Consider the following 1,153,433-nt stretch of genomic DNA (forward strand, 5'->3'; position numbering starts at 1 on the left):
CTGCGTAAAAAACAACAACAAAAATATCAAATCAAGGTATCAGACAACCAAAGACTGTGATTTCCGGGGGTGGAACACAAATGAGGTGAGTTGTGTAAATGTCTTAGCTTACTACAGTGAGAGAATTTCAAGCTACCGTTCAGGGAAGAGGAACATAGGGAGAGCCTGGCCTAAGGAGATGGAAGCTAAGAGTTCAGAGAGAACAAGCTAACTAGAGTTCATAGGACAGACTATCAGAAACGAGAAAACTTCACAGAGAAATAACCTTAGAGTCATGCAGAAAGTACCCACTAAGTATTCATCATAGTACAGATCACTGTATTCATTTGAGGAAACTGCCAGAAGCTGTGAAAGAACCATCCAAAAGAATTAAAGAGAACAGTGCTTAACATTCACACAAGGCCAGACAAAGTACCTCTTCCCTACAGCCAGACTGGAGGATTGGATAGAGTACTCAAAAAGGTCTTGTCTCAGTAGTTGAAAGTAATTTGCTCCAGACTGGGTAATATTCTGAACCCACCAAACAAATCTTAAAGAAAGTCCCTAAAGGACCTGATTCCATGTAACTTAACTGCATATAAGTTACAAAGTTTAAGAATATTTGTTGAAATATAAAATATCTACTCAACAAATAAAATCCACAAGGCATGGCATTTAATCAAAGATTTACAGACCTACAATTAAACAGGAAGATATAACTCACATTGAGGAGAGTCAATTAAAAATGACAGAGGTGTAAGAATTAGCAGATCCAAAGACGTAATTATTATACCTGGTTTCCATATGTTTAAAAAGTTAAGTAGAAATATTGAAGACAGGAAAAAAATCAAACTTTTAGAGATGAATGCTATAATATCTGAAATAAAAATTCAGCGTAGTGAAGAAATAGCAGTAGATAATTATGAGATATTATCAATGTCTCATAAGTTTTATTGATGATGTTTGTCAGATTGGATGAAACAGGAAGACCCAGCTCAATGCTACTTAAAATGAATTTACTTTAAATATAAAGATACAAAAATGATGCTATACTAACACTATTCAAAAGGAAGATAGTTTTTAAGAGCATGGGTTCTGGCCAGGGGCAGTGGCTCACGCCTGTTATCCCAGCACTTTGGGAGGCCGAGGCAGGTGGATCACGAGGTCAGGAGTTTGAGACCAGCCTGGCCAACATAGTGAAACCCAGTCTCTACTAAAAATACAAAAATTAGCTGGGTGCGGTAGCACATGCCTGTAGTCCCTGCTACTCAAGAGGCTGAAGCAGGAGAATTGCTTGAACCCGGGAGGCAAAGTTTGCAGAAAACTGAGATAGCGCCACTGCACTCCAGCCTGGGTGACAGAGCAAGACTCCATCTCAAAAAAAAAAAAAAAAAAAAAAAAAGAAAAGAATGGGTTCTGAAATCAGATTGTCCCGGTTTGAATACTGGTTTCATCTTTTAAAACCCTGGCAACTGTGGGCAAATTTTTAAATCTTTCTGTCCTAATCAAATGGGGATGGTATAATAACAACTGCATCATGAGTTCTTGTAAAGACAAATTAAAAGGTTATCATGTTGTAAGAGTTGAATAAATATTAGCTATTATTAAAATCCGTACATCTGCTTGAGAAATTTGGCCCTGAAAGGCAGGAGAAAAATAGATATATTTCTCCTTTTTTCTGGGTCACACAGTTACGGAGAAATTAAAGGACTTATGATGTTATAGTAACAGATATCACACCCTAATTAGAATTTTTTAGAATTGAGATTAGTACTTCACCAGACTCCTTCCTTTCTGTCCCTGACTTCTGAATCAGGAGGAGAAATTTGTCTGTAGCCCAGGTGCCTCACCAAGTTGCTATCCCTGCTGTTCCCAACCCTACACATGGGTGCCCATGATTCTCATAATTGCTGACCACCAAGATAAGGGCATGCAGAATGAAAGGTATGAGAAGGCTGTACTAGTAAGAGCTTAATTTTGAATATAAATATTCCTATTTATATATCATTTTCAATAAGAATCAAGAATATATTCTTTGTTACTATATGTATTAAAATATATTCATAAGAGAAATATATTTACAAAAGAATACATTTATTCTTTTGATTATACCATTTTTGGCCCCTCAATCTTTCTTTGTATTTCAGTCTCCCACTGCAGCAATAGAGATAAGAACAGAGATAAAAAATAAACATCCTTGAAAATACTTTGTGTAATTAAAGTAACATCTGGCGAACTAAAACGAGAGTTAAACAAGCACATTTGGTAAGTTAATCAGTGAATTGGATTCTGGCCAATTGTGACCTCTGACCTTGGGTTTGTTGAGATTCCTTTGCATACTGTTGAGAAATTTCTTCTTTTTACCTAGACTAGTTTGAAGTGATCCTTTACTACTTGCTTTCAAAAAAAGCTAGACTGACACACACTCTCCTCCATCTGGCTCCTTTCCATATGCGTGTAAACATGTTTCACATCTTCCCTTTCACTGTAAAGCTTCTTAAATGAATTTATAGTCTATAGTTTCATTCCAACTCATTCTCAGTGGTTTTTGCCTAAAATCACTGCCAAAACTGGCAAGTGAGTTCCCCATGAAACCCCCATGAGGTCCACGACAATAGCTGTAGTAATACAATCCCAGTTTTCATCTAGCTTAAATTTTTTTTCAGCAGTATATGACAACACTGACCCTCACCCCAAAAACTCTGCCCTTAGTTTCTTTAATAAAAAGTTTTCTGGATTTTCCTTTTCCTGATTTGACTGTACCTTCTTGTTCATCTCTTCTGTCACCTCTTTCTTTCCTAACTTATCCTTAAATGTCAGAGATCTGGAATTTCTTCCCTTTTTTCTTTGTTTTTCCTGCTTTTAATTTTTTTTCAGATGGTATACCACTGTATTAGTCTGTTCTCACACTGCTACAAAGAACTGCCTGAAACTGGGTAATTTATAAAGGAAAGAGGTTTAATTGACTTACAGTTCAGCATGGCTGGAGAGGCCTTAGGAAAGTTACAATCATGGCAGAAGGGGAAGCAAACACATCCTTCTTCACATGGTGGCAAGAAGGAGAAGGGCCAAGCAAAGAGGGAAATGCCCCTCATAAAGCCATCAGATCTCGTGAGAACTCACTCACTATCATGAAATCAGCATGAGGTAACTGCACCCATTATTAAATTACCTCCCACCGAGTCCCTCCCACAACACATGGGGATTATGGGAACTATAATTCAATATGAGATTTGGGTGGGGACACAGCCAAATCATATCATGCCATCCTTGGCCCCTCCCAAATATCAAGTCCTCACATTTCTTTTTTTTTTTCGAGATGGAGTCTCACTCTGTTGCCCAGGACAGAGTGCAATGGCGTGATCTCTGCTCACCGCAACCACTGCCTCCCGGGTTCAAGTGATTCTCCTGCCTCAGCCTCCTGAGTAGCAGAGATTACAGGCACCTGCCACCACATCCAGCTAATTTTTGTATTTTTAGTAGAGACAAGGTTTCACCATGTTGGCCGGGCTGATCTTGAACTCCTGACCTCTGGTGATCCACCCACCTCGGCCTCCCAAAGTGCTGGAATCACAGGCATGAGCCACCACACCCAGCCATGTCCTCACATTTCAAAACATAATCATGCCTTTCCAACAGTCCCCCAGATTCTTAGCTCATTCCAGCATTAACCAAAAAGTCCAAGTCCAAAGTCTCATCTAAGAGAAGGCAAGTCCCTTCCACTTATGAGTCTGTAAAATCAAAAGCAAGTTAGTTACTTCCTAGATACAATGGGGGTACAGGCATTGGGTAAATACCCCCATTCCAAGTGGGAGAAATTGGCCAAAGCAAAGGGGCTACAGACCCCATGAAAGTCCAAAATCCAATAGGGCAGCCATTAAACTTTAAAGTACCAAAATGATCTCCTTTGACTCCATGTCTCACAGCCAGGTCATGGTGATGCAAGAGGTGGGCTTTCATGGCTTTGGGAAGCTCTACCACTGTGGCTTTGCAGGGTACAGCCTCCCTCCTGGGCTGCTTTCATGGGCTGGCATTGAGTGTCTGTGGCTTTTCCAGGCACACAGTGCAAGCTGTCATTGTATCTACCATTCTGGGGTCTGGAGGACGGTGCCCTCTTCTCACAGCTCCACTAGAGAGTGCCCCAGTGGGGACTCTGTGTGGGGACTCCAACTCCACATTTCCCTTCTGCACTGCCCTAGCAAAGGTTCTCCATGAGGGCTCTGCCCCTGCAGCACACCTCTGCCTGGACATCCAGGCATTTCCATACATCCTCTGAAATGTAGGTGGAGGTTCCCAAACCTCAATTCTTGTCTTCTGCATAGCTGTAGGACACATGTAGTCATGTGGAAGCTGCCAAGGCTGGGGGCTCATATCCTCTGAAGCAATGGCCTGAGCTGTACTTTGGCCCCTTTTAGCCATTGCTAGAGTGGCTGGGATGCAGAGCATCAAATCCAAGGCTGCGCACAGCATGGGGGTCCTGGACACAGCCTGTGGAAACAGTTTTTCCTCCTAGATATCTGGGCCTGTGGTAGGAGGGGTTGCCTGGAAGGTTGGAGACATTTTTCCCATTGTCTTGGCAATTAACATTTGGTTCCTCATTACTTATGCAAATTTCTGCAGCCAGCTTGAATTTCTCCTCAGAAAACGGGTTTTTCCTTTCCATTGCATCTTCAGGCTGCAAATTTTTCAAACTTTTATGCTCTGCTTCCTCTTGAATACTTTGCTACTTAGAAATTTCTTCCACTAGATATCCTAAATCATCTCTCTCAAGTTCAAAGCTCCACAGATCTCTGGGGCAGGGGCAAAATACTGTCAGTCTTTTGTTAAAGCAGAGTAAGAGTGACCTTTACTCCAGTTCCCAACAAGTTCCTCATCTCCCTCTGAGACCACCTCCACCTGGAGAGTGACCTTTACTCCAGTTTCCAACAAGTTCCTCGTCTCCCTCTGAGACCACCTCCACCTGGAGAGTGACCTTTACTCCAGTTCCCAACAAGTTCCTCATCTCCCTCTGAGACCACCTCCACCTGGTCTTCATTGTCCATATCACTATCAGCATTTTGCTCAAAGCCATTCAACAAGTCTTTAGGAAGTTCCAAACTTTCTCACATCTTCCTGTCTTCTGAGCCCTTCAAACCTCTAGGAAGTTCCAAACTTTCCCACATTTTTCTGTCTTCTTCTGAGCCCTCCAAACTGTTTCAGCCTCTTCCTGTTACCCAGTTCTAAAGTTGCTTTCACATTTTTGGCTATCCTTACAGTAGCATCCCACTCCCAGTACCAATTTACTGTATTAGTCTGTTCTCATGCTGTTATAAACAACTGCCCCAAACTGGGTAATTTATAAAGGAAAGAGGTTTAATTGACTCACAGTTCAGCGTGGCTGGAGAGGCCTCAGGAAACTGAGAGAAAGGACTAGCTGGATTTTCTAGGCCGACTAAGAATTCCTAAGCCTAGCTGAGAAGATGACTGCACCCACCTTTATACATGGGACTTGTAACTCAGCTCACACCCGACCAATCAGGTAGTAAAGAGGGCTCACTAAAATACAAATTAGGCTAAAAGCAGGAGGTAAAGAAATAGTCAAATCATCTATCATCTGAGAGCACAGGGGGAGGGACAATGATTGGGATATGAACCCCAGGCATTTGAGCCGGGAGTGGGCAACCCCCTTTGGGTCCCCTCCCATTGTATGGGAGCTCTGTTTTCACTCTATTAAATCTTGCAACTACACACTCTTCTGGTCTGTGTCTGTTCCGGCTCAAGCTGAGCTTTTGCTCACCATCCACCATTGTTGTTTGCTGCGTGGCAGACCCACTGCTGACTTCCACCCCTCTGGATCCAGCAGAGGATCATAGGCGCTCCTGATCCAGTGAGGTGCCCATTGCCGCTCCCGATTGGGCTAAAGGCTTGCCATTGTTCCTGCATGGCTAAGTGCCTGGGTTCATCCTAAGCAAGCTGAATACTATTCGCTGGATTCCACGATTCTCTTTCATGACCCACAGCTTCTAATAGAGCTAGAACACTGACCGCATGGCCCAAGGTTCCATTCCTTGGAATCTGTGAGGCCAAGAACCCCAGGTCAGAGAACAAAAGGCTTGCTGCCATCTTGGAAGCAGCCACCACCATCTTGGGAGTTCTAAGGACAAAGACCCACCCTTAACACTATAATCATGGCAGAAGGGGAAGCCAACACGTCCTTTTTCACATGGTGGCAAGAAGGAGAAGTGACAAGCAAAGAGGGAAATCCCCTTGTAAAACCATCAGATCTCATGAGAACTCATGCACTATCATGAGAACAGCATGGAGATAACTGCCCCCATGATTAAATTACCTCCTACTGGGTTCTTCCCACGACATGTGGGGATTACAGAAATTGCAATTCAAGGTAAGATTTGGGGGGGAACACACCAAATCGTATCAGCCATGTACTCAGTTGCTCAAGAGAGAAAAAGCATCCATGACTCCTTTTTTAATAGCCCACATAAATCTTAATAATTCTACTTCCAAATAACTCTCAGGCTTATCCACTTTTCCCAGCTCTACTGCCAGCCACCCTGCTCTGATTCCCATCATCATTATCTCACCTGGACTACTGCAATGGCCGTCTAGTAGCCTACTGTATACAACTCATCTCTTTTCTAATCAATTCTATACTCTCCAGGTAGACCATTATAAAAAATAAAACCTAAATGAAAAACATGTGTTTAATCACATTAATAGCTTTCCATTTCTCTTAGAATTAAGTCCACATTTCTTTTTTTTTTTTAATTATACTTTAAGTTTTAGGGTACATGTGCACAACGTGCAGGTTTGTTACATATGTATACATGTGCCATGTTGTTGTGCTGCACCCATTAACTCATCATTTAACATTAGGTATATCTCCTAATGCTATCCCTCCCCCCTACCCCCACCTCACAACAGGCCCCGGTGTGTGATGTTCCCCTTCCTGTGTCCATGTGTTCTCATTGTTCAATTCCCACCTATGAGTGAGAACATGCAGTGTTTGGTTTTTTTGTCCTTGCGATAGTTTGCTGAGAATTATGGTTTCCAGCTTCATCCATGTCCCTACAAAGGACATGAACTCATCATTTTTTATGGCTGCATAGTATTCCATGGTGTATATGTGCCACATTTTCTTAATCCAGTCTATCATTGTTGGACATTTGGGTTGATTCCAAGTCTTAAATGGCTTAGGAAGAAATGGTTTCCCACAGCGTGGACAGTCCCCACCAGTATCTTCAAGCTTACCCCTTATGCATTTCCCTCTCTGTGTTTTATTCATGTTTAATCTTTTTCAGCTTTAGCCCATAGGCTAGAGAGCTAGTAGTAGTAGTATGGGACCTCCAATGGACTGATTCTTTCCTGAGCTTGGAAACTCTAAACCATTCCCTACTTTTCCCTAGCTAATATGTACCCATCTTTCAGGTCTTAAATAAGATGTCATCTCCTTGACCACTGCCAAACACTAGGCAAGGTTCTACAGCATCTTTTGCATACCCTTTATAATACCTATAACACATAAGTATCTACTTAATGTCTGTATTCTCTGCTATATTATAAACTCCATGAGGGCAGAAATCAAATCTATTTTATTTCTATATTCCTAACTGATCACAGGCCAGGTTGATATTAAATGCTAAAAAGTATTAAATGAATGAATAAACAATAAATGACTTTTTCCCCATCATCTACTGTATGACTATTATAAACATTTTGAGATTAAGCAAATGCATTCCCCAAATCTGGGCTGGTTCTTGGCATTACTGGATTAGAGTTCTAACTATATACTGTGGACAGATATAAGGCCCACCTTTCCCCAAATATCTTACCTGGTAACCTGTCATAACTTCTTTTTCTTGCTATTTGTTCTAAAACTGCCCTGCCTCTACCCACACTCACCTGGCTTCCATAATTAAAGATTAAAAATATTAATTGCCTTCCAAAAAACCAGTGTTAAGTGCATGTCATTTTTTTTTCCTGGGGACAGAGTACTACTTCCCTTTCTTTGGCCAATTGGAAGGATTATATTATCAGATTTGCTAATTGCTGAACTACTATCCCTCAGAAGATGAGAGAAAGAACACACAGCTATTAGTAAGGGCTGTGGTCTTCACCTAGAATAATAGGGCACCCTCTAATCTTTGCTACTTTGGAATATGAAGAAAATTGTTCATCAGAAAGAGAGATGACACTGAAGAATTTTCCTCCTCCACAATTTTGTGGAAGTAGTCCAAATGTGTTTAAAATTGATAGGTATTTTTGGGATAATCCTTTTAACCTGGAAAAACAGAGTGGTTCCAAGATATTGAACCCATATGCTAGCTTCGCTGATATCTGTTGTTCCGTGTCACTGGCCAAGTAAATGCAGAATGAATGAGATTAACTCCGCAGGTGTAAATGGTGCCCAATTCTATGACATAGGTTGGAGGGAACCCAAACACAGGCCTTAAGCTACATACTAAAATCAAGGCAGAATTAGCAGAGTTACTTGCACATATATTTGACTTGAAAAAAAGTAGAGAGGAAAAAAAGGCAGTAAATTAAATATAATGATCTTGATAGTTACACTAAAAGTAATAGAAGGGGAAAAGGCACATAAATGTATATAAGCTAACCACATTATATCAGTTCTGCGGTGCTCCCCTTCTCCACATTTTTCATCCGTGAAATTGGAATGCGTGGTACAATTCATGTTTTGTCCAATTTAATTAGAAACACGTTTTCTTTCTTAGTAGTACACATAATGGTGTGCCTTTTAATCAACGACATCTTAGATTGATGAAATAGAGTATTTGCTTATAAATATACGCTGATAGCATGGGCTCATTACCACATTTTCAAATCGCGTTACAATTGGCCAACTTTTGTATTTGGCAGACTTTCTGCATAAGTTATAGCCTGAGAAAGAGATGAGAAATTTACATAATAGGTATGTCTGATGGAGAATTATAAAATGCCAAAAACCTCCATGGATAGCAACAACCTAGAAAAGGATAATAAACTTTGCAGCATCAATTATCATTGCATAGGTTAGTAAAGACCCTGTATGCTACAGAAACAAGTCATTGAAGAGACAGAGATAGAGACAGAGACAGATGGAAGTTGAGATATGGGTTTGGGTTGGAAGGAAGAGAGGTGGGAGGGGAGAGACATGCAAAGAGTGAAGGAGAAAGAGAGTGAAGAAGAGAGAAAAAACACATGATTTGCAGATATGTAAAAGCACAAATATACTTTTCTTCTATTTAAAGATGATAGGAATATCTATGTCGTTAGGCAGAAGAAATTCAACACTTTTTTTTAACTGAGAACTTTCTTTTTAAAGTTTACATTGAGTGATAATGTAATTAGTTGAGTGGGAAAATGCCAAATGAAAATGAAAATTCTAAGACATGCTATATATGAATGTCTTGGGAAATTCTTGCAGATTCCTTTTTCGTCTCAAGCCGTGTATGTCAGTGAATTGTGCCTAAAGAAAAAACTATCAAACTGGTGGCACCAAAAATAATCAAAATATGTCCAGTGGTGCTTGAGAATTTCAGAGGAAGGAAGAAGAGCTTTTTGTTTAAAAAAATAAGTTTTGAAAAAAACTAATCTTTTGATGAACACAAAACAAGAACTATTCACCAAAAAAATCCTTCTATACTGCGATACCACAAATGTTCCTTACAATGCAGTGTAACATTACAAGTTACTATTATTCAAAAGTCACTTTCAGTAAGGTATACTATAGCTGACAAATGGCTTACCCTAGTAGATTCTTGGTTATTTGTGTATATTTTTTTCTGAAAAACAATGGCGAGTTTCTTAAAATATTTGTTTCACATACTGCAGAAAGCTCCAGAATCGGGCAGAGGAATTGAGTCCAGGGGAAAACAACTTGCTTTTTTCCAGTCAGATTAGATTAAACACTGATTATAAGCCTTAAAAAAAATAAAGACTCTGTTCGGGATGCAGAACACCAAGAAGAGAATGGTGGCACCTGCTGTCCATTATCCCTAATGTCCTCCCTTTGGTTGCAATGCATGATACTCCAATGCATGAGGCATGGTCTTTGCCTCACTGTGCATGTGGCTGGTGACTGCTTTGCTGGCCATAACTCCTGTTGGACCATGGATCAGCTGCTTGCTTGCAGTTCATTTACTTTTTTCTGTTTTTCAAATTAGCAACATCACCCTGTATGGATATCACTTCCTGACCAGGAGAGCAGGATTCCATTTTTGTATATACTTGTAACCCTAATTTTTCTCACTGGAAGAATGGGCTTCTCGTCATATCACATATTCATCTCCCAGAATGTTTTAGGTAGGAAATGAGGGGTCAGGTGTGATGGCTCATGCCTATAATCCCAGGACTTTGGGAGGCCGAGGTGGGAGCTTTGCTTGAGCCCAGGAGTTCAAGACCAGCCTGGGCAACATGGTGAAACCCTGTCTCTATAAAATATACAAAAGTTAGCCAGGTGTGGTGGCACACGCCTGTAGTCCCACCTACTCGGGAGGTTGAGTTGAGAGGATCACCTGAGCCTGTGAGGTCAAGGCTGCAGTCAGCCATGATTGTATCACTACACTTCAGCCTAGGGAAGATGGGAGGATTACTTCTCATTGGCTTCTTCACTACTAAGTGTTATATAAGTACTAAGTATACTTATATAAGTGTGCTAAGTATTATAATAACATTTTTTAGAAGTGAAGCCCTTAATTTTATTTGTTGTTTCAATTGATTTATCTCGCCCAGTGAAACAAAGTTTAGGAATATTAGCAAATAAAATATTCTTTGTAATCAGCCTTTGTCAACCAATATAAGGTTGTTACTTTGTTTTTTTTTTAATCAAAATGCTTGTTATCCATAATAGTTTGGTATATATGTTCTCTTTTTCTCATGTTTATCAAAGACATAACACCAAAAAAAGTTTTAAAATCCCCTATACAGATGCAAACTTTAAATTTCAAATGTGTTAGCATCAATAAAGGAATAAATACCATCATTAAATTTTGTAATTTAAGTTTTTTATTCCAACAAGATGCTTAGTACAAATGTTAAAGAAAAAAACAATTTAATATGGTGGCTACTTTTGTTTTGTTTTGTTTTGTTTTGTTTTTTGAGACAGAGTCTCGCTCTGTTGCCCAGGCTGGAGTGCAGTGGCGCAATCTCGGCTCACTGCAAGCTCTGCCTCCCGGGTTCATGCCATTCTCCTGCCTCAGCCTCCCGAGTAGCTGGGACTACAGGTGCCTGCCACCACGCCCGGCTAATTTTTTATGTATTTTTAGTAGAGACGGGGTTTCACCGTGTTTGCCAGGATGGTCTCCATCTCCTGACCTCGTGATCCACCCTCCTCGGCCTCCCAAAGTGCTGGGATTACAGGCGTGAGCCACCGCGCCCGGCCCATGCGTGGCTACTTCTTATAAGAAGGAAGAAAGATCACACAGAGCTTTTTAGAAAAATTAATTTTAATGGCAATTAGCCCCAAATAGTAGTTAATTCAGATGAAATTGTTTTGACATCACTTTTCAACTTGCTAGGCTAACATAATAGGGGCCAGCTTACCGTCAGTCAACTTTTGGAATTTTACTGGAAAACTCTGGAAACTAACCTAGCCCTTGGATTGTAACATCACCTGTATATTAGCCTCCAGGATTTGCTGAGCTAATGTCTCAGCAGACCTACTCTGTAAACTGTTACTTTTCCATTGCTGAAGACTAATGTTCTTGGCCAGCACCATATGATATAGATTAATGATTAGACTCAGCATCCTCTAACTACCGTATATGTAACACAGCCCTTAGTTGGCAAATCCTGCTTTTGACAATTGAAAACATAAACATAACAAATAGGATAATAATACACACAAATCAATTAAATTGATTTGAGCTTGCAAAGTTGATGCATCATTTAGTTTTTCATACAGATATCCTTAATCAGACAGTGCAAGAGCATCTTCTGGTTCCCAGTGAACTTTTTCTTAGAGCACTGAATCTCAAATATACTTTAGCACTACATTCATTTTAATAGTCATTGATGATGCTTGGATTTAAAGAGTGCGAGCATTCAGTTGTAATGTTCTCAGTAATTTAAAAGGGATTTGCGATTTTTGCTTTTGAAAGGAGGAAAGGAATTTATCAGAGCTGTCACAAATCTTTCATACCCTGATACCCTACCCACTTCCCTTCTCCAATCCACAGATCTGTTATTAAATTCTACTACATAGGAAATATGAATAGTCATTGAAACTGTTTCACTGCCAAGATTTGAAAGCTGATGCTCTGAGAAATGTTCCCAGTGTATATTAAATGAACACCAAACTCCCTGGCAATAAGAGGACTGATATGAGACTATGACACAGTTAAATTTAGAAACAGGGTTAAAAATAGTGCCACGGTTTTCATTTCGAGGTCACTCACAGACACATTCTCAGAGTCCTGTGGATTCTATCACAGTCAGATTTCATTTCACTTATGGGGTTGTCTCTTATCTATTCAGACTATTATGAATTTTGAAGATAAATTTTTAAAAACTAATATTTATTAAGCATCTACTGTATTCCTGAGATTGTGCTAAATGTTTTCTTTGTATCTAATAATAACAATAACAATATAAGAATAATAAAATTTGCTGATATGTTTTGGACACTGGAGAAAGACAATATGCAAAGTGATTTCCATTCCTAGTTATACTTTCTCTCACCAAAAGCTTGTGAGTTTTGCAAATAAAGAAATTCATGTTTACAGAGGTTCAGTAACTTGTTGAAAGTGGCTGACACTTTTACTAAATGGCAGAGCAAGATTTGAATATCAGTTTCTTTGTCTCCAAAGCCCATATCCTCAAAAGAATGTCAGTACAAACATTTTGGAACCAGATTGTGTCTCAATGCCTTCATTTGTGAAATGCTGATAGCAATAATACCTACACCAATAGATTGTTGTCAAAATATAATTCTGGAATACACTTAAATTTCATAGTGCTAGTGTCTGGCACATGGTAAACATCCAAGAAGCATTAGCTGTTAGTATTTTTGTTTAATGACAAAAATAATTATTAGGTTATTGTATTTCAAAAGATAGTGATATTTTCTTTAAGTTCTTATTTTATGATTACATAGCACTAAAAAAAATTATAAAAATATTTTATGTCATTCTAACTTCCAAATACTACTTTAAAGTAGTAATATTTGCTACTTCCAATTAGCAAAGTTTGGAATATTTCTGCAAATATTATTTAATTTAATATTTCTTGGATCTATGGCCTGTTGTCTAAGATCAACATGTCATAGATAAGAACATATCAAAAGCAACATCCACTAAAAGCTTTGCCATTTGATCCTCAAAACACTATTTCATTTTCAAAATTTATTCTCATTCTAAAGAAAAGGGGAAGTTAACTTAAGGCATCCTGCCAAACTCTGCTGTTAGTTCCTTCCATGCAGATAATATTCTTGAAGTTAACACAATACTGTATTTTTAAAGTTATCCCTAAAATCCATTTCTTTCATAACCTTAAGGGGAAATTATTTCAATCTTTAAGACTTCAGTCTGTTTATTTGTTATTTATACATTTTCTAGTAGCAGCCAGACAAAAGGCATTCTAGCAGAATGGCTGACATTAACATGGCTAAGTTTTCAACAACGTCTTGGTAAAACATCTTTTAAGGCTGAGATCATTCTCAATTTAAAACAACGATAACAATATATAATACTTGCTATTCCCTTCTCCAGACTTTTGTTTCCCAGTAGAGCTGACTGCTTAGCAATAGCTGACTACTCTTGCTGAAGTGTTTTTGTCACTGACATCACTTAGCCACTTAAAATACCAGTTTTAATCCAACCTTACAATTAGTAGAAGGCTTTTGAAGTGCACCGCAATGTTAGCAAGACATTCCAGCAGGAGGTGGTTTCTTTTACTCTGCTAAGTCAGGAAAAGTGACCTGTTAATACTACTTTTTAGTGATGGATGTGTTTCAAAGAGGTCAACACTAAATGAATTATTCAATCAACACTAGTTGTCTTTAAAATAGTAAGGTTGGTGCTATAGTACAGTGTAGAAATCCTCAGTGCTGTTCAGCAAATATTTCTGGTCTTTGGCTACCTACTAGAATTTTTCTCTCCTGGTTTATTTTTTTGTTTGTTTGGTTTACGTAGGTGAGTCGATATAACTAGTTCTGACCCATGGAGTCATGAACAAAAGTAACATGGGTCACTCCTGGGCCTTAGCATTAAACTGTCGGAGTAAGATCCCTCATGAACTGCCTTTCCGGCTTCCACAGTGATTGACAATACTCTAGATTGTGCGTATACTATCCATCAGCCTGGTTTCTCAAAAACACTGAACAGCAAGACCCTCAAGCGATCTGCACTGGAAATATAGAGTGAACAAAACAACAAACGTTTGTGCTATCCACTGAGACTTTCAGGGTTGTTTGTTACCACAGCATAACCAACCCTATCCTGGATGACGCACACAACAAGAATTACAAATGAAAAATTTGTGACAATTCAAAAAATAAATTGGAAAATGTAAACTGACACTTAAAAATTACTTTTATAGTCTTGAATGGCATATCTATCCTTGTCGGGAATGGGCTATCAATTTTGTTTCATAGAAATTTAGATTCTAAAATTGGATCCATGATTTACGAAGTCAATACTTGAGTAGTCACTACGAAGCAAGCACTCACAATGAATGCAATATCTTAAACTTTATTTTTAAAACGTGTTTAACTTCATTTTAAATATACATGTAATTATAACTAAATTTCTGAGAGTGAAGAACTAGAATGAATTGTTTTGTAAATGAGTTATAACTTATGTGCACTGAAATTAGTATTTCTTTAGATTATTCATTTTCATCTTGTAATTCAAGATGGATTAAAGACTTAAATGTTAGACCTAAAACCATAAAAACCCTAGAAGAAAACCTAGGCATTACCATTCAGGACATAGGCATGGGGGTGAGAACTGTTATATTGTCATAATTTAAAAAGAAACAATAGAGAAAAATTACTCTTCATCTGTGCAAAATTCTTTCTCTGACAGGGACACCAAGTTATGGTTGCTCTCCTTGCTTTAATCAGAAATGTACTTCCTTCAAACTTCTTCATTTTGTGCAATAATCCATTTGTGTACTATCATTCATCACATAACTAAATATTGCATGAATTCTTTTGTATTTTTACTATGTGGTACCTCCCAAGGATGATGAGTTACCTATGTTTGAACTTTACTATGAAAAGCAGTACTTAAAAATGTTTCTTAATATTTTCTAATTGTCATCTGATTCTACAAGTGGAGAAGACCCAGATGAGCCTATTACTACTTGCCAAATTTTAGTGTATTTCAAACTACTTCCCATTTATTTTCTACTTTCCACACCTAAGGACACAAATATTCATAGCCACTCAATAGTGATGTCGTAGTCATTTTGAGCTGCTATAACTAATACCGTAGGCTGGGTGGCTTGAACAGCAAACATTTATTTCTCACAGTTCTGGAGACTGAGAAGTGCAAGATCAAGATGCAGGCTGATTCAGATCCTGGTGAGAACCCTTTTTCTGCTGTATTTCCACATGGCAGAGAGAAAGGGATCATCTCTCTCTTGCCTTTTTTTTTTTTGTAAATATGTGTAAGGACACCAATCCCATTATGAGGTCTCCACCCTCATGATCTAATTACCTCCCAAAGCCTCACCTCTTAATGCCATGACAATGAGGATTACAGCTTCAACATGAAAATTTGCTGAGGATTGGGGGGAGGTAGTATAACATAAGGCTTTCACTTCTAATCCTGCATCATTTTCATTAAAACATTCAAAAAGTAAACAATGACCAACTTTCAAAACCTGTAGCTCATAATGATGCACAATCATGTTATGTACAGAAAAGAACCTATGATTGTTAATTCTAAAAGAACTCATAATCATTAATTTTATAGTTTTATAAGTCCTATTGATTTAGGCAGTATTTTCATAATGACCTTTACTAATACTTGCCCTCAGAAAATATTTTTTAAATATTTAATTTTTCTCTCTCATCCAAGTAATACATGATTTTTTTTGTCTGCAAAGTGGCATAACATAAAATGTATTAATGGATTTTGCAAATTACTATAACCCATAGTAAGGTACACACTATGAAGCAAACAATCTTTTGGTTGTTAAGAAATGTGCTGGGCACAGTCACTCATGCCTGTAATCCCAGCACTTTGGGAGGCCAAGGTGGGCAGATTACCTGACCTCAGGATTTCGAGACCAGTCTGGGCAACAGGGTGAAAACCTGTCTCTGCTAAAAAAATACAAAAAAAAATTATCTGGGCATGGCAGTGTGTGCCTATAATCCCAGCTGCTGGGGAGGCTGAGGCAGGAGAATCACTGGAACCCAGGAAGGTGGAGGGTGCTGTATGCTGAGATCGCGCCACTGAGACTCGGTCTTCAAAAAAAAAGAAAAAAAAAAGAAATGTAGTGACTTCATCTTGGATGACTTAACCTAAGTTGTGTGAAATTTATTTATTTAACAACTGAGGCCGGGCGCAGTGGCTCACGCCTGTAATTCCAACACTTTGAGAGGCCAAGGTGGGTGGATCATCTGAGGTTGGGAGTAGGAGACCAGCCTGGCCAACATGGTGAAACCCCATCTCTACTAAAAATACAAAAATTAGCTGGTTGTGGTGGCGGGTGCCTGTAATCCCAGCTATTTGGGAGGCTGAGGCAGGAGAATTGCTTGAACCCGGGAGGTGGAGGTTGCAGTGAGCCGAGATCATCCCACTGCACTCCACCCTGGGCAACAGAGAGACTCTGTCTCAAAACAAAAAACAAACAAACAAACAAAAAACAACTGAAATTTGAAGTAAGGTATCAAAATTTAGTTTTTTCATGGAAGGGTAAACAGTGATTTCTTTCAGAGTATGTGTCTTACTTTGATTAAAATTCTTCTGTTATGCTGCACAGATGAAAGTAACAACTGTTTTTGTTTTAAATGATAACACTTGATGCTAAAACTGAGCCTAGAAGATTAGATACAGATTTCAAAGGATAGTACACATCTGTGCACTAATGTTGGTTCTTAAACCTCCATACCCCAAGGTCATATGGAAGTACCAGTTTCTATATTCTGTTCATTGTTGTGTGAAAAAACAGATTGGCAGTGGCTATTAATATTTCTACAGTTTGTTCCTATGCAAATTTAAAAGCATATGCTAACTACAACACAAATGTTATGTTGGAATATTGACTCATTTCTGCTTTTACCTGATTATTTAAAAAAACCCACCCACCTATCCACCTTTATTAGTTTTTAGTATACTAAAATAATCTGTGTGTATAAGAAATGATACCTTATACATATTCAGTTATCACCTATTTAGGATTTTAGAAAGTTGAAGCAATGTAGACAGTCCACAATTATTTAAAATAAAAATCTTGTCATATGTTTTAAGTAGGGTGAAGTTAAATTTTATTTATATAGCATATGCCAAATATGACAAAATGAAGCAATTCAGAAAGGTCCAAGATAATCAGCCATGCATTCCAACATTTTCCTCAGTAATCTTCAAAATAGAGAATCTATGTATAAATAGTCATAAGGTGGTCATTAAGCCATGTATTTTAAATAATTTTGAGGTGGCTTATAGTAAAAGCATAGGGAGGGAATGCAAGACCATTAGTCCAAAATTAAGAAAGAAAAATCAAATTGTAAAAGATTAAAAGGGGAAATTAAGCAGAAAAATATCTATGAAATAACTTCCAATTAATTTCCTATCTGAAGAAAAAAGGCTTGAATATCAACTAAAAGACTGACAAATAAATGTATATTTATGTTTGAAGTTTAAAGGATATTCTTGTTTATGTATATATAATATTTTGTAATTTCCATGTTTTTCAAAAATTTCAGTCAACCAACCAATAAGATCCCAATTGTGTAAGAACAAGAGGGTAACCGATGCATTGAGAAGTGGTGAGGGGGGAAAATAGTAGCATAAAACTTAGTTCTAAGCAGAAGTGAATACACCATGTAGCTCATAAAGCTTACGCTTCAAAGCCCTGAACTTTGATGAGGCTCTTCCACAGCCTTGTAACTAATTTTGTATTCATAATTTTGAAGTTTTATTTTCCTAAACACAGCTCCCCAAATTATAAAGACTTGAGGTTTCATTAAGCTAAGACTGGCTTCTGGCCTGTCAAGAAAAAATGTGGTTGATCATAGAACTCTCAGTGCTTAATAATAGGAAAATCCCCAGTTCATAATAATGAACATTTTTCTAGTTGATGTTCTCATAGAGAAATTTAATATTAGATGCTTTATGTGAAAAAGATTGAGCATTATAACAAAGTATAGACCCTTGTCAATGATGTTACAATATGACAATATATCACAGAAAAATGCAGCATTATTTTCCATACAGCGTGTCTTTATATAAGCAGCAAGGGCATGCTATTAAACCATATTTCACAAAGTGTTTTTTTTCTTTTTCAGGATGTCACAAAGGGACTCTGGAATCGGGTTTACCAGGAAAGTTGGTTATGGGGCAGAGGGTGGAAAAAAGTAATAGCAAATGTCAGGGGGACAAGAGGATACAGTAGAAGGAGATGAGCTAAATGAACAATCCAGCCACAGTAGAGTAGAGAGATGAACCACCTTGTGGAACTGCAAGATTCAACAATTTGTGTAGAATTTTCCATTGTCATCATGCATAAAATTAGAGCAATAAAATTAAAGCATTATTAGTAATGAGGAAACTGGATTTTCGATGCGGCTAACTGACAAGATGATATGAAGGTAATTGGTCATGAGAATGTTTAGCATTAGTAATGGAGTGTCTATTTTCAAAATTGCCTTATCATAATTAAACAACAAAAAGTCACTGTGTTTCACTGCAGAACATTTTTACATAGCATATTAAAGAAAAAATAACCATTTCCAATGAAGTATGGATATTATTTCTCAGTAATAAGCGTTAAAACCAGGATTTGTTCATTGCCTTATCACTGGCACCAGCATATACCAGACTCTGAGTAAATATTTTTTAGTGAATAAAAAATTCACATCTAACAGCCATGAAACTCTAGAAAAATGTATGATATTGCAATTTTGTTGTGAAGGGTACAATATAGGTATAGATATACTTATTAATCACAGTAATTATTAGAAAGAACCCAATATGCAATAAGCTATATATACATAGTAAAGAATCACAACTTCATATTATAAATTTAATACATTGCAAACTATTAGCTAATCAAAATAACCATGAATTATACAATGCAAATGTAAATTACAAAATCAATAGTTTTTTTAAAGATTACTTGTGGGGGGGGATTTTTTTTTTTTTTTTTTAGATGGAGTTTCGCTCTTTTTGCCCAGGCTGGAGTCCAATGGTGCAATCTTGGCCCACTGCAACCTCCACCTCCTGGGTTTAAGCGATTCTCCTGCCTCAGCCTCCCAAGTAGCTGGGATTACAGGCATGCGCCACTATGCCCGGCTAATTTTGTATTTTTAATAGAGACGGGGTTTCACCATGTTTGTCAGGCTGGTCTCGAACTCCTGACCTCAGTTGATCTGCCTGCCTTGGCCTCCCGAAGTGCTGGGATAACAGGCATGAGCCACCGCACCCCGCTGGGAATGATTTTGACTATTTATATCACTTTCAAAAGCTGTCCAAGAAAGTTTATCTGCCTTTACTTTCTCATATAGCAAGTAGAAATATTTAGATATCCACTAGACTCTATAAAAACACTAAAATTTGGGACAACTTTTTTTTTATTATTCTTATACTTTAAGTTTTAGGGTACATGTGCACAATGTGCAGGTTTGTTACATATGTATACATGTGCCATGTTGGTGTGCTGCACCCATTAACTCGTCATTTAGCATTAAGTATATCTCCTAATGCTATCCCTCCCCCCTCCCCCCTCCCCCCACCCCACAACAGTCCCCGGAGTGTGATGTTCCCCTTCCTGTGTCCATGTGTTCTCATTGTTCAATTCCCACCTATAAGTGAGAACATTCAGTGTTTGTTTTTTTTGTCCTTGCGATAGTTTGCAGAGAATGATTGTTTCCAGTTTCAACCATGTCCCTACAAAGGACATGAACTCATCTTTTATGGCTGCATAGTATTCCATGGTGTATATGTGCCACATTTTCTTAATCCAGTCTATCGTTGTTGGACATTTGGTTTGGTTCCAAGTCTTTGCTATTGTGAATAGTGATGCAATAAACATACGTGTGCATGTGTCTTTATAGCAGCATGATTTACAATCCTTTGGGTATATACCCAGTAATGGGATGGCTGGGTCAAATGGTATTTCTAGTTCTAGATCCCTGAGGAATCGCCACACTGACTTCCACAATGGTTGAACTAGTTACAGTCCCACCAACAGTGTAAAAGTGTTCCTATTTCTCCACAGCCTCTCTAGCACCTGTTGTTTCCTGACTTTTTAATGATCGCCATTCTAACTGGTGTGAGATGGTATCTCATTGTGGTTTTGATTTGCATTTCTCTGATGGCCAGTGATGATGAACATTTTTTCATGTGTTTTTTTTGGCTGCATAAATGTCTTCTTTTGAGAAGTGTCTGTTCATGTTCTTCGCCCACTTTTTGATGGGGTTGTTTGTTTTTTTCTTGTAAATTTGTTTGAGTTCATTGTAGATTCTGGATATTAGCCCTTTGTCAGATGAGTAGGTTGCAAAAATTTTCTCCCATTTTGTAGGTTGCCTATTCACTCTGATGGTAGTTTCTTTTGCTGTGCAGAAGCTTTTTAGTTTAATTAGATCCCATTTGACAATTTTGGCTTTTGTTGCCATTGCTTTTGGTGTTTTAGACATGAAGTCCTTGCCCATGCCTATGTCCTGAATAGTATTGCCTAGGTTTTCTTCTAGGGTTTTTATGGTTTTAGGTTTAACATGTAAGTCTTTAATCCATCTTGAATTAATTTTGGTATAAGGTGCAAGGAAGGGATCCAGTTTTGGCTTTCTGCATATGGCTAGCCAGTTTTCCCAGCACCATTTATTAAATAGGGAATCCTTTCCCCATTGTTTGTTTTTGTCAGGTTTGTCAAAGGATCAAATGGTTGTAGATACGTGGCATTATTTCTGAGGGCTCTGTTCTGTTCCATTGATCTATATCTCTGTTTTGGTACCAATACCATGCTGTTTTGGTTACTGTAGCCTTGTAGTATAGTTTGAAGTCAGGTAGCATGATGCCTCTGGCTTTGTTCTTTTGGCTTAGGATTGACTTGGTGATGTGGGCTCTTTTTTGGTTCCATATGAACTTTAAAGTAGTTTTTTCCAATTCTGTGAAGAAAGTCATTGGTAGCTTGATGGGGATGGCATTGAATCTATAAATTACCTTGGGCAGTATGGCCATTTTCATGATATTGATTCTTCCTACCTATGAGCATGGAATGTTCTTCCATTTGTTTGTATCCTCTTTTATTCCATTGAGCAGTGGTTTGTAGTTCTCCTTGAAGAGGTCCTTCACATACCTTGTAAGTTGGATTCCTAAGTATTTTATTCTCTTTGAAGCAATTTTGAATGGGAGTTCACTCATGATTTGGCTCTCTGTTTGTCTGTTATTGGTGTATAAGAATGCTTGTGATTTTTGTACATTGATTTTGTATCCTGAGACTGCTGAAGTTGCCTATCAGTTTAAGGAGATTTTGGGCTGAGACAATGGGGTTTTCTAAAGATACAATCATGTCATCTGCAAACAGGGACACGTTTTATGGACTTAACTATTGATGTATTTAAGCCTTCATGATGTATTCATTTGGGAGACTGGAGAAATCTTTCTTGAGGATGTTAATGTTCCTTTTACTTTGTACCTCTAGACTCCCGAAGAAAAGCCTCGAAGGGTAAAAGAACTTAGAAAAGAACTAAAATGACTTCTTCTGAAGTGTGTGTGGAAAGTAGAAACATAATGGCACAATCATATTGTGGCAATAATTGCTATGTCTGTGCTCATTGTATGGTTTTGTTAATTTAAGCATTCCCTGAAACAGAGCTAGTTTCTTATCCTCTATTCTCTTGCTGGGTCCTTGTTTAGTGTCAGCAGCTTGGAACTCTATTTTAGACATTATGAAATAAATTAAATGTAGAGTTATTTAGAATGAATCAGTGGAGAAATCAGAGACTTTTAGTTATGATAATTAGTTCCTATTTAAAACTTTTATACTCTAAGGACTTACTCTTCCAGCCACCCCTTTTCTTTCAGGGCTGGAGAAAACCTCTAGATGATATACCGAAAAAAAGAAAAAATATATAAAGTATTTTTACTCATTTATATATTCCTTTTACCGATTAAAACATTTAAGATACAAACATTTTTTTTAAGTGTGAAAAACAGATTCATTAATTACCACCTGGGTCAGCCATTTGAACCTTTGAATTTAGTCACCTTACAACTGAATTTACATTTTACCTAAAGGACTTGTACATCTGCAGCAGTTATCTGACTATACTTTTCTAATTTTGAGTTATAGCAAATGACATATCTTTAAGTTAAATAAGTAGAGCCTGTCTATTCTTGTTCATCTTGAAAATTAAAACTTTGGAACATATTTTATAATGGAATTCTAATTCACATTATTTTAGGGAAAATTATAGATGTTTGGAAACAAGTATATGCAATAACAAGAGGATTTGCTATATTTGACACAAAATGTTTCTAGCCTGAATCAGAAATAGAGCTACAAGTGCATCATTCTGTATATTATTGGGAGAGAATTGGTGAATTTTGAAGTGCAAGATCAGACAAAGAAAATTAAAGAAAATTATCAGCTAAAGTAAAGTACTACTTAGGTGCAAGGAAAGGACATAAAAACACAAGAAAAAGCATAGATAGGGCAGGAAGTGCACATGTTAGAAATAATCTAGGGGCTAAGAATAGGTACTTTCCTCAAGCAAATACAGAATTAATCAAAAGAATGACATCTAATTACAAGAAAGTCCTGGGCTAACAAATATAGAGGCCTAAGAAAAATAAGAAAATTAACATTAATCTGAAAGGGTTAACCTCGGCCATGATTATCTTAGAAATTGAAATGGAAGTGTTTCTTCCTGGCCATAATGAATCAGCCCCAAAGTCCGAAGCTGTTCAGGACCAAGGACAAAGGCAATTCAATACAGCCACGTAGATTTTCTCATCCCAGTTGTTGGAGAATCATGTGTAATTATACAGCTGGAAATGACTGCAGAAGCCATCCAGGCCAACTCCTTTATTTTATAGATAAGAAAACTGAGGCACAGGAGTATCACTAACTTCTCCAGTCATCCTCTTAGTAAGTAGTAAATTTGAGCTTCGAATCAAAGGCCGCGGATACCTAGCACAGCATTCTCCAAGTTACACAAATATATAGAATCACATGCACAGAAGATTTTGAGTGATTGTTTTCATATTAAAAAGGTGATTCGTATTTGACATTTGTATATGTATTTCTGTGTGTGTGTGTGTGTTCATGTTAATAACTTAAAGGCAAAGCAGGACATTTTTCTAAATAGTATGCTCTAATCACAGTTGATCAGATTGTTTCACACCAAATGGACTCTTCCTAATTTTGGTATGTGTATTTAGAAATGGTCAGAAGAAAGCTGTCCGAGTTCAAAATGTCTGCTCAGACCTGTTTTGCATTTGTGTAGTAATATTTAGCCTAGTATCATGGTCTTTTGAAAATGTTTTAATAATTGCTTATTATTTAAATTTTTATTCTGCAGTTGTCTTGTCTAATGTCTGAGGACTTTTCCATATTTGTCTTTGTGTGTGTCTGATTTTGTGTTTTTGTATTATTGTCAATTTCAAAATGTAAATAGTTTGCTAAATTGATTTTTTTCTTTTGAAGACTTGGTCAAGGAGGATTAGAATTTATACTAATTAACTGACTGCTGAGATTTTATGGGAAAGAATCACTCAGGGAAAAGTTGTATTGCTATTAAAACTATTTTGTCTACTTTTAGGCAGAGATATCAAGAGGAACTAAAATAAAGTTTAAGTGATAGCAGAAAATCAGAGGCTAATTTTATGATGTATATAGTCACCCCAAGAGTAAACCAAATTAGAAATTTAAAGATGAATCCTAATATGAAAACATTTTCTTAAAAAAATCTTTGACCTGCCTAGGGAATATCACAACTTCTTGATATAGTGAAAAGATTATGAACTCTGGAGTCTGAACGCAAGATTGCATTGGGAAGATTTCTTAGACTCTGTCAGCCTCAGTTTCTCCCATTCAAAAATAGGGATATTCTGTTGGACAGCATTTATCTCACATGTAGACATATCAGTCTTTCCTGATGCAGACCATGACACTTACTGAAAATGGTAAGTTTCTGTCCTGCCCTCTATATGTCCTCCCAGAGCCAGCTGGCAACATTAGATCCAGTCCTTCAAGGTCTTTGGCCTTGATCCTATGTACTATGAACTCTGGTGCAAGGTAAGAGAGATCTATGAAGATGTAAGATCCAGAATTCCCAATCACCCATCTGCCCAGCCTGAGCTGTTGTGGTGATAAACTTCAGGAGCCAGGTGAATAAGTCTTACTTTAGACATAGGTTTCCTCAGAAAACAATCTGGTGAACTCTTAGGGAGTTTAAGATCTATTCTTGGACCGAATGTTGGCCAAAGGTTTCTACCTGTTTCTCCATGAATCTCTAATTTCTTTTCTTTTCTTTTTCTTTTTTTTTCTTTTTTTTTTTTTTTTTTTTGAGACAGAGTCTCACTCTGTTGCCCAGGCTGGAGTGCAGTGGTGGTCTCGGCTCACTGCAATCTCCCCCTCCCACGTTAAAGTGATTCTCGTAGCTCAGCCTCCTGAGTAGCTGGGACTACAGGTGTCCACCATCATGCCCGCTTAATTTTTGTATGTTTTTAGTAGAGATGGGGTTTCACCATGTTGGCCAGGCTGGTCTTGAACTCCTGATCTCAGGTGATCCACCTGCCTCGGCCTCCCAAAGTGCTGGGATTTAGAGTGTGAGCCACTGTGCCCAACCCTCTAATTTATTTCTTAATCCTTCAAATCTTGCTACTTCCTCCCATCTTGTTGTGGATTTTTGCAAGGGCGCTAGCTATTGAAAAGCACTTGGTTATTGACCAAAATACTTTCTTTCATTTTGCACTGGATACCCTTTGTATATTGTACTAAGTTGTTTCTATATTTCAAGCTATCACAATTTGGACCTGATCTACATACAGTTAATGAACACCATGTGGAAATCATACCCACTTTGCATAATATTTTTCCATACATAATAATAAAATTAAATGAACATTAATTCTTTTATAAAACCCCACCCACCCTTTCACTGATGAAAGGAAAATCAAGTAAACAACTTTAACGAGAAGGCAATAGTAGAATTTCTTTGTGGATTTTGTTATTTTCCTTTTTTTGTTTTGTCCAGATTTTAGCAGGACCATTGGATCGTTTGTACTCAGGTTAGTCTGCCTATTTGTGAGAGAGTATTCTTCACAAATGGGATGTAGTTATGCAAAAAGATGAGACCTGAATTTATACTTTGGCTTTAAAGTTGAAATGTTAGTTTACATTATATTTCGTAACTAGCTCAGAGAGAATTGGTGCATGCAAGTACAATGGAGCTTGGTTTCCTAATGTCAAAAAAACCTTCACTTTTCACATTCTTGTTCTTGACAGAACATATTTTCGTTTATTCATTCCACTAATAATCTATGAAATTAAGATATCTCCATCTCAAAAAAAAGAAAGAAATTAGAGATTCATGGAGAAACAGGTAGAAATCTTTGACAAAGAAATTATTTTCTGAAATCTTCATTAGAAGTTAATTCCTGAATTGATAATTGCTTTTGCATTTAAGAAAAACATAGTTTTAACTACAACAGATGCTCCCACATATATACATGAAATTCAAACAAAATTGTGAAAAAAAAATCTAGTTGAGTCTGAAAAAAAGCAAAAAGCAGCTGTTTAAAAACTGTACACCAGCACGAAGAAGAAGAAAAAGCTGTAGTATTTACGTTTGCTTCTACATATCATTGTCACCTATCAGTTGTTATCTTGAGATAATTCAGGATGAAAACTTTTGTGATTTTCTTTGCTTACAGATTGCATACCTTCTTAAGCACATTAAAGCTTCCCTGTCTCAGTTCTTTTCCTGAATTTCACAGCTGAAATTGTTAAAAGTTATTTTTTCCCTTCTACTTAGCTAAAATCTGCTTCTCCGAGCCTCTACCAATTGATGGAAGGTTAAAAAAAAAAAAAAGCCTCTACTCATTGATAGAAGGTAAAAAAAAAAAAAAAAAGTCTCTACCCATTGATAGAAGGTAAAAAAAAAAGTTCATAAATTCAGAAGTCAGTAAGACTGGGGACACAATGTTATTATCTCCAGTAATGTGATATTTTTAAGTTTTAGCTTCCTTATCTGTAAAACGGAAATAGTAGCAATTGTACTGTGCCTGAATGTGGAATGTAATAGGAGTTTTCTACATCCCAACTCATTCCCCTACTCCTTTTTTTTCCCTCCCTCCAGAAGTATCTGGTATCATTGAGGCGTCAAGATGGAAATAGTTGAATTAATGTATGTCAGCGTGTAAGTAAGCATTAAATTGCTACTATATCTAAATATACATGTTGAGGCCAGGCCCAGTGGCTCATGCCTGTGATTCCAGCAGTTTGGGAGGCTGAGGCAGGGGAATTGCTTGAGGCCAGGAGTTTGAGTCCAGCTTGGGCAACATAGCAAGACCCTGTCTCTACAAAAAAATTAAAAATGGCCAGGTGTGGTCCTTCACGCCTGTAATCCCACCACTTTTGGAGAATGAGGTAGGTGGATCACTTGAGGTCAGCAGTTCGACACCAGCCTGGCCAACATGGTGAAACCCTGTCTCCTAAAAATACAAAAATTAGCCAGGCATGGTGGCACATGCCTGTAATCCCAGCTACTCGGGAGGCTGACGCATGAGAATCGCTTGAACCTGGGAGGTGGAGGTTGCAGTGAGCCAAGATCTTAACTCTGTACTCCAGCCTGGGCAGCAGAGTGAGACTCTGTCTCAAAAATTAAAAATTAAAAAAATTTAAAAATAGCCATGCATGGTGGCATGTGCCTGTAGTTCCAGCTACTCAGGAGGCTGAGGCTGGAGGATCACTTGAGCCCAGGAAGTCAAGGCTGCAGTGAGCCATGATCATGCCACTGGACTCCAGCATAGGTGACAGAGTGAAACCTTATCTCAAAAATAAATAAATAAATAAATATGCATGTTGATTTGTGGTACATATTATAGTACATATGTTGTGAATTTAATTTAGAACTCAGTATGCTTCAAAAAGATCGTAAGAATTTTCCCTTAAATACTTCCTTGTCCTTCTGTTTCTTCTTTCTTTTTTTATAGCTACCCCTCTTAACTGTTTCTCCACTCTCTGTTCCCCATATCCAATCAGGTATCAATTCCTACTGACTCTATTCTAGTTTTGGTGCACATTTGAACCCATATTTTATTTTCCACTTCCAACTCTACCCCAGGCCCGCATTAACTCTTCCTTCCACTATAGCATTCCTTTCCCAACTAGTCTATTTGGCATGAGCTATGTCCTTTTTCATTCATTCTATAGACTCCATCTGGCTTATTCTTCCAAAGCGGAACTCTGATCAGAAAATTGCCTTGCTCAAATACTCTCAACAAGTTCACATTTCTTAGAAAATGAAGCCCAAACATCTTCTCTTGGAAATTAATACTTTTTATGACAAAGTCTACCACACTGCTTAACAAACTCTAATGCGCTGCCAATTTTGATACTTGCTGCTTTCCATCTGCACTTTCCCACTCTTGCCTCTGTGCAATGTTTTTGTCTTCGATTGTCTTTCCTTCTTTCTAGAATTTTTACCATCTTTAAATACAGATACCACCTACATATTAAGCCTCACTTGATGTCCTTAACTAAAATTGATCTTTCTCTTCTTTGTGATTCTACTGTCCATTGTGTCCATCTTGCAACATTCGTAATCTTTTGCCTAATTTATGTGAACATGTTTAATCTCCCCAACTCTATTTTAAACTTCTTGAGAACAGTCTTTCCATCTAGCACCTTAGCTATCAGAGTTTTGTACATGTAATACAGAATACTTTTTTAAAAAACTGGAAATACCATTGTGAGTTGGCAAAACAGAGTCTATTTCACAAAGGAGGACAGTCTTTGAGTTTGGGTGGAAGGAATTTAAGGAAATAATTTTCATGACAAGAGTAGGTATGATAGAAGGTAGTCATCCTGAGTGAAGATTTGTTTTGGGAGGAGAGTTAGGAAGTAAGTTTAAGTAACTTTAATAATGAAGTGTCATCGTAGAGATCTTGAAAAACAAAGAGTTTAAAAATGTATAAGATGGTGAAGCAGGAAGAACATTATGTCAGGAGACCTGGATTCCAGTCACAGTTTAATTTCTGATAGGTTATGAGACTTCAGTAATGACTTCTATGGGCCTCAGTTGATTCTGAGTAAAATTAGCAGATAAAACTCAATGATTTCCAGTCTATTCTAGCTTTAGACTCTCATGCCTATAAAGAAATAATGGGCTACTTTATGTTTTTGAGCAATTAATGGCATATAAAAGTTGTACTTAAGGAAGATAGAAAAAGATCAAAGAGGATAAAAACATTAAAAATACAAAATTTTAGCAGCTTTATTATTTTATGCAACTAAAATTAGTTGATTAATTTGGAGATGTCTAATTATATAAATAAAGTGTTACAGGTTAGAGTATCTATATCTTTTTTTCAGTTTATTGTTTACTGTTTGAATATTGAAAATTCTTACTATAGAACTGTAATAGTCTTGAGAAGTTGCAGCTGTTATGCATACCCACACTCAAGCTATTTCATACAAATAAGGTTCTAGCTTTAATTTTAAATGCCTCGAGGCAAACAGCACAGTCTTTTTCTGGCTCAAATAGATCCAATTACCTCTAATGACCCTGCTACAGTTTATTGAGTGTCTATGATCCAGGTGCTTTTGCTGAAGTCTAAAGTCATATTTTATATCATTTTGTGAGAAGTCATCGACCAAATGAATAAAAATTACTGAGACTTTCCTCCACATTACTATTTCTTCATGTAAATATTTATTGAGCTCCTACTGTGTGTAAGTGAATATGCTAGCCCCTCACAGAGAAGAGAAAAATGAACAAGACAGTCTGATCTCAGGGAGCTTATGCTTTGTTACAATAGAGCAAACATGCAAAATAGACTGAGCTTATAAAGAGCAAGAACAATCTCCTGACACACAGCAGGTACTTAATAAATGACTATTGACAAATTACACAAAAGGTAGACTATTTTAAGTACCACCAGAAGTAGGGATGGGGTGAGACAATGGGAACTCATAGTCTTGGGGTTATGAGAAAAAGTTTGTGAGGAAAGTTCTGAGTTCTTAATAGAAGTAAATGTTTGGAGGTCAGCAGGGCTGTGGATAATTGGGAAGGAAGTGTCTTATAGAGGAAACAGCCAGAAAAAAATTAAAAAGGTGGGCTAGCCTTGGACAAGTTTTAGAAACAGGGAATGGCTTAATTTGGCTGGAGGATAAGAGAATAGGGTTGATAAAGTTAGAAAGCTAAATGGCTGAAAACTACTTTCTGTAGGTAACTTGGGAGTCATTGAAGATTTTTAAGTAGAGAAGTACTAAAAAAGATCTTTGGTTTTTCTTTTAGCCATTATACTTTAATATGACTTAGGGTGATTCTTAAATAACACATTTCAACATTTAAAAATTCATGCAATAAAAACAGGCACCAAAAACAAAGACAAAATCAGAATAAAAAAACATGTCACAGCCTTTTCATTTCTCACCACTCTGGGCAGTAATGTCAAGAATCAAATGGATTATTTATAGTTCTCAGTTAGCCCTGGAGGTGGGTGCTCAGAGAAGTAGCCACACTTGGTGAGGGTGCTGAAATAGTTATAGACTTTACATTCCAGCGTATTTGAGTTTCTATTGACATTAGATCTACTATGTAACACAATTTTCTGGTAGAACATCATATAATCATGTTAGAAAATATTTTTTGTTAACATGTAAGAAAAATGTTAGATTTCTATTACTGTCTGCTCTTTGCCCTAAAGTTATGCTAGGAAAAATGTTATTTCCAATCATCAAGAGGAAAAGGTACACTATTCAAACAGTGCCGTCATTAAATAATTTTTCAAATGATGTTATCATATTCATTTGGTTTGTTCTGGGAGATATAATTTAAATGCACTCATATGTTAAGAATCCAATTAATTTTTAAATGTATGTTTAACCTAAACTGGCATAATATAAACTGGCATAAATTCTGGCTAAATTTTCAACTTTAAATTATTATTACAAGTAGATTATTTTACCTTAATTATCATGAGCTTATTCCTCAAAGTGTGCAAGTATATTTATGAAATTAAAAGTAATAAATGTCTACTATGATGTATTGCAAAAAATATTGTAGAATATTATTGTCCCCAATTCTTCATTCTTTTCTTGTTCTAGAATTGCACACCCTTTTGCAAAGTGATTTGGTATTATCTCCTTCTTACTAGGGTAGATGAAATATATTTCCGCACTTTATTGATGTTGGGCTTGGCCATGTGACCAATGTGAATGGCCAGAGAATGAGCAGGAGTTTCAATGTGCCAATGTGGTTAGGCTTGAGTTCTTGTGTTTCTGCTCCGTGAGAAAAATATGCTTGAGTAGCCTCTAGTCCCAGAGTGATGAAGACAGGTGGAACAGGTTTGAACCCAGTCCCAGGCCTGGAGTTTAGTCGAGCCTAGCCGAGTCCTGCCTGGTAAGCCCAGCTGAAATTAGAGGATCTGCAGCCACCCTACATATTTATAAATGGAAAAACAATAATGTTTGTTTTTGTAAGCCATTGATATGTTAGTGGTTGCTTATTATCCGTCATAATTGTAGCTAGAATTTATTATTACATATATTATTTTATAATATTTTGATAGCTATAGTTACCCAAATAATGGTAAGAAATAAATGAATAAAGCATTAAGACTATGGGATTTGTTATACTACATTGAATGTTAATTACATGTCCCAATATAAATGTCTCAGTAATGATGATAACATTTTGATGACTAAAAATATAGTCCTCTTGGGAAACCATTTTTTGTCTTTTGAGGCCTACAGGAAAGTTCAAAATGAAAAGATTGGGCTACATAGTTTTTATATAGAAAAACTTCAATTCATCTGAAAATTCCTACTTCTCAAACTAACATTTTTATAAATTTTCCTTTGTTATCTTAAAGCATAGCATTAAAAATTGCTTATCAAATTACATCATTTATCAGCCGTACATTGTAATCTCTTTATAATTGAGTTTTTAGTGAACATGATGCAGAGTATAAGTTACCTTTGTTCTACTGGAGACTTGTTTAAATTAGTGGCCAGAAGAAAAAATTTTGTAACTTTAAAACTATATGCCAATACGTGGCAGGAAACAGTTCCAATGTCATATGAGGATATGTTTAGGAATAACAAATCCAACTGAATAAGTTTCTCAATTTTAATGGATGGCCTACACTATTCAAATAAGCTCATCTAAAATTTTTAGCATGAATATATATATATATACATGTTAAAGTTGTGTAATTATACAGTGAATATTTCCATTTCAGATGTCAGAGACTTCTTGTCAAAAGCCAAGAACTATGAGTGAGTGGATTAAAATACTTTGTTCATAAACAAGTTGGCCTATTTTATTTGGCCTACTTTTTTAAAAAAGCAATTTCCTTTCACAGATAAGATAGCAGTTGTTGAACAATTAGCCTCATAAAATATTATTTCACAATAAGATGGGAAGAAATAAGGGATACCAAGACCATTTTCTTTCTATGAGATTAAAAACATTTTCTACATATTTGTCTATCGATGGCATAATAGACTCATTAAGTTAACGTTTCATTGTTACATAGCATCTCTAATTCAAATTTCTCAGTTTCAGAAAGAAAATCTTTTGTCAATATTTTGAATAGGTTCTAAGTGGAAGATTTTTGTTTGGTAAGATTTTCACATTAAAGTTTATGTATGATGTAGAATTGATTTAGTAAAAGCTATATTTAGTTAGCTGGTTAATTCTTGGATGGAAAAGAAAATAATTATAGCTAGATACTTCGCTTTTTAAGCATGTATTATTTTCTTGGATATTTGAACATCATAGTTACTTTGGTTTTTCTTTTTACAGGATCATAATAAGCCACTTCTCTCCATCCTCCAGTTAAGCACAAATATTTAATTTTGTAATTAATTATATATGTTTTTAAAATATAAAGCTTGCAGCACATAAGACAACATAATTAAGGACAAAGAAGACAAACTCAACTAATGAACACAGAGTTGAAAAATAGAATTCTGAAAAATTAAATGAACTCTTGCTTTGCATGTCAGTGAAAACCTTTTGTTATTTTCTGGCAGGATCTGGATAGACAGAAGCTTTCCCGTGTATTGACAGAACTGCAGAAAGCCCAATTAATTCTTCAACTTCACTAAAGTCTGTTTTTTTTTCCTTAGGAGTAATTCCAAACAATTCTAAAGCAAAAAGAAAGTATTCACAGTATAAAAAGTTTGGGAGTACTTTGGCTTAGTTTTATTTTGGACTTTGTAAAGGCAGTCAGAGAATGTCACAAACGCCAGCTTTAGACAAAATCTGCAGCACATTAGGCTTGGCAATTTACTCACATTAAAAAGATCAATTGTTAAGGTCATGGGAAGGAATTGCATGTCCAGAGAGTCAAAAGAGGAAGGTAGATGAAAATAAAATACTACAAATGTATAAAAGTGTGTATATTTTAGATTGCATGCAATTTTAGCATTTAAATTATATGGTATCTGCATTTGTGCCCTACTGATTTAAGTATAATAGTCATCTTCTCAACAATAGTGTAAACTCCTTGAAATAGGCTTTGCATTTTATAGTCTCTTTAACCCTTAACACAGAATCAAGGCTAATGCTGAACATTCAATAAATAAATATTGATTAATTGATTAAGATCATAATTCAAATTTGCTAGGACAATGCAATGTTAGAATGTTCATTGCAAACAATACAGTCATTAGGGGTTCAAACTGACACGACATGGATAGGTTTAGGTCACCTCAACATTGTTTGTTTATTTCTCATTTTAAGGTTGCTTTACTTGCCATTGAAGACAATTTTCACTGCAATTAAAAATATTTCTTTTCTATTTAGGTGTGTTCTGAGTACTTCTCTTTATTGTCTTTTTTTCCTTTGGTTTTGTGCAAAAAGAAAAAAAAACAACATTATAAGCTCTTTAAGAATTGCTTTCTTCACTTTCAGACACACAATTAAACCCTGTGTAGTGAGAAGACTCTGCCTTTTTGGAATCCTTTGATCCTCACTCTCCAACTAAAGTTTAGGAAGAAAGACACTATTGAAATTCAACACAGAGTTTTAAGGATTCCAGCCTTCACTCCTCTTGGCTCCATCTAGGAAAAGCGGTAAGTCAAAGAAAATCCTAATGACACGTGGTTAGTATTACTCCATGACATTTCAAAGCTAGAGGAGAGAGAAAATTTAGCATGCAGTTTGTTAATGTGTTTTGTATCCATTAAAGTCTCACCTTTGCAGCCCAGGGGAGAGAGGACATGAACTCTCTCAGACCAAGATCTTGTCATAAAGTTCTAAACAGCAGTATGGTTTTAGAAGGGCCACCCTCTCTTCCATGGACCACTGTATTCCTAGAAAAAGTTTTAGTAGACCTTTGACTTTGACGTTCTATGTGTTGAAATGTCGCAGCTTTGTTGCTGACGTATAGAATTGAGTTTGGCTATAACCTTGCCTCTGTCTGACTGCTTCACTGGAATTGGGTTGGTATTGGAACACAGGTCTCTTCTATAGGTCTATAACAGGAGTTGCCAAATCTTGTTGAGACAAAGGAATTGACTTACGGTATGTTTTCGAAGCCATGAATTATTTTTGTATAACCTTGTGATAAGGAGTAGAATTTTTACAAAAGGAGTAATAATTTTTATTAAACAGAACCTCTGGGCTTATTACTGGAGAAGAGGATCCTTGGTGATTGTACTGTTGGTTGTACTTGGCTCTAATTCAGGGGATATTGCTTTGGAAAAAACTACTGCTAACAGTCCCTGGACAAATATTTTCTGTGTCACTAACCGTTGAAAACCTGCCGTGATTTCAATGTATAGTAGGTGGTATATTAACTAACGTTCTCATTTGTATGAGAATTCCACATGGGTTCTCTTTTGGTTCGTTGGACATAGGTCAATGAAAAATGGGTATTGCTAGCACTAGGGAGCTTTCTATGCTTTATGTCTTTAAGCTCAATGAATCACTCTAACATCCAAATAGCATTGCACAATTTATACTTTCTAATCAGGAATATAATTTCACAACATTACGTTTGCAGCACGACCATAGCATTGTAATTTAGCATGCGTTTTGTTAATGTGTTTTGTATCCCATTACAGTCTCATCTTTGCAGCCCAGTGCCATATGTTACCAGTCTACAGCGAACCTCTTAAGCAAAAGGAAATAAAAACTGGTAAAATTACACTAAGACATATGCTATTTGTTACCTACCGACAACCAACCTCCTCTTCTTATTTCCTTACTGAACCCTAATTTTGTTCAAGTTTGGGGAAAATGTTCTAAGCAAAGATGTGCCCTACTCCCCGTGTGTCCGGAATTGGTGGGTTCTTGGTCTCACTGACTTCAAGAATGAAGCTGCAGACCCTCGCGGTGAGTGTTACAGCTCTTAAGGTGGCGCGTCTGGACTTTTGTTCCTTCTGATGTTCGGATGTGTTCGGAGTTTCTTCCTTCTGGTGGGTTCGTGGTCTCGCTGGCTCAGGAGTGAAGTCGCGGACCCTGGAGGTGAGTGTTACAGCTCTTAAGGCGGCGCGTCTGGAATTGGTAGTTCCTCCCGGTGGGTTCGTGGTCTTGTTGGCTTCAGGAGTGAAGCTGCAGACCTTCGCTGTCAGTGTCACAGCTCATAAAGACAGTGTGGACCCAAAAAGTTAGCAGCAGCAAGATTTATTGCAAAGAGTGAAAAAACAAAGCTTCCACAGCGTGGAGTGGGGACCACGGCGGGTTGCCACTGCTGGCTTGGGCAGCCTGCTTTTATTCTCTTATCTGGCCCCACCCACATCCTGCTGATTGGTAGAGCCCAGCGGTCTGTTTTGACAGGACGCTGATTGGTGCGTTTACAATCCCTGAGCTAGACACAAAGGTTCTCCACCTCCCCACCATATTAGCTAGATACAGAGTGAAGACATAAAGGTTCTCCAAAGCCCCACCAGAGTAGCTAGATACAGAGTGTCGATTGGTGCGTTCACAAACCCTGAGCTAGACACAGAGTGCTGATTGGTGTGTTTACAAACCCTGAGCTAGACACAGGGTGCTGATTGGTGTATTTACAATCCCCGAGCTAGACATAAAGGTTCTCCACTTCCCCACCAGACTCAGGAGCCCAGCTGGCTTTACCCAGTGGATCCCGCACCGGGGCTGCAGGTGGAGCTGCCTGCCAGTCCCACGCCCTGCACCCACACTCCTCAGCCCTTGGGTGGTCGATAGGGCTGGGTGCCGTGGAGCAGGGGGTGGCGCTCGTCAGGGAGGCTGGGGCCGCACAGGAGCTCACGGAGTGGGTGGGAGGCTCAGGCATGGCGGGCTGCAGGTCCCGAGCCCTGCCCCGCGGGAAGGCAGCTAAGGCCAGGCGAGAAATCGAGCGCAGCGCCGGTGGGCTGGCACTGCTAGGGGACCCAATACACCCTCTGCAGCCGCTGGCCCAGGTGCTAAGCCCCTCATTGCCCGGGCCGGCAGGGTGGGCCGGCTGCTCCCAGTGCCGGGCCTGCCGGGAACTCCAGCTGGCCTGCAAGCGCCCCAGTTCCTGCTCGCGCCTCTCCCTCCACACCTCCCTGCAAGCTGAGGGAGCCGTCTCCGGCCTCGGCCAGCCCAGAAAGGGGCTCCCACAGTGCAGCGGTGGGCTGAGGGGCTCCTCAAGTGCCGCCAAATTGGGAGCCCAGGCAGAGGAGGCGCCGAGAGCGAGCGAGGGCTGTGAGGACTGCCAGCACGCTGTCACCTCTCACCAGCACAGGGTATGAAACATGAAGGATATATGTCACAACCTCATTCTGTTTTCATCAGGGATTCAGTTGGGGTTTGCCTTTGACTGAGGTCTGGCCAATAGGAGCTGAGAGAAAGTCTGTTGCAGGACTCCTGGGAAAGGTTTCTTCCTAATAAAAGAAATATGCATGAGGAGAAAATACCTCCATCTCTTTCGTTTCCTGCCTTTGGATGCTGTTATGAGGATGTGATGCATAGAGTTTCTACTGCCTAGGGGTCGAGGATGAGGAAGACTGAAGACGTGCAGAGCCTGGCAAAGCAGGGAGGTTAGAAAGAGCTTAGATACTTTAAGGCATTGTTAGGCTACTGAGCCAATTCTTAGATCTACTTCTCCCTGGACTTCTTGGTGAATGTCATAATAAATGCCCTTATTGTTTAAGCCGCATTTAGCAGGGTCTTCTGTTACTTACAGACAAAAGCATTCTGACTGATAAAAGAAGTTAGTTAAAAGAATGCAGCTCGTTCCAGTGTGGCTGCTCCTCTCACGGGCAAATGCAAGGCTAAAAAAATAAAAAAATGGCCGGGCGCAGTGGCTCACGCCTGTAATCCCAGCACTTTGGGAGGCCGAGGCGGGCGGATCACGAGGTCAGGAGATCGAGACCATCCCGGCTAAAACGGTGAAACCCCGTCTCTACTAAAAATACAAAAAATTAGCCGGGCGTAGTGGCGGGCGCCTGTAGTCCCAGCTACTTGGGAGGCTGAGGCAGGAGAATGGCGTGAACCCGGGAGGCGGAGCTTGCAGTGAGCCGAGATCCCGCCACTGCACTCCAGCCTGGGCGACAGAGCGAGACTCCGTCTCAAAAAAAATAAATAAATAAATAAATAAATAAATAAATAAATAAATAAATAAAAATTAAGAAGGTATAACTGGTTTACTCATGAGCTTTTTGTGGAGCTGGTAGTTTAGAACTCGAAATGAATTTTCCCCACAGAAATGTTATAAATGGTGTCTGGGTTCCCAAGGTAAGCCCATAAGGCCTATTTAATCCAATAATGCCATAAAATCTGTACAGTCTAGTAGAACTGAATCACCTTGAAAAACAATGTTTCCTTTGGGACAAAAATTAATTGAGAACAAAATGCAAAGATCCAGCTTGGAAAAACATAAAATCATCATGCTAATAACAATAAAATTGAGGACTTCTCACCCCTCAAGGATTGGGCAGTACGTACAGTTATTAACCCAAAGGCAATGTTTATACCTGTTGCTTGGGAGTCAGTGTGAGAGGTCAAAGGCTAGACAGTAATACAGGAGAAAGGTAGAAACTTGGTAAAGGGGTGGGGAGGTGGGCACTAAATGTTTTCTTTCCCTATTACTTCTCAGTGCCAAGAGTTTATCTGCCTGTTTCTGTAGGTTTCTAATAAAACAATCGTCTTCATCTCTTTTCCCTGAAGTATTCCTAACTTGTGACACTTTTAGGGAGAACTAACAGTATTATGTTGGCGTCATTGCTTACCTGGTTTTGTCAGTCTGAATACCAGATCCTTGATGTTGATGGTGAGGTATCGGCCACCACTTAAGGTATCTATATATAAAGGCTATTTAACCTGGTATGAAGTGGCAAGATATTTTGCTGATATTAATTTGTCCTATGTTCTCACCACATGAACCTGGAAGATGTGAGAAGTCTTGCTCATCACTTCTTCCAAAAACTTGAGAAGGTTGTCAGGTATTGTGCTCTGAGTTCTGAACTCTTTGCCTTGTGAAGGTCTTGACTCATTTTTGTGGCAGGAATAAATGCTAAACTGGTCAGAGTCCCAAAAGAACACTGCGTCTACTCTTTGTTGGATTGTTTTGTCTTTAAAGCCTAAACTTGTGGAGGGGGAAGGTAGACAAACTGGGGAGAAAAAGGGCTTTTATGGGCTTTTCTGGGGTTTCCTCAGAAGCTTAAGGAGTCAATGAGGATGTGGGGTGCCTTTTGTTGAATGACAGAGATCTGAGGCCTTTGCCTACTCAGAGGCCTTGAGATGTGAAAAGATCTTTGATAAAGTAAACATTGGGATAACAGGAGAAAAAAATGAATTCTTGTGATAGACAACAAAAATTATTAAAATGTTGATAAAACTGTACATAGTTGCTCAAATGTAAATTATATATAAAGGATATATATCCAGTATGTCCCTAAAAACTTCTATGATATTTCCAGTGAATTCCTGAGCCCTTGTTAATATGAGGATGATTTCTACCACATCACACTTAAAGTCTCCTTCATACGCAACCCAGTATTATGAGGGTTGCTGCTAGAAATTTTTTAACTGAAAATAACCATAAGAAGTAGCAATGTGGATTAGGTGAATGGTTCCTCCTTTGCTATTTCAACATCTTTTCTTTTACTTAAACCTTCATTTCTATCCTCTATAATTGCAGGAGCTATGTGTCCCCTGCCTCTAAAGGAAGGGACAAGAATGAGCTCCTTGGAGACTTGAGGGCTGATGAAAAAGAGCACTCAGACACATTATGTCTTATACAATTACATTTCATGCAGTAAGCTCAAAGTACTTTCTCAGCCAAACATCTGAGAAAATATTATGCTGATGGAAGCTCCTTCTCCAGGATCCTAGTTTCTTTATAGGAAATGTATTTGGATCCCAGCAAGGGTCATCTGCCTGTCTGAGGTACAGCCTCCCAGGTCAGGGCCATTCTTGGTGGGGTTCATCAAGAGTAACATAGTAAAAATTTTCTATTGCTGTGTAACAAATTACTTCAAATTAAGTGGCTTAAAACAACACATATTTCTTGTCTCACATCTGTGGGTCAGGAGTCTGACCATAGTTTAACTAGGTCCTGTTTAGGGTTTTATAAAATTGCAATCAAGATGTTCAAAGAGTTGTTTTCCCATTTGAAGGCTTGGCTGGGGAAGAATCTGTTTGGAAGCTCTTTCAGCTTGTTGGCAGCATTCATCTTCTTGAAGCTGTATGACTGTTGCGGGTTTTGCTGGGTGTCATCTGGAGACCACCCTTAGGTTCTAGAGGGCACTTGCAGTTCCTACAAGTCACCTCCAGTTTCTTGCTGTGTAGGCTTCCTTACCCATGGCTGCTTACTTATTAAGCCAGCAAGGAGAATCTCTTTCTCTATCCTGCTAACACTGAGTCTCATGTAACATAACATAATCATGAGAATGGCATCCTATCACCTTTCCCTCATCTTATTGATCAGAAGCAAGTCATAGGTCCCACATACACTCAAGATGGGAGATTACATAAAGGCATGGACACAAAGAGACACCAGGAGGTGCAAATCATTGGAGTTTTCCTTAAGTTCTGTTCATCACACCAACTTTATTAAATCCTAACCACACTCCACATCTCTGAAATAATTACCTGATATAAGAGCAAAAGTTGCCTTTAGCATTTCTTCCAGATCCAGGTTCTGTATTACAATTTTTACTTTGTCATTTGCATTATCTTGTACCATAACATTTCAACAATGTAATACTAAGAAGTCTGTACACAAGTACAAATAAGGCCAAGAAGACATTGGATCTTCAAGGCTTGGGCTTGGCCTACCACATGTCAGCCCTGCTTCTGAAAGCCAAGTGGAAGAAGTATACCAGAAAGGTACAACCAGTTCATTGCATCTTTGCTACCATAGGTTACTATTGAACATTATTGGTTCTCTAGTGATGATACATTAAATGGTTCAGATCCTTGGGCAGATTATGCTGGTATTCCATATTTGAGCCCCAAATCATAGCTTTCTGTCACTGTTTCTGCAGTTATAAATTAGAACAATAAGGAATTTCTCTCCTTAGGAAATTCCACTGAGCCCAAGTCAACCATATATACTCTCTCTCTTCCCTGACAGCGAACTCTCCTTAGGGATCTTATGTGTCAGCAGAATTTAGTCAGGGCTATCTTCTCCTGGGTTTTTCCTAATTTAAATGGCTTTTCCTAATTTCTCATCTCAGGAAAGTGGTTGAAATTTTGCTTTCTTTATTTACCAAGAGTTTCTTATGCAAACTGGTGCACCCATGTTGGGGGCTCTGATTACCAAGAGTTAGGTGAAACCTGCTAAATCTAGTGGAAGATTTGTTCACTTAGGAGTGACTTTATGCCTTACATTTGCATAAGTGTGTAACCGCACAGAGTAGAGAAGATCAGCTCCAAGACAGCTTTCTTTCTTTCTTTTTTTTTTCTTTTTTTAACCTCTGCTTAAACAGAGAAGCAGCTGGTACTCTGCTCAGTAAAACAAATTAAAGCCCTGCCTCACCAGGCATTCCAGGCTCCCTGTTCCACTGGTATTTTATTATACGCAGCCTCAAAGCAGTCTTTAAGTACTGAGTCTTTATCAATTGAATTCTATGGGAGGTTTTACTCTTCTCCATTATGCTCTGCCAAATGCTGGCTGGAGCTGTGTGACGCTACAATTCTCTGTCATTCTATCCCCGGAAATCTTTGTCTGTGTTCTTTATGCATGTTGTGGCTATGGGAGCAGTGTTTTAAAGTCGCTTTGGTGGAAAAAACCCAAACTGAAAACAGCTACTCGACTGGGCAGAAACAAGGAGGCCATGACCTTTCTTCTTGGCACGTTAAACAGTCATTCTGGGAGGCAGTGGACCAGGTGTTACTGTTTAACTCTTTCACACAGTCTGATACCCTGTGGGTTACACAAGCACGTGGGACTTTTGAGATTTTTTTCCAGGGCCTTTAGTGGCTAATAAGTATGAGTAGGATGGGGAAGTTGGGTAAAAATGGTCCTGCTATGTTATTTATTCTCCCTACTCACCCCTCTCTCCAAGAATGCATGGACACCTAAATTTTAGATCTATTATTTTCTATTTAGATCTATCTGTGAACACATAAATAAATGCTAATGATGGCTTTTGAGTACTGAAGTTAGATGAATTTATATTTTAGAATGAAACTTGACTGAGACTTACCTGGGAATTTGATTACTTCAGAGTCAAAGATCTTGTTTGTGAAAAAATAAGAATGGGGAGGTAGAACAAGTGTCTGAGTTTGGAATGTCACCCCTTCCCTGATAAGAACCATGCACTAGAACTAGGGGACTGGGCTATGTGGAATGAACATAGTTGTTCATCATAATCTTCTTGATTCTGTTTACTCAGCTATTATTGGGTAAATTCAAGAGAAAATTGGGGATAAGAGATAGTCACAGGAAGGATTAGTTGACTGGAAAAGAAAAGAAAATTGCAAAGGAAATCCAAAAGCCACAACAGAGGAGAGTGAAGGGGATGAGAGTTTCTGTAGGCACTACTCTTCAAAGATGTAGCTGTTGCCTTATAGCCTTTTATATATAAGATGAGCTAGCTTGTGTGGAGCTAGCTCACCACCTGCACACACACACACACACACACACACACACACACACACACGTAGCTCACGTGAAACTGCCTTGGGTATTATTTTGGCTAATATAGCTGATGCAGCTCATAATGGTCCAAGTTTTTAGTTACAGACAACAGAATCCTCTCTAGTTAATGAAAGCAGAAAGTGATTTATTAAAAGATAATGGTAGCTCATAAATCACTGGGATAGTTGAAAATAAGTTTGAAGCTGAATGCTGAAACACCTCTCCAAACCATTTCACAGAAATGGAGTACCCAGGGAGCTGTTGCCTCTGCTGTGATCAGGAACTTGCTGAATCAGGGAGCTGCTCTTATAACTGGGTGCTCTAGAATAGGTACCTCTGCCAGTAACTATATCAGTAATACGGTGTATCAGTAAGATGGATTTTATATTGCCTGCCTTTTCATGTGACTAAGTTCTAAATTAAATACTTATGCCACTGTGCAAAACCTAAGTCATATCTTGAACCTTAGCTGCAAGGGAATCTGGAAAGTGTCATTTTTTTTTCTTATTCTTCTAGTCTCTGCATGCTAGGAATTAAAAATAAGTGTTGATTAAGACACACTACTGTATTCTGCCACTCTATGGAACTTAATAGTCTACAAAAAGATCCTTATTCAAAATGAAAGAAAGGATGACCAAATTTAAGTAAAAGAACAACAAATAAGGCAGAACAAAGCCAAAACAAGAAAGATGGGGAATATAACCTAGATCTGAATTCCTGACTTATGTAGATCCACCCATCAATAAGAAACAGCTATTTTGGACTTTCTGTGAGAAAAAAAGAAACTTCTGTTGTGATGAAACAATGAGGTCTGGGGTTATCTGTACAGCATTTAACATTACCCTAGCTAAGGCATCCTAGTCATTGATGTTTCTCCTACTAAGCCTACAGTTCACTAACCTGTCTTCTACAATCTAGCCAGAATGATGTTTCTGATCATTGTTAGCGTGGTACATAAACTCCTTTGAGACCTTTTCCCAGCCTCTCTCTCCAGTATCATTTCTTGAAAATTCCCTCCAGATTTACTCCATGTTTCAAAGGATACAATTACTGACTGTTCTTACTGGTTATTGCTCCTATAGCTTTGTAAATGGTGTATCCTCTTCCCAGATGCTTTCCTTATCGATATATTTTTCCCTTCAATGACATTAATTTTCCATCCTCTACAGTAGAACTTTTTCTGAGCATTTATTATATTGTGATTTTATTACTTCTTTACTTATCCTTCTCCTCTATTATAAAATGATCTCCTGGAAGACAGATCTATCTTATTCAACATGTTATCTCAGTACTTAATGTAGTGCTAGGTAAATGATTGATTCTTATTAAATTCATTAACTCATTAAACATGTTTGGATTATATATTATATGAAAAGACAGGCAATAAACATGCAGATAAATACATATGCAACAATTTTAAAATATAGGTGTTATAAAAATAAAAACTCATGGGACAGAGAGAGGCTGAAGTTGAGGTTGGGAATTGCTCCATAAGCTTAACAAAGTTTGAATCCTTTAAACTCTGTGCTTTAATTTCCTCATCTATTAAATGGGGATGATGATAGAACATATATCATCAGTTCTTGAAATAATTAAATGAGTGTATACATCTAAAATGCTTAGTGAAGAGCCTGGCACATAATAAGTGCTATATAATTGATTGCTATTAATTATTGTAAATTTATCTTCTTCATATAAATTAGAAAAATGTGTCTTCTTCCTGTAAACTAAAGAAATTCAACGTCTTCATATAAATTTTGGTTTTAACTTAAACCAGACATAATTAAGATGCTAAATGTTCTCATAAAAACTCTTTCCCTCTCACACAATTAGATAATGATTTCTAAAGCAGGTTTATGTGCATATGTGTATAGTATGTGTATGCCAGTGTAATAGGGTGCCTGCAAGTGTGTATATATTTGTACATGCCATGGCTTCTGTGTTAGTCTGTTTGCATTACTATAAAGGAACACCTGAAACTGAATACTTTATGAAGAAAAGAGGTTTATTTTGGCTTATGGCTTGGCAGGATATCCAGGAAGCATGTGTTGGCATCTGCTTCTGGGGGCGCTCAGGCAGCTTACAATCATGGCACAAGGGAGAAGGGAAGCTGATACAATGTATTACATGGCAAGAGGGGAATCAAGAGAGAGAGGGAAGAGGTGCTAGGCTCTTTTAAACAACCAAGTCTCACATGAACTCATAGTGTGATAACTCAGTCATTACTGCAAGATAACCTTTATGTTCTGCTTCCTTTTTATTCATAAGCTCCAACTTTAAGTCATTTCTTTGCTCCCATATCTTATCATTGGCTGTTAGAAGTAGCCAGGCTACTTCTTTAACACTTGGCTGCTTAGAGATTTCTTCTGCCAGGTATCCTAAATCATCATTCTTAAATTCAAACTTCCACAGATACGTAGGGTAGGGACACAATGCACCCAAGTTCTTTGCTACAGAGTGACAAGGATAATTTTTGCTTTTGTTCCAAATAAGTTCATCATTTCAATCTGAGACCTCTTCAGTTTGGCCTTCACTGTCCATATTTCTATTAGCATTTTGGTTATAACCATTTAACCAGTCCCTCAGAAGTTCCAAAATTTCCCTCATCTTCCCATCATCTTCTGAGGCCTCCAAACTCTTCCAGCCTCTTGCTGTTACCCAGTTCCAAAGTACTTCCACATCTTCAGATATCTTTATAGCAATGCCTTACTTCTCAGTACCAATTTTCTATGTTAGTCCATTTTGTGTTACTATAAAGAAATACCTAAGACTGGGTTATTTATGAAGAAAAGACATTTATTTTGGCCCATGGTTCTGCAGGCTATACAGGAAGCATGGTGCTGGCATCTGCTTCTGGTGAAGGCCTCTGGGAGCTTACAGTCATGGTGGAAGGTGAAGGGGGAGCTGGTGTATCATACGGCAAGAGATGAAGCAAGAGAGAGAGGGAGGAGGTGTCAGGCTCTTTTAAACAAGCAGATCTCATATGAACTCATAGAGTGAGAACTCACTGATTACCACTAGGACAGCATCAAACCATTCCTGAAGGATCCATCCGCATGACCCAGACACCTCCCAGGAGACTCACCTCCAACTTTGGAGGTCACATTTCAGGTGGAAAAAACATCCAAACTATATCAGCTCCTGTGGAAATAATATGGTTTGAGGAGGAATCAGACACTTATTATTACATTATTTTTGTACTAAGTTTATTTTCATATAATTTTAGAAGTCTATTTTACAACTTAATACTAAAATTTGAGTTAATTATAGCTAAAATTTAATACTAAAATTTGTTAGTGAATTAAAAATGTCAAATCAAAATCAACCCTTACAATCAACCATTGAATAATTTAATGTATATATTGTTCTTCAAAAGTAAATCACATGAACAGCGGGAAGTCTCCCTTTTAACATCATCCTTCCAATTATAATACATGCTTCTGTCATATTCATGCATTTATAATCTTCCCCCACCATGTTGAATAGGTGTAAGTTGTTTCCATTTAAACTTATACAGATCTATTATTTTGTCTTTTGCAGGTTTCTTTTAAACACAATTACCTTGAAGGAAAAGATTAGTTTATGAAAGGAATTTATGCAAAAATGAAAAAAAAATGATGCTCGAGTTGCTTTTCAGTTTTAGAGGGTTTTTTCTCCATATTTAAAGACTGCATTACATAGTCATTCATTCTGTAAATTAAACCTTTGATTCCTAGTAGCATTATGCAAAGCTAGTATATTGTACCTATTTGCAAATACATTATATTAGTGAATGGTGTCTTTTTCTTTGCCTAAATTGCCAAAATGTTTCCACAATATAAAAAGGACATCTTAAATGTTACCAAAATAGAAAGTTTTTGTATGAGCTATACAATATAGAGTGTAGTCACTCCAGGTGCCCAAAGATATGTGGAACTATGGAAGAAAAGAAGCAAAAGCCCTCTGAAAAAGTTAAAGGCACACTATATAAATATCATGGAAAAGTCACCCAGGGACACCTAATCACTGAAGCACCGCTACTGAACATAAACATAAAGTGTAGTTTCATAAAACTAGGCTTTGGAAAAATTTTCCCAATCCTACCCTTTTCTTGCTCCAAAAGTAACTGTTGACACTTCAGATTCATCTCTTTATGATGGAAAAAATCATCAAAAACAGAGCAGTGGAAATGGGGCAAAGCTGCAGTTGCTTACAAATTCCAGACCATTTTGTCACTGTATTTTGAACAGCAACTGACATAGAGTGTTAACACTCTTGTATTCTCCTCATTCTATAGATTGTATTTTCATGGGACAGCACACAATCCCAGGGATGGAACAGAACCTGAAAAGACGTGGCATTTAAACAGCTAAGATGTTTCTCTATCTCTTTATCTAGTCTTAACCACTGTCTTTAGTAAACAGAGAATTAAAAAGAAAAAGAAGGGCTTGAAAAGGCCTTTATACTATTTGTGAATAGACAATGGAGTTTTTCAAGGCGACAAGCAATCCGAAAGGAGAAGAGGGATACTCTTTCCCCTAAGAATTTAAGAAGAAAGTGGACTTGGATGTGTTATTTCTTCTAAAGTGTTGTGCAACTGAAGGTGTGTTCATAGGGTAAACATCCTGTCAAACACACCTACATACACATACACAAACAGACAACAGAAACTGTTTATGAAAAAATGCTTAAGTATTAGCAGACAGCTACTATTAAAATGAAACTGCATATCTTCCTAAGTATTTATTATAATATTTGTATGTGTAAGTGTTGTAAATTAACTAGTAAGAGAAAAAAAGAATGATGAACAATCTAATATTCAATATTATTTTTACAACGTGTATGTATATAAAAATAAAGCTTACCCTCCTGGGTGATTTGACCATTTGCTGTACAAGACCCTTTCTCACATATTCTCTTGGAATTCTCACAGCAGTTTTAATCCACATAATTTACCTCCTTTATCTCTCGGAGACACTGATGAGGTCCACTTTGTTTGTTTGTTTTTGAGACAGGGTATCATTCTATTGCTCAGACTGGGGCAGTGGTGTTATCATGGCTCGCTGCAGCCTCGACCTTCTCGGCTCAAGGGATTCTCCTACCTTAGCCTGCCAAGTAGTTGGGACTACAGGTGCAAGCCACCAAACTCAGATTTTAATTTTTATGTATTTATTTGTTTTGTAGAGATGGGGTCTCACTATGTTGCCCAGGTTGGTCTCAAACTCCTGGGCTCAAGCCATCCTCCTGCCTCAACCTCCCAAAGCGCTGCAGGGGAGGTCACACCAAAAAATCTGTTTTCAATGAGTTCTATACATGTGACAGAAGACAAATGAAAGAATACTTTAGTCTCTTGGGCAGACATTGATCACCACAGGCCTGGGTATGACCTTGCAAGCCCTTGAGTGGCGAAAGGCCCTGGCAGGTCTACTCTGGTGTTGAGCAGTGTCTGTTTACCCCAGAGTGCAGTATAAAAATTATCATTTTAAGATAGGAAAACATTGCCCTAAGGAAGCCCTGATTTTCTAGGCTTCAGAGTTCCTTTGAATTTCTTTATTTTGCGCAGATAGTCTTTGATTATACTCTGTTGTATCTACCTCTATCTCTATTTTTATCTATATCTGTTCCACAAATATTTCTTGAGCATATACAATACACCATGCACAGTACAAATAAACAAAATATGATTTTGATGAATACTGTGCAGATAAGCAAAGCCTAAAGTGAAAACATAGTTTGTGACAAGTAATGACTAGAAACTTTGTTTAATTTATACAGTATTTCTATGTTATGAAATAAGCCTTTTGCTTTTTCCAAAACTGCAACCATTCTTTCTTTAGGTCAGTTTAATTTCCTTGCTCTTCTTCTAAGTATGAAATGCTGTTATTTGTTTTCGTCTATAAACTAGAGTACACCAACTGGATTATCTGTTACTCTCAATATTATTGATTTGAAAGATCCTCCTCTTGGTATTTCTAATGAAACAGCCAAAATATCCTAGTATTTCTGTTTGTGATGATTCAAAATCAATGAAGCAAGCTATTTCCCTTGAATGCTGTTATCCATGACAAAGGAGCTAACTGCTTAATTCCAGGGGTCTGTTATTATTTGTAAACTGGTTCTTAAATAAGGATACTTAGAGATGCCTCTTGCTCCAGATGGTACCATTTAACTGCCTGTGTTACTCATGAGTGATTTTCTGCTTTAGCTTTAAACAAATACTTAACGCAGCAATTCTGTTATCAAGAATTCTCTCTCAAAATTGGAACAAAATCCTGAAGTGCTGCATGAAGTGGCAGCACAAGCAATTTCCTCATGGGTTAAAAATAAACGGAGCATGACTGTGCTGGTAGGTAAAAAAGGGAACTGTAGCCAACTAGAAAGAGAAAAGACCTCTGGTCTGTCTGAAGACCTGAGTGCAAATCTTTGCTTGACAACTCATTACCCTGTGACCTGGGTAGATCACAGAAAAGTAGGGATTAGGTCATTCTTTTCATATGATTTGTTTATGAACTAAATAAAATAATATTTTTCCATCACTATTTCTGATGAATGTTAATAGATGTTACCAGAAAAAAAAGCTTCCATGGTTGTAATCATTTGAGAAACACTAAGTTAAACCAGGAATTAAGTTTTTAAATGTGAAACACTTCTCAGTCTTTACAATGCTCATATGTTTTGTGACTTTTAGAAAAGACATAGGTGATATGTTTTCTAAATATATTTGGCTCACAGCCAGCAATATCCTATGGAATACACTTTGGGAAATGCTATCCTAATCTCGAAAGTGCTGTTCAAAGGTAAGCTGTTAAAAATTTAGATGTTAACAATATTTACCTGGAGCCTATGTTTTACTCATTTGTGTTTTGAAAGATCTTATTTTTTAAAAAATGATTCCTTTTTTTCTTGAGCTGCCATAGGTAAGTTTAACTTCCTTTTTCTCTTTTTTCTAACTACGAAACTTTGTTTCTTGCCCATATCCGTGAACCCAGAGTTAAAAAAAATGTAATTCCTACCTGATTATCAAAATAAACCCATTATATATAATATTTTAAAATAAATTTGTTAGCATTTATGATAGGTAGTACATCAAGTACTTAAAAATAAACAAATGAAAAGGAAAGCAAAACAAAACAAATTTGTGTCTACAGTTCGGAGAACCCTAGCTGTACTTCTCAGCTTTGTGCTTAAAATGTAACCAGACATTATTTTTGCCTTCATGGAATTTCTACTCTAGAATTTTATCATAATGTAAGCTGAAACTCTGTATAAATTTTAATGCTATTTTTGCATTCCTCTTGGTAATGCATTCAAAATGTTAGAATATTTGAAAAACAGCTCAAGTACTGGATAAAAATCTTGGATTCAAATTCTAAAGGGTCACTTACTTGCTCTATGATTGCTACAATTTACTCAGCCTCAGTTTTCTCATATATTAAATGGTTATAGTGATACCTACCTTCTAGAATAGTTGTGAAGCACAAGTAAGGAAATTATTAGATGACACTTACTGACATGCATTTGTTACTCTTGAGGGATAATAGAAGAGAAAGTAATATATGTACCTACTAAAATAAAAATGACTTTTGGTTATTTCCTGAATTAGGAAAAAAATACATACATTTCTGAATTAGGAAATGACCACAAGTGCCCAGTTTCTAAAAATTAGAAACAAATATATTTTTATTAAAGTAACTCTAAATGACAGTGCAGTGAATTTCAGTTTATATTTCAAAGAACAATACAAAATAGCTAATCTATGCTGCATATCTGTGTCTATGGAAGTCTTTCTTTTAATCTTTCATATTTCTTTTCCATGCCCTTTTACATGTTCATTGTTACTTAGCTCACATAATAGGGTTTGAATTTTGGTACCCCTCCTTTAAAAATGCTAAACTATCTTTGTTTTTTTTAATTGATATATAATAGTTGTACATGTTTTGGGAATACATGTGATATTTTACATGTATACATGTAAAATGTGTAATAATCTAATCAGGGTAATTGGAATATTAATTGTCTCAAACATTTACCTTTTCTTTGTGTTGGAAACATTACAATTCTTCCCTTCTAGTTATTTTAAAACATACAGTAAATTACTGTTAACTACAATCTCTCTACTGCACTATTGAATTCTGTAACCTATTTCTTCTTTTTAAATGGAATGTTGTATCCACTTACCAACTTCTCCATCTCCTCCCTTTCCTCCCTACCCTCCCCAGCCTCTGTTAACTATAATTCTACTCTCTACCTCCATGAAATGTACTTTTTTAACTTCCACATGTGAGTAAGAATATGTGGAAATTGTCTTTCTGTGCCTTGCTTAACATAATGACCTCCAGTTCCAACCATGTTGCTTCAAATGACAGGATTTTATTCTTTTTTATTACTGAATAATATTCCATCGTGTATATACACTGCATTTGCTTTATCCATTCACTCACTGATGGTTGATTCCATATCTTGGGTATTGCGAATAGTGCTGCAATAAACATTGGAGTACAGGATCTTCTTGATGTACTGATTTCCTTTATTTTGGATATATACTCAGCAGTGCGATTGCCGGATCTCATGTGATACGGTTTCGCTCTGGGTCCCCACCCAAACCTCGTCTTGAGTTGTAATCCCCATGTGTTGAGGAAGGGACCTGGTGGGAGGTGATTGGATCATGGGGTGGTTTCTCCCATGCCATTCTCGTGATAGTTTATGAGTCCTCATAACAGCTGATGGTTTTAATGTGTGACATTTCCTCACTCTCTTTCCTGCCACATTGTGAAGAAGGTGTTTGTTTCTCCTTTGCTTTCGCCATGATTTTAAGTTTCCTAAGGCCTCTTCAGCCATGCAGACCTCTTTTTGTTTATAAATTCACAAAAGTCAATTAAACTTTTTTGTTTATAAATTACCCAGTCTCAGCTAGTATTTTTATAGCAGTGTGAAAACGGACTAATGCAACATGGTAGTTATATTTTTAGTTGTTTTGTGTTTCCATAGTGGCTGTGCTAATTTACATTCTCACCAACAGTGCACAAGCAGCATCCCCTTTCTCTGCAACTTTGCCAGAACCCATTATTTTTTGTCTTTTAGATTATTGCCATTTTAACAGATGTGAGATTATATTTCATTGTGGTTTTAATTTGCAGTTCTCTGATGATTAGTGATAATGAACATTTCTTTCATATACCTGTTGGCCATTTAATTTTTATGTTTTGTTTTTGAGAAATGTCAATTTTGGTCTTTTGCCCATTTTTTAATGATTATTTTTGTTATGGAGTTATTTGAGTTCCTTTTGTATTATGGTTATTAATCTCTTGTTGGATAGATAGTTTGCAAATATTTTCTCTCATCCTGTAGGTTGTCTCTGTATTTTATTGATTGTTTCTTTTGCCATGCAGAAGCTTTTTAGCTTGATGTAATTTAATTTGTCTATTTTTCCCTTTGAGGCCTATGCTTTCAAGCTCTTACTCAAAACACCTTTGCCCAGAACAATGTCTTGTAGCATCTTCCCAGTGTTTTCTTCTAGTAGTTTCACAGTATCAGGTCTTCCATTTAGGTTTTTAATCCATTTTGAGGTGGCTTCTGTATATGGTACCTGATAGGGCTCTAGTTTCATTCTTTTGCATATGGAAATACATTTTTTTTCCAGCACCATTTATTTATTAAAGAGACTGTTCTTTCCCCAGTGTATGTTCTCAGCACTTTTGTCAAGAGTCAGTTGGCTGTAAGTGCATGGATTTATTTCTGGGTTCTCTATTCTGTCCCATTGGTCTATGTGTATGTTTTTAGGCACACACATAGACTAATGTTGTTTTGGATATTATAGCTTTGTTGCATAATTTGAAGTTTAGGTATTGTGATGCTTCCAGCTTTGTTCTTTTTCCTCAGGATTGCTTTAGCTATTTGGAATATTTTGTGGTTCCACATAAACTTTAGGATAGTTTTTTCTATTTCTATGAAGAATGTCATTAGTATTTTGATTGGTATTGCATTGAATTTGTAGACCACTTCGGGTAGTATGAACGTTTTAACAAAATTAGTTCTTCCAATCCATGAGCATAGGATACCTTTCCATTTTGTAGGGCCCTCTTTAATTTATTTCATCAGTGTTTTATAGTTTTCCTTGTAGAGATCTTTCACTTTTTAGTTAAATGTATACCTAAGTATTTTTATTAAATCCTAGTCTATCTTACAGCCTCTTTTAATTTTATGTTTCTGATGGTCTCAGGAATAATAATGGCTATATTAATTATTTTTATTTTAAAATTATTGTCTTCATCTTGAATTGATACTTTCTTCCAATTTCAGTGTCTGCTTCATCAGTACAGTGATCATTTGCACATATGAAAATCATTGTGAGCATTGGTGCAGATTATAGGGGCAAGCACTGAGCACGGGGAGATTTATAGCTAACTGTTGTGTTTTAAGATGTGATGGGAGGTTGTTCTCAGAGATCAAGTGTTTGTTTATTAGTAAGTGGAGGTCAGCTAGAATATGACAGCACCACCTCTGGTTTCTCCAGCAGTGATGGCTGGCAGATTTGAGAGTAAGGGGTTGGCATGGCTGTTCTCTTGCCCTTAACAAATTTAAACCACCTATTTCCTTCGTTTTTCTGCCTCTTAGACTAGATTTTTCTGGAGTTCTGATGGCAATACTCACTTCATAGCAAATCTCTCTTTTTCCTATATGGCACTAATGGTTATTTAGATCTGTTAAATTTTCCCATTGGTTTCCAACTCTTTGGTATATTCAGAAATTCTTTTGCTTTCTGGTTGGTACTTCTACGAATTTTTTCTAATTTTCTAACGCTTATTCTTTCTTTCCAGTGGGAATTTTTATGGGGAGAGGGAGAGGTAAAGTCTTGTGCTAGTCATCTGTCTTGAGCTGGAACACTTTAAAATGATTTTCTTTCTATTATATTGTCCTTTAAAAACCATACATTGTTACAATGGAACTTTCTTTTTACTCCCCTTAAAGCATATTTGACTACAGCCACCAAAGAAATTTATTTCCAAACTTTTGGTTGATTTAATCCCTCAACAGAAGAAATTCGTTTTTGTAGTTGAATATGCATTGTTCATTCATTCATACATTCATCAAATACTTGCTCAGCCCCTCTTAGATATTGGATTATGAAGAAATATAGACACAGTCTGGCCAGCGGCAGAACTATACTCCAATGTGCAAATAAGGTTTTCTTTATTGTTTTCTTTATTCTTCCAGAAGAAGAGTGAATCTGTTTTTACCTTTCTGCTAATTTAACTTATTAGCATAGCATATGTTTACTTTATGTTTAAAAAATTGCTTACTATTTGTACAGTAAAAATCTTCATTTTAACTTTGCAACCACTAAAAAAGAATACCAAAAGAAGTGTGAAGCCAGGTGCAGTGGCTCACACCTGTAATCCCAGCACTTGAGGAGGCCGAGGCAGGTGGATCATTTGAGGCCAGGAGTTAGAGACCAGCCTAGCCAACATGGTGAAAGACCATTTCTACTAAATATACAAAAACTAGCCAAGCGTGGTGGTGCTTGCCTGTAATCCCAGCTACCTGGGAGTCTGAGGCATGAGAATTACTTGGACTAGGGAGGCAGAGGTTGCAGTGAGCCGAGATTGCGCCACTGCACTTCCGTCTAGGAAATAGAGTGAGACTCTCTCAAAAAAAAAAAAAAGGATAGAGGAAGCATTTTGGAATACAGATATGTTCATGATCTTGATTGTGGTGATGATTTAATGGGTGCAAAAATTATCTAATTGTACATTTTAAATATATGCAGTTTATTGTATGTCCATTATACCTCAATTAAAATTGTTTTTTAAAAAACAAACAAAAAAACAAAACAAAACAAAACAAAAAGAATACCTAAGGTGAAATATGAAGCTTCGAATACAACAGAAAATTAAACTGATGTTTTAATTTCACTGTCAATAATACCATGCATCTTCTAGATATTCTCACAGGATTGTTGCCTTCATGTAGGATACAACTGATGGGCCTTTAATACAAGTGGCTGTTTTAGATTAAATGATCTGAATTTATCCCTTACAGGTCTCTCAGGACATTTAGAGTTAAAATGCATATTGCCTGTATTGAAAACAGATCTTCATGATATTAGACTAGGAAGAAATTCCAAAATAGTTTATGAAATTCCTCTTCTGCAGAGACTATGGAGTCATCTTTGTTCTTATATGTCTGCTGTAATTTAAATGTGGTTGTCCTTGAGGGTCAAAGACAAGACAAAGTACCCTGCCAAGCTTCCATTTAACTTTATGACCTGTGGACAGCTAAGCTTAGTCATCCCCAGTAAGTGAAGTGTTTGTGAAAATGACACAATACACAGGAAGCTGCATGTGCAATATGGAATTGGAAATGGAACATGGAAACCAGGTGAGGAGATGGCTTATTGATCCTGGAAATCTGTGCTTTTCAGACTAGGACATGCATGACCACAGAGGTACAGAATGTTATGCCAGGGAACATTTGAAGTTGTAGAATACACATAATCCATCTTCCTACCATGTTGATAGTCATAAAATAATTAGAGAAAAATATTTTGTATTTAATTTTCTTTCTATTATAACATATAGTTGTATTGTAGAGTAAAACCCACAAATTTTTGCATTAATTAAAAAAATAAGACATTAGATTTCAAAATAAGTTTGGGCTAATTTGGACTAATTTTCTCTAATGATGCTCCCGGGGCACCTGTTACCTCTCCTCTGCTATAATTTGTTGGAGATGGTCATAGAGCTCATCTGTAGGTGAAAACGTATGATCTAAAATGCTGGCTTCATTATGCAGATTATTGTCACAGTTTGAGTAACAATAGTTTTTAATGCTAGTGGTTAATTTATCTAGCTATTTAATAAAAAAAATTTGCTTTGAGACTAGCCTATTAAAAGCTGATCTTTTAGATCTTCGAAAAAATTGAGCCATAAACTAGCCTCATTACTATATATTTATTGGGTATTTGTTTTGATGGATTAAATAATAACATCTGTTTAAAAGGTAATTGCCAAAGTACATCAAGCATGCAAAATTGTCCTTCGCACCTTTATTAGATTACACTACGGGTAGTAAGTCACCAGCCTAGCATCTGCAGCTTTTCTTCTCCACACTGATTGTAACCAATCACTCTTTTTTCAAGTGTGAGCCTCCAAGTTATCATCTCAAGGCTGTGAAAGCTGAATCTCTACATGTTACTAAAATATTCTGAAACTCACAAAGAAGTTGGAGATAAAGTGCATGCATATTAAAATTACTCAAATGACAGCTTTATTTTTAGCTAATTTTCATTTATGGATGTCTCTCAATTTTCTGTCTGAACAAAGATAGACAAAGGCACAAATTCAGGTGATCTTTTTCCATTTCTGACATTTATTTTAGAGATCTCTGCAAATAGAGAAATCTATCAATATGGCTCCACCTTGTTAACCTCACACCTTTTCCCACCGAGAGTATCTAACATTTAAGCCCAGGGCCAAGGCCAGCACGGGGTCTGAAGGGAGAGCAGGCACATTCTTTTTCTCACTTCTCCTGTTTCTTCTTTGTCTTCGCCTTAGAAGACCACTGAGAAATAAATGTTTATTTACTTTCCAGTTTTCCTTTTATTCCTGTGGGGGACATCAGACAGATGAATCTATTGTAGTTCTGGTATTTCTAAGCTTTTGACAGCAAATGAAAGTACAGAGATGTTTACTGTTCCACCTAGTTCATATTTAAGCAGCCCTGCAATCATGGGCTCAATAAAAATAACTTCAAGTATGAATTTTGGAATACTTGACTTGAAATCATGAATCAAAAACCTGTAAGTACTTGCTCAAGGTCTGAGAAAAATAAAAAAGTACTGTAAAAGTGACTATTATTCAAACCTTAGAGTCGGAAGACAATGTACACGTCAACCCTTCTCAGCAGTTCTGAATTCCTTTTACAAAACCCGTATCTAAGGTCATTCCACCTCTTCTGGAACATTTTTATGGAAAAACTATCTATTTGGATACTTTCAGTGAAAACTCATTGCCCCAAATAGCTGCCACATTAATCATTTTCACTGTTAAAAAGTCTGGGCTTAAAATTGATCCTAAATTTGCCATCATATGTTTATATCTACTGGTCCTGGTGATGCCCTCTGGAATAAAATACTAAAGTCTTATCCTCCCCCTTGATGTATCTTTGAATATTTGAAGGAATCATGTCTTCCATTAATCTAGTTACTTGTTGGAGCTGGCTTATACCAGGTTACAAGAGCCAATTTTTAAATTTTCCAGAAATTTGCAAGCGGTTGTTAAACTGGTCATTATTAAAAAATAAATTATGTAAATTTCCTGTTAATTAAATTATATTAAAAACAAAGATGATAAATATAGCTCATTATACGCTAACTATTTTACCACTATCTAAGACTAAGGTTATTTATACCTATATCTGAATGGTAGTAATAGAAACATTATATATTGATTGCTACATGCTATAGACTGAATATTTATGTCCTTCCCAAATATATAAGTTTAAAACCTAATCTCCAAAATGATGACATTAGGAGGTGGGGCCTTTGAGAGGTGGTTAGGCCTTGAGGGCAGAGCCCACATTAATGGAGTTGGTGCCCTTATGAATAAGACCCCAGACCGGGCGCAGTGGCTCACACCTGTAATCCCAGCACTTTGGGAGGCCAAGGCAGGCAGATCATCAGAGGTCAGGGGTTCAAGACCAGCCTGGCCAACTTGGTGAAAACCCATCTCTACTAAGAGTACAAAAATTAGCTGGGTGTGATGTTGCGCATCTGTAATTCTAGCTACTTGGGAAGCTGTGGCTGGAGAATCACTTGAACCCGGGAGGTGGAGGTTATAGTGAGCTGAGATCGTGCCACTGCACTCCAGCCTGGGCGACAGAGTAAAACTTTGTCCCCAAAAATAATAAAATAAAATAAAATGAATAAGACCCCAGATAGTTCATTTGCTCCTTCACCATGTGAAGAAAAAATAAGATGGCCACCTATGAAGCAGAAAGTAGGCTCTCACCCAACACTGTATCTGCCAGTGCCTTTATCTTGGGCTTGCTTGCTTGCTTGCTTGCTTGCTTTCCTTCTTTCCTTCCTTTCTTTCTTTTTTCTTTCTTTCCTTTTCTTCTTTCCTTCTTTCTTTTCTTATCTTCCTTTTCCTTCCTTCCTTCCTTCCTTCCTTCCTTCCTTCCTTCCTTCGCCCTTTCTCTCTCTCTATTGCTTGCTTGCTTGAGATGGAGTCTTGCTCTGTCACCCAGGCTAGAGTGCGGTGGCACAATCTTGGCTCACTGCAACCTCTGCCTCCCGGGCTCAAGCAATCCTCCTGTCTCAGCCTTCTGAGTACCTGGGACTATAGGCACACACCACCATGCTCAGCTAATTTTTTGTAATTTTCATAGAGAAGGGTTTTTGTCATGTTGCCCAGGCTGGTCTCAAACTCCTGAGCTCAAGTGACCCGCCCACCTAGGCCTCCCAGAGTGCTGGGCCTAAAAATAAATATCTTTTCTTTAAAAGCCACCCAATCTATGGTACTTTGTTATAGCAGCCTGGAAGGACTAAGACACTGTAGTACTGATTATTTCTTCCCAACCCTGTGATCAGCGATGTCATCCTGATGGTTGGAAAGTGGCTATGGTTGGAGAATTTATACCATGGAAATTAACAAACACTAAAAATTAGTACTTCTACTTTTCTCTTTTTTTTTTGTTTTGGAGAGCTAGTTGTTGAACATTTCTCAGCACACTACTTTCCAATCTCTTATCTAGCCTAAAAATCTTATGCAGTTTCTTTTATTATCTGATAATCTCTCAAAATTCATTTCTCTGTGATTTTATGAGCAGCTCCACTCTCCAACATACCCTCCTCCAGAGGTCTGTCAGTTTCTCTTAGTATCTAGAACCTAAAACAAAATTCTCAACACTCAGTAGAAGAATTCCTACTGATGATTAGGACATTATTATTTTTTACAAGACCTAAGGAAACAGTTATTGTTTTTAAATAGTGTGTAGGTGTTATACATACATAAAAGACTAAAAATATAGATTTCTACACCTACCACCAAGATCTTTGAGAGACTCTAATGACATGCATAAAAAAGTACCATGAAAAACATAATGTTACAGAAATATAAATGATTATTAGAATTTATTGTTATTATAGCAACTGTGTGCAGGTCACAGAAAATAGTATTTCCACTATGTGTTTCAATAATCAGAACAAATGTCAAATATTGTTCTCAGTCTTGGTGTTTTGTTTTCATAACAACATGGATAAATGAGGGGAAGTCTTCAGAAGTGTGTCCAGAATGGCAAGGTGTCTTGTTTTGATTCTGTTATTCTATCACAGGCATAGCTTTCTAACTATGTTTTAGTTAAATTAATACTAAAATTTGTTTACATTATCTGTAAAAATATTATTTCATAATTAGGTAACATACACATGAATATCTGAGAGTGATTCTGTAATAAGCCTGCTTTCTACCAATTTTTTAAATTTAGCTAAGTAACCCATTATTAAAATTAGTTTCATTTTCCACCTTCATATTTTAAAAATAATCTTCCATATTTTCAAGGAAAAGAGAAAACCCCAAATCTTTTTTTTTCTTTTATACTTTAAGTTCTAGGGTACATGTGCACAACGTGCAGGTTTGTTACATATGTATACATGTGCCATGTTGGTGTGCTGCACCCATTAACTCGTCATTTACATTAGGTGTATCTCCTAATGCTATCCACGCCCCTCCCCCCACCCCATGACAGGCCCCAGTGTGTGATGTTCCCCACCCTGTGTCCAAGTGTTCTCATTGTTCAGTTCCCACCTATGAGTGAGAACGTGCGGTGTTTGGTTTTCTGTCCCTGTGATGGTTTGCTGAGAATGATGGTTTCCAGCTTCATCCATGTCCCTACAAAGGACATAAACTCATCCTTTTTTATGGCTGCATAGTATTCTATGGTGTATATGTGCCACATTTTCTTAATCCAGTCTATCACTGATGGACATTTGGGTTGGTTCCAAGTCTTTGCTATTGTGAATAGCGCTGCAATAAACATACGTGTGCATGTGTCTACAGCAGCACGATTTATAATCCTTTCGGTATATACCCAGTAATGGGATGGCTGAGTCAAATGGTATTTCTAGTTCCAGATCCTTGAGGAATTGCCACACTGTCTTCCACAATGGTTGAACTTCCACTGTTGGTTGCAGTCCCACCAACAGTGTAAAAGTGTTCCTATTTCTCCACATCCTCTCCAGCACCTGTTGTTTCCTGACTTTTTAATGATCACCATTCTAACTGGTGGGAGATGGTATCTCATTGTGAAAAACCCCAAATCTTTTACAAATATGGACACCTAGACCTTTTGTAGCAGAATAAGAAATATCAAAACATATTCTTTCAAGTGCTATTATAGTTAATGAATACAATCAGGAATAATTAAGATGAAACAATATCCACAGAAGAGATTGTGTAATATAGAAAACAACTCATAGTACTATATACTACAGAAAGATAGGGACATGAGCTCTTTGGCAGAAATGAAATGAAGAAGACAGGGCAAAGGGTATTGAGAGTTGGGAGATGAGGCCACAAAGATATCATAAATGCTATGAAGGAATAGGCAACATACTTTGTCAGCAGGAGGAGCCACTCAAATTTTTTGTTTGTTTGTTTGTTTGTTTTTAGCAATTGAATAATCTGAAACAATTGTTTTACAAGATCACACTGGCAATATTGTGGGCTGAAGGCAAGGTTGCAGAGTAATTACAATGTAATAGCCAGACCAAATCATATGGCAGTTTTTAAGAGTGCCAGTGGAAGTTGAAAACAATTCAGACTTAGCAATCTACATAAAGATGGTAGCTAAAGCTATAAAACATAAGCATACAAACAAAATCACCAAGGGAATAAGTATAGAGAACATATAAAGTACAATGATCATAATCTTAGGAAGAAGGTAAAACAAATTTTAAAAGAGGCATTACAATGTCAAATGTCAAGAATGAGAAGCGAAATAGCATATATGTTTTATTTGAGCAGTATTCTCTATATACTTCTTCATAAATATTGCCATATTTTAATTAATATTTTGACTTGATTCTTTTCTTTGGATTTACTTAACCTATGTATTACTATTATAAATAGAAAAATCATAAATAGAAGATAACTATAAAATAAATAGAAAACTACTAATAACAAATTAGAGAATATTGTATGTCACTGAAAATTGACTTCTATACAATCAGTGGTTCATGTACTACATTTTGGGAAATTCGAGACTAGGAGAAGCCACTCTTGATATATAGAGAATACTTAATGGAGTTGAGATTTAGGGAAAGAAATTAAATTGTTTGGGAGCTGGTTTGCTCTTGAAGTGAAATGTAGGACCAAGAATGTGGGGGGTACCTTTGAGAAACAAGAACTGAGGGCCTCCTGATGCTGAAGCATAGAGTTTGGACATTTGCATCAGAACCTCTGAGAGAGGGAACTTTTTTTTTCAAGCATGTTGTAAAAATTTTGCATTTCATATAGTGGTATGTCTGATACAACTAATAATAATAATTTTCCACCACCACTGGGAGATATGTCTTCTTGAAAAGTGTCTTTTGCTGAACAAAAACAAAAAAAAGCTGTTCCAATAGAAGACTAAACAAGTCAATCTATAGTGTAAAGCAGTAGTTCAAAATTTAATTTAATCGCATTGCATGAAATTGGTTTTCTTTATGTAATATCAAAGAATGCAATTAGAAATAAGGAAATTTTTCCAAATCACCATTTTTTTTTCATTTTAAACACAATTTGCTTTCCATGGGAAAATAACCTCTCCTTTCATGGTTGTTTGTAAAGTTGAAAGAAGAAGAATCTTTCATGGCAAGAAGATATGCTGGAATGTACATGTCCTCCCAAATGTTAAAAACTTACTTTGACTTGCAAAGAAATTGTCTTCATACAATGAAAACCTCTCAGGAAGTCCAACTGCTTATTTGTTTGTTCTTTCAAGCGAAACAAATCATCATTAAAAAGGTTCAGCTTCAAATTAAGACCTTTTAGAAGCTTAGAGGAACTTGCTCACAAAGGTTCAAATCCCTTAGAAAATGGCTCATTGCTGTCTCAGAAAGAGAGAAAAATAGTTACTGATGAGATTCAAATTATTCTCTATCTTCTCTTTCATTAATTTTAAACATAATTCATAGGCCATTATGCTTTGGAAATCAAAAGAATTATTCCTCATTGTAGCCCACCATTTTTCATCATTATACACATACAATGTCCAATTTCACCTCACTCATTCAAAATGGTGCTTAAAGCAGGCAGAAAAGATTAACTCCAATACTTATATTTGGCTTTAATTCATAGTTTTATAAAGAGTTTTACTGGTCTAAATATGTATTTACACAATAGAATATGATGAGTCATTTATAAAATGTAAACATACTAGTTTTAAAAATTGCTTAAATGTGTATTCTGCCTGAGATTTCCTCAGGATATTCCTATGAGATTCATAGCAACAAACTCCCTTGTGTTTGAATAACGCTACTTCTCCACACATTACAAATAATAAGTGTGAGCAAAGGGTAGAGATACCTCTCAAAGCAGTCAAAATATTTTAATCCTTCATCTTTCTTCATGTTGAACAGTCACGGAAGCACCGCCTCTCATTTCACATAGAATCGCCGTCAGTCTGTTCTGACTATGCTTTTAATAGTGTCAGCGGGTTGCTGTTTAAAGCCTCTAATAATCAAACACCTGGGCAGCTGTTTCAGAGAATAATAGTGTTCTCTTTCTATAAAGACAAATACAGCTCAGCACAGTGGATTTTTTTCTTGGCTAGACAAGCATTTCACTATTTCATAAGTCTCTCTTTGCTTTTAAATGGTCTGTTGCACATTAAAAAACACTTGAAATATTATTTCCTGTTGCTAGTGAGGATGATGATGAATATCATTTTGGGGCCAGTGTCAATGTCATCATATGTCTGAGGTTGGTATCTCTGTATTAACATGCCACTGCCAGTTCTGATTCCTGTCCAAGATGAGGTATAATAAAACTCTAGTCTCCCGCACAGCCTGCTCTGAGTGAATTACTCTTTCTCTATTGCAATTCACCTATCCTGATGAATTGGCTTTGTCTAGGCAGAAGGCAAGATGAACCCCTTGGGTGATTACAGTTCTTCTGATTATCCAACTTTCCCTTTTGGATCTCCACTACCTTCGCTTTTCTCACAAATGTGTGAAGTCTGATTCCCATGATAACTCCCTTATTCCATCTCTATAAAGGTTTCACTTCTCTTATTGAATATTGAGTGATAAGAAATCAGTACCTGAACCTGGATGCTACCAAAACAGAAACTAAACCATGAGACTTTGGAGCAAGGAGTGAGCATCAATAATATTTATAGAAAACTCACAAAGTTTTAAAGGGAACTTTACTACAAAACATACCATGTAGTTGAACCCAAAAGGACAGAGACAGTTCAAGTTAAAAAGAAGGTTTTGGGCCCCAACTTTACAGAAGCAGGAAGCAGGTTGACGTAGTTTCTCAAATGAAAAGATGGGTCATTTTTTAAGGAAAAGGAAAGATATCTCAGAAGGAGGTGCTAAGACTCCAGAGCTGAGAACAATGGATTAAGGAATTACTCCTAGAGAGCAGAATTAGTGTCTAATCAAGAAACAGTTTTTGCTTCTGATGGATTTGGGGAAACCAAAACATGTTCCCAGCTGTATTTTGTTTTATTTTCTTTGTCCTTTTCTCTTTTCTTTTTCCTTCCTCCTTTGTTTGCCTGCCTGCTGTTTTGGAATTGCTATGAACTCATGACTGTGATTCCCAGTTCCCCTTTTCTTTGCACAGAAGTATCTCTTGCAGTTATTATGTTCCCGTCTTGCTATTCAATGTTGCTTATTTAAAGGTTAGATAACTTATATTTTTAAGTTCAAAGTTCTTTAGGCTAAAAGGAGGTCCATCTGATGAGCCTCATCCATATCTGTGCCTAGCTTAAATCATAAGATCTTGCATTTTGAGTCAGAGTCAAATGATAATAATGTGATTAGATAAAACTTTGGGGATCTTTTCAGAGCAGTATTATGCCCATTATTATATTTTGAACACTTCATTTCTAAAAAATATTGAAGTAATTAAAAAAAATAAGGTAGGGAAACCTAAAGCCTTAAAAGAAAAGACATGGAAAGTATAACTTTTATACTGTGGGAGAAAAGGACTTGTTAAACAACAGCTAAAACAAATTAAAAGGATCCAATACAGTAAAACTACCAAAGTGTCATCGATGGTTTTCATGTCAGTGCTAAGTGAATAAACTTTTTAAAAAGCATGGAATAGAAGCAAAGTGATAAAGTTTACTTCAGAATAGAAGATCAGCTATACTCTAGCTGAGGATTTTACATTTGAAACTGGTTGTTTGGTGTCTTAGTACCTCAGTGACTCTGGAGTATGTAAATGATAGACATAAGGAAATAGGAGGGGAAGAGATAGACTTTATAGATACCACTAAAAAAGCAATAATGAGGAATGACTTAACAAAATTCAAAGGTTTCAGATCATTTGAGAGCCTGAAACAGCAGATGGCAAATATAGTTCAATTCAGACAAACATTAAAAAAGATGCGTAGCAATAGAGAACTACAAACGAGGGCTGTGGAAACACATTTCAATGGACTAATCATCCAGCACACCAACCAGAAAATATTTGAAAACTTTTAAGTATCAGCTTAGTGCAAAGAAACTGTCTTCTAAGATGAAGGGCAGAATAAAAATAGTGTTTTAAGTTTCTAGTCTTAACTCATGGGGGAGGGGAAGGAGTAGGGATAAGAAAAAAATACTTAGATGTAGGAAAAGATAATGATACTTTGTGAAGCATGAGACTCTTAGTCACAAACTGCAGGAGATTTAATTTCCTCTACGGAAATAAAAAAGCATTTTGGTAGGTGTGTTAACTTATTTAATAGGGTACAAATTTTTAGTACCTTATGTAAGATGGCATCTAAAAATAGCCAGGGGAATTTTTCCCAAGTGGAAATAGATTGTGTAGTCTGTAAACTACCAGTTGTTTATGCTGATAGTCTTAGGGACAAAGGAGGATTCCTACACATTTATATGGCTGAGTCGGCTGCAGTGTTTCCCCCTTAATATAAGTATCCTGTTACATGTGATTTTGTATTGAGGTAGTCACTTCTCATAGAAAAAGCTCAAGGGGAATCTTGAAGCCTTCGTCGCTACTCTGTTAACAAAAATCTCATTAGGCTGTTCTTCCACAATTTACCCAGGACAACCAAGTTTGTCCCTCTAACTAGAGCATCTTTAATATGTGGTTAAGTTGACAGTCCAAAAAAGATGATGCAGGCATTCAGGGGAAGCTAAGTACTCAATTTGGTTGGGAAACCCTATGTATTTGGAGTTAAGTGCAGAGTTCCTGGAGAACAAAGAAATAATCTTTATTCTCCACATCACTCAGGGTTCTTTTGCAATTTCAGCAATATATGGCTAAAAATTATTTTTACTCTCAACAAATATTTTGGAAGAAAATGGGACAAGTTTATACTCTTATCCTTCTTTAGAGAGAATTTTGACACTGGTAAGAATATTAGTTATGTGTTCCTGAATTAACCTATGATGTCATAGTGCATTTGGGTGTGGTGTTTTGGTACTTAATCTAAAACTATCCTATCAGGAGTATCTAGAATTAAGACACTGAGTGGGAAGAGAGATACAAATATGTCCATAGAAATATGGAAGGTTTTAAGCCAGAAAATCCTTAAATGAAGGTCTGTAGCAGTATCTCTCCAGATATTTAAAAATACAATGATCACCAAAATATGCTATAAATGTTTAAAATGGACTCCTATCGAAAGTTCAGAGGTTAAAGATGATGTTGTTTATGGTACTCCTAGAAATTGATTCTTCTTTATTTTTTCTTTTCGTTGAGTTTAATTGCCACTAGAATTATTTTCAAGTTAAGAAGATAAGAGGATTGACTTTTTAAACTTCAAAATGAACTTCCCTGCTGTGACTGACTATATTCCCCAGTATGGAGAATTGTAAGTTTTCACAATGAAATCATAAACTTTTAGTGTACTTTTACTCTCTGCTTTATGCTTCATTCATCTGCCATATAGGAGCATTCTAGTTAGTGTACTGATAATAGCTTGCGTGCTTACCACGTACAGTTTTAAACTTATTACTTATCATATAGAAACTGAAATGCTATATATGCTTTAAAATATATTCTTATCTAAAAAATAATAAAAATAATTGATGACAAAAAATCTAATTTTAGGATCTTTAAATAAGATATATTTGGGATTACTATACAGAGATTATCTATTTAATTTAAAAAATAAAGTTAGCTAAAAATTTTTTTAGTAAATTTCTCTTTCCTTCAGTTGGCATATAGGTTCATGTAAACATTGCTTCCCCAATTGAAAAAGACCGTGTTTTTGACCTCACTAAACTTTTCCCCATTATAAAAGACCATGATTTTTATTTTCCTAAAAGCAGGTTTCCTGTCATTTATTTTTAAATTCTCTGTACCCAGCACAGTGCTTACAAATGGTAAGCTAGCAAATATTTTTAGAAGAAATACATGAATCATAATGTAGTACTTCCTAATGGTTTCAACTAATGGCATCAAATTTAAAATACATACCACCTAGAAATTAAACTCACTAAAATTTTTATTTTACTAAAGTATCATGTATATTCCACTCATATGAAAAGAGATAGAGGGTCACAAAAAATCAGAAAATACTAGGCAGCTACATTTTTGACAAGATCAAGAGTCACTGAACTCGTAGAGTAACAGGAAGTTATATTTAGAAGCAGACTTAAAATATGACAGTTCATGACATGATATTTATTAAGGAACACACTTCACATATGGGAGTTGGCTTTTTGCCCTAGTATGGCTTGCCTTACACCTCTTTTATATAGAACAAACAAAAGTGCTTTTGTACATGACATTGTGGCAGGGATTCTCAATTCGATTCTCTGATCTATTTATAAGAAAGGTTTTCTACTGCATAAGTTACCATGTCAATATTCATAAAAACTAAATATAAAATTGGTATCTGCAATGTATTGTTTCTAAAATCTTCTTCTTGATTTTTTTTTTCTTCTTTGATCATATCCCTAGCACTTACTTAATACTGTTTTCACGGACCACTGTCTTAATCAGTTCAGGCTGCTATAGTAAAATATTATAGACTGGGTGGTTTACAAACAATAGAAATTTATTTCTCACAGTTCTGGAGGTGATAGTTCAATATCATGGTCTCAGCATGGTCAGGTTCTGGTGAGTGCTCTCTTCTCAATTGTAGACTGATGACTTCTTGTTGTATTCTCACATGTTGTAAAGAGTGAAGAGCACTCTCTAGGGTCTCTTTCATAAGGGACCTAATCTAATCTCATTCATGAGGGCTCCATCCTCATGACTTAATTACCTCCCCAAGGCTCCACCTCCATATACCATCACATGGGATTAGGGTGAATTCTGTAGGGATACAAACATTCAGTTCAATGGAACCAACATCCTCATGCTCTCCTTGCCTGAGGGTAGAAATAGAAAAATGTCCAACAAAATATTTTCTCCTATTCTTTCATAGTAAATTTGTTGTTGGGCATGTAGCTGCCTAGCTAGAGACATTTCTCAGACTCTCTTCCAGCTAGATGTGGTCCTTTGGCTACATTTTCACTAATGGAATGCGACTAAAAGTGAAAATGACACTTCCAGCTATAGGTCTTAAAAATATTAGTCAAGCAAGTGTTTTTATACTTTCCCTTTCCTGTGAGCTGCAACATGGCCATTTCTGGGACTTAGCTACGGCCATACGGATGAGAACAACAGCCTTGTTGATGGCAGAATCACAATGTAAGGAACTTGAATCTCTGAATGACCTCATGGGGCAGAGCTGTCTGCTTACCTGGACTGCTACTTACATCTGTGACACAAGAAAGAATTAGAGTTATATTTTTTAACCTCTATACTTTGGACAGTTTTATTATAGCGGCTTAGTCTTCATCTTAACTAATCAGTTGGACCCAGCAAAAGTTTTAACTCATCTTAGTCCAGGATGAAATCAAACTCATTATTTTACATGCTGGCACTTTTCCGTCCAAAATAAAAACAGATTTACTTTTATCTGTTGATTAGTGCATCATATTAAAGGTGATATGTTCATTTAAGCAGTGTTCATATGAAAACAATATTTAGTTTGTAGTGACTACTGAATAGAATTTCAGCCTATGTTGAGGTGAAAATGTTTAGGTTATTTAACAATAATCAGATGTATATAAACAGATTCCATCTTGTAAGATACTGAGAGTTCCAACATTACACAGTGCAGATGTCCAACTGAGTGCTGCTCTCCAACAGTGATACTAAAAGGTAAAAGCCAAAGAAAGACTTGGTACTTTTCATGGCCTTTACTTCATTTGTCCTAGAAGCTCCAGATGGTTGATGGTCTTCTCAACCTTGACATTATCCATCAGTTCTATTTTGCTTTGGGCAGTTGTATGAGTTATCATCTGCCTGACTTTAAGCAGAGAGGTATGAAGTTCAGTTAATAATATATGCATTCATTCAACAGATGGGTGATAGAGGAATGAATGAACATGTATTTACTTATTGAGTTTATCATGAGTTAGGCATTATTCTGTTAACCAGAGATTCAGCAATGAATCAAAGAGACAAGTTTTCTTCCCTGGTAGAACTTGTCTTTCAGTTGGCATAGAGAAGAGCACGTACAAGTAAACAAACAAGTCAATAAATAAGAAATATTTAGGTATTGATAAATAATATAAAGAAAATAATAGCAGGATGATAAATTAGAGAGCGACTCAATGGAGAGAAACAATCTTAGAAAGTGTGCCCCCAAATTTCCTCTCTGAGAAAGTCATACGGAGCCACATCCTGAATAACAAAGAGAGAGCAGACATTGGAAAGCTAAGGGAAGAGTGTTTTAGGCAGAGAGACCTCTGGCAATGTAGTCAAGTCCTTAGAAATCTTTACGTTCATTTTTGGTTGCCACATATATGCTATTTACCTAATGATCATCTAATAACAAATAACATGCTAGTGATATGAAATAAGAATCAAGGGAATTGATATTTCTATAGAGAGCAAAAACTGAAATATTCAGCCCTCTGTCTTCACTTGGTTTAGTATTAGATGCTATGTGAATGAGGTATGCCAGTTTCCTAACTGCTGGAAAAGGGTTATCATCTAAAATTGATTCAAACAAGGGATCTTGTTTATTATAATAGTTTATTTTACTTATACTATTTTCAGTGGGAAAATGTAGGCCCCATTAACTGTAATGTTGTGCTTGGCAGGTACCATTAGGAAGTAATTGGCTTTGACTAGTAAAATTTCATGAATTGTCGTGACTTTACTTTTAATTGAGTCCAAGAAAGAGGCTGGAATGATTGAACAATAAAAAGTTGAAGAGGTCTGTTGTTTTGATGTATCATCTAATAGATATAAATATAATTAAATAATATAGACAGTAACTTAGCAGAAGGAGGAAAATCGGAAGTTCCTCTTGAGCCATGCTTATTAGGAATCACTGAAAAAATACTGGAAATACATACACTGTTACTCTGTAAAAATTTCCAAAAACCTGAACTTTAGCTCTTCTGAGGATAAACCTATTAAAACATCACAAGAAATGTAATCAGTATCTTGTAGAAGCTAGTAAGGACAATTTCACTGCTGAGTAGAGTATCTGTGACCTGGAAAACAATATAAGGATTAAAACAATGACTCTCAAGAGTTATTTTAATAGGTTCAGGTAAATTGGAAATCAAGTATGCAATATGGCACTTACTTTACCTCTATATCCTGTCTGCAGTGCATGAAAATATCAAAATGATATTTGCAATAACACAACATGAGCCAATCTATGAAATGTAATGTCCCAAAAAAAGATTCAGCATGTCTGAACAAGAATACAATGAAGAAAAAGTTACTATAATTATGAAACTTGCGACCATCAAGCATCAAGTTACTTATGTTGTATACATTTGCTGCATCTTTTCTGTAAACCTTTAAATAAGCAATCTAAGAAAATAATTTTCTGGGAGATGACTGAGATAACCAGAGATAAGAAATTAAAATGAATTATTTGGCAGCCACTGTATAGTAACATCAGATTCAATCCTACTGTTGAAATTGCCTCTGTATTGTGAGCAGTTAGAAAACACTTTCTCAAATGATCAACATCTATTTCCAAAATTGTAGTTATGGATAATATGCATAGCTACAAATGATCATGGACTTCCTTCCAAGAATCAATTCAAGGAGAGGAATTCAGACAAATAGGTGCCTTTTAATAAGTCAAGTTCCAGCTGTGAACTTCAAGGCAATTATAAGAGAGAAACATAAAGAGTCCAGGCATAATACAAAATAAATAAGTCCTATAAAATTGGAAATTTGCAGGGTTCTAAATCTTTAGGAATCCACGGGATGTTCGCAAATGCATTTGGAGGGCAGGACTTTCAGAGCTAACATAAAATCGGACTCATTATCTTTCTGTAATTTAGTATTTCCTCTTATAAGAATTCTAAATAGAGGGTAGCTAGAATAGCTGAATTAATCAAAACTTCTTTTCCATCAAAAGTTCGTTACCAGCGCCCTTGGCTCTGTTCTCATCTCCTTCATGCCTGCACATCTCTCCTGCATGACTTCAAAGGCAAATCTCCACACAGGAGATAGGAATGAGAGGCTGGGGGATGAGAACCGGGCCACCTCTGTTAAAAGAGAGGCTTAATTAAGTACATATTTGAAGAGTGCCTTTCACATGAAAAAGCAGTAAGAAAACTCAGTACTATTAACACTGAACAAGAAGTGCCTGGTCCTGGGAGCAAAGCCTTACTGAGATTAAGGAAAAAGTTTATATTCTCCTCCTCCAGGCAAGCATTTTTCAATGGGGTTCTTTATTGATCTGTCATCCTAAGAGAGTCTGTAAATCTAGCATCTGCATATTGATTCCTAGTTGGTTTGGAAGAAGAGGAAGCAGAGAACAAAAGACACATCTTTCTTAAGTCAGAGTAAAACTGCATGCTTGCAAATGTGCACTCATTTCTCTGCAAAAGGACTTATAGTACATGTAAAATTTGGAGGCAAACACTTTTTGTGTGTGTAATGAGAAGATCTTAATTTTCATTTGTTACTTAGAAACTTAACTGGCATGATTTATTATTAAAATGACCAACGTTATTGTAACAGCATGTTAAGGCCAAACTGTTATTTAATGTCATACCCATAATTTAAAGATAAATCAAAGCATGGATAAATATTAACTGTGATTTATGCAATGTATTAAGAATGTTAGACAAAAGTTTTCATCAGAAATGAAAACTTGGCAGGTATATTCTAATGGTTCAAGTAGATGTACAGTCATTGGAAGTTTAGAGTGAGGCACCATATTTCCACAGATACAAAGTCCTGAAGTGAGATGCCAGGTCGAAAAACAAATCCTCTGAGAAAAATAACTGGCTAGAAGGCTCTAATTCCGATGATAAAAGGACTGAGTAAGAAAGTAAAGTAAAAATATATTTGCGAGAGATTTCCTTGAAAGGAGCTGGTGCTAGGCTCTAAATCTCACCACCCCTCTCAAAGGTGAGGACTGGGAATCCATCCTCCTCAACCTGAAACTTAGAAAGAGGAGCTTCATTGGGAGTATTTGGAAAGCTTGAGAAATGGCTCCGGAATTTAGGGAACTGACCTAATGTCTGACACATGTCCTGACATTCTTCAGGGGAAGGCCATGACTTCTGAGGTAGCATGTTCAAAAGAAAGAAGAGTCTGTTTGTATAATAATCACATTCCCACTAGTAACAGAGCAAAAGCTCATTTGCATTTCCTGTACACCAGATGTAGATGACAAGAGTGGGAGCACATTCTAGCAATCATGCTTGGCGGGACTTCCAGGATAGGCAATAGTACTCTAACTGCTAGTCTGTGTTGAAGACGACACTGTGGAAGTTAGAACTAAGGGAGAAGTAGACATCTGAAGGAAAGGTACTGAACAAGCAGTCACAGATGTTGTAGCCAGGGAAGGTTAGCTTCCAAGGTCTGAAAAAGCTTTGAACATCTGCCAGGCCAAGTTCCTATAATACCATCTTGTGATAATACCTGCCTAAGTGAAAGCTCCCTGTCTGCCTTTGGCCTCCAATCCTTTTAATTTACATGAACAGGTGAGTAGAGGAGGAGATGAGTTAGACAGAATGACCCATTCCCTCCATCCTCTACCACTGCAATGGCTACACTACAGTCAGGCTCTGATTGAAGAGGGGAAAAGTTCAAGGTTGTATTTTTGATTACTGTGGACCGAACAGTGTCATTTCTGAAACAAGACTATGCTTGTGACAGGAATGGAATGAGGAAACTTCAATTACCTAAAACCAACAAAAGGATCATGAAACCTTCAAATGTTTCATACAGTATTGGAAAACTACCTGCAATAGACACAATAAGAAAAAGTGGGTAAAAAAAATTAGTTTTGTCTTCAGTTTACCTTTGAATTGTGCTTATTAAAGGCAATAATAAGCCTAAAACCAATTGTTTTTTCAAAGAAACTGCAGCTAAGAAGCAGCTGGTTAAAATGGGACATATCTGTCATTTTGCTAGCTAATCAAAGTAATCACCATTGAACACAAACATTGTTATAAGTAAAAATACAAATTTCAAACTGAAGGGGATCGTAGTTGAATAAAAAATTCACCAAGGCCTTCAGCCATATCTTCAAAGATATTGAAGCAAGAATTAGTCTATTTATAATTGTACCTGTAAAGCCAAACTGTTATTTAATGTCATACCAATAATTTAAAGATAAATCAAAGCATGGATAAATATTAACTGTGATTTATGAAATTTATTAAGAATGTTAGACAAAAGTTTTCATCAGAAATGAAAACTTGGCAGGTATATTCTAATGGTTCAAGCAGATGTACAATCATTATTTGAAAGGTTGATTAGATGTGTCACCTAAAAAAAGACTCAGTGTTTCTATTTCCTTGTCTGAGTCTTCAATGGAGACATTAATAAGAAGGAAATATCTATTCAAGGAAATCTAAATATTTATTAGTTCCGCCATGCTGTTTGGGTTGTGAACTCAAGTTAGGTAAAATCTCTTTGCCATGATTTGTCAAAAGCAGATTTTTTGATGACTTGAGTGGATTTTGTTTTCTGAAATCAATTTGGGCAATAGCGCTTCAATTCTCCTAATTAGCTGCCTTGGCCCATTAGAAAACTGAGTTTCTGTCCTCCATTTTAGAAAGCAAAGACTAGGACAAAATAGCACATTACTGTAGTGGTAGCGAAGAGACAGATAAGGTTTGAGCTACAAAGAACAGTTTCAAAAAAGTGGTTCTGAGCAACCTTCAGTTAGTAAATAAAATCTGTGCAAATAGCTATTTGTGAAACTTGTATTATTTTCTCTTTTTTGAAGTTATTTGCAGGATTGATCCAGTGCTTAGAAAAATGACTGACAGATGAATCAGTTTTGAATCTCTCAGTTTCTATTCACACTGTCTAGATCAAACCTTCATCTTTCAACTAGGTTTTGACAATACCTTCTTTTTTCCTAACTTCCCTTACTTCAATGTTGCTCTCCTCTAATGAACCCTTCATTATACTGACAGATTATTTTTAAATGCAAATCAGTTAACATTTGTTGTCGTTGTTTAAAATAAATTGTTAGACTCCCATTTCCTAAAGGAGTGTTTCTCTACAATTTTTCTTCTGCCTTAACATGCAAGATAGCTGGTATTCATACAAAGGACAAACAGCGTGGACATACATAGCTTTAGTGTCATTAGCTATTTACTCCACTTTTTTCTTCCTACTCACTCAAAAAAGCATACTGAAATGCAAGAAACTGAAAGGCATGTAAGACTAGAACTCATTTATTAGAAACAGTAATCAAATTTTTACTGACTGCTATTATTAACAAATTATTGGTATAATCGTGTATCAAGATACTATAGTTAAAAACCCATTGGACTACAAGATAAACCCAAACTACTCAATTTGATATCCGTAGTACTAGCCTAACTCATTTTTTGCTCCTTCTTCAATTATATTTGCCTCCGAAGGGAAAGAATACAAATCACGCAGGAGGGGAGAATTTCTTAGCAGGGAAGAACACGTAGAGATATGGGAAACCAGAGAGCAACAGACCTCTGGACTCCACAGTTCATCTAAGGCTGGTTTGGATCCATGAGTCTTCTCATACATTCAACGGACTATCTTAACTAGGCTTTCTTACATTATTGACAGTGTTTCAGTTTATTACTTTGATAAAATAATAGAATTTAAAATATGGATCTGTGACATAGTTAAGTCACTATACTTGTTAGTAACTCAGGAGATTATAGGTTTATAATTTAAATTTCATAGTCATGTACATTTTTTACTACCATGTGAACTTTCGGAGGGGCAGAAAGTCGCAATCAAATAAGTAGATTTCAGTTATTAATATTAGATTTGATTACCTTATGTATTTTTAATAAAAATATAAAGAATTCTACACCTATGAGATTTATAAAAATAAGATTAATTACTATATCTGCAGGTAGAGTAATTCATCAGAGCAGAGAACTGATGAATTACTGTCTCTAAGATAATTTATCTTTGAAAATTCTGTTCTAAGCTGAATGTGTAAAATTTCCCATCCATTTTTATAGCAGAGCACTTTTCTTAGCCACGGATTTAGTAAAACTAGAATATCTTGTGCACAAATGTCTAAGTTCTGATAAAGAAAATCTCACATTCTTAAATTCCACATACATCTTTTTAATATAGGTTTTTCTTTCTAGGTTTAATTTTCTTTCTAAGCCCCCATTTGATAATTATATGTCACCTTGAGTATGCTTTTTGATGAAGTTTTCTGTCTTCCTAGCTAAATTATGGTTTCTTTAGAGGAGCAAATATGTATTCTATTCTTTGTCTCCTGAATATATAGCACAGTGCTTTGAGGATAGTAAGGCAAATTTAGTTTAGAGGAAACTCATTTTGAGAGGAAAATTTATTAGCTATTTTTTCAAAGTGACAAAACCATTATCAACCAACAAATATTCAGATGCAAACACTCTCCTAGGTATAGCATATGTTTTGCGACACTTGCCCTCAAAGTCCTTTTACAGAGACAAGCCACATACCCAAGGCGGATTTATAAAATACCTAAATGAGTGAAATATATATATATAATATATATTAATATTTAATACAAAAGACCTAAATGAGTGAAATATATGTGTACAGTTATATATTATATAATTTTAATTATATTTAATTATATACAATTAAATTATATATTAAATTATATATTTAATTATATATTTAATATATATAATTAACTATATATTTCACTCATTTAGGTCTTTTGCATTAAATGATATTTTCTATAATTTTAGTATATAGAATAAGTAGAGATTTTTTAAAGATGACTTTACAAAAAGATTATCCTTGAACTTGTACATTAGGTAAAGAGACAGTTTGAGCTCATTGATCCTGTGAGAAAAGGCTTCCCCAGGCACAGGTTTACATGTATTTAAATGTATCACTAATATTACTTTGAGAACTAGACTCCTCTTTTTTTTTCTAATGAACAACTATACTTAATAAGAAATCATGCACATTTTGTAATGTAGTTTCATATTTACAAAAAACTCAAATTAGAATCATGGAAGTACGGTAACAAATTTACTGCTACTTTTGCTTTGTCAAGTAGAGAAGTTCAAAGGCCAGAAATTGAAGAAAAATAGTGGTAAAGGCCACTATTTACAAAAATAAATGAAAATAAATTGTATCCATGATAATGTACAATATTTCAATAGTCTTGCACTGTCATGGCTAAGTCTTGTGAGATAAGAACAAAGGCCTCTGATTTGCAATTTTAGTTTTACTAAATTACAAAGGGAAACTAAAGTTCTGGGAGCTCTAACCCTAGATCTTATATCATTTGGATGCCAGTTCTAGTCTATTTGAATTCCAAACCCATATTCTTTCCACTTCACTGTATTAAAGTTTACCTGGCCACCTATGCATACATGCATATGTATGTGCACACACACACAGGTTTAATTTTCTTTCAGGTTCGGGGAACAATTTTGGCATCAGAGATTTCTCTCGGTTGATCAATACTATGTTAAAAATTACATAATAAAAATTCCTGCTTTTCCTGTTGCATCTTTGCATTTCTACAGTCATAAATATTATTTACGCATTTATATATTCTGCTAGGTACTGAGGATAAAGAAGACAGTCCCTATATTCTAGGAACTTACTGACCGATTGAGAAAAACAAGTATGTGAACAAATATATACTACAGATAATTAAGATGAAATTAGTTTTCAGGTTCAAGGAAGAAATAACAAGGATGAGTGGACAATTCATTATATGGGAGCTCCAGTAAACTGGAGCCTCTGCCTTCTGAAATCTGTTCTTTGTTTGCTGTAGAGATAAGACAGTCTTATTACAGGGTCCTTTTCATAACTACAGTTTACCAAGTTCTTGGAAGGTGTCCAGCAGTGACCTCTCAAATGATGAATTTAGCTCTTTTTCTTGTGCCTTTCTTTAGCCTATACATAATTCTGTCATAGATGTTGAAACATTTTAGTCTTTATTACTTATTTCTTTATATGTTCTAACTTATCTAGACTTGCACCCTAAAGCCAGTGTCTTTATTCTCTGTTTAGCTAAATCCTAACACAAAATCAGGCTTATATAAGGCATCCAATAAATACTCGATAAAGTAAATGAAATAAATATGCAGCATTTGACAGTTTATAGTTTATAAATCCTTCTACAAAGTATGTGACATATTTAATTCATATATATGAATACATATGTATATACACACATATATGTAGGTATATGTATATGCGTGTATGTGTACATATATATACACAATATATATTTATCATTATTATTTTAGTACAAGGAAGAAGTTGCATAAATAAGCAATATTTCATCTGAATTACTGAATTTTTAAAAATTCTAATAGTAATAAGCAAGATAGATCAAAGACTAATACATTTATTTTCATCTATTAGGAAAGTGATGCTTAGAGAGTTTGTTATTAAGGCAAGTTTGGGTGGAAAGCCAGAACTAGGGCATAGGTTTACTGACTCCCAGATCAATGCCCCTCCATTTTACTACACTAGTAAATGCACTAACACAGGAAATAAGAATAATAACACCTATTTGTTCCTTTCACCCAAGGTTCTCAGCATGCCTTGCTAATTGTATCTACAGTCAGAGAAAATAAAGCTCTTACCCCTTCAGGATTTTGTCTAATTCATTCTGCAGACAGTGGCTGAGCCCAAAATACAGCCCTTCTTTCATTTTGATCAAAAGATCATATTGGTTATACCAACCTATTAGTGTCTAGAGAAGCTGTGAGTTAAATTTCTGTGCTTCAAAGGATAAAAAGCATTATTTCTGTTTTGAGATGGTATTAAAAAAAAAAGATTCTGCATGTAGGAGGTTCATTCAGCACACACACTTCTAACATACTTTTAAATCTATCTTAAAATAGAAATCTGTCTAGTTCCTCTGGATCTCTTATAAATTGCTAATGTCAATGCTAAGAATATGTTATTTAGTTTGAACTTTTAAAAGCAGTATGGTTTATAAGTTAAGAATTATTACATAGGATCTCAATTAGATAATGCAAATGTTAGCGTTTAAGTGCTTATATTTTTCATCCTTATATCAGTTTTGGGAGATCATATTTATAAAAGATTGTTGTCATACTGCAGCCGTTCTTTAATTCAGTTCTTTGGAGTAAGTGATGAATATGATCAAGCATTTATAGATAATATTTCTGGAAATAAATATGTGTAATAAGGTTACATAATGAATCAGATTAGAAATAACAATTATAGCTAAAATGGTGGAGAAAGGTTTACATACTTGAAACTTGTGGGGTTAAACATACTATAAAATATACATATTTTATAAATTTTAAATCTTACTCTTTGAGCCTTTGACTCAAAGCCTCTATCTCATCTATATTTATTCAACTATTGCTTCTTTATTATATAGGTACTTTGGTTTCTGCAGATCTAAGATAATTCTCCTTTTCAGAAATTATTACATAATAATCTAATATTTAATTGGATTCCCAAATAGCCCGATTGGTTATAGCGGCAAAAATAATGAAATTGTTGTTTTCTGGTTTAAGTACTGACACTGTTACATTATCTAATTTATTAATCTATAAAACTCTTTGGGAGTCTCTAGTTGGTAAGTTGGGACTTACTGCTCGATCTTTAATGACACCTGTTAACTTTCAGAGCTGGTTGCTCCCCATAATGTGATCCTTTCTGTCAAGAACATCCATTCCAACACCAGTCCTCGGTCTGCAGCATTTTCTAAGATGAGCACAATTGGCCAATCAATTTAATAATTATAATTATTAAGTACCTTAAATATGACAATAGTATTGTGTTAATTGCAAGAATATAAACATTACATGCCATGTTCTCAAAGAACTTATTAACAGAAGACAGAGCATGTTTAGCACAGCTACTGTACAGGAAAGTTCATGGCAAACAAATTAAAGGGTATATAAATTGAACAGGAATACATTTTAAAAAGCTAGATGTAAGATTCAGAGACAGTACAACGTATTAGTTTTGAATATTGTTTCTCTATCCAGACTACATCCGTTTAAATTACAACTTAGCTAATTAGTTGTTGAGTGATTTTGGGCAAGTTACTTGAACGTGCTAACAGATATTTATTATGTGTTACTTCTTTATTTATAAACTAGTGATAATAGTATATATGTACTTCAAAGATTTATTGTTAGAATTAAATAAGTAAATATATGTAATAGTGTCTGGCACATGGAAAGACTGTATGAGTGTTAGCTTTTATTAGTAGTAGCACTATATCTAAGAATAAGTAAGATAATAATGTATTGTACATGAAGTGTTTAACAGAATGCTGTTTTATAGTAACCAGTCAAAAATGTTACTTTATTATCAGCATTATTTTATGTGCTGGATTGCTGTGCTGTTTTGAGAAAAGTAAACCAAACCAAATCAAACCAAATGAAAAAATATATGCACAGAATGAGTAAGGACTGATAGATTCATACAACTCTTCATCTAATTAAAAAACAAATAATATGTTTTGATGTGTTTAAGAGATAGATTTTGAAAGTTATATGGAAAAGGGGATGAGGGATGGTCTAGGAAATTAATACCAGAGTACGTCTCAGGGTGAGACACACAAAAGTAAATAAAAACCACCAGATCTGGTATTGCTTCTGTATTCTGGCTGTGCTGAAAGTCAACTCCCAATATTAAACCTTAATCAGTTGCCATATGCTGGCAAAATAACTATTTTTATTCCCTGAAAAATGGCATAAGGTCTATAAATGGTAAGATGAGTGCTAAAAAAGAAAAACAAAGCCACTACAACCTAGAACTTCCCCTCCCTCCCAAAATAGCAAACAAAAATGAATATAACATTCTAAGTAAGATTGCATGTATTTATGCCTCCAACAAAGACTTGTAAGATACATCTCTGTTAACTTGACTATTTGGAAGAGAAGTCAAATGAATTTTGGAGAATGACAATGGGTTATCATAAACATAACCACTAGCAATTCCAATTTCTGTTACTATTCTAGATCTGTTCTCTTTATTGGAACAAATCAGTGCAGCATCTGGTAACTGGTATGCAACTACTGAGTTAGTGAATGCTTTATTTTCTATGCTTAAAGACTACCAAAAGAGTTTTGAATTCATTTGGCAGAGTTAGCAGTACTCCTACTGTCTTAGTCCATTTGGGCTGCTATAACAAAATACCATAAAGTGGATAGCCTATAAACAACAGAGATTTATTTCTTACAGTTCTGCCCACTGGGAAGTCCAAGATCAAGACACTAGCATGTTCAAAGTCTGGTGAGAGCCTGTTCCTTTTTGCATAGATGACATATTTTTTGCTACAGCCTCATATGGTGGAAAAGGAGGAAAATTTCCCTTAGGCCCCTTTTTATTTTTTTGCAGATAGGGGTCTCACTGCTTTGCCCTGAGCGGGCTTAAATTTATGATCCTCCCACCTCAGTCTCCCAAGTAGCTGGGACTACAGGAGTGTGCCACCATGCCTCACTATCTTTAGCCTCTTTTATAAGGGCACGAATCTCATTACAAAGTCTCTGTCTTCATGACCTGATCCACCTTCCAAAAGGCCCCACCTCCTAATATCATCACCTTGAGGGCTAGGATTTCAACATAGGAATTTGGGAACACACAAACATTCAGATTATACAAAGCACCTACTCTTTCTAAATTCTAACTTGTCAGGTTTTCTGTCATAAGCTAATCTCCAGGGATTTTGCTTAGTCTGCCATTTCTTAGAACATCATGCTGATCTGCTACACCTAAACGTATCATACATATTAGATTTGGTGAGTAGGACTTAGTAAATAACCCATGCACATGGTGACTGATATGGTTTGGCTGTGTCCCTACCCAAATCTCATCTTGAATTGTAGTTCCCATAATCCCCACCTGTCCTGGGAGGGACCCAGTGGGAGGTAATTGAATCATGGGGATGGTTTCCCCCATGCTATTCTCATGATGTGAGTAAGTTCTCACGAGATCTCATGGTTTTATAAGGGACTTCCCCCTTTGCTCTGTTCTTATTCTTTTTTCTGCCACCCTGTAAAAAGGACATGTTTGCTTCTCTTCCTACCATGATTGTTAGTTTCTTGAGGCCTCCCAAGCCATGCTGAACTGTGAGTCAATTAAGCCACTTTATAAATTACCCAGTCTTGGGCAGGTGCAGTGGCTCACACCTGTAATCCCAGCACTTTGGGAGGCCAAGGCGGGTGGATCACCTGAGGTCAGAAGTTCCAGAGCAGCCTGGCCAACATGGTGAAACCCGGTCTCTACTAAAAATACAAAAATTAGCCAAGTATGGTGGCGGGTGGCTGTAATCCCAGCTACTTGGGAGGCTGAGGCAGGAGAATCACTTGAACCCAGGATGTGGAGGTTGGAGTGAGCCGAGATCATGCCATTGCACTCCAGCTGGGCAACAAGAGAGAAACTCCATCTCAAAAAAAAAAAAAAAATTACCCTGTCTTGGGTATGTCCTTATAGCAGCATGAGAATGGACTAATACAGTGAGTTACATGCATGCCAGAGAGTAGGAGATAAACACATTAGAAATTTAGGGGATGGGACCTCAGTGGTGGAAGAAATGGTGCACATTACGGTGGCAAGAGGAAGAGTAGGTCACAGCAGGCATTATGGAAATTTGAGTGGGGCCTTAAAGAGTGGATGAGTCTTTTGTTGTTAGAGATGGGGGAAAGTGATGCATTTCTAGTAGAGAGAAAAATATGGGGGAAAAACATGGAAATGAGAGAGTGGAGCAGCACCAAAGCTGTTTTGCAAATGCACAGTAAAAACTGGAAAATAATGTAACTGGAAATGAAGCTGAAAAGGCAAGCTGGGTCTTGAATTGCCAAGCTAAGAGTTTGAGTGTTATTTTTGATAATGAGGTGTGCATTTGAGCTAGAGGAAATGTTTCCATAGACCTGTTATCCTGCAAGAAAATGCAGGAACTGACAGGAGGAAGTGGGTATGAGGGGAACATCCTATCATTTTTTCCCTTCCCCAACTCACTGACCTCAGGAGTCTGGTAGATTTTTATTGACTCCAAGGTAAGAGCTGCACCTTTAATTGAACACTTACAAAAATCGGGTAGGTTCCTTTACCTAGACTTCTAAAATCTCAAGTTGTAGAAAAAAAGACATAATTCCAAATCACACTTTCATGAATGATAATATCCACTGCTATGGCAGTTGCTCTGTCTGTTAGTTTTTAACTCTTTGAATAGCCAATCCCTTAAAAGGAGAAATTATTATAGCAAATTACAATAGCAAATTATTGATTGGATTTCTTACATAGAAATGGCCTGAAAGAAAAGGAATTGTTGATATTTGTGCTTTGTAATGAAATGTTTTCCTTAGTGGGCTATATAGAAAGATGTCACTGGTCCACTCTCAAGGATATTTGCAGTTTAATAGACTTCTCTTGGTTGCAGAAGGAGTAATAGCGATAGTGACAGTGGTAGTAATAGTAGTGGTAATATTATAGGTCATATTTATTTTGAATTTCCATGTCAGAAATAGTCCTCTCAATCCTGCCAACTACAGCCCTATGAAGTACTTGCTATTATTATTCCTATTTTACAGATGAGGAACCTGTTGAACAGAAAAGTCTCTGACCATAATCAAGGTCACACAGTCAGAAGGCATCCCAGCAGACACTCCACACTAGCCAATGTGGATTCAGAGACTGCACCCTTGATTACTGTGTTGTTTGATGATACTAGTGGTATGATTCATCATTCATAGAAATATAATAAGTCTTAGACATAATTACTGGAAACAGATTAGAGTTGTTTGTGTTTGTTTGTTTTTGATGGGTGAAAATAATTAGCCTATATTTAAATATGTGATCTCTGCCCTATTTGAATGTTTCTCTAATGCCAGCCATAATGAATCATAAAGGTGAATATGAATTATTATCATTCCTTCTTTTTAATCAAGTCACAACAGTTGTTAGTCATTTTTTAAAGTTTATGGCATTATTTTGAAAAGTATAGTTAATGTACAATTTCACGATTATTCTGAAGTCTTGACTTTTTGGTCAATTTACTTCCAATATAGACTTCCTTGCATTACACAAAGGACTTTACTTTAGATTAAAGTGTTTGGCCTTGTGACCAGTTATGTTAACACTTTGTTCTCTGTACTTCACGTTAATGCTATTGCATTTGTTACAGACATGTGATTGTGTGGCTTTTGATTTTTATTTTTCTGTGTTCAAATATTTAAACCTCATTTGTGAATCCTGTTTTTAGTTCCATCATATAAGATAGCTCAGGGCTGGGCCCAGTCAATCCCTCTAAATTCTAATCATCATAATTCTTATCTTGTTTGATAAAGGTATAAATTATGCCTAAAGGACAGTGTTCCTATGCCAGAAATAGGGAGGACCAATTAGTAAATGAATGACTCATCTTTTTGTGTATAATTTCCACAGTCTAATTTTGCTTAACAATGCCTCATGCTTTAATCATGAGGTTAGTGTATTAAAGCAATGGTTGATTTTTGGCTCCTCCCATATACTGTATGACATGATATGCTAATATATTCAGAAACCTAGGAATAGTTTCATTTATTGCTAGTGGTAATGGCCAATAATCAAGGCATAACTTCATAATAAGAAATTCACTTTCAGAATGAAAACACATCTAAAATAAGAAGTTTTAAATTTTCTAATTGTTGTCCTCTCCTGCAGATGATAGTTAAACTATTTTGTCAGCTATGATTTATAAGTACAGTACTCATTATGTTCCTATTCCTTTATATTTTACTATATTCTTTTTACCTTTCTCAAATGGGACATTTCCTCAAGATAATGTATATAATTATTCTCATTAAAAACTGGTAAACCGGCCGGGCGCGGTGGCTCACGCCTGTAATCCCAGCACTTTGGGAGGCCGAGGCGGGCGGATCACGAGGTCAGGAGATCGAGGCCATCCCGGCTAAAACGGTGAAACCCCGTCTCTACTAAAAATACAAAAAAATTAGCCGGGCGTAGTGGCGGGCGCCTGTAGTCCCAGCTACTTGGGAGGCTGAGGCAGGAGAATGGCGTGAACCCGGGAGGCGGAGCTTGCAGTGAGCCGAGATCCCGCCACTGCACTCCAGCCTGGGCGACAGAGCGAGACTCCGTCTCAAAAAAAAAAAAAAAAAAAAAAAAAAAACTGGTAAACCTAGAGAAAATACTCTGTATTTTATTACTTAGCAAGTCTTTACCAAACAGGTGATTTTTGAAAACATTTAATACTCTTGTAATAATTAAAGCCTTTTTGTTTCATTCCAATAACATTTCTTAACATTTCTCTCCAGGTGAGTACATTTTGTGTTTTTAAGCTAAAAAAATGCAACACGGCCTGCCATATATCATATTTGTTATTAAATGGCTCAAAATTTTAATTATATTTTTATGTTGGAATGCAAGCATGTATTGCAGAAATCTGAGGTCACTTTTAAAGTTCAAGAGACTTTTCAGAATGGTAAAATGAATATAAACTTTAAAAGAAATGTCAATGTTATTCGATACAATTACTGTTAAAAATGAAATAGTTAAGGATAACATGTTTTGAAAATTAAAAAGGAAAAGGGAAAACAAAATTATATTGCTTTTCTGGTGTTGTTATGTTGATATTGTTGTAATTTTACAAGGTTTGCTATATGTTAATTTTTTTCCTTTCTTTATTTTCTCTTCTTTTTACGTAAAAAATGTTGCTGTATTCCACTATGTAATGGACAATTAAGTATTAGAACCAGCTGTTTCATCTCTGAATCTTTTGCTTATCATTGCTGGGCAAGAAGCAATCTTCAGTGGGACAAAATGAGAGTTAATGTTATAAAATAAAAACAAATCAGAGAAAGTGAAAGGCTTTTTGGGCAGACAAGCCTTACGGATTAAGAACGAAAAGGGCCAAGTTTAGGTCCCAAGTTCATGAAAAAATTTATTCTGATTACATGGACATCTTATGGCTTCTGAAATAATTATTTAAGCATGTAACATATATAGTTTGGCTTCTCATTAAGGAGTAAAGAATTGAAAAGTTCTTTAGCGGAGAGTTGAATAGAGTACATGAATCTGGCATTTTAATAGAAAAATATTGCTAGCACCTATGAGGTTTTCCATTTTATGTTGATTGGCTTGCCTCAACTCATTTTTGGTTGTTTGCTTTTTGGCTAGCACCTTCATGAATCAGAACTTTCCATATATGGAGGTTATTCAGCATGTCCTTTGTGAGTAATGGTTACAGGTATAAGGTGCATACAGGTAGATGTGAAGAAGGCAGTGGAGGATAACAGGAAAATGGAAGAGAATGAGGAAATGTATGGTCCTGTGGAAGAAACACTGGAATTAAGGTCAGAGTTCTCAGCTTTAAATTCATTCTGCACCCTTCTAAGAGTAACTGTGGACAATTTCTTTAATCTTCTTTTGAGGTTCACTTTCTCCATCAGCCTGTAGGAGAATACAGGGTCTGAAAAAAAAATCCTTGAGATGCTTGCCTCATAGGCTCCTACATCAGATGATGTGTGATGGTGGCTTGTAAGTGGGGACACATTATTTAGATATTAGGGGGTATTTGCAAACGAGTGCTGCAAAATTTGGAGCTCCTAATACATATTCCAAAATGTCTAATAGTTTCTCTGAAACATAAATATTTATGGTGAAAAAAAACTTATGAAATCCTAGGTACAGTTTGGATGACTCAGTTTTAACAAAACATCAACTATTTCCTATGTACTTCCCCAAACATAAGAGTTAACTACAAAATAAAATAACCTGTCTTTCTTCTTAGATTTCTATAAGAAACTTTCAATGCTGTTGATTTGTTCATTGGCTGATTTTACATGTTCTCGTTTTCTTTTTATAAAGCATATGTAGGAAGAAAAATCTGAATTAAGATTTATGCTTTCTTGTATTATTTTTGTTTAAGCCGGCATCAATTGCGGGCAAGGCTGAATCCAGGTTTTGGGGGCCTGAAGCTTAATCAATGTGGAGGACCTCTTTGAGGAAAAGCATGCAAAATTACAAATACAAAATTAGGTATGAAAGTGGAATTTCATGTAGAATGAGAGAACAAATTAAAATAAATCACATCCCTTTTTCTCGGATCTTTTTTGGCTATTTATTGGAAATGCTTACATAAAAATGCTTCATGATTACAAGCTGACTTTCCCTCCTCATGTGGAATTTTACAAACCCCAGCAACTCCTAGCAGCCACATGGGCTGGTACAAGGTTTATCTGACCCTGGCTGTGAAGAAAATCTGTTAAGCTCCCTTTGCTCTCGTTTCTCTTCATTGGGGCTACCAAAGCACCCCACACAACTCTTTAAAAAGCAAGAGAAGACACTTTTTGAAGGATTACAATCTTTTACCCCTTCAGTGTAACCGCTAAGTGTTACCAGGCAACGATCACCCAAGGGTTCTTCATATAGTTTTTTGTTTGTTTTTACCTATGAATTTTAATAAAATTTCCTAGAGGTTAGACAAGGAGGCTTTGAATGATCAATTGCTTTCTACCTCAAGGAGATTTGTATTTTGTTTTGTTTTCCAACTACCCTTCTTCCTTCCTCCTCAAGGCTGGTGCAGGCTTCATTTACTTATTTATTTTTAGTCTCTTTAATTTCATGGCATATAGTAGTCATTCTCAAACTTGGCTGCACATCATCTGGAGAGCTTTCAAAACTGCTCACGTGCAGTTACACTCCCAGAGATTATTATTTAATTAGTCTGGGGTGATTTTACCATGCAGCTAAAGTTGATAACCATTGTCTAAGATCCCAACAATCTATATTTCCTTAAGATCGATCTTTATTTTTTTTAAAGGGGCAGAAATGGCTGAAAAGTCTAGTGGTAAATATGCATATAAGGCCCATTAATTTGACACTGTTTTGTTTAAAAATAAGATGGCTGCTGGGTTATTTCCAAATAGTGAAGATAATTGTTATCTTACTGAATAATTCTTAAAATCAATTTGGACATTGCAATATCCTCTTAACCACTGAAAACAGGCAGAATTTAGAGATTAACTTCACTCTGGTCTTTAGATTTACTAACTTTTCAAACTTTATTGAAACTAGATGGCTCCATTTATCAGGCTAGAAGTTTTTGGTTTTTTAAGATTTCTTAAAACTTTATACTTGATGATCCCTTTACTTGAGGAGAGTCAGTGGCAGATCAGAGAGTACAGAGCAGGGTAAACATAAAAGAGAGGGCTGAAAGCTGTGCTATACAGTAGAATGGCTCTAGGATGGGGAAGGACAAATGGGAAAGTTGGTGCGAGGTACTGATTCTAAAGTCCAGTCAGACATTCTGCCAAGTTAGAGGATGTGAGCAAGTTTCTCTGTCATTCTGTGCAGGGAATGACAGTGTAAAGATTTACCTTCTGAAATAAATCTGTTATTTCAGTGATGGGACTAAGGTGAAGAGATACCTTTTTAGGTGTTCTCAACAACCCAGCAACTGAGGTGTGATGCTGAGTGTTTTTATTAGACTTTTTGATGTGAGTAGATGTGTACAACCAGAGGGCATGTTTTTTTCCAGAATGAGGCAGGATTCTGTAGTGGCCGGGACTGAAGCAAAGGACACATCCTTTTGTGAGTAACACAATCAATTTAGGATGTTGTGACCAGCACTTAAAAATAAATGAAATTTAATAGAACTGGTAGAAAGTGCTGTGGGGTAACTGCTGCTTCACAGAACTTAAATGGATCAACCTAGACTCAGAGTGTGTGGAATGAACTTCCAACTAAGCGTACTTAAGAGAGAAGAAACATAGAACAAAGGGAATCCTCACAGTAGCTTGGTACTTTTAGTTCTAGAATATCTGAACAAAAGCTAAGAGTTGTGAGTAGGGTAGTGGAAGGCTGGGGATTATTTCAAGTGCCTCCTCTGGGACTTAGGAAGAAAATGGGCGAAGTATGGTATTTTGATAGGGTACTGTGGAAATAGGATGTCTTGGTAGAGAAAACAGTGCATCTTGGTATAAGAAAAAGTTTTACTGTTTCGAATATTAGTGAAGAATGAAGGTAGCCACTAAAGGAGGAAAAAAAATATACCAGGATGTCCACATTTCTAAGAGGAAAAAGAAGAATATATAGCAGCTTGATTAAACCAACCACACTAAGAAAATAGGTAACAATGTATGATAAATGATAAACATAAAATAAGATTTAAAAAGTAAAATAAATTATTTAAATCATTGAAAAAATGTTTAAGGCAATTCTTCTGTCAACCTAAAGAAAAGAACTGAGGCAAAATTAATATAAGTTGAGAGTTTATTTGGGCCACGTTTGAGGACTGCAGCCTGGGAGCATCGTTTCAAGTTGCCCTGAATATACACCCTAATTAACCACAGCTATAAGAAGGTTTTTAAAGGAAAAGAGGAGACAGTTCCTAAGTGGTTTACCAAAAATTTATATTAAAATAACATAAGCTATTATTGGCTATACATTGTTCTTTGTATCACAAATTTCAGGAACATGAAGATAATGGGTGAGGCAGCTGCTGAGGACCAAAATTACTTTAAACAATGACCCCTGAACATGGGGAGAATGTGACTGAAGTACCTACTCTTGTCTCTCTGGACCTGATACATTTTGAATACCTCACATAGCTCAGAACACTCTGAGCTATTTTCCTTTTCTCACTTCTGTTGAAAGGAAAAGGGACAATAAGCTAAATAAAAACAGAAACAAAAATTCCAGTTAAATACAGCTTATAAAAATAATTGAACAAAGTAATAAATTATGCCAGTAAAAAAGACATATCTGGCCGGGCGCAGTGGCTCACGCCTATAATCCCAGCACTTTGGGAGGCCGAGGAGGGCAGATCACGAGGTCAAGAGATCGAGACCATCCTGGCCAACATGGTAAAATCCCGTCTCTATTAAAAATACAAAAATTAGCTGGGTGTGGTGGTGTGCACCTGTAGTCCCAGCTACTTGGGAGGCTGAGGCAAGAGAATCACTTGAACTAGGGAGGCGGAGGTTGCAGTGAGCTGAGACCGTGCCACTGCACTCCAGCCTGACAAAAGATGGAGACTCCATCTTAAAAAGAAAAAAAAAAAAAAGAAAACATATCTCACTGTGAGTTATGGTCCAAAAAATTAATAGCCACTATTTTAGGTAGTTGGATGATTTCAACCTGAGTGTTATGTACTTAGTTGGTTGATTCACTTATTCTTTCATTTATTCAACAAATATTTATTAAAATCCTTAATGTTTTTCAAGTACTGGGGAAAATGTGTGCATTACAAAGAAAATAAGAAAAACAATTCCTGATTTCATGGTGTCTACATTCTAATGGAGTAGATAAGTAATAAACTATTTAGTAAGCCAAAAATAACTTCCTGCTATAATAAGAGTTCTGCGGGAAAGAGACGGGGTGCTTGCTATAGAATAACAGGAGGTGACATAATGTAGAAGGTGTGATCAGGGAAGGTTACTGAGAAAGTGACATTTAGTTGAATTCACTTCAACTTCTGTTGGATACAAGGTTTGAATTTTCACATCTGATATTTTACCGCTAGTTTCCTGTTTCTCAACCTCAAACCTCACATAACATTTATAAAGGGAGTTATTTCATTTCCCTCTATAAAATGAGGATCTAATTTCCACAGAATTACAATGGGCTCATCCACTTAATTAAATTATTTGGAATCGAATTAGACTTATTGTATTTGCCTTTAAGTTTAAAAAGACATCTGAATTTGAAGGGAAGGAAAAGAACCTCTAAAACAAATCTCTAAACCAGTCTTCTAAAAATAACATCAAAAACCCAAGTAATTAGCTAAATAGGCTTCATATTCAAAGAGAAATTACCAATTAACCTTCCCCTGGCCCCCTATGAGGAAAGACAGCGAGAGCGTTGAAGAGTGAGGAATTCCTGCAGTGGGAGGATCTGATCCATTTTGCGGGACGCCCTTGCTGAAGGCAATACTCACTTGAAAGAAAATCCCAGCCACTGATTCCACTTAAGTTTAGAACCTCTTAAGGGCTGAAAGGGCGAGCTTTGTTTGCTGAGAGAAAAACAATCAAGATGCGGAAGGAGTTGGCTAAGGAAAGTCTGCCCAGAGTCAGGTCTGTTTTCTGTCAGTAAGTTTGGGTTTGGCAATAGATACAACCAAGACAGTTGTTTTATTTTGAGCTCAACGCTGGTGAGATGCAATATACAAATATTGTCTAAGCTGTATAACCTTAATTTGCTGATAAAAATTGGATGTTATGTTTGTGTTAGAACCTAATGCCTTTCTGGAATTCAGACACTATGTGCCATACTGACTGCTTCTCCTTGGTAGGTTAGGCTGTCCTTACGTGACTTACAGAAGCAGCATATTTTAAAAAAATCCTTACCTGAAAATTGAAAATAGAAAATCAAAAGCTGAGTATTCTCTTTTCATTGCTCCCATAACACTATCTGTCCCTCTATTTTTGTATTTAGTGAATAGTTTTAACACTGCTTATAAATGTTTTCCTTTAGATTATGAACTCGAGGGATCTTGTATTTTTCTTTCCTTTTTTTCTCTTTCTTTCTTTCTTTTTCTTTCTTTTTCTTTCTTTCCTTCCTTTCTTCCGCCCCCTCCCTCCCCCTTCCCCTTCCTCACCCCCTCCCCTCCCCTCCCCTCCCCTTCCCTTTCTGTCTCATTCTATCACCCAGGCTGGATTGCAGTGGCACAATCTCACTGCATCCTATGCCTCCTGGGTTCAAGCAATTCTCATGCCTCAGCCCCCGAGTAGCTGGGATTACAGGCACATGCTACCATGCCCGGCTAATTTTTGTATTTTTAGTAGAGGTGGGATTTTGCTATGTTGGCCATGCTGGTCTTGAACTCCTGGGCTCAGGGGTGATCCGCTTACCTCAGCCTCCCAAAGTGCTGGGATTATAAGCATGAGCCACCGCACCCAGCCAGATCTTGTTTATCTTTGTAATATCAGTGCCAAACCATTTCTGACCTACTTAGACAATGCTGAATTTAAAACAAAATTGGGAATGCTTTATCAACCTTACTTAAAACGTATAAACTCACTCCAACTTGGGCTTTTGTCCCTTTCCCTATGATAAAATTATGTTTGCCACTGACGTCCATGGCCTTCAGTGGCCGATACTGTACCTATTGTCAGCGTTGGGCATGATTAGCTTTGCTTTCCTTCTGGGACAACATAATTTTTTGTTTTTCTCCCCTCCTCAACCACCGGAGTGCCTCAGGGCTCAGGTCAAGGATCCGTTCTTCATCAGCACAGTCCACATGATCTTATTTACTCTCTTTGAATGTGGCATCCACATTTGTATTGAAACCCCAAGATCTCCCCGTTAAACAGCAGTATCATCCTGCTAGTAGCTTTCTCTTGGTTACATAACTGGGATCTCAATAGTACCTGGTCAACATCAAGTCCTGATTTTTCTCCCTCAAGCCAGTTTCTCTGCAAATCTTTTCCTTCTTTATAAATGGCAAGTCCACCCTTCCAGGGACTCAGGACCCCAAATTTGGAATGTCCTTAACTCCTTTTTCTGCTACCCCACACAATGAATTTACTAGAACAATCCCATTGTTTCCTCCTTCAATATGTATTCAGAAACTTACCACTTTCCCCCACTGCTATTACTATTGTCCAAGCCAATGTAATCTCTCATTTGGACTAAGATTTGAAGCATGAGCATTTAATTACAAAGTTCATGCTCCTTTCACCTTTTCTAGGTGGTTTTCAAACCTGGCTGTACCTTAGAATCACCTGGGAAACTTTAAAAACAACTAATATCCAGGCATCAAATCACCTCAGATCCCCTGATGTAATTTGTCTGGTGTGGAGCCCAGGCATGGGTATTTTTCTTATTTTGATAATCTATGGGTGATTCAAAGGTATAGTTGGGATTGCGAACCACTGCTATATCATGTTGAAGGTGTGGGTGGGGGTTGAAGTATATCATAATGTAATGTTTTAAAAGTGTGGTCTGCGAACCCCAACTATCTGAGACAGGTCTCAGTCAGTTTAGGAAGTTTATTTTGCCAGAGTTAAGTATGTGCACCTGTGACACAGCCTCAGGAGGTCCTGATAAGATGTGCCCAAGGCAGTAGGGGCACATGGTTTTATACATGATTTTAGGGAGATAGGAGACATCCATTAATATATGTAAAATGTACATTGGTTCCATCCAGGGGGCTTCCAGGTCATAGGTAGGTAAGAGACAAATGGTTGCATTCTTTTGAGTTTCCGATTAGCCTTTCCAAAGGCAGCAGTCAGATATGCATTTATCTCAGTGAGCAGAGGGATGATTTTGAATTCTGTCTGTCCTTTGTCCACTAGGAAATTCCTTGTGAGGGAGGTGTGTATCTTTTTTATTTAGTAGCTATCCTTTTTTTTTTTTTTTTTTTTTGAGATGGAGTTTCACTCTTGTTGCCCAGGCTAGAGTGCAATGGCGCAATCTCGGCTCACTGCAACCTCCGCCTCCCAAGTTCAAGCGATTCTCCTGCCTCAGCCTCCTGAGTAGCTACAATTACAGGCACCTGCCACCATGCCTAGCTAGTTTTTTTGTATTTTTAGTAGAGACAGGGCTTCCCTATGTTGGTCAGGCGGGTCTCGAATTCCTGATCTCATGATCCACCCACCTCGGCCTCCCAAAGTTCTGGGATTACAGATGTGAGCCACCGTGCTTGGCCGCTAGCTTTTTAAAGAAGAAAATGGGAGGCAGATTTGCCCTAAGCAGTTCCCAGCTTGACTTTTCCCTTTAGCTTAGTAATTTTGGGGTCCCAAGATTGATTTTCCTTTCACAGGTCCAAGATCAACAGCATCAGTCTTCTCTGAGGACTTGTCACAATTGCAAAACCCTGAATTAGAGACTCGAGGCTTACGGTTTAACAACCCACATTTTAACAAGCCATCTAATGCACAGCCAAGTTTGAGAACCCTTAACATAGAGATTAAGGGCCTTGACTTTGGGTTGAAAAAGATCTAGGTTTTAAATGGACTTTCAACACTTGATAGCCATGCACACTAAATCAAGTAACTCAACGCCTCTAAGCCTAAATTTACCTAGATGTGAACAAAGGTAATGTTATTTACTGCTCTGAAAAATAATGAGTTAGTTAATGTAAATCACTTGGCCCATACCAATTGTTCAACAAATAGTAACTAATACTAAGGGGTATTTTGGAAAGAGTAATGAGTCAGAAACTGAGCCTATAAATAAGCCTATTTTTAAAGATCTGGGGAAGACAGTTATGGGAATGTGAAGCAGGTAATCTGAGAATTGTATGAGTAGATTATGCTTTAGAAGACATCAACAGCTAATATTGAAAAATGGACAAAAATGTCCAGCCTATGGAATATTTAAAGAGTTGATTTCCTCAACAGAATTGGAACTAACTCATGCACATTGTTGGACATATAGTAGTTATATAACTAATAGTTATACTAACATTTCCTACTTTTTCATTTTGTTAGATAAAGATATTGCTGACTTGCTTTTAGGGTCATCTGTTTAAATACTCTTTGGATGTTTAGATAATAGATTTGGTCATGCAAAGTACTGATGGCAAATGGGTTAGATTTGAACTTCGGGCTTATGTAAACTTCCTTTTTGAGCCAGGCCTCACTCCCTCCTATTCTCCCTTAGAGATCCAGAGTCTAAAAGCATTTGTACGTGGCCAACAGGAGGAAGGCATGTGTTGAGAGAATGAAAGGATTCCTGAGATTTTAAATCAGATTCACCTGTTTATTCTAGAATTTTTCTTTTGTGGTTTAGTGGCAAAGGACTTTGTATGTGTATGTATGTGTGTGCACATGTGTGCCTCTTTAAGATATCCTTACAAGGTTACCAAATATTATTATCTGTTTTAAATTACTTAGAATGACTGCATGTTATATCTATCTATCTATCTATCTATCTATCTATCTATCTATCATCTATCTATCATCTATCTCTCTCAATCAATCATCTATTAGTCTGTCTGTCTATCTATCTGGATGTGTGTGTGTGTGTGTGTAAATTGTAAAATAGTAATGCCAGAAAATGGCCTTATAGTCTTTTAGGGTGTTTGTAATTGGATTTACTATTACCACTGAAATTGTCATAAATTTGAGGAATGTGAGATGTTGTACAAAAGAATTGAACTCAAGCTTGATTCCTTTGCTTCAGAAGATGCTTCAGGTAGATTAGATAAAATTCTGGAGGTGCTTGAAAAGTTTTGAAAAACAATGAGAATTTAAACTTGGAGATAGGTAGATAGAAAGAAAAATCATTGAGCAAGATGGAAGTATTGATTTGAGAACATTTGCTGAAAAATGTGAGTGCAGGGGATATTGCATAATACACTGGCACATACACATGAAGAGAGTTCTCAGAAATATGCCATGGTGTTGGAGAGAAAATGCCAAGAATAATTTTCCCATTGATCTAAAAGTTCAGTTTTTGGTTTAATATTTCTCATGAATTTAGGATAAAAATAATTGATCTAACTAACTGGTTTATGTTTAAATATGACTTTAACACGTATTCTATCAGGAGGTAAAATTTTTATTCATGGAGTTTAGAATATGATCATGTCACTTATGTGAAAAAATAACAATCAGTGAATCAAAAGATATACTATAGTATAGCAAATTTTGAATTGTGGTTCTGGCATTGATTTCATTAAAATTTCTTTTATTGAAATGAAAAAATAACATAAGCAGATATACATTTGGATGGTCAAAAAGGGAGAGAATCTCAGTTTATGCATTTAAGCAGTTTTCAGTAATACATTACTGCAAAATTTATAATACCGTGAATTCTAGATCAGTACTCTAAATGAGGCAATTAAACCTTTGTGTAAGTACTTGTGTCTTTCTTCTGAAAAAAATACTGGTCACTAATTTTCTGTTTTATATTTGTTAAAAAGAAAGCTTTATAGTTTAATTTTACCCTGGTTAACCTTAACTTGTCAACAGATTATTGAAGATTTGTAAGACTATTTACTCTACTAATCCATAAAAAATGAGGTTACCATAGTAACTAGAATGTCTTTAATACTCTGCTTATGTAACCTCTGAGATTCAGAATAGTTTTTCATCTGAACTCTGCTATTAGCTACACTGATTTCAGATGCTCTATTGAACTTCGTACTATAGAGGGAAGTGCTTTCTTTACTGATTATGCAAGCCTGAGTATTTTTAGACAATTTGTTCATAATATAGTCCAAGTGCCTTGGATGTTTGGGAAATTTTAAAGGTGGAAATAATTTAAAACCACTTTCAAAAGACTTTGGGAATAGCAAAGAGGTGGTGTTGGAATATTTGTTTAAGAAACTGTGGACTTAAGAGTTTCAATTTTCAGAAATGCCTTGAAGTAAAAAGGATCAGTCGTTTGATGCATATGTTATTCTGAGAAATTCTTCTATAGGGAGATTACATCTTGTTATTGGGAGACTATCTTATTAACTCAGATCATGTAAAGAAACACAAATCTTGCTTCTTCCTAATAAGTTCTACTACAAATAATATATACATGATTTTTGCAAGGAGTGAGTGGAATTGAGGTTCCGGAAATTTAACACACTCTTCGTATGGCTCATTTTCATGCTGTTGCCTCTATTTGGAATGATTTCATCATTTCTGCACACCTCCATCCCTAGCATGCCCCTAATATTTCTTGGTTTACTCTTATTTATTCTTTACATCTTATCTGAGATGTCATATTCTCTAGGAATATTGCTACGTTAAGACTTTTTATACATGCTTGTATAATATCTCTTGAAGATAGTTTCATGACCAATTATAATGGTTGGTTCACTTCTCTGTCATTCACTTGCTCAGGTGTCCTGAAGGAAAAGGCCAAGGTATTATGGCTTGGCCTTGGTGCTGTGGGCTTGAAGACCCATTTAGTGCCTTCATTCATAGTAGGTTTCCAATAAATATTACGTCCATTAGCTGTATTAGTTTCCTATGGCTGCCATAACAAAATACCACAAACTGGGAAGCTTAAAACAACAGAAACTTATTTTCTCCAGCTCTGGAGGCTAGGTGTCTGAAAACAAGGTGTTAGAGTTCGTTCCCACTGGAGGCTTTCAGGGAGGATCTGTTCCATGCTTTTCTCCTAGCATCCTTGCAATTACTGGCAATCCTTGGTATCCCTTGGTTTGCAGTCATCACATCACTCTAATCAATCTCTGACTCTTATCTTCACATAATATTCTCCCTTGTGTCTTTGTCTGTCTCTTCTCTTCTCATAAGGACACCAATTATGTTGGATTAGGTCCACCCTATGACCTTATCTTAACTATGTCTCCAAAGGCCCTATTTCCAAATAAGGTTACATTTACAGGTATCAGAGTTTAGGATTTCAAGATATCTTTTAGGGGACACAACGCAGCCTGCAACAGTAACCATCTAATGCATTTTGCCTTTAGGACTGGATTGATATACAATCTTAACCAGGGGCAGGTTAGTCACTAAGTTGCTAACTAGTTCATTGCTTAGTCATTTTACTTAACAGGATGACATTCACAGAATGAAAAGTACTTGGTCTGATTATTTGAATTGTCTTGACATCCAGACCTGATAACTCCTTAGAGAATTTTACATACTGATAGTGGTCTCTGTGATTCAGTCAGCAAATATATGAACTAGTTTGCTATATGGATACAACTTCAGCAGTTCTAAAAAGGATAAATTTATTTGCAGCAATTTCAGAAAGAATTAGACCCCAGGAACTGTGTCGTATTCAGGGTTGTTAATTCTTATGTGTAACTCAAATTCTCACATTTTTAATTTGGGTCATCTTTATTTGGCACCCACTGCAAGGCAGGGGGAGAGGAGGCAACAGAAAAGTTATTTCTTGGCATTTAGAAACTAGTTGATTAACATGCAAATTTTATTCAAAGTAATACAAAATATGCATCTATTATTTTTGGTTCATCAGATTGAGTTATTTTTAATTTTAATAAGATGCAACAATAATTAAGTGATTTAAAATATATAATTTAATAGTGAACTAGTTTTGTAGTAGCAATGATTGCCAGGTTGCACATGAAGCTCCAGGTACAGTATCAGCTACAAGATCCAACAGGCAGTAGGCAGAGAATGGGACCTGGAAACCAGCCCACATTGGTGACAACTAGAGAAGTTTTTAGAGTTCCAGGGAGAGGATAGCAAATAAATTTGAATTGGCACTAGGCAAGAGAGGGATTTTTACATGTGTGTGTGTGTGTTTGTGTATGTGTGTGTGTCTGTTTCCTTTTTAAATATTGTTTTAGGTTAAAAGGTTGATGTGGTTTTGGATCTAATTGGGTGTGAATGTGGACAGGTGGAAATATACATGAATGTTGATGGGTCTGTATATTTAGTACATAAATGGATATTGCAGCTACTGGTAGATGCTTTGCAACTTCCGAAAGATATGTGTCCTAGTTCTCTAAATTAATAAGACGTTAGTGTTTTAGAATATAAAAAATTATCACAACGGGTTTTCTTGTTTTTATTATTCTACTAAGCCAGCAGGGGGAAGTCACACATTACTTTTTGGTGGGCTTCAGAAATATTTTTTCAGACTTTTTCTTAAAAAGGTCCATGCTCTTAGTAAAAAAAAGTAAATAATTTAAAATAGAGAGCTTGTAGTTATGATTCTCATAAGCATGCTAGCATCAATTCTAAAAAAGCAGCCTGAAACTTTAACTTCTTTACCTTTTCTAAATAAAAAATATACACCTCAATATTCCTGGCAGAAAATATTAAATAATTACCTTGTTGTTGAGATATGAATAATGTTTCCAAATGGTTAATTTTATTTGTAACATCAGAAATGTAATCACTGAATTTAAATGGCGCTGCAAAAAGTAAAGGAGAATCTCTTTGTCAATATTTAGTGCTAGAAGTAAATTATTTTGATATATGCCACTGTATTCTTCATCTTTTTTTTTATTTTTTGCAGTTTAAAAACATCTGAGGAAGATAGAAAACATTTTATCTTTCAAGATAAAAAAAGAAAAGCTCTTTGCCAACAGAAAACATAATATGCGGACTCTATGGCTATTGTTTCTGAAAAATATAAGAGATGATTACATCACATTGTGTATTCTGTAGGAAAAACACTGTAATGCTTATATGGCTAATAATGGAATGATCTAAGTCAATATATTGTGCAGTTTTGAGTGACAGAAGAATTACACCATTATTCTTTGTATTTTGGTTTCTGCACTAAGTTAGTCATGTTCACTGTTTCATCATCAATTATCATTCACTCATTTTATAAAATTTTAGCATCTGCATTTAATGTTACTGTATGGTTTCTGTTTACTACAGCTGGTTGCAATAGACACAGATGACAATTTCAGAGCTGTGTATAAAAGGTCACAAAAAGTAAACATTCAAAACAGAAACATCTTACTTCCAGAAAGTATAAAATTGACGTATGAGTAAGATGTCAAAAGTTATGAAAACTGGAATGTGTTCATCTCATTACATGTAAATGCATCTATTTGAAAAATGTGTTTTTTAAAGTAGATCATTAGGTAACATTAGTCTTAAAAATCATAAATTCTCCATCATTATGATTGTTCTATGTTACCAATTACATATAAATGTTAAATTACAGAGAAAACAAATAGAAAATAATCATCACATGTTTAAAAATTTGCAAAAATATAAAAAGTTATAAAAAAATTCAGTTCAAGAAGTAGAACAAAGGGCATAAAAATAGTACTTACTGTAAAGACAAAACCACATAATTTATATAATACATATTTTATAGAATTTTAGTTATACTACACACACACATGCACACACACACACACACACACACACACACACACTAAATGCTAAAATGTGGAATAAAAAATTTACAGTGGGAGGGCAGGCAGAACAAGGTGACAAGATAGCTATACCTCCAAATCTATATCCTCCATCACCAAGACTTATCTTGAAGTGTTAAACCTAGAAGTGTATCCAGTAACCAGCCTTCAGAAGAATATTTTTTCCAAAGTGCTGTTGAATTAAAATCATAAACAGCTAATGGAATAGGAATGAAATAATTATTTTCTTTCATTTGCTGGAGAAAATACTGAGCTATGAGCTTTTCTTTTCACTACTGGGGTTAAAATTTTAAGCATTCTATTCTTAAAGGAGTGTCTTTTTTCTAAAGATTTACGTTCAGCAGCTGAATTTTAAAGCTCTGAGAACACAGCAGTTATATGTTAAGCCTAGTGCAAACCTGACCTAGATTATTTTCACTGGCTAAAAATTATGAAAAATATCAATAATTTTATTGGCAAAAAGATACATAGAATAAGTAGTAATCTTAAGAACTGAACAAGGCATCCAGACATACTGAAAAATATGGGGCAAAGCAATTAGAGAAAAATTAGTCATTTTCTTCTAGATAGATTATATATTCTTTAACAGTAAGGTTTATGACTATTATCTTTATTTCCCCACCTGCTCTTCCAGGAATAGCTGCATATAATAGTTACTAAATACATATTTTTAAATTATCAGGTTTCCTTTTAATTCATGTAACGTTTTAATCTGTAAATGTAATCACAGAAAGTCACCTCATTTTTAGCTTTACTGATTGGAGATGAGGATTGATATTACGATAAGAGTGATATAACATATGGTAGACCTAAGTGCATGAATTTTGTATTCCCAGGTATCATTTAAATTTCCTGTCATTTTATGTTGTTATTTGTAATATCTTTGTGTTAACATGCCTCATGGTAATTTAGGAGCAGTGACACAGTCTTACTAAAAAAATGCTAGGGCTCTTGGCTTAAAATGTTCACTTGCATTTAATATTACAGAAATTTACATGTTGGGATTAAGTGGCCTGAAAATGTAAGATAAAATGGAAGTAATGCAACCTACTGCAATAATATTGTGCCAATATTCAGGCAGGGCACAGAGGAAAAACACAACAGGTTTTGAAACCAGTCAAATTAATCACAGCCTAAGCTGGACAAGAGAGAGGGAACAATTGCTATTCATCAGATCATGCTGTGATGATGAAGGAAACAGATCTGATAATTTGATTACTGGGCTATAGATACAGAATTTTGGAAATCTTTCTCAAGTAACTAACTTCTGGGAATGTGTGCAAGTATTTCTATGGCTTGGAAGTAGGAGTTGAATCGCTCTTATAACTCGTATGTTTTAAGGTGAGCAACCCAGACACAACAAAAACTGTTCAAATATGAGATCAAGCAATAATTCATGATTCACAGACAACAATCAGGGAAAGGGAGCTAATAGTATGAAACTGATGAACAGAATATCAGAGTAGTAGCCCTTGAGGTATTATGAGCCAGAGATCTATACATGCAATTATAGGCTTCCACTTTTCATTTTAATGTCATGTTAACCCCTTAAAACCTTTTATTTGTGTCCAATAGAATCAATGTACCTAATAGTCATTCACCTCATAGACTCTACCTCAGGGTGGTAATTTGAGAGCCTGGAATGCCAGCTGAGGGAAGACATGGGAAGACAGCCAAGATCAGCACTGCCTTTCTGTCAGCCCCTACTTGATTTTCCTTGCATCAGTGGTGCTATCTAAAGGAATTGCTAAATGGACTGATGGATGTATTTGTTAATAATGACTTTATCTATATAATGAAGTGATGGTTGGTATTCCTGGCCTCTGAGAATTTTTGAATCCAGATTTTATAAAATATATAAGTCTTGCATTACTCTGAGGCAGCAAGACAGTGTATCTCTTTGAAATGAAGGTGAACTTGACTAAAATTTCAGGTCTAACATTTTCTAGCTGTATGACTTTGGACACCTCGGTTATTCTCTTTTCCTCACTTTCTTCTTTTATAAAATGGAGATGTTACATGTCCATTTATATGGTTCATATAGCAAACACTTCATATGGTTGCTGTAAAGAGAAAATGAAATCATCTATGTGAACTGCTTACTGGAATACTGACAGGTAGAAGATGCTTACTTGTTAATAGCTATTTCTATGGCCACAAGATGCTCTTAACTATTTAAAAGCTTCATCATTTGAAAGTGAATACTATTATTTAAACTTGAGAGCTATCAAATGCATTTCATATTTTCTGTTTGAAAAATATGATGTAAAATAAATTAATACCAAGGAAATATTGGTAGTTCACAAAGTCATTTGCAATAGTCTCCCAAGACTGAATACTTTGGGGCACCAAATTATGGAAGGCTAGATAAGTGCTTCTGCATTTTAATAAGTGAAGCTGATACTACAACTTTTTAAAGTAATGATGTATTTTCATGGCTCCTGTCTCTGTAAAAGCCAAGTGTTCAAAGAAATGCATTAAAAAATTAATGGATATACGAATGCTTTTGGTCTCCACTCTCTTCTTGCTATGACAGACAAAACAATGGGTGAAAGGAGAGCTTATTATTTCAAAGAGATAATTCCTTAAGTTAAAATGGCAGTGTTTTCTTTCTTTCTTAGGATTTCCTTTTACAGGAAGAGTTAAACACCTATTACAGGTTGAATTTTGTCCTCTTCAAATTCATATGATGAAGTCCTAACTCTCAGCATCTCAGAATGTGAACTTACTTAGAAGTATGGTTGTTGCAGATGTAATTAGTTAACATAAGGTCATATTGGAATACAGTGGGCCGCTAATCCGATAAGACTAGTGTTCTTTTTTTTTTTTTTTTTTTTTTTTAGACAGAGCCTTTCTCTCTCGCCCAGGCTAGAGTGCAGTGGCGCAATCTCAGCTCACTGCAACCTCCGCCTCCCAGATTCACACCATTCGCCTGCCTCCGCCTCCCTAGTAGCTGGGACTACAGGTGCCCGCCACCACGCCTGAGTAATTTTTTGTATTTTTAGTGGAGACGGGGTTTCACCGTGTTAGCCAGGGTGGTCTTGATTTCCTGACCTTGTGATCCACCTGCCTCGGCCTCCCAAAATGCTGGGATTACAGACATGAGCCACTGCGCCCAGCCAAAGACTAGCGTTCTTTTAAAAAGGGGAAATTTAGACACAGACATGCACAAAGAGAGAATACCATGTGACCACGAAGGCAGAGATTAGGGTGATGCATCCAAAGGCCAAGGAATGCCGGTGGTCGCCAGCAAACCACCAGAAGCCAGGAGAGAGGCATAGAATGGATTCTCTCTCACAGCTCTGAGAAAGAATCAACCGTGCTGAAACCTTATCTTGAACTTCTATCCTCCAGAAGTGTGAGACAATAAAATTCTGTAGTTTAAACCAGCAGTTTGTGGTACTGTGTTACAGTACCCCAATGAACTAACACCAGATAATTAATTAGAATATGAATTCTGGGGAACTGTGTATAAACTTGTATTCATCTTCACAGAGTTATTGCTATGAAATAAGTTACCATGATTAAGTAGCTTAAAAGAACACACATTTATTATCTGACAGTTTCTGTAGGTCAAGAGTCCAGGCACAGGTTAGCTGGATTCTCTGTTCAGTTTCTCACAAGGCTGTGATCAAAGTATTAGCCAGGCTACATTCTTGTTTGAAGGCTTGGAATAGGGAAGAATCTACTTCCATGCCCATTCAGGTTGTTGACAGAATTCTTTTCCTTGTGGTTGCATGACAGCTTCCTGTTTTTTCCCCTAATTGTTGCCTGGGGACTAGTCTCTGCTCCTAAAGGCTATTTGCTGTTCCTTACTTGGCACCCGCTTCACAGTCAGTTCACAACACTGACTGTTCACTTTTTCAGGGTTCTCTTACTCCATTCTACTAAGTGTAGGTGTCCAGTGGAGCAGTGGAGCCTTATGTAATGTAAGGTAATGTTAGTAGCATCTCATCACCTTTGCCATATTTTATTGCTGAAATAAATTCACAGGATTTTTTTTTTTTTAGACTGAAACTCGCTCTGTCGCCCAGGCTGGAGTGCAGTGGCATGATCTCGGCTCACTGCAAACTCTGCCTCCCAGGTTCAGGCCATTCTCCTGCCTCAGCCTCCCAGGCTGGAGTGCAGTGGCATGATCTCGGCTCACTGCAAACTCTGCCTCCCAGGTTCAGGCCATTCTCCTGCCTCAGCCTCCTGTAGCTAGGACTACAGGCGCCCACCACCATACTTAGCTAATTTTTTGTATTTTTTTAGTAGAGACGAGGTTTCACCATATTAGCCAGGATGGTCTCAAATCTCCTGACCTCGTGATCCACCTGCCTCAGCCTGCCAAAGTGCTGGGATTACAGGCGTGAGCCACCGTGCCCAGCCAATTCACAGGTTTTATGCACACTCAAAGGGAGATTAACTACACAAGGATGTAACTCATTAGGAGTCACTCTAGGGTGGGCTGATAAAAAATGGTGTTTTTGTTTGTTTGTTTTGTAACAAAAAAGCACCATCAGCATTCACATGTGCACATGAGCAGGAACACACACAGACACACACACACACACACACAAAGCAGATCAGCTGTTCAATTAGAAAATCATCATAGCATAACAAAGCCTGCAACTCCATCAAAATCAAGTTCTAAGGACAGGGCTATAGAGTTCTATTTACCTGAGGAAGATTAACCACTACAGACCAAGCCAAGATACTCTGGGATGTCCATTGCCATTCTTCAAAAGGCTCTTTAGTTTTTCAATATTTCCCAAGCTATGATTAAACGTATTACCATCTTTTATATACATAGAAAAGATATATTTAAACACCTCTGGTCTACACCTGAAATAAGAATGAAATGTTGGGAGGGTGGAGCCAAGATAGCTGAATAGGAACAGCTCCAGTCTACAGCTCCCAGCGTGAGCGATGCAGAAGATGGGTGATTTCTGCATTTCCAACTGAGGTACTGGGTTCATCTCACTGGGGAGTGTCAGACAGTGGGTGCAGGACAGTGGGTGCAGCGCACTGAGCGTAAGCCGAAGCAGGACGAGGTATTGCCTCACCCGGGAAGTGCAAGGGGTCAGGGAATTCGCTTTCCTAGTCAAAGAAAGGGATGACAGATGGCACCTGGAAAAATCTGGTCACTCCCACCCTAATACTGTGCTTTTCCAATGGCCTTAGCAAATGGCACACCAGGAGATTATATCCTGCGCCTGGCTTGGAGGGTCATACGCCCACGGATCCTCGCTCACTGCTAGCACAGCAGTCCAAGATCAAACTGCAAGGTGGCAGTGAGGTTGGGGGAGGGGCGCCCACCATTGCCGAGGCTTGAGTAGGTAAACAAAGCAGCTGGGAAGCTCAAACTGGGTGGAGCCCACCGCAGCTCAAGAAGGCCTGCCTGCCTCTGTAGACTCCACCTCTGGGGGCAGGGCACAGACAAACAAAAAGACAGCAGTAACCTCTGCAGACTTAAATGTCCCTGTCTGACAGTTTTGAAGAGAGTAGTGGTTCTCCCAGCATGCAGCTGGAGATCTGAGAACAGACAGACTGCCTTCTCAAGTGGGTCCCTGACCCCCGAGTAGCCTAACTGGGAGGCACCCCCTAGTAGTGGCAGACTGACACCTTACATGGCCGGGTACTCCTCTGAGACAAAACTTCCAGAGGAACGATCAGGAAGCAACATTTGCTGTTCACCAATATCCGCTGTTCTGCAGCCTCCGCTGCTGATACCCAGGCAAACAGGGTGTGGAGTGAACCTCCAGCAAACTCCAACAGATATGCAACTGAGGGTCCTGACTGTTAGAAGGAAAACTAACAAGCAGAAAGGACATCCACACCAAAACCCCATCTGTACATCACCATCATCAAAGACCAAAGGTAGATAAAACCACAAAGATGGGGAAAAAACAGAGCAGAAAAACTGGAAACTCTAAAAATCAGAGCACCTCTCCTCCTCCAAAGGAGTGCAGTTCCTCACCAGCAACGGAACAAAGCTGGATGGAGAATGACTTTGACAAGTTGAGAGAAGAAGGCTTCAGATGATCAAACTACTCCAAGCTAAAGGAGGAAGTTCGAACCCATGGCAAAGAAGTTAAAAACCTTGAAAAAAAATTAGATGAATGGCTAACTAGAATAACCAATGCAGAGAAGTCCTTAAAGGACCTGAAGGAGCTGAAAACCAAGGCACGAGAACCACGTGACAAATGCACAAGCCTCAGTAGCCAATTCGATCAACTGGAAGAAAGGGTATCAGTGATGGAAGATCAAATGAATGAAATGAAGTGAGAAGAGAAGTTTAGAGAAAAAAGAATAAAAAGAAATGAACAAAGCCTCCAAGAAATATGGGACTATGTGAAAAGACCAAATCTACATCTGATTGGTGTACCTGAAAGTGACAGGGAGAATGGAACCAAGTTGGAAAACACTCTGCAGGATATTATCCAGGAGAACTTCTCCAATCTAGCAAGGCAGGCCAATATTCAAATTCAGGAAATACAGAGAATGCCGTAAAGACACTCCCTGAGAAAAGCAACTCCAAGACACGTAATTATCATATTCACCAAAGTTGAAATGAAGGAAAAAATGTTAAGGGCAGCCATAGAGAAAGGTCGGGTTACCCACAAAGGGAAGCCCATCAGAGTAACAGCTGATCTCTTGGCAGAAACTCTGCAAGCCAGAAGAGAGTAGGGGCCAATATTCAACATTCTTAAAGAAAATAATTTTCAACTCAGAATTTCACGTCCAGCCAAACTAAGCTTCATAAGTGAAGGAGAAATAAAATACTTTACAGACAAGCAAATGCTGAGAGATTTTGTCACCACCAGGCCTGCTCTAAAAGAGCTCCTGAAGGAAGTACTAAACATGGAAAGGAACAACCAGTACCAGCCATTGCAAAAACATGCCAAATTGTAAAGACCATTGAGGCTAGGACGAAACTGCATCAACTAACGAGCAAACTAACCAGCTAACATCATAATGACAGGATCAAATTCACACATAACAATATTAACCTTAAATGTAAATGGGCTAAATTCTCCACTTAAGAGACACAGACTGGCAAATTGGATAAAGAGTCAAGACCCATCAGTGTGCTGTATTCAGGAAACCCATCTCAAGTGCAGAGACACATATAGGCTGAAAATAAAGGGATGGAGGAAGATCTACCAAGCAAATGGAAAACAAAAAAAGGCAGAGGTTGCAATCCTAGTCTCTGATAAAACAGACTTTAAACCAACAAAGATCAAAAGAGACAAAGAAGGCCATTATGTAATGGTAAAGGGATCAATTCAACAAGAAGAGCTAACTATCCTAAATATATATGCACCCAATACAGGAGCACCCAGATTCATAAAGCAAGTCCTTAGTGACCTACAAAGAGACTTCGACTCCCACACAATAATAATGGGAGACTTTAACACCCCACTGTCAACATTAGACAGATCAACGAGACAGAAAGTTAACAAGGATATCCAGGAATTGAACTGAGCTCTGCACCAAGCAGACCTAATAGACATCTACAGAACTCTCCACCCCAAATCAACAGAATATACATTCTTCTCAGCACCACACCACACCTATTCCAAAATTGAGCACATAGTTGGAAGTAAAGCACTCCTCAGCAAATGTAAAAGAACAGAAATTATAACAAACTGTCTCTCAGACCATAGTGCAATCAAACTAGAACTCAGGATTAAGAATCTCACTCAAAACCGCTCAACTACATGGAAACTGAACAACCTGCTCCTGAATGACTACTGGGTACATAATGAAATGAAGGCAGAAATAAAGAAGTTCTTTGAAACCAACGAGAACAAAGACACAACATAACAGGATCTCTGGAACACATTCAAAGCAGTGTGTAGAGGGAAATTTATAGCACTAAATGCCCGCAAGAGAAAGCAGGAAAGATCTAAAATTGACGCCCTAACATCACAATTAAAAGAACTAGAGAAGCAAGAGCAAACACATTCAAAAGCTAGCAGAAGGCAAGAAATAACTAAAATCAGAGCAGAACTGAAGGAAATAGAGACACAAAATACCCTTCAAAAAATCAATGAATCCAGGAGCTGGGTTTTTGAAAAGACCAACAAAATTGATAGACCGCTAGCAAGACTAATAAAGAAGAAAAGAGAGAAGAATCAAATAGATGCAATAAAAAATGCTAAAGGGGATATCACCACCAATCCCACAGAAATACAAACTACCATCAGAGAATACTATAAACATCTCTATGCAAATAAACTAGAAAATCTAGAAGAAATGGATAAATTCCTTGACACATACACCCTCCCAAGACTAAACCAGGAAGAAGTTGAATCTCTGAATAGACCAATAACAGGCTCTGAAACTGAGGCAATAATTAATAGCTTACCAACCAAAAAAAGTCCAGGACCAGATGGATTCACAGCCGAATTCTACCAGAGGTACAAAGAGGAGCTGGTACCATCCCTTCGGAAACTATTCCAATCAATAGAAAAAGAGGGAATCCTCTCTAACTCATTTTGTGAGGCCAGCATCATCCTGACACCAAAGCCTGGCAGAGACACAACAAAAAAAAGAGAATTTTAGACCAATATTCCTGATGAACATCAATGCAAAAATCCTCAATAAAATACTAGCAAACAAAATCCAGCAGCACATCAAAAAGCTTATCCACCATGATCAAGTGGGCTTCATCCCTGGGATGCAAGGCGGGTTCAACATATGCAAATAAATAAACGTAATCCAGCATATAAACAGAACCAAAGACAAAAACCAGATGATTATCTCAATAGATGCAGAAAAGGCCTTTGACAAAATTCAACAACGCTTCATGCTAAAAACTCTCAGTAAATTAGGTATTGATGGGACATATCTCAAAATAATGAGAGCTATCTATGACAAACCCACAGCCCATATCATACTGACTGGGCAAAAACTGGAAGCATTCCCTTTGAAAACAGGCACAAGACAGGGATGCCCTCTCTCACCACTCCTATTCAACACAGTGTTGGAAGTTCTGGCCAGGGCAATCAGGCAGGAGAAGGAAATAAAGGGTATTCAATTAGGAAAAGAGGAAGTCAAATTGTCCCTGTTTGCAGATGACATGATTGTGTATCTAGAAAACCCCATCGTCTCAGCCCCAAATCTCCTTAAGCTGATAGGCAACTTCAGCAAAGTCTCAGGATACAAAATCAATGTACAAAAATCACAAGCATGCTTATAAACCAATAACAGACAAACAGAGAGCCAAATCATGAGTGAACTCCCATTCACAATTGCTTCAAAGAGAATCAAATACCTAGGAATCCAGCTTACAAGGGACATGAAGGACCTCTTCAAGGAGAACTACAAACCATTGCTCAATGAAATAAAAGAGGATACAAACAAATGGAAGAACATTCCATGCTCATGGGTAGGAAGAATCAATATTGTGAAAATGGCCATACTGCCCAAGGTGATTTATAGATTCAATGCCATCCCCATGAAGCTACCAATGACTTTCTTCACAGAATTGGAAAAAACTACTTTAAAGTTCACATGGAACCAAAAGAGAGCCCGCATCGCCAAGTCAATCCTAAGCCAAAAGAACAAAGCTGGAGGCATCACGCTACCTGACTTCAAACTATACTACAAGGTGACAGTAACCAAAACAGCATGGTACTGGTACCAAAACAGAGATATAGACCAATGGAACAGAACAGAGCCCTCAGAAATAATGCCGCATATCTACAACCGTCTGATCTTTGACAAACCTGAGAAAAACAAGCAATGGGGAAAGGATTCCCTATTTAATAAATGGTGCTGGGAAAACTGGCTAGCCATATGTAGAAAGCTGAAACTGGATCCCTTCCTTACACCTTATACAATAATTAATTCAAGGTGGATTAAAGACTTAAATGTTAGACCTAAAACCATAAAAACCCTAGAAGAAAACCTAGGCAATACCATTCAGGACATAGACATGGGCAAGGGCTTCATGTCTAAAACACCAACAGCAATGGCAACAAAAGCCAAAATTGACAAATGGGATCTAATTAAACTAAAGAGCTTCTGCACAGCAAAAGAAACTACCATCAGAGTGAACAGGCAACCTACAGAATGGGAAAAAAATTTTGTAGTCTACTCATCTGACAAAGGGCTAATATGCAGAATCTACAATGAACTCAAACAAATTTACAAGAAAAAAACAAACCACCCCATCAAAAAGTGGGTGAAGGATATGAACAGACACTTCTCAAAAGAAGACATTTATGCAGTGAAAAGACACATGAAAAAATGCTCATCATCACTGGCCATCAGAGAAATGCAAATCAAAACCACTATGGGATACCATCTCACACCAGTTAGAATGGCGATCATTAAAAAGTCAGGAAACAACAGGTGCTGGAGAGAATGTGGAGAAATAGGAACACTTTTACACTGTTGGTGGTACTGTAAACTAGTTCAACCACTGTGGAAGTCAGTGTGGCGATTCCTCAGGGATCTAGAAGTAGAAATACCATTTGACCCAGCGATCCCATTACTAGGTATATACCCAAAGGATTATAAAACACACTGCTATAAAGACACATGCACACGTATGTTTATTGTGGTAGTATTCACAATAGCAAAGACTTGGAACCAACCCAAATGTCCAACATTTGGATAGACTGGATTAAGAAAATGTGGCACATATACACCATGGAATACTATGCAGCCATAAAAAGGATGATTTCATGTCCTTTGCAGGGACATGGATGAAGCTGGAAACCATCATTCTCAGCAAACTATCGCAAGGACAAAAAACCAAACACCGCATGTTCTCACTCATAGGTGGGAATTGAACAATGAGAACACATGGACACAGGAAGGGGAACATCACACACTGGGGCCTGTTTTGGGGTGGGGGGAGTGGGGAGGGATAGCATTAGGAGATATACCTAATGTTAAATGATGAGTTAATGGGTGCAGCACACCAACATGGCACATGTATACATATGTAACAAACCTGCACTTTGTGCATATGTATGCTAAAACTTAAAGTATAATAAAAAAAGAATGAAATGTTTAGAATTATATAGAAAAAAATAAGAGTATGTTTGAATTATAAGAATCAAAAGAAGAAAAAATAAAATTGACCAAAATTATTGGTGTATTTTGATTAACTACTTATTTCAATGAGATATATAACTAAATATAGTTAGTAAAGGGCTAAAATACTAATATTGTAGATAAATTTTGGAAATTTTAATTAAACATAATTGGAAAAGTATTTTCCAAGTCCTAGGTCTATTTATTCTGAAAAAGTTTAGACATTGTGATTCAGTTATAATTTAGACATATACTACAAGGTAAATTGCATTTCTGTTAATACTATATTTTTCTAGGTATACAGTTTATAGATAAAAGGGAAAACGTTTCAAAATTTAACTCAAACTTGTATATTATCTGAGTTTATATTAAAATCATGGAGTGTAGTCTCTTACTTGTATCTTTACATTTAAAAAGATTTTTTTGAAGTGATATATTGATTAAACAGACATTCTGCAGAGTTGAAATTAAAATGTACATACCATATAAAAGGGTCAGTCAGCAAGGATTGCTTTTGAAATTTTACGTCCCAGACAGCCATCAGGCAGCCAGCAGAAAAATGCCTTTCGTAGCCATGGAATCTCCAGTTTATATCTCTGACATTATGTTGAGATTTGACAGATGGAAGCCCAGCAGTAGACACACAAAGTGGATGCCAAATGAGGCACATATACATAGCAGAGTGGTGCCCCAACCAGGTGGTCATCTTCTCCTTTCCAGAACCTTTCACATGGCTCAGTCCAAACTTGACTATGCTGTAGCGATATTGACATGTTCTTCAGTCAGTGGTGAATGTCAGTGGGCTCTTGGATCTGTGCATAAGAAACTTTAGCATGCTTTCTGCTCTGTACATATGTCCAAGTTGGCAGTGAGTTGGCATGGTTGCTGAAGTGTCTCTATCTGTCAGAAATCCTCCTCACCTTTGGGACAGAGATAGACAATATGAGTGTGTCAGCAAGAATGCTATCATTGGCTGAGAAAGGATGTCCTTGGAAATAAAAATTTGGGGATATTTTAGAAGCAATTTTATAAGTTATCTCTATAATTTAAATCAAGGATCTATTAATCTTCTCTAATACAGGAAAAATCCAATTAAAACAGAAAAAAAATTATGGCAAGTTTAGCTAAGATTTCCATAATCTTTCATAGTTCATTATCATACCTTGAGCAATTGAGCCATGAGTAGAGATCAAGCTTGTGGAGGACTAGAACAGATTTCTAACATAACATTATGCAAGGTATTAAAAACAAACGAATAGCCAATATTTTTAATAAATTAAAATTACATGAACAGTTGACAAGAAACAGAATTATGCAAGTACTCTAAATCAAGCTCGTCTAACCTGCGGCCCCAGATGGCTTTGAATGTGGCCCGATATGAATTTGTAAACTTTGTGAAAACATTATGAGATTTTTTTGTTTTTTTTTATTTATTTAAGCTCATCAGCTGTCGTTAATGATAGGGTATTTTATTTCAGATCTAACATTTTCTAGCTGTATGGCTGAAGACAATTCTTCCGATGTGGCTCAGGGAAGCCAAAGATTGGACACCCCTGCCTAATGTTCACTAATAAGTTTCCAAATATTTTCAGCAGGATGTGTAAGTTTCTGCTCTCATATGCACATATGTCTATACTTCCCATTTATTCTCCTCATCACCCAGCTAATGGAAGACATCCAAATCATTTTTGCTTCAAATTTGTCAGGTAACCTTGAAATAATTGGTTGAACTGGCTCCATTTTAAATGAACTTCTCTATTATCTTTTCATGTCCGTAATGTTATTTTTAATTGTTATATTCATTCATTCATCTATTCATACCAACAACTATTTACTGAACTCATGACCTCCTCCTGTTCAACACTTAAAGAAGTCCCTCCAACTCTGCTTCCTAACTAATTGCATGAATCACTATCTGCTCACTCAAGACAAAAACTTGAGAAACATCCTTGACTTTTTCCTTTTACTCATGTTTCACATGCAACCAGTTCTTAGTCTTCTAATTCTATTTCCTAAATGTCACAGATCAGTCATCCTGTTTCCAAAGCCAACAGCAGTATTTTTTGCTATGTATTCAAATAACCATGAATAAAACTGTTCAACCTAAACGTTGGGAAATATATCAATGTCATTCTCTTTTATGATAGTAAGGACACATTTTTCACAAAAGGATAAATATTACCACTTTTAGTCATCCTTGGAAGAATAATTGTGAAATAGTATGAGTAGGGATTAGAGCAAATTATGGAAATAAATTTTTCCTCTTGCATAGGAGTGGAGGTGAAGGACAATTGAATCTCATTTTTAGATGTGGAAAAGTTGTTAAAATGCTCTTTAAAAAATTAAACTTATTATTTCACTGACACGCCTATATCAGGAATGGAAACCTTAAACTTTTGCTTTTTTTTTTTGGTGGTATTGATAGGATAGAAACAGCAGACAAGAGATTGTTAAGTCCCTATGCAGCCTGAATCCAGGACATTTCTGGTCTACTACAGGCCGAGGGGGCTTACCTGAGTTCTAGTTCGATGGGTGAGTAAGCTGCCCAATGCCCTCCAAGAAAAAATGAATAATAATATCTAGAACATTCTAGGGCAAAATAAAGAAAGAGAGGACTTGAGATAAGACTGGAAATACTGGCTGGAATCCTGACATCAGTCATCATTGGTTAAGTCCTATGTAGTTGCAATGGAAATTAGTGGCTACAAACATGAGATCTGGCAGTAGATTCGGCCCATGAGCTTGAATTTGGATCCTCCTGGGATCTTTAGCAAATAATTTACCTTCTCTGTGTCTCAGTATCCTCATATAAAAAGAGACATAATAATAATAACACCCATCTTGTAATTGTGTGATGAGGTTTAAATGAGATAATACACATAAACATTTAGTACCCCATTGGCCATGGAATAAGTGAAAAATAAATGGATGATATATACTAACTCTGATTGCAATTCAGACCATATAGCTGAAAGTGCAATTTATACTGACTTCACTTCCACATTCTACCTGCCTCCAGGTTGCCCTCTCTAACTCATCCTCCACCATTGCTCACATAATTGCCAGAATGTTCCCTAAAACTAAAATTAATCATGTCATTTCCCCAGCCTCACTTTTTCTGGGAACTCTTCATAGCTTTCAGGTTAGATCAAAACTTCCCAAATTGAAATGTTAGTAGGGTGACCATGATTATTCTGGAAGGTTAAGAGTGAGAATTTGCACTTTTAATTACTTTGGACAGCAGGCATAACTCTGGCCTATCCCAGGCAAACAGAAACATGAATACAAAGTCCTTCTGGGGTCTGTTCTCCAACCTCACCAGTCAGTTTCCTGGTCCTTTGCTGCAGCCACACAGAGCCAACAACTGTCCTTGAACTATCATATTTTTCTGTGCCTTTGTACATATCACCTTCTTTGCCTGATAACCATTACAACCCTCACTCTCTCCTCCTCATTCATTCACAAAATTATTTGTGTTCTTTTAAGCCATTGCCAAGTTTTGGAAATCTCCCTAGATTCATGAAATCTGAATCATTTATGTTTCTATGTGTAATGCAATCTGGGCTTTCTTTATCACTGTAGAAATAAAATGATAATAGTTGCCAGATATATAATGTCTTCAATGCCAATTACCCTGATATCAGGATGATTTTTTTATTTGTGTTTTCTCTAAACAACTCTGCAAAGTGTACTTATAATTTTTGAATTTTTAAAATTCAAAAGTAAGTGGTGGAGACAATGTTCAAGTTCAGATAGATCTGTAACTAAGCACATCTTTTCGCCAAATTGGCCTCTCAATTCATCAAAACACTTATTACAAAGAATTGTGATAAGCTATTTATTATCTCTCTGCCTACATTATAGATTTCTTGAAGGTTAATATTATTCTTTATTCATTTTTGCTTTTAAATTTTCTGTACCTTAGTCCAGTGTTTGGCACATGATAAGAGTACTATAAGTGTTTGATGAATGAATACATCACTAAGTCTTGACCAATTCAATGACTTCGTGAAAAATAGCCAGTGTCTTTCAGTTCAAAGGCATGCTTCCTGAGTTCTGTACCATTGGACATATTTCTTCACCATGAATGGGGCTCTGATTCTTATATCTCAGTTGACTACCTAAGAAGGTCCTGGAATCCTAAAACCAGCACTGGGTTAAAGCATTTATAAAAAGGTCAAGGTAATCTACACATATGGGAAGGCACAAAGGGAGTACTTTATAGAAGGATAGTGGATCAGGAAAACAAAACATTTACTATATGATGCATCAGGAATTTTAAATAAAGACTGCCTCCATTATTTTGTTTTAGAATTAACCAGAAATGCTATTTTTCAACAACTGGCTGAGAGCATTAGCGAAATGAAAGTTTTGATAAGGTTAGGAAAAGGAAGAATGAGAGGTAATTTTGGAGCATAAGGGTACTGTGGAGGAGGCCAGGTCTTAATGGGATTTTGAAGCAGGGGACTTTGGATAGCTAGATGACAATATGGCGAGAGTGACAGTATGGTGGCTCTGAGATTCTGGTGATTTGGGGAAGGGAGGGTCAGCTCATGAAAGAAGGGCAGTGGCACAGAAAATAGTTTAGTGCTGGGAACACCGAAAGGCAAAGCGAATCTGCTGTTTGACTCTCATATTCCTGTCGACCGCAGGCTGACTGCTGCAGGCACAGATGGAATACCTCATAAACATGATTCCTTGTACTACGGAAAGAAAAAGTGTCTGAGCATACTTTATGACATGAGCAGCTGAGCATGCAAACCTTTGGAAGGATCTGTGGAAATCAGTGACCTTTAATGCTTTGGATCTAAAATGTTAAACTCTTGCTATGCTATCTCAACACAATACAGAAATCCTCCCAGTTTTTATTTCTACTTTGGTTTTACTTGAATTACAGTGGGTGTGATTATGCAATATCCATAACATAGGGAGAAACTTAGACTATCAGAGCTAGAAGAGGACTTATGAATCCCCTAATTCAATGACCTAATTTCATAAATGAGAACATGGAAGCAAAGAGACGTTATATGATTCGCCTGTAGTTACTCAGCTAGATTGTAGTAAGCTAAGCTGGTCCAGGTTTCTGGTTTCTAGATTCAAGCTTCAGGTTTTCTTTCCAGTAGTGCACAGTTCCAGTGATAATTATGTTATCAACTTACTGCTCTCTCTACATTGATAAATGTCTGATAAACAGTTGTTACATATATGCATATGTGTGTGTGTGTGTGTGTGTGTGTGTATAGAGACAGAGAGAGAGAGAGGGAGACAGACTCTCACTATTTTGCTGGACTCAAACTGCTGGGTTCAAGCTATTCTTCTGTCTCATCCTCTCAAGTAGCTGGGATTACAGGAGAGTGCCATTATGCCTGGCTTGTTCATATATATTTGAATATTTTAGAGCTTCATATAGTTAGGGAAGTCAGGATATTTCTGATGAGAAGGGGTAGATGCTGCTAAAGTCGATGTATAACACTGAAATATGAAGTATTGCTAAATTTATTACTAGTAGATAGAAGTATGGAGGACAATAGCAACTTATAGGAAAATGTACTTCAATTAAGAGGAATTGCACAATGACACAATTGTCTCTTATATTACACTCCTTTTTTTTTTTTTTTAAAAAAAAACTTGTTTCTTAATATGTAGTCTATAGGGCAACACTGTTGGCATCACTTAGGAGCTTGTTCTAAATACAGTTTCGAGTCTCATCCCTGACCTACTGGACAAGAATTTGCATTTGGAACAATCCTCAAGAGATTTATATGCACATCGGATTTTTGAGAAGCACACTTCCAGAGCACTGACTTTTTTTCATTTTTTCTCACCTTGAAATAAACCCTAGAAACTGATTTTCTTTTTAAAAGCACCTATGTCTGTATGAAAACTCAGATCAGGCTTTTATGAGGCTACAAGTACAAGAGAGTTAAGGTTGGGGTAAGAGACCTTTATGTTTTCTTCCAAAAATAAAAACTGTTGATCTGTAAAGGAACTAAAGTTGAAGCAAATATAAACTGGAATTAGATCACGATTTTGGTCTTTTCTGGTTATTTTGGACACAATACCAAAAGAGTTTCTTTATTTGTTACAGGTGAGAGTAATTATTCCTCAGGGCCAGACTCCTCAGTGAGGTGCCTCATGGCCCTGAGAGTGGGAATCACGCACCCTGGCCACCTTACTTGCCTCCTCCCAGTTCCAGCCTGTTATTCCTACACCACAGCATTTTTGTGGGAAGTGCAAGAGGAAGGTATTGGAAGGTGCCATTTATTCTTCATTTATTCAACAACCACTCATTGCACATCCTTTATAGCACAATAAATGAGACATTGTCCAACACTGAGAACATCACGGTTTGGATAGTTCAGAGGTGGCCTTCAGCAAATCAGTGCTGCAATAGGATCCTGAAACCAGAATTCTCTCTCACCTCTGCCAGTATTGAACACACGATCTCAAGCAAATCTCTTGGTCTTCTTGTGTCTTGATTTCCTCACGCTTAAACTGAGGGTGCTATGCAGGATAACCCTCAAGGTACTTTGCATCTTTAGAAGCTTATATTATTCTTAACTATGCTAGAAATGCTGAAAAAGCGTGGAATTTTGGAGTAGCCAGATCTAAGATAAAATCTTCAAATCACCACTGGGTAAGCTTGGGAAAGTTATGTAGCCTATCTGTAGCTCATTTCCCGTCTGTAAAATGGAGTCATATTGCCAGCCTTGCAGGCTTGCATGCGACCGTCAAATAAAATCAAATGTGTAGCTGGCATCGTATCCATAGAAGGTATCAAAAATGGGAGCTATTATCAGGACATTTTTACAGGCTGAGGAAAGTCTCATTTCCTATGAGAGGCATGGCAAATGGAAGGCTCAAGTTACTGTTTGCATTCTTCACCTGTGAAGGTGTCCATGAATTGAAATTAGCACTGTGTGTGAGCCTCATGGGATTTGAGTGTTGCTAAGGCAACCACTAATTTCCAAATCAGGGTAAACAGTTTCACAGAATGTACAGTTTCCTTTAACAAATTGGATTCCAGTGAGGGGTGTACCTTTCCTTCCCTTGCTGCTCTGCACCCCAGTTAGGGTTGTGCACCTGCAGATCTGTGTGCCAGGGGCTACTTTGATCTTCTGCCAACCACACTCTAAAGGTAACAGTCAGTAACAGAGATCCCTGAGGTCTGTCAGCTTTACCCAGTATTTACCTTTTGTATGTTGTCAAGTTGGAGTCACTTTCTTGACTCACACAGTAGGGCACTGAAACAGCTCCTTGGCACATTCGTGTGATAGACTTCTAAGCAAAGAGGCCATGCGGTTCGCAGTCATGTCGTTCTGCCTTCCTTTCCCTGCCTCGCAACAATCCTTATTTCCCTTACTCACTCAGGAATTCCTGCAGAGAATGAACCTATTATTAAGCCAGCATTGCCTCTCTGCTACATTCTTGTGTTAAATTAGTCCTCTTCATTGTTGCAAATAATAGGCAACCACTTATATATCAATGAAAATTCACTGCACTGCTGTGGGATTATTTCAGCTCTCGATAAACTACACATTCCTGCCATTGTTTATGGGTAGCGATTTTAAGTCCCTCTTGCTTCCTTTTAAATCTTTTCTTGTGGGAGGTATGGCCAATCTTCCTCATGTACTTAGCTTATTTACTCCTTGAACCCCTCTCAACAATGGATACTGTAATAGTGGCATCTTTTTGCGATAATTCCTAGTATTGGCTCCTGCTTTTGAATATGCCAGGAGCAAAGCATGGATACAATACTAAAAACACATAGAAGCATGCTAATTACCTTCTTTAGAATATTTATGATTTTTTTTCTTTTCTGGTCAAGTTCTGAAATCAGAAATAGCTCTACTAGCTTTTTCACAGCTACATTAGGAAAAGAGCTTGGTCATTCACTTTTGCTGAGGTTCCACCTTGTGCCAGGCACAACATTACGCCTCTTATGCATGCTATCTCGCTTAGAATTTAATATAACTCTGCAAAGTAGGTATTGGTTCTGTCCATTTTACTAATGTGGAAACTGATTGGAATTTTTAAAGATTTAACATAAAAAAATTTAATCTGGAAAACTCGTGTATCTCTGTGGTGCACCAAAATTACTGATATCATTCACTAAGCCAGACATTTTTCCCCATGCTAAAAAAGGGCAAATATATGTATATCACACATAAAAGGGAGCATATACAATGTATATATTTACTGTAAAGAATAAATAGTAAAACAGACACTTATGTGCTCACCACTCACATAAGGAAAAGAATTTACCTTCCTACTGTGCTTGTCCTGGGCCTGTTGGCACTCAGATCCCTTGTTCTCTATCACGAGAGGGATGGCTCTTGCAGGTTACATTACCCCAGTTCACTTGTACCTGTGTTAGGTCAGTGTGATTCATGGCAGGAAACTGGAAGTCAAGGAGGAAGTGAGAAACTATGGTGTCTCCTTTCCCCAGCCCATCCTGAGTAGCTTCCTTGACTGTGGCTGTGTGTTCTCCAAAGCTCCAGACAGGCCCATGTGGTTCTAGTCTGGACTCTGTTAATATGACCTCCTCCCTTTTTCTCTTTGACCCAGAGATGATAGTGAATTTCTGCTTTTGCTAATTGCTGCATTACCTTACTCTCCTATTTGGTTCCTTAGCTCTTCCATCACCTAAGTCAGTAATTCCTGATTAAATTGTCTGTGATGCAAATACTTGAAAGTTGCTTCTTTCTTTCATGTTTAGATCCTAACTAATAAATCTTAGAAGCCCTTGTGTGCTCCTCCTTGATTACACCTCTTACTCAACCCCAGAAGCAACCATTTTTAATCTTCACATTCTCTTGATTTTCTTTATTGGTTTTTACAAGGTGTGTGTCCTTAAACACTGTATTTACTGTTGCCAGTTTTGCATTTTATATAAATGGAATCACGCACTGGTTTCTCTTCTGTGACTTGCTTTCTTTTTGCAACAATATGTTTTTGAAATTCATGCATATTGACATAGGCAGTGGTTCATTCATTTTCACTGCTATGTAGTATTCCACTGTATAAAATATCACAATTTATTTATGTGTTCTACTGTTGATGGACTTTTGCCTGTTTCCAGTTTTCACTTTTATGGATATGCTACCATGAACACTTCAGTGTGTGTCTCCTGGTACATACGTGAAAAGAGTCTCTCTGTGACATAGGCCTATGAATGTAGAGCTTCACGGTTGTAGACCACATAGATGTTCAGGGTTACATGAAAATGCCAAATTCTTTCTCAAAGTAATTGTACCAATTTACAATCCCAACAGCAGTAAACCAGTGTTCCATTTATTCCAAATTTTAGCCTGCACTTGGTTTTATTAAGGAGTATTAAAGACTTATATGTAGACAAATCTATAAAATATATTTAAATAAGTTATAAGGTAGTCTTGTGTTGATACTATTTGTGTATTATGCAAGCAAATACAAACATTTCCACAGTTTCTATGTAAGAAACTCTTGCTTTTTTGTAGATAAGACTCCCATAGCTCATTATGGTCAATCTTTTCATTTTATGGAGATTAAGTGTTTTGTTAAAAGTGGCTAGTTAGAGTGTAAGAGGCTGAAAAAATTGTGGCTTTTTGTAGTTCATGTTTGAATGAGGCTTCAAGATGAAGAGAAAGAAAGAAGAGAGAGCAAATCATTCCAGAATGAGGTTCTAGACCACTTACTCCTAACTTGCTGAGGAGATGCCCCAAACAGGTTTTATAATTTTTAGCCCAACGCCTACTTGAGTAAATAAAGCATTGAGATTGAAGGGACTAAGAAAAATATTTCTTTGAAGAAATTTGTTGCATTCTCATAGTATCCTCACCACCCACGGGAGAAGGAATAACGTGCTTTTCTCTCACCTTATGCTGAATCTGAGGCTCGTTAAGGGAACACCTTAAGAGCTTGACTTCGGTTGACTGCCTATTTAGGCACATAAGATGGTGTCAGGTCCATTTCTAGAAAATCCTAAAGGTAAAGGCTGAGACTGGGCAGTTGCACTGATGGGACAGTAAGGAGACCAGGCTGTCCTGGAAGCCACTTGTACTCTAAATGTTTGTCAAGTCAAAGGATCTACAGACTGCAATGGCCTTGAGAGATAGCTTTGTGCTAGAAAATTTGGCTGGAAGGACTGTAGGATCCAGAGAGTCTGAGCAGGGTGGGTTGCCAGAGGTTGAAGAGTGAGCTGTAAGCAACCACGCAGAGGAGAGTCTTCACTGTGTCAGCTGAGCTACATTTGGATGTTCCCAGGGTGTGTGGATAAACATGAGCGTGATGTCTTCCAAATATGTGCAAAGGATGTCAAGGGAAAGATTCACTTTTGAATGCACAAGTTTAGAGAGCACCAACCCCAGATCACTGACGTACCAGTAAGCCAGTAAAGTAAGACCTTTCTTGCTCTCTACCTGTCTTTCTCACTCCCTCTTCCCAGTCCCTACAGAACCTGAGTTACGAATGACAGGAAGAAGAAAAGAAGCACGTGGTGGGGAAATAGAAAGCTTCACTCACCATGAGGTCCAGCGTTACAAATGCCAAAGCTGAGAGAGAGGACAACTGAAAATTCACAGGAATTTCTGAGTTTTGCTATTACCTGTACTGGACAACTTATTTACCTGAATGAAAATGTTTTGTGGATAAGAGTGACAGGAGAACATTTGAATGATGACAGAAATCATAGGAAAAAAAAGGCAGTTTGAATATAAACCGTTGCCTCTTTGCTATGTGAAATGCCAATTAAAAGTTATATATATAATATTTTTAAAGATGTAAACCCTTTTGGAAAAAGACAATAGGAGAGGAGGCAATAGGAGATCCAGCAGCCAAAGTTTCCAAGCCTGTACACCAGCAGGGCTACTGGTACCGACAAAGCAGAAGCAAGAAAGCTCAATCCTACAGATTGGGAAGGCCAACAATCTGTTTGATTTAATTAGAGACTTACTAAAAGACTCAGAAGTTGGCTAACACTAGACACCTGTGGTGAAGGTGAAGGTGGGTAAAGCAGGATTATTAAATGTCTGTTTAAATAGCATTAGGCTGCTTAGGTAACCTCCAGATTGTTTGATGTCTATATAGCCCTTGTATATATCCCTCTATATTCCCAAATAATATGCTTACATTCTCCTTTCTCACTTTTCACTTTCAGATATTATCTTCTAAGTCCCAGCTATTTACTTCCTCATACCTTTTTCTATCCCTGCTAGTTTTACTGTCATTTTGGATGTTTAATATATGTTATTTACATTATTACGACTGTGTAAATGCCACTTACTACTGAGCCATTTAGGTTAGTTAATGATTTTTCCTAAAAATGTGTTTGTTTTCCACTGTATTAATACATTTTTCCTTTTGAAATATTGATTAATTGTATATAAACACATGCACTCAGTGGAATAAAATGGTGAGTCATGTGGCTGATCAGTGGGATAAGAACACCCGCATTCACAAGATAAAGGAAGAACTTTAAGAAAAAACTGAATCTTGATATCAGCAAAAATGTCTGGAATTAGAACCACCAGGCAAGTCATATTAATTGGGGGGTTTGGTGTCACTTCTGTTCAATTAATTTAATATATTATACTCTGCATAAGGTACTTAGAACACAAGCATACTCATTTTTATATATGATTCATGCCTCGGCTGTAATATTATAGTGTTGACAGAGAGACAAATGACCAAAAGTTATATCACAATGTATTTGAAGAAGTGTTGTGGGGGTGACGATAAATCAGGGAAAGCTTCTCAGAGTTGTGAGACTTGTTAATTCTTATGAAACTGGTAGCAATTAACTAAAGGAGATTGAGGAGAGTGGAGTTTCAAACAGAGTAAATATTTACAGAGTTGTTTAGTATAGTATGCTATAGAAAATATTGTTTAGTGTTGTCAAGGATGAATAGAGAGAGGGCAAATCTGGAAGGAGTTAGATCAGTTTGGAGCTATTGCAGTAGTCTAAGCAGGGAAGGATGAGGGGAGAAACGAGCACTCTGTTTTGCAAGAGGAAGAAAACAAGAAGCTGATTAGAGATTGCATTAATCTGTTCTCGTGCTGCTAATAAAGAGGTACCTGAGAATGGGTAGTTTATAAAAGAAAGAGGTTTGATGGACTCATGGTTCCATATGGCTGGGGAGGCCTCACAATCATGGTAGAAGGCAAAGGAGGAGCAAAGTCATGTCTTAAATGGCAGCAGGCAAGAGAGAGTGTGCAGGGAAACTGCCATTTATAAAACCATCAGATCTGGTGAGACTTATTCACTACCATGAGAACAGTATGGAGGAAACTGCCCCATGATTCAATTATCTCCACCTGGCCCTGCCCTTGACACATGGGGATTATTACAATTCAAGGTGAGATTTGGGTGGGGACATAGCCAAACCATATCAGAGATCTAGTGTAAAATTTGAATGAATAGGACAGTGTTATTACCTGCACACTGGGGATACAGAGGACTCGGTTACTTAGATATTTTTGTTTGGGCTTATTAGACGAACAGTCACATTATTCACTGAGATATTCACACAGAAAGCTGATAGGTTTGGGTGGAAGATGATGAGTTTTAGATCTATTGAGTGTATATTATCTATGGGACATGTATATGAAGAGAATGATGAAGTAGGGTAACATTTTGAGATGTAAATGATGTTTAAAATATTTTCTCCTGGAATCAGTAGATCTCCTAGTCCAAGCAGCAAGGATATTTCATCCTCACTGCCCCAAGAGAAGAGATGACCAACACAGAGCAGATAAAAAGAGTTAATTCTTAAGTTTGTTTCCATAAGCTTAAGCTCTGACATAAAGATTTTTTTAGAAATGCATCATGAAAAAAGATAAAATATTCCTTTTCTGTAACTCTCTTCCCCTCCTTAGACTAGAGAAAAGTTTTATGGGTTTCAGAGAAGAAAGAAAGGGACCACTCTCATTTAACTTGAGTCTGGAGACTTGGCAAATTATGATGTTCTCGTACAACAAGCAAAGGCAAGAATAGGAACAAGTCATCTTTTGCTATGTCTAGGTAGACTGGCCACACTGGGCTTCACAGATTTTCCCACAGCCATTAGTGGTTTGGGATCAGAAAAGGATTTTCCACATCCCTTAGGATGTCTCCTACATGGATGAAAGAGGGCTGAACTTAGCGCAGTCAGCAAAGAGGTTGCAGCACTGGTTTTTATGGATTGATGAACAGAGTACCAACCAGGAACAGGGACATCTTAGCAGATGACAGAATGAGTATGTAAACAGATTGCTCTCCAACTCTCCCATGATCCCAGAACTTAAAAGCAAGTCTGGGGAGAAGGCAGATTGTTCCTTCAACTTATTAAAATTAAGCTTTAATTATCAGGTGAAATGGGTTCTTAAAATGGAAATAAAGTTCAATTATTGAAAAGTAAAGAAAACTTATTTTTGGGGCCTGTGATTTTGTGGCCTGGGATTCATACTTGCTGTATACAATGGGTGTTTGAATATGCTCTTCTGAGTTTCAAATGATTAAGCTCATCTGGAGGTATTGACTTGGAAGTCAACAATGCACAAGAATCGGATTACCTTGGTAACATGTGGAGCAAGAGAGAAAAAAGTTGAGGGTCAAATGTCTAAAGAACACCAAAATTCAAAAAGATGGAAGAAGAGGGTTCCTTAAAGAATACCAAGGAAGCATTAATTTTTTAAGAAGGCCTGTGTCTGAAGGTCTTACGTTGTTGCCTTTGTCCATTTCAATTAAAAAGAGCTAGCACCTATGTGTCTAGGTATTATAAGAAATATTATGTATTGCTAAAACAAAATGTCTTTCCTGCCTTCTTTCATTCACACAATTAAGCTAAATGACTTCTGAAATTACTTGTTTAATATTAACTTCAACTCAGGCAGCAAGGAAAATTTGAGCATTGCTATGTATAAACAGTTTCATGAACTTCTATTGAAAAAATCAGTGTCTATCTCCCTCAAACAAGGAAGAAACACTAAAAACAGTCTTCAAATAACATGCATTAGATTATGGGAAACTATGATTCCTCATAAACATCTGTATTAGAGAGTATCCTGAAAATTCAGAGGTTTAATAGTTTGGTAATTCTTGAGTCTTTATTAGAGTTTCAATTGCCTTCAAGTAAACCCATAGTAATGAATTTCCTCTGGCATGCATGCAGTATGCTCAAAGACTTTAGAGATGAAGGCTCTTACATAGGATGAAGCTGAAGAGGCTGCTGATGCTTTATGTGTCAGCCTTGGTAAAAACTGACGTTCATCTGTTTCTGTCAGTTGTCATCTGGGATGGATTTCAGTTGCCATTGTGAATACAAAAAGCTCACTATCCCATTACTAATTCCCATGAGTTATTTAGTCCTGTCTTTCTTTTTCTAAAGGTTAAACTCTTATCTTTTTGCTAAAAAGTTAGATAATTAACATTCTCACTTACAATGCTTCCATAACATCTGTAGATTATGCACCATTAATCAAGTTCCTCTGCAGGCATGATTGACTTTTGCAAAGCAACTTGGGGAATAAATCCTTTCTCTTTAGTAATAACTTTGTTGTTGTTATGGTTTTAAAAAAATCTCTTTCTGAGAAACTCAATTTAGAGTAACAGTCTCTAGCTACTTAAAATGGTTATCATAAAACCATGTAACAGAAATAAGAGCAAATGACGTATTTTAAAACCTTTAAGAGTGCTGACATCTCTTTGCATTCAAAAACTTTAGAATTTGTGATTTCCAAAGCACTGCATATTTATAAAATCATTTGTATTGACATTTAAATTCTCCATTTTCAAATGACAGAAGCTAAAATTAAGGACATACGCTTTATCAGCATTTTAACTTGAATTTACAATAGACTTGTATGGAAAAGATATATCAAAACTCAGATTTTTAACATTCTAGAATTTCTGTGCCTGAATTATTTGTCGAGAACACCTGCACAAGGCAAGTGCTGGACATTTATAGAAAATATGTCCTAGAAACGATTTGCTCATGAAAAAAATCTATTTTATATCTGTGATGTTTCCTTGACATTTTCTTTCTGCTGTAGGTTTCTCATAACGCTTCCTTGATCTGTCTGAGGAGATAAATTGTGAGAATTTTTTGGAAGCTTTAGAGATCTATTAAACATAGAAATGAAAACTTTTCTATCATAAGACCCTTTTTTCAATTTTCTTTCTCATGTTACTTTCTCCTTTCTTTTTACTTCCCCTATGTAGGTGGTAGAAAATATTTTTTGAAGAAAATGAACTAATATAAGGGTTTCTTTTGTTGTTGGATAACAGAAAACGAAAATGAATTAAGTCAGTAAAACTAATTGTAAATGTTTTATGCCCAAAATCATAAATGTCTTGGCCCAAATGACTCTTCCTCTAAATTTGGAATATAATCAAGATTTTCACAGAAAACAGATTGTCAACCTTGACACAGGGGCATCTTTTTTTTTTTTGTTTCCTCAGTAGTAGCCATAGAGATAATATTTTAGGTAGAAGACAGAGTTATGGAAAGGGGAGTAACAATGAAAAGAAAACCAGGCGGTATCAGTAGATCATGATTAGTTGTACTGATAACATTATAGAGTTTAGGTATGTTCTAAAGGTTTTCCACATAATCAAGATCTTTGTATAAGACTTAGGTCTCAAAAAGATGAGATATACTGTGCTACATATACTTGTCAGTCATGAGTAACTTGTCTTCTATTTATTAAGAAATTTGCTTGTGAGAATCATTACATTTAGTGTTCAATTAAAGCTTGATCTCTAACCATTCTGAATTATTCACAATTACCTATACGTTTTAAAATCTTTAAAAATTGGCTTATATTAACCTCTACTTCTTTCCTACTTGGTGAGCCTCTACTCATTCTTTAAAGGGCAATGAAATATCTTCTTTTTGAAGGTTTTGGAAACTCTTTATTCAGAAACAGTTTCCTCACTATGTGTATTAGTCTGTTTTCATGCTGCTAATAAAGACATACCCCAGACTAGGTAATTTACAAAAAAATGTGGTTTATTGGACTTACATTTCCACATGGCTGGGGAGGCCTCACAATCATGGTGGAAGGCAAGGAGGGGCAAGTCACATCCTACATGGATGGCTGCAGGCCAAGAAAGAGCTTGTGGAGGGAGACTCCTGTTTTAAAAACCATCAGATCTTGTGAGACTTACTCACTACCATGAGAACAGCATTGGAAAGCCCTGCCTTCATGATTCAATTATGTCCCACCAGGTCCCTCCCACAACACGTGCAAATTATGGGAGCTACAAGATGAGATTTGGGTGGGGACACAGAGCCAAACCATATCATTATGATTCTATATTACCTGGAGCACAGCTTAATTAATCAGTTTGGATCTTACCTTCTTGCTTAGGTCTTTTGTTTCTCAATGTTAAATGTGATCTTGACAAGGACAAGGGGCATATCTCAGCCATCATATACACAGCAGTGAGCTCAGTGCAGACACAAGCAGTCATAGTTCAAAAATATATGTAAAAGTAAAGAAATTTATATTAGAGTTAGGAATGAGAAGGGCACAGTCAATATCTTGAGCACAGGAAATGCTTCTTTCTTCAGCTATATACAGCCTTCATGATTTATTATTACCTTCCATTGGGAACTAAATTAAGAGTAAAAAGAGCTAAGAACTGAGGTTTAAGTTGTAGATTGATGACACTGTAAAATTTAACATTTTGAGGAATGAGCCTTGTGACAAATATTTTGGAAACTTGCACTTCAATAAACTATTATTTAGGAAAAAAATGGGGAAACACTAAGCATTTGGAAAATGAGAATGTATTTCTAGATTGATCTTACTTGAACTTTAGCAAATAAGCAAGCACAGTGATGTCAGAGTGTCTAGGATATCAATTATCAATTTTTACATAGAACTAATGACCAAGTAACCTTAAAAGTATATTGTACAAAGAATTCAGTACATATAGACACAAGTTAATTCTACTTGCATGTTTGTTCTCACAACTTTGAATTTTAAATGTATATTTTCCTTTTTACTCTTAGGTATTCTGAGAACAAATTTGACAAAGGAGATGGAAATTGTTCTAATGATGCTTCTAATTTAAGCATGTGCAACTTTTCTGTCTTTTTTTTTCTCTCTCTTTCTCTCTGTCTTTCTCTCTCTCTGTCTCTCTCTCAAAAATCCTTGTTTAGACAAAGATTGGTTTTGGGGGTTGGATGTATTTTTTTCACTACTTAATATATACGACTGACACACAGTAGGAACTTGATAAATATTTGTGGACAGATGTACATTTCTATTCCACCAAGGTAGGTCATGCATAGAAACAGAAGACATGGTTCTTATTTTGTAACTCATGATACCTGCATAACTAGAAAACCTCTAATACATACGCTCTAATCAGCTTCAGTAACATGCTTTCTGATAAAATTTGAAATATCTTCATTCTGTTTTCAGTCTAGCATTTAATAAAGATAAACTAATTACAAGGCCCTGTAAGTAAGCCAGCGTTGGTCTCTGTCCCTTAAGTCCAGAGACCAAACTGATATTATCATTGGCCACTCTGTTTCCTCTAATAGATCAGTTTGGACTTTGATTGTAATATAATAAAACATATTTTCTAGAAGACGTAATAATAAATATTGTCAACAAGAGAGAAATCAAGTATTTATCGAGCTGTTTGCAGAGTTTCCATTGAAAAAAGAATACTTAGCTGTAACAGCAATGTGTAAAATTTATGGGCATCCAATAATCTTAACATTTTAGAGTTGAACTTTTTAGAGTTTAAAGAGTCATTATTTCCAGGACCTTACATTTTTAAATAAGGAAATAAAATGTAGAGTGTTTGAGTGAGCAAGGACTCTTAGGTGGTTAGTCTCCAGAAGAGAATTCGTAACTCCTGGCTCCCCATTTAGCACCCATTTCAGTGCACCCCTACTGTGAGAGTACCCCATAATTTAATGAAATCCACATTCACACAAAATGTTAAACTAATTTGGCCATTAATGTAATGGAGAAAGAAATGTCTTAACATAAGTAACAATAATACAAGCAAATTGGTTCAAGAGACTGTGTTTTTCTTAATTGATAGAAAACCACAGCCTCTGTATAATGCATATATTGTGAAGCACGCGATAATGTAGAAATTTTCAGAACTTCAATGTAGATGATTCCATATTTCACAAGCCCTTGGCATTATGATAGGCCATATCTTTCTTGAGGTTGTGAATTTTATTTATCCCCATTTCTCTGCCTCTTCAATAGAATTTTTGTTTGTTCATTTGTTGTTGTTGTTTTTTCAAATCTAATGCAAATCCCTGTTTATGAAGGCTCTTTTGTGCCACCACCAACAAAATGGAAGGCTCTATGTTTGGGAGGCTGGTGTGCAATGTTATTATTGGATGTTGTGAATAATTTTTTAAAGCACTCCAGCATTTGAAAAGCAGTATATGAATCAATAAATAATTAAAATAATGATGATGATGACACAGGAAATCCTATGGGGAAAGTATTTCAAATCGAATCATTGAATTAGTCTTTCAGCATTTCAAGGTATCAACCAGAAAGGCAGACAATAGAACATATACAAATTAATATCTTGGTCAGGTAGAGGAGTTAAAAAAGTCCTTTAATAGAACTGAAAGTGTAGCTATTGATTTCTTAGGAGATAGGATTGCTAAAGGCTGAATTGCTTCTATGATTAAATCACAAGCTTCAGCTCTGGCATCAGTGTTTCCTTCAGTCAAAATCACAGAGGATATCTGCAGATCCCTAGAGCTGTTTCTCTGAGTAAACTAGTAAAACATAAATATTTCCCTGAGGGGTTTTAATCCAGTGCTAGATTAGCTGCCTGAAGTTCATCATTTCAGTTTTTCTTGGAGAGATCTATAGAAGCTAGTTACCCTCTTGACTTGCCCTTCTGTATCTGAGAATTAAAACGGATAACCGTTGAAACCTCTGCATTTATTTAGTGCACTGCAGGGCAAGATGGAAATGCAGGTTCCTAATGTATAAGCCTTTTACGCTTCCACCTTCTGGGTTAGATATTACTGCTTTTGGTGTTTGAAGATATTATATCCTAGAAAGGGAATGTATATATTTAGAGTTCAGAGTTCATTACCAAGCACCTTTTAAATCTTGTGAGTAAAATAAACCACCATTAAAAAAATGTTATGTAACAAATTGTACATACATCAAATCCCCAAAACCCAAAATGCAGCTTGCAATAATGAAATGATTAAAGTTAGTGGGGTGAAAGAGCAGCAGCTAAGGTTGTTAATCAAATACATTTACTGGGCAATCTCAACTGGTGGTATACAAACCCTGAGATAGTGTTATTTTCCTCCAATCATTGCCTTCAACCATGCTTCATTGATTGTTCTTTTCCTGATCCTTAATGACATCCTGGGAGATCCCATAGCTCTCCCATCACTTTCAGTTATTAAAAAGTGCAGTCTAGTCTTGTCCAATTTAAAACTTCAATTTCATCACCTTTTCTCCTCCCAGTGCTGACCAAGGACCATTGCATTTTCACTACTTTGCTCCTTACTGGATCAGACCACTCCATTGCTAATGTGGGAGGAGGCATTGCAGAAACAGCCAATACTCTTTTAATCTTGCTGGTGCTGTAAATAATGCTGTACAAAACAATGGCCAGCTATGGATGTCCTCTGGCAGGTAGCAAAGGCTGCTTTTCCAGAGCACAAGTGTAATTCTTTGGGGGCCATAAGGTCTTCTTTCCATCTCATAATCCCAGAGGCAGCAGATTCACTGGCTCTATTTCCTCTAACCTCCTTTCCTGACATTCCTCCTCCTCCATCCCCAAGGCTTCACCCCTAGTCTTATAACCTCTCTTCTCCTTGTGGCCATACATTCTTGAGAGGGGACCAGTAAGATGGCTCAAATCTGGGTACTGTTTGTACTATCTGCTGACTTATTAAAATCTGCTGTATTCTCACCACATTAAACTGTGGAAATTCAGCCTGCTCCATTGTTCTTATCTCTTTACTCTGTCTTTTCTAGGTAATTCTCTTTTCTGCCTGCTAAAATAGGCCCTAGAAGAAGATTGGTGGGTTCGTGACATAAACCAACTTTCATCCAAAAAACGAGATGCCAATCTTTCCTTCTGGAAAGGGTTGCCCCCTACTTGCCTACTGGGTTAGGGTGATTATATGTTTCAGTGTCCAAACCAGGTCACTTTTGAGAATAAGATATGGCTGTAGGCATAAAAACCTGTTTATTTTGGGGGAGAGGATAGGGCGGTAGGGATGGTTGGTGTGTGTAACACAGTGGGTTTGGCCACAATCAAGGTGTCTGTCACTCAATTACTTCTGCTTTAGTTTAGAATATTAGATGTTTGATGCCCCTTTTTCTTGGATTTCAACTTTTCATATCATTTATCGAGTAAGAGGAAAAAAACATATTCAACATCAACTTAAATATAGACATTTAACTGTACAAAATCAGATGTTTCAGGAGTCATGATTTACTATAAATTTAATGTAACCCAATTATTTTCAAGTAGCCACATGGCAAGAAGTGTGGTTTCCAGGACAAAGACCCTGACACTCCAAGACTATTGCCTTCTCAATAACTTTCATTCTATGAATATCTATTTTATCTCTCATGTTATTCATTATTTCCTCTCTACTGGCCAATTCTCCTCAACTTATGTAAATACTATAAAATACATTTTACCTTACTGAAAAGGCGATTCCACTCTTTGTGTCAACTACTGCACTATTTCTCTGCTCCTTTTCATTTCAGAACTTCTCAAAATAATTGTTTATGCACATTGTCAAACTTAACCTTCATTTTCTTTTCAGCCTTCCAAGATATCTCCCCTCTTCTCCACTCACATTGCTGTGTCATGATTACTAGTGGCCAAATCCAGTGGTTACCTCCATGTTTTCTTCTTGACTTCAGCAGAACTCAGGGAAGTCGGCCTTCCTTTCTTAATGTATTTCTTTATTTGTTCTCTGAAACATACATACTCTTGTTTTTCTTCTTACTTCAGTAGTAGTCCAGTTTGAATTTCTTTGGGGAGTTCTCCTTTTCCAAATCTTCAAATTATACAGTGATTCAGGGCTCATTTCTGGACCCTCTACTTTCCTTCTGTATACTCTTTTATTAGGTGATCCAGTCCTGTAGCTTAATATTTGATCTCTATATAGGTGATTTTCAACTGTACATTTCTAGCCCTGATCCCTCTAGTTTCATAGCCAATGGTGTTCTCCATACCTCCACTCTTGATTATCTTAAACCTTCTGTTCAAGAGAGAGTTCTTGGACAGTTTCTTCTGTATTCCTCAGATCAAGTAAATGAGTCCACAAGCAGCCCAGAAAATATCTTAGGAGTTAGTCCAAATTTTTCTCTTTCTCCTTCCTCCCGTGTCTAATCCATCAGTTGAGTCCAATAACTTTTATTCCAAAGTTTATTCATAACCTGTCCACATAATCTCTATCTTAAATGCTAACACCTTAGCCCAGATATTATAGGCTATCTTTAGCCAGGTTATATCTTGGTATTTCTGGTCATTTTAGTAGACAAGTAATCATTTCTATAAGTAAAAACTTCTACACAACTCATTTTCCCTGATATAAAAATATGGATATTTAATGCTCTTTAGGATGACTTTTATTTTAACTTTTTATTTTCCACATATTCCCATAACTTATTTCTTCTTTAGTGGGTAAAGCAAACAAAGACTATAAGCAAAAACCCCAAACTCCCTAGATCCAGGTTTGAGACTTAAAATCATTTAATAAATAAGTTAGCTCTCATTTATTATTTATTATAACAGTCATACTTTAGGTTATTTATACCATTAAAAATCTCTTGCATGTTAAAAACACTATGTGCTTACCTTGTCCTTTGATGACATAATGATGCCTTTATACTTTTACCCTGACTGTAATGGAGAGGAGTGGAATAGGATATCAAGGCTTTTAAAACACAAGCATATGCACAATGTGAGCCAAAGTAGAATACATATGATGGACATTGTGGTTCTTTCCCCAGATCTATTATTTTATTTCTTGGTAACTCCCCATACAACTTCTAAGAAGTGTTTTGGAGGAAATTGGCTTTATGTTTGGATCTGGGGTTGGGTCTAGTTGCCTAAAATCTAAGGCCATCAACAGAAACCTGTCCTTAGAAAGGCACAGATTCAAGAGTGGTTATTTGATTCCATTTGGGTTAATGGGACATGAGAAGAGGTTTTCCTGAGAACTTTGGGGAGACGAATTGACTATACTTCTGAGATAATTTCCAAGAGTGACTATCTTGTTGCATTGGAGTTAGATTCAGAATCAGGTAGTCCTGGCAGTTGATTGTAGTCATCTTGTGTTGGATAAATCAACCTTAGAATGAAGCAGAAATTCTGGGAGATGAATCCATGACAGAAAGAAAATGGATTCTTGGTAAGATCATCCTATCATCCTGCTGTAGAATTAAGTCACCTCTGAGGCATACCTTCCAAGCAAGAAAACCAATGTATCTCTTTTTATTAAACAAGTTTCAGCTGTGTTTTCCATTGGTTCCACTTGATTACCTCCTAAAAGGTAGAGTGAATTAGAGGAAAGGGTAAACAACTCTGTTCATTTTAGTGTGTCCAATAACCTGAGAGATAAAAACATTTTGCTTTTGAAAGAAACCAGAGCAGGAAAGAAATGAAGAAATTTGATAACTTTATGACTTCAATTCACTTGTAATGTTTTCACCATAGCCTCAATATTGTGTGAAGAATAAGCATCAGAAATTCGTGTTCATATGTTAATACAGGAATCATTATACAACATTGAAACTGTTTTCCCATTAATGAATTACTTCCCATTAATTAATTTCCAAGTAATGAGTTACTTTTGTTTGACCACAGTGTAAGCTATCCAGAAAACTGATTGATATGGTTTGGCTCTGTGTCTCCGCCAAAATCTCATCTTGAATTGTACTCCCATAATTCCCACATGTTATAGGAGGGACCTGGTGGGAAATAATTGAATCCTGGGGGCGGTTTCCCCATATTGTTCTCATGGTAGTGAATAAGTCTCATGAGATCTGATGGTTTTATAAGGGGTTTCTGCTTTCGCTTCCCTCTCATTCTCTCTTGCCGCCACCATGTAAAAAGTACCTTTCACCTTCCGCCATGATTGTGAGGCCTCCCCAGCCAGGTGGAACTGTGAGTCCATTAAAACTATTTTTCTTCCCAGTCTCGGGTATGTCTTTGTCAGCAGAGTGAACATGGACTAATACACTGATCAAAACTAGAAAGAAAGCACTGCCAAAATATGCTATTACCAAAGAAATAAAAAATTGTAAACTGAAGTTAAAAGTATATTTTAACAATATGATAAAAATAATGAGATCACTGAAAGCACACCATAATCAACCTCTATGCTTTACTGGCTTTGTTTAGGGGTGAGATGTCTCAAGAGCTATAAAGGCAAGCCTCTTAACCCAACATTTCTCCTCCTCCAATCTATTTGAACCTTATGTCCTTTTGAATGGGAAAGCCAAGTCATATTAATATCCACTTTTCTCCATTAATAGTATAAATTTAAATTTTTGAGGCGTACAGGGCTCAAAAAAATTCTTCAGTTAGAAAACTGATTCATTCAATCAAATTTGGGGGCTTTGAAAACTATTATCTCTATTTTGGTTTTAAGAATCCATTTGTCAGTCAAGATCTAGAATATGATACTTTTCTTTTTTTTTTTTTTTTTTTTTTTTTGAGATGCTCTGTTGTCCAGGCTGGAGTGCAGTGGAACCATCTCAGCTCACTGCAACCTGCCCCTCATGGATTCAAATGGTTCTCCCACCTCAGACTCCCAAGTAGCTGGGATTACAAGCATGCACCACCATGCCCGGCTAATTTTTATATTTTTAGTAGAGACGGTGTTTCACCATGGCAAGGCTGGTCTTGAACTCCTGACCTCAAGTGATCCTCCCACCTCGGCCTCCCAAAGCGCTGGGATTACAGGTGTGAGCCACTGTGCCTGGCCAGAGTACAACTCTTCCTAGTTTATCTCTCCTTGAAGTTAATACATCTCAGCGTTAAGGTCTAATTTTAGCTATGGAAGGACAAACCAAACAAACAAAACACTAAAAAAACCTTTGGGTTACTATTTCAAAATGCTAGCCTACTGTGGATACTTAGTTTATGTAAATCAGAGGTTTTATGGGTCCTCCCTTCTCTTCTTGGGTGGGAGTGGATTCTCATAATTCACTAGGTAGTTAGCAGTGTAAACTTAAATGTCTCTTCATTTATCCTCCACAAATGTTCCTCTGGGGTATGGGTTTCTCCACAGATGCTCTTTGGGACTGCTTTTTGGTGCTGTTGATTAACATTTGGATTTGCAAGTCATCATAGACCTAGTGGCTTTTCTTTCGTGGGCATTTTGGAGTGCATGGATGGAGCAGAGCTTCTCCATTTTTGCACCTTGTCATGCAGCCTCTGAAAGGCTAATGCACAAAACTGCAAGTATGTACGGTGGGAGAAGTTGCATGAGGATATTACAACATAGAAGGGAAAGAAAGCTCCAGACAGTTTGAACTCTCTTTTGAACTGGCTCTCCGAGGTCTTTACAGATGCGTCTTGATAAGAGGGGCACTCCCATGGTTACTTCCTCCTTTCCCGACCTGTTTTGTTGTTTATATACTTCATCCACCCCTTCAAGTTTCCCTGTCTGAAATTGGCCCCATCTGCCTCTTGAAAGATGCTGACCTTCCTGACAGGTGGAGCTATTAAATGTGTCTGGCTGGGCACAGTGGCTCACGCCTGTAATCCCAGCATTTTGGGAGGCCAAGGCAGGCAGATCACCTGAGGTCAGGAGTTCGAGACCAACCTGGCCAATATGGTGAAACCCCATCTCTACTAAAATACAAAAAATTAGCCAGGCATGGTGGCGTGTGCCTGTAGTCCCAGCTAGTCGGCTGAGGCATGAGTATCACTTGAAGCCAGGAGGCAGAGGTTGCAGTGAGCCAAGATCGTGCCACTGCACTCCAGCCTGAGCAACAGAGTGAGACTCCGTCTCAAAAAAACAAAACAAAACAAAACAAAAAAAGCAAAGCAAAACAAAACAAAAAGTCTGTATCTTTCCTGAGTCCCACAGTCTCAATGGTGCTCCCAGCATTGGGTAAGTCATCCTATATGTTTGCAAATTTGCAGTCTCCAGGCTCCAGTTCCCTGAAGGAAAGTTAAAGTGAATCCTTCAATTTTATGATCCTTCCCCCACCCCCCACCTCCCACTGGTGTTTTCACTGTTACACAAACTCCTAAGAAAGCTCATCTTAGAAATACAAACATTTTAAAATAATAAATGTAATTGTGTATATTTAAGGTATACAATATGATGTTATGGAATACATATACCATAGATAGTAAAATGGCTGCTATAGTGACTCAATTTAACATGTCCATTTTCTCATATAGTTACCTAATTTTTTTTGTTTTTGTGTCAAGAGCAGCTAAAATCTATTCATTTAGCAAGAATACCAAATACAGTATAATGTTATTAACAATAGCCCTCAAGTTGTATATTAGATCTGTAGACTTGTTCATCCTACGTATCTAAACTGTTTTTCCTATTTTACAGGTAGCATCATTTAAATCTAAATTGAGGAAAGAACATTCCTTCTGTTAGTAAAGCTAAGTGCTGCCAGTGAGTCGACAGCATTGTACACTGGAGCCCTTGGGGTCTGGCATCAGCCCAGAGACCTTAGTAGCTTTTAATGGTTGCATTCTCTGTTGAATGGGGAATGGCATGAGTCTTAATTCCTGGGATTCAGATTTTCCTCTGATGCAAAGGAAAGGGGTTGAAATTCCTGTCACCACATCTATATGGGAGTTCCTTTAAAGTCAAGCCAAAAGCTCATTTAATTAAAAAAAATTGCTTTTATTTCAACATAAAAGGTTTTTGACCTTAGGCAATTTATATTACTCCAAACGTAGTTTTGTTATTTAGCAACTGGCAATTATATAAGCTAGTCATTCTCCAAATATTGGGAAGCATTTAATATACAGCATTTTGTTTGTACCTCTAACTTAATCTTCACCTCATTCTACCTTGTGCTGTAATTACATAATTAGTCATGTATTAAGGATCTTTAATGAGACAATTTCTGCTAAGCATGGTGAGGGAAATATGTGATCTTCCCACCGTCCGGGAAGCATGTGCATACGGATGTATTTTTCTCTCTTCCACTAGGTGGCGACATCCTTGAAATGGGGGCCTTACTAATTATTGTATCTCCTATAACATGTAGCACAAAACCTTGTTCATCATCAATATCCAAAATAATTCAGAGATTAGCCACAAGAACGGAGGATGAAAAAATCATTTTCACAAAATTTGCAAGCCTATTACTGAAGTACATATCATCATACACTGACCTTTCTCTCAAAATGATCAGAGAATAGTTCAGATCTTTGACTCCTCTAGTCCAATCATAGACCTTGACATTTTAACCAGGAACAAAAATTAGTGTGGCTTTTTTATCATGGCTTGTTGCTTGTAATCAAGTTTCAGTCATTGCTTCTGGTCAATCAGAATTATCACCTCCCAGGACCTATAGGTGAGGGTTATTTTTTTTCAAAAGAAGTTCTCATAATTTCTTCAGTGTGTTTGTCTGCTTTTCTTTGTCTGGTATGATACTTTCCAGGCTGTGGATGCTTAACAAATGTTAAATGATAATTCTTTATTGACCTGACTGGGTTTTGGGAGCTCACAAAATTTTCAGGGAAGTGTTTTAAATGTTTTGTAATCTTTAGGATTTTAAAATAGAATTATGATGACCTTTCCAAAGCAAGAAAGCAGGAAGTTGCTGTAAGCTTAAGGCCAAGCAGTTAAAACTAATATGATTGGTCTCTTTTGGCTCATTAATTGCATCTAAGTGGATACAGAGAGCGGAAGCTTTTGTTAAATAACTGACACAGTTAATTCCAATTCGTAATATGTTCTGGGAATGGTATTATAATAAAACACAAAATGGCCTCCATGGTTTAAAATGGAGTGCAAAGTCAAGCAAATGCTGCATGGAGAGCCAAACTAATAACTCAGATTCTCCCCATATCCTCAGTGTCAGTGTAGATGCCAATTATGACGCTTATAAGCTTACGGTGGCTTCATTACTGCCAAGACCATAGGAAAGGAGATCCTGTCAGTAGCCCTATACCACAGGTATTTTCTATTGCTGCTGTAAAACAAAATGCCAAAAATGTAGTGACTTAAAACAACACAAATTTGTTATCCTACAGTTCTGGAAGTCAGAAGTCCCAAAGGGATCTTACTGGGCTAAAGTCAAAGTGTCAGTAGAGCTGTATTTCTTCTGGAGGCTCTAGGAAAGAATCTGTTTCCTTGCCTTTTCCAGTTTTTAGAGGCTTCTTACACTCTTCGGCTAATGGTATGATTCCTCCATCTCTAAGGTCAGCAGTATAGTATTTTCAAATCTGTCTCCTACTCTGACATCCCTGCCTCCTTCTTGTAGGGACCCTTATGACTGCCTTTGGCCCGACTGGATAATCTTCTGCTCTCAATATTCCTAACTTAAATTACATCTGCAGAGGCAAGGTTTCTTTTGCCATGTAAAGCAACATATTCACAGGTTTCAAGGATTAGAGCTTGGACATCTTTGATGGTGGGTGGGGGAAGAGGTCATTATTTTGCTTGTCATGTATTAAAAATAAAATTTCAAAGTATTTTAAAGAATAATTTTATATTATGATAATTTTCCAAGATGTAAGAGCAGATTATTGTTTCAATATAAAAATGATGAAATTAAAAATTGAGCAAACATGATGATCTGTGTTGTGGAAAAACAGGGTTTCCAATTGTCCTGGATTTTAATCATCTCAGTGCTGTGTATTTACTGTGTATATTTTCTGAGATAATGAGCTATAATGCCTGCCTCATAAGATTCTTTGGAAAGCCTTATGCTGTTTTTTGCATTGACACCTAGCATGGTAATTCTTCATTAACATTAAGGGAGAACTGAAGTTTTAACCATTAATTCTCAGTCAATATATTGTCTGATAAGTACTTGAGTTGGTCAGTAAGTGACATCCATACTAGCATTTGGGATGGCCTTGGTGTGGCCCTGAGAAGTAGGATGCACAAATGTTCTATGCATACTATCTCTTATTTACTAGGATAAGATAGGCCAGTGAAAAAACAATATTCCATTTGACTAACTCCACTACTTGCTGGAAAGCTGTAGTTTCAAAGCCTTGATCAGAAAGAAATGCAAAGCTGAATGTTTAATATCAGAGAGTATCAGGTCTATGATCTCACAGGTTAGTGACTGAACATTAATCATGTTAATATCTTCAATTAAATAGATTCTGTTGAAAAAGTAGAATGAATGAGAGCCAATATGGTGTTTTAGTCAGTTAATAAATAGATTGTTGTTATATCCAGGACAAAATGGATGAAAATTGAATTCCACATGATAAAATATTATTAGTTTTAACCTTAAGATAGATTATCAAGTACTTGCTGTCAAAAATTCTTTTACATCTAATTTTTCCTCTCTTGGTTTTGCCTGTATAAATAAATAGATTCCATTTCCTCTGTATTCCATTAGAATTTATCTAAAGTCTGAAGTCCTGATCTAATACTGTAATTTTATCTGTCATTTGATGTCGAGTTATTAAAATTTGTTTGAAAATACAGTATGCACACTTTGGATGGCATCCTTATGTATCCTTTTAATCTAGAAATGTATTTTTTAATATTTTGGTTGGTCATAATTTGTCAAGATAAAATGGGCTATGATTAGAGAAACTATATGTACTACTACATTTCTAATTTTAATAATGCATAAAATCATATGTATTAATGTATTAGGAATTTGATTGAGTGCTTCAGGTAAAGGCTCATCTTATATAATACATTTTGATTTTGTTACTCCATCAGTTATATACAATTATTAATTTTTTACCATTGCATACATTTGTGTAACTGTGCCATCTAATAGCTAATAAGGTAATAAAGAAATCATTAGCCTTTCTTTGGAAAGATATCTAAGCTGGTGAACTATAAAACTCTGAGTTCGTCTAAGTGTCACTTGGAGTTCTGGGGGTTGTCTCTCTTTTGAATTCAGAAATCATAAATTGAATATCTTGATATAGTCGAGTAAGCGGGAAATGAGCACTGCTTTTGCAATTGACTCGTAGATATGATCCTAAGCAGGAGGACAAGGATGAAGAGGGTAAGAACGAATAATAAATGTGTTTGAAAATGAGATTTAACATTTAGAGTACCAAAATTTTTCTAGTACTTTAAAGAATCAGTTTCTTTTTATTTTACCCTGTTTCCTAAAGAATAGACTATATGACTAATAGATTATTTCATTCTAATCAATTATTATTCTATCTTGAAATAAAACATAAAGTCTTTAGAAATATTTCCTGCTGTAATAATATGCCCAAATAGGCTACAGTTTCCACGGATAAACCCATATTTTTCCTCAATACTTTCTTCCAATAATATTTAGTCAATATATTTTTTAAAATATTTTCAAAAATTTACATTGTTATCTTGACATTGGAGCTTAGTGATTTCAATTACAAACAAATGAAAATGGAACCAGAAGTATGTTTTACAGGGTGAAAAATTTCTTTACGACTTCAGCTATTTTTCAGGCTTAAACTTTCCTTTCATTTTTTTTCTTTAAGGATTCTGAAGAATTCCAGCTTCCCTACTGTTGTGTCTTACATAGATTCATGTTGAATATGTATTTCCCAGCATCTAGAGATGCTGATTCAGTGTAGTTGGTGACAGGTGTCTCAATGACAAAGGCAGGAGGCCTTTAAAATCTTCAGTTTGGGAGTGTCAGGATGGGTATGACATAGGCCCATGCTGACAATCTGAAATGAAGGCTCTTGGCATAATTGCTTTTCATTCAAAAGTTAAGAAAATGCAGCTGCGTCCTCTTCACCTCCAATTCCTGCAATCTCTATGCATAGAATGAAGAACTGCCTGCTTCACTGCTGAATTCTCTTCCTTCCTTCTTTAAAGAACTAAAGATCAATGAACTTAGTGCTATTCTGGTCCTTACTAAACTTGGCCTGGCTAAAATAATCAATTTAGCTAAAAAAAATTCTAATATACAGAGAAAGACTTTGTGTTCTTATTTATAAGAGACCAAATATCTCTTTCCTTCCAGTGACAGGGGCACACAGGCACTGCAGCACAACCTCAGGCAAAATAGAAAAAGAAAGGAGAAAGAAAGCACTGCCTTTCTCCAGAAATGACTCATGATATTTATTCAGATGACAGGAAGAATAAATTAGTTGAAGATTTATAGGAGCCTATTAACTCTTGTGCATGAGTTGTAGGTTAATTGAACTATAACAGTATGTTAATTCAAGAATTACTTAGAAATGCATGACCCCCACCCCCCAAAAAAATGTATGGGTAAGCACACATGTTAATCATTAAAAAAAATCCTAATTTAAGAAAAACAATAGTAGTCTGCAAGGGGTTAAAAATCAGGGTATAATCAAAATAGCGCTGTATTTCTTCCCATGGATTAATTACTTACATATTTTCTCTCCGAATTTAACTGTACACATATACAACACTTCATAATTTGGTAAGAAAGCTTTTATCATAATGACTTCCTGCACAGAACTTTGAATTGTTGAATAAAAGCTCTCTATACATGAACATCATTATAACCTTCGGGCTTCTGGATAATTTGAATTGGTTTTACAATCCACAGTTGGGTAGTGTAAAAGGAGCCTCTGACGGCCGTAGGAGCAGCCTTGACAACTGTCAGCCTACCACACACCCAGAGCAATATCTCTGAATTTTATCGCTGTCAAGAACAAATCATAGGTAAATGGATACCAATTCTGATAACGAAGCAGGCTGAAATGGTCCAAGACCTTCTTACTAAATTTAAAGGAAGGCAACATCAGAGCCAAATAACTATTGCCCAACCAACATTTTTCTTTTTGATTACACTGTGGTAAGGCAGACAGACAGGTAGGTTTACAAGTGCATTGAAGTTAGTGGTGAGCTTTCCATACAAATATATAACAAAATAAGTATCCTCATGTGGGCATTTGCAGGGTAAAACATGGGGTAATTTGAGGTATATAACTCTTTAAGTCACTGCTATTATCAACTACCTGTGGTTGGGTTAAATAACTAGCTTCTACTGAAAGAAAAGCTCTTACCTTTTGAGCGGCACATTATGTTTTGTGATACATAAATCAAAAACTCCAGTGTAATCCTTGAATGTTATTTTCAGGTGGTTCATTTCTTTCTCCCTTCTACTCTCTTTTATTTCTATTTGTGGCAAGTGGATATGATAGCTCGAGTATTAAGACCTGTGATTATGAAAAACTTGCAGATGGGACTGTTTATTTAAGTGGCATTTACAGATTTCGACTTAGTAGATCCGGAGAAGTAATATTGCACTGACCTCTGTGATTGTGAACTAAACGGCCTTTGAAAGTCCTTGAAGATTTAGTATCAGCTTTCCACTTGACAAATGTACTGTCCTGTTTATAGATGACCAAACTCTGAGTAGCTTTCATTAAAATATAATAACATCATCCAAAATGAACTAAGCCATAGGTTTAATCAGGGTTTCTGTTATGTAATTTCAGAGGGCAAGTCAACAGCTCTACATTCTCTTCAAAGTGTGGATTCCAATGGACTATGACATTTGAGGAATGCTTTTGTACCCTGTATTTTCTCAGCATACCAGCTGCAGAGTGATTAGTGAATCATTTTAGGATATTACATACTAATTGCTAAAATGATTAAGGCTCTTTCCTCTCCTATACTCAATCCCTTAACCCATCATTTTCCACTTTCACAATTTAAACACAGATTATCCAAATTTTGGTTTACTAACATGCTCATTTAGCTGAAGATCAATTTTGTTTCTGAAAGATTCGTATGGGTTTTCTTGATCTTTTGCAACTAGGATTGCAAACCACCATTCTTGGCTAAATGGATAGAGGGAGAGAGAGAAAGGAGATAGAGAGTGAGAGAGAGAGAGAGAGAGAATAACTTTGCCTTCTTGGGGCTCAGACTTGGAGCTAAACTATCTCATCAAGAACTGCACAGCGAGTGCGGTGGCTCACGCTTGTAATCCCAGCACTTTGGGAGGCCGAGGCAGGCAGATGACCTGAGGTTGGGAGTTCGAGACCAGCCTGACCAACATGGAGAAACCTCATCTCTACTAAAAATACAAAATTAGGCGGGCGTGGTGGCGCATGCTTATAATCCTAGCTACTTGAGAGGCTGAGGCAGGAAAATCCCTTGAACCTAGGAGGCAGAGGTTATGGTGAACTGAGATCATGCCATTGCACTTCTGCCTGGGCAACAAGAGTGAAAGTCCATTTCAAAAACAAAACAAAACAAAACAAAACAAAACAAAAACAGAAAAAACAAAGAAAAGAATGACACTGAAGCCTAAACCTGAAGAGATTACTGGTTTTCTCTTCCAAGGATAAACTTTATAACATCTTTACACTAAGTAACATTCCAGACAGACGGAGAGAGCAAGACAATTACATTTTTTAAAAACTATTTGAGAATCTCTTTTTTTTTTTCAAACAGTGGTTTTTACACAAAACATTCTCAGAATCTGAATATCAGTGTGTTCATACAACCCTGATAATATACTCATCTCCAGAGATAAGAAAATGCTACTGCATTCTTGAGAGCCAAGAAAAAATTCTGACTGATAAAATGGTCAAACAGGGCTTGATAACAATTTATTTCTGACCTTTTAATGCCTTCTCTTCTTAATGATTTTCTGTCATTTCTGTCTAGTCTAGACTTGAAACTCAGTCTCAGAGGTGCTTAGCTTTATGTTGCCACTTAACTTTCAACTTCCATTTTCAGCACAGAAAGGTAAATCAGTAATTGTCACTCTGGCTTCTCAAGGTTTGTCAGGCACCCGAATGGGATTATGACATAGATCTGAAGGGTATTTCATGTGACTTTTACTTTAATTTTCACAAAATCATGGAAATGCCTTAGGACTTCAGGAACTCAATTATCCTGATAGCCTCACTTCTTTTATTTGTATTTTTGTTTGACTACTTTGGTTCTTTCTGTCCCCTGACCTGTCAAAAAGTGATTAAAAAAAAGAAGAAGAAATTAAGGGACATCTTCACTGAGTTGCTTTCTTGGCTGACGGTTGTCTCTTTCTCAATGCTATCCTTTTTTTTTTTCTTTTGTTTTATTTCCAAGAAGATGATGTGTGCATTTCTTTAGTTTGGGCCTCGTGGCACATACATAAAACTGAAGGAACCACCCTCGGAGAAAGTGTATTGTCCTGTATTTCAGAATGTTTTAAAATCTGATTTGTACATTATCAAATGGAGCCCTGTGAGACAAAAACCCACCTAGAGATCTTCTTTGGAAGAGAGAAATAAGAAAAATGAGTCTCAAAGAAATCACCAATGGAGAGTTAAAACTTATGCTTTCCAATACATTTATCCACATTGATTTGTCTACAGATCTATGTATATAGATTGTTGAGTGTCAGTCAAAACTTCTTCCTTTATAAGTGAAAGCAGCTGAACTCGAACCAGCTTAAGCCAGAGCATCTCTATGTATGGCTGGATTCAGGACCTCAAGCAGCTTGCCAATTCTCTCCTGTTCTTTTTTGCCCACTCTTTCCTCTTTCGTTCTCCTCTTCTTGCCTGTGGGCTTTCTGTGTGTTGCCCTTATTCTCTTCTGCTAATGATTGGCTCTGTTTATATGATGGGAAAGATAGCTGCTGGCAGCTCTAGTGCAAAAACAAGAGACCTTCTTCTCCAGGATTCCTATTGCCTCTTAGAGGGAAGTAGTCAAACTGGTCCAAAAAGGGTTCCATGGCCACCCCTTGGCTCAGTCGTATTAGATAAGGGGTTGACAGCCTGGATCAAGTGCTCATCTCTGCTGACAGGTGATGGACTATACCTGTGATTGATTGTCCTACGATATAAGATGGGGGAATGGTAGCTCATCAAAGAAAGATTGGTGTGCTGCTTCCAGCATGAGCAGTGCAAGAAAGCATGTTGGGAAAGCCATGATTACAAAACACAGATCTCTGTTTATTGCTACATGTATAACCAACCAATCACATTCCTGGGGGGGGGGGGAGTATTTGATTTTTTTTTTCCTTTGAAAACCTTTTCAAAGGCAGGACACGGTGGCTCACACCTGTAATACCAGCACCTTGGGAGGCTGAGGCGGGCAGATCACTTGAGCTCAGGAGTTTGAGACCAGCCTGGCCAACATGGTGAAACCTGTTTCCACTAAAAATACAAAAATTAGCAAGCCCTGGTGGTGCACGCCTGTATTCCTAGCTACCTGAGAGGGTGAGAATCGCTTGAACCCAGGATGTGTAGGTTACAGTCAGTCAAGATCACACCACTGCACTCCAGCCTGGGCAACAGAGTAAGACTCTGTCTCAAAAAAAAAAAAAAAAAAAAAAGGAAATGTTTTCATAGAATGCATATATGATTATCTGGTTTTTTGCCTATAATGTATTTGATGGCTATATTCTGTGGCATAGACATGGGAAAATTGAACTACTACTTATTCTCATCTTTACTCAAATATAGACAACATTTACTGAATACCTTTTATAGACGGACAATGACTCCAGGCGCTACTATTTACTTTTTATCATAACAAGCAACAAGGACACTTTGCATTTTCATGGTGGTTTCATTTACTTTTCATCACAACAAGTAATAAGAACAGTTTACATTTTCATTGCGGTTTCATATCTGTTGTCTTAAGAATTCTCCAGTAAATGTATTTATTCTGCTAAAAATAAAAGTCATGAAGTTATAAGGTAACTTGTTTATGATTACCTGTGCTAAGTTTTACCATAGTTAAAAATAGCTATTTATAACAAAAATCATATGAGATCTAAAAAGTATATATATTATATATATATTTAAGCTTAGTATTATGAATAATAGAAAAGGACCTTAAGATCATCCTCCTGAACAGTTATTGTCCTTGAGTCTTGTTTCAAGACCTCATTGATACATTGTTAACACTTAGATCAATAAACAATTATTGTTCTTTGTGAGATGCTGAGAGTAGATTTGGAGAGTTTACAGATAAGAGGAATCCTTTACTAGGAGCTGTCAAATGTCAAAATAACAACTAACATGTATTCTATCTATCTATCTATCTATCTATCTATCTATCTATCTATCTATCTATCTAACATCTATCTATCTATCTATCTATCATTTTCATCTACCTAATCTGTATCTGTAAGTCCTGAAATACCTGTATACATCTATTAACGGAAGTTATATAAAAAATATTTGAATTTTTTTCTTTCTGCAGATTTCCACGGGGGGCAGAGATGATTTTCCTGGCTCTGGGCCTCATGGTGAGTTACAGTTATGATGGGGACAGCAGGCGCCTGTACCTCTGTTTAATAGAAAGCACAGTACCAGCAGAGATTTTCTAACTCTGCATTTAAAATCCCCCAATAGTTATTATTACCTCTTAAAACCATTTGAGCATTAGTGCCAAATCAAGTGGAATAGTTTCATTTAAATAATTTAAGGTGCTGACTGATGTTCTCACATTGGTCGTAATAAATAATATTATTAATTTTGCGAAAGAGAGGAGAATCAGAATATTGTGAATTTGGTTCTCTGTCAACTGAAAAGTAATTTGAAACGGATTAAAGGAGCAGGTTTTCCTCCTCCAGGTTTGACTCCCCATGTATCCCACCTCTAGTCCTTTCATAGAAACCCCACCCTTTGTGCATGGCTCCGTGTACCTGCCCCTGCAGTGTGGCATCCTGTGGTGGGAAGGTTTAGTCTTCTGTGGAACAGGCTTATTGACCAGCAGGGTTTGCTCACTCAAGTGTAAAGACATTCTGATTCTTTCCCTTGGGCTTCCTTTTCCTTCCTGAGAAAACACTTATGAAGAATTCTTTTGCCCCTCTTATTGTGCTTCCAATCAATCTTTCATTTGATATGATATGAAAAAAAAGGAAAAAGAATCTTAAGACAATTCCAAGGAAAGAACTCTCTATATACAGTAGCTACTCTTCCCTGTTTACATGATCTGTATTTAATCTGTGCAGCATGAGACAGCCATCTCAACTCTATGTTTGAGAATAAAAGTTTGAGGTTATTTTGCTCTTTTCTGTACTGCCAATGAACATTAAAATATCACTATGTTTCTCAAAATTCTAATCACAAAAATTACTTGAAAATATAGATTTCCAGTGTCCTCTTTGAAATTTGGGATTAGTAAATCCAGAGTGGGGCTTGGAGACAGTATTTAATAATATCCCAGGAAAATCTTGTATTTTTAAAAATATCCCCAGGTGACTTTAGTTTGGAAAATATTGAATTACATTCAATAATTTGACAAGTTATTGACAGTTACACTAGCTGATGTTCTGAGGTGAATATCAGCACTTATTATTCTGTTTTTCCTTCTCATATTTTAGGTTTCACACTACCTTTGTAATTTCTCTTGGAGCCTTTCATTACAGAACTAAAGTTGCCTCTGCTCAGCTGTATTCTTCTTTGAGGTGAAGTTTGAGGGTCTTTGATTACTCATGACAGCCTAGAAGAGAGGAGAGGACAACCAGAATTAAAGGGCAGTTGCTACAATATGGCTGATCTAGTGCTAAGGATGAGGACCAACAGGAAGTAACATGCTTTGATAAATGTATAATGAAAAATTTACTTGCAGAGGAAACAATGCTGGAAATGGCTAGAAGCCAAGAACATCTGTGTTCCTGGTATCCTAAATGTGTAGAAGGAGCAGATGTAACTGGATATATAACAGAGAGCCTGGCACAATTCCTAACCATGTGGAGGAGGGCTGTGGATGTGCACAGACGGCTTTCTGAAGCCCAGAAAAAAAATTTTAAAAATGCTGGGGAACTCCCAAATAATATTATTAGCTATCTTGAGGACAGACAGATATTATTAGAGCAGTTTAATACAATAAAGACAGCTTATTCAAATAAGAGAAAGGGAAGTTATTTATTGCACACAACTGAGAAGACTACTCAGGAAATACTTTGTATATAAATACAACAATACAATTACAAGTAAGCATAAATATGAGATATAAAGTAAAAGACTTGCTTCTTATACCCCCTAAGAACTATAAGCTCTTTCAAGCCTAGCACATAATCTTAGCTTTACTAAGTAGTTAATACTTTTTATGAGCTCAGCTAGTAGTTCTAAGAATGACTGGGCAGAAGTACCTAGAAAATAGAATAAAATGTAAAATACAATCTAGGAAGAGCCAGATGATATCAGCTGCTATTTTTCTTAATCCATTATATCAAGAAAAATTCTTTTAATGCTTTTTATAGGTGAGGATCTGGGTAGGCCACAGTAGTTGGCAGAATTTTAATATTGTATATGTAGTTAGGGTGGACACACAAGACTCCTTCCCTGACTACCTTCCAGCTAGGATTGGACTGGCCGTGTGACACAATTCTGACCAATGAGATGTAGGTGGAATTCTGTCAGGTTAGTTTTTGTTTTCCTGATAAAAATGGATAGACTAGGTTGGCATGTCCCTTAGCCCCTCCTTCTTGCCTATGATGTGGACATGATACTGAAGGTGCAGCAGTTATGCTATGAGGTGATAATCAAAAGGATGAGACAGATAATCTAAACACGGCAACCTGAGCATGACAGAGTGGAAGGCTCTGCTGAGTCCTTAATGACCACTGCACTGGCATTGGACTACTATCTCTGAACTTTTGTTTATGTGAGAAAAAAACTCACTAATTTATTTAAGCTACTCTTCGTCATTATTTCGTAACTACTCTGTGCTAAACATTTTAAAATTCTGGGTTGGGGAAATACTGCCGTATTCTTGTTTGCAAGAATTTTTAGTGTTGAAAGACACAGTGTGAACCCAAATATAATAAAACTATTCAAAAGCTAATGCTCTATTTTACATAGAAGAAATGCAATGGTGGCAACCAAATGTAAGATAGTGGTGCTACTTTGGCACTAGAATATACTTGGAATGCTGCTTTCACATTTGGATAACCTGCCAAAAGGATACTGAAAAATCAGAAAGCATCCAGAGGTGTGATCAGGGTTGGTGAGGGGCTTGAATAGCATTTCAAAATGAAAATAATTACTGCAAATTGGGAAAGTTAAGTGTTAAACAATGAAAACAGAAAAAAATAAAATTAAAAAAAAAACTTATAATTCCCAAATCCTTGAAATGGTTTCAAATAGAGGAAGTAAACTTCTTATAGTCTTCACTAAAGAGTAATATTAGGATCGATAAAAATAATGGGAAAGAAGATTTCTGCTAGATGATAAACAAATACTTCCTGAGAGTTATACCCTCTAACAAGGAATGTGCTGTGTCATCTTTTGAGATAAACACTCCACTGGATAAACCTTTGCTGTAGGAAGAGTGTGAATCTCATTGATTTTTGAAGATCAGGAATCCAAAGCATAAAAGTTCCTTGATAATATCTATGTAATGAATGAATGAATTCTATTCATTTATTTAAGCTCAAATATCATTAGGATCTAAATTTCTGTACAATCAGAATATATGCATACTAACTGTTAGTTTCCTACCTCCACTATCTAGTTACGTTGCCTCACGTGGATATATAAGATAAAGCATCCAGCCAAGTGAGGGAATAATGCATACTGACTACTCAGGAAGTAGCACTGCAGATGCCACACTCTTGGTAAGACTAGCCTTGGGGCTAAAGACAGTATAAGCTCAGAATGCTTAAAGCAAGTCTGGAAGACATCTTGTCTCTTAAAGTCCTACTCCCATATATCCATTATGGAGATTATGGCTCATGAAAGGGTATAAAAATGATTATTATTTTTTTCCCTCTAGTCTCTACTGGATGTGAAGCACAAGCTTCGGTTGCTGCATCTAGTCTCAGAAATTGATTCAAAGAGTTACTTACGCTTTCAGGACATAATCCTCTGAAACAGTTCTAGCATCAGTTTTTGCTATTGTGTGCTGTCTATTATTTGGGTTTCTGTCAAACAGACAAGATGTCATGTTTCTTTGCTTCAAATTGCTGCATATTATCTATCCCCTGGTGAACTTCTTTTCCACATGTTCATATTTAAGTAGGAATAGAGGTGAATACATAAAGTTGAATGCTTGAATTGTTTTTAAAAGGCCAATTCAGAATATTTTTAAAAGTATTTTAGTGTGTCAAATGTGAACTGACACACAGTATGTTGCTCACAGCAAGCTGAAAAATCTTTAGTATATGAACTTTTTATATGACTTAGTAACTAACAATTCAAAAATGTAAACCTGACTGTTTTATAATGAATGTTTTTGGAAACACATTTGCAATCTATTCTTTACCCAACAAGCTTGGAAATGAATGTCTTGGGCATTATCTTTTCTTCACTTGGCAAGCGTAGCTGCAGACAACATTTCCACTTGTCCAAAGAGTTTCTTTGTTGATATAACGTCCCTCAATTTTTAGTGAGGATTTTCTTTCTTTTTGGAAGAAACCCTAAAAGGGGTTTAAGCTGCTTTGTTACAGTGCTGGAGTTTATCATTAGTCCTCATTATCCATATATTTGTCAAGAATGTTGCTTACATAGGGGTAAATAATTTCATTTTATTCCAATATAGTTTTGACATTTATTTAAGAATAGCCAATTCTCAATTTCCCAGAGTAATGTAGAAAAGCCCAGTCACAGATTAGCCAAGAAATGTATTAGAATATGCAAAATATGTTATTTAGTAATTAACATATTCATCATTCAAGTAGAAACTAGCATTCTGCAGTTTTGTTCAGCTATAACTGGAAAGTGCTGAAATTTCAAGTATAGTTATAACAATCAGTGGTATAGATACAGCAAAATGTATTTTTAGTCAAAAGAATACAAAAGCAATGATAAACATAACCCAAAAATGCTTTAAAAAACAATTGCTATCTATCTACTTTTTTTGTTTGGTTTGCACACAGCTGCTGGTGGGTTTTCATGGGTGAGGAAGTGGGAGGACAGGTGGTATTACTATTATTGGGGCACTGACATGGTTGTCAGTGAGGGATGAGGGAAGAGGGAACCAGGAAATAAGACAGCTCCATAAGATAGGGATAGGGAAACAGAATGATCTGGCAGTGAATGAAAGCTATGGGAGAGAATAAGAAGGAAGAAAAGAAATTGAGAGTCACTGAGTACATACCAATGCCTACACAGTACTTGATGTTTTACAATTGTGACCTCATTTCATAGCAATATCAACTCTTTGAAGTAGGTAGTCCCTCCCCAATTTGTAGATAAGAAAATAAAAACTCAGAGAGATGAGGAAATCCACAGATTTACAAAGCCAAGTGGAAAATTAAGATTAGTTTTGATTCCTATGAGACACCTAAACAGATATGATAAGTAGACAATTAAGTGTATAGTTGGGAAATAGGGGGAGATGAAAAGGATGGAGGTAGAAATTTGGGAGATATCAGAGGAAAGATCATGATTATGTCATGTGTCTTGAGATCATCTAAGGTAGGAATAGAAATAGAGAGGAAACCATGAACTGTAGCTCTCTCAGCCTGGTTCCAAAGATGATTAAGCAATTCCACATAAACTCTAATATTATCTTGACCACTTGAGGATTTTTATTATGAATATGTGGAAGATTTCATTTTTCAATGCATCTACTCCTCCTCCCCTGTCTTTATTTTCCTATTAAAGAGAGAAGTACAGGCGGGGCACAGTGGCTCATGCCTGTAATCCCAGCACTTTGGGAGGCTGAGGCGGGTGGATTACCTGAAGTCAGGAGTTCGAGACCAGCCTGGCCAGTATGGTGAAACCCCGTCTCTACTAAAAATACAAAACATTAGCTGGGCATGGTGGTGGGTTACTGTAATCCCAGCTACTCAGGAGGCTGAGGCAGGATAATCGCTTGAACCCAGGAGGCAGAGGTTGCAGTGAGCCGAGATCATGTACTGCACTCCAGTCTGGGTGATAGAGACAGACCCCGTCTGAAAAAAAAAAAAACAAAAAAACAAAAAAAGACAGAAGTACAAAAAATTCCGTTCTAGCCCAGTCTGTGTCCAGAAGGTGTGAAGGTTCGTGGGGCTGGTGGTGGTGGGCATAGGACTCAGATTTAGTGTCAAAAACTTGTTTTCACTGTAACATATGTAGGAATTAAAATTATAAAGGCAAAATTAAGGGATAAACCAAAAGATGAAGGACAATAAAAGTGACACAAAACAAAGTGTTATGACCAATGCATAAATATGACCAAAGGAAAAAAAAAGACCCACTGGACAAAAATTGATGATAAATGAATAACACACTAGAACAAACATTTTCTAGCATGTTGCATGACTCTTAGTAAGACAAAGACAAATAAGGAGGTAAACCAGCTCTTCTCAGTATATATGAGATCATATTACAACATCTTCTAGCCTGGTCTCTCCACTTGATGAAACAAGTTGGAAAATCATGGAGGAAATAGAGAAAGCAAAAAAACTCTGTATCTTCTAAGGCAAGGATAAACAAATTATCATAATACCATCAGGAATAAGAATAATAAGAACATAATTTATAAGAATTTAATAATATATTTGAAAGGATAAATTAAGGAGGATAGTAAATAATTATTCTCCATATTATCAGGAAAATAGATTTACATTGCTTGAAGTCAGAGTCAGATTTAAAGAAAAAATACTTTCTAGCAGTAGCCATTAGTTGACAAAGTTGTGAGGCACAATTTTGGATAAGCAGGTCCTGAAATGTCCAAAAGTGATTAATTGAATAGAGTTAAATGTGTCTAATTTCCCTTGCCCTTGTCCATGTTCAGGTACCTGCATCCTTAGGCATTTCTCTTTTCCCAGATTCTTTATTTTGTGTCTAGTTTTTGCTCATATTGGCTGCCAATGAATTTTCTCCTAAGAAGTTGACTGCTAGGTTATTAGAGACAGGGATAGTGAATGGAAAGATTACTAGAACAGAAAACAGTGGTTGTGTTTCCAGTCCTGGTTCTTACTAATTTCCTGTGTGTTGGTTTTAACAATTATAAAATAAGGGAGCTTCATGGAATACTATGCAGCCATAAAAAACAGTGAGATCATAGCTTTTGTGGGAACATAGTTGGAGCTGGAGGCCATTATCCTTAGCAAACTAATGCAGAAATAGAAAACCAAATACCACATGTTCTCACTTTTAAGTGGGAGCTAAATGACTTGATTGACAAGTGCTATGTGATGTTAGTGATCCTGGAGAAAGTAAAATGCAGTCAACATTTGGCACAAGGGGTTTCAAGAACGCAATAGCCTATGTAGAAATGAGGGAAAGTGAGATGAGCAGAGAAATGTCCCAACTTGTTTAGGAAACAGCCAGGGTATGACCCTAGGATCCACCGGAGGTGAAAGAAGACAGGCAAAACTTCCGTCATGGGACAAGAGGACATAACTACTTTTTCTGTACAAAGAAGCTTGTCAGCTATGTAGGGAAGACTCTTATTTTAAGTGGAAGCTAGTGCTGAGACATTTTCAGTTTCCAAATATGTTAAAGGAGGTCTCCTTCTGAAGAAGAGAATGAGATGAGATTAAGTGGGGCTTCAGGAGAAAATGGGCTAGTAGTAAAGAGATGATGTCTTTTCAATGGTAGAAGAAAAGAAAAATGCTGGGGAAACTGAGATGTCCTTCTACAAGATTTGAGAGGAAAATAGTGTGCCCCAGCGAGGGTGCTCATGTTTGAGGCTTTCCATGCTGCTGATAACATGTAGACTGGAAGTGTGGTGTATGTCTTCTAAGCCTCAAAACTCATCGCCATTATGCTCTGTGGATTCTTCATGCTCAATGAGTGTTTAGAAGGTTAGAATTCCAGGACAATTTACTCTTATCTTATACCATGTTGATGGTATGCTGGTTTCTGAGTAGCAGATAGCCTTGTTATTCATTCAAGAACTAGTGAGTATCTATCACTTGTTAGATTCTCTGTTAGGTAAGTAAAATCAGATATGCCCATACTTTGAGGAAGTGTAGACTAGGAATAGAGGCACACATTAGTTTCATGTTTTAAAACTAAATGTACAATTACAAAGTGTTATAAGTGTCAAGGGACATAGTGTCATGAGAATCTTCTGACATTATCTGATAATGATTGACTGGCTGACTATTCAGGAACAGCCAGCTGTTGACTTGTAGCTGGCAGGCTATTCAGTAACTTCATTGGCTAGTTTTGTTCCTGGGCAATTTACCACATGTTGCTTCAGTTTCCTCTTTGGCAAAATGGGATAAATAAGATGATCTACTTCATAGGGTGTTAAAATGGTATCTAGCATATGCTAAACATTCAATGTATTTTAGCTATTGTTTCAGTTCATTGGGGCTGCTATGAAAAAATATCATCTACTGGGTAGTTCATAAGCAACAGAGATTTAATTCTCATAGTACTGGAGGCTGGGAAGTCCACGATCAAAATGGTGGCAGATTTGGTGTCTGGCGAGGGCCCACTTTTCTGGTTCGTATAAAACACCTGATTGCTGTGTCCTCACATAGTAGAAGAAGCCAGGAGATTCTCTCAGGCCTCTTTCATAAGAACCCTAATCCCATTCACGAGGGCACCACTCTTATAATTTACTGCCCCAAAGCCCTGTGAACTAATACCTTCACTTTGGGGGTTTAGACTTCAACATATGGATTTCGAAGGGACTTAAACATTCAGACCATAGCAGCTGTTATATTGTTATTATTATTTTAGTGAACCAGAGTCCTACTCCTTGCAGTTATTCTCTTAAGAAGATCCATTCTCTCATGCTTCTTTTGAGCATTTTCTTTGGTTTGCTGTCACATAAAAATCTGGAATAAAGAGCACAAAGATAGTGGAACTTGAAACATTAATTATATTGTGATTATTTCTTAGCATAATAAAAAAACAAGAGAATGATCCTTTTGTTATCTATTCTCATTCTCTCATTCATGCTTTCCTTCATCCATATATCAAACATTCCCTGAGAAAATAAAGCTAGGTGCTTGGGGGATGAAACGATAAATTAGCATCAATTCCTAATCTGTCTTTCAGTCTAGTAAGGCTGACAGACAAGTACAAAAACAGCTGCTGTGTAGTGAGAAAAGTTATATACTTGAGAACTGTACCAAGTACAGCTGAGGCACAGCGGACCACTTCTGCTCAAATCGAGGAAATAAGAGAAGGCAAATGACAGGCAAAAGAGAGAGCCCTCTTGTCCTTGTTCTTCACTTATACATGTAATTAAAGGACACAAACCTTCTCATTAGCATTTTCATCCACAGGATATATGCTAGAGAGAGCTATGAAGATTTCTAATGGTGCTTATTAATCATAATGCAATTTTATTCAGGAAATAAACATAACAATGGTCAGGCTTTCAGCTTATGATTGACTATAGCAATCATATATAGTGTTTTCTGGCAACTTTACATTATACCATTCATTCAGTTTACCCACATTTCTCTTCTGTCCCAGGTCTTATCAAAAGAGCTAATAATACTCTCATGACCTCGGTTGGTAGTTTTACACATTTCTCTTAAACTATCCCCTCTTGCTCCTTATTTTATTCTTATTTTCCCCTCTTACCCTTTATGGACAGTTTCACTGCTAGTCTTCCTATCCTTCTGTCCTTTCCATTTTAAAAACACTCCAGAATTATAAATTATAGGAATTGGAGGAAAAAAGAGCAAGAAATAGTGTGCTATAATAAAGTATGCTGGTGACAATTTTTAATGCACATTATAGGAGGGAAGACAAAGAAAGAAAAGTTGAACAGAGAAGCTTTTGATAGCAGAGCAAGAATGATTTAAGCAGTTTCTGATGCATATTTCCCTTTACATGTATTTTGTAAAATTTCTGCATGCTGAAGGTGAATTGACAATAGAAAGCTAATATTTGTCAGTTGATAAAGAAGAACTAGGTTTCACCAATGCAGATTTATTTCATAAGCAAATATTTTTGTATTTAAAAGGTGGTTGAGCAGAGCAATATAATGACTGCGTTTAAAAGTTTCATTACCTAGTGTGAAAGGATAGAAATACTTATTATTCAAAAAATGGGGAAGGAAAAGGTAACATAGAAAAGAAAGGGAAAAGTTTCTGAAGAAAAATATAGAGTTAAAAGCAATAAATTATGACGAGTAGTCTATGGTTTATTAGACTTGAATAGATGGGAAGGATGGCTATGTTAATATCTTTTATTTCAAGAGGGTGAATAAAATGAAAAGCAGACAAAAAATGATGGCAGGTGCCTTGCTATGCAATAAGAAGCTACTAAAACTACTGTAACTGCCTGTGGCAGAAATAAATACCTTTTCAAAAAATGTTTGCAGAAGAGGTGGCACAGCACTGTCTATTTGTTGAAAGAATCATGGAAAAAGACTTCTGGAAGAGATGACAATGCTTGGGGGAAAATGTATGAATCATCGATAGTTAAAAAACAATCAAATCAAAAAAAGAGAAAGAATGGAGATAAATGGAAAGGGAAAGAGAAAAAGGAAAATATACCTGCAGATGCAGAAAATCTTTAGGTTTTAAGCAAGTAATTTCCAGATGGATAAAAGATTATAAAAAAGGAAGCAACAAAGTCAGAAATTGTGGATAAATACTTATATCACAATGTTCTTGATTACCAGTTCAGCCCATAATCATTTCTTCCTGAGGCACTAGCTATGGACCAGCAAAAGCTGGCTCAGAGCCAGCATTGCTGCTTAATGAGTTTTGATACACAATTCATCTAGCATTTGGGGAAAATGTAAATATGGAAAGTGTAGGAAGACCTTATAAAGTGAAATAGTCATAGGAAATTCTTGGAAATTAAAAGAAAAAGGATTCTGCAAGGATGCACTTTAAAGTATCCCTTAGGAAATGGAAATGGGAGATTTAAGGAAAGGAGAGTTTTCCATAATTCCTTTCATCAGTTTTTGTTTGGATTTTTATAGGAATAAGTCATAATTTTTAAATTTAAAAATTAATAAAGATTTTTCAAAGCTAAAAATAGACTAAACTCTCATTTGCATATTGTTTAGTCAATAACTTTGTCAAGGCTATAGGACTAATTAGTTGGTCAGGTAATGAATAGTCCCCTATCCTGACTTTCTTTTGTAAAAAGAGATTGAAGACAGTTAAGCATGAGAATAAATCAGATAGGCCATAAATTTTCTCAAATTGCTACTATTTTTTTGTGAAGACAGGGTAGGACATTTGAGTTTTGCATTCTCCACTTCTCTTGCCTCCTTCCCAGTTACAACTTGCAGTTCTCTGTTAAAAATTTCGTGCAACACTTGTTGAAATGCAGCTAACCAGGATCTATTTACAGATCCTTTTTTTTTTTTTTTTTGAGATGGAGTCTGGCTCTGACTCCCAGCTTGGAGTGCAGTGGCCCGATCTCGGCTCACTGCAAGCTCCACCTCCCTGGTTCACGCTATTCTCCTGCCTCAGCCTTCCGAGTAGCTGGGACTACAGGCGCCCGCCACCACGCCCAGCTAATTTTTTGTATTTTTAGTAGAGACGGGGTTTCACCGTGTTGGCTAGGATGGTCTCCATCTCCTGACCTCGTGATCCGCCCACCTTGGCCTCCCAAAGTGCTGGGATTACACGCGTGAGCCACCGCACCAGGCTCAGATACTCTTTTTCTGTAACATGGAGTTGAGCCCACAGATCTACATTTTAAATAAATGTCCTTTAGGGCAGGCATTAACGAATTTTTTCTGTATAGGGCCAGATAATAGATATTTTAGGCTTTGTGTGTCAGAAGGACTCTATTTCAGCTCCTCAACTCTGTAGCTGTAGCACAAAAGCAGCTATAGATAACATAAAATGGGCATGGCTGTGTTCCAATAAAACTTTAAAAACAAAACAAAACAAATAGAGCCATCAGAGTAGATTTGGTCTATGGACAGTAGTTTTCCTACCCTTGCTATAGAAGATTCTTTTCAAATGGGCTTAGAAGATATTTTGAGGATGTGCAATTTTATATATAATAGTTTTGTTAAGTGCAACTCACAGGATTGTTTCTGAGCATGGAGATGTAAGAGGTGTCTTCTCTCCTTTCACAAGGATGGTTTTACATCAGGACCTGGAAAACTTAATTGCATGTGTAATCACGTAATTAAGGAGTTTAGTATACTAACTGTCAGCAATAAGCGATTACTACCATGGCCTGCTGTTTTGATGAAATGTCAATGGTGGAGTATTGCATGATTAAATGTCCCTGACAATGCTGATGATAATATGTCAGTGATAAGATGCTGTATGGAGAAATGTCCCTACAATAAAATGTTGCATAACAAGATTTCCCTATGATGAAATGGTCAACAGAATGTCACCAGAACAAATGAACGCAAATGAACACACACACACACACACCCAGAAATGACATGGCAGCTTTGCTGCCTAACTACTTTCAATATAATTTATATTGATAGAAAGGCTTTTTACTTTTAAAATCAGGGAGTTAGTACATCTAAATGCTGAAAAGTTTTTTTTTTTTTTTTTTTTTTTGGGACACTGCCGGTGGCCCCTTTCATCTCTGTGGCTTCGTATCCTGCAGAATGTGTTGTGGAGCAGGCGATCCTGGCATCTCTGAGTCAAGAGAGCTAGTTCAATCGCCTGCTTTGCGTTCCCCACCTCTCCCACCTCCTTCCCAGTTGGAACAGTAAGTTCTCTATGAAAGCTTCTGCAAATGATGACAAGAAGGAGAGTTCTCAGGGAAAGCAGCTGAGCTTTAATGCGAGTAAAATGGTTCCAAATGTAAAACACATTTGAAAATCTAAATGTGTGCCCCCAAAACCACATCAATAGAACCTTTAATGATCTTCAGAACCAGCCTTTTCTCTTCCTGTCGGTAGGAAGATTGTTTCAAATCTGTTTGTGCCTGAAGCACTTTTGATTGTGACAGTCTTCTCATTCATGGGCTAAACATGGCGTCCCACTGGAAGTGCCATCTAGGTTCACAGCAATACAGTATGATATGAAAGTATAAACAGAAGTCGGAAGTGCATTTCTCCTCTGAGATAACAAGTGAAACTAGATTTTCAGACCACCTATTATGCCATGAAAAATAAAAGAGAAAGAAAAATAAGACCTACTCTATGTCAGCTGCCTGGTTCATAGGAATGAAACATACCAGGTCAATGTGGAGCCCTTTAAGTGACTCCTGTATGTATGGGCAGAATATCGATCCTTGCTCTGGGACCGTCATTAAAATTTTTCACAAGATAAATGCAAAGATATTAACATCAGCCTGAACTTCTTTCTGCTTTTTTGTGGGTTGGCTGATCATAATTGATTAAAAAATGGATTGGTTCTTAACCTGGCTTCATTTTCCTCTTTTGCTTTGAGTTCCTGCCTAAAAATAAGGGCTCAGCCATAGCTAATGATTGGGCTCCCCAACATATACATTAAGACTTACAATTCTTATAACTCTGTTACTCATAGTAATGAGCTGACTGGATAAAATAACAGTAGTTTTCTTATAGATAGACATGCTCCACCCTCATTATAGAACTATTTTCAAAAGCCAAGGATATTGAAAGTTATAACAGTAATGTCAGCCCTTATGATTAAATCATGAGGCACATGAGTTTTTCGTTTAAATTTGATGTTCTCATGATCTCAATATTTTTCATGCAAATCTTGTTATTTCTGCATCCTTTCACACTCCAGCTTAAATTGCTTGTCAATCGCCGTGCTTTTCTTGAGTGCAGCACTTCTGAGATTCTCCAATACGATTTTATACATCTATTTATATCTACTTCTTTAGTATATTTTCCCTTAAAGAAGACATTGGTACAGCATTCCAAATCACATTTAATGAAGTCTTTTGAATTGGGAACAGTAACTTTGGAGGCCAAATGAGATGAGGCAAGAGGATTGGTTTGGCCAGAAGACAGGTGTGGGGAAGAACTGTAGGTTAAGACAGGAAGAAGCCATTTTATACTTTAATTTATAGAATTTTAAAAAACATTTTAACTAGAGTGCTTACATTAGGGTTGATTAGAGCAAGGGCAAAGCTGCAGTCTAGCAAAGGGAAACACCATAAATAGGAAGATCATTAAAAGGTTAGTTAACGAAAAAAGACATTTAAAAGCACCCTCACAAAATAACCCTTGAAATCTCACGTTGTTAAAGGGATTTCAGTTTTTCAGAATCTATAAGCCCACAATTTAAACTTTTCAAACCAAATGTTCTTTCTGTGTGTGTGTGTGTGTGTGTGTGTGTGTGTGTGTGTGTGAATACTACTTCTGATAATCATAATATTTTCAAATACCATCATCTGCTTTGACCTTGGAAATCTAAGGGAAAAAGACCAGAGACAAATATGCTTCAGTCATGTCACTCTCCTTTTCCCAAATTTTACTAGACTTGTACCATGAAGATCTACTATTGTACAAGCAAGTTTTAGTCCCCTGTCGCCCATCTGCCCCCAGCACTCCATCTTGTTCACTCATACAGAGTAACATTTCGCCATGTATCTTGTAAAATCAGCTACCGTGCTTGCACAGGGCTGGAATGTCCTTGGTATAACAAGACATGCAATAATGTGCACTCATGTAGTTGAAGACATTTCTAATTGATTATACATTTATTTGCCACACCACTGTTCTCCTGGGAATATTGCTTAAGAAAAAAGTGTTTGAATAATCACATACTGTTTTAGGGATTCCTGATGTTTGCTAATGAATACACTACAAAGCTTTATTTTTCAAATGTGCTCTCAAATGTGTAACCTACTTGCTTTTTCCATGCATTTTTATATTCCAGAGGATCCTCTAGTGACAGAACATTTTCAATCATTACTTCTCTTTGGTGGAATCAATTACCTCCTGATAGATTCTCTTTACAAGTTTAAAATTGCATTTAAAAACTCATCTCTTTCTGAATTCTAATTGGACATCCTTTGAACTCTACATTTTTTTACTGAATATTTGTTTATGAATCTTTCTATGATTTAAAGGGCTCCCTATCACATTTCTGGACTGACTGCAATATTTAACTTACAAAATGTGATTCCTTTGTGAAACTACATTATGAAACAAAGATTTTATTTACTCTCAAAGGAAAGAACAGAAGCATAATCTTGACAAAGTAAAAAAGTTGAGAAGTAATCATGTACTTAAAACATATATTATTCTGCCTATGTGATTTGTTTAAAGTCACATTTGAGGATATCAAAAATAGAATTCCCTATGACTATCTCCTCACATGCAGAATCATATATAGGAGGTCATTTATATTTTTTATGTACATAGTAGCCCATTAGCTTTACAATAGTCATTATTTATCAAATTCATCAATCTGCAATATAATCAAGAGGTGAGAAGGTTAGACATATATCTAAACAATTATACTATGTGCTAACATTGACTACTGTCATATTTAAACCACTTTATATTGTTATTTGATTTTTTTTCCAATAACCCAATTAGATGGAAAATTTTAGTCCCTTTTTCCAGATGAGGAATATAAAAAAATGAGTTAAAGTTACCTGTTTGAACTTACATAATTAACAGAAGAACTGAGGTTTAAACTTAGATACTACTCATTCCAAAGCTATTCTTATTTTTTTAAGCGGCACCCTATCTCTCAAAGTAGATGGTAAAAAGAGTCTTGATTTTAAACATGTGTAGTTTTACCCATAAAAGAATTTGGGGGCCCTATACTTAGAGCCACTTCTTTCATTTAAAAATAAATCTTACTGCTAGCTTAACTGATTTCTTTAGTCTGCATTACAAGAAACTGAATAGAAAATGGATAGAGGGAAGGCATTGATGTTAAATACAGATCTGGCAACTTCTCTTCTCTCAAGATCACATAGAAGACACACAGGCAATGGTCATAATGCAAGTTTTTATTCCCTCCTCCAGCACTTTGGAGAATTTAGTACTTTTACCAACACTGGCAAAATCCAACTGCAGAAACCAGACAGTAAAAAATCTAAACCCAGATCCGTCTGATTTTAGGCAAATGCGAGACCAATCTTTGAAGCCAGTGTCACAAAATTTTAGCCTTTGTTTTTTTCTTTCTTTCTTTCCTCCTTTTTTTTTTTGACAAGTTCTCGCTCTGTCACTCAGGCTGGAGTGCAGCAGCATGATCTCGGCTCACTGCAACCTCTGCCTCCCATGTTCAAGTGATTCTCGTGCCTCAGCATCTCTAATAGCTGGGATTACAGGTGAATGCCACCATGCCCATCTAATTTTTATATTTTCAGTAGAGACAGGGTTTAGCCATGTTGGCCAGGCTGGTCCTGAACTCCTGGCATCAAATGATCCACGCCTCAGCTTCCAAAAGTCCTGGGATTACAGGTGTAAACCACTGCACCCTGGCCACGTAGTCTTATTTTATTTTCTGGCCAGCATCTTTAAAAATCTGAATTTGAATGCCGTTAGAATTTGAAATGTTTGCTTCAATCATAGGCTCCATCACACACTGCTGTCTTACTCTAAACTTGCTTAGTTCATTTATATCAACTTCTCAGCCCACAGAGATATTTGAGTTTGCAACTCTTGCTCTAACATGTCATGTAAAGAAAGGCTCTTTTTGCTATTTACTCTGGTTCTACTCGTGGTTCTCACTATAATATCCAACAGTGTGGGGGTTAGGGTGAGATGATTTAACGCTGGGTATTAAATTTAAGTAATTAAGATAAATACTACTTTAATGCAATATTTAAAACAATTAATGCCAAAAATTTATGATGACTGAAATAAAGGCATTATCTACTCCTGGCTCTAGTATCCAAACTGCCCTTTGGAGACTGTATTTTTATGCTAAAAGCCTTGAATCCAAGGCCTTCCTTCTTACTTGATTAGTTTCTACTCCATCTGCCTTACCTCCTCCTCTGAAAAATGTAGGGAGTAGCAACCAATCCTGATTAAAAGAGAGGAACTCAAACAGCAGATCCACATGGCTTTATTCAGAGGAGGGGCCTACATTCAGTATGCCTCGAAGAAGCCCTTTGTATAGTTGATAATTTTAAAACAACAATAGCTAACATTTATTGAACACTATATTTAGTTTCTGTGGTAGGCACTTATTTATTTTACTAATTCCTAACAACAATCTTATGTGATATAGCCATTATCTCCAGTTTCCACATGAGCCTAAGTCACTTGTCTAAGCTAAAGCCTGGTAGAGTAAGGGATTACATTAGGACATTATAATGATAGAACACATAATTTTAGAGATTACTAAAACTGATCTGTAGTCATAAATAGAAGGCTAATTGATTTTAGCTTAAGAAGCAGGAAAGCGATATGCTAAAAGAATTTGTTATGCACAACTGGTTGTTTCCATGAGATAATATTTGGAGATTTTTAGCCAATGCTTTTATTTATTTTACATTATTATTATTTGGAAAATTACATTATAAATCTGCACTGGAACTATAGAAATTCATTGCCTAAGGTGGACAAAATGTGCAGTCCAGGACAAAACAAAGTCATTTTTTGTTTTAAATTTGAAGATTGATTTATAAAATTTTCAGCACAGACTATAAGCTTGAAAATGCCCCAATTTTTAATTGTTACAGTGAAATATTTGATTAAAAAAAGCAGTCATTTTTATTTCCAAAAGTTTGGCTTTATCAAGAACCACAGAACCTAGAAGACTCAGATCAGGTACAGCATAAATCAGAGCAAGGAGAACTCCAGTATGACCTAAGAGCTCCCAAGGAGATAAAAGTCTGATCAGCAAGAGTAAGAGGGAAACTGAAAAGCATGGAATTAGAGTTAGATTTGCTGGTTTTCTGTGTGTAGACAAACAGGAAGCCTCGCAGAGGAGCCCCACATCCCACATGGTGTCTGAGAAGTAGAGCAGCACTTCCTCAGAGCCTGAGAGAAGTGTCATGTGGTATTGGTATTGCATGTCTCAGCATGGTGCAGGGAAAGTAGCTAAGATTAAGTGGATGTGTTTGGAATGAAGAGGACAGAGAGTAAGTGTACCTGAAAAGCAGAGGTCATGACAGGACCTCAGACACCCTCAGTGGATGAATAGGGATCAACCATAGTCAGCAGAGGCCATAAAAGATGGAGATGACCACAACTTGCTCCACTCTTCCATTTCTTCTCCCCGCCTGGCTTTTGCTCCATGTCATGAAGCTATGTCCAACTTCCTGGAGCCAGGGCCATCCAGGGAGAAGGGAAGACCAAGAGGGAGGGAGAAAATACTGAACTGTGACTGTGATTGCATAGTGAACTCAGAGATTGACATGTAAATTGGAAGTAATTGTGTTTAATCTTGAATTTGCAAGACTGAAATTTCCTTTATCTTCCCAAATGAGAAACACTTAAATTAAGTTTACTCATGGAAGAATAATGGAAGCTCCACCTCTGCGTAGCTGAGTTTTGTAATTGTAAAATTTATAACAGCTATAGGAAAATATCTTAACTATATTATGGTACTATAAGCTTCAGTTATCTGGAAAATTAACAGGTGGAACACTGTTCTGTCACTATAGTAGAAAGCTAGAGCATCATTTCATGTACAAAATATAAGTTAAATTTAGTTACCCATCCAAGAGTAGAATAAGAGGTATAAGTTTTAACATTCTAAAGATTTTAATATGACTATCGTATATTTTATGACTGTTACATGTTCGTATTTAGAGACACTAGATTCTACCAAAACCAGTAAGAAAAGAGTAATATCTTTTTAGGCTCAGACATTAGTACGGACCTACTATTTTTCCCAGTATTTTTAAGGCTATCGAATGAAGTTTGATGATTTTTGCTGCTACATCTATATTCATTTTCTATATTTAATCCAAAAAAAGACCTCCTATGGTACATTTTACTAGGGTTTAATATATTTCTCATTCTAGAATCAGCCCATATTTTAACTGTAAGTAGCACACTGAAAATCAGCAGTAAGAGAATGAAGAAACTGGAGTCAAGACAGGGTCCAGTAGAGAGAGAGAAAAAAAACCCACTGTTTTGGATTGTTCTTTCACATCCTAAGCAATCATGAATGTTACAGAACTAGAATCTGGACTTCTTTTAGCTACATGCTCAAGGTAAAATTGGTTTCATGTATATAAGGGTGCATGCTTCTGGAATTCATGATAACGGCTAGAGAAACATCAAACATTCTGATAAATCAAAGGGAGAAATTTGAAAATTTTAAGAAGCCTTAAAAATAAAAGTTCAAGAAAATGCTATGCCTTGGCAAAGATATTTCAGACGTTAAGATTTTTTTGTCTATTGGGATAATTTTTTCCCAGTATGTTAAAGAAAAGCTAAGCCTAGGGTGGTATGATAGGAAATCTACAAATATTAGAATTCAGCAAAATCTTTCTTTTTTCTCAAATCAAGATAAGCTACTTTAGCAAACTTTAGCTACCATAAACTAAGGATCCTCCTAAACCATACATTTCTTTTAATAATAATTTGATAATTATAAAAGTTAAATTGTATAATTTCTTAGTTTGAATTAATCAACATATTATTTTGACTCAGAGTAGTAAAGAAAAACATCCCTCTTCTCCATATTTGGAAACATCACCTGTTATCTGATAGAATAATTATTGTTGTTTTGGTTTCTAGATTAAAAGCAAATGACAGGGAGAATGCAAGAAGGGATTGCTGGGAAGAAGGCCAGAGGAAATTGGAGTGAGAAATTCAAAATGTATGCAAGAGTTTGTCTAAGGAGAATCAAAACTACTATGTTTAGAAAAGGTTGAAATTTCATTATTTTGCAAGAGTTACATCAACAACTGCAAAAGCTTCAGGAATTCCAGGTAATCAAGTCTTAGAAGCTCACTGAGCCAGCATGCTTCTTCCCATGAGTGCTGCCTCTATAAAGCAAATTTTTCATTTTCACATTAATAGCATGGTTGAGAAGCTCTTGATAGAGTAGCTTCTGGGGGAATGGAATTTGTCTGAAGAAGAAATAAGCCTGGAAAAGCTACAGTAGCCATAACTAAAGGCTGAAATTTACTTCCCTACCAGGACTTTTTTTTGAGTGAGGAAGCTCTGTTTTTGAAATCTTGGTGTGTTTTTGCCAATTCTAGGATTGCTTAAAACTATTGGGGATCAGAAAGAAAAGGATTTGAAAACATATCTTGTCAGCAGATTTTATTTTTTTAATTAAATAAGATTTTTAAAGAGACAGAAAAAAAAGATGACTTTTTTCTCTGGATTTCCCTGAGCAGTTGCATTCATGATAAATCTGTAGCCCACATACATTCTGTCTTCTATTACTCTGCTGGTTACTGACTGAAGCCCAATATAAAGTGATTGCTGCTCGCTCTCTCTCTCCATTTCCACCTCTTAACTCTGTCCCTTGTTTGCTGTTCTCCTACCTTCATACATTTTCTCCCTGATGTCTTTTCTCATATACTGTTTCAAGTATAGATTTCCCTAGTGGAGTAATATAGCATGGTCTAAAAACAAAACAGAGCAGAATTCTATATTGATGTAGATGGCCCAAGTGATGTAGTGAGATTTTTAAAAAGAAAATCCAAAATCCAAAAAGAAAGAAAAGAAAAGTAAGCAAATGGGAAATAAAGCAAAGAAGATTTAAAACCAAAATGCAGACTTGCAGCTCATTATACCTCTGACCACTTTACTCCAGAAATATGCAGAGGAAGGTTTATATTCAGAAGAGTATTTAGTTTTACAAAGCTAATAACATTTCCCTGGAGGATTGGAAGGTTATTAAATTTGATCACATTCCATTTTCTCACCTGATATGTTATACTATGTTGATCTGTATCAACACATCTATGTATCTGAAGGCATATGTAAAGTATAATATATTGCATTAAATTTTCTGAAGTTTGTGTAAGTTAATACACTATACTATTTTGTAGCTTACTTCTTTTTAAGACATTTAAATCAATGTAAACAGTCACAGTTAATAAACAAAAAAATTGTATTGAAATCTGATTTCAGAAAAATGGCATTAAATCTCAAAATTAGAATTTTATATTCCTGCCCTGCCCCTTCTTAATCTCTGCTGTGCTCCCTAGTTCCATCACTTTCAAATCTTTTCAATTTTTTTGTCTGTTTATTGTGTTCATCATGATTTCATAGACATATACCTCGTAAGGTGATTAACACAATCAAGTTAGTTAACACATTCACCACCTCACAGTTATCACCCTTGTGTATGTGGTAAGAGCACTTAAGATCTACTCTCTCAGCAAATTTCAAGTATATGATACACTATTGTTGACTACAGTCACCATGCTTCAGGTTACAGGATAATGATTCCCCAGAACTTATTCATCCTATAACCAGAAGTTATAAGTTTGACCAACAGCTCCTCATTTACCCCATCCCTCAGCCCATGGAAACCAGTATCATACTTTGTTTCTATTAGTTTGGCTTTTTAGATTCCATATATAAGTGAGATTATATAGTATTTGTCTTTCTCTGTCTGGCTTGTTTCACTTAATATAATGTACTTCAGGTTCATCCATGTTATCACAAAGATTTCCTTCTTCTTTATGGCTGAATGTTATTTTATCTATAATTCAGCCATAATATATATATGTATATGTGGGGACACACATACATAACACATTTATCTGTTCATTCATCAATGGACAGAGGTTGTATCTATGTCTTAGCTATTGTAAATAATGCTGCAGTGAATATGGGAGTAAAGATAACTCTTTGAGATACTGATTTTGTTTTCTTTGGATATACACCTAGAAGTGGGATGGTGGCTGGACCATATTGTAGTTCTGTTTTTAATTTTTTGAGGAAGCTCCATACTGTTTTGCATAACGGGTGTACCAATTTACATGGCCATTTGCATGTCTTCTTTGGAAAAATATCTATTGAGGTTCTTTTTCCATGTTTTAATTAGGCTACTACTATTATTATTTTTTGCTATTAAGTTGTAAGACTTTCTTATATATTTTGGATATTAACTCATTATCAGATAAATAGCTTGCAAATATTTTCTCCCATTTTGTAGCTTGCCTCATTTTTATTGCCTTATTTCCTTTCCTGTGCAGAAGCTTTTATGCCTGTCGTAGTTCCACTTGTTTATTTTTGCTTTTGTTGCCTGGGCTTTTAGTGTCATCTCCAAAACATCATTGCCAAGGCCAATATCAAGGGACTTTCCGCCTACAGTTTCTTCTAGTAGTTTTCCCATTTCAGGTCCTATATTTAAGTCTTTAATTCATTTCAAGTTTATTTTTTGGGACTTAGATGTAAGATAGGGGTTCAAGTTCATACTTTTGCAAGAAAATACAGTCTTCTATATGTCATTTATTAAAAAGACTATTCTTTCTGTATTGTGTATTCTTGGCACCTTTGTTGGAGATTAGTTGGCATTATTTCTGGGCTCTCTATCCTGTTGCATTGGTCTATATGTTTGTTTTTATGCCAGTGCCATACCGCTTTGATTACTATAGCTTTGAAATAAAGTTTGAAACTAGGAAGCATGGTGCCTCCAGATTGGTTCTTCTATCTTAAGATTGCTTTGGCTATTCAGGGTCTTTTGTGGTTTCACCCAAATCTTAGAATTGTTTTTTCTATTTCTGTAAAAATGCCATTGAAATTCTGATAGGAATTGCATTGAATCTATAGATTGCTTTGGGTAGTATGGGCATTTTAATTGTATTAATTCTTTTGATCCATAAACATGGGATATCTTTCCATTTACTTGTGACTTCAATTTATTTCATCATCTTATTTCATCATCATTAGTTTTCAGAATACAGATCTTTCATCTCATTTGCTAAATTTGTTCCTAAATATTTTATTGTTTTTATAATATTTTAAATGACATTTTATCGTATACTTTTTCAAACAGTTCATTGACAATGTACAGAAACAACTGCATTTGCATGTTGTTTTTGTATGATAAAACTTTAATGAATTATTTTTAACAGTTTTTTTTTGGTGGAATACTTAAGGTTTCCTAAATATACAATCATGTACCTATAAACAGAGACAATTTTATTTCCTTTTTTCTGATTTGGGTGCTTTTTATTTCTTTTTCTTGCCTAATTGCTCTGGTTAGGGTTTCCAGTACTTTGTTGAATAGAAGTGGTGAGAATGGACATCCTTGTCTTGTTTCTGATCTTAGGGGGAAAGTTTTCAGCTTTTCATCATTGAGTATGATATATCATGGAGAACGTTCACTGAGTGTTTGAGAAGAAGGTGTTGTCTGCTGCTGTTGGATGGGATGCTCTATATATGCGTTAGGTCCATTTAGTCTGTAGTGTTATTCAAATCCACTGCTTCCTGATTTAATTTCTGTTATGAGTGAAATATTAAAGTTCCTTACTATTATTTTATTGCTATTTATTTTTCCCTTCAGTTTTGTTAACATTTGCTTTATATATTTAGTTGCTCCAATGTTGAGTATGTAAACATTTGTAATTCTTATATCTCCTTGATACATTTGACCTTTTATTATTATGTAATGACTTGCTTTGGTTCTTGTGACCATATTTGACTTATTTTGTCTGATATAAATATAGCCACCCATTCTGTCTTTTGGTTACCATTTGCATAAAATATCTTTCTATATCCTTCAATTTTAGCTTATGTTGTCCTTAAAGCCAAAGTGAGTCTCTTGTACACAGTATATAATTGGAGCTTTTTTCTTCAATCTATTCAGTCACTCGATGTCTTTTAGTTAGTGAATTTAATCCATCTATGTTTAAAGTAATTTTGATAGATAAGGACTTACTATTGCCATTTTCTTGTTTTCTGATGGTTTCGTAGTTCCCCTGTTCCTCTTCTCTCTTTTGCTGTCTCCACTGAAATTTTTTTGTTTTTTGTTTTTTGAGACAGAGTCTTACCCTGTTGCCAGGCTGGAGTGCAATGGCGCAATCTCAGCTCACTGCTCCTGGTTCAAGCGATTCCCCTGCCACAGCCTCCCAAGTAGCTGGGACTACAGGAGAGCACCACCAGGCCTGGCTAATTTTTTGTATTTTAGTAGAGATGGGGTTTCACCATGGTGGCCAGGATGGTCTCAATCTCCTGACCTCATGATCTACCAGCTTCGGCCTCCCAAAGTGCTAAGATTGCAGGCATGAGCCACCGCGCGTGGACCTCCATTGAAACTTGATGTCTTTTTTTGGCGATACACTTTTATCCCTTTCTTTCATTCTTTTTTGTATCTACTTTAGGTTTTTTGCTTTTGGTCACCATGAGGCTTATATAAAAAAATCTTTTTATAACTGTTTTAGGCTGATAACAACTTTAATTTTAAAAACTCCATATTTACCTCTTACATTTAGGTTATTGATGTTACAATTTACATTTTTTTGTATTGTGTATTCATTATCATATTATGATAATTGTAGGTTTCTTAATTCTTTTGTCTTTTAACTTTTATACTAGAGTTGAAAGTGTTTATGTACCATTATTACAGTATTAGAGAATTTTGAATTTGACTAGGTATTTAACTTTACCAGTGAATTTTATACATTAATACGGTGTTATAATGTAAATTAGCATCCTTTCAGCTTGAAGAACTCACTTTACCATTTCTTGTAAGGCAGATCTAATATTGATGATCTCCCTCAGCTTTTGTTTGTTTGGGAAAGTATTTTTCCTTGATTTCTGAAGGGCAACTTTGCTGAGTATAGTATTATTGGTTAGCAGTTTTGTTTTATTTCTTTTTTCTTTTTCTGTTTTGAGTATATCATCCCACTCTCTTCTGACTTACAAGGTTTCTGCTGAAGAATTTATTTATAGTATTATGGAGGCTCTCTAGTATGTGACAAATCTCTTTTCTCTTGCTGTTTTCAAAATTGTCTTTGTCTAGACTTTGGACAATTTAATTATAATTTATTTTGGTGTAAACCTTTTCAAGTTCATCCTGTTGGAGGTCTTTAGTTCTCATGAATCTGGATATCTATTTCTTTCTTCCAATTTGGGAAGTTTTTAGTCATCATTATTTTAGTAAGGCTTCTGCCCATTTTTCTTTTTCTTTTTCTTCTAGAACTCCCATAATGTGTTTATTGTTTCACTTGATGATATTCCGTGAGTCCTGTAGCTTTTCTTAACTACTTTTTATTCTTTTTGCTCCTTTGACTGAATAATTTAAAAGGAGCTATCTTGAAGTTCATTTATGATTTATTTTGCTTAATGGAGTCTGCTGTTGATGCTTTCTATTTAATATTTTAGTTCAGTAATTACATTATTCAGCTCTAAGATTCTGTATTTTTTTAATATTGTTTGTATTTCTTTGAACTTCTCTCTCTCTCTCTTTTTGACAGTCGTGCTCTGTCATCCAGGCTGAAGTACAGTGACATGATTGTAGCTTGTTGCAACGTTAAACTCTTAGGCTCAAGGGATCCTCCTGCATCAGCCTCCTAAGTAGCTGGGACTATAAACAGATGCCACCATGACCACCTAATTTTTAGGGTTTTTTTTTTTTCTTTTCTTTTTTGTAGAGACAGGATCTCCCTTTGTTTCCCAGGGTGGTCTAAAACTCATCGGCTCAAGTGATCCTTTTGCCTTGGCCTCCCAAAGTGCTGGAATTTCAGGCATGAGCCACCATGCCCGGTTGGACTTCTCATTTTGGTCATATATTGTTTTCCTAATATCACTTAATGATCTGTTTTCTTATAGTTCACTGAATTTCTTTAAGATGACTATTCTGAATTCCCTGTCAGTTAGTTCATGTGTCTCTATTTCTTTAGGGTAAATTATTGTAGCTTTATTAGTTTTCTTTGTCATGTTTATTTGTCATGTGATGTCATGTTTCTCTGATCCTTCATGATCCTTGTATCCTTGAAATCATGTCTATGCATTGGGAAAACGGTCACCTTCTTCAGCCTTTACACGCTTGCCTCTGTAGTAAAAGAACTTCACCAGTCAACCCATCCTGGGGTTCTGAACAAGCCAATTGGTATCATCCTTAGGCAGGTTTCTTTGCCTCTGTCTTTGGTTGGACAAGAATACTACTCATGCTCTGCAGTTGGGTAGGGCCACTGGGTAGGCTCCATGGTTGGGTGGGTCTACTGGCTGGAGTTTCTGGTGGCCCAGGGCTTCTGGCTGTGTCTGTAGTTAGATTGGGCCTCAGACTGGGCTCTGCACTTGGGCAGGGTCTTTGGCTGAGCTTCCTTCCCAGAAAAGCCCTCAGACTATGCCTGAAAATTGGGCAGTGTTGCTGGCTATGCTCCCTGACTGGCTGGGAATTCCAATTCAGTAGAACTGCTCTCTGTGGTCTCTGGTCATACAAGGCTACCAGTTAAGCTCTGTGAATGGATAGATCCACTGCCTAGGCACTCCAGCTAGACAAAGTCAGTGACAGGGATGTGGTGCCACCACCAAGTTGCATGTACTGGTCACCGTGAACTCTACTCCCTTCTTTGTCCTTAGCTGATCCTAGGTGATCTAGTCCTGCTAATACCCTCAGAGTTCTCCAGAAATTGCTTCTATGACCTTTGTAATTCAGCTTTTGTTAGTTCTTTTGTTGTTCTTGTTGTTGTTGTTTTGTTTTCTCAGGGGGTGCTTCAGCCTCACCTCTGGTTTCTGGGATTTTCTCAAAGGTGTTTTTGTTTGTGGATAGTTGTTAATTGGCATTTCTGTGAGTGAGAATAGAGCCAGGGACCTCCTGTTCCATCATGTTATTGATGTTACTATTGATTTATATGGTTTAGACCTTATCTGTTTACTTCTTATTGTGGCAGATAAGAATTTGGCTCTCATATAGCTTCTTCTGTTTCCCTTCCATTATTCTAATATCATCATATCTCAATCTGAATATACTACGTTTTCAAAGGCATCATTTGCATATGCAAAGGCAACACATAAAGAGGAAAACATGGAATCAAGAAATCAAGGTCTGGCATAGGAGTGAAGAGAGTAAAATTTCCAGATTCATAGTCGCATAGTAGGCTAGGACAGTTAGAGGTTACATTGGAACATTAAGAAGCTGTTCTGGGGTTGGGGAAGGTGCATCAGTTTGAGAGAAAAATGTAATGGAAAACTAATCTGATATATTTGATCAAGTAGAAAACTGTACTGAAAGGCTGTTGGAAGGTCTGGGAAAAACTGGTACACAGAAAACCAGACAAATGAGAACAATTAGAAAATACTGGACTCTAGGCCGGGCACGGTGGCTCATGCCTGTAATCCCAGCACTTGGGGAGGCTGAGGTGGGTAGATCACCTGAGGTTAGGAGTTCAAGACCAGCCTGGCCAACACGGTGAAAGCCTGTCTCTACTAAACATACAAAAAAATTAGCTGGCTGTGGTGGTGCATGCCTGTACCAGATAATCTGGGGACTGAGGCAAGAGAATGGCTTGAACCTGGGAGATGGAGGTTGCCGTGAGCCAAGATTGCGCCACTGCACTCCAGTGTGGGTGACACAGCAAGACTCCATCTCAAAAAATAAAAAATAAAAAATGTTGGACTCTAGAAAAAAGAAAAAAATTCAAGAATGGAAGCTTAGTATGTTCCTTGACTCCGCAATGAATAGTATTATTTAGGAACTATAAGAACCAAATATAAGTTTAACTTCAAATTGGAATTCAGAGGCACTTAAATTATTAAATTTATTTTATTATATTTTATTGTGGTAAGCACACTTAATAAGAGACCTGCCCTTTTAGGGGGAATTTACATAAAAAATATATGTGTGTGTACTGTCAACTGAAGAATGATAAGTTTCATAAATCTGGAAAGGAGAGCTTTATTTCTCATAAAGGGCTATAGCCTGCAGAGTGGCTATTATGATAGGCTGGGAAGTATAGCCTACAGCCAGAAGACAGAAACATACACTTTGAGAGTTGGAAGAATATGACAGGGATTTATGCTAAAAAGGATGGCCAGATATACATATTCTGTAAGTTATAGGAGGAGTCAAGAATATTTATAAGAGAATAAACATGTGCATGTGCAATTGAGCTTCATTCCCCTCCAGGGGACCCATGTTAAAAAAATGGTGGTACTAGGCCCGGTGTGGTGGCTCATGCCTGTAATCCTAACACTTTAGGAGGGCGAGGTGGATGGATCACTTGAGCCCACGAGTTTAAAACCAGCCTAGCCAGCATGGTGAAACACCACCTCTAATAAAAATACAAAAGTTGACCAGGTGTGGTGGTGCACACCTATATTCCCAGCTACTTGGGAGGCTGAGGCACAAAAATGGCTTGAACCTAGGAGGCAGAGATTACAGTGAGCTGTGATGGTACCACTGCACTCCAGAGTCAGACTCTGTCTCCAAAAAAAAAAAAAAAAAAAAGGAAAATGATGTTAGCATAATCTGAGGGTGGAGCTTTCTGCTCTCTGACATCAAAAGGTGAAGCAGAGGACACAAAAACACCTAAGGCACATTCTCCATTGACTGGTCAGAACCACCCTGTGGTTGGTGATCTCTTTTCAGGAAGAAATGCTGGTCAGTTTCTTTGTCAAAATGACATAAGGGAGGGGCAGTGTCAGGCAGTTGGTTGATATCAATGGTGGAGTCTTTCAAAAGGGCTGGTTTCTGTTTAGCCCTTAGGGGGAAAGCCTAATGATGGTTAGTGACGGAGGGGATATAATGAGTCATGGCCAACCTCCCACCATGTCATGGCTGGGAATTCAGCTTCCAAGATTTCTCTGGAGTCCCCTTGACCAATCAGGGGTCCCTTCAGTTGATGGGCGGTGCTTACAATTTTATTTTTATTTCTAAGCACATTTGTATACATTTATACATAAATGCAAATATCACGTAAAATAGTAGTGAAGGGGCTAACAGTAATTGAATGTTTACTATTTTTGCACTAAATACTCTTACAAACACTGTTGCATTTAGGGAAGCTTCTCAGTGTACTTGATGAAATATGGGCTTTGAAGTTAACAGCCATGGTTCTGCGTCCCAGCACTGTCAACTATGAGCTGTGTGATCTTGAAAAAATTACTCAACCCCTCAAATTAAATCCTCCCCAGTTTCCTTACTTTTACAGTGACGATTACAATACTTATCTTGCAACGGGCTGTTGAAGATATTACATGAGATAATATGGGCAAAGTGATTACTACATACTACTCCTTCCACTAACATTAATACTATACAGAAGGAGTTCAGAACATACCACCTCAAAATACGGTGCTCTGGTGTCTTGATTGTTTTTGAGTTAAAAAACTGAAAACCAACAACAGATGCAGGAAAGGGCGCTGTGACCTAACTTAAAGCAGGAGATGAGATTCCCATGTGGAAGATGGTCTCCCTGCAACTGGAGGCAGAAAGGCGAAAGGCCTTCTTCTTACCAGAGATGACAAATTGAAGCCAAGAGAAGTCTGTACAAGCAAACCCTGTTAAACAAACCCTTATGTTTCTAGTCACTTCTACACGATTAACTATCCTAGTCCAACTCCCCTTGCATTGTCATGTTTTCACAATTTTGTACTCTTTGTTCAACTCAGTATACAAGTGTTCAATTCTAAGTGGTCCTCCATCTCTTTAAGAGGGCTCTTGTGTCATGGAAAATGTATAGTAAATAAATATACATGTTTTTTCTCCTGTTAATCTGTCTTATGTTAGTTTAATCCTCAGTCCCAGGTAAGAGAGTATAGGTAGAATTTTGCTTCCTCTAGAATACTACTGTCATTCTATTGCTATTGTTACTATAATACCTACTACTAGTAGTATATTTTATAAGCAAAGAAACTAATGGCTTGGACAGGTTAACACATTTAATGAAGATCGTATTTCTGCTAAGTGGAGGAACAGAGATTTAAAAATGGATCTGAGTGACTCTAAAACCTTCCCAGTATATCATACACTCCCTATGAGAAGCAAACAAAGTCACCCATAACATTTTAGACCTTTTGATTTGTAACATTATATCAACCATCCACTGACCTCAGTAAGTTGTCTCAAAATGGGCAGGCTTACACTGTGTTTAAGAAACCAATCACAGTAAGATTTGGACCACAAGGTTAGAAAATTTCTTGTTGAAACCTTTACCAGAACATTTGTCTCTGCTTTTCCAGTGACCAAGTGTAGGACCAATTAACAATAAAAAAAATTTTTTTATTATGTCCTAGATATAATATTTTGGGTCTTACTTAAATCTTCTGTTTGAGCAGGCCTCCTGTGACACCATGCTGGTGTGCAAAGCGGGGCACCACACCACCTCATTACTGCCAGGTGGGGAAGGAAGTCCAGATCCTTTTCTGTTGCACTCTTGGAGGTAGTGACTTTTTACTACTGGATGGGGATAAGTACAGCCTGCTCAGTAGTCTATGCTGACACCACTGAGGCTGATAAGGGGAGGATCTCCTTGTTATGAATCCCCACGTAGCCTGCACTGAGACTAAGGTGGTGGGAGAGACTTGTTACTGCTGGGAAGTGGTGAAAGTCTAGGCTTTGCACTCAGCTTCCTCTGATACCGCTTTAGGGAGAGGAGGAGGAGGCCCCTCACTATCTCAGATTGGAGGTGGGAGTCCATATTCCTGTATGCTCTCCGTTGACAACATGAAGTGAAGAGGATGTTTAACATCCAGGCAGAGATGTAGGTCCCAGCTCTGACACCAGCCTGACCAGGGTGGGTGCTCCATTGCAGCTGACTGAGGATCTAAGTTTCAGCTTTTCATTTGGCCTTTGCTGATCTGAGTGGGAGTGGGACTGTGGTTTTTTTTCATAGGGGTTGGCTGGAGTCAGTTAATGTCTAAACGTTTTATCTTGTTATGCTTCCCTTATCTAGTGCATTGTCTGGAGAAGACAGGCTTTTGTTGGGTTTTGTTGTATGTTTTTAAGTACGCATCCATTGATATTTCTGGATGCTTTCTTTTCTAGCATCCAGCCTGAGATATATGAGGCTAAAAGGAAATATGATGAGCTCCCTGCCATGTCATTCCTCAGGTCCTGAGATCCCCAACTGATCTGCCTTTTTCTCTCCTTCCTCAAAGTATTATGTTTTCTTTCTTTATTTTTTAATTTTTATTTATTTATTTATTTTTGAGACAGAGTCTTACTCTGTCATCCAGGCTGGACTGCAGTGGCGCGATCTCGGCTCACTGCAACCTCCACCTCCCGGGTTCAAGCGATTCTCCTGCCTCAGCCTCCTGAGTAGCTGGGACTATAGGCATACCTCACCATGCCCAGTCAATTTTTGTATTTTTAGTAGAGATGGGGTTTCACCATGTTGTTCAGACTGGTATCGAACTCCTGACCTCATCATCTGCCTGCCTCAGCCTCTCAAAGTGCTGGTTTCTTTTTTTTAATACTGTGAACTCTGAAAATTTGAGACAGGTCTCAGTTAATTTAGAAAGTTTATTTTGCCAAGGTTGAGGACACACACCCATGACACAGCCTCAGGAAGTCCTGATGACATGTGCACATGCTGTTTGGGACACAGCTTGCTTTTACATGTTCGGGAGACATGAGACATCGATCAATATATGTAAGACATGCATTGGTTCTATCCAGAAAGGCGGCGACAACTTGAAGCAGGGAGGGGCCTTCTAGGTCACAGGTAGGTGAGAGACAAATGGTCACACTCTTTTGAGTTTCTGATAAACCTTTCCAAAGGAGGCAATCAGACTATGCCTCTATCTCAGTGAGCAGAGGGATGGCTTTGAAAAGAATGGGAGGCAGGTTTGCCTTGAGCAGTTCTCAGCTTGACTTTTCCCTTCGGCATAGCAATTTTGGGCCCTAAGATTTACCTTTTACAATACATAATGTTCAGGGTTTAGTATTTCTTAATAAGACCAACATAGAGATGTGCATCTACTGTATCTCATTTGGAACTGGAAGTCCTGAACTGACTTTCAAGTGTTCTGTTTTTCACTGAACCCAATAAAGAAATTGAGATATTTTATTCAAAGAATTGTGTAAAAACATGAACACAGAATTTGTTCATGGACGTGTATTGCTACTTCTGAACCTCACACAGAACGCATCATTTCTAGATGATCTTGTATTGTGGGGTTGGACAATACAATAGTTATATGGATGGTAGTTTGAGCTATGGGGTGGCCCCTGGATCAGCAGCATTAACATCAACAGGAAATGTGCTAGAAATGCAAAGATCCACCCCCAACTAAAACCTACTGATTAAAGAACTCTGGGGGCTGGAAACCAGCAATCTGTTCTTAAACAAGCCCTCAGATAATTTAGATGTGGGCTAAAGTTTGAGAACCACTGAGCTATGGGAAAACGGGGTCGGCGGGTTGGGGACTCTGCAGTTTAGTATGGCCCTGCTGGTAGGAGAGTGCCCTACAGCCCGGGTATTCATATACTGTGCTATACCTGTGTGGCCTTGTCCTGGAGGGATCTCATGCAGCGCTTTCTTTCTCTTCCTTAATTTTGTGAATAAACCAGAGAAAAGAAAGTAACCATACACAGCGCTGAAGTTACAAGTTACCTGCAAATTCTTGGAGTGAATGAACAATTCAAATCTTCTACTTATTCTATGTGAGAATTAATATAGTCTGAGCCTGCCTAACATTTAAGTTGCAGAAAAAGAATGTTTAAGGACCCCTTGTGTAAAAAAAAATGCTTAAAAGTCCATTACTGAAAATATTATATTTTGGAATTATGCTTAAAGTTTCACTGCTGAAATTACTTTGAAGGAAATGGCGTCTTCCAAAATAAAGTAACACGTAAAGCTGCCTTTTTCTTTGCACTATGAGAGGAATAAACTGAAAATGAATAGAGATCTAAGCCTCTGTTTGAAGAAGATCCAAGATCTGCGAAGAGGCCATAAGGAGAGGGGAAGTTGATAGGGACTTAAGAGGGAGTTGGCCAAAACAAACTTGGCTGCTTTGCAAGTTTCTCTGACTTGGTGATGCTGTGGGTGCCCGTCAATACAAAACTAATTCTGACCCAGTTGGTTATTTTCATCCTTTATTATTGGCAGCATTTATGGCATTTAACAATAATCCTATGCTAAATTTGTAGGCAGAGGAGCATCTAGCTTTTAAGTAAGATTGTTTTCTCAGTGTTTTGGCAGAGCACAAACTACACACCATAAGGGACATTCTCTAACTCCGTTGAGCGTTATCCTTATTATTATTATTATTTCTTAAGGATATCACAAGTCTAGATTGTCTTTTTGACACTGTGATTCATCGTCATCTACCTTAAGGATCCCATAATGTTAAAAAATCTCTTGGCCCTCAGGGGCAGATAGACTCATATCTCACTTGCTCCCCTAAAAGGCACAAAATCAAATTACACCAAAAGCCTCCTTAGAGTACAGCTCTTTGCCAATTACTTGAATTATTTTCAGCCACTTTGGCACATTTCCTCTCCAGCTGAAATGAAAATCTTTTACTCTGCCCCAGTGAAGGATTTCATATTTCTTAGTGCTTCCACATATACTGTATAATGAGAATAAAAGCTTCTCTGCCTCACAGATCTTTTCGTACAGTGCCATAATGCAGGGAAAATAACATCCATTTCTAACACATGAAGCCCACGTATTTTCTAAAGAAGAAGAGAAAGGCATTAACATTACACAAGAAAACTATTTGCTCTTTGCTTTAAATTTCCAAATTTGAGGACACCGGAGATTTCAGACTTCAAAACTACATACATCTGTGCTGAGACATAGACCCTCTAAGGTGCTTCATTATTGGCACTTAAAGCTGGTTTCATGAAACACCTGGTCTGAGTAAGCAATATGATCAGAGAGTGTCAGCAGGGCAGACAGATTTTAAATGGAAGATTGTTACTTACCCAGAAGCCATTTTGAAGCGAAAAACAGCATTATCAGCAAACCAGTAACAATAACTTAAACATCCCCAAGTGCATTATTAACACTTCTAGCCCTCTAAAGATTAGATGACTTCTTTATAAAAGTTTTTATGTCTCGAGAGAACATATTGTTCTCTGCATTTATCATTTTACAAAAATATTATTTTTCACCAATAGTCTTACTTTTATTATTCCGTCATCTTTTATTTTTGCTTCTGATAAGTGTTATTTCCTCTCTACCAGTGCCTGCAGCAGCCTGCACTGCAATCACTACCCATTGCTCAGTATTTGTCCGTTTTCTCAACAGCCCTTTGGATTGAAACTCTTGCCTGGAGCATTAAGAACTTGGGGGAGAAATCACTACTCACTGCTTTGCTCGCAATTCTCATTTGGACTAGCGCTTGCAGAAACTGAGCTGAACTTTCCGCACTGTTATTGCATCTGTAAGGTAATTGCCTAAACTTGTTGAGCCAATCGGAATTGCTGTTGTTGACTTTTGCAAATGTGAAGAATCCGATGAAGCAATTTGTAAGCCATATGTGGTACATCCCTCTTTCCCCACTCAAAGTCATATTGCTCTCTATAGGATTTTGTGTGATCCTTATGAAACATCACACTCCAGAATTCTATTTTAAAAGCTTCAAACATTAGTGTTTAAAAAGTCATTCATATTTATGGGACCATTTTGTTGCCAAATTCTTGTATTAAAAGAGGGTTAAAATTCTTTAGTAGTACTTTAATGTCTTGGAAAACTTACAGAAAAAAATTATTTAAAAAGAGAGAGAACAGATACACACACATTCATACAGTCTGTAAAATAGGGGAAATATTGTGTCATATGACTGTGTTACATTTTTTTCATCATAAAATTTGTGTTGAGTGCAGGGGCATTCAGAAATGTCTCATTACTATTGCTTCCTGAGTTGAAAAAATCGATTTTTTTTTTTTTTTGAGACGGAGTTTTGCTCTTGTTACCCAGGCTGGAGTGCAATGGCGTGATCTCGGCTCACTGCAACCTCCACCTCCTGGGTTTCATTGATTCTCCTGCCTCAGTCTCCTGAGTAGCTGGGATTACAGGCACCCGCCACCACACCCAGCTGATTTTTATAGTTTTGGTAGAGATGGGGTTTCACCATGTTGGCCAGGCTGGTCTCAAATTCCTGACCTCAAGTGATCCACCTGCCTTGGCCTCCCAAAGTGCTGGGATTACAGGTGTGAGCCACCGCACCCGGCTAGAATGTTTGCTGTGTACATAAACACACACACACACACACACACACACAGAGAGAGAGAGAGAGAGAGAGAGTGAGGGATTTATACCTTCAGTAAAAGCACAGGGAATGTAAAAGCCTTATGTGTTCTCTCATTTAGAGAAATACTGAATGAAGAAATTATAAATTTACTAGACCACATTCCTATCCTCACTTGTTACAAAATTTGAAGTACTTTCCTACATGAAAGAAGATATTGCTCTGACCCAGTTGAATCCTCACTGAATGCTTAACTAGCTAAATTATCCCCTTCATATTTGATGTCATGCAGGTCAGTATCTCTTCAAACAGAGAATTACTAAAAACTAGTCCAATTTCAAAAAATTTTAAAACATTTTTCTCTCTTGCAGATCAGTGGTTAAAAAGATAAAATAATCACCTAAAGTAACCATAATTCCACAGATCCTGTTACACATATTTACCTTGCTGTCTCAATCTTTTTCTTAAAAAGCCACATTATTCACAAATCCAAGAATAATGTACTGACTTGGCCAAGAAAAGTACTATATTGGGACTCAAAGCAGAGGCCTAAGAAATTTAAGTTAACTTAAGACTATGCAAGTGATTACATTTACAAGACAGCACAGGTTATGCTGTTAAGTGAAGGCTGTAAGTTTAAGAAACTTGAGAGTTCACCAGAATCAAAGTGGGGTGGAGGACAGACAGAGCTGACTGCAGCACTATCCATGGCAAGCAGCTGAGGCATTTCAGTGCAATGCGGTAATTATAATGATTAATGAAAATCATAAATGGTTGTGCGATACTGTACTTCTGCAATGTGCTACATAATCATGACTGATACGATAATTATTCCTGAGCCATGTGAAGGGAATCAAAATCTGGGATTTCAACAGGAACCATGTTCTTATAGGAGGTAATAAAGGTTGTAAGAAAAATAGGAGGAAAATAACAATGGAAGTATATATCTTAGATTGAGCACAATGATAATTAATAACCTCTTAATAACAACTTATTCTAAGTGCTAAAAGGAGTTACACAACACCAAGATTATATAATATAGTCCTATTTCAAATAGAATTGTAATGTAATAAATTGAACCAGAGTAACAAAGCTGTATTCCATTGATCCATGAATAAAATATATGTATGTGGACAGATGTTGTATATAGTTAATGAAAATATTCGCACGCAAGCAGAGGTACTGGTGAAGCAGATAACTATTAAGATACGGAATGAGTTTTAAAAGACAGTAAAGATTTACAGTAGGAGGTAAAAATTGTTTTCAAATATGATGAATGGAACAGAGGCTACTGTGAGAATATGGAACATTCTGAGAAAAATCTTAAAAGTACTCAACAGAAAAAATTGGATGGGAAACTCATATAAGAACTGAGTTAGGGAGGGTGGAACAAGTTGATAGGCAATTTGGAAATCTGGCCAGGAATTCTGATATAAAAATTCAGGAAATTAAAGGCTTTTCAGAGATTTGAGGAAAGAGGCATGCAGGCATGCTTACAGAGGATAAAGCTGGCCATCAGAATGCTCTGAATATGAGGGCACAAAATAAAAAGTAATTAAGAATGTAAAAAAATTGATATAGATTTCTGCTGCAAAATCACTTTATCTATAATTGGAAGATTCTCAGTCCTGGCTAACTAAGGAGATTTTAATGCTAATTAGATTGTTGCAGTGAAAAGATCTTATTTTTTCACATAAACATCCTTCCCCCCCTCCCATTGACTACAAAAATATTTTCGTTTCACTTTATCGCAGCAGCTCATTTTGATTACACTCAGACCTCAGTGCATCACCTACACCTACCCAGCTAATCTGAGTAATTAAAGAAAAATGGTGCATGATGCATTTATAGTTAAGTAAAATGAATATAAATCTTGCACAACAGCTGGATTCCTATACTTGGCAACACGGCACAGTTAGAGAAAAGCAATCATCTTCCTTTCCTGTTGGCAAAACACTTCACTGGTCTCTCCAATTTCAGCCCTCTTCAGGATTTAGTGCCTTCTCACTTTATAATGCATAGAACGCTACTTCCAGATGGACAGCCTTGTCATACGCTATTTTTATGCTGCACTTTAGAATTTTAAAGTGGGAGCAGTTATTCACCACACATGAAATGTATCACTTATTGTATACATTGGAGCAGCTTTTCAAATCAGCATGCTCAACCAGCTGCTGATGAGCTTTATACACTCAAATGAAAGAACGGAGGCTTAAGTTAGACAGTCAGCATACATTTGAATGTGCTTGTGTGAAGCTGACAGAGTTTGAGGACAACACAAAAGAAGAGAAGGTAAGACTCCTGCCCTTGAGGGGCTTCCAATCCTACATGGAGATTAAAACAAAACTTATACCCTTGACAAGAATTTGAAGGCAGAAAGCATCCTAGTACCTGTGTTATGCATACCCAGGTGCTGAAGAAATGAGAGAGAGAGAGAGAGAGGGAGAGAGATCAAAATTGGGCTGGCGTGTTGGAGAAGGGTTCCAGAAGCAGTTCACTAAGTCTTAAAGGAAATTATTTACATTTCAATGCAAAAGCCTTTATTGGTAGTATATTTTCTTTTTAACAGGAGAAAAACTTCACAAATATCATTTAAAGCATCTACGTAATTGTTTTGGTTGGATTGTAAAAGATATATAAAGGCTTGAGGTATGACATTAGAAAATGAATAAAAAATTAGGTACTTGGATTTGAGATATACAGAAAATAGAGAACCATTAGAGATAATAGAAAGCATGAAAATAGTATTTTTAAAAGAAAATTTATTTTATTTTAGATTCAGGGGGTACATAATGCAGGTTTATTAAATGAGTGTATTACATGATGGCGAGGTTTGGGCTTCTGATGATCCTGTCGCCCAAGTAGTGAACATCGTCCCCAATAGGAAGTTTTTCAACCCTTGCTCCCCTCACCCCTCCTCCCTTTTGGAATACCCAGTATATAATGTTCCCATCTTTATGTGTACCCAGTGCTTAGCTCTCACCTATAAGTGAGAACATGTGGTATTTGGTTTTCTGTTTCTGCATTAATTCACTTAGGATAATGGCCCCTAGCTCCATCTATGTTGTTGCAAAGGACATGATTTTGTTCTTTTTTTATGGCTGTGTAGTATTCCATGGTGTATATGTCCCACATTTTCTTTATCCATTCCACCATTGATGGGCATCTGGGTTGATTCCATGTCTTTGCTGTTGTGAATAGTGCTGCAATAAACATACAAGTGCATGTGCCTTTTTGGTAGAAGGATTTATTTTCCTTTGAGTATATACCTGGTAAGGGGATTGCTAGGTCAAATGGTAATTCGATTTTTGGTTATTTGAGAAATCTCCAAACTGCTTTCCATAGGGGCTGAACTAATTTGCATTCCCACCGGAAGTGTATAAGTCTTCCCTTTTCTCTGCAACCTTGCCAACATCTATTATTTTTTGACTTTTTAATAATAACTACTCTGACTGGCATGAGGTGGTATCTCATTTTTTTTTATTTTTTATTTTTTTGAGACAGAGTCTCACTCTGTTGCCCAGGCTGGAGTGCAGTGGCCTGATCTCGGCTCACTGCAACCTCTGCCTCCTGGGTTCAAGCAATTCTCCTGCCTCAGCCTCCCGAGTAGCTGGGACTACAGGCACGTGCCACCATGCCTGGCTAATTTTTTGCATTTTTAGTAGAGACGGGGTTCACTGTGTTAGCCAGGATGGTCTCGATCTCCTGACTTTGTGATCTGCCTGCCTCAGCCTCCAAAAGTGCTGGGATTACAGGCGTGAGCCACTGCGCCCAGCTGGCCCTCATGGGTTTGATTTGTATTTCCCTGATGATTAGTGATGCTGAGAATTGTTTACATTTGTTGGCTGCTTGTATGTTTCCTTTTGAGAAGTATCTGTTCATATCTTTTGCCCACTTTTTAATGGGGTTGTTTTTTTCCTATTGATTAGTTCAAGTTCTTTGTAGATTCTGGAAATTAGTCCTTCATCAGATGCATAGTTTGCAAATGTTTTCTCTCATTTGGTAGGTTGTCTGTTTACTCTGTTGATAGTTTTTTTGTTTGTTTGCTTTGTTTTGTTTTGTCTGTGCAGAAGCACTTTAGTTTATTTAGGTCCTAATCAGCAATTTTTGTTTTTGTCATATTTGCTTTAGCAGACTTAGTCTTAAATTCTTTGCTTAGACCAATGTCTAGAAGAGTATTTTCTAGGTTTTCTTCTAAGATTTTTATAATTCGAAGTCTTACATGTAAGTATTTAATCCATCATGAGTTAAATTTTGTATATGGTGAGAGGTAGAGGTCCAGTTTTATTTTTCTGCATGTGGCTAGCCAGTTTTCCTGGCACCATTTATTAAGGAGTCCTTTCTTCATTGTTTATTTTTATTAACTTTGTCAAAGATCAGTTGATTATAAGTGTGTGGCTTTATTTCAGAGGTCTTTATTCTGTTCCATTAGTCTATGTGTCTATTTTTGTATCAGTACCATACTGTTTTGGTTACTGTCGCCTTGTAGTATAATGTGAAGTTTAGTGACATGGTATCTCCAGCTTTATTCCTTTTGCTTAGGATTGCCTTGGCTAGTCAGGTTCTTTTTCTGTTCCATATAAATTTGGGAATAGCTTTTTATAATTCTGTGAAAAATGATGTTGCTAATTTTATAACAATAGCGTTAAATATGTAGATTGCTTTGGGCAGTGGGGACAGCTTAATGATATCGATTCTTCCAATCTGTGAGCATGGAATGCTTTTTGATTTGTTTGTGTCATCTCTGATTTCTTTCAGCAGTACTTTGGAGTTCCCCTTGTAAAGATTTTTTTTACCTCCTTGGTTAAATGTATTCATAGGTTTGTGTGTGTGTGTGTGTTTGTGTGTCTCTACTGTAAATAGGATTGTGTTCTTGATTTGGTTGTCAGCTTGCACGTTATTGGTGTTTAGAAATGCTAGTGATTTTTGTAGGTTGATGTTGTATGCTGAGACTTTGCTGAAGTCATTTATAAGGTCTAGGAGTCTTTTAGTGGAATCTTTAGGGTTTTATAGGTACAGAATTATACCATCAACAAGAGACATTAGGTCATTTGACTTCCTCTTTTTCTATTTGGATGCCTTACAAACGGCATTTAAAGAAGACTGGTTTCTTAACTGTTTGTAGAAACATGGGGCAAAGATCCAAAATCAGCTGAGTAACTCAAGCATTAAAGGGATAAGGGCCTGATCTTGAGAGCTGGCTATAGAAATGGATAAGGAGTGGTATGTTCTCTATTAAATCTTAATTCTGTATATAAATTACTTTTATCTTTTTCAAATAAGTTTGGGATTTTAGTGGCTTGTCAGGGTAGTCTTATGAGGTCAAGCCAATGAGAGACATTGCTACCATTTTTAGCAGGGCGATGGTGTGTGGAAATGCTTGCTGAATAAAGTGGGGTTACAGGAAATGTCAACTTTTGGGAAGCATCTTAATTAAAAAGGAATGTTTCTTTTTGTTTCTTTCCATGCACCATACACTCTGAATCATCATCATATGGTATTAACTTATAAATCAGATAATTGTTCACATCTTGGGCATTGAGTCATTTCTTTTCTGAGAGTAGTTTGCACTGAGTTTGAGAGACACTTCATCTTTCAGCTAAAGATGGTGTTTAATGATTCTATGGAATTCTGCTCTGTAGACCAGAGGGATATGATAAATCACTATTAATACTGGGCTGACTATAGATGTGATTCTGTGAGTCTGGGGGTGGATGGTGAATGGGGTGATAACTGTATGATTTCTGAAAGCTCTACAGGTACTAATTTGGAATCCTGACTTTCTCTCTAAAACCAGTCATGAAAAAAATTGACTTACGAAGTTTTGGAAGTGGAGAGTTGGGGTAGAGGGCATTTCTTTATATAATACTTTGTTGTTATTGATATTTCCCCTCTAGAGACCTTTTCTGTCACTGCATAATGCTTTCTGTCTCTCAACCTACATGCAAATACGTGCAGTAAAATGTGTACAGATAGCTAGATGGCCTTCTCTTAACATTTGCATTTAAAATTTTGCTAGTTTACGTTGTTCAGTGAAAGTGCCTGTGTTTTATCAACTGTTAAATTTAAAAATCTTTGGCCTTTACATAAACATTGTTGCCATTCACTAGGGATGTCAATTTGTTTTGGTAACAAATCCACTCTTTTTTCAAAATTTACCACTCTGCTTCATCACATCTCATAACTGAACACTGGATTGTCATAGTTGATATCTGTCTTAACAGCTTACCAACCTAACTACCTTAATCTCTGTGGCTCTGTGCATTACTGGCCCTGACTACTGTCATTAAAGCTTTCACCTCTTCTTTTCTACCTGCTTCCAAGTACCAGTATTGCTTCAATCACCTTCTTTTTTGAATCAAAGAAAATACTGTAATCCCTAATAAGTATGACAGTGCTTATGTGGACAGTGAAATAGAGTATCAACATTGCTCAGGAAAATACAAGCTCTGTGGTATGTAATTTATGATGCTTTGGTTGCAAGCAACAAAGAACAATGTGCAAAATTTCTTAAGTGATATTAGAATTTATTATCTCAGATAAGAACCCAGAGATGTCATTTTAGGGTTTGTTAACTCAGTGGGTCAACATTATCCTCAGTAACTTAGGTTTGTACCATCTCTCCATTTGTGTCCTGTCATCCTCAGTGTATTGTCCCATGTCCTCAGGCTACACCCCTTAGAAATATAGGTGTGCTGCAGCAACCTTGTATTAGTTTACTAGGTCTGCTAACAAAGTACCACAAACTAGGTAGCTAAGACAAGAGAAATTTGTTGTTTCACAGTTCTGGAGACTGGAAGTCTGAAATCAAGGTGTGGGCTGAGTTGGTTCCTTCTGTGATATATGTGAAGAATCTGTTTCCTGCTTCCCTCCGAGCTTCTAGTTGTTTACTGGCATTCCATGGCTTGTAGATGCATCATTTCAATTTCTGCCTTCATCCTCCTATGACGTTCTCCTTGTGTCTGTCTTTACATGACCATTTTCTTATAAGGTCACTAGTCATATTGGATCAGGGGCCAATCTTACTCCAATATGGTCTCATCTTAACTAATTACATGTGCAGTGATCCTGTTTCCAAATAAAGTTATATTCTGAGGTATGAGAGTTAATGTTTCAACATTTTTTTAGGAGAACACAGTTTAATCCATGACAAAGCCCTTGTATCATATCTTCATATAGCAATGTTCAAAGGCTGAAAGAGCAAACATTTCCTTATTTTCCTTTTCCCCCAGTCCCCCCAGCCCCAACAGACACAATAGACTTTCCCAGGTGTCTCATTGGCATGGAAAATATTGCCTGTCTTTATTTAAACCAATCAGAGTAAGTGGAATCACTGTGATAGGTTTATACTAGAGTCTGGGAAACTTTATCTGTAAAGAACCGAAAGGTGATAGTTTAGGCTTTGTGTGGCAGATACTTTATACTGCAACTACTCATTGTAGCATACATACATTCACAGACTATAATAAATGGATATGGCTGTATCTCTGTAATTTTTTTTACAAAAACAAGCAGTGGCTGTATTTGACCTGAGGGCCAGAGTTTGTCAGCCCTTGCTTTAGATTAATACAAATGTACTATCTAAAGTTGGTGACTGACCCCATCTTCTTGGAAGTATAGAACTAATTTTTCACTTTATTTTTAAAGAAAGGAAGAAGTTTAATATTTTTTGGGAGGCAACATATGGTCAATGTAAGTATAGCATACAGCCTTTCTAATTTTGGGTCTCTTTTGGTACATCTTGCCATAACTACTCATTTGAAAATGCTTCCTTGCAAAAAAGGTGTTGAGTATAGGAGTCACGATGTCTTGGGAAGCTAGATGACTATTAGCAACTTGCTAGTAACATCTGTTAAACCCTCTGTGCCTAAATTTTTCATTAGTGAATTGGAGGTGATAATAATAGTACTACCTTATATCTAGAGTCTTATATCATTTTTATGTAGATTAAATGATAACCTAGAAATGATCCTCCATTTACTTGAATGATTGTAAATGATTTTATTTTGAGTATATGGCCTATTTCCACATTGTGGAGGCACCAGAACTTGAGGTAAAATTTTATACAAACTTGCTTTCCCAAATAGTATTCTTTCTGCTAATAGCCCCTTCAGGATGAATGAATTAATTCATGTAATTATATATATGAATGAGCCATAGATACAAGGATGATCTACAATACAAGAAATAATAAGACACCAAGTTTAATTAATGGTACTCATGATCACAGCTGGAGAAAAATGGACCACAGCACAATAGATTGAGCCTGTGGATTTGGATTCTGTTGGCCTCTACAATCAATATGGATCACCCTAGGATGGAAAGAGCAGTAGAGATCCATATTGATGACAACAGGCAGAGGCAGCCCTTGAGATCTGTGCCTGCATTGCTCTTGTTGGTTTTTATCGCTTATTCGTAAATGCAGTGTAACTGATTCTGTGTTGTATTCTGTTATTGCTACTTGCTCCATAGGTACTGGATTCACAGCACTATTGTTTACTCAGGAAGAGAGAAATCTTAGAATGGCAAACTTGTCTTTTACTTCTTTTCTTCTCTCTATGACTCACATTGGTGATGTCATTCTACAGAACACTAATTCAACTACTACACATTTCTTTTTTTTCAGAAGGCCCTTAAAACCTGCATAAGATGGCATTATTGAATAAGCCCTCCCATCATCTTTCCATATTTATTTCTAATCAAAGTTGGACTTGAATTTCCTTATTGTTGAATTTCAGAATTTTAGAAAGTGAAGAGACCTTTGCCATCATATGGAGCCAATCAAATCAATACAAAAAAGGATTGGATTGACGTTATATAGCCATTAATGACAAATAATCAATGTTCTTTACGCTACAGAATTTGTATTGTGAAAAATTTCCAAACACATGCAAATTTAAGACAACAGTATAATGAGTCCCCTATGGGCCTATTAGATTGGTAATATGGGAAAGGCTCTACAATTTTCAATTCTTGCCTTATTTCCAGTACGCTTACGCTGACCACATTTCCTGGTTTAAACCAAGCCATGACTGTTAATGATCTTAACTCTCCATTTATTTTTCAAATGTGTTCTATTTTGGATAATGAATTACATGGTCACCCTCTCAGCATACCTTACTAACCTCTGCCCACTGTCTAGCTCCATACACACTGACACTGGATTATTTTGAAACGAATCCCAGACCTTGTATCAGTTCATCTTTGAATATTTTTTGCACAAATAGATTTCTTGTTAAGAATCTTTAGCTTGCCATATGTCCATTTTCTCTAAAACCATATTAAAATACTAATCAAAAATAAAATATTTGGAGGTACACAATGCCAGAGTCATGCAGGATAATATGTTCTTCCTCTTTTTCCTCCTCTTTCTTTATTTTTGAGTTGTGTTTTTATGTTCCAGATGGACTATTTTGACTAAATTGACTAATCAATGTCGACCTGTGTGACTCATTATTTGACTTGAGGGACTGATTATTTAATGGTTTAGACAAATCCATTGGTAGTTTTGGCACCTGCAGACGTACTTCAGTTGCTAAAAATATGATATATGGGATGTAGTTTAGGGCTGTGGTAAGAAAAAATAAGTTAGTTCTTATAATTATTCCTCCTGTATGACTTAGTAATTATAAAATTAAACACATAGAAAAAAACTCCTCAGTTTTAAACACGCTTCAAAAAGATCTAGAAATTGTCAATTTTTTTTCTACCACTATATAAAATATCTACTGGAATAACCTGCATGGATTCGAAGAATAGTTGAAACATGTGAGAGGTTTCTATCAGTCAATATGAGGCTTTCACATAATGTGCTATTTTGGAGCTGGGGGAGGGCTTTGTTTATATGTAACACAATCTTGTGTGTAACGTGGTGATTTAATTACCAGTTGTTGCCTTTTCCTTTCTAAATTTTAAGAAGGCTAAGACAGTAGTGATGTTGAAAGAGAGGACCAACATGGTTAACTCCTACTAAATAATTATTTTTAGATAAAGCAGACAGTATCTTTATTCCTCTCAATATCATCATACAAAGCTTTCTCTGCTCTTGGAATTTACTTCCTAAGATTCCAGATTGAGCCATTGCAAAGATTACAACCACTTGGGAATATTCTATTCAATACAAACCAATAGAGTCCAAGTAAATTTCCAGCTGAGACATTTTGAGCAAATTGTATGTCAGGTTTTTTGTGTAGTAGCAAAAGTCCCAAGACCTTTTGACAAGATCTGAATCTTTTAGTTCATTTGAAAAGGACAAAATCAAGACAGTCTTGTGTATGTGTATGTGTGTGTGTGCGTGTGTGTGTGTGGTGTATAATGTACTTATATATTGCTATATAGAGACATTTTGTCTTTAGATTTTTTTCTATAGCAAGATAAAAATCAAAAAATCAATTTCTTCTGAATGCATTAAATCAAGAGAACAGTGGTTAGACTGAAGTTTTTTTTTTTTTTAACATTAAAACCCTAAAATTCCTATTTATTATCTTCTGTCACTTAAAATCCAATCCAATCTGGTTCAAGCACAAATATCATTTGTCATAGAATTGAAGATACTGGGATTCATATCCAATCTTGATCCATTTCTTGATTAGTTTCTCTCTCCCTCTCTCTCTTTCTCTCCCTTGCTTTCTTTTAAGATTTTTGGTTTCTCTTGAGGTCTCTTTACCTTTGGGGCATAACAGCTCAAAAAACCTCTGTGTTAGAAGTTACAGCATAATTCGCTTTACTTGGCCCTGTGTTTATGACATGATTGGTATCTGTGAGCAGGTAGGGAATTGGAAAAAATGTTCCATCTGACTCTGAATGTGGCATAGTCTGATTACAGCAGACACTATGAGACAGATCTCTTTACTCTGATCCTAGGAATATCCTATTGCTCTTTTACTGACACCAGGAATAGTTCTGTCTTTTTAACCTTCTCCAGAGATAAGATTATTCCTGGTTCTGGGCCTTGACTATAACTCTAGCGTTATCAGTTGTCAAGGCATGCTCTCTACAACCTTAATACATCCTGGCAATCACTATACTGAATGATTCTGTGTCCTAACCTCGAACAAATTCTCATCTTGGCCACGTTTTGCAAAAATTTTCAAGTACACATGAAGCTAATGAAAAGAGGTTAAACCCAAAGCTTTTAGCTTAATTGTGCATGCAGTCAAGGTAGAAGAGTCAGAATGCTGCATCTTCCTGCTGCAGTGACTTGTATTTTCTTGTCGTTAAGCCCTAAACCTTTCTAGGCTGGTATGCATAAATAAGAAGATAAGAGAAATGAACTTGTGTCCTGAATATGGAACTCTAAACACTTAGAAAAGAACCTTCCTTAAGAGTGGGCAGAAATCTGTTCATCTTCACAAACCCAAGGAACAAGGCACAGGTCTACTAACTATAGAAAGATGGAGATAAGAACAGCTGGAAAAAGCTTAAATGGCACATTTTTTTCTCATTTACATCTTCTTCATGGTTCTGATTTTCCTCCAAGGAACCATTTCAGAAAGCAAATGAAGAAATGTACCTGGGAATTCATAATCTACTGAAAGAACTACACAATGAAGACGTTTTAAAGTGAGGAAAAATTTTTGTAGATGCTACTTAATTTTTTAATGGTCACCAGCCTTAACTGATATTCTATAGATAGGCCTAATGTAAATTTTGGATGAAATTTTGAAATATCTGAACATTTGTTTTGGCAAATGTCAGGGTGTCTTTTGGACTGAAAATACCTTTGTTAGTTTCAGACGATCAGACAGTTTTATATGCAAAATGACTTTCTGGAGAAACAAGCATTTCATTAGGCAGCTGCCTGGAAATGTTAAGAGATGCTAATTGCTTGGCAGACTTGGAGGAGCAGGGAGCACAGAGGGATGCTCTTGTTACCCCAATTCATGGAAAGCAGAAAGTGACACTAAGCCGAAGCTAAGAAATCTGTTTTCTGGTTGTGATGCTACTTTCTTGATTCTTAAAGGAAGCTTTATATGTTTTCTGGTAAAACAGGTAAAAATTCAAGACAGAGCAGAACAATTTAAATTCTCAAATTCTGGAGAATCTCAAACCAAGTAATTGTCCTTGAAGGACCAGATGTCTCTCCCAAGAAATCATCATTCTTACAATTAAAAAATCCTCCAATATTATTAATAAGTACTAAACAAATAATATCACACTTTGAGATAGTTAATTGCTGCTCGTCAGTTTGAGTCCTAAGAAGCAATAATACGATAAGTACCTACCTACACATTATAGCTAATAAGCTGCTATCAGATCTTTACTAAAAAAAAATTATTGATTTTTTGGCCATATTACTGCACATTTATACCTTAAACACTCAAGTCTTTAGTTAAGAAATTGCATCATTCATTGCTTAAAAAATGAAACAGCCTGCTGAATAAATGTCTTCTAATTATTAAATAACTACATTTTAGGTTTTTCAGAGTATTTGAATAGTTTCAAGAGTTATTTGGGTCTTAAACAAAACATGGTATTCTCAACAGTTATTTATGCCTCATAACAAAACCAAAGCACATTTACTGAGTGTTTTTCAATGTGTCAGGTACTGTTCTAGTGATTAGCATCTATTAGCTAATTTAATCCTTATGATGATCATATCAGGGTGGTGCTATCATTATCATCCTCCTCAATTTACAGAAAAGAAAACAGACACATGGAATTCAAGTAACGTGCCTAGAGTCCTACAGTCAGGAGATTGGTAGAGCAAGAGTTGAACCCAATTAGTCTGAATCCAGCACCTATACCTTACACACTACATCAATGTTTCTCAAACTTCGGTTTGCATCAGAATTACTCAAAGCTTGTTAAAATACAGGTTACTGGGTCCCAGTCCCAAAGTTCTTGGTTCAATATCTATAAAGTAGGGCCAGAAATTTGCATTTTAATAAGTTCCTAGATAATGCTGATGCTACTGGTCTGGAGTCTACATTCGAGAACTTTGCACTGTGCTATAGTAGCATTTAATTTACTTAGAATCACCATTTCTTCCACTGAGATAGACTGTAGTCTCTTTGAGGGCAGAGAGAGTATGTGTTGTATTCAGTTTTCAACTTCCTATAGCTAATGTTTGCAAGTAGCAAGTACCCAGTGTCTGTTCGAAGTATGAATGAATGAAAGACTCTCCAGAGTTTCTCTTTAAAATGCGAAGACCCTGGCAGTAGTATTTAACTAAGTTGTCATTTTATAAATAATTTAGCATGAATTCCTTTATTATAAATTAACAAATTAACCACCTGAAAACCCTGGAAGCAGAAGAGAGACACTGAGAAGAGAGAAGATTCTTCCTTTTTCCAGGAATAACCCTGCTGGGAAAATGTGAATGAGTTTATAAAATCCTTAGAAAAGGTTGAAGGTGACAGAAGGAGCCAAAGCTTTAGAGACAGGTAAATAAGGGTTCAAATAAGGGTTTAAAATGCTGGTCCTGGTGCTTACTAGCTGTATGACACTGTGCAAAAATAGAGTGTGACCTTTATTTTCTCAACAGTAAAATCTCCTGACTCATCAGATTACTATGAAAATCAAGTAACTTAACTTATATAAATCATACACCAGCAGTGACTGGTACTCACCAAAAGTTAGTTTTCTTTCTTCTCTAACACTTCTGATTCATGCTATACATTAACACCAGATTTTCCACTTTGGCAAGAAAGTAGAAAAGATAGTAAAAGAATGAAGGAAGCAATATGTGCCTTTCTCTATCATTATATAACATATAGAATACACTTAGGCTACCTATTAAGATGGTTTACATTATAGTTGTACCTTTCATATTTGATGGAGTTGAAAATCAAAGATTAATTTCATTAATTATTAGATTTTTTATTATTCTCTTGCACCACATATCCAGGTTAAATTATATTGGCTGTGGCTATGTAATCAAGATCAATAATACTTAAAATATCAGAGGTGCAACCTTTCTCATTTTAGTGTATTCCCAGATTATTCTTAGAAGAGGTTTATCTTCTCTACCTTTAAAAAAGAGATGCTAAAACGCAAACATGTGAAATGATTAAAAGAAAAGTCATATGTTGTTAGAATTCAGCTATTCAACGCCCACTACAGTGCTTTCTATCTGTTAGGTGTTGCTTCTTCATTGAATTACAAATAATAGAACTGACATATTCCTGTTCATTTGTATTAACCACACTACAAGTTTTGTTATTATAATAGTATAGAAAAATGTTCGTGTCTTAGAAATTACCTGCTCATCATATGTTTTAAGAAGATCATTTGATGCAACCTCTAATTTAGAACCGTATTCCTTTTTTAAACCATTGTGTTTAGCACTTCCCTTTTCCTCAGCCCATGGTACCTGGTTTTGGCAGGAAGTAAGTGACATGGTAATGTAGAGGAGGCTTCTAGATGCCAGTCCAGCTCAGCAAGTGTATTTAGTTGACTAGGATTAGTATACGTGTTATAGTAGTCCCTTTGCACTTTCATGTTTTTAGAAACAATTTTCCAAGCACATTTCTAAGATTTAGAGTCAGTTTTAAACAAAAGCATCTTTTGCTTTAAATCTCTAGTTTGTGTGCTTTCTCTGAATAAACAAAACAAAACAAAACTGACAATAATGATCAAAATGAATTGTTTAAAACATTTGCTGCTTTCTGCCCAATTATGCAGATAACACCTTCCATGCATAAAATGTCTCATTTTTCTTGAAAACATCCCCTTCCCTCTGGCCGTTGTGGTCCCTGTTTTCTTGTTGTACTCTATGGACCATTGCAGAGAACGGGGCTGGGAGGTATTCTAAGAATGCTGTAAAGCATTTCAATGATTGCTGCCACAATTGTGTTTGGCACATCCCTGTAGTCACAGATTCGTGAGGAATTCATATGCTCACACTTTTTTACTGTAAATGATTAAAAAACCCTCCCTGTGGCTTTATATTTTTAATGGTGCTCACTTCAAAACCTTGCAGCCTTATGAAATGTCCTTTATAATGAGACCTCATTTTTTTTAGATGTCAACACCTAAAGATGTAAATACGCTAAGGTACTTGATAATAGGCAATGAACATTTTCACCTTTAAGTCGTTAGCTACAAGCTAGCCTAAATTAAGAGCAATAGATTATTTATTATCGATAAAATAATTGTATCTCTAAAGTGCAGTGGAGCTTACTGATTGCCAAGAAGAATCTAAATAAATATTCCTTTGTCTTCAGTGACAGCAGGCCTCAATCATTGCTTCTAAACCTTCATTCAGTCCCAATAGGCCTGTGGCCTATGATATGGTCCCATTTGTAACACAGGCTCCCTATATGATGTGGTGAAGAACTAGGTAGTATCTGAAACTGAGACTAATTAATTGCTTGAGCTTATCATTTAACATATATTTATTGAGTATTTACAATGGCCTAGGAATGGTTCTAGGTGCTGGGGAAAAATCAGTGAATGAAACAAGGTCTCCACACTCGTGGAGCTTATATTCTAGTGCAGGAAGTTGGACAATACAAAAATAAATGTGAGATATAATTTCTTTCTTTTTTTTTTTTTTTTGAGACAGAGTCTCACTCTGTTGTCCAGGCTGGAGTACAATGGCACGGGCTCGGCTCACTGTAACCTCTGCCTCCTGGGTTCAAATGATTCTTGTGCCTCAGCCTTCCCAGTAGCTGGGATTATGGGTGTATGCCTACACATCCAACTAATTTTTGTATTTTTAGTAGAGATGGGTTTCACCATGTTGGCCAGACTGCTCTCGGACTCCTGAGCTCAGGTGATCCACCTGCCTCAGCCTCCCAAAGTCTGGGATTACAGGTGTGAGCCACCATACCCAGCCGTGTGATATAATTTCAAGTGGTGATAAATACTATAGAGGAAAAATAAAACAGGGTAAAGGAATAGAGATTCATTGGGGAGAAGGCCTAGTTTATATAGAAAAAATGAATAGTATTAGAACCTTCAATAGGTAATATTTCTTAAAAAGAGCCTTGGCCGGGCTGGTGGCTCATGCCTGTAATCCCAGCACTTTGGGAGGCTGAGGCAGGTAGACCACCTGAGGTCAGGAGTTCGAGACCAGCCTGGCCAACATGGTGAAACCCCGTCTCTACTAAAAATACAAAAATTAGCTGGGTGTGGTGGCACACGCCTGTAATCCCAGCTACTCAGGAGGCTGAGGCAGGAAAACTGCTTGAACCTGGGAGGCAGAGGTTGCGGTGAGCTGAGATTGTGCCCCTGTACTCCAGCCTGGGTGACAAGAGTGAGACTGTCAAAAAAAAAAAAAAAAAAAAAAAAAGCCTTGGTAATTCTAATGTAAAAATAGTAGCACAAAAATTCTTTGTTGAATTTAATGAAGGAAACACTGTTTCCTCTATATTCCACAAGAATTATTGTCCTAAAAGGCCTCCCATGGGCTTTGATTAAGAGGTAAGAATTTCAAACTCAGGAGAGAGGATAGTGGTAATGGTGGTGGATGCTCTGTATAGCGAAATCTTTAGTAGGAAGCCCTCTCAAGCACAGGGATCACTAATGTAAAAAGTGTAAATTAAGCTTTTATGTCATGTTCAGGGACAATGTGACCTAAGTAACAGTGATAGTCATTTCACTGCAAGCACTTGAAGTCCATGAGATCTGATATCAGTATGTGTGATCATAAAGAATAGAAAAATATTGATACAGGCATACCTCATTTTATTGTAGTTCATTTGATTGTACTTCACAAATACTGCATTTTTTAGAAATTGAAGATTTGTGGTAATCCTGAATTAAGAAAGTCTATTGGCACCATTTTCCCAACAGTATGTGGTCACTTTTTTTCCATGTGTCATGTGTTGGTAATTCTTATAATGCTTCAAACTTTTCATTATTATGATATCTGTTATGATAATCTGTGGTCAGTGATCTTCGACGTGACTTTTAAAATTCTTTTAGGGCTTCATGAACCATACTTGTGTAAGATGGCACACTTAATCAACAATTGCTTTATGTGTTCTGACTGCTCCACCGGCTGGCTGTTCCCCCATCTCCCATCCTCTTCTCAGGCCTCTGTATTCTCTGAGACACAATAGTTTTGAAATCAGAATAATTAACAATCTAACAATAGCCCCGAAAAGTGCTCAAGTGAAAGAAAGTGTCACACATCTCTCACTTTAAATAAAAAGGTAGAAATGAATAAGCTTAGTGAGGAAGGCATGCCAAAAACTGAGATGGGCCAAAAGCTGAGCTCCTTGTGTCAAACAGTTACATACGTTGTGAATGCAAAGGAAAAGTTCTTGAAGGAAGTCAAAAGTGCTACTCCAGTGAACATACAAATGATAAGAAAGACAAACAGCCTTATTGCTAATATGGAGAAAGTTTTAGCAGTCTGGAAGATAGAAGATCAAGCTAGCCACAGTATTCTCTTAAAGTAACCTTTAATCCAAGCAAAGCCCTAAATCTCTTTAATTTTGTGAAGGCTGAGAGATGTGAGGAGGCTGCAGAAAAGTTTGAAGCTAGCAGAAGCTGGTTCACGGGGTTTAAGGAAATAAGTTGTCTCCATAACATTAAAGTGCAAGGTGAAGGGCTGATGGAGAAGCTGCAGCAAGTTATGCCGAAGATCTGGCTAAGATATTGATGAAGGTGGCTAGACTAAGTAGCAAATTTTCAATGCAGAGGAAAGAGGCTTCTATTGGAAGAAGATGCCAACTAGGACTTTCATAGCTAGAGAGAAGTTAGTGCCTGGCTCCTTATCTTCAAAGGACAGGTTGACTCTAGTTAGGGGCTAATGCAGCTTTTGATTTTAAGTTGAAGCCAGTTCTCATTTCCCATTTGGAAAATCCTAGAGCCCTTAAGAATTATGCTAAATCCACTCTGCCTGTGCTCTATAAATGGAAAAACAAAGCCTTGGATGACAGCACATCTGTTTACAGCATGGTTTGCTGAATCTTTTAAGCCTACTCTTGAGACCTACTGCTCAGAAAAGAAAAGACTCTTTAAAATATTACTGTTCATTGATAATGCACCTGGACACTCAAGAGCTCTGATGGAGATGGACAAGGAAATTAATGTTGTTTTCGTGTTCACTAACACAATATTCTTTCTGCAGCCCATGGATCATGAAGTAATTTAGACTTTCAACTCTTATTTAAGAAATACATTGGTAAGGCCATTTCTGCCATTCATAGTGATTCCTCAGATGGATCTGGACAAAGTAAATTTAAAACCTCTGGAAAGTATTCACCGTTCTAGGTGCTATTAACAGCATTTGTAATTCATGGGAGGAGGTCAAAATATCCACATCAGCCTTTTGCAAGAAGAGTTTGGAAGAAGTTGATTCCAATCTTCATGAATGGCTTTGAGAGGCTCAAGACTTTAGTGGGGGAAGTAACTGCAGATGTGGTGGAAATAGTAAGATAACTAGGATTAGAAGTAAGCCTCAGAGAGTTAGCTCTTTATTGCTGAAAAATGTACTTCAGAAAAAAAATATGCTAAATGACTGGATTACTGTCATCTCATTATAAAACTAATTGATGAGCAAAGAAAGTGGCTTCTCAAGATGGAATATTCTCTGGGTGAAGATGCTATAAACATTATTGAAAGGGCAACAACAGATTTAGAATATAACATAAACTTACTTGATTAGGCAGTGGCAGGATTTGAGAGAACTGACTCCAATTTTGAAAGATGTTCTACTAAGTGGGTAAAATGCTATCAAACAGCATATCATACAACAGAGAATCTTTCACGAAAGAAAGAGTTAATCAATTCAGAAAACTTTATTGTTGCCTTATTTTTTTAAAAATTACCATAGCCAGCCCAGCCTTCAGCAACCACCACCCTGATTATTCAGCAGCCATCAACATGAGGGTGAGACTCTTCACCAGCAAAAAGATTACAACTTGCTGAATGGTCTGATGATCATTGCCATTTTTTAGCAATAACGTATTTTTAAATTAAGATGTGTACATTTTTTAGACATCATGTTATTAAACACTTATAGACTATAGTGTGAACATAACTTTTATATGTACAGGAAGTCAAAAATTGTGTCATTTGCCTTATTGCAATATTCACTTTATTGCAGTGGTCTGGAGCCAGAATCACAATATCCTTGAGATATGCCTGTACACAGAAAAATTTTCAAATACATAAATCAAGGCTTTTTAAGTGGTTATGGGCAGCACTAAATAAGATAAGGAATAAATGGGTCTCAAATAATTAGTTCTTCATTGCGGAAAAATGTACTTTGGGAAAAAGCATATTCTCCATCACATTAGTATATAAACTACAGTATATAAAGAGCCCAAAGCCTACTGTAATTTCTCATCGCATGCTCTCTAATGAATGTAATATGCTTCTACATCAAGAATATTTGATGGATTGAACATCTCTGTTTTTCAACTCGAGTCCCCATTACTATATGAAAGGTTCTCGAAGCATTCTATGAGTTGACCTCCTTGGAAACATGAATATTGAATGGGAAATGCCTTACAACTTAATATTCTATCCCTCTCAGAGGATATCTTTATTTATATAAGAACTAAAGCTTTAAAGGAAAGGCAGAAAGTTTTTTATGAGATTTCAAGACATCAGGGAGGTAAAGGAGATCTTTTGAGGAGGTCCTTAACATTTTACCAGCTTGTAATTTTACTTAAGAGTAGTGAGAGGTATTCTAATTGCAGGAATGGGAAGAAAACTTCGCCTTTTTGTTAACTTTATTGAAGGTCAGATTTTCTTTTTAAACTTGTCTATATTTATCTGTTATACACTCACTACTCACAGTTAAAGCTTACTGCTTCACTTACTGAACTAATTCGGAAACACACATGCATGCACATACGCACATAGGAAGAGAAAGAAAGAATACCACAAATAAAGCCCAAATCATTCCTGTTCAACCTTCACTGCATCTTTTACACTTAATTGTATTAAACTGTCAGCATTTCACTAGTTTCTTCTTTTTTGTAATGCTTCACTGAGAGTACTACAGCTTACAAAAAGGAACTTTTATCCATAAAAGAGCTTTTCTATTGAATGAATCAGAAGATAAAACCAATGCACTTTAAAAATATCTCTCTATCATTTTTTCTCAGCTTGTTGCTCCAGACCTCGAGTTTAAACTAGTTCGAAATCAATCAACTCACTCAGAAGTAGAATGAAAGACTTCTCAGAAGAAAGTGAGAACACAGGAAAATATATATTTTTAAATTGCCGATCGTCCCTTACATCTCAGACAGAATTTTTCACTGTCTCGCACAGAATCAGGGCACGTGGTGAAGCATTTGGAAAGCGGATGCTGAGGTCAAGCAGCAAGCATTGGCACATAAATTGCAAGGCAGATTGAGAATTATTAGAGAGGAGAGTAAAACAAAGGGAAAAATAAGTGGCTACTCCATGAAAATAAAATCTATCTTTCATTAGTTCTCATCTAGGATGTAGTGTTAATTGAGAGTAAATATGGATTGATCTCAGAAAAGCAGTCAATTTACAATTTTACAACTCATAGAAACACTATAAAATAAGAATATAAACTCCTTGAGGTAACAAAGTATGTTTTCTACTTTCTTTTCAGACACTCAGAGAGTTGTCTTTACATAGGTGCATAATGAATTCCTTAGGAATGACCTATTAGATTAATTTTGGGGAAATTCATTCGATTAAGAATTATAAAACTATAGAATCCCAAGCTTAATGTTTCTCACAGTTAGTAATATTTCTAATGGCGACTTAGTGACAATCTAGAAACATGTTGAGGATGCCCAATAGGAGTAAATCCTTCTAACATTGAATATGAATATGAAATAGAAGAAATTAGAAGTGCTCCCAGGTGACCAAACCTCACTGTTCACTGTGTGCACTGGTGAAGGCTTTAGGAGTAAAGGATTAACAGTGCTTGTGTGTGTGCTGTGTCAGAATCATCAGTTAACCAGGAGACTATCATGCACTTAGTAATCACAATGACAAAAGGAGAGCCTTGGCTTAGAGGGAAGGGAATTCGTTGGAGACATATATTACCATTAACTGAGGTAGAACAGAACTCGTTTTCTTTCAGTTTCTCTTTTCTGACTGGCCATCCTTATTTTTTTTTCTCTTTTGTTAACCTCATTTTTATGAGTGCTCTGAAAATACTGGTTATTGATTTTACAGTTATGAAGTTGATAAATGCTGAAGTTTCTGCCCTAGGACAACCTTTTAAAATAAAATTGTGAAAAGATGGAACGTTACTAAAAGAAAGTAGCAACATCCATTAATGTCTGTTTCTGTTATATATTTGTATATCATAATAATATTATTAGTAATTGAAGCTTCCTAACTCATTCATTAATTAGCCTGTTCATAAACTTGAGCTGTGTATCCACTCTGTGCCAGGCACTGCGCTTGGGACCAAGAATTAAAAGATGCATATCTTACTCCATTCTCCAGGAGCTTTTATTTTCTGGGATACTAGTCCAGGACCAGTTGATGATGAAACTATCTTAAGTGGCATGCTACGATTTTGTAAAGAATATTACAGGGGAGTAGAGAAGGGTGAGCCATGCTTTCAAGGAAAAGGTAAAATATAAGTTAAGTCTTGAATTCAAACTGGAATTAGGTTGGGAGAGGAGGGTGTTAACTGAAGTTAGCTAAAATGTGGGTGCCAAGCATGGGCCTAAGTGAGTCACTGTACTGTCTCTAACTGCCCGTCCATCTCAGTGTTCTGCCTGCTAGGCCCTCAGTAAATAGAAGTTCAAGGAAGAAATCTACGTACATGGAATGGTAATGTTACAAATATAACTCTAAAATATTTGAGTAAAATAAGATTATTTTTACAGAGCCAACATAGTAGCTTCTTAGAGTCTTTGTCATTGTTTCTGGTGTTTTCTCCTCTTTTAGGTCTCTTCAGGAGTAACAGTAGTGTTCTCTTACATCAAGGAGTAAGAAAATTACAGAGCTAAAGAATAGGAGGAAATGAGATAGAAGTAATTCTAAAATCACAAATACTAGAAAAAAATTGCTAATGATTCATAAGGCATATTTTAGAGACTTCAATAGTAGTAGGCAGTCGTTCTGTAATTAATTCATGCAACTCAATTGAAGGTAGATGCATGTTCAATCCATGCTATTGTTTATATGAAATAAGTCCTTCAAACTAAAATTAAATACCTTTATGTATGAGGCTAGTTGAATTTCATAATATTATATTTTATGGTAAAAGTTACAGGGGTAGGCAAATATTACCGTAAATAGTTAATAATACTTAATATCTGCTAAGCATTGCAAAGGTGGTTTTTTAAAGGGAGATCAGGCAACAGTTCGAGTATGGGAAATCCTTTGTAGAATTTAAAAAATGGGTATCTTCTTTTGGCAAGAAGTAAAATGTATCCTCTATGTTTTGGTTTAGAATTTTGAGAATTTTTTTTTCCTGCTGAAACAGAACTGCCGTTGATCTTTGAACAATGTGGGGGTTAAGGGTACCGACTCCTGTGCAGTCAAAAATTCACATATAACTTTTGACTCCCCCAAAACTTTACTAATGACGTACTGTTGACCAGAAGCCTTACCAATAATGTAAATATTTGACTAACACATATTTTTTGTGTTATATGTATTATATATTGTGTTCTTAAAACAAGCTAAAGAAAATGTTATTAAGAAAATTATAAAAAATAGAAAATACATTTACTGTTTATGAAGTGGAAATGAATCATTATAAAAGTCTTCATCCTCATGGTTTCCCCATTGAGTAGGCTAAGAAGGAGGAGAAAGAGGAGGGGTTAGTCTTGATATCTCAGGGGTGACAGAGATGGAAAATGTGTAACAGTTGAGAGAGGAGGCAGGAGAGGCAGGCACACTTGGTGTAACTTTACAGAAACATCATAATTCCTATCATTTTGCTTTTTCAGTTCTCTAAAAATATTTCTACATGGAACCAAACCTTCTTCCACCATTTGCTTTAGTTTCAGTGCCCATATCGTAGAAAGGTCCATGTCATAAAAGAAGTCAAAAGCGGTCTTCAACATAACTCTTTTGACAGATTGCCTAATGTCAGTTTATTTTCTGGCGCTGTTTCTTCTTCGTCTTTTTCTTCACCATCTGGCACTGGATTGTAAACACTCATCTCCATCAAATCATCTTCTGTGAATTCCTCTATTGTGGTTTGGTGTCTATTAGCTTTTGAATTTCTCTAAGATGTATATTTTGAAAGCCTTCATCCCTTACTTTTTAATTTTGCCATATCCACAGTCTCTTTCATTATTTCCTTGATTGGTTCTGTTATAAATCCTGTGAGATCATACACAGCATCTGGACACAGTTTTGTGTTGTTTTTTTCCCAGCAGAAATTTATTGTTTCAGTCTTGATGGCTTTTATGGATTTTTCTGTAACAACAGCAGCATCTTCAATGGTGTAATCCTTCCAGATTTTCATGATATTTTCTCTTTTGGGGTTTGGTGACATATTAATAGATTGACAATTTTTTTCCATAGAGTACTGTGCATAATGAGCCTTAAAGGTCCTTATGATTCTTGACCTAGAGGCTGAATTACAGATGCTGTGTTTAGAGGCAAGTAGACCACTTCTATGACTTCACTGTTGAACTCATAGAGTTCTGGGTGGTCAGGGGCAGTGTCCAATATCAAAAGAACTTTAAAAGGCAGTCTGTTACTGTCAAGGTAACAAAGGATCAATAGAACCAATCCAGAAAAAGGGTTCTCCTCTTGAGGCCTTCTTGTTGTATAAGCAAAAGACTAGCAGATGGTATTTATCTTTTTCTTCAAGGCTTGGGGTTTAGGGGATTAGCTGTTTTACGGATAAGGGCAGTCCTCGTCGGAAGCCTGACTGTGTTTTCACAAAACAGTAGAGTTAGCCTATACTTTCCTGCCTAAACTCTGGTGCCTACTTCCTTACTAATTAAATGTCCTTGGAGGCTCTCCTTACCCTGAATAGAGCAGTTTTGTCTGCATTAAAAACGTATTCACATAATTATTCTTCCTCCTCAGTGATTTTCTTAATGATGTCTGAAAATGTCTGCTGAATCTTGAGAAGTGCTTCTCATGTTACCTTTTTTTTTTTTTAAGCCAAACCTTTATCTAAAACCATCCTTTGCTGGCATTAAATTCTCCAGCTTTAGATACTTCACCTCGTTTTTGCTTTAAATTGTCATATAATGACTTCATATTTTTCTTGAATCATATTTGAGTCGATAGGTGTGCCTTTCTTATAGCAATCCTGCACTCACATAAAAACTGCATTTTCAACGCAAGATAAAAATGTATATCACAGTAAGTGCAAGGTTCATCCCTGCTGGTATAACTGCAGTGACAGCTTTATATATATATATATATTCTTTTTTTTTTACAATGGTCCTTACGCTTTATTTATTTGTCTTGAAATGGCAGGCAACTGTGACTGTAGACCTCAATCTATCATACATATCAAGAAACTGAACTTTTTCTTGTAATGTTATGACTTTTCTATGCTTTTGAGAAGCACTTCCAGCATCACTAGTGTCACTTTGTATGGGTAGCATGGAGTTATTCAAGGTTTACAATATTGCACTAAGCACCACAAAAATATGTGAGAACTGCAAGATTGTCATTTACTGCTATAACATAATTTACTGAAAAATACAAGGATCTGCTCATGTGGAGATGATTAGCATCACAGTGTTTTAAGCAGATACTCTTAACACTTAAGCTCATCACAATAGCAACCAGAGGAGGCTACAAAGTTGTTATAATAGAACAGTATGTACTACAGTTAACTTTATGCAGTATCATTTAATACCACATTTAAAAAAATTTTAATTTTATTTTTAGATTCAGGGGTTACATGTGTAATTTTGTTACATATGCTGAGGTTTGGAATATGAATAATTCCATTCCTCAGGTAGTGAGCATGGTACCCAATAGTTAGTTTTTCAACTTTTTTCTCTTTCTTTCCCATCTAGTAGTCCTCAGTGTCCATTACTGCCATTTATATCCATGAATACCCAATGTTTAGCTCCCATTTATAAGTGAGAACATGTGGTATTTGGTTTTCAGTTTCTGTGTTAATTCACTTAGGATACTGGCTTCCAGCCACAGCCAGGTTACTGCAAAGTACATGATATCATTCCTTTTTATGGCTGCATAGTGTTCCATGTTATACTGCATCTTTACATTTGTTTACAGTTTTCTCAATAACAACTGTATGGTCTATAAGTCTTCATGTAAATTTTGATAAATTTTAACTTCATAATGTATTTGTATATATTTTATTGTACTAAGTGATAAAATAGACTAGTAACTACATATAGTCTATGCATTCATGACATACCTTTTTTTTTAACTTTAAAATATTCCTAGGCTACATGGTTTCTCTCAGTTTTTTCAAATCTTTGTAAATCTCCGAGTTTTTTTCAATAAATATATTGAAAAAATTTGCATATACATGGACTCATGCAGTTGAAACCTGTATTGTTCAAGGGTCAACTATTGTCATGTTTTAATACTACACATTGTTATCAAAAGTAATATAAAGCAAATGACCCAATAGTGACTATCCTTCCTCATCCTCCCCTCATTTCTCTTCTTTTCTCATGAGGTCTTAGGTGAAAATATGACAGTGAGGTTTTGACAGCCTTGAGAGATGTGGATAAATAGCTTGCTTTGTTTAAAATGAACAGATATCTCTTCTTTCATTTTCTAATAAATGTTTGGTATTGCTGACATATCAATGTGATTGGGTCATATGAGTAGTTGGGGATTTTTTTAAATAAATGTATTTCCTTCTGACCTAATTCAAGGAGCTTTTAGAAATCAATCCTAATATGCACAAGGCTCTGGACTAGCAGTTGTATAAATAATTTCTCTAATCCCCACAATAATTCTATGAGGTAGGTACATTTATCCACATTTTACAAATGTGGAAATTGAAGCTTATAATTAACTTCTAAGGAATGAAATAGGGATTTAAATCCAGTTTTTTAATTCCAAATCTAATGGTCTTAATTATGTTATATTACATTATAACATTATATTAAATTATCAATATTGTTATATTACAGTACACTTTTTTTTTTTTTTTGAGACAGAGTCTCACTCTGTTGCCCAGGCTGGACTACAGTGGCACGATCGCAGCTCACTGCAACCTCCATCTCCTGGGTTCAAGCGATTCTTGTGCCTCAGCCTCCCAAGTAGTTGGGATTACAGGCATGTGCCATCACACCCAGCAAATTTTTGTATTTTTAGAGGAGACGGGGTTTTGCCATGTTGGCCAGGATGGTCTTGAACCTAATGCCTCAAGCGATCCACCTGCCTCGCCCTCCCAAAGTGCTGGGATCACAGGAGTGAGCCACCATGCCTGGCCTATAGTTCACACGATTGTATTATTTACATCCTGGTATATTATTTGTGAGCAGGGGAAAATAGGGTTAAAGGTAGACTTTAGCAGCTGGATAAGTTTTTATTCACCCATGTAAATTAGACTTGCAGAGGCAAGTCTAAACTACCCCCATAAATTAACTAAACTTGGGCATTCCCTCTAACATATTTGATTCTTATGCATCTACACTTCTCAACTGAATTTCAGTATAAACTATATTTAGTTGGGCTTGAAAGAAACATAATACTTTACTGTGACTTTCAGGAAAGGATATGTGCACACAGTGTACCAACCTTCTAAATTAAATTTACAAAATAAACTAATCATTTCTAGTTGTCTCTGTTGTGCATAAAGCACAAGGAACGCTGGTGCTATTGTTCTCTGAGGGCTTTTTATGCACTGTGACAGGGTGAAGTATTGCTGTAGGAAAGAGACTGGAACAGAGGAGTCTGGTCCTACAAGTCACCTCGTGTCTCACCTCGTTAATATCAGTGGAGTCTAAGAAGGTCCGACACCTGTATGTGATTCAGGGAATTAAGATCAAAGAGATTCTTCCATGGTCTGACTTTGGTTTGCACTCCCAAGCGTACCTTGCTCTTGCAAATCTATTTTTCATTTTCTCCGTCTGTAAAAAGAGGCTCGCTGCTTTAACTAGAGGCAACAAAACATGGAAGTAGAATCGATGAGTCATAAATTAGTGATTCAAAGATTCGTTATGTGTAAGCTAGAGAGGATACCTATTTAGGGCATGGCATTATTAAAAGTGGTCATTGGTTGTGTTCATTGATTTAGTTGTCACCACAATTCATGTTATGGAAAATAAACATATCCATTAAGAGAGTTACTCTGGTAAGCTCTGCAAATCCACCTCATCTAACACAGAGATGACAATTCTATCTTTAAGACAGAGAACTTAAGTAAAATTACCACTCTTCTTTACAGGTAGTATATGGCTGCCTGCCAATGGTTCTAACTCACTGAGTAACATCTGAGAGAAACCAGGAAGAACTAAAATGCATGAGTGATACATGAAAGAAATCAAATGACAAAGGGGGAGTTCTAGGAGAGGAAAGCCATTAGCAGAAATATTATTAAGCATGTAGAAAGACCTTCGCTTATAAAACATTTTATAATCTTTTTTAAATAAATTTGATTTGGCAGGCTTTCATTAGCAATGTCAATTTTGTGATATTGTTCTCTCAGACATTTAGGCTGAATATTTTTGCTTTAATATATTGGAGGGTCTTGCTGACATCAACTTGCCTTTAAGACAGAGGCATCAAAGTACTCTGAAAGGTCACACTAACAAAATTACATGTGACCTCTCAGCTGAGAGCTCTAACTGATATATATTTTTAAAATTTTCCCTTTCTTCCCTGGAGGTTTTCATGACAGCATTCTCCCCTTTTAGAGTTTGACGAAATAAAGCTTATATCTTTACCATTTTTACCAATTAATACCATTAATACCTTAATAAAGATGATAAGTCAGTCACAGATTGAGACAGGGATTTAGCTTTAAATTAGTTCCAGTTGTGGAGTTACTTCCCCGTTGTCAGCAGGAAATTTCCACACCTAATTGTATTCACATGTTTGGATCATAGGGACAATGAAATACAAGATTCTTTCTTTTAACAAATTTAAGGCTATTTTAAACACTATACAATAGTTAAATATAAGTATTATGGAATACGTAACATTTGTATATTTTGTTTTTTCAATGAGTCAGAAATAGCAATGTCCAGAAACTTTATAGATTAAGATTTTGAATTATATATAGAGCAAAATTCCTTGGTTTTACTCCATATTTTGTGGACATTCTGTAGTTCAACTTGCATGTTCAATTTTAAGTAGTCTAGGTTGGGGTAAACTAGACCCTATTGGCTAAATCCTGCTTCCCACCAGTTTACATATATAAAACTTCAGAAGCAGAGAGCGCCCCTTTTATTTATGTATTGGTTGTGTTTATGTACTGCTTTTGTGCTACAACAGCAGAGTGGATTACTTGTGGTGGAGACTGTACGGGCTGCAAGCCTAAAATACTTACTATTTCGATTTTTTCAAAAAATATGTTTTGACCCTTATTTTGTAAAATGCAAGCAGGAATTCTAGTCCTCATTTATTATAATAAAAATTATAAAGGTTTATGTATGTAATATATAGGAAGTCATACAACTAACATTTCTTGAATTTACATTAGATGCCAAGCAGAGTATTTATTGCCTGCACAAATAGAGATTAAAATTTGAAATTAAGAATATTCTATCAAAAATTTCTCATCTCCAAACTTTTTATTGCTATGTTTCTCAGCAACCTAGAAAGTTGCCAACAATTCAACCCACAAAGTGAAGTTTTAACTCACTAGAGAAAGATTCAATTCCATTTTATTCCATTTCAATTACATATGGGAAGCTGGCCTTTGCATTTGCACATAAGCCAACCTAAGGTATTTAAAGTGAGACATATGTATTACTCTTCTCAGAATTCATTTATCAACCAAGTTACAGCAATCAAAGAGGATTAAGAGAGGAAAATTCTTTTACTGTATGCAATGTTATGCAATGTACCAAATCAAGGGAAAGGATAGCAATATTATAATTCTATGGCTCTAAAAATATGTAGATCCCAAATCGTTTAAATTTTTTTTTCATGGACATAACACTATATATTTCATAAGTAGGATGTGAGAGTGCCTCTGAACTGCTAAAAAAAAATTTAGAGAGTGCAGAGTTCAAAAAACTAAGAAATAACTGTTGAAGTGGGATGATTATGATTCCCCCTCTTCAATGTGTTTTTCCTGGTTTGGCACAAGCACAAAGGTTAAGCGATTACCTGCATTTTAGGCTTTGGTTTTTTTAGTTTTGGTTTTTTATTTCTAAAGTAATCATTTTCAAGCAGAAAACTGGACCACTGATGGGAACTATTTTAAAATAAACAACTTCCAAGAGCAACATAAGAACATAATTCATTGGAAAGTTGTTACTGTAACAAATGTGCTCATTTCCCAACTTGCACATTCAACCATTTTAAATGCTGTATAGATTAATTCATAGCCGAGGGAAAGGAAAGGTTTTCTAGACTTTAAACTATTTATTAAGCACTATGGCACAAAGTGTTATAAGTAAATTTATCTTAAGTTCAACCGAATGGGCCCAACACAGTACATTTTTAAATTGGCAAAAATGTTATATCCACTGTATAACTACAGCATGGATTACATTACAGATACATTTATTTTAACCAACTCCTGTAAAATTTTGCTGACCTTTCACTTGCTTTAGTTACATTTGTTATTACATAAAAAGGTGAACCTAGATTATAAAAATATAAAGGCATGAATTTATTTCATGTTTTATCAGATTTTTCTTCTGAGCCAATTTTCTTTTAGGCTTGGTCTCAGAGTACTAGTAAGGATAGTCTCATGCACTCAATCAGAATTGAGGTGGGAGTATATAGGAAGGGTTCATTTCTCCCTACGTAATGTCATATATGGAAATTCAGTGGGAAAAGTGTGCTTAAATATGTATGAGAATAGCAAAGTTTTCTATGTAACCACCACACCCCCCATCCCTACCACCACAACCAAAAACGTATTGTTTCTAAAGGTATTTGTCCTACAACCTAGCCTTCTTTTTTCTTTTCTGTTCTTTTTTTCTTTTCTTTTGTGTACAGCTCTTACTATCCCCTGCCATTTTTTATAATTTACTAATTTGTTATATTTACTGATTATTGTCTGTCTCTCCTGCTGCACTATAAACCATATGAGGGCAGGGACTTTATCTATTTTGTTCCTGCTATATCTGATGTTTCTGGAACATGCCTGACACATAGTAGAAATTGAGTACATGTTTGTAGAAGAAAAGCAGGAAAGAAGAAAGTAATGGCTACCCTTTTGAAAAATCATTGATTATCATGATATGTAAGATATAGCAACATAATGAAGCAAATCAACAAAATTAGTAAGAACCCGGAGGTAACTCTTTGCTTTCTTCTCTTCCATGAGGATTATATTTTCCCTAACAATAAGACTTGATTGAGAACATGTTGGTGGGAACTGAAATCCAGTCCACACTCCACTTGTCAAATCCTGAGCCCTGATATCATTTGTCTTTGTCCAGAGAGTAAGTCTTTTCCTAATTAACATAGAAGCCCAATGTAGAGCAGCTGTAGCCTTTGCATTTACTCATCATTTGCTATAATCATCATTTTTGGACTGATGTTCTGTCAATTCAAGAAATAATTTTTCTTATTCAAGCATTTGACACTGATGATTTGCCGTAAATTGAGCATTTTTTTTCTATTACAGCAATTTGCAGATTATTATTTTTTGAGATGGAGTCTCGCTCTTGTCACCTAGGCTGAAGTGCAATGGTGTGAACTCGGCTCACTACAATCTCTGCCTCCTGGGTTCAAGCGATTCTCCTGCCTCAGCCTCCTGAGTAGCTGAGATTACAGGTGCCTGCCACCATGCCCGGCTAATATTTGTATTTTCAGTAGAGACGGGGTTTTGCCATGTTGTATTTTCAGTAGAGATGGGGTTTCGCCATGTTGGCCAGGCTGGTCTCGAACTCCTGACTGAGGTGATCTGCCCACCTCAGCCTCCCAAAGTGCTGGGATCACAGGTGTGAGCCACCGTACCCAGCCAATTATTTTTTTACTTAAAGTCTTATTTCAGTCTTTAGGAGAAAAACATTTTAGTTACCCCTCACTGTAAAATTCTGCCATATTAAATGACTCAATGAATGAGGACTTCCCCTGCATACTGGATACAATAAATTCTTTTTCTGAAATAGCGATGAATTTTGCTGTAGACTGAATAATTGGCTTCAATTCTTTACCTCTCCCAGTGACCACATTTTCACTATGGTTTTTCATGGGCAGAAGTTTTTTTCTGCCCTTTGAGTTGGGGCTTAGAATATGGCTTGCTTTAGTCAACAGCACATTGTCGAAAGTGATGTTGTATTTTTAAAAGATGGAATGAATGATTGAGATCATACGATCATCTCAATACATGCTGAAAAAGCACTTAACAAAATTCAACATTCTTTTATGATAAAAACTCTGCCCAAATTAGGTATAGAAAGAGAGTACTTCAATGTAATAAAGGCCTTCTAGGACAAACCTATCGCTAACATCATATTTCACTATGAAAAGCTAAAAGCTTTTCATATAAAATCACGAACAAGATAAGAGTACCCTCCCCTCAAGTCAATATAGCGCTTGAAGTCCTAGCTAGAATAATTAGGCAAGAAGGCATAATAAAAGGCATACAATTCAAAAAGGAAGTAAAATTATCTCTATTTGCAGATGACATGATCCTATTTGCAGAAAACTTAAAAGACTTCACCAAGAAACTGTTAGAATTAATGAATACATTCAATAAAGTTGCAGGATATAAAATCAACATACAAAAATCGGATGCATTTTTATACACTAAACAATGAACTATCTAAAAAAATTTTTAATCCCATTTACAATGGCATCATAAACAATAAAATACTTAGGAATAAATTTAGTCAAGGAGGTGAAAGATCTGTACACTGAAAAGCATAAACCAATGATGAAAAAAATGGAATAAATCACAAATAAATGGAAAGATATCCATTCGAAGAATTCTTGAGAGAATCACTTGAACCTGAGAAGTTGAGACTGCAGAAAGCCAAGATCACGCCACTCAACTCTAGCCTGGGTGATGATGAGACAGTCCGGTGGGAGAGGGTCTCTGGAAAACCTCCAACTAGCCTGCCCCCTAGAGTGGAGATTCGGGAAGTTCCTGACATTTGCAGCGGGGAAGAGCCTGGCCCCTCCTCTTCCTGTGTGGAAACTGGGATTTGAACGGCGGGCAGGAAGTACTCGAGTAGGGAGTCTGGCCTAGTGAAAGTCTCTGTTTCCTCCTTTTCTTACTTTTCACTCAATAAAACCCTGCTTTACACACCCTTCAAACCATCTGTGAGCCTGAATTTTTACGGCCATGGGACAGACAAGGATCCTGTCTTTATCTAAACTAAGGAAAAGTCCTGCAACATTTGTGGTGCACAACGTGGGGCTCGAGAAGTGGTAAGTGAAATGGGGACTCAAAACCTCTCACTGTTGCTCCTAAGCATTTTTATCCTTGGAGTTCAGAGGGTGGGGGTAACATGCCCCCCAAACCCTATTGCTCCCGGGGGGCCTGGGGAAAGGCCCTTTCTTTCCTTTTTCAGAATGAGCAGGCAAGTGGGGGCTCCTCGCTCCCCCTCCCCTCCTCTCCCTGCCAGGGCTGGGACACATGGCCCAGGGGTCCCACACAGCTAGTTGGCTGGCTGGTTCCCAGCCACAAGCTGCTGCAGCCTTCCCCTTCCCCAGCCAAAGGGTTTTACTCCATGGGACAGTAATGAAGCTTAAACTTTTCTCCCCGGTGAAGGAACCACTTGCATAAGAATAAGAGGTTTTCACAGGCTTTTTTTTTTTTTTTTTTTTTTTTTTTTGAGACGGAGTCTGGCTCTGTCGCGCAGGTGGAGTGCAGTGGCGCGATCTCGGCTCACTGCAAGCTCCGCCTCCCGGGTTCACGCCATTCTCCTGCCTCAGCCTCCCGAGTAGCTGGGACTACAGGCGCCCGCCACCACGCCCGTCTAATTTTTTGTATTTTTAGTAGAGATGGGGTTTCACCGTGTAAGCCAAGATGGTCTCGATCTTCTGACCTTGTGATCCACCCGCTCGGCCTCCCAAAGTGCTGGGATTACAGGCCTAAGCCACTGCGCCAGGCCAAACAGGCATTTTTAACTGTTTCTTTTCTTTGCTTTTCTCCACCCTGCGGGCAGTTAGCTTTTAAAGTTTTTTTTTTTCTTTTAGAAGACTTTTTACTAGGCCACCCCCCCCCTCACCACACCCCCAAATATCGCTGTGGGTATTCTCTGCAAAGTTTTGGCTGAAATCAAGCTTCCATCTTTTTTTTTTTTAATCCTGAGGGCATGGCTTGTAACTCCTGTGGCATGGCTTCCTTTAGCAACCCTGCCCGGAGGGGTAAGTTTTTTTCTGGTTTGATGGGTGCGTGTTTTCCTAGCCCTGTCTCTTAACGGGCCCCACCCAGCGACTGGGTTTTCTTCTGCCTATGTGTGTACTGTGTGTGATGTCTGTGAAAATAGTCCTAATTAATTTGCCTAAAGAAAGACAGGTGGGCGGATCACGAGGCCAGGAGTTCTAGACTAGCCTGGCCAACATGGTGAAACCCCGTCACTACTAAAAAAAAATTAGCCGGGTGTGGTGGCGGGCACCTGTAATCCCAGCTGCTCGGGAGGCTGAGGCACGAGAATCGCTTGAACCTGGGAGGTGAAGGTTGCAGTGAGCCGAGATCATGCCACTGCACACTGCACTCCAACCTGGGCAACAGTGTGAGACTCCGTCTCAAAAAAAAAAAAAAGACAGACGAGCACTTAGACCAAGTATTTTTTTAAGGGAAATTAAAAGCTGTGGTACCTTTCAGTTCATGTGACTTTAATCTTTGAGAAATAAAAGCAGCCTTAAAGATTATTGGTAAAATGCAGCTGTCATTATAATGTAAATATGGGAATTAAACTATGCAGGTCAGATGCAAAGTTTGTTAAGTGTTTTGAAGTTACAAACTGCTTTTTGGGTTTTGAGAACTGTTTGACTTGGTGGCTTCACAATTGGTAAGGCCTGGGGACATAGGAAACTAACCATGCCCTTAATTAAGAAGGCAAACCTTGACTACACTTAGCACACAGTGAAAGCAACTTACCGAGTTTTATCTTAAAGTTAAAAATTGCTAGTTCATTGAAACTACTAGAAATAGATTTACCTGCAAGGTGTGTAAGAACAGTAAAATGTGTTTTTTTGCAAGTGGTTATAAGAAGGCATGGAAATGTAAACTTTTACCTAGGGTTAAAGGATCGTTTTACTTAAATTAGGCAAAAGCTGAAGGTTCAAAGAAGGGGTGGAAGAACTGTAGAAATTAATCTTGTGGAAGAGGTTCTCTATGTGAACATATTGACTAAATTCAAAAAAGGGTATTATATGGTTTTTCTGTAAATCGAGCATTGAAATAAAAGCATAATAAGGTTTTCCTAAGGTGCTAATCTGCTCCTTGGCAGAATTTCTAAAGGGGTGTAAAAGGTTTTTGCCTTTTTAAAATTTCTGAGTCTTTATTTTGGCAAGATAAATAACTTATGGTAATCTGGAATTCTATTTCATAATATCAATTGTTTTAAACCTCGAACATTAGACAGCCTTCCCAAGTCAAACTTCAGTTTCAAAATTGTCTTCCTGGGCACATGGCTTTTCAAGTACTTCAGAGGTGTCCAGTGTTTCAAGTACCCTGAAGTGTCCAGAAAAGAGAGGTAAAGAGGATTATTTGACATGTTTAGGTACGTGGGACTGCCAAAATGATGCGCAATCTTCTTTAGGCTATATCTTGGTGAATAATGCTAATGTCTGAATATATGCTATCAATCATAATTAAGGTTTTTACATTAAGCTATTGTAAACCAGAGAGATAACCAAACTTGTCAATTGTGTTTCTAACTGTAACTACCCTGGAGATTTTGGTATTCATAGACAATTGTTTTCTTATTTTAAAACATTTTCAAAAGATGGTTTATAATAAGCTGTAGGACTCTGACAGTTCCTCTTAAATACAATTTCTGATTATATTTGAGACAATCAGCCTTCTAATAACTTTAGATATTTTAACATTGGATTAAAGAAAAATGTATAGGACCCATGAAGAGCTGAAATGTTTATATCAAGCAAAACATGTTAACTAAATGGACTGAACTCAGGAAGCTGAAGCAATCCTTTTAACTTTTGCTTGGAATGTTGCTGGTCCTTGTTTTGTTTTTCAGAGTCAATGTAACTTAAACTGTTTATGGCCTTTAATATTTAAGCAAGGTATACTCCTGGGATCAAAATTTGGAGAATGTTTGTTTCCCTCTGCCTGATTGCTCTAGAATTTGGAAACTGTGAGTGTTCTTAACTTACGGCATTATGGTTGTTTGCATCAGTGCAATAAGAATCCATTTTTCTTTTGCAACAGGACACTATTGGAGAAAGTGGTTATTTTACCAAGGCTTTGACTGGAAGGGTATTCCTTTTAAGGAGTCAGTCTTGACTTGCAGAGCCAATAAAAGCCCACTGGGGGAACTGGTCTCATACCCTTGCCAATGCAGTCCCTGTGCAGGGCTCCTGACCTGTGGTCAGTAAAGAATGTCACTTGCTAACAGGTCCAGGAGCTTCAAGTTTATCTTGAGACCTTAAAAGGAGAATACTCACAGGTATTCGAGGATAAACCCATGGCTGGATTTGGCCTTAAAAGGTCTTATCTGAGATTCCTTGTGGAATAAACTTCCATCGAATTACATAGGCCAATCCAAAGGTCTTATGTAAAAATAATTATTCTTACTGCACTTTATGCAAATAATCAGGCCAAGTATAAAACTAAAGTCTATTTTGCAAACAACTGAGTCCTATGATGATTTGTTTTCTTGACAAAAATGAGAGCTAGAGAGAGAGAAATTATGTTTCAAAACTTATACATTTGTTAGTAATTTCTAAATTATTAGCTGTTTTTAAGCGTTTGCCTATATTTTAGACTAATCCTGCTTGTTCCTATGAACCAGCCAGCAATCTCTGGCTGCAACTCAGAAAGAACAAAAGTGATGAGTAATGTAAAAATCTGTATGAATATTCCAGTTCCGAGCAATTGTCCTGCAAATCCTGCCATGTGATGGGAATAAATAGGATGCTCCTCATCCAGAGGTTTCCTTTTTGGGAAAGTAAGACCAAGGGAGCTAACCAAAGCCAAGCACCATGCACCCAAATCCCAGCAAGCATAACTGTAGCCACCAGTTATCTGGGCATATCACAAGACATCCTTTCCTCTCCCTTGTTGGAAGAGGACTCAGTTCCACGGTTTCACCTTAGCATTCGGCTTATGATAAGGAGTTCATGCAATGCCCCCTGATACACATTTTTGTCCCAGATTCAATTCCAAGCTCCAAGTCAAAAGCACTAGGAGAGAAAACTGGATCTGTAGGATCCAGAGGCAGATGTTAATGGCAGTTAAAAGGCACAGTGCAGGTGATTCCTGCTGACTAAGCCAAGCCCAAGCGTCCTGTTCCACATTAGTATTGATGTCATAAATGAGGTCTAGGGAACTCCAAGGCTACTGACAGTAGGTGAGAAAGAGACATAGATTAGAATGGATAATTCCTATTCTCTAGGCCACCTTGCTTCTTGGGTGCAAGCCACTTTGGTATTCATGGCAGCACCTGCCAAGGTTGCCAGAGCTCAGGGATGCAAGGATGGAAGACAGAAAGAGGATGCTCTTCTCTCTTTCCTCACTTACCAGGAGTATTTGCTAGAAAGAGAAGGGAGCCAGCGATGCCTGCTCCCCTTTTTCTAGATGGGTAGCCATTTATCTTCAGTCTGTACCCCTTTCAAATGCATCCTGAACCCTTGGGACTCCTTGAAAAGGCACCTTCTTTTTCCTCTCTCCTCCTCTGTTCTCTCTTCACTGATAGGTAATTGTGTCTCTGTACCACGGGACACACCCCTCAGATGCATCCTCCAAACTGGAAAGAGTTAATTTCCCAAACCTTAAACTGATTAGCTTAGGATTGGGCTCAGGGAAAGGGAACCCAGAAGCCCAACATGCTGGCAAAAGGGTAAAGTTGTTTTTTTTTTTTTTTTTTTTTTTTTTTCCAGTCAGGCTTTTGGACTTCCTCTCCCTGTGCTAACTGGTAAAAGGCCTTGGAAATTCTTAGCTGTCTGCACCCCTCCCCTTGTTTCATTTTGATGTTTATTTTCTAATAACCTGGTTTGTCGGTTCTTGCCTTCAGGCCATCAAACTTCAGTCATGCAACTGGACCCTCTGACAATGGCCCCTTCTGCTGGGAACCCTTAGGTAGGCCTCTGAGGGAGCTCCGACTGCCATTTCTGCAAAAGAGCAACACCATCGGCAGGAAACAGTTAATATCGGTTTTTGTTCTCATCCTTAATCTAATGGCAGTTAGATGTACCTCTTTAGCGGGGGGAATGCTACAACCAGGTGGGAGGGTGTCCCCAGAAAACCAGCCTGCCCACTGGGGTGGAGCCTCAGGAAGTTCACAACATTTGCAGCGGGTAGGAGCTTGGCCCCTCTTCTTCCTGTGTGGAACCTGGGATTTGAATGGCCAGCAGGAAGCACTATCAGGGACTCTGGCCTAGCAAGAGTCCCTGTTTCCCTTTTTTCTTCCTTTTCACCTGATAAAACCCTGCTTTACTGACCCTTCAAACCATCTGCGAGCCTAAATTTTCATGGCCAAGGGATGGACAAAAACCCTGTCTTTAGCTGACCTAAGGAACAGTCCTACAATAATGGGAGAGAAACACTGTCTCAAAAAAAATATTCTAATTCATGGATTAGAAGATTTAATATTGTCAAAATGTCTGTACTATCCAAGGCAGTCTATAGATTCAATAAAATCTGTATCAAAATTCTAATGTAATTTTTCACAGAAATAGAAAAAAAATTCTAAAATTCATATGTAACCACAAGAGACCCAGAATAGCCAAAGAAATCTTGAGCAAGAAGAATAAAGCTGAGACATCACAATACCTAATTTCAAAATATGCTACTGTGCTATAGTAATCAAAACAGTATGATATTGCCATAAAAGCAGACATATAAACTAATGGAACAGAATAGAGAGCCCAGAAATAAATCGAAGCATTTAGAGTCAATGGATCATTAACAAAGGTGCCAATAAAACACAATGGGGAAAGGATAGTCTCTTCAATAAGTCATGTTGGGAAAACTGGACATCCACAGGCAGAAGAATGAAACTGGAGCCTTATCTCACACCATGTACAAAATCAACTAAAAATGGATTAAAGTCTTAAAGGTAAGACTTGAAACTAAAACTAATAGAGAAATGCATAAGGGACATTGGTTTTGGCATTGGTCTGGGCAATAATTTTTTTTTGGATATGACACTAAAAGCACAAGAAACAAAATAAAAAATAGACAAGTGAGATTGCCTTAAACGAAAAGCTTCTGCTTAGAAACAAAAAAGAAACACACACACACACCAAAAAACCCAGTCAACAGAGTGAACAGGCAACCTACAGAATGAGAGGGAATATTAGCCAATATACTTTATAAGGGGTTAAAATCCAAAGTATACAAAGAACTCAAAAGCAAAAAAGCAAGTAACTCACTTAGGAAATACGTAAAGAACCTGAGTAGACATTTCTCCAAAGAAAACACAAAAATTGCCAATGGACATCTAAAAAGGTGCCCAGTATCACTAATCATCAGGGAAATGCAAATTAAAACCACAATGATATGTTACCTCACATCTGTTGAGATTGCTATTATGAAAAAGACAAAAGATGAGTGTTTTTGAGTGTGTCAAAAAAGAAGGAACTTTTGTGTACTGTTGGTGGGAGGGTAAATTGGTACAGCCATTAGGGAAAACAGTGTAGAGTTTCCTCAAAAAATTAAAAATATAACTACCATATAAACAGCAATCTCACTAATGGGTACATATGAGAAAATGAATTCAGTATTTCAAAAATGCTGTCGATACTTGTGTGTTCCTTGCAGTGTTATACACAATAGCAAAGATATGGAATCAATCAAAGTGTCCGTTGATGGATAAATGGATAAAGAAATTGTGGTATACAGTGGAAATTATTCAGCTATAAAAAAGAAGGAAATCCTGTTATTTGTGAGAGGACATGTTAAGTGAGATAAGCCGGGCACAGAAAGTCAGATAATACATGATCTCACTTGTATGTGGAATCTAAAAAAGTCAAATTAATCAAGACAGAGAGTAAAATGGTAGTTTTCAGGGGTTGAGGAGTGTGAGAAATGGAGAGATGTTGGCCAAAGAGTACAAAGTTTCAGTTATACAGGATGAATAAGTTCTGGATATTTAACGTATACCATGGTGACTTAGTCAATAATGCACAACTGAGTACTTGAAATATTCTGAGAGTAGATCTTAAATGTTCTCACCACACCAAACAAAAAACATATTAACTATATGAGGTGATGGACATGTTAATTAGCTTGAGATTGGTAACCGTTTCACAATGTATATATATATACAAATATAATGCCCTGTACCTTAAACATATGTAATTTTTATTTGTCAATTATATCTCAATAAAACTGGAAAAAATACTTCATGCATTTTCACTTTTGCACCTCACCATTGCCATTAAGAAAAAAAATGGCTTGATAAGCTAGCCGATAAAAGGATAGAAGATGTAGAAGAGAATCATTCCAGCTGACCCAGTGAGCTGCAGTGTGAAGTGGATGAGCCCCAGCATCTACAGGGAGAAGCAGAGCCACCAGTGCCCTCAACAGCGAGCCTGCCCTCTGTTAACTAAAACAGCCAACCTGCCAATTCATAAGAACAGTCCATTTGTTTCCATTCCCTGAGGTTCGTGTTTGTTTGTTTTGCAGTATTTTGTGACAATAGCTAAGCGCAACAAAAGCTAACTCTATTTTGTGAATGCCCCTGAGCAACAATTATACACAATTCACAAGATGTATAACCGTACGATACCCCAAACCAAGGCAGGCAATTTTAATGTGCTTTCCAATATCTTCGCTTTAATTGTATCTAGGTTTGTCTGCATCCTTTTTCTTAATGTGACTTGTATGTATGCATTTATGTTCTAACTCATGACATGTTAGCAAAGATAACACCTTTTACATGAATACAAACATAAATGAATTGGAATAAGGATAATTCATCTTAAGTCTTTTTTTCTGTTCTTTTTCTTTTCCTGGGCTTCTGAAATAATTCTTATCTTTTCATTAGGCTTATAACAATCATTGTAGCAATTATATCTGTTTTGTGCTTCATCCCTTATGTAAATTAATTGTCATCTCAGTGTATTGCTGTAAAAATAGGGATTCCTAGGGAAGATAACTTTCATAGAATTAATTATTCAGAGGCCAATTATCCAGTTCTAGGCTATTCACATTGTTTTTATTTTCTCACTTCTCCATATATTTGAATATTTCTCAGTCCATTAACGATCCATTTTGCTTCTCATTAACATCTCTGGTAAAAGGTATGGTGAAAGAACTAATTGATACTTTTAGAAATGATGAAACTTTTGAATTAACTAAACTCAGGATACACTCACTATCTTACCCCCTACCTTACTAAGACAAACAGTTGAGTTTATTTCATGTTATAGGTAAACTTAGACTGAGAAAAGCTTTAATTATTATTTTTTTGCTTCATGAACATATAAAGAGGGCATCAACTATGTCATCTTTTTCTAAGACTACAAACTGAAATTATAGCACTATTAGCCTCTAATAAATACTTCTCATTTTCTGTGGCCCTCAGGTTGAAGGATATAGTTTGCAGTCATATTTATTATATTTTCTTATTTATTTCACTCTCCCTTACCCCAGTCCTGGGTGCCGCCATTCTGTTTTCTGTTTTTGTAAGTTTAGCATTTTTAGATTCTGCATATAAGTGAGATCATGAATTATCTTTCTGTGTCTGACTTATCTCACCTAAAGTATTCTGGGTTCATACATGTTGTCATAAATGAGCACAATTTCCTTCCTAAATAGAATTCCATTGCATGTATACCCCTCATCCATGATTTTGCTTTCTATGGTTTCATGGTTTCACTTACCTGCAACCAACCATAGTCCAAACATATTAAATGGAGAATTCCAGAAATAAACAATTTGAGTTTTAATCTGCATGTTGTTTCTGAGCAGTGTGATGAAATCTCACGTTTTCCCGCTTAGTCGCTGTTCAGTACTATCCAAGAGTTCAGGCATTCACTGGGGGTCTTGAAACATGTCTCTCTTGGCTAAGAGGGACTACCATATACCACGTTTTCTCTATCCATTCATCTGTTGATGAAAGCTTAGATTGATTTCATATCGTGGCTATTCTGAATAATGCTACAATGAATAAGAGAGTGCAGGTACCTTTTCCAGTTACTGATTTCATTTCCTTCGGATATATGCCCAGAAATGGGATGGTTGGATCATATAGTAGTTCTATTTTTACTTTTTTGAGGAACCTCCATAATGTTTTCCATAATGGCTGTACTAATTTACATTCCCTGTGGTGATAATTATTAACTATATTGTATTGCAGTTCTGTGATGCTCGGGGCTCTGCAAACTATATTTCTCCTTTGCCAGCCATTTCCCTGTTAGTTTCTGCCAATAGAGGCCACTAGAGGAGGATAAAAGGTAGTTGGAGTGAGAAGGCACTTGCTTCTTCCAGGTGTCTACTGCTCCTGCCAGCCTGGTCTCAGCAGTCACTCTTAATCCTGAAGTAGCTATTGGTTCCGGTTTCTTGTATTCTTCCACATTCTGACAACCAGCCTCATAACATTTCTTTGGAGAAACTAGTAACACTCTGGTAGCACACTCTCCTCTAGTTTAGCAAGGTACCTCTTTTGAGCTTTTGAGATACCCGCAGAGTAATCAGAGGCTCTTGTTCCTAAGAGATCTGAATCACAGCTTCTCAAGGCCTCTCTTCTAGTGTTCTGATAAATTCAACTTCTTACCTTGTTCCTTACATGCTAAGATTACTATCATTGTGTCAGTCCAATGTTCCCTTTTTGATTGTTGAGTCTTCTGATGGTTTTTTTTTTTTTTTTTTTTGAGACAGAGTCTCACTCTGTCGTCCATGCTGGCGTGCAATGACACAATCTCGGCTCCTTGCAAACTCCGTCTCCCTGGTTCAAGCAATTCTTGTGCCTCAGCCTCCCAAGTAGCTGGGGCTACAGGCATGCACCACCACACTCAGCTCATTTTTTGTAGTTCTTCTAGAGACGGGATTTCACCATGTTGGTCAGGCTGGTCTTGAACTTCTGACCTCAGGTGATCCGCCCGCCTCAGCCTCCTCCTCCGAAGTGCTGGGATTACAGGCATGAGCCACGGCGCCCAGCTCCAATAACTTTTTAAACATTTCTTGCTTTAGACCCTCTCTGTTGAACTAACTAGCATGGTTTCCATTTGCTGGCTATAGCCTGATGATATGGTGCTGAATTTAGATGTCCTGTCAATCACCTTAAAGACAAAGACTTTTGTCTTTGTAGCCCCTTCTATCCTTAGCTCATGGCTTGCTGTAGAAATGCTTGCTCTATGTATAGTCATGGAAGATTTCCCTGGTCCCATGCTCTGCCTACTAGGCATCTATTTTACATTGTTTGTACCTAATATATTTTGGGTGTATATTGACTTAGCTATGTTAAGTGGTTCATTTGCACTGTTCCCCTCATCAGACACAGATCTAATTGTCATGCTTTCTGAATTCTTTTAATTGTCTCTTTCCCACATGTTGTCATTATTTGGCTCATTTCTATCCTCAGGGAATGATGTAGCGTCCTCATCCTCATCAGCCACTTGATGAGACTGAACAGTGTCAATGTCAGCCTCATTCTCACTTGAGTTTTTATTATCTGCCTCTGAGTTGGCAAAATTTTCCTCCCACTAGTGTTGATGTGTGGCTTTTACATTAAGCCTATTAGTTTTAAGTAAGGGGTGGCCTTGGTCAGTTCTGGTCTGGTTCCCTAGTGCCTCCTTTCCTCACAGTATGCCACCAGTCATCATTAACTTATAATACTACACTGTGTAATAAAGCCTGCAATTAGTGCTGAGAAAATGGCTCAGAAGCAATATGTGTGCCTTGATTTGGCATTCTCTGTATTGCTTTACAAAACCTGATTTCTCTTCCTGGGTCAAGCCAACCCTGAGGCTAATTGGCTCTTCTGTTCTATCATTCCTTTATACTTCTATTGTTGTTATGCCTACAGTATTGTCATTGAAGCAGCGTCCCCCCAGCCCCCAACACACGCACTATACTGAAGTTTGGTACTGGCCACAATGTTCAGAGATGAAGTGGTTTGCTTTTTCTGGTTTCTTCCCCCAAACTAGCTACATGAATAATAATATTTTGTACATCTCAAGAAATTTTCCCCCAAAGCATCAGCTTCACAATATTATCTACATCAAATGTTTATGCACTTTTGCCATTTACTTTTCACGTATAAAGCACATGGTAGCAGCCTCAGAAGAGAAATATTTGTTGTTGCATGCTCTTTTTAAATGCTTACCCACCATCTCTTTGGAAAAATTAGGAAAGCAAATAACCAAAGTGAATTGCAATCTAACTGAATGCAACGCTCAGGAAATTTTCAAAGAGGATTTCTAAATATGTTGGCTCTTCCACAGTCTCTTTCTGTCTCTCTCTCTCTCTCTCTCTCTCTCTCTTCTTTTATTAGCCACACTTAGTAGAGTTCAATTTTCATACCAGCTGTCATATATAATTGAATGTTAACCAAATGGAGATAGCATTAAAAAGGGGGAGAGAAGAAGAGGAAGGAAAAGTCTTATTTTAGTAACAGAAAATACAAATTCAGAATTTCGAACTTTTTTTTTTTTTAGTTTGTTTCACCTATGGAAGATTTTCTTCCTTCCCTTTCTCCAAAGTTGATTAGGCTGGGAATCAGACATCAATTTATAAGATTCTAGATACTGTTTTGGAGAAAAGTCCTTAAGGGATGTGAGTAAGGGAAGAAGACGGGTAGAAAGTGAAATTGTGACAGAAGTTTTACCCCAAAGAAAATTGTAATGAAGAAGACTGGTTTAAAAACAACAAACAAACAGACAAACACACAAAAAAACTATGTGCCATGACTTTTTTTTCAAACTATTGAGAAGATATGCTATCACCATTTTCCCTGGCATATCTGTTTTGCTTCTTGCTCAGAGCAAGAATCTAAAGATGTGCAGCATCAAAGTAATATTGATGGCTAATATATAGTATTTTCTATGAGCATCAAGAGTGGCAGTGTTTCTGACAGACAACTGGGTCAGATAGCCAGGACATGAATTCGAGGGGATCCACAAAGGACAGTTCTGCATTTTCCATATCTAGAGGCTGTATCTGGGTCAAAAGAATGCACTTTGCCTTTGCTTCATACAGCTTGAGCCAGCTGGACTCTATCCAGGAAGATAATGCTGACAAATCCTGGGAAAGCAAGAAGCAGCAGCAGCTTCTCTCTCATCGTGCAGCATATGATATCACTGTTTCTCCTGAGTCTCTTTGTCCCTTTGACATGTAGTAATAATTAAAGCATACAGATCTGCATTTATTAGAGGCCAAATAGCAGGCTTGAATATTGAGTCAGAAGTTTCTGTACCTATAAGTCACATAGCAAAGTGCATAAAGCAACTCCATCTATGAAGGAATGAAGTCATCTCTTCATCCTTAACAGAGAGTGAAGAAAGACTTATGGAACATGTCATATAAACCAGCCCTTGTTCTGCTCTATGTACTTATTATACACATGCTCATTTAATGTTAAAAATAATGACTTTGTGGATTAAGAATGTGAATGTTGGCATCATTAAGAGCCCTGAATGTAGCTATTTTTATTCTCAATTGAGAGATGAAAAAACTGAACTTGTGTACAAGGAGATATGAACATGAATGTAGACAATTGCTTTGTTTTTAACAGAGGAAAAATTTGTGGAAAGTACCCAAATGTAAGGAGAATAGCCAGGTAAATTGTGGCCTGTATGTCTAATGGAATGCTATAAAACGTCAGTATAAATAAAATACAGCTATACATGTCAATAGAGATAACCCTCAAAAATGTGTAGCCCGTATCTTTGCTATTGTGAATAATGTTGAAATGAGTGATGAAGAGGAGATATCTCTTTGAAAGACTCGTTTCATTTCCTTTGGATATATACCCAGGAGTGTGACTGCTGGATCATATGGTAGTTCTATTTTTAGTCTTTTGAGGAAACTCCACCCTATTTTTCAAAATGGCTGTACTAATTTGCATTCTCACCAACAGTGTCTGAGGGTTCCTTTTTCTCCACATCCTAACCAACACTGTTCCATTTTCATCTTTTTGATAATAGCCATTCTAACAGGTATGAGATGAAATCTCACTGTAGTTTTAATTTGCATTTCCTACGTTAATTAGCTTGATTGAATCTTCCTACAATGTATACATAGATCAAAACATCACATTGTACTCCATAAATATAGTTACTGTCAAGTAAAAATAAATTAATATAAAATTAAAAAGAAACAAACCCCTAAAACTATGATGTTGAATAAAAACTTCTAACAGAAGACTATGATTCTGCTAATATGGAATTCAAAATAGGCAAAGTGAAACAACATATTATTTAGGAACACAAATATATTTGGTAAAAATATAAAGAAGACCAAAAGAATGATATATCATAGCAAATCCTCCGGAATGGAGAGAGAGGGATTTGGGAAAAGACACCCAGAAGAATCAATAGAGTTGTATTTCTTAAGCCGTGTGGGGGATACACAGATGTTGTCTTATTATTGTTTTTAACTACTTATTATATATACCATTCTTTATGCATGATGCCCAGAAAGACAGGAAAATAAGTAAAAGAAGACAAAGTAATTAACTTATAATAATCTAAATTCAGCACCATGTCCTCCATGCTACAACAGCTATGAATGATGTTCAAAATTGTGTTTACTTCCACAAATAAGCAGAAATCTCTGTTAAGACATGAAGAAGAGATACAGACACTGAATTTAAGAAACAATATGCTGTATACGAATGCATATAAGAAACTTTAGATTCCACTTTTAATCCTGGCACTGGCTTGTTCATTCACTTTTAGCACCTTTGTTTTCCTATGCATGAGGTATATTGCATACAGCCCTTCAAACACTTGCAATCCAAATGAGAATTTAAAAGATTTACTACGAAATGCCAAATAACCCTTGCCAACCCCCCTAGATTTAGATAAATAAAATATTATAATACAGACCTAAAGGGGTGAAAAAATTTGTGGCTAATGAAATTGTAAGATTAAATTTCCAGAATGTGTTGCAGTACCATAACCATAATTAGAGCCTCTTGTTTTTGAAAATAATGCAGAAGGCAGGGACAAAGTCTATACACTGTAATTCATTTTAAATTGTGCCCTTTTTGAATTGGTATAAAGTTACAAAATAAGTGTCCTTTGAATGCTACAATAGGAAAACTGTATTTAGGGCAATTTTTATTTTTTCATGTTTATTTAGGAAAAGCACTTGAAATTATTTTAATGGAGGAGAAAATTAAAGATTATTTCAATAGTTTTGGTACACCTATGAACAAGCTTTGAATATTGCTATTGAGCAAAGCAAGGGTGGTAAAATGGCAATTTGCTTTAAGCCAGTTGTTGTGCAAGAGCTTTGGGCTAAGAATCAGCAGACCTGTTCACAAGTTCACCGTGTCACAAATTAACTGTGTAATTCTGCACTTTACTTGAATCATTACTACTAAAAGATTTGAGGGGGGCAGATGGCTCCTAAGGTCCTGTTTGTTCTCATATCATCATCTTTTCTCCAAAACATGCCACACTTAAGACATGATTATCCCATCCCCCATCCCCTGAACTCGTATCTCAGAGGGCCTTGTTGACACCTTGGATTGTGGTCTTTCCTGTTAGGTGCTCTGTGTTATAAATTAGTTGTATGCTTTCCATTATGGTCATGGGCAGGTGTCCTCAGCCCTCTCCTATCGTGATTGGCTGGGAGCCTGGAACCAGAAACTGGCCCATACCTCTGTTCCTACAAAGCTGCTGGGCTGTTTTCACTTTGCAGCTGCTTGACTTGAATGCCAAATTCTCCTAGTGAGTGGTGGCTGACCACCTGGCCAGGGCCATGCAGCCAGCTGCCACTTACAGCTTGAGGCTAAAATATAAGCATTCTAATGCCTAACCTCAGCCCCATCTGAACTCACTTCTCTCAGTTCTTTTTCTCTGTGAGTGTTAATTCAGAGTTGATTCTTCACTCCTTCTTTCCTCATTTGCTTACTTTTTCCCTTCCTTTCTGTAAAGAATACATATTTATAAATTGCCTATGAAGTACTGTGCACTGTGTGTGGATACAGCCTATTATTTATATCTATGTAGATATGTGAGAATTGAAGTTTTGCATGCTTGGAAAAATCAAATAAAATCTCTCAAACACAAAAAAAGAGAGACAGAGAGAGGTACCAAATTCCATTCTCTTTCTATTTCCATAGCTAGCATAATTTCATTTCCCCCATCCTCCTTGGAAGTCACCTGCTCCCAAATGGTGCTTGGTGGATTTAAATGCTATTCAAAAATCCCAGCTGACAGTTGTTAGCTGACTCTGTTCCTGCCATAGCTCAGATCTCTCCCAGGATGTTTTTGTTTTGGTATATAGGCAATGCCGTGTATCCACCAGTTAACCTGATATATTTCTGTTATTCTCTTGGGTGCCTTTTTGCAGCTAAAAACTATTCCCTGTTGTTTCCTAATGAGAATTTTGGTTGAACACGGAGTGGCAATAGCAGGTCAGTCCTTAGGTTTAACCCCCAGTATTTCCTCTTTGTTTTTAAAAGCTTATTGGGCTAAAGCCAAGGTAGCAGTTAGAATCCAGAAGAACTCAGGGGGAAAGGTTTATGAATGCATGGTGAGCTCATATTATCAGTTCCTATTTTAGTGTTTCAAAATCTCCCATGGTGTTTGAAAGCATCTTGATAATTAAAAGAAAATATTGCCTCATAAAAATTTCATCTTCATTTCAAAGTAAAGCATTTTTTAAAAGACTTAGTTTTACAGAACTTGGAGGAACTATGCTTACCTTTCTTCCCTCCCTCCATTCTTTCTTCCTTTCCTTTTTTCTTTCTTTTTCAGTTTTTCTTTTTCTACATGTAATAAAGGTGATTGATAGAAATATAAATGATTAGATCAGAAATGATTAGAAAATTGATTGCTTGATCTGACCTACTTTTTTTCATAATTAGGCAACAGACTCTTCATGTTATTGTCAAATACTCTGCCCTGAACTGATTTGGGCTTTGATATCACAGGTCATAGACTCATCTAAGCCTCTGGAGTGTACACTGGAATGGGGGCCAAAGAGCTTTAACAAATGTGAAATAAATACAATATTTTAACAGAAAAAAATATGCAGCCTCAAATGCTTATCACTACAAATCTCTGATAAGAAGAAACAAATTTGCTAATATATGTATTTGTGTTTGGTGCTTATGACAATGGTATTCATGTGCTTTAATGAGGTAATATATTCAGATGATTTTTTTCATACTTTAAATTCTCACAGTGACATTGACCTGAAATGCCTGGGCCCACTGGAGAAGAACAAAGGGCTTATATAGTATATCCTTTCTAAAGTGATGCTGGGGAAGAATGCAAACATATATTTAGGCCCTGTGGTCTCATTTCGCTTAATAAGAGAGCATTACCACAGCCAAAAACACTGCTTGGTGACATAATGGGCAAGGGCCTGACATGCCCACACAAACGGGCATCAAGGGGCTATTTCAGATTCTTGATTTCTTGCCAAATAGTGAATAATCTTAAAATCAAATGTGCAGCAATAATAGGCCCAGCTGGGAGGATTAAGAAATAAGTATCTATTGAGCTGCCTGATCTCTTTGTTCTTTAGGTTTAGAGTAGGATAAATGAAAAAGGGGAGGCCAAGAGGGAGTGGTTTAATATAGAATAAATTGTCTAAAAGGGATCAGTGAAAGCAGGATTATTGATGAGTTAGGGAGTGAGCTAGCTGACTTTTTATTTTCAGACTAAGACAGGATAGAGATATGGGGATAAACTAGGAAATCAGATAAGAAAAACAAAGGATGCAGGCGTATTTGCCTTAAGTAGTCTTTTTCTGTTTCTGAGATTTCTTATGTTCTTGTGCTCTGAGCCAAGATCAGTTGAGATTAATCAGTTGTATAGAAAGCATTGTGATCACATTGCAGGCTTTTAAAGTTTAAATTTGTTTATTGAGCACAATTTGGTTAGCATCAGGTGCTGAAGTTATAGACACCAACACTAGCATAGAAATTACTTTATTTAGCTCCCAGTTGTAAGTTTCTATAGCAACTGGGGCCTGTACCAGAAAGCTGAGATTCTTGTGCTCAAATGATTCAGGCAGAGATGGCAATATCATATTTAGGGGGGCACTTGCTTCTTTTTTCCAAATTTTTTTCTGTCTTGTGAGAAGCCTCTTTAATGTGATTCTATCTGCTTAGTCATACTTTTAATTACACCTCTGCTTTGAACCCTCTCCTCTTGGCAGCAGTATAAAGTATCTATTTTGGTTGTGTTTCGATTTCCATTGACTAGTTAGTATATTGATGCAGAGGAAATGAATGTGATCTGTTTTAAATACAGTTGAAAATTCTGAATAGTGAAGAAAGTGTCCATGGTGACAAATGCAGTTAACCAATCCAGGAAGAAATTGGGATGTTAATTCAAAAAGGAAACCTAATTTAATTTCTACATTATGCTTTCATTCTGACCATAAATGCAATGTCATGATAATTTTAAATATGGGGGATGTCCCTTATGAAGTTCTCTTTTTAAGTTTTTAAGTAAGTGATTTTATTTTTGTTTTATAAATGAATGTTTTTATTGTAACAAATAGGACTTTTTTGGAGTGGCTTGTTATGGTCGAAGTAATATTTTATGATGCTAGTTTAGCCAATACTGGAGAAAGGCTTAGGAAAAAATAATTACATCCTGGCTCCAATTATGAAAATAATCTCTACATTAAAAATATATAAATATAGTAGATTTTTTGCTGCCTGTGCTTTGGAATGGCTGTAATGCAGGCATCTATCTATCTATCGTGTATATATATATATATAGCTATATAGATCTGTATATGTGTATATCTGTATATCTATATATAGATATACAGATTTCTAGAAAAAATGAATATCAAATAAAATAAACATACTGGAAATACATGTTTTAAATAATATTGTCTTTTTGATGAAACTCCACATTTTACAAGAACTGGCTTTTGATATTTGAAATAATCATGAACTGAGTAGTTTAAAGACTATTTAGTAGAAGATTGCTTATGGTATAATGTATGGCATAGTCTTTTAGTTTGGCAAATGACAAGAATAAACCATAAAAGCAAGGATTCTATTTGTGCCCTAATAAAACAAAAGAAAACAAAGGATTTCCATTTAGTGTTCACATTTACTGCTAACTTGAGGCCTATTAACATTTGGAAAACACAAATTCTAAAGGCAGCTGCCAGCAATTGGCCAATTATAATTTCACGATTGAAAGAGAAAATCTTATTTCACTATGAAATTCTGTACTTGTTTTCTCCTTTCATGAATTACCCCACAGCCAAAGCACGATGTGTGTGAGAGGAAGGAGAAAATAGACTCACTCCTGGTTGTCTGCAGAAATGTATCACCTCAGATGACCTTGATTCTCTTTGCATTCAGTAGGAGATTTTCTTTTACTAATTTTACAACAGATTTAATTGTAATAAAATTAATTCAGATTGTGATTATCTGTCTCTATTTGTACTCAGTTTCTATGAGGAATCTTAAAATATCATCAGTTCCATAGTTGAGTGTCTGTGTGTCATTATTGCAGTATGTCTATTATATCATGATATATCTGAAGTCACGTAAGACCAATTTTGCTCTTTCAGGCAAGCAGTTTTCCAGATCTCTGTTAGAACTCTGAATAGATAATTGCTCCTTTAACAAAACATGCATAGACAAAACATTTGATGAATAAAGAGCAGTTATTAACCTACACTCACATTTGTGAATATCAGGGTTTAGAACTATTACAAAATGGATTCTGCCATGAGTCAGTTTTGTTTTTCCTTTTCAAATATATCCGTTACATATTTTTTTTTCCTTCAGGTAACTTACAGTAATATTGCTTAATTTAAAATGTACCAGCTCTCCTAATGTAGCAACTTGATTAAAAAGAATTAAATGTTTACTCAAAATCATAGTCAAATAGAATGTAGAACTTGAAAATAGTAAGTTGAATTTCTCAGTATTTTATTGCAGAAATGAAAATAGTAATTATTGGAGGAGATAAGTGATTTATACAATTTGGTTTTGTTAGCTAAATCAAAACAGGCTTACTTAAACATGTATTTGAATCATAAATTGGTTTTTGTAGTCACAAACCAATTATACTGGATTCTTATTAATTATTTGTTGGTAACAGTAAACAATCAATAGATTAGAGTGTCAAAAGCATTTGGTGGGGGGAGGGGTGTTACGTGCAGAAACATTCACCTAGACCATCTGAGGCTCCTCTCTTTAGAAAGCTCATTTGCAAGATTTGACCACTGACTGATACCTGGGAACTTGGCTTCTGAAGCACTCCCTTAACTGGTAAGGTAATTTCTCTGGGCCTAGACATTCGTATAAACAGTGGAATTTATTGTAATGTCTGCTTTCTTTTTGTAAGTCTGGAATTCTGGTAGTTGCTAGGCAAAAGCGTCTATGTTCCCAGCCCCTAGTAAAACTCCTAAACTCTGAGTTTTAAATGGGCTTCAGTTGGCAGAAAAATTCACACTTGATGCTATATTTTTTTTGTTTGTTTGTTTTCTAGAGGGACAGTGTGCTCTGTGTGAGCTGTCAGGTTGGGGAAAGGTGATAGGAAACTTTCCATGGATTCTTCCTTGTCTTTACCTGATGTTGTTTTCCCTGTCTAACCCAGCTCTTAATCTTTACTATGTCTATATAAGAAATATTAGTGTTTAGTGGAACTATGTGCCTGAGCCCTGTGAGTCCTTCCAGTGAATCACCAAATATGTAGGTGGTGTTGGGGACCCTTGAGTCAGAGTGTGTCTATTCTGGCTGATTTCAACAATGTGTGAGTTTAAAAGAAAACCAAAACTGAGCCATGGCATGGATTGAACATATGGGAATAAATACCTGCAGAGTAGATTAGCATTTTGGCAAATGTGCCATAATGAATATGCTTGCTGTCTACCAAATTCTCATTAAAATACAAATACTTAAGGTAATATAAAAGCTGATGTCAGTTGTGAAAACAAAACGAAAAAGGAGATGCTATGGCAAAGTTTGGCATAATTTATGTTAACTGAACTATTGCCAGCTTTTGCTTTAAGTATGTTTATTAAATTCTAGTGGAATCTGAGCTTCTGTTTTGATGGCTTCTTATCCAAATTAAGAAACTATACAGGAGACTCCAGAATAAGAATGAGCTTGTAGGAAACCTGATGTACTAAGCTTGTGTTGGGTGGAAGTAAAACAAAAATCACTCTTGAAAGCTTATAAACACAAAGCCTACACTCACACTAGTGTGAGGACTGAACTCACACCACTAGTGTGGTCTGAAATAATACCTGATCAAAGAATTCAATTTAAAGTGACTCTGGATTGGTAGTGGCCACAGTAGTTGGCAGAAACACACAGTTCTTTCTGGAAAATTGTATTTCCAAAGCAGGCCTCTAAGAAGTTCTACTTATTGCTTGAGTTCTAAAGAACACAATATCATAGCCAAAAATACAAAACACATAAAATGCATGAAACCATGAGCAAGGGCCAGCAGAACAAACAAATAAACATACAATAAAGTCAGTGAAAACCAAATGAAACAGACCTATAAAAGTTACCCACAAAAATGTCTCTGGAAACTAGTGTTTTAATAGGCAAACTCTTTCAAATGATTAAAGAAACATAATTCTTAAACTATATGATCTTATCCAGATCTTGGAGAGGAAAAAAAAGAGCTTTCCATTTTATCTATGAAGCTAGCATGATCCTCATATCAAAGTTTGACAGGGCACAGAAATATAAATTATAGACTAAATCCGCTTTACATCCTGGATATGAATATCTTAATAAAATATCAAGAAAACAAATTAAAGGTTAGATTTTAAAATCGTTTGGCTTCTTTTGAGAAGTGTCTGTTCATGTCCTTTGCCCATTTTTTAATGGGCTTGTTTTTTCTCTTGTAAATTTAAGTTCCTTATAGATGCTGAATATCAGACCTTTGTCAGATGCATAGTTTGCTACTATTTTCCCCCATTCTGTAGGTTGTGTGTTTACTCTGCTGATAGTTTCTTTTGCTGTGCAGAAGCCCTTTAGTTTTATTAGATCTCATTTGTCAATTTTTACTTTTGTTGCAGTTGCTTTTGGCATCTTCATCGTGAAATCTTTGCCCCTTTCTATGTCTAAAATGGCATTGCCTAGGTTGTCTTCCAGGGTTTTTATAGTTTTGGGTTTTGCACTTAAATATTTGATCCATCTTGAGTTGACTTTTATATCTGGTGTAAGGGAGAGGTCCAGTTTCAGTCTTCTGCACATGGCTAGCCAGTTATCTCAGCACCACTTATTGAATAGGGAGTCCTTTCTCTATTGCTTGTTTCTGTTAGATTTGTTGAAGATCAGATGGTTGTAGGTGTGTGGTCTTCTTTCTGGGCTTTCTATTCTGTTCCATTGGTCTATGTTTTTGTTTTATCACCAGGACCATGCTGTTTTGGTTACTGTAGCTCTGTAGTATAGTTTGAAGCCAGGTAACATGATGCCTCAAGTTTTGTTATTTTTGCTTAGGATTACCTTGGCTATTCAGGCTCTTTTTTAGTTCCATATGAATTTTAAAATAGTTCTTTTCTAGTTCTGTGCAGAATGCCATTGGTAGTTTGATAAGAATGGCATTGAATCTGTAAATTGCTTTGGGCATATGGCCATTTTAGCTATACTGAGTCTTCCTATCCATGAGCATGGAATGTTTTTCCATTTGTTTGTGTCATATCTGATGTTTTTGAGCAATATTTTATAATTCTCATCATAGGGATCTTTCACCTCCCTGGCTAATTGTATTCCTAGATATTTTATTCTTTTTATTGAGATGTTTTACTGTAAAGAGAAGAAGATAAATGAAGCAATAGCAAGAGGAAAATTGATTAGGATAATTTTTATTTATTTATTTATTTTTTCTGAGACGGAATCTTGCTGTGTCGCCCAGGCTGGACTGCAGTAGTGCGATCTCGGCTCACTGCAACTCCACCTCTCAGGTTTAAGCGATTCTCCTGCCTCAGCCTCTGGAGTAGCTGGGATTACAGGCGCGATCACCATGCCTGGCTAATTTTTGTATTTTTAATAGAGATGGGGTTTCACCATATTGGCCAGGCAGGTCTTGAATTCCTGTCCTCGTGATCCGCCCCCCTCAGGCTCCCACAGTGCTGGGATTACAGGCATGAGCCACCACACCCAGCCTGATAATTTTTATTTTTTAAAAAAGAAGAGATAAAAGCAACATGCATATTAGTTGATTGGTTGATCTGGAGAGGGAAAATTTAATAATCAGGAGAGGGAACATCCTTGGAGCAATGTCCTTGGGTAGACAAGAGTATGCAATATAGTGTGAAAGTGGATGGTTGGGCTTAAACAGTGATATTTAATTATAACATGAGGGAGGGCAGATAGATTTGGTGTCTTGCAGAAGCTGTCTTCTACTCACTTAACTTTCTCAATGAAAAACAATGTTGTTCTGAGAATGAAGATGGAGAAGGAGTACTTAGAAGAGTCAGGAGTATCTAGGAGAATCAAGAATGAATGAGCTACAGAAATGTGTTCTGATTTCCAAGAAGCAAGAGAAGACCTCTTGATATTTGTAGTAATGTATTTAAAATGAGATCGACTGGTACAGTTGTGCATTTTTCTTGAACCACAGTCAGTTGCACAAGTGAGTGCAGAATAGGCAGAGTGTTGAGGTTTCAATAAATACACATCATACACTAAGAGTCAAGAAATCTGAGAGTGTAAGCACAGAATTGTTAATTTAAGGTATATCAATATGGGTTATCCAAATATCAATGCTATAGTAACATCCTGAAACAAAACAAGCACAAAGGTATAAATGCCTAAACTGGAGGAAACTTGAAACTCTCATGTTAAATCTTCAATGTGGTATTTCTAACTTGTGAAGACAGATTGGTAGGCAGCCATTTTTTTGCGTTCTTAAAATAAATGGGGGCATAGTTAAAATTTTGTACATCAAGTGATTGCTCTTATTGAATGTTGCAGGTCAGATGTGGTTATTTTTAGTTTATTTGAAATATTGGACTGGAAAGTGGGGAGGGGGAAGCAAATATTTGAGATCTGGAAAACCCTAAACCTTTTGGTAAGAAATTGTAATTTTCACTTAAATTTTCTTTAAGGATGTAAGAGGTTTATAATTGATGCAGTTAAATTGAACAATAACCATTGATGACTATGGAACGTAATTATAGCCTGCAGAAAAGTTATAATCTAAGAATTGAAAAAATAAGATCCTGAAGTTGTTTAATTGCATCAGTTTTTGTATTTATGTGAATTTATAAACTGCAGTAAGTTTTGAATGAGGTTAATCTTGTTTAATATAAGTAAATGAGTCTGTAGACTGTGATCTCCCCAAACTAAAAATTACAGTACTTGGAATTGTGTTCTTTATGGTTGTAGTGTTGGTAAAGCACTAATATGCCGAAAATAAAGGAATTACACAGTGGAAAAAATAAAAATAAAAAATAAAAATAATCGTCTTTGTTTATTAGGATTTCGTAGTGGAAATATCTGGGTAAAGTAATAATAAAAAGCTTGAGCTGAGTGAGAGACAGTGCAAATGAGGCAGAAATAATGCATTGTAGATCCTGGTGGAATCAAAGTGTTGGGATAATGGAGATAAAGAGTTGGAAATTTAGGAAGTAACATTCAAACAGTGGGATTCTTTTTTTTTAAAGACAGTCACACTTTGTCACCCAGGCTGGAGTGCAATGGCACAATCTTGGCTCACTGCAACCTCCATCTCCCTGGTTCAAGCGATTCTCCTGCCTCAGCCTTCCAAGTAGCCGGGGCTAGAGGTGCGCACCACCAAGCCTGGCTCATTTTTGTATTTTTAGTAGAGAAGGGATTCACCGTGTTGGCCAGACTGGTCTTGAACTCCTGACCTCAAGTGATCCATCTGCTGTGGCTTCCCAAAGCGCTGGGATTACAGGCATGAGCCATCGCACCCAGCCTCAAAGAGTGGGATTCTTGAAACTGAGATTTTAGAAGGTTGTAGTGATCAGTAACAAATGCAAAGGTATGACTAGGAGAGTGAGTGGTTTATATGTCACGAAGTATAAGATCTTTCAAAAGGAATCAAAAGACTAGGGTATTGGAAGCATCACCTATGTGAATATTAAAATCACCACAAATGAAGATAGCAAATAGAGTTAGAGAATGTTAAGACTGTCCGCAAATGAGGGGGTCAATAGATAACTCTAACAAGGATGTAAAGTCTACATATCCAGGAATTTTTAAGGACAAAAGTAGAGCATGAAAATGACAATGAAGGATAAAGATGATACCTACCCCATCTTCAGTCCCTGTGCTAGGAAGGCTGTGGGGTGGGGGGGGGGGGAGCGGGAAACAGCTACCACTAGAGAGGGCTGTAGAGAGCAGTCTGTTCAATGGAGATCTTGGTTGTCGTTGTAGGAATAAGGGGTAAGAAATGTTCAGAGAACATATTAAGAGTATTGAGAATTTTGCCGTGGATGTGTGGTGGGTTCCAGAAGGTATAGTGGGGAGGTTTTAGAAATGAGGGTGGTGAGAGTCAGTTCTAGGATAGGAGTTGTATAGAGCTACATGGAGAGCAGAAGGTAGGAGACTGAGGGTAATCTGAGAGTCTTCTTCAGAGGCAAACAAACAAGAAAAAATGGCATGATGGCATTAGTACTGGTAGTCTTAAGACAAACATTCATGGCAAAACCATGAGGAAGGAAGGAGCAGTAGGGAAGGGTAAATGTGGACCCTTTTCCACTCTTCAGAGGAAGCATAAAAGACAAAGTAGAGTTAGTGCTATTTTGATAATCTCGATTCTCTGTTGACTTGGCAGATGGAGGCTGATAGGTCTGAGGAGCATGACAGGCCTCTCAGTGTTTCAGTGTTCAAGGCTCATTCTTGACACCCTGGGGTTGGTGGTGGTCTTCCTCTAAGCATGAAAATCCTATTCTTGATACAGCTACAGTCCATTTAATACAAATGGACAAGGCAACAGACAAAAAAACTAACAGAACATAAAAGTTTATCTTGAACCTAACTTCAATTTTATTTGTAAGATAAGATTGTAAGATTGACTATATGTGCATATATATATATCTATATCTATGCCTATAAATAAATGGAATGAAATGTAGCAAACAAAATACTAAAAATGATAGTGCTGGGGGTGAGATGATAGGTGATGTGTCCACTTTTGTTTAGTCTCTTAAATTTCTTAAGATAAACACCCATAGTCAGAAGAACGCCTTTTATTTAAGAAAAAAATGTTATTTTTAAAAATACTTTTTGTTGTTTATAGGGTTCTACATTTACAAATGCGTGCTGAACTGATTATGACATTTGACTGTTTGTTATGGATGTTGCTTAATTCTGAGAATACAGACTATATTTCTCAATAGTAACAATAACTTTTAAGCAATTTCTAAACAAATAAAGAGTTACTCATTTTTTGAAGGAAAACAAAGGATAGGTACTGTTCTCACAGCTGTTTTTTAGTTAAAATTATAGAATATGTAATTTAACTAGAAGACAGTCATTTCAAATATACTTAAGTAGTTCAAATAATTACACGGAGACAATGCAGATATTTCTCTGTTAGATAAACATATACTATTAGAAAACAGGATGATTTAAGGAAAATTCACAAATCTTTGTTAAAAAATTTAAATCAGTATTTTAATAACTGAGAAGGATTTTATGTGAAACAAGTAGCCTTTCTGAAATAAGCAATCAAAATAATTCATTAAAGCAGTAATCACTAGTAAGCTTGGCTGTTGTTCTACTTGATATGTAAACAAAATTGGTAAACATTGTTGAAATAACACCTCAGGTACTTCAACTTTCTTTATTACTGAGGAAAAAATAGCAGTTCATTATCACTCTGAATTTTAATTTTTTCCCACTGGAATACAGAAAGGAAGATTCAACCAAATAAATAGTTGATAAGACCATTAATGAGAACTAAATAATTTTTCAGCCTAGATATAAGCAGGACCAACTAAACTTAGTAATCAAGGCAAACTTTTGAAAGTATTAAAGATTAATTGAACAAATTCACAGTTGTTATAGGTTTACATGACTTATCAGTGTATTTAAGAACATAATTTGTGTGGAATAAAGAGGATTAACAAATTGATGTCAGATTTGCTTCTCTATCCTTTCACCTCTGTGCTTACTTTCCTCTCTCCCATACTCTTCATTCCCTGTTATATTTTTCTTGCAAAGTTAAAATTTACATTTTAGGGAGGAAAGCATTTATCTACTGCATGCACTTTTGACCTTGCCTCCCTCTCTTATTGGAAAACCCTTGTATCTCTTTGGCTGTATTATTTTTTCAAGATTGACTTTCTTCCTTTGTAAGGCTATACTTATCTGAGATGGTAGTCAGTCTGAACTTGTTTTAATGTACTTTTATGTATAAGCTTTATGTACTTTTATGAACTTTTAAAGTATGTGTTATATTTACATGTATATTACCGTAATCTAATAGTTTGTTTTCTACTTTATGAGAGTGTCAAAGGAAGGAAGAATCACTGATGTTTCATGTATAGATAAAATTGGAGACTAAAAGCAGGTTTGGAAGAGAGTTAGAAGCCTAAGAGAATCATTTTGATAACTTTCTACTGCTAACTAATAAGGAGATAAAGTGAGACCTAATTTTTGGAGATCTGAGTATAAAAATTCAGGTGTTTTAGAATCTAAGCAAAAACTTTGCTAGAAAAGTGCCACTCATTGAAGTGTTGCAGATCTATGATATGACATTCATTCCCATTTAATTTATTTATCTTTTGCCACTAGTTGGCAGTATGACTGAATTACAGTTTGATATTCTGCCACCATATAAGTGCCCAGAGTATTCACTAATATTGACCATGTTTGGGAGTTCAGATATTAGCTGTCTGGAGTTAGGGTGAGATGCCATTAGGATGTCTCTTTGATATCTGAGACCTGTCACTTAAACTTCCAAGTAAAATATGTAAGTGATTCTCAGTCACACTTTTTAAAGTAATACCAGACTTACAAAGTGACAGAATGGGCTGGACTGCATATTACTTTGATTTAGAATTTAAACAAGTTTCTGCTGGAGGTCCCAGAAGATGTCCATGTTGGGGTTTCTAATCTAAGAACAGAAAGACAAGTTATGTAAGTTTGAGACTTAGGGCAGGGACAGAGAAATCATTTTTAGTGGAAAGGGAGAATGGGATGAGGTTGGAACTAAGAATGTAGCTATTCACAGTCATTTATGCCAAGCAACTTGCTTAGGTTCAAAGCCAAAGTATCAGGAGCAGGGATAATATAGTTTGAATATTTGTCTCCACCTAACTGTCATGTTAAAATGTAACTCCAAGTGTTGAAGGTGAGGCCTAGTGGGAGGTGTTTGCATCGAGGGGCAGATCCCTCATGAGTGAGTTGGGCCATCCCTATGGTGATAAGTAAGCTCTTCCTCTGAATTCAAATGAGATCTGATCATTTAGAAGGTGTGACACTTTCCTCCCACTCTCTCTTGCTCCCACTTTTGCCATATGATGTGCCTGTTCTCCCTTTGCCTTCCACCGTTATTGTAACTTTTGTGAAGCCCTCATCAGAAGCCGAGCAGATGCTGGTGCCATGCTTGTACAGCCTGCAGAACCGTGAGCCAATTACACTTCTTTTCTTATAAATTACCCAGTCTCAGGTATTTCTTTATAGCAATGCAAGAACAGCCTAATACAGGAAATTGGTACCAGGAATGATGTATTGGTATAAATAAATATACCTGAAAATGTGGGAGCGGTTTTGGAGCTGGGTAATGGGCAGAGGTTGGAAGAGTGTGGAGAACTCAGAAGAAGGTAGGAAAATGAGGTAAAGTTTGCAACTTCTTACAGACTGGTTAAATGATTGTGAGCACAATGATGACAGAGATATGGACAGTAAAATCCAGGCCAGTGAGGTCTCAGATGGAAATGAGGAAGTTTTGGGAAATGGAGCAAAAGTCACTTTTGTTAGGCCTTAGCAAAGAACTTGGCTGCATGTTGCTCATGCCCTAGGGATCTGTGGAAGTTTGAACTTTGGATTGATGACTTAGGGTATCTAGTAGAAGAAATTTCTAAGCACCAAAGTGTTCAAAAATTTTCCTGGCTGCTTCTGACAGCCTATGCTCAGATGTGGGGGCAAAGGAATAACTTAATGTTGGAACTGATTTTAAAAGGGTAGCAGAGCATAAAATGGCAAATTTGCAGCCTGGCTATGTGGCAGAGAAAGAAAACGTTTTTATTTGGCACAGGAATTCAAGAAGGATGTGAAGTAACCACTTGCTAGAGATATTTGCATAACTAAAAAGGAGCCAAGTGCTAATAACTAAGACAATGGGGAAAAGGCTTCAATGGCATTTCCAAGACCTTCGCAGCATATCCTCCTGTAACAGGTCCAGGGGCCCAGGAGGACTGAATTATTTTGAGGGCCAGGGCCCTGCTGCCCTAAGCAGCCTCAAGACACTGCTCCCAGCATCCAGGCTGCTCTAGCTCCTGCCGTGGCTCAAAGGGGCCCAGGTACAACTTAGGCTTTCATTTTGGAGAATGTAAGTCACAAGTCTTGGCAGCTTCCATGTGGTGGTAAGCACATAGGTGCACAGAATGCAAGAATAAAGAAAGCTTGGCAGCCTCTGCCTAGATTTCAGAAGGTGTATAAGATTTCTTATACACCCTTGCTTGGGTGTCCGGGTAGAAGCCCATTGCAGGGGAGGAGCCTTCAGAGAGAACTTCTGCTAGGGCAGTGTGGAGGGGCAATGTGGTGTGGAACCCCTACACAAAGTCCCCACCAGGGGACTGCCTAATGAAGCTGTGAGAAGGGAGCCACCATCCTCCAGACCCCAGAATAGTAGATCCACTGGTAGCTTTTACCCTGCACCTGGAAAAGCCACAGGCACTCAATAACCTGAGAGAGTAGTTTTGAGCAATGAATGCTACAAAGCCACAGAGGCAAAGCTGACGAAGGCCTTGGAAGCTCACTCCTTGTACCACTGTGCCCTGGATGTGGGACATGGAGTCAAAAGAGGTTATTTTGGAGATTTAAGATTTAATGTCTGCCCTGTTGGGTTGTGAACTTGCATGTGGCCTGTAGTCAGTTTCTTTTGGCTGATTTCTCCCTTTTGGAACAGGATTGTTTACCCAATGCCTGTACACCCATTGTATCTTGGAACTAAATAACTTTTTTTTTTTTTGTAAATTTTCAGGCTGATATGGTTTGGCTGGGTCCCCATCCAGACCTCAACTTGAATTCCCATGTGTTGTGGGAGGGACCCAGTGGGAGGTAATTGAATCATGGGCGCAGGTCTTTCCCATGTGGTTCTTGTGATAATGAGTAAGTCTCACAAGATTTGATGGTTATTATAAGAGAGAGTTTTCCTGCACAAGCTCTTTTTGCTTGCTGTCATCCAAGTAAGACATGACTTGCACCTGCTTGCCTTCTGCCATGATTGTGATGCTTCCCCAGCTACTTGGAACTGTAAGTCCAATTAAACCTCTTTCTTTTGTAAATTTCCCAGTCTTGAGTATGTCTTTATCAGTAGCATGCAAACAGGCTAATACACAAGCTTATAGGTGGAAGGGACTTGCCTTGTGAGATGAGACTTTGGTCTATAAACTTCTGAGTTAATGCTGGAATGAGTTAAGACTCTGGGGGATTATTAGGAAGACATGATTGTATTTTGAAATGTGAGAAGGACATGAGATTGGTTGGGGTGACTGTCAGCGGCAGAATGATATAATTTGGATATTTGTCCCCACCCAAATCTCCTGTTGAAATGTGATTCCTGGTGTTAGAGGTGGGGACTGGTGGGAGGTATTTGCAGGATGGTGGTGGATTCCTCTTGAATGCCGTGGGCCATCCCCTTGGTGATAAGTGAGCTCTTGTGCTGAGTTCATATGAGATCTGATAATTTTAAAGTGTGTGGCACCTCCCAGCCACTCTCTCTTTCTTGCTTCTCCTTTTGCCATGTGGTGTGCCTGCTCCCCGTTTGCTTTCTGCCATGATTATAAGCTTTGTGAAGCCCTCATCAGAAGCTGAGCAAATGCTGGTATGGCCTGCAGAGCCATGAGCCAATTAAACCTGTTTTTAAATAATTACTGACTCTCAGTCTTTATAGCAATGCAAGAATGGTCTAATACAAGGGATATTAGCTCAGGGATCTGGAGAAACTAAAGGTATATACCAGGTATACAATGGCAGGAACACAAGTACTGGTAAATCATTGAACTAAAAAAAAAATACATTTTAAAGTGGGCATGACCCCCAGCTATAAGAGTGACTGGACCCAAAGGTCACCAATAAATAGAGCGCAGGGAGAATATAAAGAAGTGTTAGAATATGTATTAAGTGAATGATGCTGACTAGTTTAATCTACTAGAAATTTAAAAATTAAGAAGTATACTTTTGAACAAAGATCTAAATCAACATAAGGATCACAACATAACAATTTATTTTTAATTCCAGATTTATGATCAGATGACCCCTGGGGCATTGCTTCCTCTAGCTATGGTTTGCATGGCAGACTTGTCAGTAATCACTATTTTCCTTTCTGCAAATTGAGTAGATTTTCAAAGATTGTCTAAATAGGCAGACACCTTCAGCTACAATAATTGATACTGCAAGATCTTTCTTCCTCTTTAAAAAGTTGATGTTAGTGTAAAATAAATTTGTAAAAATTCACTTGCTACCTTCCTTTAAATCCATTATTCCATGATTTGTACATAAAATTAGATTAGGAATAATAACAAAAACTATCACTGTGACACATAAACACTGTGAGATCTCTGGTGAACACTCTTCCATCTCATTAAAAGTGAACCAGTAAGTTTTTTTTTGATAATTCTTTCGTTTATCTGATAGAAATGATAAGCCATCACTTTATTTGTGGTAATGATGTCATTTATTCATTCGTTTAATGAATGTATGGATAAAAAAAGTCATGCAGGTTCTAGTGGTGCCCAAATAAAGGGCACAATTCCATTCTGAGTGGAATTGGCAGGCTATGGATGAGGAGAGTTTCTGAGATGCATTTTGAATAATAAAGGGATGAAAATTAAATGAAACAAGAGAATGACAAGAGCATGAGCAAAGGCAGTGAGGTAAGCCAGCATGGTGTGTCCAGAGAAGTGTGAGTAGCTTGGTGTTGCTGGAGCATCAGATTCAAGGCATCTGATGTGGAAAATGAGGCTGTGAGAAGCAGGGGCACTGAGGGCAGGAGATCAGTGTTTTAGCTCATGCAGTCAAGCAAAGAGTGAATTCAATCTGTCTCTACTGCCTTTTTGTTCTATTTAGGCCCTCAATGGATTGGATGATGCCCACCTACATTGGCGAGAGCCATCTGCTTACTCAGTCCACCAATCCAAATGTTAATATCTTTCAGAAACATCCTTATAGATACACACAGAAGTAATGTTTAAACAACTATTTGGGCATCCCTTGGCTCAGTCAAGTTGACACAAAATTAACCGTAACACTAGTAATGTGCATTTAAGTTTCTCCCTTCCTTTTAGTGCAGGATAGTATCTATTGTCTGGATGTACCATATTTTATGTATCCATTTACCTAGTGAAAAACACCTTCTTTGCTCCCAAGTTTTTGCAATTATGATTAAAGCTGCTGTGAATATTCATGTGCAGGTTTTTGTGTGGACATGTTTTTAATTCATTTTGTTAAATACCAAAGAGTTTAATTGTTACATTGTATAATAAGAATATATTTAGTTTTGTAAGAAGCTGCTAAACTTTCTTGCAAAGTGGATGTACTGTTTTGCATTCTCATAGTGATGAATGAGAGTTCTTGTTACTACACATCCTCTCCTGTATTTGGTATTGTCAGTCTTTTGGATTTTGGTCATTTTGACAGATATAACCAGAAATCAGTAGTGATTTTTCATTGTTTTAATTTGCAATTTTCTAGTTACATATGATATTGATAGTTGATATGCTTACTTCCATCTATATATCTTCTTTGATGAGGGATATCCGTTCAGGTCTCTTCTTCAATTTTTAATCCAGTTGTTCATTTTCTTACTGGTAAATTTTTAGAATTCTTTGTATATTTTAGATAACTGTTCTTTATCAGATGTGCCTTTTGCAAATATTTTTTCCCAATCTATGGTTTGCCTCCTCATTATAAAATAATTCACCTTTATAAATGAACATTTTAGGGGTACTTACATGTATTATTAACAGAAATCTAGGTAAATAAGTAGTGTAAACCAAAAACTAAATTCCGAGGCACTTCAACCATGTGAATGGACCCCCCCTCTCAGCCAAGAGTATTCCAGAGTTATCATTAAAAAACTAGTTCAGACCATGATGGAAGAGGGGTTCAGACATGCCTCATTATACTCCTCCAGCATTAACATCAAGACAGACCTTAATTCTGATAAGAAACACTTACTATCTATTCTCTCTGAAGCCTGCTACTTGGAGGCTTCATCTGTATGATAAGACCTTGTTCTCCACAACCCCTTATCTTAACCCAAATATTCCTTTCTATTGATAATAACTCTTTTAAGCAATTGCCAGTCAGAAAATTTTTAAATATACCTGTGACTGGGAAGCTCCCCGCCCCCACTTCGAGTTGTTTTGGCTTTCGAGGTTGAACCAATGTAACTCTGACATGTATTGATTGATGTATTATGTACCATTAGAATGTATAAAAGCATGCTGTATGCCAACCACCTTGGGCACATGTTGTCAGAATTTCCTGAGGCTGGGTCATGGATGTGTCCTTACCTTCACAAAATAAACTTTCTAAATTGACTGAGACCTGTCTCAGATACTTTCGGGTTCACAGTAGCTATAATAAAATGCTGTATTACCATCTTGTTTGCTAACACTATTTTTCAACCAGAGAACAATAAGGACACATAGCTCAACTGGCATGCTGAAGATAATATCAATATTGGGTCCTGAAAAGCTGTATCATTAGAATGTAGTAAACTAGAGATGAAACACAGATGTTTTGTGGGACTTCCTAAAATGGTAAGAAAGTGTTCTAAGGAAAAGAAACAGCAGACATTTTGGTAAGGCACCATTATCTTCCCCAACCTTGTAGATACTCTCCTCAGTTATAAGTGAAGAAAAAAGAAATTCTAGCCAGTATCTGGCTGCTTATGATGGTGAAATGCATATGATGCATATGAAGCATGTTACTTATAGGATCTCTGCAAACCACACCTAGTGGAGGAAACGAAATTATGATGAATCAAGGAGCAGTTTAGAAGCAAAGTACTGCAGAGAGAATACAACTGTTGTGAATACTTGTATCACCTAGGTATTGAATTTGTTTGGGATTTGTTGTGAAAAATCATGAAAGTCATAGAAGAAATATTAGTTTAAACAGTTGTTTATAAACTGTATTCCAACAGGGAAGCTGTACAGGAATAGAAGGGTTCAATAGGTAGTCCTATGCTTCTCATCATTTCTTATTGACGAGAATATTATTTATTTATATTAGTTTAACATCTTGTGTTTTGACTTGTGCTTTTATTTTTATTTTTTGGAAAAAGTGTTCTGCAACTAAAAAAAATTGAAAACCAATACATTAAATTATTCTGAACTGTAAAGTTTAAAGAATTCTGATGTTCTGCAATACTCCTTAACCTAATGAACTTTAAATTCTTTGCCTATAATTATCATTAATCATGTTAAATTCAAGCCTCAACATTACTGAAGAAAATAAATTGGAACTATCACCTTAATCATGGTTTACCTGTCTTTCGTTCAGCTGCTCAAAAGTATAAATATATTCCACATAATGTACATACACTTGTATAGTTGGAATGTAATTATTTTTTCAGAAGCAGTTTATTAATGTTTTAAGTAGGTAATGCAATTTTGGATTAGTTATTTTTAATCCCTTAGAGTTTTCATTGTAACACATACTTGGTGCGTTATTTGTATGAACTTTCTTGTTATGAGAAGTTTTACTTAGATACCTTGTCAATAAACATTAGACTCAGTCACCTGTTGAAATATGATATATTAAATAAGCCATTAAAATCATTTTTTTGTGTGTGAATTTGTCATTGCAAGAAACTGATTTTTTTACACCTTCAATAAATGTTAAATCATTGTGATCTGCCTGGATTAACTAGATGAGAGGCATTTCTTTGAACTTGAGACTGCGTTTTCCTTTTTCTGTGATTGAACATATACTTTTACATGAAAGGATCAATGCTTTAAAAATTGGTTCATGCAGGGGCGTTCAGTTTTAAGGCACTGGCTCATGGTAACTAATCATGTATTACTCATTTGTAAGTCGGATGGAGATTTGTTTACAGTAGGGATTATATTCCAGTCATAGTAAGAAACCTAATGTCTACTGTGCAGGTCAAAATGTTTCTTATTAACACTACCAGGAAAACTGAACTAGTAAGTTAAATGACTAGTAAGGGTGAAAATAGTGTAAAGATAGTTGAATGGTATTGAGAAATATTTCACCCAGGATGGAGGAAATGCAGGAGATTTATCTATATAATACACATCTGTTTAGTTACTTGAATATTCCTGACAGCCATTTGCTCTTAGACAATGCTGGTTAGCATTGACTCATTTTTAATGTATAAGCTATCTTTTTTTTATGCTCCATGCAAGATCATGGCTTTTCTGACATAAAATAAGGATATCACTTCAGATACACTACAAAAGAGCAGAGTGGTTTATAATTTTCCAGGAAACTGAGGTGTGTTTGATCTCCTTGATTGAATTAAGTACAATGCACTGATTGTTTGGAGAAATTACTGCTATAGATGGCCACATGCATTAATATAGATTGGGTTATTTTTCAAATTTATAATGGTTTTGCTCCTCTTCACCAGAAGTAATTCATGGTAGTCTTATAATGTTGCCTCCCAGGCATTGGTGATTAAGTTGAATTAGACACCTGGCACAACAGGCTCCAACTAGGTTCTCCTTTCATTGGGATTTTGGAGTTGGGAATGAGACAGAAGTGACCCTTTGCTTATGCATAACATTTACCATGTGAAATCTGAAGCTATGTTGTGGCCCTAACATTCCAAACAGATAAAGAATCTGACAGAAGAATAATGAAGCTATGCAAAAAGAAACAACATTGAGAAAAGAAAAAAAAACTTTTAATAGTTTACATTTCCTTTATTCTAGGTAATTTCTGAGGTCCATCTGCAAACCTATTTAGGTACCATAGGACCTCTCTCCCACATTTCTTTAAATCCCTTTTTTTGTTTAAGCAAGCTTGAGTTGTTTCTGTCACTTGTATCTAACATAGCTCACTAAATAATAGTAGAATTCATGAATGAGAGAATCAATATGAGGACACATGTATGTAACATGGTATGTGCTCAATATATTTTAATTACACCTGATATTGAAATGTTATGATTTTTAAACTTTCATTTTCAGAGGGTAACCTTTATCTGACTTTGTCCTCAAATTCTGGGATTCCTTTGGAGTGCCCCCTCAAGCTCTTTCTGCAACCATATTTAAGATTAACTTCAAATCTAAGGTTACATAAAATCATTTGCCTTATTTAACAAGGCAAAATATTGAGACATTATCCTCTAAGAAACAAAGTAATAAGTCATAGTTAGAGCTAATGAGTTGCTATTGAATTTGTACAGGCGAATCAAGGACCTTCTCTCATTCAGCTAGAAATGCTGATCTTATGTTAGCTTGCCATTGATATCTTAATCTTATTGACAAAAATGTAAAAGTGTGAAGCATAGTGTGACTTCTGTGTTGAATCTACTGAATGAGTAAAATCTGAAAGGAGTGGACATTGTTAACTGGGAGTAATGTTTAATTTTTTTACCTCTACAAATTGCTACTTTAACATTTTAAAATTTGTATAAAGCCTTATTTATTTTTTGATTTGTATCTTTATGACCCAATCCTCTTAGGAATTTTTGTGTGTGTGTGCAGTATATTTACTGTGTAATTTTATTGTTTCAAATGTATAGTGACTGGAGAGGATGATAGGTTTGGACTTGTTTGATCAATTCCTTCAGGTACTAGTTCCCTTTAATTGCAGTATTGATTGCTGCAGGTATAACGGGACTTGTGACTTCATAAGACACACCATGTCAGCCTTCAGAGGAAGTAGAAGCTTTGGAAGCAAGTGGTTCAGGTTACTATTTATCTCATGACCCTATGAAAGTCGACATGTGTCATCAAAAGTGACATGCCAAAGATTCAGATTTCTTTGGCATAGCTTCTGAAAGTTAAGACAATTCTCTGAATCTTTATAGTCTTGAAATCTCTCCATGTAGTTTTTCCCTTGAGAATGTTAGTATTTCTTTAGTTCATCAAGGTCCGATGAAAAGCAGTTTTTTGTCTTCTCTAGTTCCTGGTTGGCCTTTTTGTTTCAGATAACAACCAGTAGAAGAAGAGTTTTGAAATCCTGGGATCTCATAATTTAGTAATGGAAATAAGCCATAGATACAAATAGTGTCAACCCAAGATGGTCTGTAGTGGACTAGCTGAGACTGAGGCAACAGGGAAGCGTAACTGTGGAAAGTGAATATGAAGCTGCTGAAGCTGACTCAGCCACTTTTTAGCTTCTTCTGTGTTGGTGACCTTGAGCAATAAATACGATCTATGTCACTTTCAGTTTTCTCATCTGAAAAATAAGAATAAGAATGATATTCTTACAGTATAATATTACCCCTATAATATTATATAATATGGTATAATTAGGGAAGATGCCAAGAAAGAAAACCTAACTGAAGGGATACGTAGGGTTTCAAAGCCTGAGGTGGTAGAAAATGCTTCTTAAGTGGTGGAGATCAGAGGTGTGAAATTTTAAGGTATGACCACAGAGAAGCTAGAAAACTAGTTTGACAGGTGACTAATACTTATGTGTGCCAGAGTTTGTTAAACTTTTCGGCTGGAAGACCCCTAAGGCCATGGGGAAATGACTGATCCTAGGGAAGGAAACACCACCACCGTCACCTCTACCATTGCCACAATAATAACACATTTATCAAGGGCTTGAATAGAGAATATTGTATTTTATGTGTAAACAATTGTATTAATTAGCTTAATGTATACTTACTACTCACAAATTATTTTCTCTTTATACTTTAACAACAAAGCCCAAAGAACCAGGCTCTTATATCTACACTGTCTCAGCTGAGTGCTAACATAACCCAAATAAATATTTCATTGCATGAGATAAGGAAAGTGAGGCTCACAATTAATGAGTTAGTATGTGTTAGAGCTGAGTCTTGGGAATGTGAGTACCAGAGCACTCTCTCTAAGCCTGTCTGTATACTGCTTCTGGGGATTTGGTTGTGGGTGTCAATATTTTTGGAAAGCTATTATTCTATTCTATTCTTATTATTTTTAAATCACAAAAATGTTGAATGTAACTCTATAATACATGCATTTGTTTTGATATAATATGTTTTTAAATTTTTTTCTGTGCAAATGCTTTCCTCTACCTATTAAGTACATTAATAGTATAATACATACTATCAATTTCAAAAAATCTCATATTTTTAAGTGTTTCCTTTCAAGGTTATTAAGTTATAACCTTGAAAAATATTCAGACAATTTTTTTCTTTTTTTCTTTTTTTTTTCTTTTTTTCTTTTTTTTTTGGAGACAAGGTCTCACTCTGTTTCCCAGGCTGGAGTGCAGTGGTGTTATCTCAAACTCCTGGGTTCAAGCAGTACTCCTGCTTTGACCTCCCAAAGTGCTGGGATTTCAGGCATGAGCCGCCAGCTGGCCCACACAAATTCTTAATTTGTTTGTTTGATGATACTTTTTACTATATAATTCCTAGCCAAGACTTTGTTACTTTGAGAAAAAAAAATCAAATGCTCTTTCTTCAACATTTGCATAATTTTAAAATTTGCTGTAATATTAAGTTTCACGTAGTTAAGGTTTTGTGAAGACAGAATAAATTTGTCTTTCTCGAAGTATCATAGTTTTTAAATTTATGATTTATAGTTTAATGCTTGTTATAAAGAAATATAAATGTCCCTTAAAAATTATAAATGGATTTCTAAACTTCAAATTTACAGTTGCTTGAACTATGTATTGTAGGGCATTAATACAGGATAATTTTCAAAAAAGTAGTTGTCTCTGTATCTTTTCCTAAAATCACATAAGATTCAATTCTAATTAATATTATCTGCCTTATTAAAGAAAATAATTGCATTCCAGGTGTAAACAGTTGTATTAATTTACTTAATGTGAACTTACTGCTTATGTTATTTTCTGTTAATACTTTAACAATGAAACACAAGTGCTAGTTTGAATTAGTTATGTTTCATATCTTGATTAGCAGCATTTCTCTGGGAAAAAACAAAGTTTGCAAGATTTATGAAATCCAGGTATAATTCAATAAATACAAAAAATGTATTTATTGATAGTAATGAATAGATACTAAGCACATCTTAGGAATAACAAAGCAAAACAAAATTCCCAAAAGAACCCCAGATATCTGAATAGCACGATTTGCTTGTTCTAGTCTTAAATAAGAACTTAAATAGATGCACTTTTAAGTCTTAATTTTTATAGTACAGGCTGGTCCCTAGAGAAGTGAATTAAGATTATATTTACATGTAACATTTTAGAGTGTAGGTAGCAAGCCAGAAAAGAGAGAAATAAAGATTTAAGAAGCCATCATGCCTATGGTACTGCTTTCTTCTCGGGCATGTGGCCAAAAGTTTGCCCTTTTTTGTCCAGGAGGAAAATAAGACTGCTATTTTGGTTAAGATTCCTTAGTAATAGAGAGTTACTTAAAAACAGTACCCCAAATATAATGTATTAAAAAAATGAAATGCAGAAACTTCTTGTAAATTTTCTTTTCTTTTTAAAAAATATACCTATATGAAAAAATAAACAATCTGAGGGATCAGTAGTTTCTGGTTAGGGAGTTTCAGTTTCAGTTCCATAAAACACGAAGTGATTTTTAAAAATTGTCTCTACTCTTGAGGAGTTTAAGTTTAGCAGCATATAAAAAAGTAAGTAAATAATTATATTATCTTATTCATTACATTCTACCTGTAGAGTACAGAGGAGTGCAGTGAAGTTGAGATTAAAAAGGTATCACAGAGGAGGAGTTGATATATGATGAGAAGAATTGTGAGGTGATATTCATTTAATAAATGAATAAAAGCAAGTACAAAACAACGTGCAAAAGTATGGAGAAGCAAAATAATTAGGTGTGTTCAAAAAATGTGAATTAGGCAATTCTGGAAATGAAGGAGTGAAAGGGACCTGTTGGATAGATATGAGACTGCAGGGCAATCATATGAAGCAAACTGTGATATGTTTGCTTAAGATACTTAAAGTTTTATGATTTAGATGATAGTACATTAGGATAGTTTCTGAGTCAGCTTTGCAAGATAAGACTGTTCACATTACTAGTGTGGAAAACAAATTCACTAGTAGTGAACCTGGTGATAGCTGGTTTCTCCATTGACCAAACCTAAGCAGAGAAAGCCAGAATATGTGGGAGCTCACTGTAATAATCCCTATAAGTCATCTTCTTAGGGCACAGAGCAAGAAGTGGAGAGGGTCAGGAATGGGTCTGGAAGGTCAAGTGGAAGATATTCATCATAGAAGGACCCAGGGAGGGCTGACTCAGGCAGAACATGCCAACCAAGATAAGATACGATCCTCGAGAGAAGGAAACTAGGCAATATCAACACAGACAAGAAAATGAGAAGTAAATCAATACAGTGGTTGTTATAGAAAAGTTTGATGTTAGTTAAAAGGTTATTTTTCATAGTTTAAATGAGAAATGCACAGCACTAAATCTAAGAGATAGGTGATAAAGATGGAGAAGTGGGACAGATTGAGAGTCATTTCAGTAAGATTTAGTGATTAATACACCTAGTGAGAAGGAGAGAATCACATCAATTTCCAGGAGTATAGCTTTGGGGAGGGAAAATGATAATAGATTCAGTTTTGGATATGTTGAGTTTCAAGCTTCTGTGGAATACGTGGGTTGTAAAATTCAGTAGAAACCGCATATCTGCATATATATGTATATGCTTATGCAAATGCATATAATATCTATGTGTGTATGAATGTGTATGTGTGTGTATATATGTGTGTATTTTTGTATGTGTGTGCATCCAATCATGGGGAGTCAAGATGGTCATAATATAAAATATCATGGAGAGGTCAAGAAACAAGAAGATAAGGTCAGTAGAGTGTATGTTGGATAGTATAGATGATGATCTTAATAAGAGCAGTTTTAGTGGAATGGTGTGAAAATAAGTTATTTTCCAATGGGTCAAGTGGTGAAAGGAAGTGAGGAATAGAAAGCAGTGAGTCTACATTCGTCTTGTAAGAAGTTTTGTGAAATAAATTAAAAACGATTATGATTGCTTGAGGGGCAGTTAGGATGGAAGTTCCTTGAAGAAACATTCATAGGGTACATGCAAGTGTTACTTAACATTGTAAGGCTACAAAATTTTAGACTTGGGAATTTAAGGAGCATACTTTAGAAGGATAGCAACATCCAGATTTAAAGGGGTATTGTAATCCTCAATAGGGAGTAAACAAGTACAACGTGTGTCTCTTTCTCTTGCATCTCAAAGCATATATGCTAGCACCCGAACAAGACAGTATATGGTGTTATATATTGGTGCAAATGTAATCACGGTTTTGGGCCATGAATTTTAAATCATTATAACTAGGCTCAAACATGTTTATTAAAGAAACTTGGAATCATTGCAATCAACATACTTTTGCCAATGAGAAATGTTTGTTTATTCCTGTAGTGGAAAAATCCATGCTTTGAGATTCGATGAACTCTTGGAAAGCATTTTCGGCATCCTGCTGGTTGTGAAAGCATTTTTCCCTGCAAAATGTTGTGGAGATGCTTGAAGAAGTGGTAGCTGGTTGATGAGGTCAAGTGAATATGGCAGATAGGGCAAAACTTCGTAGCCCAATTTATTCAACTTCTGAAGCATTGGTTGTGTGATGTGCAGTCGGGTGTTTTCATGGAGAAGAATTGGGCTCTTTCTTTTGACCAGTGGTGGCTGCAGACATTGCAGTTTCTGGTGCATCTCATCCATTTGCTGAGCATACTTCTTAAATGTAATGGTTTCGACAAATTCAGAAAACTGTAGTGTATCAGACCAGCAGCAGACCACCAAACAGTGACCATGAGCCTTTTTTGGGTGCAAGTTTGGATTTGGGAAGTGCTTTGGAGCGTCTTCTCGGTCCAGCCATTGAGCTGGTCATCATCGGTTGTTGTACAAAATCCACTTTTCATCACATATCACAATCTAATCAAGAAATGGTTTATTGTTGTTGCATAGAATAAGAGAGAACAACACTTCAAAACAATGACTTTTTTTGATTTTCATTCAGCTCATGAAGCACCCACTTATCGAGCTTTTTCACCTTTCCAATTTGCTTCAAATGCCAAATGACTGTAGAGTGGCCAACGTTGAGTTCTTCAACAACTTCTCTTGTAGTTATAAGAGGATCAGCTTTGATGATTGCTCTCAATTGGTCATTGTCAACTTCCAGTGGCTGGCCACCACACTCCTCTTGTTCAAGGCTCTTGTCTCCTTTGCAAAACTTCTTGAACTGCGACTTCACTGTTCGTTAGCAGTTCTTTGGCCAAATGCATTGTTGATGTTGCACTTGTCTCTGCTGCTTTATGACCCATTTGGAACTCAAATAAGAATATCACTCGAATTTGCCTTTTATCTTACATCATTTCCATAGTCTAAAATTGATGTAAAATAAACATCAAGTAACAAGTCATTAGCAAAAAAAATTGTGAAATGCACATTAAAATGATGTATAACATAACCACATTTATTTAAGAATGTATTCCATTACCAAACGGTAAATTTCAACAGTGCAAAAACTGCAACTGCTTTTGCACCAACCTAATTTAGGGTACTGTTAACCTGATCTTCTGGGTCACACATTGTCCCTGACTTGAAGGAATACTGAAGTTAAACAGAAGTGTATTTCTTTCTTTTTTGACATTTCTAAAATATTTATTCATTCATTTAAAAGTAACAGCAATAAGCCCACTACATGTAAAAATAAATACTTTTTTTAATAAAAATTATAGTTTCCAAACAAAAATTTAGTGAGAAGAGTTGAGCTGTTTTACATTTTTACAAATTTCGTTAAAGTCTAACTTAAGGAAAATGATAGAAGATAGCTGTATTCTCTTATCTGCTTCTGTGCTCAGTCTGTTGTGATATGTTCTTTTGGTTAAAGAATATTTAGGAAGTCCAGCTCACTCGGATGAGTAGCTGGAAAGCAAGGAATGTGTTAATAGCTTTTTCAGATAATCGCGAATGTTCTGCTTTGATACTGCACCAGAATTTGACAAGTAGTAGTTTCTTTGTTCCAATGTGAAATCTGAAAACACTGATGAATTTTCCATACTTGATTACCTTAACATTTTGTATTTTAAATTTTATAACATTATTCATTGGTCATTTGGAAAATATTAGTTTACTAAGTTGTGTAGATCTTCCAGATGTTCTGCAGAGACTCTCTACTGCTGAGAAAGGAGAATATCCAGATGATTTTTAGTATTAGGTTGTAAATGACATCACCACTGAGTGATGAGCCTTTATAGATGTGTAGAGATTTTTAACAGACAGAGCAAGCTTCCATCTTCTCTTTTTCACCCATATTGTATATGACAAATCATACACACACACACACACACACATTCACACCACACATACACAAGCCCTTCATACTAGTGTAAGTCAGTGTGGAATAGTAGTTTTCGATGGGTGTGGGTTGGTGATTTTGCCTCCCCTAAGGGGTTATGGAGACTTTTTTGGTTGTCACAACTGGGGTATTTGTGACTAGAGTATCATTTAGTGGATAGAAGCCAGGGATGCTGTTAAACATCTTATAATGCAAAGGACACTCTCACCGACCACAAAGAATTATCCAGCTCAAGATGTTAATAGTGGGGCTGCTGAGAAATTCTGGTGTAGAGTTCCGAGGAAGAAGAGGAAAATATAAGAGAGATTATCTTGCCCCTACTCATCTATTCCTCAAAGAAAGGGGGTAGATGTGTCCTGGCATCTGCCATTCCTAGTATTCCTTATGAAATGGTGGGGTTTCAGAACTAGAAGAAACCAGGGCTCTGTTTTACAGCTGACATTGAGAGTCACAACTCATAAAGATATCCTGCCATACTGAAACATGGATGGGGAAGCAAGACCTATGGCCCCATGGTGAAGGCAGTGTGGTCATAAGAGTGGTCCAGGGTCATCCCCTGAGATTCCCACTTTACTAGAGTAGCATGGAAGCAATCCAGAAATTCCTATGGCCCAAGTAGGCTGAGAGTGATGTTCATGTGTTTTCCAGTAACTAAATGCAGCATGGAAGAGAATCTCATTAAAGGCTCCATCAGAGAGGTTGTACAAAGCCACCAGCTAAGCATGTGGGGCAGAGGGACCCATGTTTTCACGAGAAGCAGAGACCCAGGGGTTCTCCTCTGCCATAAAAAGTCATACCAGAAACTCTTCTGCCAGGAGCAGCTCAGGGCAGAGTCGTGCTCGGTCCCAGCTGAAGTTTCCCAAGCTAGGTGAGCTTCTAGAGTATGTGGTCAGGAGTGAAGTGAAGCAAGTGAGAGGCTGGGATGGAATTTAAACAAGATAGTGTTTGTTTTAAATAACCCAGAGCTGGAGAGAGAGAAAACCTCAAATGGATTCAATGAAGATATCTGTATGAGGTGGGGAGGGGTGGAAAGGTCAGGAGCTTGGACTGAGTTAAAAAAAAAAAAGTCTTTTTCTGAACATCTAAATTTTATTGACTGATGTTATTGATATTTCAAATCTACACATTTAAAAATTAATATTGCTTATTCAGTTGCTACATTTCCTCATTGAAGGATTGACCTCAGCTCCCATTTTTTTTTAACAGGATTCAAAAATTATATATGAAAGCATTTACATTTAAATAGTGCTCATGCTAATTTTAGATACATATCCTAAATATCCATCACAATGAATTTAATGATTAAACCATTCTCTATTTTTTGACAATTGGCTGCAATATACATTTTTCACTAAAATTATTGTAATACTATAAAATCAGTGCTCAATTTAAATAAAAATATCAGAAAATGAGGAATCCACAAAAAACAATGTCACTAGGCCACATAAATTTAAAAGGGCTCTCATGGGTGCACAGTTCTAATAAAGAAAATAATATAGCTCTGTTTTATGGAGAACTGGTAAATAAGTTAAAATACTTTTATTTTCTAAAATCTATATAAGTAAACTTTTTTGTCCATAGTAACCATCTTAAAAGCTTATAAGAATACCATGGTATTATTTAGACAAATTCAGGGGGGCTATCTATTGGTGAAAAGAAGTTTATTCTGTTCCCCAATTTATTACTTTTTAATTCTCCTTTTTAGGCAGTCCTCTGCTGAAATAAAATAACTTCCTGAATAAATACAAGTGGTCCTCTCAGTTGTCTCCTGATCTTCCTTGACAATAGAGGTTTCCAGCTGTCTTTTTGCTTCCTTTACTGGCTGCTGCTACATTTATCCCAGCTTCCAGAAGTTCCTTGCCTTTACTTCCCACTCTGCACACTAATAATGCCTTTCCCCATTACGATTTTTCAGTGATGCACCTCACTTTCAGACTCTTACTGTAGAGACAGTAGCAGCTGGGAGGAAGGAAGGTAAAGCACTTAGGAAATGTGGGAGAGAGACCAATGAATATGATTTCAAATTGAGATACTCACTGCAATCTCAAATGTACATTTGCCTCCCATCTCAGTTCTGCTCCTGAAAATGATAAATAATTGTTTAGCTTAGTTGCAGAAATTTCCTGGGTTTCAGTCTATGGCTTGAGCTAAGTATTTAGGGATTTAGGCTGCTGCTCGTTGTTTTTCTTTAAACTATCCAGTGCCATGAGAAGCATCTGCTCACCCCGCAGTCCTTGGAACGCCTTGTTCCTGGCGTATTGTTACATGGCAGTTTCTCAGTTTCTCAGTGCCTTCAATGGCCTCTTTGTTCCAGATTACTGTAGGTGAAATATGAATCGTAGATGTGCAGTTTCATGCTGGGTATTGAGTTTCTCCTCCCAGAATGCTAGACAGATTTTTGTTTCTTTTCAGCTCTAAATAAGCAAGATGAGCAATTCCAGATTCCTTCTTATTTACCAAGATTGTTTAAGGTTAAGCTACTCAGCGTACAACCCTGCACCCCCTGTGTATCATGGTAGCCACTCCAATGTCACCTCTGCAACCCACTCATGGTAACATATTTTTTTCTTGTTAATCAGAATTCTTTACTCTAAAAACACAAATAATCTCTGATGAATTTAAGCTGCCAAGCAATTTATTTGACACACACACACACACACACACACACACACACAGTCTCACAAACATACCAGATATAACAGTAAGGCTGGAGAACTAGGCTCAGAAAAGCTCAGAAAACTTAACTGGCTAGAAGCAGGGGCAAGGTCATCTAAGGAGAACACCCCTAGATGGAGGGCATGGCTGCCACCAGTGGTCACTGGATTCTGCCACTGGTTCTGCTGCCCCTAGACTGTGGAGTGAAGGCTGCTGCTGGCACCACCATGACTGCTTCCCCTAGGCAGCCAGAATTAATTCAAAATTGCTCTATTTCCTTGGCATGAGCATCTGATTGACCAAGCATAGCTTCCAGGAACCAGAGAGAGCAAATGTCTAATTTTTTTAGCTTTTTTATTGGAAGATGGTTCCTAAATTCTACCAAATTAGTACATTGGTGGATTTCCCTGAATACAAATAAGGGCTGTGAGCTGGAAGTATTCCAGTCCTTTTTCAGATCTAAACCTCCATTCTTTTGCACCCTGCTCTATGATCTGAGTTTTAGACTTGCACAGAATCCATCAAGCCATCCCCTTATTGACTGGTCTCAGCTGGGGTCAGCCAACAGAAAGCCCAGGTGGAAGATCAGCGGGTGAGAAGAGAAAGATCAGAGTATGTATCCTTTTGTTTCCCTCACTGCAGTGTCCCCAGGGGCTTGCTGCATCCCTTAAATGAGATGTTAGCTTCTGCAGGAGGTCCTTTCACCCCAGCTTTTGGGTCACTGGGATCCTCTAACTGTTCCCTCTCTTTACTCCCTCAAGTCTATGGGTGGTAATAGCATGAGATGCAGCACCATCCCTTGTGGTTTCTTTATACTCTACTCTCATTTTTGTAAATTGCCCCTTAATTAAATCCTCTTCAAATTATCCTAATTTGAATGTGCCATCTGTTTCTATCTGGGACCCTGAATGATACAGACAGCTTCAAATATGGCAAATGTCCTCTGCAGAGACTTTTCTCCCCATGGCCTAGAGCAGAGCTGTGCCACGCTAAACACTGCATACTTCCTTTCCCTTTTCTCCACTGTGGTCCTTTTTGGCCTTTTGAAAGTAGTCACCCTTTAAGAAAAAGGTACTCTCATGATTATTTAACTGTAATAGGTGCAAGAAAGAACATAGAGAATACAGGTTTTCAAAGCAAAATGATGTAAAATAGAGAAAACAAAATAAAGCAAAACCAAACCAACCCAATATGTCATCTAGAAGAGAGAATATTTTTACTCTTTAACCTCTCAAGAAAGACACAAATTGAATCTGTCAAAGGATAAAGTATGTTATTACTTATACCATAGCACCTTCTACTTGGGTATGCATCTGGTCATTGGATGGTAGCAGGAGAGAAAAGAGTATTGGCCATCACCCTGTGTTGAGTATTAAATGAAATCGTGCATTGTAAACTGTTAAGTATGTGCTGTAGGCTATTATTTTGGAATGAGTTATATAACTCGTGAGCTTAACAGACTGATTGGAATCTATGTGTAAAATCAATGTAACTTTTTTCATTTATTGACTTAGGAATATTTCCAAATATTTGGCTGTTAAAGAGAGAATATGATTTTTTTGTGCTGTAATGCTAGAACCTACTTTCAGTTTAGTAGTTGAACTGACACCATCATTTTCCTATTCTGTATTTTACATTTTATTGTTACAATGGTCTAATGCATGATTCTTTACAAGTATAATTTAGTTTTTAACAAAGGCGATCAAAAGTCTAGGCTGAAGGAATGTTTTCAAATAGAAGAATTTCTGACACTAGAACAAGGGGAGAGTTGTTATGACATATTTAGAGAAAGTAATTCTAGGGCACTTTCCATCACATTGTATATACAGTTCCCTGTTTTGACTAGGCATATATCCAAAGGTAGATTTCTCCATCTGGCATAACCGTACCCTTCCCAGCCTTATGAAAAAAAAATGTTCCTTGTTGGAGCAGATGCAAGCAGTGTCCGTTCATGTCCTTTCTGTACACACATCTACACCCCGAAAGCTGCTTACTGTGAACAACTGTGACTCCCTCCTTGAGGCCTTCAGTCTAACTGAGGGAACATGCTTTCCCTATGTACAAGGCAGGTTGAAAGGGCCAGAAAGTTAATCCTTCGATCAGTCATGGGGGGACAGTGCGCAAATAGCTCAGCTTTCTGATCCCTTGAATGGGATAATATCTCTCCTGAGTGCCCTAACAGGACTGAGCCCACTTGCTCAAATTGGTCTCCCAGCTTTTACGGCCTCCTTCCCTTTTCTATCAGATTGTCCCACTCCTCTGGTGGTGCCTTCTGGATTATCTCTCGAAGTACCCACACTTAATTCTTGTCTCAGTGGCTCTTTCTACGGGTGTCCAAAGACAATTGGTGCAAAAAATGGTTGCAGAGGCAAATCCTTAAACGTGATTCTGGAACTGGATTAGTCATCAGCCAGAGGGCAAGAAGGACCCTATTACAGGTAGTAAGTCGTGTTTATAACTTCTCACGTAAAGAAACTAAGACTTTCACCTGTGTTGCATTAAGAGTGTTTAGTGGGAGAAGAGGGTGCCTTAGTTCAGGCAAAACCTCTAGCCCTTGGGAAATATGGGGTAATGGTAATTATAAAGATTTGACATTGATTGGCAGATGATAACTGCAATAAAAGTCCTTTAGTATAAAAGTGACAGACTTAAAGCAGCCTCCCAACTTAGAGCTTGGTGTGATAGCCAGAAAAACACACGGCCACACTTACAAAGACCCTCTTCTCCAATAGTAGGAGGGAAAACTGCTGAGAGAAGCACAAAGTGAGTTGAATTCACAGCCCTGGTGAGGATACTACACTAATGTCAGAGCCTTATGAGAGAAGATTGGTCACTGAAACTTGAAATGAAGACTTTCTGGGGGTATTTTAGTATTTTAGGAGGAACAGGATTATTTACCAAAAGTGGTACAGAATCTCTGTACAGTAGAAACTAGCAGAAGATGCTTGAAACTTAATGGTAATAATGCTAGCGGGATGGCGCAGAGTATAAAGCAGGGTAAGGGAGAATTTATTTATACGGGGCACTCTCCTGAGATTCAAGATTAAGGTGCTGGCAAAGATCCTTCAAGATGGTCCTAACATTCTGTTGGAATAGTTTCTTTGCACTTGGAAAAAATCACCCATGGTAAATAAGATAGATTTGCCAGAACCTTAAGTTTTACAGAAAGTATTAAGAGTCTTGGTCATACGTATTAGAAAGTCTTTACTATGTAATACTAGAGAATCAGCCAGCTGACTTTGTTCTTTTGTGGAGCTCAGTGGGCACTCCTTCCTGTAAAGAGGGAGGGGGCGTGATAGAGAAGGACACATCAGTATTGTTCAGAAATAGCGGTTATTTAATGACAGGGAATGTTGTTTTGGAACTGGGTTCCCTACTATCAATGAGAATGGTGGGAACCTATAATTTTAGAGGCCATGTAAACATTCAAAATCTTTTCTTCTAGCTTTTTGAAAATGTGTACTAAATTTTGTTAACCATTTTCACCCTACAGTGCTACAGACCACTAGAGCACATTCCTGTCATCTAGCTGAACTTCCTATCAGTTATGAGAGATATGGATACAGCTATTGTAATAGGCATTAAGGTCAGACTGACAACAAGGATCTTCAGAAAATCAGAGCCTAGTGCTTTAGGGGTAGGAAGCATGAATTCCTAAGAATATAATTGAAAGTGATATAATGCCTTCAATAGAATATCATCCGTTAGTGACCAGTCAGTCTCTTGGTAGCAAGTTGATTGCATTCAACCTCCTATATACTCTGAAAAGACAATTCATCTCATTGGTATTGTAAAGTATTTACAATAAGGGTAGTTTTTCTGCCTAAAATACTTCAACCACCACCAAAGTCCAGGGATTCACAGAATATTGGATTTGTTGTCTTGAGATTATATATGGGGTTGCCTTCACTTTCTGTTGAAAAATTTATGACAATAGGAACTTGACCATGGATTTACTAATCCCATCATGAACTGCACGCTTCGAAAGCTGCCAGCCAGACAGAATTTTGGAATTGCTTCGTAGAGGCAGAGTTAGGGTTCTGACTTGGGCATGAGAACTCTGAGAATCTAGAACACTGTGCTTCAAAACAGGTAGAAAGCACAGGGCCAGAAACCAAGGGGTGAAGATAGGAGTGATGTATTTCACTTCCAGTTACTCTTTTGAGAATTTGTGCTTCCCATCCCTGCAACTCTAGGCTCTGCTGAACTAGATGTCCTGGTTCCAGGGATGCAGGAGGTAGGCTTATATCAAGGAGCATAGAATAATTTCCACTAACCCTAGATCTGTTACTGCCACCTGGTAATTTTAGTCTCCTAATACTAGTATACAGGCAAAGAAGAACATTACTAGACTGAGTAACTGTCGCTTATTAGCATTAGGAGATAGGGTTATTTTTATGTAATAGGTTTAGGAAAGCGTACGTCAGGAACTCAGAAAATTTATGAGCACACTTCTTTAGGTGTCTGTAGTAGTCCATTCTCACATTGCTATAAAGAAATACCTAAGAGTGGGTAATTTATAAAGGAAAGAGGTTTAACTGATCCACAGTTTTGCAGGCTGTACAGGAAGAATGATGCTGTCATATGTTTGGCTTCTGGGGAGGCCTCAAGAAACTCACAACCATGGTGGAAGGTGAAGAAAAACAGGCATGTCACATGGCCGGAGCAGGAACAAAAGAGTGTTGGGGGAGGCGCTACACATTTTTAAATGATCGGGTCTCAGGAGGACTCACTCACTATCATGAGGACAGTACCAAGCCGGGGTTGGTGCTAAACCATTTATGAGAAATCTGCTGCTAGGATCCAATCACCTTCCTTCCCCCCAGGCCCACCTCCAATATTGGGGATTATATTTTAATATGAAATTTGGACATGAACATACATGCAAACTACATCAGTGACCATACCGAGTGATAAGTGTTTTAGGAACTATAGCCCCAGAAATGAAGGTATGAGTTGCCCCATGAACAAAAAGCAGCAAGAGTGAGTGGAACTCAGAGTGAAAGGCAGAAGGAAGTAATGAATATCAACTACAACATTACTAACAGTACAGTACAGTAATTAGTAACCCCAGCTATGGAACTATAACTTTTCTTCTAAGTCTTCTACTGTACACTTCTTTATTAGAAACTGGGACATGCTACCATATTGAAAAATCAGAGTCAGGAATAGAGGGTATTTAGAGAGTATTTAACTTGAGTCATGAGTCACTTGACTAATATAAATGGTGGATTCTAGCACATGCTGTTGGTGCCGTGCCCGTATGTGCTTAATACTAACATCCTCCCCTGGAGGCTGCTTACCATGATCAGCTGTGACCCTCTGCCTGACATGTTTTTTATTCTCCCATGGTAGCATGGCAATCCAGTGTGCAAAGGAAGGTAATTAAAGCTAGAGAGTAAATGTCTCGAAAATAGTGCTCACCCTAGCATTGATAGATGATAAATGGTAAACAAATACTCCAGCTTCTTTGCCTCTCCATGTGGATAACTCTGAGACATATTCTACCCTGCCTTTTAGAGTTCTTCAGTAGGGTTGAGCTCCAGCTATACATTGCAACTTTCTGGATAATGCCTCTTCATTGACTTGTATCCCTGCTTTATAGATTCATGCTCTCAATTAAATAGCCTCAGATGAGTGGTAACAACTAAAATCTAAATTAATCAATTATTTTTATTTTTTGTGGCAACAAGTGATTTTTTTTCTCTCCCAGTTTTACCTGTTAGGCTAACAGTGTTACGTAATTTTTAATGGCTATTTCTATTTTCTCTCAAATATTTTCAAACTGTCTAGAAGTAATGTAACAGTAAGATTTTTATCACCACAACTGGTGGATACCTGGATCACTCCATTGCACATTTGTTAATACTTCTTAACTCTCCATGGATATTTCCTGGCATCATGTCAGAAATAAAATATTTCACTGGAGTCCTTGGCCCAGAGTCTGCCTCTTTGGAATCCCAGACCAAGAAACATATCTAATGAAAGGTAGATAACAAGATGATGCCTGACCTCTATCAGTTAGATATGGGTTCATCTGTAAGTAATAGAAACCATACAAATGAAGGCTTAAATACACAATGCGTTGTGTGATATTACAACAAATTTGAAAGTCTTCAACCCAGGGCTGTCACTAACTCTCAATTATGCCCACAAGGACCCAGACTCTTCCTCAGGCCTCCAAATACACGTTCTTTTGCCTCATGTCGCAAGAAGGCTGCCATATTTCTAGGCCTCACATCATTTTCCAGGCAGGAGGGAGTAGGAAGTGTTAAAGGGAAGAGACAGAATCAGCAGACTTATGCTTCTCAGTGAGAACATATCCTACAAAAGGAATTTTGGAAAGTTGGAGTGTGAGCACTTGAGTTTATAGCTTTGTAGGCTCCATAGTAAAGGTCTGGAGAGACAGGATGAAAATAGGGGCTTAATCTATCAACCCACGGTGTATTATACGAATAAGCAGAATCAGAATTAAAAAAAAAATCTAAGTTCTAATTCAAATACCTTTTTCATTTTCCAAAGGAAAATTATAAATAGAAAGATTACAATGTTAGGCTATAATATTGGAGTATTTTTAAAGCAATATAATATTGGAGTAAAACAATATAATATTGGAGTATTTCTAAAACAAAAGCATTTGAAGTAATTCACTGGATTTAGTTGTAAGGATTCACATGTTCTAATTATTAGTTCAAAAAGTATATATTAACGTATATAAAAGTATATATTATGTACCCTCCATGACATGACAGACGAGATTTCTGTTCTTCTTAAATGTCCATTCTGTGCGTTAACTCACTCAAACTGCCTGATTTGAAACAGAGTACCTGATGTTAACTTCGTCTTCCTTTGGACCATAAAAAATAAAATTACATCATAAAAATTTGCAATAATGTTTTTGTTATGATTGTAAGAATATTTTCACCCTCTTAATCACTGGAAAAACATCAATTTGTTTTTCTGATTCTTAAGTTTTATCAAGAAATTCCAAATAATTTCAGAAACATTATTTCTAAGTACAAAGATATCCAGAAACTTTAGCCTCAAAAACTGTAAATTGTTGAAAATTGTTAAAGCCCTAAATATTTTTAAAAAGCCAAGAATCAGGAAATACCTTTTCCTGTTCATAGCCTTGAGCCACTAGCTAGATCCCCCACAGGCAATTGTTTGCCTTCTCTTGCATCTCTGCTTTGTAGAGTCATGCTTCCAATTAAATAGTCTCAGATGAGTGCTGACAACTAAAATCTGAAGCATTCAATTATTTTTATTCTTTGTGGCAGCGAATGGTTTTTTCTCTGCCAGTTTTGTCTGTTAGGCTAACAGTCTTACATATTTTTTAATTGCTGTTTCTATTTGCTCTCATATATTTTCAAACAGCCTAGAAGTAATGTAACAGCAAGATTTTTAACACCACAACTGGTGGACACCTGGGTCACTCCATTGCACATTTAGGACATTTAGGGAAATTTCCCAAGCTGTAGCAAAGCTATTTCTGTGTGCTCACTCATTTCAGTCTGCAGCTTTTCTGAAGACCTTACATACATATATATATATATATTTCCCCCCCCCCCCGGGACATTTTTAATTTTTAAATACATAAAATTTTAAAACCAAATTAAGTACAAAGTTATTAATAATATAGAATTTTATAATGACTTTTATTTTAGCAAGGACAGCATTTTTTTCTAATTGTGTCAATAGAATATTCAAAATATATACTAAAATCATGAATAAATATTACTTCTGACAGTTTAACTTCTTAATCAATTCCAATAGTTAAAATTGATATTTTATATTTTTTGCATCCTTGATTTTTTTAAAATGTTAGTTTTATAGAAGTTTGAAGGAAAATACATAAATTGAACATATGGTGGCCTTAACTGGTAGATTCATATGGGTCAGAATCTGGTTCTTATCTTTCTTTTCAAGTATGTAGAAATTTAAACTTGTCGATGTCCAGGCTCCAATGAGGAAAAGCTAGTTTCTATGGACTAAATTCAGAGACCAGAATATATAAACTAGAAAATGGAATATATACCCTGGAATATATAAACCCATTAAAAGAGGTGTGCTGAGCTACTATTTGGCCTAATGAGAACTTTTTATCACTACAGGAAGGCAGCATGAAAACCAGGCTATCAAAAGCTTCTTGGAGAGCATAGAATATGAATAGGGAATTTAGTTATATGACATGAATATTTATTGACAACATATTGTGAATGCGCTATTGACAGAAATACCTATAGAGATGCTTTTGAAAATTTGAGACAAATATTTCATTGCTGAAATTACTGGGTTACGCTACTAGTAATTGGGAAAAAGCAGGGATTCTAGAAATTCTGAAATTTAAGGGTGAGTCCACATAATGTATTTTCCTTCATTTTTCATGATTTTCAAACGCTCCATTGGACACTCGTTAAAAAAAAAAGACAACTCATCTGTTGCAGTGGCTCATGTCAGTAATCCCAGCACTTTGGGATGCTGAGGCCAAATCACTTGAGCCTAGGAGTTTGAGACCAGCCTGTTCCTGTTTCTACAAAAAATTTAAAAAAATTAGCTGGGTGTGGTGCTACATGCCTGTGGATCTAGCTGCTTGAGAGGCTGAGGTAGGAGGATTACTTGGATGAGGCTGCAGTGAACTGTGATCACATCACAGAATACCAGCCTGGGCAATAGAGTGAGACCCTGTCTCAAAAAAAGTAAAATAGGAAAAAAATCAAGTCTGTGCATATAATCTAATTATAATTTATGTATTAGATCAAAGTGTTTTTTTCCTTCTTGATTTTAATATACAGTGAATAATCCTGACATAAAACTAAAATATAAATCATGGGAAGAGTTTACCTTGTTGTATTCAAAACTTTACCAAAAGTTATTTAAAATGATAGACTGGATAAAGAAAATGTGGCACATACACACCATGGAATACTATGCAGCCATAAAAAAGGATGAGTTCATGTCCTTTGCAGGGACATGGATGAAGCTGGAAACCATCATTCTCGGCAAACTAACTCAAGAACAGAAAAACCAAACACCTCATGTTCTCACTCAGAAGTGGGAGTTGAACAATGAGAACACATGGACACAGGAGGGGAACATCACACACTGGGGCCTGTCGGGAGTAGGGGGCTAGGGGAGGGATAGCATTAGGAGAAATACCTAATGCAGACGACCGGTTGATGGGTGCAGCAAACTGCCACAGCACATGTATACCTACGTAACAAACCTCCACATTCTGTACATGTACCCCAGAACTTAAAGTATAATAATAAAAAATAATAAAAAAAGAAAAAAGAAAAGCATGTTACTGATGGCTATGCTTTGTGTCACCTACCTAAGTTACATACATTATTCAAAATGTGGTTGTCCCTTGAAATTATTTAACATATTTGAAACTCTTTTTAATATATTTAGAAACAATATTATTAAATTTGCAAGCACAAAAGAAGTGCAAACATTTATATAATTTTGTTACCAATGCCAGCTTAAAAATAATTTATATTGCCATTCTATACATTGCCATTATTTATATTTTTAATGCAGCAATGAAAACAATCTATGCTTTAAAAATAAAAATCAAAATTAGTTATAAATCTCTTTTGGTTTTATTCTACCTCTTCCTCATGTCTATCCACAACTTTTCTATAACCTCTTATATTATGGTTTATTCGTCCAATTCACCCTCCCATTATCTATTGAAAGTTACAGTTTCCAAAGTATAAGATACTTCCTAGATGAGATGGGGTTTCAAATTAGAATATCATATTGCTAAATTTTCTCCATAGTAATGGTCTATAATTTGTCTTGGCATATTCTCCCACTTTAATTAATGTTATTTACATTTTCTCGTAAACAAAAATAAGTCCACTGTATTATTGCTTATCATCACATCATTTTGTCTTTTAGTGCTCAACTGTACTTTCATTTTCTTGTCATTTATGTATCAAATGCCTCCTGATTTTACTTCACTTAAACCCGGACATTTATTTAAAAAGGAGGTGTTAGCATTAGTCAACTTCTGAAATCTGGTGTAGTTACATCTGCATATTGTATATTAATAATTTCTTATTTTGAATATTAGTAATTTCATCTTCTAGACTATTATGTCTACACACATATAAATTTACAGACACAGAATAGTTCTATTAGCTAAAAATTTTATTTCCAATTATGCTATAGGACAAAGTTTAGCAACAGAAATCAATTGCTGGGTCTGTTAAGATTGAGAGCCACTGGCCTCAAGCATACTGCTTCTCAGTTTTTAACTACTGATCTAGCACAGTAAACTTAGATATCAATCCTTTCCAGCACCGTCTCTCATGAACACTGTAAATAGGACATTGAGAACATTGAAAAAATAGATAGATAGATAGATAGGTAGATAGATAGATAGATAGATGAACACTGTAAATAGGGCATTGAGAACATTGAAAAAATAGATGGATGGATGGATAGATAGATAGATAGATAGATCGATCGATCTGTGGCAACGAACCAAAAGAGAACAAAAGTGAACACATTCTTTCTTTAGCTATTTAAATACTATCCATCCTATTACAGTCATGTCTAGGCACTCTTAGCCTTTAATAATCTAATTTAATAATACCTGTCTTTGATTTGTAAAGTAAAGGTATCAGTGGGCAACATATTTTTATTATTTGAATGTTTAAGGAGAACACTGTGCTGTCACCTTCATTTACAAACTACAAATAAATTTTATTCATTTCTCATGTGTTCTACTTGAACCTTCTTTTAAATCTGTCATCCTTCCCATCTCCTCCATGAAAAAAAAAATCATTCCTTCCACAATTAAAGAAAATCACCATTAAGTTGAAAATACCCTAACCTGCCTCTTCAGGAACATTTTGATGTACTCCTATGTTTTGTCTGAAAGTCTAAGGATGAAGGTTGGTGAGCAAGCAAGGTGTGATGACATAAGCAGAACAAACTACATAAAGGGAAATACATTGTTACCTTTGCATTCAAGGTCAATTGTATTTAAATTTAATTTAGTATTTCATGCGAACATATGGATCTCTAACTTCTTTAGTTTGATGTTTGAATTCCCTCATTCCACAAATTTTTATTGCACATATATTGCATTTTTGAAAATGATTCTTAGGATCCCTTTGAGGCATAAAATTCTGTAATTCCATATATATAAAATATCTGCCTTTTATAGTATACAAATTGATTTCTAATAGGCTATAATTGTTTCACACAGATCATCCAAAGTCCAGCTACCACAATATGTCTGGATTGAATCTTAAGGATTCTTCCTGTTATTCATGTAAGTACACAGCATGTATGTAGGTGTAAGCAATACTGTATGCATACAGCCAATTGTACAGTAAAATATACACACAATTTATATACATGAAAATATAATTACAAAAATATGTTTTCATCTAAATTGTAAGTGAAACAGCTTATTTAATATGAATTAAATGATTTCAGAATCAATAGTTTTTCTGGGAAAAATATACTTTTAAAATCGTTTCAAAATGTGTTTGAAGGCTCTGGTGTTCTTTCAAACGTGAAGAACACACAGCACACACAAATCAGTCAGTTTTATTAGCCAAGGAACTTCTAATGCCTGAACTGCCCTAAAAATTAACCTATTGTCATTGTATACACATCCGCACAATCGAACTAAAATTTCCACCGGAATTAGTTGATTAGTGTTGGTTGAATTAGTCCCTCCATTTCATTTGTGGTAGCAGGCACATTTTCCTGTATGCTGTGTGATTGACAGACTTAGTTGATGGAACAAGGAGCAACCAGTCCTCTTACATCTCTTTAGCCTGAGGCATCCTCACTTCCCATCTCCATGCTGTTTCTTTTTTTGGGGTTAGGGGGAGACCTGCTTCCCAGAATGCTCATGATGTTCACTAATAATATCAGGAGCTTGAAACCCTCTTTCTACATTCCCTTCTCTCAGGGGAGCACTATGATTTACACACCTTGTGCCTTGAAGGACTGGAAGAGAGATAGAGAGAGAGAGAGAGAGAGTGAGAATGAGAATGGAATGCTGTATGTTCATTAATGAGGTTATTCCAGTTTTAGAGTCCCTGTGGCAGGCAGAATTTGAGGAAGGAGAAAAGGAGAAAGCTTAGTTGTAATATAGTGCCTGACAAATGACAAGCACTCAACAAGTAGGTTGATAAATCACAGGTTGCTTAGGTCACATTTACAAATATCGGTGTTCTCTTGGAAAAGACCTCTTAAACACCAACAATACTTAAATACTACCCTACATTGGGATGACTCCAAAAAACGTCAAAGCCCACAGTAAATACTCTCTTTGCATTAATAAGGAGGGAAGCTGCAACAAGTAGCAGGCATCCAAATCTCAATTAGGCTTCTAATGTGCTTGACTTGCCTTGTGATTGAGAGTTTGAAAACCTCAGGAGAGGAAGAAAAATGGTTTATGTAATTTCCATTGGCCTTCACTGCAGCCACATAGGTTGCCATCTAAATCAACTCGCTGTTGGCAGTCGCTGAGACCAGCAGTGGATTGACTGTATTCAGACGTATGTGTCATGTTATGGCAATGGAATTAAGGGAACAATATACCCTGGCAATTGTAATAGACTTTTGCATTAAAGTCAAGAACACACAACGCTCTATTACATCCCTGAAAGTATTTACAAATGACTTAAGTTGGAACACATTATTCTTTCCACAAAATGCAATAAATGTTATTTCATCATGTCTTGTAAGATTTTACAACCTTCAAAAGCGTTAATGTCCAATGGTTGATTGGTTTTATGCTTTTGCTGGCCAACTCATATTTTTTAGGTCTAATAATTTTCAGGGGCAGTGCTGAGATTTCAGAGCATAAAGTATTTTTAAGATAGGAAAAGAAAGATAAAGATCCAAAAGGAAGTTTGCCAAAAAACATATATTGTCTATTTCACCAGAGACATCTCGCCAGTGTGACACAAAAGAAAAATACCCCATATTGGTGTATTGTTTCAAGGCATATATAATCATAATGCCACATCTAACTCCCCTTTCCCTGATCTTGATATGTTAGCAACGTTCCAGTCAATAAGTTACTGAAGGACCGTTTCATTACCCGGCATTAGCCTCAGAGGTAGCAGAAGATGCTGTCCTCTATTTTGAGGGGAACATGAGATAGATCCAAGGACATTAATTTGATGGTGAAACATTTCACCCAAGTTCTTCCAACAAAATGGGCAACGCACCATGTCATTACCTGTTGCCTGAAAAAGAGATAAAAACTCTCCAAAATGACTCTTCTTCCACCTCAACAATCTAACTCCCAACAAATTACACTGCTATAAAAAGAATGACTAATTATGCTTCCACTAGGTACTATAAAGTGTCCAATTATGGGTCTAATTAGAAGGGAAGGGCATAAAGTAATGGGTCTTTATTTAGAAATGTTGTTATTCTCAGGACACCCTTTAAAGTGGTTTCTGTGTTTTGTTTTATGTATTACATTTATTCTACCTTTCTACAACGTGCTCAGATTTATCTCAATAGGACAGCATCTGTCACATCTTGCATATTGCTTTAATTTGATTGTCCCTGACCCCTTAGGCAAATACAGACAGGTGGAAAACATACTGGCTATTTCACACAACATCTGTAGTCACTTTAGCCAGTCTTTCTTTATGGCTTGTCACAGCATGGGGGGTTGAGGGGAGGGCTGCAGAAATGAAACTGCTTCCCTCTCATTGTAGCAAGGAGAGAAAAGCAGGTGGAATTCCACCCTCTGTTTGCTGGAACAGCTCTGTAATAATGCTTAGCATTTACAAATGCAGGCTGGGAACAGCTACCTGGATACTGGACCAGTTTTTAAAAGTTGGGGAAAAAGGGAGAAAAAATCAGCAATGGACAGGGTTCAATTAAGTCATTGTCTTTATTCTGTAACTTAAAGGAGTTTAATAAATGACCATACACAGAAACACACACACTCATACACACACTCACACACTCACACACACACTCACACATTGATGTACACAGTGTCTTTAGCAGCAATTTGATGTGATTAATGAGGCTGCTCTGGCATGTCTTGAGGACAGCGTATTAGTCACAGTTAATGACTCTTGCATAGCCGACTCAAAGAGCAATATATCCTTATTAAATGTTGCTATCATAAAGTTGGAATCGACTTCAAAATATTCTATGGTCAATGACCCTATTTCCAATATTGGTGAAGGGACACACCCCAAAATAGCTGGGATGGATAGACTTTTTAAAAGTTATAATTAAGCAAGACAAAACAAGAGTGTAGTTTCTCCAAATGCCCTTCATGACAGTTCTGGCCTATAATCATTATTTAAGCGAAGAAATCTTAACTTGCAAACGAATTTTTACTTTAATCCTTGTCAATTTCCTGTTGTGTAGACAACAATAGAAGCAGAGAAAAATTGCTCGGCTATCTTATATACACACTTAGTATACTTGGAGACGCTTGTTAAATGATCCTCTTGCCTTCTTTGCTATAAAATTTAAAAAGTTAATTTTGCTCCCGGGAATTAATTTTCATCTTTTAAAGTGAGTCTTTTATTATTGTTTAAAAAAATTTTTTTTGAACCTTCTAATTTAATGTCTCCAAAGTGTAGGGAGAAAGCTACCTCTATCATCTAGGGAAGAAATACCTAGTGTTCTTAAAAACTAAGATTCGCGGGCACCCTCATCTATCCAATCAGAATGTCTGTGGCTAAGGCCCAGACTCTGCATTTTAGCAGGAATCCTGAAAGACCCTTATGCATATGTTTGAGCATCAGCACTCTAGTTTCTCTTTAATTAAATCACCCAGCTATCTTTTCTGCAAGGCACAGAAAATATATTATCTCTAGCAGTAAACTTCAATTTCATCATATCACCTATTCTATATATCTAAGTTTAATCAAAAGTTAAACATGGCCCTTCCAATCTATTTATATCCCCTACAGCGATTCCTCAATTGTTCATCAACCATTTTTCTAAAAGTATTTCACCTTTTTCTTGTATGTTCTCCTAATTTGACTGTAAGGAGATTCCTATTAGTCTTGTCTTTTTCCTCAGGCCCCATATTTTCTATATTTCTTATTTCCTTTCCTTTACACACACCTTTTATACTTTTGAAATGACTTTTTTCCTCTTTCCTTTACATATCTTAGCTACCTGGCCTGTCTAAGTTAAGATCCATTTTATACCACGAGTTCTTTTAAACCGCACCAACCAATTGTGGCTGAGCAGTTACTGAGCTTATAATCAAATCACTATTTGATAGTCAATATTCTGTAACCTGAAAAAAGGACCTGCATTTCATGTGTGTTTATACTTAACTAATTTCTATAAATATATTCACTTATTCTTTTTATTGGCAAATAATAATTGTATATATTTATGGGGTAAAACATGATGCTTTGAGTTAATATTTAAATTATTCATAAATTTGTGTCATCACACCATTATGTTTTGATTTTCTGTTTTTCAAGTATTTAATATTTGGGGCCATATCCTATACAACTTTCTTAAAAGATCCCAGCATAATTATTTGCATACATTTCCCATCCAGTATAGACCCTTTGTCTATGTAGACCTTCTAGAGTATACACAAGATCTTCTAGAGTATACACCCACTGAGGAAATATCATCAAAATCAGTCTTACTTATTTAAAGGTTAAGATATCATTTTTATATTAACATTTCAGAACATGTTGTTTACAGCCACTCCTTCCCTTCCAGTTTCATCCTAGTCATTTTCTGCTTAATCTACTGCTTCCTGGTTTCAAGTCTTACCATTATCTCAACACCACTTTCCCAAAAACTGCCTAGATTTATACTAAACTTAAAATCTGATTCTTGGTCTTCAGTCTTTTTTTTTTTTTTTTTTTGAGTCTCACTCTTGTCACTCGGGCTGGAGTGCAACGGCGTGATCTTGGCTCACTGCAACCTCCGCCTCCCAGGTTCAAGCGATTCCGCTGCCTCAGCCTCCCAAGTAGCTGGGATTACAGGCGCCCATCACCATGCCCGGCTACCTGGCTAATTTTTTGCATTTTTAGTAGAAACGGGGTTTCACCATGTTGGCCAGGCTGGTCTTGAACCCCTGATCTCAGGTGATCCACCCGACTCGGCCTCCTAAAGTGCTGGGATTACAGGCGTGAGCCACTGTGCCTGACCGATCTTCAGTCATTTTTGATCACTTTTAATATTTACTGTCGGTGACCATCTTTAAATTTCACCTTAACTTTGCTTATGCTTTATTTCTGTACCTTGTATCTTGGCTTTGATTCTTCCATTTATTAGAGTCTGACTGCGGGTTTAACCCAATGTTGAGTGAGTTCCTACATTGTGTATGCTTTTTTCTCCACTCCCTTGGAGAGCAGGATATATTTCTGTGGTTCCTGTGAACATTTAACCAAAAAACTCCAGGTGTTTTCCTTCAGTTGTGGCCTTTCTCTTGCATTTCAAACCTGTAAGATATCTACACGTATAATTCTATAATTAATTATTATTATTTTTTGCCTTTTTTTCTATATTGCATGATGATTCCTCAATTCTATTATTTATTTTCTGATGGCCATTTATACTTGCAGGTGCTCAGACTCAAAACAGCTAAACCATAACTCATCAAACTCTGCTGCAAGTCAGTTCTCTCTCCATTCCTTTTTCACTGTAAAATCAACTGTCAATTACAAAGTCTCAGCTTCTAAATTTGAGGTTATTGGGACTTTCTCTCATCATCTAAAGAATTATCAGAAGTGATTGCTTTTTCCCATCAAAGTTTGAGTGGGTGATATGCACTCCCTGACTTGGTTGGGAATTTGGCAATCTATCTAACTGATACTCTTTAAATATATTATCATCAACATTCATGTGGTGGGATTAGGGGGCAACTCATTTCAAATTATTAAAAAAGTGTATGGAGAAAAAGATTCACATACTAATTCCCTTTCACTGTCCAAAGCAGCATCAATATTGTGTAAAATGGACAGTATTCTGCCACATGAATTTTCTCCTGTTACTTTCTAAAATAGACATTTTCTTAGAAATTTTCCTGAAGAATTTAAAATATAGAAGGTAAAATGAATTCTTTTGTTTCTGATACATCCTGTTCTATTAGTTTGAAGAAATTTAGCCAATGGTGATCACCAAATGTAAGCTGCTGTATCACATATATGTTACAACACATACATGTTAAAGCACTTCAGCCCATTCTTGTGCCTCCTCAAGTAAGTTTGAAAGTTTTTTTTAATTTGCATAAAGTGCTGTATAATTGATGGGACTAAATCAATGTACATTCTGTTAATTCAATGGTGTTTTTATGGATTGGTATCTTTGGAGAAAGTAATGTCTAAATTCTTTGCTTCTGACTGCTTTACCTTCCCAGAAACCACTTTCCATCTAATCATAGGATCTCAATTATCTTGTTTCGACTTGCTTCTTTATCTGGCCTTTATGTACACCAAATTCCCCTTTTCATTTTATTGCTGAAAGTTAAACCTCTGTCTCATTTTTCCTCAAACACAGATGTGTTAATTTCAGCACCTGGCCGTTATTTGTATTTCTCTGTCTGTTGGAATATCATCAAATATTTATTGAGCAAATTACTAAGAATACAGCCTTTTGAATTCGGATACAACTAGGATGAGATTTCATTCTATCAATTCAAGGCAGTTTGACCTTGCAATCATAATTCAGCCATTGAAAAATTCACTTTTTTTTCAGCTATGGCTTAGAAATAATGGTGAGTCCTATCTGATCACTGCTAGATAAGAGGATTAACTGATGTAACATTAGATGTAACAATTGTAACATCTCAATTATTTGCAAAATTACTGGTACAAATAAATACTGAGTAATTGTTGGCTCTTTATTAGTAATAGTAATGATTGGGTAATGGTAGTAGAGTAACCACAGTAATGTGCAAAGCATGCTGGATACAGGAAATACGGTGGAAAACACAGGAAAGATGTTTTCTCTCCTCTCATGGACTCTACAGATTAGAGAAGAAAAAAAAAGTAATCCAATATTTAGAATAAAGATTGTACTATACTATTACACAGCAAAGGAGCCAAACTAATTTTGACATCTGTAGAGTTCTCCCTGACAGAATGGGGCTATGAGATAAGGAAATATAAAAGGTAGTCAGGATAATGGTGGAGGTGAGGGAGAGAAAGGATGATAGGCAGAAAAGGCAGCATGCATGAGGGTCTAGAAGAAGAGGCAAATTTGGGGAAAGTAAACCGTCCTGCATCTCTAAAATGTAGCAAGCTGAAAACAAGGGAAATTGTCAAGAGATTAATTCACTGTTAGGTAGGATTCAGATCATGTGGGATTCTTTAGGCCTTATAAAAAACTTTCTACTCTATGCCGAAATCATTACAGAAAGATGTTAATCAACAGAGAGCCTTGATTGAATTTTTATTTTTGCATATTGTATGTTTCCTAGGGCTTCCCTAACAGATAATTACAAACCAGGGAGTTTAAGACAACAGAAAGGTATTCTTACATTTCTGGAAGCTGGAAGTCTGAAATCAAGGTGTTGGTAGGCAGGGCCATGATCTGAAGTCTCTAGGTGAAGATCTTTGCTTACCTCTCCCTAGCCTCTGTTGATTACTGGCAACCTTTAGTTGCCCCTTGGCTTATACACGCATCCAATTTCTGCCTCCATCATCACATGACCTTCTCACTATTGGTCCTCTATCTGCATTTCCCGCTTCCTAGAAAGACATCAGTCACTGAGTTAGGGCCCACTCTAATCTAGTACAGCCTCATACTGATTATTTTCAAGTAAGCTCACATGCACAGGTGTTGGGAGTCAGGACTTAAACATATCTTTTTAAGGAATGTAATTCAACCCACAACACTTATTATTATGGTTCTATTTTGGACACTTAATTCTAAGAGAATAATTAGAAGCAGAGGGGAGAGTTAGAAAGATTTAGCAGAAGTACAACAAATAAGAACAGTGGCCTGAACAAGCATTGTGTTCATGGGGAAAGGCATTTTCCAATTCAAAATTTGAATTCTGGAGGTAGGTTGTGCAAGAGTTGCTTATTGATAAATATGTTGGGAGAGGGGTGAGGGAGAGAAAGTTAATGTTGATGCATTATTTCATCATCAAGTTTCTTGCCTGGGCAAGTAGATGAATGGTACACTGAAAAGGGAAATAGTGAAGCGAAGCTGGTATGGGATATAATTGAAAGAGCCATCATTCCATTACTTCAGGTCCTTTTCTCTGTCTATAAGGTGCTAGGCAGCATATACAGAGGTGACTCTGACAGTTAAAGCCCTGCCCTCATGGAACTTATGGCTCTTGCTAGTCACATAGAAGTTGACATCTGCTTTAATAGGAATTCCATAACATTTTAGAATGTGAATCAAATATCTACTGCAGTCGTCAATGTTTTATAAAATTGCAGCTGCATCTGCTTTTATATCTGTTCATTCCCAGGCTCTTAATAGGATCCCTATCTCTTGGAGACTTTCCTGAGCAAAGATTTGTGTAATCTCTTGATATGGTAATTTTCTATTTCTAATTTAGTTGCCTATAAAATCAACCTTTGTATCACCTGACATTTACTATCTGTACTTCCCTTCTTTTTTGCTGTCTGTGTAAGTTTTTAACTCTAGTTGATCATTCTTTTCAACTGACTTTCTCATCTTTCCTCCCAGCTGGTTTGTTTGGATAAAAGTCTGCTTTGGTCCATGCAATGTGTCCAGTCTTTTACTCCCAGCCATGTGATCTTGTCTCTGCTGTTAGGTTCCTGGGCACGCTTCAGTTTGTACCATTATTTGTTGGTTACAGACTTTCTGCACCACAGCAGTGATTGAGGGTCTTTTCACAGTTCTGCCATTTTTCTCTCCAACATGTACACACAGTTGAGCATTCATAAATGTATTCATTCATCCATTCAACCATTTGTACACTCATTCTCTCATCAGATACACATTGATCTGCTGCTTCATTCCACTCATTGTACGAATTCTGGGTAATCAAAGACTAATGCGATGCAGTTCCTTTTTTAAGAGTTTAGAATGGAGATCCAGACAAGTCAACTGACGATACAAACCGTGTGATGAATGTGAAGGTTTAAGACAAGTGCACAGGTGGAGCACATATTGTAGACTGGCCAGGTGAATAGGAGACAAATCAGAAAAGGCTTCTCAGGGCAAGAGACAGATAAGCTGAATCATAGAGTTCTAGCAGAACTATCCATGAAAATCGTGCCAGTAGGAGGGTGAAGGTGGGAAGGGAAAAATTGAAGGGAAAGGGGCACAGGAGGAGAACATAGCAAATATAAACCTCAGGAGGTGAGAAAGAATATGGCCATTCTAAAATTGCAGAAGTGTGTGCTGTGTGTGCTGTGAAAAAGTGGGAGAAGAAAAAGATACGACCAGACTAGTAGGTAAGGCCTGGGTCAAGATTTATATGCTTGTCTGTCTTATCCTGACCTAATGCCTTATACGAAGGACTCATTGTCAGCTGTGTTTCCTGCATTGAAACTAAGTCCTGACATGTCTGTATTCCCTCATTGTTCTCTAACATCACTTATACAATTTCCTTCATTTTAATATCTGTACACATAGGTAAGTAGAGATGCGCTTTCATAGGTAGGCTTGTGCCAGGTCATGGGGCCCTGCAAATGCTATGTACCATGCCAAAGAGTCCGGCAGTTATTCTGTAGACAATAGTTAAGCAAGTTGTGTTTTGAATGCAGCTTGAATAAAATTACCATAGCAGTGTTTTAGAGGGTTGACACACTGAAATGTTTAATTGGTGAAAGGTGAGGTCAGTTGGGATGGGCCAGTTGAAGACCATCTCATGCAGTGATTGAGAACACGGACTCTGGGTAGATGTTGTGGGTTTGTATTGATAACCCAATTACTAGGAGTATAATTTGGGAAAGTAACCTTAGTTCTCTGTGCCTCAAAATAGAGATTATAATTGTGGTTGTGACTATGACAAAGCATAGTCGTGTGGATGAAATTAATGAAGACAAGTAAAGCACTTATAATATTGGACAATAATAAATTACTGTTATTGGACACAAAGAAGTCTTCAACTAATGTTACTTTATTATGTTACCAAAATAGATCTTGATCATAGAGATCCATGGTAGTAAAGCAATGATTCATTTAAAAATAAATCCTCCAAAGCTGTATTTACGTAGTCAGAGTCCATATAATGCTAGTAAATTAAAATAACTGTTAGTTTTTCATTATTCCTAAGGCTGCCATTACAAACTACCAAAACCTGGGTGATTTAGAACAACAGGAATGTATTCTCACATTCTGTTGTAGCCTCACATTTCTGGAGGCTAGAAGTCCAAAGCAAGGTGTTGGCAGAGCCATGCTTCTACTGCAGCCTGTAAGAGAAAGTCCTTATTCGGCTCTTCCAGCTTCTGGTATCCTCAGATCGTCCTGGGTTTGTGTCCAATAGTCACATGTCATTCTTCCTATGTCTCTTTGCATAGACTCCCTCTATACATGTCTGTGTCCAAATTTTTCTTTTCTTTTTTTCCTTTTTTTTAAAAAAAATAAAAACACCTGTTATATTGGATTAGGATCCATTCTAATAACCTAATCTTCACTTGATTACATCTACAAAGACCCTGTTTTCAAAAGGGATCACATTCTGTGTTACTGGAGATTGGGACTTCAACATATCTTTTTCAGGGTAATACAATTCAATCCATAACATCACGTGTGCAATGATTGTAAAATATTAAAATTTCTAAAATGTTACCAGTGAGGCTGAGTTTTAGCAAGTAAACAGTATTGCCACTAACCAAAATTAGTAACATGGGCTTTATTTTCAATATTTGGTCAAGGACCTAGAATCAGTCAACAGGGCAATATGTTTTAAATAAGGAAGTAGTAAAGAAAACTAGTGAACTTATTTTTTCTTATTGAGAAATAAAACAAATTTGATTTGTGATTCATTATTCAAATAGTGAAACCAGAGTACCGCAACAGGATTTTGCAATGTCATTTGGTAGAAATGAAACATAAAAAATATGATAGAGAAAAATACTAGATCTGAAATGGGTATGAGAATTCTTAGTAACACCTTGCACTTCAGAGAATTAACATTGTGAGCTGCTTTTCCATGAGGAACACTTTTATATCTAATATAACACATTAGGGAAGAGTAGCAGGCCATACATTCATCACATTCCCCCCCCCACCCCACACACAAATAATGTAGTGTTACTTGTACATTAATCCCCATTTTTCACATTAAAACTCCATTGCTGAAAACCAGAGTAGGGAAACAGTAACTGGAAATTAGAAAAATAAATTTATAATAATATTTAACACTTTTATGCCTAATAATAGATCAGAAAAAAAGTCTCACTTTTGAATTTGGAAGGTGTGTAGAACAAGGAGGGAAGTAATTGAGTTTTAGATATTTATTAGGACATGCAAATAATGAATAATAGACTCATTGGAAAATAATTTAAGAAATTGGAGTAGTAAGTTTTAAGAGATTAAAGAACTAAATAAACAAGATTTTCATTTTGCTTGTACTGCATTAAACTCATTGATTTTTTTTTTACATATGGGAAAGGGGTGGAAAAATTGAAAATAAAAATATTAATGACAATTTTATCAGCTAATAATCCAGTTTTACTTTATATAAAATAAACAACTCTGAGAGATGGTCAGTAGTAGATAATTAACAGGACCAAAATTTTTTGACGTCATTAAATCATATATTGAGGATTATCTGAAGAATGATGATGGATGAAAAAAATTAAAATATTTCATGAAAAGAATTAGAGATAAGATGGATGAGGAAGTATTACTAACCTTGCTCTTTCAAATAAAAAAATAAGATTATAACCAAAATATGCAATCCTCAGAACGTAGACTTTAGGAAAATTTATTACTCAAAAATTAAATATTGGCTGCCAGCAAATTGATTTATTATCAGAAATAATGTTACATATCAGGAACAAATGAAAAAGAGAGAAGGGAATAAAAATTTCATGGGTACCTGCTAGGTGAGGCACTTTGTATATGTTATCCAATTGAATTTTTATAAAAAAGAACTCTGTAAATTATTATTCCCGTTTGATATGTGAGGCAATGAAGGCAAAGAACACATAAGTAACCAGCCCATGGGTATAACTAGTGAGTGTGGAATCATTATTCACATATATTTTTTTTAAAGTCCAAGCCTTTCTCACACCAACATAAAGAATTCCCAAGGAAAAAAAAATTCTAAAATTGATAGACAACAATGTCACATTTTTTATTCAATTGAATTTCCGAAGGCCTAGTGGCTTTTGACAACAATTCCCCAAGGCAGCCCTTATTTGTTTTAGAAAATGCTGGTCGATGTCTTTGGAATAAAGTAGAGAAAATTAACATAGCAAATAACATGGAATAATACACTTTACCTGAAGATGTTCCTGAGAAAGTACAATTAGGTAATACCAGCATCTTCATTTCCACATATTATTGAAATGGCAAGTCCACAACTATGGCCATAATTCTGAGACTGGGCTCAAGGCCCTGCATTTGTTCCTGCTGAGCGGGACTGAGGATTTGTCACAGACTTTTCAGAGAAGCTGTCCAGCATTAATTGAGGTGCTAAACCCATTCCAGTCTAGTTCCTCCCATACATTCCAGCTTTCATTCTGTGGCTGTTTCATCAACCCCAGATTCCCATAATTCAGCTTTCTTTCTGTGGCTACTTCATCAACCCCAGAATCCCATAATTTAGGTTTTTCCTCTGAATCTCATTTCTGTATTCCTTTTTTTCCCCTTATTTGGATTTGCTTTTTCCCCCTATGATATTAGTCCCTGAGCTTAGGCTGCCCCTGCTTTATCCAGAAGGTTAAGTGGAAACAATTTAGGCAAAACACTTTAAAGGGAAATGACCTTATTTATACTCAAATGATTCCAATGAAAAATTCTATGGTTTTATTATTTTGTATATATCAAATGCAAATTTATTGGACTAAAATCAATAAGCAAAGAAATAAAAATAAAGAAATTGCAGCTAACATATTAACTATGATTAAATTGTTGTTCTAATGCCGTGAAACGAAAAGTTCATGAGGAACCTTTTAAGACAGTTTAAGTTAAAGCCCAAAGGATCAAGGTATGTAGCAATACAGATGAAAAAGCTTTCCCTAGAATTAATGGCAAATGCTTTTTTTCATAGTTCAAATAATGTAAGCACTTACATGATTTTGTATTATATTTTTACATATAAAATTAGTATGATGGCCAGTCTCTAAGATGTTCCCTAAAGATAGTTTTCCCTGAGAATTCATACCCATCTATTCATGCCAGGGCTGACTTGAGTTCCCAATAGAATAATGCAGAAATGATGACATATAACTTTCAAGACTAGGTTACAAGAGGCCTTGTAGCTTTTCCCTCGTTTTCGTGCATTGTTCAGCCTGGGGAGAGCCAGCTGCCATGCCATTAAAACACCAAAGTATCCCACATAGAGAGGAACCACCTTGGCAGTCTTCAGATGAAAATACCTTTGAAGTGGATCTGCCAGTTCCAGACAAGCCTTCCAGATGACTCAGCCCTGGCTAATATCAGACTGCAACCTCAGAGCCCCTGCTATGTTTCTGAATATTTGATCTCCAAAAAAAGTATTAGAGACAATAAATAATTATTGTAAGTTTAAGTCACTAAGTTTGGGGTGATTCGTTATGCAGTAATAGATAATTTAATACAATTAGATAAAGTGATACATCAACCAGACAAAAAGAGAAACATTCAGTTTGTTGCTTTTTCCAAAAGCAACATAAATCATCTACAATGGTTTCCTCTAAGGAAAATATTTGAGATTACTATACATAGTGGCTAACAATTATCAGTAATCAATGGGGAATAAAACAGAGACACAGTGTCATTCTGAAAAATCCTTTTCAAACTTTGATAGTTGGAATAGTGTTTTAGATTATCATATAAAAAACTTATAAAGCAATAAAATTCATTCATTTGTTTACAGTAAATATTAACTGAGCACAGTATGTGCTGGCCGCTTGTGTTTAGGTACTGGAGATGCAATAGCAAATAGCACAGCTTCCTCTATGAAATTCACAGTCAATGTATCAATACATTTTAATGTAGAATTAAAATTAAATAGGCTCTCTTATTTGCATTTTTATCTTCTCATGTAACACATAAAAATCTATATTTTCTTTAGTTTTATATTAGTCATTGAAAAGTTTCCTCTCAATTCCATGGTTCTGATGAAGGGCCAGCTGGTTTCTCAGTAATACTGAGAGAAGAAAGAAAATAACAATTGTAAAATTACTCTGTTTTTTAGAGAAATTATGGCGTTATGATTGTGCTTTTTTCATTCATTTATTCATTCATTCTGGAAGCATTTATCAAATATCATCTATGTATCTTTAAGCCTTTAAGTATATTTTCATATTACAGAATATTAAAAGGACAAAATACTGACAACTTTTTTATCATCAAAAAAGTTTAAAACATTTATTATGCTCTGTTTTTAAAATCTGTGACAGATAAAATAATTCAATGTTTTTATTGAAAATTTAAAAAGTAATTTTAAACGTTTTAGCATGTGGTTGATAGGTACAGCAGACCACCATGGCACACATATACCTATGTAACAAACCTACACGTTCTGCACATATATCCCGGAATTTAAAGTAAAATAAAAAAAAAAAGTTTCAGCATTTAATGAGATCACAAGAGAAATCAGATGCTATTATGTTCTTTTATTTTAAAATGTATGTTTATTTGAGAGGGAAACACAGTAGATTAGAAGTATTTTGGGGGTTAATATTTTACTTTCTGTGAAGTAATAATTAGAAAAAGGATACTAAGAAGCCTGGAATATAGTGGTCAGTCAATAATGCATTTTATAATAATTATATTTTGGCTTTACAAATAGGTAGCCAATATTTACCTCTTAATTAAAAATTAATGCATAAATTACTATTATGGATTTCTGGTTTTTCTTTGAAAGATATATGCATATAGATACATGTATATATGCCTTTTGGGTTGTGCTATGTGTTTGAATATAGATGTATTTCAAGCATGAATTATATTATCTGAAAAGAGCCTTCATTAGAAGAGAAATTATTTCTAAAAAGTTTTTTTCTCCTTAACACTCATCCAACTTAATTTGAAACAATTCAAACCCAAACAAAAGAATAATTCAGAGTTCACTTCCAGGCTTATAGTTAATTAACAATTTCAATAAAGAAGTGGTTTATTAGGTGTCTCACTCAAGTGCTTTAGGCTAATACCAGAAACAAAAAAGTTAAATTATAGTCAAAGTGGAACAAAATTTCAAAAAATTCTGTTTAGTGTATCTCTTTGCTTTCCTAGGAACCCTGAAATCGTTACTTTTCAGCACAGTGAACTTAATGACATGCTTTTTCTTTCCCTGGTGACTTCCTATAGCTTAATTAGCTGATTCAGGTCAACTACCTGGTTCATCAATTTTTGAGCATCTGAGACTTAGTGTTAAATTCCCTTTTGAGAAATGAATTCCCATCACAAGGGCTTTGTGGGTGTGTATGTATGGGAAAATAATTTTGAGCAATTAGGAATTAATGATGACCTTGCAGGGGATAGAAGAGGACATAATCATAAAAGTTGAACAGACATCACTGGGAGTGAGTAATGCACTACCATTAGCATAATTGGCTAGCGTTAAAATGGAGATACCTACAATTATTAAGGTTTAGAAACTTTGAGGAAATCAGGAGATACTGGAAGGTGCAACCTGAGATTTTACTCTTAGAAATCTCATCAGTGATAATTTGGAATTATATATAAATGAAATTGTTAGATTGGAATCTGGAGAATAATTCTAATGGAGCAAAAATAGAAAAATACACTGCAAATGAAAGTATCATGTAATATTGCTGTATGTCAGACACTTATTATTAAGAATAGGAATCTATACCTTGGGCTATGTGTTTAGACAACACCAGACAGCACCTCTTAACTGTGCGCTTAGAAAAATTGTCTCAAAAGTGAGTATAGGCCGGGCGCGGTGGCTCACTCCTGTAATCCCAGCACTTTGGGAGGCCGAGGCAGGTGGATCACCTGAGGTCAGGAGTTTGAGACCAGCCTGGCCAACATGGATAAACCCCGTCTCTACTAAAGGTACACAAATTAGCCAGGCATGGTGGTGGGCATGTGTAATCTCAGCTAATCAGGAGGCTGAGGCAGGAGAATTGCTTGAACCTGGGAAGTGGAGGTTGCAGTGAGCCAAAATGGCAACACTGTACTCCACCAGCCTGGGCTACAACAGTGAGGCTCTGTCTTAAAAAAAAAAAAAAAACCTGATTATAATATTTAGTACATCATAGGCTTATTGTAAGGAATGAATGATTTAATAATAGTATGTGCATGTCTTACTTATCTGTTGCAGGTAACAAGCCAAACTTAATGTCTTTGAATAATATTTTATTGTTTCTCATGCTCGTAGGCATTGACTGGGCTTGGCTGGGCAGCTCTCTTCTGAAGTTGTAATCGGATGTTGTCTGTGGTTGCTGTCATTTAAATGCTCAGATTGGCTGAATGTCCAACGTGGCTCACTGACATAGTTGGCAGGTAATGCTGATTGTCCTGTGGGCATTCAGCCCGTGGCTTGGGCAGAATCAGCTACATAATTTACGGAACCTACCTAGTGCAAAAGGAAAGTATGGAGTTTCTTGTTAAAATTATTAGGACGTTCGAGATAGTAACAGCACACGTTGCATGCTCATGAATCTGGCTCGGGGCTTGGACTTCTCACAGTAAAATGGTTGGGTTCTAAGAAGCATTCAAAGACCAAGCATTCTAAAAGGCCCAAATAGAAGTTCTAAGGCTTTTCACAACCTAGTAGGTCACGATTCTAATTGTCAAAAGGAAATCACAAAGCCAGCTCAGGTTCGAGAGAGGGAAATTAGATGCTATCTCTTAATAGACAGCATGCTTGTCTAGGGAAAGAAATAACTGATGGCAGCCATAGTTGGAAATTACTACATGACCTTGAGGTTTTATTATAATTATTCAGGGAGATAACCCATGTTAGTTAGTTAGCAGAGTGCCTGTACTGTAAAAATGCTTATGTAACTGTTATCATCCCGGATTATAAATTTGGAAAAGAACCTATGTGCCATGACTTTGTAGATCTGCAGTCTATCTGCTTGAATTAAATACATGTTATCACATTTTATTTTTACTCTTCTATGAAATGTCTTACACAAATAGTTTTTAAGACACTAATATTTATTGCTGTTCAATTTTGTAATGACGAAAGCACATTCCCAAATTAATTATTAATTAGCTTAATGTTTCTCAATGATAATAGGCTTTCTCTTTTACCTAAAGGCATTCTTCAGAAATGGATAGTTTAGCTTTGATTTTTCTGCCTATTAAATAACCACTTGTAGTCTATTGTCTTGCTGTATTTATCACAGATGAGTGCAAAACAACAACAACAAAAAATAAATTGCTTTACTATAGTACCTTTTCCTTACACTTTGCCATAAACTGCCACATTCTCTGAATGCATCTCAGCTAGCGTGTAACTTGGGATTACAGGTTATAAAAGCTTTTTATAATCTTTAGTCATTTAACACTACCTAAATCTTATTTGATGGCTTTTCTTTTCAGTTTGTGCCAAAAGCAATATAACTTTTAAATTAGGAAGCAAACATCCTTTTACAAATAAGACACTGTTTCTGACATCCAAATTTTGTTGATAGGCACCAAGAATTTCTGGAAAACTTTGTGTGTAAAGATAGTTATAAGTGAAAAGAAATGCCAAATGATCATCCAGGACACAACAGAACAGTTTATTTTGTTGCGATAAAGACAAAAGAGGATGGTGAATTACAAAACTATGTTTATTCTATTGTGCAAGGCTCTTGGAATGTACTAAAAACACTTTTTAAGTCAGTGTTGCACAAATAATGTCAACCTGGATTGAAGGAGGCCATAAAGCTGAACCCAAGTAAATCTATGATTCCATTTTGAATAGATTACATTTTTTCTGACTTGATAAGCATTGTAGGCCTTCATATTCAGTTTACAAGAGTTTAGTCTTTCTGAAATTTGGCCCTTATTTGCTCTCAATTTATTCATTTATATATGTATTTCTTCCAGCATCTCATTTCACAGATGCCTTATATATCATAGATATCAAATATATTACTTTTTAAAATAATTTCAACTTTAAAATTAGATTCAGGGAGTAGGTATATAGGATTGTTACATGGGTATATTGAGTGATGGTGAAGTTTGAGGTATTATTGATCCTGTCACCCAGGTAGTGAGCATAGTATCCAAGAGTTTTTCAACCCTTGATCCCTTCTGTCCCTCCCTTATCCAGTAGTTCCCAGTGTCTGTTATTGCCATCTTTGTGCGTACCCAATGTTTAGCTTCCACTTTTAAGTGAGAACATGTGGTATTTGGTTTTCTGTTCCTGCATTAATTTGTTTGGATAATGGCCTCCAGTTGCTTCCAATGTTACTGTGAAGGACATGGTTTCATTCCTTTTTATGGCTGTGTAGTATTCCACAGCATATATTTACCACATTTTCTTTATCCAGTCCACCATTGATGGTCACCTAGGTTGCTGTCTTTGCTACTGTGAATACTGCTGCTGTGATGAATATGTGGGTCCCTGTTTCTTTTTGGCAGAACAATTTGTTTTCTTTTGGATCAATACCCAGTAATGGGATTGCTGGGTCAAATGGTAGTTCTGTTTTAAGTTCTTTGGAGTTCTTGAGCAATCTCCAACTGCTTTCTACAGTGGCTGAACTAATTTACATTCTCTGAGAAGTGTCTTTTCATGTCTTTTGCCCACTTTTTAATGGGGCTACTTGTTTTTCACTTGTTGAATTGTTTACGTTCCTTATGAATTCTAGATATTAGACCTTTGTCAGATGCATCGTTTGTAACTATTTTCTCCTATTCTGTAGGCTGTCTTAATCTGTTGATAATTTGTTTTGCTGTGCATAAGCTCATTCATTTAATTAGGTCCCAACTGTCAATTTTTGTTTTTGTTACAATTGCTTTTGAGGACTTGGTCTTAAATTCTTTCCCAAGGCCAGTGTTCAGAATGGTGTTTCCTAGGTTTTCTTCTAGAATTCTTATAATTGGAGGTCTTACATTGAAATCTTTAATTCATCTCACGTTAACTTTTGTATATGGTAAAAGGTAGGGGTCCAGTTTTTTTCTTCTGCATACTGCATATCGCTAGCCAGCTATCCCAGCACCATTTATTGAATGGGGAGTCCTTTCTCCATTGCTTATTTTTGTTGACATTGTCATGTTCACATGTTCAGAAGGCAGTAGGTGTGAGGCTTTATTTCTGGTCTCTCTATTCTGTTCCATTGATTTATGTCTCTGCTTTCGTACTAGTACTATGCTGTTTTGGTTATGGTATCTTTATAAGACAGTTTGAAGTCGGATAGTGTGATGCTTCCCTGGCTTTGTTCTTTTTACTTAGTATTGCTTTGGGTATTTGGCTCTTTTTTCATTCCATATGAATTTCAGAATAGATTTTTCTAATTCTGTGCAAAATGACATTGGTAGTTTGATAGAAATAGTATTAAATCTGTAGATTGCTTTGGGCACTATGGACATTATAACAACATTGATTTTTCCAATTTATGAGCATAGGATGTTTTTTCATTTGTTTGTGTCATCTGTGATTTTTTTTAGCAGTGTTTTTCAGTTCTTCTTGTAGAAATCTTTTATGGCCTTGGTTGAATGTATTCCTAGGTATTTCATTTTTTGGCTGTTGTAAATGGGATTATGTTCTTGATTTGGCTATCAGCTTGGACATTATTGACGTATATAAATGCTACTTTTTTTTGTACATTGATTTTGTATCCTGAAACTTTACCGAATTTGTTTATCAGCTCCAGGAGCCTTTGGCTTCTGGATTCTAGGTGTGGAATCTATGTGATTCTATATGATTCTAGGTATAGAGGCATGTTATTAGTGAAGAGTGATCGTTTGACTTCATGTTTTCCTATTTGGATGCCTTTTATTTCTTTCACTTGCTTGATTGCCCTGGCTGGGACTTCCAGCACTATGTGGAATAGGGGTGGTGAGAGTGGGCATCCTTGTCTTTTACTGGTTCTTTAGGGGAATGCTTCCAACCTTTGCCTGTTTAGGATGATGTTGGCTATGGGTTTGTCATAAGTGGCTTTTATTATTTTGAGGTAATTAACATTTTTTGATTGAAGTATAATATACATAAATTGCATATGCTGTAAGCACACATGGGAGTGAATTTTTAAACACATCTTTGTATCCAGCACCCAGAAGTTATTCATCTGATTCCTTCCTGTGACTAACCCAGTCCTTTCCCATCAAAGATAACCACTCTCCTAACTTCTGACTCCATACACTAGATTTCCTTATTTGTATATTTTATATAAATGAAATCAAATAGTATGGGATCTTTTGTGTGTGGCTTCTTTTGCTCAAATTCATATTTGTAAGATTTATCCACATTGTTGTGTGTTGTACTATAATCTATTCTCATTGCTCCATAATATTCTATTATGTGTTTATGCTTCAAGTTATTTATCTATTCTATCATTGCTAGGCATCTGGGTTGTTTCCAACTTGGAGCTTTTGTAAATAGTGCAATTATAAACATTCTCATACATATATTTTAGTGAATATCACAGCATAATTCTAGCAGAAGAACTGCTGGGTCATATATAGATGTGTGTATATATAATATAACATATATAGATGTGTGTATATATAATATATACACACAATATGTGTATATTATATATTATATATACACATATTGTGCATATAATATATATATAATATATGTACACATATGCAATATAATATATACATATATTATATATATTATATACATATTTACACATATACACATATACACAAACACACACATGTTTATATATGTAAACATATGTGTATATTTATACATATATACATGTTTAATAGATAGTAACAGTTTTTTAAGTGGCTGTACCCATGAAGACCGTCACCAATGATTTGTTAGAATTCTAGTGGCTCTACATTTTTGTAATTTTTGCATTTTTATCTCTTTAATCTTAGTCATTCTATCAGAGGGTAGCCCTAAAGACTAATAAGGTTAAGTGCCATTACATATGTTTATTGGTCTTTTGGTTTAATTGCTTTTGTGAAATGTGTTCACGTGTTCAAGTCATTTGCCTTTTTGTGCTTTGTGTGATGTAGGCCCAGTTGGGCATGCATTACTTACTAAAGAGAAAATCCATTCTCCACCGTGACACAGTGCCAACTTTGTCATGAAATTGGTGGCTGTTATTTTTAGATCTATCTCTGTATCCTCTATTCTGTTGAACTATTCTTGTACCAAATCTAATTTGTCTGAAATAACCGAAACACCATTTCCATTAAAATAACTTGAGTAACTTAGATTCTTTAAAAAGGAGAAAAAAAATTATGTTATTCTTTGTAAAAATAATACATTCTAGAATAGTTAGTATAAATTCAAATTTAACATATTGAATAATAAAAATGTCCAGCACTTTTCATTCATACATGAAACATATACTCCACTGCTTGAAAGATAATGTAACAATATGGCATCTATTTAATAATGTTCACTCAATAACTAGAGTATGCTAAACACCAGTAATAAAAATGGTGTTTTTAAGACATACCTTTTGTTTTCAGCATGTGTATAGAGGGAGATAGGCATATAAAGAAATCAAGCACATTATAAGGTGATATGCTATTTCTGTAAAATAAACATCTAATATTCCTGGGTTTGATGGGGATGAAGACATGTGAGCTGAAGTAAAATCTGAAGGAAATCTCAATGGCAGCTCTCCGAAGACTAGATGGAGGCCTTGAAAACTGAGATGGATTCATCCAGTTTACTGTCTTCTAGAACAATAAAATTATGGAACAACAGAGGGAAAAATTAAAGAGATTGAGGAAAGTGTAATGTAATGGACTTTTAAGCTAGTTAGTCCAGGAAGTGAACAGAAGAAACTGCTCATAGGAATAAAATAGAGGGGCCAAGGAATTGGAAATCCCTATGAGAAAAAAAAGAAAAATGCCATGGGAGATAAAGAGTAAGACAGCAGAAAAGATAGGAGGATGTGGATGGAGAACATAGTTCTTTAAATGCAAATTGTGTGTGGATGACTTATCTAAGATACTGATATAAGAGTGAAAGATTTCAGAGGAAATGAGGTCAAAGTCACTAACAATGAAAATTAATTGAAGAATTAAGGTATTAGTTGGGTCTTACTGATTCATGTTAAAGTAAATCAGGATAGTGGCGGAACATGGAGTGGGAGGAAACAGTGATTCTGGTACTAAGGTCTTCAGTGAATGAAAAGGAGAACAGGAATTGTTATTAAGTAGCTGAGGATATGAAGACTGTGTTATTACCCGACGTAATTAATTTCAGTGTCTCAGTGACTAAGAAATGGCCCGGCAGTGCATCCAAGAAGCAAGAATGGTGATCTTCTCATCTAAAAACTCTGGAATGTGTGTATTCTGTGGTAATGAGCATCTTCCAATTAAGAGGGCTACAGGGCAAATGGTGTCCTCAGGGAAAGCCAAGTTTCTGTTAGGCAGGAATGCAATGGGAAGATATTGAAGGTGACTGGGATTCCTAGAGGTGCAGTTAAAAAAAAAAAAAGTTTTAGAGGAAAAGACAGCAGTAGGAGCTAGATTGGCATCAGGGAAGGACATGCAGTACAGCAGAGGAAAGTTTAAGAAAAGAGCAGATAGATGAGCATGAAGGTATTTGTGAGGCACTATGGAATTAACAGACTTCAAGAATTTAAAAATACATGGACCCAGAAATCCCTTGGAAAAGATGAGTTCTGGTAGATATCCTTGGGACTGGTTGTCTCTTCTATAGATATTTTAAGTCTAGTGAACAGAATCCTTGATGAAAAAATGCATGAACTAATCTCAGAAATTATTTTATTCTGTAAGAAAAAAAACTAGGATTTAATTGGAAAAATAGATGGAAGGTAAGAAAAGAAGCTGATGGCAGGAAAATCAGTTGAAATAACTAGTAGCAATAATCTAAATAAGAGAAGAAAAAGATGATAGCAATTTGGATAGAAAGTAGAGGCCAGATTTTATAGACACTTCAGAGATAGAAACAAGATTTGTTCTTGAATATGGATATAGGATTAGATATGGGTAGTTAGAGAGAAGTTGTGGTTGAGGTTTACCTACTTCCCAGATTAGAAGTCTGAGTGGATGCCTTGCAAGTTGATTAACCAAAGATAATAGAGGAGTTAATGTATACTTAGGCTGAATATTATGGCTATCTCTTTTTTTATGCCTCCCCAACATCCATTATCTTTTATATGAAAACAATTCCATGTATCCATTGGAAATGGATCCTGCCTCCTTTCCACAGTCCATGTTTTAAATGTAGTTGACTCCATTGCCACTACCACAGGTGGCAAATCACAGTATGGGATATTCTTGGTATATATTGATACATTGGGAGGAGAGGATCTCTCTTTGGGTTTGGACCTGCTGAGGGGAAATGATGTAATTCTGAAGCTGCTGTGCATACTACAGAATGGAGCCAGAACAGAAGACAGCTGAACCCTGAGGTGAAAAACTGGATTATGATATTTGTTGGGAACCTCTTAATGAAATCGTTACTAAAGCTAATGAGTTCCTTGGAATTTTCTGATACACAGCCAAAATATTTATTCTCTCTTCTCTCCTTTTCTCCTCTCCTCTGAACTTTGTCATTTTTGTGTGTGATTTTAACAATAGAAAAGTTTTGACTAATGTAATTGAGAAGGAAGTATGGGGAAGTATTTTAATTTTTCATTAGAAATATTAAATTCTAGGTAGCTGTACTAAAATCTGATAAAGATGGCTAGTGGGCGATTAAAAATAGGCTCTAAAGCTCAGAAGAAAAGTCAGGGTCAGAGACAAAAGTAAAATGTATATAAAAGGTTCTTGAAGTCAGGGATTCAGAAAATTCATTCAGCATGAGCAAAGAGAATAAGACTCAGGGATATGATTTCAGTCCAAGGACAAGGTCACAGAAAAGGCTGGCATTCAGAGACTAAGGCATTGAGCAGGCAAAAAAAGCAGAAGGAATAGTAAGAGAGGCCGACAGCTGAGAAAGCCGATCATAACCGTATGGGTGGGAAGCAAATTTCTAAGGCCAAAGCACTTTTGAAATTCAGAAGAGTGCAATCAAAGCATCCTAGACAAACTGTTTCTGTGTAGGAACAACACAAGGAGCTGTCCTAGAATGTAAACCAACTCAGCACTCTGCTTAGCTCAGCTAACTTTTGTTTTGTAACAAGACTTTCTCTATGTGAAGGAAACAATGTGTACATTTGTGCTGTGGCACAGGCTTCTTATCTCAGACCTAGTAACAGTTTGTTGATCATACCTTGAGCAGCATTGATCTAGATCAAACTCTGTTGGTGATTATTCTGCAATATAATTAATTAGATCAGTTAACATCACTTATTGTCGGGAAGACAGATTGCAAATTATTTCAGTATTTTACATTAAATAAGATAGATTGCGAAGTTATTAAATTATTTCATGGAATGAAAATAGGAAATGAACTAGGCATATACAGACTAATAAGCCTGGAAGTGCTGTTGAGAAGCAAGAGAGTTGATCTCATCTATCAATCCTGGAATGAGCTCAATCTGTAGTAATGAGCATCTTCCGGTTGAAAGGGTTATATGGGAAATGGTATTCTCGGGGACTTTGTAATGAAGGGGTTTCCAGATTAATTTTGAAAAAAAAACTTAGTTAAAATAATTTTGCTAAAAGATTTTTACTTGGACTCTGATGTCTAAACCCCATCACCAGAGCTCTCTGTGGAGTAGAAGGGCTGAGGGTGGGAGGGGCAGAGAGTGGTCTGCTCAGGGACCACCTTTCCTCTGTGCTACTCCTTAAGGCGCCAAAAGGAGCCAGGGGTTTCACATGTCATAGTTTGAAAACCACTGGGGCAGACAATAAAAAGCAATTAGCTTTGAATTCTGCGTTGACACTTGACTCATGTACTTTTTGGCTCTGTGACCTGAAGAAAGCCACTTACGCTCCTTGAGGCTCAGTTTTCTAATCTATAAGACTGAGATAACAATAGCATTTTGAAAGAGTGGTTCTGATGATCTAATCCGTTGGTATAAGCGAAGGTGCCTTGTGTAGTTTTAAGGACCTGACAGAGCAGGTTAATCTTTCATTCAGAGAGGGCCTCTCCAGTTTTCCCCACAGGCCCACATGCCGCAGGGAACTCGGGCAGCAGAAACTGTGCCGCCTCAAGTTAGTGCTTGAATATCTCAAGTTTAATAGCTTCCCCAAACCTGGTTGCTTCCAGGCATGTGAATGAGCACCACTGTGTAGTGGAGTCTTGTCATCACGGGCAGGGACTTGCTACGGTGTCCGGGGGTCAGAGTCCATGCATGTTAACAGCACTATCAAGGGTACAACCTAAACCTTCAGTCTCAAAGGTCTGACATAAAAAGAAAGGAAATCTTTTTTTTTTCTTAGAAGTTTAATTCAGAACTCTAGACTTCTTGACACTCTTTTTGAGTCTCTAAGGGAGACTTGAACTTCCTATATAATTTCTTTCTTTTCTCACCTTACCTCCTTCTTCTTGCTTTTCCTCATCAGTTGCTCCCTCACTCCACATATTGATCTTGTATTTTAATGATGATTAGAAGTCATGCATATGTACAGTAGGTTTCTGGAAACTTAGAAACTGTACATACATCTTTTCTTACTTGTCATGTGTCCCTTTTGATTAAAAATGGCATTACCAAGTTTCCTCACTTTCCTCATTCCCTTTGTTCCAATTGACATTGAATTACAAAAGAAAAATCAGTTCCAACTTCAAACACTGAAGATGCCATATCCTCAGGAAAATGCAAAAGCTTGTGACTCATCTTTCAAAGGCAATCTTTAAACAAAAGTTGCAAAAGTACTTTGAGTAATGACAATAATGCTAAAGTAATAATTCCAAGAGCCATTATTAATTAATCACTTGTTTAGTATAAAGCACTTACTAAGTTCCATTGTATTTAACTCTTAATTCTTATAATACCCATATGAAGGAGTTAACACTATTATCCTCAGTTTACTGATGGGAACATGGAGGCACAGAATGGTTGAGTTAACTTCTCAAGGTCACACAGCTAGAAATTGAGGAGGTAGTATTCAAAGCTTGGCTGACTGCAGAGACTGGCTTTTAACAATACGCTATCACAATGTAAGTTCATAGTTTCCAAGGTGACTGATTTGTCAAATGATTAATACCAATTGCTCTCCTTCCCAAGATAAAAGTCAAAAAGATAGAGTTAAGAAGAAGAAAGCCTTTGCACTGGTCTGACTCACTGGTAGTTTTATGAAACAGTATATAGAAAAGGGAATATAATTTTCATTGATTCATGTACTCTCAGATGCTCCACAGCAGAAGGCTTTAGAGGACTCAACAGATTGCTCCCTAATCATCCAAATCCAGGCATTTTCTCATGAATAAAAGTTTGTAATATTTTCAAACTATTTAGAGATTGGCAGCTGGATACACTATTAATTCCTTTTGGAGCATCCCACTTAAGATGGGCTTTAATGCATGCAGCATTTTATTTTTAATTAAAATACTTAGTTCAGGGAGTATTTATTAATAATTCTAACAGCAGCAGATGGACTGTTTATGTGTTGTAACAATCTTTACCCAAAATCAGTCAAAATAATTAACAAAATGTAAATTATTAAGCACTTAAATATGTATTATGTATCATTACCATTCCCATACCATATTTTCATCTTTTATGAGTAAAAAAAAAGACAGTTAAATAATAATATATAGAATATTGCATACCAAATGTTCACAAAACTAGTTTCTGAAAAGAGTTTCTTGTTTTGTTACATTAAAAATATCATTTGTATCGGTAGCATTTTCTAACATTCCTGCTGCCTAGAAATGGAGTTAAAGACAAAATTAAATAAACAGAATGGTTCTTTGGTAAAAACATCTAAAGTGCTTTGCAAAATAATTGCTTCAAGTATTGAACAAGAACTTGAAAGCCAGGTGTGTCGTCATTTTTTGTTGAGACCCTGGAAAGTTCTTAATCTGTCCATTTTTCTGCAATTTGATAGGGTTGTTTTGTAACTTACGGTCTTAAAATTTCTTGAGAATTTTTGGCAGAAACAACCTTCAGTGTATAAAAGTATTTTTTCCTCTGTCTCCCTTGTCCCTGCCTCATTCTACAATCATTATGCTGCCTCTACATCTATTTCTTTGACTCTTCAAATGAATAGTATTGCTTTATCTTCCTCATGTTCTTGGGTCATCAAAGTGAAATGCAGTTTTGTAACTGTCTTGGTGATCTCTGAGCACTTTATACTTTTTTTTATAGGCTAGGTTTTAACTAGATAATGACATTGAAAATTACATAGACTGAGGCTGGGTGCGGTGGCCCACGCCTGTAATCTCAGCACTTAGGGAGCCCAAGGTGGGTGGATCACTTGAGGTCAGGAATTTGAGGCTAGCCTGGCCAACATGGCAAAACCCCATCTCTACTAAAAATACAAACAGTAGCCAGGTGTGGTGGTGCACACCGGTAGTCCCAGCTACAGGGAGGCTGAGGCATGAGAACTGCTTGAACTCAGTAGACGGATGCTGCAGTAAGACAAGATCGTGCCACTGCACTCCAGCCTGAGCGACAGAGAGAGACTTTGTCTCAATAATAATAATAATAGTAATAATAATAATAATGAATAAATAAATAATATAACTAGCAGAGTAAAGATTGTTTCATGGTTAAGACTGGGCATAACTCATGTACCAATTTGCTGCAGCGTTTGGTACAATATGTGTCTGTCTTAAAATTATGGAAACCATGAGTTTCACAGCATAGGTCCTAAAAACCATGCTTTGCTGTGGAAACAGTGTTTGTAGAAGTAGGGATTAAACAACTGCAATTTAATTAAAGTTGTATTTAAATTCAACTTTTAAAACTTATGTTAATTCAATTATTTAAATTCAATATTTTAATTCAAGTTGTATTTAAATGGTATTTTTAGATTATAATGTCAGCGGTAAAAGAGAACTTAAAGGTCATTTCAACTGTGTGACTTTGAATTTTGTCCTCATAGGCAATTCGTTTAAATTACCTAAGCCTTAGTTTCCTCACATGTACACCGAGGACAGGAATAGTACCTACCCAATAGATATATTGTGACTATTAAATGAGTTAGTCGGGAAAAATCTTTAATACAGCGTGTGGCATATGATAAGAGACTTTATCTAATCCATCTCACTTCCTGAAAAAACTGATGAAGAAACTAAGTTCCTTCATCATTATTTTTTCCCCCTAGATCACTAAATAGCTAGAAATGCCAGAAACAGACATGACATATCATGGATTCCAGGTCAGTGTTCTTATTTAATTAGGTATTCTTGATGCCTATTTGTTGGAAAAGAACATTTGTCTCTTAATTTTTGGGTTATAATTGGCAATAAATAATCACATTTTGTCTACAGGAAGAACCACATCAGTAAATTAGTCTTAGAGAGTGTTCAGTGGGTGCACTTCAATTATTTCATTTAATTTGCATCAAAAATATTTTAATCTAATTTATAATCTCTCTTATGGTTAATCTTAATACTTGTGAATGTTTTGTAGTAAATGTTATTTTCATAAATTTTTACCCTTTATGTAGTTTAAATTATGTTGTAGTTAAAACTATCAAATGATCACCATAAACAATTACTGTGTGGGTTTTAACATCTAAACAATTTTAGTAACTAAATGAAACAGATTTTTTTGCAATTTGACCAAACGCATAAATCAGCAAAGCCAGGTGCAATACTTATTATAAATGAATGATTTTATTAATTTTTAGATCATTAAAACTTTTGCCTTCCAGCAGCTGTCTTCTGGAACAGCTGCTAATACTTATATATAACATTTGTCAGTTTGTTGCATAAATCACATATATTGCTTTAAGGGAAGTTTAAGACATATTAATTATATTATATTCACTGAATGATTAAACTGATTTCAATTTTTTTGAAAGATTGGTAAGATAATTTGTGAATAGAGTTTTAAAAAATATTTGACTACTTATTATTTACATTTTTGTAAAATTTCCTTCTATTTGTGGGCCAAAGTAATTTATCTTATGACATGACTTAGCGTAAACCAAGATGATGATTTATATAACTTGCTTAAAGATAAGACATTAGCAGTTGTATTTATTTCCATGTTTTTTGACATTGAAGGTTAGTACTTACCACGTATGATGCCAACTTAGCAACGATAATGCATTGTCAGTGTGCAATGTGTCTTTCACCATTTAGTTCCCTTCTTTTCTCCCAAGTAGACATCTGTGGTCCATTCAGGGCAGAGCCACTACTCCTGGACCATAATGAGTCACTACTACTGTTCAAATGTCATCCGTTGAGGTGTTGAGTCTGTCTAGTCCCTGAGGTGTTTGAAGGCAGTCCTTCATTCTGCATTTCCTTCTTAGGTGGCTCAGGACAGTTGCTAAGCTTTGCAAAGTGCATGTGCAGTTGCCTTGAGGTTTCTAGGGTAGCATGTGTCTAGAGAGTTGCCAACATTAATTACCAGCATTTTCTGCTTCATATGGTGGCAGGGAGGAGAACTGGGGATTGAGCATGCTAGGTAGAACTTGAAGGAAAAAAAATGCCTTGTACTGTCTGCATATTTAGCATTCTGTCAGCCCCCTGGTCAACAGATCCTGCAAAAACCCCCAAGTAAAGCAAAGATGCAGATGCTCAGGGCTTGGCAATCAAAATCTTGGAATATCTCTAGAGTGGGAGTTGGCTTCATTAACTACTGTCAAATGTCTACCTTCCTAAAACCTTTATTCTGCTTGGAGTTTTACGTAAATGAGGCCATGACTCTTAGGATCAGAAATAAGGAGAGGGAGAAAGGAAAGAAACTAAGATCAATTTAAAAAGTTCATTCTTCGGATGTGAGGATCTCCTCGCCACAACCCAGTGAATTTTCTGAGAATACTTTATGGGGTTTTCAGTATTTTCTGTAAGCCAGTTTTACCAATTTAAAAATGTTTCCTAGTTGGAAAAGTGCATTTTACTTTATTTGAATACATTTTTGGTAAGCTTGTTAAAATACTCATACCTACATAATTTTTTTCTCTCTTATCCATCAATTATTTGGAAGTGAATCTACCTATTCCAGTAAACCCTATCCCATAGATGTTGGTGTTTAATTTTCCTTTTTTATCAAATCATCTCACTAATATTTTGATTTTCAATAGTATTATTAGCATTTTAAAAGATAAGTTCTGGACTCATTTTTTTTCAACACATAAAGGAATCTGTGTCCCTTAAAATTAAAATATTTTCTCTTCTATCCACTAAATGGTCCTTTACATAAAGACCTTGATATTGATAGCCACTCAATTCTCATGTAAACATTTACTAAACATTCTGAAATTTCTGTGTTGACTATATACCTTGATAATATTTCTATCTTTTTTTTTTTAACTGACTCTTCTCTCCCTCAAGGTGTTTCTTATGTTCTTTACATTGGATTGAATCACTTGCTGTGTGAGGGGAGAGAGCCTATCTGCCTGGATGCTGATAAGGTTTCTGGCAGAGTTGATGCTGAACACATGCTTGCTGAGTGGAGAAAAGGGGACACCTTTCCACTATCGTAATTTAAGTAAAAAGAGGAGGGTAGAGACATCAGACCTCTTAATATGTACCTCACTGAGGAGAGAGAATAACAATTCTTTTCTAGGAAAACTAAAATAGTACAGGGCTAGAAAACACTAGTTGAACATTGAAACCAACTAGAAAAACAGGTTCCTAACAGTCATTTAAAGCCCTAGTGAATGTATGCCCCAAGAGAAGAGGTTTAGAAACATTTAGCAAAGCTATACTTTGACTTTACTGAATAAATGAATCTTTAAAAGTAGCCCAGATTTTTATTTTAGCTTCAAAATTTGCCTTGGTTGTCTCATTGGAACCAATTTACAAATGTCAGAATTTGCATTAGAGTGACATCATATGGCTTTAATTAGGTATGTGATTGTTCTGGTCAATGATAATTATGAATTATTAGGTTCTACTCAAGCCAGGGAACTTGGATCTCAATTTCATATTTTAGGGTGAGGAGACAGTAGCAATGCAGTTCCTAAGGACAGAAAGACCAAAGTTTTGCCAGTTTGGAGTACCATGTGCTGTATTTGTAGATTACCTCTATTTTCTAGCTTATACCTGTCATGGAAAAATCAAAGCCCTTTCAGAAATTATACGTAGATAGATTATGCAAGTCTGTCAAATAAATGCCTCCTGTACAGGAAGGTTGGTAAGTTTTTACTTAGTAAAATCAGGAGGCAACTGTCAGAGACAGCACTAACATGGATAAGACTGGGTCATTTAGAGACTCACAAAGAAGACCACTGTCCTCGTTGGGAACTATGACAAAACAATGTCATTTTGTAATATAAATCCACCAAAAACTCATTAATAGATTCTGTTCATGGCCTATAAAAGCCATTCTCTCATTTCTTATTGCTTATGAAATCTCGTTTAAGATATTACATCAATCACATAGAGGCCCTTTGAATTGAGTAAAAACAAGGTCTGGCCTTGTTTGAGGTGGTTTGAGGTGAGCATATATCCTAGTTTTGGCCTGGGAAATAAAGGGGAATATCTACTAGAGTTTCTGGGAAGGTTTATTTTCACGGATAAAGAAAAATTTTGTTTTGCCTTTTATTTCCCACTGATCTGGGATGTGGAATAAGACAATAATGCCTGTTGCAGTGAAAGCCATTTTTTGACTATGAAGTGAGAAAACTAAGGAAGAAAAATCAACATATTTAAAAGGACAGAGAAATAAATTAAAAGACCCCAGTGTTAGTAGTAATATCATTGCTGCCACTCTGGAACCACCTGTCTTCAAACTTCTTATTGTGAGAAATAATTATATCCCTATATGTAAACCATTGACATTTGGCCATTATATTATTTGCAGCCAAATGTATTTTAATTGATACCATTTGTTTACATTTGAACATGCTCTTGTGTGAATAATACGTGCGTGTTTTAGGTAACTATGAAATATAAACATATGCATATCTTCTTTCCATTTTTAGAGAGGGGATTATAGGTTTGGGAAATTTCATATTGTAGAATCCATTGAAGTTGGTGTTATGTAATATTTACTTACAGCAAATAAAAATAAAGTCTATATTATGTAAAATATATAATGTACATGATACTAGTGAACTATAAGGGTGTTTACTTGAACCTGCACTCTGAATGCGTACCATAGATGGCCTTACTGATAAATTATGTCAAAATGACTTCAACTTATCATAACCTACAATGCTCTAATCACATACCGGTCACAAATAAAGTATTTGCGTATGTAACTCTCAAAAAGTCATTATTAATCATTAGGGAACATTAACTGGTACTTTAAATGGAAAATACACTAATGGAAAAAAAATGACTTGCTGTTATTGGTAGCTATGTTGGATTAAAATGCCACTTTTTTGACATTCCTTCTATTAAGATATAGAGACCTCTCCCCTTGAATGCAGACAGATACTGCATTAGTGATGCTGTTTCTGTTTCTGGACCCAGGCCTCAAGAATTGGTGGATTCATTTTCCTTCCTCTGAGAAGACCCTCTTAGGCACTAGATAAGAAATCCAACACCTTGAACATTCTATGTTGTGAAGAAGCCCAAGCTAGCCATGTGGACAGGCCCCAGGGATAGAAAGTGAGAGAAAGAGACCTCCATCAACTCCTAATTGTTCTATTCCTCCCAGCTTAGATACTAGACATATAGGTGAAGAAGTCTTCAAATGACTTCAATTTCGTCTGTCATCTGACTGCAGTCACGTGAAAGACCCTAAGCAGGAATCACCCAGATGAGCCTGTCAACGCTCAGAAACATAAGGAATAATAAATTATTTTAAGTCACTAAGCATTGGGGTAGTTTGTTATGTACCAGTAGATGACTAGTGTAGTGACCAATAACTAATAAAAGAACATTATACTGTGGCAAAATATTTTTACACTTTGGAAAAGAAATTGGAAAGGGAAAACATTTAAATTAAGTTATCCAAATTGGAAGAGTCTGTTTTCTGCCTATCTTCTGGTTCTCTTTGTATATGAATTTATTTTTTAAAAAAACAACATGTCTACTGCTACACAGATTAAAAAGCTGCTCAACATGAGTGGCAATGTTATGTACATAGCCCCATTTTATCTTTTGTCTATGTCCGGTGGATTGAGATGGGTGTGCCTCCTGTTTTAGAATATCCAGTCTTCTTTCTGTCATCCTGATCAGTGATGCAACCAGAAACTTGAACACTGATATAAAGATTTCCTTTTCCTCCTCCAGAAAGTTCTTGCCCTTGAGCAGGATTCAGTAGAAGCCTGCAATATTTGAAGCAGTCACCTAGCAGTTGTTTAACGTGGCTGACTATGCCCTGCAGGCTTATACAGAAGGAGATAGAGCAGGTTGTCAATTATTTCTGCACTCAGGGCTACGGACTAACAATATGCTTGAGTGAGGCAGAGGTTACACATCAGCTGCAATCCCACAGGCAATCCAAATCTGCCATTAATGGTAAGGAACTAAGAGTTTCAACAAGGTTGAGTTCCCTTGGTTGTGAGTTCCCAGTGAGGCAAACTTGGACCAGGATATAACAGTTCTTGTTAAGATAAGTCAGTGCATCAGCTAGAAGATGAACCGGTAGGAATGGCAGCAACATGTCATCAAATTATAGTTCAAACTCCAAGGTCTATGTGTTGTCAGGCCTTTATGACTCTGAGGCCTGCATCTTACTGACAGCACATGCAATCGGAGAGTTCCTGCAGATGTTACTTCCTCTGGAATAAAACTGTTGCATGAATTTACCTTATCATCATCCCAAAGTGTAGCCATTTTACAATGTTAAAACTATGGAAATACCTAATGAAGTGATTAGGGCATCTAATTAGAAGCCTCAGATTCAAACTTTGACATGATTTAGGGTAGTCTGTGGTGAACATATTTGTTAAGTTATAGAATGAAGTGTTGAAGACATCAGCTATAAATATTCTATGTCACCTGTTGGTAGAAAGGACACTGATCTAACAAATTTTTAAGTTAAATTAGTTCCACGATAACAAATACTGAAATAGTCCCCAAGGAAAGACCATTTCACATAAATATCATTTATTTTTCTAACCAAATGAAGTCTCCTCTTTGAGAATGCTGTGCTCCTTTATAGCATATTATGGGGATAGTTTCAGTCCACATACTACAGGATGGTCACAGTCCTCCAAGATATTTCTTTTGATCTTTCCCATGGTAGATTAAAAAAAATTGTTTCCTTTTTCACACATTTATCCAGATGTGTGGATAAATCTAATGAAATAAGAAACACAGGTTATTCTACTATTAGATCATATGAAATATTTATCATTTCTCCCCTTCTTGAATTAAAACTCAGTAGAATAGGTTAACCGTGGTCCTACGAAGCCCTACCTTTCTTTTTCACTCATTTGTCTCTCACTCTTCTGCGGTTTTCCTCAGAATCATAAAAGCAGATTTTAACTCATCTTGGAGTTTAGTATATAGTTGAGGGAAAATCATCCCTGGCAGACGTTTTTTTCTTCTGAATTCCTCATTATGCCTTGGCTTCTGGTATTCACAGGACTGGGATTTTGCAATGCTTCCATGAAACACTGGATGGCTCTGAGTTTAGTCTAAATGGGGAAAGGGCCAGGAAATAAACAGGAATTAAAGGAAATGAAAATCACAAGGAACAAAAGCACACTAATATGTTAAAATATTGCTTTCCTCCTTTATCAAATACAGTGAATCCCCTGTAGGTTGAACCTTTCTTCTTTTAGCTACATCCTCATATCATTTTTTTTCGTTTTATTTATTTTTTATTTTTTGAGATGTCATCCGGGCTGGAGTGCAGTGGAGCTATCCGGGCTCAAGGAATTCTCCTGCCTCAGCCTCCCAAGTAGCTGGAATTACAGGCACCCACAACCACACCCTACTAATTTTTGTATTTTTAGTAGGGACAGGGTTTCACCATGTTGGCAAGGCTGCCCTCGAACTCCTGACCTCAAATGATCTGCCCACCTCAGCCTGCCAAAGTGCTGGGATTATAGGCGTGAGCCACCATGTACCCAGCCTATTCATGTCTTTTTGAAAAATGTCTATTTCAGATTTCTGGATAGGGACCTAGGAGGATACTTACACTACATAGGGTGTCACTACATCTTCTCTCCTGGCTATTAGTTTTCTTCTTTACTATTACTATAGAAAACTAAAGCAGTCAACTTTGAAACCATTTTGATAGGAAATTATAGTGGTTAGGTTTATGTGTCAGCTTGGCTAGCCTTACGTCCAATCTATAGTTATTTAATCAAGCATTAATTAAGGCATTGCTGTATTTTGCAGGTGTGATTAAGTGAATAATCAGTTGATTTTAAATAAGATCACCTGAGTGGCCCTGATTCAATCAGGTGATAGGTCTTAAAAGTACAACTGAGGCTTCTCTAAAGAAGGAGTGTCGGCCGTGAGCAGCAGCTTCAGCTTGTGCCTGAGAGTTTTCAGCCTGCCCTTCCTGAAGGCTTGTGAACATGCCTGGCCACCACCCATAATCCATAAGCCAATTCTCTGCAGTAAATCTCTTAATATCTATCTCCCACTAGTTCTGTATCTCTGCTTGGACCCTGTCTGATACAGGGAGAAAGAGTTAATGGGTGATAATGGCTGAAGATGTTGTCTTCCTATGGAAAATAATATTCTTTTTAAATGCTTTCAAGGAGGCTTTAAATGTTGGCCTTATAGGTTCTGTCCTGTACAGTTCTCAGTGGCACCATTTGTATATCTTATGTTTTAAATGCCACCTCCTGAGGATTTTCAGTGTGATAGTTTTGGTTTTAACGCTGTTCCTTGAAGTAGTGAAAGTGTGGCAATTTGAGTCACTGTAGACGTCAGCTGTCTTGGGCTTCAGACACCAGATGCTGTTGATTGCTTCTCTACCTATGCATAAAAGCAGCCCCAGTGTACCCAGATTCTGAAAGAGTATTATTGAATCCATCTATTAGCCAAACTGTGGAGAATGAAGGATGAACCTTGCTCATAAAGAATTGCTGCCATCGAGGTTAAATGGTTGTGTTCCTAATAGCATGACATACTTTAGATGGAGGCCTTGGTGTTTGGAAAAGGGCTGGGTACTGTAAATTAGATTTCCAATCCTGGTATTGGAAAATAGCATATAAGTCATACTGTTCTGCAGGGCTGGTGGTCTAACCACCAATCTAATCATTGCCAAGCAGAGTTGTACTTTCTGGAGCCTCTCGGGGTTACTATTCTTTCAGAGATGACACAAAACATTTACTGAGTAGAATATGTATCTATTTTTTTCCAGTATTTCCTTGCGTTTCCAACTTTCTTTCGTCCTGTCTTTCATCCTCACTTCCTGATTTCTCTTAGTTTCACTTAAGTGATTCAGCAGGGAACTCACAGTTCTGATAAATTATTCTTATAAAAATAAGATTGTTTGGCTTATGATAAAATGACTATACCTTTGTCAGGCCTTCAAAGGAAGTTTTACTTCAGATGTTTAAATGTCAGAGCACCCTATAAAATTATCTAGAAGCACTGAACTGTCCAAAATAATTTTACAAAACCCCCCATCTTTTAAATTCTATCTAACAACTGTCAGTATTGCAGTGTCAGATCACCCAGCGGCATATGTGTGACCTCGCGGTATGCTGTCTTTTTAAAAAGCATGCACTCTTTCGCTTTCCCTAGTCCTTTTCTCCATCTGCCTGCTGACCCATGTGGCTGTTTTAACATCCACCTCAGTGGAAGCCTCATACCTGCCTGGCCAGCAGAAAGTAACACAATGACAGCAGTTTCTGTGGGACTGAAGAGGAGGGGATGAGAAAGCTTGGATGTCCTGTCTTTTTCTGGACAGCTAAAATGAAGATAGAGGACAGCTCCAGGAAAAGTCATGCCCTGGAATTTTCAATCAGCATGCATCGGTTTAGGGAGTGGGTGAATAAATGGGCAATCTATTTCAGGGCAGTTTCCCTTCTGGAAGAAGGGGCAATTTGTTTTAGGGTCACGTGCTGGGTAACTATCTGCATAAGAAACCCTAATAATTTCCAGCACAAGCTATTCACCAGAGAACCTTGTGACGACTTTCTCAGGAAGGTTAGTTTATAATGAATCAGAATCTGTCAACAAACTGATCACGATTGTGTTCACCCCAGTAGTCACCGCAAGTGTGTTCAGGGTGGTAAGTGCTTCCTTTGAGAGTATACAAGATTATTTACAGGCTAATTTTCATCTGAATTTCTTCCACACTTTTTACCATGACATTTAACTGGTATAATTTCTTCATATGATCATGTAGACAGTTATGTTGAGAGACCAAATGCCTCTTTGCTGAATTACATGAAGCAAAACAATATTTTAAAAGGAAACCAGCAAAAATGTTATTTTTACTCCTAACCCCCAAAATGACCTTTTTTTCCGTTAAATGTAGAGAGAAGTAATTTTTTTCATTAGAAAAGATTGTCTTTTTTTTTTAAATAATTGACTGGGTTCAGTAGATGGAAATTATTGACTACATAAGACTATATAAAAGCCATATGGAGGGGGTTACACTAATATAATTAAAATGTATTGATAGTTTTAAAAATACTTAGTCGTATAAACTATCTAATGGGTGTGTTCAAGTCTAAGTTATATTAATGCCAGTGGACGTTACACCAAACATACATGTGGTTGCCAGATTTTATTTTGAGATTTTAAATTTATTAGAACCTCAAACTCACATTAAAGGTCTCGTGTGGTAGAAACAAAGATTCCCTTAAACCTCTGTGAACTGAAATTGCCATGTCTCATATAGCTTTACAGTTTTACACAAGAACACTGTGGCGAGATGAAAGCTATGTTCTGTGACATCCTCTGTGGTATTGTTGTGTCTCCAGCTCTCTACCCTTGAACAATCCTGTTTGGTGACTTCTGTGTCTCTGTGGGTAACTCAGGAAATCTGTCTGATGTAACATCTTGGAAGGCACAACTCCAGGCTAACTGATCAGAAAACACTTACAGAGCTAGCTCAGACTATCAGTTAGCTTTCTAAATCTTCATTATGTTAAAACAGAAAATGTCGTAGTGAAAAAGAAGACAGTTTGTCCCCATATCTCTGTCTCAAAAAGTATGTTTGTTCACTGATGACCCAAGGATTTTTCCTAAAAAATGAAGTTGGTCAAAGGCAATCAAAGACAACTCTTTATTTTGGAGAGAATTCAAACTTTGAGGCAGCTGACTCCTCTCTGTTCAATAATAGCAATCTCTTTAATCAGTGTTAGGTCGATAGTGAAATATTTACTGTGGATGCTTCCAGAATGATTTGAAGCCAGCTCTTTGGAGAGCATTGATAATCTCAGGGTAATCTAAGCCATCCTTACGTGCGGTGTCAATGTGCTGAACTGAACAATGCCTCTGATACAGATCTGTGGATCATAAACAATAAAGAGCTATTTTAAGAGATTTCATATAAAATCACCTCTGACTAAGTACATGCCAGGGCAGATCTCAGTGGGGGAGAGGAGAAATGTGAGATTTTAGAATATCAGTAGTAAAGATCAGAACATGGTAAAAGCCCAATTACATCAAAGTTGAAGGACCTTTAAAAACATATTTTTAAAGTGGTGTGTTTTTTTGTTATTACTATATGTGCTATAACTTTTGCTCTATCTTTTGTTAGCTATCAATATTTTAGCTTTTCCTCTCATTACTAAATGTGCTTCAGCACTTCTGGGACAGAGATTATGAGATTTTCTACATTTAGTTGATCTCATCCTGTGAATTTACTGAATAATTAAACTTCTAGGAAGATACGTTGCTAAAAACAAGTGATGGGTTAGTTTTGACTGCAATGCTGTATAAATTATTGAAGTATATCTCTAGAAAACAAGCTTAATAGCCTATTATAAAGCTTATTTGAATAAAAAGACAAGAACAGTCACTCACAGAGATTGTCTAGCAGCACTTCACAGACAATTGCACAAATTATCTAAAGGTGGCATGACGTAAGCTCCATTCCATTTATAATATGACATAGTTGATATGGACCACTGCTTGCAGAGCCATATCTCAATTATTTTAAATAGAAAACTTTAATAAATGCACTCAATTAGAGCTCAGTTTTAATCAGTTGCAACCTGGGGTAGGCAATGTCACTTTTCAAAGAAGCAAAACCTTCTTTCAAACAATTATGGGACTTGAAAAGATTGTATGCATGGGATGAAGTTGTAATTCTAAAACACTAAAGGTGCTTCTGCAGAAGTATTTTGTAGTAAATTTGCCTGTGCAGCATACAATTGTGAAGAAAAAAGCTTGGGCAGGTTGTGACATGTTACCATTGGAACATTTAGAGGGGGCTTACTAGTAAGTTACAAATTTCATCTCCAAAATTCAAAATCTAGACTATGACAAATTATTGTATAGAAACACTTTATTTTATATGTTCCTGATTAGTAAGATTAATTATTTATAACTGATAGGGCATCAAGGAATGAATTATGGTTTTGAATTAATTTACAAAGGAAAACATGTATGCATAGTAATATTGGTACATTCACCTAAATTTAAACTATTTCTTATATTTACAATCAAACCTGGTTGACAATACCTGCAAGGTGTTTAAAGATACCAATTTCATATGATTATCTGTATCTATTCAATCAGTCATTTTCCAAATATTGAAAGTCTTCAGAATGATACAAGAATCCTCCATGTGGGCACAATGCAATGTTTTACAAATAAGCTTTATCAGTCACTTTTTTAGAAAGATGTCAATGGATATTTTAATAATTTAATGTCCTTCTTGATTGGATTCTAATTTGTAATGCACACACTACAAAAATATTAGGGTCAGAGTTACACAATGCTGCTAAAAGCATTCTATAATTTATCAAGATATGTGTGCATGTATACATAAATATGTGTGTGTATCCAAGTAATATAATTATGTATAACATTTAATATTCAACTTCAGACTCATATTTAGTTGCCACACCCTGGTACAGAAGTCTAATTGGACTGGTGTCTGCTCTGATAAAATTACCCTAAACAGATGTCAAAAATTTTTAAAATATTACTCTCTGTAAAACAAGGTGATCAAGATAAGCAACACTGCTTATTCTAAGGTCTCTGGTATGTATTAGTAAATTTTACTGTTCATGTGACTTCTGATCAGATTCTTTATGTATTGTGAGGTTCAAACACAATTGACACAAATAATGAAAATTTTCAGAAAAAGATTTATAAGAGCAAGATAAAACAAGGGGATCATTTAGCTAAGAAGAGAGGGGGGTTAGAGGTTAAAGTACTTAATGTTGAAAGTATGATAACCAGAAGCTGGGTATGTACACAAATGACAGATCAGAAAGAAATTGGTGTAACTGCCAATAGCCATGAGCACCCACATATAAAATACCCTTGCTTAACCTGGGGGTTGCTTTCATGCCTGAGAAGTTCTGTGGTTAGCAAAAACAAGTTTGAAATGTTCAGAACTCAAAATAGTGTTTTAAGGATCATGTTTCAAGATTGTTCTTTCTCTCTCCCTTTTAAAATTTTTTTTGAATCAGACACTTATAGCTTGAAATTTAACATCTTTAATACTTGTATTCTCCTTGTTCAGTTTTCACAGGAAGTAAACTGCCGAATAATGCCTATTTAAAATAAAAAATCTTGGCCTCTTGTTTTTCCAGAGCCTAGTAATTCATCTATTTATATGTTTTTTCAATCAATCAACTATCAGATGAAGAATAAATTCATCTTTTTTTTTTCCTGTGTCACCCATTCTTTACCATTCTTCAAGTATGGATCATTGATTGCTGTCAGGTTTTTATATTTAAGACAATTTTATTGGCCCAGATTATATAAAAGGAATCACATGTTTAAAATTTTCAGCATACAAACATAAGACTGTGTTATTTAAACCATAGTTGTTGAGAGTTAAATGTACATCAATTACAACTCCCACCCCATTCCTATTTTTCTCTTTAGTTATTCAAACTACAAATTTATGAAAAGAAGCAGACATGATGTTTTAATTGTTTACTTCTGCTATGTGACATAAAAAATTCAGGGTAAAAATAGTTGCTCTATAATTATTTGAATTTGGTTAACTGCTTGCTGATAAAATTAGTCCTACCTAGATCTAAATAATAGATAATTTTTTGTTTGGTCCTGTTTATTCCTCTTACTCATATTCCTCAAAAGTTTGCTATTCCAAACCAATCATTCCCTGTCTTCTTCCTAAATTTACCATCTGGTACCCACTTTCAAAATATGAGAAGAAGATGTATATACACACACATATTTGAGAAATAGTTCTATTGTGGGTGAGTGGCTAAATGCTGACATTCTATATACTGGAGAATCTTAATTCTCTCTCTTAGCTTCGTGATTACAGGCTGCAGTTTTATTCTAGACTTTTTTATGGAGTTCAAATATTTACCTAATATAAGCTAATCATTGCTTGGTTATAGAAATTGAAAAAATATTTTCATTAAAACTTATAAAGTTATATGACCAATGAAAAATTTCAGATCCCCACAATTATTCATTAAGAAGTTTTGTAAGATTATTTTGAGGAGCTATATATGTGTGTGTGTGTATACATATATATATAAATATTTATGTATGTAGGTATACATTTGCAACTTGGGATAAAAAAATCATGCCTCTTTTTAGGGATCCAGCTGGGCCATAATTTAAATCATGAAAAGTATCTTTTAATGCACCCAAGTTTGTTCTTTAAAAAATTTACCCCAGTGCATTCCCTCTCTGAATGTAACCTGGTGAAACTTTTTCCCTTTGTAGTTATTCAGCTCAACTAAATAACTTTCTAGATTGACACACTGAGCATTAGAAAATCAAAAAGAAGATGGTGAAGTTTCACAGTCAGTACTTGATTTGATATTCCTTTAAATTTAAATCATGACCCAGCTGGATCCCTAAAAAGAGGCATGATTTTTTATCCCAGGTTGCATTCTATTGAGCTGCTCTGTGAACTGACTTCAGAAGTATCTGGGAACATAGAGGCAGGTGCAGGAATGGTTTAGAGACTGAGGTAGAGATTAAGTTTTTCTAAGTCTCCAAGAGCAAGGGGAAACAGTGTTTCCATAACAGTTAAAGGATTCCACATGTGAAAAGGGGACATAATGAGTTGTCATTTCTACTCACTTTGTGGAATTTCTCTAATCAGATACTTTCTTAGGAAATCTTGCCTTCTGATTTTGAATAGAAGATACGATGTCAGTTTATGTGCCAAGAAGAGGTCTCCAAAGCTGTATCTTCTTTAGAAAGCCAATTTAGTTTGTGACTATTATTTAATTCATTTGAGTAGGCTGAGAGTCAAAATAATGAAAAACTCAAGAAATCAACCTTTACGGATTTTAGAATCAGTCATATAACTAAACCAGCCCCATCTTTCTCCCCTTTAGGAAATGACTGCTGGAGTTGCCAAGAACTCCTTCCTGTCCTGTTCTCTCTAAGGATCTCTATAAAATTATATTTTCCTGTAAAGCTCACAGCATACTTTCATTTCCAAGAGCCATGCAGAGATTTGGTGTATTTGCAATTGTGTAAAACTCTCTTCTCTAAAACACTTTGGTGTCTAAAATTTGAAGCTCAGGGAAGTTAAAATGCCACCCATCAGCATTCTCTGGAACACAGGGAGGCTCTGAGGGGTTAAAGTCAATCACTAGGACCACGACTACTGCCAATAATCCTACAGACTCAAATTGAATTTTAGCCATCCTGTGCACATGCACAGCTCTTGAAAGGAGAAAAAAAAATTTTTTTTCCCCTCACATGGGGGATGTAGGCAGAAACAGTGGCAGAAATGGAATCCATTGCATCAAATGGCTTGTGTGCTGATTGAATTTAAAATTGGACTTTCTTATTCCCCGATTTTTGCTTCAGAGATGTGAGAAGGGGGAGGCAGGTGTCTTGTAAATAAAAAATGTGACTCAGCTGTAAAACATGGAATGGGGGGAATAAAGAGCTTCATTGTTCATTTTTAAAAAGGAAGAAGAATAGGAATCTGCGTAACAAATGGTCTTGGCAGTTACCAGAACTCAGCTTCTGCACAACAAATCCAAATAGCATGACGCTTCTCTGATTCTAGGTTTTACTAAATTTTAATGAGTGTTGAAGTAACTTCATAGGAAAAATCTCACTGGCATCTCTAGAAATCCTTTTCCTTTTATTTATCAAAGCTTCCTTAACACTTTTAAAGAAATAGAAATAAAACAAAATAACTATCTTCCAAAATATTCTTTGACAAATAAAATATATTTGTGCTCTGACAGAGGGTGAATGTTTACCCAATAGCCTACCTATTTTACTCCACTTAAAATTTGCAGCGGAAGTTTAATCCAATAATTTGAAAATGTTTTAGTTTACTTAAATGATTTCTCAAACTCCATTATTTGAGAGAGGAAGAGATAAGGCAGCCAGCTTCCGTAGGAAGAGACATCATTTCGTTGCAATGTAGCAGATCCAAACATGCTATTTTCAGTATGTATTAGAGTTTCCTTACTTTGGTTTTTCCATCAAAATCATACACTAGAATTCGATATTCTCCTTTCAAATAAAGCAAATTCCCCGTTGTCTTCAAGAAAGTTGTTCTTAGCCACCTTGAATTTAAAGAGGAAAACTCCAACAGCAGTCAATAAATAAGAAACACATTGGTTACTTAAAAATTCTCTCTTGGGTATTGTCCAAGAGACTCTAGGGACCTGGGGAAATAGAGTATTTTAAGAGAAACAGAAACATACTTCAGAGAAGGAGGTATTGAATTTCTTCATGAATGTTTTTATGTTTAGGCTCTGTTGAACTAGGGAATAGGGATTTAAACAGCCTGTATCTTCTTTTAATGGTGTATCTTGGTTGCATACCCATCAAATGATAAGAATTACAGGAACACTGGGTGTTCTATTTGATTCTAAAAAAAATAAGACTATGAAAACAGTAAAAGTAGATGAATGATGGGCAAAATCTTGTCTAGAAACTAAGTTCCCAGTGAGAGGTGCATCAGATAAAATCAAGGTCCAAAGACAACTAGGTGCTATAGGTCCTGTAATTTGTTTTGTCGTATTGAAAAAAACTTTTAAAATATATACAAGATGTTGTGGTACCACTGAGGAAAATTAGAAGGCTTTATTCTTAATCCAGAAGAACATAGATTCAAGTGATGCAGGTGGGATGAAAAATTACCTTAAATAAAGAAGCAGGTATCTTAATTTATTAACAAGAATAATATCAGGCCAGGTGCAGTGGCTCATGCCTGTAACCCCAACAATTTGAGAGGCCGAGGTGGCAGGGTCGCTTGAGCCCAGGAGTCTGAGACCAATCTAGGAAACATAGTGGGACCCCATATCTACACTAAAATAAAATAAATAAAAAAATTAGTGGGGTGTGGTGGTCGGCAACTGTAGTCCCAGCTACTCAGGAGGTAGAGGTGGGAGGGTCACTTGAGCCCAGGAGAGAGGCTGCAGTGAGCTGCGATTGCACCACGGCACTCCAGCCTGGGTGACAGAGAGATACTCTGTCTCTAAAATAACAACAAAAGCAATATTACAAGGAGTGAGGAAAAAGATCTCCAGAATAGTCACAGAAAAAAGTAATTGAGAATCTTTGATAATAATTTTATCAGACACAGAAGAAACATATCAATTATAGAAATATCCTTATAGAAAACCTAAAAAAATACAATATGGACACAACCACTATAAATATTTTAGCATATTTTCTTTCATTCTCATTTCTGTGTTTGCATAAATGGAAAATTAATATTACTTAAATTAAAAGATTGCTTACTCCAATCCTTTTTTTAAAATCACATTATCCCCTACCACTATTCAGGTGCAGAGTTACCTTTAAATACCCCTTGCCCTGAATATGAGGTTATATACAATCTAAAAAATACTATGTTAACTAAAGTGCAAAGTGGATTTTGAAATGTATCCCGAGAACAGGATATTGAAATGTATTGAAATGTAATCCTGAGAAGAAAGCTTTCTTTTGCAAGAACCAGGCTTTGATAAGATAGAATAAGATTCCTATGTTTCAAGAAGTCAGAGCCTCAAAGACTTAACGTATTTATAATATGAACTAAAGAGTAATTCTCTTAAGAGCACTTTCCTTTCTAAAGTGATATAAGCACAGCTAATTGGCCGGGGATGGGATGTTAGAGAGCTTTGCAATAGAGAAAACAAGGTTATCACTGCCCGCTTCTAGCACTAAAACTGCAGACGTGAGGGTAGTGGAGCCCAAGCAAAAGACTTTTCGTGGTCGAATGGTGGAGACTGCAGGTCTATGACAGTTTTCACATACAACCCAATATCTAAGTGCTGTATGAGCCACGGCAAGAGAAGTGTCTATGTAGAAAATCTCAAGAATGCCACAATAGTGCAGGGAAAATAGCTTCCTTAGTCTCAGGTTAGAAAGAAATTAAAACATGCTGAGAGGATCAGCTAACTAGTAGAGGACTGAAATTGTGACTAGGCCAACTCAGAGAACAAGGGTTTTGAGATCACAAGGCATAACGAGGCCATGGACATAACTAGGAGATGTAGTGGATATGGTGGATACCAGAATCTGCTGAAAACCAGGCCAGGCAAGTTTGCAGGAAAAGGGATAGTGACTCAAACACATGTTTATCTACTGAATCAGAGACATTGAGAAAGCTCCCTGGGAACGTAGGCCTTTCTGGAAAAGAAAAATACAATGAGAAGAGAGAGAATCTTGATTTAACTTAGTTGAAATAATAAATTGAACATGTTAATGATGGAGTTATTGTCTATTTTAACTTGAATTATTTTTTTCTTTGATTCTTAACTGAAATGAGGACTTATGAACTAAATTGCTTTACATTTTAGTCAAACAAGTTGTCTGGCATCCTGATCATATAATTTATTTAATGATTTTATATTGATAGACATTTTTATTATTTTTTTCTATTTTAAGTAATATGCTATAAACATTATATATAGATTAGTATGTCTCACTGATTATCTTTACAATGACAAATTCCTAGTAGTATAATTACTGAATCAAAAAATCTGATTATTATTACATACTTTAACTTTCACTTCTGAATTAACATATCAATTTATTCTCCAATTAACATTGCCTAAGAGTTTCTGTTTCCCTTGTTCTAACACAGGCAGTTAAAATTATTTAACAATTCGAAAGGCCAAGACATGACAGTTTTAATTTTGTTTCTTTGATTGCTAGAATATGCGAAAGCCTCTAAAGACACTGAGAATACATTATAGATTTTCTAAAGTTTTCTTCTGTTTCCTGAAGTACAACAAAAACTACTATTCAGGGAAGCATTAGTTTTGCCTCTTAAATTGGCCCTGTTCTTGTGTCTGGGTTTGTCTGTTTGCTCATACTAAATAGGGGAAGTGAGACCTCTGTTCAGAAACGAAGTTAAAATCAGTTGGCTCCAAGAATGTGAAGTCCCTGTTCAAATGTGTCCATGATAAGGGAGAAGAGAAATTTAAGATTTGCTTGCTGGAGTCTTGATTTACCACATTAAATGGTCCGGTTGCCTGAAGGAAGCAAGGAGGGAGCTTTAGCTTAATGTGCCTATCTAGGAAGTATCTTCATTACCTTTCTGAAGATTTTCTTTTCCATTTTCGTTGCAGGAGAATGAAGTGAGTGAAAGTAGTTTCCGTCTTTCTATTTGGCATTTTGAGATACAGGGAGAGAGTTTAACAACACATGGACTCAAACTCCCAGTTGAGCAGTTGAGTATGTGTTAAGGCTTTTTTCCTTCAGAGGATTTTATGGTTTATATATTCGTTAGCGATGCATGAAAATATCTATCCACACCTTCACACATTCCAATGTACAACGTGATAGACATTCTATGCCAATATTGTGTAAATTTGGATTTCAGTGAGTGAAGGTGACTATTTCATATAATTTTTATTACTTGTTTTCTTTTCATATATGCTAGTCTAATGAAAGATATAATAATGCCAGAATATCAAACATGTATAATATTGCAGTAATAAATTACTCCGAAACTTAGCAACAACAAAACTTTATCTTAGAGAGTTTCTGTGCATAGGGTACAGAAACATACATAGGGTATTTGGGAGTTCTGGGTCAGGTTCTCTCAAGAGGTGTAGCATCATGTTGCCTGGGGGTACGGTCTTCTGAGGGCTTGACTTTACTGTTGGATGTACTTCCAAGATGGCTCACTCACATGACTGTTGGCTAGTATCCTTGGTAGCTATTGGTAGGAAGCATTCATTTCTTTCAATGAGGATTTCTCCATAGGCCTGTTTGTGCTGTTACAATATTGGCTTCCTCCAAAGCAAGTAATCCTAGCTAATAAGACAGAAGCCTCAATGTCTTTTATAACCTAGCTTCAGATATTACATTCTGTTATTTCTACAGTACCCTCTTGGTAACATGTCAGCCCTATTAATTTTGGAAAAGGACTGTAGAAAGATTTCAAAAGTCAGCCTCCTGATCCCTCCCACATGGATGCCATTCTCACCCCACTTGAATTGTGATAACCCACACCTGGCTGTCCTCTTACACAGACACCTTCATGTCCACATGGGTTTCAACACACTGCAGTGTTCTAACTTTTAGTAAAGGGCCGTGCTCACCCCTTATGGTCTGTGAAGCTCAAATTCAGGCTTTCCCAGTGTAAACACACTCTCCTTACTATAATATAGCTCTGGCCATCCATTTTGGGCCATTGTGTCAACAACTTTCCCTAACTCTTGAGGGAACACCTACTTTTTTCAGTCCCATGAAGAAGGCAAAAGGAAGGGTCGAAAGGGAGGATACATTTATTAATGGGAGGAATGCTAGTAGCATTTCCTGAAATATCAGGAAAAAGGCAAGGTGCTAAACATCTACATTTCTTTCCAACACTATGCTGAAATTTATATTAATATTAAAATAAAACAAATCAGTAGCATAAGGATTGGAAAGAACAAGTCAGACTGTTATTACTGGAAAATGATATGGCCCTCTACCTAGAGAAGCCAAAAGAATTTATGAACAAATTATTAAGTATTATAAGGGAGTTTAGCCAAATTGTGGGATATATTAGTACATCGGTGCATACAAATACATTATTGTCTTTTTACACACCATTGACAATGACAACAAAAATAGAAAACAATAATTAAAAATATAACTTATGACAGCAATAAAAATGAAAACTAAAAACTTCAAATGAAAACTAAAAGACATGGGTAAGACCAAATAAAAATTTTAAAATTATATTAAATATATTGGCAGGCTTAAATAAATGAAATATGTCATAAGCATGGAAAGAAGACTCAGTATCATAAATTTGTATAGCTTCTCACTTTAACCTATAGTTTTGGTGCAACCCAATTAAAATGTCCAAAGGAGTTACATAAATATTAATAAGATGTTAATTCTAAGATATATATTAAAGAGAAAAATTCTAACAATTGCCTAGTCAGTCTTGAAGAAGAAGAAAAGTATGGGAAGGGGGCAGTTGCCTTATCTGATAGCAAGGCTTCTTACAGAGATAATGCAGCATTAGGGCCAATAGACAGATATATTGACCAACAGAACAGATTATAGAGCACAAAAACATATCAATTTAATTAAAAATTAAGTGTAAAACATTAAACATTTTAGAAAGAATTAGAAGTCTATCTTCTTTTTTAAGTAAGTTAGAAAAAGCAAAAAACGTACATACAAAATTAATAAGTGTAATTCCATTAAATATGGAATGTCTTTTTTCATTATAATGAAGTGAAAAGGCAAGTAGCATACTAGGAAAAAATACGCACAATATAGATAGCTGGTGAAATAACATACAAAAACATAAATTGTTAAGAAAAATTTCAAGTAAAATAATAGGCAAAATACATAAACAGGTATGGCAGACAAATGCTAGGGTTGCCTTTGCCATGGTCCCTGCCTCCTGGCTGTTCATGTATTTTTGTGAGCCCCTTAAGCGTGGGCAGTGCCAGTGACTTACTTCTAATGGATAGAATATGGCAACGGTGATCGAATGTCATTCACAGGATTATGTTACATTACATAGACTGTTTTCCAAGCAGACATATGCTAGAGACACTTCTTACATGCGTGTTGAAGTATACTAACATTTTGAGAAAACCTTCATGGCAAAGAACTGTCGGCAGCCTCTGGAAGCTAGGGATAACCTCTAGAAGCTGAGGGTGTTTTCCACATGACAGTTACCAAGAAGTCCCTACCCTTAGTCCTACAGTCAAAGAAAATGAAGCCTGCCAACAACCTGGGGGAGCTTTGAAATATATTCTTCCCCAGTTGAATGGCCAGGTGAAAATTCAACCTGGCCATCAACTTGACTGTAGCCTAGTGAGACTCAAAGCAGGACCCAGTTAATCTATTCCTTGATTCTTGACCAGTGGAAACCCTGAAATGACTGTGCTTTGTTTTCAACTACTAAGTTTGTGATAAGTTGTTACACAGCAATAGATAACGGATACAACATGTAGTTCACAGAACTGGAAGGACATATGGCCAAAACAAATATATGTAATCTTATTAGTCATCAGTAAAATGCAAATCAATACCACAGTGAAATACCTTCTGTTTATCCAATATGTTGGAAAAAAATCTAAAATTTAGTTTGAAAATAACAAGAGCTGATGTGGTAGTGAATAAAATAAAACTCATTTCAATTTCTTTGAAAGTGTACATTGGTTCACTGCTTTGTTAAACAGTTTGGAATTATCTCGGAAATATGATCAGCAGAGTTGCTCTAGGGTGGGAAGATTAAGAGGCTGTAAGAGGGAAGGAATGTATAGGTGAATGAAAATTCACCTGTTCTGTTCTATGTACTGTTCTCATTCTTGGGTGGTGATTGGCAAGTGTTCACTTTGTTATTATACTTTATAAATAACTTATGATACAAATATCCCTTTGAATGTTTTATATATTATGTGATTAAAAGGTAATGAAGGAAAAATAATAAAAAAGAAAGGATAAAACTTTTAAAGATTTAAAGGGATAAATGGACAAACCTTGTTCTTGAAAATATCAAAACGAAACACTGACTTCTACTGTCAGTGTGTATGTAGGGGGTGAGGGAGTGGAGAATGAGAAAGTAAATAAATCAGCAAAATTTTGATGAATCGTAAATAATACCATTAAAAATATTCTAATACCACTTTTTCAAGAGAAAAGACTGAAGATTTATACAATAAAATTAAATATTTATAGAGTATTTTCATGTCTTTGCAGATAATATTCACTCTCCTATATCTAAAATTTAATTTCTTTCTTTTCCTCAACTTTTATTTTAGATTCAGTGGGTACATGTGCAGGTTTGTTACCTGGGTTATCTGGGATGCTGAGGTTTAGGGTATGATTGATCCCATCATTCGGGTCCCGGGCATAGTACTCTCACCCTACTCCTTCCTCCTCCTTCTAGTACTTTCTAGTGTCTCTTGCTGCTATCTTGCTGCCATCTTTATGTCCATGTGTACCAGTGTTTAGCTCCCATTTATAAGTAAGAGCATGTGGCATTTGGTTTTCTGTTCCTGTGTTAATTCACTTAGAATAATGGCTTTGGCCGGGCGCGGTGGCTCACGCCTGTAATCCCAGCACTTTGGGAGGCCGAGCTGGGCGGATCATGAGGTCAGGAGATTGAGACCATCCTGGCTAACACGGTGAAACCCCGTCTCTACTAAAAATACAAAAAAAAAAAAATTACCCGGGCGTCATGGCGGGCGCCTGTAGTCCCAGCTACTCGGGAGGCTGAGGCAGGAGAATGGCGTGAACCAGGCAGGCAGAGCTTGCAGTGAGCCGAGATCGCGCCACTGCACTCCAGCCTGGGCCACAGAGCGAGACTCCGTCTCAAAAAAATAAAAAATAATAATAAAATTTAAAAAAGAATAATGGCTTCCAGCTGTATCCATGTTGTTGTAAAGAAAATCATTTCATTCTTTTTTATGGCTGTGTAGTATTCTATTGTATGTATGTCCCACATTTTCGTTATCCAGTCCACCACTGATGGTCACCTAGGTTGATGTCTTTGCTACTGTGAATAGTGCTATGATGAACATGCAAGTCCACGTGTCTTTTTGGTAGGACAGTTGTTTTCTTTTGGATATATATCCAATGATGGGATTGCCGGGTCAAATGGTAGTTTTGTTTTAAATTCTTTGAGAAATCTCCAAACTGATTTCCACAGTGGCCAAACATTTAAATTCCCACCAACAGTGTATAAATGTTCCCTTTGCTCTGCAGCGATTCCAGCATCTGTTGTTTTGACTTTGTAATAATAGCTATGTTGTTTTGACTTTCTAATAATAGCTATTCTGACTGCTGTGAGATGGTATCTCATTGTGGTTGATTTACATTTCTCTGATGATTATTGACGTGGAACATTTGCTCATATGTTTGTTGGCTGCTAGTACATCTTCTTTAGAGACATGTCTGCTTCTGTCTTTTGCCCATCTTTTTTTTTTTTTTTTTAATGGGGATCATTTTGCTTGTTTAATTTTAGGTTACTTAGATTCTAGATATTAAAACTTTGTCAGATGTATAGTTGTGAATAAAAAATGTAATATCTACTGAAGCTATTTACAACTCAACATCATATACTAATACTCTTCATTTAGGAATAAATATTATGGCCTTCATTCAAAACTGGAAAAATATTATACCCCCAATTCCTTTATTGTGTCATATAGCTTATGGAAAAAATGTTAATTTGCTTTCCTCTTGCAGAAGAATGTTTAATGCTGTTAAGGAGTTGATGATATAAACTTTAATGCTATCACTATTAATTGCTAAAATAATATATGGCATGACCAGAAAGGATGTATTAAATTTATATCAAATTAATTCCATCTTTTAGTTTTATTTTCTCTATATAATACATGATAATGAGATCTCTCAAAATTCTAAAGCCAACGCCACACATAGTATCTTAGATATTAGGCCATGCGAAATTAAACTGGAGTCTTTGCTACACTAGGAATTTTAAAATCACATTTTTGTTACTTGAAGTCAACTTCGCTGACCCAGCAGCTCTATTTCCTTCCTCGTTTTTTCCCAACAATTGAAAAATGGTAACATTTCAATGAAATGTTTCCTAAATGAATAGCAGGAATTTTTTAGTTTGTCTACATTTTCCATAGGTACCCAAATTCATACACACAAACAAACACATATAAGTGTATATAGTTTTACAATTTTTAAAGTTAAAAAAATTGTTACAGTTGCCTACTTTAGTGGTCATGTCTTATTTAAAATCACCTTATGGAAAAAAATGAACAACTGTAGTATGTATACAACTGTAGTATGTATATAAATTTCCTGTAAGATGGTTTTAGGTTTTAAATAAGACATGACTACTAACATAGGAAAGCATAACAAATTTTTAACCTTAAAAATAAAAAGATAAACTAAAAGTGTCCTTGTATAACTTCAAGATCTGTTTGACTTTCAGGTGAAATCAAAGACTTTTCTATAGTTTATTCCCATCTTTATATTGAGCTTATTTTAGCCTCAGTAGATCTATGATATACTGTTCTCAGCGGAATAAGAAACAAGTAACATGGATGGCTTAATAGAGAATTTGACTTTGGATTTATTTCCTATTTAAGCTCCAAGAAATTTTCACAAAGACTGAAATGTTTTGGACTATTTTTAAAAGAACAAACAGAATTCTCCCTGCTCATACACTATCTACAGGCTAAAAAGCACTCTGACAGCTAAAAAAAAAAAAAAAAAAAAATTCTCTTTGAGATGGCAAAATGGAACCCCCTAGTAGAGTACTTCCTCTAGAATAATGTCATTGAACAGTTCTAAGTCCTTTGTTCTTTCTAAGCCTACTTTGAAAATGGAAAAGTTAAAGATGTGAATATAATATAATGGAATTCTTTGTGCCCTCCTTTATGAGAATAGGATATTTCATGACCGAAGGAATCCATGAAACTTTGCTATTGTAGGTCCATCCTTTTCTTTGAGTTTGAATGTGGAACGAGGTTACTTGTTCTTCCATGTATTTACAAATCCATTATCAATTCTCTTTATGATGATTACATTTCATTTTCATTTAATGTCTCCTTCAAGATAGATACAACTTCTGAGCATCAGATATCCAAGGTAGCCATTTTTTTTACAACAAAAGGAAATGGATTAAATAGGAAATTATTATTTCTAAAACATGCTGTTCATGTTTTAGCAAGTAACAAAAGAACAATTTGTTTCAATACTGTTTAACTCCAGAAAGATATGTTAATATCATTATTAAAGTATTTACTAAGTAAATATTTGTTTATGATCTGGTTGCTTTTGCAAAGGAAGAGAATCTTCCTATGTAAAGTCATAAAATAATACTTTTTTTTTTTTTTACCATTTTCAAATATAGCATTTAACAGATACTGTGCAGAATATAACACAGACACTTTTCATAGATGTTTCAGGTGGCAGCTTAACCATGGTTGCAGTCAGTGTGTAATATCTGACTCCAAATATAGTGGGAAAAATGTTCTCTTAAACACCCCCTTACGTTTCTCCCATCCAAGTTTGAAAAAAAATTATTTCACAAATTACTTGAAATAGTACAGCTAATTACATTAATTTTCTTATTCATCTTTTAAAGGATTTTACTTTATTATTTTAATAGTCTTGATTTTCAACACCATAATATTAAGAAAAAGAACATCTTACAGCCATTTCTAAGTTTGATTTTACACTTAAATCCCTGGAAAATGTACTGCTACACAAGGGAATAGTTCAACTGAGGCTTGGCATATGTAACTAAAAGAGTAATTTTCATTTGAGATTTACATGTTATATTGCCATTTTTTAGAAAGTAATTATACAAAAATATATTCCAACAGGTTTTACAACAAACTCTATTTTGTTTTTCTTGTCCAATAGTCCAGTACATTTGAACAGTGACTACTGAAATAAAACTAATTACTTAAAGCATAATAGATATGTGTACTTGTTTGGTGTTGCTTGGAAGACTTATGATATTAATTTGAACAAAAGCTGGAATGGGGAGCAATGTGGTTTGCTGGTAATGATTTAATACCAAGTTTTATTTACCATTTTAAATAACAAATATTCTATTATTAAGGATAGAGATACAGTGTCCTTACAGGCTGAAGTTATTTTTAAAAGTGTTATCCACAGCTTGAGACAATGTGCATTTATTCCATAGATACAATATGTCACTATTTGAATATTAAATGGAATATTAACTAGACCAAGGAATAGCATAGTATAGTTTAAATTCTGTCCTCTAAGGCAGTGGACATAACTAAACTGAGATGAAAGATAAAAGGTCTCCCTGGATCAAGAGCCATTTAGAATGACATAAAAATAGTGAGAATATGATATAGTTTATGATCTGATAGCAGGTCAGAATTTATTTGTTTTGTTTTGTTGTTTGTTGATCCTATTCCTTATGAACTGTATTACCTTTCAACTCTCAGTTGTAGTTATAATTCTGAAATCTCAGTATATATTTGTGCCATTACTTCAAGTTATCTTCAAATTCTCCTTAATCATATGGCCTTTTTGAAGCCTTTCTGGACGTGATTAGTCTCCTTTCCCAAGAGTTAGATTGTCATTCATATTTGATGTTAATCACATCATCTGGAGTTTAAATGATGGCTGAATTATTTTGATCTCATTTTGCATATTAACCAAGCATACAAACATATATTCCTAATAATTGATCTGGTAAAGAATATTTAAATGCAATTATAATTCACCTGTAAATTATTGTTGGTAAAGTTGAATGCAGCATAAAACACAACTAAATAGAAACACTCCTGAGATTATATGTATACCTTATTTAATAAACTGAAAATACGAACACCTATAATTTACCCCTGAATGATAACATTAAATTACTTCTAATTAGTTACTTAAAAGTTAATTGACTACTTTTGTAAGAGTAACAAATGAAAAGAGATATTGCATTCCCCAAGCATTCTTCAAAAACTTAATGAGGCAATAAAAGCTATGTAAAGCAGGTAATCACTTGTTAATCGATCTGTTATTAGGATCATATTAGAACTAGTATAATATATTTGCTTTCAGATTTCTTTAAAGTGGACAAGGTGGTCACACCCTTCCTGAAAAATCTTTTTAGTCTGTTGCTTAGGTAACTACTTAGCCATTTATTACAATAGAGAGAGTGGTTGACAGATCATTAGTGAAATAAATATATGATCTCTATGAACTCATACCTATCTACATGTACTAAATGTCTTGTGATGTGAGAATACATCACATCTCTCATCAGGTATTATTCTAAAGTGTTTGATGAGAAGAGTGTTATGCTGGGGAAAATAAATGCAAAAAAAACACCATCCTGTGAGAATTAATTTGCTTTGATTTCATTTGCAAATTTCTAGACATATTCAGCAATATTCCTTAGTGAAGCCCACTTGTGAGTTTGCTAGAAGGATAAATGGATGAATTCACCTTTCAGGATTACTTTGTTGGCATCCTTCAAACATGAAAAACTATTAGAATTCATTATAGTGCTTTTACCCCTCCCCCACCCCACCTTTATATTTTAGCCCTAATTATCTCTTTGAGCAAGAGTATGTTTTCAGATATTTCAGTTATAATAGATTCATCCTCATCTACACACCAATATCATCATTCTTTCCTTTCATCATATAATTTGGGAGGAGGTTCTTTCTTCACTATACTAAACTGGAAATCTGAAGTGCCTTTTTGTGAATTGTCTCTCTTCCTTTTATGAACTTTTCAAAAATATTTCCCCCATGATTTTGAAGTAAAACAAAACAAAACAACAAAACCTTTTAGTTTGTTGTAAAGCTTGAAAGACCTATAATATCTGACCTGTCCAAATCAGGCATGCTATTTCTTTTCCATCCTAACAAACAAGAGCATATTAATCATGTAGTAAACTAATAAAGATGATTGCCTGATTAACTCCATGCCCAGAATTAATTACAACAGAAGCAGTTGTTCTTACAACTTAAATTAGAGCTTGTAGATGATATGGGTAGTCAATAAATCACTCTGCTTCTGATATGGTGTTCAAAAACTTGTATTAGACAATCTGATTCACAGCCATAACAGTTCTGTTATCCAGTGGTGATGAGATCCAGACTTATTACTTACATATTAGTCTATAATTATACTAGCCATTTTTTATCAAAGTTGAAATAAGTCAATCAGCATTATAGATTGATATTTTACCTCCTGTGGGCAAACTAGCTATATCATTAATTCTGATTGGGTTTTGTTGCTCATTGTTTTATTAAAGCCTAGGATTGTTAGTGTGTCAAACTGAATAATGCAGTACTGAAGTATTTTATAAGAGGCATCATAAAATAACAGGTACCAATCATCAGGCATAATTATTTTGCTATGTTTCCATAACTTTGCTTATTCTTATTTTCTCTTCTGGTAGATTATCTTCTACATCCTTTTTCATAAAGATGTTCCTTAGTTTAAAAGAAAGGAAATATTTTTATTGCTTTTCTGGACATTTATCATTGCATTTCCTTGTGGAAAAAGTGAAAAAAACAAACAAACAATTTCTCACTAGTTTTATTTACAAACTTTTTTTTCCAGTTTATTGTGATTGATTTTGTGCTGCCGTGCTACTTTTATAACCGTCCTCAAGGTCAAAAACAACTACCTATTTTCCATCAAACCTATCTCCAACAACCTACAATCAAAGTATTTTGCTTGATATTTTTTATTACAAGTTCTCTTTTTGTGTTTGTATGTCATTTTTAAATGCTTATTGATCTATGTGCCATTAGGTTATTAGGTTATTGTGGTGTGATATAACCATTGTGGGTTTTGGTAGTGCCTATCTTATTAGATGATTTTTTTTTTCCTATTTAAACCTTTTAAAGCTGAAAAAAATATTTTCTAACAATTTGGCAATGACTAAAATTCAAAAGGAAATTACACAATTAGTACTTTGTGTGCATAATTATGTTTAATATGTATTTTTTAAGTTTTTTATTTACTGATTTGGAAGATGTTATAGCAGAGGTAATAAATATTTAAGAATTTATGGATATTAGTGCAATTTGTTGTGAATTTTAATGTTCTGCACTTAGTAATATACTTTATTTTTTAACCTTTTAAAAAAAATCCCTCACAGTACATATATATAGTTAGATAGAAGAAATAAATTCAATGTTTGATAGCAGAATAGGATGACTATACTTAACAAAAATATATTATACTCAGGTAATAGACTCGCTAAATACCCAGACTTGATCACTATGCATTATATACATGTAACAAAATTACTCATGTACCCCATAAATTTGTATACATAATAATTTTTAAAAATTCCATTTGGCTTGGCTTGGTGGCTCATGCCTGTAATCCCATCAGTTTGGGAGGCTGAGGCAGGCAGATCACTTGAGGTCGGGAGTTCGAGACCAGCTTGGACAACCCAGTGAAACCCTTGTCTCTACTAAAAATACAAAAATTAGCCAGGAGTGGCGGTGCACACCTGTAATCCCAACTACTCGGGAGGCTGAAGCAGGAGAATCGCTTGAATCTGGGAGATGGAGGTTGCAGTGAGCCAAGTTCATGCCACTGCACTCCAGCCTGAGTGACAGAGCGAGACTCTGTCTCAAAAAGAAAGAAAAAAATGAAAAATAATAAATAAATAAAAATAAAAATTTCATTCAAAGATGTTTTAAGGTTGTAAGCTTAACGTTTTAATATATTAATGATTTTCAGAGATTTTCTCTTGAGAGAGGATTAGGTAACTAGGACTAAATCCCCATCAAGAATAATTAGAAAATTGGGCAAAATATATATTAAAACAACTTATTGGAAGGCGCATTAGTTACATCTTGCTGTACAGAAAACTAACCAAAACTTAATGGCTTAAAATGGTATCAGTATATTTAATTCACAATTCTGTGGGGTTAGAATTTAGGGTATCACGCTGGTATGAGCTATGTTTGGTTGATCATGGCTGAACTCACAGACCTGTCAGTTCATGGGTTGGCTGGAGCTGCTTGGCTGATGTCTGGGATGTCTGGGATGACTGGAATTCCTCTGGACAGGGTTTTTCATGCTCCAGCAGGCTAGCCTGAACTTGTTCCTAAATTGATGGCTTTATTTCCTCGATGTATACTAACGACATAATCCTACTCTTGCAGACTGAAGCACACAACTGAAATCTTTCTCATTAAAGAAATGTTTCCTGAAATATATGAATTATCTTTATTTTGTTTCCTGTTTAACCTCTCTGCTACACTGTCACTGCTGATGCTTTTGTCCATGCTCGTGTCTACCTGTATCCTACTCATTAGTTCCTCATCTGTTATTTTATTTAATAGGCATTTTCTTCAATTTTCCTTTTTTATTTCATTTTTCATTACATTCATCTATTCCTGGCTCTCACTCATTCTATATCGACTACTACCTAAATCTACACTTCAGCATTTCCTTTTTCTCCTTATATCTGGACTAATATTTCTAATTATCAGATGGGCATTTCCAACTGTCTTTTTAGCATCACAAACTCAGTATCCCCAAATGTGAATATATCATATACTTCCATTTATTTGCTCTTTCTCTTGAAGTCCATATTCAATGAATGCAACAAAAGTAAATTAATTACCCAGGCTTGAAACCTGAAATTATGCTTGATTTATCCTTTCTCTTTTTCTGTAAGTCCAAATGAATCTTCCTCTGAAATGCCATTCTAATAGTTTCTCTTGGTTTTCACTCCCTGCAGTAAAGTTTGGTTGTTTGCGGTTGCTTTGCCTACTTTCCACTTTCCTTTCTTTTGAAAGTATATTTCAAATTTGATTTGAGAAGCTAAGTGTTTTGGGTAGAATTATGATAGTACTTTTTCTCTATTCATGGATATTAATTGTAAGCCTAGAATTCCATACTTTTGTCCACAAAAACCAATTTAGTTAGGATATGTGCAAATTTTGACCAAAGAGAATGAATCCCAAACTTACAGAGAAGGTAGAAGTTGAAAGTACAGTTCAAATATATTTTTTTACTTGTGAACCACTTGAGAGTAAGTTGTTGGCTGAATGCTCCATCATTCTGTAAATTTATAGTAATTCCTAAAAACAACATTCTCCTATATAGCAACAATACAACTATCAAAATTAGGAGGTTAACATCAATGTACTAATACCATTGTATTAATTTCCTGATTGTTTCTGCACAAATTACACACATTTATTTTGTTATGGTTTTGTAAATCGAAATCCAAATAACTCTCACTAGGCTAAAATCAAGATATTGGCAGGCAGGGCAGCATTCTTTCTAGATGATCTAGGAAAAAAAAATGTTTTTTTTGTTTTTGTTTTTGTTTTTCCAGCTTCTAGAGTCTGTCTTCATTTCTTGGTTCACAGCCTCCTCCTTCAGTCTTCAAAGCCAGTAGCTTAGCATCTTCAAATGTTTGACTGTAATTCTCTCTCTTTTTATTATAAACATTTTTATGATTACATTTAGTTCACCCAGTTACTCCAGGCTATTCTGTCTATCTCAACATCTGTAATTTAATCACATCTGCAAAGTTTCTTATACCATGTAAAGTAACATTCTAGGTTCTGGGGATTACGATGTGTAAATAATTTGAGGACCACCTTCTGCCTACTATACCACCTAATCTTCAGTACCCATTCAAGTTTTGCCAGTGGTCCCATGCAATATGACACTTACAGCAAAATAATAAATTTTAAATCATGCATTGCATTCAGTCCTCGTCTAATATATCCTCAATATGTGATGTACTTCACTTTACAGCTTATCAGGAGGCCAACAAATTTTAATTTGTCACATTTCTGATAATATTCACTTTGATCACTTAATTAAAGTAGTGTCTACTAAGCTTCCGTACTTTACACCTACTGAGCATTCTGTGCGGAAGTATGTTGAGACTATACAAATATCCCATTCCTCATCAAATTTTTGATTTACTAATTTCTTTATATCAATATGGATATATTATAAAGACTTCCTATTTTATTCAGTGGGTTATATCCTCTTACTATCATTTATTTTATACTCACATTATCTCTGTTATAGACAGTGAAAATCCCTTTAAACTAACTTCTGTGTTCGTTTGACAGGACCTGCCATGCATTGAGAACTTCTGTTTTCTAGCTGTGCTTTGGAATAAGCCATTTCCTCAAGGGAGGTCTAGCTAATTTTGGTGCAGAATGATAATCAGAAACCAACATCTGGATGTTAAGTGTGTTCATTGCTATTGAAGTGCCACTGCTTTTATGTTCTGTCAGAAGACAGAAGAAGAGAATATACATAAACACACACATCGAAAATTATGTATTGATACCGAACCATCAATTCAAGTCTAATACCACTTTTCAGTTTCCCAGGACTAAAATTTTGGGAAAAGAGGAGAAAAAGAACAAGGGAAAGGGAAGGAAAGGCTCAGGAATAATTTTTTTCCGCATGTATTGAAGTGAAACCTAAATACACACACAAAAATTCCCTCATTTTAAGTTCAAAATAAGGAATATTTTTCATCCCTAAATGTTCCTTCATCCCCTTGGCAGTCTTCAGTCCTGACCTCTCGTTTCTTTTCTTTCACTTTGATTTTGCCTTTACTAGAATTAGACACAAAAAGAACCATACAGTATGTAGTCTTTCGTGTTTGGCTTTTTCCATTTAACATAAAGCACTTCAGGTTTCTTTTTGTGTGTATCAGTAGTATGTTGTATTACTGAATAAGATCCCATGGTTCAAATTTATTGCACATATATTGGATATCTGGTTTATTTATTCGTTAGTTAATGATCCTATGAGTTCTTCCTAGGTTTTGTTTTTATAAACAGTTCTGCTACAGACATTTGCTTACAAGTCTTCATGAGAACATAAGTTCTCTTTCCTCTTGGGTAAATAATTAACTTGCTTGCTAAGGGATATAAGTATATGTTTACAAGACATTGGCAAACTGTTTTCCAGAGTGGCTGTACTATTCTGTTTTCACCAACAATGTATGAGAGTTCCAATTGCTCCACATTCTGTCTAGCAGTTGGCATTGTTGGTCTTTTATATTTAATCATTCTTGTGGCTATATAGTGATATCTTATTGGGGATTTACTTTGTATACCCTTGATGGCTAGTAGTGTTAAGCATCTTTTCTCATGTTTGTTGGCCATCTGGGTATATTCATTGGTCAAGCATCTTTTAATATCTTTTGCCACTTTTAAATTGGTTGTTTGTTCTATTATTTGTGAATAATATATATATTTTTTTCTAGAGGCAGAGTCACATTGTGTTACCCAAGCTGGAGTGCAGTGTTGCTATCATAGCTCACTGCAAACTTGAACTCCTGAGTACATGCCATCCTTATACCTCAGCCTCCTGGAGAGATGAGGCTACAGGCATGTGCCATTACCCCTGGCTAATGTTATTTATTTATTTATTTTTTAAAGATGGGGTCTCACTATGTTGCCCAGGCTGGTCTTGAACTAGCAATAGGAGTCCCTTTTTTTGTTTTTTTGCATTTCAGAAAGTTTGTACTAATGTATATTTACTTCAGTAATCTACTTTGTCTGTAGCTTTATTCATAGTTTTTCTTAATTTTAATACGTGTTTGTGAAAAACAGTTGCTTTTAATTTGCTTTTTTTTTTTTAATTTTACTTTAAGCTCGGGGATACATGTGCAGAACATGCAGGTTTGATACATAGGTATACAGTGCCGTGGTGGTCTGCTGCACCTATTGACCCATCTGTCAAGTTCCCTCCCCTGGCCCCCCATCCCTCAACAGGCCCTACTGTGTATTGTTCCTCTCCCTGTGTCCATGTGTTCTCATTGTTCAACTCCTGCTTATGAATGAGAACATGGGGTGTGTGGTTTTCTGTTCCTCTGTTAGTTCGCTGAGGATGATGGCTTCCAGCTTCATCCATGTCCCTGCAAAGGACACGATTTCATTCCTTTTTATGGCTGCATAGGATTCCATGTGTATATGTACCAGATTTTCTTTATCCAGTCTATCATTGATGGGCATTTGGATTGGTTCCATGATTTTGCTATTGTAAATAGTGTTGCAATAAACATGCGTGTGCATGTGTCTTTATAGTAGAATGATTTATAATATATTTATATTCCTTTGTCTATATACTCAATGAGGGGATTGCTGGGTCAAATGGTATTTCTGGTTCTAGATTATTGAGGAATTGCCTTACTGTCTTCCACAATGTTTGAATTAATTTACATTCCCACCAACAGCGTGAAAGCATTCCTATTTCTCCACAGCCTTGCCAGCATCTATTTTTTCTTGACTTTTTAATAATTGCCATTCTGACTGGCATGAGAGAGTATCTCGTTGGGGTTTGATTTGCATTTCTTTTTTTTTTTTTAATTATTATTATACTTTAAGTTTTTGGGTACATGTGCACAATGTGCAGGTTAGTTACATATGTATACATGTGCCATGCTGGTGTGCTGCACCCATTAACTCGTCATTTAGCATTAGGTATATCTCCTAATGCTATCCCTCTCCCCTCCCCCCACCCACAACAGTCCCCAGAGTGTGATGTTCCCCTTCCTGTGTCCATGTGTTCTCATTGTTCAATTCCCACCTATGAGTGAGAACATGCGGTGTTTGGTTTTTTGTCCTTGCGATAGTTTACTGAGAATGATGATTTCCAATTTCATCCATGTCCCTACAGAGGACATGAACTCATCATTTTTTATGGCTGCATAGTATTCCATGGTGTATATGTGCCACATTTTCTTAATCCACTCTATCATTGTTGGACATTTGGGTTGGTTCCAAGTCTTTGCTATTGTGAATAGAGCCGCAATAAACATACGTGTGCATGTGTCTTTATAGCAGCATGATTTATAGTCCTTTGGGTATATACCCAGTAATGGGATGGCTGGGTCAAATGGTATTTCTAGTTCTAGATGCCTGAGGAATCGCCACACTGACTTCCACAATGGTTGAACTAGTTTATAGTCCCACCAGCAGCGTAAAAGTGTTGCTATTTCTCCACATGCTCTCCAGCACCTGTTGTTTCCTGACTTTTTAATGATTGCCATTCTAACTGGTGTGACATGGTATCTCATTGTGGTTTTGATTTGCATTTCTCTGATGGCCAGTGATGATGAGCATTTTTTCATGTGTCTTTTGGCTGCATAAATGTCTTCTTTTGAGAAGTGTCTGTTCATATCCTTTGCCCACTTTTTGATGGGGTGGTTTGTTTTTTTCTTGTAAATTTGTTTGAGTTCATTGTAGATTCTGGATATTAGCCCTTTGTCAGATGAGTAGGTTGTGAAAATTTTCTCCCATTTTGTAGGTTTCCTGTTCACTCTGATGGTAGTTTCTTTTGCTGTGCAGAAGCTCTTGAGTTTAATTAGATCCCATTTGTCAATTTTGGCTTTTGTTGCCATTGCTTTTGGTGTTTTAGACATGAAGTCCTTGCCCGTGCCTATGTCCTGAATGGTAATGCCTAAGTTTTCTTCTAGGGTTTTTATGGTTTCAGGTCTAATGTTTAAGTCTTTAATCCATCTTGAATTAATTTTTATATAAGGTGTAAGGAAGGGATCCAGTTTCAGCTTTCTACATATGGCTAGCCAGTTTTCCCAGCACCATTTATTAAATAGGGAATCATTTCCCCATTGCTTGTTTTTCTCAGGTTTGTCAAAGATCAGATAGTTGTAGATATGCGGCGTTATTTCTGAGGTCTCTGTTCTGCTCCATTGATCTATATCTCTGTTTTGGTACGAGTTCCATGCTGTTTTGGTTCCTGTAGCCTTGTAGTATAGTTTGAAGTCAGGTAGTGTGATGCCTCCAGCTTTGTTCTTTTGGCTTAGGATTGACTTGGCGATGCAGGCTCTTTTTTGGTTCCATATGAACTTTAAAGTAGTTTTTTCCAATTCTGTGAAGAAAGTCATTGGTAGCTTGATGGGGATGGCATTGAATCTATAAATTGCCTTGGGCAGTATGGCCATTTTCACGATATTGATTCTTCCTACCCATGAGCATGGAATGTTCTTCCAATTCTTTGTATCCTCTTTTATTTCATTGAGCAGTGGTTTGTAGTTCTCCTTGAAGAGGTCCTTCACGTCTCTTGTAAGTTGGATTCCTAAGTATTTTATTCTCTTTGAAGCAATTGTGAATGGGAGTTCACTCATGATGTGGCTCTCTGTTTGTCTGTTACTGGTGTATAAGAATGCTTGTGATTTTTGTACATTGATTTTGTATCCTGTGACTTTGCTGAAGTTGCTTATCAGCTTAAGGAGACTTTGGGCTGAGACAATGGAGTTTTCTAGATATACAATCATGTCATCTGCAAACAGGGACAATTTGACTTCCTCTTTTCCTAATTGAATACCCTTCATTTCCTTCTCCTGCCTAATTGCCCTGGCCAGAACTTCCAACACTATGTTGAATAGGAGTGGTGAGAGAGGGCATCCCTGTCTTGTGCCTGTTTTCAAAGGGAATGCTTCCAGTTTTTGCCCATTTAGTATGATATTGGCTGTGGGTTTGTCATAGATAGCTCTTATTATTTTGAGATATGTCCCATCAATATCTAATTTATTGAGAGTTTTTAGCATGAAGAGTTGTTGAATTTTGTCAAAGGCCTTTTCTGCATCTATTGAGATAATCATGTGGTTTTTGTCTTTGGTTCTGTTTATAAGCTGGATTACACTTATTGATTTGCATACATTGAACCAGCCTTGCATCCCAGGGATGAAGCCCACATGATCATGGTGGATAAGCTTTTTGATGTGCTGCTGGATTTGGTTTGCCAGTATTTTACTGAGGATTTTTGCATCAATGTTCATCAAGGATATTGGTCTAAAATTCTCTTTTTTGGTTGTGTCTCTGCCTGGCTTTGGTATCAGAATGATGCTGGCCTCATAAAATGAGTTAGGGAGGATTCCCTCTTTTTCTATTGATTGGAATAGTTTCAGAAGAAATGGTACCAGTTCCTCCTTGTACCTCTGGTAGAATTCGGCTGTGAAGCCATCTGGTCCTGGACTCTTTTTGGTTGTTAAGCTATTGATTATTGCCACAATTTCAGATCCTGTTATTGGTCTATTGAGAGATCAACTTCTTCCTGGTTTAGTCTTGGGAGAGTGTATGTGTCGAGGAATTTATCCATTTCTTCTAGATTTTCTAGTTTATTTGCGCAGAGGTGTTTGTAGTATTCTCTGATGGTAGTCTGTATTTCTGTGGGATCGGTGGTGATATCCCCTTTATCAATTTTTATTGCATCTATTTGATTCTTCTCTCTTTTTTTCTTTATTAGTCTTCCTAGTGGTCTATCAATTTTGTTGATCCTTTCAAAAAACCAGCTCCTGGATTCATTAATTTTTTGAAGGGTTTTTTGTGTCTCTATTTCCTTCAGTTCTGCTCTGATTTTAGTTATTTCTTGCCTTCTGCTAGCTTTTGAATGTGTTTGCTCTTGCTTTTCTAGTTCTTTTAATTGTGATGTTAGGGTGTCAATTTTGGATCTTCCCTGCTTTCTCTTGTGGGCACCTAGTGCTATAAATTTCCCTCTACACACTGCTTTGAATGTGTCCCAGAGATTCTGGTATGTTGTGTCTTTGTTCTCGCTGGTTTCAAAGAACATCTTTATTTCTGCCTTCATTTCTTTATGTACCCAGTAGTCATTCAGGAGCAGGTTGTTCAGTTTCCATGTAGTTGAGTGGTATTGAGTGAGTTTCTTAATCCTGAGTTCTAGTTTGATTGCACTGTGGTCTGAGAGACAGTTTGTTATAATTTCTGTTCTTTTATATTTGCTGAGGAGAGCTTTACTTCCAAGTATGTGGTCAATTTTGGAATAGGTGTGGTGTGGTGCTTAAAAAAATGTATATTCTGTTGATTTGGGGTGGAGAGTTCTGTAGATGTCTATTAGGTCCGCTTGGTGCAGAGCTGAGTTCAATTCCTGGGTATCCTTGTTAACTTTCTGTCTCGTTGATCTGTCTAATGTTGACAGTGGGGTGTGAAAGTCTCCCATTATTATTGTGTGGGAGTCGAAGTCTCTTTGTAGGTCTCTAAGGACTTGCTTTATGAATCTGGGTGCTCCTGTGTTGGGTGCATATATATTTAGGATAGTTAACTCTTCTTGTTGAATTGATCCCTTTACCATTATGTAATGGCCTTCTTTGTCTCTTTTGATCTTTGTTGGTTTAAAGTCTGTTTTATCAGAGACTAGGATTGCAACCTCTGCCTTTTTTTGTTTTCCATTTGCTTGGTAGCTCTTCCTCCATCCTTTTATTTTGAGCCTATGTGTGTCTCTGCACGTGAGATGGGTTTCCTGAATACAGCACACTGATGGGTCTTGACTCTTTAGCCAATTTGCCAGTCTGTGTCTTTTAATTGGAGCATTTAGTCCATTGACATTTAAAGTTAATATTGTTATGTGTGAATTTGATCCTGTCATTATGATGTTAGCTGGTGATTTTGCTCGTTAGTTGATGCATTTTCTTCCTAGTCTCGATGGTCTTTACATTTTGGCATGATTTTGCAGCGGCTGGTACTGGTTGTTCCTTTCCATGTTTAGTACTTCCTTCAGGAGCTCTTTTAGGGCAGGCCTGGTGGTGACAAAATCTCTCAGTATTTGCTTTTATGTAAAGTATTTTATTTCTCCTTCACTTATGAAGCTTAGTTTGGCTGGATATGAAATTCTGGGTTGAAAATTCTTTTCTTTGAGAATGTTGAATATTGGCCCCCACTCTTCTGGCTTGTAGAGTTTCTGCCAAGAGATCCGCTGTTAGTCTGATGGGCTTCCCTTTGTGGGTAACCCGACCTTTCTCTCTGGCTGCCCTTAACATTTTTTCCTTCATTTCAACTTTGGTGAATCTGACAATTATGTGTCTTGGAGTTGCTCTTCTCAAGGAGTATCTTTGTGGCCTTCTCTGTATTTCCTGAATTTGAATGTTTGCCTGCCTTGCTAGATTGGGGAAGTTCTCCTGGATAATATCCTGCAGAGTGTTTTCCAACTTGGTTCCATTTTCTCTGTCACTTTCAGGTACACCAATCAGACACAGATTTGGTCTTTTCATATAGTCCCATATTTCTTGGAGGCTTTGTTCATTTCTTTTTATTCTTTTTTCTCTAAACTTCCCTTCTCGCTTCATTTCATTCATTTCATCTTCCATCACTGATACCCTTTCCTCCAGTTGATCGCATCGGCTCCTGAGGCTTCTGCATTCTTCACGTAGTTCTTGAGCCTTGGCTTTCAGCTCCATCAGCTCCTTTAAGCACTTCTCTGTATTTGTTATTCTAGTTATACATTCGTCTTAATTTTTTTCAAAGTTTTCAACTTCTTTTCCTTTGGTTTGAATTTCCTCCTGTAGCTCGGTGTAGTTTGATCGTCTGAAGCCTTCTTCTGTCAAGTCGTCAAAGTCATTCTCCATCCAGCTTTGTTCCGTTGCTGGTGAGGAACTGCATTCCTTTGGAGGAGGAGAGGTGCTCTGCTTTTTAGAGTTTCCAGTTGTTCTGCTCTGTTTTTTCCCCATCTTTGTGGTTTTATCTACTTTTGGTCTTTGATGATGGTGATGTACAGATGGGTTTTTGGTGTGGATGTCCTTTCTGTTTGTTAGTTTTCCTTCTAACAGACAGGACCCTCAGCTGCAGGTCTGTTGGAGTTTGCTAGAGGTCCACTCCAGACCCTGTTTGCCTGGGTATCAGCGGTGGTGTCTGCAGAACTGTGGATTTTCGTGAACCGGGAATGCTGCTGTCTGATGGTTCCTCTGGAAGTTTTGTCTCAGAGGAGTACCCCGCTGTGTGAGGTGTCAGTCTGCCCCTACTGGAGCGTGCCTCCCAGTTAGGCTGCTCAGGGGTCAAGCGTCAGGGACCCACTTGAGGAGACAGTCTGCCTGTCCTCAGATCTCCAGCTGAATGCTGGGAGAACCATTGCTCTCTTCAAAGCTGTCAGACAGGGACATTTAAGTCTGCAGAGGTTACTGCTGTCTTTTTGTTTGTCTGTGCCCTGCCCCCAGAGGTGGAGCCTACAGAGGCAGGCAGTCCTCCTTGAGCTGTGGTAGGCTCCACCCAGTTCGAGCTTCCCGGCTTCTTTGTTTACCTAAGCAAGCCTGGGCAATGGCGGGCGCCCCTCCCCCAGCCTTGCTGCCGCCTTGCAGTTTGATCTCAGACTGCTGTGCTAGCAATCATTGAGACTCCGTGGGCGTAGGACCCTCTAAGCCAGGTGCGGGATATAATTTCCTGGTGCGCCATTTCCTAAGCCCATCGGAAAAGCGCAGTATTTGTGTGGGAGTGACCTGATTTTCCAGGTGCTGTCTGTCACCCCTTTCCTTGACTGGGAAAGGGAACTCCCTGACCCCTTGCGCTTCCTGAGTGAGGCAATGCCTCGCCCTGCTTTGGCTCGCGCACGATGCGCTGCCCCCACTGTCCTGCGCCCATTGTCTGGCACTCCCTAGTGAGATGAACCCGGTACCTCAGATGGAAATGCAGAAATCACCCATCTTCTGCATCCTTCACGCTAGAAGCTGTAGACCGGGGCTGTTCCTATTCGGCCATCTTGGCTCCTCCCCCTCCTGATGGTTTGCATTTCTCTAATGATTAGTGATGTTGAGCTTTTTTTCGTGTTTGTTGGCCACATAAATGTCATCTTTTGAGAAGTGCCTGTTCATATACTTTGCCGACTTTTTGACGTGGTTGTTTGCTGTTTTCTTATAAATTTGTTTAAGTTCTTTGTAGATTCTGGATATTAGACCTTTGTCACATGGGTACGCAATAAAAAATGATAAAGTGGATATCAAAGAATTGCAAAGACCTTTTCTGCATCTATTGAGATAATCATGTGGTTTTTGCCTTTGGTTCTGTTTATATGTTGGCCTGAAGTTTTTTTCGTTGTTGTTGTGGTGGTGTCTCTTCCAGGTTTTGGTATCAGGATGATGCTGGCTTCATAAAATCAGTTAGGGAGGAGTCTCTCCTTTTCAGTTGTTTGGAATAGTTTCAGAAGGAATGGTACCAGCTCCTCTTTGTACCTCTGGTAGAATTCGGCTTTGAATCTGTCTGGTACTGGAATTTTTTTTGGTTGGTAGTAATTACTGTCTCAATTTCACAACTTGTTATTGGTCTATTCTGGGATTCAACTTCTTCCTGGCTTAGTCTTGGGAGGGTGTATATGTCCAGGAAATTATCCATTACTTCTGGATATTCTATCACAGTTCATTTGTGTCAAGGTGTTTATAATATTTTCTGATGGTAGTTTGTATTTCTGTGGGGTTAGTGGTGATATCCCCTTTATCATTTTTTATTGCGTCTATTTGATTTTTCTCTCTCTTCTTCTTTATTATTCTGGTGGTCTATCTATTTTGTTAATTTTTTCAGAAAACCAGCTCCTGGATTCATTGATTGTTTTGAAGGGTTTTTCACTTCTCTAGCTCCTTCAGTTCTGTTCTGATCTTAGTTATTTCTTGTCTTCAGCTAGCTTTCGGATTAATTTGCTCCTGCCTCTCTAGCTCTTTTAATTGTGATGTTAGGGTGTTGATTCGAGATCTTTCTAGCTTTCTGAAACGGGCATTTAGTGCTATAAATTTCCCTGTTAACACTGCTTTATCTGTGTCCCAGAGATTCTGAGATGTTGTCTCTTTGTTCTCATTGGTTTCAAAGAACTTCTTGATTTCTGCTTTAATTTCATTATTTACCCAGGATTCATTCAGGAGCAGGTTGTTCAATGTCCATGTAAGTGTGTGAGTGAGTTTCTTAATCCTGAGTTCCAATTTGATTGCACTGTGGTCTGAGACTGTTTGTTATGATTTCAGTTCTTTTGCCTTTGCTGAGGAGTGTTTTACTTCCAATTATATGGTTGATTTTAGAATAAATGCCATGTGGCACTGAGAAGAATGCATATTCTATTGATTTGAGATGGAGAGTTCTGTAGATGTCTATTAAGTCCACTGGATCCAGAGCTGAGTTCAAGTCCTGAATGTCCTTGTTAATTTTCTGTCTCGTTGGTCTATCTAATATTGACAGTGGGGTGTTAAAATCTCCCACTATTCTTGTGTGGGCATCTAAGTATCTTTGTAGGTCTCTAAGAACTTGTTTTATGAATCTGGGTGCCCCTGCATTGGGTGCATATATATTTAGAATAGTTAGCTCTTCTTGTTGAATCATTCCCTTTACCATTATGTAATGCCCTTCTTTGTCTTTTCTGATCTTTGTTCATTTAAAGTTTGTTTTCTCAGAGACTAGGATTGCAACTCCTGCTTTTTTTGGTTTTCCATTTGCTTGGTAAATTTTCTTCCATCCCTTTATTTTGAGCTTAGGTGTGTGTTTACACATGAGATGGGTCTCCCAAATACAGCCCACCGATGGCTCTTGACTATCCAATTAGCCAGTCTGTGTCTTTTAATTGGAGCATTTAGTCCATTTACATTTAAGGTTAGTATTGTTATATGTGAATTTGAACCTGTAATCATGATGCTATCTGATTATTTTGCACACTAGTTGCTACAGTTTCTTCATAGTGTCATTGGCCTTTATACTTTGGTGTGTTTTTTGCAGTGGCTGGTACCAGTTTTTCTTTTCCATATTTAGTGCTTCTTTCAGGAGCTCTTGCAAGGCAGGCCTGTTGGTAATGAAATCCCTCAGCATTTGCTTGTCCGAAAAGGATTTTATTTCTCCTTCACTTATGAAGCTTAGTTTGGCTGGATATAAAATTCTGGGTTGAAAATTCTTTTCTTTAAGAATGTTGAATATTGGCCCCCAGTCTTTTCTGGCTTGTAGAGTTTCTGCTGAGAGGTCCACTGTTAGTCTGATGGGCTTCCCTTTGTTGGTGATCTGACCTTTCTCTATGGTTGCCCTGAACATTTTTCTTTCCTTTTGACCTTGGAGAATCTGATGATATGTGTCTTGGAATTGATTTTCTTGTGGAGTATCTTAGTGGTGTTCTCCTTCTTTCCTGAATTTGCATGTTGGCCTGTCTTGCTAGGTTGGGGAACTTCTCCGGCATAATATCCTGAAGTGTGTTTTCCAGCTCCCTCTCTCTTTCAGGTACTCCAATCAGTCATAGGTTCAGTCTTTGTATAAAGTCCCATATTTCTTGGAGGCTTTGTTTGTTCCTTTTTATTATTATTATTATTTTTTCTAATCTTATCTGCATGCCTTATTTCAGCAAGGTGGTCTTCAAACTCTGATATCCTTTCTTCCACTTGGTTGATTTGTCTATTGATACATGAAGTTCTTGTACTGTGTTTTTCAGCTCCATCAGTTCATTTATGGTCCTCTCTAAACTGGTTATTCTAGTTAGCAGCTCCTCTAACCTTTTATCAAGGTTCTTAGCTTCTTTGCATTGGATTAGAACATGCTCCTTTAGCTCAGTGGAGTTTTTAATTACCCATCTTCTGAAGCCTACTTCTGTCAATTCATCCATCTCATCCTCCGTCCAGTTCTGTGCCCTTGCTAGAGACATATTGTGATCATTTGGAGGAGAAAAGGCACTCTGGCCTTTTGGATTTTCAGCATTTTTTTGTTGATTATTTCTCATCTTCATGAGTTTGTCTAGTTTCAATCTTTGAGGCTGCTGACCCTTGGATGGGGTTTTTGTAGGGACTTTTTTGTTGTTGATGCTGTCGTCGTTGCTTTGTGTTTGTTTTTCTTTCCATGGTCAGGTCCCTCTTCTGTAGGGCTGCTGCAGTTTGCTGGGGGTTCACTTTAGGCACTATTCATCTGGTTTGCTCCCGCACCTGGAGATGTCACTCAGCAAGGCTGGAGAACAGCAAAGATGGTTGCCTGCTCATTCTTCTGGGATCTCTAACCTTGATGGGCACACACCTGATGCCAGTAGGATCGCTCCTGTATAGGGTGTCTGACAACCCCTGTTGGAGGGTCTCACCAAGTTGAGTGGCACAGGGAACAGGACCCATTTAATGAAGCACTTTTACTGTCCCTTGGTGGAGGGGGTGTGCTTCGCTGGGGAAACCCACTCATCTGGGCTGCTTGGATTCTTCAGAACTACCAGGAAGAAAGGCTAAGTCTGCTGGTCTGCAGAGACTGTGGCCACCTCCCACCCAGGGGCTCAGGCCCAGGGAGATCCGGGTTCCGTCCCTGAGCCTCTGGGTGGAGTTGTTGGAGTTCTTGCAGGGAAGCCCCTCCCAGTGAGGAAGGATGTGTCAGGGTCAGCCCTGAAGAGGCCCTCTGGCTGCAGTCTGCCGCAACTGGTATGTTGGACTCTGGGGGACATCTCTTGGGGACCAAGCCATCCAGCTTCCCTGGCTCTAGCAGGGGAAAAACGTGGCTTGGAGCTATAGAGATGGATGCTGCCCTTCCCTCGCCCCGGGAGCTTAGTGTGTTAGGCAGTTATGAGTCCCAGTACTGGCTGATGCCCCTCCTCCAAGGAGCTCAAAAGGCTTAGGCAGCAGGCAGCCACAGTTGTGGTGCTGGTCGCCTCTCCTCCTGGGGAGCTCGCAGGCTTATGCAGATTTCAGCTGACAGGCTGTTGAGAATCTGCACAGCTCTGGGGTTGGGAACCTAGGCCCCAGTGGCATGGGTTTGCCAGTGGGATTTTGCCATCTGTGGGTTGCATGGTTCTGTAGAAAAAGCACGGTTTCCCCAGCTGGATAGCACACTCACTCACTGCCTCCCTTGGCTAGGGGTCGGGGGCTCCCCTTCTCTATGTGGCTCTCAGGTGGGTGGTGCACCACACTGCTCTTTCTTGCTCTCTGTGGATCACATCAGTCACCTAGTCAGTTCTGATGAGAGAATCTGGATGATACCATGGTTGCCAATGAAGGATTCACATGCTAATTAACGGTTCTTTTCGATGACAGCCTCTGATATCCGCTGTTTCTAGTTGGCCATCTTGGCCCCATCCCCAGGAGTTCTTTATATATCCTGGATACATGTCCCTTTCTAGGTATGCTTTGCAAACAGTTTCCCATAGTCCGTAGTTTGTTTTCTTAACTGTGTTTTTCAAAGAGCAAAGGCTTTTAATTTTGATAAAGTATAATTACAATCTTTTCTTTATATAGCTTACGCTCTTTGTGTTCTATTTAAAAAATTATTGCCTACTTCAATGTTACAAATTTTTTTTCTTGTTTTTCCAAACATTTTATTGTTTTAGCTTTTTCATTAGGATACAGAGTATATTTTGAAGTGATTTATGCATATAGTATGAGATAACATATGAGGCTTGTTTTTTTCCCACATAGACATTTGGGTGTTCCATCTCCATTTGTTGAAAGACTGTTCTTTCCTCCATTGAATTCTTTTGGCAACTTGACCATATAAGTAACAGTCTATTTATTGATTTTATTCTATACCGCTGATCTCTAGATCTATTAAACTAGCTTGATTATAGCAGTATAAGTTATTCAGCTTTCCTTTTACTTAAACAATTTTTATTTTGCCAAGTTCTTTTTCTTTCTGTGTGAATTTTGGAATAGGCTTGTCAGTTTCTTGAGAAAAGATTGAGACATCTTATTCAACATTTTATAGGTCATAAATCTGGTATAATGTATGCCTGGACCTATTGCTGACATCTTGTAATTATATGGAGGTTAAGAATAAAGCGGACATTGAGTAGTATAGAAATAGGAAGATAAATTGGATTGAAGTGATATCTTTTGAGCCTACAGAATTAAGCAGCTTCTTGATTTTTAGTTATATGATAAAATAAATTCTATTTTTTTGAATAAACCCCAATCTAACTTCTTTTAATTTTTTTGATCCCTTACAAATAACAGTTCTAAATTTCACACAATAATTCTAGTTCAGACTTTAAAAAAAAAAAAAAATCTCTTCCAGGGCTGTGGTCCCCCATACAAATCTGTTTTCACAGCCATGAGCTCAGATAATGTTAATAAGCTTCTCAACATGTGTTTTAAAAATCCCAAATTTTTGATCATGGAATTTAAGACTGTCCATTATTGGGCCTTGTTATAATTTTTTAAGTGCATCTTTTATACCGTCTACCTCACCTAATACAATGTTTTGTCGCATCATACTTTCTCATTTTATCTCTAACGCACCCTGTAAAAGCTCTCCTCTGAAACTCTTTTTTAAAATTTTTGCTACTGCTTCAAAATTTGGGAGCTTATTCCATCTGTCTTTGACAGTTGAAATCTTAGATGTACTACATGTTCATAATCCCCACATGTTTTACTAGATCTCACAATTAGAATGAGTCCTTCCCTCGTCCATCCTCGAGGTGACTAGGGGACTTTCTGCCTCTGTGATAACAGTTATCGTAAATTGTGGGCCTATTCCTGTAACTATAGAAGTTCTTTAATTCAGGACTTTATAAAGATGGCAAGAAGGTAACACAAAATGAATTTTCACCATGTTGTTTTGTGCACATCTCTCTGTCCCTCTAGAATGTGAAATTTCTAAAGAACAAGGACCACCTTTGTGTCCTCCAAAGCACCTGGAAAAATGCCTTATGCAAAGTATTTGTTAAATCAATTCTAAAATGAAACTAATAGCAGAGTCTTCTTAATTTTTAAAATTTTATTGTAAACTGAAAATTTATAGTTGTATATTTTTGTGGTAGAAAGTGATGTTAACATTTATGAAAACAGTGTGAAATAATTAAATTAAGCTAATTAACATACCCAACACCTCAATAACAACAGCAATAACCACTTTGAAGCTTTAAATACGACTGATACTTGTAGCCCTGTTTCTTTGTAGTTCCCATGAAATTAGGAATTTGGGGGTCTATTTTAGATACTATAGGCCTGTTAGTTTTGAAGGGAAACTTTGTTGCTATTTCTGGTCTTTTTTTTCTAAAGCATATATGTTATTTATGGTTTCACTCTTTTAGGATCATATGGACTGACATTCTAATGAAACCAAAGGTACTTAAACTGTAAGCAATTCACATTATTTATATATAAGTTTAGACATATTAATACACTTCTATACATTCATTAACAAACATATGTTTTCAGAATAAGATTACACAAGTAGAAAATCCTGTTTGATTACTTTAAACTTCATGTGGAACCAAAAAAGAGCCCGCATAACCAAGACATTCCTGGGCAAGAAGAATTGAGGCATCACACTACCTGACTTCAAATTATACTACGAGGCTACACTAACCAAAACAGCATGGTACTTGTACCAAAACAGATATATAGACCAATAGAAGAGAACAGAGGCCTCAGAAATAACAGTACACATCTACAACAATCTGATCTTTGACAAACTCGACACAAACAAGCAATGGGGAAAAGATTCCCTATCTAATAAATGATGTTGGGAAACCTGGCTAGCCATATGCAGAAAACTGAAACTGGACCCCCTCCTTACACCTTATATAAAAATCAACTCAAGATGGATCAAATACTTAAATGTAAGACCTAGTACCATAAAAATCCTAGAAGAAAGCACAGGCAATACCATTCAGGACATAGGCATGGGCAAAGACTTCATGTCTAAAACACCAAAAGCAATGGCAACAAAAGCCAAAATTGACGAACGGGATCTAATTAAACTAAAGAGCTTCTGCACAGCAAAAGAAACCATCATCAGAGTGAACAGGCAACCTACAGAATGGGAGAAAATTTTTGCAATCTATCCATCTGACAAAGGGCTAATATCCAGAATCTACAAGAACTTAAACAAAATTATAAGAACTTAAACAAATTTACAAGAATCTACAAGAACTTAAACAAATTTAAGTAAACTTAAACAAATTTACAAATCTACAAGAACTTAAACAAATTTATAACCCCATAAAAAGTGGGCAAAGGATTTGAACAGACACTTCTCAAAAGAAGACATGCGGCCAACAGACGTGAAAAAATGTCTTCAAAAGAAGACATTTATGCAGCCAACAGACGTGTGAAAAAATGCTCCTCATCACTGGTCATCAGAGAAATGCAAATCAAAACCACAATGAGATATCATCTCATGCCAGTTAGAATGGCAATCATTAAAAGTCAGGAAACAACAGATGCTGGAGAGGTTGTGGAAAAATAGGAACGCTTTTACACTGTTGGTGAGAGTGTAAATTAGTTCAACCATTGTGGAAGACAGTGTGGTGATTCCTCAAGGATCTGTAAGTAGAACAGATTTGACCCAGCAATCCCATTACTGCGTATATACCCAAAGGATTATAAATCATTCTACTATAAAGACACCTGCACAAATATGTTTATTGCAGCACTATTCACAATAGCAAAGACTTGGAACCAACCCAAATGTCCATCAATAATAGACTGGATAAAGAAAATGTGGCACATATATACTATGGAATACTATGCAGCCATAAAAAAGGATGAGTTCATGTCCTTTGCAGGGACATGGATGAAGTTGGAAACCATCATTCTCAGCAAACTAACACAGGAACAGAAAAAGAAACACCACATGTTCTCATTTATAAGTGGGAGTTGAACACATCGACATAGGGAGGGGAACATCACACACCAGGGCCTGTCGGGGCATAGGGGGCTAGGGGAGGGATAACATTAGGAGATATACCTAATGTAGGTGATGGGTTGATGGGTGCAACAAACCACCATGGCATCTGTATACCTTTGTAACAAAACTGCACGTTCTGCACATGTACCCCAGAACTTAAAAGTATAATTAAAAAAAAAAAAGAAAATACTGTTTGAAAATTTACTGTATGTTATACCCAGACCAGGAGTTTTTTAATCAATTTTGAAAGATTTTTCACTTCTTCATTTTAGTGTAAGAAGTTGGATGGCAATGACCAGTAAAGGTCTACTTAGTCCATACATAGCCATGGGCCTATTCCTATAAGTATAGAAGATTTTTATTTCATAACTTTATAAAGATGGCAAGGAGGTAAAATAAAATGAATTTATACCATGTACTGAGACTACAGAAGATATGATACATAGAGTTTACTTAATAAGCACTAACATATAAATGTAACCTGCACAAACTCTATAGTATAGTTTTTCTATTTTATTTCTAATACTCTATTAAAGAAGAGGTGACTATTCTAAGTCTGCTGTGGCCAAGGTAAGGGTGTATGCGTCCTGTTTCTTTTATTGTCATTGAAATTGTGGCATGCCAGAACTGGCTTGTGTAGCCCCCGAGGAACAAATGTTAAATGTTCAGGAATTTTGCATGTCAGTTGTTAAAACATTGGTAGCTTGAAGTTGGCCCTAGTGTAGGTATTCACACAATGGATGTTGGCAATGCTACAAATTAGAGGTCCTGTATACCCTTTCACCCGGGAAACTGGTTTATCCATATTCCACTGATCGTAATAGTTATGGGTACTCTTATGTTTGTTTCATGCTGTTCTTGTTCCAGACTAGTCTAAGCAGTGGCTTACCTTGAAGATCTTGCCGTTTTTCAGTGTAATTATCCTCTTGGGTACAGGGTTTCCCAAAATGCTGGGTGTCCAAGAAGACCCCTCTTGCTTATGTGTGACCTTGGGAAGTTGTTAAGTTGCTACCCAATTGGTATTAAGCAAAGTCTGGCAGATCTGATGTGCTTTGTTACTGCAGCTTAGTCAACCAAGGAAATGTTAGTCCGAACAGCAGCATCTAACTGAAGCTGAATCAAACTAAGTTTTCTGAGGCTTTGGCAAAAGAGCAGTTTTTCTGACTGTGGTCCTTACCAGGTCTCTTGTTATAAATTAATGATTTATATTCTTTATTTGACCTACCTTGCCTCCATCCTCATCCAAACTTTTTTCTCTTCTTACAGCTTTAAATGAAGAAATGAAATGTTCTTTTCTTGTATTTGTAGTTGAACAGTTCATAATGTCATTGAATGTCATTTCTAATATTTAGCTCTTTCCCAATGCAGTTTGCTGAATGTTCCTTATCTGAGAATTATCTCTCTAAACCTGCAACACAGATTTCAAGTCTCAGCTTTCCGAATATCTTACCCATCAGTGTTTAGCCACTACTCCACTAAAACTTACTGACAGTGAGATAATAGCACATGGGGAAATTGGAACTGGGAGTCTGGAATAGTTAGGTCCTCTGGTCTTCACCATGGGCCAGGGTCCTCCCGCCACCTCAGCCTCTGGGGTCAGAAAGAGCTGTCAGAGAGAACACTTGTTCTTAGTTATGGGGAGGCGTGAGAGAGTTTCTACCCTTCAAAAGCACTCTGACCTGAATCCTCAACCCTAGCCATACTGTGGTAGAGAGCTTGGCTCACTCTGCTGCCCTGGGTTTGGGTGAAATGGTCCATTTAATTCAGCAGTCCCCAACCTTTTTGCCACCAGGGACTGGTTTCCTGGAAGACAGTTTTTTCACGGACTGGATTGGGGGATGGTTTTGGGATGATTCAAGTGCATTATGTTTATTGTGCACTTTATTTATATTATTAATTCATTGTAATATATAATGAAATAATTATACAACTCACCATCATGTAGAATCAGTGGGAGCCTTTAGATCATTTTCTTGCAACTAGATGGTCCTATCTAGAAGTGACAGGAGACAGTGACAGATCCTCAGGCATTAGATTCTCACAAGGAGCATACAACCTAGATCCCTCACATGCACAGTTTACAATAGGGTTCATGGCTCCTAGGAGAATCTAATGCTGCTGCCTCTGATAGGAGGCAGAGCTCAGGCGGTAATGCAAGTGATGGGGAGCAGCTGTAAATACAGATGAAGCTTTGCTTGCTCGCCCGCTGCTCACCTCCATGGCCTGGGGGGTTGGGGACCCCTGGTTTAATTGATGTTTACATCATACTCCTACTTTTAGGGAATTGGGTAACCTGTGTCTTCCTTCTTGCCCAGCATGGGGGTCTGAGACAGGGAGGTCACATATTTGGAGGGCATTGATTATCTCTCTGGGCAGTACTGAGTTACTTGTTACCCCTGTTAAAGAGAGAGAATTTACCCCTATTAACAAGTTAGTCTTGTTACCCCTATTAAAGAGAGAGAATCTTCATCTATTTGCTTTTCTACCGGAAGGATAGATATATCATGTTCTGAGATTTTATAAAGCTGTACACATCTATGAAGTCTGAGAATAACACGGAAAGTTATTGGAGAGAACATAACAGACAGTGAGCTCTGCCTTCCTTCCCCAGTTTTGCTTATTGTTTCTTGGACATTCCCCTCCTTCAATATCATTTTGCATTTATTGGTATATATGGGAGCTTTCGTTTTAAAACTAGAAGAAGAGGAAGAAATTTGGATGGGATGGAGAAAGTAGATAGAATGGATAAAAAATGGAGAGAATGATATTTTGTCTGATATTGTCTGAACCTCTATAATGGGTATGAACTTCTCTAGTTAACATATGAGAACAGGAAATTGATGGATCTTTATTTCATGAGAGGCTTAGACTAAATCTTGCAAAGACAGTTGCTGACAAAGACAAACTCTTTCTTACAGCCTTAGAGAGACTCTGGACTGTTGAGAGGGCAGCAAATCATAAGGACCTATTAGAGATAATTTATCGGGCTGCATGATATTAAGGAGGTCACGTGAAAATGGCTTCAGCGTGGTGTAGAGGATGTACCATATATCAGGAGACATGAATCCTGAACCCATACATACTCATATTTTTAAGTTGCAATTCAGAAAACTTAAGTTTCTGAATGAGAAACCTGTACTTTCCTTTTTCTCACCTTCCTACTCAGCTTTTCTCAGCCCTCAGGGTCTACTTAAAAGGCCTAGTGACTACAGTGGTTAATCCTACAAAATGTTTTTTTTAATAGAAAAAGGTGTTTATGAAAAAAAATCAATTATGCTATTTAAAACTTAATTATGCTCAGTACAGATATATTTTTTAATCTAAAAGGAGTGAAATTTTCCAATTTGAAGTGCTTATATGTTTGGGAATATGGGTGAAAACATACTGATTAAGATAAATGAATCCAAGATTCATACCCTTTTCTTGCAGTATTCATACTGACTTCTTGGGTAGAGCTCTATTTCTTGGTTCTTTACTCCCAGAAAACAGAAGGACATTTTAAAGAACATTATTATAGGGCAGAAGCCCTTTTTTCTTCTATAGCTAGAGGGGTTATATTGTAAATTAAAATGGATCTCTTTTTAGTAGATTTTACATGCTGTTATCATCCTTTACAAACTCAGCACCTGGAGACACATGTACAAATATATTAAATTAGAAGATTATCACTTTAATAAAAAGTTTCCACGAAGTTATTTATAGTGGCTGCTGTGGTATATCACCCAGAACCTTCTTCAGAGATCATTTCCCCAACTGTCAAAAGAGTTGTCAGGGACTGCTTGTAACTAATTCCATCCCCAAGGAGTGCTCTCAGCCAAAAGGATTTGCCTCCCCCAGGTTTATGCTCTCTTCCTTGGTGTAGCTCATGTATATTTACAGACTCATGTAGGTAATCAAACGCTTGGTTCCCTTGTGTTGTCTGGGGACAACTAAGAACCACTGCAGTTTTCGTAGTCTCCATGGAATTGGCTAAGCCTTTTGTTAAAACAGCTTTGCAGTTCTGTTTCTTTCTCTCTTCATTCCTATTACCGCACTCCTGTCCAGGTGTTAATCCCAAGCATATTAAAATTCTTTCATTCAAATCTGTGTTTAAGATTCTGCTCACGGGAAATGAAACCTGATCTAAGATAGTTGGTACAAGGAATTGTTTGGCCCAAGGAAACAGATCCTAAAAGAGATTTGGGAGCTTGGTCATCTCTGGCCCATTATGGGTGGTAGATGAAGTGCTGACATTCCCTGGTGTACTGTAGCAGGGCAGTTGTTAAAATGTTCACTAGTGGTAACTAGGATAACACATCAGTAAAAGGGAATGCCCTGATGAATGCAATAACTCAGATATTTGAGAGGCTCAGAAAAAGCCAGTAAATATAGGACAATGAAATTGGATGGCGGCTGCTGCTGAATGCTATCAATTTACTAGAGAAAGACAAAGAAAGGCTGATGTGATTAATCACGAGGTTAAAGCAAAATGTGAAAGCCAGAATATTCTCCTTGGCTGAATTAGAAGAGACTCTCATTTCTTAGAGTCAAATATAAAAAGCTGAGGGTCAGACCCAGGACTTAATTTAAAAGATAGAGAAGACTCTAGAGAAGATTGAATTATCGACCTCAGCAAATCTGCTATGCCAGAGTCAGGGTCCTGATTGAGAAGGGGTGCAGCCCGAAGGCTTGAGATGAGGAAAACTGGGTCAAAGCACTTGAAAAATTTTAATCTATATATTCCTCTGTATTATTAATGTATTCAAAAGTAGTCTACTCTTTCGTACTAAAGGTCAGTCCTTCCCCTTTCTTTGCAAACAATGCAGGCCTCTGTCTCATAAGACAATACACAACCCGGTCACTTAGGAGCCACTCTGCCTCCAGTCCTGATCAAAGACTTACAAGGGATAAGTTGCCATATAATCTAGCCACATATGTGCTGGGCCTACAAAGGGAGAAAAAGGACATCATGCTGAAGGAACTACATGACTTAGCTAACAGGTACTGGCAGGAACCATGTATGTATGTATGGTTCATGGCAAGCATTCTTTCATGATATGGGTAATATGCCCTGCAAGGATGACAGAGGATAGAACTAACATACTGCTAGGTGGGCTCTTGAAAGTTGAAAGTAAGTGATGGCTTTCACTAAGTGAGATACAAATGCCAAAACTAAGATGGCAGAGAGTGGAAGAAAGGATCAAAATACTCAAAGAAGTTGGCCTACAAGAGTTGATAGAACACATAGGGCTTGAAAACTTACCTGTGAGTATATTCTGCAAGGGTCTGGATGGAAAACATTTTGTTGTCCACAGCAGTAAGGTGAGAAGGACACATATGATTGTGAAGGTCAGCGGTGACTATACTCTGAGGATCAGGACCGATGGTAGAAGATATTGTTATATAATACAGAAAAGATGGCAGATTAGACATTGACATCCAGGACCTGAAGCATCCCTTATAAAATGGGAAATATAGAATCCTGAAATAGGTGGCAGTGCAGCAAGGTCACAGGAGCAGCCAGGGAGAGCTGACTCTCAGAGATATGTTGATATTTAATAGAACATGGCAGGCCTAGGGGAAAAAAAAAAAGCTGGACAGCTGACAAGGATATTGCTCATTTGTAAAAATCAAAGGAAGTCAAGGAGGGATTATCAGAAGGTCGAGGTTTGCTATCTCCCATGAAATATTACAGTTGTATTCCCCAGTTTCATGATCTGAGCCAGTTTTCAGTTCCAGACCCCACTGACTAAAAAGACTGGTTCCCCAGGAGGGAGGACTTTGCAAAACAAGAGCAAGCATATTGTGATATAACAATTCCCAGTTCTTATTCAAACAGACTTATATCATTTATCGTGAATAAACATAAACTGAGGAAAGGGGAATAGTTAGATATTTACAAAACAGTAGGGCATTGGAGGTTCAGATGATGTTATTACACAGGTACCTGCAATTTCACCATGTTCCCCCAGTTAAGCAGGAGCATATAGAGGCAGGTAATAAATGGATTCCTGTGTACGTTGATTACATGAACCCATTAGACATTTCTCTCATCACCAAATGCTTACTTACAATGCAAAGACTACATTTAATTCCACTGGCCTGTGGAATAAGAGCTATTGGAATGGAAAACATTAAGTAGAAGCCTCTGAAACTGTTTCTGAACCTGGCCAAGACAGTAAACCAAGAAAATTTTGCATAAAATTTGCTTAAAGTCAAAAAAGATGCAGGAATGATGGTTCTCATCATACCCCCAATTTAATTTGGTAGCCTTGCTTCAGCAACAGAAAATTCAGATGAATTCTGGAGGATGACAGTGGCCTACTACAAACTCAACCAAGTAGTAGCCCCAATTGTAGGAGCTATGCCAGATGTAATAAAATTTTAAAGGAAGACAGAATCAGAAGTAGCACCATGCCAAGCTAAAATGAAGCATGGGAAAAAATAAAAACTTAATGCCAATATTGTCCTTCTTAACAATTTTAATATTTTGCTCATCATGGATTTTTTGTCCTAATTTAACTTTTAAAAATATTTACCTTGTAATATTTATCTTGATTACTGAGTTTTTGATGTTCCCTCAAATCTTTGTATCTGACGCAAGTGTCTTACTGACCTCATATTAGTCCTGGCTCTGTATATCATGGTCTCAGGAACTTGGTAAACAGCCAGTGTTCTGTCGAATGCATTATTTCCCATCACTAAAAATATGGATAACCAGAAAAAGTGAATATTCACATGTGATGGACACAAATATACATTTGCAGTGCTATCCTAGGGATATAATTCTTCTACCCTATGTCATACATGTAGTCTACAGTAAACTAAACTATTTGAACATATAATATTACATTGGTCTACTATTTTAATGGCATTGTATTGAGTGGACTAGATGAGGTAGAAACATGTATGTTGGTGGCCTTGTTAAGACACATGTAGTCCAGAGGATGGGAAATTATGGCATTCCCTATAAACTCTATGAAGCTTCACGGACATGCTACATCAATAAGCTGTGTGGTCTAGTATATGCCAGATCATCTCCACAGTAAAGGACAGTTTGTGTGTCTTTCATCTCCCACCACTAAGAAGGAAACATGATTCCTGGTAAACAAGTAACATGGAAAACCAACATCTTTGAGTTGGACACAGAATAAGAAGGGACTCTTCAGAAGGTTCTGGTTTTGACACAGTAGCTGTGCCACATAGACCTCTTGTTTGAAGACAACAAAGCAGACTGTATAATATTAGAGATGTCGGCGGTAGGCAAAAATCACCATGGGGAGTTATGGCATGACCCAAATGGTGAATTGTAATGTGGACTCTTTAGTGTTCTGGAGCAAGGCTATGCCATCTGCAATGAAAAATCATGTTCTATTAGACAAGCAGCCATGGCATGCTAGGGGTCTTGATAGAGACAGGCCACCTAAATGGACATCGAGTAACCATGCAGAGCTGGATTCTGCCAAACTAATGTAGTCATAGGTTGCTGAGGCCCAGTAGCAATTAATCATGCCAGCATCAGGCATGAACAGGGCCAGAGGGCACAACTAAGCAACACAAGCAGGTGGCTCAGACTCCATGTCATCTACCATTGTCGCCTTGGCACATCTCACTTAGCACTTAACATTCACCTGCTGTGTATGGGGAATTTGTTATGAATAGCTGATGGAGGAAGAAAAAGGCTAAGCTTAAGTTATAGATGGATTGGCTTAGTATGCCAGACAGACATAAATGTACTGTGCTACAGATCAACACATGGGGTGGGCCTGAAGAGAGAGGTGAGGAGAAATCTTCCCAATGGGTATAACTTTGAGGAGTACATATGTGGGAGAAAAGTGGCCTGAGGTTAGAATATATATGGGCTCACGAACAGTGATGGATGAGTCAGACAATTAATCAGGAGTTTGGAAGGAGAATGATTTTAGGATTGGAAAAAATATTTTTGAGGACAAGGTATATAGATGGACATATAGGAGTGGGCACGAAGTGCAAAACAACAAACAAAGCAAAATGTGTAATGCGTGATAATTCTCCCCATGGATGATCCATCACATAAGAAGCACTAAGCAATCAAGAATACAAGCTGGTTGGGATCATCCAGGCTCTGTCATCAGTCACCCAGTTTTGGTAAAATGGAACCATAAATGGAATAACCATGGGTGGCAGATATATTGTTCATGAATGGGATCAATAGGATGGGTTCCTATTCAGTAACTGATCTAGTTACTGCTGCTCCCAAATGTACAAGCTGACAGCAACAGTGCACAATGCAGAGACCTTTCCTCAAGGGGCCCAGCAAGCTATTTGGTGGGAAAGTGATTCCATCAAATCCTTAATATGCTAGAAAGGGGAGCAATTTATCTTGACTTCTGTTGACACATACTCCATATTTGTGGATTTATGTTGTCTACAGGACCATATTCACCCCCACTATTCAAGGGCTTATAGATTATTTGTTTCACCAACAGAGAATTCTCTATAACATTGTTTTGAATCAAGGGACACACTTTATGGCACACAGAGTGTGACTGTTGACATATATCTACTTGGTCATTGGTCTTATAAACTGTACCACGCAAACTTTTGCAGCCTGGCTGCTTATTCAAAAAGGATTCATGCATCTCAGAATCAAGGAATGGTATCATTTAACCTTATCCCAATAACCCAGTTGAGGAATTTGTGTTTCTCATCCCCACAACTTTTGACTTTGTGGGTCTAGAGGTCCAGATTCTCAATGGGAGAATCCTTCCACTAGGCTGTGCGGCAAGTGTCCCATTATACTTTAAGCTGTGGCTGCTGCCTGCTGGTTTTGGAGTTCTTTTACCAAGAGACTAGCAAGCGTGAAAAGAGATACTCCCCTGGTAGGGAAGTTGATGTACATCACCAAGGAGACGTAAAGTTGGTGGCTATACAATGGGTGCAGTAGAGATGGATGTATTTCAGATCCAGGAGATACAGTAGTTAATCTCTTGGTAATCTCTTGTCCAATTGTGAGAACAAATGGACAACTGCGTCAGCCACTGTCTGAGCAAGCAAAGGACTAGAGACTTTTTCACCTCAGGGATGAGGGGCTAGGTCACTAAGTAAGCCACTCTTTTTTTTTGAGACAAAGTCTCGCTTTGTTGCCAGGCTGGAGTGCAGTGGTGCGATCTCAGCTCACTGCAACCTCAGACTCCCAGGTTCAAGCGATTCTCTTGCCTCAGTCTCCTGAGTAGCTGGGATTACAGGCTCATGCCACCACGCCTGGCTATTTTTTTTTTTTTTTTTTTTTTTTTACTTTTAGTAGAGACGGGGTTTTGCAACGTTGGCCAGGCTGGGCTCAAACTCCTGTCCTCCGGTGATCTGCCTGCCTTGGCCTCCCAAAGTGCTGGGATTACAGGCGTGAAGTAAGCCATTTTTGTCAGCAGAAATGAATCTGGAATGAGTAGTAAAGGAGGAAAATAATATCAGCTGCGGCCTCCTGACTAGCTATAGCAGCAGAAGCTGTTTTGTTAGAAAAAGAAACAAGCTTGAAACCTGGAGGAGCTGTTCTCGGATGAAGTGAATTTATTACCTTAAGTAAGTAGATCCAAATGGCACAAAGAGTGGACAGTAGTGAACCCTGTGTTGCGTTGCCAAATTCTTCTTTAGGACTGAAACTTTTATTACCCCAGCTGCCAGGAAGCTTGGCTGCTGAAGACCCACAGATGAATCTTTCCCCAAAACGTGCCCTCAGTTTGAGTCCACTGATTGGTTGATGTGGCAGTAAAGAGCCTAGTGTCCTTGCTTTAACTGGGGACAACTCTGAAGGGGCACCAAAGCTCCCTAGCACCCCATTGGATTGGCTGAGTGTTTGCTGCAACTGCCACTGCTTCCTATGCCCAACCTGAGTCCCCTCAAACACTGACAGATGTTGTTCTGGGAGCACCCCCCAATACACTTCCTGCATGCAGATCTCAGATGCTCAGTCTATTGTCTGGAGAAGCTGACCTAGACAGGATTCCTTCAAATCACCAGGATTCATTTAATGTAAATAACTTTAAAGGAGTTTTGCACCAAAATTTTAAAAAGTAAATCTGTTGCATAAACATATTTTTCTCCTTGTTCATTTTCTTATTTTAGTTGCTTCTTCATTACTTTTAATTTGTGTTTCTCTTTATTTTGCTTTTTCCAACTTCAGTTAATATCATGGAAAAAATAAAGGTTAGGAAGATTGGTTTTTTTCTTGGCCTTACTACTAACCAATCCTCTGAACTTGGATGAATTAAGTTTTTCTGGGTAAGAGTTGATTCATTTGTTAATTGAGGGGATTATACCAGGCGATTGATCTTGAAAACATCTTGCAACTGTGAAAGTTAAATATTTTCCTTTCATCAAGCTTTCGTATTTGAAATCACATTGCAATTTGGGTTATAGAATTGCTGAAAGTGAGGGAAAACTAATGAAGAAATGTTTAAATCTTATAGGATAAGGTCCTAGTCATCCTAAAAATAGGTGCAAGTTTCATGAACATGGTTTGATAATGCTGAGATGATGCTAATGAGACAAAGAGAAGCTTCCCCATGGCAGATGACTTGCAACAAACAGACCATGTAACACCGATGCAAATAATTCATTACATTCTTCAAGCATCTGCAGGATTTGTGACTTAAGAATTTGTAGACATGATTGAATTCATGATTCCTTCATTCAGCAATTATTCATTGAGTGCCTATTTTGTGCCCAGACTATACTAGGCCCTGGGGATACAGAGATTAATAAGATAAGATCCCAGTTCTTGAACAGCTCAGTCTAGTGGGAAAAGCAGGCATATACACAAATATTACAGTGCATAAGATCTGCTATAATAGAGGATAAGCAGAATGTTGCTGATGGATTTTGTAATGATCTTATGCGGACAGGATGCTTTTCTTCTATAAGGATTTACTGTCAATCAGTTTGAGTGTGTCTGCATTTTAATAAAGGCGATCTGATCACTCTACCCTAAGTCAGCAAGGCACCCCCTTGAAACCAACAATTGTCGTTATTCACATCAGCTCTGCAGTTCTACTGGGACATCATAAGCCCCTTCTTTTTATAGCAGACCTTCTCCAGCTTCTATTTTAACTTAAATATCACACAAACAATTCTTTCTGAGGAAAAGCAGGGGAAAGATGACTAATTGAAAATAGCATTTCTTAGACTAGAATTATGATTCCAGGCTGGGTACCTCCCAAGCAGCTCAAAGTGACGAAGGGAAAGGTTGCTGAAGTAAAAGGAAAGACAGAACTATGGAAAAAGAAAGACTATAAAGAAAATGAGGGATTATTTTACGGCTAGAGATAAGTAATGTGTCGTATAAGTTGTCAGTTTACACAACACCCTGCATTTTCTCCTTCCTCTTTTTAAACCAGTGCACAATGTTGTGCTCACTGATAGCTAAAAAGCAGAAGCTGCCTGAAGTCAATAGTTTTTTTCTACCATTTCCTAAATTCTGACCTCACTGGTGAGCTCATGCTAGTGACTTGAACTGGTGGTAGTTGATAGGTCTGTATCCCTGTAAAAAAGGAGCTTCTGGCAAACTGAGGAGTGACTTTGAGAAGGAGGGAAGGGAGCTCATCCTAGACCGTAGGGTAATAGAGGTCTGTGTGTCTTAGAGTAGCAAAAAACCATGATATGTCTTTTGAACTGGGACAATTTTATGAGTTAAACCTGATACAAAAACATAATTAAAATTAATTCATGGTTTGAAACATTTATTAATGGAGTAACCAACTGGCTTTGTAATATTGTTTGGCCCCTCAAATAGTGTCATTCAGTAATTTTTTTCATATCTAAAAATCTTTCTAAAAATTAAAAATAATATATATCATGTATATTAAAGTCAACTTAAAATATTCTTATATTGATTGTCTTCATATAAAAAATTAAAGTATGCAGAATAGTTGTTCTTGTTATATACTCATACACTTAAATCCATTTCTATCTCTAATCCTGAGTAACTGGCATTTTTCTGAAAATACATTTTAACTGACTTATTATTAATTCCTTATAAGATCTCCTGTAGTCATAAATTCAAGTGACCTTTCTATGTACTGTAATTCATTCAACTGAAGAAATACTCTTTCTACAGGTACTGAAGTACATGCAAGTTTAGAGAGAGTTCTGCTAAATGGAGGCTATTACCAATTCTAATTCTTTCCATTTTGGAATTTATAATTTTTCAGAACAAATATTTTCACAGGCTGTCTTTCTGCCTCCATTCAAAAGCCTTTTCTTTCAAAGTATATTTTTTAAAGATAGGATGTGTCATATTAAGTTTCCACTGTTTGTAATTCATCTAAATGTTTTGTTAAATTCACATCTATAATATCTTAGGCAATCTGAATTTTATTCCACTTTTTTCAGCATGTAAATTTTCAAATTAAAAAATAGCAACTCCATCAAAAAATCATTTTCATGAATTGGTATATCACAAATCACAAAACAAAATTTTAAAAATTAAATTGTTTTCACTATTTGTATTCTCTTAATGTGTTCAGTTCCTCCTTTGCTTTTGTGGAATACATTTTAATGGCTTTCTCCTTGTAAGCTTTTGTTCAATCATTACAGTTTGCTAAAAGCTTCAAAACTGGAGATTATTGGTGATCCACTTATTGAATAATTGGAGAAAGTTTCACCAGTTGACCCTGAAGAAAACACAACTAAAATTTAGAAGTCCCAATGATGTGGTTTAGATTTATGTCCCTGCCCAAATCTTATTTCAAGTTGTAATACCTAATGTTGGATGAGGGGCCTGGTGGGAGGTGACTGGATCATGGGGGCAGATTCCCCCTTCCTGGTCTCGTGATAGTGAGTTCTCATGAAATGTGGTTGTTTAAAAATGTGTGGCACCTCCTGCCACCTCTTTTCCTCTGGCTCAGGACATGTAAGATGTGCCTGCTTCCCCTTTGCCTTCTGCCATAATTGTGACTTTCTTGAGGTTCCCCCAGCCGTGCTTACTGTACATTCTGTGGAACTGTCAGCTAATTAAACCTCTAATCTTTATAAGTTAACCACTTTCAGGTATTTCTTTATAGCAGTGTGGGAATGGACTAAAACACTCACTTTATAAAAACATTTAATGCCATTGCAAGAAAACTAGAATGAATTACAAAGTGGTTGTTCAAATGTTCAAACATTCTAAAATGATTGATGCTAGACAGCAGAGAGAGAACCTTCGACACCTTCTAAGTTCATTTCCACATCCTGAGTTCCTTTGTTTAGCCAGATTTTTTTGTCCTTAATAAATTATGCTCTCCCCAAATTTGAATTCGCATAATTACAAAACCAGTAAGTGAATCTCTAATTTTGCACTTTTTAAAGGAATTTATAATAACATTAAAACAATGCAGTATTTTAATCTTTAACTGAATAAACTTCCAAAGTTCCCCAACAGCTCCCCACTCCTTCATGTTAGAATCTGTGACTTATAGTTAATGCCAAGAGAAAAAGGAAGAACTTCTCAGTTCTAGTCTACGATAGTCACTTCTGGTATCCTTAGAATCCAGCTATGCATGGCTCTGCCTACATGCCTTGTGTGTGTGAATCCCAGAACACAGCTAGAGACAGCTAGTGGTGCACTGGAGTCAGCGCCTACCAGCTTGTTAGGAATGATTGTGAGCATCTCTTTCCAATTCCACATTCAGTGACTTTAATTTGGTAGCTTGAAATTGTTCATGGTAGAAATATTTACACCCAGAAATTAACAAATGCTACAAGTCGTATTTCCCAACCTCACTCCTCTACCCTGAGAGCTGGTTGTTAAACATTTACCAGCACTCTACTGTAGGAAGCACACAGCCTTCCTGGGCACAGCATGCAGCTATTCCTTTCTGAGGATTCCCATTTGAAAATGGCTCTGCAGTAGAGTGGCTCATGGTCAGAGCAAACCACAAATCCAGGTTTGGTTAGGACAATCTTGTGCTAGTGTCCTGTTCTGTTTAGCATTTGAACCTGAAATATACACTTTTGTAATAATGGATGGAATACAAGTAATACAATTAATGGTTGCATTAAAATGAATCAGGATGGGTTTGGTGGAACTCCACTGTCTACTTCCAGCTTCTGCCATGATTTTGCCTACTAGTATGTAAAATATATGCTGAGATCAGGATTTTCTCTTAACATATGGGGAAATAAAAAAGATGACCTTACAACACCCAATTCTATTTTTCTGACCCCTCTCATACACAACATAATTTTTATTTCTCTTTGAACTACAGTATGTTAAGTGCTTGCCCATGATAAAATGAAATGTACTCACACGTGAGCAGGTTTAGGTTCAGCCAACTTCATCTGGTTTGGATGGTGGGAAAAGTTCCACACTGCGGCCCCTGCTGGACACTTAGTGTAATAGAGTCCCATGTTACCAAGGAGCAATTCAGAATGCAGTCAGTGCCACTGTATCTTATTTCTTAGAAATTATCCCAGTAAAAAAAAAAATATTTTGCAGCTTCACTAAAATGGAGTTTTTCAAAGGGCTAAAACTCAGCTTTTAAGCGATTGGGAGCCAGCAGTGTTTGCCACCATAATTAAGTGTTACGTGCATAATTTACAATTGTTCTATTTTATAGCCAAATATTTTTATATCCTACTAGGTTTTGGAGGATGAACTCAAAATAATATTTTCATCAAGTACACACTAGTCACTACGACCCTAACTTCAGCAAAATAGATAGTAAGTGATTAAAATTTATGTAGACTATCTAAAGAATAAAAAGGTATTTAAAAATAAAGTATAACACAAAGGTACGTTGGTTTACTATAACTGTTGTAACAAATTACCACAAATTTAGTGGCTTAAAACATAGATGTATTCTTTTACAGTTTTATAGGTTGGAAGATCTGACATGGGCTAAAATCAAGGTGTCAATGGGGCTGTGTTACTTCCCAGAGACTCTAGGAGAAAAATAATTCTCTTGCCTTTTCCAGCTTCTAGAGACTTCTTGCATTTCTTGGCTCATGGTTCCCTTCCTCCAGCTTCAAAGCTAGCAAGGTTGCATCTCTCTGGCCATTCTTTCATAGTTACATCTCCCTCTTTCTGACCACACCTTAAAAAGATAATCTAATTTTAAGGACTCATTTTAAGGACACACCTGAGTAATCCAGGACAATCTCGTCATGCCATGGTCCTTATTAATCACATCTGTGAAAATGCCCTGTAAGATAACACAGTCACATGTTCCTGTGATGAGGCTGTGAATGTCTTTGAGGGGGCTATCATTCTGTCTACCACACAAGCAATATGTTCTCAGCAAAGAATATGTAAAGTCCCCAAAAAAGGCTGCAGACTTCAATCTTCTGTCACTGCTCTGAAAAGATTGACAAAAAATTACCTAAATTTGGAATAACTTTTAGAGCAATAAGTCAAAAATGTGGGTGTCAGTGTTGATTTGTTTTTTTAAATTTTCCTGCATGTATCAGCTACCACCTTCCCATATAATATCAAGATGAGATACTAGCCACACACAAGACCAAATACTGGATAATTTCTTCATTACTGTAATTCCTTGAAATGTTTGTTCATGATGGCCAGATATCTATTGTTTGGTTAGGAATTAATTCTGTAATTATTTTAAAAAAAGAGTTTGCTGTCCAAGGCGACACATGTGGCTCAGGTGCATTTCAAGAGCTCTGCTGTTAGTTTCTCTAATGAGAGCCAGGGTTCTGGATGCACATGCATTTTTTTTTTTTCCTAAAGGCTTCATGCCCACTTAATTAAATGAAAGAAATAATCACAGAATGGAGCTCCTTTCCATCTTGGCCAAATACTGTGTAAATTTTAATTCAAAGTTTACTTCAAAGATAAATACAAAGAGAGACATATATGTCATACAATTTCATTTTAAATTTCAATAATAAACTTTGGTCAAATTTAAAGTCAAATAGATATGATTGACCATTTACATACAAATACATATTTCTGTTCAGTATTCATACATAAATAAACATAAATATCCACAAATTAAGGCATATGCAATTTTAGAAAAAAGTTTCTCAAGGGCAAAACTTCTTAAAATTGTCTTATATAATCAGTAAGAAAGCAAAGAATATTTTAAAAATAGAAGTTAATCAACACAACTGAACATAAGGGAATAATCTCTGATATGGATGGGAGAAATGTTGAAAATTGAGTGAATTCATGAAGGGAAATCTATCTATAAAAGCATGAGATACAATCTATCTATAAATACATAAATAAATTTATAAATCTATAAATGCTTTTATACAATCTATAAAAGCATGAGATAAATTCAGTTGAATATACTAATCAATTTTACTCTCTGAAGACGTAATTCTGCTATCACCGTCTTGAAATATCTACAACAAAAGGCTTTTGAAATTATAAACTTCCAATAAAAATAAAAGATGTATAAAAATGGACATTTAAAATTAAAATTTAATATGTATTTTTGTTACTTATAAATATTTTTTATTTTGAAAATTCTTCATTCTCATCTTAGTTTTTGAGGGCTGCTGTAACAAATTACTACAAACTGGGTTGCTTAAAACAACAGAAATCCATTCTTCCACAATTCTGGGTGCTAAAAGTCAGAAATCAAGGTGTAGGCAGAGCCATGCTCACTTTGGAACTTCTGTGGAAGAATGCTTCCTTGCGTCTTCTATCTTCTGGTAGCCTAGATTTTCCTTGGCTTGTGGCCCCATAACTCCAGTCTCTTCCTATCTCCACATGGTCACACTCTCTCTGTCTCTGTTTCCTTTTATAGGGATACTTTATATTGATTAAAGGGTTAACCCTACTACAGTGGGACATCATCTTAACTAATTACATCTGCAATGATGGTATTTCCAATTAAGGTCACATTCTAAGGTGCTGGAATTTACCAACATATCTTTTTTAGAGGGATACAATTCAACCCCATAAATATCCCATTCTATAAAAATACTGGTTCTCTTACAAGGCTAAAGGAAATGAAACTGGTGTGGACATTTCTATCTCATTTTTTTAGTAGAACAAGAATTAATCTAAATGGCTATGTGTTCATACTGGCTCAATAATTCAGTTTTTTCCTAATTACATTAAAATTATTTGGATATGGTGTCAGGGAACTGATAAAACTGAATATATTTTATAGTTTGTGTTAAGATTAACATACACTGTTTAGTCAATAATGGAATGAAGATATTGACAATATGGGCTAGATTCTAGACTTTACTTTCTGTTCTCAAGTCCCAATTCTGAATAAGCAACTATCATCTCTCTTAGTGTACTTGCATAAGAAATTAAAGTAATAGGGTTGGGTGTGGTGGCTCATGGCTATAATCCTAGCACTTTGGGAGGCTGAGGCAGGAAGATTGCTTGAGGCCAGGAGTTCAAGGCCAACCTGGTCAACATAGAGAGACCCTGTCTCTATTGACAACAAAAGAAGAAGAAATTAAATAGGCAGGTTTTTAGTGCTGTCTAATCTGCTTCACAAACCTGATGATACACTAAATTTTATGAAAATTACATGTGTGCATGTGGTTGTCTCACATATTTTATGGAACAAGGCAGATAGAGTATGAGTGAGTAAATAAAATGCATGTGCATGTTGAAAAGTCGTCTTTCTTAATTTAAGCAATGCATAAGGTATGATAGATTTCTGTTAGAGAAAACTAGACCAATATGTGACTATTCAAATTGGCCAAGATTCTGTTTTTGTTTTTTTTTTTTTTTGAAATTCACACCTACAGCAATACAGCTGAATTAAGAACTTGTCTATGCAGAAATATTCTCAGTAGTCACCAACCAAAGTTTATAGAGAGTTTCAGCGAGAAAAAACCCACTTATTTTTCTTATCTCATCCAGGGAATTTTATATTATGGTGGAAAAAATTGATTTGTAGGTTTATTTTATTTTTTTTAATGAGATGGCTCTGTCACCCAGCCTGGAGTATAGTGGCACAATCATAGCTCATTGCAGCCTGGAACCCTGGGCTCAAGGGATCCTTCCGCCTCAGCCTCCTGAGTCTCCGGGATTACAGGTGTGTGCCACTGCACTGGCTAATTTTTACAAATTTTGTGTAGAGATGGAGTCTCATCATGTTGTCCAGGCTGGTCTTAAACTCCTGGCTTCAAGACATCCTCCCTTCTTGGCCTCCCAAAGTACTGGGATCGTGTGAGCCACTGCACCTGGTGTCATCATTTAAATTTTATAGTTTTCTACTAATTTATAAAATATGTTTTTCTTTAAGCTGCTACAAATAAATACATTAAATAAGTAAATAGGCTCCCTAACTCATTATTAAATGAGTTAGGCTTCCTAACCTATTATTAAACAAATAATAGGCCCAGTATTGTTCCCAGGATTATATGACAAGATAGGAACCCTAGCACCCAGTCTCCTTAGGCACACTATGCAACTATGTTTTTCTGAGGTATTGCCGCTTACCAAGGGTGCTGTGATAGTGTGGTACGTGGTCAGAATGAAACATACCTTCTGGTTTGCCTGGTACAATCCAGTGAACACCTGTTATGTTCACTTCTGCAGCATTTGTCCTGAATTGCTTATTTTGTAATGAGGTATGAATTACAAATAAACACATGAAAATAAACCAGAATAGGTTCGGTAGACTTTGATGTTATAATTCCACCTTCTGCCAAAGTCTTGTAATCTAGGGCATGAAGCTCATAAATAGCAGTTAAAGTTCTCTTTTAACATGGGACTAAATTAAAAAAAAAAAAGAGATAACCAGCAATAACTCATTACTGTTTCCTGATTCCTCCCAGATACAATGCATAGTCTTTTTCAAGGAGAATATGCCAGTGTTTTGGCTGATGCCAAAATAAAATGCACTTAGACATGGTGAGCTTAGGTCAGTTAACTCCTTTGACAATGGATGGTGGTAGGAAAAGAATTCCACACTACTGCTGTAGTGATGAATAGTTTTAGATTTTTTTTTTTCTCATCAGAGTATCAGGATGTCACATAGAAACTCATGGGCATACTAAATCAACTTTGCATTTCCATTGCAGCAAGAAAATATTTTGAAAACCAGGGCTTTGTTTTTTCCATTAACAGAAAAGGGATACTTTTTAAGGTAAAAACTCACAGTATGACCCACTTGGTTATGTCTAATTTTGTCAGTGAGTTTCAATCATCTAACAAAAAACGAAGAAACAAAAGGACCATATAAAATGGCATACAATGACATATCAGCAGAATTTGAAACAATCAGACAGCATGAGGGATCCCCAAGGGAGAAGAAAGCTATTTGGCTGCTTGACTAATTATATGCACTAATAGATTTCCATTGGGCCCTCTGGTTTTTAAGAGTTCATTTAATTGCTGGATCAAATTAGATGTATTTCCAGGCTCTTCTCACGGCCAGGGCATATATGCAGAAATAGAGCAAAATCAGGATTCAGGAAACCTGAATTCAGACTCTTCCATTTTCCAGTATCCTTTGAATATTCTGAGTCTCACTTTCATGATCAATAAAATGGAGATAGTAAAAATTTAACCCCCAAAACTATTTAAGGACAACTCTAAGAAAGATAATTGTTATATGTAAATAATTATACAAATACAAATATTACTATTAATCTCAATTGACTTGAACTGTCCAGCAATTCTTCACGGCAATAACATCCCATTTAATTTACTTCCTTAACATGTAAATACTTTTCTTTCCCTTACAGATCACAAAAAAAAATGTTTGTTTTCCTTTAAAAATACAAACAAATTTTCTTACTATTTTTTTAACCTAGTGCATAAAAAAGTTTTGTTTCATAGATAATGCTTAATAAATATAATCAGATTTGCTGCGTGGGAATTCTGAGTCAGTAAACATCGTGTGTTTAACTTCTACAAGCAAACTTATTGAAGAATCACCACTAATAAAACTTGATCACTAACCTCATTTGGGTCCCATTATCTGAATCACCCCAGCTTTAGCTGTGATGTGAATAAATGTCATTTGATTGTGTGTGATTTTTATATAAAGACGTTAACATGCATTTAATTGCATTTTTCTGTTTCTCCTCTAGTAAAGAAATTTTTTTGAGGCAGGACTATGACTTGTCGTTTCTTTTGATGTGATTATCCCTTAAATCTCAATATATTTTGAAAGATTGATAATCAGAAGAAATTCATATGAGAGATCTCTTTGCAATTAGTATGCAATGATTGGATAACTTGCCTCATATTGAAATGGGATATAGTTCCCTTGACCCCTTCAGGGACTTGCAAAAGGTTGGCTCATTTACTCAGCTCACAGCTTTCAACCCCTTGAGGGAGGGGAGCACATAGGTGAGTGGGTGCAGAGGCCAGGATGAGAGCTTCAGGGCAACTGGCAAGAGCAGAACTTTTTGTGGGCCCGTGGCAGCGTCTAGGGGTTGCCATGACCCCTGGAGCCCCAGAGGGCGTGTGTTAAGTGTGCCCTTTTAGCTTTGCCATCTGTACATGGCTTAAATGTTAAACAGCTCAGTGGAGGGTCAGTGTGATAGCCTCTTGCAACTGCATCTGGCATCCAGGAAGAATCAGGTCACCCGAACGAATCGAAGGGTGGTGAATGTGGAGGATTTTATTGAGCAGTGGAAGTGGCTGTCAGCAGATGGGGAGCTGGAAAGGGGATGGAGTGGGAAGGTGGTCTTCCCATGGAGTTAGACCGTCCCTGGCTGAACTCTTCCCCGAGGTCAAGCCATTCCTCTGAAGTCAAGCTGCTTCTCTCTGATGTCCGGCTGTTCCTTCTCTTCTCTCCTTCTCTGCTGCTTGCCACTCTGGGGCTTTTATGGGTACAAGGTGGGGCAGGCCAGGATGGTTTTGGAAAAGGCAACATTCAGGTGGGAAAACAGCAATGCACGTTCTCACTTTGGGCCACAGGTCCAGGCTTGAGCGTGTGGCCCTCATTGGGGACTGCCCTCTTCTACCCATTATTTCCCTACCTCCTGTCCATATCAGCATAGCATATAAGATCACCAGATATTACTGTATAAACTTGATTGGTAATGAGGTGATACATATGACAATATATAAATGAAGACAGAATTAACCATAGGTTTATGGTTATTAGTGTATTGCAGTTATAATGGTGTTCCACATCTACTTTTGTGTACATATTTTCCAGACTGATGGAAATTTATGATTAAGTGACACAGAATGTAAAATTAACTTCTGATAATTTTCTCAGAGTACCAATATGTGCCAGGTTTCACTAGCAAGGTGAAATGGAATTCAGGGACATCATTCTAAACATGTAAATAATTGTTGTCTATTTACCTAGGTAAAAGCTTCATGGGCCACTTAATTTTTTTCCCCCATTGTACTTATGGCCTTTGTTAAAATGCTACTGTTCCAAATAAATAAATAGATATATATGAAGTATGAATTCATCATGCAAATTTCTAACCTAGTATGACTTGTGAGCTCATAATGAACTACATTATTGGAAGTAGCGTTTTATGGAACATGGTTTTTACTTGCACACTTACTTCTGTTCATTAAAACAAGGAGCACATCATAATGAATAAAACATTAGTATTCCATTTATTACATCCACTACTAAGGTGCCAATACTGACCATAAATTGAACTCATGCTTTCCCACATCTATGCTGATATCCACTGAATAGTCATCTAAAAATTATTGAGAGACAAAAGGTTAGGTTTCCCAGAGGCTGTCAACATCTGTATATCTTTCAGTAACTAAACACTATTCATTTTAGAAAGCAGAGAACATGAACAGATGGAATTTGACCTTTTGTGGCATATGGATAAAATAAATCTAATTTACTTTGTGTTAAATATCATTCTGTAATTATAAAAAATGCACTTTTTAAGGAATGAAACTAACTAGAAAGGATTTTTAAAGGTGTGGGAAATTATGTTGCCTTGAAGTCATACATTTGCATAGAATAGTAAGCATGTATCCTAATATGTATGGTAATATCTCACTGACCTCATGTCATGAGGAACTAAGTAATTATACCTTAGTATGTTTTCAAATTCTGAATTTTATCACTTTAAACACCATTTTAAAATATTACCTCTATTTCAGAATTCTTTCTAACATGTTATGTGCTTTTTAGCCTAGGAAAAAAAATCGTATTACCTTTTATAGTATCAAAAATTAAAAAACAAACAACAAAATGAGTGATTGAAAATTTTGGGTTAGGGAGAATTTTCAATTCATCAAAAAATATAAATAATATATAAAAATGTAAATAATATATTGCAAAATAAATGAAGATTATTACTAAAATTACCATTCTTAGTGTGAAAACTAAGTGTAATTAAAATGATCAAAATCATTAGAATTCTCCTCCTTAAGTTTGGTTAGAAAATATCAGCTAATTACAATGATGAAAGTAGAAGGGTTGAGAAGAATAGCCAGTTATTTCTAAATTTATTTTAATATTATCTCCACTGATTTTACCCACTTGCAGTATCAGTGGAAAGATGGAAAGATGGGGATTAGGGGAAATTGGTATGAATAACAATGTTGGTAAAGGAAGGATAGCAAGTAGTAATAGCAGATGCTCTTAAGTCTCTTAAAGAAATTTGAGACATTACTCTCATAAGTAATCAGTAATTACTTCACAAAGTTAATTTATAGTTAAAATCATCATCACTATCATCATCATCATCATGAACACTTAAGAGATAAGATAATTCATGTTAAGTGCCAATTAGATGGACTAGTGGGGTTCTTGAAAAGCTTTTTGAATTAGGTGAGACTTAATTTGACCCATAAGTTAAGGACTTAAAGAAATAGAAAGGCAGGCAGGCAGTGTCTTTCATCTGAACATTGGTGTGAGCAATAATGCTAAAACATGCATTTCTCTGTTTGGGGGAATGTGTGCAGCTTATTTCTCATAAATAAAAAAGACTGTGCTGACTTAGAACTGAATTGAGTAAAAACATTATATTTACATAGCTGTTAATTCAATGCCTCAATTTGCATATCATTTGTGCTGCATTACCATACCTGTCAATCAATTCTGGACACAAGCCAGTAAAGTGGCAAACATTCAGGCTGAAATTACAGGAAGAAGAAGAAAAAAACAAACAAATGTGGCTTTAAAATGCCTATATACCTCTCCTTAGAGAGTATATGGATTTGGTTATAATTATGAATGAATCCTTTCGGTATTTTATGAGCAATAGAGTTATCAATCACATAATTTAAAATAAAACAACATCAGGCCAGGCGTGGTGGCTCACGCCTGTAATCCCAACAATTTGGGAGGCCGAGGTGGGCGGATCACGTGAGATCAGGAGTTCCAGATCAGCCTGGCCAACATGGTGAAACCCTGTCTCTACCGAAAATACAAAAATTAGCCAGGCATGGTGGCGGGCGCCTGTAATCCCAGCTACTCAGGAGGCTGAGGCAGGAGAATCTCTTGAACCCAGGGAGGTGGAGGTTGCAGTGAGCCAAGATAGTGCCATTGCACTCCAGCCTGGGCAACAAGAGCAAAACTCCTTCTCAAAAATAAATAAATAAAAATAAAACAAGATCTTCCAATCAAATCTTAGATTGCAGTACAATCATATATAAAGTATGAGTTTTAGTGAGAAAAATTATTCTTGGAGTCTAGGTAAGTACTCTTTGTTTTCTTTTTAAAGTGTTTTGTGTAATGATTTTTAAGATTACAGTACCATAGAGCTAAAATGTATAACTACTCATTTATGATTACTAGGAGATTAATCATGATTAACAGGAAATTATTTATTGCATAGTGGTAAAAAACTTGAGCTCTGGAGTGAGATGCACTTGGATCCAAATCTCAGTTCTTCTGTTTACTCCTCTTTGAACTTGGTGAAATTTGTTTCCTCATTGATAAAATGAGGGTGATAAAATTTGTATCCTCATTAATAAAAAGAGGAGAGAGAATGAGAATTATTCCAACCCTATCTAGCTCAAGTCCGCTGAAACCAGGAGTAATTAGATATGTTTGCATTTAGTCCAGGGCAGTATGCTTTCCTGTAAAGATATCAAACTTTCTTGAATGAATGAGAATAACCTGTCTTCAATTTTTCAAGTTTTTTGAAACCTATTCCCTTTAGGTTTTGTTTTTTTGTTTGTGTGTGTATGTGTGTGTGTGTGTGTGTGTGTGTGTGTGTGTATGTGTGAATTAATGGGTTAATGCTTTTAATGTACTTAGCACTGTGCCTGACTCAGTAAGAGCTCAGTGAATGTTAGCTGCAGACACCATTCACTCTTTACATCTTAATAGCACACTCTGTGTATATTATGTATGTTTGCTATTAGCATAATTGAAAGTATGGAACATATGAGAAGTTGGCACCATCCTAGATATGCTACTAATTGATTGAATTAGTCACTAGCCTCCCTAGCCCTAAGTTCTAGCTTCCCCCGCAAATTCCTTCCAGTATTTCTGAGGTTACTCCTAGCTCCCTTTCAGAATTCTTCTTGCACTAGTAGTGTTACAGGATTACCTTTAAACTCCTTTGCATTTTTTAATAAGATATTTGCAAACCGAGACTGTATTTGTTACTTAGGTCAGCACCTTTTTTTCTTACCTCTTTCAGTGAGGTTTGCTCAAACATTTGCCAAACAATTAGATACACGTGTCATAATACACCCAATTTTTTAAGTGTTTTGAAACATTGTTAAATGGTTCTTAGGAAATGTTGCATATTTCCATCAGGGAAATACAAACATGGACAATATTTTAAGTCTAATGGTTTTAGAAGCTTTTGCTCTTCTGAGAAAGCCTTTCACTAAGATGCAATAGACATTACAAAGGTGTATTCTGAGATGCTAAGTACATTGTAAATGCTCTGGGCATCCATTTCCCCATCTTCACTATAAAGTTGAATTACATTAATATGCATATCCATTTAATAGAAATTCAGTGTTATGTATAAAGAGTATCTATGTCTATGTATTTATGTATGTGTGTGTGTGTACTTGGCCAACAAGTCAAAATATAACCCTTACATCTGTACAAGAAGAGATTTTCTTTTGTAGTTAGGTAAAAGAAAGTTATTTATCATGCAACGACGCAACACTTGATGTTTCAGGGCCTGAGTCAATAGGGAGGCCATAGTCATCACAGAAGTCCTAAGAACAGAAATTATGTGAGAGAGAAAAAGAGAGAGAATAAGAACTATTCCAATCCTATCTAGCTCAATTCCTCTGAAACAAGGAGTAATTAGGTATGTTTTGCGTTTATTCCAAGACAGCAGGCTTTATTTTCCTGTAAACATATCAGACTTTCTTGAATGAATGAGAATAACCTGTCTTCAATAGGAAGCACAGCCAAAAAAAACCTCAGAAACTTCTTAGGTTTCTGAGTGGATAGTTCAGTCATATAGGTCTGTGGCTATGTGATTAAAAACTTGCTTCCACTTGTCCTGGTAATCTCTTTTGTTTCAGTCTTTTCAGCAGGTTTGTTTGCTTGCCTTCCTCTTGGCTGGCTGTCCAGTCTTTCACCAGTATGACCTCACAACTTGCCTTCCCTCCAATTGTTCTGTTCTGAGTTACTCAGCTGATCATGCTTACCTTGAATCTCAGTAAACTTGGGTCCAGATGCCAATGCCCTGTCTTGGATTCTGGGTATATTTTCTGGGATTCTAGATGTATAGCACATATTTTAACAGGATAAACGTAAGAATTTTAAAACTAGGACAGAAGTAACTAATACTTTGGAGAAAAGGTAGATGAAACAATTTGCCTTTCATTACAAATAATTCTAGTAAGTTGAAAAAAATAATTACCAGTTTGGTGAAGGAAATGTCACATGGTGGTTTGGCTTCCAATCAGGCAGTTAAAAATTTTTCAGCTAATAAGTAAAACTGTGAAATTAAAACAAAAAATACCTCAAACTTGACAAGGATTGGGAAATGTTAATAGTAATATTCAAATTTGTAATCAGCAGGAGGGTAAAAATCAAAGGGCTATTCAATCATTATTAAAGAAATAGTTCATGAATTTATTATAGACTAATCTCATTTTCATTTCTGATTGGTAGTTTAAGGCAAGTTATACATAATAAATATGAATGTGAGCCATGCATTTAACATAGTAATTCATAAGCTTTTGAATGATTGTCCTCCTCCACTGAGTGTACACACAGCTTTGGAAGGAACACACAGAGAGCAGACTGGGAAGAGGGAATATCTGTAGTGTCTACTAGAGAAACAGAACTGATTGAGGCAACAGATAGGATGGTTACAGCTTGACAGCCCTCACAGCCCTGTCATGATAAGATACAAGAACACACTGGATGCTAGTAAAGTACAGTGAATTGAGGGACAGGTGATTGCTGATTAATGGATCATTGTCTATGATGATAAGGTTTCGAACAGTATGTTTCAGAGCTCTGTTCCTTTAAAAATGTCTCATCCAACAGTTTTATCAATGGCTTTTCTGCACACGGAGAAGTCGTGATCATTTTATTTGTGAGTGACACAAATCTAGATTGGTAGGTAATACATTGGATGCAAAATTTTTTTTTGATTCTAGAGCTCTTGCTCAGTTGGAAGAATGGCCTGAATCAAACAAAAAAGAAATTAATGGATAATATGAAGTTCTACTTCTAAACTTTTAAACAATTCAATGACAAAACAAACAGAACCTCCAGATAAAATAAAATTAAAATCAATGAATAAATGTATGTCAGTTGATGTAAAAATATTTTGGAGGACCTGCATATCTCTAAGATTGACACAAATTAATATGATCCATAACTAACACAAATGAATTTAGGATGCACTGATGGAGACATAGTGTAGAGAACAAGGCTAGATTATACTGTGAACTCTACTAATGAATTTGAGGTGCATTCCAGGAAACATAACATACGGAACAAAATTAAATTCAGTCTATTCTACTTTGGATTCAGCTTTGCAAATCACATTTTAAGGAAATGGCAGACTGCGATGGTTAATTTTGGGTGTCAACTTAACTGATTTAAGGGTCATGCAGATAGCTGGTAAAGCGTCACTTATTCTCCGTGCTTCAGTAGGCACTGAGCCCATCCCTTTTCTGCTAAAAGAGAAACCCAGGTTGTTTGACATTTGATTAGAATAATTGGGCTGCCCCAGGTGTGTCTGTGAGGTGTTTCTGTAGGAGATTGGTATGTGAGTCAGCAGATTGAATGGGGAAGAGCCACCCTTATATGGGCAGGCACCATCCAATTGAGTGGGAGTGGTAGTGATGAGGGGCAGTGCCCAGGCAGAAGAGAAGGATAGAGAAAGGGCAAATTAGAGCCCTCTCTTCCAGAGCCAAAGCACCCTTCTTCTCCCACCCTTGGATGTCAGAACAGGCAATTTAGTCCTTAGACTCCAGATCTTGCCCCAGCTGTACCCCAGCCCCTCAGGTCTTCAGTCTCAGACAGTTACACCATAGGCTTCCTTGGTTCTAAGGCATTTAAGCTTAGACTGAGGGAGTCATGCTACTGGCTTCCCTGGTTTTCCAGCTTGCAGACAGCCCATGGTGGGACTTTTCAGCTTCCTCAAGTGAGTGAGCCAATTCCTCTAATAAATCGCATCTCATATATCTCTCTACATATATCCTATTGGTCCTGTTTCTCTGGAGAATCTGACTGAAACACTAAATGTGTTTATTAGGATGATGAAACAAAGATGCTATATGAAACACCTCAGTGAAATAGGTATTAAAACACATTTTTAATAGTTATGCATGGGAGAAGATAGCAAGGATCAATGGTAAGGCCTGAGTAGGACATAGCCAGTGACTCACTTGGGCCCAAGTAGAAGGTGATGCCAGGAGAAAACAGTGTGTATTTAAAATCCATGCCTGTTGATATGGTTTGGCTCTGTGTCCCCACCCAAATCACACCTTGAATTGTAATAATGCCCATGTGTCAAGGGCAGGACCAGGTGGACCAGATCATGGGGGCAGTTTCCCTCATTCTGTTCTTGGGATAATGAGTGAGTCTCATGAGATCTGATGGTTTTATAAGCATCTGGCATTTCCCCTTCTTGCACTCATTCTCTCTCCTGCCACCCTGTGAAGAGGTGCCTTCCACTACGATTGTAAGTTTCCTGAGGCCTCCCCAGCCATGCAGACTGTGAGTCAATTCAGCCTCTTTAGAAATTAACCAGTCTCAGGTATTTTTGTATAGCAGAGTGAGAACAGAGTAATACCCCCATCAAATGACAACTTTGCTCAGGAAGTGTATTTTAGTTACAGCTGTTTATCAGTTGAGACTAGACTACCCAGAGGGAACATATAATTAAAGCAAAAATAGGTAAGTTGCTGCAGGGAAGCCAGGAATTATCAATAACATACCTTCAATGTCAGAAATGATTTTTCTGACGATGTCTAAATGTGGTAGATTACACGTTATTCCAAATTATCAGAAAAATCATCTCTGACATTTAAGGTACACCTTTCACAGGAAGGCCTTGCAGTCCCATGGCCATCAGCAGAGATATATAATCTTTCAGCGAGAGCCAAACGATTTGCAGTACTTCCTTGTGAGAAGAATGTTCTTTTCTTTAGGCCTGGCCATGTGACTTGCTTCAGCCAATGGAATGTGAGGGGTTGTCACATATGAGATATTGGAAAGAAACTTGAAGGGCTACTGGGAGTTTCCAGAACTATATCTTTACCTTTGCCAAGAGGACAAGATGGAAATGGCATATCGTCCTGGATCCCAGGTGTCAAGACATATGGAACACAGCTGCAGACTTGCTACAGATGCCCAGCTGAACTATAATGAGAAGAATAAATAAACCTTTATAGTTGTAGGCCATTAAAATTTAGTGGTGTTTGTTACTGAAAACTTACCTGGAAAAAATATGACTGATGACACAGCACAGAAGCCAGGGAAAATAGCTGTGACTGGTCCCTGAGGTGAGGCCCTGGGATAGGCTACATCAAGTTTCCTTGATGTGATTTGGCTGGTTAAGCTTAAATAAGATGCTTGCAACACTACAGCCTTGTAAACAGAAGACCTAGAGGAGACAGGATAACTGACTACACAGGTCTAAGAGGATTTAAAATTATTTAATTGTCTCTAGAAGGTAGGTCTAGAGAAAAGACAAGTAGCATGGACTTCTTTTGAGGTAGGATACTTCCCATTACTAAAGCCAAGTAGAGATGGAGTTCCTGATTTCTTAGGATTTGGGGAGAAGAATCACAGGAAAGCATTAGGGCAGAATGATTCAATAAAACTCTACACTGTAATGCAATGGCTAACATTTCTTCATATGGTTTTTGTAAAAGGCCAAAATACTTGCCTAAGTAAAATGGAAAAGATGGTAAAATTTAGCTTTCATTTATCTCCTCTCTAAGTGTCCTTTGCCTGTTATCATTTACTAGCAAAAGGAAACACGAGGACTTTCCTACTGCTTCTTTCTCTACCTTAAACAAGAGATCTGTACACATAATTAAGGTCATGAAGTCCTTGTCATAGAAGAGCAAATAATTGGTCTAAGCTTGGTTCTGCTTTACATGTATATTATTCCCTAGGACAGATCACTTTAAGCTCCCTGAGCTTGGATTTTTTTTTTTTTTTTTTTACTTTTAGTTTTTTTTTTGAGATGGAGTCTTACTCTGTTGCCTAGGCTGGAGTGCAGAGGCACGATCTCGGCTCACTGCAACCTCTACCTCCTGGGTTCAAGCAATTCTACTTCTTCAGCTTCCTGAGTAGCTGGGATTACAGGTGTGTGCCACCATGTCCAGCTAATTTTTTTTTTGTATTTTTTTAGTAGAGACAGGGTTTCACCATGTTGGTCAGGCTGGTCTCAAACTCCTGACCTCGTGATCCGCCCACTTTGGCCTCCCAAAGTGCTGGCATTACAGGCGTGAGCCACCGTGCATGGCCGGCTTATTTTTATTGTTTTATTTTTTCTTTTTAATTGTTTGTAGAGATAGGGTCTCCCTTTGTTGCCTAAGCTTGTCTAGAACTCCTGGCTTCAAGCAATGCTCCTGCTTTGGGCTCTGAAAGTGCTGAGATTATAGGCCATGAGCCACCACGCCCAGCCATAAGCTTGGCTTATTAAGTAGGAGTTATTAAATTTCTCCTGCCTACTTCATAGTGATGTTGTAAGGATGAAACATAATAATATAGGTAAACACATTTGTTAAAAATTTAGGGGTACTCAAATGTAGACAGTTATTATCATTGCCTTTATTGTCATCATTATCATCATCATCACACTATACATAATTATACTCTAAAAAAAGATTACATCCTGATAACAATATTAAGTAGAAAGAAATGGCTACTCACTGTGAAAATATAAATGGGGATAATTATTTTCCCAATAGAGAGGAGATGCTTACTAGGAGCTCTCAAACTACAGTACTTAGGTAGCATTGTTTCCTTTCTATCTGTAACGTTTTCTTTAGTAAAAAAAGCAATTATTTAGTCACTGAAGCTAGGCAACAAGGATATGTTCAAATATTCTCCCTAGTAATTCCTTTATATAATATAGAGTATATATACGATATAAAATATTTAATGCATGTTTGCTACTCATTGGTATTAATCAAGGGTCATCATTCTTCTTTATGATTTGTGAAAAAAGTAAGGGACCACAGTGAGTTGATCAATAACAAAATGTGACAATGTAGAAGGCAGAATGAAACTGTGAAGCAATCTGGGAAAATTGAAAGCATGCTTTATACAAATGCAAGTTGGTAGTAATCAAAGGATTCTAAAAGTAATTCAGAGACACACCATATGGAAAGTTGATGCTGGACAAAATGTGGTGTTTGGCACTGTCCAATTCTATTTTGTGCTAATTTCTGACTTTCTAGGACTGTTATCGCGTAACATCTTAGCCTGTTCAGAGTGCTATAAAGAAGTGCTATAAACTGGGTGGCATGTAAACGACAGAAATTTATTTCACCCACTCTGGAGACTGGGAAGTCAAAGATCAGTCTCCTGGCAGATTTCATGTCTGGTGGGGGTCTACTTCCTGGTTCATGGAAGGGCACCTTCTCTCTATGTCTTCATGTGGTGGAAGGGGTGAAGGAGCTTGCTTGGGCCTATTTTATAGGGGCACTAATTCCATTCATGAGGACTTGTCCTAATGACCTAATCACCCCCCTAAAGGCCCCACCTCTCAATATCATCACCCTGGGGTTTAGGATTTTAACATAGGTTTTGAGGGGACACAAACATTCAGACCATTGCACAGAATCTTCAAGTACCATGTACACTCATTCTTCGACCCTGGTACATGTTTGCGTGCTGTGTTCAGCTTTTTCCAGCCCTTATCCTTACTCTCATCCCCATAAACTCCCAAACTACTAAATTGCCTTCCTCTTCCCCATCAAATTCCTCCTTGCCCCAGTATTATTTATTTCAGGGGAGCTATTCAAGTGACCTGCTAATATGTAACTGATGACCAGGGGTTATGGCATTGTGAAATAGGCTGTTTACGAATAAATTTAAGGTAAAATTTCAGACAGTATGAAAAAGTTAAATGAATTACTAACAGTAGTGGAGATACAATATCTGAGGCCAGGTAAGAGTTAAATGTCAATGTAATCAAATTATAAAATTAGCCTAATTTGAGGTATTATCTGAATATTTACAACAATATCAGGAAGATGTATGGACTATTGGGGTCAATCCTTAAAAAGAGATAAATTAAGGATCAAGCACTATAATTAGGAAAGACTTTAAATTGGTTTCTTCTTCTTTTCAGCACTTACTAGATGGGAGATAAATTTTTGCTGTTATTGTTATTGTTCTGGCATTTATGCAGTTCTTTCTCACCGTTTTTAAGTACCATCTATCTTCATGTACAAAGTTAGCAGCAGCTGATGCATATTTGGTATGAAATATATACTTTTCATGGGCAATATACATTTGAAGAGAGTTTGATAAGCACAATTTTAAAAAAGATTTTTTTTAATGCCTACTGTATTCTCTTTACAATGTGTTTGAAATACTGAAAATTTATTCATGTTATGATAGAAGGAAATGTAAGTTTAAAAATAGTTAATGGTTTTATTTATTTTCTCCTCTCTATTTACTGTATATTGTCAAAATGGATGTGTGGTGGTGTAATAAATGTAACCAATTTCTTGAAGCTAATAACTAATCCTGAGTGAATCTGAGCCAATGCTATAGTCCATTAACTTTCGAACTATGGTTATAATTTTCTTTAACAGACCCAGATACAGGCTATATTTTATCATTATCATAAACCTGGAGAGGAAACTGAAAGTAGAGAGAGATAGAGGTTTACATAGTTCACACAAAGGCTCTTGTTAAAGGCAAAAAGTCATAGATTAAAAATCTAAACCTGCTTTATGGTTCTCTATCCTCCTTGACTATGAAATATACAGGATTCTTAAGCACGAGGTTCTTATGGAAATAAGTCAGGAAAGAACTAGGACTCAACAACAGTACAAGCAACAGAAAATAAATGGTCTTTAAAGCCTTAGTAAATGCACATGTCGCTGCCACTAACTAGATTATATGAAAAAGAACAGAAGGTACCCCTACTCAACCAAAATATTTTGATTTAATACCAAAGCACAAAAAGGCACATCTCAAGTGTTAGCAATACCTTAAGCTTTACTATTTAAAAAGAATTATTTGGATTGTAGCCACATTTAAAAGAGAAAACCAATATAAATCAAATGCCCTTTCTTTTCTGGTGCACAGCTTATAGAAATATGTTTATTTTTGCATCCCTGTATTTGCATACATACCACTCTTCTTGTTTCTTTGATAAAAGTTTTATGGGCAATAAATTATAAATCATGCTTATATATAATTTATCCCTTTAAATACATATTTTATTTTTTGGCTTTTTAAATGAAAACTGTCTTTAGCTTTGTATTTTTAAGAGATTCAAATTCAATACTTTAAGAAATTCATGAATAAAGCATGTTTCAACCTTAATTTACATTTTTATAGTGTCTGCTGAAGAACAGTATAGATTTTGCTTTCTGAGTGTACTCTTTCAAGCAGACACGATTCCCTTAAGAATAAGCCTTCAGAAAATTCACTTGCCCTTCATAAAACATACATTTCATTATCTCCCTATAAATTGGACACTTCCCTAACATGGTTGTGCATTTGTGTCTACTCCCTGAATATTGTAATATCCCCTAGTTCACATACACACACTAATACAAACAGAAAATGGCCATTTTATTGTGTTGAATTCAATGGCAAGTGACCTGACATGAATCCAAAATGCATTTTACCTCCAAGAAGATAATCTTGATATTATTCAATCCTTTAAGTAAGAAAATGATGTGGGAGATTAGTTTTCCTTAACTCTAATCACATTTTAGACTTGGTTTAATGTTATTAGATTGCTTAAAGTAGCTATTATTTTAGAATATATTTAGAATACTGAACCAAATAACTTGTTGATAAACTACCTAGGAATAGACTTCTCATACTCATAAAATCTCACGATTTTATTTAATTTTTTGGAAAATAAAGCTAAGGAACATAGTTCATCTAGATTGGCTCATTGAGACTCAGATACTGGCAAAGCATAGATAACATCCTCTTTTCTCTTAGTCCATTTCCCATAGGCCTATTTCTTAGCAATCATTGCTTTATGAGGCTTTTGTTTTGTAATTAGGTTGCATTTCCCTCGAGGCTAGAGCTTTGAATAAGAGGAAAAAAAAAAAGATATTACCTGGGAGGAAAATCCTATTGTACATGGACTAAGGTTAGCAACCTCAACATTCATCCTCTTTCATGCATTCTTCCTCTTTATTACTGTAAGAATGCTCTATAGTGACAATGATTTTTTTAATAATATCTCACCTTCTGACTGAAATACCTTTGTTTCTGTTACACATTGAATTTTGTCCTTCCAAAAATATATGTCGAGGTGCTAATAAAACTCAGTGTCTCACAGTGTAACCATACCTGGAAATAGTCTTTACAGAGATAATGAAGTAAAAACGAGGTCATTAGGTTGGTTCCTAATCTGCTATGACTGGTGTTCTTACAAGAAGGGGAAAGCTAGACCCAGAAATAGACCTACACAACGCGTGTGTGAAAGACAATGTGGATTCCCTCTTTTTCTATTGATTGGAATAGTTTCAGAAGGAATGGTACCAGTTCCTCCATGTACCTCTGGTAGAATTCGGCTGTGAATCCATCTGGTCCTGGACTCTTTTTGGTTGGTAAACTATTGATTATTGCCACAATTTCAGAGCCTGTTATTGGTCTATTCAGGGATTCAACTTCTTCCTGGTTTAGTCTTGAGAGAGTGTATGTGTCGAGGAATGTATCCATTTCTTCTAGATTTTCTAGTTTATTTGCGTAGAGGTGTTTGTAGTATTCTCTGATGGTAGTTTGTATTTCTGTGGGATCGGTGGTGATATCCCCTTTATCATTTTTTATTGTGTCTATTTGATTCTTCTCTCTCTTTTTCTTTATTAGTCTTGCTAGCGGTCTATCAATTTTGTTGATCCTTTCAAAAAACCAGCTCCTGGATTCATTGATTTTTTGAAGGGTTTTTTGTGTCTCTATTTCCTTCAGTTCTGCTCTGATTTTAGTTATTTCTTGCCTTCTGCTAGCTTTTGAATGTGTTTGCTCTTGCTTTTCTAGTTCTTTTAATTGTGATGTTAGGGTGTCAATTTTGGATCTTTCCTGCTTTCTCTTGTAGGCATTTAGTGCTATAAATTTCCCTCTACACACTGCTTTGAATGCGTCCCAGAGATTCTGGTATGTGGTGTCTTTGTTCTCGTTGGTTTCAAAGAACATCTTTATTTCTGCCTTCATTTCGTTATGTACCCAGTAGTCATTCAGGAGCAGGTTGTTCAGTTTCCATGTAGTTGAGCAGCTTTGAGTGAGATTCTTACTCCTGAGTTCTAGTTTGATTGCACTGTGGTCTGAGAGATAGTTTGTTATAATTTCTGTTCTTTTACATTTGCTGAGGAGAGCTTTACTTCCAACTATGTGGTCAATTTTGGAATAGGTGTGGTGTGGTGCTGAAAAAAATGTATATTCTGTTGATTTGGGGTGGAGAGTTCTGTAGATGTCTATTAGGTCTGCTTGGTGCAGAGCTGAGTTCAATTCCTGGGTATCCTTGTTGACTTTCTGTCTCGTTGATCTGTCTAATGTTGACAGTGGGGTGTTAAAGTCTCCCATTATTAATGTGTGGGAGTCTAAGTCTCTTTGTAGGTCACTGAGGACTTGCTTTATGAATCTGGGTGCTCCTGTATTGGGTGCATAAATATTTAGGATAGTTAGCTCCTCTTGTTGAATTGATCCCTTTACCATTATGTAATGGCCTTCTTTGTCTCTTTTGATCTTTGTTGGTTTACATAGTTCACACAAAGGCTCTTTAAAGCCTTAGTAAATGCACATGTCGCTGCCACTAACTAGATTACCTGGAGAGGAAACTGAAAGTAGAGAGAGATAGAGGTTTAAAGTCTGTTTTATCAGAGACTAGGATTGCAACCCCTGCCTTTTTTTGTTTTCCATTGGCATAAAGAAATGCTCATTTTCTGTTGCTTGTACTGTTGTTGAGTCCTAGTTCTTTCCTGACTTATTTCCATAAGAACCTCGTGCTTAAGAATCCTGTATATTTCATAGTCAAGGAGGATAGAGAACCATAAAGCAGGTTTAGATTTTTAATCTATGACTTTTTGCCTTTAACAAGAGCAATGCTCAGTCTTGCAAGGAAGATAGACATTACATTATTGAAATGACTTTTAAGGCAGAAGAGCAGCCGAATTCTACATATTTTATTTTTTGGCTTTTTAAATGAAAACTGTCTTTAGCTTTGTATTTTTAAGAGATTCAAATTCAATACTTTAAGAAATTCATGAATAAAGCATGTTTCAACCTTAAATTACATATAAGCATGATTTATAATTTATTGCCCATAAAACTTTTATCAAAGAAACAAGAAGAGTGGTATGTATGCAAATACAGGGATGCAAAAATAAACATATTTCTATAAGCTGTGCACCAGAAAAGAAAGGGCATTTGATTTATATTGGATTGTAGCCACATTTAAAAGAGAGGTACAAGGAGGAGCTGGTACCATTCCTTCTGAAACTGAAGAACAGTATAGATTTTGCTTTCTGAGTGTACTCTTTCAAGCAGACACGATTCCCTTATGCTTTGGCTCTAGTACTTATTAGATGCCCCACAAATATTTATTTAACAAATAAACAACTGAATGGCAGCATGTCATCTGCTCCCTTGCCTGCTCTTTCATCTGGACTTGTACTCTGTTATAAGTGGTGTGTAACTTTGTTAGGGCTGCTGCAAAACAACAACACAGATTTATTCTATTACAGTTCTGGAGGCCAGGGGTCTAACATAAGGCTTTGGCAGGGCAATGCTCCCTCTCAAGGCTCTAGAGGAGAATGCCTCTTTGCTTCTTTTAGCTTCTGGTGGCTCCTTGCATTCCTTGTTTTATGGCAACATAACTTTAATCTCTGCCTCTGTCTTCATGCCTTTTTTCCTTGTATCTTTGTGTCTCAATTCTCCTTCTTCTTTTCTCTTATAAAGTTACCTGTTGTTGGACTTAGGGCCCACCCTAAATCTAGGGTGACCTCATTTTTAAATCCTTAATTTAATTATATCTGCAAAGACCTCTTTCCAAGTAGGATCACATTCATAGGATCTAGGGATTAAGGCTTGAACATATTTTCAGAATCACTGTGTAACCTACTACAGAGTGAGGCTGATTAATTTGATAGATTTGTGGGACTACTGGTATAAACTAAGCTGCTTCGGGGTGAAGATGAAAAGTGTTGTGTGGAGTGAGAATTTTTTTTTCTACTGTTACATGGAATCCAGTAGTCATCTGGGGGCTGGTGGCATTGCTGACATAAGGAGGTAATTGCCTTTGGTATGGACGTTGGTGTTCTTTCAGTGGCAGAAGCTGAAAACTCCTGATGTTCCTTTCAGCTGCTTCACAGGGAGAGGACACGGGTGAACAAAAGTTTGAGTAGCGAAAGACACCCGAGGAGACTGTAGCTGAGAGAGGTTTCTGTGGAGTTTCTGAAATGACAGGGTGACAGCTTGAATGAGGATATTGGTGAACTCAGATCCACTAGGGATGGGGAATAAATTTAAGGGTGAACCTAGTTTCATCCACAGCCTGGTAAGAACAGGTGACATTTAGGTTACAGCTATAATTCACATAAAAATGAGTATTTTATGATTATATGAAATAAAATACAAGGAATTTTCAATTAATCACATTAATGTGAGCAGGACAAGATGAATAGTTGAAGTTCACAGAATCTTCCACTTAATTTTAGCCTTAAATTCACCATTTTTTCCTCATTAACATTACTATAAAACAAAATCGAGTGATTTGGGTCTCTCTCTTTGATTGAAATCTCCTTCTGGTGAGGCTAATTAGAAATAGCAATATTAAAAAGCATAATCAGTCTTATATTTAAGTAGAATAACTCCTTTGACTTGACTAACAGCCCACTATGATGTCCTAAATTACCCAGGGTTAAAATAGAAAATATCACTGGAAAGTAACGTATTTTCTATTTTCAGCCATTTGTACTTTTTTTCTGATACTTTTCAATACGAAATTACAGGAGCAATAGTCTTCTGTGCAAAAGAGTTAAGTTAGTATGGTAGATGGGGTTAAAACCCCACAAAGAACAAGGGCAGTGAAATCAGAATTCCCGTGTTGAGCACTAAATAGTCACAGAAGTTTGAGTAAATCACTTAATCTTTCTGATAAATTCAAAGAGCTCTCCCAGCTCTACTACTCTGTGATTCTAAAGAGGAAAGATATATTAAGATCTGTCTGACTTTTGCAACAGTCTCTTTGGAGGGCAGATTTTTTATGTAGGGGTTCTGTATACCAAATGAGGGGTTCTGTATACCAAAGGATCAACTGAAAGGTTTTGGCAAGGCTCCTGGAATCTATAAGAGATGATTTCACAAGGAGTCTCACACAGAACCAAAGTTAAATTAGCCCACTTTGCCTGAAGCCAGAGAGTGACGCAGAAAGAGAGAATAAAAGGAGTAGAAGTTATTAGATCTCATACATAGAAGAAAATAAGTCTATGCAGTAATTCCTTTCCCAAAAATTTACTAGTTAAATATTGGAAACTAGTATTATGCTTGTGAAGGCTCTACCATTTCTCAGTCCTCTTATTATCTCTTGAAAGCTATGTCCAGATTTGGAATGTGTGTATGCTATGTGAAGAGTTGGCACTTGGTTCTCCTTCCTCCTTTTGTCTCTCTCTCTCTCTTCTGCCCTCCCTTTCCTCCTTTATTCTTTGTTTCCTTTTCTACATTAAGCCTATTGAATAAGAAACAAGGACTTTCCTCAATCTTGAAGGTGATTTACTGAGGGCTCCTTTGCACATCAGAAGTGAGCATTTCTTATCACTCATTTATAGCATGTACTTTAAATTTACATTAATAACTTGGAATCTATACTAATTGAAAAAAAGAAAGCAAATATTGGTAACAATTTATTTAAGATAAATATTTAAAAACTGGAAAGTCTTTCTTTTGTGACCAGACTAAGCTAAGTAGTAAAATAAGAAAGGTTCTTACCAATATTTAATATCAAAACCAGTTCTCTGCTTTAAAACATAATTTTAGATAAGCTATATTCTCTTGTATTTTTTGGCTAAACCAGAGATACCTGGTCCATTTTGCTAAGTCATTACACAATCACTACATTATGAAATATGAAGACATTTTTAAAATAGATATTAAAATTAAAAGAAGAAGTTTTGAAGGTAATAAACAGAAAGAAAAGTGGAAAAGATCAACTTTACAAACATACACAGCATGGCAACAATAATACTTGCATATTCCAAGCAGCAGTTGGATACATGTAATTCATATTTTTTGGAAGAAATAAATTTGAAATGTTCAATAATATTTTACCATAATAACCAGACTAAAAGACTGTTGAAACCACCTTTGTAAAAATTATAACAATGAGAGAACTCTAACCCGACTCCATCTTGTTTCTGACCTCAAAAGCTAACTACCTTTACTCATCCTTGGGCACAGACCAATCTAACTGTGGGAAGAATTTAGTTTATAGTTTAACGTTGAAGCAGGGATGATAACAACTCCTCCCAAAACTGACTCCCTCCAGGGACTAAAACCACCTTTGTAAGACTAATGAAAGGCCACAAGGATAGGATTACGAGAGGGGCCTGAGTTCTGCTAAGATGTAGGTATAGTTAAATAGCGACCCCTTGTTCCTTAGCTTGCTTTTCTATAATCTCTTACTTTTCAGGAGTCATGTAGCTGGAGGTCACAAGATTTCTAACTTTCTAATTGCTCCTGTGGAGAACATCGCTATTGTAAAACCTAAGATTGAGCTTTGAGATATATTCCAGAATTTTGCATTCTGGCAACTGATTGACTTAACCCGGACGGGACCCATGACTCATACCAAGGAACTGATTCACCAGTTCTGTGACCCCCCCAACCCAGAAACTGACTCAGTATGCAAAGTCAGTTTGGACACTTCGATGATTTCATCCCCAGTCAATCAGCACACATTTCCCATCCCCCTGCCCTCCAAATTTTCCTTAAAAAACCCTAACCTCTGAGCTCTTGGGGAGGTGGATTTGTGAAAAATCTCCCACCATCCACCTCGGTTGGCCCTACAATTCTTGAACTCTTTCTCTTACTGAAACTCCTGTTGTTCCCAGTGTTTGGATTTTCTGAGCAGTGGGCAAGAAGAACCTGTTGGGCTGTAACTCTAGATGTACCTACCAATTTTACATCTGGGATGCTATCCTAAGGTAATTAGAGATATTCAATATATAGATAATAAATGACCACAATTATTTAATAATTTCTCACCCTTCCTGAAATTGACATATTGCCAGGCATTGACTACATACTTCTTCTAGATCATTTTCTTCAATATTTACAATCTTTGCAATGCCCCTGGTCTCTTCTGGTTTCACAGAGCAAAAAATTGCCCATAAAATTAGAGACACAGAAGCTGATACAGAGGATCACAACTTATCAGTGAGGGAGGTGTTTCCCCACACAAGCTCTCTCTTTGCCTGCTGCCATCCATGTAAAACATGATTTGCTCCTCCTTGCCTTCCACCATGATTGTGAGGCCTCCCCAGCCATGTGGAACTGTGAATCCATTAAACCTCTTCCCTGTATCAATTACCCAATCTCAGGTATGTCTTTACTGGCAGTGTGAAAATGGACTAAAACAATACCCATATGTCTAATGATGCATATTTCTAAACAGTGGAATTATAGGTGATCTTCTTCTTGTTTTGTTATTTTTCTGCATTTGTGAATATTTCAACAATGCATATGTATGGTTTGTGTGCTAACAGTTAAAAATCATGTTAAAATAGCAATAATAAAAACAAAAACAAAGGGGAACAGAGTCTTAGAATTTAGAACATAAGCAATATATGAGCAAGCAATCCCAGAAGAAAAGGTTGATAAATCTGCATTAAAACTTCTATCATTTTATTAGCGATCAAAGACATAACATATTTTACTATTTAGACTATTTACATTTCCTAAAATTTCAGATTTCAATATTAATAATTAATCCTAAGGAAATTTGTCCTTATTCTATACATTTTATCTCCTTATTACCCACCATTTTCATATAATAATAATGATGGTTAATATTTGAGGGGAGTTCTGTTCATGTAGGAGCAGATGGTGTAACATGCCCAGCTTCTACAATATCTCCTTTTCCTCAGAGTTTCTATGGTTCATATGCTCAAAAGTGTATGTCATCCAGGTAGAAAATATAATAGACATGGAAAGATAAAGGTTTTTATTTTTATTTTTTTAAATTTGTCACCTTGGAAGAGAAAATGACTCTTTATTTTGTAACTCAGACAGGAGGCAAACAGCACATGGCATTGCTGACTGAGCTGCAAAATCAAAATTGACAAATCCTGGAGGAGAAGAAACTTACTATTGCAAAGTCAGGCATCACTGTGCATGCTGCCTGGGCTTCCCTGGTGTCCTCCTGCTGCGGTTGAGCAGCCCTAAGGTCCAGGTGACATTAGTCTGGCTTTTCAGACAAGTCAAAAGGAAAAAAAAAATAATTTTATCATGAGGAAATAAAAGGCTTGGCACAGAATACCAGCCGCTTTTGCTGCTCTCATTATGATAAAGGGTCAGAGAGAAAGGTTGTTGATAAAACTCAACATGGGGCTTGAAAAAAGAACTGGATTTCTTTTTACCACCAGTCTTCTTAAAACTAAAGATAACTCAAGAGTTAATAGCAAAGAGTCACTGATGACGAAAGTGCTGTTAAAATGTTATGCTCATACATCACTGGTGGCGGTGACATTCAGTACAACTCTTGGAAAATGTTTTGACAAAAGCTATTGAGAATCATATTTATGCTTTTGCATTTTGATATGTATACATTGTTGTTTACACATATCCAGACACTCATGTTGGTGTTATACACTAGGATAATCGAAGCTAACTAAACATATATTGATTTAGGAATATTTATTCAATGGTTAACAAAATGGCATATCAACTTGGTTGTAAATGGCATATCAACTTGATGGACAATTATGCAACCATCAATAGGGCCAGTTAGGTAGAATATAAAGAAACACAGAAAATGCTTAGTAATGTTGCTTGGCAAAAGCAATATATAGATATCTATGTATACAGTAGTTAAAATTTGGCCTGGTGCAGTGGTGTATACCAGTAATCCCAGCACTTTGGGAGGCCAAGGCAGTACCATCCTGGGCAACATAGGGAGACCCTGTCTCTATAAAAAAAAAGCAAACAGGCAAACAAAGCAAAACAAACGAGCCAGTTGTAGTGGCATGCACCTGTGGTCCCAACTGCTCAGGAGGCTGAAGTGGAAGGATTGCTTGAATGTGGAGGGTCAGGGCTGCAGTGAGCCATAATCACACCACTGCACTCCAGCCTGGATGAAAGAGCAAAACCCTATCTCAATTAAAAAAAAAAAAAAGAATTGTTATGAAAACTATATATATTCAAAGAAAAAGACAAAGAAATAGGCAAGTAAATATAATTTTGCTAAAGAAATGCATTAATTCTAATTTGATTGCAATTCTTCTATCTTTAAACTTTTATCCCAAATGAATTAATTAATGCAAGAACAGGAAACTCAATACCACATGTTCTCGCTTATAAATGGGAACTAAACATCAGGTACTTATGGACATAAAGATGGAAACAATAGACACTGGAGACTACTAGAGGAGCAAGGAAGGGAGGGGCCGAGGGGTGGAAAACTATCTATTTGTTGGGTACTATGCTCAGTACCTGGGTGATGGGTTCATTGCACCCCCAAGCTTCAGCATCATGCAATATACCCTGGTGACAAACCTGCACATGCATCCCCTGAATCTAAAACAAAAGTTGAAAAATAAAAATTAAAAAAAATAATACAACTGTTATGATGCCATACATTGTTTATTAAAAATCTTAAAAATAATAAAAATAATTGAATATTTAATTTTTGTATGCCTGAAAACTAGCATTTAGGTTAATCTTCAGTAAGCATTTAATGAATGACTAATTTTAGAATCTGATTTTGTAAATTATGTGATAATCAACACTAAAGAAATATGCATATAATTGCTCCTGACCTGTATTAAATTTCCTCTTACTGATGTGACATGCACAGATTTAAGGTAAAAGGGGTAACTCAACACTGAAGCAAATAGGTCTCACAATTAAGCTAATGATCTCTAATGTTTCACAGAGTTTCTCAAGTTAACACATGACATAATGGGAAATGGGAACGTTGGTAAGTTATGCTGTGGTACATGGAGGAAGATTGAGTCTCAGGTCAGAACTGAGAGGAGAGGGTTGAGGAGAAACACCATTTGCCATGTATGCCCTGGGTTCCCAGCAAGGGTCCTAGGTGCTATGAAGACTTACAGTTCAGCACACTTGAAACCTGTTAAGGACCTCTGCTCTGAAACAGGGTCAGGAAGTAAGTAGCATAAAACCTTAATGGCAAATTTGGTGGGACAATATGTAAGAGTGTGTGTGTGTGTGTGTATGTGTGTGTGTGACAGAGAAAGAAACAGAGACAGAGAGAGTGCACAAATGCACTGGAATTGCATGAATTGGGGCTCACAGAAATCCATCTTTCTGCTGTGTCCTCCCATTATTGTCTAAATTTGGTTTCCATAGATAATTGTGTAAAGAGTACCTGCTCCTCCACCTGCAAATCTCTGTAGGGTGCACCAATTTGCCCTATGAAGCTGAAAGCAAAGAAATAGGCAACCACTAGTTACTGAGGTAACACATTTACAGTCTTATATTTTTTCCTTTTTCCATTCATTTCTTAATAAAGTTGTCTGCAGTTAGGAAACAGTTGTTGAGATTTAAATCTCCCATAGTCATAGAAGAGTTTATGACCCTTTGCCTATTAGTGAACAGAGATGATTTATTGGGAGAAAAAAAATGCTCTAGGAATCCTCCAAATGTGTAAAATAATAATTAGAAAGAACAACAACTGACCTTACTTAAAATAGCATAAAGAAGAGGAAAAAGCAGTAACACAGTATTCTATAAATTTACAGAAGCATCAAACCAAGATTTTATCCCATCTCTTTGCCACTTACTGCATAAAATTAAGAGAATAATTAATTATGGGTGTCTGAAAATAAGGTATTAATTTCAAATTGTTTACATGTAAACATAATGTTCTCACTTTCTCTCTCTTTGATTTTTTTATTTCATTGCTAAATTAAGAACATCACTTAAAAAGATCTGGTGCATCATAACAGAAGCTGGGAAATTTATTAACCACTCATTTCATCAATTTCCTCCAGCATATAAATTGCTATTCAGGAGTATTCAAGCCTTTTTAACACTAGTGAGTTAGAAAAGTTATTGCTGTGGATCCCCCATTATAGCACGGAATAATAATTTTTGAACTGTGAGGTTCAGAATTTCTGCATAGTTTTAATCTAGTCTTCATTTTTATATATACTTCAGTTATTAAAAAATCAACATTACTCTTAAAAGTATTTACCAAATATTAACAATTTGAAATTACTGACATATTGTTTTATTTGCACCAAACTTTTTCTCTTACCATCCTTACTTTGTTGAATGCGTCCTGTGATTATTAAGTAGCAAAAATGGTTACCAGTTGCAACTAATCATCAGAAGATTTCCTAGGTTCTATGCAATAGAAAAAAACCTCAAAATACATTGGATGTGAAGGTGGTGGTATTGTTTGAATGTGGTCCCTTCAAAATTCAGGTGTTGCCAATGTGATGATTTTAAGAAGCTGGGCCTTTGTAAGGTAATTAGGCCATGAGGGCTTACTGGGATTAAAGCTCTTTCAAAGGAAGCTTCACACAGCCTTTGGCTACCTTGCCCTCTGTCTTATGCCATGTGAGGATGTAGCAAGAAGGCCCTAAGCAGACCAATGCCAATGCCTTAGTCTTGAGCTTCCAGTCTCCAGAGTTGTAACAAATAAATTTCTTTTATTTGTAAATTACTCAGTCTGTGGTATTTTGTTGTAGCAGCACAAACAGACTAGGTGGCAATATTACTGTAACTGTCATCCATAACCTCCAATTCCGAATGTCTGTGTTCATGAAAATAGCCTTTATTATTCTTATTATTAAAATTTATAATAAATATGTACTATAAATTTGAATTTATTGAATAAATTTATAGCAATAAAATACTCTTCTTAAAAATATCTTTAAAATAATATGGTAGTTTACTATAATATTTCATTTATATAGATGATTTCTGCAACTAACGTACTCCACAAGTGATATAGATGTTTCTGGGAACAATTTTGTATTCCATGTCTTCTGACGGTAGTGCAACTGCCTTTCTGAAAGTTTGTGCATGGTAGATAGAATAAAATCTCCAAAATAAACTTTATCAGGTAAATTTTAAGAAGTTATTTGGTGTGACAAGAAAGCACCTGCCTTTCACCTGTGAGGAGTACAGTTGGTTGACACCTTCCAGCCATAGCATCTTTGGGGCCACCTGCAGCATTTGTACCAAGGCTGACCTCTTCTCAGTGTGCCCCAGACAATGACTGAGCCTAGGATGGCCTATGGCGGGACTCAGAGATCCCCTTTGGGTTGGTTAAAATTTTTTCGAATTTGCCCAATCTTGCTTCCTTTCCCTTTTATCTTCACAGGCATTGATCTTCAGCCCCAACTTCAAAACCACTATACCTGTCTGTGTATTTGCTTCCTATAGAACCCAAAGTTTCCAATTTAGATACATGTTTATGCACACATTTTTATTATTTCAAGATATAAAAAGTTATTGTGCAAGTTAACATATGAGCAAAGTTCTTAGTATCTCCTTTAAGTTCCTGTGCTGGAGGCAGCCATTTTAAGACCTTTAAACACTTTAATTTTAGCAGTTCACATTTTGTCCACTAGGATAAGAAATCTGTCAAGAAAATCAATTTATTTTAGTCAACTCTAAGTTAGTTACAGCTACTGTTTGTACTTGGAAATATATACATATTAAAATGTGACTTTTTAATTTTTGACAGATTTTAATAAAATACATCATGATTCAAGAAACATTTTTTCTTTACAAAGAAAATTATGTAAAATTAAGAAGATGAGCAAAATATTATCAATTTTATAATGAGGAATTCACGTAACAAATTTAATAGTAGGATTTTAATTTTCTTGTTTATTGTTTATTCTTTCTTCACTTATTTATTTATTTTACATATTCTGGACTTCAAATAACTTGAAATGTCTCATGGATAGTGCCTATGCTTGATTGTCCTTCAATCCAAAAGCTTAGAAAATACCTTTTCTTATAGAATCTATTTCTGACGGTTTTGATTGAACTATTTAGGTCTCAGACCAGTTGGTCTGATGAGGCATCTTAGCCACATTATAATTATACACCTATAATCATGTGGTTTAAAGAGTAAATTCAGCAGCCTCTGAATTCTGATTGAGTTTGTTCAGGTGAATGAGGCTCCTCCTCTCCACCTCTCCAGGCTTAAACTTGGACATGTTTTACATGTAGGGCAACTGCTTGGCTCTTGCTATTTTGTGGCTCCCAGTTTACAGCAGTCTGCACGAGGTTAATTGGAACAAATTCCTTCTCCCTACTCTTTTCTTTATGTGAGAATATAATCAGAATGACTATTTACATAGTAATTTACTTTCCACAGTATCCAACTTCCTAAATTCAAATCTATATCTGTCATTATAAGTACAAACATCACTTCCTTATGTGGGTTTTATTAACTTTCCCCTTTCAATTTGGTAAAACTCAGGTACAAAAGAACAAAACAAAAACACGCAACAACAACAACAACGACAAAAACGCTTATTATGAGTATGTTGTGAAGAAATCCCTCAATGTATCAAGTGGATTAAACTTCATAATATTGAGCCATTTCACCGTTTTCAAGTAATGTTCACATGCATTTTATCACTATCATGTACAATTTGAGAAAAAATGTTTTAAAAGCATAAGAAATAGTACTGTATTTAAGAAAAAATTATAATAGATGGTCTGTAAATAACCCACAAGGTTGTATGTGTTTCTTTTTCTTTTTCTTTTTTTTTTGATTCCTTATTTTTTATTCACTGAGGGAAAATCCCATAAAGGTTGCAATCCCACTTTTGCTAAGTGGAGTACTGAAAACTACACATCCACATTCTTTGTTATGGCATAAAAATATCTTACTTTTTCTTGTCTGCATGATGTAGTTCTTTAGGTAGCTGGCAAAACACACTGCCCATTCAGCAATTATGCAATTCCCTTCTGGTGTAACAAGTGCATTCTTCGTGTCTTTATTCTTAGGCTTATTATACTGAGTTAAGAGGATTAATCTACTAGTGGAACTCTATTATTCTCTACATTAGGTCAGAAAAAAAGATTAGTTTTGCAGAGAAAAATTACAAGGCAGTAGTCACATTTGATACTTTTTCTCTGTTGTTTTAATTAAGCTATATTCTAGAATTTAAGGAATAAATATATTAATAATAAAGTTATTTTTGAATTAGAAGTAAGCCCTAAAGTTTGGCATGAACTTACTGTGTAACCTTATTCTTTACGTGCCTTTCTTTACTCATTCAGTCTCTTGTGCTGTAAACTTCTCCACACATTGACTTTTACTAAATACATATGTGTACTCAAATCTCTCCCATTAGAAAAAAATCACTCTATTTTTCAGCACAGGACCCTGTTTGTCATTAAAGGATATACATAGTAAATTTAACAAATAAACAGATGTATATTTATGATTTACAAGTTCTACTCATTCATTTGGTCATTTAATAAATATTGATTACCTCCCAGGTGTTCAGGACTACTCTTAAAATTTTTACATGTGACTTGAGAGAGTCGTAAGTTAACTGTTAACTCCTTTTCCAAATGCATGTCTTGCATCTTTTCTAGATACTTTTTCTTGGTGATCTTATTTTTTTACTACAAGCAATTTATGCTCAATAATATATTAGTAATATAATAATAATGATTTATGCTCAAAAATATAATTAATTTTCTCTCCCTCCTGCAAAGCAATGATAATACAGGGATGTGGTTCTTGATGTAAATATGTGCAGCTATTTTTAGTTAAGGCCTAATTTTTACTCTAGCTGCCTTTTATGTTCAGAACTATTTTCACTGGACTGATATTATTCCCACAATAAATCATGGCAGAGAGGAAAACTTTAAAAATGTAAAAGGACTCCTTCCATCAGTAGTGTTAGCACATGTCACCAATGACTCAGGTATTTCCACTATGGCTTTGTAGAAAACTTTTCTTTGATGTGGAAGGATAAATATGGCTTTCTAAAGCTATGTGGAATAATTTTATCTACTTTTGTTTTCTATAATTTCCACAACAAAATGTAATACATACATATATATTTTTTAAAACCCTTTCTAAAGTGGTATATACACACTGCAAACCCAATCCCCACCAATACGTCATACATCCATATAACAAACATGCACATGTATATATATATGTGCATGTACGTATATACACATACATGCATACATGTGTATATGTATGCATACAGGCATATACGTACATGCATGTACTTACATGCATATGTATATGCACATACATATCACTTACATGTATATGCACACAGGCATATACATACTTACATGCATGTGCATACATAGACATACATGCATACATGTGTGTATATGCATAGAGGCATATGTATGTATACATGTATTGACATGTGCATGAATATACATACACATATGCATATATACACACATATGTATATGTATGTACCTATATAATATACATGTACATGTATGTATATGTATGTACATATATAATTGCTTTCTATCGGTTGTGTTATTAAATAAAATAAATCTCTAAAAAACATGTGTGTTTTCCTCAAAATAGCAACTGGCATATAATAGATATTTAACATTGATTGATTAAATAATAATTCTTATTATAATTTCAGTATACTTACTTGCTACTTAGCTCAGAGGCTTACAAATTTCAGATGTTCCAATAAATAAGAGATTAAGTCTGTGAGTGACTGTGTTAAAATTAGTTTCTGTAAACTGTGGTTGTTCATCAGAGTTGCCTACAGAATAATTTTTTTTTTCTTTTTTTGAGACAGAGCCTCTCCCTGTCACCCAGGCTGGAGTGCGGTAGTGAGATCTCGGCTCACTGCAACCTCTGCCTCTCAGGTTCAAGCGATTCTCCTGCCTCAGCCTCCCATGTAGCTGAGATTACAGGTGCACACTGCTGCATCCAGCTAACTTTTGTATTTTTAGTAGAGATGGGGTTTTGCCATGTTGGCAAGGCTGGTCTGGAACGCTTGACCTCACGTGATCCGCCTGCCTCGGTCTCACAAAATGCTGGGATTACAGATGTGAGCCACCACTCATGGCCAGGACATTTTTTTTAAATGAAAAAACAAAAACAATGATTTCCCCTTCAAATATCAATTGAGCCCTTTACTAAAAGTAGTCTTAAAGTTGTCCAAAACCTTTAATCAGTCTTTAAGGAATAGTAATATCATCAATAATATCATGATATGCATCCTATTTTAACAAATGTGCAACATACCAATGTAGTACCTTAAATTACAAAAAAAAAAAAAAGTCTGTCTTGGGTTACCACTAAAATATTTCTCCAACCTCTTTCTCCTTTGCTTCACTGCTCTATTTTCCATTAAAAATTCTTTTTTTAAGATTTCCCAGTCAATTTGCCTGATTATTTTATCCTTCTGATTTTCTCATCATTGTCTTTAGGATTCTTTTTGTCCTTTCTCTCACCAGCACCTTCCTTTGATTCTCTGCCTATATTCTCCTCCATCTGGATTCCCTCCTTCATAGCTCTTCTGCTTCCACGATTTTAACTTACATTTCTATACTGACAAATCACCAAAGAACATTTCTGTCTCTGACCTTCAACCAGTTTCTGATCATTTATTTCCAGTTGCTTTCAGCTATGTCAACTTGAACGATTTGATATCCTAACAGAATTCAAATTTCTAATGTATCTACATTTTCCTAATCAGAAATTCATATGTGGGAACATCTGATTTTGCTGTGTAATCACAAAAATGTAAAGTTTTCAACATCTTGCCAGTCCTCAGGCCCAAAATGACCTATGTTACCCATTTCAAAACACGTTGCTAAAATGTTGCCAAAAATAGTTAATAAAAATGTGACAACTGTTTTTAATGCAAACTATTGACTTCATAATATTCTATGAGTAAATGTATTATATGGTTCACTCTAAAACAAAAACAAAACAATTCTAACAATTGTTAACAATGTTATTAATGATTCTAAACAATGATCCACAATCTGAAACTCTGGATGTAAGGCCAAGACTTGTATTTTCAAAAGTTCATGATGTTGAGCTAAAATATAAATCCACACATTTTTAATATCAATTGAACACACAATGGGGAAAAATAGTCTCTTCAAAGTGGTGTGTGTTGGGACAACTGGGTATCCACATGCAGAAGAGTGAAATTATCTGTATCTCCCACCATATACAAACACCAATTCGAAATGTATTAAAGACTTAAGATTAGAAACTGTAGAACTACTAGAAGAAAAGGTAGGGGAAAAGTCTCCACGATATTAGCCTGGGCAATGATTTTTTTTAAATATAAGTCTAAAAGCACAGGCAACAAAAGTAAAAATACACAATGGGACCATAGCAAACAAAAGAGCTTCTGCACAGCCAGGGGAACAATCAACAGAGTGAAGAGACAACCTATGAGATTGGAGAAAATGTTTACAAACCATATATTTGATAAGGAGTTAATATTCAAAATATATAAGGAAGTCAAACAACTTCATGGTAAAAAAAAACTTGATTAAAAATAGGCAGAGATCTGAACAGATATTTCTCAAAAGATGACATACAAATGGTCAACAGGTATAAGAAAAAATGTTCAACATAACTAATCATCAGGGAAATGCATATTAAAACCACAATAAGATATCGCCTCACACCTCTTTAGAATGGCTATTTTCCAAAAGAAAAAGATAACAAATATTGGAAAGGATGCAGAGAAAAGAAAACCCTGGCACATTGTTGGTGAAAATTAGTACAGCCATTATTGAAGACAGAATGTAAGTTTCTCAAAAAATTAAGCAGAACTACGAAATGATTTAGCAATCCCCCTGCTCAGTAGTTAATCATAGAAAATGAAATTAATATTTGAAGACATATCTGCATGTCTGTTGAAGCATTGTTCACAATAGCCAAGATATGCAAACAATCTAAGTGTCCATTAACAGAGGACTAGATGAAGAAAATGTGTTATATATACACAATGGAATACCATTCAGCCTTAAAAAAAAAAAAACAAATTGTATAGTGGTAACAATATGGATGAACCTGGAGGACTTTATGTTGGGCAAAATAAGCCAGTCACAAAAAGACAAATACCACATGATCTCACTTACACTTGGAATTCAAAAAGTTGAACTCATAGAAGCAGCGAGTACAATGATAGTTACCAAGGTTTGGGGCTGGGGCTGGGGAGGCCGCTGGGGAGATGTTTGTTAAAAGATACAAATTTGCAGTTAGGGAGAAAAAAGTAAGTTGGAAGAGATCCAATGTACAACACAATGACTATAGTTAATAAGGTATTCTTGAAATTGCTAACAGAGTAGATTTTAAGTATTCTTACCACAAAATAGAAGTATGTGAATTAATGCATATATTAATTGTCTTGCTTTAGCCACTCCATAGTGTATGCATATTTTAAAACAACATGTACATGAAAAACATATGCTGTTTGTATTTCTCAAGTAAGAAATAAATACATAATGTGGGAAACAAGCTTATAGAAAAATGTCACCACACCTGGGAGCAACAAGAACTCAATGAATATTCTTGCAATGACTTCATTCATTAACTTACTTGTCAAGAAGCTACATGTTATACTTTAATCCAGTAATCAAGTAACTAACATTTTTAGGCTTTCTGTGATTTGTTAATTAATGAATTAATAAATTAATTACATCTCAGTAATGAAAGGGCAAAACAGCTTTATGCACTCAGGCGAGTATGGACTTTGTAATACGTCAGATATGGACATATATCCTATTTCTAACCCTAATTTCCATATGACCTTGGGTAAAGGTAACCTGCTTACCTCCGTAAACCTGTTTCCTCATCAGCAAGTGCATTCAATTAATCTCATCTTGCATATTCTCATTTCATCTAGAAAATTTCAGAGATGTGTTTGGAAACTACCAGACCAATACAACACACAACAATACAGCAAGAGCATAGTTTTTTGCTTTTTTTTTTTTAATTATACTTTAGGTTTTAGGGTACATGTGCACAACGTGTAGGTGAGTTACCTATGTATACATGTGCCATGTTGGTGTGCTGCACCCATTAACTCATCATTTAACATTAGGTATATCTCCTAATGCTATCCCTCCCCACTCCCCGCACCCCACAACAGGCCCCGGTGTGTGATGTTCCCCTTCCTGTGTCCATGTGTTCTCATTGTTCAATTCCCACCTATAAGTGAGAACATGTGGTGTTTGGTTTCTTGTCCTTGCGATAGTTTGCTGAGAATGATTGTTTCCAGCTTCATCTGTGACCCTACAAAGAACATGAACTCATCATTTTTTATGGCTGCATAGTATTCCATGGTGTATATGTGCCACGTATTCTTAATCCAGTCTGTCATTGTTGGACATTTGTGTTGGTTCCAAGTCTTTGCTATTGTGAATAGTGCCACAATAAACATACGCGTGCGTGTGTCTTTATAGCAGCATGATTTAGAATCCTTTGGGTATATACCCAGTAATGGGATGGCTGGGTCAAATGGTATTTCTAGTTCTAGATCCCTGAGGAATGGCCACACTGGCTTCCACAATGGTTGAACTAGTTTACAGTCCCACAAACAGTGTAAAAGTGTTCCTATTTCTCCACATCCTCTCCAGCACCTGTTGTTTCCTGACTTTTTAATGATCGCTCTTCTAACTGGTGTGAGATGGTTGTGGTTTTCATTTGCATTTCTCTGATGGCCAGTGATGGTGAGCATTTTTTCATGTGTCTTTTGGCTGCATAAATGTCTTCTTTTGAGAAGTGTCTGTTCATATCCTTCACCCACTTTTTGATGGGGTTGTTTGTTTTTTTCTTGTAAATTTGTTTGAGTTCATTGTAGATTCTGGATATTAGCCCTTTTTCAGATGAGTAGATTGCAAAAATTTTCTCCCATTCTGTAGGTTGCCTGTTCACTCTGATGGTGGTTTCTTTTGCTGTGCAGAAGCTCTTTAGTTTAATTAGATCCCATTTGTCAATTTTAGCTTTTGTTGCCATTGCTTTTGGTGTTTTAGACATGAAGTCCTTGCCCATGTCTATGTCCTGAATGGTATTGCCTAGGTTTTCTTCTAGGGTTTTTATGGTTTTAGGTTTAACATTTAAGTCTTTAATCCACCTTGAATTAATTTTTGTATAAGATGTAAGGAAGGGATCCAGTTTCAGCTTTCTACATATGGCTAGCCAGTTTTCCCAGCACCATTTAGTAAATAGGGAATCCTTTCCCCATTTCTTGTTTTTGTCAGGTTTGTCAAAGATCAGATGGTTGTAGATATGCGGCATTATTTCTGAGGGCTCTGTTCTGTTCCATTGGTCTATATCTCTGTTTTGGTACCAGTATCATGCTGTTTTGGTTAATGTAGCCTTGTTGTATAGTTTGAAGTCAGGTAGCATGATGCCTCCAGCTTTGTTCTTTTGGCTTAGGATTGACTTGGCGATGTGGGCTCTTTTTTGGTTCCATTTGAACTTTAAAGTAGTTTTTTTCCAATTCTGTAAAGAAAGTCATTGGTAGCTTGATGGGGATGGCATTGAATCTATAAATTACCTTGGGCAGTATGGCCATTTTTACGATATTGATTCTTCCTATGTGTGAGCATGGAATGTTCTTCCATTTGTTTGTATCCTCTTTTATTTCATTGAGCAGTGGTTTGTAGTTCTCCTTGAGGTCCTTCATGTCCCTTGTAAGTTGGATTCCTAGGTATTTTATTCTCTTTGAAGCAATTGTGAATGGGAGTTCACTCATGATTTAGCTCTCTGTTTGTCTGCTATTGATGTATGAGAGTGCTTGTGATTTTTGCACAATTGATTTTGCATCCTGAGACTTTGCTGAAGTAGCCTATCAGCTTAAGGAGATTTTGGGCTGAGACGATGGGGTTTTCTAGATACACAATCATGTCATCTGCAAACAGGGACAATTTGACTTCCACTTTTCCTAATTCAATACTCTGTATTTCCTTCTCCTGCCTGATTGCCCTGGCCAGAACTTCCAACACTATATTGAATAGGAGTGGTGAGAGAGGGGCATCCCTGTCTTGTGCCAGTTTTCAAAGGGAATGCTTCCAGTTTTTGCCCATTCAGTATGATATTGGCTGTGGGTTTGTCATAGATAGCTCTTATTATTTTGAGATACGTCCCGTCAATACCTAATTTATTGAGAGTTTTTGGCATGAAGGGTTGTTGAATTTTGTCAAGGGCATTTTCTGCATCTATTGAGATAATCATGTGGTTTTTGTCATTGGTTCTGTTTCCATGCTGGATTACATTTATTGATTTGCATATGTTGAACCAGCCTTACATCCCAGGGATGAAGCCCACTTGATCATGGTGGATAAGCTTTTTGATGTGCTGCTGGATTTGGTTTGCCAGTATTTTATTGAGGATTTTTGCATCGATGTTCTTCAGGGATATTGGTCTAAAATTCTCTTTTTTTGTTGAGTCTCTGCCAGGCTTTGGTATCAAGATGATGCTGGCATCATAAAATGAATTAGGGAGGATTCCCTCTTCTTCTATTGATTGGAATAGTTTCAGAAGGAATGGTACCAGCTCTTCCTTGTACCTCTGGTAGAGTTCGGCTGTGAATCCATCTGGTCCTGGACTTTTTTTGGTTGGTAAGCTATTAATTATTGCCTGAATTTCAGAGCCTGTTATTGGTCTATTCAGAGATTCAACTTCTTCCTGGTTTAGTCTTGGGAGGGTGTATGTGTCAAGGAATTTATCCATTTCTTCTAGATTTTCTAGTTTATTTGCATAGAGGTGTTTCTAGTATTCTCTGATGGTAGTTTGTATTTCTGTGGGATCAGTGGTGATATCCCCTTTGTCATTTTTTATTGTGTCTATTTGATTCTTCTCTGTTTTCTTCTTTATTAGTCTTGCTAGAGGTCTATCAATTTTGTTGATCTTTTCAAAAAACCAGCTCCTGGATTCATTAATTTTTTGAAGGGTTTTTTTGTGTCTCTACTTCCTTCAGTTCTGCTCTCATCTTAGTTATTTCTTGCCTTCTGCTAACTTTTGAATGTGTTTGCTCTTGCTTTTCTAGTTCTTTTAATTGTGATGTTAGGGTGTCAGTTTTAGATCTTTCCTGCTTTCTCTTGTGGGCACTTACGGCTATGTTTTTTTGTTTTTGTTTTTGTTTTTTAAGACAGGGTCTCCCTCTCTCACTGAGGGTGGAGTGCAGTGGCGCGACCTCAGCTCACTGAAGCCTCCTCCTCCCAGGTTCAAGCAATTCTTGTGCCTCAGCCTGCTGAGTAGCTGGGCATACAGGTGCACGCCACCACACCCGGCTAATTTTTGTATTTTTAGTAGAGGCAGGGTTTCACCATTTTGGCCAGGCTGGTCTTGAACTCCTGACCTCAGGTGATCCGCCCACCTCAGCCTCCCAAACTGCTGGGATTACAGGCGTGAGCCACTGCACCAGGCCGAGCATAGATTTTAAACCAGGAGACATCTTAAAATGGCAGATTTCAAAACCTCCTTTCAGGACTCAGTGGCATCAGAGTCAGAATCTTTGTGAGTGGATCAAATATCTACATTGTTATTAAGCTGTCTGGCTTTGATCCGATGTACACAAGCCAAACATTTAAGCACAATTGCCTGGGATGAGGACATAGTATATACCTCATAGTCATTTTTTTTTTCTTTTTCTTTTTTGTGTTTTGAGATGGAGTCTCACTCTGTTGCCCAGGCTGGAGTGCAGTGGCGTGATTTTGGCTCACTGGAAGCGCCATCACCCAGATTCACGCCATTCTCCTGCCTCAGCCTCCCGAGTAGCTGGGACTACAGGCACCCATCACCACGCCTGGCTAATTTTTTTTTGTATTTTTAGTAGAGACGGGGTTTCACCGTGTTAGCCAGGCTGTTCTCGAACTCCTGACCTCGTGATCCGCCCGCCTCGGCCTCCCAAAGTGCTGAGATTACAGGTGTGAAGACACTGCGCCCAGCAATAGTCATTATTCAAAGTACTTTCAAACACATTCAATTCATTCAGTTCTTACAAGGCAGGGCGTCATGGATCCATTCATTCATTTATTAACCAGGCAGTGATTATCAGGCATCATGTTAGGTACTGAGTGGTAAAATGGGAAACAGGCCTAGGTGTTCCTTAGTCATGGAGTATATAATAAAACAAAGTTCATGATATTTATACACAATATGAATGTGCTTAATGCTGCTAAATGGTACACTTGGAAATAGTTAAAATAGTGAAGTGTATGTTATGCGTATCTTACCACAATAAAAAACAAAAAGTTGACCATATTTATTCTTTATAGCAATTATTCCTAATAGTAGATTATTCTAGGAGAAACATATGAAAATGTTAGTTTCAAGGGTTGGGAGATCACATAAGACTTAAAACGTCAAGTAGTCTCCACAAATTCTGAAATGTTTTCAAGGTATATAGCATTCCCTCAGCCATGAGGTAGTGACATGGAATACACCAGCTCTTTTACTGACTTGACCGACATCTATGTCAAATTATTTGATCTCTCTGATGTTTATCTTTCCTTATATAGATCAGCCTCAAGAGTTAACACATTAAAGTTAAGGAATGTCCAAGACAGCAAGAGACAACCTCAATGTCAAAGTGAGCCATAGTGGAGACAAATGGAGTCCACACAAAACCAATTATAAGTTAGTTCAAATGCTGCTAGTGGTCACTTCAGATATCTTAGCTTGGCTACTCTGTAATTAGTCACTGCTCTTCAGAGGACTTCATTATCTCTGGAGTATGCCACCACAGAAAAAGATACAAATATTTGCAATGTACCATAATTGATTTTAGATACTTTTATATGCATTACTTCATATACTTACCAATTTTTTTGTAGTGAGGACATTTAAAATTTACTCTCTTAGCAATTTTCAAGTACATACTATATTGTTATAAACCGTAATCACCGTGATGTTCAATAGATCTCTTGAACTTATTCCTCCTATCTAACAGAAATTTTGTGTCCTTCGACCTCAACATCCCCCCATTCCCTCCAGCTCTTGGCAGTCATCATTCTGGCCTCTACTTCTATAAGTTCAACTTTTTTAGATTCCCTATATACGTGAGATCATGTGGTATTTGTCTTTCTGTGCCGGTTTATTCCATTCAGCATAATGTCCTACAGGTTTATCCATGTTGTCACAAATGACAGGATTTTCTTCTTTCCTAAAGGCTGAATGGTATTCTATTGTGTATATATACAACATCTTCTTTATTCACTCATTGATAGACACATTTTTAATTGGTAGTATTAGTTTTGATGAGGTATAACTTCTAAATATATTCATTTTTAATTTCTTTCTGCACTTCCAAAATTTGTCCACCAGTGACATACCTAATTTTTGTAGTAGTAGTAGTAGTAGTAGTAGTAGTAGTGTTTCTGAATCTATATTTAAATGAAGCTATACAAAGCTTTCATTAGAAGATATAGTAACATAGAGACGAATCATTCTCCAACTTTGTTGTGCATGAGAAATGTTGGAATTAATTTTTTTTAAATTTCTAAGCCCAAATCCAAAAGATGCTTTTGCAACTATAGGTTGTAGATAAGGATATGTGGTTTTAACAAGGTTGTGGGCTGGGTGTGGTGGTTCACGCTTGTAATCCTAGCACTTTGTGAGGCTGAGCCAGGCAGATCACTTGACGTCAGGAGTTCAAGACCAGCCTGGCCAACATGGTGAAACCCCGTCTCTACAAAATATAAAAACATTAACCGGGCATGGTGGTGGACACCTGTATTTTCAGCTACTCAGGAGGCTGAGGCAGGAGAACCGCTTGAATCTGGGAGGCAGAAGTTGCAGTGAGCAGAGATTGAGCCACTGCACTCTAGCCTGAGCAACAGAGCAAGACTCCATCTCAAAAACAAAAGCAACAACAACAACAAAATAAGGTTGTGAAGTAAGTTGTTCAAATAAACACTCCAATTAAACTCCCATTCTTACCCTCTCTCACCAGTATATTAATATTAGATGTCGGCAGGTCCGTGGAAAAAGATACATTGCTTCTTTTTTCACCTCATAATTATATAGTTTTCTTGCTTATATATAAGTAGAAGGGCAAATGACAACTCAAAGAATAAAATACACCATTCTTTCTAGTCTTTCTCATACTGTTTTTACACTAATAACAAATGTTTATATAGCAAGCATTGTCTTTACTTATTGATAAGTAGTTTTACTTTCTCTATTTTAATACAGAAAATTAATAGAGAATTAATAGAGAAAATCTTCAGATTCTTTGCACTTATGAGTGTGTATATATGTGTATTTATATAAGAATACAATTCAATTTAAATTACTGATTATAATTTGAAAAAACTTCAGTGTTTTTGAATTTCTCTGATGTTGCTGACGATTTGTAAAAAAAATTATTTATAGCCTATGATAAGATGTTACTTTTGAAGTATGGTGTCTTCCTGCTTTCCACACACTTATAAAAAAGCTGTTAAAACCAAACCATGTTAGTTATAAATATTTATAAAGCAAAATCCTATCATGAGTTTAAAACCACATGTCAGTTTTTCACTACTCTGTAACAGTGATTAATATGAACTAAGTGGAAGCTGCCATTTTACTGATTCTTCAATTTAATTATTTATGATTAGAAGTGAACAGAGATCGAGATGTGCTCTTGAAAGTAATTCCTCTCATAGGATACTCATGTCTTTGACTTAGATATTTTTAGTTCACTTCCAGTATGCCTAATGCTTTCTTCACTATTTTTCTTCAGACTGTGAAATTATTTTTAAAATAGCTCTTCTTCAAAAGAACTAGCAACAACCAACAGTATTCACTATTATTCATCCAAAATGTTAGAGTCATGCAATAACAAAGGCAAATACGGGGTACCTATTTGTAAATCAACAGGCGGTTTTCCTCATACTTAGAAATCAGTTGGGAATTTAGGGGGAAAGAGGCAACATCAAATTAGACTGCAAGATTGGCAGCAAGAAATGGGTCCTACTTTCCGTGCTCTTTCTTCAATTCTTTCACAAGTGCCCTTGCTTTTGAAAAGAAGGAAACTGAATTAAACCCTCAGGCTGTTTCTTAAATTAATGGAGAAATTCCCCCCTCCTATTTCTTCTACCATTTTGAACTTTCCTTAGAGGCCCACTCTGAGGGATGCCCTGATTCAGTGGAACTAAACTGAATTTAAAAGGCATAGTTATCTAAGCTCTCTTTCTAGCATGAAAATTAATTAGCAGTGCCCTGATGTAGCAAAAACAGGGATCTTGTTTTAGCAGTATTTGGGAAAATTGCAGTCATTTACCATGATTGACCTCTGCTCAGTGTTTCAATTAGCAATTGCCTGCTCTCTTTTATTGATAATTCCTCAATTTTCCTCACTTTGCTCATTGTTTAATAGTGAATTCTCATTGATGGGATATCCTTTTATTAAAGAGTTTTCCCCCAAGTCTTGACCCTATGACAATACCTCTTTAGGACCACAGTTTATTGTGTACTATTTATGTTAAAGCTGAAAAAAATGCTGAGTTGTCCTTTCTTGAGGTTGAGGCTGGATAAACTCTGTGGACTCTGATTGTGGATCTCTTATCAGAGTGCCTCCTAATCCCTACCTAATGCTTTGGTACTGTTTTAGATCCCAGAATCTTAGAGTAATCACAGAGTGGGTAAGAGGTGATGTTAATATGAGAATAAGATTCAGTTTTTCCATCAGATACACAGAATGTATGTACAGAGTCAAAAATTAATTTCCATTATAGAAAAATGAAGATTATGTTATTTCTTAACATCTGATTTTGTGGTCTGGGCTTCATTCCTGCAATAAACCTGACAAGTTAAAGTGAGTCTTTTATAGTTTAGTGCTTTTCTTCATCTACACTTCAGCAATATTAACTATTTAATTAAACGAATGCAGCTTCCAAAAAGACCACACAAAACAAAACACTAATTACGAAGATATGAAGACTTGAAAGAAAAGGATAAATAGAGGTATATATAATAACTTTATCCTACTGTATTTGAAGAAGTGTTGCGAAAGAGTTACTGGTCATCATTAGCTTTGTTTCATTTCTAGGTTCTAGAGAATAGAGAGTTAATTTTAAGCCAGGCTTTGATTGTAGCCAAGTCAAGTATTATAAATACATTTCACTTTCTTTTTTGAATATACTAATAAATTGGCTTATGAAGGATGGAACTAAGATAAGGAGAATGAGTTTCCTAAGATGCAGACTTTAAGTGGGGGCTAACTTTCAGGGTTATGGAAATACTGACCGTGCATGCGTTTGTATTACCTTGAGAGTGTGTGTCTCCTTAAATTTTGCCTCCTAAGTTTCTCATCCTCTCACCCTGGTCTTAGCTGTTTGACTTTTAATATTTGTATTATTGTTAAAATACCAGGTAATGTAGAAACAGACTTGCTTTTGAAATGAGGCTAATACATTAATGTTAGCATTAGAACACATTGCTCATATAAACAAATTGCTACGTTGCTGTTCATTCTTTTACTGTTAGTATTTGTCTTTATCATGAGTTGTGGCTTTTGATGCTATAATATTGGCTTCATTTATGTTACAACTAGTCCAGTGTAGATTTTTCAGAAAAATAAATATTTAAAGATCTGCTTTTCCTCTGACTATTTTTAAATTGAAACCCCAGAACACTTGATCCAAAAATGTTTTAAATGCAAGCTGAGAGTTCACTTACTTGGTGCATGGTTTGTAAGTCTTACAGACTCCCTGCAATGTGAAACATCTCTAGTGCTGAACACCACTGACTTGTGCTATACAGAAGAGTTCTGTAACAGTAAACTTGTCTTAGAATGAACATATCCTGAAGACTTAATTCTACCTTAAAAAACAAAATAGGGTCATAAGACCACATTATTCTGAGATGAATAGTCATTTAAACAAAACAGAACAAAACAAAACTCTAAGGCTAAAGAACAGAAACTCTGGTAAAGGTCAAGGCAAGGAAGCTGGCCCGAGCACTTCAGCATGAGAGTGAAATCCTCCCATCTCCAGAGTTCTCGTTAGGGCTGAGTGAGCCACGAGGCACAGTGGGCATGGTGCCTAGGGCCCACAAAACTGTTAAGTACAAACAAAACATATTTTAAGTTTATTTTAAAATCACAAGAAAAAATGAATCTAACCCAGCTGCATATCTTTATAATAACACAGTTGTAAAATATAATTACTTAATATATATTTTTAATATAAGAAGAGGACCACAGAAGCAAACTTTCCTATGGCCAATGAAAGTCATAATGTCGCTGTGCCCATTGTCTCTGGAAAAGATTCATAATCCTGGAAAGAAGCATTGATAGTCTAGTTTAGGTCACAAGTCCACCTGCTTGACTCAGTGCTGCTAGAATTTGAATAGAGGAACAGATTAATAAATGGGGTAAGTGCCTGATGGCTAAAAAAAAAAAAAAAAACCAACAAAACAACAAATGTCTATTTCATATGGGTGGCTAGGCATTATGAATTTTAATAATGGGTGTTCATTTACATTGACGTTTAAGGAATCATTGTATGAAAACTGCCAATTCCTTTCAACATCAGTCTCCTGGTGAAAAGGTGGTGCAAATAGATATGTCAGATATGTATGCCTCATCTAGATAGTGAAAAATACTGACAGACCAGTTTTCCATCCACCAATTTGTCCTTCCATATTTAATGCCAAATGTAATTGTAATGATTTTTTAATGGTATAATGTTCCCACCTCTCCCTAAACATCTTCTCTATGTAAGGTTAGGTTTTGTGAGATGTATTAGTTTGTTAGGTAGGGCTGCTGTGGCAAAATACAACAGATTGGGTGACTTAAATATGAAAAAAATATTTTCTTACAGTTTTGGAGGCTGGAAGTTCAAGATCAAGGTGTAGGCAGGGTTTCTTTCTTCGCACTGTGTCTTCATGTGGTCTTCCCTCTGTGCATGTCTATGACCAAAATGTCCGAATTTCCTCTTTTTATAAGGACACTAGTCATATTGGATTAGGGCCCAATCTAATGACTGCTCTCAAACTTAGTTGCCTCGTTTTTTCTTATAATTTTTTTATTTGTACAGATGGGATCTCAGTATGTTGCCCATGCTGGTCCTGAATGCTTGGGCTCAAGCGATCTTCTCAACTTGGCCTCCCAAAGAGCTGGGATTTCAGGTGTGACCCACCACACTCAGCCTTAATTGCCTCCTTAAAGACCCTATCTCCAAGTACAGTCACATTCTGAGAGTTAGTAATTCAACATATGAATTTTGGGGGGATACAATTCATCTCATATCATAAAGTAATAAAAATAGATTAAGCATGCAGTTCTATGTAAATATGTTTAAGTTATTATTACTACAGGTTTTATTATTTAATATAAGGCATGCCTTAATATGAACTATGCAGCTGGAACAATGGAGGGTCATGAAGATATAAACTTGTGTCACTTAAGTCCAGAGGGCATTGGGCCACTATGACATACACAGGTTGAAGAACATAAACTTTTTTGTGATAAAGCCAAGAAAAACGTTTCCTATAAAGCAGTATTTCTAATACTGTGAACCTTATATCACCTAGAATAGAATCACCTAGGGTGCTATTTATTGGCTTCACCTCAGTTCCACTGACACAGAACCTCTGGAGGTGGGGACTCAATCATCTGAACTTTAATAAAGCTTTCCAGGTGATGGTGGTACATAGTGAAGTTTGAGAACTGCTCTGGAGTCAGGTGGTATTTTTTGTCTTTTACTTTTTAATTTAATATATTTCAGATTCACAGAATTGGCATAATGATAGTCAGTAGACTTTATTATCATTTCTCAGTGGGCTGTATCTATCTATCTATCTATCTATCTATCTATCATCTATCCACATCTATCATCTAAAATATACTGAATGTCATTGAACTAACCAAAGAACTAATATAATACATTGATCATAACTGATATTTACTAATATGTTTTATTATAACTTATATTTACTAATATGTTCTCCCCATGCCATCCCCCAACCCCCCTCTATAATGACCACTATCTGAATTTGTGCGTATTTTTCTCTATCTCAAAAAAGTACATATATATAAAAATCTACATAATACATTTCTGTATATACATATATATATAGACACATGTGTCTATATCTCCACATCTGTCTATCTATAGTTTTAACTGTTTTGAACTTTTAAAAAAGGGTAGTAGGTTGTTCATAGTCTTCTAATATTGTGTTCACCTCCTCCTCCCCACTGACAGCATTGTACATTAAATTTCATCTAAGTTATTCCAAGTAGCTTTATAATTTGTCTGTTTTCACTGTTGCAGGTATATATGTTCATTGACACTATTACAGAATTTTCATTTTTTGAGACGTGGTCTTGCTGTGTTGCCCAGGCTGGTCTTGAACTCCTGGGCTCAAGCAATCCTCCTGCCTTGGCCTCACAAAGTGCTGGGATTACAGGCATGTGCCACCACACCTGGGTTGCACTATTATAGAATTATAGTGCATGGATATATCACATTTAATTATTCATCTCCTTTTCAGTTGGGTTAATTTCTCATATTTCCCTATTATAAATAACCTTGCTAGTAATATTCATGTATATGCGTCCAAGTTCACAAATGTGAGGCATATCGTTGGATAATGCCTAGCAGTATAAATGTTGAATAGTTTGATATGAGAATAACTTTAAATGATATTGCCAAATTATTTTTCAGAGTCATTTTAACTTTATGTTCTGATCAATGACACTAAAACTATCTTCTCTAGCACATGATGTGATCAGGGCTCTTAAATTTTGTCAGTGGGTGGATATAAAATGGTATCTTGTGGTCTTGATTCGCATTTCCTTAACCACAAAGAGGTTGAGCCCGTCTTCATATTCTTACTGGTAATTATGTGTTTCCTCTTCTCTGTAATACCTGTTTGTGTCTTTTGCCCATTTTTCTGTTTGTGTCTGTTTTGCCTATTAAGTTGTTTATCCTTTCCTTTTTATTTTTTAGAAGTGATTCTTTGCTTTAATATATCCTTGGTCCTTTTCTCCTAACAGTTTTTACTTTGTTTTCCCTTACCTTATGTGCCTTTTGAAAAATCAAAATTCTTCATTTTAATAGAGTCGGTTTTATCAATCATGTCTTCTAGCTAGCATTTTTTTTGTCTTGTTTTAGGAAATGATCTTTATCCCAAGGTCAGAAAAGTATTAATCTATATTTTTGACTAAATGTTTAAAGCGTTGTTTTTGATATTTATGTTTGTAATCTATCTGAGTTTGCTGGAGTGAAAGGCATTAGGTAAGGATCTAGTTTCCTACAATTTTTTTACCTATAGATGGTCGTTTTTCTTTGGTTTTATTAATTGATTTTTTTTTTCATTTTGAACTGATCTTGCATACCACTCTTGTCATATATCAAGTTTTCATATATGCATATCCGTCTAAACTCTTTATTACGTTTAATCTGTTAATTTATAAAACTCCAATACAATGCTACTCCTATCATATTTATTATAGCCTCATAATAAGTCCTGCTACCTGGTAGGGTAAATCCTCACTCTTTATTCTTTTACTGCAAAAATATCTTGGTTATTCTTGGCCGTTTAATCTTCCATATAAATTTTAAAACCAGACTGTCAGGTTTTATTAAAAAAAACCTTATCTGTATCGAGTGACTTAAAAAAAATTCATTTACTCTGTGGACTCACCAGAATGACAGAGAAAAGGAAACAGAACTATTAGTCTGGCCTTGAAAGCTATTATATCAGAATCACTTAATGTTTACATATATTTAATTAAAAATATATGTTTAAATAGTATTTAATTTGGGATTTAAAATTTTATGTTTGCTTAGGGCATTGAAGAAAAGGATTGTAATCTAAAGTTTGTGTTTTTTTCATATCATCATGGTTTGCATATTGGGAGGATTTAGAGTGATGTTATTTCAGCTTCACTTTTACAGTTAGTTGCAATGTACTATTTGGTTTCTTCATGCCTTTTTATTTTATAGATATTCAAGCAGAAATTACTATGCTTTTCATTATAAGGTGGTTTATTTACTACTAATTAAAAATAAATGAACCCTCTTTCACAAATTTTAAAATTTTGTTATTGGGATAAATACAAATTGATTTAATATTCCTCTTGATAATAATAAAATGGCACACATCACCCCATCCTTATCCCTGTAAGAAAAATAACTTTCAAACATAATGTGTAACCTGGATAAGCACACATAATATGGCAATTACAATATGACTCCATTCTCCCCTTACCTCATATATTCACTGATAGTAAGTTAGGTAGCATATAAATCTGCAGCAGCAATTTACAGAATAGAAACCTGGTGATCAAAAGGAGTTTGTGTGGTTTCTTAAAGTATGTTATTTATTCATGACACATAGCTTAGAAAGTGATAGAATTTAGCATAGTGCATATGTCTGCTACTTCATTGTATTTGTGTTAGCAAAAAGTTTTTTTTATTTTATTTTTTCCCCTAGTTCAAATTTGCTCAAGGACATAGAATGTGAGGACGTTTAGTATTCAGGTGCAGTGTACTCTGTTCTGTTAATTCCTTTTATGTGGAGAAGCTGGAATGTGAAAAGGTTGTAAAACAAGGAAACAAACTCAAATGGTTATTTCTTCTTTTAGTCTAAGTCCATTATAATACAGTGCCAATAAACATGGTGGCTAAGATATATGAGTGTGAACCACCCTATTTGTGTCTGAAATTCACTAAGACCGTGATTCTAATTTACGTTAGATGAAAAGGTATTTACAAAGCACAAAACAAAAGATATAATTGAATAAATGTGCAATTTCTATTCTTCTGTTCTAACCACATTCTTTGCAGTGAGCTTTGCTTGGGTTTAAGCTTTTACCTTGAACTGAAATCAGAAGAAATTGAATTCTAAGGCTTGAGAACTCCTCACTGAAAAATCAGTAAACTGAAGGGAGGGAGAAAGGCAAACTTCATAATTGAGAAAAATTAAAATCTTCTCTGTAAGTGAGGTTATATATACAAGATTAGACCACACAGAAACAACAACTGAAATGAAAGTGTGAGTCAATGGCACACAAGACATACTGCAGGACAAATTATGTTTCCAATACAGATGAAATCAATTTCATGCACAATTTATTAGTGCTGTCACGGATGGTCTGTCCTAAGACAGGATCTAGGTGAATTGAGTTATTTACCTACAACAGTAGCAAGTGGTCTTTTAGAGAAATGTTTTTTTGAACTTCTTCGCTCCCTAGGGTGCTTGTTAAAAAAAAAAATACAGATTGCTTTGCCTTACTTCAGATCTACTGATTCAGAATTTACTCTGCAGGAACTTGGAAATCTGTATTCATTATCAGTTAATTTATGAAAACACTGCCTTAGAGGAAGGTCATGTATGAACCAGGAGAACCCTAGTCAAGTGTGTTTGTGTGTTTGTGTGTGTATGTTGGGATGGGGGGTTACTTTACAGAAAGTAATTTTTTTTTTTTTTTAGACACAGTCTTGCTCTGTTGCCCAGGCTGGAGCGCAGTGGTGCCATCTCGGCTCACTGCAACCTCTGCCTCCTGGGCTCAAGTAGTCATCCCACCTCAGCCTCCCAAGTAGCTGGGATTACAGATGTGTGCCACCACACCCAGCTAAGTTTTATATTTTTAAAGGAGACAAGATTTCCCCATGTTGGCCAGGCTGGTCTCGAACTCCTGACCTCATGTGATCTGCTCACCTCAGCCTCACAAAATACTGGGATTACAGGCGTGAGCCACTGCACCCAGCCTAAAAATTTAATTTTTAAGATTGTATCTCCCTAAAAATGCACCAGCCTGAATAGAAAGATCTAGTTAATATTCAGTTGATTTCATTATTTTCCTATTAGGTATAATTATGACTTCGACCTTTGTTTTTTATTTTATTTTATTTTATTTTTGTCAGGAAAACGCCTATTTTGGAGTGAAACCAGGGCCGCCTTATGAGCTAAACAGAGTGTGTTACAGCTTCAATAGACTAAACAAGCTCTAAATTTATCTTCCTATGGTAAGTAGAAAATGATAATTTAAAAATGTGCTTTTTATTTATCTCCATTAAGCCAACATGAAGAAAATTTAACATCTGATTTTTTTGTTAGTACATAGAATAGAAAGTTGTTTAAAGCAACAACAAAAGCCAACCAGACAATTTTGGATCAATAAATTTAGAATGTGTTCTTACAGCTAAAACTTTATAAAGAGAATTTCAACTTAGATATTCAAGAATGACTCCAACATATTTTCCTTTGAAATTAGAGCATTTTGCATATGTAGCTTGCCAGGGAACTTTTGGTTTCTAAAAGAAGTGGTTTCTTTTTACAGCAAGATACCCATTTTTCTAGTAGGAAGACAGGTTCAAAGAGATTCAGGAACTTGCTTGGAGGTGCACATCAGTCACTGGAAAAGTCAGAAATCAGTGAAGAATTCCTTACTGACCACCCAGCCTCTTGTGGAAATGTGTTTGTTGCCCGTGCACTTTCTGAGACAACTTAGCCCTCGAGAATTCCACATTTCTTGTTTTGTTGTCCAGAGTAGCCTTCCTTTCAGCATTGCAAGTGTCAAAATTGTTTCTGTCGATGATTAGGCAAAATAAATGCTTTTTCCTTTACGATTTAATCTTCGTGGAGCCTTTTCACAGGAGCCAATGTGGGGGCAGATGCTCCATAGCGCAAGCCTCATCTTTTCCTCCTCCTGTGACCACCCGCTTCCTGCCTCAGCAGTTAGATCCACCTCACAGTCCAGCTGCTTCCTCAGTTCCAGGCCCCATGGCTCCCTCAGTTATGGCACAAGTGCTGTGTGAGCAGTGACCCTGGTGGCCTCCCTGTCATCGTCCAGCTGCCTTTAGCCTGAGCACTGACTTTAACAGATTCCCCTCACATGTCCACTGTCAGCCTCATGCCAGACTTCACAACTTCCCTCGTCCATTTTGTTACCCTCCTGCTTCCTCTGTGAGGAACTTTGGAGATTCACAGCCCCGTCTGTCCACCAATGCCTCAGAGATGAGCTGTGTAGGAGGTAGGGCTGCCCACCTCCTTGGAGCTGCCCACTCTCATCTCTGAGGAGAAAGTGAAGTTTAGAATGCTTCTCCAAGATACAGTTGACAATGTTGCTCAACTACGCTTCAAATTAATTTGAATTTTATGAAAATAAGCATAAAAAATATGACTACATCATACTGAAGTCTGATGCAAAGTTTCTCTCTCAGCAAGCTTAAAAGCCAAGCATCATCAGAGATAGGTAGCATAATTACAGTAGAAAAGATGCCAACATATGAATGAAAATATGCCAGGGTACTGGATCCCTAATTTTTTCTTGACATTATCAGTGTTTCTAGCCTCCAGAAGTCTCTTTGCTCACCTGGGTCTTAAATACCTTATTAATAAAATGTAAATTGCAAAATTTAACCTGCCTGAGGACCAGGACTTTAGTCAGGTATAATTTTAAATTAAATACATTTCATCATAAAAATAATACTAAAAATTTAACATTTAACAAAATTTGACCTTTAAACTTTGTTTAAAAGATAACATTTTATGTTTTTTAGTAACATAGGAACAACAATATTTTGAAAAAATATAAAACAAGAAGCAAATCTCTTAATAAGACTGCTGGCATTTTTAAGGATTTCTTTTTGTGGGTACACAGGCATATATTTCTTCTTTCTCTTTCCTTCTCTTTACCTCTCTCACACACAAAATTGTGTATTTTTAATTCTTCACTTTTTTTTACTCAAATTACATGATAATATATATTATAATATAAATTAAATTTTATTATAAGAATAGTTTTTTGTTTTTATATTAGTTTTAAATGTTTATATTATACCCTATAATTCTCTCATCTTTTGACTCACACTTTTTTGCAAATAAAATTTTAATGATAGACATTTATTAAATGTTTCTTATGTCAAAATTATTTTCCATATACAGATGCTTCTCAACTTACAATGGGTTTATGTCCCAATAAATCCATCCTAAAGTAGGAAAATTGTAAGTTGAACCATGGTAAGTCGGGAACGGTGTTGTGGTATTTTATTTGGTGAACATTTAAATTGCTTAAATCTTGTTTTATTTCCAAAAGTTTTAAAATAAAATAGCTTTCAAACAATATAAAATAAGAAGATGAAAATATCGCCTGACAATATCAAAGTAATGAAAAATAAGCAGAGAAAAAATAAACTGAAACAAGAATTATGAAATACATGCTGTTAAGTTTTATGCATTCATTAGAGATGTGCATCAAATTACATTTTGGATTTTTAACAGCCAAATTGAGGAGAAGGGGTGTTGGCTAGCATAAAGGTATAATTATTTACATATCCTAGTGATATAAAATAAAATCAACCCCATTTCCTGAAAATGCAGCTTTTCTTGATATAGAGATCTCAGGCAATAGAGTTGTTAGATTATATACTTTTATTATAATCTTTAAATTTAAAGAATATGCACATATTTATAATTCTTGATACATATTACCAATTTTTTTCCCCAAAACCAGCATGGGCATTTTCACATAAACTTTTCAGTGCAATAAGTGGTAATAGCTCCTTTTTTATTAATTTCTTTAATTAATCCCATTTCTTTGTTGGTAGCAAGACTCAACATTTTTTTCGTTGTGTTTGCGTCTTGTTGTATTTGCTGGCTTATGAGTTGCCCAATCCCTTCTGTCTGTAAGATTTTTCATAAAGGATCTTACAAAGGGAAAGTTTGGCCCGTGGTGTTCTGGCATAGTCTATACAGGTAAATATTTCGAAGTTGGTTAAGGTCCAGCTTTTCCACAACTGAGGCATTTATGTCTAATTGCAATATTCTTGATTATGGCAGAATCTAGTCCTCTTTTGTATGTACGTTTTTAACAGAAACATCACTCAGAGTTACCCTGCCTTTTGATTTTAATATATGTAAAGTTGCAAAGAAAGAGAGCAGCAGATAACAGGGTGACAGTGCATTTTGTGATTTTGTTTGTATCAGCCAGACTGGCCTACTGTAAGCTTGAAATCTAGAATTACCTTGCACTTTAGATTCAAAATTTTTATAATTATATTTTCAATTACAGAGATAGAAGTTTTCATTCATTCTGTGACAGTCTATCTTTGCTGTAGCCCACTAGGAATAAACTATTATCGAATTCTCTTGATACTTTTTCCTCTTGCCAAACATTTCAGGAACAATATTAAATCTGTGGTTTAAGGACTCATTATACTAACACATTATTCTTATCACCTGCTTCTCTGTGTTGTGCTGATTCCAAAATAATTTAAATCATCTGCTAAAAAGGGTGTTTTTTTAAGTTTTTATGTTGTATGTAATAAGCATTAGTTATGCTAACATTATTTTAAAAACAAACCAGCATGTTTTGAAGCACTGCTTTTAATCAGATAACTCTGTAAGCATGTGGCCTACATAACCTAGAGTCTTCTCTTAGTACACATTTTTGAATGTTTTGAAGAAATGCTGGGTGCGGTTCCATCAGAAAGGCAACCTGTTCATATTCCATCACACTGACTGCATCTGCTCCAGCCACATGCTGTGTGAACTTGGACTGCTGGAGTCAGGGGAAAATCACTACTGCCACATGATGCTTTCCCCGGAAACACATGTTTTTAAAAATTTTGCAAGGGTGAAATAGAAGATGGTAGTGGTATAAAAAAAAGCAAGCACATGAATCTACCTGCAGTCTAGGTCTTAGAAGACTAGTGCCTAATTTTTTGCTACAGAGTTTGATGGATATGAAGAATGTTGAAAAGCCTGGGGGATAGAACAAAACAACAAAGAAAAGAATTTGAATTCTTTAGTCTGAAGAGAAGGTTGGAAGGTTAAAGACTATCTTATTAATGGAATTCAAGTTATACAGAAGTTTTGTAATTGAGTCAAAATGAATTAACCTTTTTCAAAGGCAATTTTGATTTCTTTTCCAATGTCTTTAAATAAGAGCAAATGAGGGAATGATAGAGGAGGAGGGGATGATGGAATATCTTTGAGCATAGGCAATTTTCCCTGGGATTTCCTTTTTCTCACCTCATGATAGTATACACTCAGGACTTAACCTGAAGATTTTTTCCCAGTTCTTTCCTTTCTATCTGTCCTTTCACCATTTCTATTCAGAATGAAACATTGACCTGACAAAACTATCCCAGGACCACCCCTGAAAGGAGATATTCTGAGACTGATACAACTGCCTTCTGATGTTAGGATGAGAAAAAAAAAAAATCAGCTTCTCAGAAGTTACCAAGCATGATTTTAATTTGGTATAAAATAGAGCAGCCATTTCTGGTAGTGATGGCTGTTACACATAAGAGTGCTGTTGGAAAATGGAGATAGATGTCTCTCTCCCTGAATCATAGGAGTTAGGTTTTCTGGTTTTAGAGATTTTTGAAAAGCAATAAATGCCCCAAATGGCTTGCCAAACTTTTCATTCCAGTTTATAGAACAAGCTAAGTATTCTTTATCTGAAGTGCTTAGGATAAGAAGTGTTTCAGACTTCAGATTTTTTTTCAGAGTTTGGAATATTTCCAAATACAAGATGAGATACCTTGGAGACGCGACCCAAATCTAAACACAAAATTCATTTGTGTTTCATGTATACTTTTTATGTATAGCCTGAAGATAGCTTTATGCAATATTTTAAGTATGTCCCCTAAATGAATAAACTCTGTGTTATACACCAAGTTTTTACTGCAAACTATTACATGAGGTCAGTTGTAGAATTTTCCACCTGTGGCATCATGTCAGCACTCAAAAAGTTTTGAATTTTGAAACACTTCTGATTTTTTGTTTTAGGGATGCTCAACCTGTATCCCAACATTATAAACATGTCCCTAAATTCTAGACTACTTAAAGTGCTCGATTCTTTCTGGAAAATATTTGGCTTGCTGTTTTTAGTTTAAAATATAATCTGAAGTTCATTATTGTTATTAACCAAGATTATTTTTGAATGATCAAAATATGCTTTAAAATCATAGAGTTTTGTTTGTTTCATTTTAGGAAATAAATACAAGGCTAACTTTTAATTTTCTTAGTTGTCATGGAAAATCAAAATTAACTACACCTTAAATTTGTATTGGTAGTCAATGTTAGGTGATCACTAAGTAATCTGTATTTAAAGTATACAAAATTTGAGTTTAATCATATAATATTAAATGTTTTTCATGTTTTTTATGTCTACTCAGAAATCTATCCACTGCTTACTATTGACCCCCCAAAAACCACTGTGATGGTGGATTTTATGTGTTAACTTGACTGGGCCAGGGGATGCCCAGATAGCTTGTTATACATTATTTCTGGGTGTGTCTGTGAGGGTGTCTCCAGGAGAGATTAACTTTGAATTGGAAAACTGGTTAAAACAAATTTTCCTCTCTGATGTGGTTGGGCATCCTCCAACCCACTAAGGACCCGAATAAAACAAAAATGAATTTTCTCTCTCTGCCTAACTGCTGGAGTTGTAGCATTGGTCTTCTTTTCTTGAACTGGGACTTCCAGTATTGGTACTCCTGATTCTCACGCCTTTAGGCTTAGCCTACAATTTATACTATTATCTTTCAGAGTCTCCAGATTGTAGATGACAGACCATGAAACTTCTCAGACTCCATAAACATGCAGCCAATTACTAAAATATTTTATAATTATTTTATTAATTTTTTTGTAGAGGTGGGGTCTTGCTATATTGCCCTAGCTGGTTTCAAACTCCCAGCCTCAAGTGATCTTCCCACCTTGGCCTCCCAAAGTGCTGGGATTACAGGGGTCAGCCACGACAGCCAACAGCCAATAGTCAATTTCTTACAGTAAATATCTATCTATCTATCTATCTATCTATCTATCTATCTATCTATCTGTCTATCATCTATTGAATCTCCTATTAAATCTCCTGTTAGTGCTGGAGAACCCTGACTAATACAGCCATTATAAAAATCTGTTGGTCAGGAAAAACTTAATAGATATATGGCAGTGAGTGAGAGTGTCTCTCGATAGAGTCTTAGCATGGTTTGAGAATGAGAAATAAGAAGAAGTTATTTCTTGAGTTTGAAAGTCTGAGCTGGGCAATCTTAAGGCAGGCCTTGGAAGGAGAACTTACAGGAATTTGTCAAAGTTTAGGACATAATAGCTTTGGATCTGTAGATACAGCAAGGTGAGGATCTCCAAGAGAATCTGGATGAACAAGCTGTTAATCTTGGTAAGTAAACTCTTTAGTTAATACAGTCTTATCTTATAGTAGCAGATGTTTTATGGAGCAATAAGCTAAGTTATTTTGCTTGATCCCAGCATTGTTTAACACAGGGACAAGAAAGTATGCCTGGCCCAAGCATTAGCATGGTGTAGGGAATTATGTTAGTTTAAATTTATTGACTTTATATTGGACCTTGCAAATCAGTAATTATACAATAGAGGACTAAAATTCTTAATTGCCATTTATTAAAAACAGTTGAATGTGCAATTGTAAGATCTATTTTTTCTTCCATAATAAGAAGACAGATTAGCTTTTATTTTCATGTATCACATATCAAATATTAGTGATTCTATTGATGTTTCCAGCTAATATGATATTTTAAGTCATAGTATAACATTTTAATACATGAATTCCTTATTTAATTGTGCTGTAACCAAATGTCAAACCTCTTTGAAGTTTGCACATACTGAGTTAATTTTGAAGCATATTCATTAAGACCTTGATTTAAAATAGTGTAAATGCTGATAGGCAAAGAAATATATAAAGTTTACTGAAAAAATATTTCTTAATAAAATAATATAATTTTCATGTTACCAGAAAGAGAACAGAATGTAAAATAAAACCTGTAAGCCTAAAATACCAACCTATTAAATACAAATAATATTTTGTATATAATATCACTGGGCACAAATATCTTGAATTAATATTAAAAATTTTAATAGTAAAAGAAAAATTATCCTTAAATTATAGGTGGGAATTGAATAATGAGAACACACGGACACAGGAAGGGGAACATCACACACTGGGGCCTGTTGTGGGGTGCGGGGAGTGGGGAGGGATAGCATTAGGAGATATACCTAATGTAAATGACGAGTTAATGGGTGCAGCACACCAACATGGCACATGTATACATATGTAACAAACCTGCACGTTGTGCACATGTACCCTAAAACTTAAAGTATAATAATAATAAAATTAAAAAAAAAGAAAAAAAAAGAAAAATCATCCTTAAATGTTTGTTCAATGGAAGGAAGAAATGGATAATTTTACAGACATGTAGCCATTACAATTATGTTCATGCAAATGTTTCAATTATGTAAACTTGTGTATGGGATAACTCAAGTGTAATGAAACCAGCAAATCATATTTGCTGTATATATAATCTTGTGGAAGACATTATCAGTTGCCTCCCAAATATCTAATTTATTCCATTTTACTTGCACTGATATTTGAGGGGGAGAAATGCCACCTAAACACAATCCTGGCCCAAATTTCTTTAAGATACAGGTGGCCAAATGATATTCTGCTATGGATTTCTGGGAAACTTTTGTTTTATTGACCTAAGTACTGTTCCATCCTCTTTGATGCTTCCTTCTTCTTTCTGGGTGTAATACAGGGAGCATATCTTGCCAGTATGAGGTTGCCATGAAGATACAGCTGTAATGTAAGGATGCAGGAGTAGGAAAAACAAAGGGCATGGTCCCTGTAGGTACTATAGCAGCCATGGACTGCCTGTCTCTGTATTGCTTATTGTGCTAAAACAAACAAAAACAATAGTGGAAAAAAAAAAGAAAACATTTGGGAAGAAAACACCTTCTCGTTAATTAAGCCCTTGTAATCGGTTTTTACTGCATGCTGCAGAACACAATTCTCAGCTGCCACACATCTCAATTCTGCTAAAAATGAAGTAAATAAGTGAAAGATAGCAAACCAAATATTAATTGTAGTAATTTATGCATGTTGTAGTTGTTGATAAATTTAAAGCTGCTATTCTGTCTGTGCTACAAATTTTTAAGCACGTGCAGTGATTGTATGTTTATTTTATCATCGGAAAAATGAAATAATTGTATTTATCTATATTGAAAGTGAAAATCCCTTTTAAAGGAGATTTATAGAGTCACAAGTTTAATGTGCCTATATATTTTCATGACACATGTACCAGACATGCACATAAAAGAAATAAAGAATGCTGATATTTTATGTGCAGAAGAAAAGTTTATTAGGACACTAATATGCCTTTTAGACATACTAGGAGTCTGCACAGTCTAACAATTATATGAACAAAGAAATTTCAACAAATTTAAGCAGAAAAGCTGTGATGTTTCTGTTTCTTTCATAGGCTGTTTACAAACTTTAATTCAATATACAGACTTACAGCACATCGTATTTAGCAACACCCATGGAAAATTAATAAGTTTTCCTAAGTGTATGTGAGTGTGTTGGCAAGTGTATTAGTCCATTCTCACATTTCTCTACAGAGCTACCTGAGACTGGTTAGTTTATACAGAAAAGTTTAATGGACTCACAGTTTTGCAGGATGTACGGGAGGCATGGCTGGGGAGGCCTCAGGAAACTTACCATCATGGCAAAAGACGAAGCAAGCACATCTTCACATGGCTACAGGAGAGAGAGCTAAAGGGGAGGTGATGCACGGTTTTAAACAACCAGATCTCGTGAGAACTCAATCATGAAACAACACTAGGGGGATGGCGCTAACCCATTAGAAACCACTCCCATGATATAATTACCTCCCATCAGGCCCCACCTCCAACATTGGGAATAACAGTTCAACATGAGGTTTGAGTTGGGACACACCACCAAACTGTATCAGCAAGGTGAAGAGAAAGGGCTGTTGTTATATGGATCGGCCCTTTGTGATCAGAAATTGTTCACAAAATAGTTCAAAGCGTTAGAGGTGGTTCTTTTAAAAGTTCTTTCTTTGGTTAATGAGTCAGTCTCTTGTAGTGTTAATATTTATGAAATGAAACATGTTTTGGTTTCTGTTATGAACTGAAAATTTAAATGAGAGAGTCTATAAGTTATCCCAAGCATTCTGGTGAGGATTTCCTTATTTTCATTTCTGTCTTCCCTCCCCAACCCCCTGTAATTTGGTAGCAAGATAAATAAATGGATTTTATGGTTTCAATGAATTGGTTTTTAATGTCAAAAATGTTTGAGGAAATTACATGGTTCTAAAGTGTAAGATATTCAAAACTGAGGTAAGTAAAAGACATGTAAGAAACTTTTTATGGAGATTTATTTATTTTTTGTTCCATAGATCATTCAACAACAGTGGCTGGGCCACTGTGGCTATCACATCACTTCATTAGCATTGCAGGAGGTTAAACAATCAAATTGAGATCTTTTTCTGTAAGTGTTCATTGTAGTTCTAGAGACCAGACCAATAGGAGACCAATAGTTTATATAAATGTCAGAGCTAGAAGAATGCTCACTGCTCACTCATTCTATTCCCTTTATTTTACAGATGAGGAAACTAAACGACTCCAAACAAAAAGAAGTCCTCTAATTTCCCCCAACACGTCAATTTTTTTTTTTTAACCTCAGGACCTGAACACATTTTTATTTGCTAGGACACATCCTGACTTGCTTAAATAACTCTAAACTTATCATCTTCTTCCAGGATTTCCTGCACCAAACAAATCTGGATTAGGCTTCCTTCTTCATTCACTCAGGGAAACCTGTACATCATTTCTTGTGTCAGTCACCATGCTGAGTCATAACTATTATTTTACATTTCTTTGTGGCTCTCTAATTGTAAAGTAATTGAGGGTGAGCAAGAACTAGGTCTCCTTTTGTTCATCATGGCTCCAGTATACAGCAAAATAGCTTACACACAGTAGGTGATCAAAAATGTTTATACGTTGAATGAATGACTTGCTGAAATTTATCAATTAAATGTGTAATTTAGTAAACGATGTTTGTCAAACATACACATACCTACATATAAAAGCGAAACATGTATTTCTGTTTAGGGATTATTACAATATAGGTGAAAAAAAAAGCAGAATAGTTCTAGTTTAGAAGAAATTGTGGCTGTTTCTTTTGTTTGTAAGTAGCCAGGAAAACAATATATTAATTTTGTTCAAAAGTATAAAATTTAAGTTTCCCAAGAAACACTGCAGTTCTGTGATAACAATGCTTTTCCCAGAAATAATGATGAATAAACTATTGCATTCACACAATTAAATTCTAAGCTGCAATGGGGGTAAATGAACTATACCTACATGTAATACTACAGATGAATCTCATAAAAATGATGGTGACAGAAAAAAGCAAGAAAATTAAAAGTATATATTTATAATTGCACTTATAATACTCTTCAAAAATAAATAGGCAAAACTTATCTGTGATGTTGGAAATCGGCTTAGTAGTTTACCTTTATGGGAGTAGTGATTGGGTAGAGGTAACAAGATGTTTCTGTGGTGCTGACCCCAGTCACCTTCTTCCTATAGGTTCTGGTTTCATAGGTCTTCATTTTATATACATTTATTGTGACATATGTGATAATTTGTTTACTACCTTGTGTATATTTTATTTCAAATAAAACTACATACACATGCCCTCACTCCCCTAAAACTCAAATTTAAGGACCCAGGCCACGGTGCTGGCCAATGAAATAATGAGTTACAATTTACATACACACATAGGCATTGGTTTATACTCACTGGTGGGGATCTATGAATAAATGTCTCAGTTTTTCCGGCAACTCATGAGACTATGGCATTGTGAAGTGGAGTTCACTTAACACATGCTTTATTGGTTTTTCTACCTACATGCCTCCTTTTCTCCACTTCCTCCTGTGTGTTTTCCTGAATCACTTCCTAATAGAATAGCTACACCAAAGGCCTTGCCTTAGTGCCTGCTTCGCAGGGAACACAATGATACTCTTCTAACACATATTGTCATTTGGGAATTTTTTAAGTTATAAATTTGTCTTTTCCATTTTCCTCTGAATTTCATGGACATAGAGCTTTGCCAGATGTGTAAATCATAAGAGAATGTTGAATCCTACCTCCTTTCAGCATTTTTATGAAGATGTCTAGACAGAATGATTAAATACGAGAAGTACTTGCTTTTCACAATATTTTTCCGCTCCTTGTCCAGGATGAGTGCCTGTAAATAAATTTTTAGTGACTTTCCTCAATGTTAAGATATATTAATATTTCCAGGAACCTGTTTTTAAAATGCCAGAGATGATCCATTAGTATATTATCAGTTGTTATTATCTTAGTCACACACAAATGTTTTCAACTTGACACAAAGCTCTTGAGAGGAGGACCTGTTCAATGACAAGTTCACAGGGAAGCCTTCCACTTTTTCTCTCTTCTTTACACCTGTATAGGCATCATGTTTTAAAGCCACAGTATTATTTTGCTAAGACTGCCAGAGGTACCACAGACCAGATGGCTTAACCAACATAAATTTATCTTCTCACAGCTCTGGAGGCTAGAAGTCCAAAATCAAGGTGTCAGCAGATTTAGCTTCTTCTGAGGCTTCTCTCCTTGGCTTCTCTTGTGTCCTCAGGTGGCCTTTCCTCTGTGCATATATTTTTCAGGTGCCTTTCTGTATATCCTAATATCTACTTCTCATAAAGACACCAGTAAGGTTGCATCAATGCAAACCCTAAGGGCTTTGTTTAACTTAACTACCTCTGTAAAGTCCCTTTATCCAACTGGAGTAACATTCTGAGGTGATGGGGGTTAGGACTTCAACATAAAAATTGAGAGAAGACAAAAATTCATCCCATAACAACCACTTTGGCTCTAGAAAATACAATAGTAGAGTCCACTGACAGGAAACAAGGAGGAAAGCTGGCCATTTCTGTCACTCAGCAGACAGAAATGAGATGGTAGGATCTTCCCAGGCTAAATACAAGCAAAGGTGAGGTGACGTATGCAAAGCAGAAATTCTCATCAGCGATAAGTAGTGAGATTTTTCTGGAGTTCGATGCCACCTGTGCTGTTTTGGTTTGGCTGCCAGAAAGTGTACCAATTTAGTCAAAGAAGGGCACATCATATTACAAAGGTACTCATTGGTTTTTCAGTTTGTTATTGCAGAGTCTTTAGAAACGGACTCTACTGGGACTTGTGGTTCTGCATCTATCCCTAACTAGTTCCAATATTGTACCTGTTACTTAGTCTCTTGATTCTTTATCTGGGAACTGAGGATAATATTTCTCTTGAAGGATTCATGTGAGGTATAAATGAGACGATGCATATACATTACCAAACAAATAGTAGGCCTTGATATATGCTCAATCAACCTTTATGTCCTCTGCTCACATTATCTCTATGTTCACATGTCCTGAGAAAATACTTCATAAGCCATGTAAGTTTTGAAATGGTGGAGAAGGCTGAAGCAATAGAAAATTTGGGTGGCCAGGAGCAGGAGAATACTTAGGAGGTTGGCAAAATAAAGTATTCAGAAACCTAAGGGTAGATAGGCAGAGATTAAATAGAAATTTAGAATTTTAAAATCCTATCCTTGGCTAATGTGTTGCATATGTAAAGGGCATTGGCAGAAATGACATTGTTTATAGAACCTAGTAATAGTAACTAATCAGGCTTCAGAAGATGAATTAAAGGAATACTTGTTCCCCTTCAGAGAACACTGGTTTATTCATTGCTCTGTATGCCACCTCAATATTGTATAGTAAACTGGAAGGTCAAAATGAGCATCTTTTTAAGGAGTTCTGCGCTTGTTTGTTGATACTTCTTCTAATTGCTTACTTTCTATACTTTTCTAGGCATTTGCCTAATGGATTTGGGATATTGACAATTGTAGAGCCATGGATTTGAGCTGTGCAGTGTAAACACCTAAATGTTTGTTTGTTCTGTGCACACACTAAGAAAGTAAACGTGGATGTCTTTTAAAATCATGAACAACTACCATAGAAAAACTCAGGTTAAAGCAGAGTCTAAATCATTCTCTAAAATAGCAGAACAAACAGGCACAAAGCTTACTGGTGCTTGGCCATTTTTACATTGACTACGGCCATGTAATTCCCAAAATATTGCTCCTTCAGTATTGTGTGCACTCTGACATATCACCATTTCCTATCTTAGCAATACTTTAAATAATATAACTAACTCAATGGTTAAACCTCTGAAAATTTGTTTTTTTAAACAAGTTTTATTGTTAATTGCCTAAGACCTGCCGATTTAGAGTATGCTAAGTAAAGTTCAAAAGCTGAATGGTTTCTTTTCTATTTCTTGTTGCTTGTGGCTCGTTAAATTAGAGTGTAGGAGAAACTGTGACATAACAAAGGCACACAAAAATGGACTGGAAAATCATAAGGAAGAAAGATGTGATGACGGCTATAAAAGGCTGGGAAAGATGATACCAAGGACAAGGATAACAGGATGGGAAAACAAGTGAAAAAAGAGATTATCACACTATTAGGGGCTCCTTTTCTTTGTCATCATTACCAGCTTCTCTCAAAGTAAATGGCTTCCGAATAGTATATATATATATATATATATATCTTTGAGGATGTATTTATGCACAACTCTGCCCTGAAATTCTGCTGGTTCATTTAAACAGGCATATTTTTGTGTACATCGTGTTCAAGCTTTGCTCACTTAAAAAAAATAAACCTTTACAGGTATCGAGAAACTCACGCCGTATAACACTAATGACTTTAAAAACAAGCTCTATCCATCTCACTACAATAATCACTGTTCCATTATTAATTTTAAAAACCCTTCAAATTAATCATGAAAATTCCCATTTAGAAAAGTCTCCTTGACTTTTGTTTTACATTAGTAGTTTTTGGCCAAAGGTATGAATTATGTAATAAACCTATATAGTACTTATTAGTACAGCTAACAGCAACAGCACACCCTTCTTCACAAAAATACAAATATCTTTTAAAATTTTAAATTTCTGTGTTTTCAGAGTGCATAAATTTGACCTTGTTAAGTCCAAAAATATCCTTTTGATCCACCCTTTGAGGATGAATAAGTAGTATAAGTTCATCATGTAGTGTACTTATTTGAAAGTGTACTTTAGTTCCACAAAATAATTTTAGGGATCAGGCTAAGATATCATCTTCCATTACCCATCTACTGTCTACCTATCATCTAATCGATCTCATCTGTCTGCCTTTTATCTATTCATAAGATGTATATTCCCACTTTCATCAAAATCTGATTTGAATATGGGCATACCTGTCTGATTTTTGTTTTGTTTTGTTTTTGGCTACACATTCAAAAACATGATGAGGAATGTTAATCTATCTTGTTCTGTTTTGAAGTTTTTCTTAGCCATTAGTGGCAGTGTTTTTGTTTTTGTTTTTGTTTTTGTTTTTAACTATACAGGGTACACATCTTGAAGGAATGCTGCAAAGACTGGTGATGAAATGCTTGACAGCTGTTAGAGTTGAGCAGGTCATATTTTTCTTTTAAAAAAGAAACCAGAGCAGCGATTCTTCCCTTACTGCTCAGTGTCTTTTCATGATTTAAGTTACCTGCCATCACAAGAGAAATTTGACATTGTTGGAGTAGTGGACTTTTCATGTTCTTTCATTTTATTTTATTTTTATATTTTTTGCCAAGTAATGTTCAGAGCCCCCTTTGTTGTTCTTATTGTTTAGGTGAGGCTCTATAAGCAGCAGAAGAGAAAGTGGAATTAAGAGTAAAATCTTGACTTATTCTATTTGTTTGCTTTCTCTCAATAAAGTATATTAGGTTGGGAAAGAGTAAAATTTAAAATGATTAAAAAACCTATATTAAACTTTCTTTTACAATGAAATTATGTACAGTTCATTTGGATAATATTAGATCACTAAGAACTTAGGCATGAATACATTCCATCAGTGCACTGGTTAGTAAACCTTTGTCATAAATAAGGTTGGCAAATTATCCTGGTCATAAGCAAATAAGGAGTAAGGATGAGGTATTTTACTTAATTACTTTTGTTCTCTTTCCCTGGCATAAATATGTAACTGAGAGGTAATCACACAAAATATATAGTTGTATTTTTGTGTGTTTGCTTTTAAACATTGTATTTTCAGGGTTGTCAACATAGAACATAGCTTCTTTAGAGTCAAGCAGTTTTGTTGTGAGCCAAAGGTTACCTTAAGCCATGAAATAGTATATTTGAATAAACAATTCATGAATGTAGTTTATCTTTTTATACTTCCCTAAATGTATGAATTGTTTAAGTATCTGCCCATAAACCCTTGACTCTGCTCTCTATACTCTCTTTGCAATGAAATCTACTCCCAAATATTCATGATGCTGTGAGCTATCATAATTCCTGGAACCTTCTGATTTCACCTACAGTTGCCTCTGAAGCAAGCAGGACTGCCTGCTTCAATGTCTCTGAAACAGTTGAGCAGAGGATTGATACATGTGAATGGGCTTCTGGTCTCAAACAGAGTTCTTCTGTATAGAACACACCACAGATTTGTCATTGTCCCTCTACAAAATATCTCATTATTTATCTTCCTATCTCTGCTGTGATACATGTATGTAAAAATTGCAAAACATCTCAATGATGTTTATGCCCCCCAGAAGGTACTGTGTGAGCATAAACATCAAGAAGATGAGATATTCTTTGAAAAGAAAGGGGAATAAGAATTTATAGATTATCTCTGGGCAGATTAGAAGAACATATCTTCATAATTTTACAAAAATCAAAGCTGTCCCTCAGCCCAAAGCTGCATACATTCCGTGTTCTCTCTCACAAATCGTGCTTATCCTGACAAATTGGTCTTCTAGTCTTTCACTTTAAATTAAATATCTAAAACCTCAAAAATCTGAATTCCTTTTAAAAGACATGATTTGACCATAGCCCCATCACTGTCTCACCAAACATCTGACTCACTTATTCATAAATATTGCATGATATAAAGTCTAAAACTAGAACTTAACCTTCTTTTAGTCGATTAAAAATACACTTCTTCAAATAGCAGGGAGTCAACCAAGTAAAGTAATTAAAATATGTAAATGAATCATTTTGCTGTTTGAACAAGTGTAGTGAACAGAAAGAAAAAGATAGAAGATTGCATTTGGAGAGACTCTCTAAAAGAAGGACCATTTCTAATTTTAGTCTTTATGTTGTGCCTCTTGCCTGTCATGGCAGATTTTATTCATCTAAATAACTGCAACACCATCTCCCACCCCACATGTTCTTCTAACAGTGTGACTCCTCACTTCTCTCACTGAGAATCGACGTCTGTATTTTCTTTAAATGCATCTGGATGGAAACATAATTGCTCTCATCAAGAGAGTACAGCAAGAGTGGTGCTATGTGACTTATAAAACTAGGTAATAAAAGGAATAAAAGATCCACAGGATTCTTTCCTGTGAAACTTGCACTGGGAACCAAACCACCATACTCTCACGAAGCCCAAGCTAGCCCATGATGATAGACCACAGAGAGAAACTGAGGTGCCAGCCAGCCACCGTCATCCACCAAACATATGAGTGAACAAAGCTTTTGAGTATACCACCTGAGGGCCCAGCCAACGTGGAATAAAGACAAAGCATCCCTGTTGTGCCCTGTCCAAATTCCTGGTCCTAGGAGTCCCTGAGTACCATAATTTGTTATTCTATGCCATTAATTTTGGGGGTAATTTCTTATATAGCCACAGTAACTGGAATATCTACTTTCTCTTGAGTGAGGCATGAGAAGAAATGAAGAGAGTCAAGTCATTGGCTGACCTTACATTTAGTTTGACTAAATATGCATTTAGAACTAGGTGTCAGATATTTTTATTTGATATGTACATTTATTTCTAATTATATTTTAAACAAAACAAAACTAAACTTAAAATCAATGAAAATCATACTTTTGCATTTACATTTCTATGTGTTTGCGTGTGTGTGTGTGTGTGTGTGCATGTGTGGTTGTTTCCATCTATTCCCTGATTCATTGGCCCACACTGTATCAAATCTTGGGTCTTTTTGTGCAGGTCACGGGATCTCATATATTCTGGCTGTCATTGTCATAATAAGCCACTCTTGGTCATATGGAAAAGCATTCAGCTGCTCCCTGCCTTTGCTCACAGCGTGTGGTACTCTCTTAGAAGCTATTCCTGGTGAGTATCTGGCTTGCGACTCCCTGAAGCTCTCTCAGTGCAATTCTGTACTAATCTCCTCTGTGCTAGCGAAAAAGAATATATAGGGCTGACCACACTTTTAATCCTTAATATGACATCTGATTTAATATGTCTATATGGAATTATGAAAAAAGTATTCGAAATATTTGAGTTACTCATGTTGAGAAAAGATAGAATAATGACTCTTAGGATATATATGGAAGAAATGTAGAGAATTCACACTTCAAGTGGGATGTAATTTTAGAATAGAATTGTAGAGAGAAATACTACAACTGTTGATATGTATTTAGAGCAAATTTTAGAAAATTTAAAATGTGACTTAATTTAATTTCATATAACAAATCCCAAATGGGTTTCCTAAAGGTTTTTTTTTTTCTTTTGCCACAAATGGATTTCCCTTTAGAGTTATGTCAATGGGAATTTTTTTTTCAATGAGTCAAGTAGCAACAATAACGTGCTAACATTTTTTCCTAAATGTCTTTCCTAAATATCTTAATATTTGTATGTTGTAGCTGCTGAAATATCTGTCATCAAAGGGACAATAATTCAAATAAGCACAAAGCTTAAACACACATTTTACATATTATTGGATTCTTGGTTTGAATGTAAATGTTCTAAACATAGCTTATTGACACAATGGTGCCATAATTAAAAATAGGCAGAAATTATCTATAATGACCAATTTTCTAAAAACATAATTCTTTTGAAATGATATGTTTTAAATTTTTTACTCAGAGAAACAGTAGAACATTTTAGTTAGTATTGAAAACTTTGGTAAAATTAAACCATATTAAAAATGTTAAGAGTATCTATTTTATACACATACAAGATTTTGAGGGATGTTTTCAGTGTTTTTTGCCAATTTTAGACAATGTACCAAATGATAGAATTCATAGTAGTTTCATAGGAGCTTGACTATGTCTGTGGTTTGCAATGAACACAGATGCATTTATTTTGATATTAGATATTTAAATGCATGCAGTTAATATATTTAAATTTATGATTACATATTCAAACTGTATGAAAGCACAAGGTATGTGAAAAGCTTATCTTATACATTTTTTCATTCAACAAACACAATGTCTGGACAGAGATTCTCAATCTGAGACTGAGTTATTATTGGACAGATGCTTATTGTTTTCTCCATGTAAGACTGATTTTTTCATAGAAATAAAAAAATACTTTCTAATTTGCTCAACTATTTTGATCTTGTCTTACTTTTCAAAAAGCTTCCTATGAAATGCCTAGTCTTTTTAATTTCTTCTTATGATTTTTATTCTTAATTTTTATATTTATTATTGTTGTTTTGTTGTAAAAATTGAGCCATCTTGAAGATTATGAATGATTTAAGAAAACAGTTAAATATTAGAATAAATGAATGTATCATCCAACTGTTGTGTCCCAAGAGTCTAAGAAAGAAAAACAAATCAGGAAATAAGTTACATTACTATTCAATGAGAAGTAATACAAATTTAGATCCATTTAATTTAAAATACTTTTATGTAAACAATTAAGTGAGAGATGAAAGAGTAATTTTACAAGCACTGTTGACAAATGGTGTAATTAGAAAGAACATGTGTATCAAAGAATGTTCCTTCACTAGATCATTTTGAATGCGTAAATGACATTGAAACCATGCATCAAATATTGAAAGAAATAGGATATAATAGCATGAAGGAAAAAGTGAGACTATGTGTATACAATAATTTTCTTTTCTATCTTTTTTTTACTATTTATTTACTTATTTGTTTTGAGGATTTCATTCTAAAAGAGAGGATAGGAAATAAAAAAAGAGAACGGAATGAGGAGAACTGTATATTTACATTTATGTCAACACATTTAAGTTGATAAATTTGAAAACTATAAAATAATTACTGTGTATTTATCAAGTAGTATTCTATCAGAGAAAAAAATCAAACTGAGTAATATGCAGTAAGAAATTTATGGTGGTAATTGACCTTATCCAATTGTGAAAACTGGTTTTGCAGTCCTATTTAGGCAGTTATTCCTGCTTCTTGTGTTGGACCTGAAGTCAACAGGGCCAGCAATAGAGAAGAAAGATGATGTGAAGGAGAGCAACTGAAATGGGAGAGTTCTCTGACCCACTCGTGGAACCTGCTTGGGCTGCCATGTGCTCAAACCCTTTATGGAGGGGAGATGCAGACAGGTAGGAGCCAGGGCAAGCACTTTTGGGCTCCAGTCCCACAGTGGCGTCTAGGAGTGTGTTACAATTAATGTTCTTTTAGCAGTTGCCATTCGTGGACAGCTAAGTGTTTAACCAGTTCAGTGGAGAGTCAAGGTGACAACCTTTTACACCTTTCCCTCTTGGTACCGAGGTCCTTTGTCCAGCATCCAGGAAGGATCAGGTCACATGGATTTGAAGGATAGTGAATGTGGGGATTTTATTGAGTGATGGAGGTGGCTATCAGTGGGATGGATGAGGAACTGGAAAGGAGATGGAGTGGGAAGATGATCTTTCCCCAGAATTGGGCTGTTCCACAGCTGATTTCCTCTCCAACCCTAGCCAAACTCCTCTGGACGTTCAAATGCTCCTTCTCCTTCTCTGCTGTGCTGCTCTGTCACTCTGCTGCTCTGCCTCTCTGCCGCTCTTCCGTTCATGGAGCTTAGGGTTTCGGATTTTTATGGCTACAAGACTGGGAGTGGTGGGCCAGAGTGGTGTTGGAAAAGGCAAAATTTGGGAGTGAAAACAGGAATGCCTCTTTCCATTTAGGCCTGTGGGTTTCCAGGTTTGAAGGTGGGGCCTTTGCTGGGGAACCACCCTCATCTACTCAGTATTTCCTTGCCTCCTGTCCGTATCACAATGACAAGCTGTAATTTGGGAGAATGGACAGAAATCCAAAAGATTGAACTGGAGCCTGTATGCCTCTGTCTCACCTCTTGCAACTTTGATGATATGGGTAACAGGCAGATCGTGCCAGTGCCTTCATCAGTGGAGCTGTATACATACCTGGTCCAGGATTTGTAGAAGGTGATAGAGGAAATGTTGCAGAAGCTAGAATTGCAGGCACAACTGGTGCCTCAGGCAACAGGTTAAGCCAGTATCAGCGGCAGTGCTAATATGACCCTATATCAATGGTGGTATCAGTTGACCTATAACAGTCGGGGTGATATGTCACCTCCAAGGGGACAAAAATTGGTTTTGTGGGGGGTGGGGAAAAATTCCTATGAACATGATTCTTGGTCTTCAGTGGCGTAACTCTACTTGACAAAATCTTGTTACTTAGTATTTAATTTCAAAAGGAGGGAGAGGAAATTAGGGGAAAATATTTGAAAGACTTATATGGAAGGCAATGATTTAAAAAAATGTTGAGAAACAGTTCTTACACTAACCCTTAAATGTAAACATGGAGATTGCTTTCACTTCCACTTCCAAATCTCATTCAGATTTGTACAACAGCCAGTTGTAAATTGACATGACAACAAGTCTCCATATTTGTGCATTATAAAGTTCAATATTTCTCATGTGTCTATACCACATTGAAAACATCTTATCTTTTGGGACATTAATGTTAAATTCATATCTATACTCTGAGCTAGTTGTCTGACACTGGGCAGATTATGTAATGTTCACAATCACAAAATGACTATTATATTGTTTTCCCTGCTGCTGCTGTGAAGTTTAAATGAGTTGCCTCAAGGGAAAGCACATGATCTAAAGTGACAGCAAGGTGAGTAAATGTTTACAGCTAATACATTACCATGTTCCATATAATATCAAACATAGACCTTCAATATCATTTATGTATTGGTAAGGATGCTGGACATTTGGACATTCATAAGTTTTTATCATTTAATACAATTTTTTACTTTACAGTTGTGAAAAGTTATATAAATAGGTGAGGTAATTCACTTAGCAGGTCAATGGCTAAATTCTAGCTATCTCCCATACTTCTAAAGTCTCAATCTAGTTTTTTCTTCAATTTCATAATCTGCCTCCTTTAAGATTATAAATCACTAATTTTTTAAATTAATGTTTTTCTTATTTAGTATGTTGAGAAAATATTTTCATTAGATGTTGGACAAATGGACAAAACATGAGGGGTGGCAAGTCTGGTGCTGAGAAAAAAAATGTGAAGTAAGAACGGGATTCCTCTGATCCAGGATCACAGCTTAGTAACCCATGAACTGTTCCAAATTACTTCCCCTCTTTAACTTCTGTTCACTTATGTAAAGTATGTTCAAAATAGTGAGATGAGGAAGGTCGATATTTAAGTCAGTGACTGACACAAAGTAAGATCTAAACAAACTTAGCTATTACTCTTGTTTTTACTCCTATGAAGTTTAAACATCAGTGTGCTAATGGCAGCAAAACATACTTGCTTGATGAGAACCTCGGGAGCACAGTTTTACTTGAGTCAGTTTAAAGAAGAAGTAATCTTATGCAAAAAGTCATGTCCTCTGTGAATTTCCTGAACTCTAGAGATACAACAGCTAAATTCAGAGAGCCAGTAGTGCAAGACATTTGAAAGCCAGTGGAGCATGAGGCTGGACAAGATGCATTGTTATGTGAAAGGCTGGCTGCGGCAGATATCAGTTGAGAAATTATTATTCAGGCTGAATGATCCATATGATATTGCATTGCATTATCCTGAGAAGGTCTTGCCAAAATAGATTTTGTTACAGGACTCAGAAAAATTAATACTACACACTAGAAGATGTGGAATATTTATAAGGATAGAATTTAGAATTCTTTCACAGTGATCAGGTGTTCTATAACTCACCGAAAGTGACTTACTGGATGAAAGACACTTGTCTGTGGATTAGCCCACTCTTGCACTGCTGTAAACAAATATCTGAGACTAGGTAATTTGTAACGAAAAGGGGTTTAATTGGCTCATGGATCCACAGGCTATACATGAAGCATGATGGTGGCATCTGCTTGGCTTTTGAGGAAGCCTTAGGAAACCTATAATCATGGTGGAAGGTGAAGAGAGAGCCAGCACTTCATATGGCTAGAGCAGGAGGAAAGAGGGTCAGGAGGTGCCACACACTTTTAAATGACCTAATCTCATGAGAACTCACTCATTATCAGGAGAACAGCACCAATGGGGAAATCCATCCCCATAAGCCAATCACCTCCCACCAGGCCCCATCTCCAACACTGGGGATTACAGTCTACATGAGATTTGGATTGGGGACACAGATCCAAATCATATCAGTTTGTTAGTTTTGTTTTAGATTTCTCATGGCAATCGTACTATATTACTCCTTAATGATGCTAATAGCTTCTTTTGCTTGCATTAGCACTTTTATTGGAGAAAGAGAAATAAAAGAGATTCTGTGCTTCAGCAGTATCTAAATCAAAACTTGTCTTAATTTTTTTAAATGCCAAGGTTTCCAATTCCATTTCATAACTTCTGGTACCCCAGACATATAAGACTGCATTTAGGAATCTTAATACTTTCTAGAGCTACAATTATTATAAGAGGAGTTATGTATTTATATTAATATTCATAATAGTTGTTTATTAGTCTGTTCTCATGCTGCTAATAAAGACATAACGGAGACAGTGATTTATAGGGGAATTGGGTTTAACTGACTTACAGTTCCACATGGATGGGGAGGCCTCATAATCATGGCAAAAGGTGAATGAGGAGCAAAATCACGTCTTACACGGCTACAGGCAAGAGAGCTTGTGCAGGGGAACTCCCACTTATAAAACCATCAGATCTTATGAGACTTAATCACTACCATGAGAACAGCATGGAGGAAACCATCCCTATGATTCAATTATCTCCACCTGGCTCCCTCTTTGACACATGGGGATTATTACAATTCAAGGTGATATTTGGGTGGGGACACAGCCACACCATATCAAGTTGAATATAAAAAAGTGTGGGGAGGTAAATTCAATTTCTCCAGTGTCATATAGAAAGAGGGCAGCGTTTAAACCTAGGAATGTTTGGCTCCAGACCCCACATATCTGCAACCTTAACACACTATTCATTCTTAAAATTCTTTCAAACTTACATAGACTATTCTGATTGACTTCCCCTTTTCTTTTCTAAGTAAGTCTTGGTTCAAAGCTTTCTAGCATTGCTTTTCGTGCTTAACTTCTCCTTTCCTATGGGCAGTGTTCAAAATTATCCTTAATTACTATTGAGTATATGAATATCATGTCTAGAAAATACTAGTGGCTCCTAGAGTGTCAGTCCACCACAGATGGTCTTGGTTTATGCCTGTTGTCTAAGTGTACTGTGTTTTAGGATTTTTCCTGAATTGTTTTCTGAATTAGGACTTTTGCTGAATTGTTCATTTTTTAAACAATACATTATTATTATTATTACATTGTTGCATTAAAATAAACTAAGATGGGCTTGTGAGACATTCACCATGTACTTCCAGCCTTTGCCATATTTTTATTTAGATAGGCTGAGTGGTCATGTTATAGTCGTGTAGAGAATAATCTGATTGCTGTCACCAAAATCTATGAAGGTATGAATCTATACCTATTAATATTAATTTTAGTTATACTTTTCATTTTGTAATAATCTCATTTGCCATAAGAAAGTAATAAGAAAAAAGTGAATTTTTACAATGCAAGAAAAAGAAGCTCTGATGATGAAAAATTAACTTGCGCAAAATGCATCTCAACATTTGCAATCCAATATGAGGAGTATGGTGTCCACATGACAACGCGAAGATGAATCTGTTAAAGTGTAAGATTCTCCTTCAAAAAATAGTTATTTCAGAAGAATGCGCCTGGAGATGACGATTTAAAACATGCAGCTGTGTAGGCTGTGTTTACTCATCATTTCTGAAGCATGGTATTTCATTTAGTTGAAAGACTGTTCTTCTAAATTAATTTTGTTACTTGTTGATGCTAAATTTTCTTGGTTCAGATAAAAAGTGAAGCTTTAACTGTTACTGGGTTGACTTCATTAGCAGAAAAAAATCTTTGAAAAGAGTTAAATAATGGAGGCTTTATGTCAATGTTACCTGATGTTTCAAAAATATTATCAGTTAATTCCTCTCAGAGGCCATGACTGTCATGGGGAACGTTGCTCTTTCCCCTCGAGAGAACCTGCCATAAGGGTCAGAGTTGAATCTATACTTCTTCAGATCCACTGTGAGATGAATGCTGCAGCCATGTTTCCCCCCAACCTCTTCCAGCCAATGTCTTAGCATGGCAGTGGTACTACAGCCAGACAATTTGTGCTCAATACCAGACAACTCTATTGGTTAATATTTGCTGGAGGATTCCCCAATGGCCTGGATGAAAGTATCTCAGAACTGCATTATACACTTCAGCTCTTTCTTCCCATTCCTTCTTCTGTAACACCTGACTTTCACAGGTGTGGTCTGAAAGCTCACCCTGCCTTCCGTTAATATTTGCCTTTTGTCCTTCATTGGTGTTTCCCAATAATTCTCTTGCACATCTATACTATTTTGGCTTCTGCTTCTCAGAGGACCTGAGCTGACACAGACAAGATACCTACCAATCGAAATAGAAATTGCAGCTGTGAAATAATTATTTTTATACATTCACAGAATAACTGAGTTACGACATGTTTGTGGAAAGCTGATTTTTTTTTTTTTTAAACCTCTCCTCATGTAGCAATCTGTGCTTTCTCTGCTAGGTATTCATTATAATTTTAGAATTATTTGTGACCTTGAAATTCTATAATTTTGCTTTAGAATATCTCAACTTGTTGGAAAAATATTTTGATAGAGTTTCTGTTTTATTAGGATAAACCTATATCCAGTACAAAAATGAGATTAAGTTGAGAAGGCCTATAATTTTTCAGTTTCTGAATTCAGTAAAATAGCCAAAGAATTATAAATAATGATAACCTATTTGACAAATTTTGCCTTGCAAAAATATTTGTCAAAAAATATTACTTTTAATGAAACAAAAAAGATGATTTATAGGAGAACACTTGGGCTGAAATATTTATACATTTCCACATAAAAATTAGAATAAAGAACATCCTGCATTTAACAGAATTTGCTGTAAGCTTTCTAGATACTTTGATGATCATAACCAATTTAATTAAAAATATTGAACTTGAGATAATACTGAAAATATATATATTTTAAAACTATATAGTAGCAGAGTATAGGAATATGGTGAATGTAGGTGATTTTGTAGTATCTTCCTGACTGGTTGTTTCTTGCCTATAATGGATTAAACTGGAAATCATGGAATGAAGGTGACTCCCCTTTATTTTCTCCCATCTGGGATATCTTGCCAGGTCAATTTTCAATACGTATTTTAAATCTGTATATACTACAAACGTCCTAATCTAAACTGCCATCAAGTTTCACATGGATTCTTGCAGCCAATTCCTAACTGGTTTTCTAGTTTCCAGCACATTCACCATTTAGCCTAGTTCAACCCACTTCAAAGACTGAAAATTGATGGCTGATTGTTTTTATATTTTTTCAGTATTTTTCTTTTTTCTTTTTTTTAAATTTGAGACAGAGTCTCACTCCGTCCCCAAGGCTAGAGTGCAATGGTGTGATCTCAGCTCACTGCAAACTCTGCTTCCCAGGTTCAAGTGATTCTCCTGCCTCAGCCTCTAGAGTAGCTGAGATTACAGGTGCCCACCACCACATCCAGCTGATTTTCATAACTTTAGAAGAGATGGGTTTTGCCATGTTGGCCAGGCCGGTCTTGAACTCCTGAACTCAAGTGATCTGCCTGCCAATCCCAAAGTGCTTGGGATTACAGGTGTTAGCCACTGCATCTAGCCTTTTTTAGTCTTCTGCTCCAAATAATCCAATGGCTTCCCATGTCAGTATAAATTCCATAGTGCTTGCAGTGGCCTATAAAGACCTTACATTTGAAACTGACCCAATGTAGTCCCATAGACAGTTTTTTTGGACATAGAAATTGGCCTTTCTGTTCAATTTCTTAAAGCTTGAAACTTACCTTTGCTTCACCTGACATCCTTCCTCAGCACCCTTGGGCCTCTCAACTGAGCCTCTCAAAGAAAGTATCAAAGAACTAAAACTCACCAGATCATCACATTCGGACAATGATGTCAGACCCCTCATTCATCATGATTGGTTCCTCACCCCTCCCTAGTTCCTGTTTTCCTACACATTATTACATTTCTTTCCTGCTGTATAAATCTCTCATTTTAGTCAGTCAGGGAGGTGGATTTGACACTGATCTCCCATCTCCTCAGCTACAGCACCCAATTAGAGACTTCTTTGACAATAATAGTTGTCTCAGTGATTGGCTTTCTGTGCAGTGACCAGCAGGTCCTAGACCAAACTCCTGGTGTTTTGGTAACACGTTATCTCCCCACTCCAAATTCCTGACATCACTTTTTACTATTCCCTGGCCTCCATGCTCAATGTGCTACAGTTGCATGGCCTTCTTAATATTCCTCAAATTTGTCAAGTAAACTCTCCTTCTAGGCCTCAAACCTAGTCCTTCTGTTTAAAATACTCTTCTCCCACATAGCTACGTAGCTTCATATTTACTAAGTTAGGGTTTTTAATCAGAGTTCACCACTAGCCACCCAATCTAGAAATCTTTTACTTTGTGTCCCTTTAGCCTGCTTTTTTTTTTCCATAAATTTTATCATTGCCTAATGTAAGTATATACATTTTATGTGTTAATTTTCTAGGCTCCTCTTTGTAAAATGTAAGTTTTAAGAAGGCAGAAATGTTTTGTTCACTGCTGTGTCACCAGAATTTTGATTAGTGTCTGTCCAGAGTAGGAATTTGATCAGTATTAATTGAACTGAGTGACTGAATCATAGTTCTAATCGTGTACTCCAAGGACTTCCTTCAGTTTTCCTCTATAGTAATTGTCCTTTATGCCTGCATCAGAATCTTATGAATTTAAATAGGTATTGAGAGAAAATTTTCATGTTTCTTGCTTTCCTGCACATCTTCTGAGCAGAGTCACTGATTACCTTTGTTCTAGATTAGGTTTTCAAGAATATTTATAAACAGCCTTGGAGGATAGAAGTCATGTCTCTGTCAGAGACAGAAAAGATTTCTTTCCCAACAGAATAATAAAGATATATTGTCTTTGGGGAAAATATAGGCAAACCCTCTGTCCATTATAAACAATTGGGGCTCCTTAAACTCGGGGTTTCTCACCTTTAACACAAACCAATGAAGGTGCAGTATCACCTGGCCGTTTTTGTGTTGCTCTGTGGATATTGTGGTTTGGAGAACTGGTGCAAATATTGGTGCTCTGATTATGGTTATTGATGTGAGTAATAAAGTCCTTTGTATATGAAGGAGTCTTCTGGCTTACATGAAACATTTGCATGCTAATTTGTTAGCTTGCAAATATGGTTGTGTACAGTGTAACAGTGTTTCGGCCAACAACAGACCACATATACAAAGGTGGTCCGTAAGATTGTAATGGAGCTGAAAAATTCTTGTAGCCTAGTCACTCTGTAGCACAATGCATTACTCATGTGTTTGTGATGATATTGATGTAAACAAACCTACTGCACTGCCAGTCATGTTAATGTATGGCACATACAACTATGCACAGTACATAACAATAATGATAATAAACAACTATGTTACTGGTTTATGTATTTACAATATTATACATTTTATCATTATTTTAGAATGTACTCTTTCTACTTATAAAAAAAAAACAAACTGTGTAACCTCTTCTGGAGGCTTTCCAGAAGAGCCATTGTTATCATAGGAGATGACAGCTCCATGCGTGTTGTTACCCCTGAAGATCTTCCAATGGGACAAGAGGTGGAGGTAAGAGACAGTGGTATTGATGATCCTGACTTTGTGTAGGCCTAGGCTAATGTGTGTGTTTTGTCTTTGTTTTTAAAAAAATTTTTTTCATTTAAAAAATTAACAATAGAAAAAAGATTACAGATTAAAGGTATAAATAAATACAATATATTTGTACATCTGAACAATTTCTTAAAGCTAAGTGTTATTACAAGAATCAAAAAGTTAAAAAATAGTTTATAAATTAAAGATGTTACCATATGCTAAGGTTAATGCTGTTATTGAAGGAATCATTTTTTACAATAAATGTAGTATAGTCTAAGTGTACAGTGTTTATAAAGTCTATAGCAGTGTGTAGTAATTTCCTAAGCCCTCATAGTCACTCACCACTCACTCACTGACCCACCCAGAGCAAATTCCAGCCCTGCAAGCTTCATTCGTGATAAGTGCCCTATACAACAGTATCATTTTTTATCTTTTACATCATATTTCTTACTGTACCTTTTTATGTTTAGATACACAAATACTTTTCATTGTATTAGAATTGCCTACATCATCCAGTATAGTAAAATGCTGTACAGTTTGTAGCCTAGGAGCAATAGGCTATCCCAAGTAGCCTGGGCGCGTAGTAGGCTATACCATCTAGATTGTATAAGTACTCTATGATGTTTACGCAATGACAAAATCACTTAATGACTCATTTCTCAGAATGTATCCCCCTCATTAAACTATAAATTAATTCAGATTAAAATCTCAGACCCTTCCACTTCTTGAAAATATGCTACGGTCATTATCAGCTGCAATTTTTTTTTACATTTTAGAACTAATAAGATTATATCCTTAATTATTTGCATCTATCTAGAACAAACACATTCTGAGTATTAATCATTGTGATCTAAGTACTTGGGCTAGGACCACTCAGGAAATACAAAATTGAGCAATACACAATCTATTCCTCACAGGTAAACATATATTATAAACAGATATATGTACACAAACAAATGATACAAATTGGTTATAAACAATAGGAAGATTAGGGCTGATGAAGGGACAAGAGGAATTCTTGAGGACAAAAAACCGAGGTGGGCCTGCAAGAATGAATTCAATGTTATCAGAGCAAGTAAGGGAAAGGGAGAGATATTCCAGTACACTGACAATGGAGTTAGTCTTGTTTTACTACAGCCTGGTGTGCATGCCAAAGATCCCTGAGAGTCTATAAAAGGGTAGAATCAAAGAATAATACACTTTAAAATTAGAAGTCAGAGTTACATTGTAAATGATTCTATAGGATATTTATAGAGTTAGGAATGAATACTAGAAATTCATGAAATAGTGTATGTGTGCGTGTGTGTGTGTGTGTGTGTGTGTGTGTATGTATGTATGTATGACTTTTCTCCAAAAATGTTTTTTTCTTTTGTTTTTAAATGGAGATGAAAAAATCATCTCTGTTTTATTGAGGCCTTTTGGGAGAAGAGAAAAAAACTAAAGGCAGCTGTGTTTTGCAATAATTTACGTAAAATGTGATAAGAACTCACATTCAAGAGATATCTTAGTTGTAGAGTGAGGCACCTGTGCTTAATAATTCGGTCTCAAAACATGAAGAAAATGAAAATTTGAAGATAATTAGAAGCTTTCAACTTGAGAACATGAAAAGTTTCTCAGGACCTCACCATGGAAGTTTATAATAAGAGCAGCATTTTTTTTTTTTCTTTTGATAGAGTCTTGCTCTGTCGCCCAGGCTGGAGTGCAGTGGCATGATCTTGGCTCACTGCAACCTCCACCTCCCAGGTTCAAGTGATTCTCCTGCCTCTGCCTCCCGAGTAGCTGGGACTACAGGCACTTGCCACCACGCCTGGCAATTTTTTTTGTATTTTTAGTAGAGATGGGGTTTCACTGTGTTAGCCAGGATGGTCTTGATCTCCTGACCTCATGATCTGCCCTCCTCACCTCCCAAAGTGCTGGGATTACAGGCATGAGCCACCGTGCCCGCCAAGAGCAGCATGTTTTTAAAGAGAAGATAATGAGCTTACTGATGGACATACGGAATTACAGGTGTTGCCAAGGATCAAGGGAGCAATACTGAGCAGACCTTTACGAATGGGATTCTGGAGCTCAGATTAAAGTTGGGAGTTACACATATAAAGTATAAAATTGAGTTATTGTTGACTATTAATTTCATTTTTATTCTTAATTATTTTTGTATTTTAATTTTTGATTTAAAAAATATAATTTGGGGGGTACAAGCGCAGCTTTCTCACATATATTGCATGGTGTGAAGTCAAAGCTTTCAGTGTACCCAAAGGATAGTTTTTCAGCTCTTATCCTCCTTCCACCTTCTCACCTTTTGTAGTCTTCAATGTCTATTTTTCTACTCTGTATGTCTGTGTGTACCTATTATTTAGTTCCCACTTAAAAGTGAGAACTTGAGACATTTTTCTTTCTGTTTCCAAATTATTCAACTTAGGATAATAGCCTCCAGTTCCATCTACAACATAGCTGCAAAATACATTATTTTATTCTTTTTTTATGGCAGAGTAGTAGTTTATATTGTGCGTGTGTGTGTATATACAGAGTGTGTATATATAGATGCTTATATAGAGATGCAGGATGTGTGTGTATATATGTATACAAACATAAAATACTACTCACATGTGTATATATATATACACACACGTATACAAATGCAATGTGTATGTATACACACACACACAACATTTTCTTTATTCAGTCATCCACTGATGGACAGTTTGATTCCATATCTTCACTAATGTGAATAGAGCTGTGATAAACATACAATTGCAGGTATCTTTTTGATACAATGATTTCTTTCTGTTTGTGCATGTACTCAATAGTGGGATTGCTGGATTGAATGGCAGTTCTATTTTTGATTCTTTCAGAAATCTTCCTACTGTTTTCCATAAAGGCTTTACTATAGTTTACATTCCCATCAATGGTGTGTGAGTATTCCCTTTTCTCTACATCCTCGCCAACATCAGTTGTTTTTTTTTTTTTTTTTTTTTTTTTGAGACGGAGTCCCGCTCTTTAGCCCAGGCCGGATTGCAGTGGCACAATCTTGGCTCACTGCAAGCTCCGCCTCCCAGGTTCACGCCATTCTCCTGCCTCAGCCTCCCGAGTAGCTGGGACTACAGGCGCCCGCCACTGCGCCCGGCTAATTTTTTGTATTTTTAGTAGAGACGGGGTTTCACCGTGTTAGCCAAGATGGTCTCGATCTCCTGACCTTGTGATCCGCCCGCCTCGGCCTCCCAAAGTGCTGGGATTACAGGCGTGAGCCACCGCGCCCAGCCCATCAGTTGTTTTACAACTTTTTAATAGTAGCCATTCTGACTGGTGTGAGATGGTATCTCATTGTGGTTTTAATTTTCATTTCTCTGATGATTAGTGATATTAGTATTTTTATATGTTTTCTGGCCACTTGCATGTCTTCTTTTAAAATATGTCTGTTCATGTCCTTTGCCCACTTTTTAATGGGCAAAGTTGTTTGAGTTTGAGTTGTTTGAGTTCCTTGAAAATTCTGAATATTAGCCCTTTGTTGGATGCATCATTTGCAAATATTTTTTCCAATTTCATAGGTTGTTTTCTCTGTTGATTGTTTCTTTTGCTGCACAGAAGCTTCTTAGTTTAATTGTTTCATTTGTTTATTTTTGTTTTTACTATATTTGCTTTTGATTACTTAGTGATAAATTCTTTACCAAGGCTAGTGTCCAGAAGAGTTTTTCCTAGGTTTTCTTCTAGGGTTTTCAAAGTTTCAGGTCTTAAGTTTAAGCCTTTAAATCCCATCTTGTGTTAATTTTTGTACATGGTGAGAGCTCGAGATCAGTGGTTTTAAATGTCTGGGGTTAAATGTTTTGAACTGTCATTTAAAAATCTTTGTGCTTTTATATTATAGTCAAACATTGTAGCCTGTGTATGTGTTTGCCATTTCTAAATTTCCAGTATGATAAACTACCAACAATTTAATTTCCTGCAAACTAATATATTTGGATAATTTTTCAAAGTTTTCTTTGCAAGTGTACATAATCAGTAGAGTATTTGTTCTATGATATTTGCAAATAGTGTTTATGTCTCCTCGTCATAATATTTATATACTTATTTATTCAAATATGTATATAGATTCAAATCTACTATATAAGACTTCTGTGTAAACATCATATATTAAACACAAACATTTACTTGATTCTAACTGTCCAACAAAGAGATTTATTTTACATTATTGATCCAGAAGAAAGGATATGTAGACTACAAGAAAAAGTGGTGGCTAATGAGAACTTTCAACCGGACAGCAGTAAATAGGAGTGAAAGATTGGAAAAGCCAAGACACAAAACCATTTGTGTTGCAGAGTTGAGGAAAGGCTCTAAAATCAAAAGCATGAGATTCCTCTTGTGGCTGGTGAATGATTGAAGTGAGGAAAGAGAAGCACTGCTGGAATTGAAGAATTGGTTAAAGCAATACATGAGAAGTTGGTTGGGCTTTGGATAACCATCACCACACAACGCAGCCAGGAAATTATTCTCTCCTCAGTCTAAGAGGATCCATGGCGTTTACTCTCTGAAGACGTTGAATCAGACTGCCTGGGAATTAAGTGACAGGAGGCTGAGTTTGTGGGGATGTCTTATGCCTTACTGAAACTGATGGGATAAGTGGAAATCTGCTTGATGAAAGGTGAGATCACATATTTTCTCCTTTGGACTCTGAGATCACCAGCATTTCCGAGGCAATCAGTTTCACTCATGCAGGTGAAATGGCAATCATGTCTCTGGAGCCTCCTTATCATATGGGAAGGGCCATTCAGAGATCACCAGAAACTTTGAGGAAAATATCTAAAAATAAGATAATAAGACATATACTGATTTTTATAGATTCATTATTTTTTTCCTACTTAATTTGTCAGGTTCTGGGAATGATGTCTCAAAACTTCTAAGAGAAAATTGATGGACTGTTAAAATATTTTTCTTTATGCTGTGAATTCAATTAATTCTTATTTTTTTTCTGGTTATCTGTTTTATACTATGTTTGATTATCTGATTAAGATTGACAATATTGTGAAGAAAAACAAGTAGTGTTCTGCCTTAAATTAATTTAACGCATTTGGATAAAATACAGAGATGATCATACTTTGCTATTTTACTCTTCGATTACAGATATAATAAACAAAATTAAATGAATATAATATACAAAACAAACACAAAGCAAAAGAAGGTAGCTGCTATTTATGTGCTGACTGACTTACTTGGTTTCCCAAGAAATGGAGGACTAATTTAGAATAAAATTACAGATGTGAGAGTAAAGCAGAATTTTAGTGTTAATGGTACAAGATAGTTATTTTAAAATTTTGCTAATTTTAGACACATTTATTTTACTACATTTATTTTTCATTACAAAAACTTTTAGCCCAAATTTGTTTTCAAAATTTGATCTCATTTATAAAGATGAGTACAGTCCATTTAAGAATATTTAAATAGCCTACTGTACAGCTTTGTAATAGGAAAATATATCATCTATGTTTTACACCAAAGCTTATTCTATTTTAAAATAAGTCTGTTTTTATAAAGGTGACATGATATGTATATATTTTTAAATTAATATACTTTATTTTTTGAAGTCATTTTAGATTACAGAAGAACTGAGTTGAAAGCACACAGAATTCTCACATACCTCTGCACCATCTTCTGCTCCTGCCTCCAGTTTCTTCTATTATTAACATCTTGAATGAGAGTTGCACATTTGTGTAATTGGTGAAACAATGTTGATACATTAGTATTAACTAACATCCATAGTTTATGCTGTTTCAGTCTTTGCGTTATAATTTCTATAGATTTTTGACAAACCTATGATGACATGTGTCCTCCATCATAGTATCATATACAGTAGTTTCACTGCCCTAAAAATACCCTGTGTTCCACCTGTTTATTCCTTCTTCCCTTTCAAACCCTTGTTAACTATTGATTTTTTTTGGATCTTTCTGATTTTCTCTTTTATGGAACATCATTTACTTGGAATCATACATTATGTAGTCTCTTCAGATTGGCCTATTTCACATAGTAATATGCATTTAAAGTTCCTATATATTATTTAGTGGCTTGATAGTTCCTTTCTCTTTTTTTGGCAGCTTGTATTCTAGATTCTGGAAGTATTTATGCAGGCTTGTTACATGGGTATATTGCACCCAGGTAGTGAGCATAGTACCCAATAGGTAGTTTTTCATTCCACACCCCCTTTCCTTCCTCCCCCTTCTAGTAGTCCTCAATGTCTATTGTTGCCATCATTATATCTATGTGTGCTCAGTATTTAGCTCCCAGTTATAAGTGAGACATGTGCTATTTGGTTTTCTGCTCCTGAATTAATTAACTTAGGTTTATGCCTCCAGCTACAAACACATTGATGCAAAGGACATGATTTTTTTTTTTTTTTTTCAGTAACACAGTATTCCGTGGTGTATGTTTTCTTTATCCAGTTTACGATTTACCATCCACATTTTCTTTATCCAGTTTACCACTGATGAGTACCTAGGCTGATTATATGTCTTTACTGTTGTGACTAGTGTGATGATAAACATATGAGTACATCTGTCTTTTTGGTATTCTGATCTGTTTTCCTTTGGGTATTATACTGGGTAATGTGATTGCTGGTCAAATGGTAGCACTGTTTGGAGTTCTTTGCAAAATCTCCAAACTACTTTCCACAGTGGCTGAATAAATTTACATTCCCCCAACAGTGTATAAGGGTTCTCTGTTCTCTGCATCTTTGTCAGCATCTGTTGTTTTTTGACTTTTTAGTAACAGCCATTCTGGCTGGTATGAGATTATATCTCATTGTGGGTTATAATTTGCATTTTTCTGATAATTACTGATGATGAACACTTGTTTAAATATTTGTTGGCTACTTCTATTTCTTTTGAAAAGTGTGTGTTCATGTCCTTTTCCCTTTTATTAATGGGATTATTTGGTTTTTGCTTGTTGAGTTGTTTGAGTTCCTGATAGATTCTGGATATTAGCCCTTTGTCAGATGCATAGTTTGCAAATGTTTTCTCCCATTCTGTAGGTTATCCATACACTCTATTGATAGCTTCTTTCACTGTGCACAAGCTCTTTAGTTTGATTAGGTCACATTTGTCAATTTTTGCTTTTGTTGCAATTGTTTTAGGGGATTTAGCCAAAAATTTTGCCAAGGCTGATGATGAAAACGGTATTTCCTAGGTTTTATTCTAGAAAGGTGATAGTTTGAATTCTTAAATTTAAATCTTTAATTCATCTTAATTTTTGTATATGGTGAAAGGTAAGGGTCCAGTTTCCTTCTTCTGCATATGGCTAGCCAGTTATCCTAGCAACATTTATTGAACAGGGAGTCCTTTACTCATTGCTTCTATTTGTTGGCCTTGCTGGAAATCGGATGGCTGTAGGTGTGCAGCTTTATTTCTGAGTTTTCTATTCTGTTCCATTTTCCTATGTGTCTATCTTTGTACCAGTACCATGCTGTTTTCATTACTATATCCTTAGAGTTTAGTTTGAAGTCAGGTAGTGTGATGACTCCACTTTGTTCTTTTTGCTTAGGATTGCTTTGTCTTTTCAGGTTATTTTTGCTTCCGTATGAATTTTAGAATAGCTATTTTCTAACTATGAAGAATGACATTGGTAAATAGATAGGAACAATATTGAATCTGTAAATTGCTTGGAGCATTATGGCCATTTTAATGATATTGATTCCTCCAATACGTGATTATGGAATGTTTTTCCATTTATTTGTGTCTTCTCTGATTTACTTAGGCAGTGTTTGGTAGTTTTCCTTATAGAGATCTTTCATCTCTTTGGTTAGCTGAATTTCTAGGTATTTCATTTTCTTTGTGGCTGTTGTAAATGGGATTTCATTATTGATTTTACTCTCAATCTGGACATTATTGGCGTATAGAAATGCTACTAATTTTTGTACATTGATTTTATATTGTGAAACTTTTGCTAAAGTCATTTATCAGTTGTAGTAGACTTTTGATGGAGTCTATAGGGATTTCTAGGTATAAAATAATATCATCATCACAGAGGGACAGTCAGGCTTCTTCTATTGGAATGTGTTTTCTTTCTTTCTCTTGCATGATTGCTTTGACTACAGCTTCAAGAACTAAGTTGAACAGGAGTGGTGAGAGTGAGCATCCTTGTCTTATTCTAGTTCCTAATAGAAATGGTTCCAGCCTTTGCCCGTTCAGTATGTTGTTGACTGTTGGAGTTTTATAGATGGCTTTTATTATTTTGAGGTATGGTCCTTCAATGCTAGTTTATTGAGGGTTTTTATCATGAATGGATGTTGGATTTTATCAGATTAATTTTCTGCATATATTGTGATGATTATGTGGTTCTTATTTTTAATTCTGTTGATGTGGTGAATCACATTTATTGATTTGCATATGTTGAACCAACCTCGCATTCCAGGAATAAAGCCTACTTGATTGTGGTGTGCTAATTTTTTTGCTAGATTTAGTGTTGCTATATTTAGTTTGCTAGTATTTCGTCGAGTATTTTTACATCTAGGTTCATTAGGGATATTCACCTGAAGTTTTCATTTTTCATTGTGTGTCTGGCAGATTTGGGTTATTAGGCAGATGCTGGCTTCATAGAATGAGTTAGGAGGAGCCCTTCTTCCTGAATTTTTTGGAATACTTTCAATAAGATTGGTACCAGGTCTTCTTTGCACATCTGGTAAAATTCAGCTGTGAATCATCTGCTCCAGGGCTTTTATGGTTCGTAGATTTTTTATATATCAGATTCAATTTCAGATCTCAATATTGGTATATTCAGGGTTTCAGTCTGTTTCTGATTCAGTCTGGGGAGATTGTATATTTCTCAGAATTTATCTATTTTCTCTAGATTTTCTAATTTATGTACATAGAGTAGTTCATAATATTCTCTGAAGATCTTTTGTATTCCTGTGGGATCAGCTGTAGTGTCATCTTTATCATTTCTGATTGTACTTATTTGGATCTTTTCTTTTTTTATTAATTTAGCTAGCCATTTATCAAACATTTTTGTTTTTAAAGAATTGACTGTTGGTTTCTTTGATTTTTTTATGAATTTTTTTGCATCTCAATTTTATTCACTTCTCTAATTTTAGTCATTTCTTTTCTTTGACTGGCTTTTAGGTTGGTTTGTTATTTTTTTCCTGGTTCTTTTAGGTTCAGAGTTAGATTAATTTGAAATCTTTCTAAGTTTTTGATGAAGGCATTTACCACTGTGAACTTTACTCTTTACACTGCTTTACCTGTATCCCAGAGATTTTGTTAAGTTTTGTCTCTATTTTTATTTAATTCAAAGAATTTTTTTTACTTTTGCCTTAATGTCAATATTTACCCAGGAATTATTCCAGGAGTCAGTTGTTTAATTTCCATGTGTACTTTTGAGAGATCTTGATATTGATTTCTATTTTTACTGCACTGCTGTCCAAGAGTGTGCTTGGAATGCTTTTGAATTCTTTGCATTTATATACTTGCTTTATCACTGAGCATGCGGTCAATTTTAGATTATGTTCCATGTGCAGATGAGAAGAATGTATATTTGGTGGTTGATGGGTAGAGTGTTCTGTAGGTATCTATTAGGTTTAATTGGTAAAGTGTAAAGTTTAAATCCAGAGTTTGTTAGCTTTTCTCCTCAATGATCTGTCTAATGCTGTCAGTGATGTGTTGAAGTCCTCTACTATTATCATTTGGCTAAGACATTTCCTAGTTCAAAAGCACTTGCTTTATAAATCTAGGTGCTCCAGTGTTGGGTGCATATAAATTTAGGATAGATAGTTAAGTCCTCTTGTTGGATTGTACTCTTTATCATTATGCAATGTCCTTCTTTCTTCTTCTTGTTATAGGTTTAAAATTCATTTTATCTGATATAAAAATACAGATTCGTGCTATTTTTTTGTTTTCCATTTGCGTGACAGATCTGACTCCATCTGCTTTGAACCTGTTGGTGTTGCTACATGTTAGTTGGGTCTTTTGCAACCAGCAGACAGTTGGGTCTTATCTTTTTATCCATATTGTCACTTTATGTCTTTTAAAAGGGGCATTTAGCCCATTTACATTCAGGGTTAGTACTGATATTGATATATGAGATTTTTGATCCTGTTGCTGTGTTGTTAGCTGGTTGTTATGTAGACTCAATTGTGTAATTGCTTTATAGTTCCTGTGAGCTCTGTGCTTAAGTGTGTTTTTGTGGTAGCAGATGTCAGTCTTTTGTTTCCATGTTTAGCATTCCCTTAAGGGCTTAGTTGATATGCATTCCCTTAGCTTTGGTTGTGTGATAAAGATTTTGTTTCTGTTTCACTTATGAACCATAGCTTGACAGAATATGAGATTCTTGGTTGAAATTTCTTTTTCTTTAAGGATGCTGAAAATAGGCCCCCAGTTTCTTCTGGCTTGTTAAGGTTTCCGCTGACAGGTCTGCTGCTAGCCTGTTGGGGTTGCCTCTGTACATGACTTGGCCCTTCTCTGTAGCTGCCTTTAAGACTTACTCTTTTGCATTGACCTAGGTGAAGTTGATGACTATGTGCTTTGGGAATCATTTTGGATTGTATCTACTCAGGGTCTCTGCATTTCTTGAATTTGTACATCAACTGCTCCTTTGAGATTAGGGAAACCATAATAGACTATCTTATCAAATATATTTCCCAAGTTGTTTATTCTGTCTTTCCTCTCTCAGGTGTGCTGATGAGTCGTAGATTGTTTTTCTCTTTACATAATCTCACATTTCTCAGGGGTTTTTTTTTAGTTTCTTAAAATTCTTTTTTCTTTATTTTTGCCTGATTGAGTTTATTTGAAGATTGGTCTTTGGGCTCAGAGATTCTTTCCTCAATTTGGTCTATTCTGCTGTTAATACTTTCAGTTATATTATGAAATTCTTGTAGTGAATTTTTTAACTCTAGAAGTTCAGTTTGGTTCTTTTTTAAAGTGGCAATTTTATTTTCCAGCTCTTGGATTGTTTCATTGAATTTTTTGGATCCCTTGGATTGGATTTCAACTTTCCTTTGAATCTCAATGAGTTTCTTTGCTATCCAAATTCTTTATTCTATGTCCGTCATTTTTTCATTTCTAAGTGACTAAGAACCATTGCTGGGGAGCTGGTTGATTTGTTTGGATGTAAGAGTGCGCTCTGGCTTTTCAAATTGTTAGAGTTCTTGCTATGGTTCTTTCTCACATGGGAAGATTAGTGTTTCTTTAACTATGGTGTAATTTGAGTATAGTCACTTGGATTCATTTCTGGATGTTTTCAGAGGGCCAAGGCTCTGTGCAGGATCTTTATTTTTGGCTAGAATACTGTCCTTGGTTTCACAGCAGGACAAAGTAGCAAAGTATTTTTGGTGTTCTACTTTGGGCTGCAATCTAGTAGATAGATAGCACTTAAGAGTAATGGCCAGAAGATAGGCTCTTACTCAGCCAGGTGGCTCCTTTTTATTTCCTCGTGTTTGTAGCCATGCTTTATGATGCAGTGAGAGAGGTGACCCCTCCACCAGGTTTGCTCTTGAGACTTGAGAGTGCCCCTTCTGATCAGTGGCACTGGGCCCTCGTTTTTTTAATTAGGTGTTCTGGGCTGCACGGCTCCCTCAGGCAGAGGCCATGGCAGTGAGACAGGCCACACCTTTTCTAGGCTGGCCCTGTGGAGGAAGGCAGGCCCTGCTCTCCACAGCAGCCCAGGAACCCACGTGACTCACCCCTCTAAGTGCTCTGAGAGCTTGGGCTCTTCTGTTTAAGTGTTATCCACAGATTTTGGCTTAACACTCCTAAGCTCCTTACTGCAGCCCTGGGGAAAGCTCAGGCTTTTTGTTCCTTTCCCGGCTCAGGAGCACCAAGGGTGGGGACCTTAGCAGTGGCAATGGCAGAGGCCCTGTCATTGTTTCTGGGAGCTCCACCTCAGAGAAACAGAGAACCCTTGCCCATGAAAATGATCATCCGGGGTAGGGTGGCTGCACTCTGGGCCCACAGCAGGGTCTCTGATTGGCAAAGAGCCAGGAAGACACTCTGACCTTTTCTCTGTTTGGTGGCTGCAGCATGTTGGAGGGGCAAGGTAAGCTCTCAGGCTCTGTTCTCTGCCCCATCGGGGCAGAACCACCGGGTGAGAGTGCAGCGAGGGCAGCTACCGCTGTGGGCAGTAGCAGAGAGGCTGTCAGTTGCCTCTGGAGACCACCCTGGAGACACACAAAATTGCTGCCAATGGAAATGTTCAGCTGGTGCTGGGACAGCTACCCTGCAGCCCAAGCCAAGGCCCTGCCTAGTGAAAAGCAGGGGTGTTCGAGGCTCACAAGGAAGACAGTCTGTCCTCCTCTCTGTAGATTAGCTGCTGTGTGCTGTAGGCATGCAAAAGCCATCAGGGACTTTGTTTCTTTCCCAGCCTGGGGGATGCAAGGGTGGGTACTGCTGTGGTGGCAGTGGCAGAAAGCCTGTCATTTGTCTGGGAGCTCCACTCGAGAGAAATGCAGAGCCACCACTAACTGAAGTGATCAGGTGAGGGTAAGGCAGCTGTGTTGAGGGCCCAGGCCAGGAGCCCTGCCCAGTGAGGAGTAGCAGGGGCAGGGATGGCATGGAAAACAGTCTGGCCACTGTTATACAAGGTAGCTATGGTGTGCTGGAGGCCTGTGACAGTTTTGAGGCTCTTCACTCCTCCAGCCTAAGGGAAGCAGGGGTGGAAACTGTAGGCAGACCTATTGGTTACCTCTGGGAGCTTTATCCCAGAGAAATGCAGAGCTGCAGCTGACTGGAGTACTCAGGTGTGGGTGAGGTGGCTGTGCTGGTGTCCCAGTCTGGTGGGCTTTGCCTGGTGAGGTTGGGTCTGCAGTCCTTTGGTCCCTCAGCACCATGTACATGGCCCCTAACCTAGGGGCACACAGTACAGCCTGGGCTCCCTTGTTGGTAGATCTGTGGCAGCTGGTGCTGGGGTGCCCAAGGATCCAAGGCCTGTTGGGCTCCACATGGGCCTGAGCAGCAGCTCTGCTCAGACTCCATGTAGGTCTGTGGGTGGGGGGTGGGTCAGGAGAGATCTCATATGCCCAGGATGGCAAACATTCATGGAAGAAGTTTGAGTTCCTTGGGGCTGTCACTCACTCACCCTTTCTCCAGGTAGGGAGCCTACTCTGGCTCTGAGGCAGTCCCAGGTAGGTGGCTGTACTGCCTGGCTGCCCTCTGCTCCCCATGGGTCACTGTTGCTTCCTTGGTGAATCCCAATGTGGCCTCATGGATAACCCACTTCAAGACCTAGTGTTTACTTGCCACTCTCTCCTCTCTGTAATAGTGGCACACACTAGCTGCTTCTAGTCAGCCATCATGGTGCTTCTTTATACTAATTTCATTTTAATGCTTCATTGTATAAATGTACTACAGTTTGTTTACCTGTTTACCTATTGAAGGACCTCCATGTTGCTTCCAAGTTTTGGCAATTATGAATAAAGCTGTTATAAATATCCATATGCATGTTTTTGTGCAGACATGGGTTTTCAATTCATCTGGGTAAGTATCAAGAAATACAATTGCTGAATCATATGTTAAAAGTAAGTTTACTTTTGTAAGAAACTGCCAAACTGTCATCCTAAGTGGGTTTACCATTTTGCATTCCCATCAGCGACGAATGGGAATTGATGTTACTCTACATCCTTGTCAGCATTTGGTGTTGTCAATCTTCTGGATTTTAGCCATTCTAATAAGTGTGTAGTGGTATCTCATTGTTGTATTAATTTGAAATTCCCTCATGACATATGATGTTAAACATCTTTTAGTGTGTTTATTTGCCACCTGTATATCTTCTCTGATGGGGTGTCTACTCAGATATTTTGCCAATTTTTTAATTGGTTTAATTCAAAATGTACTAGAAATCCATTGAACTATTTTAAGCAGGGAAGTTATATGAGTAGATTTCATTTTTAAAAGAATCACTTTAGCTACTGGATACTTACAAGATAAAGGCAGATAAGAGTCAAAACAAAGAGACCAGTTAGTAGGCTATTACCATAATTTAGGAAAAAAAGTGGTGGTGCCTTGCTCTCTTGTGGTGGCACTAGAAGAGAGAGATGTCTGGATTTGGGATATATTTTGAAGGATATTTGATGTTGGGTTAGATAGTAAGTATGTTGGTTATTATGATACTAGTTATTTTTTTGCATTTTTAAAAATTACAGCTTTATTAAAATATAATTAACATACCATAAAATCCACCTCCTTAAAGTATACAATTCATTGGTCCTTAGTATGTTCACAGAGATGTGCCATCATTGCCACACTCTAAATTTAGAATACTTTCTTTGCTCCAAAAAGAAACCATGTACCCCTTGGCAGTCACTCTACTTTCTCCCAACTCCTAGTCTCCTAGCACTAGGCAATACTAATCTACTTTCTGTCTCTATAGGGTTGCCTACTTTAGACATTTCACATAAGCAGAATTATACAGCATATGGTATGACACTAGTTATTATAACAAACATGCTTCATTTTGTCAGTGGCTTAAAAACTAAAGTTTTGTTTTGCCTCTGACAGACTAATGTGGCTGTTTTTGGCCTCTGTATGTTTTTTTGGGTGGGGGGTACTTTTCACGCAGTCATTTATGGAGCCAGTCTGATTGAGAACCTGCAAACATTATGTGGGTTTCATGGTTTCCCAGGCATTGACATCCAGCTGGCTGATGGGAAAAAAAAAGGATGAAGAAGGTGCACTCACTTCTTAAGCACTTTGCCCAAGAAAGCTAATGTATCACTTCTATTAACTTTTATCTAATGAAAACCAGCTGCTGTGCTCCAAGTTTTATGCAAGGAGAATAGGAAATATGGTGACTCTTTAGGCAGCCACTTTGCTATAACAACTCTGCTATGCAAAAGTGAAAAATGAATTATTAGTGGAAAGTAGGTCATCTCTGCCATGTGAGATATGAGGAAAAAAAGAGTAGTCAAATATGGTGTCAGCAGTAGGAGGTCTGTTTACTGTTTGTTGGTACACTGAGTGGGCTAGGAACACTAAAATCACAAGAATACATTTTATATGCTAATTTGAGACATCTATTAGGCATTAAGTCAGACATCAAATACGGAGTTGAGAGGAGAGATGTTATTTAAGGTGTACATTTGGGAGTAATTAGAATACAAGATATATAAAGTCATAAAACTGTATCATCTAATTTAGGAAGTACATATGAATAAGAAAGAAAAATAAATCCAAGTTTTTTTTCCATTGCCAGAAGTTTACTTGCATTCCCATTTTATACACAGTAAAATTATGGCGTGAAGTTAAATGAATTAGAAAGAAAATAATCAGAATTAGAGAGAATTAGAAAGAAAAGCTGTGTCAGTCATTATCCAATATCCTTTCTGTATCCCTTCTAGAAATGGTTGCAGACTCAAATAAATGGCTATAAGAAGAAACTAGTTTCCTCAAGTAACCTATTTGAGGTAGACATTTTAAACATTTTTTTTTTCTTTTTCCTAGCAGGGTTTCCATATTCTAATTTTTATTCCTTGGGTAGTTTCTTTCTTTGTTGTTGTTTAAACACTTCTTAGCTCTAGGGAACTACTCTGTTTTATTTTTAATTGAATCTGGGACTTTGCAAGTTTGAAAGCCACTGACTTTTTTCATTGCAGTGTTTAAGAAGAGATTGCAAAATAGTATTTGTCAGAATGTTTTGGGCTGGAAGGATGACATACAATACCCATGTGAAGTCACAGACACTGCCTCTAAACACACTTTGTTTCTTCTATCAGTTACTTCAAAACAGGATATATGGCTTTCCATGACAAATTGGAGCTTCCTAGACATGCCATGTACACATTTGCCTCTCTTCCCAAGTTTGATAACCAAGTAACCCTAAAATTTAATATAGTAGATATTTTTCTAGATTTTGAAATTCTAAATTTTATAAAATAATTTGTTAATTAATTTGTAAAATGAAAGTCTTGTTTTTAAAATAAATATGGTGCTCTCTTCAAATTACAAAATGCCATATAGTTACGCATTGTTGTGTATAAAAATTCCTCAAGTTTGGTATACTTATTCACTGCAAGTTTTTCTGTACTCATTACTCAGATAATTGTGTTTCTACCTTCTTTTCACTCAGTAAGTTTATTCTGAAGAAGAAGGATTCTGATTGTTGGGATAGATTTTGCAGGTATCTAAAGGGTTTATAGTCATTTTGCAGGGGCCATTTTGCAGGTATCTAAAGGGTTTATAGTCAGTTACTAAGATCTATAAATCTGATGTCAGAAGGTGAAAAAAATTATGAAAATTACTTGCTAAAATAATTGACAGCTAGTAGTACTTACAACACAGGTGGAGAATAAAGCTCAATTTCAAAAGCAGTCTATTCAACCTCATATTCATAGTGGTTTCACCCACTCCTTCCTTCCTTTTCCCCTAAGCACAGCTGCAAGTTTAAGTAGGAAGGCAAACGATAATCAGCCACTTCGATTGGCTGCTGAATCACAGTTGTGCCCAATTTGCCTGTTTAACTTTTTTTCTTCCTTGATTGACTGCGGTTCTTTCCTCCCCTAAATGTTCATAATGACAACATGACAGGTCAGAGCTTTTCAGTGTCAGAGACTAGCCACACAACACAGTCGCTCTCACAAAGCAAAGTGGCAAAAGTGTTATAATGCTAGCACATTTAGTTTTGCCCTATCTTATTTGTGTTAAAATTAACCACAGACATATCACAGTGCTACATTGTGAATCTAAATTCCAACTGGAAGTACGGTTGGTTTACTGATAATTTTCTGAAGGGTGTATCTGTGTGTGTGGTGTTTGTGTGCATAAGGGAGAGAGAGTTTGTAAGATTGAAAAGTTGTGAGATTTTATTTTCTTTTCGTTATAAAAAAAGAAAAGAACCTCAAAGCAAAAAGCACCCACTCATAACGAAGAATTTGACTTTCCAGGAAAACGATGAAGAATGTTCCATTCATTCGTAGTATAAATAGTAGCTCTAACCCATTTTCACCTCCTTCCTCATACTTGCAAAGCTGAAATATGTTCAGTACTTTAACTTATGATATGTCAATCCTGAAAGTGGAAAAAAAAAAGTACTATGATAAATGTAGCTACTAAAGAGGCTATATGACATTTTTAACTTTACAACATTTTTTAAAAGAGATCAAGTTTTAATGTTATAGAAGGATAGATGTTAAATGATATAAGAGGAGGATAGGACCATCACAATGGTTTAGCATATTGACCAGGAATTTCCTTTTGTTTGTGTACATGAAGTGTGTGCGTGTGCATACGCGTATATGTGAAAGAGAGAGAAAGACAGGTTGGTGAGGGGCAGAGAAATAATTTTTTGCTTTCCTTAATTTTACCAAATAAACTTTGCTTTTTGTCTTATAGTAATAGCATGCAATATTGTAATTTAAATTAGATTAAAATCTGTTTTTATATTAGATCTTGCAATGAATTCAACTCAAATAGTTATCTCCTTTTTGTTTTAACATCAATGTCTAAATTATTTTTCTTAAAAGTTTTCCCATTGTTTAATACATTTGTGTTAAAATGTCTATAACAAACATTTCAGAACTACATATTAAAGACCAAGACTAAATTCTTTTGTTCAGTATCTCTCAAACATGAAGGTGCAGACTAGGTGCTTGGGAACCTTATTGAAATGAAGATTCTAATTCAGATAATTGGAGGTGGTGCCTATGATTTTAAGTTTATCCCAGTTATATTGATGCTCACAGTACGTGGAAAAACTTTGAGTAGAAAGGCTTTATTTTGAATCAAAAATAATTTAATAACAACAATAATAATTTTATGCATATTGTATCTCCAGGGAAAATAATAGTTAACATGAAAAATTAATAATCAGGTGTACAAGACTATCAAATTTATTGAATATCGTTTAGGTAGATCATTCAGTTCCATTACTCTATTAATACTGAAATTCTGTAACTGTACTGTGAGACATTTGTCTAACATTGACTTCTTATTGGCAGATTCAATACCTGTTGACTTACGATAAATTTTAAGGTTTGCAGATTGTTGAATATGTCTGAAAGTTCTTTGAGAAGAAGAATATTAGGAAACAGCTGAAGTGCTTTTAAACTATGATACAGTCTTTTGGCATGCTAATGAATTGAACTAGAAAACTCGTTTGCATCTTAAAGCCACAAATCATAAACTGTGAATGAAAAACCAACCATGAAGGAAAAAAAATTGGTGTGTTCTGTTATAAGTTAGTATGAAAGTCTACATTTTGTCTAGTGATAAACAACACTCACTGCAGATACTTCAGGTTAGACCAGATCTGGTCTGAAAGCTTAGCAGATTGCACTCTAATGAGGGATTCTGGGGAGATGATTAGCTATAAGGACATACATATATAATAGCTCTATCATAAATCCTTTACAGAGAAAATAAAAGAGAATTTATGTAATACTGGAACATCTCTGACTATAACTCCTAAAATAATAGATGTCATAGGGTACCACAACTCAGGATGCCAAATATCACAAATGTCTTAGTCCTAAAACGAGTCTTAAATAAACCAAAGCACTGGATCTAGCATGTGCATATTGTTGCTCCATGTTTGACTTTCTGCTGCAGACATTTCCAATAACAAACTTAAATTCTTTCTTATATATCTTTATAGTTATTTGTTTATTCCTGGGCTACTACTGTAATAAGAAAGAAAAAAAAATGTGTGATTAAGCAATTTGTACATAATGCAAGTCCAAGATCAAAGATGTTAACAGGTTTGGTTTCTTCTGAGGCCTGTCCTTGTCTTACAGATGGCTGCCTTGTTGCCTCGTCTTCACATGGTCTTCTCTCTGTGCATGCGTACCTCTAGTATGTCTTTGCGTGTCCAAATTTCTCTTATAAGAACACTATTCAGATTGGATTGTGGCCTGCCTTAACAACCTCATTTTAATTTAATCAAGTCTGTAAAGGCTCTGTCTTCAAATACAGTTACATCCTAAGGTACTAAAGGTTAGGGCTTCAACATATACACCTTTTTTTTTTTTTGCTTTGTTTTTTTTGAGAAGGAGTCTCGCTCTTGTTGCCCAGGCTGGAGTGCAATGGCTCAATCTCGGCTCACTGCAACCTCTGCCTCCCAGATTCAAGTGATTCTCCTGCCTCAACCCTCAGCCTCCCAAGTATCTGGGACTACAGGCACCCACTACCACGCCCAGCTAATTTTTGTAATTTTAGTAGAGACGGGGTTTCGCCATGTTGGTCAGGCTGGTCTTGAACTGCTGACCTCAGATGATCCACCCACCTTGGCCTCCCAAAGTGCTGGGATTACAAGTGTGAGCTACCACACCCGGCCTTCAACATATAAACTTCGAGGGGACACAGTTCAGTTCATAACAAATTCAGAATCCTGTATTTGTAAGAGATCTAGGTCAACACCCTTGTCTTACAACTGAGGAAATGGAGACTTCTTCAAATAAATAAATACTGTGTTCAAGGTCACCAAATTAGTTAGTGGCTGAGTCTAGAATTCATCACAGATATCCTGAATTCTGACTGGTTGGATTTTTGTTTTAACTTTACCACACAACTTAACTCAATTTTGATATATTTTCTATAGGTGTTGTTTCTAGAGTTGTAATTGAAAAATGAGTAGACACAATAAAAAGAGAGCCAGGATTTACAGCTAATGTTGTTCTAATCCACCTCCTCTAGTTGGACAAGCTTTATCAGAGCCAGAAAATAGTCTCAGGAAGAAAACTAGGATGGACTGGTACAACAAAGTCTGAATCTAGATTGGTTATTATGGCCATTACTTCTAACTTACTGATATAAAAATATATTCACTTTCATAGAATTCCTGAAGTTTGATTCTTGCCATGGTAGATGAAACATTCTTAACACAGGTGACTTTTATGAGAATTTTAAGCATGTACTTATGAAGTTTGTTATCTTTTGACAGTAGCGTGTAGATATCACATATAAAGTTTTTGAGAAAAAAATTAAAAAGCCAAAAACCTTATCATCTTGAAAGGCAAAATAGTAACTATTATTAGAAAAGAGAAATGACAGCAATTTTTTATTTATAAACCCAATTAAATTACCAATATTTTCTTTAACACATATTTGCTTTTTCCTTATAACTTAAATATAGCCTTCCTTTAAATTATTAATATCTGCTTAAACTTTACTGGCTCAAATATCAATTGTGCAAACATGGAGATCAATAGAATTTAATAAGAATTTGCACAATTGGCTGGGCGTGGCAGCTCACGCCTGTAATCCCAGCACTTTGGGAGGCCGAGGTGGGTGGATCACGAGGTGAGGAGATTGAGACCATCCTGGCTAGCGTGGTGAAACCCCGTCTCTACTAAAATACGAAAAATTAGCCGAGCATGGTGGTGGGCACCTGTAGTCCCAGCTATTCGGGAAGCTGAGGCAGGAGACTGGAGTGAACCCGGGAGGCAGAGCTTGCAGTGAGCCGAGATTGTGCCACTGCTCTCCACCCTAGGAGACAGAGCGAGACTCCATCTCAAAAAAAAAAAAAAAAAAAAAGAATTTGCACAATTAATAAGCTAAGAAAAATAAAAATAAAATGCAAGATGTTATCAGTAGATGAGCCAAAGCTAGACATATTTAGGCTGACTATAACAAAGTGATGCCAATATAAGTCTAATTTGCTCATTTGTAAAAATGTTTCTAAGAAAGAAAGAAAGAAAAAGAAAGGAAGGAAAGAAAGAAAAAGAAAAGAGATGGAGGAAGGAAGGCAGGGAGAGAAATAGAAAAGGGGAGACAGGGAGGGAGGGAGAAAGAAAGGAAGGAAGAAAAGAGTGATAGGGAGGAAGGAAGGGAGAAAGAGAGGGAGGAAGGGTGAGAGAGAAGAAGGAAGGAAGGAAAGAAGGAAGGAAGGAAAAAAGGAAGGAAGGAAGGCTGAATTGATTTTTGGTAGACCTCTTTAAATTATGGCAAAGAGTATGTTGTCAACTTTCTGAAACTATTTCCTGAATTTGATTAGCAAACTTATATTAAAAGAATGTCTTCAAATAGTGGAGAAAATGACTGTCTTTGCTTGTCAGATCCATAAACTCTAGGATGTGTGTTTTCCTATTCTTGACTGGGGTACCAATGTGTGACCCATCTGGTTATGACTAAGGGGCCAGATATGAATCAGCAAGCTGCTTCTCCTGATAAAATTCTTTTTCCATCACTTCTCCAGGAATATGAATCTGGAAGGTTGAAGTGTTGTGTTGAGAAAATATTTGTGTAATATACAAGGTAAGTACACTCTATGGTCAGCTAAAAAAAAATTTATTGGTTTGTGTATTGGCTCTGCACAGTTTCCCAAAAATAATTGTCAGTCATTATGGCTAGACTCCTCTCTTTTCTATCTACATATTTGTACAGTGACTCTATTAGTTACCTACCAGACTGAAAAACTCTCCTGATTTACCTGTGGTGGTGATAGATCCAGTGGAATCAGGCAGTGGGTACTTAAGACCCAAATGTCACCTCCGTATGAAAAGACTTCCTTAACCATTCTACCAAATGTAGTTCTTGAATTCCTTCTGACCTTTCATACCAACACCCTGCTTTATTTTCTTCATTACATTTACGTTTAACTGAAATTACATTATTCTCCCTCTTTTTCTGTCCTCCTTCATTAGATTGTAAGGTCTGAGTAAGTAGGGACTGGTCACTGGTCTATCCCTAACATCTAAAACAATACCTGACATAAGAAGTGTGCTTAATACACATATGCTGAATACATTAATCAAATAATTTACTGATGTACACCGTATATACTGCTCAGTGATATTATGGTTATTGTTGTCTTTCTACTTCTCAAGCAACTGGCATTTGAGAACTAGGCATTATGGGAAATCTATAATTAAAATAGTCTTCAGAGTTTTCTAATCTCCATTAACAGTTGTTTTTATAATAACTGATGATAGAAGTTTTCTACAAAGAGAACAGTGTGTTGAATTTGAGACATACCTGTAAGAGTTTAGAAAAGGAGCACTTCCTAAACATCCCTATAGAATCGTGTCACTTTCATGGAAAAATGTAAAGAAGGAGGTAACAGAGAGAAAAGGAGAAAAGGTAAAAAATAGAAGCAAAATGAAATTAGACGGTAGTTTAAAAGCATTACAAGTAACCAATAACAAAAGAAAGGGAGAAAACTTTTTCAATCACACTGCAGAAGTAATTATCGGAGCTTAACCAAAAATATGCTGCAATTTGTAGTTGACTGGGTATAAAGAGATGTTATTGGTTTCCATTATTTTTCTTGTGTCTATTCATGCCTTTCATATTATACAATTGGATATATGGATTAAAAACTAAGCAAAATCCTATTATGTAAAAGAACATTTGCAAAAAATTTAGATTATAGTAATTTGAAGGTTTAGATGTTCTAAAGAAAGCATCAGTCATACAAATTCACTAAATCAAAGTAACATAGCTGCAAAAACATCATATTAATAAGAACTTATTTCACACTCTTGATGTAGAAGAGTTTCAGCTTGTATGCTAGGCTTTTAATTATTGAATGTATGGAGATCCCCCTTTTTATGTGGAATTTAAACATTCCTGATTCAATTTACTAAGAGCTAAAGAACACCCACTTCTAACTTGTCTTCTGCATGTTATATTGTAGATTAAATATATCCAAATCAAACATCAATGTGATGTTGATATAGAAGGGGTGTCCTGCCTCATTAATTAGATAAATTAAATAGTGAGAAATGTCCATAGAATATTTCTCCAATGTCCATTCAACATGTAAAATGTCTCTTAAGTGAAATTAGGCCAATGGTGTGGAGAGAGTCTCCAGCTGTAGATCCCTTTCTTCAAAATAAATGCATTGGGAAATGTAGTAAAACTGGTAAAAGCAGACTGCTTTAGGTAAATTGTCAGTGGAGAGCTTGGATATCCACCCACTGTACTGTCCCCTACCCCATGGCCAATAAAACCCTCTGACTTTGAGTCAGAATTATTATGACATCCAAGATCCATTTATTCTTATAGCTGTGGTCTCTAAGTTTTACAAATAAGAATACATGAGAGAAGAAATTGTTTTCCTGAATCAGATTGTGGGGGCTCCTTTGCCTTCTCCATGACATAGAACTTTAGTAGAGTCTTGCATCAAATATAAAATAGAGATAGAACCTTTAAAAAAGATTTCGTAAACTCAAAAATTCTAACCAATAGTCAAGTCCGATTCTATCAGTTCTTTCTCCTCTGACAAAACCTCCCATGTCCATATTACTTGGTAAGGCATGAGAAGGGAACCTCGTCAGGAGAAACAGCCAGGTGCTTTATGCTTTCTCAGTCATGATCACATATGCCAGACATCCTGGTACCCTGGGCAAACATTAGAAACTGTAAACCTTACATTTTATTTATCTGAAAAGAGGAAGTGGTTATTTTAATTTTATCTGTAGTATTTCAAGACATTCTTTTAACATAAGTTCAGTAACTCAATTAACAGAAAATAAAATGTCATTGTTCAGAGGTATGGACAATGAAAGGTATTCTGAACTTAAAGAGGGATTAAATAGAGAGGTTAGAAGAATTAATATTTTCTGCCTGAGTTAATTTCCAATTCTTCTTCAAAATTAGACACCTGTCTTATTTGCAACAAAATTCTGCTTAAATATTTCTAGTTATCAGAGGGCATGTTATTCCAAAGTCAGACTCTTTCATTTGTGGAGTTCTAATTATCTGGCAATATTTACATAGAATTGAAATCTGTCTGCCTGTAATTATGAGCCATTATTTCTAGTTGTCCAGTACAAAAAGACAAAAGACAATCTTTTTTTTCACTTAATTATTCATTCATGAGTTCATTCAGCAAATACTGATTGGGTATATTCTCTGTGCTAGTCATTGTGCTGGGCAATAAGGATGCAAAGATGGAGAAAGGAAAGTTCCTGTCCCTCAGAAGCTCATGGTACCTTGTGTCAGACACGCACAAACTATGTCAACAGAGTTTAAAGTACAGGATTCTAGGTGCCTCTCTTCCTATTTCCATATTATTCATTTAAACCACTATTTATTCAGGTGCTCACACTGGAAGACTGAAAGTCACTTTAGAATCTATACTTTCCATCACTCTCTTATTCAGTGTTTCATCTAGCCCTAGTGGGTATATCTGTACCTCTAAAATGTATCTTGATATATCCATCTCTGTCAATCTTACTACAAGCTCCACATTCTAAGCCATCACTATTTCTCAATTAGACTAGTACGATAATTTCCTCCATTGTTTTCTTGTTTCCATTGTTGATGGTCTACAATCCATTCTTCCTGAGGACTGTAAACTTTCAAAAATATAAATCAGCTTGCATGACAAATCTGCTGAAAAATATCTTTAAGTGTTTTTTTTGTTGTTGCCCTGAAAGTGAGATCCAAATGCCTTACCTTGATCTATAGAGCTTTTCTTGATCTAGCCACTACTTTCCTTTTGAAAATTTATTAATGCCTCATATTACTCTCTCCTGGAGTTTGCCAGCATGTAGGCATTTTATTCAGAGTTGTTGTTTGTACTTTATCTCTGGGTTGATTTCCCTGTCTCTACCCTTAACACACCACTTACCCACACTTAAATAATACTGAATGTGAGACTTTCCCTAACAACCCTCGATTTAAAAAAAAAATAAGCAAAAAGACATCCCTTTCTATCACTGCATTTTTCTAAAACATTTATACAACTTTCTATATTTTGAAATTTTTCCATATTTCATTATTTTTCCATATTTTGTTTTTAACCTGTTTATTTAAAGTCTCCTCCATTAGGCTATGAGTTCCATAACGGCTTGTTGCTGAATCCCTCATGGCTAGTTTATTGCTGACTTATATTAGTCACTCAGCAAATACTGTTGAGTGAATAGGCAAATGAATTAATCAATACATAGAAACAGAACCTACCACAATTTTGGAGTATCTATTGCCTAACTTAACGTTGATAAAGTTAAATTATCAGGTGAATACATACACATACTCAATACACACATATATTTCTTATTTTATCTTTTTATATAGGGTTTGTATCTCAGTCTGGTTATCATCCTAGTGACTTTTTCAGATAATTGTTTCAATATTCACCTTAAAATATGAAGGCCAAATATTACTACAATATAAACAGCAGTGACATTTATGGAATAAATTTGATAAAACATATTGGAATGTAATATTCACTACTTTAACCCTCTAACCCCAGGAACTGTATTTTGTCCTAAGAAAATAATTAAATCTGTAGACAACTGTTTAAATGCAAGCATTTTGTTATTGTTGTTGTTACCCTGCTGTTTAATAAAAGAGAAGTACTGGATTAAATCAAAATAGCTATCCAATAATATAATTTAAGCACAGATATAATGAGATATCCCTGAATAATTTTCAAAGAAACTTAAGTTCATCATTAAAAGTTACTAAATCCAAAAGTAAACAAACCAATGTGATCAAGAGTCATCAGAAATAACAATAGAATAAGATCCAAAAATATTTCAAATATTGAATCTTTTAGGCAGAGAATATACAATAAATATTTAAGTTGTATAAAAACCTAAGAGAGTAAAGAAAAAAAGGAATGATAAATTACTAAATTTAAAAATTACTAAATGTAACTAAACAAATTTGGTAACTAAATACAGAATATAGAAATAAAAATTAATTGAAATTAAAAATTCAAAAGAGGCTTTTAGTAATAACTAAGTAATTTGGATTGATGTTGTCACTGAGGTCAAAATGTATGTTTTCAAAAGACTTCTTAAAAGCCAGTGTCTGGAATAAGATGAAAATTCAGAGACATGTCTGATACTTAGAACCACTTTCACCTTGGAGTGGCTGCTGATGTTGCAAGTGATGCTTGAGACTCCAGAGAGATTGTACAGTGCTTTCATCAGCCTCCTAGGTAAGAAAGGCTCAAGCTGAATACTGGTATCTGCCAAGGACTCCAAGTAAGTAGTTGATAGAAATAACAGTGCATAATGAGTAGACCAGTCTACATAGAGACTACAGGCCAAATTGGAACTATCTCAATCTTTGAAATTAAATTCAGGTAATAGGACATTGCGAGTTCCCAGGAGCCCATAAGAAGCAAGTAAAAAATTATCTCTGAAGTGAGACATAATCCTAGGCCTTGCATTATTTTTGTAATTTTTCAAGTACAGTGTGCTGCAAGCGAAAATAATAAAAATTAAAAATAATCAGGCACATCATGATATAAGACAACATGAATGAGACCCGGAAGAAATGATAAGCAATTGAAACAGACACAGGGAAGCTGCTGTTATTTCATGTTGTTATTCAGAATTGTCAAGACATAGATTTTGAAAAAAAATAAGTTTAACATCTTCAGTAAAAGGAAAGGTGAAATTGAGAATTTTTAAAATAAGCTATATAAAAGAAAACATGGGAAAAGTATACATATTCTACAACCAAAATGTAAATAATCAAATTAGGAATTCAACAACAAATTAAAATTTGAATATAAGTCAGAAAAACATATCCAGGAGAAAAAAAGAAAGAAGAAAAATAAAGGGAAAGTAAGTGACATAAACAATACTGTTCAAGTTATACATTTGACTCTTGTTTATGGTAGTTATGTTCTATAAAGTTGCTGCAGGTACTGCATTAGCAAATACTGAAATATTTTTTCAAGGGGACATAAGGATTAGGTTTCTATGAGTGTCTGGTCACATTTCTCATCAACTGATCAATACATGACTTTGGTTCCTGTGTGTTTCTATTTAAAGACACTTTATTATTGCTATTATTATTTTTTGAGCCATTCTGCCCAGCTAATTTTTGTTGATTTTTGTGGAGACGGGGTTTTGCCATGTTGCCCAGGCTGGTCTTGAACTCCTGGGCTCAAGTGATCCACCCCCCTCACCCTCCCAACACTTTATTATAATATATATTAGTTAATTAACAGTGAAGTCACAGCCAACAGCACTGTAGCTCATACTTGAATGAAACTTATATAACACTCATATTTTTTCAGTCAAGAACATACATCACAGCCTGTTTGTTCTTAGGAACACTAGGCAGCACTTCAGTAGTATACTTGTTGCCATTTTTAAACAGCAAAATCACCAACTAAAAGCACAAAATGGGTAAAATATAGCATTTAAATAGACAGCAAAAAGGGCAGGACTCGGCTGGGTGCTGTGGCTCACACTGGTAATCCCAGCACTTTGGGAGGCAGAGGCGGGTATATCACTTGAGCTCAGGAGCTCAAGACCAGCCTGGCCGACATGGCGAAAACCCATCTCTACTAAAAATGCAAAAATTAGCCAGGCATGGTGGTGCACATCTGTAATCCCAGCTACTTGGGATGCTGAGGCAGGAGAATCTCTTGAACCTGAGAGGTGAAGGCTGCGGTGAGCTGAGATTGTGTCATTGCAGTCCAGCCTGGGTGACAGAGCAAGACTACGTAAAAAAAAAAAAAAAAAAAGGCAGCAAGACTTATTTATAGCCTGAGAGCTGAAACAAAAGGACAGTATCACCTTGTTTGACCCCAACTTCAAGACTGTCAATTAACTACTCAAACATTTCATCTCTGTGCATGCCTGCTAGTGACTGCACAAGCACCATGATTATTGATTTTGAGGTTACAAAAAAACTTTAGCAAGTAAGCAAATTCACAAATTCAGAATTTCCAAATAATGAGAATCAATTATGATTGGTGTAGCAAAAAGAATGCAGAAAGTGGTGTAGAAACAGCATTTTAATAGATAATAGGAATTATCCAACACTGAAGACATATATTAATTCTCAAATTTAGGGATCCCTCATGTCCCAAGTAGGATACATAAAAATCCTCACACAGTCATGTGAAATTTTTAAGTGAGAATTCATATCTCAGCAGAACTCAATATAAGAATAATATGCTTCAGAATAATAAAGTTTCAATTAAGTCTACTTGTAAGATGCTTCCGAATAATAAAAAATAGCAATTCTAAATATGTGTGCACCTAACAACCTAGTCTCAATTTTATAAAGCAAAAATGAAACAGAGCTGTAAGAAAAAACAGATAAAACCATCAGCATAACATTAGATTAAAAAATATATCTCTGTGACTATGAGAAAAACAAACATAAAGAGGTTTGAATATTGAAAAAACACAATGAGTAAACTAATCCCCGTAAACATACATATGTTCACCCAACCATTGTAGAATGCCAAGAATCTTACAAAATGACCTTAAGAAAATAGTGTCCCCTGGCCAAAATTAAATTATGCTTCAAAAAGTCGTAAAATCCTAACTATAAAATACCCAAATATTCAGAATAATGTGTGAGACAAGGAAAAAATTAACAATGGGCACAGGTAAATTTTTTGAACTAATTATATTCAAGATTGTTTGAATTGTGAGATTGTGAGATTTGAGTTGTGAGATTCAGGTAAAGTATAAAAAATTTTTCTGCTGTAATCTGTATATTAGTAAAGAAAAAAGGCTAAAAATAAAAAAAAAAGCCCCTTACAAAAAGCAGAAAGAGAAAAACAAAATAAACGTAAATGGAAAAGGACATAATAAAAACAAATTAATGAAACAATACAGGTATAAAATAGAATATTAACAGAATTAAAAGTTGTGTCTTTGAAAGACCAATAAAATTTATAAACATCTTGTGAAACTAAATTGAAAAAAAAACAGGAAAGAAATCAGTCAATATAAATAATGTAAAGTAGTGTCTCTAAAGATTATACTCATATTAAAATAATAAGATGTTATAAACCTATGCAAATAAAATTTTAATTATAACTAAATGCCTATATTCCTTAAAATAATGTATGCTATTTTCTGTAAGAGAAAATAATAAAATATGACACATTTAAATACTTTTATGAATAAAACTTTACAAAAATATATTAAAGAAAAACCTAAGCCATGTTCAGAAAAGGAGATTTAATAATGAATGCATGACAATTCTTCCACAATCACTATCTAGATTTAATGTCACTTAAATCAAATTTCTACCAAGGATTGCCATGTAGTTAAAAAAGTCTCAAAATATATTATTTGAAGTTACACTTTTTGGTGGTAAAACGATAAAGGAAAGGAAGAAAATAATTCAAGAGAATGATTATCTTTGAGTGATGAAGGAGAATATGATTTGGGAAACGCACAGAGAGGCTTCAAAGGAATTGGCATTGTTCTGTTTTCAGCTGATTTGTGATAACTATCTGTTCTTTTTGAAAATTATCCTAAAGTTGTACATACATGTTTTATACATGTTTTGTATGTGTGATAGTTTTGTAGTTAAAATCTTAATTGAATAAACAATAAAACTATAATTATAAAACTGTAGAGCATGTGAGATCTCATATACACATATCTATAAATATGTACATATCTGGGATAAAACTTAATCATAAAATTTTTCTTCCAAATCTTGGTTAAGAAAAAGGAAAATATTCTCATTAAAAAACTACAGTAAATTTTTGTTATTTATTTATTTATTATTTATTTATTTATTTTGAGATAGAGTCTCGCTCTGTCACCCAGGCTGGAGTGCAGTGGCAAGATCTAACAGTTGTAGACCTAGATTTTCCTCTGAGACACACATTCTGTCTATTCTGGGACAAATGCCATTGAGTACTAATTTTAGATTATTGTAAAACAAATACCTATCCAGTATTCCCAGAAAAGAACCAAAGACTACAAAGGAAATTATTGCAAAACCATTTGAATGATTTAATCTTTAATGTGGTTTAGTAATTGGGTAATTATTTTAGATCAAATTTAGATTTTCTAAAACTCTAAATGTGCTTCTTTCTATATTATTGTGAGTATAAGGAAAAGACTGAAAGAAATATTCTGCATTGTTAATAGTCATCATGTAAAGTTGGTGGGATTATGCAAGATTTTTTTTTTTTTGAGATGGAGTCTGGCTCTGTCACACAGGCTGGAGTGCAGTGGCGCGATCTCAGCTCACTGCAACCTCTGCCTCCTGAGTTCAAGCGATTCTCCTGCCTCAGCCTCCTGAGTAGCTAGGATTGCAGGTGCGATCCACCACCCCTGGCTAATTTTTGTATTTTTAGTAGAGATGAGGTTTCACCATGTTGGCCAGGCTGGTCACGGACTTCTGACCTCAAGTGATCGCCCACCTCGGCCTCCCAAAGCGCTGGGATTACAGGCATGAGCCACCATGCCCTGTTTGCAATATCTTTAATCTTCATATTTGTATGCATTTTTCGCTTCTTAAAAGGAGTATATGACTGTAAGAGAAAAATGAACTTTAATAAATTTCAGAGCCCAGCACAAAACATAAACCTCCAGTTGTGGCCTGAACAATGCGGAGTTCAGTGGGATAATTACCTTCTTTATCTGGACTCTAGACTTGCATTATTGTGCTCAGTGTGGTGTTAACTGCCACGTCATCTTTTTGGCTTATATTGATGTTGTAGTCAACCAGAACACAAAGATTTTATCAAGTAGATTGCTATTAAGATAGAATAGTACAAGAGATTTTGTTAACTGAAATGAAGAACATTTTCCCAGTTAATGTAATTGTGTGTCCAAGTTCATATTCTTAGCTTTTCAGAATGCTTCGGGAGAACAATGGAGAGCTGGATGACCTTGACTTCTACTTAACTTTCTCTCCTATAATTCCTATCATTTTATTTATATATGCATGCTTAGATAACCTATACCCTTGAAAAGATAACCCCCCAAATCCCTTTCACACTTCAATAACACGTTTAAACACTGCCTTTTAACCCTTTATTTAAATATATTGAAAGATAAGTTTTCATTAGTTAAAACTTACTGGGCCTTTGCAACTTATATTCTGCTCATAACATTCTCTGGCTACTTACATAAAGACATTTAAAGACATTCTAATTATAAACATGAAAATTATTTCCTCTTAGTACATCCTACTGAACCATGATCTGCCATCTCTTAGGAATAAGACTCTAATCCAAGAGCTATAATGGCAGAAATTCAGCCCCTAGTTTGGAGCTTTATGTAGGCGAGGTTTCCCAAGCTGAAGCAAGCACTTAACTTAGTAAAAGATAAATCCTAGGAACTTGGACATCCAAGGACTGGAAAATACATGACATTAAGAAAATGATTGAAATTTGTCACACCCGCTGGATTTTCAGATTCTGTCATAAATCCAGCATAAATGTAATATAGTTGATTTTTGGTAAACAGCACCTAGTTTCATCATTCTTACAAGACATAAAACTTAGAATCACCGTACGTTTTTTTTTTTCACTTTCTCATGCACTTCACAACTCCATCGAGACAAAAATCTCTAAAGCTTCAATTTTCTTTTGGAGAACACTATCTTTTCTGCCTTTATACTTGCTCAACTGCCTCTTTTTGTTTTCTTGGCTCTTATCTCCACTCACTGTAATTATTACCAGAATATTGTAGGGATTCTCCCTGTTGACACTGTGGGCCTCCTCCAATCTATCTTCCTTGCTGTTGTGAGAATAAACTTCATATAATGTAGTTCTAACTGCGTCTCTTCCCTTCCTTTAATACCTCAGAATACAACATCTCCCACTGCAAGGTTCAAATTTCTTAGCTTAGTACACTAAATACTTGTGGCTAGGTTTTTTCCTACCTACCTAGCTTTATTTACTCCAGTGTCCTCTCATTGCACCATTCTTTACAGTCAGTGCCCTTAATGTGCCAAGATTTTCCCCATTTCCATGTCCCTTTTCCTGTTGATCTCTCTGCTACAATGACTTATTCATCCCACTCCTCTAATCTTGTTTCATTTGGCTAACTCCTGTTCCTTCCAAATTTGGTTCAAATGTCAACTCAAACTCCCAAAATGATTTTAAAGGCCTTCATTTGGGATTCCATGAATACTTGTAAACTTTTCTTATAACGTTTAACAAACTTAGTTATCTCCTACGATAAGCTACAAATTTATTGAGGACAGGAACCACATCTTGTTTGATTTTGTATCTTTAGTGCCTAGCAAAATGATTAGCTCTCAGTGGTCTCTTGATAAATATTTTTTGACATAATATTTGTCATCTGTATTTCCTAGAGAACACTGAGACAAGGAAATCCCACAGTTAATCACCTCTGAAACGACAACCATGCACGCACTCACCACACATTTTTTTCCTTATAGACAGCTTTTTTTTTCCTGTAATTTTTTGCGAGTTACCTTTCATTTAAGTTTTCCTGCTAACATGATTCAAATTTCTCTTTATGCATCTATTCTTCCTCAACCTCATGGTGATGGGGTGGATATATGACATTTGTGCAAATCAGACAATCAGGACATTTTTATTCTCTTGGCTTGAATAATTAGTTCATGGATTTGTGACCCAATTAAAGGCATGGAGAGTCAAATAAAGTTTGCCAGGGCCGTTGGAAAGGAAACACAGGTATTTTTTTCACTGGGTTTACATGTTGGAATATGTAGAATGGGAACTTCTGGTAGATCATCTTAATACGAGGTGGTGACAAGAAGGAAGTCAGCCTAGAGTAGAGAAGAGCAAAATAATATAGAGAAATCAGATCTAGAATCAGCATTTGTGTCTCTGAATCAAACAGAGATTTAGCTAGACACTTTTTTTTAGTTGTGTGAACTAATAAATGTATCTGTTTATTTGTTTATTTATTTACCTAAGATGAACTGGATTTTCTGCACCCAAAAGTGTCTGAACCAAAGTTAGCCTTTCCATGTGTGTCTCGATATACAACCTCATATTGCGCTCCTGTAAATGATTTCTTAATATCTACAGGCTGTTCTGGTATGAAAAGTTGCTCATGATTGGTTTCACATTCATCAATCAAGGCTTATATTTTTTCTATGTTCTCCTCTTCTCTATGTAAGCTATTGTGACTAACTTAGTTTTTCCTATTGAGCCATTCACTTTTAGAGACTAATTGCCTAAGTTCATGTTGTTCAGACCATTGTAATATATTGTACTATACATAATTTAGTATATGCAATTTCTACATTAATGACTCTTTCTACTAGGTTCTAAGTTATTTGAGAGTCTCCATTAGGAAAGATTGTCAGGAAAACAGAAAAGTTTTTTTTTTTTATCAAAAGACTTTTTTTTTTCATTTTCTTGAGCTATAAAGTACACAATTTCATTAGTTTTAACATATGTATACACCTATGAAACCATTCACAAATTCAAACTAATGAATATATCAAATACCCACAAAAGACTCTTCATGATCCTTTATAATACAGTAATCCTTCAGTACACTGCAGGGGATTTGTTTTAGGATCCCCTACAGATACCAAAATCCGTGGATGCTTAAGTCTCTTATGTAAAATGGCATAGGATTTGCATACAACCTATGCACATTCTCCAGAATACTTTAAATGATCCCTAGATTACTTATGATACTTAACACAATGTAAATGCTTTGTACATAGTTGTTATAATGTATTTTTAATTGTTGCATTAAAAAAATTTCATTTCAGAGTTGGCAGAATCCACAGATATAAAACCAGCAGATAAAAGGGCTGCCTATACATTTATCAATGGCCCACCCACCCCTGTCTGTAGGCAACTGCTGATCTGTATGTTGTCACTACAGATTTATTTGTACTTTCTAGAGCATTGTATAAATGGAATCACAAGCTAGAACTACTTTTGGTCTGTCTTTTTTCATGCAGCATAATTATTTTAATATTATTCATGCTGCTTTATGTATCAGTTCATTCCTCCTTATTGCTGAGTGGTATTCCATCATATGGATACATCACAGTTTGTTTATACATTCATTGTTGAAGAATATTTATTAAAAATAAAATTGCTATGAGCATTCGAATATAAGACTTTGTAAAAAAAATAGGCTTTCATTTCAATTGGTTAAATATCTAAAATTGGAATGGCTAAGTAGTGTGATGGATGCATGTTCAAGTTTAAGAAACTAGCAAAGTATTTTCCCAAGTGGTTTTAGCCTTTTAGGTTCCCAACAACAATATAAGAAAGTTCAGTGGCTCTGCACACTCACCATTTCAATGTGGTTTAAATTATCTTCAATGGTTTATTCTAGAAATTCTATAGTTTAACTCATATTTTGATAAGTGATTGCTTTTAAATTATATTTTATATATGGCATAAGGTAAAGATTTGATTTTTTTTTATTTTTTGCATATGGCTATTCAATTGTTGTAGTGGCAATTATTGAAAAGATTAAGATTTCCAGTGAATTGCCTTGCCAGCTTTCTTAAAAATTAATTGAATGTATGTTCAGGTCTATTTGTGGATTCTATTCTGTTCTGTTGATTTGTTTGTCTATCTATATGGCAATGTTACACACTATCTTGATGAATGATGGTTTTAAAGATAGGTAGATGGTTTTAAAGATAGAGTATATTCTTCTATCTCAAATACATTGGGACTCCCATGTGCTTTTATTTTTTTTTTTCCTATACAACGTTTCAAATTAGCTTTTAGTTTTCAAAAACTTGGGAATTTGATTTGGAAATTGACGTCTTAAACAATATTGAGGCCGGGCGCAGTGGCTGACGCCTGTAATCCCAGCACTTTGGGAGGCCCAGGCTGGTGGATCACCTGAGGCCAGGAATTCAAGACCAGTCTGGCCAACATGGTGAAACCCTGTCTCTACTTAAAATACAAAAATTAGCCTGACATGGTGGCAGGCACTTGTAATCCCAGCTGCTTGGGAGGCTGAGGGAGGAGAATATCTTACACTTGGGAGGCAGAGGTTGCAGTGAGCCAAGACTGCACTACTGCACTCCAGCCTGGGTGACAGAGCAAGACTCTGTCTCAAAAACAGCAACAACAACAGCAGCAACAACAACAATAAAAACCCAAAAAACAATATTGAATCTTCTGATCCATAATTGGTATATATGGTATATATTTCTATTTATTTAAGTTTTCTAATTTTTAATCAATGTTTGTAGGTTTTCAGTGTATAGATCTTGCTTATATGTTGATAAATTTAATGCTAATATTGCACATTTTATGGTCTTTTAAATAGAATTTCAAAAACTTTAATTTTGGATTATTTGTTTCTAGTATATCGAAATACAATTTATTTTTGTATGTTGTTTATACATTCTGTAACCTTGCTAAACTTACTTATTAGTTCTAGTAGCTGTTTTGAAGGTACCGTAGGGTTTTTTGTGTTTTTTTTTAAATGTAAAATTCATGTTGTTTCCAAGTGAAACAAGTTAGTTGTGTATTTCTAATCTAGTTGCTTTTTTCCCCACTTGCCTTATTACACTTGATAAGACCTCTAGAATAATGTTAAAAAGACATAGTGACCCAGCACTTTGGGAGGCCAAGATGGGTGGGTCACCTGAGGTCAGGAGTTCGAGACCAGCATGACCAACATGGTGAAACCCTGTCTCTACTAAAAACAAAAAATTAGCTGGGCGTCATGGTGCATGCCTGTAATCCCAGCTACTTGGGAGGCTGAGGCAGGAGAATTGCTCGAATCTGGGAGGCTTAGGTTACAGCGAGCTGAGATTGTGCCATTGCACTCCAGCCTGGGCAAGAGCGAAACTCTGTCTCAAAAAAAAAAAAAAAAAAAAAAAAAAAAAGGAAAGAAAAGAAAACAAAATAGTGAGAGAACAGACATCCATGTCTTGTTTCTGACTTTGGTGAGGAAGCTTTCAGTCTTTCATGAATGAGTATGATGTTAGTGTCTATATATCTGGATATGTAGATATACGTATCTACATATCCATATATATGTATATGTATCAGTTACCTTTTCCAGAATGGGTAAGTTTCCTATTGTTCCCATTTAAGAGTTGCAGCATCAATTAATATTGGATTTTGTCAAAAAATCTTTCTGTTTCTATTGAAATGATGGTATGGAATTTCTTTTATTATCTGTTTCTATGGTTAATTTTATTTATTAATTTTTTAATATTTAACTTACTTTGAATTCTTGGAATAAATTAAACTGGTCAAGATGTATTATCCTATTCACATATTTTAAAATTCTATTTGTAAAAATTTTGTTTTGAAGCTTGACATTTATGTTCATGAAGTATATTAGTTTGTACTGTATGTTGAATGTCTTGGTGCTGGCCTCACAGAATAAAGTGGCTTTCTCCTTCAGTTTTCTGGCAGAACTTGTTAAGTATTGATGTAATTTATTTCCTAAATTTTCAGAAGAATCTAATAGTGAAATTATGCAGAGTTTTCTCTCTTAGAAGTTACTTGACAAACATAATTTTTTTAAAAAGTAAACACTAAAAAATTAAAATAAAAAGCAGTTACTTGATTAAAAACGTAATTTAACAAATAAATAAAAGGTTATTCAGGTGTTTTTTTTTTTTAGTTAACTTTGGTGGCTCATGCCTTTTAATTTGTCCGTGTCTTCTAAGTGGTTAAACTTATTCTAATAATGTTCATAATAAGTCGTTGTTATCCTTTCTGTCCTGTAAAACTTTTAGTGATATCACATCTCTCATTCTTGCTATGGATAACTTGTGTGTATTTTCCTGACCACTCAGCAGAGCAATTCATCAATTTTATTAATCTTTTCAAAATGCCATTTTTTTGTTTCATTGATTTTTTTCTATTTTTAATTTCACAAATTTCTGTTTTACTCCCTTATTATTCTCTTTTTTTCTGTTTTATTTGGCTGTAATTTCCTCTTATTTTTCCAGTTCCTTAATGTGAAAGTTGAAGTCATTGATTGGAGAGCTTTCTTCTTTTCAAACATAGGCATTTATTGCCAGAAATTCTTATCTAAGAACTGTTTTAAATGCAATCCTCAAGTTTCTACATATTATGTTTTCTTTATAATTTTGTTCAAAACACTTTCTAATCTTGCTTTTGATATTTTTATTTGATCTATGTTATTTTGAAGTATACTGATTAGTTTCTTGCTGGCCATTTTAATGTATCTTTGAATAAACACCTGTTCAAGCCCTTTGGTTATTTTGAGTTATTTGTTTTTTGGATCTTGATTTAAAGTAGTTCCTTACATGTTTTGGAGATTACTCTTTATCAGACTTATGTTTTGCAAACATTTTTCCCATTCCATAGGTTACCATTTCACTCTGTGGACTGTCTCCTTTACTGTGCAGAAGCATTTTAGTTTGATGCAATCCTACTTGTCAATTTTTGCTTTTTTTTTCCTGTGCTTTTGTTACCATTTGTTGCCATTGCATTTGGTATCATATCCAAGAAATCATTGCCAAGACCATTGTCAAGAAGCTTTCCTCCTATGTTTTTTTCTAGGAGTTTCACAGTTTTGATTCTTAATCGATTTTGAGTTGATTTTTGTATATGGCATAAGACAAGAGTCCAATTGCATTATTTTACAAGCAGTTATCCTGTTTTCCCAAGAGCATTTGTTGAAGACACTATCCTTTCCCCCTTGTGTATTCTTCTGAGCACCCTTGTCAGACATCAGTTGATGGTACAGTAATGAGCTGTATAGTGATGTTTTGATCAATGATGAATGACTTTTAAGTTGTGATCCCATAAGATTATAATACTGTATTTTTATCACATCTTTTCTATGTTTAGCTACACAAATACTATTTTTTTTACAATTGCCTAGGGTATTCAGTACAGTAACATGTTATTCAGGTTTGAAGCCTAGGACCAATAGGCTATACAATATAGTCTAGATGTGTACTAGGTTATACCACCTAGGTTTGTATAAGTACAATCTATGATGTTTGCAGAACAATGAAATCACCTAATGGCATTTTTCTCAGAACACATCCCCTTCATTAAGTGACTCTTGATTGTATATAAATTGTTTTTTTGCGGGGCTTTCTAATCTGTTCCGTTGATCTAAATGTCTGTCTTTATGCCAGTCCTATATTGTTTTGACTGCTGTAACTTTATATTTTGAAATCAGGAAGTGTGATGACTTCAACTTTATACTTCTCAAGATTGCTTTGCCTTTTCAAGGTCTGTTGTTTTGCCATATGAAATTTAGAATTGCTTTTTCTATTTCTATAAGAAATGTTATTGGAATTTTAATGGGTATAGCATGAGATCTGTAGTTTTGTTGATAGTATGGATATTTTAACAATATTAATTTATTCGATCTGAACATGAATGCCTTTCCATTTATTTGTGTCTCCTTCACTCTTTTTCATTAACATTATTTTACTTCCTTTGTTAATTGCATGTATTTTAAAATTCAACATCAGGCACTAAATTTTGCTTTGTTTTGTGCTTGGTATTTTTGTATCTCCATAAATATGTTTGGGCTTTGTTCTAAAAAGCTGTTAAGCAATTTAAAAACCATATCATCCCTTTGCCACTTGCTTCAAAACTTCGTTAGATAGGACCTGAGCAGCCTTCCATTGGGAAAATGCCATTCTGCATAATCTACACAAGTCCCATGAATTAGAATATTTTTCTACTCAGTCTGGTGGAAACATAAACATTTCCCAGTTTTGTGTAAATTCCAGAGACAGTATTACATGCCCTTTCAGGTAATTCTCAGGCAGTTTTCTCCCACACATGCATTCATCAGTAGTAAGCTGAAAACTCAAAAGGGATCTTCTGCAAAGCTCTAGAGCTGCCTGTCTATGCACATTTCTTCTCTCTAGCATGCTGTCTTGTAAACTGTAATCACTCAGGCCTTCATGGACATTTACCTTCATATTCTCACCTCTGGGAGACCACAAGACTCCACCTGTCTTCCCCTCCTGTACTATGGCTTGTAAATACTCTTTAGGAAGTAAGACAAGGCAATCATGGACCCTGTTCGTTTGTTTCTATTCCCTCAAGGATTGTTGTTTTCGACTGCCAGATACCCAGTCCTTGAAAAACATGTTTACTATTGTATCCAGTTTTGTTATTTATTTCAGCTGAGGGGAAAAATTTATTCTAGGTTGATCCCTATTGCTAAAAGCAGAAGTAGAAAAATTATTGAAACCGGGAATAATAAACTTATACAACCTTTGAAAGGTTTGGGGCCTGAGATCAGAAAGGCTGTTTCCAATATAAAGTACAAGAACTGATGGCAAGATTCTTCCAGTCCTGCTAGTCACTTATAAAAATCATCATGGTGGGTGATTTTTCTGGAAGACCTCACTCTTCCCAACCTGAAATCCAAGGGAATTCTCTACTAGTTATATTAGCTGTTTGCGTACAACAAGGGATTCCAGAAAGACTTCTGAGAGTCAGGAAAAGCCACTGTAGATGATCTCTACTGCCTGAATGCAGGTGCCACTGTAGAAACAGAGCTTATTTGTCTCCTAAAGATATCACTAGAGAACCTTCCATTGGTAGCTCTAACTAAGAGTAATAGTGTAAAAGAACTGTGACAATCGTAGGCTTGATCTTCTCCCCTGCAGGAGAAATGGAGGTCAGGGTAATGCCAGTTTGACAATGGAAAATCTAGCATAATCTATGTTAATGAAGTGTAGCATAATATTTGACATGTAGTAGATATTTGACAAGTATTGAATGAAAGAATGAAATGAGTTTTGGTAAGGAGTTAAATATATATTTGTTTTATTTTTAAATTTCTTATTTTTAAGCATTAAGGGTACATAATAGGTATATATATTTATAGATTACATGTGATACTTTGATTCAGGCCCATGATTTTTTTTTTTTTTTTGAGATGGAGTCACACTCTGTCACCCAGGCTGGAGTCCAGTGGTGCAATCTCAGCTCACTGCAGCCTCCGCCACCTGGGTTCAAGTGATTCTCCTGCCTCAGCCTCCCGAGTAGGTGGAATTATAGATGAGCCCAACCACACCCAGCTAAATTTTGTATTTTTAGTAGAGACAGAGTTTCACCATGTTGGCCAGGCTGGTCTCGAACTGCTGATCTCAAGTGATCTGCTCCCAAAGTGCATTCAAATTTGTTTTAATGTTCAAGAATTACAGGAACAAAGCAACTAATAGGCCATTACGTTATTCAGCAGATCTGGTTTTTTTTTTTTTTTTTGCTATAAGATAAATGACTCCTTTATTTTTTTTAAACAGAGTATATAAAATACACTTGAATGAAATGTCACACTGTTTAGATAGAGAAATTGCTGAAGGCATGACTAAATATCTCTAAAGAGATGGATGGAATAAATACTAACTCAAAAAAAGCACACTCTTTTCAAATGTTTATGAGAGCTTTCTGAAATTACTAGTTTTTCTTTTTCTTTTTTTTTTTTTTTTTTTTTTTTTTTTTGAGACGGAGTCTGGCTTTGTCACCCAGGCTGGAGTGCAGTGGTGCAATCTCGGCTCACTGCAAGCTCCGCCTCCTGGGTTCACGCCATTCTCCTGCCTCAGCCTCCCGAGTAGCTGGGACTACAGGCGCCCGCCACCGTGCCTGGCTAATTTTTTCTATTTTTGGTAGAGACGGGATTTCACCGCGTTAGCCAGGATGGTCTCGATTTCCTGACCTTATGATCCACCCGCCTTGGCCTCCCAAAGTGCTGGGATTACAGGCGTGAGCCACCATGCCTGGCCACTAGTTTTTCTATAACCCTGTAGTATTCTGTCTGAAGGATCTTAAACATGGTACTATTTTACAGTTTACAAAAAAGTGTTTCATGTTTAAAATATAATGCTAAATGAGAGATTTTGATATTTCAATTCTGATAGCTATAGAACTAAAATTAAAAATACCATAAACTATTACAAGAAGAATTTAGGTTAAGTTTCTTGGAAACAGTATAGTGGGTATGCATTGTTGAGCATGCTTACTTATACATAATTAAATCATACTGATATCACTGTATTATACGTGCTTGTTTTCTTCTTTTTAAACCAGAATCATAATAGAATCTCTCTAATCAGTGGCTGTTATTAACTGTGAAGCAAAAAAAATTCCAACATCCCAGGCAAATGGTTAATGGAGAAAATGTCTGTGTTATCAGGCTGTACTTATTAGCCATTATTATTATTTTGGATTACATCAAGTGGCCAAGATAAAATATGTTCACTGAAAGTGCCTAATTTAACTAAATTGTCTTTATTAACAAGGCCCTATTAAGTGGTTTCAGCTGTAATAGCATTTGAGTTCCATTAGGTTTTGAAGTGATTTAGAAATTCAAATTATTTTTAAAAATTAGATGTCAGGGTACTGTATAATTAGTAAATACTAGGTTGAAGTTGCAAATTTATACTCAGTAGAGAAATTAAGCAGAAATATTGGGTGTTGTTGAACTACAAACATAGAGTTGATAAAACACTTTTAAAGCAACTTGTTTTTGGGCATATGTAATAGAAAATATTTAAGCATTAAAAAATATTATGTTTATTTTAGTAAGATATAAATACAAAAATTAAACTCATAATTTTCATTATAAAGGAAAAAACTATAATAGATATTTTACTTGTATACCCACATAGGGAACCTGCTAATTAATTTCAATAAATAATTGTACCACGTAATTCTTAAAATTATGTCTGATATAAAAAGAATAAAATAAACACATAAATAATAAAATAAGATCTCTAATGTACTCCTGAAAAGGTCATTAATGGTAATAAAATTTTAAATTAATTTTAAGAGGAAAACTCAGTTTCCTAAATCAATAGCAAAGAATAGAATAAAGCTGGAATTTATTTTATTGTGTCTTTTGTTAATATTCCATATGTTGATTCATATTTCCTGTGCTAACACTATGCAGTCAGCATTCTTTTAGCCTCTAAATATATAGTGACAAGAAACACAGGCATGATTTCTTCTGGAGGATGACAATTCATATTAAGTAGTTACTTTTGGCAAATTCTATTAAAGAAAAATTCAAGAAAAAAAATTCTAAATCAACTTTTGCAGGAAACTGCAGAGAAGAGAATAATTTGCAACCCATTCTTCTGAGGCCCAAATTAACTCAATACCAACACAACATAAGGACACTATAAGAAAACTGTAAGTACTCTTCATAAGCACAGGTATGATAATTTTTAAATTAAAATTTAATAAATGAAATCCAACAATACACAAAATTGATTCTACATTGCAACTAAGAAGGGTTTATACCAGGAATGCAAGGTTAGTTTACCATTAAAAGAACAAAATCAGAAAAGTATGTGGTCATCTCGCTAGAGGTTTAAAAAAAAGCATTTAAGAAAAATAAAAATCTATTTATTTATAAAAATAGCAGGAATCTGGGGAAGAAATCAAATGTTCTCAGTCTCAAGAGGGGCATTTTGAAAAAAATATACAAGTAAAATACTTATTTGTAAAAGAATGAATCTTTTTCCATTTAAGATTAAGAAAAAAGTCAGGGATGTTTGCACTCACAAATTCTTTTCAATATTTCAGTATAAAAAGTCAAGAGAAATACATAAAAGCCATTCAGATTGAGTAAAAGCTGTAAAACAGTCTTTTTGTCTCATAAAATCATGTATATATAAATCCTATGAAAACAACACAAAAATACTTAAACTAATAAGTGTTTTTGTATTACCTAATAATTTTACAGGATAAAAGGCCAGTACAAAAAAAAAGAAACAAGTTATTTTGGTATACCAGCAATGTATACTTGGAAATTGAAATTAAAAATTGAGTAACACTTACATGGGCATCAAAAATATGTAATACTTTAGGATAAATATGATAAAAGACATGCAAAATATGTGTATTAAAAACTAACATATTTTGAGGGAGAAATTAACCAATATCTAAATAAATGGAGTTATATTCCATGCTCATGGAACTGAAAATTCAGTATTACTAAATTGTCAATTTCTCCAAATTAATGTTTAGACTTACAAGAATCTACACCAAAATTCCAGCAGGCATTTTAATAAAAATATAAAATCTGATTCTAGAATTCATATAACAATGCAAGAAACTAGAACAGCTAAAACAACTTCGAAAAAAGAACCAAGTTTGAAGACTTATTCTACTAGATTTCAAGATTTATTATGAGGTTTCCATAACCAAAAGAGTAGTATAGTATTGGCAGCAAAAGAGGCAACCAGATAAATGAAAGTGAATTCAATGTTCAGATATAGACCCATATGTAGATAATTTTTGAAAAAGTAATGAAGATAATTCATTGGAGAAAAATAAAATATTTCAACAAGTGTATTAAAACAATTGTGTATTTGTGTGTAAAGAAAAAGTAAACTTTCATCTATACATTGAACCATATTCTGACATTAACTAAAAATGAATCATGGACTTAAATGTGAAGCCTAAAGCTAAAATATTTAGGAAATTTTCAAAAATCGGAAAAAAATCCTCGTGACCCGATAGTACAAAGGTTCCTTAACTATAACACCAAAATATAATCCATAAAGAAATCCATTTAAGTTAGTAATCTCTGAACTTCAAAAAATACAATTAAATGAATAAAAGACTACCCACAGACTGGGAAAACATGTTTGCATATGACGTATGTAATAATGACAAATCCAGAAATCCAAAACATCGTAATGATAAAATAAACATTCCAAACAAAATAGGCAAAATATATAAGCAGACATTTCACCAAAGAATATATTCAGAGGAAACTAAGCACAGAAAATGCTGCCTAACATTATCTGTTCATTATAAATCCTTAATGAAATACCAGTACACATTTATTAGTATTGCCAAAGTTAAAAAAGACTACTTATAACAAATTTTGGCAAGGATTTGAAGCAATTAGACTTTCATAGATTGCTAATGGGAATGTAAAATGGTACAACTATTTACAAAAACAGTATGGCAGTTTTATACAAATACAGACATACATATACCATATGAATCAATTTTTCCGCCTATAGGTTTCTACTCAAGACAAATGAGAGATACGTCCATGGAAACATTTGTACGCATAAGCAGTTTATTTATAATAAGTAAAAAAATGTAAACAACCAAAATGATCATCAGCAAATAAATGGGTAAACAGTATGGTATATACATGCAATGGAATACTAATTAGCAATCAACAATAATAATCTAGTGTTACACACACAACATGGATAGATCTCAAAATAATCATCATGAATGGAAGAAGTAAGATAAAAAGTAAATACTGCATAATTCCATTCACATGAAATTCTAGAAAATTAATACTACTACTTGCAAAGAAAGCAAATCAATTTTTTCCAGGGAGAAGGTGGGTAGAGAGGGTTGGTAAGGAGAGATTATAAGTGTCACAATAAGCTTTGGAGGTAATGGATATGCTTATTGTCTTAATTTTATTTATGATTTTATGCATCTATATCCGTTCCAAACTTCCAAAATTTTAATATCTGCCAGGATGTTGAGTGCCAATTGTAACTCAGTGAATCATTTGAAAATAAATAAATGAATAAACAAATAATCATCTGATAAGATTATAATAGAATGTATTTGCTTTCCAGGACTGAGAGGAAAACTCCCGGTATAGTTATTTCACTTCTATGTAGAAAAGGTCACAGAGAAATCAATATCTATGTACTTAATTATATATATATTTTTTTACATAAATTTTTCCAGATGACCTCAAGCACCTAAATCATCTTTTAAAATGGTGATTGATGAATTCTCCAGAATTTATATTCTATAAAAGTTGATCAATACTATTTGAACCAGGAACATCAACACAAATTTTACCAGATTACCCACATCATCATAGTAGATATTAAACATATTTTCATTAAATATCTAGTTTTTAAAAATGTTTATTAAATTGACAAATTTAAATTGACAAATAATAATTGTACATATTCATGAGGTACATAGTAATGTTTTGTTACTTATAATGTATAGTGATCAGATCTGGGTAATTAACATTTATTAATCTTTTGTTTTGGGAATGTTGAATATCCTCCTCTTAGCTATTTGAAACTATGTATTACTGTTAACTATAGCCATGCTTTAGTGCTACAGAACACTAGAATGTATTCTTCCTATCTAGCTGCAATTTTATATCCTTTAACAAATCTCTTCCTATCTCTCCCTTCTCCCTACCATTCTCAGCCTCTAGTATCCTTTGTTCTACTTTTTACTTAGATGCTAGAGGCCTGATGCCAACTATACATGTAACAAAATCCCCCCTCTAGAGCATCGGCTGGCTTGCCTTAAATTCATCTTTCATGCATGGTACCAGTCATAACAACTAAAAATGACTTTTTATCTGATATAAAGAACAAAATATTGTTTTGTACGTGCTTGCTAATATTATCTAATAGGCCTCTATGTGGTAAAAAGTAATGTGTGGCAAACTTTGGTTTGAGATGTATTTTAATTATAATTTGGCAGCAAGGTTTCAGTGTAATATCACTAAGCTTTATCTGCCTTAATTTTTTCACTGAATACAGTGTACACACTAAGAATTGTATTTAACTCAATTTGTTCTCAGGTGATACAAGAGAGTAAAAATCACTTTTTAAACATTTTAAGACATTGAAATCTTCAGCACTCTTTATTTAAATTATGCCACTTTTATTATCTCTAGTTAATATTCCCAGATAGCTATTCATTTTGAAACTTCAGATTTTAAAAATGTCTGTATTGAAGAGCATCAGTCTAACAGGGTAGCTTTATTATTGTTGTCATATTTGAAACATTCTTAAGAATAGCAATCAAAAATATAAAAGCAAACTTTCAAAGTAAACTTGAAAGCAGCTTTTTCTTTCTTTTTTTATTATTATACTTTAAGTTCTGGGTTACATGTGCAGAACGTGCAGGTTTGTTACACAGGTATACATGTGCCATGGTGGTTTGCTGCACCCATCAGCCCATCACCTACATTAGGTATTTCTCCTAATGTTATCCCTCCCCTATCCCCCAACCCCTCCGACAGCCCTAACTGGAAATACCATTTGACCCAGAAATCCCATTACTAGGCATATATCCAAAGGACTATAAATCATTCTACGATAAAGACACATGCACATGTATGTTTATTGCAGCACTATTCACAATAGCAAAGACTTGAACCAACCCAAATGCCCATCAATGATAGACTGGATTAAGAAAATGTGGCAGGTATATGCGATGGAATACTATGCAGCTATAAAAAAGGATGAGTTCATGTCCTTTGCAGGGACATGCATGAAGCTGGAAGCCATCATTCTCAGCAAACTGTCATAAGATCAGAAAACCAAACACCACATGTTCTCACTCATAAGTGTGAGTTGAACAATGAGAACACATGGATACAGGAAGGGGAACGTCACACACCAGCTTCTTCTTTCTAAGAGTAGGGCTTTAAATTTAACTTTGGAATCTATTGTCTCTCTGTTCTTTGGAAAAGCCTTTGAATGATCATTTCCATTAAGGACATTAAGATGTAAATGATAATGGAGAATCTTAATTTAGTAATTTAAATTATTTTATTTTATTTTATTTTGAGATAGAGCTTTGCCCTGTAACCAGGCTGGAGTGCAGTGGCGCGATCTCGGCTCACTGCAACGTCCACCTCCCGGGTTCATGCCATTCTCCTGCCTCAGCGTCCCGAGTAGCTGGGACTACAGGAGCCTGCCACCATGCCTGGCTAATTTTTGTATTTTTAGTAGGGATGGGGGTTTCACCATGTTGGCCAGGGTGGTCTCGATCTCTTGACCTCATGATCCACCCGCCTCGGCCTCCCAAAGTGCTGGGATTACAGGCATGAGCCTCCACGCCCGGACATCAGTTGTATTTTTTAAGCAAGTCTCTCTTCATAGATTCTATTCCTGATACAGTATATACATGTGTTCTTAAATACAGAATTATACACCCCACACGCACTTGTCATGATTGTGCGTTATCACTTGCCTGTTGTTCCTTCGGTATTATTTGAATAATTACACAAAAAGGCTTGCCAATATAGAATAACAGTTTCCTCTCAACTTCTGCCCAAAGAAAATCAAGAGAAGCAAAACAAAGTTTGATGAAGTACCAGGTGGATTGGACTGTTAAGTTCCATATGTGGAGTTATTTCGTACCCAATAACCCAGACCTTTGCAAATGTCATGAGATTGAAATTTGGATTATTTATTTATTTATTTTTGCAACCCTACTCCTGATGCTGGAGGTGGTGTTTATTACCTCCTGACAATTATCCTGGACCAAAGCCAATCTTCTGGCAAAAGATTAGTACTTGGAGAATAGGACTACACTAGTCTGAAAGGCAAATGGTTGACTCTCTTAGGCCTTAGAGAGACAGGTTCTTGACTTACAGCAAAAGGAGGTGATGCCCAAACCCCTCCTCACTGCAAATAGGAGTGTTGTTGAGATGATTGTCTTTCCTCTACCACAATGACCCATACTAGAGGTTGAGCAATAAACTGCATAACTTTCGAAATGCTATAGAGGAGATTGAGTCTTTGGATTCTCCAGGCAGCCATACTTAATCTAACAGTTTGAAATATTTGCTTTGTAATTCTAATATTTCAGTGAAGAAGATGAAGTTTCTTCTTCATTGAAAGAAAATAAAGGTCACGTCTGTGATCATCGTTCGAGACCAAGTACCAAAGAAAACAGCAACATCTGGCTGAAGGAGGCTTCTTCTGAGATGGCAACAGGCAACTGCAGAAGAGAGGAGGGTAGTTTGTAATTAGACTGATGGCAAGCAACATTTGGGCATGTGCAAAAATATCTCTGATCACTGTGTTTTCACCTTAAAAGGAAGTGTGACTCAAAGTTAGGAACCATTATTTATATACAGCTTTTGTCATTCAGTTCACTGACAAGAGTTAAAAGGCACTTTATTTTATTTACAATATCTCAGTAGACTTTGATACTAAATAATATAAAGTGTGAAAAAACTGTATATGTAAAAGAATATAGTAGGCATACTTTGGTTAGAATTGTGAATTTGGGGAGAAACTAAACTCTAATAATAGGTAATTAGGAAAATTATAATAGATTTACTTATTCAAGCTCTTGTAACCACTAATAAATGGTTATGAAGCCTCTGTCAATATACAGGTAAATGCTTATTGTAAATTGTTAAGTGAAAAAAATGATGGATATAAAATGTCATGCCATGACAAGAGCAATTGTACTAGAGAAGAAAACAATCAGGAAATAATATACAAAAAGGATTGGAAGGGTTATAGTAGGGTTGTTCAATTATAATTATTTTAATTATTTTCTTCCAGAGTACTAATTATATTAAATAGCTTTTATAATTAAAAATAAAGAAGAGATACATTTAAAAAGAAGAAAGGCAGACTTATCTATCTAGGTAGACTGAACACTGAGACAAGAGGCAAACACAAAAAGCTAATTGAGGTACTTTGGTTGCTCAAACAAGAGTGTAGGTGGAATAAGAACTTTTTATTCTGCCAGGCAACTAAATTTCATTGTTTACCTAGGCAGAAAGCCAAAGCACCATAGTCCAAGATCAAAATATTTTGCAGGTTAGAAATTTTTATTTGTGAAAAGAGAGCTTATTCAAACAAATTTGACTGCCTATGGCCAGAAATTATGTTTTCTTGTTCCGCAAATCTGTCAGGGTCTACAGGAAGTGCTCATCCTTCATCAGGATGAAGTTCTCTGGGTCTTTGGCTTGATGAGAGGAGTCAATTCATGGTCCTTGAATTCTCCCGTAGTAGATAAAGGGAGGGAAAAGGCTGTTAATACTTTTCTCTTTATTTTTTATAATTTTCTTACATTATTTTATTGACTGTTTTCCAAATAGCCAACAGATAGGGCGGTGAAGTACATTAATGTGTTATTATACAATATAATGCTAATATCAGTTTTGATTTCAACACCAAGGAAAGATATGTATCCAAAATATCTACATTGATGCTGTGATGAAAATAGAAGGCATGCATCTTCAGGGGTTTTAAGCTTCTCATTTTTTTCTTTCCTTGATTTCTAGCCCTCTTCTCTATTTCTCATCATTTCTTTTTTCTTTACTCTCTCCCTGTCAATATTTATTCTGAGGAAAGGATCTGAGTTAAAAACAAAGTTTCACTTGTCTTTTAAACTGTGTAAAAAATTAACTCTTCCTGGAAGATGAGCATTTCAAAATGAGCAAAGTTTTAACTTTCAGTAAAATTTTGACTACTGTAAATAGTCCAGGTAGATTTGGGCTGGAAGGTGGATAAAAGTTATGGAGTAATAAGTAACATTATGTCATCTAGACTAGGCCTTAAATCAAACTTTTTTTGTGTTTTTTTAGTGGGTTTGAACCTTTAATAAAAATAAAAAATGAATGCAAAAAGAACACAATGTTGAAAACTTAGTATGAGTGAATCTCACTAGATGTTTAAATCTGGTAGAGTGTAAATTTTGTTCATACAGTTTTACATTTTTACAACTCAAATAACTTTGATTCATATATTTGCTATAAACTATTGGCAAGAAAAATCTTTGAATTTACATTTTTTTGGGTTACATAATTTCTAACTGATATAGATTTACTTTCAGTTTAAGAGAAAAAGACTTATTGTGTGTGCATGATCACGTCTGTTTTAAAGATTCAATCACTGCTTTCTTCTAATAACTTCTGGTTTTTCATAAAATGCTGACATCATCATTGGAAATTTTTTTCATGTAATTAATTGTTTTCATTTTCAGAACATTTATAAGGGATCATTCCAAAGTTCAGAATGCTCCTATTTTTTAAAACAAAATTCCTCTAAACCAAATTAGCTTCAGGAACTTAAAAATGTACTCCAAGACACTTCCCTCATAACAAAGCAAAAAACTCCAGCAAGGATCATCACACACATGGAACGAAACACAAAGACCAGCACTCACAGGCAGCTTCCTCCAAGCTTCCATTGTGCTGACTGGTGACTTCTATTTAAGAGGAGTCTTTTAATCAACACTTTCACAGAATTTAAAACAAACCAAATACACGTAAAATGCAAAATACAGAAAGGTAAATTTGTAAGTGAAAATTACTAAAACTCACAAAACTGGAGTATTTAAAAGGTTGAGCGTTCAGTGGAGGTTATAACACAGAAGGAACTGACTAAAATATCTACCTCCTGAAGGAGGAAGAAAGAAGAGATTTGTTTTGTCATTCAGATCACTTCTAGCTTCCTCCTCCCCACATGGATGGTGCTAGAGGGTATATGTGCAGGAGGCAAACAGACAAAGCTAACAGAAAACGTAGTTGCTCATAAGAAATATATACATGGAAAGAGCAAGAAAGCAATAGAGTGTGATGATGTCATTTGAAATCCTGAATTCAAACCATACTTGTTCATCCTATTTTCTCTTTCCCAATCATCATAGTCATCATCTACTTAGATAAAATTTATAGATCACTTACTACGTATAAGTCACCAGATTGAGGATATTCTGTGAGTATTGTCAATGCAATTTTTGTAATCTGGTAAAAAAGAGTTCTATTATTTTCTTTTTATAGATGAAAAAGTAGAAGGTCAGAGAGTTTAAGTCACGGATTGAATTTCCCAGAAAGCAGGCTCTAATATGGAGTTTAGCAGGCAGGGTGTTTATTAAGGGGTGCTCCTGAGACCAACACCTATGGGATGGAAGAATAGAAAGTAGGGGTGGGAAGATGCGGAAGAGGAGCAGCAGTGCAGGCCTACAAGTGTTGCAAGAACCACTGAGAGCCCTTGGGCTATGCTGGTATTTCAAAGATGTTCCATTGGAACACAAAATTACTTCTGTGTAGCCCACTTGATCGGTTCTTAGTGAGCCATCTTGGGAAGAGGGTGTGACTTTAGATGAGGCAGAATTTTTCAACAAAAGCAATTGGAGGCTGGGGCCTCTAGTATTCTCCATAGTTGAAACATCAAGCCTCTCACTGAAGAAAGATCTTGGTAGTGAATCACTGTGTATACCACAATAAGCAACTAATTCAGGATGTCATAAGAGGAGCAGGACACAAATCTTAGCAGTCTGAGTATAAATATTGATCTAAAACTTTAGTACACATGGACACAAAGATGGGAACAATGGGGACTAGAAGGAGGAGGAGGGAGGAAACTGGGTGAAGGTTGAAAAACAATGTATTGGGTACTATGCTTACTATCTGGGTGACAGCATCATTTGTAACCAAAACCTCAGCATCCTGCAATATACCATGTAACAAACCTGCACATGTACACCCTGAACCTAAAACAAAAGATGAAATTAAAAAAAAATAGGCCTGGTGCAGTGGCTCACACCTATAATCCCAGCACTTTGGGAGGCTGAGAAGGATGGATTACTTGAGGTCAGGAGTTCGAGACCAGCCAGGCCAGTGTTGTGAAATCCCATTTCTATTAAAAATACAAAGAAATTAGCTGGGTTGGTGGTGGGCACCTCTAATCCCAGCTACTTGGGAGGCTGAGACAGGAGAATCTCTTGAACCTGGGAGGCAGAGGTTGCAGTGAGCCGAGATCGTGCCACTGCCCTCCAGCCTGGGCAACAGAACAAGACTCAGTCTCAAAAAATAAAATAAAATAAAATAAAATAAAATAAAATAAAATATAAAATAAAATCTGATCTCAACCATTAACATTCTATTGCCTCCTTTCAGGCTAATCAGAATTGTGTTCTCACACTTGGAGTGGAAAGAGTACTGGATAACATGATGTTATCCTATTCTTTTTTTTAGCTCTCCTTACTGGCTTTCCTGGCACTTGTGTTACAAATTCTTCTAAAAGTTATGTATATGCTTTTTGTGTAAGGAAATGTAATTTGGATAGCTTTGTTAAAGTAAAAAACCCCTGTCCAACTTCAGTACAGGTATTGATTTTTAGAAATGGCGTTCCTATCTTTCTCTCTCAGAGTGAATCGAAATTTTAAAGAAATGTCTCAGAACCATAGCCATTTTCTTCAGAACACATTTCTCAGCATGTAATTGCACATTTGTTTGTTAGATTATTTGGAAATGTTTTACAATGATTTACTGAATGGGTGAGTGAATGAATGATTTTTTTAAGAACTGATGCTATTTTCGTATATCATTTACCATTATAATTCATCCAAAGAGAGTAAAATGTTTGGGCCTTTTGGTATAAGGGTAAAATATGGCAGTTTTACTTTCAGCTACTCTTTCTCAATCACATTTTTAAAGTTGAGGTCACAATTTAAACCCTATGTACCAGAAGGATGATGTGTTAGTTGAAGAGAAAGTTGAATACTTCTTTTTAAAAAAGAAATTGAAGCAATCTTTTTTTTATTAAGCAAAAGAAAATATATCCTATAACAAATAGCATTTGAAAATAATATGGAGACTTTGCAGTACCTGAAGGGAAGATTGGTAAAATAAGGATATGTGGATTAGATTGAAAATAGCATTCAAATCTTCTTCCTGATTTCACAGACACTGTATTTTTAGTTAACAAGTTTTAATAAGGTTGGTTGCTTGTTATGCCATTTAAGTTTATATCTAGAATTACTCAAAGAGTATGGAATACACAAGACAGGTTTATATACCTTTAAAAACAGCAACATATTCTTGCTAAAATCATAATGGTTCAATGAGGGAAAAGTGGTTTCAAACTATTGATTTTTAGACATAACTATCTCAATCATTTGGATTTCAGTTAAGTGTTAGGAAACATAATAGAAAAAAAGTGAAATAAGAGAGTAATTACTGAAGCAGAGCTGGTGCTGGTCGATTTTTTTTTTTTAAGTAGATGCATTGCAAACTGAAGCTGCAGTTGACAATTTGATCTCCAGAGGAATAGATAGATACAGACGGCTTTATAAGGTCAATGCGGCAAGAAAGGTGTAAACCTGTAAAGGTTGGTACCATTAAAGCAAAACCAAAAGTTGAGAAAGCACAAACTGAGATGAAAGTGAAAAAGAAGGAGCTCAAAAGTTAACAGTGTAAGAGCAAGGATTAAAGACAAGAAGAGAAAGAAATCAGAAGATAATATTTTTAAAAACAATAAAACAACTTTTTCTGATATGTGTGTAGTCACCCCTGCTGTCTTTTGACTTTCATTTGTATTGCAGGTCCTTTCCATTTCTTCACTTTCAATCTATGCATATTCTTACTAGTAAAGTGAGTCTTTGATAAGCAGTATATAGTAGGGTCTTTTTATTCAGCCACTGTATGTTTTTTTGATTGGATAATTTAATCAATTTTCATTCAAGGTAATTATGCTAGGTAAGCATTTTCTAGTGCCATTTTATAATTTGTTTTCTGATTGTTTTGCAGATGTTTTGCTTTTTTCTTCCTTTTTGCAGTTTTCCTTTGTGATGTGACATTCTTCTGTAGGAGTATGCTTTGAATCCTTTCTTTTTCATGGTTGTATAACTGTTACAGGTCTTTGCTTTGTCATTACCATCAGGCTTACATAAAACATAGTATACTTAATAACAGGTTATGTTAATCAACTTGATTTAATAATTCCACATTGTATACATGTAATGAATTATACTCCATAAATGTATACAATTATAATTTGTTAGTTACAAATATTAATTTCTAAATAGAAAATAAAGACTTGTAAGAATGTACCAGTTAACCCTTTTACCTATAAGCGTATCATTTGCTAACAGCAGTTAACTTTTTATAAGTGCAAATGGCACACAGCACACTAGTTAACAACAACAAAAAAATAGTATTTATTTTAATATAAAAGAGTCATTGTGGAGCATGTTTAAGTTGCCTGACCCAGAGAGGTAAACTTTTCACTTTCTAATGCCTAGTCCCTTTGTTTGCTAAGGGCAGATATTTTTGTTAACTGATCAGTTTAAAATTACCTGGATTAAGTTTAAAATTTATTCAAACCAACTAAGCTAACTCACTTGGAGGTAGAGAACAGGATAAGAACAAGAAATAGTTTTCTATAGTAGGTTTTTATCTGCAGACTTGTATGTTTCTTTAGATTAGAAGAATCATATTCTTCCTTATTTCCTACCCTAATTTCCTAGCCTCATAATTTGCCTCATTGTGGTGAAGGAAATTTAACAAATGTATTTTACATTCTTCAAATGTTATACACTTGATGACAGCTGCTACGCTGTGTTCATTTTCTGAAAGTCCATCTGTCAACCTTAAGGGATCACTTGGTTTAACAAGTCAGAGAAGTAATATTTTCAAGAAAAAAGTTACTTTATTGCTTATATTGAGTTTTCCATAAATTAGAATAAATACAGAAGTATATATTAAATAGTATACAGTTTTTAAAAATCAATTTCTATTATTCATTAATTCACATCAAGGAACAGTAAAGTAAAAGGGAAAGATTTTGAGGCAATTGAATGTTTTTGCCAATTACTCTTTCCTGATCTAACCTGTAATACTGAATTAATTATGTTTACTCATCCTTTCTTAAGGTTGAAAGAAAAATAATGATTTCTATCTAGATATGCATTCTTTTCCAGAAAATATTTACTAAGATATATTTGTTATAGGAGATAACATTATGTTATCTCCTAAGCAGATGTAGGAGCAATTTTACACTTCCATTCTTTGATATACAATCTGAATTTAAAACAAACAAACCAAACAAGCAAACAAACAAAAAAAATCTCCCCAGGTACATTAATAGAATATGTGTACTGTAATTTTTATTTTAGCTTTAGTAGGCAGTTTATACTCTAGGATCAGAATAATTTTTTAGTACCATTTCTTATATATTTAAAAGGAAATTGTACCCATATCATATGAATAACCCCTCAGCATGTAAATCAAATAGCTCTGTGTGTCATTGAATCTCTTGATCTCTTTGTGGCATTTGTTATTTCCTACTCTCTTTTATTACCTGGCGTAGAATTATTCAAAGTTATCTTTTCTTCATGACATCTGTAACCTGGCTCATTCTCTTTGACTTATGCACTTAATAGAGTTGTTTCTCAGATATCTGCCCTAAGACTTGACTCTTCAGCATCAAAACTCTCACCCATTGCAATCTCATACAACTTACGATGTCGACGATACTTCTCTATCCATAGAAGTCCAAATATTACACCTCAACCATGGCCTCTCTCTCGAAGTTTCTAGCCAATACATAAAGGTCTTCACTGAAAATAACCATTTTGAACCTTACCAACAACTCAAATTAACACGTCTAGCACTGCATTAATCAGCTTTCTCCCAACCTTATTTTTGTCAATGTTCTGTACTTCTATTAGTATATTATTTTATGTTATTTTTCATATTGTGTTTTTAGTATTTTTACATGATATAATAAATATGTGTAAGTATATCTAGCTTAATCTCTAACCTCCAATTTAAAAAAATATCTCTTATCAGCTTAAATTGTAGCTCTATGTGGTACAGAACTGAGGTACTGGTGGAGAGAGAGAGAAATAGGAGGCACTGCCTTGATAGATTTAAATAGGCAACTACAGACCATCTCTATCAGAAAATCAAGTAATAGATCTAAAGGTGAGATAAACTAGTAAAGGAAGATTGGAAACAGTATGTGCTTGCTTCAGGGGAAGTTTTGGAGACTTTACAGAAAAGAAGAGATATTTGAACATTGGAAGAGAGATTGAATATTGGAACAAAGGAAAAAGAAACATTTGATATCTTTGCATTACCTATAATAAATTGCATACAGGATTTCACAATAAATTACTTATGCATTTTTAGAACAATAAATATAATGAAAATGCCTTTCTTTTTTTATTATACTTTAAGTTCTGGGATACATATGCAGAACATTCAGGTTTGTTACATAGGTATACACGTGTCACGGTGGTTTGCTGCACCCATCAAGCCATCATTTCCATTAGGTATTTCTCCTAATGCTATCCCTACCCTAGCCTGCCAACCCCCAACAGGCACCGATGAGTGATGTTCCCCCTCCCTATGTACATGTGTTCTCATTGTTCAACTCCCACTTATGAGTGAAAACTTGCAGTTTTTGGTTTTCTGTTCCTGTGTTAGTTTGCTGAGAATGGTGGTTTCCAGCTTCATCCATGTCCCTGCAAAGGACACGAAGTCATCCTTTTTTATGGCTGCATAGTATTCCATAGTATATATGTGCCACATTTTCTTTATCCAGTCTATCACTGATGGGCATTTGGTTTGGTTGAAAGTCTTTGCTATGGTAAATAGTGCTGTAATAAATATATGCATGCATGTGTCTTTATCGTAGAATGATTTATAATCCTTTGGGTATATTACCCTGTAATGGGAATGCTGGGTCAAGTGGTATTTCTGGTCTAGATCCTTGAGGAATCACCACACTGTCTTCCAAAATGGTGGAACCAACCAGCAGTGTAAAAGCATTCCTATTTCTCCACATCCTCTCCAGAATCTGTTGTTTCCTGACTTTTTAATGATCATCATTCTAACTGGCATGAGATGGTATCTCTTTGTGGTTTTGATTTGCATTTCTCTAACGACCAGTGATGATAAACTTTTTTTCAGATGTTTTTTGGCCACATAAATGTCTTCTTTTGAGAAGTGCCTGTTCATATCTTTTGCTCACTTTTTGATGGGGTTGTTTGTTTTTTTTTTCTTGTAAATTTGTTTAAGTTCCTTGTAGATTCTGGATATTAGCCCTTTGTCAGAAGGATAGATTGCAAAAGTTTTCTCCCATTCTGTAGGTTACCTGTTCACTCTGGTGATAGTTTCTTTAGCTGTGCAGAAGCTCTTTCGTTTAAGTAGATCTCATTTGTCAATTTTGGCTTTTGTTGCCATTGCTTTTAGTGTTTTCATCATGAAGTCTTTGCCCATGCCTATGTCCTGAATGGTATTGCCTAGGTTTTCTTCTAGGGTTTTTATGGTTTTAGGTCTTACATTTACGTCTTTAATCCATCTTGAGTTAGTTTTTGCATAAGGTGAAAGAAAGGGGTTCAGTTTCAGTTTTCTGCATGTGGCTAGCCAGTTTTCCCAACACCATTTATTAAATAGGAAATCCTTTCCCCATTGCTTGTTTTTGTCAGGTTTTTCAAAGATCAGATGGTTGTAGATGTGTGGTGTTATTTCTGAGACCTCTGTTCTGTTCCATTGGTCTATATATCTGTTTTGGTGCCAGTACCATGCTGTTTTGGTTAGTGTAGCCTTGTAGTATAGTTTGAAGTCAGGTAGCATGATGCCTCCAGCTTTGTTCTTTTTGCTTAGGATTGTCCTTGCTATATGGGCTCTTTTTTGGTTCCATATGAAATTTACAGTAGTTTTTTTTTTTCTAATTCTGTGAAGAAAGTCAATGGTAGCTTGATGTGGATAGCATTGAATCTATAAATTACTTTGGGCAGCATGGCCATTTTCACAATATTGATTCTTTCTATCCATGAGCATGGAAAGTTCTTCTATTTGTTTGTGTCCTCTTTTATTTCCTTGAGCAGTGGTTTGTAGTTCTCCTTGAAGACGTCCTTCACATCCCTTGTAAGTTGGATTCCTAGGTATTTTATTCTCTTTGGAGCAATTGTGAATGGGAGTTCACTCATGATTTGGCTCTTCGTTTGTCTGTTATTGGTATATAGGAATGCTTGTGATTTTTGCACATTGATTTTGTATCCTGAGACTTTGCTGACGTTGCTTATCAGCTTAAGGAGATTTGGGGCTGAGATGATGGGGTTTTCTAAATATATAATCATGTCATCTGCAAACAGAGACAATTTTACTTCCTCTCTTCCTATTTGAATATCCTTTATTTCTTTCTCTTGCCTGATTACTCTGGCCAGAACTTCCAATACTATGTTGAATAGGAGTTGTGAGAGAGGGCATCCTTGTCTTGTGCCAGTTTTCAAAGCGAATGCTTCCAGCTTTTGCCCATCAGTTTGATATGGGCTGTGGGTTTCTCATAAATAGCTCCTATTATTTTGAGATGCATTCCATTGATACCTAGTTTATTGAGAGTTTTTAGCATGAAGGGTTGTTGAATTTTATCGAAGGCCTTTTCTGCATCTATTGAGATAATCATGTGGTTTTTGTCATTGGTTCTGTTTGTGTGATGGATTATGTTTATTGATTTGTGTATGTTGAATCAGCCTTGCATCCCAGGTATGAAGTTGACTTGATAGTGGTGGATAAGCTTTTTGATGTGTTGCTGGATTCGGTTTGCCAGTATTTTATCGAGGATTTTCGCGTCGATGTTCATCAGGGATATTGGCCTGAAATTTTCTCTTTTTTTGTGTCTGTGCCAGGTTTTGGTATCAGGATGATGCTGACCTCGTAAAATGAGTTAGGGAGGAGTCCCTTTTTTTCTATTGTTTGGAATAATTTCAGAAGGAATGGTACCAGCTCCTCTTTGTATCTCTGGTAGAATTCAGCTGTGCATTCATCTGGTCCTGGGCTTGTTTTTGTTGGTAGGCTATTAATTGCTGCCTCAATTTCAGAACTTGTTATTGGTCTATTTGTGGATTTGACTTCTTCCTGATTGAGTCTTGAGAGGGTGTATGTCTCCAGGTATTTATCCATTTCTTCTAGATTTTCTAGTTTATTTGCATAGAGGTGTTTACAGTATTTTCTTGTGGTAGTTTGTATTTCTATGGGATCAGAGTGATGATCGCCCCTTCATTATTTTTTATTGTGTCTATTTGATTCTTCTCCCTTTTCTTCTTTATTAGTCTGGCTAGTGGTCTCTCTATTTTCTTAATCTTTTCAAAAAATCAGCTCCTGGATTCATTAATTTTTTTAAGGGTTTTTCATGTCTCTATCTCCTTCAGTTCTGTTCTGATCTTAGTTATTTCTTGTCTTCTGCTAGGTTTTGAATTTGTTTGCTCTTGCTTCTCTAGTTCATTTAATTGTGATGTTAGGGTGTCAATTTTAGATCTTTCCCACTTTCTCCTGTGGGCATTTAGTGCTATAAATTTGCCTCTCAACACTGCTTTAGCTGTGTCCCAGAGATTCTGGTAGGTTGTGTCTTTGTTCTCATTGGTTTCAAAGAATTTATTTATTTCTGCCTTAATTTCATTATTTATCCAGTAGTTATTCAGGAGCAGGTTGTTCTGTTTCCATGTAGTTGCATGGTTTTTAGTGAGTGTCTTAATCCTGAGTTCTAATTTGATTTCACTGTGGACTGAGAGACTGTTTGTTATGATTTCCATTCTTTTGCATTTGCTGAGGAGTGTTTTGCTTCCAAGTATGTGGTCAATTTTAGAATAAGTGTGATGTGTTGCTGAGAAGAATGTATATTCTGTTGATTTGTGGTGAAGAGTTCTGTAGATGTCTATTAGGTCCACGTGATGCAGAGCTGAGTTCAAGTCCTGAATATCCTTGTAATTTTCTGTCTTGTTGATCTGTCTAATATTGACACTGAGGTGTTAAAGTCTCCCACTATTATTGTGTGGGAGTCTACATCTCTTTTTAGGTCTCTAAGAACTTGTTTTACAAATCTGGGTGCTCCTACATTAGGTGCATGAATATTTAGGATAGTTACCTCTTCTTATTGCGTTGATCCCTTTACCATTATATAATGCCCTTCTTTGTCTCTTTTGATCTTTGTTGGTTTAGAGTCTGTTTTATCAGAGACTAGGATTGCAACCCCTGCTCTTTTATTGCTTTCCATTTCCTTGGTAAATATTCCTCCATCCCTTTATTTTGACCCTAGATGTGTCTTTGCATGTGAGATGGGGTCTCCTGAATACAGCACACCAATGGTTCTGGACTCTATCCAATTTGCCAGTCTGTGTTTTTTAACTGCGGCATTTAGTCTGTTTACATTTAAGGTTAATATTGTTATATGTGAATTTGATCCTGTCCCTATGATGCTAGCTGGTTATTTTGCCCATTAGTTGATGCAATTTCGTCATGGTGTTGATGGTCTTCACAATTTGGTATGTTTTTGCAGTGGCTGTTAAGGTTTTTTTTCTTTTCATATTTAGTACTTTCTTCAGGAGCTCTTGTAAGTCAGGCCTGGTGGTGACAAAATCTCTCAGCATTTGCTTGTCTGTAAGGGATTTTATTTCTCCTTCACTTATGAAGCTTAGTTTGGCTGGATAGGAAATTCTAGGTTGAAGATTCTTTTCTTTAAGAATGTTGAATATTGGACCCCACTGTCTTCTTGCTTGAAGGGTTTCTCCAGAGAGATCTGCTGTTATTCTGATGGACTTCCCTTTATAGGTAACCCGACCTTTGTCTTGGGCTGCCCTTAACATTTTTTCCTTCATTTGAACCTTGGTAAATGTGACGATTATGTGTCTTGGGGTTGTTCTTCTCAAGGAGCATCTTTCTGGCGTTCTCTGTATTTCCTGAATTTGAATGTTGGCCTGTTCTTGCTAGGTTGGGGAAGTTCTCCTGGATAACTTGAAAAGTGTTTTTCATCTTGGTTCCATTCTCCCCGTCACTTTCAGGTACACCAATCAAACGTAGGTTTGGTCTTTTCACATAGTTCCATATTTCTTGGAGGGTTTATTAGTTCCTTTTCATTCTTTTTTCTCTAATCTTGTCCTCACACTTCATTAAGTTAATCTTCAATCTCTAATATCCTTTCTTCTGTTTTATCAATTTGGCTTTGATACTTGTGTATACTACACGAAGTTCTCCTGTTGTGTTCTTCAGCTCCATCAGGTCACATATGTTCTTCTCTAATCTGGTTATTCTAATTAGCAATTCCTCTAACCTTTTTTCAAGGTTCTTAGCTTCCTTCCATTGGGTTAGGACATGCTGCTTTAGCTCGGAGGAGTTTGTTATTACCCACCTTCTGAAGCCTACTTCTGTCAATTCGTCAAACTCATTCTCCACCCAGTTTTGTTCCCTTGCTGGCGAGCAGTTATGATCCTCTGGAGAAAAAGAAGTGTCCTGATTTTTGGACTTTTCACCCTTTTTGCTCTGTTTTTTCCTCATCTTCGTGGATTTATCTACCTTTGGTGTTTGATCTTGGTGACCTTTGGATGTGGTTTATGTGTGGACATCCTTTTTGTTGATGTTGATGCTATTCCTTTCTCTTTGTTAGTTTTCTTTCTAACAGTCAGGCCCCCCTGCTGTAGGTCTGCTGGAGTTTGCTGGAGGTCCACTCCAGGCCCTGTTTGCCTGGGTATCACCAGCAGAGGTTGCAGAACAGCAAAAATTGCTGCCTGTTCTTTGGTCTGGAAGCTTCGTCCCAGAGGGGCACACACCAGATGCCAGCCGCAGCTCTCCTGTATGAGGTGTCTGTTGATTCCTGCTGGGAGATGTTTCCCAGTCAGGAGGCACAGGGGTCAGGGACCCACTTGAGGAGGCTGTCTGTCCCTTAGCAGAGCTTCAGTGCTGTGTTGGGAGAGCTTCTCCTCTCTTCAGAGCTGGCAGGTGGGAACATTTAAGTCTGCTGAAGCTGCACCCACAGCCGCCCCTTTCCCCCAGGTGCTCTATCCCAGGGAGATGGGAATTTTATCTATAAGCCCCTGATGGGGGCTGCTTCCTCTCTTTCAGAGATGCCCTGCCCAGAGAGGAGGCATCTCTAAAATGCCTTTCAAATGCATGCTGGATGTTTAACTGATTGACATTCCTTTGAAACCTACATCAACTCAGACTAGGCTGCAGGTAGATGAATTTTAGCAGCATTTCATACACTTGGCTCATATTTCTGTAGTTTTTCTAGCAAAACTTTCTTAAGTCAGAATCTCAATATTTTTATTCTTCCCAGAGACTCTCATATTTAGTCTTTTTTTTTTTTTTTTTTTGTGACAGTCTTGCCCTGTCACCCAGGCTAGAGTTCAGTGGCACGATCTTGGCTCACTGCAAGCTCCGCCTCCCAGGTTCACGCCATTCTCCTGCCTCAGCCTCCTGAGTAGCTGGGACTACAGGCACCCGCCACCACACCTGGCTAATTTTTTTTTTTTTTTGTATTTTTGGCAGAGACAGGGTTTCACCGTGTTAGTCAGGATGGTCTTGATCTCCTGACCTCGTGATCCGCCCGTCTCAGCCTCCCAAAGTGCTGGGATTACAGGTGTGAGCCACTGCGCCCAGCCTAGTCTTTAGTATTTATTGAGCAAAAAGTAAATGAATGATTGCAGACTCACTCATGTAATTATTATACGGTCCTCAAATCTTACCTTTACCATTTATTTCAAGATATATTTAAATTTCTGTATTTAATACTTTAAATTGTGAGTTTATCCAAATTTCTTAACTTGTATTCTCTTATAAACTCCTTTCCATTTATTGCATGTGCTATTTCTCATTAGTGACTTTGATTTGCCCATTTCTCATAGTCTAATTGCTGTTTTCAATTATGCAGATCCTTTGCTCTTTAATTCTGTGGTTTTTGCAGTAACAGACACACTGAACCAGCTAAAGCATACTAGAACCCTTGACTAGGAGCTGCAATGACTTGCTTGCTTCTGCTTTCCTCTTTTGCTCTGGGAATTTTCCTAGTGGTTGACTTAAATCTTGATAGTGGTGAAAATATTTGAAGCATGATTACACTTCCAAGAGCTTTATAACTAGTCTAAGGATTACTGAATTGAAGTTGTGACTCACTTAATTTCAAAGCAGCACAGCAAATAGTCTCTTTAGCTGAGGTACATAAATAGTATGGTTAGACTAAATCATGCTTAAGAATAAGTGGCAGTAGCTTTCCTTTCTAAGAACAAGAAATTTGAAAGGACATCAGTTCATTTCCTTTCAGCAAACTCTTGTTTTTGGCCCTGTAGTGTAATTGTAACTTTGGTTGAAGCATCCAATTCCACGTGTTATCACTCTTGATGCAATAGCTTTCACATTTTCTTGGCTGTTACTTGCACAAATAAATTCAAGTACACATGGGATGGACACACACACATTTGCACACAGACACACATGTGAGGCAAAAGTGTCATAAAGCTATATTTATATACTTACAGTGCTTACAGTTACTATAATTCATTCTATTATTCTATATGTAAAATATATTATTATTGGTCATAGAAGTAGCAGTTCCTGCTAAATTCACTTCACATGACATAAAAGTGTTATGAACTACACTTTGAAAATCCCAGTCATGTGCAGATAACTTTGAATGAACTGGCTTTAGCAGGATATGGGATGGAGAACAGGCACAAAATAAGACTAGAGTAGTTTTGAGCAGTATCGTTAGAATGCCTTCTCTTAAGATATTACATACCTATGTGAAAGCACTCTGTGCTTTCCAATTTTACAAAGAATTTTTAAAATAACAAAATTTTAAATGGAAAATGTTTTACTGGAGTAATCATCATCACCATTAGTGCATATATACATTTGGAAAATATTTGAAACCTTGCAGTGTTAAAGATTTGCAAACTATCTGGTTTTCAAATTTCCTAGTAGTATTTCAATTTTTGGAGTACTTTTATAGCTGTGAAAACAATAATATTTGATGGAAAAAAAACTAGTTTTTAACTTTTTAAGGTCTTTAAAATGTTTTAAAAAAAATCCTAGGTCAAAATGAAAAATATGATGCCTGGTATTAAAACATCAGTTGTAGAATTCTAAGCATATATTAATAAAGATCAATATTTAGAAGAAAATAATAGATTTACTCAACCACTTAACGCCTTAAAATATTATAATTCATGATCTATTGTTAGATTCTATCTCCAACATCTGATTGAAAAAATGTACAGGGGATGTTAGATTCACAGTTTGATTGATAGCCTTAAGATGCATAAAGTGCATTAAAAATAAGGAATGTGGAAAGCGCAGGAAAGATCTAAGAGTCAGGGAAGTACCTACATTACCTGTAAAGAAAAACACTTCCATTGTGTTTTGTGTTAACATTCTAATGTGTCTAAATAGTCATGCCATCAAAACAGCCATGCCATAGTGGCTGTGCAAAGAAAACAAAACAACCTGGATGCTTATCCTATATCTGAGACAGCTGTTCAATGTGAAAAACTCATGTTGAGACTTGAAACAATTTAAAACAGATTCTTTATTTTATAAAATCTATTGGCCAGTAAAGTATGCTTTTTGAGCATAACATTTCATTCATTCATTTAATAAGTATCCATTGAATATTTTCTATGTGTCAGTGTATTAGATGCTAAGAATTTAATAATAGGCTATGTAGGGTCTCTGCCTTCTGGTTTTTTTTTCTATTTTTCTAATTTTTACTTTCTTTTCTAGTTTTTACTTCCTTTCCTATGAAAGGGTCACTTTCATGGACCTCATTCATTTTCTGTGGCAAGCAATTTTCTTTTCATCGATTTTCACTAATTGCTGACTCCTATATGCTTTTTGCTCAGCTGTTTCCTTTAATTTTAGTCAATGCCTAGAATGTGCTTAGAATTCTCCCAATGAGAATATCAACTCTCAATTCTGAGAAAGTTGGGACTTCCAGTCCAGTTGATCCCAAGGCACATAACTGCGTATCTATTGCTGTGTTACAAACAATCCCAAAATTAATAGGTCATTTCAATAATATTAACTTATTTTTCTTTACAAGTCTGCAATTCTGACAAGGCACAATGGAGAAAGCTTATTTCTGTATGATGTAGCATAGAGTGACTCAAATAAACTCCCGTGGCTTGAGGATCTATTTCCAAGTATGTGTACTAATGTGACTGTCAAGTTGATGGTGGCTGTCAGTTTGGAGCTCAGCTGTGGCTATTAGTTGCAAGCTTTAGTTTCCCTCCATGTGAGACCCTCCATGGAGCTGCATGAATTTAGATTCCCAACATTGCAGCTGGGTTCCAACAGTGAATGTGCTATGAAAACTAGGCAGAATGTGCAATGCTTTTTATGGCTGAATATTAGCAATCCCAGAGTATCACTTCTGCCAGATTCTATTGGTAAAGGAAGTCATAGACCTCAACTATTGATGGGAGAAAGTGAAAAATAATTTTTTTTCATCTTTAACTTAACAACCTAACAAATAAATATGTCTGATACCTCATTCCTAGCCTGGTCTTAGATATGGTTCTGAATCTACAGTTTGTCTTTCTCTTTTCTCTTTTACATACTCTTTTTTTCTCCTTCTCTTTCTACCTCTGCAGTATGTTAACACATCTTGGATTTATGGCTCCCCTATCCCTCTGTTTAGTTCTTCTCTACCTTGTACGTGTGTCATACAACGTAAAAAAAGGTATCCTGAGGGATGGATGAGGTTTCCACAATAGAGAGGGATTGACAGTGATACTTTCACCCTTTTGTTTGATTTGTGTTTCTGTGTATCGTGTTTTACCTGTGCCCAAGTCAGTGGTTCTTAAGTTTATGTTATCTAGTTTTAATGTAATTATCATCATAAAATATTGATGGTGGCCGGGCGCGGTGGCTCATGCCTGTAATCCCAGCACTTTGGGAGGCTGAGGCGGGTGGATCACCTGCGTTCAGGAGTTCAAGACCAGCCCGGCCAACATGGCGAAACCCCGTCTCTACTAAAAAATATAAAAATCAGCTGGGCGTGGTGGCACGTGCCTATAATCCTGGGTACTCCGGAGGCTGAGGCAGAAGAATCACTTGAACCTGGGAGGCAGAGGTTGCAGTGAGCCGGGATCATGCCATTGCACTACAGCCTGGGCGACAAGAGTGAAACTCCGTCTCAAAAAAAAAAAAAAAAAAAAAAAATTGTTGCTGGCATTTAAAATAATCACTCTAGAGAAGAAGCAGGTTTAATCTCTGGAGCTGAACAAGAAATTAACAAAACTAATATTTTACCTAGCGCTGTCTATAAGCTCTGCCTATATTTTTTCAATATACATTCTAAAAAGACAATCACAAAAAATCAGCCAACAATTGCAATTATCAAGACCTATTTAATATAGTTTGCAATCATAAAGATTGTTCTAAGTGTATTCCTTGTTTTGGGATTTTAGCTAATGATAACATCATGCATAGCTTCATATTTTACAATACTACCTAGCTTATCTATATGTAATCCCTTTAAATTTTAAAATGTGTGTATATTTTATAACGCATATAATACAGTGGTTAATAAAAACGTACATTAATTAGCAAAATATTTTACATAAATTAATAAATTTATACATAGTATGTATGTAAACATTTTCTACTGAGATAGTGGAAAGTTTAAATGTTTTCATAAGTGGCCTCTAATTCTTTGAAATAATTTTTATGCCTCGCCTTGTCGCCCAGGCTGGAGTGCAGTGGCGCAATCTCGGCTCACTGCAAGCTCCACCTCCCGGGTTCACGCCATTCTCCTGCCTCAGCCTCCGGAGTAGCTGGGACTATAGGCGCCCGCCCCCACGCCCGGCTAAGTTTTTGTATTTTTTAGTAGAGACGGGGTTTCACCATGTTAGCCAGGATGGTCTCGATCTCCTGACCTCATGATCCGCCCGCCTCGGCCTCCCAAAGTGCTGGGATTACAGGCGTGAGCCACGGCGCCCGGCCTAATTTTTATGTCTTTAGCGACCTGGTTCTATTCTACCAATATAATCCTAGAGCCACTACTGCACAGGACTAACTGTTGGCTCTCGATAAACTGAATTTTTTTTCTTTATTTGTTGATATGCTTTCAGCTGTATTTGGAAATTTCCTACACATTTGTCTGCATCACAAAGCTTTAATAATTAGAAAATTCCACCTTTTTTAAAAATTTTACTTTAAGTTCCAGGATACAAGTGCAGAACGTGTAGGTTTGTTACACAGGTATATGTGTACTATGGTGGTTTGCTGCACCTATTGACCCATCATCTAGGTTTTAAGCCCTGCATGCATTAGCTATTTGTCCTAATGGTCTCCCTCCCCTCACCCCCCACTTGCCGACTGGCCCCAGTGTGTGTAGTTCCCCTCTCTGTGTTCATGTGTTCTCAGTGTTAAACTTCTACTTATGAGTGAGAACATGTGGTGTTTAGTTTTATGTTCCTGTCTTAGTTTGCTGAGGATGATATCTTCCAGCTTCATTGATAGCCCTGCAAAGGACAGGAACTCATTCCTTTATATGTCCACATAGTATTCCATGGTGTAGATGTACCACCTTTTTTTTTTTATCCAGCCTATCTTGATGGACATTTGGGTTGGTTCTGTGTCTTTGCTATTGTGAATAGTGCTGCAATAAACATACATGTGCATGTGTCTATATAGTAGAATGATTTATATTCCTTTGGGTATACACCCAATAATGAAATTGCTGGGTCAAATGATATTTCTGGTTCTAGATCCCTGAGGAATCACCACAGTGTCTTCCACAATGTTTGAACTGATATACATTCCCACCAATTGTGTAACAGTGTTCCTATTTGACCACAGCCTCACCAACATCTATTGTTTTTTTGACTTTTTAATAATCACCATTCTGACTTGTGTGAGATGGTATTTTATTGTGGTTTTGATTTGCAGTGATTTTGAGGTTTTTTCATATGTTTGTTGGCCACATAAATGTCTTCTTTTGAGAAGTGTCTGTTTATATCCTTTGCCCACTTTTTGATGGAGTTGTTTTTTTTCTTGTAAATTTGTTTAAGTTCCTTGTATATTCTGGATATTAGGCCTTTGTCAGATGGGTAGATTGTGAAATTTTTCTCCCCTTCTGTAAGCTGCCTGTTCACTCTTATGATAGTTTCTTTAGCTGCGCAGAAGCTCTTTAGTTTAATTGAAAATTCCACCTTCTAGTTATCCTTAGTTACATTATTCCACTTTAATCTCTTCTTAATTTCTTAAGCACAAAGTATGTATTATAGAGCCATTTGTCTTATATTGTTGTTAATGTCGCTAATCTCTTCAGCTAGGTTGTAAACTCTCTGAAGTTAAAAAATATTTTTTAAACGTAACAACTGCTGAAAAAAAAAGAACAGGGAAGAAGCTAACGAAAAGAAAACTTAAGGACGGATATAGAACTGTTCTTATAGTTTGATGATTCATTTCAAATTTAGTATACAAAAATGTGATTGGAAAATTAGCTTTTTTTTGGATGTTGCTTCAGAATCAATATAGGCAAACATTTGTCTTATTTAGATTACATGCTAAAAAACTATTTCTTATGCTTAGCTGTATTAAGATATTATGGGCAATTTATCCTGACATTAGTTGTCCAAATCAATAGAGGAAAATCTCTCATAGTGTAATCTTTATTTCCTTCTCAAACAACTTCATTGGAAGTCGAGTTTACTATAACACAATATGATGAAAATAACTTTAGACTTTCAGACTTCTTGTAGTGTTTTGGCAATTATTGTTATCAGCATTCATGAGAACAGAAGTGAATTTCCTTGTGTATTAGAGTGCTTCACTTCTTTTATTCATTTTGCAGTCATGATCTCTTTGGTTCACAGCTTTCTTTCTTTGAGAAAATTCATGCTGGCAAATTGAAACTAAGATGCCTCCAAAAGTCCTAAAATTCCAAAGTATACAATAGTGGAATTATTTGATTATTATTGAGAATGTACTATAGATGACTTGACTAACTAAGCACTTTATGTGGACTATCTTCTTTATTCTTTACCTCCTTCATTCCTAAACCTGAAACAGTGCCTGAGACACAATCTTGTGTGCAAGTGGTTTATTTCAAAAGCTATAAATGGAATAAACGATAAGAGACAAGGGAAAGCACAATGGGGAAGAAAGGAAAGCCAATGGGGTAGATATTGACCTATTTACTATAGTGGAGAATTGATGTTCAATTCCACTAGAAACGTTTTGAGGAACTCTGTAGAATGCGCCTCAGAACGGACTGCCCAAAAGGATAAGAAACTGAAGCAGGTTATTGGTTATGAGCTCCCTCAGCTTCCAAACTGCACTTCTGTGCTTATGCTAAGAGACTTCTTGCTTTGGAGACAGACTTGAGACTGGGAGGAAAAGATTCCTAACTTTGCCAAAGTGGGAGGGCAGTTCTGTGCAGGGAGCTGTCCATCAGTATTGTACTGAATTCAAGTTAGCCAAGAGGATGCTTTATAACCCATAATTTAGAGCTGACAAAACTCTCTTCTAGAGTTATAGAAGAGAAGTAAATTATGCAATGTGATACAGGTAGGATTTGGTAAATTTATTATTCAAAACAACTCCTTTGGGCTTCAAAACCAGAACTCTAGTAATATAGACTGAGATATAGAGGTACTAGTAGGGAAGGACATTAAACAAGTTACAGCAAATAACGGCTCTCTTAAGTGTTTTAAAGGTGCTTGTATAGTACAAAGCACTGTATATAGTATAATATAAAGGATTTTGTATAATATAATCATTAAGAGCACACACAGTGGTACGAGACTGGTGGCTTCAAATCCCATTTCATCTACTTCCTCGCTGAGTTTCCATGGGCAATTACTTGGCTGCACTTCCCTTCTTTTGATCTTGTTTTCTTTTTTACAGTTATTAAAAATAAGCTTTACAATAATTCCAAGCTCATAGGTATGTTGTGATAATTAAATGAGATTACACAGGTAAAAATACTTCACCCTAAACCTGGAGCATAGGAAGTTATAAAATGCCAGTTATTTTTAATACTATTTTATTTGTTTTCCAAATTGTATCACCACTTTCAACTGAGAAAGCAGTAATGTAGAAACCTCATAGCTAGATTATGAGTTTCTCAGTGCAGGGGAATGTATCTTATTAATATTTTTTCTTAAGCAATTGGCTAGCAGACAGTTTATGTCATATGGTACGACATATACAGAAACCAACACACAAACTAACAGACTTTATATGTTTCCTAAGATGGGCTGTTAATAATTGTTGTCAGATAGAGTTAAACTGGTATAGATACCTACACTTTAACTGAAGACTTTAAGTGACTTGAAATTTATGAAAACAATACAAGTTATGAAAAGCAATAAAACAATCATGCTATGCTCTGAAATCAGTCTTATGTGATATATAATATAATATAGCTACCCTGTTAATTTAAGCATAACTACAACAGATTACAGATGCAGTGCAGTGGGATACTATTACAACTTTGCCCTACTCTATTCAATAGTGTTGTTTTCCAATATGTTCTTTGGAATTCCTTAAGTTAGTATGGCTGGAACAGTAATATTCTCATACAATACATAATGTCTGTATCTGGAAGTCTACAAGTTTTTTCAAACTGTTTTTATGTGTTTTGCAGTAGAGTCACATTTTTCTATCTCAGGATCCTTGATTTACTATATCAGAGAACATTTTTAGTCTTTTCAAATATACTTACTTCAGGTTTAAGTATTGAGTGTTCATAATCACCATTGTTAAAGACAATTCTCTTCCTTACATTGTATCCTTTAAATTGCTAATTTCTTGCTTTGTTTTATGTCCTAGAAAGAGTCATTGAAGCTTCAGCAGTGTTCAGGTTTTTTGATCTGTGGATCATATTCTGTAATAGGGTGCCTTGTTATATACTGGTGTGTAATTCCACAGGATAGCGTGGAATAGAGGAACATTGTTAGTCTTTTTTTTTGGTAGGAAATGTAACTTTCTGATTGGAATCTGAAAACAAAATAAAACCACAAATGATTGTTTTTATTTGCCAAAACCGTGAACAGTATAAACTTCCTGGGTGTCTTGACTAAATAGCTTCATTGGTAGACTATCTTAAGACAGTTATTATTTAATCCCTCCAATCTTCATATAGAGTGGGCTGCACTTGCCCTGAGAAACTACTTAATACATACCTTTTGAATAAATTACTATTAATGTGAGGACATTTTCATGTGCAGTGTGACCTTACTGCTGAAGGAGTATAACATATAATGAAGCACAGTAGAATAAAGAATAAATTATTAAAAATATGCCAAATATACATAGAACTAAGACATTTATGTAAGAAAATATATATTTAAATTAATTTTCACACTTTTTTTTCCTTTTTTGAGACAGTGTCACACTCTGTCTCCCAGGCTGGAGTGTAGTGGTGAGATCTCAGCTCACTGTAACTTCTGCCTCCTGGGCTCAAGCAAACCCCCCCACCTCAGCCTCCCAAGTAGCTGAGACTACAGGTGCTCACCACTATGCCTGGCTAATTTTTGTATTTTTTTTAGAGATGGGGTTTCTCCAGGTTGGCCAGGGTGGTCTCAAATGCCTGGGCTCAAGCAATTCACCTACCTCGGCCTCCCAAAGTGCTGAGTTCACAGGCATGAGCCACCACACACAAGTGCACACTTTTTTCCTAATACAGTATTTTGAATATTGGAGAATTTATTATCTAGCTTAATAATATTAATGCAATAAATATAGAGCTTAATAGTTGCCAACCAAAAATGCAACAGCATGAAAATATTTCTTTATTAATGCTCATGAGTCTCTCTGTTACCTGTTTTGCTCTTCCTGTCTTGACTGAACTCATTTGTGAGTTTGTAGATGACATTGTATTGGTTAAGCAGTTCTGCTAATTTTGGAAGTGCTCTATCATGTGTTTGATGGCCTTTAGGTCAGTCTATGATTCCCTTATTTGTGACAATTAGACTTTTCTCCATATCATCTCCCATCCTCCAACAGGCTCTCTTGGACTTGTGCATTTGGCAGTTGCTGGATTCCCACTGAAAGTATTCAAGACCTTTGAAGTTTATGCTTGGAATTCCACAAGAAAATATTCTATTGGCCAAAACAAGTCACACGTTAGCCCATATTCAAGAAGGGAAATATACTCTGTCTATTGATGAAGGGGTTTGAAAGTTAGATTGGAAATGGCTTGGAGATAAAAAGAGAATAAAGTATTAGGGTGGTTTTTATAATCACTCTATTACTATAGCTTTAAGAAAATGTGCTAAAATATTTATCTTAAAAATTTAAGCTTTGTCTTTCTTCCATGAAGAAAACCAGTATTATTTTAATTGCTTAACCTTACATCTGATTTTTCATAAGCCTATTGCAAAGTCGTTTGACATTTTAAAATTGTTGTTGTAGAATTATATTGATCTGTATTATCTATGAGGAAAATACTACTGGCTTATTCTTCAGGCCTATTGTTTTGAAATCAGAATAAGAGTGCCTTGAAAACACATGAAGACCTTGCCCTGAATGAGTGGGCAAAGATACCGTTAAGGGGATAGTTTTCTAGATAATCAGCCATGGTGGGAACTTCTGCATTTAGACATGTTTTCAATTAGAATTCATTCAGCCTTTGCTGTGTTCCATCGTAGATGCTTGTCAAATTTTACCTCATTTTTTTTTCACAGACATCCCAGAGCTAATATTTCTCCAATTTACAGATGAGGATACTGAATCAGAGAGGTTAATTGATTTATCTGAGGTCATGCCATTAGCAAAAATTTTAAAGCCTTAGCACACTCTTTAAATCCATTATCCCATTTCCTGCTATAGTACAGATTTATCTCAAAGTGGTACTGAGTAGCATTTGAATTGAATGAAATTATTGCTTGTATGACAAGTTGGGAGACCCTTAAAAAATCCAGATAAATTATGATGAATATTTTATCCAAGGAAGTAACCATGAAAATATAAAAAATGAATGTTTGGATATAAAATTTAGTGAATGGCTTTTAATCTTTACTGTGAAACCAGAATGTTGAAGCCCCATAAAGTTAATTGAAGCAATACTTGAGAAATTGATTACTACCTATATGCAAAAATAATCTAGTGACAGGAAGCTTTAAAACTGAGGTAATTAAAACAAGTATTTGTGCTTTCTACAATCATGAATGAACTTTATTTTGTCTAACTCAATTACATATGCTGCAAAATGGCTGTTACTATTTTCATCCTATAGATGAGGTAGAGATATATTTCAGTATTTTTTAAACCTTTTAATAGAAAAAAACATGTATAGGTGCAAAGATATTATTTCACTTTGTCAGTAAACCATAAAATATTCATGTACAACAATATTTCATTTATTTTGATAATGTGAGAATGGTTTTCATAATTATTGCAAATGCTTATTCTGAAATAAAATATTTTCTTCCTTCACATCTACTATAAAACAAAAATATTTTAAGTAGGTATAACAGTACTAGCTGAAAATGATTCAAATCAGACACATGCCGTGATATAAGCCAAACACTTTCTTTTTTAATTTAAAATTGTTTTCTCATAGAATAAGTAATATTTTACCCTTGAAGGATTTTCTTTCTTTCATTTGTGGAAAGACCAGATGGGTCTCACAGGTCATTCACAGTTATGAAAGAAACAAAAAAAACCTTCTCAGAGGTGAGATATCCTTTAGTTTTCACTAAAAAACAAATTATTTGCTTGGATGGAAACCTTTTGTATAGCAGTGTAATTGCTGATATCTGTGGGGTGTCTTGGAAAATGAGATGCTCTGTCTCAAGGAGTTATAACTTATCCTTGTGCATAAAATCTGAATAAATAAATGGGAGCAGACCTTGAAGTTTCTTGCAGAGAGGAGATACATGAAACACAGCTGAGAAATCAGGACAAAAATATCAAATGATAACAAGTGAACACAATAAAATGATTTAGCAGTAGGACTAGCTTGGTCTTTTTTTTTCTGTTATGTATATTTTAAAGAAATTTTCTGGCTTTTCATAAAGAATTACATCTTCCCTTCAAAAATATCAAGTACTATGTATATAATGCTGAATGTTTAAGATTAAAAATTTAACTACTTTAGCTAAAGTAGTTATTTTTATGTACTTATTCTTATTTTTGTGTACTTAATTAATTTAAAAAATTCTTATTTTTGTGTACTTAATTAATAACAGTGTGCAAAATAATCTATGCAACAGCAAATATTTATTAAGTGCCTACTATGAGGCAAACACTGTTCTTGACACTTTGGGTAGAGCAATGAACAAAATAACCAGAATGTATTTCATCTTAAAGTTATAAATTATAGAATAGAAATAATATAAACAAATAAATATATAACAGATAAGTTTGTGATAAGACCTTTGAAGAAATATAGGAATGTCTGGGGAAGGTCTTTCTGAAAATGTAATATTTGAACAGATATTTTTAGGAAGGGATGGAACAAGCCAAACATATATCAGAAAGAAGAATGTCCAAAGTCAGAGAAAAAAAATGCAAAGGCTGTAAGACCAAAAGTATTTAATGATTTCATGGAACAGAAAGGAAGTCAATGAGAGTGTATTAAAGATATAACAGAAGATTATAGTCCTATACCATATAATAGTCCTTAGGTATTTGAATTAGTTTACTTTAGTTTCAAATATCAATTCATGTGCTCCTGATATTGTGATTTAATTTTTAAGTAATGTACCTGTTGGTGTTTATGAAATTTGTTTAATTAAAGTCAAATTTCAACAACTTGAAGAACTCGAGGTAAAATAAAAGCTTTAGGTTTTCCTTCTCTTACTTCCTATCCCATCCATTTCCCAACAGTAGAACAGGATTGAAGATTAAAATATCCCAAAGAACAAAACATAAGAGGGAAGGAGTATGACTATTTCTAGAAACTCAGTTCAAATGTCATGTCTGTGTCTGAAACATCAAGAATTGTGGACAGAAATAGCTCAAGTGGGATCAGATTAAAGAATAAAATAAACGCTTCCTAAAATTTTTTTTGTTTCTTACTGAGAAAGGAGCACAGTATCACAGGAAGTGAGTAAAGGAGAATTTAAACACATAGCTTGAGGGACTAGAGGGAATATTGAAACAGGCTGTGTGATTAATAGAAACTGCTCCCCCTGGATTGTCTTTGCACTTAAAGATAAGCAGTGTTGAAAAAAGTAAGAGGAGGGAAATGGGAAATTGGGAGGAGCCAGGGAAGATGGCTGATTAGTTGCAACTGTGAAACACCCCTTTCAGCACGAGGAACCAAAATACTGGGTAAACCATTACACTTGGAACAGATCTTTTGAGAGAAAACACTGAAAGTCGATAGGCAATGAAGACGCTATAGTTGAAGAAGAAAGAAGGTGGGGATCCTGCTCATAGTCCTCAGGTGCCAGGACTGGCCTTGGTCCCTAACTGAACCTAAGGAAGGGGTGAGTGAAGGAAACTTGGGGCATCGCTCTCCCACTGCAGACTTCTGGGAACTTAGCTACAGGAGCTTCCACAACCCCACTAGACCTTTGAACTGGCAGGGGGAGACTTCCAGAGATCAAGCAGAGGAACGACTCAAACTTACATGGATCCCAGAAGATTTCTCTGCACAGTGCAGCTGCAACAAAATTCAACCATAGGTATCTATTCCCCAGGGCTCTCCAGCTTGCCCTGAGTGGCTGCATCTCCTGTGATCAGTTGGGCCCAAGGAGAGCAGAGTTACCATTGCTGCAAGACCAGGGCACATCTGATCCACATACCCACTTGCCTGCCAGCCCCTTCCAAAACCACGTCTGGCCGCTCCTGCAGAAGAGTGCCAATGGCATGCCTCCAGTGCCCCACCTGACTGTTTTGCTGGTGACCTGGGAGCACTTCAGCCCCCACAGCACAGCCTGTGCTTGACCTCAAATGGCCAGAAGACAAATCTGTGCCTGGTCCCAACTCCCCAGGATTCAAGCACATCACCCACGCATGTTAAGCTGAGATATGTGGCCTGAGCTCAAGCAAGGAAGGAGCCCCCACTTTCAGAAAACAAAACAAAAAAAAGTGTGCTGAAGGTTTGCGTGCTGGCATGGGAGCTGGGTGTCCCTCCCTTCACAAGATCAGTATGGGAAGGGGATGCATAGATAGCCAGCTGAAGCTTCCTCCCAAAGAAGCCCCATAGCTTGAAACATCTGGAATGGCTGAGTGATCTGGTTGCAGAATGCTTGGGAAAAGCCTGGCTCATTGGGACTGCTCCTGAGGAAGACGCTGGAGTAAGACTCATTTGGTTGGAGGAATGTGAGCCCACAGCCATCTGCCAAGCTGAAAACTCAAGACCATGGACACCACACTGATTACACACCTGTGGTGCTACTGCCCTGCCCAAGGATCCTCCACCCTTGACCTACTGCATCACCAGACCACCACAGACATACTCCACAACTTGCTCTGACTCTGGTAATCCCATGAAGCTGCAGGTCCCCTGCTGGCCTAACTCATGGCTTGGGCCACCCAGAAGTGGAGGAGCACAGGCTGCCAAAGTCCCTCTTGGGGCAAATAAAAAGAAGGTATGGTGCCAGTAGTTGAAGAGGACATCATCAAGGCCCAGGAATGAACAAGGAAAGTATCATCTCCTGTCCCCTGACTATCTTCCCCAGAGCACTTCTCCATACAAACTGAAATAGAAAAGGGGTGCACAACTGAGTAAGAGATGGCTGGAGGGTCTTACTGTTAAGTGCCACCTACTGTACTACAGCCTAGTTTAAACCACCAAGGAAAAATACATTGCCTCAACACACTATGCCTGTGAAAACTCACTACAAGAATCTATCTACATCCAAGGATCTGAACAGATTCCTTTGAAAGGTGCCCTTTGAAAGCACCCAGAAATAAAGCCAATCAACTATACACAACATACACCAGAAACTTTCCAGGGAAATAAAAACAAAAAAATCCCATCCAAATGTTGGCAAGTTCAAAAAGAAAAATAAATGTAATTTCCCTTGGATTAGAAAGAATGAGTGCATGGAAGAACTCTGGCAATCCAAAAAGTCAGGATGTTTCACTATATCCAAAGGATTCCTAGCAATGCACCTTAACCAGATTGAAAGAACAGACGTAATTCAGAATCTGAATTATAGGAAAGCTCAACAAGATGCAAGAGAAAATTGAAATCCAAGCCAAAGAGACCAGAAAGAAATCGTCCAAGATTTGAAAGATGACATAAATATGTTAAGAAAGAAACAATCTGAACTTCTGGAACTGAAAAATTTACTACAAAATTATCAAATTACAATAGAAGCTTTAACAACAGACTAGGCAAGCTGAGGAAACAAAATTCAGAGCTCTAAGACTGATCCAAGAAAACAGTAAAGAAAAACGAATTTTAAAAAATGAACAAAGCCTCTGAGAAATATAGGATTACGTATAGTGACCAAACCTGGAACTCATTGGAATTCCTGAGAAAGAAGAGAGAGTAAACAACTTGGAAAACATGTGAGAATATAATCAATGAAAATTTTCCCAATCTCACAGGAGATATCAACAAGCATATACAGCTGATTAAAGAATTCCTGAGAGATACTATATAAGATGATCATCTCCAAAGGCACATATTCATCAGACTTTCCAAGGTCCATATGAAAGAAGAAAACTTTAAGGGAGTTAGAGAAATGGTTATACTACCTGAAAAGAGAACTACAGGAGGCTAACAGTTAATTTCTCAGCAGAAACCTTACAATCCAGAAGAGATTGGATGCCTATTTTTTAACATTTGTTAAGAATAAAAATTCAAACAAGAAGTTTATATCCCACCAAACTAAGCTTCGTAGGCAATGGAGAAATAAAATCTTTCCAAAGCAAGCAATCTTGTTACCTCTAGACCAGCTTTATAAAAGATGTTTAAGGGAGTTCTAAACATGGAAATTAAAGAATGATAGCTGCAATCACAAAAGCACACATTAATTACACTGCCCACAGACTGTACAAAGCAACTAAACAAGACTACAAAGCAACCAGCTAATAGCCCCACAAAAAATCAAAACCTTATATATCTATATTACCCTTGAATGAAAATAGTCTAAATGCCCCACTTAGAAAACAGAATGGCAAATTGGATTTTAAAAAGACCCAGCTTTCTGTTTTCTTCAAGAGACCTATTTCATGTGCAACAATACCCATAGGCTCAAAGTAAAGAGATGGAGATCTATCAATCATGCAAATGGAAAATGAAAAAAGAGAAGTGGTTGCTATTCTTGTATCAGTCAAAGCAGACATTAAACCAGTAACAAAGGACAAAGTTGGTCATTATGTAATCATAAAGAGTTCAATTCAATAAGAAAACCTAACTTGCCTAAACTTATGTCCACTTAACGTTGGAGTCCCTGGATGACAAAAAAGTGCTTCTAGACCTAGTAGAAGACTTAGACAGCCATATGATAATGGCGGGCGGGGAGGGGACTTCAGCACCCCATTAACAGTGTTAGATAGATCATTGAGAGAGAAAACTAACAAAGAAACTCTGAACTTAAATTTGACACTTGAACAATTGAACCTAGTACACATCAAGCAAGGAAGGAGCCCCCACTTACAGAATACTCCACTTAACAACCACAGAACATACCATCTCATCTGCACAGGGAAGATATTCTAAGATCGACCACATGTTTGACCATAAAGTATCTCAATAAATTCAAAAAAATTAAAATCATGCCAAGCATATTCCAAGACCATGGTGAAATAAAAATAAAAATCAAAACCAAGAGGGACTCTCAAAACTACGCAATTGCATGAAAACTAAATAACTTGTTCCTGAATGACTTTTGGTTAAACAATAAAATTAGGGCAGAAGTAAAAAAACTTCCCTGAAACAGAAATACATGTACAACATACAAAAATTTCCAATATGCAGCAAAAGCCTTGCTAAGAAGAAAGCTTATAGCTTAAATGCCTACACCAACAAGTTAGATCTCAAATTACCAATTTAACAGTATGTCTGAAGGAACTACAACAGCAAAAAAAACAAACTAGCCCCAAAGCTACAAGAAGAAAATAAGTAACTAAAAGTAGAGCAGAACTAAATGATATTGAGATGCAAAAACCATACAAAAGATCAACAAAATGAAAAATTGGTTCTTTGAAAGGATGAATGAGATGGATAGACTACTAGCTAGATTAACAAGAAAAGCAAAGATCTTAGTCTTCTACTAGGTCTAGAAGCACTTTTTTTGTGACAAAAGTTATGCTAAAATGGATCTCACAGAAATACAAATGTTCCTAAGAGACTGTTTTGAACACCTTTATGCACACAAACTCAAAACTCTTGAGAATTATTGCTTCAGGATTTCAGTTTCTTCCTGATTCAATCTTGGGAGGTTGTGTGTTTTGAGGAATTGATCAATTTCATATTTTGCCCAGTCCTAAATGGGTTATGTCCTGCACCTTGTTCTTTATTCACTCTCCTTGAGTAATCTCAATAGCAAATCTGATAATATGATAGTGATGCTAGAACCATGAGTATCAGAGCCGTATTCCCAACTGACTGCTTGACAGTTCCACCTGAGTGTTATTGCCTGAATTTTGTCCATTCACCTCACACCCCCAATTTATATGTTGAAGTCCTAACCCTGGTACTTCAGACTGTGACTGGACACAAAGGTCTGTAAATAGATAATTAAGGTCAAATGAGGTCACTAAGGTGTCCCCTAACTCACTATGATTCATGTCCTTATAAGAAGAGAGTAGGACACAGACAAAGATCATGTGAAGACACAGGGAGAAACAAAGCCAAGAAGAGAGACCTCCAGAAGAGAGACCTGCAGAAGAAATAAACACTGCCAATACCTTGACCTCAGACTTTTAGACTCAAGAATTGTGAGAAAATAATTTTCTGTTTTGTAAGGCAAGCTATTTGTGGTATTTTGGTATGAGAGCCCTAGCAAATTGATACACTAAGTATTCCACCAACTCATCAAACATAGTATCTCTAAAACGGAATTTGTCATTTCTCATCAAATCTAATCTTCTTCCTGGGTCACCTATCTCAGCCAGTGCTGACTTTAACTAGTTCCTCAAATCAAAAACAATATCTTCATTCTTGACTTAGTTTTCTCTCTCCATATAGTTTGATAACAAGAAGTTCTCTTTAAACCACAAAGAAAGCCCTCCAATCCATCCATTCTGTCCTCACTATCATCAGCCCAGTTGAGGCCATTATAGTCTCTTACTTGAGTTACTGCTTGAGCTTTCTAAATGACTTACTGCCACTGTATTGTGCCCTCCAACACAATGTCTCTGAAATGCACATCTGCTCACCATTACTTGCCTACTCTTTCTTGGCTCCCGTTGCTTTAAGGATAAAACTCAAAATGTTTATCACTGGCTTTAAAAGCTCTTTGTGAACTTTCTTGTATTTATCACTCTATATTGATTTCTCTCCACTGTACTTCTAGAAAACTTTGATATAGAAACTGAACTTGTCTTTTTCATTTTCTTGGTCATGTTGCTGTTCTCGCTCTCATCTCTAGACCTCTGCACATGTTATTCTCTTTGAGAAACATTTCTCTTCCTTTTCTTGTCCCTATTTATAGCCCTTTTCTGAGCTAACATCCCCAAGGTATTAGGTTTGGCAACACTTGATCTGAGAAGATTTTTATAATTCTAAAATCTGGGTTAGGGTCTCATTCTATATGCACCCAAGCTTTGCTGCAGTCCTACCCAGGCACTCATCAAATTACATTGTTTTGCATAATGATGTGCCTGTATGTCTCCCTAGGTTATAGTATTCATGAGAGCAGGAATATATTCCTATTAACTGGTAAAGTGCATATACATTGTAGGTATTCTATAAATACTTTTAGATATATAAATGAATGATTAAAGAAATAAAGCACAATGTTAATTGAAATTACCCTAGTCTAATCTAATTAAGGAATTTGTGATATTCTGCCCTATGCTTTTCTCTTTTAACTAAATGTTTTCAATGAACATGTATTGCATCTCTTAAAAATAGACTACCCCAAATATAGTATTTCGGCAAACTTTATGTTTTTAAGGTGTATGCTGAAATGAAGCAGACTACAGTATTTGTTTTTATACATATGAAAACTAAATATATATTTAAAACATCACTTGTTATTTTTACTTCCAGTCTAATTTAAACATACTTATGACTATTCTTACTTTCAAATGGAAGGAAAAAGTTTTGTATGTGTCAGGAAAATAGCATAATGTAGTATTCTTTAAATAATTTAATGTTTGAATGTTATATAAAACTAAAGCAAAATTTAAATATACTCATTCTTTAAATGTTATCATGGATATATGTACCATCAATTTCCTAGTCTAAAATGATTGCATTACCCTGTTTTATTCTGTAATCTCCCATTTAATAAAGACATGTCATTGAAAATTTAGCTGTCCTAAAATTTTGTTCTTCTCAAGCTACTAACTTTTCTTAGAATTATATGATCATAAAATTTATCTTAATTTTGAACCTCCTAAAGTTGTCTATCAATAAGTTTAATGTTTCCCAATGAAGGCCTTATATCTGAATAAACAGTCATTAAAATATCACTGGCTTACAAGTATATTCATATTCAAATAACAGAATGAATTTATTTGGCATTATTACCCACATGTTCATCACAGTTTTGCCCTGATTAATGTATTGCTTGAGAGGACTGACAATGACTGAGCTCTTAGATCACTTAACCTCTCTGCAAATCAACTTACTAATCTATATAATAAAGATGATAAAGTAAACATGATAATAATGTCCTACTTTATGATATTTCTTTTGAGAATTAAATGACGTGATGTATTTAAAATGATGTATACATAGTATATAAAAAGCTTTAAATAAATGTCATTTCAAAGTGATTGAAAATATCCCGTTCACTATTCCCCCCCAAAATATGAATGTTTGTTATTTTCTGTTGTATGGAATAATTTGCATTGTGCAATGTCATGGCAGTCCCTTCTCTGCCAAGTCTATAAAGATGTAAAACTTGTCTAATATTTGACTTGTACTTTCTGAGGTTTTAGAAGGAGTGACCACCATCACCATTGTTTTCTTACAAAGAAACTTGTATTGACCACATTTTTCAGTTTTTAGTCATTGCTGCTTTAAATCATTTTGTTTGGAAAATACCCAGAATCTTTTTGTCAGAATGTTGATTACAGAGGTTACTAGCCACAATATTAGCTCTTTCAGTTCACAAAGGTGCTATTTGGGAAAGTGCTTCTGTAGAGAGCTGGTCAGTATCCTAAATTAAGAACATTAATGTATCTTCAAAAATACCTTACTTTACTTCTGGGAACAATTCATGAAAATAAATTTTCCACTACATGATGATGTGGGGTTAATACCCTTACACATGTAAAGTAACTCACTTTCTCAAAATCGGTGGAATTATTTTGTCCTTAGTAAGAGTTGAAAGCCCATTGTTATAATTTATTTCAACATTTACTGAATGCCAGCAGTACTCCAGGCAGCTAGTGTGACACAATTCTACATCAATACCTGTAATTATGCAGGTTAAGCTAGTTTTGTTACATATATGCCAATACCCAATTTTTAAGCATGGATAACTTCATCTTATTTATTTCAAAGTTAAAGTTTTAGAGGACATCATGCACATGTAATAAAAAACTTTAAAAAGTTCAGTTGTTTCCTAGCTATCTATGACAAGCTTCAAAAACTTGAAAAGGAGGATTGCTGACAAAACAGAAATTATGGGTATACTTCTTTTCAAACAATAACAATAACAAATGAAAGTAGAAACTAAAATTCAACCAGAAATAAACCCTTGATTGTTCTCCTGTCAGCCTGTCACCTACATGAAACAGCTGCTAAAGCAAAGGCAGACAGAGCAGCTGTTGCTGCTAAAAGTACTAATGCTAAAGCTTTCCACAAAGACTTATTTTCATTAATATCAAATTGTGCTGACACGTTTTATCAACCCAGTGACACTGCCCGTCTCAATTAGAATCTTCACAAGGCCCTCTCCAGTGTCACAGTTGTGTCCAGCTTAGTATTCATACCATTTTCTTAGCGTAATGGAACTCAAGTTATCCTCTGCCCATTTTATATATCCTAATAGTGATGAATATTTACAAAGTCTCTAAAATAGACTATTCTTACTGAGACAAAATAGGAATCATTCCACTTACTCCATATGCAGAATCTGTAGATAAAAGTGGTGAAAATGTTCTTGTTTTTATTTTCCGGTGTTTTCAAAAACAGTGCATCTTGCAACTACTTCTCAAAGAAAGAAACCCTGTAAAAATAAATATCAAAGAACAACAACAGCAAAAACCCTGAAAATCCAACATAAGGTATATAAGAAGAGGAATTGAGACCTCAATTTGTATAACTTCTTAAGTTACCATACCTCAATTTCTTTCTTTCTTTTTTTTTTTTTTTTTTTTTTTTGAGACGGAGTCTCGCTCTGTCACCCAGGCTGGCAGTGGCACAATCTTGACTCACTGAAACCTCCACCTCCCGGTTCAAGTGATTCTCGTGCCTCAGCCTTCCGAGTAGCTTGGATTACAGGCGTGCACCACGCCGCCCAGCTAATTTGTATTTTTAGTAGAGAACGGGCCAGAACTCCTGACCTCAGGTGATCTGCCTGCATCAGCCTCCCAAAGTGCTGGGATGACAATCGTGAGCCACCTTGCCCGGCCCGTACATCAATTTCCTTGCGTATTCAGTACCCGTGGCCCGGAAAACCTTCCATCGCTTTTCAGCTTGGTGATTTCTAACCATTCTCACACATTCTTCAGATGAAATACCCTGTCGTCTTTCAGGTTTACTGAGGTAGAGTTAAATAATTCCTTATCTATTTATTACTAACTTTATATATACTTCTTCATAGTACTTGTAATGTGAAGGCCACTATATTGTGAAACTCTGATAGCATGAACTTTGCTTTCTCCATTTGATAGTTCTAGTACCTAGCTCAGAGCCTGTTGAATATCAATGCAATTCATATTTGAGGAATTAATAAATGAGATAAAAACATCACCGCAATAGAAATTAGCTAAAGAAGAAATTATTATTATTTTTTTTTTTGTAATTTGAACCGTATGGGCTGGTATAGTGAAGATTTTCTTGTGGAAAGGAGCAATTATAGAGAAAAGCTATTACAGAACACATACAACATACAAGTCAAACTGGCATCCTATTTTAAAGAACTAGTGCTTCTTTATTTTTCATATGTAAAATGTGGATGATTAATTCTGCTTGAAGCAGTGGGATTTCCTACCTAAAAAGCAAAGGTCATCTTAATCCAGCTATCAAAGCATAGTGTTTAGGACATTGATGAAAGGACTCCTGGACAATTAGTTTTGCATATCTCGCTTTTACCAGGGATTTATAAAAGTTGGATTATGTTCAGAGGAAAGAGATCAGGATAGAGAGAACATGGAATTATATGATAATAAAAACTTTTATGTCACTTATAACCCTTAATATTGAGAAAAAATATCTCAGAGAAGAAAAAAACTAGAGCAAGGACTAGTGGGTAGAAAATACTGAGAGAATTCAACAGAACACTGAACAATGGTTATGTGAACAATTAGTAAAATCTAAAGGTGAACTGGTCTATTTCAGAATATAGTGAATTATTTGTCAGTGAAGATATTCAAGCACTTAGTACAGGGAAATAAAACATTAAATGAGGTGTAAGAAGAGCGCGATTCCAAGGACTCTTCCTTTATCTAAATTCTATAATGCTAATATCCTAGTAAACAGAATTAGTGTAAGACTTTAAGGCTCCAATTTTACAGCATATTTTAGTGTTTTAAATTTGTATTTTAATGCTTTAAACAGACATCCTGGAGACTTCTTTTTATAAAATCATTTCAACTGTGGAAATCTCAGGTTTGTACACAATTTCCTACCATTAGAAGTGAAAATGTAATTGCTATAGATTTTAAATTAGTGTTTTTAGTAATGTGAGGTTTATTACTTTCATAGTAATACATACCTCTACCCAATATTTCATGCATTTTCTCCATAAATACCAAACTTGTTTGGCACTTTCCAATGTTGAAATGTCTGCTCTTACTGCTTCATTGTGTTAGAGATCTTCAACACAGCAAGAAAAAAAATAAAAATGCATCTAGTTTGGAAAGGTAGTATTAAAACTGTCTTCATTCTCTGATGACATGATTTTATTTATGAAAATCTGATTAAATCTATTAAAAAACTGTTAGACATAATGTGAGATTAGCAAGTTTCCAAAATATTGCAACATATATGATAGCACTAAAATATAGAACACGTAGATACATAGGAGTTTTTATGCAAGACTTTTATACTGAAAAATTACAAAACATAGCTGAGAGAAATTTTAAAAGATAGAAATTACAGGAAAGAGAGTTGTGTTCACAGATGAGAATACTCAACATTGTTAAAATGCCAACTGTCCTATATTGATCCATAGATTGAATGCAATCCCAGTTAAAATCCCAGCAGAATTTCCTTTAGAAGCTGACAACCTAGTTCTAAAATTCATATGAAAATGCAAAGGATCTAGATAGCCAAAATAATTATGAGAAAACTCAAATTTGGCAGATAAGCCACTGCCTGTTTTGTTTAATAACCTGTATACATGCCAATGTTTGCTATTGATATGTAAAGACAACTAATGAAAATATTGTCAACTATTCCTTTCTCATGAATAATTTATTTTTAAAAAGTTTGAATATCAAGTATAAACTGTTCTATACATTTTCCAACTTTAAAAATATTTTCCCCATTTTATAAGATTTCTGTGTTGTTACATATTCTTTAAAATGCCATTATTAATATATGAAGAATAATGGACTTTTTTATTGATTATTCCTGTATTCAGTTTACCTTTTTTATTTACTATTGTAGATAGGTCTATAGTTAGAGTTTTCCCTGTATTTAGGATTATTTTAATAGCATGTATTTCCAGTTATAATTGTAATTACTAGATCAAAGTGTGTGGACATTTATGGTTATCTATAATATATAATTTCAATATATATTAAAAATTTAAATAATTTAAGTTATAATTTTTAAATATTTATATTATTTTATAATATAAACATATTATTTTATAATATAAACATTATTTATATTATTTTATAATATAAACATTATTTATGTTATTTTATAATATAAACATTATTTATGTTATTTTATAATATAAACATTATGTTATTTTATAATATAAACATTATTTATGTTATTTTATAATATAAACATTATTTATGTTATTTTATAATATAAACATTATTTATGTTATTTTATAATATAAACATTATTTATGTTATTTTATAATATAAACATTATTTATGTTATTTTATAATATAAACATTATTTATGTTATTTTATAATATAAACATTATTTATGTTATTTTATAATATAAACATTATTTATGTTATTTTATAATATAAACATTATTTATGTTATTTTATAATATAAACATTATTTATGTTATTTTATAATATAAACATTATTTATGTTATTTTATAATATAAACATTATTTATGTTATTTTATAATATAAACATTATTTATGTTATTTTATAATATAAACATTATTTATGTTATTTTATAATATAAACATTATTTATGTTATTATATATACAATAATCTACAAAATAATCTAATGGAATCTGTAGATAGATTCATTCCATTGAATATAGATATGTTAATTCAATTGGATAGTATGTATTAATATCTATCTGGTGTTTTCTAAATGAATTTTTCTAATTTACCTTGCCTCTGCTGATTTTCAAAGGTAAGTTATGAGATACATTTTTCAAATTCAGAATTTAGTACTTTTTGAGCTTTGTTGAGATACCATATGAGGAAAAATGGTATATACATTTATTTTATTTATTTATTTATATGGCTGCTATTTTTTTTTACATCTATGAGACGTTTTAATACAACCTTATGGAAAATGCATATTATGAAAAAATTATACAGAGATTTCAAAAGTTTTGGGACCAAAATAAACTTGTACTAACTTGTAACGTGTCTGAACCGGACCTAATTTGAGGCACTAAGAAGGATTAGACATCAGTTTAAAAGGGGACCCTATCACAGCAACATGAATTCTGCTAAAATTGTGACAAGAACAAACACCAAATTTATGGTATAGGTAGAAGAATGGTGAAATCGTGATGCTTTACACAAAGTTGGTAGGGACAATGCCCTGTAGAAATCAGTAGTATACAAATGGATAACTCATTTAAAAATGTTATGAGACAATGTTGAAGATGAAGCCTGCAAAGGCAGTCTATCTTCATCAATTTGCAAGTAAAAGACTTTGTTCATGCCCAAATTAAACAGGATCAACAGTTAGCTGAAACAACAGCCAACCCCATAGACATCTCAATTTGTTCAGGTTACACCATTTTGACTGAAAAATTTAAATTGAGCAAACTTCCTACTCAATGAGTGCCAAAACTGTTGTGCCTTGATAAGCTGCAGACAAGAGCCTGATCACCTGGGGATGAGAGCAGAACTTTCATTCAATGAAAAAAAAATTTTTTTTTATTATACTGTAAGTTTTAGGGTACATGTGCACAATGTGCAGGTTAGTTACATATGTATGCATGTGCCATGCTGGTGCGCTGCACCCACTAACTCGTCATCTCGCATTAGGTATATCTCCCAATGCCATCCCTCCCCTCTCCCCCCACCACACAACAGTCCCCAGAGTGTGATGTTCCCCTTCCTGTGTCCATGTGTTCTCATTGCTCAATTCCCACCTATGAGTGAGAATATGCGGTGTTTGGTTTTTTATTCTTGCGATAGTTTACTGAGAATGATGATTTCCGATTTCATCCATGTCCCTACAAAGGACATGAACTCATCATTTTTTATGGCTGCATAGTATTCCGTGGTGTATATGTGCCACATTTTCTTAATCCAGTCTATCATTGTTGCATCTTTGGGTTGATTCCAAGTCTTTGCTATTGTGAATAGTGCTGCAATAAACATACGTGTGCATGTGTCTTTATAGCAGCATGATTTATAGTCCTTTGGGTATATACCCAGTAATGGGATTGCTAGGTCAAATGGTATTTCTAGTTCTAGATCCCTGAGGAATCGCCACACTGACTTCCACAATGGTTGAACTAGTTTATAGTCCCATCAACAGTGTAAAAGTGTTCCTATTTCTCCACATGCTCTCCAGCACCTGTTGTTTCCTGACTTTTTAATGATTGCCATTCTAACTGGTGTGAGATGGTATCTCATTGTGGTTTTGATTTGCATTTCTCTGATGGCCAGTGATGGTGAGCATTTCTTCATGTGTCTTTTGGCTGCATAAATGTCTTCTTTTGAGAAGTGTCTGTTCATGTCCTTCGCCCACTTTTTGATGGGGTTGTTTGTTTTTTTCTTGTAAATTTGTTTGAGTTCATTGTAGATTCTGGATATTAGCCCTTTGTCAGATGAGTAGGTTGCGAAAATTTTCTCCCATTTTGTAGGTTGCCTGTTCACTCTGATGGTAGCTTGTTTTGCTGTGCAGAAGCTCTTTAGTTTAATTAGATCCCATTTGTCAATTTTGGCTTTTGTTGCCATTGCTTTTGATGTTTTAGACATGAAGTCCTTGCCCATGCCTATGTCCTGAATGGTAATGCCTAGGTTTTCTTCTAGGGCTTTTATGGTTTTAGGTCTAACGTTTAAGTCTTTAATCCATCTTGAATTGATTTTGGTATAAGGTGTAAGGAAGGGATCCAGTTTCAGCTTTCTACATATGGCTAGCCAGTTTTCCCAGCACCATTTATTAAATAGGGAATCCTTTCCCCATTGCTTGTTTTTCTCAAGTTTGTCGAAGATCAGATAGTTGTAGATATGTGGCATTATTTCTGAGGGCTCTGTTCTGTTCTATTGATCTATATCTCTGTTTTGGTATGAGTACCATGCTGTTTTGGTTACTGTAGCCTTGTAGTATAGTTTGAAGTCAGGTAGTGTGATGCCTCCAGCTTTGTTCTTTTGGCTTAGGATTGACTTGGTGATGCAGGCTCTTTTTTGGTTCCATATGAACTTTAAAGTAGTTTTTTCCAATTCTGTGAAGAAAGTCATTGGTAGCTTGATGGGGATGGCATTGAATCTGTAAATTACCTTGGGCAGTATGGCCATTTTCATGATATTGATTCTTCCTACCCATGAGCATGGAATGTTCTTCCATTTGTTTGTATCCTCTTTTATTTCCTTGAGCAGTGGTTTGTAGTTCTCCTTGAAGAGGTCCTTCACATCCCTTGTAAGTTGGATTCCTAGGTATTTTATTCTCTTTGAAGCAATTGTGAATGGGAGTTCACTCATGATTTGGCTCTCTGTTTGTCTGTTATTGGTGCTATCTATGACAAACCCACAGCCAATATCATACTGAATGGGCAAAAACTGGAAGCATTCCCTTTGAAAACCGGCACAAGACAGGGATGCCCTTTCTCACCACTCCTATTCAACATAGTGTTGGAAGTTCTGGCCAGGGCAATTAGGCAGGAGAAGGAAATAAAGGGTATTCAACTAGGAAAAGAGGAAGTCAAATTGTCCCTGTTTGCAGACGACATGATTGTATATCTAGAAAACCCCATTGTCTCAGCCCAAAATCTCCTTAAGCTGATAAGCAACTTCAGCAAAGTTTCAGGATACAAAATCAATGTACAAAAATCACAAGCATTCAATGAAAACTTTAAACAAGTGAGATAAAGATCCTGAAGCATTTCCTTGAAGAACTGTAACAGCTTAAGATCCTGAAGCATTTCTTTGAAGAATTATAACAGATTATGAAACATGATTTTGCCAGGACAATTCTTAAGCTAAAACACAATCTAAGCAATGGCTACCATTAGATGGAAGTAGTCAAGTCAAAGCACAAGTGGACCAGTCAAGAGCAAAGGTCACAGCAACAGGTGTTTGGGATGCTCAAGGCATTTTCCTTGTCGACTTTATGAAGGGCCAAAAATTGATAATATCTGCTTATTCTCAGAGAGTTTCGAGAAAGTTATTCAAAGCTGTAGCAGTATTATACCTGAGAAAGCTCCACCAGAGAGTCCTTCTCCGCCACAATAAAGCTCCTGTTCAATCTTCTCTTTAAAAAAATTGCCGCTTTGTGAGAATTTTAATGGGAAATCATTAGGCATCCACCTTACAGTCCTTACCTGGCTCCTTCTGACTTCTTTTTATTTCCTGATTACAAAAACATGTGTAAAGGGCACTCATCTTTCTTCAGTTAATATAAAAACAATGGCATCAATATGATTAAATTTCCAGGACCATCAAATCTTTAGGGATGAACTAAATATCTGATATCATTGCTTACAAAAGTTTCTTGAACTTGATGGGGATTATGTAAAGTCAATTTTTTTTTTTACTTTTAATTCTATTTTTTCACAAACTTTGGAGTCCACTCATAATTGTTTTTCATTTGAATTTATTATGAGGAGTGTCTGTTTTGCTCTAAGCTCTACCATTTATTTTGACCTATTAATATTTTTCTCATACATCCATATTACTGCCATTCATATTACAATTGTAAACTTTTCTCTTTAATTGTTTTGTAGCAAACATGAGCTGTTTAACTTTAACAAAAAAAGTTAAAATTTTTATAGTCAAATAATATTTATACCTAAAATATTATAGTGAAATAATATTTCTTTACAATTTTTTCAATACCGTTTGAGTTTAAGAATTCTTTACCTAGAGTGCAACAAATACTCACTTTTATCTGGGTTTTCTTTCATTGTATTACCGAGATGAAAGGTACATGTAATTCATCTATTAACCTTTTGTTTTTTTAATACTTTATTTGGTGTATGTTCTGAAGTGACAATATAATCTCCACTATTGCCTGTTTTGCTTTATGCCCAATTGGTAGTGAACTACCGTACAATATTTCATGCACATTCTCTCCTTCACAAATCATTTGGAATACTTAATTGGAGCTTGACTGTTTCTGGTCATTATTATCTTACCCATTGATGTCTTCATTCTGGGTCAAGGATTGTCAGATTACTTTTCATTGCCAAATATTTATTTTCTATTATTTCCTATGTATTCTTTCAAATAGACAATGAGTCATTTAGCTGTTTCAAAATATCATTCAAATCAAATTCGAAATGTTTTTTCCATTGATATTTACAATTAAATAGATAAATGTTATCTACCTTCATGTTATTTTCTAAACCAAGAAAAGCAAGTGTTTTTCTCAATTATGTGTATCATTTTCATAGATGTTGCACAATAAGTTACTTCTGAATATATGCCTTTAAAACAGATACATTTTTAGTTGTGTACAGATACTTTTTCATAGAATCATTTTAAGAAGCAAGGTATCAACAAACATATTCTTTCCTAAGTTCTTACTGAGTAACTGTGATATGCTTGGTTAAATGCTGGGTGCAGGCATGGGTAATCATAAATAAAATGAAAACCCACTTATCTTATAGCAGTCAAGGGTTATAGACACTAGAGTGTTTTGAAGGTCAAGATACATTAAGGAGCTTACAGTTTTTCTTGACAGAAAAATAGTTTCTGAGCTGAGTTATGGTATTATAAAACTGGATTTTTAGAAAAAATTCTTGGCTATCTTCTCATCTAAATAACAATATGTGGAAGCTATTGGAAGGTGAGAAAGCACTAAAAAGAAAGAATGTGGAAAATATGTAACTATAATACAAATAGGTAATTAAATCATGGTAAGAATAGTAGAAATGAAGTGAAATAAAAAGAAATAGTATGAGAAACATTGTAAATGCAAAATTGAGAGGAATTCAGTTATTCCATAGCCAATTATTAAGCCTAGTATGGGTCGGGCACTGGGAAAAGTAAGAAAAGTACAAATATGAAGAAGCAATATTTTTTAAGTGCTATCTAGAAAACAACAGAAATAGGCAAATAGGGATACACATTGTGTTATAAAATCATGAAGCCATGTTACAAGTGACGTTTATGTTATAAATGCATCCACAAAAGTGATGGGTCTGATACCTTCCAGACCTTCAATTGAGCATGGACCATTTGTTCTGAATTTATTCAAACAACAAATATTTATAGATGACATTTGGAAAGTGTTAGACACTGGGGATATAAGAGTGAACAAGACCAATATTGTTTCAAACTATGTAGAGCTCAAAATTTGGTGAACAAATGAGACACAAGGCAATTATACCACAGCATGATAAACACTGAAATAGGGGGGATATATGTTAGTATGCTAGAACACAAAAGAAGTAACTAATCCAGACATTATGTGTCAAGAAAGCTTTCTAATACAAGATTTTACAGAAGCAAAATTTGAAAAATGAGTACTTTTAAGCATGAATATATCATTAAAGCAATTTTCTGTATCCTGAACTAAAAAAACAAGAATGAATTTCATGCAGGCTGAGGCATCTGTGAATCAAAATGTTCAAACTGAATATATAAATTCAATACTCATACATGTATTTGGAAAGTAGGAAAACATTGTAAAGGCTAAAGAAGAGATCATAATGGAATTACAATTTCAAACTAAAAAAAAACCCCTATATAGCAAAATTTCTAGTATGTAAGGAAAAAGTCTTAAACAATTTGTAACTATTAATAAATATATTGCAAAAATAAGAATCAATAGTAAATGAGTAGTGAGTCAGGCATGGTGGCATATGCTTATAGTCCAGCTCTGTAGGAGGCTGAGAAAAAAGGATTCCTTGACCCCAGAAGTTCAAGGCCAACCTGGATAACATAAGGAGACCCTGTCTCTAAAACACAAAGTAAAATAATTTAAAAAGTGAATAAGTAGTATTCAAACTTATTATGTTTAAAAAATGGTAGAGTACACTTGAAAGCAGATGAAATTAAAGTAATAAACATCAAAGTAGAAATTAAGAAGATAATTTTTGAAAAAGGAGAAAATAAATGATTTAATACTTTGTGGAAAAGTTTTTTTTTTTTGTATGTGACAGAACAGTGATCTTATTGGTGTAAAATATGCAATAGAAGGCATACTTATGTAATATTAGGTATAAACAAGCTAAATTCAGATAAATATTAAAAATTCATAAGCTAATAATCTAAAATATATCACCTCAATATATTTAAAAATATAGAAGTAATGAACAATTTTAACCAAATGTGTAGATTTCAAAATTGTCAAAGAGAATACCTGAATATATCTATAGTTATTATAGAATCTAAATCATTTACAAAAAGCACACGTATGCTTTTCATAAACAAATACATCAGCCCTAGACTATTTTATAAGCCAGTTCTATTAAATGCTCAAGAAGAAATACTTCCTATGTTATAGAATATTTTCTGGATAATTGAAAAAAATGGTAAACCTATCTAGTTCATTTCATGAAACTAGCATATGATTGATACAAAACTTGCAACAAAACCCAAAAGGGAGCTGATTCAGTAAAATGGCAGAATAGAAAATCTAGGCTCCACTACCCGCCCTGCCAATCCCCCCAGAATGTTTAGCTAGCAACTACCTATAGACGGGAAAATCTTTTTGAAAATCCCAGTAATTGGAAACAAGCCAAAGATACCCACGTGTTCTGCAGAAATGAATTAAAACCTTACTAGAAGAGAAAGAAGAACGGTGTCTCTACAACCATGGTACACCTCGCTGTCTCTCTCATATCTGCACAATTCCAGATGGAGAGGATTTCCCCTGGTCCTCCATTTTTGTAGAGAGAAAAAAGAACTGGAGGCAGTCATTCAGCTTTCCTAGCACCGTGAGACACTTCCCCGGAAGCCCACTCTGATCTCACCTCCCAAGGAACACTATGTCTAATGGCATTGCTAGATTGCCTAGGGTCAAGTGAAAACAAAGAAAGTAGGCAGAGGTCATAGTGATGAGTAGACAGATCTTAGTGGTGCCTCTACGTTCCTGCTAGTTGTGGCACCAATCAGAGATATTAGCTAATTTTGTAGCCCACTCACAAAGCTGACCTAGTCACCTTCAGAAGCATGGTGGGAAGTTCAACCTAGTCACTTTCAGAAGCACGGTGGGAAGTTCAACCTAGTTTGAGTCCCTAGGCAGCTAGCCTCCATGTCCAGCCTCGTAGCCCACCACAATGACCCCACACAGGCAGAAAGATACCTGGTTCTGCTCATTTCAAAGAAACATGGTGGCTAGAGTTGTGTGACTGAGGACAAACAGCTGCTCGATTCAGCAAAAAGCCCACCTCACAGCTGCACCCTGGAAGAGAGGAAATCTTAGCTTCTTCCCTTGTATAATGGTCAACAATCTGGACTCTGAAAGGGAAGTAATTTTCAATCTTGCATTTCTAGGGAGCATAACTTCTCATCCCACCCATCCAAAGCTCCATTCCACCTAACTATGGAGCCCATACTGTAGTCCTGCACAACTGCAGGTTCTGACTAGTGAAATCACCCAGCCAGAGAATACATCTTATGACTAGCTTGAACAGAAACCATGTTAGTACTCAGACAGCAGCTCCACCTGATAGCAGAGCTCAGACAATTGTCTTGCTAGATAGTGTAGCCCAGTCAGCAGTCTGACTCAATATTAGAGTAAAGGCAGCCGCCCAGGCAATGAGAAAACCCACAATAAGCTCTGCCTGCTTGGGGTCATCCATCAGCTGGCCCTTCCAGAATCACAGGCTAACCTAAATAGTGAAGGTCTATTACTGCCAAAGAACCACAGGCAAAGGCCAGAAGAGGAAGCTGTTTCCTCAAATGTGCAGGCAACAACACTATAGCACAAGACATACAAAGACTGAGGGAATCATGACATCTCAAAAGCAACAATAAAGATCCAATCATGGATTCTGACAAAATGGAGATCTATGAAATGACTGATACAGAATTCAGAATAATACTTTTTAAAATTTTCAGTGAACTACAAGAATATGTGGATAGAAAATTAAATGTAATTTAAAAAACAATACACACAAAAAGATAATTTTGACAAATAAATAAAAACAATAAAAAAGATCAAAATACAAATCTTAGAGATGAAGAATACTATGACTAAATTGAAAAGTCCAATATAAAGCTTCTACAGCAGGTTTAATCAAGCAGAAGAAAGAATCAGTAAGCTAGAAGACAGAACATTTGAAATTATCCAGGCAGATGAGCAAAAAGGCAAAATGTTAAAGAATGAAGAAAGCTGAGGGAATTATGGTACATTAGGAGATCAAAATTCACATAATAGAAGTTGCAGAAGACGAAAGACTAAGAAGAAAGCGTATTTAAAGACATAATGGTGAAAAAATTTCTAATATGGGGATAGATGCCAACATACAGGTACAGGAAGAGCATAGGTCTCCAAACAAATTCACTCCAAACAGGAGCTCACCAAGACATATAATAATAAAACTATCAAAAAATCAAAGACAAAGTTATGCGGTAAGCAAAGTATTTATTTCTTCCTCATTTCAGAAAGACAGCTGTGTTTGGTAACATATTCTTGGTTAGTAGTGGTTCTCCTTCAGCACTTTATATACATCATCCCACTCTCTCCTGGCATGCAAGATTTCTGCTGAGAAATTCACTGAAGATCATTTTGGCACTTGTTTGTATGTGATTCAAACCATCAAAAAATCAAAGACAAAGTAATGAGATACACAAGAGATAAGAGTTAAAAACTCTCAATAAACTAGGTATTGAAGGAACATACCTCAAAATAATAAGAGCCATTTATAACAAACCCACAGCCAATATCATACTAAATGGGCAAAAGCTGGAAGCATTTCCCTTTGAAAACTGTCACAAGACAAGGATGCCCTCTCTCACCACTCTTATTCAACATAGTATTGGAAGTTCTGGTCAGGGCAATCAGGCAAGAGAAAGAAATAAAGGGTATTCATATAGAAAGGGAGGAAGTCAACTTGTCTTTCTTTGCAGATGACATGATCATATATCTAGAAAACCCCATCAACTCAGCTTCTTAAGCTGATAAGCAACTTCAGCAGTCTCAGGATACAAAATCAATGTGCAGAAATCACACTCATTCCTATACACCAGCAACAGACAAGCAGAGAGCCAAATAATGAATAAACTCCCATTCACAATTGTCACAAAGAGAATAAAATACCTACAAATACAGCTGACAAGGGAAGTTTTCTCTCCTTCAAGGAGAACTACTAACCACTGTCCTTAGGAAATCAGAGAGGACACAAGCAGAAGGAAAAACATTTCATGCTCATGGATAGGAAAAATCAATATCATGAAAATGGCCATACTGCCCAAAGCAATTTATAGATTCAATGTTATTGCTATTAAACTACCATTGACATTGTTCACAGAATTAGAAAATACTATTTTAAAATTCATATGGAACTGACAAAGAGCTCTTAGAGCCAGGACAATTCTAAGCGAAAAGAACAAAGCTGGAGGAATCGTTCTACCCAACTTCAAACTATACTACAAGGCTAGAGTAGCCAAAACAGCACAGTACTAGTACAAAAAAAGGCACATAGACCAATGGAATAAAATGGCGAACTCAGAAATAAAACTGCACATCCACAGCCATGTGATCTTTGACAACTCTAACAAAAACAAGCAATGGTGAAAGTTTTTCCTATTTAACAAATGGTGCTGGGAGAATTTGCTAGCCATATGCAGAAAATTGAAACTGGACTCCTTCCTTACACTTTGTACAAGAATAAACTCAAGATGGATTAAAGACTAAAAAAACTCAAGAAGAAAATCTAGGCAATACCATTTAGGACACAGGCACGGGCAAAGAATTTGAAAAGACAGAAATTCTTCCGAATTGTTTTTATGAGATTCACCCACAAACCGCAAATAGGCTGGGTGCGGAGGCTCACACCTATAATCCCAGCACTTCTGGAAGCCAAGGTGGGAAGATTAGAAGTCAGGAGTTCGAGACCAGCCTGACCAACATGGTGAAACCCCGTCCCTACTAAAAATACAAAAAATAGCTGGGCGTGTTGGTGCGCACCTGTAATCCCAGCTACTCAGGAGGCTGAGTAAGGAACTGGGGAGGCGAACTTGAACTTGGGGAGGCGAAGGTTGGAGTGAGCCAAGATTGCACCATTGCACTCTAGCCTGGGTGACAGAGTAAGACTCCATGACAAAAAACAAACAAACTAAACAAACACCAAAAAAAACGCAAGTAACCAAGGCAATCATGAACAACAAAATAAAGAAGCTGGAGGCATTACACTACCTTTTGTCCCCAAAAGCACACAACAAAACCAAAAATAGACAAATAAGATTACATTAAACTAAAAAGCTTTTCCACTTAAACAAACAAGGTGAAGCGACAACCTACAAATAAGGACAAAATATTTGCAAGCCATATATTCAATAACAGATTAATATTCAAAATATATCAGGAATTCAAATAGTTGAATAGCAAGAAAAAGTAAGTTAAAAAATGGGCAAGGAAACTGAATAGACTTTCCCAAAAGAAGACAGACAGATGACCAACAGATGTAGGAAAACATGCTTAACAACCCTAATTATTAGGTACATTCAAATTAAAACCACAATGAGATGTTATCTCACACTTGTCATAATAGCTTTTATCAAAAAAATAAAAAATAAATGTTAGTAAGGATGTCTAGAAAACAGAACCCTTGGCCACTGTTGTTGGAAATGTAAATTAGTACAGCAGTTATGAAAAGCTGTGTAGAGGTTCCTGAAAAAACTAAAAAGAGAACCACCATATGATCCAATTATCGCACTTCTGAGTATTTACCCAAAAGATTTGAAATAAGCTTGTTGAAGAGATACCTGAAGCCATGTTCACTGTAGCACTATTCACAATAGCAAAGTTATAGAATCAAGCTCAGTGTCCATTAACAAATTAATGAATAAAGAAAATGTGGCATATACCTACAATGAAATACCATTCAGCATTAAAAAAGAATGAAATTATCTGTCATTTGTGACAACATAGATGAAATGGAGAATATTATATTTAATGAAATAAGCCAGGCACAGAGAGACAATTATCACCGGTTCTCACATAATATGTGGAATCAAAACCAACCAAAACTCACAGAAACAGAGAGCAGTGTGATTACAAAGGCTGGGAGATGAGAGGAATGACAGATGATGGTCAAAAGGTAGAAGAACTCAGAAAAAAAGCAATATTTTTTTGAGATCTATTGCACAGTGTCATAGATACAATTAATAATAGTGTACTATAAATTTCAAAATGGCTAAGAGAATAAATTTCAAATGGTTTTACCACATAAAAAGTTAAGTATTTGAGGTTATGGATATGTTAATTGATTACTTCACATTGTATTAATAAATTATAACATTATTTTGTACCCCATAAAAGCATGTAATTGTGAATTGTCAATTTAAAATAAAATAAAAAAGCAAGCAAACAGACAAACGTAAACCTAAAGGGAAAGACAATGTACGAATTAAGATTTCAAAATAATAGAACTTTTAAGAGCATGAAAGAACAATCGTTAGAGGAAAGACTCACTTACCTACATACATGTAAAATCCCTAAATAAAGTACTAACAAACTAAATTCAACAAAATGAGAAATGGATAAGAAATCCTACAAAACTTTATAAACAATAATTATCCTTTTGCCAACTTTCTATATAATGGTGAAAATAGAAGCATTTCTTGTTAAAATCAGAAATAACATAAGGGATTTTTGTTATTACAGCTTCTATTCACTATTGTATTTCTTCTGTCAAGCAGATTATACAGAAGTGTGGTAATAAAGGTTTAAATAACTAAAAGAAATAAACACAAAATAATTATGAGAATCTGTAGACTAAACTCAGAATGAATAAATGTGAGGCTGTTTGACATAACGTCAGGATACCAAGGGCAGGTATGTTCCTACAAGCAGCAATTAGTTGGAAAAATTTTAACGTAAACAACATATATATGAGAGAGTACATTTCAATGGAATTCTGCAGAGCATATATGGCCATGTAACCAAGTTAAGGCTTAGTCAGCACCAATAAGCTTTCCTCTTGCCGCTTTAAATTCAGTACAGCAGGCCACTCTCCTCCTCAAAGGAAACCACCTTTTTTTTTTTTTTGAGACGGAGTCTCGCTCTTGTTGCCCAGGCTGGAGTGCAGTGGCGCAATCCCAGCTCACTGCAACCTCCGCCTCCTGGGTTCAAGCGATTCTCCTGCCTCAGCCTCCCTAATAGCTGGGATTACAGGCACCCGCCACCATATCCGGCTAATTTTTTGTATTTTTAGTAGAAACGGGATTTCACCATGTGAGTCAGGCTGGTATCAAATCCTGACCTCAGGTGATCCGCCCACCTCAGCCTCCCAAACTGCTGGGATTACAGGCGTGAGCCACGGCGCCCCGCCAGGAAACCACTATTCTTAACTCTTAACAGCAAAGATAACTTATGCCTGCTTTCAAAATTTCATAATTGAAATCATAACATGTATATTCTTATATATCTTTCTTTGTTTAATATCATATTTGTTAGATTTTTATTACATACTGTGTATAATATTTTTTCATTGCTTTTAAAACCCCTAGAATCAACACATTATATTTGCTTTAGCCTTTCTACGGTTGCTAGTCATTTTCTTAGACTAGTCTTTGACTATTCTGGGTAAGTCTACTTTGACTATATTGAGTCAGCCTTTCCATGCATGCATGTCTATATTTCTGTTTTGTATATATCTAGGAGTAAAATTACTGAGTAATATTGTATGCTTAATGAATACTACTAAACAGGTATCCACAATGATTTTAGTAGTTTTCATTTCCACACTATCATATGAAAGTTCTTGTTGCTCCATATCTTCATCAAACTTTTTAAAATTTTATCGTTCTGTTTTATTATTGCCCATTGTTATTACAATGCTTTAGTTAACATCACCTTATAAAATATTTACTATACAACAGGAAAAGATAGTTGTCATTCTTTAGAAAATAGATAAATGTGTGGTAAACTGAAATTAGCTTATAGCTAAATATGAACAGATTCTCTGTCTTTAGTTTCTTATTCATAAGCTTATCTCCAGTATATTGATGTGAAAATAGAAAATGAACTTATACAGACTCAGAAAAGTACAATTGTAATGAATAAGAAAGTAGAAGACATTTTACTGTCTGAAAAGCTGCAGTAGCTAAGAAATTTTGAAAAATCTTTTTAGTTTTTCATGCATTAAGTAGATTACACCATCAACAGCACCTACAGGCACAAACCTACTGGTTACGTGTAATCAATTCAATAATCATGAGTCATTTGTTAGTCAGAATATAGCATATAATGGTGTATTCAGTATAGTATTAGTTATTCTGATAATTTTCTTTTAAAATTTTAAGGTATTTTTATATTCATAACATCTTATATTAGTGTTCATTGGGTGTAGTATACAACAAGTCATCTTAAAGTGGGTGGTGGTGTAAAATATTTAGTATAGGAAATCAGGAATCTATTTTTCTCTTCCTTATTTCTTTTTCTTTTTTTCTGTTTTATTGGGATATAATTGACAAATATAGGCTAGTCATATTTAAGGTGTACAACTTGATGCATTGATACATGTGTACATTGTGAAATTATCACCACAACCAAACTAGTTAACATGTATTCTTTATTCATTTATGTGTTGGCAGACATTTACATTGTTTGCATATCGTGGCTACTGTGAATCATGCTTCAATGAACATGGGAGTGCAGATATCTCATTGAGATACTGATTTCATTTTCTTTGGTTCTATACCCCAAACCGAGATTGCTGGAGTATATGGTAGTTTTTTAAGTTTTTTGAGAAACCTCCATACTGTTTTCCAAAATGGCTGTACCAATTTACATTCTCATCAACAGTGTACAAGGATTCCCTTTTCTCCACATCTTCGTGAACACTGGTTTTTTTGTCTTTTTAATAATAACCATTTTAACAGGTATGAAGTGATATCTCCTTGTGATTTTAATTTGTATTTCTCTGAGGATTAGTGACATTGAGCACATTTTATATACTGTTGGCCATTATATGACTTCTTTGAAGAAATGTCTATTCAGTTTCTTAACCCATTTTAAAAGCCAGTTATGTGTTTTTTATCGAGATGTTTGAGTTCCTTGTATATTTTGGATTTTATCCACTTACCAAATTTATGGTTTGCAAAACTTTATTCCCATTTCATAGGTTGTCTTTTCACTCTGTTGATTGTTTCCTTTGCCGTGCAGAAGCTTTTTAGTTTGATGTAATCCCACTTTTCTATTTTTCTAAAAATGTCTATTCTTTTGGTGTCATATGCAGTCATTGCCCAGACCAATGTCAAGACCAATCCTTTTTATGTTTCTATTCAGAAATTTTACAGTTTCAGATCTTACATTTATGTCTTCAATCCATTTTGAGTTAATTTTTTATATAAGATGTGAGATAGGAGGACAATATCATTGTGGATATTCAGCTCCCAAAACTATTTATTGAAGAGGCTGTGCTTCCACCATTGCATTTTCTTGACAACTTTGTTGTAGATGAGTTGAATGAAAATGCTTATATTTATCTTTGGGCTCTCTATTCTATTTTATTAGTCTATATGTCTTTTAAATTTAATGCAGTACCATATTGTTTTTATGATTTCATCTTTGTAATATAATTTCAAATCAGAAAGTGTGATGCCTCCAACTTTGTTCCTTTCAAAATCACTTTGGCTATTTTGTGTCTTTCATGGTTTCAGATGAATTTTGGGGTTCTTTTTTTATTTTTGTGAAAAATGCCATTGGCGGATAAGGATGGCATTGTTCACTTTTGGTATTATGGGCATTTAACAATATTAATGTATCCAATCCATGGACACAGCATATATTTCTATTTACATATGTCTTTGTCTTCTTTTGTTTATTTTATCAATGTTTTATAATATTCAATATACAAGCCTTTCATTTCTTTGGCTAAGTTTATTCCTAAGAATTGTTTGTTGTTGTTGCTATTGCCGATAGGATTGTTTTCTTAATTTTATTTTTGAATAGCTCTTTGTTAGTGTATAGAAACACCACTAAATTTTGTATCCTGTAACTTTACTGATTTTGTTCATTAGTTCTACAGTTTGTTTTTCTGTGAGTCTTTTATGTTTTTATATATGATTATGTCATTTACAAACAGAGATAATTTTGCTTCTTCCTTTGTGATTTGGATAATTTTTATTTTTTTTGTTGTTCTAATTTCTCTGAATAGAAGTGATGTACAGTGGGTATCCTTGCCACATGCTGGACGTTAGAAAAAGAAGCTTTCAGAGTTTCCCCATCTGTTATGCTGTTATCTGTAGGTTTTTAAAATACAGCTTTTAGGCCGGGCGCGGTGGCTCACGCCTGTAATCCCAGCACTTTGGGAGGCCGAGGCGGGCGGATCACAAGGTCAGGAGATCGAGACCATCCCGGCTAAAACGGTGAAACCCCGTCTCTACTAAAAATACAAAAAATTAGCCGGGCGTAGTGGCGGGCGCCTGTAGTCCCAGCTACTTGGGAGGCTGAGGCAGGAGAATGGCGTGAACCCGGGAGGCGGAGCTTGCAGTGAGCCGAGATCCCGCCACTGCACTCCAGCCTGGGCGACAGAGCGAGATTCCGTCTCAAAAAAAAAAAAAAAACACACAGCTTTTATTGTGTTGAGATAAGTTTCTTCTATACCTATTTTGCTGAGTGTTTTTTTAATCATGAATGGATGTTGGATTTTATACATTGCTTTTTTATGCTTCTATTGAGATGAGGATATGGTTTTAAGCTTTCATTCTGTTAATGTGATATATCATTGGTTGATTTGCATATGTTTAACCATTTTTGCATCCAATAATAAATCTTACTTTGTCATGGTATACAATCCTTCTAATGTGCTGTTGGATTCAGTTTTATAGCATTTTATTGATCAGTTTTGCATCTGTATTAATCAGGGACATTAGTCTGTAGTTTTTATTTTTCCTGTGTTTTCTTTGGCTTTGTTATTAAAGGGATGTTTCCTGTCCTCATACAATGAGTATGGAAGTGGTCCCACTTCTTCTATTTTTGGAAGGATTTCAGAAAAAAGGGTATTAATTTTTTGTTGAATGTTTAGTAGAATTCATGCTAAAGCCATCTGGTCCTAGGCTCTTCTTTGTTGAGACTTTTGATTACTGATTCAATCTCTCTCTCTTTTTTTTTTTTTTTTGATCTGTTTAGACTTTCTATTTCTTCTCGAGCCAGTTTGGTACATTATATGTTTCTAGAAATGTATCTATTTTTACTAGATTATCTAATTTGTTGATATATAATTATTTATAATCATCTCTTATGATCTCAGATATCTGTTGTAATGTCTCCTCTTTCTGATTTTGAGTTTTTTTGAAAACATAAAACTTGACAAGTTCTTAGCTAAACTAAGAAAAATGAGAGAAGACTTGCATTTTCATCATATCATCTATGGAAGTCTCCATTTATACAGCAACAAATATGTATTTTGCATACTAAAATTAATTTCAGGGAGGTTATGTTGAGGATAAACACAATTCATTCTATGTTACAAAATGTTTCATCATTCTTTGTCTTTTCCATATTGTGAAGCATTTTTTCACAAAATAAGATTTCTCTCCTTTATTCTCAGTAAGGTTGGAAAAATTCTTTGGTTCAATTAACTGTTATTACTTAGACATGAGCTATATGGACTCAATTATTCTTTCTACAAAACGATATGATATCTATTTAGTTAAGTGTACAATCTAGTAGAATTTAACACATGGAGACAGCAATATAAGGGTATGAATTAAATTATCAAAACCAGTGGAAATAATTCTTGGGTGCTTGGAGAGAAAAAAATAAAAAGAAATCAAACCAAAATGAGGTGCAATTACACATGACATAAAGAAAATTTTTAAACATTTTTTTCATGTGGCAGATTTGAATGACAGATAAAGAAAAGTAGAGCTAATAACAGATGGCACTAAAAAGGACAAAAATTTCTAATGTTGCTTATTTTAACCTCTTCCATTAAAAACAGTTGAAATGGGAACCTATAGAAGTGCAAAACTAGGTGGAACAGAGAAAACAATGCTACAGAAAAAGAGTATGCAGATATGTAGATGTTGAAGGTGTTAAATTGATCAGGCACTGATGATATGTTGAGAAAAATAAGCTAGTAGATTTTGATTCTTGTAATTTATTGAGAATAAGCAAGACAACTGAAGAGTCTTTTAAAGTTAAAATAAAAAACAATGAAAAGTTTATATTAAAAACTACATATTTATGTATGTATTGTGTTTGCGCCTTAATTAACAACAACAACAAAATATCCAGAAAGATTTTCTAATCTGGAAAAAAAGGTCTTAGAATTTTTTTTTTCAAAAATTAAAAAGCCTTGTCATCCTAAATAATGGCTTTGGAAAATACAAGGACAATAATAGGTACAACAGACTTTTATATTAGCAAGATTTTTTATTTTGTTTCACATGTTTATCAATACATTGGGAAAATTCAAACTATTCAAGTGAACTATTCGACTCACAACTAGTTATAGAAGGAGTGTGTACGTGGCTTATCTACAATATTATTATCAACAGTTCAGGGTGAGAATGGAAGACATAATAAGAAATGCTCTGTAGAGACTTGGCCCAGTTCTGTTTAACATTTTCATTCATGACCTAGATAACAACATGGAAAATGTATTCTTTAACTAAAAAAAAAAAAGGTTAGCACACTAAACCATTGTAAAATACTAGAAAAAATAATTAGAAAATATAGGAAAGTGTTTGGTACAATATAAGCCAATATTTAACATGTGGAAATTGGAAAATAATTTTCACTAATATGGCAGTAAAGTAGAGGTATGTATTTCCTGAGTAGAATATAAGTCGAAACTATATTAACTTAATACATTGTTTATAAACCCAGAAAGTGTGTTTGTTGTAATAAAAGCTTATATATTAAACTCTCTTAGACTCATCTTACTTCAGCTGAAGACTCCACTAACTTAAACACATTTTGAAAACTGGAAGTAATTTTTAAAGTATCTGAAGCTGGAAATGAGAGGTTTTAAGAAGATACTAATTATCATGATACTACAAAAATCAGAATATAATAAAATAGATTTAATTGAAATAATTAGTAAAAGAAGAATTCTATGATTTGGGTATTAGAGGTAGGAAGCTTTGTACTCTTCAGTCTGAAAATTTTGAAGATTAGTATTTTTTCAATTTGTGTCTGAGCTCAACTATGTCTGACAGTTGCTTTTAGCTTTATAACCCAGCATAGTCATACCATTTTTAATAAAACACCCAGAGATGAAACCCCTTTGTGTTGATTCCGTTTCACCGCTTGATAGCTGTGGGTTGGAACAATTTTAAGATGACCTCCAGTGACTCTCCCTTGTACAATCCTCTCTCCTTGAGTGTAAACAGGACTGGTTATTTCTTGTAACCAATAAAATGTCACAAAGATAAAGGGATTGTACAGATGCACTGAAGTTCTAAGTCGGCTGACTTTAAGTTAATTAAATTATATATTAGTTGAGGCAGATCATTTAAATTAATCAAAAGGTGAGCCCTTTATAAAAGGATCTAGAAGTGGGCTGCAAGGAAATGAACTCTGACAACAACCTGAGGGAACTATGAAGCTACTCTTTTCCCCATTCAACTTCCTGGTGAGAATGTAGCCTGCCCAGCCTTAATTTTAGTCTCGTGAAATCCTAAGAAGAAGGTCCAACTATACCATGCCAGGATTCCTAATACAAGGAAATGTGAAAAAAATAAATGTGTGTAGCTTTTGCTACTAGAGGAAATTAGTTATGCAACATAGAAAACTAATATAGGAGGTTTGGTCTAGTAAAAACCTAAGAACTTAAGACAATTAGCTTAACATCTCACAAACAAATGTAGTCCCACTTCTTCATGTTTACCTGGCAAAGCAAAATGGGATCACATTATATTCTACACTACCCTATCAATTCAAATGATAAATGATTTATTTAAAAAGTGTTCTATAAATTTAAGTGCAAGCTCCTAATGAAAAGCTTCTTTGTGTGCACAGCTGTGACTTTGTAAACCCATCTTCAGGTTCTTTCTTTACTCTGTCCAGGCACATTTACTTCTGATTCCATCTTTGCTCTCTGATTTCCCTTTGCATTTGTACTTTAGATCTTCCCTTGTTTCTGTTAATGCTTTATACCAATTTGTATTTTCCAGGACTCAATCTCTCACCATGGCAGCCTCACTTCTGTTCACTTCCATTCCCATATGTTTTCAGAAATTAAAGTCAGACAAAATCCTACAGATAATTCAACTAATCTACTTCATGGTTGAAATTTTGTATGCATCACTTTCTGTTCTCTCTCCATCTGCCACTGGTCATAAAATTCCATGTCATGTAATGCTCCAATACCTCATCATAAAAATTGAGGTCTATTTTGTTTTGTGTACTTTCAGGAAGATATCTTAATAAGGATGAAGTGTCACACGTTGACACTCTTTGCAGGCTGTTCATTTAGAGCATCTTTCTTAAATATTTATTATGTATCTAGGTAGTAGAAGCAGTGGGTGTCAGAAAGGTTTATTTATTTATTTATTTATTTATTGTAAGAATAATAAATTTCCATTTGAGGGAAATTTAAGAAAGTTAAGAAGTTGAAATATTTGATACAATCCAGGTCAACACAGGAAAATGGTGAAGTCAGAGAATCATTTCTTTACTTTGGTGTCCTTGCCCATATTATGCCCATTGTCAGCAACTGTAACCACTTTAGTTTCCTTGCCCTCTGAAGTTCTCAACGTCAGAAACAAGTAACAGTTAGGAATCATTCATTCTTGTGTCTTGAAAAGCTGATTACATTTTAGTCTGAGTAAGATATATTAAAAATGTGCCTCTCATACTTGTCCATTTTAGTCTTTGCATGTATATTAGTCAGGGTTCTTCAGGGAATCAGAACCAGTAGGAGATGTGTGTGTGTGTGCGTGTGTGCGCGCATGTGTGTGTGTATGTGCATGTACACACACGTATATCCACACCCAGAGAGAAAGATTTATTATCAGGAATTGGCTTACACATTATGGAGGCTGACAAGTCCTAAGATCTGAGGTTAGCAAGCTATAGACCCAGGAGAACCCAGGGTTTAGTTCTAGACTCCTGAAGGCCTGCAGTCTTGAGACCCAAGAAGAGTTAATGTTTTATTTGAAGTCCAAAGGCAGAAAAAAAAAAAAGACAAAAAATAAAAAATAAAAAACAAAAAACCTGTGTCTTAACTCCAGGCAGTCAGACAAGAGAAAATAACCTTTTCTTTAAAGGAGCATTTTTATTATTCTTATGTATAGAAAACTCAACAGTATATATTTAACCCAGTTTGTAGTGGCAAATTTTTTTAGTCCTTGCCTTTTCCAGCACCAGTGTGGGCCACAGATTTAGAGCTCGGGACCTTGCCTCCGCTGTGATGGCAGATTTCATCATATCTGTCATTGTAATTGGTCCTGATAGCTTCCATTAGCTTAGCCAAAGCTCCTTTTTCTTTTCAGTTAACCTATGTGAAGATGACAGTGGTGCAGGTCTTCCTGTGCATTAGATGTCACAGTCTTGCCTTCCCTGTGATAGTTTGGTAATGGACCCCCATTTTACAACACAAGGCAGAGAGGAAAACAACTGGCTCGATGGGATCTGTGTCATGTGCAATCATCACAAGCTGAAACTTCTTGGTCTCTACCAAGGTGGTGACAGTTAACCCCTGCTCAAAGGACAAGTGATCTCTTAGTGGGGACATCCTCTTTGCCAGCAACTTTCTTCTCAGCCCAGGCCAACAGTCTCTGCTTCTTCCAGCACTTTGTTTCTGGTCTGTACTTGTGGGCCAGCTTAAGCAGCAGAATGACAGCTGGTCGAAGGCCTGGGTGAACAGGTTAATTGCAGGAGGCACTTTCCCACGTTTACAGAGGATAGATCATTGCTGCTGCAACTGGATGTATAGTGGAGTCATTTGACAAAGTAGGTTGGCTGGGCATGGTGGTGCATGCCGGTGATGCACACTTCTAATCCCAGCACTTTGGGAGGCTGAGGTGGGTGGATCATTTGAGGCCAAGAGTTCAAGACCAGCCTGGCCAATATGGCAAAAACACATCTCTACTGAAAATACAAAAATTAGCCAGGTGTGGTGGTGCACAACTGTATTCCCAGCTACTAGAGAGGCTAAGGCACAAGAATTGCTTGAACCTTGGAGGCAGAGGTTGAAGTGAGCCCAGATAGCACCACTGCACTCCAGCCTGGGTGACAGAGAGAGACTATGTCTGAAAAAAAAGACAAAGTAGGTGAGGTCTTGTTTGGTTTGGATGTGCTGTCCAATGGCAAAATTCTTAAGACTTTTCTCAAACACGGAATTTACCACCTTCTTGGCCTCCTGCTTCTTCGTGACACCAGGGGTCAGTCCCACCTTCTTTCCCTTGGCCTTCTTTCCTTTTGTCATCTTAGGTGGCTGAAGGAGAGAGTAACTAAAAACCTTCCTTGTCTTAGACTTTCTGTCATCATACTTTCTCACTCCCTCCATTTCACTGTCGGAAGTAACTCAGATTATTCCTTTAAAGAGTTCTTTTCTAAACAACATCCAAATATTGTTGTTTCTTGAGGATTAGCCTCATGCCCTCTTTATTTCATTCTCTAAACTCTTCCCCCGGTTGCCTTGTCTACTTTCATGGCTTTAAAAGCCATCTTTATGTAGATGTCTTCTAAATTTTAAAAATAATTTTAGATTCAGGTTCAAATTAGATCTGAATTTTAGATTCAGATACTCATTTTAGATTCAGGAGGTACATGTACAGGTTTGTTACCTAGGTATAGTGCATGATGCTGAAATTAGGGATATGATTCGTCTCATCACCCAGGTACTGAGCATAGTATTCAATAGTTAATTTTCTAACACTAGGCCCCCTGGATTCCTCTCCCATATAGTAAGTCCTCATTGTCTATTGTTGACATCTTTATGACCATGAGTACCCAGTGTTTAGCTCCCAATTATAAATGAGAACACGTGATATTTGCTTTTCTGTTCCTGCATCAATTTGCTTATGATAATGGCCTCCAGCTGCATCCATGTTACTGCAAAGGTCATGTAGTAGGCTATTCTTGCCCTGCTATGAAGAAATTCCTGAGACTGGGTAATTAATAAGAAAGCAGGTTTTATTGACCCATGATTCTGCAGGCTGTAGAGGAAGCATATGGCATCTGCTTCTGGGGAGTCCTCAGGAAGTTTCCAATAATGGCAAAAGGTAAAGGGAGTACAGGCACATCACATGGCAAAAGCAGGACTGAGAGAGAGGAGGGAAAAGGTGCCGCATACTTTTAAATGACCAGTTATCATGAAAACTCACTGTCATATAGACAGCACCAAGCCATGAGGGATTCACCTCCATGATGGAAATACATTCCATTAGGCACTGAATAACAATTCAACATGAGATTTGGGCAGGGACAAATATCCAAGCTATATCAGAACAAAATTTCATTCTTTTTGTGGCTGCATAGTATTCCCTGGTATATATGTACCACACTTTTTAAATCCAATCTGCCACTGATGGGCACCGAGGTTGACTGCACGTCTTTGCTTTTATGAATAGAGCTGTGATGAACGTAAGAGTTCATGTGTCTCTTTGGTAGAATAATTTATTTTCTTTTGGATATATAACCTGTAATGGGATTGCTAAATCAAATATATTTTCTGTTTTAAGTTCTTTGAGAAATCTCCAAATTGTTTTCCACAGTGGCTGAACTAATTTACATTCCCCTCAAGAGTGTATAAATGTTCCCTTTTCTTATTGAGAATAGGCCCCCAAATCTGGCCATAAACTGGCCCCAAAACTGGCCATAAACAAAATCTCTGCAGCACTGTGACGTGTTCGTGATGGCCATGATGCCCACGTTGAAGGTTGTGGGTTTACCGGAATGAGGGCAAGGAACACCTGGCCCACCCAGGGCAGAAAACCGCTTAAAGGCATTCTTAAATCACAAACAATGGCATGAGTGATCTGTGCCTTAAGGACATGCTCCTGCTGCAGATAACTAGCCAGAGCGCATGCCTTTGTTTCAGCCCATCCCTTTGTTTCCCATAAGGAATACTTTTAGTTAATCTGTAATCTATAGAAATAATGCTTATCACTGGCTTGCTGTCAATAAATATTTGGGTCAAACTCTCTCCAGGGCTTTCAGCTCCGAAGGCTGTGAGTCCCCTGATTTCCTACTCCACACTCTGTATTTCTGTGTGTGTATCTTTAATTCCTCTAGCACCACTGAGTTAGGTTCTCCACAACTGAGCTGGTCTCAGCATTTTCTCCACAGCCTCACTAAAATATGTTGTTTTTTGACTTTTCAATAATAGCCATTCTGACTAGTGTGACATGATATCAAATTATGGTTTTTATTTGCATTTCTCTAATGATTAGTGATGTTGAGCATTTTTTCATATGTTTGTTGGCTGCTTGTATTTCTTTTTTTGCGAAGTGCTTGTTCATGTATTTTGCTCATTTTTATTGGGGTTATTTGTTTTTTGCTTGCTCAACTGTTTTAAGTTCCTTATAGATTCTGGATATTTGTCCTTTGTCAAATGCATAATTTGTGAATATTTTCTCCCATTTCATAGGTCATATGTTTACTCTACTGAAAGTTTTTCTTTGCTAGCAGAAACCCTTTAGTTTAATTATGTCCTACTTGTCAGTATTTGTTTTTGGTAAAATTAAGGCAGAAATACAGCAATTCCTTGAAATAAATGAAAGTGGAAACACAACATACCTGAATTTCTGGGAAGAATCAAAAGTGGTGTTAAAAGGAAATTTTAGCGCTAAATGTGTGCCTCAGAAAGTTTAAAATAGCTCTAATTAATAATCTGACATCATACCTAGAGGAACTAGAAAAACAAGAACAAATTAACCCCAAAGTTAGCAGAAGGAAAGAAATAACTAAAACTGGAGCAGAACTGAATGGAATTGAGACCCCAAAATTCATGCGAAAAATCACTAACTCAAAAGTTTGTTCTTTGAAAAGATAAAAAAAATTGAAAGACTGCTAGCTAGATTGACAAAGAAAAAGAGAGAGATCTAAATAAGCACAATCAGAAATGACAAAGGTGACATTACAACTGATCCAACAGAAATAAAAACGATCCCCAGAGATTATAATAAACACCTCTATGAACACAAACTAGAAAATCTAGAGGAAATGGATAAATCCTTGGAAACATACAATCTCCCGAGATTGAATTAAGAAGAAATTGAAACCCTGAACAGACTAATATCAAGTTCTGAAATTGAATCAGTGAATTTCAAAAAACTATCAACTAAAAAACTCTGGACCAGATAGATTGACAATCCAGTTCTACCAGATATACAAAGAAGAACTAGTACCAATTTCACTGAAGCTATTCCAAAATATTGAGCAGGAGAGACTCCTCCCTAACTCATTCTACAAAGTCAACGTCACCCTCATACCACAACCTAGCAAAGACAAAATGAAAAAGAAAAATACAGGCCAATATTCCTTATAAACATAGACACAAAAATCCTCAACAAAATACTAGCAAACCAAATTCATCAGGACATCAAATATTTAATTTACCATAATCAAGTGGTATTCATTCCTGGGATGCAGGTTGAATCAACACATACAAATCAATAAATGTGACTCACCCCATAAACAGAAGTAAAAACAAAATCCATATGATCATCTCAACAGATGTGAATAAAGCTTTCAATTAAATTCAACATCTCTTCATGATAAAAGCCCTCAAGAAACTAGACATTGAAGGAACATACCTAAAAACAATAAGAGCCATCTGTGGCAAACTTACAACAAACATCATACTGAATGGACAAAAGCTGTGAAGACTAAGCTCTGATTTTTTTTATCTTGCCCAAATTCCTGTCTAAGGGGTCTGGAGAGTCATGCCCTACAAACCATAAATTCTCATCAGATGGGTTTTATTTAACCCTATATATTGTGGCTTACTTTCCAATCTGACTCTGGCATAACATTATGTGACAAAGAAGAAAGTCAAAATATTTTACCCCAAAACACGTTTCTTTGCCATATCTTGAAATGGCCCTGCAAAGCTATCCTTTGTGGGGGGAAAATTTGCATCTGTAAAGAATCTCTATAAACATAGCGTCATCTTTTTCTTCCAGGCCCTCCCAATCCTAAAGAGATTAATTAAGAGTGTAGAACCTTTTAAAGATCTGAATAGGAAACATTTGTCATCTATTGTCTCTAAGGGCAGCCACTATAAGACTTAAAAAGAACCTTGGTCTCCACAATCTTTTATCTTAACCTAAGCATTTTCTTTCTATGAATCCCAGGTCTTTAGACAAACTCAACCAATTGTCAACCAGAAAATGTTTAAACTTCCCTAAAGCCTTGAGCACGCACCAATTACCAACCACCCCCCACCCTTGCCCCGGGCCCATCACTTTGAGTTGTCCCACTTTTCTGGACCAAACCAATGTATTTCTTAAATGTGTTTGATTGAAGTCTCATTCTTCTCTAAAATATATAAAACCAAGCTGCTGTAGGGCCACCTTGGGCACATGTTCTCAGGACCTCCTGAGGGCTGTGTGATGGCTGTGGTCACTGTCACTCATATTTGGCTCAAAATAAATCTCTTCAAATATTTTACAGAGTTTGACTCTTTTCATCAACAACTGAAAGCATTCCCTCTACGAATTGGAAAAACATAAGTATGCCCACACTCACTACTCTTATACAACAGTAATGGAGGTCCTAACCAGAGCAATCAGGCAAGAGAAAGAAATATAAGCTATCTATATAGGAAAAGAAGGAGTAAATTGTTTCTCTTTGCTGACAATATGATCCTACAGCTAGAAAACTCTAAAGACTCCACCAAGAGGCTCTTGTGACGGATAGATGACTTCAGTAAAGTCTCAGATACAAAATCAATGTACAAAAATCAGTAGCATTTCTATACACCAATAAAGTTCAAGTTGAGCACCAAATCAAGAATAAAATCTCATTTACAATAGCTGCAACAACAAAAAAGTTCCTAGGAGTACATCTGTCTAAGAAGATGAAAGATATATACATGGAAAACTACAAACACGCTGCTGAAAGAAATAACAGATGGCACAAACAAATGGGAAAATATTTCAGGTTCATGTATTAAATGAATTAATATTGTTAAAATGGCCATACTTCCAAAACCAATCTACAGATTCAGTGCTATTCCCATCAAACAACCAATGACATTTTCCACAGAATTATAAAAACTACTTTAAAATTTGTAGGGAACCAAAAGGAGTCCAAATAGTCAAAGCCATCTGAAGCAAAAAGAACAAAGCTGGAGACATCACATTTCCCAACTTCAAACTATACTATAAGACTGCAGTAACCAAAACAGCATTGTATTGGTACAAAAACAGACACACAGACCAATGGAATGAAATACCGAACCTAGAAATAAAGCTGCACAACTACAGTTATCTGATATTTGATGAAGTAAATAAAAATAAGCAATGGGAAAGGACTGGACTCTCTATGTAATAAATGGTGCTGGGATAGCTGGCTAGCCATATGCAGAAAAATGAAAATGGACCTCTATTTTTAACATACAAAAATTAATTCAAGATAGATTAAAATTTCAGTGTAAGACCTCAAACTATTTGACTTCTAAAAGACAATCTAGGAAACACCATTCTGGACATTGGCCTTGGTAATAAATTTATAAAAATTTCCCTTTACTTTTTACTTGAAGGAATGCCAGCCTTTCATTTTACCTAGGGCTTCAACTAGTAGTATGTGGTCTGCCTGAAAAGGCAATATGCTTTACTTAGTCTACCCATCAACTGGCTGTTTCATCCAGGAACTCCCTCACAGGCACACTTAGAATAATGATTGATTAAATACCTGGGCACCTTCACAATCACATTGACACATAAAATTCACCAGCACAATGTGTGCATGCATTAAAAATAATGTCAGATATTTATAAGTTAGTTGAATTTGAAAAGAGCTGAGAATAATCTAAAATTAGATTTAATGGTAAACCCCTTTTTTCTTACTTTTTCTTTCCCTATCTTCCTTTCCTTTCTTTCATTCAACATAATTTATTGGGACACTACTAAGAACCAAAAATACTTGGATGAATAGAATATAAACTATTACTATAAATTCTACAAAATACAATGAATATTATGAAAGGCTTTAGTCAAGTTTTTGTGGAGTCTCAGAAGAGAATGACCCTAACTCTGTATAGAGATGCCAGAGTATTTTTCCCCAGGGCATAAATAGAAAAGGTCATTTAAGAGAGAAGAAGCTTCTCCCAACACTCAGCTTTTCCCAACAGTTAAGAGCTTTCTATTTTATGCAATGGCATTTGAACTTTGTCCTATATGCAAGTGGAGTCTTAAAGGTATACTTAGCATAGAGAAATATCATAATTATGAATTTTAGAAACACACCTCTGCCTGGGGAGTGGGGAAGTTGAGAACAAACTGAAGAGCATATTGAAACTAAAGGCTTATGAAACCTGTTTTTTTTTCTGTAAGACATTGTAATAATCAAGGTAAGACACAAAAAGCAAAAATGATAATGACAAAGAAGAGACCAAACTAAAATAGACTGATACAGAAGCACAGTGATACGGATATAAATGCTAAAGTAAATGAATGAATCTCTGCCACCCATATTTCTGAATTGAGCAGTCACATTAATCAGGAAATCTTTTGCCAAAGTGAAAGATTCAGGAAGGGAAAGGTTTTGAAAAGGCTAGGTAACTAGTTTAATGATGGACACTTGAGTTAAATAACATGAGTTGGTGGGTATTCTGTAGGAACTCACCAGAGAATTTGTAATTGTGACTATGGATAAGGTTGATGAAGGAGAGTATATAAAGTGACAAGAGGGGAAGGCCAATAGTACAACCTCAGGGAACACCAACTTTTGTGGGACAGGCTGCAGAAGAAAAATCAAGAGAGAGACTGAGAAACAGAGATAAGAGTGGTAAGAAACGCATGAAAAACAACCCCCCCAAAAGTGATGCAAAGCAAAGAAAATGTTTCCAGATTAACAATGTTTCAGTGTAGACATGTTGGACATTTCAAGAAAGAGGATGACTAAAATCATGTTTTGATATTGCTTTAGATTTAATCTTAGCAAAATATTTGCACAAAGGTGTTAAAGATTATGCAAATATGCAGGGAATCAAGAGTGGGAGGTGAAGGATGAAGAAGAACAAGGAAGACAGACTATTGTTGGGAATGAATAGGTTAAAGTCAGAGAGTGATATAAAGTTGAGGGATAGTATTCATTAAAAATGGAAGAAAGATCAATGGACTCTATTTTAAGCCTATCTCTTTCCTCTCCTCCCTAATTATTGCATGGGCTCCATGAATCCTCATTGGGTTAATTCTCTGTCTCTGGACTCTGATTAATTTTTCACATTTTCAAATAGATTTAAAATATCTACTCAATATTTAATGATACATTGGTTAACAATGCCTTATCTGGTAACAATTTTCAATAACATCATATTTTGGCAACAAATTCTCTGTTACTGATATTGACATTTAAATTTTTTATAAAGAAGAAAAAATAACATTCAAACAAAGATAAAATTTAAGGGTCTTAGCTACTTGAAACTGGCTGATCATCAGTGACTATGTCACCCTACATCATTCCAAACTGATATAGCAGATGTATCTTGAGTCCCTAGAGAGTCTGAAAAGGAGAATTAAAACAATGCCTGTTTTTTTTTTTTATTACTGAGACATATTGCAAACAAGGCTGTTTTCCTCACTTCTAAACATCTATGGCCACCTTCCATTTGTTAACTTCATTTTGGAATGGTTTCATTACTCTTATATATTTATTCCTCCATGCCTCCTTCTTTTGGCTGCCCATGTGTTTAAACCCATTTTCTAAAAGAATGTTTTGTTTGTTAAGCATGGCTTACAAAATAAAACGTACAAACTACAGCCCTAAAATGAATAAAGGATTTTCCCTCCAGTAGCCACTTTTCCCTTTATATGTCCTTTTTGCAGTAATAGGCAGTGTTAAGTGAATTGAGGTTTCTGGATTTTTCTTTCATGACATTATATACCTTTTTCCCCATTAGAAAAGTAATTTGTATCTAGGGATTAAAAATACAGTCATTGCTTTGACATATATGTGTCAGTTAGATATTTCCATCCTAAATTAGGCAAGAGTTGGAGAGACATACACTTCTAGCTTTACATTCTCCACATGGTATAACCCAGGAGTGGGAGTATTTGAAACCCAGAGAATAAAAATTGTCTCACATTCAGCGTGAATTGAGTAAGTTGGGTGGCAAATTCTTACTGTCATACTTATTTGTTCTGATATACTTGTCTGGAATACATCATTTCCCTGTTGTCATTGCTTTAGTTTAGAACTTTGGTTGCTGTGTTATTATTGTATAAGGCAATGCTTCTTTGAACCTATATTTAGTGTCCAGAATTTTTGTTAAAAAAGCAGCTATTTATGTGCACAGTCACTCAATGTATAGTGTGTGAAAGAATAAGGAGTAATTTAGAAGCAAAGACATATGCTGTTATTCTGCAAGGAGCAAAAGATATTTCTGGAAAATCTATTTCAACAGGGGACTTAGGAAGCTCGTCAACTTATAGCCATTGCTAAATTCAGTAAACAAGCTGTTCTCCATCAAAATATTTAGGAGACAGTAGACAAAAGGATGTCCTTACATTTTTTTTAAAGAGTAGTTAAGACATCTGACTCAAACAGTGAACCACAGGGAGAGCGATATTGCTGAGGAATTGAAGCTTATCCTTGTAGTATATTCCATGAAAAGAAAACAGAAAAGGATACTATGAAAAAATATTTAAGAGGAAAACTATCAGTAAACTATTTCATAAGTAAATAGAAGACTCTCTTGATTTATTTAGAATTTTGATAGTAAAATTATTTCTTCTAAATATACTTACAATTTAAAATATCTTTATACTAATCAAATTTTAACTGAAAAGCAAACAATGAAAATTGTTTGACTCTGTCATCCTATGAAAGGAATTAGCTATAGAAAAAAGTATGAAAAGTACTAACTGGCCACATAATCTCTCATTTTCATAGAAAAGTTCTCATTTTAATGTCATATAGTCAATTAAGCAATTTAATTATAGAGTAGTTAAAACAATAACTAATGCAAAAAATAAATCATGGAATAAAGCAATAGAATAGAACTGCTAAAATTTTGCATGAACCACATTTAGATTTGAATTTGACTTACAAATAAAGACTTGTGCATGAAAAGGAAAAATACTTCAAGCTTTTTTCCAGCCTACACACTAATATTTATGTGTGAATTAAAACTACATTAAATAAAATAAAAGAGCTAAATTGACCTGACAAAATTTTTAATGTTTATTTTAGTATAAAATAATAAGAAACAGTTATATTTATTTTATTTTGATATGCCAATTCCAAGCTGTGGTGAAAATAACATATTTTAATATACTGTAATACTCACGTATTTAGAAAAATCTTAAGTAATCTTTAATATAAAAATTAGAATGTTCATATTGAAATATGTGTTCAGCATCAACAATCGCTTTATATAAATAAGACTAACTATATAAAAATATGTTGCACTTAAAAAGAAAAATCAGACACTTAATTATAGAATAGCTAACAGGATATTTTGAACATAATATATTGGAAAGAATAGCTTACCCAAGTGGCTAATGCAGGTACTACAGGATTTATGAGGATGTTTATTATTTATCAGAGAAATATGATGGATTTTCTTTTCTGAATCCAAGACATAGAATTTTTTTCCATATGTCTTGCAAATATGATTAAAGAATAATTTAAAAATCACAGCAATAGCATGTACATATTGTTTGCTTTTGTAAAAAATACATATAAAGACCTCTAAACACATTTTCCAAAGATTTTTGTGTGTGTGCTTTGTGTTCTCTAGGCTTCTGAAAAAACAAAAACAAAATTTAAAGCTTGAGGTCTAAATTATAAAGCAATATAATAAAGTAAATATAATTGATTTACATTAGTTTTTAAACTAAAAGTAAACTATCAGTGTTTATAAATTTCTTGTAGGTGAATCTGTCCTGTCTAAAATGTCATTCATCAATTAGACTGTTATCCTTGTCAAATTAATATTAATGTGGTTTTGACATTTCTAATTCTCATTTATACGCTATCCTCAACCCCCATAGGAAGTATCTAAGCATGCTAATAATTAGCCATACCCTATAATTATAGAATTTGAAACTGAAAAGCAAATGCACATGATACTTATAGCAGCAAAATAATAATAATAAAAGTTATTTATACCGTATATTATTACATTCATGCTTCCCTTAGTAAAGAGAACATGGTCTAAGAAATTTGTCTTTAGAAAATTTTGTTGTAGTGTCAACATTATGGGGTGTACTTACACAAACCTAGATAGTATAGCCTATTACGCACTTAGGCTATGTGATATAACCTATTGCTTCTAGTCTACCAACCTGTACAGCATGTTACTGTACTGAATACCATAGGCTATTACAACACAATTGTAAGTACTTGTGTACCTAAACATATCTAAATATAGAAAATATATAGTAAAAATACAGTATTATAATCTTATGGTACCCCCATTGTATGTGCTGTCTATTGTTGACCAAAATATCATTTTGTGGCACATGACTATATATGCAGAGAAATTAAATTGTTTCCCAAAAGTACACAAATACATTTAAATGGCCTAAATGACATCCATTGAAGACTATTCATATATGCAGTGTATCAGTACACTGCATTAAAATATTTATGTCATTTTTTGGCTTGGATTCAGGTATTAATAGTCTTAATTAAATATTTCTGTAAATTTGTCTGCTCTAGGATCCTACTCTGTTAATAAAACTGATAATTAGTTTGTGTACTTGGCAAAATGTTTCTCATCTTTCTTGCAATCTATAAAGTGCAATGTAGAGATCTGGGTTCATGTTCTTGGCTTTGAGAAAAGATAGGATGGAACTAAATTTGAAAGACATCTGTAGAATGATAAGCCTAACTCTGAGGAGATAGGGTGGCTGCAAGACCTTAACATAACCAGTAATAATGTATGTATACTGACCTCTTAATGGGCTGTTACTGAACTTATGTGGAAATGAATCTTACTTAAGTGATGCCACATTTTCCTTAAGAAAGAGAGCTTGGGAAATTAAAACAGCATGATGTTCCGATTCCTATCTATTGTGTTTTGCTACTTTATTTTTAAAGTTAACAATTTTTCCAGTCTGTAATTTTAATGTCTAATGAACATGTTATAAATAACTTTATTTCTTCTCTCTCCAGGTATTTAATTATTAAACAGCATAGTGGTCTTTGTACTATTTTCCTTTTATATTTTATAATGATATTAACCCTGCTAGGACAATTATTTTAGGTATTGTCCCCAAAGTTCATGTAACTCATTTTAACATAAAATTAGTAGTCCTCACAATTATATGCTTCTTCAACACCATCCATCTTTAATAGTTTAGCGTAGGTGAAATCTACTGACATTTAAAGTGTGATTCATGCTACTTGCATTCCAGGTAAGGGTATTGTCTGTCTGCCTGTCAAATACGCCCTTAACCTTGAACTCAGCTGGATATCCTTACCCTTGCACTTCACTGTATATAATACAGTCTATGTAGAAATTCAGATACCTGAAATAGTCCCAATGCCTTTATTTCATGGAATGCTGAAATGTTCTCATGGCTCTCCATAGTCATTCCTCCTCTGCAATGTTTCATATGGACTTTCAAAATAGAAATAAAAAGATGCAGAATTTAGATTTAGTTAATTTACATAAGAAAGGCTTTCCATGTCAATTATTATACCTTTTTTTTTTTTCTCTCAAGATTGAAAAGGTCTGGAAGTGTAAGTTGTCATTATTTCTTATCTAAGCTAGGCAAAAAACATCAAATGGAGTTAGTACAAACTAAGTTTTAAAAAATGTATACATTCACTTATTCATTCAATTGTTGAATTTAAATAAAAGTCTATCAATTTCCAGGAACTGAGAAAGTCACTGGAATGTTCAGCAAATCACTTGAATTTTAATTCTGTAACCTTTAATGACTAAATTTATAGAAAACTGGGGTGATCAGAGAAGAAAGTAAAAAAAAAAATAAAAGATCACATAGTAGGTACTAAGTAAATAGTAAGTAGTAATGTAAACTTTTCAGAATAATGGTTAAGAGTACAGATTTAGTGGTATTCACTGGCTGTATGTACTTAGACAAAATATAAAATGAAAATATAATATTATCTTTCTCATAAAATTGTTGAGGTTTCAATGACTTAATATATATAAAGTAGTTTTCCCAATCTGTGGTTTTGCTTTATGCAGTCAACTATGGTCTGAAAGTCTTAAATTAAAAAATCTAAAAATAAACAATTTATAAAATTGTGTGTGATCTTGAGGAGCATGATGAAATTTCACGTCATCCTGTTCCATTTTGCCTTGGATGTGAATTACCCCTTTGTCTAGCATATTCACACTGTAGTTACTACCTGCCCTTAGTCGCTTAGTAGTTAAATGTCTTTTTAAAAATTGGGAATACAAATGGACAGTTATGACTTTTATTAAATTACTCTTTGTGATTGCGTTAATTATTTGTACCATGAAATTCCAAGTAAAGTACAAAGAAGAACAAAGGAAACATGTTTTATACACAAAAAAATCAGAGAATTATTTTGAAGCAGTTGTAAAAATATGCAGCAATAATAGGGAATTTCTACTTTTGTGTCTTATCATATGTTCTCCCCTTATATAACCTCACCAAATGGTCTGATATTGTTAGTTTACACATATTTGATTTTGTTTATTATCAGAGCCATTAGAAGCATAAAGACAACATACCTATTTTTGGGGAACTTATTCAGTATTTCAGAGATATTTATAATACATATCCTTTGTAAAGTTTTCACACCTAAAACACATGATATTTGTATGGAAAATTTAACTACTATGTAGTTCTATATTAATAAATTGCTGTTAATTAGTTTTAGGAAACTAATGGTATGATGTTATTTCTGGGGTTTTCCAGGCTGTAGGATTTTACTGTTTCAATTGATCTCCTTCCTGTAACTCTTACAATTAGATTACTGAGAGCTAAGGAAAAATAAACAACTCAGTTAAATATATCTTTCAAACATTTTTAAATGTTCACACTGAATCCTAATTTCTTTTATGTTGCAATCTTATGTGATCGATACAATAAGTGCCTTCGAAGATGTTACTTCACCTCTGTCCCTGGAAGTCTGCACCTAAAGTGCTTTTATTATTATTATTATTATTTTTTTATTATTATACTTTAAGTTTTAGGGTACATGTGCACATTGTGCAGGTTAGTTACATATGTATACATGTGCCGTGCTGGTGTGCTGCACCCACTAACTCGTCATCTAGCATTAGTTATATCTCCCAGTGCTATCCCTCCCCCCTCCCCCCACCCCACAACAGTCCCCAGAGTGTGATATTCCCCTTCCTGTGTCCATGTGATCTCATTGTTCAATTCCCACCTATGAGTGAGAATATGCCATGTTTGGTTTTTTGTTCTTGCGATAGTTTACTGAGAATGATGATTTCCAATTTCATCCATGTCCCTACAAAGGACATGAACTCATCATTTTTTATGGCTGCATAGTATTCCATGGTGTATATGTGCCACATTTTCTTAATCCAGTCTATCATTGTTGGACATTTGGGTTGGTTCCAAGTCTTTGCTATTGTGAATAATGCCGCAATAAACATACGTGTGCACGTGTCTTTATAGCAGCATGATTTATAGTCATTTGGGTATATACCCAGTAATGGGATGGGTGGGTCAAATGGTATTTCTAGTTCTAGATCCCTGAGGAATCGCCACACTGACTTCCACAGTGGTTGAACTAGTTTACAGTCCCACCAACAGTGTAAAAGTGTTCCTATTTCTCCACATCCTCTCCCACACCTGTTGTTTCCTGACTTTTTAATGATCGCCATTCTAACTGGTGTGAGATGGTATTTCATTGTGGTTTTGACTTGCATTCTCTGATGGCCAGTGATGATGAGCATTTTTCATGTGTCTGTTGGTTGCATAGATGTCTTCTTTTGAGAAGTGTCTGTTCATATCCTTTGCCCACTTGTTGATGGGGTTGTTTTTTTCTTGTAAATTTGTTTGAGTTCTTTGTAGATTCTGGATGTTAGCCCTTTATCAGATGAGTAGTTTGCAAAAATTTTCTCCCATTCTGTTGCCTGTTCACTCTGATGGTAGTTTCTTTTGCTGTGCAGAAGCTCTTTAGTTTAATTAGATCCCATTTGTCAATTTTGGCTTTTGTTGCCATTGCTTTTGGTGTTTTGGACATGCAGTCCTTGCCCATGCCTATGTCCTGAATGGTAATGCCTAGGTTTTCTTCTAGGGTTTTTATGGTTTTAGGTCTAACGTTTAAATCTTTAATCCATCTTGAATTGATTTTTGTATAAGGTGTAAGGAAGGGATCCAGTTTCAGCTTTCTACATATGGCTAGCCAGTTTGCCCAGCACCATTTATTAAATAGGGAATCCTTTCCCCATTGCTTGTTTTTCTCAGGTTTGTCAAAGATCAGATAGTTGTAGGTATGCGGCGTTATTTCTGAGGGCTCTGTTCTGTTCCATTGATCTATATCTCTGTTTTGGTACCAGTACCATGCTGTTTTGGTTACTGTAGCCTTGTAGTATAGTTTGAAGTCAGGTAGCGTGATGCCTCCAGCTTTGTTCTTTTGGCTTAGGATTGACTTGGCGATGCGGGCTCTTTTTTGGTTCCATATGAACTTTAAAGTAGTTTTTTCCAATTCTGTGAAGAAAGTCATTGGTGGCTTGATGGGGATGGCATTGAATCTGTAAATTACCTTGGGCAGTATGGCCATTTTCACAATATTGATTCTTCCTACCCATGAGCATGGAATGTTCTTCCATTTGTTTGTGTCCTCTTTTATTTCTTTGAGCAGTGGTTTGTAGTTCTCCGTGAAGAGGTCCTTCACATCCCTTGTAAGTTGGATTCCTAGGTATTTTCTTCTCTTTGAAGCAATTGTGAATGGGAGTTCACTCATGATTTGGCTCTCTGTTTGTGTGTTGTTGGTGTATAAGAATGCTTGTGATTTTTGCACATTGATTTTGTATCCTGAGACTTTGCTGAAGTTGCTTATCAGCTTAAGGAGATTTTGGGCTGAGACAATGGGGTTTTCTAGATATACAATCATGTCGTCTGCAAACAGGGACAATTTGACTTCCTCTTTTCCTAATTGAATACCCTTTATTTCCTTCTCCTGCCTAATTGCCCTGGCCAGAACTTCCAACACTATGTTGAATAGGAGTGGTGAGAGAGGGCATCCCTGTCTTGTGCCCGTTTTCAAAGGGAATGCTTCCAGTTTTTGCCCATTCAGTATGATATTGGCTGTGGGTTTGTCATAGATAGCTCTTATCATTTTGAAATACGTCCCATCAATACCTAATTTATTGAGAGTTTTTAGCATGAAGGGTTGTTGAATTTTGCCAAAGGCTTTTTCTGCATCTATTAAGATAATCATGTGGTTTTTGTCTTTGGCTCTGTTTATATGCTGGATTAAATTTATTGATTTGCGTATATTGAACCAGCCTTGCATCCCAGGGATGAAGCCCACTTGATCATGGTGGATAAGCTTTTTGATGTGCTGCTGGATTCGGTTTGCCAGTATTTTATTGAGGATTTTTGCATCAATGTTCATCAAGGATATTGGTCTAAAATTCTCTTTTTTGGTTGTGTCTCTGCCCGGCTTTGGTATCAGAATGATGCTGGCCTCATAAAATGAGTTAGGGAGGATTCCCTCTTTTTCTGTTGATTGGAATAGTTTCAGAAGGAATGGTACCAGTTTCTCCTTGTACCTCTGGTAGAATTCAGCTGTGAATCCATCTGGTCCTGGACTCTTTTTGGTTGGTAAACTATTGATGATTGCCACAATTTCAGCTCCTGTTATTGGTCTATTCAGAGATGCAACTTCTTCCTGGTTTAGTCTTGGGAGAGTGTATGTGTCCAGGAATTTATCCATTTCTTCTAGATTTTCCAGTTTATTTGCGTAGAGGTGTTTGTAGTATTCTCTGATGGAAGTTTGTATTTCTGTGGGATTGGTGGTGATATCCCCTTTATCATTTTTTATTGTGTCTATTTGATTCTTCTCTCTTTTTTTCTTTATTAGTCTTACTAGCGGTCTATCAATTTTGTTGATCCTTTCAAAAAACCAGCTCCTGGATTCATTGATTTTTTGAATGGTTTTTTTGTGTCTCTATTTCCTTCAGTTCTGCTCTGATTTTAGTTATTTCTTGCCTTCTGCTAGCTTTTGAATGTGTTTGCTCTTGCTTTTCTAGTTCTTTTAATTGTGATGTTAGGGTGTCAATTTTGGATCTTTCCTGCTTTCTCTTGTGGGCATTTAGTGCTATAAATTTCCCTCTACACACTGCTTTGAATGTGTCCCAGAGATTCTGGTATGTCGTGTCTTTGTTCTCGTTGGTTTCAAAGAACATCTTTATTTCTGCCTTCATTTCGTTATGTACCCAGTAGTCATTCAGGAGCAGGTTGTTCAGTTTCCATGTAGTTGAGCGGCTTTGAGTGAGATTCTTAATCCTGAGTTCTAGTTTGATTGCACTGTGGTCTGAGAGATAGTTTGTTATAATTTCTGTTCTTTTACATTTGCTGTGGAGAGCTTTACTTCCAAGTATGTGGTCAATTTTGGAATAGGTGTGGTGTGGTGCTGAAAAAAATGTATATTCTGTTGATTTGGGGTGGAGAGTTCTGTAGATGTCTATTAGGTCCGCTTGGTGCAGAGCTGAGTTCAATTCCTGGGTATCCTTGTTGACTTTCTGTCTCATTGATCTGTCTAATGTTGACAGTGGGGTGTTAAAGTCTCCCATTATTAATGTGTGGGAGTCTAAGTCTCTTTGTAGGTCACACAGGACTTGTTTTATGAATCTGGGTGCTCCTGTATTGGATGCATATATATTTAGGATAGATCTTCTTGTTGAAAAAGGTTGTGTTTTGCACGGTGTGTGTGTGTGTGTGTGCGTGTGTGTGATTCCATTGACTGTGCAGTCATGCACAGTATAACAATGCAACCCCTGCCTTTTTTTGTTTTCCATTTGCTTGGTAGATCTTCCTCCATCCTTTTATTTTGAGCCTATGTGTGTCTCTGCACGTGAGATGGGTTTCCTGAATACAGCACACTGATGGGTCTTGACTCTTTATCCAATTTGCCAGTCTGTGTCTTTTAATTGGAGAATTTAGTCCATTTACATTTAAAGTTAATAATATGTGAATTTGATCCTGTCATTATGATGTTAGCTGGTTATGTTGCTCGTTAGTTGATGCAGTTTCTTCCTAGTGTTGATGGTCTTTACAGTCTGGCATGATTTTGCAGCAGCTGGTATCGGTTGTTCCTTTCCATGTTTAGCGCTTCCTTCAGGAGCTCTTTTAGGGCAGGCCTGGTGGTGACAAAATCTCTCCGCATTTGCCGAGATGGCGCCACTGCACTCCAGCCTGGGCCAAAGAGCGAGACTCCATCTCAAAAAAAAAAAAAAAAGTAAAAAAAAAAATCTTTCAATTGGCAATTTGAAGAAGAAAAACATTGTAAAGATGGGAATAAAAATTACCTGCATTTGAAAATTAACACTGCGGGGGAGGAGCCAAGATGGCCAAATAGGAACAGCTCCGGTCTCCAGCTCCCAGTGTGAGCGACGCAGAAGATGGGTGATTTCTGCATTTCCATCTGAGGTACCGGGTTCATCTCACTAGGGAGTGCCAGACAGTGGGCGCAGGCCAGTGGGTGCGCGCACCGTGCGCGAGCCGAAGCAGGGCGAGGCATTGCCTCACCTGGGAAGCGCAAGGGGTCAGGGAGTTCCCTTTCCGAGTCAAAGAAAGGGGTGACGGACGCACCTGGAAAATCGGGTCACTCCCACCCGAATATTGCGCTTTTCAGACCGGCTTAAAAAACAGCGCACCACGAGACTATATCCTACACCTGGCTCGGAGGGTCCTACGCCCACGGAATCTCGCTGATTGCTAGCACAGCAGTCTGAGATCAAACTGCAAGGCGGCAGCGAGGCTGGGGGAGGGGCGCCCGCCATTGCCCAGGCTTGCTTAGGTAAACAAAGCAGCCGGGAAGCTCGAACTGGGTGGAGCCCACCACAGTTCAAGGAGGCCTGCCTGCCACTGTAGGCTCCACCTCTGGGGGCAGGGCACAGACAAACAAAAAGACAGCAGTAACCTCTGCAGACTTAAATGTCCCTGTCTGACAGCTTTGAAGAGAGCAGTGGTTCTCCCAGCACGCAGCTGGAGATCTGAGAACCGGCAGACTGCCTCCTCAAGTGGGTCCCTGACCCCTGACCCCCAAGCAGCCTAACTGGGAGGCACCCCGCAGCAGAGGCACACTGACACCTCACAAGGCAGGGTATTCCAACAGACCTGCAGCTGAGGGTCCTGTCTGTTAGAAGGAAAACTAACAAACAGAAAGGACATCCACACCAAAAACCCATCTGTACATCACCATCATCAAAGACCAAAAGTAGATAAAACCACAAAGATGGGGAAAAAACAGAACAGAAAAACTGGAAACTCTAAAACGCAGAGCGCCTCTCCTCCTCCAAAGGAACGCAGTTCCTCACCAGCAACGGAACAAAGCTGGATGGAGAATCACTTTGACGAGCTGAGAGAAGAAGGCTTCAGACGATCAAATTACTCTGAGCTACGGGAGGACATTCAAACCAAAGGCAAAGAAGTTGAAAACTTTGAAAAAAATTTAGAAGAATGTATAACTAGAATAACCTATACAGAGAAGTGCTTAAAGGAGCTGATGGAGCTGAAAACCAAGGCTAGAGAACTACGTGAAGAATGCAGAAGCCTCAGGAGCCGATGCGATCAACTGGAAGAAAGGGTATCAGCAATGGAAGATGAAATGAATGAAATGAAGCGAGAAGGGAAGTTTAGAGAAAAAAGAATAAAAAGAAATGAACAAAGCCTCCAAGAAATATGGGACTATGTGAAAAGACCAAATCTACGTCTGATTGGTGTACCTGAAAGTGATGGGGAGAATGGAACCAAGTTGGAAAACACTCTGCAGGATATTATCCAGGAGAACTTCCCCAATCTAGCAAGGCAGGCCAACGTTCAGATTCAGGAAATACAGAGAATGCCACAAAGATACTCCTCGAGAAGAGCAACTCCAAGACACATAATTGTCAGATTCACCAAAGTTGAAATGAAGGAAAAAATGTTAAGGGCAGCCAGAGAGAAAGGTCGGGTTACCCTCAAAGGGAAGCCCATCAGACTAACAGAGGATCTCTCGGCAGAAACCCTACAAGCCAGAAGAGAGTGGGGGCCAATATTCAACATTCTTAAAGAAAAGAATTTTCAACCCAGAATTTCATATCCAGCCAAACTAAGCTTCATAAGTGAAGGAGACATTAAATACTTTACAGACAAGCAAATGCTGAGAGATTTTGTCACCACCAGGCCTGCCCTAAAAGAGCTACTGAAGGAAGCGCTAAACATGGAAAGGAACAACCGGTACCAGCTGCTGCAAAATCATGCCAAAATGTAAAGACCATCGAGACTAGGAAGTGCTTTTATTATAACTTGTATCATACCCCAGTCTTACTTCACCTTTCAAACAAACGGTCTACTAAGAGGTATTCACAGACACTCAAACTTTATCACTCCAGCCATCATCAGTTGAAAAAGTAGTGCTCAAAGGAAGAAAGATATTTTGATTTTTATATTTTTTGTGCCAGATTTATTTCTTTATTTTGGTGCTCTTATATGTGTTCCTAGCCTTGGTTTAGTAATGGTATTTAGGAAAGGGAGCCAGTGATGTCATACAATTAAGTTTCTAAAGGAAACCAGAATTCTCTTCCCCTAGGAGGATGAACTAGAAGGAAAGTGACAAGTGTATGTATAATTCCTTAGCAAACATTGTAATGCTTTTGTATTATAAACTGACATTTTCTAGGAGTGGTTTCAGGACTAGCTGATTGGTTATTTCATGATTCTTATTCAGTGAGAGTTCTATAGCAAATACTGATTTTAAGGAATTAAAATCAAAGTAACTCATGGAGAGAAAGATGTTGACACCTCTGTCTATCTCTTTGATGCTTTAGAAAATACATCTTATACTATTTAAATATTAAAAAATTGAAAAATCTATTTTTCTTTTAGAATTGAAATATATTTCATTGTTTTCTTGTAGGCTCTATCACAGATAATATCCTAACACAGTATCAGTGAGCTATCTTTTACAAAAAATTGATAACGAGTAAATTATGGACATTAAATTAATAATTCTATTGTTGCAGAATACATGCCCACCTTCTCCTCAACTTCTGCCTTAATGAAATGCACAATAATGGCTGGCTTACCAGAGTGGCCTGTTGTATGTATATAAACTCTAACTAATGAAAGAAGTGAAAACACTTTGAAAATCTACAGACGTGGTATTTCCTTGATCTTTCCATTCAAACTGTTATAGTGGTTCCATCCAGCCCAATAAGCCATCTTTGAAAGTAAACCCGGGGTCAACTCATGTGAGAGTATGAACGCTATCGCAGTGTTGACCTGTAGTTTTTTTAATGTCAGATTATGAATTTATTGATAAAAATAAATAAAATGAGGTCACTAAGCAGACTATTTCTAATTTATTTTAGAAAGCATTTTAGAATTTACTTGAGTAAGTTAGTTCTCTGAATTATCAAACTTAATTACTTGAAAACCCACAAAATAGGTACGGAATGAGACAGCTTAAGTGCCAGGTGTCAGGTAATAGTTCAAAAGAGAACTAAAATGAGCACATAAGCTTTCAAAAAGCACAATATCTGCTTATAGGTTGCAAAAGGTTGTGTTTTGCAGGATGTGTGTGTGTGTGCGTGTGTGTGATTCCATTGACTGTGCAGTCATGCACAGTATAACAATGTTTTGGTCGATGACAGACCTCATATATGACTTTGGGTCCCATAAGATTATATTGGAGGTGAAAAATTCCTGTTGCGCAGTGAACATTGACAATGTATGATAAGGTCATAGTGAAACACATTACCACTTCTATGTTTAGATGTACAAATACTTGCCATTGTGTTACAATTGCCTACAGATATTCAGTACAGTAACATTCTGTACAGGGATGGGAGCAATAGCCTAGGTGTGTAGCAGTCTCTACTATCTAGAGCTATATAAGTACACTCTATGATAGTCCCACAATGACTAAATTGCCTAGCAATGCATGTCTCAGACAAATCCTGTGATGCATATCTGTGTGTCCTTTAATTCTAGTCCTGAAATACCATGTATTACCATTACCTTTTTTATGCGATTCACAATTGTAATGGCATAAAAAGTGATTCTGGGAATCTCATAGCTCTTCACTATCCTTTGTATTATGTACTTAAGTTGCATTTTAAAACAAAATACATGATTATATGTAGCAGATTTTTCATGAAGATAATAATTTATTACTCTGTGAATTGATTCTTCCTGTTAAGCTCGCAATAATACAACTCTTATTCCAGTCTGCGGGAAAAGGAAGTCTTTCCTCTACCTAGCTTTAATTATTTCTCAAGAAGTTATTCTTATATTCTTCAACATGAACAGTTCCTTCAGTGGCCACAGTGCAAATGACTAATATGATGTAATACAAACTCCAACAACATGCAAAATACACTGGTAAAACATGGGGCCCTAGGCTCTTGTTTACATTTCTATATTGTCATATGAAGTCATCTCTTTAATTATTTCAATAATGAAACATTTACCAGTGTACAAATGAAGTCTGCCTATAAATTTTATTTACACAGATTACCAAATTGTTGAAATAAAGAGTTTTACTGTCACATACCCTATATTTGGAAGTTCTATAATTTTAAGAAACCACAGGTCTATGTAGCTTTGCATGTTAAAATATTTTAGTTTTCACATGGATGACTTTTTTTGAATGAATAATTCATTGCTCTCTTTTCATTATTTTGTTTAAGAAAACTGAGGATGAATCTAATTTATTGCTTGGTGATTAACCTACAAATGGTTAACCTTGAATATAAAATAATCATGACATTATATCTCATTGCAATGTAATGCAACATAATGTAAAGTAGTATAACAGAAAAATATAGTATATTTGATAGTAATTTTATGTTTTACAAGCGTTATAGGGTGCCTGCTTCATGCTAGACATCGTAATGGACAACAAGAATAGAAATTAGAAACACAAGTTTTGGGAGCATACAGACTATGTGGTGTGTTACTATCTGTTAGTTTCTTTGAGATGCTATAATACAACAAAATACCATAGAGTGGGTAGCTTATAAACAACAGAAATTTATTTCCCACAGTTCTAGGGGCTTAGAAATCCAAGATCAAGGTATCAGTGTATTTGGTGTCTGGTGAGGGCTTGCTCTTCCAATTCACAGATGATGCCTTCTCAGTGTGTCCTCACATGGTAGAAGGGGCAAACAAGCTTTCTCTGGCCTCTTGACGGAAAAGCACTAACCTGGCCAGACACTGTGGTTTGTGCCTGTAATGCCAACACTTTGGAAGGTCAAAGTAGAAGGATCAATTCAGGCCAGGAGCTTGAGACAAGCCTGGGCAACATAGTGAGATGCTGTCTCTTAACAACAACAAAAAGACACTAATCCTGCTTATGAGGTCTCTAATCTCATGAATTAATTTCCTCCCAAAGACCTCACCTCTAAATACTATTGCATTGGGTATTGGGGCCACATAAACGTGCACACCATAGCACTGTATTTGTGGATTTTGATTACTTTCTAATTTCTCTGAACCTCAGTGTTTTTAATAAAGTGAAACTAACAGTACCTACGTCATAGTTGCGTGTGTTTGAAGTTTAAAGAAGAAGATGCAAGCAAAGCTCTTATACACAGTCTGGAAGCCCTCCATGGAGATTACCCATTTAAGGAATTTGGAAAATGTTTAGATATAGACTCCACATTCAGTTATCTCCACAGAAGAGGCAGATACATAAATAAACAATAAGTGCATCAGTAAAAATGCAAACTATGAAAGTAGCATAAAAAGGGAGGAAATTTAGAAATGCTTTACTGAGGAGATGCTGTTTAACCAAATTTTGAGGAATGAAAAGGAATGTGGTACAGAGATAAAGAAAAGCAAAATAGAATTATTTGATACTGATGGAATGTGGTAACAAAACAACGTTACCACAATGTGGTAGTGTTACCAACTGGTAACAATACAAATTTAATTAGAATGGTAGGAGCCGTCAAGAAGTTCAGAATGATGGAAAAGTCAGTTTCAAGGGAGTCAGACACATTCCATAAAAGCGGATATAAAGACAGCTTCTTTTTCACTTCAGGGACAGTTGATTTCCTTCCCTTATAGCTCTCAGAAAATTTCACATAGTTTGTAAACACTCGTTATCTATTCAAACATCATTTATTGATGCCAGATACTAAGTTTTGGAAAGAAAAATGGAAACGAATATATAATAATTCCTTGTTCTTAAGTCCGATTGGAGAAAAATGTATATAAATAATTAGAACACATGGAAGTAGTGCATTAATAGAGCTACATTCAAGATACTACGGAGATAATTCACACCTACCTGTGATAGAGATCCTGTCACCAGATTTTCTCACTGTGACAAACTATAGAGTCTGGGTACTATAGTTTTAAAAAATGACTACTTGAAGTCAACATAGAGATAAAAATAAGCCAAAAATATAGGGTTCGATATTCCAGAAAGGATAAAATGTATTGTGGTAAACTGAATTTTTCTGTAGACTTTCCCCGTCAAGGAATTTGTTTATTCACTGTGAGAGACAGAGAAGCTGTAGAAGAAGCAACAGTCTCAAGCTTGTCGCATCTCACAAATACTAGATTTAAAGCTAGCAGGGCAATCAGAACCTGAAGGGCCAATATCCTCAATATAATGCTACATATTTGGGGGCAAGATTGCAGGAAACCAGTTCCAAAGCAGCCATTAGAAGGCTCAAAAACTAAGCAGAGATTTCAGTAGTTCCTCACTGTTGAGACAACAATGAGAATACTCCATTTGCAAAGGAAGAGGGGCCTTTGTAAAGCCTCCAGGCTTTCACCTGAGCCTTTTTATCTATTTCCGATCTTAAATATTGATATTTAATTTTAGCCCTTTTCAATTGCTGCCAACATGTCAATGACTCCAAAAGTACTACCTTCACAATCAAATAATTTTGTTACATCCAGATTTATATTTGTGACTAAAACTGGATATCTCTACCTATGCATTCATAGCTTTGACAAGGAACTAAGTTCAACTATGAATACATTCTCCTTTTTTCACTCTCCCAAGTTCCTCTTCCTGAATTTCTTATTTTGGTTAATGTAACATCTCCTCATCGACTCAAGAACCTGGTAAATATACACAAGCAATTTCTGATTTCTTGTCTTCACTCTCTAGAAGTTATATCCTAACACCTGCAAATTAATGCCTAAAAAACTTCAAGGACTCATTTTCACTCTAATTCTACTTGTCCTTATCCAGATGATATTATCTCTTGCTCACATTATTTCATTGTGCTCCTAACAGCATACTTGTTTTCAGCCTCTCTTTATCAGATATCCACAGTGTTTATCATTTAACATAACATATCATTTCTTGTGAGGCAAATAATTGCCCAAATGAATTCATGACCATTCACAATCTGATCTCATTTCCTATAAATTTCACCATGGGACCTGTGACCCTGATGCCCTATATACCTATATATGTTTATTCATGCTTCTCTCTCTGGCAAGAATACCCTTCCTAGCCTTTATACACCTTACAAAAGCCGGATCACCCTTCAAGGTCCAGTGTAAATAGCATCTCTTCTATGAAGTCTTAACAACTTCATTGTTTCCACTCAGAGATTAATTTCTGTCTTTCTCTGTGACTCTATGACTACTTCAGTTGTAGTGCTGGATTAACACTTACATTGTAGTACCATGAACTGCTCATAAATCTATCTTTTTTATGTGGTATGCTCTATTAAACCTGGGCTCATACTAATTGCCTTGTTTCTTCGCAACTTAACATAGGACTCCTGGGACATAATAAGTTGTGGATTGAATTATATTTTCTCACTCAAGAGGTTTTTATGGCTGAGAACACCCCAAACATGAAAGAAATGGGCTTTTAAAATGCATAATTGTATTGTTATATCGGGTAAATTTTTTGGGAAAAAGCAGTATTCAAAAACTTGTACCAAAAATTATAATCCCTATAGGAAATTTTAAAAAATATTATGCACACAACCTTTAAGGAGGTAAATATGAAGCTGTTTGACTGAAATAAAATTATTATGATGTCATTTTTAAATTGGATGTGTTTGTCTGCTGATCTTTTCTTGTGATCTACCATGACTGTAGACTTACTTGCATTAATTGTTATCAGCGTTCTGAATTGAAACAAAAAGCATAATACATCTCTGTAATTTCAGCAAGACTATAAGTTAAGTAAATATCTATTTATTCATCAAGATTTTCTATTTGTAGCTTAGAATAAGGAAAAAATATAATTTGCTGCTACCAGCATCGTACTTAATGTCTATCATGGAGAACATCTGAAAAATAATATACTTTTTTTATTTCTGATTAACACAAATGATTTTGGTAAATACGTTAGTTTCTAGCATTTATCTTTTCCACTGACTACTGTGAAAATAAAATGAAATAAAATAATTTTTAAAACCTGTATTTTGAAAGTGTAAAAACAACCTGAAAGAAAACATAGCCATCATCATCAGGATAAAATATTGTGTACTTTTAAAAAAGTATTTTTTTGGAGAGTTATGACAATTTTTATTCTTTTTAAAAAAGTCATGCACTACATGAGAAAAAAATTAAGGGAAGAAGAATTTACACATAATGTTAGAGAATGTTACTTTTTTTTCTAAAATATTAAGTTAGCCATACATCCTCAGCCAGATATTTCGATGTGATAATACATTATCTTCTAAAACCTTACTGCCCAGTAATGTCTATACCCAGAATTCATGAATCACCATTCCTAGATCTGAAGCATCTTTTCCAGAAAGCAAAACTTCTCCATAAAAGACTATCACCGGTGATAATTTAATATAATATGTTTTAGACCATCTATGGGATGCCTACTGGTAACGAAGAATAAAGACATCATTGTGTTTTTGTAATTTTTCCCTAATAATTTGACATTAATTTATGGTACAAGTGAGGATTTAATTTTCCCACTGGTATTAACTTTCTACTTAATTAAGTTAAACTAAAGGATAATCAATTTATTGGATTACTGTATTTTCCATGTTCAATTCAAAATCTATTTGTGTAACTTCCATAGCTGTTCTATAAGTTCTTGGCATAGTCAAAGGCTTTTGAACTAGATGTGTTATTGAGAGTTAGACAAAATACATAGTGGTAGAGGTATAACTTAAATTGCTTTCACAAATCCCCCATTCATTTTTTCTGGAAATCTATAGAGATACCAACATGGCATATTGACCCACAGAGTGGCACTGTAATTTATGTTGTTTAAAACAGTGAATTTCCTTGGAAATTGAATAGTCTGTGATGCTCATCATAAAAGAAATGGTTGCATGATTAATAAATCAATGCACTTAAATTACAACATTACCACTCATCCTAATAATCAGAAATCTTACAGAATCAGTAGCGTAAAAATAGTACAATGGGGCTGGAAGGGAAAGTTGTTTATAAAAGGACAAGGAAGCACTAGAGACACATGAAAGATGTTGGAAAAAAAACTCAAATTAAGTCAAACTTAAATTCCTGTTATATTGATCTATGAGACATTTCAGTAATTGCAGTGTCTCTTTTGTGAAATAGTCTAAGAAATTTCAAGAACAAAATGCTTGAAAACAATGTTAGAGTAAAATGTGCTAAATGTACCTGAAATCTACATTTTCAAAATCTAAATTTTCAAGAAAGAGAAAATTGTTATCCAGAATTTCAGGGAAGATAAAGTTAAGAGAAAATATGTTCTTTCAATTTTTTCCCCTAAGGTATATTTCCTTGTATTTGTCTTCAGCTCTTTTTAATATAACGAGGGGAGTATGTGCTTCTACTTCACTCTGAAACGATTTCTCCTGAACTTAATTTGTTTACACCCTCAGTACAATAACTTAAAACAACAGAAGCATTAGTAAATATTTTCTTGTTTTGCAAATAAGGACAAAGAGAACCAGAAAGTTAAAACTATTTGTTTCAGTCATAAAAGAAAAACTAGAATTAAGTGACACTCTAATCACTTTAATAGGTCACATCTAACCCTCTGTAGCCATATTTTGATGCTGCTGCCTTATTGATAAAAGAAAATCCATTGAAAATTGTTGGTATTTTTTTTTGATGGAGGTTCCCTTTCTTGATATCCAGATATTAAGTTGCTGTTCTGTCTAAAAAGTAAGACTTCCATAAATCTTGTTTGCTGTTTGAAGTTTAGTTGATCTGAATATAAAGTAAAGAAGTTAAAAAGACAGAAAGTGTTAGTAATTTATTCTCGTAATATCTCCTTCAGGGAGGTTGTACACCTTTTAAATAATAGATATGCTAAACTATATAAGTATGTATTTATTAAATTTTAGCAGCAATTCATAATAATTTCTTGTAGTCTACTTTTAAACCACTAGACTTTCTTTTTCTGCATGCTGTACAATTAAAGGATTACAAACGTCAATACACCAAGCAAGTTGGAAATCAGCTAATGCTATGTAGCAATGATTATGTGTATCTATGAAAGCATTTCTGGGCTAAAAACATGAACAGGAAATTCATAGAAGAGGAAATTCCAATCACTTAATACACTGATAAAAGAGTCTTTAGTCTTGCAAGTCACCAGTAAATTGCTAAAAGCATTAATGAGATTCTTATTTCATCCATCAGATTAGCAAACCTCAAGTGTTGACAAGGCAAACAGTATATGCAAACAGGCCCTCTCATATGCTGGAAGACACTTGAAGGACAGTTTGGTAAAATGTACTAAGGGTTTACATGTACATTCTCTATGACTTAGCAATTCTACTTCAAACTCTTAGAATTTAGGCTAGGAGAAACACTCTTATATTAATGCAAGAAGGAGCCATAATGACATTCACCGCAGCATTGTTTGTAATTTAGGAAAAAAAGGCAAAGAAACAAGCAATATGAAAAACAGGTAAAAAACAGTAGGTCAGAATAGTGTGCATTACTTTAAGACAATGTTTAGTAAAAAAAGAATGTATTTCTATAACTTTTCTTCTTCCCTCTTAAATAATATTGTGTATTTCCAATGATGTATGTGTGAGTGCTCACATTCCTGCTTGTGTTTGTAAATACCCAGAAAACAATAATTGAAGATGCACAGCATTCAGTAGCCAACAAAGAGACCTTGATTGATGGTGGTTAATAGCAATAGTTGTAGTGAGTTCATTCTTATGTACAATGTTTTAATAATTTTTTCCAGGAAAAATTATACATATGTTATTTATATAAATAAAATTTTACTTGAAAAATAAACTTAAAATAAATCTAATAGTAGCTTTAAGAAAAAAATATGTAATCTCATGCCTAATGTTCTTTATTTAGTTACCATTTAGCTTTATGTCACCATTGGAATATAGCAGGTGTTTAGCTCTACGTCATCTCGGAAAGAATGGTAATTCTTACCTCTTTCCTAAAACAAATTATGTCTCACTCTAAGCCATATTTTCAAATACATGTAGTACAATGTTAAGTCTGAGAGACACTGCTTTAACAATGGACATTTTTAAATGATTCTAAAACATTTTGGTCATGCACAATACTTGGGTTATTTTGTTGGATGATGGTAACCTCCAGAGAATTTTGAAGTAGGCTAAGATTAGCTCTATCCCTGATGTCTTGCTAAAAGTTGGAAAGAAAACCAACATTTAGACCAAACCTTGTTATATATACAGAAATGTATTAAGCAAATATTAACAAGTGGACATAAAATAGTTCAGGCCACTTATTTTGTAAGCACCATGAAACCCCAGTTCTCTCAACTTTTGATGCTTTGACCACAGCTTGAATGAGAGACTGATATAAGTGAGTCATGCTAATATTCTGAAAATAGGCCTCTATTTCCTGTTTAGCTGATATCAGACAATTAGAAATCCCTGAACCCAATGACTGGATACAAGACCATTTAAAGATCAAGCTTTTTGAGAATTCTGTGCTCTGATTATGCAAAGATGAGGAATTATTCTTAAATATTTCAATTTATATATCTTAAATACTATTAATTTTACTGAGATTCTATTGCTAATATATATTATAATAATTAACAAGCCATAATTTTGCCATTTGAAACATTTTATTATACTATTGGAGAAAGCCTTTGTGTTAAGATATGAATAGTAGAAGTGCTTTTAATAGTTACTCCGGAGTTTAGATTTATAAAATTTAATTATAACTGGCCCACATTGAAGTTAATTTATTGATTAGGACAACTGACTAAACCTTAGTATAATATAATCTGCCTACTACAGTATTAGTATTTTATTTTATTTTTAAGCATTTTTTATCATTTCAATAGGTTTTTGGGTAACAGGTGGTGTTTGGTTACACGAATAAATTCTTTAGTGGCAATTTCTGAGATTTTGGTGTACCCCTCACCTGAGTAGTGTACACTGTAGTCTTTTATCCCTCACCCACTCCCACCCTTTCCCCCAAGTCCCCAAAGTCCATTATATCATTCTTATGCCTTTGCGTTCTCATAACTTAGCTCCCACTTATAAGTGAGAAAATACAATGTTTTTTTTTTTCCATTCCTAAGTAACTTCACTTAGAATAATGGTCTCCAGTTCCATCCAGGTTGCTGTGAATGCCATTATTTCATTCCTTTTTATGGCTGACTAGTATTCCATGGTAAATATATATGTGTGTGTGTGTATATATATTTATATGTGTGTGTGTGTGTGTGTGTGTGTGTATATATCTCACATTTTCTTTTTTTTTCTATATCTCACATTTTCTTTATCCACTCATTGATTGATGAGCATTTGGGCTGGTTCCATATTTTTGCAATTGCAAATTGTGCTGATATAAACATGTGTGCAGGTATCTTTTTTGTATATTGACTTGTTTTCCTCTGGGTAGACACCCAGGAGTAGGATTGCTGGACAAAATGGTAGATCTAATTTTAGTTCTTTAAGGAATCTCCCACTGTTTTCCATAGTGGTTAAACTAGTTTACATTCCCACCAACAGTGTAAAAGTGTTCCCTTTTCACTGCATCCATGCCAACAACCATTATTTTTTTATTATGGTCATTCTTGCAGGAGTAAGGTGGTATCACATTGTGGTTTTAATTTGCATTTTCCTGATCATTAATGATGTCGAGCATTTTTTCATATGTTTGTTGGCCATTTGTATGTCTTCTTTCGAGAATTGTCTTTTCATGTCCTTAGCCTACTTTTTGATGGGACTGTTTGTTTTTTCTTGCTGATTTGTTTGAGTTCCTTGTAGAATCTGAAAGTTAATCCTTTGTCAGATGTGTAGATTGTGAAGGAGCAGTAAAATCTTTTTCAGACAAACAAATGCTGAAAGAATTTGCCAGCACTTAAAGGGATGCTAAAAGGAGTTCTAAATCTTGAAAAAAAAAACCTCAAAATACACAAAAATAAAACCACCTTGAAGCATAAATTTCACAGGGCCTATAAAACAATAATACAATGGAAAAAAAAACACAAGGTATTCAGGCAACAACTAGTATGATGAACAGAATAGTAACATTTCAATACTAATGTTGAATGTAAATGGCCTAAATGCTCCATCTAAAAGATACAAAATGGCAGAATGGATAAAAATTCACCAACCACGTATCTGCTGTCTTCAGGAGACTCACGTCACCCATAAAGAATCACATAAACTTAAAGTAAAGGGGTAGAAAAAGACATTTGATGCAAATGGACACCAAAAGTGAGCTGGAGTAGCTATTCTTATATGAGACAAAACAGACTTTAAAGCAACAACAGTTTAAAAAGAGAAAGAGAGACATTATATAAAGACAAAAGGACTAGTCCAACAGGAAAATATCAAAATCCTAAATATATATGCACCTAACAATGGTGCTCCCAAATTTATAAAACAAGTATCACTAGACTTAAGGAATGAGATAGATGGCAACACAATAATAGTGAGAAACTTCAGTACACTACTGGCAGCAGTAGACAGAACATCAAGACAGAAGATCAACAAAGAAACAATGGATTAAACTATACCCTAGAACAAATGGACTTAACATATATTTACAGAACATTCTATCCAACAACTGTAGAATATACATTACATTCATCATCACATAAAACATTCTCCAGATAGACCATATGATAGTCCACAAAACAAGTCTCAACAAATTTAAGAAAATTGAAATTATAGCAAGTACTCTCTCAGACCACAGTGGAATCAATTGGAAATCAACTCCAAAAGGACCTTCAAAACCATGCAAATGAGTGGAAATTAATTAACCTACTCCTGCATGATTGTTGGGTCAAGAATGAAATCAAGATGGAAATTAAAAATTTATTTGAACTGAATGATAATAGTGACAACCTGTAAAAATCTCTGGGATAGAGCAAAGGTGGTGCTAAGAGGAAAGTTTACAGCATTAAATGCCCACATCAAAAAGTCTAAAGGAGCACAAATAGACAATCTAAGGTTACACCTCAAGGAGCTAGAGAAAGGAGAACAAACCACACCCAAACCCAGCAGAAACAAAACAAAACAAAACAAAAGATCAGAGATAAAGGAAATTGAAGCCAAAAAAAAAATTCAAAAGATGAATAAAACGGAAAACTTGTTCTTTGAGAAGATAAATAAAATTTATAGACCACTAGTGAGATTAACCAAGAAAAGAAAAGGGGAGATCCAAATAAGCTGAATTAGAAAAGAAATGGGAGATATTACAACCAATACCATAGAAATACAAAAGGTCATTCAAAGCTACTATTAACACCTTTATGCACATAATAAACTAGTACAGTACTAATATTTTAAATGCAGGCATCAAAACAATGAAAATGCATAGTTTTACAAAAATACATGATTTGTATTAACTGGAATGTGATATGACTATGGAGGGCTTGGAGTTCATCACTGTGGCTGTGGTGTTCTGATTGAGAACCAGTGCATCACAGAATATTTGTTAAGCTCCATTTTTTTGTGACTTAAAAATGCATTGTTAATCTCACAGGTGGTTTATGTCTTTATGTCCTTATTTCTTTATTATCTCCCTCTATTACTATGTTAGTCAAGATTCTTGCTTAGAAAACATAAACTCAAACTGCTTAAATAATAGTTCACATTTTATTAAAACTGAAGTCCAGAAAAGTGGTAGGGTCCAGGGCTGGCTTACTATTGGCTCCATCTCCATTGCTCTATGAGTCCCCAAGATTCTTCTCTCTTGGTGCATGAGTTCATCGTCAAGATGGCATGGGTCTTATGATAAAATGGTTGTAGTTCGTCTTTCCACTACATCATCCTGATTGGAGGAGGATATATGTTAGAAATTTGACTATAAGTTTTATGCTTTGCTTTGATTGGATCAGCTTAGTTATATTCTCATCTCTGAAGCAATAATTATGGCCAGAGGATAGGTTATAATGATTAGTATTGTCACAAATACATGCTTAAATTCCTAGATGAAAGTTTGGCTAACCTCCTGGAATAGCATGTAGAAACTAGGTGCTATGGTAAAGAATAAGGAGTAACAACGAGTGCTGAAGAGAAAACAACCATGTATCTACTGCAATTATTAACTTCCTACTGTCTCCTTATGAGAATGTCATGGGAGATCCTCTAATCTTAAATAGTTTCAAGACAGGAAGGGGTATATTAAGTAATTTTCTCATGTTCCTCCATCATGGACTAATGGATGTCAATAGGAAGAAACAAGGAATTTGGGGATATTAATTTAATACACAACTATCATGAAAGGGCCATATAAAGACAATTTTTTTCTAAATCACACTTTAGTCCATACTATGCTGAAGGGGTAATAGCTGGAAGTTGTTTTTAAGTCTGTGGGCATTAGTCAAAATGCCATAAAAATCACATGTAGAGAACAAGGATAAGATACTTCATCATTCCTATTCTCCAGAATACTCTTTTCCAAATTAAGGTAGAGGTAACTTAGACAGAAGAATCTAGCTCTGCTATTATCTGAACTCCTGCTATTTTTAATACTAGTTCTATCTTAAAATAATATTTGAGTGAGGAAATGAACTTCATAATTTTAGGATTCTTTGGTCTAGTCACACAACTCTACTTTCATTATGAGCTGCCCCCTGCCACTCAAAAAAATTTTCAATTTGTCCACGTTGTTCCAGTAGAATAAATTGATGTCTATTTATTTGACTTAAATAATTCATGCCCAGCTAGCATAAGATCCCTTATGTTGATCTCTCTTGCTTCTGGTAATGTAGAAAAGAACAGAGGCTAATAATGATAGGTGTAGTCACATTTAATTACTAGAATTAATGTAGAGACTTTGTAATTACTTTCTATGAAGGCTTTTTTTTTAATTCAGTGAAAACAGGCCAGAAAAGCAGCTAATTTCAGAAATCCCGTGGCTGCTTGCCAAAGGTTTAAGCAACAAATGATAGTCAGGGTCATTGGCTCTCTGACAAACCAAGGGTGCCTGTAAGTTGTAGGTTTCAGTAACACCATTGAGAACTTTCAATTTAACTTGATACTTAAAAACGGCCAGTGGGAGTTTTCAATAAACTCAATCAATGTTGAAAGCAAAATGCTATTAAAAACATGGGTAAACATTGATTTTAGGCTTCAAGTACACTCAGGAACTATTCTTGGAGTGGTCTCTTAATACCTCGTTCCTACAGTAAGAAGTGACTGCTATGGTAACATAACATTTCACACAATAGTTGTCACAATCAGCTTCTTTCCTATGTTCTTGAATGATCATATTTTTAAAAGCATGTAGCATTTTCATAGTAACTATCTTAGGATAAAAAAAACCTCTTTAAGGCTTTTTGGCCTCCTGCAGTACGCATACCTAATTTTCAATATGGCTGTAATTTTTAGCTATTCGACAGGCAGCAAATCTTATATTTTGAGCATTTCCATTAGTGTCACTTCTGAATCCATCATCATTCAACTTATGTCTACTGAAATATGTTTTGCTGATCTAGACATAAATGGGCTGTGAATTGTAGCTACAGATGGCTCGGAAACATACATATATAGTGAGCAAAGTTTGGATGACTGAAAGAAATTTGACAGAAATACCACAAGGAGAAATTGTGTATCATTTCAATAACTGGGTAAATAAACTAAAATCAAAACAAGAACAATAATAACCTTCTCTTCAACAAAAATGTGTTACATTCACCTGATGGACACTAAAATGAAGTTGGTCATTTTAAGCAAAAACATGGCTTTTCCATTCTCTCCATTGTAGAGGATTTTCTGGTTGGTTATTGGGCTGGCAGGATAGGAGAGGCCATGTGCTCTCAGAAGCGATCCACAGTGGGGAAGGTCAGTGTGTGAAATTAAGCCAAAGACCTTGAGGGGAGCCAGAAGCCTGCTGAGTAACCCTACATAAATGCCAAGTCCAGAGGGATAGAGCTACGTGGTAAACAAGAGGCAACATTCTAGTTGCGAACCAGATTGTTACTGAGGCAGATTTTGAGGAAGTGAAGACAGACAGGGCCAAGTGTTATGGAGAGGTATTTAGCTGCAGAATATTAATAACAATTGCCTAGCATACGCTTAAGCTGATTTAAATGTGGCTAAAGGATATGTCTGACTGGTAGTTTGTTTTAAAATTTCTTTTAAATGAACTACAGAAATGTTGGATACTGGTTTGAATCTCCTTTTTGCTGTTGTTGATCTAGTAGCTTTATGATTTCTTTCTTTTGGTTTTCTGATATTTCATGAAGCTCTTTCTAGGTGGAAGTCTTTTGTAATTCCCTTACCATGAACTTGGTGGTCCTGTTCAATTTGGATGATTCTTCAGATATTTGAGGGATAGTTTCTTCATTTCTATTTTCTCTGTTTCTTTTTTTGTTCATTGAATATTAGCCTCCTGGAGCAACTCTATTTTTGATTTTTTTTCACATTCTTTTTCTCTTTGCTTTCACTCAGACATGACTGCGTTCAATCATTAAAATAGTAAACCATGTTTTCAAAATTTGTACATTTGTTTTGTGTTCTTGGCCAAGTTGTTTTGTTTTATAGCAAAATTTCTTGTTTGTAATTTGTGGCCTTAATAACTTATCAAACAACTATGAGGATACAAATTTAATTTATGTAATCACTTCTCTAGTAGTCTTTCTGTTATAAGTAGCAATATTTTCTCAAAAATCTGGTGACCTTGGTTTTCTATTACTCTTTAAGTATGAATGGTTAGTTTGGATTACAGCTTCTTCTATTTGGGTTAATTTCTCAGTACGTACACCTTGATTTTCAATCTGCCAGAACTATTTTTAATAGTGTTTGAATGTTGATCAATATATGTAACTGTCTTGGGTTTTCTCTGTCCTTATGTAATGAGGCCTAGTTTCTCTTGACAATACGGCTGGCTGACAGCAAAAGGTATGTGGGAGAGCTGTGAGACTTGCAGGAATGCTTTGTAAATGTATGCAGAGACCAGAAGCACACATGTTCCTGCCCCCATCCCTATGCACATCTAAAATGAGATAAAATTATTCTGAAGTGCTAACATCATTTGAGAAACCTTTATTTTCCTGAGGCATGCAATTTCTAGAAACAGACCTCCAGTTTTTGCCTTGAGAGAAACATTAGGGGGTGAAGACATTTATAAGTGGTGTTGAGGAATGGAAGGTAAAAAGTTGACCAAGCAACTTTTCCCATAGAAAACCCTTTAAATAATCAACCTGCTTTCTGTCCCACTTCTCACTTCTACTCTCAAAACTTGTCTACTTTTGTGGGTTTTTGAAAAATATTCTCTCAGCACTCCCCTTGCCTTCCTATCTTTTTGTACTGGATTGCAGATTCTTTTATTCTGATATTTCTCTTGATATTTATGTCTTGGTTTTTCAACCTGTCAGAAATATTTTAATCATGTTTGCATGTTAATGATCCATCCCTGCCATGCACACTGTGCTCCTTGCTGTTATAGATTTGTAACATTTTGTTAAAATCTTATTTATTGCAATAAGATTTAGAGGGAAACAGAAAGCTGATACAGTTGCGCCTTCTGCCAATTTGAACTAAAATCTTTGGCATAATTTTTTAATGCAAATATTACATTAGTTTTCTTCAAAAGGCCTCTCGTTCCTTGCTCATGGCTGCATCCCTCCAAGGCCTGCTTACTTGGCGTGTAGCCTTCTCTGACTCTCTTGCCTCTTCCCTTCTCCCTTATTAGGATCTTTGTGATTACATTGGGCCCATGTGGATAATCCAGAATTAATTTTCAAGATACTTTACCTAATCACATCTGCACAGTCTCTTCTGACATGTAAAGTCACAGGTCCCAGGGATAAGAATGTGGACATCGTTAAGAGCCCACTATTTTGCCTGCCACGATCATGTACATGGTTTTATGTCATCAGCCAATATCCAGGAACATCATGACTAATCACTAGAGTTACTTCATCCATTATATATCATATTTTATTTAACCAATTAACCAAATACTTAGTTTAGCAAATATTTATTGGTTATTTACAGAGACTCTGACATAGTGCTAGAAAAAGAAGATAAAATGATGGACAGGTTTTTAAAAGTCTCTGCTGTTGTGCCCTTTATCCACTATACATATGAATGGGAATTATTTTCCTTAAGAGCTGAAGCTGGGGAAAGGCTTAGAAAAGCTCCAGCTGAGCTGAGTTATAAATATTTAGTTTAGGATGCTTCCCGTGGTTTTTGTGATTATCATCGACCTTTTTGGTCAACTGACTTCTATGACTTTAGATATAATTTGATATCCCAAGAGGAAGACTTAAGAAATATTTAAGAAATATTAAGACTGGAAATTTAGGATTTCCAGGTTTAGGAGGAGATGTTGATAGCTCCAAATTTGTAGTTTCTGCCATTCCTGAAACAATCTTGAGTAAATAAGTGATGGAAATGTGAAGGAATCAGTTCAGATAACTTTCATAGACTAAGTAACGACCAGGGTTAAACCTGATATTTCTCTTATGTTCCCTACATTGCCTAGCCCAGTTCTGTATTTGCAGGAGTGCAATACACACTTGCTGATGGATTAGCTGAATTCACAGAAGCAGCAAACAAAATCACTGGGAAGATGAGCATGAAAATGTCCGTCTCAGACTCCAGAGCCAGGTTCTTACGGGATTCGGTCCTATCAGAGAAGTTTATATCTGTGGTTATTCCCACAAATGGCTTCCCTGTAACATGAAAAAGAAAACCTTAAGTTACTGAAATTTTTAGTGAATAAAGACAAAACAGAATGATTATTCTATGAAGTTCATAAAGGTAGGATACACCTTATAGCTGCTGACTGCTGACACAGAGGAGCATCTAGTGTATGTATTGATTTATAATGAACAAAGCATTGTCTTCACAACCAGATTGTTTATATAAAGTATATATAAAAAAGTACCTTCAAATTTTAGTTGATAGACATATTACCTGCAATTTTCATAGGCCAAAAGTTGAGATAATTTTAATATTGAACAGACATTGTCCAGCACTTGTCAATCATTATTTATGAGTAATTTCAATTGATTGATTAAAGAATTGTGATACAGAATTCTAAAAATGTATCATTAAACTACTGAATTTTAAAATATAAGGTTGTGAAAACCTAGGGTTTATTAGTGACATCCCAATGGGTTGTGAAAACACATTAACTTTGGAGTAATCTGCTCCACGACCACCATCTGACTCTGAAATAGGAAGAAAAAAAAAAAAGCAGGAAAACAAACAAAATGCAGCAGCATTACAGAATTTCATCTTCGCACCTCACAACAAAAAATAACTAGCTCAACAGGGTTAGGTACTGAAAAGTATAAAATATCTCCAAAGTTAGAGCAATTGACTGTCCATAGCTATTATCTCTAAAATAAAGGGCATGGGAATGAAAGCAAAAATCACTCACCCAGAGAAGTTATTTTGTCATCCTATGTGGCTAGCTTTTCTTGCTTCATAGAAGAAATATTAATACTATTTGGTGTATAAATAAAAGTTTTCTTGTTTGTTTCAGAGGTATTTGCTCTGATTTGATTCCTTTTTAAAATATTTTATTTAATGATAAAATTTTATCTGATGCATATTTGTTCATTTTTATAGTGAAAGGCCCATTTTTCTCTATTATTACTATGCACATTTGTAATTTGTGTATATTTTTGCTAATAGTAATGTATTAGTTCATTCTCACACTGCTATAAAGAACTACCTGAGGCTGGGTAATTTATAAAGAAAAGAGGTTTAATTGACTCACAGTTCTGCAGGCTTAACAGGAAGCATGACTGGAGGCTTCAGGAAATTTAAAATCATGGCAGAAGTGCAGGGGAAGCATGCACATCTTCCCATAGGAGAGAGAGAAAGAAATGGGAAGAGCAACACACTTTCAAATAACCAGATCTCATGAGAGCTCACTCACTATCATGAGAGCAGCAAGGGGAAAGTCACCATGTCAGTCACCTCTCACGAGGCCCCTCCAGCAACATGTGGGGATTACAATTCCAGATGAGATTTTATTAGGGACACAGAACAAAACCATATCAAATATGATCCAAGAAAGAAAGAAAGAGAGAGAGGGAGGGAGGGAGGAAGGAAGGAAGGAAGAAAGGAAGGAAGGAAGGAGGGAGGGAGGGAGGAAGGAGAGAGAGAGAGAGAAGAAAGAGAAAGAAAGAAAGAGAGAGAGAGAAAGAAAGAAAGAAAGAAAGAAAGAAAGAAAGAAAGAAAGAAAGAAAGAAAGAAGACATTCTTTTTTTTTTTTTTTTTGGCACAATAGAGGTTCCAGTAGCCAGGGAAGAGCTCCATTCCATACTAACCATGAGAAGGGGCTTTATTCCTGCAGCAAACACTTTCTGTTCAATTTATGCAGCATCTTTATGCTAGCTAAGGTATTGCCCTTTTTCTCTAAATGGCCTAACAAGCTTTACTTGAAGTCAACCTTGGCAGTGTCCTACTCTATGCAAAGAATGGTTGCCTCAGTCTGTTTGTGCAGCTCTAACAAAATGCTTGAGACTGGGTAACTTTAAAAGAACAGAAATTCATTTCTCACAGTTCTGGAGTCTGGGAAGTACAAGATCAAGGTGCTGGTATTGGTGTCTGGTGAGGGCTACTCCCTGCTTCCAGGATAACACCTTGTGGATGTGTTCTCCGCAGGGGACAGATACTGTGGCCTCAAATGGCAGACAGCAGAAGGACAAGTGACCACTTCTTTCAGCCTTGAGACCTTTTATAAGGGTGCTAAACCTATTCATGAAGACTGTCCCAAAAGCCATACCCCTTAGCAATTGCATTGGGGATTAAATTTCAACACAAATTTTGGAGAAGGCACCATCATTCAAACTATAGCAGTAGCCATCTACACCTAAGGTGATGCCTTAATAATGATCTAATCCCAAAAGGGGAAATGCCCCAAATATTTGTAGCAGGGAATTCGTTATACACATATTGAGGAGCTGATATCCAGAAAACCTTAATGTTCTTTAGAGTTTTGCAGCTGAGGTCATTATCTTTAGATCTTAGTCTAGAAAGAAACAGCGTTACTGGTACCCTGGGGGACTACTGGAATAGGCATACAGTGGGCTTGTCTGGTAATGGAAACCACAGAGAAGATGCAGCTTTGGCCAGAGAAATCTCCTAAGACTGAAAGTATGAGAACAACATCCTACATTTTGCCACCATCCCTTCAATTTTACACCAGTGTTTACCATTGATACATCCCATAAAGACATCAAAAAACTGACACTAAGCAGAGATCTGGTGCCTTGCATTGAAGAGCAGAGGCAGGGGAAGGGATGAATATACAGACAGCCAGGGAGATCTGGAATAATTTCCACTGGGGATCATTTGTTCTTATGATCTATCTGGTTCTTATAATCCTAACACCCGGTCTTTTTTTTGGACGAATACTTACCCCTTTGCTCAATTCTGACCCTCACTTCTAACTCCCGTTGCTATATAAATAAGTTGGGCAGACTATATGTTACAAAATGTATGAGCCCATGTGAAGCATAGTGATTTATTAATGAAGATTGAGAATAATAGATATAAAAGAGGTACTCATATTTATTGCCAAATCAGTGTCAATAAATATTCTTGTTAGTGTCTAGTATCTTTTGTTATTCAGGTCCAAAAATTACCTTTTTTTTCTTTATTTTTTAAATGCAACATGCTTGGCTAATTTTAATTTTATATCTTCCATTGCAATAAAAAAGGAAGTGACTCTGCTACTTTTTATTGTGCCGTGACTCTTCAGAACTTTTCTATATTCAAATAATATAGAATTTCTTGCCTCTCCACTTCCCTAATACCACTTACATAATTCTGGTTTTTCATTGTTACTCTTGTGTTGGATCATTCATCGTGGTGCCAATGACTTTCAGAGATTGTGACTGTGCTCTGCTGATGGTGATGACAAATCAATTCTTATCTGGAGTACACAGGAAAATGTGGACAGTCATTCATTTTTTGATCATGTTAGATTAAAATTAAAAACACTTAAAATTATTTTATACCATTAATATGGTATACATCTCCAAAAAAGTCTTCTCTAATATACTTTAGGCCATAACCAATGCATTCCTAGATTGTGATCTTTTTGAAATTTTGACTGCATCCATGTCTTTCACAACCACTATTAGAAGGGAGAAAAGGCAAGAATGTTTTTCCTTTGTCCAGCAGGACTTAAGACCAGCCTAGGAGAGGTTAAAAGTTACCACACTGACTGGAAGAGCTCATTAGTATTATGAAGCAATTGTCTCAAATATTCTCAGAGGAGATAGTCTTGGCCACTTATATTAATTTCCTAGGGCTGCCGTAACAAGATACCACAAAGTAGGTGGCTTATACAAGAGAAAGTTATTGTCTTACAGATCTGAAGGCTAACATTGCTTCTTTCTGAGGACTGTAAGCCTGTCTTCTAGCTTCTGGTGGTTTGCTGGAAATCTTTGGTGTTCCTTGGTTTGTGACAATACAATTCCAATATTCACATAGTATTCTTCCTGTATATTTGTCTCTGTGTCCAAATTTATGCTTTATGCTTTTTATAAGGACATAGTCATGTTGGAATAGTGCCCAACCTAATAATTTCATCTTAACTTAATTTTCTGCAAAGTCCTTATTCCCAAATAAGGTCACAATTACAAGTACTGGAGGTTAAGTCTTCAACATTTGAGGGACATAATTCAACCCATAACACTATCCTTGGAAGACTGCCTGATCTCAGGCACGGGGCTTGTGGAAGTGGTGGGGTAAGTGCTCTTGGTATGAATGATGCCAAACACATAGGGTAAAAAAGCCTATGACAATCCCCACTGTCTTTGGGATTTGAGGCAACATGGTTGGAATTGGATAGGAGAGAGCCGCGTAAGCCCACATACGAGGTTTGAGCCCAGGGGTTGGTAATGGGCTGATGGAGGGCATGAGTTTTGAGCTAATCCTCTGTCTGATGTATGACTTACCCCAAATCATAGCATTAGCACCATTTGCGCAGCCTAATAGTACTTGATCCTATGAGAAAATGCTATTTCTCCTGGATTTTTTTTTTTTAGTATGGAAGTACTTTTCCATTTTTAGTTTTTTATTTTTATGTCTTAGTGATTATTTTCATCAAAATATCTGTGGTGATAGACACCAGCTTATGTAGAAGGAAGGAGCAATACATCTATATTCTCTCATTAGAAAATTAATAAGTAAAAAGTGTACCTATATACATGTTATTAATGATATGATGTACAGTCTAGTGACACATAAATACAAAATGAGTTCTTAGTGTTACTACGTATTGAAATCTCTGACAGAAAGCAGAAATTTCTTTTAAAAGTTCAATCAAGTAATCATGAGAAAGGAAAAATAATTCAGTTAACATCTAAGTTAGTAAATAAGGTGGTCATTTTTCTTTTTTCAATGTCTAGTATAGGCCTCTCAAAAATAGTCTTTAAGGGTACACAACTTGACACCTTGGTCCCTAATCAAATGAGGGATGCATATGACAAAGGAAAACAGCTGTGTAGAAGTATTAATGTCAATGATGTTAAAAATTCCTCTTTGAAGGAAACAAATAGAGAAGTACTTTAAAACTCTCATCTCTGACTTGAAGCGCAAATTGAAATATATTTTTAAAAACTTACTCTCAGAAGATAGGTTTTTCATTAGGAAGAAGATTGCTGAAACAATGTTCCAATCTCAAAGTATGTGAAATTTCAAATTCTAAGGAGAATACATGTACAATAAAGCAATTATCTACTAGTAGTAGCTTTGAGGAGGAAAAAGGGCTTTTTTCTTTTAATGAAGAATTATTATTTCACTAAATGTATCATAGTTTGGCTAAATTCAGTTTTTAATTCAGTGATAATTTAGCTTTAAAAATGTGGGCCTTATCATAGTTTAGAGGAGAAAAAGGATGGATGAAATATCTATCAACAACTTTTTGCTATCTTATGACTCCATGATACATTTACATCATGGGACCAGAGCCTGGTTCTCAGTATTTTAAAATCTGGATATTGATTGTATCAATCTAACTAGGGATATTCATGTGCTAGTATATTCATCCAAATAACAATAGATTAATTTAAAAGTTAGAAAGCAATTTAGAACTTTGCATGGAGGCATTCAAGTGTTTAACCATAATCGCCGTTTATATTATAACTCAAAATTTCACTGTTTTTTCCTGTATTCTACAGAATAAAGTCTAATATATTTTTCTTGGCATGTAATTCATGCTGACTTTATTCCAAATATTTTTCTACTTTTACTTGCTGTTACTTCCTTCCATTCCTGCTACATTCCAACAATAGTTCCAGCTTTACCTTTTCCTGCTTTTATGCATTAGCTACATTGTACCCTCCAATTAGAGTGCTATTCCTTCTTTCTAGAGCTGTTCAAATCTTTTCAAAGTCAACTTGTTTTCTCCATGGAAGCTTTTTCTGCTCCACTTTCTGCTTCCAAATGCCAATTGCAGAATTATTGTGTATTTTCCATAACCTTTCACTTAATACTATATGTAAGTTTTCTTAGATTTTATTTCTCTTATGATTACACTCTTGGAGGGCAGTCAGTAATATATCAACACATACCTATTACTGCTTTCTACATAGCTTTATGCAAAATGTCTTTCACTTAGTATTTTCTCAATAAAATAATAATTTAACTAAATGTGCTCAAATTTTAAAAAAAGAAGTTAAATATTTATACTAATTCATCAGTTTTCAAATCTATGAAAATATTTGACTGGAGAAATTTGGAAGATTAATAAAATCTGGTACTTTGATCGCTGTACAACAGAAAGAAAAATACTTGCCAAGCAAATACAAACATTTGCCTTCCTTATTCTCTAAGTATCAGCCTGGTATTGCATAATACTTGGCCTATAAGTAGGTGCTCAATAAATGTTGCATGAATGAATGCCAGTGTCAAATTCTGGCCCTTTGGCTCTTCTTTTCTCCCTCACCAGAATTCAAGCATGCCTTTGCCTTCTTCTGACATTACATAAAAGAACTAACAATTAATTAGGTCAGTGTATCTTATATTGGCTTTATTTTAGTCTCTTTAATGAGATTTGAGAAGCATCCTTGTGTAATCATTTTCACATTTAGAAACCATCTGCTAGAATGGGTCATTTCTGCAGATGGCTAATCTCATTAATGTATGTTGAATCTTTCCAACTTCAATATCAGAGTGAAATTTTCCGACTAGTTCCCAATCTTTAGAGGAACACTTTATTTGGAGTCTTCAGACTTCTATGATCTGGAGAAATAAGTAAATGTACTCTCATTTGTATGCAAATTTCCTTTACAATGAGAATGATTTGCATTATGTGAAGAACAAGTCAAATGGACCCTACATTTATACAGCTTATTGTTACTCTCCACGGAGAGCCAGCAAGGCATTTAGAAGGTGGTAATTTGAGCCTTAATTAGTATTGATTCAAATGGATACTCATGACAACTGTGTTCCTCTAGAAATGACATACAATGAATTCTACTGAATTCTTACCTACCTTCATTCAATCCTAAACATTGGTGATAGTAGAGTTTGGACCCTACATAGAAGCGTGTCCACAATTATCTGTTAAGAACAATATTTGGCATGCACCATTTCAGCTACTTTGTCTTTCTATACTGGCTCAATAATAACGTCATTGAAAAGAATCCTAAATTATATATTTTGCATAAAAAAATTGCAGTGAACACTTGCACATATGGACTATATAAACCAGAACATTCAAGGATTTTAGAGAATGAAGGAATAACCCCAATTTATCTGAACATGATACTATAAAAAACACATTTCTCTCATAAAAGTGGAAAATTACTGTCATAAAAGTCAATAACACTCAGGAGAGAGATCAAATGTTAGAACTGCAGGAACCTTCGAGACCTTAATCACTTCACTTTTCAATGAGGAAATAAATATCAAAAGCTATTGTGACCTATACATGATCAAACAGCTAATTCATTAGATAAATTAGTCCTGGCAAGATTCTCTTAAATGTGTTTTTATTCAAAATTTCACCACTTAATATTAACTCTTTTTGTTTTCTGAATGTTTGGATGGCTGAGAGCCTAGTCTTCCATGAACACATGAAGTTGTCATGGAGAAGAATAGGAATCATAATCTAGAAATAAATTTCATATCAGAGTGTTTCTTGCTCTGATGTCACTGATATTTTGTAACTAACTATTCAGCAATACTTCTAACTATTCTGTGTGGTGAATGATGTTCCCTTTCCAAAGTCAAATGGATAGAGAATGAGAAAAGTATTAGCAAAATGAGATGATTCTTGTATTGTTTTGTGCGATTCATCAATGTACAGAAGAGACAGATAACCCGATTCCAGTTTTAGATCTGTCTACATGGAACATTGCCAGTATTGCAGCAAATGACAAAGGACAATGGTGGAATTACATGCTGGCTCTTGAAAGTTCTCTTTCAAAAAGTTACGTGTTATCCCGCTTATATTTCCTTGGCTAAAGCAAACCACAGAGGCAACCCTGATTTCAATGAGATAGGCAAGTAAAATCTCCCCTACAGAAAGAAAAACTGCAAGTCACGTGACCAGGCTTTATGAATGGGGCGAGGGATCAAACCCTACCACAGGGATTAGCAGCAAATATTTAAAAACAATTATAGAATCAATTTCAGGATGTAGAATTACTATATATGAAAAAGTTATCTATGAATAGTAGGTAATAAAGGTTAAAACCAGGAATTGCTTTCTGTAACTTTCCTAATTAATTACACAGACAACAGTTAATGTTCTAAATATTGCTATCTGATACTTGAAGCTAATTCTTTGATATCTTTAAAAAAATTCTAATCGAAAAATGGTGGAAGGAAAGAAGGCAGGAATGAAGGGTAAAAGGAAGTAAGGCAGAAAGAAAGAAGGAGGGAAGGAAAGAAAGAAGGAATGAGGGAAGAAAAGAAGGAAGGAGAGAAGATAGAGAAAGGCAGGAAAAGCAAAGAAGAGAAGGAACATTTTTGTATGTATTCTTCTTTCTCCAGGACCAAAGTGTTTACTTAGATGTGAAACTTTCACTGCTAAAACCAGGAAAGTCTGGGTAAACTGGGATGGATAGTCACTATACTCGCACACAGCCTTGATGAAGAAACAGTGTATACACAGCAACAGCACCAAGGAGGAGAAAATACAAATTCGCCTGCTACTGTTACATGTGTGGTGAAAGAAGACATAATATTCTTGAATGAGAGACAAAAGACTCTGTTACTTAGAGCAATGGAAGTAGAGCATTGACATCTTCTGTGCTTGTTCCCCCAGGCCCAGTCCCAACAGGGTGATGTGAAAGAATGTAAAGGTGCGCCTGCACACACAGTGAGTTGTTACACTAAAGGATCTCTGGGATTAGGGAACCAGGATCTTTTAAGTAGGCTGTAAGCTTGCCTGAATTTTGCTCCAGAGGGAAACATTGTCTTTATTATACTGGAGGAACCTTTATTACACTGAACAGGAAGTGGGCCTGTCATTGTCTTTGGTTGGAGACATTTTTGTTTATTTCCAGGCTTTTCACTATAGAAACATCTGTGAAAATATAATCCAGAATAAAAATAGTCATTATCTCAATTGACAAGACATGCAGAATTGGGCTAGACCCATGGAGAATTATCTCCCAACAATTTTTATTTCTAAAACTGTTATGAGATGCATTTTAGCATTTGAATGGGATACTGGGAAGGAAAAGTTGATATTCTCTCTGCTATAACCTAATTATTTTACACATATATTTTGCAAAACTTGTGCATAAAGAACAGCTATACTGGGAGTTAGGACAGGGTTCTAAAAAAGTGAAATTGCCTTTAGTCATATATAAATAACTAATATGAATATGTTAGAAGAGAGTGTTTGATTGAGGAGAGAAAGAGTTTTTAAAAGGCCAGATAGGAAGCATTGTTTACAGATCATTGTCCATTTTATTTGAGATTCACAACATCAGGAGTAGTTGGAGGACAGCAATGCTTCCAGTGTTTTCTACATATTACTTGTAACATGATAGCACATCCTGTGACTGTAGGTGGGCTTCCTATTTTCTTTGTTTCAGAGGTACTTCCAGAAATTGGGCCACACATTGGGCCAAACAATGTGTGGCCCAAGAGAGTGTAGACTTGACATGCTCTTTCCTGTCATGTGCCTTCTTCACCACTCAGCCTTCTTTGGCTGTTCAACATGCCTAAGAATGTATCTGCAGCTACTCAAAAAATCCCACTTAGCCTTGTAATAAATTGCAACATTGCTGAACACTAATGAATTCCCACTATCATCAGACACAACATATAATAAGGCAGTGGTCCTCAATCAGGGGGATTTTTCACCCTTCCATGGGATATTTGATAATATCTGGGTACCTCGTGGGTAGAGGTAAGAAATACTGAAAAACACATGGCAGTCCATGGTACAGCTTCCCACAATAAAGAACTATCTAGCCAAAATGTCAATAGTACCAATGTTGAGAAATACTCCTATAAAGCTCTGTATACATTTAGCCACTTTAAATTCAGTATTAGCAAGTATTTATTATAACTCTAACAGATGTATGTGAATAAATATTCCTGATGAAAGAAAAACTTTAGCCAGATTAAATTTAAAGGAGTTTAATTGAGCAATGAACAATTCACGAACAATTCAGCCCCCAAAATCACAGCAGATTCACAGAGACTTCAGTGCAGCCACAGGGTGGAAGAAAGTTTATAGACAAAAAAAAAGGAAATGATGTACAGAAATTGGAAGTGAGGTACAGAACGACTGGTTTGGTTACAGGTTAGTGTTTGCCTTATTTGAACACAGTTTGAACACTCAGCAGTGTATGAATGGTTGATGTATGGTGACTGTGATTGGCCAAGATTCAGCTATTGCTACAGGCACTTGTTTTAATCTTGTCTACCTCTTAAGCTGGGTTGCATTTTGTCCACAAGGACTCAAATATAGAAGTATGGAGTCCTTCTCAGGCCATATTTCATTACTTTAACAATTCTCCCCTTTTGGTCATTTTCTTAATTTTGAGAGATTGACCAAAATTTTAGTTATTAATATCACTATTACCATTGTTAATGTACTTATTTGGTCTTGAAACCCACTGGGAAACAGTAGAACAGTGAGTTTTGCAAAGGTAAGAACAAGAACTGAGTAGAGGGTACCTCTTTATGCTGGAACATACTGTTTACAGGAGAAAAACAAAACCTAGTCTATTCTAAGATCTATGTGTTTCCTTAAAGTCTTAGTTTGATTATGTTTTAAGATCTATGTGTTTCCTTAAAGTCTTAGTTTGATTATATTTTAAGATCTATGTGTTTCCTTAAAGTCTTAGTTTGATTATATTTTAAGATCTGTATGTTTCCTTAAAGTCTTAGTATGATTATTTAGCAGGATTGACTCCATTTTAGTTTGGTTTGGCCTGTTGGGGCCTAGTGTGTGAGCTCAGTCCAAAACAATGGCCTTCCGTAATTTTGTTAAAAAAAAAAAATCCCCCCTTTTGTTCAGCTTCTCACTTAGGTGAGCATCTGACCAAAACTAGGGCCTTAGCTCCACTCTCTGTCACCATCGTTTTGGGTTTCCTGTCTCAGCACATCATTCATAGGTTACAGTATCTTCATAGTCACACATTTCTTTCATCTCTTGTTATTCCAGTTGAACAGAGACCATTTGTTGTTCTAGAGATGCCTGCATGCAAACATTTAAAACTTTTGAGAGAATACAGTGCACCAGGAAGACTATTATTATGACTATTGGGAGGATAATACCAAGAGTTTGGAGTATGCTCCTTACCCAGTGTCCCCATAAACCAAACCACCGAAAATTAAATAAAGAATGAGCTAAAGAATCTACTCACTTGACTAAGTGGTCTTTTTATTAATGCCCTACAACTGAATTTCTATAATCTACATTTGATAAATTTCTTCATAGGCCATAAGTACCAGAAGCTACACAAGTACTTTTCTGTTTAGCCAATTATGTTATTTAGAATAACTTTCACAAAAGAACTTAAAGCCTGTTGTTTAATGATAGCCTTTACAGTAGAATCTGCTATACAGCCTATCAAAAGGGATACATTTCTAATTATTGCCTCTTTTATTCTAAACCATGGAAAAAGGACCTAACAAATGATGTCCTTGAAGAAGAGTGAACATCTCCTGGCAACGTTCTCTTTAATCTATGATGTAGGTTAATAGGAGTTTTGACGGATTATGAGGCAATGTATGTACCACTAAAATTTCTCACCTACATTGGGGCTTCATCTTTTATCTATCAAAGTATAAATATATTTATGTATAAGTCTGGATGCAAAATTCTTCACAAATAAAACTATACCCTATAAGTGCACATAATAGGCCCCCTTTTCATTTCCATTGTTCATAGAGGCATAAACAGGGAAAAAATATGCAAAGATAAGAGTCTCATGATAGTAGAAGTCTTGATTCGTGATCTTGGGAAAATCTGTTCACATCAAGGATGCCATCTTCTTCTGGAAAGAAACTTTCCTGGTTAGTTTTACCTTAAGGGTTTCAATGGGTGTACAGTTCCAAGAGTGTCGGGGTACCCTTCTCAGTTGTGAGATTATAAACCCAAGGTTCAAGCTTCCAGTTTTGTTGCAGTGTGGACGGCAAGGTCAATCTTTCTCTGATGTTCTCAGAAGATCCAATCTTCAGTTTCTAGACTATGAAGAGGTTGATTGTCCTCAGTGAACTATAAAAAACTTTCTATACCTGGTGAAAATATACTGTGGCATAATAATTAACTGCTATAACATAAAACATGCTTTAAAAGTGACAAGAAATCCCTTTCTAAGTGTTTAAATGACCCATCAGGTAGCCAAATGTACCTGAAGGTTTTATTGTCTTCCCAGGAGTATGGAAGCAAACATTGGTTTTAAACTGTTTTTGCAACGTATAAGTCACCACATCAATATATTCAATTTGTATTATTTTATCATTTCCATGATGAGTCATGGAATGAAGAACCTTTAATAACAAAAGCTTTAAGGACTCAGGAAGGACAGGGCAGTTGTCCTGGTTCTCCATGAGTCCATGCTTAACACTGGACTTATGTCCTCTTGAATACCAGTTGTTTTTCCGGTTTAGGGACTGATAACTAATGGGTTATCATGGGTAATTTGACTTAGACCGTAGAGTTCAAATTGTATATCTAACAATTTCAGTATATGCTAGTTTAACATAAAAATCTGTCAAGGTGTTTTCTTGGTATTTAATTAGTGTTTTTGTTCTACTTGAGTTAACAGTTTTTTACAAGGAAATTTGGTTATTTCTGTGGTGTAAATAACATAATAACCATAATTATGATTGATAGCATATACTCAGGCATATTAGAATTTTAGAAATCCCATACAATTTTGGAACATATATTAATATCATTCACTAAAATATAACCTAAAGATTAAACATTATTTTTATTTTGACAATGGTTCCCATGTAACTTAACATGTTAAATAATTCTGTTTACCTCTCTTTAGGATGATTCAGGGGCACTCTGTAGCATTCCAAAGTTAGAGTTCTGAAAAGACCATTTTGAAGCTGAAATTTGATTTTAGGGAGCCTTTTAAATATGTTAAAAGTTTAAAACACTTGATATTATTAACTAGAATTCTAGGTCACCATAAGTCATTAGACTCAAACATTTTTAAAAAGGCAAAAACCTTTACTCATTGCTTGAGGAAAGACTTAGCTTTTCAAAAAATCTGCCTTTTGTCTTTTCCCTCTTTTTTTTTATGTATTTAAAAACAAAATAAAAATCTTTTGTTATCTTTTAATATTACATGAAAATCTTATTCAAGAGAGAAAGCAAAATTTCACCTTTGCATTAGTAGACTTTTTTATTATTATTATACTGTAAGTTCTAGGGTACATGTGCACAACGTGCAGGTTTGTTACATATGTATACATGTGCCGTGTTGGTATGCTGCACCCATTAACTCGTCATTTACATTAGGTATATCTCCTAATGCTATCCCGCCCCCCTCCCCCCACCCCACAACAGACCCCAGTGTGTGATGTCCCCCTTCCTGTGTCCAAGTGTTCTCATTGTTCAATTCCCATCTATGAGTGAGAACATGCGATGTTTGGTTTTTTGTCCTTGCGATAGTTTGCTGAGAATGATGGTTTCCAGCTTCATCCATGTCCCTACAAAGGACATGAACTCATCACTTTTTATGGCTGCATAGTATTCCATGTTGTATATGTGCCACATTTTCTTAATCCAGTCTATCATTGGTGGACATTTGGGTTGGTTACAGGTCTTTGCTATTGTGAATAGTGCCACAATAAACATACGTGTGCATGTGTCTTTAGAGCAGCATGATTTATAGTCCTTTGGGTATATACCCAGTAATGGGATGGCTGGGTCAAATGGTATTTCTAGTTCTAGATCCCTGAGGAATCGCCACACTGTCTTCCCCAATGGTTGAACTAGTTTACAGTCCCACCAACAGTGTAAAAGTGTTCCTATTTCTCCACATCCTCTCCAGCACCTATTGTTTCCTGACTTTTTAATGATCGCCATTCTAACAGGTGTGAGATGGTATCTCATTGTGGTTTTGATTTGCATTTCTCTAATGACCAGTGATGATGAGCATTTTTTCATGTGTCTGTTGCCTGCATAAATGTCTTCTTTTGAGAAGTGTCTCTTCATATCGTTTGCCCACTTGTTGATGGGGTTGTTTGTTTTTTACTTGTAAATTTGTTTGAGTTCTTTGTAGATTTTGGATATTAGCCCTTTGTCAGATGAGTAGATTTCAAAAATTTTCTCCCATTCTGTAGGTTGCCTGTTCACTCTGATGGTAGTTTCTTTTGCTGTGCAGAAGCTCTTCAGTTTAATTAGATCCCATTTGTCATTTTTGGCTTTTGTTGCCATTGCTTTTGGTGTTTTAGACATGAAGTCCTTGCCCATGCCTATCTCCTGAATGGTATTGCCTAGGTTTTCTTCTAGGGTTTTTATGGTTTTAGGTCTAACATTTAAGTCTTTAATCCATCTTGAATTAATTTTTATATAAAGTGTAAGGAAGGAATCCAGTTTCAGCTTTCTACATATGGCTAGCCAGTTTTCCCAGCACCATTTATTAAATAGGGAATCCTTTCCCCATTTCTTGTTTTTGTCAGGTTTGTCAAAGATCAGATAGTTGTAGATGTGTGGTATTATTTCTGAGAGCTCTGTTCTGTTCCATTGGTCTATATCTCTGTTTTGGTACCAGTACCATGCTGTTTTGGTTACTGTAGCCTTGTAGTATAGTTTGAAGTCAGGTAGCGTGATGCCTCCAACTTTGTTCTTTTGGCTTAGGATTGACTTGGCAATGCAGGTTCTTTTTTAGTTCCATATGAACTTTAAAGTAGTTTTTTCCAATTCTGTGAAGAATGTCATTGGTAGCTTGATGGGGATGGCATTGAATCTATAAATTACCTTGGGCAGTATGGCCAGTTTCACAATGTTGATTCTTCCTACCCATGAGCATGGAATGTTCTTCCATTTATTTGTATCCTCTTTTATTTCATTGAGCAGTGGTTTGTAGTACTCCTTGAAGAGGTCCTTCACATCCCTTGTAAGTTGGATTCCTAGGTATTTTATTCTCTTTGAAGCAATTATGAATGGGAGTTCACTCATGATTTGGCTCTCTGTTTGTCTGTTATTGGTGTATAAGAAAGCTTGTGATTTTTGCACGTCGATTTTGTATCCTGAGACTTTGCTGAAGTTGCTTATCACCTTAAGGAGATTTTGGGCTGAGACAATGGGGTTTTCTAGATATACAATCATGTCATCTGCAAACAGGGACAATTTGACTTCCTCTTTTCCTAATTGAATATCCCTTATTTCTTTCTCCTGCCTGATTGCCCTGGCCAGAACTTCCAACACTATGTTGAATAGGAGTGGTGAGAGAGGGCATCCCTGTCTTGTGCCCGTTTTCAAAGGGAATGCTTCCAGTTTTTGCCCATTCAGTATGATATTGGCTGTGGGTTTGTCATAAATAGCTCTTATTATTTTGAGATACATCCCATCAATACCTAATTTATTGAGAGTTTTTAGCATGAAGAGTTGTTGAATTTTGTCAAAGGCCTTTTCTGCATCTATTGAGATAATCATGTGGTTATTGTCATTGGTTCTGTTTACATGCTGGATTATGTTTATTGATTTGCGTATGTTGAACCAGCCTTGCATCCCAGAGATGAAGCCCACTTGTTCATGGTGGATAAGCTGTTTGATGTGCTGGTGGATTCGGTTTGCCAGTATTTTATTGAGGATTTTTGCATCGATGTTCATCGGGGATATTGGTCTAAAATTCTCTTCTTTTGTTGAGTCTCTGCCAGGCTTTGGTATCAGGATGATGCTGGCCTCATAAAATGAGTTAGGGAGGATTCCCTCTTTTTCTGTTGATTGGAATAGTTTCAGAAGGAATGGTACCAGCTCCTCCTTGTACCTCTGGTAGAATTCGGCTGTGAATCCGTCTGGTCCTGGACTTTTTTTGGTTGGTAAGCTATTGATTATTGCCTCAATTTCAGAGCCTGTTATTGGTCTATTCAGAGACTCAACTTCTTCCTGGTTTAGTCTTGGGAGAGTGTATGTGTCGAGGAATTTATCCATTTCTTCTAGATTTTCTAGTTTATTTGCATAGCGGTGTTTCTAGTATTCTCTGGTGGTAGTTTGTATTTCTCTGGGATCGGTGGTGATATCCCCTTTATCATTTTTTATTGCATGTATTTGATTCTTCTCTCTTTTCTTCTTTATTAGTCTTGCTAGCGGTCTATCAATTTTGTTGATCTTTTCAAAAAACCAGCCCCTGGATTCATTGATTTTTTGAAGGGTTTTTGTGTCTCTATCTCCTTCAGTTCTGCTCTGATCCTTCTGCTAGCTTTTGAATGTCTTTGCTCTTGCTTCTCTAGTTCTTCTAATTGTGATGTTAGGGTGTCAATTTGGATCTTTCCTGCTTTCTCTTGTGGGCATTTAGTGCTATAAATTTCCCTCTACACACTGCTTTAAATGTGTCCCAGAGATTCTGGTATGTTGTGTCTTTGTTCTTGTTGGTTTCAAAGAACATCTTTATTTCTGCCTTCATTTTGTTATGTACCCAGTAACCATTCAGGAGCAGGTTGTTCAGTTTCCATGTAGTTGAGTGGTTTTGAGTGAGTTTCTTAATCCTGAGTTCTAGTTTGATTGCACTGTGGTCTGAGAGACAGTTTGTTATAATTTCTGTTCTTTTACCTTTGCTGAGGAGTGTTTTACTTCTAACTGTGTGGTCAATTTTGGAGTAAGTGCAGTGGTGCTGAGAAGAATGTATATTCTGTTGATTTGTGGTGGAGAGTTCTGCAGATGTCTATTAGGTCCGCCTGGTGCAGAGCTGAGTTCAGTTCCTGGGTATCCTTGTTAACTTTCTGTCTCTTTGATCTGTCTAATGTTGACAGTGGGGTGTTAAAGTCTCCCATTATTATTGTGTGGGAGTCGAAGTCTCTTTGTAGGTCTCTAAGGACTTGCTTTATGAATCTGGGTGCTCCTGTATTGGGTGCATATTTATTTAAGATAGTTAGCTCTTCTTTTTGAACTGATCCCTTTACCATTATGTAATGGCCTTCTTTGTCTCTTTTGATCTTTGTTGGTTTAACGTCTGTTTTATCAGAGACTACGATTGCAACCCCTGCCTTTTTGTTTGTTTGTTTTCCATTTGCTTGGTAGATCTTCTTCCATCCCTTTATTTTGAGCCTATGTGTGTCTCTGCACGTGAGATGGGTCTCCTGAATACAGCACACTGATGGGTCTTGACACTTTATCCAACTTGCCAGTCTGTGTCTTTTAATTGGAGCATTTAGCCCATTTACATTTAAGGTTAATATTGTTATGTGTGAATTTGATCCTGTCATCATGATGTTAGCTGGTTATTTTGCTCGTTAGTTGATGCAGTTTCTTCCTAGCATCGATGGTCTTTACAATTTGGCATGTTTTTGCAATGGCTGATACCGGTTGTTCCTTCCCATGTTTAGTGCTTCCTTCAGGAGCTCTTGCAGGGCGTGCCTGGTGGTGACAAATCTCTCAGCATTTGCTTCTCTGTAAAGGATTTTATTTCTCCTTCACTTATGAAGCTTAGTTTGGCTGGATAGGAAATTCTGGGTTGAAAATTCTTCTCTTCAAGAATGTTGGATATTGCCCCCACTCTCTTCTGGCTTGTAGAGTTTCTGCCGAGAGATCCGCTGTTAGTCTGATGGGCTTTCCTTTTGTGGGTAAGCTGACCTTTCTCTCTGGCTGTCCTTAACATTTTTTCCTTCATTTCAACTTTGGTGAATCTGACAATTATGTGTCTTGGAGTTGCTCTTCTCGAGGAGTATCTTTATGGTGTTCTCTGTATTTCCTGAATTGAATGTTGGCCTGCCTTGCCAGGTTGGGGAAGTTCTCCTGGATAATATCTTGCAGAGTGTTTTCCAATTTGGTTCCAATCTCTCCATGACTTTCAGGTACACCAATCAGACATAGATTTGGTCTTTTCACATAGTCCCATATTTCTTGGAGGCTTTGTTCATTTCTTTTTATTCTTTTTTCTCTAAACTTCTCGTCTAGCTTCATTTCATTCATTTGATCTTCTATCACTGATACCCTTTCTTCCGGTTGATCGAATCAGCTTCTGAAGCTTGTGCATTCATCACGTAGTTCCCGTGCCATGGTTTTCAGCTCCATCAGGTCCTTTAAGGACTTCTCTGCATTGGTTATTCTAGTTAGCCATTCGTCTAATCTTTTCTCAAGGTGTTTAACTTCTTTGCATTAGGTTCGAACTTCCTCCTTTAGCTTGGGGAAGTTTGATCATCTGTAGCCTTCTTCTCTCAAGTCGTCAAAGTCATTCTCCGTCCAGCTTTTTTCCATTGCTGGTGAGGAGCGGCATTCCTTTGGAGGAGGAGAGGTACTCTGATTTTTAGAGTTTCCAGTTTTTCTGCTCTGTTTTTTTCCCCATCTTTGTGGTTTTATCTACCTTTGGTCTCTGATGATGGTGACATACAGATGGGGTTTTTGGTGTCGGTGTCCTTTCTGTTTGTTAGTTTTCCTTCTAACAGTCAGGACCCTCAGCTGCAGGTCTGTTGGAGTTTGCTGGAGGTCCACTCCATACCCTGTTTGCCTGGGTATCATCAGCGGAGGCTGCAGAACAGCGAATATTGCTGAATAGAAAATGTTGCTGCCTGATCGTTCCTCTGGAAGTTTCGTCTCAGAGGGTACCCAGCCATGTGAGGTGTCAGTCTGCCCCTACTGGGTGGTGCCTCCCAATTAGGCTACTTGGGGGTCAGGGACCCTCTTGAGAAGGCAGTCTGTCCATTCTCAGATCTCCAGCTGTGTGCTTGGAGAACCACTACCCTCTTCCAAGCTGTCAGACAGGGACATTTAAGTCTGCAGAGGTTTCTGCTGCTTTTTGTTCCGCTATGCCCTGCCCCCAGAGGAGGAGTCTCCAGAGGCAGGCAGGCCTCCTTGAGCTGCAGTAGGCTCCACCCAGTTCGAGCTTCCCAGTCGCTTTGTTTACCTACTCAAGCCTCGGCAATGGCGGGCGCCCCTCTCCCAGCCTCGCTGCCGCCTTGCAATTCAATCTCAGACTGCTGTGCTAGCAATGAGCGAGGCTCCATGGGTGTAGGACCCTCTGAGCCAGGCGCGGGATATAATCTGGTGCGCCATTTTCTGAGACTGTCGGAAAAGTGTAGTATTAGGGAGGGAGTGACCCGATTTTCCAGGTGCCATTTGTCCCTGCTTCCCTTAGCTAGGAAAGGGAATTCCCTGACCCCTTGCCCTTCCCGGGTGAGGCAATGCCTCGCCCTGCTTCAGCTCACGCTTGGTGCGCTGCACCCCCTGTCCTGCACCCACTGTCCGACAATCCCCAATGAGATGAATCCAGCACCTCAGTTGGAAATGCAGAAATCACCCATCTTCTGCATCACTCACACTGGGAGCTGTAGACTGGAGCTGTTCCTATTCGGCCATCTTGGAACCCGCATTAGTAGACTATTAATGCTGACCCCAATTTTGAATAAAACCTCATAGACAATCTATCCAATCTTAACCTGTTTGATCATAAGGTGAGATTTTCATAAACCATTTATAAAATTTACAAATTTTTGTTAAAGAGTAGATTAGTGCTTTAAGAAAACCCTGTTTTGTTTTTATTTCGATGTTCAATTTACAGGAAAAAACAAACAATACTCCTTTAAATTTAGTCAATATTTTCACAGAAAGAATTTCTCTTACAAGGTTAATTTTCTTTTACAAGGTTAATTTTTTTTTTTTTTTTTTTTTTTTTTTTTGAGACGGAGTCTCGCTCTGTCGCCCAGGCCGGACTGCGGACTGCAGTGGCGCAATCTCGGCTCACTGCAAGCTCCGCTTCCCGGGTTCACGCCATTCTCCTGCAAGGTTAATTTTTTTACAAACCTTTCACAACTTGTTTAAACCTTTTGCATTATAGTATTTAATTTAAATCCATCCTTTAACCCTCTAAACAAGGCAAAAGTTTACATTCCCATGACTTCTTATAATCTCCTACTAAAGACCCATTTCATTCTCCTCACATGCCTTGCATGGAAACTTATTTTTTCAGTAGTCTCAATTACATGTTATAATGGTAATTCTTAGCAACTTTCACTTTGGTGCATACATTTTTTTTGACAAATCCTTTCACGACTTACAAAGACCATCTCCGACATGCTTAGACTTTCTGACTTGTTCTAAACATCCCTCTTTTTAAACAACCAGTCATTTTTTCCTTAGGACAAGAATTTACCATACAAGATCCTTTCTTATATAAACGCTCTTTTCTTTATAATCTTCTTTGCATAGCTAGGGGGCATGGCTAATTCCACATATGTACAGGACTTATTTAAAATCTAATGTCTCCAAAATATATTGAACAATTTGCAAAAGTTAGAGAAGCAGTTTATGAATTGAAAGCATTTAGCAAACTTAGTATCTGACCTCCACTGTTTAGACCAAATATTTACATTTTTTGAAGATATTTTTATTTTACCAATAATCTTTAAAACAGTCTTTATTTCCCAAAGATTACTTAAGTCACATGAACTAAAAGGCATTACACTTTTTACTTTTCTGATAAAATATTTGATTTATCACTTATTTTTAAGGCAATTAAAGCTTTTTAAATATCACACACACAAAACACATATAAATACACAGACAGAAGAAGATAAAGGACTCATCCCCTAAGCTGGGAATTGAACCCTGAAACCAGGCCACCATTGTAAAATGAGAAACTACTGCCATGTGGTTACAAGGTTAAGCTCCCAAGGACATACAAGACAAGAGGGCAACCTCATCCAGTTTTTTTTTTTTGGTTTTTTGTTTGTTTGTTTGTTTTTTAGGGATCTGCAGCAAAGTTTGTAACTGGCCAGTTTGCTGGGCCAACCTGAAAAGTGGGCTTACAGGTGTCCTAAGCCAGTGTCCTATCCTAAGGAATGCCTCTTTCTTTATGACAGAACAATACAGACAGACACAGAAAGCACACTAGATTCACTACAGCTTAAGACTAGTCTCACAAATCCTTTTTCCCATTAATCAAAAATTTACAGAAGAGATAACCAGTGATTTTTAACACTTATTCAATTGATCTGCACACACACAAACACACACACACACACAAACACACACAGAGAGAGAGAGAGGCCAGAAATCTGACTGATAAGAAATTCTCACCCTTTTGCCAGCATGCCAAGCTTCTGAGTTCCCTTTCACTAAGCGGCCCTAGTGACCCAACTTGCTGCACATTAGCCCTGGGGTCCAAGCTGCAACACAAAGGAAAATTATCTTTCTTTTTCTGTTCTGGTCAGAGCAAAATACATGTGATAAAACACAGACATTAGCCACTCTGCTTAGAACCCAATATCAAACTGGCAGGGCTTAAATTTGCCCCTACATGGGCCCCATCATCTTTAATCTGACCTCAGACTATGAGTTTCAACACATAGTCTCTGGGCAAGATGGTTGCCCTGAGTAACAGAAAAGGTACGAAAAGAAAAGTGGAGAAAGAAAAGTATTGCCTATGGCAGAGTGGGGAGGGTGAAGAGCTTAGGGAGGCCAGAGCAAGACTCACCCACTGCAGCTGACACTGAATCAAAATTTCAGGCAGCTGTTTGTCATTAGTGAAGGGATCTTTTCCAGGAGTCTCTTCAGCTCTCAAGTTTCCCCTTTTGGAGAGGAAAAAGTTCCCCATGCTGCATGATCTTGTACATGCGTAATCCTGTCACCCACAGCCATCAGCAAAAAGCACAAGGCAGATTATTCTAAAGAGAATAGCAGCTAATATCACATAGTGATGAACCCATTCTTAGCTGAAGGGGATTTTACCAAGAGCCTTCATTTTAAAATGTACTTCAGTGTGTTGTTGTTCATTTGGAACATTTTGCTGTAAGTTATCTTTAGTAAGATTTCATCATTTTTGTAAGATTGTGCTGTCTCCCAGGGTTAATGTATAAGCCAGAAGGAACTCAGTTTTCCAGAAATTAAGGATCCCATTTTTACCTAAAATATTGGCTTTACTCTCAGGTTCTCTTGATTAACTTAGCCAATGATTTTTCACTGGCTAAGTGCGTTACCTAAGTGCACAAGAAAAATGAAACAAAGGGGTAGAACACAAAAATCCCTATGAATTTCCAAAATCCAAATTTTATAACCCCTGCAATACTACTGCTTATGACCAGTTCCTTTTTGACCTAGTCGGATGTAAGAGCCCTCTAACTGGATCCAAGCCAGTTAATTCCCAGATCAAATCCATTCCTGGACCCAGCCCAGTTTCTGTAGTGACTTCCAAACCCAGTTTGGATTAGAAATTTGCTCAAAGAAACTCGAAGCTCAAAACACAAATCCACGGAGTTCTGAAATTCAAGAGAGAAATCTTACCATGATTCCCATCACTCTGAGAGATCAATGGACACAAGTAGGTCCTGTAGGTACCTTGTTTGTTCACTCAGCCCTCCTGGGGGTTTCTAGAAGCTCTGCTACAGATCCTGCTTCTGACACCATCTGATAAAAGAAAAACTTCAGCTGAATTAAATTTAAAGAAGTTTGAGCAGTGAACAATTTTCAAATCAGGCAGCTCTCAGAATCACAGCAGATATGCAGAGACTTCAGCACAGCCATGTGGTGGAAGAAGATTTATAGACAAAAATGGAAATGATGTACAGAATTTGGAAGTAAGGTAAAGAACGGCTGGATTGGTTTCAAGTTGGTGTTTGCCTTATTTGAACACAATTTGAACACTTAGGAGTGCATGAATGGTTGAAGTATGGCAGCAGTGATTGGCCAAGACTCAGCTCTTCTTACAGGCATGTACTCCTAAGTTGGGTTTTTAATCTTGTCTACCTATTAAGCTAGGTTGCAGTTTGTCCACAAGGACTCAAATGTAGAAGTACAGAGTCCTTCTCAGGCCATGTTTAGTTCACTTTAACATTCCTATGTATTTTCTTATGTTATCCCCTCCACTACTGGTTGTGTGTCCATTTTGAGAGAAGAGTTTTGTAGATTTCTTAGATGTGAATTGCCGACCCGTAAATCAGCTAAGGAATTACCTTCTATGTGGAATTGACTTGAAATATACAGTAATAAAAACTATTATATGTTTGACCATTAAATCCCTTTTCACCATATCCATTTCTGTAAGACTGAAGAGTTAAGATTGCATCACAAAGAAGTTGAGGTGCTAAATCTTAGTAGATTTGTAATTATTTAAAATGGACTTAAAAAAAAACACATAGTCCCAAATTCTCAATAATCCAGTGACTAATCCTACTATTTATTTGCCACATCAGGTGTTTTATGATTTGCTTTGCATATGTTGACACTTTAATCATTAAATGCTTCTTAGTTTATCATATTTTAACATGGGGAATTGAAATCTTTAAAATGTATTTTATTCAGCATATATTTGGGTAATAAATACCAGAATACCTATTATTATTGGCAGTTGGATTATAAACAGAAAGTATAATTCAGCGATAAAAAGTTTTATCAATAGCCTCGGATATTTTGTCTGCTGTTCCAGCTGCCTAGTATCAATAGTTACCAGTCATGTCCTAGTCAGAAGTATTTTGGAGAAGTTGGGGTTTCAGAGTGTTAATCTACTTACACAGTAATCTAATTGAAGCAATAAAGTTTCATTTGAATCAGACATTCCATCTGCTAATCTCCTTGAGATTTTAGATAAACAAACTGAAAGAAATCAATCACCATTCCACAGCATGCCCTACAAGTTTTAGGATTCCTACGAGGCTATGAAATTGAGTGTGATCACCAATCTAAAATTGGAGTCCAATTACAAGGTAAAAAGAGAACAGAAAGAATATGAGTTATCACTATTTTAATATATATTGAACCATTCCTGAAGGAATTTTAAACTCTGTGACTTTAATTTCTGAAATTATGATAAAACTTTTGAAGTTGTGGTGGATGCTATTTGTACCCTGCCCAGATTGCATTTCCAAAGGTGTGGCCATCTTTCAGCAGTTGTGAATATTGGCTGCCAACTCTTCATAGCTGTCCGCTTCTCAAGAGAATCACCTTTAGGCGAACGGTGATGACTTTGTCAGGTAGTCACCACTGAGAGCATCCCAAGTCCTCATGGCCATGCCTAACTGTCACAAGGGCATGGAAGTTTTACCCCCTTGCACCTGGAGGTACTCAGTGTTGTAATTTGTGCATCAGAGCTTCCAGTGAGATCAGGCTTGAACTACTGTTTAGCAGAAACCACATCCTTGCTGTTTTTCCTGGCTTTATCCTGCTTTCCTCACTCTCTTTACCTGAAAGCATCCCTCAATTTAATCTTTTTTTTTTTTTTTTTTTTTGAGACAGAGTCTTGCTCTGTCACCCAGGCTGGAGTGCAGTGGTGCCATCTTGGCTCACTGCAAGCTCCGCCTCCCGGGTTCACGCCATTCTCCTGCCTCAGCCTCCCAAGTAGCTGGGACTACAGGCTCCCGTTACCACGCCTGGCTAATTTTTTGTGTTTTTAGTAGAGACGGGGTTTCACTGTGTTAGCCAGGATAGTCTCGATCTCCTGACTTCATGATCTGCCCGCCTCGGTCTCCCAAAGTGCTGGGATTACAGGTGTGAGCCACCGCACCAGTCAATCTCTTTAACAAGAATCCTCATCACAGGTTCCATTTCTTGAAAATCACACCTAAGACCTGAAAGTACCTATGAATAGAAACAGGAATATTATTATTTATTTTGCATCAATATCATCACTTGTCCTTAAGAAAAGACAATATCCAGTGTTTAATAGTAATTTTCTCTCTGCTAGGCGTTAAGCAAATTGTTTAAATATATCACTTGAATTTATAACTCCTAAAACACTATAAGTGGTAGTTGCTAAAAGTTTTTTTTTCTATTTTATAGATTAATAAACTGAGGCAAACAGAAACTAGGAAACTTGCAGAATAAATGAATAAAGAAATAAAATACATGCTACATGGCATACATTACAAGAATATGTCTCATGTTTTACATACAAAGAAATAAATCTGAGACTTCAGCCAGTACTTTACTGACTTTTATTAATACACCAGTTATGATGAGAAGGTAGGTAGTAATTATTATAGAGAAAAAATAAAATGGATTAAGGGAGATTGGGATACTTCTTTGTTTGTGTGTGTGTGTGTGTGTGTGTGTGTGTGTGTGTGTGTGTGTGTTTGTCTTTACTAGTGGCTGGTGTGGTAGGAATTTCTTGCCATTTTTTGCAGTCCTCACTGCTAAGGTGAGCTGAGGTATGAAACAAGTTAGAGAGGGACTGACAGTTACAGAAATCGTAAAGCAAAGCATTCTAGGCAATGGAACAGCAAGTTCAAAGGCCCAGAGGTGGGAATAGTTTGGATGTGTTAGTGAGAACATAACGGAGCGACAGAGGCTTCAGCTAGGGTGGAGTGAAAGAGGAGACATTTTCTTTACTCTTGGTGAGATGGAACACCAGTAACATCTTGAGCATAATCTGTCTCCCATCTCCTAAAGGTCCCTTAGGTCTGTGGTTCTGGGGCAAGAGTAGAAACTAGTAAAGCAGTTAGGACATGTTTATCATTTTTTGGGACAGATCAAAGAGGGTAGCTTGTATCAATGTGGTGATATGGAAATTGTGAGAAGAAACCACATTGTAAACATACTTTAAATCAAATGTTTATTTGTATAAAGAGTTAAACAAAATTATTATTCCTAGTCAACTGCCCTGATAGTTACTCTTAGAGAGCCACCTGCCTCTGTTGGTACTAAGCCTTAACAAATTTTCATGGCCTGTAGATTGAAATACAGAGCTCAAGTGGAATCCTGACTACCAGGATTCCAAGCAAGAGAGAAGAAACTGCATAATAAAGTGAGAAGAATTCATATCTGGGGTATGGGATGGATAGGGGTTTAAGAAAAAAACAGGGCTTTGGAGATGGGGAGCCAGATGACAGAATGCAGACTGGTACACCAGGGATTCCTCCCCACTGTTTCTCAAATCTTCGATGTTCCTACATTCTTGAGGTGATTGAATTTCTTGTGGAGCAGCAGCTGTTTCAAAACTAGGCTGACACGGGGATGAAGCAGAGACAGCATCAGGGACCACACAGTGGGGAGGCCTCTGGCAGACCCGGGGTTATTGGAAATTTAAGGAACACTTATTGAACTGAGTTCATTAGCCGCTTTGTCAGACTTCTAACCACAAAATCCCATACAAATCCCATCTAGCTCTAGTGGTTCTGTTGTTAATACCATAAAAATATACATTTTTTAAGTAGGCATGTATAACTAGGTGCTGTAATTTTCTAACCTTTCTAACAGTTTCCTTCAGTGCTCACCACTTCTTCACTCTCTCTTCTCCTTCCCTATCTCTTAGACAGGGAAGAAACTCTGCAAACCAGTGGGAGGAAAGTTCCCCACTGCCTTTTCTCTAAAACTGGACTATATACTTCAAGGAAAAAGCTGCGGCATGGAAATAAACCTAGACCTACCACCTGTGTTCCACCAAATTTATTGGTAGGAGGAAGGGGCAAAGGGCTTTCATATTAAAAATTCTAGAAAATACTTGTAGCTATCTAAACACATTTTCATAAATATATACCTTTGATTGTTCATTTGACATTCCTCATTAAGACAGAGAGAAATTCACATAGGCAAACATGTTAAATGTTTTGGCTAGACAATGAAGTTCTTTATAACCTGTTCATCTTTGTACTGTTCTATGAGAATAGGTGATATGAGGGAAACAGAAGTTTATTGCATATCCGTGCCTAAATGTATAAACTTTTAGCTTGACCCTTATTGAGCAAAATAAGATGACAAATCTAGTTAAATTTTTAACTGTGTTTTGCTGTCGTGACATGAATAAATTTAATCAACTGTAGAACAGACCATAGTATCTCTCACGTAATCTAATAAATCTAGTGAGCTTACAATAGATTCTGATTGTGAGTAAAATAAAGAGTTTTAAGATTTTATAATAAAAGTTTCAAAAGTGCCAGATATTGGTTTGCTTTTAAATGAAACATTGTACTTTAGGGAAATTTTTTATTTTTATGACATTTTAAAAACAGCAGGCATATAGAGTATGCATAAATTCCAGTCTTGTTTATGTTGATTATCTCAGTGAAATCCAATATCACAATCACATCTCAAAAAATGAAATTCAAGAAAGCATTATTATTGGTCAAACAGGTAGCTCAGTGGGATCAAAATAAATGTAAAAGTGTACAACTATTGTTTTCCAATAATAGCAAGAAAGTAACAAATATCTTTGGCAGAGGGACAGATTGATATTCTTTATAAATGCTTTTAATTAAAAATAATAAAAAGTCTTGCATATTGCCTTTAAAATGATGTAGCACATTTTGAAAGTCACAGCAGTAGCTCGAACCAACTTAAAAAAAGAGCAGTATCGTTCATCAGCTTTCACATAGGAGGAGCATGTGGGCAGTTTGAGATAATTTTAGCCGTTCTGAGCACTGTTACTTCTTTTTAGAAGGAGCCAATTTAATGCTTTACAACTTAAAAAATCATTTAAGTGGGTGTTCTATTTATATGCACAGATATAGCTACTGTCACTGGGGTGTAAAAAAACTAGTTTTATTACAATGCTATTAGGAAAAAAAAGCTAAATAAAAGTGCATAGTAAAATCTTATCTCCTATAAATGACTGTTTTTCATAAAGATGCTACTTGATAGGAATCTGGCTACATAATGCTTGAACTTACTACATTTTATATGCAATTTTCTACTCTTTTTTTCTTACAAAAATCAAGATGCAGAATTTGAAGTAATCATAGATTCTCTATTTAAATAAATATGCATAGTTACTGTCTATGTACCCTGTGAAAGATACATTAGCTTCCGTTAATTTTATAGCATTTACGATCTTACATTGTTACTAACTTCTTCATATGCTTAGTGGCCTAATGCCATTTGGTTTTATTAAATGTGAAAAGCATAATTTACAAAGCATTACAAAAGATTTGTATGTTACTTGAAGAAGCAAAGCACTGAAAGAAGTTCAATAATGTAGATAATTTTTTATGGTAGAGTTAATTTTATTGATGATCTTATTAATATATACTTATATATAGATACCATATATAAATTTATATTAAATATTCTAATTGACACACCTATAAAGATTGAATAATGCACTGATGTCGTTCTATAAAAGTTTTATATATAGATGTTTGTTATATATTATTAATATATATTTTAGTATGTATTTATGTATGCTATGTATTTATATATATAATATGTATGAAATTTACCACATGTATACATTTAATATGCATTATAAATGTGTAATGTATATTAATAATATATAGTGTATGATTATAATGTATATTAAATATACATGAGTACATATTATGTATGAATGTATATTTACATGAAAAACTTTTATAGACCATCACTTGTTAATATATATTTATAATAAATTGTATATTTATATATGAAGTTAGATATTTATAATATATTATACATTATATGTAATATTTATATATGTTAAATAATATATTTATATGTTAAATATACATGTAATATATGTAAATTTGTATAGAACATCAGCTGTTGTGTTTATTTGTAATAAATGGTATATTTGTATATAATTTTAAAGTTACATATTTATATGTAAAATATATATTATTTATTATATATTGTTACTATATTTATCATTTATTAAATATATATTTTGTATAATGCCTTTATAGAACAGCAGAAGTATATTTTTAATGTTTATGGGTTTTTAAGTTATAAATATTTAATAGAAGAGAGTCTCTTAAATTTCTGTCCTCTCTTAAGTTTTTGTATAATTACCACTATTCTAAAAACATTAACAGAATTTAATAATGGAAATGAGAAATTTCTAAGGAAAATGAGAACGACTCAAACTGACTTCAAGGAAGGTTAGTTCAGAGAAGTATAATAATAGGTGAAAGAAGGAGGACACCAATTTCTTGTTTAATGATGGGACATAAAAATTACACCACTTGCAAGACCACTTTCTGATTCATTACAGAGTATGATTTTGGTGTGAATTAATATATAGTCTTTGTCCCCTGGTGTCTGCAAGGGATTTATTCCAGAACTCCCACCGTCCCCACAGAGCATCCCTAAATCCTAAGATACTGAAGTCTTATATAAAATGGTGTCATATTTGCATATTACCTAGGCACATTTTCTCATATACTTTAAATGATCTCTAGATTATTATAGTACCTAATACAACGTAAATGCTATGTAAATATTTGTTATACCATATTGTTTAGGGAATAATGATAAGAAAAAATGTCTGTGCGAATTCAATACAGACACAACCATCATTGGCCTAGGTACATTTTTGATCCACAGTTGGTTAAATCCCAGATACAAGGGCTGACTGTATGGGTAAAGATTTTTCAGGAACTAAATATTTTTGAAAAATAATTGACTAGAGAATTGTATTATCCTGAACTAGAGGATATGATGATTGATTTTATTGTGATCCACATCCCATAAACTTAATTTTGCTTTTCCCAAAATACACAGAAAAGACTAGCAGATGGTGAGAAGAAATTAAAGCTGTTTAAAAACTCAAAGAAAAATTATTTTGTAATTGGAAACAGGAAAATTCCCTAAAGTATACAGTTTTTTTTCTATACTTATATGTTGCAGTTATAGGCTTTCTTATCTAATTGTTTATCAGTGCAAGAAAATGTGTTTTTAAATATGAACATTTAAAAAAAATTAAACTCCTTTAATTTGGTACTAGTGTATATATCTAAAACAACAGGTTTTGCTATGTTCAGTGCTTGCTGTTCACAGGAGTCTCGCAGCTGTTTCAATGGTAATGGTCCTCAGACACCTAATCATGGGTTCACAATATGTTCATCCTCTGCTTTTAATAGGCAAGTATCTTGAGACACTTCCCAGGGTGACGTAATTCCTGTTCTAGTTCTGTAATGCATCATGCTGCTAAAATAACAGAGAACAAGCATTGTGGCCTGAAAGGGGCTTCCTGAGTAGTGAATTTATGAAAAAAAGGAGGCAATGGTTTATTTGTTCTTTCATAGCAGGTAACATGTTAAAGTTACTAGGATTGTCAAAAGAAAACACAAAATATAACTCTTGGTTCCTGCTCTCATCTAAATTGCCAGTACTATTTCTCTCCATAATCATTCTCACCTGTTCTATATCCACTATTACTTGATACGGTAACACTGAACGTATTACAAAGTCAGAACATTTAAAAAGATTAAAACTCAAGGGAATAAGATTTACACGTAATTTACAATTTTCTGCTGTTTGCCCAAGGTTAATGTTCTATCATCCAACAACGAACTCATAAAGTAGAAAGGGATCTGGGAAACCATTTAGTGCACATAGCTCATTTTTAAGTGCAATTATGTTTTAAAAATTATTGCGAGCACTCATTCTGTTTCATCCATTTACTCTTTTGTGAGTATATGTGTTCACAAGGTTCTACTTTATTTGCATTAAAGATAAAATGAAAATCAACCCTTAGAAATCAGATTTACTGATATAAAACATTTGAAAGGAATATATATATATATATATATATATATATATATATATATATATATACACACACACATACATGAATATACATCACCTGCTCTTGTCCAACTTTTGGAAACTAATTTGAAGCTTCTTTATCAGGAAAGATACTATAGGAGTCATCTTACTCCAGACCACTTGTTCCCTTGTGGTCTATTAATTGTTTACAAAATATTTATTCCCTATTATCTTACTACTAAAATTATCGACCTTTTCTTGAACTTAAACATGTATTTTTTAGATGTTTGTGTATTGTTTATGCATCAACTTGTCTGTCCCTCTAGCACACTAGGGAACATTTAATGCTTACTATTGTGTACCAGGCTCTGTGCCTTCTAAGCATATTTAATTTTTGGTGGCAATATTGAAAAAATAGCTTTTGAGATATTATTTGAAGTTTATTCTCCACCCCCTTAGTCTTTTCACAATACTGATATACAGCAATGATGTATGCAGAAACCTTTGAATTTCATAAGCACCGTTTTCAGGAGAAAATTAATATTGTTAAGAACCAACTGTCAAATATCCCCTGGAAAAATCATGGCAGAGTCAATAGTCTTGAAAACCAAAATCCTTTAGATTTTCAAAGGTTGGATTCTGTGAAAGAAAAGTCCAAAAATATTGTAATGGTGATGAGCAGCAAAAGCCTGAAAAACTTGACCCAGAAACTACAGAGCTGTAAAGAATGCAGAATTGTGTAGAAAGAATTACCTAATCAGATTAGATAAAAATCCCATTGGTGGAAAACTTCAGAGAACTAGAATAACTATGGATCATAGGCCTTCTTTTCAATACTAGAGCAATATTTCAGTATCTCTTGACTTAAGATTACCGTCAGGTAGAAGGTTAGGAGAAATGGGAAAAGGAAAATTCTGAATTGAACAAATGGTTACTCAACAGACATGGAAATTTAAGCAAGAATTGATCAATCATGAATTGTCAAGATTGCAATAGATGTCATCATTAGAAATAGAATTCATGTACAGTTAAATTATTATAAAGCAATAAATAAACACATTTTTGCACAGTAGTTAGAATATAAATTTAACAGTTGCTAACCACAAAATGGGAATCAATTTCTGGAAGGAAAGACATCCAGGAACTATGAACTAGCAAGTCTGAATTTGTGCATACTTTTTCCAACTCTCCACTTATTCTTATAATGATAGTTTACCCTTTATTTCTAGTTATTTTTTAACTGTCTTTTAAATACGGTTATGTCCCAGACTATTATTTACCATTGGATTTCTCACTTATGGGACCTAGCACCATGGGACAGGATCCCGATTCTAACTCACTTAGAGAACGATTGGTTGGCCTATCTTGATTGCTGCTTCTAACTAATCAACTGTGGTTGGATGGTTGGGATTGGATAAGAAAAGACATGTGAGTCATACGTTATGAATATGGAGACTAGGACCAGTTTCATCAGGTGATGAGAAATTCTAATAGAAGGAGACGATAGTTAGATGAAGACTATAAGATACAGCATTTGCAATTTTATGATAACATTCTATTTAAGAAATTGAATCAACGGCCAGGCGCGGTGGCTCACACCTGTAATCCCAGCACTTTGGGAGGCCGAGGCGGGCAGATCACAAGGTCAGGAGATCGAGACCATCCTGGCTAACACGGAGAAACCCCGTCTCTACTAAAAATACAAAAAATTAGCCGGGCATGGTGGCGGGCGCCTGTAGTCCCAGCTACTCGGGAGGCTGAGGCAGGAGAATGGCATGAACCCAGAAGGCAGAGATTGCAGTGAGCCGAGGTCATGCCACTGCACTCCAGCCTGGGCGACAGAGCGAGACTCCATCTCAAAAAAAAAAAAAAAAAAAGAAATTGAATAAACATTGAAACATAATGGAAAACATAAACATGATAAGCATTTTAAACCATATTTATAGCAGGAACATGTATTCTTTCTCATTATGGTGAAACTTTATTAGAGGCCCTAATCTCCAAAACAAATCTTATGAACTCAATCTCTAATGATAAGTAAGAATTTTTTCCTCAAGTTATTTAAAGTTACATTAACAATAGGATTTTAGCAATTACACACCTGACTTGATTTATTTTAATATTCAGTGATACCACATCACCAGTTAATTCAGGCAAAAGAAGTTTTAGTCCAATTATTTTGACTACGTAAGATAAAAATATTAATCTGGGTTTAAAATATGCGGCTGAATCTGAGATTCCATGAGCTAACATAAATGTTACAAGTGTTCTATAATATGTGACATGTAACAAAGATCTAAGTATAAAATACAGACATTCTGGGCTGTGCATGGTGGCAAACGCCTGTAATCATGCCTGTGGGAGGCCGAGGTGGGCAGATCACCTGAGGTCAGGAGTTCAAGACCAGCCTGGCCAACATGGTGAAACCCCATCTCTACTAAAAATACAAAAATTAGCCGGGAGTGGTGGCGGGTGCCTGTAATTCCAGCTACTTGGGAGGCTGAGGCAGGAGAATAGCTTGAACCTGGGAGGCAGACGTTGCAGTGAGCTGAGATCGTGCCACTGCACTCCAGCCTGGACGACAGAGTGAGACTTCATCTAAAAAAACAAAAAGAAAAACCAGACATTCTAAGGTTTTATACTTTGAAGCTACCTTATCATTAAGTAGGTTATTTGGATAAATATATAGATATATTTGAAATAATGTGGCATTAAGAGTGATTACATTTTAAATGTATATTGTGGATAAAATATATATATATATGCAGTATCTTATATATTGTAAAGGTGAAGGCTTTACAATAAGAGAGAAACAAGTAAAGCTTTGGAAATTGCATGCTTTATTAACATGTAAATAAACTTAGTAGGAAATAATGGTGATAATGATGAAGTGAATATTAATATTTTCTGTTCTTTTCCAACATACTGATTATTTTGGTTTCTTTAAAATCTAGAACTGCAAATATGTTGGATGTCATGTCTTCAAATTTTGTGAAGATCTTACATATTAGTCTGGATCCTCATATATAATACCAAAAATTTTAAAAAATCAGAATCATATTTATATATGGGGTAACTGAAGGAACATTGACAAAGCAGGTGGTTAGGACTAGGGGCCTCATTTGTGAATGTTTTCTCCAATATCTATATGACTGTCCTGCAAAATCTTCAAGAAAGAGGCAATTACCTATATATCTCCACAATAAAGATAGAGCATTCAGTAGAATGAGTGATAGTAACCAGGGAGGTAAATGGGTTGTCAGACTCTGTCACCTTATCGCTGAGAATATCCCACATAAAAATGACAGGGATGATATGTGATGGCCTTAGACTTAAATGGTAGCCAAGCAAAAGATAGAAAAGGATAATCACCTCTACACAGGAAATCTGATTTATTCCTTAGTGTGGGAAGGTGAGCTGTGTTACAGATGCCCAAGGTATTGTTACAGACTCAGAATAGTAAAGATGGCACATTCATATGTTGTATCAGTGGAGGATGATAATTATTCTCTCAAAACAATGTTAATGCTACTTTTCAAAAGGAAACTTCAGAGTGGGAAGCAAAACCGTGGCAGCTACCCATGTGCTTTGAGTTGAGGGGAGCCTGTTCTCTCAATTCAACAGACAAGTGGTTTTCTTTCGTTTTCTGTCAGGAGATGAACTCCTCGGCATGAAGGCGTTACAAATCCAGAAAAGTAAAGGGACAAAATATCCTGCCACAGAGTTAAAATGTTGTCAGTAAAGGACAGCAATTAATCTAATAGTGTTTTTTTTTTTTTTCAATTTAGTCATGAATTAATTTGTTACAATCTTTTCTTCAAAAGGAATGAAACCCAAATAAACACATGTAAACAGAGAAAAGTATTCAAATATGTCCTGAATATGGCACATTAATGAATACTAGTGGGAGAAGCAATGGTGTGGAATTCATATTTTCACGGAAAAAGGAATACATGTGTCTGTTCCATCTAGATCATCTAGGTATATAGATCCCTCTTTATTTTTATAAGACCATAAAGCTTTAGTAATAGATTCAAAAATTAGAATTGAGGGTATTTCTACAGGAAATCTCAGCTCTGTCAGACTTTTTCAAGCATAATTTGCAAAGTAGAGTTTTGCAGGTCATCCTTTAAATGCAGTGCATCTGTATGAAGATAGGAAGTGTTCATCTTTTCCTAAACCAAGGAATTTACTCACTGTCTGCGCTTCCTCCCAATATACTGACATGTAACATGGATTCTGAAGACAAGGCTAAAGATAAGAAAAGGGAAACATCAAAAGTTCTGAGAGTAAATTATTATTAAAACGAAGTAGTATTCATTATATAATAGCTACTTTAAAAATCACCTTAGGCGGCTGGGCACGGTGGCTCACGCCTGTAATCCCAGCACTTTGGGAGGCCAAGGCGGGTGGATCATAAGGTCAGGAGATCGAGACCATCCTGTCTAACACAGTGAAACCCCGTCTCTACTAAAAATACAAAAAATTAGCCTGGCGTGGTGGCGGGCACCTGTAGTCCCAGCTACTCGGGAGGCTGAGGCCGGAGAACGGCGTGAACCCGGGAGGCGGAGCTTGCAGTGAGCCGAGATTGCGCCACTGCACTCCAGCCTGGGTGACAGAGCGAGACTCTGTCTCAAAAAAAAAAAAATTTACCTTTGGCATCCAGTTCCTTCTAGCTTAACTGTAAAATAAACATTGATTCAAATAAATCGAGGCAGGAAATAAATTGATACAAATTTTGCGACTCAACTCATGACAACTTCCTGCTGTGAAATATGCCAAGTATCAAAAAATGCAATAATTTGCAACATCCCAAACTAAACTATTATCCTAGAAATCCAATGTAGCTGACACAGATACAAGCTTCAACCTCTGATGGAGAGCAAGAGCTATGACTGGAAGGTTGCTCAAGGGACAATGTAATCTTACCTACAACTTGCTTCTGACTCATAGTCTGAATGCACTAGAAAACTGCAAATTGCTTTTCAAGTTGGCTAAGCACATTTTGACCCTCAAATGCTCTCTTGATTTCTTTTAAATATTCATTTGTCACCATAATTAACATAAATGAGGCATGCCCTTTGGTAGAAGAGGAAGATTGAAGCATGATGCAACCAGCATTTAAAGATAGGAATAGATAAGTAGCTGGATCAGGAAAAGCCACAGGAGTGAGCACTGCATGGTGGCCATATTGCATCCAGGATTTTTCAATAAGGAGTCAACTAAAGACTACAGTAAAGACTAATTTCTCCACCACACTTTATGAAAAGAAGGTGAATTACCAAGAATTTTTCCTTCAATCCAGACATCAAAACAGATTAATACCAGACACCAGAAATTTGACTAAAGCCTATGTCCCTCTATTTAACTCTAGCTAAATATCAGAATTGTGTTTACTGTGGTTAAATATAAATATCATAAAATTTATTATTTAACGTTTTTTAAATTTACATTTCAGTGGCATTAAGTACATTGTTGGGCAACAATTAAAACCACCCATCTAGAGAACTGTTTAATCTTCTCAAACTGAAGCTCCATGCCCATTAAACAATAGGTCCTCATTGTCTCTCTTCCCAGCCCTTGGCAACTTCCATTCTACTTTCTTTATCTATGAATTTGACTACTCTAGTGAGGTATGTCAAATAAGTGGAATCATAAAGTATTTTTCCTTCTTTGACTGGGTTATTTCACTTAACATAATGTCTTCAGGGTTTATCCATTTTGTAGCACACACTGGATCGTCCTTCCCTATTTTAGGGCCAAATAATATTTCGTTGTATGAATATACCACATTTTGTTCTTCTATTCATCTGTCCATGGACACTAGGATTACTTCTGCCTTTTGGCTATTGAAAATAATGCTGCCATGAGCATAGATGTACAAATATCTGTTGGAGTAACTGTCTTCAATCTTGGGAGAATATACCCAGAAGTGGAATTGCTGGATCAAATGCTAATTCTATGTTTAATTTTTTGAGTCACCACCATATGATTTTCCATAGGAGCTGCATCATTTTATATTCTCACCAGCAATTCAGAAGAGCTCCAATTTCTCCAATTTTTGTTGAAATTTGTTATTTTCTGTTCGACTTTTTGAATGTATGCATGCTTGTATATCATCACCATCTTAATGTGTGTGAATTGGTATATTATTATGATTTTAATTGCATTTCCTTAATAATATTATGTTGAGCATGTTACCATGTGCTCATTGTCCATTTGTTTATCTTTGGAGAAATATCTATTCAAAACCTTTTCCCATTTTTAAATTAAGTTGTATATGTTATTGTTGAGTTGTATCATTATTATTCTTTTATTTGTTACAGTAGAAGTTTTATATTCATCCTGACCTTACTGATGTCTGCACTAAATTCATACTTTTACCACTTCCTAGTCAATGTAATGATCTAATGGCATCAATAAGTGTTATTTCATTATGAAGCTAATAAAAATTATTATAAACGGCAATTGTTAGTATTAAAAATGGATGATAAATCCTACTGGATTAGAGAAAACAGAAGTAGCAGGAGGAGGAAGAGAATGAGGAGAAGACGAAGAATAGAATTGAATAAGAATAGGTATATAGAGCGAGAATGGAAAGTTTCTAACACAACGAAATGATAAATGTTTGAGATAATGTATACCTCGGTTACTCTGATGTGATTATCACACATTGTATGCCTGCATCAAAACATCACATACGCATCATAAATATGTACTTTTACTATGAACCCATAAAAATGTAAAATAAAAATACTTTAAAGAGACTAGGTATAAATCCCATGAAATATTAAGAAAAGGTAAAATGACATAAAACCAAATATTTAAGTGATTTTGGTAAATAAAAATAAATAGAAATTTCTGCAGGCAGTAACCATTTTCTTCCAATCATTGTGTGTTTAATAGTTTCCAATTTAATAATAATGCAATATATTAGTAATCATTAGAGATATAGGTTGGTAACATAGGATAAAATCAGAGGTAACAGATCCATGACAATTTCCTTTGCTTTTAGAATTCCTAAGAAAGGCCAAGGGTGTGAAGTTGTTAGGGACACTGTGCAAGATACACAGAGTTTAGACACATCCGGAAATCTCAATTCTTTCAATACCTCTTGGTACTGAAACGATGATCCTAGCATAACTTATTCTAAACATCTAAGTGTTTCCTTTTAAGGGAATCTATAAATATCATCCTGTCCTGTTAAATATTGTCCTGTCCTGTTTCTTAAAAGAATTTCAGTCATAGCAAGGTCACATTATCATCCTAGAGGAAGGACCAGAATCTGCGTCTGGTTGGTCTTGAAAAATACCTGGCTTCTCAGAGTTCCCTAACTCTTCCCTAGTTCCCTGCCCTGCCCTGTGCTGCCCTGCCCTGCCCCTCCCCTGCTCTTCCCTCCTTTCCCTTCCTTCCCCTCCCTCCTCTCTGTCTCTTTCTCTCTTTCTCTCCTTCTCTCCTCTATCTCTTTCTTTCTCTCTTTCTCTCTTTCTTTTCTTTCTTTCTTCCTTTGTTTCTTTTTCTCCCTTTCTTTTTTTCTCCCCTTCTTTCTTTGTTTCTTTCCTTCTCTCTTTCTTTTTTTGCGACAAAGTCTCACTTTGTCACCCAGGCTGGAGTACAGTAGTGCAATCATAGCTCATTACAGCTTCAAACTCCGTGGCTCAAGGGATCCTCATCCTTCAGCCTCCTGAGCTGCTAAGACTGCAGGTACCTGCCATCACATCTGGCTACTTTTTAAAATTTTTTTGTAGAGACAAGTAATTCCTATGTTGCCTATGTTGCCTAAGTTGGTCTCAAACTCCTGGGCTCAAGTTATCCTCATGCCTCAATCTCCCAAAGCACTGGGAATACAGGCATGGCCCACTCATTTCTCTATATCCTCATATCAAAGGACAAAGGTTTTAAAGTAGGTATCAAACAAAATAGACAAAAGCATTACACTATCAAAACATACACCTGAGTCAAAGAGGCATAGGAAGATTTTAAAAGTCAAAAGCCAAGTAAATAAAAGCAGAAGACAGTAAAATATGAAATAGTAATTCTAGAAAAATTTAAAACAAAAGTTGTTGCATAGCCCAAAAATAATTTTTATATATTGAAAATATAAAGTTCATAAACGTGTAAGTTATGAAGATTTAGTAGTGAATACCATTAACAAACTAACAAAAAATAATTATAAGAAATGAAAGAGGAAACAGAGAAACATCATTGTAGAACATGATCTTCCTATACTTTTTAATTCTTTGACCCAAAAGCAGAAACAAAGATGTTGAAAAACAGGATAATATAATGTAAAAACTAACAAAGAATAATCAAGCATCAATGTAATATTTAGAAACACTCATAATGTATGTGTACTGTAAAGTGAAAAATTGTTATTTTCCCAATTAGAATTGTGTATATAAATTTCTGACCACGATCCAACAATTTTAGAAATAAATAATGAATTTTTAAACAAAATAAATGAGCACTTAAAGAAATATTAAGGTATTTTGGGTAAGAAATAGAAAACAATTGTAAAGTTAATGTGGAAAAATAGTTAAAAATAATCAAATTTGAAAATATGAAGTTACATGCTTTTCTACATAATAAATATGTGATAAAGATGGACTAATTTGAAAAGTGAATTCCTGTAAGAAAATATCCATTACACAGACAAAAAGCTCCAGAAAAGGACTTTAGAAGGGACTTATATGTATAATAAAATTGAGAATTTAAACCACTCATGACATATGGGTTTTTGTTGTTGTTGTTGTTGTTGTTGTTGTTTTGAGACAGAGTCTTGCTCAGTCACCCAGGCACTGGAGTGCAATGGCACAGTCTCGGCTCACTGCAACCTCTGCCTCCTGGGTTTAAGCGATTCCCCTGCCTCAGCCTCCTGAGTAGCTGGGACTACAGGCATGCGCCACCACGACTGGCTAATTTTTGTATTTTTTGTAAAGGTGAGGTTTCACCATGTTGGCCAGGCTGGTCTCAAATTCCTGACCTCGTGATCCGCCTGCCTTGGCCTCCCAAAGTGCTGAGATTACAGGCATGAGTCATCATGCCTGGCCAACATATGGTTTTTTAATAAATGTACTGGGGTACATTTTAAGGTATTTGGATAAAAATAAAGCAAAACCCCTAACAATACTATACACAAAAAGCAATAAAATTCAACTTTTAAATAGAAAGAAGGTGGGGAGAAAGAAAGGAAGAATAAAAGGAGGAAAAACTCAGAGCAATTATTTAACACGAATTTGGGAACTGATTGTCTAGTAGCTGTATGGGTGTTCTTTTTATATTACTAAACATACATTTTCCCCAAAATAACTATATATTTCTTTTTAATATTTATGTAATAGCCTAAATGTATTAAGTGGTATATGTGTTCTTTTTGTATAATTAAACATACATTTCCCAAAAATATTTCTGTATTTCTTTTTATTTTTGTATATCTAAATACAATGAGCATCCACTTTCATAGCAGAAAGACATACCACTTGATTTTTGCAAAGTAGTGTATTAGCAAGTAGGCCCCAGATGCATGCCAGCTGTGTACTCTCTCTAGATCCCATGTCTTCTAGGAGAAGAAGGTTTTTACTGACCCTGACTTACAAAGAGAGAGTAAGTTGCGCTTAGGACAAGAAGCCAGGAAGAGCTTGCTTGGAGGTGGGGAAGCAAGAGAAAGCATAAGAGGTTATCTCTATATTATCTAAAGAAGGACTTTGTACTTTGACAAAACATCTTTGTTAGGAAGCAAAAGTTTTCAAGTTGTAATAAAACACAATTATTTTAATCTCATCTTTTAATTCTAATAGTGAAGATAAGTCTGCTAAATGTTTGTTGAGTGAGCTACATTCATGTTTAATTTGCTGTTCGTGATTTGGAGTTTTTGTTTAGCTGTAGATTACTAGAGAACGTCTAATTGAAGAGTAAATATAATGCAAAAGCACAAAAAAAGGGGCATAGAAGCTTGAAAAGTATTTGCTAAGTACATTTTTACATGTTTTAATATTACATGCCCAAATATTACATGCCTCAAATTAAAATGCAAATAGCAAATTAGAAATAAATATTTGAAGCCTGTATGAACAAAGGTGTTCTATCTTTAATAAAATGATCTTATGTATCAGTAAAGAAGGGAAAATTCTCTGATGGAAATAAAGGCAAAATATTTTTAACACATGGCAACAGAAGAAATACCAAAATCTAGGAGACCTACTTAAGTTTTATGCTCCCTTTGAATTAAGAAATGAAAACAATTCATGTAGCAGAAGAAGGCATGATAAACCTGTTTTTCCTAAACTATGAGTTACTTTATATCGGCATAAAAATTATAGACAGCAATTTGACACTATTTATAAAGAAGCTTAGAAATATCCTTGGCTTTCAGCTTGAAATTTTATTTCAATGGCTGTCTCCTAGGGAAGTAATCAAACATCATTTGCAAGAATATTTGTGGAAAGATTATTTTCAATAGCCAAAACACACACGTGCGCATACATGCACATACACACGAGCACACAAAGCTGAAATTCCACAAGAGATATCTGTTGATTAAATTATTGCACAAAGAATATTTGTTGATGATGGCACTAAATTAAATTCTAGCACTAATTTGAGGCCAATTGATATGCTTTCAAAAACATAACAAAATTGTGATAAAATGCTAAATGAACTTCTAGGATAAAAAACATACAGCATAGTCTTGATATTTTTGAAAAAATATTTCTCAAATCATTAGGTAACAGTTTACAGAGATCTCCACCTGTGTGATCTCTCTCTGTCTCTTGTCTCTCTCTCATTTACCTCTCTCTCTCACACATATACACACACATTTCTCTCTCTCTTTCATTTATTCCCCCAACATTTCAAAGATATTCAGTGTCTACTATTTAGTAAGTATTTTAATACATGTCAGGCTGATAATGGGAAATAGTGGCCAGACTGAAGAATATATCATAAGGTCAGAAACTTTTCTTTGAATAGATTTAAAGTGGAGACTTTAAGGAATAAGGAAAGAAAACCAAAACTCTTATTTCAGGAAATATAGCTGTAGATGACGACTGTAGGTGACCTATGTAGGTGAATGCTAAAAGTGCGCCGATGGTGGAAATGGGGGAAAAATGTCAAGTGAAAGAAACAAGAAAAGAGGGAGAGGAAACGCTCCCTTTTTTAATTTTTAGAACTTGCATAGTACTTGTCATGCTTAGCATTTTACTTTTGCACTTTCTTTTCATCTTCTTGTTACTGAGAGCTGAGGCTTGAAGCTAGGATTTAATCGTGGTTCTGTGAGACTGCAAAAAGTGTGGGAATTCTGGGTGTGATATTTTTCTATATTGCTTCTTAAGTTAAATTGCACCCTAGTCATTATGTTAGAAAAATGTTCTTGAATAACTTGTTTATACTGAGGATGAATTATAATAAAGATAATTTAAAATTTGTTAACTACTTAGGAAAATATTCTGTATGTGCTTTAAAATGATAATTCAATCAAGTATAAGCAAGCATATCCTAAGCATAGATATTCCTAGGTATCTACATGTGGAAAAGATTTAACATTCAACCAATATAATGTACGTTTTATAGAAACAGAAACTGTCTCACAGAGAGGGAAGAAGAATTTTAATCCCGTTTCAGTTTCCACCAGTAATACTAGCCCTTTCATTTATTTTTTAATGTGCTGTCTTGTTCATTTTGTTTTGCTATCACAGCATACCACAGAGTAGGTAATTCATAAACAAAAGAAATGTATTTGGCTCACAGTTCTGGAGGCTTGGAAGTCTAAGAGCAGGGTGCTGGCATTTGGCATTTCTGCATCATGCCATGGCAGAAGGTGGAAGAACAAGAGAGTGAGAGAGAACAAGAGTAAGCAAGAGGGGGCCAAACTCACTTTTATAACAAACCCACTCACCAGACAACTAACCCACTCCTGAAATAATATTAATTGATTCCAGAAGGCAGAACCCTCATGACTCAGTCACTTGTTAAGACCCACCTCCCAACACTGTTGCACTAGGGACTAAGTTTCTCGCACATGAACTTTGGGGGACACATTCAAACCATAGCAAATGCAAAAGCAGCAATTCTCCACACTTTAAAACTGATCATTAATATTTTAATAGGCATAAACAATATAATTTTTGCATAATTAAATCTTCTTAAATGTTATTTTCTAAATTTTCTGGCAGATAAGATTTCTGTTTTATTTGTATATTTTACTATTCAATTAACAATCTGTCTGGGATAAAATGTATAAGCTGCGTTTGGACAATTTGCAGTGTTTTGCCAATTTGCATAGATACTAACCATTTCATTTAAATATTCAAATAAATGCAACCAATACAGGAGCACCCAGATTCATAAAGCAAGTCCTTAGAGACCTACAAAGAGACTTCGACTCCCACACAATAATAATGGGAGACTTTAACAGCCCACTGTCAACATTAGACAGATCAAAGAGACAGAAAGTTAACAAGGATACCCAGGAATTGAACTTAGCTCTGCACCAAGCAGACCTAACAGACATCTACAGAACTCTCCACCCCAAATCAACAGAATATACATTCTTTTCAGCACCACACCACACCTATTCCAAAATTGAGCACGTAGTTGGAAGTAAAGCACTCCTCAGCAAATGTAAAAGAATAGAAATTATAACAAACTGTCTCTCAGACCACAATGCAATCAAACTAGAACTCAGGCTTAAGAAACTCAAAACCGCTCAACTACATGGAAACTGAACAACCTGCTCCTGAATGACTACTGGGTACATAACGAAATGAAGGCAGAAATAAAGATGTTCTTTGAAACCAATGAGAACAAAGACATAACATACCAGAATCTCTGGGACACATTCAAAGCAGTGTGTAGAGGGAAATTTATAGCACTAAGTGCCCACAAGAGAAAGCAGGAAAGATCTAAAATTGACACCCTAACATCACAATTAAAAGAACTAGAAAAGCAAGAGCAAAAACATTCAAAAGCTAGCAGAAGGCAAGAAATAACTAAGATCAGAGCAGAACCGAAGGAAATAGAGACACAAAAAACCCTTCAAAAAATTAATGAATCCAGGAGCTGGTTTTTTGAAAAGATCAACAAAATTGATAGACTGCTAGCAAGACTAATAAAGAAGAAAAGAGAGAAGAATCAAATAGACACAATAAAAAATGATAAAGGGGATATCACCACCGATCCCAGAGAAATACAAACTACCATCAGAGAATACTATGAACACCTCTACACAAATAAACTAGAAAATCTAGAAGAAATGGACAAATCTCTCAACACATACATCATCCCAAGACTAAACCAGGAAGAAGTTGAATCTCTGAATAGACCAATAACAGGCTCTGAAATTGAGGCAATAATCGATAGCTTACCAACCAAAAAAAGTCCAGGACCAGACGGATTCACAGCCGAATTCTACCAGAGGTACAAGGAGGAGCTGGTACCATTCCTTCTGAAACTGTTCCAATCAATAGAAAAAGAGAGAATCGTCCCTAACTCATTTTATGAGGCCAGCATCATCCTGATACCAAAGCCTGGCAGAGACACAACCAAAAAAGAGAATTTTAGACCAATATCCTTGATGAACATTGATGCAAAAATCCTCAGTAAAATACTGGCAAATCAAATCCAGCAGCACGTCAAAAAGCTTATCCACCATGATCATGTGGGCTTCATCCCTGGGATGCAAGGCTGGTTCAATGTATGCAAATCAATAAGTGTAATCCAGCTTATAAACAGAACCAAAGACAAAAACCACATGATTATCTCAATAGATGCAGAAAAGGCCTTTGACAAAATTCAACAACTCTTCATGCTAAAAACTCTCAATAAATTAGATATTGATGGGACGTATCTCAAAATAATAAGAGCTATCTATGACAAACCCACAGCCAATATCATACTAAATGGGCAAAAACTGGAAGCATTCCCTTTGAAAACAGGCACAAGACAGGGATGCCCTCTCTCACCACTCCTATTCAACATAGTGTTGGAAGTTCTGGCCAGGGCAATCAGGCAGGAGAAACAAATAAAGGGTATTGAATTAGGAAAAGAGGAAGTCAAATTGTCCCTGTTTGCAGATGACATGATTGTATATCTAGAAAACCCCATCGCCTCAGCCCCAAATCTCCTTAAGCTGATAGGCAACTTCAGCAAAGTCTCAGGATACAAAATCAATGTGCAAAAATCACAAGCATTCTTATACACCTATAACAGACAAACAGAGAGCCAAATCATGAGTGAACTCCCATTCATAATTGTTTCAAAGAGAATAAAATACCTAGGAATCCAACTTACAAGGGATGTGAAGGACCTCTTCAAGGAGAACTACAAACCACTGCTCAAGGAAATAAAAGAGGATACAAACAAATGGAAGAACATTCCATGCTCATGGGTAGGAAGAATCAATATCGTGAAAACGGCCATACTTCCCCAGGTAATTTATAGATTCAATGCCATCCCCATCAAGCTACCAATGACTTTCTTCACAGAATTGGAAAAAACTACTTTAAAGTTCATATGGAACCAAAAAAGAGCCCGCATCGCCAATTCAATCCTAAGCCAAAAGAACAAAGCTGGAGGCATCACACTACCTGACTTCAAACTATACTACAAGGCTACAGTAACCAAAACAGCATGGTACTGGTACCAAAACAGAGATATAGACCAATGGAACAGAACAGAGCCCTCAGAAATAATGCCGCATATCTACAACTATCTGATATTTGACAAACCTGAGAAAAACAAGCAATGGGGAAAGGATTCCCTATTTAATAAATGGTGCTGGGAAAACTGGCTAGTCATATGTAGAAAGCTGAAACTGGATCCCTTCCTTACACCTTATACAAAAATTAATTCAAGATGGATTAAAGACTTACATGTTAGACCTAAAACCATAAAAACCCTAGAAGAAAAGCTAGGCAATACTATTCAGGACATAGACATGGGCAAGGACTTCATGTCTAAAACATCAAAAGCAATGACAACAAAAGCCAAAATTGACAAATGGGATCTAATTAAACTGAAGAGCTTCTGCACAGCAAAAGAAACTACCATCAGAGTGAACAGGCAACCTACAGAATGGGAGAAAATTTTTGCAACCTACTCATCTGACAAAGGGCTAATATCCAGAATCTACAATGAACTCAAACAAATTTACAAGAAAAAAACAAACCACCCCATCAAAAAGTGGGCAAAGGCTATGAACAGACACTTCTCAAAAGAAGACATTTATGCAGCCAAAAAGCACATGAAAAAATGCTCATCATCACTGGCCATTAGAGAAATGCAAATCAAAGCCAAAATGAGATGCCATCTTACACCAGTTAGAATGGCAATCATTAAAAAGTCAGGAAACAACAGGTGCTGGAGAGGATGTGGAGAAATAGGAACACTTTTACACTGTTGGTGGGACTGTAAACTAGTTCACCCATTGTGGAAGTCAGTGTGGCGATTCCTCAGGGATCTAGAACTAGAAATACCGTTTGACCCAGCCATCCCATTACTGGGTATAAACCCGAAGGACTGTAAATCATGCTGCTATAAAGACACATGCACACGTATGTTTATTGCGGCACTATTCACAATAGCAAAGACTTGGAACCAACCTAAATGTCCAACAAAGATAGACTGGATTAAGAAAATGTGGCACATATACACCATGGAATACTATGCAGCCATAAAAAATGATGAGTTCATGTCCTTTGTAGGGACATGGATGAAACTGGAAACCATTATTCTCAGCAAACTATCGCAAGGACAAAAAACCAAACACTGCATGTTCTCACTCATAGGTGGGGATTGAGCAATGAGAACACATGGACACAGGAAGGGGAACATCACACACCAGGTCCTGTTGTGGGGTAGGGGGAGAGGGGAGGGATAGTATTAGGAGATATACCTAATGCTAAATGACGAGTTAATGGGTGCAGCCCATCAACATGGCACATGTATACATATGTAGCAAACCTGCACGTTGTGCACATGTACCCTAAAACTTAAAGTATAATAATAATAAAATAAATAAATAAATAAATATTCAAATAAAAGTGAGGTAGTGACACGGTTTGGCTCTGTGTCCCCACACAAATCTCATCTCGAATTGTAATCCCTAGGTTTTAAGGGTGGGACCAAGTGGCAGGTGATTGGATTATGGTGGCAGTTTCCTCCATGCTCTTCTTGTGGTAGTGAGTGAGTTCTCATGAGATCTGATGGTTTTTAAGTGTTTGGTAGTTCCACTCTTGCTGTCTCTCTCTCCTGCTGCTTTGTGAAGAAGGCGCCTGCTTCCCCTTTCATCATAATTGTAAGTTTCCTGAGGTCCCCCCAGTCATGCAGAACTGTGAGTCAATTAAATCTTTTTCCTTTATAAATTACCCAGCCTCATGGAAGTTCTTTATAGCAGTGTGAAAAAGAACTGATACAGGTAGGTAATATGCCATGTGTAGTGTATTCATTAAAGAATTCAACTGGAAAATAATATTTTCTCCTATATAATTACCTGATAAAAACTTAGGGAACAGACAGGAACTGAATAGCAAAAGACAGTGTAAATATGTTTCTAAATGTAAAATTTGTAGGCCATTCTTATCTTAAAAATATACATTTAAAATATATATTATGTAGAAATTATGTAAGTAGGGCACTGAATCGCAAAATATTAAGTCATATGAATTTTTCTATTGACAATGCTGGGTAAATATCTTCACCGTACTTATACAGAAAACATATTTCAAACTCACTTGTATTAACTGTTACCAAATAAACAGTTTTGCATTTATTGATTTTTATATATCAGTTATTTATCAATATTCTGTAAAATTTCCTGAGCTATATATTTGTAACTAAAGTGTAAAACCAGACGTTAGGTTTGTATTGCTTAATGACCCATGTTTACATTATTTTGAACTTAAAAGAAATGTAAGGGAATAACTTACTTGTTAGTTCACCTGGAAATATTCAAATGCCTATACATTATTATCCCAGTTGCTTATTTGCCCAAAAACCTATTCAAAGAAAAATTAATGCCCATCTTAGTACAAAGATAACAGTGACTGCTCTGAGGCTCCTTCGTTTTAGAGAGCAGTGATTTTCAAGACATCAGCCTCTTTATTGAGAATCATAGTAATATAATGAAAGATGTTAAAGACAGAACTATATTCTCATAAGAGAACAATATTTTTTAATTACTTATTTTCCTGGAACAACATAGACTGCTTGTCGTAGCTTCTCAACTTGGCCCTAGACTTAAACTTATACTGTAATTCAGACTTACAAGGTGGAAAGAGCCAGGCATTACAGACGTGACCTGCCATATTTTAAGTGTGGAAAAGCCATATGCACAAAAGACTGTGTTGGAACAATCCTAATTGCCAAGATCACAAGGAAAGTCATAGGAGTAGACATATTCTGGACTATACCATTAATGCCTAGGAATTATGGAAAGATCTTTTCTATTTAGAGAGGAAAATATTATTATTTTAAAAAAAGAATAACTCTCTATATACAGCTCATGTTCATCACAAACAGGTTCCTACCTTTTTTCTTTTTTTTATATTTTTTTTCTTCTAATTTCTCAAATTCTTTTTCCTTCATGGCATTTTTTCTTCCTATGAAAGTCCTGAGGCAAAAATATCTTTAGCTGTTACCTAGGGAGGAATCAGCTTATGGAACCTTTTGCTTTGCTGCTTCACTAACCTTCATCCACTATAAGCATCTGGTAAGTCTACATTAATACTTCTTGTGGCTTAAGAGAAGCAGGTGTGTGTCTATTAATCGATTAGGAAAGATCACATCTGGCATTTACTCCTTGTCAAATTATTTTGTAGCTTCTGATCTCCCTAAATGAGAAGTATAGAAAGCAATATTTTGCTCCACAAATAATGTGGGATAGTATCCATTCACTGGACACTGTAATCTTTGCAATTGTAGGAAAAATAGTTCAGAGAATGTAGAATTAAAAAATAATAAAAACAGAATAACATTAAAATGCAAGACCAAGATGGAGGGCTGCTGTGCAATTGTTCCCTGAGGGAATTATGCTTAGTGCTCTTAGATCTGGATTATATTTTTTACTGCTGAGTCCCTTTAAATAGCAGCATAGTCCATTCTTATGCTGCTATGAAGAAATACCTGAGACTGGGTAATTTATAAAGGAAAGAGTTTTAATTGACTCACAGTTCAGCATGACTAGGGAGGCCTCAAGAAACTTACAATCATTGTGGAAGGGGAAGCAAACACGTCCTTCTTCACATGGCAGCAGCAAGGAGAAGTGCAGATCCAAGCAGGGGAAAAGTCCTTTATAGAACCATCAGATCTTGTGATAGCACACTCACTGTCACTACAATAGCATGGAGGTACCTGCCCCCATGATTCAATTACCTCCCACTGGGTCCATCCCACAACACATGGGGATTATAAGAACTACAATTCAAGATAAGATTTGGGGGGGAACATAGCCCAACTATATCAAATAGCAAATAAGAAATTATGCCTTATGGCATGATTAAAAAAAAATTCTATAAGAACATCAGCAGCCAACCAAGACCCCACAGGTCTTTTTAAAGAAATGGCTTGAGTGATCTCAGAGAAAGAAAAAACCACCAAAATGATAATTACATTGTGAGTATATAATCTTGGGAGTCTTGGATACATTTTTTTTTCTTAAAAAGGCTAATAAGAAAAGTTGAAAATACAGTTGTATTTACTGAAGCTATCGAGCAACCTCAATCCAACGCCCTCATTTGATACCTGAGCAAACAGTGGCACAGTGTAGGTAAATTGCTAACAGAGATCATATTATGAGCTGTTGGAAGCAAAGTTAAGACTAGATGGCAACCTATGTAATTCACCAACTCTAGTGATGTTAGGTGTTTCAAGGAAGTAATTTTTAATATATTACTATCATTCTAGTTTGCTTTAAAAAGAGACTCCTATGAAGATCCTATATGTTATCAGAGTATGTTAGAATTGTCTTATATAATCAGTGGCAAAACAGTAGCCCAAAAGTAAGTCCTAACCCAAGTGACATTTAGGACCCCTGGCTCTGACTGATTTTATGAGCTATACTGCATAGCAAGAGACATAGAACTGGGGAAAACATGAAAGCAAAGGCAGAATAGAGGAGGGGAAAATGGCTTTATTTTCATTATGTTCTAGCTTTTGCAAATGGAAGCAAAATATCAAAAGCAGTGCCGGAGACTCTCTCTTTAAATAATGCTCAAATGTTTTCAGAACAGAAGACCAAGACCACCTAACGTAATCCATGAATGTGTAAAAACTGAAGCACTGCTGTCTGTGCACAAGAAATGCCATGCAGTATTTTCTGGTCTGTGAATCCCAAGTGGCTTTAGGATACCCACCCAGAAGGGATCTAAGATGGTGTGATAGGTAGTCTTTAAAATAACACTTAAATTGTAATACATGTAATCAACCTTTAAACCCTTCTCCTCTGTTGGGTCGAAATCATATCTACCTTTCCTCTTTTCTCATGCAACTCTCAAGGCTATATTCTGACTGCTCAAAGACGGCAACCATTATTTTGAGCTGATTTCATCTCTTATGAGTAGTAGGTACGGGGAACACAAACGATGTGTTGAGACTAGCATGGCTTGGAGGCAGATTGATGAAAAGTATAGGAAAGTGAAATGTAGTTTAAGGATTGAGGGAGTGAATATAATGGTTTCAGGTATATAATAGAATCAAAATAAGTACTTAGCTCTTCTTTGAGTTTATCTAGAAAACTGACAAAGACATTGTTAAAAATATTAATTAGAGACCTGATGTGGTGTCCCATGCTTGTAATCCCAGCACCTTGGGAGGCCAAGGTGGGTGAATCACTTGAGCCCAGGAGTTCGAGATCAGCCTGGGCAAAACACCTTATCTACTAAAAATACAAAAATTACCTGGGTGTAGTGGTGCAGGCCTGTAATCCCAGCTACTTGAGAGGCTGAGACAGGAGAATAGCTTGAACCCAGGAGGCAGAGGTTGCAGTGAGCTGAGTTTACGCCACTGCACTCCAGCCTTGGCCTCAGAGTGAGACTAGGTGTCAAAAATTTTTTTGTCTGTATATAAGAGTAGAAACATTAAGTACAAAACTGAGAAGGGTTGAAGGGTCTTTGATATTACCCTACTTTTAAACTAACAAGTAAGCTTGCCACTATTTCTCTCTCTCAACTCCCCACATCCCTACCCCACAGGAATCCTAGACCTCTGGATCAAAGAACCAACCTTTTGTTTACTCACAGAGCAATCTTAGCGGCAATAGATCTCCATGCTCCAATTCCCTGTGGGACAAGACAGTAAGAGTCAGAGGTTACCAGGATATGTTGTAGGAATTACACCCCAGGGGAAGAACCACAAAATAAACAGATGCAAAACCTGCATTGGGTACCCCACCTCCTACCCAGAGACGGAGTGAGAGGGAGACATTTTGCTCTGGAATGTAAACAAATTATCTCTGAGCATGATAGGGTAGGTGCTCCTACAAACATAAGCAAATAGCAAATGTCTCCGAGTAATGCACAATCTCTAACTTCCAAATCCTGCTTTCCATTTAATCACTCATTCCTGATCAATCAAAATATTCATGGAGAGTAGGATTGTTTCCAAACAATGAGAATTTGCTTGGCAGTAGAATGTGAAAGGGGTTGGTTCACACGCCAGTGAAACCAAAACAAAACAGTTAATAAGCTCTTAGAGGATAGGAATGATTTCTATGTTTTCTTTATTATCATTGTTATAACCTAGCATTGTTTTAGATGTTGACAATATTGAAATATAGAATACTACACATCAGAAAGGCCACCTTCTATCTTTCATTCAACCCTATTGTAACTTATATTTGGAACAAATATGTCTCATAAAATTCAATCAAAAAGCAATTCTACTTTGTTTTCCAATGTTTCTTTAAAATATATTTACTGTGGGATATTTACCCATTATCCCTGGGTAAAAACTCATGAATTTTGTATGTTTTTTTCCTATTATCTTTAAGCAAAAAACATATTGTTTAATAAAAATGAAAAGAAACTTGAAATTATAAGTGACAATTTCAACTGCCTTCTTAGAATATTCAGTTTCCTGTAATGTTTCTAGCTTTACTTAGAGTTATAGCTATTCCTTCTCCTCTCATGTAGAAAAGGCTATGCGCAGCCCCGTGGTGTCTAGGAAAGAAAACAGTTGCCTGTTTCTTTCTATGCTCCTCACCTTTTCTGAAATTTATATAAACACTTTCCTATTTCTTTAGAGTAGGAGCTAGGAATCAGAAGAAAAGTAAGAAAAATGGCATATTTGTTTACTTTACCAGATGGTTTCATAGTTGCTGGGTCTGGTAGATATTTAAAACTGAATTTATCCTAAATGACACTTTTTTGTGTTTGTAGGGGTAAGGGGCATTCTTCATAGCTACATCCCTACTGAGGATTTCTTAATTACATCTACAAAGTGTTCCTCTAAATTAACTGGTAGTTTTACTTCTTCAACGATGCCTAGAAATGTTGATATTGATGTTAGCTTTTGACTGTTGAATAACTACTATGCTTGGTCCTATTATACAGTTCCTAAGATGAACCCGTGGCTGGGCATTGTGTGTAGCTTAGCTCCAATTGGTGAACACTCATGAATTGATTGACACATGAAGTCATGGGGTGCAGACCTATCCCCATGTGCTGCCTCTCCAGGACTTATTCCTCAGCATGGAGCTAGCAGCACAACTTCACGTCTTTAGCTTTCTTTGGCAGAAGTAAAACAAAACAACACAAAAGAAAACAAAAACAGAAAACAAAAAACAAAAAAACAGGCTTCTGTGTGTACTCTCCACTTCCTGGAACTGAATGGGGAAATACTAAACTCTCTAAGTAATCTCCTTAAGGCCTGTCTTTTTTAACAATTGTCATGGATATAGACGTCTGAATGTCTGGATAATAATTGTGTTTACTCTGAGATATAATAGATTATTGTGAAAACATCAGAAAAAAATAGTGTCTACTCTTTAGGAAATAATGTCACTTGTTAACATCTATGCAAGACAATAATAATTTTCAAATAGTGGTACTTGTATATTGCTATTCATGTAAATGGAAACCAGAAAACAAATCTGTAGCAATAAATTAGAACAAAAAAATCTCAGATACTGTAATTCTCTGTAATATAGCTATGGAGCCTTTGGATGTGGGCTGAAATATTCTACTTTAACTGGCTTTATCAAGTGGAAAAACTGTAAAGTTTTGTTTTTTTTTTTTTAATAATTCAGACCACTGCAAAGGCCAAGAGCTTTTTAAACGCAGAGGCCATAATATGAACAGTGAAAAAAATAAAGCTTTTGAGGTGCTGAGGACTTTTTTTCAAAGAGAGAAAGGTGGTAATATTTCCCATGTGTTTCAAGATAGACACTGAGCACTGTTAATGAGTGTAGATATTCTATAGATACATTTATATGGCCTAACAAAAGAACTTCTGAAAATGCTTAGTTTTTTTTTTAAAAATCAATTTCTTCACAATGAAGTGGCACCCTTGCCTAGCAATGATTTGCTAATTATATGCCAAATATATATTAAAATATTCACAATCAGGATAATAATATAAATTAATATATAATTTATTACATACAAATAATAATATATTCCATTTTAATCCTTAAATCTGTGCTGAAAGAGCTGTTTACAATGATGGAGATGTTTCTTCACAGAACAATATAGTAGCCACGAACCACATGTGGCTATTGAACACTTGAAATGTAGCTAGTGTGACTGAGGACTGAATTTTAATTTTATTTAACCTTAATTCATTTAAATTAATATTTAAATAGCCACATGTGATTCTCGCCTTCCGTATTTTACAGCACTCTTTAAAAACCGGACTTCATATATCATAAATTCGATTACCAAAAGTATATATTGTAGTGCAAATTATTAATCAAATCCTTCTAATAATTTTCAAATCATTTCTTGATTTTTCAAAATTGTTTGAAAGAACATCACTAGGTAAAACCTGCCCTTATCTGATACATAATCTGAGAAAAGGAATTCCAGAACATTTACCCTCTGATTTTCCCAGCACCTGGCACATTGTTGCAGCCAGAGGGCAGCCAGGTGCCCTGCCACCTGTCCTGGATGGTACATACTTTGTGTCAGTACCTACTGCAATGACTCATCCCAGAGAGACCTGGGCCACTATTGATAATGCCTCTGAAAAAGCTGTATGTTTTTTCACCTGCTCCACTGCCCCCAGTGGATTTGAGCTTCTTTGGAGTAGTGGGGAACATAAAACATGTATTCACTCATGCCCCTGTCACCCTAATGCACTTAACAACCACTGGCAGCATCTCAGCAAGGGCCTATTAACTGCGCGTTTTGGCCAATACTATGCAAATCAACCAGTATGAAAAAAATTTGAATATATTAACAATTGGCATAATGTCTGTTGATCAAAATCACTGACTGTATAGGCTTGGGAGATAATTTTTTTCTTTAGCATTTAATTAGCACTTTAGATGTTAGCAGAGACTCAGGTTGTAGTTTGAATATATCACTTAGGAAATTCATAAAACATTTTAAGGAGCTGCATATGTTTAATAGTAGGAATGATAAGAAAAAAGACGTGTTTACCCAGCTGAAACAACACCTTTTTGCTTTCTGTCTGTATGATTTCTGTTTGGTTGATTTATTAATACATTTTGATCTTTTCTGATGTAGTTTAACATCTGTTCAATTACCATATTCTTAACACACATTTCCTTGGCATGTTTTCTGCTCCATCTTCCCTTTGTTCTCTTGGACAAATTGACTGTTGTTGATTTCATTTCGGATGTGCAATAGAAAAGGTTAAGTGGAGATTATACAAGTGAAGTAAGCCATCAGGATAACATTGGAGAAGTTCAAAGGAAAAATAATGGAGGAAAAGGAGTTCGAAAGAGACACAGAAGAGTAGTGAGATAGTAAGAAGAAAACGTATGCTTTAAAATCTAAAATATTGGTGGCTTTTTTGACAAATTTTATAGATTTTTTTCATCAAATTTTGCCAGTCTAATACTAATCTGGTAAATATCGTATCATTATTACTTTGGCTTTCGGAAAAAATTAACTGTACTAAAGTTATGATGTCAGAGAGAAAGGATATTTGCCATTTTCTTTTTTGTGCATTTTCTACTAATTACTTAAATCTGCAACATAATCTTTTAATAAGTTAAACTTGATTTTCCCATTTTCTGAATGAAAATTTTTTGTTTTTGACATTGAAAGTTTTCTCAAGGTCTCAAGTATCATTCTTTTCATGATTTCTTCTTTTGAATATTTTCCTCTCTTTATTCTCTTTTTCCCTTTCTGCAGAACCTTTAATATGCAATCAGATAGCAAAGAGAAATGCAGCATCCAGGCTGGAAATCAATTTCTGTATATTCTTTATTTCCCCCCTCTCATTTTGAGAAATGAAACTATCAAGCTAAACATTGATATAAAACACAGATCTTCTTTGCTAATATCAAACAGAGCTGTCTCAAAATAATAGGGTATAATTGTTAAATAACACAGTAAGAAACACACACACACACAAACACACACACACACTTGACCACTCAACTCAATAATGAGAGATCTATGGGTTACATTTGCCATAATTTACCAAATTTACCAAATTTTACTACAGTGTTTGTTTAATTTACTCAGTTTATTCTGAGTCCATATGAATCTGTACAATTCTCAATTCTGTGTCATTTGTTTTTGTTTTTGCTCACTTGGTCACCCAGGCTAGAGTGCAGTGGTGCTATCACAACTTACTAAAGCTTCAAACATCCAAGCTCAAGTGATTCTACCATCTCAGCCTCCAGAGTAGCTAGGACTCAGCCATGCATCACCATACTCTGCTACATTTTTAAAAATTTTTAATTTTCTGTTGAAATGGGGTCTTGCTATGTTGCCCATGGTGGTCTCAAACATCTGGACTCAAGTGATCCTCCCGCCTTGGCCTCTCAAAGTGTTGGGATTATAGACATGAGCCACCATGCCTGGACGATTGTGTCTTTTGTTAATACAAATTTCCGTGGACCTCAAAATGTAAAGAAGGGCAATTATGAATTTTTTTACAGAAAAAATTTGAGCAAAGACAGTTTCATTATCTTGAGATTGAAACTTCCAAAAGTAAAGACTTGATTTTGGTTGCTAGATTTTCTCTTTTAATTGTGTTGTGAAACGCAATGAAATGATTTTACAAATAAAACAACAGCGACAAAGCTGGGAATCAGAAAAATGGCAGATGCAAGACCTAATATTTAACTGTAGCAATGAAAACTATTATTGTGACTGGAGAATCCTATTTTTCTCTGTGTTATAAGACAAACATAATATATTTCAATCTTCAGAATGTAAAGCTTGACTCTGAAGTTTTAGAGGCTTTTTACACTCAGCATTACAATATTCCTTCAACTTAAACAAAAATCAGAAAAATTTTCCTGACCTGAGAAAATAGAAGTCAACGGAGGGAGTGAAAACATAAATTGTATGTTTCTTAAGATGAAATATTGTTTGCTAGCTGCTTCTATCACCCTTGCTCATGGGAAGGAGAACATTCAGTGTTCTGGATATGGTCATAATATTACCAAGTCTCTCTCTCTCTCTCTCTTTCTTTCTCTCTCTCTCTTTATCTCTGTCTGTCCCTCTCTCACCCACACTCACAAACACACACTTCTTTTATTTATGAATTAAGAAAATAAATGTTTCCCCCTCCGTAGCTGTTACATTTAAATTTCTGCTGTGATTTCCACGGGATTTTTAGCATATAACATAGAACAAAAAATTGGTAAGGAAATAGTTCCATATGTAGTACCAACCCCAAAATACCTCAGGTAATTATTAGGAAGAAGTGAAGGGAGGTTACAATGGAGCAAGCTATCCTATTTTAACTGCACTGATTACATTTCACAGTGGTGACCTGGGCCCCTTGTGGATTGTTCAAATTAATATGCTTCTAAAATGGAACAGCCTCGCCTTCTAAAAGAGTGGAGTTAGTTTCTATATTGTATGCTGTCACTTCATAACTTAATAATTGAAAATTAATGCTCTCTATGATTATCTATAACTCAGGCAAATCCCCTGAATATTATTGAACCAAAATGTCAGGTAGCAATATGCTTCATTGTATATTTAGTTTACTCGTGTTTTAAAAACAACCTGAATTTAAAAATGGCATCAGGAACTTGTGTGTGTGTGTGTGTGTTTGTGTTTGCTAAATCTTATTAAAATAAATTATCTACCAAATTCAGGCATCTCCAATATGAATGTTTTCTTTCATTCATTAAAAGCAAGAAAACCATATCTATTTATGCTGATGCTGGAGCTTAGTTTTCTTTTAAGATTATATTTGTATTATTTTCCATAGATATTTTTTCCCAAAGAAAAGTGCTTTAATTTGCATACCTCCTCTTTCAGTCTAGATACAGAATAAGTAAAGTTTCAATACTGATTAATTATATAACTGTTAGTTTTTAGATAAACTTCCCTGGCAACACTTAGGAACTGAAATTGTTAAAACAGAAACTACTTTCTTAACACAGTACAATATTTACAGTATTTGATGAAGATATTTTCAAATGAGATGTATAATGCTTTATTGGGAAGTCTTAAAATGCATTTTTATCTGGAACTTTTAAATATAATTTGGAAAATGTAAGGCAAAAATCTGAATAGCCAAACCTGGAATAAATGTATGAGAGACTTCACCAAAAAGTTGAGTTCTTTATTGTAGATGTAATGAATAAGAATACATTGTATCTTGTGATTTTCTTTAGTTTCTTCAAGGTTCAGTCATGTACTTTAAAGAAAATATATTTGAGTTTTTAATTTGAGGCAGATGTTGTGTAAATGCTAAAATTGTGACATCTAATGACAGAAGAACTAACTTTTAATATTTGCAACAAGAAAGTTTTGGCTTTGAGATTTCATCACTAAATTGGAGAGGTTTAAAGAATCTTGCTAATTCCTAATGTGAATAATTTCACTCTATGTATCTATTACCACCAAATGAACTAAAGAAGTATTTAATCAGTATGATATTTTGTGTTTAGAAATTAAAATTAAGCATTGAGAAATAGTGTATTTGTAAACGATTTATCATAGTAAATTGGCCCCAGTAAACTTGGAAGATTTAATAAGAGGTGTCAAATTTTTAGGATAAACGAATGATGAAGTAAGAGTTTACTGGTTGAATATACCCATTGACTCATTTATTTAGTCAAAATTTATTATACATCTACTTAGTATATGCTATGTACTGGCTTAGGTAATGAGCATACACAAGTGAACAGGACATTATTCCTACATTCAGACCATTCAGACTTTATACATTTGTAGACCAGGCTTATACAAATAAAAATTATAATAGGGTATACTATATTTTGTATTAATGTATGTCTATGGAGCTATACAAATACGGAGAGATTCTAACTCAGTGAACAATTGCTGTAGACTGGGAAAAATTATCAAGAAATAATAACTTTATGTAGAGTCTTGGGAATTAACAAGAAATAATAGGAGAGACAATTATATGGCAGATTATAAAAAGTCAGAAGAATTTATTGTGATATTTCAAAAAAAATGTAAGCATAGGATGTTTGTAGAATTCTTGCAGAAGATGAATTTGGAGATATTAGCAAGGGACATATTATAGTTTCCACCAAGATCATCATAATTTTTACTGTATTGGGTATAAATGAGCTGAAATTTGTACTTAGAGTTGTTTTTATTGTTTGTTTGTATTTTTTTGAGTGTAGAGTTTTAAGTGTGATTTTGAATCTTCATCTTGAGTATTCATATTCCTAGATGGTCTTGGGTAACCTACTACATTGCTCTAATTCGGGCATTGACCACTTTGACTGCAGTATGGGGGCTATATTGGAAGACACAAGGCTGAAGAAACTATTTAAAAGTTCCATAACACCGCAGAACTTTGTAGTATTTTTTCCTCTTCTGTATGTACAGCACTATATCAGTGGCTGGCATGTTAGTAGACATATAATAAATACCTATTAAATAAAAATGTATCACACTGTTGTAATCTTTAAGTAATAAGTTTGTTGCTATTGAAAGAAAACAAAATAACTTATGTAAAAGGTGTTTGGTAAGTAGAATCATCAGGGCAAGTTTATCAAATCATTTTTGGCTAAGTCTGGAGAGGAAACTAGATGAGTAGATGGTGTTCAGGTTGCTGACTTAGGCTGGGTGGGAAGTGGGAAGGTAGTATTACTCATTGAGATAGGCTATTTAGGGAGAGTATCCTTTTGCTTTTTTCTAAGTGTCCTCAGAAGTTAATGAGAAATCATCACTTAGGTATGAATTCCATACATTAATGTGTGTTTTGACTAAAAACGTTACCTTCAGAAAGCTAGGTGCACTCATTCTCTTTCACATAGGTTAGCTGTTACTTCTCTTTTAAAAGAATATTCCCAGCTGAATATATTCTTCCTGACAGAAGACAAAAGAAAAAAAGAAGGCTTAATCTAGCTACTATTTTTGTCATCTGGCATCTTAACCCTGTATAATATAAACTTCGGGTAAATCCTTTTCTTATTCCTATACTCACTTTAAAAACTAATTTCAATAGCAGATTGTACCATATTTTCTCATTTTTTTCTGATACTATTATTATTGATTCATTTAAATGCATCTTCTTTGTTCTCCTTTTCAGGTTCATTGGTAATTTGCTAAAAGAATGCCAGTGGGAACAGAACAGAAGCATTTTCAAGATTAAATTGGCAATGGTTGTGACTGATTGGATGAAGGAAGTAAGGGGGAGAGATTCATCAGAGAAAGAAGGCTTCTTTAAGCAGCAGAATTGAGGAATGAGTCAGAAAATAAAAGAGCAAACAGGTTTTTGTTGTTTTATTTAATTTTGGTCAACCTACTTGTATTGGCTTTCATAGCATAAAGAAAATATTTTACTTTGAACAAGCATAAAACAAAAACACATCTTTCATACAATACAATGCAATCGATGGCTTTTCCCCAATGATTTATGGAAATAGCTCTAAAGGAGAGAGATGATTTTGTTGCCAGGTCTCCTCAGATATCATCAGTATTTTTAATCTCTCATGACATTGCTCTACACCCTCTTGCTGCTATATTTCTAAATGCCCTGAGGATGTTATTTCTGGCTGTTTCTCTACAATTATAGGACCATATGCTACTCTCCTTGATCATAGAAATTTATGACATGCTCTCTGTTTTACTTCTACCTCAGTTGACATAATATTTTCCAGCAAGTTCATGTGTTGCTTTTAAAATAACTTAATTCAACTCTTGTAGACAAAAAGAAACATTTTCTTTCTGTGGTCATTCAGGATGAGATGGTAACACCAGAGGTCTCAGTAACAACGCTTCAGGGAAATATTTTTAGGATCTGACACATTCAGCAGAGAAAAGGAAGATGAAAAACTGGCCTTTTCCTGAAAATGTGATAAAAGCAACATCACACTGGAAGAAAACTAACAGAGAATGGAGGTTGATCCACCTAAGAGACCTGTAGGTCAACACATATTCAAGTGCAGATCAGAGAATGAGCCTCCCCAGAAGAGGAAGCAGGAGATCTGAAAGAGAAATCTTTTCACAGAAAGGAAGTGCTCTGTTTAACAGAGCTTGACTTTAGCATCAGTCAATTCAGGCAGCTCTACACAGAAGAGAGCATCTTGCCCCAGTGTCCACAGAGAGCAGGCACTTCCTGGACCCTTGAGCAAACATGCCAGGAGGTCACTTAAAACAGCGACTCTTCCTTGGTTGTACAAAATGAATGGTACCAAGAAAAAATTTTCTTTCCTTGGAGGAAAATTAGATTCATTACAAGCATTTTTTTTTTTAAAGCAACAAATGGAACCCAGTTGTAAAAAAAAAAAAAATAAAGAAAAGAAAAGAAAAGTAAAGGGATATTTCTAGAAACTGAAACGATCACAATGATTTATGTTGAATACGAAACATATTCTAACAGTAGAAGGTCACATTAAACATCCAAGTGATGTTAATGCAAAGAAAATTCAACATTATTTTACAAGGAGGTCCAAATTCTGGAGATAGAATTTTCAAAAAACAAACAGATGCGAGAACTACAGGTATGGGAAGAAAATGTAAGATCAGGCAAAAAATCCAGGTGTAAAGAAATTACATAGAGAAAAGCTACTACTAAATCCTGCCATAGTTGTGTAATTAAAAAGTAGTCTCGGGAGGCTGAGGCTGGCAGATCACTTGAGGTCAGGAGTTTGAGACCAGCCTGGCCAACATGGTGAAACCCCATCACCACAAAAAATACAAAAATTAGCCGGTCATGGTGGTGCATGCCTGTAGTCCCAGCTACCTGGGAGGCTGAGGCAGGAGAACCACTGGAACCCGGGAGGCGAAGGTTGCAGTGAGTGGAGATCATGCCACTGCCCTCCAGTCTGGGCTACAATGTGAGACCCTGTCTCAAAAAAAAAAAAAAAAAAAGTAGTAGTGACACTGAAATATACTACCTTATTGTATACTTACCTATGATCCTCACATTAAAAATGTTATAACCCAAAAGCGATTTAAAAACTAACATATATGCTTTTTTAAAAAATGCATTAAATGGTATTTTATCTGTAAGATAATACACAAAGAGCTATTTGACCCCAAATGTAGCTAAAACTAATTAATTTATATTTTTGTTCTAGTTTATTTTCATTGTATTATAAAGGTAATGTTTTCCACCTGATTCATTTGTTTCTTATTCCAGTGTTTTTATTTTCCAGTTAAAAAGGCTTTTGTGACATCTTAAATTATTTAGCAGAGAGGCATGGCCATAGGATTGGCAATATATCTTCTCTTTTTAACTTCTCCCCTATCTTATGGAGATGGAAATTTTGGGTTCTAAGTAATAAGGAACAAACAGTTGAGAGAGAACTTCAAATTTTAAAACTATGGGAATTCATTTCCAAATGCACATTGATTAAATAGTGGATAGTTTTTTGTAAAGGTTGTTTATAAAGTGGATTTTTGTTTCCAAGTCATAGAAGGTAGGTTTAATAGAAGAATCAGTAATCAAAAACATGTCAGAGATGGGCTGGAGGATTGACTCAAACAAAAGGAAGTTTAATAGAAATAAATTTAATATCAAACTTGTGTCCAAAAACTCCATCTGCACAACAGAATATGTGAGAGGCCAGCATATATACATATAAGTACAGTTAGAGGCTTTCTGACTGAAATAAACGTGAGACAGCAGTGAGATCTGGTTGTCAAAATGATATAATCTTAGACTTCGTTATTAGTAATAATCGGTGGAGAGTGATAATTCCACTCTGTTCACACAATCTGTTGTTAGACCACAAGGGGAATTATGTTCAGTTTTGTTGCATGACAGTTTAAGAGGCAAAAATATCAACTGGTGTATAGTCAGGGAAGAGTAGCTAGTGCCTTGTCTGGGCTTTTAGTAGTGCTGTATGCTGAATATTAAAGGAGGCAGAAATATTTAATATGAAGAATGGAAAATTACGGGGCAGCAAATAAACCCACGCACTGAACTCGGGGGCTCAAAGCGCTTTATGGAGCCACATCTCTCATAATTAATTTAAAATATAACATCAATGAAACATAAAAGATGTATTAAAAAGACTAGAAAAATTATGGTTCCTATTATTGTTAATACTATTTTTGACACATCAACACTTCAAATTATTTCAGAAAACATTATCAAAAACTTTTTTCATTATCGAATTTTGTGACATTCTTTTGTTGGTGCCCTAAGCATGACTCCAGAGCATTGTGGAAATACAGCTCTTCAGGAGGTGGTCACTTTTCAAATACTGGAAACATTTGAATGATGGAGATAACATGTTCAGTATTTAAATATTCAAAACGTATTTGAACCAGAGGACTGCGAAAATTTCTTCTAAATCAAGCAGTACTATTTTTGTCTCTAAATAATAATTTCATTCCTATTAGTTCATATTCTCATATAAATTGATTATAATACATAGAAATTTTCAGATCAAATAAAACGGAGATAAATTAGGTTAATATATGTTAGCTTCTATATTTAACTAAGATTTTTAACTGAAAGTTGTAAGTCACTTTTTCAATTTTGCATTAACCTCATTGCAACTGTCATGGAGTTGATACGGCATTATCCACAAATTGCTTCTGAAGATTATTGGTAGAGGGTACAAAGCAAGGCACATCATCTTTATCATTTGAACACAGGAGATATGATTTTTTAATCTATTTTCTATTGTTATTTGATATGCAATCTCACTTTTAGTAGAAACAGTTGTTTCATTTGCACACAAAAATAAATAGACTTCATTTCATTTGGAGTGGTGGCTTAAATAAGTATATTTGGTTTCAAGAAGAACAGAAATTGTGTTTTTTATTCTTGAGGATAAATTATAAACTCTGCAAAAAATATTAATAGTTTTATATCTTATTTTAGACATCATTTGCTTTAGGGACAATAGAGAAAGCTCTTACAGGAGTTTAAAACGACTAAAAACTAATGTGTAATGAGAATCCTTCACTGCCTATCTCTTGAATTATTAAGTTTGGGCTTAGGTAAAAAGTGCCGTGATTTTTATTTTTATGTAACGACTTTCTTGGGTGCCATAAGGAAAATATTGGGTTTAGCTTTTATTAATTTTTAATAATTTGCTAACCAGTAAGCTAGAAGTGTGCTACTAGAAATTACATTTTGGATAACAAAGAATATTTCCCATGAATCTGTACTCTTTAGCAGCTAATGAACATCTGTTTGTTTGTATAAGCAATCAAACAAACAAATGGAGCCCAGCGCTCAGACTCAAGAACTAGTTTCACATGTAAGTAAAATGTAATTCTCTGCTTCTATTGTATCATTATTATTTTTATTATAACTTTGGGGTATCAGCACCAAACAGGTACATATAATTAAATATAAAAACCATGAAATATGTATACAATTAATTTACATGTAATTAAAATGAATATTTGTATAATTAAAAATAAATTTTGCATTATTCTTATTAGTAAGTATTGTTGTTTCTTTTATTTATAAATTTGGGCTCTCTAAAAAGCTTTCCATTCTCTCTGTTGCTTCACAGCTGGAATTATTGTGCATGTCTCTCTCTAGGTATACAGCCTTGCTTTTTGTGAATTCAATTGATTGGGCCAGAAGTGAACATATGATATTGAAAGTGTGAGTTGGTCTAATAATTTTCTTTTTGCTGCATACTGGCTCATGATGAGACTGTGACAATCAAGTATAAGTGTAGAGTTTGTTACTTTTTGTCAGCTTAGTACCCAATGGCATCAATTTGGGGCAGCCCTTCTGGTCTACGGGAAAGTAGATTGCAAGAGTCAGATTACAGAGGGAAAAAGAAAATTAAGCAGAGATAATAAAAAGGAAAGTAGAAGGAGAGTGAGAGAGTTTTTTTTGACACCATTTAAGTTTCATTTCCTGTGTTAGTTTTTTGTGAACTCATAGAGCATTCCTTGCTTTGTACGTTTCATAATTAGTTTCATTCCAAAATTAGTTTGAATATATTCCTCTTCCTTAAAAAACAAATAATTCCTTATCAAAATATACAGTAAAATGAGACTTGCATTTTAGATATATTTTATTATGTTCTTTATTTTACTTGGAGAAACTGAGGCTTAGTGAGGTTATACAACGTGCTTATATTTATTTCATAGAAATATTCTTTTGTCATCTTATTTTTTAATAATTGGGAATTTTTATTAAAATACAGTTAACATAATTTAAACTACACATATTGTAAGTATTCAGCTTGACCACCAGTATTCCATCACATGGGCAAGCCACAATATGTTTGTCCAGTTTCCCGCTGATGAACATTTGGTTTGTTTTCAGTTTTCGTCTATGAATAAAGATGTTATAAACATTATGATACAAATATTTTTGTGAATATACACTTGTATTTTTATTGAATAAATAGGATTGGAATAATTAACTGTATATAAGAAACTCCCAGAACAGTTCTCCAAATGGGATGTACTGTTTTACAGTCTCATCTGCGGTGGATGAAAGATCGGGTCCTGGTGCTTCCATATCTGCTCCAACATTTAGTGTCCTTAGGTTTGGTTTTGTTTCCCATTATGGTGGCTGAAATGTAATATGATTGTAGTTTAACTGGCATTTTCCATTAGCTAATAATAGCAGGTTTTCATGTGCTTTCTGGCCATTTGTGTATTTTATTCTGTGTACATGTGTTCACTTTTTCCTTTAAAAAGTTAGGTAATTTATTGATGATTTTTATAATTTCCTGATCTATTTTGAACACTAGTCCTTTGTGAGATATATATTCTGTGAATATTTTTTATCTGTGGCTTATTTAATAATTTTTAATAGTATTTTTTGATGAGAAGACATTTTTAATATTAAAGAAGCCCAATTCATCAATCATTTTTGTCTCTTATTGTTTGTGGGGTTTTTTTTTTTATCCTGACTGGGGATTTTTTTTTTTAATTTTTATTTATTTATTTATTTATTTGTTTGTTTATTTATTTATTTTTACCTACTCTGAGCCTACAAAAGTATTCTGTTTCAAGAAGTGTGAAGGCTCTGAGGTTTTACTCTACTTACAAAGTAATATTTGATCATTACAGTTTCATGAATGCTATTAGAATACCCAGTATTAGGACGTCAGACTAAAAGGACTTTATGTCAAGGAATAACAAACAGCATATGACCATCCACATATTTTTCTCAAAGTTCTTTCACCTCAAGTCCCATGTGATTGATATGGATGGACCAAGATTAGTGTTTCATGTTCAGTAGGTTGAGTTACTGGAGAAAAACACTGAGCATAGAACATTTGAATCTTTTATAATAGGCACTAAGCTTGCCAGCCCTTTGATCTGGAGAAAGACATTCTTTTTACTGTGCTAGGCAGTAAGCATAGATTTGTTCCATAAGGAGGCACTATCTTCATCTTCCAAGGCTATAAGCAAACTCACCCTTTCTGGGGAGCAACATTACCTCTATCTTCCAAAACTATTTTATATATATATATAAATAAAATGTATATAAATAAAATAAAAAATAAAATAAAATAAATATATATAAATAAAATAATGTATATATATATATTTACTATCAAAGACCCTTCAACCCTTCTCAGTTTTGTACTTAATATTCCTACTCTAATTTATACATATATATGTATAAATTGTTATTCTTTTTTTATTTTTATTTATTTATTGTTTTTTGAGGCAGAGTCTTACTCTGTCACCCAGGCTGGAGTGCAGTGGTGCCATCGTGGCTCACTGCAAACTCCACCTCCTGGGTTCAAGTGATTCTTCTGCCTCAGCCTCTTGAGTAGCTGGGATTACAGGCATGTGCCACCACGCCCAGCCAATTCTTGTATTTTTACTGGAGACGGGCTTTCACTATGTTGGCCAGGCTAGTCTCAAACTCCTGACCTCAAGTGATCCACCTGCCTCGGCATCCTAAAGTTCCTGGGATTACAGGTATGAGCCACCATGCCCAGCCTATTATACAAATATTTTTTAAAAGACGGTTTGAAACAACAGATTTTCAGTGCCTCTGATCCTAAAACATGCAAGAACAGGAGAGACTGGTGGGTAGCGGTGTTACAATTCTTTCTAAAAGCTTTAAGATTTTGAGTTGTGCTTATTTAGGTTTATGCCGCATCTCAACTTGTACATGAAGTGAGATAATCACCATGGCTTTGTTTTGTTTTGCTCTGTTTCTTAATATATGGATATTCAGCTGTTCCAAAAATGTTTTCAAAAATTCTTTCCCATCCCTATGGAATTGGTGCCTTTTCCTAAAATCAATTAAATATATATATGTCTATTTTTATACTCTCTATACTGAATTTGTCTATTCTTACACCAGTACCAATGTTTACTTAATTATTGTAGGAAAAAACATGATTTTTATACAGTAGTTGTTGCATCACATAATTGACTTTCATTGTTTAAAATCATTTTCTAAGTCGTATGAGTCAGCTAGCAATGCCTTGGATAATCTGCTCTCCTGCCTTTGCACTTGACCCTGTGGAATCCATTTTTCATACAGATGCCAGAGAGCTTCTTTAGAAATGAAAGAGAGACCAGGTCACACCTTCTCTAACCCTCATATTGATTACCGATTCATTCAGAGTTAAAGCACAAGTCTTCACAATAAACTTATCAGTGCCTTGTATTTTCTGTAGCCCCAGCTTCATCTCCCACCACTGTATCCTCACTGGCTTTTTCCTAGCTTCCCTGGTTTCTGCTGTGTTCCTTTGAATTGTAAATGTGCTCCCCCCTTCAGGAGGCTTTGCATGGTTTATTCCCTCACTTCTATCAGGTCTCTCTCACAAGTTGTCTTACCTGTGAGGCTTTCCAGACTGCACTGTTAAACTTGAAATATCAACCAACTGTCCCATGCTGCCCTTCTCCCTTCTCATACTTTATTTTCTCTCCTGACATTCATCACCATCTGACATATTGCTTATTTCTTCTTTTGTTTGTTTCCTCCCACTAGAATACAAGGACCATGAGGCAGACCCTTTGTGTCATTTGTTCTTTGCTAGAATTAGATGCCTAAACTATGCACTGGAATATTAGAAATACTCAATATTATATACTGAATAACTTAATGAATTATCTCTCACACTGTGCATAATCTCATCAATATTTTATTCTTTTGAGTTGTTTAATTGTTAATTGTGTTGCAATAGTGCAGGCATACATTGTGTTTCATCATTCCATTATGCAAATAAATCTCACAGAGGTTACATCACTTGCCCAACGTCATATATCTTGCAATATACAAAACAAAAAATCATCCTAGATTTGATTTTTAGAGTTTTCTCACCAATGTTCTTATTTAGAAAAAAAAATGTGTGTGTGTTTGTGTGTGTGTGTGTATTAGCACACAGTGTAAAGATGTAAATAGAGATTGGCTAAAAAGGGAACACAGTTTTTCTGGATCACCACATTGTCTTTGTGAATACAATGGCACATTTCACTTATTTAGCACTTTTACTGTAAGATCTATAATAAAGAATAGCATTTTGTACTTACTCAATTTTAATAAAATTTGACTTGACCTCATTTTCAAAAGAAGAGTGGAAATGGCCAGCAATATACTAATAAATTATATTACAAAACACTGTTATTGTTTACAGAATTCTCTTTTTTATACAAGAGAAAAACATTTCTCACTTTGGGGAAAATTACACATCATATTTCAAAATGAGAAAAGTAGACTATGAAAACAGATGTCTTTCACATTCACTTAGAAGAGAAAATATTCTAAGTAGATAACTCTCAGATAAATACAATACTACTTTAAGCTGGCTATACAGAAAGAAGAGAATTATTTCATAAAATGACACAACATTAATTACTTTAAAAGGCTGCAAAACGAAATGATGAAATCACAATGTTAAAAACCCATTCGTGATTGTGATATCAATGAGGATACTAAGAATTCCCAAGACCTACAGGGTCATTTGGGAGTAGAGCAAAATAAGTGTACTTCAAATTTGTAAAACTTTCTGCTCTAATGCAATACAATGCTCTTTTGTTTTTTTGCAACTCATTTAATTTTATTTAAACTACTTAGATTCCGATTTATGAAACTCTTACAAGACTGAGATTTTCTGACTCTTAATATATCGCTTGGATAACTAATGGATAATTTAAATTTAACCTGGCCAGAACTTAAACAACGACAACAACAACAACAACACGTCACTTTCCTATTCAAATTCCTGAATATATTTGCTCTTATTTCCCTACCTGAATCCAATCTTCTGAACATTTCTGAACTAATGACTCCCTTCTTATGCCCTTGCCCACTCCTCTTTCATCTATCTCTATTCTTCCTTCTGTTTCTCAAAGATGCTAAGTTAAAAGCTTTTGTTTTTTGTCTTTGATTTTTGTTTTTCGTCTTTGATTTTTGTTTTTCTTAGAATTCTTTTTTCCCATTTTTTCTGTTTTATTTTAATTTTTTATATTTTTCTTCAATTTTATTTCTTACTTGATTTCATTTCTGGCCCAATGCCATCTCCTAAAAGAGGTTTTCTTTAATCTTAGAACAGTTCAAATCTTCCCACTGCTGTTGTTATTCTCTATCCACTTTTCCTGATTTACTTTCTTTTGTCTCTGTATATTTTAACGTATATGCTATACTGTCTTTATTTCCTTATGTGTTGTCAATCACTTGCAAAAATGTAAGATCTTGTAGCAAGGTCATGCCTTTACTACCTAGGAGAGTTTCTAGCTCAAGTATTAGGGATGTATTATACGGCTGTTGGCTATATGACTAAAGTAATAGGTTGGAAATTGTATATAAATTCATACTTTGCATGTTCAAGGCATATATGGACAAGAATTAATTTAGAAGGAAGCTATTTCAAAGTAAAAGGAGGTAAAGTTAAACTAATAAAGTATAAAGTAAAAGAATTATTTAAACATTTGATAGGAAGTGGTATAGAATTAAGCCTTACTTCCCTTCCCACAATGGTTGCTGACTTGGAGTACTACTCTACAGAATACTTGCACAGATGTTTGAGTTCCATGCTAAAAAATGTGTCATAATAATTAACTACTGTGGAAATCTTTGACTATGAAGCTTTCTAAAATGTCTTACTATTTACTTACTTAGTCAAAATGGAACACCTTCACTTGACAACACTACACTTATTTTTGTTTCAAATGATCACATTTGTGACCCTCCTCTTTCCACCATTCAGATAATACTACCATACCTAGATAAAATGTCTTCAGTAAGAAAAACATTAACTAGAAAACAATAAAATATATAAGGAGGAACGAAGCTGAAATAATTATCTTATTCAAACAAAATATTTTCCAGATCATTAGTCTCAAGAATTTTATTTTTATTTTATTGATTTTATTAGGTTTTACAGGCAAATTCTTTCTGTTATATCCATCTCACTCAATTACAGCAAGTTAATTTATGCTAAATGGCTCTTTAAGAAATTTTTGTCTGGAGAAGAAAGCAAGATGATCTTTTACCTACAACTCATGACATTTTTTCTTGGGTGGCAGAACTAGGTAGAAATATACACTTAGATAAATGTAACAAAGTAGAATGATAAACTTATATTTACTTTAAATTTTCAGTATCTACTTTTTGTGCTCCTTTGAAAACTCAATCACGTCTAAGATGAGTCTATTGTTATTTTAGTCACTATATTAATAAAAATAATAAGACTAACCTTTTGCAGTTATTAAGCAAACTTATCTTGTGTTGAAATGTGTTTTAAAAAGTTTCAATATATAATGGATTATAATTGTTGAATGCAGATGAATACATGTATTTATGAAATTATCAAAAAAAGTAGAAAACTTTCATATTGTCATAAGCCTATATGAATAAGTAACAAATATAAAGGTGTTTTAAGAAGCAAGTATTACTTTTTAATTTTAATCATATACATATATGATTCAATCATATATGATCATCTATTTGATCATATATGATAGAATCATATAGAGACAAGAAGGAGATTTTGTTAGGCGCTTGTATGCATAGAACAGTCATAAATTGTAAATTATTCACTTTAATATATAGCAATGTTATTAGTAGCGTTATTAGTAGCGTAAGGTTTAATCTAAATGTTATTAGTAGCATAAGAGTAATCAATGTTATTAGTAGCATAAAGTTTAAAGATGATACACTATTCATAGAGGGGGAAAATAACAAAAATAAATCAAGAAAAAATTTTGGTGCTGAAGTCCTATAGATTTTTTGCTAAATAATATTTTTTAGAAATTAAAAGGCATTAACTTTTTTTGCAGAGAACTATTGAAATGTTATTTTAATATCAAATGCAAGCTTTAAAAAAATCCCATTTAAATGTAGAACAAATCTTTGTTAAGGACAGGGTTTAATATGCTGTGAGAACTCTCCATTAAAGCTCTTCTGACCCTTTTTGATTTGAATTTTTTTTTACTTTTGTCTCTTGTCATATCTAGGATAGAAAATGTTCTGAATATATAGGTGGGCTGCATGCTGATGACATAATTGGGAAGTTTTAATTGCTAATTTGAAACAAAAAGCTTGTATAAAGCTCCAATGATCATTTAAAGCCATTAGAAACCTCCCTGGAAAATGTAGATCTTTCTGAATTTAACATACTGGTTCTAAACCATAATCAAAAGGCTAGGAGACCATGACACATGCAATGGCCTCTTTGTTTTATAATTAGTGATTTATGTGTCACATTTTTGAATAATTAGTACTTTAATATTTCTTTTAAAAATTATTCACATTATGGGAACATTAGCAATTGAATTGGAATCCATATGCTGATTACCACGCAATGGGTTGCCTCTGAAATCTTATTTGCATTCTTAGTTTAAAGGTCATGAAAAAAAGACGGAAGAAAAAGAAGAATTCCTTTTTTTAGTCTATGTTAAAGTTTATTTGAGATCAGATAATTTGAGAGATAAAACTTAAATCAGATATTAGAGAACTCGGCTCTGAAAGTTGGAGGACAGACACGGTGTTATTGCCTCTATTGTTTTACAAGAATAAATTTTTGAAGTTACAGCAGCCTGCCTTTCAAAAGAAATTATTTTATTTTTTTCTTTACTGGTAAACTTGATATATTTTTGTTTTTGTTCTTAAACTCAATTATGAGAAGTTATCAACTATAGATAGTGTTCAAAATAAATAAATTTGGTTTCTTTAAAATAATCTGTCAAATGAAATCCCCCCTTTCCATATTTTCCACAATATACTCTAATAAATCATATTTTACAGATACTCCTAAGAAAGCATAAATGTTCTACCATATGCCATTTTGAGTTACCCATCATATCACACTAGCAGTAATATGAAGCTACTAAGTAAACCAGATATTGAACCTGAAATTTTTGACAGAGTAAATACAGGGTTGTCATCTTAAATATGTGGCACTCAGGGCTCAGCAAAGTATTCAGGCTATGGAAACCACACACAGTCACACAAATAGCCAAAGTCCCACAACTCTAGATGAGAGTTCTATTGATTTTTTAGTTAACAACACTGGACATTTCATCCTGCATTTTCTTCCTAGGTAGGATTAATACCCTCTTCTACTGTGATTAATACCTCTTTTGTTGAGTAAATGACATTCATTCTCTTTAATAGTTATGAGATAGTAAAAATAAACTAGTATATACTCAATCACCCTAACCTAAGGGGAAAAAGAGATGATTATGATAGAGGACACACATAGATATTGATAATTATTGCTGTACCTGAGATCTTGTTGGGAAGATTTAAAATGCATAATGCATATAAGCCTAAGCATTTTTCTATCATCTATCCACTTTTGACTCCCTTACCTCTTTAGTCATATTCTTGACATAGAATGTGTCAGGACTCTGAGCCCAAGCTAAGCCATCATATCCCATGTGACCTGCATGTACACATCCAGGTGGCCGGTTCCTGCCTTAACTGATGACATTACCTTGTGAAATTCCTTCTTCTGGCTCATCCTGGCTCAAAAGCTCCCCCACTGAGTACCTTGTGACCCCGCCCCTGCCCGCCAGAACAAACCCCTTTGACTGTCGTTTTCCTTTACCTACCCAAATCCTGTAAAACGAGACTCTCTTTTCAGACTCAGCCCGCCTGCACCCAGGTGAAATTAACAGCCTTGTTGCTCACACAAAGCCTGTTTTGTAGTCTCTTCACACGGACTTGAGTAAAAGAATGCTTTCCTACTTTAAGACCAGTTTTGCATAGGTCTCTCCCCTGCTCACACATGAGCTCCCTAGTTGAACAGGTAATGTCATTTGTTTCAGTAGTTCCAGTTCCAATCCCACAATCTGTCACTTACTAAGTACTTCGGTGGATTTGTTGGATGAATTATCAAAATAATGAATGTCATAGATGTTTTCTTTTCCTTCTACCTCTTTTCTTTATCTTAGAAAATGTCACACATCAATTCTTTATAACAGCGATCAGAATGGGAGCATCTGTGAGGTACAGCTATTCAAGTTATAGATAATTGGTTAGAAGATTTTATCAGATACATAAAAACTTAAATATTTATGTATGAATGATTTACAGAGAAAATATTGTAAGCTATCCACTGGTATTTTTCTATAACAGGAGGCTCTTTCCCCCTGTAGCCACTAATATATCAGTTACTTGATTTTTTTTTTCCCTTGAGACAGAGTCTCACTCTGTCGCCCAGGATGGAGTGCAGTGGTGCAATCTCGGCTCACTGCAACCGCCACCTCCAGGGTTCAAGCCATTCTTCTGCCTCAGCCTCCTGAGTAGCTGGGACTACAGGCACATGCCACCACGCCTGGCTAATTTTTGTATTTTTAGTAGAGACAGGGTTTCACCATATTGGCCAGGCTGGTCTTGTGATCCACCCACTGCGGCTTCCCAAAGTGCTGGGATTACAGGTGTGAGCTACCGTGCCCAGCCAGTTACTTGATTTTTTAAAGATTATATCTTTTCTGATTGGTTCATGCACATGCTCTTCTGCAGCAGATCCAGGTATGCTTCTCATTATTAGGTGTGATGCACAAAATTATTCTGAACAAATTTATTGTTAATAAGAAAAAAGACCATTAACAATTGCAATCTGATTTTAAAATAATGCAATTAAATCCAAAGTTTACTGTAGGATTACATAAAAAATGTGCCATTTCATCTTTTCATTTGTGCCAATATTATAAGTTGATTATGTTTAACTGTGAAATGAAGAAAACGTAGATCAAGTAAATACAGGTTAGGAGTCCTGAGTAGAGAAGAGTTTGCATATAACAGGATGATATGTATCAGACTCCTTGAGAAGGTGAGATGTACATAAAGATTTGAAGGAGGTAAGGGAGTTAACCAATGAGTTATATGAGAGAAGAACATCTCAGCAGAGAGAACAGATAGAATAAAATTTCTGACAGGGGATATGCGCTGGCATGGTCAAGGAACAGGAAGAGGAAGAAGGTCAGGGTGTAGGAAGATAAAAATTAAGAGAGGAAGAATGTCTAAATCATGTTGGGCTTGCAGAACTTTGCAAAGACTTTGACTATTACTATGAATCAAATCAATAGAGGATTTGGGGTAAAGAAGCTATAGACCCTGCTCCAATTTATTAGATTTTTCTGTATGTCTTCTTTGTCTTAAGGAGAGCAAGGATAGCTGCAGAGAATACTGTTTGGTGTTTATTCCCCAAATCAAAGCTAGAGGTGATGCTGCTTGGGCCAGGATGGTAGCAGTGGAGGTGATGTGAATTGGTTGTATTCTAGATATATTTTAAAACTACAGTTAGCAGAATTTCTCAGTAGACAAAATATGGAGTGTAAATGAAGCAGATGTTATAAGAATAGCTTTAAGCTTTCCAAATTGTGGAACTGGAAGTATGAAATTACATATAAGTGAACTTACAAAGGAATGCTTTGAATGCAGGAGGTTTTTGTTGTTTGTTGTTTTTTGGTTGGGAGGAAGGGGAAGATCAGAAATTCAGTTTGACATCTGATATAATGTTAGATATAGAAAATAATAGCATTTTGTTTGCAAAATTAAAGAATAATCCAGAGAGAAAATACAAAAAAGAGAAGAAAATAAACTTCCCTATATTTCTATTACCCAGGCATTAGAGTGGAGAGTATATAATGAGTGACAGAAAGTGTTCTCTGGTGTATCACCAATGGTTTTGCAGGTTTAAAAGTATATCAGGTAGGAGGAGTGACATCAGCCAAGATGGCAAATTGGGAAGTCTCAGCACACATTTCCCCATAAGGACACTGAGTTAACAATCATATAGAGACAAAAACATCTTATGAAGACTCCAGAAACCAGTTAAAAGACTGTAGCACCACAGGCAAGCCCAAAAGCTGAGAACAGCCACATTGAAATGGGTAAGAAAAGTCTTTTCCCTTTATTGATTATTGCCCCTTTCCCAAGCCAGCACCGCTCAGCTCAGCAAACAGCTCTTCCCTCAGAAAAAACAAAGAGTGAAATGTGTATCCAATGTCCCCGCATTTAGAAAGGCAACCCAAAGAACTGTTGTCTGTCTCAGCTGTCTCAGAATGGTAATAAAACCTACATAGTTTGGATGCCCAGGAGATGCTAAAGCAAGGGAGAGCAGTTGTAGGGAAGCCTGCAGTTCCACAGAAGGAAGCCAACATGGCTTGTTATGATTGGGGGAAATCTCAAGACTCTTGGGTTCTCTCACAGGAGGGAGGGAGAAGAGTGGAACATGCATTTGATGTTCCAGTACTTTAGAGAGCTGCTCAAGGAACTGATATGTCTCACCTGATTTGTGCACTGATAAGATTCTAGCATAATTTGGAAACCTGTAGGGCTCTGAAAACAAAGGAGAGCAGGGTAGCTTGGAACCATAGCACCAGAGGAATTAAAGTCTTGCAGACAGATACCAGATGGAATAAGAGATTATGAGCCCTTGAAAAAGATTCTCTCTGTAAGCAGAAAATTACAGGCACAAGCTCAGAGAAGGCACATCGCTCAAAAAAGTTTTCAGAACTCCCCAGAATCTCTAGCCAAATAATTGTTGAAGGTTTTATACTGTATGACGCCAATCCATAAAGACTGGGAGATATGGCTGTTATCTTCAAATGCATAAAATACAGCAAAAACAAAAATCACAAGGCAAAAACGAAAACAAAATCCAACCAACCAACTAACACATAAAAACCAGAGGAACCTGATCACACAGGCAAAAAGCAAAACTCCAAAACCAATTCCAGAGAAATAGATTACCTGACAAAGCATTTAAAATGATGTCTCAGTGATCTAAAAGAGAATACAGATAGAAAACTACACGATATCAGAGAACAAAGGCACAAATAAAAATGAATATCAATAAGGAGATAGAAACTGTCTTAATTTATGTGGGCCTCTATAACAAAATACCATTGACTAGGTATCTTATAAACAACAGAAATTTATTTCTCATAACTCTGGAGGCTGGAAATTCCAAGATCAAGGCATCAGTGGTGTCTGGTGAGGGCTCACTTCCTTAGAGCTGATGCCCTCTAGCTGTGTTCTCACACGGAGAAAGGGGATAGCTAGCTCTCTATAGTCTCTTTTATAGAGGCAATGATTCCAATGACAAGGATTTTACCTTCATGGTATAATCACCTCCCAAACCACCCCCACCTCCAATGCCATCACACTGGGGTTAGGACTTCAATATACAAATTTTGAGGATATACAAACATTCAGATGATACTAGAAACTTTAAGTAAAGAACTAAACAAATTCTAAAACCAAAGAATATAATAATCAAATGGAAATTTTTACTGGAAGAGATCAACAGCAAACTTGATCAAGCAGAAGAAAGAATTAGTGAACTCAAAGGCAGGTAATTTGAAATTATTGAGTCAGAGGTGCAAAAACAAAAGAAAATAAAGAAAACTGAAGAAAGCCAAAAGGACTTACGGGACACAAACAAGCCAAGCAATATATGTACTATGGTAATTACAGAAGGAGCAGAGAGAAATTAACAGAGAGCTTATTTGATGACATAATAGCCAAAACTTTACCAACTCTGAAAAGGGAAATGGACATCAAAATTCAAGAAGCTTGAATAATTGTAACTAAGACAAACGCAAACAACCCACACTGAGACACATTATAATCAACCTTTCAAAAGTAAAAAGCAAAGGGAAAATACTGAAAGTAGCAAGAGACAAGCAACTTGGTCCATACAAAAAAGGTTCCATAAGATTATAAGCAGATTTCTCAATAAAAACTTTATAGGCCAGAAAGGGCTTATATCATATATTTAAAGTGCTGAAAGAAAAAAAAAAGTCTACCCTGAATACTGTATCTGACAAAACTGTTATTCAAAAATTAAGTAAAAGTAAGTAAAGTAATTACCAATTGGTAATTACTTTAAATGTAAATTGATTAAACTCTCAATCAAAAGACTAGAGTAGTTGAGTGGATGAAGAAAAAAAGATCCTACTATATGCTATCTACAAGATACTCACCTTAGGCCAGGCGGTTTGGCTCACACCTGTAATGCCAACACTTTGGGAGGCTGAGGCAGGTGGATCACCTGAGGTCAGTAGTTTCAGACCAGCCTGGCCAACATGATGAAACCCTATCTCTACTAAAAATACAAAAATATTAGCCAGGTGTGGTGGTGGGTGCCTATAATCTCAGCTACTCAGGAGGCTAAGGCAGGAGAATTGCTTGAACCTGGCAGGTGGAGGTTGCAGTGAGCCAAGATCACACCATTGCACTCCAGCCTGAGCGACAAAAGCAAGGCTCTATCTCAAGAAAAGAAAGAAAAAGAAAAAAAAAGACACACACCATAGATACAAGACATATATAGACTGAAAGTGAAAGGATGAAAAAGATATTCCATAAAAATGATAACCATACCCTTTGCCCACTTCTTTATGGAGTTTTTTTTCTTATAAATTTGTTTAAGTTCCTTATAGATACTGCATATTAGAGCTTTGTCAGCTGCATAGATTGCAAAAATGTTCTCCCATTCTGTAGGTTGTCTATTTACTCTCTTGATAGTTTCTTTGTTATGCAGAAGCTCTTCAGTTTAAGTAGATCCCATTTGTCAATTTTTGGTTTTGTTGCAATTGTTTTTGGCATCTTTGTCATGAAATTTTTGTCTATTCCTATGTCCAGAATTGTATTACCTATGTTGTCTTCCAGAGTTTTCATAGTTTTGGGTTTTACATTTAAGTATTTAATCCACCTTGAGTTTATCTTTGTATATGGTGTAAGGAAGGGGTTGAGTTTCAATCTTATGCATATGGCTAGCCAGTTCTCCCAGCACCATTTATTGACTAAGGAGTCCTTTCCCCATGGCTTGTTTTTGTCAGGTTTGTTGAAGATCAGATAGTTGTAGGTATGTGGCCTTATTTTTGAGTTCTCTATTCTGTTTTACTGATCGATGTGTCTAGTTTTTTGTTTGTTTGTTTGTTTACCAGTATCATGCTGTTTTCGTTACTGTAGCCCTGCAGTATAATTTAAAGTTGGGCAGCATTATGTTTCCAGCTTTATTCTTTTTGCTTACGATTGCCTTGGCAATTTGGACAATTTTTGGTTCTATATGAATTTTAAACTGTCTTTTTTCTTTAGTTCTGTGAAGAATGTCATTGGTAGTTTAATAGAAACAGCATCAAATCTATAAATTGCTTTGAGAATTATGGCCATTTTAACAATATCGATTCTTACTGTCCATGAGCATAAAATGTTTTTCCATTTCTTTGTGTCATTTCTGATTTCTTTGAGCAGTGTTTTGTAGTTATCCATGTATAGATATTTCACCTCCCTGTTTAGCTTTATTCGTAGGTATTTTATTTATTTGTGGCAATTGTGAATGAAATTACATTCCCAATTTGCTTTTGGCTTGAGTGTTTGGTGTATAGGAGTGCTAGTGATTTTGCACCTTGATTTTGTATCCTGAGACTTTGCTGAAGTTGTTTATCAGACAGGAACAGTCACTTTTTGATATGGCTTGGCTGTGTCCTTACCCAAATCTCATCTTGAATTCCCATGGGTGGTGGGAGGTACATGGTGGGAGGCAATTGAATCATGGGGGCAGGTGTTTCCCATGCTGTTCTTATGGTAGTGAATAAGTCTCATGAGATCTGATGGTCTTATTAAGAGGAGTTTCCCCACACAAGCTCTCTTCTCTTGTCTGCTGCCATGTGAAACATGAGTTTCACCTTCTGCCATGATTGTGAGGCTTCCCCAGCCGTGTGGAACTCTAAGTCCATTAAACCACTTTCTCTCGTAAATTGCCCAGTTTGGGATATGTCTTTATCAGCAGTGTGAAAACAGACTAATACACTTTTCAAAAGAAGACATATATGCAGCCAACAATCATATAAAAAAGCTCAATGTCAATATCACGGATCATTAGAGAAATGTAAATCAAAACCACAATGAGATACCATTTCACACCAGTCAGAATGATTATTACTAAAAAGTCAAGAAATAATAGATGCTAGCCAGGTTGTGGAGAAAAAGGAGCACATACACTTGTTGTGGGAGTATAAATTTGTTCAACTATTGTGGAAGACAGTGAGGCAATTCCTCAAAGACCTAAAAACAGAAATATCATTTGACCCAGCAATCTTATTACTGGGTATATACCCAAAGGAATATAAATTGCTCTATCATAAAGACACATACATGCATATGCTCATTGCAGCACTATTAGCAACAGCAAAGACATGGAATCAATCTAGATGTCAATCAGTTGTAGACTAGATAAAGAAAATGTGGTATATATACACCATGGAATACTATGCAGCCATAAAAAGAACAATATCATGTCCTTCACGAAACATTGATAGAGCTGAGGGCCATTATCCTTAGCAAACTAATGCAGGAACAGAAAATGAATACTGCGCATTGTCACTTGTAAGTGGGAGTTAAATGATGAGAACACAGGGACACATAGAGGGGAGCAACACACGCTGGAGTCTATCAGAAGGTGGGAGGTGGGAGAAAGAAGCGGATCAGGAAAAAAACAAACTAATGAGTACTAGGTTTAATGCCTAGGGGATAAAATAATCTGTACAACAAACCCCCATGACACACATTTACCTATATAACAAACCTGCACACGTACCCTTGAATTTAAAATAGAAGTTAAAATTTAAAAAAAGTGGTAACCAAAAGGGAACAGGGGTAAGCTATACTTATATCAGAAAAAACAGATTTTAAGTAAAAACTATCAAAAGAGACAAAAAGGACATTATATAATGATAAAATGGCCAACTTTATCTATCTATATTTATATACAAAATTGTTAAATCGGCCTAGTAAGTTGACCATTAGTGTGTATAAATATATATGTAAATGTATGTGTGTGTGTGTGTGTGTGTGTGTGTGTTCACCTCACACCAGAGTTACCAGATATATGAAGCAAATACTGACAAAATTGAAGGGGGAAATAGATAGCAATACAATTATACTAGCAAACTTCAATACTCCAGTTTCAATAATGGATATAACAACAAGAATACCAATAAATAATCAGAGGATATGAACAAAATTTTAGACCAATTGGACTGAACGGACATATGTAGAACACTTGACATAAGAATATACATTCTCCTCAAGTGTGCACATAACATTCTCCAGGATAGTTGACATATTAGCTCACAAAAAAGTCTTAACACATTTAAGAAGATTAAAATGATACGAAATATCTTTTCCAACTAGAATAGAATGAAACTAGAAATTGATTGTAGTAGGAAAACAGTAAGGATCACAAATGCATGGAAATTTAATAACATGACATCCTTAAATGTCCAACAGTTTAAAGAATAAATTACAAGATAAATTTAAAAATATCTAGACATAAATGAAAAAGAAAACACAACGTATCAACACATATGGAATGCAGCGAAAGCTATACTAATGGGAAAGCTTATAGTGCTAAATGCTTACAAAGTAGGTAACCTAGAAGTGACAAATTCCTAGAAATATTCAACCTACCAAGACAGAATTATGAAAATATAGAAAATATATGCAGATCTATAGAAAGGATATTGAACCAATAATCAAAAAACTCTCAAGAAAGAAAAGCCCAGGAACAGATGACATCATTAGAGAATTCTACTAAACATTTAAAGAAGAATTAATGCCAACTACACCAAACGTAAAAACTTCTGTGCAGCAAAGGAAACAATCAACTGAGTGAAAAGGCTTATCTCTGACCCTTTTTTAGGGTACTCGCTTACAGTTTTATCAAGTTCTCAAACTTCCTTATGTAGCATGTATTTTGTAATGCCTTCCTTCTTATCCTAAAATAAAAACCACACATACTGTGAGCAAATTATATACATTTAAAAAAAAATTAATATAATATCACACTGTAATGAACAAAGTGAAAAAAGTTTTACTTATATTTACCTAAGTGTAATACATGCTTGAGAATGATGCACTAAAACATGGGTATACAACCTTTTTCTGTAAAGTGCCAGATACTAAATATTTTTGGCTTTGCCAGTAATAGTCGCTGTTGCAGCTACTCAACTCTAGCATTATAGTACAAAAGAAAGTCATAGACAATAGGCAATAAATGGGCATAGCTTTGTTCCAATAAAACTTAATTTGCAAATTCAAATGACAGGCATGAGTTTGTCCAGGGTCTAAGTTTGCCAATCCTTGCGCTAAAGACATTATTGAATCATCAGATGTTTGCCTGAATATGTGAAATGATTGTGTATTCAATAACTTCAGATGAAAAAAATGATAGAAATATATATGTGTGTTCGGGTGTATATGTTAGCACTATGAGCAGCAATGTTGTTGGTGACATGATTTTCCAAAGTTGTAAATGACACTGGATAAATTTCTGAAGTCCAAATTGTGTAAATTGCTTTTACACTCACATGAATATTTGGTAAGATTATTTGAAATTTCTATAGTCATACCAGTTATGTGTCAACCAAAAGTGATTCTAAAAATTTCCAAAATGCTTCCTCAATAATGGTACCACCTCCATGTGACATTATTTTTGGTTAAATTCTTGGAAGTGGAAATTTTCTATCAAAATGTAAATAGTATTTTGTTATTATGCTTTGGTAACATAAAATATATGGAGTATTTATCCATTCTTTGACCAGAAAATTAGTTTGTAATATTTAAAAATTTTAACACTAGAAAAAAGGGCTATAAAACACTTTGACTCACATAGTCCTTTAAGTTTGACTTATGTGGTACTTGGCAATTATACAAATTTATAAAAATATATACTACTTTATGTATTCTGAATTAAAACCCCATTTTATTATGTGGATATTAATCTAATTTTTACAAATATGGCTATATTCCTAATAGATGCAAATATTTATATTTTAGATCTTAAACATAAACTCTAATAAACATCCTATCTTTTTTTACCTATTATAATTTACTATTAGGATATTTTTATAAATATAATCTGAAAATGAACACATTTTTACTGAAAATTTTATTAGGCAAGCTAAGATTATATTAGGCAATACCTAATTTTATTAGGCAAGACCAGGATTATAATCCATTAGAGGGTTCATAAAATATTATTACAAAACAGAACAGACTGTGAACATATTTATAACGACATCAAAACCTTAATATTGAATTGTATACTCAGTGTACATCTACTTTAATCAAAATTTGCTATTAAATGGTTATCTAAGAAAGTTTTACTCATTATGAATTTATTTCTACTTTAACTTTTTGAGCATTGTGGTTATAACTAAATTTGATAAATCAAAGAGGAAAACCCTCAGCCTTTGTCATTTTCCATGATATTGACATTTTTGAAGATTGCATGCCATGATTTTGAAGAATGTTTTTCACTTTGGGTCTGTCAAGTTTATTATTATCAGCAGTCACTTGTACTCCAATACAGCATAGCTCTCATTTCTATTTTGCTGTTGTTGTTTGTTATGATTGTTGTTAGTATGGTTTTCAACCTTCTGGACTTGACTCTGTAATACCATACTTTGATTTTTAAAATTTTAGTTCCATTTTTATTTCCCTCAAGCAACTTTTCTCCATTTTCCCCACAGTCACCAGAATGTGGGCTCCATTAGAGCTAAGATTTTGACTGTCTTGTTTAGAATTTTTTTTTTACCTCCTAGCCCAATACCTACATGTATTTTCTCATAAGCGGAGTCTGATTTTATGTATATTTGATAGGAATTAACCATGGTGATGTGTTCTTAGTTTCATCACATTCAAAATGCAAATCTTGTCAATTTGCCCCTTTATTGGTGTTGTTAATTTTGTTAAATATGTTCACTTAGTTTTACACTCTAATATTACCATTTTTCCCTTTGTAAATAGCATGTAAACTATGGGGAATATAGACTGTTTAAATATCATGTTCTTCAAATTTTTACCCAGTATGTTTAATAACCATTTAAAATTCTTGCCTGAATCAATTATTACCCTCACAGTTGAAAAATGATGTTCTAACTCTGTTTTATATTCATATTTATTTGTTAGAATTATAATGTAATAAAGACCTCCCTCTTCTTGCTTATGTTTTTATCTATATGTACTCAGAAATTTTTTTTCAGTTTTTCAATTATTATTTTTTTCTTACTGTCATTTTTTTGTGAGACAATACAACTAAGTACAATTTGTGATGCTGTATTCGATCCTAGATCAGGTAAAATTTGCCATAAAGAACATTATTGAGAAAACTATAGAAGTATTACATAAAATTATTGTACAAATATTACATGCCTGTAATTACATAAAAGCATGTCTTTAAGTTGTCTTTATATGTTAGAAAAATTCATAATTATAGATAAATTGACATGATGTCTACAACTAACTCACTAACATATGTTTGTGTGTACAGAGAGATAGAGCAGGGAGAGGGAATGAAAGCATCAGGAGTAGTATTCTTGCCAAAAAGGCATTACCTAAATCTCATCATGATGAAATGTTAGATAAATTCAAATCAAATTATAGGACATTCCACAAAACAAGTGTTCTATAACCCTTAAAAACGTCAATATTAGACAATCAGAAAGAGAGTGCACAAATGTGACAAAATGTTAACAATTGTTGAATTCATCTGGATGAAGGAAATGTGAATTTTTTGTACCATTCGTGTAATTCTTCTGAACATTTGAAATTCTTTCAAGAAAAAGTTTAAAATTAGTTATTGAAGAGATGACCATACCAAAACAAAAATAAGAATGAAATTACTCTAAAATGTTGATGTCTTATGATGCAGAAACCTTTAGTCTATATATGCTAAGACTTTGTGATTTTACTGGTCTCATCCTTTCTATGTGTTCTATTATACACTTCAACTATAACTCAATTGGTAAACAGATTGACCTATTGAAAAAAAGCTCTTACTGAAGGCAAGATGGTTTTTTGTTGCAAAGGCAGATTTTTAAAATATCAACAGTGCACAGAGAGTATTAATAAAGTGGGTCTTTTTTTTCTGTAAAAAGAATAAATCTCCCTCATTTTTCTTCATCTAATAAAGTGATATATATTTATTCTATATATCATTTTATATATGAGAAGTATTTTCAAACATTTTATATATAAATATAAATGTGTATACACACACACACATATTTGACGGTTAAAAATTTTGTCTATCCTTGCTGGGTCCTTTTATTTTTATTTTTCCCCCAAGATATAAAACCAGAATAACAGTTTTTTTGTTGTTGTTGTTGTTTTTCTAGATGGAGTTTCACTCTTGTTGCCCAGGCTGGAGTGCAATGGCATGATCTCGGCTCACTGCAACCTCTGCCTCCCAGGTTCAAGCGATTCTCCTGCCTCAGCCTCCCAAGTAGCTGGGATTAGAGGCATGCGCCACCACACCCGGCTTATTTTGTACTTTTAGTAGAGACAGGGTTTCTCCATGTGGGTCAAATTGGTCTCGAACTCCTGACTTCAGGTGATCTGCCCACCTCGGCCTCCCAAAGTGCTGGGATTACAGGTGTGAGCCACCGTGCCTGGCCCAGAATAACGTTTTATCCCTCAAATAATTTTGCCCATAAATAAAAGTCAGTATAGAAAACAATATCCTTCTAGACTATGCCACTAATATCCTTCTGGAGTATGCCACCATAAGTAAGGAAGTCATCTTCTATATAAAAAGGCCAGTTACACATTAAGGGTTTATTTATAGAAAAGGATACTCAGGCAGACAGGGCCCTACCTTGGGTAAGGAGAACAGGAAAATGCCTTGTCTTTAGATAGAAGAGTACAGACTCTTTTAAAGAGAAGTGAAAAGAGACATTGCAGTGCCTGGGTTGACCAGACACCCATGAGGTAAACTGGAGTGGGGAATCCTGAATTCAGGTTTAGGATGGCCAGAGACATTTCTACTCATCAAGCTTGGAGATCTAGGAGATAACGAATTTCACTCACACATTACTTCCTCACCCTTTTATTTCTCTCTCTTAGTCTTTTTTTATTTTATTTTTTTTCCTTGCTAAGTCAGTTCACAATTTGGGACTGCCATAATATGCTAATTATGTATCCGAGAAGGTGTGCGTGCTGGAGTCAAAATGTAGGTAATACAAAATGCTAAGCCCTTCAAGATCAAACTGTTAGAAAATAGATGTGATAATGCACTTGTTCTGGTATTATCAACAGTTGGATTTGTCCTTCGCTAGAGAACATACGACATTTAAATTTTTTCTTTGTTAGTATGTTATTGAATTTATTGACTTTCCTCTGAATGTAATATGATATTTTAATTTTTCATTTTTGAATTTTGCTTTTCTATTTTCCTCAGGAAACATTCTTTAGCTCTTCCTGCACTTCCTCACCGTGTAGGCTCCATGATGGCAGAGATGTTGTCTGTCTTGTTTAGCATTGTATTTCCGGGATCATGCTCACACATACAAGACAATGAATACATATTTTTGAGTAAAGTAAACAAATGGATGAACAAGTGAATACTTTTGCATGCAGATAATCTTGCTAATTTTGTGTTAAAATGTCTCAAAAAATAATATGCGGTGGGAAATTTCTTTAAAAATTTAGTTGTGTCATAAAAGTTAAAGAGTCCCAGTACTAAGATGAGGTCGTTTTCCCTGTGCACACACTTTGTACAGTATCATTTAGAATATTGGTAGATAATTTTCTTAAATACAATTATATAATTTAATGATTCAACAGATATTAACATTATGAAAGTGATCTATATACATTTAAATAAAATATTCATTACGATGGGAGAGGTAGGAAAAACAAGCAAACATATATTTTCTTATAACGTGACCCTAATGGATTGAAATTCTTGTATCCTTTCCCCAGAGAAATGACTTCCTGTGAATGGGTGCCATTTTACTTGCAGGTAAAAATAAAGGCAATGGCCAGTTTAGAAACTATGAATTTATTACACTTGGAATACTGTTTGTGAAAATCTTTGACATCAAATACTTCTAAAGTTGTCCTATGCTGAGTGATATAAATCACTATAATTCATTTTCCAACATTACTTGAGGATTGTGTGCCATACGTCAGTATGGCATAATGGCAAAGATTGTGGTCCCTTGGAGCCAGAAATCCAGGACTCAAACCCAATCTCAGAATTAACTAACTCATTGACTGTGAGCCAGTTATTCAATCTCTCTGAGCCTCATCTCTAAATAAGAATGATAGAGTTGTTGTGAACGTTAAAATAAGTTAATGCATGTAGAGTCCCCAAGCCATGCCCAACATATCAGAAGTAATCACTAATATTATATTTAATATTAATATCTTAGTGTGTGGAGAGGATTAGTGTGTGGATAATTTGTCTATGGAGGGAGATATTACAATTACTATAATGTATGCTGCCCTGTGGATACCAGCTGAGACAAAATGACCTCTGAGTGGCCACTAGAAAAGTTGGCAGTAAGCACAGTGCCCATGTGGGTCGTGATGCTGTCTCCTTTTCCTATCTAGTGGAAGAGAATACTAGACTTTCAGGTCACTGGAGCAGTGACCGTTGTTAGCTAATGATATAGTACCTTATCACAACTTTTAGACACTTTGAGGCAAACTGTTCAACTTTTTATAACCTCTAAGTTTTATGCCTGAAAGTTGGGGTGTTTTGAATTGAAGAGACTGCTATAGAGATAATTTCTGGGATTAAAGATCTTGTGTGTAAGGATGACACAAAAACCTCACGATTCAAATGTATACTAGCTTTTCACCCAAAAGGCAACATTAGACAAGCTATTAAAAGTAACGGTGAGAATCACCATTACTTTCACACCAGCCTAATACTTTACCCCTGCACCTCCATTTCTATCATTTATTTGTCAAATGAAGTTTTGAGACCACATGACCTCTAGATGCCTTATTTCATCGGTAGAGTCCACTTTTACTCCCATTGTTTTCTATTTACATTGGCATTTTCACTTCCTTTTCTCTCTGATATCACAAGAATGGGAAAAAAAGTCTAAGACTTAGAGCTTTACATATATAGGGGCGTGTGTGTTTGTGTGTGTGTGTGTGTACACACACATATATATAAAACTTTTGCAAAGACCAGAGTCATCTACGAAAAGTTAACTCCAACAAATTGTAAATGTTGCTATGAGAAGAGGAAAACAGATTTTTTTTTAAATAGCAGAATATAATATGGGATGTCTGCAAGACTGCAGAGAAAATATTTTCATTTTCATATTTCTGAAGTTAGGGTTTTCTGAGCAAAGCTAAAACAGAAACTTCAGGCCTAAATTAAAGGAGAAGACTTTTACCTAAAAGATGACTGAATAGATAATAAGGGATTTACATCTTTGAGGTATGTCAAAGGGAGGCCAGGCATGGTGGCTCACGCCTGTAATCTCAGCACTTTGGGAGGCCAAGTTGTGCGGATCACCTGAGGTCAGGATTTCGAGATCAGCCTGGCCAACATGGTGAAACCCTGTTTCTACTCAACAATACAAAAAATTAGCCGGGCATGGTGGTGCACACCTGATAGTCCCAGCTACTCAAGAAGCTAAGGCAGGAGAATAGCTTGAACCTGGGTGGCAGAGTTTGCAATGAGCCAAGATAGCACCACTGCACTCTGGCCTGGGTGACAAGAGTGAAACTCTGTCTCTAAATAAATAAATAGATGTTAAAGGGAGATAAAATCCAGAACTATGGAAATATCCCATGGAATGAAACAGTGAAATGCATTTTTTTCCCAGTGAATTGCATTGACGTTCCAAAAGATAAGAACCCAGGGCCCTTCCCCTTCTTTTCCCAAAGGGAATATGTTCCCATTAGGGAGATTCAGTTTTTCTCCCTCCTTTTAAAGGGAAGCAGGTAATGTGTATATAAGCTCACAGATTCATATTTTTAGGGTTTCTCCTTTTTGGTTTATATACACAGCCCTATCTATCTGTCTCTCTGCATCACCCAGAAAGGGAAAAGATTAGGAGAAATCATTGTGCTTGTAAATCATGTGTTTACTTTCTGGATAATATTAATAAATATGAATTTTCAAAAATGATCATTATCAATGGAGCAAAAGTAGAAAAAGACCAAAGCTTTTATATGCAAGTTATTTCTTACAAATTACTGATGACATTAGAAGTGTTTGGACTGTTTTCCCCTAAATTGATCCATACTCATTTGTTTGAACTGTTAAATATTTTATTAATGAGAAAAAAATTGGGACAAGTTGTTGGGCTGATACAGCTGAAGGGAAGCTTTTGTTATTTAAAATACGGGGCAGGGATTATTTAGGAGAAAACTTAATTATTTTCTGTTTATCAATGGAAGGATGAAAGCTCTGCAATCTCTCATTCAGCCTTGGGCAGTATAAATTTTGAAACCCCGTTAAGTGACTTGATCATTTACTTCCGAACTTCTTGTCTGTAAAATTTTCTTCAGCTTTGATCATAAGGAACACTTTTTAAAAATACGCTGTGCTTTCGATGTTGTGTCTACCTTGATTTTTTCTTATCTCTGTCGTATACCATACTTAAGTGTAAGAAGTTTAGGGGAACTAAAGGAAATAAGGTACCTGATCCTCTTTCATCCATGTAATTTCTCCTGTTCTTATAAAATAGAATAGAGCAGGGAGTTATCACCCTACTCTGATGCCCATGTAATGCCTGATTATGAAAGACACTCATTCTGCTAAGCTCCTTTCCGTTTATTGTGATCAATTCAGACAGCTTTCAGACACAGACACTAGGAGTTAGATTCTTTATGAAATAAGTGGAAAATCTTTGTCCTATGAGGATCTACTTTTCTTTATGGATCTTCTATCAGGGATTAAATTGCAATGATTGTTACATTTTTATCAGTAACTAATGAGTCTAAATTGTTAAAAATTATGTCAGATGAGATACAAAACATTGACGCATTCAGTTTATTTAAGTTTTCACAAAATATTCAAAATATAAAAACTTCATGATAATTTTTAAAAAGCTGAAAGATGTATTGGTTTTTATATAAGGTAGAGGGTTTCTATATGAGAGAAAAGGAAAAAGATAAAAATAAAAAGAAAAGAGAAAGTTGAAAATAAAGGGATAAAAAATAGAGAGTAGACAATGGGGAAAGAAAGGTGAAAAGTTGAAGTATGTATTCAAATATCACATAAACATATTATGTCATGCATAACAATGTAAAATGTGTTGAAATGCATTAGTTTGAACAATGACAGTATTCTTTTAGTTTTTGCCTCCATCATGTTTTCAGTAAAATAATATTCAGTTTAATGTATACTTGATAGCTTTTATATGTTGATACATGTGGAGAATGTTAGTGACAGCTAATGATAACAATTTAGTCAACATTTATTGAGAATGTACCATGTCACAGATACACTGGGTCTTTGACAAACGTATAACGACATATATCAGCCATTATAGTATCATATAGAGTAGTTTCACTGCCCTAAAAATCCTCTGTGCTCGGCCCATTTCTCTCTGCCTCTCTCCTAACCTCTGGAAACCACTGATACTTTTACTGCCTCCATATTTGCCTTTACCAGAATGGCATGTAATTAGAATCATACAGTATTTAGCCCTTTCAGATTGGCTTATTTCACTTAGTAACAAACTTTCCTTGATGTGTTTTCACAAACTGATAGCTCATTTATTTTTTGTACTAATTAATATTCCATTGTCTGGATGTTCCACTGTCTGTTCATTTACCTGTTGAAGGATATCTTGGTAATTATGAATAGAGCTGTCAAACATTTGTTTGCAGGTTTTGGGGGCATAATTTTTCAGTTCACTTTGGTAAATACCAAAATGTTGAATTGCTGGGTTATATGGTAAGAGTATGTTTGCTTTTATTTTAAGAATTCCAAGGTGTTTTTAAAAGTAGTTATACCATTTTGCATTCCCACCAGCAATGCTTGAGAGTTCCCATTGAACCGCAACTTTGCCAGCATTTGGTGTTGTAAGTGTTTTGAAGACATATTCATTATTGATCAGAGAATATTATATAGTAAGAAAAAGTTATTAGAAACTCAGAGGACTTGGCTAAAATTTCACCTGGATGTATTAAAGATCTAGTCACACAAATTAATGTAAATAGAAAAGGAGTGTCAAAAACAGTCCCTGAGTACTGTATCTCAGGAGTGACACTTATACACTGTTATAAAATTAAGATATCTCCACTGTATGTAATTCAAATTATTTAAATTTAATACAGTATATGTACTTATGCTTTGACAGACACATGTAGGTTAAATTCATCCTGCTTTTTCAAGAAGTTGGGGACATACAAATGTATTCACCTAAGTTAATCTTCAGTATCCATTAGTTTTATTCTTTATTTTTTGGATTTAAAATTTATGAAATATGGTGGGGTGATGTACTTTTTAGTCCCAGCTACCTGGGAGGCTGAGGAGGGGAAATGGCTTGAACCCGGGGGTTAGAAGAGCTTGCAGTGAGCCATGATCATGGCATTGCACTCCAACCTGGGTGGCGGAATGAGACCCTGACGCTAATAAGGACATAAATAAATAAATAAATAGAAATTTACTCAATGCTTTATCTAGAATACGCCAGGCATTTGTTAAACCTGGGAATAAATGTATGAATAAATTATGGCTTTGTTTTAAAATAATGTATTAGTCAAAGTTGTTTTGGTTAAATGTGACAGAAACACCACTCAAACTGCTAAAGCATAAATGGGAATTTATTGTTCAAATAATGAGAGCTCAGTAGCAGGCTAACTTAAGGAGTTTAGAGTTCTTTACATGTTTTTTTCTGCTTCTGTCTCTTTTTTTCATTGTCTTTCTCCTTCAGAATTTATCATTTTATTTTATCACCCTTCTTTTTTGACACAGATGAATTCCACTGGGGTGGTGAAGGTGAGAACACTGCTACAAACAATTCCAGGAATACACCATTTCTATTTATAGTCTTAGAGAAAAGAGAGCTTTTCTCTCTGTTAACATACCCTTAAACCCTGATTTGGCTTACCTCAATTGAGCCATATTCTCATCTCTAGGGATTTTTGTGAATTATAATGCCTAGAGTTAGAAAGTGGCATTATGTTGAGTGGGTACAATAAGTGTTTCCATGCAGATAATTTGAAGAACTCACAAGGGTCCACCAGGTATACTCATATAATACTTTAATCAAGATAAGGATATGCTGTAGTAGGATAAATGAAGCACAGGCAAGCATTGTGGACCCAAAGATTTTTCAGTACCCTTTTATAGTTTCATAAAAATGCTTCATCTCTGAATTATGCATTACCAAGATATGTTCAAGAAATTTTCATTTCAAAAGTGCTTGGCAAAAGTTTCCAATGGGCTCATTTATGTGCCACTGATCACGTAACGTACCAGTGTGTGTAATCAGTTAGAACAGGAATAAACTACCAATCTATACATCCCAAAACAATGTAAAAAACTGACTGTGAGCACCACAAGGTGAATATGAACCTTAAACAAAAGATTATGAATTATTATCTATCTTCATTATTTTTACCTTAGTCAAGAGTTAGTACTAGACTTCAGATGTTGCCAGAAGCATAGAACTATGCTAGTCTAACTGAAAGATAACTTTACCTTACAGAAAGTGTGTTATATGTGTTATAGGATATGAGGAGGGTGATATGGTTTGGCTCTGTGTCCGCACCTAAATCTCAGCTTGAATTGTAATCCCTACGTGTTAAGGGAGGGAGGTGATTGGATTACAGGGGAGCTTAATCCATGCTGTTCCCATGCTGGTGAGTTAATTCTCATGAGATCTCATGGTTATATAAGTGTTTGACAGTTCCTCCTACACAGTCTTCTCTCTCACTTGCTGCCATGTAAGACATGCCTGCTTCCCCTCTGCCATGATTGTAAATTTCCTGAGGTCTCCCCACCTATGCAGAACTGTGAGCCAAGTTCTTTCTTTACAACCTCCTTTCTTTACAACAGTTCTTTACATCAGTGTGAAAACAGACTAATACAGTAAACTGACACCAGAAGTGGGGTACTGCTATAAAGATACCTGAAAATGTGGAAGCAGCTTTGAAACTGAGTAACAGGAAGAGGTTGCAACAGTTTGGAGGGCGTAGAAGAATACAGGATGAGGTGGAAAAGTATGGAAATTCCTAGAGACTTGTTGAATGGTTTTGACCAAAATACTGATAGTTATATGGACAACAAAATCCAGGCTGATGTGGTCTTAGATGGAGATGAGAAATCTATTGAGAAATGGAGCAAAGGTCACTCTTGCTATGCTTTAGCAAAAAGACTGGTGTCATTTTGCCCCTGCCCTAGAGAATTGTGGAACTTTGATCTTGAGAGAAATGATCTGAAATTAGAACTTACGTTTAAAAGGGAAGCAGAGCATAAAAATTTGGAACATTTGCATCCTTACAATGCAGTAGAAAAGAGAAACACATTTTCTGGGGAGAAATTCAAGCCAGCTGCAGAAATTTACATGAGTAACAAGGAGCCAAATGTTAATCATTAAGACAATGGAGAAAATGTCTACAGGGCATGTCAGAGATTCTGGTGGCAGCTTCTCCCATCACAGGCCCAGAGGCCTAGGAGGAAATACGGTTTCATGGGCAAGACCCAGGGTCCCTGCTATTCTATGCAGCCTTGGGACATGGTGCCCTGCATCCCAGCCCCTTCAGCTCTAGTTGTGGTTAAAAGGGGCCAAGGTACAGCTCTGGCTGTTGCTCCAGAGGGTGCAAGCTCCAAGTCTTGGTGACTTCCATGTGGTGTTGGGCCTGAAGGTGCATGTAAGTAAAGAATTGAAGTTTGGAAATCACTGCCTAGATTTCAGGGGATATTTGGAAATACCTGAATGTCCAGACAGAAGTCAGCTTCAGGAGTGGAGTCCTCCTGGAAAAACTCTGCTAGGGCAGTACAAAGGGGAAATGTGGGGTTGGAGCCCTCACACAGAGTCTGCACTGGAGCACTGCCTAGGGAAGCTGTGAGAAGAGGGCCACCATCTTCCTGACCCCAGAATGGTAGAACCACCGACAGCTTGCACTGGCTTGCACTGTGGGTCTGGAAAAGCCACAGGCACTCACACCAGCATGTGAAGGAGCTGCCCAAGGCCACGGGAGCCACCCCTTGCATCAGCATGCCCTAGATGTGAGACATAGAGCCAAAGGAGATTATTTTAGAGTTTAAGATTTAATAACTGTCTCACTGGAATTTGGACTTGCATGGGGCCTGTAGACACTTGTTTTGGCCAGTTTATCCCTTTTGAAGTGGGACATTTACCCAGTGCTGTAGCCCCATTGTATCTAGGAAGTAATTAACTTGCTTCTGATTTTACAGGCTTATAGGCAGAAGGTACATGCCTTGTCTCAGATGAGACTTTGGACTTGGACTTTTGGGTTAATGCTGGAATGAGTTAAGACCTTAGGGGACTGTCAGAAAGGCATGATTGGTTTTGAAATGTAAAAGACATGTGATTTGGGAGGGGACAGGGGTGGAATGATATGGTTTGGCTTTGAGTCCCCATCCAAATCTCATCTCAAATCTTTTCTCATGTTTAGAGAAGGAGGTGATTGGATCATGGGGTAGTTCCCTCCATGCTGGTCTCATGAGAGTGAGTGAGTTCTCACAAGGTGTGATGGTTTTATAAGTGTTTGACAGTTCCTCATGCATACTTTTCTCTCTCACCTGCCACCATGTAAGATGTGCCTGCTTCCCCTTCCAACATGATTGTAAATTTCCTGAGGCCTCCCAACCCATGCGAAACTGTGAGTCAATTAAACCTTCTTTCTTTATAAATTACCCAGTCTCAGGCAGTTCTTTATAGTAGTGTGAAAATGGACTAATACAGAGAGTATCTTTTCTTATGGTGGAAAAATCTGAACAAGTTACTATGCTATTAGAAAAGACCAAAAAGAAAGTGAAAAATTGAAGACCCAGGTAGAGAAGACATAGTAATTTGATCAGTCAGGATACATGATGGATTTGGAGAAGAGAAAAATATAATGAAGATAAGTGTGTACTTAACTTAAAAGAAAACGGTGGATAACTTTTTCTTGAGATGGAAAAGAGGGAGGCAAGGCTAATTTATATAAGCAGACTATGGTCAGTAAGAGAAAGATATCTAAGCTAGTTCTCAAAAAGAAATGACAGTTAGAATGTCAAACTTGTGAAATGCACCTGTCACTATGAGTATGTAACCAGAGTTCAGACTAGACATAAAATCCAGAGGAGAAAGGTGTTTTGTCTTTTGTTGTATTCTAAAATGGTTCTCTTTGTTTTGCCTCAGAAAAGCCTGAGTTGTGAGTAGGTGGTTCTGTCTTAGGAAAAAACCATGCAAGTTACAACACTCCAAAATCTTAAATGGTCTAAAATTCAAAATGTTTTCAGTGCCAAGATGATTCCACAAGTAAAAAATTTTATACCTAAACTGCTATGATAGGTCACAGTCAAAACTTTATTTTATATACACAATTATTTAAGATATTATATAAAATTACTTTCAGGCTATGTGTATAAGGTATACATAAAACATGAATAAATTTTCTGTTTAGACTAGGGTTCCATCTCCAACCTCATTATGTATATGTTAATATTCCAAAATCCTTAACATTCTAAATCCAAAACCCTTCTGATCCCAAGCATTTTGGGTAACAGTTACTCAATCTGTATCTAATTTAGGCTTTGTATGTATACATTGGGCTGTATTTATTTGTCACGACAGTAAGAAGGTAATTTATAAATTGGCCTGTGTTGATTCAGAGAGACCGAGAATCCTTGCCCTTTCCCAGTGAAGGAATATGGGGTGCTCAGACTATAATGAAGTGCCAAACGTTTGGAGTTGGAAAAAAGAGGAATGAAAGAAAGTGTACAGAAGACAAAAGGGCTTCAACCAGTCTGTGGAGTCAAATAATCTAGTTAGAAAAAGAAGACTAAGCTCCAGAAAAAAAGCACATAGCTCACTGCAGCCGTGTGGGCACAGTAAAACACTTTCACACAACCAATATACCATCTTTGGGGGAAGGAAAGAAATTCTGCAATTCTGAAAGACTCATGCTTTGTTCATAAGTAAAGTACTCCTAACACATTATTTAAACCAATACCAGATTTGTTAAATTAAACATTTAAACTAAAAACTGAAAGAGAAATTCTTTGAACCACTGAAGTCTGAAAGGGTTATTTGGCAAGCATAGGTTGCCTGACACACATTAAAAAATGAGATGGAAGAGAACATTCTGGATCTTATTAGAATAATTGTCTATGCTTTATATTAACTTGATTATGTCTTTGATTTTTGAAGAGACCAAAGTTCTCACATTTAAAAGAGCTAAGTTTCTTTACAATTATATTACCTCCTATGATTACTTTCAAAATCTTTTCTTGTCACTTTGATTAAGTAGGTAACTGACATGGCTTGGTTCTGTGTCCCCACCAAATCTCATGTTGAATTGTAATCTCCAACATTGGAGGTGGGGCCTGGTGGGAAGTGATTGGATGAATCATGGGGGTGGATCCTTCAGTAATGGCTTAGCACCATCCCCTTGGTGCTGTTTTCATGATAGAGTTTTTGCAAAATCTGGTTGTTTAAAAGTATGTAGCACCTCTACCCACTTCTTCCTGCTCTAGCCATATGAAGTACTGACTCCCTTTTCATCTTCCTCCATGATTTTCCCTGAGGCTCCCCCAGAAACCAAGTGGATGCCAGCATCATGCTCACGTATAGCTGTAAAACAATAGCCAATTAAACCCCTTTTCTTTATAAATCACCCAGTCTCAGGTATTTTTGTATAGTAATGTGAGAATGGACTAATACAGAAAATTGGTGCTGAGGAGTGGGATTTTGCTATAAACATACCTGAAAATGTGGAAGCAACTTTGAAACTCAGTAATGGGCAGATGTTGGAAGAATGTGGAGGGCTCAGAAGAAGACAGGAAGATGAAGGAAAGTTTAGGACTTCCTAGAGACTGCTTGAATAGTTATGACAGAAATGCTGATAGTGATGTGGAAAGAGATGGCCAGGCTGATGAGGTCTCAGATGGAGGTGAGAAACTTATTGGACACTGGAGTAAAGGTCACTTTTGCTATGCTTTAGGAAAAAGCCCGGCTGCATTATGCCCCTGTCCTAGAGATCTGTGGAACTTTGAACTTGACAGTGATGATTTAGGGTATCTGATAGAAGAAGTTTTGAAGCCCCAAGGCATTCAAGATTTCACCTGGCTGCTTCTAACAACCTGAGTTCATATGCATGAGCAAAGAAATGATGTAAATTTGGAACTTATATTTAAAAGGGAAGCAGAACATAAAAGTTTGAAAAATTTGCAGCCTGGCCAAGTAGTAGAAGAAACAAAACAAAACAAAACACTACCAGGAGAAGAATTCAAGCAGGTTGCAGAAATTTGCATAAGTAAAAGGAATCCAAGTGCTGATAGTTAAGACAATGGAGAGAAGGTATCAAAGGCATTTCAGAGACCTTTATGACAGCCCATCCCATCACAGACCCAGAGGTCTAGGAGGACTGAATGCAGGACTGCTACCTGCATCCCAGCTGTTCCAGCTCCAACCACGGTTCAAAGGGACCCAGGTACAGTTTGGGCCACTGCTTCAGGGGGTGCAAGCCATAAGCCTTAGAGGCTTCCATGTGTCGTTAAGCCTGTGGGTGCACAGAGTGCAAGAGTTGGGACTTGGAAGCCTCTGCCTAGACTTCAGAGAATGTATGGAAAAGCATGGATATCCAGGCAGAAGCCTGCTGCAGGGGCTGAGCCCTCATGGAGAACCCCTACCAGGGTGTTGCAGAGGAGAAATATAGAGTTGGAACCCCTACACAGAGTCTTCATTGGAACCCTGCCTAGTGGAGTTGTGAGAAGAGGGCCACCATCTGCCAGATCTCAGAATGGTAGATTCACTGACAGTTTGCACCATGTCCCTGAAAAATCTGCAGGCACACAATGCCGGCTCTTGAAAGCAGTGATGAAGGTTGTGTCCTGCAAAGCCACAGGGGCAGAGCTGCCCAAGGCCTTTGGAGCCCAACCCTTGCATCAGTGTTCCTTGGATGTGAGACATGGAATCAAAGGAAATTATTTTAGAGCTGTAAGATTTAATGACTGCCCTGCCTGGTTTTGGACTTGCATGGGGCCTGTAATCTCTTTCTTTTGGCCAATTTCTCTCTTTTGGAGTAAGAGAATTTACCCAGTGCCTATACCCCCATTTTATCTTGAAGGTAACTAACTTCTTTTTAATTTTACAGGCTCATTGGCAGAAGGGACTAGCCTTATCTGAGTCTTTGAACTTGAACCTTTGAGTTAATGCTAGAATGAGGTAAGACTTTGGGGGACTGTAGGGAGGCCAAGATTGTATTTTTAATGTAAGGACATGAAATTTGACGGGGGGGGGCAAGGATGGAATGATATGATTTGGATCTATGTCCCCACCAAATCTCATGTAAAATTGTAATCCTAAGTGTTGAAGGGGTGGTCTGGTGGAGGTGACTGGATCATGGGGGTGGATCCTTTATTAATGGCTTAGCACTATCCCCTTGTTGTGGTCCTTATGATAGAGTTCTCACAAGATCTGGTTGTTCAAACGTGTGTAGCACCTCCCTGCCCCCTTCTCCCTGCTCTAGCCATGTGAAATGCTGGCTCACCTTCACCTTCCACCATGATTGTAAGTTGCCTGAGGCTTCCCCAGAAGCCGAGAAGATGCCAGTACTTTGCTTCCTGTATAGCCTGCAGAACTGTGAGCCAACTAAATGGCTTTTTAAAATAAATTACCCAACCTTTGTTCCTTTCTGTCCACAGTTTTCAGGTAATTAATGATCCAATCTCAGGGTTTTGTTTTTTTTTTTTACAGGAGTGTGAGAATGGATTAGTACAGTAACTAAGTGTTTTTTGGTAACCCATTAGCCTACCTGTAGCAAGTTGAATAGTGGCCTTTAAAAGTTTATATTCATTTGAAATCTCAGAATGTGACCTTATGTAAAAATAAGGTCTTTGCTGATATAATTAGTGGAGGACGTCACACTGCATGGGATGGGCCCTAAATACAATGCCTGTGTCCTTATTCGAGATGAGATGGCACAAAAGAAAACACACAGTGAGGAAAATTCTTGTGAAAAAGAGACAAAGATTGGTGTGATATTTCCATAATTTAAGGAATGCTGAAGATCACAGGGAGCCCTTGGAAGCTAGGAAAAGGCAATGAAAGGCTTTTACCTAGAACCTGCAGAGACAACATGGCCCTACTACCTCTTGATTTCAGAATTCTGGTCTCCTGAACTGTGAGTGAATATAATTATGTTGGTTTTTGCTACCAAGTTTATGCTAATTTTTTATGACAACCCTCAGAAATTAATACAGACTTTGGTACTGAGAAGTGGGTGCTGCTGTAATATATATTTCAAAATGTGGAAGTGGTTTCAGAATTAGGTAATGGGTAGAAGGTTGAAGAATTTTGAAATGTTTGATAGAAAAAATCTAGTTTATCTTGGAGAGATGATTTGTAGAATTATAGGCACCAAATGTGATGAGGGCTTTGATGAAAATAAGGAAGACAGGAGAGAAACTGCTGACATTTACAGAATACATGTTATCTTTATGAATAAAATGTTAAAATATAAACATTAAACATGAGGTGTCAGAAGAAAATGAGAAATATAATATTGGAAAAGGGAAGAAAGGTGATCCTGGATGTAGAATGGCAGAAAATTTGGCCAAACTGTGTTCAAATATTAGGTAGAAAGTAGAACTATAAGAAATGGACTTGTATGCTGAGGTAAGGAGATTTTAAAGCAATGTTGAAAAGGTTTGGCCTGGTTTCTCTTTGTTGCTTATAATAAAATGAAAGAAGAAAAAGATAAATTGAGGATGAAATTCTTAAGCAAAATGGAATCAACACTAGATGGTTTGTAAAACTCTCAGCCTATCCAGATAGCCATAGATGAGAAAGTACGTTTTATAGAAAACATGAAGAGTGTTGCTCAACAACCTTTTGGTAAAGAGTTCAGACATGTGACTTATGGAGTCAATAAAACATTTGAGCAGAATCCATAAACAGAGAGCGGGTTCTAGGGGAAGAATTTGAAGAGGGAGGTTGACACACATAAAAATCAACAAGGTTTTTGAGAATGTTATATTGGGAGACACACTGAAAGTGCAGACAGAAAGGAACAAAGATGGAATAAAATGAAGGAGAAATGACTTGGAGGGCACAGTTTCAGATGTCAGAGAGGGAGAGGCTGCTGACAGTGCCAATGCCCGGAAGGTAGTTGCCAACTACAGAGATGCCATAGGCCTAGAAGGTACAGCCACAGGCCCAGAGGGCAGAAAAATGAGTCAAAGAATTATTCTTAGGCCTTGAATCCTAATATAGTTTGCCTTGGCAGCTTTCAAATTTGCTTGGCATCAGTGACCTCTTTATTTCTTTCAATCTTCCCTTTTAGAAAAGATTAAGGAATAAGAATATCTATCTTATGCCTATTCCAACTTCAGAGGGAGCATCACTCTGTAGAAACCTTGATTTGAACTTCTGGCCTTCTGCACTGGAAGAGAGTAAATTTCTGTTGTTTTAAGCTACCAAGTTCATGGTAATTTCTTATTGCAGACTAGGAAACTAATACACACTTTTAATTAAGTGTTCAAAATATTCTGATGGTTTTTGATATTTTATCTTCCTGAGATTGACCCCAAAAAATATCCTTTGCCCTTGCAGTTGTCTTCAAAATGTTTCTAAGTGTCCCTTGAAAAATCACAAAGATTTACTTCTTAACCTTATAAAACTTGAGGTGTTAAAAACAATTAGGTTTTTTTGGTGAGTGATTCATGATGAGTTGCATGGCAAGAACAATTAAATCAAAAAAAGATACTAGTCTGCCTTAGGTTAAATTTACATTGGTAAAATATTATTAAAGATAATATTTTAGAAGCTCTAAAGTGTAAGAAAAATTCTATAGATTTGCTACTGTCCTAATTGTTTATAATTTTTGTTTATATTTATCAGAATTATGTTTCTGGTCCTGCTTTGCCTATTATCACAAGAAAAATATAATTATCTCAGTTATAATTTCTTTTATTATTTTTCCTTTTTTTATTTTTATTTTTTTGAGAGGGAGTCTCACTCTGTCACCCAGGCTAGAGCGCAGTGGCACAATCTCGGCTTACTGCAACCTCCACCTCCCAGGTTCAAGCGATTCTCCTGCCTCAGCACCCCCAAGTGGCCTGGATTATAGACGTCCACCACCACGCCCAACTAATTTTTGTATTTTTAGTAGAGACGGGGTTTCACTGTGTTGGCCAGGCTGGCCTCGAACTCCGGACCTCAGGTGATCTTCCCGCCTCGGCCTCCCAAAGTGCTGGGATTACAGGCATGAGCTACCACGCCTGGCCAATTTCTTTTATTAAAAATGCTAACGTGGCTATAATTTTATGTTTAGAATTTTCATCTAGAATCTTTTAGGGTAGTGGCTTTAAACGAGGGATTTGCATCATTTACTCTGGGGTTTTATTAACACAGAAATGTTTAGGACCTAATTCACACTTAAAAATTTTGTTTACTTGATCATATATATTTGATGTTTTCTAACTATACGCTTGAAATATTCGCAGTGTATTACATATCAGAATTATCATGTGTTTTTGTTGTACAAGTTATATTTATTTTTAAAGATTATATGTAATATTCAGCCTTTTAAAAAGCAGAGTTAATCATTTTGTGTATAGATAGATATCTTGTCTAAAACTTTTTTTGGATTAACTTTATTACCTTGCTTGATTTGCCACAGAAAGATCAAATTTCTTTGTCAGTGCATTATTCTTATAATGAACTTTCCTCAGAGTTTTAAGTTTTGAACATTATCAGTAATAAGTTAATTATGGGCATTTTAATATTTTATGAGCTAAAGGCTTTGCTGTTGTTGTTCCTTTATTTTAATGCTCCTCTGGAAGTTCTTGTAATCAGCCACATGCTTATGCATTTCATCTTCAGTGAAAAACTGTTATAAAGCTCCAATGAAAAGGACTATGCCAGGTACTATTGGGCACAGATGATGTAACCAACGTTAAGGCCACGCTAACGTATTATTGAGTCAGAATTTCCAGAACTCTAGTGGAGAAGCAGATGGATTGATTAGATTGTCAACTCAAGATGGAGTGGAATAAAAATTAATTAGATAGTAAAGAATAAACAAATGAGGGATGCTATTTTTTTTGTTCAGAATACTGCTGATGTTTTAATCTTCTATTTTCAGGATATATTAGGAAGCCCTTTTGTCTTCCTAAGTTACCTATAACTCAAAACAATTTAGTAGAGTCTGCTTTTGTAAACAGACAAAAATTATATCTTATTCTACCTACCTGATCCCTCAAGGATTTAAAATAAATATTAAATATATTTATTTTCATAGCAATATAATTATTTACATAGGTTTGATAAGAACATATCTTCCTTGATATAGATAATTGGAAACATTGGTTATTCAAATGTCAACCAAAATTATTAAATGGATCTGAATCCAGTTTTAAAGAGTTTAGCCAAATGAAAAGCTAGGAATAGCCATTTGGGAGACACAGGCTCCAGAGAAATGGGATCAGTGGTTCACAATTAAATATAAGTTCTTGCTTATATAGGCAGAAAAGAAATAAATTTAACAGAATTACAACATTTTGTATATCTGGCTGGCTTATGAGTTACAACAAATTAATTATTGTTTTATTTTTCATACAGGTTGTTTCCATTTCTTTTTAAGTTTAAGAGCATATTTTAGATTCCATCTTAAGACAATGTAACAGCTGTGAGTCTTTTCATGAGAAAGAAAAGAAGGCAGTTAGTCTATAATGAAGATGAACTGTCAAGAGCATGTGAAGGGGAAAGGGGTCTTCCCTGGCACCAATCAGTCATTTATATTTTACAAAACAATGCAGGTAAGGAAGAGGCTAATCTTTAATCATAGAAACAAAAGCTACAGTTTCCTAGGTTAAAGCTGTCTGTGACATGACTCAAGTCCCATAATTACACTTTTTTAAGTTCAAAATAATTGGGAATAACTTAAATTTTAATGACTTATTTTTCACATTTTCTGCCTTCTTATCAAGAACTTTCAAAGAAAGCATCTTAGATGATGATATGATTTGACTGTGTCCCCACCCAAATCTCATCTTGAATTCTATTATAGTTCCCATAATCCTCATATGTCATGGGAGGGACCAGTAGGAGGTAATTGAATCATGGCTGTGGCCATCCTCATGCTGTTTTCCTAATAATGAGGCACCTTTTCTCAGGGCAGCGGGAGAGAGAAGTGCTGAGCAAAGGAGGGAAAGCCCCTTTTAAAACCATCATCATAATATGATTACAATAGGTGACTATATCTCCTTTTACTAATAAGGAAGCACAATTTCTGGAAACATTTTCATTGGTCTGCTTGTTATAATTTCAAATGGAGATAACTCGTGCTTGAAGGAAGTCAATCTTAGGTTTTGCAAAAACAGTGCAAGAACTTTTTGCTAAGAGATTTTTAACAGCCTTGGTTAATATTGCCAGTTGTTTACCAATCTAGATAACCGGGGGTGATAAGCACAATGGACATTGTATAGAATAGGTCTGACTATATATACTGATTAAATTATGTGTCCAGTGAAGTCGGTGCTTCTGTCACTATGAGGTTCTAGAAAAACCCCTGGAATGAAAAAATATATATAATTTTACTTACTTCTCTTTTTTTCTTTTTATTTTTCCTTTTTTTTTTTTTTTTTTTTGAGACGGAGTCTCGCCCTGACGCCCAGGCTGGAGTGCAGTGGCGAGATCTCGGCTCACTGCAAGCTCCGCCTCTTGGGTTCACCCCATTCTCCTGCCTCAGCCTCCCGAGTAGCTGTAACTACAGGCACCTGCCACCACACCCGGCTAATTTTTTGTATTTTTAGTAGAGACGGGGTTTCACATGTTAGCCAGGATGGTCTCGATCTCCTGACCTCGTGTTCCGCCAGCCTCGGCCTCCCAAAGTGCTGTGATTACAGGCGTGAGCCACCACCGCGCCAGGCAGTTTTACTTACTTCTAAGGCCATTGATCTTCCGCAAGGAAATGACTCTACCCAATAAGAAAGCATGCAAATCATTATCAGGGCATGTTATAGCCTCAGCAGAGTGGCAGTTGGATAAAATCTAGTTGCCGTATTTCAAAGGGAGCCTCAGGTAAAGGAAAGTGTCCTTGGGAACAATGTGATATTTTTCCTGGATTATATTTTGGGCAAATATGTCAGTGGTCGTACACCTTATGACCCATAGTTGGAGAAGGTTTTCAATAATACTGTTTTCCTTAAGCAACCATTTTGCCAAGACTCCAGTGAGTTAGACCATCTACATAAATTAAAAAGAATAACTGTAATTTAGCAGGAAATAGGGATGAATTATTTGGTGTATACTATATCTCACCTTTTGGGGAGTTTTTTTCCATTTTTATTTTCCAACCTTTTTTTTTTCTGATTTTGGGACTTTGGATCAAGTTACTTTTATGACAAATTCAGATGCTTCTTTAAAAGTTAATATAAGTTGGTTTTCCTGTTTAGATATGTTTTGAATAGCTCTCTTTGCTACCTTCTCAGCTAGCTGATTTCCTCTGCTTTCTGGAGTATCTGATTTGGAATGACCTGGGATTTTAATAATGGCCAGTGATTTTGGCCAGCAGTAGCTGTTAGGCCTATTAAGTGGCTCAAGTACTTTACATGTAACTACTTTACCTGTTTTTGACAAAATCAAAGTTTCTGTTTTTAGATAACTTTCATTTTAGATAACCTTGCTTTAAGGAAAGGTCATCATTGCTGTATTTTCTTCCAGTTGACTACCTTTTGGAAGACTAAAGGCATGGCTACAAGCAGAGCCTTTGCAGTTTCACAGGCATGCCTGCAGTCTTCTTCTGAACCTGTACGGAAATCCTCTAGGGGATTTATCTAAAGGGCTCTATCTATCAATCCTTAGCCTTACTTTCTGAAACTAACATGTGAACTAGTTGATATAAATCAGAAAAGCAGGGTCACACGCTTGAATATTTAGTTTAAATTCTTTGGCAAAGTCAGTAGAGTCCTGATGAGGATTGGGAAAATCCTTAATTATGCCTTTAAGTTCTATCTTTGGCCATGGCTGATAAAGGCAGGTTCCTGCCCCTTGAGACACACTGATTGTTGATGAAACAAGGCCAGAACCATCAGGGACAGGAGGTGAAGAAAGGGAAGGCAGATCAGGGTAACGTAAGTCAGACAGTAAAGGGGAAGGAGGAAAAGGAGCTAAGGGAATAGAAGGAGAAGCTTCAGAGGGAGAAGCTTCAGCAGCCTTTTTAAATTAGGAAAATGTTTTAGATAATCTTTTGTTTTCTCTCTGTAAAGAAATAACTTTATAAGAACCTCTTTTGGACCCTTCCAAATACCACTGGAAAAAACTCTTCCAATTATTCTCTTTTATTCTAGAGCTGGCATTTACTAATTGAAAGCACAAATGAACTAGTTTAGGCACTTCAAAGATACCCTGCCTTGGCTATTTCAATTTAGGGTTGTCACAAGTTATATATGACTATTTATCTAAATCACAACAAGAGGTCGCACCATAAGTATTTTACAGGAATTCAACTGTAAATTGAATTCATCTGTAAATTGAAATCTAAAGATTCTAAAGGTGGTTTCCTCCTTAAGATGGACTCAGTTTTAGTTGGCTGATTGTTCATTATTTATATTTTCCTTGTAGGTGATCAAAGCTAAAAGGAAAGATGTTTCGGATCAAATGTACTGCTTATGGGAATAGCTCCCCAACATGTCGCCCTTTGTTCACTTCTTCTCTCTCATGTGTCACGATGAACGTCAGGAATTGTGGGCTGCTTAAAGCACTGGGAGTTCACCCTTCATGTGGGCCCACCAGTTTAAGCAAATTCCCCTGTATTTTTTTTCTGGCGGGGGAGGGATTCCCTATGAGACTTTTCTGTTTTGTTTTGTTTTGTTTTCATGAACTATAAACTCCAACCCTGCCACGTGACCTCAGTTGCGTGAGGTGCCTTTCGGCTGGGAAGAGCAGTCTTCTTTCATCTTTGGGGCTTCTCACATTCTCATTAAGGTCTTTTAAATATATTCTTGGTCACTCAAAAAAAGAATTTAAATGTGCCAATATGAACTGAGCTTCAGAACTTGACAGTTTTAAATCGCAAATTTTGCTTAAGCCACCGACATTCACTCTCTTTCTCTTTAACCAGATTTGCATGAGAGAAAAGCTTGCAGCTTTTAGCAAGTAAGACAAACAAAACCTTAACTTCAAAGAAGAGTGAACCACAAACATGCAAACAGCAGAATCTCTAGAGGAAAATCAAACACAACTCCTACCTTAAAGCAGTAGAGCTTAAATTCCAGCCCCATGGAGCATGGAATTGGGTCACTTGAATAAAGTCTGACTCTCACTTAAGCCAGGGTGATTTGGAACCCAAGAGGGGCCCTGCTAAGAGCTCCCACAAAATCCAGCAAAGTCGGTTGGATGGAAATTGTTTAGCCAGTAGCAGGTGCTGATTGATGAAGCAGAGGAGGTCAAGGCAAAGGTTCTCTTTGGGTCCCTTCCTGAGGCACCAAATATGTCAACCTGAAATAATCAAAAGGATCAGAGTCCGGTTTTAGAGTTTATTCAAGTGAAAAGCTTGTAAGAGCCATTCCAGAGACAGACTCCAGAGAAATGGAGTCAGTGTTCTGAAGTTAAAAGTTAAGTTCTTATATAGGAAGAAAACAAAGAAAATTAACAGATTTACAATATTTTCTCAATATGACTCATTTTTGAGTTACAGTTTAATCATTTATTTTTTTCCTGTATACCTTATTTCCATATCCTTACCAATTTAAAAGAGTATGCTTCACATACCATTTTAAGACAATATGATGGTCATGAAGTCTTTGTGTGGGAAAGGTAAGAGAGAAGTTAATCTATAATGAAAATCAACAATGAAAATGGAAGGGATCTTACCTGGTGCTTTTCAATGATTTAAAACATTTTACCAAACAACACAGGTAAGGGAGAGGCTAATCTATAATCATAGAAACAAAAATTACAGCTTTCTAGGTTACAGATGCCTGCCACGCAACTCAGACCTTATACTCACATTTATTTAAGGTTCAAAATGAGTTCCAACAGCTTACATTTTGAAGTAGTAATTTTCACACAACCAAAGCCTTGACTAGAATGTCATCTTTGAGAATGGTGCTCATTTAATGGGACATGACCAGAAACTTTTAAATAAGCGAGTTTGACTTTACAGAGGCAATGTTTACGAAACCTTCTTGGGGCGACTGCCATGGTCAATCACTTAAAATGGTTCCAAGCATTAAAATTGAGTCAGGAAAGTCACTCCTGGGAGGTCTAGGAACTTTAGCATATTTTGGACATCTCAGCAACATAGAATTTTTTCCAAATTAATTAGTACTGCAGATAAAATCTGGTAAAAATTTAGGGTTGGTTTCCTAGCTTCAAGAAGCTGTTAAGTCCAATTTAATTTTCCTTCTGTAAACTTCTAACAAAGTAATTCAAGAAGACCTAAATCGTAAACTATCATTCTTGTTGTACCTATGTTAGTAACTAGAATAGTGATACCAGCCTTATTTTGCAATAAAAATGATCTTTCCTTGAAGGTGCTTTTCATCAAATTGTTACTGGTGGTAAATCTGTATGTGTCCACAGCAACCTTAATTCCTGCCTCCTCAGAAGAAAGAATTTGACTAAGGAGCATAAGGCAGAAGAAGAGACAGAGGCAAGTTTCCGAGCAGAAATGAATGTTGATTTAAAAACTTTAGAGCAGAAATGAAAGGAAGTAAATTACACTTGGAAGAAGGCCAAGCTGGCAGATTGACAGATCAAGTGCACAGTTTGACTTTTTGACTTGGGGTTTTCTATGTTGGCATGCTTCCAGAGGCTTCCATCCCTTCCCCCGATTCTTCTCTTGGGGTGGACTCTTTGCCTGTACAGCGACCTACCAGCATGTGGGAGGGGTTGTACACGCAGTGTGTTTACTGGAGTTGTGCACATGCTCACTTGAGGTGTTCTGCCTGTACCAGCCTGAATGTTCCTAGGTCGTATACCAGTTAAACTCTGCCTTTTTGCCACTTAATGCACATGCTTGAGCCCACTCGCCCACCTCCTGAGATCTAATTGGGAAGCTGGTGATTACCAGTTTCAGGTTTGTCTGTTTATTAAGAGGTGTTTATTTTCCTTGGTGCTGGCTGTGACCAATTTTTTTTTTAGAGATACAGCTAACAACAGTCTGACTGTCATCTAATGGTCACCTGAATTCCTGGCGTGTGTGTGTGTGTGTGTGTGTGTGTGTGTGTGTGTGTGTCTGGTGTGCTCTCCTACTGTGCTCATGTCTGACCTACTGTAACCAAATGGGCCATCAAATTAGAGAAAATTTTTGTGTTTCAATAGAAACCTGTATTTTCTACAGTACTTTTTTGCAGGTTGTCAATTCCTGTTTTGCACCTCCGTAAATTCCTGATTACTGGCAAGTTTGCTACCACTGTCTTCCCTGATGGAGGTTCAATTTACATACACTCTACTCCCCACCGCGCCCCCCAAAAAAATCCAAAAAACTATTATGTGTCAGTTTGGGCATAAAATACCCAGATTAAACACTATTGCTTGATGAGTTTGTGATGGTGTTTCTGAATGAGATAAGCATTTGAACTGGCAGACTCAGTAAAGTAGATTAAACTACTAAATGTGTTTGGGTAGGGGACATCACCCAATCCCTTGAGGGCTTGAATAGAACCCCTCCTGCCTGAGTCCTTGAGCTGAGATATTGATCTTCTCCAGAACTGCTGGTTCTCAGGCCTTCTAAGTCAGACTGAATTATATCACTGGCTTTCCTGGGTCTCTAGCTTCCAGCAGATCAGTCATGGTGGGACCTTTCAGCCTTAATAATTGCATGAGCCAATGAGAAATAATAAAACCTCTTCACACATAGGTAGGTGTATGTGTATTTATGAGGGGTGTATATATATACCCACATACACATACCTATATATGAAGAGATTTTATTCTATGTGGAAAGAGAATACATATATATATATATGAAGAAGGTTTAATTGACTCATAGTTCCACGTGACTGAGGAGGGCTCAGGAAACTGACAATCATGGCTGAAAATGAAGGGGAATATATATATGTGTGTGTGTATATATATGTCTGTATATATAGATATATGTGTATATATATTTATATATATAGATATATGTGTATATATATATAAATATATGTGTATATGTATTTATATATATAAATATATGTGTATATATATATATATATGTGTATATATATAAATATATGTGTATATATATTTATATATATGTGTATATGTATTTATATATATAAATATATGTGTATATATATAAATATATTTATATATATAAATATATGTGTATATATATTTATAAATATAAATATATATAAATATATATTTATATATATAAATATATGTGTATATATATATATATATATGTATATATATTTATATATATATAAATATATATATATATATAAATATATGTGTATATATATATAAATATATGTGTATATATAAATATATGTGTAAATATATGTGCATATATATTTATATAAATATATGTGTATATATATTTATATAAATATATGTGTATATATATAAATATATGTGTATATATACATATATAAATATATGTGCATATATATAAATATATGTGTGTATATATTTATATATATAAATATGTGTGTATATATTTATATATAAATATGTGTGTGTATATATTTATATATAAATATGTGTGTGTGTGTGTATATATTTATATATATAAATGTGTGTGTATATATTTATATATATAAATGTGTGTGTATATATTTATGTATATAAATGTGTGTGTATATATTTATATTGTATATAAATGTGTGTGTATATATTTATATTGTATATAAATGTGTGTGTATGTATTTATATTGTATATAAATGTGTGTGTATGTATTTATATTGTATATAAATGTGCTGTGTATATATTTATATTGTATATAAATGTGTGTGTATGTATTTATATTGTATATAAATGTGTGTGTATGTATTTATATTGTATATAAATGTGTGTGTATGTATTTATATTGTATATAAATGTGTGTGTATGTATTTATATTGTATATAAATGTGTGTGTATGTATTTATATTGTATATAAATGTGTGTGTATGTATTTATATTGTATATAAATGTGTGTGTATGTATTTATATTGTATATAAATGTGTGTGTATGTATTTATATTGTATATAAATGTGTGTGTATGTATTTAATTGTATATAAATGTGTGTGTATGTATTTACTTGTATATAAATGTGTGTGTATGTATTTATCTTGTATATAAATGTGTGTATGTATTTATCTTGTATATAAATGTGTGTGTATGTATTTATCTTGTATATAAATGTGTGTGTATGTATTTATCTTGTATATAAATGTGTGTGTATGTATTTATCTTGTATATAAATGTATGTGTGTATATATTTGTATATATATATGTATGTGTGTATATATTTGTATATAAAAATGTATGTGTGTATATATTTGTATATATAAATGTATGTGTGTATATATTTATATTATATATAAATGTATGTGTGTATATATAATATATAAATGTATGTGTGTGTATATATAATATATAAATGTGTTTGTATATTTATATTATATATAAATATATATGTGTATACATGTGTATATGTGTACATATTTATATATACACATATACATATATAAATATATACGTATATTTATATATATATATTCTCATTATCTGGAGAACCATATATATATGCCCATATACATATATATGCACACACATGTATATATATGTGTGTGTGCATATATATATATATATTCCCCTTATCCAGAAAACCCCAAGTAATACAGGATTGGTAGATTAGTTTTGAAATGCTGAAAATCGAACTAGACAATACTTTCTTATTTTCAATATTTACCCAATTTTTAATTATTCATTTCCTTCCATACATTCATGAAAGAAACATTTTCACATTTTCTTCCTATCTCCTACCATGACAACATTGAGAACTAAAATATGACTATCTAGATCCTTATTGGTATTTTAGGTTGCCTAGCAGCTGTTCCATTTCCCCAGAAATTAAAGATCTGTAGACTAAAACCTAATGACTTCAACTAAACCTCAAAGGAGTCACCACCACAACAGAACATGCAAGAAAAGCATTTTTTCCTGGACAATCTGCTGTCTGAATGATATGGTTTGGGTCTGTGTCTCCACTCAAAATCTCATCTTGAATTGTAATCCCCACATGTCGAGGGAGGGACCTGTAATCCCCCATATCAAGGAAGAAAGGTAATTGGATCATGAGGGTGGTTTCCCCCATGCTGCTCTCATGATAGTGAGTTCTCATGAGACCTGATGGTTTTATAAGTTTGGAAATTCCTCCTTTGCTCTTCTCTTTCCTGCTGCCTTGTGAAGAAGGTGCTTGCTTCTCCTCCATCTTCGGCCATGATTGTAAGTTTCCTGAGGCCTCCCCAGGCATGTGGAACTGTGAGTCAATTAAACCTCCTTCCTTTATAAATTACTCCGTTTTGGGAATTTTTTGTAGCAGTGTGAAATGGACTAATACACTGAACCACGTAAGAAATCTGGCAAAATCCTTGGATCATGCATGTCTTCATATGACAAATAACCATGACTGTGAACAACATCACCAAGAGCGTCAACATCCTAGTTTTGAGAGTGTAAAGGAAATGAGCGTAATTGAAAGATTTTCCTTTACCAACCTCTTGACCTCTTGGAATACACTAGACTGTTTATCCTCAGAATTAACTTCTGGCTCTTTTTGTTAACACACATTTTATATAATGTCTCTTTTTTAATTGAATCATTTCTTTTTTATTTTAAGCATTTCTTTTTTAGGACACTTAATATTCAAGACTTTAAACAACTGGCCTTTGCTATCACCTCTCAACAAATGGTCCAACTGGTTTGGCAGGAGCAAGCCCAAATGAAGCCTCAGGCAATTTCTTAGAGACTATTTTCCTTCACTCAGGAGGTTTATGATCACTTATGAATTGTTCAACTAGAAATCCTATTCATTTTGAATAAAAGCGGGTAGGTGCTGATAATGGTAAAGTTTACCTGGGCCCTACACACTTGGAAAACAGGAATGGTTAAGAAATATCCCAGTATTTTGTATTATGAGAAGTTGCTAATTTTCAAGGACTCTCATGCATGTTCTAAGAACTCATCATCTGTACTCTTTCTCCACCCCTCTTTGTGACTACCATAAGAAATTTGGCTCATACTTTCACAATTCCTCCCAGGCTCCATTCCTTTTTGGGGGATGTTTCTCCCTGTTACCATAGCCTGAATACAATCATTTCCTTAATTGCCCAGTACAATTTTATTTCTCATATCCCTGCCTAAGGAACATTTTGTTATAAAAGCATCAAAGTACAGAATCGAAATCTCTGTAAAAACCGGAGGAGAAAAAAACAACAACAAAGAAGTTTCAAAGTGATTTCCTGAACTCATATAGTGTCCAATTTATTTATTGTTTAAGTGAGAAAGGCTCAGTACTTATCTCTCCGTGAAACAAAATGGTGTTAGAAGGAAAATAAATCACTTGTATTAATGTCCAACAGCTTAGCCCAGGATGCTATACAGAGTATTGTGAAATTACCCTGAATTTAACTGGGTATTACACAACAGAGCCAAGAAAATGGGTTTATATTATTTCTTACTTTTTTTTTAATAAGACACAAAAGCCTAAGTACCCAGTCACAAAGATTTCAAAGATTCATTAATATCAATAATAAGTATGTATTTTATTTGAAAGAAAATTTTATATCTTCTTTACACTAAATATATTCTGGAGAAACCTGCATTTTCTAAAATAATCTTCTTAAGTTTTTGAATAGTTTTAAGTACATTAAGAGATGAAAAATAAATGACTTGATGTGACCAATAGTTAAATAATTTTAACAACCTTTACAATTTCAGTGTGACAGAAAAAACTATAATTTTACAACATATGAGTTAAGCCATGCTTTTTTGAAATGCATATTTACAAAAGAGCATTACAAAGCTTATTGAAATAATAAGCTGAAAATAGTATGATATAATTATTATTTTAACACTTGCATATTTAGTTTTCATGATAAAAACTATAGGCCACTTTTGATTTAAGCCTTTCCTTTTTTGGTCTCACATTCAAGTTTCAAATGTTGCCTCCACTGAGATAACTAGCTGCTTTAAACAAATTGAGGTGGAATCAATTTCTCAGAGCAGACTTATGATCTTTTCCTTACTGACTATAATTTAGCATTTCAAAAAGTCACAAAGGATTTTAAACCCCCATAATTCTCATTGACTTTGATAGGAACTGTATTGATCAGTTTTATAGCATCTGTAACCTTTGAATAAGATGAAGAAATTTAAGTGTCATGGGCAGGATAGAGTAACCTAAGACAATACAGATATGGGTAGGATTTTTTTTTCAGTATCAACAGGAACCTACCAACTACTCTATATGGATGTTTGAAGATAATGGTCTGATTATATAGGTAAACGTACTCCCTTTAAAGGTTTAGCTGCCCTAATTGGTTGTAATGATTGATTAGTTGCTTATTAGGTGAAAGCCAAACCACCAATCCAACCACTTCTGACATTTAAAGGAAATGTCTTATGACATCACTGGATGTGCCTGCCCATGACCCAATACCCCATTCTCCTTCCATTGAGGAGATAGATGCTAAGATGGTAAAAGGCTTGAATCATGTATGTTGCCAGCTACCATTATATCTGAATGCCAGCAAGTAATAAGTCTGGGTTAGCAAAATAAAAATAATAATGATGAGATCCAATTAACATTAATAAAGCAGCACAAATATATACTGGGCATCTAAAGAGGCTATTTAGTTGAATGCTAAGTATCTAAGTTGCAGTTCAGGATATCTCTAATGCCCTTCTAATGCTTTTCTTATGCTCTTCTGCTGGGTATCAGGAAAATGTCATGTTTTCTCTTTTGTTATAGTCAAGGAGTAAGCACACAGTGATAATGAATCTATATTGGAAATGTGGAGGGGATGGTAGCCTCAAGAAGGCACAAGGTTACACTTGTATTGTTATATCAAGCAAAATATTCATCATTTAAACCAAATGAAATTTCTAAATGCCAATTTAAAAACCATGAAAAGTCTTTAACAAATATATTACAATCAAGAAGAGTGGGCTAAATATTTTTTCACATCATTTACCAGTGATTGTTGTAAATGTACTTCCACCTTAATTAATAAAAGATGATTTCAAAATGAATAAATCACAAAGGATTTTCTTCTAGCACTTGGCTTAATGATGAATAAATGAAGATGAGAGAATTCTGTTGGAACATAAAGACTTTTTTTTTCCTAAAGGTGAGCTAAAATAGCTTTTAAAAATACACAAAGAAAATGTATTTTATTGAAAAGAAAAATCTTCATTCACTGTATTTGACATTAAAGCTAAGGGAAATCTGTAGAAATAAAGTCTCTTCAAAGACCTTTTCATGTGTAGGCGTTCTGATTAACTGATTGAGAAGAGGACAATAATATTTCCCCCCTCAGATTAAAAAAAAAATTAAAAATAAATGCAGTTAATACAATTGCAATGAAAGAGTCAGTTAAGTGGAACAGTCAATGTTATAGAACAGTGAGATAGCAATAATCATAAAAAAGAAGTTTTAAAACGGGAAGAAATGAAAATGCAATTTATGTTTTGTTAACGGTGGACATTTTATGCGCTTATGAAGAAAAATGTCTCATATTTTAGTCAGTAATGTATATTTCCAATTTGAGGGCAACTATTCAGTTGAAGTGAGTATTTTAGGGGAGAGAAATGTTCTTCCCACCTTATTAGTGTTCAGTGTTATTATTAACTGAAGATGATTCTCTCATTATAGTTGGAACACTGAGGTCAAATTGCAGTCTCTGGTCATTAATATCTTGGGGCCCTTTTACAAGTTACTCAGATCCCAAAGCTTTGGATTCTTTGGAAATAGAAAGATATTTGAAGATAAGATCTCCAAGGCTCTTATGGACACTATTTTTACCTTTTAAAAATCTTGCGACATGACACCAAATAACAGAGAAACAAATAAAACTCTACAGATTATATACAAATCATTGCTATGCTTGTATCTCCTTCAATTTCGTGTGTTGCATCCTAGCCCCCAAAGTGATGGTATTAGGAAGGGAGGCCTTTGGGAGATGATTAGATCATGATTTTGATAAATGCTTTTATAAAGAGACAATTATAAAATTATCTCTTTTATTAAAAGGGGGAGAGCTAGCTAGCCCCTTTCAGTATGAGAGGAAACAAGGAAGAAAGTGCCATTTATAAGAAAGTGTGCCCTTACCAGACACCAAACCAGCAGGCACCTTGATCTTAGACTTCTCAGACTCCAGAATTGTGAGAAATAAATTTCTGTTGATTATAAGCCACCCAATTTATGGTAGTCTTTTATAGCAACACAAATGGACTAAGATACCCAAACAACCTTATACAGTGTCATTTGCTTATAGCAGTCTTTGCATTTTAGCAAGTACAGGCAGGTTATAAAAACAAAACAAAGCAAAGCAAGCATAATGTGTCTGCTTTTTTTAAATATAAAAGACAAAACAAAACACTTGGAAGAACAGAAGTGTTTTTATTTTATTTAACTATGATGGAGTTTCTAACAGAAATAAGAAAATGATGTGAGTTCACTTAAGATTGTTGATAAAAAGCTATCATCCAATGTATGATGAAATGTCATAAAGAAAACCACAAACTTGGTATCAGTGTCAGATAAACTAGAACCCAATATTACAGTTAAACTTTCTACGTCATTTTTCAAAGACTATGAAAACATTATAAATCAGAATACTGTAAGCATTTTTCACCAGGCGTGGATTGAAAATCCTTTTAAAGGGTAATTAGCTACTTCATCTTTCTCTATGTCAATGACAACAGTTCCTCACAAAAATAAAAGATCTCAGGTATCCAATTTCCAGTCTTTGCTTTGACTCATTGAATTTAGAAAGTAACACAATTGAGCTGAATTTCTCAATTTGGAAGAACTTCTCAGCTGACCAACTGCATATATATAATTTAAATACTCTACCTAGATGTAAAAATCCAACTTTTTCACATGACTGTCCCCTATAAGGTACATCACATGAATTGCTTTGGGTACAAAAATGCAAATTTTAAAAAACCATTTTTTTGTTTTATTTTATCTTTTTTTTTTTGCTCACTCTAAAATACAATTTAAATGAGTCTATCAAGTCACTGACTTAAATTTTTTAAAACTGATAGAATTTAGAATTGTATGAGGGTGGATTCCTTCCCTTTCCATCCAGGATGGAAAGAGGTGATCCCTTTCTTTTCCATCATAAGAGTCATGGATGGGCACACTCCTATAATAAAAGAAAGATTAACAAGATAAATTTATAACAAATTGATTTAACTATAGTTTTATGTGACATGGGAGCCTTCAGAATGGATACCAAAGGACAGGGAAAAGTAACAATTTTTATGCTTAGGTTTGATAAATAATGAACAGCCATATAGAAAGAAGACCGGACAAAAAGGGTGATCTAATTTGGAGTGGAGAAACCCAGCAAGGACTGTCTATTCAGATTCTTTTTTGCCTTTCGGCTATAACACTTTTTCCTCCTGAGTATGGGGCAGTATCTTTTCTGGAACGGGGTCTTACGACCTACCATCAAACAACGTATGCCAGATAATTTCTTTATGGCCAGTTTTTACACAGAAAGATGAGGAAAAGTTTGAGCAATATTTTTAGATTTTTTCACTTGCTTTGGGGAAAAGGGTTCCAGTGTCTATGATCTGCCTTAGGGAAAAGAGTTTGTAGTTACTATGGCTTGCTCTGGGAGAAGGACAGGAGGGAGACAGGAACACAGAAGAAAGTCAGAAAGAGACTTTTCTTCTTAGGCTACTTCTGAGGTCTTCTCTTTAGGGTGTCATTCTCTGAGCCCCAACAGTTGGCAAATGCTTTTCAACAACCTCTACCTTTTCAACAAAGTCTACCATATCATATTAAACCTTTTGAAAATTTTACTGACTAGAAACTGAATCATTCCAACTAATGAGGTGAGTATAGATTAAGGTTTTAGAGGTTCTATAACTTTTGGTTCTGAGAGAGGAGGAAGTTAGGGGCTGGTTAGGCACATAGAGAGGGAGGGTTTTGGGAGAGGGAAAGAGAAGGGCAATGTTTACAGGATCAACTGTGGAAGAGCACCTGTACCACCTCTGCAGTTAATGGGAAGAAATGTGGTTAAGAAGGCTACTTTCCTGCCTTCTTGCCTTCCCCTTTTGCCTGGATGTTGTTCAGAAAGGACTTTCCCAACTTAGATCCAGGATCAATAAATCAATCTAAATGTCCTTAACTAGACCCAGCTTATTATAATGTCATTGACATGACATTAGCATTGTGGTTTTAGCACCCCTGTGGGTTTCACTGAGGCACTCATGGGTAATAACCAAGAGGGAGTCACTCTGGCCAACCCCAGGAATGTGCCTCCCTAGGAGGGAATTTTACCACTCTAATTTGGGCAAAATCCACAAAAGACTTTCTGGTTTCTGCCACATAAAAGACGCAGAACTCAGCCCCATTTCTGGCAACCTACTTTCAGGCCCCCTCTATTTGCTGAGAGCTTTCCTTTTGCTTAATAAATCCTACTCTACTTACTCTCCAGTGTACACATGCCTCATTCTTCTTAGTTGTGGGACAAGAACTCGGACCTAGCTGAAATAGGGACTAAGCAGACTGCATCAGTGTGTGCAATGAAGTCGCAATTTGAAACTATAAGAAAAACATTATCTTAGGTTCTAGTTTGTCCAATCTGGTACTAATTAGTTAAACAACATTGTCCAGTAGAAGTTTTTGTTGGATTTTATAATTGATTTCTAGTCATATGTTAAACTTTGTACAACACTGCATTTATTAGTTCTTTGCCAGCAAGCTTCCTCTTATAACTACTTCATAGTTCTGAGAAATACTGGAGAAGCCTCCTCTTCATTCCACACCCTCTTAAAAGTGGGGAGGCCGGGTGCAGTGGCTCATGGCTGTAATCTCAGCACTTTGGGAGGCTGAAGTAGACAGGTCATTTGAGCTGAGGAGTTTGAGACCAGCCTGGGCAACATTGTGAAACCTCGTCTCCAATGAAAATACAATAATTGGTCAGATGTGGTGGCACCTGCCTGTAGTCCAAGCTACTCGGGAGGTAAGACATGAGAATCGCTTGAAGCCGGGGGGTAGAGGTTGCAGTGAGCCAAGATGGCACCACTGCACTCTAGTCTGGACGACAGAGAGAGACTCCATCTCAAAAAAAGCGGGGAGGGAGATAAAATATAGTCACCCATGGTCAAACCCTGTGAGTAGTACCTGTTCAGTATTTCCCTATATTTGGGATGACTTGCTTCCCTTATTTATATCCCGCGATCGATGGTAATGGCATTCAATAATGTCTTCTTTCTTATTTGGATACAAACTGGTAGCCTTCTTCTATTTTCTAACTGAATTACTTTAAAAGACAAAGCTTATAACAAATTTCATGACATGGTTAAGATATGGAAATTTTTATTCTCTTTCCTTTAATATAACTTTTATATATTATTCAGTGTGAATTGAATGGCCTAACACCATGTTTTCTTTAGTATGATTTGAATGTTCCATATGCTTAGCACTAAATAAAGCATTGCCACATCACAAAGGGCAAAAAGGTCCCTGGGGACTGCAGAAAGATGATTAATCAACCATTCCTTAGCACACCAACTGTCATGCAGGTACCATCCATGGTACTATGTTTGGCCCTAGCTTTCCCAGGAGTGCTTTGTTTCTTCAACTGATAACATGTGTTACAAAATTCTAATTTTAGATTATAGTTCTGCTCCAAAGATATCCATCTAATTGGGAATCAGGAAGCAGTTATACCTGGGAACTTAAGAAAATGGTAGGGAAAAGCCTCATGATGTTAGGAAGTAGCATGCTTAATCACTTCCTGGTCATCAGTTAGTATTGCCATTAGCAAACATTGCTTTGCAGGCAGGGACATGATATGACATGATACATGGCCTCTCCTGGAGCCAGTAACATGTTCCCTTTGTTGACACCTAATGATTTAAAAATCACATGTTATTCTGACATTCTACCAGTTGTATCTGGAATGTAACTAAAGATTCTATTATTACATTGTTTTGGACAAACCTAAAACACAGATGAAAGGTGGTGTTGTATTGAGATATACACGTTTTATAATATTTGGGTATATAAAACAGAAGTAATCTACAGGAAAAATATTAACCAGAAAACTATTATTCAGGGCTTGCCTGTGGGTTGTAGTAGTATTGCATATAAAGCAAAAATCAGTTGGAGCCAATAAAATGTCTGCTAGCAATGTGGTTTACAATCTCTTCATAGATGCCATGTATCTTAAATTGGGCAATTAATGTGGACATCCAAATTCAGGCAATCCTGTCTTCTTAAAGAAAAAAAAAATCTATGTATCAGGTTCCATGGTGATGGGAGGGAAGGAAACTCTAGAAAGGGGTTAGATATTTCAGCCATTACTCAAAACTGTGTACATTGGCAAATCATAATGAGTCACTGTGCTGATCCAGATTAAGTAAGTGGAAGAGACATCAAATGACAATGGCAGCCATCATTCCTAGCAAAGGAGCATATCATGTTTACTTCATAGCTGAAATCAAAGCTTTCTTAGGAAACACACCCTGAAATTGTCTTCCCTGACTCAGTCTGTCCAAGGGCAAACTGCCCTCCTTGATAACTTTCAACCAGTCAGTTTACTCAGGGGAAAAATAAAACAAAATGAAACAAAACAAGACCCATTTTCACAGATCATTTATGGTTTAAGCCTTTTAAACCTGTCTTTGTTTTTTTTTCAATGAGACAAGCTACACGATTGACCTTCTCTATGTACGAGTAACTTCAACTCTGCTCTGCTATCTCAGATTAATTATGAATTGTTATTTATTTGAAAATATTCACCTCTTACATTCTCTGAGTAATTATTTGAATATATGTATGAGCAATTTTTTAGCAGACCACAATGAGAGAAATATATGTAAACTAAGAAATGAATCTTTTGGAGGTGGAGGTTAGCAGGAACATGGTTGACAAATATTTTATAAGTAATTGCTGTGTGCACTGTGTGTACTGTGTGTGGATTTGGGCAGTTGTCCCTATTGTGACTCATATAAGCAATGATGTGTATCTTCTCATGAAGCTAGGCTATCTGTGCCCACCACATAGGTAGCATGTCTGAAGATGACCAAGGTTAGAACATAGTATATCCAGTGAGTCATCACAGAATTTAAATCAAGGTTGCACATTATTTTTCAGATAAACAATGACACGCATAATTTTCCATATGTATTTCACATGTAATGAGAAGAGTTCATATAAATAGAAAAATATGTTTATGACAGTATGGCCTAGTGGAAAGAGACCCCCTAGAGCAAGTTTTTAAATCCTTGTTAATTTTCAACTTATTGTACGATCTTGGGAAAATAACATTTTTTTTGAACTTCAGTTTCTTCATGTGTAAAAAAGAAAGAGTGACAATTAACCCATAGATTTGTGTTCATAATAGAGCGAAGCTATGTACCTAAAAGATATTGGTACAATCATGCTCAATATATCATAATTTTCATTAGTATATCTTTAAAAATTTTCCCTAGTGTATACTGTTTAAAGTACTTAAAACTCATGTTATTGTTCTGTATTACTTAATTCAAGTTAAGGATTCTATATAAAAAGTACCCTGACAATTTTTTAAATTTTTGTATCTATTATTACATGTGGACATTGGCATACGGTATACTTCTGAGAGTATTTCATTATCTGCTTATTGCCTTATCACTACACAGTCCTTGGAGCCTGACAAATCCTTTCTTTCTATTTATCCAAGTTGCTAATGCTGACATAGCTAATAAAGATCATATTCTGTAGCAATTTGATTAGCAAACATTAGAAAAGAAGGAATAACCAGACTGGATCAGCAAAAATAAATAACTGATCTACACTTGGTTTCAGCTTTTACCTTATATATAATTTGTCAAAGATATCACTAATGTTTCATTTTTGAGGCACTTTTAAATAGTTGAGGATTAAATGTTATGTCTCATTATTCCTTGATGTGATAAGAATTTTATTCCAAAGACCATCTTAGTAACAAGACATATCTATTCAAGTTTGTGTGTGCGTAAGTATATTAATTTTGTATGTCCAATGCATTCTTTATCAGAAGGCTCTTTGTTTTTGAAACATACACTATTAAACAGAATTTACTAGTATTAAAGTTCAATTGGAAATCCATTTAATGTGTTATGCAAAATGTCGTTTATTTGTCACACATTTAATTCACTAAGATAGAAGACTCAATATCTTTTTTTACCTGAAGAGGAGAGAGGTTAGGTGACACAGTGAATTAACTTTAAAGCTGTCTCTTTTCATCTCTAAAGACCTGAAGGTCACATTTACTTATATTGACTTACAAATGGGAAGTATAGTGGTTCCAGAAATCACCCATGTACCACGCAAATTGCCAATCATGGAGATCTATGCTCAGAAGAGTCCCAAAACAGCAACAGAAAATGCTGTAGAGAAAAAATATACTAACTTTTTACAAGGAGGTTTTTTTATAGGAGGCATGATGAGATCTAGCTGTAATTCTTAATGCCCTCCATAATGTTATATAGTGATAAGGCTTAGTAATCCTTTTTCCATTTATTCTTTTCTTTTTAATTTATTGAGAAAACTATGAAATAAGAAAACCCAGTAAGTTAGTCAAGGTCAAGGTCATAGAGTAAATTAGAGCCAGACTGGGAGGGAGCCATTGTGTCTGCTAAATCTCATAGCCGAAGTTGGTAGAATCACTTTAATACTCCTAAAATATCTGCTTTGTTGATTTCTCTATCATACATGCCTACATTTTGTAGGCACATTGTTTCTCTATTGTGCTTTATTTAAATTAGCACTAAATTTTAAAATTCAATTACAGAGTAAAATATTAATAAACCATATAATCATGATGAGTATTTACAAATGCAAGCAAAATAAAAATATACCTTAAGTAGTTTTAAAGTATATAGCTTTAGAAGATATTAAATACAATGATATTGTAGATTATTTCATTCCTTAAACACTGAATCCCTTGTTTCTGTTATTTGTGACTCTGAATATCACAAGGTGTCCTTAAGCAACCTGGCTTACAATGCAATCTCTTTACAGAGCCAGCTCAAGTGTGAGGAGAACTGGGAAGATTACCTTGGGCATCATAATTTAGGAATATTCTCTTCGAAAAATATTTTTTTAAGGCTGACTCAGGAAATTGAGTGGTGAACTAGAGAAGGTGGTGTTAAATCTTCAAGCTCATACAAGCTGTAGCCACCCAACATTTCCTCCTTATCCAAAGCCACACGATAACCCCCATCAGAAGAACAGAGGACACTGTTCCTTCCACACGTTTTGTTCCTCAGGAAATATTTGTTTTAGAATGTACTTATTGCTCTCTTTAAGGTGTTTTCATTTATTCAAACAAGGAGATGAGACAATGTGATTTTTTCTGTTTATCCATCCCTTTCAATTTTTACATATGTTTCTGCCCTTTAATTATGTCAAATGAGAAATTGATAGCTCAAAGTGAATAAGGCCGTCATTGTGCAATGGTGCCCATTTTAACAGAAATTAGCTGCTAGATCCGGTGACTCAAGCCTGTAATCCCAGCACTTCGGGATGCCGAGGAGGGCGGATTGCCTGGGGTCAGAAGTTCGAGACCAGCCTGGCCAACATGGTGAAACTCCATCTCTACTAAAAATACAAAAATTAGCTGGGCATGGTCGTGGGCACCTGTAATCCCAGCTACTCAGGAGGCTGAGGCATGAGAATCGCTTGAGCCCAGGAAGTGGAGGTTGCAGTGAGCCAAGATCATGCCACTGCACTCCAGCCAAGGTGACAGAGCGAGATTCTGTCTCAAAAAAAAAAGCATATGCTCTTCTAAAACGTTACTATATGGCAACGTTAATAACAAAAATAGCTATGAAAAGAAGATATAGAATATTAAAAGATATATTTAATATTCACATTTCCAGTATAATATTATGACTTTATATTTATAAATGGGAAATACATCTATTGTTTTCGTAGTACAAAATAACCTGAATAAAGCTTCTTTCTACATTCTGAGTATGCAGGAATTTCTGATGGGTTGGCCTTTTTTGTTTTAAACTATAAAGACGATAGCTACAAGTTAAGACAGGTTGAGAATGAGATTATATATGATAGGTAGATAGATAGATGATAGACAGATACATAGATATATAATCCTTTAACAGAAGTGTGATGCTTCCATATTTCTTATATTGTGACTTATCTTCCTGTATGTTAATAGAAATTTTCTCACCAGTCTATATGATTATGTCTCAATTTCTTAAAGAGTTTTATTTCAAGCCTACTTTTCCTTAGTTACATTTTTTTTTCTGGCAATTTTATCAAGCATAAACCTATTTTGCTGTAAAGACCCACAGTTAATTCTGTAAATTATTTATTCCAAAAACTCTTCCATTTTTCTCTTCTATCGCTGATTATGTTTTCAAGCTTGACACATTGCATAACCTCACACTTTCAGAGCACGCTTTTGTTTCAAAACTGTTTTAGAATGTTTTTATTGGTTTGTGTTTACTCTTCTTCCTTCTCTATGTGTTCATAAATCTAGATTAAATTATATATAAAAATTCAACTGGTAAAGTTTTTAGTGTATTCTGCTCTAAAATAAGAGTATACTGAAACCCATATCTTAAAAATTTAAATCCCATTACAATAATTTCCCCAACACAAATCCTAATAACACATTTACAACTCTAAAACTCAAAGACATTGGAAACATTCCCATAAAACAAGATACATTTATTTCAAATGTGACTATAACAAAATATCTTAAGACTAGAGCCAAGTATATTTTACTGTGATTCTTCCACTTACAAAACTGAGAGAATGCAAAATCTCTAAATTCCTAAAATCTATTTCATCTAAATTACATTCAGTGTTTATTTGAGCTGTGTTGCTACCCACCAAAGTGATTTATTTTCTTTGAAATGAAAATAAGAAACTTACACAATACAGAGAAGACATTTATTTGACTTTTTTTATTACTAGGAAATAAAAGACAAACCTCTGTAATTAGGTATGCCTTCATTTCTGATCTCTTATTCAATTATACTATAGGCTATCAGAGTAATTCTTTTCTGAGTTTCAGGTTTTAAATTTCAGATTTATTTACATAATTTCTACCTTGCTCGGAAAAACAAATGTATTTTTTTTTAGGTTTAATGAAACACACACACACATACACAAACATACACACATATATATATAATTTCTGAAAAGCTCTTTGCCTTTTAAGCACATTTGTACCATAAAAACTACTTTGCTTAAACTTCCTATTTCTACATACCATGATGCAGAAATCCATACAATTGACTGTAAACTTTTCAGACAATTTCAGATGATCTTCCATTTCTAAAATATGCAAACTAGTACATTGCTAGAGCCTTTTGATTTTATAAAATTTGTTTGTTACAATACATTCATTTAAATTTATTAAATTATTTATTCATTAGAGCTGTCAATTTGTATTATTAATAATTGTTCTTTTTATTTTTCCTTACTATATTAGAGGTGAGAGTTATCCTTTTAAAAAGTTACTTGCTGAATCTTCTAAAAATCTGTGATAATAATTTAAAAGGATGATTATTGGCCATATACAGACTCCATTTTTGTACTTTAATTTCCTTAAAATATTCATAATTAGATAAGTATAATCCTTTTATTAAAATGTTCTTAATTGCTTTGTCCTAATAAAAGTGGCAAACGAATACCTTGAGTCTACTCAATGCCTTGTTTCCTTTGAGTTAGATTACACAGTAAAGAACAGTTTCACCAAATATTTTATGCGCTGTTTTTTTTTAGGACTCTACATTTTCCTCAAACTGGAAACCTCTTACTGAAATACAAATAATTCTGATTTACAATGATATCTACATAGAAGTTACTTTTCTCTTAGTATACATACCTCATTATGTGCTATACACAGCTTTAGAGGAACAATTCATTAATAATAAAATATCAGTGGCCTAAATGATAAATTATTGAGTCTTCTTTTTTTTTTTGATGGAGTCTGGCTCTGTCGCCCAGGCTGGAGTGCAGTGGCGCGATCTCGGCTCACTGCAACCTCCACCTCCTGGGTTCACGCCATTCTCCTGCCTCAGTCTCTCCAGTAGCTGGGACTACAGGCCCCCACCACCACGCCCGGCTAATTTTTTATATTTTTGGTAGAGACAGGGTTTCACCGTGTTAGCCAGGATGGTCTCGATCTCCTGACCTTGTGATCTGCCCCCCTCAGCCTCCCAAAGTGCTGGGATTACAGGCGTGAGCCACCACACCCGGCCAAGACTTCTTACTTTCCAAATTGTAGAACATTGCAGACAGTGACAAGGTAGGCTTAGACACAAACATCCGTTGACATGTCGTTGTATACAAACTGCGTCACAATTAGAGACTTTAAAAGAACATGCAAGGATGTCAGAGCTATGTAGTCATGTAGGATGGATTTTTATGAATCTACTCACCTTTGCAGGTCCAGAGATATTTTTCTAAGATGAAAGACAGTGTTCATTCTTGAATTCCATTTGTATGGCACTATTAGCTAAGGCCCAGTAATTCATTTACTTTTCTCTATTATTTTTTGAACATTCTTCTAATCCAAAATTATGGCTTTTCTGTACTATTCTAAATGAGCTTTGCTAGATGACTGGCTATAGAATTTAATAAACTAAGTAGAGTTCCTAAATTACCTCTTTTAGAGAGCTTGCTTCCATTTTAAGAGAGATCTTCAATGTTCCGTGCCAAAATAGGGACTGCTTTTGTGAATTTTGTGTGGGTGAATAGAATAAGAAATCCATTGAGCTGAGTGAAATTATTGGATTAAAGTAGTTAATCAAATAACAAACCAGAACTTCCATAGGTATACCCCTTCCATTCTACCTTTTTTTCTCACTCTATTTTCTTTTCTTCTTATCACTACCTACAATTATAATTTATGTCAAACCTAGTATAATGTCTACTTGCTTACAATGGAGAATTTTTTTTCTGTTCACAGCTGTAGCCGGAATAATTACAAGGGTTCTTGACATACTACAAACTAAAGTGTTTCAAAGGTTAAATAAATGAATCCTTGGCACAAGAGGACAACAGGGCTCAGACATCCAGATTTCCAAAAAGAACCTTATTTACATATAGTTTATACCAATGTTGAATGTGTTTGCAGTACTACATTTCTAAATCTCATGTTTTATCAAAAATACTATCTCTCCCTTTTCTCTAGGTTTAAAGAGAGCTTTGTTTCTCTTCTGTACAAAACAAAGTTTCAGATTCTGATGACAAGGGTAAGAGATTTAGAGCCAGAAAAATTCACATTTGAGGAGGAGCTTTACTCCTTGTTTCTCATCCAATACTGGGAAGTCTGTTTACCTCCCCAAGAGCCTCAGTTACAATTTCTGTAAAATTGGAAATAGCAATCCTTGCTTAAGCTACACCACAGAATCAAGAGAACGAGAAAAATTTGAAATTGCTTTACAAACACAAGAGACCTATGTCTGTGCCTTTTTTTCCTATCAAATCAACTAATAAAACATTGCTTTGAAACATTATAAAAGAGAGCTTCAATAATAGCATACAACTGATCTGTATTCATAATTAGTATAGCTGGAATATTAAATTTAAAACAACCAAGGTCTTCTCTTATTCTGTATCAACATTTCTACTAATTATTCCACTAACATTTTATACAATTTTGCTAAGTGCTATTGGGAAACACTGAAAAAGATATGGACTTTTCTTGCAAAAAGTTTAAAATCTGACTAGAAAGAGAAAATAGGAAATGAAATAATAGTAAAATAAAGATAAAATTTGTCCTGCACTACATTATTAGATAATGTAGAAAAAAATTGAGACTAGCCATTTTTTTCTCCCCAGAATTTTTCAAGTCCAAATAAATAATAAAGAAAATAACATTATATAATAATTATAATATAATAATAATAAAGAAAATCCCCCCAATAAGGGAATTTTAAATATAAAGAGCTAGTACTGGACTCTAAAGGCAGGTAACACCCAAATTCCATGAATTTTAAATAATTTCAAGCTGGGAGTGGTGGCTTACATCTGTAATCCCAGCACTTTGGAAGGCCAAGCCAGGTGGATCACTTGAGGTCAGGAATTTGAGGCTAGCCTGGCCAACATGGTGAAACACTATCTCTACTAAAAATCAAAACAAAAACAACAACAACAAAAATTAGCTGGGCATGGTAGCACACACACGTAATCACAGCTACTAGGGAGGCTGAGGCAGAATTGCTCGAACCTGGGTGGGTGGAGGTTGCAGTGAGCCAAGATCGCGCCCCTGCATTCCAGCCTGGGTGACAGAGCAAGACTCTGTCTCGAAAAAAAAAAAAAAAAAAAAGAATTACAGAATGCCACTGTATTTATAATAAATGATAGAATTTACTGAAGTCAACTGGGACTTTTTTTTCCTGAAAATGAGGCAAAGGCTATTAAAAGAGGTAGATTAGCTATTAGGTCAAACAAAAATATCATTTGTTTTATGAGAGTGAGAGATAATGATGATGATGACAGTAGTAAATAAAAATTCGAACACCACTTAAGTTTTCTTTGGTGCAATTTAAAGAGTGCTGCGTAGGTTGTCTCAGAGTCACAAACGACTGTACTAGGCCTGAGGGTTTTGGTGACTTAGGACAGTATTTTGTAAAGCTCTTTTCCATTACCTGTATAGAGATTTGACAGAATTGTTAGACCACTATACTAATAAATTAAGATATCGGTAGTTACCTATTATGGAGTGTATTGTGTCACCCCACAATTCACAGGTTGAAGTCCTAAGCCCCAATATGATTATATTTGGAGATATAGCCTCATTTACCTCATTAAGTTTAAACGAGGCCATAAAGTTGAAGCTTTAATCCAATGTGACTGTTGTCCTTATAGGAAGAGGAGGACATGGGTACACAGAGAAAAAGAAATATGAGAATGCAGAGAAAGAGTGGAGTTTTCAAGTCAATGAAAGATTCCTCAGGAGAAACCAAACCTGTTGCTACCTTGATCTTAGATTTCAAGCTTCTGAAATGCGAGAAAATACATTTCTGTTGTTTAAGCCACCCAGTCTGTGGTATTTGGTTATGACAGCCCTAGCAGACTAGTACTAGTACAATGTGATATTAGAAGCTGACATCATCCTCAAAAGCAGATGAAAAAAGGCAGTGAGACCAAGAAGAATGCAGGACAGCTGTGTCCTTAGGCTTGGCCAGCAAGATGGCCCCTCCCTAGGAGCAAAGAAAGCCACTGAAAGATTTCAAAGAGAGAACAGAGAAAAAGGTAGGGTATGAGAGCCAGGATATGATATAATAGAATTTTCAATTTAAAATTCTATTTTTCTGACTGAAGTTTAAGAAATTGATTGAGGAAAGATAAAAGGCATGAGTGGAGTATCATCAGCATATTGCAGGAGACTGATTAAGAAATGCTATCCTGTACTTCTCTGTTAGCATCAGGAGAGAAAAGTGGATAAAATGGAGGGGCATTGAAGACGTAACATCAATAGACCTTGTCAATGAATTGCCCAGGAGTCTTATGGACTAGAAGGTATCAAAATTTAGGACCCTGGCTGTCGATCCACTAAGTTTGAGGCAATGCCATCAGTGCTCTCTTCTTATCCCTTTGGATCACTTTACCCTAGCGTATGTTTACTCCCAACAACCAGCACTTTTATTTTATTTATTTTTATTCATATGGGTAGAGAGTAGGTGTATATAATTATGGGTGTATATATTTCTAGGGGACATGAGATATTTTGATACAGCCATACAATGTGTCATAATCGCATCAGGGTAAATGAGGTATCCTTCACATCACCTCAAGCATTTATCATTTCTTTGTGTTAAAAACATTCCAATTATACTTTTTTAGTTATTTTTAAATGTACAATAAATTTTTGTTGGTGGTAATCACCTTGTGCTATTAAATACTAGATCTTATTCATTGTATCTAATTATTTTTTGTACCTAATAACCATCACAACTTTCTCCTCCCCACTACACTTCCCGGCCTCAAGTAACCATCATTCTGCTTTCTATCTCCATGAGTTCAATTGTTTTAATTTTTAGCTCCTATAAATGAGTGAGAACATGCAAATTTTGCCTTTCTGTGCCTGACTTATTTCACTTACATAATGTCCTCCAGCTCCATCAGTGTCATTGCAAATGACAGGATCTCATTCTGTTTTATGCCTGAATAGTACTCCATTGTGTATTTTTAGCACATTTTCTTTATCCATATATCTGTTGATGGACACTTAGGTTAGTTCCAAAATTTGTCCACTGTGAACTGAGCTTCAATAAACATGGGAGTGCAGATATCTCTTCAATACACTGATTTCTTTTATTTTGGGTACATACCCAGTGGTGAGATTGCTGAATCATATGATAGTTCTCTTGATAGTTTTTTGAGGAACCTCCATACTGTTCTCCATAGTGGCTGTACTAATTTACATTCCCACCAACAGTGTTTAAGCATTCACTTTTCTCTACATCCTTGCCAGCATTCATTATTTCCTATCTTTTGGATAAAAGCCATTTTAAATGGGGTGAGGTGATATCTCATTGTAGTTTTGATTTGCATTTCTCTCATGATCAATGATGTTGAGCACCTTTTCATATGCCTATTTGCCACTGGTATGTCTTAAGAAATGTCTATTCAGATATTTGGCCTATTTTAAAACTGGATTAGTAAATTTTTTTTCCTATTGAGATATTTGAGTTCCTTATATACTCTGCTTATTAATTTCTTGTCAGTTGGATAGTTTGCAAATCGTTTTCCCATTCTCTGGGTTGTCTCTTCACTTTGTTGATTGTTTTCTTTGCTATGCAGAGCTGTTTGACTTAAGTATTTAATTTATTTTTAATTGATTTTTGTATATAATGAGAGATAGGGGTCTAGTTTTATTCTTCTACATATGGCTATTCAGTTTTCCAAGAACCAGTTATTGAAAAATGTGTCCTTTCCACAGTGTATGTTCTTGACACGGTTGTCGAAAATGAGTTCACTAGAGATGCATGAATTTATTTCTGGGTGTCTCTTCTGTTCCATTGGTCTGTTTTTATGCCAGCACCATGCTGTTTTGGTTATAATAGCTCTGTAGTATAATTTGAAGTCAGGTAACATGATTCCTCTAGATTTCTTCTTTTTTATTTTCTTGTCTGAGGGGTACCCTCAGGATAATGGAGGGTCCCTTAAAAGTAATCCACTGCTCATAATTTTCAGATGCAACTTTAAATAACTCCTAAGAAATAAGGCTGACTTAAGCGTAGACTTGCTCAACTGAATGAACACAACAGCTCAACTTTTTCGTAAGCTTTTTAACCTTTCTAGTCATATAGTTCCCTAAGGGTTGTATGACTCTCTTTTTGGAGGTTCAGTGGCTTTTCATTAATTATGTATTACATAATAAACAATGCCATACCAGATACTGTGTGCTTGGATTCATTGTTGGAATAATTCACAGAATATAGCATCCACCATGAGGCCATGATTTGAACTGAGGCCATGAACCTCAGTTCAAAATGTTTGCTTTTTTTTTTTTTTTTTTTTTTTTTTTTTTTTTTTTTTGAGACAGAGTCTTTTTCTGTCACCCAGGCTGGAGTGCAGTGGCACAATCTCAGCTCGCTGCAACCTCTGCCTCCCAGGTTCAAGACATTCTCCTGCCTCAGCTTCCCTAGTAGCTGGGATTACAGACACTCACCTAATTATTGTACTTTTAGTAGAGATGGGGTTTTGCCATGTTGGCCAGGCTGGTCTCAAACTCCCAACTTCAAGTGATCTGTCCGCCTCGGCCTCCCAAAGTGCTGGGATCACAGGTCTGAGCCATGGCACACAGGCAACGTGTTTGTATTTCTTAAATCAATGATGTAACTGGTTGCCAGTCAAAGATCAAATTCTCAGGTATAACCAAGACTAAAAAGAGAATTGCAATGCTATTCTTAATATTTTCTTTCCATCCATTCAACCAGATGACTGGTTGCATATTTATTATTTCTTTATGATGCATGAAAACAGGTATGTTAAAACAGTAATGATGACCAACAACAGAAACATCCAATAAGGCTTTGAACTTCCCTTGTTAAAAAACCATGTTAGCTGTAATTGTATAACCTTATAAGTCTCCTGAAATTACTTTAGCTCTTAGAGCACCTCCCACCGTCCCCCACCCCCCCAACACACACACACATTCTTTTGCACAGGTTGACTCTAAAGGCAGGTGAAAGTAATACCTTTAAAAGATCTTCCTTGTTTGTCCAGTCCTACTACCTCTGCATTCAGCAAAACAAAATGAAAAATAGAGGTAGGAAAGATAAAGGATTTTGTAACCGTATCATCCCCATTCTATTATCCTTGCCTCCAGATCCCAGAATTTTTGCAATATAATATTTTCCAATTCAACAGCACAGAAATCCATCACCTTGCGATGTTGTTATGCCCATCCATGTTTGATTCATATTAGCCACCATTTGCCACAGAGTTTCATAATGATATTGTATATAGATATACAGGTTACATGTGAGCCCATCATTTGTGCCTCTGGATGTAGGAGAAAAGGTTACTGACCTGTATTTTTACATCAATAACAGACGTTACTTTAACTGCTGATTTTGCCTGTTAAGGATCTCAATTCTAAGAATGTTATAGAAATTTTTTATAAATTAGTTAATGATTTTTAGAGAAGTTTTAGGGTTACAGAAAATTGAGCAGGTAGTACAGAGCGTTCTCACATATCCGCACCCCCAGCCCTTTTCCCTTAGTATTAATACCTTGCATTAGTATGGTGCATTTGTTAAAATTGCTGAGCCAGTATTGATACATTCATATTAACCAAAGTTCATAGTTTACATTAGGGCTTACTCTTTATGTTCTACGGTTCTATGATTTTGACAAATGCATAATGTCATGTATCCAGTATTACAGTGTCATCATATAGAATAAGAATAGCTTCACTGCTCCAAAAATACCCTGTGCTTCATCAATTCATCTCTTCCCTTCCACTTCAGGCAACCACTGACCTTTTCACTGTCTCCATAGTCTTGTCTTTTTCAGAATGTCATATGTTGAAATCATACTGTATGTAGCTTTTACAGACTGGCTTCTATCATTAAGCAGTATACATTTCATGTTTCTCCATGCCTGTTCATAGTTTGATAAGTCATTTCTTTTTATCACCAAATAATACAACACTCTCTGGTTGTAACACAATTTGTTTACCCTTTCATCTATTGAAGAACATTTTGACAGCTTCCAGTTTCTGCCTAACCATTTTTACTTACAGCCACTTAATTCCACTTCCAATCAACCTGCTACTATACCACTGGAAGAACAGGTAATTCCCATGGATGTTGTGCTTCTTAGTACATTTTTGCACTCTGGCAGTGAGATATGCTTTCCTCTGGTGGTATCCAGTCTTTGTGGGTGGCAGAAATGTTCCATAATCCATTATTGCACAACCCCTAATGGTTTTCTCAGCTGCAACATTGCTCACAAGGTAAGTGCTACACAAAGTAGAATTACATATTCCGGACTAAGACAAAACTGGGCAAAAGTTCAATTATTTTGCCCTATCCAATACAATGTCTTCACTTCTGCCTATTGTGCAGAATAACCGTAACTTCTTTAACCAAGTTCTAATGTCCACTGGGCAAATGGAGGATTTATCTCATTTCAGATATCTCATACCTCGTATGGAATTTCAGAAAGTTCCATCAGTCAACTGGGCAGCTTTCTTTGATTTAGCACAAAGAGAAACATAACTTTAGGTTTACCTAGAAGGGCTATCAGTTTTTCTGGAAGCTCTATCATCAGTCCACAAGACAGATCTTCACTGTGCTCATGGATGCTACATGTTCTTCCCAACCTTCCAATGTTAGTGTCTTTCTGTACATTCTTCTCATTAGTAAGTTCTGAGGAGCTTCTCTGTTTTTATGGGCATGTCTCTGTTCTTATCAAGGATATATTATTTATTTCATTTTTTGGAATTATTTTTAAGTGTTTTTACTTCTAATCACTATGAAGAAGAAAGTTATAAGGAGCAAATAATGAAATATTTACAAACATTACAGAGATTTTATCTCAATAAATAAAATTTATCTCAAATAAAAGACTCAAGAATAAATAATTTTGCATGTATATCAACTCTCTTATTTGAATTATGTTTACTCTTGATAGTGGAGTACATTTGACTATATATTATAAATATTAATTTGAAATAAAATATATAAGCTATTCACACAGAGATAATTTTGAGTCAGGGCTATTATGGTATATTAAAGTTAAAATTGCAGATAATCCTAATAATTCAACATTTTAGCTATTACACAAAAATGGCTATTAGAAAAAATAAAATGTTTAAATGCTATTCAAGGGCCATTCGACAGATCGTTTTAGAGAAACTTTAAAAAATTGAGGTATAATTTTTATCCATTAAAATGAATAAATGATTTTAAATATATAGTTTTACTTTTGACAATGCGGACACCTGGGTAATCCACACGCCTATCAAGATGTAGGAGTTCCCTCTTGCCTTTTCACATTTGATCCTTTTCGCTAGCAGAGACTACCACTCTTCTGATTTCTACCATGGTGATCTGTTTGCTTGTTTCAAAACATTGTATGCATGCAATTATACAGTAGGTACTATTTTGTGTCTAGCTTCTTTTACTCAGCATAACTGTTTCTAGATTCAACCATGTTTTCAAGTGTATCGGTATTCCATTCCTTCCTGTTTCCAAATAGTATGCCATTATATGAATTTTTCACAAATGTTTCCCTGGTGTCCTGTTGGATTTTCTCCAAGTTTTGTTTCATGTTGGAGAGTAAACCTGGCTCAGTTACCCCATCCTGTTTGGAAGCAGTGGCCTATTTAGCTTTAAGAAAATACTGGTTAAAACGCACAGCATCACGATGGCAATCTTGTGACTTTCAAGTGACACTGTATATCCCAAGCCTATATTGCTCAAAGATGTGTTTGATCATGGGACATAAGACTGACTTAGGCAAGATCCAACTGAACTCAAGAAGCCCTTTATTCATGAGGTCCTTTCAGCTTTCATACCTTTTTGGTTGTTGCTAGTCCGTTAGAGATTATAAAATAAGCAATTTTGAAAACCCAACTATAGTGTACTTGGACGCTTATTTGGAATAGTGGAGCATACATAGCAATGTAAAAAAAAACTTTTAGTTTAGATCTGGTATACTTCTATATATTTCTTGTGTTTGTTGATTTTGAAAGGATTTTAACCAAGGATCAAAGTCTTAGGCATCTGTAAGCCCAGAGACGTGGCCACCATGGGATTGTCACTCGTATCTCCTTTCAAAATATAACCTGCTCTTCAACTGCAAAGAGTTAAGCTAGACTCTATGTGTTAGTTACCGCAGGATCTACTTCAGCATTAAAGAAAATGTAAGAAGTACATGTGTGGTTTTGTTACATGAATATATTGCATAGTGGTGTAGTGTAGGCTTTTAGTGTATCTAGCACATGAATAATATACATTGTACCCATTAAGTAATTTCTCACCCCTCACCCCTCTCCTACCCTCCCACCCTTTCCAACCTCTAATCTCTATCATTCCATTCTCTATGTCCATGCTCTTTTGAGCTGAGCTTCACTCTTCCAGGAAAAGCCCTCACCAATAAGCTAGTGCAGTGGGGGTCGTAAGGACGACCCACTTCTGCCCAATGCCGGACTCTTCTGTTGGGCAATCTGTGCTCTGGAACTTCTTATTGGGCTGTTTAAGATGATCATATCTGCACATGGTTAGAAAGTCTCCTTGTCCCTCCTCTCCCCAAATACCCAATCCCATTTCTTTTACTTCAAGCCCAATTCTATTCACTTTCTATTGTCTGTGGCATGTCCTATCTGTTCAACTTCATAAGGAAGTAAAAGGAGAGTATACATATGAAGCCTGGAATCTTTCTTCCTGATTTAACTGGGTCTTGCAGGAGGCAGGTGAAGCTGACCCAGGAAGAGTTAAAAGTGCAAGAAGTTGATTGGGGAGGAAAGAGGACACCTGTAAAAGAAAAAAAAAAACCATTGAAATAAGCAGGAAATGTCTTTGGAATATGTGTAAATTTAGCACTAACAACTCTGGAAAAAAATGAAAATGAACCTGTGGCATCTAGAAAAATATTAACTGCTCTCTACTTAAAAACCTCACAATTTGATTATTTCTACAAGACATTCTTGTAAGTATATTATTGCAAGATCTTGAAGCTTCATAATGAGGTCTGTATTTTCACCAAAAATTTTACCCTGTATAGTAAACTAAAAATGTTACCTCTGGTTCCACAGAGTCTTCTGTGATGTATTGGTTTAAAAACTAAAGAAGGGCAAAATAGTGCAATTGTTTTTATTAGCTTAGGACCTTTGAAGACATAATGCAAAAGAAACTATTGCAAGTGGCATTGTTACAAGTGGATTTCTCAGCATAATTTTTACTTGAAAGTCCCAGTGAAAGAATTTTAAGGCACTAAAACTCCAAAACAGACTTTTCCTTCATGAAACATTTAATGTAATCCCTCAATCCCAGAAGTTTCTTTATACTTATTAAAATTCTGAATGGAAACTCTGAACTCATTAGCTTTTACCATTTATCCCTTATTTTCTGGGTGAGTACTGTAATCAAAATTAAATTTGCTTTGAAATGCCTTGGTAATGTAATAACACATTGCAAGGGTAAATTCCTCATAGTATACCTCTTCAGAATCTTCAAATCTCCTAGCATTGAATGCATGTCTCAAGTGCCTAATAATTATATGTGGTTTTGTGCTAAATATGATAGAAAGCTGGTTATTCATTCTTCTTCATTCATTTGTTCCTTTATTCATGTATTCAATAAGCATGTATTTAGTGTGTTCATGATGTATCAATTAATTAGTATCTAGAGATATAGTTCTTGACTTTCAATAAGCAATTAAATACCCCTGCTTTTTTTTTCCTTCAGAGCCTAAAATGGTATTAAATTATGTTGCTTTCATAATTTATATAAAATTGTAAATTGAGTGCACACAAAAATCCTGTCATGTTTAATAATCTTTACATATCTGCATAGCCCTGAAAGACATATAAGCCTAATGATGTTGTGTTATATATATATATACACATATATGTGTGTGTGTGTGTGTGTGTGAGTGTATAAAATTTAGTTATATGCAAGTTGTCTTTCTGTGCTTTCCCAGATCTAGGAAATCTTGGCTTGATATTGTCTGGTACCGGTTTAGTGAAGGGCTTACCTTTATGACATCATCAACTATATAGACACCTAAAGCTGCATCCTTGTATCTTCCATTTTTGGTGGGCTTAAAGACTAGCTGAGGTTTTGAGTTAATATGGTTTGTGCAATTTGGGTTTGATGGATGTAGTGTTCTCAGGGGACTGATAAATTTAGAATAACTGGCTGATGGCTAGGGTTTTCATGGTTCACCTGAAAGGAATAAAGAAAGGTGACTGGTTTCCAATTTTCACAAAGCTCCCTGGCGAAGGAAAAAAAATAGTCCTCTCTATTAAGGGAGCTTGAAGTATGAAAATCTCATCAGGAACTCCTTTGTGGTCTTTTTCTATTTTCCCTCTCACGTTGTTTGGTTTTCATATTGGACTTCAAGGCCAATGACTTTTGAATTCAAAAGTCAAAGATTTTCTGCTCTTTTTTTTCCCGTTCATGTCTGGTGCTTTAGGGAAGAGATTAGCATGGAGGTTCTTGGAAATACGCATAGGAATAGAACACGTTTGTTTAAGGAAAGACGATGAATACATACCCCTAAATATCATAATTCCATATTGTTCTAGCAGCTTATTGAAAATTTTTGGCTATAAAAGTTAAAATGATTGATCACCTGATTTTGTAAATAAGCATCACAACTACCAAAAAAAAAAACTCATGTAATTGATTTCATGTTACTCAAAAACATCCATAACTCATGTTTACTTTGAAGTTCATATATTTACATAGATTACAATATTCAGATGTGCTTTCCTGGTGTAATGGTTTAAAAATATAGCTTTTTCGTTTATTTTAAAGTTAGGTCTTGAAAGATGTACATGAATGCCTAGATATTAACAAAAATTATTGTGGAATAACAGAAAGGAAGTAAATGCATAACACATGTATGAAACCAACCTCCAGATCAAGAGATTGAACTGGGCCTGCGTCTTAGAGGACTCTATTGTGCCCCCTTTCTATATTAGTCAGGATTCTACAGGGAAACAATTCAAGTAAGATTTATATGTAAACAGAATTTTGTATGATATTGCCTCACATAATTACGGAGATGGAGAAGACCCATGACCTGCTGCCTACAAGCTGGAGACCCAGGAAAGCTGGGGATGTAGTTCAAAGGCCGAGAGCCAGAAGGCCTGGGTGTAGATTCCAGTCTGAGTCTGACTGCCTGAAAACTAGGAGTACCAAGAGTATGAAAAGATATGTTTCAACTCAAGCAGTCAGGAAGAGAGCCAGCAAATCCAACTTTCCTTCAACTCTTTTGGTTGTATTCAAGTCCTCAATGTATTTGATGTTGCCCATCCACCCACAGTGGAAAAGGCCATCTGCTTTACTCAGTACAGCAGTTCAAATGCTAATCTCTTCCAATGAAAATATTTCTTCCAGAAATACCTTCATAGGCACACTCAGAAACAATGTTTATTCAATATCTGGACATTCAGTTCTCCAGTCATGTTGACCCATGACAGTAACTATTGTGCCTTCCAATGATAGTCACTCTCTTCACAAAAGTAACCCTATCTTGACTCTTGACTAGTTTTACCTGTTTTAGATTATACATACATGAAATTATCTTTTTTGTGTCTGGCTTTGTTACTCAATGTGATGCTTGTTATTTTTATTGATATCATTGTGTGTGGTATGTGGTATTCTATTGTGTGACTGTATATGTTCTGTTTATTATGATCACAGTAGATGAATATTTTCTTAGTTTTCTGCTTGGAGCTATTGCACCCAGTTCTATGAACATTGTTGCACATGTTTTGCCGTCATTTCTGGTGGGTGTACATCAGTGGAATTCCTTCATTTGACGTCCAGTTTAGGTATTATATGACTGTTTTGAATCAGCCCCAAGGTGAAAAATAATCCAAAAGTGTCAGTGTGAAATTTTGCATATGTAACACATACATAGTTAAGGTTTGTGTTCATGTGTTATACATTATAGTCTCTCCCATCTTAACTTTATACTTTTCTTTATTATCCAATCATTAATTCACATATTCAAATTTTAATTCTTACAATGCTTACTGAACATATAATGTGTCTAGTTTTAATGAATGCAAGACAATTCATTAAAATAAGAAATAAAATTAGATGGGCTTCCTAGTAAACCACATTAAATTGGTCACAACCTTTATTTTTCTCTCTGCAAAAACTGCAAAAATATAAAGTAACAGATAGTGTATTTATCTATACAAACTGCGAGAACAAGTGAGGAGGCAAAATAACAAAGGAGATTTTGGTAACATTTAAAAGCAGAAAAGAGATGACTAGCTTTGTGAAACTAGGAAACAGTAATTCCTGTAGAGCTAGATGCTGAGTCTAAGCAAGCCATTTTGCCCACAAAAAGAGGAGCAGTTGGAGACACAAGACACCCTAGAATACTAAGGTCAGATACAGAACTGAAAATGGAGACATTATTTACATGTCTTTATATAGAGCGACAGGAGCCTCATCTCTGGTTTCTCACAATTAAGGGATATTCTTGCCTCCACCTCCACTCTTAGCAGTAATCCAGAAGTTCCTTCTCTGGAAGACTGAATCCACAGATTAGCATTGTGGTCTCCATTTACAACAAAGAGTACAGGTAAGTGTGGGGGCCTAACATCAAGGAGTTGGTGAAAGATGAAAATGATTCACAATCATGTCCTATTTTCTACTCTGCCCTCAAAATGCTGCAATACAGGCATATTAGTTTTCCAATCCCTATTGTTCCTTTTCAAAGCACGATACTGAAGGATTATTTTTCCCTGAAGAAGCAGAAATTCCTGAAAAGGAAGGCATTGTATGATCTGCCACAGATTATGGCACAATCCCCAATAAAACCACAGTGAAGACCATCAGATGACAAGTCCCAGGAAAGTTCACAGAGTTTCCCACTGGACTGTTCATACATAATATCCAATATGACTTGAAAATCAATTTTATTGAAGATAAAATAATAAAAAAGGGCTCAAAATTGTAAATTGAACTGAATCGGGTGGGTTTTTCACACTATGAACACAGGAAAAATTGTCTTGATGTATTGGAAAAATGGCACAAGAAATGCAAAATATAATTTGTAATAGGTCATAGAAATACTAGAGGTTAAGTATTGGCAGTATCTTTAGACACCATATTAGTCTAGTTTCTTTTTTAGTGCCAGGAAACTGAAGTGACTTGTCCAAATTTGAAAAGCCTGGAAGTTGACATAGCTATAGTTTATTTCTTACATAAATTGCATGTATCCCCTAATAGATATTTTCAAAAATGGTGATTATATCTTATAAAAATAATCAAACAGGTACTTCTTTCACTTTCCTCTCCTACTGTACTTTATATAACAGAGGATGAGAATTTTGATAATAAGTGTGAAAATATAGTCTGGTTGTACACTTAGCATAAAACAGTCATGGCAAAGAGGCAGAAATACATTTAAGGAGGACATGAGTAAGAATGAGAACAGAAACAAATTCTCACTGTGAGTCTAATCCAGCACAGAAAAACTCCTTGCATCTCAGGTTAGAGGGAGGCAAGATGAAATTATCACAACTTTACATGTTTTAAGAAGTGTATTGGTAGCAGAAGCCACACTGTGGGAAATCCTAGTAATTCCTGTCTATGACATAAGGTTTCACCACTTCTTGCAGTCATTGTTTTCTGGATTGCTTACTTTGAGGGAGGGGCAGCTTGACACAGAGGACAACAGCACAGATTCTCAAAGCCCTGGGAACAGGTGAAATGATGCTGGCAGCCACAGAAATATGTGTGCGGAATGTTCAGTGGTGCAGTTTCTGCAGTTACTCTGTGTGTTAGCAAAGGAAAATCAGTTAGCTATTCCTTTAGCTGGAAAGAAAAATTGAGAGGACACATGAAAATTGTGGTCTAATCATTTGAAATTTTATTATAAGTCTACAATGGTGACTAAGTAGTTTAGCTAAGATAGACTTGGTAATTTTGCAGTAATAGACTTCAAAATCTCAGTGGAAAAACACAGCAAATACACTTGCTCACACAAATTCTACCATGGATCTGAGAAACTCTCCTCTATTACGACTCAGTGATTCAAGGTGTTCTGTCCTATAGCACCTCCATCTCAACACACCCTTCTGTTATTGCAGTAGAATAGCAGGAAAAGAGAATTCTGATGTGTTTCTTGCTGACAATCAAATGTCATGGATGAGAAGTAACACATGTCACTTCCTATCACAGATGATCGGCCAGATACAGTCAAATAACCACCTGACTTCCAGGAACCAAAAAGTGCCATCCTTCTGTGAGCAAAAAAAGAAAGATCTGAATGCAACTATTGCTCAAAAGCTCTAGTATACCTGGTAAATTATCTATATTGGCTGTAAAAGGAAAGATTTACCAGAAATAATTAATGGAACTTATAGAATCAGTGAAGAAATAAGTAAAATGCATAATATTTTCTTCAAATGATTATATTGTGAAGTTGCTGATATTTTCATGTGCTTAAGGGAAAAAAAGCTCCTGAGACTTTAACAGAGCACAATCTGTGAGAAACAGAGAAAATCAATTAATAAATAGAAATTAATGAAGGAAATGATTCATTTGTTAAATTTCTGAAGCTCCATAATGGATTGCTGTGAGATGTTATAATATCTTAGACCTGAAGTTTTCCAAAAATTGCTCTATAAGACGGTATTTCAGGCCGGTGACAGGGGCTCTCACCTGTACTCCCAGAACTTTGGAAGGCTGAGGCAGGATAATTTCTTGAGCCCAGGAGTTTGAGACAAGCCTGGGCAACAAGGAGAAACTCCTTCTCTGCAAAAATTTTGCCACGTGTAGTGGCATGCACCTGTAGTTCCAACTACTCAGGAGGCTGAGATGGGAGGATCACCTGAGCCTGGGAGGTTGAGGCTGCAGTGAGCTGTTATCACGCCATGGCATTCCAGCCTGGATGACAGAGTGAGACCTGTCTCAGAGAGGGGGAAAAAAAAAAAGACAGTGATGCAAATATTTTTGGGAATAAAAGTCACATATGGATTGCTTAGTTTTTTAAAAAAAATACTGATTCAGTAGGGTCTACCTTCAGGATGGCTAGTGGGTTTATAAGCATGAGCCACTGCACCTGGCCAGATTGTATTTTCATTGTAAGTGTGGGAGCAATGCTTTTTTCCAATGTTCTACATTCTAGGTAGGCTCTTGATGTCTTTGTGAATTTGCTTTTGATCTTCCCTCTCTCTCCTATCCTACACACACAAAATAAGCTGCAGTTCTAGCTTTTTGTTAAACAATATATTAGTTTTTTATTGCTGTATAAGAAATTACATCAAATTTAGCAGCTCCTTTAAGTGTCCGTAGGCTTAACTCAAGGTGTCAGCTGGGGCTGCAATGTCGCAGCTGAGACAATGGGTTCACTTCCAAACTTACTGAGCCCTGGTGAAATTCAGTGACTTGCCACTGTAGGATTGAGGCTCTCAGTTGTGAGAGGCCACCAGCTCCTCCTCGACTCATGGTCGTCTCTATAACATAACAATTTACTTCTTTGAGGCCAAGAAGAGAATCTCTCTCTCATCTGCTGCAAGGGAGTTTTATACAGAGTAATATAATTACCAGAATGATTGTCTCATCACCTTTTCCACGTAATGTTAACTAATCAAAGGAGAGACAGCATCACACTCACAAGTCCCACGCACTCTCCAGAAGAGGGCGTTGTACAGTGCATGAAAAGGGAGCAGGGATCACGGTGTCTTCTTAATTCTGCCTATCACAGTTACTGATTTAGCAAGAGATCAAATAGATAGTAAACTGTGCTAATTCTTTATACTAGAAAAATGATTTTTAAAAAACCTATGTAGTAAACATCTTAAAAATGTATTGAAAAATGTCTTCTAAAATTATTCCAGTAAAAATCAACCTGTAAAAGGCAAGATTTTCTTACTTCATGAGTTTTTGACTTTTTTAATAATGACTTAGAATTTTAATACAAATGAAATGAGAAAATAATGAAAAGATTAAAAAGTCTTGGAAAAGCCAAAAAAGATTTACTAGACACATCAGAGATGTGTCTCTTCCACATAGAGGAAGCAAAATATTGAGTAAACCTTTCCACTTTAAACAGATCTTTTGAGAGAAAACAGTGAAATTTACTAGAGAGGTGACTAAAGATACCATGGTTGAAGAGCAAGAAAGCAAGACTGTCTGGTTGGTGTCACTGGGCTCCAAGACCAGCCCCGAGACCTGGACCAGACCCAAGGAAGGTGTGAGTGAAAAAATCCCAGGGCATCCCATTCCCGTTGCAGACCCCTGACATTCTAGCTACAAGAGTTCTCATGACCCCCACAGACGTCTGAACAGGTAGGTGGAGCTGCCTGAAGACCACACCAAGGCACTGCTTGAACCTGCATGGAGCTCAGATGCTTCGGTGTGCTGGGAAGTTGTAGCAATAGGAAACTCCGGGCGCCCACCCTTTGGGGCTCTACATCGTGCCCTGAGCAGCTGTAGCTTGTGCTGTCTGCTAGGCCGGGAGAGAATGGGGCTGGGACCGGCTAGTGTGCCCAAGATAGGCCCCACCACCATTGCCACAGAACCGAAATGCACTAGAACCACGTGTCCCCGTATCTATGAGTCCCTCCCAAGACTCCAGGTCTGGCGGTTCCCATCACAGCATAGCCTCCTTTGCCCCACCTGAGTGGTTTGCTGGCAGCCTGTGAACAGTCCACGCCCATCACAGCTGGTGCTTGACCTGAGAGGCCCGAGGACAAATCCGCTGGCCTACGACCATTTCTCCAGCACTTGACCACGCCTGCAGGAGGTATAGCAATGTGATTGTGCTTTTATCTCAAACAAAAAATGAGCACCCACTGTCAGAACACAGAGAAGAGTGTGGTACCGGTTTGTGTGGTGGCATAGACCAGGCCAGGGAGGGTATAGCCAGATTGCAGTGGTCTCAAAAATGATAAACGTGACATCACAACTAATACCATGGAAATTAAAAAGAAATCATCAGAGATTATTATGAACATCTGTATACCCACAAACTAGAGAATCTAGAGGACATTGTTACATTATTGGAAATGTACAACCTCCCAAGATTGAACCAGGAAGAAATAAAAATCCTGAACTGACCAATAACAAGTAATGAAATTAAATCTGTAATTGAAAAAAAAAGTTCCAAAAGGAAAAAACAAACAAACAAACAAACAAAAAACAGCCCAGGGCCACACAGATCCATAGCTTAATTTTACCAGACTTAACAAGGAAAAGCTGGTACCAATCTTATTGAAACTATTCCAAGAAACTGAGTAGGAGGGATTCCTCCCTAACTCATTCTATGAAACTGGCATCACTATGATACCAAAGTTAGGCAAGGAAACAACAAAAAACCCAAAACGGGCCAATATCCCTGATGAACAAAGATGCAAACATTCTCAACGAAATACTAGCAAACAATCCAACAGCGCTTCAAAAAGATAATTTATCACAATCAAGTGGGCTTTGTATCAGGAATGCAAGGGTGATTGAACATTTACACATTAATAAGTGTGATTCACCACATGAACCGAATTAACAACAAAAACCATATGATAATCTCAATAGATGCAGCAAATGCATTTGATAAAATCCAACATCGCTTCACAAACTAGGCATTGAAGAAATACATCTCAAAATAATAAGAGCCAACTGTGACAAACCCACAGCCAACATTATACTGAGTGGGGAAAAGTTGAAAGCATTCCCCCTAAGAACTGCAACACAAAACCAGGATGTCCAGTCTCTCCTCTCCTGTTCAACCATAGTAACGGAAGTCCTAGCCAGAGCAGTCAGGCAAAAGAAATTTAAAAAGACACCCAAGTCGGAAAAAAGGAAGTCAAGTCTCTTTTTACTGATGACATGATCTTCTACCTAGAAAGCCCTAAAGATTCCTTCAAAAGGCTCCCAGTCTTGATAAATGATTTCAGTAAAGTTTTAGAATACAATATCAGTGTATAAAAATCAGTACCATTTCTATACATCAATAATGTTCAAGCTGAGAATCAAATCAAAAACTCAATCCTATTTAAATAGCCACAAATATTACCTAGGAATACATTTAGTCAAGGAATATATTTATTTATTTGCTTTGATTACCATTTTAATAAACACATAAAAATTGTACATATTTATGGGGTACAAAATGACATTTTGATACATGTATAGAATGTGTTAAGAACAAATCAGGATAATTAGCATATTCATCACCTCAAACATTTATCATTTCTTTGTGTTGAGAACATCCAAAATCTGCTCTTTTAGCTATCTGAGAATATACAATAAGTTCTTAATTATAGTCTACCACTACACTTTTTGCTTCCACTAATAATGTCCTCTTCTTTTTTTAGACATATCATTAAACCCCTACCAACTATAGCCGTCACCAAGTGGAAGTTTTTCCTCTCTGTTTCCTTCTCTCCATTCTAATAGGATACAACCTTTAGGTTTTCATGCCTCATTTCTAACTTTTTAATTTTATTGTAATAAAGTATTATTATACTTTTAGAACATTATTGAACTTTTTCTGGAATTACGTCTCTTCTGTATTAAAAATCCTTACTTAGCTATTTCAATATATACCAAGTCCCTTTGTCATTATTTCCAACAAATACATGACCAATTTACTAAAAGTAAACACATTTCCAATCATTTTATAATGACCCATTAAATCTACATTTTTTACAGAGTTCAGCACTCACATTTTCTTATCTTTTTATATTTTTCCACATTTAATTTGATACATTTGAATTTTTGGTTAAAACTGTTTCTTTATTATTGATCTTAGAGTTTAGGCTGATATTGCCTTCCATGTATATATGTAAAGATTTGTATTTTATGGTGACAGGTGAATGATATCTTAACTAGACGTAGATTTATTAGGCTCCCTTTTTACAGCATTTGATAAATGATATTTTTATGCTTCTCAAGTTGTTGATTCTTACTCTGCTACAGGTGACTTTCTTTGTCTGGCAATTTACCAGAATCTGCATTTATGTTTTCAAGGTTGTACCTAGAGCTATATTATTTTCAAATCTGCCCTATCATAAACTTGGTGAAACCATCCATTAGAAAGCTCCAACATTTCTTTATTACTTGTTTAATTATTTCATCTTTTTTCTCTTTTTCTTTCTTCCCTCTTGTGGTAATTTCATGACAGTTTGTTGGTACTCTACATTCTGGTCTTCTCTGATACATCTGCTACCATTTACTATTTACTGTTATAATATAGCTCGATGTACATTCAGATTTAATATTTGTATTCAGTGGGAGAGGCAGGCAGAATGTGCTTATTGCGTCAAATGGGTAAACTTGGAAACTTCTTGGAAACTTCTTAGTGATAGAAATGAAAAAGAAAAAAAAAGATTAAACAGCAGATTAAACAAGGATGAAACTGAGCTAGTAAACCTGAAGATAGACATAAAAATTACTTTAAAAGTAACAAAGATAAACATGGAGATAAAAGTTATGCAAGACAAGATCAGAAACATGAAGAATAAAGTATGGCATACATTAAATCAGAATTCCAGAATTAGGTAATAAAGAGAATGAATGAGAGAAAATATTTAAAGAGACTTAGCTGAGAAATGAAACATATTGCTAAAGTTAATAGAACTTCTGCTTATCTAACACCACTCTAAAATATGTAAAGCTGGAGAAGAAAGATAGGTATAACATGTAATAAACAAAGATTTTGTTTTAAAATTGTTAAAGCAATCCCATATATCAATAACAACAACAACAAAAAACAGAGAAAAATGAACAAATGATATGAGGAGGTTTTTCTTTTTGTTTTGTTTTCTGGAAGAGAAAACACTAACGGAGGATAAAAATATATACAAAATATACTGTCTTGGTAATCAAGGAAATGCAAATTAAAACTCTAAGGAAACCTCATTTTACATGTGTTTAAATGTATTAAACACTTATTCTATTGAGCACTCATTAAACACAGGGCATTGTCCTAAGAACTCAAGGGGCTGTAAAGTTGGAAAATGTAAAGCAGATTAACTGCTATGGATAACGGTACAGAAAAATAATTTCTACAGAGACAGAGTAAGAAAATGTTATCCCATTTAATGGTAACATTGTTAACTGTAAATTATTGGAATAATAAAATGAATGTATGAAAAAGGAGATTTTCTATTTAAACGACATATAGAGAAATAGTAAGATACACTAACCTTCCCCAACTGTGAAAATGCAGGGTTAACTCAAATTTTTCATAATTTTTAGTCTTTTGAGATGGAATTAATTATTCTCTTTATTTATCATATTGGACTAGCCCTTATAACCTAAAAATTACTACTATGTATGTCTGCTTCTCTCAAAACATGGTAAAAACATTTAGAACAGCAATTGTTTTTTCATCTTGGATAGCTAGAATCATCACTGTGTATGTCCATAAAAAATTTTGGTTGCATGAATAAAATGTATAAAACCATTTATTCAATGTGATAAAAATGGAATACCAGGCAAAGAAATCTCTATTGTCTTGGATAGACAGTGAAAAATCAATGAAGATGGACTGACATGATCAAAATCATATTTTAAGAAGATTAATTTGCCTGCACTGTACTTGATAGACTGGAGAAAGAAAGAGACTGAGTTACAAGACAATTAATATAGTCCATTATGAGGGAATAAGCATCTCAACAAGGGTGGCAGCACACAGTAAAGATAATGGGACAATTCAGCAGGCAAATTGAATAATAAATGGAGAGGTGTTAAGAGCTCATTGGTAGGTATTGATGGCTAGGAGAAAACAAAAGCAGGAAGGAAGAAGAATATTTGTTCAATGTGAACTTCTCTATAATATTCTGAGAGGATCATTTCAATTGCATGTTATAAGAAGAAATTAATCTAGTAAACCAGTTAAGTAGAAACAAACACCAACACAATAAATTGTGTGTCAATAATATCTAGGGCAGCTCAGAATTAAAACAAGTAAAAAAATGTTGATAGTGCATGAAAATATGCAAATTAGTTGGTGTGGAAATTACTTCCGGAAGATGAATATTGTAAAGGATTATATTAACAAAAGAGTAAATAGAATTAGAAAATAAGAGTAGCAGATGTTATCTTTTGTTTTCTACTTGTCGGAGCCAGCATGTCTTGTGTTCTCAACTTATGCTTTAAATTCCTGTTGTCCACCTTCCACTAATCATCAGGTGTTTGAATTTCATCTCAACACTGGATAGGGAAGCTAGAAAAAAAAAGTGGCACAATGCTCTGGAAGCATTGCTAAATAAGTTCGAAAAATTTGGCCTTTATATTGTCAGATTTTTCACGTATAATTTGCCAATATGATTTGGGATATTTGCAATATGTTTTAAGACTTTAAAGCAGTGGTCCCTAACCTTTTTGGTGCCAGTTTTGTGGAAGAAAATTTTTTTGTGGACTTGGGTTAGGGGGATGGTTTTGGGATGATTCAAACACATTACATTTATTGTGCACTTTATTTCAATTGTCATTACATCATAATATATAATGAAATAATTGTACAACTCACTAATGTAGAATCAGTGGGACAGTCCTGAGCTTGTTTTCCTGCAACTAGATGGTCCCATCTGGGGGTGATGGGAGACAGTGACAGATCATCAGGCATTAGATGCTCATAAGGAATGGGCAACCTAGATTCCTAGATTCCTTGTATGTGCAGTTCACAATAGCGTTCTCACTCCTATGAGAATCTAATGCACCCACTGATCTGACAGGAGGCGGAGCTCAGGCAGTAAATGAGCAAGGGGGAGAGGCTGTAAATACAGATGAAGCTTTGCTGGCTCACCTGCCACTCACCTCCTGCTGTGTTGCCTGGTTGCTAACAGGCTACAAAAATCAGTACCAGTCCCTGGCTCAGTGGTTTGGGACCCCTGCTTTAAAGGATTGAAAAATTATTTCACTTCATTGTCTATCTGTTTATACACGCATAATCTATGCTTCTCACTCTGTTTTATATCTACCTGAATAGCAATATATAAAAACAGACATAAATACATTCAAATTAGACTAAAATATTCCTGAACACTCAGAACTGTATTCTTATTCAAGACCCCAAAATTAATTTCAAAACATGATTTTAAATTTTCTAATATAGATAATACTTACTTTATACTGTAAGAAAGAACTACCATGAGGTATCCCCTGAAATCTAAATATACTTATTTAGCTTGGGTACAGTTTCTCTTTGAAGAGCTTCTCTTTATGTTTACTGTAATGTTGCAGATGTATACTATTTCAAGTTAAAATTTAACACATCATGTGGTGAATTATCATTCTCCACTATACCCTTATCTGCATATATTTAATGGTTCATAATTCACAATATATTTTCATAGATTTTATCAGAAAAATGCTAAAATTATTTAAAGTCAAAATAACCAATTTATATTAAAATATTATAAAATGAAATATCCTTGCCAATCAGTTTCTCTATCTCTAATGTAAGAAAATGAGGTTTGCTTATTACAACTTCAAAAGAAGAGCTAATTGATGATAGGTGCTTATAATAAGACCTCCAGTTCTTTGGAAGAAAACTCACCAGGGTAGTGGTATGTAAATAAATGCTTTTGGTTTTGATGATTTGGGTATAAAATTGATCCTTTAACCAAAATCTGTATTTGTAGTCATCATTGACATGAAAGCTGATTTCTCCATGAAACAGGTTATTGGCACATTCATTTCCAACCAAATCTCTTCTTGTCACTCTTTGAATTGCATTTTTTCCCTTTGCAGAATTATTACAAAACATCTACAACCAAAACATTTCTCTTTTAAATAACAACAAAACCATTCTATGGGACCAAATTCTTTTCAATGCATCTTTTTCAGATGCTCCAAAATTAGTAACATTTTCTGTTATCTGTATAATTATGCTACCAGGTTCCCTAAGGAATTAAGTTTCTGTGTAAATAACTGTATCATGAAACATAATACATACAATGACTATCTAGTTTGCAACAAACAAAAAATATATGACTATGCTCTAACATTACACACACAATTCATATTTATGTTTCAATCCTTCATACATGCTAAAGTCCAAACCTTGCAACCCACTGAAGTCACCAATAGTAACTTTATTAACTATTTTATGGTTAACTATTAACTATTTTTATTTTATTAGACTTGCATCTTTTCTGCTTTCTTTCTATTAAATTAAATAAAAAATTTTACCATTTAATGAGAAATGTTATCTGAGTCTCATATTAGAGATCAGGTGACACAAAATAATAACTTTATTTGGCTCCTGTCCCAAGAAATTTAAAGATTAATCTTCCAACAATTAAAATGTTTGATTCTTACTTCCATAATCCCCATGTTGTACCTTAGTATCTGGACTAGATTCAGTATATTAATTTACATAATCCCACCCTATATATGAAAATAACTGACAATAAAAATTTTGAGAAATATTTACTTATCCAGTTAGAATGAATTGTATAAGGTACCTTATACAATTGGGGTGGCCTGTTGCGAGCAGCCACTGGAGGGACGTCAGCTGCAGTGGGGGAGGCAGGGCCAGGGCTGCATGCTCCACGGAGCTGGCAAGAGCCAGAAACAGGCAGGAGCTCCCCTCTCCCACCCCCACCCCAGCCACCAAGTTGGCGGGGTGGGTGCCCCATGCTCCCAGGCGAAGCTGAAGCCACCCAACTGCAGCTTCAGACTCAGGCATCCCTGTGCCCTCGGGGGCCCAGGAAGGCCCTTCTGTCCTTGCAGGCTCAGAAGCTCATGCTCCCACTCCCTGGCCTCTCCCCACTCCCAGCACCTGCTTCGAATTTGGAGCAAAGTTGTGGCTGAGCCTGGGGAACTGACGTGCTCCGGCCAGGTGTGCACCAGGTGTGCATTGCTTGAGGCGGTGCTGACATGTCAGCCCCTCATTGCCTCGGCCCCTTCTGGACTTCAGGAGCTGATGAGCATAGGAAGGAGGTCCGGGGGTGTTTAGGGCAGCTAGGCGCAGGCCTGCAGGCACCCCTTAGCACGAACACCCTGGCCGCCATGGACGGCGTATTGATGATGGTGGAGGCAGACAGGTTCCTGGGTGGAAAGGGATGGGTACCTGGTAGAGCCCCACCTTCAAGGCAGGGACAGCCTGAAGCCTAGGGGCTGGACTGCAATTTCCTGGTGGAGTCCACTGTTGGAGTGAGAACTTACAGTGCTTTTTCCAGGTCTGCTTATGGCCACCCATGGACCAATCAGCACACACTTCCTCCCCTCTGAGCCCATAAAAACCCTGGATTCAGCCAGACTCACACAGACATTGGGACGACCTGCCTGTGGAAAGGAGCTGCGGATTTGGGTCTCTGAGAGCTGTTCTATCGCTCAGTTAAAGCTTCTGTCTTCCTTGTTCACCCTCCAGTTGTTTGCATACCTCATTCTTCCTGGACACAGGACAAGAACTCAGGACCCGCCAAATGGCAGGACTGAAAGAGCTGTAACACAAACAGGGCGGAACCATGTTCCCCCCCGCCACTCACCACACTGTGGGCAACCAGAAGAGAGGAGCTGTGGCATTCTGGGAGCCGAGAGCTTGGGGCTCCCTCAGCCAGGGCTGTGACACTCTGTAGCACCCTTTTGGGGCTCTGGGGTTCCTGGCATCTCTGAGCTTTCAGGTGCCACCATGTTCCCCTTGTCCAGATGCTGGTGCCCACAGCAGAAGCCTCTTGTAGTACATCTGGTCTAGCCACAGCCTCGCATGGAGCCGGCACCAGTGCCAGTGCCTGGAGCTGCCTGCCCTGCCACAGCCAGCGTGTCTGGCTGTGCGCAGTGGCTGGACCCCATGCTTGCTCGCTCACACACCCTTTGCTGCTCTGCACCTGGCTTGCAGTTGGCAGGCATGGGATCTGGCTGGTAGCATAAGCCAAGTGCATCCTGCCAGGCCGAGTGGGCAAAATGAGACCAGTGGGCCTGAGCAAAACTTGGGCAAAGGTTTAACCAGTCAAAGAGGTTTCCGGCTGGAAAAACGACACCCTAAGGAGAGTGTGACATTTTCTTATGAGATTGAAATTAAGCAAAAACAAAAATGTAACATTCACCAAACACAAAATGTTCATTTGCTTATGCTCATGGTGAAACAAATATGAGAATAATCCTGTTTCAGAAGTTATTTTGTATGACGGGTGGCCACATAAAAAATTAATTTACATTATCAAAACTTTATAGTATTAAGTTAAAATCAAAGAAAAACTTGTATTTTATGTCTTTAATCACATATTACTTTTAATACAATTTTTATTTGAACTTTCAATAAAAAATTGGTTCATAATCACAACCAAAGATCACAAAGATAAATAAAGTATAGCTATTATCAGTATAAAAGGTCTTTGGTTTTTCTACTTATAAAATATTTACCTTAATTTTTTTTTTTTTTTTTGAGATGGAGTCTCGCTCTGTCGCCCAGGCTAGAGTGCAGTGGCACGATACCGGCTCACTGCAAGCTCCGCCTCCTGGGTTCACGCCATTCTCCTGCCTCAGCCTCCTGAGTAGCTGGAACTACAGGTGCCCACCACCATGCCAGGCTAATTTTTTTTTTCTTTGTATTTTTAGTAGAGACGGGGTTTCACTGTGTTAGCCAGGATGGTCTGGATCTCCTGACCTCATGATCCACCTGCCTTGGCCTCCGGAAGTGCTGGGATTACAGACGTGAGCCACCGCACCCGGCCACCATAATTTTTTAAAATTAAAATTAATTGTGGTTTTTGCCATTAAGCATAATTAAAAGTAATGGCAAAAACCACAATTAATTTTGCACCAACCTAATCGTTTTAATTGCCTAAGAACTTAGAGTAAGCTAGAGCTTAAATACCATTTGTAATATCCACTTATTTTTCTGTAAGTTAGATAAAATATCTTAGGGAATTTTAAATAACAATTAAACACTTCATCATTTTGCAATTCTCTATCAGTGCTTCACCATTTTCAGGAAGGTTTATGGTGATTTGTGATGAGGAGGAGCCATTGCTGAAGGTGGAGTATATTCATCCTCTGTGAGCACCAGTGAAAAATAACCATGCGGGAAGGCCCTGCAACACATGGTATAATTAGCTTGGTTAGTTTCTCTGCATGTTCAGATTTTGAAAAATCTACAGTGAATAAAATTGTCCTTTTCAGAAAAACAGCATTATTTTTATGTTAACCATGTAGTTTTATTTTTACGTATCATATTTTTTTTACCTTTTATTTTAAATTTAGTGGTACAAGTGCAGGTTGGCTAGATAGGGACACGTGTGTCCTGGGGGTTTGTTGTACAGATTATTTCATCACCCAGGTATTATGCTTTGTAGTAATTAGTTGTGCTTCCTAATTCTCTCCCTCCTTCCATCCTCCACCCTCCAGTAGTTCCCAGGGTGTATTGTTCCTCTCTATATGTCCATGTGTTCTCATCATTTAGCTCCCACTAATAAGTGAGAATATGTGATATTTGGTTTTCTGTTCCTGTGTTAGTTTGCTTAGAATAATGGCCTCCAAGTCCATCTGTGCTCCTGTAAAGGACATGATATTGTTCTTTTTTTATGCCTGCATAGTGTTCCATGGCGTATATGTACTACATTTTCAAATCCAGTCTATCATTGATGAGCATTTTAGGTGGATTCCGTATCTTTGCTACTGTGAATAGTGCTGCAATGAACTCACATGTCCATGTGTCTTCATAACAGAACAACTTATATTTCCTTGGGATTGCTGGGTCGAATGGTATTTCTGTCTTTAGGTCCACTACACTGTCTTCCATAATGGCTGAACTAGTTTACACTCCCACCAACAGTGTATGTGTTCCTCTTTCTTCACAACCTCACCAGCATCTGTTATTTTCTGACTTTTTCATAAGAGGCATTCTGACTGGTGTTAGATGGTATTTCACTGTGGTTTTGATTTGCAAATGATCAGTGAGGTTGAGCTTCTTTTCATATGATTATTGGCCACATGTATGACTTCTTTTGAAAAGTATTGGTCGGGTGTGGTGGCTCACACCTGTAATCCTAGCTACTTGGGAGTCTGAGGTGAAAGGATTGCTTTAGCCTGGGAAGTAGAGGTTGCAGTGAGCCAAGATGGCACCACTGCACTCTAGTCTGGGCAACAGTGTGAGACATCATCTCAAGAAATACGTAAATAAATAAAAAAGAGAAGTGTCTGTTCATGTCCATTGCCCACTTTTTTGTGGGATTATTTGTTTCTTGTAAATTTGTTTAAGTTCTTTATAGATGCTGGATATTAGACCTTTGTTGGTTTACATAGTTTGCAAAATTTTTTTCTCATTCTGTAGGTTGTCTGTTTACTTTGTTGATAATTTACTTTGCTATGCAGAAGCTCTTTAGTTTAATTAGATCTCATTTGTCAATTTTTGCTTTTGTTGCGATTGCTTTTGTTGCAACTGATGGCAGTGGTGGCCTGTATGGAGCGGCCACTGCGAAGATGCCAGCTGCAGCAGGTAAGGTAGGGCCAGGGGGGCCAGGAACAGGCAGAAGCCCTGCCCCTTTCCAAGTTGGCAGGGCAGGAGCCCCACCATCCAGGCACAGCTGCAGCTGCCCAGTCATGGCTGTGGACCTGGGCGTCTCTATGTTCTTAGGGGCCCGGGAATTCCCCCTGCCTCTGCAGGCTCAGGAATGTCTGCTTCTGCTGCCTGGCCTCTCCCTGTTCCTGGCACCCATTCTGATTTTAAAGCAAATTGAAGCCAAGTCCAGGTGCTCTTGTGATCTGCTCAGGTATGCACACGCTCAGGGCGGCTCTGACAGACTAGCACCCTGCTGCCTCAGCCCCCTCTGGACTTTGAGTGCCGATGTGCATGAGAGGGAGGCTGATAGAGAGGTGAGGGTGGCTCACCATGAACAGACTGCGAGCAGTGGATGACATGTAGATGAAGGCAGGAGGCAGACAGGCTCCTGGTCAGAAGGGGTGGGTCACTGTCCCACCTTCATGCCAGCCACAGCTTGAAGCCTGCGGGCCGGGCTGTCAGTTCTAGGTGGAGTCCACAGCCCACAGTGAGAACTTAAGGCGCTGTTTCCAGGCTCACCCATGGCCCCTATGGACCAATCAGCATGCACTTCCTCCTTTCTGAAGTTCATAAAAACCCTGGACTCAGCCAGACTCACAGAGATACCTGGACAAACTACTTCCAGCTATGAGGTACCCACTCCAGGTCTTCTCTCTGCTGAGGGCTGCACACTCATCTGGACGACTTGCCTGCAGATGGGAGCTACCCACTCCATGTCTCTTGAGAGCTGTACTGTTAATAAAGTATCTCTTCACTTGCTCACCCTCCGTTTGTCCATGTACCTCATTCTTCCCGGACTCAGTACAAGAACTCCGGACCCACCACATGGCAGGACTGAAAGAACTGTAACACGAACAAGGCTGAACATGCCCCGCTGTTCGCCACATTGCAAGCAACAAGTAGGAGAGATAAGCTGCGGCCCTTCAGGAAGCCCAGACCTAAGGGATCCCTGAATCAGGGCTGTGGCACCCTCTTTGGGGCTCTGTGGTTCCTGGCGCTTCCAAGCTTCCAGGTGCCATTGCGTTCCCTGGGCGCACAGTAGAAGCTGCTTGCAGTATGTCTGGTCCAGCCACAGCCTCCTACGGAGCTGGCACATGTGCCGGCACCTGGAGCTGTTCACCTGGCTACAGCAGCTGATAGGCCTGGCTATGTGTAATGGCTGGATCCCGTGCTTGCTCACTTATGCACCCCTCACTGATCTGCGTCAGCAGGTGTGGGATTCTGGCTGGTAGCACAAGCCAAGTGCAGCTTGCCAGGCTGAGTGGGTGGATTGAGCCCAGTAAGCCTGAGCAAACTCGGGCAAAGGCGTCATCAAGCCACAGACGCTTCCAGCTGGAAAAGCAACACCCCAGGGATCCCATGACAACAATGGCATAATATTCTGAGAAATGCCTTTTTTTTTTCAGATTTGCATTACATACAGCTTGTAACACAAGCTCATTTAAGATTTCTTGTGTCCTTTTAAATCCTTCTAATAGGTTTCTAGGCAAATTAATGTTTCTATTATAGTCACATTTTCAGAATACTATAAAAACATATTTAAAAATAAATGTACCAAATATTATTTGACCAATTAAAATGAAATAAATTTAAATGTTGATTTATTCACCTTTTTGTCTTTATGGTTTTAATCTATTGTTTTAAGTATCACACACACACACGAAAACATATACATACATATATATCATGTGTATATCTATATAGCTATAACTACAGATAGCTATATTTGTATCTATGTAAATATGTATAGAGATGATATATGTACAACATAAATATATTCTCTATAAATATATATATAGTGATTGCATACCTTTTTATACACATACACACACATGATGTTACTCTTTAATGTTATAAAATGTATGTTCTCTCTCTGAGTCAAAAGATCAAAAATGTATAAACAATAGCAGATCAATTCCATTTTTCTCCTAGTTGCTGAAGAATGAAGTAGGTGAATTATAATTAGTTTGACACTCTTTATTTTTCTTTCTTTTCTTTTCTTTTTTTTTTTTTTTACAAAGACAACCTTAATAGAAAGATTGGAAGCTTACCAGATGATTTCCAAAAGTAGAAGCAGTATCAAAACTGTGATTTTTTTTGTTTTGGTAGAATAAAGAGCATTTTTTTGGAATCATGGAACTGTTACATATTCACTGGATGGCAGAGTATTAACAAACTCTGGACTTTAGATACTTTATTTATGAAATCAAAACAGCAATAGCATTCAATATAAATAAGCTTCAACACGCTTTAATAATACATTTTAGAAGGAAAGATTAGATAACACAGACCATCCATATAGGGGATATTTAGAAATGATGTGTGAAATATTAGAAATGCCTGCTTGAAAGAAGTGGCAGACTAACTAGGCAATAAATAAGTATACGTATTAGTCTGTTTTTATGCTGCTGATAAAGACATACCCAAGACTGGCAATTAAAAAAAAAAAAGAGGTTTAATTGGACTTACACTTTCACATCATCAGGGAAGCCTCACAATCACGGCAGAAGGTGAGGAGGAGCAAGTCATGTCTTACATAATTGGCATCAGGCAAAGAGAGAGAGCTTGTACAGGAAAACTCTCATTTTTAAAACCATCAGAGACTTATTCACTATCATGAGAATAGCACGGGAAAGACTCACCTCCATAAAATTATCTCCCACCCGGTTCTTCCCACAACAAGTAGGAATTATGGGAGCTACAAGACGAGATTTGGGTGGGTACACAAAGCCAAACCATATCACTATAGGTCCACAAAAATCCAAGTTTATTAATTGAGATTGGGGCCTTTTGCCTTTTGAGAACTGCTGATCTTAAAGACATGGATTAGAGATTGTGCAATGCTTTTGACAACCTTGAGAGTCTAGAGTGGCGCAAATTAAAATTCAGGAAATGGCATAGTGAACTCTCATCCCTTTGCAATGGAAGTCTAAGAATCTACATCTGAGCAATAAGGGGGAATTGAAAAAAAGAAAAAGAAACTCAGATGGACTAGAGTCCATTTAAGTCATTGCAATGTTGCAGATAATTTTTTTTTATAGTTATCACTCTTTTTTTATTATACTTTAAGTTCTGGGATTCATAGGCAGAACATGCAGTTTTGTTACATAGGCATACATGTGCCATGGTGGTTTGCTGCACCCATCAACACGTCATCTACATTAGTTATTTCTCCTAATGCTGTCCTTCCCCTAGCCCCCAAACCCCTGACAGGCCCCAGTGTTTGATGTTCACTTCCCTGTGTCCATGTGTTCTCATTGTTCAACTCCCACTTATGAGTGAGAACATGTAATGTTTGGTTTTCTGTTCCTGTGTTAGTTTGCTGAGAATGATGGTTTCCAGCTTCATCCATGTCCCTGAAAAGGACATGAACTCATCCTTTTTTTATGGTTGGATAGTATTTCATGGCGTATATGTGCCACATTTTCTTTATTCAGTCTACCTTTGATGGACATTTGGGTTGGTGCTAAGTCTTTGCTATTGTGAAGAGTGCTGCAATAAACATGCGTGTGCATATGTCTCTATAGTAGAATGATTTATAATCCTTTGGGTATATACCCAGTAACGGGATTGCTAAAACTTACATTTTTTTTTTTTTTTTTGAGATGGAGTCTTGCTCTGTCATCCAGGCTGAAGTGCAGTGGCGTGATCTCACTGCAATCTCCACCTCCCAGGTTCAAGCAATTCTCTTGCCTCAGCCTCCGGAGTACCTGGGATCACAGGCTCCCACCACCAAGCCCAGCTAATTTTTTGTATTTTTAGTAGAGACAGGATTTCCCCATGTTGGCCAGCCTAACCCAGATAACTTCAACCCCTGACAGAGAGATTGTCCTGTTACTGACTTTTAGCATTTGTCAGAGCAAATGGTAATCTTCCCTAAAGCAAGATAACATCATATCAGAACTCGAATTATTTCTACAATTTCATTAAGTACAGTATCTGTCTCACAATCAATGGGTTCAGATACTAGAATTATCAGACAACTAGCTTCTAAGTAACTATGCTTTTTTAATTCAAGAGGTAAAGACAATATTAAATACTTCAATCAAGGATTGAAAACCATAAAAATGTAACAGTAGTTTTGCAAAAGCACTAAATAGAAATTCTAGATCTTAATATATATTAATTACAATCAAGACATCTATGGGTGTGGAATACAGATATAAATTCAAGTAAAATGAGCAAAGGACAATTAAAAATTATTTATACATTTTGACATAAAGATAGAGTTCTCAATTACTAATGGGAAATAAAAAAGCACAGTTGAATTTTAAAACTGACTGTTAATTGAAATATAATATATAAACACTTGTGATGAAGGTAAAACAGAGCATGGAATGGTATTTGTAGCCTTACATGTATTAGAAAAATTTCAAAATATGAAATCATTAGCTATTTATATATATACACACATACATGAAAAATAGTAATAATAATGATAGCTTTCTGACTGGCAAAATCTGCAGATACCACCAGAACTTTTTTTTATAGGGGAAGAACATCACTCATAGCTGGGATATGATGAGGACACTAGCAGAGAAAGTCAAGAAGTAGAACCACACAACCAGGCGTGAATATCTCATCACTACTGTGTGTGCCCTCAAGATATTCCTATGTTGTCCCTGTTTCCTCCAAGAGATGGGCCAGTAAGACAGAGGAGAGTAAGAAAGAGTCCTTCAAATGGAGTGAAAACCCAGAAAGGGAGCTTTTAATTATGACCTAATGTTAATTCTTGAATTTTCTTACAGAGCTTGTCCAAATTGTACTGATAATTAAACCAGAAAAAAAAACAAATAATTAAATTAAAATTAATTGTCTCTCTATCATTGCCCAAAGAAATGAGTACACCTAAAATATTTATTTATGTCATAAAACTATTGATATTTGTGTACATCTAAGCTATAGTTATCAGATTTGTACCATTAACAGAATATTCATATAATATACTGAGATTAAAAATGTGAAAATGTTGTTTCTGCTTTGGACAATTTGTGACCCATCTCCGTCACTCTGGCTTTATCAAACTAATAACCTGTCAATCTAAATTCTTCATGACAATGAGCACTTTTCTCCCTTCCAATTAGGTAAGTGAGTCTTTAGCTAAGATCTTAGATGTAGGAAATGAATCAAGATCAATACATAACTATGTGCTGCTGTGAGAGAATATAGATTTTTAGTATAATATGAAGAGTTTTGGAGAAAGATTCATATATTTGAATAGATGATGAGAAAAATGTAGAAAACATGACAGAGAATAGTTTAAAGTATGAGAATGTAGAGAAAAAGAGAAAGAAAATAAATGTCTCATGATTAGTGAGGACCTCAAAGCATACAGGAGCCACATCTTATAACTTTTATAATAGAAGCACAGCCATGCTTTGCTGTAGACAGTTTTTAAAAAGGAATGATAACTTTAAGCTGTCAGGAAAATTCCGTAAAACAATGTTTTTTATTACAATACAATAGTCACCTACCTTGGAAAAGTTTTTAAAACTCAGGCTTCTTGTATCCTTAATAGGCCATTGGAGGGCAAAACATTATAATTCTCTTGAGCAGCAAGTATGATATTATGATTTTACTCTGCTAAAAATAGAAAATCTTTACACGTCTATTGGCAATGGTTTTCCGCAAATGTCAGCATTAGGCTTTGTTTTTTAACTTTATCAATAATATCAATAATACTCTACTTGATTTCAGTCACTCTGAGGAATCCAAATATACACTGTATTCTCCAGGGCCTCTGGCCCTGAAGAGAAGACAGCAGCTCTAAATAAGGAATAAGCATAAAGGTTAAAGAGACTTTAGGAGAACTTGTAGTAGAAATGAGATTTTCAAAAATTGTATGTGTTAAATTTGACCAAAATAACCTTAGTATCCTTTAAATATATACATAAAGCTCCCAAATCATGTTTATATCATAGTGACATACATGCATCTGTGATTGATGGCTGGTAAGAATATTAAGCATATTCTGACATATCCTATAGATAAGATCTCTGAGCTACTTTATACAACCACATCCACCTCCTTTCACCATCAATACTAAAAATTGTTCACTGTTGTAGATGAAAATCGAATATCGTTTTTAAATTTTTAGCGGTTAATAGATATTCCATGATAAAAGGGATTATAGTCAACAAGTTTGAGAAGTGTTAGTTTAAAAATTAAACAAGTTTATATATTTCAGCACTTTTCATGAAATATACTATTTTAATGAGGATCAGAGAATTTATGGGCAGAAATAGACTAAAATCTGACTATGGGGTTTTATAGGATATACTATGGTTTTGTCACTATTCTAGGAGAAATAGAAAGGCTTTGACAGATTAGAAATGAATTTGTAAATAACTTGGGGATGAAAGGATGACTCTGGAATTAGTGTAGGAAATGGATGTAGATGTGGAAGGAAGAAAGGAAGGAGACTCTAAGAAGGTATACCAGTTGTTGAGGTGCAATGAAATATATTTGGCCTAGAGCAGGGATGTCCAATCATTTGGCTTTCCTAGGCCACTTTGGAAGAAGAATTGTCTTGGGCCACACATAAAATACACTAACACTAATGGTAGCTAAATGATGGGCTAAAAAAAATTGCAAAAAAAAATCGCAAAAAAAAATCTCATAATGTTTTAAGAAAGTTTACAAATTTGTGTTGGGCCACATTCAAAGCCATCCTGGGCCACATGCTGCCCATGGGCCGTGGGTTGGACAAGCTTGGCCTACAGTAATGGCTATGGAAATGTAGAGAGAGACATATGTAAGTTCCAGTGTTCCAGGCAGTTTTTTTTTTTTAACTGATATAGGTATCCAACAAAAAATTATTTGGTACCTACTATGGAAATAGAGCTTTTCTAGTCAGAGAAGATGTATCATTGAACAAACAAGACATTCCTAGGTATGAAATTTGCTATCTCCAGAATCTGAGGAGGCCCACCAGGAATTGTGCTTCCTTCTTTGTGGCAGGCAGTGTAAGGTATAATAATTTGTCTTTCTTTTACTTTGAACATTATTTCTTTGCATGTCCCTGAACACCAGATCTTTAAAAATTTTATGAATACAACAGATTCCCGTTTTTCATATGATTAATCTCCCAGTCTCTAGAGTATGTGTCCTACCAAGGGCTCCAGTCTGTCCAAGTCTTGCTCATCCTACCCAATCAATAAAATGCCATCGATGTAAAATCAATTTGATGTTCTCCAAGATATTCAGACAGCCCAAATCACTTTGTTCTATATTATAACAGAGTGTAGGAGATTAGCATAGCTTTAGAGAAAATGTGGAAATGCATATTGTTGTCTGCTCCACATGAATCTTCAGTTATCTACTTCGTACTCTTCTGATAATGATGGAAAAGGGTTCAGTGGGAAAATTGTTGGCTGCATACTATGTGTTTGAAGATTTTTAAAAATTCGTTATGGCAAAAGTACAATGGCTGGAATCAGGTCTACAATTGGTTGAGTTTGTAATAGTCTATAATCATCCTCCAGGGTACATCTCATTTCTGTAAGGGTCACAATAGTCAATCAAAGGGACATATGACAGATACTACTACTCGTAAATCCTTTGGATTCTTAAGGGTGGAACTAACTTCTACCAATGTCTATTGACCAGGATGTAATATTGGTTTTGATTTACTATCATGGGTTAATGTGAGTAATTACAAAAGCTTCTACTTGACTTTACCCATTATAATAGCCTTTGCCCTACAGACTAAGAATCCAATTTTGGACTTGTGCCAATTGCCAATTATGTCAGTCCCTGTTATGTATCTATCCCCACAGCCTCATATACCCCTACCCTAAATGTGCTATGATAATGCTCTAGGACTCTGGCTAATAATGTCTTCTCAGATCCAGTGTCCATCAATTCTCATAATGTCTGGGTATTCACAGACTGGGTATCCCAGTGCTCAGTAGTCTGTAAATGGCCACATGTCCCTTTTAGGGAATTGGTGGGAGAGCCATTAGCTTGTACACTTGACACATTTTCATAGCATGAGTCCTTCTAAGTACCCAGCCAGCTCCTCGGTTGATGGATTACAGGGTGGTCAAATGGCTATGTTGTGGAAACCACACACAAAAGGCAAAACTTTTAATTGGGAGAACAGCCCTCATCCACCAAGTCACTCATCCTTGACTTTTTCCTACTCACTGCTACCCTTATCATCTGACCTCAAAGAACACTGTATTTATCAAGCATCTCTGTAGCTCTCTCTGGGTCAGAACTTTCTGGTTGGCATTTTGACTTTGGAGGTTGTTGAAATAATTGTGATCTCCTCCCTCTGCTCCAACTTCTGAAAGTTAAATGCATCCACTTGTACTGTGTTTCAGGATTCTATCTTCACCATGCTATCTTTAAGCTAATTCTGTAACAGGGTCTAGTATTAACTTGGGTGACCAAATATCTGGGTTTTTCCAGAACTGAGGGGTTTCCTGGGATGTGGAGCTTATGTTGCTAAAACTAGGGTCACTGTCCATCCAATATAGTCCAGTTCTCCTCTGGGCTACAGAGAAGAACAATTACTAAGCTGTTTAATTGATCCTTGTGCCTCTTTACCAGAACTTTTCTCATTAACTGGGTAAATGATGTAGCCTCTGGGTATTCCTGTGGGTCATAATTATGTAATATGTCTCTGGACATACATAATGCACACCTTCAATATGCCTGTTTTCCTGAAGTTTTTAATTTGTATTAGTTCATTTTCACACTGCTGATAAATACATACCAGGCTGGGAAGAAAAAGAGGTTTAATTGGACTTACATTTCCACATGGGCTAGGGAGGCCTCAAAATCATGGCAGGAGGTGAAGGCACTTCTTACGTGGTGGTGGCAAGAGAAAAAGAAAAAAGCAAAAGCAGAAATTGCTGATAAACTCATCAGATCTTGTGAGACTTATTCACTATATCAAGAATAGCATGGGAAAGACCGGCCCCCATGATTCAATTATGTCCCACTAGGTCCCTCACACAACATGTGGGAATTCTGCGAGATACAATTCAAGTCGAGATTTGGGTGGGGACACAGCCAAACCATATCATAATTCCATCCTTTGTTGTTTGTCATGGCAATTCTGGCATTTCAATTCACTCAGTGAAATTTACTATCACTTTTCCCATGCATTTAGGAGCCACCTCAGTAATGAATTAACATCACTTCCTGGTAGCTTTGCCATGATGTTAAGTCTTGTCTCTTGGAAGAGTGCTCCAAATTAAAAAAAAAAGAAAAAGTCCTATCAATTTTATGGGTGCCATTCTCTTTCCTTTGCTCTCCTGCTAAAGGTGATGGTTTCCTTGCATGCAACCAAAGATGGCCCTGGCTTACACACCCATTTCAGTTGCCCATTACTCAGCCTCAGTTCCATATTGTCTTTTGGTAGGAAACCACATAACAATAGCCATCCAGTTTCTTATTCTTATAACCACTATATCCTACATGTCAAATGCGTAACGTATCACGTGAGCTAGCGAACTCTATCCTGCAGGAATAGTCTCCCAATTAATCACTGCTGATAGTTTTAACAATTGGACTGCCACACTGTGCCAGCAGCTGCCTGTGCTCCATCTATCACTAGTTCTAGTGCTTTCACTGCTAGTCAGGTGGTGAGGCGTCCAGCCCTGAACTCTCATCTTATCACCTACTTTCTTGGGTCACTTCCAATATCAACTATTGCAAGTTGAGTTCTCTGGAAGCAGATCCTGAGGTGGTATTTAAGGTGTAAAATGATTATTAGAGATTAATACCCATGGAAAGAAGAGAAAATCAATGGTATTGGAGAGAGGAAGATGTCAAGCTGCAACTGAAGTCCAGCAAAACCTTGATTCATCTGATGGGGAGCCCATAAGATTGTCCTGCATCAAACCAAAATATCTGCACCATATACCACTCTTCTCTTACTCACTAGGTATGGGCAATAATAGATGATGAGGTCTCTGCAGCTGAGGCATTCCCTCCCTGAAGGACCTCACAGCTGGAGGGTGTGTGCTTCCTTCTCCCCTCAACTGTGCAACAGTCTTGTCTTGAAAAGAAACCTGGAGGTGGATCTCCTTCTCTACCACAACCTCATTTTCTGATGTCATGCTACAAGAGGCAAAGAAAGCACACACTTGTAAAGATTATTTTTTTTGCCCTGTTACTACTTGAACCTATATTCTGAGTAAAAATATTTATAAAATTTAAATGTATCTGATCATTTTAATAGTAATAGTAATTATACATAAAATTAACACTCTCATTATAATGATATACATAAGCTGTACATAAAGAAAGAGTATTGAGGAGTTCGTGACCGGCCTGACCAATATGGTGAAACCCTGTGCCTACTAAAAACACAAAAATTAGCCAGGTGTGGTGGCCTGTGCCTGTAGTACCAGTTACTTGGGAGGCTGAGACAGGAGAATTGCTTGAACCCATGAGGTGGAGGTTGCAGTGAGCCCAGATTGCGCCACCGCACTCCAACCTGGGCCATAGAGCAAGACTTGGTCTAAAAAAAAAAAAAAAGGTATTGAATGAAAGCTTGGCCTAATTGAACTGGATCGTAATAAAAGAATAGGCTAATTAGGATGGAGTTCAGCTGCCTGTAAAAGAAACCTGACAAAAAAGGCAAATGGCACAAATGGATAATTAGTTTTGTCTTTTTCATGTTAAAAGGAGTTGGAAGGTAAGTATTAACAGGATGGGAGTTGTTGCTCAAAGTCCTAGACTCCTCTTATCTTCCTTCTCCACTATACTTAGCCTGCATCTTTTATCCTTATGGTTATAAGATGGTAGCTACACTATAGGTATTGAACCTCTGTATCAGAAACAAAGAAGGGAAAAGGGTAAATGGCAAAGGTGGTTGATAAATTTTTTCTTTTTATCAGGAAAAATAGCCTTCCCAGAAGCCTTGTGCTTACATCTCAATGTTTAGAACTACATCATGTGGCCACCACTACCTGCAAGGATGCCTGTAGGTGTAGTTTTCTACCTGAGCATATTGGTACCCAAAACAATGTCAGGGTTCTTTTATTAAGGAAGAGCAGTGTGCAACCAGCAGTGTTTGCCACAGGGTATGTTTAATTTTTTAAATGGCTACCCACTCTCTTAATACTATTAATATTGTGAAAAACAGACTTTATAGATAAATTTAATATTTTTAGGATTGTATATAGTATTATATACTATGTTCACTTGCTTTTATTTATGGAAAGGGGCCAGTTTTAACAAATCACTTTGCCCTGAAACTATCTTACATATAGTTAGCTAATTAAAGTCACAGGCACCTGAGATAGTCCTTCCAAATTTAAAGTCATACTTCCAGGATAAAGAAGAAAATAAATGAACATTTTTTGCAGTTATCTATCATAAAAGCATGAACAACTTTTAGTCCAGATGCTTTTAAGATGTACTTTAAAATCCCCTTGCCACTTAGCATATAGCAAAAATAGATATATTATTTAATAAGAAAAAAGATAAGACCATACTCTAATATAAGATACAAATCCTAGCAGATCAGAAATAAAACAGAAACTCAAGGTAGGGCTAATGCCTGAGGCCAGCTGGACTGCAAGACCTGAGGCAGAAAAGAGTGGCCAGGAGGTCATTTTCTGTGGCATAATTGGGAATTAAGATGCCCCTCTTGAGATCATGGTGACTAAAGTCAGTTTCACTGTATGAAACAGCAGGCTAGAGCATGGAACTTCGTGCATGTAAGACGGATGAAAATAGCTGAGGGCAATTATTGCTTGGGGCTGCAATTTCTTTCAAGATGTCTACTTAGGGTCTCAAGAGGAAGCAGGCAGAATCTCAAAGCCAGAAGTTTAACCAAGTTGCCTGCATGCTTAGTGAATCATCTGTAATATCCTCATTATAACAATGGGTAGAGGTGCTGAACATCTGTTTCTACTGGGGAGTTCCACAAGCTACTATGAAAGCAACAAGAAAACCACTGGACAGAGATAGGTTAAGCGCAGAGTTTCCCTACAACCCCACCCCCTCCTACAGCCATTCCTTTACTTGCTTGAAACTCAGTTCTATTTCCCTTTGTCTCTTTTCACTTTTCTGAATCCCACATTTTGAAAAATGCTGACATCAAAAGTTCTAATTACCTAATAGAAGCAAATTATTATTTCTTAGAGAGATTCTCTGTCTTTTAAAATTTTTAATAATATGGTGCCATGTCTGCCACCATTTTCTTTTAAATACATGCCCTCCTTGCATGATACGAAATCAGTTGAAATCTGTGGTAGAGTATCAAACTATTCATTCGAGCTGAAATATAGTTTATTAAATTATAATTATTTAAAAAGTATGTTGATAAATAGACTGTTTTCATATTTAGCAGTGAGATGCATAACTGATTTAACGTGAGAGAAGAAAGAATTAAACGAGGTAGGATTTCAACATCACCTGAGGCAGAAGATGCAGTAAATTTGCTGTAGAGATTAACATGGGTGGTTGAGCTGAGAGAGAAACTTCTCTTTGATATGAATGAATTCTCCAAATACTATCTTTCCAAGGGTCCAACCTGGAAGTCCTGAAATCATCTTTCTCTGACTTTGCTGAAAAAGTTTAGCATGTGCCAAATACATATACACATATATAATATCTTTCTATGAAAGAAAACTACATGATTTCCTGATCCAAATACCACCATTTTCTAACTAGACCTAACTTATTCAGCCTTACTTTTTTTTTGTATTTTCAATAACTCTGAGTCATATTGATACTTCCTCTGAATTATTCTGTCGTGAAACAAATAACTAATGCCTAAGATTTAAAGAATTATGTTTAGTCAGTCAAATAAATGCTTCTATAATTTTGACACAAGAAAGGAAACCAATTTTACTTTTATCTGGCCACCAAAATGAACTTCAGCTTAAAAGCACAGATTATTTATTTTGCTTTTTCTCCATAGCATATGTAGTCACAACATAGTAAGAGATAAGATATATTATTTTATATGCATAAACATATGGTTAAATTTGACCAAGAGGAGTGGGAATGAAAGCTAAACACATGTGCACGTGTGGATACACACACATATTCAGGCACACACAATAAATATTTAGCATTTAAGAAATTTTGGTAGATGAAATACTCCAGTTCTGTTGTTTTCAGAGGAAGAGATAGCTCCTAGAAAGCACTTTAACAGTCACTGTGTTTAGATTTGATCAGAGATGAAATAGATTTTACTGTCACTTATTCAACAGAATTGCAAGGTGATCCATTGACAAGTTGGTAGAGAAAACTTGAGTTGCATCGAATGCTATAATAGACTTTTTTTCTAAGCAGTTTCAACACTGGACACATTTTTAGAGTTTATAAAGTTTATTTTGTTCGCTATCCTTTCTCCTTATCAATACCTCTCTCTCAGATTACTTCCCCTTTGCTTACCTAACTCTGAACTCTTTAATCACCTTCCCCAACTCATGAGAATTATATCATATTCTATTGTTTTACAGCATAGTGCATAAACTGTTGGCTCTATTTCTTAGATGTTTTGCCTAGTGCAACCATTATCAATACTTAAATCTACATTTGCAGCTTTTCTCAGAAGCAATTTGAAACTGTAGCACTGTTAACTTTGTCTTTTGGCATGACAGTAATTGGTAAGGGCTGAATAGAAGCTACCCCTCTAGAAAGGTTAGATGGTCCCCAGTTCTCAGAAGCTCTTCCAGCCTCTTTTGTATTATGCTTGGATTTAGGTTGTTTCTCTCATTTACATTAACAGCATGGCCCTGTAGCTTTCAAGTTTGTGACCCCTATTATATAACTTTCTCTCTCAACTGTCAACTAAGCCCAATTAACATGTTTATTGATAAGACAATATCTCCCACTGGTACATATTAATAAGAAATTCATGTTAGCCTTCAACACTTAAACTTTTCAAAATCTTTCTTTTAAAAAAGAAAGTGGTTAAGGGAGTATCTGTTTATGTAATGATTATCTCTAGACAGAGTCTATTCTGAAAAACTCATAAACATGGAATGCCAATCCTAATGTCACCATTTAGCCATGTCTTCTTGTCACACCTTTTTGAACTTTTATGTCCACACCTGTAAATATAAGAAAATCAGATCCACACACCTCTTTTCCCTACTTCACTACCTCTATTTCTACCATGATTTCTCTTTATCTCATACTTTTTAAAGCTCAGATATGTTATTTCCTTCTGGAGGACATGTCCAGCCTCCTACTTATTTAGACAGAGCTCTTCCATAATTGCAAATGTTTTATGCATTCAGGTATTATAACCCCTATCACACTGAGTTATACTTTTTCTGTTTTCATATATAATGGGGATGAACTTCAGTCAATAAAATGTAAAAAGTATCTTGTTCATTTTTTAAAATGTATTCTTTATACTGGATTATCTATTTTAAGGTTTAAATTTTCCACTCAAGGGAAAATCCAACTCTAGACCTGTTAAGAAGGAACTTCTTCCTCTCCAGAGTTAGAAGATTCTCATGAGATTAAACACATCCAATGACAAGCCCTTTTCTTAGTGAATAGTGGTCACTCCTGATATTCTCATTGAGAGAGGTTTTGCTGACTCTGTCAAGCTTGGGAAGTCATGACTTGGCTGAGGCTGGAAGCCTGACAACTGAAATTCGGTCTCTCTTACCAGCTCATTCAGCCTTTATTACCTGATACCTTACATGGCTCACATCCCACCAATTACTGAAGCCACGAAGCCACTGCCTCTCTCTTGCCTCAAAAACATCACTCAGAACATTTTTTTTTTCTTCAAATTGGAACACTTCCACCACTTCTATACTTTGACATTTTTGTCTTCAAGGATTTCAAGAATTCCATCCACTCCAGGACTCCGGTAGGGATAAAATTTTAGGTCTCTCTCAATTTTTCCACCTGTTCCACAAATGTTTGTTAACAATCCTAGAAGGGAGGTAAAACAAAAACAAAAAAGCTTTTTAGCAATCTTCTTAGGAAAACAAGCAGAATTTTAAGATAATCCTCACAATTCCTGCTCTTTTTTTTGGGACACCTTGTATAATTTCCTGTGCTTGAGTATATGTGTGTGGGTGGGCGGGAGCTAACCTAATCAAGTGGACCTCTTAAAAGAGGGTCTAGATTTCAGAAAGCATAATCAGATAGAGATTTGAAGCTGCATTAAATGCTCTTTTGGTGACTTTGTATGAGAAAATTATCATGTTATATAGCGGTCCATGTGACAGACAACTGTGGGCGGTCTCTGAGATTTGAGAGTGACCTTCAGTGGACAGCAAGAAAACAGGGTTTCCATCCTGTGGCTTCAAGGAAATAAATTCTGACAAAAGTCAGTGAGCTTGGAGGAGGATCTTGATCTCCAGATGAGAATGTGACTTGGTTTGACACTTTGATTTTAGCCTTGTGAAAATGAGTCCAGAAAACCCAGCTACACAGTCTCTGGACTTCTGACCTACAGCCAATATGAGATAATAAAATATATATTTTTTAAACCACTAAATTTATGCCAATTTGATATGCATTGTTGGAAACCAATATGGTGATTACTTATAAGAACCAGAAAAAGACATATTAATATCTCAAAGAGTTACCCTATGGTATTAATCAGTCTTTTTCACTAAATTTTAACTTTATTAAGAGTAGAGATTTTGTCTTGGTTGTCTTATTTTTTTCTAATTTACCATCTATAGCATTTTTAGGTTTAGGATTCAGTGGTAATAAATATATTTATAGCTGTTTTTAACTTCATCACCCCCTAGCCCCTGCACTTCCTGGTGTCTCAGAACCACCAATCATCCTGAAACCCACTTTTTTAGCATATGAATAAGAACCTGTGATATTTGTCTCTTGGTGCTTGGTTTATTTCAGTTAACATAATGGCCTCCAGCTCCATCTATGTCACTGCTAATGACAGGATTTCATTGTTTTTTATATGGCTGAATAAATTCCATTGTGTATGCATACCACATTTTCCTTATTTATGCATCCATCAGTGGGCGCTCAGGTTGATTCTATATTTTGGTTATTGTGAGGAGTGCTGCAATAAGCATGAGAGTGCCGAGATCTCTTTGATGTACTGATTTCCTTTCTTTTGGATATATATCCAACTAGTGAATTGCTAGATCATATGGTAGTTCTATTTTTAGTTTTTTGAGTAACCTCTCAAAAGGTGGCTGTAGTACTAATTTGTACTTTTACCAACAATGTACAAGGGTTCCCTTTTCTGCACATCCTCACCAGTGTCTTGTTATTACATGTGTTTTACATATAGGTCCTTTAAACGAGTGAGATGATGTTGCATTATGGCTTTCATTTGTGTTTCTCTGATGATTAGTAATGTTGAGCATCTTTTGATATACTTATTGGCCATTTGTATGCCTTCTTTTGAAAAATGTCTAGATCTTTGGCCCATTTTTTTAATTGAATTATTATTATTATTTTCTGAGTTGTTTGAGCTTCTCACATATTCTGATTATTAATCTCTTGTCAAATGGATAGTTTGCACTTTTTTTTCCCCATTCTGTGGGTTTTCTCTACACTTTGTTGGTTGTTTGCTCTGCAAAATCTTTTTAGCTTGATATAATCACAATTGTCTATTCTTAGGTTCCCTATGCTTTTGTGGTCTTACACAAAAGATCTTTGCCCAGGCCAATGTCCTGGAGTGTTTCTCCAACGGTTTCTTTTAGTAGATTCATAGTTTCAGGTCTTAGGTTTACGTCTTTATTCATTTTGATTTGATTTTTGTGTATGTCGAGAGACAGGGGTCTAGCTTTGTTCTGCACTTTATTTATTCAGTTTCCCCAGGACTACTCACTGAAGACTGTCATTTTCCCATTGTATGTCTAGTATCCTAGTCAAATATTAGTTGGTTCCAAATTCATGGATCTATATCTGGGTTCTCTATTCTGCTCCATCAGTCCATGTGTTTGCTGTTAAGAAAATATCATGCTGTTTTAGATACAGCTTTCTAGTAAATTTTCAAGTCTGGTATGTAATAACTCCGGCTTTGTTCTTTTTTTCTCAAGATTGCTTTGGCTGTTTGAGGTCTTCCATGGTTTCATGTAAATTTTAGAACATTAATTCTATTTTTGTGGATTATCATGTATTCCTGCTATTAGTCTAATATCCTGACCAAAATAGGTCACATATTTTTGTTGGATGAATTAATGAATAATATAAGCCAGTAGACATTATTATTTTAAGAAATTTATCTATGAAAGAGAGGAAGAAATACTTGGAAATGACTTCAGGAAATAGCAGGACTGATTGTAATATGTTTTACCATAATGTGTATTTTAGGAAGTTTATAAATATAAGAAAAGGAGATTGAAGATAAATTAACATCCACTTAATATGATTCTGTCATCATATGAGATATGGACAGTATACTAATTGCCACCTTTAATTTTGGAAAAAACACCTGAGGGAATGAGAAGATATATTTCTTAGAATCATTTATAGATAACACATAAAATAAAGTCACTTTAACCTTTAACAGTACAAAGAAGCACACACAAATCCACATACACACAGAAAATGAATTAACTGAAAACTAGTGTCCCTGAAAAATTCTTACATTTGAAATACAGTATGAGTGAACATGGGAGGCATTACAATCTAATGTTATATGGCAACAAAATCTAATACAATTTGAGACTTCATACAGAGAGCAATCATATCAGGGAGATTGAAGGTAATAGTTCCTGTTTACTAAGTTCCAGTAAGAGCATTGAGAATGCATTGAACATTTAATCCTAGAGATCTCCAGACTGAAAAGAAAAAGAAAAAAAAAGAAATCCATCTGTTACAGAGAGGTGAGAGGACAGGTACTGGAAGTTGGGGTGTTAGAAGAGTTGAGGCATTTGGGCAAAATAAGAAAATAACTTGTAACATCTAATTGACCCAAATCATTCCGGAGTAGGTGAAATTTTCTTTAGTTCCATGGAGAGTGTAGTCACAGAAGACACTGAAGAAATCACTAGAGCAGTGCTTCCCAAAGGTTACCTTGAAAACTATTTTTTCAGGAATCTGAATACACTCTGGAAAGCAGTTCAACCTTAAAATTTTTATCCCTGATGACTTTTTCCATCACTTTCGATTCTTCATCTTGCTAGTTAACATTTTTATCTTGCCTAGGAATTTGTCCTTTCTTTTCGTAAGAAACTGTAAGGTATTTTGTATAAAAATTTATCCAAATATGGTTATTTTGTTATTATTAACAACAATAAACAGACTCACAATTTTTCAAATTTCATGACAGTTAAAGCATACATTCCTTGTTAACAGAAAAGCATGTATTAATTTGATTTAAGGAAGTAAAAAATGAACAGTATTGGTGCATGACACATTGCACGTATTTATGCATTTACTGTGTTTTAGGGATATTCAAAAGTATATGTTTACATTTTTAAAAATGCCAGAAGAGAGTTTCTTAATGCTTAAGTAATTCAGAATTCTAAAATAAATGCACTAAGTCATTGTTAGATTTGAATGCTCTTTGACTTGATTTTCACAGTCACAAATTTCTGAAACAGTATTTGTCCTATAGTTAGATTTCTTTATTTATTTCCTTTCCTTTGTATTTTTTTAAATAAAAAAAATTTTATTAAAATAACCCACAAATTCCACAAATTGAATGGGTCTTTTTTGAGGTGTTTTGTAAAATGCTTAAAAATAATTCCTAAATTTTTTCAGTCATTTTCTTTATGCTGTTTTCATTTAATTGATGGTTTGTTTTATTTTTGTGTCTTTAATTAGTTCTTGATTTTGTCCTTCCTGAAAGAGGTAAGCCTGCTTAATAGGAGCTAGCCTTGGTGAGTCTCTTTCAGGTTTCCGTGTGATAGATGTTGTGCCTTACAGGCTGCTGATAGAGCAATGTGTGCTGCATGACGATAACCTATGCAGCTCCTTCTCCTTACTTCCTTTACAGCACCACTCTTTGAAAGAAGAAACCATTCAAAGATGTTACCCACTTCCTTTGGACCTTTAGAGTGAGGAGTTGTTACCATTGTGTCTGAAGTGACTGATGTCAGAGAAGTGTAAGAAAGTGAATCACAATCTTTCAAGAGTACAAGGACTTACCTGCCAGAAGAGGGCTAAATGGTAACCCTCAAGTCCTCTTATTGGGGCAATTGTGTTTCTGCTAAACAACCAGTTAAAGGCTTTTTAAACTACATTTTGTTTACAATAACTTATTTTCTTTTAAGTCAGTTCATTTTTGTCAAAGGAGGTAAACAATATACCTGGGGGTCACTCCACAATGTATACTATTTATACCACTATGCTATTTACTTACACCAGTTGTAAAAATTGATAAATACAAAGGATTAAAGTTGGAATAAGTGAAGGCAATTGGCACTTAATGAGCCATCTCCTATTAAATTCATCTAACTGATTTCACAAGGCGTTTCAACCAATTGAAACCATACATATAAAAATGTTTTATTATTTTCTCCTAACTATTGACAGATGTACTATCTCGAGTCTACTCTGCTGGTGAAAAATATTTCCTTGACAAAATTTTAGCCTGATTCCATTTTTAAAGGTAATTTAGACCTGAAATTCAATGCTGTCAATTAAATTTTAATCTCATATTCGTTTTTTTTTTGTTGTTGTTTTTGACAGAGTCTCACTCTGTCCTCCAGGCTGGAGGTGCAACCTTTGCTCACTGCAAACTCCACCTCCCAAGGTTCAAGTGATTCTTGGATTCTTGTGCCTCAGCCTCCTGAGTAGCTGGGATTACAGGCATGCACCACAATGTCCAGCTACTTTTGGGATTTTTAGTTGAGATGGGGTTTCGCCATGTTGGCCAGGCTGGTCTTGAACTCCTGATCTCAAGAGATACACTCACCTCAGCCTCCCAAAGTGCTGGGATTATAGTCATGAGCCACCCTGCCTGGCCATCATATTCGTTTTTAAAAATAATAGGTGAGACATGGCTCTAGACTAAAGGCAAGAGTTGTCTATTCTCTTTCAATTTCTTCCATCTTCTTGGGGCTTATTCCTTGTGCAATAGTGAGAGGAGGGGAAAAATAAAAAAATCTCCTACACCACTAATCTTAGTGATTTGGTATCTTCAATGTTAGTATTAAATGCTTCTTAGTTTGTTGGTAACTGCAAAGCTGGAAAGACAGAGTTGTTGACCCTTCTTATTGACCCTAATGGTGATATACATAGTTCATGGTTCAGTCTTTGGTGGATTGTGTTGTATGGACTAGCAGACCTTGTTGGCAGGCATCTCTCCAGGTCTTGGCAGTTCCTTTGGAGATGTGACTGCATCATCTGCTTGTTTCTCTTATAATGGCATCACATAAGATTCTTTGGAAGGATTTGATCTCCATCAATCCTGTAATCCTTGATCCCTACCATCTTCCAAGTTTCTAACTCAGAGGATAGTAGGCAGCAGTAGAGTCCATTTTCCTTACCTCATCAAGACAAGAGAATTAAGATTTGGAATTGTTCTCTTTTTGTCTGATCACAGCAAACAGTCATTTTTTTTTCCCCTCCAGATTTCTTTTTTTCATACTAGGATAGGTTAACCCATTTTGCAAATGAACATATATCCAACTGGAGTGAGATGTTGATCCTAGCTTTGAAAGACAACCACACATTTCAGAAGGTTTTTTAACATTCTGTTTTACGGTTTACTTCCTTGGGTTTGGAAGGGAGAACCAGTTGTATACCATTCCCCATTTCCTTATCAAAGTGAGAAAATAGGAGTGTCTTATTTCATAGTAGTAGGAATTTATCAAAGTCCACTATTCACTCTTGAAATATAAAAATTTCTATTAAGTGTTATGACCATATCAAGAGATCTACTAAATATGCCCAAACTGAGCAACCTTCTCAACAGGAGGTTCAGGTTCATTGCAAGGTGTCTGCATCATTAATAAGTTGGTATGTATTCACAGATATCTAGCTGTGATATTTATTCAAACATCAGTAACCCAGAATAATAATTTCATCATTTAAAAATTTATATGATTGTATGGATTTCTAGGTGATACTAGAGTTACTAGATTTCTAAAATAAATTTTCAGTCAACAAATGTATCATAAGATGCATTGTGAAAAAAATTCAGCTAATATGAGAGAATATTAGGCACTAATATTCTGTAACTAATAGGGCAGTTACTGATTTCTTAGTGATATCTCTGCTGCTATTCTTGTTCCCTTAATAGACACATTTTAACAAAGCGGCCAGTGTAATTTTGAAAAACAACAAACAAACAAAAAACCTAAGAAACAAAAATCTCAACAACTTAAATTAAATCAGGCCCTCCAATGGCTTCCATCAGTCTGGAGTAAGTTCAAACACACTGAGAACCCTGTTAAGCTTTTCCAGAGTGACCAGGGCTGGGTTATGTTTTAGCATTATCCCCTTCCATTATTTTTCTATTATATTTCTCCTCTAGCCACATTGGCTCTCCTCTGTCCCTGGAACATATTCCACAGATTCATTTCTCTAAATTTTACCTTTGCTGTTTCTTCTTTTCAGAATATTCTTCACTTATCATTTTTCATAGTAGACTTTTTTCGCTTCAGGTGATGCTACAGGCTGAGTTGTGTTCTTCAAAAACTTACATTAGGATCCTTAATCTACTATGTGACTATATTTGGTGATACATTGATTAGGTAGTAAAGTTAAATGCATTTGTAAGGGAGGGGGGAACGTTCTACAAGACTTTGGGTCTTATAAGAAGAGGAAGAGAGAGAGCAAGTGTGTGCTGAGGACAAAGTACAAAATACCTTGCACAAAGCAAGATGGTAGCTGCTTACAAGCCAGAAGAAGAGGCCTCAGAATGAATCCTACATGCTGGCACCTTGATCTTACACTTCCTAACCTCCAAAATGATCAGAAATAAATTTCTGTGTTTAAGACACTTGCTTTATAATATTTTGTTATAGCAACCTGAGCAGACTAAGACAGGTGGCGACTAAAATGGCACCCCCTTAGATAGAACTTTCTTGGCTGCTCATAACCTCTAACTAGTCTGAAGATTAACATCAAATATGATTTATGACTTGATCTTTATTCTCAGCTTTCAAACTTATTCTCTCTTTTCTATTATTTTATTCCCAATGCTTAACACTACTTCCCTTTTACTTTTTGACTATGGCTTGGACTTCTCAGATCCAACTAACTTTAGCCTGTACATAGTAATCACTTCCATTGATCTAGCATAGTGCTTGGGGATGTCTTATCCCAGGGGGCCCTTCATGGAAACTATTCTTATCAGGTGTTTCTGCGGTCTCACGAGCAAGACTAAGATATCACAGTATCTTAGTTAAATTTCGCTCCAAGAATTGTTGTGATTGCTATCACAGCAATGCCCCCTCCCCTGAAAAAAAAAAGTATAAATCCTTTAAAATCTGCCAAAATATCATATGTGCTTAAAATTAAATAATTAGGCTAAATAGAATATCTCTGGGATTATACTGGTCTTTTTTCTTTGTTGGAACATACCATAAAAATGATTGGGATATAATGTGAACATTATATAATGTTTATTCAAATATCACAGAAAGTTAAAATTGCAATATACAAACCATATTATTAAACATAATTTTCTCCTATTTTAAACTATAACTTTTTGTCTAAAATAACAAATTAACAAGAATAAATCTAAAACTATCTTTCCAAACAATTTCCCTATTAACTTGTGAAACTCCCTCCCCATCATATGTTTCACACAAACACACAGACACACAGACACACGCACACACACACACTCCTCTATACTAAGCTTGTTTATTTTTCTCAATGTGTGGAGGTACAGTGCTTTTAAGATTATGCATATGTTCTCAATTATCCAACCTGGATATTTAATAAATGTTGTTACCTGAGATGGTAGATGGAGTTTCATCCCAAATGACTCTCGCGTGTCATTTGGGATGAAACCAATAATAACCTACAAGAACACTAATAGTCATGGCATTGCAGAGATCACAGAACAGAAAGGCTTTCAGACCAAATTTAGATATTGAATCCCATGATTTATTAAATCAATTTGAAGCACACATCAAATAACAGAATGGAAGAGATAGGGTAAATTAATATATTTAGGATATGATGCAAGTAGGGTAGAAATAATTAGTGAAAACACAAGTTACTTAATAATCTTATAGAATTTGTTTAGGTATATAATCACATGAAAAATGTGTAACACAGTATATATGCTCTTTTATTACATATTTTTCTATAATAAATCATCTCTACCATTACGTGTGAATTTACATAATAATGGTAATGTCTCTAGCATTGCATTGTAATATTACTTTTGTAATTCCATATTATTAAAAAGTTAGCTATCAATGGCTATTTTTATTGTAAGACATATTGTATAGAAATTGCACAATTGTTAAATTCCCTTGGAGTCAATTTCCTGAAACATAACATTTGAATAAAGGGAAATGTGTCTTCTTGAGAATTTTGAAAAAATATTATATATTGTGTCAATGTACAGTTTCTATTGTCATCACTAGCATGGCTCTTGGGAATTACTTACCACAGAGTGGACATTCAGGGTTACTACTCTTAATAGGTTCTCCTCAAACCTCAACTGGTATAGGATATTTATTTATTTATTTATTTATTTATTTGTATTTCAGAGAATGGATCTTGCTCTGTCACCCAGGTGGAGTGCAGTGGCACAGTCATAACTCACTGGGGCTCCTAGGCTCAAACCATTTGCCAAACTCAGACTCTAAAGTAGCTGGGATGACAGGTGCACACCACCAAGCCTAGAAAATTTTTTATTTTTTAATTTTTTGTAGGAAACGTCTCACTGTATTGCCCAGGATGATCTGGAACTCCTAGCTGCAAGGAATCTTTCCTCCTCGGCCTCCTTAACTGCTGAGATTACAGGCATAAGCCACTGTGCCTGGCTGGATTTTACTTTAATTTGCAAGTCTTCATAGACATTATTTTAAATTTGATGTAGACAGTTAACATTTTTAGCAAAGTCTCAGGATACAAAGTCAACCTGCAAAAATCACTAGCACTCCAATACACAAACAACAGTCAAGCTGATGGCCAAATCTCGAACAAATTCGCATAGGCAATTGCCACAAAAAGAATAACATACCTAAGGATACAGCTAACCAGGGAGGTGAAAGGTCTCTACCATCACTTAAGGTGTGGGTTCCTTATAAAGCGGGCATTTTGGTCCCCATTCACTTTTCCTCTCTTTCTGTCTTTTGTTTTCCTGCCCTTCTGTCTTCTGCCAAGGGATAACAGCAAGAAGCCCCTCACCAAATGCTAGCCCCTCAATCTTTGTCTTGCTAGCCTCCAGAACTGTGAGAAACACATTTCTGTTCATCATAAATTACTCAGTCTCAGGTATCCTGTTAGAGCAGCATAGAATGAACTAAGACAGCCTGGCATGAGAGGTCAAAGTCCAAGCAGGGTGAGGAGACAGTCCTTGTAGTGACAACAACATGGAGAATGTAACCTCAAACAGTTTTCAAAGAGCATCCATACAGAGTGATAATTGGCATAGGATATCTGCGCCCCAACGTAGTGAAAAGTGTATCCACATGGGGAAGGAGGTGATAATGAAAATGGGGCATTTGTTACATACAAGGGAATTGATCAAATAAGTAAATATAATAAGGATGATGAAAACCAGATTTCTTACTGTCAAAGAAAAAAATTCTAGCTATAGAAAGACAAGAAATCTAGACAACAACTGTGGTGCTATTTGTATATTTGCATATATTTGTTAGATACATATATTTGTTAGATATACATCTCTATATTTCTGGACGGTATATATACACACACACATATATATATGTACATATGCATGCATATGTGTTTATGTACACACATACACACACACACACACACACACACAATCTCCTAGCTCAGCATGTTTGGCAATAATCACATTTCTATAATAATGAGTACAGTTATCTCACTGGAAAAGAAACCCAGCCTTCTTATAGAAATGGCTGATTTTTAGCCTGGGTTGGGGAAAGTATAAGATGAGCTTGGAGCGTCTCATGCTGAAAAGCAAGAAAATGTTTAAATAATGTAGGAGATATATCCAAATGCATCAAAAGTCAGTTTCATTGGGTCATCACTGACCAAACTAAGGATAATTTGGTTATCAAAATCATGGTAATAATATATTATTTTGCACTGAATATAATAGGAAACCATTAACATATAGATTTAAATAAATTAGCAAATAGAGAGTTTGATAAAAAAATGGGATATTTTGTAGAGTAAAAACAGCTCCCCACAAAAAATTATATTATTATAACATATTACAAAGTGGGGGTAAAACAGTAGCTTCATAGTGAAGTTTGGCTGATAACACCTTAAGTGATCCAAGTGAACATCAGCAATAATTGGACAAATTGATACTGCATGAAACTTGATGGAAGCAGTGAAAAAATATACAATTATGACTGTGATAATTCTGTCTGAAAACCTTATAATGAGGAAATATTAGACAAACTCAAGTAGAGAGACAGTTTGCAAAATAACTGGCCTATAATCTTCATAAATGCCAATGTCATGAAAATCAAGGACAGATTGAGTAAACGTTCCAGACTGAAGGAGACTAAGGAAACAAAACATTTAACTGCAGTGGATGATGCTGATGGAAACGTTTGCTATAAATAATGTTCTTTAGATCTTTGACAAAACTTATAGAGGTTCTGAGCATTAGAAGACATAATAAAGAGATTCCATGATTGTCCCAATGACTCCCACCCCTGGTTTTCACAATCTAGTGTAATTCCCTTCCTTTTAGTGTGAGCTGGACTTAGAAACTCATTTCTAATGAAAACTATATAGCAAAGTGATAGGATGCCTCTTACAAAGAGAATGGGGCTCCCACCTTGTGCTACATCTGTTGCTTTTTCACTTTTTCACTCCGTTGGAAGTTTACTGCCATACTGTTCACTGGTCTATGGGAAGGCCCAGCTGGCAAGGATGTGAGGGAAACCTCTGACTAATAGCTCTTGGGGAAGTGTCTCCTTCAGCTCAACAACCTATGAACAACTGAACCCTGCCAATGACCAAGTGAGCGAGCTTGGTACCAGGTCCTCCCTCAGTTGAGTCTTTAGACGAGACCACAGCCAGAGTAAATACCTTGCTTGCAAACATAGGATACCACTGGAAAACGTAGCAAGCCACACTTAGATTCCTGATCCACAGAAATTGTGAAATTAAAAAAGTTTATTGTTTTAAGCCATTTTGTTTTGTAAATGCAGTAGTAGATAACTATTACAAATGGTTGTAGTATCAGTGTTTAAATGCAGTAGTAGATAACTATTACAAATGGTAGTAGTATCAGTGTTTAAGTGCAGTAGTAGATAACTATTACAAATGGTTGGTAGTATCAACGTTAATTTGTTGATTTTGATGATTGTATTATGGTAATGTAAGAAAATGTCCTCATCTGTAGAAAATTCGCACACACATTTTGGAGGGTAATTTCTTGGCAAACTACCCTCTAGTGATTTGAGAAGAAACATTTCTTTGTAATACTTCTAACATTTTATTTTTCAAAAAAGGTTTGAAATGAAAATTAATATAATAAAGCATGGAGATTTTTTACTGTCTGATCCCTTTCTTCTTGGAAATACTATTATTTCCTGGAGTTTACTTTTGATTGTATATCGAGAAAATAATATTTACTTATCTAGAAATCATATTGTTTTCCATGGATTTAAGAAAGGGGAGATCAAATATCAAAGTGAATTGTGTGAGTTCAATAGCTAACCCAAATATCTCTTTTCTCTTTATTTCTGAGGGAAGATTTGATGATGCAGAAATTATTCACTAAAGTATATAACATTTATGTTACTTGCAGAAATGTATCCCTCCATTACTATAGATAGTTAAGAGTTAACTGAGCAGAAATAAAATTGCATATAACAGGTGAGAAGAGAGAATAATGACCTGCAGGGCAAGCTCATTGTTTTTCTGATTACACAATAGCCATTGCTACCTGAGAGAAGAAATTTGGAAAAATGATAATTGTCATTAGGCATTAGACTTCACATTAAATATTTAGATATTTTATTTTCCATAATTCTGTTTTAAACCATGCATTTCAGCTTCTCCATATTTATATTTTTATTTAAGCAACACTTCTTTAAAAAGTGGTCATTAGATAATATAAATATCTATCTTTTACTCCTAAAATAAGAAGAGAAATAGAATTATTGATGTGCTGTAAACCCATATTCATGGAACTTTTATTACTGAGTTAATAGTAACTACTTTGGAAGTATTTCTACGAACATTTTTTTCTATCGAAAAATGTGTGCTCTGTGTAGATGTAATTCTGTATTAAAATTTTATTTTTTTGAATTATTTTAAACAATTTTACTACGTTTGATTACTAATTACCACCTGCTCAGATAAATGAAATCTATGAATAGTCAATGAGACTCTTTGTGATCAGCACAAATTCTATAGTATCTATAAATAACATGAACAATCACATAGTATAGGTCAAGCTTAGGCAATCCATAGTTTTTGTGTTTTCAAGAGAAACATGAGTCAATACTAAGGACAATATGCCTTTACACCATGTTCTTGAATTTTTATTTCTGTTCCTTTCTTTCTACTTTCTTTTTTGTGCATCTCCTGCTTTCTTCATTTATAGCCTCACTTCTAAATATTTTGTTCTGTTTTTGTTTTCTGAGCCTATTTCTGCTGCTGCTTCTTATCATTCAACATTACCCTGCAAAGATGAATTCAGGTAAGATATTCATATCTTTTTCAAGACTACCTTTGATAATACTATTGAAAAAAAGTAGGACCATATGATTTAAAAATAATTAAAGAACTTAAGAAAGTTAGTAGCAACTGTAAAGCCAACTGTGATGTAAGACTTTTATACATGATTTCTATGCTGTAATGCTCCTTGCATTTTTCAACCCAAGGATGTGATCAAGACTACTTACTTTGATATCTGGGCTGCATAATTTATGTCTTCAGAGGAAAAGTCACATGGAATAAAGACAATGTACATCAGCCCTCATCTTCAGTGAAATAGGGAACTCCAGCCATCCTGCTGTTCTCCAGGACCATATAACAATATTAGAGTTATGAAACTATTTATTAGAATCTCAGTGTTAAGAAATTCTTCTTAAATCCTTGGAGGTCCGTGTGGCTTTTTGTAAACATCTTAATTTTAGGAAATTTGGCAGAATGTTTAATTACCAGAAGGAGAACATGCTATTAATCAAATTTGGCATTGCTACCATTACAAATAAATGATTGTAGGCTAATTGAGAATTTAATTACTTCATTCAGACGTAACATTGTTTGATTTCTCTTTTGAAATCTTCCCCAAATAAAGATGGCACAATAACATCTTGAAGAAAGTACTGATAAACCTCATTTAATTTGTTTTTTATCCATTTTAAGATTCTACTTCTATTAAAAAGGAACAGCTTGTTGATAAGAAAGCAGTCCAGTATTATGACAGATTCAATCTCCCCAAATGACTGACTTTCAGTTTGGCTCCAGTGAAAGATTATTGCCTGAGATGATATTTATTTTGCTAGTTCTCATATAGTTCAAACTCCATAGTTGAGTCAAAATGTTAAAAGAATAAAATGGTCAGAGAACTCTGAGAAATCTTATTAATTTTGTAATGGTGTTGAGAGCTTAACCAAATCTTTTTCTTCCGTAAAGGAATTGCTTTGAGCAAATCAGAGGGCTTTTCTTTTTAACTGTTGAAAAGGGGTAGACCTTTCTCTGGTTTGCTATGTATGGAATAATAAATGTGAAACCTAGGAATGTCTTAGGGAAACTTGTCTATGTTAATTGTGATTTTGGGGATACACACACTCAAATATGCATAGACACGTGTGTGTGTATACACATATAAATATATAAAACTACTAATATGAATGAACAGAGAGTAGAAATAAACCAAGTGCGGGAAATTCCCATCTAACTTCTCTTGCCTGTGTAATAATCTTTGTCATGACCTACCATGGTAACAATAATAAAATATTTAGATACATTTAGACTCTCAACCCACATTCTGCTGCTTTTTTGTGTTTATGACTGTGATAAGCACAAATATAACTTTAGCTGCTATTAAACAGTATAGAAATGCCACAGAGCTGTTGTTTATGAAAAATTCATATGGTATTTTATGATTAAATCCAGGGGTCAATAGTAACAAAATGTCAACTGGTAAAGGAATGGCAGGTGTGGTGAAGAATAGGTATTATTCTACATATCTAGAAATAATACATAATCAAAACTTCCCTATTTTATTCATTCCATGTTCGCATTATTTTCATACAGTGCACCCAGGTCCACACTGGTGATCAAAGAGATCTGCTGTTGTCCTTAGGCCATGGGTGCTGAGAGACGATGGGCTAATACCATGAAAATCCATGGACCTACTCATATCTATGAGTTCTTTTTTGTATCTATAATTCTACTTTGAATTGACCCCTTGTGAAAGTTAGATGATAAATGTAGTTCATATTTGCTTCACTCCAGTTTCTCTGTATGTGTTTTTCAAAAATCTAAATCCCTAAATACTTTTCCATGTCTTCTCTGTTCTTCTATTTAGTTCACAAGTAATAATTAAATATTGAGTGTTTATGGTGAGCCAGGCACTCAGCTAAGTGCTAGTTACACTTTGGATAAATAATGTTTTTAAAAAGTGAAAATTCCTGCTTTTTTTGGGCGGGGATCAGGGCTCCATGCTTAATCCATTTCTACCTATAACATTTCATCCACTTAGGATTAACGGGTTAGTTTTCTGCTAATTTCTAACAAAATAATTATTAACATAGCTTCAATATAACGTATTCATCTTTTGACAGAAGTCTTCTTTGCATACAGTACTCTCTAATTTCTAAATAAATGTTGTATGGTGATATAGTTTGGATGTATGTTCCCTCCAAATTTCATGTTGAAATGTGATCTCCAGTGTTGGAAGCAGGGCTTAATAGGACTTGGCGTTTGAGTCTTGCGGGTGGATCACTCATGAATGGTTTAGTGTCCTACCAGCGGCAATGAGTGAGTTTCTCACTTTATTAGTTCCTTTGAAAGCTTGTTGTTTAAAAAAGCCTGACCCCTCCTCCTCTCTCTCTGCTTCCCCCTCTCTGCCATGTGACGCACCTGCTCCCCTTCACTTTCTGCCATGAGTAAGAACTTCCTAAGGCTTCACCAAAACTGAACAGTTGTTAATGCCATTCATGTACAGCCTGCAAAACCATGAACCAAATAAACCTCTTTTCTTTATAAATGTTTCAGTCTCAGGTATTCACTTATAGCAAAAAACACAGACTAATACATATAGTATGCATCTATTTATATGTGCATAAATATAGGCATTAAATATAGCAAGTATAATTTTAGAAGTATTAATTTAGTGGGTCCCAGAATTTAGAAAAAATATGTCTTCAATAAATTTCTTTCAGAAAATTTTTAAACACCGACCTCAAATATAAGGATTTTCTCCAAAATCATATAGCCATTTTTTCCTCTAAAAAGTAGGCACAAGGCAAGGTTCCCTGTAGATTTTTTTTTCTGAATTTCTCTAAGTGAAGGAGGCTTTTAGAATTCTATTTGCATTTATCTATCATATAGTCTCCTCTGTGCTTCTTTTTGTGCATCTTTCTCACAGTTAAAACTGACAAAAACATACTATAAATTTATTTTTATTTTACTATTTGCATTTTTGGTAGAAAATAAGGTGATATACTTTAAATGCAAAATAAATCATGACATGTAATACACATTATTTATTTAAATTACCCATTTAGACATATTGTTTATAGCGTACTTTTCTTTTGAACATGCCATTTTAGAATTCTCTTATGTAGCGTTTCTTAATAACTAAGTACCAATATTTCAAAATTTTCGACATTTTGTTCCTTTTATATAGAGGAGAGATTACTTTTCAGGGAATCATCATCTCTTCCGATTATAGAAAAGCTAATAATCTGTAATAAAGCTCAGAGTTTAAAATGTTAATTATAATAAAAGAAGGAAAATAAAATCCTGAAGAATGGCTCTACCATTTTCCAAGTACTTTAGTCATGAGTCTTGCTACTTCACAGATGCACCAAAAAAGAGATAAATAGACAGTTTCTGTTGCTGGTCCACACCTTATTCCAGTGAGACAGGGGACAGGGTGGGGATACTGCTTATGAATCAATAAAAATGCTACAAGTTTGACTGAAATTTCAAATGAAAGCTCTTTGTGCCATGGGATTCTCTAACAGCTCATACAATATAGAGACTGAACATTTAGGGATTAATTTATTTAAAAAGTAATTTATTTACACTTGTCATCATATTTATTTATTTGTTTAAAATCAGAGAAATTCAACACGCACACTTCAGACCAAGAAGAGCAGATCTTGAAAATGCTCTAAAAATATTCTAAAATTTTGTTAGCAATTTTGAATTGACAACAGATCTACATAAGATGAGTAACTAAACAATGCAGAAAGGCCACTCGTAGTACGAAACTCTTCAAGATTACTTTCCTATTTTGTCTAATATCCAATTATGGAAATAATAATAATACTTGTTGAATACACAAGACATGTTAAAACTTCTTGTCACTCATCTCTTTGTCTTTTTTCATCAACAGTTGCCAACAGTAGTTACAGTTAGTCATAGAATAAAAAGAAAAAAGGAAGAAAAAGGAAGTGTGACAAAAGAGGAACTGACAGCACTGGGAGTCGGGAATAGCTATAGTCTAGGAAAATGATTCCTGGCAATCTGTTTTACAGCTCTTAGGGAAGTGACAGCAGAAAAGAAAAATACTTAATGAACAACAGATTATATGCATAAAGATTTTTACTATATATAAGAGAACCATGTTCAACAATCTAGATGCCTTATTTTCTGAAGTCTTTATTTAGGTCTTCATCCAACATACATTGACTGAGTGTTTACTATGTACCACATCCTGTTCTAGGCACTTTGAATAGGACAGTGAGCAAAGGAAACACAAATACATGTTTTCACGGACCTTACATTCTAGGTGGGAAAATGGGAATGAACAAATGAGTTAACTAAATATGTAATACATTACATAGTGTTTGGAATTAGCATATATAGTAATAGAAACTTATATAGTGTTACTATATATACTAAATATATAGTAATATCTATTGTGATAAATGTTAAAGAGAAGTATTATATAAAGTACGAAAAGGGTATGGAGGAATACAATTTTCGTATGGTGGTTATGAAAAGTATCACTGAGAAGGTGCCTTTTGAATTTGGGGACAGTGAGGAACTCTGTAAGATGTGGGAAAATAATATTCTACATGGAGGGATAACAATTGAACGGACTCTGAGAAAATGAGGTGTTACTGTCTGTGTCTGACAAAGAATATGGGACAATCTTGTTAGAGGCATGTGAAGGAGAAGAAGAGCAGGATAGGACATGAACTCTTGGAGGTGACAAACTAAATTATGAAATGTTTCATAAGCCAATGAAGGATGATTCTAGCTTTTGTTCTGTATGAAGAGGAAAACATAGAAGGAAAATAATCTGATGTGTATTATAAAAGGACCTCTCTGTTGATTGCCATGATGGTTTTATGAGTATATACATACATCGAATATTATTTAAATGAACACCTACAGTATGTATAATTTTTAATGCTAATTATGGCTTAACAAAAGCTGTCAAAAAATTCCTCTGAGTGCAACGTTGACAATAGTGTCCCAGGGGCAAGCTGTTGCAGAGGCACCTGTCTGGGATCAATGCAATAATGAAGTTGTGAAATCATAGGACCTTGGACCAAGATGAGATCTGTGAAGATGATGAGAAGTGAGCATGTGCTGGATACATTCAGAAACTGATGAGTATATCAAGGTTTTCTGTCTAAGCAACTATGAGGATAGGTTTCTTATTACCTAGGACACAATAGATTAAACGAGAAGCAGGCTTGGGTATGGACTAACAGGAGCTCAATTTTAGAAGTGTTATGACTGAGATTCCTAACAAATATCCAAGTGAAGCTGCCAAATAGGCAGTTGAAATAAAGTTCAGTTCAGTGGGGCAATACGGGCTGATGATAGGAATTTAGAGCTATCTACCTATCTATCTGTCTATCTATCTATCTATCTATCTATCTATCATCTATCTATCCATCTATCTATCATCTATGTATCTGTCTAGCTATATATGCATATTTCTCTATATCTATATGTCTAGCTAATGCTTAAAAGTATAAAACTGTGTGTTATTACTTAGGAAAAGAGTAGACTATGAAAGAGGGACAAAAATACTAATCTATGGGAGCATTTCCATAATTAGAAGTTGGGAGATGATATAGAATCAGTAAAGGAAACTGACAGAAAATGGTCAGAAAATAGAAGGAAACTCGAAGAAGATAGAGTGATTAACCATGTAAATTACTATTATTATGCAAAGTAAAGTGGACCTTTAGAAATAACCTTTCACTGAAACCCCGTCTGTACTAAAAATACAAGAAAATTAGATGGGCGTGGTGGCGGGCACCTGTAATCCCAGCTACTCAGGAGGCTGAGGTGGGAGAATCCCTTGAACCTGGGAGGCAGAGGTTGCAGTGAGCCAAGATTGCACCATTGCACTCCAGCCTGGGCAACAAGAGCAAAAATCTGTCTCAAAAATAAATAAATAAATAAATAAATAAATAAATAAATAAATAAATAAATAAAAATTACCTTTCATACCATTGAAGTAAGGTCAATGCTAGGCAATTAAGAGGGAAAACCTTATTTGACAAAGTTTAAGAGAGACTAGGAGAGAAATTAGAGGCAGTGAATATAAAAAACTGGTTTGCTGGGTTTTTTTCTCTAAAGGGATGAAGAGAATTATGGCAGTAACTGAAGAAGGAAATGGGCTAAACTGTTTAAGGTGGGAACAAACAGCACCTTTCTATGTTAATAGAAATGAACTGTTAGGCTGAGAAAATTTGATGTCACAATAATTAGGGAAGAATTGCTGGAATTATGCCATTAAGCCATCAAGAGGACTTCTGTAAGTGCATGAATATAGAAGTTGATCTTAACTAGGGCATGGATAGCTCATCCAAAGAGAACATAGGATACATGCCTACAAATGCAAATAAGTGGATGAATATGGTTGTCCCTTGTAAAAATCCAGGTCTGATTTATTTTTCTTTTTCAATAAAATAGGAAGAAACACTATTGAGTGTAAGGTTGGGGAAAAGGGTGTTGGAAATATGAGAAGGAAGAAGAAATTATGACATAGGCATTTTAAAGGTAGAAGAGTGAATAAACTAGGGATGTCTAATAATTGCCTGGTAGCATTAGGACCTACTTGAGGTTCATAAAAACGGATATAAATGAAGAGCAGTCAGCACAGTATCATTATTTTTTACCTTAGCCATGTTCAAAAAAGCAGATGCAGTTATGGGGCAGGAAGAGAAAAGATTTAAAAAGGATTTTGGCTTAGTCAAAACGAGAGAGATACAGGGATTGGAGTTCTGAGTCCCATTTTTCTGGCTTCAAAACTCTTTGGCTAAATTATTCTACTATATTCTTCCTGAAGCAACCACATAGGTTCTGAGGAGAAAAGGAAAATAAAATATGTCATCTTCTAGATGCTTAGAGGAGGTAAAAATATGTAGATACCAGAGATTTAAAAAAATTAATTATAACCAGGTTTGTGCTTTCCAGTTAGATTCATGGTACTAGATAGTAAATATTTTCAAAGTTTCTTTCAGTCCAACTAGACAAAAGTAGATGAACATTGTAAAGGGACCCTCCTCCAACAGATTTTTTACCATATGAGAAAACATATTTTGGCAATCTTCCCCTCAGTAAATACAGTAAAGATTGTGTTAATAAGAAAAGAAACCACTTTTGTTAATTTTAAAGTTTTACATATTCTAAGAAAGGCTATTCTTAATGTTACTGTTGATGTTCATGTATGTGGCAAACACAATGCCTAATGAAAACTACCATATTTTAGACTCAGTTTTACAGATTCTGTTTTAGAATAATTACAAGGTTTGACATAGCTGTTACTTGTGTGCCTAAAATTAATACAAAACACTTAAATTTTAATTACAATTAATATAGAAGTAAATATTTTAATTTCAAACATTAGAAATCTTAAATTTTAATTATAATTAATATAGAAGTAAATATTTTTATTTCAAATATTAGAAGTTTGTCTGAAACTTATGACCAAAAATAAAAATTTAGCAGTTAAATTTGGCCACTTACATCTACTGCACTCTTACTATATTTCACATGCTGTTTTCATATAATTCAGATGCTGTTTTCAGTGCTTTACAAGAATTTTCTCACTTGAAGTACACAACACTCTGAAATAGAAGCTAAAATCATTCTCATTTTACAGAATAAAGCCCAGAGAGGATTTATACAAGGCCATATATCATATCCATTGTAAGAATTTTTGTGTAAATATCATCTGTGTAGATAACCATGCATTCCTTTGTACAAAATATTGCATTATAATTTTTGAAATCAGCTTGTAGTCATTTGGAATTTGGTATTTGTTCTTTAAAGGAATATTCCAGTTTAATCCAAATGAAAACGCTTTAGGAAAATTCAAATCATGGCCCAATGAGAAGGGAAGGGGAAAGAAACAAACATAAATGTGAAATGGAAAATAAAATATATTATTAAAAAACACAATTTCACAGATATTTTGTAGAATTCCTTTATAATCTGCCATATTAGACAAGACATTTTACACAAATTTATACATACACACAAATAGTATACATGTATTATGTCTACACACAGAAACACAAGTTGAAATACTTGAGCATTTTGCAAACTTTCTAGCAAATGCCACTTTTTTGGAAATAATGTTAAAAGGCAAAATCATGTAAGTTAAAGACATGATCGTTAGATAAAATGTACTTTATACGTTTAGCCTAACGAAATATATGGTAAATTCACTTGAATCAGAAAAATTAAAATGATCTCTCCAAGCTAGTGTGGTTTCTAGCAGACAAAATAAATACACTAGCTGACAGTTATCAGAAAGTTATTGTGTTATTATATGTTTTTAAGTGTTAGGGTATTAAATATTAGGATATTTAATGCATAATGCAAACATTAATGTAGCATTTTCTGTTCAACTAATTATGGTGATTGATAGCAATATAGATACACAAGAAAGAATTCCTGACTTGCAAGAGGCCATTGTGTAAAGAAGGGAAATACATATTATTATAAATTACAATCTGGCAAAAATAAAGACAGGATGATATGAAAGCCCCTAGAATGAGTATTTGAACCAGATTTTTATGTGTGAATATGCGTATGGATATCAGAGAATGTTTCACAAAGGAGGTGAGAGAAAGTAGAATACCAAAGATGAGTAGCAATTAGCCAAGTTGAGGTAGACTGTAGGTGGAAAGGAAATTGCTAAAAGAAATACCGTTGCAGCTCTGATTCAAGGCACCAATACCTATCACCTAGCTTATTGCAGTAGCCTGTTAAGTGGTCCTCCTGCCTTTACCTTTTTTCCCTACACCCAGTTCTTAGCAACTCAAGTAACACTTAAATTGCTGTCTCTCAAAATCTTTCCATGACTGCCAAAATCCTTAAAAGACCTTCTGGGATTCCTGCTCCCCTTGCCTTACCACACTGATTCACATCAGCCCCTCTCTTCTTTCTTTCTTAAATGTAACAGGTCGGCTTCTTAGCGTATTTGGACCTGATGTTCTATCTGCTTTTCCCTATATGACTTACTCCTTATTTTTCTCCGTCTTTATTTAGTGCCACCTTCTCAATGCTACCCAACTTGACCACCAAAATATAAATAAAAAAATCCCTTCTATAGTGCATTTTTTTCCTTTTTCCTATACTCTCCCCCCTCTCTTTTTTTCCCATAGCATTCAGTACCTACTAATAAAGCATGAGATCTACTCATTAGTTATTTTTGTATATAATGTGTTTCCTCTGGGAAAAGGAGATTTTTCAGCTGAAGGAAGGTGAGGATTCTTTCCTGTTTTTACTACTCATGCATGCCAAGGGCCAAAGGCATTATTGAGCATATAGTGAGTGTTCAATAGATATTTATTGAAGATCACAACAGAATGGAATGTTACATGTGAGAAGGTACAGAGAAGTAGCCATCTGACTATCTAGAAACTTGAAGTGGTTCAGAACTTCTAGAATCTTTAAGCTTGAATGTTAATATCAGAGAAATACCATTCTAAAGACTTTGCAAAGGCTATTTTGACCTGATGCTAAATATAAGGAATACATTTATCTTGAGCAAATAGGATAGAAAAACCTAGGGCTCACATTAAAACATGAAAAATGTATGTCAAAAGAGTAAACATTAAACTTTTATTTAGTAAGCATTACTCAGAGATGTAAAACTGTCAGATGCATAGGGCCATATAATAGCCTCAGCTTGTTTAGCATGGGCTGGAGAGAAAAAAATTGAAAATGTGAACCTCCCTTCACTCCCACTCCAAATTTTAAAAATGTGATACAAATAATGAAAGGTCTGGCCTTATACAGAGTTGTATAAAAAATTAGAAGTTACTTTTCCTTGGAAGAGTTTGTAAAAAAGCTAAGTGTATGCCTGTTAAAATAAGTCTATTATGTCCCTGTAGGACACTTAAGTTAATTGCAATAACAAGCTATATATGATTTTATATTAGAAAAAAATCCTTGGCTTCTTGTGAGACAAAAAGACAAAAGGTAAAGGAAAGCTTTTTGTCATACAGATTTTCTATTAAATCTCTCTCTCTCTCCCTTTTTCTCATACTTTTTCTATTATAAATTAGAAATAAAGTTTAAATCACTTAGAAGATTATTTTTTATACCTAAGAAGCCAGACAGGAGTATAATCTATTCTGAAATTCATGAGAAAATCCTTTAAAATGTCAGACAACAGTTAAAACACTCTATGATTAGGGCATATTTTAATTTTCTTAATGTCAAAACTCTGCTGTGGGAAAAGCTTATGCACACTCATTTGATATTCACATGAGCTGATATTAAAATGGAGCCATACTCTCAGAAGTATCGATATCAGGGATTGAGAATATCTTTAAAAAAAAGACCAGTCTGACCTTCAGGGAAGTCAGTACAGAATGAGTTGAACCAGAAATAAAATCACTTTTCAACAATATACAGCATAATTTATTTTTAAGGGAGCTGAGCAAGGGTGGGTCCGCTTTTTTTTTCTTTTAAAGGTGTTGCTCACTAAATACATCCCCATCTAATAATAGGGACTGACCTAGGAGGGTCTTAGTATGGGTTGCATACAATGATTTTAAGTGTAACAGGCTATTATTCTTTCAAATGAAGCATGAGGGGCAATGGACGGGCTCTGTGAATATCTTCCAGACACAGATAGACAAAGGCAGACAAATTTAGTGCCTTTAACAATTTGTAAATATTTCTTAATATCATGCAATGTACCAGGTGCTAACCAGTAGATATTTTCTTTCATTGAGCTCAGGCTTCATAAGTGCCTTTTACTGTCCTGGGCACTGTGCTGTAAAAGGCCCTGCCCTCAGGGTGTTACATTTTAGTGAGAAGGACAATAAAAATATGCCAATATTTAAGTAGGGATCAGGACTATGAAAAAATGGCAAGCAGGATATGGGGATACAATATGACAGGGAAGTCACTCTTTTTTTTTTTTTTTTTTTTTTTCCTGAGACAAGAGTCTCGCTGAGTCGCCCAGGCTGGAGTGCAGTGGCGCAATCTTGGCTCACTGCAAGCTCCGCCTCCCGGGTTCACGCCATTCTCCGGAGGGAAGGCACTCTTTTTGATAGCAGTCAAGAAAGTTCACTTAGAAGAGGGAACATTGTAGCAGTAACCCAAGAAGTTGGAGTCAAGCCACGTGAATATAATGGAGAAGGGCCTGTTTGGAAGAGGGGATAGCAAGATCAGTAACATTGAGGCAGAAAGATGCTTTGCATATTTTTGGAAAAGTAGATGCCTAATATGGCTGCAACAGAGAGAAAAAGGCAGAAGAGTCATAGGTGGTGAAGTAAGTACAAGAGTCACATAGTTTCATGTTATGGAAGATCTTGCACACGACCTTGCCACTAACGAGGGTTTTAGACATTTTACTCCTTGTGAAGAAAAGCCATTGGAGAGCTTATGTAACTGGATTCACACTTAAAAAACTACAAAGAGTGAACATTCAGCCTCCTGTAATTTATATTCTCGTTGCTTTGACTACAAAGAAATGAACTTGAATTTGGGGTTGGTAACAGCAGCAACTAAAGACAAAACTGTACATGACCTCATATTCTACTATTGGTATTAGCAGGTACTGGTTCTTTCTATTTTAAATATAAAAGGTCATAGTTGGCAGGGAAATCTGAGTCTTTTATACATACTGTTTCCACTCAAGAGAAATTTTGACCATGGCCTCCTTAGAGAGGGCAAAAGAAACCACAAAAAAAAAGAAGATGCTTTGCAAACAAAATAAAAACAATAAAAAATAGCAATGCCGTCATGTATTGGACAATATCAATACAATTGTTGAAATGTTAAAATGGAACATGTAAAAATATAACAGAAAACAACCAAAAGCAAAAAACCTAATGTAATCCTTAAAAGTACATTTAAGACACGTGAAGAAAAATTAGACAACCATGGCCAACTTAAAATAATGCACACATAACTGAGCTCCTTCTGAATAATCTGACTTAACTGAGATATGTACAAGAAATACTTTTCAAAGTAGTGACCAGACTCCTTGGAAAGATACTGGTTAGGAACTTCAGGAAACTCCAGTAACATGCAAATTTTGTGTATGGATAACAAGTTTAAAAAACCCTTATTGGCTTGCTTAATAGACGAATAGCAAATAGCCCTTACTTATACACAAAATTGAAATCCATGTAGTTATCTGTTATTTATTTGTAAGAATCTATGTTATTTATTTATAAGAATGTACGAAAGGACTTTCATTCTTGAATTATTTTGCAGCCCAGCAGGAAATATAGGTCCCACACTGAAAAAAACTATTCAAGTCCAAAAAATTGGAGTCATATCTTGACATAACAGTGGATATGTTAATATTTTTTGGCTAACACAACAAAAAAATTAGGTAATGAGGATACTGGGAATATTTACATTCAATGTCAGATGCAAAGTACTATTTTTTAAAAAATGTAGGGTTAAATTAAAAACACTGATTTTGTTGAATCTTCTTTTAATATATGTTGTACTAATATTATGATTTACTGTTTTACTTGTATTTATTTGCATTCTGTGTTAAAACCTTGATTTTTCCTTAAAATAACAAAAAATAAGTTGAAGAGAAAATAAATGTGCGTTATCAGATCTTTGGATCACATATATTCAAAATAATGAGTTCTGTTCATTTGATATTATTTGGATACAAACATACTTTTTTTTCTTTAGTTCCTAGACCATAAAATAAACTCAGAAGTCAAATAAAAATTTATATCCAGGTATTGCTATTTTAGTTAAGTATAATCTTTAACTTTTCCATTAGTTTTTGTGAGACTGATTTTTATTTTATGAGAAAAATATTTAATATATTTGAGAAGAGTAATGCTAGAAGAATTTTTCAAATTGTATCTTTATCTCACATAAGTGGATATATAATGAATCATAAGTTATATAGCCAATTGCCAGATAACTGGCATTGCATATTACATTTGTTTTTTAATATATATTTCTAGATTTTATAATGATTACTGGAATATATCCTCCCTACAAGTATGAACTACAGCTGTCTTGTTTATTCATGTATTTCTATTGTGTTGAATATTCATTTGTAAAGAAATGAATGGATAATATTTCTCAGTACATCTTGGCTCCTCTCTACCCTTTAAATTTCCCTTGTTGTTATTGTGTCAAGGCCTTGTATATTACGGCTTGCTTTATGATCTTCCCAAGTTGAGTCTGTATCTTGATATATTTTTCTTAACAGAGATGCTTTTCTTTTTAATTCTGCTTCCATATTCTCATAGCTTCAAGTATTTTCTATGCATCACTGACTTCCAAATTTATAATTTCAACCTGGTCACTTCTCCATGCTCCACACTTCAGGCCACATTTCGTGCTTGGTATCTCCACTTAGATGTTCCATAGCCATCTCAAGTTTACTATGGCCAAGTTGGCATATTTGATTGCACTCATCTACCCCAGATATTTTCCATCTGGTCTTCCTTATCTTGGGGATCAAGCTTGAAATGTAGATGTCTCTTTTTGATGTCTTTATATCCCTTATCTGCATGCCCAAAATATCAGCAAGTCCCATTGGCTATTTGTCAATACAGATGCTTCTTGAATTATAATGAGGTTGTGTCTGTAGAAACCCATCATAAGTAAAAAAGTCAAAGTATATTTAATACTTCAAAAATAAACATTATAAAGCCAAAAATCCTATATTAAGCCATCCTAAGCCAGAGAGTGTCTGTATATATTGAATTTATGCATACTTTCTATTTTTACTATCATCAGCAGCCTTGATTTAGGCCACAATCCTCTTTCGTCTTAATCACCATAATTTATCTCTAACTGATTCACTTCCCATTTATACTATTGCCTTCCTATACAACATTTTCTACATAGTAGTCAGAATGTCTTTTTAACTATTAACACTGCACATTTAAGGTGCAAAATTTGGTGTTTTGATGTGAAATCACCTGTGGAACTATCACCACAATCAAGATAATAACTGTACCCATCACCCCCAAAGTGTTTGTAATCCCTCCTTCATGCTCCGCCCACTCTCCTTTCTACTCCATCCTCAGTTACCCACTGACCTGTTTTCTAAGGATTACAACTTATATCATAAGTAGAAATAATAAGTTGATTTAGAGAGCATGTACTCTTGTCTGCCTGACTCCACACAACATAATTATTTTGTGATTTCTCCATGATGTTGCATATATCAGTAGCTGGGAATGTTTTTAAAGAAACATTGTTATCTCTTTTCTATTTAAATATGTCTATTACTCTTACATGTAGTGGATATTTGCTCTGTTTATAATTGTTAAATATATTTGAACACCCTTACGGCATTTACAAAATGTCCATGTTGTAAATGGAATTTGTTTCCTATGCTTCTGTAGCACATTACCACAAATGCAGTGGCTTGAAGTGACACAAATGTACTCTGCTCCTGTTCTGGAGGCCAGAAATCTAAAATGAGTCGGCATGGCTGCATTCCTTCTGGAGGTTCTAGGATAAAATTCATTTCCTTGCCTTTTCTAGATTCCAGAGGTCCCTTGTGTTCCTTGGCTCATGACTCCTTCCTCTATCTTCCAAGTCTGCACATGGCTCCTTCAGTCCTCTCTGAACTCTCTTTCCATTCTTATATCTCTTTATCTCTCTCTCTCCTTCTCATTCTCTCTCTCTCTCTCTCTGACACACAACTGTAAAGTCCCTTTTGATATGTGAGATAACATATTCATAGATTCCGGGAATTAGAATGTGAATATCTTTTGAGGAGCCACAACATTATTCAGCCTACCATATGAGCCCTTCAACTTTAAAGTAAAATTAAAATTGACTCTTCAAGGCTTCCTTACCGCCAGAGTGTAGGCATATATTCTAACTTCCACCAATCAGAGTCATTTGTGCAAGTTTACAATTTGGAGAGAGGAAAATGAGAAAGTAGAGGGGAATTTATCTTTTGTTGTGTATGGGTGGATACGTTTCTAAATTCTCAGGGGTAGCGGCAGTGTAACTTCTGGATCCCAGTCCTGAATAATGTCAGTGGGCACTTTATTGTCTATAAAAATTGCACTGTTGATGTCAAAAGATGACAACATGAAATTTTTGTTAGAGGGAACCCAAATATTTTGTTTTGGCAATTTTTTCCTAAGGAGTTCTTTGGTCTACCCATTTCTTCTTCTTCTTTCTTTCTTTTTTTTTTTTAAGTAGATACTCTTACTGATATGAAAATTGGTCCTTAAAGTGGTTTCTGATGAGAGATCCAAAAGAAAATGAGAATCTGAAAATGAATATGAGACCTGGATGCTCCAAGAGCCCTGAGGTGGTGGCTACAACTATACAATTGGACTTTAATCAGTACATGGAATAAAGTGGCAGAACAATTAATTAAAGTATTTCCTGGTTTCTCTGGAAAGAAATGCCCATGGAAGAACATGCTTTGATGACATTATGATTTGCATAAGGAATATAAGAATTAAGGAGTTGTTTCTGAAGTTGTGTTAAAAATTGAGAATTATGAGCTCAATATCCAAAATTTTAGTTGAAGGAACTCATAGAATAGATAATTTTTTTATTAGTGTAAAAGAATGTTAACTAAAATTGAATAACTGAGATGCTCAAAGGTCATGTTGAAAATTTTAATTTCAACGTAATTGGGATCATAGCCTCACCAAATCTCTTTTATGATGAAGAAGGCATTGATAGGCAAAGAGTGGGGCCCTCTGATTTGCAATAGGGCATATGGAACTGTTCTTTCCACTCAGTGTTCTCAGCCTTAAGCCTTCCTACTTCTCCTCCACCAACAAAAACAGCACCTCTTCCCCTGGCTGATGATGCTGATTCTCCTTTGCTTCATGACACTGTCATGACATCCCTTGATGCCATTAGTCTGCTTGGAAAGCTACTTCTCACTTCCCACCCAACACCTTTATTAACTTTCATAGCTAGAAATGATGGCCTCCATAACCCAGGAGGCCAATTATTAAGTTAAATATTGGAGAAAAAGACACACCTGGAATTTATATCAATCAAAACATATATATAGCTATGAATGAATTCTGAAGACCAGAAAAATAATAATTTCATTTTTATTCAGGCTAAATGAATCCAAATATGTACATTTACCAAACATTCTAGAGCCAGGGTTTAAATTCTATCAGGTGTGAATAGCTCTACTTTATTTTAATATTTATTTATTTATTTATTTTTCAGAATTTTAAAATAAATACAGACTCTGGTGGCCTATGAAAAACAACGTTGATACACTAAAATTTCATAATGTAATGTTGTTAAATAACATTTACAGGAGGCCATTGGTTGAACTGAGCTTCTATACTAGGCATCAGTGGACCAAACCAGAATGGAGTTACTCATGCTGGGTTTCACATAATCAAACTGAACTTAAAAACAGGCCAGTTTTTCAGAAAACAGAAGAGTCACGGCAACCAATCAAAAGGGCCTCAGTCAACCCCAGTCAGCATGTTAAAGAAGTCCTCTCTGCTTTAACCCATAGAACGAAAGTAACGTGAAGTAACTTGGTATTCACAAATCTGCTTCCTGTACTAAGCTGTTTCCTTGTTCTTGCAAAAGCCTCTTTACCAAAATTGACTATTCTACCAGGCCCAGCAGAGCCCCTGTCTATTTTGTAATGAATTGCTAATATAAGCCAATTCAATCTTTAAAAGTAATTTGTTAATTTCTTTTTCTTTCACAATGTAGATGACGAATGCAAAGATTCAGGCTGCCAGAAATGTTGAAATGAATTTATCTTATGAAATGTACCCAACCACCCACTAAACCTAACTGTATTCCTAGCGGGGACTCAGATAATCAAGATCCCTGGAAAATCAAACTGCCTTCCTCACAGGCTAGAAATGCAAGTTTATACTTTGCCATTGTAAAGAGCTTTTGGTGTGCCAACAGGCATGTTACCAGATTCATAAGGCTGGACATTCTTTATATAGTTTCATAGTAGGTAGCAAGGTGTCAGTGTGTTAATAGGTGCATACAATTTTTTCTACCATTTTTTGTATCTGAAACTTTGACATCATTTATTCTATGTTAAATATCTCAAATGTTAGAATAGAGCTTCAGAAAAGAATATATGTATTTTCTGCCCTCTTATTCTATATAATCAAAGACAGAAAATCCAAATAGACATTGTCATTAACCAAATCTAATATATTAGAAAGTAATCACAATATGTCATAATAATGTGCATGTCTTTGTCTTGTATTTCTTTGCCATGATACAGTGAACATAATTTTCATCTAATTGTAATAGTAACTCACACTAAGATATTATGTTTGTATTTAAATAATATTTATTATTAAATTTAGGGGGGAAGTAAAAAGAGAAATATGTAAATGAAAGACTTCTAAGATTTAAGTGCAGGTGTAAAGGTGAAGAAGATAATATAAGGCAGGTATTTTGTGTGTTGAGAATAAAAATAATGTGCTTGAGGTTACTTTATTTGGGGAAGAAATATCAGAAACAAAGAATGGGGAACTATGAAGAATGAAGGATGCATTTAAGGGAAAGCAGTACACTGCTGGGGGGCAATGGGTTCACTGCCATTCAAACTTAAGAAGACTTGGCACAAACCTCAAAACTATCTGTACCAGCAACAGAAGATGAATCTGTAACTCCTGTCCCCTTTTATTCAGGGGGTGCTTGTGGAACATTAATTCCCTTGCATTTCCATGCTCATGCAGGAAAGCCACACTGGTTTCCTTAGGCATCCCAAGATTGCCGTTACCAAGAAATCTTTTGGTCTCTGCTCTTACCTCGATGAAGACTCCTCAACATTCTGATTCTCATGATGGCATGTTACAGAATGGTGGTCTAGGAGAGAAAGACATTGATTCAATTGCTTTACTCTAAGGAATGCTTTTAAATTTGTGCAATATTCACTCAGTTGATTTTCTTGAGTGAAAAATTAATCTAGATGCCATTAGCATAAAATATACTTAGAAATGCATTTCAGTTTGAATATAAAACTGGTAATTAGAGAACTTTGCATATAAAAAAGAAAACTCTTCACCTGGAATAACCCAGTGCCTGCTGTTCATTTGCATATCCTCACTTTACAGATTCAGGCAGTCAGAATATGCTAATAGCTGCACCCATTTCATATCCTAATACAGGAAATCCAATCGCTCAATGATAGGCATAGATGTGAATTACAGAGAATCTCTAAAATTGCTTGAAAATGAAAAAGTATTTCTCGCAGTTTTGCACAAGTTCTCAGGGAGACCTTTCATGAGCTTCAGCGAGCAGTCCATCAGCACCAGTTTTAAGCTGCAGAAATGAAATCTTTCTACCACAGGAATATGTAATCTGAATTTTTATCACCTCTTTTTCCTACCAAATCTAATCCTCTATTCTTAAAGAGTTGATCAATTTAGCTCCACCTTATAAAAAATCTACATATGTTCTGTTTCGATATAGGAAAAAAATTCTATGGTGGCTAATGCAATGTTCTTGGTTCAAATTAAGCAGCAGCAATTTTAATTTAGCTAAATAACCTTACTTGACTCTCTGCAATTACACTAAACCTCTATTTAATCTCACACATTAGAGTATCAAGCTTTATCCAAGACATGGTTCAAAATTAAGGTCCTCAATACCTACACCCAAAGATGTAAATTTAATCAGTCCAGGTGTGGCTTATGTTTTTGTTTTTAACAATCACCTAAATGATTTCAATTCTGCATTGGGAAATCCTACTTTAAGTTGTTAAAAAAATAAGACTTGTACAGTACATACATCAATAATATGTAAGAGTTATTAGCAGCATACATCTATATAATAAATCTAAACCAAATAGTCTCATATATTCCAATGACTGCCTTCTCTCCAGTTCCCAAACAGATATAGGCAGCATGAGAATATAATAACAGCCAGTTGTAAATTGGAACATTGTATCCTAACTACAAAGTGTTAGAGGAGAAACTGCCAAATGCTTAACCCCCTTTATGGTTATTTGGGGTATCATGAAATCAAATCATGAAATTTCTCATTGGGTTAGAGGGGAATAATGTCAATCACTTAAAATCAGTTTTATAAACCACTTGGGGATAATATCCCAAAGTGTGAAAACTTAGCACATGTGTTAACATCATATAAAATTTTATGTATAATTAACCCCAATTCCATTTTGGGTTTCATGCTTTATTTGGCTATTCATTGCTGTCCATGCAGTTCTTGAACCTAGAAATGATCCAGTAAGTCTACAGTGGAATGAGTGTTGCTCATGAATAGATTTTTGGAAACTACACATTTACTCAATTTACTCAGACCCAAATGGCATTTCCCTTTACTTTCTTATTTTGTATGTCACATAGCCATTTGTATTAGAAGCCAATTGAATGGGCCTGGTGGCAATGTTTCAAACTGGAGATCCCTGCCCAGTGAGATAGTTTTAACACCTCATTGCTTGAACGATATTTTGGAAAACGTCCCAGTTCTACCTCGAAAACAGAAGGGACTGGGAAAAGACGTGTCTGTCAACAGGGCTCTATATTACCACTTCAGTTTCTGTCAAGTAGTCCACTAATGCATTTACCTTCCCTTCTTAGTTATTCACTGTACAAGCATCAGGCTGTTGGCTGATGAACAGCTTGCTGTCAGTGGGGCAGCAGTCCAGACAGAACACACATATCTCAGCTGCCTACGGGAAGGAAAAGCTGCAACTATTCCATGTAAGTGGAATAATTAGTGGCCATCATTTGAAAGGGTCAAACTTAGTACAAATGAAAGTAGAATGAGCATCCCACTGTTTTTGAATCCACAATTTAAAGTCAGATTCACAGTTTAAAGAATGTCTCACCTCTGTCTGTTTGAAGTTGGTTTGATGACTGAGAACGTAAACTTGGCACATTATGACCAGCATGCCAAATACGCAGAAATCGCAACTGGACTGAGCAACATATTTGTGATGGATAAATGGGATACATTTCACTCTTCAGCCTTTCAGTATGAGTTCAACTAAATTCTCATGGGACAGTAAACTTCTCCAATAATGGATATTTCATTCTTTAGTTCCTCAGTGTATTCATATTAGTTTAAGAAAAACACATTTGTTATTGTTTTCATTATAATTCGTTACTAACAAATAAATAAAAAGTATATTGTACATTAAGAGCCTGAAAAATAATTAGAAGTGCCAACTGGAACACTCTACTTTTTAGTTGCCTTTTTTAAAGGTCTATTGTTTCAACATACCTTATATCTGGTCTACTGTATTTATTCCTTGTTTCCCATTCATTATAGATTTACTTTATTAGGTATGTTGCATGAGAATGAAGCTAAATTAAAAATTAGAAAAAAATTTACATATCAACTTTTTATTGATTTTTTCCTTCTTAATAATGCAATATTTAACATAACACAGGATTCACCTTTGAGAAAGCTGATTCAGAAAACATATTTATTAGTATCAAATCAGTTTCTGAACGTACACTGACAAATTTAGAAAATTATTATACACATTGAAGCAATACAACTGTGTTTTCAAAAGTGATATTAAAAACTCTTCACTTTGTCACAGTGAAACTATCCAGCTGTTCTTTTCTTTTAAATTTACAGTTTAAATAATTTAAAGCAATTGTAATAATGTTGATTGGCCATAAGGCATATCTGGTTAAAGTTTTTCAGTAACTTCTAGACAAATGGCCAAAACTTGCAAAATTATTGTTCATTTTTTATTCAAATTAAATGAAAGATTGCCCTGAAATATTCCAACGTAATAAGTTGGAATAAAGTGGAAAGGGAAATAGATTTTTTCAAAGAACACTTGTATTTAAATTGATACTAAGAAATAATATCATTTCACCAGTTAACACTTTCATAATGCTGAGATATAAAAGAAGCTTGTTATCTATAAGCAGGCAGATGTTCCTGAATTAATTCATGTACATCACTGGGAATTTGGTCTTTAGGTAAAATAAAATTTATCATACTAGTTATAAGGCAGAGAAATATTAAAAAGAAATCCTATGTGATTTATTGGACTCAGAAGAGCTGGAATAGGTAGAAATAATTCTCTTAATTAAGCATTCTTGTTGATGAGTTATTTTGTTTTATCAAATGTGTCAATCTTTCTCAGTTTCAATAATATTTTAAAAAATTATATTTAAGTAAAAATATATGTATTTGGAATATAAATAAAATACGTTTAGGAAAATTAATATGTATTGAAAAAGTATCAGATGCTGTACTAGAACTACAGTTAGTCTATTCTATAAACTAATTCTAAATTGCTCAGCAGTATACTAGAATCAACATAATATGCCCTACCCAATATATTTATAATCTAGTTGAAGAGATGGTATAAGAAAATTGAAAAGAGATTACAATTGTGTATTTCAGTAACCTCAGTTTGCTATTAGTGTATACTAGTATACTCTATGATACCACTCAATATTTCTGTACTGTGCTACTCAGTGAAGGGTAAGACCTCTAAGTAAAAGGCCAATTAGTAAAATGTAAAAGTGCTAAGTCATGTCTTCAGGAGGAAATGAACTCTGCAGGATGGTTAGATTTTGAATAAAGAGAAGCAAGAGCATCTCAGAGATAAGAGAACTACATAGGTCAGAGTGCAAGAATGTGGAAAAAACGAATATGAATGTAGAGTAAGGAAACTGATGTAAGTGCATGTACCTAGCTTGTTTCCTTAACCTAAGGCTTCTTTTAGGTATCAAATATGAAATTATCTGGGAAGAAATAATACATATGGATCCTAAGAATGGAGAAAGCAAATAAAGTCTTTTTTTCCACACAAAGAATTTCAGAAGTGAAAGGGCACAATTTTTTTTCACTTCATTTACTAAAATTTGTCAAGAAAGTGCCTTGAAATGTTTCCAAATTTTCTATAAGAATTCCTATCATTACTTTGAACAACCACTAATAATCTGAAATTCCTGTCGATTTTATTTTCTGAATGAATTCCCCAACTTTTAATGCTCCCATACCTATCCAGGGTCAGAATTAAAAGACAAAAATGTGATAACTAAAAACAGTGTCTTCTTTTTCCATCTTCAAATCCATTTTTGTCCAACCAACTCTTTCCTTAGGCTGCTAAATTTAAAGATTTTTCTATATCCACATATTAATATTGGAAATAAAATAAAATATTCTCTTCTAATTTTATGTGGACATTTTTCTTCCTCTTATTGCATTATGTCCATTTATTTCTGGTTTCTTTTCCTAATTTTAAGGTATTAATTTATTTTTCTCAAAATTTAATTTTATGATGCTGAGAGATCATAAATATAGAGAAATAAAAAGTAGGAGAGTATGAAATGAAGGGGAAAAATTTAAAAATTTAACTATAGTTTTTTTCTCCTTGCTGTTCATTTTATTAAAAAGCCAGGATCATTTACTATAGCTGACCAGGCAAATCTTGAACACAATAATGAAAACTAGAGGAAGTTCAGAAATAGTTAATGATAAAACAAGAGAAAACCAAAAAGTTGTGAGAAAGATAAACAGAAATATTTAGTTAAAATCACATTTTATATTCTTCCAATGCCTAGGCTAAACATGTTGTATTAATTCTGTATTTTGTTCAGATACATAGCATTCTCTAAAATTGTACCAAACAAAACTGATGAAATATCCCTTATTAAAATATCTCATTTACCAAGATGCTTTATTTCTCTGCTACACAGAAGAAAAAAAATCCCTCAAATATCTAGAACTGAAACAAATAAAAGAGATTTCCTGGTCAAACTTGAATTACAGATTTAAAAAATGAAGCATAGAATATTTATAACTTTTCCAAGAAAGCTCAGGTAAAAAAAAAAAAGAAATAACCTTAAACTATATCCTGCATATCTATATCTAATCTATATCTCTATATATCTAATTTATATCTAGATCTATATCCATATGTCTAGATCTATCTATCTATCATATATCTAATCTATTTCTCCATTCTTGTGCTCTTTCTAACATACAAATTTACCTCATACAAAGCAATGTAATTAAATTACATAAACATTAATATCACACACACAATAAAGAAGAAAAAGGAGGAGGAGGAGGAAGAAGAGAAGTAGGGGAAGGGAAGAAAAAAGAGAAATAAGAAAGTATTTAAAAAGAAGTGAAAAGTGAAAGAAATGAAGGGAAGAAAGTGATAAGGACTTTTTTAAGTGCTCAAAGAACATGTGGGAGATAGTCTATTATATTTGCATAGTGTAAGGAGCTTTAAGAAATCTACTGCCCACTGAAAATTTTTAAAATAAGATGGCATTGAGGGCCAATTCTTCATTGTATTTCTACATATCTTGTGACCACTTTTGCCTCAGAATACCTTTCTGAGGATGTCTACACGGTATTTATCAGGTTTGTTCTGTATAACTTTCATGGGTCCTGGGCAGGGTCAGAGTTGGGAGGAAGAAACTAATGCAAACCTTAACATGCATTGGTTCCTTTGCAGTGAAATAAAAAATAAAGTCCTTTGTCTCTGACTCAGACATTTTATGTTCTCTGCCAGCATCAATGGCACTGTAGCAGGATTACTTGTTAGCTTACAAGTACCACAGAACTTTCTCAATTTCTAACTGAGGGCTACCTCTCTTTAGGGGAAGTGTCTATCAGGGTCTTATGAAGACGCAGGGTATGTAATATACCCCTGTATATTAAATAAGTTATCATTGTCTTTATAGTGAATGAAATTGTAATCAGTTTAATCTATTCTATAGTACCATGTGGCTAAATAGCTTTATTACTTTTTCTGATGTGTGATGTGATAGACAGTGATTTCTTGCTAAAAATATGGCATATCTGTAATGAGCACATTGTGATCTTTGCCGGGATAATGGTCAAGCTTGATTTTTCATGTTTCTGGGGTTGGGGGCACAGCTTCAGCTTCCAAGCCTGTCAGTCTGTGCCCATTCATTAGCACCAAAATTGTTCTAGGATCTAGAATCCAGTCGAGAGTAATTGGTAGCTGGCTTGATTGAACCTGCTATCATGCCTGTACCTGCTTTTTACAGCAAAGCATCAGATGTTAGAATATTATTTGTCAAGCACACAGTGAGATAAAGAATCTGGAGATGCTATTTTTCCATGTCACAAAAATTAGAAAAGATATTCTGGAAAGATAATATAGTGTACAGCTGGGTCAATCTTGCAGGCCAAAATGGAATGTCAAAGTGTCAGTTGTGATAATTATAAGATACATTGTGATTAAATGGACTTCCATCTGGAGCACTGGCAGAAGAATTATGCCTTGAGAAATTATGCCTTGAGAGATATAACTCAAAGGGCTAATGGCAGTTGGTAGTGAGTAACTCCTGAACACATCCAATTGACTACACAGCAGAATTCAGATTGACAGTCACTGACCAAGTTTGGCACTCTGCTGAGATATGGCTATGATAGGCATCAATTAATTCATTGTTAAAAACAAAAGGTCCCTCCAGGCAATGTTAATAACTAAGAGTATACAACTTAGAATATGCATTTTTATTTGTTATTTAACTTATTCCTAAACAAATTGTCTTTTTACTCTCTCAATTAGAACATCACTGTTTTTTCAAAAAACAGGAATTACATGTATCTAAATGAACTCAAGCAATTGAAGCAGTTTTGCTATAAGATATTCATATTTCTTGTATGAAAATGACATTGACGTGATCTTCAGGTATTCTTGTTTCCTCTAACAACTGAATATACATCTTAATAAAAATATGTAACTAGAGCTTATGGCAATTCTCAAAAATTTTAAAATATCACTTTGGTCAGTCAATAATATGTGCTAGGTGCATTCCAGTTCCAAAATATTATTGAAGGTGATACAAACAAAATAAATTGTATAAATGCTGAGGTTAAAATGCTTACAGACTAGTTGGGAATACATAGCATATGTCTTTGAAAAAAAGGAATTAAATGTATATAGGGAATGATATATTCAGGAGTATAAATGATTTCATATTATAATGTTCAATATATACTGAATATTGTCGGCAAAGTTAATTGAGAAGGATATAAAGAGTGAAATGATAAAATATAAACCTTAAGTCCATATGAATAGTCATGGCTTTCTTCTCTGAACACTACTATCAGGTATAGTTTTCTCCACTGGAAGACTTAATTTAGATACAATTTTAATTTGAAAAGATATTGTATCAAATGACAGCTAGCGCATAGATTTTTACAAGCCATTGGATCAACATGACTGTGACTCATTACAAAAGCAAATGCTTATTTATCTACATTAATCTCTACTCTTCTAATTAAAAAAATATGTTAGAGGAAGTCAATATGCTCTGGGCCATGTGAGTCACCAAGAAAGGTATTAATTATTGATATAATTTACGGCATTTCTTATTTCTAGCACTGGATATACATTTTACCCAAATCTACCCATTTCACACAGCTTATACAACATCTTGCTAAGATTCAAATATAAACTGCAACCCACAACATCATTGTAAGAATTTAAAATCTCATGTTAATAAGATAAATGTCCATGACTAATTTTCTTTCTAGGTGTTCATATTTTCTTTGACTTGCATCCCTTTTTCAACTAAATGAGAGATTAGGGCTTGATTTTTACTGAATTGTGATGTCTTTTTTTCTTTTTTCCTCTTTCTTTTGAATATTATTCATTTGAAGAATGTGGAATCTCCACTGAAAAATGAAAATTACATAAAATTCATCAAGAGATTTGTATATTATTTCATACATTTAAAGTATTCTATTTTTTCACTACTTACATTAGGTATATCCTGTTTTCTCAGCAAATATATCTATTTCTCAGGCAATGTATTTCTATTTTTTTTTTTTTTTGAGACAGGTTTGTGCTCTGTTGCCCCAGCCTGTAGTACAGTGGCATAATCTCGGCTCACTTCAACCTCCACCTCCCAAGGTCAAGCAATTCTCCTGCCTCAGCCCTGTGAGTAGCTGGGACTACAGGCATGGGACACTATGCCTGGCAAATTTTTGTATTTTTAGTAGAGACGGGGTTTCACCATTTTGACTAGGCTGGTCTCGAACTCCTGACCTCGAGTGATCCGCCCATCTCCGTCTCCCAAAATTCTGGGATTACAGGCATGAGCCACTGCACCCAGCCCATTTTTGTATTCTTTAGTTTACATTCTCACCTTGTTATTTTGAACTTAGCTCTGTTTTATTTGCTGATTTTCTAAAGCTTGTAAGAAATGAAATGCTGGCAATATGGAAATGAGGCCTCGCAGAGGGTTGTTGAGATCTCCTGCTACTCAAAGAGATATAAAATAGATAAGACCATGAAACAAAATGTCCTTCTGGGTATTGGCAATTGTAATGCAACTTCTATTGCAGTTAAAACAGTTTAGCTTCCAAGTACAAAGACTATTTTTTGGTTCACACAGCTGTTCCAACAGATTGTCTTCTTGAGCGAAGTACAGGAAGAGATAAGAAGTGGGTATTTGTAAGTGAAATCTGAATTTAATTATTTCTTAATTAAGAGAATGTTGTTCAATGATACCAAAGCACAATGCAAGAAAATAGAATCAAATGGCTAAAGAGATTTTCTTTAAAGCAATACAACATTAAACCAAATGTTGAAAGTACATCCAGTGAAGATAAAGAGCAATGAAAGATTTGAGAAAAGACCTGACAGAAGATAAGTTATATCAGGTGCAAAACTCATCATTTTGTTTTATTACTTTTCTGACATTAATTATAAAAGACAGGTGACCTGCCAGCCGAGAACGGTGTATTCATAGAAACTGTGAGAAAGTTTTAGATCCTGTAGCAACTCCATTGGGAACAAAGCCCAAGATTTCAAATTGATTTTACCAAGACTATCATAAATAATGATGTCAGCACTAATCAGCTATTCAAAACATTTAACAAAAAATTGCCAATTAATCCTTGTACTGTTGATAAATAATGCTTTCATTTACCAAGGCACAGAGAGAAACAACTTAAGTATTACTAAATTCTCTAAAGTTTCTAAATGTTAAGCAATAATAAAACCTCCCCTTTCCATTCTCACTTCTATCTTCATACATCCAAAACACACATACAGTTGGACTTCAATAACTGTAGTCCCACAATAAATAATTTGTGAAAAGATTTCATTTTCATCACAATAGAATTACTTCATAACATTGAGTATAGGCACAGCTAACAACGCCTATAGCATATAATCTTGCAGTTTTCTTCTTGTTAGCCCCTCCCACCCCACTCTATCCCACTTTCTGGTCTGCAAAGTCCAAATTAGATTTCTTCTCAGACAACATTTTAGCACCCTGATCATTATCTCCCTATAATATAAACAATTTTGCAGTTTTGTTTTTATATGTATTATTTCATAATTACCCATCTACTCTATTAGCAAAATCCATGTAAGAAAAGATCATGTTTATTTTGTTCAGCACATAGTAGGTGTTCAATAAATGTTTATTAAATGAATGGTTTATCTAGAGAGATATGCAGTTATTACTCTTTATACAAGGTGAGAATGTCAGAAACTCAAATTGTGTTCTAAAACTGAAAATGTACTTTAAAAATGTTTACACTCTAAAAAACATTTAAGTAAATAAACATATACATGTACATATTCAGCATCAGTGTTGATTTAAACAATATGAGTAGAAAATAGCAAAATTATTTTAAAATATTTTTAAAGACTTTCTCCCTCCCCCAATTCTAATCCATATCATTTGAACTCAACTAAACACATTATTTTACTCCTTGCTTCTCAGCTATGGAAAAAATGTGTTAAATTTTGAAAAGGAACATAAGAGGTAACAGAGAAGTGACAATGAGTACCATTTATTGAAAACTTATTAAATGCCATTAAATCCTTAAAATGGCAAATATATAAAGCAGATATTATTAGTATGCCTATTTTACATATAATTAGTATGCCTATTTTAAATATTAACAGACTTACATAGCTAGTCAGTTATAAAGATATCTGTCTTCACGAGGTAGTGTATCTTAGCAAAACAGTGTCTGAAGACCTCTTTTAAATTATTACTGCAAATCATCTTGGTAGGATCAATAGTCCTGTACCCACAGCAGATGGTCAACAGATACAAGAATTGGCAGCTTTAGGTCAGAGCAGTTAGAAAAGAAATGATGCTAAATATTGGCCAGGATGCAAGCAGCAAGTTATTTTAGCTCCTGTTTACAGTACCCATGATAATAGGACAAATCTTAAATAAGATTTATGCAGAGAGGTCAGTGGTTCTGTGGACATGTCATCAAGATGAACGTTCCATAAATACCTGTCCCAAAAAGTCACCAAAAGACATAAACAGCTACACTGGAAGGGATCACAGTTATGGTCTTCTAGCACTTAAATCTGATTTTCTGAAGGCAGAACTACATACTTTGGTATATAAATAATGTCTCACAGTCTTCACTTCTCATTGAGGACAAACGTTCCATATTAGTAGCAATGTATGTATCACAAGCAGTACTCCCAACACTTCCATCCACTAGCAGGAAATTTCAGCTTTTCTCAGTATTTATCTTTATAAATACCATGCCCCACTTAAGATGCCTACATGTATAAGTCAAATATTCCATAGACCCCATGAATTGTTGAGTCCTACACTTGGCCAGACTGGAAGTGTTGGGGTGTGTGTGTGTGTGTGTGTGTGTGTGTGTAGTGGTTTTGGTTGTGGGGATGAAGTCTAAATTTTACAAAAAGTTTGTCTGATTAATCTCTTGACCATGTAACCTATGAACTTTGGAAAGGTCTTCACCAAAATTCTCTGCTCTTGACCCTGTCTAGTTGTTACACTGCCATCCCTAACCCCTTCAGGAAGCATTTCAGAAAGCCTAGTAACAGAGTTCTTTCTTTTTTTCTTGTTTTCCTTCAAAATTCTCTACTCTTGACCCTGTCTAGTTGTCACACTACCATCCTTAACCCCTTCAGGAAGCATTTCGGAAAGGCTAGTAACAGAGTTATTCATTTTTTCCTTGTTTTCCTTCACCACTCATTGTTGGGGAAAAGAGAACCTCTGAACTTAATATTACAGTAAGCCAGTTTCCCCAGATCACAACGTAATGATGGTTAATAGCAAATGCTCACCTATTAGAAAGTGACCAAGTGAATATACACTGGTATAATAAACTATATGTATATATATTCACCATATATATGTAACTTTGAAAATAGTTCAAAGAAGAATAAAATACAAATGAAATATTGACATACTTATGCCATAAACTATTGAGAAAGTTTCTGGCTCTTTAAGTTGTTTGAAACACAAAGAACAACCGAGAGAGGTCCTTTCTATAGAAGCACATGGTATAAAATGCTAAAATGGCTGAGAGAAACACAACAACAACTTTTTCTTTATTTTGAATATTGTTTGAGCCATTTCACAACATGATTTTTACATTAAAATGTTAAAACAGATGGATACTGGAGGATATTGAGACTTGGAGTCTTCCTACAAAGGTAAAGACCAAACACCTTCTCCTGATAAATAAAAACAAAAAATTAAATTGTCTGATTTTATTTGGCACTTCTCCATTTCACATAAACTATATTCAGCCAAAAATACAGTGTTTGTTCTTCTTAGGTAATAGTAGAGGATCCAGAAGAAAAAGGAAAGATGCTATAATTTTCATAGATAAAGGAAACATAAATGTATTAAGTATAAATTAACTAGTAATTATTCCCTAGCATAATTCTAGAATTGTTTATTAAATGAAAAATATGATAATTGGATGAAATAGACAAACTAGTGTTAGCAGCAGACAAATTCATAGGCAGATAGGAGCAGGTGTCTGGTGAAACCTGACCTTCAAACCAAAGATAGCCTGAAGCATGAAAACCGGGCTGCCAGTTTCCAGTAGAATCCACAACCTGGAGTGAGAACTTCATTGATACCTTTCACCCAATTAAATGGTGGTTTCTAGGCCCACCCATGGACCGATCAGCATGCAATTCTTCTTGCCCATGGACCAGTCAGCATGCACTTCCTCCATTCTGAGCCCATAAAAACCTGAGACTCAGCCACACATTGGGACTACCCACCTGCAGGTAGCAGCTTCTCACTTCGGGTCTCCTCCCTGCTGAGAACTGTTCTGTCACTCAATAAAACTCTTCTCTGCCTTGCTCACACACCAGTTGTTCATGTAACCTCATTCTTCCAGGACAGTGAGACAAGAACTCAAGACCTGTGCAATGGCAGGTGCAAAAAGGTCTGTACACTTTTCTGGCCAGCTCGCGGAGCTGCGGGTGGTAACATACTTCCCTTTGTTGGACTGCAGAAGTGAACAGCTGCAACCCTTTTGGGATACCAGACCTTGGGATTCACCCAGCCAGACCTGTAACACTATAGACCTCCCACCCTCTGCACTGGGTGGCTGCCCCATGTGAGAGGAAGTTGAGGTAGGGCCAGGCCAGCCTGGGAATTGTGGGCCAGAGTGAGATGATGGGACTGAACTAGCTGAAACACGCTCCCTCTGCTCACTGAGCTGTGGGCAGTGGGTGCAAGAGAGCTGTAGCACAATCCCTGACCCCCTTGGGACTCTGCAGTTGCTGGTCCCTGCAGCAGAAGCCACTTGCAGTACACTTGGTCCAGCTGCACCTTTGCATGAAGCCAGTGTCTGGGCTGGTGCCTGGAGCTGCCCACCCAGCCACAGCAGCCAGTGTGCCTGGCTATGTATAGTGGCTGGATCCTGCACTTGCTCACTCATACACACCTCGTCACGCAGCACCTGGCTCTCCCTTGGTGGGCATGGGATCCAGACCGGTAGCATGAGCTGAGTGAAGCATGCCAGGCCAAATGGGTGGAACAAACCCAGCATGTGCAAGCAAAACTTAAGAAGAGGCATTGCTGGTTAGAGGTTTCCAGCTGGCAAAGCAACACCTGAAGAATCTCGTGACACTAGAAATGAGCATATGTTTTCTCAAAAGAAATCATGCAACTTTTGTTTTCTTTTCTATTTGTCAATGCATTGTCAAAATTTTAGTGTGGGGAAGATAGAAGACAACCCTTCAAAAAAATCTTTATGATTTTGTGAATATTATGTATGTTATATCAATGCATGATTTAGCTAAATGTATTCTTAACTTGTTAACAGTTTACATAAAAGATTTTTGGCCAGGTGTGGTGGCTCATGCCTGTAACCCCAGCACTTTGAGAGGCCAAGGTGGGTGGATCACCTGAGGTGAGAAGTTTGAGACCAGCCTGACCAACATAGTGAAACCCCATCTCTACTAAAAATACAAAATTAGCTGGGTGTGTTGGCAGTCAACTGTAATCCCAGCTACGTGGGAGCCTGAGGTGGGAGAATCACTTGAACCCAGGAGGCAGAGGTTGTAGTGAACCGAAATCATGCCATTACACTCCAGCCTGGGCAATAAGAGTGAAACCTTGTCTCAAAAAAAAAAAAGGTTTTTTTTGAAGGTCAACATTAAGGTGAGAGGACATCTCCAGTAAAAACTTTTTTTCTATTATAATGACTACAATTATTAATGTCTTCAATTTAAAAAAATAAAGTATACTTCCCAAATTTGCATTTTTTTGTATTTATTCAGCAAACATTTAATTTATTAACTGCCTAGTTCAAAGACAAAGAAGAGACAATTCTCATCCTTGAGAAACTCAGAGACTAGTAGGGAGGACAGACATACATAAAAACCTACCATAAAATGTGAAAGTGCTATAATGAATGCATGTGTCTGTGATTCAGTGGGAAAACTAATGCATTATATGACAGAAGTGATGGATTGATTACAAGATCAATAAGAATCAATAGTGTGATGACTGCAAAAAAAAAAATCAAACAAAATTTTAGCCTGGAGTTTTTTATGCTTAGCACTCAAAATGAAGAAGAAAAACCTTTTAAAATACAATTTACAAATTTGACCACATCTGGACTGTTCTAACTCTGAGTAGAACTTTCAAAATGGTATCTGGGTTACCAAAGGTTTGTGACGTGATAATACTGAGTTATAAAGAAAATGGAACTGTTTAGCACAGAAAAATGTTTTACAGGGCACATAGATACATGAGAATCATCTTTAAAATTTGAAGAGCTGTCATATTAAAAAATACATATATTTCCCCCCCACTGTAGAACTAAGGTATCCTGAAATGTTGCAGGAAAGAAATTTTTGATATGACACAAAGTACTGTTCTGTTTTCTAATAAATAGAACTATTCAGGAATTAAAAGAGCTTCTAAACTTACTCTTTCTGAATGCTCTCAATTTAGAGATGGCATATGATTTGTCAGGGTTGTTACAGCGTGACTTGATGCATTGGGTGGGAGAGGGAACTAAAGCTCATCTCTTTTCCTCTCTCTCTCACACACACAGACATACACAGACACACACACACAAATCAAACATGAATTTATTTGCTCAAACATTCTCAACATTCACATATGCACACAGTAGATTATATCAACAAAGACACAGTAACTGTGTGCAGAAGAGATTATTGGAATGGCCTGCTTAATCTTTGAAACTGGAACTATTATTTAGGCAGGGAAAATATTAGGACCTCTAGAATCGTAGCTTATAGTAGTAGCATCTGATCTGTCTTGCTATGAATTTCTGTTTTATTTTTCACCTGATCCTTATTTACAGACTCTTGCCACGTTCCCTAGTCCCAAACCCATTCTCCCAGTTTGATTTCTATTTACAGCCATGTTTTAAAAATGTGTTTGTTTGTTTACTTGTTTTTAAACCTGTGTCTGAGTTCTCATCATTGAAATCTGCTTAGTTCCCCAACTTTTCTAAGATCCCATCATCCCTGTTTTCTAATCCACTACTCCTAAGTACTTAGTTGCTGCATTTTTAGACTGATAATGATGCCTATGTCCCACTTGTTTGTTATTGGTCTTTCCTGGAACCAGTTTCCTCTTTTTTATATTAGTGTTGGTTTCTGAGCAGGTCTCCCCAGCATTATTGAACCTTTTTTTAATTATACTTTAAGTTCTAGGGTACATGTGCACAATATGCAGGTTTGTTACATATGTATACATGTGGCATGTTGGTGTGCTGCGCCCATTAACTAGTCATTTACATTAGGTATATCTCCTAGTACTATCCCTCCCCCCTCCCCCCACCCCACAACAGGCCCCAGTGCGTGATGTTCCCCTTCCTGTGTCCAAGTGTTCTCATTGTCTTGAACCATTTTTGAAGGTTACTTAAAGTCCCGGGTATTGGCCTCCTGCCTCTCGCTGTAAATATAATAGTATAAACTTAAAGATGGAATGACCAAAGTAATATAAAACCTCATATAGCAGTAAAAACCTAATACTGTAGGAAAGTGGAATAAAGAATTTAGATAATTAAATTACTTACAATTAGAAGAGACAAGAAAATGGAAGAATTTTCACAAATATGAAGACTAATACATTTAAATCGAGAGTGTTTTTAGATCACTTATATGGCTTCCTCAGTAATCACTAAATTCTTTATATCATTTGTCATATATTTTTACATCAATTAGCCAAGTATATATGTTTGTATTATTTTAATTGTAAGTGACATATGCCAAAATGTGAAATTGGCTGAGCGTAAGTAGGTTTGGAGGAGCAAGGTTCTTTCTGTTACAGAAACTTATTTTGATATAGCAACAAAACAGTTATTTTGCTATTAGGTTAGTGCAAAAGTATTGCGGTTTTTGTCATTGAAAGTAATGGTAAAAACTGCAATTGCTTTTGCACCAACCTAATATTTTCTACAGCGTGTGGGGACTCAGACTCTTGAAGCTGCAGCATTCGAAAACCTGGTAGAAAAAAGTGAGGATATAAGTTTGCATTAATTTCAATTTGTTATTTTTTGTGTGTGGTCTTAATAGAAAAAGACAAGTTCTCCTGAAAAGTAGCACCTATTAGCAAAGATGATTTTAATTTTTTTAAAGAGGCAAGGATTGTTAGTCAGTTTTTATTAGGTAAGTCTAGTAATAACCCCTACATTTCAATGTCATATATTAGTAGAGGCTTATAGGCCAGGCACAGTGGCTCATACCTGTAATCCTAGCACTTTGGGAGGCTGAGGCTGGAGGATCCCGAGGTTGATCGAGACCAGCCTGGCCGACATGGTGAAACCCCATCTCTACTAAACATACAAAAATTAGCTAGGTGTAGTGGTGTGCATCTGTAGTCCCAGCTACTCGGGAGGCCGAGGCAAGGGAATCGCTTGAACCCGGGAGGCAGAGGTTGCAGTGAGCCAAGATTGTGCCACTGCATTCCAGCCTGGCAAAAAAGTGAGACTCTGTCTCAAATTAAAGCAAACAAAAAAAAAAGTTTTGTAGCTAATTCATGTGACATGTTGGCTATATGTTGACTACAGATGTGCAGCTCTACATCACTTGACTTTTAACCTGGGGTCCAGTCTAGGGGTGTAGCTTTTACTTTGGTTGTGTGTCCGAAGGAAAAGGGACCAGGATGGGCCATGTCATGGCTCTTCCAAACTACTGATTAGGTGTGGCATCCCTTAATTCTATTCATATTCTATTGGCTAGAAACCTAAGTCACATGACCACAGGGCAGGGAAGCACACTACTTAAATGAGGGTAGGAACAGCCTGGAATATGTAATCTCTTTATCGATAAGGAAGGAAATAATTAAAACAAAAATAATAATCTACTGTCTGCTATCTAGCTTTCATGTATTGATTTCCTAACTCTGCATGCAAACCACATTTACACATATATAGGGAAGATGCCATAAAACTTCTATTCCATCAAGACTCAGATTTGAAGTAAAGGATTTGGAGTTAGCATATACATTAGGTCTGGATGTGGCTCTTTCTCATCTGGATACCTAAAAACTAAAGTATGAGAACATAGAATGGTAAAGGAGGGACGGGTATCTTCTATAAATACTTATCTTTTTCTTCAGAAAATGCAAGTTAATAATTACTAATCCATAAGAAATCTAAAAATATTTTGGGAAAGATGTTTTAAGAACCCTCTCTCCTGGTTGCAGAATATGTTTCTTTTTAATGCCCAGATTCTACTCCCTGTGATTAGCTCTAGGATTTTTCCACCAGGAGGCTCTTCATTGTCCATTTTATTTTTGGACAAATTTGAAGGAGACATTGGAGAATAGGCTATCCTTGGGGGCTGATCATCTTTCCTAGGTAGCTTTCTGTTCACAACTTTTGATGTCTCACACAAAATCTACCTTCTTTAGGAAAAAATGATGATGAAATACAATAGGTCATTCAGGTGGTATTAACAGTGCCAAGCCACCCTCTGATCACAGTTTCAAATTACCTTTGTGCAGAGGCCATAAAATTGAGATCAAGAGATGGACAAGGCACCTATTACTAGACAGATCAAAATACCCTGGCTACAATCAGCATTCGGTCTGTGATTTGACATGTTCACTTTGGTTAGAAGCCCAAGGAACTGATTAGAAACAAATACTGAAAGCAACTAAGCGACAATTAATAGAATTATACTATCAGGCAAGCCACAAGCTGAGGAAAGAGAAACTAATTGTTGCTCAGATTGTATAAAAAGCTCTGCATCTGCATACTACCAACAGTAAGTGAACTGTTGAAGAAGAGTAGACCCTGAAAGATGAGACCTCAGAAGAGGCATTCTTTATAGGATCCATTTTAGAAATTGCAATGGAGGGCAAATGAAACATAGGTTCATCACATATCAGAAGCCTATGAAAATGGGTTTTCTGCCATTGCAATTAAAGGAATATTAAATAAGATAAAATTTCCCCCATTATACCTACTTTTATTAATTATCTAAAAAGTACATTAGGTATCAAGATATAAGTATTAATTCTTTAAATTGCAAACAAGTTTCTTATTTTATGGATTTTTTTTCTTTCTTCTGCAGAGAACTATAGCAGGTAGAGAAATGTTGACAAAGATGTACACTGTCCTCAGTTGGGCACATGGTAGGTGTAGTAGATTGCAAAAATTATTGAAATTTTTCATCCTTCTATGTAATCAGGACTTTTGCTATGTGTCACAGTTTCTTTTACTAAAGAGACACAGTATATTTTTCTTCATCTTGGATTTCTGTTTGACTATATGACTTGCTTTGGTCATTTTTTTAAAACAAAGAATTGTCACTGTGTCAGTTCCAAGTCTAGATGTTAGAGAGACTTTCATATATCTGCTTATCTCACTGCACTTCTACCTTTGTTATGAGCAGAACACTCCTGGGCAGACCCATGTCTCAAGAAGAAAGATATTGGAAGCAGACCTGAATTCCTGAGGTCTGACCAGGACCAATAACAATATCCAGTACCTTCCAACCAAGCCCATTCTAGATCAGTCATTATCCAGTACATCCACAGAAGCATATGCTTAATGAAATTGTATTGTGTGTTATATTTACTGTGGCTGTAATTAGGTAATACAGTAGAATGACATATCTCTGCACTTTTAAAACCCAGTCTTGGTCATGTGTATTCTTTTGCCAATAAAATTTTAGAAACCCAGTATGCAATTTGCAGATCTTTCTGTGCCATGACAACACAAGTATTCTGAAGAAAGGGAATTCCATTAATCTGGATCTTTATGTGAAGAAAAGATAAAGCAGAACCAAGATAGGTCTGCCATTGAAAAACACATATTGTTATTAGACCAACCTAACTGGTAAAATAAGTGTGTTTTCTTTTCTTTGCAAAATATTTAAGGGTAGAAAAATAAAATGTAACATAGTCTAAAATAAGATGATTGTTATTAAAATATTATGGAAGGACTTCTTTTCCAAAGAAGAACTGACAATAACAAAATAATTGGTAGGCTGGGCGAGGTGGCTTGTGCCTATAATCCCAGCAGCACATTGAGAGGCTGAGGCAGGCAGATTGCTTGAGCTCAGAATTTTGAGACCAGCCTGGGCAACAAGGCAAGACCCTGTCTCTACAAAAAATACAAAATTAGCTGGGTGTGGTGGCGCATGCCTGTAGTCCCAGCTACTTGGGAGGCTGAGGTGAAAGGATCGCTTGATTTCAGGAGTGGGAGGCTACAGTTAACTGTGATCCCACCACTGCACTCCAGTCTGGCCAACAGAGTGAAACCTTGTTTCAGAAAAACAAAACAAAACAAAACAAAAATAATTGGTTATGAAAATACTTGGTCAATTGAAAATAGTATGACATAAAAATAAGTATGCACTTTCTGCATGTTCTGATGAAGAATTTTAAATCTAATCTCATGGTTGTATACTCTGAATGAATGATAATGGTTTATTTTCTCTAAGCAGGCAATTAGAACATTTTAATGGTACGTAAGGGGCTTTATTTAGCTCACAAAACTATATTGAGTATTGATTTTTTTGTACCTGCTTCCTTATAAAATAAAAATCTAGCCTTAAAAAATAAATTTGATTCTACTATATCCTAAATAGTGGGGAAAAAAATCAATGTTACAAAAACATATGGATGGTTAAGGACAGTTACCCAGAAACAAGAAGAACATACACCTGCATAAACCAGGTGCTAAAATAAATTGCTCTTTCATAAATATTTAATATGTGTCATCCTCTATGTTAAGCACTGTGCATTCATTATCTCATTCATAATTGAGTTAAGTATGATAATCACCAGTTTTAGACCATGATAAGGGGGGACCCATGCCCTTTAGTTGGGGCACTCATGCTTTAGCAGGCTCCACTCTGTCTTCTGGACACGTCCCTCTTTCCAAGGTGCAAGGAGACTGAGGTATCAAATGTATGTGCCTCCTTGTAGCTCATATTCTGCATTTTAGACTATGATTTAAGTAAAACTATTTTGAAACTCTTTGTCCAAAATATCCCACATCTACTTTCAAGGCTTGGGCAATCCTCTTAGGGGTGTCCATCCTTCCAAGTATTTACTATGTTGCCAGGGTGTGTGTGCACGATTCTAGGTCCACATGATGTCCAAGAGGCAGCTGCTGGAGGAGACTGCAGATGCAGGTTGGTGGTTCTGGCTGTACCCTCACATGTGCTTTTAAGACCCTACATGGTCCATGAAAGTGCCAGGTGCTAGGTGTCAAAGAGGAATGAGCTGGACTCAGGCTGAACTTCCTTGACTCACTACCTATGACATAGGATACCAATGAGTTCCAATATTTTTTATTTAAAATCTGACCTATCGGGCAACCCGCTCGGGTCTCCTTCCATGCTGTGGAAGCTTTGTTCTTTCACTCTCCACAATAAATCTTGCTGCTGCTCAAAAAAAAAAAAAAAAAATGACCTATCAAGTCATCTCAAAAGTACTGTATTTATGATGGTAGAAGGGTAAAAATCTTATTAACAGTTTATTAGTTTGATTTGTAACTTTAAAAAAGATACCTGAACTGTGGGTTTCCATTAGTACTACTGCCCCATTGTACATATGAAAAGACTGGGGCTTAGATTAAGCCAATTGCCCAATTTCACATACCTATTAAAGGACAGAGCAGGAACTAAAGTGAAAACCTACAGGATTGTAAAGCTCTGTGTGCTTGCCCAGTTGAATCTCACACTTTCTGTGAATGAAATGATGAAACAAAGCAGGTATAGATTTGAGGGATATAAGAAGGATGACAAGTTGTTTAATGTTACCAATTATGGTACAGATTATACATACATCTACTTGGGAGATGTCTTAGCTCAAACCTTTCAGTGATTTATCTGCTTTACCACAGCTAATCTGAAATCTCCAGATTTTTAGTAAAACTGTATAACTCATTGACCTTAGTGGCTATATATATGTGTGTGTGTGTGTGTATGTATGTGTGTGTGTGTATGTGTGTGTGTGTATATATATATACATATATATATATATATATATTTTTTTTTTTTTTTTGAGACGGAGTCTCGCTCTGTTGCCCAGGCTGGAGTGCAGTGGCGAGATCTTGGCTCACTGCAAGCTGCGCCTCCCCGGTCCACACCATTCTCCTGCCTCAGCCGCCCGAGCAGCTGGGACTACAGGCGCCCGCCACCACGCCCAGCTAATTTTTTGTATTTTTAGTAGAGTCCGGGTTTCGCCATGTTCAGTGGCTATATTTTTTATTTAACAAACAAAATAACTTTGTATCATTTGACCTCAGTGGCTATATTTTTCATTTAAAAAACAAAACAACTTTATACCTCTAATGCCTTACACAGTGCCAAACACAAAGTAGGTATTCAATTAATAATATCACATCTCTCTTAAAAAGATATAATCTCATAGAAGACATGTTTCTACCTTCATATGTTTACATAAATGAATAAAATAATAAATTAAAAAAATTATTAGTGGCCGGGAGCAGTGGCTCATGCCTGTAATCCCAGCACTTTGGGAGGCCAAGGTGCGCAGATCACGAGGTCAGGCATTTGAGACCAGCCTGGCCAACATGATGAAACCCCGTCTCTACTAAAAATACAAAAATTAGCCAGGCATGGTGACAGGCACCTGGAATCCCAGCTACTCGGGAGGCTGAGGCAAGAGAATTGATTGAACCCAGGAGGCAGAGGTTGTAGTGAGCCTAGATCGCGCCACTGCACTCCAGCCTGGGCGACAGAGCAAGACTCCATCTCAAAAAGAAAAAAAAATAAAAATTATTAGTAATTACTTCCACCATCTGCTCTGAAATTATTAAAATCCTGTAATAAAAACAACAAGCCTCAGTAGGATTTACAAATATTTCATTGTTTTACCAAGAAACAGTGATAAATTTGGTAGATTTGGGATAATTACATTGTCATCTGTTTAATGTTAATTTTAAGCCACTAGTCCAAAAGGGAGACTAAGAAATCTTGAATAAAATAACTACTTTTCATAAGCTAAATATTTTATTTTGTTCATTTATTCAAATAAAATCTATCATTTCTCCATTCTTTCAATAATTTTCATTTTCAAGCATATATTATGATAGTCACTATGTAGTTGTAGTCAAATATGATAATTTCTTTAAAATTTCCTTAACATGCAACAATCATTATAAGAGCATCAAATTTGATTTTTAAAATTCAACAAGAAAAATTCTGATTTTCGATTTAAATAAATTATATTTAAGCTTTATGAAATACTTAACCTGCATTAGACATGGTTTGCATCAATTACCATATTTTAAAGTATATGTTTTCAAATATTAAACTAAATATAGTTTTATTCTTGAGTATTATCACTTAATGCTTCAAAATCAATTATATATGCAATGAAAAATTTTAAAGGATAGTTTATTATAATTAAAAGTTTAAAAATGCCAAATTATTATGAAATAGACGGCAGCAAATTTTTGTATATTCATTTTACTCAGCTGCAAAATGCAAATGAAATGTATCTTTTTTTGTATGTGGAGCTACTATGTTATTTTGTTCCTTCTTTGTACATACATCTGAATCTAGCAAACTGTCATCTCTTGGGAAACTATTATTTAAAAATTTATTAAAATATTATGTTTTATTAAATACATTTAGGAACTACTCAATCTGATATTTCCTTTCAGAGACTGAGTTGTAAGCAAAAGTATATATATACTATCAGAAAAATTCTACACTATAAAATATACTCATATTTTCCTAATTTCTCCATTCATGAAACAGTTTTTTTGGTGAGCATTTACCTCCATATGTCATTGTAAAATTTATTAACTAAATAAGTTAAATTTATAAGTTGTTAATTGAAAATGATTTCAAACAAGTTTCTAATATTGCAGAACCATTTCAGAATACTCCTATGCTAGCTTTCAATCAAGTCAGGATAATTGTTTTCATTTTAAGTACAAAATAGTTGCTTAGCTGTTTCTGTTTCTTACAATATTTTAACATTTTTTGAAGTACATTTACATCAGTAGAGTATCAAATTTGACCAACTTCTTTACCCATTGGATTCGAAATTACTCACTAATTAACGTTATGTTTACACCTCCCCACCCCCCGCACATTGTCTTTGAAGTGTATTTTGACATATTAAAACCCACCCTTTTCTAATGTTATGTTTCAAATATGAAATGCTTTTTTCCCAAGCACAGCTTTTCTAGTAAACAAAATACAAATAAGTGATTATTTGTAGCCTTTCTGACATGCATTTATACATTTCAAACTGTAGGTGCAGAATGTCAAAGTAATGGCATGCAAAATAAAAAAGAAAAAGTTTCTTACGGATTCCTTCAAAAATAGACAGGAGTCATAGGAAGAAAGTGATAGGGATTGATTGCCCACAAAGTAGATATGTGTATAATAAACTGAAAATAGTTACAATGAGATCTCAGTGGGTTTGAAGGAAAGCATATAGGTCAGTGTTTTGAATCAGGGGTACACATCAATAATTTCTAAGGAGCTTTTAAAAATAAATGTGCTCAGGCCAAGTGCGCGGTGGCTGACCTCAGTAATTCCAGCACTTTTGGAAGCTGAGGTGGGCGGGTCACTTGGCCCAGGAGTTGGAGACCAGCCCGGGCAATCTGGTGAAACCCCATCTCTACAAAAAATTAGCCGGGTGTGTGGCACATGCCTGTAGTCCAGCTACTCTGGAGGCTGAGGTGGGAGGATTATCTGAGCCAGGGAGGTTGAGACTGCAGTGAGCCGAGATCACGCCACTGCACTCCAGCCTGGGAGATGGAGCTAGACCATGTATCAAAAAAAAAAAAAAAAAAAAAAAAGTGGTTAGATCCTATCAGAAACTTACTGAAAAAATATCCCCTTGGGTCCACGAGAAAATGAAATATGTGAATTACAGTTAAAAAATTGTTTGAATGATATTTTAGGGGAAGTTCGATTTTACGTAGGTACTGACCATGCTCATTGGCTAGTAAATGAATAAAACACCCTTATACACATAATGACCCTAAGTGTTATCTAAATGACGTATGTCTTAAAAATTTTACTGCTTTTATACTTGCAGCTGAGTAATTACTTCAATATTGATTTCCTACATTGTTTTATTCTTTCCAAAAACAAAAGCACTCTTCTATACTTCAGCGTGCATATGACTGCCTCTCTGGTACTTTGGATGTGAACTCACTGTGATTTCTGAAACCACCCAAAAACTGCACTGACTTGAAATCATAGTTTAGCGAAAGCTCATTTGCAGCATCTCTCATCTCCAGAACATAAAGTTGTTTCAAGTGAATAGTATCATAGAATTGAAATCAGAGTATTGCCTGGTCACCCTCAGTGTCAAACAATGACTAAACAAAAGACTGCGACAAAATGTATTGATAGTTTCTTGTTTGTTGGGACCCCCCACCCCTTCATGGAGAGGAAAACTGAGGTACAAAGGGCTTAAGTTGCCAAGGCCATTAATAGTAACACCAATAGAGCTGGCATTTAAATCTAGAAAGTCTGACTTGGAAGTTTATGCTTATAATCATTATGCAAAGCAGAATACTCTGTGTATTTTTCAAATGACTGGAAGAACCCCAGAAAACCTAATCATATTACCTAAAGGTCATATGGTATAAAAATGATATTTTCTTTTACTGTGCTCTTGGAGCTGTAGCACACCACCTCTCTCATTAATCCTTTATTTCAAGCACAATGTCATCTAGGATCTGCACATTCTTCCTGCTACTTTGGCTGTGCTGTAGCACTTAAGATTTGTTATTTCTTTTTTTTTTTTTTTTGAGACGGAGTCTGGCTCTGTCGCTCAGGCTGGAGTGCTGTGGCACGATCTAGGCTCACTGCAAGCTCCGCCTCCCGGGTTGATGCCATTCTCCTGCCTCAGCCTCCGGAGTAGCTGGGACTACAGGCGCCCATCTCCACGCCCGGCTAATTTTTTTTGTATTTTTAGTAGAGACGGGGTTTCACTCTGTCAGCCAGGATGGTCTCGATCTCCTGACCTCGTGATCGCCCGCCTTGGCCTCCCAAAGTGCTGGGATTACAGGTGTGAGCCACCACGCCTAGCCAAGATTTGTTATTTCTATTCGCTTATTCTCTGCATTGAATCATAGCTGTCCGGAGCTTCCAGCCTTCAGAGGCGAAGCTTTTCTGTGTTCCAAATAAACAAGACTAATTTGATATACCGCTATTATTTTAAAAAGGAAGAAAAGCTATCACTCCATAAGGAAACAAATGCATATTCTAAACACAAACTGCTGAAATTTGTTAGAATGCCTAATAAACTATGATAGTAAGAAACTAACACCTTTGCTGATGGTTAGAAGAACAGAGTATTTCCTAGTTCTAAGCAACTGGTAATACCTACTGAGGTCTGGAACAGAATTGCTGTTTACACACAGATGGTCAAGAGACCAAGGACAAAATATGGGGAATGGGAGATCCTTAACGCCAGAACAGGATAGATAATAATCTCAGTTTACAGCACTTTTTATCTTCCATTCCTTGGTTTAATGAGAAATTCAAACTACTTAGCCACCTACTTATTTTGCCATTGGTCTCAACATAAGGCTGACATTAAAGAAAAAACACTTTCCTTGGTTTCAAATATATTTATTTATTATAACATATTTAGAAAATAAACGTTTCAATTGCTGGTAATTTTTTTTGTCTATGCCTTTGCTTAAATTGACATTTATATTTGACTGATCATTAAGAGATCTTTATGTAACATATGTATATATTTGATGAGTAAAAGATTTTATGTATTATATATATTTTGCTAATTATTTTTAGTTTGCTCAACTTTTGTTTTCACTTTAAATATTTTGATGTGTAGTTCTTAATATTTTTGTGGCCCAAAACACAATTTTTAAAATTGATTGTACACATAGAAACGCCTTTCTCTTTCTGAAAGCAGAGTGAAAATTCATCTACATCTTCTTGTAGTCATTTTTAGGCATTTCCTTTGTAAGTTCATCTATGATTTGTCCTATTGAATTGTAGCCAGTTGCTTTGACCTGAATTTCTTCCCTCTTGTACTTTATACAAAAAAAAAAAAAAAAAAAAAATCACAGTTTTTTTCCAAATAGCTTTAGTTACAGGGGAACAGTAACTGATTCTGATGTTTACATGAAGAGCTATTTCTGATTTATTTTCTTGTCCTTGAAAACTACTTAAATTCTTTATGTTTTGAAACAAGGGAGAGAGAGGGGAATGTTTGAAAGTTTAATAATAATTAATTGGTATTTATATTTATTACTATACATGTAATTAATATAATGCAACAATATATAAAGAAAACATTGTTTTCAACAAGATAATATTTAAGTTAGTAATATGAAGTTTCATACTACAGGAAGTTACTGGCAGAAGGACATATACATTTTTCATTACTGCATATTTAATTTGGTAATTATCACCATAAAGTTGTAAAGGAATCACTTTGTGATAAAATAAGCTTACCTTCAAAAAAAGGTATTCATTTACTTAAAAAAAGGATAAAATAATGATTAAGAAAAGTTCTCCACTTCTCTGCTCAACATTCTCCAAGCACATGATAATATAAGATATAAATACAATCGTGATTTTCTGCTGAGAAAACTTTTACGTTTGTAAGTAATTGCTCTTTCTCTCTTCTCCCTCACCTGTCCACACACACATATCCTCACGCTCCCATCCATAACATAGTGCCTGGTTTAGATTAAATCGAGCATTAAGCAATGTTGAGGAATTATTGTGATTATAGCAAAGACAATATATTTTAAAGAAAAAAAGAGTGAGCCAGAATTCAATGCTCTTGTGCCTTAAAAGTAGTCATTTAATAACCGTAATTGCTTACTGTCCAGAAAAAAATGTCAAACTGTTGTAGGACTTTCTCCTTAGTTCAGCTAAAAACAGTGTCCTTGTCACACAACCATGAGATTAGGCTCGTAGACACTTTGAAGGGTGAGAAAAATGGAATTTATTGGGAAAAAAGGAAAAAAAGTGGGGGAATCAGAGACTGTCAGCAAAGCAAGAGTTCTGCTAGCTGGTTTCCTGCCTCACACATTGAATCCCAGGTACCACCAGGAACAGGAGATACCAGGCTCCTTTCCCCTGCAAAGGGTGCAGACTTACCAAGGCTCCACCCCGGTGCAGACTCCTCCCATGCACACTGTAGTTGAAGCTTCTGCTAGGGAGCCCTTTATACTTGGCTGTCTCAAAATTATTTTGGGACTGTCACATTTTGACGGACTATTTTGATTGAAAAATATGTTTCAGTAACCATAACTTTCTTCTGCCCAAACTTATTTTAATATTTAAAAACTTCAGATATATTCTAAATTAAAGAGCTACACTTAATTATAAAAAGTAAATGTTTGCTTAAAATTAATTTGCATACATAAACATTTCACAAAAATTTTACGGTGTTTCTATAAAATTTCTACAAATTCCAAATAAAATTAAGATCTCTATCTAGATTACTTCAGAAAAATATATTGCTGTCTAGAAAGTAAATGGTCCTTTAGATGTTTGGTATCCAACTTGACTATTTATCAATTTTCCAGAAAACTGCTTATACTTTGCCTTCCTTTTCAATATTTATATTAGTGTTTTAGATTTAAAAGTGATTTTCTTGTAGCAAGTATGACACTATGTTAAGGAAGAAAATGTGTAAATTCACATTGCTTAGTAACAAGCTTATGTTAATATTTTACACCTCAACCATGAAAGAAAGTGGTATTAAGCTTACATATAATTTATCCAGTTAATTTACAGAAACACCTCTCCATAATAAAAGAAGCTTCACTTCACAGCTTTTATTGTCAGAAAATATCGTTTATATTACCTATAAGGATATTATAATATTTGATCTAGATTATTATATTTGTAAGAATTGCCTGTAATTTGGTTGTATTTTAATTAATACAGAATCAACTTAGATATGATAAAGCTAAATCCAATGAAATATATATGCTAGATCTTAAGATAAGGTTTAATTAATGATATTGCACACCAGATTCTATCCATCATATAAACTATTGTGATCAGTCATATCATACTGCAAATTGGCAAAGGAGGTTGTTGCAATAGTTGTTTTAGAGACCTTCAGATTTTCATTTTATACAGAGATATTTTTATATCTATATTAATTTTGTTAATGATAATTAAATAGCAAAAAACTGAAATATAATCAGATTTTATATACACAATCTACTTTACAAGAAAGATCCATAATAAAATAAATTCTCAAATTATTTTAGCTTGTTATTCTTTCCAACTTTATATTAGTTTTAGCTAAAATTAAGAATTTCCACCTAAAACATCTATAATCTCTTAGTAAATATGGAATACTTCTTAAGTATATCCTGACATGCTTTTACTAACTGGAAGTTCGTCATTTCTACTTAATCCTTCTGAACTTAACATTTTCATTATGGCTTATTTATATATACAGAGATAAATTTGTATTCAAAATAACATAATTTTTACTTGTATATTTCCTCATGCTAAGATGTATTTTACTTTTGGAAATAGGTTTAATGGATCTTTACTAACTATAATAATCTGTTTTCATGAGTTTCAAAGAGTATAGACTTTAATGTTGATGTATATTGATAATCACCTATTTTATATTGAACTTGTGATTGAAACTTAACTTTTTTTTACATTTTCCTAGCATTTTATTTGTTAATATATATTTTTCAGGGTGTCAGTGTATTCTTTTCCAATTTTTAAGCTTTCACATACATGGATGTTCTATTTATTTTTACCCTTGTTTTCTTAAATAATTTCTACAACTTGAACACTGTTCAAAGCATTTTGCTGTATTATTTATGTCCCAATATATGGTGCAGTATATACCTATACATTGTCAATTCAGGGAAATTACACCAGAGACATGACTATGTCATAGACATGACTATAGTCTATGACTATAGACACAAAAATCTGGCTCAACTCTCAGGTACTATCTGGACTTATGCTGGTACAATTTTTACTAATATATCCTGAAAGAAATTTTATTTGAGGAATAAAAATATTTTATATAGCTGACGTTCACTGAAGGGTTCTATTTAAAGTGCTGATTATAAGGAAAGTACATCAGTTGCTATTTCATTTATCTAAAAGATTTCTCTGTACATAGTTTTATTTTGTTTTATTTTTAGATGATTTTCTAAGGCAGTTGGCTTTCTAAGAAAACACTAATGTATCAATAATCCAATAGTTCATAGTTATATCTTCTTATGAAGAAAACATAAATATCTGAAGTTTGAAAATGGAAATCAACAATTAATAGTACCCTGTTTAAGAGAGATCAAATTTATCTTTCAAATTTTGACAAAAAAAATATAAAAGTGAATATGTGATATAATGGTGGATCAACTCTTAAGAAAGAAGTATTTTGCTCTCCCTCCCTCTCCCCCCCCCTCCCCCTCTCCCGCTCCCCACGGTCTCCCTCTCCCTCTCTTTCCACGGTCTCCCTCTGATGCCGAGCCGAAGCTGGACTGTACTGCCGCCATCTCGGCTCATTGCAACCTCCCTGCCTGATTCTCCTGCCTCAGCCTGCCGAGTGCCTGCGATTGCAGGTGCGCGCCGCACGCCTGACTGGCTTTTGTATTTTTTTGGTGGAGACGGGGTTTCGCTGTGTTGGCTGGGCTGGTCTCCAGCTCCTAACTGCGAGTGATCCGCCAGCCTCGGCCTCCCCAGGTGCCCGGATTGCAGACGGAGTCTCGTTCACTCAGTGCTCAATGGTGCCCAGGCTGGAGTGCAGTGGCGTGATCTGGGCTCGCAACAACCTCCACCTCCCAGCCGCCTGCCTTGGCCTCCCAAAGTGCGAGATTGCAGCCTCTGCCTGGCTGCCACCCCGTCTGGGAAGTGAGGAGCGTCTCTGCCTGGCCGCCCATCGTCTGGGATGTGAGGAGCCCCTCTGCCTGGCTGCCCAGTCTGGGAAGTGAGGAGCGCCTCTTCCCGGCCGCCATCCCATCTAGGAAGTGAGGAGCGTCTCTGCCCCGCCGCCCATCGTCTGAGATGTGGGGAGCGCCTCTGCCCCACCGCCCCGTCTGGGACGTGAGGAGCGCCTCTGCCCGGCCACGACCCTGTCTGGGAGGTGAGGAGAGTCTCTGCCTGGCTGCCCTGTCTGAGAAGTGAGGAGCTCCTCCGCCCGGCAGCCGCCCTGTCTGAGAAGTGAGAAGCCCCTCTGCCCGGCAGCCACCCCGTCTGGGAAGTGAGGAGTGTCTCCGCCCGGCAGCCACCCCGTCCAGGAGGGAGGTGGGGGTCAGCCCCCACCCGGCCAGCCGCCCCGTCAGGGAGGGAGGTGGGGGGTCAGCCCCCGCCTGGCCAGCCACCCCGTCCGGGAGGGAAGTGGGGGGTCAGCCCCTGCCCAGCCAGCCGCCCCATCTGGGAGGGAGGTGGGGGGTCAGCTCCTGCCGGGCCAGCCGCCCTGTCCGGGAGGGAGGTGGGGGGTCAGCCCCCGCCCAGCCAGCCGCCCCGTCCGGGAGGGAAGTGGGGGGTCAGCCCCTGCCCGGCCAGCCGCCCTGTCCGGGAGGGAGGTGGGGGGTCAGTCCCTGCCCGGCCAGCCGCCCTGTCCAGGAGGGAGGTGGGGGGTCAGCCCCCGCCCGGCCAGCCGCCCCATCCGGGAGGGAGGTGGGGGGGCGCCTCCACCCGGCCAGCCGCCCCGTCCGGGAGGTGGGGGGCGCCTCTGCCCGGCCGTCCCTTCTGGGAAGTGAGGAACCCCTCTGCCTGGCCACCACCCCGTCTGGGAGGTGTACCCAACAGCTCATTGAGAACGGGCCTTGATGACAATGGCGGTTTCGTGGAACAGAAAAGGGGGAAAGGTGGGGAAAAGATTGAGAAATCAGATGGTTGCTGTGTGTGTGTAGAAAGAAGTAGACATGGGAGACTTTTCATTTTGTTCTGTACTAAGAAAAATTCTTCTGCCTTGGGATCCTGCTGATCTATGACCTTACCCCCAACCCTGTGCTCTCTGAAACATGTGCTGTGTCCACTCAGGGTTAAATGGATTAAGGGCAGTGCAAGATGTGCTTTGTTAAACAGATGCTTGAAGGCAGCATGCTCGTTAAGAGTCATCACCACTCCCTAATCTCAAGTACCCAGGGACACAAACACTGCGGAAGGCCGCAGGGTCCTCTGCCTAGGAAAACCAGAGACCTTTGTTCACTTGTTTATCTGCTGACCTTCCCTCCACTATTGTCCTATGACCCTGCCAAATCCCCCTCTGCGAGAAACACCCAAGAATGATCAATTAAAAAAAAAAAAAAGAAATCAGTGGGAAATCCAGACTGCATAGAAGGAACTGTATATCTTGGCCTCTTTTAAGATTAAGACAATATCTACATAGGCCTTATTACAGTCAACATACTGTTCTTGTAACTGGAGAGCAGCCAAATCTTTCTTTCCAACTCACACTCAAGCTAAATTCCTAACTTCTAAAAACTGGCTGACTGGTTGGTAGGAAGAAACACTGCACCTTGACAATGTTCTTAGAGTCACTGTCCATGTTGTAACCTATTTAATTCTTGGATTCACAAACACTGGAGTCATTTCGTTATTATACTTTGATGGTGAAATCTGTACTCACCTCAAACACTTCCTCCTAGACTCACACAATTTCTCCCCTTCCCAAATATTCTTGGGGTCTGTCTTCAATTATAAATGCTCAGAATACGAGTTCCATCTTTTCATTTTCCCCACAGTTCTTTGCTCAGACTCAAATATTGCGTGTAATGCCACTGCCACTCGGTCGGCCTGGCAAATATTTATCTTTCAAGCTTATCCTGATCACCCTTCAAGAAGGCGAGCTATAGTAAGACATAATAAAATGATTGTTGTTTTTAAAAAAAAAAAAAAAAAAAGAAAGAAGTATTTTGAATCATTGGAAGGCTATGTAGTTTTAATCTTAGCTCATATTTTACTCATTCTTTGGTGATAGGTTCTTATGAAAATCTCTTCTATATATATAAAAAAAAGAAATTTTACAGGGCTATATCTGACCACAGAGGAGAAATCCAACATTTCAGTGATAATACCCGTAGTTGTTTGAAAAAAAATTAAAAGAAATCTAATTACCACGATTAAGAAAGTAATTGGAAGAGTTAAAATTGCTCAGTCTTGGTAATCATAAGCAGAATAGCCTGATATTCAACATTTCCAGCCACAGCTATTGCTTTATGAGATGACTGACATAAGAGTTACATCATTCTTGTTGAGAGAAGGATAACATTAGGACAAATAAGTGGCACTGACGAAATAATTACCTAGCTTGTTAAAACTAATCTGCATGATTAATGATTTTTTAAAGCAATGAGACTCTTATATGTGCCAATAAAGAAATCATAGAACACAATGGAGAGTAGTTTTGTGAAATGAATAGTCGTTTAAATAAAAAATTTTTCTTTTCTTTTTTAAAACAGTGCTTTAATTTTAAAATTTAAATAACAAAACTTCACTATAGAGGGTCCTTATAACTCCTCCATTTCAATTTTTTATCACTTATCACAGAAATCTAGACAGCAGTGGTACTTTTTTGTTATAATCTCACTGATATATAGGGTCAAGTAGTAGTCATTAGCAACATCCTTCATTTATTTCTCAGGTAATCACATCTCTGGAAATGTCCTTTCAAAAATATGTTTGATTATCTTTTTAAAATAGACTTTTAATTATCTTTTTAAAATAGACTATTCTCCTCTTTCTTCTGCTTTTGTTTTTTAACATTATGACTGCAAGTATTTGAAGGTCAAGATTATTTTCTTATTTTGTAAAGATATGTTGTGGTTAAAAAATAGACACAAAAGTTAGTGGTTTTGTAGGAAGTTAATTTGTTACCATCATTACATAAACAAATCTGCCCTCAGGATTACAGATCAGATGCTCCTCAACTGTGTTTGCTCAGCTCCAAGTGGTCACACACAAACCCAGACTCACAGAGGCTTTGCCATTGAAAAGCTGGGGCAGTTAAGGTCACTGCAGTTATCTCCATGCCAGTCAGCTAGAAAGGAGAAAGGGCATGGAGAATTTCATATGGGAGGTGCTTAGAAATCAGACCTAAAAGCAGGTAACATCATTTCCACTTAAGATGGATAACCAAGTCAACTTAACTTGCCAGGGCCTCCTCAGCTTTAGGACTGAAAGTAGATAGTCGTGGTAACCCCCTCAGTCACGGGCAAAGAAAGATGATTAGTCACCCTATTTTCACTCACTTTCCCCTGTGGAGAACTCAGTCCCATGGCCACACCTAAAGATAAGAGGACAAGGAATCTCAGAGATTGGCTCTACGGTTCAGAGAAGGAGGTGGACTATGGACTTGGTGGACTGCTGACAATGTCCTCCACAGAGGGCTCCATCGTATTAATCTTTCATCCAAAACCTCTACCTTGTTACTTGGCTTAGATAGAGCAAGAACTAAATAAATGTCAGTGAAATAAAATTAATGGCACAGGCATTGCTTTGCTCCTTTAAACTTAAAAAAAAAAAAAAAAACCTGAACAAATATACTTCTTTCTGTATTAAGCTCTAGTATAAGCCTTTGTTCAAAAAAAAATCTCTAACATAATGATTTGACATTATTAATGAAGTCAGCTTTCCATCCCAATGCTCGGTCTTCTCAGTCTCAATTAATCAGCTAGTCTTGAATTTAACAAAGTAGCAAAACATATTTTCCTTAAATGGCCTATTCACAATTATATTTAATCACTCCTTCCTTTTTTGATCTTGGAAGCTCATCCATTTTAGCTGAATGTCTAACACTTAATTGGCAGGATGCTCTAGTAGAAAGAACAAAAATATGCTAGACTTAGATGATCTCAGTGTTATCCCTACAGCTAGATGATGTTAAACATGTCACTTAAACTCTCTGGACCTAATTTTATTATCCTTCAAACTACAATATGCTATATAGTTATGCACTATATAACTGTTTTGCTCAATGAAAGACCACATATGCAATGGTGATCCCATTGATTATAGTGTCATATATTTATTGTACTTTTCTATGTGTAGATATGTTTAGATAACACAAATACTTACCGTTGTGTTACAATTGCCTACATAGGCTATATCATCTACTCTATGTGTATAGTACGTTATACCATCTAGGTATGTGTAAGTACACTCTATAATGTTTGCACCACAATAAAATTGCCGAAGGTTGCATTTCTCAGAACATAGCTCTGTCATTAAGCAACACATGACTGTATTAATAAAATGTCTTGTCCACTTAAAAGGGCTATGTTGAAAACAAAAATTAGACAATGTAAACAGAGTAGTAATGAACAGTAAAGTGTTATGAGGACATCGGCTCTCTTTAACCATAATGTCTACTTGTTGAATTGTGGAAAGCATTACGCTTGCATTTCAGAACTATAATGTAATGCAGATTTCAGGAATCTTTGCTTGTTAGCATTCTCTCATTATTGCAGGTAAAAATCAATAGTGAAACATCATGTTATTGGGACTTTTTTCTTTCCTAACACCTCAGAATAGAATAAATGATTTTTTTCCAAACTTGGAAAAACATTACTTTCATGCTTATTAAGAGAAAGTTGATAATTTTTAGTTACATCCAGACAACATATGCTTAAAAAATTACAGGATGCTGACTTATTAAGAAAAAGATTTTTTAAGTGATAAATTTGTTTATATAATATAAAATTATCTGCCCCAATTAAAAAGTGTTAAGAAAAAATATATATTAATATATGAGAATAATTGATACTATAGAATAGATTTTAGTCCATGCATAAGGCAAGCATTTTTATGTCTCAATTTCTTTGCATTTGAATTGATCAGAAACACTTAAGACTACTGTGTGATAATATATTGAAAATGGAAGAAACATGTAGCAGAAGGCTAGTAGAAAAGGCAAGAGTAGGCTTAGAACAGTGGTTTTTAAGTTGTCTTTTGGGCAACTCAGAATACTTCATCTGCCAAACAGGGAGTAGAAGGTGAAACAGTAGCCAGGGCTAAAACTGCCGCATGTATTTCACTCATAGCAGTGCTGCTTTTATCTGATGTACATATGCTTAGGATAAAGAAATTTTACTCCTTTAAGGGGATTTTTAAAACACTTTTTTTTCAAATAAGTCTTTAAAACTTTTATTTATTAAAGAATGATCTACACATTGCAAAAATTTGATCAAGTGCCAATCAAGCATGCTGGAGAGAGTGTAAATGCATAATGAACTTTTGTAAACTACCTTATGTTTTTATATAGTGAAGGAGTGTCTAAGAAATATTCTAAAATGGAAAAAAGGTAAAAATACATAAACAGGAAAGAACGTTCATAAAGTTGAACACATAATCAGAATCAGCTGAAGTTGACTCATTCAGGATGAGAGAAAAGCCGCGAAGGAATACCTGAAGTAAAATGATGTCATGGCTCAGATCTGTCGTGACACTTGCCATGGTAACCACCACCTAGAGATGCAGCATCTTCCTGTCAAGGTGCTATGCTTAGAAGAATCACCAGGCAGATTAAAAAAGTCCTGGTATGGCAGGATAAATTAACTTATTGAGTCTGTTAGTTCAGGTAAATACTATCAGTAGTTAATACTGAAAGCCTGCTTCCTATGTGCCAGACAGCTTCTTAAGAATATACATTCAGTGTTTCATGCTGATATTTCAAAATTACTATTCCCGTGTGTGCTAGTCTATTTGGGTTGCTATATATCATAGAGAAGGTGGCTTATAAACAACAGACATTTATTTCTCACAGTTCTGGAAACTGAGTTCACATTTAAAGCCCCAGAAAATTCAGTCTGGTAAGGAAATTCAGTCAGGTAAATAAACTCAGAATGGTAAAGGTTCGTTTTCTGGTTCACAGGTCGTTGCCTTCTCACTGTGTCCTCACATGGTGGAAGAGGCAAAACAGTTCTCTTGCATCTCTTTTATAAAGGCACTTATTCCATTCATGAGGGCTGCACACTCATAGCCTAATCACCTGACTGAAAAACCCACCTCCAATTATGATCTTATAAGGTATTAGGTGTCACCATGTTAGTTTTTCCGGGGAGGGGACACAAACACTCAGTTCATAACACCATGTACTGAAAACAAGAGTAAATTTTAGAGAGTGTGTGTTTTTATTTTTTTTCCTAAGGCCACACAAATGGTAAGTGGTAAAGTCAAAATTTCAAATGGTTGGGACAAAGTTTTCAAACTCAATACTATATTTCCTTTTAAATTAATGTGATATTTCAATACCTTCCTCCAAAATAAAATTATTATTTTTTTACTCCATTTCCTCAAACCCAAAATGTCATGTTCTTTTACAGTTTTAAAAAGGTAGATTGGACAAATTTGTCACTTTGGATCCATTTTAATTGATAATTTGGAGGCAGCATAAGCCCAGTGTTTGTATTCAGGCAAGCTTGGATGAAGTTCCGAATCAATCTCTATTCTAACTTGTGATATAAGGACAATAAAATTTATTGTGAAGGAAGATTTTAAGGTGTAGATGATATAACACATAAAAGTGTTAAGTCAGGGGCCTGGTAGCTCTATAAATGTGCTTGCTCTCCTTAATTTCGTGGTTATGTTATATTCACAATGTCCTCTGTCATATGTGTAAACAAAAGGCTTATGGAATTTGGAATTTGTTTAGGGCTATTATTTGATTCTTAAAATCTGAACAGAATTCAGACTAAGGTTAATCCCACCTGTCTCTTAATGGATGAGATTTTTATATTAGTTGGATGAATGCCATAGACTCTTTATTATGTGGTGTGATACTATTTTAAAATATTAACATTTCCTTTTGTTTCAGAAATGTTCTGATAACCCACTCTTTTTGCATTTAGGGAGATAAGAGGGGAGAGTGCCTATGTGCACTGCTCTCAAAGTGTGGTTGTTACATAGAAAAGCGGAGAAAAAGTAGAAGGTAATTTGGATTTTGACCTTCAAAAGGTCTAAACAAAAGGTAAGCTTTTCCTGCCACAGATGAATTCAGATTCTTTAAGGCAAAAGCAGAGGGCAAGAATCAGACACTGAGTTGCCTATGAAGGTCCCTGTTGAGGAGTTCTGGAAATGTATTTTCTACCCATAATGAAGACAAAACCCCAAAGGAAGAACATAGTCTTTAATTAAATTTTAGAATCCATAGCAGAAGAATTTTGAACTTTGTTTCCCTAATGGGACTGAGGAAATCAGCAACTTTCTAGAATTTTATCATGTTTTGCTATGATTCAATAACAATCAACTAGATATTATAATATGTTCTATCTATTCAGAGAGGCCCTGAAACAATCGTCCTGAATTTGCTGCAGAGCTACACTTACATGGTTACATGGGAGTGCTCCAGAGTTCTCCAGGGCTCTCCAGAAGAGTCTCAGGGATATTTGGGGAATATCTATAGATTGGAAGAGTTTTGTACTCAGGATTAGGAGGACACTGAATGATTTACATGGGTTCTTTACCATATGGGAATGAGGATCTGAAGCCATGCCAGGCAAGGTGTAAGTCACACACTCCTACACTTAACGAATAAATTATGCTCTAACTATTACAACGTTTCTCTTTTTCTCTAGCAGCTAAATAAGCACTGGCCTAGAAATCAGCGATATCAAAACAATTACAACTCATCCAGCTCTCAGATGCTTTGAGAAATTCAGAGGATATATGACAATAACTGTAAACTAGTGGAGAAGAAATAGAAAAAAAGAAGGGTACACAGACAAGATTTGAACATGGATAGTTATTGCTCCGATCTTCGATAAAACCATTTGAAAATGGACAGAGTGTAAAATAAACCTGAAATCATGAAGTAAAACCTGTTTGGACTAAGTTTACAATTAATTAGCTAAAAGTATGTTGTTGCTCCTAAATAGAAAAAAGTTTGCGTTAGGAAAGTTCAATTAAAAAAATAGAGGACATCTCTATATCTCCCTCATATTTGTGGATTTTGCAATTTGTATGCACTGTAGTATTCCATATTTTCCTCATCTTGCTTGATGTATTCTTATCATTACTGTACATGAGTTGAGAGCACAGCAGAGTCAGATTGCCTGAGTTTAAATCCTGGCTTGACACCTTATTAGCTGTGTGACCCAAGGCAGAGAAACTTGGTCTTTCTATGGCTCAGCTTACTCATCTGTAAAATGGAGATATTTAGATTACCTACCTAACAAGTATATTATAAAGATGTAAACTAAAAACAAAATCATAAGCTTCTCCACTTAACAGAGAGGGCAGCCCCAGAAAACAATAAACTGAATTTCTGACCATGTTGGAATGGGAGGTCAGACATGCCTCATTATCCCCCCTCCCTTTTGTGGTTTAGACACAACAACACAGCACCATTAATGTTAAAATAGATATTATGAGAGACAAAGAAGATTATTCGTGGCAATAAGATACCAAATTATAAACAAGACCTAAGACCATGCCCAGGAAGGAAGTGTTAAACCACACACCCCTACACTTAAAGAATAAACTATGTTCTAACTGCTACAAGGTTTCTCCTTTTCTCTAGCAGCTAAACAAGCATTGGCATAGAGATAAGCAATATTAAAACAATTACAACTCATCCAGCTCAGGGAAACTGATTAACTGACTCTGTGTTCCAACAGCCATAACTAGAGCTTTGATTGGACAAGAGACTGATTTCAGTAACTTTGTCCTGAACAGACCACGTTGTCCCATAGAAGTGATGTTTATGGTTTCTTTTGAATAAACATAGAAATTGACCCTCCCACTCTTAAAATTTGAAAAAATTACAGTTGTCTTAACTGAGTTCCTTTCTCAGGATACCAACCATCAGTCTTCCCAGATGGTATCAAGATCACAGCATTTGGTCAATGAGGAGCCAGACCCCTCACCTGTCACGGTTGCCTGACTGTTCACCTGCTTCCTGTTGACCAACTCCTCTTCCTTTTTCTTCCCTAATTTCTGTTTTTCTGCATGTAGTTACATTTCTTTCCTGCTATATAAATCCCTGATTTTAGTTGGTCAGGGAGATGGATTTGAGACTGACCTCCCCTCTCCGTGGCTGCAGCACCTGATTAAAGCCTTCTTCCCTGGCAATACTCATTGTCTTAATGACTGGATTTCTGTTTGGCAAGCAGCAGGACCTAGACCAAGCTCCTGGCATTTTAGTAATGATAAGAAGACCACAGATTCAAAGGGACAAATACTTTTAAGGGACAATTTAAAATTTTTGCCATTACTTTCAATGGGAAAAACCGTGATTACTTTTGTACCAACCTGAGTTTTCCTTGTGGATTTGGAATAAGTATCCTGGGTAATTGTGATATTTAGCCTCCCCCACACATTTACTCAATTATTTATTTCACAAATTCTGCTAGACAGTGTTCTAATAGTGAATAAAAATAAATTCCATGGTCTTATGAAGCATATGAAGCTTATAATCTACTCATAAGAGCAAACATGAATGTATATGATTTTAGGGCGTATTAGTTCATTTTCACGCTGCTCATGAAGATATACCTGGGACTGGCCAATTTACAAAAGAAAGAGGTTTAATTGGACTTACAGTTCCACATGGCTGATGAGGGTAAGCCTCATCATGGCGAAAGGCAAGGAGGTGAAGTCATGTCTTACATGGATGGCATCAGGCAAAGAGTGGGAGCTTGTGCAGGAGAACTCTTTTTAAAAACATCAGATCTCTTCAGACTTATTCACTATCATGAGAACAGCATAGGAAAGAATGCCCCCATGATTCAATTACCTCCCACCTGGTCCTTCCTACAACATGTGGAAATTCAAGATGTGATTTGGGTGGTGACACAAACAAACCATAGCATTTCGCCCCTGGCCCCCATTAATCTCATGTCCTCACATTTCAAAACCAGTCATGCTTTCCCAACAGTCCTCCAAAGTCTTAACTAATTTCAACATTAACCCAAAAGTCCACAGTCCAAAGTCTCATCTAAGACAAGGCGAGTTCCTTCTGCCTGTGAGCCTGTAAAATCAAAAGCAAGTTAGTTACTTCCTAGATACAATAGGGATAAAGGTGTTGGGTAATTACAGCCATTCCAAATAGGAGACATTGGCCAAAACCTAGGGGCTACAGGCCCCATGAAATTCCAAAATTCAATGGGGCAATCAAATCTTAAAGCTCCAAAATTATCTCCTTTGACTCCATGTCTCATATCCAGGTCATGCTGACACAAGAGGTGGGTTCCATGGTCTTGGGCAGCTCCGCCTCTGTGGCCTTCCAGGGTACAGCCTCCATCCCAGCTGCTTTCACAGGCTAGCATTCAGTGTTTGTGGCTTTTCTAGCACACGGTGCAAGCTGTTGGTAGAACTATCATTCTGTGGTCTGGAGGAAGGTGGGACTCTTCTCACAGATCCACTAGGTGGTGCACCGGTAGGAACTCTGCGTGAGGGCTCCCACCCCATGTTACTCTTCTGCACTGCCCTAGCAGAAGTTCTCCATGAGGGCCCCGCCCCTATAGCAAACTTCTGCCTTGGTATTTCCATACATCTTCTGAAATCTAGGTGGAGGTTGCCAAACCTCAGTTCTTGACTTTTGTGCACTTGCAGACTCAAAACCACGTGGAAGCTGCCAAATCTTGAGGCTTGAACCCTCTGAAGCCACGGATGGGGAAGCTGGGATATAGGGCACCAAGTCACAAGACTGAACACACAAAGGGGACCCTGGACCCTGCCCACAAAACCAATTTTTCCTCCTAGGCCTCTGGACCTGTGATGGGAGGGACTGCCATGAAGACCTGTGATATGCCTTGGAAACATTTTCCCATTGTCTTGGGGATTAAATTTTGGCTCATTATTAGTTACGCAGATGTCTGTAGCCAACTTGAATTTCTCCTCAGAAAAGGGTGTTTTCTTTTCTGCAGCATTGTCAGGCTGCAAATTTTCCAAACCTTTATGCTGTGCTTCCCTCAAGAAACTGAATGACTTTACAGCACCCAAGTCACTTCTTGAGACCTTTGCTGCTTAGAAATTTCTTCAGCCAGATACCCTAAATCATTTTTCCCAAGTTCAAAGTTCCACAAATCTCTACAGCAGGGACAAAATGCTGTCATTCTCTTTGCTAAAACATAACAAGAGTCACCTTTGCTCCAGTTCCCAACAAGTTCCTCATTTCCATCTGAGACCACCTCAGCCCAGACCTTATTGTCCATATCGCTATAAGCATTTTGGGCAAAGCCATTCAACAAGTCTTTAGGGAGTTCCAAACTTTCCAACATTTCCTTATCTTCTTCTGAGCCCTCCAAACTGTTCCAACCCCTGCCTGTTTCACAGTTCCAAAGTTGCTTCCACATTTTTGGTATCTACAGCAGCACCCCACTCCTGGTACCAATATTGTATTAGTCCATTTTCACACTGCTGATAAACACATACCTGACACTGGGCATTTTGTAAAAAAGAAAAGAGGTTTAATCGAACTTACAGTTCCACATAGCTAAGGAATTCTCACAATCATGGCAGAAGGCAAGGAAGAGCAAGTCTAATCTAACATGGATGGCAGCAGGCAAACAGAGAGAGCTTGTGCAGGGGAACTCCTGTTTTTAAAAATATCAGATCTCATGAGACTTATTCACTATCATGAGAACAGTACAGGGAAGATTGGCCCCCATGATTCAATTGCCTCCCACTGGGTCTCTCCCATAAGATCTTACCCTTTTTAAATTATTATTATTTTGTTGTTCCTCTATTCCCATAGGCTACTTACTTGCATGTTAGACAAGAAAAAGAATGGGAATCTGAAGGATTGTATAGAAACTATTAGATTCTAGAATCCAGTCCTGCATCCAACCTGCCTATTTTATTGGCCAGAATTCAGTGACTCAGTAAGTGCAAGAAAGTCAGGGAAATATGATTTTCATACCTAGAGGGAATAAGAAATAGGTTTGGTGAGCATCCAACATTGTCTCAACAACATAGTGCTATAAAGAAAAATAAAGAAAATTAAGGTAATAGTATTGTAGCAAATGTGTAGATGATATTTTAAGTATGATCTTCAAGGAAGGACAAATTGGGAGACTTTGTATAGAAAGGTGAATACAAAGAGGAAGTGTGCTGTTCAAATAACAGGAGAAGGGCTGGGGGCAGTGGCTTATGCCTGTAACCCCAGCACTTTGGGATGCCCAGGTGGGCAGATCACCAGAGTTCAGGAGTTCAAGACCAGCCTGGCCAATATGGTGAAAACCCTTCCCTACTAAAAAATACAAAAAATTAGCGGGTCACGGTGGTGGGTGTCTGTAATCCCAGCTACTTGGGAGGCTGAGGCAGGGAGAATTGCTTGAACCCAGGAGGCGGAAGTTGCAGTGAGCTGAGATCACGCCAGTGCACTCCAGCCTGGGTAACAGAGCGAGACTCCATCTCAAAAAAAAAATAATAATAATAATAATAAAATAACTGGAGAACGAGCAGTCTATACAACTTTAATAGAGGTGTTAAATTAAGCAGGAGGCCATTAGCAGTGCCGTCTCATTACTTTAAGTTTCTAGGTAACAAACTGTAGACTAACTTAGCATGTAAACAAACCAAAACTAACTCAGGAGTGTGGCAAACAGCCAAGTTCAGCTAATCACAAAGAGCCAACCTTCAGCCAATTACAGGCAGTGAAGCCCTAATAAAGCAAATGCCTCATCTCACCATGGCCAAATAAGGCAGATGTCCAGCTGCAGCCAAACAGATTTCTCTACTTTGCTTCTGTGTCTGGAGCATAAAAGCTTGCTGCTCACACTGTTTGGTAGAGCTCTCTGAACTCCCACTGGTTGAGGGTGTTCCCTGATTCATGAATTATTATTTGCTCACATCAAATTTGGTAAATTTAATTTGTCTGAAGTTTATTTTAACAGAGGTAAGGCATGAGGTGTATGTCAGTAAGAATGCAATTACCATCCATTGAAAGAGGCAATTCAATCCCATCTAGTTAAAAAGGGGATAATTCTCAGATCTTTTTTTTTTATCAAGCTCTTACCATTGGCTTGGCAATGTATTTCTGTCAATACCTAGACGATAAATATTTTAGTCTGTTAGGACTACTTATAATGTCCATGAGATTACTTATAATCTTATTGATTATGGAGCCATACTCAGTACAGAAGTGAATGCGTATGGCTGTGTTCCAATAAAACTTAATTCAGAAAAACAGGCAGAGGACAAGATTTGACTTGCAGATTGTTGTTTTCTGATTCCTAATCTGTAGCAGCATCTACAAGGTACACCTAAGCTTTTTATTTTTATTACTTCCCATCACAGTTTGAAACAACCAAGGAAATAATCTTATGCTCTACTGCCCTAACCAATGCATATTTAAGACATGAAAAATCAAGCTGCAATAAAAAATCACTTTATTACTTTAATAAATATGAAAAGCATATTTTCAAAATGTCTTCAGCATAAAATTTCAGAGAAAGAAGTTAATAGAAAGACTAAGATCTGTTAATAATATTAAAGAGTAAGATTTTTTCCCTGAACCGCTGCCTCTGCTGTACATTTTGAAAATGTTAATGCCTTAGATTTTTCCAATACTGTTATCTTTTCCCTTGAATATGATTAAATAAGAGACCAATTTTAAGCTTGACCTAGGAAATTTCAAAGTCAACCTCCATTACCCTTAGCTCAAGGTGTTTCTTGCAGTTATTCTTCCACACTCTCTTTCAATTTTACCTCAGAGCTGTGGAAGTACTAATGCAGTAACTTTGTGTTGAAAACAGTGTAATGGAAAAATGAACTTGCTAAATTAATGCTTGATTACTGCACTGCTTATGGTCTTGATTGGAAGGCATTGAAATTTTAATTCAACTATATTGCAGAAAAACATGTAAAAAACACTTGAGCAATGAGATTTGTTTCCTTAACTGATACAGGCTAAAAACATAGATAATAACTTTGAAAGTTGGATGTACATTAACCCCAGTACACAAAATTAAAGCATCGTTTTGGTTCAATATTATGTCAGAGATTAAAAAAATGTTTAATTTGCTTTATGATAAAATATATACCATTCTAAACTCTCAAGTCAATGAGCCAAAAATAGCATAGAGAAAAGATAGCTAGTACTGTTTTATGTGCACATGTACGTATTACATACACATATGTCAGTCTAGGTTACTCACTTCAACCACTGAGATTTGATGTTCTAAAAATTAGAATAGCATATGTTTAAGCTTTTTGAATTTATTTTATTTTACCTGCATACCATAATAATAGTCAAACTATATATTTTTTGATTATGTATATATGCATGCATGTATATATAATTAAAATTTAAAACAATTACAAATAAAAAGTAAAATGTTTAAAAGTTTAAAAATATAAAAATTAGATTCTACTTTAGATGAAATTTGTTGATGTTGGCATTTCTACAGTATTTATCCAATTTCAATTCCTGGTTAAGGCCCAATGGTCAAGACATTCATTTGGCAATCTAGTGAATGCATGACAGTGCATTGTGCTAGGCACTGGGTATGTTCAGAGGAAGAATACAAAATACCCTCACGGAAATAAAAATCCAAAGCTATAATCCAGCTGCCATAAAGTCATAGGAAGAAAAAGCATATGTTGTATCAATGACTTGAATTTTGTTTGGATGCAGCCACTAACCAGCAGAGTGATATTAAGATGTTTATTTAACCTTTCTGTTTCACAAATTCTCCGATGAAAAATGGTAACTTTTACTAGAGATGAGATATCTGGAAGATTGCTTCTATTTGTGAAGTTCTAAATACATTGCTTACATAAAAATTTTAACAAAGGCTGATTGCTCTGATTAAGATTGTGTTTTGCCAATGTGTACTGGTACAAAAACACACACATAGACCAATGGAAAAGAACAAAAAACTCAGAAATAAAGCTGCACACTTGCAACCATCTGATTTTTGAAAAGGCTGACAAAAACAAGCAATGGGGAAAGGACTCCCTACTCAATAAATGGTGCTGGGATAAGTGGCTAGCCAGGTGCAGAAGAATGAAAAAGACCCTGGCCTTTCACCATATATAAACATGTCATCCATTCTCAAGATGGATTGAAGATGTAAAACACCTCAAACTATAAAAATGTTAGAAGAAAATCTAGGAAATAACCTTCTCAACATCAGGCTTGGCAAAGAATATTTGTCTGAGTTCCCAAAAGCAATCGCAACAAAAACAAAAATAGACAAGTTGGACCTAATTAACCTAAGGAGTTTCTCCACAGCAAAAGAAATGATCAACAGAATAAACAGACAACCTACAGAATGAGATAGAATGTTCACAAACTATGAATCCAACAAAGATTGAATATATCCGGAGTCTATCAGAACTTAAACAAACCAGCAAGCAAAAACCAAATAACCCCATTAAATAATGGACAAAGGACAAGAATAGATACCTTGCAAAATAAGACATACCAGTGGCCAATGAAAAAAATGCTCATCATCATTAATCAACAGATACATGCACATCAAAACCACAGTGAAATACCATCTCATACCAGTCAGAATTGCCGTTATTTAAAAGTCAAAAAACAACAGGTGCTGGCAAAGCTGCAGAGAAAAGGAGATGCTTATACACTGTTGGTGGGAATATAAACTGTTAGTTTGGCCACTATGGAAAGTAATTCAGAGATTTCTCAAAGAACTTAAAACAATACTACCATTTGACCCATCAATCCCATTTCTGGGCACATTTCCAAAGGAAAATATTCTACCAGAAATACACATGCACTTATATATTCATCACTGTACTACTCAGAATAGCAGACGTGGAGTCAACCTAAGTGCTTATCAACAGTGGACTGGATAAAGAAATGTAGTACATATATCCTATGGAATATTATGCAGCCATGAAAAGATAAAATCACATCCTTTGCAACATCATAAATGCAGTTGGAGGTCAAGATCACAAGTCTACTAATGCAGAAATAGAAAACTAAATACTGCATGTTCTCACTTATAAGTGGGAGCTAAACATTGAGCACACACGGACATAAACATGGGGACAATAGACACTGCAGACTACTAGAAAGAAAACAGATGGAGGAAGAGATGTGCATGCTGAAAGACCTCTGGGGTACTATGCTCACTACCTGGGAGCAATATAGCCATGTAATAAACCTGCACAGGTACCCCCTGTATCTAAAATAAAAGTTGAAATTTTAAAGAGAGATTGTGTTTTGCCACTAAATGAGCATCCTGATTAACAAACAGTAAGGCTTTTCCATTTTTCAAGTCAAATATATTTTTATGACTGAGATTTTAACATAAGGAAGCAATAAGCAAAAATTATATTTATTAATATGTTTCATAATCTGAAAGTTTAAATCAGTACAAAAACTGGAATTTCAAAGAGATAAGAAACATAAAATTTGAATATATACAAATTATTTCATAAAAACTACAATTTAAATAATTTAGTTATATTCATAAGTTTATTCCAAATTATCAGGATAGTAATATGAAATTTAAAATTAGTAAAATAAAATTTAAAAAGGTGTTTGTCTTAGGTAAGTTATTTAATAGCCAAATGAATATAAGCAGACCTTAATTCCCTCTTCTATCTGTGTTTCAACATGTGGCCTTTTGATTTTTAAAATTATTGTCCTGTGGTATGATTTGGGTGGTCCATTCCAAGACCTCTCATTTTTTCAACTCTGTTACACTTGGTCTTGCTCAGGGCAATCATTTTGTAATTGCTGTTTCTCATACATATATGAACTAGGTTCTTCGTGTGGTCACAAATTAACACATGCAAACCCTTAAGTTTCATTCGACACATAATTTAAGAACTAATTGAAAAAAAATTAATTCTGCTATTGCTTGAATACCTTCTGATGAAAACATCTAGTGTGGTAAGCAAAATCTCAGCTTCAAATGAGTTATAGCTTAAAAGAAAATTCCAGTTGAAAATAATGAAAAACTTTTTAAAGAAATTATTTATCACTAAGCTCTTAATTGTACAAGGAATATCTTCTGAAAAAAATACAAATATTATGACTCTAAGTAGAAAAGTGATTTAAGTAATTCAGAAAAATCAAATGGTGAAAAATGTTTTAAGTATACCTTATCCAAATTATTTTTATAAGTCTTTTCCAATAACATATGTTTATATCTAAGCCTAAATGTATGCAAACACAGCTAAAACAGCTCTGTTAACAAAGAGAACATTTAGTAATAAAAAAGCATTATATTATGTTTTTATTGGCAGAACTATTTTCTTCTACGTTGAGTAGTTTCCGTAATAACAGTATATCTTATGATTGATAGTACCTTTGATTTAGTGAAATAAAATTGAATGATATTATAAATTAAGGTGATATATGTATATAGCCTAGGTAACAGCATTTTGCTTCAGCATCATTTAGAGACAAAAATAATAAAGTGATTACTTTAAAATATAGAGACGAAACAGAGAATTCGAGGCTAACAGGGTATGCTGAAATTAGTTGAGTGCTTCTATGTTAAAAAAAAAAACAAACAAAACAAAACATGTATATAACAGAAAAATAATCAATGGGGCCAAAATCTAAAGAAAATGGACTATGTCACCAAGCAGAGGATAGATGAATGTAATATCGATGGCAGTTGCCAACTTTAATTTCTCATGAATCTATAAATTATCTTGTGTCTCCTTCTCTATGTTTATTTGTATTTTACAAAATATTATTAAAATACCACAGGGAGATTGGAGAGATGTATAAGAAAAATTACGTATAACACCAACAGTTTAATATATTGACTTCTTCACTTAACAAGAGTATATGAACATTTATTGTGTATTATTTTCAAGCTGCTAAAGATTTATCAATAAACAAAACAGACAAAAATATCTGTCTTCATGAAGTCTGTATTCTAAAAGATCAGTAAACAAATAAATATATATGGAATATGTTGGAAGATGGTTAGTACTCTGGTGAAAAATAAATATGGGTAAGAGGAAATGGAACACTTCAGGAGGTACTGTTTATTGAAGGTGATCCAGAATGATCTCTACGGAAGCAGAGGTTGAGCACAGACCTGAAGTAAGGCACATAAAATATCTGGCTCTGTGATAGAAAATAGATGATGTGATCCATGGGTGGTGAGGTCAAATAATGAAGTTCTTTTAGACAAGAAGAGTAGGAACTTCAATTTTTACTCTGAGTAATATGAGGAACCATTTAGGTTATGAAGAAAAGTCTAGTATATTCTGATGTATGGATTTAAAATATGAGCTAATTTTGCTATGTTATTGAGAATACACTGAAATAGGGCAGAAGTGGAGCAGAGAGAAGAGTTCAAAAATAACAATAAGGATTCAGATGAGAAATAGTAGTGACTCAGAGAAGATAGCCTTGATTGGGGAGGGGTAGGAGTATGTAAGATATACTTAGATTCTGAATGCCATGAAACTGTGAAAAAATTAATAAGGATGCTCAGAAAAGTTCTCATTATGAAGGCGGTATTTGCTCAAAGACCTAAAGCTGAGAGAGAGAGCCATGTAAGATTTGTATAAATAGTATAACAGAGAAAAAAGATTTCTATGGCAAAGACCTTGAAGCAAAATCATATCTGATGTGGTCCAGGATCATCAAATATCAATGAGTTTGAGATAGAAAACAAGATATGAGATATGAGGGGTAACATGGAACCAGACTCATATTGCTTTTAAGACTTTCAGAAGCAGTAAGAATGTTTAAGAAGGGGGAAAAACTATTTATCTTATATTTTAGCAATTACTTTTGCTATTGTGTTGAGAGTGAACTCCTCAGGGATAAATATATTTCTAGAAATCTGTAAGTACATCTGAAAATATATAGAAAAACACATTATCAATGTTAGATTCTCACTCAGAGGAAAGACTTCCAATATAAAGCAAAAAACCCACATACTATTGCAATAAAATTGACATTATTTGATTACATAATCAAAAGATAAACAGAAAATTACTTCTGCTATAAAAATGATTACAGAACAATTATGAAAATTGAGGAAATTTTGCAATATAAATAATAAATTGTTGATATTTGATTTATGATTTAATACAAAATAATAGTAACAGAATAGAAAAGTTGGACAAATGATACATTAGATAGTCAAAAATGTGAAAAAAAAGATCATTATATACTAGATGATAATTTAGTACTATCATTCAAAGTATGAAATCTGTTTATATACTTAATGAGAAATGGCATCACCAAGAATGTATCATTAAGAAACACACAATACGTTAAAATAATGCATTGTTTTAAAAAATAATTTGTAACATAGCAAAACAAAAGTGTAAGCAATTAAAATGTTCATTAAGAGGCAGAGAAAGATGGTGGAGTAGGAAGCTCCACCAACTGTCCCCTGCACAAGGACACCAAGTTAACCACTATCTACACAAAAAAAAAAACACCTTCATAATAACCAAAAATCAGGTGAATGCTCACAGTACCCGGTTTTCACTTTATGTAGCTGAAAGAGGCACTGAAGAGACAGAAAAAACAGGCCTTAAGTGCTGATGTCACACATCCTCCGCCCCTTGGCAGTGGCTGCAAGGTGCAGAGAGCATCTCTCGGCACTGTAGGAGGGAGAGTACAGCAACGGTGAGGCATTGAACTTTGTGCTGCCCTGTTAAGAGTAGAAAGGAAAACCAGACCAAACTCAGCTGAAGGCTTCCCATGAAGAGAGCATTTAAACCAGCCCTAGCCAGAGGGGACTAGCCGATCCTAGCAGTCCAAAGTTGAGTACCTGCAAACCTCTCCACGAAGGGCTCTGTGTCTTCAAGTAAACTTGAAAGGTAGTATAGTCCATAAGGACTGCAAATCTTTGATGGGTCCTAGTGCTCAACTAGGCGGGTGGGAGGGCACATACAACATACTGAGAAACTAGCTGGAGAAGCTAAGGGAGTCCTGGCATCCACCCTATGCCCAGGCTGCAAAGCTCATGACTCCAGAATAGACACTTCCTTCTGCTTGAGGAGAGGAGAGGGAAGAGTGGGAAGGACTTTGTCTTGCATCTGGGATACCAGCTCAGCCACAATAGGATAGGGCACAATTTAGAGTCACGAGGCCCCCATTCCAGGCCCTAGATGCCAGATGACATTTCTGGGATAGACACACGCTGGGCCAGTAGAGCATCCACTGCCTTGATGGAAAGGACCCAGTCCTAACAGCATTCATCATCTGCTAACTGAAGAGCCCTTGGGCCCTGAATAAACAGCAGCAATATCCAGATACTATATTGAGTGTTTTGGGTGAACCTCCAAGACTTGCTGGCTACAGATGAGACTCAGCACATTACCAGTTGTGGTATCAATGGGGCAGAACTCCTTCCGCTTGAGAAAAGCAGAGGGGGAAAAAAAAAGGCTGAGAGGATTTCATCTTGCATGTTGGACCCAGCATGGCCACAGAGGGAATAGAGCACCAAGCAGGCTCTTGGGGTCCCTGATTCCAGGACTTGACTCTTGGATGGCATTCCTAGACCTAACCTGGGCCAGAGGTGAGCCCACTACCCTGAAGGGTAAGTCCCAGGCCAGGCAGCATTCATGGCAAGCTGACTTAAAAGACCTTGGTCCTTAAGGGAACATTGACAGGTAATCTGGCAGGACTCCTAGCGGTTTGGCGTGGTGAGGGCTACAGGCCTCTGCCTTTGGAAAGGGGAAGGAATAGTAGGGAGGACTGTGTCTTGCAGTTTGAGTGCCAGCTCAGCCACAAGACAATAGTATACCAACCAGGTAGACTTCTTAGGTTTTTGACTCTAGTCCCCAATTCCTGGGTGGGACTTCTGAACCAATCCAGGGCCTGGGGGACCTTGCTGCCCTGATGGGAAGGACATAGGCTTGACTGGCTTTTCCACCTGCTGATTGTAGAGCCACAGGCCCTTGAGCAAACATAGGCAGTAGCCAGGAAGTGGTTACCAGGGCTTGGGCAAGACCCAGCACTGGATTGGCTTCAGGTTTGACCCAGTGCAGTCATAGTGGTGGTGGTCCCAGTGGTGCTTGTGTCACTCCACCTCCAGCTTTAGGTGGCTCAGAACAGTGAGAGAGACTCTGTATGTTTGGAACAAAGTAAAGGAAAAGAACAAATCACTGCCTGGTAATCCAGAGAGTTCTCCCAGATCTTGTCCAAGATCATCAAGGCAGCACCTCTACAAGTCTGCAAGAGCTACAGCATTACTGGGCTTGGGTTGTCCCACAATGAAAATTCAGCTTAGATCAAAACACACAGGTTCTTTTAAATATCTGGAAAGCCTTCCCCAAAAGGATAGCTACAAATAAGCTAAGACAGTGAAGACTACAATAAATACGTAACTGTCTAATGCCCAAACACCAAAGAACATCTACTAGTATTAACATCATTGAGGAAAAAATGAACTCATCAAATGAACTAAATAAGGCACCAGGGACTAATCCTGGAGAAACAGAGTTATGTGACCTTTCAGACAGAAAGCTCAAAATAGCTGTGTTGAGGAAACTCAAAGAAATTCAAGATAACAGAGAAAAGGAATTCATAATTCTCTTAGATATATTTACCAGAGATTAAAATAATTTTAAAAAATCAAGCAGAAATTCTGGAGCTAAAAAATGCAATTGGCATACAGAAGAATGCATCAAAGTCCCTTAATAGTAGAACTGATCAAACAGAAGGAAGAATTAGTGAGCTTGAAGACAGGCTAATTGAAAATACATACTCAGAGGAGACGAAAGGAAAAAAGTAAAAAAGCACTTCAGCAAGATCTGAAAAATAGCCTCGAAAGGGCAAATTTTAGAGTTACTGGCCTTAAAAAGGACGTAGAGAAAAAGCTAGAGGTAGAAAGTTTATTCAAAGGGATAAAAACAGAGAACTTCCCAAACCTAGAGAAACATATCAATATCCAAGTACAAGAAGATTATAAACACCAAGAAGATTTAACCCAAAGAAGACTACCTCAAAGCATTTAATAGTCAAATTCCCAAAGGTCAAGGATAAAAAAAGAATCTTAAAAGCAGCAAGAGAAAAGAAACAAATAACATACAACGGAGCTCTAATACATCTGGCAGCAGGATTTTCAGCAGAAACTTACAGGCCAGGATAGCATGGTATGATATATTTAAAATGCTGAAGGAATAAAAAAGAAAAACAAAAAACCTTTACCTTAGAATTGTACATCTGGCAAAAAATAACCATAAAACATGAAGGAGAAATAAAGACTTTCTCAGACAAACAAAAGCTGAGGGATTTTATCAGTATCAGACCTGTCCTACAAGAAATGCTAACAAGAGTACTTCAATCAGAAAGAAAAGGTCATTAATGAGAAATAAGTAGCGATAGTCACCTGAAGATACAAAACTCAATGGTAATAATAAGTACACGGAATAACACAGAATATTATAATACTGTAGCTATGGTGTGTGAACTACTCTTATTCTAAGGAGAAAGGCTAAATTATGAGCCATTCAAAAATAATAACTACAAAAACTTTTAAAGACATAATACAATAAGATAAATAAAAACAACAAAAAGTTTAAAAGCAGGGCAACAAAGCTAAGGCATAAACTTTTTATTAGTTTTCTTCTTTATCTGTTTATTTGTTTAGGCAAATAGTATTAAGTTGTTATCAGATTAAAATAATGGATTATAAGATAGCATTTGCAGGCTTCATGGTAACATCAAACCAAAAAAAAAGCATACAATAAATATACACACACACAAAAGCAAGAAACTAAATTTTATCACCAGAGAAAATTACCTCCAATAGAGGAAGTCAGGAAGGAAAGAAAGAAGGAAGAGAATATCACAAAACAACCAGAAAACAAATAACAAAATGGCAGAAATAAGTTCTTACTTACTAATAATAACACTGAATGTGAATAAACTAAACTCTCCTATTAGAAGACATAGACTGGATGAATGGATGAAAAAACAAGACCGATTTATCTGTTGCCCACAAGGAACACACTTCACTTTTGAAGACATACATAGACAGAAAAGAAAGGGATGGAAAAAGATATTCCATGAAACTGAAACAAAAAGGAGCAGAGTCACTATACTTATATCAGACAAAATATAGTACAAGAGGAAAACTATAAGATGAGACAAAAAAGGTTACTGTATAATGATACATGGGTCAATTCAGTAAGAGGATACAACAATTTAAATATATATACACCAACACAGGAGCACCCAGGTACAAAAAGGAAATGTTTGGAAATATTAGTAGAGCTAAAGAGAGATAGACCCCAATATATTAATTGCTGAAGACTTCAACAGCCCACTTTCAGCACTGGACAGGTCTTCCAGACAGAAAATCAGTTAGGATTCATCAGGCTTAACCTGCACTGTAGACCAAATGGATTTAATAGATATTTACAGAACGTTTCATTAAAGAGTTGCAGAATACACAGTCTTTTCCTTAGCACATGGATTATTCTCAAGATGGACCACATGTTAGTTCACTAAACAAGTTTTAAAACATTCCAAAAAAACTAAAGTAGTATCAAGCATCTCCTTTGCCTTCAGGGAATAAAACTAGAAATTAATAACAAGAGGAATTTTGGAAACTATAGAAATATATGACAATTAAACAGTATGCTTCTGAATGATCTGTGGGTCAATAAAGAAATTCAGAAGGAAATTGAAAAATTTCTTGAAACAAATACACATATACACCATGGAATACTATGCAGCCATAAAAAAGGATGAATTCACGTCCTTTGTAGGGACATGGATGAAGCTGGAAACCATCATTCTCAGCAAACTATCACAAGGACAAAAAACCAAACACCACATGTTCTCACTCATAGATGGGAATTGAACAATAAGAACACATGGACACAGGAAGGGGAATGTCACACACCGGGGCCTGTTGTGGGGTGGGGGGAGCGGGGAGGAATAGCATTAGGAGATATACCTAATGTTAAATGACGAGTTAATGGGTGCAGCACACCAACATGGCACATGTATACATATGTCACTAACCTGCACATTGTGCACATGTACCCTAAAACTTAAAGTATAATAATAAAAAAAAAGAAACAAAGAATTAGAAAAACACAACATATCAAAACCTAAGGGATACAAACCAAGCAGTACTAAGAGGGAAGTTTACAGATATAAGTGCCTAAGTCAAAATAGGAGGAAAACCTTCAAATTAACAATCTAATGATGCACCTTAAAGAACTAGAAAAGCAAGACTGAATCAACTCCAAAATTTGTAGAAGAAAATAAATAATAGCAGTAATAAGTAAAATTGAAATAAAATTAGCATTATAAACAATGAAACAAAATTTGTTTTTTTGAAAAATTAAACAAAGCTGGCAAATAATTAGCCAGACTAAGAAAAAAAAAGAGACTTTTCCAGTAAATAAAATCAGAAATGATAAAAAGAGACATTACAACTGATACTGCAGAAAGTCAAGGCAAAAGGTCATTAGTGGCTACTATGAGCAACCCTATGCCAATAAACTGGAAAATCTAGAAGAAATTGACAAATTCCTAGATACATACAACCTGCAAAAATCGAACCACAAAGAAGCCCAGAACCTGAACAGACCAGTAACAAGTAACACTCTTTAAGCCATAATAAGTCTCTCAGTAAATAAAAGACTGGGGCTTTACGGCTTCACCTCTGAATTCAAACAAACATTTAAAGAAGAACTAACACCAATTCTACTCAAACTCTTTGGAAAACAGAGAAGAAAATACTTCCAAACGCATTCTACAAAGCCAGTATTACCCTGATACCAAAAACAGACAAAGATATATTTAAAAATATACAGGACAATATCTCTGATGAATACTGATGCAAAAAACATCAAGAAAATACTAGCAAGTCTAATTCGACAATACATTAGAAAGATCATTCATCACCACCAATTGGGATTTATCCCTGGGATGCAAGGATGGTTCAACATATGTAAATCAATCAATATGATTCATCATATCAACAGAATGGAGGATAAAAACCATATGGTCATTTCAATTGATGATGAAAAAGCAATTGATAAAATTCAACATCTTTTGATAATAAAAACCCTGTTAAAAATGGGGATAGAAAAAACATAATTAAACATAATAAAAGCCATATACAACAGACCTATAGCTAGTATTATACTGAATGCAGAAAAGCTTTTCCTCTGAAATCTGGAATATGACAAGGATGCCTGCCGTCATGATGTTATTCAATATATTACTGAAATCCTAGTAAGAGCAATCAGACAAAAGAAAGATATAAACGGCATCCAAACAAGATAAGAAGAAGTCAAATTATTCTTGTTTACAGATTATATGATTTTAAATTTGGAAAAACATTACGACTTCACAGAAAACTATTAAAACTGATAAATTCAGTAAAGTTGCAGCATACAAAAAAATATAAAATTAGTAGGAGTTCTATATGTCAATAGAGAACAATGTGAAAAAAAAGCTATTCCATTTACAAATAGCCACACAAAAATTAACTACCTAGGAATTAACCAAATAAGTAAAATATTTTTGTAATGAAAACTATAAAATGCTGATGAAAGAAATAAAAGACACCAAAAAGTGGGAAAATATTCTGTTTGTGGATTGAAATAATTAATATTATGAAACTGTACATCCTACCCAAAGCAATCTACAGATTCAACAATAAGTGCCAAGATACCAATGGCATTCTTCACAGAAATATAAATTACAATCCTAAAATTTATATGAAACCAAAAATGACTCAGAATAGCCAAAGGTATCCTAAGCAAACCAAGCCAAAACAAAACAACGACAACAACAAAACTGGAGGAACTGCATTATGTGACTTCAAATTATACTACAGAGCTACAGTAACAAAAATGGCATGATGGTGGCATAATAGCAGAAACATACAACAATGGAACAGAACAGAGAACCCAGAAATAAGAAAAAAAAAGAAGTTTCAAATAAATAAAATCAGAAATGAAAAAAAAAGACACATTACAAATGATACTGCAGAAAGTCAAAAGGTATTTAGTGGCTACTATGAGCAACTATATGCAGTATATACAGTAACCAAAACATCATGGAACACCACATGTTCTCACTTGTTTATGGGATCTAAAAATAAAAACAATTAAGCTAATGTACATAGAGAATAGAAGGATGGTTACTAGAATCTGGGAAGGGTTGTGGAAGGCTGGATGAAGTCGAGGGGTGAGGTGGGGATGACTAATAGGTACAAAAAAAAAAAGCAGAAAATCTTAAAGAGAGTAATTGGATTGTATGTGACTCAAAGGATAAATACTTGAGGGGATGGTTACCCCATTGTTCATGATGTGTTTATTTGACATTGGAAGCCTGTATCAAAACTACATATATTGCATAAATATATACACCCACTATGTTCCCACCAAAATTTTTAAAAAGGGTTAAAGTCCATTAATACAGAATAATACTATGGTGAAATCAGAAGTTTCATTTTGGATACTCTTTAAGGTTAAAAAAAGTCTCATTTTTTTTTAGAGTATTTCATTTAAATATTCACTTTATTCCAGATGGTCTTGATAATTTTGAGAAACTCTGCTTTTCTTTTTATTTTAAAATGTAGATTCAGACTTTTATTCTACTTGATGTTCTCTTGGTTTCTAATATCTATGGCTTGGTGTCTCATTAATTTTGGAAAATCATTTCTTCTGTCCTGTTCTCTCTCTCTCCTCCTTTTGGATTCCTATCATATTTATGAAAGGCTTCTTGGTATTGCTCCACAGCTTTTTGATGCTTAGTTTTGATTGTTTTGTTTATTTTTATTCTTTTGTTCTCTTTGAGTTTCAGTTTGAATAATTTCTTTTTTAATTTTACTTTGATTTCTGGGATACATGTGCTGAACTTGCAGGTTTGTTACATAAGTATGCATGTGCCATGGTGGTTTGCTGCACCTATCAACCCGTCATTTAGGCTTTAAGCCCCGCATGCATTAGGCATTTGTCCTAATGCTCTCCATTCCCTTGTCCCCCAACCCCCGACAAGTCCTGGTGTGTTATGTTCCCCTCCCTGTGTCCATGTGTTCTCATTGTTCAACTCCCACTTATAAGTGAGAACATGTGGTGTTTGGTTTCTGTTCCTGTGTTAGTTTGCTGAGGATAATGGTTTCCAGCTTCATCCATGTCCCTGCAAAGGACATAAACTCATTTTTGTTATGGTTACATAGCATTCCACAGCGTATATGTGCCACATTTTTTTTTTATCCAGGCTATCATCGATGAGCATTTAGATTGATTCCAAGTCTTTGCTATTGTGAATAGTGCTGCAATAAACATACGTGTGTATGTGTCTTTATAGTGGAATGATTTATAATCCTTTGGGTATATACCCAGTAATGGGATTGCTGGGTCAAATGGTATTTCTGGTTCTAGATCCTTGAGAAATAGCCATACTGTCTTTCATAATAGTTGAACTAATTTCCACTCCCACCAACAGTGTCAAAGCGTTCCTATTTCTCCACAGCCCCACCAGCATCTGTTGTTTCCTGAATTTTTAATGATTGCCATTCTAACTGGCATGAGATGGTATCTCATTGTAGTTTTCATTTGCATTTCTCTAATGGCCGGTGATAAGCTTTCTTTCATATGTATGTAGGCCACATAAATGTCTTCTTTGGGGAAGTGTCTATTAATATTCTTTGCCCACTTTTTGATGTTTTTTTTTTCTTTTCTTGTAAATTTGTTTAAGTTCCTTGTAGATTCTGGATATTAGGCCTTTGTCAGATGAACAGATTGCAGTTTTCTTCTCCCATTCTGTAGATTCCCTGTTCAGTCTGATGATAGTTTCTTCTGCCGAGCAGAAGCTCTTTAGTTTAATTAGATACCATTTGTCAATTTTGGCTTTTGTTGCCATTGCTTTTGGTGTTTTAGTCAGGAAGTCTTCGCCCATGCCTATGTCCTGAATGGTATTGCCTATGTTTTCTTCTAGTGTTTTTATGGTTTTAGGTCTTACATTTAAGACTTTAATCCATCTTGAGTTAATTTTTATATAGGGTGTAAGGAAGGGGTCCAGTTTCAGTTTTCTGCATATGGCTAGCCATTGCTCCCACTACCATTTATTAAATAGGGAATCCTTCTCCCATTGCTTGTTTTTGTCAGATTTGTCAAAGATCAGATGGTTGTAGATGTGTGGTATTATTTCTGAGGCCTCTGTTCTGTTCCATTTGTCTATATATCTGTTGTGGTACCAGTACCATGCTGTTTTGGTTACTGTAGCCTTGTAGTGTAATTTGAATTCAGGTAGCGTGATGCCTCCAGCTTTGTTCTTTTGGCTTAGGATTGTCTTAGCTATATGAGCTCTTTTTTGGTTCTATGTGAAATTTAAAGTAGTTTTTTTCTAATTCTGTGAAGAAAGTCAACGGTAGCTTGATGGGGATAGCACTGAATCTATAAATTGCTTTGGACAGTATGACTATTTTCACAATATTGTTTCTTCCTATCTATGAGCATAGAAACTTTTTTTTCATTTGTGTCCTCCCTTATTTCCTTGAACAGTGGTTTGTTGTTCTTGAAGAAGTCCTTCACATCCCTTGTTAACTGTATTCTTAGATATTTTATTCTCTTTGTAACAATTGTGAATAGGAGTTCACTCATGATTTGGCTCTCTGCTTGTCTATTGTTGGTGTAAAGCAATGCTTGTGATTTTTCCACACAGATTTTGTATCCTGATACTTTGCTGAAGTTTTTTATCAGCTTAATGAGTTTTTGGGCTGAGATGATGCAGTTTTCTAAATATACAATCATGTCATCTGCAAACAGAGACAATTTGACTTCCTCTCTTCCTATTTGAATATTTTTTATTTCTTTCTCTTGCCTGATATGCCTGGCCAGAACTTCTAATACTATGTTGTATAGGAGTGGTGAGAGAGGTATCCTTGTCTTGTGCTGGTTTTCAAAGGGAATGCTTTCAGCTTTTGCCCATTCAGTATGATATTGGTTATGGATTTGTCATAAATAACTCTTATTATTTTGATATATGTTTATTCAATACCTAGTTTATTGAGAGTTTTTAGCATCAAAGGGCGTTGAATTTTATTGAATGCCTTTTCTGCATGTTGAGATAATCATCTCTCTTTTGTCCATTTACAGAAAAAGTTTTCCAACTCTGTATTTTTAAATTAATTTGATCTTTGTTATTAATTCATAGAAATGAGATAATATATAAGGATCAGTAAAATCACCATGACATACAGAATATCAGAGAGCCCAAAACTTCTTAAAAGTTGTAAAAACATCAAATGTGGAAATTTCATATTAGGATGTTAGAGGAATTCTACTAATGAAACACATCTTATGGTTTAAAAAGAACAAATCTTCAGAATCACATCATAACTGAAACTAATTTTTCAATAAATACACGAATGACATAGTACTTAGCATGTTCAGATCTAGAAAAATTTAGTAGGTAACCATTAATATTTTCAAATGGGTTATATTCTCCTAAAAACAAATGTCCATTAAACTAATGCTTTTGATAGTCATGGATGTTTAGGCAGCTTTTGTTTCTTTAATTTTATAATCATTCCAATGAGACTGCTCTACTGTTAACTCCTCTTTACAATGAAGTACCCTGGAAAATCAGAGATATCAAGAAAGCACACTGTAATAGTATTATTTAAGATTAAACTGGAAAAACCTAAATACCAGGTAATATATAGCTTCCACTACCTCCGAATTTTCATGTCAACCTTACCACAAGTACTGGTGCTCTCTCTTATAAATTGTCTCCATGTGTCTCACTCACTCTTCATGCATCTCTCTCTCTTTCCTTCTTTCTTTTCATCCCTCTTTCTTTCCTTTGCTCCTTCTCCATCTTTTCCTTTTCCTTCTCTCTTTTCCTATTTTTTTCTTTCTCTTTTCCTAACATTATTTTTTTCATCTTATTTCCTAACCTAGAAATAACTGACGCATGTCACAAGTGTCCCAGAGCCATAGAAACAAAAACTCCTAAGGAACAATCACATTTCAGATGTTAGTCCTCATGATGATAACTCTCAATATGGATTAAACTGTGATTGATCCCAGCCATTTCTGGGATATTAAGATTCCCCTGGCATATATCAGAAAAATCATTCAAAGTGATTTAGTAGAGAAATGGAAAATGATTATTGTTGAAACGTACCATAGCCTGGTCACCTCTTTACTCTCGTCTGCCTTCAACTTGCACACAGGAAAACACAATCTCAGCCATTAAGTTCAATCTTACCCTACCTTCTTAATTCCATAAACTGCACTGCCATAGTCCTTCATAATTTTAAACTCTATCCCTCAATGTTAATACTTATATTTAAATGTTGTATATTTAATTTGCAATTGTGTACACATATTTTAAGTTTATATTCATGTATCATATAAACTCCTATAAGGCAGGTGTTGTGCCTCTTCAGGTCACTGTTTTATTCCTAACATCAAGTTCAGTAATCTAAATGATTTGTTGTTTAATTTTAAAAATGCATTACAGGATTTCTGAATGATATGAAAAGTGTATTAAAACATTCCACATGATTGACTATATGACCCCTATGAAAACGTAAGACATATAAAAGCACAATTGATGAGATCTGAACAGGACTACTTCAGAGACACACAAAGAGGGAGTGAGAGAGGGAGGAGTTATTCAAGGCCCCTGAATCAAAGAGGTAATTTGGAAAGATGCCCCTCTCAATTTCCCCTTGTATGGGGATTAACACCTAGGCTCTGATATGCCTTTTATCACTTTTTGAAAAATGTTCAAATACTATAAATTATCTCCCTATCCCTTACTTCAAATTGAATGTTGCTTATGATCACAAATCTTGTTGGTTTTAGCTTTTTAAAGAAATATGAGCTTTTACCCTTTTAGTCTATTATTCAAATAAACTCAAACGAAGGCCAAAGCAATCATCTGGGAGTTCCATTTAGGTAGTTCTTCAAGCTGGATCATTCAGGTCAAATACAAATGGTTTACAATCGTGCATTTTTTAAAATTTTCTCGATTTAATTTCCTCATCATTCCATTTCACATTGCCTATGTAAATTAAGCTGTCGTGCTGTAAACCACAGTTGCCCCTTGTCTGCCTCCTCAGTAACAGCTTCAAAGTACTAAAAAGCTGAAATAGCTACAAAAGAACAATTAATTTGTGCAAAATCACAGAGACGCTGTAGGTATTAAAAACACTACAATAAGGCTTTTATCAGTGAGCTAAACTGCACAGGATTAAGCTAAAAACTAATAGGGCTGAACATGAAGCACAATGATGTGGATGATAAAGGAATCTCAAGGACATGCAGAGAATGGGGGTAAAGTGATTTAGAAGTGATGCAGTTATTTCAAATAAACATCTCCATAAGTACATAAGAAAAATGCTGATCTGTTGGGAAAGGTGGGTTTAGACCAGTAAGTACATTTACATCTATTTTTGAGAAACTTACATTTTTATGGAAATTACTTTTGAAGACTCTGATAATGTATCCTGAGGTTGTTCAGTGTATACTTGTTGATTGGCAATTGGCTGACGATTTGATATTTACAAACTTAAATATATGAACTGTACAAAAAGATGGGATATTACATCTAAAATTGCCTAAAAGGATTACATTAAAATAAAATCAGGAGTGCCACTGCCTCTTGTATTAAAATACCAATGGAAACAATTCCTTTAATCAATTGTTTATTTAATGGTTGCTGTTAGCCCAAAATTGTATTACCTGCTATGGGCTGGAAAGGAAGTTAAACTAGTGATGTAATTTCTAAGTGAACACATTAAATGCTTCCAGAACTAGATAGAGAAGAATGAATTTCTAATTGTGAAATAAACACAGTGGTTGCACTGGGACACAGAGAGAAAAAAAGTTTTTATATAAACTATAGAGATTGCTTGCTTTTATTTCAGTTGCAACCAAATATATATAGATTTCAATCTCAGGCCCACCGTTAACATACTGTGTAATTTTCTGCCAACTATTCCTTTTCTTTGAGTCTAAGTTTTCTCACCTGGAAAATGGGTGGAGTAAAATAGACTTCACCCAGCTGTTATAAAGAGGAAATATGAAAAATGTTCTAACTGTGAAGCATAGAGTAGGCATTCAAGGAATATGTGCTCAGATTATTTTTAATAAATATATCCACCCAACAGTAGGTATGCTTACTGTGCTTACCATACGAATTTCATAAGATTACAAATATGAGAGACAGAAGTTTTCTTTTCCTTTTTCTAAATGATCATTTGATTGAATGCATTTAATTTACAAATGTGAATATTGAGATTCAGGAGCACACGCCACAGATTCTCTCTGAAAATGTGTACCACGTACAGAGTGCCACATAAAGCACCAGCACATGTTGCTATTTGGAAGATTGGAGGATGCTTTCTGGAATATTAGGTGCTAGACTCTCTATGCATAAGAAAATATTACCAGCTTATTATTTCAGTTGCTCCTTCATATTCCAATGTCATACTTCAAGAAAATCTGATTTATGTATTACCTAGTTTTGCATGCTTTCTTTATAATGTGGCCACATGTCAAATATTCATCTGCATATAATGCAATACATAACTAAATAGAAAAATCCACTCACAAGTTTATTTAGACTGACTTGCATAAAACAGTGAGGAATTGTGAAGAGTGATTTCTTTAACAGTAGCTCTTCAGGCACCAGAAAGAAATACTAACTAAATACAAGCCATTCATACTTAGAACTTGTTGTAAACATGCCACTTAGTGTTTGTGAACCTGTATCATGCCAATACAATGAATATTAGAAATTTTAATAGCACATTTCATTTACAAATTCAGTCATGTGCAAACAGTAGATGTTTCCAAATAAGTGGGAAATAATTAAATAATTAATATAACGGTGGCACTCATGTTTATACATTATTATATAAAATGGTAAAAAAAAAAACTACCTAATTTTAGCTTTTCTGCCTGGCCTTTTCCTTTAAAAATTTCCAAAATTGCTGAAAAAATAAAATATAAAACAGTATAAGGTGTTACCTTCACCCACATTCACACTTTCACACATTTTTTATCTTGCTGTATTTCTCCCTTTCGTGTTTTTTTTTTTTTTTTTGCTGAAGCACTTAAAATGTTTGTAAACATGTTAATACTTCACTCCTAAATACTTTAGTACTTTAGTTACATCTATTTTATAACAAGACCCAGGAAGTTTATTATAGACATAACATTATTATCTAATTAAGAGACTCTATTTAAAATATATTTTAAGTTTGTTTTTAATCCATGTGGAAAATTTTGCTCCTGTGCCTGAATTATTTCCAAACTGATCAATGTTATAGATTTACTGCATTTGTACTTTTGAAATGTTAACACTATGAATTGTAATCTTTGTTTAAGATATTACTTATTAAAATGATTGTTTTTATAAAGAGAGTTTATGGAGTGAATCTTGATCACCTCATTTTATATATCTAAGAAGAAGTATCAGATTGTATGATGCCAGTGTGGGTAAAACACAGAGAATAGCATGTTACACAGTTATATACATCTTTATAGCGATCATTCATTAACTTTGGAATCAAAATTTGAAATTCTGTGCTCTAAATGTATAGAAAAATTCTCTTGTTTCTCCATTTGGAAATTTTAACAATTAATGATACAAAAAGCAACAGTTATAGTGCAAAGATGAAATACCAGCAGAAGAGCAAACTCTAAACATTTTAAGTAATGTTGGAAGAGTTCTTACAGGGTTATAAACGTTAAAGGCGATTCCTTTAGTGTATAACTTGAGTCTTATGGTAGAGCAGTAAGCTAGCGTATCAGCCGATTACTTGAAGCATGAGTATTTTAGACATAAATTGTATAGATATCATCAACTAAGTATGTTAGAAATTTTTACTATAATTCTATAGTACATATAATACATGTATATATAATACATGTAAATGTACTATAATACATTTGCATGTATTAAACATGCAAATATAGTAAAGGTTTTTTTAGATTAGCAGGAAATTCATCATCTGATTTTTTATTTTAATAATCAAATGTGTCAATGCTAGCTGATAAAGGAAATACAGATATAAATTAGACCTGTTAGTTGTTACCTGTTCTCAAGACCCTAAAATTTCATAAGACAAACAAAAATATAGAGGTCAAAATAAATTAATTGGCTGGAACAGAATCTGTTATCACTGAGAACAAATGTCTTCAGTTGACCAGTGTCATCATCAAAGTACAGAAAACAGACATGGAATACAAATTCAGTATCAAAACCACATGATACAGGGCGGGTCCAAAAAGTGCTAATTTGCCTAATAACCCTCATTTTTCAGACTTAATGTATAATTTCTTACTACATAATGAATTGCAAATACACTAAAATTAATTTTCTATTATCAACAGATGGACATTAAAGCTCAGGTATTATTCATTTAATTAAATTTATTAAACTCAAGTATGTTGAGGAATTTTCTAAGTGTTGTGGATAATATGAAAGAGCTAACTCATTGCACCTGCTTCAAGTAGAAACCAATGAGTCAGGCCTTGAAGTGATAGGGATGAAAAAAAAATAATGGCCCTGAGTATCTAGAATAGTGGGTCTGATAAGGTAGTACATGGAGATTGTTTTATGTAAACAGACTTAAACAATTACAAGGCTATTAAACACTGAAATTGAAACCATATCATCTCAGAAACTCAGAGATTCAATTTTCAACATAAACAAAGGGTGGCTCTATGAATTTTGATGCTTAAGAAAAGGTAGTTCATTATAAACCACTCAATTTGTCAGAGTTTTCAAGTCGTTGTTACACTGATAACAATCCAAGCTCTGTATTGGTTATATTCTATTCTTCCATGGCTGTCTGAGAGTACCTGGGTAATATGAAGTTTTTGGAGGCTAATTTTAAATGGCACAATGAGTTTCTTTGACTCTAGGTTTTGGTTTGAAGCTTTGCAAAAGATGAAGGAAACTTGCATGGTCTAATAATTGTAGGCACAAAATATCAACAAGGATTGAGATGAAGGACAACAAACATAATAGAGAAGCTATAGGAAACAGTGAATGAAACATGGGAGAAAAGCTATAACAATGCTTCTGAAGCCTTGCAGTAAAAAATAAAAAGCTATGATTGAAGGAGCTTTGCCTCTCTCTTTTTTTTTCCATTTATAACCTGTCATTCCTCTGGGTGTGTTATCACATCCTGCATTTAGTGGCAATAATCTGGCACTATGTGGAGCCAGGAATTCTGGGAACAGAAGAAGGCAAAGGATAACAGCATGAGCAATAACAGCATTTCTCCACTGAACTGAGTAAAGGGAAAGTACTGGAGCAGGATGGCATGTCTGTAAGTCAAAGGGAGAATGGGTTTGGCAGGATAGAAACAGAGAAGGTTTGAACACATTTGTTGGATGGCATGAGCAGAGTTCCATATTTAGATTACTGGACAATCCCAGGGGAAAATCTAGGTGTTTCTGAGTGTCTTTTTCGCAAAGCAAATTTATTTTTCAAGCTGTACATTATTTATTTTTCCTGCTGGTAAGGAGACCAGGGGTGGTTTTTTTACAGAGACACTTTGAAATGAGTGATAATATTACAGACAACATAGTGGATGCATTAACCAACAAGAAGATGCTGGTGATATTCACACGGTTCAGGGTCTCAGCATGAGAGTGTTAATCTCTTAGGGCACAATTGCAACTACAATTTTTAATTAAAAATTAAAAGAGCCTATATCCATGTATCCCTGTGATGTGTTACGGATCCAGACACAGAGCTAGGGAAATGTACATGTATAAGGTGGCAACTAGGTTTTTGAGAGAAAAAGACTAAAAAAGAAATGAAATTCTTAAAGAAAATGAATGTTCTGTAAAAACAACAAAACATCTTTTTCTTAAATTGGAAAAAAATTAATTTCATACCATGGAAGTGTTTCCATTCTTATTTTCTCCCCATTTTTGTGTTGCTTTTTACTTCCACATATACAAAGACAATAAATAAATAAATACAAATAAAGGAATAAATACAACTCAATGCAATACATGCTCTGCAAATCAATACATGTGGGAGATGTGTTTAAAAAAAAAGTAAATAAATAATTTCCATGTGGGTCAGACGAGTGAGGGCCCACAATAACGATCATCTTTTGGTCTCTAATGTTTTCCAGCAACCAGATGCCCTGAACTGCTGCAAAAGTCTCTTAAAGTCAAGCAAAGTTTATCAGGGGAACCAGCCCCCAATATATCAACATAGGTTCTTTTTTATTTTCCCTAAGTGTCGGCCAGTCTGAGAAATAAAGAGAAAGAGTACAAAGAGAGAAATTTTACAGCTGGGCCTCCAGGGGTGACATCACATGTCTGCAGGTTCCGTGATGCCCACCTGAGCCACAAAACCAGCAAGATTTTATTATGAATTTTAGAAGGGGAGGGAGTGTATGAATAGGGAGTGGGTCACAGAGATCACATGTTTCATAGGGCAATAAAAGATCACAAGGCAAGGGGGCGGAGCAAGATCACAAGGCAAGGGAGAAATTAGAATTACTGATGAGGTTCCATGTCCCACTGGGTATACATTGTCTTGATAAACATCTTAACAGGAAACAGGGTTTGAGAGCAGACAACTGGTTTGACTAGAATTTGCCAGGCTGGAATTTCCTAATCCTAGCAAGCCTGAGGGTGCTGCAGGAGACCAGGGTGTATTTCATCCCTATCTTCAACTCATAAGACAGACATTCCCAGAGCGGCCATTTTAGAGACCTCCCCCTGGGAATGCATTCCTTTCCCAGGATTATTCCTTGCTGAGAAAAGAATTCAGTGATATTTCTCCTATTCGCTTTCTGCAAGAAGAGAAATATGACTCTGTTCTGCCTGGCCCTGCAGGCAGTCAGACCTTATGGTTATCTCCCTTGTTCCGTGAACATCACTGTTATCCTGTTCTTTTTCAGGGTGCCCAGATTTCATATTGTTCAAACACACATGTTTTACAAAGAATTTGTACAGATAATGCAATCATCATAGGGTCCTGAGGTGACATACATCCTCAGTTTACAAAGATGATGGGATTAAGAGATTTAAGTAAAGACAGGCATAGGAAATTATAAGAGTATTGATTGGGGAAGTGATAAATGTCCATGAAATCTTCACAATTTATGTTCAGAAATTGCAGTAAAGACTAGTGTAAGAAATTATAAAAATATTAATTGGGGAACTAACAAATGTCCATGAAAACTTCACAATTTATGTTCTTCTGCCATGGCTTCAGCAGGTCCCTCCATTCGGGGTCCCTGACTTCCTGCAACAAAAGTTTATTGCCTTTAATGTAAAAACATGAATATATGGCAACAGCTGATTTTTGGAGGGACAATGTTTTCAAAAATCTAAATTTGCTGGTGAATGGTGGATATGTTTTCAGTCACTCAAGTGTTGGTTCAGATTTCAGCTTCTCCATCTATTAGCAAGACAACAATCAGAAATTTATGTAGATTTTCTGAGTATTGGTTTTCTCTTCTCTAAACCTAGGAAAACAATATAATTCTTATTATATATAAAGAATCTTGCATAATGCTTGGCATACCGACCTTCAGTTATTTTCATTTTCTTCTTTCCAAGTTGTTAAATATTACACTTGGGATAAATATTTATTGAAAATCTAATACAGGATAGATAATAAAGAAGATGGATTTAAATAAAGGTATTCTTACTAGTAGAAAAAACTAATCTACACACCATTGAGACACAAATCAAGCAATATAATATTAAACACTAAAGTTATGGTTTCTACAGTAGAAAAGTATAATATGCAGGCTATAAAAATAGCACAAGGCAATATGTAATTATATGGTAAATAGGAATTTAATTAATAGTATATAGAGGTAAAAGAAAATGGAGACTATTGATAATTGTACTGGTCAGGAAATAATTCATGAAGATGATAAGACTTAAGCCTAAAGAAGGGCAAGATTTGGGCAAAGTTAATAAGAAGCAACTGGAATTTTATAAGTAAAAGTTACATCAGAGTTATGTCTGCCACAGTGAAGACTAATACACAAGATTCATCATGAATACTTTATATTTACAAACAGTATGACCAGCATTCATTTCAGACTAAATAATCAAATATATATACATATATATATACACAAAAATATTGTATCACTGTTTCTTTAACATTAACAATTTTATTTTTATAAACTCTTATTTCTGCTGGAATCCTCCATAGCTTTTCCTAAATATTTACTTTCTTGATCGAACTCTACATAATCCTGCAATTTGGGATTTCTGTATTAAACTAAATAGCACTATCAAGATGTAGCTGTAGAAAAACTCTTACCATAGAAAGAAGTTTCATATTTTATATTTTTAATCTTATATTTTATAAATTTTCCATATGTTTTGTATATTTTATAAATTCCTAAATCATAGAATAGTTATATCACTCAGATTTCATAGTTATCACTATGACAAATATTATGTTTTTAGTTATTACAACTTAATTTTAGGTGTTTTTGCCCTAAAACACCAGATATAATTTTTGTGCCTGTATTTTTTTACCATTCATCTCCAACAAAAACAGACTTTTAAAAATTATATATATACAATTATATTTTAAGTTCTGGGGTACATGTGGAGAAAGTGTAGGTTTGTTACATAGGTGTACATGTGGAGAAAGTGTAGGTTTGTTACATAGGTGTACATGTGCCATGGTGGTTTGCTGCACCCATCAACCTCTCATCTACATTAGGTATTTCTCCTAATGCTATCCCTCTCCTAGCCCCCCACCCCACAACAGGCTCCAGTGTATGATGTTCCTCTCCCTATGTCCATGTGTTCGCGTTGTTCAACTCCCCCTTATGGGTGAGAACATGTGGTGTTTGGTGTTCTATTTTGGTGCTAGTTTGCTGAGAATGATGGTCTCCAGCTTCATCCATTTCCTGGCAAAGGACATGAACTCATCCATTTTTATTGCTGCATAGTATTCCATGGTGTATATGTGCCACATTTAATTTATCCAGTCTATCATTGATGGGCATTTGGGTTGGCTCCAAGTCTTTGCTATTGTGAACAGTGCCACAATAAACATACGTGTGCATGTGCCTTTATAGTAGAATGGTTTATAATCCTTTGGGTATATACCCAGTAATGGGATGGCTGGGTCAAATTGTATTTCTGTTTCTAGATGCTTGAGGAATTGCCACACTGTCTTCCAAAATGGTTGTACTAATGTACACTCCCACCAGCAGTGTAAAAGCGTTCCTATTTCTCCACGTCCTCTCCAGCATCTGTTGTTTCCTGAGTTTTTAATGATCACCGTTCTAACTGGTGTGAGATGGTATCTCATTGTAGTTTTGATTTGCATTTTTCTAATGACCTGTGATGATGAGCTTTTTTTCATTTGTTTGTTGGCTGCATAAATGTCTTCTTTTGAGAAGTGTCTGTTCACATCCTTTGCCCACTTATTGATGGGGTTGCTTTTTTCTTGTAAATTTTTTTAAGTTCCTTGTAGATTCTGACAAAGATTAGCCCTTTGTCAGAAGAATATATGGCAAAAATTATCTCCCATTCTGTAGGTTGCCTGTTCACTCTGATGATAGTTTCTTTTGCTGTGCAGAATCTCTTTAGTTTAATTAGATTTCATTTGTCAATGTTGGCTTTTGTTGCCTTTGCTTTTGGTGTTTTTGTCATGAAGCCTTTGTCCTTTCCTATGTCCTGAATGGTATGGCCCAGGTTTTCTTCTAGGGTTTTTATGGTTTTAGGTCTTACATGTCAGTGTTTTTTTATTAGTTAATTTTTGTATAGGGTGTAAGGAAGGGGTCCAGTTTCTGTTTTCTGTATATGGCTAGCCAGTTAAAAAACAATCTCAACAAAGTTATTGCACTGAAAAGAATTAACTGTATTTACTAAATGTTATCTAGGACAGGGGTCCCCAACCCTGGGGCTGCAGATGGGTTCCAGTCTGTGGCCTGTTATGAACGGAGCCACACAGCAAGAGGTGAGTGGCAGGCAAGCAAGCATTACCGCCTGAGCTCTACCTCCTGTCAGATGGGCAGCAGCATTAGATTCTCGTAGGAGCATGAACTCTATTGTGAACTGCACATGTGAGGGATTTGTGTTGTGTACTCCTTCTGAGAATCTAACTAATGCCTGATGATTTAAGGTGGAACAGTTTCATCCTGAAGCCATCCCCACCTCTCCACCCTTTGTCTGTGGACAAATTGTCTCCCACAAAACTGGTCCCTGGTACCAAAAAAGTTGGGGACTGTTTATCTAAGACCTTGTTTCTGTTGAAATTTCTATAGTAATTTCAAGCCGTTTTTTGCAATTTATATTTGAATCAAGATATAGATGGGTTTGTGTTTGCATGATATATTATTATCTCCTTTGTTCTGTAACAGATTCCCCTCCCCTAACTTTTATGCTATTTAATGGTTGAAGAAGTTGGATAATTTGTCGAGTAGACTTTGGGTGATTTCACCTTTATGGTGTTTTCTAACATGTGCATCTATCCTCTGCATTTATTGTAAACTGGTGATTCTAGGTAGAGACCTTATTAATATTATATATTTTGGGGGGCAGACGACTTCATTTTAACAGGCTGTGTACGTTGTATTTCAGCAAATGAAGTGGCATGTAAAACCTGGTTTTCTGACATTTAGTCATCTTAGGTTTTTTTGTTTTTTTTTTTTTGAGTTTTTATTTGCATAAATTTAAGAGGTACAAGTACACTTTTGTTACATGGCTATATTGCATAGTGGTTAAGTCTGGGCCTTTAGCATTCCATCATCCATTAGAAAGTCGGCAAAGAACATGAATAGACATTTTTAAAAGAAGAAATATAAATAGCCCAGAGGCATATTAAAAATGCTCAACATTACTAATCAGAAAAATGCAAATTAAAACCAAAATAAGATATAATCATACATCAGTTAGAATGGCTATTATTAAACAGACAAAAAATAACATGTTGGTGAGGATGTGGAGAAAAGAGAATGCCTTATACATTATTAGTTGGAATGTAAAATAGTCAACCTCTATGGAAAACAGCATGTGGATTTCTCAAATAACTATAAATTAGTCATATCAAGTTTGATCAGTGAGTTCTGATTTGTTCTCCTTAATCTATTTTTCTTCGAAATTTTTTTACCATCTAGTTTTGCCTAATACTGATGTATTTTGTGTAGATCAATTATTTTATTTGGGGGGCACAAATCATTATATTGTAACTGTCATTCTTTCTGGAGTCCTTCATTTAACTCTCACTCATCAGTTTTCATTACCCTGAAAAGGAATTGCACAGGAAACCAAGTATTAATGTTTGATTACATTCATGCATTTATCATTTTCAGGATAACTAATTGCATCTGCTTGAATGAGTTATATTTTTTATTCAGTTTGATGCTTCAATTATCTCTGCTGTGGTCAGTGACTGCTCTTTTAAGTTGGTTCCTTTGTTTTGTGTAGACACATTAATACTTTCCAGGCTTTCTGACAAAAATAAAATGTCCCAGGGTCATCTCATAAATGTCTTGACCTAGATCTATAATCAACTATTTCTCCAAAGAAATCTTTTCACTAAAAGGAAAATCATATTTAGAGATTACAGTCTGAAGGCTCCATTTGTTCATTGTTTCCAGCTTGTTGTAATTCTAGGACTTTTCAGAAGGCAGAGCTAGGAAATAATTACTATTTAGAAAATTTGAAAAAATCATATGTTTATATTTTTTAAATTGAAGTCTATTTTCTTATGTCTCATATTTGTATTTTATTGGATTGCACACAAAATATTCTCTTAATGACTTTTATATTATTTTTATTTGCTTTATCATATATCTATATCCAATAATATTTCCAAAATAATAGCCACATTGTCCTTAATAAAACTAAAACTATTGATGGAATTTAAAATTGTTTTGGTTATTGTTCTAGTTTAAGAATCTCCAGAAGAATATATAAAGTTGTTTGAAATACTTTTTTGTGTTATTATAGTAGTAATTTGATTTAAAAGTTATATTCATTGATTTCAACTTACTTTTAGCTTTTAGTTTGTATGGAAAATTGATTTCTTTAGACCTCCTTCATCCTTTTCAAGGCGGTGGGGTTTTTTTGGCTTTGTTTTATTTTTCATATGGGATTAGATATTTATTCTAGATACATTTTTCTTTGTGGGTCTCAATTGTTCCTCCAGAATCACCACCTACAGACTTATAAAAATGCCTTATTTATAAACTTGATGCTCCACACAGCATTACTTCTGACTAAATAACATTTTACAGCAAGATAAGAACAGCAATCTGATCAAGTCGATGTAAATCACTCATCCCACCACATGTCCTGTTATCCAGAAGCATGTGTCTTGACAGACTAAGGGGATGGTTTGCTGAAAGTTCAATGCAATCACCTGCTGGAAGATAGACACTTCCGTGGCTGGAGTATGACCGTCAACCAATGACCAATATTTGATGTTATTTCCCCCACTGCTTGATTGCAGTATTTTTCTTTATCTTCTTTTCACAATCACCTGCACCACTGTGGGTCTTATGGATCTCCTTGATATAAACAGTTTGGAAACTCACTTGTATTCTGAAGTATTTGGGCATATTAAGTCACTGGTTTTGTTGAAATATTGTTCTCTATTCTCGTCCTAATTGATCTGCTTCTTTCAGTGAAGGAATTTTGGCAAATGTCTGAACACAACTGAATGATCATTTTTCCACAACTGATCACTTACTTGAACTACAGTAGGATATTACTCATTGAAATCTAGCTTTCAATTCACAATGTCAGCAGATCATTTTCTCCTGTCTTTAGGAGAGTATTCCTGAATAATTTCAGTTTGGAGTTACCAAGACTTAATTTATAGCTCTCTTACTTGTTTAATGTGAGAATTTGGATAATTTACTCAATTTTTAGAAACTTCAGTTATAATTTCTGTAAGAAAGATGATGATCTTACTTATCACAGAGAGTAAAGGATAAATTAGTGGCTTAGAGTTCTAGCCACTTTGCTGAGACATGGACATTTGCCTTTTTTTTGTCATTGTGGTTTAATCTTTTCTCATTCATTAACATTTCAATTTGTTAATAACATTAATTAAGAAACTGCTTCTGTTTGCTTTGTAAAGGCTGTACATTGGGAGTAAATTCCTTAAGAAGAAAATTCTCTAGCATCTAAAACATTGAAAGGAGCAGGCTTGATTTATTTCTTTTCAATAGAATGTTTACCAAATATATGTTGTCCAATAACAATTCCATCAAGAAAATTCTGGCAGCAAGCCACCAGAAAACCTAACTACATTGGCTGAAGAGATTCATTTCATTAAAACTATTGATTGCCCATTTCTCTGAAGTACTTACATTGAATTTGTCATATCAGACAAATGTGGTTTAAAAATAGTCACTGACAAAGACAGTAGAGTTTGTGTATATAATATATATTTGTAGCAGACGTGCAGAACTTTAAAATATAAATTCTTAGAAATTGAGGACCATGTTGTATTTTCTGTATCTCTCCTAAACATATTGCGAGAGATCAATAAATACTAAACAAACACATTGTGCTTCCACAAAACTGGACATGAATTTATGAAGTGACAATACAAGCACCAGGCAAAATATCTCATTTGGAACTAACCATGTGAAGAGGCAATAGGGAGCAGATTAAAGGGCGCAGCTGTCTCATTCCACAACTTTAGTTGGAAAACAGCCCAGAGAATATGGGAATATGTGACTCTACATCTTTTCTATAGGCCTAGCTCCTCTAGGTGTCACTGGGTTTTACAATAGCACCTTTCCTATTCACTGCAGCTCTGTTATGCTCAAACATTGACAGCAGTTAGTTCTTCTACTTATCGAACTAAAATTTTAGTACGATACTTGTTCCCTCAAGGACTAATGAAAAGGCGGAAAAAAAAAAAACTACTACATTCAATTCAGTTTCAGATGACTTTGGGTTGATTGTATACAAGATGAGAGCAGAGATGTTAAAGTAAATGAAAAACTCAGGAGTTCATATTTTCTTTAAACAATATTTTACAGTTTTTTTTCACATAGTAAAGCTATGTCTTTAATCTTGAATTACAATAACATACAATTTATCTGTTCACTTATTAGATATTAGTAGGTAAACTAGGCATTTTATAATTACTACTATACAGCTATTAATTGTTTTAATAATATGATTTTTCTTTGTAGCACTTTAAAAAATATAAAAATATTTTATAAACATAGTCAACGACTCTTTAAAGCAGGAAAGACTGGTTCTTTTTCTCCCCCAATCTAGAGATAAAAAAACACCTGTTCTTTAGAAAAATTATGTAATTTGGATTAGGTCATTAGCTGGCAAGTATAAGATGCCAGGTGTGAACTCAGGTCTCTAGACTCTGTCCACTCAGCCACACTTTTCAAATAACACATTGATTTAGTAAATTCATTAGTGAGATATGTATTGAGTGTCTATTATGTGCCAAGAATAACTATTGTGCTGAGAATAGCAGAAAAATTCACTATCCTCTGAGGCCCTGTACCTGCATGAAATAAATACATAAATAAAGTGATCATAAAATATAACACAATAAAAGTAACACACAGGGTGAGAGATACAGGAGGCCAGAGAGGGCTTCTAGGCATAAGCTTGTCAGATCGAGCAAATAAAAATACAGGGCACCAGTTAACTTCAAGTTTCTGATAATCAACACATTTTCTATTTGTATATTTTGTCCTACGCAGTATTTGCAACCTTCGCCATCTTTACAGTAACAAAAACTTGTTGATCTGAAGTTCACATCTAATTGGACATTTTGTATTTTATCTGGCAATCCTATCTGGGAGGTGACATTTGAGCTAAGACCTGAATGAAATGAAAGAGCCAGCTATTCAAAGATCCAGGTGAAGAACGTTTCAATAAAGGAATCCACGAAACTCTCAAAAAAAAACTCAGGAAGCCAGTGTGTCTCAGTCTTGATGAAGAGGCTAACATAATGTTGGGCAGGGAAGCTGAAGCTAGATAATACAGAGACCTCGGATAACGAATTTGGACTATATTCTTAGTACTCCATGTACCTCTGAAGAAGTTATAAGCTAGAGAGATATTATCTGATTTATGCTTGAAAAATAATCCTCTGGCTTCTTTATAGAAAAGAGATTGAAGAGTGGAGCAAGAATTGATGCTGGGGCCGGGCACGGTGGCTCACACCTATAATCCCAGCACTTTGGGAGGCCGAGGCGGACGGATCACGAGGTCAGGAGATTGAGACCATGCTGGCTAACACGGTGAAATCCCGTCTCTACTAAAAATACAAAAAAAAATTAGCCAGGCGTGGTGGCGGGCGCCTGTAGTCCCAGCTACTCAGGAGGCTGAGGCAGGAGAATGGCGTGAACCTGGGAGGCGGAGCTTGCAGTGAGTTGAGATCGCGCCACTGCACTCCAGCCTGGGCTACCTTCGTCTCAAAAAAAAAAAAAAAAAAAAAGAATTGACGCTGATGATTAGAAGGCTCTTTCCTAGGTCTGGGTGAAATAATCTTGGTTTGGAATCAGTGGTAGTGGATACAGAGAAGCACATGGATTTGAAATTGGCATTTCAGACGGAACCTAGGAAATTTACTAATAGGTGTAGTATGAGACAGGAAAAAAGGAAGAAATTCACCATGACTCGTAAGTTTTTGCCTTAAGCAACTAGATGTAGAGTGATGACATTTCTTGATTGGGAAGAATTGATAAGTTAAAAATTGGGGTGGTAGTGGTAATCAAATAATCTCTTTTCAGCATATTGAGCCATCTGTTGGATTTAGAAATGGACATGCCAAATCAACAATTTATTCTCATCTAAGAGGCAAGATAAAACCTGTCAATAAAAGTAATGTTTAGAGCAAGGCCAGGATGATATCACAAAGAAAAACAATTTACCTAGAGAAAAATCAAAAGGTTCATGACACAGGCTCATGCGACTCACTGTTTAAAGAAGGAAGAATTAGCAATAGACAAAGAGGACCTAAGAAGTTACGGGAGAAATCAGAAAGATTGTGCCAAAGAATCCAAGATAGAAAAAAATTTCATAAACAACATGGTAATCAGGAATCTTTATCGACTGCTGAGATTTAGAATAGGTTTGAAAAAAAATGTATACATTGATTTGGCCAAATGGGGGTCTTCTTTCACCTTTAGAATTCTTCAGAGGTATTAAACATTCCAAATAAAATTATGAAATATTTTGTGACGAAAATCTGGGTTAAGTTATATTTACATTGCTATTTTTTAGGGGTTACAACCCTACAAACTCTCTAATATATTAAAACGAGTTAAGCCACTAATTTTCTAAAGTATTCTTTCCTATTTACACTTTTCTTTCTTTACTGAGAACTTCTTTAGCATCTATTACATATAATAACTAGACTTTTATGGATTAAAAAATTCTAGGATATATTTCTTAACCCCAGGAAAGAAGGTAAGTAGAAGAAATAGAAAGTCTATAAGAAACCATAGAATACACTTTCCTAAGTGTTAAACTAGAAATAATGATGAAGTAATATAAAATTTTACTGTGAAAATTCAGTGCACCTATCTTTAAACCAGAACACTACATAATACAGCAAATGTTGAATTCGAATTTAAAAAGTTATCTGTGAGTCACTGCTCTTTCTTCATAATCTCTCGAAACTAAATCTGATAAATTACTTGAAAAAACATTAACTGCTGTATTTCCCACATCTTTGGTCCTTCATAATGAAAAATTAGAGCTACATTATTAAAGTAGTTGATGTCAGATTTGCCATAAAACTTAATTATTTATTGTAGCATAGAGTGTAGTATATCATTACAGGGGCTTCAAAATACATTAAGTGTATCACTTACAATGTTCGCAGTAATATATAACTATCTTTGATCTGAATAATCCAACTGCATTCTCTGAACTTTGTCAATGTAATCTTGCTACATCCACTGAAAAACAACAAAATAAGATGTGTTCCACCACTGTCTAGGATTTACTGCATAGCATTGCACTTCACACATCAATCTATATCTGCACCTTCTCCACAGGCAGCAGCAGCACCAGCAGATCATCTGATGATCGTGATGCATGTTTAGGCTTCATGGTTTTGTAGCCAACTAGAATGTGTTATAGATTTCACAAGGATAAAATTTCGGAAAAAAAAAAAAAAACCATGTAGTTATTCTGTCCACAATGCATAACTGAAAGAAGTTCCTTTGAGAAAATAGTCTTAAAGTAGGAGTTTGGTTGTGACTACCATTACTGAAGTGTCGAGGGAATGGAATACTGTTGAATTATAGAGAGAGGGGGAAAAATCTCAAGTTAAAAATGGTTAGATATGTAATTGTCTCAACAACTGACTTGAAGTCTCCACCACTTTTAAACAAAAACATGTCTATGAACTAGAGTCTTCAAAAAGAGGTATCAATTTTTTTATACATTATGATATGAAGCAGCTCATGACTATACTTAGAAATTAATTGGTATTGCTCATAAAAAGATACCAAATATATCAATACAAATAGTTTCTGTATCTTTTCCACAATAGTTTAGACACAACTACAAAAACTTTGATATGTGATTATTATTATCACAAAGCAAATGTCACAGAAACCATACCTTCAGTCACCCAAGTAAATAAGAAAATGGCAGTATAATTCTACCAAAGTATTTTCAATTGATTAGCTCTGTCATTAAAATCATTTTCAGATGCTAGTGCTACTGTCTAAAAAAAAATAAAATAATTTTGGTGCTGGCAAAAAAATTACCGCTACCATGACTTCTGCTACTGTTACTAATTTACTAATATTTATTTAAAACGTAACAACATTTCTAATCATTTAGCATGCATTATATCTTTTAATCATCACAATATTGGTATAAGTTGATTATTTTCCTCATTTTTATATTGAGAACTTGGACTCCGATAATTTAATGGAACTGCTCAACGTTGTCAGTGAGTGTTGAAACAAGAATTCAACAAATGCTGGGGTTCCTCAGACATCTGCTCTTAGCTTTCTGTGTAAACATAACATTTTATCCAAAGGAAGATATCAAACAAACATCGTTACAAATAGATCAGTATAATCCTTAAAATTGACAATATACCCATATTTTAAAGCACAATATTTTCTCTTTTACCATATCTTAATAATTATATTTTTATTATTTACCAAATATACTATGATTTAAAACATCAAACAGTATTTATGGGGATTCTTCTGTGTTGTCAATTTCTACTCTTCATTTCCACTCCACAGAGGGAAAGACTTTTAACAGTGTTAGCTCTTTTGTACGGTTATATAAATAATATGCTTCAATATTTTCTCACATTATCTTCCCAATGTGGATATGTCATAATATTTAATTATGTAAATATTTCATTTTTACTTAATTATGCCTATGTACATATTTTTCAGTGTTGTGCCAAGTAGTGTACTATGACACCATTTTCTTTCTGCACACTTGTTTCCCTATTTACTTCAAGTTTTTATTTCTCTGGTGTTTCATATTGCTATTTATAATTCTTCCAAATTTCCTATCAGAATGCAATTTCCCACATAGTGAAGCACATCAGGTGATATATCAATTCCAATTTATTTTCTTTCCTGCAGTCATTCCTCTTGGCACCCTCTCTTCTTCTGCCCCTATTTGTACTCTAGTTCCCTGGGCCAGCAGCACAGCTGGCTCTTCTTTCTGATCTTCTTTGGATCATTTTTCTCCTTCATTTTGCTAGAATGTGGCTTCCAGAAAAGTACTGGTAATGATTTGCATAGATGGCACATTTTTGTAAGCTTGAAAATGCTTTTATTTTACCTTCATTTTTATTTGAGGTTTGAACTGAATAAAGAATTCCAATTGAAAATTATTTTTCTTTATAATTTTGAAACATTGTACTTTTGACTTCTAACTTGTGGTGTTGCTGTTCAGAAATTCAATGCCATATCAACAATTATTGTTCAAAATATATTTGTCATTTTTTCTTCTTATTAGCATCCTTATTTTATATTCACTCTTCAGGGAGCTCATGAAACACGTTTTGAGATACCATGCTTCAAAAATATTTTTACATTTGTCATGATCAGGAGCTAGTGAGCAAAGTTTACGACAAGCAGAATTAAAGATATGCTTCAATGGGAAACATGCATTGGACATTAGAGAGTATATATTTCTCTGGAATGATTTAAAGTCCTTTCTCTTCAAGAGCTGTTGCTTCAGATTCAAGAGAGATGAAAGAAAGCTAAATACTTTCTCCTCTTTCTAGATTTATTTATTTAAGCATTCCAGACCTTTGCTCTTTTGTGCTCTTTTGTGCTCCCTGCTCTGTGGCTCTCTCTCTCTATTTCCATCCCACCCCTCCCCTTTTTCTCCACAGGGAAGGATGTGCTATCCTTCCTTTGTAAGCTCCAGGAATTATTTTGGTATTTCTCTCCTGGAGCTCAGACTCTACTCATCTTCACGCTAGAGCAAGCCCAGTCCATTAAAGCTCTCTTTGAGGAAGTGAGATGTGGTGAACTGGTACTATGATGCTACTCTTTGTGCTTTTATTGACATGTGTATTAAAGTCCAATATCTGATCTAGGTTTTGTAGATATATTAACATGTAAGTAGAATAAAATCTGAGACATTTGCAATTTCAGATGCAGCAGTACATTCACTGTGGTAATTTTTCCTAATTTGTTCTGGATATCTTCAATCTAAACTTCTATTCCCTTCAGTGGAGGATACTCTCATGAATTAGTTTTTGATTTTTATCTTCCTCACATTTTGAGTATTATCTTCTCCACATTCCTTTGTTCTCTTCTTCTAGGGCTTCTGTTAGTAGTATGTTGCACCAGACTCTAGTTTTTAAATTTTTCTTTAAAATTCTCCACTATTGTTTACAGTTAATATTGTTAGCTATATATAAACAAATAAGATTTTTGTCTTTTTGGAACTTAGGGAATATTTATTGCAATTGATTTATATATTTTAAAACTTGTTATTCACAATATATTATTAAAAAGTGAACTACCAGAATGCCATATATTATGTGATAACAGATCATATAATTTAGAAATATGAATAAAATACAAAACATCTTGTTGAAAAAGCAGAGTCACATGGAAGGACAATTTTTTAAAAATGTACTAGAATTACATGAGTAGCTGTATGAATTGTTTTTAGCTGCTATAAAAAGTGTTTCTAGGGTAAGTTTTCTTGTTAAATAAACTTCTACTATTTGTAGTATGTGCTAAATTTTTTAAGGGACACTTGCCTTTTGATCTTTATTCAACATAGAAATTTGTATTTTTAAATCAAATGTTGCCTTTAAAAAATTAAGGTAAACTTCACATATGAATATTGGATATATATACTTTAAAATATTAATATCACTATAAATGTGGATAAAACTAATGATTTACTATTGATGTAATGTTGACAATGATTTTATCTTGACATAAGTAATTTATTGCTAAGTGTAATGCTAAAAGTTCAATTTTTTTTCATTTTTAATCATGTTAGAAAAAATACCATACCATCTTAATTAATTCTAAGTGTGTAGTTCAGTAGTCATAAGTATATTCACATTTTTTGTGCAACAAATCTGTGTAACATTTTCACTTTGCGAAAGTAAAACTCTAAACCCATTGAAAACAGCTTCACATTTCTACCTCCCTGCTAAAAACCACCATGCTACTTTCATTTTCTATGAGTTTGACAATATTAGATAACTTGCATAAATAGAATTATATACCATTTTGTGACTGGCTTACTTATCTTAGCATAACGTCTTTAAAGTTCTTCTATATTGTAGCAGGTGACTAACATTCTATTATATGCAAATGGAATATTATTGTATGGAAATATCATTTTTTATTAATTCATTCATTTATGGGCATTAAACTTGTTTCTACCTCTTTGCTATTGTGAATAGTGTTGCAATGAACATGTAAGTGATAATATCACATCAAGATCCTGATTTCAATTGTTTTAAATAAATACCCAGAATTGAAATTGCTGAATCTTATGGTAGCTCTATTTTTAATATTTTGAAAAATTTCTATTCTGTTTTCCATAGCAGTTGCTTGTACCAGTTTGCATTCCCACCAATAGGGCACAAAGGTTCCAATTTATCCACGTTCTCATAAAACTTGCTGCCTTTTTTTTTTTTTTTTTTTTTTGTGGTAACAGCCATCCTAACGTGTAAAGTGATATCTCTTTGTGGCTTTGATTTGCCTTTTCCTGACTGTAAGTGATTTTGAGTATCTTGTTTATATATCTGTTGGCCATTTGTATGCCTTCTTTGGAGAAATGTCTTCAAGTATTTAGTTCATTTTTAATGAAATTATTAATAGTCTGCTACTCAGTTGTAGGGATTACTTTTATATTTTTGGATTTAATCTCTCACCAAATATATAGTTTCCAAATATTTTCTCTCATTTGGTAGGTTGTTTTTTCACTCTGATTGTTTCCTTTGCTTTGCAGATAGATATATAGACCAATGAATAGAATTCAAAGCCTAGAAATAAATCAGCACATACATAGCCAACTGATCTTCAATAAAAGTGACAGGAATATACAAAGGGGAAAAGATCATCTCTTCAATAGACAGCATTGGGAAAACTGAATGGCCACATGAAAAACAGTAAAATTAGACTCTTAACACCATACACAAAAATCAATTCAAAATGGATTAAATAATTAACTGTAAAACCTGGAAGTATAAAACTACTGAAAGAAAATGTAGGGGAAAATCGTTATGACATTGGTATTGGCAATAATTTCATGAATATGACACCAAAAGCATACAAGAAAGCAAAAGTAGGCAAGTGGGATTATATCAAACTAAAGTTTTGTATTTAAAATAAAATAATAAACAAATTTGTCAGTGCAAGCCACAAATGTTTCTTTCTGATATGTATGAGTCTGTTTGTAGAGTCATGACTATAAATGTACAAATTTTAACACATGCTCTGGTTAAATTTTCCTTCATTTTTATGAGCTCAACAAAATTAAGTACTCTTAATAACAATAATCATATTAATAATTACATAATGTTTATTTGCACAGATACGTGCATGTATGTATGTATGTATGTATATAGAGGTATCCATCACTTAATGATGGGGATAAGTTCTGAGAAATGTGCCACTAGGCAGTTACATCATTGTGTCAACATCATAGAGTGTACTCACACAAACCTAGATGGTATAGCCTATTGTTCCTAGGCTACAAACCTGTACAGCATGTGACTATACTAAATAATGTAGGCAATGTGACACAGTGGTATTTGTGTATCAAAACAGAAAAGATACAGTAAAAGTGTATTATTGTAATCTTATGGAACCACCATTGTAATATGGATTATCACTGACCAAAACAGTATTGTGGCATAACTGTATATTATATACAGTATAATACAGAGAGAGTATATAGTATGTACACTATATCGTTCATATTACTTATTTCCTATTATTTTCCAAAATAAGAGTTCCATGGATAATCAAAGCCATTAGTTAATGACTTTATCTACTAGACTTGCTATAAGGGCTTTAGGTCTCCTGTTTCTTTGGTTTTAGATATTGAACTTACTGATTAGTTTTGATGATTCTGATTAGTCAACAAAACCCTGGGCATAAAGGAATCCTAGGGAACTAGTGGACGTTTTCCCAGCATTTCACATGAGAAATTATCTGCCCAAAATAAAACTTTATTAGTGTCCTCTTTCCAATCATATCCATGTGACACTTGACGTTTTAAGGAATAATTTTATTTAACCCTCTAATATTATAAAATTACTGTGAAATATATGTTCATATTAAGATTTTGCAATTCTAATTAGTGGCAAGAGAAAATAGACAATAGAATTAATTCATCTAAAAAGGTGTGCTAGGCTGGGCATGGCGGCTCAAGCCTGTAATCCTAGAACTTTGGGAGGCTGAGTAGGGGAGATCACTTGAGCTCAGGAGTTCAAGACCAGCATAGGCAACATGGTGAAACCCAGTCTCTACAAAAAATACAAAAAAGTAGCCGGGTGCTCACCTGTAGTCCCAGCTACTTGGGGGGCTAAGGTGGGAGGATCGCTTGAGCCCAGGAAGTCGAGGCTGCACCCCAGCCTGAGTGACAAAGTGAGAGCCTGTCTCAAAAGTAAATAAATAAACAATAAAAAAATAAAAAGTTGTGCTAATTTGTTCTCATAATTATTTTGTCCTCTTAAAATATCTTTGATGGTTTGTTTCTGGCTTAACTGTGATGCCTGGTTCTCAAAGAAGTTTTTATTTTTGTGGTTATAAATTAACACATACTGGCTTGATTTAAACATATGAGTTTACTGTGTTGCTAGTAAAAGAAAGGGTATTTTAGAAGCTAGAAATGTCCTATACAGAAAGAGTGAGAAAAAACATAATATGCATGCTCCATCTTCCCTACAAAGATTTAACTCCCAAACTCGAGTTAGCAATAACGTTATAATTAATTAATATCAATAATTATCTCAGAGACGGTGTGCAGTTTTTTTTCCCTCTCCATGGCTTGCGTCCTCATTCAAAAGACAGATTGCCTGGCTTCAACCCCAGGTTCTAGCCTTGCTGATTAGGCAATTTTGAAAGAACTTCTTCACTTCTTCAAGGCTCAGTTCCCTTCTCTCTAAAATAAATGTAGTAATAGTGCCAATTTCACAGCTATTTTGAGGATTAAATTACATAATAAGGGTAAAGTACTTAAAATGCCACAGGCGTGGAATAATTGTTAGTTGTTGTTACTGTCACTGCTGCTGTTGATGTTGTTATCTATCACCTTTACAAAACTTTAGCTACTAGGAAGTTTTCCTCACATTAAGACAAAACTTACATTATGTAAATTGTTTTTTCCTCATATATTATGTAATCCCTAGAAATTTGTTTTTCTTATTGAAGATAGTCAAGATGAAGCTAGGTAAGATTTGGATAATACTTTCCATGAAAAGTAAGATGTGTTTAAAGCTTCCAACAGTTCTTAGAATTTTTGAAATCGTTAGGTTAAGGCTTTGAGTGACCATGTCATTTATTGTTCAAACTAAGACATTTTTGAAAGTGAAAAGGAAGGTTAATTATACAGGGACAATAGCTAGAATATATTACTGCACTTCATGTATGAAAAAAGAGAGCGACTCACAAAGTCATGTTAATATATTCTTTTTTAAAAAAAACAAATAAAATACCAATAGGAAACTTTTGGAATGTTCAATCTCAAAGAAGTAGTTGTGCTGTTACCTGTAAAAGGCTAGAAAATGAAGGGAGTATGAGTCCTTGTGTGTAAGCCTGTCCCACTGCAAATAGATTATGGTTTAGAAAATAATTTTAATTGTAGCTCTCTAAAATGCCCTAGATATTTCCATGGTGTTATGGGAGATAAGAGTACATCTTAGAATATTTAAACTGGAACATTTATTGCAGTTTCTCATATTATATATGAAATTGTGAGTGAAGTATAAATAAACTCAGCCAAAGTCATATTAGTGTTGGAACCAAGGTTCTGATTATAGGCCTCTTTCAGCTTCATCACAATGTGTCACAAAAGTTGTCAGAAGCAAAAAAGGCAGATTAAAGGAGGGACTTCATAACGTACACAAAATCATGTTATTGATGGTGGTGACAGAAAAGTCATAAAAAGTGAGGGTTAAACCAAGCTATGCTCCTGTTTTTCACATTTTTCTAGACATCAAGTAATAGAGTAGTTTAAAAAGAGAGAATCAAGTAAATTACTAGTTGACTCCAACTTGAACAGAGAGCATGAAGAAGCAGTATGGAATGCCAACAGTTCCGTGGGAGCTCTTGTGCTTCACGTGTTGAAAACACTTCATTCACGTTAAGTTCTTACTAGGTACATATTATTTATGCTATTTTATTCCTATATTTATATTTTAGATATATGATTGTATTCTCTTCTATTTAAGGACATAAGTTCCCCAGATAAAATAGATTTACATAGCTGATTTAAATCACCAAATAGGATTCTACAAGCATCATTTCCAATTTCTCTAAAGTCTCCTAAAGTGGTACAACTCTAGCTCCTCAAATTTTGGAAGGTGATGGGAATGTTATTCTATGATAAATAGAGCACGTGAAACTATCTACTTTTGTATATATACAAAGTCACCTTTTCTTGCTATAAGATTATTGAACACAATTTCAATTTGGAGTTTTTATCATTAGTTATGTTTAACCAATGCCAACTGTGTAATACTCACCGGACTTAACACTTTAGATTAAAGTGGAAAATAATATTGTATGCATTTACATATGGAATAATAATAAATGAATCACCTGCAGACAAATCTGCAGAAACAAGTCTATTTGTCTGTTTTTCTGGCTGGAAATATACATACATGTCGGCTTTATACTTATATAATATTGATAAATATTTATCCCCTTTATGAAGAAAAAAACATTTTACATGCTAAAAAGTGTTACAACATCTTTTGCTTCTGAATTTCCTGATACTATTTAGGTTGGAAAAGATCCTGAGTACATAGATTTATGATAATGTTAAAAAGTAAGAGTATATTAAGGTGTTTTATTAAAAGTATCTGTATTTGTTGATGTTTATGTTTTAGGAAAAACAGACAAACAAAAAAACTGTGAACAAAGAAAGAGTAGGAAAAATTAGACATCCAACATGGACTTTGCTTCCTCTTCTCCCTTCACCAAATTTCCAATCTATAATGATGGTTTATAACATAATTAACTGGGAGTTATTTATGCTCAGCACTCATTGAGCTACACAATTGTCCTGGTTTCTTTGGTAATTGTCTCTCCAAAGGTAGCAGGGTAAGCACAAAGAAACAGTGTGTAGGCTAAAGAACGTAATTTATTTAATGAAGTCCAGGAAAAGAAAATCTCTGCAAATAGACACTCAAGGAGTTTAGAATATTGCAAGTGTCTACCTTCCCCAGTTATTCAGACAACTACAATTTTCAGGAGATTGAGCCAAATGTTCTTAACCCAGTACTCATTATTTTTTCTAGTTGGCTATATTGCTAAGCATTATATTATTATGAATAGGAGTGATATGGCAAACACATGAAAATTCACACATGCTTGTGAGCTTTGTTCTTCTCCCTACTTGAAGGTAATTGCTTTGGGAACAGCAAGCATTTCCATGATTCTGGTTTTACTCAAACTATTTTTGATACTGATGGCAGCAACCGCTCCAGATAGCCTTCCACTGCTATCACACTGGCTGCAGCAGGGAGGTGTGGCCCGGCCTCCTACTCCACAGAGCAGGCAGAAGCAACACCCTCCTGGGTGGGGCTGTAGCAGCCCAAGTTGTGGCTGTAGATCTCAGTCTCCCTGAGCTCTCGAGGGGCTGGGAGTGGGCAGAAGCCATGCCCTCCCAGGCACAGCTGTAGCCACCCAAATTGCAGCTGCAGACTGAGACATCCCTACACTCTTAGGGGCCTGGGAAGGACTTCCTGCCCTTTCAGGCTCAGAAGTTCCTGCTCATATTGCCTGGCTTCTCCCTGCTCTTGGCACCTGCTCCAATCTTGGAGCAAAGTTGGGGCTGAGCCTGGGCATCAGGCTCAAGGAGGGCATGAAGCCTGGGGGCCAGGCTGCCAGTCCTATAGACTGGAGTGGGAATATGTGGTGCCTTTTCCGGGCCCATTCTTAGTCACTCATGAATGAATAGTCACACACTTCCTCTCCTCTGAGGCTCATAAAAGCCCCAGGATCAGCCACAGCTAAGCAAAAGATGGTCAGTAGCAGAGACAAGCTACCTGCTCTGCCGAGAGCTTCAGAGACCTTCAGAGATGTTGGGACTACCATCTGCAGAGAGGAGCAACCCACTCCAGGGCATTTTCTCTGCTGAGAGCAGCAGATTTTAGGATGATTGATGTCTGAGCAGAGAGTAGCTACCCTCTCCAGGGCCTCCTCTCTCCTAAGAGCTGAACACTCTATGGGGTGACCTGCCTACAGAGAAAAGCTATCCACTGCAGGTATCCTCTGAACTGTTCTAACGCTCAATAAAGCTACTCTTGTCTTGCTCACTCTCCACTTGTCTGTGTACCTCATTCTTCCTGGATACAAAAGAAGAACTGCAGCAAAGGCATCACTGGCCATAGAGGTTTCTGGTCAGAAAATTGACACCCTAAAGATCCCACAACATTTCGGGGGGGTTCATCCGGGATCTGTGGAAAGGTGAATAAAAGCAGATCTGCTTTCTGTTCTGTCCTTTTTTTTTTTTTTCTTGGAGTCTCTAAACTCCACAATAGTCAAAACAAAAGAAAAATACCTGGCCTCTGTCAGTCAGTTAAAAATGACTAACACAGGTGCTGGACTTAAGACATGGAGAATAGGCTTGCTGGGGAGAACACTGTCAATCTCCCATCACCCTCAGGTATTGGGAATGTTTGCTTTCTTCCAACCCGGTTTACCTTCACAGAGGTCTAGCCATTGCGTGGGACCAGAAAGAGGTCCTGGGGCAACAGAGGGTATCTGCCCGAGGCTACACCTCAGTGTTTTCCAAAGGTCCCTTGACTAACTCCAGTCCCTGACTGTCCATTAGGGTGTCAGCCTCAGGACCACCAGTCTTTCCTATTTTTTTTTTTTTGTTTCTTTCTTTTGTGGCTATCATGGTTCCTATCTCTTCTTTATATACAATGTTAAATGGTAAGGATGTTGTTGTAAACCACAGGAACATGACTAGGTAGAATGAGCATTTGGTTTAGTCATCAGGAGTGTAAATGAGAACAATGTGGTATCTGTCTATTCTTAGAAGTAAGTAGGATATAACAATTGAGAGTGTTTTTTTCCCTGTTGAAGGAACCCGCACGAATAGGGCAAGAGGCTTTTTTCCCCAGGCTCTTTCCCCTACCATGGACTTAAGTTGTACTATTGGGAGGCACCTTGTTAGGCCAGGTCCCCAATTCCCATGACTCCCTTTCTCTTCCTTGGTTGAGGAGGACCTGGTCCCACAGTTTAATAGGGAAGCAGCAGAGAGGCTGCCCTGCTGGTTGCTGGCTGTAATTTGTCAAGGGCCACCTGGGACTAATTTAATGGGTCCCATGTGGCCTTGAGGCACCTTTTCTCCCAAGCTTTGGTTTGAGGCCCTAGAAAGGCCCCATGACTTCCTTTCTCTTCCTTGGTTGAGGGGGAACTGGTCCCACAGTTTAATAGGGAAGCAGCAGAGAGGCTGCCCTGCTGGTTGCTGGCTGCAATTTGGCAAGGGTCACCTGGGATTAATTTAATGGGCCCCAGGTAGGCTTGAGCCACCTTTTCTCTCACGCTTTGGTTTGAGGCCCTAGAAAGGCAAACTAGATCTGAGCAAGCCAGAGGCAGAAAGTAGCAGAAATCTAGGGGCACATCGTAGGTGAGCATGATTAACTCCTCTCAATTAGGCTTTTCCCCTTCGTGGAGGGAGGTCATGCTCACATCTATGGCATAGATAAGGTCTAGAGAACTCAAAGGTTACTGACAGCCGAGGCTTAGACACCACACAGGTGATTGCAAATATTCTATACCTCCCTGCTTCACAGGTGAAGGTTAAACTTGCACCCACAGTCAGCACCTGCACAGGTCACTGGAACTTGGAAATATAAGGTCAAAAGAAAGAAAAGGGGCACCTTTTATTTTTTTCTCTCCCTTATGTATTCACTGCAAAGAGAAAACAACAAAGGTACAATTTTTCCCTCTTTCCAGATGGGCAACCAACCATCTTCAGCCTGCACTCCTCTCAAGTGCTTCCTGAATCACTGGGACCCCTTTGACCCTCAGACTCTGGAGAGAGAAAAAAAATCTTTTCCTCCTCTGTCCTCTCTACCAGATGGGTAACCAATCATCTTCAGCCTACACTCCTCTAGAGTGTGTCCTGAATCACTGGGACTACCTTGACCCTCAGAATCTGGAGAAAAAGTGCCCCATATTCCTTTGCACAAAGGTGTACCCAAATCGTGTTTGCAGAGAGAAGAAGCTTGGTCTCAAAAAGGAAGCATTAATTTCAATACCATCCTGCAGCTGGACCGTTTCTGTAAACATGATGGGGCATGTTCCAAGGCCCCATGTGAAGACTTTCTTTGTCTTGCTGGGTAGTCCAGACCTTTGCTGACATTGTAGGATCAATTCAGCCTCCCTGGTGGTCTTCTCAGGAGAGGCTGCAAGTGGCAATCTCAGGGAGCTATGGAAGTGAACCCCAGAAGTACCTGCAGTGGGAGAATAAACTCCCTATTCTCCTCCCTATCCAGATTCTCTTTTAAGCTTGCCCCATCCTAGAAATCTTCATTTTAGGCATGTCCCAGTTTCATTCCTGTCCCTACAACAGATGCCTGGTGAATATGACCTCATTAAAGTCCAAGTCTCCTTTTCTCTACAGGACTTAAAGCAAATTAAGGGGGATCTTGGCAAGTTTTCAGATGACCCTGACAGGTATATAGTGACTTTTCAGAACTTAACCCAAGTGTTTGAACTCTCTTGGAAGAAAGTCATGTTCTTTTGAATCAAACCCTGACTACCACTGAAAAGGAAGCTGCTATACAAGTGGCAGATAATTTGGGGAATGAGCTTTGTATCACATATGGCATCAGGGAAGGGGATGAGACATATCCAATTTGAAGAATAGCAGTACCATTGGAGGACCCTAAATGAGACCCCAATGTTGAAATAGAATGGAGGAGGAAATACTTTCAGGTTTGCCTACTGGAGGCTTTAGGAAGGACTAGGACTAAGCCTCTCAATTACCCCAAGCTATCCACGATAAACCATGGATCAGATGAGAATCCTACTGCCTTCCTGGAAAGGATAAGGGGGAACTTGGAAAGATAATACAAGAAAAAGGCAGAGGCTATAATAGCCACCTTTCAGGCTCACAAACCTCAGAGTCCCCAAGATGCACCTGCTAACTGCTACAAATGTGGCAAGACAGGGCACTTTAGAAAGGACTGTCCAGACAGCAGGAGGAAGCCACCTTAACCCTGTCCAATTTGCAGTGGGGACCACTGGAGGGCAGACTGTCCCCAGAGACACAGGTCATCAGGTCTACAGCTAGTCTCCCAAATGGTCTAGCAGGACTGATTGGTCCCAGGGATCCTCTTCCCAGCTCTGGTGGTCCAGATCACCTTTACCATCTGGGAGTTCTGGGTGATTCTGGAAGTCAAAGGGAGGAAGGTGGACTTTCTCCTGAACACTGGAGTGAGCCTTTCAGCTATCCTCTCCAATCCAGGCCCCCTTTCCTCTCTTAGCATGGCTGTGAGAGGTGTTTCAGGAAAACTTTAAACCCAACATTTTCCCCAAACTCTTAATTATAGTTGGGAAGACCTCTTGTTAACTCATGCCTTTTTAATTATGCCTGAAAGCCCAACTCCTCTGCTAAGCAGGAATATTTTGGCTCATATGGGAACCATCATCTTGATGGCTCCTGGGCAGACACTTTGTCTTCCCCTAGTGGAGGTCGATGTTAACCCAGAAGTTAGGGCAGCTCAAGGGAAAATTGGCCTAGGCACAAAAGTCACACTGGTCTGGATCCATCTTAAGCATCCTAATTTCTTTCCTAACCAGATACGATATTCCCTAAAACCAGAAGTCAGGAAAAGATTAGAAGTCATCAATGCTAACTTAAGGATGCAGGGCCTCCTCAAACCCTATAATAGCCCTTGTAATACCCCAATATTGTCCAGAACTTCTGCCTCATTAGGGAGGCTATGGTTTCAATTCATCCAGTGGTTCCCAATGCTTATAACCTGCTAATTCAAATACCTGAGGGAATTAAAAGTTTCAAAGTCCAGGACCTAAAGGATGCCTTTTTCTGCATATCATTACATCCCAACTCCCAGTATTTGTTTGCATTCAAGAATCCCTCCAATAAGCCACCCAGTTAACCTGGACAGTGTTAACTCAGGGATTCTGAGACAGCCCCCACTTGTTTGGACAAGCATTGTCAAAAGATCTCAGTTTCTTTTTCCTCAGGTTAAAGTTTTACAATATGTAGATGATATTCTCCTTTGTGCCTCAAATGAGGAAATTTCTCTGGAGGGCAATAAGGCCCTTCTTAATTTTCTGGCTAACAGAGTATATAAGGTCTCAAAATCTAAGCCTCATCTCTGTCAGACTTCAGTGAAGTACTTAGGTCTAGTCTTATCAGAGGGGAAGTAACTAGGTCTAGTTTCGTGAAGGCACTAAGCAAAGAAAGGATCAAGCCCATCTCCTTCGTTCCCCTCCCTAAAACTCTCAAGCAACTGAGGGGATTCTTAGGCATTACAAAATTCTATAGGTTATGAATACCTGGTGATATGGTTTGGCTGTGTTTCCATCCAAATCTCATCTTGAATTCCCACATGTGAGAGGGACCAGGTGGGAGGTAATTGAATCACTGGGATGGGACAGGTCTTTCCTGTGCTGTTCTCATGATAGTGAGTAGTCTTATGATATCTGATGGTTATTATAAGGGGGAGTTTTCCTGCACAAGCTATTTTCTCTTGTCTGCTGCCATGTGAGTTTTGCCTTTCACCTTCCACCATGATTGTGAGACCTCCCCAGCCATGGGGAACTGTAAGTCCAATAAACCTATTTTTTTCACAGATTGCCCAGTCTCAGGTTTGACTTTATCAGTATCATGAAAATGAACTAATACAGTAAATTGATTCCAGTAGAGTGGGGTGCTGCTAAACAGATACCTGAAAATGTGGAAGGAACTTTGGAACTGGGTAACAGGCAGAGGTTGGAACAATTTGGAGTGCTCGGAAGACAGGAAAATGTGGAAAGTTTGGAACTTCCTAGAGACTTGTTGAATGGCTTTGACCAAAAGCCTGATAGCAATATGGACAATAAGGTCCATGCTGAGGTGATCTCAGATGGAGATTATGAATTCGTTGGGAACTGGAACGATGATGGCTCTTGTTATGTTTTAGCAAAGAGACTGTCAGCATTTTGCCCCTGCTCCAGAGATTTGTGGAACATTAAACTTTGTAGAGAAGTGATTTAGAATATCTGGCTGAAGAAACGTCTAAGCAGCAAAGCATTCAATAGGTGACTTGGATGCTGTTAAAGGCATTCAGTTTTATGCAGGAAGCAGAGCATAGAAGTTTTTAAAAATTGCAGTGTGATAATGTGATATAAAAGAAAAACCCATTTTCTGAGGAGAAATTCAAGCTGGTTGCAGAAATGTGGATAAGTGACAAGGGGCTGAATGTTAATTATTAAGACAATGGAGAAAATGTCTCCAGAGCATGTCAGAGGTTTTCACAGCAGCCCATCCCATTACAGGTTTGGAGGCGTAGGAGAAAATGATTTTGTGGGCTGGGCCCAAGGTCCTTGTGCTGTGTGCAGTCTATGGACTTGGTGTCCTGCATCCCAGCCACTCAAGACATGACTAAAAGGGGCCAAGGTACAGCTCAGGTTGTTGCTTCAGAGGTGGAAGCCCCAAGCCTTGGCAGCTTCCACATAGTGTTGAGCCTGCAGGTGCACAGAAGTCAACAATTGAGGTTTGGGAACCTCTGCCTAGATTTCAGAAGATGTATGGAAATGCTTGGATGGCCAGAAGAAACTTTGCTGCAGAGGTGGGGCCCTCATGGAGAACCTCTTCTAGGGCAGTACATAAGGGAAATGTGGAGTCAGAGCCCCCACACAGAGTCCCTACTGGGGCACCACCTAGTGGAGCTGTGAGAAGAGGGCCACCGTCCTCCAGCCCCCAGAATGTTAGATCCACTGACAGCTTGCACTGTGCTGCTGGAAAAGCCACAGACACTCAATGCCAGCTAGTGAAAGCAGCCAGGAGGGGGGCTATATCCTGCAAAGCCATAGGCAGAGCTGTCCAAGACCATGACAACCCACCTCTTGCATCAGCATGACCTGGATGTGGGACATTGAGTCAAAGGAAATCACTTTGGAGCTTAAATATTTGGCTGCCCCACTGGATTTTGGACTTGCATGTGGCCTGCAGCCCCTTCATTTTGGCCAATGTCTTCCATTTGGAACGGCTGTATTTACCTAATGCCTGTACCCCCATTGTATCTAGGAAGCAACTAACTTGCTTTTGATTTTACAACCCCAAAGGTGGAAGGTACTTGCTTTGTCTGATAAGACTTCAGACTATGGACTTTTGAATTAATGGTGAAATGAGTTAAGATTTTGGGGGACTGTTTGAAAGGCATGATTGGTTTTGAACGTGAGGACATGAGATTTGAGAGGGGCTGGTGGTGGAATGATATTGTTTGGCTGTGTCCCCACCCAAATCTCATCTTGACTTCCCACATGTTGTGGGAGGGGCCAGGTGAGAGGTAAGTCAATCATGGGGGCAGGTCTTTCCTGTGCTGTTCTCATGATAGTAAGTCTCAAGAGATCTGATGGTTATTATAAGGGGGAATTTCCCCGCACAATCTCTTTTCTCTTGTCTGCCACCATGTGAGATATGTCTTTCACCTTCTGCCATAATTGTGAGGCCACTGCAGACACATGGAACTGTAAGTCCAATAAACCTCTTTCTTTTTTAAATTGCCCAGTCTCAGGTATGTCTTTATCAGCAGCGTGAAAATGGACTAATACAGTTGAGTATGGTGAAATAGCTCATCCCTTGTATCACCTAATAATGGAGACTCAGACAGCTAAGACCCACTCTGTAACTTGGGAACCAGAGGCTAAAAGGGCCTTTTACCCTTTAAAACAAGCCTTGCTTGTGGCACCTGCTCTTAGTCTTTTCACTGGGGATATGTTCAATCTTTATGTTTCAAAAAGGGGAATGGCCCTGGGAGTTCTAACGCAGGCCTGAGGTCCAGCCCAGCATCCTGTGGCTACCTAAGCAAGGAGCTTTATTTAGTAGATAAAGAATGGCTACGTGCCTCTGGGCAGTTTCATGGGTACCTTTGCTGGTACCAGAGGCTACTGAGTTAACCATGGGGAATAACCTAACCATTTATACCCCACATAATGTAGCAGGTCTTCTGTCTTCTAAGGGGTCTCTGGGTAACAGGCAACCACCTCCTTAAATATCAAGCTCTGGCATTAGAGGTATCTGCATTCCAGTTAAGAACCTGTCACTCCCTAAACCCAGCCACCTTCCTTCCAGAGGAAGCTGGGGAGCTTGAAAATGACTGCAAACAGATAGTAGTGCAAACCTATGCAACCAGAGAGGACCTCATAGAAACCCCCTTAGAGAACCCAGACTGGATTATCTTTATGGACTGAAGTTCCTTTGTAGAGCAAGAGATCCATGAGGCAGGCTATGCAAGAGTCACCCTGAATGATGTTGAGAGCGTGCATCTCTCCTCAGATACAAGTGCTCAACTAGCAAAGCTGCACTTAAGCAATGGGAAAACAGTTCACATTTGCACTGATTCTAAGTATGCTTTCCTAGCTCTCCATGCCCATGCCACTATTGGGAAAGAGAGGATCTCCTCGCAGACAGTGGGTCTCCCATTAAATACCATCAGGAAATCAACAGACTATAATCCTCAGTCTTCCTTCCATGGAAAGTGGCAGTAATACATTGTAAAGGCCACCAAAAGGGGACAGATAAAATAGCTGAGGGAAATAAATTGGTAGGCCAGCAGCTAAGTCAGCAGCAAGAGGGCCAAGATTTTTGATCCACTTGAGGCCTCTCTGATCTGAGAAGGCTCCATAAAAGAAATAAAACCTCAGCGTTCCTCTGTAGAGATAGAATGGGGTACCTCTCAGGCATACACCCTTCAGTCCTTAGTTTGGCTGCAATCAGAGGATGGTAAGCCTCATCTACCAGCTTCTAGCCAATGGAAAGTTTTAAAAATCCACCACCTGGACTTCACCTAGGTAAGGATAAAACTTATCAAGTGGCCCAAAGGTTATTCTCAGGTAAAAATTTGCTAAAAATTGTCAAACAGGTCATTAATGCTTGTGAGACTTGCCTTAAAAATAATTCCCTCAACTGGCAGCTTCTCCCCTCTGGGAACCCAAAGAATAGGAGACTGCCAGGGGAAGACTGGCAGATGAATTTTACTCATACACCAAAGACAAGGGGCATCCAGTACCTCATACTACGGGTAGATACCTTCACTAACTTGATAGAAGCATTTCTCTGTCGAACAGAGAAAGCTTCTGAGGTGATAAAAGTACTAATTAATGAAATAATTCCTCCCTTTGAACTTCCTAAGTACCTCCGGAGTGATAATGGCCTCCTGTACCTTTGAGACATCCCTCACTCAGGGTGTCTCAAAGCACTAGGCATACAATACCATCTTTATTGTGCCTGGTGACCACAATCTTTGGGGAAGGTAGAAAAGACAAATTATATTATCAAAAGGGACTCCAGAAAACTGGCTCAAGAGACTCATCTCTCCTGGATTACTCTTCTCCTCTTAGCCCTACTATGGGTTAGAAACACCCCTTTGAAGCTGGGTTTAAGTCCCTCTGAAATGATGTATGGACTGCATTTTCTTACTAATAATTTCCTACTAGACCGAGAAAACTCTGATTTAATTAAACAACCTTTTGGCCTGTTTCCAACATGAACTGAAAGAACTACCAGAGGCCCAATCCCATGAACTGGGGCCATCTCTATTCAACCCAGGGGACTCAGTACTGGTAAAGCCTCTTCCAATCCCTTTCTCCCTCTCTAGGCCTGCAATGGGAGGGATCTTACACTGTACTTCTTTCTACTCCTATGGCAATAAATATCACTGGAATAGATTCTTGGATTTATTATACTTAAGTTAAGGCCTGGGAAACTGATGAATTTGGCTCTGATGACCCAGGAGAGCACCTGAAGTAGCAGAGTAAAGAAATCAGGAACCTCACAATAAAAATCACGGAAGATAAGTGCTAATAATTAACCCTCCCAGAATATTCTATACTTACTATGCTCACTTTTGTTCTGTTCCTCACCATAAGGGGGTCAGGGACCCCTTCCCAAGGGATTATTCACTCCCCTAAACAGTTATTTCTCTTTTAAAGTTTAACTGCCCCCATACAAGATTAAATATTTTCCACTAGGAGGAAATAGCTCTAGCCAATCACATAGTAAACCTCCTTGTAAAATTTGTTTCTTCTTGCTTAGAAGCCATCAAACTTATGCAACTGGAGCCTTGGAATATTGGCTCTCTTTTTACCAGGGACCCTTAGATAGGCCCTTAGATCTGACTACCATTTCCCCCAAAACAATGCCCCCTGTCAGCATGAAGCAGTTAAGAGCAGTTGTCATCCCTATCGTAATGGCAGTTAGATGTACCTCTTCAGAGGGAGGGTTTGATGGCAGTGGCTGCTCCAGATAGTCTGCCACTGCCATGATGTCAGCTGCAGAAGGGAGGCACGACCAGGCCTCCTGCTTCCTGGAGTAGGCAGGAGCCCCACCTACTGGGTGGGGCTGCAGACGCCAAAGTTGTGGCTGCAGATCCAAGCGTCCCTGTGCTCTTGGTGGGCTGGAAGCAGGCAGGAACCCTGCTCCCCCGGGCGCAGCTGCCACTGCCCAAACCATGGCTGCAGACCTAGGCCTCCTGCTCCACAGAGCAGGCAAGAGCACGGCCACTCCCTGGGCACAGCTGCAGCCACCCAAACCATGGCTTTCCTTCTGCCCTTGTAGGCTTGAAAGTGCTTGCTCCCACTGCCTAGTTTTTCTCTGCTGTTGGCACCTGCTCCAGTCTTGGAGCAAAGTCACGGCTGAGCCCAGGCACCATGGGGAGGCAGTCCAATTCCTGAGAGGAAGTGGGCAGGTCCCCAGTGAGGTTCCACCTTCAGGCCATGGAGGGCCTGAAGGCTGGGGGCTGGGTGGCCAGTCCTATAGAGTGGAGTGGGAACTTGCGGTGTCTTTTCTGGGCTTCCCCATGGCCACTCGTTGAACAATAGGTGCACACTTCCTCCCCTCCAAGGCCCATAAAAGTCCCAGACTCAGCCAGAGCTGATCAGACAATGGGAAGACCAACTGCAGAGAGAAGCTACCCTCTCCGCTGAGACCTTCAGAGACCTGCAGACACATCGGGACTACCAGCTGCAGAAAGGAGCAACCCACTCCAGGGCCTCATCTCTGCTGAAAGCTGAGCATTCAATGGGACAACCTGCCTACAGGGAAGAGCTATCCACTGCGGGTCTCCTCTGAGTTGTTCTGACACTCAGTAAAGCTCCTCTTCATCTTGCTCACCCTCCACTTGTCTGTGTATTTCATTCTTTCTGGACGCAAGACAAGAACTCAGGCAAAAATGCCACTGGCCACAGAGGTTTCTGGCCAGAAAATTGACACCTTAAAGATTCTCCTTCCTCAGACCTGAACTTCAAAGGGAGACATTTCAGTTTTCTTTCTTTCCCCAAATATTTGTCACCAGTGAACATTAGGCCCACCCTGGATGATTACTAGCTACTGGCAACCATTCTTACGGTTAAACACTAAGGCTCATTCCTAGTCTAACCACCACAGTTAGTGTACTCAGGAAACCAATAGGAAATATAAAGATCAGGACTCAGCATACTGTCTAGAGTCAGAAGCAACAGTCATTGACACTCTCATTCTAACAGTGCACCCAATTTACATAGTTGGTTTCTTAATTGTAATATGGAAATCCTTGTAGTCTATCTTAGTTTGAGATGCTATAACAAAATATCATAGAGTGGGTGGCTTATAGGCAACATAAATTTATTTCTTACAGTTCTGAAGGCTGGAAGTGTGAAATAAGGGTGCCAGAATGGTTGAGTTCTGGCCAGGGCTCTGTTCTGGGATGCAGATAGCTGACTTCTTTTTGTATCATCACATGGAGGAAAGAGTGTAAGAAAACTCTCTGAGGTCTTTTATATTGAACCCTAATCCCATTCATTAGGCCTCCACTCTCGTGACCTAATTATTTCCTAGAGATTCCACATTCCAAACCATGACATTGTGGGTTAGGATTTCAACCTATACATTTCAGGAAACAGGTGCAAAGATTTGGTCCAAGTAAGAAATTAAAATAATGTAGAGATGCAGATGATTCTAATAGAGCCTAAGATTTTAATTGTAAGACTGAATGTGGTAGGCATATAGTTATCTCTCTCTTTATGAAGTAGTTTAGGAATATGTGTCAGAGGAATCTGAGAGGCTAGAGCAAGTCATAGTTCTTCCCCAAATATCTCCATATTTTTGGTGAGTAGGTTTAGGAGCTAGAACAAAAACCTGTTAATAAAATAAATACAATTGGAAACAAAAAACAATATGAAAGTTACAAAGAACACAAAGGAAACACCTATTCAAACATCTATGATTCAATTAAATTGGTTACTTTGTGCTATGGTCTGAATCTATGTGTTACCCAAAAGATCATATGTTGAACCCTAATTGCAAATGTGGTAATATTAAGAGGTAGAGCCTTTGGGAGGTTATAATGGGATTAGTGAATTTATAAATAGAGACCTGAGAGAGCTTGCCTCTTTCATAAAGGCACAAATTTGATGATAACCTCCCAAATGTGAGGATGCAGTGAGAAGGCACCGCCTATGAAAGAGGTGAACAAGCCCTTATCAGACAAAAATTCTGCTGAAGTCTTGGAATTCTCAGCATTTAGAATGGTAAAAAATAAACTTCCTTTGTCCATAAGCCACCCTGTTTATGATATTTTTGAGATAGCAGCCTGAATGGACTAAAATGTTTTGTTCTTGTTAATGTTATCTGACAGTCGCCATAAAAGAAATTCAATAAGAATGATGAAAACCAACACCATTAATGGAGTAGGTACCATGTTGAATAAGATCTTTGGCACTGTTACATGCATTATTTTATTCAGTTATGAAAATAGTTACAATAAGTGAATGGGGTTTTTTTGCCTTAGAAAGTTAAGCCATACCTGTAGTTCATTTAATGGACTCTATCAGAAACATTAACTAAATTTGTTGGTCTTCTTGATTGTCTTTGATTTCTAAACCCATTTTAAAGATATATTCACGTTGTGTAATACAAACTTCCCAAAGCCATACTATTTTTGCTATAGTCTTTAATGCATATGAAGACATTACAAGTTTATATTACTGTCATTTATATGCATATATAGATACCCATACATATAGAGGTAATGTTGGGACATCACAGATCATGGTTCTCTTTCATTGTCTACATAAAAATGCCTTCAGTTACCTTTAGCAGCTTTTATACATCTATTTTCATTTTGAAGCATTTAGGCTCAAAAATCCCTTTTAGTTTATTTGTAATTTTTCTTTATTTGGGGTTGGTTTTTAGTTAATATAACATTGCTAAAATGTTGGTTATTTATAAGTGTTTTTTAAAATGTTTTCCATGAGGAAAGAGTTGTCTGCTTATTAATAAATCTAGAAAACCTTTTCATGTATTTTATATGTTTTATTTTGAAGCTCAATATTTTAAGTTCAGAATACTTACTGCATATATAAGTGCCTAAATAAGTTGTTTTCAAAAATTACTTCTAAAATTGTTTGTTTTGCCAACCAAGATATTGCACAGAATATTAAATAAAACAAGCTGTTTTAGCTTTTTTGTTCAGCACTTTTCTTAAGTTAAACATATTACATATAGTTGCCCAAGAAAATTACTAACTTTGATTCTTTGGGATTAATTATTTATTCTAGAATGGATTTTTCAGTTGACCTGTATATAGCAAGGTCATTAAAGAAAAATAAGGATGGACACAACATTTTCCTTTCTCCAGTCCTCAGAGAATCCTTGTCCTGCATGATTTCCTTAAGATAATGGCAAATGGTTCATCAATGACATCTGACATTTTCTTAATTACCCTCAGGGCACATGACATGAGAATGTTCTGATTTGAATTTCTCCAATTTTTCCATGAAATATGTTCTCATTTCAGCCTCATTCTCATTCCATGCTCCAGGTAACAGGTTTCTTCCAACACTGAAAGTTTTATTGCTGGCTATTATTAGTGTGTCTCCTTACCTGTCAATGTAAGGAAATTTTATCTAATTCTCCTTTTTTGTTGCCTAATATATTTACATAGTTTTTGTAAAGGGAAGTAATTTTTATGGACTATGTTAGGGACATCTTCTATCATCTATTTCTGGCCTTCCCATACCTAGCTCTACATAAATGGAAGTTTTATTAGACTTTTCAGCTTTTTTACCCGACCTTGCATTCTCTGTGTTTTATACTTAGTTTTCTTAGTCAATGATTAACTATTGAGTTTTAAGGCGTATATTCACATTTAATTTAGGATATGATGGCATTTATCATCAGAATAAATTTTCAGTAAATTGAATTCTAAAATACTTTTTACTATACTCAGGCTATAATTTTGCCTGGACAAAGGTTGATGTCAGAGTTTCGTCAGAAATTTTCCCTTCATGGGAATGAAAGTACTGCATTTGGAAACCAAAAGATATGGGTTTAATTATGTCTCTTTGTAATATTGGAACAAATTTAATCATCCACTTATTTTGTTGCAATATGTACGAAACACAACTAAGAATCCCTGCCCTACCTACCTCACAAAGGAAAGTGTATATGAAAGCACTTTGTAGACCTCAAAGCTAAGGACAAGTGCAGTATATTCTTTTTAAAACTACATTCTGTAAAGTACAAATAAGAAGATGATACTTTCTGAGAAACTGAAATAAAACTATTGAGGTCATGTCTTCCAAATTTAAGAGTTTCTGTGGCATTTACAGTTATCCTCTGGAAACTCTGTTGTGTACTTTATTTAGTCAGATGTTACGGGGTATAGGAAAGATCCTGCTTTTGTAGCTTGATACTATAAAAATGGATAATCCCTATGTCATTCCCTAAGGGAGTAGGAAGCTATCAAAAGCTCTTCCCACACAACTCTCTCCCGCTGAGTTGATACACATACCTTTTCAGTTCAATGTCAAGCTCCCATTGTACTCTGTGTCAGTGGAACAGCTCCTCAAATTTCCTCATAACTTTCATTGCTAGTTTGCTTGCTGGTGCTACAATATTGCCACTTGTATGCTCACTTCCTATTCCCAGGGATAAAATTCTGGCACAAATATCAGAAAATCAAAAAATGAAATGTTCACGTCTTCCTGGGAGGCTGTCTTTCTTTAATACTTGACATTTGGCATTACATTTTATTAGGCCAGACAGTGTAGGAAACAAAGGGAAAAAAGGGTTTCACAATTTTTTTAGTATAGTGAATGAGGAGAAGAAATATTATGTTCTGGATTTGATACATCCAAATTTTAAACAAATTAATATTAATAATTAAAGTGGCTAAAATGAAGTCCTAAGTAAAACTATCACCGTTTAGTTTTTATTTTGTCGTTTCAGCATACAAAATAGTCTTTCCCTTTCCAAGATAATTGCTTGGCATTTAATTACTTTTGGCTGAGTACTAATTCTGGGCTTTGGACAATTCACTCACCTTGTTTCAGACTCCATCTTCTAAGCTGTAAGTGAGAATAGTAATACCTGATACAAATTCTGTAAATAGGAATTGGGAAAAAATCAGGAAATCATTTTTAATTGAATGTAACAAATTATAATTGGTATATGTTTCATCCTCAGCAAGATCTGCAGAACGTATATAAACAAACTTGCAGACAAAAATTGTAGATATTGGGCTGTTCCATCAAAGAACGTAATATATAATTGTGGTTCCAAAAACCACTTATATTATACAAGAACAGAATACATAGAAATATATTTACTAAATGTTGTGGCTCAATTACTATAACAAGATATTCATCGAAGTTAAGATCAATAAAAACTAAAGTAGTAGAAATAAAAAGGGTTTCACATAGATTTCCTGGGAAGTGTGAGAGTGTATATCTTCTAGGTATGCAGAGGGTTGGACAGAAAAACTCACAGGTAAATAGAGTAGCCTTCATGAATGCATAATTGCAAAATAAGGAGTCAATATAGGGCAAGGACAATACTAACCTGATATTAAATAAAAAGAAATGCTTGGAACTAAATTTAAATTCTTTGCCCAAGTAGGATGAAATCAGTTTAGAGAAACTTTCAAAAGTAGAGACATAAAAATTTAGTGGGATGGGAAATATAAAATACATAAAAGCTTTTGACAAATGAAATTAAATAAGGATTTTTTTAGACTTTTCCAACTTTTGTAAATGAGAAATAGTCTAGCAACAATGAGAGGGGATATTAGATTTGGGAAGGCTAGCTATGGGTCGGTGGTACTTATTTATATTAGGGGTGGCAGTGTTATGTACTAAGGTACTAGTTGGGGGAAGAGAAAAAACAAAGAATAAACTCACAGGAAAACAATAACATAGCCAAGACCAAGTATCAGCTCTTAGATTGAGAGAAACTGGAGCAAATCATATTGTTATTCTTCCCTGAGAATTCCTCTCACCCTACCATTTCAATACAAGCAAAATCTAGTTCAAATCAACATTAGTTAACAACCACGAAAAAGAAAATAACTCACCAAAAAGAGAACCTGATACATATGTACTAAAATGGAATAGTTCCTTTGTTATGGCAATGATGGCAGAGTTTCTGGGCTGATTTTAATTTTTTTCAGATATGATTTACCTGATATTTAGCTTCAGCTTGCGAAACTCTTATTGTCTACCTCTCAGAGTAACTAAACAGGATTCCACAACATGGAGCCTTCCAAAGCTGGGGTCTGAGCTGATTTTGCAAAATTGCTCTTTGTTAGATACACTTCTAAAAGCAGCTGTCAAATCAAACAGGCTGCATTGGCTACAAGCTATTGAAAGCAAAAAGACAAACATAAAATAAATGATTGACCTGGCTCAGTATTGTAGAGAAGGAAAGCTATGCGTGTCAGTCATAGCACCATACAATTCTTCTGGGAACAGATAAAACATGTAAGAGGGGAGAAAAAGAACAACACCCCCCCACAAAAAAAACCTGAAAAAAGATGTAAAGTCCAAAGAAAGAAATAAAACCCAGTGGAAAACAAAAGGCAGGCACAGCACAATAGAAAAGGCCAGATTCATTTTTATATAGAAGAAAATTCAAGCATTTATTTCCCCTTCCTTTCAAGCTGATCACCTTAAGGCCATACTGGTTCACAGAAACAACTCAAAAAGCACAGCAGAGCCACAAGAGCATCTGATGAAGAAAAGAATCAATGAAGACAAGCTGGTTTAACTTTGAAGAATTATTAACCACGAGAAAAGTCAAAATGCTTCAGAAACAAGGAAATGTAAGTCAAAGAGGAGAGTGAGAAAGATTTATTTTTACATCCAGTTGACATGCCAGTTTACCCAGTCAAGAACTAAGGTAATAGCTTAAAACATCTTGGGAACTTTTCTATGAAGTATGGTAAAACAAGAATAGAAAGGGCTTGCCAGCTCTGCAGGAATTCACATACTTATTGAATTCCTAATTACCCAAAGGCATCTTTTTTACTTTTTCTAATCAGATGATCTTTGTTCACTGCTGCTAAAAAATTTAATATCACTTTAAAAGTCATACTGAATCTATTATGGTTAAGATTTGAAAAAGTAATCCTTCCCAATGAGGGGTATCTCTGCTTTCAATGATATCTTTTATGCAACTGGACAGCTGGCGTTTCTTAAAAAAGAACCTATGGCAATTTTGATGTATTTAAAAAGAGTTTTGGAAACAATATAATCACGATACAAACCCACCAATATGATGTTTATATTTAGCTTATGTAAGAATGGCAGAAGTAGATTACATACACCTTCGATTCTATAAAATAAGAAAATGTAAGTACATTACATTACATTTTAAAAAATAAATATTACTTACAATTAAATGTAGTACCTTTGTGAAACATAAATAGCTAAGATAGATTGATAGGCACCTGACTCCACTCACAAACACAGAGAAATACGTAAACTATAGCTTCCCTATATCCACAAACTATTTTCTCCATCTCCTATTCTTCCCCTGGAATCCATCATTTCCTCTAGAGTGATCAGGGATGCACATTATCCTAAAGTCATCTATTTTATATTGGTAGAACATTTGAGTACTTATCCAGGTTTCCCTTGCCAGTCTAAGACATTGCTCCACCGTACTCACATAACATCCTGTCTCGTCTGAATCTCATGTTCATATTTACCACCGCCTATCTCCACTCTCCTACTCAGAATAAACTATTAACCTCCTAGTCACTCCTCTTCAGTTTTGCAGACACATTTCCTGTATTCTTATCTATCTAATCAGTGTATCATCCTGGGTGATATTATTTTCCACATGGGTGGCCCACGCAGCACCACAGTCATCCACTTCAGCAGAATATTTTCCCTCCTCTACACTGAAGCTATACTCTTCTCTGTCCACAAACTATGGATTTGTCATTTCCCCCATACTATTATATCTTTAAAATAATAAACTTATTTATCCCACTCTAACTAAAATATCACATTCTTTTGGCTCCATTAACTCAGTTACTTCCTTTTCAACTTTTCGTCTACCTAATAATCTTCTGCAGTCCTATGATAGCACTGCTATCTTATTAAATCATTTTTCACCTTTTTAAACTTCTGGCCCTACGATATCATTATTGATTCTCAGTAGATGATTTGTACTCTTAATTCAAAGACAATAAGGAAGTAATTAAATGGAAAAACCTTCAGCTTTCTTCCTTCAAACTAAAATATTAATTTCCCCCCATCTTTTTATTATTTTTCTTCCTTTTTTCCATGTTTTTCTGTTTGGTGAACTTCTACTCAAACAATGGTCAGGTCTTAGCTTTTTTCATATTGATCCCACTGCTCTATCCAATATTCTTTTGGCTTCAAAACATCTTATATTTCCTCTTTCTTTCTATATATTTACTGACATATTGCAATATCCTATCAAGTTAGCTAAATTATTCACTTTTTCTGGCAGATCCCAGAATACTTATTTGCATTTATATGTGTATAGTGTCCACAGGGGACTTCAAAAAGTTCATAAAAATGGAATTAAAATATGAAAATAGAAAATAGAAACTTTTTTTATATTTTACTTTAAGTTCTGGGATACATGTGCAGAACGTGCTGGTTTGTTACATAGGTATACATGGGCCATGGTGGTTTGCTGTACCTATCAACTCATCATCTAGGTTTTAAGCCTTGCGTGTATTAGGTATTGTTCCTATTTCTCTCCCTTCCCTTTCCCCCAAACCCCCAACAGGCCCCGGTGTGTGTTGTTCCCCTCCCTGCGTCCATGTTTTCTCATTGTTCAACTCCCACTTATGAGTCAGAACATGTGGTGTTTGGTTTGCTGGTCCTGTGTTAGTTTGCTGAGGATAATGGCGTTCAGCTTCATCCATGTCCTTGCAAAGGACATGAACTCATTCTTTTATGGCTGCATAGTATTCTGTGGTGTATATGTGCCACACTTTCTTTATCCAGACTGTCACTGATGGGCATTTGGGTTGGTTCCAAGTCTTTGCTATTGTAAATAGTGCTGCGATAAACATACGTGTGCATATGTCTTTATATTAGAATGATTTATAATCCTTTGGGTACGTGCCCAGTAATGGGATTGTTGGGTCAAATGGTATTTCTGGTTCTAGATCCTTGAGGAATTGCCACACTGTCTTCCACAATGGTTGAACTAATTTACATTCCTACTAACACTGTAAAAGTGTTCCTATTTCTCCACAGTCTTCCCAGCATCTGTTGTTTCCTGACTTTTTAATAATTGCCGTTCTAACTGGTGTGAGATGATATCTCATTCTGGTTTTGATTTGCATTTCTCTAATGACCAGCGATGATGAGCTTTTTTATGTTTGTTGGCTGCATGAATGTCTTCTTTTGAGAAATGTCTGTTCATATACTTCCCCAACTTTTTGATGAGGTTTTTTTTTCTTGTAAATTTGTTTAAGTTCCTTGTAGATTCTGGATATGAGACCTTTGTCAGATGAGTAGCTTTCAAATTTTTTGTCCCATTCTGTAGGTTCCCTTTTCACTCTGATGATAGATTCTTTTGCTGTGCAGAAGCTCTTTTATTTGACTATATCCCATTTGTCAATTTTGGCTTTTGTTGCAATTGCTTTTGGTGTTTTAATCATGAAGTCTTTGACCATGCCTATGTCCTGAATGTTATTGCCTAGGTTTTCTTCTAGGGTTTTTATGGTTTGGGGCTTTACATTTCAGTCTTTGATCCATCTTGAGTTAATATTTGTAGAAGGTTAAGGAAGGAGTCCAGTTTCAGTTTTCTGTATATGGCCAAAGCCCGTTTTCCCAGCACCATTTATTAAATATGGGATCCTTTTCCCATTGCTTGTTTTTGTCAGGTTTGTCAAAGGTCAGATGGTTGTAGATGTGTGGTGTTATTTCTGAGGCCTCTGTTCTGTTCCATTGGTCTATATCTCTGTTTTGATACCAGTACCATGCTGTTTTGGTTACTGTGGCCTTGTAGCGTAGTTTGGAGTCACGTAGCATGATGCCTCTAGCTTTGTTCTTTTTGCTTAGGATTGTCTTGGCTATGTGAGCTCTCTTTTGTTTCCATTTGAAATTTAAAGTAGTTTTTTCCAATTCTGTGAAGAAAGTCAGTGGTAGCTTGATAGGAATAGCATTGAATCTATAAATTATTTTGGGCAGTATGGCCATTTTCATGATGTTGATTCTTCCTGTCCACTAGCATGGAATGTTTTTCCATTTGGTTGTGTCCTCTTTTATTTCCTTGAGCAGTGGTTTGTAGTTCTCCTTGAAGAAGTCCTTTACATCCCTTGTAAGTTGTATTCCTAGGTATTTTATTCTCTTTGTAGCAATTGTGAATGGGAGTTTATTCATGATTTGGCTCTTTGCTTGTCCATTGCTAGTGTACAGGAATGCTTGTGATTTTTGCACATTGATTTTTGTATCCTGAGACTTTGTTGAAGTTGCTTATCAGATTAAGAAGTTTTGGGGCTGAAAAGATGGGGCTTTCTAAATATACAATCATGTAGTCTGCAAACAGAGACAATTTGACTTCCTCTCTTGCTATGTGAATACGCTTTATTTCTTTCTCCTGCCTGATTTCCCTGGCCAGAACTTCCAATACTATTTTAAATAGGAGTGGTGAGAGAGGGCATCCTTGTCTTGTGCTGGTTTTCAAAAGGAGTGCTTCCAGCTTTTGCCCATTCAGTGTGATATTGGCTATGGATTTGTCATAAATAGCTCTCATTATTTTGAGATATGTTCCAACAATACCTAGTTTATTGAGAATTTTTAGCATGAAAAGATGTTGAATTTTATCAAAGGCCTTTTCTGCATCTATTAAGATAATCATGTGGTTTTTGTCATTGGTTATGTTTATATTTGAACCAGCCTTGCATCCTAGGGATGAAGCCAACTTGATTGTGGTGGATAAGCTTTTCGATGTGCTGCTGGATTCGATTTGCTAGTATTTTATTGAGGATTTTCACATTGATGTTCATCAGGGATATTGGCCTGAAATTTTCATTTTTTGTTGTGTCTCTGCCAGGTTTTGGTATCAGGATGATGTTGGCCTTATAAAATCATTTAGGGATGAGGCCCTCTTTTTCTACTGTTTGTAATAGTTTCACAAGGAATGGTACCAGCTCCACTTTGTGCCTCTGGTAGAATTCAGCTGTGAATCTGTCTGGTCCTTGGCTTTTTTTCATTGGTAGGCTATTAATTACTGCCTCAGTTTCAGAACTTGTTATTGGTGTATTCAGGGACTTGACTTCCTTCTGGTTTAGTTATGGGAGGGTGTATGTATCCAGAAATTTATTAATTTCTTCTAGATTTTCTAGTTTATTTGCGGAGACGTGTTCATAGTATTTTCTGATAGTAATTTGTATTTCTGTGGGGTCAGTGGTGATATCCTCTTTATCATTTTTATTGTGTCTATTTGATTCTTCTATCTCTTATTCTTTTTTCTCTTATTCTTTTTTCATCTAGCTAGTGGTCCATCTATTTTGTTAATCTTATTAAAAGAAACAGTTCCTGGATTTCTTAAAATAATTTTCATCAGCTTCTAGTCACTTTTGTAAGCAATCATACCAGCCATTTAGTCTATCCCTAAAGAACTGAGGTTCCTGGAAATTTAACTATGTCAATGCAGTTTTTGTTACATTACTAATAAAAAAAAAATCAATGCCATTTGAATACTTTTTCAAGGTCGGAAAACTAAAAGAAGTCAAAAGGAGCCAAATCAAGGCTACATAGTGGATGTCTAATGATTTCTCAAAGATACTTTTACAAAATTTCCCTTATTTGATGAGAGGAATGAGCAGGGGCATTGTCACGGTGAAGAAGGACTCTGGTGAAGCTTTCCAAAGTGTCTTTTGCTAATGCTTTGGTTAACTTTCTTAAAATATTCTCATCCATAGGAAATGTTATTGTTTCTTGGTTCTCCAGAAAGTCAGCAAGGAAAACAACTTTGAGCATCCCCCAAATTGTTGCCATGACCTTTGCTTTCGACCAGTCTGCTTTTACTTTGACTAGACTACTTTCACCTCTGGTAGCCATTGCTTTGATTTTGTTTTGTCCGTAGGATCATACTGGTAAAGACGATTGTGTTTTGTCCATAGGATCATACTGGTAAAGACATGTTTCATCTCCTGTTACAATTATTTGAAGTAATCCTTCAGCATTTTTACCTCACTTGCTTAAAATTTCCATTAAAAGCCATACTCTTATCTGCAGCTGATCTGAGCACAATGGTTTTGGAACCTATTGAGTAGAAATTTTGCTCAACTTTAATTTCTCAGTGAGAATTAGGTATGCCAAACCAATTGAGATGTCTGTGGTGTTGGCTATTGTATTTTCTGTACCTTCTGTTAATTGTTTGTCCTCTTCAGTATGGACATAAGCAAGATTCATTTTTTTCTCTTGAAAGTTGATGTATATGGTCTAACTGCAGGCTTCATCTTTAACGTATTTCATCCCTTCTTAAAACAAGTTATCCATTTATAAACTGCTGATTTATTTGGGGCCATTGTCTCCATAAAGTTTTTGTAAAGCATCAGTGATTTTACCAGTCTTCAGCCTAAACTTCATCATAAATTTGATGTTTGTTGTTGCTTCAATTTTAGCAGAATTCATGTTGCTTTCATAAGACTCTTTTCAAACTGTGTCTTCTCCTTCTTGGTGCCTCAAATTACATCCTGTTCAGATATGTTCTAACAAGTTGATATGAGTCTACTTTTGTGTAAAAAATTGAAATCCATGCATTGTTTCCTCAGCAATTTTCCATGAATATTTTGAAGACCCTTACGTGTATGTATGTGTATCTATATCACAACATGTATCTTTGTGTGTTTATATATACATATTTAACTATATAGTTTTTCCCTTGTTAACATTCAAATAAATCATTTACACTTCTGTCTAAGTGTAAATTAAGTCATCCCACTTCTTAATAAAGTCGTTAGCCAACATAAACTCAAAAAGAACATGTTTATAAACTTTAGCAGAGTTTTTTTGGTACAGTTTTAGATTTATAGAAAAATTGACAAAATAGTAAAGAGTTCATATAAATGCAACATAGAAATTATTATTAACATGTTATTTTCATGTGGCGTATTTATTACAATTAATGAGTCAATAGTAATACATTGTTATTAACTAAAGTTCATAGTTTATACAGATTCTCTTAGTTTTCACCTAATGTCCTGTTTCTGCTTCAGCATTCCATCCAGGCTATCACACTGCACTTAGTTCGGTTTAGTCATGTTTTCTTAGATGCTTTTTGACTGGATCTATCTATCTATCTATCTATCTATCTATCTATCTATCTATCTATCTGTCTGTCTGTCTATCTATCTATATATCTATCTATATGTATCTCTCTCTCTCTCTCTCTCTCTCTCTCTCTCTCTCTCTCTCTCTCTCTATATATATATATATATATATATATATATATATATATATATATTCTTTTTTCTTTGAGATGGAGTTTTGCTCTTGTTGCCCAGGCTGGAATGCAATGGCATGATCTTGGCTCATTGCAACCTCCGCCTTCTGGGTTCAAGCAATTCCCCTGCCTCAGCCTTGCAAGTAGCTGGGATTACAGGCATGTGCCACCACGCCTGCATAATTTTGTATTTTTATTAGAGATGGGGTTTCACCATGTTGGTCAGGCTGGTCTCGAACTCCTGACCTCAGATGATCCACCTACCTCAGCCTCCCAAAGTGCTGGGATTACAGGCATGAGCCACTGTGCTTAGCCTACTGGAACAATTTCGTAGACTTTTCTTGTTTTTATGACTTTGACACTTTATCACCTGACTGAGATAGTGTTTGTCAGGTTTTCTCAGTATAAAATTACTCCTCTGATTATTTTTTTTCGCTCTTTGAAATAAATTAGCTATGTAAGGCCCGTAAAGAAGAGGTGGAGAGTTAGGCTTCTTCCCTGAGGACATAGTATCTAATAAAGACACACCTCAGAGATTGTGGTTTCTGTTCCACACTCCAAATTAAAGTAAACATTGCAATAAAGTAAGTCCACAAATTTTTTGGTGAATATATAATTTATATTTTTCCTACATTGTATTATATTGACTGTATAATAGCATTACGTCTAGAAAGATGTACACACCTTAATTTAAAAATTCTTTGTTGCTAATAAATGCTAACACAATCATCTGAGCCTTCAGCAAGTCAAAATCTTTTTGCTGGCAGAGGGTTTTGCTTGAATGCTGATGGCCGCTGACTGCTCAGGCTGGAGGGGTGCTGAAGTTTAGGGTGGCTGTGGTATTTCTTAAAATAAGATAATAATGAAGTTTGTCACATTGATTCGCTCTTCCTTTCAAAAAGATTTCTCTGTAGCATGCAAAGCTGTTTAATAGCATTTATCTACCTACAGTAGAACTTCTTTCAAAATTGGAGTCAACCCGTGCAAATCCTGCTGCTGCTTTATCACCTAAGTTTATGTAATATTCGAAACCCTTCATTGCCATTTCAACAATGTTCACAGCATTTTCACCAGAAATAAATTTTACCTCAAGAAACCAATTTCTTTGCTGATCCATAAGAGGTAATGCCTCATCCATTTAAGTTTTATCATGAGGTTACACCAATTCAGTTACCTCTCCAGATTCCACTTCTCCTTCTAATTCTCTTGCTATTTCCATCACATCTTCAGTTACTTCTTTTACTGATATCTTGAACTCCTCAAAGTCATCCATGAGGGTTGGAATTAATTCATTCTAAATTCCTGTTAATGTTAACATTTTGACCTCCTTTTATAAATTATGAATGTCCCTAATGACGTCTAGAATACTGAATACTTTCCAGAAGGTGTTTTTTTTTTTTTTTTTTTTTTGATGGAGTCTCACTATGCTGCCCAAGCTGGAGTGCAATGGTGCAATCTTGGCTCACTGCAACTTCTGCCTCCTGGGTTCAAGCGATTCTCCTGCCTCAGCTTCCCGAGTAGCTGGGATTACAGGCACCTGCCACCATGCCTAACTAATTTTTTTTTTTTTTTTTTTTTTGTATTTTTAGTAGAGATAGGGTTTCACCATGCTGGCCAAGCTGATCTGAAACTCCCTACCTCAGGTGATCCACCTGCCTAGGCCTCCCAAAGTGCTGGGATTGCAGGTGTGAGACACTGTGCCTGGCCCAAGTTTTCTGTTTACTTTGCCCAGAAATAACAACCTATGGCAGCTAAGCTTTACAAAATATATTTTTTAAATTAAAAAAAACTTAAAAATCAAAACTACCTCTTGATTCATGTGCTCAAGAATAGATGTTGCATTAGAAGTCATAAAAACACTATTCTCCTATACATTTCCATCAGAGCTCTTGGGTGACAAGTTTCATTGTCAAGGAACAGTAACATTTTGAAAGAACACTTTTTCCTCTGAGCAGTGGGTCTCAATAGTGGGCCTAAAATATTCAGTCAATAATGCTGTAAACAGTTGTGCTGTTATCCAGGTTTGGTTGCTCCATTTCTACAGCACATGCAGGGTAGATTTAGTATTATTCTTAAGGACCTTAAGATTTGGTAAGTGAGTCTTGGATTCAACTTAAAGTCACCAATTGCATTAGTCCTTAATAAGTGAGTCAGCCTGTCTTTTGAAGCTTTGAAACCAGGCATAGATCTCTCCTCTCTAGCTATGAAAGTCCTAACGGTCATCTTCCAATAGAAGTCTGTTTTGTCTACATTGAAAATCTGCTATTTAGGGTAGACATTTTCATCAATGACCTTACCTAGATCTTCTGTACAGCTTGTTATGGCTTCTACATTGGCACATTCTGCTCAATCTTCCACTTCGACCTCATGGAAATAGCTTCTTTCCTTAAATCTCATGAGCCGACCTCTGCTAACTTCCAACTTTTCTTCTGCAGTTTTCTCATCTCTCTCAACATCTACAGAATTTAAGAGTTATGGCTTTGCCCTGGATTAGACTTTGGCTTAAATGAATGTTATGGTTAGTTTGACCTTCTATCAAGATTACTAAAACTTTTTCCATATTAGCAATAAGGCTGATTTGTTCTCTTGTCATCTGTGTGTTCACTGGAGTAACATTTTTAATTTCTTCAAGAACTTTTCTTTTGCATTTACAAGTGGATTAACCATTGCAAAATGGCCTGGCTTTTGGCCTGACTTAGCTTTCTACATGTCTTTCTCCCAAGCTTAATCATTTCCAGCTTTTGATTTAAAGTGAGAGACCTACTATTCTTCCTTTACTTGAACACTTAGAGACCATTATAAACTTGTTAATCAGCCTAATTTCTGTATTGTTGTGTCTCAGGAAATGAGGAGTCCTGAGCAGAGGGAGTGACATGAGGAAACAGCTGGTCAGTGGTGCAGTCAGAATATACACAACATTTATTGATTAGGTTTATTGTCTTATATGGGCAAAGTTCCTGGGTCCCCAAAACAGGTACACTAATAACATCAAAAGTTACTAGCTGATCAAAGATCAGCATAACAGATATAATAATAATAATAATGTTGAAATATTGTGAGAATAATAATAATGTTTGAAATATTATGAGAATTACCAGAAATGCAAAGTGAGCACATGCTTTTGGAATAATGGCAGTTGCTCAACATGGAGTTGACACAAACCTTTAATTTGTGAAAACTGTAACATCTGCAAAATGCAATAAAATAAGGCAAAATAAAATCAGATATACTGGTAAATTATTTGGAATTCTTAAGCATGGAAAATTTGTCTCTCCTCTCTCATTAATTAATTAATTTATGTAACCTTTTATTTATATCATTAAGACCCCCTAGATATTTATGTTTTCCTATAGGTTATAATCCATCACTTCTCTATTTTACTGTTCAAATTGTTCCTTTTTTTTTTTTCTACCTGAAGCTCCTTTAGTCGCATCCTATGCCTCTTTGACATTCTCATGTTATTGTGTGATGATGTTTCTTTGGCGGGGAGGATTCCTTATGTTTTAGGCACTACGAGATGCTCCAGGCGCATGTTGTATATTTCCTGCATAAGTCTTAGAATCAGCCATTTCTCTAAAGACCCTGGTTCCTTTCATTTGAGAGTGGAATTATAAAACAAGATTTAGGTTGTCGGTGTAGTCATCGCCATTGGATATTTATTTCTTTTAGGCCCTTTCAGCTGAGACGGTAAAAAAATTAAATGTGTCCATACTAGCCTGTGTATGTTTGCATATCTATAAATATTTCTGTATGTAAACATCTGTATCTATATTAAGCTACATATGAATTCTTGTCAATGTCTCCAACAATAATCCATGACTATATGGATCATTGCAGCCTACTCCTTTTGCTTATGTGTGAATTTCCACTCCAATATTGAGAACCGTAGCTCCCACAACCTGCCACTCATTTATTTACTTAAGTCTGCTATTCTGGTATAACTGTATATCAGTAACAGAATTGTCAACCATTGTCCCTGTGGAAAACAACTGATCCTCTATACTATAGGGCTTACGTGCTATTCCTGCTGTCTCTGTTCTTATAGACTCCATTTTTTCCCAGATTAATGAGGTTTTGGTACAGTCTTTTTCCCTTCAGAGAAGGACTTTGTTATGGAAAATGCTCTGAGTATATTTTTAAATGGTTCCCCTACTGCTGCCAGAGACATAATGGTATTTTTTCTTGGCCCTTCACCTTGACAACCTAATGAGACTCACTAAGATAAGATCCACAAAGTTCAAAGTTTGAGGCCCTCAGGGTTTTTTTTCATTCTCAAAAAATGTCCACACTCGCCTCCAGTAACTTTTAAAAATTGCCATTTAAGTCTTCAAACCACATAAGTTGTTTTTGGTAAGCAGATCTCAGTTGTCAATCTCCCTGTCCTCCTGTGTGGAGACAACAGTGACTCCATCTTGGTGGCCATTCTGCCATGTTGAGGTTTGACTAGCCCCAGTCCTATGAATGCCTCTTGGTTTCTGCTTTATTTACTGCCCCTAGTGTAAGAACAAAACAACCTTGATGTTATTGCACAAATTATAGGCTATGATATTTATAGTGTTCTTGCCTATACTGAAGGGTTGCCTTTAGTTGTCTTGCTAGAGCACGTATACCCTTTATTTATGGCATATAAGCCTCGATTCTGTGGAGTAACAATGCAGAGATCTACATGTCTTGCAGCCACTCAAGACCACGTTTCTGTCTGGAAGTTCCCTCATTAAATCACCCAACCCCACAAACTGGATTTGTCTACTCTCTTATTTGGTTTCTAGCTTCTTGGCATTTGGGAGTTGCTTTGCATATATGGCTCTTTCATAGGAAAACCTGTCACTCCAGATTTTGGGGTAGCAGTTTGGCAGTCTGATGGGCCAAGAACTACAGTTGATTTTCAGTTTTTTTACTTTTCTTGTTTGATAGGATAGAAGGGATGACTCTATTTTCTGACTTTACATTTTGAAGCTGAAACTAGAAGTTCTTTATGCAATTTTAAGGAAGCACCTATTCTAAGTAGACTCTCCTGACTAATCCAAGCAATCATCTCTTGGAAAAAAAGCCATCTGAAGAGTACTATGAATTCAATTATTATATGGACTCATCGGCCATCAACCCAGGCCAAAATTAGGGTCATTGATTTTACATGTAATAATATTGTGATGCCACTGGGAGACACACTAACAAAATGAGTAAAAACTAAAAGAAATAGAGAAGACTGGGAAAAAATAAAATACATGCCAGTCTGCCAACTTTTAGTAAAGAAACTCATAGTCTTACACATCATTATGTAGCTCCACAGAGTGATTCATATATTTCCATAAGTTAGAATAACTGAGGTGTGTAATTATAAGCTCAAATTATAAAAATAAAAATGACAAAACTATTCCTAGTACATTAAATGTAATTAAGCAAAAGTCTGTCTAATACATTTAGAACAACCGCCCTACGTGATACACCTAACACTTAAAAATGGCACTTCAGTTAGTCAACATCTTTTGCGTGGAAAACCACTCATATAGAACACCTCAATCCACCATGGTTTTGAGTGGGTGAACTATTTCTGCATGTTTTATTTATGACTGAGGTGGTACAATAGGTAATTGTAACAATCAACAGTCATATTAAAAATATTTTTCTTACTTAGGCAATGTTATTAGAGATGAATCTCCATCAAATATCTTGGGCATATGTTATATATCAATTTAAAATTTGTTAATAGTCTCTTATTTCCTCTCACCAAGAGTGAAAACAAGAGAACTAAAATATTTCCTGATGGTAAGTTTTCTTTTAGACACATGAAAAACTATTTTATTGTCAGAGACAGAATCATCTTTTACTCCTGTTTTTCAAGAGTGACTGAAAAACAAATTTTTGCATTGCAATGTATCTTATAAGTATTTGCTTAAAAACAATTTGGAAGGATTAACTCACTCTTTTCCTGGGAAGGCACTTCTAATAGGTACTAGCAGTGCTTTATGAAGCTGATTATGTATTCTCACTGGAAGAATCTTATGACTGACTAATGGTTCTCAGTGACCAATAATTGATCAAAAGATTCGTACAAATTGCATGCCAATGAGGCATTTTAGTATAGCAGACACAATTTACAGAGCTTATTATAGTTCAACTTTATGCTTCTTTGCCTTAAAGTCTGCCTGTTCTACTTCAGGGTCTAAGAAAACGAGTGATATTATCAAAATCATACTTTCGAGAGTTGGTTCGTAATGCTGCTGGGTGTGTTAGATTAGAGTGGCAGAAGCTGTTGCTAGAGAAGTCAGAAAGGAAATACTTTACAGACATTTACATTCAGGTTGAGTTTGGCTGGATGAGAGTTCTGGTATGGCCAAAGCCGTGCAGAATAATGGCAGTTATGTGAAAAGTTAAGGAGAAAGTTTTAAGAGTTGGAGACACTGAAAATCAAAGGAAAGAAAATAGTATTTACTTACTTTCTTATAGAGTAGAAATAGCATTGATTCTGAGTTTGGGGAAGTTTTTTGCCAGAATAAATAAGTTATTGTCTGTCTGAATTAGAGAACACAAATATTTTCTAATATAATGACTGCTTCAGGATGGAGAGATATTGTATATATAATAAGATGTCCAGCTGAACTTGTGTGTATGTTGTCCAGTAATTGCAATTAAAGTCCAATGCTGAGGACAAATGTCTTAAAAGGCTCTCATTCCAAAGAAGCTACCAGCAGTTGGCATCAGCCACTCTCTCACATGGCTTATTGAGACGTAATAGAAACAGTGCTATTATTAAGTGAACCCATAAGCCTCTTCCTAGGAAAAGAGAAAAAAAGTAAAGTGTGGTTGGTTATTGGAGATGTTGATATTATACAAAGTATAATATTTTTTCCTTTGTGTAAATTTTTTAATGCAGAACCAAGTAAAAGAGGGTCCCAGAATGTCATTTGCAGAAATTAGAAAGGCTTAGAGAAATGACGATAGTATGGTTGTCAGAAAAAATAGAAAAAAGTCGAGTTAAATATCAATTTCAGATAAATAACTAATTTTTGTTTTTTTGAAACAGAGTCGCCCTCTGTCGCCCAGGTTGGAGTGCAGTGGCGCAATCTCGGCTCACTGCAACCTCCGCCTCCCGGGTTCAAGCAATTCTCGTGCCTAAGCCTCCCTAGTAGATGGGACTACAGGTATGCACCACCATGCCTGGCTAATTTTTGTATTTTCAGTAGAGATGGGTTTCACCATGTTGGTCAGGCTGATCTCCAACTCCTGACCTCAGGTGATCCCCCTGCCTCGGCTTCCCAGAGTGCTGAGATTACAGGAGTGAGCCACCGGGCCCGGCCTAAATAACTAAATTTTTATATTACAAACATGTCCTCTGCAATATTTGAGATGACATTATAATAAAATACAGTTATTCAGCTGAAATTAACATTGAAATGGAAAGTCTGAGTTTTTATTGGCTACACAGGGCAAGCTAGGCATCTTTTTTCCTAGCTCAGTAGTTGCTGAGTGATAGCACATTTAGTTTTATTCTGTTGCTACCACCTGCCTCAAGCATAATGAGGGGGTTTTAAAAAATGTACTCTAGAAGGCTGAATGTATGTGCTACACAGTTAAGATATCTCAATGAACCAGTTCCATGCTTTAGAGATTTTTGTTATCAGGTAAATTGTCTTGGTATATAAAAAAAACCAAAAAGTATGCCTGCCAAAAGATTTCAAAGAGTAGCAGAAACTCAGAGCAGGACTCCTCAAACACAATGCACAAAAGAATCAGCTGAGGATCTTGGGAACAAGAAGAATTTGACTCAGAAAGCCTGGAGTGAGGCCTGAAATTCTACATTTCTAATAAGCTCCATGTTAATGTCAAGGTCAAAGCCCCACTTCTTACACTTTGAGAAGGAATGCACTTGAGCATTCTGAAAGTTGAGTCAGTCCACGATCTGACTCTCAAAATCTCAGGTCCTTAAACTTGGTCTTCACAATGTGGTCAGAGATTTTGGTGATCTAGAAGTATAAACCTAAATTTAATCAATCATATAAAACTAGTGAAAGAGTCCAGAGAGCTGTTCCATAGGTCACCTGTTTTCTCTATATTAAAGCCTAACACAGTATATGTCACCTGTCTACTCAAAGTTCCTGAGGCTTTCCATTCCTCTCAGAGTAAAAGCCAGTGTCCTCCTGATGGCATCTGAGACTCTGCACAATCTGCCTCTCTTTCACCTCCTAATCTTACCTGCTCTGAATCTCCCTACTCCCACTGACTCCCTCCTCTCCTAGGGCATTAGCTTCTCTGATGCTCATAGAACACACCAGGCACTCTCCTGATCCTCAGCTTTGTTTACCCATCTTTTCTACTTCTTATCTCACCTCATTCAAGATCTTACTTCAAATGGACCTTCTGAATGAAACCATCCTGCCTAGACTATTTTAAATTGCAAACCTTCACCCTCCACTCCAGACATTTCCTTATTCTTCTCAAATTTTTCTGTACCACTTCTTTTCTTTTCTTTCTTTCTTTATTTATTTAATTTTTTTTGAGATGGAGTCTTGCACTGTTGCCCGGGCTGGAGTGCAATGGTGTGATCTCGGCTCACTGCAACCTCCGCCTCCCGGGTTCAAGCGATTCTCCTGCCTCAGCCTCTCTAGTAGCTGGGATTACAGGTGCCCGCCACTATGCCTGGCTAATTTTTTGTATTTTTAGTAAAGATGGGTTTTCACTATGTTGACCAGGCTGGTCTCGAACTCCTGACCTCATGATCCTCGTGCCTCGGCCTCCCAAAGTGCTGGGATTAAAGGCATGAGCCACCGCGCCCGGCCTGTACCAACTATTTTCTAACATAACATATAACTCACTTATTTGTCCTATCTATTGTTTATTTCCTATGTCCTCATGCTAAAATGCAAACTGCATAAAGTCAAAGTTGTATTACCAGTGCTTTGAACAGCATCTGGCTCATAGTAGGCTCTTACCACATGTGTTTCTATTTGTGTTTAATTAACTTTTTTGTAAGGAAGAATGATTAAATGAAAAGCTACTTGACAGTTAAATAAGGGAGAATGGAGGTGGGAAGTCATAAAATATATTTAATCCACGAAGTAGTAAAATCTAACAAAGCATCCCTGTACCTTATTATATTTCTAGGAACCTGATTGTTTGTTCCACTGGAGTCAACTTTTTTTTTTTTTATTAATGAGTGCTAGAAATTCCCTTCCAAATATTTTTTTTCTTTTTTATTCTCCTTGATGGTTATTTCCATTTTGTTAAATCAACATTTTTAAAGTTAGCACCACATATTTAGCCGTGGTTTGGAAGAATTCCATAATTTTCTGATGGGTACACAATTATTTGATGTTATCCAATATTTGCTGATGTTATGATTCACATTCTCAGAAATGTAGGGACTTGTCGGTCTCAAATAAAATATTTTGTTATGCATACAGTGTCTGAAAAGATGGGATATTTAAAAGAACAAATGGTAAAACTGGAAGCCATAGAACTATTATTTTTATAATACTCACAATTATTGTAGAGATGGGAGAAAACAATAGTAAGAGTCTGGAGTAGACAGAGACAATCAATCCATATAGCAAATTCTGTGTCATCCTATTTTGATTAAACCATATGTAGAATTCTATTAATTCCAATTATTTGGAATATCTGACATTTAAAACACAAGAAAAAGAGCTAGATGAGAACAATATTGGTTAAAAAAATTGAGGAAATAGGGATGAAACACAGATTTTCATAAGACAGGGAAAGTGAGGGTTAAAGGAAGACTGATATTAATTGAATAAAAATTTATCAAGCACATACTATGTCCCAGGTATATGATGTGGAGTGTATTAATAAGATAGCTAAAATAAAATTTTTTAAAATATTAAAAATATGGAAGTACCACAATATAAAAATAAAGTCTCTATGATCCTAAATTCTATGACAAGGAAATAATATGTGACATTTTAACTATTTTCCCCAAATAATTTTATGCATTTTTGTAATTAAATATTTTAAATAATTGATTTTACTATATATCCATCAATATTCTCTTTACTAAACTGTTTGTTAATTTTTATTATGCACCCAAAGCAACAATAAAATTTTCACTAAAGCTTTAGCAATAAAATTACCTGAAAAGATTAAAATGCTTTCCATGATACTTTTAAAACTCAAGGTAAGCTCTACTATGTATTTATACATTACTTAAAATTTAAAGGATAGACTTGAGATCAAATTAGTGTTATTATTATTCCAATTTTGCCAATAAATGTGTGCTCATCTCTAAAAAAATACTCTATTGAATAATTTCCTAATGGTCTATAATACAGACACTTGGTCTTCTAGTGAACAATTTGAAATGTGGAGTCATGTGTTAAAAATTGCATATTTTCTTCTTAAATTTTGAAACAACAGAAGTTACCATTATGTTGGAAAAATCAATATTCCATTCTACTCAAGTGAATTAATCTTTTGTATTTGTAATTATTGAATCATATATAATAATTTTATATTTGTGATATAAAATGTTAATATTGTAATATCTGTAATATATTAATGTTAATATGTAACATATGTGATGTTTGTAATATCATGAGGAACTTTGTGGCTCCATATAATGTTCTAAAGAACTGATTATTACCCTTTGTGCTACAGATGTCAAAACAAGTTATTTGCCTGGACTAGATTTCAATATCTGATCCACAATTCTTGTTTTACAATAGAAAGATATATCTTAAAGTCATCAGCTGCCACCTCTTCACTTCCAGCCACAGCCAACTGGAGTAGAGGAGAAAAACTGATCCAAGAGCTAGCCATCTCCTTGCTACTTAACAAGTAAAGATATGGTGAATCAATCAGATTTGCTTATCCAGAGACTCAAATTCAAAATCTAAGGAAGAATTGCCCAGTTAGAAGCATAAAGAGAAAATAAAATACATAGAGACATAATTGGTTAGACAGTGATACGGAATGACCCTAATAGTGGGAAAGCAGGGTCTGTGATCCAGCAGAGCAAGTCAATTCATGGTGTGTAAATGAAGCAGACATGTACATTGTAATGACTATCATATTATTAATTAAGGACTAGAGCAACAATCAGTAAATCTCTCCATCTAGAGTTGCTTGAGCCAGTGTGACTCTAGAACCACCGTCTTGTTCCACGTTTTCTTTGGTCTACCCCATTATATATCCTATTTTATAAATATTCACAAAAGTAAGTACTCTCACAGACTGGCATGTCATTATAATATTATCCTCCTACTTGATTTAGTGTGTGTCTTCTCTTTGAAACCAAAATAGTTTTGTTTAACCTATCCCTTTAAATATTGCAGTTGGCCAAATGATGCCCCTCTCCAAAAAAAAAAAATATATATATATATATGTTGAGGCAAACTATGGAAACTATTCAATGTGAACTTATTTGGATAAAGTGTCTTTGAAAATGTAATTACGTTAAAGGTCTTGAGATGAGGTTATCATGCATTATCCTGGTTGGTCTCCAAATCCATTGACAAGTATTTTTTCTAGAGACAGAAGATAAAACATAGACACAGGGGAGATGAAAGATGGTGAAGATCTTTCCATCACACAGGTGAAGATGGAAGATACTGAAGTGGTGCAGGTATAAGAAAAATTTGGAGCCACTGGAAACTGGAAGGTACAAGGAATAATTCCTTCCTAAAGCATTCGGAGGGACTGCAGCTTTGCTGACAATATAAGTTTTGGACCTGGAACTTCTGGAATTGTAAGAGAATAAATTTCTGTCATGAGCCAATGAAATTGTGATAGTTTGTTACAGCAGCTCTAGAAGACTAATACAAACACCTCCACAAGAAGTTAAGGCAGAAATTTTTATTAAATATGTTTTAAATATATAAACATTGTTTCTATTTCCTCAAATAGAATATTGTGGATATAATTTAGACTATCTTTTTAAAACTCTGAATAGACTTTATAAACTTTAGCTTTATATTTCGCAATGACAGTGATGTTTTCTGTGACCATAAATGTGTATAGAGCTATTCGTTACTAACAGCAAATAGCCTTAAGTGCTAAGTCATTTGGAATTGGTACTGCTTCTTTACAACATTTTTTAGTCTATTCATCTATTATGTAATTGTCAACATTTTATTTTTCACTTGTTAAACAGTATTCTAACATAAAATTTTAACATTGGAATTTATTATTTATATTAATGCCTATATTTTATAGAAATGCAGTACTTTCCAAAATTATTGCAGGTGGTAATACAGATATTTTAAAGTTATTGTTTAATTTTATTGTGTGTTTGAGGAGGCATTAAACATTAAGTTTTGGCTATAAGACTTTGAAAGTTATTTAGCATTTCTACCTCAGTTTCTTTATTTGTAAAATGGGAATATGGTTATATACATCAAAGAGTTGTGAAAATTAAATGAATTAACAACTATAAGCATTTAGATCAGTGCGGTTTTATATTATCATGTATTATTATTGTTCAACCAGTGAAACTTACTATTAGCTGTCAATTGTTACTAATTTTAATTTTGTATGCTAAGCTGTACTTCCCTTTTCTAAAAAAATTTACTTGCTTATGATCTATTCATTGAAAATAAAATAATTATGTTTCTTCTATGTATATTTTAAATATGATATGTAGTTTCAGATTAATGACCCAATGAGGAGGAGATTTTCCTTTAGTGGCCTATATTTTAGGACTTGCTTAGTACATGGTTTTCTTTCTGAGTCATTTCATTGTTATATGGCTTTCTGAGTCATAGCCTAACAAAACTAGTTAATTTCCCTAACATCTTCCCTATGATATGTAATCTTAGACAAAAGCATCACTAGACTGCTTCTTCTCCAAACTAAAACTGCAGAATTTACTTTCAACTCCTGTTTGTCCCTCAAAATGATATCCAACCTGTTACCAATTATTTCATTTCCAGCTTCAAACCCCATACATCTAAATTCATTCCTACTTCTGCTTTCATTATACTTTCTGTAGGATGAGATATAGAAATAGCCATCTAACTGGTTTATTACTCATTTGCCTTCTCTAAAGTGAGTGCGTGTGTGTGCATGTGTGTGTGTGTGTGTGTATGAGACTAAACAGAAACAATGTAGATATATTCCTCATATTCATGCATGATACATTTATACAGATGGCAACTCTTGCCATATTCCAAATCTATTTTTCCATAAGGGTTTTCATGCCTGGATTCTCTAAAACCTAACAGTGAACAACCACGATGACACAATAAAGATTATGTAAATAACCCTTCACTCTTTTCAACTTTTATTTAAAGTAATATTACAGCCACTAGCATCAATCAAGTTCCTGCTACAGGACTGGGTCAAGTGTTGGAGGAGAGAAGACCTTTTTTTTTCTTTTTAGATATTATATGCTTAGAATTCTTTCCTACATTAAAATTATATTACATATAATGACAATCACCTAGAATTTCTATAATTGAACAACAATTTGGATAAAATAGGCTTTGATGGAAAGAATACACTTTAAGAAGAATTTTTAATATTATTTCTGAATTGATACAGTTCATACAGATACAATATTACTTCGAATAATAAAGAAGTGGCTAGTCTCAAGTGATAAAGAGAATATATTTCAAAAATTTATTTCTGTATCATTTATATATTCATTAACTGCATATGTATATGTATAGTTTACACACACACACACACACACACACACACACACACACACACAGAGGTAGTTTGGAATACATATCCCTGTCAGATAATTTGTTCATTCTTGACCTCCTCTGGCACCGAGGTGAATTTTAGCAAAATAGTCATCAACATTCTATCATGAAAGACTACTAGATTTAGCAAGATAAATCTCACTGTCTTTGGGCAGTCACTCTAAAGGATGTAATTTTTTACAGGTACTTACCCAAACTGGCTGAAGCAGGATGGACGATGATCCCGTAAGGGTAGAGGATTAGCACATGTGGCAGAATAGGAGCATCAACAAACAGAAATGTCCAGGGCTCCATGTGATGCTCTCTCTATGTACTAAGAGGTATATTTTATCATGTTCTGAACTTCCTCACAGCTAGGCACTTCTTTTTCTTGGCTCTCACCCTTTCAGGTAGAGTGAATACCTTTGGCAATTACACCCAAATAGCTTTAGCCACAAAACGCAAGAGGGATATATTCTGTCATTAGGTACCCTTCTATAATGTTGAGAGAAAATAGGAATGATGGAGTTATCAGGAAATGAGCTTGTGCTTCAGGATCCATCAAGCTGGGCCACCAGACACCAGACACAACAGTATCAATTCATGCGTGTTCTCTAAAATTGCTCCAACAAATTACCACCTGACAACTCAAAGCCTGACCCCTGGAGCCTGGGATCACAACAAAGATAAATGAAGAACAAATAAGAGTGTTTTTGTTAGTATGAAAGACTGAATTAAATGAAAAAGCCACCCTTCCATTTCAACCACACAGAACCGGTAGGGGGAAAATACGCTACTACTGCACCAGGAAAACACTGCAGATATTTAAAAAAACACATTTTACCAATATCCATAAAAATAAATTAAAGTTCCAGCTGAAAGAAACAAAATGTTAACTCCAAGTCAGAGCAGTGGGGGAGAATTGACATCAAAGGCACACAGAAGCTGATAATAATTTAACTATGATCTCAATGTTTACAGGTAAATGGAAGTTCAGAAGGCATTTGCATATGCTCAGAGAGTGGAAAGAGAGGTCCTTGCATAAAACTGGAAACTGGGAAAGGTTGTGGATATAGAAAAACGGCATGATCGAGCCTTGGGAAATATAGAAGTATGCCACCTGGCTGGGTCACGAAAAGAAAAAGCTTGTTACTGGAAATTTGACCCACATAACTATGCTCTTTGTAATAAAGAATTTGAATTTTAAATTCTTGGTTGTCATAGAGCCTCATGCCCTGGCTCACATGTTTTTGGCCCCAGTTTTTACTACCAGGGCCATTGTGCTAGTTGTGTGCAGGTGCAACTTGACTGCACCTGGCCCCAGCTATGTTTTATGCCTCTTGCTTTCGGCTCTAAGATTTGTCTATTTGAGACACCTGTGAAAACCTACTCACACATTCTAAGTCATTCATAAGCCTCAAAACTCAAGGGAATTGACATCATTAGGGGGTGGCCATTGGCCAAGTGAGAGAAAAAGCTAGTGGATAAATATTATTCTTTTGTGTTTCTTGCAAACAAGGTTGACAGATTTAGCAAATACAAATACCAAACACCCAGTTCAATTAGAACTTTAGATAAAAATGAAATTTTGCTATAACCATTATTCCATGCAATGTTGTGATCTACTTACATTAAAATTGCTGTTGCTTATCTGAAGGTCTAATTTAAAAGTATATTCTATATTTTATCTGCCAATGCTACTTGAATGAACATTTCTGTGGCACATTCTGAATAACTCCTCAGGGTGTCCTCAATGAAGAAGAGTCCCAGTTGTCCATAGCAATGGCCAATTTGATAAAACATCTTTTAATTGTCTTCTCTCATTTCTTGCATTATGCTGCTCAGTTTCTTAATTCAGCTTCTAGGGATCAGTTCTCAAAATAAAGTAACAACACACACAGAGTGTGTTTTCTTTAAGAGTAACCATAAAAAGTAACCATAGAGAGGTCACCCTCCGGATGGAATTCTGGGGCTAGACTGCTCATTAAGAAATAGTAGTTAGGATTCCTTTGCTGGTGGGAAGTGAATTGGTGATAATTCTTAGCATTAAATGGTAGCAGAACTATTAAGATTTTCAGATATGATGGATTAGGATGAAGTGTCCATGGAAGGTGAGGTACTGAGTTATTCAATAACTCTTCACGGATTGCATAGTTCATTTTTATTAATGAATTGTAAGACTTGAACATAAAAAAAAATATATATATATAGGCCAAATATTAAAGAATGCTGTGAAGGATATTTGTCTTTATGTCTCTGTTTATTGCATTAGTCTGTTCTCACGCTGCTAATAAAGCCATACCCATGACTGGGTAATTTATAAAGGAAAGAGGTTTTTTGTTTTTGTTTGTTTGTTTGTTTTGAGACGGAGTCTCGCTCTGTCGCCAGGCTGGAGTGCAGTGGTGTGATCTCGGCTCACTGCGAGCTCCGCCTCCCGGGTTCCCGCCATTCTCCTGCCTCAGCCTCCCGAGTAGCTGGGACTACAGGCGCCCGCCACCACGCCTGGCTAATTTTTTGTATTTTTAGTAGAGATGGGGTTTCACCGTGTTAGCCAGGATGGTCTCGACTCCTGACCTCGTGATCCACCCGCCTCAGCCTCCCAAAGTGCTGGGATTACAGGCGTGAGCCACTGCGCCCGGCTGGAAAGAGGTTTAATTGACTCACAGTTCCGCCCAGCTGGGAAGGCCTCCTAATCATGGTGGAATGTGAATGAGGAGCAAAATCATGTCTTACCTGGCGCAGGCAAGAGAACTTGTGCAGGCAATCTCCCATTTATAAAACCATCAGATCTCGTGAAACTTATTCACTATCACAAGAATAGCATGGAATGACCCACCCCCATGATTCGATTATCTCCCACTGGATCCCTCCCACGATATGTGGGAACTGAACTGTGGGAGCTACAATTCAAGGTGAGATTTGGGTGGGGAAGCAGGCAAACCGTATCTTTTATGCTGCTGTTTATGATGTAAAGCAATAGTCGAATTTCATGTTATTTTATAAGGAGAACAAATTTTTATCATTATTATTTATTTACAAATGTAATTCCCTCACTGGGTTGCAGTGTCACCATTATCATATATTGTGCACATATATGCGTTGGTTTGTATCTTATATTTTAATCTATTTTGTTATTTTTGTTTTTCTCTGAACCAAATCCATGCTATTTTAGTTATTATTGCTTAAAAATAGATAATTTATCCAGTTAGGAAAGTAAGTGTTTCCATGTTACTATTTGTATTAGTCATGGCTCTCTAAAGGAACAGAACTAATAAGATATATACATATTAGATAAGAATATATATATATATATATATATATATATATATATATGAGTTCATTAAGGAGTATTGACTCACATGATCACAAGGTGAAGTCCCACAATAGACCATCTGCAAGCTGAGGAGCAAGGAAGCCAGTCTGAGTCCCCAAACCTCAAAAGTGGGGAAGTCGACGGTGCACCCCTGCACATAGCAAGTATGATGTTTTCTTTAAGTTTTCCATAGATACTATCCAGCAGATGATTTTACCTTTCAATTTGTTTATGGATATTTATCTTAAACATGCTGTTTACCTAACCCTTTTCAGATGTTATCAATGTTATTTGCTTTTTAAAATCTGCTAATTTATTGAATAATAGGAATTATTTTTCTAATTTAAATAACTTTGAAATCAATATTTCTAAAATATTAAATGTCTTAGTCCAAACTTAGAAATAAATATTATTTTACAATAATTTACGCTCATATTTTCTAAGTGTAATCATAAAATTGTTTGAAATCTTCTTTTGTATTTTTGTCTCAGGAGATTTATTGCACCCGAAGGTGCTTGCTTTTCCTTGTGCAGGGAAGGTGAGAAGAGCAGGGAAATGGTTGTTTCAATAGCAACCCCCAACTTGCACTTTTTCCTGCAGTTTCCCCAGGTCGCTAGCGAACTACATTCACCCAAATCTTCACCTTGTGATCTGCTTAACAGAAACACCAACTAAAATGTGACTTGTTTTGTATAATTTTTTAGAAGTTCATTTCATTACCCTCCCACATTTTGTTTTTAAGTTTTGCATTCTATTTTTATTACTTCATTGTTCCCTAGAAACTATAATATGCAGACTTCAGTACTTAATAATTAATTTGTACTTCTTTCCTGGAATGTACATACATTAGAAAAACACAATTTGTATCCCTTACTAACTCAGCTGTCACTATTGCATTGTATTTTAATTCCTTCTTCTTTTTCATATTGTTTCTTAGACTATGTATTTAGCACTATGTTTTCAGGATCCAGCCATGTTACGTTTAATTGCTGTTGACACTCCACAGTGTGCATTAGCACATTCTTACAGTTTTGTTGATATGTAATTGACAGAAAATAAAAGACACATAATTAAGCATTGAGTTTTGACATTTTCATGCATACGTGGAATTATCACCACAATTAAGATAGTGAACTTAGCCATCACCCCCAAACGTTTCTGTAAGGCCATGTATGATTTCTCCTTCTCACCTCTTCCTTCCTCCCTATCTTCAGGAGATACACACTTCCTGTCCCTACAGATTACTTTCTTCTCTAGAGTTTACACAAATGAAATAATTTGTATGTACTTTTTTATGCCTGGATTCTTCCACTAACCATAATTATTTGAGATTCATCAATATCGGTGCATATATAAGCAGTTCATTCATTTTTTAAATCTATAAAATTTATGTTGTAGAGCAGTTGTAGGCAACATTGAAGAGAAAGTAGAGTTCTCATGTACTCACTCCTGTCCTGACTTACACACAACCTCTCCACTATCCATGTCCCGCATCAGAGTGGTACATTTTCACAATCAATGAGCCTACATTGATATATCATTATCACCTAAAGTCCATAGTTTACCTTAAGGTTTACTGTTGGTATTGCACATTCTATGACTTTTGACAACTATATTGGCAAGATTTACTGTTGTATAACAATACAGAATAGTTTAATTTCCTGAAAATATCCTCCATACTCTGCCAATTTATCTCTCCCTAAGCACTGGCAATGACTGATGATTCGGTGTCTCCATAGTTTTGCCTTTTTCAGAATGTCATCTAGTTGGGAATCATACAGTATGTATCTCCTTCAGATTGGCTTCTTCCACTTAATAAAAGACATTTCAGTTTCTTCCATGGTTCTTCATGGCTTGATAGACGATTTCTTTTTAGTGCCGAATACGATTCCATTATCCGAATGTACCAGTTTTACATCTGAAGGACATCTTAATTGCTTCCAAGCTTTAGCAACTTTGAATAAAGCTGTTATGAACATCTCTGTAAACTTTCTGTGTGGATGGTGAAGGTAAATTTCTAATTTATTTGCATAAATACTGAGGAGCATAATTGTGTGGTAAGAGTTCCTTTAGTTTTGTAAGAAGCTGCCAAATTGTCTTCCATGTGGCCATACCATATTTCATTACCACCAGCAATGAATGAGAAGGCTTGTTGCTCTACACTCTTGTGAGCATTTAGTGTTTTTTATATTTTGGCCATTACAGTAGGTGAGTAGTGGTATATAATTGTTGTTTTAATTTGCAATTCCCTGATGACGTATGATATTGAACATTTTTTGTATGTTTATTGCTTTATCTATATCTTCTTTGGTGAGATGTCTCTTCAGACCTTGGTCCCATTATTTTACTATTTTTAATTGGCAAATTAAAATTTAATTGACAAAATAAAATTTAATTTTATTTATATATTTTTAATTGACAAATCAACATTATTTATATTATGGTACACAGCATGATATTTTGAAATATGTATATATTGTGGGGTGGCTAAATCAAGCTAATTAATATATACATTACCTTATATACTTATCATTTATTTGTGATGAGAACATGATTTCTACTCACAGAAATTTATTTTGACTAATAGCTCCCCAAGCTCTCCTCCCCACATCCATGGAAACCAGCATTCTACTCTTTTTACAAGTTCAACATTTTACATTCCACGTATAAGTGAGATCTTGCAGTATTTTTCTTTCTTTGCCCATTTTATCACAAATGACAGGATTCCTTTAAAGGTTGAATAGTATTTCACTATGTATGTACACCATATTTTCTTTATCTATTCATCCACTGATGGACACTTAGGTTAATTCTATGTCTTGGTTTTTGTGAATAATGTTGCAATAAGCATTGAAATGCAGCTATCTCTTCCACATGCTGATTTTAGTTCCTTTGGATATATAATGAGTAGTGGGATTGCTAGATCATATGGTAGATCTAAGTTGTTACGGAACCTCCATAGTTTTTTCTGTAATGGCTATAATAATTTACATTCCCACCAACAGTGCATGGTGGTTTCCTTTTCTCCACACTCTTACCAGCAGTTCTCATGTCGTTTAGATAATAGTCATCCTCACAGGTGTGAGGTTATATCTCATTGTGCTTTCAATTTGCATTCCTCTGATGATTGGTAGTATTCACTTTTTTAAAAATAAAACTATTGGCAAGTTATATGTATTCCTTGGAAAGATTTCTATTTATATACTTTGCACATTTTTCAATCAGTTAATTTGTTTTCTGGCTATTGAGTAGTTCCTTATGTATTCAGGTTTTATTCAGATGAATTCGGTCAGGTTGTAGAAAAAAAATCAGTATACAGAAATCAGTAGCACTTCTATATGTTATAAACAAAACATCCAACAAAGAAATCGAGAAAATAATTTATTTGTAATAGGTATGAATAAATAAAATACCTAAATAAATAAATGTATAAAATAAACACCTTTATTCAATGTTTGGTTTGGAAATATTTTCTCCCATTTCATTTGCTGTCTCTACACTCTGTTTATTATTTCCTTTGCTGGAAAGAATCTTTTCAATTTGATGTAATCTCATTTGTCTATTTTTGCCTTTGCTACCTATGATTTTGGGGTCATATAAAAATTCATTGCCTTATGCGTTTCTCATATATTTTCTTCTAGTAGTTTTATAGTTTCAAGTCTTACCTTTAAGTCGTGAATCCATTTTAAGTTGACTTTTGTAGATGGTATGAGGTACAGGTCTAATTGTATTCTGCTGCATGTGGATATCTAGTTTGTCCAACATCATTTATTGAAGAGACTGTCCTTTCCTCATTGTGTGTTCTTGGTATCTTTGCCAAAAATCAATTAACCTTAAATGCCCAGCTTTACTGATGGACTTTCTTTTTTGTTCCATTAGCCTGTATGTCTGTTTTTATGCTAGAATCATGCCATTTTCATCACTGTAGCTTTATATTTTGAAATCAGGTAGTGTGATGCCTCAACTTTGTTTTTTTGCTAAAGATTGTTTTGGCTAATTAGAGTCTTTTAATTCTGTTTCTGCCTTTTGCAGTTATTTCTGTCAATGTTTCATACACTGATGTCAGTCAGTGTTCAGGCCTTTCACCTCTTTTGTTAAATTTGTTTTATGTATGATATTTATTTGTAGCTATTACAATTATTTTCTTGATTTCTTTGTTAGTTTGTTTATAATGTACAGAAATGCTATGATTTCTGTATGCCGATTTTATATCCTACAACCTCACTGAATTTGTTAACTAGTTCCAAAAGTTTCTTGGTGTATTGATATTCTTTTAAAAATTGAACTGCTTGTTTTATTATTGCTGAATTTTAAGAGTTCTTTCTGTCTCTAGAGAGTGAGAGGCAGGGAGAGACAGGTAGTATAGATACATAAATAAATAAATATACATTTATTACATATATATACACACAGATATACTGATATTTTATTTTTGGTAATAGAAGTTCTTCTTCCATGATTATTAATGCTAGAGAAGGACTCTGAACTGCTTACTACCTCACTTTTTTGGTGTTAGTATCAAGAATACAAGACTTGGTCAAATAGTCAGTAAAACATGAGACAATATTTATTGGTTCATGGCTCTGACAACTCAGCCTAGCAGCACAGAGAAGATTATACACTTAATATTAGCTGGTTTGACACAGAAAGAATATTTGCAATAAACTTCGCTTTAGCCAATAAGTATATATATGTTAGTGGGCAGCTGGAAGTAAAGACAATAGCTGATAGTGGACTGTTGTCAGTATAAAATGCCCATCTGTACATGATTTATAGGGTACTGAATAACAATACCTTGGAAAAGAGAGCCCAACTAATTACTGGACAGAAAATGCATTAGCAAACAATATTAAGTGGAGAGATCAAAAGGGGAAATAATGAATACAATGACCATATTCTCCAGCTTTACGGAAATTTGGGTCACTTGTACCATTATACTGGGTGGGTGGCAGTGGTTTAACCTTAAATCTTAATCAGGGCTTTTACATTGGTATCAGGGGTAGGAGTAATGGTGTGGGAGTGAAGCAAATTATTGGTTTCCAAGCCATGACAAGGGAGGACCACTTATGCAGAAAAAAAAATTGGTGATCCACGTGATTCATCATTATTTGAAACCGTTGTGTCCAGAGAAATCATGCCTATTATAGCTAAACATGGCCTGGTTTGGAGAACACAATCATACCACATTCGTGACTTCTGACTTTTGTATTCAAAAAAAGGTAGGAAGCAACACATTTCTATGCTATGACTCAAATTATTTCAGCCAAGAGTGGGTGTAGGGAAAAATTTATCTTCTTTTTACACTTTTTTTCCAGCACCCTCAGTTCTAGGGGGAAGGAGACCTTTCCCTTTAATAATGTGGAGAGAGATGATAAATATTAAAAAGTTAAAAAGCTGGTTATTGTCATAGATACTTCAGTCTAAACCGTGCAACAGTCTGCCTTTGTCTTCTAAAATTAGAGCAGGGATTGAGTCTGATTTCTTCAAGGTCTGAAAGGAAAGCAACAGGACAGAGAGCCAATAATCTACGCAGGGCGTAAAAAAAGGAAAGGGTATTTTCCAGGTTTTCTTCTAGGATTTTTACAGTTTGACATCTTATATTGAAGTTTTTAATCCATTTTCAGTAAATTTTTGTATACAAGAATATGTAGGAGTCCAGTTTCATTCATCTGCATATGGATAATCCCCTATCCCACCACTAGTTATTGAATAGGGAGTAGCCCTTTCCCTATTGCTTGTTTTTATTGACCTTATCAAATATCAGATAGTTGTGGGTGTGTAGCTTTATTTCTGGGTTTTTCTACTCTGTTTCATTGGTCTATTTGTCTATTTTTGTATCAGTATCGTACTGTTTTGATTACTGTAAATTGTAATACAGTTTAATGTCAGGTAGTGTGATTCCCTCAGCTTTGTTCCTCTTGCTTAGAATCTCTTCAGCTATTTAGATTCGTTTTTGGCTCTATATGAATTTTGGAATAGTTTTTCCCTAATTCTGTCAAAAAAGATATCGGTAATCTAATAGGGATAGCATTGAGCCTATAGAGTGCTTTCAGCAATGTGGCAATTTTAATGATATTGTTTCTTCTAATAAATGAGAATGGAAAATTTTTCCATCTGTGTCATCTCTGATTTCTTTCAATTGTTATGTAGTTCTTCTAGAGATCTTTTGATTCATTGATTTGATGTATTCCTAGGTATTTTATTTTTATGTTTTGCTTTTGTAAATGGAATTACACTCTTGATTTTGCTCTTATCTTAAACATTATTTGTGTGGAGAAATGCTGCTTATTTTGGTACATTGATTTTGTATCCTGAAACTTTACTAACATAATTTATCAGTTCTAGGAAGCTTTTGGCAGGTCCTTAGAGTTTTCTAGGTATAGAATCATATCGTCAGTGAAAACAGATAGTTTGACTTCTTCATTTCCTATTTAGATGCCTTTTATTTTCTTCTTTTGCTTGATTATTCTGTTTGGAACTTCTAGTGACTAAGTTGAATGGGAATGGAGAAAGTAGGCATCCTTGTCTTGTTCCATTTTTCAGGGGCAGTGCTTCTTACTTTTGCGCATTCGGTATAATATTGGCTGTGGGTTTCTTATAGTTGGTTCTTATTATTTTGAGGTATATTCCTTTGATACATAATTTGTTGAGGGTTTTTATCATGAATGGATATGGGATTGTACCATAAGCTTTTTTTATATTTATTGATATGATCATATGGCTTTTGTTTTTAATTCTCTGTATGTAATAAATCACATTTATTGATTTATATATGTTGAACCAACCTTGCATCCCAGGCGTAAATCCTACTTGATCATGGTGAATTAACCTATTAATGTGCTGCTAGATTTGATGTGCTAGTATTTTGTTGAGTATTTTTGCATCTTGGTTCATCATGGATATTGCCCTGTAGTTTTCTTTTTTCATTGTGTTTTGGCCAGCTTTTGTAATCAGGATGATGTTGGCTTCATAGAATGAGTTAGGGAGGAGTCTCTCCTCCTCTATTTTGTAATAGTTTCAGTAAGATTGGTACCAACTATTCTTTGTAGAATTTGACTCTGAGTCCATCTGGTCCAGGGCTTTTTTTAATTGGTAAGTTCTTTATTACTAATGCAATTCCAGAACTCATTATCAATCTGTTCAGGATTTCAATATTAGGCTAAGTTTTCAAAAGCAATTACAACAAAAATAAATATTGATAATTGGAAACTGATTAAATTAAAGAGCTTCTACACAGAAAAAGAAACTATCAACCAAGTAAATAGACAACCTACAAAATGGGAGAAAATATTAGTAGACTATGTATCTGACAAAGGTCTTGTATCAATAATTGATAAAGAACTCAAATAATTTAACAAATAAAAAACAAATAACCTCATTAAAAACTAGGCAAAGACATGAACAGACAGTTCTCAAAAGATGACATAAAAGTAGCCAACAAACATATGAAAAAATACTCATCATCTATAATCATCAGGGAAATGCAAATCACAACAACGAGATACCAGCTCACACCAGTAAGAATGGCTATTACTGAAAAGAAAAAGAAAAACAAAGACAAAAACCCACAGATGTCGGAGTGACTGCGGAGAAAAGGGAACAATAATACCCTGTGGGTGGGAATGCAAATTAGTTCAGCCACTGTGGAAAGCAGCTTGGAGATTTCTCAAAGAACTAAAAATATAATTACCATTTGATCCATCAACCCCATTACTGGGTATATGCCCAAGAGAAAAGAAATTTTTCTACCAAGAAGACACATTTGCCCATATGTCTATCACAGTAATATTCACAATAGCAAAAACATAGAATCAACTCAGAAGCCAATCATCAGTGAACTGGATAAAGAAAATGTGGCACATATATACCATGGAATGCTATGCAGCCATAAAAAGAATGAAGTAATGTCTTTTGCAGGAATATGGATGCAGCTAGAGGCCACTATCCTAAACAAACCAGTATAGAAACAGAAAACTAAATACTGCGTGTTCTCACTTATAAATGGGAGCTAAATGTTGGATACACGTGGACATAAAGATGGGAGCCATAGACACTGAGGACTATAAAAGGGGGAAGGGTGGCAGAGAGATTAAGTGTTGAAAAACTACCTATGCTCACTACCTGGGTGATGGGTTGAACTGTACCCCAAACCTCAGCCTCATGCAATGTATCTTTGAGACAAACCTCCACATGTACCCCCTGAATCTCAAATAAAAGTGAAAAAAAAATTGGGAAAGGAAATGGAAAGGAAATCAAAGGAAAAGAGACTTCCATGATTTTATGGTAGACTCCCTGTAGAGCTTGTTTTTTTGTTCATAGATTGTGCCTGCAGGAATACACTCTTTCAGTGACTGAAGGGCATAATGCTATGTGTCTACTTATGTAACACCAATGTATATAAAAACTATTGTTTTGAAATTATATTTTTGTTCTTCATAAGGCATACTCTAATGAAATATTGTGCAGGTTTATTATTCACATTTGATGGCTATTTTACAATTTTTAAGTGAGACAGATGGACTTAAGACATTAAACATATTTTTTAAAGGAAAATCTAAATGCAAGTTTATTTAGTATAAATATATAAGCAACAAAAGGTGTTTGATACAAATGTCAGATATATAAAGAAATAAGTTAGAAAGTTCAGTAGGTTTCACATGATGAAAACATTCCAATACTCAGAAAAGTAGTTTCTTAAACCTAAATTACCTCTAATTTCTAATGAAAGTAATTGATTTCATCTTATTTAATTATTTAATTATCCAATAAAAATAAAATGTCACAGAGCAAGGCTCAATCAAAGTAAAGAAAGGTTCACTTTTTGTCTTACAGTGAGGTACACCGTTTAGTTATTAACAAGAAAACATTTTAAGCCATATGCTACTTGTGTTTTTTTTTAAGCTGGAAATTAGAATGTGCTAATTAGAATGTGGGCTGCATATAAAAATATACTTCTGTATTGCAAACATGCCTTGATAAGGACCTACGTTGAATATAACTAGAAAAAACACTGAGCTATAATTACCACACAAGCCAATAAGTAATTCACCTCAGTAAATTTTTAAATATATCAAATGACTGGTTCACAAATCATTTAATCACATTGTATGTACCTGTTTGTAATAAAACTTGTATGTGACAAAAGTGACTTGTGTACCAATATCATACAATTATTTCATATTCTTCAGTCCTTAAATTCTTAGCACAAACTTATTTGGGGCTCCTCCCTACTATCTATGCATTGAAGATGTCATAAAAACAAAGCATAAAAGTCTAGTTTGATCTTAAGTAATATATGGTGATATTTTGGCTCACTAACTAACCACTTGTTAAACTAGCCAACGCTGTTCATCATTCCCTTTGCTAAAATTATTTGTTAACCTGGATTTATTTTATGGAATAGAAAAACATTTTTGAGAGCAGTATATTATTATAATAGATGCAGTTCAAATACGTATCATTTAATTGTAACCCTCTTGATTACTTTTATAAAATTAACTTCCTAATAAAACTTTAAATAGTAGCAGAAAAGCACAGATTTTTTTTCCTTTATACATTAATTCATGTATTGCAGTCTAGTAATAGTATATTGCCATTACCACTATTTTCAACAGGGTTATAATTGTTCCTGGATTGTGCAAAAAAAAAAAATTCCTGAATATAAAGGTGAAATTAAGCATGTATTGCAGAATTAAAGAGAACAAACATGAAAAAAAAACATTTAGAGAAGAATCCATTTCAATCAAACTTTTTCTTTAATGTTAATGAACAATATTTTAAATTACTATGAAATTTTCAGACCTTTAATAAGAACGGCAAAAAGCAGAAATAGAGAGTCCAGAGAGGCAATTTTACCTAAAATTGAAATACTCTAAAAATGAAATACTCCTTAAATGATTTAACTTCTGTACCCTTTTGCACTCCTTATTTCTATAGGCATTTCATACATCTCATTTCTTTTTGCTGCTCTAATCCGTGGAATCTTAGAAGTAGGTTAGAAAGTCATTGAGGAAACAAGTATGCAGCATGAATGGTCCATTGAAAAAGGAAAGGGATTTCTAGTGAAATGGTATTGATTTATTCTTTTTTTTAAATCTCTTTCATAATTATCAACTTCATTCCTTAATAAAATAGCCATACATTTTATTTAGCAAAAATGTTATTAATCTATGTCATTTTTGATGTCACTGTTACTCTCCCATAATTGTGTTCAAAAGCATGGTAGATCAGTTCAAAGAACACAAAATATTTTAACATATGATATTATATTTCCTTATGAGTTCAAATTAGCTTGCTATATGTAAATCATGTCAATTTCTCATACAGTTCTGGAAATACCACATTTTATTTAGCCATCTGTCTTGACATTGACTAGGAAATGAATGATAAATGGACCTAGACAACACATTGCTAGATTCACACCAAAAACAGCTTGCAAGAAAATACCTATCTTTCCAGTGATGAATAAGAAGCACTGCCTACTATTCTGCCAAGGATTTACCATGTCATTTGTTGGAAAGCCATGTATTGACATTGATTTTACTCGGTCCCCAATCAAATGCCGTATCTTGACATAGGATTGAGTTATGGTCATCACCGATCATCAGCACTGTAAATATTGATGTAACATTGCTTTGCATTGGAGTTTAAAATTAAAGTTAATATGCAAGATGTGAAGTAGAAGCAGTATGAGCCAGAGAGAAGTTACTAGAGAATTCTGTGACTGAGAACAAATATGACACACAGAGTTGAATGACATCTTTCTTTAAAATTCTAAGAATAGTTATTATATTTTGAAGGCTAAAAATCAGTTTCCTATGGTTCGAAGCTTGTAAGTTTCCATAGTGAGCACTGAGAATTACAGAGACAAATACTGTTAAGTTAATGATGACAAATACATTCTAATTTTTAGCATTTATGTTCAAATAAGTCAATCATTGTGTTTTACTGTGTCTAATAGCATTTACGTTTAGGGAAAAGATAGAGTTTTTCCAGAATAAGATAAACAAATAAAAAAATATAAACATGTCTCATCTCTCCCCTAAACAAGAGATGATTATATTCCAAGTCATTTTTGCTCCCAAAGATATGTTGAATTTGGAAGGCTGTAAATATACTCTGAGGTATCTTAGCAGGCTTGATTGCTGTACCAAGAAAATGTCCCATGCAAAATTTTCTAGGTAAGAAAGATGAGATAGAAAGGCCTAGAAAAAATAGCCTCTAGCTCTTTGTTCTTCCCTATAATCAATACGATCTAAAACAATAGAAAAAATATATATTTTTCTTTGTAAAATATACTTTATATGGAGTATAGGATGTAATGAAAACAATGTGACTTGGCTTTTGACTGAACTTAACTCTCATAATTAAGCTTACTTAATCTTTACAATACTTGTTGTTATGCCCATATTCCATATAAAACATATTTTTCAGAGAGGTTAATTGACTTGCCCAAAATCACAGAGTTTACAAATACTAAAGCTAAAATTCAAACCTAAGTCAACTTAGCATAAAAGCTTATGTTCATTACCACACTATCTAATTAACAAAGAGCTTATTTGCTGATGTGACCCCATGGTTCCACAGAAATTAATATTATATACACTTAAGCACTGCATTTCACTCCATTCCCCATTTTCTCCCCTTCCCCCGGCAAAAGAAAGATATATTCAAACACATTGGAAAATATATAGAATATTTTTTTCTTACTTGAAGAAAAAATGAGTTTGGCATAGTTAAGTACCTTGCCTAAGGTCACACAGCAAGTGGCTAGCAAAACTTAAAGGAAAATATAAAAGTAATTTAAACATACCTAACAGTGGAGACTATAATTTGTAATACACACACTATTTAAATGTATCTTTCCTGCTGGGGGCATTTGATTAAAAAAAGACAAGGGGAAGTGTAATCAAATTATCTATTTAAACTACCTTGCCCCAGAGAGTGTATGGATTTAATAATGTAATAGCAGGTCCAGTGGAAAAATATGATGCATGATTTTTATAATGAAGAGCCATTGCTATTTTATTTTCTGCTCCCCAGTGAAAAAGCCAGAAGTTGAAATGAAAATAGAAAATAAATTGTAACAATATATTTACCTACTGATATTGCTGTAGAAGTCATTCATTATTCCTTTTAAGAAATCACACATCAACCTGTTAGAGCCGAACTGTATCCTGATGTTCCTGTCAGATGAGAAAAATTTAACCTTTATCTTATAGAATTTTACCACAGGAAAACAACAACTATCAGAGAGTCTAGAAGAAAATAAGTAGCAATATATAAATATATGTTCTTTTTTTTTTTTAGACAGAATTTCTCTCTTGTTGCCCAGGCTTGAGTGCAATGGTGTGATCTCAGCTCACTGCAACCTCCGCCTCCCAGGTTCAAGTGATTGTCCTATCTCAGCCTCCCGAGTAGCTGGGATTACAGGCACATGCCCCCATGCCCTGCTAATTTTTGTATTTTTAGTGGAGACGGGGTTTCATCATATTGGTCAGGCTGGTCTCGAACTCCTGACCAAAGGTGATCCACCTGCCTCTGCCTCCCAAAGTGCTGGGATTACAGGCGTCAGCTACCACGTCTGGCCAGAGTTTTATTTTATTTCATGTCCTTTGGTTTATTTATTTGATGGTTCAGGCACTATGTGAATAATATTTGCTTGAGTACATCTTATTTTTGTGTGTCATTAAAGATAAAACTTCCTTTTATCAGTTTTCTTTTTTCTACTCCTTTCAAACACAGAAAAATGATGGACCCTATTTTAGCTTTGAAGCCTTCAAACTCCTTAATTTGTTTTTACAAATAAATGTCCTATTTTCCATGTCCTGTTGTTATTTCTTTTACCTCTTTTGTAAGGTTATCCATTCCTTCTCATTCTTTAAATATTCTTATGTTTTGGTCTTAGTCCACACAGCTCACCAAAATCTTGTTATATATTTTTATTTAAAAAGTTTATTCCATATTGAAAGGAAATATATCACATTGAAAAATTCTAAGTATTTGATATGTTTCATTTTCTCTGCAGAAGTGGAGCCCACAGGTTTAGTTAAAAATAAATCGTTTAAATAATAATAAAATCATTATATTAATTTTGTGGCAGAAATGATTTTATTATTTTAATATGTTTTTTGCCACAATAGTAAAATTGTTTATATCTCTACAAGGGCAGCATGGGAAATCACAGTATAAACTGTTCCCAAGCAGTCAAACTCTTGGCAGATATATAGGATTAGAGGAGGAGTCCTTGAATAAAAGATATTTACAGCAAACATTCCTGGCAGATGCAGATAGGATATGGGGCTAATGAAGCTGAAGCTTTGGGTACTATCAGGTGTATGTGCACTTTCTAAGGCTTTGGGAAGAGGCAGCAGAATGTCTTTACATGATCATATATTGCTAACAAGTAGCAAAAAATATATTTAAAAAGTTTACGATGCCTTGTATTTTTGGTTTCCTTCTCTTAAAGAGTACTCTCAAATTATCCAAAATTCAGCCCTGCAAAATTTCATTCCACACATGACTTCTGACGTGTAATCTGGGATATAAAATTAATATGTTCCAGGAATACAGCAACTCATTATACATTCTTGGCAATGCAAAAAGCATCAAAGTTTTCCTGTTCAATCTCACAATAAAATGACTTGAAATTCTTAAAGTATGTTATATATTATGCTTTCTAAAAATGTTCTTTTATGTTCCTTTCAAATTGGCAATTAAAAATAAAGCAACTTTGTTAAAATATAAGTTAAATAAAATTAAATGCATCCATATCTAAGAATAAGTTTTCATGAATGGATACACATTTGTAAACAAAATTACATTCAAGATATAGAGGAGGGCTATTTACAGCATGAGAGGATAAGAAACTTTGTGGACCTGTTTATCAAAGAAACTGGTGAAAATTATTAAAAAACATTTTAAGTATCTGGAATTGCTAGAAAGGCATATGACAAATAAACATTCATTCAAGAAAATCTTCTAACGCTCAGTAAGAACTGTAAGAGTTTGTGGTGTCTAAACCAAGATTGCACTCTCCCATCCTTCTCCCAGCTCACTGGGACACAAACTCTAATCTAAACGAATATAGTAAGAACACAGGGCTGGCCGGGGGTGGTGGCTCATGCCTGTAATCCCAGCACTTTGGGAGGCCAAGGCAGGCGGATCACGAGGTCAGGAGATCGAGATCATCCTGGCTAACATGGTGAAACCCCGTCTCTACTAAAAATACAAAACAAAACAAAACAAAAAACATTAGCCAGGCATGGTGGTGGCTGGCGCCTGTAGTCCCAACTACTTGGGAGGCTGAGGCAGGAGAATGGCGTGAACGCAGGAGGCGGAGCTTGCAGTGAGCAGAGATCTCGCCACCGCCACCGCACTCCAGCCTGGGGACAGAGCGAGACTCTATCTCAAAAAAAAAAAAAAAAAAAAAGGAACACAGGGCTTTTTCTCCTTCTGTCCTGGAGTCAGAAGACTATCTTCCATTTTGGGAGGATCAGGATGTGATTCTCCCATTCTGCCCCCAGGCTACACTTTGAGTGAGTTTAATCAAGAAGAGGAAGGCTTTTTTGGTGTTTTGTTTTGTTTGTTTGTTGTTTTTTCTTTCCATCCAACACTCAGCTTGCAAGTGAAAATCTATTTAGTTGCAGCATCACTGAGAATACTGGACTTATGATCATCCTTGCCTAGGCTCACAGGGTGGGTGTTACACACCTTGAAAGGCAAGCTGAGGATATCTGGGGCTCTGTTGTCTCATCCATGAAGAGGCTCAGTAATTAAAGCCAAGGGCATCATTCAGACAGAAACACACTATTGTTTCTGCTCCCAGCACCAGAGCCATGGTTCAGAGACTGTGTCTGGAAAGAGAAGCAGCCTTCAAAACAGATTGTTCCAAATTGCTTCCAAAGGAACTGACTTCATTTGCAACACATAATGTAGAGAGTTCAAGCCTAAAGGTACTATCACAAATAGGAAATTGTGATGAATGACAATTGGGAGGGATTGATAGATTCATTGGAGGTAGAGGCTAAATTGCAGGCTAACTAGTTTGCTGGAGTAAAACAGGGAAAGAGTTATAGAAATAACACTCCTAGGGTTAGAACAAATCTCTGACACTGACATAAGTAACTACTCCATCAGAGGTGCCTGAATTCAACTGGATTAGTCTGTGAGGCAGTTTTTGCTCGAGGACATTACTGAAGACAATAGAGCAAAAAGCATTAGTGAGTTTATGCTATATTATTTGAAATATCCAGTATTCCACAACAACAACAAAATGTGAGACATGCAAAGAAAAAGGAAAATCTCATCCACACATAGGGGGAAAAAAATCACAGACAACAAGACACTTCTGTGAAAGTGATCAAATGTTGGCTGTAACAGAAAAAGTATTCAAAATAGCCGCTCTAAATGTTCAAACAACTAAAGAAAGCCATAATTAAAAAGTAAAAGAAAGTATGATGATAATGTCATATCAAATAGAGAATAAAAATAGAAATTATAAAAAAGAATCAAATGTGAGTTTTGGAGTTAAAAAATATAATAACTTAAAGAAAAAATTCATTAGAGGGGCTCAATAATAGTTTTAAATTGGAAGAAGAAAGACCTACTATACTTAACGATAGACTGATAGGGAATGTTGAAGCCAAAGAATAGAGAAAAATAAAGTGAACAGATCCTCAAAGAAATCTGAGCCACCATTAGGTCACCAACATAGACATTACAGGAATACTAGAGGATCAGAAAAAAAGAAGCAGAAAAAAATTGTAGAAATAATGGATAAATACTTCCCAGATTTATTGGATGGCAGTAATGAATCACAAGACTGTATTAAGATGGCAGTACTCTCCACATTGGTCTACAGATTCAACACAACCCCTATTAGAATTCCAACTTTGTAAAAATGAATATGGAAATACAAGGGATCAGAATAGCCAAAATAATCCTGAAAAAAAAAAAGAACAAATTTGGAGGACTGGCACTTCTTGATTTTAGAATTCACTACAAAGCAACAATAATCAAGACAGTGTAATACTGGCATTAAGATTTACAGTGCTCTGGCTGTAAAACCTAACGAAATAGAATCAAGATTCTAGAAATAAACCTTTGGGTTTATAATTGACAAATTTTTGGCAGTGTGCTAAGGTTATTCAATGGGTATAGAATGATACTTTTCAGCAAATAGCGCAAGAACAACTGGACAACCACATATAAAAAAATTAATTTTGACCTCAACTTACAGCATACACAAGAATTACCTCAAAGTGTTTCAATGAGTAATTGTTAATGCTAAAAGTGTAAAGCTCATAGAGAAAGACATAAATCTTCAGGATCCGACATTTGGCAATGAAGCCTTAGATATGATACCTAAAGCATGAGTTAAAAAATAAAAATAAATTAGACTTCATGACGTTTAAAATATTTTGTGCTTCAAAATACATTTTCAGGAATAAATAAGCAACTCACAGCAAAGAAGAAAATAAGTGCCAATTACATATGTAATAAACAGCTCATATCCAGAATATATAAAGAACTCTTACAACCCAACAATAAAAACAGTTTAAAAATGGGGGCCGGGCATGGTGGCTCACACCTGTAATCTCAGCACTTTGGGAGGCCAAGGTGGGCAGATCACGAGGTCAGGAGATCGAGACCATCCTGGCTAACACGGTGAAACCCCATCTCTACTAAAAATACAAAAAATTAGCCTGTCGTGGTGGCGGGCGCCTATAGTCCCAGCTACTCGGGAGGCTGAGGCTGAAGAATGGCGTGAACTAGGGGGGCAGAACTTGCAGTGAGCCAAGACTGGGCCACTGCACTCCAGCCTGGGGGACAGAAGGAGACTCGCTATCTCAAAAAAAAAAAACAATAATAATAAATAAATAAAATTTAAAAAATAAAGATAAATGGGAAAAGGATCTGAATAGATATTTATCCAAAGAAGATATACAAATGGGTAATAAACACATAAGAAAATGCTTAATATCATTAGTCATCAGGGAAATACAAGTTAAACTTAAAGTGAGATGCAACTTCATACTTACTAACATGGCTGTAATAAGAAAAAGACAGGCAATAACAAGTGTTGGTGAGGATATGGCGAAATTGGAACCCTCCTACACTGCTGGTGACAAAGTAAAATAGTGCTACAGCTTTGGAAAACAGTTTGGCAGTTTTTCAAGCAATCAAACATAGAGTTAAACTATACCTCAGCAATACCACTGCTAGGTATATAGTGTCCCCAGATTAGAACATATGTCATGCTAAATTGTACATAAAGGGATAAGCAGTATTAGACATAATAGTCAAACACGGAAACCATTCAATGCTTATTAAGTTATAAACGGCTAAACAAAATGTGGTTGTCCTAGTCTGCTTGGGCTACCATAATAAAATACCATACACTGGGTAGATAAAAGAGAATTTTTTTTCCCACAGCTCTGAAGACTGAAAGTCCAGGACAAGGTGCTGGCATGGTCAGGTTTTGGCAAGGGCTCTCTTCCTGGTTTTTAGTTGGCCACTCTCTCACTGTGCCATCACAAAATCTTTCCTTAGTGCATGCACATGCAGATATATATATATATATACCTTTCTCTTCTTCTAAGACCACCTATTGGACCCACTCTTATGATTACATTTACCCTTATTTCTGCCTAAAATACCTATGTCTGAATACAGTTGCATTAATGTCAATATATTTTGACATAATCTAATAGTATTTTTTTTTTACCAAAAACAGGAATCCATTTTTTTACAAGATTATCACTGAAAAAAGGAAATGTTTAAAATGTAAGGACAAATTTTATTTATATTTGTAAATACAAAATTACAAATTTGGAAAATACACTTGATCCCCACAATGTTGTCTCTTATGTAATTTTATTCATTAAGGCTTCAACATATGAACATGGCAGAGACACAATTTGATCCAAAGTAGTGGTATATCCATACAATGGGATTTTACTCAGCTACATCAAAAATGTACTGATACTACAACATGAATGAGCCTTGAAATCATCATGCTAAGTGAAAGAAGCCAGGTACAAATGGCCACATATCTTATGATTCATTTTATATAGAATATCTAGAATAGGCCAATCTATAGACTGAAAATACATTAGTCTTAGTTGCTGAGGGCTGTTACAGGAAGATGAGGGGTTGGGAGGTGAATGATAGTGAATGCATAAGTCGCTGTTTTTGAAATGAGGAAATGTTCTAAAATTCACTGTAGTGATGATTGTTATCTCTGTGAATACACTAAAAATTCTTGAATTGTATACCTTAAATATGTGAATTGTAAGACATGTGAATTAAATCTAAATAATGCTACTATAAAATTATATGGAATATTTCCCAAAATATTTACCTAGGCCATACCCTAACCCTGCCCCAGGCAAAATCTGATCTTGATCGCATTATATGCTAGGTTCGTATTTTTGAGAATGCCACATACACAAAATCATAGTGGATGTTTGCCTTTGTTTCTAGTTTCTTTTGTTCAGCATAATGTGTTTGAGATTCATCTATATTTTGTGCATTGTTAGTGTCCTTTTGTTGTTGAACAGCATTACATTAACGGGTATAACACAATTAGTTTATCCATTCTCTTGCTAATGAACATTTGGGTTGATTTGAGTGTGGGAATTTTGTGAATAAATCTGCCCTAAAACATTTCTGTTTAATAATTTGTATGGACATATGTTTTCATTTCTCTTCCTGGATACTTAGAAGAGTAACTACTGAATTCTATGAGAAATATATGTATCAATGCAATACAATGGCAATAACTATTGGCTGATTACTATGTGCTGGGCATTGTTTTAAACTCTTTACATCTCCACAGTCATTCAATTTTCACAAAACCTGAAAAATAGTATGCTAATAACATTGCTTTGTTATTATACATATATTATTAATTATATATATATAGTAAAGTTACAAGACATTTTACTAATTTATGTAACTTATATTCTTATCTTCATTTTGTATCTTAGAAGGCTGGCATACAGCTTTTTCATAGCAATGCTTGGCAAAATACACAGATTACCTTAGTACAAACATACATAGTAAAGTTTCAATGTATCTTAAAATCTAACAGTAGTTTTTATCAAGAACAGAAATACAATTTTTTACATGAGATTATCATTAAAAAAGTATTTAAAATGTGAGAACAAATTTTATAACTAGAAAATATATTTTGATCCTACAGTGTTGTCTCTTCTGGAGTTTGATTCATTAGCCGTCTTTCTTTTTTGTATCTGCAATCTGTCCTCTATTAATTTCTCCTTCTCAGTTTACATATATATCCAAGAAACTTTCATCAACAGCAATAATAATAAAGATTACATTTAACGTTGTCTTCCAACTAGTATATATCACACTATCATTATTTAGTTGTTTTTGGAAAATTTCTAACAGGATTATTTATCTTATTCCCTTTGTGTTTCAATTGTTGATGTACAACACCTACAACTTGATTCTAATGAGAGTATTCTGAAAGAACTGACCAATGTTCTTAATTACAAATCCCCTCTTGTTTCTCAAATATGTAAGAGTTATATTTTTTACAGTTGAGTTGTATTCCATGGCATAATTTATCATTTAATTGATAAAAAAACTGTATATATGTATGATGCACAACATGAGATTTTGATATATGTATACATTGTGGAATGACTAAATCAGGCTAATATATCTATTAATTTACATAATTAATATTCTTTTGTGGTGAAAACATTTAAATCTATTCTCTTAACAGTTTCTAAGTGTATAATACATTGTTATTAACTATAGTCACCATATTGTACAATAGATCTAGTGAATTTATTCCTTCTGTCGTCTAATTAGTATCTTCCCAATCCCTCTATTCCCTAGTCTCTGGTAACCAACATTCTAATCTCTGGTTCTGATTCCACGTATAAGTGATGTAATGTGGTATTTATCTTTCTGTGCCTGACTTCACTTAACATAATGTTCTCCAGAGTTATTCATGTTATCCCAAATGTCACAATTTCCTTCTTTTTTTAAAGGCTGGAGAGTGTTTTATTGTGTGTACATACACCACATTTTATTTATCCATTCATTTGTTTATGCACCTTTTTTTTTTTTTTTTTTTGAGACGGAGTCTTGCTCTGTCACCCAGGCTGGAGAGCAGTGGCACGATCTCGGCTCACTGCAAGCTTGCCTCCCGGGTTCACACCATTCCCCTGTCTCAGCCTCCTGAGTGGCTGGGACTACAGGTGCCCGACACCACGCCTGGGTAATTTTTTTTTTATTTTTGTATTTTTAGTAGAGAGGGGGTTTCACCGTGTTAGCCAGGATGGTCTTGATCTCCTGACCTTGTGGTCCGCCCACTTCAGCCTCCCAAAGTGCTGGGATTACAGGCGTGAGCCACCGTGCCCAGCCTGTTAATGCATTTTAAGGTTGATTCCACATGTTGGCTATTATGAATAATGCTGCAATGGACATGGGAGTGCAGATATCTCTTCCAAATACTTCTTTTCTTATGTATATACATGTATTCTCTAGTGGAATTGCTAGATCATATGATAATTATATTTTAATACTTTGATACCTTCACACTTTTGCCATAATGACTATACTAATTTACATTTGTAACAACAGTGTACAGGGGTTTCTTTTTCTCCACATCCTCACTGATATTGTTATCTCTTGTCCTTTTGAGAATAACCATTCAATTTGAACGTGCAGGTTTGTTACATAGGTATACGTGTGCAATGGTGGTTTGCTGCACCTATTGATCTGTCCTCTAAGTTCCCTCCTCTCACTCGCCACCCCCTAACAGGCTCTGGTGTGTGATGTTCCCCTCCCTGTGTCCATGGGTTCTCATTGATCAACTCTCACTTATGAACAAGAACATGTGGTGTTTGTTTTTCTGTTTCTGTGTTAGCTTGCTTAGGATAATGGCTTCCAGCTTCATCCATGTCCCTGGAAAGGACATGATCTCATTTCTTTTTATGGCTGCATATTATTCCACAGTGTATATGTACCACATTTTCTTTAACAAGTCCATCATTGATGCACATTTGGGTTGGTTCCATGACTTTGCTATTGTAAATAGTGCTCCAATAAACATATGTGTGCGTGTGTCTTTATAGTAGAATGATTTATATTCTTTTGGGTATATACCTAGTAATGGGATTGCAGGGTCAAATGGTATTTCTGGTTCTAGATCCTTGAGGAATCACCACACTGTCTTCCACAATGCTTGAATTAATTTACATTCTCACCAACAATGTAAAAGTGTTCCTGTTTCTCCACAGCCCAGCCAGCATCTATTGTTTCTTGACTTTTTAATAATCACCATTCTGACTGGTGTGAGATGGTATCTCATTGTGATTTTCATTTGCATTTCTCTAATGATCAGTGATGCTGAGCTTTTTTTCACGTTTGTTGGCCATGTAAATGTCTTCTTTTGAGAAGAGTCTGTTCATATACTTTGCCCACTTTTTCATGGGGTTGTTTTTTTCTTGTAAATTTGTTTACGCTCCTTGTAAATTCTGGATATTAGACTTCTGTCAGATGAGTAGCTTGCAAAATTTTTCTCCCATTCTGTAGGTTGCCTGTTCAATCTGATGATAATGTCTTTTGCTGTGTAGAAGCTCTTTAATTAGAGCCCATTTGTCAGTTTTGACTTTTGTTGCCGTTGCTTTTGGTGTTTTAGTCATGAAGTCTTTGCCCATGCCTATGTCCTGAATGCCTGGGTTTTCTTCCAGGGTTTTTATGGTTTTGGGTTTTACATTTAAGCCTTTAGTCCATCTTGAGTTAATTTTTGTATAAGGTGTAAGGAAAGGGTCCCGTTTCTGTTTTCTGCACGTGGCTAGCCAGTTTTCTCAGCACCATTTATTGAACAGGTGATCCTTTCTCCATCACTTGTTTTTGTCAGGTTTGTCAAAGATCAGATGGTTGTAGATGTGTGGTGTTATTTCTGAGGGCTCTGTTCTGTTCCATTGGTCTATATATCTGTTTTGGTACCAGTACCAGGATGCTTTGGCTACTGTAGCCTTGAAGTATAGTTTGAAATCAGGTAGCATGATGTCTCCAGCTTTGTTCTTTTTGCTTAGGATTGTCTTGGCTATGCCGGCTCTTTTTTGGTTCCATAGGAAATATGAAAGAGTTTTTTCTAATTCTGTGAAGAATGTCAATGGTAGTTTGATGGGATTAGCATTGAGTCTATACATTACTTTGGGTGGTATGGCCATTTCATGATGTTGATTCTACCTATCCATGAGCATGGAATGTTTTTCCATTTGGTTGTGTCCTCTCTTATTTCCTTGAGCAGTGGTTTGTAGTTCTCCTTGAAGAGGGACTTTACATCCCTTATAAGTTTTATTCCTAGGTATTTTCTTCTCTTTGTAGCAATTGTGAACGGGAGTTCATTCTTGATTTGGCTCTGTGCTTGTCTATTTTTGGTGTAAAGGAATGCTTGTGATTTTTGCACATTGGTTTTGTATCCTGAGATTTTGCTGATGTTGCTTATCAGCTTATGGAGTTTTAGGGTGGAGATGATGGGGTTTTCTAAATATATAATCATGTCATCTGCAGAGACAATTTAACTTTCTCTCCCTCTAATTGAACACCCTTTATTTCTTTCTGTTGCCTGATTGCCCCAACCAGATCTTCCAATAGTATGTTGCATAGGAGTGGTAAGAGAGGGCATTCTTGTCTTGTACCAGTTTTCAAAGGGAATGATTCCAGATTTGCCCATTCAATATGATATTGGTTATGGGTCTGTCATAAATAGTTCTTATTATTTTGAGATATATCCCATCAATATCTAGTTCATTGAGAGTTTTTAACATGAAGGGATGTTAAATTGTATCAAAGGACATTTTTGCATCTATTGAGATAATCATGTGGTTTTTGTCTTTCGGTCTGTTTATGTGATGGATTACATGTATTGATTTGCATATGTTGAACCAGCCTAGCATCCCAGGGGTGAAACCGACTTGATTATGTTGGGTAAGTTTTTCAATGTGCTGCTGGATTCAGTTGCCAGTATCTTATTGAGGATTTTCATGTTGGTATTCATCAGGGATATTGGCCTGAAGTTTTATTTGTTGTCATTGTGGTGATGTCTCTGCCAGGTTTTGGTATCAGGATGATGCTGGCCTCATAAAATGAGTTAGAGAGGACTCCCTCCTTTTCAATTGTTTGGAATAGCTTCAGAAGGAATGGTACCAGCTCCTCTTTCTACCTCTGGTAGAATCCGGCCGTGAATCCATCTGGTCCTGGGCTTTTTCTGGTTGGTAGTCTATTAATTACTGCCTCAGTTTCAGAACTTGTTCTTGGTCTATTAAGGGAATTGACTTCTGCCTGGTTTAGTCCTGGGAGGCTCTATGTGTCCAGAAATTTATCCATTTCTTCTAGATTTTTCAGTTTATTTGTGCAGAGCTGTTTATAGTGTTATCTGATAATAGTCTATATTTCTGTGGGGTCAGTGGTGATATATCCTTTATCATTTTTTATTGATTCTTGTCTCTTTTCTTCGTTATTTGTCTATCTAGTGAACTATTTATTTTGTTAAATTTTGCCAAAAATATAGTTCCTGGGTTCGTCAGTCTTTTGGAGGGTTTTTGTGACTCTATCTCCTTCAATTCTGCTCTGATTTTAGTTATTTCTTGTCTTCTGCTAGCTTTTGTATTAGTTTGCTCTTGCCTCTCTAGCTCTTTTAATTGTGACGTTAGGGTGTTGATTTGAGATCTTTCTAGCTTTCTGATGTGGGCATTTAGTGCTGTAAATTTCCCTCTTAACACTGCTTTAACTGTATCCCAGAGATTCTGGTACATTGTCTCTTTGTTCTTATTGGTTTTGAAAAACTTCTTGATTTCTGCCTTTATTTCATTATTTACCCAGGAGTCATTCAGGAGCAGGTTGTTCAATTTCCATTTAATTGTGTGGTTTTGAGTGAGTTTCTCAATCCTAAGTTCTAATTTGATTGCACTGTGGTCTGAGAGACTGTTTGTTATGATTTCAGGTCTTTTGCATATGCTGAGGTATGTTTTACTTCCAACTATGTGGTCGATTTTAGAATAAGTGCCATGTGGCACTGAGAAGAATGTATATTCTGTTGATTGGGGTGGAGAGTTCTGTAGATGTCTATTAAGTCCACTTGATCCAGAGCTGAGTTCAAGTCCTGAATATCCTTGTTAATTTTCTGTCTCATTGATCTAATACTGACAGTGTGGTGTTAAAGTCTCCCACAATTATTGTGTGGGTGTCTAAGTGTCTTTTAGGTCTCTGAGAACTTGTTTTGTGGATCTGGGTGCTCCTGTATCGAGTGCATATGTATTTAGGATAGTTAGTTCTTCTTGTTGAATTGTTCCCTTTATCATTATCTAATGCCCTTCTTTGTATTTCTTTATCTTTGTTGGTTTAAACTGTGTTTTGTTAGAGACTAGGATTTCAACCCCTGCATTTTTTTTCTTTCCATTTGCTTGGTAAATTTTCCTCTATCCCTTTATTTTGAGCCTATATGTGCCTTTGCACATAAGATGGGTCTCCTGAATATAACACTGATGGGTCTTGACTCTTTATACAATTTGCCACTCTGTGTCTTTTAATTGGGACTTTTAGACCATTTACATTTAAGGTTAGTATCATTATGTGTGAATTTGATCCTATAATCATGATGCTATCTGGTTATTTGCGCACAAGTTGATGCAGTTTCTTCACAGTGTCATTGGTCTTTATATTTTGGTGTGTTTTTGCAGTGGCTGCTACCAGTTCTTTTCTTTCCATATTTAGTGCTTCCTTCAGGAGCTTTTGCCAGGCAGGCCTGGTGGTGATGAAATTCCTCAGCATTTGCTTTTCTGGAAAGGATTTTATTTCTCCTTCACTTATGAAGCATAGTTTGGCTCAATATGAAATTCTGGGTTGAAAATTCTTTTCTCTAAGAATGTTGAATACTGGGCCCCAATCTCTTCTGGTTAGTAGGGTTTCTGCTGAGGGGTCCACTGTTAATCTGATTGGCTTCCCTTTGTAGGTGAACTGGTCTTTCTCTCTGGCTACCTTTAACTTTTTTTTCCTTCATTTTAACCTTGGAGAATCTGATGATTATGTGTCTTGGGGTTGATCTTCTCATGGAGTATCCTAGTGGTGTTCCCTGTATTTCCTGAATTTGCATATTGGCCTGTCTTGCTAGGTTGCAGAATTTCTCCTAGATAATATCCTAAAGAGTGTTTTCCAGCTTGTTTCCATTCTACCCATCTCCTTCAGGTACTCCAATCAAACACAGGTTCAGTCTTTTTACATAGTCCCATATTTCTTGAAGGCTTTGGTCGTTCCTTTCCTTTCTTTTTTCTCTAATCTTGTCTGCATGCCTTATTTCAGCAAGGTGCTCTTCAAACTTTTATATCCTTTCTTCTGCTTGGTTGATTCAGCTATTGATACTTGTGTATCCTTCACAGAGTTCTCATGCTGTGTTTTTCAGCTCCATCAGGTCATTTATGTTTCCCTTTTAACTGGTTGTTCTAGTTAGCAGCTCCTCTAACGTTTTATTAAAGTTCTTAACTTCTTTGAATTGGGTTAGAACATGTTCCTTTAGCTCAGCGGAGTTTTTTATTACCCATCTTCTGAAGCCTACTTCTGTCAATTCATCCATCTTATCCTCTGTCCAGTTCTGTGCCCTTGCTGGAGAGGCACTGTGATCATTTGGTGGAGGAGAAGCACTCTGGCTTTTTGGGTTTTCAGTGTTTTTTCATTGATTCTTTCTCATCATCATGAGTTTGTCTAGTTTGGATTTTTGAGGCTGCTGACTCTTGGATTGGGTTTTTTGGGGACTTTTTGTTGTTGTTGATGCTGTTGTTGTTGCTGTTTGTTTTTCTTTCAATGGTCCAGTCCCTCTTCTGTAGGGCTCCTGCTGTTTGCTTGGAGTTCACTTCAGGTTCTGTTCATGTGGTTCACTCCCTTGCTTGGAGATGTCACTCAAGGAGGCTGCAGAACAGCAAGGATGTGTGCCTGCTTCTTCTTCTGGGATCTCTGACCTCAAGGGACACCAAACTGATGTCAGTAGGATTGTTCCTGTATAGGGTGCCTGAAAACCCTTATTGGAGGGTCTGACTCAGTTGGGTGGCACAAGGAACAGGACATGTTTAATGAAGCACTTTGTCCCTCGGTGGAGGGGGTGTGCTTCGCTAGGGGGAATCCACTCATCTGGGCTGCCTGGATTCCTCAAAACTACCAGGGGTAAAGACTAAGTTTTCTGGTCCAAAGAGACTGCGGCCACTCCTCCCCCTAGGGGCTCAGGCCCAGGAGATCGAGGTTCTGTCCCTGAGCCTCTGGCTGGAGTTGTTGAAGTTCCTGCAGGGAGTCTCGGCCCAGTGAGAAAGGATGTGTCAGGGTCAGTCCTGAAGAGGTGTTCTGGCCATAGTCTGCCACAGCCGGTGTGGGCTTTGGGTGACACCTTGTGGGGACCAAGCTGTCCAGCCTCCCTGGCTCCAGCAGGGGAAAAGCATGGCTTGGAGTTATAGAGATGGATGCCACACTTCTCCAACCCAGGAAGCCTAGCATGTTAGGCAGTTATGAGTCCCAGTGCGGCTGCTGCCCCTCCCCTAAGGAGCTCAAATGGCTTAGACCACAGGCAGTTGCAGCTGTGGTGATGGTTGCCCCTTTCCCTGGGAGCTGGGCAGACTTAAGCAGATACTAGCTGAGATGCTGTTGAAAATCTGAACAGTTCTGGGGTTGGTAACGCAGGCCCAGGTAGCGTGGGTTCGCAAGGGGAACTTTTTGATCCATGGGTTACACAGTTCTGTGGAAAAAGCAGTTTCCCCAGCTGGGTAGCATGCTCACTCAGAGCCTCCCTTGGCTGAGGAGTGGGGGCTCTCCTGTCCTGTGTGGCTCTCAGGAGGGCCTCTGCACCACATGGCTCTTCCTTCCTCTCCGTGGATCATGCCAGCCGTCTAGTCAGTTCCGATGCAAGAACCTGGATACCTCAGTTGCTGGTGCAGGATTCACACACTAATTATAGTTCTTTTCGATGGGAGCCTCTGATTGCCGCTTCTTCTCGTCAGCCATCTGATGTGAACATTTTGTCATGTACCTGTTGTTCATTTGTTGTTTTCTTTTCAGAAATGTCCTTGGTCCATTTTTTAAAATTAGGTTATTTGTTTTCTTACTACTGAGATGTTTGAGTTCCTTATGTATTTTGGATATTAACCCCTTGTCAGATGTATGGTTCACAAATATTTTCTCTCATTCTGTAGATTGTCTTTTTACTCTGTTGATTTTTTCCCTTACTATGCAGAAGCTTGAGAGTTCTAACATTTATTTCTCCTGTCTACATTTCCTACAAAATTATATCCATTCCAAAGTGTTATATAACTGTGGTTATACACTAAAGATTACTCAATATATCATTAGATGTCTACCTCAAGATTCAGAATGTATTTTCAACTGCTTAATTGGCATTTCCACCTAACTGTCCAGTAGGTTGTTCAGACACAATGCATAAAAAGCATAATTTCTTCCATCTTACCCACTCCTCAGCCAAACAGTATTAATGATGATGATGATGATGATGGTGAAGATAATGCTGATAATGATAAAGACTCAAAACACATCTACCATTTCTTCTCTTTCTCCTCCTTAATTAGGAGTGTTGTAATGTAACCATTTGCTAAGTCCTATATATACTCTCTCAAGATATCCCTCTAGTCATTGCCTTTTCTCTTATTTTATTCAGATATATTCCTATTTATGTCATGTCTCACCTTGTTTTTTGAATACCTTTAAATTGATTTTCATATAACTACCCTTTTCTCCCTCTCTCTCCAATTCTCCAGATAATCATTTGTATAGTATTAAAAGCTAATCTGATTATGTCACACTTTTCCTTAAAGTGTTTTACAATTGCTTTTGGGGTAAAACCCAAAGTTCTGGGCCTATAATATGAGGCTTCCCATCATCAAGAGCCAAACTACATTTGCAACTTTGTCTCCTATACATTATCTGACTGCAGAAAGTTATACACCACATAATACAATACAATGCCTTCAATAAAACTGACTATGCACATATTTCTTCTTTATAAACACGTAAAAACTAGATAAAGAATTACTTAGAAAAATATTCTTATTATCTGACACAGGATAGATATTCAACAAATATTTACTGTTGTGAAAGGATTAAAGTCATATTTTCTATAAAATTCTGGAAGCCATGTAGATGCTTACACAGAATTCTTTTCAAGAAACAAGCTGATACACAAGTGCAATTAGCCAACAGCCTCCAGCTGCAGCACTTTGGGAAATAACCACAGCATTTGAGGTGAGGCAATTCTCTTCTGAACAATTTCTACTCAATGATTTGACATAGAAGGGGTACTAGCGTCTCACCATTTCTGCCCAGCACAGGGCAATCTTTTCACTGTAGCTCACTGTTTGGGATTGAGGCTTTTTCTAAAAGCTTCACTGACATACGAGGCTATTTCCACCTAATCTGCTTTTCTTCCTCCTCTAATTTTACCGGGATCAAATTAGCATTGCAGTCTAAAACTCGAACTACTCCTGATCTCTCTGCTCTTTATATTTCATGGGTTGTGATGGTTAATTGTATGTGTCAACTTGACTGAGCCAAGGAATGCTCAAATTGCTGGTAAAGCATTATTTTGGGTGTGTGTCTGTGGGGGATTTTCTGAGAGAGATTAACATTTGAATTGATAAACTAAGTAAGAATATTCCCTTCACTATTGTGGGTGGGCATTGTCTAGTCTGTTGAGTGCCAGAATAGAACCAGAATGCAGAGAAAGAGTGAATTCTTTTTCTCCCTTCTTGAGCTGGTTCATCTGTCATCTGCCTCTACTCTGACAACAAAGATCCTAGTTCATGAGCCTTTGGACTTCAGGATTTATATCTGTGTCCCCACATTCACACACCCTCATTCTCAGGTCTTTGAACTCAGACTGGGAATTCATTATTGATTTTCTTGATTCTCAAGCCTTCAGGTTCAACTGGAATATCACCAGCATTCCCTGTTCTCCATCTTGCAGATGACAGGTTAAAGGACTTCTCATCCTCTATAGCTGCATGAGCCAACTCCTAGTCTCTCTATCTCTCTCTTGGACAGTATACACACACATACACTTACACACACAAACACACACACGTGTGTGTATGTTTCTCTGTAGAACCTTAATACCCAAGGGTTATCCCCAATAAATTTCTTGCACTTCTTCAATAAATTCATCTTGGTTTTTATTTCATTGAGTTCCTAGACTGGCATTGAAACCTTTTTTCATCTCCAAAACTGAAAGTACCCTTAGTAATAGAATTTTTTATATAGCATTATTATACATTTTGAAAATTATCTTTTAAGTATTTGTGTTGTTCTTTTCACTAGAGTTTCAACTATGTCATTGACTATACTAGACTTTACTCACGATGCTGATAAAGGCATACCTGAGACTGGGAGAGAAAAAGAAGTTTAATTGGACTTTACAGTTCCACATAGCTGGGGAGGCCTCAGAATCATGGTGGGAGGCAAAAGGCACTTTTACTTGGTAGAGGCAACAGAAAATGAGGAGGAAGCAAAAGCAGAACCCCCTGATAAACCCTTCAGATTTTGTGAGACTTATTCACTATCATGAGAATAGCATAGGAAAGCCTGGCCCCCATGATTCAATTACCTCCCCATGGGTCCCTCCCACAACACCTGAGAATTCTGGGAGATATAATTCAAGTTGAGATTTGGGTGGGGGACACAGCCAAACCATATAATTCCACCCCTGGTCCTTCCAAATCTAATGTCCTCACACTTCAAAACCAATCATGCCCTCCCAACAGTCTCCCAAAGTCTTATTTCAGCATTAATCCAAAAATCCACAGTCCAAAGTCTCATCTGAGATAAGGCAAGTCCCTTCCACCTATGAGCCTGTAAAATCAAAAGCAAGCTAGTTACTTCTTAGATACAATGGGGGTACAGATGTTGGATAAATACAGCTATTCCAAATGGGAGAAATTGGCCAAAACAAAGGGGTTACAGGTCTCATGAAAATCCGAAATCCAGCAGGGCAGTAAAATTTAAAAGCTCCAAAGTGATCTCCTTTGACTCCATGTCTCACATCCAGGTTATGCTGATGTAAGAGATAGGTTCCCATGGTCTTGGACAGCTCCGCCCCTGTGGCTTTGCAGGGTACAGCCTCCCCCTGGCTGCTTTCATGGGATGGCGTTGAGCGTCTGCGGCTTTTCCAGGTGCACAGTGCAAGCTGTCAGAGAATCTACCATTGTGGGGTCTGGAGGACACTGGCCCTTTTCTCACAGCTCCACTAGGCAGTGCCCCAGTGGAGACTCTGTGGGGGCTCTGACCCCACATTTCCCTTCCACACTGACCTAGCAGAGATTCTCCAAGAGGGCCCTGCCCCTGCAGAAAACTGTCCCCTGGGCATCCAGGCATTTCCATACATCTTCTGAAATCTGGGTGGAGGCTCCCAAGCCTCAATTCTTGACTTCTGTGCACCCACAGGATCAACACCACGTTGAAGCTGCCAAGGTCTGGGGCTTGAAACCCCTGAAACCATGAACCAAGCTGTACCTTGACCCCTTTCAGCAATGGCTGGAGCAGCTGGGATGCAGGGCACCAAGTCCCTAGGCACACAGCATGGGGACCCTGGGTCCCGCCTACAAAACCATATTTCCTCCTAGGATTCTGGGTCTGTGAGGGGAAGGGCTGCCATGAAGACCTGTGACATGCTCTGGAGACGTTTTCCCCGTTGTCTTGTGGATTAACATTCGGCTCCTTGTTGCTTATGGAAATTTCTGCAGCCAGCTTGAATTTCTCCTCAAAAAATAGATTTTTCTTTTCCACTGCATCATCAGGCTGCAAATTTTCTGAACTTTTACGCTCTGTTTCCCTTTTAAAATGGAATGCATTTAATAGCACCCAAGTAACCTTTTGAATGCTTTGCTGCTGAGGAATTTCTTCAGCCAGATACCCTAAATCATCTCCCTCAAGTTCAAACTTCCGCATATCTCTAGGGCAGGGGCAAAATGCCACCAGCCTGTTTGCTAAAATATAACAAGAGTCACTTTGCTCCAGTTCCCAACAAGTTCCTCATCTCCATCTGAGACCACCTCAGCCTGGACCTTATTGTTCATATCACTATCGGCATTTTGGGCAAAGCTATTAAAAAGTCTCTGGAAAGTTCCAAACTTTTCCACATTATCCTCTCTTCTTCTGAGCCCTCCAAACTGTTCCAACCTTTGATTTTTATCTAGGTCCAAAGTGGCTTCCACATTTTTGGGTATCTTTTCAGCAACACTCCACTCTACTGGTACCAATGTACTGTATTAGTTCATTTTCATGCTGCTGAAAAGACATACCTGAGACTGGGAAGAAAAAGAGGTTTAGTTGGACTTACAGTTCTATATGGCTGGGGAGGCCTCAGAATCATGGTGGGAGGTGAAAGGCACTTCTTACATGGCAGTGGCAACAGAAAATGCGGAGGAAGCCAAAGCACAAACTCCTGATAAACGCTTCAAATCACGTGAGACTTATTCACTATCAATGAGAATAGCATGGGAAAGACCAGCCCCCATGATTCAATTACCTCCCCCTGGGCCCCTACTTAACATGAGGAAATTCTGGGAGACATAATTCAAGTTGAGATTTGGGTGGGGACACAGCCAAACCATATTATTGACAGAATAAACAAATGTTAAATAAATGCATTCATTTATTCATTGTTTTAAATTCATCCTTAAAATGCATTCTACCCATACATAGATTGCAGGTGTGCATTGTTAAAGCAAATTTAATATGGCCTGAGAAGGAATCTGTACTTCTATATTTGAGTCCTTGTGGGTGAATCATAACCTAGCTTAATAGGCAGACAAAATTGAAAACCTGACTTAGTAGCATGTGCCTGTAACAATAGCTGATTGTTGGACAATCCCAGCGGCCATACTTCAACCACTCATAGACTGCTGAGTGTTCAAACTGCATTCAAATAAGGCAAACACTGGGCTGTAACCAATTTCACTGTTTCTGTACCTCACTTCTGATTCCTGTACATCACTTTACCTTTTTTGTCTATAAATTTGTTCGACCACGAGGCACCCCTGGAGTCTCTCTGAAACTGCTGTGATTCTGGAGGCTGCTCGATTCACATATTGTTTCTTTTTTTTGCTCAATTAAACTCCATCAAATTTAACTTGTCTGAAGTTTTTTTTTTTTTTTCAGCATGCACCCCCAAATCTGGTTAAAATCACGTTTAACTCCTCATTCAGGAAAATTTTCTGAAATATTTGCTGTTTTCATGTTCCAAAATAACATCACAGAGGTGGTGTTTCAGCATGCCATACTGTACACTGAAATTTAGTAATTAGGGCTAAAAATAATTCTCCCAACTCTTCATTTTCAAGTCACAAAATAATCATGACTTTTTCTTTAAATCACACTAAGAGTAAATACACTGACATTGACAAAGTTCAAAATGAACTCAAGTAATGTTAAAAGGTATAGAGTAATAGTAGTGTAGCTTTGTACTGTTAACCAATGTAATTGATGGTATAATTAGCCATGAGGAGAATCTGAGCAATTTATCTAGTGAAACTTGAGTCATAACTTGAGGAAACAACTGGAATATCGCTAGACTAAGAACAAATAAGCCTGCAAAATTATATGACTTCAATTAAGTTATATTTTTAACATGACAGCTCTTTGTATAACAGATTACTTTTCAAAAAGAAAATTCTAAACTCAAAATTCCTACATATTAAATTAGTTTGCTAGTTATTATAATTCCTAAAATACGTTCTTCTTGATGTAAATTAATTCCAAATTAGAATAAAACCAACTAAGAATTATAATATGCACTTCAAAAGACCACCTACCTTTGAAAATGTACAATCATTTGCATTTCAATTTCTTAACTTAAACCTTAAGTAAATATTATTTGAATTTACTCTTACTTTGTTTTATTTACGTAATCACAACAGACACAAATTTATCACACCACAGTTTCTGTGCGATTTTGGTATTATTTCTGACAGTAGTTGTGAGATTTGTTACCATATTTTAGCTAATAAATGCTGGGAATATGCTGATATTCTTAAATTTGTCAACACAAATTTTTATGTGACCATTGCTTATTAAGTAGCAGAAGGAGTATAAAAACAATAAAAGACATATCACTTATCCTTAATGAACTTGCAAACTAACTGAAAGGAGAAAATAGTTATGTATGAGACAAACAGAACAGAGTAAAAATTGAAGCAATATATTCTCAAAATGAAAATGACCTGCACATCTGCAAATGCTTTATCCAATTTTTAAAAAATCATTGTTATGTAGGTACTGGAAACATTTGATAAACATATGACTGAAAACTTTACATATGGAATGAGGAAAAATTAACAAGAAACAACACAAAAATTAAAATAAAATAAGAATTATTATGATATTATGCATGGTGACAGAGGGAGAAGTAGAGACCAAGTAATCAAAAGTACAAATAAAAGCACTGGGGAATCAAGGTGAAAACTGCATTCATCAGAATAAAAATGGGACATAATTAAAAGGGCAAAGTAAAGTTTAGAGAAAAAGATACATAACAGGTTTACTACAATATAATAAGTATAAAGAAACATTTACAAAGCAGTAAGAAGGCCAGGTGCGGTGGCTCATGTCTGTAATCCCAGCACGTTGGAAGGCCGAGGTGGGCAGATCACTTGAGGCCAGGCGTTCAAGACCAGCCTGGCCAACATGGTGAAACCCTGTCTCTACTAAAAATACAAAAAATTAGTCAGGTGTGGTGGTGGACGCCTGTAATTCCAGATACTAGGGAGGCTGAGGCACAAGAATCGCTTGAACCCTGGAGGCGGAGATACAGTGAGCCGAGATCGCATCCCTGCACTCCAGCCTGGGTGGCAGAAAGAAAAAATATAAACTTCTTAACAGAATAGTAAAAATTAAAAATAAACCATTCACAGAAAAAATATAAACTGACAGTAAAATGTGCTAAATATTTAGCTCTATTAGTTGGGTAAGCAGAATAATACCCTCCCTGCTGTAGGAGGTCGAAGTCGTAATCTCTGGAACCTGTATATGTGTTGAGTTGCATGGCAAGAGGTATTAAGTTTGCTGATGGTATTAAGGATGCCAAATAGCTGACCGTAAAATAAAGAGAGTATTCTGGATTACGTAGGCGCATACGTGTAATCAAGAGGGTCCTTAAAAGATAGGAGAGAAAGGCAGAAAAATCAGAATGTTGTGCTGTGAGAACTGAATGGGCCATTGCTGGGTTTGAAGATGAAAGAGAAGAAGCAGCTAGCAAAGTAGGCAGCCTTTAAAAGTCGGAAAGGACAAAGAAATGGATTGTCTTCTACCTAGAGCCTTCAGAAGAAACTGAGAGGTGACAGCATGCTGGCAGTCCTCACAGCCCTCGCTCGCTCTTGCTCGCTCTCGGCGCCTCCTCTGTGGGACTTGAGGAGCCCTTCAGCCCACCGCTGCACTGTGGGAGGCCCTTTCTGGGCTCGCCAAGGCCGGAGCCGGCTCCCTCAGCTTGCGGGGAGGTGTGGAGGAAGAGGCGCGGGCGGGAACCGGGGCTGCGCGCGGCGCTTGCGGGCCAGCTGGAGTTCCGGGTAGGCGTCGGCTTGGCGGGCCCCGCACTCGGAGCAGCCGGCCCGCCCTGCCGCCCGGGCAATGAGGGGCTTAGCACCTGGGCTAGCGGCTGCGGAGGGTGTACTGGGTCCGCCAGCAGCGCCAGCCCACCGACGCTGCAATCGATTTCTCACTGGGCCTTAGCTGCATTCCCGCGGGGCAAGGCTCGGGACTTGCAACCCGTCACGCCTGAGCCTCCCCCGCTCAGTGGGCTCCTGTGCAGCCGGAGCCTCGCCAAGGAGCGCCGCCCCCTGCTCCACGGCGCCCAGTCCCATCGACCACCCAAGGGCTGAGGAGTGCGGGCTCACACAGGGCACTGGACTGGCAGACAGCTCCACCTGCAGCCCCCATGCGGGATCCACGGGGTGAAGCCAGCTGGGTTCTTGAGTCTGGTGGGGACTTGGAGAACCTTTATGTCTAACTCAGGGATTGTAAATACACCAATGGGCACTCTGTATCTAGCTCAAGGTTTGTAAACACACCAATCAGCACTCTGTGTCTAGCTCAGGGTTTGTGAATGCACCAATCGACACTCTGTATCTAGCAGCTCTGGTGGGGACCTGGAGAACCTTTGTGTGGACACTCAGTATCTAGCTACTCTGGTGAGGAGATGGAGAACCTTGGTGTCTAGCTCAGGGATTGTAAACGCACCAATCAGTGCCCTGTCAAAACAGACCACTCAGCTCTACCAATCAGCACGATGTGGGTGGGGCCAGATAAGAGACTAAAAGCAGGCTGCGCGAGCCAGCAGTGGCAACGCTGGGGTCCCCATCCACACTGTGGAAGCTTTGTTCTTTTGCTCTTTGCAATAAATCTTGCTACTGCTCACTCTTTGGGTCCACACTGCCTTTATGAGCTGTAACACTTACCAGCGAAGGTCTGCAGCTTCACTCCTGAAGCCAGTGAGACCAGGAGCCCACAGGGAGGAACAAACAACTCCAGACGCTCTGCCTTAAGAGCTGTAACACTCACAGCAAAGGTCTGCAGCTTCACTCCTGAGCCAGCGAGACCACGAACCCATCAGATGGAAGAAACTCCGAACACATCCGAACATCAGAAGGAACAAACTCCGGACACACCGCCTTTAAGAACTGTAATACTCACTGAGAAGGTTCGCGGCTTCATTCTTGAAGTCAGTGAGACCAAGAACCCACCAATCCCGGATACAAAATGAAGCCCTGCTTACATCTTAGTTTAGGCCCACTGACATCCGTTTTGACCGCTTGACTTCCAGAATGATAAAATAATACGTTTCTATTTTTAAGCCACCAAATTTGTGGTTGTTACAGCAACAATAGAAAACAAATGTATTCACAATCAAGTCAAATCAAATTAAGGCATTCACTAGCTAAACTTACTCTTCTCCACTTGGCACAGATACCATAAATAATAGCCCATTGTGTCCATTGGAAAGCTTACATTTGTATTTGTTACAATTGGGTGTATAGGAATTATTTGGTACAAATATTCTAATAAATAATTTTGCAATATGTATAAAAAATTTAAGGATTTTTAAAAAACATTATTGATTCATTACTCCCAATGTAAGTTTTTTTAACCTAAGAAAATAGATAACAGTGAACATTATTACTTTCTTTTATGAATATTCTTGGTCTTTCCAAAACAAAACAAGCTATTGGTTTAATAAATTATGGTATAATCAAATAATGAAACTCTATGCATTTGTTAAAGTAACTTTTTAAAAGAATATCTTGTAACATAGAATAACAGATCCTAGTGCATTACCCACTCTTTGGGCTTTATCGCTTTTCCACCATCGTTATCTGCATCACTGCCTGCAGGTTTTCTACACGGCCAGGGTTGGTCTCTGCCTGCTCAATAGTCAAGTCAAAAGAGGCAGGAAATTAACACCCTCTGGAGGCAGCCTTTGAGGAATGATCCATGGGAGGTGGAGTATAAATACCTCAGCTCTGTTTCCTCTAGAGATATAACTAAGGAATGGGTTTTACATTGTTTCTCAGAGTTTCCTCAAGGTTTTAAACTTCAATCACCCACAGGGGTAGTGGGCTTTATCATAGTATACATCCTTTGTGGCTTCCCTTCCTTCTTGTCTCACTTCTCCATTCCAAACTAGGATTTATTTCTTTTCCCTAAAACAAAACAAAATGTTTAATCTGAAACCCTTACAAAACACGTAAAATTTATATTTAAAAAATCTAAATATTTGAGGAGAGAACGAAACCTAAGTATATGCCCAGGTATAACATGATTGGTGGAGATAGCTTTAAAAAAGTTCCTGAAAAATTTAGTTTTTAAAAGGTTACCCTAGTAGAAGGTGACTTAACTGCCTAATTTCTTGATTCCAAATCCAGCTGATGAGGAGAAGCTCATGTGGCTGCTCCCTTGGTCTTCTGTTGCACATCTGCATCTAGAGAAGATACTCGGGAGTTCCTGTTCTGACCTCTGAGTCTCAGCGTATTTAGCTTATTCTTTGGTCTGGGAGATCATTTCCTCTTTCTGATATTTTAAATACATTTTCTTCGATCATGCTGGACTTTTAAAATTCTACTGTATCCTCTCTCAACAAAAAGAAGCCACATTTGTTACAGATTCTGTCATTTGAGTGCTTTCTGGATCATTAATGGATAATTAATAGAATCTTAGGGCAGCAAAACTTTTTTTTTACTCCCCAAAATTGGTAAGATAGATGCCATACAAACAAAGCATTCATCTGTTCTTTTTACTGCTCATCAGTTTATATTGGCACTTTATAGGAAGGCATAGTTTAATTTACAGCACTTGTGTAGGTAAAATTTTGCTGGAAATACTATTGCTTCAGGGATTCAGGGAAACATTTTAAATAGAGTAAAGATGTTAAACATGCCTCTTCATTGTCTTCAGGTCCCCAGATCTAGATGAAGATACCAGAACTCAGTGAAAAAGGTGGAGTCAAAGATTACATCAAAGGTCACAGTTTCTAGAAAAGTTGACTCTCTTAGCTTATTGAAACTGTAGTTCATATAGATACATTTCAGGCATCTTTTACTTCCTAGAAGCAAAGGAATCTTATGTAAGTGTCACAGTATTGTAAATCATACTTGTAGTTTGTTTCATACTTCTCTAAATTGTAACAAATTTGTATAAGAAAAAATAGGATGAAGTTGTGGAAAAATTATTTATTTGTTTATTGGCTTTTGTGAGTTTTAATTTTTCTTTTAGATAAAAAGTTTATTGCTGAAACAGAAAAAATATTAAATATGACAAAGTTAACATTAATGTAATAGCACAACAAAAAATTATTGTGGACCAGTTATTTTTCCCTAGATTGTTGATGTAACATTATACATAACAAATAAAAATTAGTACTCTAACACAGAAGCTTATTTAGAATTAGTTCTCTAGCATAAAATAAATATGAATTATAAAATTCTATTGTCATAACAAAATCTATGATTTATTCTTTGGGGTATATTCTGTTACCCAGAAAAATTACTTTGCCACATTAAAGTTATTAAATGTAGCTTGTCTGTTTCTATGGGTATTAATTAGGGTAGCATTTTCTTTTTTTTTTTTTTTACGATAATCTGGGTGATTATACTGACATTAGCAGGTACATTGTAATACTTGCCCTTTTTTCTCCTCCTTTATAAGTGAACGGTGAATTTGTCATATATCTGCTCAATGGATGAATTAGCATAAGACATATCTGATAAATCTGTTTTTGGCTCTAATATACTACCTGTTTTTGGTTTTGTTTTCCTTTCAAACAAGTCAATTGAAAAAATAATTTCAGTTGTGCTATTTAGGTGTGATTGAAGTTGCTTCAGTGAAAGGAGAGTGGAAATACATATTAGTCCATGATATATCTCTGTTAGATAATACATATTTCAAAGGAATTAGTACTAGGTCAACTGACAAATATAGATACATGTAAGAAACTAGTGGTAAAGTTTTCCACGGTAGCCAGTGGCTTACATGGGCTACGAGGGCCATGCTGGAGGCTAAGCAGAAAGCAAATCCCAAAAAGAGACAGAAGAATTTTGCCAAAAAATAAAAATAATTTCCAAAATGTCAAGCACAAAATAGTAAAACCAGAATGCTAAATAAACATAACAAGTTAAAGGAATATTCAACAATGATTTGTTGAAAGCCAGTCAGGTGTTGTGCCTTGTGCTAAGCCTTGGCATGGAGTGGAGGATAAGGAAGACCAGACTTGGTTTCTTTTCTTGTTAAGCTTATAGTTTACTACAGGATATTGACATTAAATAAATAAATTCACACATGTAAATAATATCACGTTATGTTAAGTGCCATGAAGAAAAATAATAGAATGTTATGAGAAAAATCAAGGGAGTGATAATGTATCTAGGCAATAAAATAAAGCACTTTTCCCTCATTGAAATTTAAGCTGAGACCTAAAGCACTGGGTTGAAATAAGGCTATAAGTAAGGAAAATAGCTTAGCTTATTCTGGGAAATAATAGATGGATAGTATATTTTACCTACAGTGACCAAGAAAAGAATGATATGGGAGGAGGCAGATTATGTTTTTAGATTCAGAGTCTTATAGGTCATCCTAACCATTCTGTATTTTATCCTAAGAACAATGAGAACCAGTCAAGAGTTTTAGGAAAATAGGAAAGAAAACATCAAATTCAAATTTTACAAAGTTCATATTGGCTTTCTAGGATAATAATCAGGAGATAGGAGCACAGGGCAGATCGATAACAGTACAATTGAAAGACAATGTTGGTTTGAGCCTGATTGGCAGTGGTGGAAATGAACAGTAATGGAAGAAATGTGTATCTATGCCTACACACACACACACACACACACAGAGAGAGCGAGAGAGAGAGAGAGACAATGGTATGAATTAACAAGACTGGCTCATGCAGAGGATGAGAAAAAAAAAGAGGTGCCAAAATCTATTCTTAGTTCTCCAATGAAACCCTACAGAATCAAGGTAGAGCTCCAGGGTTGAAATGACTTCAGAATACAGTGACACACACAGTGATAGGTAAGATAATTTTCTACTTCTGTGATTGATAACTTGAATGTGCATATTAAACTATATTAAGCTGTTTTATTGCCTGAGGTCAAGTAATAATACTAATAAATTATAAACTGACATCAGATAAAAGAGATATATACTCACCCCTACACATATCTCTATATGTGTATATAATACAAATATATATTTAGTGCCTTAGAAATAGCTCTTCCTTCTAGGGTTTTATAGTTTCAGGTCTAACATTTAAGTCTTTAATCCATCTTGAATTAATTTTTGTATAAGGTGTAAGGAAGGGATCCAGTTTCAGCTTCCTACATACGGCTAGCCAGTTTTCCCAGCACCATTTATTAATAGGGAATTGTTTCCCCATTTCTTGTTTTTGTCAGGTTTGTCAAAGATCAGATGGTTGTAGATATGTGGCATTATTTCTGAGGGCTCTGTTCTGTTCCATTGGTCTATATCTCTGTTTTGGTACCAGTACCATGCTGTTTTGGTTACTGTAGCCTTGTAGTATAGTTTGAAGTCAGGTAGCATGATGCCTTCAGCTTTGTTCTTTTGGCTTAGGATTGACATGCAGGCTCTTTTTTGGTTCCATGTGAACTTTAAAGTAGTTTTTTCCAATTCTATGAAGAAAGTCATTGGTAGCTTGATGGGGATGGCATTGAATCTATAAATTACCTTGGGCAGTATGGCCATTTTCACAATATTGATTCTTCCTACCCATGAGCATGGAATGTTCTTGCATTTGTTTGTATCCTCTTTTATTTCATTGAGCAGTGGTTTGCAGTTCTCCTTGAAGAAGTCTTTCACGTCCCTTGTAAGTTGGATTCCTAGGTATTGTATTCTCTTTGAAGCAATTGTGAATGGGAGTTCACTCATGATTTGGCTCTCTGTTTGTCTGTTATTGGTGTATAAGAATGCTTGTGATTTTTGTACATTGATTTTGTATCCTGAGACTTTGCTGAAGTTGCCTATCAGCTTAAGGAGATTTTGGGCTGAAATGATGGGGTTTTCTAGGTATACAATCATGTCATCTGCAAACAGGGACAATTTGACTTCCTCTTTTCCTAATTCAATACCCTTCATTTCCTTCTCCTGACTGATTGCCCTGGCCAGAACTTCCAACACTATGTTGAATAGGAGTGGTGAGAGAGGGCATCCCTGTCTTGTGCCCGTTTTCAAAGGGAATGCTTCCAGTTTTTGCCCATTCAGTATGATATTGGCTGTGGGTTTGTCATAGATAGCTCTTATTATTTTAAGATACGTACCATCAATAACTAATTTATTGAGAGTTTTTAGCATGAAGAGTTGTTGAATTTTTTCAATGGCCTTTTCTGCATCTATTGAGATAATCATGTGGTTTTTGTCATTGGTTGTGTTTATATGCTGGATTACATTTATTGATTTGCATATGTTGAACCAGCCTTGCATCCCAGGGATGAAGCCCACTTGATCATGGTGGATAAGCTTTTTGATGTGCTGCTGGATTCGGTTTGCCAGTATTTTATTGAGGATTTTTGCATCGATGTTCATCAAGGATATTGGTCTAAAATTCTCTTTTTTTGTTGTGTCTCTGCCGGGCTTTGGTATCAGGATGATGCTGGCCTTATAAAATGAGTTAGGGAAGAGTCCCTCTTTTTCTATTGATTGGAATAGTTTCAGAAGGAATGGTACCAGCTCCTCCTTATACCTCTGGTAGAATTCAGCTGTGAATCCATCTGGCCCTGGATTTTTTTGGTTGGTAAGCTATTAATTATTGCCTCAATTTCAGAGCCTGTCATTGATCTCTTCAGAGATTCAACTTCCTGGTTTAATCTTGGGAGGGTGTATGTGTCGAGGAATTTTTCCATTTCTTCTAGATTTTCTAGTTTATTTGCATAGAGGTGTTTATAGTATTCTCTGATGGAAGTTTATATTTCTGTGGGATCGGTGGTGATATCCCCTTTATCATTTTTTATTGCGTCTATTTGATTCTTCTCTGTTTTCTTCTTTATTAGTCTTGCTAGCGGTCTATCAATTTTGTTGATCTTTTCAAAAAACCAGCTCCACCATTCAGGACATAGGCCTTGGCAAGGACTTCATGTCTAAAACACCAAAAGCAATGGCAACAAAAGCCAAAATGGACAAATGGGATCTAATTAAACTAAAGAGCTTCTGCACAGCAAAAGAAGCTACCATCAGGGTGAACAGGCAACCTACAGAATGGGAGAAAATTTTTGCAATCTACTTATCTGACCAAGGACTAATATCCAGAATCTACAATGAACTCAAACAAATTTACAAGAAAAAACAAACAACCCCATCAAAAAGTGGGCAAAGGATATGAACAGACACTTCTGAAAAGAAGACATTTATGCAGCCAAAAGACAGATGAAAAAATGCTCATCATCACTGGCCATCAGAGAAATGCAAATGAAAACCACAATGAGATACCATCTCACGCCAGTTAGAATGGCGATCATTAAAAAGTCAGGAAACAACAGTTGCTGGAGAGGATGTGGAGAAATAGGAACACTTTTACACTGTTGGTGGGACTGTAAACTAGTTCAACCATTGTGGAAGTCAGTGTGGTGATTCCTCAGGGATCTAGAACTAGAAATACCATTTGACCCAGGCATCCCATCACTGGGTATATACCCAAAGGATTATAAAACATGCTGCTATAAAGACACATGCACATGTATATTTATTGCGGCACTATTCACAATAGCAAAGACTTGGAACCAAGCCAAATGTCCAACAATGATAGACTGGATTAAGAAAATGTGGCACAGATACACCATGGAATACTATGCAGCCATAAAAAATGATGAGTTCATGTCCTTTGTAGGGACACGGATGAAGCTGGAAACCATCATTCTCAGCAAACTATCGCAAGAACGAAAAACCAAACACTGCATGTTCTCGCTCATAGGTGGGAATTGAACAATGAGAACACATGGACACGGGAAGGGGAACATCACACACAGGGGCCTGTTGTGGGGTGGTAGGAGGGGGGAGGGATAGCATTAGGAGATATACCTAATGTTAAATGACGAGTTAATGGGTGCAGCATACCAACATGGCACATGTATACATATGTAACAAACCGCACGTTGTGCACATGTACCCTAGAACTTAAAGTATAATAATAATAAAAAAGAAATATCTCTTCCTACTCACTGAGGCACTGATGATTTTCAATCTTTTCAAACAAAGGTCATCAAACTTCTCTACTGTATCCATTAGAGAAGTTTTCTGACCCTTATTTGAAAAGACTGAATTTTCATTATCTGTAAAGAGCCAGATAATAGTTTTGGCTTTGTACGTAGAGAGTCTCTGTTGTGATTCCTCAACTCCGTCATTAGATCACAAAAGCAGCCACAGTCAATATTTAAACCAACGGTCACAGGCAGAGTTGAACTGGCTATGGTTTGTCACACCTTGAATCTTTTAAATAAACATAGATGGACAGAAAGGAAGAAACATTGGTATTAGTGTTTAAAGTATTCCTCTTCATCAAAAATAGGAAATGTAAAAGAAAGGTAGTATCCCAGTTTAAGAGTAGTTTGACAAATATATGATTTTAAAATATTCCTGGATCATTATTATTTTAAAGTGACTTTATCTGCGACATGAGGCTTGACAATGTTGATGCTACAATTTCTCATATTTTTTACAGCATTACCTATTGGTATGTGTTGTGGTACCTGATTGTCAAAATAACAAACAAATGAAAAAGTGTGAAAAATTGAGATGACAAGATTGCTGAAGTAGCTTGAACATGGTAATGTGCTGAATTCTAGAAGCTGAGATGTATTGTGAGTTTTGATATAGTGAAATGTAATCAATATCAGACAGTGACCAATGTGTCTGACTATCCAATGTGCCTAGCATTCAACACTCAAATACTTCCGGCACAAACAAAAAAAGTGTCAATGTGATTGTCAGAGGCAAAAAAAGAGGAAAACAGAAAATTAGTTACAGACTAGCTTATTCTTAGAACAGTGCAGTACTTAAACTCTGACACAAAAGATTATCTGCGCTTGGTGTTTTTATCTATTATGGCTACATAATGCAATGGAATCAACTGAAAACATCCAATGCTTTATTGAGCTACTTGATACATACACATAAACTACATGTATGTGTGTGTGTGTCTGTGTGTGTGTGTGTCTGTATGTACGTATTCACTTTTTTTTAATACTCTCTCTAAAGATGTACACATCCTATTCCCTGGAGCCCGTCAATGTATTACCTTAGACGGTAAAAGGGGCTTTGCAGCTGTGGTTAAGTTAAAAATTTCAGATCGGGAGATTATCTTGTATTATCCATGTGAGCCTAATGTAATCACAAGTATCCTTCTAAGAGGGAGGCAGGAGGGCCAAGGTCAGAGGTAGGAGACTAGACTCAAAAGATTGGAGTGAAATAAAGAAGAGCTCATGAGCCAATAAAGAATACAAATGACCTCACAAAGCTAAAAAAAAGACAAGGAAACAGATTCTTCCATGAAGCTTCCAGAAGGAGTGTAGTCCTACTGACCTTCGGAACTGTAAGAAAATAAATGTGTATGGTTTTAAGTCATTACATTTATGGCAATTTGTTACAGTAGTATATTAGTCCATTCTTGCGCTGCTATAAAGAAATACCTGAGACTGGTTAATTTATAAAGGAAAGAGGTTTAATTGGCTCATGGTTCTGCAGGCTCTACAGGAAGCATGGTACCATTCCATCGGCATCTGGGTAGGTCTCAGGAAACTTACAATCATAGAAGAAGGTGAACAGGAAGCAAGCACATCTTATATGGCTGCAGCAGAAATAAGAGGGAGGGGTGGAGGTGCTACCTACTTTTAAACAACCAGACCTCATGAGACCTGTATCATGAGAACAGCGCTAGGGAGATGGTGCTAAACCATTCAGGAGAAACTGCCACATCATTCAAGCACCTCCCACCAGGCCCCACCTCCAACCCTGAGGATTACAATTGGACATGAGATTTGGGTAAGGACACAGATCCAAACCATATCAAGTAGTAATAGGAAGCTAATGCAGTAAGTTAAGTCAAACCATATCCTGCATTACATTGGGAGTCATTTTCTTAGCAGTAGTATAAATATGTTGGCTGTGATTGTTGCCATAATTTTGTCAATAATTAATTATGGTATTCATTTGTGATATAGTACCTGACATAGCTGAATATTCCATTCAAATTTAATTATTAACTTTTGGGGGATATTTTTTAACATGCTGCTTGTAACAAGCTATTTGCCTTTTTCTGATTTGTGTGTGTAAAACTCAGTGATATAATGCAGCTACAAAGTTAAATAAGAAAGTGACATTCTTCGAAATGTGAAACCAAATAAATTAGATAAAAATGATTCATATTTGTTATGAAAGTATGAGATTATAATACAAAAATACCAGCAAAATATTTGCTACTTTTGACAGGCTAAGAATTTAATTTTCAGCAAAAGTACATTCCCAAGTTTCTCTTTTGTTTTGTAATAAAATCCCAATTTCAGGGGATATTGAAATGTAAACAGGAAATAGGTGTCAGCCTCAGGTCACACCTACATAGAACAGTATACTTATGTACACCAAACATTTCACAATTGTTATCTTTAAGCTAAATAATCATCCCTCAGATTTGTTCTTAGGACAATACACAGCTTTTGTAAGTGCAATACATTTATTTTTCCTTTTAAGATACTAAATATGAATGAGGAGACATGTACCAAAAGTGATGAATGCTGGAAACAATCTTAAGCCAGGAAAAAGCATGAGGAAATTGAAACGTTTGAGAGATAGGTTATATTGGATGGAGAGGAAAAAAAAGGAAATACATTGCACTTTTTAGTTAGCTGTCTCCGGACTTTGTACCTTTTCGTTCCCATCAAACACTTTCGTCTTTTTTGTAGAAAACAAAAAGCAGCAAGCAACAACAGCAGCAAGAGCAGCAGCAGTTAAATAAAAAAGTAAAACAACAGAAAAATAATTTAGGTACTGAAAATGGTCAGAAAATAAATTTTGGATGATTAAATTAATATGAATTAAATTTATGCATTATAATTAGTTTGCTAGGGCTGCCATTGTAATGGCATTACAATGTAATTTGCATTACAATTACAAATAATTGTGACAGAGGAGACAACTCATACCAGGAGTGGGTTTCAAATTGGGACAGAAGCAAAGATATACAAGGCCAAAGCATGAAACTCAACTATAGGAAAAAATTTATTGGAAACAGGAGTAAAAAGGCTACCTGGCTGACTACCAAAGTAAGGGCAGAAAACATTAGCTAGAACTCAGCTAAGCAATTTTATATAAACAAGGCAATCTATCTTTATAGTTAGTCTTAAGAAATTATTTTGTTCATTCATGCATTTGATAAATAATACATTTTTATTGAATATCAAATATGTGCCACAAGCAATTCTAAATTTGAGAATACAGCATTGAGTGAAATAAACATCATCCCTGTTCTTATGCGGCTTAAGGTTTAATGATAGGAAGGTGTTCAGAAACATGTAAACAGGTAAATATATGCTATGAAGGAAATGAAGTAGGAAAAGGGAATATAAAAGTGTGTCAGCAGGGAGTTATTTTAGAGACAGCTGCCAAAAAGGCCTCTCTGATAGAATTATATTAGAACAGAAATATGACAGAAGTTTATAGTACATAACATGGAAAACCGTGAGGAAAGGATTAAAAGCGGATAGATTTATATGTGCAAAGGCCCTGAGGCAGGCACATGTTAGGTGTGTTAAAAGAACGGTTTGGCATCCACTGTGACTGGAATAGAGAGAAAAAGAGGGGCATGGAAGAAGCTGAGGTTTAAGAAGTCGCCTTTAAAAAGACTGTAGAGCCCAGAAAAGCAGAAGGAAAACTGCATCTTTTATTCTGATTGAGTGAGGAAATAACTAGATGCCCTTAAGCAGACGAATCCCATGGTAAAACTTGTTTAAAAGAGTAACTCTAGACATTGTGTGGGTCCAAACAGATCCAGAAAGATCAAGGCCAGGCGCAGTGGCTCACGCCTCTAATCCCAGCACTTTGGGAGGCTGAGTCTGGTGGATCACTTGATGTCAGGAGTTCGAGACCAGCCTGACCAACATAGTGAACTCTAATCTCTACTAAAAACACAAAAATCAGCCAGGCGTGGTGGCGTGCCCTTGTAGTCCCAGCTACTTAGGAGGTTGAGGCAGGAGACTTGCTTGAGCCCACGGGGCAGAGGTTGCAGTGAGCAAATATGTTGCCACTGCACTGCAGCCTGGGCAACAGAGTAAGACTCTTGTCTCCAAAAAAAAAAAAAAAAAGTCAGAGAGATCAGATAATATTGCAACACTATGGGTGGGAGATAATGGCAACTCTATTAGTTTGCTAGGGTTGCCATAATAAAATAGCACAGACCAGGTTGTATAAACAACAGACATTTATTTTCTCACAGTTCTGAGGCTAGAAGTTTCTTCTGAGGCCTTTCTCCTTGGCTTGCAGATGATGCTTTCTTGCTGGCTTCTCACATGGTCTTTTCTCTGTGCCCCAACATCCCTGGTATCTCTCTATCTCCTCATCTCTTCTTCTTATAATGACAACAGTCATATTTGAATAGGGCCCACCTTCATGGTATCATTTTATCCTAATCACATTTTAAATTAAAGGTCCTGTCACTGAATAGATTCCCATTTTGAAGGATGGGGATTAGGGCTTCAACATAGGGATCTGAGGGTAATACAGTTCAGCCCATCACAGTGTCTTAGCCTTCGGTGGTGGTAGTGGCAGTCATGAGGAAGAGAATATAAGGTTTTCTGATAGACTAGGTATGCAATGTCAAATATATGTCTGGTTGTCTTGATATAACAATGGAAAATAAAGTTGCTGGCAACTAGGATACGGAAAAACAAGGATGGAGTAAGTATGCAAAAATATTATTTTGGGGATGTAAAATTTGAAATAACTTTTAGGTTCCGAATAAAGATGCTAAATAAACAACCAAATATCCAAGAAGACGCCCATAAGTCCCTGTCGTAGGCTTTGAAATACCATGAAATCAGCTGTGATAGGAGCTCAGACTCAGAATGAGATTAAGGTGTGAGCCAAGTAAAGAGTAAGTCCCACTGCCCAGACCAATAAATTTGCAGTGCATATGGACAGGTTTCTATTTCTGCAGCCTAATAGAACAATCTGTATCTCCATAGTCTTCTTTTTATCTTTTCCTGAAAAGATCCTAAATTGCTCAAATAAATAAAAAATAATAATAGTTACACCAGCATCTTATGTTTCTGCCAAATATTGCCTCCTCTCTGCACTGTTTTTACCTTTAAATGGAACTTTTCTTGGTTTATTCAACTCTCCCCCCCGAAATAAGTAATTTATTAGACACTTTCTACGTGCTAAACACTCTTGTTTACAAACTTTACCTATAGAGTTATAGGATTGGTGTTATAAACACTGAAGAGAAGGCTGATTTTTCTGAAATTAAGAGAATGACTGCACTGATAAACCGGGAAAGAACATGAGGCACCTTACTCTCTAGCAAGCCAAGCAAAAGACAGAAACAAATACATACACATATTTTTAAAAACACTGAAGATTTTGTTTAAAAAATTATTTAAGATGTTTGGAATTGTAAGGGTTAAAGAATAAGTTGTTTTAAAAGCTTTGGAAAAGCAGCATTTTAAATTGTGCCTTGAATAATAAAAAATATTTTAAAAGGTAGAAAGGGCTCATGCTATAGAAGGTAAACAAAAGGTTTAAGGTACTAGTTAAAAATTATCTTTGTGAATACTTTTTCTTCCTGTGGTCAGTATTGTTCTGACCACAGCGAATTTAATTTTTTTGAATTATAATTTCAATTAATATTTTTCAACCCAGGCTTCAATCAGCTTTTTTTCAAGTAATTTGCAAAGAGTTCTAGAAAAAAAACTTGTTGTTTAGAGAAGCTAATTGTTCACAAAGGTTCCTAAGCAATTAATCTTACAATGTCAATTCTTTAACATAAATTGAATGCTTTAAAAGCTTCTTTTCACTTACTGTATAATTTCAAATTAAATTGAGACAACTACACTGAATAAAGCATGATAAAACCCTGAAGATCATTCAGCTGGTAAATTTGAATGTTTTGAATTTGTGTCATAGAATAAATCTGCTCTAAATCTTTCATGTGGCTTAAGTGAATAAGAAATGTAGCAAATGTCAACCTCAATGAAATGTTACACTGTAGGTGAGTTTCAGAATATCAAAAATACCTGAGTAATTCAAATGCTGATAATCATGTTATTACTGAACTCTGTTTATTTTTTTGTACTAGAGAGGAGATACAAAATATATTTTAAAAAATAAATGTTAAATTGATTATTGTGACATTTTCTTATGATATTTCTTAATAATGCCAAACATTAAAATAGCATTTACTTCAGCAACGATTTCTCTACTCTGGTCAATCAGAACAGAGTAGAGAAAACAATCAGACAACAATAAAGAAAAATCAATCAATGCTATAATATAGGAAGCACTGGTGCTAGTTAGAGAAAAAAAGGTTTCATCTCTAAAGTCTAAATATTAATTTTATTTTTTCAGGTCTTATATATGCAGAAAAATAACTTCAGCATGATACTACATATGGGTACACTAAAATACCCATAGGAAGGGGTGGTGGGAGAGGAGAAAGAAAAGAAAAGGAAAGAAGGATATTTAATGTTAATGCTAAAAGAGTCTCTAAATGCTAATCTTTCAAAATAAGTAAGTAGTATAAACATGGAAAGCTAGTAATGCCAATGCAAAAAATACTGTAATAATGGATTCTGTAAACCAGAGTGTTTAGTCTAAGAAAAATTAGCTAAGAATGGTTTATCTATATATAAATGGCTGGAGAACATAGAAATTTGTTTTCTCTCTTCTTATATAAGTGAAGGTGATTTTATACACACATACACACACCATGTATATGTATAAGTATATGGATTATATGAGGATAAAAGGTATATATACACATATATACATATATACCCATACATACATGTATATACATGTATGTGTGTATATATAAACATGTATATATGTATGTGTGTATGTATACACATATATATGTATTTTATATGTGTGTGTATATGTATACCTTTTATAAATTTTTATCTAACGGATACCACTTTTATTCATTTATATTTTCCGTCTCTAGGAAGTTTGATGCCTTTGAAATGCACTTTCATGTTGTATGTCATTAAGCAGCACTTATCTTTTACCTCGTTCACCCAGTAGAAACTACTCACATAATAACTTCAATTTTGCCTCTTAGTTTACAAAGTCTAAGGTGTTTACTATCTGATCCCTTACAGAAAAAGTTGCCACTGGTCTTCACTTTTTCAATATTTCTATAAAACATGCTACAATGCTTGTTATTCAGTTTTCTCTAAACATAATGTATTCACCATCCCACTAGTCAAAAAAAGCATTTGAAGTGTCTAGATATGCCGATATTTGGTGATTTGGGGGCAAAACACCATTATATTAGCATACAGTTTTTCAACAGCAAAATATATACATATATATATCAGTTAATTTTACTTTAAGAGCAAAATATAAATTGACTTGATGAATAGATTTTTCAAATATAATCTAACATTTCCTGAATATTGATTTATGAGGTGGTAGGATTAAATCATTTAATTAGCTGAGTTACAGCTGTCACACGTTGCTGGATCTCTTTTTATTAAAGTTTGAAAGAAAATCAAGCATGTCCTAGAACTGTCAACATAGAAAGTTTCCCCCCTACAGAGTTCTTTGATTTTTATTTTGTTCCATGTTGGAAAGTGGATGCTTTGACTTTGTCTTCTTAGGCAAGGAATCAATGAATTGAAAATTGTTCTGAACACTGGTAGATTAGGTGATATCACTGTGACTCCTGGGGGTACTGCAAACCGGTCACTATTGGAAGGTGTAGCACAGTGGGGTTTTATTACTGTGTGGGATATTCTCTCTCTCTCTCTCTCTCTCACACACACACACACACACACACACACACACACACTTCCTTATGTACCTACGTTCTATTTACCTCAATGTTCTATCTGTCTAAATAATAAAACAGCTGGAGCATTTAGCAAATACAAACCATATATACTAAATTTTCTTAAGATACAGCACTCCCTATAGGGAGCCAATTCATAAGCAATTTTGTCCTTAAAAAAAACTATTTTAAAAATATGCCTTTAGGCTTTGGTTCAAACACTTGCTTTTCCTTAAAAATAAAGTGTCCTTTAACATTAACTTTAAATGGCCATCTTTTTAAATTTTAAAAGTGCATTTCAAAGTGAGCACATCATGTACCTTGAAGCAATTGTATGTAGAGCACTATTAATATGCCAAAGGCTGGAAAAGATTATGCCCATTCTGACTTATATTACACCTTCACTGAATAAGGCACTCAGGACATTTGTGGATCTCGGTAGCAACTATTTTAAGGAAGGATGAACACTAAACCTGTGTTGGTTTCCTATACAGTAATATGTACGGATTGAGCATTTCTAATCTAAAAATTCGAGAGCTAAAGTGCTTCAAAATACAAACCGTTTTGAGTATCAATATAATGACAAAGGGGAAAATTCCACACCTGATCTCATGCAACAGGTTGCAGTCACAATGCAGGTGCACAACACACAGTTGATTCAGCACCCCCAAAGGAAAAATAAAAGTACAGCACATTTTGTTATTAGACTTGGGTTCCATTCCCAAAACATCTCATTATTTATAATGCAAGCTTTCTAAAATTGAAATATTCTGAAATCTGCAACACTTCTGGTCCCAAGCATTTCAAACTGTATGTACACTTACATTCAACCCATATGTACACTTATATCCATTTATATTTTCTGTGTTTAGTGTATTAAATACTTGTAATGTCAACTTGTGTGCCATTGTATGCCACCAATCAGCCTTTATATTTTACCTAGTTCACCATTAAAATCACATTTCTATTGATAATAGATCATAGTAGATTAAAGTTAAGACAGTTATGGATTGTGTATTATTATTATTAGAGAAATTGGAGAGAAAAACCAAAGTTTTCAGATAAATTTCATATATTTTATGAGGCTGTCATTTTTCATATTGTAATAGTCAAATATATACTAAAATGTTGGATGTCTCTGGTGCCAAATAAAGATGATGAATTGCTGCATTCATAATCAGAGAACTAAACCCACTCACACACAAACACACATGCGCATGCACACACATACAAATCTGAATTTTGTATAAGTTTAAGTTTTGAAAACATTTTTTATTATTTGGAGTGTTAAGGAACTTATGATCGTAACAAAAAGCATTTATATTCATCAGACCTCATCTATAGCTTTATTTCTTTTCCTTGCCCAAAGTCAAGAACACACAATATGAATGAAGCCATATCTAATTTCTCTTTTGTTTATACTTAATAATCGTATGATATAATAGGCCAGTGGACCCCAACCCTTTTGGCACCTGGGAGCAGTTTAATAAAAGACAATTTTTCCATGAACTGGGAAGGGTAGATGGTTTCAGGGTGATACAAGTACATTATATTTATTGTGCACTTTACTTCTATTATCATTACATTGTAATACATAATGAAATAATTACTCAACTCACCATAATGTAGAATCAGTGGGACCCCTGAGCTTGTTTTCCCGCAACTAGGCAGTCCCATCCAGGGGTGATGGGAGACAGTGAGAGATCATCAGGCATTTGATTCTCATAAGGAGCATACACCCTAGATACCTCCCATGTGCAGTTCACAATAGGGTTCGCGCTGCTGTGAGAATCTAAGCCGCCACTGATCTGACAGGAGATGGAGCGCAAGCAATGATGAGTAATAGGGAGCGGTTGTACATACAGTTGAAGCTCCTTGCCTGCTGCTCTCCTCCTGCTGTTCACCTCCTGCTGTGTGACCCAGTTCCTAGCAGGCAATGGGCCGGTACTGGTACTGGTACTGGTCTGTGACGCGGGGATTGGGGAACCCTGTAATAGACTACCTGGTCATAAGACTTTATAACATTTATAACTCTATAACATTTGCCAAGTTGACTTACTGATTTTTGAAATAATGAGGCCTGGGAAACTGAATATTACTCTATATTTCCTAAACTTACCTGACTAGAAGGACATATGAATCTATGAATTTAAATGATAGTATCAAACAGCAAACAGACTCCCAATGCAACATTTTAACTCATGTTATATGTATTTTAGTTCTTGCGATGTACAGTAACTCTGTGAAATTTCATACAACTATTAAAGCAATCTGTATAAACCTTTATCATTTCCTTTATTTGGCTATCATTATTGTTTTTAAGTACGTGGATTGCCCTAAAATATACATAATAAAGAAAACCAATATGTTTCAAAGTAGATGGTACTTTTGTGTTGGAAGATCGACTCGCATGCTGCATAATTGGGGGTATTTTAAATTCCATCATAAAGGGATGGTCAATGCAAATGAGTACTAAATGGTTCTGGGAAACCTAAGAACTTCGAACACTTGCATGGACAGGGAATTATTCAACCAATTACTTGAGAAACTACTGTATATAGTGAAGGCCTTGGGCACTTTTATCTAAACCAAAACCTGGGCTGAATGTTTCTGAAGTCACGTAAACTTAGTTTGACAAAAAGAAATGTCTATGACACATACATCTTTAAATATCAATGCAAAATTACTCATTTGGATTTTAAATTTTACTCATATAATGCAAACTAAGGATACTCAATTTAAGAAATATTGATGCATAGAAGTCTACCCCAAGTTACCAAACAGATGAGGTGAAATATAAAATCACTACTCACCAGCATGTTCAGTCTCATTTATAATTTGCCGACTGCCTATTTTTCTATGTGTGTCCAGTATCTTTATGAATCTCAAGAAATATGTGTCCGTTTAGAATGATAGCTTCAGATGGGGCTACTAAAACTACTTAAAAGTTTGGAATTTTGTGAGGATGTTTTTGATTATCACCAGGTGGAGGAGGATACCGCTAAAAATCTTGTGATGATCATAGTAGTCTATCTTAACAAAGGACTCTCACATTTTGCTTGTGGCCAATCATGTGTATGAAAATCTTGCTTAATAAGACTCACATATAACAATAATACATACAAAAACGTTACGTATTTGCATAATTTTAATAGTTATTTTCCAATAAAACAACTATAATCAAGTGTAGCTTTGCTTTCTGTTCATATTGCCCTTTGAGTTCACTATTTTATAAAGTTATGCCATTAACAGCACAATAGTTGTGATACTTGAATAATCAGAACAGCGCTTTGCCTGAATTGATAGCTGTAGAATTAGATGTAAGCATTTTAGTACTTCATAATGTTTTCTGTTATAGTTTGCTTGAACATTTGCATGTTGGAATGTATATTGTTATACTTTCAATGGCCTTCCTTCTGTATTTCCTTGTGTGTTATATTGATGTAGATTTTCTTGAAATGAACTTCTACAGGTTGGCTATGGAATCTATGTTTTCATTCCAGCATTGGAAAGGGATTCGAAAATATTTGTTACACAAAGTGGGTGAAAATCTTATAGGGTTGAACACACTACTGTGGAGAGATCAAAGATTCTTACCTCTATCCAGGTACACAGGTGTCACAGACTGATAGAGGAGTCAAAGGAATCACCTGTTGCCTCTATTCCTCCCCACCTGCAACCCACTTAACAAAGGACTCTCAAATACCAGAATGTGTAATTCCTTTCCTGTGATGATCTACTAAATTAGGACCATGATAGTAATAGATCCTCTTAAATTCAGTAGTGTAATTATACTTAAAAATAATCCTCTTAAATTTAGAGTGAATTTAGACAGAAGTATAACTCATGTAGATCAGAAACTTGCTTTATGACGAGGAACTGGGGCCCAGAGAAACTTGCCTACATGGAGTTATGCATAATTTATATTCCTGCCCCAGGTTCTACAGTCAGATATTTCTCTACAGCAGGCCTTTATGCATTTGTGTATTTTTGTCTGCTTTATATTATGTAGTGGTAATACCAAAAATACCCTTGATGACTATGATAAGTCAAAGGCATAATAATTGTTATTATGGTTATTAGCTTTAAAGACTTTGATTCACATTCACAAGTACATAATAAACTCCACCAGTCACACATAAAACAAGTTGGAAATGATTTTCAAACGTGTGATCAAGTTAAACACACATTTCTGTGTTCTGATCAAAGAACTGAAGTCTCAAATAAATAGCAAACAAAAGTGGAAATCATGTGTTCATACATAAAGGGTAATTCACTTCTCCATATATTATCATTTCATTTGGATTTGATTTCTAAAACTTCAGTTTTTCTTTCAATGTTGTTATAGTTATTATAAATTGAACCAAATTAGACACACCTGTATACATATATATATTTACCTATATATTTACATATATATATTTACATTACTGAATTAAATAAATGGTAACAGTTTTGTTAAAGTGGCAGTGTTTTTCTTATTTCTTATCTTAAAGGGTGAAAGTCTCTACACTTTGAATAGTAGCAGTAGAAAGTAGGGAGATTTATGTGATCTCAAGCAGACTGAAACTATGAAAAAAAATTGGCTCAGTTCCATAATAGATTTCCAAATTTTTACTTGATCAGTTGTGAGATAATTCTAAGTGGAAGCAATGAGTGCTTCACTTTCTCAAATAGAACAGAATATGCTGACGATATCTTTTATTCTCTTTAACAATATAAATGCAAATAAGAAAAAGTAGGGTTTTCCTTTCATGTGAGTTACATAGAGCTAATAAAAGAGTTTAAAAATATTTTATGAAGTTATATGAATCAGGTATAAAATGCTTTTGAAAATTCTTAGTTTTTGTATTCATTCTGAAATAATACTAAAGACTTTGGAACATTCTAAATATGTGTAAAATGATGACATTGAGCCTTTCATTTCAAAATAAGTGAATTATGAAATTATTATACTTAAGTACAATTACACTTCTTTAGTAGCTGTGACTGTTACCAAAAAATAACATTGTTGACCCCACTCTTAGGAAAATAGACATATTTTTCTCTATTTGGTCATTAAAATAAAATAAAAAAAACTGCCTGCTAGTATAAAAACCTTGGATGTTATATAAAATATAAACTTAAGACTGAATGATGGAAGAAAGAAGGAGCAACAACGTGTGACCTCTGGGCATAGACTAACATGTTTTTGAGTTCTCTGGTTTTTCTTTTTGCCTCACTTAACCCAGAATGAGTGCTGAAGTCAGTAATCTGAAAAAGCCAACAGGCACAGTTAAAATAGCCCAACAAAAGCCTGCTTTCTATAGCCAATGGATTAGAAAAGAGGAACTTAACCAAACAGAAAACTTTTAGAAATTAACTACTATGTTGCAGTCAGACACACACACACATACACACACACACGGTCCATCTCTACCAAAGTCACCAATAGCTGAGTGGCGAGCATAGATTACTACCCTTGCTAGATAATAAAGAGGCACTCCCTCACCTCCCATCCCCCCAGAGCACTGTCAGAGAAGACTGAGTAGGAGCCTGAACTTTCACTCTCACCTAGCACAGGTCTCCCTCTCACTGGAGCCAGAGGAGGCCCCATGGGGAGCAGGAACAAGGCACTCCTGGCTCTTCTCTCCAGGGAGGTAACAGTGGAGGGCTACAGGGAAACTGAAACTCTCACTTCTTCACGGCGATGATGAGGAGTTCCCTCTTCTCAAGTTAGGGGCCAAACAGGAAACTTGGGCTTCAACCCCTATCTGGCAGTAACTAAATGTACTCCCTTCCTCTGCCTGAGTGAGGTCAGAACAATGTACCTAAAATAGAGGGTTTAAATAATATCCAGAATCACATGACATAATACCTACTTGTTCAGTTTTCAATAGAAATTTACTCGGTATACCAAGAACCAGAAAGATCTCAAACTGAATGCAAAAAAAGACAATAGTTGCCAACAAAATGAAAGGCTTGTTAGAATTATCTGACAATGACTTTTTTATTTTTAATTTTTATTTTATTTAAAAATGAATTTGTGTATATTTAAGGTGTACAAAATGATGTTATGGGATACATATATAATAAAACATTTACTCTAGTGAAATAAAGTAACATATCCATTATCTCATAGTTACCATGTTCCCCCCACCAAGCCCCATGGGAAATGTAGCTATTTTCTAATCATCTGGGTGAAATTCTGAATATAATACACTATTATTAATTATAGTCCTCATGTTGCACATTAGATGTTTAGAGTTGCTCATCCTACAGATCTGCTACTTTGTATCCTTTTACCTACATTTCCCCATTTCTTCTCCCACCCCACAAATTCTGATAACAACTGTTTGATTCTCTATCTCTGTATATTTGATGTTTTTTGTTATTGAAGATCCCACGTGTATATGAGATCATGCAACGCTTTTCTTTCTGTGTCTGGCTTATTTCATTTAGCATAATGTCCTCTAGGTCTGTCCATGTTGTGGCAAATGACAGTATCTCCCCTTTTTTAAAGGTTTAATAATATTCCATTGTGTGGGTGTGTGTATGTATGTGTATATATACACATATACATACATACACCCCTGTTTCTTTGCCCATTTGTTTATTGTGAGACACCTATGTTGTCTCCATACCTTAGTTATTATGAATAGTGCTACAATAAACATGTACACATTTCTTTAGGAGGTGGTGATTTGACTTATTTGGGTATACTCAGAAGAGGGATTGCTAGGGCAGAAGATAATTCAATTTTTGATTTCCTTAGGAACTCCTTACTGTTTTCCATAATGCTACACCAATTTGTATTCCTACCAAGAGTATATGAAAGTTCCCCTTTCTCCACACCCTCGTCAGCTCATATCTCTTTTCTTTTTGATAACGGCTACTCTAATGGGTGTCAGAGATATTTCATAGTGATTTAATTTGCATTTCCCTTATAATTAGTGATATTAAGCACCTTTTTAATATACTTCTTGGCTTTTTATGTCTTCTTTGAAATATCTATTTAGGTCTTTAGCCCATTTTTAAGTTGGATTATGTGTTTCTTTCCTATTGATGTGTACAAATTCTTTAAAAGTTTTGAATATTAACTCCTTATGAGATATGTGGTAGACAAATATTTTTCCCAGTGACTAGGTTGCATTTTAATTTTATTGATTATTTACTTTGCTATGCAGAAGCTTTTTAATGTGATATATTCCCATTTATTTATTTTTGCTTTTGTAGCCCGAGCTATAAAATATTTCTTGATATTCAAGAAATCATTGCAAAAGCCACCGTCAAGAAGCCTTCCCTTTATGTTTTCACCTAGAAGTTTTAAAGTTTCAGGTCTCTTATCCATTTTAAGTTTTGTGTATGATGTAAAGTAGGGGTTCTTTTGCATGCAGAAATTCAGTTTTCTCAACACCATGTATTAAAGAGATTATCCTTTTCTCATTGTGTCTTTTTGGTGTCCTTGTTGAAAATTAGCTGACTATGTATGTTTAAATTTATTTCTGGTCTCTATTCTGCTCTACTGGTGTATTTTTTTTAATGCCAGTACCATACTATTTTATTGTACTGGTTACTATAGTGTTATGATATAATTTTAAATCAGAAAGTGTGATGCTTCTAACCTTGTTTTATTTTCTCAGTATTGCTTTAGCTATTTGGGATCTTTTGTGGTTCCAAATAAATTTTAGGATTTTGTTTCTATTTCTGTAGGGAATGCTTTTGGGAATTTGATGGGCATTGCATTATGTTTGTACATATTTTAGGTAAAAAGGACATTGTAACAGTATTGATTCTTCTGATCTACTAGGATGGAATATACTATCACTTATTTATGGCCTATTCAATTTCTTTCATTAATGTTTCACAATTTTCAATGTACAGGTATTTTATCTCCTTGGTTAAAATTATTCCCAAGTTTTTTTTTTTGTTATTGTTTTCCTCATTTCTTTTTCTGCCAGGTCAATTTTTTTTATAGAAATGTCATGGATTTTTGTATGTTGATTTTGTATCCTTTAACATTACTGGATTGATTCATTAGTTCTATCAGTTTTTTTGGTGGAGTATTTGGAGTTGTCTACATATAGGATTATATCATCTGCAAATAAAGGTAATTTAACTTCCTCCTTTCTGATTAGATACTTATTATTTTTTTTCTGATCTGATTAATCTTGCTAGTACTTCCAAGTTAAATAGAAGTGGTAAGAGTTTGCATTCTTGACTGAACACTGAAATATGATCTTTTTTATCTCTTGCTCAAATTCCTACCTAAAGATTCTGGAGAGTCACATCCTACAAACCACAAAATCTCATTAGATGAGTTTTATTTAGCCCTAAATAATGTGGTTTTCTTTCCAACCTGACTCCGGCATAAGACAACAGATAAAGAAGGACATCAATTTTTTCACCCCAAAATATGTTTCTTTGCTGTATTTTGAAATGGCTTTGCAAAGATATCTTTTGTGGGGGAAAATTTGAATCTGTAAAGAATCTCTGTTAACATAACTAGATCTTTCTCCTTCCAGGCAATGTTATAAAAAATTATAGAAATTGAGATGGTTTCCAGGGTGAAAAAGGAGATAGAATCTGGAGAAAAGTAAGTGAAGTTATACAAAAGTAATATGAAGAATCCTTATCATAATGAAAATATTCCTGTATCTTGACTATATCAATATATTTTAATACTTTACCATAGTTTTGCAGGATGTGAACACTGAAAAACTGGGTAATAGTACACCATATCTCTCTGTATTTTTTCTTACAACTACATGCAAATATACAATAATCTCAAAGAAAAACATGAAGTTAATGATAATACTTAGTTAATTTTTTTTAAGTAAGTATGAAAGAGAGCCTATCCTGGAAAATTTTAGCATCAGTTTAAAAATCTGATTTCCATAAATTTCAGCTTTCTCATACTTTTAAATTTTAACTATTTTTTCTTTGTGGTGGTTGTTAAATATTTTATTTCTGCCAGTCTGCTTTTTTCAATCCCTTTGTCAAGAGCTGAGCTGTGCTGAGGAGAACTAAGCTGCCTATTGTATGATTAGTTAATTGAAACAACAAACCAAAACCAAAGTAACAAGCAAGTCTTTATCTCTTACTCTGATTCCATAAGCAAGAGGCTAAATCAAAGAAAGTGCTGATGTCCCCGCTGTTCCATTTTACCCTGTGAAGCAAGGTCAGGTGGATCAGCACAGATGTGGAGCTCTGGTGGCCATGGAGAAGCAGAGAGGAGAGGGCTGGGACTAGAAAAGTACTGAGCAGTGAGTCAGAGTAGAGAAAAGTGTCTTACGGGTCTTTATTCCACCCCTCTCCCCCATAAGGAAGATTCTGCAGATATCTCCAGAGAAGGAATGCAGAATGCAGACAGGCATAAGAGCCTGGGCTCCAGGGGCCCCAGAGTCCTTGCCTGAAACTCCCTTCAGACACTGCCTTGCAAAACCTGTGAACAAAATATGGCGTGCGGAGGGCAGTTTTGCTCTATGTAAGATCTGCCAGTAAACCTAGCATAATTTCCTATGATTGAGCCTGAAAATCACATGTAGCATCTTGGCCAGGAACCAGGCCCCTCACTTATTTGCCTAAGTTGCCTCTATTGTTTTTAAAATGTGATGTTAAATCACTTTAATAATTGGATTAAATAATTCCTGTGGGACCATGTAAAGACACTTATGAACTAGGGACTACTCCAGGACACTCAGAAATGGAAGAAAGAGAGGAAAAGGGACAAAGCTTTCACAGAGTGGAAAGGCAGACAGTGCAGGCTGGTGAAAACCAAAATGAGCTGATTTCAAACAGAAATTTTTCATCAAAATATTTAGGTTTAGAAGCTCTAAGTTAAAATGTACACTTGTCCTATATATACCAAAGACTAAAAGATATAAAGTGTTCTAACTGATGAAGAATTTTATTTCAAACATCTAAAGCAACATATTCAAACTTGGTATAACGTACTGTTAAACATCAGACAGTTGTGGACTTAGGAAAAATATTCTATCAGTCAACTTGGTTTCTGACTCATATACAGGGTGTTAATAATAATCTTCATTAGTAGAACTTCTCACACTAGCATTGGTTACAAATATACGTAATGTGAATCAGATGATTACTTTTCCCCCAAGGGAATGTGAATGCTACAGAAATGCATTTTCTTACAGCTGACAATCTTTCACAGAATCCTGATATTTTGCTGAGTGTTCAGAATACTTTATGAGAGGACCAAAAAGTAGAAAATGCCACACATATGGTATCTCAATATGAGATTCAGATTGCGTATCAGATAATGTAAAATACATGTCAATTAAATAATTTTATTTTATTTCTGTTGCTTAGTTTCTGGGTCCTAGCAGATGATGCTCTAATAAGATTGACTCAGTCATTATACAGAAGTCTTATATTTTATATTCTTCAACAAATACCAGTCAGCACATATATGGTATCAAGGATCAAGAAGTCCAGTGCAGAATTGACAAAGTTACATAACCGGTTTATTTTTCCTTAAGTATTCTCTTAAAATTATCCATTCACTCTATTTTTAATATAAACCTTAATTGCTCGTGCATACATTTTGCCTTGTATTCAAGAAAATTATTCTTTAAGTTTTATTATTGTTATTAAAACATGTCAAAGAGTTGTTGAGTTTTAATAAAGACCCAACACTAAGAACAAAATAAAATATCTGTATAAATTTCAAGCAACCATTATTATACTCACACTTTTGAAGAAATTAAAAATAAATTATCAAAGTTAAATTTAAAACATATCCACAAACACAAACAATATTTTGTTGATATTTCACATTATACAATTTTTTCTCTTTTTCCAAATATTCCTGACATACTGCACTCCTGTTGCATAATTTTTGATAATAAACATTAGGATTTTGGTGGCCTAAATATAATGGCATTGAGTATGTTATAAATAAGTTAAAATATTGCAATAATAAATAAGTCAGGATATAAACATATTTGGAATCATGAAAATGAAATTGTTAGATGAGGACGGCAATGATAAGTCTTAGAAGAAACGAACACGATATATAGAAGGAAAGAAATAAAATTATTATATTCTATTTAAGCATCATTAAAGATGTTAATTATCAACACAGAGCTGCCCAATGCCCCTTTAAAAAGTTATTTTTGTTCAGCCTATTATAGAACAAACATACAAAAGATTAAATTAACAGAGTGTTCAATGTATGTATATAACCTAGGGAATAACTTGGAAAACATGCAAAATGAAAATAGTTATCCTTTATTATGGCATGACAGAAGCTGAATATCCTGCAATTTTTTTTTTTTTTTTTGAGACGGAGTCTCGCTGTCGCCCAGGCTGGAGTGCAGTGGCGCGACTTCGGCTCACGGCAAGCTCCGCCTCACAGGTTCTCGCCATTCTCCTGCCTCAGCGTCCCGAGTAGCTGGGACTACAGGCGCCCGCCAGCAGGCCCGGCTAATTTTTTTGTATTTTTAGTAGAGACGGGGTTCTGCAATGTGTTTTTATGTGTATATTATAATTTTATTTTTATGTTAATTTCTATAAAATTAATTGCTGTGGTAGGAAGGTGTGTGTGAACATGTTTGTGTGCCTCTGTGTTGCATTTATGTAAATCAGTGTATTATTTTTTCTTTTGGAAACTTTTTTTTAAATTTGTAAATTACACTTTTTGACAATGTATCTATACATTTCATACCATTTTTATAGCCTAGTTAAAAAAAGGCAGCATCTTTATTGTTTTTGTTTAGAATATATGAATTCTTTATACAATTTAATTTCATTCTTCATGGTATTATCTTGGGTACAATATTTTAAAACTATGACCTATGAATAAATTAATAAATTATGAAGATGTAATTATTTGCGGCACTGCTACTGCTGCCAGCAGGAATGTGCATGCTAAGGGTACCAGCCCTGCACCTGCCAGTGCCCTGCCGCTGTGCCAACACTGCTGCTGTCATAAATGTGCACACAGACTTGGGAAGTCCTGCATTGCCTGCACCACACCACCACTGCCACTGCTGTAAATGCCTGCATGGAGGCTGGCAGCCCTGTGTCTAATAGCATGCTGTCAGCCAATGAGCATACACCCTGCCACACTGCCAGCTCGGCTGGCATGTGCTAATGAGCATGGATCCTGCTGTCACCACCTAATGAAGTACTTTGGCTGGCACTACCTATCGGCGTATTGTGACCAGTGGTCTGGGAACAGCTTGGCCTCTGCAGCATAGCAGGTTTCTATCTTAAAGTGGCCAGTGATTTTTAACAAAGCCAAAGTCTTGGTACCAACCCCCAGAATTAGAGCATGCAGCCCAAGAATCCTAAGCTGAGCCTTTGCCGTCTAAAATCTTCCAGAAATGAAGCCAGGTGACTGAACTCACCCTATACCACAATCAAACCCCCAAAGACATCAAAAGGATGTATTTTTGACGTGGAAATAAAAGACTGTTACTAGCCACCACAAAAACAAAAAACAAACAAACAAACAAACAAAAAACACTTATGTAAAAGACCAGTGACACTATAAAGCAACCACACAATTATGTCTGCAAAATAACCAGCTAACAACATCATGACAGGATGAAATCTGCACAAATCTTGAATGTAAGGTGCTTCAGCCAAGCACCTTAAAGAGTGCAGGAGCATCAGGCCATGAAGATGAGAAAGATCCAGAGAAAGAACACTATCAATTCAGGAAGCCAGAGTGTCTCCTCACCTTCAAAAGACCACACTAGTTTCACAGTAATGGTTCTTAATCAGGCTGAAATGCTTCAAATGATAGAAATAAAATTCAGAGTATGAATAGGAATAAAGATTATCAAAATTCAGGAGAAAAGCAAAAACCAAGTCAAGGATTTTACGAAATCCAATTAAATAATACAGGAGACAAAAGATGAAATGGTTATTTTTTAAAAAAGAACAATTCTGTTCTGGTAGAACTGAGAAGTTACCTCAATAATTTTTGAATACGATCGCAGGTATTATCAGTAGAATTGGACAAGCTGAGGACAGAATCTCAGAGTTCAAAGACTGCCTCTCTGAAATAACTCTGTCAAACAAAAATAAATTAAGAAAACTATAAAGTAGTGAACAAAACTTTTGAGAAAAATGGCATAATGTAAAGATACCAAATATATTACTCACTGACATCCCTGAAAGAATGGGGGAGAAAGCAAGCAATTTGGAAAGGATATTTCAGGATATTGGCCATGATATTCCCTCAACCTCGCTAGAAAGGACAACGTTCAAATTCAGGAAATGCATAGAACCTCTGCAAAATGCTTCAAAAGAAGACCACCCTCAAGACAAATAATTATCAGGTTCTCCAATGTGAAGATGAAAGAAAAAAAAGTAAAAGAAAAACATTTAAAAGCTAGAGAGAAGGAGCAGATCACCAACAAAGGGAACCTCATTTGGCTAACAGCAAACCTTTCAGCAGAAACACTATAGGCCAGAAGGGACTGGGGGGCCTATATTCAGCATTTTTAAAGAAAATAATTTCCAAACAAGAATTTCATATCCAGCCAAACTAAACTTCAAAACTGAAAGAGAAATAAGATCCTTTTCAGACAAACAAATGCAAAGGGAATTCATTACCACCAGACCTGCCTTATGGGAGGTCCTGAATGGAGTGCTAAACATGGAAATAAAAAGCTGTTAGTAGCTACCACAAAAAAAACACACTTAAGTACATAGACCAGTGACACTATAAAGCAACCACACAATTACGTCTGTCTAATACCAACTAACAACAGGATGACAGGATCAAATCTGCACATATGAATAGTAACCATGAATGTAAGAGGGCTAAATGCCCCCAATTAAAAGGCACAGAGTGTCCAGTTGAAGAAAGAAGCAAAATCTGTATGCTGTATGCCATCTCCAAGAAATCCATCTTAAATGCAATGACACCAATAGGCTCAAAGTAAAGGGATGGAGAAAAATCTACCAAGCAAATGGCAAACAGAAAAAAAGCAGGGGTTGATACTCTAATTCAGAAAAAAAAAATGGACTTTAAACAATGATAAAAAACACAAAGGAGGTCATTACATAACAGTAAAGGGCTCACTTCAACAAGACTTAACTATAATAAATATAGAAACATCCAACACAGGATCACCCAGATTAATAAAACAAGTTCCTGGATTAATAAAGCAAGTCTAAGAGACTTAGATAACCATACAATAATTCAGGGAGACTTCAATACCCTACTAAAAGTGTTAGATAGATCGTCAAGGCAGAAAACTAAAAGAGGTATTTGGGACCTGAACTCAACCTTCAACAAAATGGATCTAATAGACATCTGAAGAACTCTCCACCCAAAACAAGAGAATGTACATTCTTCTATTCTTCACATGGCACATACTCCATTATCAACCACATGGTCAGACATGAAACATTCCTCATCAAATTCAAAGAAACTGAAATCATACCAACCACACCCTCAGACCACAGTGCAATACAAATAGAAATCAAAGCTACAAATGTCTCTTAAAACCACACAATTACAAGGAAACTAAACCACCTGTTTCTGAATGACTTCTAGGTAAATAATGAAATTAAGGCAGAAATCAAGACATTCTTTGACACTAATGAGAACAAAGATATAATATATCATAATCTTTGAGCACAGATAAAGCAATATTAGAAGAAAAGTTTATAATCCAAAACAACCACATCAAAAAGTTAGAGAGACAATTAACAACTCAACATAACAACTAGAGGAACTAGAGAAACAAGAGCAACCCAACCCCAAAGTCAGCAAAAGACAAGAAATAACCAAAATTAGAGCTGAATTAAAGAAAATTGTCATGAGAAAAACCATAAAAAATGTTTCTAGGAGTTGGTTTTTTGAAAGAATGAATAAGATTGATATACCACTTCACTAAACTAATATAAAAGAGAGAAGATACAAATAAAAACAATCAGAAATGATAAAGAGTATACCTGATTCAGTAGAAATTAAAAAAAAAAACTCTTAGAGACTATTATGAAGACCTCTATGCAAACAAACTAGAAAATATAGAAGGAATTGATAAATTATTAGAAACATATAACCTCCTAAGATTGAACCAGGAAGAACAGAAACCTTGAACACACTATTAATGCATTCTGAAATCGAATCAGTAATAAAAAGCCTATCAACCAGAAAAGTCCAGGACCAGACAGATTCACAGGCAAATTCTACCAGACATATAGAGAAGAGCTGATATCATTTCTACTGAGACTCCTCCAAAATGTGAGAAGAAAGGACTGCTCCCTAACTCATTCCATGAGGCCAGCATCATCCTGATACCAAAACATGGTAGAGACACACAAGAAAAGAACACATCAGGCCAATGTTCTTGATGGATATAGATGCAAAGATCCTCAATAAAATACTGGCAAGCCAAATCCAGCAGCACGTCGAAAAGCTTATCTACCATGACTGAGTAGGCTTTATTCCTGGGAAGCAAGGTTGCTTCAAATAGGCAAGTTAATAAATGTGATTCACCACATAAACATATCTAATAGCAAAAACCACACGATCATCTCAATAGATGCAGAAAACGCTTTCAATAAAATATAACATAGCTTTATGTAAATACCCTCAACAAATGAGGCATTGGTGGAACCTACCTCAAAATAATAAGTCATCTATGAAAACTCACAGCAAATATCACACAGAATGGGCAACAACTGGCAGCATTCTTGAAAACTGGAACAAGACAGTGATATCCTGTCTCACCACTCCTATTCAACATAGTACTGAAAGTCCCAGCCAGAGCAATCAGGAAAGAAATAGAAATAAAAAACATCCAAATAGGAAGAAATGAAGCCAAACTATCCTTATTTGCAGACAATATGATTCTATACCTAGAAAACTTCATGGTGTCTACTTATAAGCTAGTTGATGTGATAAAGTACTTCAGCAAAGTTTCAGGATACAAAAGCAATGCACAAAATCAGTAGCATTTCTATACACCAACAATATATCCAAGCAGAGAGTCAAGTCAAGAACACAATCCCATTACTAATAGCCACCAAAAACAAAAAAAAGAATAAAATACCTGGGAATACATCTAACCAGGGAGGTTAAAGATCTCATGAACAAGAATTACAAAACATTGCTGTATGAAATCATACATGAAAGAAACAAATGGGAAAACATTCCATGCTCATAGTTAGGAAAAGTAAATATTGTTAAAATGATCATACTGTCCAAAGCAATTTACAAATTCAATGCTATTTTTAGCAAACTACCAGTGACACTCTTCACAGAATTAGAAAAACTATTTTAAAATTCATATGGAACTAAAAAAGAACCCAAATAGCAAAGGCAATTCTAAGCAAAAAGAACAAAGCTGAGGCATCACATTACCCAACTTCAAAATATACTGCAAGGCTATGATAACCAAAACAGCATGTTACTGATACAAAAACAGATACGTAGACCAATGGAACAAAACAGAGAGATGGAAAATAAGGCCATACACCTGCAACCATCTGATCTTTGATAAAATTGACCAAAACAAGCAATGGGGAAAGGATGCTACTGGTTAAACTGGCTATCCATTCCCCGAAAATTGAAACTGGACCCTTTCTTTATACCAGATACAAATATCAACTAAAGATGAATTAAAGACTTAAATGTAGAACCTAAAAGTATGAAAACTCTAAAAGAAACCTATGAAATACCATTCTGAACATAGGAACTGGTGAAGATCTCATGATGAAGATGCCAAAAGCAATCTCAAGAAAAACAAAAAAATAACAAATAGGACCTAATTGAATTAAATAACTTCTGCACAGAAAAATAAACTATCAACAAAGTAAAGAGACGATCCACAGAAACGGAGAAAATATTTGCAAGCTATACATCCAACAAAGGTCTAATAACCAAAATCTATATGAAACTTAAACAAATTTATAAGCAAAAAACAAATATCCCCATTAAAAAGTGTTCAAAGTACATGAACAGACACTTTTCAAAAGAAGGCATACAGGAAGCCAACAAACATGAAAAACAATTCAACAAAACTTATCATTAGAGAAATGCAAATCAAAACCACACTGAGATACCATCTCCCGCCAGTCAGATGGCTATTATTAAATAGTCAAAAAAATAACAGAAGCTGGTGAGGTTGCAAAGAAAAGGTAATGCTTAAACATGACTGGAGGGAATGTAAATTAGTTCAGCCATTATGGAAAGTTTGTAAATTTCTCAAGGAGCATAGCAGAATTACCATGCAACCCACCAATTTCATTATTGGGTATATACCTAGAGGAATATAAACTGTTCTACCGCAAAGACTCATGCACACATATGTTCATTGCTGCACCATTCCCAAAAGCAAAGACATAGAATCAACCTAGATGCACATCAGTGGTGGACTGGATGAAGAAAATGTGTACATATACACCAAAGAATACCATGCAGCCATAAAAAATAATGAGATGATGTCATTTGCAGCAACATGGATGGAGCTGGAGAACAGTAATTGAATCAAACTAAAATATGAACAGAAAATGAAATACTGCATGTTCTCACTTATAAGTGGAAGCTAAACATTGAACACATATGGATACAAAGAAGAGAACAGACACCAGGGCCCACTTGAGGATAGTGGGTGGAGGAAAGAGGTTGAGGATAAAAAAAGTACCTATTGGGTACTATGTTGCTTACCCAGGTGATGAATTAACCTGTACACCAAACTCCTGCAATGCAAAATTTACCTATATAACAAATCTGCATATATATCCCTAAAATAAAAGTAAAAACAAGAATAAATTAATGTTTTAAATTTTAAAAATGTGCATATTTAATGACTCTTACTCTTCTATTAATAGGTTAAACTTATAAGAATTGAACATATTCTCCTGAAACTAGAAATCATCATGTTGGCTTGTTAGTGTTTTGTAATAGATGTTGTTGCAACCGTATTTTCATGCCATTTATTAAATTAAAAGGTAGACCATAAAATAATAGGACAATAATTTATTCAGGATTGCATTTAAACACTAGAAATTACACAGTTGTAACAAAAGATAGTTATTACGGATTTCTTACAAAATACCTTCTTAAGCCACTATAATAAATATTCATTTTCTCTTTTAAAACATGCAAAAGGAAAATATTAACAAAACTTATGGTTCAACATGTATTATTTTAATATATTGATAATACTTTAAAGCAATCTTAAACCATAGTAAGGGTAATTGATATTAACATATATACTAATTATTTTGTGTAAGTTATAGAAATTGCATAAATAAGTTTGTTGGAGAAAGTCAAACGGCAATGTATGTTAACCTTTCTGCAAAGAAGTGATTGATTTATTAAATAGCAGTAAATAACAGCTTAATTGAGGTATAACTAACATTCAATAATATACATTACATATAAATTGTATAAGTTGTTAAGTTTTTACTTATGAGATGAAATCATTACTGCAACCAAGATAGTGAACTTATCCATCACCCCTAGAAGCTTTTGTATGCCCATTTGTAATCATCCACCTTCTTTTTGTTTCTTTTTTTAACATGCAAGTATTGATGTGCGCTCTGTGGCTATAAAATAATGCGCATTTTTAGAGATTTATATCAATGGAATTAAACAAAAATGAACATCTTTTGGTTTAGCTTTTATTCTCAGCATAATTTTTTGAAGAGTAGAATTCATTATTTGAATATACAAAAACTATTTTTTGAATCAACTTGTTGATGGACATTTGAATTATTTCCAGGTTTGGCTATTACCATGAAGTTTCTATAGACACTCATGTATAAGTCCTTGCATAGATATATGTATAGTTTTCCCTTGAGTAAATACCTGGAAGTGAAATAAATGTATTATAACATAGGTATATGTTTAACTTTTAAAAAATGTAAAAGTATATCATTGTGGTTTTATTTCTCATTTTTCTCATAACAACTATGATATTGAGCATCTTCTTATGAGATGCTATACCATCCATATATTTCCTTGGTAAAGTGTTTGTTCAAATATGTTTCTCATTTTTAAGAATTTTTAAATTTTGTTTTATTGTCACATGTAAAGGTTTTGGATAAGATATGTTATATATGAAAGGTTCTAATCACATGTAGGTTTTGCATATATTTTCCTCCCCACTCAAGCTTGTCTTTTTATTTAATCACTTTTATTACTAGTGTTGAAGAGCAGAGATTTTTAATTTTGATAAAGGTTTTTTTTTATGAAATCTACTTTTTACGTAAGAAATAGATACAACCTAGTGAACCTAAGTTTTTTAAATCTGGGCTTATATTTAAGTCTAATCCATTTTAAGTTAATTTTTATACAGTCATGCATCACTTAATGATGGGGATGTGTATTAAGAAATGCATCATTAGGTGATTTCATAACTCTGTGGACATTATAGAATGTATTTACACAAACCTAGGTGGTGTAGGTTACTACACACTTGGGCTATGTGGAATAACCTATTGCTCCTATAAACCTGTACAGCATGCTACTCTACTGAATACTGTAGGCAATTGTAACACAATGGTAAGTATTTGTGTATCTCAACATACTTAAACATAGAAAAGGTACATTAAAAATATGATATAAAATATAAAAAAAGGTACATCTGTATAGGGGACTTATAATGAATGCAGCTTGCAGGAGTGGAAGCTGCTCTGAATGAGTCAATGAGGAGTGAATGTAAAGGCACAGGACATCACTGTACATCACTGTAGACTTTTTAAACATGGGCTTACTTAGGCTACTAATGAAACTGAGTATAAAATGCAAACACATTATACAGCTGTACAAAAATATCATCTTTCTTTATATCCTTACTGTATAAGCTTTTTCTGCTTTTAAACTTTTTCTGCTTTCATTTCAACATTTTTTGTTAAAAACTGAGACACAAACACACAAATAAGCCTAGGCCTCCACAGGGTCAGGATCATCAATATCACTGTCTACCACCTCCACTTCTAATATCACTAGAAAGTCTTTAGGGCCAATAATATGTATGAAGCCATTATCTCCTATGATAACAATGCCTTCTTCTAGAATATCTGCTAAAGTGCCTGCCTGAAATTATTTTACAGTTATTTTCCTGTCATAAGGAGAAGGAGTGCAGTCTACAATAATAAAAAAATATAGTATAGTAAATACATAAACCAGTTAGTTGTATTACCATTATCAAGTATTATGCACTGTACATAATTGTATGTGCTAGATTTTTAAACAACTGGTAGTGCAGTAGGTTTGTTTACACGAGCATCACCACAAACCTGTGAGGTATGTGATGCACACTGATGTTATGATGGCTACAGTCACTAGGTTGTGGAAACTTTTCAGCTCCATTAGATTCTTATGAGACCACCATTGTGTATGCAATCCATGGCTGACCAAAATGTCTTTATGTGGCACGACACTATGTTGTACAAGTTTATTTTTTTTTTGTATATGGATACTCAATTTTTCTTGCAACGTTGTTGACAATACTATTTTTCTCCACTGAATTGCCTTGTAGGTTTGTAAAAAAATAATTTGTCTAAGTCTGTTGAAACAGAACAAGGTCTATGTTCTAGTTAACAGTATGATATCAAGGCCAATTTTGTGTTTAAAATATAGCATTACAGTTATATGAGATGTCACAATTTGGGGGAGCTAGGAGAAAGATTCAAAGTACTTTATGTGCTGTCTTTACAATTTTCTAGAAGTCTATAATTACTTCAAAATAAAAATTTAAAAAACATTTGTTTATATATGTTTAGGTATACAACTGGATTCTCTATTATGTTCCATTGAACATTTTTTTTCTGTCTTTATGCCGGTACCACAATAATGATTATCATAGCTTTACAAGAGACCTTACAATTATATACAATTAAGCTTCCAACCTTTTAATTATTTTTCAAAGATTTTGTTGTATTCTGGGTTCTTTGCATTTCTCTTGTATTTTCTTTTCTTTTCTCTTCTTTTCTTTCTCCTCCTTTCTCTTCCTTTCTTTCCTGTCTTTCCTCTTTCCTTTCTTTCTTTCTTTTTCTTTTCTTTCTTTCTTCTTTTCTTTTCTTTTTTTCCTTTTTTTGAGACAGGATCTCACTCTGTCATACAGGCTGGAGGACAGTGGCCAGTCATGGCTCATTGCAGCCTCCAACTTCTGAGCTCAAGAGATCCTTTTGCCTCAGCCTACAAAGTAGCTAGGACTACAGTATGCAACACCATGCCCAGCTAATTTTTTAATTTTTCATTTGTAGAGACAGAGTCTTGCTATGTTGCCCAGGCTGGTCTCAGACTCCTGGCCTCAAGCAATCCTCCTATTCGGCCTCCCGAAGTATTGGGATTACAGATGTGAGCCACTGCACCCAGCCTGCATTTCTATATAAATTTTAGAATCAGCTTTTAAATTTCCATAAGATAGTCTACTAATATTTTGATTGGGATTACAATTAATTTATAAATCAATTTAGGAAAAACTGAAATCCTAACAACTTTGAGTTTTCTGAGCAGTAAAGCAGTTACATCTCTCCTTTTAGCTAAATCTTCTCTTAGCAAGAATTTGTAGTTTTCATTGTAATAATCTTAAGCAGCTTAAGTCCAATTTGCCTAGGGGAATTTTCTTAAAGTATTTTTCTAAAATAATTCGGATAGAATTATATATTGTATTTTAATAAAATTTTAATCCTTAGTTGCTTGTAGCATATAAAAGGGCATATAATTATTTTATATGAATCTTATATACTGCATAGTATTTGCATATAATTTATGCACATTTTCCCATGTACTTTAAATCATCTCTGGATTACTTAAAATATCTAACGCAATGTAAATACTATGTAAATTGCTGTTGTACTGTATTATGTTTATTTGTATTATTTTTATTGATGTATTATTTTTTATTGTTTCTTCTGAAAACTTTTGATCCTCAACTTGGCAAATCTACAGATACAGAATCTGGGAATACAGATAACCAACTGTATGATATTTTGGTTCTTTTGTTACTCTATTTTTTATCTCTTCATTTTGTCTTGCTTTGCTTAGTTTGGGCTTAAGTTACACATCTGTCTTAGTGCCTTAAGTTAGAAGCCGATGTTATTCATTTCAGATCTTTATTTTTTCTAAAACAGATGTTTAATAGTATACTTTTTCTTATAACTACTGATTCAGCAGCATCACACAAATTTTAATATGTTGTCATTTTTAAAATCTCCATTTAGTTTAAAAATTTGGTTTAAATTACTAAATACTTAATAATTTATCATTTTTGACCATAAGATATTTAGAATTTAATTAATTTAACATTAAATTACCAAATATTTGAGGCTTAAAAAATTAATGGAATTCTATTTTAATTTAATTTTGATCAGAGAGCATAAATTGACTTTAATTATATTACATTGACTTGTTTTATGACCCAAATATGGGTTATCCTGATAAATATTGTATATGGATTTGAAAAGAATATCTATTCTTGTATTATTGGTTAGATAGTTGGTTGATAACGTTTAAATCTATATCCTCACTGATTTTTTGTCTACTTGTTCTATCAGTCTTTGAAAGAGAGGTATTGAAATCTTCCATAATAATTTTAGATTTGTCAATTTGTTTTTGTAGTTCTATCAGGTTTTGTTTTATGTATTTTGTAGCTCTATTTTCAGCTACATGATCATTTATCATTGTTGTGGTTTCTTGATGAATTGACCCCTCTATCATTATGAAATGGCCTTCTTTATTGCTGGGAATATTCATTGCTCTGAAACCTATATTTCATGTATTCTTTCTTTTAAAAAATAGTATTTTCTTGACATATTTTTAAAATTCTCTTACTTTTAAACAAATGTATTATTTTATTTTAAGTGTTTCTTACAGGTGGCATATAGTTGATTTTTGCTTCTCCATACTATCTGATAATCTGTCCCTTGTAATTTCCATATTTATACCATTTATATTTAGTATGATCATGGATGTGTTTACTTTTAAGTCTATCATTTCAGCATTTGTTTCGTATTTGTCCAACATGTACTTTGTTTCCTTTTTCTCTTTTCTTGTACTTTCTTTTCCATTTGTATTTTTATGGTTTCATTTTTAATTCTTAGTCCTTTATTAGCTGTTAGGTATAATTCTATATTTTAATAATTGCCTTAGCGTTTCTAAAAGTGATTTTTGATCAGCGGTAATTTTGTACCACCACAGGATATTTGGCTATGTCTGGAGACATGGTTGTCACATACGATAGGACATGCTAATAGTGTTAAGTTGGTAGAATTCAGGGATGCTGCCAAATGTCACGCAATACATAAGCCAGCTCCTCATGGTGAAGAATCATTCAGTCAGTAATGCTAAGGTTGAGAAACTCTAGTTTAGTATGTGTCTTTAATTTATCATAGTTTTCCTGAAAGTATTATCATACAACTTTAAGAATACTTAAATAGTATAATTCCATTTCTCCACTCTGTGTCTCTATGCTGTTGTTTTCATATATTTTAGTCCTATGTGCGTTATTAACTCTAACTACACTTTTATTATTTTTCTTTAATGGGTTATATTTTAAAGAGATTTAAATAATAACAAAAGATTATATATTTTTCAATACAGTTGCCATTTATGGTGCTCTTCATTGCTCGTTTATGTCTACATATCTATCCAATATACTATACGTTTCACACTGAAGGACTTCTTTAGCATTTCTTGTAGTGTGGTTTTGTTATTAATACTTTTTTTTAGATTTCTATCCCTTATAAAGTCCTCACTTACCCTTCACTTTGAAAGATGGTTTCTCTGGATTGGCAATCCTAGATTCATAGTTATTTTTGTTTTCTTTCTGGACCTTAAATACACTTCCCTGCTTTGTTGCCATTGTTTCTGATGAAATATATCTGCTGTATATATACGCATATATATATCATATATACACACATACGTCTACCTTTATTATAAAATTTATTAACACTAGAAGATGTGTGGCACAAAGTTTACAAATAATAATAAAATATATGATATTCTGTTTTTTTTAAAAAAAGAAATATATCTGCTGTAATTCTTACCTTTGTTTCTTTTTGTGTTCTGAGTCTTTTTTCTCAGAATACTTTTAAGATTTTCCCTTCCTGGCTGCTTTTAAGCAATTTGGTTATGTGATAGTTTGATGCCGTTTTCTGCAGATTTTTTGTGCTTTGAAGTTGTTTAGCTTCTTAAAACTTGGTTTATTGTTTTTAATCAAATCTAGACATATTCAGTCACTTTTTCTTCTGCTCTCATTTCTTTGAAGGCTCGAATTGCATGTGTCTAAGCCATTTGATGCCATCCCACAGCTTATTTAGGTTCATTCTATTGCTATTTCTTTAAGTTCATTTAAGAAAATATTTTCTTCTGTAATGTCCTATTTGGTGTTAATGCTGTCCATAGATTGCCACATTAGAAATTGTAGTTTTCATTTTTAAATGTTCAATTTGTTCTTTAATTTTTTTCATGTCTCGACTTGATTTTTGAACATATAGATACAGATTAAATAACTTTCTTTGTTCTTGATTGTGAATTCTAACATATCTGTCAGTTCTGGGTTAATTTTGAATGATTATTCTCTGAACTATGGGCTTATATTTTTATTTATTTTTTGCCTTTTTGTTAATATTTCACTGCATGGTAGCCATTTTAAATTTTACTTTTTGGGTAATGGATATTTTGCATTTTTACATGTATTATTGAGCTTTAATCTGGGATGTGGTTAAATTAATTGGACTTATTAATTATTTTGCTTCTTGCTTTTAATATTTGTTATGCAGGAACAGAGCAAAGCCTAGTCTAGGGTTTATTATTTCCTACTACTGAGGTAAGATCATTCTGAGTACTTTTCCAATGTCCTATGACATACTGCATACTTATGAAGCCTTCCTTTGCCAGTACTAGAAACTGTTCCCTTTAATCCTTGGAGATAGTTCCTTCCATGTTTTCAGATAGCTTCTTCATATGCAGTGTGTTGATCAACATTCTGCTGAATACTTTAGGGGAACATTCTGAAGATCTTTGGAGTTCTTTTCCTGTGTGGCTTTTTAGTATTTGGTACTATTAATATATCCTGCAACCGCATCTACCTTAGTTTGCTACACTTTTAACTCTCTCTCTTCATGTTATTGTAACCCCTGAACTCTGCGTAGGTTCCTTCTTCTGATGCCATTCCTGAATCTCTCCAAAGACAGAAATCAATATTAGGGCTCACTTCATTTTTTTTCTTATATCTAAGCATTCAATGTATTTTGTTGCTTGATGTCCAATGTCCTGAGAACCATTGTATTATATATTTTGTCCGTTTTTTAATTATTTGTTTGTTTTAGGCAGATATAGAAATCTGACCCCTTTTACCTCATCTTCACTGAAAGCAGAAGCCTCTTTAATAGTATTTTTAATGTTTTTGATTATTATAGCAAATAAGGAGGAAAAAAGGAGAAGAGAACATTTGCTAAAGCTATATATCTTCTTATAAATTGGTAGGTGGAGCATCAAGTTCCTAAGATAAAAAATATTTTGACTGCCATTAAAATTAAGAAAGACAAAAGACATCACTTGAACTAATTCGAAGAAAAGCCAACATTGTCGTAAGACTACATTTCTCAACTTTAAAGATAGTATGCTGTGTCAAAGGGTGAAATCCCAGACAGTGCAAAGCGCTGGCTTTAGCCGCCTAAGCTGCATGGTATCCTGAAGATTGTCTTGTCATGCTGGAAGGTCAGGTTCACAAGGCTCACTAGAGAGGTTTCTCCCCACATAGAGAGAAAAAAGGAGTAGCAGAAGTTTTCTGCTTACTGAGAAGATAACTTTGGTCTCAGTGTGAGAGCAGGGTGGTCACAGTTCTCCAGGCTGAACTTTCTGTAAGCCTATCTATAATGCTTATGCAGGGAGTAGAAAGGAGAGTTTGACTGTAACCTTTTCTCTTTTTTAGGACCTGATAGCATGTATCTAGCGATGACAAAAAAAAAAAAAAAAAAAAAAAAAAGAAAAGGGTAGGAGATACCAAAAAAACATCTAGCATTGTAGGTAATTTTCACATAAGGAAAATAAAACCATGACACAATTCTAAGCAGTCATGAAATGGGAGGGGAAAAGAAAAATGAAATAGAATGCAAGCACAACAGAGTTGTAAAAAAAAAAAAGCCATATTTTTAAGAGTTTATGATGTTGGAGCCAATTTCTCTGGGCCATTGCCTTTAAACCGTTAAAGGCTGTCTGTGACTTTTTTGGTCAATTTTATAGTTCAGACATTGTAACTATATTACCAAGTGATGTTAGTATACCAATCAATGTTTATACAATTCATGTTTTTGTTGAATGTCATTTATTGGCTTTCATTTAAAAGGCTTCTCAGGTATTGATCAATTTTTGAAAGAGGTTTTGATCATTAACTTTCCCTCTACTCTAAAGATTACATGTAAATATATAGATATGTCTATACACACATAATATATACACAGAGAGAAATCTAGTTGAACTATGTTAACAACTTTCACTTTTTCAAATTCCACTTAAGTATTTCGCTTAAAATTGGTGGCAAGTTTTATTGTTTAAAAACTTCTTACAATAACCTGGCTACCTTTCTTCGTTTTCCTAAATTTGTTTTATCTATTTTAACATTTGTTCAAATGTTAAAATTTAAATTATCTGCTGATAAAAATCACATGTATTTTCAGTGTTATCTGGTGACGTTTATGTTTTAGCCATCTTAGAACCATATGGAAATAGCTGTTTTGGGATTATGTTCTTAGGCTCTTTAATACAACTAACCAAGGCATCTTGAACTTATACTAGTCCTTCATTGTCTCCCTCTTATTGATTAGGATATACTTGTATCCTAGATGACTGATAATTATACTCACAGATTTTCCATTCGAAATATATTTACTTTCCCATATAAAGTAATTTTTTGATAACATGTTTCAACCAGTGACTTTTATCTAGTCACTGAAGTTATATATCAATACATCATTGAGACATGATCCACAATTTATATAATGTGATAGTTAATACTGAGTGACAACTGTATTGGATTGAAAGATGCAAAGATGAACTGTATTGTATTGAAAGATGCAAAGTACTGTTTTCGGGTGTGTCTTTGAGGGTATTGCCAAAGGAGATTAACATTTGAATCAGTGGACTGGGAGACAGGCCCACCCTTAATCTGGGTGGGCACAATCTAACTGGCTTCCAGCAGGGCCCAAACAAAGCAGGCAGAAGAACCTGGAAAGAGCAGACTTGCTGAGTCTTCCTGCCTTTATCTTTCTTCTTTGCTGGATGTTTCCTGCCCTTGAACATCAGACTCCAAGTTCTTCAGCTTTGGACTCTTGGACTTACACAAGTGATTTGACGGGGCTTTCAAGCCTTCAGCTTGACTAAAGGCTGCACTGTCAGCTTCTCTACTTTTAGAGTTTTGGGACTTGGACTGGCTTCCTTGCTTCTTAGCCTGCAGATGGCCTATTGAGGGACTTCACCTTGTGATCATGTGAGAAAATTTTTCTAATAAACTCCTCTTGATATATACACATATCCTGCTAGTTCTGTCCCTTTGAGAACCCTGACTAATATAGATTCTGGTACTGGGAATGGTTCTAGAGGAACAGAAGTTTAGAGTTCTTTAGTTGGTTTTGGGGTTTCTGGAGTTGGATGCTAAATATGATTAAACCCAAAAGTTCTAAGGACCCTACTTCTAATAGTATGGAGAACACTGATAGTCCTTGGTGTGAAATGTTTAAAGAACTATGCAAAACAAATGTATTTGATACTCCTGATTCACCTTTCATGAGAGGCAAGGAGTTTAGCGTCTCTATACATAATACCTTTGACCACATGCGGATAACCAAGGAATATAATGAAGTTGGTTGGTTGCTCCTAAGTTTGCTGGACAACGTGACTAAAGGAAAAGGTGAACTCAGGGATTCTGTCTGCTGGCTCCAGAAGCACATACTGAGCCTCAAGTCTCCTAAGATTGCCCTGAGTGAGAGTCTCACCTCCTGTAGCAAAGGGCTGAAATTATGGAAAGTCAGACACAAGCTCTTATCATGCGAGTGGCTGACCTGCAATGAAAGGTGCATGCTCAGTCTCACCAGGTGTCTACTGTTGAAGTGAGGACATAGAATGGAAAAGAATGGGACCCTGCAATTTGGAATGGGGAATGTTTAGGAGGGCCCTGATGAAGCTGGGGACACTGAGCTTGTAAACTCTGGTGAGCCTTTTTTCCCAGAAAAAACATTCTGCCCACCCACAGTGGGGGCAACATCCCCTCCCCCACCCACACTGCAATCAGCCTTTCCATCTTTGACTGAGGAGGTTAACCATGTGTTGCCTGAGGCAGCAGTGATGGCCTCCCCTGAGGCAGTTACCAGTCAAGGCAATGCTGCTTTTCCTCAAGACCCACCCTCTACACGCCTGTTTTCTTCTAGACCTATAACTAGACTCAAGTCCTGTCCGGATCCTAGAGGGGAGATTCATATTGTGGCCCACAAAGAGATACACTACACTCCAAAAGAATTGCCTGAGTTTTCTAATTTATATAAGCAGAAATCTGAAGAACAGGCATGGGAATGGATGTCAAGGGTGTGGGATAATAGTGGAAGGAACGTAACATTGGATCAGGCTGAATTTACTGATACAGTCTCACTAAGCAGGGGCTCTGCATTGAATGCTGCAGCTCAGGAAGTTAAAAAAGGTTCTAGTAGTTTATTTGCTTGGTTAGGTGAAATAAGGATCAAAAGATGGCCCACTGTGAGTGAGCTGAAAATGTCCTATCTCCCTGGGTTTAATGTAAAGGAAGGGATGCAAAGGGAGATTTGAATGCCAGTGTGGATTAGTCACTTTAGACCTACTCATCCCGCCTGGGAGAATCCAAAGACATACCCTTCACCAATACTTTGTGAAACAGATTTGTGAGGGGAGCAACTGCATGCTTGAAGAGCTCTGTGATTGCTTTTTTCTGTATGCCAGATCTTACAGTGGGAACTGCAGCTACTCAATAAGAAAATTTAAATACAATGCGAATAATTGGATCTCAAGGTGGCAGGGACCAAATGGTGACACACAAACATCAAAGGCAAGGTGGGCATCATTACCTTAATGGATAGCAGAGGCAAAGCAGCAATCAGAATTGTCTGACTCATGTAGAGCTCTGGCATTGGCTAATTTATCGCAATATTCCTAGAAGTGAAATTGATAGGAAACTTACTGCATTCCTACTTAATTTGTATAAGCAGAAAACTTCCAGGTTGAGTCAACAAAAGTATATTTTGATTTATAAAAATAAAAAATCACAGCCCCATCAATCCATTTCCATACTTGAACCAGTTTATAGACCCAGAACGCCTTGAATGAAGGGGAGGCCAGGTCCCCTTGAGGAAGGACCCCACTATGTTATCGACAGTTTATACTGTTAATCTTTCTCCCATCCTTCCCCAGGGAAACCTCCGGCCTTTTACCAGGGTAACTGTGCACTGGGGAAAAGGAAAATGATCAGACATTTCGGGGAATGTCTGTCTCTGAGCTGACACTGATTCCAGGGGGCCCCAATTGTCACTGTGGTCCTCCCGTTAAAGTAGGGGCTGATGGAGGTCAGGGAATTAATTAACTGAGTTTCAGCTTAGGTCCGATTTACAGTGGGTCCAGTTGGTCCCTGGACTCATCCTGTGGTCATTTCCCCAGTCCCAGAATGTAAAATTGGCATAGACATATTTAGCAGTTGGCGGAACCCCACACTGGCTCCCTGACTGGTAGGGTGAGAGCTATTATGGCAGAAAAGGTCAAATGGAAGCCATTAGAGCCGTCTCTACCTAGAAAAATAGTAAATCAAAAACAGTATTGCATCCCTGAAGGAATTGTGGAGATTAGTGCCACCATCAAGGACTTGAAAGACGCAGGGGTGGTGATTCCCACCACATCCCCATTCAACTCTCCTATATGGCCTGGCCTTACCATGTTCCCCATCATCCTGAAACAGCTGGATGGATAGAACGGTGGAATGCCCTTATGAAGTCATAATTATAATGCCAATCTAGGTGGCAATACTTTGCAAGGCTGAGGCTAACTTCTCCTGAAGGCTGTGTATGCTCTGGATCAGTGTCCAATATATGGTACTGTTTCTCCCATAGCCAGGATTGATGGGTCCAGGAATCAAGGGGCGGAAGTGGAACCACTCACCATCACCTCTAGTGACCCTGTATTAGTCAAGGTTCTCTAGTGGGACAGAACTAAAGAAATAGACATATACAAAAAGGGGAATTTATTAAGTACTAACTCACATGATCACAAGTTCCCACAATAGGCTGTCTGCAGGCTGAGGAGAAAGGAGAGCCAGTCTGAGTTCCAAAACTGAAGAACTTGGAATCCAATGTTCGAGAGCAGGACTCATCAAGTGCTGGAGAAAGATGTAGGCTGAGAGGCTAGGACAGTCTCTCTTTTCACATTTTCCTGCCTGCTTTATATTCTAACTGCACTGGCAGCTGATTAGACTGTGCCCACCCAGGTTAAGGGTGGGTCAGCCTTTCCTAGCCCACTGACTCAAATGTTAATTTCCTTTGGCAACACCCTCACAGACACACCCAGGAACAATACTTTGTATCCTTCAATCCAATCAAGTTAACACTCAGTATTAACTATCACAGACCCACTAGCAAAATTCTTGCCTCCTGTTCCCGTGACATTATGTTCTGCTGGCCTAGACCTCTTCTTTCCAGAGGGAGGAATGCTGCCACCACAGGACACAACAATACTTTCATTAAACTGGAAGTTAAAATTGCCACCTGTTCACTTTGGCCTTCTCTTATCTCTAAGTCAACAGGCTAGGAAGGGAGTTACAGTGTTGGCTGGGGATATTGACCTGGACTATCAAGATGAAATCAGTCTACTGCTCCACAATGGAGGTAAGGAAGAATATATGGAATACAGGAGATCTCTTAGGGCATCTTACAGTATTACCATGCTCTGTGACTAAGTTCAATGGGAAACTATAACAGCCCAATCCAGGCAGAACTACAAATGGTCCAGATCCTTCAGGAATGAAAGTTTGGGTCACTCCACCAGGTAAAAATCCATGACCTTCTGTGGTGCTTGCTGAAGGTAAAGGGAATATAGAATGGGTAGTAGAAGAAGGTAGTCATCAATACCAGCTACAACCTTGTGACCGGTTGCAGAAACGGGGACAGTAATTGTCAGAAGTATTTTCTCCTTGTTTTGTTAAGAACACTTTTGTGCATGTATACATTTGTACTAAGAACATATCTTCATTTCATTTTCTTTCTTTTTCCTTTATCATGTGACATAAGATTTATTGACTTCATATCAGCATTTAACTGTTGTTAACTTCATGTAATCACATTTAGGTTAAAGATTAGTGTGCTTCTGGTTGTACGAAGGATAGTTGTTTTGTGTTCTGTGTAATTGTGATCTTATTTGCTTTATTTGAAAATTATATATAATTTCAGGAAATGTTTATGGATTCAAGCTGACAACGAGTGTACTTGTGATGATTAATATTGAGTGTCAAATTGATTGGACTGAAGGATGCACAGTATTGTTCTTGGGTGTGTCTTTGAGGGTGTTGCCAAAGGAGATTAACATTTGAATCAGTGGACTGGGAGAGGCAGACTCACCCTCAATCTGAGGGGGCACCATCTAATCAGCTGCCAGTGCAGCTGGAATAAAAGCAGGCAGAAAAATAGTGGAAAGAACAGACTTGCTGAGGCTTCCAGCCTTCATCTTTCTCCTGTACTGGATGCCTTCTGCCTTCAAACATTGGACTCCAAGTTCTTCAACTTTTGGATTCTTGGACTTACACCAGTCATTTGCCAGTGGCTCTAGGGCCTTCAGCCACAGACTGAAGGTTGCACTGTTGGCTTCCCTACTTTTAAGGTTTTGGGACCGAGACTGCCTTCCTGGTTCCTAAGCTTGCAGACGCCTATGTGGGACTTCACCTTGTGATCGTGTGAGTCAATACTCCTAATAAACTCCCCTTTATATATACATATATCCTATTAGTTTTGCCCCTTTAGAGAACCCTGACCAATATATATAACCAGAAATTTTAGTCTAAATGTGTTTCACTATTGAACTTAAGAGTATGCTGCATTTAAGAAGACCACAAAATAAACTTTCAGAATTAATAATCTCATGTGTAAAGTGCTTTTCTGGTTGTGTCAGAAGTGATTTTAATTATGTTTATGTACATAGTAGCTGTTAGGTCAATTAATAGAGATTTTATTTTATCTCTTTATGTCAAATAACAGTAATAAAAAATAAGGATTTATACAATGAGACTAGGAAGAAAACAGTGTGATATAAAGGTGAGAGACAGCACTGTCAAATCAGTTGGTTTTATTTCCTTCTCAGAAAATTACCTGTGTGACTGCAGATAAGTTCTTTAACATTTCTGAATTTTGACATAATTGTACTCAAAGTGCCTAGCACAAAATCATAAGGCAATGGAATTGTTATTGTTCTTTTATGAAAATTTATGACATAATATAAAAGTTTCTCTATCTCTCTCCAATTGATATGCTGTCTTCCAGATCAAAATAGATTGGAAAGGTTTGGGTTTTCCTTGAGAAATGACATAAATAATTTAGGTTACCAACCCAAGCTGAATTCCAGTGATGCCCAAAATGTCACGAAAGCCTAATCCAAACGACTTAAGCGTATAGCTAATTTTTACAGGGTTAGATCAATATTAAAATGGACTTTTTGGTCATTTAGTATGTTTAAGCCACTGAATAGGGAAGCCTTTCTTTTTGTCCTGCATTACTAGTCTAGTCCTTGTTAAATCAAATTCTTGATGAGTTTATTCTGATTATTTGACAAATGTAAAATAATTAGTTAAAAATTAATAGATTTAATTTCAACCTTGTGAACTTAAAATTTATCTATGACATAAAAAAATGTGTTGCCGTAATAACAACCTATTATACGGTTCTTAGGTTAAACCATATAAAATTGCTGCTACTTGATCATTTGCAGTAATAATAAAAATAATTTCATGTTCATCTAATCAAAGATAATAGATTATTGTAAAAAGGATTAAAAAATTTCAAAAGGGGTGTTGCTTTCAGAATCATGGAAAACAATCATTTTATTCTAGCTGCATTTGAAGAAATTATATTCTGGCATATCAGACATAATATGCAATATTTGGCTTTGTTACCTTGCTGCTCAAATTGGCATTATTTAAATACACTTTTTTTTAAAAGCACCTTTTCCTGGAAAGATCTTGACACTCAATGGCATAACATCTCCAAGTTTCAGGCTGTCAGACAGTCACTTTGGCACTGTCAAGCAAAAGGCTAATGAGTCTGAGATGGTCCTAAAATAAGGACTAAAACATTTGGAAGGCCTGGCAGATAGCATTAAATAAATGGGAAATAATCAGCTTTAGAGCAGTTGATTAGGAAAGAGGGCAAATTTTACTTGCAAATTGGACATAGTTGGCAGGTTAACCTGAGCAGGTCTCAGTGCTATTGAAATCTCATAATGGCGCTTTGTGAATCCTTGCTCTTAAGCTTTGACATTTTATAATTAAGTTACTTAGTGTATTGTTTCTTTTGTGGGTGATGGGCTGTTTAATAGAGAAAAATCTTTATAAACTGCTAAAATGCATTTAGTCTATTAATTTAAATAAGTATCATTTGCCTAAAATGAAATCAGCAAATTATCTTTCGATTTACTCTTTTCCAGCCAGCACCACTTCTATCAAGTTGCCTTTTATTTTTTTCTTAATTCAACAGTTTGGGAAATGATTACCATTGGACATCCCTATTTAATTCCTCCAAAACATGAGCGCTTGAATGGATTTGTAGTGGGTTGCATTAAACTGTTTTTGTTATGATGTTTTATTTTGAAATTTTAACTGACAGAGAAAATGCTGAATATATTTGTGAAAAAATACATGTATCCAAATTGCTAGAAGAAAAGCTCTTATCCTTATGCCTTATATAAAACTGATGCATTAAAACTAGAGGAAAATTATTTAATATATATTTCATTTATATAATATTAGTTATCCAATTTATTGCCTACGAGAAAACTTATATAATGATTAAGAAAAATCTCACAAACTAAAAATGAAAATTTTCTTATAATATTGTATATAATTAAATTGAGATATGACATTATTTTAGGATTTTCTTTGATATGTTATGAGTAAGGTAACTCAGAAATAACTTGCGTCAGTTCTACTCCTGTAATTATGTGGAATTATGTTAATTAGACTAACCAAAATGTGTTAAACATTAGTGATTAATGATAAGAAAAATTGTGAAAAGTCTAACAAAATTCTAAACTGATCTTGACTGAATATTTTTGCACCAAATGAAAGGAGTTATGCCAATAAATGGAACAATTACATGCTAATAAAAATAGCAATAATGATACATATAAAGATCAAGATTTAGATTCTACTAAAAATTTCAAGCCATTGATATCTCTACATCAGAGATAACAAAGTAATACTATATAGCATATTATCCTTTAATTAACCACTTTGCAGTTTTCAAGGTATTTATATTTATTGTCTCATTTGTTCCTCATGAGAACCCTATGGCAATGCTGACTGTGCTGGAAACCAAATCTAAGAGATGGGACATCAAACTTCTGTGTTTTGCAATAATAGAATAGGTTATTCTTCTTAATTATTAATGAAAACTCTATTAGCACAGATGATACTGTTATGTTTTGAATACATCCACCAAAAAAACAGGTGTTGGAAACTTAATCCCTTATGTCACAGTGTTGAGAGGCCGGGCCTAATGAGGTGATCAGGCCATGAGGATGGAAGTAACAGATTAATGCTATTATTGCAGGAGTGGATTTCTTATAAAATGACAAGTTTGACTCCCTCTTGCTCTTTTGCTCTTTCTCACCCTCCCCTTCCATCTTCTGTCATGGTTCAAGAAGAACCTTGACAGATTCTGTTCCCTTGTTCTTGCACTATTTTCCCCCAGTCTCAGGTATTCTGTTATAATAGCACAAAATGGACTAACACAAATGTCAATATCATATTTATAAACTAATGATGTCAACAAGGTGATATTCTAGATTTGATTATAGAGTAAGATCTAAGCCAGATAATTATTGGCTCTCTCCCCTCTAAAAGGTCAAATTATTTTCTCTGTGAAAATCTGGGCATTCTAGGCTGCAGCTTCTTCTCTCTGAGACTCTCCACTGCTTTGAAGAGCCATTCACTTTGCCATCCCTCTCACTTGCTTAAATGCCACAAGCTGATTATTTTATAAATGTGCCTAAGATGGGAAAATTAGGCTTTCCACTAGCTAGCAGATTATTTGAAAATTGAAGTGCAGTCTTACAAATCTTAAAAACTTAGGAAAATTTTCTGAGTAAAAAAATAATGCTTAGCTTTCTTGCCCAGACGAAAATAATTGCTTTTACAAAAAGATTGTTTTCTGTATCTCAACCTTTATTATCATTTATTCATGTCAGTTAATAATTTATTGTATGATTTTTATGTTCTCCAAACAAGAGAACTAAATGATTGATAATGTTTGTTCATTTAAAACATTAACTACTTGAAATCGTAAGGACATATAATCTCTGCATTCTTGAGCAAAGAGGGAAAAATCTCAAATACATTAAATTAATATATTCTGTTATCTATCAGCTACGCTTATTGTAAGTTCCTTTGTCATCTGTCATATAAAAATTTTTGAAGCAGTAAATACAAAATTGCTTTCCTTCTGGCTTTAAGTGTTCTGGTAAGACTTTTCAAGTCGGTCATTTTTATTAGTGACAGGCCAACAAAATTTAATAATTTTATGCTAAAAACAATATAAAATAAGAAAAATTTTATGCTAAAGACAATATAAAATAAGAAAAATTATTGAACAAACTTATTCATAGTTTTATCAATAAGCATATTTTTATTTGCCATACCACAATGAAAATGGTACAGAATTGTCTTAAAAAAGACTAAATTAAGATTATTTTTGCTAGAATATTATTTGAATATGTAATAGAAAAATATTGTATTTATACCATTTATTATATTAAATTGATATGTAAATGTATAAATTCTTTTATTTCCAGATGAGAAGACAGACCAAATAAGCACACAAAATATAAAAATATGTGAGATAATAATGGATATTAAAAGATGTGCCAAAATAAATACAGATCAACTAATCAACAACACTGATTTATCCTCAATTTTATGTAAGTTATTGAGGTCAGTACTATATTAGGAAATACAAAATTAGAAAAGCCTTGATTTTTTTTCTTACAAAGATAGCAAACCAGTTTTGTTCTACCTGTGTGACTCAAAAATACTTGGAAAGACAATTGCACACAGTGCTCTCTGAATAATAATATTACAGTGGCAAAAAGTAGTGCAGTTTCAGAGGGTGCATAGACTCAATTTCTCATCAGGACATACCTGAAGAATACGGTATTCTTCTTCTTAAAATGAAAAACTTTTAGAATTTTTGTATTTGAAGTTGATTTTTTCAAAGGAGGGTCTGCCCATACAGATCATCTAAATTTGCATCATAGTTTCATATGAGTAAAATTCTAAGACACTAATGAGATTATTGTTGAAGAATGTACTTCTTCTCATATGCTGATACACAGATCTGAAGGTTACAATAGTTCTATAAATGTACACTGTATCTGGGATATTTTAACCTGGTTTAAAAGTTATTTCTAGTCATCTAAATGGTTTCTACCATCTATCATCTTTTCAAAATCAATTCTATGACATGATGTATTAAAATAAGATCTCTGAAATAAACGTAGAATAAAATCAAACAGCAATTTTTACTAGAACTCAGTGTTTCTAAGTGGAAACAAGTCAAAGCCTGTTGAAGCACATAGTATCCAAGTATATGCTACCTCAAATACAAACATAAGCTGAATATGAACAAAGTGAACATAGGGAATACTCCACGTAATGCTATGAAATACTCAATGGCTTCTGGGAAGGGAGACTTATTTAGTCTGCAGACATTTTCACTGGAGTAATTTAGAAAAAATGGGCAATGTACTCTGGGAGACTGCCTACATATATAACCATAAACGATAGAACAACCACTCATAACCGAGATGGTTAAGAAGGCAGATGCACTTTTTTTCATATTAATGTGCAGAAGTTAAATAAATGGCCATTTTTACAATGTGTGAATATTAAAAGCATATATATTCTATTGTTTATTCTCATTATAAGATTGGATAACATGTAAAATAGTCATTGATTCATGCTACTGTGAAAAATAGTCTTGGGAAAAACCACTTTCCAGAATGAGTTTCATTTTCCAAATATCAAATATAAAGATGTCTAATTTCTCAGAAGTATTAAATAGTAACATAATTGTAACTGCTAAGATAGTTCAATATTTAAATATTATAAATCATTTTCATTGGAATATCAAAAAAGTTAAAAAATATCAGCTCTTTCACATCAGATGGAAAATTTAAAAAGCATCAAACTTCTGCCTCCAAATATGCTTTTTACAACTTCTTTCAAGATCTAATTATGACAATTGTGCATAATATGAGGTAAACTTCAATCGGCTCCACATTTCCATATCAAATGACTTTAATAATATCTATAAAACATTAAGTAGGTCAATGCCACATAAACATATTAATATAAAGATGGCTTTCATTTCAGAGGGCCCTCTAATATACTTCAGGAAAAATAAAACAAAAAACATATAGTGAATTGCCAACTTTCTCTTTAGATCACCATCAACACAATACATACCTTTAGAAGATATGAAATACAAACATTAAAAAAAAGTATAGTCTGACATCCATTAATGTCATCCATAGTGTCATCTAGTTGAACATAAGACCTTAGATGCTGCATTTCTATTACCATGAATTTGTACAGTAGGTTTTGTACATAAGTGGTTAGTCAAAAGCGTTAGGTGATATAACTCTACAAATGGCAAAAGTTCTTGTAATTTTAATCAACTTGAGTACTTTCTTAGAATCTTTTTTAGTTTGTCACATGTATTGAAACACAGAGAAGTAAAGTGCCTTGCCAAAGTTCCAACCGTGTGTGCTGTTTACATTTTTCCACGTACTTCATCTTTGAGTCACAAGCAAGTCAATTTATGGAAAGGCTGTAGGGTAAACAGCAATTTGTCCAAGATGCTAGAGACATATATGTTTTTCTTTTCTAGCTTTTTAACTCTTTCATTCATCACATATTTATTGCATACTAAAATTTTTGAAGGCCAATGTCTTAATTAGGATAACAGAATATAACTTATATTTGCTCTCTGTGAATAAAGTGGCAATTACAGTGCAATATAAATTGTATGGTAATAGAAGTGTTCTGAAAGCTCTAAGGAATTCTCTCTGATCCAGACTAAATGGTGAAATGAAGAAAAATGTTTTATGACATGGATCTGTGTGTGTTTTCCCCAAGATGTTTATTTTTTATAGTTCACATCTATAATCCTAACATGTGGTAGCTCTGTTTGTTAGGAGATAGATATAATGGGATGGGAACTACTCAATCCTCTTACCATTAAGTCACTGACTTCTCTGCTTCTGCACTCACTTAGTTTGCATCTCCTACTGTAATAGTAGTAGTTATCTGTCTTTCGCTGAAAGTATGCCCTCCATCTAATCTCTGGATTTCACCCTAACTCAGCTACTTCAGATATCATCCAAACATCTCCAAACATCTCCTGCACCTTCTATTACTAACAAAAAAATTTCATTAACATGGAAATGTGTTAATCCTATTCAGCCTGGAAAGGAAACAACAAAAAATATTATATTGATCCTACTATCCCCTATATTCCACTCAAACCCAATTTTTCTGCTCTCTATTCAAGAATCAGGGCGCTATTCCACAAAATAGTTCACATACCGCGTTTTCCTCTAACTTCTCCGCCTTCCCTCCTAAATCCACTTTAGTTGGGGTTCTCACTTAAATATCAGCAGCCTCTTTGTGAAATCCAATAGTCAGTTTTTTGTTTTCATCTTGCTGGACCTTCCTTCAGCATTTGGCTGTTGACCACTTTCCTTAGGTTCCTGTGGAATCTCACCCTTGTGTTTATCTCTTTTCTCTGGCTTTTTTTGCTACTTTCTCCATCCTTACCTTGTATTTTCATAACGCTAAATAGCATATGCATGCAGATGTCTGCTACATTTTCATTTCCAGCCCTCTTTTCCCTCCTGAGCGTTTCTCAATATCTTCATTCGGTCATCTAATCAGCTGCTCAAACTGACCTTCAGCATAGAATTATTGGAATCTTCCTTTTCCTAGATACTGAGAATAAGAATGTTAAGAATCTTAGGTTTGCCAGATAAAATTCAGGGAACCCAGGTAAATTTGAATTTCACATTACAAATATATATTAGCATGTGTTTATCCCGTATTTCTAGTATAGGTATGTTCCATTGAAAAATGTTATTTGATACTAGAAAAATCAGATTTGATTCCCTCTCGTCATATTTGCTAAATCTGCCCTCCATAGCTGAAGGGATATTTGTCTCTACATCAATCCTAATATCTCTCCTAACTTAGTCTGGAATCTCATATCTTCCCATCAGCTACACTGTGAAATAACCAAGTACAAACCCTCTAAATCTCTGCTTAAAGCCCTGGCTTTCTCTCAGGATTATAACAAACTGCAAACAACTAATATTTAAATTGCCAGTGCCCCACCTGATCTGATTCCTGACTGCCTCTCTCATGTCAGCTCTTATCACTTTTTTCCCGTGTTCATGAAACTCTAGCCAATATTTCTTGTTTCTATGCTTTAAACACACAACTCATATCTTTCTCTTAGGACTTTTGTACTTGCAATTCTTTCTGCTAGAAATATTTGCATTTTTCATCTGACTTTTAAGTTTCAGTGTTATGCAGAGAGTTTTGTTACCATGCTGAAAATTAGCTCTCATGCTACAGCTCCTAAACTCTCTATCCTATTGATTTATTTTTATATCAAGAGTTATTTAAAATTGCCACATTTCCTTATTTTCTTATGTGTTCTTTTATTCTCTATATTATTGTATTAGAATATTAGCTCTATGTGGCCATTGCTGTATTTACTTCATTTACCTCTGTATTTCCAGAGCCTAGATGGTCACTGGTAAATACAGGGCATGTGATCAGCATTGATTAAAGAAATGGATGGTTTCTAAAACGAAATCGTTAAGCTAGATTTATTTAGTGTCAGATATAACTAATAGCAAAATATATTTAGACATCGATAACAGAATCTTAAGGAATACTAAGGTTATAATTAAAATGTCTTTTGTTATGATTTATCAAATAATAATTTTGTTAACATTATATAGATTGTTTAATAGATAACATATGTGTTCTTTCTAGACACAATGATATACAAACAATAACTTTTAAAAAAAGAAAAGTAACTATTCTTGCATAGTAAATCTGTTTAATAGGCAATAAATCTTAGAAATACTGCATGTGTTCTCTTTAATATTAACAAGAAAAGAGTCGTTTTTTTCTTTTCACATTCTATGGTATTGTAACAGAAAAGTAAGTATTAAAATTGTATTATAATTTAAAACAATAAAGAATACGTAAAAATAAAGAAAATAAACTGCATTTCACATTAATGAGCCAGCTTAGAATGTTTATAAAGTTTTATTTTAATCGAGTAATATTTTACCTGATAACCACACTGATATAATTAATTTAATACTTTTCTAATACAATTTAAAAGGTTTGATAGTTCCATGTGAAAGATTTTTCAGGATTTGAATAGTAGTATACAAATTTTAACTGACAGCTCTAGTCCAAAGACTTGAAATATTGGGTGGAAAGGTTCAATGTTCTTTCATAATCATCCCTTTCTCTGTCTTTCACATCACCCTATAACAAGAAGCCATATTTAAAACTTTGAAAGAAAAAAGTACAAAACTTGTCTCCTCACATTGTTTTATTCCTTAATTAGAAAGCTGACTGACAGTATCAATCTTATGTCAAACTTTAATACATACACATATTCCCTGACTAGTGGATTATAAAACTCTTCTGGTTTTCTTCAAGTTTTGGGTTGGCCAAGGCAAATTTTATTTCAGTTTGAGCAAATGAACCAATGTAAAGGTTGAAACTGGTAGGAAAACATTACTTCATTAAAAATTTTTATAGGAGTCATTTATGGAAGACCTATAATTGGGAAATCTTTATACATATGTATAGCAGGTCGGGTAGCTCATTTTTATTTTTGTATATTATCCTTTAAGAAAAGTCATTAGCATTCTTGAGAAATAACATTTCATCATGGGAAAAATTTTTCAGTATAAAAATCGGTGATTTTATGGGCAGCTTTGTGCCAGAACAATCAGCTAGATAGGAACACAAGATTTGCAACATATTCCTTTAAAAGCTTCATGCTTCCAAAGTTCTATATGTAGAGATTTGAGACCAATAGCAGAAAATATGAATACATATGTGAAGCCTAACTATGTATGAAATCCAGATGCAAAATTTCTGAAAGCAATCTAAAAAATGAACCTTCTTCAAATGTCTCTAAAACCTGAGGCTTTGATTGAAGACACTTCATGATTTAATATCTTGTTGGTACGTATGATTCAATTTTTTTGCTAAAAACTAACTTCTGAATAATTTTACTGTGTATAGAACATTAATATTGCTGAGAAAACCTAATAACTTAAAATTCCCAGGGATATTTGTAAAAATATGTTTAATTAAAAACATTTAAAAATTATATGATTTGGTGAAAATGCATAGAACCACATATACAGTAGTTGGATAATAATTGACAAAGTGTAACCTTATATTTTTATTACCTCTAGAATAATGAAATAGCTTGTTTGAATTAAGATCTTGCTCACAAAGTTTAATTTGTTTTATAGTATAAGTACTATGGTTTTAATGTCCCCCTCCAAAATTCATGCTGCAATTTAATTGCCATTGTGACAGTATTAAGAGATGGAACTTTTAAAAAGTGAATAGGTCAAGAGGGATCTACTTCATAAACGGATTAATGCTGTTATTGTGGCGTGTCTTCGTTATCACAGAAAAGGGCTCCTGATAAAGGGATAAATTTAACTCACATTTCTTCTCTGTTTCAAGGACTCTTATCTTCCCTGTCCCTCTTGCCATGTGAAACCGTCAGCCATTTTGATGACTGAGCAAAAAGGCCCTCATCAGATGCTGAGCAGATGCTGGTGCCATGCACTTGCACTTCCCAGACTCTAGAACTATATGCTACATAGATTTATGTTCTTTATAAATTACCAAGTATGTGGTATTGTGTTATAGAAAGAAAAAAACTAAGACATTAAGAATGGCACAAATTAAAATATTTTGCTTACAAAAATATCTATTTTGAAACTACTGAATAGATTTGATTGTCTAGGCTCTTAGAATGAAGAGATTTTAAAAGTATAAATAATATTTGTATTCTCTTGTATGCCTATTTTACTTCCCTTGATATGCAAAAATATGATTTAACATACTTAAAATTACCAACACATATAGGATAAGAATCTAACTCTCATTATTCAAACCGAAAAAACAAACATTTTCTTTTAAGCAAACTGATTCTCCTTCAAGTATACTGTCACAGAATTATTGAGATGTAAATATTTACTTTATATTAATTTTTATTATTTAATATTTATTATAGTACATGTGTAAAATTAAATATAGGTAAACATTTTAATATTCTGTGCTTACAATTAGGGAAGATTTCAATACATTATAATACACCTATAACATTTAACAATATATACCTATTAAGATAACTTTTCTTTTTGGAGACAGAGACTTTGAGCAATTCACCTGGTTTTGTGCACTTTGCATGGGAGAAGCAATGGCTAGTACTGTCCCTCTGGAGAACGCTGACTAATACACAGAGTCTCGCTCTGTCACCCAGGCTGGAGTGCAGTGGTGTGATCTCAGCTCGCTGCAACCTCTTCCTCCTGGGTTCAAGTGATTCTCCTTCTTCAGACTCCCAAGTAGCTGGGATTAGAAGTGTGCACTACCACACCTGGCTAATTTTTATATTTTTAGTAGAGATGTGGTTTCACTATATTGGCCAGGATGGTCTTGAACTCCTGGCCTCAAATGATCTGCCTGCCTCGCCATCCCAAAGTACTGGGAATATAGGCGTGAGCCACCGGGCCCAGACCCCATTAAGGTAATATTAAAACAATAAATCATATAATACCTTATTAAATAAAAAGAATAGGCTAAAATTGCATCTACAATAATATATATGTACAAATGTATCATTTATAAAATTACATTTAATATTATTAAACATGATAGGAAAATAGACCTATCTGTACAAACACACACACACATACACACACATAAACACAAGTGCATTTGTATATATGTACATGTAATGTTTAGAAAAAATATTTTAAAATTATATCAGGAGAAAGAATTGGCTTACTCACACATTCTTTCAAGGCCTGAGGACAGTCTACTCTACCTGCTGCCCTCAGTGCCGGTATACACTTCCCAGAGGTCCAGGGACTAGCCCATTCAGCCTGTGACCACTGGCACGCACTTGCACATGCCACCCAAGAACATGGAAATAAGCCTGCCCAGCCCACACTCACCAATGCTGGCACATATGTGTGCCTTTCAGGAGCCTGATGGTAGGCCTACTGCCATTACAGCCACTGTTCATGCCATAGACACTACCCAGGAGCTCAAACACCTGCATACTCAGCCTGCTGCTGCCACCACCAGCATTTGAACATGCTGCCTAGAGGTTCAAGAACAAACCTCTTGGGAAATTCCACAGATTTCACACATGTAGGCTGCCAGGGGCCTAAGGACCAACACACCTGAACTACCTCTTCCACCATTGATGTCTTAAGACCAGACCAGTAGAATAAAATAAAAAATACAATTGAAACATTCAACAATAAACTAAGTCAAGCAGAATAAATAATTTTTGAGCTTGATAACAAATCTTTTGAAATTACCAAGTCAGACAAAAATTAATAAATGAAGAAAGCCTGTATAACATGTTAGACTCCATAAAGTGACCAAATATTTGATTTTGGGAAGTTCCAGAAAGAAAAGAGATGAGCAAATGCATAGAAAACTGATTTGCCAAAATAATACCTGAAAAACTGCCAGGTCTTGCAAGACATATAGACATCCAGATACAGAAAGAAGAAAGAGTTGCAAATAGATTCAATCCAAATAGGTCTTCTCCAAAGCAGTTTACAGTCAAGCTGTCAAAAATCAGAGAAGATTCTAGAAAACAAGAGAAATGTATCAATTTACTTATAAGAGAATCCTCATTAGAACAACAGTACATTTCTTGGCAGAAACCTTATAGTCCAGAAGAGAAGGAGATGCTATATTCCAAGCACTAAAAGAAAAAAAAAATCTATGCCAAGCACACTATATCCAGCAAAGCTATTTTTTCAAAAATAAAGAAGAAACAAAGTATTTCCCAGATAAGAAAAATCTAGTGGAATTCATCACCACTACATTGGCTCCATGAGAAATGATTAAGGGAGTCTTACTTCTGGAAGCAAAAGGACAAAATCTACCATCAAGAAAACACACAAAAGTGTAAAACAGGTAGAACAGATACATAAATGAGAAAAACAATGGTGTCAAATGTTATCACTATAGAAAACGCCAAATTGAAAGGTAAACTTTCAAGAGAAAGAAAGCAACAAATGACATATAAAACAATCAGACATCAATTAACAAAATGACAGAAGTCCTCCCCTCTCAATAACTTTTAATGTAAACAGTTTAAATTCCCTAATTAAAACATAGAGATTGGCTGAACTTATAAAGAAACAAGACTTCACTACGTGTTGCCTACAAGAAATTTACTTCACCCATAAATGCACAGATAGACTGAAAGTGAAGACATGAAAAAAGACATTCTACACACAAAAGCATAGAGGAGTTGCTGCACCTGTATCAAGTAGACTCTAAGTTATAAAACAAAAAAAGAGAATGTCATTACATATTGACAAAAGGATCAATAAATCAAGAGGATATAAAAATTGTAAGTAAATATGCACCCAACACTCCATAAATATATGAAGCAAATATTACTAGTTCTAAAAAGAAAGACCACAATACAATAATAGTTGGGAGACTTTAACAGCTCCCTTTCAGCAAGGCACATATCATCTAGGCTGAAAATCAACAAAGAAACATCAGAGTTATCACACTACCTGACTTCAAATATACTACAAAGCCAGAGTAACTGAAGCGGTATAATATTAATATTAAAATAGACACACAGGCCAATAAAACAGAATAAAGAACCAAGAAATAAATGCCATAATATACACTGGGGAAAGTAGTCTCTTCAAAAAATGTCGTTGGGAAAACAGGATTTCCATATGCATAAGAATGAAACTAGCCTCCTATCTCTCACCATATTCAAAATGAAGAAACAAAGTATTTCTTTATTTCTCCAAAGTATTTCTAAACTCAAAATAGATCAATGACTTAAACATAAGGTCCCAAATTCTGAAACTACTAGAAGAAAACAGAGGAAACAGTTAAGGATATTGATCTAAGCAAACGTTTTATGGCTAAGAGTTCAAAACCACAGGCAACCAAAAGAAAAATAGATAAATGAAGTATATTAAAACAAAAAGCTTCTACACAGTAAAGGAAACAATCAACAGACTGAAAAAAAAACCTTCAAAATGGGAGCAAATATTCACAAACTATCCAGCAGACAACTAATATTCAGAATATAAAAGTAATGCAAACAACTCAAAAGCAAAAAATTAGTAATAATCTCATTAAAAACTAGGGAAAGGATCTTAGTAGATATTTTTCAAACACAGAAATAGAAATGGCCAACATACTTATTAAATTAGCTCACCGATACTAATCATCAGGGAAATGTTAATCAAAAACACAATGAGATATTATCTTATTTCAGTAAGAATGGCTATTGTTAAAAACACAAAAAGTTACATATTCTGGAAAGAATGTAGTGAAAAGTGAACTCTGGTGGGAGTGTAATTAGCATAGCCATTATGGAAAACCTTTTGGGGGTTTCTTTAAAAAGTAAAAGTAAAACCACTATGGGATCCTGCAGTCCCATTACTGGGTGTATATCCAAAGGAAAAGAAATGCGTATATCAAAATAATACCTCTACTCTTATGTTTACTGTATCACTATTTATAATAGCAAGATATAGAGTCAACCTATGAGTCTATCAGTGGAAGAATGGGTAAAGAAAATGTAGAATATATACTCAACGGAATACGATTCAGCCGTAAAACAGTGAAATTCTGTAATTTCCAGCATCTTGGATAAAACTGGAGGTCATTATGTTAAGTGAAATATGCCAGGCACAAAAAGACAAATATCACATATTCTCACTCTTATGTGGGAGCTAAACAAGTTTGATATCCTGAAGGTAGAGAGTAGAATGATGGTGACCAGAGTGATGGGTGGGGTGGGGATATGAAGAGGGATTAGTTAATTAGTATAAATACAGTCATATAAAAGGAATCATTTCTGGCCGGGTGCGGGTGGCTCACGCCTGTAATCCCAGCACTTTGGGAGGCCGAGGCTGGCGGATTACGAGGTCAGGAGATCGAGACCATTCTGGCTAACACGGTGAAACCCCGTCTCTACTAAAAATACAAAAAAATTTAGCCGGGCGTGGCGGTGGGCACCTGTAGTCCCAGCTACTCGGGAGGCTGAGGCAGAAGAATGGCGGGAACCTGGGAGGCGGAGCTTGCAGTGAGCCGAGATGGCGCCACTGCACTCCAGCCTGGGTGACAGAGCAAGACTCTGTCTCAAAAAAAAAAAAAAAAAAAAAAGGAATAATTTCTAGTGTTCAATAGCAGAGTAGGGTGATTTAGTTAAGAATTTGCTGTATATTTCAAAATAGCTAGAAAAGAAGGTGTGAAATGTTCCCAACACAAAAAAATTATGAATGTTTGAAGTAATTATATATTCCAATTGCCCTGATTTGATCATTACAGATTGTATGCATGTATTAAAATATGTGTATCATGATATTTTACAAGTATTACATAACAATTCAAAAACAACTATTAGGCCTGGCGGGGTGGCTCGCGCCGGTAATCCCAGCACTTTGGGAGGCGGAGGCGGGCAGACCACGAGATCAGGAGATGGAGACCATCCTGGCTAACACGGTGAAACCCCGGCTCTACTAAAAAATACAAAAAATTAGCCAGGCGTGGTGGTGGACGTCTGTAGTCCCAGCTACTCGGGAGGCTGAGTCAGGAGAATGGCATGAACCTGGGAGGCTGAACTTGCAGTGAGCCGAGATCGTGCCACTGCACTCCAGCCCGCGTGACAGAGCCAGACTCTGTCTCAAAAACAAAAACAAAAACAACAACAAAAAAATTACGTAACAATTCTAAAATCATACCAAAATGTTTTTTAAAGAAAAATAGCATCCAGTAATGTCACAACACTTTATTCTTTAAAATCTTTTCAATATGTGTATCAAATAATTCGAGAATAATGGAGTTACCTTTGAAAAATTATTGCATTTTTTCCTTAAAATACGTTGCAGCCTTCTCTGTGATTAAACACTACATAATATTTCTGGCTAAGTTTGACATAGAAGTAAAAAATAAAAAAGCCAAATGAAATAAATCCTTCCAAAGTAAAAAGTAACCCATGGAATTAAAAAATAAATGTTTTGAACAATGAGGCCAGGGAAAGAGTCTACTAGTAGGAAATGTCTCTAGGCATTGCCATATGAATAATGCAAATTCATTATTTCCAGCTTTAGGTTACCTTAGCTCAAGATCCAAATTCCCAGGATCAAGGGACACTAATTGTTCTTGCCTGCGTCCTGTACCCATCACTTTACCAGAGTGGGATAAGTACCTTGACTGGTAGTCTAGACAGACTGGTAAGGCATAGGGCATATAGCAGTGCCTCATGGAAAATTGTGCTGCAGTTAGCAAAAACATAGTAAAGGTATTATAGCAGGGCTGTCAAAATGACACCTATTTTGTACATGTAGAACTAGCATACCCACTCTAAGAAATGAGCTCTCTGATTTCTCAGTTTTACTTTCTAGCTTATCTGCAAACATGGGTTTCTTTGCTCAATAAGTTACACTGCAATTTGAATTTTGGAAGGTGGAATACTCACATTTCAGTCACAGAGTAGCAATTCAGCCTCCCAATGAAATCATTCAGAATATAAACAGGCACAAAACTTCAATGGTGAGCAATGCTATGTAAAACGGAGGAAGTTTAATATTATGTACATTATGTGACTTTATATTCAGAAAATTTATGATAAGCAAATGATACATGAATATTTTAAATACAATAAATTTAATAACAAACACAAAGCAAAATAATTTTTACATACACTCAATTACCAAGTGAGAATATATTATGTTAAACATTGTTTTCAAAATAGCAATAGACTACATAATTCAGTGAAAGAAAAAAAAAGTGTATGTAATATATTTTAACTCAAATTGTATTGGCACTATGCAGCTAAATACAATTCATACGCATTTAATACTTAAATATTTTAAAATAAAATTACAATAAAACTAAGATTATAATTGAAGGGAGTGAAACTTCTAGAGATAAATATAACAGAAAGGTATTAGTCTGTTCTCACTCTGCTAATAAAGCCACACCCAAGATGGGTAATTTTTAAAGAAAACAGATTTAATTGAGTCACAGTTCAGCATGACTGCGGATATCTCAGAAAACTTACTATCATGGCAGAAGGAGAAGCAAATATATCCTTCTTCACATGGTGGCAGCAAGGAGAAGTGCAGAGTGAAGGAGGAGAAAAGCCCCTTATGAAACAATCAGATCTCTTGGGAACTAACTGACTGTCGCCAGAACAGGATGGGGGAAACTGTTCCCATGATTCAGTTATCTTCACCTGGTGCCTTCCATGACATGTGGGGATTATGGAAACTACTCTTCAAAGTGAGATTTGGGTGAACACATAAGAAAATATTAGAAAAAATTATAGTTTTGATTCCACAAAATGGACGAATTTCTGTATATCAAATAATACTAAAAATATTTTTAGCATGTGAAAAAAATTCTATGTTATGCATTTTTTTTTTTGAGACGGAGTCTCGCTCTGTGGCCCAGGCTGGAGTGCAGTGGCAAGATCTCGGCTCACTGCAAGCTCCACCTCCTGGGTTCACGCCATTCTCCTGCCTCAGCCTCCCGAGTAGCTGGGACTACAGGCGCCCGCCACCACGCCTGCCTCATTTTTTCGTGTGTGTTTTTAGTAGAGACGGGGTTTCACCATGTTAGCCAGGATGGTCTCCATCTCCTGACCTCGTGATCCGCCCACCTCAGTCTCCCAAAGTGCTGGGATTACAGTCGCGAGCCACCGCATTCGGCCTGAAAAATTTTTAAACAGGCATTTTGAAGATATGCAATACCACGGAAAAATTTTTAATAATTTAATTTGAAATTTAAAAAAATCCTTAACATATGGAAAAATAGATGGAAGAAAATGCTGAAAATTCATAATTTTCTTACTACTTTTATGCATTATTCTCATATTTTATAATGAATACATTGTAGTAAAACCTAACTAATAACATCAAATCACATAAAAAATCAGCCAACTCTTTTATAAAGCAATATTTTCTTTCTCTACGAGGCAATTAATATACTTTAAAAAATGTTTCTCACGTTATTCAGAGAAAAGCTTCTTGAGAAGGAACTGTTGTTGAAAGATTAGAAATGTCAGTACTAAAGTCAGGGGTGAACAAGCATTAAACCAATGTTGATGAAAGGAAATGAAGCTCTTTCTATGACACATGTCAACAGAAATGGTCACCAATGACATGGATTTATCCTATGTATTTGTTACAGTAAAACTGTAAATTCCAAGGAGGTGGAAATGTATAGGTGTCCTGAGGTGAATTTATATTTTCCTAGTCAGCTTTTCGGAGAAGTTATGATTCATCCATCGTCTTGGTGTATTATGAACTGGTAGAATTTTGGACTGGTATTTCTCATGCAAATAAAGGGACTGCTCCAGAATTTTGTAAGTAACACTTGCATCCAAGTGCATCATGAAGCATTTAGAGCCATGCACAGGGAATCAATTGTCCAGTGAGCACATCTGGTGAGCGGCTACAAATATAACAGAAGAATGAGCTGAAAGGGTCAGAAAAACTCTTCCAACAGGTGTTGGCTCATAATTTTGTCTCCCAGGTAATAGGGAAATAAATGATTGAATTAAAGGCTAAGATGCAAATGCCTTTACCGCCATAGAGCTAGAAAAACTGTATTATTAACAGGTTTTCCTTGCCTTCTGTTAGTGTTTTTAAATGGGTCCTCAGAAGACTGATTTCAATAACTCAACAGACATTTAAAAGTAAGTTCCAAGTGATTATGTTTGTTGTTTGCGTGATCCTTTGTTCTCGGGAATTCTTAAAAATAGATTAGCTGATGAATGAGTAGTTATTGGAGCAGTAATTTTTAACTTTATGTTAAGAATATCAGTGATAAAACAACTATTTAAAGAGTACATATTTTCTTGCTATTGAAAGATTCAATTGAAGTAATAAACAAATGACTTTTTTCTTAGATTTCAGAGAAAAGCACCCCTGAAAATTGAAAATATAAAGATACAATTAAAAACTTAGCCTGAGCAGTGGCTGGTATGGATCTTTAAAAAGTGTAGCTCCTGGGCATTTATTCATTTGTTTCTTTACTCAGCAATTGTTAATTAAGTACTTACTATACGGTAGCAATATCTGCCCTAGACACTCAAGACTGAATGTAAAGCAAAACATTGTATTCTAACCTTCATGCAAGTTATAGGTAAACAGATTCCATTATGTCACTTTTTAATTCCTACCTCTTACATTTTTTTCACATATACTTTTTTCTTTTGATTTATCTCTCCAAAATCCACATTGTGATATGAAGTATTTATTTGAGACTTTGAATAACTTTTGATTCTAGGGTATATAGTCTAGATTTACAAGTGTCAGAAAATCATCCTGCAAGAATCAACACGTATATGAAAATTTTCCTAAATGGGGAACTATCCTCACACACTTAACAAATACAAGTAGCCTACATCTGTACGGTAGAAGACCCATTTATTCACTCCAGTTATCATACTGATGTGAGTTACCTGTAAGATATTTAGAAGTAAGTGGATGAACTTGCAAATGAAGACATGTTAGCTTTTGAGGACCATTTGCATAAGCTTAGTCATGGAAAGAATGAGCTTAAAGAGGTTAAAGTGTAAGACATAGTATCTGATAGGCATTTATATTATTTATTCCACTTATGTTCAGAACTACTAGGCTGTCCGCGAGTAGAGTTTATTCGTTGCTTTTGGCTTGACATGTACTCAGTGATCATAGCTACACGATTTATTTCTAACATAGAATGAAGAATCCCATGGGCATGTTGCTCTGTATTATTTCTCAAAAATAATAGTTACCCATACTAAATATATATATATTCTAATATACAGAACATATATATTTTCAAGTAGCATTTTACAAAAACTTTATCAGATTTTGATGTCTAAACTTGTAGGAGAAAAACTGAGCCTACAAATTTTAATTGTTTAAAAAATGCAGACATTTTAATTGAAGCTCTTTTTCTCATTTAATTGATGGATGAAGGAGAGTTTGACAGTCATTTTATATGTGGTCTTTCTTAAGTAAATTATACTACAGGTTTTCTTCCTGATTCTTGTTTATAAATTGTCTTGTTTGATTATTTTACTTCCTGTTACTCATAAATTATAATCTCTCCTTGCATTTCAGGAAAAGGCAAGTAGAGCATATGCCAATCCACTTCTTTCCAATATACAGGAAGATGATAGACGTTTTTTCTGTATAACTTGAATAACCAGAAATAATAATAAGAAAGGGAGAAGGGATGGCTATTCACCATTATTTGAATTACTGTCACTGCATGTAAAAAATGTTATTTTCAGTAAGCCTTCTAAGGCCATGAAAATAAAAGAGGTGGGAAGACAATATTGATATGGCAAATTGCCCTTTATTCAAAGATGCTTTTTAATATGAATGTGGCTTTATAATCTGTCAAATAAAGATGGCACACAGAGATAAAAATAAAATGTCAGAACAAAAATGTTCTTTTCTTTCCTGTGAATAAATTTACACGTCAGTCAAGTATCTGTCAGTGCATCTGCTGAATGAATGGCATGTCTTAAGTAAGTAAAAGCAAAAGGAGAGTAGCTAACAAGAATAACTAAAAGGAGAGGTGGTGAAATTGACGGCCTTGATGAGGGAGGATTCCTCTCTACCCACAGAATGTATTCGGTTAGAATAATGCCTCCAAGCAAGTAAAGAAATGGTTGACAAACTACCAATTATGATGGGGGGAAATGTAAACAGGAATGTGAATTGGGACGTTTGGGTGGCTCTGATGAAGGATTCAAGAATACGTGGTAGGATTACCTTTCTACCTATGGGCTAGTGATTCATTAACATGTCATTAATATTCATTAATATTGCTATTTTTATGATGCTACTTTTCTTTGAGTAGGATGAGAGAGTGCCTTAATTTTACTTGCTTAAGAAAGATTTTGTAAAGCCATTTTAGAGAAGGTTAACATGACTCTCATGTAAAAAGAAGGGCTATTTGGGAGTAACCATAGATGAGATTGGTTCTCTTTTAAAGGTATATTGAGAGTTCTATAATTTGCAAATTCCCAGAACTTCTGTAATAACATAACAATTTCACTGTAATTTAAGAGGTTGCACAATTTTATTACTGTGTTTAAGTTTAAAGTGGTTGTTTTTCTCTACATGTAGTTCAAGGTGACAATTTTTTTCTTTTATAAGAAATGTTTAATTTGAAATTTACAGGTGAAATACAGGTTTACAACATTATGTACTTTATTGTTACATTTAAAAATGATTCCTTATTGCAATTCAGAATGCATTATTATATCACAAAGCTTTATTCCAGTAATATTTACATTTGAAATATTGCTATCTTTAGTTAACTCATTGGTGCTTAGCATGTATCAAGATCTGTCTAGAATGTTGCAGAATTGTCTTATTTAACTTAACTTAAAACACTAGTTAGGAAAATTTGAAGTTAATGTTATTTTCCTTTATTGAAGTGTTTTATAAAAATTAATGCCTGCTTCTTATTTTAATTTTAATATTTTGTCTTAATTATTTTTTAAAAAAATCAATTGATGGTTGGAGAGATGTTTTAATTCATTGCATCCTTAGCAGTCAGCACAATAATTTGCAGATTATGTGGGTAGTGAGAAAGTTATTTGAATAAATAATGTTATTTACCTCTTTACTTTCCTGTTAAAGCACCTGAAATGGATAATGTGCTTTTGGCCACAATTAACACAAATATGAATCATAAGTAACTTTAACAATAAGACAATTTCATTTTCTCACATAACAAAAAGTTTACAATTTCAGACTCAGTTAACTGAGCAGTTTTACAACATTATCAAATCCCCCAATTTTCATTTTTTCCAAAATTTCTCTTCTGCCATCCTCAGTGTGTAGCCTAAATAGGGTCAAATCAAACCTCATATCTTCTATATCATTTCCAGGACCTAGAAGATGTCCCTTTACAATTCTTTTACCAGAAATGTACCACATCCTCATTTTTATGTGGTATTCATAATTTACCTATTTTGGTTTAAAGTAATCAAAATTTATTCCTGGAGGTCAGGAGTTTTCTTGAAGTGCATGGACACTTGGCATATAAAATGTATTTTTTGCTAGTACAGAAGAAAATAGAATGGAAAGCTGCTTGGAAAGTAATCAACCTTGTATGATACAAAGTATTACCAAATAAGCATTGGTAAAAGCATGTGACATTCTGTTATTTTTTTCTTCTGAAGGTAACTCTACTAAGAGATGACATTTTGCTTCGGAGTTAATCTAGAGAAAATACTACTACCATAATTTTATGCCTCATTTTTCAATAAAACATGTAATAAAAACAAAATGAATTTTACTATATAAATTAAATGCAATGAAATAAAAACATTTAATTATCTAAACTGTTATAAATATATATTTTGAATTTGCTAATCTTAGTTGAGATGATAAAAGTGATTTCTTGAGAACTGAACATATTTTCATGTTGGTAATCATCTACCAATATACATGTTCTTTATATTTTGCTTTGAAATCTAAATTAGAGCCCAACTGTATATTTTCTCACTTTATTACTTTGAGTTGCTATTCTATTACTTTTGAAATAATGTTTATATATTTTTTATAATGGAAAACAAAGGTACCTTAAAAATTGTGTACAATTTCTCTTTTTCTGAAGTGTCAAAATGAGAATTAAAGAGAGGAAAGATGTTAAGTATTACTATCTTTCATGAATGAAAGATATCTATTATGAATTTTTTGACACTGTATTAACATTAAGAATGGAAAGAGCTGTATATTTTGGTATATTTCAACAGGTTAGGTGCAGCAGAAGTAACAACTAGTTTTTTTTTTTTTTTTTTAAGTAACAACCAGCAGACCTTGTTCAACGCATGTATATTTTTCAGCTTAAATTGTCAGGGCAAAGGTGCAACAACTGATATGAATTTCAAAAAGTAATATGAATCAACCAGATACTAATACTAACAGGTTTCTTTGCTTCATTTAGATTGTAATGTAAGTTCACAGTAATTTCTCATAATTACTGTTGGTAAGTGAGCATATCTCACAATATTTATGATTGGTAACCTATGACACTGAGTGCTGAGTACTTGCTATTCCCATGCCCTAGATATAACTGATTTTTAATCTACAAAATACAATTAAAGGTAGAAAATTGCATCCTCATGTCGGAATTGAAAACAAAACTTAGAAAGTAAATAGCACAACAAAATTTGAACATAGATCTACCTGAAGCCTGAGCTTTTCTCCATTCTTTTTTTTCTGCCTATCTTTCCTTCCTTCTCTCTCTCTTTTTTGTACTTCATCACACGATTATTCCCAGAAATATGTTTGCCCTGCCTTATTTTACATGCCCTTTGGGTAAAACCAGGGATGATTGTACCTTGGGTGATAAAAGAAGAGTAGCAAATCTTATACTCAAACTGTCAATGTTCAAAGATGTTTGCGTTTAACTTGTCAATTGGGAAACCTTGCACTGCCTTAACCAAGTGATCTGTGGTAACGTCCCTGGGAAGGAAACAATCAGCCTCATGTGCCTCCTGAGATGATGCAGTGAGAAGAACATAATATTATTTCTTAGTATTTCTGCCAACACTGTATACCCTGAATCCAATCACGATGAAACATCAGACAAACCCAAATTGACTGGCATTCTACCAACTGTGCACTTTGAAAATGTCAATGTTATAAAACATAATTAAAAACTAAGAGACGATTCCAGATTAAAAGACTAAAGAGATATCATGACTGAGTAAAATACATAATCCTGCATTTTTTTGTTCTAAAGGACATTATTGGGATAATTGGTAAAATCTGAATAAAGTCTGCATATTAGACAGTAATACTATATTGAGATTAATTTCCTAAAATTATTGCTTGTTATGTGATAATGTAAAAGAACATGTGGGCTTTTAGGTAATATGCACTGAATTCTTTAATATGAAGGAACATCATATCTTCAACTTATTCTGAAATATAGTAAAATGTAAACATTTGGGTAAGAAATTAAGAAAATGTTTTGTACTAGTCTTACATCTTTTCTATAAATCTGATTTTATGTCAAAAATAAGAGTTATAAAAAAATAAATGTATAGTGGTCACTTTTTTTCATCCTTTAAAAGATAGATACTTTTTTCTGATCTCAAAGTTTTAAACATCAAATATAAAGGGAAATGAAGTTACAAACCAAAAGCTTTTTTGTTAATGTATAATATGCATTATTATTTTATAACCTTCAATTTTTTTCTCTCCTACCTAATTTGTACACATGCTTCTGACATTGGTAGGCATATTTTAACCTCAGTGGAAAATCTCAAGAGGCTGAAGAGATGGCTGTCCTATCCAAAGCAACATGGCAACTGATTTTACACAAAACTGAATTGCTTTGTTCCAAGTAATCAAATCCCATTGCTCTGAAAGGAAATCAAGGATATAATGAAATGCCATGGACTTATTCTGAAAAATGTGAGCCCAAGTGTAACCTAAAAATATGCACATCCATAAACTGTCCTAGCACAGATGTATTTTTCAAATTGCATTTTAAACCTAGAAAGACTGACATTAAAACCATTACAAGACAAAACATTTATTGTAAATGTTTGAAAAAACAAAATAAAATTATGTCATGCATGATTTAAGAAGGCACCATCCACTCTACTGAGGCAAGTAATTTATGTGAAAAATTAGATTTTAAGCTAACATATTATATCTTTCTTACATATTCAGTATCTCCATGTAGTTATACATATGCCTACTGAGTCATACTTCCATGAAAATAAAATACGCTTACCAAAGGAATAGACCGTTACATAAATTAAGGAGGAGGAGACCAAGAAGCTTAACTAATTCTTGCCTTACAGGGGGTGTTTCAAGACTCACATTGTACTTGGTAGCCTTTGATCTCCGATGAAATTTATATTCATGGCAGTCTAACACAGAGAAAAGTGAATAAAGTGAAAACATAAAGGACAATGGCCCAGGGGAAGCATAAAGATACAGTTGTATTTTAATATCATTTTTCTACATAACAACAGTAATAATGTCTTGGATTTCAATTTCTTTTTGCATTCAAGTGCCTCAAAGAACTTACTAAAGTCAAAGATGCCTGCCAGCCATGCAAGTTAGTCAAGTATTATTACCTGTTTTGTAGGAAGGTAAATAAAAATACAGCAAAATATAAAGATAATTCCAAAGCAAAATAAGTTGCACATATTTTATTCACATCAAGTTAAGTCCAAAGGGCAGATGGCTAGAGAAACGATACAGTGAGAATCTGCTGGAGGAAGAAAAACGTCTCTTAGGTTGGATAAACGATGCAACAGATATGTTTTGTTATTAAGTAACAGAGAAGAAAATATCACATACCACAGACAACTGTTTCTAGAATCTTTAAATAATTAAAGCAGCCTAGTGATACTACTGAAACTGTTACAGAATTGGCCATAGAGAAATTGTGTTTGCTTTGTTTCTTTAAACAAGAAATAGATGGTAGCTAAGATGGTGAAGAAAAGAAATATGTTGACACTACTTTGTGCTACATGTCAAAAAAATCGTACTTAAAATCCAAGTAAAATGCCAAAAATAGACGTAAATATTCATTAAAAAAATTGAATGCTGGAACAAGAGTGAAATGTTCCAAATAAATATAATATTACAGGCCAGGACTTAGAATCGGCAGGTTAACAACTGAAAGAAAATGACAATAATTAAAATGAGACTTACAGATAAAAATTAATCTGATTAATTCAAGAAATTCTGCATTGTGATTTGTACTCCATGTAAAGTTCACTTGCACAGACATCTTCTCAACCCACTGAAAGCTTCAGTCATGCCTACAAAAAATACTGTAGTTAGAAAATACCAAAACAAAAACAGTCACAAGTTTATAAAGAAGAACAGAGAAGTATAAGATTTATGAAATTTCATACGTAAAATATTTAAAGAGCATTTTTGATATTATAAACTAATAGGAGGAATGGAGATGTTGTGCCAGGTCTTGATTTTTAAAAAATATATTTATTAGCAAGGCTATGTTCCACTATTAGCACTTAGATTTCAAAAACAAAATTTTCATAAAAATCAAAAATACTATTTAGCCTTTGAAGTCATGAGTAAATTTTTAAAAATGCCTACAATGAATCTTCTATTTAGAGTATAAATTATCCATAACATGTTCTTCTTGATAACATTTATGAACATGATTTCCTGAAGATATGTAATGATTAAGAAGAAAAGCTTCCATTTGTGCTTATTGCTTATTTTATCAGAAACCCTGCTCTCTCACAAGATACAGTAACTGTGACATTTGGCTACTTTTATCACTTCTGTTTTATGTTTTCCAAGTTTATGCTTCCTTTAAATATAAATAAAACCAGACATACTATATGTATTATAAGATGTTAAATAATTTTAATATATTATTGTAAAGAGAAAGGTAATACTTACTTGGCACATTTACCTTAACAATCCAAAGAGGAAAAGAATTAATAATGCAAGATCATCTTAATCTAATGACACAATTAACTTTAATATTGGTTACATCCCAGGATGCTGTTAAAAGAATTCAAAAGTTCCGTCAGTGACCTCGACTCACTGCAACCTCCAATGCCCAGGTTCAAGCAGTTCTCCTCCCTCAGCCTCCTGAGTAGCTGAGACTACAGGTGTGCACCACCAAGCCTAACTGATTTCTATATTTTTTTTTTTTAGTAGAGATGGGGCTTCGCCATGTTGGAAAGGCTGGTCTTGAACTGCTGACCTCAAGTGATCCTCCCACCTCAGCTTCCCAAAGTGCTGGGATTACAGACGTGAGCCCCCATGCCAGGCCTCTTAGATATTTCTTACCTCTGGCTCAATTATTTTTTTAATGGATTTAACTACACTTCCTGAACACCTTCACTTTTTCCGGCCGACTCTCTGGCATTTTACTATCCTACATTTTCTTAGATGGACAATTGTAAGCAATAATGTGGCAAGATTCTTTCCAAATTATATTGCGTTTAATTTCTCACTTTTTTGGTGGTGATTGTTTATTGTTTTTGTTTTGTTTTGTTCGTGAGGTTCCTGTTCTTTCCACTTGTTCTCTCTTTAATGTTTTACTGTTTTTTCCATGCTTCCCTACTCTGGCCTTCCAAGACAAGAAAGTGACTAGATTTAGGTTAATGAGTCTATCCTCTAAGAATGCAACTGATAATAGCAAGTAAAGCTTATCTATACATTTGATTTCCTTAGCCATGTTTTTGGTCGACAGTCACAACGTTGTTATTGTTGTTTTCTATAGGAAGAAAAGACTAAATAACTCCTTCATTAATATTGATGGCAGTGGTGGCCCGTCTGGTATGGGAAGTGAGAACAGGCGGGACCCCGCTTCCTTCCAAGTTGGAGCGGTGGGAGCCTCTCCCTTCCTAGTGCAGCTGCAGCCACGCAGCTGCTACTGCAGATCTGGGCATCTCTGCACTCTCAGGGGCACAGAAAGCTCCCCTGCCCCTGCAGGCTTCGAAGTGCCTGGCAGCTTCCCACTCCGAGCACCCACTGTGATGTTGGAACAAAGTTGTCCCCGAGCCAGGGTGCTGTCATGACCTGGTTGGGTGTATACACGTGTGGGGCAGTGCTGACACACCAGCCCCCTGCTGCCTCGGCCCCATCTTGACTTTGGGTGCCAATGAGCATGGGGGGGAGGTCGAGGGGGAGCTAAATTTGGCCCTGTGTAGGCCTGCAGGCACTCCTTGGCTCGAACAGCCTGGGGCTGTGGACAACATGGATGGCAGGTTAATGGTGGCAGGAGGCAGACAGGGTTCCTGGAAGGAAACGGGCAGGTCCCCAGTGAAACTCCACCTACGGCCAGCGATGGCCTGAGGCCTGAGGGCCAGACCACCAGTTCTGTGGACCTGAGTGAGAACTTATGATGCTTTTTCCCGGCCTGTTCATGGCCATTCATGAACCAATCAGCATGCACTTTCTCCCCCTGAAGCCTATAAAAACCTCTGGGCTCAGCCAGACTCCCACAGTCAGCGGGACGACCTGCCTGCAGAGAGGAGTTACCCACTGTGAGTCTCCTCTCTTCTGAGAGCTGAGCAGATGTTAGGATGACCTGCCTGTGGAGGGGAGATACCCATTGTGGGCCTCCTCTGAGCTGTTCTATAGCTCAATAAAGCCCCTCTTTACCTACCTCACTCTCAGCTTGTCCATGTACCTCATTCTTTCTGATAGTGAAGGGAGAACTCAGGCCCCACCGAATAGTGAGACTGAAAGAGCAATAACAGAAACAGAGCTGAAACACACCCCTTGCTCACTACATTGTGGGCAATGAGAAGGAGAGAAGAGAGAAAGAAAGAAGAGTTACGGCCTTTTTGGGAGCCCAAACCTAGGAGCTCCCAGAGCCAGGGCTGTTGCACCCTCTTTGGGCCTGTGCGGTTCCTGGCATCTCCAAGCTTCTGGGTGCCACCACATTGCCGGGTGCCACCACATTCCGTGGAGCCAGCCGTGGAAGCTGCTTGTGGTACACCTGGTCCAGCAGTAGCTTCACAGGAGCCAGCACCCATGCTAGCAGCTGGGGATGCCCACCCCACCACAGCCAGTGTGCCTGGATGTGCACAGTGGCCGGACCCCATGCTCGTTCGTTCACACACCCCTCTCCACCCCGTGCCTGGCTCGCCCTTTGCAGGCATGGAATCCAGGCAGGTAGTGCAAGCTGAGCACAGCCTCCCAGGCCAAGTGGGCAGAACGAGCCCAGAAGGCCAGAGCAAAACTCGGGCAAAGGCACCAACGGCCACAGAGGTTTCCGGCCAGAAAAGTGGCACCCCAAGTATCCTGTGACGATGTTATTCTTGTTATTTATGTTATTACTGCTATCACTATTACTCTCTTAGGTGAAATGAATAGACCCAACAATGAATCTTCCCTTTTGTTACCTCCTATTTACAACACACATTATTAAGAATGCACTACCTAAGCATTGTGAATCTTTATAAAATATTGCTCTGGGAACCAAATGCAGAATAAGTTAGATTAAGGGAATTTTCAAATAAAAGCTTAAAACTACCTTTAATAATTTAAGCAGAAAGTTAAATTTGGTCATAAGATTGGTAATGGAAAATAAGAGATAAATTTTAGATATTGTTTAAAGAAAATATTCACCAAAAATGGTTCTCAGAAAATAAAATAGGATCAAAGAAAATAACAGATTATTTTCATTTGAATTTGGTATTAAAAGAATGATAGCAACATTATTCAAAAGGGTAAAATCATATTCAGGGGTCAATGTTGTGAGAGTATCACTCACATATCCACAATAGTCTATTGAAAGATAATATTAATTTTCTTATAACCTTCACAACTATGGGTATTATTTATTGAAGATAATTATTTATAGGTCTTACATATGGAAATGTACTGTTTTGCATTGCATTTCTTTGTCACTAGGGAACTTGAAGATTTTTTTGGCTATTATTCCTGTTTATTTTATTTTTGCAAATTACATTATAATCTTTTCCCTAATTTTATAGTTTTTGTATTTTTCCAATTGACTAAAAATATTACGAATTTCATAACAATCTTTGTGTATAACAAATATATTTAACACTTTGTGGCAGTTAGTTGGCCTTTCACTTTTATTAATGTGTATTATAATGCAAGTATTATGAACATGGGCTATAAGGGATTAAAATAGTGCTTGTATATCTCCACATATTGCAGGTTGAAATTTAAATATTGTTTTTATGTGTTTTAGGGGGAGATTTATGCTAAGGTTTCTCATTATATTTACAACTACCTTCTGGATAGTTATATATCTTATGAAGAACTGAAGCTTTAAAAGTTACATATAAGCTCATCACTTACTCCATCATTGTGATTAACGATGTCCTTTTTGTGATCATGAAACTGCCTTTCCACTCATAGTCATCCAGGCTTGAAATCTGAGAGTAATTATTTTACTCACAATTCTTTCATTGCTCAAATTAATTACACTCCTTAGTCTTGCTTATTCCAACTTCTCACTTTCTGTATTTAATTCATAATTTGATTTTTATTTCAACTGATTGAAACCTTTGTTCAAGTTTCTCAATAATTCTATCTTGAACAACTGCATTTATTTCCAAATTGTTTGTCTTATGTATTTTCTTTCTCTCTCTTTATTCCCCTTAGTAAGAGTAACAGCTAATATTTATCTAAGCATAATTCTAAGTTCTGATGTGTAGACTCTCATTTAATTCTTATAACTTCACCAGAGAGGTTTCGTATTTTATCATCTTTTATCTGCACTTCAGTGTTAACCTGCTTATAGATTAGAGAGATAAAAAGTTTTCCCAAGTTCACAAAGCAAGGGAATATTTTGCTAGAAATGAAATTATTATCTAGTTTAATAGAATATTGGCTTTTCTAGCCAGATAAAGTATCAATTATCTTTGAATCTTCAGCATCTGGCACAGCCTCTTTTGGAGGGAAATCAATTGATAATTATTTATTGATTCAGATGACTAAATAAGTTTTAAAATAAAAATAGGATATATTGCTATAAAGTAAATATCACCAGCAAAACCTAAATCATGTTTTGTGTAAATTGTTTCTAATATTGTTAGTTATTAATCTAAAATAGCAAGTGGTAGACCTTCAAATTCTTAGAGGCAAAAATGTTATGCGGTTCAAGGTTTTTGTATTTTCTATGAAATCAAAATGATTATTTAAATTAATAGTATTTGCTAATTAAAAAATGAAAGAACCTGACCTAAATTTAATTTACAGTGTTCCCCTAAACTCATGGTTTTTTGATATTACCCTTAACCTACTGTGATTTAACTTTACAACAACCATGCAGATTTAATTACACATTGACTCCTAAGGGATGCACTCATATATCCGTTTTCATCTCTCATGGACAGATTATTTGCAGTTAACTTACCAGCCACTGAAAATCAATTTTAATGGAAATACAAAACCTTAACTGCAGAAGAGCAAAAATACAGGTATAATACCACGTGGCAGGTCATTAAGTATAACTTCAGCTTTGTGTTCTTTTGATACAAGACTATGTCAACCATAAATAAGTGAGTATTTGCCACACAAGTCACACTTACCGGAAGAAGATTTGTCAAAAAAAAGTTTTAACGGGTCCAGCATTGAGCCCATTAGGGACCCTGGAGGAAATTCTGAGCTGCTTAGCAAGAAGGCACTAAACCAAAAAAAAAATTGTGCTGAAATGAAGTTAAAGGTTTAAGTGAAAACAGGAGAAGCAAGGAAAGGTACTTAAGTCTAAAACTCCATCATTAACCATACCAGCCAACTTACAAAGGGTTTCAAGCATAATGTGTAAGTTATTTAAAAAATCAGCAATAACACTAGGACAATATTTCCACACTTTGCCATAGTCATTTATTCTTATGCCTGTGTTTCAATAGTTCATACATTTATACAAGTATAGACATGTACTTTTAAAATATGCATTTGATTCTGCTTTTAATAAACTAAAATTCAAATAAATATGACCTATTATTAGTCAGGACCTAATAATGACAGTTGCAAATTATGTGATTTTCCCTCTCATGAATTAAATGGTTCAAATTCCTTAACTAGGGTCCTTCAAGGTCCAGCTTCTAAACTAAAAAATTACAGAGTTACCTAAAATGGGAAATTATACTAAGTTCTATAAATAAGCATAATTATAACTGTGAGTCTTAATAATTTTTAAAAATCTGTACTGTGACAAATAAAATACTTTAATCATTAATTTCACTATTATTCTTTTAAAATCTATGTCAATGGAGTCTTTATAAGTTGCTCATTTTTATTAATAATTTACATGATTTTTGTGAAATACAGCTTTCGATTATTCAGACAAATCAAGTGTATAACTTGAGAAATAAATAAAAATAAACTATCTCAAAATATTCACTAGGTGATACAGGGATTTTGAACTATGTGCTATCCTTATTGAATTCCTTTTTAGTTTTACATTTTGTAGCAATTTTTAAAAACACTAAGCTGAATATTCAGCTTGTTTGTTTTAAAACAAGCTGCAATTTAGTGAATCACAAACAAATGATAAAATATTTCCTGAGGAATTTTACTTTGTATTGAGTGGTATCTAATAAACGCTTTAAGGTTAGCAACGTTACCTCAATACCTTGTTTATTAGGTTTAGAAATAAGTCTTTGGTTGCTAACAAAAACAACAACAACAAAAACAAAATAAATGAGTTATATTTCCCCCAAGGCCTTTGGAATGTCTTTTAAATTTATCCAAGTTTAAAATATATTTCAAAGATAGTGTATGAAGTGCCATGCACTGGAAATTTTTATATCTCAACTCAACTACCTGGAAGTTTATCCACTACAAGTTTTACAATGGAAGGACTTTTTTGGTTTTGTTTACTGCCTATAACCTAGAACATTTCCTGGCACATAATAATAGCATATTAATGTTTGTTAAATGAAAGCTACTTTCCAATATCAAATATCATTTTTTAACAATAAACTGTGATTGAAAATTCAGTTTTGTCCACACTACCCAGAGGAAAGCCTGAATTATTTAATCTTACTGACACATTTCTAACTAGAACGTCTAGTTGCTGGAGGCTCAAGTTGAAATCCCTGGACTTTCTAGTATAATGTGAGTTTAATCTTTACTGCCAATTTTGTTCTGGCATGAACATGAATTATTTTTGCAGCATTTATCATCAGGGAAGCTGCTATACAAAAAGCAATATACTGTGTTTGACTGTAAAATGAGAACCAATATTTATGAACTACTTTAGAACACATTTTTGTACTTAGAATAATGTAAGTATAGACATGTATTTTATTTCAGTAACTTTTTGTAGTATAAGAAGGCATGTTTTCAGCTAAAAGTAGGTCATTAATGGGAATATACTAAGTTGATTTTTATGAAACAAAAATAATCTTCATAACAATATTTTTTCAAAATTTGCAAATTTACTTTCGGCAAAGTAAAGTGCAATAAGGGCCACTACTAAGCAAACTAGTGATGCATTTTTTTGTTGTTGATAAGAGTGTATTGTTATTGTCTCACTTCTAAACTCCTCTATCCATCTTATTTAAGTTCCTTTTTGTTCAGTAAATACTGCTCTTTTGCTCTCTCCAGCTTTCTGGTTTGTACTAAGGTGTAAATCTTTGGGATGAATTAAGGTGCTTTGGCTTCCAGTTTAATTCTTTTGTAAGGAAAAATGAGCCTTAAACAAAAACAATAAAACCTTAAAACTCAAATATCTATATGGAATAGCAAACTATATTGTTAAATGAATGGCTGCCCAAAATTATAAAATGATACTTAATCGATTGCTTATATAACATCTATGTATATAACCTAATTTGGACTTGCTTTTTTAGTGAATATTTCTTCAGGGATTCATTGTATATTGCAATAGGAACAAATGACACAGGAGAAAAACAAGACGAAGTGGACTAACTTTTAATGTCCAAGTGAGAAAAGAACAAAACATAAACATGGTGTAATTGTTTAAACTTAAAAGCCACAAAATACTTTCAGGTATTAATTGTTATACTCGAAGTGGCATTTATTTACTTAGGCTTTACTTTCATGGAAGGGAACGCCTTAACGGAATAATTCTCAACTAGCAAGTGTATCGAGAGAAGAGTACTCTCTGCAAGTGTGTTGGAGAAAAGGGTAGGGATCTACCAGAATCTGAGATGTTCTGACTATGGGACATGCACTGCTTTAAGGAAGAACATTTAATAATGTATTTGTATGTTTATATAAAAACATTAAATAAATTATGGAAAGCAATTCTGCATCTAATTTTCTGGTAAGATATATGAGCCAGCATAAAAAACTCATTTTACTATCTTTTTATTGGGCCAGTCTCATTATCACCCATGTCAGTTTGAGTCCTCCGAGGAGTACACACCAAGATGAAATTTGATGTGCAAAAAATTTCCTGATAAAATATCTGAAAAGACTAAGGTGAGGGAGAAGCTGTAGGCAGAATGGGTAAACAGAATCTCAGAATGCAGCTCAGTTAATAATATGTGGCCAGGTCAGTGTGGAGACTGGTAGAGGAGTCCCACAAGCTGCAGGAAGGGATTAGCATGAGCTCCTCTGTAGTGCTTAGTCACTGGATCAGAGAAGCCTGCTGAAAGCATGATCTTGTCATGAATGCGCTTTTGGATCTATAGAGGAGGCAGCCAGGGATGTCACCCAACCTCATCCCCTGTAACATGTTCTCTTGAAGGAGGTGAGCAGCAGATTTTTATGTCACCATACAGAAACTGAGAAGAGATGCACAGACATTTTGGGTTGATGGAAAAGTTCCAGGTCTTTATTTTCTGGTAGTTACAAACAGTTATATATTTGTCAAAATTCATCAAAAAGTAGATGTATTTTTGTATGCAAACTTTATTTAAATAATGTTAATTTTTTAAAATAGGCATTAACATTTTGATTTCTTTAATGTTTAATATTTTACTGTGACTATTTCTTTACCACATCATATTACTAATATGTTTTCTCATTTTTTAAACACCATCCTTTCTGTTTTAATATTATTCTTTCTGAAGTGTACGTTTTAGTGGTCTCTTTAGTAAAGGCCTATGGGAAGTAAACTTAGAATTTTGGTCTAAAAAAATTCTTCAATCCCTCTTATTCTTGAATGGCTGTTAAAATGGGAATCAAATTCTAGATTGACAGTAATTTAGAATGTATTATTTTGAATGCATTGTTCCCCTGTCTTCTGGCATCTATTGTTACAAATGAGAAATCTGTCAGTCTGTCAGACTTTTTAAAGCAGACTTTACGTTATTTTTCTTTGTCTTTGAAGTTCTGTAATTTCACTCTGATGAGTCTCAGTGTGAAATTGTTTTTGTATTTCCTACTTGAAACTTGATGTGATCTTTTAATTTGAGAACTCGTGTCTTTCTTCAACTCTGGAAAATGTTCAGACTTTATTTCTATGAAAATTTTCTCCTCTCCATTCTGTTTGTTATATTTCTGAGACTCCTAACAGTCAGTGTTCTTAATTGCAAGCAAAACAAATAATCTACTTGATTTAAGGAGGAAATAAACCACCAGGGAGGCTGGAGAATGAAAATCAGAAAGTGAGCAGAAGTACAGGAAAGTAAAGCAATCAGCACCTGAGACAAGAGCATACCACAAACAACCCTGGAGAGAATACTGCCATGACTGCAGACCATTAGACCTGGTGGATTGCATGGGCGGCCTCCCTAGTGCTGGACACTGGACACTGGTTTTACAGCCACCTCCACTGGGCTCCAGACTAGATGTTGTTGTCCTTATAGGAAAAGATGCTGCACTGTTCCTTCTTTACACATTAGTTCCCCGTTACTGTCCAAAGTGGATGTGTTTTGTTGGCCTTGCCTAAGGGGTATATTCCTGCCATTGCTGCCAAGGCAGGTTAAGAAACTAGGTATCTGTCCTTTTCGGTGTCTATCATGGGATACAGGATCTGCCTTCCATCAATTCTCGAAATGTGAAATATTTCTTTTTCTTTTTCTTTTTCTTTTTCTTTTTTTTTTTTGAGACCAAGTCTTGCTTTGTCACCCAGGCTGGAGTTCGGTGGCACAATCTTGGCTCACTGCAACTTCTGCCTCCCAGGTTCAAAGACGAAGTGTTTCTCGTGCCTCAGCCTCCAGAGTAGCTGGGATTACAGGCACCCGCCATCATGCCCAGCTATTTTTTTTATTTTTATTTTTATTTTTCGTAGAGAGAGGATTTCACCATGTTGGCCAGACTGGTCTGAAACTCCCAACCTCAAGTGATTCACCCACCTAGGACTCCCGAGGTGCTGTGCTGGGATCACAGGCATGAGCCACTGTACCTGGCCAAAATGTGGAATATTTCTTAATAGAAATATTAAGAAAATAAACAATAGTTTCAGCACGATTAGAATATTCAGAATATAATATAAACTTAATAGTTTAATTCAGAATATATTATAAACTTAATAGTTTCAGAACTTCAGCTTTCTGAGTGATAAGGGTCACCATGATTCAACACCTTGAATATCTGTCTTCCAAAAAAATGTTCAAATCTAATATACCTTTTCTTCAAATAAACAAAAATGCCCTCTCTCTTTTCCAATGCTAATGTTTATCAGTTATTCCTAATGCAAATTTCCATTCCCCGTTATGATCTCACCTCAATATATGGTAATCTATGAGCTACTGTGCCAACTTATCCATAACATTAAATGTAAAACTGGAGAAGAGGGTATTTTAGCATAAATACTAAATATGTTAAAATACAGTTATATTGCTAACACATCATAGATAAAAAATATGGATAACTATCATCACTGTTCTTACTACCCTTATTTTCCGGACAATATTGGATATAATGACTTCAATTTACTTTATCTCATTTTTCAATGATTTTAACTACTGCTTTATGGTACTCTTTCCTATTTGATTTCAATGTCAATTCTCAGTAATTTTAATATACACATAGATTATCAGTACAAGGCCTTAGCTTCTCTGTTATTTGGCACATTCTGCTTAATGATTTTGTTCTACAATCTCTCCACCAGCCATTAGTCTCACAATCTCATGGCCAATCTCTAGACCTTCTCATTACCAATATCTGCATACCTTCCACAAATTCAGTAATGTTTGTCCTACTCTTTAAACACCACCTATTATCATTCCAGGTCACTTCCTCTTGTACCATAGCCACCTCTACTACTTACCTGGAAAGGTAGCTACCAACAGTGTTCCATATAGCAATTTATTTGGCAACTTCAGTTTTAGAGTAAGTACAAATAGTAAGGACTCCAGCCAATTCATGTTGTAGGAACACGTAGCTTCCTAGTTGTCTTGATATCTTCTAGGCAAATCCTTACTCTAAGGCCATTGTACTGACTACGGGCAATGTTCATAAGACATATATATTTGCTGTTTAAAAGAATGGCTATGTTGAGGTTTATTTGTTACAGTGCATAACTTAGACTATGCTGATGGAAAAATAAATTGTCTTCCAGAAGTGCAACGTTGTTATAACAAGGTCTTGAAATATCTGGCTGTAGCATAGAAGCCTGGGGGCAAATAGTGAAGATGCAACTGACAACCATCTCCAGGATGGTTCCCCACGTTAGGCAGTGGTAATATATTTGACTTAATAAAATGCATCTCTAGTTACAGATGTTGGAAAGCAGAATGCTAATAGTGTGTATTGGTTACTGGCACTGACTGGAGACTGATGACTTAAGAAGATAAATAATTTATTCATCAATAAGTATAAAGGCGATGAGAATGATAGGAGGTGATAATTTTCCCTTCCCACCCTTCCACCCAGCACACAACTAGAAAAAGGTAAAATGGAAAAGGCTGGTGTGTGAAGGTCAAATTAAGGTGTGGACTTCATGCTTATATTTTTCCAGATGTATTCAGGTGTATAAAAATGAAGGCCTAATATTTTAAAAGTATACTTTAAAATCAGGTTTGACATAAGTATACAATCCAAGAAACCATTACCACAAAGAAGATTAGCAATATTGTCATTACCCTCAAATGTTTTCTTGTGATTTTTGTAATCCATCCCTCCTCTACCCTTACCCCCCCCACCCAACTCTGCCAGGCAACCACTGACCTGCTTTCTGTCACTTTTAAAGCCAATGAATGGATTAAAGTGTCCCAGAGCAAAGATCAAGTTAAGAATGTACAGCCTACTTGAATTTATATTCTTTCAAATGTACAAAATGCCTCAGGGAGAAGAGAATAGATATGTGACTTTCTAACTAAAGCATAGAAGGTTCAAGGAAGCTGGAAATAAATAGGGAGAAAGACACATGGGTTAGCAAGAAAAAAAATAGAGTTGTGAGATTTATATCTCAAAAATAATTGTATATATTGTTTCTGGCACAGCAAATGTATTGGAATTAAAGGAGTACAATATCCATGGATTTTTGAAAAAAAAAAACTGTACTTTTAAAAGAACCAGAAGCCTGGATTGTTTGAAACTGAAAATGTCCACTCATGCCCCTTGCTTTCCTTGTCTAGAAAGAAAGCTGTCATCTGCTCAGCTGCCAAGGAGTAATTTCCAGAAGCAGAATTAAAGATTGATAAAGGATCATTTCACACTTCCAGGTTTAAGAGCCTTCCTAACATTTGTCCTGAAAATTTTTAGAAATGACTGTTGTGTACCTTAGCGGTTTATTGATAAATGTTCAACCAGTTCCCTGACAAAAATAATCCTGATTTGTAGTGTTTACCCATTTCTCTAGTGTAAATATTTCCAACGTGGCCAATTTCAGACTATTATTGTGATGTTAACTTACACAACTTTTTTTAAAAAAATTAACAATTGGGCATTGTGAACCAGTATAATCTGACTTGAGCACATCACCACCTGTGTCCCTTATCCCCCTCTTTACAAATGTGACTATTATGGCTATATTGTCATTGTTCCACTGCGATATTTGGAATAGGTAACTTTTCCTCTCAATTCATATTTGGAATGCATAAGTTGTCCTTTCAGTTCATATTTGAACAGACATAACTTGTCCTTTCAATTCATAGTCATCAGATCAAACAGGTGCAACTAGAAGCAATAACAAAACTACTACACACCACACAGAGGTCCTGGACTTGAGACAGATGTTATAACTAGCTGTAGGCTTTAGGATTTCTCCTTTGTGAAGGGGTAAAGTGGAAGAAGACAGTGAGTCTAATATTTGAAGAACAGAGGGACACACTGTGATAGTCACTAACATAGCTTACTGAATATGTTTGGCACCCAAAATTTCAGGCATATAGGAGTACAAGTCCTTGATATTTCCTTCTTTTACCTCCTTGACTTATTTTCCTAGTTTCGTTCTTCTTGTCTTGTCACCTTCACTCGCCCAACACTGGCCTTCTAATAGTGTTGATACCTAGCATGCATATTCCCACTTTAAGGCCATTGCATTGGCTAAGGGCAAAGTTTCCTGTGCTTGAACCAATATTTTCCCAGTTACCCATTGAACTATCCATTTCCTTCAAATCTTCATTCAAATATGATGTCAATGAGGCATGGAAACCGTACTATTTCCCTAAACCTGACATTCTGGATTCTTTTTCAATTTTCCTTTTTTTTCTTCATCACATCCATCAGCCTACACTATACTATATAACATAGTTTCCTGTGGTAGTTACTGCTTATATTTGCTTTGCTCCCCATGAAAACGTAAGTTCAAGAAGGAAATATTTTTTATTTGTTGTTTATTCTTTTATTTTCCACTAAAGTATCCCAACCCATGCAATTATTGTTTACCCCTAGTAATATTCAATGAATAGGTAAGTGAATCACATGGTGATTTTTAAAAAGAGTCAAGTGTAATGGTCCCTGGTATTTGGGTTATATTTCCATTTTAGGGACTTCAAGGTGAGGAAAACTGCATTTAACACTGAGGGTCATCAGAGCAGCCTTAGTGAGGTGAAGTTTCTTTTGATAAGCTGCCAAATAGCCTCCATTTTTGTCACCATGGATATTTTGTTTGTCCATAAACTCCGCAGAAATCACTGAGGTTTTAAGGGATATTAGGTGACTGATATCCTCAGAGCAAGTCATTCCGTCTTCATGAATATTAAGAATCTCCTTCACACTGCAGGCTTTTTATTTCAAAAAGGATAAAGCTATTCTTCTTTTGTTTTGTCATTCAAACTGCAAAATTGCTGCAGGTATCTCTCCAGACATGTTAGGTTGAAAATTCATCATAGATACCAGTGCTATCATTATAGATTTCGTTTTCAATACTTGCTTTTCTTTTCATTGGAATGATCCTGAGGCTGTGAAATGACTCAGATCTGGAATTTGGTTAAAGGCATGTGAAAACCTGTGTGGCTCAAGACTGGTCTTTTAATAAGCAGACTCAGGAAGTTTCTTTGGCTATAAAATTAGACACTTAATGGGATACCCATATATTTTGGCGCTGGGGACACTTGTCAATTTCCTCATTCCAAACATTCTTATGTAGTAAGTAATTTGATTATTATTTTGATGTTACCATCCAACAGCTTAACTCTGTTAGTTAAATGTCCTGCCATGTCTTTGCCATTTGGGATTGTACCATATCTACTGAAGTATCACCCATCTGTACCATCACACCTACCGATGACTTTAGCCTGTATGAAACTGTCATAAAACCACTTTTAATTTCTCAATACTTTGGTGACAAGACAATCTCTCAGTCGCTAAGGAGAAATATATAGTAATAGAATAACTGTATCACATATTACAATCCACTTTAATAGTCTCTGAATTTATGTTTACCACATCATTCTAAGGATTTTCCAATAACTCAACGTTGTTTCACTTCCTCACAGTAAACCAACCAAAGAAACAATTAGAACTAGATGCTCAATGTATCATATTAAATCTAGACTCCCTGGAAATGCATTAACATTAGGGTTCTCTGATATGAGTGATATTACCATTTAGGGCTGAAAAATTCTTTGCTTTAAGAGATTACCCTGTGCATTATAGGATATTTATCAAAATCTGTGGTATCTACCCATTAGAAGCCAATTTTATCCTCCACCAATTTTGACAATTAAAAATGTCTGCAGATATTGGCAAATGTTGTTTGGAGAACAACATTTCCCCTTATTCAGAACCACTGATTAAATCAATACATTCAGCCAAAGTCAAATTATTTTTGCCTTTGTGGTCAAGCAATTCCCGAATGTATATCTACTTAAATTCTCCAGATATTTTCTAATATAAAGTAGTCACATCTGACAACTTTTGTGGTCTGTTATCTCCATTGGATTCACTGGCCTCCTGAAGCATGCTAGATTGTGATCCTGGCTATAGGCCTGAAATGCTCAGAGATAGTGGAATTGGATTTTGAGTTTAGCTTTTTCTTGAAACGTAACTTTAGGTGAGGCCACCCAGCATTATGAATCAAGGCACAGGCTGTCTCATAGTCTATGGCAGATAGAAAAGTTTTGGTTAGCAAGAGAAGTACAGTATTTATTCACTTAAAAAAAAACAAACTTCTTCAATGACTTTTTAATATCGATGAATATTTTTTTAACTTCTGTAATTTTGTTCTGATGCAAGTACACTTAAAAAGTAGAGATAATTTTTCATAATCTATGCTTGGCCTTTGAGTAGTATTATGTCTGTGAATATTTTGAACATACTTATTTCAATAACTTTAAAATTTACATTATTGCCAATTCTTGTGATGAGATACAATTTGATTTCTGGAATAACCTGACTTTATTTGCTTTTATTTATTTATTTATTTATTTATTTATTTTACTTTGAGTTCAATTTTATTGTGATGTATTTTCTATTTTTTTCAAATAGAAAATACATCACATGTTTACATTTGCACTTCTAAGATTAAGAATTTTAAAAGTTTATAGCATTTTCTCATGTACATTTACCTGAAATTTCTGCATCCTTTAGGAAACATGATTTAGCATCCATTCCCAGGCATGTTGCAGACTTAGGACTTTGATTTCTTTACTTTGTGTAAAGTGTCTTTACTTTGTTATGAGCCTGAATGATTAGCAGGCTTACAAAATAGAACAAGGAGTTCTGAATCTTTGCCAGCCTTTCATAGCTCCTTGCTTATGGGATCATACAGATCTGGATTCCACAGCAAAATATAAAGTCCTTAGTTTCCATTCCCATGCAGACATTAACATCCCAACTCCCATTGTTCAGGTCTTTCTCTAGTTCTGACTTACCTGAGATCTTGCTGGCTTGAAGTCTCACAAATCTTAACTATGATTTCCATTTTTTTTTCTTTCTGGTTTCTAAATAGTTTCCTCCTTGGTTTGAGCTAAACTTGTTCTGAAAGTTGTTTTAGATATATATTTTCTTATCCTTGGAATGGCAAAATGAGATGTGAGAGTTCCTACCACAAACCTGAATCTGCCATATTAAATAGAAGTCAGCACAAGGTACACTTCAATTAGAATATATATCATATTATGTTTATTTTTCTGAGATACCAAAAGTCAAGATTTGACTCACCTCTCAGAGATAAATTAGTGTGAATTTAAATAATAATTCAGAATATTAGTCTCCCAATTCTACTACTTCAATAACCTTGCATATTTTCTCTTTGGATTTTTGTTTTTTTTACTCGAAGTAATTAAACTGGGCAATGTAGATAAATAGATGGTAGTCTATATATATTCTTTAAAAGTATATTTCTTTTTTTCAAAGAGAATTTTAATGTGAAAAATTAGCAGAGATTCTGTCTTCAAAATTAGAGTTTAACATGAGTCTTCCAGTGTTTTAAAAAGAACTGTAATATACATAAAGCAAAATATTTTGGCATCATCTAGTGAAAACAGACGATGTGGTATTTTTTCAGCTATCTCATATAGTTAGGCCCCGAGTTATAATTTGAGGTAAGTTGATTCCTAAACAGAATGAGCTTTACAGAATGTGACCAATTATATTACTCCCAAGGACCTTGTTTCAGATTATCTTAAAACCAGAGTTCACTGATCTCACATTTTAAAAAGTAAAAAGTTTGTTAACTGTTTTAATCAACATAAGTAGTAACAAACTTCCCTAATTGGATTCTAGAGAGGAAGCAGGGAAGGCCAGGCGCAGTGGCTCACACCTGTAATCCCAGCACTTTGGGAGACCGAGGTGGGCGGATCACGAGGTCAGGAGTTCAAGACCAGCCTAGCCAACATAGTGACACCCTGTCTCTACTAAAAATACAAAAAATTAGCCAGATGTGGTGGCAGGTGCCTGTAATCCCAACTACTCAGGAGGCTGAGGCAGAGAATTGCTTGAACCTGGGAGGCGGAGGATGCAGTGAGCTGAGATCACGCCACTGCACTCCAGCCTGGGCGACAGAGCGAGACTCCATCTCAAAAAAAAAAAAAAAAAAAAAAAACGAGAGGAAGCAGGGAACAACTGAGCCAAAACAAAATTATCCCCTAAGGACTTCCACATAAATGTGACCTTGTAGAACTAGATACATATTTATCAGGTAAATATGTAATTATTTAGTAATTAGATCAAGATACATGAGCAGTCTTTAGCATTAATAATTACATTATTTTTAGGAAATCTTATCAAATATGGTCCTGGATCTCTTAATTTCCTATATGCAGTGATTTTAGTTAAAATTCCAAAGGATTTTTTTTCTATAACATCTCCATTTCTGAGTATCATCATACCGAAACAATTAGTATTCTCTTATTCAAAGCTTTAGATGTTTGATTATTCCCTACCCTTCCGTCCTCACACACACAATAATTGCCCAGATAAATAATAACCTGTGGTTTCAAAGTATCTCACTGGGATTTTTATTTTTTGTACCTTGCAGGACTAGTCCAAGATTTGAATACCCTGAACTTATTTGGCAAGAGCTATGAGTACTCTTAAAATTACTACCTGGAAATTATATTATTTAGAATCTGCCAATTACCTAGATCCCTCCTGAACAATCGTTTTACTAATGAACTTCCTGAAAGCACATGTATAAGTATCATAACTCTAAGAAAATGTTTCAAATGTTATTATATTTGATAGAACCATTCAGTTAACAAAATACTAAATCATAAACTGGCTTTTAGAATTACACACTCAAAAAAGCAGTACACTACAAGAGTTGTTTTGTACACTTCATTCTCTTTGAATGCCTTTGTGGCTTACAGTGATGATCACATATATTACTTCCTTGCAACATTTTTCATTTTGATCTTCGTTTGTAATGGATAACTGGGTTTTCAGGGGTGTGAATCATAGTTGTATAATTCACGGTGGGAAAGTATCCATCAATGAGATCAAATTCATATAAACGAAGCATAGTGGACCAAATTGTCTTAATTTGAACATAGGCAAAATTTTCCCCAGTACAACCATGATGCCCAGCTCCAAATGGCACATAGGCAAACTTTTCCCTTGATGCTGGGTTATCCTATAAGTAGCGATCAGGATTAAAGTCCAGGTGTTCTACCCATGAATCTTTAAGTCTTTGATTGACAGTAGGAGAAACACACACCTGATGTCCCGGAGGAATGGTATACCCTGCCACAGTTTTAGGAATTCTGGCCATTCTCATCATGATCATTACAGGATGTCTAAGTCTTAATGTTTCTTTTATACAGCGATCAAGTAAATTTAGATCCTTGAGCTGGTCATAAGTTAAAGGAGGCAGATTCTCTCCACAGACTGTTTTCTGTTCTAAATAACATTTTTCTTGAAGTGTTTTGTCTCTGGCCAAAAAGAAGCCCATCTAAGCACTAGTTGAGGATGTATGCTGCTCTGCCAAGAGTAATCCAGTAAGCATCCCTGCTACTTCATCATCAGTCAAAGGACGCCCATCCTTGTATGTAGCATCTAGTAAAGTTTGGAGAATGTCATCAATTTTTTCTTGAGACTGTCTGCGTTTCTGGATTGCCTTATAGAAAATATCCTTGATTTCCTGATGAGCTCTGTCCCTGCGTCTGAAACTAGGCAAAGGCAGCCAACCTGGTAAGAGCCAGGCTGCATGGCTGAAACCTCCATCCAAATCTGCATACAGCTGTGCTACCTTTTCATTGTGTTGACTTCTGATTTCCTTTCCATGCAAATAATGGCTAGCTGTTAAAATTATGAGCTCAGAAAGAGCTGCAAACACATTTTTTTCTCCACTTTCTCCCCAACTCTCAAAGTATTCCTTTGTTTCTTTTTCAATTATAGAAACATGCTATTTAAAGTGGGCTATATTAAGGCCACTTTTTAACGTTTTCTTCTGCTCCAAGAAAACTGGATTAGGCACATCGTATGCAACTCCCTACCCAAACACAGGTGTTGTCAGGCGACTGTAGACATCTTCTGCATTCAGGACTTCATTTTTACTATTAAAAAGCAGTGCAGCAGCATCACTACCCAGAAGGTAAGTAAATGCCTTGCCTACCATGATAAAACTAAATACAGGTCCATAATTCCCATATGCATTTTCTAGAAATTCAGTTGGACTTTTCCCAAATGCTATGGCATGCCCAAGGAAAGGAACTGGGGAGAAAATGTACGGAGGACTTTTCGCCCCTGCGGTCAGCTGGACCAGGTGGCCGGCAGCGAGACGGAACAAGTAGACCAGGCTGAGGGTGAAGGCGCAGGCGATCAGCAGCATGGACAAGAGGTTGCCGCCTGCCACCTCCTCCATCGCCTGGCCCAGCACCTACCCACCCGCCTGTAGCAAGCCCAGCAGCATCATCCCGGCCGCCGCCGCCATTTCACTCTGTCGGAGACACTGAAGGCCGAGGTCGCCACCGATCCTCCTAATCGACGGAGCAAGAGAAGCTGGCAGATGGTCGTCCACAGGCAGCCCCGGCCCCCAGGTCTCCTACTCAAAAGTATATTTCTTTATTCAATAACTATTTATGGAGTACATACCAAGTAGCAAGCACTCTTTCAGTTAACAGGGATATTCATTGACAAATATACAAATATTTCTCACTTTCAGTGGGTTTGTATTCTAATTTGGGACTCAGAAAGTACACAGATAGACGCACACACACGTACACAGTATAATATAATAAATACAATGTAATCATAGAGACACTGGTAGATACATGTTATACAAAAAATAAAGGAAGTTTACTGAATCAAATGGCAGTACAATTTTTAGTTATTAGAGAATCTCCATAGAGGTCGTGCTAATTTACAGTACCACTAGTATTTTGTAAGTGTTCTCTTTTCTGTGTGTAGTAATCAACCTAGGTGTCTGTCAACAAATGATTGGATAAAGGAAATGTAACACACATATATATATATATAAAACATATATATCTCATATAATATATAAAGTATGTGTAACATATATAACATATAACATATATAACATATAAAATATATGTAACATATATATTTCATACACACACACGTTGGAATACTACTCAGTTATAAAAATATTAAATCATTTTCTTTACAGTCACATGGATGAAACTGGAAGCCATTATCCTAAGTGAAATAACTCAGAAATAGAAAGTCAAAAACTGCATATTTTCACTTATAAGTGGGAGCTAAACAATGGGTACACGTGAACATATAGAATGGAATAATCAATATTAAAGACTCCAAAAGGGAGGAGGGTGAGACGATCAGAGGGGGACGAGGGCTGAGAAATTATCTACTGGGTACACTGTTCACTATTTAGGTGATAGTTTCAGTAAAATCATAGATATCACCTGTACACAATATCTCCATATAAAAAAACTGCACTCATACTCCATAAATGTATTAAAATAAAAATAGAGGTTAATTGGAAAAGACTGAAGTCGGGAGGATTATTACAAGTAGAATGATCAAAAACACTTCTCAAGATATAAAATTTGGACAGCTTGTAAATTAAAATTGTTAAAATATATAATTGGAAAGTTTGTGAGAAGAATTTTCCAAGCAGGAAAAACAGAAATTCATATGCCCTGACATGGGAACAAACTTGTCATGTAGCAAGAAAATTGAGGCCACTAATGCGAATGCATGGAATAAAGGGGAAAGAGTGTTAGAATTGGGCATTGGAATTCAGCAGTAGCCAAGGGCCATTAAAAGATGTTCACATTCGAATCCCTGGAACTTTTGAATATGTTATGTTACATGGCAAACGGGAATTAAAATTTCAGATAGAACTAAATTTGTTTATCAGCTTATTTTGAAATGGGGAATATACAGTAGATTATCTGGGTGGGCACAGTATAATCACAGATTTCTTTATAAGTAAAAGAGGGAACCAGAAAAGTCAGTGTCAGAGGACTACAATAGGAAAGACTCAATAGTCATTGCTGACTTAAAGACAGAAGAGATCCATCAACCAGAGACTACATAGGCAGCACCTTGAGAACTGTGAAAAGAAAAGAAATGGATCTCCCCTAGAGCCTCAGGAAGGAATGCAGACCTCAACACATCTTCACTGTAGCCCAGTGAAATCCATTTTGCATTTCTAATCTCCAGGACTATAAGATAATACATTTGTGTTGATTTAAGTGTTATGTTTCTGTTTCTGTTTTACTGCAGTGTTAGGAAACAAATACAGGCTTCTCATCTAGGGCCTTTTCAGAGGCCTTCAGTAGCACTTTGGGTTTTGTTCTAACTTTATAGGAACCCACCACAACATAGTTGGCAAGAAAATAATACAATATACCTTATTGATTTACAACAATATTCTAGCTAACCCATAGAGGGTAGTTCAGAAGGGATTATCAATTTAAGCAACAAGATCTGTTAGAAAGATATTGTAATAGTCCAGATGAAAGGATATGAAGGCCTTATATTTTAAATAGAAAGCAACTGTAGGACTGGTAAGAGCTGTAGTTCATAGATGGTGATATAGATTGTGTCCAAAAGTGATAGCTGAGGGTTGAGGAAAAAAAAAAAAAAAGGAATCAGTGAATACATGCTATCTAAAGTCAGGGGACTGGAAGTGAATACCTTGGTAGAATATAGATGAAGAAGAAAAGTGGTAGAGGGACTAAGCCATGGAAATATTCTTAATCAGAGGCTGGGATAAAGAAGATCCAGAAAATTAGAACCCATAAGAAATGACTTAAGAAGTAAGTTGAAGTCTAGTAAAGTACGTATGTCCTGAAATAAAAATTTAAAAACTATTTCTAAAAAGTAGGAATGATTCATTGAGTCCAATGCCACTGAAAAACAGATAGTAATTTGAGAATCAAGAATTAACCATTGTCACACAGGATTATTTTGCAACATTAAAATATATATATTTAATAAAATTATGAGGAAAATGCCTTCTTAATCTGAATTTAAGAGAAAATGTGAGGTGAAGAAATAAATGTTGTCAGCTGTTTTTAATATTTAATATTTGCTTCTATATTGAAAATGTTCATTCCCTGAAAATTCCAGGAAGAAAAATTAGAGGAAGTGAAAGAAAACTTGAAATTAATAGTGGGAACTTACAATTATTGAATAATTATAATATTTTAATTTACTAAACTTAATTGGTTCCAAGAAACATAATTTTAATATAATAATCCCAGGACATCCTACAATAGGATAAATAGATAGGGATAGATAATATGTGTGGATTTGTCTATCTGTCTATCTACCAGCTTAATTAATTTCAGGATCACAATGTTACTAAGTAAAAGAGAAACTTAACATTTTAAAAATTGCTTTAACTATTTGTACCTCCTTTTTTATTTTCATTAGAAAACTGGGACTTTAAAGAAACTGTAAATTGATCAGGCATTGGGGCTCACACCTGTAATCTCAATGCTTTGGGAGGCTGAGATAGGAGGATTGCTTGAAGCTATAAGTTTGAGAGCAGCCAGGGCAACATAGTGAGACCTCATCAGTATAAAAAATAAAATAAAATTAACCAAGTGTGGTGTCATATGCCTGTAATCCTAGCTACTCAGGAGTCTGAAGAGGGAGGATCACTTGAGCCTAGGAGTTCCAGGTTATAGTGAGCTGTGATCACTCCAGCCTGGGTGACAAACCAAGACTTTGTTTCAAAAAAAAAAAAAAAAAAAAAAAAAAGATATGGTACTTGCTATAAATTAATTGAAAATGTTTTAAACATTTGCTGAAAAACAAATTATGCCAACATGTCCTTAGTTAAACATGTGGTATCAGAAATCAAATTTCCAGAGAGATGTCTGCAAAATTTGTAAACTAGAAAGCCCCTGGCTCTCATTCTGTCATAGAAACGTTTTAAAAAATAAAACCACAACAACTCCCAAAAACTAAACTTGAGGCTGGCTAAAGAAACTTTATGAGAACTCTTAAAAACAGTTAAACGCCTGCAGAGAGCAAGAAAACATCCATCAGAAGACAGTCACATTCAAAACAGTCAGAAATTTAATGGCATTTTTAGTCTTCCTTGCCCTGCTATCTCCTCAGCCTGGTAAAATCTTCCTCTGAAAGAGGCAGTATCCTAGTCCTTAATACTCTCATTTTAATGGAAAGGAGAAAATTCCTTATTTGCAATGTACCAATCTGTCTGGAGGCAGCCAGAAGGACTGGTCTCTCTTCCAACCAACTCAGGTTGGAGCTCAGGTGAGAGAGTAGAATATAGTGTTCTAACTTGGACCTCAGGCAGCACTTGAAACCAAATGCTGCTTGGGAAAACTGCAGGGAGACAAAGAATCACAGACTAGGGCAAGAAATTAGAGGAGAAGACACAAGAGACCATGTAAGGCCCCTCAAAATCTATGAAAAATCTCTTCAGGAAATTAGGGAATTCAAAAGCATCTGTGTATACAGGATAATCAAAAAAGCCACACTCATGCCCAGAGAAAAGATGAACACTCAGAAAAGTTATAAAACTATGTAAAGTTTTTACCTTAGGCTGATCACAAAGAGTAAAGCATACCCAACTAACAAGCAGAAGTCTGTCTCAACATGTTTGCTAAAACTGGAAGAGGTTGCCGATTTATTTTAATGACCAATTTTTCAAAACAAAAAAATTACAAGGCACAAAAGAAACAAGGAAACATAGACCCTTCAAAGAAAAAAATAATTCCAGATTGCATTCCTGAGGATAGATGGATACTAGATTTGCTAGACCAAGACTTTAACAAAAACAAAATTGTCTTAAATATGCTCAAATAGCTAAAGGAAAACTTGCACAAAGAACTAATTAAATTAGGAAAATGGTAGATGAAAAAATGTGAATTTCAACAAGGAGATGTAAAATTATTAAAAAGAACCAAACAAAAATCTGAAGCTAAAAATTACAATAACTGAATTGAAAATTTACTAGAGCATCTCAACATCAGATTCGAACATGCAAAAAAAATCCATGAACTGAAGATAATACATTTGAAATTATTGATTGTGAGGAGCATAGAGCAAAAAAGAACAAAGAAAACTTAACAGAGCCTAAGGGACATATATCATACCATCAAGCAGACCAATGTACAAATTATAGAAGTCTTAGAAAGAGAAGAGAGAGGTGGAGAGACTTCAAAGAAATGATAGCTGAAAATTTTTCTAATTTAAAGAAAGACATAAATATGCATATGTAAGAAACTCAACAAGCTACACAGCATAAGTCCAAAGACAAATTATAAACTTTTGAAAGACAAAGATGAGAGGAGAATCTAGAAAAAGCAAGAGAAGTGCAACTCACCACATCCAAGGGATTCTCAATAAGAATAGCAGGCAACTTCTATTTTGTTTTTTAGGGGGCTAAACTAATATACAATCTCACCACGGTGTATACACATATCCTTTTCTCTGCAACATTGCCAACATCTGTTATTTTTTGACTTTTTGATAGAAACCATTCTGATGTGTGAGATGGTATTTCATGGTGTTTTTGATTTGCATTTCTCTGATGATTAGTGATGCTGAAATTTTTTTCATACATTCATTGCCTAATCATATGTTTCTTTTGAGAAGTGTCTGTTCATGTCTTTTACCCACTTTTTACTAGGATTGTTTGTTTTACCCTTGTTGATTTGTTTAAGTTCCTTATACATTCTGGATTTTATAGCTTTGTTGAAGGCATAGTTTGCAAATATTTTCTCACATTCTGTAGGTTGCTGTATACTCTGTTGATAGTCAGTTGCTATGCAGAAGGTTTTTAGTCTCAGCTGAAACTTTGAAGGCCATAGGCAGTTGGATAAAACACAACCGTATGTCACATGGAAATGAGACACATTCTGAGAATTATGTCATTAGGTGATTTTCACCAGCGTGTGAACATCATAGAGTATACTTATGCAAACCTAGATGGTATAGCCTAACACATCTAGTCTCTATTGAATAGTTTCTTTCTCCTAGGCTACAAACCTATACAGCATGTTGCTGCACTGAATAATGTAACAATTGTAACACACTGGCATTTGTGTATCTAAACATAGAAAAGGTGCAGTAAAAATGCAATGTAATAATAAAAAGATGGTAAGCATGTATAGGGTACTTTCCATGAATGGAGCTTGCAGGACTGGAAGTTGCTCTAGGTGAGTCAGGGAGTGAGTAGTGAGTAAATATGAAGGCCTAGGATATCATTGTACACTACTCTAGACTTTATAAACACTACACTAAGGCTAAACTCGATTTATTAAAAATTCCTTTTTTAATCATAAATCTTAGTTTAAATTTTTACTTTGTAAACATTAATTTTAAAATGTTTCAATCCTGTAGTAACAGTTAAAACACAAACACATTATACAACTGTACAAAAATATTTAATTTCACTTTACTTTTAAGCTTTTTGGCTAAAAAGTAAGACACAAACACACACATTAGCCTAGGCCTACAGAGGGTTAGGATCATCAATATCACTGTCTTCCACCTTCAAATCTTGTCCCAAGGGAAGGTCTTCAGGAGAAATAACACGCACGGAGCTGTCATTTCCTATAATAACAATGCCTTCTTCTGGGATACCTCCTGAAGGACTTGCCTGAGGCTGTTTCAAAGTTAACCTTTTTTAAAAAAAATAAGTAGAAGGAATATACTCTAAAATAATAATAAAAGTATAGTTCAGTACATACATAAACCAGTATCATAGGCATTTATTATCATTATTAATTTATCTGTAATGCACGTAAATGTTTAATACTTTCATACAACTGGCAATGTAGCAGGTTTGTTTACAACAGCATCACCACAAACACATGAGCAATGCATTGTGCTATGATGTTACAACGGCTACAATTTCACTAGATGATAGGAAACTTTTTGCTCCATTAAAATGGAAAGGAACCACTGTCGTATATGTGGTTTTTCATTGACCAAATTGTCGTTATGCAGTGCCTGACTGTATTTAAAGTGCCAGGGGTGAGGGGAACAGTCAACTGAGAATACTATAAGGATTTTTATATAAATACAAAAGAAACATGTACAATTAGAGTAAAAAAAGGCTTCAAAGATTTTTATTTGAGTTTTATTGAATTTATAGATCAATTAGGGTACAATTGTTATGGGATCTTTGGGGTGTCTTTTCTGGCTGGAAACCTCTGTGACCAGTGGTGCCTTTGCCAGAGTTTTGCTCAGGCCTGCTGGGGCCAATCAGCCTGGCAGGATGTTCTTGGCTTATGCTACTGGCCTGGATCCCATAGTTGGCAAGGGAGACTGCATGGAGTGGTGAGGGGTATGTGAGCGAGGGTGAAGGCTGGCCACTGTGCAATCAGACATACTGGCTGCTGCAGCAGGTCAGGCAGCTCCAGGTTCCAGCATGGGTGCTGGCTTTCTGTGCGGCAGTGGCCAGACCATGCACACTGCAAGTAGCATCCACAGCTGGCACCAGAGAACATGATGGTTCCTGGAAGCTAGGAGATGCCAGGAACCACAGGGCCCCAAATAGGAAGTCACAGCCCCGGCTCGCAGACTTCCCAAGCCTGGGCTTCCCAAAGGGGCTGTTGCTCTTATTTTCTTCTCTTCACCCACAACGTGGTGAGCAAGGGGCATGTCTCAGATCTGTTCATGTTACAGCTCTTTTAGTCTCATTCAGCAGGTCCCGAGTTCTTGTCCTGCACCCAGGAAGAATGAAGTACACAGACAAGTGGAGGGTGAGCAAGACAAAAAGGAACTTTATTGAGCAACAATAGCTCAGAGGAGGCCCTGGAGTGGGTAGCTCCTCTTTGAAGCTGGTTGTCCCAGACATCTGCTCAGCTCTGGCTGAGTCTAAGACTTTTATGGGCTTCAGAGGGGAGAAAATGCATGCTGATTGGTCCATGAGCAGCCATGGACAGGCCTGGAAAAGGCACCACAAGTTCCCACTCTGGTCTGTGGGAGTGGGACTGGAAGCCCAGCCCCCAGCCTTCCGGCATACCTGGCCTGAAAGTTGGGCCTCACCAGGCACCCACCCCCTTCTGCTCAGGAACCTGTCTGCCTCCTGCTGCCATTGATGGCATCAAGGCTTGGCCCCAACTTTGTTCCAAGGTTGCATGGGTGCTGACAGCAGTGAGAAGCTAGATAGCAGGAGCAGGCACTTCTGAGCCTACAAGGGCAGAGGGCTTCCTGGCCCCTCAAAGTGTAGGGATGCCACAGTTTGAGTGGCTCCAGCTGCTTTTGGGGTTGGCTGGGGGGAAGCTGAGCTCCTGCCAGCTCTGTGGAGTGGGAAGCCTGGGTCTGAAGTACCATTTAGGTGACTGCAGCTGTTCCTGGGGTGGGGCAGGGCTCCCCGCTGCTCCTGAGCTCTATGGAGTGTGCAGCCCTGGCCATGCCTCCCTGCTGCAGATGGCATGATGGCAGCAGCAGGCCATTTGGAGCAGCCACTGCCATCATAATGATAACAATATTACTTTGATATGCTATTTCTTAATTGTTTAGTTGTTCTTCACTTTCAACAATATTTTATAGTTTCAGTATATTAATATATCTAACATCTTTTAAATTAAATGTATTATTAAGTATATTAGTTTTCCAGAGCTGCCAAAACAAATTGTCACATACTTGGTGGGTTAAAGTAACAGAAATTCTTTTCTTTCTTCTCTCTAGAGGCCAGAGCCCAAAATCAAGATGTGAGCAGGCCTAGACTCATTCTGGAAGCTCTAGGGGAGATACCTTCCTTGTTCTTCCAGTTTCAGTAAGCTTTCAACATTCTTTGGTTCATGGTAATAGCATTCCAAACTCTGCCTCCATTTTTACATGGCCTTCTTATCTGTGTTTATAAGGAAATTTGTCATTAGGTTTAGGGAAAATTTAAATAATCCAGTATATTCCCAACTTGAGATCCTTAATTTATTTACAGCTGTAAATGCTTTCTTTTTGTAAGAAAGCATTCACAGGGTCTGGAGATTAGGGTATGGACATATCTTTTGGAGGCAAAAACCAAAAACCTGTTTTATTAGATATTTTACATTGTTTAATAATATTGTGGATTTTTTATTTTTAATTCTATCAAAATATAGTTATCAAAAAGAAACAAAATGAATACAATGGATTTTTATATATTGACCTTTTATCTTAAGACTTGATAAATTTACTTGTTAGTTATACTTGTTTTGCATCGTGAGATTCCCCAAGATAATCTATGTAGATAATTATAACTGTTGTGAATAAAAACAGCTTTTCTTCTTGCTTTTTAACTTTTATTTATTTATTTTTGTTTCGCCTTATTACACTGGCTCTGTATTTCAGTAAAATTTTGAATAGAAGTGGTAAAAGTGGGCAGAATCTTATTTTATTTAGTCTTCATGGGAAAGTGTTCAGTATTTCCCAACAGATATTAGTTACAGTTTATTTTGGATGTCCTTATTTAGTTGAGAGACTACCATTCTGTTAGAAGAAAAGCAAAGAAAATGAGATACCCATTTGTAACACTAAATTATGAAATTTTAAAAAAAGCTTATGAATGTTTTCCTTGTATGCATATAATAAATATGCAAATATATGCAATTTTATGTAAAATTACATAAAATTTACATAATTTTATGTAAAAATTACATAAAATAATTTGACAAAAATATTTATATACTTTATTACTATAATTTAAATGCACTAGATAAAATGATAGAGATAAAATATTTCTATGGACCGGTTAAAGTCAGATTAAAACATTTGAGAAGTATTTAAAAAGAGAGAGAATGAAGGGAGCAGATAAAGAGTACCCCTTTGAGATTTTTAAAAATAAATCACAATACAGTTTCTCAAGCTGGTAATTAAGACCATTCAGTGTTGTCAATGTCTGGAATACTCTGTCTCCTCCAATTTTATACCTGGTGAAATTCTAACTTCATTTCAAATGTCACTTTCCAAGTCTAAATAAATAATTATCTTTTGAATGTTAGTTGCAATCCTGTTGTTTCACATTCTATTTTTGCTAGAGTTGGTTTTACCACTTTATGGGTCTGTAGGGAAAGTGCCCAAAGTTATGTATTTGTTCTGCAGCTTAACCCCCTGAGTTTCAAATCCTAGCCCCACAATTACTAAATAGTTATGTGATCTTGGCATCTTGCCCAAGTTCTTGGAGCTCTCTGGACCTTATTTTCCTCATCTGTAAAATCAGCTTTGAAAAAATACCAATGTAATGATGGGTATGAGAATTAAATGTGTTAATGTTTATGAACTCTTAGACAAGGACTGCTCAGTAAGTGCTCTTATTATTTTTGTTTATATGTATTTCTGCCTCCCACATTGAATTGTGACATCCTTGAGGACAACATTGGCTTTTAATTTTTCATAAGATTAGAATAGTTTAAATTTAAATTGATTAACTATATATTTGTTTTGGGAGTCATGCCTCCAAATTCAAATATAATCAAGAATCAAACATTCTTAATGTAGTAAATATTTGTACCTTTTTGATAAATTAATGGCCATTTTTATTGGTAGTTATAGATATTTCTTTGGAATTTTGTCATTTTCAGATAAATTCATTATTTATGAATGATCAGATGGACTTAATTCAAATTTAGGGTATAATTTGAAACTATTCAGAGCTATTACAATAATTAACTCTGACTTGACATAAGCATAATTCTAGAAAATTTAAACTATAAAGCCTTTGGGCTTATATATGCCTTTTCAAAACATAAAATCACATTTCTAATGCCTGTATGCTTACAGGTATCTTTAGCAGAACTTCTCAGAAGAGCTGCACTTTTTCTATTGCATTATCCACCTTTGAAAGTGGTTTAATGCTTCAGCAGGTTTTGAAGGATTCTAAATGATTCCCCAAATTTGGCAAGACCTGTTTGTCCAACTACAGATTGATTTCTATGTGAAAATGTGCAGTGCTTATCTGTGGGACATAATGTGCACCCAAATATTCAATTTAGAACTCTCAGAATCTTTGAAATTAGAAAACAACTCTGGGAACGAATTAATTAGAATAAAAGGAGATCGAGACTATTTACTGTTAGTTAGTTTATACTATGTCTGATGTTGCTACCATATAAGGCGTATTAAGTTAGTTAACTTGTAATGTCTGAGACGAACATGACTGGGAAGTTTTGTGCTGATTCCTAGGCCTCACCCTCAGAAATTATAACTTATTTGTTCTTGGGTAGGGCTCCAGCCTGGGTTATATTTAAAGTCCCACAAATGATTATAATGTTTACTCTAGGTTAACCCTTCTGGTGTACACGTAGTGATACCAAGTCTAATTCCCCTTTTTCCTCAAAGACCTTTTGTTAGGCAGAATTGGTAAAATGGCCACCAAAATATCCCATTTTGATCCCCAGAAACAGAATATTGTGCTATATCACTTTGGTGATTGTGTTATTTTATACAACATAGTTGATCTTAAGGCAAGGAGCATATCTGGTAGTTTTGGGATAATTACACAAGCTCTTAAAAGCATAGAACGATATCCACATGGTGGTAGAAGGGAATGTCAAACAGATTCAATGCACACAGGTGATTTAATGTGTTATTGTTGGCTTTGAGGATGGACTTGGCTCCATGAAAGGAAACTGGAATATATCCTCTAGAAGCTGAAGTCAGCCCCTTATTAAGCATTGTTAAGGAATTGAGGTCCTCAATTATACCATCTCAAGGAACTAGATTCCACCAACAATTTCAATGAATTTGGAAGCAGAGTTTTCTTCGGATACTCCAGATAAGAACATAGCTTGGATGACACTCCAACTTTGATCATCAAAGCTTCTAAGCAGAGAACACAGTCAAGCTTGCCTAGACTTTTTACCTACCAAACTGTAAGCTAATGGGTATTCTTTTAAGCCACTAAATTAGCGGTATTTTTAATCCAACAATAGAAAACTAAAATATTCTTCAAAGAAACTCTTTAAACCACATCTCTAGACCTTTTATTCTTGTTTTTGTAAACCAATGCCCAAAACTTAATTTTTATGTTAAATATTCTCTACTATGCTGTATGTCAGTATGACCTCTGCTAATTAACTATCTCCCAAATTCTTCTTTTCTGCCTGCAGAAACTACACTGCATACTCAGTGAGTTTATTACTCCTTGTGAAATAATTTCCTGCTGCTTCTTTCATGGCTGAAACCTATTTCTTCCCCAAGGATGTCACTTTCTCTTTAGCCTTCCAACTGATGCTCTTCATTTCCACTTCTAGCACAATTCTCTATCACCTTCCAGGAAAACTGATAAAACCACCACCATAAAAGCTATACAAAGCTCTATTATCCCTATTACTGTTTAAATACTATCCTCCCACCAATCTTTTGCTTACTCCTAATAACTGGCACTATTGAATTCTTAGTAACTGCTTCTCTTTCACAAAATAACATGAGTCAACTCTTTGAATAGCTTATCCATACACTATGTGGGTAAATTTCATTCTGATAACTTTGTCTTGCAGTTTCTTAACCTCCTGATTTACAGTGACCTATTTTTTTTAATGCCTTCTCAGCATACGGGAACTTTTGATCCCCTGCTGTCATTCTAATCTCTAAAATCACCAGTTCAAACATAAGAAAAATCATAAAAAAATTTCTTTCTCATCAGGACATCTGGTTCACAGATCCTTCTCCGTTCTGTCAGTCCTTTCTTCATTCTTTTCTTATTTAGCATAAAATTCATAGCACACTCATCCTTTAACAATCTGAATTCCCTTGAATTTTCATTGTCATTGAATGGCAAAAATACTAATGAATAATTTTTTTGGGTGCTTTGTTAGATATAGTCATAAAAAGGATGTTGCAAATGTGATAAATTTAGGATCAATAACCTTAAATATGACCTCAACAGAGTTTGACATTTTATTCCTACTGCCATAATACTATGTTCAAATATTTTTATTCTTACAACTATAATTCTGTGTTCAAATTCAATACCTCAATTTGCAAAAACAAGCAGTTTAATACCTTTCCACTTTTATAAATATTTGACCTTATCCCACGGAGTCCTCTCCAGTAGAGGGTTTAAGATGAGACTTTTACCAAACTTCTGTGTCTACCTATGTCTACAACTTCTCTTCTGGTACAATGCAAAAGGTGACTATGCAACTATTTTAGGGGATTCTCCAAACTATACTTTGAGTTACAGTTCTTATTGCCACTTTAAGAATGTAAATTTTGGGCCAGTGGTTCATGCCTGCAATTCCAGCACTTTGGAGGCTGAGGCGGGCGGATGAACTGAGGTCAGGAGTTCGAGACCAGCCTTCCCAACATGGTGAAAAGTCTTCTCTACTAAAAATAGAAAAATTAGCTGGGCATGGTGGTGAGCGCCTGTAATCCCAGCTACTTGGGAGGCTGAGGCAGAAGAATGATTTTAACCATGGAAGCAGAGGTTGCAGTGAGCCGAGATCGTGCCACTGCACTCCAGCCTGGGGGATAATAGTGAAACTCTGTCTAAAAAAAAAAAAAAAAAAAAAAAAAGAATGTACATTTTGGCTGTTTTGCCTATGTAGTAGTAGTTACTCTTTTTTATTTCTTTACTTCTCTAATAAACTTGCTTTCATTTTACTCTGTAATAAATAAATAAATTGAAAAAATTTTAAATTTCAACTACTTGCTCTTGTTCATTCAATACCTCCACTTCTCCCAGTCAGAGTTTCTATTACTTTAAAGAAACATACTAAACACACAATATTGATCACAAAACATTTTCCTGTTTCCTGACCTAGTCATCAACTTTCTTTCATAGCTGACTTTATTTTTTCTTCATCAACTTTTTTGTCAGACTCTACTCTGATTCCAGCATAACTTATGCCTCTAGTCTCATGAAGGTTACCAGTGACTTCTGTGTCTTTACATTTAGTGTGTATTTTATAAATATCACCTTGATCGACTTTTCAGGAATACTGAAAATCGTTCTTACATTGGATTTCCTGACAAAATTGCTAGTTTTCTTCCTGTTACTCTGTATTTCCTTTGCTATAATATCTTTATTTACTCAGCCATTAATGTTGGGGTTCATTGAGACTTTGGGACCTCCCTCTTCTCAATATTTATAAATTTTATGTGGATTTATTTACTAGCAAGACATATCTTATCCCAGTGAAAGGCACTGTTCTCGAATAGCTTCACAGGGACCACAGACTTAGGAGTCAAAATTTTACCTTTTTTTTTTTTTTCAACCTCTTATCCAATACATCACTTAGACTATTGAGTTTCCCTCTAATAAATTCCATTTACCCACCTCCTTAATTTCCCAACTTTGCCTGCCCTAATTTTATCTGCCAGCATCTGCTTCTACTTGAGCCATTTTTTTTTTGGATTTAATGAAAGTCACATTTCTTAATCTAAAAATTGAGTTTGGTCCTATACCAATTTGTTCCTTATTCATTTCAAATATATTATTTTTTCCTTTGGATATTTATTGTTTTTCACATATCAGTGGTCTATTTTGTTGTGAGATTTTATTAAAATTTTAGATTAACTTTTGGTACATAGTTATAAAACATGAATTATTAAAGCGATTAATTTTAATTAATAAAGGTTTATTAAAAACAAATCTAGAACTTAGCATTTTTTAAGCATTTAAATTCAGCTTATAAATATTGTTATATTTGTAAATGGAATAACATAAGAAAACTACTTAAATTTTTTTGTCTGCTTGCTCAAAATAATAGGTAAAATTCCCTGAACCATTTTCAATTTATAACTTAAATTCTTCAAATATTTAAAAATCATTTAAAATGTATTATATCAAATTTTCTTTTAAATAGTTCCATTTAATTTTTTTATATTGTTTTAGAGACAGGGTCTTGCTCTGTCATCCAGGTACAGTGGCACAATCATGGCTCACTGTAGCCTCAAAATTCTGGGCTCAAGCAATCCTCTTGCCTTAGCTTCCTGAGCAGCTGGAACTACAGGTGTGTGCCACCATGCCCAGTTAATTAAAACAATTTTTATTTTACTTGTTTTTTTTAAGAAATGGGGTCTCACAATGTTGCCCAGTCTGGATTCCTGACCTAACGTGTTCCTCCTGCCTCTGGCTTCCAAAGTGCTGGGGTTACAGGCTTGAGCCACTGCACCCGGCCTCAGTTTTGTTTTTGACAATGTGAAACAAAGCCTTTGTAATACTTGAGGATCTCTTAAATATAATAAGATAAATTTATAAAGTGAGTCAATTTAAAGTTTCCAAAAATAGTTTACTACTTTTTAGACAAAATCAAATTATCCTAGCTTTTCTACATTCAAATCTTAAAGCAAAAATTACTTAATTTCACATTTTACATTAAGATGTGAAACAATATCTAGGATCTTCTAGTATAATAAGTTACTAATATGCTGTATGACAAATTTAAACAGATTATTCTCAAATTTAATATGAAATGGCTAACACCATGGGCTTGATTTATTTTATAATCTTACTATTTAATAAAGCTCCCTGGAATTAAAAGTACATTTTAAAAAAGAAGTCAATCATTTGAAGGGAGTAGAGATTGTCCTATATAAACAAGGGTTTGTCGGTCAGCCTACTAGTGAGACAGCTAAGAAGTATGTTTTGTCCTGCAAGATACATATTTACACATTTTTTCTAACTTCCTAGATTAACATGGGTATTTCAAACAAAGATCTTCAAACAGAACTGGTTTCAAAAGCTACTTTCTGAGTTCAATTTGCATCACCTGTTTTTCCCAACAGATTTATTTCAAACCTCACTCACTCCCTAATCATAACTTTTTTCTTCATTTAACTCTTAATTAGCAGCACATATTTTAAAATCCAAAATCTGAATATTTTTTAAATGTATAAATCATCCAATTTCAATAGTAATCAATATTCTGTTATTATTTTACCTGTTTTCTATTACCCCTCTCCAATTTTTTTGTCTTGAGTTATTGTTTTTTTTAATTCATTTAAAACAAAATACTTCCTAATTGAATTTTGGTTATTTTCTCATTTCCCTTTCTGGCCAGGGCTCTTATCTTAAAAATACTTAAGTGACATACAAATGCATGCTGAACTTCCCTTATATATTATTTTCATCTTGGGGTGAAATCAGCAGTGTCATGTTAATGATACACTGCATTTTTCCAACTAAAGGTGCTAAATTTAAGTCAGGCTTGAACAGGTAACTCCAGCTAGTTGGGAAGCTGAGATGGGAGGATGTCTTGAGGCAGGAGTTTTAGACTAACCTGGACAAAATGGTGAGACCACTGTCAAAATAAATAAATAAATAAATAAAAACGTTTTGCTAAATTTAAGTTAATTCTGACTTCAAACTCCAAACTTATGTTAAATAAAAATTGTGTGCCTAATATATTTTTATGTTTTTAAAACAAAAAACGTGAGTACTAAGCACAAAAATTTGATGTAATTATAACGGGATATATCACAAAATTCAAAAGAAACATGCTCCATTATGTTTACATGCTTTTGACATGTGATTAAAAATTTTTCTCTTTTTGATTATCATTATCACAACTTTTTACAGATTTCATTTGTATTGAGTAACTATTAATTTCTTGTTGATGCTCAAATATAGTCTAGTTGGTGGAAACGTAAGATTCTACATTCCTCTAAATTTATAAGCATTCTTTCTCTCAGGCAACAAAAAGTCTCAGGTTATGCTTTCCTTGCCCTATATATAAAATAAGACTTATTTTTTTCAGCAGACTCTGGTTCTGCTCCTTGAAAAATAGTATCTGAAAACCAAAAATCTACGAACTAAAGAACACTTGTCAAAGTTTTGAGCTAGAAAAAATGTTTTTTAATAGTCATGAGTTTATATTTATATTTCCTGACAGATTGAATAATGTACAGTATAACTTTAATAACTATAATATAATTAATTTAATTAATATAGATTTGTAACTAATTTTTTGTGATTCAATAAACTATACAATTATCTCTTTAAAATTTGTAATTTATAAAAAAGTTAGCATATATGCTTATTTGTTATGTCTATCAATATTTAAAATAAATCTAAATAGACTTTTTTCTCTTTTAGAAAGCTGCCTAATTTAGTAGCTTAGCTTAGCCTCCTATTTTGCAGTTACTAAGTCTCCTTAAATCCTCAGCTTTTTTTATATTGTTGTTTATTTGGATTACAGCTGGCCGATTATTTTTGTGGTCAGATAAGTCTTGAAAGTCATGGAAACATTGGCAATGCCAAGCATAGTGAAAACTATTTCTATCCTTGCATGGGAGTGATTGAAAAGGAAGCAAAATCTAACCCTAGGCTGAGTCATGAGAAGCAGCTTCCAACTAAACTGAAAAATCAGTTTTAATTTTCTTGAATTTTATATAAATGAAATAAAAGTATTTAGTCTCTTGTCTAGCGTCTCTGTGAGCAAAATTATTTTGAGATGCTTCCATCTTGTGCACATATTCATAGTTCATTGCTTTTGCTTTTTTTTATGAGTAGCAATACATTCTATGGAATCACTACATTCAGATTAGTCATTAACTTGATAAAGGAAATCTGAATTATTTTCCAGATTACTTTTCTTTACAAATAAAGCTACTATAAGCATTCATACTACAATCTTTGTATGGAAATATGATCTTATTTCCACTGGGTGAAAGCGAGGAATGGACTGGATCATATCATAGGTGAACATTTAACTTCTAAGACACTAGTAAACAATTTTCCGAAGTGGTTACACTATGTTACATTTCTACCAACTGGGTACAAGAATTCCATTTTCCAACATCCTGCCTGATAATAGGTGTAGTAAATTTTTAAAAATTATTCAATTTTAGACATATTGCTATGTCTGTAGTAGTATTAATATAAATTAGTTTTACATTTTCCTAATAACTAATGATGTTGAGCTTTTTTTCCATGTGCTGATCTTCTTGGGAGAAATTACTGTTTTGATTTTTTAAACAAATTCTTATTGTTTTCCTATTATTAACTTTGAAGTATACTTTATATATCTTGGATAGTTCTTCAACAGATACGTGCTTTACTAATATTTTCTCCCAACATATGGATTATCTTTTTATAACCTTCACAGTGTGTTTCAAGGAACAGAAGATTTTAATTTGATAAAGCCCAATCTTATATGTTGTTATTATATGAATAATGCTTGTGGCATCATAATATTAATAAAACCTGTTTATATCAAATGTTCTTCTGTGTTTTCTTCTGTAAGTTTCAAATTTTTAGTTTTATATTTAGACCTATGACATTTAGAGTTAGTTTGTGTGTATGTTGTGAGGTATGAATCCAAATTTAATATTGCACAGGGGTATCCAGCATGTTTATTGAAGACTGACATTTCTCCATGTAATTGTCTTTGTTCCTATTGTGAAAATCAATTTTCCATACCTGTTTTATTTCTGTACTCTTGCTGTTATATTGTTTTATTTGCTTATCTTTATGCTGATATGATATTGAATATTTAAGTTTTACAATCAATTTTGAATTTAAGATAGTACTACAAATTTGTTCTATTTCAAAGTTGTTTTAGCTATTCTCAGTTCTTTAACTTTTCTTATGAATTTTATAATAATTTTGTTAATTCCTTAGAAAGTATTCCTACTGTGATTTTAAATAATATTGCATTGAATCTAATGTCAAATTTGAAAGATTCATATCGTAAGTATTTAGCTCTTTGACACATGATTATGTATTTCTCTTCATTTATTTAAGTCTCCTTTACTTTCTCTCAGCAGTGTTTTATAGTTTATGGTGCACAGATTTTTCATTTTTTAAAAAAAATTTATTTTCCATTTTGATGCTATTGTAAATGGTGCTTAAAAATATTTTCTAATTGTTTATTGCCAATATGAAGAAATAAACTAATTTTGCATATTAGTCTTATTTGTTAAATGCACTGCCTTTAGTTGCTTATTTAAAATTTCAGTGGATTATTCCCTTTAATTATACCATCTATAAATAAGAGCAGTTTTACTTCCTGTTTTATCTGAAAGGGATTTTATTTCTTTATCTTCCCTTATTGCTCTGTCTAGAACATCTAGTATAATATTAAATAAAACAGAGGAATTTAAACATCTTAGCCATGTTCCTGAACTTAGAGGGAAAGCATTCAGTTTTTCACAATAAAATATAATGTTAGCTGTAGGTTTTTATAGATTAAAGAACTGCCTTCTATCTTAGCGTGCTGAGAGGTTTTGTGAGGACTGGATGTTAGATTCTGCCATCATTGTTTTTTTGTGTCTGCTTATATGATCATGTGGTGCTTCTAAAATTGTTAGCATGGTTAGAGAGAGTTTTCCATGGAAACAGAAACAATACTATATAAAGAAAGATATCTGAGAGGGGACTTATTAGAATTAGCTCACAAAACTGTGAAGGCTGAGAAGTCCTGCCATATGCTGCCTGCAAGCTGGAAAACCAGGGAAGCTGGTGGCATAGCTCAGTCCAACTCTGCAGGCCTGAGAACTGGGGGAGCTGATGGTGTGACTCTCATTCCAAGGCTGAAGAGCTGAGAACAAGGGGAACTACTGGTGCAAGTCCTAGTTCAAAGGTCAGAGAGCCTGGAATTCTGATGATCAAGGGCACAGGAATATGGGTGTCCCAGGTCCAGAAGTGAGAGACAGAGTGTGAATTCGCCTTCCCTCTGCCTCTTTGTTCTATTTGGGCCCTTAATCATTTGGACAGTGCCCGCCTAGGTTGAGTGAGAATGAATTTTTCTTATGCAGTCCACTGAGTAAGACTTATTTAATTATTTAAGTGACAGTCTATTCCAGAAACAGCCTCTCACAGCCATACCCTAAAATAATGTTCTAAATTGACTTCTTTTTTTTTCAGAACTTATTGTTTTCATTCACTATCTTTTTGTTTTAATTTTTTTTCCAATGAGGAATCAGCCATCATTTTTATCTTTCTTCCTTTGCAGATAACTTTTTTTTTTTTTCCTGTTGGTGCTTTGAAAGTTTCATCCTTATCACTGGTTTTGAACAATTTGATTCTAATATGTCTTGTTGCAATTTTCTTCTTGAGTACTGTGCTTTAAGTTTATTGAGTTTCTGTCATGTTTGGGTTTATATTTTTACCTGATTTGGAAAACAAAATAATATTTATGATTTCTTCAACATTTTTTTTCTTCCCCCTCTCTTTCTTCTGCTTCATGGATTTCAAGTAGTCGAATAGATATTCTTTGTATTCAATACAAATATTGAAACATTTGTATTGCTTTATGTGTGAGTTTAGTAGTCTTTTCTGGATGTTCAGACATTTTAGGTAGCACTAGCTCAGTTCTCTTTCTAGGGAGAACTAGAAAGAGTTCTCAGTTCTAGTTCTAGGGAACCCTACTTGTTCCCTATTACAGAGGTAAGCCCCTCTGTCTACTGTAACCCATGCCTGACGAATCATGATGCTTTCCAGCCTGGCTGGGGCAAAATTGGATTACCTCAAGCCCTGTGTGAGTGACACTGTTATCTCAACACTTCTAGATGAATCTTGTTTTTGGTAGTTTCTTCACACACTTATTGGTACTCAGATGAATATGTGAATGTGACTATATACCAGTCTTTGTTGTTCTGTTTCAATGCAGCTCTTTCTTCTCTGCTACTGTTATTTCAATACTGTCTTGTTTTCCATGTACTTTATCACTGTCTCCTCAAGTCAAGGAGTCTGCCAGACTGTATTAAATATGTTAAATGGATGGATTCTTCCTAACTGCATTGAGGTCTGGAATCTCTCTCTAAGCAAGAATCTGGTGTCATAGTGCTTATATGATTTTTATTTCCTCCATCTCTCGAGATTATTCTCCTTCATTACCTGATACCGTTTGTCCTTCAAAATGTTGTTTTATATATTTTGTTCATTTGTTTTGGCAACTTCAGGCCAGAGGATAAATACTTCCATGTTTCTTTATCTTGGTCTAAAGTGACAGTATTGTTTCATATATTTCTTTATTTCTTCTAGCAGTAAATTGTATTAATTCATAATACTAATCTTTAATAAATGTATATTAAAACGTCAAAATTCAAGCATTCATGAACAAGGCTAAAAAAGTTAATGAAAATCTCAAATTACTTAAAATAATAACTAATATTTAGATAAAAAGAAATTTCAAAGAGCGCATGATGATATAGTGAGCACACTATATCAAGAACACCAGTGGTGAAATAATTCTCAGTTTGAATAAGTACTTTGAATAAATGCAATGAAGTGACTCTTGATGGAAGTTTTTTATGACAATGAAATTTCTTTTGTGTAAGGCAAAATTATGAAGTGATTAAGTGCTTTTTTAAGGCAGTTTTGAAGAACCAGAATAAGACTCAGTGAGGTAGGAAAAGAAAGTATTCAGTGATGCATAAATGAAACAATACCATGATATTTATTTTGTACTGCACCTACTTGTTAACCAAAAATCTCACAGTTTACTTACCTTATATTTTGAAATATATTTTAATTGTGGGAAGCTTTTAAGTAGTACAACAGTGACATTTCTCCCCAGATTAATGACTCTTAGAGTGAGAGTGAATATAATTTTGTTCAACTTTTTACTCAATGTACCAATATTTACTACTTTATCTCTGATATGTGGCTAATCAACTTTTGCTTAAACACTTGCAATGGCTATAAGCTTATTATTGCACAAGGCAGATCATTCCATTTTGCAAAACTCCTTTTAATAAGTACAAATATGTCCACTTATAACTTATGCTCACTGTATCACATCTAACATTTGGAGTACACTGAAGTCTAATCTTTTCTGTCTGAACAAATGTTCTAATATTTAAAAATAATTACCACTGAAATCAATAATAAAAATGCATTTGAGGGGTAACAGAAAAATTTAATATAGCATGTTATATTTAAATATTTTTTTAAAAATTTTGTGAATGTTAAACATATTTTTAACAAAATGTCTCTTTTATAAAGATGCGTGGTAAACTACTTAGTGATGAGTGTCATAATATCTAATATTTGCTTTAAAATGATTTATAAGGATTATTTATATGATAATTAAATAATATGGCAATTATATAAGATGGCATTTAAAACTTGCTTTTGTCAAAGGCATTTACTTCTACTCTTGAACAGGAATGTGTCTCTTTTTAAGTAATAACTTTTTAAATCTATAAACATACTAACTAACTAGACAAAATAAGTTCTATTTCAATACTTCATAGAGGGTAAAAGACATACTCTAGGTTCTAACTTAGTTAACATAGCCGTTTCTTCTCAGAGAATATCACATGAAACAAATGTTAAATTGTGCACTATGTTAGCATGAACTCAGAATGTTCCACTTTGCCTACATTCGCCAGTTGAAAGGTATGAATGAATGGCATATTCTATAAATTTCTAATACATTTTCTATTCATACCACTTCCATGCATTAGAAAGTATCCTTAACATGAAGAGATGTTGAATTTTATCAAGTGCCTTTTCTGGATCTATTGGGATCATCATGTGGTTTTTGTCTTTAGTTCTGTTTATGTGATGAATCACATTTATTATTTGCGTATGTTGAACCAACTTTGCATCCAGGGATGAAGCCAACTTGATGGTGGCAGATAAGCTCTTTGATTTGCTGCTGGATTCGGTTTGCCAGTATTTTATTGAGGATTTTTGTATCAATGTTCATCAAGGATATTGGCCTGAAATTTTCTTTTTTGTTGTTGTTACATCTCTGCCAGGTTTTGGTGTCAGGCTGATGCTGGCCTCACAGAATGAGTTAGAGAGCAGTCCCTCCTTTTCAATTTATTAGAACAGTTTCATCAGAATTGGTGCCAGCTCTTAGTACCTCTGGTAGAATTCAGCTGTGAATTTGTCTGGTCCTCTGAGTAAACTAGGTATTGGAGGAATGTACATAAAAATACTAAGAGCTATATATGATAAACCCACAGCCAATACCATTCTGAATGGGCAAAAGATGGAAGTATTCCCCTAGAAAACTGGCACAAGACAAGGATGCCGTCACTCACCATTCCTGTTTAAGATAGTATTGGAAGTTCTGGACAGGGCAATCAGGCAAGAGAAAGACATAGGGGAAATGAGGAAGTCAAACTATCTTTGTTTGCAGATGACCTGATCCTATATCTAGAAAACCCCATTCTGTCAGCCCCAAAGCTTCTTAAGCTAATAAGCAACTTTGGCCAAGTCTCAGGATATGAAATCAATGTCTAAAAATTGCTAGCATTCCTATACACTAACAACGGCCAAACAGAGAGCCAAATCATGAATGAACTCCCATTTATTATCGCTACAAAGAGAATAAAATACCTAGAAATACAGATAATAAGGGAAGTGAAGGAACTCTTCAAGGAGACCTACAAACCACTGCCTAAAGAAATCACAGAGGACACAAATGGAGAAACATTCTACGCTCATAAATAGGAAGAACCAACGTCATGAAAATGATCATACTGCCCAAAGTAATTTATAGACTCAATGCTACTCCCTTTAAACCAGCATTGACATTCTTCACAGAATTAGAAAAAAAAATTTTTTTAAATTCATATGAAAGCAAACATGAGTCTGAATAACCATGATAATTCTATGCGAAAAGAACAAAGATGGAGGCATCATGTTACCTACTTCAAATTAGACTACAAGGCTGCAGTAACCAAAACAGCATGGTACTGATATAAGAACAGACACATAGCCTAATGGAACAGAACAGAGAACTCAAAAATAAGACAGCATACCTACAACCATCCGATCGTCGACAAACCTGAAAACAACAAGCAATGGGGAAAGGACTTCCTATTTAATAAATGGTGCTGGGAGTGCTGGCTAGCCATATGCAGAAAATTGAAACTGGACCCCTTCCTTACACCACACACAAAAATTAACTCAAAATGGATTAAAGACTTAAATGTACAACACCAAACTATAAAAACTCTAGAAGAAAATTTAGGCAATGCCACACAGGACATAGGTACAGGCAAAGACTTCGTGAAGAAAACACCAAAATCAATTGCAACAAAAGCAAAAATTGACAAATGGGATCTCATTAAACTCAAGAGCTTCTGCACAGAAAAAGAAGCTATCATCAGAGTAAACTGACAACCTACAGAATGGGAAAAGATTTTTGCAATCTACCCATCTGACAAAGGTCTAATATCCAGAGTCTACAAGGAACTTAAATTTACAAGGAAAGAAACTAACAACCGTATTAAAAAGTGGGCAAAAGACATGAACAGACACTTCTCAAAAGAAGACTTACATGTGACCAACAAACATATGAAGAAAAAGCTCAAGATCACTGATTATTAGAGAAATGCAAATCAAAACCACAATGAGATACTATCTAATGCCAGTCAGAATGGCTATTAATAAAACGTCAAACAACAGATGCTAGTGAGGTTGCAGAGAAAAAGGAACGCTTTTACATTATTGGTGGGAATGTAAATTAGTTCAACCATTGCAGAATACACTGTGGCTATTCCTCAAAACCTAGAAGCAGAAATAGCATTTGACCCAGCAATCCCATTACTACGTATATACCCAAAGAAATATAAATCATTCTATTAAAAAGATACATGCATGCATATGTTCATTGAAGCACTATTCACAATAGCAAAGACATAGAGTCAACCTAAATGCCCATCAGTGACAGACTGGATAAAGAGAATGTGGTACATATACACCATGGAATACTATGCAGCCATACAAAGGAGTGAGATCATGTCCTTTGCAGGAACATGGGAGAAATTGGAAACCATTATCCTCAGCAAACTGGCACAGAAGCAAAAAAAAAAAAAAAAAAAAAAAAAAAAAACAAATGCCAGATGTTCTTACTTGTAAGTGGGGGATGAATGATGAGAACACACAGACACATGGCGGGGAACAATACACACTGGGGCCTGTCAGCAGGGATCGGGGAGGGAGAGCAGTTAGAATAATAGCTAATGGATACTGGGCTTTATACATAGGTGATGGAATGATGTGAGCAGCAAACCATTATGGCACACGTTTACCTATGCAGCAAACCTGCCTAACCTGCACATGTACCGCTGAACTTAAAATGAAAGTTGAAGAAAAAAATTACGGCTGGGCACGGTGGCTCAAGCCTGTAATCCCAGCACTTTGGGAGGCTGAGGCGGGTGGATCACAAGGACAGGAGATCGAGACTATCCTGGCTAACACCGTGAAACCCCGTCTCCACTAAAAATACAAAAAATTAGCTGGGCGTGGTGACAGATGCCTGTAGTCCCAGCTACTTGGGAGGCTGAGGCAAGAGAACGGTGTGAACCCGGGAGGCGGAGCTGGCAGTGAGCTGAGATTGTGCCACTGCACTCCAGTCTGGGTGACAAAGTGAGACTCCGTCTCAAAAAAAAAAAATTAAAATTAAAAAAATTAAAAAATAAACAAGAAAGTATTCTTGTTCTTTAGCCTTTACTTTGCCCTAAAGGGAGTTTTTCTGTGTTAAACTTTATTCTTAAATTCAGTTTAGGTGCAAAATATCCAGAAGTCCACTTTTAGCTACAAAAAAAATTAATGTAGAAAATGGTGTACAATAAAATAATGCATATTTTAAACAGAAGAACCCTCTTCTACTTACTATCACCCATTATCTACTGTTCTCTTCTTTTGCTGAGTAAGATGAGCCTTTACTGAATTATGTCTTATCTTCAATGTTTTGCTTTCCAATTGTTATTTAGGTAAAGTATATTGCTCAATTGTTATACTTTTCAATTTGTGATAGCATTTGGATGTCATAAGGGGTATGTAGTATATCATAGTGGGATATGTCATAGTGGGATAGTAGTCATCATAATTTTACAATTAAAATTAACAAATCTTTTTCTACTTGTCAGCTTTTCATTTATCATCAGGGGTTTTCCAAGCAAATTAAAATTGTGAAATATGTATACATGTAATTGTTAAATCTAGACATTAAATATCAAGGGAGTCTATTGTTTTTCTTTTCTCTTTACTGTTATATTTTGTCAACATATTTTAAAAAAATAGTTGTCACGGTTTTTCTAATCTTCCAAATGTAAGGCTGGTAAGTTTTGCTGATTTATTAGCACATACATTAACTGTGTTTTACTGCTGTTGTTATTGCTATTATGAAGAAAATTATTTTTCTCAATGAATCCTAACAGGTTATTGTTAACATGAAGAAACCATAAAAATTTTAGGTGTTCTTAAAATCAAGTGATAAATCAATTAGAAAAATAATATAACCAAGTATAGAAATAAGCAAACAATACTTCTAGAAGAAATTTAAAAAGCTAACTTTTTTTTAATGCTCACAGAAGTGTTACATGTTAAATTGCATGTACACATCAATGTTCCTCTGGTATAGTAAAATAAATACTAACTTTTACCTTTGTAAATTGCATTTGTGGGCAATTTAGTTGGCACAGCTTTTATGAGAAGCAATTTTGTAACACAGATCAAGAATTTTAAAAATGTTTATATCCCTTGACACAGTAATTATCCCATTGATAGGAATCACTCTTATAGAAGAAAGATGGAAAATGAAAAAATGTTTTATTTCTACCATTATTTATAATGGTATTATTTATATTACATTTTATTAAATCAATTATAATGATAAATTAAAATTCATTCATGAAAATCATCTTTACTAGTAATATTTAATAAACTAATTATTCAGGACAAGTCCCCAGATGGCTTTGGTGACCCAGCTCTTTCTCCCTTTTTCGCTTGCAGTTCTCAAGAATAACTGCAGAATGTGCTAGTAATGCAAAATTCTGTGGTAAGGAGGGACGGACCAAAACAGCCTGGGTTCTGTTTTCATCTTTTTCTAGAACAATCTGTCACGAAATGCTTTAGCCCACAGTGTCAAGAGTTCATAGGTATAAAACCCAGGGTGGAGTGCACTTTTGGGATTCTTCAGCTGCAGTGTGGCATGGGGCATGCACAGAAGAGACTCTATGCACCACCCTGGGCCGCTTTCCTAAGCCTTGGTAAATGGGTCCATGGTGAATCCTAGGCTTATGTTGTTCCATGCTGCCTATCTGTGAGTAATAAATTTGCTTCATTTAACATGTTGTGTGAGTGTTCTGTCTTAGTGGACTCGTGTAAGTGGATTGATACTGGATTATGACATTAGCCTGGTTTCAAGTCCTACCCTGGGATTGATACCAGTACACAGTGAACCTACATTGCAATTTTATGTTCATGATTTACCTGCGGTGATGTCATGTGAACCCACAGTGACACATGCAAGTTTATGTACCAAAATAGCACTCTTCAAGAGAATAATGAAGATGATGAGTGTGCTATTTAGTTCTCTTCTTATTGAAGATATCTCACCACCAATATCATACCAGCATTGGCCTTTCAATAGGGTGAACTGCAAAAATATTCAATTATTTTAATGTGTTTTGCCATACTTCAGGTAGAATTGATGCATAAAATAAATCTTACTGCATGCCCATATTACAGCTCAATTTTATTCAGATCTGTTCATCAATTATGTACTGATGTAAATCTTTCTATCTAGAAATATACCAATTTCGAATTTTATAAAATAACGCATTGATATTTCTGTATTGCCAGGGTTGAGATATTATTTGATTTTATAGTCACACGAGTGTCTATTAATTTCCTGCTTTGTATGGATTTAAAATTATATAAAAACATTCAGTATCTGGAGATGATTATTTTCCTACTGTAAAATTTAATCTGTCGGAACAGATTCTGTGTTTCTCCTCTCTTTGGTTTCCTATTCTTTCCTTAAGAAGGTCACCAATCCTGTATTTAAGACCATATTTCCAATGGAATTAAAATCTCTGCCATGGAAAATGACCTTTCTTCACTAAGTCATTCAGCAGAGTAGCCCTCCTCAGTATTCCTTAGTAGCTATCTGATAGATTTTTCCATTTTAGAATAATAATGATTTTAAGAACCTGTTATTTTTAGGGTTAGGGCATTCTTAAACCTTGAGAACATTTCTAGCTTTAACAAACACATGTAAATGACTTCAGCAACTTAGATTGTTTTACATGTTTTTGTCATATTAATGACTGAAACGATTTTAAAAAAACAGCACAAAACTGCTAGTGATATAGAACCAAGATAGAAAAAGTTTGTGTGGTCTATTTTTTTTTATCTTTCTAGGAAATAAAACTTCATTTATTTTTCTATTTCCTAGGACACTAAGTAACTCAACCTTGTATGAAAACAACCATGTGCTCTTTCATGGTACAATGTCTATTTCAATTGAGTAAAACTTATTTTCACCCTTGCAATGACACGTCAAAGTAAAACGACTGCCCTTTCCAGGAAACTCTTTACCTGAAAATGATTCCCTGAAATATCTTTAGCATAAAAAGATGTGTATTGTAATTATATAAAGAGAAACAACTATTAATTCGTAAATATTATGTGCTAGGCACCCAACTCAGAACAGTTTAAAAATAAAAAAAACTATTCTGGAAAACACTATTTTAGTTACAGTTTCACCTGGGACCCTAAGACAGAGAGGGTAACTATTAACATATTCACATATAAAAGTGAGGTAAGAGATTTGTCAAACTAAAATTATAAAATTGTATGGAGTCTCACTGTACTCTAAAACTTTCTCTTCTAAAGTCACACTTCTTAATCTTTTGGACTTTAATTTTTATAAGAGGAAAGGGTGACCAAATTCATGTATAGGCACCTCTTAGCAAACTCTTAGTGTGGTGGGAAACCTTTTCCCTTATTTCGAGCCTAGGGAAATGGCTTCAACACAGCTAATCATTGAGTTTGATGTGTGTTTTTTGAAGGCTGAGGGACTTAGGCGCTGATGTATGACATGTCTAAGAAATCTAAAGGGTAGACATGTGGCTGTATACCTTCTTTGAGAGAAAGTATTTAGGGTGGCATGTTCTCCCAGAGCTTGTTTGAATAAGGACATACTGTTTTCATGTACCCAAATTGGGTCATATGTTTGAAAGAGAACCGGCCCGGCATCGTCTTACATTCTTTCTATAAGGTTGTCTTATACTCCTGCCAAAACTATGCACCCAGTAGGGATGTTGTCTGGCTTGTAAGTGTGAAAACCTAGGTAACCTGCCAGAGGAAATCCATTCTCCTGATTTAAAAGGACAGCTTGTGGAAGACCACTAGTGAGGGCAGAGAAGGGCTTATGAATGTACCTTACAAGAAAAACAATCCTCTTTAACCAACTGCTGAGTGGCAGAAGTGTTAATGCTGTCTCACAATATTGCTAATGCAATGCAAACTTTCTTGCCCCTTAAGTTACAATTGGTTCTCCAATTCTATACTAAAGGCACTAAAATCAGCCCAGCATTTAGGAGAGGTGTGAGGTAGAAAAATAGAGAAAAAGCTCCCATGTGCTCTTTCCCTATAGTAGGCAATGTATTTGGAGCAAGCTAGGTAGGAGGAGGAGAGAAATTTTACTTGGAATGAAGATTGATATTTTAATTATTTACTGGATAAATATATTAAATACTGAACTAATGCACTTTTTAATACTGTAATAACCAAATAACTTTTAATTACCTAAGAGTTATTAGAAATCATATCACGTTTTATTTTTTATCCAAAGGAGCAATTGGAGTGACAATTGAATAAACAGCAGAGAAAATGTCATTTTCTGTATATATTCAATAAGCCTAACTTTTTACATAAAATATATGTTTTCTACATCCACTAACCAGCCATTGTCCCTGAATAGGTAAGTATAAATATACCCCTTTAATAAATGAATGAATTGAGACTCAAAGTAATTAAATAGTTAAACCATGGTTACATAATTGACAAAGACCAAAGCAAAGCTTCTGATCCATGAGGCACTGACTTTAAATTCATTAAGTTATTTCCACTATCTAATGCAAATATACACAGCTTTGGATTTTTTTGTGATAAACTTGCATATGTGCTTTGCATTTGAAATTTCTTCTTTATTATGAGGAAGAATGAAATTGAAAGGAAAGGCAATAAATAAACACTAAAATATCCTGAAATGTGATATAGTAAGTATTATGAAACATAGGTAGACAAGAAGTAGGTATGTCCATTTGTCTATCTATCGATCTACCAATCATCTACGTTTTGATCTATCATCTATTAACTCCCTTATGGCAGAAGTGACTTAGATGAATAAACATATAGTATTTTATTAATAATATTACTCTACAAATTAAAAAAAGCTACTAAACTTTTTTATTATCAGATGAAATTTATTTAAAATATGAGATTTCTTATAAAATTATGTTATTATCAGGGTATCCAATATTTTGGCTTCCCTGGGCCATGTTGGATGAAGAATTGTGTTGGGCCATACATAAAATACACTAACACTAACACTAACTAATTAGCTAAAAAAAAAATCTCAAAACAATCTGATAATGTTTTAAGAAAGTTTACAAATTTGTGTTGGGCTACATTCAAAGCCATCCTGGGCCACATGCAGCCCGCCGGCTGCACGTTGGACAAGCTTGTTATAAGGTAAAATAAATTCTTAAAAGCAATTCTGTTTTAGATGAAAGTATTTAATCCATTTCCTCAGGAAAAAAGAAAAAAAACCATCTTTTTCTCTTTTTTGGGGGGAGTACTAATCCTTCAATACAGTCATTTGTTTTTAAGTTTACTCATCCTTGGCAATATTCAGTGTTATTTGTGTTATCTTACTTATATCAAAATTGTGTGCATCCTTGTGAGGTTTTAAATTCAAAATGGGGAGTTTTTTTCCATAGAGAATTTTTACTACAATTTGACTTGTAAGACACATCATCAGAGAAGACAGGAAAGTTTAACATTGAAACTTATTAAGTGCTAGTGGTACACTTTTCAGATTCATTAAGGGATTAAGATTTGTGTCCTTCTGGCTGTTTCAAATTTGGTGATACCTGCATTAAGTTAAAAGTCCAAATTCCTACATAAATAAGAGAGGCAAGTTCTGTGATGCAACTGCTATAAGGAGCTGTCACTCCAACGTCAGTTCTGGAAGCACCAATTTAGTTGCATGTTATGAACTTTACAAGTGATATCTGGTAGGAAAAATAATTTTTTTAAAAAATTTTTTTCTTCACTTGGGTGGCAGTTAAATAAATGAGTGTTTTTTAAATAAATATATATTTTCATCTATATATTTCTTTTAGGCTGGGCACGGTGGCTCACGCCTGCAATCCCAGCACTTTGAGAGGCTGAGGCAGGTGGATCACCTGAGGTCAGGAATTCATGACCAGCCTGGCCAACATGGTGAAACCCTGTCTCTACTAAAAATACATAAATTAGCTGGGCGTGGTGGCAGGTGCCTGTAATCTCAGCTACTTGGGAGGCTGAGGCAGGAGAATCGCTTGAACCCAGGAGACAGAGGTTGCACTGAGGCGAGATCATGCCATTGCACTCCAGCCTGAGTGAAAAGAGCAAAACTCTGTCTCAAAAACAAAAAACAAACAAACAAACAAAATATATATTTCTTTTATACTTTTTAAATATGGATGTTATGTTTCACAATAAAAATATATGTATTTTGTAAATGGAAGGAAACCACAAGTATATTAGGAAAAAAAGAAGTACCTAGCAAAGCAAAATGAAATGTGAAATATAGTGAACAAAGAAAAATATTTAAATGAATAAAAACAATTAAAGAATGTTATTTCAGCCTAGAAGTACTATGCCCTTTCAATCTTTTAAACAGAGTACAGTGGACATATTGATGGTTTATTATACAAGTCATGTATTTACCATCAGAAATGTCATGTATAAAGGATCAAAATATGTAATTAATAAGATTGGATCTGGACAATGTCATTTTACATGTACGATTTTACTATTTGCTGGTACAATGAACTACTTACATTTTGTCATTAAAATATGTATGCGTTTTGGAAAATACCTATATACAAACTAAATGTATTGAATAATAAAATAAAATACAAAAGTCATGGTCAATTTGTGTGCCCATTTCTTATAAAAATCTCTGTGGTTTAAGATCATTATTTATTGTAATTTTAGATACACAATTTAAAATTATGTAAATAATGGTACAATGTTGGCAGATAGTTGAGATTAAAAAAGCTCTTACTCATTCATCTAATTTAGGTTTTTAGAGCTTTACGTTCAATAAAAAAAATTTGAATCAATTCACATGTCACACATTCTATTGTTGAGGATCACCATATTCCATGTGATTCTTTAACACAGAAAACTATAATATTAATATTATTTTTTATTTTATTCGTTCTTACTTGCAGTAATATTGCTTCTTTGTAATATTTGTAAACAAATCTATATGCATTCTATTCATATGTAAGAAATGCATTGCTGGTTATATTGGAAAAATAATTAGCTGGAAATATTCATGGATAATGATAGTATACAACAGAATAACCAGTCTGATTGTACAGTCTGAATTATTTGGTCAATAATTACATACACCAATCAGAAGTAAAGAAGGATTAAACTAATAGAGTGATCAATGCCTTAATATTACATAGATAATAATGACAACCAGAACAGTGTTGTGAATCATATTATCAAATGCTTATTCTGGGCACAAAAATACCAATTTTATTTCAATTATTTCTGAAAAATTTCAGAAATAGAAGTAGCTCTTGCAACAAAGCATGAGACATATAGCTGTCAGGTAGTTTACTTCAGGTGATAGTTATTGTCAATTTATCACTGTCCAAATTACTGTCAGTCAAAATGTGCTCTTAACTGTGATGATGAGTCAGTCTCCTGTGGAGAGAAATGCATAGTTTAATTCACAAAATTTATAGAAAATGTAAAAGCTTATAAGTTAATATGAAAGAAAAAATACTATTTGAAAATTGGTAATTTGACTAAGACTTTCTCTATCTCTAAACTAATGAGAAGTTAAATTAAAATAAGAAATTTGAACAAGAAATTTTGTTTATGGGAGTCGATTTCATATTTTTAGAGCTTTTTTTTTTTCTTTGAGACGGAGTCTTGCTCCGTTACCCAGGCTGGAGTGCAGTGGTGCAATCTCGGCTCACTGCAAGCTCCGCCTCCTGGGTTCACACTATTCTCCTGCCTCAGCCGCCCGAGTAGCTGGGGCTACAAGCACCCGCCACCACGCCAGGCTAATTTTTTGTATTTTTAGTAGAGACGGGGTTTCACCATGTTAGCCAGGATGGTCTCAATCTCCTGACCTCGTGATCCACTTGACTCAGAGTAGTAGATAAAGAATACTGCTTTAAAATATATATTTTTTGTAATTTTTTCTTTTTTTATTTTCTTTCATATTTGTTTAGTGCGTGCAGCGTGATTGACATTTTCATGCATATACACATAGTGAAATGATCACTAGAGTCATGCAAATTAACATATTCATCTTCTCCCAGAGTGACCTTTTTTGTGTGTATGGTAGTAGGATCTGAAATCTACTCTTGTAGCAAATATCCAAAGTAAAATACAATATTATTAACTATAGTCACCATGCTGCACATTAGAGCTTTAGACTTATTCATCCTGTCTAACTACAACTTTGTACTTGTATAGCAATATCTCTCCATTTCCTCTCTCGCTGTCCCTGGTAAGGACTGATCTACTCTCTATGTATTAATTATTTTTAGATTCTACATATAAGTGAGATCACTCAGTATTTTTCTTTTTGTGTATGGCTTATTTCAATTAGCACAATGTCTTTCAGGTTCATCCATGTTATTTCAAATGGCAAGATCTCCTTTTTTAATGATGAATAATTTCTTTTCCATTCATCTGTTGATGGACGCTTAGGTTGTTTCCATATGTTGGCTATTGTGAATGATAATGCAATGAACATAGGAGTGCACATTACCTCCATGAATTATTGATTTAATTTTTTTCCAATGAAACAAAAAATCCTGGGTGTAATTCCAGAAGAGAAAATGCTGGAGCAACAACAATCTGTCCAAAAAAGAAGTCAAGAAAATTATTCCATTTATGATTGCATTCAAAAGAATTAAACACTTAGAAATAAACTTAATCAGGGAGATGAAAAATCTGTACACAGAGGAGCTAATAAACATTAATGAAAATAACTGAAAAATATACAAATAAATGGAAAGATATTCTGTTTATGGACTTGAATAACTCAAATTGTTAAAATGTCCATTCTACCCAAAGCAATATATAGTTTCAGCACATCCCTATCAAAATTCCAGTAGCATTTTTCATATAAATAGAAAAATTCTAAAATCTGTATGGAACCACAAAAGACCCTGAATAGTCAACGCAATCTTAAGAAAGAAGAACAAAATTGTAGGCATCACACTCCCTGATTTAAAATTTTATTACAAAACCCTAGTAATCAAAACATTATGGTATTGGCATACAAACAGACACATGGAATAACAGAATAGAGAGTCCAGAAATAAATCCAGCCATATACAATCAACTGATTTTCAACAAGAGCACCAAGAAGATATGATGTGGAAAGGACAGTATCTTTAATAAAGGTGTTGAGAAACCTGGATTTCCACATGGAAAAAAATTAGACCCTTATCCTACACCATATGCAAAAATCAACTTCATCCAAAATGACAATCCGTCCAAAAAAGAAATCAAAAAAATAGTTTCATTTATGATTACATCAAAAAGAATGAGATACCTAGATATATATTTAACTAGGGAGATGAAATCTGTACACTGAAAGCTAATAAGCATTAATGAAAATAATTGAAATGACACAAATAAATAGAAAAATATTCTGTTACGAATTGAAAAAGAGTTAAGACTTAATATAAGATGTGAAACCCTAAGGTACCCAGAAGGAAGCATAGGGGAGAAGCTTCTTGACATTGGCCTTGGCAATCATATTCTTTTGCATATTACACTGAAAATTCACATAACAAAATAAAAAATAAACAAGTAGCACTACTTCAAACTAAAAAGCTTCCACATAGTAATGAAAATAATTGGCCGGGTGTGGTAACTCATGCCTGTAATTCCAGCATTTTGGGAAGAGGCTGACACAGGGAGAAATTGTCCAGGACTTGGAGACAAGCATAGGCAATATAGTAAGACCTCTGCTCTACAGAAATTTTAAAAATTAGCTGAGTGTTGTGGCTCATGCCTGTAGTCCCAGCTACTCAGGAGGCTGTTGTGGGAAGATCACTTGAGCCCAGGAGACAGAGATCATAGTGAGCCAAGATTGTACCTCTAAACTCCAGTCTGGATGAGAACAAGACAGAAAAGAAAAAAAGAAAGCATGACAGAAAGAAAGAAAGAGAGGGAGAGAGAGAGACCGAGAGAGAGAAAGAAAGGGAGAGAGAAAGGAAGGAAGGAAAAGAAAGAGAAAGAGAGGGAAAGAAAGAAAAAGAGAAGGAAAAGAAATGAAGATGAAAGGAAGGAAAGAAAAGAGGAAGAAAGAAAGAAGAAAAGAAAATAGAAAGAAAAGAAAAGACAAAACAATACAAGACAACTTACAGATTGGGAGAAAATATTTGCTAACTGATATCTGATATGAGGCTAATATCCAAATAGGTAAATAACTCATACAACTCAATAAACAACCGAAATGAAAAATAGGCAAAGGATCTGAATAGACATTTTTTCAAAGAAGACATAAAAATAGCCAATAGGATGTTAAGGTCTCCCACTATTATTGTGTGGGAGTCTAAGTCTCTTTGTAGGTATCTAGGAACTTGCTTTATGAATCTGGTGCTCCTGTATTGGGTGCATATATATTTAGCTCTTCTTGCTGCATTGATCCCTTTACCATTATGTAATGCCCTTCTTTGTCTCTTTTGATCCTTGTTGGTTTAAAGTCTGTTTTATCAGAGATTAGGATTGCAACCCCTGCTTTTTTTTTTGCTTTCCATTTGCTTGGTAGATATTCCTCCATCCCCACTGCCAATAATAGACAGATCAACAAGACAGAAAATTAACAAGGATATTCAGGACTTGAACTCAGATCTGGACCAAGCAGATCTAATAGACATCTACAGAACTCCCCATTGCAAATCAACAGAATATACATTCTTCTGAGCACCACATCACATTTATTCTAAAATTGACCACAGAATTGGAAGTAAAACACTCCTCAGCAAATGCAAAATAACGGAAATTGTAACAAACAGTCTCTCAGACGACAATGCAATCAAATTAGAACTCAAGATTAAGAAACTCACTCAAAACCGCAGAAATACTGAACAACCTGCTCCTGAACGACTACTGGGTAAATAATGAAATGAAGGCAGAAATAAAAATGTTCTTTGAAACCAACAAGAATGAATACACAACGTACCAGAATCTCTGGGACACATTTAAAGAAGCGTGTAGAGGGAAATTTATAGAACTAAATGCCCACAAAAGAAAGCAGGAAAGATCTAAAACTGACGTGCTAACATCAAAATTAAAAGAACTAGAGAAGCAAGGCAAACAAATTCAAAAGCTAGCAGAAAACAAGAAATAACTAAGATCAGAGCAGAAGTGAAGGATATAGAGACATGAAAAACCCTTCAAAAAACCATGAGTCCAGGAGCTGGTTCTTTGAAAAGATCAACAAAATAGATAGACTGCTAGCCAGACTAATAAAGAAGAAAAGAGAGAAGAATCAAATAGACACAATGAAAAAAATGATATAGGGGATATCACCACTGATCCCACAGAAATACAAACTGCCATCTAGGGAAATAACTAGAAAACCTAGAAGAAATGGATAAATTCCCGGACACATACACCCTCCCAATTCTAAACCAGGAAGAAGTCAAATCCATGAATAGACCAATAACAAGTTCTGAAATTGAGGCAGTAATTAATAGCCTACCAACCAAAAAAGTCCAGGACCAGACAGATTCAGAGCTGAATTCTACCAGAAGTACAAAGAGGAGCTGGTAACATTCCTTCTGAAACTAGTCCAAACAATAGAAAAAGAGGGAATCCTCCCTAACTCATTTTATGAGGCCAGCATCATCCTGGCCCAAAACCTGGCAGAGACACAACAAAAAAAGAAAACTTCAGGCCAATATCCCTGATGAACATGAATGTGAAAATCCTCAATAAAATACTGGCAAACCAAATCCCGCAGCAAATCAAAAAGCTTATCCACCAAGACGAAGTTGGCATCATACCTGGAATGCAAGGCTGGTTCAACATACACAGATCAATAAACATAATCCATCACATAAACAGAACCAATGACAAAAACCACAAGACTATCTCAATAGATGCAAAAAAGGCCTTTGACAAAATTCGACACCCCTTCATGCTAAAAACTCTCATTAAACTAGGTATTTTTGGAACATATCTCAAAATAATAAGAGCTATTTATGACAAACTCACAGCCAATATCTTACTGAATGGGCAAAAACTGGAAGCATTCCCTTTGAAAGATGGCACAAGAAAAGGATGCCCTCTCTCATCACTCCTATTCAACATAGTGTTGGAAGTCCTGGCCAGGGCAATCAGGCAGGAGAAGGGAATAAAGGGCATTCAATTAGGAAAAGAGGAAGTCAGATTGTCCCTGTTTGCAGATGACATGATTGTATATCTAGAAAACCCCATCGTCTCAGCCCAAAATCTCCTTAAGCTGATAGGCAACTTCAGCAAAGTCTCAGGATACAAAATCACTGTGCAAAAATCACAAGCATTCTTATACACCAATAACAGACAAACAGAGAGCCAAATCATGAGTGAATTCCCATTCACACTTGCTTCAAAGAGAATAGAATACCTAGGAATCCAACTTACAAGAGATGTGAAGGACCTCTTCAAGGAGAACTACAAACCACTGCTCAATGAAATAAAAGAGGATACAAACAAATGGAAGAACATTCCATGCTCATGGGTAGGAAGAATCAATATTGCGAAAATGGCCATACTGCACAAAGTAACTTATAGATTCAATGCTATCCCCATCAAACTACCACTGACTTTCTTCACAGAATTGAAAAAAAAATACTTTAAAGTTAATACACCACCAAAAAAGAGCCCTCATAGCTAAGACAATCCTAAGCAAAAAGAACAAAGCTGAAAGCATCACACTACCTGACTTCAAACTACACTACAAGGCTACAGTAACCAAAACAGCATGGTACTGGTACCAAAACAGATGTATAGACCAATGGAACAGAACAGAAATCTCAGCACTAACACCAAACATCTACAACCATCCTTTCTTTGACAAACCTGACATAAGCAAGCAATGTGGAAAAGATTTCCTATTTAATAAATGGTGTTGGGAAAACTGGCTGGCCATGTGCAGAAAACTGAAACTGGACCCCTTCCTTACACCTTATACAAAAATCAACTCAAGATGGATTAAAGACTTAAATGTAAGACCTAAAACCATACAAATCCTAGAAGAAAACCTGGGCAATACCATTTAGGACATAGGCATCAGCAAAGACTTTATATCTAAAACACCAAAAGCAATGGCAACAAAAGCCAAGACTGACAAATGAGATCTAATTAAACTAAAGAGCTTCTGCACAGCAAAAGAAACCATCATCACAGTGAACAGGCAACCTACAGAATAGGAGAAAATGTTTGCAATCTATCCATCTGGCAAAGGGCTAATATCCAGAATCTACAAAGAATTTAAACAAATTTACCAGAAAAAATCAAACAACCCCATCAAAAAGTGGGCAAAGGATATGAACAGACACTTCTCAAAAGAAGACATTTATGCAGCCAACAAATATATGAAAAAATGCTCATCATCACTGGTCATTAGAGAAATGCAAATCAAAATCACAATTTGATACCATCTCACACCAGTTAGAATGGTGATCATTAACAAGTCAGGAAACAACAGATGCTGGAGAAGATGTGGAGAAATAGGATCACTTTTACACTGTTGGTGGGAGTGTAAATTAATTCAACAATTCTGGAAGACAGTGTGGCAATTCCTCAAGGATCTAGAACTAGAAATACCATTCGACCCAGCAATCCCATTACTGGGTATATACCTAAAGGATTATAAATCATTCTACTACAAAGACACATGCACATGTATGTTTATTGTGGCACTATTCACAATAGTAAACACTTGGAAACAATCCAGATGTCCATCAATGATAGACTGGATAAAGAAAATGTGGCACATATACACCATGGAATACAATGCAGCCATAAAAAAGGGATGAGTTCATGTCCTTTGCAGGGACATGGATGAAACTGGAAGCCATCATTCTCAGCAACTTATCACAAGAACAGAAAACCAAACACTGCATGTTCTCACTCATAAGTGGGAGTTGAAGAAGGAGAACACATGGACACAGGGAGGGTAACATCACACACTGGGTACTGTTGCGGGATGGGAGGCTAGGGGAGGGATAACATTAGGAGAAATACCTAATGTAGGTGATGGGTTGATGGGTGCAGCACACCACCATAGCAGGTGTATACCTATGTAACAAAACTGCACATTCTGCACATGTACCCCAGAACTTAAAGTATAATTAAAAAGAATAAAAATAAATAATTAAATACAATGTGAACTATCTCCCCTCTAAAAAAAATGACCAATAGGTACATGTAAAGTGCTCAACATCACTAATCATCAGGGAAATTGAAGGAAAAACCCAGTGAGATATCACTTAACACATGTTAGGTAGGCTATTATCAGAAAAGACAAGAAATTACGGATGCTGGCAAGCATATGGAGGTTTCTCAAAATATTAAAAATAAAATATAGTGTATTAATGGAAAATTTGAAGTATAGCAAGATCAACAGTTCAGGCGATGATTGCCACTAATAAAAACGGTTTATTATTACTTTAAATAATAAAACTAAGCAATTTATCTTATTCACGAATTGATCTTCATTGACTATGAACATGTCAGCATTTTTTCTTTAGTTGAACATAACATTCTCTATAAATTTCCATTTATTTATGCAGAATGAATTTCATTTCTAAATACAATATAATTAGGAGATAAACTCTCAACAATTTAGTTTTAAAGATAATTACAAAACCTTTTTAGGTTTAAATGGTAGCACTGTTTTATAAATAAATGAATTATGACTATAAGAATTTACTGGTATAGTATAACTGGGAGTTATTTCTTGAAGTCAAAGCATTAAGGAAAATTCAATTGGAATATCATCAGGCCAATAATTAAATCTCATAACGATTTAGGTTAATTGGTTTAAACATAAGTTTGAAGTATGCAATACTTTAAAAGTAATATTGTTTCGTTATTATTTTCAAAGAATGACAACAAACTAACTGCTAACAGCTTCTTGTTAGAACGATATTCTGCCAGATATCTAACTTTAGTGAACACTAAATATTTAGGGAAAATTAACACATTGTTATATGCAAAATTAAAACATTAATCTATATATCACCCTACGAACTAGACAATTATGTCCTTTTCCCAGTTTAAACACTTATCCTGCTATATCACATACATATATTTATATACGTGTGTGCATATATATACATATATTTAAATTTTAAGTTTTTTTTCTTTTTTTTGAGACGGAGTCTCACCCTGTCACCCAGGCTGGAGTGCAATGGTGCGATCCCGGCTCACTGAAACCTCGCCTCCTGGGTTCAAGGGATTCTCCTGCCTCAGCCTCCCAAGTAGCTGGTATTTTAAGTGTGCACCACCGTTCCTGGATAATTTTTTGTATCATTAGTAGAGATGGGGTTTCACTATGTTGGCAAGGCTGGTCTTGAACTCCTGACCTCATGATCCACCCGCCTTAGCCTCCCAAAGTGCTGGGATTACAGGAGTGAGCCACTGCACCCGGACAAGTTTTAAGCACTTCTTATTTTTAACTGCACATATTAAATCTGTGTTTGTATTATCACATATCTTTAATTTATGGAATCAAAATCAATTGGAGATTAATCCCGTCTATGATTTTTAATTCAATGCAATTTTTAATAAAATCACTCTTCTCATCACATTATGCAAATTTATCCAGAGATTGATAGGTGGATGAAAATAAATCTAAATAATTATTCAACAAGATTAAATAATTTCTAATTCATAATTAGAGTTACCATGATACGTGGGAAATAGATTTTACTAAAATGTTCAGTTTCCATTTAAGCCAGTAAATCTTTGATTTCTTTATTTTTAGTAATTTAGAAGTATATCTATTTCTCTATATAAGTTTATGTCTACTCATATATGCTATCCCAGGGTGATTATCTGCTAGCTATGAAAATATTTAATTCTCAATGTGAGGAGGTAAATATGCTTTTAAAGTAAAATAATCATAAGTGGGATGTATTAGGTCAATCTAATATTTTATGTATTTAATATTTTCTTATAAAATTATTCTATATAAAGTATACTTCTTTTTCTTATTATTTCTTGTTTTTTCCTCTTTCTTCTTTCTCTTTCTTTCTTTCTTTCTTTCTTTCTTTCTTTCTTTCTTTCTTTCTTCTTTCTTTCTGTTATATTTTAAGGTTAATGTACAATGTTACTTTTTATCTCCACTGACAAATGAAAATAAATGGCATTAGATCTGAAAGTCTGCCCACAGCCCTAATTCCATTATTTGGATTCCTTTTAATGTTTTCATATGTTCCATTTAGAATTGGTTGCACTTCGGAATGTTTTGTATGTAGAAATGTGTAAGATATTCCATTGATCTATTTATCTGTTTTGGTACTAGTTCCATGCTGTTTTGGTTACTTTAGCCTTGTAGTATAGTTTGAAGTCAGGTAGCATGATGCCTCCAGCTTTGTTCTTTTTGCTTAGGATTGTCTTGGCTATGTGGGCTCCTACCTATGTAACAAACCTGCACACTGTGCACATGCACCCTAGAAATTAAAGAATAATACTAATGAAAAAAGAAATGTGTAAGATATAATTCAGCTTGCCTCCTGGAAGCAGATGTATTTCTAACACCTGTCACGTCCTCTGGAGGGAGTAGCATTTATATGGTTCTCTCTTTGTCTGCAATCTGACACCCTCTCTCAGGGAAGTGATCAGACAGCATCCCAGGAGATGGATGTGGCCAGCCCCTCACAAGGAGATGTTTCTACCAAGTATTAGTGTATCTGCAGAATTTATCCTCACTGATAAGTGCCTAATCATCCTGCTGTTTAGGTTTTAATTAGTAATTTCAAAAAACTAGTAAAACATTCTGGGATTAATCAATCTTAAACAGAGAAGTTTAATGCAAAAAATTATTAAGCCACAATAGGAGAATAACTGCAAAAATGAAAGAAGACTCTCAAGGATATCCTAGGTCTAAAGAAAGAGCAGCCAAAAAGGGATAAAGTTGGAAGAGATTTCAGAACTTATTGACGAAGGCGTGGTTGCACCCCTCTGCATGGTGGAACTTTGGGGAACTGCTTTATAGTTGTTAGGCCAGTAGAAAGAACCTTCTGGGGTACAGATGAGTCAAGGCTGGTAGGTGGTCTGCAGAGGGAATGAGAATGCCACTGCGGGTTCCAGGCCTAGATCACAGGAATCTAATACACTTCTGTGTAAAGCTTGGGCTGGACTGGGTCAGGCCAATCTGGAGAATGAAACTCTAGATGAGATCCTTCTAATTCATCAGTTCCTGCAGGGCCCTGCAGTGGAAATACTTGGAGCTAAGGAAAGTCTAATGGTCAGGGACCTGGGCTCTCCTTGTTTCTCTGTATCTTTCTCTCTCCCTCCCTTCTTTCTCCACATCTCTTTCTCTTTCCCTCTCCCAATCACAATCTCTTCTCCTTCACATCTTCCTCCTCTTCCTCTTCTTCTTCTCTTCTCCTTATTCTTCCTCCCCTTCTTCTCTGTCTTCCTCTTCTTCCCCTTCCCGTTTTCCTCATCCTTCTCTTCTTCTTCTTTCTCCTCTTCCTTATTCTTTCTTTCTTCTTTGTTTGCACCACTTTTCCTCTTCTTATCCTTCCCCTTCTCCTTCCCCTTTCCCTTATCTTCCTCTTTCCTCTCTTCCTCTTTCTCCTCCTCCTTCTTGTTTTTTCTTTCTTTTCCTTTCACTCATTTTCCTCTTCTTCCCCTTCACCTTCCCCTTTTCCTTTCACTTCCCCTCCTCCTTCTCCTCATTGTCATTCTCCTTCTTCCTCTTCTTTTCTCTTCCTTCCCCTTCTTCTTTCTTCTTATCCCTCCTCCTCTTCCTCTTCCTACTCCTCCTCTTACACTTATTATTTGCTTTTCCTCTGTCATTCAGTTAACAGCCACTGAGATCTCTTTTCAGGATTATGGAGAAGCTTACTGGATATGTTTATGTAATTTTGAGTCCACATATAAGATTTAACCAGGCATCAAGGATTTCACTGGTCTGAGACTGAAATATAAAGCAGCAAACTTCTGAGGCAAGGGCTAAGTAAAACAGGGTCATCCAATCCCATAAACATGAAGAAGTCCAAAGGCAGCATGGAAACAGGAAGTTACCAGACTTCATAGAGAGATTAGACAATGAGTTTTTGTTAGCAGAAACCTTAGCACACAGGAAATCAGAGTTTTTTTTTAACCGAGTTTTCATGATATTAATTAAACCTATAGCAGTGTGATGTGGTCTGGAGACAGTGAAAGTGGGTTCATCAATGACTAAGATAAAAATTTTCAAAACTCTGGAGAAAATGAACATTGAGTCATAAACATTTTGATCTAGATGAAATTATATTATTTTCAAGCCTGAATTTGTGGATTGAGTTTGACATATGCTGATCTTTATAGGTGTCGATACTCTGTGATACAAGAGGTAAAAATGTTTAAGACTTGTGAAAACACATGTATTTATTCATTCATGCCATAAGCTCCTTTTCTTGGGACACTATAAAAACCAGTGATAAAAATCCAAGGAATACAAGGCTCTTAAACTAATTCCAATATAGGTGGGAAAACGCTCCCGGAAAATAGGTATTTTATATTTAATATTACTACATGTATGTATGTAGGTTTGCATGTTTTCATATATATATACACAAATATACATAGACACACATATATATGTTATATATGTCACAGGCACACACACATGCAACACAAGGCCATTGGGTCAAAGACACAGATGGTTTATTTCTCACAACAAAATTAGCAGGCAGAGCAGAATCTTCTGTCAGCTCTGAACTTTGAGTCTCCATAAGGTAATTATATGAGGGCCACATAATTTTTGTATATGCAATGGGATGCACTATAGGGGAAGAATCTTGAAGTTTAGGAGAATGTAAGTCTTTATAAGATGTTTGGTACATATACCTATCCTTGAAAGGAAGAAAAGGAGGGAAAGAAGGAAGGAAGGAAACACAGAAAGTAAGAAAGAAAGAAAGAAAGAGAAAGAAAGAAAGAAAGAGAAAGAAAGAAAATTACCTCTATGGGAGAGACAAGAGTCATCTCTAAGTTTATTATCCTAGAATATAAGGCAACTGTCTCTGAAGAAGGGAAGAGATGATTTTATCTTTAGTGGCATGGGAAATCTCTGGGTATGTATATTTCTAGTTCTTTCTGGAGAAATACACTGTTTCTAGCTTCCAGAGCTGTTTGCTTTTAAAAAATGTCTTTTGCTTAGAAAGCCTGAATAATTCAGTAACGTAAGAAACTCATAAAAATTTGTCTCCCAACAGGAAGTCAACAGATAAATCTCGTTAGAAGTCCAATAGTGGAGATAGATGCAAAGCTGGAGTTCTTCAATCACTTATATGCGGATGGTTGTTGGGGAGGTGCAAAAATTTAGAGGTTTTGTTGAGACGGTTTGGAGGCATGGTTATTTGAGTTACTGAAAGCAGCTAGGTGTTGTATGATAAGATGTAAGTTAGAGGCATTGATTTGTACCAAATATTATAGGACATTGTATCCTTCAAAAATTTTTGGACTTACTGTAAAAAAAAATAGGGCAGGGCAATAATTAAATGGTTTAACTAAAAAGATATCTTGAAGAATTGGGTTATTAAAAGAGCACATTAACGTAATAAAGAATCAATTTTGTATTAAATTGATGTGAATATAAGAATTGAATATTAAAAGACCAGTTAAATCCAGTTAAAACATAATTGGAATATTCTAGATAAAGATACAGATCACTTGGACTAGTCTGGTAGCAGTGGAGATGGAATTACTTTGCTCTAACACAGGCACAGAAATCATAAATATTCCTAGTCTAATGTTAATTTTTCCATATGTACATTAACATTTCTGGAAACTATTATGATTTTTTTTATTGTGATGGTCAAAGTTATATGTGACACCAAACCTCATCAATTGGACATTTGGATATGCTGGAGGAACAGAAGCAGAGGACATAAAGAGCTGGTAAGAAGAGCCACGTGGGACACAAGTAACAACCCATTGCAATTGAGTGGGCTCACTCTGGACCCAGGAAACCTGTTGTATCCAACATGTCTGATTGGCTGGATAGGAGATGCTCTCAGGTGTTTAGAAATTGAAGATTTAGTGAGCAAGTGGTGTGATGGTTAACTGTATGTGTCAATTTGTCAGACTAAGAGATGCCCAGATAGTTTGTAAGACCTTATTTCTGGAAGAGATTAGCTTTTGTGGCCTAAGTAACAAAGAGCACACTGACCAAGGTGGGCAGCCTTCATCCAATTCACTGAGGGCCGGAACAAAGCAGAAAGGCAGGGGAAGGGTAAATTGGCTCTCTCTGCTTGAGTTGGACCTTCTATCTTGTCCTGTCCTTGGACTTTAGTACTCCCAGCTGACTTCCCTGGTTCTCAGACCTTCGAGTTTGGAATAGAACTGAAACATTGACTTTCCTGGGTCTCCAGTTTACAGATGACAAATTGTGGGTCTTCTCAACTTACATAACCACGTGAGCCAATCCCTCTGAATAAATCTCTTTCTAAACATTTTATTGGTTCTGTTTCTCTGGAGAACCCTGAATAATATACTTGAGACAGTTATGGTTCCATTATGTTTGATTTGAATTAGGGAGTCAGCAAACCTTTGGAGAGTACAGGAGCAATCAGGGCCTCTAGGAAGAAGAGGCTGAAAGAGTGACGCAGTATTGAGGTTGACGTCCCTGCCAAAGTGCTAGGATTTGCATAGAGTATTTTGCATTGGTAGAAAAGCAGTGCACACTAGAAACCAAAGAGTGCGGGGAAACTAGCCACAGGACAAAGCTACCATGTCATTGATTGGCCAAAAACACTGCAAAATTAAATATCATTGTAAAATTCATTATATTCTCGAAGGAGGATTTAATGTTCAGAGACATTATTTAGAGTTTGGTTTCATTTTAAAAATTAATATTCAATTTATTAAAGTTACAAATCCCCAAACTAGTTCTTCTTTAAGCTTTTAAGCTCAGCATATGAATTATATTTCTAAGTCTAGTAAACTTTTATTAGCTATTTTAATAGGCTTTTGAATAATGTTTGGTCCTATTTAAAAACTTAGTTAATTAAACACCTTCAACATTTTAAACTGCTTTCATAAATTTAATATATTCAATTTCTTTTTTAAGTATTCCAATTATTTAATTAACAAAACCCTTTTGAATACTTAAATAACTCACATAAATTTAACGTGGTAAGCTAAACCTTAAGTTCTCTTAAATGTTACAATGCTGAATATAAAATTAGTAAATCTATATTAATTTCTCAATTTTTACACTTATTAAAATTGGAATTATGAGATTAATCAGTTGTACTGCTATAATGTCAGAAATTTAAAAATGAGCTGCAAGTGCTTAAGTAGCAAATATATGTCAGTTTTAAACTTCACAAAAATACAACACTATAGCTTTTTAAAAATATATCTCTATACTAACTTCTAAATTTCTCATGAGTTAATGATGCCTATCATTAAAAAATTTCACCCTAAAAATTATCCTAAAGCAAAATTTTGGGGCTCCTTGAGATTGTTTATTGGTCAGGGATCTAAATCATGGGCTTCAACACATTTTTTCTCATGTCCCTAGCTCTCCTGCTGAGCCACTTAATGTCATCATGTCATGGACTAAAAAAGAAGTTGTTGGTTATATCCCCATATTAGAGTCATCATTGCCTAATTTTCAAATCAAATTAGATTCTAGATACTCAACCCAATTATCCATAATATCTAATTGGATTTTAGGAAGTCCATTTATAAATAATGAATATGTGATGATTTATTCACTATTTTGTCTTTTTACCTACCTATTAAACTCTTTTGAATGTTAAGATGGTATCTAGTTGAAGTCTATATGTTTCCCGAACCTTGGTCTAGCTTTACAATCATAACTCCTAAGGTTATTTTCCTGAGAAAAAACCTACTCAGAAACCAAACTCTAAATAATATCTCTGAACATTAAATCCCCCTTCAAGAATATAATGAATTTTACAATGATATTTAATTTTGCAGTGTTTTTGGCCAATCGATGACATGGTAGCTTTGTCCTGTGGCTAGTTTCCCCCCTCCCTTTGGTTTCTAGTGTGCACTGCTATTTTACCAATGCAAAATACTCTATGCAAATCCTAGCACTTTGGCAGGGACATCAACCTCAATACTGCGTCACTCTTTCAGCCTCTTCTTCCTAGAGGCCCTGGATAATCTATTATTTGGGAAAAGCCTTGAGCTCCAAAGCTTTACTTCTGCTGGGGGTGAGCAGCCTACTGCATTACCAGACTTCGTCAGTATCACCCTGGAGCCAGATAACTGAAGCTGCAGGTTGAAAATATCCAATGCCTTTTTCTCTCTTGGCCAGAAAGAGAATTGACAATATCCATCATTCAGGGATGTATTACTAAATATTTAAATTTCCTAGGTCTTAAGTTTCAGTGAGTGAAGAATCAAAAGAACAAATAGTTTTGAGATAAATATTTCTGATCATAAGTGTGTAGTAGCCAAGGTCACAGGTCTGGAGCCAGGTTGCCTAGGATCAAATCCTAACTCTGACGCTTGCTAGTTTCCATAACCTGGGGGATATTGATTAACTTGTTATGTTTTCATTTTCACATGTTGAAAAAGGAATAATAATAACAGAGCCTACTGAAAAAGATGTAATAAGGATTAATTTAGATGACTGCATGTTACAATCACCTGGGTTGATTTAACACAGTCTCCCAGACCCATTCCATAATTAAACTGGAATCTTTGAAGGCGGGCCTTAAGTGATGCTGATAAGGATATGACAATTGGCCAGGAGAGGTGCCTCATGCCTGTAATACCAGCATTTTGGGAGGCCGAGGTGGGCCCTCCACTTGAGGTCAGCAGTTCAAGGCCAGCCTGGCCAAAATCATGAAATCCTGTCTGTACTAAAAATACCAAAAAAATTAGCCAGGCATGGTGGCACATGCCTGTAATCCAGCTACTCTGGAGGCTGCATGAGAATTGTTTGAACTCGGGAAGCGGAGGTTGCAGTGAGCCAAGATCACACCACTGCACTGCAGCCCGGGCGACAGAGACAGACTCTGTCAAAAAACAAACAAACAAACAAACAAACAAACAAACAAACGGAAAAGGAGATGAGAATAGTAATATGTTTATAATATTGTCTTTTATTTTTATTTGTGTAGCTCAATATTAAAATTTTTCTTTGAACTTCAGCATTACCATCAGTAATACATGCATACAGAAAGTAACTACAAAAAATCAGGCACTGTCACACAGGCTTTGAGTAAAAACCTAGTGTTCTAGAATAGATTTGCGGACAAACTTCTTTTTCTACTTTTCTGTCCATTCCCACGGTTATTTTGTCTACTTTGTGTGTTGCCTTGACAACTAAATCTGAAGGGATACTCGTTCATAAGCTGCTTCCCGTGGAGCATAATTTAAATCATTCAGAATCTCTAGTGTGAAGACCCAAACTTTCCTTGAGTATGTGGATAATAACTTGTGAAATCAGAATGATGGTTATAACTGTTCCATACATGAGCTACCACCCGGGCATGAGGAAGATGTCCTAGAATATTCAGAGTAGTTTTGTCTTCAGGGATATAGGTGGGTTCTCTTGTTTGTTTCTTGATCTTCTATTTCCAATGTCATTACCCCCATTTTCTTAGAAATATTCTTTCCTGTTTTAATGATGCTCTCTTCTCCTTATACAGGTTCTGAACTGGCCTATCTTCTGAACCCTCTAAATAATTTCTTATAGGGAATTCTGCCTTCCAGTGCTGATTATGTCCAAAACCTGTCCATGTAGATGCTGCCAATGCCTTCTAGCTCATTTTCCTTTCTCAATATGAGAGTCTTCTCTCTGGCAGTTTGGCAATCAAATAATGACATTTTACCCCATTACTACAGTTCTGTGGACTACCTACCTCCCATAAAATTTTCAGTGGATAAGTTCCACTAACTTGTGTACATCTTAAGACATTCCACTTTCTATCTTCAGTCTGTAACTGTTGGTACATTTTACACATACACTACATGTTCTATGTATGTGGTACATTGCCTTTAGGTGTGCTCAACCCATACCTTGTCTTGCCTGGCTATTTGGTTTTTGTCAATAGAAAAAAAATAGTAAACTTGATGAAATAAAAAGACTTGTAAATGCTTTAGAGAATTTTGTATTCCTTCTGCAACCTTGCAACTATAGCTACGTTAAAAAGTCCGGATTGTTCTCCAGAAGGATAGAAGCATGTAAACCAGTTAACCCAGTCATCCCAGTTGAATAGCAGACATAGTGAGGCCATTGACTCTCATTTGACAGCAGACCCATGAATGAGACCAGCATATTTATCTAGCTAAGCCCAGTACAAATTGCAAATTCATAGAAGTATGATGAAGTGAATGAGTGGAATGTTTAAGCCACCAACTTTCAGTTGGCTTGTTACACAGCCATGGATGAAAGATTTAAAGTACTATGTTCAAGTTGAGTGTGGTGGCTCACTCAAGTACTTCTGGGCAATTTATACTTTGAAGATGTGGGTCACTAGGTAAGGAAATAAATAACTCATAAATTAAAAAAACAATTTGATGTGTTTTTGAAGTCTTATTCAGTTGTAGATATAACAGCTCTTTTCATTTGGTACAAATATAGCCTGCAGTGGTGGTTATATTACAAGATCTGATTCAGATTGATAACTCAAAGAATCTCTGACAGTTCAACGTTTATTTTAGAAATATCAAAAGCAATTAGGTCAAGAGTTTAGCATTTCATTAAAGCATAGCCCATTTGAGCCTTTTACACACATAAGAAAAGGACCTGGGATCAATAGACTTGTATTTTATTAAGCTCTGGAAATTGCTGCTGATTTTCTTTGAGAAAAAATAGGGTGTTCATCCATTTGTTTTTGCTTCCATAACAGAATACCATAGGCTGAGTAATTATAAAGAACAGAGGTCTATTTCGCCCATGATTCTGTAAGCTGCAAAATTCAAGAGCAGAATACTGATATCTGGTGAGTATCATCCCGCAGTAGAAGAGCAAGTAAGCATGTGAGACAGAGAGGGTAGTGGGATGAACACATCCTTTTTATCAGGAACCCATTTCTGTATAACTGTTGCACTCCCAGGATAAGGGCATTAATTTATTCATAAAGTTGGGACCTCATGATGTAATCATCTCTTACAGATACATTTTCTTAATATTGTTACAATTGTAATTAAATTTTAAAATGAGTTTTGAAGGGTACATTTAAACCATAGGAATCAGAACATAAGATAAATTGGAAAATAAGTAAATAATTATGAGAACACATTTTAGAATACAGAGTTTTTCACTTCCTTCACCTTTATTCTCTTTTCTATAAATAACTGATTAGAGGGTATGAGATAAAACTGAATATGGGAAGACATGTTTTTGTAAGACAAAATGATTATCATTACTAATGGTATCAACTTCCAACTCCTACTCTGAAATATCTAAAACTTATGTTTATGGCTGCAGAACTATAAGGACTCTAAAACTGTCTTCCTACCAACCATCTTCAACAAGAAGCTAGATGAAAGAGGTCCAAAGTATGGTGACACAGAGTGCCATGACAGAAACATGTGGAATTCTAGCAAGATGGCACTGCCAACTGAAAGAGAAGAAACAAATGAAAAGGGAACACTAGGGAAGAAGGCTATATTTCCATAACCACTGTACACTAATGTCCACCTAGTGAAAAAAGCAAATATTCTCTACCATCCATACCGTCTTCAAGTTTGTTTATTTTCAGCCACTAGTTAGAAGTGGAATTTATGGTAAACACCTCTAATGGTACTCCCTCAGCATGATGAAGGGCACACAAACAAAGTTATATTTGTGTAGTATTTAATCCCATCCTGCATGGTGACTGACTAGGCCTGGATAAAAATTAGCAGGTATTGCTCTCCCATGGCATGTAAGCTTACCAGAAAACTATGAAATGATGTGTGATCCAATATGAGAATGAATGTATCTGTTAGGAGACAGATAGTGCTCATGGGACTGGAAGAGTCTAAAGTTCAAGAAGCTTCTGTCATCAGACAGCAGGAACTAGGCTTTCCTATTTACCCAAATATTAAGTATATTTTTTATCTCAGTTAAAATACCCTCAAAATATGTAGGAAAAAAATAAGACAAAAACAAAACAAAATGAGAGCTTTGTTTTGTTGCAACAATGTTAAAGAAAATATAATAGAATATCTATAATATGTATCTGAATTTGTATTGTCCCTCTTGAACACAATCATTGGTGTTTTGCCTCTGGGACAAAGTATAAAATGGTATGTTTTCATGAAATAATTAAATAATTTTCATCCCCCCCCAAGTAACAAAATATATTTTGTAAAGACTTTTTTTGGTCTGAAATGTGTCTCCTTTTCCTGTTTCAACAATGAATAATGCTATTTAGGTTTGAGGAAAGATATGCTTGTTTTTCTGTTAGATATTCAAACATTTCTGTTCTTAAATTGTTCATGAGTAAAAGAAATTTATGTACTGATGTGAAAAAATGCATTTATAATTAACTTGTCTTATAAAATCCCAACTATCACACATTTAAAATATCAAACCTTTTAAAATAACCCATAATCAAAATTAAAACAAAAGTGTGTTACTGCTCTTTAGAAAACCTCACACCTTGTATAGTAATTGCTTTGGATTTAGTGGAATGCCCTTCAAAATAATCATCCTAATAATATAGCATTAATAATTTAATATACATTACTGACTACCTACTATGTGCTTGAGGGTAATATACATGATGTTGTTCCTATACATAGATAACTATAACAAAGTTAATTTATAAATTAGGCACAGTGAGAAATTAAAAATAACTAATCATAGAACAATTACAACATTACATTATAATAAAAGTTACATGAACATGGTTTCTCTTCTTAAATTTTCTTAAGTTACTGTGCTCATCTATTTTTGAGCAACAGTTGACATAGTGAAATCTTGAATAAGGAAGAATTACTGCATTAGTAATATAATTTACATGGCTATTTACTAATTTACATGTTGTAATTTTTAAGCATTCCTTTGATTCAGATAGGGCATGTGGTTAAAACATAATATTATAGCCAGATCGTAATGCATTTGTGTTTAAAAGTGGACTCAATTCTAGGCCATTGGTTTTTTAATTACAGTCATTCTATATCTATGGGTTTACAAATACATTACAGTCTGTCTTGAGTTCTGTATGAAGGTGTTTAAAATACACAGGTGGCCGGGCGCGGTGGCTCACGCCTGTAATCCCGGCACTTTGGGAGGCCGAGGCAGGCGGATCACAAGGTCAGGAGATCGAAACATGGTGAAACCCCATCTCTACTAAAAATACAAAAAATTAGCCCGGCGTGTTGGCAGGCACCTGTAGTCCCAGCTACCAGGGAGGCTGAGGCAGGAGAATTGCTTGAATCCAGGAGGCAGAGGTTGCAGTGAGCCGAGATCACGCCACTGCACTCCAGCCTGGGGTGACAGAGTGAGTCTCTGTCTCAAAAAAAAAAAAAAAAAAACAAGTATAGTCTGGTTAAAATGGGGGGTGACAACACATGGAAACGAAACACAAACAGAGAATTTTGGTGTCCATATTCATAGGCATGCTAGTTCTCGATGGTACTTTAATGACAAGTTACCAAGCAAACAACCAAGATTGACTTGACAACATGTATAATTATTTATAAGAACTGAAGCACAAATATGTCATTGTGCCCTTTAAGTTTAAAGAAATAAGATACATCTTAGTTCATTGTCAGTGCCCCAGGCTTCTCCCTTTAACGATATTTAGATATCAGAAATTGGCCAGACTATTTCCCATATAAGTGTACCCTGTATCCTCTTATGCTGTTAACCTAGACTTCTCTTTGATTTTGTTCACTGCCAAAGAGAGATTTTTCCCATAAGTGTGCTAATATCTTTCTATAATTAAACAAATACACAACATTCTGAGTATTTTTCTGCCAGTAATTTTGGAAATATAAACAACAAAAAAAAGAAAAATTGTTCCCTCCTAGTTACTCACTCCAACAGTTCCCTTTTCTTCTTAAAAAAATTGTGTATGTGTGGAATAAAGGGAAGCAAAATATTTAACATAATTTAAAGTGCAGCTTATCAGATAAATATTTTTCAGGGCAGCTGGCATAAGTCAAAGCCTGTATTATTTTGAGTTCTTTAGAAGCAGGCACTAAAACAAGATCAGCTGGGAAATCCATATTATATATTATAATGTCATGTATAATATATATTAGTGTCAAAAGGAGGGATCCAGGGAAGGCTGTGAGGGCTGTGAGACTGTGGTGCTGGTCTAACCTTCTATGAAGGAGAGAGCAAAATAAGGAAGAATGGAAGTGTGTGGTGTGTGGAGTGTGGTGCAGAAATAAAATAATTCAGCAAGAAGAGTATAGCATCCTCCAGTCTAAGTTCTCCAATAGAGAAGTCCTGTGTTTACTGGAAATGGCTAGGCTTTAGCATTCTTTTTTAATGCTCAATCATTGGTTAAGAGTAGCTCATGCAAAATATAGCCTCAGTGGGGACACATTGATGGGTAGCACAGGGCAGTAGCGGGCGCCATCACTCAGCTGTGCATTCTGTAGTTCAAAATCTGAGAGACCCATTCGTGTGAACTCTACACAGTCTTTTAAGGAAAGAGCAGTCTAGGGTCTATAAACAGAATGTGAAGACAATTAGGGGTGCTTCAGAAAAGACCATTAATGGGCTAGGGAAAGGCATAGCAGTGAAGGGGAGGCAGTGTTAGAGAGAAAAGTAACCAATATGTTTTATTTCCTTTCTTTTTCTTATTTATATGCTTACTTCAAAATAACAGCTGTCCTCATAGACAGACCTGGAAATGTCAGCAATATTAGGCATAGGATAGCACTTCAGGCTCTAGCTTGCAAAAAGATAGGGAGAAGGTAAAAATTCCTACAAAGTAACTGTAGGGAAATACGATGGCCTCCCAGTCGAGATGAGGGTCTTTCAGAGAAGGGGTTATACTCGTTGTACTAGGCTTCATGTAATGTATACATCATTTTTATTAATTTAATTAACTAACTTAGTTTTTGAGACAGAGTCTTGCTCTGTCTCCCAACCTGGAGGGCAATGGCATGATCTTTCACTGCAACCTCCACTTCCTGGGCTCAAGTGATCCACCTCAGCCTACCAAGTAGCTGGGACTACAGGTGTGCACCACCATACTCAGCTAACTTTTGTAGTTTTTGTAGAGACAGGGTTTCACCATGCTTCCCAGGCTGGTCTCAAACTCATGGGCTCAAGCAATCCTCCTGTCTCAGCCTCCCAAAATGCTGGGATTACAGGTGTGAACCACTGCACCCAGCCTCTTTTTATATTTTAATAATAAAACCTCCTGGGCCGGGCATGGTGGCTCACGCCTGTAATACCAGCACTTTGGGAAGCTGAGGCGGGCGGATCACGAGGTCAGGAGATCGAGACCATCCCAGCTAACATGGTGAAACTCCGTCTCTACTGAAAATACAAAAAATTGGCCGGGCGTGGTGGCGGGCGCCTGTAGTACCAGCTACTCGGGAGGCTGAGGCAGGAGAATGGCGTGAACCCGGGAGGCGGAGCTTGCAGTGAGCCAAGATCGCGCCACTGCACTCCAGCCTGGGCGACAGAGTGAGACTCCATCTCAAAAAAATAAATAAATAAATAAATAAAACCTCCTAAAACACACTCATGCATCCAGTTCTTGATTTTCAGAATACTATCCATAAGAAAAGTTCTTCCAGTATTTAGTGAATTAATGCATACGAGAATTAAAAATAAATCTTTTTGGTCATAAAAATTTACCTCTGGCAGCTGGACGTGTTGGCTTATGCCTATAATCCCACAGTTTGGGAGGCCTGAGGTTAAGCCAAACAGAATCAGAAAGATCAGGGCCAGACACAGTGGCTCACACTTGTAATCCCAGGAATTTGGGAGACTGAGGCTGGCAGATCACTTGATGTCAGGAGTTATAGAGCAGACTGGCCAACACGGTGAAACCTCGTCTCTATAAAAAAAAAAATACAAAAATTAGCCTTGCATAACGGCATGTGCCTGTAGTCCCAGCTACTCAGAAGGCTGAGGCAGGAGAATGACTTGAACGCGGGAGACAGAGGTTGCAGTTTGCTGAGATTGAGCCACTGCACTCTGGCCTGGGCAACAAAGGAGACTCTGTCAAAAAACAAAAAACAAAAAAAACTCCAAAAAACAAAAACCCATCAGGAGAACTTCCAGTAATCCTAATAGTTTGACCCTTTCCACATGTAAATAAAATAGGAAACAAATTCCAAAGCACTCAAGAGAACAGAGTTAGGGGAGGGTTTATTCTTTAAAAATCTGCAACTAGGAAGGGTGAAAATTGCAAGTGTGTGTCTTCCTCGCCTGAGCCTTCGCCTCAACCTCCAACGCCACGACAAAATAAGCAGAAGAAATCTTTATCTTTATCAACAAAGATGCCAGACAACGGAGTACAATGCTGAAAAATTAAAGGATGGACTTTGGCAGCTAGACAATGGCAGAAAATTTATAGCTATGTCAAAATTATCCATCACAAATAAAGGTGAAAGAATGTTATTTTTACATAAACAAAAATGTGGACAATTTATTGCCCAAAGACCTGCCTGCCCTACACAAAAGTCCATTTTTCTCTGTGTGAAGGGAAATGACACAGGATAGTAATTTCAATGTATAGAAAATTATAAAAACCTTAGAAAGTTACAAGCTCATTGATCAACATGTGTAGTTGTATAATTGAAAATAGAAATAAAAAATAATTCCATTTACTAGAATACAAAAAAAGAAACATAGTAATAAATTTAAAAATGGAGTATTTCTCGTATATTGAAAGCTACAAAATGATACTAAGTGAAACTAAATATATTTAATAGAAAAATATAGCATATTAATAAAATGAAGGAGTCAATGTTATCATAATGTTCATTATTCAAAATGGATCTGTGGAAGTACTATAATTTCAATTAAAATGTCAGTATTTATGTGCAAGTACAATCCACCTAAACTCACATAGAAAAATGTTTCAAAGAAAACAAAGTTGGAGAAAAACATACAATGCAATTTCAAATTTTACTCTAAATTTTAAGTACTTGACATAGGGTGTAATTAGCAATACTATACACATACAGATCAACCTTAGGTCACAGAAACTGACACATGCATATATATTCCATGGCTTTTTCAACACATGCTCCAGACAATTCCATGAGGAAACATTGATGTTTATAATAGCAGTACTGGAACAATTGTACAGTGCTATAGTAAATGATTAATATCAATCTTATCTCATACCATATAAGAAAATTTAAGTCAGAGTGGATTGTATCAGCAATGCAAAAGCCAAATCTATAAAGTTCCTAGAAGAAAACAGAGGGAAAATGTTTGCAACCATGGGACAGGTCAATATTTCTTAACATATAAAAAGCTCAAAACAAAAAAGAAAAGAAAAAGAAAAATATTCATCGAATTTAAAAAATCATTTTGATTTTTGCAAAACATTAATAATATGAAGAGGTAAGTCAAAAAAGTAAGAAATATATTTACATAATATTTGTGAATATATGTAATACACATTGTGATATACACATTTTTGACACAAAAAAACCCTTGTATCCAGAACAACTCAATACAATATATAAGGGGACAAACAACCTAATAACAAATAGGCAGAAATTTTGAGCAACATTAATTATGTGAATGGCAAACATGAAAAAATGCTCATTAGCCTTTGGGGAAATGCAAATTAAAACCACTATGAGAAATTATGACCCACACATTAGATTGGCTAAAACTAAAGAAGACTGAAAATACCAAGTGTTGGACAGAATGTGCAATAACTGGAATTCTTGTAAACTGCTAGTGAAAAACAGTTGGGCGGTTTAAAGTTTTGCATATACTTACTAGAACATGAGTAATTTTACTACTAGGTATTTATTCAAAAGAAATAAAAATGTATGTCTGCACAAACACTTGAACAACTAAAACATCCATCACCAGGAGAATGAATAAGGACATTTTGTTATTTTCAACAATAGACTATTTCTCAAAAATAAAAAAAAAAGCAACACACACTACAGAATAATGGAACAGGGTAAATTTAAGAAAATACTATTTTATTAAATTGCATTAAACTGGTTATAAGGTAAATCAATGCTACAGTTATTCTTAGTATATCCAAAACTTTCAGATATTCTATGTCCTGTGTTGATTTCCCAAATGACGTTTTGAGATGCTTTCTGAATTTAACAGGATGAAGTCATATCCAACTTCACCTTTGCAAATCTATGAGTAATTAAGTCCTGGGAAACAATTAAAATATTATAAAATGAGGAATTCTTTAGGAAAAAATATTTATTTTAGTGGCATTAATTATAAGAAAGAACATATAAAATAATCATTTTGAAAAATTATCATTTGAAAACTCTCACTTTTCATTTAGGTTTATTTTACAATAGCATTTATTAATGCATTGTAGACTATTGACAATGCTAAACAACATTGCATCTCAAAAATATAAAGTATGCAATTTTGAAAACTATGAGTACTGTTATTCTAAATAAAACATTATTTCACTGGCATATTTTTTAAACTAAATCACATTTTCTTTAGAATTATTTCCAACATATCTCCTTTTATGCCACACTATTAATTTTATGTATAGGTATCATAGTATTCCACGTAACAATTAACATTTGAATCAAAGTTATAAAAATATTTAAGTTTTAGTCAACACAGAAATTTAAAAAATCAAAAACAATGTTTTTATTAGCCAGGGTTATCCAATAGAACTTTCTTCAATAATGGAAGTGTTCTACATCTATGCTGTCCAATGTGAAAGCTACTAGCTACAAGTGATTATTAAGCACTTGAAATGTGCCTAGTGAGTTAAGTCTTAAATTTTTTAATTTTTAAATTAATTTAAATAACCACAAGGCTACTCTATTTAACAGCTCAATTATAGATAACAATACAATTGCATTAAATTATATGTGTGTGTGTATATATATCTATAGATAGATAGATAGATAGATGGATAGATATAGTGGTTTTTATGTGAACGGAAAAATTATACTTCTCTGGGATAAACATCCAGGAGTACAATTGATGGGTCACATGATAGTTGTAATAAGTTGCCAAATGCTTTGCTAGAGTTGCTGTACCATTTTATATATTCATCAGCAATATATAAAAGATGTTTTCTTGCATCCCTGCCAGTTTCATGTTGTCACTATTTTTTATTTAAGCCATTTTAAGTGCGAAGTATTATCTAATTTTGTTTAACATTTGTGATGAATGATATTGAAATATTTTCACGTGACTTTTGCTGTATATATATTTTCTTTGGTACAAAGTCCCTTTGCATTTTTAGCACATTATTTAGTTGGATTGTTTGCTTTTCTTACTGCTACATTTGAGACGTCCTGGTCTATTTAATACACTCCTCCATTGTCAGATATGTGGTTTGAAAATATTTTGCTGCAGACCTATCTTGTATTTTTATGCTTTTAAGAGTAATGAACATAGAAACATGTTTTTTTAAATCCTGAAAAGATCCAAATTATAATTTTTTTCTTTTATGACCATAGTTTTGGTGTCAAGTCTGGGAATTCATCTACTGGCCCTTGATATGGAAGAATTTCTCCTATATTTTTTCTCAAAGTTTTGGTTTTACGTTTAAGTTCATGATGTATTTTTGCATAAGGTTTGATGCTTGAATGTGTGTTTGTTATTTGGTAGATATTCAACTTCCCCAGCACCATTTATTTAGAAGGTCACCTTTCCCACCTTTCCTCTCTTAAATTGATGTTGTACCTTGTAAAAAGTTAGTGGTGAGGTGAAGTGGTATCACCAAAAAGGTAAAATAGAAAGACCTAGATCTCCTGTCACACACACACATGAGATCACAAGGAGGCAGAAGAGAGAACAAGAGCTGAGCAAAGGGAGAAGCGCCTTTTAAGCCATCAGATCTCGTGAGAACTCACTCACTATCACGAGAACAGCATGGGAAAAACCGCCCTCATGATTCTATTACCTCTACCTGGTCCTGCACTTTACAAGTGGAGATTATTACAATTCAGGATGAGATTTTAGGTGAGGACAGCCAAACCATATCAGACCCATTATATTCATACTTTAAAAAGTCAAAGACAAGGAGAAAATCTTAAAACCAGCCAGTGGAGGACATGAACAGACACTTCTCAAAAGAAGACATTTATGCAGCCAAAAAACACATGAAAAAATGCTCATCATCACTGGCCATCGGAGAAATGCAAATCAAAACCACTATGAGATACCATCTCACACCAGTTAGAATGGCAATCATTAAAAAGTCAGGAAACAACAGGTGCTGGAGAGGATGTGGAGAAACAGGAACACTTTTACACTGTTGGTGGGACTGTAAACTAGTTCAACCATTGTGGAAGTCAGTGTGGCGATTCCTCAGGGATCTAGAACTAGAAATACCATTTGACCCAGCCATCCCATTACTGGGTATATACCCAAAGGACTATAAATCATGCTGCTATAAAGACACATGCACACGTATGTTTATTGCAGCATTATTCACAATAGCAAAGACTTGGAACCAACCCAAATGTCCAACAATGATAGACTGGATTAAGAAAATGTGGCACATATAAACCATGGAATACTATGCAGCCATAAAAAATGATGAGTTCATGTCCTTTGTAGGGACATGGATGAAATTGGAAATCATCATTCTCAGTAAACTATCGCAAGAACAAAAAACCAAACACCGCATATTCTCACTCATAGGTGGGAATTGAACAATGAGATCACATGGACACAGGAAGGGGAATATCACACTCTGGGGACTGTGGTGGGGTGGGGGCAGGGGGGAGGGATAGCATTGGGAGATATACCTAATGCTAGATGACGAGTTAGTGGGTGCAGCGCACCAGCATGGCACATGTATACATATGTAACTAACCTGCACAATGTGCACATGTACCCTAAAACTTAAAGTATAATAAAATAAAATAAAAAAAAAAAAAACCAGCCAGTGGAAAGTGACTCATGAGGTAAAAGGAAACTTCCTTAAGATCATAAGCAAATGTCCCATTAGAAATCTTGCGGTGCAGAAGAGAGGAATAATAAATGAAAAGTGCTAAAAGGAAAACAAAACAGAACTGCTAACTAAGAATACTAAAAAGCACAAAATTGTTCTTCAAAAATAAGAGAGAAAGATCTCAAGTAAAGAAAATCTGAGGAAATTCATTTTTATTACACCTTTCTTAGAATTTCTAAAGGAAGCCTTTCAAGTTGAATCCAATGGTCACTAGAGAGCAACATTAAAAACATAAGAAAACATAAAGCTGCCTTGTGGAGATAGATATATTTACAAATACAGATCCTATAATACTGTGATGCAGTATATAAGTTGCTTTTAGTTCAGGTATAGAATATAAAAGATAAAAATATAAAAATAATTATGAAACTATTTTAGGGAATACATCTAAAAAGAGGTAATTTGTTAATCAATAACACATATGTGTGTCAGAGAAATAAGGGACTACAGTTTTTGTATGCCACTGAAGTTAAGTTGTTGTAAGTTAAAAATAGATTGTTAGAATTATATTTTATGTAATCACCAAGTCAATCATGAAATATCTACAGAAGATACACAAAAGAATGAGAAAGAAGTCAAAGCATGTCACCAACATAAATAAATAAATAAATAAATAAGTAAATAAATAGAAAACCAGCAAGACAAAAAAAGAGGGTAAAATAACTTCAAGACATACAGAAAACAATTAAAACATGGTAATAGATTATTTTTTGTCAGTAATTATTTTAGAAGTAAGTAGATTAAACTTCTCAGTTGATAGACACAGAGGCAGTTTAATAGATTACAAAAATCCAACTCTAAGCTGTCTCTAAGGATCTCATTTTAGCTATCAAGACACAATTAGGCTGAAAAGATAGAGAAACTAGTATTACATGAAGATGCCAAGCAAAAGAGAGCAGGGGTGGACATACTTATTTCAGACAAATTATATATCAAACCAAAAACTGTCACAAAACATAAAAAAAGAACATTCACCTGGAAAATATAATTGTAAATATATGTGCACTTAATAGTGGAGCTTTCTAAATTTTTGAAGCAAACATTGACAGAAGCTAAGGGAGAAATAGTAATATCATATTAGGAGAGGCTTTAATATTTCACTTCCAATAATGGGTAGATCTACCAGATGGATCAATAAGGAAAAACAGAATAAGAACAACACTATAAACCAATTGGACCTTACAAACATAAACATACTCCATCTAACAACAGCTAAATAGGCGTTCTTCCCAAGCAAACATAGAATATTATTCAGAATAGATCACATGTTGAATCGCAAAACAAATCTTAATGAACTGAAGAAAATTGAAATTATTCCAAGCATCTCTTATGACCACAATGAAATGAAATGAAAAAGCAGTAGCAACAAGAAAACTGGAAAATTCACAAATATGTGAAAATGAAACAACACACACTTAATGTGTCAAAGAAAAAGTCACAAGAAAAATTAGCAAATATCTTGAGATAATAAGAAAACTACAATATCCCAAAACTTGTGGGATGCAGCAAGGGGATGCTAAAAGAGAAGTTTATGGTGGTAAATGTTTACCTTAAAAAAGAGAAAAGAGGTCAAGTCAATAACTGAACTTAACTCCTCAAGGAATTAGAAGAACAAAATAAACATGCACATAACACCTTTAACATGTTTTAGTCTCTAAAATCCTTTCTTCGGAATTAATGATACTTAAATAAATGTCATATAGTAATTATGTTAAGTGATTTCTGCAGAAGGAAATGTGTTTTCAATATTTCATTTTTTATCAATAACTTGATAATATCAAGTTATTATCAAACATTTCTTATTTATTTTTACCACATCAATATATATTTCTTGAGATTTTTTACTATAGATTTAATAAGCAGATGTTTGTTTATTTAACCTTCTATGGTGTCATTTTTTTAACATTATTCTCCAGAGAAATAATTGATAAATATTACGCTTAGCCTGCATTTATGAATTTTAGTCACATGAACTGCTTCCCAGGAAATGTTTTATTGTTTACTTACATTCATTTGTGCTTCGCTTCATCTGCTTTGCAGATATCTGAACAGCCTAATTAACCATCTTCACCCTTGACATTCGAACGGAACACTGCCCATTGTTCATATTATTTTTTGTTATCAAAATACCAGAGACCTGAATGTTTAATACCAGCTGTCATGCATCTTGAATAAGTCTACCAGGTGCAACTATTTTTTTTAGCTAAAAATAACATCTTTCAAAAATTTTTATTGTAATACAAAATGACAGCAACTTAAATATTAAACTAATCACCAATTTATTTAAAAACATTGAGAAGGCCGGGTGCGGTGGCTCACACCTGTAATCCCAGCACATTGGGAGTCCTAGGCGGGTGGATCACTTGAGGTCAGGAGTTCGAGAACAGCCTGACCCACATGGTGAAACCCCATCTCTACTAAAAATACTAAATTAGCTAGACGTAGTGGCGCACACCTGTAATCCCAACCACTCAGGAGGCGGAGGCAGTAGAATCGCTTGAACCCCAGAGGTGGAGGTTGCAGTGAGTCGAGATAGTGTCATTGCACTCCAGCCTGGGCAACAAGAGCAAAACTCTGTCTCGAAATAAATAAATAAATAAATATTGAGAAAAAACTTTCAAAAATGATGTTAATTTTTATTAGATGATAATCAGTAATAGCGTAGCAGATTATAGCAGTGTTCTGTTCAAATATATGTGTTTTGCATGATCAACCTCAAAAACACCATGATCATAAGTTACAGACTGGCTATATGCCACCAAAAGATGTCATATTTAAAACTACAAATTATGGCATTATTTTACAGGTGGAATCCATTCAATAGAAGGACTTTTTAAGGTAGCCTCTATCCAATCATATGCATAATATTATATATTAATTCTACAAAATGTCAGCAATGAAAATATTCTGATATATAGTTTAGTTTTGCCTGTGATAAGTTAGAGGCTATTCTGGCCATGTTTCTTGGTTCACATTTATTAACATTACAGAAAAGCCTGAGGAACAAGACATTCTCTCTCTCTCTCTCTCTCTCTCTCTCTCTCTCCCTCTTCTCTCCATCTATCTTTATCTGGGTCAATGCTCTCTCTTATTTATATTTGTATCTATGTTTCCCTGGAATTAAAAACGTTTAGCAATTAAAATGATATTATATTTTTCTGAATGGACTATTTTGAACAATTTGTTGTAGAGATTAGCATCAGTTTTAAATAATTATATTGCCTTCTTGCAATGGAATTTTGTTGAAAGGTGAGGGTGATATGGATAAGAATATAAGGCAGTATTCATTCAATATAATTAATGGTTATATTAATTCATTTAATATAATTAATAATATAAGGTGTATTCATTTAATGTAATTATTTAAATTTTTAAATTTAGCTAATAATAATTATGTTATATAAATAACATTATCAAATTACATATTATAGGTTCATTTTGCTGTGGTAATATTGTACAAACTGTCTACTAAGAATTGCTACTTTAAGCATCATGATATATAACCAGTAGGGAAGTAATTATCAATTTTGAGAAAAACATTTTTTTCTCTACTTTAACTCTTACTTATGAGACTAACTTAAAGTACTATCTCATTACTTTTGGTGATACTATAGAGATAATATCTATGTTTGCAGTTCATTTATGTCTCCAATCATTAAAAAATAAAGATGTAATACCAAAGTACATCTAGGCACAATTAAATATCTAAATGTTATTTTCTAAAATTCAATTTGTGAAAACGGTCTTTAATAGGCCTCTCCATTTATTCTATGAAAATACTGCCTATGGCAAAATCATTTTTTGAGCAACAAAAAATCACCTTATTTGAAATATAATTTTTATTTTGTTCCAATTACACATAAAAATATTATAGGAGCATTCACTCAAGTAATATTGTTTATTTTAGCTCCTTAGCAGTAGATTTTTAATATTATATTTTCTCAACTAATATGATTAAAAAGTGTCACTTTTCATTATAGTCACAAAGTATCACACAGGTTATTGATCTAAATATAGACTATATGAAAGTCTTTGTCTATTCTCAAGACTTTTATGAAAAATTTTGACCGGTGTTACTAAAGTTATACAAATGGCTTAGAAATCATGATTTCATATTTAAAAATATTGATTATTATATAAGATGTAATGACCAATGAAATGATCATAAAATTACATGTTAAAGAAGAAAAATACTTCAAACACAGAATTATAATTACTCATACTCAGAAAACTTAAAGGGATATATATACAACCCTATATAAATGCTTACAAAACATATAAACTATTTTGAGATTAGTATTTAAAGTACGCTTTTCGGTTACCAATCACCTTACGTTGCCATTACTTCATTGTTGTGTTGTAATTTTATTGGACAATAATTGTCAGCATTTTTATCTCAAAAACAGTGGAGACTGGGAAATGTAAAATGACCATCACATCTCAAAGCCAAAATTTAAATAACAGGAAGAGTGTTTATTCAACATAAACTCTCTATTTTAAATCTCCTCTTCCTCCCCATTTGCATCCAACTGTACTACATAAATGTAAGCAATTTAAATTTCTATCTCAACAGAATTCAGAATATTTCCTTTTTAGAAAACCATCTAATAATATGGGAATAAATCAAATGAATTCCAATTATTTTACTTTATGACATTCTGCTAAAAACTTTGTGTGTTTTTGATTTTTGTGTATTTCACTTTATGACATTTTGCTAATAACTTACTCTGTACTTAAAAGTACACACAGCACTATCAAATACTCTGTGTACTCTTAAAATTCTAAATGTACTGTGACTATTTAATTTTAGTAATATATTGGGAAATGAGCTATTTTCTTACAGTGATGACAGTTTAAATAATCTGGCTTTATTACATGTAATAAATTTAGGTGTAAAAATATAGAAAGAGATAAATATTGAGATTGATTTTTTTTTACTGAGATTGAATCTAAACATTTTCAGATAAATAATTGGATATTTGTTTAAATAAACTGTCTAGAATTTTCCCCAAGTTTTTTAAAGCATTTTTTTTTTCTGCACTATTTCAATTTGCCAATGCTCCCTACAGAGAGAATAACTTTCTCAGTTATTCGTGATACCCTCTGTTCATAGAAACAAGCCCCTTGCTGTTCAAGTCCAATCTTTGAACCGTGGGGAAAAATAAGTTAACTGTAATTGATTTGTGGTCATCGGCTAGAGCTTTTCAACCAGAAAAATCAACTGAAATTGCTAGCAGCTTTGAGGATTGCCATATCTGTTTTTCTAGTAACCCTACCAAATCCCAAGTCCTTGGCCTATTATTTCTCAAGAATTCACTCTTCATATATGAATAGCCTAATCTCATTGTCAGCCCAGAATTCCATGGTGAGTGATTAATAAAAAAAAGTCTCTTCCTTTTTTTCTATATTCTGTGATGTATACTGTTCACCAGGCTTCAAGCATTTCTTAATTTCATCACTATTGGCATTTCTTAAGTAGCCAAAGTAAGACTCAAGCTAAGTCTCTTTTATGGAGATGACTAATCTGGTGGCATTTAGAAGGCATATTTGAAGAAAATTCTAATTTATAGGTAATATAGTTAGTTCAGCATTTTACTACTTATATTTTGCATTTATATACAAGCTAATAGTAATTTTATTGGCATCTGTTATATTTAATATCTTTCATCATGAAGCAATCAAGGCTGTAGTAAATTAAAATACTTGCCAAAAATTTCCGTGCTAATAGGTGACAGATACTGGGAAAGAGTGCAAATAATTTAGTAGTGGGGCCCTTATTCTTTTTAGTATTTCATGCTGCTTCTTAGAATGAGTTATATATGCTTAGCATATTTTAAGCTCAGTTTATAATAACACAAGAATTAAAATATTCCTAAAAGGAATCATTTGTTTTGACTTAAATAAAACTTGGTAAGAGGGGCTTTGATTCACAATTGACTAATGGAATCATTTGTTTTGACTTAAATAAAACTCAGTAAGAGGGTTTTTGATTAACAGTTGACCAAAACAAAAAATCTTATGCTTGTTTTAAGGCTAAAATTATGAAAAGTTTTAAAAACTTATTAAATCAAAATGCTTCCAATTAAGTATCAAACCAGAAAACAAACACTAGTTAAACCCTTAAGCTTCCAGTAGATCACTGTAGAGGAGTAAAGAGATAACTGTCCAAAGTCTTGGAAGCCTAAATTTCACATCACTGTAGAATTTTCAAACCAATACTAATTATTCAAGAAATCTCTCTTACTGACTATAAGAGATACTGAATAATACTTCTTAGTAATATTCCTCATATATTTATTATTTTCTTTGTAGTTATTTCACTCACATTTTAAATATGCATTCCCATGGTTACTTTTCTTAAACTATTTCTAAAATTAGTTGAAATATAAATATATTATTAAGCCTGAGTTTGTTAAAAAATGTCAATGTCTGGCTGAAATATGAGGACCTCTAGGACCTAAATCACTGGCTGGAACACAGACAATGCTTAACATCATTTTTTTGAAAGAAGAAAAAAATGAATGAAGTAATGAAAGAAGTAAAGAATTAAAGTACAAAAAAGAAACAGAAGTAGTTTAAGTCTGTGGTGGTCTTCTCTTGCTTTATAATAAATTACCACTAAGTTGGCAGCTTAAAACAACAAATTTATTATTTCACATTTCTTGAGTAAGGATTCTGGAGACTTCTTAGTTCAGTCATTTACTCAAGGTCTCACAAGGCTACCATCAAGATGTTGGCCAGACTACATTACTATCTGGGGGCTCAAATTTGGAAGAATTTGCTTGCAAGTCCATTCAGGTTGTTAGCAGAATTAAACTCCTTGCCGGTTCATGATTAGAAACATTTTTGGATTTTACAAATTGCCCACAGCTCCTTGCCACCGGCCTGCCTATATTATAAAACTCACGAACTGTCACCTCTAAATAAAAATGCAGTCTGGCTGACACCTTGATTGCCACTTTGTGAGAGTTAAGCAAATTACCCAGCTAAGTCATGCTGAGACTCCTGGCCTGCAGATTTTGTGAGCAAGTCAGCAATAAAACACATGAGAGGAGGTGAGCTCTCAGAGATGGAGCAGGGCCATATCAAGTGTGGTCTTATAGATTAACAATTTGAATTTTAATTCAGGTGTCATACTTAGTCCATAGTAAAAGAGGTCCCTTCTTTGTCCTTTATTCTTTAGAATCATCTCTCCTGCCAAGGAAGTAGTGAAGCTGATGAGAAGTGAGCACCTTTGTGTTTACTTTGAAGGTACAGTGAATAAAACTTGTTGATGGGTTGGATAAGGAGGGTTAGAAAAAGTGAGGTATCAAAAATCACTGCTAGTTTTACAGCTTGAATAGTTTGTTGAATAGTAATGAGTTTCATCTAATCTGCTATCTTAAAGCAGTGGCTATGAGAAAATATGTGAGGCACCCAGGATAAACAGACATCAAACTATGACTTTTAACTTTTCCCAAACCTAATAATTTAATATCTACACATAGCCTTCTCTAAACAGCAATTTATATAACCCATCCTCATACCTTGACTGATTATTTTTAAATTTGTTTCTTTCTCTGTGTCCATTTATTTGAGATATGCAGAGTTTCCTTTTATCAACTGCCCAAAGCCATGAGGAAATGTTACAGGACCAACACGTGCAAATGCCTACTGCATAGTAACAGACCAATACACTGAGACAGAAGGGTTTGTAGCAGAGAAAGAGTTATAGATTGCAGGGTGGCCCAGTGTCAAGATGGAACAAGACCTTCAAATCTTTCTCCTCAAGGAGTTCCTGGCTGGGATTTTCAAGGAGGTCATGGAGTGTGAGGGGATAGAAAATTGGAGTTATTGATTGGTTGGTGTCAGAGGGATGTAATTATCAGTATGTGGAAAATGCATTCTGTGGTGAGTCAGCTCCTCATGGGGTCCTTCAGACCAGCTGGTATCAGTAGTTTCATGGCTAAAGAATATCTTATATAGACAAGAACATTTCACAGTGTGAAGTTATCTATAGAGGAGATTAGGGGAATCATAACCTTTAGACAGAGTTTACATGACTCTCGGGTAGTAGGCAGCAAAAAACTATAAGAAAGTGGATCAGAGAGCAAACAGCCCTAAAGATTAATGCTGAGTATGCTGCAAGCTTGGTTTATTTTTGTTCCCCTCTTCCCTCCCATCTTCCATGATTAATTATATAATGTTTATAGGGATGATTTCAGAAGCATTTATTTTTCAGGGATTGCTTTTTCCACCCATTTGAATTAAATTAGGTTTAAAAATATACAACTAGATTTATACTGAAACTTTGTGTATTTGATACTCTTTGAAGAAATGCAATTCTCACAACAGCAATAACAAGCACGTCAAATAAATATGACTGTGCAGGGGCAGAAAAGTGGCTTTTTACAGTAGATTCACATTCATAAATAACTGACTATTATGTCAACTTGACATATTTCTTAATTCACTATAATTTAAGTAGAAAGTGAAAGTGTACAAAGGTCAAGAAAATTTGAATGGATTTTCACCCATCACTACTGAATTCTGTTCTATAGAATAGTTTTACTTATATAAAATAGCAATATATGTATTCTTATTTTTCAAATGTAATATTACAAACTCAGTTTTTTAGTCTCTAAATTTTAAATTTCTCAATTTAAAATTCCATTAACTTTTAGTTTCATTTGAATTCTTTATAGGGTGTATATAATACCAAATATAGAGATAAATATAACAATGAATGGTTGAGATTTATGCAACTGTTATAGGGATGTTTCAGAATTTCTGGATGACAACGGCCATAATAAAGATGCATGCAATAACATTATCTCAACTTTCATGTAAATATTTTGACATATTAGTAGTTTTCTAGATTAGGCTTTGGTAGATAGTATATAATTCAGCATGTTAGAGGAGGCTTTATAATTAGCTGAACAAATTGTTATATTCAATTTTGGATATGAAATCAAGTTTACTTTTCACCATCTATTAAATATGTAGAGAAAAGACAGATTCATGTGCATCCAGTGAGATAATCCAGAATAACTATAAATAAGTAGGGATTATTATAATACGAACATTAATTGAAGTCCAGCTTAGAGTATTGCATAGCTGAACAAGTGCTAGAACTGAGAAGAGAACAGTAAGGAATGCTGAGCACTTAAGCATTTGACATTAAAGAATGTAGTTCACCAAAAAGACTAAGCAGAAACATCAGTTTAAAAAGCAAGAAGGTGTGTCAGAAAAATCAGAGGGGTTATTTTCCCTTAAGGGAGAGAAAGTGGTCAACAGTATCAAAATTCAATGAGATCAAGTAATTTATAAACTGAAAAAATATATCTGACTTTGTCAGTTGAGTAATCAACATGTGAGTAACTAAATGTTCTTGTTGAAAACAACTTCAGTGGGCAAATCCAAACCAAAGTGTTCGGGATGGGGACCAACATTTTAGACATTTAGTGTCTGGCCTAGTAAAGAGGCAGAGCAATGCTAGCTCTCAACCTTTGTGGGTAAACTACTTAATTGCCTACGGCCCCCAAATGACTGAATAAATGGCTAAAGGTTTTGCTTATCTGCAAAATGGTCCTGATAATATGATCTGAAAGGATGTTTATTTGTATTTGTAAAGTAGGTAACTTAATGTTGAGTATATTGATAAAATGTCTCACGTGCCCATGTAAAATAACTTACATTAGATGAATGAATTTCACATTTATTATTGAAAATTGCTTTTTATAAAAATACCTTTAAGGTATTATCATTTTCTGTAAAATTTATTATTTATAGATAATACAGTGTGGTAACACATACTCCACTTCACTAATAAAATGGTTTTTGTATTCTTTAATTCTCATGAATTAAATCCACAATAAATCATTAATACATGTTGTGTGAGCAAATGAATATCTTTTAATAAGGAGAAGCTTGATTGGAGGCCCTTCCTTCCTCTGTCATTCCTTCCTTCCTTTTTTATATAATTTCTTTATCTTAAAAAAACTCTCAACCTACTATTTTTGGAAAATATATATCAAAAGGGTAAAACTTTACATAGTCCCAGAAAAGGTATGCCTTTTTTTTTTTTTTTTTTAGAAATGTAGCTAACTGAATTACTCTCAGGAGGTTTTAATTTCTCCATCTCAAGGCTCAAGGAATGTAAATGGAGATTATATTACCAATTGGTTACTTGTAATTAAAAAAAAAAACTGTCATCTAGAGATTTTTTTCCAATCCTCAGGCAGTATTGGATATGAATATGACGAAAGTAATGTACTAAAAGATTAGGCTAATATAAACCAGTATACACTGAAATCTCCCAAGAGAATTCCAAAGCACTATCAGAATATTCTCACATTGTCATCTTAATATCAAATAATATTTAAATAAACATTTAAATATTACTATTTTAATTTTACAAAAATGCTTTCAAATAATGATATGAATATTGAATTTTATAGATGTTTTTTTAAGTATGCTAAACTGACTAATTTAACTACTGTTAAATAAAGAATCTAATAGCCATAGCTAATATTCTTAATGTCTTAGTTTTCAAAGAAAGATCAGAAGTAATTTAGTTTAATTTGACTCTACTCCTTTGTATACTTAAAATTCTAGCCATAAATAATAACCAAGGATAGATCATCAATAAATAGATGAATAAATATATCATAGATATAGAAAGAGATAGGCCATAACATTTTTCCAAAATACTCTTAAGCTTGTCACAGTTAAATGGATGCCCAGAACTCTATTATAGACATATGCAGTAAAAAGTATAGTTGAACCTAGTAGTTGTAGAACTTAAGATAAAAATATTTACACAATGTAACATTTTTAAAGAATAAACCCTACATTTATTATTAGAAAGCATGCACAGGTTCACAAATAACACTGTGATCTTGGCTACCACAAAGCAATTTGGTAATATTGTTGTCCATATTTTAGGATTTATTAATACGTATCTATAATAGCTTCCGTAGCTGTAAAAACTCTAGCTAAAAATCAAATTCCATCTCTACTGTTTCATTAAAGTTAAGTAATATGAATGTGTGTTAATGTGCTAGTAGATTCTAGTCATCTTATAATTATTAGCTATAAACGTATAAAGCTTGTCTTATAGTGATTTTGTAAGAAATATATTTAATCATTTTAGATATCTCTTCTATTTTTTGAAAGTTTTATACAATAATCTATAAATACATAGGTTAATTTCCAGAAATTTTTTCCTCCATTGAAATATTCCATACATTTTCAGCTCCCCTAAAGGAATTATTAAATCTTTACTGAATAGACATTTACACAAATTGTTTAGAAATGTATTTTATCTATAGATATAATGTTCATTTTCATGATGGAGAATCAAATAACAAACCAAAAATAGAACAACAGATACAGTGGACGTTATTAATAAGGACCTTGCTTTCAGCAAAATAACTTCAAATACTACAAACTGCAGCCTTGGGACTGTAGACAAAAGGGCACCCATATTTAGAGAACCATTGATTTGAAACATGTCACTCTTTAAACTTTGAAAAATAGTTTGAAGGTGATCACTTTCTCAGGATTAAGCTATCCTCACCCTTAGAAGGTAAGATTTAACTTTATAGAAAACAATATATAAGGAAATGTAGCAGGTGGAAGGTTGTACTATCTTCTCAAAATAGCTGATTTCCTTACTGCCATACAAAAAAAGGGTCTATCAAAACTAAGTAATAAAGGGATTGGATCATAGAGTTATAAAAATGTATTTTATAGCTAGCTATCAAATTTTAGCTTAGGGAATATAAATATGTATTTATATTAATAATATAACAAATAATAAATAATACTAATAATTGATGTTTTAAATAATCTTTTAAAATCTATTTTAGATTGTCTTGTCAAGTATTTTGTTGTCATGTTCCATTTCATAAAGGTACAATGTACCCCTTTCAATACTTTTCTTCCCCAATATCACCTACTCTTACATTATTATTCAAAATAATATGGGTTTCATTTGTGTTTTTATGGTAATAATTTACTGTAAAACCCCATAATTCATACAGTGTAATATTTTGTGTATGCATATGTTACTTGAAATTATATCCTTGTGCAATCAGCTTTCTCAAGAAGCAGTATTTGAGCATTGGAGAATGTCATCTAGAATTTATGAGGAAGGCCACAGTTTAGCAGTTAGTACTACAAGCATTTCAGCTTTCTTTAATTTTGATTAACATGAGATGATTTGTTAATTAGCTTAGTGAATGTAATGTGTGAGTATTGGTATAATTAAAATTAATGGATTATTATTATCAATATTATAAATGACTAATCATTGTTGAAATGAAGAGTTTTCATAATATGTGGATTGGTTGGCCAGAAAGTTTTTGAGGTGATACAAATTTTTACAAATGTGAAATAAGAATCTAGCCAAGCCGATAACCTTTATCTTTCAGAATGGCGTCCAAGTTTTACATTCTAATTATGATTTAATTTTTGTTACTTTTGGCTACCACCGTGGCTCAGCAAGCTTTACTTCCTCAATGGTCTTGTGTTCAGTATGGCCTTTCACTTGAAGTACTTCTTGTTTCTTAGCGATATCTATGGGATCAATAGTCCCTTGTGTCTGCTCTATCAGCGCTTTTTCCTTGGGAAACCCTTTCATGCCAGATGTATTTAGAGCACTTAAAAGGTGAGATATTGGGGGCTTCAAGAAGCACACAAACTATATTGTATGAGCTGTTGTGTACCTTCCTTGGAAATAAGATTTTTAAAAATACATGCATGATTTGCAAAAATTGTTCTGAAACTTGTTTTTGTAATGAACATGATACCCTGTTGTAGGTGCAGTTGCTAGCCTTCTCCAGCTTTACACATAACCATGCTGTTGAGTACATCAAATGGAAATGGGTAAGAAAAAATACCAGGCAACTATGGCTAGTTTATTCTTCTAAATAAAGATTCACTTGGTAATTTAAATATGCCAATGAGGAAAATGTAAAATTCATTTATATAATAATTCAGTTTTAGAGTAATTTTATTAAAACTTGTGATAAACTTTATTTTATATGAAAAGTAATTATGTTAGTTGTGCAATTTCAAGAGAAAAGTCAGGAAATTTCCACTTTTCTATATAGAAGATAATTTACCATTTAAAAATATTAATATCATTGTGGATTTAAATTGTTTTCATTCTGACATTACTTAAATGTGAAAAAAACTATAATCATTATATCCTATTTAGGCTTATATCTCTTATATAATAAAGAGATCATAAAATTGATAGAAATTTTTGACCACAAATAATTAAATGTTAATGAATTTTATCATTAAAATTTTATATGACTATTAATGGAATCACCTGTCTAAATCATTATTTCATAATAATAAATATATGCATTTACACTTTTATTTTTAATTAGTTTTTATGTTTTTAACTATCATGAGAAACCATCTCTTGGGTCTCTATTTTTTTAGGTTACTATTACTTTCCCACCTTAAAACATATATTATAAATCTTGATCTATTTTGCAACTAGTATGCCAAATTATAAAAAAATTATGTATATATTTGCATTTAAGTATAATATAGATATTCCAATTTTCTTCATTATATATTTACAATGGCATAATGACATAAATGTTAGGAAGTATCATGACAATTTTGAAATAGATTTAAAGACAGATTCATTTATAATTTAACAATATAACCTAATTAATGCCTTCTGTATATTGACATCATTATTTCTTCTTGAAAAACATTCAACATCATTATTTCTTCTTGAAAGAACCAAATTGAGAAGTCCCATTATCTCATGAGACTTATAGTTCAATGGGTGAGGGAAACAATGAACATTAAAGACATTGCTGCCTAGTATATTTATACACACTGATAGCTGACATTAGTAAATAATTCATGTATTTGCAGTGCAAATATAGGACTGACTACTACATGGACTCACATAACTTGTGCAATCAACAGTATGATTTTTATCAACATCCCAAAAAATTATTTGACCCTTAAAATACATGATTTATGGCCTGGCACAGTGGCTCACGCCTGTAATCCCAGCAATTTGGGAGGCCGAGGCGGGCAGATCACTTGAGGTCAGGAGTTTGAGACCAGCCTGGCCGACATGATGAAACCCCTTCTCTACTAAAAATACAAAAATTAGCTGGGTGTGGTCTCAGGTGCCTGTAATCCCAGCTACTGAGGAGGCTGAGGCAGGAGAATAATTGGAACCTGAGAGCTGAAGGTTGCAGTGAACTGAGATTATACCACTACACTCCAGACTGGGTGATAGAGCAAGACTCCATCTCAAAAATAAATAAATAAATAAATAAATAAACAAACAAACAAAGTGATTTATTCTCTAAATCCACTTATTATTTCATCCTAATTCTTCTCAACATATAATTTTCCTGAGGTCAAATCAAATTGTCAATTAAAAACAAATTAAGAAAATTGTGTCTTCTACTGAAATATCTCTTAAGTGAAAGTAATCACTGCGCAAGAGGAGAATTTCTTTATAACTCACAAAAGCATTCACCAGAAGCCTAGTGGCAGATGACCTATGGTTGTCCTTCTGACAAAGGATATGACTTCCTAAACGCTGTTGGGCATGCTTACCAGCTTGTTGAATGTTAATGGATGTCAATTTAGAGTAGTGGCTGCATGAATAAAATAGTAACTCAGAAAACATTTTTGGGAATCTACATTTTATAGAAGCATTTGATTTTAATATAGTATCCTACATAATTGAGCAAATAAATGTTTATTTTAGACTACACTTAAAAAGAAAAGAATTTCCTTGAAACTTGAGAATACCTAATTGGACCCCAGTTTGAAGTAACTATTTTCAGAAGTAAAATACCTTAAATATAATTTTATTGTGACTTGTTTGCAAAACATGAGGAGACATCTTATCTTAATTGTAGAATCTTTACTTTGAAGAAATCATTTTATGTCTTAATTTTACTTTTGGCATACTAAGAAAATGTATTTTTTTGTCATTTTTGTGCAAGTGGTATTATCAAAGAAAAAGAAAAAATATATTAAAGAAAATGTCTGTTACATGATGTGTTACTTTTCATAAAGCAGAAAATCAGCTACATTGTAAATTAACATCCTTCTGATTTTTAAATCTGATTTTGATCTCACTCTCAGATGTATCAAGGGAAATTTTGCTGAGTACAACCAGTAAAACCAATAGCAAAGGGTTCCTTTTAGGTTTGCTGCTTGTCAACAACCAGGAATATTGTTGCATGTCTACTTCATGAATAACTCTTTGGCTCTTTTTACTTACATACTAGATGCTGGTTTCTTTTCATCTTACTTTCTATTTAACTTGATTCTTTCAACTTTATCGACCAAATAAGTAACACTATACTCATAACTTCTAAAATGTAAAAAAAAAAACTGATTTTTTATATGCTGTTAATTTGGGATATGAGAGATAGAAAATGAATTTTTGGACATTTGTGTATATGGAATAAGATGATGTTTAAAATATGATAACTGCATTAGTTATGAGTTTTTAAGAGAAACAGAACAGAGAAACAGGATATACACATGTATTTGTGGTTGGGTGTCAGGAGTGTTGGCGGGGTGGGGAGAGAGAGAGAGAGAGAGAGAGACAGAGAGAGACTTATGTTAGGAGATTTGTTGGCTCATGTGATTGTGAGGACTAGAAGGTCTGAAATCTTCCCAATAGGTGGTAGGCTGGACATTCTGGCAAGAGTTGATGTTGTAGTCTTGAGTTGAAGGCCGAGAAGTCCATGTAGAATTTCTCTGTTGAAGTGTAGAGACAAAATTATTTCCCTCTTGAGGGAAGTGTCTTTTCTCTTAAGGCCTCAATTGTTTGGATGAAGCTCACTCATATTATATGATTAAATATGAATCACATCTAAAAATTATCTCCACAGCAAAACCTAGATTGCCGTTTGACCAGAAACTGGGGACCAAGGTCTAACAAAGTTGACACATAAAATTAACCAACACAGTGTACCCTTTGTGAACTTGGTACCCATACGTATCTCCTTAAACCATATTTCATCTCAAAGTAAAGACAATTAAGGACAAGGTTATCCTCAGCCTAACATGATACAATTATCCTGTGTACAACTTAAAACACACTATCCCATTTCCCAAAAGAAGATGCAAAGTTCTTGGTTAAAACATCCATCATAAGGAAGAAATGCTAATAACAATCATAGTCCTTGTTTCTGCAACTGGTCATTGTGGCCATAGCTGGTATTTGTAGCTACCTTCTTTATCTTCTTCCAGTACACATTCTATATTCTCTTTGCCCTCAGCAAGTACCTTAGCTGCTCCTGGTTCTTTATCTGGCAGAGTGATTGAAAACACACTAATCCCTTCCTGAAAGCCTTCAACTCAAGACTGCAACATTAACTCCTGACAGAATTTCCAGCCTGTCACCTACCGGGAAGACTTCAGACTTGTGTAGATTATATTTGTTAATTTTATACGTCAACTTTGTTAGACTATGGACCCCAATATATGGTCAAACAGCAATCTAGTGTGAAGATGAATGTATATAGAAAGAAAACATCTTTGATTTCTTCCCTCTCTCCTCCTAATCATAGAATTGTGAGGTTTACACTTCTTCTGATATCTTACAACTTAAATACCATGATGTAAAATTAACAATACTTAAATACTAACATAATGCCAATATTTCTCATATTACATGACAAAAAATAAGAGATGAATGAAACCAGATACATTTGCTTAATATATGCCTATATATACACATACATATTCATAACAAAATTTGGAGAAAATACTCATGACTATTGCAGTCCTTGTTTCTGTGATGGGTCATGTGGTCATAGCTAGTATGTATAACTACCTTCTTCTACTACCCATTTTGTAATCCTTTTGCCTTCAGCAAGCACCTTGGCTGGTCATGACTTTTTACCTGATGGGGTGACCCAAACCTTCACTCTTGAAGAATCTGTGCTATTAGTTGTCGTATCTTGGACTGTTACAGTTTTCCATTAATTTTAATCATGGGGCTTCATAGTACCCAGAGATACTATTAGGGATCTCCTGTATTCAGACATACTCTTCCTTATCTTCATTGTGAACCAGCAATTCACTTCCCCTTGGTACTACAACTAGTACAGCACCTCCTTATGTTTTTTTTAATGAGGATCCCAAAGTGGCTAGCAGCAATCTTAACTTCTAATTCAATGTAATAATTGTTGCATCTTTTGATGAAAGTATTTCTTCTTTTAGAACTATGTTTCTAGGCCAGTCCTCTGCTGGCCTAGAGGACTTCATTCTAAAAGGAGAAATACTTTGTAGGAACAGAAAGCAAGACTTTTGCTATAGGATCTCTAGAGGTAATAGCAAGTGTTACAACTCCCATTTCCAGTACTTGATTCTTGGACCATAAGTTCCGGCTATGGGAGAAACAGCACCACACACTGAATACTTATTTAGAGTATAGATAAATGATAGATAACTGTTTCATCCCTGAAAGTTACTGCCACCTACCTTGTGTGGTAACTTAGTCTTCAAAAGGCCATTTGAGGCTGGGTGCAGTGGCTCCACCTGCAATTCCAGCACTTTGGGAGGCCGAGGGAGGCGGATCACCTGAGGTCAGGAGTTTGTGACCAGCCTGGCCAACATGATGAAACCCTGTCTGTACTAAAAACACAAAAATTAGCCGGGCGTGGAGGCAGGTGCCTGTAATCCCAGCTCTCAGCAGGCTGAGGCAAGAGAATCACTTGAACCCAGGAGGCGGAGGTTGCAGTGAGCTGAGATTGTGCCATTTCACTCCAGCCTGGGCAACAAGAGTGAAACTCCATCTCAAAAAAAAAAAAAAAAAAAAAAAAAAAAAAGCCATTTGACACATACATCTTCCCAGGACCTTTTTTGTTTTGTTTGTTTTTGTTTTCATTGATTTTCAAACTATTTTCCTTACAAATTCCTGGTCTTTCGGTAAACCATTGGCCACAGCCCTTGTACTGCTATATAATCACATATGTGGCTATTTTTCTTTCCAAGCAAAATAAACAACCAAATACATTTACCAATTTTTAGGGTTGTGCAGAAAAACACCCAATTCTACAACTTGCCCTTTCTTGTAGTACCTACATTTTGCACAGAACCTTCTGTGAACTAGGCGTGAGTTTATCTTCCTCTGTCAACTGATAGTAGGGAACTTCCCTTAATGTTGCAGGGACAGGCTAGGAGAAAAACATCAGTGTAGCAGGAGTGAGAGCCATACACATTTGGACTACTTCATGTAACTTGCTTGTGCCTTCGGGGCCTGCTCAAACCTGATCTCATATTTATCTTTTACATTCAATGATAGAGTGCTGCTGTGCACACCCAACTTAGTGGCTTTTTGGGTCAGACAACACACAGTTAATAATGGGCAGCTCAGCTCACATGATAACTTGATGGTCCATGGTTAAGGGTTCAGACTCTACTAAATCATAGTAGTGAGGAAAAAGCTCTTCTCAAAAGCGAAAGAGTTTTCTGCACAGGAAAGCAGGGATATGCTTCAATATTCTAAGGGAATACCTGTGGTTCACTTATAGCTGCCTGCCAAAAACTCCAAACAGCATCTCTGTCTGCCATTAAAATTTCAAGAATCCGTTGATCTACTGGACCATATTGCCAAAGTGGCAGAGCAGTATTTATGAAAGCCAAGATCTATTGCAGAATCTTCTTTTGTGCTGGGTCTCACGCAATACTAGCAGCTTTTTGGGTAACTCAGGAAGTAGGCCAGAGTAACATATCAAAATGAGCAAAATGAGGAATATGGTTTTTTTTTTTTTTTTTTGAGACGGAGTATCGCATTGTCGCCCGGGCTGGAGTGCAATGGCACGATCTTGGCTCACTGCAACCTCCGCCTCCCGGGTTCAAGCGATTCTCCTGCCTCAGCTTCCTGAGTAGCTGGGATTACAGGCATGCGCCACCACACCCAGCTAAGTTTTTGTATTTTTAGTAGAGACAGGGTTTCACTATGTTGCCCAGGCTAGTCTCGAACTCCTGACCTTGTGATCCGCCCACCTCGGCCTCCCAAAGGGCTGGGATCACAGGCGTGAGCCACTGTGCCAGTCCAGGAATATGTTTTTGAATCTTGGCAAAAGGGTCATCCCTATTATAAAATGACAACTTTGTTGAACTATATTCTGTTGGTTGAAAAGTATGTAAGGGACGAACCTGGATGTTTAGCTGAAGTATATTTTAATAAAAGGGTTGAATGCAAAGCCTGGTTTCTTCTTGTTTATTATAGCTGAATTCCTGAAAAGGGATGCAGTGAAGAAAGAATTTTTAAGCAAAAAGTAACAAGAACTTGAAGAGTTAACCATTCTCAGCCTATTATCTTGCAAAAAGTAAAGTTATGCTTTAGAGATAATACCAAAGGTATGGCTGGACAACATTTTGCTAAAGGGATTTGTTGTGTGAGCATGCATAATCGACCATCTAAGTAGAAATGCTGAAGTTTGGGACTGAAAAGGATGGACAGAGAGGGGAGGACATGAAGAAGGGCTGTCAGATTTCTGAAAATCTACAGGCGGGAAATAGGCATACATGGCTATTCGGTCACAAGCACATGTTATCCTTCCAGAAAAGAAAAGGATGACTCCAAAGATGGTTCAGAGTCTGGGGTGGGAGGGGTTGCTAATGCATTCAAAGGCCTGGAGAATACAGACTCAAAGGATAGGACCATATCTTCCTAAATTCCAAGGGGCCAGGTTACTTCCTATGGCTGAGTAGCCCTAGTGGGCCCAGAACATGAGGCTACCACCTGGTTGGGCATGGAGAACAGAACATCAGGCCCAAGAGGGTTGTTCTAGAACAAAAAACCAAACACCGCATATTCTCACGCATAGGTGGGAATTGAACAATGAGATCACATGGACACAGGAAGGGGAATATCACACTCTGGGGACTGTGGTGGGGTCGGGGGAGGGGGGAGGGATAGCATTGGGAGATATACCTAATGCTAGATGACACGTTAGTGGGTGCAGCGCACCAGCATGGCACATGTATACATATGTAACTAACCTGCACAATGTGCACATGTACCCTAAAACTTAAAGTATAATAAAAAAAAAAAAAAATTAAAAAAAAAAAAAAAGAAAAAAAAATAAATAAAGTCTTAATATCTAAAAGAATTTGTCCTGCTAGGTTTTAGATTTGCTTGATGCCCATGACCCCTTTCTTCCTTTCAATTTCTCCCTTTTGGAATTGGAACATCATCCAATGCCTGTCTTAAGATTGTATTTTTAAGTAGATAATGTGTCTGGATTCACAGATTTTCAGCTGGAAAGAAATTTAGCTTCAGGATGAATCATATCTTGAGTCTTACTCACACCTTAAATAGATGATATTTAAATGAGATTATTGGATTTAGAGTTGATATAGAATCAGCAATGACTTTTCAGGATGTTGAAATAGGGTGAATCCATTTTGCATGTGAGAAGGATGTATATATTTTAAGGGAAAAGGGAGTGGTGTTGTGGGTTGCATGGTGTTTCCCTATGTTTACTTTTGTGTTGCTAAAATAGAATAACAGAGACTGGGCAATTTATAATGGACATAAATTTATTTATCACAGGTCTGGAGATTGGGAAGTCCAAGATGAAGACACTAGCGCTGATGAGGGCCTTCTTGCTGTGTCATCTTGTGGTGGAAGGTGGAAGGGCAAAGTGAGGACAAGAAGAATAAAGGGTGGCAAATTCCCTTTTATATAATGAACCCACTGCTGTGATAATGATATTAATCCATTTACTCTACCCTCATGGCCTAACCCTCTCTGATTAGTCCCCACCTCCCATTGGGGATTAAGTTTCCAACCTATAATTTTGGGGGAACACACTGCATTGGGGATTAAGTTTCCAACCTATAATGTTGGGGGAACACACTCAAATCATAGCACCTCCAACACTTACATGCTAAAGTCCTAAACTCCAGTATTTCCAAATGTGATCGTATTTGGAGATAGGGTTATTGCAAATGTAATTGGTTAAGTTAAAATGATGTTATTAGAGTGGGTCCCCATTCAATATGACTGGTGTTATTATAAGTAGGGAAATTGGAGTGCACAGACAGACATAAAGAAAAGAGAGACAACGTGAAGATGTGGAGAAAGCTGTCTACAAGACAAGAAGAGAGTCTTGGAACAGATTCTTGCCTCACAGTTTTTAGAAGAAACCAACATGGCTGATACCTTGATTTCGGGCCTCTGGCTTGTGAAATTTTGAGACAATACATTTCTGTTGTATAAATCACTCACTCTGAGGTACCTTGTTATTGTAGTACTAGCAAATTAATCCAGTGTGTAACATCTTTATATTCATCATATAAAATTTATTTAATTAAAAATTTGGGATATTTTAAATAGCTCACAATTCAATATTTTATTATTCAAGATATTTGATAATTAAGAAAACATTACAAAAATTATAACACAGTAACATCTATTTTACCCATGCTTTCTAGTTTGAGTTTAAATATCAATGAATATTTATAGACTATTTCCCCTACTTTCCCACTTACCATATTATTATACTTGAAGAAATTATGTAAAATTAAATGAATATATTATAACAATTTTAAAAGCTCATATTTTGAGATTAATATATATAATCCTAAAAAATCTCACAAATATATAAATACCTATTGATATGTTCCATTATTACCTAATGACAAATTACTAGAAATTAGCACAAATATTATTCTTTGGATACATATTTTTATATTGCTTTCTCAAAATTTGCACTGGTTACTCCTGATACTAACAATATGACCATGTCATTTTTGACTATTCAGCCTTGAAAATGTCACTTTAAGAAACCATGTTTGCTTAAACATTTAAAAATTGTTGTTATTGTTTTAATTAACATATGGTTAATTGCTACAAACCCAGGGACATTATGATTTTAAAAATATATAGATCAAAATCACTTGATACTTCATGACTAAGCTTACAACTATACAATGAATTTTATTAAGAGAGATTTAATTTTCTCCAACACTATACCACCGAAAAATATGTGCATGATCTTGGCGGCAATAAAGCAGAATATATTACACTTTAGGACACATGAATATGTGCTGACTATGTTTGATGAGGATAAAGAAAATTTTCACTGAGTGAAGAAATACATATTAAAGAATTAATTGCCTAGTGGCTAATCTAAAATAGGTGGATTTGAGGCTGTGTCTATCAGCTTGATAAAATTATGCCTGCAAAATCAAAACTTAGATTGTGGACCACTAGGGGAAAATTGGGAGAGGCAGTTATTTTAAATGAGATCATGATGTTTTAGCTTCCTCAGGATTCTTAGAGATATATGAGAGTATTTTATAATATTACATTAAAATTTCTAAACATGGTCATTTGGAACATATTCCAAACATAAATTTAATTTCGGCCTTCTCTTCCCTCTGGTTCACTGCTTCTAATGGTTATCCTTCCATTCATTTTACCTTGACGTAATCTATTCCTCTCAATGTTATATTCTGATTTATAAAACTTAGGAAAATCTCTTAAAGTTTTTGTTTTCCGAGAATGTTTTAAGGAGACAGCAACTTCTGCAGAAAACATGTAAAATACAGTTTAAAAAAAAAAGAAAAATGTATATATATATATGTGTGTGTGTGTGTGTGTGTGTGTGTGTGTGTGTGTGCCTAAAACCAAACACGAAAGAGAGGATATTAATTTCAATATTTTGCCACTATTTAAAAATTATCTGCCACACTTGGATCAAAAGGGTGAGAGTAGTTAAGTGACCACCTCACCTGGGACATAGTGTCAATCTTTCCATCGACATCTGGGGGACAGGGCAGTGAAAGCCTCATTTCTAAGAACTATAACCCTTTTCTCAGCTCTCCTGAGCAACAGCTACCATATGCCCCATACTCCCGTGGGTGTCCTCAGCACTAGTCTCTCATTTGCTGGTTTTATTAATCTAGCTACATATAGAATTACATGTTGCATACTGCCTCTGTTAGCATTAATTCCTTTTTTAACCCAAATATCTAATACGTGGACAATGAAACTCACTGGACCATTGTTTTGGTCAGCTTTCTCCAGGGAGAACCAATAGGATATATATAGAGAGAGATGAAAAGTAAATCTATTATGAGAATTGGTTCACTTGAATACAGACACTCAGAAGTCCCACAATAGGCCATCTTTAACCTGCCAAATAAGGAAATCTGGTAGTCTCGCTCAGTCCAAGCCTCAGACACAGGGAACCTGATGGAGTAATTCTCAATCCAAGACTGATGCCTAAGAGGCAGGAGCAGGCGCTGCTTATGTGAGCACCGGAGTACAAAGGCCAGAGAACCTGGAGCTCTGTGTACAACGGCAGGAGAAAAGGGGTATCAGAAATCCAGCAAAGATAGTAAATTTGTTCTTTCTCCACCTTTTTGTTCCATCCAGCCCTCACTGATTGAAAGGTGCCTGGCCACAATGAGTGTGAATTTTCCCCACTCATTCCACTGACTCAAAAGCCAGTCTCCTCTGGAAACACCCTCACAGACATCCCTGGGGCAGCCCAATTATTTTAATCAAAACCAGAACCACCTGGCTTTCCCTTCAGCAGAAGAGAGACATGCTCAGTGCCAACCGAAGCATTGAGAGTAATTAATGCTTTACCAGCTATCTGAGTAGCCCTTAATCCAATCAAGTTGACACCCAAAATCAATCATCGCAACCATGAAGAGTAATCAACCCAATGTTTTTATCAAATATATTAAATCTAAGCAGCTCACATAAGTGAACAAGAACATAAACACATGCCCCAAAACGCAGTTTATAATTAATTGAATCTAATATCTTTATAATTAAGAATATATATCTTGAAACTTATTTGTTACTCAAAATTATTGACAAAGTTGGGCTATGCATGAATCTAGCTGCATTTACCACGAGGCATTTACTACCTGTTTTAGAGGAAATGCTCAGATGCGAAGTTTAGTACTTATCAGGTAGAGTTCAGGGCTTATGAAATTTATCATTGCAAGTAAATAAATCTGTTACCAGTTGCCTTTTGCAATATTGCAAACTATTTGAGGGCAATTACACAGTATTATTTATCCTTATTATGCCGCTGCCAAATGTAGCATCTGTTGAATGGTAAAAACTCAGCTTATGTTATTTTTATTAAATAAGTTACGCATCTTAGGTTCTATAAATACATACAAATATTGATTTTGATCCTTTATATAATGTTATTTAAATGTGTGTAGATCATTATATTTATAATAAAAATTTGGGGGAAGTTTTAAATTATATATTTCAATAGTTTTAGATTGAGCTATTATATGCATTAAGACATTCTGTTAATTCATAAAACAGAATACTGAAGTGGGAAATATGTTAAATACTTTTGATAACAATGTCATTTTTATATGGTCATAACATTTTATATGGTTCTAACATAGAACGTTTGATATGGGTCTTACTTTTGTCTTGTGAACATTAGCAAAGGAAAAAGTTTTTTTAAATCACTGTATCCACAAGTCTCAACAGAGTGTCAAATACATTTCAAGTGCCCAATAAATCTTTGTTATACTTACACATAAGAATGAGTATAAACATATTCAAAAACAAATAAAAATACACTTAATCCTCAGGAAATTAATACTATAGTGGAAGAATCTAAACATCAATATTTAAGTGAAAGTATAAGCTATAGTGAGAGAAGAAAAATGTTTAAATGTGTAATAAATGAGCAAAATTTACTGTGACAGGTAAATATGATATATATTTTAAGAGAAAGAGGCAATCAATATTTTCTATAAAATGAAGTGAATGAGAAGGCATAGAGTTACTGAGATGGAAAAATTTGACTTTCATGATATAAGCATGCACTGAAACCAAAATGTTAGGAAAACAAAATACAATGAAGCAATGACTAAATTTATATCAAGAAATTAGACAAAATATTCTACAAAAGAGTTAGGTAATAGTGCTAGAAATGTCAGAGAGAAGAAAAATATAAAGACCAAGTCCAATTAATTCCATCAGTATAAGGATAATTCAACATCAAGAAATATTTAACATAATTCTTTATAACAATATATCATGAACAAAATCAGATTAATGACTGTTGAAAAGATAGTTAATAAAGATAAATAGCTGCTTGTAACTGACAAAACATGAGCCAAACAGTAACAGATAGAACATACTTTTAAAAATTAACCACACAGATCAAACTAAATTCTAATATACAAGAAATTACTTCAATTTCCATATAGTGGTATGCACATGGAAACATTTCCAACATTTTTTGAAAGTGCTGATTAGTGAAGTGACAGAACTATTCTATAAAATCTATACCTTTAGAAAAAAAAATGGACATGATAGCATAGAGGCAAAAGCCAAGAAGCTCAACTGTATCAAAAGTATAAAAAATTGTATAAGAAGGCTGACTTTAGAGAATTCATATATAAAAAAAGAGATATAAGTATACTGATAGGTACCTTTTATCTATTAAATCATTAAGTAGTTGAAATGGAAATAAAAATTATATGCACTATATAATATTGACAAAATGCTCAAATCATACTCATGGATTTTTAAATCTGATTCTGCATTTGTAGTGCTCCAGGTGTTTGGCAGAAACAAATGCAAATTCTTTATTTAAGAAGACAGCTTTACACTTTCAAACTAGGATTTAGGGAATTCCTACAAGCAGTAGGACATGACAATGAACAGAACACAAAATAACAAAACTAAGCACAAGGGAAAGAAGGCACCACAAGTGAGAAAACAAAAATGTAAACAAAAAAATAAAACAGATGTCAGACTGGTCCTTGAATATTTCAAATAATAAAACTATCTGACAGACTGTAAGCAACTATGATCATTAAGTCTAAAAATATTTTTCTAAAAACATTGAAAATACCTACAGATATCAGAATATTCGGAAAAGTGTCATAGCAGATATAAAAACAAAAAGAATCAAATAGAACTTATAGAATTGTAAAATACAAGAAAGAAATGATGAATTTTTTTATCAATAGTTTGGACACAGTTGAGAGAAAATTAATCAACTGATATAAATATTAAAAGACATTATGCAGAATTCAACAAAGAGAAACACACAAGTTGAAATACATAAAAGAGAAGTTAACAGATGAGGAAGAAAGATGTATATGTTTTAGACAATATATTTTATGGGTACCGAAGATTAAGAGAGACAGAGAGACAGACAGAGAGAAAGAAAGAGACAGAGATATATGGAGACACAGGTTGAGAATTTAGCATAGGCAACAATAGAAGCAATAATGGCTAAGATTAGTCCCCCACCAAACATTAATGTATGAATAAATGTTAACTAACTTTGGTATTTTAAAACAATTGCACTGATTTTTGGCTGCTTAAAGTTATAAATATGTAGGAGTATGTATGTGTTTGTGTGTATGCCAGAAATAAATAAATGGAATCAAGTTGCCATAAGATTTGTGTGAAAGAAGAATGAAAATATCAGTTTTAAACTTTGATTAAATGTATGATGTTATATCTAAAATAATGTTTAAAAATGAATATTCAAGATAACTTTAAACTAATTAGACATTTCTCTATCAGTTATCTGTATTTGTTGAGCATCACCCTAAAATTTAGTGACCTAGAACAACAGTAATTATATATTCTCTTTTATAATATTGCAGGTCAAGAATTAGAGTGTCTCATCTGGGCCATTCTGGCTCAGGGTTGATTATGAGGTTACAGTATAATAATGTCTGAGATTGGAGTTATCTCAAAGTCTTTTACATTTACGTATTTTGTAACTGGGATGATAAGACAGAAACAGCTCAGGCCTGAAACCTCTGAGGCTCTCCAGGAATCTCTGCCTTTTCGAAGAGTCTCCGTTGTGATCTAGCCAGCACTGGAGGTTTAGCATAGACAGAGGCTCAGAGTTACCAAATGTGTTTCCTGAGAGTTAGCCAGGTGGAATTTATATCACCTTCTATTTCTTTCAATACATACTATTTCTTAAGTTATACATCCCACCATGGTTTAGGCAGAAGGAACCTAGGCCTTCTCTCTCAATGGAGAAGCATCCCAGTTTCTGAAGTCTTCCTTTCTTTTTAATTTTTAATATGCTGGGACCCAAAAAAATGCATGACCTCTGCAACTTCTGAAAGGCCCTGACTGGTGTATGCATATGTGTGTGTGTGTGATTATCTAACAGAACAACTATTCTCACATAGGCACATACGTATATGAGAATAGCCATCAGAACAAAGTTTGTAATAGCATTGAAATAGTAACAGTCCAACTATATAAGAATGGAAAATAAATTGTGGCATATTCTCTCACTAGAATGCGTACTACATAGAAAATAAATAAGTCACATGTTCATCTACACAGATACATTTCACTACATAATGTTGTGCAAAAGAAGCAAATGACCAAAGAGTAGCCAAATAACAATTTCATTCCTGTAAGAGAAAAAGAGATGAAACTAAGATATATTGTTTAGTAAATGCATCTATCTAGTTGTACAATATAAAGAAGAGCGAGGACTGTATTTTCGTATTTTTGTAACTGCTGAGACTGCAATTACCAATGAGGGAAGGAGAAAGTTAGGTTATCCAGGAAGGATCATGGTGAAGAGACTCCCCTTTGCACTGGGAGGTAACTGCATTCACCTTGAGGCTCTCCCTAATTTGATTGTAGTGTCCTTGGTAACAGAGAATATATATTAAACATTTATTGTTAATTTTGTTTTCCTGTAATGTTTCTATTGGCTCTGAATTGCCTAAATTTGAGAAAGTGAGATGTAGGTTTTGATGTTTAAGAAATTTAGCTTTATAAATAAGGTAGCTGGATACTCTGCCTCAGTTACTTTCTTTGGTCTCTGTGTTGCATTAAAGATAGAGGCCTGTCTGGGAGCAGTGGCTCACACCTGTATCCCAGCACTTTGGGAGGCCGAGGTGGGTGGATCACCTGAGGTCGGGAGTTGGAGACCAGCCTGACCAACAAGGAGAAATCCTGTCTCTACTAAAAATACAAAATTAGCCGAGTGTGGTGGCGAGCACCTGTAATCCCAGCTACTCAGGAGGCTGAGGCAGGAGAATAGCTTGAACCTGGGAGGCAGAGGTTGCAGTGAGCCTAGATTGCACCACTGCACTCCAGCCTGGACAACAAGAGTGAAACATCATCTCAAAAAAAAAAAGATAGAGGCTTGTTAGATTGTGTAATAAATGAGGTCCATTGTCATGTATGTATATATGTATTGTCTAGATGCAACTGACATCTGAAAAATATTGTCACCAGGTCACTAGCACATATGTAATTAGGCATGTTTCAATTTCAGCAATTTTATTCTGAAGTGTTTCAAAATTAAGGAGACCTCTCTCTGTCTCCCTCTCTCCACTCTCTCTTTGTCTCTCTCCCTCTGTCCTCCGTCTCTTTCTCTCCTTCCCCCAACAAAATATATTTTTAATCTTTCATGCATTCAAATCCTTTCTTTGGTCCCACATGGGCCTTCTTTAGGCTATGTCAAATCACAAGCAGATCAACACTCATTTGCTTTTCTTCATTCCAATATCACGATTTCTAATTCTTAGAATGTTTTTCAAAAACAAATTTGGGTTTCTCTTCTCATGTACACATGTAGCACATTTTTCTCTTATTTTATTTATCTGATAATTTTGGTGTAATATTTGAAAGTAGGGGTTTATATTACAGGCTTTAATAACCATATTGTAATTAAAGACCTAATGAAAACTGTAGCCACGAACAATATACATTTGTAATGTCTGTCTTTTTAAAGGCTTAAAGCACTTTATATTATTTCATATTTTGTGGTCTAGGCAATCTTTCCTACTAAAAATTAATAGTTTGAACATGTAAGTAGAAGTGGTTCAGTCCAACAACAGGTTTTTAAGTAAGTTTTTTATTGCTTGGTAACCCATAGAAAATGTGATTGGATCATAGCACTATTGAGATATTTTAAAGTTATTATATTGCACAATAATTAAGTCTCTGGTAGATTTGTCCAGTAAGTTAAAAATCTTACTCTGACGATGATTTTATGGAAGAAGGGAAGAAAATGGTTAGTGGGTAACTAGTGTTTATTGGAAGAGTCTGAACATTATTTGCATGTTAACCAATATTATTTGCAATTGCCCTCTCCTTCTTTCATGTCCTTGATCTCTACACTTCTCTATTCTGGGATAAGTTGTGCTTTTTTATATTTTGGGGTGCTTTTCCTTTAGACCTATGGCTCGGTCTGGGTCTCTAGAACCATTAGGTTTTTTGGATTCTATTGATTTCTCTTCTTCTTGGATTTATTTCATGCTTGGGTCCTGAATGAATACCTAAGATTCAAACACTGGACTAGGTATGTGCAGTTCAAAAGCAATTGTAAGAGGATAGAGTAGAGAATAGAGGAAGCATTTATCTTAAGTGGCCTTAAATACTTTCAAAGGGGAAATATCTCAAAATAAGGAAGGAAAATGAGAAAGGAAATTTACAAGAGAAATTAACAAGAGACCGATTAGTTTATGCAATATGCCCGGGAACTTCCACGGAGACTTTGAGATTTGAGATTAAATCATCCATGGAGACAATGACTCTTTAAAAATTAGCCAATTATGTTATTCACTGAATGTGTTGATGATCTAAGAATTTTTAATGCTCTTACACTAATGAAATTGCAGCACTATATTAGAATCTGCAAGGTTGCTAGCTTCATTTATATATATACATATATATTCAGACATTGAGTCCAGAGGTAGAAAATAAATCAGGTGAAATAATAAACCAACTTAACATAAATTTAAGTTTATTTTCTAACAATAATTTTATGTTTTGCAGATTAAGAATTAAAAGTATAGAAATTTTAAACGTTAGACTAATGTTATCCATAGATTGCAGAAACGTCACCTCAATCTCTTCAATAATTAAGAAGCCAAATTAACCTAAACCAAGAACATTTACTTAAAAGGAGAAAAAGAAGTAGTATCTTTGTTAATAGTAGAGTAAATAGAATCACTAAACTGTGTTTGGCTGTTTAAGTAGAATTAATCGAACAAATTGGTAACATAGACTAGAGAATATAAATTTACATTAGGTAATTGATAAATATTTGTTGAATGTTGAATGACTAGTAGCTACCTTTTGTCAACTATAATTATTTTTATAAAACAGATTTAACTAATGTCTTTCTGTTTAATTAAAATTACTTTAACTGTAATCCTCAATGGCCCATACGTTCGCAGAAAATGAATATTTCAAGCATATTTTTTGTTGCCATTTTTCTTTTTATGTTTTATGTATTTTCTTCCTCTTTTAAAGTTATTTGTTCCCTTTGAGCAAGAATATTATTCTGTATATTTCCACAATTCCCCAAATTTCTGTATGATTTCTCTATAGATAATAGGGATTCTGTAAGTATATATTCCATAATAGAAGAATGAATAACTGAACTAATTAATGTTTGGGCTGTCAAAATACTATTAACATTTTTGCTCTAGAAAATGAAAGGTAGAATGTTAAAACATGCATAATTCAATTTGATTCGATTCAATTCAATTCAATTTCGCATATATTTACTAAGGTCCCACTATCTTGACACTCAATAAAACTGTTACAGGCACTCATTATGAACCTAATTCAATTTTTTAAAGTGGCATTTAAAAAAAATAAGACAGGTAAGCATACCATAGACAATATAATCATTCACCTTATATAGAAATAATAAGAACTATTTGTGGAAGCATTGGGATATTTATATATCTCCAAGAAAAAATATATTTTAAAATGCTGAATACATTATTGATAATATTTTAAAACATTATAACAGTATAATTTATACATTACATACCTAGTAGTTTTTTCCAAATTTACATTTAATAAATTACCTCAAGCAGCCTTTTCTATATAATAATTTAAGCTATCAGGCCACTGGATATCTATAGAACATATTTTATTCATAATTTTCCTGAGGAATAACTACTGGTGTATTTTCTCTAGCCCTGCTCTGTCTGCCTAAGTCTAAAGCAAAAACTTAATAAATTATAGTCAATGAGGGATTCGACAAAGTGCAATAATTGGAAATTGCTAATAATCTGTTTCTAATTTGTATTAGAAAAGAAAAATGAGATGAGCCATTGAATGTATTTAAAAATGAATTGCAGTCAGTGTGTATAGTGGCTAACAAGCTTTCAAGCATGGATCATACAAAAGTTAATAATACATACTTAAAAAGCAGAACAAAGCCTTTATAAATTTTAGAGGAAGATTTTCCAAAATGAATGATAAGGAAGCGTGTTAGTTCAGGCAACTTATTGCATTTTTTAATGTGGAATAAATTCTGATTTTGTGAAGTTTTATGAGGAAGAAAACGATAATGTCATTTACCTGAGGTTTTGTATTACCCTATCTCAAAAAATACCAAAGCTGCATTACAATTATTATAAAGAAACAAAAAGACTTTGTTCTTCCATATTTTTATAGAAAAAAAACCATATACATTAAAAAATTATTTAAAAATTAACAATATGGCAAATTGTAGTGGAAATATTTAGCAGTTATTTCCTTGAACTATTAATTACCTAGAAGTAATTGATTTGTTCAAATTACAAATTCAAGAAATTTTTTCAGTGTATTATTTAAGCAAAACAATAATTAGTGTGACATTTTTTCTCACTAAATACATAATCTTGAAATTCTACTTCACAGTCAGATAATGGCATTATCAAGTCCTAAAACTCAAGTTCAAACCAAGTAAGTTTACATGCATTATTTTCTGCTCCCTTAATTACAAGCCTATTTCACAGGATGGACTTTTCTTCCTTTTAGTACTATTTAACATTGTATATTAAAGCATACATAAAATTAATTAAGTTAATGTCAGAATTTTAAAAAACATACAAAAGATCTCTCACATGTTTTTATTTCTATATCCTTCCTACTCAAAATACTTAAATACCATCTTTGTATTTTGAATTGAAGTTGAGAATTTAGTACAGATAATTTATTTATGTCAGATTATTAAATATACTCAAGAAAATCTCTTTTGTATATCAACAACAAACTGTTTGCTGGAGAAAATCTTCCTTGGAAGAAGAGAACAAAAATGGCTGTGTATTAACTTATACACGAGGAACACTCTTTTGATTTCTAATTCCAGACCTCTGAATTTGATGTAGAGTTTAGGTGATCAAAATAAAAAGTTTAATGATGTCCAATTTTTATCTAAATGGATTTACTCTGGTTTAAGATCATATTGGCACATCTATGCATTGCTTCTCACCACTAATGAAGCAATAACTAGATAGGTAGGCTGTGATGGATGGGAAACTACAAATTACAAAACACAAACCCAAAACAGGTTAATCTTGATTGGAACTCTGAATGTATTGCCAGCTTTATCCCAGACTTCGCACTGTGCTCCAACCACGTGGAAAATTCTGTCATTATTTTCCGTGTCCCAATCCACTCTCTCCCAGCTCCAAATACACAATTACAAACACATTTAATCTATACAGTTCCTTCTCAACTTTCATATGACAAAGAATGCAAACCTCTCTCCCACAGCCACCCTAATTTGGAAATTTCCTTATATTAGTTTCTAATTTCTTTTTGAATGAATCAAATATCACCATTTCAGTTAAATATGTTTTTATATAAATATTTACCTTTACCAGTCTATCTAGAGATATAGAGAGAAGTGTGTCTATAAAATGAATTAATTATATAAGTAATAGGTATGTTCATATATCCAATTGTGATATAGATATAGTGCTATTTTGTATATTATATGATATTATATTAGAATTAAATATATATATATTTATATTTCAACAACCACTTCTAACAACAAATCTTAATCATAATCCTAGTATTTAGTAAAGTGCCTTGATCAGAGGCCATTCTAAAAAATAGTCGTTGTGTGAATGAATGTGTTTACAAGTGTAAGTTTGAAACCAACCTCCCCTCTCACTATCTCAACTACTTGGAATAGGTTACATCAAAGCTTTGTATTGTACTTATCTGTAAAATGGGAACAAGAGTAACATCATGTAGGATTTTTAGGAAGACTTAAATAAGACCACAGGATTGTGCAGCTTTCGAGGCACAATTCATGTGTATCTGTGAGAATTGTTTCCCCTGCAGCTTTTTTTAAAAATAATGTGCTTAGAGTTGTTTTATTTTATTTTTTATTGAGGCATAATATTTGCATATAAAAAAGGAGTACATGTGAATTTTGGTACATGCATACAATGTGTAATGATCAAACCTGGGTAAGCAGGTTATCCATCACCTCAAATATTTATCATTCTCTTTGTGTTAGGAACATTTCAAGTCTTCTCTCTCTTGTCTTCTAAAATATATTTTTTAAAATAAATATACCATAAATTCTTGTTGACTATAGTTTCCCTACAATGCTACCATGCATTGAGACTTATTGCTTTTATCTCATTGTATTTTTTGATCAATCTTTTTCCATCCTTGCTCCATTTCCCAGCCTCTCGTAACCCCCATTCTACTCACTAGCTTCATTTATATGGTAGCTCCCACATATAAATAAGAACATACAATCCTTGTGTTTCTGTCCTTGGCTTATTTTACTGAATACAGTATCTTCCAGATCCCTCGATTTGCTGTAAGCTGTATGAAGGGTCCTCAAAAAACTAAAAATAGAACTACCACATAATCCAGAAATCCCATTGTTGGGTATTTGTTGTGTAGTTTAAAAACAAGGTGATCCTGAGATGAAATAGGTTATACATAACTTTTTACAATATAATAATTTTTTATTATACTTTAAGTTCTAGGGTACATGTGCACAACGGGCAGATTTGTTACATATGTATACATGTGCCATGTTGGTGTGCTGCACCCATCAACTCATCATTTACATTAGGTGTATCTCCTAATGCTATCCCTGCCCCTTCCCCCCACCCCATGACAGGCCCCGGTGTGTGATGTTCTCCACCCGGTGTCCAAGTGTTCTCATTGTTCAGTGCCCACCTATGAGTGAGGACATGCGGTGTTTGCTTTTCTGTCCTTGCGATAGTTTGCTGAGAATGATGGTTTCCAGCTTCATCCATGTCCCTACAAAGGACATGAACTCATCCTTTTTATGGCTGCATAGTATTCCATGGTGTATATGTACCACATTTTCTTAATCCAGTCTATCATTGATGGAGATTCCAAGTCTTTGCTATCGTGAATGGTGTCGCAATAAACATAAGTGTGCCTGTGTCTTTATAGCAGCATGATTTATAATCCTTTGGGTATATGCCCAGCAATGGGATGGCTGGGTCAAATGGTATTTCTAGTTCTAGATCCTTGAGGAATCGCCACATTGTCTTCCACAATGGTTGAACTAGTTTACAGTCCCACCAACAGGGTCAAAGTGTTCCTATTTCTCCACATCCTCTCCAGCACCTGCTGTTTCCTGACTTTTTAATGATCGCCATTCTAACTGGTGTGAGATGGTATCTCATTGTGGTTTTGATTTGCATTTCTCTGATGGCTAGTGATGATGAGCATTTATTCATGTGTCTGCTGGCTGTATAAATGTCTTCTTTTGATAAGTGTCTGTTCATATACTTTGCCCACTTTTTAATGGGGTTGTTTGATTTTTTCTTGTAAATTTGTATAAGTTCTTTGTAGATTCTGGATATTAGCCCTTTGTCAGGTGGGTAGATTGCAAAAATTTTATCCCATTCTGTAGGTTGCCTGTTCACTCTGATGGTAGTTTCTTTTGCTGTGCAGAAGCTCTTCATTTTAATTAGATCCCATTTGTCAATTTTGGCTCTTGTTGCCATTGCTGTTGGTGTTTTAGACATGAAGTCCTTGCCCATGCCTATGTCCTGAATGGTATTGCCTAGGTTTTCTTCTAGGGTTTTTATGGTTTTAGGTCTAACATTTAAGTCTTTAATCCATCTTGAATTAATTTTTGTATAAGATGTAAAGAAGGGATCCAGTTTCAGCTTTCTACATATGGCTAGCCAGTTTTCCCAGCACCATTTATTAAATAGGGAATCAGATTGTCCTTGTTTGCAGATGACAATATTGTATATTTAGAAAACCCCAATGTCTCAGCCCAACATCTCTTTAAGCTGATAAGGAACTTCAGCGAAGACTCAGGATACAAAATCAATGTGCAAAAATCACAAGCATTCCTATACACCAATAACAGACAAACAGAGAGCCAAATCATGAGTGAACTCCCATTCACAATTGCTTCAAAGAGAATAAAATACCTAGGAATTCAACTTACAAGGGATGTGAAGGACCTCTTTAAGGAGAACTACAAACCACTGATCAACGAAACAAAACAGGACACAAACAAATGGAAGAACATTCCATATTCATGGATAGGAAGCATCTATATTGTGAAAATGACCATACTGCCCAAGGTAATTTATAGATTCAATGCCATCCCTATCAAGCTACCAATGACTTTCTTCACAGAATTGGAAAAAATTTCTTTAAAGTTCATATGGAACCAAAAAAGAGCCTGCATCGCCAAGACAATCCTAAGCCAAAAGAACAAAGCTGGAGGCATCACACTAACTGACTTTGAACAATACTACAAGGCTACGGTAACCAAAACAACATGGTACTGGTACCAAAACAGAGATATAGACCAATGGAATAGAACAGAGCCCTCAGAAATAATACCACACATCTATAAACATCTGATCTTTGACAAACCTGACAAAAACAAGAAATGGGGAAAGGATTTCCTAAACTTTTTTTTTTTTTTTGAGATGGAGTCTTGTTCTGTTGCCCAAGCTGGTGTTCAGTGGTGCAATCTCAGCTCACTGCAACCTCCACCTCCCAGGGGCTCAAGCAATTCTCCTGTCTCAGCCTCTTGAGTAGCTGAGACTAGAGGTGCACACCACCGGGCCTAGCTAATTTTTGTATGTTTAGTAGAGATGAAGTTTCGCCATGTTGGCCAGGCTGGTCTCGAACTCTTGACCTCAGGTTATCTGCCTGCCTCAGCCTCCCAATGTCCTGGGATTATGGATGTGAGCCACCATTCCTGGCCTAAACTTTTAAGATTCCATTATGATGCTACTTCATTTTTCAAGATATATTGTCATATAATTATATGTCATGCATATAGCTATCACATTATTGATTCCATAATTTAGTTTCCATTATTGTGATTTCAGAGTAACTATTGTCCAACCCCATAAAATTTGTTAAAGCATTCTCAGAATTGAAGCAAACCTTAAGAGTATTCTACCTCCATACAAAGCAAGAATGTACTTGAACAATATTATAGCTGCAGTCTTGGTTTTGATTTTTAACAATAGGGGAATTTACTGGAAATAACACTGAGTTGAATTTTAAATATGGTGGAAGAGGAAATAGAAAGCAGAAAAGACAAGTGTTTTATTTGTGAGTTCATTTGATTCAAGTCTTATTAAATTATACAACTTCAACTTGTACATACCTGTGCTTAATACATTCAGGGTTAGAGCTGGTGGCAAAATATGTCATTGCCAAATATTAAAGCTGATTGTAAGTTGACTACACATAGAGTAAACAGACATTCCAGTTTTCCCTGAACAGCCTTGGTTCATGCCCATTTTCAAGTACAAATTATTAATAGTATGCCCTTTCATTCTCACAATACCCAGCTGGGTGATAAATTACACAGCTCTCTTAATTACAAAGGTATGCTCACATACTGTATTGCAACTTGAATAAGAAGCTGTTTGGTTGCAAATCAGATAAACTCAATATGAATTAGCTTAGGAAAAAGAAGATTTCTTGGGTCTTAAATCTGAAATACAGAAATTGAGGAGCACAGCTGGTATCAAGGACTTTTCCATATTATACTATTTTTAATTCATGTGTTCCAAGTACAAACCAAAATTCTGTCATTAATTGTTAGGGTTTTTTCTTTAACTTTTGTGAAATCTCTTACAAATCATAGTCATGGCATGGTTTTACCCACTACTAAATGTGTTCATGTATTTTAAAAAACAATTTGATAGTTTAACTCACTAAATTACATGCCATACAGATCTTGTTTCTGCAAAACAAAACCAAGCAAAAACGGTGATCATTGACATACAAAAGTTTACTTGATTGTTGGATTATGGTGACAATCTCTTCTCCTCTCCCTCTCTTCCTCCCTCCCTCTCTTCTATATTTCTCTTTCTCTGCCTTTTTCTCCCCCTTTTGTGTAATTGTGCATATATATGTGTGTGTGTTCACACACATATATAGAATGAACAATTGAATAAATACACACAAAACAATTACAAAATTTTACCATATACTAATAGAAAAGTAGTCTTAACACATATAAAAGGACTGAAAATACAGGAGAACTAAGCCAGGAAAATTTTCTCTCTCTCTCTCTATAGATATAGAAATAGATATAGACAGATAGATATAGATATAGATATTATATATATATATATAAAATACAGTTTTGGTTTTGATTTTTTATATATATTATATATAATACTTACAGTATTGGTTTTTTTATACATATATATATATATATATATATAGAGAGAGAGAGAGAGAGAGAGAGAGAAAGGGTGAGAGAGAGAGAGACAGAGAGATAATTTGCATAGGTCAAGAAAAATTCCTGATAACCTTAGATAACATTTTGTAGTAAATTATAATTAAATATAACCTATCATAATGTGTGAAATATTGCTTTTACTTCAGACACAGAAAATTACAATATTTCATCTAACAGTTAGAAAAATCCAATAACTTCCAAATATTAACTTTACTTGGACCCTTCAAAAATCTATGGCCACCATTCAATTTAGAGAATTGAATTTCAAACAATGTTCAGTTCCTCTGAAGAGTTATGGAACACATACTGTTTCAACTCTGACAGAGCATGGCAGGAAGATTAGGCCAATATAAAAGCAGAACTCTCTCTGTGTGTGTGTGTGTGTGTGTGTGTGTGTGCATGTGTATTTATTTACCTTGACTATATGACTACTTCTTTGTATGTTTAAAGAGTAGTAGTTTTCTACATATGGCTGGTCAGTTTTCCCAGCACCATTTATTAAATGGGGAATCCTTTCCCCCATTTCTTGTTTTTGTCAAGTTTGTCAAAGATCAGATGGTTGTAGATGTGCGGTATTATTTCCAAGGGCTCTATTCTGTTCCATTGGTCTATATCTCTGTTTTGGTACCAGTACCATACTGTTTTGGTTACTGCAGCCTTGCAGTATAGTTTGAAGTCAGGTAGCAAGATGCCTCCAGCTTTGTTCTTTTGGCTTAGGATTGTCTTGGCAATGCAGGCTCTTTTTTTAGTTCCATATGAACTTTAGTTTTTTCCAATTCTGTGAAGAAAGTCATTGGTAGCTTGATGGCGATGGCATTGAATCTATAAATTACCTTGGGCAGTATGGCCATTATCACAATATTGATGCTTCCTATCCATGAATATGGAATGTTCTTCCATTTGTTTGTGTCCTCTTTTATTTTGTTGAACAGTGGTTTGTAGTTCTCCTTGAAGAGGTCCTTCACATCCCTTGTAAGTTGGATTCCTAGGTATTTTATTCTCTTTGAAGCAATTGTGAATGGGAGTTCACTCATGATTTGGCTCTCTGTTTGTCTCTTATTGGTGTATAGGAATGCTTGTGATTTTTGCACATTGATTTTGTATCCTGAGACTTTGCTGAAATTGCTCATCAGCTTAAGGAGATGTTGGGCTGAGACGATGGGGTTTTCTAAATATACAACCATGTCATCTGCAAACAGGGACAATTTGACTTCCTCTTTTTCTAATTGAATACCCTTTATTTCTTTCTCTTGCCTGATTGCCCTGGCCAGAACTTCCAACACTATGTTGAATAGGAATGGTGAGAGAGGGCATCCCTATCTTGTGCCAATTTTCAAGTGGAATGCTTCCAGTTTTTGCCCATTCAGTATGATATTGGCTGCGGGTTCGTCATAAATAGCTCTTGTTATTTTGAGATACGTCACCTCAATACCTAGTTTATTGAGAATTTTTAGCATGAAGGGCTGTTGAATTTTGTCAAAGACCTTTTCTGCATCTATTGAGATAATCATGTGGTTTTTGTCTTTGGTTCTGTTTATATGATGGATTATGTTTATTGATTTGTGTATGTTGAACCAGCCTTGCATCCCAGGGATGAAGCCAACTGATTGTGCTGGATGATCTTTTTGATGTGCTATTAGATTCGGTTTGCCAGTATTTTATCGAGGATTTTTGCATCGATGTTGATCAGGGATATTGGCCTGAAATTCTCTTTTTTTGTGTGTCTCTGTCAGGCTTTGGTATCAGGATGAGGTTGGCCTCATAAAATGAATTAGGGAGGATCCCCTTCCTTATACCTTATAAAAAATTAATTCAGGATGGATTAAAGACTTAAATGTTAGACTTAAACCATAAAAACCCTAGAAGAAAACCTAGGCAATACCATTCAGGACATAGGCATGGGCAAGGACTTCATGACTAAAACACCAAAAGCAATGGCAACAAAAGCCAAAATTGACAATTAGGATCTAATTAAAATGAAGAGTTTCTGCACAGCAAAAGAAACTACCATCAGAGTGAACAGGCAACCTACAGAATGGGATAAAATTTTTGCAATCTACCCATCTGACAAAGGGCTAATATCCAGAATCTACAAAGAACTTAAACAAATTTACAAGAAAAAATCAAACAACCCCATTAAAAAGTGGGCAAAGTATATGAACAGACACTTCTCAAAAGAAGACATTTATACAACCAACAGACACATGAAAAAATGCTCATCATCACTAGCCATCAGAGAAATGCAAATCAAAACAACAATGAGATACCATCTCACACCAGTTAGAATGGCAATCATTTAAAAGTCAGGAAACAACAGGTGCTGGAGAGGATGTGGAGAAATAGGAACACTTTGACCCTGTTGGTGGGACTGTAAACTAGTTCAACCATTGTGGAAGACAGTGTGGTGATTCCTCAAGGATCTAGAACTAGAAATACCATTTGATCCAGCCATCCCATTACTGGGCATATACCCAAAGGATTATAAATCATGCTACTATAAAGACACATGCACACATATGTTTGTTGCAGCAGTATTCACAATAGCAAAGACTTGGAACCAACCCAAGTGTCCATCAATGATAGACTGGACTGAGAAAATGTGGCACATATACACCATGGAATACTATGCAGCCATAAAGAAGGATGAGTTCATATCCTTTATAGGGACCTGGATGAAGCAGGAAACCATGATTCTGAGCAAACTATCGCAAGGACAGAAAAGCAAACACTGCAAGTTCTCACTCATAGGTGGGCATTGAACAATGAGAACACATGTACACAGGGTGGGGAACATCCCACTCTGGGGCCTGTCATGGGGTGGGGGGAGGGAGTAGGGTTAGCATTAGGAGATATACCTAATGTAAATGATGAGTTGATGGGTGCAACACACCAACATGACACATGTATACATGGCACATGTATACATATGTAACAATGTGCAAATGTATGCATATGTAACAAACCAGTTACATATGTATACATATGTAACAAACCAGTTACATATGTATACATATGTAACAAACCAGTTACATATGTATACATATGTAACAAACCAGTTACATATGTATACATATGTAACAAACCAGTTACATATGTATACATATGTAACAAACCTGTTACATATGTATACATATGTAACAAACCTGTTACATATGTATACATATGTAACAAACCTGTTACATATGTATACATATGTAACAAACCTGTTACATATGTATACATATGTAACAAACCTGTTACATATGTATACATATGTAACAAACCTGTTACATATGTATACATATGTAACAAACCTGCACATGTATACATATATAACAAACCTGCCCGTTGTGCACATGTACCCTAGAACGTAAAGTCTAATAAAAAAAAAGAGTAGTAGTTGTAGCAAGAACACTAAGACACTAAGCTAAAGGGGAAAGAAGTAGTATCATGATGTGTAACCCTGACACTCTTTTGATAGAGTCTACTAAACTTTCTCTACGAAATTTTTCAGTAAAATAAAATATTATGTCATTAAGCTTAATATATTTTGCTATAGGTCATTTCAGTCTTTTCAATTTATGTCAGGGTGAACATAAATGTGTCTACTATTATTGTTATCTAATTAACAAAAATAATTAGGGAAGTTTTACTTCCTTTATCAGGTATATGAAACAAAATAAAATAAGTAGCTATAGAACAGAAAATGACAATGTGGCATTTGACAAGAAATCTAATTATTTACCTAGAAGACCAAATATACCCAACTGAAATATGAAGTACTTAGAAAACTGACTAGAATTTAAAATGAAGAAACAAAAGATTTTGTAGATTTCCTATAAACACCAGTGGGAAAAATTTTAAAAATAACTTCTTTATGTTAATTAGTTAAAAAGATAATAATAAAATCTTATTTACTATGGGAAGAACAAAATATGGAATAAAATTAATAACATTTGTAAAGCACCTATTAATATTTCCTGAAAGACAAAATGAATATTTGTATACTAAACCTTGTATGGATGTCAGTTTTCTGTGAATTAATTTATATATTTAAAGACATTTCCATCAGGCACGATGGCTCATGCCTGTAATCCCAGCCCCTTGGGAGGCCGAGGCAGGGAGATCACCTTAGGTCAGAGTTTGAGACCAGACTGGCCAACATGGTGCAACCTCATCTCTACTTTAAAAATGCAAAATTAGCTGGGCATGGTGGTGCATGCCTGTAATCCCAGTTACTTGGGAGGCTGAGGCAGGAGAATTGCTTCAACCCCGGAGGCAGAAGTTGCAGTGAACTGAGATTGCACCTTTGCACTCCAGCCTGGGTGACAAGAGTGAAATCCATCTCAAAAAAATTTTTTTTCAATCAAATTATTTATTATAAATTTTATCATTCTAAGGTTTAATTAGAAGTATAAAATGTGAGAGCTGAAACGAAATGTTGAGAAAAAGGGCAGAATGGTGAAATAAATTTAATAATAGTAAAATAAAATAGAAACATTTAACAATCAGTATGGTACCACTGGCATGAGATTTGAAATTAATCAAAGGTTCAGAAAAAATAAACAGAAATAAAACCCTTGAACTCATGTAGTTAAATATAGGTAAATATGCCAGCAATTTTCTCTTCTTCATCAATGAGAAATTTGGATAATCCATCTTGGCATATTTTCCTTCTAAGTCCTAACATGAACTCCAATTTCTTTCATCGTACTGCTTATTCACAGCCATTGCCTTCTGATTAAAATTGGCACTCAAGATAAAGACTTATTAGCATTGTCTGTCCTAATTTAATAAATATAGAGATTTAGTAAAATAAACCATACTCTAAATGAACACTAAGTAAAGACTCTTCAGAAATTAATTATTTGGGAAAAAAATATAATTCTGTCACTTCACATTTTATACAGGAGCAAATCATAATAAAGTTAAAATAGCTAAAATTTATAGTTTTTACCATATAAAAGAAAAAAATATATTGCTGATATATAACTGAAGTTTGTTTAGGAATTCTAAGAGGTAATCTTAAAGACAAAATACATAGTATCTTTTAAAAGTATTTTTTAAAATACTTGCAGTAAATATGTGTATTCAAACATATTAAAATGATAATGAAAAAATTAATTGATATTGATAAAATATCTACAAAATAATAAGCATTTGAAATGTCTCAATCTTAAATACAAAGAGCTTTTGATAAATCAGTGGGCACAAAATTCTCTTTTTAGAAAGGGCTAATTACATGAGTAAATTAATCACAAGTGACAAGACGCATTTATCAGGGTGTTAAAGTATTTCTACTTTAAATACTATAAAAAAATTTAAAATGTATAATTTCTATTTATAACAACCAAAATAAAATAAAGAAGGACGTATATTTTTGAGCAGCAGTTCGTCTTTGTGTTTTATGAATTATAAAATTATTTGTATATATTTCCTTACATACTTATTTTTTATGGTAAGAACACTTAAAATCTACTCTCTTTGGAATTTTGAAGACTACAATATATTGTTCTTAACTATAGTCATTATATTATGCAATAGATCTCTTGAATTTATTCCCCTAATCTAACTAAAGTTTTGTATCCTCTGGCCAACATCTCCCCACTTTACCCTCCCAGTCCCTAGTAACCACTATTTCATTCTCAAAGTCTATGAGCTCAACTTTTTTAGATTTCAAATATAAGCACAATTTACCCTTTCTATGCTATATACATATTTCCAGAAGTGTTGTACATGAGAAGTATATACAATGTAAATTCAATTTAAATTTCAAAAATCTGATTGTCTCTTATATTTATTTTATGTAAGAGAAAATTGTTAAAGATATGTTAATATGTATGTTTTAAACATATAATGCTATATACAATATACATGTATGTGAATGTTCTAATCATGTTTGTTTTATATTTTTATGTTTTATATTTATATTTAAACATATATTTATATGTTTTATATTTATATATTTAGAACACTCACATACACATTGTGACTTCCAAAAATGGGAAAACAAAAATTTGGAGAAGAAAAATAATTTTCATTTCTCAAAACGAGTCCACAATTACTTATCTAGAAATTTAAGTCGAGAGTTATTTCAGAATTTGGCATTTTCACTTTTTAAAGGTGATGCATTACATAGACGGCATATTGCATAACACTCTGATAGGGTCTATGGCAGCACATGCTAATCAAAAATATCAGTATGAATATTCACTACAAGGACTATAGAATAAAAACTATAATACTCTTCCATCATTCATATCAGGTTTAGCTGCCAAATGAAATTGCAGCAAACTTATGACAAACACTTTATAAATAAGGAATTCTGGACGTGTGCTTGGGCAAGCCCAGAAAAGGAATCTATTCTCTTCCCACTGATTCTTTTCATGCCACAGCGTTTCTCTCTAGTGTTGGGAAATTTATTCATTGTCTTGACATCCCACTTGAAAAAGAGACAGATTACAACTTTACAACATCAGAAGTATCATCATCAATCATTTCACGCACCAGAGGTCTTTGTATTCCAAAGGCTTTGTGGTGTTATAGTGGCTAAAACATATAATGTCCTTTGGTTTAGAAGAGAATATTGGGTTAGAAATTTATGCCACTCTTGTTCAATTACTATCTCTTTGAAATCTACTTCCACATATTTGAGAATTAAAAAAGAGTATGGCTTAATAAATATTTAAAAATGCTCTTCTAGCTAACGGGTGTTGAGCTTAATATCTAGGCAATGGGATGATATGCACAGCAAACCACGATGGCACACGTTTACCTGTATAACAAACCTGCACATGCTGCCCGTGTACCCCTGAACTTAAAAGTTGAAGAAAAAAATACTCTTCTAAACTGTCATACAGCAGACAATATGATATTAGACATTTTCACTCATAATCTATTCTCCCTGTATGAAATTTTGTTAGATCTTACTGTGTCTGCCACTCGGTAGAATAAAATATTTGTTTTTGAAAGAGTAAAACATTTTACTTAGAATGTCTTCTCAAGAAATATAATTTTTGTATGATAATAAAAATATATTAATCCATCTGTTTTGGAAACAAGATATAGAAATCCAATTAGTTAACAGTAAAACCTTATTGAATACATACTAAAGCCAGGCAATGGGCTGATAATTTTACCTAGATAATATCAAATTGATCATAAAAATATTTCTAGATATAGTAGGTGACTTTAATATATTTGCCTTACCTGTGAGAAATGGGGGCTTCAATAGATGAAACAGATTACACAAAATCACAAGGATAACATGAGATATAGGTAGAATTCTGATTCCCGACACAAGTGCCCTTATAACCACTGAAATATACAACTGTTCTTGAAAAAATATAGAAGCTTTCCTCCTACTGGAGACACAACGAGAGCTTTCCCTGACATTCACCTTAAGGGATCTGACTTTGATAAAGTAAGACTTTTAAATGCAGAGTACTTGGCAAGAGATTCCTTACAGCTACATTTTCTGAGAAGAACTTGGGTAGTAGACAGGCAGAAAGAGTGCCCTTTCTGGCTTTATATACTCTGGCAAAATTGTCCTTGAGGAAAAAGTCTAAAAAACACATTGGAATTGGTTATAATTAAGCAGGATTTTACTAGGAATACATCTTTATTAATCTGCCCTTTTTATTTAGCAGTTTATAAAGCTGCTGCTCTAGTTGATAGAGCTGGAGAATTTTTGGACTTTCTGATATCTGTAACTACTTTAAAATAATATATTTTCACCTCTTTCAATTAGAAAAGCTTATATCTCTTTATGTAGAAATATATATTTTGTATTGGAAGTAATTTGGAGTAAATAAAACTATCCTGGTCGTCAGTTTTTAAAGGCAGTGATAAATTCTAAAACACATGGAGTAGCAAATGTTATATTATTCATACCAAATAAACTGAGTGACCACAATAATGTTAGAACATAATGAAAATGAGATATTTATTATGTTACGCAACCTACTCTTGTACTATGTAATGCCACATCCTGTCTATAGCAATCAAAATTACAGAAATATTTATTGTGGAAATATTCATCTCAACTCATGCCCTAAAGGTGGACACATTTTGCATATTGTATTCATTTTGCGTGTTATTAAAAAATTTAACCAACCAGTCACAGATCCGTTTCACTTAATCTACAGGCGTACCTCATTTTATTTATTTATATATTTATTTTATTTTATTTTATTTTTTTGAGACAGAGTCTCTCTCTGTCACCCAGGCTGGAGTGCAGTGGCGCAATCTCGGCTCACGGCAAGCTCCACCTCCTGGGTTCACACCATTCTCCTGCCTCAGCCTCCCGAGTAGCTGGGACTACAGGAATCCGCCACCACACCCGGCTAATTTTTTGTATTTTTAGTAGAGACAGGATTTCACCGTGTTAGCCAGGATGGTCTCGATCTCCTGACCTCGTGATCCACCCGCCTCGGCCTCCGAAAGTGCTGGGATTACAGGCGTGAGACACCCCGCCTGGAGAGGGATACCTCATTTTAATGTGCTTTACTTTATTGTACTTTTCAGATATTGTATTTGTTTTACAATTGGAAGGCTGTGGCAATATTGTGTCAAGCAAGTCTTTTGGCACCATTTTTTTTTTTCAGCAGCAGGTGATGATTTCATGTCTGTCACATTTTGGTAATTCTCACAATATTTCAAACTTTCATTATTATTATATTTCTTATAGTGATCTGAGAAGAGTGATATTTGATGTTACTATTGTCATGGTTTTGGGGCACCACAAACCAAACCCATATAGGAAGAAACACATAATTGATAAGTTTTGTGTGTGTTCTGACTGCTCCATGGGCTAGCTTTCCTCCATCTGTCTCCCCCTCCTCAGGCCTTCTTATTTCCTAAGGCACAGTAATACTGAAATCAGGTCAATTAATAACCTTACAATGGCCTCTAAGTGTTTAAGTGAGAGTCTCACCTCTCTTGCTTTAAAGCAAATGTTAGGTATAATTAAACTTAGTAAGGAAGGCATGTTGAAAGCCAAGAGAAGCTAAAAGCTAGGCCTCTCGCACCACACAGCCTATTGTGAATGCAAAGGAAAAGTTCCCAAATGAATGTAAAAGTGCTCTGGGTATATACCCAGTAATGAGATAAATCATGCTGCTATAAAGACACATGCACATGTATGTTTATCGCGGCTCTATTCACAATAGCAAAGACTTGGAACCAACCCAAATGTCCAACAATGATAGACTGGATTAAGAAAATATGGCACATATACACCATGGAATACTATGCAGCCATAAAAAATGATGAGTTCATGTCCTTTGTAGGGACATGGATGAAATTGGAAATCATCATTCTCAGTAAACTATCGCAAGAACAAAAAACCAAACACCACATATTCTCACTCATAGGTGGCAATTGAACAATGAGAACACATGGACACAGGAAGGGGAACATCACATTCTGGGGACTGTTGTGGGGTGGGGGGAGGGGGGAGGGATAGCTTTAGGAGATATACCTAATGCTAAATGACAAGTTAGTGGGTGCAGCACACCAGCATGGCACATGTATACATATGTAACTAACCTGCACATTGTGCACATGTACCCTAAAACTTGAAGTATAATAATAATAAAATAAAAAAAAAAGAAAGTAAAAGTGCTGCTCCAGTGAACACACAGATGATAAGAATGTGAAACTGCTTTAGTGCTGATATGGAGAAAGTTCTAGATAGAAGAGCAAACCAGCCACAACATTCGCTTAAGCCAAAACAATGCAGAGCAGGCCCCTAACTCTCTTCAATTGTGTGAAGGTTTAGAGAGGTGAGAAAGCCTCAGAAGAAAAGTTTGAAGCTAGTAAAAGTTGGTTCTTAAAATTTAGAGAAGGAAGGCTCGGCACAGTGGCTCATACCTGTAATCCCAGCACTTTGGGAGGCTGAGGTGGGTGGATCACTAGAGGTCAGGAGTTCGAGACCAGCCTGGCTAACATGGTGAAACCCGTCTCTACTAAAAAATATAAAGATATAGCCAGGTTTGGTGGCACTCGCCTGTAATCCCAGATTCTCAGGAGGCTGAGGCAGGAGAATCACTTGAACCTGGGAAGCAAAGTTTGCAGTGAGCTGAGATCACACCACTGTACTCCAGACTGGGTGACAGAGTGAGACTCTGTCTCAAAAATATATATATAATATATATATATTATATAAATATATAAATATATAATATATTTATATATTTATATTTATATATTATATATATTATATAAATATATAAATATATAATATATTTATATATTTATATATAATATATATTTATATATAAATATAAATACAATATATTTATAAATATATATTTATAAATATATAAATATAAATATAATATATTTATAAATATATATTTATAAATAAATATAAATATAAATATAAACTTTATGGCTTCTCAGTATATATAAAAGTTATGTTTACATTGTACTGCAGCCTATTAAATGTGCAATAACATCATGTCTAAAAAAAGTACATACCTTAATTTAAAAAATACATTATTTTAAAAAATGCTAACAAACTTTTAAGCCTATAGCAAGCCCAATCTTTTTTTCTGTTGGAGAGCCTTGCCATGATTTGGATGGCGGCTGACTAGTCAAGGGGGTGGTTGGTGACTTGTGGGGTAGTCCTACAAGTCCTACACTCCTAAAACAAAAAAAACAATGAAATTTGCCACATTCATTGATTCTTTCTGTCATGAAAGATTTCTCTGTAGCATGTGATGCTGTTTGATAGCATTTTGTTCACTGCACACCTTCTTTCAAAATTGCAATCAATCCTTTCAAGACCTGCCACTGCTTTATCAACTAAGTTTAGGTAATATTCTAAATCTTTTGTTGGCATTTCAACAATGTTTACAACATATTGACCAGGAGTACATTATGTCACAAGAAACCACTCTCTTTGCTCATCCATAAGGAAAAACTCTCACTCATTCAGACTGAGTGTGTAATATATATATATGTAACATATAATATATATAAAATATATATTATATATTTTACATATTATATCTTATATATAAGATATTATATCTTATATATAAGATATTATATATAAGATATTATATATGATATTATATATGATATTATATAAAAGATATTATATATAAGGTATTATATATAAGATATGTATATATGTATATATGTATATAATATATACATATTACGTATATATGTATATATGTATATAATACATACATACTATGTATATATGTATATAATACATACATATTATGTATATATGTATATAATACATACATATTACGTATATATGTATATATATATAATACATATATATTACGTATATATGTATATAATACATACATATTACGTATATATGTATGTATGTATATAATACATACATATTACGTATATATGTATGTATGTATATAATACATACATATTACGTATATATGTATGTATGTATATAATACATACATATTACGTTTATATGTATGTATGTATATAATACATACATATTACGTATATATGTATGTATGTATATAATACATACATATTACGTTTATATGTATGTATGTATATAATACATACATATTACGTTTATATGTATGTATGTATATAATACATACATATTACGTTTATATGTATGTATGTATATAATACATACATATTACGTTTATATGTATGTATGTATATAATACATACATATTACGTTTATATGTATGTATGTATATAATACATACATATTACGTTTATATGTATGTATGTATATAATACATACATATTACGTATAATGTATGTATGTATATAATACATACATATTACGTATAATGTATGTATGTATATAATACATACATATTACGTATAATGTATGTATGTATATAATACATATTACGTATAATGTATGTATGTATATAATACATACATATTACGTATAATGTATGTATGTATATTATATAATATATATTATATGTATTATATATAATATATAATATACATAATATATATTTTATATGATATATATGATATATAATATATGTAATATATGTTATATAATATATAAAATATATATTATATAAAATATATGTTATATTTGTATATAATATATTATATATAATATATTATATATTTGTATATTATATATTATATATAACATATATAATGTATATATTTGTATATTATATATTATACATAACATATACAATGTATATTATACATAACATATACAATGTATATTATACATAACATATACAATGTATATTATACATAACATATACAATGTATATTATACATAACATATACAATGTATATTATACATAACATATACAATGTATATTATACATAACATATACAATGTATATTATACATAACATATACAATGTATATTATACATAACATATACAATGTATATTATACATAACATATATAATGTATATTATACATAACATATATAATGTATATTATACATAACATATATGCATATATACATATGTATATGTTATATACATATATAATAATATATATTATATATAATACCTCATATCTTATATAAGATAGTATATATTATATATGTAATATCTTATATATGATAGTATATATATTATATGTAATATCTTAGGTATTACATATATAATATATACAATCTTATATATCAGATAGTATATATATAATATATACTATCTGATATATAAGATAGTATATATAATATATAATATATATTTTATATATGTTATATATTACATATATATATATTACACAGTCTGAATGAGTGACAGCTTTTCCTTTTGGCTGAGCAAAGAGAGTGGTTTCTTGTGACATAATGTACTCCTGGTGAATATGTTGTAAACATTGTTGAAATGCCAACAAAAGATTTAGAATATTACCTAAACTTAGTTGATAAAGCAGTGGCAGGTCTTGAAAGGATTGATTGCAATTTTGAAAGAAGGTGTGCAGTGAACAAAATGCTATCAAACAGCATCACATGCTACAGAGAAATCTTTCATGACAGAAAGAATCAATGAATGTGGCAAATTTCATTTTTTTTTGTTTTAGGAGAGTCACAGCTACCCCACAAGTCACCAACCACCCCCTTGACTAGTCAGCCGCCATCCAAATCATGGCAAGGCTCTCCAACAGAAAAAAAGATTGGGCTTGCTATAGGCTTAAAAGTTTGTTAGCATTTTTTAAAATAATGTATTTTTTAAATTAAGGTATGTACTTTTTTTAGACATGATGTTATTGCACATTTAATAGGCTGCAGTACAATGTAAACATAACTTTTATATATACTGAGAAGCCATAAAATTTGTTTGGTCACGTTTTTTGTGATATTTCCTTTACTGTGTTGGTCTAGAACCAAATCAGCAATATCTCCTAGGTATGTCTGTATTTGGTTATTAGAATGGAAAAAAAGATGACTTCAATTTACTCAAGTAAAGGGGCAATCTATTTGAAGATGCTGCTGCTGATGACGTTGATGGTTTATAAAGTTAGAACACAAAATGGCAGTCTGAAACCTAGATTTTTACCTGACATTAACCAGGCCACTCCCTCTACAGTCTACATAAGTTGAATTAAAGGTCGCCTCTAGAATAAATAAACTCTAGCCATTTTCGTCTTACCCTGTTTCACTAACTATTGGAGAATAAAATGAGAGAGATAAACATACACACACACATACACACACATGCACACACATTGCGTGGGGTGTTTAACAAAATTAATCTAAAATCTGTTATTTTGAGAAGTCATCCTGTGCTAGCTCTCTATGTATGTGTATATATACACATACATATATAATAAGCATATATATATAAACACACATACACGCATATATACGGTCCTTTGACATGTCATTCTTCAAGAACTCACAATACATCTTTAAAGTGCTAAGCGTTTTACAAAATATGCATTTATTGATATTTCACTTGAGTATTTCTGAAATTGATTTCCAAGGTAGACACTTCTTCAATTATTGTTTGCCAAATTCCATTTCCCACCAATCCCACAAAAGTGCCATTTCATGATAGTAGCTCCCCTACAGCCTAACTCCCAAAGGAAAATAATACAATATTTCATAACCTGCCTCTTCCTCGCCCCTTAAAATCAAACTCTTTATACTTTGCTTAGAAACATTAGGTCCATCAACCATGTATGCCCTGGGCATCAATTCTATGTAATGACTGAATAAATGCATTGAAATACGGTGAGAATTTTTCCTTCGGGGCTATTAAGGATGGCCTGCATATGCATTTTCCTTTTTCAAACTGGAAAAAAATATGTGTTAAATAGAGAGCAGATTTTTATGGCTAAGATATTCAAGCGGAAGAGAATTGTCTGTCTACAATAGGGAGATTTTTTAGGGGAACTGGCTCATTGGTATTCTAATTACAGGCCAGTTAAATAACCCATCTCTAATAATTACCCCTGAAATTTAGGAAAATGTAAATTAGATTTGCCTTCTATGAAGCCCACATTTCAGTGTGCTAATTTTTCGAGCATAGTCAAGGTAAAAAAAGTTAACTAATTAGAAAATATGTTCATTTTTTAAAGTTTTGTGAGGGCCTCTGCGAGTTCTCATCTTTCTCTTTGAGATTCTTTTTAAACTAAATATGCTAAGGGAAATAAGAACTGTGAATTCAACTAGGTTCATAATGAAAATGACAGCACATGTATTAATGACATTATAATATTGAATACATGTGATATTCAAAAAGGCTCCATTTATTAAGTAAGGTATATTGATGAATTATGCTTTTCTTCCAATTCTAAAACTGGGTTTGTATTATATGTAAACATTTGATATAATGTGTGTCTACGCATGAACCGTGTGATTTTATTTTGATAGTGTCACAATATTACTAGAAAGAGAATATTATGAGTTATTTGCAGAGTCATATAAAATATGATCTCCATTCAAGGAATTGGACTTTATAAAACCAGGTAACTAGACATGCAGAAAACGGACTGAAATTTATCTTGAAAATCATTGGTTAAGACTATAAGCTCCACGTGATAAAATAAAAAAAAGATTTCACCCCAGAGCTTAGTTAAATGTAAGAATATAGTGAGTGGTGGAGAAATAATTTATTAATTACAAGAATATACTGTTTTTTGACCTTTAATATTCTGAATGCTATTAATATTTATTATTATTATATTTGTCAACAACAGCAATGACTTGTTTTATTTTTTACCAATTAAAATTGGATTTCATGGATCAACAGAGTTTGTTGTGGAGTGTTTTCAACACTCTACAGTTATTTACATTTATAACTCCAGTCTTATTTTTTCCTTCTATTCCAAAAAACCTGGATAGCCACAACAATTTATTTTGCATTTTAACCTCCCAGGCCACCAAACATTATAGATAATGCCAATTAGTTTCACCACATAACTTTAATCTCACAGTAATTCTAAACATTATAAGTTTATCTCCAATAACATTTCTCACAAAGGATATTCACTATTTCTCTTTTTCTGTAGTCTCTGAATCTGTGTTCATATATTTTTCTTCCCCTCCTGTTACCACGTATGAACTATGTATGTTGCTAAGGACATCCTCTCTACTTATTAATGTGCTACATTTCACCCCCTTTCACCTATTCAGAAAATATATTATAAAATTATTTTCTTTTTTGCCTGCATTTCTATTGTACTTTCTCCCCCATAGTGTGATAGATTGCAAACTATGGCTCTGTTTTGTCAGACAAGTATGATGCAGCTGGTGAGGTCAGGATTATTGAGGATGTTTTCAGCAAAATGATGCTAATCTAGCCTGGCTAAGGAGAAGAGAAAAGAACTACAGAAAAACATAATAGGTTCAATACATCAGATATCTATAACATTGTTAGAGTTGACACATTAAAGAAAAAAGTGATTATGTGTAAGAATTCAAAAGTTTACATATTTTAGCTATTGTGAATGGTGGGAGTACAGATATCTCTTTGATAAACAGATTTTATTTCTTTTGGATATATTTTTCAGGAGCAGAATTGCAGGATCATATGATATATTATTTTTAGTTTTATAAGGAACCTCCATACAGTTTTCCTTAGTGGCTGTACTAATGTACTTTCCCACCAACAGAGTACGAGGGTTCCCCTTTCTCCACATCTGCACTAACATCTGCTATGGCCTGTCTTTTTGATAAAAGCAATTTTAACTGGGGTGAGATGATAGCTCATCGTGGTTTTGTTGTGTGTTTCCTCGGTTAGTGATGCTCAACATTTTCTCAAATATCTGTTGGTCATTTGTTTGTCTTCTTTTGAGAAATGTCTGTATAGACTTTTGGCCCATTTTTTAATTGTGCTTTTCTTTGGGTATTGAGCTCCTTGTATATTCTGCTGATTAGTCCCTTGTCAGATGGATAGTTGTAAATATTTTCTCCTGTTCTGTGGGTTGTCTATCTTGTTGATTGTTTCTTCTGCTGATCAGAAGTTTTTATGCTTTTTGATGTCATCCCATTTGTTCATTTGTGCTTTGGTCGTCTGTGCTTCAGAAATTGCATGCAAAAAGGCTTTGCCCAGACCAATGTCCTGGAGCATTTCCCCCATGTTTCCTTCAGTAGTTTTCATAATGTCAGGTCCTAGATTTAAGTCTTTAATTCACTTTCATTTTATTTTTGCACATAGTGAAAAATAGGTGTCTAGTTTCATTTTTCTGCATATGAATATTCGTATTTCTCAGCATCATTTATTGAAGATATTGCTCTTTCTCCATTGTATGTTCTTGGCCCCTTGCCAAAGATGAGTTGGCTATAAATGGGTGAATTTATATATGAGTTATATAATCTGTTCCATTGGACTGTATTTCTGGTTACTATAGTTTTGTAGTAAATTTTGAAGCCACACTTTGTTATCCTTCTAGGTTTGTTTTCTTGCTTAGAATTGCTCTGGCTATTCAGGAGCTTTAGCAATTTCATCTACATTTTAGAATAATTTTCTGTTTCTGTAAATAATGTCATTGGCATTTTAATAGGGATTGCATTAAATATGTAAATTGTTTTGAGTGGTATACCAGTTTAACAATATTAATTCTTCCAATCCATGAGCATGGAATATCTTTTAAGTGAAATAAACCAAGCATAGGAATATAAATATTGAATATTTCTGTCTTTTATGTCAGAGCTAAAAGAGTGTATCCCATAAAGATAGAAAGTAGATTGGTGGTTTCCAGAGGCTGGGAAGGGCAGGGGGCGGGGATAATAAAGATAATTGATAGGTACAAATATATTGTTTGATAGATATAATTAGATTTATGTTTAATACATTAGTCGGATGATTATAGTTTACAAAACTCTACTGCACATTTCAATATAGTGTAAAGAACAATTTGAATATTTCTAGCATAAAAAAGACAAAGAATTAAGGTGAAGAAAATCACAACTACACAGACTTGATCTTTATAAATTATATGAATATATTTAATTATCATATGTACCTTGAAACTAGGTACATCTGCTATGCATCAATAAAAGGACTGTTTTATAAAAAATAACATTGGGAAATATTAAATATGTAATATACATGTAGTTGGAATATGAGAAAAATGAATAAGACAATAATATTTGAAGAGCATAACACATTAAAAATAATAATAGCTAATAACTTTCTAAGATTGATTGTCATCAATTCACAGATCTAGGTAGCTCAGATAACTTCAAGCAGAATAATTTCCAAGACAAATGATACACACACACACACACTCCTAAGCATATCATTTTGAAATTGCAGAGAACCATAGATAAAGCAAAAATTTTGAGATAAGCCAGGGCCAGCGTTGAGGGGTGTGGATGGAGAAACTTATGTATAAAACAAAGGTAAGAATGGCAAAGGACGTCTTGTAATAAATCAGGTCAGCAAGAAGAGAGTGCAGTGAAAAAATTAGTGCTGAAAAATAAAACCCGCTAAATTAACATTGTATACCCAGCAAAATTATTCTTTGAAAGCGAAGAAGGAATAAAGGTGTCCTCAGACAATCAGAAAACTGAGTCAATTCATTGCCAGTAGTTATATCTTGCAAGAAGTGTTAAAATATAATATATTTAGAGAGAAGGTAAATGATAGAGGTTAACAACTTGTGTCTACATAGAGAGAGAAGGAACACCACGGAAAACTAAATTGAAGTAAAATATATTTTATGTTTTTAATTTGTAACTTATATCAACTTGTATTTGATATAAAGGTAAAGTTTTGTTAAAAGGAGAAAATAATATTATATTGGATAAGTGAAATGAATGACAGCAATGTCAAAACGGATGGGGGAGAGGAATGGTTAATACACTTTTAGAAGGCTCTGACCTAGACATAGAATAATATCTGAAAGTGAAATTATATTAGTTAAATTTGCACGTGGAAAATTCTTGTGAAGCCAGTGTAAAATATTTCAAATAATTATATTGGAATGCTATAAACGGAGATAAAATAACTTCATGTAAAATATGCACTTGAAGTCAAGGCAGAAAAAGAGGGAACAGTAATTTCACAAATGGAAAATAATTATAAGCATAGTAGATATCAATTCAACTATATCAGTAATCACTTTAAATATGAACCAACTTTATACACCAAATAAAAGTTCCACTATATATCGTCTACAAGATTCCTGTTTTAAATGAAAAGATACAGATAGGGTACATGTTAAAAAACGTTAAAAGATGTCCCGTGCTAACACTAATCCAAAAAAGGCTGAAGTTACAATACTAATTTTAGACAATGCAGAATTAAGAAAAAGAAAGATTAGCAGGGATAAAAGGGATATTAAATAAGAATAAAAGAGCCAATTATTTAAAGATACTTAATAATCTTAAACAAGTATGCACCTAAAAACAGAGCACAAAAACATGTAAGGGAACAATTAATAGAATCAAAATAAGAATTAGAGAAACACAAAATTATAATTAAAACTTTACTCTGCAACTATTCTTAATATGAAAAGAATTTAAAGATACAGAAATTGAAGAAGAAAAGAAAAATGTCTTTAAACAAAGATGACGTAATTGTTTATGCAGATGGTATAACAAATCTACAAAAATAATTCCTGGAACTAATAAATGTTGTAACAACGTATCTAATTCTAAAGTCCTGTATTTGAATGATAAAGGATAGAAATTAAAAAGTAATAAACCAATACCATTTACAATACCAAAATATGTAGCTATAAATATAACAAATAATGTATAGAATCTGGATGAAGAACATAGCAAAACATTATAGAAATTTTAAAATTAGGTCTACATAAGTGAAGAGATAGTCCATGTTGATGGATAAGAATTCTTAATATTGTTAAGATAGCAATTCTTCAAACATGACTTATTGATTCAATTTAATCCCAAATAAAATCCCAGGGGGTTATTTATAGCTATCGACAAACTGATTCTAACATTTATATGGAAAGATAGAAGACCCAAAATAGCCAATAAACATTGAAAATAATAAAGTTGGAACAGCAACCCTATTTTCAAATTTTACTGTAAAGCTGCATTAATGAAGAGAACATGATATTGGTGAAAAAACAGACACAGAGGTCAGTGGAAGAAATTAGAGAGCCCAGAAAAGACATTCACAAATAGAGTCCACTGATTTTTTAGCTAATTTTTTTGACAAAGATGTATAGACAATTCAATCGAGGTAGTACTGTCAAAGCTGAAACAAATGGATGTCCACATTTAAATTTTCTTAATCTAGACACAGACGTTACATCTATGAAAAAAATAACTTGAATTAGATGGTAGACCTAACTGTAACTGCAAACAGATACAATTTCCAGAAGAAAACAGAAAAGAGTAACTGTGATTCTTTTAGTTGGTGATGAAGTATTTGATACAGCACCAAAAACATTACATAAAAGTAACAAAATTGAAAAACTAGACTTTATTAAAATTAAAAATGTCCACTCTGCACAAGACACTCAGAATTTAAGAGAGAATCTAGAAGGAAATACAAGCTAAGGTACATATGTAATAAAGGAATTCTCTTCAAAATATATAAAGATCTCTTAAAACTGAACAATGAGGAAATGACTCAATTATCTGAACAGACAACTTACGAAAAGAGAAATTCAGGTGACAGATAAGCAATGGAAATATGCTCAACATAATTTGCCATTAAGAAAATGACTATTATAACACAACAAGATACCACTACACACCTATTACAATTACTGCAATCCAAAACTATCTGAGAATGCCATTTATTGTTAAGGAAGTCCCATTGACTGCTGGCAGGAATACAACACACAACTGTTATGTTAGAAGGCAATTTGGCAGTTTCTTAGAAAAATAAGCATAGTCTTACCATAAATATTACACTTTAAATTTTTTACCTAACATATCAGAAATAATAAGCCTGTTTTTACAAAAGCTTTACAAAAATGTTCACAGTAGCTTTATTCACAATTGCCAAAAACTTGAAGCAAACAAAATTTCCTTCAATATGTGAATGGATAAATAAACTATCTTACATTTATACAGTAAAATAATAAGTATTGAAAGGAAATAAGCTATTATACCACAAAATGATACAGATAAAACTAAAATGCATATTGCTAAGTGACAAGTCTGAAAAACCTATATATTGTGTGAATCTCATTATATGCCATTCTGGAAAAAGCAGAATTATAGAGATATTAGACAGACTGGGGGTTTCCAGGTGTGTTTGGGGGAAACTGGGGGAGAATGAAACAGGTGAAGCCTAATAAATACTACCTCAGCCAGTTGATCAGATTTAACATCAACAGTAATAATGCATGTTGGCCCCATGTACCTTTGATAGGATAATATGAGAATGGCACTTTACCTCTGTTGCCTTGATACAAACTAATAATCTTAGTCTAATCATGAAAAAACATGAGATAAACCCAAATCAAGAGACATTCTCCAAAATATCTGAACAATACATCTTAAAACTGTCAAAAACATCAAAACAAGGATAGTCTGAAAAACTACCACAGCCAGGAGGAGTCTAAAGAGATAATACCAGTGCAATGTGGTATCCTGCATAGGACTCTGAAACATATAAGGATGGTAGATAAGAACTATGAAATTATAAAAAATCTATGCATTTTATAAATGAATAATACATAATTAATTTCTCATTAATTGTGATGACTACACTGATGTAAAATGTTAACAGTGGGATTAAGAATAAGAAAAAATCGCTAGTAAGATGAAGCATGAGCATTTATATGTAAAAAATACATGCTATACAGTCATAGAAAGTTATTTCTCATAATTAACTCTAGACTTACTAAGAGTCAATCCAATATAGCAAAACTATTTATTTATGTGATAATAAGAAATTTTATTTGCCTAACGAAGTTCTTGACATGCAATACCTCCTTAGAAATGTTTGCTGAATGAATATGTAAATGAGTGAATGAGGAATTATTCAAGGTTCTTCTCCTTGCCCTTTTTATTCCTGATTCTCTAACGTTTTCCATTTATACCTTAGCTTCACTGACTTGATCTCCCATCTTGGACATGTTTCTTTCCAGGTGTAATTGGTTTTTTTCTAGCTTGAAAGATAGGTTAGTGGTCATTTCTGTTTATTTAAATAGTATCTCTAGGACTCCCAGATATTAATTCTTATTGGCATAAGTGAATTTACCACCTTTTCTAAATAGATATCATTTTGTAATTTCTATAATATTACAATCAGAATGTAGTTTACATTTAAAGTGAAAAAACTTAGATGCAGAAAAAATAAATCTTGACTCACCTTTTAAAATAATACGTTTAGAATTTTAAAAACATGTAGATCAAGCATTTGTTCACACTATAAAACTCCCTCCAAGTGTTGTATATGGCAAGCTCCACAGAACAGGATCAGAAACTTTCTGTTTATCTCTGATGTGACAACAATAAACTACATACAGAAGTTGCTCAAAATATTAATTGGATACATTTAATTAATTGATTCCTAAAATGTAGATTTCCAAAGATTTTCATCTATAGGAAAAATCATTTAATAATTTAAAAAATACTGAGATTGTAGATCCTAAAAAACTAAATATAATAACACATTTAAAAGCCTATTTTAAATTTATAGTTATAACTTTAAAACTTTCAACATAAATTTTAATCAGCCTCTCAAGTGTCTTAAAAAGTATAAAGTCAGCAGCATTATTTTATTAATTACATAGATCTTCCATCAAAACAGCAATTATTTGTTGTCACTGAGAGACAAGTATCTTTAATGATCAAATTCATGTTTACACTACATATCAATCTCCATTTTATGAATGATATTCAATAGTGGGTTTCTTTAATCAAGAAATATAAATGTATATTCTCCAGGTTTTGCTCAGTATGCCATTTTTCAAGCAGCTGTTTTAAATCAAGTTTTGTAATTTTTGACTCTGCAGGTTTTCAAAAATGCTGAGTGACTAGTTTTAACCACTTGGACAAGAAGTCAAAGAAAATATGCAGAAAATATTTTCATGAATTTAGCAGTCTGTCTTAGCTATACTTTCAACTGACCTTCCTGTGGCTTAATATTGTGCCCTTTGCAAAAGAAGCTCTTTTTTTAATTTGCTCTGTTTTGTCTGCGGTGAATTCAATTTATTGCTAACCACATGTAGCCCTGAAGCATTAGGCCCACCTGTTCACAGGCGTTGCTATCCTGGCACACAGCTGTTATAGTGCCTGAGTTCCTGAATGAATGCAAAAGTATTGACTAACTTTCCACACACCCATATATACAAAATCTACACAGGGTTTTATCTGATGGTGTTAAAAGGTAATCCCTTTTATCTCACATTTCTTTGCTATGAGATTTTCAATTTTTGATTTCTATTATTTAGAACCTACTGAATTAAGTTACTTTTCCTATCAGATTTAAGTATGTTATTTATGGAAAATACACACGCACACACCAGGGAACAAAGTCTTTTGGATATAAAAACAGAATAGGATCATCAAATGCTTAGCTAGGGCTGTGTCATTTAAGCAAATAACATTAAGTTAATGTAAATAATACTTTGCTCATTGGAGATTTTGTAATACTTTGGCCATATGCAAGAGTTCAAAAGAAAACAAGACAGCCAAGATTATTTTTACATTTGTTTTAGAATGTTTTCCTCAATAATAGGAATACAATGAGGAACCCGCTATGTGTTCGGTAAATATTAATTCAATCTAAACTGACTAACCTTTTGAGGTATCTAAATTATTATTATGTTCATTTTACAGATAGAGAAATTGAGCAAAGAGTAACTTGCCTGATGTCAAACTGCTGGTAATTTGCAGAATCAGGTTTGAAATTTAAATAGCTCTGCTCAAAAAATCATGTTCTAACCATTACATTATCCTGCTCTTCCTCAAGGAACAAGCCTTTAAATGATGTTGTGAAAACAAAAATATGCAGCTACTATTTGTTTATATTGATTTTGTGGTTGTTATAAATTGTCTTGAAAATATTCATTTTAAAATATATTATTCTAATTTGTCATTTACATGAAGACATCATGTTATTTTACTGCGTACAATCACAAATAGAAACTTTTAAGTGTTTGAGGAGAAGTAAAAAAGAAAAGTTGAGATCGGACTTATCCTTGGCATCAAAACCATGTGGAAATCAATTTGTGACCTTGAAAAAATTATAACTTTTTTTGATCTTCACTTTGTTCTTAGGGATGAACCCATTAAAATTAAATAAAAAGTCATTAAACCCAGCTGTCAACATTATATGTATGGTTCTAATTATGAGCAGAGGAATTACTGTAATAGATGTAACACTTTTTATTATACAAACTGTAACCAAACATCATCGTCCAATTCACATATTAAAAAAATCATGTCTGTAATATAGTACGATAAAATGATGCAATAAACCTAATTCTTAAATATACTTTAAGGTGCTGATTAAGATTTAGAGAGAGGAAGCAAAAATATGCAGGTAATATTTTTTGAAAACTATATGTAATCTCATTGTTAAAATGGCACAAATAATTATATTCTTCTATCAGCGGATAGTTGCTTCAGTTTGGCCATTGACTTAAGATACTACGTTAGAATTTATTTTGACAAAAATAACCTTCTTGGATTAGGCATAACTTATTTACCAAGTATAGATTAGAAATATAGTTGCACTTACAAGTTGCAAATACTGTTTATCTCCTGGTTTGCTTATACTTTGGTCTTAAATTCACACTATGAATACTTAAACACCAAGGTTCTTCTATAACTTTAAATATGCACAAACTTCAGAAACTTTAGCAGTTTTTAAACAAGCATGTCTCCTTATGAGACTAATAATATTCCCAAAGAATTGTTCAGAGTAGGAGCATTTTTTGAAGGCAAAGTCGCCATGTGTAGCTACAATAAAATTTCCATTTAATTATAATGTGACCCACTGTAAAATATGATATTAGTATGTCAAGTCAATTTTATGCTCCCCTCTTCTGAGGCTATTTAGCACAACAAATTTCACGCTAATCAGTTGGAGCATTTAAAGTCAAAGATGGAAATTTATCATTTCTGCATATCTTATGAAACATATGTGTGCGCACATGTATTTATGGTAAATGTAGCCCTGTATTGCAATTTAAATTAGCAGTGACACTTTAGCATAAGTTTCATATTGTTAAAATTTAGATACAAATAGGAATATAGTATATAAATATTATTAAAATGTTATTACACTATATAGAAAACATGACATAATCCATAAGAAAACTAGGAGGAAGAATTATATATCAAAGATCTCAGAAGTGGTTACTTCCAAGTGTAATGATTTTTAATAACCATTTTTTTCTTTTTTCTTATGGCCATTTTATATTTTTTATGGTGTGACTATATTATTTGTTAATTTTGTACACATTAAGACCACATGAGCTGGATT

The 1,153,433-nt window shown here is 35.6% G+C and overlaps 4 long non-coding RNA genes and 2 pseudogenes across 10 annotated transcripts, besides 9 other annotated features; 3 read left to right on the plus strand and 3 right to left on the minus strand.

Annotated features, from left to right (window-relative positions):
* Nucleotides 1-47,751: 47,751 nt before the first annotated feature.
* LOC105377178 (uncharacterized) lies at nucleotides 47,752-99,232 on the plus strand. 7 transcript variants are annotated; one of them, NR_188679.1, is made up of 5 exons: nucleotides 64,005-64,367; nucleotides 74,573-74,636; nucleotides 80,548-80,689; nucleotides 83,883-83,992; nucleotides 95,852-99,232. It is a non-coding gene; the product is annotated as an uncharacterized LOC105377178 (long non-coding RNA). The 7 variants fall into 7 exon arrangements; NR_188675.1 differs by lacking the exon at nucleotides 74,573-74,636 and adding an exon at nucleotides 83,132-83,307; NR_188680.1 differs by lacking the exons at nucleotides 74,573-74,636; nucleotides 83,883-83,992 and adding an exon at nucleotides 83,132-83,307 and having other exon boundaries at nucleotides 64,005-64,094; nucleotides 64,256-64,367.
* Nucleotides 114,837-115,554: an enhancer, noted in NCBI's record as "NANOG hESC enhancer chr3:81940530-81941247 (GRCh37/hg19 assembly coordinates)". NCBI's record gives its function as "activates a minimal SCP1, AML or CMV promoter by ChIP-STARR-seq in primed H9 embryonic stem cells {active_cell/tissue: H9 hESC(primed)}" and the evidence as "EXISTENCE:reporter gene assay evidence [ECO:0000049][PMID:30033119]".
* LOC105377179 (uncharacterized) lies at nucleotides 146,312-176,722 on the plus strand. Its single transcript, XR_940999.2, has 4 exons — nucleotides 146,312-146,387; nucleotides 161,485-161,676; nucleotides 162,206-162,399; nucleotides 176,578-176,722. It is a non-coding gene; the product is annotated as an uncharacterized LOC105377179 (long non-coding RNA).
* A 17,675-nt stretch (nucleotides 176,723-194,397) lies between these two features.
* LOC124906199 (uncharacterized) lies at nucleotides 194,398-200,646 on the minus strand. Its single transcript, XR_007096262.1, has 3 exons — nucleotides 200,355-200,646; nucleotides 200,103-200,167; nucleotides 194,398-194,515 (listed from the first exon to the last, which is right to left on the minus strand). It is a non-coding gene; the product is annotated as an uncharacterized LOC124906199 (long non-coding RNA).
* Nucleotides 209,416-209,710: an enhancer, noted in NCBI's record as "tiled region #4090; HepG2 Activating DNase unmatched - State 1:Tss, and K562 Activating DNase matched - State 4:PromP". NCBI's record gives its function as "activates a minimal TATA promoter and a strong SV40 promoter by Sharpr-MPRA in HepG2 and K562 cells {active_cell/tissue: HepG2 | K562}" and the evidence as "EXISTENCE:reporter gene assay evidence [ECO:0000049][PMID:27701403]".
* Nucleotides 209,600-687,133, plus strand: LINC02008 (long intergenic non-protein coding RNA 2008). The gene is made up of 9 exons (NR_147146.1): nucleotides 209,600-209,839; nucleotides 408,810-408,911; nucleotides 425,787-425,912; nucleotides 639,578-639,759; nucleotides 676,940-677,010; nucleotides 677,844-677,968; nucleotides 679,130-679,273; nucleotides 681,409-681,605; nucleotides 686,374-687,133. It is a non-coding gene; the product is annotated as a long intergenic non-protein coding RNA 2008 (long non-coding RNA).
* Nucleotides 224,475-224,524: a silencer, noted in NCBI's record as "silent region_14541". NCBI's record gives its function as "represses an Ori minimal core promoter by ATAC-STARR-seq in GM12878 lymphoblastoid cells {active_cell/tissue: GM12878}" and the evidence as "EXISTENCE:reporter gene assay evidence [ECO:0000049][PMID:35858748]".
* Nucleotides 312,383-312,452: a silencer, noted in NCBI's record as "silent region_14542". NCBI's record gives its function as "represses an Ori minimal core promoter by ATAC-STARR-seq in GM12878 lymphoblastoid cells {active_cell/tissue: GM12878}" and the evidence as "EXISTENCE:reporter gene assay evidence [ECO:0000049][PMID:35858748]".
* RPL7AP23 (ribosomal protein L7a pseudogene 23) lies at nucleotides 542,580-543,266 on the minus strand (annotated as a pseudogene).
* Nucleotides 560,635-561,329: an enhancer, noted in NCBI's record as "NANOG-H3K27ac-H3K4me1 hESC enhancer chr3:82386328-82387022 (GRCh37/hg19 assembly coordinates)". NCBI's record gives its function as "activates a minimal SCP1, AML or CMV promoter by ChIP-STARR-seq in naive H9 embryonic stem cells {active_cell/tissue: H9 hESC(naive)}" and the evidence as "EXISTENCE:reporter gene assay evidence [ECO:0000049][PMID:30033119]".
* Nucleotides 561,330-562,024: an enhancer, noted in NCBI's record as "NANOG-H3K27ac-H3K4me1 hESC enhancer chr3:82387023-82387717 (GRCh37/hg19 assembly coordinates)". NCBI's record gives its function as "activates a minimal SCP1, AML or CMV promoter by ChIP-STARR-seq in naive and primed H9 embryonic stem cells {active_cell/tissue: H9 hESC(naive and primed)}" and the evidence as "EXISTENCE:reporter gene assay evidence [ECO:0000049][PMID:30033119]".
* Nucleotides 685,257-686,456: an enhancer, noted in NCBI's record as "CDK7 strongly-dependent group 2 enhancer chr3:82510950-82512149 (GRCh37/hg19 assembly coordinates)". NCBI's record gives its function as "activates an origin of replication core promoter dependent on BRD2, BRD4, P300/CBP, MED14 and CDK7 cofactors, with strong dependence on CDK7, by STARR-seq in HCT116 cells {active_cell/tissue: HCT116}" and the evidence as "EXISTENCE:reporter gene assay evidence [ECO:0000049][PMID:35650434]".
* Nucleotides 729,890-730,389: an enhancer, noted in NCBI's record as "H3K4me1 hESC enhancer chr3:82555583-82556082 (GRCh37/hg19 assembly coordinates)". NCBI's record gives its function as "activates a minimal SCP1, AML or CMV promoter by ChIP-STARR-seq in primed H9 embryonic stem cells {active_cell/tissue: H9 hESC(primed)}" and the evidence as "EXISTENCE:reporter gene assay evidence [ECO:0000049][PMID:30033119]".
* Nucleotides 980,323-980,523: a silencer, noted in NCBI's record as "peak4728 fragment used in MPRA reporter construct". NCBI's record gives its function as "represses an SCP1 promoter by STARR-seq MPRAs in K562 erythroleukemia cells {active_cell/tissue: K562}" and the evidence as "EXISTENCE:reporter gene assay evidence [ECO:0000049][PMID:32103011]".
* CYP51A1P1 (cytochrome P450 family 51 subfamily A member 1 pseudogene 1) lies at nucleotides 1,028,469-1,031,611 on the minus strand (annotated as a pseudogene).

This window comes from Homo sapiens, chromosome 3, assembly GCF_000001405.40.
Source record: "Homo sapiens chromosome 3, GRCh38.p14 Primary Assembly".
NCBI lineage: Eukaryota > Metazoa > Chordata > Mammalia > Primates > Hominidae > Homo > Homo sapiens.